We start from the raw sequence: 1,041,579 nt of genomic DNA, 5'->3' as shown, positions 1-1,041,579 counted from the left end.
AAATGAAAGGTGAATGGTATTGATTATCAAGACGTGTACTTGCTATATAATATTATGCTGTACAAATGTATTAATATCTATAAACATATGTACCATGTCTTAAGTTACATAAACACTTCTACCCTAGTCCATATACACCCATGATATTTTATTCAGGGAAAGACTTACGAGACAATACATTTTGATTGGTATTTTGATGAGGTCGATTTGTCTTAAAATTGCGTCTGCCAAGACATGGAAATGTCAGAGGAATCGCTTCGGGAAGTATTTTTAGTAATGAAAGTAAAAGATCTGTCATTTTGAAAATAAAACCTTAGCAATGATCGCCCAGACGGTCTACATGAAATTTAATCAATGTAGTTTCTTGAAAGATTGAAAAACAAAATGAATAATGAGTGTCTTGTATGGTAACCGATACAATCAAAATTGCCAAAGGCAGCAGTGGGATGCAGACAAAATAAGGAACACGTAGCAGAGCTGTGTCAAAACTTTGATAAGAAACGTCGGAAACAGCTAGCTATGGACAGGATATAGTTTGATTTTTCAACATGAACGTGGCTATGATATAAACACTTCAAGTCACAACATGGAACAGAAAAACGAAAACATGTCAGACGATACTGGGATTGAATCGTTCCCATCAAATAGTTCAGCTAGTGGCGGGTGATTTTAATATCATTTCATTTCAGAATCTATCTAGTTTATGATCGTTGTCCTGTGAAAGGCAGTCAAAACAGTCGATCTGGGAAAGCAATTTATCACTGATAAGATAACTTTAGATCTTTCTAACCCTTGTTGTCACTTTAATGGAATGCTTGAGAAAACAAGACTTGGAAATAACCATTTTGATAAGTTAACGAAATCGTCTTAAAATTCTCATGCAATGAGGCTAATTGAAGTTAATTTTTTTGTCTGGCGCCAATATAACTGGCAGCAGTCATTATTTTAGGCACATCTTTGAAAACCATCGATTGTCAACTATAACCTTGATTAATTATATGCTAAAAGGATAGATCATGTGAGACATTAAAATCACGTCACTGGGTCAAGAAATAAATGGTTCTTACTACAATAACCCCGTGAGAAAAGTATAAGAAAATCTTATCTTATAATTTCGAAACTTTAAGATAGGAAAATAGGATGTGTGATCACCATCTTTAATGATAATTCCAAGATATAGTTTGTTTTCAAAACTTCAGTACCTTGCATGAAATGTTCAAAAATAACAGAGAAAAATTGGTAGCTAGGCTCGTAAGAGAAACTACAAGGTGTAGACCAACAGACAGACGACGTCAGACTTACAAGGATAGCATACTCGCTCGGACGTGCAAATTTAGAATTCGAGTTCGAGGAGCATTCATCAATGCTTTCACCCTGAAGTGCTCGATTGATAATCAATATTGAAATGTATTAATTTATTTAGCTAATCTAATAATCTTGGAAGTGCTGCTATTTGTCTACTACTTTGGGCCACTTGACGAAAGCGCCGAGGCTTGATTGAGAAGAGAACTATCGGACGAAATTAGTGTTCACGACCGACTCCCCTTAGAACGTACTTCACTTCATAAGCAGTTCAAGGGTGCAAAAAAAGGCCTTTAACAAAGGTGTTGACACATGCTTTGACGAGATCTCAGCTTTCTATAAAACGTCCTCTTTACATAAACGTAACCTATTGTTTATCAAAAGGGTGATTAAATCGTCTTTGCTGCCGTATTAATAAAGAAAGGGTCTGTAATCTCTATATTTAAAAGCAATATCTTTTAAATCTCCACTCAGCTTCAAGCATAGAAGAATGTTCAGTTTTAACCTCTAAGTACCAGTAAAGGACCGATAATTGCGCTCTAATTACTCGAAGATCGTCCGGCCTATCTGCAAAGCTATTCTATCTGTCATGGTTTTAGTGACGAGATTCATCGATCAAAACGCACTGCGCCAACCCGCGATAAACAATGACAGGAATCAAACTCATCGCTTCAAGAGCACTTAGTTAGGTTCCTACCGCCAAAACTCTTAAAAGTTCCAGAGGCCAATTATGTCGGTCATTGACAGTTGTCTTACAAGTTGTAAGAATTACAAGAGCGCCCTGTGATTGTGCAAAGCCGATTTATACCACAACTATAGTTCAAGATAACTTTCATAAAGGAAATACTCTTGAAGAAAGATAAACTATATTATATTCTAACAAGGATTTAAAAACCGAAAAGCGAAAATAAAGTCTTTGTGTCGAATGGGACGAGGGTAAGAGAAAGCGCGAAAAATCAACCAATCATAGATGGGTGCGATTTGAATAGATCGTATCGCTTGGAGTCTAATTACAGGCCCAAGCAAGCAAACACGTGTCTGTTTTAGGGGCATTTTACTGAAGTTTGATCAGGTCATGGGAAGGGAAATTTATCGAAGTAAGCTGATATTGTTTTAATAAGGCGTTAATGGTGTTCTACAAGCGCCATTCACTGATTATATTTCTAGTCTAGTTCCTGTCAGTCCATTAATATACTGTAGCTTGAATCTTTGGTTTCATGGCAAAAACCTTCCAGCTATGTCTGGGTCGAATTCACTAAACAAACATCAAAAATGGCTGAAAATACCACATATGGGATTTCTATCAACAACGAAATAAAACCTAGAACTCAAAACTGAGTGCTTCGCATGTGAGTGTATTGTCTTTACTGGAGCTTTTAGCTTGTTAATTTTGAAACAGCCTGTTATACATTGGAGGATATTGTTCTAAGATAGGTGTCAATTTAACGAGTTTCACACTCATTTCAGGACACGAACATCCATTCCTTGTAGTTTTCGTGCGGTTTTATTTTATTTTAAGTCGTGCGTTGAGGAGGTGGAGATTTGGTTTACGCGGTTCATCCTCCAATTAAAACATTCTTCAAGGGAAAGGGTTTGGCACAAAGGTAAAGAACATCTGTGATGTAGTACTATAAACCCAATACAATGCACTAGTTGAGCACAAATTGCTTGCGAATGCTTTACTCTTATTGGTTCAAATGAATAATGTCTATGAACTTTTATTCTTACCAATAAAAGCTGAGAATCGAGAAAAAACAACAACAAAACAGTAGGAATTAATGAGCGAAAAATATCTTCGCGCCAGTCTATTCTACAGTCAATTAAAAGTGTTGGTTTTTCAATTATTCTATTCGATTATTCTATTTACTTGGCACCAGATTAGCACGAGACGAACGTTTATTCGCATTTGGAAGCAATTAGACACATTTTGGCTTATCTCTCTGATTACTGATCAAAAACGTGTCTTAAAGCAACGACGACTACCTTGTTATACATGTTTTACTGGCGCCTAGAGTAAAGATGAAATATATGAAACAATGAATCCCCTCCGAAATGAATCGCATTCGACGTCCTAACATCATCACGGAAAGATTACTGATTTAGTTGAAAAGATAGTAAATGACAACGAAAATTGAAAGAAATCGTTAATGGAAAAGCACTAACCCTAAAGACAATATGGCTAGAATGGAATGGATTTTTAGTGGAGTAATATTAATGGTTTAATGGATCCAGAACTGAAAATATCTAAAATTAAAGAAGAATAAAACTAACTATTGTTGTAGTTCAAATAAAGGTTGAAATATGACCAAAGGATAAAGTTTCTTTTTACTACAGTAACGAGTAAATGCTTTAATGGACCTCAAATGTACAGAAATATGTGTACATGTAAAACTGAGCCACCAAAATGAAAGAATATCAACAAAAGAACTACTGAATACAAATAAATCCAATTGTAACTAAAGTAACATTATGAATAGCTTAATGGATCTGAAAATATTGTAAATTACTTTTAAGGTAATCGAATAAGTCTGTAAAGCTTGCTGAACGAAATAAAGAAAAATTAAAAAAACTAAAGAGAATATTTTTTTTACGTGTTTCACAGGAATGAAACTTCTCGGAAGCTTTAGATAAAGAGAGAGTTCTTTAGTTTAAAATACAATACCGATAAAAGCGAATCGATTTGAGTCGAAGAAACACTGATGAATAGTTTAATGGCCTTGAAAGCACTGCAATTTGGATAAGAGAATCTATTCAAAGAAATGGCTGTTTCACTGAATATAGCAGGTTAATGGTGTCTTCATCTTACTTCCTGCCTTTTATGGGGACTTCTCTTCTGACGTCCAAGCAAGGAAATGAGCGTAAAAGCACTTTAAATTAGTGTTTATAAAGTTTTCAAGAGACCATATTCTATCTATTGTCAACTGTAAGAAAATGAGAACACATTAACCCATTTGTTTCCTATTGCAGGAAATACTGGAAACGCCAATCAAACCAACCTACAGGTTCAAGTCACCACTGAAGTGGGTAAAATTACACTAATGTTTTCTGCCCAGCCTTAAAGGTTTTTAAATCTTTAACAGAGTATTCTAATGTCGCTACTTACAATCCGAAATCATTTAACAAGGCAGATAATTTTTATTATAGGAGGGGATATTGTTTCCGATTCTGAAATCCTTTAAATTGTCTGGCAATACATGAAATTTCGAAATATATATCGAATAAAACCTCTAAAAAATAAATAAATAAATAAATAAAATTCTAGACTTCTGGGCTCGGTTGTACGAAGGGTGGATAGCGCTATCCGACAGATAAATCTTATCCAGTGGATAAATTTATTGGATACCAGCATCGACTTATCCACTGGATAAGGATTAATCCGTTAGGGATTAACCCTTTGTACAACCGGACCCTGAATTACTCGTTTTTATTTTCAATTTTTCCCCTTGTCTTCACCTTTCTTCTACTATTATATATAAGAAATCTTACTTCCAAATGTAGAATACAAAGATACTGAAGTATGATATAAGTAAATAGATCAGAAATACATCATGAATATGATTGAAAAAGAGAAACTTTAATTATTTTTATTTTTTTTATTTTTTTATTTTTTTTGAGGTTGAACTTATTTATCAAGTCATTCACCTTCACTATCTATCTCCTTTTTTCTAATAAAAAGACGACGTATGTACAAGGAGGAGTGTTCCTGTTTTGTTTTTTTAATCAGTAAAGGATATGATTCGGCGATATTTTAGTAGTTATTAATTCATTATTAGTCTTAGATGACCCTTGATGCGCATGCGTCAAGATAGATTGAATTTAGTTTGCAATGCTCAACCAAAAGACTGGATCATAGTCAATACTCAAAATTAGGATGAAACCTTTTCTCTTGTTAGATCAACCAACATGGCGGCTGTTTCATCGTTATTTATGCCCCAAAGGATTTCGAGTCATGCAGTGGTTGCACTCCAAAATCGCAGTCGCGAAAGAAAATTTGATTAACTGTGACTTGTCGAAAAATCTCTCCTCCTCATTCAAACTTTGTTTTCAAAACAAATAGAATGTAGCTAGCTGTTGTTCATACAGATGAAGCACGGTCCGTAAAAACCATATCGGAAATGATGATAACCTTTGGTTTGTATGACGTACGAAATTGAAGTCTGTCAAGAAACAAATGGAGCCCTTGATTAAACATTTTTAATTAAGGTGTCTTGGTGAAATTAAAATCGCATTTCAAGCCTATTCAATATATATTATATATTATTATGATAAAAGGTGAAACCTACATTGAGGGGTCTCTCCCTATTTATTAGTGTTGTTCGAAAGAATGAATGCGAAATGAGAATTCGAGGATTAAAATCCTCTTTGCTAATAGTAGAGGAACAAGGTATAAATCAACAGCCTGGGTGAATGTATGGTAGATTTTCTGGTGGGCAGGTGAGAGGTGGGGAATTAGAAAGATATCCCAAACAGGGATTGTCACTAGGGCAATATCGGTGTAGACACCGTCAGTGTATGTCACCCCTTGGCACAAGGAATGACAAGCTAGGACAAGCTGTTCCAGCATTCTTTCACTAGGAAGTTTTGGACTCAATGATTACTGCATCGTCAACTAGCTACGGTAGCTTCTTCTGCTAGAACTTGAAAGGTAATGCGAATAAGATAAAAATGTATAAAATGCTTCGTAAGGCCGAACACCGAAAAATAAAGCAATCTGTTTTCGACATCTTTGGTTTCTTTGTCCACTACTTTAACTATTTGCTTAAACTACATACATATTTGTCAATTTATAATATAGTAATCATTTTGCTAATAAATAATCTATTGTTTACCTTTGCCTCCTTCAATAACGAATCTATTCCAAAAACTTGTTATTCTAAACTACAAATTGTAAACATCTCCGCTCTATTCCAACGAAATCCGGTCAGAAGGAAACCAAAGTCCAAAATAACAAAAACAATGAAGTTTTATTTCAATTACACGTTTCCTATTTTACTGCTCTTCCTATAACTGTTTTTGTCTTTTTTTCCGATTGATAAAATAAATAAAATATTTGGTAGGAATATTTAGTGGGAAGGGCACGAGTAGGTTGGGCGTGGTGCCCTTACTGATACTGATGAGTAGGTACTGGAGCACTTAAAGGGTTTCCTGACGTGACTGATTGATTGACAGCCACATGGAACGCTTGTCAGCCCACATACCTGTTAAGGTCAATTATCATTCAAAAACACGTCTTTTACACGAATTTTCCTGCTTGATGTGCACTTAGTTTTAAAACTGTATTCACGAGAATAAACGTGTAAGTTCCTTCAAATATACTTACTTCTAAGTATGCATAAGAAGCTCAACAAAGCACAGACAAAAATACAATCTCATTTTAACTTAGATATTTTACCATAGTTACTATTTCACACAGCAGACATGAATTCAAGCTTGTATCTAAAGCTCTATCAAGCTACCACCAGCTTTTGGCTGACAAAATTGAAATCTTGATACAAAAATATTAAATAAAACGCACTAAACTTGGTTTCTTCAAACGCTGTTATTGATAGAAATATTTTGTCAAAAATATTGGATACTGATTGATTTTGATTGATGGCTTTCAGGCAATTAGCTTATGTGTTGACAAGATTGACAAAGAGGCGCCACTTTCAATATCACAGCCTGCACCCCCGATGAAGCCCACACGTTCGTATTTACTTTTATCAAAAGAAACGGAAAAATACTAGATAATGTAAAAATAATGATTACGCATGACAAAGAAAGCTTGCATGCCTTAAGGCGCTTTAGCTTCTATTTCCGTCTGAGTTTTAAAACTGACGAGAATAGTTTCCATTTATCTTTTAAGGGTACATGTTCTCATTTTCTTCAAGCACGAATACACATATAACGAGCATCAAGAGCAAAATCAAGCCTTTTAATATCACTATCTAATTATAAATCAAAAAAGGAGGAGATCCTAAAAATAAATGTTCGAAAGTCATACAGAAGGAACGGAGCGAGTGATGCTGAGTGAGATCGTATCAGTTGCTGGCCTATATTCCCACATCGTAGTAATATTCAATTTATACTTATAGTCGTAAACACTTGGTAAAGATACGTGGCGTGCAATATTGACTTACAGAATAACATGAAAAAATTAAACGCACACATCCAGCATATTAATGTTCGTAAACAGCTTCACAAGTTAAGATTCAGTTGTTTTTCACTTAAGTTTTCCCGGATTTTACTAGGGCCTTGCAGTATGTTTTCTTAAACGTACTTTGAGAAGAAGAAAAATAAAAGCAGAATTAGCCGCTGGAGTTTCCTGTACTATCGTCAATAAAAATCGCTTAATAATCTTTAACAAGCCCTTCGAATTAATGACAAACTACTTATGACAGATCTGCAGATAGCTTCAGGGCTTGAATACGCATTAGAATGACAACTGATGGAAATGTTTTATGGATGGGTGAAAAGACGCACACGTAAAAGGACCCAAGGGCTTGTCGACTTTACGACTAATTTTCTATAATTGTGTTGAAAAGAAAGCCCAGAAGACTCAACAGTTTTGTTAAGAGAAAGTCAATATCTAAATATCGTCGCCCCTACAATTCATTATAGTAAAACAAACTTTCTTGTTAATACAATGTACGACAAGAGGAGAAATAAAAATTCTGAAAAATATTGAAAGTTATTTAGCGCTATTAAAAACATTGGAAATTTTAGTTTCAATGGATGAAACATTTCTATGAATATTGTGCAGAACGAAAGAGGTATATCATAGTGTTCTTTCAAGTAGTAAAGAAAAGGAATAATAGAAATAGATCTTGCCTATCCAAATCCCCTCAAAGATACTTGAAAGGCGACGAAGTTTAAATTTGATCACCCCAGTGAAAAATAAGGGTTTTTTTCCTGAGCATTTCAATAGCACCTTAGATTGCCGCCAGTGGTACTTGTATGAAGTGAGAGTGAAAGAAAGAAAAACAGACTTTCTGATTTGGTCAAGATTTCATTGAAATTGAAGATTTTTATGACAAAAAAATCATGTTGGTATAGTGACGAATATATTAATAATGCTATACCTCATGTTTATGGATGAAACATGGATCAATGAGCCTTAATATTGCCTATTACTGCTCAAGTATACAGTTTTAATCAAGTTTTTAAAAGTAAGAAAGTGTTATTCCATGGATTCTAATGCTCTTTCGAGACCAGACAAGATAAGTAGCACAAGGAAACTGTTTACACAGTCATTGCCTCCTTTAATATCAGTCCTCAACATTTCAAGGGCTTATTCGTCGTCAATAGCTATACAACTCCGCCTACTTATGTAAAAGGGGCCATGACCTATTAGTTCTCCACGAGCATCGTCACGAACGACCATGGATTTTGATTTTAAAAATAAATCTTCTATACAAAAACTAAGTACTTTTAAAACTTCACTAAGTGCCGGTTTATTCGACTTTGAGGGGTTTTAGAATAAGATAGTGGAGCCGCTCTCGTTAGGATTGCGCCGAAGTTGTCTTCTCAGTGAAATCAAATGAGAGTTGTTTCTATAAACGAGGGTCTCGTCTACACTATTGAGATATGTGATTAGTCACTATAACTCATCCAGCATTTAAGGGGCCACACTCATTAAGGGTTATAAATACAAATGACATTCGTGGCTTGCCAAAGGTTTCTCTTAATAACAGACACTTGAAAATAAAAAGAGAATGCTATTTGCTTAAAAGATCATTTTTCAATTCAGCTGTCTGCGGACATAAGTCAATAATATTGGACGGACTTTTTTTCGCGTGAAAAAACGAGTGTATTCGCGATAAAACACGTTACTTTCTAATGCGCTTTAGAGATCAAGATTTAAGAGCCATTGCGTGTTTTTTTGGTTAAACTAATTGATAACGAGTTAAAAGAAGAGAGGATAAGGAGAGAAATCACGGAATAATACGTGGATCGTTGTTACTTAATTACCGTTAAGGGTCTTGTAGGACCGTCTAGTTCTTCTTAAGAGCGCAAATTGCATAAGTTTACGTTAAGTCGTAGAAAAGAAATATGCCAGTATCGCTTTAAGGCCTTCTTAAAACAGCACTTAAAGAGGCTTAGTATAGCGTTAAAGAACATAAAAGAACTAAAAACAACCCTATTTCCGACCCTTTTGAGAAACTACTTCTAGTAATGTGCGGCTTGGTTAACTAAAATAAGCGATGCATTTATGAAGATTTACTGAAAATACAGAATGTACACAATCATTTGGGAACATGACTTTGGGAATAGGAAGAGCTAAAAATAGAAACACCAAAAAGCGGAAAAAAGGTACTTAAACACATACACGTGTCTCGTATATTTGGTACATCTTAAAAAGTCTTTCTAATCACTGTAAATGTCTTTCCCTCGTGGCAATAAAAGACGAACTAACCACGGTTTGATCAGCTGCTCGAACGTCTTCAAAATGCTTTGCCAAAACGCCTGCCTTTCATCAACACAACCAGGCTGTTTATGCATGCTTTTGTGCACGTATTTGAACAGCGGGTATTTATAAATACAGAAATGTCTCGTCATCTTTCGAAAATCTTCGAAACAAATAAAGATTGTCATTTAAAAACTTGGTTGTAAGTAGCAAAAGTATAAAATATTTATTTAGGCTATGAAGAGATTATCGAAGATATGCGCTTAAAAGCTTATAAATTGGAAGTAATTCCTGGCATATAATTTCTCCTTTTATGTTATAATTACTTAAAAGCATAGTTTCTTACTAAATAATGCAATATCACAAGGTCAATATATCTGAGCTAATCTTAGTCTGTTCAGCCTCTTATCTCTGATATCAATGTGACTTATAAATGTGTCATTTAAAAACATTAGGGAACAGTAAAATGGACTATATTTATGTATAATGGTCTTGGGGATATAAGTCTTTGTTGTAAAATTTATACTAAATTATTTTACGATTCATTCTCCTTTTCCTATTAGTTGCCAAGCATAATTTTTCGACAGATCAGCATGTCAGCATGGTAAACAACTTTTTCTTGCCCGCACCCCCCCCCCCCCCCCCTGCGTAAACAGATGAACAAAAAATCCACAATATCTCTTAAAACCAGTAATTAAAAAAAACAATAAATTCTCCAGACATATAAAACTGATTACATATATTCTTATGCTTAAATATTCATACATGTATTTTTAGCTTTAAAATTCAAGGCTCGTTATTAAAAATAACCATTTCTTTTCATCTTATTCAATAAACCACTTATTTATACCACAAATAATGCACCTCTTGGAGCTGCTATGAGTGTATGTTTTGCTACCATTGGAAATAAATCAATAGTGCTATTGTTATATTCAGAATACTGTCTGATACTGTGCGATGCCTTTGGCCCTTTCCTTTTAACAGCTTTTTAAATGCCACTAAATGATAATATCTTAAAGCCACGTATCACTGACTATTATTGAAATTAGGCCTGTATGATTATTTTGCTTGATAATTTTAATTTATAAATATTGCCTAAGAGGTTAATGGTCTTTTCATATGAGACCATGTGCGCAGCCTAAGAAGGTGTGTGTTGGTATCAAAACAAACATTGACCTATTTTGCCATAAAAAGCATTTTAAATGCAAGGTTATAAAGTAAAAATTTGAATAATCCATAGAAGCAAGCAACCAATTGAGATGGATACATCATATATACAATTGAGATATAAATATTAAATCAATAAAATTAATAACAATTTAATATCTCTATATGTAAATATGAAGAGTTCACTACCCAAATGTAAAGTTTTGCCTTATTCATTCATTCATTCCCTGATTTACTATAATAGCAAGTATAAATGACAGAAAAATAAAAGGGCACAAAGTCTCTTACTAATACAAATTCCCCTACCAAGCTTGACGAGAAACCTTAAAATCAATTATGTGCATGTTTGGGAGTCGCTATAAATGTTTGTACTAGAAAATATCCATATATATATATAAATGAAGAGGGGATTAGAGTTTCATATAATTCTTGGAAACTAATTATTCATATTTCCTTTACAGAATACAAATATAGGTTAAATTTTAAATGAGATAAGAATGAAAATACCTCCATCCCTCACAGAGGTGGAATCATAAATTCACTGACACTATAGAGGTGTGCATGCTATTACTTGAATGTGTGCATGCTTGAATAACATACAATTTTTAATTAATAAATATGATTTTCAAGATATGTGTCCCTCAGAGTTGGAATAGTAATTTCGAAGGGGTAAATAAAAGTAAAGGCAAGTTGTTTTACTTTGATAATGCAGGAAGTGTTTGCCAAAACCTCTCAATCCAGGGGGTCATATATAAAGCACTTGAAGGAGCATCCTTTATGAATTCAGACTATCAGTGCTACTTATTACATGTATCTAAAGCTAAAGCTACGCTAAGCTAGAGAACAGAGAGAGAAGTTGAAACAGACATGGAGAACCTGAAGATCCAAACGTGGACCTCTAGCTCTGAAGGCTGCCCACTGACCAACTGAGCTACTCCTTCTCCTTAATAGATAGACACTATGGAGAAGTGCACACAATTACTTAAGTGTGCACAGACCCAAATAGGGTATATTTCACTCAGTGGAGTAGCAGTTGGGGGGTCAACTCCCAAAAAATTGGACTCTGTACGTGTGTGCATGCGCAGGAAATTGGTACATTGCAGACCTCACTACACCCCTGCAAACACTAACTTGGATGTCTAAAAGGCCCACTCTATTAACTACATCAGAGTTTCAGAAAGTTGTCGTAGCAAACAGTCATCTTGAATTATAATTTGGTTAAATATTTCATGTTAGGAATTCTTATTACTCTCACCAAAAATTTTAACCGCTTTAGTAAAATCAAACTTATAAGACCTTTGTCCTTGTGACTCTTGACTATTTGTCATTTCTTGGGACTTGTATTTATGTTCATGTTAAGTTTGTGTTTTGCTTCTGCTTTAGTTTATCAATACATCCGACTATGGAGTATTTAAGCAGCTGCACTCTAATATGCCGGAGTACTAAAACTATAAACAAGGATAATTAAACTTCTTTAAAAATAAATAAACTTAGGGGATATCTCTGTAGTGACAACCAACAGAAGGTAATGAATGGAATGATATAAAGAATCAAATGTTGACGCGTATGAAGCCTAGAAAGACGGCAAATCAAAGCACCAAGATGTACTCTATTTTGGTCTATAAGTATCCAGTTACTCATACAGCAATAAACAACTCCAAAGTAAACTAATAGTAAAGCTAAAGTTGTATTATACAAGTGACATACCTGTTTGTCAGGGCTTGTCAGGAGTCCCAAACTTTTCCAGTGAATATGTGCTCTGTTTGAATCCAAATTCCTCTCAAATTCAACGTCAATGAGACAGAAATCATTTCTCCAGAGACCAATTAGTCCAAATATCAAGGGCTAAAGTTTTTAAGCCGTCTTTTTTTAGGCAAAACTGAAGCTACTAATCCAAGTAGTCCTGCTTGAAGTCAAACTCGGTTCAAATGAACTCTGGCCTCGCTGTCAAAAACATTGTTACGTCACCTACAAATAACGGCTTCTGATTGGTTGATTAGTTTGCGCGCGCTTTTACGTATTTCACGTGCAGCAACCACAGGAACCCCAATTAGGATATATTAGGTCAATGCCGTTGAATAGCCAAATAAAAGTTTTCATGAAATAACTAGCAAAGTAAACTTCGTTATTGCGATTTATATATTCTTTTTCCAATACCTCATAGTAATCAGCCTTAAAATAAAAGCTCAAAGTACAGGGACGGATCCAGGGGAGGGGTGCAGGAGTGCGCACTCCTCCCTGGTTTGACTTTGTGTCCCCACTTCGAAGATAACCAATATTGTTTTTTCTCTTTGATTCTAAGGGGTGCACCCCTCCCTGGGTTAGCTTTGTGCGCAGCACCCCTCCCTGAACAAAATTCTGGATCCGCCCCTGAAGTACCTAAGTAATCTGCAATGCAAGTTTAAGCAAGAATTTTCAATTTGTATTAATTCAGCCTTTTTAGTGTTAGAGTGCATTTAGTTAAACTGTTGAATAGGTGACGCCACTTAAATTAGATAAGCTATTTACTATCTTAGTTGACGTCACATCAATTTGAAACTACGAGTAATCAGCTACTGAGATCAGGGGGAGAAACGATGATATTTAACTGTCTATCGTCACGCATTCTCTGGTAAACAAACCCCCAGATTAGCATGGCCGTTATTTGGCGCGCATTTACTATTTTAGGTGACGTCAACTAAAAAGCTAACTAAGTTAGATAAATTTGTCTAACTATAGTTTGACTGAATGCACTCTATTGACATAAGGCTTCCCCAATTGCTTCTCGGTCAAGTCCTCGTGCGACAAATAAGTGCGCATTCTCCATTTCGATTGTGCCAAGTGTGATTTTTAGTGCCATTGAAAAGCGCCCAACCCTTACTTGCAAAAAATATTCTTATACTCCAGTTTTGAATTATCTGTTGCACAGAGATAGAGCAATTTCTTATACCCACCATAAACAAACTAATAGTTAAAATGTAATATGTAATTAGTGTCTAATAACCCCTTTTAGACTACTAAATATTTCTTCACGGATTAAGCTGAAAACCACTTAGGCCCCGTCCATACCGGATAAATCTGAATCCGAACCTTTATTTATTCGGTTAGGCCTAACGTCCACACTAGTCCGGGCGAATCCGGAACAATTCTTCACCGAAAACGATTTTTTTCGAATACGGTCTCCAGAATGGAACAATTTGAAAACGCCGGCTAACCGTATTAGGCCCCGTCCACACGTATCCGGAAATTTTTGTATCCGCAAATTATTTTTTGCGGATACGAAAATGTTTGCGTCCACGCGCAGCGTATTCGAATCGTTTTCACCGTCCACACGTATCCGTTTTCGTAAAATTTGCGGATACGGACTCAGAAATTTCCGGACACGTGTGGACGCAACCCGTATTGGCAAAAAAAATTTGCGGATACACAAATTTGCGGATATGTGTGGACGGGGCCTTAGTGTGGACGGAGAACATTTCGTATCCGAAATTTTTCGAATACGATGACGTCATGATTGTCATGGGAACATGGCGGGAAGGCTAAAAATTAACCGCGGGCTCAACTTCAGCTTCGATGCACATGCTCAGATGTGCAATGAAGCGTTTTTGCAGCCTCTGATTGGACTAGTGTGGACGTGAAACATTTTATCCGTTTTCATGTGTGGACGGAAAACTATTTTTTTCGGTTTTGGTGTGGATTCAAATTTATCCGGCATTTTTGCGGATTCAAATTTATCCGGCATAGTATAATAGTAACTTATAATCGCCTTTAATTACCTCGCTATCCAAGCCCTGTTATTCTTATCGCGCCCCTTGAGCTGTTTCGTTTGCATGCTTGCGCATTTTTTAAGCCAACCACCATCGTGCGAAATGTTATATCGAACACATTCTTGAAATTTTGGGGTTTTCCCAGAATGGTCTGGAAAAGGCATTTCGATGAACGTGCGCAGTTACAATAGGAGAAAAGGCCTAGGCTTAGGCATTTTTTGAGTTTGAAAAACAGTATGCATTGGGGTCTATCTCCGGTAAACACAACGCCATATCAAGCATGATAAACAAAAGGTGTTTGTACAGAAGCTATACCACAATGCACCACGTTCACGATCAGTATCAAAAAAGGTCTATGGCGAGGGGACATATTTCCAAGATGGCGTCTATTTCGTCCCCTAAAATAACCCAACAGATGCACTGCAATGCTAACTCGAACAAGTTTTTTCTTCAACCTCGGAATGGCTGATAGTGCTTTTGATAATGGTTTGAAGAAGTTCACCCCTGAGAACATCTTCTCTGGGCTTCCTGTGTCAGCAGGTCGTGCCGACCTAATTGACCCAAGATAGACTTCCTATTGACTCTTGAAAGAACCGACGACACTAATTGATTTCTTGCAAAGCGACGACATGTGTTCTTGTCTGTGTGATGCTCTTACAATAGACTATGTCGCAAACCGCTGGCATTCAAGAGTCTGGCTCATTTTCTTGGGATAATTTTACCAGATGGAATGCGTTGATAACAATGATAGTATGTGGCTGCCATAATGCGATTATTTACACTACAGGAAGAATTATCTAATTACTGTCAGTGGGTTATAATTAATTACACCTAGTGGGACATACTTCTAAAAACTCCTGCCCTTTCACAGGCAACACAACGTAGGTTAGCCTATGCGGAGGAACTTCTTCTGCTCTATTTTTGATACTGCAATTGCCATTCCTAGTTTTCGCGGGGATTCGTGTTTGTTTTGTTTTGTTCGTTAGTTTTTTAGGAATAAAGAGGGAAAACTTCTCTAGACGTAGATCAGTTTACAGCGTCTGAGCGTCTACAATCGGCCTATTAATCTGAACCTTCTTTCCTCAATAAAAACTAACCGCGGTGCCTGAGCGACTATGAGAATTTGTAGACGCAACAACAGCAACGAAAAAGGAAATCATAACATGCAATGGTTTGGCTGTCATCTGATTAGCTTGGTGATTAATGAGGTGCTAGTTCTGTAGGCTTTTGATAATTGTCGTTCTTTGCTACAGGGGAGGGGAGGAAAGAACGCAAGAATAGCAGAGTACAGGCATTGACAGGCAAACCCTTATCACCTCACGTACTGTTGTTCGTGGTATTTTTGTTCCTGCTTCATTTTCAAACTCAGAAAAATCACCGTCATACGAGAGACATGAAAATCTTGCGGTTTTGGCATGGTATTTTAAAATGGGTGTAAAAAGCCATTGATATGCACAAAGAAGTACATTTTCTTTAGGATAATTTATTAGTGTACGTGTTGATGAAAAAAACCATGCCAATGAGTGTCATCTTCAGCAACAGTACCGGGAGACATACACCTTGTCGGCAAGGCACGAGACAAAGCAACAAGGTCATTTCTAACTAACCTGCCGACTTATGTAGTGCTTTCAGTGATTTAAAAAGAAGGACGTACCTGCTTACTGTATCAGTATCGTTCTTACCTCCGTAAAGTTATAATCCGGTGACCTTTCTCACTCTTGCTGAAGTACGCTAACAAGGCAGTGACCCGAATGATTTATTGCCTTCACGACTCTTAAAAAATGATTTTGAAATTCACGCCTACGACAAAATCTATACTAAGAGATGGTCCTGGAGTTTAGTTTGAAAGCATGCGTTTTGTTTTGGAGCGGAAGCTTAAAAATAGAATCAAACTGATGTAAAAGTACGTCGTTGAAAATGAGCTGTTCACAAAGAGACAGCCAGAAATGGTCAAACGTGGCAAAATGTGCTTGAAGAGATTTTAGCTCAGCACCATCAAAATCTACTTTAGAGATATATCAAAAATCAGTACAGAAGAAGAATATCTGATTATTGGCTGAAAATTCCATTTGTTTTGCTAAGGATTATAATTGCAAAATAAACCAAATCACGCGTTGGCCCCGTGTCATCCCTGCGGCAAGATGACACGGATCCTTTACTTCTGGGGTACCAAAAGAACACACAATCAGAAACGGGGAACAAAGTTTGATGGAGATAAACTGATTTGTTTTTACAGTAGATATATGTATAGTAAGTATTGATAATTGATTGTACGATGTCTTAAATATGAAGTCGTCTTTTAGTTAAGAACACCGCCCACAGGAATGCAATACTTGAAATATGCTTCTTGCAAGAGTGCCTTGCCCGTCTAATGATCCATCTGGGCACAAATCTAAGGGTGGACCCAAAACCTCAAAATAGAGTTACGACTCGCTAAAATGAGAATCAATACAATTGCTTATGAATGACTGCAACTTTATTTCTTTGTACAACATCATATATCGTTATTTACAGCTCGTAACTAATAAAAATGCACGTGAGAGATATATTTATTGCTCCAAGAGATTCTTTGTTAAAGCATGTGAAGTATGGACATATCGTAACGAGATCCATACACAAGGCATTCCATATCAAGTGTGATCTTAGTGCTCTTGTTATTCCTAAGTTAATATGACAATACCCAACTTTTAAAGATGTAGAGGTAACGAGCTATTTCACATAAAAAAAAGATTTTTATCGGCCACAGATACAACCAATCTGTTAACCAGAAAGGATTAGGAAAAGGTTATCGCGCTCTGGTTGTCTGTGGGCCCTACGCGAGGGCTAAAAATTCAGCCTTGAAATTTACCCGCATGAATCACAATGGCACCGCCCCATTGCATTCCCCTTTCTTTACAACAAAAATATAAAAGATTTCACTCTTTGGAACGATACGATACTCTTTCGCTTTAAGAAGCGAAGGGAAATACCTTGAATGAAGTTAAAAACCATTTCCATATGAGAGTTGCAGTTAGTGAAGATGTTTTCCAGTTCAGCGATGATACTAATCAGTGTGGAGTTTCACTCAACCTTTAATGATCAAAATGTTACGACTTCTTCGTAAAATAAGGCAATTTTTCATGAAATGGCCACAAAAGATCTCTCATTTGCAAACGCTACTGTATTTTATCTAGGTTGATATTTTTTTAGCAGTAAGAAAGCCAGAATTTCTGTGATAGTATTGCAAGTTTATTGAACCTTACTCATTCTCTAGTCGAATGTCAACAACAATGATCTGCATCTGATAAGAATAAAACTCAGAAACTGTAACGTATGGTGTATATAGCTTATACTAGTTCATCTCCCAGAGAGTCTTTGGACACCATTGATGATAAAGTTATTCAAAAAAGACATTTACAAGAGTTCCACTTTGGAGTCGGTCAACTTGGCTGAATCAAAGAATTCAGGGGCAGTTTATATTTCTCTGTAAATTAAGTTGTGACAATGAAGTACCTACAAAAAAATTGATAGTATTTCTTTGATTTCTGACATCAATTCTACATTACTTGAGCCATATTTTAATTTACGTTTGTACGTCCTTCAAAAATTAGCCCAAAACCCGATTTTGTCTCGCAATAAAAAGCTAACAACTCTCTTGTTTGGGCTTTATTGAGTATACTGAGATGAAGGAGCCGAAGAAAGCACGAAGTCAAAAATATTGGCCCATTTCCTTCCCGCAATCCACCACGAAAAACTAGTTGAAAAACTAGTGCAAAATACAAGAGATAAAGGTCTAGGTAGTCTCGTTATCGAGGATTAACCTGCAGGCGAAGGTTGATTCTTAACCACTACAAACTTACTGACCTCTGAATGACAGCGAACAAGAAAGAAGTCAAGTGAAAGAACTACCTTGGATGTTACCATGAACAGAAATAAGGCCATCGTTTCACGCACTTCTCTTCGGATCTTCTTGTAGAAAAGCATGTAAAATACTCTAGAACAAATATTCAGGATTAAAGTAAAGAGTTCAGGATGCTTGCGCAATACTGAAACTGATCTATTTTGCGTTGAAAACCGTAAGTAAGAAAATCAATTGGCCACGCGTACGGGGAAAAGGGGTCGAAATGAATCTGCGTCTTAAGGAGCAAACTGTTTGCTTGTTCTTGCATAAAACGAAACTCTACTCCTTCCAACGATTTCTGTACATCTGAATTCTCAGGAATAAAAGTACACGATCATGAAGTTCCCCACAAATATTTGAGCAAAATATTGGTTTAGGGTTGTTTAACAATTTGGCTCACTAGACTATTTCTTGCTTGGGTATGTGGATAAAATAAAAGCCACCTTTCTTTGCGAGATGAACAACGATTAAAAAATCAATGAAATAAAAAAAATAATGAATAGCTTGAGTTTAACTAAGAAAGTTTTTTAGTCATTGCTGCACTAAAAATATTTCCACGCACGACATAGTTGATGGATAAAAATACGTATACAGCCCGCAAAATTCTGGGTGTACTGTATATGTCGGTCTCGCCTGGGTGGTTCGATGAATACTTCCTCTAATTAGCACGAAACCAACCAACGTCAGAAGATTTGCTTTAAGAATTAAACAAGACAAACGACAACTGCTGAGAGGTTAAAAAAATTATTCCTCCAAATCAAAAAGGTTAAGAGCGTTTAGCGTCTATAGATCCACGCTCGACTCCTGCCACCGAGAAGCCAAGATATTACTTTACGGGCCGTGAACAAATGATGCGAAGTTCTTGTGAAGTTGTCCCTAGTTTAACCTTTTTCTGGGAAATAAGACTCAACGGCGTCGTTCTCTTAGGAAGGGCACATTTTTGTTATAGAACCATAAATCATTTCTTTATGTAATTTAAGCGACAGTTACCTCTTGGAGCTCAACTATTTTGTATCACATTCCCATAGTGTCATTTCCATGATTTATATTTTGTACCTTTGCGCTTGAACCCGGCAGTTAAAATAACCTAAATTTAAGAATAAAGGCAAAGCTTAGAATTTACTCCTTCATTTATTTACACAGACTTGTATGTACCTTAAAAGTCTTAAAACAAACGGCTAGAAAAGAGACTACGAATATTGATTGACATTATTGAGTGCACGTAAATACTTGCTCTGCTTTTCGCGAAAGAACACGAACAAAGATGAACATCTTTTATTCAATTGACATTGAATTTGCTTTTCTGAAAAGGTTTTCAGCCAAAGAAAACTAAAATCAACAAGACCAAGTCAAATACTGCTTTATCTGTTTAAGAACATTAAACCTGACTGTTTTGTAGTGTTTAGTTTTGATCTAGTGAGCCTTAAAAGTGGTAAACATTTAGTGACATCAATGACCTACTCCACTAAATGCCTTCCTTTCCCAAAGCTAGAAAATTGTTACTCGTTATTAATCGCTTAAAATCAAACATTTCCACCGTTCTCACGGTCTTATAATCGAATTACCCCAATGCTATGCTTAAAGAAACAGATTTCAATTAATTTTGAAATACTTTTTGACGTAAAAGAGCTGTTTGGCACCCCGGTTTTCTCAGTTTATCCATCATTTTTGACGGTTGTGTTTCCAAACAAGAACACAGGCGAAGATTTATCGACTGCCTAGATTCTTTAAACATGATACCATAAGAAAAACTTTTATACTTCAGTTTTAAAAATTGTACAACATATCTAGAATAAATATTTCCTTTTTGAAAAGCAACAGGAAAATTAATTGATCTTGAGTTCAACAGGCATGAGAATAGTACGAGTAACTAACTCAGTTTGTTCACAGTTGTGTGTCAATTCTCTCCAAAGTCAACTCCCCTCAGTTTGAGTTCATATCGTTTAAGCATAATCCCACAATGAGAATTTTGTTACAGCACAATAACTGATTAATTTGGAGTTGATAAAAGTTATTCTTACTAACCTAAACTTTAGTTTTCCGGTAATCACTGAGATGGTTTGTCCTGCATTTCAGATGATTCGCGCTAATTGAAGACACCGAAATACTACGGAGCGTAATTCAGAATTGTACTATAATATCTCACAGGGAGTTATCTTCAGACCAAATGAAAAAACAATGTGAATAGTGCAAGCTGAGACACTTAATTATAAAAATTATTTCTTGTAATCATAAATCAAATGGCAATTTTCTTTGCAATACTAACAAAAGAAACGTTTCAACACTAAATTCCAAGGGGGATAATTAAAGGTACACGATGTCTTCCGAGGAAGATTTACGATTAGTATAACAATGATTTAGGCATGGAATAATTCAATAATTCCTAATAATTCAATTTGAAGTCAGTATGTGGGCTGGTATATTAGATAAAGATGATTTAGGATTTACAAGAATCTGGTATAAACAGAATGGTGTCCTGATAAACGAGAGAGGATATTTAACTATATGATTTATGATATAACATACTTTGAACGAACGTAACTTATTATGAATGAGTTGTATAAACTTAAACGAATGGAGCAACCTTGATTTTTGTGCAAGGCTTTAAATATATCATTAATTCTTAATAATGAGAACACAAGGGCCTTTCAAAGAAGCGCCTTTATATTTATAATACTCTGTCTTGCAAGTTCTAGTTTACTACAGTCTAACAAAGGCAAACGAATGCCTTAGAATATACCTCCGTTCAGTAAGCATGCCAGATGTAAGTCCTGTCCTTAGAGTGGCTTCTTTTGACGCAGATATGTGTACAACACTGCAAGTCCTATTAATCCATCAATTGTCATGCACAAGGAAAGCAATTGAAGTCAAAATTCTAAATTCTTGCAAATCTTTTGAATCTCCTTGGGCGCCATGATACTCGACGCTTCCACGTCGGATTTCAGTTCTTCTACGTCTCTACGAAATCTTGCTCTTCTATTTTGAAACCACGTAATTATCTGTGCACCGGACAATCCAAGCATGATCGAGAGCTCATCCCTATCCGAAGGAGAAAGATATTTTTGGAACATGAATCGTCGTTCAAGCTCAGATATTTGTTGATTTGTGAAACATGTTCTTGGCTTGCGTCGTTTTCTTTGGTTAAGTCGCGCTTGCAGTGCAGCCAGTTTTTGCTCCAGTGTAAGAGTTGCTGTAGACAAGTAAAACGATTGAAAATATAAATCAACAAAGAAAAGCGAAATATTAGTTGCTTCAATCTCAATGGTGACCACAAGCTTGGTCGTAAAACCAGTTCCCTGAGATTGTACTCTACAGGCAGCACAAATCCGGCAAAATCCCATCCAAAGTGCGCTCTAATTTTTTGACAATTTTCAATCAAAGAAACTTCTAATGCACCCGGTGAGATGAAGAGAAGTTATTCAAAATATTATAATGAACAAAATGTACACAGTACTTAATCTATTCTTTGAAAGAATCTCAACTGTAGCTGTCCAAAGTGCCAACCTGAAATGCTTTTTACAACTGTCCCGGGGTCATAGTTGTTAGCTTTTTGAGAACAAAAGGTGCCTTAAATGATAATTTGTTCGGATTGTCACAAAATACAAATTTCAGACTTCATAAACACGCTAAAAACTCATCGTGGAACTCCCAAAAAAATATCAAAAACTACTTAAATTCAAATTCCATACTTAGGGTAACAGGGTATTATCAGAAAGTACTAAAATGCTATACTTACGGATTTTTGGAATTTTGGATCGTTCATCACTCACGTCCTTAAGGGTCGTGCTGGCAAACTCCTCTAGAGTGTTGAGAGCAGTTCTCGTTTGATCCGGTATTTGAGGGTACTCTTGCATATGTTTATTCTGAGCATTGTTTCTATATCCTCGTTTTGGATGAGGCGAATTGAGTATAGCTTCTATAGAGAAAGAGAGCACTTTGCTTTGAGTTCGATTGGAGTTCTCATGTTCTCCTGCAGCAGACCTCACATTATCACCAACTTCTCCACGTGAATTTTTGGAAGGGTGTAGGTTTTTCTTGTTTTCATCCCTTGGACCATCACGGTTGTGTTTACTCGTACGAGAGGAATTTTGTTGAACGGTAATCATTGCTGCAACGAGATCCACTGATTTTCCAGTCAAGTTCGGCGGGGTTCTTCACCGCACTCCCATTACCTTAATCTGTTTGATCCGTCCTTTCTCGCCCGGCTTTATGCAACAGCCAGCTTGAAACCAACTCGAAGATGAGGCGCGTCAATTAAATCATACCTCTAGTGTGAAATTGATGACTAATTAATTAAAGTATTGACTCATTTGCGCCAGCCAATCCGAGCAGCGCGCCGCGACAGTAATTCAATCGGCTTGACAGAATCAGTGGTTGGCAACTGCAGAGTTGACTTGAACAGTCATGTCAGCACTATCAACCAGGTCTCGTTAGGATAATGACAACATTTTGCAAGCTGCCAAATTACCCTTTTGTAAAGTTTGACAAACAATTACGCTTGAAACGGCTGTCCCTTAGTTCAACAAACTTCATCAAAGACACGCTCTGTCTATCTCTCGCTCTTGGTAACGAAATTTCCATCCAAGAATAGGTGCATTTTCATCCGCGAAGTATAATGTTACGCGGTCGGTCGATTAAATAGCATCATTATCTCTTGATACCTTAAACCTTTATCTTCAGATATCTCCTAATTAATTTAAGTCATTGTTCGCCCACTTGACGTCCCCGCTTACCTGTCGCATAATCCAAGACTTTTTTCTTTTGAACGCGATCTGTGCACCGCCAGCATTATATTTTTAAAGGTTCATTTTTGGCTATGAACGAAGTAGCACACGAGGCCTTTCAATCTATCTAGCTCCGCAACGCAAATATACATCACAGCACCAAATGGCTTGATCACGGCGTCTGTCAGAGGGAGAGAGAAGAGGTTTTCTTTAGAGATTCAATGCTAAATTCTTTTTAATGTTTTGTTGTCAAGATCTGATTCTGCCATCTGTGGCGCTAAGGGTGTGTCACGGATGTCCGATCGGCCCTAAATACAACTGACATGTCTTTTCTATTCTCCTTTGTGCGAGAAAGTTAGCTCCTAAACGTATGTCATCGATTCCATTCGCGTTTACTTCTTTTTTTCTTCTTATTCATTCCTTCCTACCACAAGAAAATCCGATGGTAATGACTATAGCGAAGAGAAAAGCTAAAGTAGAATCTTAACAACACTGAAAATATGATAATGAGAGAAAGAGGAATTCCCAAAAAGTGTGTTCTGCAAAGTTTTTTAAATTAAAAAATAGTCAAATTAGTTAAAAGGTTTTTTAATTGACCTTTGAATTGGCTGGGACGATAGCCTTCCTCGCTTTCATGCGCTTCAGGATGAGTACATTATGCTAGCGTTAAGTGGCTTTTATCATGGGATACGCATGGCGGTCGCATCATTAAACTAAGTCCATGCCAAGAACTATTACTCGATTATGAGTATTCGGGATAGTTTTGGCCCAGATATCTATCACTCACAACACTTCCTTCGTGAAACTTTTTTCCAAAATATCAAAAAGGCAACGTACAATTTTTGCGGGTTTCCATCCGGTAGGGATTCGAAACACTGAGACAACAAATCCTACAGTGAAAACAAGCATATCTTTAAGTAATTTTTTGGACTTGCTTTTCTTTCATTTATCTGGGAAACCCCTATTATACGATTCAACTTTTGCACAGAGCGCTTTCTTGAGTTCTTCACAAGAGGATAAAAAAGAAACCGCGCACTTTACTCCTATCCGGACTTCAACCTCGTCCAATTACCCTACTTCCTGTACACTAACATTCATAACCGAGGCTATGGCGGTTTAGCCGATAATTTTCTCTGGTCGTGTATCACCTCAAAAATCTCCGACGCAAAATATCACTATAAGCATAGGTGTGATTCATTCTCATGGAAAAGGATTTGTGCACAGAGGAACAGAGAAATATTTGATTGACAAGCGGCAAAGTGCACAACAAGTTCGATTACCTAAAGTTTTGAGGGCATGCATCAACTAAGTACGTTGTCTTAAGCAAAAATACGAATATTCAGGTTTTAACATGAGGGAACTTTGTCTACAAGAGCTAGGAAACCTTAAGATAACGAGGGAACAAAGCAAGCCACTTAGTGAATAAGTTAAAGTGTTGAGAGCCTTTTTTTAAAAACTTAACGACGAAATATATTTTTCATAAATGACTGGAATTCTTTGCAATATTACTTGGTTATATCAAATTGAGCTTAGACGGTCCATCTTTTATTAGTAAACTCGCATGCATACGGACGAAAATCATTACGCTTTTCAAGGGCTCTTTGTTTTCTAAGTGTTCTATTCGCGAAACAAAAGCACTGTCAATTGCAAGCTTCTTGAAACCCTTTTTTCCTGAAAATTTTACGCGTTTCCCCAAGAAATTTAAAGTCAGCTTTTGGTAAAGAATATTTGCAAATTTAAAGCTACGATTCCAGACATGTTAACCCGCTAATAGGCATTGAAAGATTGTGTTTATTTTGAAGGGAAACTAAGATGCAAAATTCGTTTCAAGAAGTATTGACAATGAGCAATTATCAAAGTGCATTTTGAAACCTATAATTAGAAAAAGATTAATTTGTACTTTAGTCAAACTTTGTTCAATAGAAACGATAATTGCTTCTGTTGATTCATTAAGGAATTTGTGTATTTGTCTATTAAATATATAATTAATTTTCAAGCACAACTTAGCAGGATCTTTTGTAGTCTACTTTAAACATGTAAAACAGACATGTTTGATGGTGTCAGTAAACAAACTCAGTTCAGCCGCGCTGGGAATCAATTTAAGTGCAAGGAAAACCAGAACAAAAGCATTAACTTTTTCTCTCTCGGAAACCGGCTTTACAAAATAATTTTCCTGATTTTAAAAGAAAAGTTATTTTTAGTAAGGTGTTTTTTTGGCAATGGCGGACGCAGTTAAATTTGGATTTTCTAATGATTACCTAAGCAACAAAGTATCATGCATACATGCAGTTCAAACATGGTTGGCTAGCAACCGTAGCAGTACAACTCTATGAATCGAATGCTAGTTTTTTGAATAGTGCAAAGGCGACTTGCAGCTTGTCTGTTCGTTAGCTAGCATCACCTCTAGCCGGGGTAAAAGTCGTTTCGCTTTAACTTGTACATTAGCTCACCCGACGTGTCGGGATCTAGCATTTGTAAACATAGCTTGACAGGCAATAAATTAACTTCAGAGGTGCTAATTATCCGAGGGGGTAAGAACGCGGAAACTTTCTGTCTTAAAGACTTGGTAATTCTCTTTACATTGTCAAGAACAGAACGATTTGATTCTTGATTAAATCAAAAGGGAAAAGCGAAGCATACAATTAGATAAGAAGACTTTCTCAATCAAATTTTTGATAAGGCGAACTTTTATTTTCGTTGAAATTGTGAAGTAAAAATCAGACAAATACGCCCGTTTGAATTTTTCTCTAACTGTCGTTTTAATAGACAAACTCAAGATCTGTTATGTTAACAAGCAGTTCAGCTCTAATTAAATGATTTCTTTGGTAAACCTAGAATTGTCGAACTAAAGTAATCAGTCACAAGTGGCAGCCTATTTTGTCAACTTTCGGGGCTAATTTATAAGGAGTAGTACTATAGTCCGATTATAAGGATTTAAAGCTAAAGCTTGAAAGAACTATTTATAGGCCACTGTCCACAAGATATCGTAAGAATTAATCCGATATTGTGAATATCTTGTTCTGAACTTGTCGGGAACGCCCCGTGCCTCTTTTAGGGAAGTCAAAGTTGAAGGCCATTTGTACTGTTGGACTATTCCATTGCAACAACAAGCACCTTTTATGAAAATCTCAAATAAATTCCTTTTTTCTCTCGAAAATGTTAGTTCAGCCAGTAGAAGGATACAAAAATGGATTTCGCTTCGTACCAAGTCAAAGCCGCTTCACCCTTTTTTCGCTCGTATGAAACACTGATATGGGAAACTTTAGGTACGGAGGGGAGAGGGATATAAAAATCATCGAAAATTGAAGGCCAGGAAATGACCAGAGAGTATTATACCATAATAATTGTCATGTGTCAAGTAGAGTAATGCCCAAATGATTGAACGCCGCCCCGAAAGAATAATTGTAAAGAAGGTGCTAATTGACTCAGGGGGGTAAATCTAGAGTTGTTGTGGTATCATAAATGAAGTGTTACCTTCATGTTTATCTTTAATGCTTTTTATTTTTTTTATTTGAAGTCATAGCCACCGCCATGTTGGATGCCACTTATGAAGTTTGGTAAACCAACATGGCTGACATAGATTGTCTTAAGATGAAAATCGAGGCATTATTGCTTAGGAGATTACGTCTACTCGATTATCAGAAGTCAATTTTTAATTATGCTTTTTTAAAAGGCTAAAAAATCATCATTTAAAATAAGATATTACCTGTAAAAAGTTATTAGAACATTAAGAGTTTCCACTGAGTTCGTAGAGACTGGGACGACACAGCTGAAAACTTCCTATCACCATAGCAACAGTGTAAGCAGTGCGAAAAAAAATGGCGGAGGCAGAAACTTTGAGCTCGTATATGAACAATAATATCATCCGTGGGACTCCTTCCCCGCTGCCTAGACCTTATTTACCTGCATTGCCACCTCGTACAACGACTAAACCATCGTATTCTAGGTTAGAAGAAAGCTTTTGAGCTAAATAGCAGGACTTTTGTCTATCGCTATGCGGGTGTTTGAGAGAGCGCGATGTTGTGAAGTTTTGTTGACTTTGAGCTTGTAACTTCACTCAAAGTTATTGACTCTTATTATGTAATTTAACTAAGGTATCTTGAAGAAGCTCCGGTGACTGCTTTGCAAGGTGTTATTGCCGATGCCCGTGAACCACCAAAGGTATGTTTAATAAAAACAAATTAGCAACAAGAATGAAGTGAATTATCGCCGAGCTGTGAGACAAATAACTTATTGTTAATCAGGCTTACATCTCTTTTTCTTTCTTACTCAAAACATTCAATAAAAAGGGATGCCAGCTCAGGCATTGATCGTAATATTATTTTTGCATATAACCTTACATTTAAGGCAATGCGGGTGCTGCGACTTAAAAATAATCATATATAGGTTGGATCTTTAGTTGGTTCGTCCTAGATACAATGAAAATGATAAAGTACTCCTTTCTAGGCATCGGTCTTATGAATTTTTTTTGGAAGCTAGCAAAACATGTAGTTCTGATTGCATGCTATTCTTGCTAGAGATTAATATCATTCAGAGATAATATTATAGAGATATTATTGCAAAGAAATTGCTGGATTAATATTTAATACTATAACTACTTATGCTACAATTAAACTCATGTCTTAATGTTCATTTTATAACAATGGATGCCAGTTAAAAGAAAAAAGAAAAAATGTCGAACCTGTCTTTTGATCTATTTCTTTTAATGAACTTCAAGCCCCCGAAACTCCAAAGGAGCCGTAACCGCCTGCATGTTGGCAGCACAAATAGATGGCGGCTTGCAAATTCTCTGGGAAGTGACCTACTTGGTTCAAACCAGGCACTTAAAGCTGCTAGTAGCTCTTACAATGATACTATTATGGCACTTATGACAGGTGAGATGCCACATGTCAATGTACAGTAATATTGGTATGCAGACTGAAGCATCTACAGGGAGTATAGTTTTTCTAAATGACAGTCTTCAATATATTTCATATTATTATTAATCTTACAAAAACAATATTGATTCTATAGCTGATAATCCCATGACAATGTATCACCATGATAGCACAGAGCCTGCAACTAGCTCAAAAGTACCTACACATAGCTTGATCTCACCAAGGTTTCTAAAATCACAACCTGCACTGTCTAGTGTGGTGTGGAGAACAGGAGCTTCTCAATGCATGTTAAAATCTCAGCCATTTACGTCATTGGGCTCAAGCAGACAAAGGTACATGTCTATGTTAAGATCACTCATGTTACATTTTTAGGATTTAGGAATATGAGGAATACATATAAAAAACAGCATGTTTGGTATCCAAGAATGCTTCAGGGGGTATACCTGGGATTTCCCCTAGAGGGAATACTTGTTCTCACTAATCCCAACAATTCATCCCTCCCTCCCCCTCCTCTCCACCCCATACATTACAAAGTAAGTAATACAAATGAACTGCCAATGAAAGGTGGTCACAGGGGCACCCCAAGACATTTTTTATTTTTATCTTATTAACTTTACAACCAAGTGAGCATAAACACAAATGATACATACACAAGACACAAACCCACTAGCATAAATAGATAAACAAAACAATTAAAAAATTACACTACACTCTGCCACACTGGTTGAAGTACTGACCAACAGGACACTGGGTCCTATACAAAGGTCAATTAGGTCAACCTTCCTTAGATGTGAAAATCAATAAAGAAGTATGAAGTATCTGAAATTAACTTCGTGAACAGGTATACTGATGCTGAAAGAGAGCAAGGCATACCTACCCCATCCCAACTGAAACAAATAGAATTCCAGAAAAATTTCTTGCCTCCAAATATGCGATGTCCAACTCCAATGGAGCTGTTTCTGCATCGATCACAGACTGCAAATGCATACAAAACACCAGGTGAGATGCCGCAAATAATGAAAATAATATAAGAATGTTTCCCTTAGATTCTCCAGACTGAATCTGTAGAAATCCTAATTCCCCTTTAAGGAGAGATATGATATCCTCTGGGGAAAATATATATACCTCCACAATCTCCCCACCTCTTATAAATCTCAATCCCTTGTGTTAAAGAGGTATAGACCCCTTGCAGCATGTTGGAATGCAGCTCCATCTGGGGGACAAAACAATAGGTTCCAATTTTCAGGAGATTGGAATTCTTTTGTTTTGTACCCCAGATCGAGCTGCTTTGATATCACATGCAAGGTGTCTATCGATATTTTGTAGACCTACACATACCTAGAGATTTGGGAATTCAATAAGAGAGGGGCTATGCAGTGATTCTAAAACATAGTGGTAAGCTGATTGCCATCTTTGATTGACAGATGTCATTCTCCATGCATTGGACACAACATGGGAGCTACATAAGCCTTTCCTACAGAAGTCTTCTTTACTTAGTGCTATGGTTAGAAGAGCTGACCAGTCAGGGTTGAAACTCATCTCGGAAGAAGATGAGGATATGTCTACTGCTATTGCTAGAGGTAGGTTGTGCTGCAATATAAGAAGGTTTTGAAGTGGGGGTCCTAATCCCATTTCGCAGCCCCTCATTTTGACCAAATCCCATAGTCCCAGCCTTTGTTTTGCTCAATTTTTAATCCCATTCCCATTTTTTGATCTTTGTGTGTAAATTCTTGAAGTTGTTCCTTTTATTGAGAATAAAAGAATGGGATAGCTGGTATATTTAACAATTATTCGCCAAAGGCAAGTGAATATCAGGTAATATGTACCAAGATGCAAGTCTTCAAGCAACAAGTGGTAAATATTCTCTGATATTCAATGAGGCTGAGGCAAATAATTGTTTTAGTATAAATACACAGGTGATTCTTTCAAAAAAAAAAAAGGAAAAAAAAGAAGATAAAAGACATTTTTTTCCGGTAACAGCAACAAAGCGATTGGCCGCCATTTTGGGATTATCACAGGAGGTGATTATCGTGTGACAGTGTCGTGTGATAGTGTGAGTTGCTCGACAAATCAGCGCGCGAGATTTTCAATAATCACCTGTGTATTTTTACTAATGGTTAATATAGCTAAAGAAACATAGTAAAATGGTTTTTGTAAAGTATCCAACATGGTGGCTATACCTATAAAGTCACATACGCCCTAAGACTTTAACACGCGCATTTCTACTTCAGTGACAGATGCGGGGAGTGTATATCTCCAAGCCCTAAAGACAGCTGCCGCTAGAGAGACAAAAGGAATCTACAATGATCGATACGCGGAGAACTTTCCTAAGACCTCTAGCTTTATGGACAGAGTACTGACACTAAAACTGAGAATAAGAGATCCTCTAATTACCAAGCACAGTAAGTATAGAATGGCTTTGTATTTTGTTGCCGTTATTTCCGGCGGAATTCCACTTACTATAGAATCTTGTTCATGATTAGATTTAACTAAAGATTTTTTCGCCCGCCAGGTTTCGCCCGTGCTTTAGCAGCGCTATTTGAAACAGAGAATGAGATGAACGTGCAGCAATCAGATGTTGTAGGAGTTCTGGCTGCTGCTCATTTTCTGGGCTTCGCAGCTCTAGAACGAGTGTAAGTACTACGAACTATCTCGCATGTTTGTGTGTATGTAAATGTTTCAAGCAATGTGAACATATTATATATTTTATTTTGAAGAAATAGAAAACGCGCACACTGGGATTAGCACTCACGAAAGGTGCAATGCGCAGCGGATCGCTTCTCGCTTCTGTTCTGCCAATCCCCAAGTGGTTTACAACTTTACACAGCACAGCAAAAAAAAATACAGTTTATAAAATGAAAATTAGAATGACCGTTAATTCGGCACGTGCGCGCATGTGCTGGGTGCTTTCATAAAGCATGCGCCTCCAACCAATCAGAACGTGAGATTTATAACAGTTATCGCATATTCCGCTGCAACAGTCTGTAGTGCGGGAGTTGCGTGAAACTGAAACTGCTTTGAAACCCTCTATTATCAACTTTCTCAGTATGAATATATTGGTAGCCTTCAGAATTCTTCTATAGCTGCATACTTAATTTGAAAGTCAAATTAAAGTTGTTTTTTCTATTTGTATTGATAACATGCAGGTGTGCCAATGTAATGCTCAATGCAATTGATTCCTGGTCCGTCTGTGCCTTTCATGCCGCAGCAACTAAAGTACGTACATGTAACGCGTCTTTATATACGCTATCATTAGGCAGATTAAGATTCTCGTTTTTCCTTCCCGCAAACGGCAAACGTGACCACGTTTTCATCGTTTCCCTACATTTCAATTAACCTTTTGCAAACCTCGACAAAGACAAGTATTCTTTTGTTTATCTACTACTTGGAGATTTTTGCGATTCCTTTTCACTAATTTCAAAGAATTTTTTAATTGTCAACTGACGTTTCACGTTTGCCGTAAACGAGAATCTTAAAGTCTCTATTGCTTGAGTAGAAGATTGTCGCTAAGCAACAGATACCTAATGATGATGGTATTTTGTTTGTTCAGTATAAACAAGTAACAGTGGCTGAATCGTGTGAGAGATGGCTCGAGGTCAACGTCGTTCCACAGGTATGGCACTACTTAAATCTGTTTTAGATCTGTTACAGGAAGCCATCTGTAATTTAGATACTAATCTGGTAATGTTATGTGCGTTTTTTCCCCGTTACAGCTGAGCGTGCAAATCTATCTCAGTCATCTCCCTCAAGACCTGTTGGAAAAGACTCTGAAATCAACCAGGTAATGCGAACTCATGACATGACATTCATTTAATATAGCTTTACCTCAAAATTCACTATTCTTTCCTATGTTAGGTTGTTCACATGGAGTGAGTACTCTTTGTACAAGCTTCTTTGTTATTGGATCTTTTTACAGCAGCACCCAAATCTACAGGTAACTACACAACCTATTGACTAATGATGATGATGATGATAATGATGTTGGTGATGATGATGATGATAATGATGATGATGATGATGGTATTCTATAGAAGCATATATCTACAGAGTATAGCTCTACATCTTCACAATATATGACTTAATTTTTTTTATCTACAGCTTATGCCATCTTGGGGTACTGTAGTCACGTGGTTCATGAGGTATGAGATTTCAAGGAGTTCGGCCAGAACTAAGATTTTCGCCATGCATTAAATAATGTCTTTTATTCTGTTGTTTTGTTTACAGCTTGCCTAAGACCAGTTCTTTCCTGGAAAGAGAAGAGGTATTCCACACATAAACTATATTTTATATGCAATTCTACCGAGATTCCGGTCTAGCCCAGATAACCAATGATCGTACTTAAAATTTACTAATAAAGTTCTAATATTGGGAGATTAAATCCGTTAATTTCTCTTTTTCAGGGATATGGTTATGTTAGCTTGTTTAGAAGCGTCAGAATGGACGGAATAACAGACAGTAAGTTTTAACGTAGAATGGTTTGAATGACTGAGAGAAACTCATGGTGCGGACTTCCGTGCCGTGCCGTGATAGTTATGTCAAATCTAATCAGAATATCATAATTGGACAAAATATAATTTCACGCGTTGTGATTGGTTCAACTGATTCTATACCGTGACCGTGTCAGGCGCGGTGATCGTAATTATGTCATGTCAGTGCGTTGTAATTGGATGAATGGTAATTTCACGCGTTGTGATTGGTTCAACTGATTCTATACCGTGGCCGTGTCAGGCGCGGTGATCGTAATTATGTCATGTCAGTGCGTTATACACTGAATTGAATCGTTGTCGGGTTCAGAAACATAGAACATAAAAGCTGAGACTGAAACGGCACATGGGAAATGACATAATTATATTATAATTTACTCATTTGCGCCATCCATGCAGTCGGTTTAGAATGCCAAACACGTATTAAAAACAGTGGATGATGCCACGGGTCGCCAGTCACAGCATGCATCTAATTAACGTACTAATAATAACCGAAATGGCACATGGGAAATGACATAATTATATCATATTTTATTCATTTGCGCCATCCATGCAGTCGGTTTAGAATGCCAAACGCGTATCAAAAACAGTGGATGATGCCACGGGTCGCCGGTCACAGCATGCATCTAATTAACGTACTTCCCATGTGCCATTTCGGTCTCAGCTTCTATGTTCTATGTTTCTGAACCCGACAACGATTCTTCAATTGAGTAGAATTGGATCAATGATAATTTCAAACCATTCCATGCCGTGACCGCGTCGTGATGAATGCTTAGTCTACTCTAACAATCATCACTGTTTTTGATACCTCCAGACTTACTCTTTAAGTTTCCTTAATTCGAAATATTTCATTCTTAAGGTTCCCAACTTGACGAAGTTCAAAAGATGAACGTCATACCACCACCATGGTTACTGAGTATATACAGCCAACATTATTATGCAGTAAGTGCTCGTTTTCCTTATATCCTTTGCGTAGTAGTTGTACAATGGTTACTCTTACGATATTATAGGTTGCGCAGTGCACCCACTTATAATGTGACACAAGATTGTACAATGGTTACAGAGTAACTGTCTGTCTCACACCACGCAACATACCTTAGTATACCATCCGGCGCAGAGATGTATAATGGTTACTCGTACGATATTATAGGTTGCGCAGTGCACCCACTTATAATGTGACACAAGATTGTACAATGGTTACAGAGTAACTGTCTGTCTCACACCACGCAACATACCTTAGTATACCATCCGGCGCAGAGATGTATAATGATTACTCGTACGATATTATAGGTTGCGCAGTGCACCCACTTATAATGTGACACAAGATTGTACAATGGTTACCAAGTAACTGTTTGTCTCACACTACGCAACATACCTTAGTATACTATCCGGCGCAGAGATGTATACTGGTTACTCGTACAATATTATAGGTTGCGCATTGCACCCAGTTATAATGTTACTCAATGGTTACCGAATATCTGTTTGTCTCACACTACGCAACATACCTTAGTACACTATCCAGCGCATAGGATAATAATGTTTTTCGTCACTCTTAGCTTCAGGGTGGTGGAGACATGTCTCTTATGACCAAATTCGATCAAGGAGCGATAAGGATTGGTTTTATAATCGAACAGGTAAATAAAATCTATTTGCTCGTATTTGTTTGAGCTTTAATGTCTTTTCCCCGTCTACAAACCATCAAAAACCTTCAAATTGTAACGATACCCTGAAATAGCTTCTGGGCTGATCTAAGTCAGAGCACGGCTTACTCACAGATTGAACCCTGAAACAAGGTCTAGGCTGATCTAAGTCAGGGCACGGCTAACTCACAGATTGAACCCTGAAACAACCTCTGGGCTGATCAAAGTCAGGGCACGGCTAACTCACAGATCGAACCCTGTAACAATCTCTCTATAGATCTAAGCTGATCTAAGTCAGGGCACGGCTAAATCATAGACTGAACCCCGAAACAACGCCTGGTCTGATCTAAGTCAAGGCACGGCTAACTCAATGATTTAACCCTGAAATAGCTTCTGAGCTGATCAAGTCAGGGCATGGCTAATTCACAAGTCAAATGGGAATTTAGCATCTTAGCAGAGCGAGGTAAACAGATCCTCAAATTAAAAAGGAGAGACCTAACAAACTCTACTCACACGTGATGCCCGGTCTGGGGATTGAACCCGAGACCACAGAGATGAGAGGCAAATGCACTACAGCCACTTTTATCCATATGCTAATTTTTGTTATGCCTTATTTTGAAGAATTTAGTAGTATTAACACAGATAATTTGACTTCTTGTCTCAGCATATACAGTACCATTCAGAAATCGTTTCTCTCCACGGATTCTACTTCGAAGTGAAGGCTATTAAGAGCGACAGTGAAAGTTCAGATTATTCCTTCTCTATCCAGGTAAAAACTGAGCGAAAACAGCTTCCATCTCCTTAAGACAATACAAATTGCAGTCTTTATGACATCTTTCTAAGAAAGGGATGATCCAAAGATAATAACCAACACACAGGGAACCCATCGGCAGTTTATCAGGCTTATATTCTGAACACTGCACATTTTCTTACATTTCAGCGGCTGAAGCCCAACGACCCAGTCCTTTCGTTCAAAGCCTGTGAAAGACACACGTTCTCCATGCGTCAGGATCGAGAGGTATATATGTGGCTTAGGTATTAATTGATTGAGTGATTGTATTGATGAATGGTGACGAAGATATGACGATTATATTAGCGAAGGTTGGTTAACATGACGGTAATGGAGGTAGTGGAAAGATGATTATTGACATTATGACAAAAGTTACAGTTTATTTTTGATTCTTTTCCCTTTGTTTTTACGTTGCTTTAATACTAGGTACGGTACTGTTTACGTGTTCAGTGGATTTCCAAAGATGTCTATAAAGTTTATACATCAGGTGAATTCAATATTCCAATATGGTATCAAAATACAGAATTCTCATTCAGAAATCGTACTACCAACCGCCAAACTTTGAAAAATTAAATTCTAAGAAATGCCATTGAAAAGCAAAGAAAAACATTTAAAAACAATTTTGAAAGGTTGAAATTTAATTTTCACATTTTTAAATATAAAAATTATAATTACTGATAAATGCATTGTTTGGGCTCCCTATGTGCCAACCTAATTCTTGAGTCGACTATTTTAGCTAAAAATCCCTCTACTTATCTCATTTAGGAGTGAAAAATCAATTATTTGGATTCACTGGAAAGATGAAACAAAGCGAGGTACAGTATATCTTTTGAATTTCTTTCTTTGTTCTAAACCGACCGCACCCTAGGCTTTCGTACTTGATCGCATTCTCTCGTTCGTACTTGAAGTCTCACTATATATCATTTGCGCCAAATTTACCGACACGTTCTTTTTAGTCGGTAAATAAATCGTAACTGATAAAGTCGGGAGCATTTGAAATGATTCGAGCACTCGCGACGCTGTCGCTAGCAAAAATAAGTCATACATCTTTTTTCTTGGAAAAATTATATAGTAGACTTTGAACAAGTCTAGATTGAAGATTGATTGGTTGATCAACGCAGTCTCCAATCCGTCCACCCACGTAATCAGTCAATGATGTGAATGATGGGTCAACTAAAGCGCGGTCTATAATAGTTCGACCTGCTCAGATATCCTAAACCGATTCTACTGTATTTCCTTTTGCAGAGTATTAAAGTGGAAGACGTTGGCATGCCTTTGTATGTCACGGTGTTCTTAATGTTCCCTCCATCCTGACAGATCCTCGATCAGATATCGACACAGATTTTATATCCATTTCCACTAAAAGAATAAACGAGTGAACCTTTTAGAGTGAAAATTTCTATGAAATAAGAATTTATTTGGTGGTTCATACAAAAAAAAAAATAAAATAAAAAATATATATATATATATACTGAGGTGGATGCGGCTGAATCTCTTGTAATAAAATTGCAGAAAAACTAGTCTCCCTCGCATCCGTTTTTAGTGTCGGTCGTCACGCAATGCGTGACGACCGAAACTAAAAACGGATACGAGGGAGACTACAGAAAAACATAATAAACTGTAAAAGACCTAATGACTTTTAAGGCGCGATTACATAGAGCAATTATCCCTGGAACTTGTCTCGCAACAGCGTTGCGACACAAGTTACAGGAGTGTCTAGTACATGGTGCAACGGAGACGCAATAGTTGCCAACAGTAGAAAGGAATTCTACTTTTCGCAATGATTGCTGCAACTCGTCTCGCAACATTCTTCAAATTGCGCTGTAGGTTACACGGTGCAATGCTCCATGCAACAAGCTGCACAGAAAATGTACAAGAACTTGAAAAAGAAAGTCCTAAGTTTGACATATTCGTTCATACCTTACACCACGTTTCATTATTGCATTTTACTCAGAAATACAAAAATAAGGCAAGGATATTAAGGTGGCTCCGTAGGCCTTTGAAGGTCTTGAAACTCCGAGTAAACAGTAGCCTCCTTTGCAGCCGTTCTTAGGGTCGTCACGCAAAGTACGATTGCAAAGGAGGCTATAAGTAAACAGAGGAATTTATGGATTATTAACCAATCCGACGTGAAGGAAAAAACTGGGTCGAGTTAGCATTGCAGTGCATTGTGGGACTGTCTTAGGGGACAAAATAACGACATCTTAGAAAATATGTTCCCTAAAATAGTCCCACAATACAACACAATGCCAACTCGACCCAGTTTTTTTCCTCCACCACAACGATTGCTTGATTGAGATCTCTACAATTATGAAAAAGTTTTACCGTACAGTTTTGAATTTCCTCGTAAAAAAAAACGTGCGACAGAACTTTTCGTGACACGCTACATAAAACTCATTACAACCACTTTAATGTTCGTGAATGGAGCTGATTGGTAGTTACATCGAACAAATCGTTATATAACAATAGCTTAATTAACTTGACATACTAATCGTTGCTGCACATGTGCATATGCGAGCTGACGTCATTCTCCGCACCGTATCGACTCCTCCATCCTTACAAAACAAGTTGTGCCTTTTAAACTGTTATCACGATTTCATAAAAATGAAGAAAGGACAATATATCAGTTTATTTTCTACCACTACCAGACTCCCTTGCACATTTTATTTTGTTCAGTAAATTAGCGTCAATTATCTTATTATTCTCTTGAGGAAATACAAATTTTGGTAGTGAGAGTGAGGCAAATGACGCCATCATGCAAACGGCCTACCACGCCGGCGACCATGATCTTTTTTTAGAGGAAGAGCGAATTAACTGAATCACAATGAGCCGTCGAGGTTTTCCGTCAGTGTTGACCTCAGCCTGAGTAATTACTCGACGGGCTGGGGAGGGGGGACAGTGGATCATAGCAAACGTCAAAGTTTTAATGAGGCATATGAGGAGAGTGAGATGATTATTTTAGCACACTGACTGCTAACTGCTTTGCCACTCCTCTCCTCTCCCCCTTCACACACACACAAACTAACGAACAAAACTAACCAACTTAGGAGTAGAATTCAAAAAGAAAAATCTTGTTTTGAAAGAACATCAATACGATGAGCTAAAATGTCTCAATTGTAACTTTAAATACTTTCCGTGCTATAGGCGCTTTTTTTCTTCAAAGAGCCGTACGACAGAATGTTTCATTAAGCGGTCGTCATATCGAAACTGTGGAGTACACCAAGTGGGGTACCTTACAAGTTCTTACGTAAAAATACGTAATTATGGAAGGTATATAACAGCATTTCTTTTTCAATTCTGCACTTTTTAGAACTGCACTTTACATGTCAAAACTGTATGTTATATTCATTCAGTTGTTCAGAAGTTGGATTCTTTTTGGAAAACATGTCTTCGAAATCAAGTTCAAATGGCAGCAATCTTTCATAAATTTCTTGCTAAAAGACACACCAACAATTGTGTTAGAACATTCAAGATTCAAGAAAATGAACGAACAGAAGAGACATCGATGGAGCCAGTTTGTAGAGGTACTGGTCGTGTAATAACGGCGTAGCATAACGACAGTCCCAAAATTATGGATGCTGAATATATTAGATTCCAACTGCGAGGAAAAACCAGGAATAAACGAAGACCAGCGATATGCGAAGAATTGGAAAAGCTGGACAATGTTTCTAAGGTGCTTGGAGGAACGCTATTCGATCTCCGCCAAGATATGACCATTAAAAGAAAACTCGAAGAATGAGATACGGTAAGAGGATATACTTAATATTCTCTTGGATACGGATACGACAACCCCAAATTATGGCTGATAGAAGTCAGTTGTTTTTTCTTCAGAGTTTTCGAAACAAATTTAAAGACGTTAATTGCAGGCAAGTTGCAGACGGTTTTAGTGAGACGCTTATAAAAAGAAAAGTAAGAAAATATACTACAATATTTCAGTACAACTTATATCCATGGATGGTAATAACAATTGTCTTATACGATAATATCTAAGTGTAACCTTGGTCAATTTTATATCTATAATGCATTTTACTTGAGTATCGTGTAAAAATCATTAGTTATAATGTAACACGCCTCTCGGAAGAGCAGCATTTATTGCAGACTATTGTTCATACTATTTACAATATTTACAAGCTTGATGACTTTACAATCATATCTTCATAAGCCTTTTATCGTTACATCCTATTATCATTGCTATAATTACCTACAAGAGAAAAAGAATTGTGTATACTTTTACCCTTTCTTATCTGTCTTAACACTCAATTTTTCATTACTATTTTTAAAAAGATGAGAGATCATTGAGGAAGAAATAAGGTTACTGTCGTTTTACTCTAACCGTTAACACTCAAGTTTATTTTTTTTCATTTTCTTATTTGTGTAAATATACTTTTTTTCTTTCTCTTTTATTATTTCATCTTTTGAATAGTGACATGTAACTCGAATTCTATTGTTTTCGACTTCTAATCTGATTGGTCGACAAACTCAAGTGTTCACGGTTAAAATAGAACGACAGTAAATACAAAAAAGATAATCCACAGCAAGTTTTAAGTTCCAATTGAGAGTGTGTAGCAAATACCTTAATACAGAAGTAGATATAATTTTGAATTATCGCCTCTATAATTATTTACCAGTCTCTTTCTACTGGTTCTCTATACTCTAATCCTAAATACTTGAAGATATCTTTCTCACTGAAAACAGGCAAAGGTGTCCCCTCAAACATCTTTTCACCACCCTGTCTAATAACTCCTGTGTTCAGTGATTTCTCAGACAATGACATTCCATTTTTCTTAGCTAAGAGTCTTGCAGACCTGTTGAAATAATCTGAACCAGTAAAATACACAAGTGCACAGGCCCATTCATTATGTGGAACAACAATAATGTCCAAGCGCCTGTGTTTAGTCTGATTTCCTGGTAACTTGCAAACACCCATGTATTTATTCTGCTCCAAATTATGAATTGATATCAGGTCATCTGTCACAAAGCCTATGGATTTTAGGTTTTCTAGAATCTTTTTCAACACACCATGATGGGATTTACCATCGGGATGAGAAATAAGGACGTCAACATCCCCACAGGTTGGTTTCCCACGGCGATATGAGCCACAAGTTTCACAGACAAGACCAGGGTCAATTTCATTGGCAGCATTGTGCACCTGTTCCTCTATTTTTCCTGCCTCTTCTCTTGGCATCCTCTCACGAAATTCCTCAAAATACTTCAAGCCAATCTGCTGCTGTTTATTCAAGTTCCCATGCTTTGTAAGATCCTCCAAGGTCCTCAATCCTTTAGAAACCCACAATTCTGCAGTCTTTGGTCCTGCTCCCCAAACATCAGCAAACAAATTGATAGCCTCAATCTTAGGATCTAAATGATCGAGTCTCCTCAAATGCCCTGTCTCAACTATCTCCCATATTTTCTTGGCAAGCTTTTCCCCAACGAAGGGGAGCTTACTACATTCTTCCCAAGTCTCAATCTTTTTGTGATAGGCTTTTATTGATGCTATGGCTTTTTTGTACCCAAGGGCTCTCCACTGGTCTTTAGTGTTTGTGTATGATGTAGCAAGCACTTGAAGCTTATCTGTTATATTTTGATTGTGGTTCATCCCTTTGGAAGTTGAAGGTGCAGCACATATCCAAGTTCCTTTTGTTTTCTCTGGGGAGCATTTACTAGCGATATTTGATGACTCCTGCTCATCGGCACTGTCAACAAAATCACTGTCACTGTCCTCTTTATCTAACTTTTTTTCAAACTTATGACTTGTCTCTGCACCATGCTTCTGCTCTGATTTGGATTCTTCTAACAAATTTTTGCTCTCACTATCTTGAACACATTTTGAATCATCATCAACTTGGGTTTTTGAATCCCTGATATCACCACCTGTCAGTTTTGTTTCATTATCATTGGTGGTACCAGATACTCTTGGTAAATACTGTTGCTGACTAACTAGTTTTCCCTCAGCCAGGCATTTACTCAGCCAGTCTGCCCATACCAGGACTACATTCTCAGGAATTGCTTTATCCCCAAGACCTGCAAGCTTAGCTACCCTCTCAACCTTTATGCTCTGTGCAAACACAATATGAGTAGTGTCTTTTTCTACTTTCTTATGATGCTTTCCTCCGTGTTTTACGAGTTTTTCTGCAAGGATACTAGCTCTAGTCTTACCTAAACCGTTCTCAATAATATGTGCTTTAACTCCATTGAAGAAGTCTTGAACTGCAGGCTTTGACAAAATGCACGGAGCGCCTTTTCCTTCTTTCGGGGATTTCAACCTTTTAGACGGTGGTTCAGCCATATCTTTAACGTTGCAAATCTTAAATAATAAATTATAAATAAGTTTTGAGCATGAGCTACCCTTGTTCGTCAAGTCTTGATTCAAGCATCTAAATCGGTAAATATTTAAAAAACTATCGATCCTGAATAATTCCCAGTTAAGGAAGATAACAAGATACTGCAAATGCGTTACCTTTCAAGAAAAGAGACGAAATTTCCCTCCCAAAACTTGTTCTCAAAACCTCAAAACTTCCGCCATCTTTGATAGGACTTTTAAAAACACAGGTAGCCCAAAAACATTACGAGTTTCAACGGAATCAACCGAGCCTTTAACGACAAAGAGCCGAAGTATTTTCGGTAAACATCGGTGTACACGTGGCAAATAAGCCCAAAAAGAGAGTACGCATGCGTGAATTTTGTCTTCGTGTCTCTTAGCTTTTCTTCTTTATATTTGGGATTTTCTCTTTTCTTACTTATATTTCCGCAAAAACAAAACATGAGAGCCCTATTTATACTAGCCTTTATAGGCTATCTATTTACCAGTACAAATGGATTATATTTTCACATGGGAGAAACAGAAAAAAAGTGTTTTATTGAAGAAATCCCAGATGAAACTATGGTCATAGGTAAGTAAATCTTTTGTTGACTGCTTTGTAGCGTTTTAAATTGATTTTTTCCTGCTGTTTTTAATAATCGTTTTGATTTACTGATCCTTTAGACTAGATTGAAGAATAACAGTGATAGTTATTATTTGTGAGGGTTCTATTTTTTGATTAATGATGCGTCAAAAGTTAAGAAAAATCGTAGACCTTGTATAAGCTGTTTATTCATCCAGTTGAAATAAAAGCTGCAGATAGCTTGCAAATCGTGATTGACATTATATGAACATATAATAAAGTTTAAACAACCACAATATCCAATGTATGTTTTAAATATCTTAGAAAATTCACGTCCTAATACTATTGCTCTTCAATATCTTGGAAAATTCACATGTCCTAATACTATTGCTCTTCAGATCAGCTAATACTATTGTTTTTACTATTTTTGTATAGGTAAATACAAAACACAGTTATATGATGAGAATACTAATAGCTTCCTACCATCCAGTCCTGGTATTGGTATGCATGTGGAAGTGAAGGACCCTAACCAAAAGATAATCATGTCCAAGTATTATGCATCGGAGGGACGATTCACCTTCACGTCCCACTCACCTGGAGAGCATATTATTTGCTTGCATTCTAACTCTACTAGATGGTCTCTCTGGGCTGGAGGAAGGCTTGTAAGTTATCTTGAATGTTGTTCATATACTTGCGATAGTTTTGGTAATAATAGACCTTCTCGGCTCGGGCATAATGTGTTCCCATTTTAGACCATGTGTCATTCCCTAGAGTATTATATATTTGTTTAATGCTTGCGCATAAGAAGACACATGAATATTGATACAACTCAAACAAAGAATCTTATTCTCAAGGGTCTTAAATGGGAAAACATTATGCCCGAGCCGAGGTCTATTCTAAACCAAGTAATGCACTTACTACTTTGCATAGCTCAGGAACAGTGTTTACTGCAATGCATTGTGGTATACCTTGGGGTGAAATATTTAGTTATGTCTGGTTTCTTGGATCATCTTGATCAGTTTTAATCCACAATGCACCCAAAGAGAAAATTGGGGGAATATTGAGTAAAGATCTTATGCAGTGTATTAAACAATAAAAGACAGTGGTGCAATGAATGGCAATATTTAAGCCATTATAAAATACTTGAGATATATTTCAATATCAATAATGTGGGTTTTTTTCTTTTCTTCTAGCGTATTCATTTAGATATTCAAGTTGGGGAACACACCAATGATTATGCTCAAATAGCAGCCAAAGATAAACTTACTGAGCTACAGCTTCGCATAAGACAGTTATTAGACCAGGTTGAGCAAATCAGCAAAGAGCAAAACTATCAAAGGGTAAGCTTTGCTGTTGTTTTGTTCATGAAAAAATCCAAGAATATACCTCTTCTCCCCATGGAAGGGGATTGGATTTCCAATAGGTGGGGAGGATTTTACTGGCCTGCTTTATCAGGGTTCCCAGCCATTTTGAAAATAACAATTCCCTGACTTTTCCCTGACTAAATAACAGTTTTCACTGACCTTGTTGGGCCGCATAGGCAAGCATGGGAGAGCATGGGCCACATGCCTAACTTTTACCTAGGGCCCCGCTCTTATCATATTACACAGGATACCCAACATTATTAAACTGTCTGGCATAAATGATACTAAATGCTCCAATATTTTTTTCATTCTTGAAAAGATTTATCAGTCTATTTGAAAATTGCAAACAGTAGAGTATCACACAGATAATCATGGTTAACTTTAAACAAAATTTCCTGACTTTTCCCTGACCCCTGGGAACCCTGTTTATAGACTGTCTTGAATAAAAGGGGATTCAATATCAAGTTACCTCCGTTTCAAATTTATGGGTTTTTCTCAAACTACACATTACATCCACTTTTGTTGGTACCAGAAGCATGAAGGCAGTGGTTGTTAATCTTGAGGTAAAAAACTTACAATAATTAATTTATCTATTTCAGTACCGTGAGGAGCGTTTCCGTCAAACCAGTGAGAGCACCAATCAGCGTGTCCTCTGGTGGGCTATTGCACAGACTTTCATTCTTCTTACAACTGGTTTCTGGCAGATGCGACATCTTAAAGGATTCTTTGAAGCCAAGAAACTGGTTTAAATTATTACTTCAAAATTTCCTGCTGTCTCCATTTTAAGATCCTCCCATGAAAACTCTACTTATTTTCTTGATATGTATCCCTATAGTTTTCCACATAGTAGCAAAGTTATTTGGGAATTTTTTCAGACATTAAGAAGATTTTAATAGTTGTGATGGGACAGTGCTTGAAAGCCGAGATTAGATTTATATAACTTTGAAAACGAAAAGTACACATTATAATCACGGTACAGATTTCAATACATCCATTAAATTAGTTATCTATAAATCTAGCACTGTTTTAACAACATGATGTATGAATCTGTTAATACCATGTATTGTTATACAAAAGGATGTGAGAACTTTGACTTGATTTTGTGGAAAAGAATTAACATAGAAATAAGTAAGACTTAAATGAAAGTGTAACTCTGTTCTAGCCACTGGTACAGTGTCAGTACAAGTCACATCTTCATTTTACAGCTAATCAATGTCTAATTTATCAAAGAGCTGGGCAAGAATCAAGAATATGTTGAAATAGGTATGAACTTTATTTGATTTTTTGGGGGATTAGAAAGATTCTGTTTTTCAAAGGAAAATTTTAACATAGGATGATTGTAAAAGCTGCTTTCATTAACACCAAAATCCTAAATATTACATTGGTATGGTTTACTCAGCTATGCAGCATTTGTACTGTACCTACAATTTTTTTTTATTTTCCGAGATTGCTATAAAAGTGGTTTTCGTTTTCTGTGGATGCTAATCAAAATATTCCCAAGGCATTCTATGTTGAAAAGCATAGGTGGGGCGCACTGCTAACATGCAGTCTCTGACCAATGCAACCTGGGTTCAATTCCTGCACGACTTGGTGTCATAAGTCTTGTGCTTCAAGTATTTTTCCTTCAGGTTCTCTGGTTTTCCTTCCTTCATAAAATCAACTTCCACATTCCAATTTGATCAGGAATTGAGGGCCAGATTGGAAACAATCCTCTGCTTTATCTGTTATACCCTCAAAGGTGTTTTTTGGTGTGCTCATTCCCAACAGTATTATAGAAACACTTTGATTGACTTCCACCAAAAAACATTGTCTTTGAGGTAAATAATACTATCCTATATGTCATTAATAGCAAGTATAGATAACATTATTTACTGCATTGATCATAAAAAATGAGATCTCACCTCAACTTATCTACACATTTTACAACTTTTATATTTCATTCGTTGCCAAAAAGATCATCTTAAATGCATTTTTTCCTGTAGCTAAACAAAATAACCTTTTTCCATACATCAGGTCACTGGTCAAATACGAAGCATTCAACCGAGGCTTCAGGGTTCAAATTTGAATAATCCTTTGAAACTACATTGCAGCCTCAATTTCATGCTGTGTGTCACCAGTCAACCCATGTATTAATGGTGGTGAATACTTTGTTTGACAAGGTTAAACTGTAATAACAATGATAGCTACTTAATTTTCATTTTCAAGTCTTGTGGAATGAAAACTATTTAATTTGATTTTAATAAACAAACTTTGCAATTCTCATAGTTTCATGTGTTATTTTATTTCTAATATAATACTACTAAAATTTATATTAACCACTTGTATATTAGAGTGGCAAGGGTGGATCCAGGGTTTTTTGAAGGGGGGGTCTCAGGGGTAAATTTTGTGGGCAAGGGAATCCCAGTCGCATTTTTACCACAGAAAGCCCATTTGACCTCAGGAATGACAGGGGGGTCCCGACCCTCCCCCTGGATCCGCCCTTGAGTGGTTTTCAAAAACCTATGAAACAAAGTGTAATAACTAAGGTGTAATAAATTGTAATACACCGAAAACACAAAAGAAAATCAAAAGAAAATGCAGACAATAAAGTGTATTCAAGTGTATTCAAGTGTAATACGCTTAAGTGTATTTCACGGGTTTTTGAAAACCATTCTATCTAAGTAATTGATTATTGCATATTCTATAATTAATCCTTTTTTGAAATCCTCTAAACCAGTTACAAACTAGTTTGCCAACAAACCTTTCTTCCTTGCCATATACACAAAAATTTGAAAGGCATTTTTCAAATGTTTTCTACATAAAATGTAAAGTTTATACTATTAAAACCACTAGTTGGCTTGAGGTGTGAACATGTCATTTAACCAAAATCACTTTTTCATAGTGAGATAAAAAATTCAGTATATGCATACTAATTTCCAATTTGGCTCACCGTCATTCACACTCTACCACTACATTAAGTAATAGTATTCTATTCAATTTTCTCTCCAACTTGTTCCAGGATATGTATGACAGATATAGACCTATCCCGAATTCGCTTGACTGATCACGAAACAATGGTTTCAAGTCGAGGTTGAACTTGATGAATAAAAGAATCGAGTTCACTTTCGACTTCAAACCATTGTTTCGTGGTCAGTCAAGCGAATTCGGGATAGGTCTATTGGCACCAATCACGGCAGAAAGGAAATGTAGTGCATCATCAATATGCTGCCTTCAAGAATTATGGTTCTTAGTTCCACTGCAGTACCTGATGTAAACAGATGAAACCAAACAGTTTGGGTTTGTTTCTAACATCATAGACTTTCCTCCTTCGGTTATCAACTAGCACAAATTATGTCGGTTTTAAACAAGTTGCGGGGAAAATTGCATGATAGATTTTACTATTTTCCACCTGAGGGATAATGAGTGAGTCTGGTGAAATTTTCTATACATTTACAGTATGGATAATTGCAGCAAGACTGTAACCATGGTCTCCAAAGTACAACATCTAGTTGAGATGGCACGGGCTTCACATCCTCTTGATGCTTGCTCACAGCTACTTTAATTTGTTTTACAATATCTTTGTACTGTTGATTGCTTGGATCAATGGGATTCATTTCACCTGGATCATTTGTCACGTCAAACAACAATGGTGGATCATGCCTATTAATTTGATTGCCATAACAACCACAAACACCATGTCCAAAGCAGGTTTGGGTTCCCTGTGTCCACTTTGGTGTTGCAAAGTGTGCTTTCCAGGTTGTTGTACCATGCCGTGGCCTGTAGCGTACAGCATGGATAGCCTGGGCACAGTAATGGAACATGAATTCATTTGGAGAGTACTGTACTTGTTGCTTCAACAACGGCATCAAATCTTGCCCATCAATGATTCTGTCACTGGGCAAGTCAGCACCTGCTAATTTCAGCACCGTTGGGAAAATATTCAAGTCTGTAGTTGGTTCTTTGATTTCAATACCAGAAGGAATGTGTGTTGGCCAGGAAACAATACCTGGTACTCTGATACCACCTTCCCAGCTCTGACCCTTACCTGGAAACAATACCAGCATGTATTTGTAACATTTTTGGTGAAATATTATTTCAAATGGCTTGTATAAATGTGACACTTACCTCCCTTCAATATTCCTTTCCATCCACCTTGGTACTCCCCATGAACAATTTGTTCTAGGTGTGGTCCCTGGTCTGAAGTGAAGTACACGAAAGTGTTTTCCCTGATTCCAAGGTTACCTATTGTATCCATGATCTGCCCTACACTCCAATCCATCTCTTCAACATTATCGCCATATTTACTATGGCCACTATGACCTTGAAAAGCCTTTGTTGTGAACAATGGTGCATGTACCTTTGCATATGACATGAACAAGAGAAATGGTTTGGCTTGGTTTTGTTCAATAAAATCCACCGCTTCACTAGTGAATCTTGCAGTTAGGTTTTCCAATATCATAGGCTGTTCTACAATATCATAGTTCCTCATCAAAAAACAGTTCCAAGCCTGAAGTGAGACATCAAACCAATACAAAAGCATCACCGGAAGAACTTGAATCAAAATGAAAACTATGAACCAAATCTTGCGAAGTTTGTTTAAGACAACAGCAATGAGTCCAAGCAGTCCTGTTACCAAGATTGTCCCTGCAGCTTTTTCCTTCCACTGTGGGAAAGTATGGTCCATTATCGTCACCCCTGCTTGGCAGTTACGTATATTTGTTAATGGTATTCCATAAAAGTAATCGAAGCCATGTTTGAGGGGATGGTAAAAGAAGTCATCAGCTTTCTTCAGATTGAGTCCCAAATGCCACTTCCCTATCAGACCTGGTTTCAATAGTAAAGGAAAGATATATTTGGGCCATTCTTATCAGTGGCAGATCTAGGGGTGGGTTTCGGGGGGTTGCAACCCCCCCTATGAGAGCCATTGTGATTTATTATTATTATTATTATTTTCATGACAACACCAACAGCATCGAGAGTTTCATTAAAACAGGGGTGCCGAACACATTTCACTCGCTTTTTTTTTCTATATGCCATGTGTGGGACCTGAAACAACCATGCTCGCCTGCAGCAATAATCATCTCCCTAACCCTTTGGTCTGCTATATCTCTCCACCACCTCAATCAATGCTACAACCCCCCTTTGAAAAAATCCTGGATCTGCCCCTGCTTATTTGCTCATAATGAAGGCCAATTTGCAAATCTACGAGCTCATTAGGTTCTTTGCATATGGCAATAGCAGATATCGGAGTTACACTCTGTTGCCTTCAAACAATTGTTTCAAGTCCAGGCATTTGGGTCAATACAATGAAATGTATAGAAACTGACCCAAATGTAACTCCATTTCATGACCTTAAAAACTGTAAGTTTGGCTTTAATTCGTCCCCTTGAGATTTACTGTGGAAAAACTCAGAACGCTAGATCAAGCTATTAGCGTTTTACTGACGACTGTAAAATGTAAAGTGTGATTACTGTAACAAGTAGGATGGTGTACCTGGACTGAGTCCATACCACATCATGCATAGCTCAAGATCATATACAGATAAGCTAATATTGCATTGTGAGTCGTTGTGTCATCGTACCTGTCTTATAGCCCATTCCTTGCAAAGCTTTGCCAAAGGTCGTTTCTTGTCGAGGCAAGCCGCCTGGAAGTGCACTGACCAAAAAAACTCTGATATTTGGTACTGCGTCCTCGCTAGGAACCATTCCAGAACGAACGGCATATCTTCCTGTGAGGAAAGCAGCTCTGCTCGGGGTGCAAATAGATTCTCCAGCAAGATTATGAGTGAGTCTTGCTCCTTCTGATGCCAGCTTGTCGATGTTTGGAGTCTTGATGGAATCATTACCAAAACAACCTAGATCAGCTACACCAAGATCATCTACCATGAAAATCACGATGTTGGGTCGACTCTGCTCTCCAAGGGTGATACCTACTAATGGAAATACTAATACGAAAGCTGAAAGCACGAAGCGAGCAGAGAGAATGCCCGATGCCATGTTTTGATAATACCTCCTGCGACAGAACGGATCACTAAAACAGATACAATGGCACTTCATGATCACGCCAGTATCTGTCATGTGTAGCCGTCAACACTAAATAAATCATAGTAACAATTGAATGCAAATTAGCCTAGATTAATCGCATACATAGTTATTTATATATGTAAAATATCTATATTTTACATTATTCATCTCATTTATACAGTTCGTCTTTAATACTTAGATAGTTATTTATGTAGTTTTAATATCATGGGACTTGTATACGGCTAAGGGTTAACCTAAAGGTGGTGTTACACGGAACAACGTGCAACACCTATTTTTGTGCAACTCTATTGCGTCACTTGTGTGTCGATTTTTTTCGACATCTTACACGGGAACAACTTTTCGCGCAACATTTACTTTAGTATTCAGTCCACGTGCTGCCAACTCACTCACGGCTACTTTTTTTCTTCTTTTCTTGCTTTTATCATTTTTTGTCAACTAAAAAAGTTTTATCTTGTCTGTTTCAGTAGGTTTAGACAATCGCTTCAGTTGCTGTACTCTTTAAACTTTCTTCTTCTACAGTCGGCGCCATTTTGTTGCGCGTCAAATCGACGATGGACATGTTACACACATCGATTTGCTGAAAATTCGTCATCTTGTGTTGCAAGTTTTTGAAGCCAGATCAAAAACTTGCAACGTGTTGCAGAGTGAAAGATTGCGCGAAAAATCGTCCTTGGCACAATGTTACACGACAACAATTTTTCGTGCAACAGTGTTGCGCAAAAAATCGGCGTTGATAGTTGGTCCGTGTAACAACACCTTAAAGGTCCACATTTTCTAATTTCAGTAATGTACTTAGTATTTTCATGTCTTTGAATTTGAATAAAGTATTATTAATAAATATCATGAGTAATTACATTTATTTGAAGGAATCTATTATTAACAATATCTTTCAAATATGAGGGGCAAATTTTTTTGTATTTTTTGCTGGTTTCTAGTTTGTTAGTAACCATTTGGGGATTATGAGCACGACACTGAATTGATAAAAAGAACAATCTATAAATCTATACCAAAGATCTTTCAAGCGTAAATTTTATTTGCTGGTAACAAAACGAGCAAACGACTGGTAGGTCCGAGTTTGAAAAGCTAATTCAGGCCGTCTTTCTCAAGTGCGCATCCAACTTGACGGGCTACAAAATTGAAAAACACAAATTAAGTATAAAATTAAGAAACCAGCTTTATAATCAAAGAGGAGAATAATCAATTTTATGAATTCTTATAGAAATTTTTTTTTATAGATATGTATGGTAATTCTCATTATGAAGCTCCCGGTTCTGGTATCGCGGCACGTCAAGTCCCTTAAATTTGGATGCGCACGCAACCTTGAGAAAATGGTCTATTGAGATTACATTTCAGAAAAAGATACCAAGTTTCAGAATTTTTGACTTAATAGAAACAATGTTATGAGCACTGAAACCCTAGCAAAATTATTGAACTAATGTATGAATGAACCTTCCAGCTACATAAAAAGATATAACTAGCTAAAAACTAGTGTGAGCTGCGTCGGTGTTTCTAATGAAACAGTAATGATGAAAAGGTAAATTATACACCGTGAAAAGATGAAAAAACTTACTGACGTTTCGGACGCTAGTCCTTTGTCGGAGTAAAATTTATTCATACGGTGTATAATTTACCTTTTCATCATTACTCTTCCAGCTACATTATATTCTCAGTATTTTTAGAAATTTCTTAAATCGTAAAACATTGTAATTTCGTTTCAATTTTGATCAAAAAAACTTGATCAAATTTTTTATTAAATTACTAATTTTTATGCGGTTTTTTTTCAAATAATAAAACTTTCTGTTTCAATATCATTGAAAAGCAAATGGAAAAAAATCAAGTGTCGGCCGCAAGGAAACTAAATCATTTTTAGTAACGAGGTTGAAAATCTTGAAAAGCCAGATTTGGACTATTTTTCAGCAGAGGGATAATGAGTGAGTCTAGTGAAATTTTCTATACATTTACAGTATGGATAATTGCAGCAAGACTGTAACCATGGTCTCCAAATTACAACATCTAGTTGAGATGGCATGGGCTTCATATCCTCTTGATGCTTGCTCACAGCTACTTTAATTTGTTTTACAATATCTTTGTACTGTTGATTGCTTGGATCAATGGGATTCATTTCACCTGGATCATTTGTCACGTCAAACAACAATGGTGGATCATGACTATTAATGTGATTACCATAGCAACCACAAACAGCCATTCCAAAGCAGGCTTGGGTTCCCTGTGTCCACTTTGGTGTTGCAAAGTGTGCTTTCCAGGTTGTTGTACCATGCCGTGGTCTGTAGCGTACAGCATGGATAGCCTTGGCACAGTAATGGAACATGAATTCGTTTGGAGAGTACTCCGCTTGTTGCTTCAACAACGGCATCAAATCCTGGCCATCAATGATTCTGTCACTGGGCAAGTCAGCACCTGCTAATTTCAGCACCGTTGGGAAAATATTCAAGTCTGTAGTAGGTTCTTTGATTTCAATACCAGAAGGAATGTGTGTTGGCCAGGAAACAATACCTGGTACTCTGATACCACCTTCCCAGCTCTGACCCTTACCTGGAATTAATTGCAATCGTTATTGAAATGTATTAATCTGTTTTTGAATACAGTCAAACCATTAGGATTCCCTCAAGGATCTATTTTGGACCCACTATCTCAAGAACAATTCACTTCGTGTTCTTATAGCTAACATGTGCAGAGACATGGGCTTCAACAGGGTGATATTTGCAGATCATCTGAAAGGTTTGTCCCAAACGTATCCTCAAAAAGACTCAAAAATACTATTGAAAAAAGCAGCTACTCCTATTGGCATACAACATTCCATTTTAGGTTTCCAAAATTGTTGACAACAAGCTTTAAAAAGTACCTCCTTTGAAGATCCCCTTCCAACCACCATGATACTCTCCATTATAGATTTCTTCCAGGTGTGGTCCATGGTCTGATGTGAAGTACACAAATGTATTTTCTCTGATTCCAAGGTTATCTATCACATCCATGATCTGCCCTACACTCCAATCCATCTCTTCAACATTATCACCATATTTACTATGACCACTATGACCTTCAAATACTTTTGTTGTGAACAAGGCTGTGTGGACCTTTGCATATGACATGAACAAGAGAAATGGTTTGGCTTGGTTTTGTTCAATAAAATCTACAGCTTCACTAGTAAATTTTGCAGTGAGGTTTTCCAATATCATAGGCTGTTCTACAATATCATAATTTCTCATGAGAAAACAGTTCGATATTGGCATTGAGTACTCGGCTAAATAAAGAACCACAAATGGAATAACCTGAATTGTCATGAAAAGAATAAACCAGAACTTCCTAATTTTGCCGAAAACGACGCCAAGGATCCCAAAAAGACCTGTAACTAGAATAGTCCCAGCTGCTTTCTCCTTCCAGTGAGGAAGAACATGGTCAAAAACAGATAATTCTGGCTGACAATTACGTATATTGGTTAATGGTATTCCATAAAAGTAATCAAAGCCATGTGTGAGGGGATGGTAAAAGAAGTCATCTGCTTTCTTCAGATTGAGTCCCAGATGCCACTTTCCTATCAGACCTGGTTTCAATAGGAAAAAGAAATTCCTGAATCAATACTTTCGAGATTTTATGATCATTGTCTATTTGGATTAGAATAGACTTAATTCATTGTGGTGTTCCAAGGTTTTCCCATTGGAGATTACTCGTCATTCCCTAGAGAATAAGATTCTTTGCTTGAGTTGTGTTTCTTTTCATATTGACAACCGTTAAACAAAAAAGGATACTCTTTAAGAAATAGAAAATGTACGTGCAGGCTGTGTGCAGTTGTAAAGCACGTGGGGTTGGCAGAACATGAGAGGAGTGTTAGGAGAAGTATGGTGCATAGGAGAGTGCTTCTCAACACTTCTTAAGTGTTCTGCCAATCCCCAAGAGCTTTATAACTCCACACAGCACAGCAAGCAAGTCTTTTATTTCTTTTATAAAATACAAATTTCAACAGCCATTATTTTAGATAAGAATGATGCAACTGAAAGTGTGCACACATGCTATGTGCTCTCATAAAGCACACACTCCCAACCAATCAGAACATGAGATTTATAACAGTTATATAATAATGGGAATTATGATATGTGGTCTGCTGTAATTATTGGAAAAACATTGCACCACTACAAAGAAAGTACCTATACCTCCCTCCAACACCCCTGGATTGACCCCTGCAATTTTTTAACTGATTTGAATTGTGATTTGTGCCCATATCAAGAGTTTCTAATCTTTGTATTGATGGGTTGCAAGCATTCTCAAGAGAGTTAAAAGACAAAAACATTGAATCGGCCGAAGAATTAGGAAATGAGGTAGAGTAAATTTGAGAAAAGCTTATGTGGGCAAGTTAAAAATGAGCCACAAGTTCAGTAAGAATCATAACAGTTGGGAGGTCAAAAAATAGTATAAAGAGACGTCATGATTTTTAAAAATCCTATTGCATCCTCTGCAAAGGCTCGTAATTAAAAACAAGCCCGGTTGTTGTTGTCACTATATCGAGTACCTGTTGTGTAACCGACCCCTTGGAGAGCTTTACCAAAGGTCGTTTCGTTGCGAGGCAAGCCGCCTGGAACTGCAGTGAAAATAAAAACTCTGATATTTGGTACTGCGTCCTCGCTAGGAACCATTCCAGAACGAACTGCATATCTTCCTGTGAGGAAAGCAGCTCTGCTCGGGGTGCAAATAGATTCTCCAGCTAGATTATGAGTGAGTCTCGCTCCTTCTGATGCCAGCTTGTCGATGTTTGGAGTCTTGATGGAATCATTACCAAAACAACCTAGATCAGCTACACCAAGATCATCTACCATGAAAATCACGATGTTGGGTCGACTCTGCTCTCCACTGGTGATACTCAGCCATGAAAATACTAACATGAAAGTTAAAACTAGGTGACTTGATGCTGGGGACGACATTTTCTCTGCCGTGATGAAGATAGTCAGGCGTTCCACGCTAGAACAGTATCTCAAACTTTGGTTGTCACGCAACGCTCACTCCCCTAAGTGAGCGTTGCGTGACGACACTAATAGCGGCTGCGGTAATCATCGATTTGGCGGATCCCGGGGGTGACACCTTTACATTTAATGTTATCATTCTCTTAAACGCCCTTGACCTCCTTTAAGAATCTGTCATTGTTTCATGATTTATAAGAGAATATCGAAGGAGTTATCAATATTTTTTATACACCCCTTGCATTGATTTCCTAGAGGGATTGTTCTGGGGGACAAAACAATAGGGCATCTTTCCTTGTGCAAAAATATTCCATTGTTTTGTCCCCCAGAACAATTCCTCGAGGGAATCAATGCAAGGGGTCTATTAGTAATCCTGTAATGCTGACAATCAAAGAATAATTTGCTCACAGTTCACGGTGTCTCTTATCTTAATACCCAAGTTTCCTTAATAAAAATTAAGACAGTTTTTGACTACAGAAATAAGGAATGCTATTCCAGTTGTGCGATGAAAGCACTTCACAGTATTGGGCTTCCTGTGGTAATACGGTCATTGAAAAAATTAATGTTACTCTTTGTGTTCTTTATTCTCTCTTACACGAGCAATAAGGAAAGCTACAACAGATCTGTCGCCATGGATACCAAAGATTATCGTTCAACTGATTGGGAACATTGGTTATAGTCTTTTTGTGCTTCTTTAGAGCATATATAATATTTTTTATTACTAATTTGTAATTTTCATCGTTAGAATTGAGTGGAAAGTCTTCTGAAGCATCATTTGTGATGTTGAACAGCAGAGGAGGATTATGAACCATCACTTCATCGTTATAGCAACCACAGTGACCTCTTAAATTAAAGCAGGCTTGGGTTCCCTGTGTCCACTTTGGTGTTGCAAAGTGTGCTTTCCAGGTTGTTGTACCATGCTGTGGTCTGTAGCGTACAGCATGGATAACCTTGGCACAGTAATGGAACATGAATTCATTTGGAGAGTACTCCACTTGTTGCTTCAACAACGGCATCAAATCTTGCCCATCAATGATTCTGTCACTGGGCAAGTCAGCACCTGCTAATTTCAGCACCGTTGGGAAAATATTCAAGTCTGTAGTAGGTTCTTTGATTTCAATACCAGAAGGAATGTGTGTTGGCCAGGAAGCAATACCTGGTACTCTGATACCACCTTCCCAGCTTTGAGCCTTACCTGGAGACATTTATGAAGCAAAATACTGGAAGTTACGAAAAATGTCAGCATGACATTTTAACATTTGTAATGCGTGACCAAATACTTACTTTACTAATGTCAATTAACCACTTACCTCCTTTGAAGATCCCCTTCCAACCACCATGATACTCTCCATTATAGATTTCTTCCAGGTGTGGTCCATGGTCTGATGTGAAGTACACAAATGTATTTTCCCTGATTCCAAGGTTATCTATTGCATCCATGATCTGCCCTACACTCCAATCCATCTCTTCAACATTATCCCCATATTTACTATGGCCACTATGACCTTCAAAAGCCTTCGTTGTGAACAAGGCTGTGTGGACCTTTGCATATGACATGAATAATATGAAAGGTGTGCTTGTATTAGTATTAGCTTGAACGATAAACTTGATTGCTTCATTTGTGAATTTAACAGTTAGATTTTCTAACAAAAATGGTTGTTCTACAACCTGAAAGTTTCTCATTAAGAAACAATCTGCTTTTCTCCACAAGAAAGGAATATTTTTTAGTGGAATACCTGAATACAAGTGGGTGGCTAAGGACGCAAGAAGAATAACAAATAAGGAGAAAATCAAAAGCGTTTCTCGTATGCCCAGGAAATAGCTTGCAAATATTGTAAATAATATCGAAAAACAGGTAGGCGAAAAGGAGTGAATCCAAAAGGTGGCATCAAACTCAAACTGCATCACGTTACACACATTAAGATTGCTTAATGGGATTCCATAGAAGAATTGAAATCCATGCATTAATGGATGATAGTTAAAGTCATTGACAAATCTCTTGTTGAAGCCAAGGTGCCATTTGCCAATCAAACCTGTCAAAGAAAGATTATGGTAATTAAATATGAATGGAGAAAGAGGCTCATCAATGATGTCACACTATGTAACATGGCCGCTTCATCCCTACCTATTAGCGCTAGCACGAAACTAAAGTATAACCTAGATGATTGTCTACGCTTGAGCGCATTAATAAAAATATGATATATTATTCTACCTGTCTTGTAGCCAATACTTGCAAGTACTTTAGTAAAAGTGGTTTCATTTCTTGGTAATCCACCAGGGGCACTAGTGTACAGCAATACTCGTGCTTGGCCAGGCTCAGCAGCTAGTCCACTACGAACTCCATATCTTCCTGTAAGGAATGAAGCTCTGCTCGGGGTGCAAATAGATTCTCCAGCTAGATTATGAGTGAGTCTCGCTCCTTCTGATGCCAGCTTGTCGATGTTTGGAGTCTTGATGGAATCATTACCAAAACAACCTAGATCAGCTACACCAAGATCATCTACCATGAAAATCACGATGTTGGGTCGACTCTGCTCTCCAATGGCGGTATCTACTAATAGAAATACTAATACGAAAGCTGAAAGCATGAAGCCAGCAGAGAGAATGCACGATGCCATGTTTTGATTAATACCTCCTGCGACAGAACGGATCACTAAAACAGAGACAATGGCATGTCACGCCAGTATCTGTCGTGTCTAGCACATGGCTCAATAATTGTCACTGTCAGTCAAGCGTTCAACGCAAAACCAAAGGTAATCCGTCTTATAGAAAAACACAGATCAGTTACATGTTCGCGGAGGGATGTCGTTGCTCAAAAAATAAATGTTTGGCATTTCTTTCTTTGGAAGACACTATCGCCAAGTTTCTTTCCGACCGTTACTCCTTTTAAAGTCTTAGGATATAAAACTGAGGCCTCAAATTTCGATTTTATGTTTACCCATCGCAGGCGACAAATCGAGTTTGCTGGTCCATAGCTCAGTCATTACAGTCTAGGGGCCGACTAACCTCTCCCTTAGGCTTCGGCCGAGCTTCCTGATCAGTCTGTAATAATTATTCTTCGTATAGCGGTATCCGGGTCGAAATCTGCGGCGTAGCTGTAAATGCTTTGCGCTGCCATACAACGGTTCAGCACTCGATGTCTGGAAGTATGGTCCTTTATGTAATGAATCAAAACAAAAAACAAAAAAAACAAAAAATGATGATTCCATCATTCGAGGTTGTGATTATGGTCTCTTGTTATTTTTAGTAAATCAATAAATACACCTTTTGCTGTTCATTAAGAGAAAATGTACATTCATTTGTGCCAATAGTTGTATCAATAACGTGTAATGTACTTTCATCAACACCACAAGTAACATCATTAGCGCGGATCAACTTTCAATAACGATATTTGAATATACGTGTACATTCATAGGCATCAATGTACAATCAATAGCGCGTTTGTACATTCATATGCGCGGATTGTATTTTCTTGTGCGCGAAATTCAACTTCAATAACACCAAATGACAAACAATTGCATTTATGGACAATCATTTACCCAAAAGTGAAAATTCATTAGTGCTATTAGCATAATCATTGACAATCTATAATGCGTTTGGACAATCATGAGGGTCAATGTTATATTCTATAGCGTGGTTCGACAAACATTTGCATGATTCGAATGAACAATAAGAGAAATAAAACAATCATTAGCGATTTTTTATCTATTTTAGCCTTTAATTTCTTCGCCATTTATACATCGTGGCAAATACGTTTGCATATAACTGAACCACTGACCACATTTAGCGATAGTGATAGTTGCCACATTTCTCTGGAGCCCTTCCATTAGCAACTGCGTTCTATAGTGACCTAGAGCAATCCCTTGTCGTCTTGCCTCAGCCCGATCGTTCGTATGTTGTTGGATCTCTGGACGGCTGATGTCGGCTTTGATTGCTGCTTTAAGTGAGCTAATTGCTATTCTCCTACGCAGCCGCTATTATGGAGGCAGTTACCTGAGTTTTTTAAATATGTTTTAAAGTGATAAACAAAAATCGCTAATGATTGTTTTATTTCTCTTATTGTTCATTCGAATCATGCAAATGTTTGTCGAACCACGCTATAGAATATAACATTGACCCTCATGATTGTCCAAACGCATTATAGATTGTCAATGATTATGCTAATAGCACTAATGAATTTTCACTTTTGGGTAAATGATTGTCCATAAATGCTACTGTTTGTCATTTGGTGTTATTGAAGTTGAATTTCGCGCAAAAGAAAATACAATCCGCGCATATGAATGTACAGACGCGCTATTGATTGTCCATTGATGCCTATGAATGTACAAACATATTCAAATATCGTTATTGAAAGTTGATCCGCGCTAATGATGTTACTTGTGGTGTTGATGAAAGTACATTACACGTTATTGATACAACTATTGGCACAAATGAATGTACATTTTCTCTTAATGAACAGCAAAAGGTGTATAATAATCCATTCTGGCAATCGCATAAATTTTAAAGGTCTGTATTATTGTGCTTTTATTAATCTCATCAATATTTCTATCCTTGTAATCTATACTAATCTAAACTGCATATAATTTTTGGGGATTTCTCTTTTGTTGATTTTTTTCAATTGCCAAACAGAAATCTATTGAACGATCCAACAAAGCAAAGTGACAAAACCTTATTGTCACATTAACATTACGGTAATCCGGATTTCAGGCCCCTCCCCTTGGACGTTAACATTACGGCTCCTGTCAAAGTGGAAGAGAAAGGTTGAAATCGGAAGAAATAATAAGAAAGATTCAGAAACAAGCAAAAAAAAACACCATAATCTTGAATGATTGCAATAAATTTATTGAATGAAGAATTCCATTACAGTGATCATCCTAATATAATCTATAACATCCTGTAACGACAGGTCTCTAAGTTTTATAGTCCGAAGTAGCTTTTGCATTAAATTAAGAGGAATTTAACATTGTTAAATAATCTCTGCATTATTACAGGAAATTGGGTAGGGGGAGAGTAAGGTAAAGACCTGTCTGGCTTTGACATTGGTTCAAGACGAAACGGAGGATAGAGTGTTACTGTCATTGATTCTTCGCTCAAGTAATGACTCAATTTCTCATTTATACTGGACAGTTGTCCATCCCTCTGGGTCACCCTCTTGGCCAGGAGGACGGTCACGACCACGCCTAGATGCCGACCAGGATTTTCCTACAAGATAAAAAGATGCCCAATGAGCGGAAATGGGAAAAATCATATGAAAAAGACTATTTGCTAATAAATGTCACATATGGGATAAAGCTCATAGCAGGAGAGCCAACAAGCATGGCAATCCTGGGATTTAGAATCCACTTGTTCTATCTCTATGCCTCTATTGCTGTGGCAATAAGAATGCACACAACTCGATATAATGCAAAGAGAATGATGATTTTTTTCTTCTGTGCTTTACCTTCTGGGCGTGACTGGGCACGGCTTGGCTCATCCTGACGATCATCACGTCCACGCCAAGAATCACGATCACGTCCATCACGATCACCTTCTGGTTCTGCTTCACGATCGCGAGAGCGCCACTGACTTCCACTTCCACGACCCCTGTCAAATCCACCACGATCACGATCAAAGCCACCACGATCACGGTCACGCTCCCCACCCGACTCGCGCCAACTACCACCACCACCAAAACCTCCTCTATCACCACGATCCCGGTCATATCCCCGGTCTCGATCAAATCCCCGGTCTCGGTCAGACCCCCGGTCTCGGTCAAATCCCCGGTCTCGGTCAAATCCCCGGTCTCTGTCAGGCCCCCGGTTTCGATCAAACCCACGGTCCCTTTCATATCCGCGGTCTCCGCCTCTATCACGATCACGCCATGAACCACGATCAAACCCTCCGTCACCACCCCTATCACGACCATAACCGTCTCTTCCACCTTCATCTCTACCACCACCACCTCTTCTCCATGGTCCAGAATCTATATCGTCCCTGCAAATATCCCTGTCCATGTCTGCAAGTAAAACAAGATGTAATAGGCATTAGAATATGCTTACTAATGGTCTGTCACAAATCCTGCACTTTGATTGGCTGAGCTACTAGTAGTCTTTTAGCTATAGTCCACTTGTAGCCAAAAGTGCGGTTTTGATGAAAACCAAAACAATGGCGGCTAACTCGCATTTTCAACCTTGTTTCAAAATTGTTGATATCTATTTTTTTTTTTTTTTTTTGGACCATAAAGTAGGTTTAGACTAAAATAATTATACTTCTCGCCTTCATAGTCTCCGAGTCAATACCCCAATCATGGGCTACTGATTCATAGAATTTGCGCTCGTATACATGCGAACACCCTCAATGACAAGTTATCAGTTAAAGACCCATTTTGATATTGGATCTTGAGGGGAATAATCCATCATTTTTCTTACCTCTTCTAACGTAGTCATCTCTAGGTCTTTCACGGTCCATGGGTCGTCTCCAAGGCCCAGATTCCTCACGATCAAGGTCACGGTCACGGTCATCACGACGTGGGCCACCTGATCAAGGAAGACAAATTAAAGTTAATCGGTACCCGCCACAGTGGGGCCGCTCTGCAGGGGAAGACTTCTCCGGAAGAATTTCTACATTCTATGTATGACTCTAAAGCATAGTACCAACCAGTTGGAAATAGTTAGGATTTGTTTGTGTACGCTTTGAGCGTGGTCTAAAGAAAACAAAGAGAACAAGCTACCGCCAGGAATATAAGATGGAGCCCAGTTAGTATTGCAGACGTACGAGTCGTTTTCCCATAACATGGCCCTCCCCCGTCCCCCTTCTCCCCTACACACGATATTTACCTCCACGATCCATACCACCTTGTTTTTCCTGTTTCTTTTCATTATTGTTTTTTCCTCATCAATTTTAATGTTAAACATGTTTGTACTGTATGTAAATTGTATGGAGAGGAAATATCAATTGGGACGAAAGTTCTGTTTTCTTCGCCAGTCACAAAATTTGTATGTCTCAAGTTTTATAAAATGTATATGTTTATATTGTGACAAATAAACTAAACTAAACTAAACTAACCCCTCCATGGTCCCATATCACGATCACGTGGACCATCACGGTCACCAATACCACGATCGCTATCACGTCCACCACGTCTCCACGGCCCTTCACGTTCCTCCTCTCTCCAACCTAAGATTAGAATAAAATATTTTAAGTTTTAATCCCAAAATGAAATATCCTATGACCAGTATTTTCACTCAGTGTTTCGCGCTGATTGATACAGGTTAATGAGCATTACTAGTAGACCTGACTTCCCTTCAATAAGAAAAGATCATTAGATCACATGCTTTCAGTTCGACCTCGTTGAACTGCGCCACTGCTGTTATTGCGGTGGTGATAAGCGATGACAAGTTTTTTTTATTAGACTAAGTATGAAGGTTAAGGTAATTTATTATACTTAATCTCTACTACAGGGTGTGGTTGCCGAATTCTCCCAAGCAGAGGTTTTTCGTTAAAAGCGTTCGAAGGTAACCCTTTACCCGTAAATGTACTGTAGTCCATGGGAAGGTACATAGGAAGGATTTCTTTTGATGGACTAGTCTGTTACTGTTGCCGTTACAGTCAGCGCGTAGCAATCAAAACAAAAGACACATGATAATAGTCTAGTAATAGTTATACTAACCCTTACCTCTTACAGGTGGTAGCTTGTCTTGTTCTTCAGGTTCATTACGTCCTTCTGAAGCCAAACGCTTCTCGATCTCCGCTTCTCTTTCTCGTTGTTTCCTGGCCTGCTCCTCTAGTTTAGCTGCTCTTTCGTTGTATTCACGCTCCCTGGCTTCTCTTTCTTCGCGCTCTTTTCTTTCCTTCTCTTCTTTTTCTGTCAGAGAAAAATGGAATAAATGACATGCATAAAACAGTGGGTTTCATTCGGTAAATCTGTGATCCTATTCATGGTTCCCATTATCCCCCCTCACACAATAGCGAAACAATTGTCGCTGTAATAGTCTTTCCGGTGGAATTAAAACCAAGTTAAGGTTTCGAAGTACATATTGAGATGAAAATTAGAGTATATAGCCGATCTTTCAGTGTCGATCGGACACCATTATCAAGCGACTGATCAAAAATCTTAGTCAAAAAAACACAACTAAATGGGAATGAATTAGCAATTGTTCAATTACGGTAACTGGGGGAAGGCAGGATCCTCAATAGACTCTTTACATATAACTTTGGAGGACAAAACAAAAGAATTTCAATCTCCTGAGAATTGGAAACATTATGTCCTCCAAATTTTAAAAGCTGCATTACAACGTGCAGTAAGGTGTCTATTGGACTCAACCAAGGCACAAAAGTTTCGTAGTCTTACCTTTACGTTCCCTCTCCTCTTCTTCCCTCCGCTTGGCTTCTTCTATTTCACGTCTCTTCCTCATCTTCCTTTCCTGGATGCGTTTCATTCGACGCTCATGCAAGCGCTCTTGACGCTTCTGCTCAACCATTTCATCAAATTGTTTGAGTTTTGCCTTCAGACGAGGACGAAAAGTTTTCAGTAATGCAACTAGACTCTGTACTAATGACACATTAGAGTAAGTAGTTTGCTGGTCTCTAGTTTGTAGCAGATTTAAGGTGAGGTCACAAGGTGTTCATGTACACCAAGGATGATCCAGGGGTGTGTTTCCCCCTGTCATTCGTGGGGTTCAATAAATTGTCTTCTTTAGAAAATTTAGTTTTGCCACAGGTTGGAAGTAAATCTTGTATGAAGTATACATTCAGGGCTGCCATAGTAAAGGAGCATCGTAAAAGGAGGTCATTCCAGTAAATTTTGCATGCCATTTTATCATTCATTTGGCAGTGCATCTTTATTTTCGCCTGGCAAACCTGAAATTTGTCCTTTCATTTGGCCATTGGCAGGCTGCTATTTCGAGCCCTGACATTGGACCCCCTTAAAAAGTCTTGGGTCTGTCATTGTACCCCCCTTTCTAGCCTGAAAGTAGTTGCTTGGTTGGTTGTTGGTTGGATGGAACATGTTAACTTAGAAATGTTTATCTATATTTTTGTAAGAAACTTGAAACATTAAATATGTAAACTGCTATATTTGCTTCCCCATACCTGATAAGCTTCATTACGTGATCCCATCAAAGATTTAAGGAACTCATCTTTATCTCCAGCCATTCTTCTTAGTCTCTGACTGGTTTCAACAAGCTTGTCATGTTTTACAATTGCTTCATTGATCTACAAATAGAGTGGTAACCAGTAAGTACTGCTTATTCAACATTTTTACAACATTAAATCAAGGGTGCTGTAGTGGTAGTCAATTGCTTCTTCACTCTGGGGTGTCAGGTTTGATTCCCAGACTATCCCATCACATGTAAGTAGAGTTTGTTAGGTCTCTCCCTTGACTTGAAGGCTTTTCTAGCTTTTTTATACAAATATTGAAAAACTTACTTGATTCTGATTGGCTGAAAGCAGTGGTGTTAACCAACAATGCAGCAGAAAAAAGTAATTCATACTGCAGTAAAAATTAAAAATTGTATATTTTTTACATATTACCGCCATTTGCATTACTTTGCGGCCACCCCAGATAAAAATCTCGACGTGTACTTTGCAATAAACTGCTGTCAATCGAACACGCTGACGTAATTGTGCCAACCCCCTATGTGCTAATAAATGAAAGCCCCCTGAACGTACCCTCTTCTCTTCCTCTGCCTCCCAGAATTCTTTGTCAGCTACCAGATGTTCCTCATACTGCTTCTTGAGTAGAGGGATTTCTTCAAGGCGCATGGCACGAGCCCAGTAATCAACCTGGAATGGGAAAATAATTGATTGAAAATATTGGTAAACATATTCACAACCTCTAAATATCAATGGACTACTTTGACCATACGGCGGCCATCTGGCCAAGGGGCAAAACAAAACAAAGATGATGGGAAATATATAGAGTTTCAGGTGTTTTTCTCTTATGGGTAAAGGTGATTGAGGTGCTGTCTTAATTAATCATTTGTTGTGTTCTCTCTCTGTGGTAAGCTGTTAATATCAATGGGCGTCATTACTGTAACAAAGTGTCATTTGCCCCCTGGACGCCCCATAATGCCTTGCAATCCAAGATGGCCACCGTATCATTGAAGTAGTCCATTGTATGAGTGGTAGAAGAGCCTCATCAGCAGTACAGACCCACCAATCTCACTGTCTACATTTACATTACCTACCTTCTTCTCCTGTGTCTTGAGCTTTGTCTGGAGCTCACGTTTCTCTTTATCAAGTTGTTCTACTTGGCGTGCAATAATATCATCTGGATTCATAGCATCGATTTCCTAGGATAGCATTATGAAACATACAAGACATCAGTAATGAATAGGATAAAGCAATAAATAAATAATCATAATTTGAGTGGTTGGGTGCATCAGTTTATGGGTGATGAATGTTGTCCTCACCACATTTGGTGGTTGTTAGGATTTTAAATTCTGTAGTGATCATCATCTGCACCCAACCACTAATACAAGCTTACGATTCATCATGAATGTATGCGATTGCCATATGAAAACCCATTATCCTGCTATGAAGTCTACTTAAAGAACTAGAATTGGGTCTCACGTAAGTTTAATTGGGAGAGAGCTGCCATAGAAGAATTGCTATATAAAACTAATTTTGATCTGGTCCCTTTTCATAATGGGAGGTTCTTACATAGCGCATTTATACAATATCTCAATGCGCTTTACATTTATGTCCAGTGGAGGACTTTATGGGCTGCATATTAATGTAAATGGTGTTTTACTGTAATTTTACAATCTTTTTAGGTTAGTTGCTATAAACCTTAACTTTGATTAAATACTAAGAGCATTTACTCTGATGAACACCCTTCTCACCTCGGGAGTTAGATCCTTCAGAGCTTTCGCACCAACAGTAGTCTTCTTCAAGGCAGCTATCTTGTCCATTGCCTGTTTCTTTTCTAAGTCTTGCAGCTCCTGTCTGCGACGTTGGATCTCTCTGTGCCGTCTCTCTTCATCCAGTCTGTTTTGTTCTGCTTGTAGACTTTCAGCTTGTTGTTGTCTCTGACGCAAATGTTCCTGTCTTTCCTGTTAGTTGACAAAATTCAGCAATGTCATTTACCTATTTTCTGCCTTTCACACAAAGTCACCAAATAAAGGGTTTTTTTATTAAGGTATTAGGATACGAAAAATGACGAATTGCCCGAAAAAAATTTTTCTTTTTAATTTCGTAATTTTAAACTTTTGTCTTTCATATGTTTGTGAAACTTCTTGCAATTTTTGATTGGAAAAGCCAAAATTTTGAGAAAAATCGAAATCGTGACTTTATCAAGACCGGAAATGTACCATCGCTTAATATATGCACATCTGTCATGCTCCTTTGTCATTGTAAAAAGATCCTACATTGCAATCGTCCAGAACACCAGATAATTTGACAAGTGATGACAAAATGGAAGGCACAAGGCGTTTTGGCCAAAACCATTGTGGCTCCCTGCAGCTTCCGGCTCCAAACAAAGAAATGCGTTTTTCTCGAATCTTTTTTGCCGCTAAAACCTCAACTTCAAAAAGCTAAAAGTCCCTTGGATTTCATTCAATTTTTTTAAAATTTGGAGAGTTTATAAAGTAACTCATGATCCAAAAAAGGGTGTCTCCAAATTTTGAAATTTAATTTCTTTCCAAAGTTTTGACGCTTTTTACTCTAAACACTCCAAAAGCGATTGCTGAACTTTGATCAAAAATAGCGAGAGATAGAAAACAGATATCAAAAATCTGGGACACCCTTTTGGAGCTTATTATCTCCTGAGTATGTTAAGACATTTTTCGCAAACATAGCTTAAAATGTACGTGTCCGTTAACGTTTTCACTGAGGCATGGTCAAATTTCGCTTCGAGGACAATAACGTGAACAACAATTTAAAAAATCGTATTTTGAAAATTTCTTCATAAACTATATTTATTCAGCTTTCAGAAAATGTATACTTTGTTTGTGTTATACTATAAAGCCAGCGCATTATTTAAGTTTGTGCGCATAGTGGTCATAAACGTATCCTAATACCTTAAGGTTTGAAATAATAAAAGATCATGTTAGTTTAAGCCAGAGAATTTTGATCAGTTACTGGAGCATTTTTCAATCTCCAACCCTCAATGAAAACCCTGAAAAATTTGCTTTTAAGATCTATGAGTATGCCTCAGATACTGTAAAACCATGTCAAGTTGATGTAAATTTATCTTAACTACTATATGGTATGTGTATGTGACATAGCATTTCATGAAACAGGGTGACAAAGTATCAAGTTACGAGAAGACAGATAGTGAAAGAGAGAAACAAGAGATATAGATATCGGTAGGATAAATGTATCATGTTCAGTGAACAATAAAGAAATAAGTTCACAGACAGAGGTTGTTTTATGGTACAACAAAAGTGGACTCAACACTTGTGTACATACCCTCTGGACATGAAGAGATTCCAGATACTCCTTGCGAGCTTCAATAACAGCCTTTCTTTCCAGCATTTGTTTGTGCTCTTTGCGTGATGTGCGTAAGTACACTTGAGCTAGCTGCTCCTCTTCTCCATTTTTCTTCTCCTGGAAAAATGAACATTGACAGAGAAACAATTTATTATTTATGCTTATTATAAGTATTGTACAAAGAATAGAATGAACAAGGTGCTGAGTTGTATCAGGCGGTAAGTTTCTCCTCCAAGCATGGCTCAGATTAACGAGATATTATTCATCATAAGCAACCTCAAACCTTGATATCAAACAATAAACAACATGACAAGTAGTTTTATCCATCCTGTTTAACGAGCACTGTAAATATTTTATCTGAAAAAGAATTACATCATAACATGCAAAAGTATGGCCGGTGATATTGTATTCACATACTTTGATGCACAGGATTTTGAATGTTAAACCAACACATTAGAACAAGGCAACATTAAACCAACAAATTCTGATATGAAACTGGCTCATTTTACCAAATAAGTCATGTAAACACTTCCATAGTAGTATACGAATGCGTTAAACGTAGTCATACTTTTGCTTGTTGCACTGTAAGGATGGCCTGCCAAAGAAATGCCATTAACTTCTACTTGAATGGCTGAATACATTATAGTACAATTACTATATATTAAAACCAGAATCCCTAAGAATTCCATAGTTTAATTATCATCAAATGTAGGAATAAATATTTGAATAAAATTTGCAAAACGTTCTGATGATATCATTTTATTGTGCTGCCTACCTTTATCTCTTCTTTCTTGATGATCCTAATAGCTTTATTAACTGCCACAGCCATCATATTCAGTTGGTTTCTCAGTGATTCTGAAGGCATACTCTGTAGGCATTAAATAAACTAATCAAGAACAAAGTCCAATTATATACCTTATCAAAGATGGCATATTTGTACTGCATCAGTTTATGGGTGATGAAGGTTGTCCTCAGTATATTTGGTGGATATTAGGACAGTGTGGGGTTATTCATCATGTGCAGTAGACCTTTAACAAATCGTTAACAGAATTCCTTTGTCTGTCTTCTTATTGATCATACAGTAGTTGATGTCTTAAAATGTACAAAACTCAAGTGGAACCAAGAGCGTAGCGAGTTATCTCACTGTAAAGTTTTGAACATTTTAAGACATCATCTATGTTCAAGAGACTGACCTGCAGGAATGGGCCTTCTGGAACTTCCTCTCTGTGAGCAACATGAAGGTCCAGTCCAAAGTTGATAGACTTTGTACGATGATCTATACGCACCTAGAACGAAAACACATTTGCTCATAGTTCATTTACATACTGTATTGCATAAAACTTTTGAATTGAAATAAAGTATTCCAAAGAATACAGTTCTTTCAGTATTACCTGGACATTGCGTTTCTTTACTATCTCAACAATGGCATTCTCTAGTTGGTATTCCGTGGCGAAAGGCACAAGTTTCAAGAGTCTTGAGAATTCCATAGTTTGGTAGACTTGAGCAACCTTTGAATATAACAATGCATATTCGTCAACTAATCAAACATGGACTCCAAAAACAAAGATATTATTTATTGACAATGAGCCCAGAAACTAATGTTTTCAGTATCTCAATAACTTATTATCGTTTAGCTATACTAAACAGTAAAGAAAATTCTGGATTTAATAGATTTTTTTAGCTCGGGCGTAATGTTTTATTATTTCAGATGTGTTATTCCGTAGAACATCATTTCTTTGTTTAATTGTTGTGCATGAGAAGACACATGAATATGGATATGACTCAAACAAAGAATCTTATTCTCAAGACCATGTGTCATTCCGTAGAACATCATTTCTTTGTTTAATTGTTGTGCATGAGAAGACACATGAATATGGATATGACTCAAACAAAGAATCTTATTCTCAAGACCATGTGTCATTCCCTAGAGCATCATTTCTTTGTTTAATTGTTGTACATGAGAAGACACATGAATATGGATATGACTCAAACAAAGAATATTCTTCCCGAGAGAGTAATCCAGTACCGTTCGAAAGCTGGATTTTCATTGCTCCCTATTTACAGTACTGCTTTTGTAAGGTTAGGTTTAGTGCTATTGTTTGGATGACCAATCTATTGTTTTTAATCCAATCATATAACTTGTTCCGAGCGGTACAGGCTGGCTCTCCAAAGAGAAAGACACAGAGTATGAAATGGGAAAACATTATGCCCAATCTGATCTATTGCACCGATTCGAGAATAAATAATCATGATTGAGTGGTTGGGTGCATCAGTTTATGGGTGATGAATGTTGTCCTCACCACATTTGGTGGTTGTTAGGATTTTAAATTCTGTAGTGATCATCATCTGCACCCAACCACTGATACAAGCTAAGATATTTCATACTAAATTTTTATGATGCACCTTTGTCGACTAACAGAACATGGACTTCAAAAACAATGTTCATCAACAATAAACCAAGAAAATTATATTTTTTGTTCTATCTTATATGTTTATCTACTAAAAGTAAAGCAAATTCTGGCTATGAGTGTACCTGTTTCAGAAGCCTCACGAAAGCAACTTTTTGCAAAGGCTGTATATACTGGATCAACTCTTTTTCTTCAGTTGATTCCATAAATTTACAAATCTCATCCACCTTGAAGCAGAGTTGTAGAGGATGGAAGTCTTTCTCCATGGTTTGATACAATGTCTGCAGCTGTGGCATAACGTGCTGCAGCACATTGCTTTTCAGCTTTGGATGGAAAACAGAAATGTTGTTAGTTCAAAACAACATCTATAAAGAATGGAATAATGAAGTAGAGTTAATCGTTGTTTTTCTCCTGTGATTTAGAGGTTTTTGTCTGGTTCCTCTTGATTAATCTCCCTCTACAAAAATCAAAGCCTGTATTGCTTTATTATTTTATTGTAGTCATGTTCCCCTCATTCCATGATGTAATTGAAATTTAGAAGTTGATTTTTGATTGCAACGCAAATGGCTTTGAACGCATACTCACTCCTTTCCATTTGGGATGCGTTTAGTAAAACTACATGTAAACGGAACATGGATCATAGAAAATTTACTTTTCAAAACTATTTACGTGCTGGTTAGAATAGAGGTTTTGCACCATCACATGCCCACGCCTATAATACAGCTTGGACTGCCTGTGGTTAGATAGCAGAACAATAAAATCCCTTTACTCTCTGAAACTGAATTCTTTCTTATATAAGATGATTGTATTGTTCCTGCCATCTAATATGGTTGCCGTCATTTGGAGGTGCTAATCCTCTTTATTATCACAAATGGCAACATCTGATCTCACCATTTCTTGTATCAGAGTCTCTCTTGTTGGTATGGTTTGTGATCCAAGCAGAGCTGCAAGTCTCCTTTTCTTTTCACGTGCAGCTTCATCAAGCTCAAGGTACTTTTCTGTGTCACTAAGGGCTACAGGAATGGGTATGGCCAGTGTTGACAGCAAGACATGAGATGAAATCCTAAGAATTTAATAAATCATATACTTTGGAAGTGTTGTCAAAGTCATGAAGAAAACAATTTAAATTAATTTAAATTAAAAGTCGATCAGTCACCAGTCATGATAACTGGTAAGATTAGTTTTATCTCAGTCATACCTCATTTCTGGCTCAACCATACTAGTCATAATGACTGGCAAGGCAAAGAATTGACCTGACAAGTTTAAATTCTGGACAGATATTGTCCAATGACTAGCTGAATTTTTAACCCTACTGTACATGACTCATTTTTTCAACCCCCTGAACTTGTAAGAATCCTTTAAACTATTACTAGATGAGCATACTTTTGTATTTCTTCAGGGGTAAGAGTTTTCTTCTGTTCTCTCAACAACAAGTACGACCTCTGCTGGGTAGCTGCATGGAAGAGATAATTGCCAGACTTCCAAAACACCAGAGCAACTTTCTGGTAGTAGTTAGCCATTACTTGAGGTTTGGGCTGCCGTTTGGACAACTGCATCATCCCATGGACATCTTCTACAGCCTTGAAGGCTTCCTAAAAAAAATAGATCATCAAAAATACCAACAGTCTGACAGTCTGTGTGTAGTGGCACAAAAGTTGTTCAAAAAGTGCTTCAACTTTCTTCTCATTGCTGTTCCATTGTCCTGTTTCAAAGGATCAACCCTACCTACAGTACAACAGTTCCATACTGATTACAATGCCACACACAGACAGTTTGTTAGACCACAAACAAAAAAACAGTCTGCAATGTTTTAAGTTGCCTGAAAGCTGTTTGACAAATGTTTTCCTCTCATTACTGTCCAGCAGTAAGGGGATAACTTACCTGCCAAAGTTCCATACTGATTGCACTATCCAGTTGGGCCAGTCTTGTTTCTAGGTGCATTTGAATACTGTCCACGTTGTTCAAGTTGACAGAATTAGGTTGTCCCTGGTGCTTTAGCGTAACATTTAGATGGTTACGTAGCTACAACGAAACAAACATAATACACAAAGCTTTAAAATACTTCATTCTTTAATCTATTTACATCAATTTCATAAACCTTGCACAATATTGTTCAGACACTTACATTATCGCACAATTTCCGGAACTCAGTTCGGCGGGAATATTCCAGACAAAATTTGAAAGCTGAAAATTTGAAAACATTTAAACTAATTTAGTGTATGGTAATGTACTAAAATATTTAATCAAGAAATACATGTTTGGCATAAGAAAAGACAGTATATGTAATAAAACAATCTAAGAAATCCCCTAACATAGGAATATTAATTGAATGAGTAAAGAAGATAAGTAAAGAAATGAAAGATTATTACTTCAGACTGCCTTACCTTGCTGAGCTGTGTCATGGTACAATTTTTCAACACGAACATTATTTCTAAGCAGCTCTAAGACATTTCTATATGCTTCCCACAAAAACTTGACCCATGGTGTAAGCTTGATTCTATCTGTCCTATCTTGGGTATCCTCTCCACTCACAAAGCTTAGCAATAGACTGTAAAACAAAAGCAGTACATTAGCAATTTTCAAATTTTCTTTTCTAACAGCCTGACTGCAAATTGTTGGAAATGTCCTTGGGAAGGATTATTTGCAAGTTAGTTTGTTACCGTTACCGCTGAATCAGGATTCAATTCTGTTCTTATAACTCATGTAACTGCTCAAACTGGGGTCCTAGGCATTGTGTTGTGGGTGCCAATCAACAATTTGTCAACACAAGTGAAGCGAGTCATGACCCATGTCAATGCTCAAACTGGGGTCCCAAGCAATGTGTTGTGGGAACCAATCAATATTTAGGAAACCCTTGTCAACGCAAGTAAAGTGAGTACTTGATGCATTTTTCAGTCCTATATTGCATGAAATACACAATTTCAGCATTTATGTAAACCTTGTGTCATTCCCTAGAGTATCATTTCTTTGTTTAACAGTTGTGCTCGGTTGCACATGAGAAGAAACACGAATATGAATAAAAATCAAACGAAGAATCCTAATCTCAAGGGAATGACACATGGTCTGAAATGAAAAAACATTACGCCCAAGATGAGGAGGTCTATTATACGTGTATGACAAAACTACAAGAGTTTTTTTTACCTCTCTGGCGTCTGTATCTGATCCAAATCATCCACATCATCTTCTACCTCCAGCCTTGATTCTGCTTTAGCATCTTCTGCTCTCTTATTGGCAAGCTTGAGGAAATACTGGATGACGTCTTCAAGAGAAGCAATATTGACTTGCTGGCAGATGAGTTTGTACTGGTATAGCCCCTCCTTGGCGACATGGCTGCGTCGTAGGTCTACACACAGCTCCAGGTACTTAAAGAGGATAGGTTCATGGATCTTGTTCTGCCATGTCCTGTGCTTTTTGCTCTTTATGACATCATAAAGGACGTCAAGAGCAGGCTCTTTTTTTCCAACTTCAATAAACTCTGTCAATCAAGAAATGTCCGGTTAGAACTTTACTTAGGTGTAGGACCCTGTGTGTTTTTGCTGTCTCCACAAGGAGACCAAGTTCCATTTTTATTTCAATATATCACAGAAAATCTCAGTATAAAAATATCAGCATACTGACACAAAACTGAGTAGGACTAAGAATCAAAAATTATCTATATATATTCCTTCCACATCCGGGTAGTTAATGAAAAAAAAGGAATATTTCAGTCGAAAATTAGCGTAAAAAGACAGGGTTTATACGTCAAAATTATTGCCCCTTCTTAAAAAACATAAGGATAACGAGGAATCCTAAAAGATATAGTAAAGACTTGTAGTAAGACTGTGGCGAACACAGACGTGTCATAAATCAAATGGTAGTCTGACAAAGATGAGATTTACGACGAGAATTTCGAGTCAAAAAGCAACTTTTCACCCATATATTTTACTATATACGATTGTTAAAACAATACGTACCATTTGCTCTTTTCAAAGCGTTCTCAGGGCGTTGAAAATACGTCGGCATTTTGCCTTTTTTTGCCTCTTCTTCCCACGAGGACAAAAAATGGAGGATCCCTCGTGTCGAAACAGTTCGTGACTACGCATGCGCGGCAATGTAACGGAGAGGACTATGGGTACGAGTTGATGAAAATGGAGAGTACGCGTAAAGACAATGAAAACTGTTTTGTTTTTTTTTTTTAAAAATACTGACAGTTTAAATCTGAAGAATGAAGGCCGAAGCTTGAGAAATACAAAACACTGGGCAAGGAATATAAGAAGCACAATTTTCGGAAAAAATAGATACAATAAATTTATACTTCAAAAAGCTTCGTTTTCAATAATAAATACTGATGCGCATAATCAAGTTATTAATTACCCCCTCAGTTATTCTTATCCTTTCTGACGGTCCTTTTAGTGTGTATCGTTTGGTGAGAAAATGAGACACGGTAATTTTGGTTTGTACTTCAAGTTTGCGCGTGAATCATGCCTCACTACATTTTAAACGCATCCCAAATGGAATTAAAGGACTGAGTATGCGTTCAAAGGCATCAGCGTCACGATCGATATGTTTGAGTGTGCTGGCTGCTAGCAAGGGGTTAATCATCTACGGTCTAGGGGCCAACTAACCTCTCCCGTTGGCTTCGGCCGAGCTTCCTGATCAGTCTGTAATTCGGATAGCGCCGGGTGTCGGGGTCGAAATCTCCGGCGTAGCCGTAAATGCTTCGCGCTGCCATACGACGGTTCAGCACTCGATGTCTGGAAGTATGGTCCTTTTTTCAATAAATCAAAAAGTGAAAATCCCAAAATATTCTTTCCGTAGAGGGTTTGAAATAGATCAAATTTACTATAATGCACTTTTCGTTTAGTTTTACTAAACGCATCCCAAATGTAAAGGACGGAGTATGCGTTCAAAGCCATCAGCGTGGTTACAATCAAGATTTTTGAGTTTGCGGTCTAGGGGCCGACTAAGCTCTCCCTTAGGCTTCGTTTGAGCTTCCTGACGAGTCTGTAAATCTTCGAATATATATAGCGTTGTCGGGGCAGAATTCTGCGCGGGCGTAGCTTATGCGCGTCTCGAACAGGTTCCTCACAGCAGATTTTTCTAACCACACTTTAACTAGCTTTAACTGTACGTTATATTTTTGCTCTTTATTTTATTTATTCTTGCAAAACAATTTACATCGAATTATGATTATATATCAATTTTTGACTTAGTTTGGCGTAGGTGTTTTAGCTGGTGTTTTTTTTTTACTATTTTTGTCGCGAATATACACTATTTTCGTTTTCTTACTGATAATCAGATTTCACCGCGGCAAGGTCACAGCAAGTCATGATTTTATATCAATTTTTGACTTAGTTTAGTGTGGTTTTTTTTCTACTATATTCTTGTCGCGAGTACTTTTTCTTGTCCTATTATTCTAACAACAGTTAAAGATATTAGAAGTGCTTATAATAGAGAGCAGATTTCATGCACCACGGAGGCTCACGGTAAGTCAATGACGACACTACTGATAGTTTGTTAGATTTTGTTCATCTGTAACTTCTCGTTTTGGTTTGTGTCCCTGGTAAAGAAACATGGCCCTAGCAGTAGAACGTAAACGGCTCCGTTGAGACTAACATTATATATTTAACAATTATTTGCCCAAGGCGAAGTGATTATCGGTGGAATATTACCATAATCACTGAGCCTGAGGGAAATAATTGTTTTAGTATAATTTTAGACTTGAATATCAGAGAAAAGTCGAAATTCAGGATAAAAAAACGTTTTAGAATTACTTCCGATCTGGAACTTTAGAAAACCTTATAATCACCGCTCCAGAATCATCGGTCGCTCGACCAATCAGAATCATCGTTCGCTCGACCAATCAGAATAATCGGTCGCTCGACCAATCAGAATCGTCGTTCGCTCGACCAAACACAAACTCTAGATTCAAGTCTAAAATTATACTTCAACTAGTTACTGATGTTAGAGAAATAACACTGAATATCAGTTATATGATATAAATTGGTGTGCACCTTGATAACAATGCAGAATTAATCTTACTTTGTTAGTAGATTAATCAAATTCACTAGGCTCTTGAAAAGGATACCATAATTTCTAGAATGTGTGGACTTAGCCTCACATTTGAAAATGAAAACCAAAGCAGAAATTAGAATAACAAAGTTAAACAAGAAACTCCTGGATTTAAAGCCAAGCCCGCATATTCCAGAAATTATGGTATTTATAAGAGTAGTGAATTGATGTCACTATGCCTATAGTTTTAAGTTTAAACGACTTATAATATCCCCAAATGCATCATTTTCACGATCATATCGTTATAACTGATTTCTAGATATGCTGTTTTCTTCACTTCATTTCAGGTGATTTTTTATTTCTTCCACTTCTATCTCTTATTTGCCCTTTCTGTCCGTTTTTTCTTTCATTTTTCTTTTCATTTGGTTACGAATAAAGTTGATAAAAAATATGACGTCATACGCAGAAAACAATGCATTCTGGGAGCGTTTTAAAGGCAGAATAGATTCGTTAAATAGTTCTTGACTGGTGACATAATGTGCAAATATATTTGTGGTGTCTATACGTCGCCCTTTCCTGGTGGAATAACTTAGACGTATTACGTGTTTTTTATGCAGGTGCGACAAGAAATATATTCTCTTGTGTGCGATCATAGTGTAATTGCGTGCGTTAACAGCGTGAAATAATTGGTTCATCGCATTTCGTTTGGTTTTTCCGCTAAGCTCTTGCTGCGTCTGTACTCTGTGAGTTGTCTTGCTGAGTGTCTTCATTAATGACTAAAGACAGACGACCTAATGGAAGAATGAAACAAGGCCGTAAGGGCACGGTATCAAGGGTATTAGTGAACGATGCTGTCTGGATAGATGGAGGAGAACAGATGAAATAGATGAAAAGCTTGAGGAGGAGAGGAAATGGAAAAATGAAGGTAGAAAAACGAAAAATAGGGAAATAGAAAAAAGTTTTTCGATTTTCGATTTTCGATTTTCGATTAACTGACGATAATAATCAGAAAGCAGAGTCCTAACCTGGCTCAGTATGATCGTCAAGTAGAAGTTCATCTTCGCTGTCGTTTATGTCCTCTGTCTCAGGCACAGCATACCGGACAACATCATCATCGGCATTGTACCCAACGCTTTCCTGTCCACCTGGGTGTAGGGGAATAAATCCATCCGGCCTACTACCGTTCATCGACAAGCGACTGTATCTTCTGTATATCCACATGTATCGTCTGAAAAATGTGAAGGGGCCAGGGACCGTGAGATATTTAAAGGGAGGCACTAGCGTAGGGAGGGGGGGGCACGTGACCCCCAAAAGTTTGCTTTCAGCACCAAAATGTTATTGATTCATGCGGGATTCCCGTGGATTTGACGGGAGAATGGTATACATTCCCCCCACCCCAATCCCCACCCCCCCCCCTCCATATTCGAGACCTCACTACGCCCTAAAGGGAGGCAAGCCTCGCATCTCCACGCAAACACCAGCAGGGGCGGATCCAAAATATTCCTATAAAAGGGTGCTGAAGCATTCTTGGCAAAAATACGGTAAAAACCCGGTTATATCCCCTGGGCTTATATATTCGTGATGTTTGTAACGGGAAGGAAAAAGAGTTGGGGAGGTAGAGGGAAAGGTTGTTTCTTTCCTTTATGTTCCCAGTCAATCTCTTATGTTTAATCAACGAAATGAACATGACAAATACTATGAGTTTATACGGTACCGGATTTAACCGAACAAAAAGTTGTAGGGGTTCCGTTCACACGGGACTGAGCTATCTTAAAATTTCGTACGTCTAGCCCTGCAAAATTTGAATCCGGTTCTGTGTAAACAGAGCGTATTTTTTAAACGAATAAAGAGACGGTTCTGTGTAAACAGTTGTGTGCGGCACAAATATTTGACAGTTGAAAAATCGTCCGGTACCGTGTAAACGCAGCCTAACCCTTAATCCAAATCTCATGGGCAAAATCTATTAATTCTGGTTATTATTACCTGTACACATAGAATATAATCCCAACTAGAAAGATGACAATGAAGCCGGCTGCCAGTCCTATAGCAATGGCCAGACGTGTGTCCTGGTTACCCTGCTTGTCGTCAACAGCAATAGGCTTCTTGCCTAAAAGTGGATAAAGCAAATTAATTTATTGAGATATCCTTCAAATAGTTCATAATGGAAGTGGGAATAATTTGGACACGGCACGGTCACCTATTGAATTGACAATACTAATTAAATCAGTCATAGCGTGCAATTTTCCTTTATCGGGGGAGGGGAGAGGAGGGCGTGAACCCGGTGAAAACTCTTGAAGCTTATGATACGTTTACGGTAGGAATGGTTTTGTATGCTACCGTATCTATTCTGCTACCTAGCTGTATCAATGTAACCCACTTCATGACTTCATTCTTAATCCTTCAAATTTTGAGCTATTATTTAGCATCCAACCAGTATTCGGAGGGTCTGGGTTCCTTTTAGCTAGAGACAAATGATTTCTATAGAGGCTTTGCACCATCACGTGATGGCAGCCATGACAGGAGGCACAACGACAGAGCATTTTCCCCCTGGGAAAGTTAATTCTTTTTCTTTTAAATCAGACTAGACCAGATTAAACTGTTCCTGCCTCCTGTCATGGCTGCCATCACGCGATAGTGCAAAGCCTCTATACTTATCTCCTAGCTCATTAAAATATATATAATATATAATTTATTTTATTTGAAACTTGCCTCCACTCCTTCCTTCTCCTAAACAATCCTCCCTTCTTTCATGTACGAACCATCCCTTTCCTCCCATTTTATTCCCATTTCCTTTCATTATCTCATGATAAATTCCATGCTTTATTCATAACATTATACAGCACCTGAATTATCGAGGAGCTCAGCATAAACAGCCGCAGTAGACTTTCCTTCACTTAATTGTATGACAAGACGCTTTTGTTTGATCACTACCTTGATTCTGTCCACTATCTACAGAAATAAAACAATTTATAGGGGTTAAATTAATTTCATTAGGTCCAGAGGAGGACACGCTTTATCAAACGGACAGCTAATTACACGGTCTCGCCCAGGGGGTGTACTCGGGTGGGTAACATGACGAGGATGTCCGACGTATTTTTTTGGGTTGACAATTTTCGTCGTTCCCGGTATTTCTTTGGGTCAAGAGACCAGCCACGTATTTTTTTAGGTCTCAAAATGAAACCCGTATTTTTTGGGTCGTCATATCTCTGAGTTCGATTTTTGTATCAAAAAATTATTTGATTGATTTTTTATCAGCAAGGCGTGAGTAAGTTCCGTAAAGAAACACACTGATAACAATAAAAGAAGACAATACAACGTTATTTGTAATATGTAATCTTGTTTACTTTCCCTTGGTTCCATATTAATTTATTACACGTCAATCGTTCATGTCTTGTATTTTTTGGTGTCAGAAATTTGGATGCCATGTATTTTTTTGGGTGTAAAATTTCAGGTTTGAGTATTTTTGGGGGGTTGCAATATGAAGCTCCGTCAGACCCCCCCCCCCCCCCCCCCCCCCCGTCATGTTACCCACCCGAGTACACCCCCTGGGCGGTCTCGTAATTTTCTTCTCGTACTTTCTGTACAACAAGCCTCTATTCGTAGTTCAGACTCATACAGTAGCAAACGTTGCAGCAGTTTTCTCAGTGGAATTAAAATCTTGTCCCACAAACAACTACACAGTATCTGTTTTAAAGTATGCTACATTTACAAGGATTACAAGGCAATTTTCTATTCTTTTCGCAGGACATGAAATAATTGAAACAATTTATGATTTATTTGACGCAATCAGAGTTTTAAATTCTGAGATATTCAAGCTAACTTGTTGAGCTTGTGGGACATAGCAACGGTAACTAGGGGGAGTCGGAACTATAAATTCAGCAAATAAAACCCTCTTTTGAACATTTACCAGGCAAGGCCCCCAAGGTGTCTGTTTAAAAGGGGTAACAATGTATTTTGCTTAAGTGTATATCAAAAAAAAATTTTTTTTTTCAAAATCACTTATATGTGAACAGTGTAGTAGTATGGTTGCCGTATTTTTGTATGTTAAATTATCTTTTTGGAAATATAAAAATTTGAAATATCAATATGCAAATGAGATGACCTAAATTCAAGACTAATTTACAATACAAAAATGCTGTTGTGGAAAGTACAGATTTTTAAAAAAACTTTCATCCTAATAACTGAAATATGTGGTTTTGTACACTTTTAGTTTATTTCACTTCAGAACACTTGTCGTAAATTACACTACAAAATGTAACACATTCTGGAATTTACGTCATCTCATTTGCATATTGATATTTCAAATGTTTATATCTCATACAAGAAGACCACATAAGCTGTTCACAATAAGTGATTTTAAAAACGAGAATTTATCCCTAGATATACCCATTAAGCGAAGGGATTGGACTTACTTGGTCCATTGTGTGGTTGTCATTAGTGTCTTTTGGTTTGATGGACACGTCAACTTGTGTCGGTAAACCAGGAAGTACGTACACCTCTAGCCGAGATTTGGGAATAAAAACAACCTGGTAAAGGAAAATATTATTTCTGCTAATTATCATCATCGTCATCATCCCCAGCATCATGCAGCCGCAGAATCATCATCATCATCCTCACCATCCCGGCCCACCTCATCATCATCATCACCATAACCAACTATAACCATAACGATTATCAAAAATATTTATCACCACCGCATCACCCTCATCATCATCATCATCTTCGTCATCATCACCCTCATCCTCGTCATCCTCGTCATCATCACCATTATCATCGTAATCATTATCGTCATCATCGTCATCATCATCATCGTCATCATCATCATCATCATCACCATCACCATCATCACCAACTCCATCATCAATCAGCTTGTTTTCATCATCATCTTCAGCATCAGATCATCATCATTACTATTATTAGCAATATCATCACCATCATCATCAGATAGAAATTGCCATAGGCAATAGTTATAGGCATAGTTACATACGCTTGTCAGCTTAGCCAAAAACATGTTCCTGAATTCATCTCTCCACTTCTGCGAGTCCTTGTATTCGTTGTCAAGCTCATCGTCAAATGATATACGTAAAGTTCGAAGATCGTCTAGGAAAAAGAATAGTGGAATGACAATTCCATTATTAAAAAGAAATATATATATAAAATAACGGCACGCATTTAAACCAATCACTATCCGCAATATCACTGCTCAGCCAATCAGAATACTCGTGCAATGTCACGGTTGTACGTCCGTTCTTAAGTTTTTCAGTCACTCGACATCTGTTTTATTGCGCTATATAAAGAAGTACTTACCGTAAACATGGATCGTAACTTGTCCGTACTGCCTGCTGATAGCATTGATGGCCTCTACTTTAACCGTGTACACGCCTGCCTTGGTAAAAGTATGTTCTACTTCGTTTTCCCATGTTAAGTTAGGTCTCTGCTTAGGTTCGAATGTCCAGACAAAGTGCACATAGCCATGCTCTGCTACCCAGCTCCGTTCAGTGTGCTGAGAGGATAAGGTTATGTTGAAGGGAGCGGGCTGTCCGATCAGGACGGCATGCGGGGGAGTTATGAGAACACGGAGGATCGCATCTATAATGAATACAAGCAAACGTAGAATACTTCACTCGGCTGTTGAAACCATTTTATGGAAAATCATACAGAACTATGTATTCGATTCTCAAAGTGCTCTTATCCAATCGAAATGCACTAAAATACACAAACAGACCAATCAGAAATGTAAAGTAAGAAAACCCACACCACGGCCATCCGGTCACACTACTTGCTCTCTTCAGATGAGGCCCCTGGTGTGCAATTGAATCAAACCCACCCTCGCCAGAATTCGGCAGGCGATCCTTGTTGGTTTTGATCGGGGACGGTGAAGGTTGGGGCAGATGACCAGATCCCAGACTAGAACCATCCACAGGCTACCCAAACCCCAATCTCCATCACTAATAGGTACATGTAGTGTCAAATACGGCCAAATACTGCTAACTTCTAAGCTTTATCAGAGTAGTTAAACCAAACTTTAACATTACTAACCTATGACTTGGACAACAATCCTAGTACTGGTTGTGCCCATACTGTTGGATGCTGTGACTGTCACGTTACACCCTGACCCAATCCCTAGCCTCCATTACTAACCTATGACTTGGACAGCAATCCTAGTACTGGTTGTGCCCATACTGTTGGATGCCGTGACTGTCACGTTAAAGCTCCCGTGATCAGTGAATGTGTGATTCTGTTTCTGTGCCTTCGTGATTCCTGTCACATTGATGGGTTTAGAACCGTCACCAAAATCCCACAAGTACCACGTGCTGCCGGTTGAACCCTGCGAAATAAATATCAAGGAATTTAGACAGAATTCCTATCATTGCACTGCAATATTCTGTTCGTTTAACAAATGCAGGCACGGTCGACCTGTCATGAAAACGATACCTTTCAATATCATTTCAAAAGTAGTTGTCCTAATATCTGACTCTTAAAGAGTTCATAAGTACTTTTTCAGAAGTTTTAACTTTAATTCATCATATGATGGATTTTAAAAAAACTTTTTGATAATAAATCAATACCTGTTCTTGTTTCAGATTGAATGTAATAGGAATGTGAGCTGCCACAGTCGTCCGCTTGAGTACAATAGAGAGTCCAGAAGGAACTGTCAGGAGAGAAAAAACTAAATAAGGATCTTCTTCCTTTGGAAGTAAAAAAGAATATTAAGAGGATGCCGTAAGTTTCTTTGCATGCGTTGTTGGGGAAGCGAACAGGAGCAAGTCCATAAAATCCAGGAGCTAGCGAAGCAAAGAAGTAAGTAAAGTATTTTTTTTTTCTTACTTCGGCCACCATGTTTTTTTCGATGGACCGCCTGATCAGATTTCTTCCTGTGCGATGATTCTCTCGTTTTTGATGAGCTGTCAAAAGGAGAATCACCTGGCACATAGGGCTATATATTTTCTTCCCTTCTGTTTCATACTATCATATATAACATAATCATAGTGTACCTTTTACGGGGCACAAAGTTTTCACTGGGTAAAAATCCTTTTCAATTCCTCCAACGCATCTGTCACCAGCGACTTTGCGATATCTAAAGAAACATAGTATAGCAAATTGAGAATGAAGAATGAATCTGAATTTACATAAACATCTAATGGCAATAACCTATAAACAACCCAATTGTAAGCCGTAGATAATGTGCAGGCAAGATACCGATTATTGACATAGTGATCTACGGCAACTGATAGATTTCTTTAGCTTTAGCATAGCTCGTTTCCCCCATTTCAGACCACACATTCTTCCCTTGAGAATAAAACCTGTTTGTAGAGGTGCATCCGCATTCACTAAAGTATCTATCCAAAACTTATTGATGAATAAAGATATAATACTCAAGGGAATGAATGGATTTTGTTCAGGGAGGGATGCTGCGCACGAAGTTAACCCAGGGAGGGGTGCACCCCTTAGAATCAAAGGGAAAAAGCAGTATTGGTTATCTTCGAAGTTCGTGCACAAAGTTGAACCAGGGAGGGGTGCGCACCCCCAGCACCCCTCCCCTGGATCCGCTCGCCCCTGTGATATTGTGTTATAAATCATTAATTAAAAGTAGTTATGAGAAAGAACATTGTGCAAACAGTTCTTTGCCATATTTACCCAGATGAGCGCATGTATGTCTGAAACTCAGGACACACTTTAGGTACGATGAGGTCTTCACTGATTGGAACACACGAGTCAGATATGTCATTATTTTGGAATCCAAAATCACTGAAATAAGATAAGTAAAACAATAGTCAGGGTTCAGGATCATCATTCCAGACTGAAATCCATGCTAACCATTTCTAAGGTTTCTAGCGACTTTGAAATGCACGGGAAGAGTACCTCACGTGGTGGTGGCCCAGTTCACGTTTCACGCGGATTTCTCTCGCAAATTCACGCATCACTCTAGGAATCTCGCTACACCAATGGTCATTTGGCTCTACTGCAAAAACTTACCACGTAAAATCTTCCAAGCTACAGTTACAAGACGTCTGGTTGATTTCTCGCTCATATTGTTTGCCATTGTAGCAGCAGATGTCAGCCTTACGACGTTCATACACCATGTGTTCACCTAACAGGCACTGCCCTTTCATTCTCTGCAAACAATTGAATAACAACATCAACATCATTAGGGGCGGATCCAGCGGTGGTAAAGTAGGTGACTAGTCACCCCTATCCTGCTCAATTTTCTCAGTATATCGTTAGTAACAATAACCCCCATTTTCCTCGCATTCCTGTTAAAACCTTTGTAATAGTCACCCCCCTTACTCAAATTTCACGGTATATCGTTAGTAACAGTCATCCCCCTTTGTCCTTGCATTCCTGGTAAAACCTTTGTAATAGTCACCCCCCTTACTCAAATTTCACGGTATATCGTTAGTAACAGTCAACCCCTTTGTCCTTGCATTCCTGGTAAAACCTTTGTAACAGTCACCCCCCTTACTCAAATTTCACGGTATATCGTTAGTAACAGTCATTCCCCTTTTTCCTTGCATTCCTGGTAAAACCTTTGTAACAGTCAACCCCCTTCTAAAATTCCTGGATCCGACGCTGATCGCGTGAGCAGAGTTAGGACAATTATTGGAGAATGATAAAGGGTGGCGATAAAGCGGTTGTTGTACGAGTGAGAAATGTACAGTACTGGCTTACAGCACGTAAACAGTAAAAATACCTTTTTCAGCAATTTTAGCTTTGATAAAACCAACACAACATAAGGCATAATAAACAAAAATTGTTTGAACCCAACTGAAACCAGTATGTAATGCATTCGTTAGTGGGAGAGAGTACGACTGCTTCAAGGATACAAACACAGTAAAACTAGAGAAGATACTTGCCTCGTCATTCGGTGTCCACAGAGTATAATCCTGATCTGTACATTTTCGTTCAAATACAGAAGAGAAGTTGAGCTTGACTGAAAGCCACTCAAAACTCTTGGTTAAATGTTGTCCAAAGATACTGATATAAAAAAAGAGTATTTGGTTATATGACAGACAGCTGGGATTTATGGCTTAAAGTAAGAATGGCTGGACTTGACATGACGCTATAGGTTGATTGTATGTTTGCTCGCATGCTTGCTTACTCATTTGCTTGTTTGTTTATTTGCTTGTCCGTCTGTCCGTTCGCATGCATTCAATGCTTGCTTATCCTGTCACACTTTCAAAAATCAGTTCTATTCTAGCCAAGATTCTCTCCCACTTTTCCAACTTACTTTGAAACCCAAGTTGTTTCTCCTGGTTCTGTCACAAGGCCATAAGCCCTAACATTCTTTTCCATTTCAATTGTACTCCAAAATTTTCCTTCTGTACAACTGTACCTGTAAAATTACAAATCAACATGAAAATATGTCTTTCTTGCTGTCAAAGCAGAACTGGGGTAGGGTCAGACAGGGCAGGGGGGTAACAGAGTAAAATGGGAAGGGGGAGGCGTGAAAGCAAGGCAGCAGCACCCTGCACCCTGAAAGTTTCCTTTCACACCAGTACATCACTAATGGTGGTGTCATAGGCATGGTATCAACAGACAGCATGTGTGTTGAGAGTGTTTGAAATGTTGTTTAATTTTCCCTTGCTACGAGGGTTTCACCACTTAGGGGACTGCAGTTTCTCCCCCCTCTATAATCATCAACCCACTGTGAGCTGAGACTCGTGTATATCATGAGTATTTATACTCTCTTGTGTGTATTCATTTATTGAGTAAATACACAGCAATAAACCTTACCAAACTTTCTTGGTGTAGTTCCCAAGTGCAACAGCAACGATTAATCCACCATGATCACCAAACACATAGTCATGTGATCCATTTAGTATCTAGATAACAAGGGAATAGTTTGATATTTAGTTCTACAAAACATCCATACTTCCTCTACATGGAGGGGGACTAAAATTGTCAAGGGGTGCAGGGGGTATATTGTGCTGGGTGGCCATGTTTTCATGCACTTGTCAGCCATTATCAGAATGGTTTATACATTACGATGAACTTTATCGAACTCCTCCATGGAGTGGGATTTAAAATGTCACGGGGTGGCAAGGGTCTGAAGAGGGTATGTCGACAAGTTCCAGAAAATATCCATACCTCCTCAGTGGAGGGGGATTAGAATTTCCAAGGAGTGGAGAGGGTCTGAGGAGTGTAAGGTGTGTAGTTCAAAACAAATATCCATCCCTTCCTGTGGGGGGGGGGGACTTATATTGTCAAGGGTCAGGGAAGAGGGTATATTGGTATTATAATAGCTCGCTTCCGAAATATGCTTCGCTTGTCACACACAAAGGTTTCAATGTGAGGCTTCACACATAATGCTCAGTGATTCATGAAACAAGAAAAGAATAAATTTAATTTTGCACGTAGCCTTGTACTCGAACCTTTGTCTGTGACAAGCAAAGCATATTTTGGACTAGGGCTATTATTAGCTTTTGTATTACGATTACCTTATTCCAGTGAAGTCCTCCATCAGAAGACAAATATACATCTGTTTCTTCATTTAAGTATCTTCCTACATTACCTACGATCACGAAAAATTGAAATAATTGTTTAGCTTGAATTGATTTTGTAATTGTCAGAAACAGCTAGTTGGACTGTACCTTGAGCCATGATAAGTCCAAGGGCAGATTCAGAGGACAGCACACTTGAAATCTGATAATACCTCTCACTGTGCACCATGTGCAAATTTAAACCACATTCAAGCTATAACCAAGTATAAAACAAAAAATGTTATGTGCTCTGACTTGATCAGCCCAGAGGTTGTTTCCGGGTTTGATCTGTGAATTAGCCGTGCCCTGACTCAGATCAGCCCAGAGGTTGTTTCAGGGTTTGATCTGTGAATTAGCCATGCCCTGACTTAGATCAGCCCAGAGGTTGTTTCAGGGTTCGATCTGTGAGTTAGCCGTGCCCTGACCTAGATCAGCCCAGAGGTTGTTTCAGGGTTCGATCTGTGAATTAGCCATGCCCTGACTTAGATCAGCCCAGAGGTTGTTTCAGGGTTTGATCTGTGAGTTAGCCGTGCCCTGACTCAGATCAGCCCAGATTCTGTTTCAGGGTTTGATCTGTGAGTTAGCCGTGCACTGACTCAGGTAAGCCTAGAGGTTGTTTCAGGACTTCATAAAAGTGTAACAGCTTTTGCAAGCCATGGCTTAATGATATGTATGTATTACCTCTTTACATTGAACATTATCAGGAATGGCAAGTCTATTCCATTCACCACCTTTATCAAAGGTGATAAATGTACGAACAATGGCGTCCTTTCTCCGGATGTTTGCAATGTAAACACCACGCAAACTTCTGACCTGAAATTTTTAAGAAAGTCTCATTAGTAATAGTACCATCATTTCACTTCCTTAATTTAACAATCTTGTTTCAATAATCTTTACATTACAACCACAAAAATAATGTAAAGTCATTATTTAACATGCTGCAGCCCATCACTAGGACGCAATTGGAATGACTCACTACATAACAATTATTACTGGGTATCTAGAGTGTTTTCACTCATGTGACAAGGCAGCCATATTGGTGTAACAAACAACAGAAACTTTCTGCACAGTTTTTGCATAAAAATTGAAATACCACAAGGTTAGAAAATGTATTGTTTTCGTACACCAACATGGCCGTTGTGACACCAATATCATTTCTGATTTCTTACTCTGTGAATATCAGCAAGTTTCAGTGTCCGTCCCCATTGATATGAAGAAGTTGCAAGTATCCTACGAAGTGACAGCGAATACTTTGTTCCAGTTTTATCAGAAATATAAAGATTGTAATAATCATCATGGCGGATACATGATAAGACTTCATCTTCACTGGCATCTACCACATTGAAATCCTTTGGAGAAAAAAAAAATAAGGGGAACAAATTAGTTAATTTAAAAACTGTTTAGAGCAACAAAACAGCTATAGGAGCCATAGAGTATCTTTAAATGTGAGTAGTCTATCTATCTAGTCTATCATAGTCTATCTGTGATGGGTCCCCCTTTGATGGACTTAAATAAATGTAGATGTAGATGTAGTATTGAGGGGTCTGCAATCTTAAAATTAAGGGAGCAATGACCCTCCAGACACCTTCCCCAGACACCCCTTCCCCCAGACACATCCACACCCATTTTTGGGATCCCTGCAGCATTAAGTCATACAATATTATTTACTATCTTTTAAGAGTATATCTACCTTACCTTAACATCCAAGTTAAAGGGAAACATTGCTTTCTTGAAGGAACTTCCATTGTAAGATACATACATTGCCATTTGTGGGTACATTTTCTAAAGACAAATTTTTATGACACATAATAGAAGGCAATATTACAAAAATATTTGTGGAACTTGATTATTTTTGAAAGGGAACAATGACTGGAATAATGACCATATTTTAATGGCTATTAGAGTAACATCTTTCATCTCAAGGTTTAGTCTCCTTCATCATGGTAATCCTGTTGTCTCCCCACCTTGAAAACAACCTCTGGGATGATCAAAGTCAGGGAACAACTCAACTTATTAAGTTTGTTAGGTTTGGGGGAGAGAGGAAAATTAAAGAACCCAGAGAAAAACCCTTGAATCAAGGGGGGAAACCTCATGAACTCTACTAACATGATGCCGAGTCCATAAATCAAATCCAAAACCCAAGAGAGCAGGGCTTAAAGTAACAGCTGGTAAGTCGCTGGTCAAGATGACGGGCCAAATTAGTTTTAGCTTGGACATGCCTCGTTTTTGGCTCAACATTACTTGTCAAAATGACTGGGAATTTAAAAATTTGACCTGAAAAGTTCCAATTCTGGGCAGACACTGTCTGATGTCCAGCCATTATTTTAAGCCCTGCAAGAGTGAGAGGCAAGTGCAGTACTACTATACCAACCCTGATGAAGTATCATACCTTGACAAACATGTATTTTCCATTCACTTTAAAAGACCTCGTCACAAAACCACCAAGCAAAGCATCAAACACCTTCACGTCCGATGCGTCACCAGGAAGATGGATGTATTTTAAAACCGATGTGTCTGTCAATCAATTCATAAAATTAAGTATCCAATCACACCAAGTTACACTTCTCTTTTTACTCCAATAAAGGACTAGCGTCCGAAACGTCAGTAAGTTTTTGCATCTTTTCACGGTGTACAATTTACCTTTTTATCATTACACACCAAGTTACATACAACTGATCTCAAACAATAAACAATATTATTAGTGCCGACTAAGGTTTTGTAAAAGCATTGTGTATCAGTAAAAGAGATAAAAAGATTGAAGTGAGAATCATGTTTATTCAATGTGGACTCCAACCTCCTACAGTAAAAATACTATTAGTATTTTGCAATTAGGCCAATTCCATGAATTTCGCATTGCAAGTGCCTATTCATAGGATAATTTATTCTTTTTTGTGATTGTCTGCACCATGCAAAAAACTGAGCGTGCAAAAACGGTTGATGCCTTCATGATTCTTGAAATGTTCACAACTTTGTAGCTATAGGCATGTATATTATTATATTTTAGTCAAAAGAAAATAGAAAAATATGCAAAAGTTGGATTAAAAACAGTAGCCTGGGAATGAGGGATGGCGGCAAAACAGCTTAATGCACTGTGATTGGCTGAAACCAAATTCACCACTCAGCTAGAAGGATGGAAAAGGGATTTAATGAGGTTTACCCTTCTTACCCAAAACATAAACATTTTTGTAACAATAATTACCAATTTGATACTTACATTTATGCCCTGGTTGCTGTGTTTCTATGAACAATGTCGTAGAGTTGGTACCCCTGATGACAAAAATCAATCATAATATTATTTTTATGGTCTAGATTCTCCGGTATTAACCGGTCCGATCGCATATTAATCTTACAGTGAAAACATTTTAAAATCCTTTTCAATGAAAAGTGGTCATATAATAAAACTCTTATCAACCGAGCTTGGTCGGTCTGTATGGGATAATCTTGACCTCGGTCGGTCTTTACATTCCAACCTCGATCAAGATTATCCCGTACAGACCTCCCGCTCAGTTAATAAGATCTAAATATTATATTATTTATATTGTATTATATTTAAATAAATAAACAACTAGTGAAATAATAAAATGTCTTTAGTTTACCAGAAATATTGGACAACATCATTACAGATAAATCGCCAATTTTTCCCATCGTCTTTTGCATGATAAAGCTGATAAAAGAAAACAAGTTTTAATTTATTGATATCATTTCTTGTTTATTTTTAAATTATTTCCATTTTCCATTCATCATTAGTTCTTTTGTCTGTCCGTCCGTCCATCCGTCCGTCTGTCCATCCATCCATTCACTTCAACTCTACCTTAGATGTTGTTTCATCAAAAGCTACCAAAAAGTTCTTGCCACTATCTCTTGTACAAAGGATTTCCTGAGGAGTGAAGTTGACTTGATATGCTGCATAGCTATCTCCTTCGTCATCAGATATGTACACCCATTTTCCCTTCTTATCATACACAACCACCTACAAAACACAAAGCCGACATGTTTTGTAAGTAAGTATCATATCTTTTTTAAAGCCGACATGTTTTTTAAGTATCATATGAGAGATTCTGTTCCATGGTTACAGGGAAATGTCTGTTAACATAGCATAAAACTAAAACTAGTCAGCATTTTTCATAAAAGTTCTGGTACTTCATTAATGGCATTTGTAACGCATGAAAAGCAAAAAAAGTGGAATAATGAAGTGGATAATTTTAAGACCCCACCCTTCAAGGGCAGATCCAGGGGGGGGGCAAGGGGGGCTGAAGCCCCCACTTTAGCAGGGGAAAAAAAGCTGAAGAATTAGTTCCTTTTTATTGTTTTCTGTTGTGTTGACAGAAGAAACTCAATTAGCTCCCCCTAAAGTTTTGGCTGGACCTGCCCTTGTCCTCTGCCTCTTCCCAGATTCTTCCATTAACATCATTAACCTCCATCATCAATATTTATTGGTAGTACAAATGTTTTCACTTTTCAAGTGAACACCTTTCAAGTAAAAATTTCTACCTTCATTCTTACCCTCTTATTGTTTCCTTTACAAAAATGTATTCCATTGATGTTTTTGCTGCCTTTGTTGAACTTAGTTTGGTCTTCTCGTTGAAATGATGTTCCATAATCAGTGGATCTAAAACCAGAACAAAGGTTAAGACAAATGCTTTAGTGCACACTAAAGACAACAGGACTGTAGCATGAAGCAGCTATAAAGCAATCAATTTTGAAAAGCATTGGGGACATAATATGGTAGAATGTTTGTCTTTCAATAATGCAATCCAGGATTGATTCCCTATCTCAGCATAATATCAGCCTGTGTGGCATCCGCATTTTCTTTATAAAGTCGTTCCAATGTAAAGTATGTCATATCCACCTGTGTGGATTAATCTCTGGCTTTCTTTTTCTGCAAAAATCAACTTTTAAATTCCCCTTGGTTTTAGTGGTCCAGAAAAGCCATTCGGTGGAACTACTTTAAAATCCCACACAAAGAGAATGACTACCCCTCCTGCATGGTATGCCAATCCATCACAGGTTTGTAAACTCCGATTTTGTGTGTGTGATTAATTTCTCTGCCTTACCTCCATAAATAAGCATTCTCAACATGCACGCTTCCTCCTGGATTGCGCTGAATACTTTGATAGTTTGACGTGAAGATAAAAATCACCTAAAATCGACACAAAGAGCAATCTCATCAAATGTTTTAATATTTGAATGTGAATATTCTTGTGCGTGAGGATCATGAATAATAATCAGTTTATGGCAGAGTTACATCTGTGAACTGTACTTAACACAGGAAAGCCAATACTAAATTTAACATACGTGACATTCCTCTTAGCTGCTATATGGTTTATTGATCTTTAGGACTTGAAGAATTAGTTTTGCTTGAATAATTAAGCTTTCAAAACCAAATATAATCAAGAGATTATCCTATCAAAGATCCATCATGATGACCAATCCTATTGACTCTTAACGAAACAGCCAATATCCTTGTTAATCAACACAACAACTCATCCAAACAATAATATTAATAATAATAATAATATTTTATTTATATAGCGCCCTTTCCTAAAATGTCCAAAAGCGCTTTACAAGCAAATAATAATTAATGATAATAATTAATAATAACAATATCTGTAATACAAAATAAAAAAACTATGTAATCTAAAAGTCAATAAGATTTAACGAATGATCAAGGAAAAGCTTTGTGAAATAAATATGTTTTGAGATAACTCTTGAAAATATTTAAAGATGTACTACATTTAATTTGCAGTGGCAAGGCATTCCAAAGCATTGGAGCAGAAATAGAAAAAGCGCGGTATCCATAAGACTTTAGATTATAATTTGAAACCTTGAGTAACCTCTTAGAACCAGATCTCAAACAGCGTTGAGGAGCATAAGGCTCAAGTAAATCGCAGAGATACTTTGGCGCAATACCATGGATAACTTTATACGTAAAAAGAAGAATTTTAAATTCGATACGCTGCTCAATCGGCAACCAATGCAGCTGTACTAAAATGGGCATAATACGCTGAGATTTGCATGATAAGGTAACCAGCCTGGCAGCAGTGTTTTGTACATACTGCAGCCTCTGCAAAAGATGCTTCGGTAAACCAAAAAGTAAGGCATTACAATTATCTAACTTATTCGTAATGAAAGCCTGAATTAATATCTTAGTGGTTTCAAAACTTAAAAATTTCCTAATGCGTGAAATGTTTCTAATAAAATAAAATGCAGATTTACAAATCTGAGTTATATGACTGTCCAGAGATAAGGTATTATCGTAAATAACGCCAATGTTTCTTGCACACTCTGAAGGAGTGACAGAGGAACTAGCCACTTGCACTGCATGTAGTGGTGGAGCCGGACGGTGCTTAGCATGAAATATCAGGATTTCAGTTTTATCATCATTAAGCTTTAATTTGTTGTTCAGCATCCACATATCAATGTCTAAACAACACAGAACAATCACAAACAAGTGAATTTAGCTTAGCATAGGGCAATGACATTCATAATGAGATAATCTTGAATTTTACCACGACTTATAAAGCATAACTTCGTAGCACATGAATAGAAAGAGTAACATCCTGATATTTGAATAATTTACATCTGTAAGATACTCTTATAACCAAAAATAATGTGTAAGTTTTCTATTAACTTGCTGTTAAACAAATATGTGTCAAAAATAAAGTCTTTGTTTCTCTCTCAAAAATCAATTATCTTTTTGTACTTGGTAGGCCCTGGCTAAACGAGGAAACATGCTTACTGCATACATGTTTCCTCAATGTTTCCCGGTTTAGCCACATGCAAAACATTGCTGTGTGCAACAAATTTTGCTTCCAAGATGCAAAAAATGTTTTGCTGTGCAGCAGAAACATTTCATGTTTCCAAGACGCGTGGAAACATTGTTTCCAGATGTTTCCTGACAGTTTTGCCACCTTAGGAAACATTTAGGAAAACATGTTTCCTCGTTTAGCAAGGACCGTAGACATATTTTACACATTTTTATTCTATCCATTTATTGTAAAATAAAGTCTAAAAGAAGCCATTAAAGTACAATACAGACGTAACCATACTAACAAACCACATCATGAACATCTGGGAACAGTTCAAATTTTTAACAGCCAAAAAAATAACACTAATAAAAACTCAAACAAAAAATCATTAAACAATGCGTCTTAATCAATTCTTTCGTGTTTCAGCATTCGAAACCGGAGAAAAATTTCGCTTCTATAACTTATGCGTATTCAGTGTTTTGTTAATGCTGCATGGATCGAGTGGGAATACTTTATCAAAGCTAGAGTCTTTAACATATGTTTAGAAGATTCTAGATAATCACCGAAGACTATTCATTTGATATTCATATTAAAATGACAGATCTGTGCTTAAACGAAATACTAAAGAAACAGGCTGTCATTCATAAGAATCCTAATCAATCTTATGATTACCTGGCTTCTTGAACCCGACCAGTGTAGAAAAGCTACGCTATGGTTATCACCGTGGAACTCGTACTCTGTAGCTAGTCCACTCCTTGAACTATTGCTAGAATACAAGATAGGGGAGTCTGTGAGGCTTCTTTTGCCACGAGTCGAAAGAGAAGTCAACTTGTTTTGATCAATCTTGCCATTCTTGAATAAACTTGAGTAGAAGGCTGCGTTGTTGGATTTCTTGTCCAAGACAATGTATTTGAAGCCGCTTATATCGTCATGGAGCAGCGATGTGGCCTCATAGATAAGGAGCAGGGTAAATAATAGCGTTAAATAGTGGTAATAAAACGCCATAACTCTTTATAGACTAAACACGACGAGCAAAGCAATTATTTTTGCACATTTTTTCAGACCTTGCGTCGCTGTCACGTGAGCCTACGATCTCACGACTCAGCGGAAAACAATATTGAAGAAAAAATCCTCCGCGCATTTTTTTAATCATTATAAAAATTAAATGCTATTATTTTAAACGTAAGAATAAGGCATTAAATATCAAATAAAATGACTTTATACAACAAGCTTTATTTTGAAATTTTTTCCAAGTTTCTTTGTAGCGCGCATGTGAAACAAAACATTTTATTTAAAAAGCGCAATTAAAACGATAAACTGTCTGTTTTCTTAAGAAAAAGACTTTTTGTCATAGAGTTGAAATATTATTTACCTAGAAATGGAAAATTTGAAATATTTTTTAACTTTTTCCTGGTGAGCCTGCGTTCTTTTCCAGCGGTTGAGGGGTAGGTGTATTGTATCGATGGGTAGTATTAAGGGTCCCCCCTCTAAACATGTTCTTTCTCTTCAGTCGGCTGTGTTGCATGAGGTTGGAAGCACAAAATGAAGCAACATAAAGACGTGACTTCTTCTCGCAGAAAATGCCGTAAGGCTCACTTCTCAGCCCCATCAAGTGTTAGAAGAAAGCTTATGAGTGCTCCCTTGTCGAAAGAATTGCGACAAAAATACAACGTTCGCTCAATTCCAGTCCGTAAAGACGACGAGGTGCAAGTCACACGTGGGCACTTTAAGAGCCAACAAGTTGGCAAAATCATCCAAGTCTACCGTAAAAAATGGGTTATTCACATCGATAGAATCCAGAGAGAGAAGGCTAATGGTGCTACCGTGAGTGTAGGTATCGATCCCAGCAAGGTTGAGGTCGTCAAACTCAAGCTAGATAAAGATCGTAAGAGAATTTTGGAAAGAAAGAACCGTTCCAAGTTAGCAGAGAAGGGAAAACACACAGAGGAGGAAGTCCAAGCCATGGCTACAGAGTGAAGTATCTTTACAGGTAACCACAAGAACTGTGACTATATAACAGTCAATAAATATATGCTCTTAACATTGTCATTCCCAGCTGTTTTTCTTGAGTACATTCAAGACAGACAGCAAATCAATGGCATGTACAGTAGGGCTATAACAAGTCATTCTATGAATTCGAGTATTTTGCTTTATAATATTTAAAATTTTTGAAATATTTAATTTAAAAAATTATATCCTCAGACATGTTTGTGAGTAAGAATGGGCTACCCTATGTATATTTTGTAACAATATAATGTACAATACAACTTTCATGTGGTGGAACATGACTTTATTATCCAGTGTCCAATATTCAATTTACCAAATGTTAGTTTAACCTACCAGGAATAGTTTTTGATGTAAAACAGTGCTATGTTGGTAGACTTGAAGATTTTTTATCAAGTTTATCTTTGACGCACCAATGCATGCTATTTATGAAAAAAATTAAAAAGCTGTCATTGTTTTTACAAGGTTAGCACTTAATAGTCAACCACCGGTCCCCATTCCATGTCAAATTGGAATTAAGGAGTTGATTGTTAAAGAGGGAGGAATATTGGAAGAACTTAGAGAAAAACCCTTGAAGCACAGGAGAACCAACAAGCAACTCTACTCGCATATGACACTGAGCTTGGTGGGATTTGAACCCAGGTTGCTTTGATGTAATGACACCAGTGCTTCCCAAAGCACATTTGGAAATGACTATTACAGCCATTCTTAATCACACGCCGCTCTAGTGATTGTTTCTGTCGCGACGAAGAAGCTTTTGGTGGATGTCAATCGAGGCGTTTCCATGACATTCCATAGGCACGTGCCCTTATAGGTTTGTGTTTTCCGACAATGTTATGGAAAGGCTTTGTGATTGACGTCCACCAAAACCTTCTTCGTCGCGACAGAAACATTCGCTAGAGGGCGCGTGTGATTGAGAATGGCTGTAAATTGGTTTTGCATGCTTCTGAACCGAGGATCAAAATGTTGGAGTTTTTGGCTTCTGTATTCATAAAATTACTAACCCAAACCTTTATTCATTTATCTGGAGGTGTATTTATTGCATTTTTAACTTTTTATTCCTCTTTTTCAGAATTTCCAAATTGTCAATCAAGGTCAAGCTTCAACCACCTCTCTTAATCAGCTTGTTCAAATAAAAATTATTCCAACTTATATATCTGTGTATTGGTTGTATTACTTAGCTGTGCAATCCGGGGTCAATTTACTAGCCAACCAGCTCATGTCAGAGATGGCTAAACTATGGCATTGAGTACTAAATTGAAAAGCCATTTGTACACTCTTGATGACCTAACTATTAGTGACTTTATCTTTTTCAATCCATGTAACTTGGTTTTGTAAGTACCCTTGCATTGCTTGGTGGCCTGTGATCATTGTGATGGTAGGTGAAAGTCTTTCCTTCCTCCAGCCTCCCCTCCCTCAAAAATCAACTGCAGATTCCCTGGCGATACAGGGTATTTTGCATGTTGCTTCTTGAGTGTTGCTCATATTATGACCAACTCCACGTCCACAAATTTTCTTTATCACACCAATTGAAAGCTTTTTGTACTCCGTGGCAAATGATATTTGTGAGAATACCTAAAGTTGCTAAAATCACTACAAATGCCCAGTTTTTAGAAGTTAGAGTTACTCTTATTCTAGGCACTAGGCTTGTGTTTTCTTTACCCATAGAACACGGCTACTAATATAACTGTCCTGCTCCCAAAACTAAGAAAGAAAGCAAATTTGTTACACCAATCCTTCAAGATCAAACGTACATACGTTTTTTAACAATTAAGTTAATTCATCTTGTTAGAGTGCACACACTAAAACCGTGAACATTTAATAGTACTAATTAATACTATTTCATACAGAATCCTTTGTTTTCTATTGTTTAGTTATCACTATTTAGTGCTAAAAATTAGTATTTCACAGGTTTAGTGTGAGCACTCCATCACAGGATCAAAGAGAGCATAAATAAGTAGTTATGCTATTCTTGCAGGATCTAATTTGACACCAACATGACATGGTTTTTGCATGGTTAATTTTTAAATGTATACAAAAAGATGGTAGTGGTTTTTCAGTTGAGTGCACAAGCAGAACCATTGATTAGACCATGGATAATAACCAGTCCTCTTATATGATCCATGATCAGACAAATAGATCGCGCGCACGCATTCTCGCGCATCAGTTTGTGTTGCGTTCGTGCGTGCGCAGAGAACAAGTCGCGCTCGCGCATTTACATGTCATCAACTCAAAAAACGCAAAGAGAAACTGAAAGAAACAGCTCATCATGGAACGACCCCGGTGATGGTAGATTATGGTTCTTCATCTCCCGGATAAAAAGTATCTAAACGCAGTAATAAGTAACGGTTCATAAATTTAATCAATTGCATCATTGCAATCATTTTGGCATCATCGATAGTATAGCTGAAGAAATCTTACCGCCGGTGTATAATTCTGATTCTCATACTGAGTAAGACATCGTATCATCTTTTCAAACTACTTGCTGACTTCTGGCGTAGCCGTAAAGCGTCGACCATTTCAGCTTGTGGTGACTTTTCCTTGCTGCTGCTAGGGTGATTATCAAGTCTAATGACTTCTCAGATACGACCTACTGCTCCGTCAAGCAACACAAGAGGGTTAGTCGTTCCCGCGGCTGGTTCGGACTACAAACACTGGCCCGTTTTCACGTGTGCCTATGGTTTGGTACAAATATCCATGATGATTTGGGTATGTAATAGAGGAGGAAAGATATCGAATGCTTTACAGCCTATTCGACGAAGCAGATTAGGTAAGATGTATTCTTAAAATCCGCCTAAATATCCCTATTTTTACATTTATCGTATAAATTTATGGTTCAGAATCAAACATGTGTACTATCTATCTCTATCTTTTACTCCGACGAAGGACTAGCGTCCGAAACGTCATTAAGTTTTTCATCTTTTCACGATGTAAAATTTACCCTTTTATCATTACTGTTTCATTAGAAACACCGACGCAGCTCACACTAGTTTTGGCTAGTTATATCTTCTTTGTACTATCTAAGGAAAAGCTTAAGTGCTGATGATATTCAATGTACATATTTTCTTACTCGATAGAAACGCTCACATTCAGAGGCCCCACTGTTATAAACCACACTGAATATCCAAATCCCTGGTACGGACCCTCAGAGCGCAGCCTCGTTCAGCTTGGTGCGTTATTTCCTCCTTGTATGAGAACGGAGCATCGGTACAATTACCAGTTTGCAACTTCATGGAGCAACATTCAGCTGCGATTGGGACGGGAAAAACTAGGCTGCTGTGAAGCAGAAACCCTGAACATCGCTGGCACATTGACGAAGGTAAGTTTTCTAGTTTTCCTGCCTATGAGCATTTGAATATTAATCCTGTGAATGATGTGCCAATTATCCCTGCGCTGGCTCTCCTCTTGTTTCCCAAGTCCATTTTTGTTTCCCTGCTGGATAAATTTCAAATAAAATTAATACAAAAATTGTGTGTGATTCTATTGACAGAAACAATGTCAAAGCATGTCAGCGCCTAACATGACACAATGGAAGGAAATAAGGTGCAGTCAACGGCGTACAGGGCAGAACTTCATCGCGCATGCAATACGTCCATGTTGCGATGCATTAGCAAGTAAATGTCACATGACAAGTCCTGACCACTGCGTCTTCATAGGCGGAGTATATCACCTCCACGCTGAACATTGTTACCAGGTATTTATCAACCCCTACGTTTGGGTAGATAAATCTTGTAGATGGAACTTGTTTGACAGCGTTGTCAGACAAGATTCATGAGAGGTTTCAGTCACAAATATGATTGATATAACGCCCATTTTAGAAGGAACGCTGCAATACTAGTATAGCTTTGATACATTGCAATGAAAAAAATCTTGAGACACGGTAGAATTCATAATATCATATAAAGGTTAAAACGCTAGGGCGAGGGTTTGCATTGAAGTGCAAGACCGAGGGCCGCAGAAATTTTCCTTGAATTTCAATGTACCCGGGCACGTGCGTTTTAAAAACCAACCACGCCCTATTTCTAATGTTCGATGTAGGGTTTGAATTGCGATGGAAATTTGAATTTAGCCCCACTAGTACTCTCCCCTGTTAGTATCAAGGCTGACAAGAATTCTTCGCGTAATCAATAGAATGATTTCACGGCCGTCGTGTTGCAGAGCAGGAACAATGGTTTCGCATGACAAGATAGTTTGTTTTCCGAAGAAAAAAAAAATATTGTTTTGCCTTAAATATGACTGCCATGAATAGTACGTCTTTCTTTTATTCTCCGTAGGTAGATTGCCTTGCTTTTTCATGCGATGCCGACCCCGAAGTGCGTGGTATAGACGACGATCATCTGTTATCTGCAGGCGTGATATTACCTCCATCTTATCACCAGTGGTGGAGATTTCTTGTGACAATATACCTCCCACATGGAATAGTGGACGGCACCATACTAAATCTACTAGGCTTACCGATCTGCTTGATCATTGAAAGGAAGATTGGATTGCTGCGCATGGTACTTGTGCACACGACCGCTGGCGTGGGAGGACATTTGGTAAATGAAATGTCTTATGTTTGGTTCTTTGACTCTCAAATGGCTTCCATATTCAACATCGCATTGTTATAGGACAGTATGGAATTCTGTACGCTTTGATTGGTTGAGAGAGGAAACCATATTATGGAGTAATAATAATACAATACGTTCCCTAATTAGTTTTACCAAAAAATTTACTAATTACTAACTTTTATATTTTTACCAACCTTGTGGTGAGTAGATTCGACTCCAAATTCTATTGCAGGTAGACCCTGAGCTATCCCAGAATCCTTCACGCTTATCGTAAAATATTAATAAACCAATCATTTTAACTCATCAACTTTTCCCCTTCAGATTGGGTCATTATGCAGCGAGTCAACATCAATAACAACTGGAGGAGTACCTTCGCTTGCAGGGATCATAGTCATAAGTATCATATATTCCTTTAGAGCCCAAACACAAAGTTCCAGAATTTTGTTGTATTTATCTGGTTACTTTTTTTCCTTGGTGGTTTTATTCATTTTATCTTCATTTCCACTCGTGAATAATTTTTCTACTTTTTCTGGTTTAATCTTAGGAATTTTTTTAGGATTCACATACTTACCAAATTTAAAGCTTAGGAGAGAGCATGTCGTAAGAGTGACTTGTCTTGCAGTTATTATCTTAGTGTTTATTATATGTCTGTTTATTTTCTATGAGGTACAGCCATCCTGTTCATGGTGTATGAAATTCAGTTGTGTTTTCTTTGTTGATGGGTGGTGTGAGTAGGCTAGTATATGTTGTGTGTTGGAGTGTTCCATTATGAGATGGGTGGTGTAAATAGGTTGTTATATGTTGTGTGTGCTTGAGTGTTCCATTATGAGATGGGTGGTGTAAGTAGGCTGGCATATGTTGTGTGTGTTAGAGTGTTCCATTATGAGATGGGTGGTGTAAGTAGGCTGGTATATGTTGTGTGTGTTAGAGTGTTCCATTATGAGATGAATGGTGTAAGTAGGCTGGTATATGTTGTGTGTGTTAGAGTGTTCCATTATGAGATGGGTGGTGTGAGTAGGTTGGAATATGTTGTGTGTGTTAGAGTGTTCCATTATGAGATGGGTGGTGTGAGTAGGTTGGTATATGGTGTGTGTGTTAGAGTGTTCTATTATGAGATGGGTGGTGTGAGTAGGTTGGTATATGTTGTGTGTTAGAGTGTTCCATGATGAGAAGGTCTGTGAGAGTAGGCTGGTAAATGGTGTGTGTTAGAGTATGTCGTTGTGTTCAATTATTAGATTGCCACTCGCTGATTAGTTAACAGTCACAATAGGGTAATCAATCTTTATACTTTGATTGATGGCAGTGTATTGTCCGTTTTTCCTTGCACAACTGTTGCCTCAATCAGCAGGTAATGATGAAAACAGTAGTAAAGCTTTAGAACTCGAAAATGTTTTGTAAAATCTCATTGCACTGAACAATGAATAAAATATAAAAATATTGTACTGAAATGAATTTAAAAAGAAAAAGGATTGATAAGATAACAGATAATGCCTAGCAGTTACTAGTTCAAATTGTGTTGGCATGTCGAATATGACAAATAAATAAGTAGGAAACAGACATGTCATTCCTTCATCAGCGTTCATCTGAATGATCAGTAATGTTCTAATCTCTTTTACACAGTGTATATATTTAGTTGATTAGACAACAGATGATTAAGATGCTAGAAGCTGTTCCATTTGTTCAATAATAGTGCTCATTCTATCATAGGGTATTATCATAACAGTTCTGTAAGGTTCCAATAATGTATCATCAAAACTCCAATTACCACCAAGTAAAATCTCTTCCTCATCTACCTTGACAGGGTAACTAAACTTGATGGTGGACTCCTGGAAAAGAAAGGGAATAAATGGGAAAACGAATGGGGAACTGAATCAATGACAAAAGGGAGAGAGGGAAGAAAGACATGGGGAAAGTAGAATGGAGGGATAAATGATCTAATGTTTAAAGAAATAAATGAATAAATAGTTAAATGAATAAATGGGTAATTGGCTAATAAATAAATGAATAAATGAGAATATTAAGGAATAAACACACAAAACAATGAATGATTGGATAATAAATGAATGAGATGAAGGAGTGGGAAAATGCATGAATGAATGAGAGAACAGAGAATATGATGGATTTCCTTGCCCCCAGAAGCAAATCATTTAAAACATCCAAAGAAAAGGTACCTTGTTGAGTATTTCATCTTCTACATTACTAAAGTTTAAGTCTTGATTCTTTTTTTCTTGTAACTTTGCTGCTTTCTTGCCTTTGGATTTCTTGGATTGACCTGTCTGTTTTTCTTTGTATGACTTGGACAACACTAGTAAGTACTTGAGAGTGCCACCTTTATCCTAAATTAGATTGATAGTTGTTTAAGTAATCCATTGAATGTCATGTTTTCCCATGGCTTTACTGGTAAAATAGGGCCTTCAAAGTTTCTCAAACCGTGAAACATGCTCTGGGCTGATCAAAGTCAGTGCAAGGCTAACCCACAGATTGAATTAGAATTTAGAGTAAAATACTTGAATCAAGGAAGAGACCTAACAAAATCTGCTCACATGTAATGCTAAGTCCAAGAATCAAGCCCATCACCCAAGAGGTGAGTGTACTACTGCTACACCACCATTGATTCCCAAAGTTGCCCAAAATGAAGGGGGACAATTCAGTCAGAATATTTGAACTATTGCAACATATTGGCTTTAGGAGTGCATGTACATGTTTCTACCTTTTTATGTTGTTCTTCCAATTCTGCCCTGAAATGAATCAAGAATAAAAGTCTAAGGCAACTTAATATTCACTTACTAGTATCACAGCTCAATGAGGTATAAGACAATAACAAAATAAATTTAAAGAAAATTTGATAGAGTGTGTAATAGTTGCACATAGATTATGATGGCCAGCCACATTGAACTAATCAACATTTGACCAGTCAATGTGACCACTCAACATGACCATTCTAGAGGAACGGCATAAGAGACAAGTCACTGCATTGCAGTTGCCATATTGCACAGAGTAGATTTTGTATCAGGGCCATAGCCACCGGTACGGTTGGTCCGGTTTCGTAATGGCATGGATATCAAACCATCAAATTCATCATGGCACAAGACAATATTCCATGAGCTTTTCACTGTCATTAAAAAATCTGCTCCTGACTTTCTATAGTGGGTATTTTCCTTCCAGTACAAATCTGCATTAAGCAACAATAATTAAAGAATTCAAAATCTCCTTACCTTAGTGCTTGGTATAGAGGGAGGGCAATCTGTGGTGGGATATTAATAAACCTTTCACTAAATAACAATCCTACTCTCTTGTTACTATCAAGTATGTCTTTGAATTTTGTTTGTGTTTCAGGATCAGCAGAAGACTTGCATTTGTGGAGTAAAAGCTGCTTTATTTGTTGAATGCACTTCTTTTCCTGTAAAATGACATGCATTTTCCCCTTTAATAACATAAATGATCTAGCAACAGCCTCAATTATTTTTTTTGGGAAACCCTTCCCTTGATGAAAACTTCTAGTTTTCGAGTGAAAAACCTCTACTTGAATGGACAAAAATAAATTCCTCCCACTTTTTTTCTTGAAAAAGACTCTATTCAGATGGCATTTCGAACACCAATATAAATATATTTTGGATGCAAAATCTTTGCATCCCATGACCTCAGCATTATGCAATTATTTCCTTGATAAAGTTTTGTCCTCATTTGTAATATAATATCTTGGCAAATGCATAAGATTTTTGGGGTATATTCCTTGGTAAGTTTCTGTTAACTCAAGTATACAGTCAATTCAAAAAACGTTGTCGTCGACCGGCTCAAGCCTACGCGACTGGACCGAAAGGAATATGGGTAAAAATTACTGAAGCGGTTAAATATTCGTTCTGAATTAATTGTTTCCGCTAGTAATAAAGATAATAATGGCGAGAAAAAATCCATCAAATGCATGTGTTTGGGTTTAGGGAAAGAAAAACAAAGTAGTTATGATTCAGTTCACAATTTTGAAAATATGAAGGCACTAAAAAAAAGTCTCCTTCCACACTTCCCGCTCGCCTACAAAGGTTCATGCTGTAAACAAGGCATAACTAGTCGGATAAAATAATGGAGTCAACTCGGCTTCAATGATTGCTACCCAGAGTTCCTTTCGGTCCAGTCGCGTAGGCTTGAGTTGGTCGACGACAACGTTTTTTGAATTGACTGTATATAGAATCCAAGCAAATGCACAGTCTTCAAAATCACCAAACATACAACATGTGCACTATGTTTAGTTATAATGGCAATAGTTTCTCAACTCATACCTGGTATTGCACCAAATCCAAGATGGTTATTAAACCTAGTATTTCTTCTTCATATTCTTCTTCTTCTCCTTTACTTGTGCTGGGACCATCTTCTTTCTTTTCTTTTTCTTCCTCTGTCTCATCCTCTTCCACTACCTTCAACATACCAATTTCAAGCATCTTAAACTTGTCCAACATATTTTAATTCTAGTATAATTATTCTTCTTCTCCTATAAAGGTAGATTAACTGTTCTTGCTGCTGTTGTTGTTGCTGTTGCTGCTTTTGTTGTTGCTGCTGCTTTTGTGGCTGTTGTTGCTGCTATTGTTGCTTTTGTTGTTGCTGCTGCTGCTGTGGTTGCTGCTACTACTGTTGCATCTGTTGTTGCAGTTGCCGTTGGTGCTGCTGTTGTTGCAGCTGTTGCTGCTGCTGTTCACAGGAAAAAAGAACGGATTCCCAAATTGGGATTTTTCCTTGAATTCCCAACAAATTCCCATCCAATTCCCAGAGAGAAGGAAATTGGGAATGTGGCACTGATTCCCAATGTTAGTTTGTTGGGAATTTTGTTTTTCTATTGGGTATTAGAAGGAAATTCCCAACAATAAATCCCAACGTTGGTGTTCGAATTGGGAATTCAAGGAAATTCCCAACAATTCCTAATTTGGGAATCCGGTTTTTTTTCCTGTGGTTGTCATAGTTGTGGTTGTTATAACAATTAATTGTAGTTATTGATGGACAAAATGTAGCCCTATCAACGAATATATCTCCATAGGATTAAAAATAATGATGGCAGTTATAATTACCTTAATTATGCTGCCAATTTTCTCTTGAGAAATTATAAGGTTTGCAAGTTCAGATAGATCAATGGAATCCTTCAAAAATAACTACAAGTTAAAGTGTAACACAGTTATTAATAAACATATCAACCTACAATGCACAGTACTACTGAACTCCCAAATCCCTGTTTGGGGGGGGGAGGGGATATAATTCTTGGGAGAGGGGGTTGTGCAGTTTTGTCCTGTACTGTTGAGAAAGACAAAAAGTTATTCACGTACCTGTTTTAAAAGATTTCTCATAGCTCTAAAGTCGCACTCCGCAGGAGGAAAGGCTTCAAATTCTACAGGGATTTCCTAAATTAAGACAAAAAACAAACACGTGCACCCAACATTAACTCTGTCAGTCTATCTATAATTTGTCAGTTTAATTTATAAATATATTCACCATATCTTCGTCGAAATTTTCATCAGATGCACTTTCTTCACTGCTGCACTCGTCAGAGGAAGAATCCTCGTCGGATTCGGCCTGTTTTATTTGTCGTTTTTTACCGCGATTTTCACTGTTTCCTGACGCCATCTTGGATCGTGACAGAGAAGGCCTGGAGAGAACACAGGGAACCCATAACACACCCTTTTTTCTTTTCAAATTCACTAAGTAATGTTTTATTTGTCTAGCCTTCTTAAAAAGTAACAAATATGAGATTTGAGCTTTCTCGACTTACGATTTAATAAAATTGGAGCAAAGTTTATAGATTACTTGTTTCCGGAAGAAAATATTCTGTTGTAGGGATTCCTGTGTTGTCCGGTCGCGCGACACTGGTATCTGAAAGTCCAAGTTGTTTTCGAAGAGTAGAAATGTTTTGAGGTGAAAAAGTCTTTCTCTCGTAAAATAAATGGTTTTCAACCAAAAATGGGAGAGACTAACGTCATTTCCAACACAAATAATGAATTCTCGTCGCTTCTACGTCCTCAGAGAAGTAAGTTTTTAAAAGATTTGACCAGAATTTTTATGCTACATTTTTTGAAGTTGGTGACAAAGATTTGCACTTCGCGTCACGTCGTTGTAAATAAAATATAAATGAATCGTTTTTAAGCTTTAAAGATATAGAATCTACGTTCATTTTATTTTCATATCGTTTTATTCATTAGTTTATTTTATACGTTTTTTGATGGCTCCTTCCAGAGGTTTTATGTATTACTTAAAACCAAGGCATTGAAGCTTGAAACAAATGGTTGATGTTTAAAAATATTGTTTTTGAAATAAAATGTAAGATGTTTTCTCTACCACATTAAGACAAAGTACTAATCTGAACATAGATAATAATATAATGTGCATTTAAATGTCATTAAGATTACTTTGTTTGCAAAATGGATTCCCTTGATTCAATCTAAATCTACAATTATTGTAAAAATCTAATATCATTGAATACCAGGGCCTGGTTGTATGAAGGGTATAGCGCTATCCGACGGATAAATCTTATTCAGTGGATAAATCTATTGGATTGCATTGACTTATCCACTAGATAAGGATTTATCCATGGGATAGCGCTATCCACCCTTCGTACAAACGGGCCCAGTAGCTTAGACACATACTTTAGAGTAATTTTCTTTGAATGGGAAATGCACAGTACTGACTTACAGCATAGACAAGGTATGAAATATGCCGTAACATTGATATGGCAGTGAACAGAGGATGTTTGCTAATGCTATTCGCATGCAGCAAGCTTTGCAAAGAAGTGTTAGTAAGAAAACAGCATTGAAACTACAACATATTTTTTCTTCTATATGATAAAAACAATAAAAAACCTTTTTTTTCTGTGTTCTGTTCTGTAATGCTTTCTAACAACTTAGAAAGCATCAAGAACATTCATGCTTACATCGCTTCCTGGATGCCGTATTATTGAACATAGCACAGAAAAAAAACTATTCGTTAACTATATTAAGTAGTGTATAATCCACTCATATGTAAACTGTTTTTGTTTGATAGTTCCCCCTGTAAGTGACATAGAATATTCTGCACAATTCTGGCCCAAATTAGAAGGAGCTATTTTATTAATACTACGGCAAAATCCTGGTGAATTTATACCAATATCATACGAAGAGATGTATAGGTAAGCACACTGATACTTTCTCCTCAGACCCTCCTCACCCTTTGGAAACTCCAGTCCTTCCTCATAAAGGAGGGTGTAAATATTTTCTGGAACCAGACAATATACCCTCCTCATACCCTCATCACCTTTTGAAAACTCCAATCTCCCTTAATAGAGGAGGTATGGATATTTTTGGGAACTAGACAATATACCCTCATCACCTTTGAAAACTCCAATCTCCCTTAATAGGGGAGGTATGAATATTTTCTGGAACTAGACAAAAAAATAGACCCTTTCCACCCCTTAAAAGTTGAGATCCCTCTCTGGGGGGTTGGGGGGTTTTTTGGAAATATTCTTAGACCACACCATATACTATACACTCCTCATACTCTCATCAACTTTTGGAAACTTCAATCTCCCTCCATGAATATTTCCTGGAACCACAAAATTAAAAAGCAATCCTCAAACCCCTACCACCTCTTGGAAATTCCATTCCTCAGCCATGAGATATATATATATATATATATATCGCATATTTCCTGAAGCTTAACAATAATAACGTTGTTTTATTTTTGACTAGTGCTGTTTACAAGTGTGTGTGTCAGCAATACTCTGAGATAATGTACAAGAATTTAATTGATTTAGTAACGATACACTTGACAGAGGTAACAAAGGATCTACAGGTAAGAGTGCTATTAACATTTTACTCTAGTCTTGGTTCCTTTTGAAATATGGCATTGCAAGGATAAGTAAATCAACAAACATTCCCTTTATACCTAATAGACCCCTTCACAGTTCCCTGCGCCATCTTGAAAGGTAGCTGTGCCTTTGCATCGAAGCGAGACAAACGGTGAGCCTGCAATGATAGAGACATGTGAATAATTGTTCAAGGTGTTAAAAGAGGTGTCTATCATTGCAAGCTCACTGTTCATTTTGCTTCGATGCAAAAGCAGGGCTACCTTTCAAGATGGCGCAGGGAACTGTGAAGGGGTCTATTTAGAGATCTACATTCTAATATACTCAAATTTCCCTTTTTAGGGCACATCTGGGAAAACGTATTTGGAGAAGTTTGATTTTCTGATGGCTCAGTACCTGCAGGCTGTTACAGGCATTGTTGCGATTTTTAATTACATGGTATGTGTGAGATGGTGTTGGAATGATTTTATTTGGCCCATGAAACAAAGTTGTATAAGCAGTGAGTAACATTTAAAGTAAAACAAAAGAAAACGGCGGAATGATTGTCTTATACTATAATTATATTATGCTTACTATCTTTTCATGGGATAAGTAATATCAATCTAACTACTTGCATTGCAAATTATAGATTAATCAAACTCTTAGGCCAAACAAAAAAATAAGTGTGTTTCCTGTTGTGCAACTGACCCTAATTTTCTTGTCAATTTTTGCCGACCCTAATATTTTTCCAGTAAGCTCATTTCCACTGTTGTATCAGTATAAAAAATCCACCCTTCCGAACCCAATAATTTTTTTATGCAACAGGAAACACACTTATTTTTTGTTTGGCTTTATACTAATGTTCATAATTATCCTCTCTGCATGTGTAATGCGTACAGCTGACACTAAGGACCTCAATATTTATGTTAGATGTATCTCTATTGATTATTTGTAGATTTGTGAAATTTTCTTAATTTTTTTAGAATCGATTTTATGTTGTACCAAAGCTTCATGCAGATCTTACAGTAGAGCTGAAAAGATTATTTACAGAAATTGTTGCTGATAACCCTTTTTTATTTAGTAAGTCTTTAAGGGAATGAAGAGTCACTGGTGTAGTACATGTTAATACACCCGTTTTTCACCTCTGGGGTCACAGGTTTGATTCTTGGACATGTCATAAAATGTGAGCAGAGTTTGTTGGGTCTCTCCCTTGATTCCAGGGTTTTTCTTCGGTTTTTCTCATTTCACAAAAACCAACATACCAAATTCCAATTCATTCAATGAGTTACAGTATCCATGTCCCGACTAAGAACAAGATGTTGTTTCAGGCTTTGATGAAATTTAAGGTTTTTAAGAGTGCATGTCAGCAAAAATCAAACAAATTCGATATTTCGCGGCCGCGGTTGAAAAATCGATTTTGCTCAAATTTTGTCCAGATGTACTTTATTATATCACAAAATGCACTGCATAGTTTTTTAAGGAAAATATATTTTTATTTTTGAGAAAATGCCGTTTTAAAAAGTCCTCCCGAAATCGCCATTTTAGTGGCCAAAATTTGCGTTGAGTTTACCGAGCGAGTTCAGTACAAAAATCGATTCTGATCAACTTAAAACCCCTAAGACCGTGTTCTATGCTATCTAAATATCCGGTTACGTGACTTACAGGAAATTTGAGTTACTTTTTGTGACATAAATAATCTTAGTTTTAAGACTCGTGATTCTAGGTGATTGACGATATCCCCAAAACAAAATCGATTTTCACCATGCGATAAAGCTCCAAACCCAACAAGTTTCCGAGGGTTAGTTCTTTAAGAAACAAGCTTTCAATTGATGTAAACATTTCTTTGGGCAAACAAATATTCGTTACGCGACGGGTCATTCAAATCTTCAATTTTTGACCTTTCGAAGTCATACGCCATAACTTCCCATCACTCACAAAATCAAAAAATCTCGCCTGGCTAATCTCTTATTCTTACTATTTTACCCTTACAGGCCAAAAAATACACTTGTTATAGCATTTCTTACCTTTTTAAGGCGAAAATCTGGTCTATTAACCTCGGTATTCGTTATAATGGTATCACAAGTCTTGACCATTATCTGTCAGTTGATAACTTCCGTTTACTATCCAATATGTCAACCGTCCAGCGCTTACTAAACGGCGTTTAAAACCCTTGTCGAACAGTCAAGATTGTTTTCCTTTTTATCTGAAGTTCTACGATATCATAATATATCAATATGATTTCAAAATTTATGGTACAGCTGAATTTCCGTATCGAATTTAGAGTACGTAAACAAATGGCCTGGGATTATATGCTAATCAGGTAGACTACGACTTTCTAGGGTAGGGACGGTATGTCCCATTTGCCTTTCTCTGACATCCCAGCGCTTACTAAAAGTTATTTAAAGCCTCTGATTAACTGTTAGATCAGTCGATGTTGTTAATATGCTTTTCGAAGAACGAGTTGGGTGTTCGGCTTATATCGTCAAAGTCATAGTTCATGATCTGCAAAATAATATAATTTGAATTAGTTACAGGAACTGTGTACACAGGAAGCCCAATTGGCGGCGGGGAAGGAATTGGGGAGGGGAGGGGGGGAGGTTAAGCTATGAAATGATGATGATTATTATTATTATTATTATCATAAACAAACAATAAGACAGGTTGAATAAATAATTACCTTTTACAGCTGCAATTGCCAATTAACTCCATAAGCAAATCAACATATTGCTGTTTTCTTGTTCCCTTGATTGAAGAGGTATCCTGCTCATAAAAAGTGCATATTTCTTGCAGCATTGCTATGGAGAACTTTGAAAGCTTCGAGCTTGTAGCTAGTTCGCATAGATTGTGAGCTTCAAACATGATGGGATGACCGAGTCCGATTTCCTTAATTATGTTGTGTGCAAGCTCTTCAAACTCTTCCTCGTCGAGCCTTGCCTCCTCATCTTCCTCCATCTCGTCTTCTAAGTCCACGTCATCCACTTTAACCTCCCTTCTTTTCTTAGCAAGACGTGAGAAAAAACTTTTTATCTGCTTTGGTGTGAGGTACTCATTTGAATTAAACATAAAAGAACCATCAAGGTTTCTTGCCTTTCTCATAGAATTAGATACGGTATTAGCATCCACTTTGTGCCCTGTCTGCTCTCCAAGATCGAACATCTTGGTAAGATAGTCCTTTTGAGCTTTGTTCAAGCGTTTCCTTTGGACAGTGGATGACTTCAATGCCCAGCCTTTTGATAGAGCATCGCCATATGCCAATGTGCGGGAAGTACTTGGTTCTTCAAGTGGCTGGTTCTCCAATGACGCATTTCCTTGGTCAAGTTTTACGGCGTATGACAGCATCGCCTTGTCTAGAAGTGTTTCGCGTTCCAGTACATATTTATGCTTACCGACGTCAAGATGGCGTTGAAGAGATGAAAAAAGCTGGAACGATTTAATGCAGCCGTCGTCGGGACATGGAAACAGCTTTGTCGTTTGCTCTTCATCTTCTGAGCTGGAGCTTTCAGCATCCGTATGCGTAGGCTGGGTCTCGATACTTTTAGATTTCGCCGCTGGTCTCTTTCTTGCAGTACCTCTGTAAAAGTGGCTTTAGGGGGAGTAGCTTCTTTAATGACGTTTAGTTTTGGCAAAAGAATACTTTTTGGCAGGCTAAATGCACTCCATTTCAAGGTCTTACCCTCGCCAATGCCATACTCTCTCCATACTTTCATGCCATTCTTATTGTAGGAGATGTTGTTGATGAAGCTAACTCCATCCCATTTCAAAGGCACTAAATTTGGGACTGAAGGCGGGTCGCATAGCATAGCTCTTACTCCATTGACACCACTCAATGATTCGATGGCTATTTTCATCTGTTCTGCAGTTTCGACATCTTTTCCAGAGTTTAAGTATGCCTTGATGTGGTTCTTTATGGTGGCAGCTTTTCGGTCACATGACCCTTTACCGCCCTGAGGGTCTGAAAAATCGACCCTTAATTTAACTTTGTGTTTTTTGACTATTTCTTTCATGGACAGTAAGTTGAATGCGCTGTGGTAACAGCCGGCATTGTCCTGCCTTAGAAATACTTCCTCGAGCTCAGGCCTTTCAGTTTTCAGTTGCCCCACAACATCATCAATGATAGCCATTACTGAATAGCTGTCCTGGGTACAGCTTTTGAAAACATGTACGAATGTCAACATTTCCAACTGACCTTCTCTTTTTGTTGTAGCTACTGCAATGTGCCAAGAAATACCTTTCTTTCCATACCAATCAGATTGGCTTTCACGGCACTTCCTCGGGAGAAACTTCATAGCCCAGTCTAATACTACAAGCACTGAGGTTGGACCCAGACTCTGCAGAACGTTCAACCGGGCTTCATCTTGATTGATAGCACGCAGCAGGTGGGCTTTCCAGGCTTGGATATTTTTCTTTGATTGGGTGATGACATACATCATCTCTTTCTTCTCTTCATTGTCAATGGCCAGATCCTCCAAAGCCGAATGAACTTCATCAAACACAGATGGAATCAGCTCACACCGGTCACATTTTAGGTCGTGCTGATGGTCACATTTAGTGGTGAAATCCAAATCACTTTCATGATTGAGAGCGTGCGCTCTACAGTGGTCGGGGACTCGTGAGCTTTTTGACACATGAACCTGCAAATATCAAAGATTTGATGTTGTCGTTTTAACGTCAACCAAAATCCTGGACCCGCCTATGATTTACATACCTTGTAATCACTTTTCAAATAGCGCTTTGCAATTTTCAATTTATTGATTTGATTCTTTGCCCAGGAATGACCTTTTCCGTACTCATCTCCAAGCTTTTGGACTACTTCCTCCATTTCATCAAAGGCTTGAGCACCATCGGCAGAAAAATAGTCAAGCCCTTGTAGTGACTTCCTTACGGAAGCACTACATACACCCAACACTCTACATAAACTGCTACGGCTCATTGGTTCAAAACAGGTTTCTTGACAATAGGTAGTGTATTGCTGCACCACCTGTTCAGGTATTAATGTCCTTACAACATTTGGGACTGTGATCTTTGTATTGCTAGATAACTTCAATGTCTTTTCTCCAAACGGCAAATCTTGGATCACTTGACCACTTGTGATAAAAGTCAAAAAGTGGTCAAGTTTCTCAGTTGACACATAAATACGCGGGCTCTTTGTAATGGTAACGGGAGTACCTCTTCCATGAAGCAATGCGTGGTGGCGGGCCACATTAAACCTGTATCTGGAGAGACCGGGAATCCAGTTTTTCAACGCTGAATAGGGCATCTTATCTGCCATTATCGACAAGATCTGCCTTCTTGTGCTCCAATGACTTGCGTTATTGAAACATTCAACAAGAGCATCCATCAGTGATTTATCAACGTTCTCATCCTTTTGCCCAGATGACTGTAATACACTGAACAACATTTCTGAGCTTTCAGGCGCAATTTCTTCTAAAGCTGCAAAGACAACCTGCTTTGCTTTACGCGAATAGCGTCGCTTAGTTCTTTGCGAAGCTTCATCCCATGGTGTAGTCAGCTGGTTTCTAATAGGACTTATGTCCCTTGCGGCTAAAAATGAATTTAGCAGTTCTCTTGACATTGGTTCTGAGTTGTCTTTGTCCTCCGTTTCTGTTAATAGCGAGCGTTCTGAGGGTTCATAGGCTGTGCATGGTGTTTCAGGTATAGTAGTATTTGGTGGGCTCTGAAAAGCTGGACTTTGTGCGCTGGCTTTAAAGGTTACCTCATCGTCTTCCTGTAAATTAAATGTTCTAAATGTTAAAGTTTGTGTGAGTAGGAGGGGATTGATGTTTTAAAATTTGTGTAGCTTTTCTTGTCGTTTGGGTGGGCTTCCTGTGCCATGCCATCAGATTCATAAGATGAATAAGAAAAATTCTAAATAGCTAAGGCGTAAGTACCTGCATATGAAATATATCTTAAGCGTGTAGTCTTGGTACTGATAAACTAATGTGAAGAATGACGACTGACCCGTAAAATACCGCACTTGTAAATAATTACTTCAAGCACCTTCAAATGGCCTCACTTCTTTACCTGGCAGTATGTACGTGTAAATGATAATCGCATGACAAATTGTCTTACCAAGGTCAACTCTTTTATCTGTTCACCCATAGCTATGACATCCGACTTTGAGGAATCTTTACTTTCCATTGTTTTAATGAGATATCGGCATTTCTTGCAAATACCTGAAGTAATATCGATGTATATATTAACGTAAAGAGACAGTACTGAGTAACTTATAAACAGTCACTAGTTATATATGTTCTTTGAAAAAAACTTACCTGATCCAGGAGCGACAAACACGCCAGTATTGCGTAATATAATAGATGATTCTTGCTTGCCTAAACCTCGATCACCTTTAGGCCAGGTTCCTTTACCCTTTCCATGGTCTGAAATCTCCTGCGGAACTCTACATCTTGTACCTCCTCCTCTGGTCCAGCTTATCCCAAGCGTCGCGCGATGATAAGGGCAGATGGTCATCGATTTGATGCTCTCCTTCGACTTATCATACAATGCTACTCTAGACAATATCAGATCTACCTCATTTTCAGGACCTGAAAAACTCAGGGTGGACAAGTGCCTTGCGGTATCTTTTGTACAGGACATCAATGGTACAATTTGGGTTTGGCGCTTTCGATCTTTGGCATCAAAACCACAAGAAGTACCGACGATAGACCTAAACGAACAACACGCAGCTTCCATTTTCTTTACAACATCTGCACTAAACCATCGCTAATTAATAACTGCGGTTTTCGATAGTCAATGAACACAAGCTGGAATTTGTTTTTTTTTTTCTGCTGCCTTCAATCAAAAAAAGTCAGGCGGTACCTTTTATGTTCTTCACTGACGGCAGTAAAAAGCAATTTCACAAGCTGTTGAAATGTTTGAGTTCGTAGATTATCTAAAACTGATTTCATCTTTGTTTATCTTTCGATCGCGATATGTAATACCCAACTCAATTGTAAATGCATGTCACATCATTAATCGATCTTTTTGTCGTTGTTTGTTTACTGTTTGTATATTATTTCATTTCTTTTTCCTCGTGTTTGTTGTCTACATCAAACTGACACAAAACATGACTAAAGCCTAACTAGGAAACTATATGGTTTATTTAGGCTCCAGGCATTTCCTCTCATTACAAACTATATTTAGCTTTGTTTATTTGACCAAATAAGTATTTTCTTTTCAATGATCTAAATACATAATTTAATGTAATGTAACATAAGAGGAAATGTGAATAAAGACGTATTGTATCGTATTGTATTGTAAAAGCACTTGATTCCCAGCGAATCGGGCTCCCTGTGTAGTACAGAAACGCAAATTATATTATTTTACAGTTCCTGATGATGACGATATCCAGCAAACGATATATATCATTGGGGTATATTAACAACATCGACTGATCTAACAGTTAATCAGAGGCTTTAAATAACTTTTAGTAAGCGCTGGGATGTCAGAGAAAGGCAAATGGGACATACCGTCCCTACCCTAGAAAGTCGTAGTCTACCTGATTAGCATATAATCCCAGGCCATTTGTTTACGTACTCTAAATTCGATACGGAAATTCAGCTGTACCATAAATTTTGAAATCATATTGATATATTATGATATCGTAGAACTTCAGATAAAAAGGAAAACAATCTTGACTGTTCGACAAGGGTTTTAAACGCCGTTTAGTAAGCGCTGGACGGTTGACATATTGGATAGTAAACGGAAGTTATCAACTGACAGATAATGGTCAAGACTTGTGATACCATTATAACGAATACCGAGGTTAATAGACCAGATTTTCGCCTTAAAAAGGTAAGAAATGCTATAACAAGTGTATTTTTTGGCCTGTAAGGGTAAAATAGTAAGAATAAGAGATTAGCCAGGCGAGATTTTTTGATTTTGTGAGTGATGGGAAGTTATGGCGTATGACTTCGAAAGGTCAAAAATTGAAGATTTGAATGACCCGTCGCGTAACGAATATTTGTTTGCCCAAAGAAATGTTTACATCAATTGAAAGCTTGTTTCTTAAAGAACTAACCCTCGGAAACTTGTTGGGTTTGGAGCTTTATCGCATGGTGAAAATCGATTTTGTTTTGGGGATATCGTCAATCACCTAGAATCACGAGTCTTAAAACTAAGATTATTTATGTCACAAAAAGTAACTCAAATTTCCTGTAAGTCACGTAACCGGATATTTAGATAGCATAGAACACGGTCTTAGGGGTTTTAAGTTGATCAGAATCGATTTTTGTACTGAACTCGCTCGGTAAACTCAACGCAAATTTTGGCCACTAAAATGGCGATTTCGGGAGGACTTTTTAAAACGGCATTTTCTCAAAAATAAAAATATATTTTCCTTAAAAAACTATGCAGTGCATTTTGTGATATAATAAAGTACATCTGGACAAAATTTGAGCAAAATCGATTTTTCAACCGTGGCCGCTTCTTGTTCGATTTTTACTGACATGCCCTCTTAATTGCTACAAATAAAACAGCATTTTTATTTTATTTTATTTTATTTTATTTTATTGTCATTTCATTTCATTTCATTTCATTTCACTTCATTTCACTTCATTTCACTTCATTTCACTTCATTTCACTTCATTTCACTTCATTTCACTTCATTTCACTTCATTTCATTTCATTTCATTTTTATTTTATTTTTATTTTATTTTTATTTTATTTTTATTTTATTTTATTTATTCAATTAATCAGAAAAACTAACGCAGATAGATTTTGACGTTTCGGTGACATCCTGTCATCATTATCGAGAAACTAACTGAAAAAAAATTAACATAAAGTAAGTTGAGAAACCAAGATATATTTATTCATTCTAGATATGATAGATGAAGTATCTCAAAACCCATTTGCTGTCAGTCCACATACCATGATGTCTGTCATTAAAGGACTCTACTCACTCAAACCAGGTACACTTCTTTATTGATAGTGGATCAGGATGGATGGATAAATAGAAGGATGGTGGGATGGGATGGGATGGGAAGGGAAGAGATTGGAAGGATGATTGTATAAACAGATGAGGGAAAGGATAGATGGATGGTTAAATGAATGGATGGGTAAGCAGATGGATGGTTGGATGGATGAATGGATTGGATGGTTTGATGGATGAATTGATGGATGTAGTATGGATGGATTGATGGATGGATGGATCAATGGATGAGTGGAGGGATGGATGGATTGAAATTGAAAATTTTTGGTTGGATCAGTGGATGAGTGGAGGGATGGATGGATTGAAATTGAAAATTTTTGGATGGATGGATGGTTCAATGGATGGGTGGATGGAGAGAGGGAGGGAGGGATGGATAGAGGGAGGGAGGGAGGGATGGATGGATTTCCATTATTAAGTTAGTCTTTCAATAAATTCACCAATATCAGTACAATGGCTGCTTCCAACATCTTTTTTTCATTTCAGAGTTTGCTGAAAGAAATCCCTCTCTATTTGCCAAGTATGTACCTAATTTATTACCAGCATCCAGACATCAAGACCTTCCTTTATTCATTGAAGAAACGAGACAGCTACAAAGAGACCTTATTGACCAATATGGATATACCAGGTAAAACATACCTGATATTTGTAGAACTCATAAATACTACCAACCTCAATACAGGGGGAAATTAAGGTGTTAAGGTGGGAGAGGGGGCTGAATAAATATTTGTAAGAAAAATTTTCATCACTCTTCCATAAAATGGATACATTTGCAGTGTACTTGCCTCTCACCTCTGGGGTCTCTGATTCAATACCTAAACTCAGCATCATGTGATAGAATTTGTTCGGTTTCTTCCAATAATGCCAGAGATTTTCACCAGGTTATCTAGCTTTCCTCCTCTCACAAAATCCATCTTGGTGCAGTTTTCGTATGACTGTGAAAAGCTCAGTGCCGGAAGCGTGTCGTGACCGTGATACTTTCTAGAATCTTAACTGGCTGTTTTTTTTCACGCGCAATATGATTGGTCTAAAAGTGCCGTGATCTTGGTGTGACCGTGTCCGCGCCGTGTTGATGCCATGTTCCAGGTATTTGATTGGATGGAGAGTAAATTCTCGTGCAATGTGATTGCTCTTGCATATCCCTTGCTGTGTCACTACCGTGTACGTGCCGTGAACTTTTCACAGTCATACGGAAACTGCACGTCTACAATATGACATGTAACTTAGCTTTGTCCTTACTTCATGCTTCATATTTCAGGGTTGGATAAAATTAAGGGATTATTAAATTTTCATGTATCTTTATCTATCACCAGAGAAAACTCAGATAGAAAAAGACGTGGAGATGAGTTACAAGGTAGATAACAAAATTTGACTTTAAAAAAAATGTTTATCTTACTTTGCTTAATTTTTTTAAAATGTTTATGTTAATTATATCTTCAGGAGATAGTGAATAATCTAGAGAAATAATATAGAAGACGATTGGTTCTAGTGATAGCTACAGCCAAAGCAGTGCGTAACTTCAAGAGGAGTCATCAAGCATGCAGAAAAAGAGAGTCCCAGAGTCAACAGTATGTGATAGGATACGACTTACTAGGAGCAGGTCAATCCTTTGTGCCATCGTGGTGCTAAAGTCTTAATTAATTAATTAATTTCTATTTAGTTATTAGACATAGAAGTACCAATACCAATAGATAGTTTTTATTGAAATCATAGTTACTGCTAAATACAATTATCAAGAGAAAATCTAGTTTAATTAGGATTATATTAATGTTAATTTCTCTATTCACCAAAAAATATCCATACTCCTAGTAAATAGTATTGTACTTTGTGTATAATACCTAAAATATTCTTTCCTTGAAAACGTATAACCAATCCTTACCTATTACCCATTAGGGATTGTATTCCCCACTTGTGGGGGGAGGGGGGTATGGATATTTTATGGAGCTATGCATATGAAATTCTTTTGCAGTGTAAAGGTATTATTTTGTCATTTCTTTTTTATTTTCCACTCCCAAATAACACTTGGAAAATATCTATGAGTTATTTTTAGCCATTAGTGAGAAATGGGCTGACGTGGGAGTGTGAAGATGAAAGTGGATTTTGGAGTATTTTATTGTCTTAGACTCACACATATTATAGATATGAACTTCTTTCCTAGTACGTCACTGAAGCTATGCTACATGGAAATGAAACTAGTTTATTGTGTGTAGTTTATTACAATGTTTTTATATTAAATGAACCTTGGACTAAAAAACCTTGTGCTTTTACACGCTTATTGTATGATCAACTTTCTTTCCTAGTATTTTGCTGTAGCTATGCTACAGGAAAATAAAGCTTCTTTTTGCGTGTAGTTTGCAATATTTTTGTAACGAATCTTGGACTAAAAAAACCTTGTGGTTTTACTATGAAAGTGGGTACATGTATGTGACCAGGCCCTTCCGATTTGTCTTGAAGCTGCGGAGGTACTGGGAACGAGGATAGCATGTACCCAAGCTAGACCAAAATGCACCACTACGCACTTACGATGGATCCATTGTTTCATGTCTTTGGTCCTTGTAACCCAGCTCATTGAGTTGAATCCCCCAACCCCACCCGCCTTATTTATTTTCTAATTCTCCTTCAGCATGAACTGAAAGAAGACCAATTCTTTGTAAGTATCAGGAAACATGACAGGTGCCACTAGTGTCCAGATATAAATAAAAACACTGAATATGGCGGCCGAGATACGAATCCACACAGAACCCCAGCTTGATACCAGTTTGACCGTCAGGTTCTCTCCTTCCTCTGGTCGGTACCAGTTAGTCACGGTCATCATTGAATAAAGGCAACCCAGACAGAGCATAACGTGAAAGAAAGAATAACTGTACTCTACTCCGTCTTCTTCGTCGTCTGTCACTACCTTCTGGGGTCGGTCTTCTGGAGACGGGGTGTCTTCAATGCTGTCTGGTGCTATTCCTTCTCTGCTGGGTAAAGGAGCTTCGGCGTGGCGAGATGAAAACAGCTTGAACTTGCCATACTGTGGCGGCGAAACGTCTCGTAAGCTTGAGCAGATCAACAGAAAAAACATCAGTCCAAGACTCATTAGTAACTGGACATTTTGGAAGGGACATCCAGGAAACAGGTATGAACGAGACGGATTACATTTGTCATCTGGTGCGTTTGATAGTGCCAACCACGTGACAAACGTGTTATAGGTGGTGATAACTGACGCCTGGAGTAGGCCGGATCGCGGGCGCTTTTCCTGGACGATTGGATTGACCGATATGTAGGTGGCAGCTAAACAGAGATACACATTGAAACTTATAAAAAACATGTTATTGTAACAGCCTTGTTGTGCGTACAAGACGTAAAATAGCGCAATGGAAATGATGGAGACGCTGTACAGAGTGATTGTGGGCAACCATAAAATGGTGTACCAAAGTCGAAATGCATGACGGTTATTCTGGCAACTTTCTAGTCTCACGACACAACTTGAGTTCCAGCAATGTACAATATCGATGAGTAGAACACATTCTAGAATAATAAATACAAAACCTCCATTCAAACCAAAAAACACCCAAACTTCTCCGCTGTATTCAGAGTGAGGGAGGAAGAGAAACGAGAAGACCAGAACTGAGAGAAACACGATTTTGACTCCCCAGAAATTGTTGTGAAGTTGCGAACGAGCACTTTTACTTGACGATATCCCAAATGTTATTAGTGACATTATGAAAAAGAAGATTGCAATTGCTGAGAAGACCCGGTATACGGCAGAATAACCTCGTAGTGTGTCGCACACGAAGTACGTTATGGTCTGGCAGAAGCGATCACTGAATAAGATCTTTGTTTTTGGAGTCAACATTAAACAGCTCACCATGCAGCCTCCTAACAGAAACCCGATATAAGCCATACGAGAGAAAACGGACTGACGAAGCTGAAAACATCGTACGAAACAATGTCTACAAACGATGAATCCACAACATAATATATAGTCGAGTTTCTGGCAGAACGAGGAGAGGATTTTCCAAGGTCGACTGTTCCTTAGCCTTTGTTTAATGCGCTTGTTTTCATCTTCGCCCTTTGGGTAATACTCAGGAGACAGACCTCCGCTTTCTGTTGCCATCTCCACCGTACGACTGAGTTCCTTAATCTTTATACTTTTCTCTCATTTTGAGCGCTAATTTTCTTGACCTAGAAACATTTTATAGTGCATTTTTGGTTTACAAGGCGCGCTTTGTAGTGCTTGGTCTTTGTAGCTGATTCTGGTTCAAAAACACGTGTCGGTGACTAAGCAATCTACTGCATTTTTAATGCAGCTACATGCACTACCATGATCTATTGTCTTGAAATCCTTTGTTTTCACTAAAATTCTCCAGTTGAAACCAAAATTTCGGCCCCATCCACACGTATATAATTTTTGTTTTAGGGTTTTTTGTTTCTTTTTCAAAAAAAAGTCTGTCCGCACGTAGCGTATTCGAATCCTTTTTACCTGTCTCCACACGTATTGGTTTTCGAAAAGTCGCGTTTTCATGACCAATTGACTGAACAAATCCTAGTATTATTCCATTCGAGAACACTGGGGCACAAATAGTTCCACTTCTTTGCTAACAAAAGTTATTCTAAACTAATAAAGAACTGTTGTTACCCTGATCTATTGCTTCCTTCAGGGAAGGTGCAAATGATCACTGAGCCTGACTTCACGGTTTACGCCTCTCTAAACGATCAACTTAACCGAGTCATTCGACCCTATACCCACGATTTACCCACACCTCAACCATGACAGAAAAACTGATATCAGTTTATTAACGGTTTTTAAAGCAAAATCAACGTTTTTATGCTCTAAAAATGTGCATTATCTCATTTAGTCTTTTACAGTAGTGCTTTTTCATGGTAGCCATCAGTCACTCAATAAAACCACCCGGTCATTTACAAAAAGTTTTACCGGCTTAATATTGTATAGCGAGAATTGAAGTACAGAGAATCTACCCTACCGCGGTGACTTCGAAGTGCTCGTACAAAGTCTACAGAGAATTGTTATTTCAAAGCCGCAGTTTTCTTAGTTTCAGGTTTCTTTCTAGGACGGAAACAGCTTTCATTACTGGTGCCATAGTTAGTTACTGGTGTAGGTAAGATTTCTGGACATAAACCGGCCTTTCTTACTAGTGGCATCAACAGGTCGCCATGTCTTTGTTTTTGCGACTCGCAGGGACGGTGAATAATGACAAACTCGTTTTGCTTATTTTCTAAAGCTTTCAAACTACCGCTTTTTTTCCTGAATCGTTCATCAATTCTTAGTTTTCCTTTCTGATTTATTCCCTTAAAGAAAACAGCATTATGATAAATTTAAAAAATTAAAAAAGTGAAAATTCAGACCCTCGGAAATGCGATTTCCAGCTGTTTGAGAGGCATTTGCGACACATTTATTCTTGTAAAGCTATGACCATTTTGCACATCCTGGCAAAGAAAAAGAAGAGAAAAGGCATATCTGATATGAGTCTCACAATAAGTAGCTCACAATATATATGTAGCTAAAAAATCACTTTCGGATGACGTTATAAAAAAAACTGAAATATCTGAAATTTTACCGAGGCAAATGCCTCGCCTCATCGTAGCAACGGCCCTGGTAACCAGTTGTTTTCAAATAGAGACCACAGGTTTTCATGCTGCTAACTGGTCTCCATTTCACAAAAATTGTCTTAAAACTGTTATTTTTATTTCTTTTTTTATTTCTTTTTTTTAAAATGATAGTTTTATTGTAGGGGCTGAAAGTTAAAAAAAAATATTGGTGTTCCCTTGTTCCCAACAATCTAATCAGGAGTTCCCCAGATCCCTGAAAATAATTTGACAATGTCTCCTGTTCCCTGAAAATAAATGCCCCTGTTCCCTTGTTCCCTAAAACCTCTGGGAGGGGCTCTTTGATAAAGCCATACATTAATGATAATTTAAAGTTGGCAAAGGTGGTCTTTCAACTGATCAATTTTTCTTAAAGGTAATTCAATGTATGTTTTCAGGAATTTTAGTATTCTGAAATATTTTTTCTGTCCTCTATAAGTTTCATACATAGAGTGATTTTTATAAACATGTGAAACAGATAAGGTGAGAATGAAGCATCCATCTTATATTCTTAAGCGTTTATAAACCCATGACAGGACAGCTGGTGAATTTCAGGTTGTTGTTGATGATGAAAGATTAAATAATACAATTATATAATACAATAATAAGATTCTAAAAAGTCATTCTAATAGCATAATAAAATATTGTAATAGCTATACATAATCACATACTAATTTGAACAAAGGACACAATTATGATTACATTTACTTCTAAAAGCTCCGATAAATCTATTTTCCTGATACCTTTCCGGTAATTACCTAAAGTGGTTATTGACTTAATGGTGGTATTCAATTTAGACCATACCACGAGCCTAATCAACTTGTACTAGGAATTATGAAATCTGCATTACTTAAATTATACCTGCTAGTATTAACTTGGAATGAATCCTAAATATATTTCGGACACAATTGGTTCTTGACTTTTAACTTGAGTATGGCTATGTCCTGTAATCTCCTATTTTACTACGATTTTTTGTAATTCACGAGGACCTGTAGAATTCTAAGAATAAATTAATTGAAGCCACTTGAAGTATAACTATGGGGTGCACTTGCAAAGAAAGTAACTCTCGTCTTCTACAGAATCAGTTAGCGCATTTCTGTGTTTAAAATTTTTAACTACCAATAAATATTCCTCTAAATCATAATTAACTTTGAAAATACGATAGGTTCTAAATTTATTCCCTCAGCCAGTGGATCTTTTTTTGTCGTTTAAAAGCTCCCCGGTGTGCACGTGATGCGAAGTAACTTCATAACCCCCACCCCCCCCCCCCCCTAGTTTTTCAAGCCTTGCTATGGCCTTGCCTCAATTTGTGCTGTTACCTACTCAGTGTGACTTATCTCATATATTAAAAAGTTTCAAAAGGTTGAAGAAGCAAACTACTGAGAACATGACACCAATGCAACCTACAAGACTATTTTAAACTCATCTCATGCCCAGGGCCACATAATGCTGTCCAAAATCGTTCAATGTTGCCCATCATTGCCCAATATCTTTCAATTTGTTCACAAAACAATGTCGCATTGTGTCGCGGCGACGATAAGTCCCAAAGTAGACTTGAATTGTTTCGTGACATCATTTAATATCCTACAAGTAATGCAACTACAGTCTATTTCATACGTCCACAGTTATTCTGCCTCAAGATACTTCATAGCAGAAAGCATTTTTCATTGAGTCATTCCGCGAGCCATCCTTTATATTTCTCAGGTAGTTCCGGTGTATTTTTGATACCCTTAAAAAAATCAATCACATCCCCACCTTCGTCGACATCCGACATCTTCTCCTCCTTCTTTTCTTTGATAGTGTCGATGTGTTCCTGGGTTGTTAAAACCCACTCTGTAGGAAAAGGCAGACGTTGGCCCTTCGCCTTTTTTTTGCATACTGGCTTCCCAACCTTTTCTCGTATTCGCTTTTCTGTTGCGCTAAACGATGTAGTGTCTACTGCTCCGATTCGTAATGCAAACAGTGTACTTGCTGTTGTATGCTGCCCTATTCCTTCTAAACATTCATCCTGAATTTGCTTACACACTTTCTCCATTCGATTTCCACCCTTTTTGATCGAACGGTGAGTAAAACCAACTTTACACAACTTCCATTGCTTACCTTTTTCTTTAAATGGAAAATCGCCAGCATTCAGGACCACAGCATACACAGCAGGACTCTCTTTCTCCCTGCGAATGCGATCTTCCAAATCTTCTTGTTGAGCATAATCGTTTAGCTTTCTAACCAAGTAGTTTCCATGAGTTCCTTTCCAAAACCATTCTAGAAACTTTTGTTGTTCGTCACCGTTTTCAAAAAAGCTTTCATCTTGGTTTTGTGGAATGTCGCTCGAACCCAGCACAGGTTTCGAACTTGATTTTTGGCTTGTTTTGGGCTTAGCACCAGCATCTAGGGGCTTCTTTTGGACATTCTTTTGAGGCATGACCTATGTACGTTTATTTCCTTCTCAGTCAATACTTCAGTCGATCGAACTTCAACTCGATCCTACGGATAATCTCGCGAAAAAGTAGAGACAGTTTTGTATTCTAAGCTGATCTTTGGTCTTCAAAGTAAACCATTATTATAACGAGCTGAGTCACACCTGTCATTACATTTGAATAACAGAAGATCTTACGTGGCAAACCGGTAAAACACGTTCCACAGGTGACTTCGAACAAAAGATTTCCTGAGCAAGCCAAGCTCTGCTCTCATGTGCCAGAGGTTTCTCAAGAACCTCTCAGAAAACCCCACAAAGAAAACAAAGAGAGCAATGACCATGAAAGACTTCAGAAAAGATTTGCATATAATACGGTGGCCCATAAGGGACATGCCAATACAAAAATGTCAATATTCAAAATGCCAGATAAAAAAATGCGAAATGTCAGATAAAAAAATGCGAAATGCCAGATAAAAAAATGCGAAATGCCAGATAAAAAAATGCGAAATGCCAGATAAAAAAAGTGCAAGATGCCAAATTAAAAAAATGCGAAATGCTAGATTAAAAAAATGCGAAATGCCAGATAAAAAAATGCGAAATGCCAGATAAAAAAAAGCAAGATGCCAAATTAAAAAAATGCGAAATGCTAGATAAAAAAAATGCGAAATGCCAGATAAAAAAAAATGCGAAATGCCAGATAAAAAAAAAAGCAAGATGCCAGATAAAAAAAAGTGCAAGATGCCAGATTTAAAAAATGCGAAATGCCAGATAAAAAAATGCGAAATGAGTAGTATAGGGGATGGGGGTTCCAGCGCAACGACCACCGGAGGATTACCCGTCTAAAGTGAATTCCTCGATTCGTACCGCGATTACCCGCATCCCGTGTTTATGTAGTTAAATATGTTAGTCTATATATGGAGTGCGAAGAATGTAAAGAGTTTGCTTATGATTTCTGTGCAAAGTGCTTGAAACCCAAGTTTGTACCTACTAAGCCAAATAAGTATATTTGTTGTGGTAAGAAAATGCAAATAGAAGACGACACGTCAGCGCAGTGTTACGAGTGTGGTAAGAACATTCGTAATGCCGTACAGAGCAATATTACGCCAATGGAGGTCGTAAGAAAACACCTTATAAGAGAATAAAATACTTTAGAGACTGGATGAGTCATATCCAAGGTTATCGACCGGTATATTTAACCAACGAAGTAAGGAAGAAAATCATAGACCACTTAGAAGAGCCAACCCCACAAAGTCTACGGAAAACGCTGAAAAAAATAAAACTAGGGAAATATTACAAAGCTATTCCCTATCTTTTGTCTGAAATTACCGGTAAGTCTATTCCCGAGGTTTCTGATATGAGCAGAGCCGAGTGGATGTTTTGTCGGCTGGATAAGGATATTCCTTATTACCCTGACGTAATTTACGAAATATTTTACAAAATAGACCCCAACCACCCCCTATTAGGATGGATTCCGAGAAAATAAAAATGCAAAACTGGCGTTTATTTTGCCAGAAACCCTACTGGGGAATGCATCGCGCAGAACACCAAGCTATCCCCAGTGGGGTTTTTTGCATTTTGGGCTTACGGGGCTTATTTCATCCCGCGCCAGAGGCCCTCTAGTACATACACATATATCTTTCTTACGACCCACCAGAGGCTGAACTCCGGACAGCGTCCCGAGACACCCCCTGACTTTTCCAACTTTTCCTCGCGAAACCCCCCATCGCGGGGTTGAATCGCACTTTCTATCTTTTCCACCCCTCCCCCCACGGTTGCTGTGAGTGGGGGAGGCTTTTTTTTTCACTCACAGCAACCGGTCCAAATGCGTCTACAGCGAGGCTTGAACTCGGGACTTTAGGCCTCCACAGCTCCAAAGTCCACGATCACAAGTGAGAAAATGGAAATCGAATGGAGAAAGTGTGTAAGCAAATTCAGGATGAATGTGGCGATCACAAGCGAGCGCCAGACACATCTGGACGCTTATGTATGTGAAAATTATTATTTTTATGTCTTACACTCTAATTTGCATATTTTCTAGACTGACGTTCGATATGTAAATAGAATCCTGTCACGCTCTTTTCGAAGCAGATGTTTACTGAGCAAGCTTTCTTTGAAGCTCTTCTTTTGCCTCCTGGTAGATCTTTTTGCGAGATTCCTCGGAAAGATCTTTTACGACTGTTTTTTTATTCCTTATGTCCGACTTTAATTTCTCGTATTTGTCTTCTTCGGCCAGAATAAGCGAGAATTCTACGTCGTCTATCTTTCTGTCACGCAAAGCCTTTGAGACAAGATCGGTAATTGTATTTACTTTAGCCCTTGACAGAGCTATTGTCGTGTCATGCTTGGATATTTTGCTTGACAACTGTTTCATAATGCCCGTAGCAACGGCTGAAATAATACCACAGGCTGCCCCAACGCCGGCCAAAGGAACTCCAACGATTATTCCCGGCCCAGTAAGCGAAGTAGCAACGCCGGAGCCCGTTAACACAACGGATATGGATCCTGAAGTTATCGAAATCTTATGTAGCGTAGTCCGGGCTCTGGCGTACTTTTTCCTAACTTTTTCGTAGTGTTTTGTCTGCCCTTCCAAGTAAGCCAGGATTAAATTTACTTTATTGAGCCTGAAGTTTTCGGCATTCATTTCGTTGGGTGTAGTATAGGGAATATCTGGGTACATTTTAGGTGCTGATGGTATAACATCCATTATATATACTAATGTACGACGCTTTTGGGAATGACATTGAGGAGCAGCCACATCATGACAACCGGGATTACTGGAATTGGAGAGCATTTAGGAAGATGTTTCCGCATGCAGACCCTAGTAAGTTCGAAAGAAGACCCGATGGGATTTACTTCAACGGCGAAAGAATGTACAGTAATGCGGACTTGGAGCCAAAGGCGACCACCAAGCCACCAAAACCCGTGCATAAAGAAAGGCTACCTAATTTTCCAAAGAATCTATTAATAACCAACCAGGATTACCCATTTTACGATGCCGAAGGCGGCATAAACGACTTTGATAAGATAGTGACGCATTTAAAGATTCCAGTGGGTAAGCAAACGTTTGACGTAGTAATAAGGGATATCTTTAAGGATTTTAACCTTACGCACACTTCAGGAAAAGAAGCCCACGAATGGTTAAAGGGGCCTAACTTTAAGTACTGGCCGCAGCAGTTAAACTTTGCCGTCTGGGCGGCTACAAAGGGCTGCGGGGTTGCCGCGGATATGTTCGACATTGCCTTTCTAAGGTTCCACGTTGCCTTTACTATGCGGCGCATATTGAAGGAGCTTAGCGTACCGCTGCCGGGGGAAAAGCCATTCAATCGAATGGATAACCACTACGATTCCGCTGCCCTAGAAAGACTAATGAATGAGTTTAAGCCGCAGCAAAGAGACTTTCGTTATCGGGAGGGCGCCACGCATGGCTTGGGCATTATTTATGCTTGGCATGTTGACGGCGTGCGTCCGGCCGACATGTATCATCAAAAATACCCCGGGATCCTAAAGTTTTACGACTTGGGTGGTCGTAAGAATGACGTTACGCTGATCGATAGGATTGAGACAATTTACCCCAGTCCTTGGGATCCGTTTGTATTATTAAAAGGAAAAGGCCTAAGAAACCTAGCTCGAATTAACCGCAGCATTGAAGCATTTGTCTATTGCATCCTGGGAGCGCAGGTAAATACCCGCAGCCCCATTGTTGGATCCCAAGGTGCTTCGCGGGAAACGCAACAGGAATTCCTAACCCTGTTTGAGTCCGCAATAATAGAAAATGACATATCCAAGTCAGTGCAGAGATATCAATTAGCGGTGCAGCAATCTAAAGTGCGGCTAGATTATGCCTTGAGTCCTGGTTGTTGGTTAATGCCAAGTAACTTGGTTATTAACACCAATTCCGTTGTGGGTTACAACAACAAGCTGCAGCGAGCAACCAAAGACATGAAGTTTGGGGCAAATGACGTGAACTCTGACATGACCAAGGGCTTTCCTCACTTCGTAGAGAAGCCAAAAAAGTCACACGAAACGAAGCTACCCGTAGTTAAGAAACCATCAAAGAAGGTTTTGCCTGCGATACCTGAGGAATATGACCATAACTTACTAAAGGCCGGCTTAGCCACCGCAGGCGTTGGTCTGAGTTATTATATATGGCGATGAACAACCCCTACGTAGCTGGAGTAGATTGTGTCTATACGACTTACACAGGCGAGAAAAAATACACCCAGGCATCTTGGGTTGATGTCACGGGCATGTCTGTAGACTTGAATTACTCAGGAAAGAAGCTGATAATATGCAGCATTTGCATTGGTACGAGCAGCCATGCCAACGTGGGCTTTAGGTTCCTGGATGAGAATGGCATACTGCAGCCTATGCGTGTGAAGACAAACAACAGGGAGCCTGCGCATTTCTCCGTAGAGCCCAACCCCCAAAGCGCCGAAAATCTATCGGTTTGGACTTTCCACGTGGTTGCTGATTGCCATGGGAAAGTGAAGCTGCAAATGCGCGTAGATGACTCAGGGAGCGTTTGCATAAATAGCATAGAAAATCAAAGAGATACAGCCTATAATCATAAGACCATTAGCACTTTTACGGTGCTTAGTCTCTAGAAGCAAACTATGTTTGCTGCCCCTTCTAACGAAGGGGACTTGTTCCCTGTAATATATGAATAACCCACACATGAAGGAAGATTGGTTTCTCCATTACCTGGAGGAAAAGGAGTACTCAGAACAGCATTGGTATGACACCGGGCTGTGGGTGAAGGTTGGGGGCCTGGGATTAATCATGTGTACTATTAGCATTAACACGGGGTATTCATGCAATGCTGGGTTTAGGATCGTTGATGAGAATAACCATTCATTACTACCTTACAGAAAAAAAGATAACAATAGGAACCCAGTTCATTTCTCGTCGGAGCCCCCTCCAAAAAGCGGAGAAGACTTAACGCCAGTAACTTTTCATATGATAGCCAATTGTCAATATGCGAAGCTTCAGGTTCTTCCCAACGACGTTGCCTACCTTCGACTGAACGCCGTAGGCGCTCCTGCTGTAGATGCTACTTGGAATCATAAGCCCATTAGCACCATGACTGCCCTACCGCTAATGCCGAATTATCAAGGCGGCGCTAACACTGTCTTTACTTATCCCCAGTCGAGGATGCCTCGGGTACCCGACGACGATAAGCCGCCAGTAACGTACAAGGATAAGATTAACCCTTCATCTTCTTCAGGAGTACCACTCCAATAGCGACGACCAAGATCCAAATGTTGTTGCCCACGAACTTTAACAGTTCGCCGCCGGCCCTAAGTGCCAAGGAAACAACTGAACCCAGCAGCCCAGGAAGACCGGCTGCCATCTTTTTTCCCAAGTCCGTCAGCCCATTGCCTAATTTCTTTACGCCCGCGCCTGTAGCCTTAAGAGCGGACAAGATTACTCCCACTACGCTCGAAATAGCGACCGCAAATGCCAGCGGAATACCATACTTCACCAGAGCTCTTTTTACTTTTTCCTTGGTGGTAAGCCCCAACTCCTTTTCCAGGTTGTCCTTTTGTGCCTGTAATTCCGCAAGGCGCACCTGAAGGGTTTCTACTTCCCTTTGGGCAGCCTCCCTTTCCTCTTCGGAACGAGTTTGGTCCGCAACTACTTCTTGCTGCCGCTCTATTTGCCCCTCCAGGTCTTCGATAGCCTGATCTCTTTGCCGGATTTGCTCTTCTTTAGTGTTGATTTCGGCAACCAACTGCCGGCGTTCCTCCAAAGAGCCGACTATGGTGGTTTGCAAGTCCTTGGCTTCTTCCTTGCTCATGTCCAGGTCTTGCAGGGCGAGCTCGAAGGCTTTTTGGGCTTGGTTCCTATCGCGTAGGGCATTGTCTCTTTGTTCTCTCATTTCTATCATTCTTTGGTTTTTATCGTTAAGTTCTCTCTTTTGAGCATCAAGGAGTAGTCGGTTTTGTCTCATGTATTCTGCCTCCCTTTCCTCCATTGTTTCCTTTAGTCCTTCGACTTCCCTTATCGCCTCGTTACCTTTTTGTTGCCGCTGCATTAGGGTCTTGAACTTTTCAAAGGCTTCGCTGGTGTTTTCATCGTTTTCTCTTAGTCTTTCCACCAAATTAGGTCTTCCTAATGCGTCTTTGATTTCTTTTGGGAGATTACTGGTGAGCCTGTCGGAGTCTCTCCTTTGGTAGAGAATATACCACTTATCCCTTCCTTGGTACTGGATTTGAATTTGCCCCTTATCTCCGGTTTGGAAATTAAGGCGGGCCAAGTCCACATTTGGAAATTTCTCCCTTACGTCGTCTAAAAGCCCCCTTAGCATTTCAGTTCTTAGGTCCGTGGAATCCAAGTTTTGCAATTCCAAATATTCTGGAATAGGTCGCCCTGGGTTCCTTGATTGCCACTTGTCCTCTAAGGAACGCCAGGCCTCGCGGGCCCTGCTGCCATATTTGCGTCTTAGCTTGTCAAAAAGGCCCCGCCCGTCTACGTTGTCATCGGGAAGCAAGGACTCGTATTCTTCGTCGTTAATGTCTACTTGGCCTTCGTCGTTAATGTCTACTTGGCCTTCTTCGGTAAGGGGGTCAAAATCCGTTCCTTCTGCCGCCATTATATATGATAAGCTCAAAGTTAAACCCCAACGTATTACCTAAGCAGGTTGGCGGACTGAAAGCAGAACGCACCTTTCACCGGGTCACATTCACACCTTCTAGCGCAAAGCCAGGGGAAACCCTGTACGTAGGCGTACCCCGCCTAACGGATAACCTAGTCCTAGTACCCGGTACCTTGGCTTTAAGGTTCGACCTAGCGGTACAGTCAAGCCCCACAGATGAAAGGATTATCGTTAACAACGTGGGTCGCAACATTGTTTCTAAGATGCGCGTAAAGTTCGCCGGGGAATCCTTGCTGGACTTAAATAGGTACGATCTGTATACCACGTACAAAGACTTATGGTTGACAGCCTTTGACCGCGCGCAAAGGATAGAACAAGGAATTGGTAGTGTCATTCTACGTAAGGTCCGCACACCTACGAAAACGCAACCTACTGACGGCAGCGGAGAAACCGCAGTGGCAGACGCAAAGCGAATAAAGACCGCCTATGGTAGCAAGTATGTCATACCACTGGACTTTGAAGTGATTACGAATCACGGTGTGTATTACCCAAGACAGTTATCCGAGCTACAGTTTGAAGTAACTTTAGCAGATGCTAATAACATCATTGGTGGGCTGACCACTGCACTTACCACAACAACCCCATACTCTATTACCAACTTAGAGCTGCAGTACGAGACCGTGTACAGCGAAGAGCTGGCCCGTAGCGCCGGTATGGAATACAGTGCAGGGAAGGCATTCCTTTACGACCACGTAGTGATGTATAAGACATTTAGCTTCTTGGATAAGACGGATGAGGTTATCAACCAAAGCATTAACCTCCCCCGAAGAAGTCTCACGGGGCTGATGTTGGTGTTTGCCAAACCCTACGAAGCCGGCAAGCGCGACTCCGAGGCCTTTCACAACCCCAACATTACTAACGTGGGGGTAAATGTCAACGGAGTACCCAACAAGGTCTACTCCCAGGGAATAAAGCCCGCAGACGTGTACAGAGAGGCCATGCGCAAGTTTGGCGACCAAATTAGCCCTGAGGAATTCTTTAAGGATAAATATGCGTTATGGATCGATATGCGCACCACCAACGACGAAAGCATGCACGGTCAGGGTTTACGTCTAGTAAATACGCAGGATGGCATAACATTGGAGATCAAGCGCACCAAGAACACCGATGCCGGCGACGGCGACAAAATAAACTGCTACGTTTTCGTCGTGTCTGACGCGCAGTTAAGCGTGGAAATGAATCAGCTAAAGAGCGTTGCCTACTAGTTTCGTGAACAAAGTGAACGAAAAATTAAAATATTCCTTACGTATAATATGCTTCGCGTATTTCAAAACAACGAAACCAAACTGCAATGCATAGTGCAAGGCAACGAACTGTACTTCAGGGGAAAGGAGGTGGCAGCTGCGTTGGAATATTCCAATGTTAGAGATGCTTTAATTACTCACGTTTCGGATAAGTACAAGAAAAGGCTGTCTGTCACATTCCGTGTTCATTTCCGAACCTGGGTTGTATCAGCTGATATTTAGCTCAAAGCTACCAAAGGCAGAAGCATTTCAGGATTGGGTCTTTGAGGAAGTCCTACCCGCGCTGCGTAAGGACGGTCGATATGCAATAGAAAAGCGGTTTGACGGTCCAAACAAGTTGGTATTTAAGATCGAAAATGAATTCGACCTGCATAAAAAGGTAGTGGACTACATCCGCAGGTTTTACCCCCAAATGCTCGTGACCCCTGGTCTAGGTGAACTGCAGGACTCGGATGGAAAGCGCATAAAGTGCTGGCAGAAGGGCTACCAACGCGGTCAGCCCGACTTGTTAATTCTTAATGCACACGTGCGATACCGTGGTTTCTGCGTAGAGCTGAAGACCCCTAAAGGCAATGGGGTATTATCTGAGGACCAACGTCGTCTGTTGCACGAATACGAAAGAAATGGTTATAAAGTAATGATCAGTAACGATTACGACGACATCTGCAGAGCCATCACGGAGTATGCACAAGGAATGCGTCTACCATGTAGGTGGTGCTGTAAGCGCTTTAAGAACGCGGACACTTTAAAGACGCATTTAAAGATATTTCATAGAATATATGGAGTTTGAGGCTGTAAGGCAGATACACTGGAGAGACTTAAAGGAGGGCGTTACGTATGAAATAAAAAATTATGTAGCCTTTGAAGATATTGACAGGCTACGGTTGTTATTGGCGCATGAGGGTGTTACGTACAGCCTGTGGGCGCCGGATCGCGTCCGATACGTGATAGAGGGGCAGGAGTTTACGCATCTGAGGTCGTATGGGAAGAAGGATGGTCGCTGGGCGTTTGACGTCGCAAAGTGCGTCCTTCCTTCGCCTCTATGTAGTTAGGCACATTTAAAGTAGGGTCGTCGGCAGTGCTCGGCGACTCTTTTTTAACGATGCAGTCTGCAGGGGGTTCGCACGTAATACAGTCCATATATTGAAAGGGTTATTAGTAATCCTCCAAGAAATGCTGCTGCGTAGGCTATCATATATCCTTGTCAGAAACCGCCTCAGAATGTTAAGATATGGTTAAATTCTTGTTAAGGAAGGTCGGAAACTTTTTCAAAACATACCTCAAAATGTTAAGCTGAGGTTAAGACTTTGTTAAGAGACAGTTGAATATGTGTTCCTCCTCCCTTACGCATCCACATCTCTCACATTGCTGCCTCCAATATTCCCTGTTAGTCCATGGGACACCTTCTAAGGTATCAAAGCGGGGTAATGTCCTGCTTATCTTCCTAAAGTAGTCTATTCGATTCCTTAGGTAATCATTTCTATGTTCACAATTCATCAGATCGCCGCATTGGTAACAATCCCCTCCTTCCAGATCGTACTTCTCTGAAAGGTATCGGTATGTCCTTTCGTGTCTTTTCTTATGTGTCTGAAGACGTTGGCGGCTACTAAGAACCTTAGCACAGTAACTACATTCTGTTGTCCTACGGCAAACGCCCTTCTTAACATGCTGCTGTAGTTTCTGTAAGGTACTGAACTCCCTGTTACAGTAATTGCAGGCCTTACTGATTGGCTCCTTTGTGCAAACTCCATGCCAAGCATGGTATTGCAGTCTTTGTTTGGTACTAAATACCTTCTTACATTTCAAGCAGTCCATATATACTTAACAATATTTTAACCTCCATTTAACATTCTGAGGCATCTTTTGAAATAGTTTCCGACCTTCCTTAACAAAGTCTTAACCATATCTTAACATTCTGAGGCATCTTTTGAGATAGTTTCCGACCTTCCTTAACAATATTTTAACCTCCATTTAACATTCTGAGGGGGTTTCTGAGATAGTTTCCGACCTTCCTTAACAAAGTCTTAACCATATCTTAACATTCTGAGGCATTTCTTACGGGAGTCTTGGACCCAGCTTAACAATATCTTAACCTCCATTTAACATTCTGAGGGGGTTTCTAGGAGCTCTTAACATTAGATTGGGTAGCGCATGAAGTCCACGACTGACTCCTTTACCCACGTTGCCATCGTTATCAGCGCGCCAAACCGTTCTGCGCGCTTTAGACCACACATTTCTTCATAAAGCTCCTTTACGCGTTCATTCAGCCGGTCTATCTCCTCCCTTTGCATTTCGACCGTCCTCTCCAGGTCTGACTTTTCTTTGACGACGTTAACCATTGCTTTGACTGCTTCCACGGGCTCCATTATATATGAACCCAGATCACATGCCTTGTAACGCTCTGATAGTAGGACCCACCGGCTGCGGAAAGACCCAATTCGTGGTAGAGCAGCTATTAGGACCCTTTAGATACCGTTTCGACTACATAGTGCTGCTCTGCCCCACCTACGTGAATAGCCGCACCTGGACGGGCATAGGAGCAAAAGATGACGACTTCTTCGTAGATATCTTAGACCCCAACGAGTTATCTGGGCATCTTAAGTTCTGGCATAGGCAATTCCCTAAAGATACGCAAACCCTCCTCATACTGGATGACATTGCCTGTGGGGATGACGTAAAAAGACGCACGTCAGAGCTTGTTAAACTCGCCTTTAGTGGTAGACATGACAATATCAGCGTTTGGTTGCTCTCGCAGCAGCTTACCAGTGTCTCTAAGCCCTTCAGGGAAAACATAGGTTCACTTGTCGTATTTTATACTCCGAGCAAGTCAGACCTGGAAACCATCTTAAGCGACTATGGAGGCGAGATAAGCAAGGAACAGTTGCATGAATACATGCGGCATTTAAAGACGCATGAGCACTCCAAGATGATCTTCTCTTTGAGGTTTCCGTATCAAGTTGGAATCTATGATTTCTTAGATGAAGTCCCCACACAGTTAGACGAAAGTAACCTTAAGGAACAACTTAACATCCTTGTGTCATCTGGGAAGTGCAAGGAAATGATAGGCAAGGAACTTACCCATGAGCAAGTTAATAAGCTGTCCGACGAGGAAGTTAAGAAGTTCCATAAGAGGTACGAGGCCGCCCTTGCAAGTAAGACCACGGACGCCGTAGCAGACTCAGCCATTAAGTTCGCGACTAAATTGCTTGGACTTGCGCTGCCCATAGACGACGGGGAGCAACTACAGAAGGACATAAGAGACGACTATGTCATCGCCCAAGAACTTAAGATAACCTGCGGGTGGTTGTCTTTGAAGTGCGGTAAGTTAATGGCAGTCGCCTCTGCGGCACTTCACGTAGCTCAGCATGTCGACTTGAAGGAACTTACAACGTCTTGGAAGGACTTCAAGAAGGACAGAGACGTTGAAAAGGTCTTCCAGGCGGCACTTGCTGAGGTACCTGATCAAGTCGCCTCAAGTACTTAGTCAAGTCGTCCTCAGGAATTACCCAGGTCGCCTCAAGTACTTAGTCAAGTCGTCCTTAAGTACTTAGTCAAGTCCTATTAAGTTACTTATCAAGTCCTTCAAGTCCTTAGATATAAATGAGTGAAGCTGAATCAAAGGTGGAGGAACCCGAGCAAAAGATTACCAAGGCTAAATCTCCAGGCAGAGTCGCTGCCGGAAAGAAGCTCGCGGAGATGAATAAAAAGAACAAAGCAAAGAAGGAGGAAAAGGTAGAAGAGAAAGAAGAGGAATCCTTTATTAATCCTGGGTACGTCATCGGCGCGTTGGGAGTCATCATAGCAGCAGGTAGCCTTTACTTACAATGGAAGGCAGCAAAGCCAAAGGTAGAATTAGAACCCGTGCATGTGACGCAGGAGCCTAGAAGCAAAATACCCGTAATGGAATAACCTTCTCGCTCTGTAATATAATGTCAACCGCGTTATTGAAAACTGTTGAAGAAGCAGCTATCATTACTTCCATCGTTGCGGGTATTGGTTGGGTAGGTAAGAAAGTGCTCAAAGAAGACTTTACTGAAGACCCAAGCAAGAGCTTCGCTAATTTTGCTAAGATGACCGCTGCCGTAGGCGGGGCTATCATGGTAAAGGATTACCTACGGAAGGAAAAGTACCTGCCTAATGTATAAATGGCTAGCGTGGTCGTAGGTGGAGTCATTGCAGCTTTAGCATTCACTGGAGCTAATTATGGTGGTCAATATTTGGATAGATTAGTCAGGGGCGATAAAAGCGGAGATTTGGCCGCCGAAAGAAAGAGACACGACTTAGCGCTGGAGAAATATCAAAGGGACGTGGCAGCTTGGAATGAAAAAAGACAAGCTTACAGGGATTGGTTGGATAAGAACTACCAAGACAAAATGCAGGCGGATAAGAACTTCGAAAACACAGACTACGCCTTTAAGCTCTATGCACAGGCGCACCCCGCGGCATCGACGGGGTTGAGAAAGCCCCAGTTCAAGAATTACTACCAGCCTTCTAAGAAACAAAAAGACAATGAGTTGGTCTTCGTAGGAGTCGCAGGGCTGGCGGGAGGCGTAGCTTTGGCGTATCTAATATAATGATCGTCTTTTTGGAAAGCGACAAGAATGACTTTACCACTTACTTAAATCCTCCCATCAAAGCCCATAAGGTTCGGCTCATAAGTTGCTCTTTGTACAATTCTTGGTATAACCTGATTGGGGGCATAGTCACTGAGCATACAGGAGGATCTAATTATCAGGTCGTAATGCTGCCCGATGGACATTACACGCCAATCACACTGGCCAAGGAATTAGCAAAACACGGTTATACTCTCACCACAGGATTGCCGCACGAAATGACCCTCAAACATAATATGTCAAACTATTCAGTAACTTTTGGAAAGTTTGACCCATTGGGATCTTTATTATGTGCCTCGGGCAAGACAATTACCAACACGGCCATACCTGTGAAATGGAAAGTCGCATCCTCTTACGAAGTCTATTGCGACTTGGTCCATAGTTACAACAATGGAGAAAAGTCTTCTCTTATGTCCAAGTTTCTGCCCAAAGGTAATCCATTTGACCCAGTAGAATACACTCCCATTTCTTTAAGCTATGACTTGTCTAATTTGGTAGAAAGCATAAACATCACCATTAAAGTGGACGGAAAGACGGTGGATTTCAACGGACGCAAGATCAATCTCGTTTTGGAATTCATATAATGGGTCGAACTGAGGACAAACTCAAAAGGATTTACTATGGGCCTGAAGGCTATTGGAAAGGAGCGTCGGCCATCAAGAAACTCGCGACCGCGGCCAGGGTATCAGAAGAAACGGCTAAGAACTGGTTAAAAAAACAAACCCTCTGGCAGGTTTATCTTCCCGTGCCTAAGTACATTCCCAGGCCCAGCTTTACCGTAAATGTCCCCAATGAAGTTCATCAGGCAGATTTGCTTTTCTTGCCGCACGACAAGGTGAGAAAAAAGACCTATAGGTACGCTTTGACCGTAGTCGATATCGCAAGCAGATACAAGGACGCCGAACCCATAACCAGCAAGGATTCTGGGGAGGTCGCAGAAGCCCTAGGTAGGATTTATAAGCGCGTTTTGAAATGGCCTAAGCTGCTGCAAGTGGATGCGGGGACAGAGTTCATGGGCGTGGTTACTAAGACCCTGAAAGACCACAGCACTAAGATTAGGAGAGCCGAAGCTGAGTACCACAGGGGTCAGAGCATCGTCGAAAGATTCAATAAGACCCTGGCTGAGCGCCTCTTTGGGTACCAGTATTGGAAAGAGCTGGAAGATCCCTCCAAACGCAACAGGGAATGGACCCAGAGGCTCCCCCAGGTCGTCGCGGCTTTGAACAACGAGGCGGCCAGGGCTACGGGAATGAAACCCAAGGATGCCATAAAAAAGAAACACGTGGAACACAAGTCCTTCGTCAGAAGTTCGAGGGCGGTCTTCCCCCAGGAAAAGAGATTAGGCGATGTCACGGTTCGATATCTCTATGAGCCGGGTGAATTAGAAGGAGGATCCAAAAGAGCTACGGATCCTAATTTGTCTTTGGAAACTTACCAGATCCGAAGTGCGATAGCTAAGAAGGGTCAGCCCATCTTGTATTATCTTCATGATGGTCCCACTCGTGGGTTCGTCAAAGAAGAACTGCTTATCGTGTGATGTCCGAATGCTATCGTATGGATACCATCATCACACATCCATCTCTTACCATCAAATGCTGACAGTGACACCTTCTCCTGCGTAACGTTGTGTATTTGATGTCCGTAGCTGCGCAGGCTGTTCATTTTATGTCGCTGTTCCTTACGCGTACGCAGGACCTTTAAGTAGGAATCGTGGGTTATGTCCTTCTTAACCACGTATTTTTTTACGCCTTTAGCTTTCTTTTCTACACCGTCCAGCTTTAGCACGCTGTACAACTTGGGTTTCAGGCCCACGTATTCCACGATGGGTTTTCCTTTCATCTCATCCTTCATTTTCCCGATTACTTTCTTGTTTTTAGGGGAGTAAAGAAAGTGGTCGCGTGGGTAATCGCTGGTGTCGTATTCATCGATGTCGGGAACACAGTCTTCGTAAATGTCTTCCGTCTGCACCTCTAGTATCAAGGAATCGGTGTCGGTGTATAAGAGTCGGCACTTATCACCGTATTTCGGTTTTAGCTTGTCGTAGTAAAACTCATACATGAGCAGCTTTGATAGGTCTAACACTGTAAACCCCGTGTATACGGGTTTATTCAGGAATAGATTCGCTTTCTTCATGTGAATCACGTAGAAATTTAACATTTCTATGTATCTAACGAATCCAGGCTGTGACACGTATGCTTCTGCTTCCTCTCTGGTGCTGGCTATCTTTATGCTTACGCGCTTGCGGATGTTCTCCATTGTCTTACCAAATACGCTATTGTTCATTAGTTTAAACAGGTTCTTTTCGAAGTCATTCTTTGCCTGCGTACGCTTTTGCGTGTTAAAGTCAATGTAGGAGCGCATCCATGGTTCCTGCGTGAACTTCAAAACGCGGTGGATCTTCTTCACGCGTAAGCCGTGGCGCACATAGAACTGTAGGTTGCGGTAATGCACCACGTACTTTTTCTTATCCATTAGGTTCATCGTTAGCTTCCTGTACGGTTTGTATCCGGGGCACATTTGCTTTTGCAGCGGAGACAGCTGCGCAAATGGTATCTCCACGGTCTCTGGTGCTAACGGGAACTCATCGTGCGCGTCGTGCAAGTGCTCTGGTTATTCCAAATCAACCTCCAGCACGTAACCTTTGTCGTCTTCTTTACCTACGTTTAGGTAAAACTCTATGGGCTTTATGTTGTCCCATTCGAAGTCGCGTACAGGTAAGTACTGCGACATTGCCCAACCGTAGAGGTTGTTTGCGTCTAAGTAGAAGATGTATGTGGTTGGCTTCTCCGGGTCGTACTCCACCGTGGGATTGTTCGCTTTTGCGTATCGTCTGCTGGGTCCGCAAACGCCGCCGCGGATACCATCTTCCATAAAGCGATACATATCGTATTCCGTTAGGATATCCAGTTGCGCGTTTGTCTTCTTTAGCAGCGCACTCCAACTAAGCCCAGGAGCCGTGTAGAAGTTCGCTGGATCCAACCCGTAGTATTCCATTGCCATCTTTCGAAAGCTTTGGAAAACATCTGCGAGCAGCACTACGTCTGAACGTAGGTAGATGTCGTGGTATTCTCCCATATTCTCACAGGAGTACTTTTCCCACACATCTAACGCATGCTGGTACTCCTCGTCCTTTATACCAGACTCGTTTAGGGTGCTGTAGAATCTCTCTTTGGGTGGTAGGGGTTCTTCGAATCGCTCCCAGGAGTCCATCTATTCGTATGGGTAGACTCCTTTCCTTTCCGCGCCGTATTGACTGGAAATGGGGAACTCCGTGTTATACCTTACTAAGTTTGCTAAGGAGTCCGCCATGAACTGCTGCGAATCTAAGAACTTTAGCTTGCCTACGGTTACGGACATGTACCTTTCTTTGTTGTTGGGTATGCACTTTACTTCGGAGCCGTCTGTTCCTTGTAAGAGTAAGTGACTGTCGTAACCCCTTAAATTGTGAAAGAATACGGGTATTTCCATTTCTGGATCTACTTTGAAGTTTATATTACATTTCCAATGAGCCGCACCTCTGTATTTACCCGTGACGTGGCAGTGATCTCTAACCTTATCCACATAGAAATCCTCAACGAATGCTTTATGACAATGAATGCAGTGGGTGGAAGGCTTGTTGGGTTTTTCCCCCTTCCTTGCATACCTGCCACATTTGAAATGAGCTTCTCCTAGATACTTTCCATCTTCGTCCCACGCTTTCTTGGCTCGTCTTCCAAACTGGAGAAGCGTATGTTGGCAAATGTGGCATTTCTTTGCCTTGGTAAAAGCCTCCTGGTTCTCTTTGGTAAATACCATCTTCTTTGGGCGTCTTAATTGTTCTCTTATCTCTTCCTCCTCTTCTCGCAATGCTTCTAGAAACTCATTAGCTGCGTTCTTACCTCGGTAAATCACAGGAGGGTTGGCCTTACCATCTGATCTGACTACTATGTAACCAAAGGAGCAGATCTCGTGTAATCCCACCTTATTCGTGGCACCACTTTTCTGCTCTTCCTTAGTTATCAACGCTTCAAAGTCTGCATATATCACGTAAGGCACCTGCATCTGCTTTTGATGGTCTGAGTAGGATAGGTTCTTATCTGTGGGCATCTGGATCCGTTGCGCCACTTCTTCGACTCCGCGACATATTTCGTCGTGATCCTTTAGAGCTTTAACGCTGGTAAAGGATAACAAACAACAGTCGCAGAAGTATTTCTTGCCTTTGTGTTTGGTGTGTCTGTAAAATAGTCTGCTAACATGTTTGACCCACGAATAATGCCCGCCGTGGTAAAAGAGGTGTATTCGTTCTCCTTTACTCTTTGACAGCACTAGTGGCACTATCGTTTGGTCTCTAACTCCGTAAACGTTAATGGCTAGGTCATTTTCCTGCTCGAATATCGGTATGTCTATCAACTGCATTGGGAACTCTACGCCATCCCACTCCAAATCATCTGTTGGGTACTTGCTTGGTCTACATGGATCCTTATCTACTGGATACAGTGCGGATCGTATTGCCCACATAAAGCATCAATTGTCATCATTTTTTACGTTGACTATGGCTTTCTTCCTTTCTACCCACGTTGGTAGGGGCACGTAACTTCCTCCTCGTATTGGCACGTACCTTGCCATGCTAACCTCCATACCTTCTACCTCCTCCACTGTCCAACCTGATCCTTCTTTCGTGTAGTTAGACAGCGACTCCATTATTGCTTCTAAGGCTTCGCTGAGTGACCTATCCAGATTCGTGGACTCTAATATAACCAGTGACTTTGATCGCAACATTGCTGCCGTCGTTACCTCATCTTTTGATAAACTTACTTCTACCATTATACTCGCTTTCAAGGCTCCTAATTCTTCTATACCTTTTCGAAGTGTTCTCTTGACCTTCCTCTCTGACTGACGCCAAAACTGTCTAACGTCAATCTCACCGTTACCGGGTATTGACACCGTTTCGAAATTGCTTTGGGATTCCATCTATATAATAGGAAATATCTTATACCTAATTCCAGACCCTTTTCAGATCATCGTAGTCATACTCACCATCCTGACAATGCCAAAACAATTTAACCTTAGTCTCAAACTTCTTACCACATCCACAATCATAGCTGCTCATACATTTCGTCTTCATCTTCAAATGCTTCTTCAAGTCCACTTCTTTCTTAAAAGTTCTCTTACAATCTTCACACTCCATATATAGACTAACATATTTAACTACATAAACACGGGATGCGGGTAATCGCGGTACGAATCGAGGAATTCACTTTAGACGGGTAATCCTCCGGTGGTCGTTGCGCTGGAACCCCCATCCCCTATACTACTGAAATGCCAGATAAAAAAATGCGAAATGCCAGATAAAAAAATGCGAAATGCCAGATTAAGAAAATGCGAAATGCCAGATTAAAAAATGCGAAATGCCAGATTAGGAAATGTGAAATGCAAGATAAAAAAATGCGAAATGCCAGATAAAAAAATGCGAAATGCCAGATAAAAAAATGCGAAATGCCAGATAAAAAAATGCGAAATGCCAGATAAAAAAATGCGAAATGCCAGATAAAAAAATGCGAAATGCCGGATAAAAAAATGCGAAATGCCAGACCAAAAAAATGCGAAATGCCAGTTAAAAAAATGCGAAATGCCAGATAAAAAAATGCGAAATGCCAGATAAAAAAATGCGAAATACCAGATTAAAAAAATGCGAAATGCCAGATAAAAAAATGTGAAATGCCAGATAAAAAAATGCGAAACGTGGTATGCGTGATTGACATGGTATAGTCACGTGATTGGCAATTAAAATGAGAAGAGTAAAAGAACGAAGTGAAAGCGAGGCTTGTCAGTCTGTCACACAAACCACATTGATCATAACCCAGGCTAGTTATACTTTGAATACTCGCCCGAGACTTCGCGCATCCCAAACGCTTGTCCACGTGACGTGTGATTGTGTTGAGGCGGGGAATTGCTTCAAGGGTCATCCCTGTCCCCCATGAAGCGATAAAAATTATAGGCTCCTAAACTAAGAGTCGGAGGAACTGATGCTCCGAATTTAGATTTCTATACGCAGATAAAAAAGCTTATATTTTATAAATAAAAAACGAACTTTACATTTTTCAGTTATGACACATGGATGTTGGAAGGTCAAATACCGAATGATATACGAATTATATCCGAGGTTTTCGATAAAAAATCGGGGAACAGTCGTGTAGAATCGACCAATTTCTGGAGAAGCACGAAAATGATTCCCTTACTTGGATGTCTCCCTTACTTGGATGTCTTACGTAAATCAGAATATAAATAGCGTTCAAAAACAATTTTTCATAAATATTAAATATTATTCCTATCGCTGTAAAGTATACTATAAGAGCTGAACTGCAAAAGCTGGATAGATATGCTGTAAAGTCGATGCTCAAGCCAAAACGACTTTTAGTTTAGAGTTTTTTAAAGCACAGAAATAATTTTTTAAAATTAATCTTTACCTTTGGTCTTAGGGTTCGTTTCCAGCATATGAGTCAAGCTTTCCATCGTTGAGAAGTTTGTTCTTCCTTCTAAAGATTCAGTGTCAAACTCAATGTCGAAGTACAGACCTATCTTCGTGTGTTCGCGTTTACTGCCTCCAGCTTCTCAGCGTCGTTTTATTCATGTTCGAACTCTGTTGCTTTATTTATAGCTGCAAACACTTGTGTTTTGGCTTTGCAGAAGGCAGAAGAACAATGGAACAGAATAACTAGGGTAAAACTCAGTCACAAGCAAGCGAATTGTTGATATAAACGATGGTTTTTTAACCAGGCTGAATGCATCAGCAAACCAAACACAGCGGACGAGTTGTTTTGGAATGGCGGGAATATTCAAATACTAATATTAGACGTGAGCCTGCACGAAGGAATGTGCCGAGTGTTACAGATTGCAATATTATGAATATCACATATAATAAATAGACCTATACAATTGAGAATAGATTTTTTGTTTATTATATCAGTCCAGTTATGGTTTGGATTTTTATTTGAACTAAACAGTTGGCTTGGATCCTTTATCGATATAATAGTTGTATCTCCCCCCTATTTTAAAAGAGAAGAACCTTTTACCTATCGCCCTCAATCTGCATGTGCATTGAAAAGACAAGGAAAAAAGAAAGTAAAAAAAAAAAAAAAAGGAAAAGAAAACAATTTTAAATAATTTCATCCCTCAAAAGTCTTTTACAGTCTTCACAGCAGTCATGTTGAGGAACAAAGCAAAACTTTTCACCTCTTTGGAGTTATAATCTCACACAACCTTTTCACATTCAGTAATACCACTGTGATGGTTGACTACAGGCTCGATTTTCACATCTTTAGCCTCGTTTAAAAGCAAATCATTCACGAAAGCCAACTGGAATGTCAAGAATGTGCTATTTGCTTTAAATGTTTTTTAGTAAAAATACGCAGGCGATTATGGAAAATCTCGTGCACTGCTCGAAAAACCAAAATGGCGGCCAGCTGCTTTGTTGCTGTTACCGGGAAAAAATGCCTTTTATCTTCTTTTTTTTCTTCTTTTTTTGAAAGAATCACCTGTGTATTTATACTCCCACGGACATTTAATGGTGTCTTTAAATAGCTGACTTATAGACGAGACTAAAAATGTATAACGAGTCTGCGGTCATCAAAACCAGCGGTCTCGTCGGATGAGAAAGAAGACTATTGCCCTACAACATGGCTGCCGTGAAACCCATCGATCCCCGTGACATTGTCATATCTTACTGCGCAGATACATTGTCATTAACATTAGAGATATTATTCCCAGCCGGCCTATATCTGCCTACGACAAAGATCTTGCCATCAGGTGACTTGGCTTTCCCCATTCCAAGCTCCTTGCTTCCCTTCCACACGACTTGAGTGAAGTGTCCAGTACCGCCTTGGAACCCTCCTTTCTTGAAGTCATACTTCTTCACCTCAGAATACCAGGTATCAACAACGTCACTACCTGTAACGTCTGGCTTGCCCATCATCATGAACACTTTCTCTCCATCACCATTACGTTCTTCTCTTGCCGCGTGTTGGAGTTTGCCTGATTTGGCGACTTTCTCTGCCCAGGCTTGCGCTTCTTTTGCCATCGAGTCAGACCAGGTGAGTGGCGGGGCATGGTGCATAGAGCGGTACTTGTTATGCGCATCCAAAGATTGTTTTGCAAATGAGTCCATGTTTAAGTTCTGTGGAGATAAAAATAAGTGTGTTATGAGAACACCCTACGGTCCTTGGATCGCTTTGTCTAAGCTGTAATCAGCAACCTTAATTATTTTCACTGTAAAATATGTTGCCTAGCAACAATGACAGTAAAAAAAATAGCAGACAGACTGAAAAAAAGAACTTTTTTAGACTAGGCGTAACTGGTAATGATTTCTCATTCTCATTTCTCCGTCCACGTACTTTTCCCTCGAGTATTATTTCTTTGTCTAACTGGCGCTAGCGTAAACGAGATGCATGAAAATGGATGAAACTTAAACAAAGGGGTGTTATAATTCCTTCAGGGGAAACACGTGGCATGAAGTGGGAAAGCATTACGCCTTCCAAGGTGGCATGGTAAGTTATCTTACCCATGGCAGATGTTGAGTGTTATTGTGAGAACGAACAACTATCGCTGATTGTTGTACAGACAAGCTAAGGACTGGCCGTAGAAGAAGGCAGCCGAGGTATTGATAATCTGATAAGTTGAACGATAGTCGAAAAGTTCGGCGAATGTCGGCGAATTTTTGTAAGCCATTTATTAATGCAATTTATAAATGACTTTTATTTTCTATGATATAGAAGCTTCACTTGTATTTAACTATTCAAAACCCACTTCTTTAAATAAACTTCATAAATATTCATGAAAACGAAATTCAATTTCCAATCCGGCAATTTCTCACGAAAGTTGCTTTAGTGGCAGAATTAACACAGCACGAGACATATTTATTTATCATTAACGCTTTTCATTAAACAGCTAACAAACAGTCCTTGAAAATTAAATTTTTCCTTGTTTTATCCTTGCTCTTTAACGAGACACGCTCGTTACCCGAAGGCTACAGGTGACGAAGTGAAAAAACACTTGGATGCATGAAAAAAGAGTGTATGTTATTTCTCTTTATTTAATGTAATAGTTTTATCCCTTTTTGGACATCGTATTTCGCATTTAGAGATATATTTCTTTTGATTTTCGATATTAATTCTGCCTCTGTCCTACGAACTTCTATAACCATGGGTACGGCCGCAAATCGCACACAAAAATATCAAAAATTAATAATTTGTACTACTTGTTATGCATTATAAAGCTTAGTGAAAATCTTCTAAATAGAGTCTTATCAAACAAACAGAACCCTCTCAGGACTATCGAGGATGTTGGGTCATTATCGAACCTTGATGCACCCGTAAACCAGACTCAAATGAAATCAATAATATATAACAGAATATTTCATTCACAATAGGAAATCGGGCCATGAATGACCAAAAAAAAAAACATTCATATTTTGAATATGCCAATATTCATATAGTTATTAAGATATTTAATCATTATAGAATAGTGTTCTTTACTCATCTAAACGTTTATTACTCTACGCCGAATCTACAATAGAATCAGTGTATATTGTAAAATCCCTGAATCATTTCTAACAAGCTTGTAAAAGTCACACTGATGTTATTAGAGAGAGTATTATAGCTGAAGTGTATTCAATTTGAAGTGGTCCACCATTCAACCTGTCTCTAAAACACTCATCAATGAACGGGTAGCAGATTATTTGAATTATACTTTGGCTTGGATTGGTAACTGATGAACGATAAATCTGCAGTGTTTAAGAGAATTTCCGATGATCTCTTGCATCAGTAAAGACCTTCATCTAATCTTTCTGAAGTAGAAATTAAGTCTAACGCGGGCTACTGAAACGCTCGATCCTTGCGGGGAAAAAGTTCATTAGCATAATGATTTTGCTTTCGTTGTCTTTTTCTGGCTTATTTTCTAATCCGCCATGAAATATTATCACTACTAATTACGATAAAGAAAGCTAATACTGAAAGAACTATTAATTATCAGAGAGCAAGGGAAATGACTAGACCGATATTTTTCGGAGAAGTTCCCTGAGAATTGGATTATTGATTATCAGTTTTTGAGTACGTGTTGGAAGATGATATACTTGAAGACAAAAAGACCGCGTTGAATCGAAGTCAGCACAGCGAAAATGAAAGCATAAGAAGCTGAAATATTCATACTTTTCGTTTCTATAATTCTTGTTTACTTATTACACAAAAGGTCCAGCCAAAATCATGTACGTGGTTATCCATGAATGCGTAAAAATATGGAGAAATCCTTACATATAGTACGAAAAGGTAAACCTCAAATCGCACAAATGGTTTTGAAGAAAAAGTTTTAAATTTTTGAGAAAATCCAAGAAAAAGTCGATAATCTTAACGAAATGTTCGAATGCTAGGCACAATTCATATTTCAAATTATTTATTTAACAAGACTAAGGCATTGGCACCTTTGAATACACCAACTTTCTCGATTTGAAAATTTATTTTGTTAGTTATTTTAAGAAGAAATATGGTCAACTTACGTGAATAACTTGTGTTGGAACGCAGCTTCGTACTTGGAACTTGAAACTGGTTAACGACGTTTGTTGTTGATTAACAACCCGAGCTAATATGAGTTGGGCTGGGCTGAACAAAGGCCACCTTGCGAGCAGATTAATAACAATAACATTATGGAGATTTATGCTAATTTATGTGTAATTAAGGACCCAAGACGCCATTTTAGGTGTTCATTAATTGATAGAATAAAACAGAAAATTTTTTATGCCTTGAACACTACAGCTTTAAGGAAGCAACAGCTGAAAAAATTTACTTCTCGAGGCTGAAAAGTTTAGTTAAGTGATTTTAATTTCCTAAAGCAGAAGTTATCCATGATAATAAATAATAGTTAAAAGATAAACAACGAGTACAATAGCAGTACTTTGTATTATAATGCTACTTGGAGTTATTAGAAAACACAAACTTCTATAACTTGAAATAATCATATAAACATTGTGTCACAAAACAGACGTGGAAAAATTTAAGAAGCATTTAAAATTTAAACCCAAGAAAAAAATCATTAATCGAAAATAAGTTTGAATATTTTATAAGATGTGTTTGATGCTATAAGCAATGTGTAATTGTTGATAGTTTTTAGAATATTTATGACTGTCTTTGTAATAACGTGACAAAGATTTTCTTTTGAGTTACTTTATTCCAAACCGTGCATGGTATCACCATTGTGTATGAGAACAATTTCGGATTAAGATGAATCAACGGTTCATTCTAAAGTACGTCATTACATCGTTTGGTAGATGATATCTAGGGCTGCTCAGGATCTAAGGGATATAGCAAGTTTAGGGCTCATATTCTACATTATTTCAAACCCTTATCCAAAAATTACCCCATTTCAGAGTGACAGTTGTGTTTAGAAACATCTCCAAGAGTTTCCGATTATTGTATGTGCATCAGTGTTACGTCATAGCCGCCATGTCAGTTAGTGAAGATGAAAGAATAACCGGCTCATTAGCTTCTAATTTAAGATCAAACAACATGGTGGCAATTTCGGCTCATTGCTATTTAAATCTCAAGAGATTTTCGGAGTCATGTGTTTGCACACTAGAAATTCTGTCCTCAGGTGAATATTGAGATATTTAAATGGTTACGATTAAGTAACACAATTTCAGAAGATTTAAACGAAAGAAGAGATAATTTGTCAGGGTTTTCGTGCAGACTTTGCCCAATCGCCTCACATTGTCAGACAAGAGAGATGTCACCCAAGAAACGAGAGATGATTGGATAAAAATGGAAGCTTACAATATTAATTTTAATATTAATATTAATAGAATAGAATATAAATTTTAACTCAAGCGATGAACTAAAGCTTATGAGAATAATGGGGGAAATTCCAGAAAATTCATTTTCTTTAAGAAGCATTGTTATTTGATACTCAGTATATGCTTGAGATTTGAGTGAATATAGAATCATCTTCAGACAATGTAGTCATGATCATTATATTGTCGCTGCCCTGAAGAAGTCAAGTGGTTCGTGTTTACAGGAAAAAACCAGTAGTTTTGACGAAAACCAATATTTGCGCGTGAAAACATGTTAAAATAACACCCTCAGAATGGTTTTCATTGAAAAATTGTAACAAAAGATTTAGAGATTCACAGTTATGAGACACGGAATTCGAAAAGACCTTACACTACACCATAGCCGTGTAGAAGTATACTTTACTGCAAATATAGTCGCGGTAAGGACCAATCACAGCGAGAGAAATTTTCATCGTCGTCCAATCAGAAAGCTCGTAAACGACAACGTCAGTTTATATCGGCAAAACACGTTTGCATCGTGTTCTCATCACGCGAATCTTTTTAATTTATAGAGCTTTTTCATGTGACGTCACAATGGCAATGTTGCTGTACCAAAACGATACATTTTCTATCCTTGTAGTATTTCAATTTTTATGCAAAAAACTGTGCAGAAAGTTTCTATCGTATGGTTCACCAATATGGCTGCCTTTTCACGTGAATGAAAACTCTTTATAGAACCTAGAACACACAGACAACTTAGACGGCTCTAAGTACAAATCCCTGATGACAAAATGATTATCTTTTATTGCACGTTTATAACCATTCACACCAAGGCTTAAACATGTTTAAAAGTGGTTTGACTAAACAGGTTTGGAAAACTATCTACGAACACTGCACAATATTTGGTGAAATAATGCATGTAAGCTATCCTTTGTCTTGCTCTGATAATATTTTAGAAAGTTTCATTATATTGTAGGTTTCTAGTTTCTCAATTGTTTTCCTAATGAAAACATAGATTAACTAAACACGTTTAGGTGTGAATGGAGTATTAGTCTTAATGATATCTATTTTGTACGGTGCATATGCTCGTGTAAACTGTTGATTGCGAAATTATAAATTGTTGTCAGTTTAGAATTTTGTCGAACTGCATTCAGCGTATGTTCCCAAAAATATTGCCCGCGGTAATAGTTAGACTTTGAGCTTAATTATTATGCTAACTATGATCCAATTTTTCCATTGCAGAAGAGAACCAATATGAAATGGATAGATTGAATATCAAAAACAGCCATTTGAAAAAATTGAAAAATTAAAATCAAAATACATTTCAGAAAATAATAAAGGATTGTGAAAAAAGTTCTCTTCACAGCATCCTATTGGCTAGTTTCTGGTATAGCTCTGGTGACATAATGACGTTATTCATCGTCGCTTTGAAGACACGTTTTCATCCATGTAATTGACAATATTCCCGGCAGGACGGTATCTCGCTACGACATACGTACAACGGCCATCCGGTGTCTTAGCTCGGCCCATTCCCAACTCCTTACTTCCCTTCCAGACCAGCTGTGTGAAATGACCAGACCCTCCCTGATATCCTTTACGTGAAAAGTTGTAATCTTTGACTTCTTCGTACCACATATCGGACGCTCTTTCACCAGCACTGTCATAATCACCCGAAAACATCGCCAGATTCTCTCCTGTGTCTTCACGCTCGCTTTTACTGGAGTGCCGCAGGGTTCCAGATCGGGCCAGTTTTTCTGCGTACCTTTCAGCATCTCTAGCCAAATCGTTTGCCCATTTGAGAGCCGGGGCCGAGTGCATGGCACGGTACTTGTTATGAGAGGAAAGGCATTGGTCTTTGAAGGACTTGTCTGATGATGAGCTAGACCTGGGACTGGCTCCGCCTGTTTACAGGTAGATATGGAATGGAATGTAGATGTAAATACACATCTAGAATAACGACTAATTATTAATATTTACTGACTTCTTATAGTATTTATATATAGCAAAAGGAAAAAGTAGGCTGACAAAGAAGAAACATGTGCAAGGCGAAGGAACTGAATGACGGCCGTGCGCGCCATCAAGTGATTACGAAAATTACCGTGGTATGAACTCGAATATAACACAGGAGACCACCAATCAGAAAAAGACAACAATCTTGATTTACCTGTTTTACTGGATGGTGGCCTGGCCCTTTCCCTTGATGGACTTTTATCTGGAAATCACACATTGAAGCCATACAGATTTAAAAATTTTTAACCAGATATTTGTTTCATAATCAGCAAAATCTTAGTTATATGCTATATACAGCTATTTCAAAAAAGGTTGAATACTAAATAGTGACATTGTCTTAAGTAGGATTAATAATAATTATTTATCCTATTTTTAGTGTATTCCATCTGAAACAATATACTAACTACATGCAGAGAGTTAATTGCTGCATATTTACCTTTTATTTCGAATTAACGAGACCTGCAATGCCCCTTTGGTCTTGGAATGCACTATTCAGTATGCAGTATTCAGTATTCAACCTTTTTTGAAATAGCTGTATAACCAAGATCGCTGATTATGAAACAAATAGCTGGTACGATCGATTTCTATTAAAGCAACATCAAACTAGTATTTTTTTCATTTACCTCTTTCGTCGTTCCATCTACTTCTCACATTTGCGTTGAGATCCCTCTTACCAAAGAAATCTGTAAAAAGAAACACAGAGATTCAGAATCCAAAAAAATAATGGAAACAAGACGAGGAAAAAAAGACAGAAAAATCATTAACGACGCAACCATGCATACCATGATCATCCAAGTTTCGCCTTCTTGAGCCAAAATCTGTGTCAAGAAATAAAAAACTATAACATTACGAAAACATTGATAACACTGCGAGTTCGTAAGGATGCGTTCTAACCTTCGTCAGATCCATTGTGACTGGATGTGTGAACCTCTTTACGCACAGTACGGACCCCAGTACCTAAAAGAGTATCAAGACACAAGTAACAAACTCGTACATTTATATTTATTTATAAAACATTTAAAATGTAACTCGGTGATCGTACTGTGATAAAAACCTCTGGGAGCTTTTAAGTACTTGGCTACAACTTGTGCTACCAAGCTCTCTATTCTCTTGTTAGTCTCTAGCTCCCAGCAGCGTGTTTATATCACAGTAGAGACACGCGCGCGCGTTTTATATACCTTGAATGTATATACCTAGTGGAGACACGCAGAAAAAAGGTGAAATACGTTGCAATGTAGTCTAGCTTGGGAACAGTTTTTCCTCGACTTCGGATTGGCTAGTTAAAATTTAAGGTGTATGATTGAAAATATTTATCTTCCCTCCCCTCCCTCGTGTTCTTTTGGTTCTTACCATCATCTGTTGTGTAAATCTTGGTGACCACTGTTGTTCCTGGGCCTTTGTTGAGTGTCACCTGAAAACATTGAAAACGCATCAAAAACAACAATCAGTTTAGTCTAAATGTCATGAGATGAGCACTGCCTCAAGGACGCGCAAGAGGGCAAGCAATATGCTAGAAGAACGGCTAGCGTAACAAATAAACCGCTTTACCTTGGGTGTAATCTATTCCCATTTCACACCACGTGTCATTTCCTAGAGTATCATTTCTTTGTTTAATGTTGTCATTAGAAGATGCATGAATATGGATACATCTCAAACAAAGAATAATCTTATTCTCAAAAGAATGACACTTGATCTGATATGGGAAAACATAACGGTGCAAGGTAAAAAATCTCAAGGTAAAAAAGTAAAAAAAGGTAAAAAATCTATTGCGGATTAAAACTGTTTAAAAAAATCAAAACGTTTGATTTAAAAACTTGTCCCCACGAGCAAAAAGGCGACATTTCAACAACGAAATCCTACTATGAAAAATGTATAAGAAAAATATTTACGGCAGAACTGCTTTTCATTTTGGACTTGCGGAAGTCTTCTTCATACGAAAAACGCAACACTTAGAAAGCACTATAACTTGTAGTCAATAATTTATATTGTAGAAGAATTTTTATAAATATTTCCCAAGTCTTCACCGTTTCAGTTTTCCCACTTTTTCGACCAATGTCCATGTCTTTGAAGTCTTTAAAGAATTCATCATCATCTTTGTTGAACCTGTCTCTGGTGCGTTGAGTGCGTTCAGAATTACGAACGGGCTCAGCTTCTTGTTTCTCGATTCGTGTTGTGTAAACACGACTGGAGGAGGACTTGGAAGACGATTCGGTTTCCTGAGACGTCGTTATAAAGTAGAAAGTAGTTGGTATAAACAGGAGTGTTAAATCAATAATTATTGGTGTGTATTATTACCAACAACACTACCAACAACATTCAGTCATCATCATCACCATCACCATCACCAACATCATGATTTAAAATCATCGTCGTCACTCACTATCATTATTATTATCATCATCACCTCCACATTACCATCAGCATCACCAGCATCATCATCATCATCATTATCATTATCATCATCATCTGATACCAACAGCATTAAAATCAGTTCTGACCTTCGAAAAAACATTTTGCTCAAATCGGTTCGCCATGTTTCCTGCCGGCCTGTAACGAGCAACAACGAACACCTTGCCATCCGGGGTCTTGGCTTTACCCACGCCAATCTCTTTCGTCGATTTCCAGACTATTTGCGTGAAGTGACCTGCGTCGCTCTGGAACCCTGGCCGATGGAAGTTGTAGTTGCGTACCTCATCATACCACTTGTCCACGGCCTCGTGTCCTTTCAAATCTGACTTGCCTGTTACACCATAAAGATTTTCACCATCGTCTGTATCGCCATTACGTAAGCGACTCTCCTTAGCGAGGGTTTGGGCCCAGGCTTCAGCTTCTCTGGCTAGACTACGTGACCATTTGACCGAGGGAACCTGGTGCATAGCGCGGTATTTGTTGTGCGCTTCGAGTGCATCTTTTGAGAAGGAATCCAGTAGGAAGTTCATGGTTGCTGCATGGAAAAAAAAGGTAAATTATGATATTGATGATGATTTAGAGTCGAGCGGTATTTTGACTAGCGTGATTAAGAAGATGGTTAAAAATAAAAATTATAAATTAAAATCCTGAGTATAAGAAGGCTTAGATCGATATCTCGTGGGAAACTGAAGAATACGCCGAAACAGTTTTAACCAGAAAAACAACTCTGGCGAGAAAGACATTGTTAATATTTTCGTTAAAAAAAACTAAACTATTATTTTAAACTCATATTTAATACGTTACCTTATTGAAAGTTGAAAAAATCCAGGAAAAAAAATGAAAAATTACCAGAAAATGAAGAAGCAAAGCTTTATCGAGCTGTCTTATGTACTTTCTAGTCACCGGGTAGGATTTTCAATTTTTGCCAGTGATTGCTGTGTGATGGAATGTGAAGCAGATGACTCCCAATACATATCTATATATAGTTATTTTCAATGTCATAAAAGTTGTAATTTAAATGAAAAACTCATCTATTGGACTTTAGCCCTTCCTGTCCTTGCAGCCAAAGTCTTACAAAATCAAAAACCTTTAAAACCTCGAGGCAGACAAGGCCTCGTTCACGTGACTACTTCTGCCCTGATGACGAAGATGTTATTGTCAATCGATATTGATGTTTGCAGCTATTTTGTATGTACTTTTGAATCAACCCGCAAAAGGAATCATGTCAAAAATGTTTAGATTCCATTGGGTATTCACTAAATACTCTTAGATTTTCAAATTATTTTTGATAATAGAAAAAAAATACGATTTTTTCTTAAGTGTGCTTATGGACGACGTAGAACTGATAATGCAAACGAATAGTATTGAACTGGTCAGTCAAGAGTTAAGACACTCCTGAGAAGCCGCCTGTCCTTATGAGTCGATTATTTCAATAGCTTGTATATCAATTTAATAGCTTAACTCTTTTCGCTTCAATAATCCTTTAATCTAAAGTCGCATACCAAAAAGAGTCAAAATTCCCTACTATACTAAGGGATGAAAGATTCCTTCAACAAATTATTGAACAAAATTGTAAATAAATGTTTTAGTTTTCGTCATTTAGTAACACAAATTTGAATCTAAAATCTTCTAAGTTCGAAGAGTAAGTTAAACTGCACGTTAAGGGTCTTAATATAAACTTTTGTCAACATGGATTAAATTGTAAATTAGACAAGAGCTCTGAATGTTGTTCATTGTATGCAAGTTTATTGCATGCCGCCATTTCTTGGTATATTTAATTCTCAAATAATTTTCACTCGCAAAGAGTAAAACTGAATTATAAAGTTTATTCGTTCCCTTATCGTGATTCAGACGTCTCTAAAGCATTTTCTTTATTCAACTATAATATCTTTTGCACCTATTTGGTTATTGACCTTGAACATGTTAAAATGTTAAAATGTTTACTTGTTACCGTGTCATCACATTTAACACAGCTCTAAAATTAGCCGATATATTCTTGAAGAATACCTCCGAAATATTCTCCTTGACTCAGTACTTTAGGATCCTAGTTGCTGCAATTGCTATTTTTGAGAACATAGTGATTTTTATTCGTAAGTTTTGATCCAAGTCGGGCAATTATGTTTAGTGTGAGAATCATGAGGCTACGTCAACAACACGAGAATGTCATGAAGTACAAATATGATAACTTATAGAATACGATAAACTCTAAGAATAGAGGCATGTCACACAAGTAGTTTGTAAGCTATTTCTTAAATAAATTGCTCCAAATTTGTAATATTAACGTTAAGAAAGTAGTCCCGTAGCTGCAAGGTCAAACGGGAAACTGCCAAAAATAAAGTCGAAGGATTCCAAACTCCAGCCGTAGCTTCCAGGTTGAAAATGTTTTGGAAAAAAGTTTAGTTGAATAATTTTTTGAATGAATTCCTAGCGTGAAACTACGATTTGGCAAGTGTTCATCAATCATAAAGTACTACTTTTTTGACATGAAAGTCGTAAACACCGACATCTATACCGAAGTACAGAAGTAGTCAGAAAGAGATATCACCTAATGTCCATACATTTGTTCAGGTTTCGTTCAAATAAAACTTATGCAGTTTTGCGACGGTTTTTTTAAAAATAAAAATAATTGAGGTAGTTTTTTATATGCTAAGCTTTGTCTAATTTTGCATTCAACCGAACTGTACCTTGAGTCTAAGGTTGTGAGATTCGGAAAAAGTTGCACTGTCTGACCTGTACTCACTTGGCAAGAGAATGATGTTGCAAATGTTCAAATTCTTCTCAGTGTACTTCTTGCAAGAACAGCTTCTTATACGCGTAGTTTATGGCTTTATATCGTATCCTCCGCTTTCTGCCACGAGTTCACAGCACGACTTTAAAATACTTCAAGCATTTAATCAAATTCTGGCTTCTTCAGTCTTACGTACATTCAATGGAGCCGAAAGCATGGAAGCTGTATCATCTTTAAGAAAACATTTGCATGCTATTGGCCTTGGGGTAATTTGTTTAGGCAAATCTGCATACGAGCGTCAAAACAAGCCATGTTTACATTCAAAAGCTAACAGAATAGAATAAACAAGAGTAGAACAACTTTCCTTTTTTACGGGTTACATATATCAATATACCAAAGGTGATTTGTCAGGACCTGTTGTCTTATTTGCTGAACTCAATGCCTGCATGTTAGCAAACAGGTATATGGGACTCTGTTTTATTAGTTCTGATATTTTGTATATTTATTTATTTCTATCTTATCTATGTCTAAAAAAGTTATATATATATCACTATACCAATTATATTAATCCTCCGTCCCTCTTTGAATTCTTATTCACAACTTAGTTATAGAACTGATACAGTTCCATCCATACCCTTTTCACGTCGTTTGAATTTGACTTTTCACTGTTAGTCTTTAGTGCACGTTCTTAAACTTTTCTGCCAACTCTGCCTACAAAGTTCAGTCGACTTTCGTTTCTTTTTGATAGAAATATTAAAATTAAGTAAAAAAAAACACGACAAATTTATGCAAGAAAACGAGACAGTCGAAAAATCAATGCAAACTGACGTCTTAGGAGGCAAATATTTGGGGTATTTTTTTCAAGTTTATTAGATCAGGTGTCAACTTTTTTTAAAGGTGGGTTGTATAGTTTTTTGTGTGCTCTTTTACGTAAATGACATTCTTCTAATATTCTGTCTTGCTTGAGCTGTGGTACTGAACCGTTTGAGTGAGCTACTTGACCTACACCTCAAGATACCTCAAAATACTCTTGCGCCACTCTATCAAGCATGCTAGTAACATCACAGGATAGATATTGGCTAGTCTAAAGGCTTGTTAGTATATTCATCAACTCGTTCTTCACAGTATATCAAATGCGTAGAATTTCGGCTAATCCTTTTCTTAAACAGAAATGGATACTTTTTCTTGATTGGCACACTTTAGCCTCTGCTTCGCGAAATTTAAAAAAAATTTTCTGTGTTTTTTAAAATCACTCGATCCGCTCGTGCGCTGATCATAAATTGACGTAATAAAAAGCACTTGTTTTGCATGACCTAATTTCGTTTCCTCTGGAGATGAACACATAGAGTTGAATGGAGTGCTGAAAAGGATAGAAGGGAATAGGAGGGACAGGACACGGTGACGTGACAACTCACGTGATCGCTTATACACCGTTCCAACATTCATTGTTATACCTTCCTAGTTACTGTTGCTACGTCGGATAAGCTAAAATGTGTTTTTGATATGTGTTATTTGATAAATATTTTATTCCATTACAAGAGCTACATGGAAAGTATACTGAGCATGAAACAGTTTCCTTGAGAAATTTTAATATGTTTTTTCTAATTCAAATTCATTTTAAACTAATATGATACATGGTAATACAAAGAATTGTCCATCTCTGACCAAACCTTCATCATGCTACTGCTAGTATATTTTTTTACGATTTTTGAGAATTCCATCTCCCTCGGCTTAAAAAAGAAAGGAAGATATGAAGGAATTGAGTTAATTCAAAGACGCTAAACTTATAGATTTATAATAAAATTTAACACAGTTTCGCGCTTATTTAAGAGTCTTTAAAATATTTGCTGTTCTAAAGCCTGGCTAGTTATTTTTATTTCACGAGTTGAGAAAATTTTATAACTAATTTTTTTTATTTATTTATTTTTAAAGTTAAGTTTCAAATGTCTATTTCCCCCCTTATCGCATGCCGAATGAATACAAGAATACAAGTGAAATAATTTAAAGTTGCTTTAGTCTTGAAGGATATTACGTGTGGTGCACTTGTTCAGCGGTCTTCTTCTCGTCTGGTTTAAAATCTAAAACAAGTATCACGTGTGTCCATCCTCGACCAAACTAATTTGAACACCAAAGTCTTTGACGGAATTGAAAAATAAGACTTCATGACCAAGAAATTTGTTCTCCGTCGCGTCCAACATCTTTCTTGTTTTCCAGTGTTGCGCATTTCTATTTTTTATTGCAAGTTAGCTATAAATATCGGCCAAAGACTTAAAAATCAATAAGGTCAACTTTCGGAAACACGTTCAATTCATATCGTCTAAGAACGTTTCCAGAAGGTCGATACCGTGCTACCACAACCACTAAACGACCATCAGACGAAGTTGCGCAACCCATTCCAAATTCTCTAGTATCCTTCCAAACAACCTGCGTAAAGTGACTAGCTTTTGGTTGATACCCTGGCTTATTGAAATTATAATTCTTGATTTCGCTATACCATGTATCGACTGCCTCTTTAGCGGCATTCCTAGAGCCTCCGGTCAACATAGCTACGTTTTCTCCATCTCCGCGTTCTCGTGTTGTGTGTTTCAGGCTCCGATCTCTTGCTAGTTTTTCGGCCAAGGCCTGCGCGGAATCAGCCATCTCGGCGCACCACATGAGGTTTGTGACTCCGTGCATAGCACGATAGATGTTGTGTGTGTCTAGGGCTTGCTGTGCGAACTGACCGAGAGAAGGGAACCTTGTAACAGGTTTTATTGCACGGTATCCGTCAGTAGTATCTGGAGAAATGAACACATGAAAGGATGGAAGAGATTGATGAATAGATAATAGGAAGGACGAGACGGAATGAAAAAGGAATGGGAAGACATGAGATAGACAAATGGGTGTGGATGGTGGATGGATGGATGAATGGATGGATGGTTAGAAGGATGGGAACAGATGGGATGGGAAGAGATGGGATGGGATGGGATTTTTTCATATGTTTATCCATGATCTACTCACCATAGTTTGTCTGATTTTGCGCTTGTCGTGGCTTGAATTCCTCCGCAACAATAACATCTTTTGATTCAAACGCAATAATATTAGCATTCATACATTTATAATCTTTGTAAAATTCATGAATAATTATTGAGGGTCTAAGCTTTAGAAATCAGGTCACATGAATATCATGTAAACCCGATACAAACCTCACAATCAAAATGCTAATTAGATACAGCCACTAGTGGATGTATACTGTTCTGATACAACACTAATGGTTTTATCTAATTAGCATATGAATTCAAAATGTCTCAAAGGACTTATGAAGTATAAATATGTATTATAAAGTTATAAACGGATTTCACAAGTTGTTTACAACATTCTTGCCTTCGGCTCGTGAATTTATAGCCAATACAACACGGCCACTTATACGATATTAAAAAATCTTTAAGCTCACCTTCATTGACAGGATGTGCATCACGTGATCTTACATCTTAAAGGTAAAAAAATACAAATATTTTGAGGAAAAAAATGCAAATTACATACTTTTAATTAAACAAGATTGATGTCTCTAGAGGCTAACCTTCTGAAGATTTTGATCTTGAATCTACCATTCTGTCACGTGCCTCGGCATATGGGTAGCTTGTATATGCTGTGTGAAAGAAAGAAATGAAATCATTGTCACGTGGCTATAACATGTACACTAATAGGTCATGTGATCATTTCCATATAAAATGGCGGGAACCAATTGCGTGATACACGTGACTATCATTAACCTTGATAGATCGCGTGATCATTTCCATATAAAACGGCGGGAAATAATTATCACGTGACCATGTTATATCAAGCTACAGTCTTACCCTCTCGTCCGGGTGTTCCGCGGGATCCTCTCGAGTAAGAACTTTTTGGGCGCAAATCTACGAGAGCAAAATTAAAAACCTTCGAATAACCACATCATTTCTTTTTGATTAAATGTAAAAAATATTTCAAAACAATTCAAACATAAGATGTAATACATTTATACTCGCCTTCAGATGATTTTGATCTGCCACTTACTCGACTCTCTGTGTAAGGAATGAAAAAAGCTTTACCTTACGATAGACCTATTGAACCCGACATCGTTTTTTCAATTAATTACGAATTACAAAAAAGAAAGTTCCATGTATCTAGTAAGCTACGTACCGTTTCCCTTAAGAGTGATCGTTAAAGAAGACACAACAGTTTTCTTGGGGTCGTCAACAATCGTCGTTATAATCTATTAGAGATTATAAACAAAATAAGTGTCATGAGTTTAATTTCATCGCGTTTCTTCTGTATGCTTGCGTGAATAGATACCATATTATTTTGTTGAAGAGAATCCATTACACCATCGCGTTTTCTCATAACACTTATATCGTGTTCTGCCAAACCACTCGAATTTTATAACTACACACACAGCACACGCGCACGAATTTTCTATTTCTTTAATACACAAAATTCCTCTGAAGCAAACAAAAACAAAGTGTATAGACTTTCAGGTATCGGCATCACACGGATTAGAGTTTGTTAGGTCTCTTTCATAATTCAAGGATTTTTCTACGGATTCTGCGGTTTTCCTCCCTCTGCAAAACCAAACGTTAAATTCCAAATCTGATTTTGACGAGAGCGTTGATAAATTTGAAGAACTTTTTACCTTTCTCTCTCGTGGTTCCCTGTATGGAGTGGATTCGTACTCAGTAATTTGCGTATTTTGAATCTTATCTTCACGAATCTTGGATCCCTCGATGCTAGCTGGTCGCTGCTTCTGGCTTGAAGGTCTATCTTCTTGCCACAACGGATCCCATCGTTCCGTGGATTGATTTGATTGATTAGGCCACGAGTATCGATTTGATTGGTTGGTTGGGTATGATTGATTTGATTGGTTGGGTCGAGTGGATCGATTTGATTGGTTGATTGAATTAGACGGGTAAGTAACGGACTGACTTGATTTATTAAATCTATTGCCCATGCTTGATGGCTCAGGTTGATCCATTACATTTTGTTCCCATCGTTTTATAGATTCCCTTGTCTTGCCACGCCCTGACTGGATACCATGGTAACGCATTCCATCAATCTCCACGCTTCCATTTCTACCCAACGACCCACCGTTAGATTCTCTGGACTTTTCCCATCGATCAGCGATATTTTTAGCCTTACCAGTCGACTCTTGCTTCTTCAAGGGTTGATTGGTTGAATAGACTCTTTCTTGCTGTGGTTCCCTGAACATTACGTCATTCACCCCAGGCTGCCATCGACCAGAATGCCGCTTGTTGCTTTTCTCTTTGGGTGTTGGTTCTTGTCCATAATCATCGTCCAGTGCCTCAAAGTTTCTTGATGGTGCAGATTGTTGTGTGACACTGACCGTACTGTCCTCAACAGGCTCAAACCATTTTCCAGAGTCCCATTTAGCATTGGGAAACGCCTGGTTATAATCAGTAATGGGGTCCCAACGACCTGTGCTTCTCTTTTTTCCCCCTTGCTTAGGTTTCCCCTGCCTGGTATTACCATCAGTGGCGTCCCAGCCTCCAGACATGCGATTGTTTGGCTCAGAGAAGCTAAACATTCTAGCTGATGTGTTGTCGTATTTGTCTTGCTTGGCAGCAGGATTCCAGGACATCTTACTTGGCGCGTTTTGCTGTACTTTAACACTTGTAGCGGTAAAATAATCATACCCGTTCGACAACCTTTTACGCGGGTCGGACCAGCTAGGCGTGGTATTAGACACTTTATTCTGGATCCATGATTGGTCATCTTTGACCTTTGAAGGTTTTGTTGATATATTTTTTACGGGTTCCTGATTGGAGTTTTGCTGTGGTGCATTTTGTTGAATCCAAGATCGATCATCATTGATACTCAATGATTGCCACCCATCAGAGTGTCGTTTGTTGAGTGGCTGGCGATTGCGCATGACTTCTGTGTTACTATCCCATCGGCCAGAGTGTCTTTTGTGTGGGTCAACTCTGGGAGCAGTTTCTCTGTCGTTATTGTTGACGCGATCCCACTGCCCTGAGTCCGTATTGGAACCCTTTTTCTGTACAAAGTATAAGGAAAGTAAGCTTTAATATTACTATTATTATTATTATTATTGTTGTTGTTGTTATTATCATTATTATTATCTATTATTAGCATGTATTTTGCTAGAGATCTAATCAGTCTCATTGTAACCCGCGAGGGTACTAAGTATATATATGTATGTATATATATATATATTTATTATTATTTATAAGACTAGGTATCACGTGTGAGTAGAGTTTGTTAGATCTTCCCCTTGATTTTTTAGGGTTTTTCTACGATTATCTTCAGCTTTCCTCCCTCCACAAAAAATAACACGCTAAATTCAACAAATTCACTCTGTGAGTTATGCATGCCCTGATTTTGATAAAGGAAATTATAAAATAGCTGTTATAACTCTCGCGTTCTGATTGATTGGGCGCGCGTGCTTTATGAGAGCACACAGCACGCGCGCGCAGTTTTAAGTTGCGTAATTCAGATCCAATTTGTAATTTGTATTTTATAAAAGAAATTAAAAACTTGCTCGCTGTGCTGTGTGCAGTTATAAAGCACTTGGGGATTTGCAGAAATATTATCTTAGTATGCATCATGTTTCTCCTAACACTTCTCGCGTGCTTCATAACTGCACACAGCACGCGCTCGCGCTTTCTAATTCTTCATTAATTCATAGGTTTTTTTTATCGATTGCTGTATATTTAGTGAGTCATATTTTACAGTGTGCATGTCATAGGTGCTCATTGAGAAATTCCAATTAACTTACAGATGGCTGGACGTTCTCGTGGAATGTCCTCAGGTTGTTTCCTGACGGCCTGTAGCGAGCCACCACGAAGACCTTCCCATCCTGCCCTACGGCCTTCCCAGCACCAAGCTCTCGACTTCCTTTCCAGACGACCTGCGTAAAATGGCCCGTGTTGCTTTGGAAGCCCGGTCTTCCAAAGCTGTAGTTCTTGATTTCTTCGTACCAATTATAGGTCACTTCTTTTCCGTTCACATCCTTGCCAAATGCCATATAGATATTCTCACCGTCTTCTATGTCCGCGTGTTTTAATCGATTTTCACGAGCAAGCCGCTCGGCCCATTCTTGCGCTTCATTTGCGAGACGAGCGTTCCAAATCAGAGGTGGAGCCTGGTGATTAGCTCGGTGTTTGTTGTGGCTGTCAAGGATCTGTTTTTCAAAGCTGTTCATGTCGCGTCAGTTCGCTAATAAAATAAAAGTTGAAATCATTTTTATTCATTAAGAATCTTTAATGAAAATTTGCTTAACCTGAATGTTGCGTTTGCATAGTCAGTTCAAACACAGTAATCCGTGAAACAATAATACAAATATTTTGCACTAAATGGAATGCTCTTCGTCTCTCTGGATGTGCAAGTTTGGATTGTTTCAACAATAACAAAAAAACAACTTAAAACATTTTTTACATAGAGAAGCATATTATTAGTTTTTATTTATTTATAGATATTTCTTGATTTGAGTTATGAAGGTTTATACATCCAATATGCTAATGAGTGTGACGTCTTTGAAGGCTTAATTAAATATACAAAATCGAACTGGTTCATAGAAACAGTATTTAAAAAGCATCATTATTTTACTCATGGTTTACATGAAAGCTATCTTAAATTTGTATTTTCAAAATGGCCAGCATTTAGTATTACTAGTTACAGCAAAAACACTCAAATACCTTACCTGACGTCACCATCATTAGCATATTGGAAGTACAAACCTTCATAACTTAGAGACGTATCACTCAAATCAAGAAATATTTTACCAATCAACTATTTACTTTATGCAGAACCAGTACTGAATGTATTGTCAAAGGGTTCATTTGCACTTTAAATATTTCTTATACTGTTGTAAAGCGCTTTGCGCACATCTGATTATTATTATTATTATTATTATTATTATTATTATTAAATAGTGCTATGTTTCATAAATAGTACTGTTTCAAAGACATGGTGTTCGCACTCATCAAGTTTCACACTTCTATGGATGGCTTGCAAAGAAATATGGAAAATAGCACTTTTATTCCCTCATTCCAGAGCTGCCTTTTGTTACATAATCAGTACACTAAAGCTATTAATCAAGAACAACTATATTTGTACTATATTTTAATGCATAACCAAGCATTCCATATTTATATCTCAAGGGATTTTGAGATGTGGTTGATGCGCGCGCTAACATAATAAAACTTGAGATCACTCAAGTAAGTTCTTAATACAAAGGTAAATTAAAGCGGGGGAAAACCCACAGGTTATTAATGATAGATTAAATTTTGAAAGCTATCTCTAGGTGTAAAGTTAATGGTGTCATTGAAAGCCTTCAAAACCGTAGTTTTGCTGCTTCGGGATCTCATATTTTTGTCCCAATATCTCACTATATTTTCCTGATCCCTAATGATTCGAAATTATTCAAATAGAAAAAGTAATTTCTAGAACAAATTGTTTAAAATAGTTAATATCAAGTACGTGCAGAGTGTTACTTTACTACAGTTTTTATTTCAAGATTTTTCTTTAAAATTACAATTTGGTAGCCATATATTGGGACTTTAATCCTTAAAGGTGATTTTACCCTGGCTATATTCTCAAAATAAAAGGAAAACAATTCAAAATTTAAAGAAATAAAAATGAAAAAACGCTTGACGACAACATCCGTTCCTTCTTAGCTAAACATCTGGTTGCCTAGAAACGAACGAGTCTATCTTGAGCGCGTTTATTCACACAGCTGGAAAAGATGATGAATAAATTAAAAATGCCATCATATTGTGAGAAAAAACCATTAAAACTGAACATTTAGAGGCATTTGGTTCTCTACAAGACATTCTTAACATATTAACTTTAATTCTAGAAATATTTTTTATGAACAAAGTAAGTTTTTTTATTGTTAAAAATCTTGTCATCTATTTTTGTCGATGTCGACAACCTCCACTATACTACACCATAAACAAATTTGCAAATTCCTGGTGTTATTAAGTATGACCTACTCGCAGCCGCCAAGAATTGGAGATTTAATGACAGCAACGACTAAAGAAATTAAACGCAAACTGATCTGCATTGACCCTAGTCTACACGAACCGAATTACAAGTAAATTGGAAAAAAAAAATCAAATATTTCCGTTTGAATTTGTCAGGTTAATTTACGAGGAATTCTCGAAAAAGTATCGACTTTAATACGAACGTTTTTATACTTGAAAGGTAAAAAACAATATGTTATCTTAAGAAATATCGAAAGCTATCGAGCTTTTAGGATTGGAAAGAGAATTTGGATGAATTTGAATGCTTTTAAGACGATGTTTTGAGATGAATGAGGAAGTGGAAAATATGAAAAGTACGCCATCTTGCTTCAACTCAACTTAAAACTCGTTCGTTTGGAGAAGTAGGCCGCTTTAAAAACGAAAATCTTGCAAGAAATATCACCAAAAACACAATTATCGACTACTAATTTATAGTCTAAATAAATAAAACTTTACCCTGCTTAAAATGAAGCATAATATTTCTGTTTTACACCGAAACTAACCACCTCAAAATCAGATAAATTGGAGATCAAAGTCAAAGACCAAAGTACATTAGGAAGCGAGTGAAAACTTCTTTTCAGATGCATTAAGCTTGCAATAAGGCGTTTACTATTCTTGAAACGTTTATCAATATATATCTGTTTTTTAGTATAATTGTCGCTCAATGAAAACATTTCTTTTCGGGACAACATCGACAACTAACCTTGCCTTGATTTTCGCGCTAGTTTTTCCTATTTCACTGTTTTGGTTTCCAGATGATATTTTCGTTTGTGTTGCAAGATTTTCGACTTGTTTTTCCTATATCCTGTGATAAGTTTGAATGAGTCGAAGGATAAGACGGGACAAAGACACACATGAAATGTGTGTTTTTAAATAGGGGAGACACACAAAAGATCTCATTTACATTTAGAACCGAATGTGCATAAATTACAATGACACTACAATGACAGAAAACTATTTCTTGATACCACTTGAACGGGAATCCTTTTGAAAAATATTTTTTTACTTAAATCTTTTAAATATGTTGAAAGTGCAAAATTATGGTGCAAACAAAAACAATTACAAAATTTTCCTTAGTTGTCTATCTTGATTTTCATTATATCCCGTGCAATCTTTTCTGCCTTAAATTTAAAAAACAAAAAATTCAAATTTTCAACACATTTTAATCCGATAATGGCTTGTCACGTGACGTCTGTCGCCGAGATATTTATCCCCGGTAAATTTGTTTTCCAAAGTTCAAAGACGCGCGAAATTAATTTGTATGAGAGAGTCAACAACACAGGGGACAACGCATGACTGATAACCGTAGACAAAAGGTAAAAAATAATATAAATTTGTTAAGTGCTTTTTTGGTGCGGAAACATTACTTTCTTGAAGTTAACTGACGATTTCTTCTTGTTTAGTTCGTAGATTATAAATTAGCGTTTTCAAATTGTATGGACTCGAGTATACGTCTCGAAGAAGTGAGCGTGACCAATAATTACATAGCGTGACAAGATTTCGTGAGTTATACTCAATATCATACCCAGAGCCCTTATTGCTTACTGCGCATGCTCGACAAAATAATGAGTATGCATACGAGAATGAGTTATAGTGACCTACAACTTATTATAACTAATCGTTTTTGGGGTTCGTACTGTACATACGACGCAGAAAAATATAGAAAGAAAGAATGAACGAAAGAGTTTCGTCCAGCATCAGTCGAACACAAACGGCTCGCTGTTGTATGATTGCGCTTCACATGGCGCGCGAATACCTCTCACGTGGACAGGAAATGTGTTCTGATTTGACGCTGTTTTAACACTGTGTTGCATAAACAAGGAAAATAGTTTCGCTGAAGCCTTTTGGCATTTACGCAAAAGTATTCCAGAAGGTGGTTCGAAGCTAATACAAGGTATTTCCTGGATGAATTCCGAACACGGTCCGAACGTTTTTCCGGATGCGCGGCGAATACATCAAAAAAATTGTAAATAAATAAATGAATAAAGAAAGAAAGAAAGAAAGAAAGAAAGAAAGAAAGAAAGAAAGAAAGAAAGAAATTCTGCAGCTCGCCTGATAATGGAAGATAAACTCACTACAGTGTTAGTCGTGACTGCGATAGAAACCTTTAATCACTTATAATAAAGAAGTACGAATATTTTATTTAAGGAGATTGATAATAATTTTTCATTATTTATAGGTTATTTTGATTAACTCTTACAGGAATTTAATGTATTAAATCATAAACCGACAATGAAAGGCGCAAAGTCGAAAAAGATATTGGATTTTGAATGGTTTAAGGATGATTGAATGCGAGTGATACAAATAATTTTAAATGTAAGTAAGTTGGTATTCGATTACGAGGATGTTAAGCTTATACTTGATGGAAAAATTACTTAAACAATGATTGGCCAATAATATAAATGTGAGTTAATACGTATAGCCATTAGACGCAGATTATCTGCAGTCCTCGGCTGTTAGTATCACTGAACGTCAGATACAACGTTCACCTCAAACCTATTGAGAATATTCCCCGGGGGGTTGTATCGGGCCACCATGTAAGTTAACTTCCCATCGGGGCTCTTCGCCATTCCCACACCAACTTCCCGGGTATCCCGCCATACGATCTGGGTAAAATGCCCGGTGCTCAGATCAAATCCCGGCTTGTCGTAGTCATAGTTACTTCTCTCTGAGTACCATATTCTAATAGCATCATCAGTGTTAAAGTGGCTGCACATACGGCAGATATTCTCGCCTTTGTAGTATCTATCCTCGCGACTGGCATGAACTAGGCGTCCCTCGCGTGCAATCTTCTCAGCCCACGCCTGCGCAGTTCGAGCTAAGACCTCTGACCACTTCAATGGCGCTGCATCATGCATTACACGGTATTTGTTGTGAGATTGTAGAATATTGGAGATATTGTTCCCTGTAAACAAGAAAAATGTTAGTACTCTTGAATAAACCCTGTACATATATATATATACATACCGTCACTTAGGTTTTAAAAAATGCGCCCGCGATTTTCAAATCAGCGGATTCCAACACCGGAAGCGGAAGTAACACAAGTACTTACCATCTAGAGTAACCGTGGTTGGTTTAATGGTCAAATTGATTGGACTCATTCCTATGAAGAAATAAGAGACGACAGCTTAGTATGGTAGTCAAAAGGTAACAAACCTGCATCCCTCCCTCTCGGTTGATTCGTCTTGCATGACCTCTGACCACTTTGCTCACAGGACAGACGTGAATAATATCAATAGGTTTTCTAAACATTACTATGATTATAAATCAGAAGATATAACTAGCTAAACACTAGTGTGAGCTGCGTCGGTGTTTCTAATGAAACAGTAATGATAAAAAGGTAAATTTTACACCGTGAAAAGATAAAAAAACTTACTGACGTTTCGGACGCTAGTCCTTCGTCGGAGTAAAATGGAAAGAGGTGGTAGAAAGGAGTGTTTATATGATAGAATAAGACAAAAGAAAAAATGATTATATTATGATTATATGCCGGATTATAAATCAATAAATTCCTGAATCAATGAAGCAATTTTATGTTATTAGGTTATCAATGTGTTACGAAACGCACAAACAGGATTAGAATGTTATAAATTACTCATGAATTTTTAGGGCTGACAATTTGATTCATGTTTGTGGAGCCGACAAAATAATAATAATAATAATAATAATAATAATAATAATAAGAGGATAAATAATTTACAGTGGTTTAAGATAGATCATACTAACCCTGAATTAAAAACATGGCTAAGTTAAAAATTGTTTTCGCTTTTGAATGTTAGTAGTGACTAATGTCAGTAGTGTTGTGTTATAGGATTTCATTCTTGCTCATGCTCTTAATATTACTGGGTTATTTCCAAACTATTACCACTTGGCTGGTAAAAGCAACCTTTTTTACTGGTTCCTTTACCAGCTTACAATGTACAACAGGTTAAATGTACCTCAAATATGACGAGCTAACTGGTATGATATCCCTCACCTCAGATTGTGTGCCGTGACGTTTCAGCACACATCAGTATTTTCATATTTAAATTTTTCACTTCATTGGTAACCTTCTCATGCGGCAGAAATGTTGGCGGGAGCGGATTTTTAACCGGGTTTTCTCGCATTCAACTAAGCGCTTCACGATAGATTATTCTAAAAATCTCTTATTTACCTTTGTTTTCGTCTTTGTAAGTTGGCTTCTGTTCTGCTGGTTGTGGTTGCTTAGCACTGTTGATCTCGTTATTCGTACCTGGTGACCTTTGACCTGACGACACCTGTAGTGAATATACAGAAATATAATCGAGACCTTTAGCAAGACGTTCTTGCTAGGTACAGCAAACCCCAAACTGCAGTTCGACGTCAGGGGTTTTCCGTCAAACTTTCAACATTTAGCAAGGCGTCATAACGAAGTTGTTGCTGGAAGAGCCGCCATATTTTTTTCTAAATAACAATGGTAGCTTAGAAAAACCTAGAGAGCTTGAAACGTACAATGGTGGTATATAGACAGGCCAACGACCAAAGATGTATCGCCGCCTCAACCCCCTCCTACCCAGTCTCCCAAATATCCTGACGACTAGCTGCCCCCGCCCAACAAGTTGTATATATTTCTGTTACCAGCATACCTTTGGTAGCACATTATTATCAAAGTCTCTCAGATTGTTTCCCGCAGGTTTATAGCGGGCTACGACAAAAACCATCCCGTTTTTGGACTTCGCGCGGCCCATTCCAAGCTCTGTGCTTTCTTTCCATACCACTTGCGTAAAATGGCCGGTCTGGGGCTGGTGACCACCCCTCTTGAAGTCATATCTAGGATTAAATGATCTTGAGTCAATAAATAGAGAGGAAATTTAATTCGTCTTTTGTAGTTGTGGCTGCATGGCAGTGACCCTTGGCGCAAAGGATTTATTAATATTTATTAATATTACTTACTTCTCGACCTCAGAGTACCAGCTGTCTGTAGCATCAGCACCAACACTCTCAAAGTCTGCTGCACTACTCATGAATATATTTTCTCCTTCTCCTGACTTCCTGTCCTTGTTGTGCATCAGCTTGCCTTTCTTAGCGAGAGTCTTGGCCCATGCTTCTGCTTCACGTGCAATACTGTTAGACCACGTGAGAGCCTGCACGTTGTGCTGAGCTCGATATTTATTGTGGGCCTCTAAGGACTTGCGAGCAAAGACGTCCATCTTAAAAGAACCTACAAGGAATAAAGTATTTAAAAAACCGTGTGATCCATCCTTAATCCTTCAACTCCCAAAGGGGATAAATGATGAGTGGTCCATAAAAATGAGTGTGTGTGTGGGTGGGGGGGGGGGGGGGGGGGGTGTGGATGGATGGACGGATGGAGGGATGGACGGATGGAGGGATGGACGGATGGACGGATGGACGGATGGGCGGATGGGCGGATGGACGGACGGATGGATGGATGGATGGATGGATGGATGGATGGATGGATGGATGGATGGATGGATGGATGGATGGATGGATGGATGGATGGATGGATGGATGGATGGAAGGATGAATGGATACACCTAATTGAAAAAACGTTGTCAGGTTCAAAAAAAGGTTATATCATCAAAGCTAAGACCGAAGGGGAGCATGGAAGGACAAACAATTATGCTAATTTCATGCGTATTGCAGTTTCCCTTCCTGTGCACATTTTATGCATCATGGCTTTGGCATGTTGTTAATCTAGGTCAACCGACTTTGCTCTACTGTGCATTTTTACATGTCTATATGCAAATATAATACACATTTCGGAGTACCCAAAATCCTTTTCAGTCTTAGCTTCGATGACATGACCTTCTCGAACCCGACTACGTTTAGGTGCAGATAGATGAATGGATGAATGAATGTTTGGATGTACGAATTAATAAAAAAATAAATGCGAATAAATGAATGAACGAATGTACAAATGAATGAAAATATATATTGCTATTTTGACGCCTGTCGTCTCCATGCCAACCGATCATAAAATCAGCGCGGGTACACCACAAATATAAAAGTGATACATATTATTAATATTGATGAAAATACCCACACACACCTGAAAAAAATTCACTCATCTGTGAAAAGGTATTTCTTAGAATAAAATTGGGTTCTAAAAGACTAAACTAGGTTATATTCTCGACGAACTGTTCTTTTTCAAAAAAAGACTGTTGACACGTAGCCTTGACTATAGAAAATAGTGAGCCTACTTTGCTTCTATAACAACAACAATGAATAGAAAATGAAACCCTAATTTCGTATATTTTTTTTATATTGGTTTTTCGCTTTGCTATTTTTTTTTAGACCGTTGAAACTTTGCTATTTTTTAATGCCTGTGCAGAAAATTAATAAAGACAATAGAATAAGATATTCCACAACACATAATAAAGTCTTTTGCCGGCGGTACACACATAATAAAAAATGTATTAAAGTAGTTTTTTAAAATAAATATGCACGGCAAGATTTCAAGCAAACAAGAAATAAAAAGTTGTCGAGCAGCTTTCATAGCTCAGTCCTTAATACACTGGAGTATAAATTTTTTTAAAAAGTTTCTGTACCTTTGATGTCAGATTCCAAAATTATTGAGCTCATAAACAAGCGCCAAGTATCGAAAGGATTCTACTCTAAAAACACCAAAAATGAGCTGCTTTTGTTATCAATGTTATGTAGTTTGGGCTACCTGTGGTGGTCACGTGATTGCGGTGTGTGACCACATGGCGGGGAGCAACGTATGTAAAACGTTTTAGTTATAATAAAATAAGTTGGATAACACCACGATTACCGTTGAACCCTTAAACATAACATTGGCGACGAGGAGCGGAGTAATCGATTGGTAGAAATGAACGATAAAGCGACGGCAAGTGCCGAAAATCAACCTGGAATAAGCAGTCTTGGCCCAGCAATGGCGAGTTGTTTTGGAAGAATGAACGAGTTCAATCCCGACAACGAAGATTGGTTGACGTATGTGGAGCGGTTGGAAATGTTTTTCATAGTCAATAATGTCCCAGAGGGCAAAAAAGTCGCAAGTTTAGTTACCTTAATGGGAGGTAAGATGTATTCGTTGTTAAAGAATTTAACAGCCCCAACCAAGCCAACCGAGAAGTCCTATAAAGAAATAGTGGAAATCATGGCGAGACACTTGACGCCCAAACCCATTGTCACTGCTGAGAGGTATAAGTTTCACAAGTATGAGCAAGAGGAAGGCCAGTCTGTAAGAGATTTTCTAGCTAAGATTCAGAAACTAGCAGAAACTTGTGCTTTTGGAGCGTTTCGTGACGAAGCCCTGCGAGACAAGTTAGTTTGTGGTCTGAGAGACAGGTCCATCAAAAGGAAATTGCTGGGCGAAGAAGAGTTACCTCTCAAGAAAGCCATAGAAATTGCTGTGGGAATGGAATTGGCAAATAAAGAAATGAATCAATTTCGCACTGAATCATCCCCAGTAAATTATATCCAAAGGGAAGAGTGTTTTAGATGTGGAAGAAGTAACCATTCCCCAGAGAAATGCGTTTTCAAAGATGCAGAATGTCATGCCTGCAAAAGAAAGGGGCACATTAAGCCAAAATGCCCTGAAAAAGGCAAGAAGGGAACAAGAGTCAAAACACAAGATCTGAGGAAGCCAGTGGAGTTGAAAAAGAAGAAGAAAAAAAATTCTAGGATCAAGTTGGTTGGCCACCAAGAACAAAGTAGTGAGTCTAGTGAGTCTGAAAGTGGTGATAGTGACCAATATAATCCCGATGAACGGCCCATGTGGAACCTCAGTCTAGATAAAACCAGAAAACCTGATGCAATTATGGTCCCAATTACTATCAATGACACTCCCTGCGAGCTAGAATTAGACACGGGAGCTGCAGCCACTGTAATACCAGAGAAGATGTGGAAAGATCAGTTCGGAGCAAAACCACTACAGAGATCAGCTGTTATTTTAAAAAGCTACTCAGGTCATATCATACCAGTAGTAGGGGAGACCCTAGTTCATGTCAAGTATTCTGGTCAAGAAGCTGATTTGCCAGTAATCATTACTAGAGGTAAGGGAACAGCATTAATGGGGAGAGACTGGCTGGCAAAAGTGAGATTAAACTGGGAAGAGATAAGTAATATCTATCGAGTCAATTGTCCAAAGCCTACATTAGCTGATTTAAAGAAACAGTACCCAACCTTGTTTGATGGGAAACTGGGCACCATCAAAGGAGTTACTGCCAAACTCCAATTGAAAGAAAAGGCAACACCTCAATATTTCAAGCCACGCCCCGTACCCTATGCTCTCAAGGATAAGGTGGCTGAAGAGCTAAGTCGGTTAGAAAAAGAGGGAGTTCTGAAGAAAGTTGAAAGTTCTGACTGGGCTACACCAATAGTACCAGTATTGAAACCTGATGGTTCAGTCAGAATTTGTGGAGACTTTAAGGTAACATTAAACCCATACCTGGATGTACCTGAATACCCAATGCCTACCCCTGAAGAACTGTTTACTAAGTTGAATGGGGGTGAGCTTTTCACCAAGCTAGACCTCAGTAATGCCTATCAGCAGGTTCTTTTACATGAAGAATCACAGCCCTATGTGACAATCACTACTCACTTAGGACTGTACCGATACACAAGGCTTCCTTTTGGCGTAGCAGCGGCACCGGCATTATTTCAACAGATCATGGATAAGCTACTAGATGGTTTGAGTCACACTGGAGGGATCCTAGATGACTTGATAGTCACAGGAGAGAACACTCCCCAGCATACAAAAAATTTGCATGCAACTCTGAAAAGAATGGAATCACGTGGAGTGAAACTGAAGACATCCAAGTGTAGTATCATGCAGCCCAAGATCGAGTATTTTGCTTTCGTAGTTGACAGAGAGGGAATCCACCCCTCGCCAGAAAAGGTACGAGCGGTGCAGAGGGTGCCAGAACCTAAGAACAAAACTGAACTGCAATCTTTTTTAGGATTAGTTAATTATTACAGAAAGTTTATTCCTAACATGTCCTCGCTGTCAGCCCCACTCAACCAGCTGTTGGCTAAGGATGTTCCCTGGGTTTGGAGTGAGGAATGCCTGCAAGCTTTTCAAGCCTTAAAGGACACGTTAACGTCATCCAAAGTGTTAGTCCATTACAACCCAGCACTGGAAGTACAATTAGCAGCAGATGCCTCTCCTTTTGGCCTAGGGGCGGTGATTTCTCATGTCAGTCAAGAAGGTGTGGAACGTCCAATTGCTTACGCCTCTAGAGCATTAACATCAGCAGAAAGGAACTATTCAGTGATAGAGAAGGAAGCCTTGGCCATAATCTTTGGCATAAGGAAGTTCCAACAGTTCTTGTATGGGCGTAGGTTCACACTTGTGACCGACCACCAACCCCTCACATTATTGTTCGGTCCAAAAAAGGGAATCCCAGCTATTGCAGCATCAAGATTACAGCGATGGGCGATACAACTGTCAGCCTATCAATATGATATCAAGTATAGGTCCTCCAAGAAGAATGCAAACGCCGATGCATTGTCAAGGCTGCCAGAAACAGAGTCAACCGAACTGGATTTCGAATTCGATGAAGCTGGAGCAGTCAACAAAGTACAGATTGAAAGAGTACCAATTGATGTCAACCTCCTACGCACAGAAACAGCTAGGGATCCTCTACTATCCCGAGTCCTGTATTGGACATTGCATGGATGGCCAGAGAAACATGAAGTGCCAGACAATCTGAAAAGTTATTTCACCAAGATAGAGGAGCTCAGTGTAGAAGATGGATGCCTGTTGCGCGGGACACGGGTGGTGATACCAGCAAAATGCAGAGATCGGGTGTTAGCTGAATTACACTTGAACCACCCAGGAATTGTACGCATGAAAGCTTTGGCCCGGATACATGTTTGGTGGCCAGGCCTAGAAACAGACATTGAACAGCTAGTTCGAAGTTGTGAGCAGTGTCAAAGCTCAAATAGTAGGGCACCAACTACCGCAGATAATCCCTGGATATGGCCCCATAAACCCTGGCAGCGACTTCACATTGATTATTGTGGTCCATTTCTTGGGGAGTCCTTCCTGATTGTGATTGATGCTAAAAGTAAATGGTTAGAGGTCCTACGTATGTCTAGCACTACTGCTGAAGCAACCATTGCTGCAATGCGTATGGTGTTTGCAACACATGGTTTACCTGAAGAACTAGTTTCAGACAACGGTCCACAGTTTATTGCTCAAGAATTCAAGGAGTTTCTGAAATGTAACAAGATCAAACACATCTTAAGTGCCCCATACCATCCCGCCTCTAATGGGGAAGCGGAAAGAGCGGTTCGAACCTTTAAACAAGCAATGAAAACTGTTAGAAAGGAGCCAGGAACACTAAATCAGAAGATAGCCTCTTTTCTTTTGAGTTACCGAACCACACCCCACACGGCTACTGGATATACCCCAGCTGAACTGCTAATGGGTAGGCGTATACGCACTAGACTAGATGTGCTACACCCTGACATGGCAAAGAAGGTTGCAAGGCCACAAAAAGGGCTTTGCAGTACAACACCAAAAAGACATTTTAGTGTTGGAGATCCAGTTTTAGTTCAAGATTACCGATCTAATACTAAGGAATCCTGGAGTCACGGCGTTGTTCTGACCAAGCTAGGCCCAGTAACCTATCAAGTCCAAGTGGGAGAGTTCATTTGGAAACGCCACATTGACCAACTTAAAGAATTTACAGAAAATGTGTGGCCACCCAGGAGAGAAGAGTTCCCGGAGACGTTGGGAAACTCTTTGTCACCTGTACCTCAAAGGGATGTCAACCCATCTGTACCACAGGGGTATGTAAACTCACCAACACAACAGCTGCCAGTACCCCAAAGAGATAGAGCTCTGCCAATCCCACCTATACCAGTCCAACCTGAAGCGAAAGGGCAGACCCTCCAAGAAACCCCCTCAGAGGTGATATCAACAAGAGATGCAGCAGGGAAACCAAGTCCTAAACCACCTTCATCAGGTCGACGTTACCCACTACGAGCGAGGAAACCACCTCAGCGTTTGATCACAGAGTCATAGGAACATTTGACATTATGATTTAATTTGTTTATATTATTGGAACAGTTGTTGATTGTTTAGAACATTGACTTTCATAAGGAAGGAAGGAGTGTTATGTAGTTTGGGCTACCTGTGGTGGTCACGTGATTGCGGTGTGTGACCACATGGCGGGGAGCAACGTATGTAAAACGTTTTAGTTATAATAAAATAAGTTGGATAACACCACGATTACCGTTGAACCCTTAAACATAACAATCAAAACTTTTAAAATCAAACTGGCAACTTTTGTACTCATTGTACGAAAGATTTGAACAAATTTTTCTCACTAAAGCAGCGAAATTGGAGTTCAACTTTGCTGTACTTCGTCGAAGAGAAAATATAAAATACGAGTTAAGTCTCGATTCAATTCAATGGAAATGTAAACAGTACGTATTCTAATTACTTCTACTTACTCAATTCAGTACAAGACACTACAAAGAAGCGTATTTCTGATCTTTAAGTGTGTTTTTTGAGCCGAGAAGTTGTCTTTATTTCCTGCTGTTTCTGGAGGTAGCGACCATGTGCAAGAGCTACAAGGTACTGATTTACATAAAGCGCGCGATTTGCATAACATCACTGTTTCGCTGGCTGAGTATTGAATACAAAACATAACACTTATTTTAACACCTATACAAATACTTGACTACGATTGAATCGAAAGCCATTCAAAGAACAATTACGAATGTCAATAGCTATTCACGTGCATGAATTTATGATAAAATATAAGTTCAAAGATTGATTTTCGGAAGAAATGTGGATTTTATATCATGCATCATTGTCCTATTTTTCCTCTGGTCCCTTACAGCACCTCGCAGCTCAATCTGGGGGAAAAAAACAGAAACAAAATCTTTCCAGCATCCATGTCTTCGTCTCCATGTCTTCCATAAAAAAATTTTCTTTTTACTTCAGGTCTGAAAGAACTTTCCTCTTTTTGAATAGCTTTTTCAAAATGCTTTTGTTAATTTTATTTTCTCTCTATATCTATATTTTGTACAAGCTTGTACTTCATTTTGTACTGCTAAATGGCCTGGAAAGCAGAAAGTTGAACAAAATTTGTTTGTACCATTCCACGTGGAACAGCACGTGCGTGTTTGTTAGTGACCACTAGCCCTTGAAAACCCAAGCGTCTATATTGCTATACTACACGATTTGGGCTATCAACCTTAGTTACAAGTACCATCGAATCAATAGAGCGCGACTTTTTACATGAGAAAATTCTCAGGGACTGGGGGCAAGGAAAAATCTGCTCGATCCAGTCTCCTCTCGGTCCAATTTTTGTACATTGTACTGGTAACATGATATTTTGCAGTGCTTTTGTTAAATTATCTCTAACTGTATCGTATTGTAACTGCATCCCTACCTTGTTTACACAGACTCAAACAGAATAACGTATGTGACCTCACCTTCGCATGCATAAACAGTGCGCGCAAATATGCAATTTATTTTCTGTGCCTGGGTTGGAAGTAAAGACGTGATCGTTCGATAGTTGACCTGATGTTATCCGTCCAGTCTAGTGTTGATCGAGTTAGCTATCACTACAACATAGCGTGACTAACGGGAGTTTTGGTCAAAGAAACATGTTTAGGCCTATCAACTTTGTAACTTTATTAACCTCCTAGAAATTATAAAGCGATCACTGAAATGAAATTATAGAAGTATTTTATATATATATTTTTTTTGTGAAATTATCACAGAAATTTGCAACATTCTACATAACTGGATAAATCCATCTATCGGTGTACATTCTTGCTGATGTTTAATGGCAGTCGGTAAAGGCATTATGATCTATGATCAAATTGAATGCTCAATGAACGCCCGTGTTTAGTACAAGAAAGAAAGAATGGTTAGTCAAAAAAAAAAGCCATAGAAAACAGCTCTAGCTACTACTGTCTAAATCTCCATTCATAGTCACGAAAACTTAAACCAAAACGGTTAAACAATATATGAATACTATTTTACCGACTCTAGAAAATACACATTAGTCGATCTTTGACTAAGTTTCAAATTCTTACCTGAAAGGTCACTGAAAACTTAAACGGAATTTTCAGTTTTCAGAGCGTAACGATGAAGCGGTTGGTATCTCTATCAGTCTCGAATACAGCCCCCAAGCGGGTATTTGTATTATCTTGTAAGATTTAGTTTTGACAGACAGAACTCAATTATCATGATTGTAACGTGATCTCCTAGCAACGGCGGCTTCGACCTGAGTGGCAGAGAAACGCCTTTTGTCGATGTACTGAATGTCGAGAAAATAAAAGAAAATTAGCTTACTTTGGTGTCCTTTTGAGTGTTGTGATATTTGTGAAACTCACTCCTACGAACTCCTTCACACCCTTCAGAGGGACGCCTTCTGTCGATGTAATTTCTAAAATTCAATTCCCCGTGGATGATCGCCCTCACCTTGTTCTAAGACATTTTTACTTGTTAGATATTTAATTTAATAGAATGGTACCGCTATAAACGCTATTATAGAAAGCATAAAAAGATTTGTTCCAGCTTTAAGTTTGGATTGTTTTATATGTTGTGGATTGAGCTGGATTTTTAAAAATAAATGGAACTGACGGGCATTTAGTGTGTTTTGCAATTCTTGACCGGATTACTAAATGGCCGGCAGTTTCTTTTTTCCCCCAAGGTAAACAGGAATAGGTTATTCAAAGATAGAAAGTTTTATTATTCTATATTCTATTATTAATTTTAAAAAAAAAAACCGGAAAAAATGAGCAAAAGCGTGAGTAGCATAATGTTTAGGTCACCCATCCAAATGCTAAACCCCCTCAGACGAGCTTGACTTTAAGTATCTTGAACGACAACGATTTATCCACTGGACCACGGTTCCAGGTGAATCAGCATAACAATAGCCGTGAAAACAATGCGCCGAATAGACTAGACTTTTTAACATTATATTTTCAACCGATTCCGTGCGTGGCAGAGATGCAAGGGATTAGCCGATATGGTCTGGGGGCCGGCTGGTCTCTCCCCTGATGCTTCGGCTAGAACATTTTCTTGCGTAATTCGTGCACCCAAGGGCAGAAGGATTTAATCGCCGTCAGGTCCGAAGTCCATACGCCGCCTCAGCTCTGCGGATGTCTCGGGGGTATGGCAAAGTTGAATCGATTTTTGTTTCTTTTTATTTCTTTTGGTAGGTTCGAATCCCGTCTTATCCACATGAAATGTTTCTTTTTTTAATCTATTTTTTATTAGATTTAAATCTTCAACTATAAAATATTTATTCCCGTATTCGGTTGCTTATAAGTCTGGAAAGGAGTGAGCATGCGTTCAAAGCCATCTGTATCGCAATCAAGATTATCCAGCTTGCTGGTCATTCACCATTTTCCATACATCGGTTCACTGGTCAAACACAAGCTTTGAGTCGAGGTTGCAAGGTTCAAATTTGAATAATCCTTTGAAAGTACCTTAGCAAGGGGTTAATCATGTACGGTCTAGGGGCCGACTAACCTCTCCCTTAGGCTTCGGCCAAGCTTCCTGATCAGTTTGTAAATCCTCGGATAGCGGTGTCGGGGTCGAAATCTCCGGCGTAGCCGTAAATGCTTCGCGCTGCCATACAACGGTTCACCACTCGATGTATGATCTGGAAGTATGGTCCTTAAAGATAAACCAAATAGTAAAAATCCCAACATAACGTCTTCATTGCAGATAAATTTTTAAACAGATCAAATTTATGTTCTGTTTATGGAAAGGAGTGAGTATGCGTTCAAAGCCATTTGTGTCACAATCACTCCCCTCCACAAGCCCGAGAACCAAGAATCTGATTGTTTTTATCGACATTGATTACATTTATATTTGAACTGAAAAAGCTAAATGAAACTGTCGCGTGCCTTTTATGTTTATTGTGTGCTCAAAAATAATAAGTCATACAAATACAAGGTATCGAATAATGGCGGCCATGTTGAAAGGTAACCTAGCTTGTGTATAAAAGGGAAGTTATCAATCAGCCATCAACACGTTGAGGAAAAGACTGGGTCGAGTTTGGCATTACAGTGTGGGTCTAGTTTCACCAGGAAACATATTTCCAAGATGGTGTGTATTAGGTCAACTATAAAAAATCCCACAATGCACTGCAAACTCAATTTAACCTCGGAATACCTAAGGGATGAGGGCAAAACAATTGTCATCTTACGGGACCATATTTAGGGGGGAGGGGTGGTGTTACCCGGTACCCACCACCCCTGGAAGTGAAATCTTAGATTTTGTCCCCAAATATCTCCAAAACTAAAAGCCAAATCACAGAAATGAATGGACTGTCTGTCTGAATGTATGCTTACAAGCATATTTGTGTATAGAAATTGCCACTACGGACCCCCAGTATCGAGCATTTGAACAGGTCTCTGAGGGGGGAGGGGGTACGTACCGGTACCCATCAACCTAATTCATAAAATCGGGTCCCTATTTTGGACCATTGTTTTGACCTCGCCCCTAATAAGCAACTAATCTCAAAACCAATCAGTTATTTCGTTATTAATTAATTAACTACACTTTTTATGTACAATATCTTGGGACTCTGAGGATTATATAACAATGAATCGCGCCAAAAAGGCGTTTTCCTAATATTGGTAACGTTAAGTCATGCGTAGTTAGGGCGAACTGAAATATTTTTCCATTTCAGATCACGTGTCGTTTCCTTACTTCTATGTTAAAATTCACTAATAATAATCTATTATAAAGCGTTTTGGTAAAGAAAGAAATAATGCTCAAGTTATTGAGACTTACGCGGGGACAGATCTTGAGGTCTGGTTTGGGTGGCTAGTCGCACTACTTTGGAATTTTAAAAATAAGAATAAAGATTATTTTCATATTCCAACAGTCAAAGTCCATTTTTCTCATACTCTGATTGGGCGAGAGCGTATCACGTGAACGTGAACGGGTTTCGATGTTTCCCAGGCAACGGTTCTCAGCGGGCACCAATATGGAGATGGAGGGTAACAGATTTGTTACTGTGTTACGTGTCACCTTCCTTAAAAAAAGTTGACTGATCGATTGATTGAATAACTTTTCCAGTGTAAGTCAAAGAATTCGTCTCGGAAAACATCGCCGTCTCGGGACTTCAAACAAATTGTTTCCCTCGGTTCCAGTAAATAAGTGTTAAATGTAAAATCTATAGACAGGCTTCATATGTAACAGCCACTCTTCTTGAAAACACTCCGGATGACAGTCATATTCCAACCCGCCCAGAATGATCAGTTTAGTGTATGAATATACATTCCAGTTGAACTCCATTCTTTTGACCGTTAGAGCGGCACTTGGATGAAAATCAATGAAAATTGGAAAAGACTTTAAACTTGTTTAAACTTATCTATATTGCCCAGATAGTAGCCAAGCAACACGCTTCCTTCACAGTCAAAAGTGGCGGGAGAAAATTATCAATTTTATTCAGTATCTAAATTGTGAGTAAATGACGTCATTTACTCAACCCTATTGTTCTTTTCGCTTTTAACCCAAAATATCTCAACAGCGAGTGTCTCCCAGGCTAAAACCTTCACTTATCTGATTTTCATAATTATAATTAAGTCATATTGTCCTCAAATACTTATTCGGATTTTCAAAAATCGGGGTGTTTTCATCCAAGTGCCCCTTTAAATCGTACAGTCAAGCGACAAGTTTCATCCTGACCATTGCAATTCATATTCTTCTTTCGATTGGTCATTTTGTAATTCATACGCGTCGAATCCAATTCGTCATTCGAGCTATTGTCCTTACAGATTAAAGGGTTACGCAAGATCCTCGCGAAAGCCAAGTAGAACCGTCTGTTTCTTACGCAATAGATGATGGGGTTGAAGACGGAGTTTGAATAATGGAAGATCTTGACCGTCATGACGACGCGCATGTCCCAGACGAAGGTACACGATGGACAATACGTGTATAATAAAGAGATGATGAAAAACGGTAGCCAACAGATAACGAAGATACCTATGACCACAGCTACAGTGTACGCGATGTGGAGATCCTTGGAGAAAGGAGAAAAGTGCAAAAAAATATAGATAAATTTCGGTAAAGTATCATGAGTATTCTTTATGAACAGAAATAGAGCAGTTTTTGCATAACTGTGAAAAGCTCAGCGCCGTAAGCGTTGCGTGCCGTGACCGTGCTGTTTTCTAGAATTTGATTTGGCTGATTTTTTTCTCGAGCAACGTGATTGGTCTGGCAGCCGTGCCGTGACATTGTCCGCGCCGTGTTTATCTCGTGTGTTTGTTTGATTGGATGGAGAGTAAATAGCGCAGCGCAGCCGTGACGTCATAAAAACGAAGACAAAGACGAAATTCGGACAAACAAACTTACAAGTTTACTTTTAGCAGATAATTTTCACAGCCGATCGCAGTTGATCTTAGTTTACATGGGTTATTATTGTAACTTTAAGTAAAAATAATAAAATCGGTTCGTATAATCCTCGTAGCGGCTAAACAGAATGCAATGTTTGTCCGAATCTTTAAGCTATTTTTAGAATCAGCGCGCTGCGCTATTCTCGAGCAATGTGATTGGCCTGGTGTATCCTTTGCCGTGTCACGACAGTATTCGTCAGCAAAAGTGTGATAATTTTTTCCCGTCATTTTGATGTTGTATTCACACTGACGCAGGGCCAGTGCGCGCTCATGTGATATTCATGTAACTATTAAGGTATATCGTCTTTTTGAAGTTTACCTTTTTCAAAGATCTCCCTCTGTGGGCTGTAATGCTTCTCCTGGCCGTGATAAATATCAAGAAATACGCTATAAAAATCACAAGCAACGGCGTAAAGAAGAACCCGCTCGTCACGAATGTCACGACAAATTTTTTGTTCGAACCCGTGGACGTCTTGAGAACTGACGATAGGATTCCTAAAGACCATGACATGACGATGGCTGAATATAGGACAGCTGGAAAAGAGATATAAATTATCATTTTGAGGATAAAAATGGTCTGCGCAATGGGAGGACCGTCACTGACTTCAAAGCTCTTGAAGGAGCTGGCGAAAAACTTTTCTCGATTTCTTGATAAGATTTAACTACAAATTCCAAATCTTTTGCTGATCTTGGGTCTTTGGCAATCTCCAAGATACTTTAAACCTTAAATAAAACCTTATAACTGTTATTGAAAGTGTCTCGTTTTCAACAAGAAAAGGTTTATTTGCAAAAAAGTCGCACATATTAATTTTTTTCCCAAGATGGCCGCCACGATACTCAAGTGAATTCAGCGTGCGGTGGTTGATGGGATTGATTCTTTTTTCAATAAGGAAATCATGCTTTGCGAGCCTAGTCAGATCAACTGGTTGTGTGTAGAATGCACCCTTCTTAAAATTTTCTTGAATGCGAGGCTAACATGAAAGTACAAGAAATGCTACAAATTCCATCGAGAAAAAGTGTGATTTATTTCGTATTTTCATGCTATCTTCGCATCCAAGTTCTTTTTTTTATTCTATTGGGGTTTCAAAATCCGAGTGGAATTTCAAATGCCGAGGAGTAGCCGATTTTGAAACCCCAATAGAATACAGTGACGAGTATTTGACACGACATCGTATACTCTTTTTGTTATGTTTGTTTTTATTTCAAAGTTCTAGTACTTTGAAATATTTCAAAGTCTGAGTAGTAGGACTTTGAACAATTTCAAAGTACTACAACTTTAAAATGGGTGCGGTCGTACACTTGATGGGGGTTTCAAACTACTGCACGTGGTACAAATAAGAAACTCCTGTTGGTCGATGAGCTCATGAATTATTAATGAGTATAAGATGGGTCCATTAATAGGCTTATATGAACCCATCTTTTTAAGTGGCGACCTACCTTTTTTGATTCTCATGTGCTTGAGTGGTGCAATGATAGCGTAACACCTCTCCAAACTGATACAGGTCAGGTGCATAATAGACGACACACCCGACACCATATCCACCGCTTGAAACGCCTTATACAACGGGTTCGAAAAATCCTGCGTGACTAGTACATACATCCACATAGGGACAGAGAATGTACCGACGATCAAGTCGGCCACCGCCAGCGACACGATGAAATAGTTGGTCTTTGTTTTGAGTTTAGGTGTGGTGAAGAAAGCAGCGATAACCAGGGCGTTACCCAAGGTGATAGCAATACTGAGAGGGACGTAGATACCAACGAAAACATATGCCCACACTCTGTCCAGTATGTATGCGGGAGGGATAGACGGGGGTCGTCCGTAGCTCAGTGTTGAATTGGTATAGTTCATGGTTGAATTCTGGAACAGAGAGAACAGTATGGTTCAAATGATATTTTCCCATTTCAGGCCATGTGTCATTCCCTAGAGTATTATTCCCTTATTTAACGGTTGCGCATCAGAAGACACATGAATAAGGATATAAATCAAGCAAAGAATCTTATTCTCAAGAGAATGACACTTGGTCTAAATTAGGAAAACATTACGCCCAATAATACGAGTACCCTACATTTAGTGGTTAACACATAGGACTGGAATACCGAAGACGTGGGTTCGATTCCCGCCAAGGGCATTTGATATTTTTTTCTTATTCTCTCTATTTCATTACGCCCAATAGATCTCCTCGGCTTGGGGTAATATTTTCCCATTTCAGACCACATGTCATTCCCTTGAGAATAGGATTCTTTGTTTGAGCTGTATACATATTCATGTGCCTTCTCATACGCAACCGAGCGCAAACCTTAAAAAAAGAAATGATACTCTAGGGAATGACATGTGGTCTGAAATGGGAAAACATTACGTCAGAGCCGAAGATGTCTATTAGATTTAGTCCATTAATGATTCAACAACTCGTCAACGTTATTGATCCGCAAGGTTCGGTAGATTTGTTGGTCAAATTTCCTAATATTTCATTTATTTTTCATTACCATTCGACAAGTTTGTTTTTACTTACACAATTAGACCCTCGCCATGGGCACGAATCACGTGACTAATAACATAATTAACCACTAATAAAATTACGTTCCAACCAATTACAACGCACGGTTTTATTTTCGAATTAATGAAAGATGCTTTTGCGCAATGTAGGAAGAAATGTTTAGCTTAACTGGATTATTATTTTATTGTCCTCAGAGTAATTAGTAGCTGTCTAATCTACTGCAAACCAAACTGAATGAAGATGCTTTACAACCACACTCAACCCATACTTTGTCACTGACTGTTTTTTTCTTGGAAGTTCTAGTTAAGTTAGGAAAAAGTTCGATCCAAACTGGAAAATTCTCACCTCAAATCTTTTATTACGATGAAAATGAATTGAGAAAAATTAAAGAAAAGTTACCATTTTTACCTTTTTTGTACGTGCGCGTTTAGTTTACTGTCTAGTTTAGACTCACATTTGATAAATCACAATCTGCTTATTTTCTAACATATATAATGTTGGATATTGCTACTAATGACGTTTTCCAACACTTTCTTGACAATTCGTATGCAAAGCCGCTATGATGGATTTGATTGTGCAGATCTAGTTTAGAATGAGGATGACACAGCAAACTGAAAAAAAAACTTATCGAACGCAGAAAGAACCTGGGCTAATAAGAGTCGGTTATACAGGGCACGGCTAAATCACAGATTGAATTGGAATCTCGGTTGTTGCGTTTTGCGGAGGGAGGAAACTCGTAGAAAAACCTTTGTATCAAGGGAGAGACGTAACAAACTGGCTCTATTAACAAGTGATGCCAAGTCCAGAGACCCTAGAGGTAATAAGCGCTTGCACTACCGCGGCGCCATCCTTTATCCCTTACATTCGCCAGAACTCTTCTCTTTTGTCTCGCCTTCTCTAAACGCGAAAATCCCGTTTTTACATTATTTTTGAAATAAGTAAATTTACTTACTTGTTTATCTGGTTTTGGGTTTTTTTTGCTAAGATTGAGCCGTTTTATAATCTAATTTCCAGCCGAGTAAGAGCGATATTTCTGTTCTATTCTCATCGTAGTTCTGTCGACTCAGTTTTGTGGTTGTGATTCAATGTGCAAATTAACCGCGGGTTTTAACATCAGTGTTGCATACAAAAAGCATAGAACGTGATCCGTTAATCCGCCGCAGGAAGTCACGAACAGCGGGGCTTTCCCGCTCGAAGCAATCAACATTGATCATCTAGAGTATCAATTTGTTCTCATTTTAAGTGTGTCGAAGCTCATTTATTTCACATGAAGACACTGAACACGTGTGTGATTATGTCTTGCCTGCGGCGTTGATTATACTCTGCCTTACACTACCCCCCCCCCCCCCCCCTAAGTATCAGATAACACAGGAATCCCATGTTTTTGTTTTTTGTGCACTTTTACTCAGCCAATAATCTTCTTCAAAGGACTGGTCACAAAATACCACTGAGGGGGGAGGGGTAGGGTCGACGTTTTGAACCTCTAAAGCCAAATAAGACAAAGTTTGAGGTTACATAAACCCCACCCTCCCCTCCCCCATACGTTTATGTCCACTTACAGACTTAATATTGTCTGTTGGCAGGAGTTAATTCTTATTGGACGAAACATGATTTGTATTTCAGTAACAGATCAATGGATTAATTTGTTGATCCCTATCCCTTGACTGAATAGACTTTCTGGAGAACAAGTTTCCTTGCTCGAATCGCACCCATAGTAACGTGGCGAACTCGTCAGTCAAGCTACTAGCGAAACATTAATTATTTTTGGTGAAATAAAATGTGATCCAAAATGGGGAAAAATTACATCTAAAGGTCTATTCTTTTTTTTTTTTTTTTTTTTTTCTATGCATTTAAAATCTTTTTCACTTTCTTTTTCCGCCATTTTTTTCTCTTGATCGCTATTTTTTTCTTCTTCTTTTCTCTTCTCTTCTTTTCTTTTCCCCCTCAATTATTTTGCATTCAGACTTCAGACGGTCTTATTCAATAATTTATTACGATCTTCGCCCTTCGTCTCATTCCCCCCCCCCCCCCCCCTTAGTGATCGTTATTTTTTTCTTCTTCTTTTCTCTTCTTTTCATTTCCCCCCCTCAATTATTTTACATTCAGACTTCAGACGGTCTTATTCAATACTATTAATTTATTACGATCACTTCGCCCTTCGTCTCATTTTTTTTCTTCAATCATTAAATGGCTTTCTTTTTCTTTTCAGTTTTACCCATATTAAGTAACATGATTTTGCGTGAGTTTGTTTTGGGGTTTATTCATACAAAGTTCGTGCACTAATTTAATCTTATAACGCTTTCATTTCCTCTTATTATTAAAAAAATAGAGCGTAATTTATAGATAAATGTATTGAACTAAAAGACCACGTATTTCGTGATTCACGACCGCTAAAGCCACAGAAAAAACCGTAACATCACGAAAAGAAAAATAGATTTTTTGTGTGGAAACTATGGACTTTAGTAGTTTAACTTTTATAGAAAGCCGTTCAAAAATCATTAAAAACGCTAAAAACTTTGATTGTTGAAAAGTGAATGAAAATTGAAAAGAAATAAATCAAAGAATCTGATTATGAGATTTGGATTAGTGTTGAATTATAGAAGATGATTTTGTCACGAAATATATACTCTTTGTATTTACATTTTAGTGATATTTGGAATTGTACAAGATAGTTCAGGTTATGTTTTCAAATTCAGTGCTCATCAACCTAGGCATATGTATTCACCGCGACGTCAATTCGTGAACTTCAAATCCGCAACGTTTATCGATGGAAAAATGATCTATCAACAATAAAAATGACGTGTTTGTTCCTTGAGAAGGAAGGAAGGAAGGCAGGAATGTCGTCAGAGTTTGAAAATCATCAATAAAGATCTTGCTTGTTAGCGCCATCTTTGCTTTTCAACTGAAAATTCAATATTACCATCAAATATCTACAGATATCGCGTCTGAAATTATCTTGTTAGAGAACGCCAAGTCTTAGACGCCGTTCGACCTCAATATATTTAACATCAAGATAAGATTTAATTTGAAAATATCAGATCAACATTTCATTCATACATGAGGTCATTTTAAGATATAACTTTATGAATTTTAAAAAGAGAAAACGAGAACAAAGAGAAGAAAAAAAAGAAAAAGAGAGAGAGAGAAAAAGAGAGAAAGAAAAGAAAAAAAGGGGGAAAAAAAGGTTATAAGTTATTTGAAACTCACCTTTAGTTGAAAGAAATCCACTTTATGCGGGCAGGCTTGGAGATTCTTTCCCTGTGGAAGCCAAACTAGAATTAGATAGTTTTCGCAAAAGTAACTCACCCCTAGTCTGGGCAAAGACAGGAAATATCAAAATCTAGTCTGCCGGAATCAAACTAAAGAAACCTTATTTGAATAAGCAATTTGCGAGTTTTGTCAATAGATGATAATTGGAGAAAAACGGTTCAGTAATCATGATATCTGCACGACGCTCGACTCCAAAACGTTTTCAAGAGATTTAGCACTTGTTGATAGTTAATCTAAAATGTTAGGAATAAAAAGAGCCTTTTTCATTTTTTTCTTATAAATTTTGACTTTTCATCCGGAAAAAATATTCATATCAGATGAATTCAATCTTCATACTTGATGATAACATAGATCTTGATATTCAGACTGTAGAAAGTTCAATTTCATCAATAATTAATGTTTTATAGACGATTTATACTGTATATCATTTATTAGAATTAGAATTTTTCCTTTTTTTACTTAGTTTTTTATTATTATTTTATCATAGTTATATTTACATTACAGATTTTAAAATAATGTTTTCATAGTTTTTTTACAGATCATTCATACTGTTATTGTACGATATTTTTTCTCTTAGATATATATTTGCATTTGTAATAATGGTTTTCGTATTATATAAAGATGTATTTTAAAAAATCTTCATAAGATGAAAAAAAGTACTATTTTGTACATTTTTTCTTATTTTTATAATCGGCAAAAAATATTTATATAGATCTAGTATTGAAAACTAAATCTTCATGAAAAAGAAACAAAGTGAATTTTGCTGTTCTTTAGTATAGCGCTAATTTTTTAATATTAAAATCTTATCATCAAAAAACCCAGGTAATTGCCAAATGTTCATTAATTTGATGTACTTTTGGAGACATATCATTTAAGATTGCGACAAGTGACTCAAAATCTCATCAAAGTTTTTGTACCTTGAGCCAAATACGATGGCTTTGACATGACAAGCTGTCAGGGCCTGGTTCAATCGTTTGGCGCCAAAAACTAACAAGACCACAAGCCAAGATTAAAATATGCTTTGTGTTCTATTTTTAGTTCATTTAGGTAAGCCATGTTAAAGAGTTTTTGTGTTATTGTTAATTCAGAAGTACGTAAAGTTTACTCTCAAAATAAACAGCGATAAAACTAAAATTGAAGATGTAATTGGTTTCTTCAAAGCTAATATTCTGGACTCGGAAAATAATTTCTAGTTTTCCATTAGGGAATGAAAGTAACCCGAGACCTCCTTGTTGCTGCTGTGGTCAGCTACTCCACTATACCACTATATAATTATATGTAAGTCTTTAAATGAGAAAAATAAGCAGAACTTTTAATAAGAACTTCGTCAGCAAGAAAGCGAATATTTTTCATCTGACTTTAAGTTGTTTGTAAAAAGAAAACATTGCTACCTTGTAACAAAAACTAACATACTCTACTCACATGTGAGTAGTCCATTACAAGTCCAGCAATCGAACCTGAGACCCCAGAGGTGAAAAGTAAATATGCTACCGCTACACCACCTTTGAACAATGTTCCACAACTGCCCGTTGGGGTCATGAGTATTAGCCGTAGTAGAGTTGTTGAAATGTGTTGCATTATATGGCTGTTTATTTATTTATTTAGCTTTGCCATTTAAACACCCATACATACACACACAAACACGTTCTATATGATATATACATGCATATAGTGGCTGGGAATCTACTACAGCATGTGCCAATTACCGTGGTCCCTCACATATATATTCAAATTTAAAGAAAATGAAATATTCAAAAAAATTTCCTTTTTTTTTTTTTGTTTTTTGTTGTTGTTGTTGTTTGTTTGGGGGACCCTTCATCAATCAATACATCAGTTGACATTTTACATCAAGAAACGAAATAAATTTGAAAATTAGCACAACAATTAAGATTTCCTATCACTTTTCTTTCTCTTTTTGCTGTCAGCAAGCGAAAAAGACGCCATATAAGTAATAATGCGTCCCATTAAACAGCCTCACGATGCAACGCATTCTGCAACTCCAGAACGGCTAATATCGAGTCTTGCTTTTAGAATTAAATGTCCTGTCTGTAAAATTTCCCAAAAATTGTTTTGTTTTTTTTTACGGTATTCCTTGAACTCTCTGCCATGTAAAAGAATCAAAGGTTTAGAGGAAGTGATCAACGTGTTCTCACTACTAGGGTTTTTACTACTTTCTACCAGTCAAAACAAACAAAGACTGACTAAAGTACTTTTATTACCATGGAAACTAGAGTGCAAACCAGTAATTCTTACTTTATTAGTATGGCTTACGAGTGCATTAAAGAGATGTAGTGTAAATACTTTGTTTAGTTAACTGTTTGGCATTAGCAGGTAAATTACACACTTACATTTGTTTAGTTAAGTATCTTTGTGGTAAGCGTCAGTTCTTAATGAGTTTTTAGAATTCGGTCAATCAGTTCTATAGAACTGACGCGTACCATTTGAGAACTGGGCGCTAGGACTGGTCAGTTCAACTAATGGAAATCGCTCTGAAAAACCGAAGTAGTGTCTACAGATCTGGAAATAGGCCGTTTGCATGATGATGTCATTTTACTACCACCACCAAAATACTTCGCGAATTTTCTTTCTTATTCAAATTTGTATTATTAGAAATCACTGAACAAAAGAAAGTGTGCAAGGGAGTGGTAATGATAGTAAATGACGCCATAATGCAAATTTCGTATCTTATGCTTGCTGGAGTTCTTAACCACGAAGAATAAGCTAATCAATCTAGAATATACAGTCAATGTCATTAACGTTGTCCTCCAAAAAAAGACATTTACATATTTAGACATTTACACATTTAGACTAAAAGAAATATCACGTGTTTCCTCGAAGGTTCTGGCATAAAACAAATGCTGAAATGCCATTCTCCATCTTAAATCCTCACTAAATGGTCAGGGCATTCTGGATTTTCGATTCACGAGTTAAATGTCTTTTTTCGGTGGACAACGTTAATGACATTGACTGTATCTTCTAAAGCATGCTTATGAATTAAAAGACGTACAAGCTTTCCTGTTACTACGAATTTCAATATACTGAATAAGTAATTAATTTTTGTGAGAAATTTTTGGCACAGAAATCTAGTGTATTGTAAGGAAGGTTATTTGTTTATCAGAGGGAAATTTTTAATAAACTATTAATATATTAATATAAATACGAGGCTCGTAATTTCTCTATTACGCATGTCCTTAAAAATATAAAACGAGTTCCAACCTTATGACTATATTTAAGCATGAGTGCGTTTCATTTGATTTTACAGAACTTAAAAAAAAAAAGGCTTCGCAGATAAACTACAATGAGAAAATACTTCTATAAACGAGAAGTGGGTTAGATAATTTTATCTCATTTTGACGTTTCGGTCGGGATAATGCGATCTTAATCGATCCTAATCAGATTTGTAGGGCTATGTAAATTAATTACAAGGTTTTAAAAGAAACTCTTATACGACTCTTGGGTGGGGACTTTTTTCAAAACTAAAAGCCTTGAGAGAAAAAAGACCATTTCCAGTGGAATAAGTCAACTATGACTGTCTTTCTTCATTATAGACTCATATTCTCAGGATTAGCCTCAAATATTCACAAATACCAACGATAAACTAAAGAATGCACAACTTCAACAATACAGACACTTTGAAATTCCCCGACCTTCAATGGATCGAACACACGAATATTTAAAATAACTGCCATACCTCTTATGACAATTTAGATTTTATGACTGCTTTAAGGTATTAGGATACGTTTACGACCACTATGCGCGCAAACTTAAATAACGCGCTGGCTTTATAGTATAACACATACAAAGTATACATTTTCTGAAAGCTGAGTAAACATAGTTTATGAAGAAATCTTCAAAATACGATTTTTTAAATTGTTGTTCACGTTATTGTCCTCGAAGCGAAATTTGACCATGCCTCAGTAAAAACGTTAACGGACACGTACATTTTAAACTATGTTGGAGTGTTGGAGTGTTGTTTAAAGTAAAAAGCGTCATAACTTTGGAAAGAAATTAAATTTCAAAAATCGGAGACACCCTTTTTTGGGTCATGAGTTTCTTTTTAAACTCTCCAAATTTTAGAAAAATCGAATGAAATCCAAGGGCCTTTTAGCTTTTTGAAGTTGAAGTTTTAGCAGCAAATAAAGTTCGAGAAAATTGCATTTCTTTGTTTGGAGCCGGAAGCTGCAGGGAGCCACGATGGTGTTGGTCAAAACACCTTCAGCCTTCCATTTTGTCATCACTTGTCATATTATCTGTTGTTCTGGACGATCGCAATGTAGGATCTTTTTACAAGGACAAAGGAGCATTTGGACTCAACGTTATTGCAAGCGATGGGACATTTCCGGTCTTGATAAAGTCACGATTTCGATTTGTCTCAATTTTTTGGTTTTTCCAATCAAAAATTGCAAGAAGTTTCACTAACATATGAAAGACAAAAGTTTAAAGTTACGAAATTTCAGAAAAAATTTTTTTTCGAGCAAATCGTCATTTTTCGTATCCTAATACCTTAATGTATCATGCCCCACACATAGGTCCCTGGCTCCTTGTTATAATTTTCAACCCTGGGGTTCAAAACAAAAGAACTCCCTTCTCTTGAGGATTAAAATACAAAAAAATTTAATGTTAACATTTTTCATATTTGACCCTCAGGCCGGGATTTAGTACGAGGGGTCTAAACTACCGCTCTCGGTACGAGCTCCGGGATCTTTATTCTACTCTCTTCTGTTACATCTGTGTTAATCTCTGTGTGTTCTGTGTGTGTTGAGCTAATTACATATGAGCTCTATTTATAATAATTCTATGACATGTGTCAGTCTCTAATCAATGTGATAATATCGTTGAATTATGATTGGCTAATAGAAATAGTAAATTACTAAGTGTGAAATCTTATTAAAGAGTAGTACGAGTAAAAATCTTAGAACTAAATATAGCTTAAACTAAAGTTAATATATGAATATATTGTAAATGTATAGAAAAGGCTATGAGGAATATTTCTATCATACGATTCAAAAGAATAATGCTAAAATAAGTGAGCGAAGAGGTAAAGAGTGTTTAGGGTGTAACCATAGGTGTACATGCTAATGGGAGGAGCTAAGAGGTTTACTTGTGAATTCAATGCATACCACTATCTAAACTTGTGCGTGATGGTAGCCTTACTGAAATCTTATATCGATAATTTTAAATAGCTAATTGATCGTTCTTCATCTTGTTTTTCATACGATAAGAAATAGTAATTAGAATACTGATGTCTAGCTTAGTCTGTAAAAACATTCATTTTCTCTCTCATAACATATATTCTTGTAATTCTATTTTGTAAAATTTAAAAAAAAAAAAAAAAAACTGTAAATAAAATGAAATTGAAATTGAACCTGGAAGTTCAAAACAAAGCGAGAACTCCCTTCTCTTGAGGATTGAAATATATATATTTTAATGTTAACATTTTTCATATTTGACCCTCAGGCCGGGATTTAATACCAGGGGTCTAAACTACGACTTTCCTGGTGAGTTGTGAGTGTCTACTGCATAACTTAATATACATCCTATCAGATCCGCATCAAGTTAACACTATCTATATATTGATTACCTGCTAAAAAGGTCTAGTATATTAAATTCCGGTGAATCAATCAAAGGGTGAGCTCTCGTTGGTTGATTTTACAACAGCATTTCTATTTAGCATCGTTATATTTCATTTAAAATAGAAAGATATATAATTGCAGGAAGAGGACCACTTAGAAATAGCAGAAGCTAATCAAACTAAGTATCCTCCCAGGTTTATGCAAAATAAGTCTACCAATCAGAAATGAACAACTTTTATCATGAATATATAGTTCAGCATTTTTTAGAAAAGATGAACGAATCATTGAATATCGCTTCTTGATAATTTAGGCATTTAAAGTAGGAGGAGAAGAAGGAGAAGAAGGAGAAGAAGAAGAAAAATCGAGAGAAAGAGTCCTGTAGAATAAAAATCGAACTAGGGCTTACTTCTAGTTTTGTGCTGGAAAGCTTTGATGTAATATCGTTGGAAGGATATCAAGAATACTTGAAAGAATTGACAACACATACAGTCCCAACCTGGAATAAGATTCAAAGAAATTTAACACGGGGATAGGGGATTTCTTTCTTCGTAGTTTCATAATATAGGTTACTAATACAAAAGAATTATTTTCACACTAGGAAAACCTTTGTCTTAATTGCAACTCATGTTTGACCAAATAATTTTGCCTTAAATGACCGAGAAACCAATTTTTCTCTGCTCGACCGAAACTCTCGCAAAATATTTCTAGTCTTTTCCCAAAAAACCTGTTTGAAAAACTTTTGGAGGCAAAAAAAAGTCATAGAAAAAGGTTTACGTTGCGTATACATTATTATTTTTCTGAAAGGCGAAAAAAAAAAAAACAACTTGAACTAATTTCCAGGTGTTGAGTAATTGAACGGCAATTTAACACAGAAAACACGAAGCCCAGCTGTGTAAAAAGAATAATAACATTTTCTTTGCTTTTCGCCTTGCAGTAATCTTTTATAAAGAACACAGAATCTCTAACAAACCACATTTTGTCTATTCCAACCTTTTTACTTGAAACTGCTATTTGTTTATTTAAATAAACAATTTTTAATAAGAAAACTCTTAGCTGATGGACAATGAGTTCTCTATGAGCAAACCTTTCTGTAGACGTCGGCGTTTTCTAAAAACCTCCATCCCGATTTGTTTTTTGTTTTTTTGTTTTTTGTTTTTTTTCGTTTCGATATGCCGATAGCGTTTTCAAATTGCGGAATATTCTCGTAAACGTAGTAAAGAATTATCATCCTTCCTTCGGATGCTATTGGATAAGAGCTATACAGAAGTAAATAAACATATCCTATGCAAAATCAATGACAGAGGGTGTACAGCTCGTAGTTAGGCAAGAATCAATTTCAGCCGTATTGACTTCTTTTTGATTTGCAATATCAATTTAAAGATCTTTGAACCGAGTGAAAAAATATTTCGCTTAGAAGCAAATATCGTAAATTTGAGCTCTGTTTTACCGTCCTCGTCAAAGATCATTCCTTTTCGTTAAAATAGTATGATTTTTCAAACATCAAAGAACGATTATTTTCCGAAAATCAGCGTCAAAAAATGTTGTCCCATCTTCAGTTAAAAAGTAAGCTTTATTTGTGATATTTTACGAAGTTTAGTAAATCGTGGTTTGATAACCAAGTAAGCAAGTCAACACTAAATATTGAATTCACTAGAATGATTTAAGTTTTTTCATTCCTGTTTTAACCATTAAAATCGTCTTTTCTCTCTGACATTATCTCTTAATGGGATTATACTTTCCTCCAAAGGAAAAGAATCTATTTTCAAATAATCTTTCACTTCTCACCTCTTTTTCTGTTGTTTTTAAAAGGTATCTGGGTTTTCAATATGCTGAATCACTCTATCTTCTCTTGTCCTATCGTCACAACATCCAAAGAACTGACAACATTCAATGCCAGAACTTTAGCCTAGTAATACAAGGTAATTTGACTGACTACGGCGCACTCTAGATTGCCAATCAAGGTACAAAAAATTTATTAAATCGCAGGTGAATCTATAAATATCTGTCAGTCACTATGACAACGACAGCGCTTTTGATAATTGTTTTTAGCAGCGATGAAAGCACAATTTTATTAGGCTGTATTTCAAACTGAATAATCAGATTGAGTTAATGAGAATACTCCTTAAAAAACGTCACCTTACAAATGAAAACTTAGAAGAAGAACTTTCTCTCGAGCGACAGAATTTCGGAGGGGGGGGGGGGGGGGGGGGGGATGAAGAAAAAAATAGAAAAAACTATAAATTATTTTCTGACCGGCAGCACTATTACTTAATAATCAACTAAGAACTAAAACCTTTTGAAGCAGATAATCCAAGATTGTTTCTAGGGATTTTGGTTTAAAGAAAGCGTACAAAGCTACGGCGATATCAATAAAGTTTCGAGCAATACCTTATGTCAATTTAAAGGACAATCGTCGAATATTCGTGGCAAGGATTCATAAATCGATTATTTAATCTTCACTAATGAATTACCGGCAGTCTTGGTGATTTCATTAAGAAGAAAAAACCGTGAAAATTTTTCCAGCCTTGGTTGGTCGAATCTGCCGTGTGTCTAGAAATGTTACTCAATTATAACATTATATTGCGGATTTTACTAGATAAGATCATGAACATTTATCGTTTTAGTGTCAACTGGTCCGAGGTTTTCGGTTGATTCCATTTAATTGGTTTTATTTTCGCATTAGTTTCAAAAATCGCAGTGGGAATTTTCGAGATGGGCCGTAACAAAGGGAAGCCATTTCAACGTTATTGATGAGCTGTTCTTGACATTGATTGGATGATGATACTCCATTTCATGCAGGAAACCATTTTAAAGTTTTGGCAGTTCTGGATTGTCAATCTATTACATGCAACCCACCTGAGCGTGGGAAATTATTTCAAAGTCTTGACAATCTTGGTTGACAATTAATTGGATGAGGCACAAAAGGAACTTGGAAAATCAGTTCAACGCTATGGCAGTGCACCCAGAACTTTGGGAAGACATTTCAAAGTCATGACACCCTTGGTTGACAATTAATGGGATTAGACACACCAAAGTATGGAAAACCATTTCAATGCTATGGCAATAAACCAAAATATGGGAAGCCATTTCAAAGTCATGACCCCCTTGGCTGACAATTAATGGGATAAGACACAACAAAGTAGGAAAACCATTTCAATGCTGTGGCAGTGAACCAATCTATGGGAAAGCATTTCAAAGTCATGACACCCTTGGTTGACAATCAATGGGATGAGACACAAAAAAGTATGGAAAGCCATTTCGAAGTCATGACACCTCTAGTGTCAATCGAATGAATGAAACGCACCAGTTGGAAGCCATTTCGAAGTTACTGTAACACTTGCCAATCATCGACTTGCCACATTTTAATTATTTTAGCACCTAATAAAATATTTAACAATAAAAATGATGATACTACATCAATCATCTTTATTATTGGCCCATTGGTCTATTCGCTTTCGATTCGTATTAGATATATATGGACAAATTATTTACCCCTCTCGCTAAACCAAGCTGACTTCAATGAATTTAAAACGAGTATCCCGGTGCTCACAATTATTTATCGATATTCTAGTAGCTCAAAACATTAACAGAAGTATACTTCGATGTGTTGACAGGTGTCCAGTAGTTTGACATTATTAGCTTTAATTTTTATCAATTAAACAAGAAACTACAAAGAAGTGAGCCAAAGTCGGTACCTTTATGCTATTCAGTTTGAGATATAAGTTCATTAGTTGAACTAATAAACTAATAAAGTAATAATAATAATAATAATAATAATAATAATAATGATGATAATAATAATAATACTGAACAACTAATAAAATAGTTTTAAAAGAAAACTTTTTTTTCTGTAATCATAGTTTACATTTTGAGAAAAACGTTAAAAAAATTCGAAAATACCAAACTGTAAAAATTTAAGAAATGTAGTTTATTTCAAGCAAGTTTAAATTTATTCATTATCGTTTGTACTTCCTAGATCTCTGAACTGTCTTTCAATGAAGAAAATAGGACTAGTTAGTTTTTTTAATTCATTTTTTCATTCACTGTCGTTTCTTTCAATGTCATCGTGCATTTCATTGCTTTTTATTTTTTATTCATCTTTCCTTAATATTAATTTGTTCAATCCTTTCCTTTTGCTTTCCCTTTCTTTCTTTTAATTCTTTTTTTTTTCTCCTTTTATTTCATGTTTCTCTTTTCTTTCTTTCTTTCTTTCTTTCTTTCTTTTTTTCACTTTCTTTCTCTCTTTCTCTTTCTCTTCTTGAACCTATAGTCTACGGGACGCCCTTTATATTTCCACATTTTCCACCAGTGTTATATTTTCCAACATTTGTTTATCATATCACCACGCTTCCTACACATCCAACCGCCTTCGGAAAGAAGATTCATCCCAAACAAAGCCCGGTCCTTTTCAATCATTTCAAACCACTCAACGTAGGTCTCAGTGTGCGAACAGACGAGACGGCTGTCATTCTAGACGACAGAAACACTTTCTAAACTCTTTTAAGAAGTTATAAAATAACGACCTAGCATAAAATTAACTAATGTCCTCCACAGCTGTCATTAGCGCGGGTCTATGAGGATCTGGGACCGACACTAATGACGGCTGAAAAAAATAAAAATAAACGCACGCGCGCGCAGTAAAGATGCTTATTAAAGTCAAACAAACCAGAACATTAACTATTCATGAGTTTACAATTTATATTCTTAAATAAAATTCAAGGGGATTTCGCTGTTTTCTTTTATATTCTTTGGTTTTCGGAAGGATTTAGTCTGCAAGCCACGCGAAATGTTGCAAACATTTCCATAAAATATAATATTGATCGAAATATTTGAAGTTAAATTTTCACGACCAACTTACTAGTATTCTCATTTAATGGATTGTAAAATTTGATTCTCGAAGCCAATTTCACAGGTTTTTAGTGAATTTATTAATGCAATATATAAAGTTATTTTTCCCCAGTTTAGTAGTGTCTACGTCGTAAAATAGCCTCAAACGAGACTCAAACAGAGAAAGAACTTTCACGAATAGGGCGAGATTCTTTAGCCTTACAATCTTTTTTCTAGCAATCTTAATAATATAAACGGCTCAAATGTTTCAAGAAAATATTTTTTTGGTATCTTGAGAGCTGACAAATGACGAGCTTAAATACGAAGGCAAATAATCATTAGAGTCGAAATTGTTTAAATAGTGTGGATCTTTGGGGTAACTGAGAAGTTACCCGGTACTACAGTTTTTAAAATTTGCTCTATCTGTTTTGTTTTTTGTTTTTTTTCCCCAGTCAAGATGGATGCTGTAATCTATGAGTTAGGTTAAATTTCAATCAAAATTTACCAAAGACTTTTAAGAAGAAAAAGTAAAAAAAAAAACACCTTGCGAAGAGAATTATAACAAAATTCTCCGCGTAAGTACTAAAACAGATTTTTCTAATTCTATTTTTGTATAATATTATTAGCCTAAGTGTGCTAATTATCGTGGATCAAGACCGCTGAAATTGAGAAACCTTCAATGATTAAGACAAATCTTTCAACCTCTTTTTAACTTTAAACTAAAGCGATATCAAAGTGACTGTTATATTGCAAGGATATATTTTTACATTTATTTAACAAATATCATAATTATAGATTAGAAATGTAATAGGATATTTTCTTTATTTTAGTAAACTATAGAATTATTGCTATAATACGACTCATAAAATCCTAATATCATTTAAAAAAATAGGTATAGAAAGTTTTTGGCGTTATGACTTTGTACTAAATAATGGTAATCATTTACTTACCAAACCTGACCTTATCCCACGACGGAGCTTTGCATCTACAGTCTGCTTCCTGCTAAAAAAAACCTATACATAAGAAATTATTGTTTCTATTAATTGATTCGGTTAAAACAAATCCGTACGAATCTACCGACATAGACGCACGTTTTGATCTATTATTCACGAAGGCACCAAACTCCATCAACTTTTCTCGTTTATCATAATTATCAGGATAGCTCTGTGTGACGTTTTGGCTAACACACTTAGAGTTCTGTTTTATACGCAGTTCGGTTTACACAACTATTTTTAATGAACGTTTTTATATGGTAAACGTCCGGAGATCTCTATGTCAGTAGAACGGCTTGCTTAGTTACCATCGTCCAACTCGGTTGTTTTTCAACCAATTCGTACAAACATTATTGCTGGCTTAGTTCCAATGGTTTGAAACAGTTTTAAACCAACCTATAGTTAATAATTAACTTTTACGGTAAAGGTATTTAGAATTAAGGGCATTGATAAATTAAAGGCTGTAAAGTAAGTAATTGAACACACTTAGGGTTTTATACAGCGAATCGAAGAACTATTGTTCTGCACTAACGACAGACCAGCCTCGTGTTCTCGTGGAAATACAAATGCGGTTTCACATGTAAGAAAGACTAGCCAGATCATAGCGACAACTCATTTTCTCAGATTATATCATATCATTACTAAATTCCACCCAAATTGAATATATGGGTGGGATTTGGTGACGATATGATATAATCTGAGAACTAGTTAAAAATAGATTGATAATGATATCCATTCCACTATACGACTTTCCTCCGCTTTGCTCAATGGCTTCCAATTCCACGCATTGTGATTGCACAGCGCTTGCGATAGTAGGATCGAATTGTTTCAGAATGGAACTTATTCATGAGTCACCGCGAGACAGCACTTCAATGGCATTCCAATTCATGCTTCGTGATTGGACAGCGCTTGCGATAGCAAGATCGGATTGGTTCAGAATGGAACTTATTCATGAGTCACCGCGAGACAACACTTCAATGGCATTCCAATTCATGCTTCGTGATTGGACAGCGCTTGCGATAGCAAGATCGGACTGGTTCAGAATGGTACTGAAAGACCATGCTGTCCACAAATACCATATGAAATCTGCTTAAAGGATAATATTTGAAGGAGGACCAGCAAATAAACAAGAATGAGGATTATCACTACTTTGTGCTTTAATTAGAATTGTATGAAGTTTTTATGGCTCTTGAAAAGATCACTAATAGATTTAACTCAATTCATCATGGTTGACCGCAGCAGTAGCTTCGTATTTGGTTTCGACCAACATAAAAAAGAACACCTTTCCTTTGACGAGCCGATAAATGAAAAAGAGAAGGAAAAATGGGATAAATAAATAAAAGAATGCATGATTACTGATCTAGGGTATCGTGTTGGTGCCGACTGGAAGGAACACATACAAAACAATTAGAAGCCATTACAATGTTTAAAGCACGAAAGTGCTCTCAAGTTCCCGAAGAAAAGCCATTTTAAGTGTGACATAGAACAGACGGGAAACCACTTCAATGCTACGAATACTTTCTTCCTGGTAAAATGATTCCCAATATCTTAGAAAGCCATTTCAATGCTACGAATAGACTTTAGTAAAGTGATTCCCAATATCTTAGAAAGCCATTTCAATGCTACGAATAGACTTTAGTAAAGTGATTCCCAATATCTTAGAAAGCCATTTCAATGCTACGAATAGACTTTAGTAAAGTGATTCCCAATATCTTAGAAAGCCAATTTAATGCTACGAGTTTTTAAGTGAAATAATTCCCATTGTATCACCTTAGGAAGCTATTTCAATGTTACATTATATTGTACTCATTTCGATGTTTACAATAACCGAATAATAACATTTTTTCATAAAGCTCTAATCAATACGAAGTGGTTTTTTCCCCCATAGAGGTCCTGCAATATTTTATAAAATAGAGAAATTAATACTTCCCGAGAGAAAGCCATTTCAAAGTTATGGCATATGAAACTGCTAATTGAAAACCATTACCGAATGTAAAAGTGCCTATCACCCTTTTGACAATATTCACAGTATTATAATTCTACATGGGGTAAGATGTTGAATAGCACTAAAAAATTGTATAGTTTAAGTGCAACTTCCATATGCTAATGCTGTGAGGTATGAGACGTAATCATTTCATATACAAAATATTACTGGTACAGATAGATTACATTTAAAATCCGTCATTGTTTTCCCCATTGCTCTTATAGAAATTATTGCAAGTTAGTTTTCACATAGAAGCCGGTGTTTCGAATTACATTAACAACAAATAACCATAAATGCCTGCTCATACGTCACAGCATTAGCATATAACTTGGAAAAACCTTTATAACTTCAAGAAGCTGCACTCAAAGTATGGAATTTATTCAGGTTATTCCACATCTTACCCCATGTAGAATCAATACTGTGAATATTGTCAGAAGGGTGATAAGCACTTTAAGTTACGAATCAGAGAAGCACGGGAAAACTGTAAGCCACCCGATCGTTCAGTTTTTCACGAAAGATCTTTTCTAGTGCAACTATCTTTCAATATATCTTACATCGAAGACACTCGAACCATAAGCACTTCAAGGGTTTTATCCGCATGCACTTTCGCCTGGTTTTGTTCAATTAACACTAGGAGGTTATCATACTTTACAACTATCTAAATTGTTATGATGCATTAAATGGGGTTTTCAAGTCCAAACTTATGTAATCACTGAACACTGGACTAAAAATTTAGGTGCAAGATGACTTTCAAACTCTAAAATAAAAAACAAAAAAGACAAATGAAAATGCCATAACTTAAAATACATACCCATCAAATTCAGCCTTATGCTAGTGTAGCAAAACCAATAGTTCTATTCATAATATAGACGTTATGTATACAATCTCACGTACTATAAACGCATATTGCACCGAGCCGTGTTAACTTTCTTTTTTCTAGTTCAGTCCGTCGCTTCTTTCCTTTGATAGTTGTTGATATTTTCTTCCACTCAGTATTATTATGGTGATTAAGTCCTAAAGTCGACAAGATTGATTGGGGTATTAAATATGTTGGTCCATCCGAAAGTTTCACTATAAATACCGCATAAGGCGGTAATTTCTTAATGTAATTTTCAACAGCATGTGAAGGCAAGATGTAAAGCTGATTGGCTAGAGTATAGATGACCGCGATTTGTTGAGAAAATGAGGACGGTTCGGTAGCCTAAGAGCTTAGATATACCTTATCAATATTAGTAATTTCCTTGCTTCCAGATGAACTTCCAGAACCTTCTGCTTCGAGGACAGATGTAGATTTGGCGGTAAGTACTTAAAATGTTGAAAATGTCGTTCCTCCGTAAATTGTACCAGCCCCGTTAATTTTCGATTTTTCAGAACTCGAATGGTCTTCACAGACTAACCTTGAGCGGCGGCACTCAACACATACCCAAAATTTATCGACACTCGTAAAACTACCTACCACAGACCAATCTTTTGAAGTGCTGGTCCTCCAAAGATTGTCTACTGGTTCTGCCAATCCCTGCACGAGTTTTCCAAACAAGGGGCAAATTAAGACTTGGTAGTTTGCCGGTGCTGGTTTTATATGATTGCTTATCTGTGCTTTTTTTGGTCTGTTTTCGATGCCGGATATAATGAAAGAATAAAAAACAACATATCGGTTCTGACAGATCGAAACTGACTTTGATTATGAGAAGATTCGAGAAACTATAGCTGATACTAAGCAAACTAAATCATTTTGTCTGCTCCCGAAATTATAAGAAATCCTCAAAAAACATCAAAGAAATAAACAGAGTTTGATGTTTAATAATCCATTTTACAGTTCCGTTCAGTGACCACAAACAAGAATTCCAAGCTGAGATTGGAGTTGCTGCGCGTGATAAGCTATAGTTTTGCTATGAGCAGAAACTCCAACTTCAACTTGGAACTATTATTTGTTATCACCGAATGGAAGTGTAAAATAGAATATTACGACATTTAAAAGATATTTTTTTCCCATACTAAAATAAGATTAAATTAATGAAATTAGAATTAGCCTGATAATAATATAGATAAATAATAATAAATATATTGAGAAAATCAAATATAATGTTAAATATGATAACAATAGAAATATCGCTAAAATACAAACAATAATAATAGGCTATATATAAACTAAGTTAAGATAAACAATATTAAATAGGTAAAACTAGCAATGACAAAGGCAATGAAGGAAAAAGGAACGACAGACGAAGTCTCACCTCCAATCGTCGGTGATAAAGCACGATCCCTATCTTTAATTAAAGTGCAAATGAACCCTTTGACAATACATTCAGTACTGGTTCTGCATAAAGTAAATAGTTGATTGGTAAAATATTTCTTGATTTAAGTGATGCGTCTCTAAGTTATGAAGGTTTACACTTCCAATATGTAAATGATGATGACGTCAGGTAAGGTATTTGAGTGTTTTTGTTGTAACTAGTAATACTAAATGCTGGCCATTTTGAAAATAAAAATTTTAAATAGCTTTTATGTAAACCATGAGTAAAATAATGATGCTTTTTAAATACTGTATCTATGAACCAGTTCGATTTTGTATATTTAATTAAGCCTTAATAGACGTCACGCTCATTAGCATATTGAAAGTATAAACCTTCATAACTTAGAAACGCATCACTCAAATCAAGAAATATTTTACCATTCAACTATTTACTTCATGTAGAATCAGTACTGAAAGTATTGTCGAAGGGTTCATGTGCACTTTAAATCGCTTAAATTAAATTTTAACACGTCCAAAGTAAACTTGGTAAAGGTTGTTTGCTTATACACAAAAAAGTACAATTCTACGCTATTTGTTTTGTGTTTTGAAGGTTATCTGACACAGTTTGGCTTGACATGTAGGACAAATACTATGACAAATGTGTGAAGACCTGGTTTAATGATGCGTTGTGCGCGCGTATAATGAAGAAATTATTCATTAGAAGCTCGTAATAAAACAGGCTCTTTAGAAATTTAAGATCATTGAATTTTTAAACTGCTTTATAATTCGTGAGATGAGTTTCAAAATTCATGGCGAAAAAACGAAAACAAAAACGAAAGCAATAAATGAATGAATGAACGAAAATCTTCGTTTGTAGATTCTCGTACCCAGAGCTCCTCGGTTTTGTTTCTTTTATGGGATAGGAACGAAGCCGAGGAACTCTGGGTATGGGAATGTTGTTTGACCATCGTGCACGCTTTTGCACATGCGCAGTAGTTTAGCATTTATCTCACATAAACTAGTAAAGGTACGATACTATTGGCCCACGTCAGTTCCATATCTTAAAATTCAGACGGGGATTACCAAATACATTTATTGGTAGGAATAAAATAACGTTCCAATACGACGTTCCTACCTTCTGGAAAGTATTTGGGAACTTTGGGTAGTAATTAATGCTATTATTCAGTTCACTACTCAACAAAGTGATAATCGAATCTACAGCACTATGCTACTGATCCTTTGGGAGTTTAAAACAATTTATTGCGGAGAGCCTTGGTATCTTGCTAGATACAGGGCCTTTTAGCGTGTGTTGTATGACAATAACAGTGTGACGGAACAAGTACTATAGTTTGTCATATACAATCAATCATTAACTGTCCTGTAGAAGTCCGATATACTTATCGCTTTGTCGCTTATCTGCTGTTGATGGAGCTATTAACATACTTGTTCTTTTGCTTCTAATTACACTGATAAAAAGCATTTTGATAGTAATGTTGTTTTAGTGAAAAATAACTCACACTATCACACGATAATCACCTCCAGCGATAATCCAATCTTTTATAATCTTTGTTGCTGTTACCGGGAAAAAATGTGTCTTTTATCTTAACTTCGTTTCGGTTATTATTCCCCGATATTCACTTCGCCTTAGGCGAATAATTGGCAGAGTCATATCGCGGGCATAGTCATCAAAGAAATTGGAAGGTCACGGTCATCATTTGCAACATTTTCTTAGAATCTTTAGTTCAAATAACTTTTTTACACACAGAAATGAAAAATGTAGCCCACCAATCAGTTGTCAGATAGAAGCAGATCACGTGATCTTTTCCCGCCAGTTTCAAATCTTTTTTTTTTTCAAAAAACCTAGACCGAAAGAGTTGTTAGAGGTACCGGCTGGTCACGTGAATATTTCCCGCCATTTTTTATTCATTCCAATACCCTAGCTGAACGTTTACTTCGTGCTTCGGTTGAAGTTGAATGGAATAAAGACGCATTTTAATAACAGGGGCGGCGGAACCGGGGGGGCCTAGTTTCGATTTTTATTACTGATATTAAGTTATTGTTGTGATTTTTTGCAATGCAGATTTTCAGCTTTCGCCGCCTCTTAATAAAAACAAGGAGGTTTGTTTTTTTCTGTCAGTTTATTTTTGAGAACTTAAAGAGTAGAACAAACTTCCTTTGTAGATATTATCAGCTCTAGTATATTTATCTCTAAGTGGGATTGTACAATAAAGTGATATGTTCCTTCCTGACCATCCCCTAAATCCGGTCAAATGCGCACATCTAAGACTAATTCTTGATAGCTGTTTGGGTTTAAACGTTGAAAATAGAAATGAAATGGTGAAAGACTACACTAATGTGAGTATATTCCTCTACTTGTGACGCTTGCGGAACATGAACTCAAAACACCACGGATTACGTCTGGCGTTACTTGAGAAAGAACCGTTCACAACGGCTTAGAAAATAAAAATAAAACTACTAGCTGGTTCCCTAGAGAAGATTAAGAGAACGAAAGAACGAAAGGAAAACAATTAAATACGACTATACCTTTTTGTTTGGAGGATGCACGCTAATCACTACTTGAATGATTAACTAAACGTTTTGTTTTGAGCATTTAATTAAATATGAATTTTTTTATTTTTCTCGGATGTTTTGACACTCACAGGTGTCTTATCAAGAACTATATGGACATATTTATAATAATAATAATAATAATAATAATAATAATAATAATAATATGTGTAATAATGACCTCACTGAAGGACTAAAAATTGTAAGAAAGTGTCAAAAATGGGTTATTTCACAGAACTGTGAAACGTCTGTACAAGTGTTAAATTTGTATGCATATTTGTAAAATCCCAGTCATGCAGATATTTGCTTAGGCTATTCATGCCCGCAATATTCTGTATTCATGTAGCAAAAATGTCTGAAGTTGAAATAAACATATTATAATAATAATAATAATAATAATAATAATAATAATAATAATAATAATAATATGAACGCAATATTCTGTATTCATGTAGCAAAAATGTCTGAAGTTGAAATAAACATATAATAATAATAATAATGATAACCTGTGTAATAATAATAATAATAATGATAATAATAATAATAATAATAATGATAATAATAATTTGCTGAAGACAAAGTGCTAATTGACGAAAGGCAATTATCGATGAATATTCACCCACACGAAGTCTAGGAGTGGTGTTTACTAGCCAGGGGCGCCAGTCTATACTTCATAAGTCACACACCAATTGAATTAGATAAAACCCAGATACGTCTGGAATTGTCTAGATCACAGAAACAACAATAACGCTGCAAATATTCTCATCTAGACCTCTTGCACATAATTCCCAATTTTGGGGTCAAAACATGAGAATTCCATTCTCTTAGCTTCCCTTGAGGATTGAAACTTTCTTGAGTTGACATTTTTCATCGTTTTTTTTCCCAGAGGTAGGGATTTAGTGCAAGAGGTCTATGGCTGTCTATTTGACTATCTATTTGACTTAATGTACTTACAATAGGAAGTATTGCTGGCCAAGAGAATCCAAATTCACTTCACAAAGAATTGAGATCCAAAACCTTAAAGTGGGTCATTGAATTGGGCAAAGCTGTGGAATAAAAGTGATTACGATCACCGTGTCAAAGCAGCTAGAGTAAACCAGTGACTTCTCTGAAGTGACCATAGTGTAATGCGAACGCACTGCACAGTCTATAGGTCATATCAACTCGTCTTACCGAAGTTTAGAGAAAGACTGGTAACGAAACGTGGCGAATAGGATTGTGGGATTGAAAATATCGGACCTATGCGCCTCGAGGTCGTTACCAGTCTTCGTCATACTTATGGAAAGCGAGGGTCATAAGCATGAGGATAGGAAGGACAGTGGTATTTCTACGTCATAGCCGCCATGTTGGATGCTTTTTTAGTTTGGTTTGTTACATTAACCAATATGGCGGAGTTTTGTGGTTTGTTATTCTCATGGGGAAGGGATCTTGGCCTCCAGTGTTAAAGTAGTTTATAAAATAGGGCCAATCTTGTAGAGAGTATGGAGGTGACCGTGTCGTGTCTAAGCAATTCTTATTGGATAAACTGAAATGTCGCCAGCTGATTGGTTCAACTCCATGCCGTGTCCTATAATATATAATGGCACGGCTTCTCAGTGATTGATCTGACATTCCAGCTATTCTTGGATCGGCTTAGAATGACCTGTGTTTTATCGCTTATCGCCCATCGCCCATCGCTTGTCGCCCCGGCAACCTTTTTCGAAATAGGCATATTTTGATACACTTTTACGCATTCGCCATTTTGAAGGAAAAACATCAACACGGATTTTTTTAGCAAAGAAGGTTTCTTTAGTTCCTAACTTTTAGTATGCGAGAAAATGCAGGTATAAATTACTTTGAAGTAGGAAAAAACTTCTTCAATGCACTGAACAACGGATGACTCCTCAAGATGACTTAGAAGTTCATCGAAAGTACGGGCGAAAACAAAGAAATAAATAAGATAAAGAATAAATAATTTCTTAGTTCAATCACTTTTTAATATTCAGAAAAAGCAGAAAAAGCTTTCAAAGGGTTCAGTGAGATATTATCAAGATTATTATAATCTTTTTATTGTTCTATGCAAAAAAATGCGCTTGGGAAAACACCCGTACATTTTGTTTAAGAAATTCTTTACATGTGAAAGAAGTACACCAATACAACACTAGATTGGCAGCAAAAAAATCGTACTATATACCTAAAGCAAGAACCAATTATTCGTTTCACTGGCACAAAAATCTGGAATTCTATTGAAGATGACTTAAAATCCAAAAGCCGTACTTTTTTTAAACGTTGTCTTAAATCTTCTTTGCTTTCTAAGTATTTAGATCGACATGCGTGATTTTGCTTAATCTATTTCCAGTTGATGAGAACATAGTCGATAATTCAGCTATTGCCCATTTTGCTCTGTGTTAGTTCTCGTACTGTGTGTGTTTGTCAGCATGCTTTCTTATACTCGTTCTTAAAGTACTGAATTAATTGTATGCTTTATACCGCGTGGCCCAGACATTTAGCTCGACTAGCTTAAGCTATTTCTAAATGTCTGTGCTCTCATTAACTGCAAAACAACATATATAGTTGTAACGTCACTTCAGGAGCACAATAGAATTGTCGTTGTTGTTGTAAGCCTTGAGAAGGGTTTATCAAAATGATGATTTTCTGAAAAGTATAACGCGCCAAAAAAGAAGGAATCAAATCTTTCAATGAAAGATTTTTTCCATTCATTTTTTGCGCGTTTTCCTCCTCAGAAAATCCTCATGCATAAGCATTCCAATGCGATATTCTTTGTATTAGCTACTCGATAATTAAAAAGATGGAAAGTCAGGCTGCACGGCTAAAGTGTAAGGTAATCAAACAGCTTACCATACGTAGTGAAACCACAAGTCTATTCAAAAAAAATGTGAAGAGGTTTGATGATATTGTTAAACTGTTTTTCACAAGGACGCGGCAAGCATGCTTGATAATTACAGAACTGAATGAATAAATCTGAGAAAGAAAATCTGCTCTTTTGCCGCAGGTAAAATGAAACTGGTGGAAAATGCAATATTGCATGTTCATGATGCGGAATAGGAGATAGATTTAATGAAATTTTGAGCCAAAAGGTGTTTATAATAGACACGCAAATTTTAATTAGATCAGATATTGAAGAGAAAAAATCGAATATTTGACTTACCCGAACGAAAGGCCTTATCCAAGAAGTACAGTATTTAACATTCAATTGAACTCCATTTCAGTGCGCCTTACCATGGCTGTCTAGTCCAGTACAATCTAGAATAAAATATACCCTAGATTTGTTAAGAAATTCAACTCGTGCACTGATCGACAGCTATTTTTCCTAACTATAACACTATCTTACCTGACTAGCAAATTGCAGCCCTCCTATTGGCCAGTAAACCCTTTCAAATATGATTAAGGAAATTAAATTGGCAGTCGTAAATTAAGAAATAATGAAGCTTTACAGTCGAGAAGCTTTTATAGAAGAACAAATAGGAAAGACGTCTGGCGGAGAGGGCATTCGATGTAATCATTAAACCAATATGAGAAGACTCATTACGCGAGTCAAGAATCATTGAAGATTTCACTCTTTGCTTTGAAGTATCAATATCAGCTCTTTTTAACACGAAATCAGTTATTTTCAGAGTTCCAAGTATAGGCGAGTTACTCTGATCATTTTGTCTGATCGAGTGTGTTTGCGTTTCATCGATGAGTACGTACGTTTTCCCGTTGTGTATTGAAAAACCCTTAAGAGTTAGAACATTATTTCCTACAACACAACTGCCTGATAAGTGCTTTTAGTGGCTCTTATTTCCGCTTGTACTAATAGCTTTTCTCGAACTATCTGATAGTTCGGTTTGCTTGCATGTTTACCGATTAGATTTGTTAGATACATATTTATATTAAATAATATAGAGATATTGTTCAGTTTTATATCACATGAAATACATAGTGAAAACTTTGACATTCACATACTAATTCAGTCTGCACCCAAAAAAGGGCGGGGATGGCATTTAGATGGTGTTTATAAAGTCAGAGAGTTCTAGAATTATCCCGTTAGACATTCGTCATTCCTCACTTAGTATGAGAACACTACCTATGATCTACTGTTTCATAGATAGACATTTTTAAACATGACTTAGCAGCATATTAGTATTCACATTTATTGTATATATATTTTTCCTTTCTAACATTTTTCATTTGTAACATATGTAGTTCATAATACTTTCAAATAAAACAAATCATTGTTACATACACAGACTTCAACTTTTACTTAGGTGAACCTCGCTTCATGGGGAAAAATCTATTTGCGTTCTACCCTTGGTTCAAAAGGTTCAACTTGATCGCTTTGGGAAGGTTTATGGGGCTTCCTATCTAAGCAGCGAACAATGGAATGACAAGATAAACCTCTGGAAGCCAGGATACTCATCGAGTGTCCACACTGATAAATAATCAAAATAATTTGTGAACACAATAGGCGGAGTTTTGACGACCAACACGAGATAGTCCTGAACATTATGATCCCCTGCCGACACTCGGAACTTACCACACATCAACTTTGCTAATTTCGAGTAGTTTCTGGGTAATTACAATACTTATGAATCTTCAAGAGTGTAGTTAATATCACTAAGAGCTTATATCATATTTACCTTGACAAGTAATTACCTCATTCCCTTTAGAATGTGGACGACTATCTTGCAGTGTCTGCCTTGAGAGAGGACTAGTTGTGATCTGTGGTGATGAAATGCCAGATTACATTATTTTAGTTTTTGTCAGTTTTGAATTGGTTCAGGGCCCTCTTTATAAAAGAAATTAACTCTTGGCAAACAAGTCCATTCATCAACTATATCGTCACGTCAAATAAACAAAATGGTTTATTAGCTACTTCACCAAGGTCGATCTTGTCTTAATGGGTATTAAAATTTCACTAGAATGGTTTACTGGTTATTTTAAAATTTGACGTGATGGTAAAGTTAGTGCATGGACGTGCGTGCTAAGAGCTAATTACGTTTTATGAAGAGAATCCTACTGGATATACAACAACGTTAACAGCGGTTATTCCCGCCAATTATTGATTATAAGAAAATGACTATCAATGTTGGATTTAGTCTATACAAATTCTGATATATACAAAAAGACTAAAATTAATGGGAAGTATAAATTTTTTTTTTACTCTAATAAAACTTTAATAGATTTGAAGAAATATAGAAAACGCGCGCGCCTGAGGTGTGCAGTTATAAAGCAAGCGGGAAATCGCAAAAAAAAAAGGATCTGTGAGGAGAAGCTCGTCTAGCTTCTCAACACTTCTCGAATGTTCTGCCAATCAGCCTCAAGTGCTCAATTTATAACTGCGTACAACACAGCATGAAAGTTTTTTATTTCTTTTATAAAATACAAAGTATAATATTATATATTATACAAATGTTATACACTATACGAATGACGAAGTGGAGACGCGTGCGTGCTGTATTGAATTTGAATTTAGGCTTACAGCAATCGAGGGCGTAGCCTCCTCATCAGAATAGGACTTCTAAATGCAATATAAAGATAAAGTTTCGATCATTTCTCGTCACGATCTGTAACAGCCTTGTTCTTGCTTAGATCAGCCCATGCCGAGACTGAAATGGTTGGTACTGGGTTGCCTGTGGCAGCCAAGTCTAAAAATGCGTTGCGTGTCTTCGTATTTTCCTGCTCAGAAAATGCCAAAATTGCGCAATAATACCCAGGGGTCTTCACGGCACTATCCAAAAGTCGTTTGCGGACATATGATACAAAGATCCCGCGTAAAGTCTAATTTATATTCAAGTGACAGTTACCAATCAATGTCTAATTGATTGATTGGGGATGGGCTGCGAATTACGTGTCGGAGATTCCTACGCATATTCTTTTTGCGTTAGTTTCTGAAATTCAAGGCTCAGTGCAGGATTAGGAATTACTCGGGTGTATAAACTGACCAAGAAAGTTCAAGATGGCGTGAAAAGATCTTTCTTTTATTTCTTCAATTTTTTAGCAGTATTCTATAAAGAAAGAGTTAAAAAAAGATTAATGGCTCTAACATAAACTACTTTGAAAACAAGGCGTTTAATATTCCCGTGAGAGAACAAATCTATGTTTAATTAATAAAGTTGGCGTTATGTATTATCGTATTGATTGAGCTGGATTTTTAAAAATAAAATGGAACTGACGGCCATTTAGTGTTTTGAAATTGAAATTGAAACGCTCCTATACGAAAATACAGACAGTCAGTTCTTTTTTTCAGTGATTCAGTCCTCTGCTAGATTTCAATTTGACGTATTTGCGTAGAAAGGAATAGGTTATTCGGAAATAGGAATTTTTTACTATTCTATGTTTTATTATTTTGAAAATGAAAAATGAAAAACGGGGAAAATGAGCAAAAGCGTGAGTAGGTATAATGTTTAGGTCACCCATCCAAATGCTAACCCTCCTCAGCCGGGCTTGACTCAGTATCTTGAACGACAACGATTTATCCACGGGACCACGGTTCCAGGTGAATCAGCATAACAATAGCCATGAAAACAATGCACCCAATAGACTAGACTTTTTAACATTATATTTTCAACCGATTCCGTGCGTGGCAGAGATGCAAGGGATTAGCCGATATGGTCTGGGGGCCGGCTGGTCTCTCCCCTGATGCTTCGGCTAGAACATTTTCTTGCGTAATTCGTACACCCAAGGGCAGAAGGATTTAATCGCCGTCAGGTCCGAAGTCCATACGCCGCCTCAGCTCTGCGGATGTCTCGGGGGTATGGCAAAGTTGAATCGTACTTTTTTAATTTCTTTTGGTGGGTTCGAGTCCCATCTTATCCACATCACATAAGTTTTTTCTTTTTTTTTCTTCTTCTTTCCATTTTTCATTAAATTAATTTTCAACAAAAGGCAATCTTTTTTAATGAAAAAAGATTCTGCACTTAGATCTCTATATCATATGCCCACAAAGGACTAGTGGGTGGTGCGGTGAAGACTTCTGGGTACTATTGCGCAATATTTTGCATTTTGTGACAAGGAAAATAAACAGTTACCCAAGTAAATATAATAATAAGGGATGGTAAAACGATAAGAAAATTAATTGGTGACAATGACAGAGGGATATCTTCTTCAGCTGTACTAGGCCCAGGGGCGTATCCTGCCGGAGAGGGGTGCAGGGGGTGCGCATCCCTCCCTGGGTTAACATTGTGCGCAGCATCCCTCCCTGAACAAAATCCTGGATCCGCCCCTGAGGCCTCTGTGCATAATACAGGCAACCCCGTGAACGCCTATACACCGTTCTCATAATGGCTGAAAAGGGCACGAAAACGAGGTCACCCAGTCATTAGTTCACAATACAAGATATAAAAGTACATTAAATGAGTTTATAATGGAAAGGTATAGAAATTTAACTCTTGTTTTGACCTGTATTCGCGCTATCCACCTTTATTCAGAATGAGCAGCCTTGCAAGATGACTGGGTGACCTCGTTTTTGTGCGCTCGTCAGCCATTATGAGAAGGGTGTATAGAACGTACTTCTCCAAGTTCAAAAAAAAAAAAAAAAAAAAAAGAGCAATTGCAGTTTATATATAAAGACGCCAAACAACATTGACACTAAAGCTCACTAGATATTTTATGAGTTCAGTCAAACCAGTAACTGAAAGAAGTTCATATTTATAGCGGTGTCATCCTTTGAAACAAAAATAGAATCGGAGGGGGGAAATGTTTGCATTCGTATTTTCCAGGACAAATTAGAAAATTTTTCGTCTCATATTGATGAAAATTAATTTTTGGCCAAAATTGTTCAAAATTCAAAATTCGAAGTGAAAGGATGACGATCAAATTAACCCAAGCGTTTGAATTTTGAAACGTGTCGCCAAGCTGAAATTACGCTGCGAATGACGAGCTTTGGGATTGGTTATAATCTTCACAGGAAACGTAAATAAGAACTATCGAAAGAGAATATAACAAAGAAAAAAACAGGTACAATCCAGTTTGTTTAGAAAACTTTCTAAATTCCACCCGAAGTAGTTACAAGTTTATATCTTAAAATACGGTCTTTCTCAGCCAATCAGACGAGAGATGGAATTTCAAGCCGTTCAAAATCGGCGGTTTTTGAAAATATTGACCTTTATGAAGCAGGTTGTTGTTTAAATCATTGTGTAATGTTTTATAACGCTAAGACGTCAATCATTTATGAAAGATATAGAATAAAGGAACAACTAAGTGAGGTTCATTCTTCAATACTGAGTTCACCAGTGTAAGGTAAGTAGTTCTACTCATGGCTTCAACTTCCTGCAATTTTTTTTCCACTAAATGAAATATCGAATAACTTCCCTCACTTTTATATTAGATTTTCACTCATATTTTTCCATAATTTGACCGAAAAGTTTAGTTTTACAAAAGAATGAGTTTAAAATATCAAAGTCTAAAAGATTCAGTTCTAAAAACTGCAGAATTCTTAATCTTCAAAAAAAAGTTATAAAATCTAGTAAAACTATTCCACTGATACTGATTTAACATAATGAACAGTTCAGTTCTTTTAGAAGGCGGTTAGTTTCAAAGCGTAAAAAAGTTTCAAACCATTTTCGTCTATTTTTTTTTAATAAATTCTTACAATTACATTATACGAATACTAGGATACTTTTTTCGCTCCTCTCTCTTGATATTTAACTGAATTTTTTGTCAAGTTTTCTTGTTTTTTTTCTTGGTATTTGAAATTCACTCCAGCACCATTTTTTCTTAGTCCTGTATTTATTATTTTCTATTTCTTATAGTTATAGATAAATTTATTCAATTTTACTTTATTTTTTTGATTTCAGGGGTTCTAATCAATAATATAAAATGAAGTACTTTCTATTACTCTGCCTTATTCTTGGCCTAACAGCCTACACAGTCAAAGCTGATGAAGAAAGTAAGTGGTGAAGAAAATTTTAAAGTCGTTTAATATTATCTTTTATGCAGAAAGATAATATCGATGTAACTTTTTTTAGTTTTTTCAAAGTATTTTTGACATAAAGTAAGTCTAAATTCTTTAAACAACAGGTGTAGTAATTATTTCTCGTTAGAACGTACGTGTTGTGGTGGAATGTAAAATATTGATATCAAATATTCATTTCATTTTATCATCAATTGTTAAAAAAAAATAATTTCATTCTGGTTTCGTAGCTCCGAAGAATAAGATAAATGATAAGTTTTTGAAGAAATGAAGAAAAAAAGAAGTGAAAATTTGAAAGAAAGGAAACAAAATTCGGTCGTGCGAAAGAAAACTAAACGTCACTTTATAGTATCGAACTATCCAACTGAATAAAACATTATCATTCGTTCATCAATAACTGTTTTAAAGTTGAAAAACATTACCAACAAGAATGATAACGGTTATATTTAACTACTAGAGCAACAAAGTTCATTCAAATAATTGGCTGGTTACGGTAAAGATCAATCCAAAAGAATGGCTGGTATGTTTTGACATTTCAACTGATCTATCTAGGAATTGTTTTCAAACGTGGCTTATTACCTGTTTAACATTGATACGAAATGGGCTACTTCCACGACGCGGCGGCCATCTTGAATCAGAAGGCATTATGGGTAATCCAGGAGGCAAATAAATATACGAAGCTTGGTTACAATAATAGCGTTGATTGACATTCAGTTTTACAAAAGACAATTTCACAAGAGATCAATTAAAATAAATGAACGGTTCCACGATTAAGGAAATTTTTCAAATATCGTGGGGCCGTCATTTTCAGCTTCTTCGTTTTGTTTTGCCCCCTGGGCGACCGATAATGCCTTCCGATTCAAGATGGCCGCCGCATTGTAGTCGTCCATTAGGCTCACGTCTTAAAATCCTTTATCATTTAGCACGGCAGAAATGCGTTTCTGTTTTAGATCTGTAGTCAGCGATGCCATATATAATTTTCGTTTCCGACCTACTGATTAGGGTAGCGTTAGAGCAGCACCTAATGCTTCTGAGGTTCCGGGTTTGATTCCAAGACTCGGCATCACATGTGATTAGAGTTTGTTAGGTCTCTCCCTTGATTCAAGGGTTTTTCTTTTGGTTCTATGATTTTCTGCCGCCTCCATAAAACCTAACACGCTAGATTCCAATTCGACCTGTGAGTAAGGCTCAGGTTTAACGTCGAACTTCACATGAGCCGAACCTAATGACTTCAAAGAAGACCGCCTTGCTATCCATCGCTTTAATTAGGTTCGTCTCTTGTGAGATTCAACGTGATAATCAAGTGATAATTGACAATCTTACATCATTTTTCGCCATAGAAAAACCAGAAGATAACGACGTTGAAGAGGCTGACACAGGTGATTTTGATGATGACATAGCATCAGATGATGCTGAAGACAGCAGTGATGAAGAGGATTCTGGAGATGGCAGCGAGGGTGATGATGAATCTGATGAGGAGGAATCAGGTGATGGAGACGAAGGAGACAGCGATGATGAAGATGATGCTGAAGATGAAGAAGATTCTGACGATGGTGATGATGCTGAAGATTCTGACGATGGTGAAGGTTCTGCCAAGGATGACGCCGAGACAGAGAGCAGTGGCGCTGCAGACAAGGAAGAAGAGAAGAAGGAGAAAGATGATGAGAAGGAAATTGACAAAGATGACAAGGATGATGAGAAAGATGATGATGATGAAGATGATGACAAACCCAAGGCCGAGGAGAAGACCAAAGAAAAGGGGAAGAAAACTGAAGACAAACCCCAGCCAGCCAAGAAAGACTAAGTTTACTAGAGCTTAGCACCAACTGTTTTATGGTTATTCTACTACAGTAACTAGAAAAACACAGGATTTGCACTAGCAAAATCTTTTCAACAAATTATGAGAATAATTTTCACAGGTGATTTGCACCTTAAACTACCCTTTTTGTTTTAAGTTATTTTCCCCTAATGTGTCTGTAACACATACTATGTATTATTTGACCTTCATAAGGTAACACCTAATCCTAAGTAGGCTATATCTTTCCTTTTGGGTTTGGAATAAATATTTATTTTCCTTACAGCATTTTACTTTTGTTATGCATTTAATCATAAGGAACAAACATGGGTGGTGGGGTGTGTGGTGGTTGTGGTGGTGGGGGGGGGGGGTGGGGGTGTAATTAAATGCTCCAGACCTCCCTCTACTATACTTCTAAAACTGGCTACCCCCAACCACATGTTAGCACATGACGGGCAGTGTTTGGCTGTCATTGTAGGCTGGTAATGAGATAAATTCAGCTGATTGATATCAAGCAATAGAATACTATACTCTTCTAACTCTCTGGTTGACAGCACATAACAGCATTGTCAGCTGGTTTACCGCTCACCTCCCACCGCTGTGGTCCGGGTTGTAAAATATAAGTATATATATGTATATATAACTATATAACTCATGATTGATACCAAGCGATAGAATACTCTCTGGTTGATAGCACATAACAGGCAGTGTTTGCTTATCATTGTATGCTGATAATGAGATTCATTCAGCCACAACACAACACAATACAATAGACTTTATCTTAAGAGGGTAACACTTACAGTTTTAGAAAACTGATGACAACCCTGTGGCCCTCCAAGGCAACAGATTATTACATAATGCAAGGCCTGGTTCAGATGCTGAAGCCCACAAGTGCCGAACACAATGCAAACAAGTAAGCTGATTTATACCACACAATAGAATACTCTCTGGTTGATAGCACATTATGGGCAGTGTTTGCCTGTCATTGCAGGCTGGTAATGAGATTCATTCAGCTGATTGATACCAAGCAATAGAACACTAGTACATGATGAACAATGTTATATCATAAAACAAGGTCAAGCACTTACCTTGGAGCAAAACCATCCACAACCCAACAAGACGTACTTTTCTTGCTTTTTTTCGACATTTTGTAAACAAAAGGGAATAAACTAACATTTTGATTTTGTAATACGACTTATATCCCCTTATAATAGGTAAAAAGGCATAAAAATTGGCTGTAAATCAAATTTTTTCTGCCTCATTTTTAGTTTTTGAAGTTGAAAAAAGGCGGGAAAGAGCCTGTCATATCTACTGGTCAGTGGCTATCCACGATTCGTTACCAGGCCTTCCTCTTCAGACGCGCACGTGGAGAACAAAATGGCGAAGAAAGATAAGAATAACAAGCAAGAAGAAGATGGTGAAAATAAGGACGAATCTAGACCCGATTACGACGAACTAGCGTCCAAAGTTACTGTGATATCTAAGCCACTTGCAAGTCGAAAATTGACGAAGAAAGTTTACAAAGTGGTTAAGAAAGGTAGAGTTAAAATGATTGGACCTAACCTTTGTTTGTGAGTTTTAGTGTCTAAGTTTGGCTTTTTTCCTCCCGCTTTATATCTAGCTACCAAGGCTAAGTCTCTAAGAAGAGGAGTAAAGGAAGTCGTAAAGGCCATAAGAAAGGGCGAGAAGGGGTAAGAGAAGTCGTGTGGGATCTTTGATGTATAATTTTTGGATAATCAATCAGTATGAAAAAGGCGATGATATATTTGGATTTGTTCGATCTTTATACGAAGAATTATAATTTTTACTATTGTAATATATTATTATCTTATGTTTTAACTGGACTGTTTGTCTTCAAAAGTAAAGTATTACCACTTCCTCACCCCTCCCCCCACAACGCACACACGCACGCACACAGATACACATAATAAACACTGTACACACAAGAATATCAGAAACAAGTTTGTGAAGGATTTACATTTAGTGTGCTAACTGTAATTATTATAATATATTTAGGATAAATAAATTCAATACCAAAAATAAAATTAGTAGCTATATAATGAAACAAATAAAACAGCTTTTTCCGTGCTTCATTCAGTAATGAAGCACTTGTAGGAAGCACCCTAAGCACTCAAGATGTGTGAGAAGCATTACCTATGGTTAGGAGAGGGGGGATAAAACGGGTACCATTGGCTTCCTGGAAACCCCAGATTCTTGCTGGAAAAGCTACCAAAGTTTTTAACATTTCTTTAACTACGATCATTCCCATCATCTTACTCTCCAAAAAGTCCCTCCCATTTCTAATCAAATTTCTCCCATTTTCTTGTAGTTGCATAATTCTTTTTTTTCTTCTCCATTCTAGTTTGGTTATTCTAGCTGGTGATGTATCCCCTATTGATGTTATTTCTCATATTCCAATAATGTGTGAAGACAGTAAACTCCCATACGTATATGTACCATCCAAAGTGGTAAGTATGTATGTGATCAGTAAGATTGACATCAGATGTGGCATGTCGGTAAAGTAGCTGTTAGGCTGCATTCATAATGGATGGCAGAGGGGGGCGGCAGGTGAAAATTTGAAATGTCCAGAATATTTCTCAATGCCCCCCCCCCCCCTTAAAGTCATGCAAAAAAAATACGATCCCCCCGAAGCAAGGCTTGTAGCTTCTTCCAACAATTGTGCATCCCCCCTTTTTCCTACCAAAATTTTCCCGATCCCCCCTCAATTTCACCTGTCTCCCCCCTCTGCCATACATTATAAACGCAGCCTAAATTCACTAGAAGTTAGTGGTTGTTGTGGTATTTTAGGTCTGATGTAGAAGGCATCACAGAGGGTTAAGGCTCAGGAATTTCAACCCCCGCAATTTATTTCCCTCCCACATGATTTTGAAATTGTAATATTAAAACATAAGAAGACAGGTTTCTACCTTCACCCTTATTCTCCTCCCTCCATTTAAGTCCACTCTACTGTACACGCCATTTTGAATGACCTTGAAATACACACTGCACAGCACTATTATCTAGACAATAGAAGTATTAAAGTAAGAGTTAATGAACTTCAATCTAATGTACAATGGTTCAGAGGATGTTGTCAATAATTCTTTACCGTGAACATGCTGCTGTTATATAAAATTTATTTAAAAATTATGTGTTTTTGAGAAACTCAGGAACTGGAATTGAAAGAAGCTTTCATATTGACATGATATTGAACTGAATAAGATTGTTTATATTTAGTTAAAGTAGTTTATTATTCATGTTAGATGCAGATCATAGATGCAGACATGCAATGCAAGATTTATTTAAATGAATTTTCCAGACAAACAAGTTCTGAGCAAATAACTATGGTTTGTTTAAAAATGTAAAAAATAAAAAAATAAGGAAATTATTCCACAAATGAAAAGTAGTAATCTCAAAATTCATGGTATTCTACCTCTTAGATCGTACTTTATAAAATCTTATTGAATCTTGGTGAATATTTGGCAGCACAAAAAAAATATTTTTTCAAAGCAAAAATATTTGACATATGTGAAGATGTAAGCCAACAAAAAATAAATATTTGCTCAAGTTTTCTATAAAAAATGTAATTTTTCCCCTTCTACTACCTTCTAGAAATTTTAATCATTTATCTTTGATGATAAGATAGATTATGTTTACACCCTGTTTTACTGATTTTGCATATTTTATTGCACATTCACACAGTACTCATTTTATTACTGCTTTCTGATTGGCTGTCTATCTCGTGTATTTCCTTACTGTTTATCTTTTGCCTATTTTTAATCATGTTACGAAAAAACCCAAAAGACGTTATCTTTAAAACCTTGAATTTTATAATGAATATATACTTCATAGAGTACTGTATTTTTTGCAGTAATTTGAATTTTAAATTTTAAAGAGTGCTTTCAATTTTAATGTTCACATCTAGGTTTTTCTTTACATCATATAGTGTATTATTTTGAATTCACAGACTGACAGAAAAAGAATAAAATTATGTCATAACAGACTTAGGCATATCAACGACAACTATATTGCCCTCTCATCTTTCTTGAATAGTACATTTTGATAAATATTTAAATATAACATAGGTATCACATTCATTTTTTTTCACAATTCCATGAATATAAAGAATTGATTCATATTATCTATTTTGGATCTATATTTTATAACATTTTGGTGTCAATAATCATTATTATTGAGTTTTTAAATTATTTTATTTTGATAAATATTTAAATATAACATACTGTATAACATTAATTTTTTTTCACAATTCCATGAATATAAAGAATTGATTCATAACATCTATTTTGGGTCTATATTTTATAACATTTTGGTGTCAGTAATCATTATCAGTGAATGGATTATGCAAATAGTAATCCCAAAGTGCTTTGCTAAGGTGTACCTACAGGGCTTTTGACATTGTGGCACTCATAATCTCTATAGAGTAGACTGTATTTCTTTCCCTGGGGCTATCCCCACTTTCTGTACCCCTACTCCCAAAACAGCAGTGAAAAACCAGACTCCATGACATCTGGATAGACCGAGGGATGGTTACAAGTCTAGATAGGTAGAGGGAGGAGTTTGGTTCTAAACAATATACTATCTTTTTAGATTCTTGAGCTTTCATTCATCTAACAGCCTGAATCCAACCGTATCTGTCTGTTTGCTATACTCCTGTTTCAAGTGTTCTGTTGCTCAGTTTTAGCCTTGATTTTGTGTAGAATATTCAAGTGTTCCAGTGAAGGTCCATAGAATTTCAAAGTTTTTGTATTCTCGAAGCTGTGCATTTTGCCATATTTTTTTGGCATTTGTGAATATTCTAACATTAAATAAGAAAAAAGCAGCATTGTACAAATTCAAACATTGTTTACCGTCATTTTTACGCACTGTTTAATAAACTCGCTAGACCTGATAAAACACAATCTGCGAGTTTATTGAACAGCTTCAAAAACTCATGATGTATGTTCTCATAATGTACTGAATTCTTTACGAAATGAACCAAGTTTGATAGAGAAAATCCAAGTTAAAGTTTTTGCAAATGAAGATGAATCTATATCAGATATAAAATCCCCTTCATGGTCATGATTTCTATTGTGTTTCCTTCATGAATTATTAATAAGTTTTTGAATGATGGATTAGATGTAAATTTAAGGAAAAGCCAAAAAGTGACCATGAACCATCTTTTCTGAAGAACACAGTCTTTTTTCTACTCACTCATCATTGTGCATAAGACACATTTGTATCAGACTGCCTCTGACTTCTCTCATAAGTAAACAATTTTCTTTCTTGGTCCTCGTGGATGTTGATAAAATTAAGAAACCTACTTCATACACTTGCTCATTTCATTACCAGATATATATATATAGTAGTTTCTATGTCTATACTGTAGTGTACAGTAATGTAAGTTGTGAGGTAGACCTCATGGTTGACCTTCCATTTCTCTGGTCTTTCATTCCACCTTGTTTAATCATATAAATTGGTTTTAGTTCACTCAAGTATGAAACCAATATATCATCTAAATGATCCATTTATTTAAATGTACTTGTACTGTAAGTTTGTCATTAAGATATCTTATATTTCAGAGCACAACATTTGTATTCTTTTAAATAATATTGAAATATTATTAATTTATCTATAGGATCTGGGTGCATCCAGCATGACAAAGAGACCAACAAGTATTGTGTTGATAAAACCACACCAAGACATCAAAGAATCTTATGAAGAATGCGTAGAGACAGTCAAGACTTTACCTCTTCCAATCTGATAGTGAACCTGAATAAAGCTTTCATACTTGACATTTGCATAATTGTAAACTGTACAACTTTTTGATTATTCATTTATCTCTATAGATAATGATACTCTGGCCATATTTGAAACCAAAAATTCTAAATTCCCTACTCTCGTGGAAACAAAATTATCTCAGAATATAAACACTTCAAAAATATTTTAAAAGAAATCTTTTTTCTTTCTAATTTTTCACCCTTGAACTCTTTGTCGTCGAATGTAAATAGGTGTTTTCGTATTATGAATTAAAGTGGAATTCAAATTTTCATGTTGTCCTTTGAATTGAAGTATTTTTAAATCGAGTTTTGCAGTACAAATGTCTCTTGAAATTTTTGCCTCGGGACTGTAAATTATTTTTTCATTAAAGGTCACACTGAGCGATGTTTTTCCAGGAAAAATGGAATATAGAATAGAAAAGTAAGCAGCAAATGCATTTAATTCTAATAACTATTTCGCTTCTATAATCCTCAACTAGGTTTTTTACTTTTCTTTGAATCAAAACGCGACAAAATGTTGTATATATTTTTATGGAAATTTCGCATGAGCTTTTTAAGGCGCTGTCATTTTAAAAAAATCGGGAGTTGTTTTCCCAGAGTCCATTCTAAAAAGAATCTTATCAGCATTACTTTATTATTAACCTTACTCATTATTATTATGCATTTTTGAATATTTTTATGTTTATTTCTTAGTCACTACAAAAACATATTGCGGTAAAATTAAAAACCTTCCTGAATATTTTATATTTTTTTATTCTTAGGGTGAATTTTTTTACTCCGTTTATTTTGAATCTAATTTTGAAACGGTTTTTTTTAGGTTGGTATTGAAAATATTCTGTAGTGTAGCGTTTGCTTAGTTATTGGGTTCAAATGCCCCCATGTTAGTCAAACTGTCGCCAAAGAGTACATCAACTGACTTGCTGTTTCCTGGCTTGAATCGAGAATGGCTGAGTTTCCTTATATTACCTTCGCAAGAACTAAACATTATCGCGATTGTCAAAGTTTTTCAAAAGCAATCTTTTCGAACTATGATATTCTTTGGAAATTACTTTTATCAGAAACTGATCTCCAATAACTCAAATAGCTTATGTAATAAATCTAAACTACACTTTTAATCATTTCATTAATATTAATTTTTTTCGGAAAATTTCAGTGACACCCGAAGAATTCCTCGCAAGCGAGTCGTTAAAATTCTGGTCAACCGCGACAAACCGAGTTGAAGTCGTTGAAATAAACTGTGCCTTGGAATTATGTTTCTTAAAAAATTAATAATTAGTTTTTAAGGATTAGAATTTCTTCAGAAAGTTTTTGTTATTTTCGCCGGGGGGAGGGTAGGGAGTCAAATGTCAGAATTGCGGAGACTAAATAAGAGGTCTAAGTGCCTAGACTGATATGCGCTGTGTATAATCAAATCTCGGCTCCAGTTTTTTTCATGAATCACTAGGGATATTTTTAAAAAGTAACAATGTTCTCTTTTCGAATGCAGTAAAAAAAAGAATAAATCGACTTGGACTTAGGAAAGGAATGATTTTTTCGAAGCTGCTGAAGACAATGGGGGGAGGGGGAAGGATAAGACGTTTTGGCAGCCATTGCTTCGCGGGTTGCAAGACGCTGGAGCTCAAACATGGATTCCTTTTCATAAAAGTACTATCATCACAATGGTCCATCGATGTGGTTTAAACAGCCCGAGGTTGTCGTTAGATGTACAAGATGGCAAATAAAGGTGTTGTCCATCGGGCAAAATGGCGGATTATATTCGAGTACCTTGGCTAAAATCTTCTTTAAATGATCCATCAATTTATTGCGGTTTTTGGGTCACTTGTCGCTCCTGTGATCGCCTACATTCGACAATCAAATGAAATTCCACCGAACATTCTCTCGGTAGGGGCCCTCATAAGTATCTTAAGCATTCTTGCTCTACTATCTTTGCATTTTTTAAATTTATGTTAAATTAATTTTCTTCCTAAATTCGTCCCCAGCGAAACTCGCTCGTTTTTCCGGAAAAAAAATTGCCTTGAAAGCTGGAAAAGCGGGCGGAATTTTGAGAAAAATTTTTCAAGTTCTCCGGCGATGTTCCTCACCAAAAATCGCATTTGATACCACACTACGATATGAATTAACAATAACATGTTTCTCTGCACTTTCCTTAGTATTTTCGTAATCATAATTATTCAATGAGAAACTGTTCAGATTTGACAGGGGCGTTGGCAAGAACGGGCATTGACAGCGATGCATGCTGCAAAATCTATTTACGACAAGTTGATTGGAAGCAACCATACAAAAATATTAACGAAACAAACAGAATAATTAGGGGGAGGATAAGATGTATTGGAAAAGGAGGATTTTCGCTAATTAGTAAAATACTGGGTGAAAACTGAAGGGTGAAAGTCTTTTGAGCTTAATATTGATCGGATCTGAACTAAAGCACTTCAAAAACGACGAATATTCAAAGCTACTAGCGTTTGCAACTTCAAAAAAAACGAGGGCCCCAGGTGAGAAACTGCTGTTTTTTTCCAATAACCTCTGTACTCTCAAAAAATATCCATTTTATTCAACTAAAATCACTCTGACTTGGAAATGATATTCAGGTCAAGTCAAGCTATACTGGCCGCTGTCAACCAGCTGAATCACTTAAAACACTTCTATCTCTTTAATAATTCATGAGAATCGGTTGTTTTTTCATTAATTTTTCCCTCTTGCCTTTTGCATACCAAAAGATATTTATTTTTCATATTGGTGGAGTTAATGTTGTTTTTCATTAACACAGAATTCTCTCTCTTTTTGCTTTGAGCGATAATTGATCGAGAAAAGGGTTGTGCAGCTGTGACTTGAACTTTGCCTTTGCAAGTGAGAAAACCTTCTCAAACCGCTAGTATTCAGTCGTCGTTCTCCGACTTCAATAAAACTAGTAAGTCTTCCTCTCGAACTCCTTCAACACTCTCAAAGGATTCTAAATTTTCTAAATTCTTGCCCAAATAATAATTAAAATGAAAAACGATCCAAAAAATGTTTAATTCATCCAACCTCACGACCTAGAGCGAGTCGTTTAATTTCCTCGAGCTCGAATGAAAAAATAATAATACTTGACTATTTCGCTATGTAGCCGTAAAAAGAAGGATCGTAGAATATGTATTAATTATCAGAGTATTTACTTTGTTGCTCTAAAATCACCTGTCTCGAACTGCACCTCGAAAACTCTTTTGGAATCATTGAACAATATACCACATGAGTGCACGGCGTCTTGAATCCTATTGGATGGCAAATCTTTTGAAATAAAATTAGCATAAATGTAGTCTCGTGTTTATTGTTTTGACGCTAGAACGCCCACAGAATCTTGCATTTGGGTTGGAGCCTTCGAGATCTCGACTTCAATCGGTTTGGTGAAGCATTAGTGTGACTAACTTTGAACTAGTTCGACGCTCATTTGAACATCGAAAGACCATGGCTTTATCTGGCCGATGTAGCATGGCGCTGCTAGCACTGATGACATTCATCGTGTTTTCAGTGGCCGCTGTACTCTTTTATCTCGGAAAGTACAACGATAAAAGCCCTATGACGGATTTCTACAACCACTCTGTTCCTCTATACGGGTACGAGAAGTTTCGCCTTGAGATCACACCCTGTTGGTGGACTTGGTGGGTTTGGGTTGCCGTATTTGGATGGCAACTACAATGGATCTTCTATTCTTTCATTCTTCCTTGCCGCAAGCATCCACCAAGGGTCTTCTCTATGTCTTTCTTCATCATCGTATCGCTTGGATTCGGATTGATCGCTGGATGGGTGCTGTTATGGGCCCGAGAGTTTATCGAGGCGGCATTTGGACTAATGGCAGGCGCGTCCTTGTGCATGTACATCTCGCTGGCAATCATCTTCTATCGAGCGAAAGATCTCTACGAGACGACGAAGCGGTTCCCGAACGGAGATCACTTGGCGATCCAACTTTTCCTCATCAACGGCCTGGCTCTGTTCGCTTCGTGGACAACGTACTCCGCTTTTCTTCACCTCGGAATTGTTTTCCGCTATTCCGTCAAGATGGATGACCACATTGCGACCACCATCGTCCTTGCTGGTCTCTCGGCCGTCCTCTTCTTCTGGTTTATGCTCGACAACTTCGTTTTCCACGACTACACCATTTATACTTTCACCGTGTATCCTGTAATGCTTGTCGCTTTTACCGGTACGTTTGCAGTGTTCTGGGATAAAAATGAGCGTAACTCGATCTTCAATGTCGTCTTGCTAGGAGTCTCTGGCCTTCTCGCTATCCTGAAAATTATTTTCATGATTTGTAGAACTTGTTTGAGAAGAAAGAGGCAACGTTCACACGTCGTGACGGAGGAACAATATGACATGAATATCTACTAAGCCACGAATATAACACCGTGGGAAAAACACCGAAACCCAGGCCGGAGCGTTTATTTTCAGCGCTTCAAAAACGAGAAGTTGGAAGCGATTGCTTAGGAAGTTCATCGTTTTATTGAAGTGACAATTTTTGTTGATAAACTGTAAAGAAAACAAACATCGACTCGTTCAGACAAGCGCTATGAATATTCAGATACTGCATTATTTCTGCACGATTTCTTATTTCCAAAAACAATTCCATGACGTTATCAATTTATTTATCAAGAAGAATATTTCTTTTCACCTAAAAATGCACATTGTTTTAGAACGCTGAACTATTTGACATTCCAAACGTTAAGTCTTGTGAAAATAGTCGAAGAATTATATACGCCGTCTTGTGTCAAACTCCGATATAAATATGACATGCAATGCATGTCTGATCTCGACATTGCTAATAATAATCCAGTATTTAGACCTTCACTATGTCAAAGTTCCTGTCTCTACTAAAATTTCTAAGAGTTTCTAGGATAATGTTTGAAATATTTGTATCTTTGGCTTGGTAAATATTGATTCAAAAGTCCATTCTCAGGACGTTAGGTAGCCGTTGAACTAGTGTTGTTTGCGCAGGATATGCAACAGTGGTTTGAGGGAGGTACACTGCTTGAGGTCGACGAGGAAGAGTATCTGAGAGACGTGATTCCGTGCCAAATTAACAGCCATTAATTCAAAAAGTTATTGTTTAGAAAAACAAAATTGGCAAGACTTTGAACACCGTTTTAGAACACGATGGTGATACCAAAACATCTCGCAGTTGCTTGCGTCTTTGCACAAGGTAAAATAGAATCCGAACGAAAAGTACTCCAAAAAAATCCACTATTGATCAGATTGTAAAGTAAACCTTGTTGATTACGTCAAGAGCTTTCTCGGTCGATAAATTGTGGCTTATTCTCGAACGGTTGACTTAGCTTGCTTTGTATCAATACCTCAAATTACTAGCTAACGACTCGTAAATAGATTAGACCCTAGGAAACGAATAGAAAGAGATAGAAGATTGTCCTTATTAAGTCAATAAACCGACAATAAAAATAACTAACTCTGTTTTTACTCGTCGTTGCTCTAAGTATTGCATCAATACCGCGCGCAAAAAAAAAAAAAAAACAACAACAAAAAACAACAAAAAACAATACAGCGCAAGGGATGGGTACAAGTCTATCCTATAAATTGTTAAGTGATATAAATCGAATAATTAATCAAAATGTCAGTCATAACGAATGATATTGATTTAGAGTTAAATAATGAAAGGTAGAAATTCTCTCGAAGTGAGTCAGATATCAAATTTACGGAGTTTCTTGAAGGTTCCGCGTTCACTAACCATGCAGAAAGTACGTGGTGTCAAGCAAGTCATGGCACGTATCTTGCGAACGCATTTCTGGTGCATTTGGTCGAAGTTTAGATGGGAAAAGGAAATAAATGGAATAGAATAAAGAGGAAAGGACATGAAGGGAGAAAATGACAGAAAAAGAAAGGAAAGGAAACAAGGAGAGGAAAGGAAAAGAAAATAAAGAGAAGGGAAACGAAAGGAAAAGGAAATGAAGGGATGAATGAAATGGAAAAGAGGCAATGAAAGGAAAAAAGTCAAAAGTATAAAAGCAAAAAAATACATCAAAATCTAATAAAATCATATAATATACCACATATCCTAGATAAAGAATTAATAAAAAAAGCGCAAGTGAGAATGATATCAATATACCCCATTGTTGAAATAAAAAATCTTGCCACAGATATATATTCAACGTTTGAAAAATGTCTTGAATTTCAAAACTTTTAAATGCGAAGTTATTTTAATCTCCGCTTCATTACTTTCAATCGATATTAGTAACTCTTTTTGAAATGACACGAATATTTTAAAATTGAAAAAAAAATGACATTACATTTCTTTGGTAATGATAACTGACTTTAAAATGACAAGAATATTTCAAGACTGCGGAAAAAAAAAAAAAAATTCAGATCAGACATAAAACTCCGAGTCAAAACATAACGATGTAAATCATGTCTACATCGTTCGAGGTTTTAAAGATTTTATGAATCTTTTTTCGAGAGAAAATAACAAAAAATGTTCTCCGAAAAACGTGGGAAGTCGAATTATTTTACAAAATTTATCTCTACTGAATAAAATCTGTATAAAAATATTTTGAGCATAAAAAATTTATCGCCGACTGAAAATAATCAACAAAGAAATAAATTATCGAATTCAAAAGGAATAACTATTTAAAATGTGTTTTTTGACGTAGCGACCGGAACGCCAAAAATGGTTTTTCAATGGAAACGCCGCTGAACTAGATGAGAGTTAAATTTCCACAGGAATCCCACAATATATAAGGGTTCTACATCTACAAAAGCACAAGGAGAACTACGTCTTAGAATATACTTTCATTCAATATAAAATGGTGCTATGATGAAATACATCTTTTTCAGTGTCAATCAATATGAAGCTCGTTACTTTTATGGTCTCATGCAGCGAACATTCAGAAAAGGTTATCTTAAATTGACCAAATAAAATGTGTTTTCACTTTCACAGTTTGAAAATGAGCCCTTTTTTCCTGAGACCAATCTCGTACCCAGCGCCCACGTTCCTTTTGGTTAGTAACGAAAAAACTCGTTTCTCGCTGCTGACCTAAAGAAACGTGGGCTCTTGTTACGAGATTGCTGTGAGACAATCAGAATATCTTAGAATAATATTAAGAATTTCAGCTTTGCAAGACAACCTTTCCTGGTAAATTTGCGAATAGATATCCAAACATTTTTATTAATTTAACATTTCTAATCATTAATATATATAAAACTAGAATTATTTTTAAAATAATAGATGATATGAAAATGTTACATTCAGACGATTTCTCTTTTAAAACAAAGAATGTCGTAATAAGAGTGATAATAATTAAAAAATATTAGTTATTAGTGTTAAGAATAAAGTAGTTGTGCAGCTCTATTCAATTGCTCTAGTTATATTAAAATTCATGGACCGTTCATCATTTATTGGAGGGAGGGGTGGGGGTTTCTTGACACCGACAAGAGTATGTGTGGAGGTTCGGTGTTTTCCACTAAATATTTCTTGTTTAAGAGGGGTACTAGAATTTTCAGCTCCGCAAATCAGTATGAAAGAGGACTCGAAAAAAGAATTAAAATTTGACCGATTTTTCACTCGTTCTCTCTCCTGTAAATAATGATTCGTCCATCTATGGTGTGTTTCATTTTAAAGCCTTCGCTTCTTGTGGTCAGCGGTATTTCAGTCATGTGTAGTAAAATAAAACCTAAGTGTTTATAAAAAATCTATTCATGAGAAATGTTAAAAATATATATATGATATTCTTGCTAGAAACGTTATAAAAGCAAAGATTTGAATGTAAAAGACTAGAATAGGACGTTTGCATGATGGCGTCATTTTACTACCATTACCAAGATGCTTCGCAAATTTTCTTTCTTATTCGAATTGGTATTCCCTCATGAGAATAGTAAGACAATTGGTGCTAATTAACTGAACAAAAAGAGAGTATGCAAGGGAGTCTGATTGTAGAGGTCAAAGACGCCATCATGCAAACGTTCTATTTCCTTCACACGTGTGTAGCTTGTTAATCTTTAACATTTTACTAGTTAACTTAAAAGAATGTGATTAATACAGGAATTTTTTTAATGTATTTAGCTTTTAGAACATTTAGAATAAAATGGTTTTGTTTGAGTTCCAGGCTCCTTACATTTTCGTGCTCTCGCCGCGTTTGCCTTTTGGAGGGACTGGAGGTGAGTCAACAGCAGTGGGCGGTGAAGGCACCCTGGGGGCTATACTCGGGGCTTGTTCAACAGGTGTTTGATCATTGTTTCGGACTTTCTGTGTTGGTCTACGAGGAGGTAGGGCTGGGGACTAATAACAGAACTTCTGTTAATACCGTGACGTCATTCTGTTACGGAATAATCACGTGTCATTACGTCATTACCACGAGCGCTATTTATCACGTCATAATCAATCCACTACTTAATTCCATCACGTCGTTATTCTCATTACGTCATAAGAACAATGTAGTATTACTTCATAATCAATACGACACTTCCGATGCATCATGCTTGTACCTGATTAATTTCGGGTGGTTCTGTCTCTCCAGAGCTGCGCGACCCCCCACTAGAACGTTGTTCTGATGTTTTTCTAGTGCTCTTTGTTGGGAGTAACGGTGGCTTTTCTTCTAGTTTCTTGGAGTAAGGTCGAGGGGGCTTGGGTGGTGGGGTATCAACTGCTGCTACAGTAGGAGTGTTCTTGATGGGGATGGGAGGTGGTGGAGATTCTGGAATCCTACACATAAATATAATAAGATCGCTGTCATCCTATGAAAACAATTTCGCATTCGATGCATACCGCTGTTTTTGAAGACCACAGATTCATTTGCACGGGTTTAGCCTCATTTATAAGTTAGCTTTTAACAGATACCTTCGAAGGTCAGATCTGTAGGGTTTCAAAACATTGTTATTGTTCAAGCTGTACGTACTTTACATTACGGTTGACGTTTGCAAATGATTTGCTTCCAAACGAGGATAAGCCTGTTCAATTGACAAGTCTGTAGTTTACCGAATAAGAAAAGGGTACGCGCGGTACTGGGTTCGAATTGGCATCGCAAAGCATGCATGGACTGTTTGGAATGAGAGAAATTAGCAAATCAACGTCCTCGACGTTATCTACATACCCGTTGAAAGAGTTGTCAAAAGATGTTCTATTCTCGTCGGACTTTCTTTGAATGGTAAGAGGACGGGCTGAACGCTTCACTGGTACGTATACTTTAGTTTTCTGAATGGAAAATATGGAAATTGGGAAAAAAGGAAGACAGGAAGAAAGGAATTGACGAATGTGTATGAATGTCCCCTGCGCGCATGTGAGCATATGACACCCTTTTTTGTCATCTCGTATTTGCGAATAAAGTTGTTATAAAGCACTCCGTCACGCCCACCAGACACACAGCCTATCACAGCCCCAATCCCAGCCCCAGCCCCAGCACCAGCCCCAGCGCGATCCTCAAGGGAACCAGACTGACATTACATAAGTACACCACCTTTTAATCTACACCACCGCCTGATGAAGAATAGCAGCAGCAGTCAAAACGTCGCGGCCCACATAAATGCCACAATCGTAAGATAAATAAGTATAATTTTATTTTGATACTGAATTTATTTACGCAAAAAGAAAGACTGCCACAAGATCTAGCAGCGCTTCGCGGGCGCGCGGATGGCGTCAGTAATGTGCTCTGTTCACTAATAAAGCACTGTTTTCGACCAATTTGCGCGCGCGTACTACCCTGACTATATAATAAAACATTCTAGTTCATAAAACTTACATTTCTCCATTGCTCAGCGTGTTGTTTGAGGTCCTTGTATTTCTTCTCAATCAAATCATGCAGCGGTCTCAGATTATCTGACACACGAGTTGAATGCAGCTGTATTCCTTCTTCGAGGATGTCAATCTTTGGAACAAAAAGTCAACGTCAAGACTGCCGGGAAACGCTTTTTAAAGCAATGTATGAAGATTAAGAATCTAGACACGCAATGCATTGTTTATCACAGCGAAAATTTAAGTACACTCGAAGCTTTCGTAAGCGACGACCTCGGTAAATAAAGTGGTCGCAAGTAGAGCTGGTCGCTTACGAGAAACTGCTCTCATAAGCGACTACGCGTTAGAACAATAGTCACTGGTCGCTTGCGGGAGATTTTAATGCAAAGTGCAGGACAACTATGAAAATTATATAATACTGTAACAGCGAACGTTCGTAATCAATTGAACAACTCTTAACTAAATAAAGTAAAGTAAACAGGCCGAAAGCTTTACATCCTTTACATTACTGTCTTAAATAAAGTGTTGAGTAAACTACAATAATCCGGAACTTCTTTGGTGGTCGCTTTCGAGAGCTTAAAAACAAAGGGAAAACACGCTTGGTAATTTAAGAAAGTGTTCGCGGTCGCTTACGGGAGCGGTCGCTTGTGGGAGCTTCGTATTACAAAGTTCGTACGCCCATGCAAACGGGGTTTCAAAATCGCGGTCGTAGCTAGAGCTGGTCGCTTACGGGAGTGGTTCGCAAGGAGAGCTTCGACTGTATTCTTTATTACCTCTTAACGACGCGAAATATTTTCCACAAATAACGACGAAATATGCTATTTCTAAAAAATATCTGGTGAATTTTTCCACGGATTAGTTTTAATTTATTTTCTTCTTCGACTAAAAGCCGGAACTAGATATATTGGCCCACGAACCAAGTGTTTGCTGATTTTAAATGTAAGATTATGGATAAAGCGCGTAGATTTGGTAAAAAACATGGGCTATAACTAGTTAGTTCGGTCTGAGAGACGCCAAATCTCCAGGATCCATTAAGTACCTGTTCAACTAGGAGCTCCTTCAGTTGTTCTACATATCCCTGATGGTCAGGATTCTGTTGGAGGTATTGTGGTATGAGGAATGCCTAAAGCAGAAAGTAAATTAAAAACAGTTTAGTCACCTTTTATACCTTTAGATACCTTCTCCTATTCTCTCTTTCTCTCTCTCTCTCTCTCTCTTTTTTTTTTTTTTTTTTTTTTTTTTAATTCTTTTATTTTATGACCACCACTCCCCATACAGGGCTCTTCCGTGAGGTTCCCTCCACATGCACTACCACTACATTCTATGTTTACAACAAACAACACTCAACTTTCATATTGCTTTTTTACGGAGGGAGGAAACCGGAGATCCCGGAGAAAACCCTCGTGGCAAGGGAGAGAACAACACATCAAACAAACTCAACTCACATATGATCCAGACTGAGCCAGGGCTCGAACCCGGACCACAGTGGTGAGAGGCGAGCGGTAAACCACTACCGTGCCACCCTCTTCACCTCCTCTTCTATCATCCCCGTTATTCTTCTCCTTCAATCCTTCTCATCCTGCCTCGTCTTCCTCTCCTCATCCCTCTAGACTAATCACCCTTTCTTCCCTTCCGCCCATTGTTCACCTCTTCTTCTCCGTCCTCGTCCCGCACCCTCCCCTCAAGTGGTACCTTTTCATAGTTCGCTGTCCCACCCTGCACAGCAGCTTCCACGATGCCTTGAAGTTTCATGCTCAGTGGATTAATATTGAGTTTGACGTCAGCTTTTTGTTGACCAATCACGCTTCTCAGTTCTTTGTTGACTGATATCATAGTCTCCAGGGCGTACTGGATGGGGCTGATCAGTTCCTGTAAATCACCAAGCCAATAAGTGAAAAAGGACCTAATCTAAAGCTCTGTGGAACTCTCTAATAGAGGATCTATTTTTGTTATCTAAACCCTTACGATCGTGGTTATAAATTCTTTAACGGAAAAAACATGCTTGGAGGTCCCAATATAAAGCCCTGTGGAATACCCGATCCGCATTAAGGTTTACTCCTGAATATCGTAAAGTTATTGGCGAAAGCGCATTAGGAAAAACAATGCCAGGAACCCACACTAGGGGTAGAACACTGGCATACACTTGAATATAAACCAAGAATCAGTTAAAAAAACAGAATCCATGACAAAAGGTTCCATACTGACCATATCACTATTAGTGACTTCAAACCAGCAGAGTATTCCAGGAAACTTGTAACTGGTGTAGAGAACCGTTCTCTCTAGCCACATCGTCTGAATTATCAAGAAGAAGAAAAAATGTGGGTTACATCCATGACCTATATCTCTACAGCTGATACAAAATGAAGCTCACCTTAAACTCGTTGTCCTTCTCTTTTTGACCTTGATGGAACTTTCTAGAATACTGAAACGTGTTCACGTGATTGACGTCATAGAATCTGGAATCAAAGAGTAAGTGTGATTGGTCGATTGGTTTAGTATTTGCCACGTCACAGCAAGCCCAACCTGGTTTTCGAGTATGGACCATCGGTTTTCGAGTGACGTGATTTTTTGTCACGTGGGTACTTAACAGTAATGGCGACCGTCACGTGATTTCAATGATCACACGGTTTTTATAGTGTTTATTCCTATAGTCAGGTGGTTCTTACTTGGTTATTTGCTCCATGACATTTTTGCCAATAAATTTCCGCCGCGCAACGGGGACTGGATCGACTTTGTTGATTTGCAGAACTGGAAACCATTAAGGAGCTTAATTTATTTGATATGAAAACTGAAATGTTAGCAATTGCTATAAATAGGCTTAGCTCTATGCGATGTAGTTTAAATTTCTATCGCTTAAGCACAAGGGAACTATTGTTTTGAGAACCCTTTTCTGACTCAATTTGCGACAAAGTGCACGCGGCTTCGACCAAACGGTCGAATTCTTTTGCGGTGAGATCAGCTGGAGGGCAAAGCCAAAGAATAGCAGAATGGATAAAAATATATTGCTGTGAGAGAGGGGAGAGAGCTTCCTGTATCACGAGTAGAGAGGGAGGGACGGAGGGAGGGACGGAGGAACGGAGGGAGGGACGGAGGGAGAGAAGGAGGGAGGGAGGGAGGGAGGGAGAGAAGGAGGGAGGGAAGGAGAGAGGGAGGGAGAGAGGGAGGGAGAGAGGGAGAGAGAGAGAGGGGAAGAGAGGGAGGAAGAGAAGGAGAAGGAGAGGGAGAGGGAGAGGGAGAGGGAGAGGGAGAGGGAGAGGGAGAGGGAGAGGGAGAGGGAGAGGGAGAGGGAGAGGGAGAGGGAGAGGGAGAGGGAGAGGGAGAGGGAGAGGGAGAGGGAGAGGAGAGGAGAGGGAGAGGGAGAGGGAGAGGGAGAGGGAGAGGGAGAGGGAGAGGAGGGAGGAATAAAAAAATGAATGAAACAAAGGATACATTGTCCATTGGAGTTCCTGACATCATCTTTAGGTGCTGAGAGATACTTCAGATTCTGGAAAACAACAATTCATGTGATAAGTTACTAAACTGTCATATAATAAAAAAATTGAATCAAGTGACGTAAAATCATCAAGGGTGATGCAGCGATAGATCACTCGCATCTCACTTCTGGGGTCTCGGGTTTGATGCCTGAATTAGCCATAACACGCGAGTAGAGGTTATCTTTCTCTCTTAATTCGAGTGCCTTCGAATGATATCTTCGGTTCTCTGGTTTTCCTCCCTCCATAAAAATCAACATGCGAGTTGAGTGTCATGTGCAAAGAATATTGAATGTAGCAGTGGTGTGTGTGAGTGAAAAGTATCCCCAATTAGTGCGAAAGCGCTAGAACGACTAGACACTTAAATAAAAAGTGATTTCGACAGTTGTTTAAATATTAATTTGGTTTTGACAAGAACGTAGAGATAGAGAAGAGGAAGGAAGAGAACGGTTGGCGACGGAAAGGCCGAAAGCCCCATAGATAAAAGAAAAATGACAAAGCGAACAAGAGGCCAGATAAAACAGTAAAGAAAGATGGAGAGACATGAAGTCTCAGAATAATACAATTCCAGGAAAGCACCGAAAAATAGGAGGAAAACCCGAAGAAAAGGAAAGGAAATACTCACCTCAGCACTTGGATATTGGCTCTGTAGTTTAACGCCAAAGTCAGATAGTCTCTGGTATTCTTTACCGCGATAAACAAACACTTTGTCCTAAAAAAACGGTCTGGTCAGCAAGGGTTGCTAAAATACTTATCATTTAACGCTGCAAAGAACGTGCGTGATATGAGAAAAGAACATGCCTGATATGAGACCGTATCAGCACTTCTCATCTTCTCGCGCTGGGTAAGATAGGGTTTAGTATTACTATAGAGAGAGTTTGAGCATTTCTTTGCAGAATTAAATGATAAACAACAACTTATCTGTAGGCTTAGCATCTGATACGACTTTGCATTTTTACTCGTCACTTGTAATTTGACGAGATTTTTCCGTGACTCGTAAAAATACACAGCCGTGTCAGTTGCTTAGCTCACTGATAACCTCCATGTATTAATTATTTCAGACTCACAACACGGACAAGTAGTTTTATGCACAGTCGTCAGATATAAAAACAGTCTTACCTTAAGGAAAGTAGGGAATCCTTTCCCGTAGAAAGCCACTCTGAAATACTCTGGTTCACCGCGTACTTGAGTGATGATATTATCGTAAAACTTCGCTTGTTGTTTCTTCAAAACAGATATAATATAAACATTTATTTAATTATATTTATAACTATTCATAATTATTTCTCTTATCAATTTTTTTATGAAAAAAACTATAAAAACTATAAAAACTAAGGTAAAAAAACTAAGGTCACTATTTATATTTTTCATGATTTTTTATTTTAAAAAATGAAAAAAACCTAAAACTATCCTAAAAATCGTGAAACAGTCACGTGACGTTCCAAAGTTCTTCGTCACGTCATACATCAAAATTAGGGGTCGATCACGTGATCTGATAAAGGATATTGCCAATGGATTCCTAGTCTCCTCCACAGCCGTCATTAGTTTCGCGCCCTCTCCACTTAGTTAGCCCGTGAGGGTATGGGACCGAAACTAATGACGGCCGCGGAGAAGACTAATGGTTCCATAGAAGACTGGGGTATGCTTACAAGAAGCTCGCTTAGTTTGATGTACTCAAACGTTTGCTCTTCGTATTGCTTGGCCAGCTCCTTGCACATCGAGATGGCTTCTTCCCAACTCTAAAAAAATAAAACAAAATTTTACTTCTAAATTTTGAATCCATTGCTTATGTAAACACTTTGGGATTGATGTCCGATTATCGAAACGTCGACGGCCAATCTAGTTGTCGTAAATTTTATAATTAAATGCTGAAGCAAATGTTTAGTTAGAACTTTGATTGCTTATTAAATCATTCCAAAAGCGAAAAACATGCTAGAAGGGGTCCTAATATGAAGCCTTGTGGAATACCCGATCGACAATTTTTAATTCTGAAATCGTTAAATATACTATGAAAGAGCATGAAGGTATTTACCCAAAGAAGGTACACGTGGCCTGAAATTGCGAAAAATTTCATACCCGTCGCTTTAAGAGTTTTATTATCATTAGTTTTGATGCTCACAGGGGATACACTAGATAACTAATAATGGACTTGAGAACTTCAAACAGTCACAGTTTCATCTCTTGTGAGCATCGTTAAGCTGGAGTTTGTACAAAAAAAATTCTACTCGTTTGACATGAAATATTTCCCACGATCCCCAGCGGTCTCAGTTTAGGTGACTAGTTTAATTGAAATACGTTTATACTGATTAGATATTCAGTACCTTTCCCTTATCAAAGTACAAGATAATGTCTTTGTAAAGCAATTCTTTCAATTGACGTTGCGTCTCTGCTATGTACTTCCCTTGACCTGAGAATACCTGTTCGTCTGACCACTGAAATGCAACAGCAATAAACAGGCAATAGTTATAAATGGAAGGCATACATGTTGCAAAAAAACGAATGCAGGTGTGTGGAGGTAATTCAGAATCATGGGTGGCGCAAGTACACTCGACTCTCACCTCTGTGTCTCGGGTTTGATTCCAAGACTAGATATTACATGTGAGTCGATCACCCCAGAGGTTGTTTCAGGGTTCGATCTGCGAGTAAGCCATGCCCTGACTTAGGTCAGCCCAGAGGTTGTTTCAGGGTTCAATCCGTGAGTTAGCCGTGCCCTGACTTAGATCAGGCCAGAGGTTGTTTCAGGGTTTAATCTGTGAGTTATCCATGCCCTGACTTAGATCAGGCCAGAGGTTGTTTCAGGGTTCAATCTATGAGTTAGCCATGCCCTGACTTAGATCAGCCCAGAGGTTGTTTCAGGGTTCGATCTGTGAGTTAGTCATGCGCTGACTTAGATCAGCCAGCCCAGAGGTTGTTTCTGTGTTCAATCTGTGAGTTAGCCTTGCCCTGACCTAGATCAGCCCAGAGGTTGTTTCAGGGTTCGATCTGTGAGTTAGTCATGCGCTGACTTAGATCAGCCAGCCCAGAGGTTGTTTCAGGGTTCGATCTGTGAGTTAGCCGTGCTCTGACTTAGATCAGCCCAGAGGTTGTTTTAGGGTTCAATCTGTGAGATAGCCTTGCCTTGACTTAGATCAGCCCAGAGGTTGTTTCAGGGTTTGATCTCTGAGTTAGCCTATTATTCCCTCAGAGGTTGTTTCAAGATTCGATATATTAATTAGCCGTGCCCTGACTTAGATCAGCCCAGACTCGAGGTTGTTTCAGGGTATCAATAATATTTGAAGGGGTTGAAGGGTACTGTGGTTTATGGTGTCCTCACCTCCAACAGGTCAGCGTGTAACCGCAGAGTGTAGGCAGCCTCAGTAAAGTTATCAACAGACAAGTGCAGATCGCAGAGTTTGTAGACATATCTGAACAAAATCACAACACGAACGATAAGAGTATATTAATATAACACGAGCAAATACGTCCTTTTATTTTAGGCATAATGTTTCCCCATTTCAGACCACGTGTCATTCTCTCGAGAATAAAATTCTTTGGTTGAGCTGTATCTATATTCATGCATCTTCTAATGACAACATAAAACAAAGAAATGAGACTCTAGAGAATGACACATGGTCTGAAATGGGAAAGCATTACTCCCGAGATATAAGGGTCTATTGCTGGTTTTCAATCATTCCCAAGAGAATGAAATAACAAAAGACACGGCAGCCATGTTGGATGATACATGTATAACAAAAGAGACTAATGATGAATCTTATTAAATTTATCCAAGATGGCGGCTGTATAAACCATTAATTTCAGGTGGTTTAGTTTGCGCCTTCGTGTTCTTACGATAGAAAAAGTATTGAAATTGAACGGTAATTCAATTAAAATGTTAGTGAATTCTTATGAAATGTGCCGCGCATGCGTAAACGTTTCTCTATGGCACGTATAATGCCAACACTGCGCATGTGCGATCTTACCGTATGAACATCTCCTCTCTCCTGATGTTTTTGTAAAAATTCTAAAGACAGAAAAAAAGAGTTATTGAGGGCAGTACGATCCCATCCATCCTGTCCCTGAACACATTTGAATTGTCTTAAACATTTTTTTTATTTCTAAATTTGAGTACTTCATTATGAGGTTATGAGGTTCTACATTTTCTAAACTTTCTTTTACGCATTCTTTGTCAAGTATCTTTTAGGAACTATTTTCTCCTTAACTACCGACCTAAACCCTTAAAGATGTACGTTATATACAATAGCTGTGCATTATTGTTGTTTTATTTTTTTAAATTTGAAAAACTCAAATCACTGTTTCTGTTCTTTATGAACAAGAGTCCGATGTACCTGTCATTTAATAGAGCGTTTTCACTCACGTGAGAAGGCAGCCATAAACAACAAAAACTTACTGCAGAGTGTTTGCATAAAAATAGAGTTCAATTCTCGGAGGATAGAAAATGTATTGTTTTGTTACCCCATAATGGCCGCTGTGACGTCACGCGAAAACGCTCTATATGGTTATGAGCAACTAAAAGTGTTCCTTTAAGTCCCTGAATAACACTTAATAAATCTTAGCCTTCATCAATATTCACTCCATTTTGTTTGTTGTAAGAATTCAAAGACAAAAAAGAATATTCGGCTTACTTACCAGTACATTTACAGTACAACTCATTCTGTTATCAATGTTGTCATCACCTTGTACCACGGTACGATAATCCAGCAGTCTTTCCATGAGCTTAGTAACGCCCTCGACAAACAACTGCCCTTGGCTACTGAGTTGGGGGTGACTTACAAACAAATCACCCAGCCTGTATGAAACAATAACGAAAATTGAGGATATTAAAACACTGAGATGAAGAACTGTGAAAGATAAAGGAAAAAGGAAAATCATTGTCTGAGAAAAATAATAAATGTGGTCAGTGGGCGTGCAGATGGTCGCCTTTTTCGAAGGACGTATGTTACGTCATTATGGAATTCGCCCTATCGCATCAGCCCTTGTCTTGTGGTACCATTTGTTCCAATTGCAAATAGGAAGAAAAACAGATGTTTTAATTATATTGAAGTGGAAAGTGTTACGTCACCAATTATTAATCAGAGTAACTTAAGATAATAATAATAATAATAATAATAATAATAATAATAATATTTATTTAGACACGATAAGTTATACAGCGTTCCTGATGTGGTCGTCAAGACTTAGATGGCGTCAACTCCAAAATTCAATATGTGCATTATAATTTATTGGTTTGTTTTATTGTTATTGTTTTTGATTTCGTTTCTTTTGTTCGTTTTTTGTCTTCGATTTGAGTATTTTTCACATAAAAAGAAAACTTTATGAAAGAAGACAAGATTGGAACAACGTCTGACTCAGAAAAATCTGAGCCCCAGACGGGAATCGAACTCATGACTGCAGACATAAAAATATCAATTACGTCATAAAGCGACTAAACCAATCAGATAGCCAATCAGAATGCAGTCTAGGATCACGTGTACTAACGTCTTTTGGAAGAGTTCTTTGTATTCTTCATCTCCTTTGCCACCTTCAACCAGCACATCAAGCTTGCGGAACATTTCTGTCTCCACCTGAAAACAAGACCGGCAGGAATATCAAATTTTCGTTGTCCCACCGCATTTTTTTAAATATAACTCACTCTTAACAAATCGTTAACCTGACAAGTTCTGGAAGATCACGTGTCGTAATGCTAGGTTTTAATCAGCTGATCAAAGTCTCTGAATCTAATTATCTGCTCCACATGGTGGTCAAGCACTAACCACCATGTGCTGTTAACCAGAAAGAATTATGTATTGAAAACTTGTGATTCAGCTGATGAACACTCCGCACGAGACAGGAAATGACGTCATGTGAAACCCAGCAATTACTTACATTAACGAATCCCCCAGAAGTTCGGTATTCTACTTCAATCATGTCGAAAAATATTGGGATTGTTGCCTTCCTGAGATCTATAAAGAGAGGCAGGTGAAATGAGTATAAAGGTCATTGTTTGAGGAAGATAAGTTACAACTATCGCTCCCCGTAAGGGACTCTTCCAGGAAATTGTAAAAGTGCGATTATAATTATGGTATATGTAGATGTGTAGTGAGTATACTTAAAGTATGAGTACCTTTCTGTGGTAGTAGAGTCATTTCCAGGAAAGGTCCAACAAGACCAGGTATGAACTTGGTCTTATGTGCTCCTAGAAATAATAATGATCATAATTAGCATCATCATCATCATCATCATCATCATCGTGCATCATCAGCATGTATCATCATCACCATCATCATCATCATCATCATCGTGCATCATCATCGTGCATCATCATCGTGCATCATCATCACCATCATCATCATCATCATCATCGTGCATCATCATCATCATCATCATCATCGTGCATCATCAGCATGCATCATCATCATCATCATCATCATCGTGCATCATCAGCATGTATCATCATCATCATCATCATCATCGTGCATCATCAGCATGTATCATCATCATTAACACCAGCAGAAGCACCACCAGCCACAGCACCACCAGCAGCAGCACCAGCAGCAGCGCCAGCAGCAGCAGCACCACCAGCAACAGCACCACCAGCAGCAGCGGCAGGGACAGCACCACCAGCAGCAGCACCACCAGCAACAGCACCACCAGCAACAGCACCACCAGCAGCGGCAGGAACAGCACCACCAGCACCAGCACCACCAGCAACAGCACCACCAGCAGCAGCAGCAGGAACAGCACCACCAGCAGCAGCACCAGCAGCAGCACCAGCAGCAGCGCCAGCAGCAGCAGCACCAGCCACAGCACCACCAGCACCAGCAGCAGGAACAGCACCACCAGCAGCAGCACCAGCAGCAGGAACACCAGCAGCAGCAGGAACACCAGCAGCAGCAGCAGCAGGAACAGCACCACCAGCAGCAGCACCAGCAGCAGCCCCAGCAGCAGCAACAACAGCAGCAGCAGCAGCAGGAACACCAGCAGCAACAACACCACCAGCAGCCAGCAGCAGCAGGAACGCGAGCAGCCAGCAGCAGCAGGAACACCAGCAGCAGCAACACCAGCAGCAGCAGAGCAGCACCAGCACCAGCAGGAGGACCACCACCAGCAGCAGCAGCAGGAACACCAGAAGCCAGCAGCAGCAGGAACACCAGCAGCAACACCACCAGCAGCAGCAGAGCAGCACCAGCACCAGCAGCAGCACCAGCAGCAGCCCCAGCAGCAGCAACACCAGCAACAACAGCAGCAGCAGCAGCAGGAACACGAGCAGCAACAACACCAGCAGCCAGCAGCAGCAGGAACGCCAGCAGCCAGCAGCAGCAGGAACACCAGCAGCAGCAACACCAACAGCAGCAGAGCAGCACCAGCACCAGCAGGAGGACCACCACCAGCAGCAGCAGCAGGAACACCAGAAGCCAGCAGCAGCAGGAACACCAGCAGCAACACCACCAGCAGCAGCAGAGCAGCACCAGCACCAGCAGCAGCCCCAGCAGCAGCAACACGAGCAACAACAGCAGCACCACCAGCAGCAGCACCAGCAGCAGCAGCAGCACCAGCAGGAGAGCAGCACGAGCACCAGCAGCGGCAGCAGCACCAGCAGCAGAGCAGCACCAGGAACACCAGCAGGAGCACGAGCAGCACCACCAGCACCAGCAGCAGCACCACCAGCAGCAGCACCAGCAGCAGCAGCACCACCAGCAGCAGCAGCAGCACCAGCAGCAGAGCAGCACCAGGAACACCAGAAGCAGCACCACCAGCAGCAGCACCAGCAGCAGCAGGAACACCAGCAGCAGCACCAGCAGCAGAGCAGCACGAGCACCAGCAGCAGCACCACCAGCAGAGCAGCACCAGCACCAGCAGCACCACCAGCAGCAGCAGAGCAGCACCAGCACCACCAGCAGCAGCAGAGCAGCACCAGCAACAGCAGAACCAGCAGCAGCAGCAGAGCAGCACCAGCACCAGCAGCACCACCAGCACCAGCAGCAGCAGCACCACCAGCAGCAGCAGCAGCACCAGCACCAGCAGCACCACCAGCACCAGCAGCAGCAGCACCACCAGCAGCAGCAGCAGCACCAGCAGCAGTAGCAGCACCAGGAACACCAGAAGCAGCACCACCAGCAGCAGGACCAGCAGCAGCAGGAACACCAGCAGCAGCACCACCAGCAGAGCAGCACGAGCACCAGCAGCAGCACCACCAGCATAGCAGCACCAGCACCAGCAGCAGCATCACCACCACCAGCAGAGTCAGCACCAGCACCATCATCACCACCATCATCATCACCATCATCATATCATCACCATCACCACCATCATCATCACCATCACCATCATATCATCACCATCACCATCATCACCACCATCATCATCATGTCATCACCATCACCACCACCACCAGGTGTTTGACAGATCTTACCCAGATGGTGCCACATGCTGTTGATCTTCAGTCCAATGATCATGCGCATATCGGAGTACCTACAAACACAAGTGAATAAATGAAAAGAGATAAAATTTAAATAGGAAAAATGGGAAAATGGGAAAATGGGAAAACAAAAAGCACGGTAACTTACTTTTCAAGAATTTTGTCTTTCTTCGCCGAGCTAAAGTTTTCAAGTTGTAAAGATTCTTGTGTGATGAAGGCGACTGACAAATGAAAAAAGTTGTTCCAAAGCTGAAATTTAAAAAACAACAATTTCATTATACAATAATGATTTCTATCATAACGCTTCTAAGGCTGATTTTGTATGACAAAAAAGCTTCCTCGTCAAGCTATCCCGAGGTGTCCCTCTTGATATGGGTGGTAAGATGGTGATGAAGCCTGTACAGATCAGGTCGCTGCACATCAATAGATGAACTAGGTATGTAATGTACCTTACCTGAACTTCAAAATCATCACCACGTAAAAACATGGTGAGAAGAGCTTCTGAGAAATGTTGGATAGCGTTCAAGATCACCCTGCAGGTCGAAAAAGGATTATATAGTAAAATATAGTAAGAATAAACATGGTAGAATTAGAGAATGTGTTCTTGGCTTACCCATTTTGAACCATGGTCATAACCATCCAGTCCCTTGGATAAACATTATTGCTGACAAACTCGCCAAACAACAGAAACAGTTCCACCAGAAAATCCTAAAGAAAAAGAGTTATTTCGTTCATTTATTTATCTAAAGGCGCGCACACACGGTACAAGATTACGCGCAATATTTCTGGCAATGTCGTTTTCTACTGCAGTAACATTACGTGCAACAAATTGCGCGGCGTGACGACCGTGTCGCGTTACATGGCTCGCAACATCGATTGCCTGTAACATTGCGCGCAATATTTCAGGCAATGCTGCTGAAGTAGGTTCGTTTTCTACTTCAGTAACATTACGTGCAACAAATTGCGTTGTGTGACGACTGTCTCCGTGACATGACTCGCAGCATCGATTGCTTGTAACATTGCGCGCAATGTTGCACCTGTGCCCGTAGCTAAGCAACAGGTTTTGATGATAAACATATCTAGAGCTCAGCGCAACTTACCCTGAGTTCTTCTTTAGACATGAAGTTGTTGACGTATTTTCGATAGTGTTCTTCATCCATCAGTTGAAGCATGGCCGTCAAACATGCCACATAGTTCCCCTGGAGAAATACGAAAATCAGTGAGCGGTTTTATGATAATTCCATGATCCACCCATGATTAATTGTATTTGAACAAAAATTTAAATACAATTAATTTTGGGTGGATCATGGAATTAGCTTCATGGGTATCGTACAACTAAGGTGAAACACTCACCACTACAGGCTGATGTCTTATGACAACTTTGACAACCACACGAAGCAGGGATGTTACCAGGAATAAAACGTCTTCGTGTGTCAAGCCCTAAAAAATTAAGTCTTGGTTATAAGATTGTTCTCATTACCTGAAACTAATATCTTGGTTTAGTATGTGGAGGGGTGTTTTCAGGTCAATAGACCTAAATCGTTTTGGTGCAATGTTTTCCCATTTCAGAACCGCGTGTCGTTCTCTTGAGAATGCGATTCTTTGTTTAGTTTTGTCCATGTTCGTATCTTCTTTCTTCGTATCTGACCAGGATATTACTCAAGATATCAATACAGGTCTTTATCTCTTATGAGGAGGGAGGGGAGGGGAGGGGAGGGGAGGTGTTTTTTAGGTCAGCTTCTTACCACATCTCGTCTCATCAGGGTGACCAGGATATTACTCAAGATATCAATGCAGATCTTTATCTCTTCACTCTTCTCCATCTCTTTACTCAGCTGACTCACAACCATAGGCAGAATAACACATCGCGAGTCTAAAATAAATTAAATTAGCTGAATGAATCATTAGACTTAAGCGTAAAAAAGGAGCCATGCCACGCGAATCTCAAATGGTTTTTTCCTGTCTTATAGAGAAACTTGGAAATGAAAAAAATTGGAAATGACTTGAAACTTGTTTAAACTTATTTATATTAGTAGCCAAGCAACATATTTCTTCACAGTCAAAAGTGGCGGGAAAAATTATCAATTTTATTCAGCATCTAAATTGTGAGTAAATGACGTCATTTACACAACCCCATTTTTTTTTCTTTTAACCCAAAATATCTCAACAGCGAATGGCTCCAAGGCTAAAATTTTCACTTATCTGATTTTCATAATCATAATTGAGTCATATTATCCTCGAATACTTCAATTATTTGGACTTTCAAAAATCGGGGCGTTTTCGGGGCGTGCCCATTTAAACCAATAGAGATTTTAAGTGTGACGTCATTCGTATGGAAAAACGGCTTCTTTCGGTCCAAAACGAAAAGCAGCTCAATCTTCTTACTTCTTACTAATACTCTGATTGGTTCGGAGGGTGTGCATTATTAGAGCACAAAGCACTTGTGCACGCATTCTATTTCGTCTCTCATGTGTATACCTTCATTCTCAAATAGCGGGCTTTTGATCATATTTTGAATGCAGTCCATTTTCTGAGATGTCAATCGTTTCTCTGGAATCTTCTCAATGAATTCTCTGGCGTAGTAGCTGCAAGATAGATAAGGGATAATTATAAAAGTTAAATCTTGAATACTGACGATGAAGTTGTTGATGGTGATGGAGATGACGAGGTTTATGATGATGATAAGTGAAGGTAGTAATGATGAAGGTGCGCGGATGATGAAGATTATGATGATGCTGATGGTGATGATGATGATGATGGTCATGATCGTAATGCTGATGACGATGACAATGTTGATGATGATAACATACGGTAATCACTTTCAACAACACTAGAAAACGAGGTTTTATTTTACCCAAGTTCCTTGGCATCAAAAACTCTCAACAAATCAGCGAACGAAGCGGGAAAATACTTCAAAGCAGCACCCTGGGGAAAAAATAATGAAACTTAGAGTCTTTACTTGTGTAATATGCCGGGAGACAGATAAGAGAATGATTGATAATAAGATACCTGAATAAGAAGAGTCTCATTTTTGGTGTTCTCCATCAGCTGTACCAGAGCCTGAAACAAACTGCGCATGTCATCCTGGAACTCGTTTTTGCCCTTACCGCTGACCGCTCTTTCGTACAGGAGTCGAGAATGGACTATGAACTTGAAGATGTACTCCATACCCTGTGAGACGAAATCGAGAATATCCAGAGAGTTGAGCTATTGAAATGAGCGACTGAGACGAGTGATTGAAATGGAAGATGAAGGAGATGTTAGTTCTCGGATGGTGTCATCTGTCGGACCAACTTTATCACCATCCTCATCACCTTCTAAAACCCCCTCACAACCACCACCAACACCATCATCATTGTCACCACTACCATCATCATCACTACTAACAGGACCGCCCCCATTATCATCATCAACAACATCACCATTGTTATCTCCATTATCATAACCATCACCATCACCACCACCATCACCATCACCATCACCATCACCATTCCATCATCATCATTAAGGAACTCAGTTAATCACCATCACCACTACACAACAACAACTAAAATGTCCCCCCCCCCCCCCCCCCCCTACCACGTTACTACCACCACCAAGCCTTCCTTACCTTCATTGCCTTGAGTACTTGATCCAATTTATTCCTGTCCGACCCTTGTTTCTTGCCCGCGCATTCGATGTATTCCTTCAGCACATTTATAAGAGTACTGGAATCATAGTCAATAAGTATATAAGCTTTTAGAATGCTTTTAATGTGTTCATTTATACAAGATACTACTAACCCGTAGACCTTGATAGCTCCAAACCGTGTCTCGATATAAGCATCCAGAACAGGTCTGAAGTGATGGTACTTCTTGTCAGCCAGAAGGTTTATCGTAAACACCTGAAGAATGATGCCAGATTGAGAATTAATACACAGGAAACCCAATACTCTAAAGCTGTTATCATTATTATCAGCAGTGTTAAAAACGACCCTACTGAGAGATGGAAGGATGTTGGAGAAAATAAAAGAGAATGCAAAACGTGGGTCAGTCCCATGCTCCACACAGCATACCAAGCAACAGGAAGCCCAATAGCAGAAACATAACCTACCAAAGCATCAAACACAAGTTTGTCGTATTTTTTAGCGTTCTCAGTCAGGATGGCAAAAAGAGCGTCGAACGTGTCTGTCAAAAACTGGAATGAAAAATGACAAATTAAAGCAAGAGCAATGTTCCCAATATTTAACCATTCATTTGTAACTTATTTTCCTCTAGTGTCTTATTTTCCTCTTTCCAGCCTGGTTTTTTGGCCTTTCCTAGTATAACCTCGACTAGCCTTACATTATATTTGATACCTTAACGATTTCTTCCCCACTGACTTTCATGACAGTGACCAAAATATCCTTTAACTTGCCAGGCATCACTCTCCACTTGAGCAGACCAAGAAGATCCACTGTATATCAAAAATATATACAAAGAAACTATACGACATGCAAAAAAACAATAACCAAAAAAATATCACAGTCATTGAAACATTTCTCCTTCCGCTCCTCTCTCCCTTTCCTCTCGCCCTCTCTCCCCTCTGCCTCAGGTTAGGAAGTTCCTCCCAAATCCCCTCCCGTCCCCCATGCCCTTCCCCTCCCCCTCCCCTTCCCCTCCCCCTCCCTCTAAGGAGGTGCGAAATTTTCTCTTCGGTTCTTGACTTACGGTTTTGGGTGAGTTTGGTTGAACACAGCAAACACTTGATGGAGAACTTGTCAGTTGCGTAAGCCACAGAACCCGCCATTCCTTTGGCGGGAGGTGTCATCAGTGTTTGCTCGAGTTTTAGCGAAGCTAGTTTGAGATATGTTGAAGATTCTACCTTTTTCAAGTCACACTAAAAATACCAGTAACAAAACGTTTTTAGTAAATTATTTTCATGGTGGTGGAAATATTTTTCGACAAAACCACATCGATGAACCTTCCGATAGTCAACAGACGATGGTTAAAAGACGATGCCCTCATGACAGCCCAACAATAGCTTTCCGAAGGTCAACCGAACGTTTTCGATATTTAACCGACACTCTTACGACAATCTAACGACATCATCATAAAAATCCTACGAAAGTCAACAAAATGACAAGCATCCTAATATTGAGGAGCAAACCAGTATGAAGCCGATAGCCATATTCTCACGTCAAATTTTTGACTGACGATGTTCCAACAACACTTACCAACCCCCGACATTCCCACGACAAACTTCCGACAATCCTCCGACAATCCCACGACAATCCTCCGACAACCCTCCGACAATCCCACGACAAACCTCTGACAATCCCACGAAAACCCTCCGACAATCCAACGACAATCCTACGACAAGACCAATTCACTTACTTTGTACACCATCAACTCATGGCAGCCATCAGACAGTGTAGTTCCATCCCGATTCATTAATCGCAAGAAAGCAAAAGCGAATATCTTCTGGGACTTGTCCTTATCTGAAAGAAAAGAATGACAATAACATCAACAATGAACGCACTTGTAAGACCACTTTTTGTGTCATGAGTTCCTAATCCTTACCTTCAATGCTTGATCTGTGTTTGAAAGTGAACCGTAGATGGGAAGTATAAAACTGTTCAATGGGAACCACGACCTGAAAATAACATAACAAAACAAACATTATTAATCAGAAGGCTTTTTGTCATGAATTGTCATGTGCATGGGGCTCACTATCTGGGATACCTGAGGATGCTAGTACTTTCATCTACATCTACATTTATTAAAGTCCATCAAAGGGGATACCCATCACTGATATACTATCACGTGACTATATCACACAGGTATCCCAAGGATATAATAAAAGTACTTTCAGTCTTGTCCTAAAAGCTGGTAATAGACCCCATGGATGTGACATCAATGCAGCTCAATAGCAGTTATTATGCAAATGAGATGCAATTGACACAACAAGCATTGTAGCGACCCGATAGCATCACTCGTATGATTCCTAAAACAAAAGAATTTCTCATTGGGGGCTCAACTCTAATAACAGCTATTTGGAGGATAAGACATGACAAAAGAATTTCAATCTCCTGAGAAGTGGAAACCTATTAGTCTATTAGTATGTCCTCCAAATCAAGGTGTAATCCGAGGTACTGCAAGCGGTCTGTACAGTATTTTAAAATACGTTTTGGCTACTAATTTGCTGCATCGATTCTCACTCCTACAAAACCCACTCTATTTCTCCTGCACCAATAGTCCCTTTCACAGTTCCCTGCGTCATCTTGAAAGGTAGCCGTGCCTTTGCATCGAAGTGAGTTGGTGAGCTTGCAATGATAGAGACCTGGTTTTAACACCTTGGACAATTATTCCCATGTCTCTATCACTGCAAGCTCACCGACTCGTTTCAATGCAAAGGCACGGCTACCTTTAAAGATGGTGCAGGGAACTATGAAGGAGACTATTCTACTCACCTTGACAGGTTCATTCCACTCAGGCTTGGCGTTGTGGTAGAATATAACAGAACGATATTCACTGATAAGCTGCTCCCCTGCACCGTAACTGATAACATTCTAAAAATGGAATTACAAAAATAATGATAAACAGCTCCAAAGACATAAGATAGCTGAGTGGGTAATTGATAATTGACTCAGTACCTCCAGAATGTTACCATCATCAGAGAGAACGTTCATGGTCACCTCGATGTTTTTATTTGCGCTTTTATGTCCTAGACAAAAACAAGAATATGTAGTGTATTATCATATCCTCAGGGCAATGTGTAGTTCCAGAAATTATCCATAGCCCCCACCGCCACCCCAAACGAAGGAATTTGGAATTTCCGAGGGCTGGGGGGAGTGGTCAGAGAATTTTCGGGGGTAGGGGGGTCTTTTCAAAAATTCAACAACTATTGAGTGATGTTTCAAAATAATCACCAGAAGCAAAAATAGAATCTGGACTTTTAGTAGTACCAAGGTGAGGTGCTGTGCTCAAGAGAAAATAGGGTCACGTGACCAGTTAGTGCAAATGTTGTATCAGTGTTGTGATAGTATCAATGTTGTATCATTTTGTTGATCATACAAGATAACTATGACTATTCGGTCACCTCAGTTTTGCAAATTTTCTCAATTCTAATTGGCTAATATTTTTTATAATATACTTTTTTCTTTTGAGAAATTTACTCACCTCTTTCGAATTCTCCATTGAAAATTGTTATGTACAGATCATTCCTGTATTCACCTGGAACAGAAAAGAATCGTTAACTTAGCACTAACATTGATGTGGGGTTCCTGTGTAGCAGATCACGTGACTACATCACACAGGTAGCCCAAGGATATAATAAATGTACTTTTCACATCAAAAGATGTACTAACCTGGCATGATTACTTCTGCAAACCCTTGTTTTCGTGCGATGGCTGTGTGTCTGTTCATCAGAAGAGGGTGTTCCTCTTGAATCTGTGGAATGAATGGCATTAAATCACAGTGTTAACTGCATCATGAGTCATTCTCTGCTCATTATGTAAGCAACAATCAGGCCATTACCTGCTGGGCATCACCTTCAAGTAGTTTGATGGAAACCCAGATACCTGAAGGAGAGAAAAACATGCACAGAAAGAGTGAATAAGCCATTTTGATGCCAGGAAAGCCACTTTGGTGTTCGTTCAGATTGCCATTCCAGTGTGCATGAATTTATTCAACTAGGAATCAAGAAACTAGCCATTCCAAGGTTGATAAAATGGATTTGCAGTTTATCGGGGATTGTTTTAGGGGACGAAATAGATGTCATCTTGGAAATAATTGTCCCTTGCAACGGTCCTACAATGCATTGTATTGCAAACTCTACCCATAGTCTGCATAACAGGGCGTACAATAAGAAAACCATTTTAGTTTATTAAAAGAAGCCTTTTGAATGTACAGGAAGCCAATAAAGTGCAGAATAAAGCCACTTTTGTGTAGAAAGATACATTCAAAGAGGAGTCCTATAGTTACTTTACCTTGTCCAGATCCTCTAACATCTGGCATTGGAGAAGATATGATTTTTTTGACAAATGCATCAAATGACTGATCTGGCATTCTGTTGTAACAAACAATTTAGTTCATCACAAAGGAGTGAATTGACAATACACTAAAAGATGCTGCTAAAGTCATTAGCAACATAATTGATTTCAAACTGCTTAACTTACATCAACATCACAACCAACATCATCACTAACATTATCATCATCATTCTCATCATCATCATTATCATCATCATTATCACAGCCACCTACCCCCCCTCCATCGATGTTGTCATCATTATCATTATCATTATCATCATCATCATTATCATCATTATCATTATCATCATCATTACCACAGCCACCTACACCCCCATCAATGTTGTCATCAATATCATTATCATTATCATCATTATTATCATTATCATTATCATCACCACAGCCAACTAACCCATCATGATCATCAACATCATTAGTAGAATACAAGCAGAAGTGTGACTTACGGAATCAAATGAAGAAAGTGTTCTTTCTCATCCTCATATTGAACATTACCAGCCAAGAAGTCACTGATATACAACACTAGTGAAATAAATGGCAATTATTTTAATAAATACATTCATACATAAATAACTCTATTCCATGTTACCAGGTCCAAGAATCAAACATGAGACCCCACAGGTTCAAGAGACAAGAACACTAACACTACACATCCCGTGATTCCCTTTGTACTAGAACACTGACTTGTAATCAGTCACATATATCCATTACCAGGGGTTTCATTGATGCTCAGGGAATGCTCCAGTAACTTTTTTGCAGCTTAAGCTACCGGGCTTAAAATAACACAGACACTGGACAATGTCCAGCCAGAACTGGGACCAGTAACGTTTAGCCAAAAATGACGTATGACTGAGCTAAAACTAATTTGGCCTGTGATAATGACTGGCAACTGATCGGCCATTATTTAAGTCCTGAACTACCATTAATAACCATTAATATCTACCATTATTAGCTAAGTAATTTGTAAAATGTTCACTTGTTCCCCAGGTTTCTCCAGCAGTTTGTGATCTTCTCCTATGTATTATTTCAAAACCTAATGAAAACCCTGCATTACCGACCTGCAATTCCAAATGTCCTCCTAATATTGTGAGATAATCGCTTGCTGTCTTGTTCTTTTAGATCCATACGACCTAGATTACAGCAAAAAATCAAAAAAAAAAAAAGATCAAATATACAAAACTCATTATCTGTGAATTTATTCCATGTCAGAATCAAGCATCAAAGTTTTCAGTTATTATAGCACATTCCATACTAAGGGAATTTTCACTTACCACATCTGACTATCTTACAGACAAGGTACATCTTGTCTCTCTTTAGATCTTTAATTCCAAGATCCTTCAACAAATAATATGAATTTTAAAACAAAACCAAAAAGCATTAAATTGTATTTTACATAGAAAATTTTATTATATATTGCTACACATGGGGTTATACCAGCTGGTTGTATTGAAGTCCTCCAGCTGATCCATCTTTGTACTAAATAAAGTTATTGATTGATTGATTGATTGATGTAAAGCAAGGATAGCCAAGAGATGAGGGCAAAACAATTGTCATCTCACGGTACCCGATTTAGGGGGAGGGGTGAGGTTACCCGGTACCCACCACCTCTGGAAGTGAAATCTTAGATTTTGTCCCCAAATATCTCCAAAGCTAAAAGCCAAATCACGGAAATGAATGGACTGTCTGTCCGCATGTATGCTAAAAAACATATTTGTGTATAGAAATTGCCACTACCGACCCCCAGAATCGAGCATTTGAACAGGTCTCTGAGGGGCGAGGGGGTATGTACCGGTACCCACCACCTTAATTTATAACTTCGGGTCCCTATGTTGGACCATTGTTTTGACCTCGCCCCCAAGAGAAATGTAATGCAATACTACTGTATATTTAAGAATTAAAAAAAGAAATAATATTCAAGGGAATTTCCAATTATGATGTACTTACAGTAAAAAGCACAGTAAGATTGTATAATTTATCGATGTCCTTCGGCATCCCAGCTTTATCCCACTCTACAAGGTATTGTTCACTATAAAAATAAATGTATTCTAAGAGAATTGTACATTTAACACAATTATTGCCTGTCTATTGTTCATTAGTATAGACCGACTTAGTAAATGGTCTATCACAAATCCTGCATTCTGATTGGCTGAGTACTGGTTTTGAACCCAAAATGATGCAAAAAAATACCTTTTTTAGACTTAATTTTAAAATTGCTTATATGCATTTATTTGACTGATAAGTAGGTTTATACTAAAACAATAAGTCCTCTTCCCCTCATGGCCTTCGAGTCAATGGCCCATTTGGCTTTTGACCTTATAGGCTATTGACTCGTAGACATTCAGGCTCTCTCTGAGCTCCCTCAGTAATGAGTCCAAGGATTGAACCCATCACCTCAGGTAGTGCTGAGAGGATACAATACCAGCGCTCACTGCCCATATTTCCAGACAAGTGAGGGAGAAGGAGACTTAAGAGTTACAGTATGTCTCACCTTATAAACCGGCCTTCAACTCCATCATACAGAGAGATGAATACCTGGGCATCATCGTTGATATTACAGACTACATTTTTAATATTGACATAAACACTGTAGGTACTGGATATACTTGTTTCTCTTCTTCTTTTCGTTTCCTCATTCCCCTGGTTCAAAAATAGAATAGAGATTATCACATGTTAAGAGGCTTATATCTTTTTTATTCACTCATTTTCCATTTAAGGTCCCATTTAGGGTCGATAAAATATGATATCATACCACTTCACTGATATCCTTTTTATGTAGAATTTTATTGATATCAAACCAAAATATATAATAATGAAGAAATAGAAAATGCATGCGCGTGCTGTGTGCTGCTATAAAGCACACAGGGATAGGTAGAACATGAGAGAAGTGTTAGGAGAAGTACGACATGTAGCAGAGTGCTTCTCGACACTACTCAAGTGTTCTGTCAATCCCCAAGTGCTTTATAACTCCACACAGCACAGCAAGCAAGTTTTTTTGTTGTTTTGTAAAATACAAGGGCACATGTGTGCTGTGTGCTCTCGTAAAGCACATGCTCCCAACCAAGAAGAATGCAAGATTTATAACATTTATTTATTTATTTATTTGTTTATATTTATAAAGTGGTACATCTATGCTTCTGTGGGAGGTATGGATATTTTCTGGAACTACACAATTAGAAAATAATAAACTTACTGGTAATCCTACAGACTGGGTTATCTTTTCTGAAGTACTTAAATGCTGGGGAGATAAAGCAAAAAGCTGTTAAAACATAGATTATGATAAATCATTATGCAATTCAAAATATCATACCCTTCTGTAGAGTTCAATCACTCCTGTTGAATCTGGATCAATTACATTGCCGTCATCATCTCTCACTACAAGATCTAATCCAATTATCCTGAAATGTGAATGAACGTTAATACTAAATTAATATGTATAAGAAAATTAGCAAGTTAACTATAATGATGATAATCATATATAATATATTATTACTATCATCATCATCATCATCATCATCATTATTATTATTATGTGAACAACAAAGTGAGAAACGATGGAACTAAATGAAAATGGTGGCGTGGGAGTGTGAGTGCTCGCCTCTCATCAATGTGACTCAAGTTTGAGTCCCAACCGGTTCGGTGTTGTATATGAGTAGAGTTGTTTGTTAGTTCTCTCCTGTGCTTCGAGGGTTTTCTGGGTTCTCTGGTTTTCCTCCCTGCGCAAAAATCAACCCCTAAATCCCAATTCAATCACAGAATGAGGGTCACAGGTTTGTTAGCCACTGGCTATTAAGTGCTACCCTCATGAAGAAAAGGACATGCTTTTTTTTAATAGGAATTTTTAGACGATATTGATGGATGATAGCTTATGAGCTGTGTCAGTGTACGAAGCATGAATGATAGGAATTATCTAAGTATGTTGAACACTCCGCAGTAAAAGAGGTGACAGTACTTACTAATGTTTAGTAACATCTGAAACATCAGTATTGAAGAAATAGAAAATGCGTACTCATGCTGTGTGTATGCAGGGATAGGTAGAACAGAATATGAGAGAAGTGTTTGGAGAAGCACATTGCATAGCGGAGTGATTCTCGACACTTCTTGAGTGTTCTGCCATCCCCAAGTGCTTTATAACTCCACACAGCACAGTGAGCAAGGTTTTTTTCTTTTATAAAATACAAGGGCACATGGGTGCTGTGTGCTCTCATAAAGCATGCGCTCCCAACCAATAAGGATGCAATATTTATAACAGTTATTTCATAATTCTTTTTTATACACAGTGTTCAATTTACTGATACTATTGAACATTAATTTTGTTAAAATAATATTTCATAGTTTGGGTTCCAAACCTGTTGCCATAGTCAACAGTTGATGTAACTTTTTGTTTGAGTTGCTTGAGTTGATCTCCTGGTAGCGTTTCAGACAGTATCTGTCTTCGCCATTCCATCAGATCCATCATTAGTTCTCTGACCGTCGTAAATAATTGATCTTCTCTTTTCTGTAGAAACAAAACATAAGAGTAAAGATTTAGAAGCACCTGTTATAAAAACGGTTTCATAAAAACATCGCTTCATAATGGTGCTGTATCAACACTGAAACATCTCACTTGTTACGGTTATTATTTTTATTATTATATGAACAAAAACTTTTTTAAAAATTTAAATGACAACCAAAGAAGACAAACAATTCAAGGAACTTTCAAACTGTATCCATATCTGATCAAAGTAGGGGCACAACTAACTCACAGAATGAACTAGATTTTAGTGTGTCTAAGGTTTTCCCAGGGGAGGAAAACCAGGGATGGCATTTACAGGAAATGCGAACACAAGACCCCTGGAGAGGTGAGAGAAAAGTGCAGTACCACTATGCCATACTTGATGAGAATAAAGGACAATGAAGAAGGTAAGCTCTATTTCTTTTTGGGAATTTTTAGAAATTTCTCTTTAAATTGTCATGGCCTTCCCATACTTTCTAGGGATAATTTCATGATTTTGCCCAACAAATATGATTCAAGTTTGAATACAAAAGCATGTGCCTCCAACATTATTCAAAATATAGGTACAATTATCTGAAATAAATAAAGACTTCAAGATGTTTTGCACTCAGTATTACCAAATAAATTCCTTGCCACATGTATCCCCATTCCCTCAAGACTGATGTCACCTCTTCTACAATACTATTCTCTTCTTCTTTATCCCTGTTGAAAGAGAAAATAATCAGTCAAAATAGACAGAAATACTGAGAGAAACCAATTTGAGAATTTGTATATGATATGCATGTATTCTTAGATATGTCAACTTAGGCTCAGGTCAATTGTCAAACTTCTTCATTTATAGTTAAGGCCAAAGAAAAAAATAAGTGTGCTTCCTGTTGCATGAGAAAAATAATTGGTGTTGGTAGGTCGGATTTTTTTTACTGATACAACAGTGGAAATGAGCTTACTGGGAACCCTGTGGTACATTTGGGAATGAAAAAAAATATTAGGATTGGCAAAAATTGGCAAGAAAATTAGGATCAGTCACGCAACAGGAATCACACTCATTTTTGCTGTTTGGCCTAATACAGCTTATATGTGATGCATGAATTTTACCAAGAGATATCTATGCGTAAAACATAATGCCAAACCCCCCTGCACTACATACCTTTCATTTTCTATTTTGTTTTCTTTGATTTTAACATATGAAATAGGAAATATCCCCTATACAAATAAAATATTGATCAATATTAGGAAATTTTCACCTTGCAATAAAGGTCCTATGACCTCAAGTTTTAATTTTCTAAGAAATAAGTGAATCAAGGTTGGCATAGCAGTAGTGCATTTGCTTCTCAACTTTTGGGTCTGAGTAGAGTTTTTTAAGTTTTGATTTGAGGGTCTTTCTTGAACCTCTCTAGTTTTCCTCCCTCCATTAAAACCACAAGATAAATTCCAAGTTTATCTGTAAGTTAACCATGCCCTGACTTAGATCAGCCCAGAGGTTGTTTTAGGGTTCAATCTGTGAGTTAGCCATGCCCTGACTTTGATCAGCCCAGAGGTTGTTTCAGGGTTTGATCTGTGAGTTAGCCATGCCCTGACTTACATCAGCCAAGAGGTTGTTTCAGGGTTCGATCTGTGAGTTAGCCATGCCCTGACTTTGATCGGCCCAGAGGTTGTTTCAGGGTTTGATCCGTGAGTTAGCCGTGTCCTGACTTAGATCAGCCCAGTGGTTGTTTTAGGGTACAATCTATGAGTTAGCCATGCCCTGACTTTGATCAGCCTTGAGATTGTTTCAGGGTTTGATTTGTGAGTTAGCTGTGCCCTGACTTAAATCAACCCAGACGTTGTTTAAGGATATAAACTGTATTATCAATGGCAATATATATGGGATGTTTTACAGTAACAATAAGTTTCTTACCAAAGCATCTTTGTTCCTTAAAGAGAACCCTCTATACCATCCTTAAAACAATCATTAACACAATATTTCAAGAAAGAAACCTTTCAACACCTAGAGTGCAAACCATACTGTACAGTGTATATCCGTGGAATAGCACTAACTAATTAGTACAAAACAGCACCAATGAAACAACAATTGAAAATAAAAGAAATAGATGTGTTTAGTGCTATTTAGTTATTGTGCTATTTCACGGATAGACAGTTTGTATTCAGATAATATTCAGATAATTAAGAGTTTTTAAAAGAAACACAAAATTTTTTTCTGAGGTCTTCTGGAAATTCCTATGCATAAGATAAAATGGTTAATTTGATGCAGTTATTGTTATGAAAGATAAATTATTTTCTTAATTTTGGAACTACATATATTCTTTGAGAAAAAATGGGAAAGAGTACTTAATGTCGTTACTAAATCTTTCATTTTTTTCTTTCATATTTTAATTCCTGGGATTGAAGTTTATAAGGTAAGAATATCTTAACAGATTCTTCGTGTCAAAACATGTTGATAAAATCATGAGGTCAACTTTTGTAAAAAGATTCATCTTAAAACAACGCCAAAAATATATCAAAGGACATCAAAACCACTCATAAACAAAACAATTCTGAATTATTAATACGACTTTAACTGCATTTTAAAGACAGAGATTAAGTGAATCTGCTGTAAGATCAACAGGAAGACGGGAAGTCATTCATGCATGAGGTATTTCTACACCGAATAAAAGAGCTCAAAAACAAGACATTTAACTCACCTCCATTCTCCTCGTGTATCTGCACTGTCTCTCCAAGTTGTAACTGCAGTTTGTGGGGTCCTTTGTGGTTGAAATTATATATAACTGTAAACCCAAAAGTAAATCAAAACATCACAAGTTGCTCACGGAAGCTCTGAAAACACGTTCACAAAAATCAAAATGTTCGGCATATTTTCTACGAAACTTGACTAAAACTGTCCGTCTTACCTACTCCATTGGCTGGAGTATTTAGTTTTCTCCAGACAGTCATGTTTATGAGCAGTAGAAAGGAGTTTTGGGGGTATTTTTGGTCAAAACATAGTCTTGCTGTATTCACTCTAAACGCCCTCTAGACGAGATGGCTTCCTTCCGGGTGAACCCGCTTACACAAACTGAGCCAGCTATCACTTTACCCCTCCCCCCTCAGTTCTCAATTGTTAAGAAATCGTATTCTTGATAGTCTTTAATGATTATGAATATTAGATCATATTAGTAGGTCAGGAATGAGAGTAAAATTTATTTGTTTATAATTGATAGCTATTTGTTTTTAATTTGCATTAATTTTTTCCTTAAAGGTTTCATGTTTAATCAGATCACTGTTTCTCAGTTTGTTTGCTATAACGTTTGAGTTTGTTTTCTACAACTCAGTTTCATCTGTACCTCGTTGCAGTTTCTATCCGTATTCACTTTATTCCGTTTCTTCCTTCAATCGTTCATTCGTTCGTTCGGTTGCTTCCTTCCATCCATCTGGGGACAAGGCCAAGATGGGAAACGAAAAAATAGAAGAAAAAAACACTTAAATTCCATAAAATTCCCCAGATTACAAATAGACATTGCCGGATTGAGCGATCAAGCTAAAATTAAACTTGTCAGCCTAAGGGTGTACTATGTGACGGATGAAGACAGTGTAATTATCGAAATAACCCTTATCACAAAAACTGCTCGATCATGAAGAACGGCAAACTAGTTACGAGTGAACAATAAAATATAAAAATAACGCTGTGAAGTATAATTTGTAGATGAGATAAGGTTTAGTACACAAACGCTCACGCCTACTTAGCTATAGCTATGACAGAGCTATATAAAAAATATGAGTAACTTGATTTTAGAATCTTAAAAACCTTTTTCGAACTGAACACCGCTAAATGACATTATCTCTAGGCAATGTAAACTGTATACGAGCACTTAGCTACGAGAGAACGATAGGAAAGAGTAAAAAAATATTTTCCTATTTATCCTAGGAAATCCTCTTTGAAGAGAATACTTGTACAAACTAATATACGAAATAGTCAAAATAAAATGGCAATTATTCATTGGTAAAGTAAACACAAAACGAGCCATGCATCAAATCACGAAAAGTAGCCAAAACTCTAGAGTCATATTTGATCGTCTCTCATGATTAATTAGAACAAATGGACGAAATAGTATTTCTAGCGTAGTGCGATTATAAATATATCCATCTAATCTTTACTTGACCATGAAGTAGACATCCCGATTCAGCAATGAATTTAATTATCTATTATTAGAATACGTAGAAATAATTGAGGAAAGTGATTTTAAGCACGTTTAGGAGAAAGACCAATGAATATCTAGATAATATGAGAAAAGAAAGCCAGTCAATAACTATATACCAGTAAAATATACACATTCTCAGTAATATATACAGACAGGTGCACATTTCTTAAACCTATCGTTTTACTTGTCGTATAGTATCTACTTTCTCTATTTTTTCATAGTATTTTTCATTTTCAATTTCTTCCTTTCATTTTCTAAATGCATTTATTCGTCTGTCAGTTCGTGCATTTATATATTTCTCCTTGTCTCAATTATTACTGGGTTGCCTGTGGCAGACCAGTCTAAAAATGCGTTGCGTGTCTCCGTGTTTTCCTGCGTCAGAAAATGACAAAATTGCGCAATAGTACCCAAGGGTATTCACGGGACTACCCAAGAGTCCTTTGCAGATGTATGATACAGAGATCCCGTGTAAAGTCTGATTTATATGAAGTGACAGTTGCCAATCAAGGTCTAATTGATCAAAGTGATTGATAGGGGGTGATGCTGCGAAACACGAGTCGGAAATTAATGTCTACGCATATTCTTTTTTTCGTTAGTTGCTAAAATCCAAGAGGATTCAGTGCAGGATTAGGCATCATTACTCGAGTGTATAAACTGAGCAAGAAAGTTCAAGATGCCGTGAAAAAACCTTTCTTTTATTTGTCTACTCATATTTTTAATTTCGCTCAAAGCAGTATTCTATGCAGAAAGAATTTGAGATTAATGAGCTCTAACTTAAACTACTATGGAAATAAGGCTTCAAATCTTCCCGTGAATGAACAAATTCCATGCTTAAATACTAAATTTTGCGGCCTTTAATTAGTTCGAGCTTTAAGTTTGGATTGTTTTATATGTTGTGGATTGAGCTGGATTTTTAAAAATAAATGGAACTGACGGCCATTTAGTGTTTTGAAATTCTTGACTGGCTGCCGGTCAGATAGGAATAGGTTATTCAAAAATAAAAAAGTTTCACTGTTCTATATTCTATTATCTTAAAAATCAAAAACGGAAAAAAATAGCAAAAGCGTGAGTAGGTCGTTTAGGTCACCCATCCAAATGCTAACCCTCCTCAGACGAGCTTGACTCAGTATCTTAAACGACAACGATTTATCCACTGGACCACGGTTCCAGGTTAATCAGCATAACAATAGCCGTGAAAACAATGCACCGAATAGACTACATTTTTTAACGTTATACTTTCAACCGATTCCGTGCGTGGCAGAGATGCAAGGGATTAGCCGATATGGTCTGGGGGCCGGCTGGTCTCTCCCCTGATCCTTCGGCTAGAACATTTTCTTGCGTAATTCGTGCACCCAAGGGCAGAAGGATTTAATCGCCGTCAGGTCCGAAGTCCATACGCCGCCTCAGCTCTGCGGATGTCTCGGGGGTATGGCAAAGTTGAATCGATTTTTATTCATTTTCATTTCTTTTGGTAGGTTCGAATCCCATCTTATCGAAATAAGATTTTTTATTCTTTCTTTCTTTCTTTCTTTCTTTCTTTCTTTCTTTCTTAGTTTTTATTTTTTATTTTTTATTTTTTATTTTTTATTTTTTATTTTTTATTTTTATTTTTTATTATTTTTTATTTTTTTGTATTCGATTTACATCTTCAACAACAAGGCAATCTTTTTAGCTCCGTTATGTTTTGGCTTCTTCAGTTGTACCAGGCTTCTGTGCATGATACAGGCAACCCAATGAACCCCTATAGGGCGTCTTGTTTGTTTTTTTTTTCATTTATTTGTTTTCGTTTTTGTTTTTTTGTTTTGTTTTGTTTTGTTTTGTTTTGTTTTGTTTTGTTTTGTTTTGTTTTGTTTTGTTTTGTTTTGTTTTGTTTTCCTTTCTTTCTCTCTTTCTTTAGTTTATATTGTTAATTTAAGTCATACGTTACTCACTCACTCGCTAATTCCCTTGGATCCATGACTATCCATTCCTTTTTCAACCATTCCCAAGAGAATTGAATAGCAAAAGACACAGCGGCCATGTTGGAGGATATAACAATAGAATTCATTGACAATTCCTTTTTAAAGTCCTCCAACATGGCCGCCATGAAAACCATCACTAATTGCTGTATATGCGTTTGTTCTTCCAATTCGATCACCCATTCATTTTGCCTTTAAGTCTTTTGTTTTTTCTTTCTTAATTCAATTAAACTATAAATAACCTATTTTGTTTAAAAGTAACGACACTTCAAACTATTGATTCATAATATTCCACTCAGACGCCCTTTAAAAGTAGCCACACGCGAGAATAATCGAATACAGTTGTGTTACAATAATATAACTACACGGCACTTGCACTCCGCCATATGACGTCATATCCGTGCAATGTTGATCGTAATATTGTAGTGATAATGCGCAGTCTCATCTTCACTCCAGCTCAAAAAATACATTTAAAAAGTCTGAAGTGACTAGCGGCTTCCTAAAATAGCAAAGACGTCGCGCTATATTCCGTTAAGTATATATTGGCATGCACTGTGGTGAGTTTTGCCTCTAAAACAAAATCTAAGGAAAACATGCTAGGTCTCACCTATAAAAGGTTGAAGAATATATAAACAGAAAACTAATTATGTTTGTACAATACTGATTTTGTTGATATAGATTTTGTGCTAAAGCCGGTTCAGACGCGTCATCACATGGCCGGTCAAAGTCATATTATGTGAAAAGAGCGAGAGCACTATCAATGTACGAGAGACAGAAAGAGAATGTAGAGTGAATTGCGCACGTAACAAACAGATGTTTGGAAAGTGATCAGCTAGTAGACCACGAATTATGAAAAAGAAAAATATCGAAAGAGCAAGCAATCACGCGCACGTACTAATTATCGACGACTAAAAAATAGTAGAAACCTTTTTTGTGTATTGTAAGTTTTGGTTCCTGATTAGCTAGATAGCTCTCGAAAGTTTATAAATACAGCAAGCGATCACTCTAATTTTTAGGATTGGTTGAATCGACGAAGTCGGTTTTGCTGAGAGGAAATCAGTGCTTGTAGTAGATCTTGTGTGCGATCAACAGAGGGCACGTTCTAACGCACTTAAAGCTCAAGGCATCGATAAACAATTAGGAAGATTGTCATTTTGAAGGGAAGCCAAAATAGTATGCAATCAGCATAATGCGAGGGTTTTTTTTCCGGCGTCGTCATTATAATAATCAGGCGGGTAATAAAGTGTTTGCCAGAAAAAACTTCATCAATGATGAAGAGAAAAAGAAAACAACTATTTAAAAAATTAATTGGTCTGAGAATTCTTTTTCGCTTTCGTAGAAATCGTTGATTCTTAGTACATAAGTAATTTAGTAATTAAATAGGACGACTCAAACATTTATACTCTTCGGTGGGAGAGTTTAATTCTATTTAGTCATCATGGCCGTCGTCACCGTCGTACTCCGTACGAATACGAAGATGCTGCCGCAAAAAAAAACACGAAAAGTCAAAAACTTAGTAGATAACCAAAGACTACACAAAACTAAAAGCTGGATCATTTCAATTTACGCAACAACAAAAATTGTTTGTCTCGTACTAAATCTAAAGAACTAGATCAAAAACCACTGGACGTGGGCTGCAGGCCACACATTGACGTTGGAGAGCATCAAGAGCTCAGAACTTGTGGCCATTAACGGAGAATAACTTAAGATCGTAAGTACATTTTGTGGCATCTTACATTTAAAATTTGTATTTGTCCAGCTCTTTATATCATTACTGGTGTCTTTCGTTAAAGGTTCAAACTTTGTAAAGCTAGATGGAGATGGAGACTCAAGATTGTAAGTACTCCTATGAGATTATTTTTTAAGAAAAAGCTCTATTTGTTTAGTGTTTAACGACGTCATTTGTCGTGTCTTAATGTAATGATATCGATGACTTTCGTCGGTGATTTTCACAACCAAGTTCTCAGTCTTCATCCGGGCAGAGCATAGACACCGATCCGACTAAAATAAAAATATGAGAAGTTTTTCTGCCCAATCAAAGGCTGTGATGGGAATCTTTTTAAGAAGTTTGGCTCTAAAACAGAGCTTAGAACTTAAGACTTCTTGAAGAACTGAGCTCAACCGCTACTTATCATTTGAAAGTAAGTAAATTTTTTGCTTTCGTTTCGGATATGAATGTCCAGATCTGTCATTGTGCATAACGGTGTTGCAGGCATATTTCTTCTCCATTGCCGCGAGTAGAGTAGATATTTTTTTACGTCTCATAAAAGACAGCAACAAAAGCAAAAGGGAAAAAGGTGAATATTTTTTTCAGGTTTTGCGGAAGTTTTAATGTGTCATTTATCATCATCAATATCATCATTTATATCAATTCCGTTTTAGATAGTCATTCATAGTGATTCACTGAAAAATAATGATTCTTTATTCCTTTTATATTTTTTATATTTATATATATATATATTTTTTATTTCTTCTGCGTGAAAACCTCTGCCCTGAAACTTGTCACTGACGTATTTTTAAGACAAATTGATTCAGGTGAAAAAGATTTGTCGAAAAAAAACTCTACAAAACAAAGCGATAAGTATGCAGTAGTACAGATGGATAGTGTCTGATGACTTACATAATCTTAAATTAAACCTGGAAGGAAATGAACGGATATAATTGGACTTTTTAGACCATTGTTCAGCGGCGTAAGCGCGCGAGCGGTTTTTGTACAGAGTGGCACCAAGTTAAGATTGCTCAAATTCCAATATGGCTGCCATACCCGGCCGGTCAGGATATTAACAATAGTGAAGTGTTAGAAAAGCTCAAAGCCTCGAATTACATCCAATAAAACTTGATACATTTTACTTGATAAACCGTATTTACGCCAAAGTTTTTCAATAAACGATGTTTTTATATAACTACATTTATTATTGTTTTCAAACATTAACCGTATATCTAAAATGGCGGTCCTTCAAAACCTGGCAATGGGGTTTTTCCCGGAAGCGCCAGTTAACGTAGTGTTACAGAAAGAGGTTAATGACAAGAATAAACGTTTTTGTATTCACATTGAACATCTATGACATTGGGAAAAAATGGCGGCCATTTTATACTGAACTCTCGTTAACTTTCTTAGTTCGTACCAGGCCCGCTCGACCTGACAGGAAGACATGCTTCCAATACAACAGGTGCATAACATCTTAGTGGTGTGGGTTGTTTTAATTGCCACTACACCCAACAGCCAACAAAAGATTTGATGTATTCTTCGGTATTTTCATTTATTTTTGTGGGTAATTGTTATTAGCCGTCCCAGACCTTCAAAGTACTATAGTTACAAGTTCAATAAAGCTGTCAATTATATTATTGCTCGGTAAATGATCCTTATTTGCTTTTCGATAAACGAAGAAGACCAGGCTTCAGTGTCACGTTTGACAATCTCGTGGGTATGCGCATACGCAGCGATGACTTATTATAGCGTTGCGGGCGGTGAAAACAAGTATCCAAAAAATACCAAAACTTCCTTTCTCAAGACGAGCCTGTCCAAGCCAGACGACCTCCATCTATGCGCCGCTTCTGATATGAAGTGGTGAGAATGAACCCCCGAGCTAACTTATGCTTCTGTGATTTAATCAAAAAGCATTATCTTCGCCGTCCTATACAACTGAAAGAAGTACATTTTACCGGGCTGCGGGATTCATCTACAAGCAAAGACACAATGAGCTGATCTATCGTAAATGAGAAATAGTTCGGAATCACTTCCTGCAGAAACCCGCTTAAAGTAGTATTAAAAGGCAAGTTGCAGCGCATTTTCCATTTAGTTCTGAATATATGTGCGATATCTTTAAAATCCCTTTTAGAGAGCCAAAAAAGCCTAAAGCAAGCGCTATAGATTCAGGAGTATACAACTCAAATGTATCAAAGAATTACCATCTTAAAGTAGTGAGACTAAAATCTCTGGCAAGTTTGTGCATGATTACCTTGAGGGCTTGTTTTTTCAAATCAAATAAATATTAAAATTCAAATAAATGTTATTTTTTAAAATCCTATATAAGGATAATTAATCAGACCATATTTCATAAAGTTTGAATGAATTCATTTGGCACCCAACTTTTTTACTTTGTTGTGAGAATTTGCCGGCTTCTTTGAAGTAAAAAGCGTCAAGTTTTTATAAGTGTGAAGACTTTTCTCGGTATTCATAAGTCTCTTTTTACTTCCTTTAAATACCATCTAGTGTTGTTATATTGTTACTTTATCATTCAAATTCCGTTTCTCGAAATTATGGCTAGCTAGCGAGTGGAGAAAGAATGATTTGAAAGCGGGGGAACTCCGGGTTCCGCTGTGTGACAGGATCTAAGTTTTTCATGAATGACTGCATCTTTCCCGCTATTCGGTTGTCGTATCAAAGGCATGAATCATTCAGTGGGTTGTTTTTATTCGTAATCAGTCAGTCATTCCAGGAATATTCCTCAGTATTTGAATGGTTGGTCGGTGAAAGGTACTCCCTTTAGTAACCAGAAGCCTCAGATGTGCAACAGTTTATCGCGGTTTTGTATGCCCCAAGCAAGCCAGATCCCGGAAAAAATACTCTTTAAGAGAGCAAAAGATCAAGCAAATAGACTTGTTATTGAAGCTATTCTCGTGACTGTAGGTAAGACGATCGGGAAGTAACATGACCTTGTTTAAATCTGATTGGCTGTTTGGTTCGATGTGGCGCCCTCGCCTTGTTATGAAGTCTTAAGGCCAAACAGTACAAAACAACTTAGTTTTACACACGATTATAGCCCATAAGAAAAAGGATTTCAACTGATTATCACTGGATTTATCTTACCGATGGAGTACACTTCTCGACGGTGAGTAACCTTGAAGTGCATTATTCTAAGTCCAAAAGAAAAATCTTTTAGAGACAATTTATTCCTTGATTGCTCTAGAAGTAGGAGCAGCGCTGACGGATTCGTTTTGATTTTGACAGAAAAATTTCTTTTCAGTTGACAGACTCCTTCAAGGAACGAACTGCGAGTAATAAAAGCTCAAAGTTTCTAACAATACAAAGCCATCGGTAGTTGGGAAATGAGATATAAAAGCATTCTATTTGATGACTTTTAAATGTATAAAAAAAATAATTAAAGTCGAAAAACTATTTATTTCCTCACAAAAAAAAAAATTGGACACATATATCAGAATCCTTATCATTAACAACCAAACTAGGAAGATCATGTGAAACATGAAGCTTTAATATTTATGTAAATAAAACGATTCTATTTAAACGAAGCTGTTTTACAAATGTGATTCTAAAAAATAGCTATTGTATTGAATATTTAATGCTTTCAACTAATACTTTTAAAATCTTAATTTAAACAAATATATGATGAATTTATTTTAGGATTAATCGTTAATGATTTTTATTCTTTTTTTCATTCTCTTTTATACGATTTTATTTGGAAAGAAATTCGAAGTTAAAGTCATGAAGTAGCTTGGGAAACATTTTATGCTTCGCACGAATCTATATATGTTATAATAAATTTGGCTCCTTTTTTCAAGTTATTAAAAAAGATTGGAAATATATTTTTTCATTGCAAAGAAGACAAATACCTTAATTTATTAACATGAATTTTGTATGCAACTACAGTTATTGTAACTTTAAAATTAAACATGTTTAAAAGAACATTTAAAATGTTTTCATAATAAAGTAAACAAGTTTACTTTAAACTGAAAATTAGTACATTTTTTCGCAATTTTTTTCTTGTTACTGGGCGTTATAGAGATATATTTTTTAAAAAACAAAGGACTTGTTGTTGACTTTTTGAAAAAAAAAATCAGGAAAAATGAAAGATGTTTTTTCCGTTCCATTATTGATGATGCATGCCATTAAATTTCACTTCCTCTGGTTGAGTATGTACGAACTGAAGGCAAAGCAAACAAGCTGTTTGACGTGTCTCTGCATCGATGTTTGAAGTGTGAAAGAAGCCAGGAAAGTTCACATTCACGGAGTAGTTGAGTTCATAAAAATCGGACATTTTTTTTAGCCGTCAAGCTGTCTCTACAACTGATATTAAACAGAAGGCAAGTTTCGAATTTCACAGACGGTAGCCTTCAGCTAGTACTCAACAACACAAACAAACAAATTTCGCCTCAAAGCCTTCGTTTAGTTTTTATATTCAAGTTTTAATTCTCAATTTCTTTTGGTTAATACTGTGTTTTCTCTTTTATACCGTCCTTTGCTATGGCAGGAGATTCTAGCGAAGACATTGAAGCACAAAGTATTTTAACCATGAGCTGTGTCAATTCCTCTTCATGTTCTTCCTGTCCTCCTGTGGTCGTAGACTCCAAAATGGTTTTATCACTTCTGGGACTGAGTGTTATCAGCGTGTTTACCATCTTTGGGAATACCCTGGTATGCATGGCTTTTGCCACAAACAAGCGTCTAAGGATATTGACGAATTTCTACGTGGCCTCCTTAGCTATTAGCGATGTTTTAGTGGCTGTCGTAAACATTCCCTTGTGGACGTACTGGAGAGCGATCAAGTAAGTACTAAGAAAACAAGCCTCATAATTCTGTTCCTAAGTGTTTTACATGCCTAATGGTACTGTGAACTTCTATGGGTGTTAAAGATTTATTTCAAGGGGCTATATATTTTCTTTATTTGACTTAGACAATAAACTTATTTCCTTGTTCACTTCAGTGTCGTATCGAATTTGTTCTCTCTCCTAAATCAATATCTTGGAACACTCAATCAGAAACGCGCCAAAAATGCCTTGTATTGTCGATTTTTTACGACCGCATTCATTAATAAATATACTAATTTTAGCAACTATCCATTCTTATGCTAAGTGAAATTCATTTACGATGTAATACCAATATGTAGCGTTCCCTTATATCGTGCTAACATAGTTAGAACTATGTATTATTTATATTATTGACAAGAGCATCTAGTGTTTTACCTCCGTGCAAATAATAGACATTCTTAGAACATCGATCGTGACCTTTTGAGGGACATTCATTTGTTTTATGTAACATTACGTGTAAAGATATTAAAAGTTCGACTCTTCACTCCTGTTTCTTAATTTTCTATCTTTTAAATCTTTCATGTTTGCTTTGTTTTTATTTTAAGTTTATTATTTAAGACGCGATGATACGAGATGTATTGCATGACCCGCGCGTGAGTTAGATTAAGTTACGAACTCCAAATAGCTAACCCGATCAGAATTCAAAATAATCCTTAAAGCGTTTAAGAATTTTTTCGCCTGCGTCTGGAAAATTAAATAAATTTAATAATAGGTTCATATTAAACGCTCTCGCCTAACTTGTAAATAACTAATAGTTTATTTTTAATCTTTTCTTTTTTGTTTTGTTTTTTTTGTTTTCATAGATACAAAACGCTTTCATTTTATCCGATAAAAAGAAAGTGCGATTATTTTTTCATTGCGACGTACGTACGCCCCCTCTCCATTATTTCAGTTCTGCAAAACTTTATTATTGTAATTCGTTAAATGTTGTTTACCTCTAAAACGCTTTCAAACTGAATTGAAACAAAGCAAGTCAGCGCGTCAAAATAAACTTTTGAAATAAAAAGAAATGTCCACGTAACTATCCTCCTATTTTTTGCTTTTGATACGTTTTTGAGCATAGAACATACATTCTTCTTTAGTTAAAGTTCGTCTTACCAAAGAAGACGGCTAAGTACTCAGTCGGTCAGTTAATTTTTTTTTTTCTTTCTTGAATCAGTCTTTTTTCAATCTTGTCGTCCTTCTTCTATCTTGACATCAAGGCGTCAATGTATAGGGTTGCCATGTGGATTATAAAATTTTATCAAAGCAAAGCTGCAATCTTTCTGTCATCCTTTGAGAAAAAGAAAAGAAAAAAAACAACGAAAAATATATAAGTACTGTAAGGTTGATTTTAATATCCTGAGTCTTTATACCAAGATACTTTTAATTAAATTTTATTACAGATTTCGAATTCCCTATTTTTGTTTTACAAAGAAAAGGCCTTTTTACCTGCGAAAAAAAAACCCGAATCATGACGCCGGAAGAAGTTATTTTTCTTTAAGGAAATTCAAATTTCATTTTCAATAAAAAAGATTAATTTGATTTTGGGAAGAGCCTACTAAATTGTTTTTCCTTGTAGCTGTATTACTCGAGATTTGTGTTTCATTTTTCATGTTGTTTTTGTACATCTTATAATCCCTCCAACCGCGATACCAATGTACACAATTTCAACTTATTTTTCCTTGCTTTGAACTTCATAAATGACTAAAGCGCCACTATTTGATATTTCCGGCACGAAATCTTTTATTAAAAGCTTTCTGTTGTCACATTCTTACGTACTTTCACTAAATTTGTTCGTAAATGTTGTGAGGAATATATTTACGCTACACTTTTTCAATTTGTTTACTCCAATTTGCTAGTTCCTCTTCCGGATTTAAGATCTGTAGGTAATCCTTATGACGACATAAGTACGGTGCTATGTTTACTTTCAGTAGAATCAAGAAGAACAAGAGGTAAACAGCGGCAACAATTCTAGACATGAACGTCACGATTCATTTTGTTTTTGTAATAATATTGACTGGAGAGTGACAACAACATTTGCCTCGAAAACATGTTGCCCTAAAAACTTTGAAAAATGCATGAGCAAAATAACAAAGAGTTAGATATTTTGACTTGACGTGTCGGTCAACTGAAGATGAAAGGATTATCGTTTTTTTAACGTTATCGGCCTCTTACCGGTAGGACTTTGATATGAAAAAGAATATGTACAATAAATGCGTCAAGCTGGATACTGCTTATCATCAACGCAGGAGGGGTTAGCGGTGAAAGGAAAGATGGGAAGAAAACGGGTTCTGACAGAAAGTTTCTACGGGAACGTTAGGATCTTCTAGATCAATGCCTTAAGGCTTTATGGAAATTTTGCAAATTTTGAGAATAAATGTGTTTCCCATTCGCCCGTCGTGGGTACATTTTTGTGGCGACATCCCCTCCCCTCCCCCAGTAAGTACCCACAAGCACCTAATTTTGATAATGGACAGTTGTCTAAGGATAATTGCAATTTGCTCCTTCACGCGCGGTTTATGACCTGACATTGTCTACTTGTCCTTTTATATGACTTCCTTGCCAGCCGTTTCGCCGAAAATAACCTTTTAAATTGTCTCTGCCGGATATTGTCTTATATGTTATCAATAAATGCTATATTTCCAATAAAATTTCACTATTATTATGAATATATTGTCAGTGATATTCCTCAGTCGTGTTAGACTTGTTTTCGAATTCTAGAAAGATATCTTTTGGCTCCGAGACGGCGAATGATTTTGAAATTAAAAAATTTAAAAAGCACTTTAGGAAAATATTGGAAGCCCTTTTTCTAGTAATTAACTGAGAACTTTTTTTATAGATTTTTTTCTTTTTTCTTTTTTAACTTTATACATGCGCCCACGATTCTTCCAATAAACGTCCAGCGGCTGAACCTTAAAATATATGCCCAGTAATAAAAAAGTGAAACATTTTCTATTGTGTTTCAGCTTTTGTAACTTCAGAGGGAATCCACTTTACGAGACATATGTCATTTTCGACATCCTTTGCGGAACAGCATCAATATGGAACATGGCTGCAATCAGTATCGACAGGTTAGTTCAGTGCGCGTTACCCATCTTTCTTGTGAGCCTGCGTTACTTGTGGTCTGCGAGCAGAAGCGATGCACCCTGGGTAAATCTGACTTTTCTTCGATTTTGATTTGCTAATAAAGTAAGAATCTAACGTAGAAATTATTAGGGTTTTTGAGTTTTTCCAAATTCGTCAGTCGTTTCTTCTTGTTCATGTGTTTTTGTATGTATTAAAACCGACTACACACTACTCTAATCATGCATCTGAAGTGGATTTCCAACAACTCAGAGATAATCAAATTCTGTCTACTATTCTTTAGGCTCCTTGCTGTCGTTCACCCAACCGTATACCGAGCCCGCCTTAATAAGAAACCAAAACTGGCAGCCTACATCATTATCTATGTGTGGACATTCTCCACCGCCATGGCGCTTCTTCGCTTTACATGGAAGAAATGGAACTACGCACTATTCCTAGTCGTTCTCAGTTTCTTCATCCCGTTATTTATCATCCTCTTTTCCTATGGAAAGATATACAGCGTCGTTCGATACCGCGCGAAGTGGACTGGAAGTGTGCTGATTGAGCTCCGACTAGCACGGACTCTAGCCATTGTGATTGGCGCTTTTGTCCTGTGTTGGGGTCCATTCTTCATGTTCAACATCGTGGCATATTATTGCCGCAGGAACTGTAAATATGGCAACGCCACTGAAATCATCAAATGGTTTCAATACACCTCTTCGTGTATCAACCCAATCATTTACACTATACGAAATAAAGAATTTCGCTATACTTTTCACAAGTTGATCTTTAGGTGTGACTACAGGAACGGCTCGTACAGAATAAACTCCTTACGTCCAAGACGGACCATATGCTGTGGGTGTTGCTCGATACCAGACTTCGAGATCTACGAAACGAGATCGAGGTGCGGGACTTTTACCGAAGATCATGATAGTCAAATCACTATGGCAACACTTAACGGTAACGGACATTTGAGGACACTTTCTTTTACTAATTCTGCAATGCAAAGGTCACACGAAGAAACTGATGGTCTACCTAGAGCGTCTTCCTTGTAAAGCTGTGGTCTGTGTTTTCTCATGAAAACTCGCATGCGCCAAAATAAACATGCATCGTCAAAACTTGACTTATTTTTATCTGAAAATGTATCTCGTGGGCCATCAATTTTTAGAGGTAGACAAACTTACATTTAATTTCTTTACGTGATATCACTTGCATACGGTAATGGCCGCCATGTTGGATTAAAGTTATCTTATAGTCATCCAACATGGCTGCCATGTTTTGTCTCATCAGCCACACAGGTGCAAGAGTATGGAGCGTTTTCATTCACGTGAGAAGGCAGCCATAAACAATAGAAACTTTCTGCACACTTTTTGCATAAAAATAGTGTTCAATTCCCGGAGGAAAGAAAATGTATTGTTTTGGTACACCAACATGGCCGCCGTGACGTCTCGCGAAAACGTTCTATAACTCAGTTTTACAGTGTAAAAAATATTTTAAAGTTCTGTAGAATTTACTTTTTTTTAAAGTATATCAATGGAAATAATAAGTTAAAGTTATTTAGAAGTAGAAAAAGAAAATTACCGGAAAGAAGTGTATAAATGGATGACAAAAAGTGGAGGCTAAGTTATTACGATTAGTCTTTAAATCCTAATATAATTTAATATTCAAAGATATAACGCGTAATCTGATTGGTTGAAAAATATAATGAAAACATTGACGTCATATTTTTACTCAATTCCAGAATCTGTGTTTACCCTCATTTCATAAGAGAAATTTAGAAACCCTTGAGGGAAAAAGAAAGTTGGGTATTGCTTCCTATATATATATATATTCTAATTATTCCAAAATGTCACATATATATGAATCCTCTATTGTAACTCAATACTGGCTTAATACTGGTTTCGCCTTGCGACTTAAGCATGCGCATCCTCGAATGCAGTATTCCAAATTAACAAATCTTTGCTGTTCTAAACTATAATATATTTATTTAAGGCTGAGAAGATAGAAAGATAGAATACCCAAGGAATCAAAGGAGATATAATCTCTGTACTTTGAGTCCAGTCTCGCAATCTGTTCGTCTAGATTGCTTTCTGCGTCAAAGGCAACTCCAACTTTAGGCGCAACAAATTTCCGCGATCTCGTGTTTTCTTTCTTCCGTCTACCAAATTTACGACTGTTTTTACACAGTAGTAAATGTACGGCATGGAGCGTTTTGGTCACATTGAAGAAAATAAACGCTGAACAAAATGTAAATACTACTATGTAAAACAAAGTGTCGAATAAAAAAAATGTGACTTCCAAGTCTTGAGATAAAATCACTCAACATATGGTCTCATCAGGCCGAAACACTTAACCATACAATATCAAAACCAGAATCATGATAAACTGACACAGAAGATTCCAATATACGAAGATACGATCAGATATGACATGGTGTTGACGTCTAGGCGGAAAAATGTGATAAGAGCAGAGCCGTTTCCTCTTCCTGCTTAAAAACTAAGCTTCCTTCGTAGCATCATTTTACAGCCTGTGGGCCGCATTTCGTGTATTTGTTTAATATCCTTCCTCATAAAAGACAAAAACTATTTGTAAGATTAAATTACGATTTTAAAACGCGCGTATTCCAAGACTGACATTTTTGACCAAATACTAAGTCAATGAAACAAAGTCGCATTATTAGTGAGTAACAGTCAAAGAAAAAAAAAGAAAACAATGGAATGTGTGTCTAGTACTATGTATTACGTTGACTATTCTTTCACGGGCGAAGGGGAATCGCTCTACTACGTTCTAGTGACGCAAGATAACTATACAAGCTGGAACGCGCAGGTTTTCGTAACTTCTTTCTTCTACTATTCTTCTTGTAGTCTTTTCGTTGTTCTTCCATCTTCCTCTTCTTCCATGGGCAGAGAAGCTCATGTTATTCTCTCTTTATTTTAATAATATTTTACATTTTTTTAAGCTGTGGCTTCTACTTGATTTGTGTTTGCCTGTAGGTTGATTAGCTTGTTGCTTGATTCTGCGAGATCTGTGATGGTCACACGGCCTCGCTGTCTGATGAACTTTGCGACGGATTCCAGTTCTTCTTTGGAGATGTAGATGAACTTACCTCTGTCGTCTATCACCCCTATTGCAACGAAGAATAAAAGAATGAAGCATTGATATCAGCAAAGAATAAAATGTAAGACAAATGGACAGAGAAATAGAGCGAATGAAAGGGACAGAGACATACAAAGTGGTTGCAGAAAGATAGAATGGTAGATAAACAAGCAAACAAACACTATAAGACCGAGAGACAACACAGTTAGTCCAACAGACAAACTAGAGGAGGGATGGACAGACAGAGGGATGGACAGATGAACAGAGGGATGGACAGATGGACAGACAGATGGATGGACAGATGGACAAACCTAGATGGATGGACAGATGGACAGACAGAGGGATGGACAGATGGACAGACAGAGGGATGGACAGATGGACAGACAGATGGATGGACAAATGGACAGACAGATGGGAGGACAGAGGGATGGACAGATGGACAGACAGATGGATGGACAAATGGACAGACAGATGGGAGGACAGATGGATGGACAGACATATGGATGGGCAGATGGACAAACAGATCAGTTCAGGATGAGGGATATCATTTCTTCTCACCTGTAATCTGTTCAGACTCTTGCAGGATCTGTAATCTATTGATTGCTTCCTGGGTGCGCAGGCCAAACTGACAGGCTAAATCCTCCAACATAACGACTTTCTTGTCCTAAACACATAACAAATATGATATTTTTGATGAGATCTTTTTACAGGAAAGGTGCCATAACTAGCCTATATCATAATGCTTGTACCTTGATGTAGTTGATGAAATCTTGTAGAAGTGCTTGAGTCTGAAGCATGAAGTAATTGTACATTATTAATAGAGTGACTCCAAATCAAAACAAGCTACAACTAAAATTTCAACAAGAAAAAAGCTAATGACTACAAGATATGCAGCTATTTTAGAAAAGGTTGGTGAAGGTTTTGTAGGTTTCGTTGCAAGTTTCATGTTGCATGTTGCTTAACCCTTTCACTACAGAGGCTGAAAGGGTCAAACACAGGCTCTTCCTGGAACATAATTAGGGTGTTTTTTATTTCTCAATATCAAAATGAAAAACATATGCTCAGTAGATATTGAGGCCTTATAACACACATCAAAGCAGTTGATAGAATCTGATTGGTTAATGATTCAAAAACAATAGCCCACATGTTTCAACACACAGAAATGTCCTAGGGGATGGATAATTGAAAATCCAAAATGTCTTCCCGCTGGCCCCTTTTGGCCGTTCTAGGAAAAATGTCAAATTTCTGGTTGGCCTCTTTTGGCCGCTCTAGTAGTGAAAGGGTTAATAAGCTTGAAATGTATTACATTCATAAGCACAGACGAAAATCATCCAGGAAAACGTGCAGACAAAATTTGGAAAACGTTCTATGTTGTTGTGACCCTTCGCTGATCGTATTCACTTCACCCATAGTGCATTTTGGGCTTGGTATGCAACATGAAATAAAACCTTCACCAATCTTTTTTGAAAAGGCTGTATTTGCAAATGGCCTACCACAACAACAATAAAAACAAATTATACCATATGTATATAAAACTAACATAACACCAAATAACTTAATTAACATATCTCCATGTTAAATGTTTTTCACCTCTTCCTCTGTTTCTCCAACACCTTCTTCCTCCACCAGGAAAGCTTCTTTCATTGCCAAGTATTCTTCATAAGCTTTCTTTTCCTCTTCTTCTTTTCGAATCCTCTCCTCTTCTTCCTATGATTGAAAAAAAGTCACATTAGCACTGTCACAGAGCAGAGCAGAGCAGAGCAGAGCAGAGCAGAGCAGAGCAAAAAATACTAACCCTTCTTTCCTGTTCTTGTTTTCTTCTTTCATCTTCTCTTTTTCTTTCAGCTTCATGCAAGGCTTCTCTTTCTTTCCTGTCTTCTCTTTCTGCCTCCATTTGCTGAAACAAAAGATCAAAGAATATATTTATTTGTTTTATTTTTGATTTTTTTGATTTCAAGACAAATTGATTAACGTAACACAACATAACGCACTGATAAACTTGTGGCCCTCTTAGCTTAAGGTCTCTAAGTGAGACCGGAACACCATTTTACATGGTCATCTCAGCAACAATGAAGGTGTAACCATTTGCAGATATTTTTAGAGCAACGGCAGCTTCTACTCAGATATTTTAAGACTCTTAGTCAGAGTCTGGCCACAGAGGCTTGAACCCATGACCCCCCGCACAACAGAGCGGTGCACAACCAAATGAGTTATTGGGAGGAAGTTAAATTAATTATTCTTTTAGAATTAAGAAATCCTACAATGCTAATGAGAAAGAAACCCTGTATTGAATAATTGCACAAAAGTACAATAACCAAGCAATTTACCAACCTCTCTCATGGCTTTCTTCTCTGCTTTCATTTCCAGTTTTTTTAATTTCTTTGTCCCTATTTTCCCCATTGGCATCTGATCATCAAATGCCATAGGGAAAGCACCACCTCCATCATCATCTACATCTGTTAAATACAACATATCAATATGTTGATGATTTGAAACCCTAATGGTTGAATCAACAATGGACTGAATGGGAATTGCATGGGAATTGAATTGGAATTGAATGGAAATTGAATGGAAATTAAATGGGAATTGAATGAAAATTTAATGGAAATTGAATTGGAATTGAATGGAAATTGAATGGGAAGGATCGAAGAATGGCCTGAAAGTATGTTACCACTGAATTCTAGTAATTAAAGCCTATAATATTCATTCAAAAGAAGCATACATGAATTGCCAAGAGATAGTCGGCAAGTGCGTTAACTACTCTACCATCCCTGCTTTTCAATATTAATATTATTTCACCCTATAATTGTTTTTCTAGCTTGAAATTACCATTGTAGTCATCATCATCATCATCATCTCTTTCATTCCTTCTAGCGGCATTCATTCTATTTCTGGCATTTCGCACTCTTCGTCTTCCTGCAGGACCAACAACTTCATTCACTCTCACTGGATCACGCACAGCTGTTTTATCTAGAATAATAACAATAGGAAATCAACTTTAAAAGTAATAATAACAAGCTCAAAAATGATGAATGAGTGGGTTAGTTTTTAACCTTCCCAGAACTTGAAAACAAAAAAAGATAAATGTATAGGTTGAATTTCCACTGTGATTTTTACTAAAAAGACTTTGTATTATTGATTCCACGACTTTGGATTATTGATTGCTTGTGTCCCCTTTCTTCCTGTGATGGCATTCTTCCAAGTAGGTGTATGTTCAGATTTTAATTATGATTAATTTAATCTTACACCAGTCCTTTACATTTTAAATTCTTTAGATTATAGTAGTGGTTATTATATTTTATCATTTTGTTATATATATATATATATATATAGCAGGTCCACATCAGCCGTTGGCTATCGATGCAATATTTGTTTTAAAATTTTGTAAACCTAACCTGCTTTAACAAATGAAGGATTGATTGATTGATCAAAAGCATATTTAATCTGCATTAGAAGTTTAAAATGTAATTTTTACAACAATAAAATATATAAATAACATATATTTTTTAAAATATCATAATAAATTCATTCTATAAACAGTCTCTCTTCTTTAGTCGGCAAGGAACGAGAGAAAAATAAGAATACAATAAAATCACAGGATTCAAAAAGAAATTCAACCGAATGTAGTTTAGTCGACGTGTCTTCATGGCTACACAACTTGGATTATTTTCAAGATTAGAGTAATGTTCAAAGCGTTTTTATGTGCTAAAGACTACTGTTTACCCTTCTTCTTCTTCTTTTCTTTCCATTGTGCTATCAATACCGCTGTTAGTAGGAAAAATCCAACGATAGCAGCGACAACAAGCCAGATGGCAAAAGGATTCCACGCCGCCATTTTGTTTTCTCCTCGCACTGGGAATGGGAACGAGTCAAATATTTCTAAGCAGGGGAGGGGCTCGTAAAATTATTCTTCCTAACACAGGAAGCCCAAATATAGATAAGTAACATGCATAATTTTTTTTCCACCCTAAAAACGCACTCACACTTAAATAGTATATGTTTGTAATCAACATTTGTATCGCATTAGTCACAGGCAGAAGAAGGCACGAGCAAAACGCGTTTATGGGTTTTATGATAATAATAATAATATTGAAAGGTTTGCACTTTACATTAATGACCAGTTTGAGGACTTTACGGGCTGCATACTAAGGCGCTAGTAGCAGCCGTGCAGCTTACAATCATGAGTTTGTGCGTTTGTGCGTTTGTGCGTTTGTGCGTTTGTGCGTTTGTGCGTTTGTGTGTTGTTTGTGCATTTGTTGTTTTGTGTGTGTATGTATTTATGTTTGTGTGCGCATTTATTTCTTCGTTTGTTTGTTTGTTTTAGTCCAGTTTTGTTTTGCATTATCGACTTAACATGCTTAAAAAAACAAAGATGTGCTTTAACCTTTATTCAGTCCTTTTCTCCGCCTCCGCCATAGTGGTACACGGTGCCAAGCAACACGCAAATGCTTTGCCTTTAGCGATAATTCTAAAATGGCCTTATCGTACCAACAGCGATCTTTAAACCCACTCAAGATAGAATTGAATAAGATTAATGTTAAAATGCATTTGGCAATACAGCTGTAGGTGGTGACCGTGACACTTAACTTTGATCAGTCCAGATTTTTTTTAAAAAAAAGCTTCGAGCAATCGAAAACCTTTAAGATGGGGCACGACTTATTCAAAGACCGAATTGAAATTTAATAGTAGGAATTTAGCGTGTTAGGTTTGGTGAAGGTAAGAAAATCGAGAACCCCTAGCGGGATAACGCTTTATAGGTTTCCAAAACGGCTGACACAACGACCCAAAACCAAGAAGCTTAGGTAAAACTCTTCATACCCCTATTTCGGCTCGTTGAAAAACATAAATGATTTTTTTTGAAAATTATTCAATATCGATTGAAAAAAGAGGTTTCTCGGTCTTTGTTAGTTTTTGTTTGAAAGAAAGGGACAAATGAGATGCAGAGGGAGAGGGAGAGAGAGTTTGAGTAAAGCAGCACCCATTTTTTCAATAGACATCAAGCGATTTTAATATTTATTTCTATTAAAAGGAATTCAGTTTTACAGTTATCGTATCTTTTGCATTTCAATATCAATGACCCGAACTAAATTTGCACTTTTCCTTTTTACACTTAATGCGGAAACGAGGCCGTCTTTTTTGCCTGAAATCACAGAGAAAATCATAGTTAGTAAGAGAAAAACATGCAATAGGGTGCACGCACTAAATCCGTGAACATTAATTAGTACTAATTAGTACTATTTCATGCAGAATCCTTTGTTTTCTATTGTTTATTTATCACCATTTAGTACTAAAAGTTAGTATTTGTTTCACGGGTTTAGTGCGTGCACTCTAACCTGTTGATCAATACGCCTTTCTTTTGTCCTCATTTGGCTTTGGCATACTCTTTCTTAAAACTAAAAACTATGGCTTTCAGCCTTATGGGGGGAAAAGAAAATAGCTTCAGTGAGACGTCTGTTGGTTGGGTGTCGAAAGAAAGGTGATAGATAGATAAATAATGACCAATAGACCTATAGTAAAACACGGGGCACCAATAACAAGTTTATACTCAAATAAAGAATACGATAATACTTACAGTCTTTTATCTTGGTAGAGCTTCAGAGAGCTTGGGTCGTGTAGGGAATCATGATTCATCGATACTCTCTCAACTTCCTTGACTTCTCTCTGCCCCATCAACGCTTCATTCTCTTCCAGGTTGGGGAATGTTTTCGATTCCAAACGAATAGGTAATAAAGAAAGAAGCAAAGTCACCAAAATGAGCGAGGTGATATGCATGACTCTGAAGTGTCAACTTGCTCAGTCTTGAGTGTGAGTAATGACGCTCTCTCTTCGAGGGTTAGATGAGAAAAAGGTAATTATCAACCACAGGACTTTACTGAGAAGCGGTCACCGAAGATGTTCTCGTCAAGAAAACAATTTACTATGATTAGGACTTTAATATAGAGTTCGCGTGCTGTGATTGGTCGATCAACCTGTGTCGTTCTGCCAGGTAGACGATAATAACTGCTCGATCGGTGATTATGAGGATTCCCAAAGTTTGCCAAAACGGAAGTAATACTAAAAACTCTTTTTTTCTCCGAATTTCGTCTGATATTTATGTCTAAAATTATACTAAAAAAATTATTCACCAAAGATGAAGTAAATTTCGGGAAATATATACCTCGCCGTTCGAAGACTCACGGCTCGCTAAACAATTGTTTATAAAAAAAATGCTTAGGCCCTCAATTAGGCTCGTATTGCTATAATGGCTTTATGTTTAGCAGCTGAGAAGAACTATAGTTCTGACAGTTATTGGCTTTAATTATTCAATGCCTGAGGTAATTATTAACAATTAAGAACAAAACAAATGCAAGCTCCTATAAATTAAACTTTTTCTCTGTTAAAAGAAATTAAAAAAACCTAGTTTCCTAAATCCCACAACTGTTTTCCGGCCCTCAATTAACCAAGGAATATATGACCATACAAACTAAGGAAAAAGTGAAAACTAAGGAATCGTTCAAGTGAAGCAATCGTAGACAAAGATACCCCCTGCTTAGCAAAGGTTTTTTCTGCCCTCCTTTCGGTTCGTAGGAGGAAAACAACCTCTGCTAGGGGAAGACAAAGGGAGGTCTCTCTTCTCTTTCTCTTTTTCTTCAGTTCTTCATCATAGTATCTCTTTTTCCTTTCCTCTTTTCTTTTTATCTCAATCTCTCCCGTTTCCCTAATTCTGTGTTTCCTGTTTCCATGGTTATAGAAACTTATCGATCTGTATCATGATTTGATTGCACGGGTCAAGCCCTTTTTCCTTTGTTTTAGTTGAGAAAAATAGACTCTGCCGATGTAGAACGTTATGCTTATCGCGCCTGCATGGCGTAACTGTTATGGGATGACCGCTCTAGGTGTGAGCTTCGGGATCTTTAATTCTAGTCTCTGTTGTCTGTGTTGAACTATTAATTACATGAGCTCTATTTTATAATAATTTTATGACATGTGTCAGTCTATAATCAATATGATAATATCGTTGAATCATGACTGGCTAAAAGAAATAGTAAATTCCTGAGTGTCATGATATCTTAATAACGAGTAATACGAGTGAAAATCTTGGAATTAAACTAGCTTAAACTAAAGTTAGAGTGCACGCACTAAAACCGTGAACATTAAATAGTACTAATTAGTACTATTTCATACAGAATCCTTTGTTTTCTATTGTTTAATTATCACTATTTAGTGATAAAAATTAGTATTTGTTTCACGGATTTAGTGTGAGCACTCTAATATATGAATTTATTATACTGTAGATATCGATGAAATACCAGGTTTTCTCTAGTGTCGAAAACTTGATATCTTTCAACAGTGGAAGATAACACATATTTCACACGTGAAGATAGGCGCTGTTGAATCGGCTTGCTATTTTAATGAAGAATTTTTGAGCTTTTGTTTTATTTAAGTTTCATCGATATCTATATAATAAACATAGCCGCTTGGAGATACGAATTTTATCTTCTCGTGTTCAATTAAGATATCTCACTCGTTCGCACTCGAAGATAAAAGAATCTCTATTATGAAACTCAAAAGAATAATCCTAAAATAACTGAACAAATGGGTAAAAACTGTGTAGGGCCGCGTAACCAGAGGTACACATGCTAATGGAAGGAGCTAAGAGGTTTACTTGTGAATTCAATGCATTCATTATCTAAACTTTTGTTATATTTGCTCATTCGCACTATATGTACCCGGTCAAAAACCGGTTTTAACCGGGGTTTTTTTTTCGTTTTTTTTTTTTTTTTTTTTTTTTTTTTTTCCTTTTACTCTAAGTAGTTAAAGACCACTTTTAGGGTCATATTCAGAATTGTTCACTACCCCCCTTTCTTTTATGCATTATAGGCCCACACGATGTTGACGTCATCTACCCTTCTAGTGCTACCTTTCAACCAATCAAACTCGTCTGGGAATCGCACCCAGTCCTCTCGACTTACGTCAAGCGTGCTCTACTTACACTAAAGGAGTTGTGGTGGGGTTTTCAAGGTGGTCTAGGAATTACAAATGGTCAACATAAAAATGACAACAAAGTCAGTTTTTACATCAGTAATTTTTTATTAGATCGGTAAAAAATCTTTACAGCTTTTTCAATGTCTTATCTCATTGAACTAGTATTTTATAAATAGTTATGTACGTACATTTATCTAGCAAACAAATTTTTAAAATTATTTAATGATGAAATTTATAGATGTAGACTGCGGTTCAATCCAACCTGGAAAAGAAAGAAAAATTAACTCTTTATAAAATAAAAATGATTGTTGGAAACAAATTTGCACAATATCAAAGTACAAAATTCTAACGGATGCATTTGATGGATCAACCGGTTCTCTCCCAAGCATGCGCAGTAGGCTTACTTCGGAAATGGCAGCGGTCTCAAAGTCGTCCCAGCCTAAAAATTCAGAGAAAGAACAAACAAAACAGGAAAAAAGAGTCAGTAATTGAAGTCTAATACACCAAAAATGAAGAAATACATTATATACTCCACTGAAACTGTTACCCAGCAACAGAACTGATCTGTTACCCAGCAACAGAATCCGGTGATCACTGAGTAAGGACAGAACGGAACCTGGAAGTGGTTTTGGGTCACCACCTGCAAAATACTAACGAAAGAAAAAAGAGAAAACAAGTTAAATCATGTAATATTTCTTAATACCAAGGCTGTAAAAAAATACGCTTTAGTGAAATGAAAATAAGGTGGCACAAGTTTAACTCTCAAGATGAATATTCTGAAAAATAAAAATGAAAAAATTTATGTGTTAGTGAATGAAATCGTGGGCGATTTAGTGTACAACGCTAGACTTGGGCTCAAGACGTTTTGCTCAACAAGTACAGCAGTGTAAACTAATTCAATTCGTTTATTATTATTTATATTTTAGTTTATTTTTAATTTAAAAAGGGGAGCTGAAAATCAAAGAAATCATTAGCGTATCTGAAAATCAGAATATAGTTAGTATAGCTGAAATGAAAATGGTCGTTAGAATTTTCGCAAGGGATGGCATATTCCAGAGATTTAACCAAACTAAGCGAGCTGTGTCAGCAGCTCTTTACAAGTAGGGCAGACCCTACCAATACTTACTCCAGTCAGCTCCAGAATATACCAAGGGGAGGATATTCGATCAAAATCAATAAAAGTAAGCGAACTGTGCCACCAGTTCTTTGTAAGTAGGTCAGAACCTACCAGACTTACATCTATCGACGATGGAATATCCCTAGATTCCGACAATACCGTTTTAGTTTTAAAAACATTACCCAGAAACTGGTAATCCAGACAAGACCAAAAGATTAAATTCAATAAAGGTAAATAGTAAACATAAACGTAAATTATAAATATTTCACTTTATTTCATCTTCAAATTATTACAATCAGAACAGTTATAGTACAAGTAATGTTTACAGCATATTTCAAAAAATAAATAAATAAATAAATGAACACACTATAACCTCACTTTCACTCACACACACAAATAAGAACTTCAAATTCTCCTTTGAAATAATATTCAATTAAACAAAAGATGAGAAATGTTTCCCCTTCACTCAAAAAAAATGTAATCTATGAGCCTATACTTATAAATATAACTTGAAAAACCTTGAAATAATCGGTAAAACAAGAGTATGAGCTTATGTTTGTAAGTATGGAAACCAAATAACTGGTAATCTATGAGCCTATACTTATAAATATAATTTGAAAAACCTTGAAATAATCGGTAAAACAAGAGTATGAGCTTATGTTTGTAAGTATGGAAACCAAATAACTGGTAATCTATGAGCCTATATTTATAAATATAACTTGAAAAACCTGGCAATCGGTAACGAAAGTCTATTATAGTCTATATTTGTAAGTATGGAATCTTGATAACCGGGCCAAAATGAAAACTACATCCGAAACATTAAAAAAAAAAGCAAATAAACAAATGTATCATATAATTTGCGCACTTTTCATAGAAAAAGTGCGCAGGTTTTAGGTTAGTGCTCAACGTTTTGATTCATAAATTATTAATATAAATCAAAATATTGAGATGACTGGAAATTCAATTGCAGCAAGTGCGCAATTGACATGTATTTGATAAAATGCACAAAAATGATATAATAACAGAGCAAAGATGCACCGAGGGGAGCGGGAACGGGGACAGCAAAACTCCTGTCCCATCCTCCCCACCTCGATCCGCCTTTGCTCGGTGCTAGGCCCTAAAGCTACCAGTGAATATTAAAAAAACTATCGTGGATTGAAGTGAAGTCTTGCTGCAACCAAGTTTGGTTGTTCTTGGAAGACCTGCAAAGCAAGGTTTTTAAATGTCATGGATGTAAGGGGTTAATGGAAAATATCAATGCTAATGTCATTGATCGGTTTTCCATCGATATTTATACTCTCATGACATTTAGCATTAGTATTGTAGAACCGTCATTGAGATCTCACACGTGTAGTCAGGGTTTGTAGGAAAATATCATCCACATTTTTTAACTTCATAAGAAAAAAAAGGTACAATCGTTATGAAAAGGCATTTAATATGAAAAAAAATTTGGTCGTTCAGTTTTAAGACAGACCCTGACTGTGAGACCGAGTAGTGTGGCCAGAACCTTACAAGGCCGGAATCGGAGCCAACTTAACCCTAGGCGCAGTTTGATACATACCGAAAACTAGCTAACTGACCACAACCGCACAATACAATGACAGAACTCCATCTACTCTAAATCAAGGACCACAACACAGTTTATGCTCTACACGAGCTGTAGTTGAAGAACGTTCCAGATCCAGCGTACTCGGGGTTTCTTTGTTACCAACGTACTCTTGGTCCTAATCTTCAGTGAAAATCTATCCTAATTGGTCGATTTGACCCTGGCCGATTGACCAGTCAAAAAACACTAAAATCCCCACCTAGTTTTATTGGTAGCTTTTAACGTCTTTTCCCCTGGGCTCCATACTTGGTATTTCTGGAGCCCTCTTAATTCTAATCCTAACTTTATGTAAATTTAAAATGGCAGCTTTTGGTTTTTGACTCGTTCAAATGCCAAAAAGATAACATTTCATTCAATAAATGGTATTTTGTAAGTCGTAATTAAACCAAAAGCTGAGAAAATTTATTGTTTATTTAGTTCCATATTTGATTTAGGAACAGTTTTCCCCAAAGGACACAAGACCTCTCAAACAAGCATGAAACAAATTAACCGGCCCAAAACTAAACAGTAGTTTATAAAGATGAAAAGTCGGCTTTTTGGAACAATTTTTAAGCTTGTTTAAGATTCATTGTGTAGCAAACAAGAAAAATTCAATACTTAAGATTCGTCTTCTCTTGATAAGGCCATTCTTGTCTGTATGCCTGGAGATAAATAAAAAGTACTGTTAGGAATGAATGATGATTTACTAAGAAACGTATTCTTTTGCGGGTTAGTAAAAAATAACCTAATTATATTGACGAACTCCTAGAAAGTCAGTGTTTTTTGTGAAGAGCAAACCTTCTAATTAACTTGTTTTCCGAAACGTGACACAAAACAGCGTTACACTCCTATAAATATAGTGAAAATAAAGTGTAACTCTACTATCTAAAACAATCAGTGAAATGCTTTCAGGACTAGTTAGAATAGATACGAAACTTCGTTCACTTTTATTTGGAAAGTTATTCAAAATGCCTTTAATTCGTTTTTTTACGGAGCAAAAAATCAAACACTCAAGCTGGACGTGTAATTGTCACAATTTCAAAGCAAATACCAGTTTTGGTCAATGAAAATGGGCTTTTTAAAGCTCTCTGCAACTAGAAGCTTCGTATTTCGATATTTTTATAAACTGGTAAAATGTTCTCCTTCGTTTTTTTACTGAGAGAAAATTGAAACACTTGAAACTGGACGTGCAGCTTCTGCATAAATTCAAGAAATAGAAGCTTTGGTCAATGAAAACTAGCTTTCGAATCTTTCTACAATTAAAAGTTCGGTTTTTGGATAATTTCGTACAATTTAAATCTATAGTAAATCCAATACAGAACAGAAAGCAAAGAAAAACTAAATCAAAAGAAGACACTTACCAAGATATGTTCTTACTGACGACCTTCAAACCAATCTCACCAAAGACAACGTGCTCTTGATTTATATATCCAGCTGATGATCATGTGACATAACATGTCAATCACCTGTTTTCATCCAATAGGATTTAAGCTCTTTAGAATATCTATCCTATGATTGGTCAAATTATAGAATATATTTCATTTCTTGATGAGGCGATAATTTTGGCGCGAAAATAAGTGCAAACACATTCCGCGTGCATTCCGCAGTTCTATGCGTGCGGTTATTTGTGAAGTTGCAAAAATCTAACAGCAAACTGTTGGATACAGTGCTGCGAGTATGCGTGGAATAACGTCTGAGTGATTTTGGTTGCTGCATGTTTTGTGTAGGAAATTTTTGATAAAAGGTGCCTTATAGTGTGCTTTATTGAAGAAATGAAAAACGCGCGCGCGTGCTGTGTGCAGTTATAAAGCAGGGGTTGGCAGAACACGAGAAAAGTGTTAGAGGAAACATTGTTTTCGTAGTTGTGTTATTGAACCAAAAACAACGATTTGCGCATTGCAATTCCATAGTCATCAAAACTAACGACGGCGTGACGACAATGAGACATATGACGAGTGTCACATATGACTGAAGTGCCGTCAACTGATCTTTTTCTTCGATGGCTCAAAGGGCGAAAAGAAAAACTCCAATAAAAATTATCAACCAAACATTGCTGAAAAATTACCAATTCTGTGTGAGGAAAAACGTGGACGTATTGCAGTGCATTGAAGAAATCAGTTAAGGGAACATTTTTCGAAGATGGCGTCTATCTCATTCCCCCAAAAACAGTCCCATAATGCACTGCAGTACCAACTCAAATGAAAGAGAGTTTGCAAAGGAGAGAGGAGGAGGGGAAAAAAATAAATAAAAGACACAACTTTTTATCAATACTTTTTTATTCTAAGTAATTCATAAAGAGCACTTTAGGGACACCAATCCATGCATACTAATTAGTTTTTCAGATCACGTGGCAGGCAACTGTTATATTTTAATTTATGCCACTTTTTTGATCGATTTAATGTTTATCTTCGTTTATAATAGTTTTCTAAGGGGTTCGCTTAGACATGACTGCCTCGACACGTGATCAGTTCTTTGTGTTTCGGGTCTTTTTTCTTTCGTCTTCTTTGGACTTACACTGCACTAACCCTGTATTGATGAAACAACAGAATCGAACCGTAAACATCTAGACTGAATAACAAGTACAAATGCAGTAGAAATACTAAAACATAACCAAAGAACCCAACACAAACGATAACAGCAGTAAAGCAACAGAGGCGGAAGATCCTCACCCCTCTACCTGTCAGTTTACAAAATCACAACAATCACGACTTCATTCCCTTGAAGCTCTCTACACAGATATATAGATCATTTTGATTCAAGTAGAATTCGTCTTGGTTGAGAAATCCGGTGTCAAAAATTGAAAACTGAGGGGCATTTTTAAAAAGTGTGTATCAAGCTTCCCTCAAGCCTAAAGGATCTCTTCCTGATTTCAAAGTCCAAACCACCAAAGGTTTCAGTCATTTCGAGCTAATTCTCACAGAGATATTCTTCTTTTCGTGGATTTGTCTCTTTAAAAGGATACTTAAATACTTATTTATGCTCTTAGTTGACGTCACCTCGTGATTTCTATATTGAATATCTCGGCAACGAAAAGAAAAAAGAAATCAAAAAGAAAGTAAAGGCCATTCTTTATTTCACTTAGGGCTTTAAAATCAGGAAGAGATCCCGTAGGCTTGATAGCCACTTTAAAGATAGATCACTTTGATTCGATTATATAGTTTGTTTTAATGAGTTGTGAAATCGTCGAAAATTAAAACTTGCTGTAAGGGAATTTAGTCAGTTCTTAAGGCTGTTCCCAGCAGCCGGGTATATATATAGATATGAGACGGGGTGAATAACTTACGGATTTTTAACCAATTGAATGCCTTTCCTCATTTCTTCGGGGAGCTCTTCCATAATTTCAGCCACTTTGTTTCTTTTTCTCTCGATTGACTTTTTATTTTCATTCCGCGCTTGTTTCTTCACTTTGTTGGTGACTAGCTGACGCTTTGTTGCTGTGTATGAACTGTTGAACAAAATAAACAAACATGGGCTTATAACATGAGCCTTGGTACTTGGATGTTTGAGTTAGCAAAACAATGGAAAAAAAAAAAAAAAAAAAGAAATTAGGCTCATTTTGATGGTTTTTCCCCAACTCGCGAATATATATATAATATGCTTACATGTGCTTGCTCTTAATAGATTTTATGCCTTTTATCATTTCCTCAGGCAGATTATCGATTTCGCTTTTCTTTTTATGGACATTTTTCTTGTTGCTAGCAACCCTCATTTCTTTCTTAAACTTTGTTATGTCTAGGGACATAAAACTTGGTCTTTTTTCTTCGTCACGAGGGCTCTCTTCTTTAGCAAAACTGCAGAGTGATAAACTAAGCAAACTTGCATGTAAAAGACAAGTGAAGAAACGCATATTTGAGCGGTGAAAAGCGACTGGAATTGAACACAGCCTCGACTAAGGAGTTTTACCACAAGAGTAAGGCAACAACAGTTGTTAGAGTCTAAACAACTAGAGAATGAAACAAGTAAACACAGACCACTCTTATGTAGCCAATGAAGAATTCATTAGAAATTTGCACAACAAAGAAGGGAATTAGGGCATGTTTACTTGGACCTCAGTTTTTTGGCCAAGACATTTAATCCCTAGACGATATACGGCTACTTCAAAAACAAGCTGAAACAAAATTGTCATCTTATACTGAAATGACGCAAATTATAGGTGTCACAGACAAAATTCTTCATAAACTTATCAAGATCTTATTCTCTTTGTGAGGTCTAAATAATAATCACCTTCAATCTATTCTTAATCTTAATGATAAAAAAATGAAATTTCTTGCATTAGATTTGGAATAAAAAATGCTTTGGAATCAAATGAAGGCAAAAATAATTGATTAAAAAATGTCATATCATGACATCCTTTTCTCGTACCAATTTGCATGACAGAATGCCAAAATATTGCACCACTTTCATCATTAAATATTTTCTTATTAATGGGATTCAAGGAATTTAAAGGTGGCTAGGCATTTTTCATTAAAATTTGAGGGTAGACTAGTCTTAGCAATGAAGGTGATGCCATGCAATGTCACAAATAAATCCTCTAGTACTCTAGTATTATAACCTCAAAGCTTTATTTATATCACAGATCATTCTCATTTGCTTGCATCTAACAGTAAGTTGTCAGTTGCCTAATACGAAGGAAAACTTAAATACATATAGGCTTTTTCAGTTATAATCACATAATATATTGCAGGGCTTAAAATAACAGCTGATCAGTCACTGTTCATGGTCGGAGGCCAAATTAGTTTTAGCTCAGTCATAACTCATCTATGGCGAAAACGTTACTGGTCAAAATGACTGGCAAGGCAAAGATTTGACCAAAAAGTCACAGTTCTGGTCAGACACTGTCCAATGTCCAGCCGTTATCTTAACCTCTGATATGGTATATTTACAGAATGGCAATACTTTATGTTTACTAACAAAAAGCATTGTGACAATAATATGCCAATCATTTTCAAAAAAGGTTTTGGTAGGTCCTTTGTTTTACCAGCCAATCAATTTCTGGTTGTCACAAGGTACGCAAACAAAAGGCTCATTTTACAGGAAGTATCGCTATAGTACCACCAAAAGTATGGCATTAGTATGAATTTTTAACAAAATAAAATCTACAACTAGCCCAAAGGTATCCTATGCTCCATGCTATGAGTCATGTTGTAAGGTACAATATGGTAGACCATGATCTAGTTGTACCTGCAATGAAATGTACTATAAGCCCTTTATCAATAGTATCTATAGGAGCTTCCTATTGAATGGAAATAGTTTGAGAGCATTTTGTCTTTAAACATGATATCCACCATAAGCGTGATATGTAACCCAATTGGATTTTAAGTGTTCAGGCCTTTTCTCATGCCCCGAGGCAAACAGAGACTTGTACACTTTACTTGCATTAGGGTCCTCGGCAACAGTCTTATACTTGGACAGCTCTGGTAATTTCATATTAATCTTGGGATCTTTTCCTTTAGATTTTGTCTTCTTAGATGAACTAGCAGATCCTACGGCACCATTGACTTGAGGCATACTGTCCACTTTTGCTTTCTTTGTAGGTATTTCAACCTCAGTCGTACTTGGGTGTTTAAAAACTTTGTCTGCTTGTGATGTTGATGACTCAGAACTTGAGCTTGAAGCTTCTGAAGAAACTGTAGCTGTAGCTTTACTTTTTCGTGACTTCTTATCAATTTTTGCCTTTTGTCTTCTTTCTAGCATCTTAGTTTTCATGGTTTCAAATTCTTCTTCACTTCCATTAATTATGACGACATCCTCATCGGAAAAACTTTGCCCACATTTATGGCAAACAGAAGACTTCACCTCTTTCAGTGCACGCTCAGAAAACACACAACCACACTTCCACAAGAAGCAGAACTTGTACCGTCCATTCATTTCGATTCCAACGACAGGACAAATGTAACGACTCGCCTGAAAATCCTGATACGCATCAGCTTGTTCGCCCTTTAATTTCTCGTCAAATGCAGGGTTCTTTGTAAGCTTCAGTTCTTTCACGTCTTTCAAGCTACGGATGTGCTTGGCTATACCTGAGGTAGCAGAGGCTTTGTCTAAAAGGAATTCTAGTAATGATTCTTTGTTGTAAAGATTTCCAAGTTCACAGGATACGACAGGAGGGTTAAGTTGCTCTTGGCTGATAGCACAGTGGAACCATCTCGCGTTCAACTCGAAGTTTTTGTCGACTTTTTCAGGTTTTTTCTTCATGCGAACGAGTTCATCTCGCTTTGGAATTGTACCACCATCACATCCCATCGTGTATGACTTTGTTTTCAAGCAGTAAAAGAAATAATTTAAGCTTAAATACGATTTTAAAACTGGAAGGAATAACGCAGCAACTTAATAAAACAAAATGGCGGACAGCTGTTTATCCCAGAGTGCTTTGCGCGCCCCCATCAAAACGAGTTCTATAAAATTTATATATTTCATTCTAATCTACTAAAAGGGAAACAGATGGATGATAAACCTCAAAAAGTATTTTCTGTACTTTCGAAATTTGCATAACAGTATTTTTTTGAAAATGATAAAATAATAAAATAAAAACGTGAAAGAGTAATGACGTCATTGGGCTATCCCATGAGGCAATGCGTACCGTGGTCCTTCGAGTAAACAAAACAAAATGGAGGCTTGCTTGAACGTCGAGAAAGAACAGGACAAAGTCTTGAAGAAATACAAAGCTATTAGAGAACATACAGATACAACATTGGGGGATTTGGCTAACCACATATCTAATCTACAAAACGAAATAGTTAATTGTAAGTTACGGCGTAATATGTGTGTGTGAAAACTAGTAAAAGTCAACGACTCGAAACTAAAATGTCGACTTTCATCTATCACGTAGTTTTGATTATTTTAGAGATAAAATATCTTAAATCTATGACTTTGAACTCATGAATTAATGGTTTACACGTTTTATTATCAAAATATAAGAACTTCGTCTTCATGCGTTTATTTATTTATTTTGTTTTTGAAGCAAATCAAGATGAACTCTCACAACTACAGTGTCAAATCCTCACACAATCAGCCAAAAAAGTTAAAGATACAGTTACGAGACTAGCTACCGAACATAAAGAACTTCATGGTGGAATTTCTAAGATTGGAAAAGCTATAGACAGAGTAAGTTCAGTCTATAAATTTTCAATTTGTTTACATGTAAACTTCAATTTTTTATATAATAATTAATCTTAAATTTAAGTTCTGACCCATTCAAATTATTTAGAGTTTTAATTTGTTTAGATATTAAGCGTGGTTTTCACTAGCGACATAAGCATAAGCATAAACACAGACATAAGAGTATCAAGCCCACTCACTTCTCTGTTGACGTCCTCACTTCTACATAAGCACAAGCATAAGCATAAGCACAAGGATCAAAGCAATACCCTTCTTTTTTTGCTTCTGCTTGTGCTTATGTTGCCTTATGTCATAGTAATGACGTATTCTTATGCTTATGCTTATGTCATAGTGAAAACCATGCTTTAAAGACCTAATGCATTGATAAGCATGTAGGATAGCAAAAGAATGATGTGAGAATGTCATCAAAACAGTTTTTAACAGCATACTAAAGACATTTGAAATAGCCCCAAGTGACATCCTAACAAGGACTGTAAAGCCAAGAACATGTGCACATGCATGGAAAACTGATTTGAAAATATGCTCATTTCATCTTTCTGGTATCACCAAACATTGATCAGTGATGGTCACACAAAATTCCGGGGGAGAGGGGGGACCAAACAGTGTAAACAAAAGTGCATCATCACAATAATAATAATTATTATTTAATAATCATTTAATAATTTACTGTTGTGCAAGCTTTACTTTCACAACAGGGCTTAAAATGTCCTCCCAAAATTTGTACATGTCTGGTCAAATCTTTGCCTTGCCATTTTTACCAGTAACATTGAGCCAAAACAAGGTATGATTGAGCTAAGACCAGTTTAGCCTGTCATCATGGCCGGCGTATTAGCTGTCGTTATTTAATTTAAGCCCTGCACAAGGAATTCCCTTGCAGAATGAGAGAGTTTGTCCAACTCAAAACCAGTGACTAAAAAATTTATTTGATGCATGAAAGTTGGTGTTATGAATGCTCTTATTTTTTTGTGTTTTCCTCTTTAGAATTTTATATCTGACAACACTGCATGTAGTCACAGTGGAGTTTTTGAAGGAGAGAAATCTGTTCTCTTAAATGAAGTTATTTGTGAGCACCTATTGCGCCAAGGAAGGCTAGATATTGCAGAAGAACTTATTAAGGTATGCAAAATATAGATGCAATGACATCTACAATCTCAGATAAAACTACTGGGTCATTTTAATAGTAAAAATGAAATGTGTGGATCACTACCATTTTATTCTTGGAGTGCAACCATCTGACCAAAAAATCCCTTGGATATAAATAACGATAAAAAGCCACCATCTTGGTCGGCTATGTCATAACATGCATCCCAAGAATACTGCATTTTTCACAAAGTGTCAGCTTCATTGCTCAAACCTCTGTCATTTTTTTGGCTACCCAGTGGATCCAATGCTGAGATTATTGATGAGTAAATAATATTTCAATTGTGATAAAGGATTTTTTCTTTATATTCAAACAGGAGGCACATCTCCACTTGGACAGTTCAAAAAAAGAACCCTTCCAGGAGTTAAACAGAATTTTGGAGGCATGCCGAAACCACAATTTAGACCCTGCTTTAGAGTATGTTTATAGTTAGTTATGTGAGACAGTCCAAAGGACTGTTATTTCTCAGAGAACTATCACTAATATAATTATTGAAATACCCTTTGAATGGAATGTTAACATCTCACCCTGGGGCTGGGCATCTCACATTAGTGAATCTCAGGTCAATCACTCCCCCACCAGAATTTATCCAATTTACCCAACAATTTGCTGATACCCATTTATACGTGTAGAACGGGGTAGAGAAAGGATTTGGAAGGAGGGTTAAGTATTTTACCCAATCTTGAGCATGCACAGTATAAACCAGTCAAAACAGTTATAGTCTCTGAAACTCAAGGTCTTAAGGTTAACACTTTGACAACCAGGCCATCCTTCTTCTACACTAATTTTGTGATCTTTTTGCCTTTATTCCTTTAGGTGGGCAAAAGCCAGACACTCAGAATTAAAGGAACGTGGGAGCTCCCTTGAATTCAAACTCCACAAGCTTAAATTTCTGGATTATTTAAAGCAAGGCCAACAAGAGGAAGCAATCAGATATTCAAGACACTTTACTGAGTTTGCTGCTGCTAATACTAAAGGTTTGTTTGACATAAAATACACCTATTTCGAAGATCATTGTTGCACCAAGAGCCTCAAATGACAAGCCAAGGCTCCAGAGAATGTCAGTACTTTTAATTATAATTTATTCATGGTTCAAGCAAGTGGCTATAGTTCTCTGCTAATTATCATCTCGAGCAGCCTTGCTTGGAGCAATTTGTGAAGTCAATAAATGAAAATGCACCATGAATAAACTAATTACAGCTAAAAGTACCAGCATTCTCTGCAGTCTTGGCTTGTTGCTTGAGGCTTTTAGTGCAACAACGATTTCTGAAATAGGTGTATATAACAAGATAAAAAGCAAGTCATTGCTGTCATGAAGTTGTTTTGGACAAGGAAAAACAGTCTAACGGTTTCAGTCAGTATATTCAAGACCTCAGGCACAGTTTTTCCCTATATGGACCTTCTGTCCAGCAAGTGACCTCTATATATCATATATTTTACAACCATCACTCCCTGTAAAATTGAATGGAAGATACATATTTACTGAGTGTTAATATGATCTCTGTATTTGATATAATTTTTCTACTTTATTGTGCAGACATCCAACAGCTGATGGCATGCCTCATGTACACAAAAACTGGAATAGAGAACTCTCCATATTCCTATCTCCTTGACCCAGTACACTGGATAGACATCTGTGATTTGTTTGCCAGAGATGCTTGTGCATTGCTTGGTTTATCATTAGAGAGCCCTCTTCAAGTATGCATAACAGCAGGATGTATTGCATTGCCGTCTCTCTTACAAATAAAACAAGTCATACAACAGAAACAAGTTCCAGGTGTATGGAGTTCCAAAGATGAACTTCCTGTAAGTATTTCCAGTTGTACTGCCTCTGGTTGTTCCTGCTGATGTTGCTGCTGCTATTGTTGCGGCTGTTATTGTTACTGCTGCTGTTGTAACTTTTGTTGCTGTTGCTTTTTAATATTGTTGCTGTTTTTGCTGCTGCTGCTGTTGTCATTGCTGTTGTTATTGTTGTTGCAGTTGCTGCTATTTGTTGTTGTTGCTGCTGCTGTTTTCATCATTGCTGCTGTCGTTGTTGTTGCTGCTATTGTTGTCATTGTTGTTGTTGTTGCTGCTGCTATTGTTGCTGTTGTTGTTGTTGCTGCTGTTGTCATCATTGCTGCTGTCGTTGTTGTTGTTGCTGCTATTGTTGTTGTTGTTGTTGCTGCTATTGTCATCATTGCTGTTGTTGTTGTTGCTGCTGCTGTTATTGTTCATAATAATATTATCATAGTCATTGATGTTGTTGCAGATGGCTGTTGCTTGTTGTCAGTGCTGTTATTGATTCTTGTTACTTTATGTTGTTATTGCTTCAAATTGTTTTCAAAATGTTTTTGCTGTTGCTTTTGTTGTTAAAAAGAAAATTAGGATCAGTAGCATGACAGGAAAAACAATTTTTTTGTTTGGCTTTATTGTATTGTATTGTATTTCTTAGGTTGAGGTTGATCTTGGCCACCAGTACCGTTACCACTCCATCTTTGCTTGTCCAATCCTAAGACAACAGTGTTCAGACTCCAATCCCCCCGTACGACTAACATGTGGTCATGTGATCTCACGAGATGCATTATACAAGCTAACAAATGGCAACAAGTAAGAACTATTGTTTTATTTAAGCATATCTGTGAAGAATTCACCTGTGATATTTAATTTATGCATTGAGAAATATCCTGATTTAAGCTTATTTCTTGCAACCATTTTTTTTACTTGTTGTGTAATTATTAACATTTTGATATCTGTTTCTTTGCAGAGTTAAATGTCCCTACTGCCCCCTGGAGATGTCCCCAAGTGAAGCCAGAGAGATACGATTTTATTAGATACTATGTTAAATGTATTTGTATAAAATTATAAATAATTATATATTTCTTGAAAAAAGATGCTTCACATGGGAGGTATATGGATATTTTCTGGAGCTGTGCAATATCAAAGTCATAGCTTAGTCAGTAGTACACATGATGCAGTATTATGAGTTCATTGACTATGAGTGCGAAGCTTACATTATTAATTTTAATCCGACAAAATGATAGACTTCTTGAGTGTAATGTTATCCCATTCCAGACCATGTCATTCCTGAGTATTATCTGTTTAATGGTTGCACATGAGCAGACACATGAATATGGATACAACTCAAACAAAGAATGTTATTCTCAAGAAAATGACATAATAGGAAACCATTATGCCCAATGTAAAGAGCTGTATTCTGATACAATTCAAAAGTTGTATTTACTGAACAAGGTTGCATCATAACCCCCAATAATATAGAATTGCCAGTTATCTTTCACTAACCAGCTCCACTGTATGACTTCAGGATAACCAATCAATCAAAAAATTAGCTTACTGTTGTTATTTTAATGATTAAAATAGACTCTAAAACATTTCAATATCTGGAGCTGTCTGGGTTAGAGAAACATATGCTTCAAACATAAGACTGTAATAAATCCATATAACATTTATGCCAAACATCTTCCCTCTCCTCACATGACAACCCTGATTAGGGGATTGCTTTATACTTGTCTATAGTAACCCAGCTAATTGATAGAGGGCCCCTTGCTCCAGTTCCTGATACTAAGGGTGAGATAACAAATCAGAGAACGGGAAAGCCCTAAAGTGCTAAAAAGAATCCCCTGGGGGTACCCTTTGGGTACTTGGTCAAGTGCTCATTCCAATTATTTATAAAGTTTAAGAATTTTAGCATCTTTGTAAAAAGTATTAGAACAGAATGGAAATAAATGATATCATTTTTGAAATAATTTGCCCTAAAATTTTTAAATATTTTAAATAATTTAATGAATGAACATTAATGAGCAATGAGAACCTCATTGACCTAATCCAGTCCCATGCCCCCTCTGCATTTTTATTTCAAACATGGCGGCCGTCATAGGTCGATGTTTTCATACTGTATTCCACAGGAATACACCAAGAATATACATTCTACGGCAGACAAAATGTTTTATTAGTTCAAGAAGTACTCAATCTATATCACCAACCAAGAGTATAAAGACATATTGGCCATTTCTAGGCTCATTTGTGATTGGTGGATTTGTGGGTTATCAATTACGTGAATTTTGTCGCCACAGAAATATTAATTTAGACAATTTTATCGCGTCTACAACGCCTTGTGTCAATGCAAGAGCTTTACCAGACGATAACCCTAGCTGCTTGCCTCCTTCTAAGAGATTTAACTTTATTGCAGATGCTGTAGAAACTGCATCTCCAGCAGTTGTGTACATTGAAGTCACAGATAGTCGTATTTCGGGATTTTTTGGCCATCCCGCGGGACCCACGAGTTCTGGTTCGGGATTTTTTGTCAGTGAGGAAGGAATGGTACTTACAAACGCTCATGTTGTGGCTAATGCTATGAATGTGACTGTCAAGATGACAGACGGGCGACAGTTCAAGGGTATGGTTGTGGATATTGATCCGGTGAAGGACTTGGCTGCCATCAAGCTAAATGTGTCTCAGGTGGGTGGTGGATAGGAATAAAATTCAAATCATCTTTGTTTTATGAGGGTATCATTTATTAGCCAATAAACAAATCTGTGACCCTTGGGGGAATGCCACAGGGTATGGAATAAATCACCTCTTTGACCAATCATAGGGTGCAATGCTACAGGTCATCTCTAATCACTTCTTGAGCTATCGTTGCATCAATGCATGCTCACTGAAAAATGAAATTATGACAATATTCTATACAAAATTTTAAATATTTAACCCATCAGTGAATCCAGGGGGTGGTCACAGGGCTTCTGTGACCCCCCCCCCTCCCCCAAATGAATTTTTACCTATGGAGTAATGACTTATCTGCAAAAAATATTTCTCAATGACTAACATGTTTTTTAAAAAGAAAATTCCCCCACTCAAAATCCTGAATTCGTACCCTGCCATAACAGAGAATTTATAACTGAAGTATTCAAACCTATCTATTCATTTCAAACAGGGAACAAAATTTCCTACAATAAAACTAGGCTCATCTTCATCATTAAGACCAGGAGAATGGGTGATAGCTATGGGTAGTCCTTTGACGCTGAGCAATACAATAACAGCAGGTATAGTCAGTACAGTACACAGAGGAGGAGAGGAACTGGGTCTGCCAAACAGGGACATGGAATACATCCAGACTGATGCTGCTATCAATGTAAGTTAAAATCCTTACTGGTAATCAGGGCTGGAAATAACACCTGGGGCCAAACAAAAAAATAAGTGTGTTTCCTGTTACGTGACCAACCCTAATTTTCTTGCCAATTTTTGCCGACCCTAATATTTTTTTCGTTCCCAAATGCACCACAGGGTTCCCAGTAAGCTAGATTCCGCTTTTGTATCAGTAAAAAAAACCCGACCTACCATCCCCAATTATTTTTCTCACGCAACAGGAAGCACACTTATTTTTTTGTTTTCCTGGTCAGTCGCCTGGTCATGTCTGGTCAATTAGTTTTAGCTGAGTCATAGCTTTGGCTTGCTGTTACTAGTCAAAATAAACAAATAGTGCAAAAGGAGATATCACAGGTTAAACCTATCAAAAACATCTCCTAAGATCAAATTGGGATTTAGAAGTCGATTTTTGCGGAGCGAGGAAAAACTGAGAACCCAGAGAAAATTAACCCTCCAAGCACAGGACTGCAGAGAACCAACCAACAACTCTGCTCAGGTATGACTCCAAGCCTTAGAGGAGTCATACCAAGGTCATATTGGTAAGGACGATGCATAAACCATTGATGAGGGTCACAGGTTTGTTAGCCACTGGCTATTAAGTGCTACCCTCATAAGAACAAACAAGGACACATAAGCAGCCTACTCCACCCCTGCTTTGTTTTATCCATTATTTTGAAAGATTTTTAAATAAAATTGACATAATATATGAATTTGCAGGTTGGGAACTCTGGTGGACCCCTAGTTAACCTGGTAAGTTTGGATATGAATATTATTCTTGCATTATCCATTCCTCTTCACATGCACAATAAATGATAGGTAACTCACAGATCACATTGGAATTTAGCTGTTTAGAAGAAAAACCCTTGAATCAAGGGAGAGACCTAACGAACTCTACTCACGTGGTGCCAAGTCCAGGAATCAAACCTAGACCCCAGAGGCAAGGAGCAAATGTACTACTGCAATTGCACTACTGCTAATGCTAATGCTAATGATTTCCAAAAACAAACAAGGGAAGTGTTGAATTATTCCTCTTTTTCTAATTATCTGAATTTTTCAAAGGATGGTCAAGTTATTGGCATCAATGCAATCACAGTCAAGTTTGCTTCAGGAATTTCTTTCGCGATTCCAATTGATGAGGTGAAGGATTTCCTCAAAGGTGCTCAGGAAAAGAAAAGGTTGATGAAAAGTGGCACAAACCAAAGAGCTCTTGGTCCAAGACAGCGCTGGTACATTGGAATCAACATGCTCACTCTGTTACCTCATATCTTGGAGGAACTACAACTACGAGATTCCACATTCAATAACCTTAAAGGTGGAGTCTTCATTGCTGGTGTTAATTACAGCTCACCTGCACACATGTAAGTCTTGATCCACTTGTCGTAAACTTCAGAGGGCATTGGAAAATTTTTGCCAAGTCATATAGATGTCATAATATTGTCATTTTTTCTCTGGTCAGGGGGGTCTGACATCATTTCCCCTCCTCAGGGGGGGAGGTATAAGGTATAGATATTTCTCAAACCATCTTATTTTCAACAAAAAATATCGTAATATTGTTCATATTCTTAAAACATTTTTGGGTCAGGGGGGTCTGACATCATTCTCCCTCCTCTTGGGAGGGGGGAGGGGGAGGTAAAGATATTTTCTGAAACTACCATTTTTACCTAATACATATTGTAATATTGTTCTTTTTTTTTCTGCAACAGAGCAGGGCTAAGATCTGGAGATGTGATAAGGAAAATCAATGGAGCTGAAATCTCAAGTTCCAAAGAAGTATTTGAGTATGTGAAGAAAGGAGAAACCCTGAACATGGAAGTGCAGAGGGGAAGTAAGACTGTTACTGTGACTGTTCAACCACAAGTTGTTGGATGATGATATTATCATACTATTAATAGAAATATTACTTGATGGGCTTCCTGTGGAAGCTACATTGTGTCTAAAGATGGGCTCTTTTCTTTGTCCTTGTCACAAAATGTTCTATTTCTTAAAATACAATGGGATCTTTTGGTAAGCCTTTGCATATGCACACAACATGCATGTCCTTAGAGGATTTTATTTTGATTAGCCTGATTATAAGTCGCTCTATGATGGTCGCTTTATAAAATTTTTAACTCAATAGACCTCCTCAGCTCTAGAGAGCTCGAGTGTAATGCTGTCCCATTTCAGAGCACGTCATTCTCTTGAGAATAATATTCTTTGTTTGAGTTGTATCCATATTCATGTGTCTTCTCATGTGCAACCGAGCACAAACCTTAAACAAAGAAATGATACTCTAGGGAATGATACGTGGTCTGAAATGGGGCAACATTTTCGTCACAGCCGAGGAGGTCTATTTCATATTGTTTGATTTTTCCTTAGTACTTAACAGTCTATCATGAAACACTTCATGAGCATCTAGTTATTATGATATCAGAATGCAGTTTTCTTTTTTTTCTTTTTGATAAATAGTAGCAGCAAATAATATTACTGTTCAGGTGCTTTTATGAACTTTTATTGCTTTTTTTTACCGTAAGGACATTTTATACAAAGACAAAATTGTATAACAAAAAAGATGCATGTTTTGAAAAAAATATATCTTGGCATTATGCAATAAATTGTGTGAGAGAACATAACCTGTGATGGCACCAGCTCGCTTGAGAGGGCCGCGGAACGAATAACGACGAAAGGGCCTTGATACCAAACAGAGAAAAGAGCAACGTCGAGTCACGTCTTTACCCGTCGAAATCTTGACGGCCTTTAATTCGGTCGTACAAATCATATACATTAAAATATCAGATTACAAACATTGATTGTTGCTATGAGCGCTTAATCCTTAATCAAATAAAGCCAGATATATAAAATTACAATAATTCGCTGAGAGACAATAAAACAAGTAAATATAAAATCAAAATACAATCAAATGTAAACCAAAGCTGAGGGCGTACCAACGCCGTTACATAACCTCACTAACTAACATTACCATATATTCTGACTGACCCCTCCACTAGGAAATTCTGATTCCCTTCAACGACAGAGGTGGTAATATTTTCTACAACTATACAATATATTTTTGTGAGTGTCTCACTAATCCATAGGAGACCCAACAACATTCAAACAACAATTTTTCTAAAAATGTGTTTGGGCTACATGTGGGAGGTGGTTATTTTACCCACCCAACCCATGACAAAATCATGTTTATTCTAATTCATATCAAATTATTTAATTATTATCCCATTGCTATATTCCAATCAAAACCATTTGCTCTAAACAAGCTATTATTTAAATACATGGAAAATTATCAAAAATTATTTCCAAAAGCTGCTAATATTAAGGTAAATATTTTGAAATTCACCCACTAAAATTATTCTGGTATTCGCACCAGCTGTTTGACGTATGGCCAAAAATTGTATCTAAATTATTAAATATCGCAAAAATAGATGAGTGACATTTATGTTACTTTCTCCGTGTAATGCACTGCAAAAAAATTAATGTAATCCATTTCTATGCCCTCATAGCATTTTTTACCATGCTTAAATCCACTGTGCAACTTCTAAAACTGGGGTTACTTAGACAGTGAGAACCAATCAAAATGTTGAATGAAAACAATGCATTACAACTTTGGGTAGTCGAGCCAATCATAAACCAGCAGAAAACCATGGCCGTTAATTTCAACATATCATTAATTTTATTCTCACGAAAAAAATGTTGGCTCTCTAGTAGTTGTTTAAACATTTAATTGGTTCTTGCTGCCTTGGGTCTAAGTGGCCCTGGTTCCAGTGTAGTTGCACAGCAATTTGATCTATGCTATTATCATTTAATGCTTAATGACAGCTGCCTGTCCATACTTCCATACATTCTGTGCTTCAAACAGTTCTAGTTTCAATCATCAGGCTCAACTTTTCTTTCTGGCTGCAAGAACTATTCAGAGGTTTGCTTTTCAGGGCTTGAGCCACCAAAGGTTTGTTTTTCGGGGCTTGAGTCACCAAAGGTTTTTTTTTCAGGGCTTGAGCCACCAAAGGTTTGTTTTTCGGGGCTTGAGTCACCAAAGGTTTTTTTTTCAGGGCTTGAGCCACCAAAGGTTTGTTTTTCAGGGCTTGAGTCACTGTCCCCTTTCACTACTGTTAAAGGAAAGAAATTAATAAGTTAAGTTTTTTTGCCTATTTGTAGCGTCTTCCTAAGCTCAATGTTTACGGATGATTGACCGAGCATAAAACTATAAACACTAGGACACCATATGTGAAAGCGAAGCTACCACAGGAATCCCATTACATCACAATTAATTAATTTGTTTATGCATAATTTAAGTTCCTATATAATGGAATGCAAATGCAGATGCAGATCCAGGGGCGGTGAGCTCTACCCCCCCTCCCCCAATTTTATTTCAGTCAACTTGAGACATCATTTTTGTACCAATTCTGCCTTTTATGGGTTTCCAGTGGTAGTAACTGATGCAAGGTGTCCTGTAACCCCCAAGAATGAGCAAATTCATAACCTTTCCTACCTCTCTCAGACTGAGCCTTTTTCCTTTCAACAACTTTTCTCAGCTCAGAAGTTGCCTCATCTTGTACTTTGGGCTTTTCATCTACTAAATCCCCAACAAAGCGACTTCGTGGTTTTCTAAGAACTTTTTGAAGCTCCCCCTCCTCTGACGCATTGTTTGATGGCTGTTTGGGTAAAGCATGGTCAGATCTCTTGCGCAGTTTGATGGTGCTCCATTCACATGAACCAGCTGAGGTTTTTGTTGGTGATCTGTCTAACAAGTCATCAATACTGGGACTTTTCTTAATTGTACTCTGAAAGATGAAATAAAACAACAACATTAAATTGAGGTAGGTTTTGGAGTGAATTAAAGATTTTAGAGGATTAAAATATCTAATTCAGTCTAACATCGTTTTTTTCTTCATTGCTTTGATTCAGGAGCTGCAGAGGGCTTGGAGCAGGAGGTACAGCCCCCTTTTTCCCATACTAGTCACTTATATTTTCCAATCTTAAACCTCCCCCCCTCACTTTTTAGGGTGCTCCACGGCCCCTGTGATGGACAGTCATGGAAATGCTAGTCAGTGAAGAAGTTGTCAAACTCTGCAGGTCAAGCTTCAATGCTAATGGTATGGTAGGAATGACACTTACCAGACGATTGCCTAATTCCGACATGGCTGAATCATCATCATCACTTTCAGATTGTCTTTGAGGTCGCTAACACAATGAATGAAAATATATAAAATAAAATTTTATTAGTTAATTGCAGAAAGTACCAATAATCTTCAGTACCTCCCTAGAAGTCAGGCCATGGATGCCCTGACTTAGATCAGCCCAGGGGTTTTTTTAGGGTTTGATCTGGGAGTTAACCATGCTTTGACTTAGATCAGCCCAGATTGGGTTGTTTCAGGGTTTGTAACATTCAGTTCGGTGATTGGTTTAGTTTGAAAAGATGGACGCATCAGACAGTCCTTACCTGTACATGTTTTAATTGCATTTTTCCTGAGTTGATTCGATCCATCATTTCTTTCATCACATTAGCCAAAGGATCATCTGGCTCCGACTTTCCTTCAAATAAAAAAAAAGATAATTTTAATTTAAAGCAAGGATAAACAGGATAAAACCCTTTCTGTAAAGGGTTAAAGTACAATGAAAACTAAGAAAGCTTGGAAAGTTATTAAAGATGCAAATAATCTATGTTTTTTTCAAGGTAATATTTTCCAGAAAAAATTCCAAGCTCCAGATCCTGCCTAGAGGTTGGAATTTCTTTTTCAAAAAAAATTTCTTGGAAAATTTTATTCTCATGTATCTTTAATTTACAATGAAAATCTTTATTTACTCAGGGTTATCCCTTCAGTGTCTAATGCCAAAAGTTCCTAGTGTCTAATGAACAAAGGGATCTGGCATGTTTCAAAGCAATCTAGCATGATTCACGAGTCACAACTCATGCTAGATCCCTTTGCTTACAACTTAAGCTTCACAACGGTGCAAGTTTTGCATTTGGCCTATAGGGATTGGAAACAACATGATAGCTTATCTTACACACATTAAACAAGGAAAATATCTGTATATATGACTACCTCAAACAAAAGACTGTAACTTGCGACAACACCAATGCATCTTTACATAACAATAGCAGCTAATTACTGTTCACAATATGACCGCACCAGAAGTATAAACACCATAGACTGTCTTTCGTTTACTCGCTGGACTCTGAAGATGACTTCTGCTCAGGTTGTTGAAAGGTCAGTTACCACCAACAACAGTCTTTCTCAAGACTACAATCACCAAGACGATCACACTTCACAACAAGCTTTAAAACCTGAAGCAATTTACATACTCACTTTTTAAACCTTCTCCTTTTTTCTTTTTACCCATGATATTTTTGAACTTTCTGTCTTGGAGAAAAAACACTTTAGTCTATAGAAGCTTTGCACCATTATTTAAATAGAGGATATTACATGGGCGCGTGGAGATATGAAATTTATCTTCAAGTGTTGAAAAGATCTCTCATGAGTGAGCGATAATTATTATATAATTATCCATAAAATTAACTTAACAAGCTTTTTATTATTATAAAAAGTTTTTATTTATAAACTAATAGCTTAAATACCATGGTAACGATATTTTCACATGCGAAAATAACATGTTATTTTTGCATGTGAAAATATCAGTTTTTCAAAAAGGATAAATATAGGTATTTTATGGATAATTCTATGATAATAGCAGCAATAACACAGGAGGCACAACAAAAGAGTCTTCTTCACCCTGGGAAACTTAGCTTTTTCTAATGTAAATCAGATTAGATCAGATTCAATATATTGTTCCTGCTTCCTGTTATGGATGCCATTACATAATGGTGGCTCTGCAGCAAGTCCTCAGGGCTGATCAAGGGCAGGACATGGCTAATTTACAGAATAAGTTGGAATTTAGTATGTTAGGTTCTGTGAAGGGAAGAAAATTGGAGAACCAAGAGAAAAACTCTTGAATCAATAGTCCCCTTCACAGTTCCTGTGCCATCTTGAAAGGTAGCTGTGCCTTTGAATCGAAGCGAGACGAACGGTGAGCTTGCAATGATAGAGACCTTTTTTCAACACCTTGGACAATCATGCACATGTCTCCATCATTGCAAGCTCACTGTTTGTCTCGCTTCAATTCAAAGGCATGGCTACCTTTCAAGATGGCTCAGAGAACTGTGAGGGGACTATTGAGATCTTACAAACTCTACTCATGCATGTGTGATTGGAAGTTCAGGAATTGAACCTGAGACCCCAGAGGTTGGATTTCTAACAATACATCAGACTATATGTCAAGGGTAAGTCACTTGTACTTACTTCATGACACCTGGTGGCGGTGGTGGAGGCGGAGGTGCTGGAGGAGTGGGGGGAGGAGGTGGAAAAGATCTCTTTGCATTGTCAAGGCTTTCTTGGAGAACTGAAACTTTGTTACCAAAAAGGATAGACATAGTATAGTAGTAATAAATTATGCGTTCGGTGTATATATAATGAAGTAGAGAGAATAAGAGAAAAATATCAAATGCCCTTGGCAGGATTCGAACCCACGTCTTCGGTATTCTAGTCCGATGTATTAACCACTACACTACGAGGACCAACCACGCTGGGGACGCAGCCAGAATATGAAATGTAGGGTATTCGTGAGGATCCCAGAGCGATATTTTTTCTCTATAAGATAAGTAGAACACCGTAAATATGTACGCAAAGAATAGACATAGTATAGTAGTAATAAATTATGCGTTTCTACCATTTTTACCTAATACATATTGTAATATTGTTCTTTTTTTTTCTGTAACAGAGCAGGGCTAAGATCTGGAGATGTGATAAGGAAAATCAATGGAGCTGAAATCTCAAGCTCCAAAGAAGTATTTGAGTATGTGAAGAAAGGAGAAACCCTGAACATGGAAGTGCAGAGGGGAAGTAAGACTGTTACTGTGACTGTTCAACCACAAGTTGTTGGATGATGATATTATCATACTATTAATAGAAATATTACTTGATGGGCTTCCTGTGGAAGCTACATTGTGTCTAAAGATGGGCTCTTTTCTTTGTCCTTGTCACAAAATGTTCTATTTCTTAAAATACAATGGGATCTTTTGGTAAGCCTTTGCATATGCACACAACATGCATGTCCTTAGAGGATTTTATTTTGATTAGCCTGATTATAAGTCGCTCTATGATGGTCGCTTTATAAAATTTTTAACTCAATAGACCTCCTCAGCTCTAGAGAGCTCGAGTGTAATGCTGTCCCATTTCAGAGCACGTCATTCTCTTGAGAATGATATTCTTTGTTTGAGTTGTATCCATATTCATGTGTCTTCTCATGTGCAACCGAGCACAAACCTTAAACAAAGAAATGATACTCTAGGGAATGACACGTGGTCTGAAATGGGGCAACATTTTCGTCACAGCCGAGGAGGTCTATTTCATATTGTTTGATTTTTCCTTAGTGTTTAACAGTCTATCATGAAACACTTCATGAGCATCTAGTTATTATGATATCAGAATGCAGTTTTCTTTTTTTCTTTTTGATAAATAGTAGCAGCAAATAATATTACTGTTCAGGTGCTTTTATGAACTTTTATTGCTTTTTTTTACCGTAAGGACATTTTATACAAAGACAAAATTGTATAACAAAAAAGATGCATGTTTTGAAAAAAATATATCTTGGCATTATGCAATAAATTGTGTGGGAGAACATAACCTCGCTAACTAACATTACCATATATTCTGACTGACCCCTCCCCTAGGAAATTCTGATTCCCTTCAACGACAGAGGTGGTAATATTTTCTACAACTATACAATATATTTTTGTGAGTGTCTCACTAATCCATAGGAGACCCAACAACATTCAAACAACATTCTTTCTAAAAATGTGTTTGGGCTACATGTGGGAGGTGGTTATTCTACCCACCCAACCCATGACAAAATCATGTTTATTCTAATTCATATCAAATTATTTAATTATTATCCCATTGCTATATTCCAATCAAAACCATTTGCTCTAAACAAGCTATTATTTAAATACATGGAAAATTATCAAAAATTATTTCCAAAAGCTGCTAATATTAAGGTAAATATTTTGAAATTCACCCACTAAAATTATTCTGGTATTCGCACCAGCTGTTTGACGTATGGCCAAAAATTGTATCTAAATTATTAAATATCGCAAAAATAGATGAGTGACATTTATGTTACTTTCTCCGTGTAATGCACTGCAAAAAAATTAATGTAATCCATTTCTATGCCCTCATAGCATTTTTTACAGTGTGGAATCCACAGTGCGACTTCTAAAACTGGGGTTACTTAGACAGTAAGAACCAATCAAAATGTTGAATGAAAACAATGCATTACAACTTTGGGTAGTCAAGCCAATCATAAACCAGCAGAAACCCATGGCCTTTAATTTCAACATATCATTATTCTTACGAAAAAATGATGTTGGCTCTCTAGTAGTTGTTTAAAAGTTTGATTGGTTCTTGCTGTCTCGGGTCTAAGTGACCCTGGTTCCAGTGTAGTTGCACAGCAATTTGATCTATGCTATTATCATTTAATGCTTAATCACAACTGCCTGTCCATACTATCGTGCATTCTGTTCTTCAAACAGTTCTAGTTTCAATCATTAGGCTCAACTTTTCTTTCTGGCTGCAAGAACTATTCAGAGGTTTGCTTTTCAGGGCTTGAGCCACCAAAGGTTTGTTTTTCGGGGCTTGAGTCACCAAAGGTTTTTTTTTCAGGGCTTGAGCCACCAAAGGTTTGTTTTTCGGGGCTTGAGTCACCAAAGGTTTTTTTTTCAGGGCTTGAGCCACCAAAGGTTTGTTTTTCAGGGCTTGAGTCACTGTCCCCTTTCACTGCTGTTAAAGGAAAGAAATTAATAAGTTAAGTTTTTTTGCCTATTTGTAGCATCTTCCTAAGCTCAATGTTTACGGATGATTGACCGAGCATAAAACTATAAACACTAGGACACCATATGTGAAAGCGAAGCTACCACAGGAATCCCATTACATCACAATTTATTTATTTGTTTATGCATAATTTAAGTTCCTATATAATGGAATGCAAATGCAGATGCAGATCCAGGGGCGGTGAGCTCTACCCCCCCTCCCCCCAATTTTATTTCAGTCAACTTGAGACATCATTTTTGTACCAATTCTGCCTTTTATGGGTTTCCAGTGGTAGTAACTGATGCAAGGTGTCCTGTAACCCCCAAGAATGAGCAAATTCATAACCTTTCCTACCTCTCTCAGACTGAGCCTTTTTCCTTTCAAGAATTTTTCTCAGCTCAGAAGTTGCCTCATCTTGTACTTTGGGCTTTTCATCTACTAAATCCCCAACAGAGTGACTTCGTGGTTTTCTAAGAACTTTTTGAAGCTCCCCCTCCTCTGACGCATTGTTTGATGGCTGTTTGGGTAAAGCATGGTCAGATCTCTTGCGCAGTTTGATGGTGCTCCATTCACATGAACCAGCTGAGGTTTTTGTTGGTGATCTGTCTAACAAGTCATCAATACTGGGACTTTTCTTAATTGTACTCTGAAAGATGAAATAAAACAACAACATTTTGAGGTAGGTTTTGGAGTGAATTAAAGATTTTAGAGGATTAAAATATCTAATTCAGTCTAACATCGTTTTTTTCTTCATTGCTTTGATTCAGGAGCTGCAGAGGGCTTGGAGCAGGAGGTACAGCCCCCTTTTTCCCATACTAGTCACTTATATTTTCCAATCTTAAACCTCCCCCCCTCACTTTTTAGGGTGCTCCACGGCCCCTGTGATGGACAGTCATGGAAATGCTAGTCAGTGAAGAAGTTGTCAAACTCTGCAGGTCACGCTTCAATGCTAATGGTATGGTAGGAATGACACTTACCAGAAGACTGCCTAATTCCGACATGGCTGAATCATCATCATCACTTTCAGATTGTCTTTGGGGTCGCTAACACAATGAATGAAAATATATAAAATAAAATTTTATTAGTTAATTGCAGAAAGTACCAATAATCTTCAGTACCTCGCTAGAAGTCAGGCCATGGATGCCCTGACTTAGATCAGCCCAGGGGTTTTTTTAGGGTTTGATCTGGGAGTTAACCATGCTTTGACTTAGATCAGCCCAGAGTGGGTTGTTTCGGGGTTCGATAAACTTCAGTTTGGTGATTGTTTAGTTTGAATAGATGGACGCATCGGACAGCCCTTACCTGTACAGGTTTTAATTGCACTTTTCCTGAGTTAATTCGATCCATCATTTCTTTCATCGCATTAGCCAAAGGATCATCTGGCTTTGACTTTCCTTCAAATAAAAAAAAAAGATAATTTTAATTTAAAGCAAGGATAAACAGGATAAAACCCTTTCTGTAAAGGGTTAAAGTACAATGAAAACTAAGAAAGCTTGGAAAGTTATTAAAGATGCAAATAATCTATGTTTTTTTTCAAGGTAATATTTTCCAGAAAAAATTCCAAGCTCCAGATCCTGCCTAGAGTTTGGAATTTCCTTTTTTCAAAAAACATTTCTTGGAAAATGTTATTCTCATGTATCTTTAATTTACAATGAAAATCTTTATTTACTCAGGGTTATCCCTTCAGTGTCTAATGCCAAAAGTTCCTAGTGTCTAATGAACAAGGGATCTGGCATGTTTCAAAGCAATCTAGCGTGATTCACGAGTCACAACTCGTGCCAGATCCCTTTGTTTACAACTTAAGCTTCACAACGGTGCAAGTTTTGCATTTGGCCTATAGGGATTGGAAACAACATGATAGCTTATCTTACACACATTAAACAAGGAAAATATCTTTATATATGACTACCTCAAACAAAAGACTGTAACTTGCGACAACACCAATGCATCTTTACATAACAATAGCAGCTAATTACTGTTCACAATATGACCGCACCAGAAGTATAAACACCATAGACTGTCTTTCGTTTACTCGCTGGACTCTGAAGATGACTTCTGCTCAGGTTGTTGAAAGGTCAGTTACCACCAACAACAGTCTTTCTCAAGACTACATTCACCCAGGCGATCACACTTCACATCAAACTTTAAAACCTGAAGCAATTTACATACTCACTTTTTAAACCTTCTCCTTTTTTCTTTTTACCCATGATATTTTTGAACTTTCTGTTTTGGAGAAAAAACACTTTATTCAATAGAAGCTTTTGCACCATTATTTAAATAGAGGATATTACATGGGTGCGCGGAGATACAAAATTTATCGATCTTTGAGTGTTGAAAAGATCTCTCACGAGTGAGTGATAATTATTATATAATTATCCATAAAATTAACTTAACAAGCTTTTTAAAAATAACATGTTATTTTTGCATAGGTATTTTATGGATAATTCTATGATAATAGCAGCAATTACAGGAGGCAAAACAATAGAGTCTTCTTCCCTTGGGAAACTTAGCTTTTTCTAATGTAAATCAGATTAGATCAGATTCAATATATTGTTCCTGCTTCCTGTTATGGATGCCATTACATAATAGTGGCTCTGCAACAAGGGACTGGGCTGATCAAAGGCAGGACATGGCTAATTTACAGAATAAGTTGGAATTTAGTATGTTAGGTTTTGTAAAGGGAAGAAAATTGGAGAACCAAGAGAAAAACTCTTGAATCAATAGTCCCCTTCACAGTTCCTGTGCCATCTTGAAAGGTAGCTGTGCCTTTGAATCGAAGCGAGACGAACGGTGAGCTTGCAATGATAGAGACCTTTTTTCAACACCTTGGACAATCATGCACATGTCTCATGCATGTGTGATTGGAAGTTCAGGAATTGAACCTGAGACCCCAGAGGTTGGATTCCTAACAATACATCAGACTATATGTCAAGGGTAAGTCACTTGTACTTACTTCATGACACCTGGTGGTGGTGGTGGAGGCGGAGGTGCTGGAGGAGTGGGGGGAGGAGGTGGAAAAGATTTCTTTGCATCGTCAAGGCTTTCTTGGAGAACTGAAACTTTGTTATCAAAAAGGAAATAAATAAGTTGTGTACAAATAATGAATGGATAGATGGATAGATGGATGGATGGATGGACTGATGGATGATGGACTGACGGACGGACGGACGGACAGATGGACTGACGGACGGATGGATGGACGGATGGATAGATGGATGAATAGGTTGAAAACTAGATGGATGGGTAGGATAATAAGATAGTGGACAGACAGACAAATGGGTAGATCTAATGTAATATACAGACAGACAGATCCATATCCAATCTACCTCTATGTTCAGCTTCTTTAACCTTCTTCTCTGACTCTATCAATTGATTCTCTAGATTCTCCACTTCCTCTTGAGCCAGTTCAAGTTTATTCTTTATTCCTTAAATTTGTAAAGCCACATTAATAAGACATTATGCTTGTAGTTAAATCCTTCAAAGTCATGACCATAGTACTGCAAAAATCCTCGTTTTTCAATTCTTCAGGTTTTCAAACTCTAGTTGGACTGATTTTTCCTGTTATTTCAGTCATGAGAGGGAGTAGGACTCATTCAAATAACCCAAGGTAATGTGTGGTGAAATGTGGTAAATGTAATCTAACTGGACAAAAGGAGATGAAACCGGAGTTTAAGGACAGCTGAAGAATCATGATCATGATAGAAGGAATTTCCCAGACGTAATAGGACATTTGCATGATGGTGTCATTGACCTCTACTACCAGACTCACTTGCACACTTTCTTTTGTTCAGTCAATTAGCAACAACTGTCTTACTATTCTCACCCTTAAATAAGAAAGAACATTTGCAAAGCATAATGGCAGTGGGAGTCAATCCTGATCATGGAAACGTCCTATTACATGATTATATCGTATATTGATCTACCTTTCAGATATTCTCCATCTTTTGATGATAACAGCTCTTCTTCCATCTCTTTTATCTGAAGGGAAAAAATTTTTGAATGTTATTTCTCATATCTATCTTTTATTCTTTCTTTCTTCTTAATCATTCTTCCATATTTATTTCCCATTTCTATTTCCTTCCTTCTTCCTTCCTTTCTCATTACTTTTCTCTTTCCTTCTTTTCCATTTTATTCATTTCTTCTTCTTTTCATTCATTCATTTCTTCCCCTTTATTTTATCTATTTTCCCTTCCTTGTAATTCTTCCTCCCTTCCTCTTTTCTACCTTTCCTTCCTTCTTCCTTTTTTTGCTTTATTTTTTCATTTTTCTAGTCTCATTCATCTGTTCTTTCTTCCCTTTCTCTTTCTCTCTTTTTCTTCATATCTGATACATATGTTTGATATACCTTTTCTTCTTTCTCCCTTCTTTCCTCCTCAATCTGTTTGTTCAGCTTTGTTATTTCTTCAAATGCTTTAGCCAGCCGCTCATCTTGATCTGCAGCCTCCTTCAGTATCAAACGTTTTCTTCTTAATTCTTCATCTGTCCGTTTAGACTACCAGTAGTTAAAGGATGGATGGGAAAATGGTAATTAAGATGTTAGAAATACATGGGAAGGGAAAGATAGTGAGCAAGAAGATTTATAAAACACAAGGGAGGGGAGGGACAATGGGCTAGAATATGAAACACCAAGGGGAGGGATAGTCATTGAGAAGATATGACAAGATGGAGGGGAGGGACAGTGGGCTAGAGGATGAAACACCAGGGAGGGGAGGGACAGTCAATAAAAAGATTAAACACAAAAAAGGGAGTGAAAGCATGAGTGACAAGGTCAAACACAGGGGAAGGGAGGGACAGTTGACTAGAAGATAATACACATTATTATCATCATCATCATCATCATCATTATCATCATCATTATCATCACCATCATCATTATCACCATCATCATTATCATCATCATCATCATCCATATCATCATCATTATCATCACCATCATTATCATCATCATCATTATCATCACCATCATCATTATCACCATCATCATCACCAACATCATCATCATCATCATCATCATCACCATCATCATCATCATCATTATCACCATCATCATTATCACCATCATCATCACCATCATCATCATCACCATCATCATCATCATTATCATCATCATCATCATCATCATCATCATCATCATCATCATCATTATCATCATCATCATCATCATCATCATCATCATCATCATCATCATCATCATCATCATCATCATCATCATCATCATCATCATGGGAGGAGGGATAGTTGCCGAGTCGATAGAACATCTCTGAATGCAATGTGTATCATATAACATTTTTACCTCTGCTGCTATCTTTTCTGCTTCGGCACGGCATTGTGCTTCTACATCATATTTGACTTGTAAATGATTAAATTCCTCTAATGCCATCACAGATACTAAGAATAACAAAATGGGTAAGAAAGAATAATCTTACAAATAACATCAGCTATGTAAAGGTTATCCCTTTTTAGTATGATAAATTATTAAAGCTATTAGCTCACCTCTATTTAGCTGCTTCAACTGCTTCTCGTTTACTCCTAGTTTCTTTCTTGTGGTTAAGTGGGCTTTTTTTTCTTGATCAAACTAATGTTCAGAAATGTTTTTGTTAGTAAAAACACAGAAACGCAAGACTCTATCATTGAATCTTTATCTAAGTACACACATACCCCTTCCTGTGAGATCATTAACTCATTCTTTGTATCTTTTAATTTTGATTTTAAGTTTTCGATTTTTTCTCTTTGCTCTGAAAAGACACAAGAAATATATAATGAGAAACCGAATATTTTCTAAGTTGCACCTGATGACCATGCAATAAGCACTGATCCACCTGATGACCATGCAATAAGCACTGATCCACCTGATGACCATGCAATAAGCACTGATTCACCAGATGACCATGCAATAAGCACTCATGTACCTAATGGTCATGCATGCAATAAGCACTGATGATGCACCTGATGCCCATGCAATAAGCACTGATGCACCTGATGACCATGCAATAAGCACTGATCCACCTGATCACCATGCAATAAGCACTGATCCACCTGATCACCATGCAATAAGCACTGATCCACCTGATCACCATGCAATAAGCACTGATCCACCTGATCACCATGCAATAAGCACTGATCCACCTGATCACCATGCAATAAGCACTGATGATTCATGTTACCGGCATATCTCAAGTATTTATCCAGCCAATCAGCACATGTGTTATATATACATATTTGAAATATTTTATTTCAAGGAATAAAGAAATAGACAAACAAGTTACAGAGAGTAAAAAAAAACTGGGGTCACCTTTAATTTCTTCTTGTAATTGGGCAATGATACTGTCTGAGTGAGAATCTTCACCTATATCAACATCAACTGCTTGAAGATCAGCCTGAAAAAAGAGAAGGTACTCAGCATTTGAAAGCAAAATATATGTGTATAAATTTATTTTCCTAAGACTGTGAAATGCTTTCTAGTAGTTAGTTTATAATAGTTAAATAGACACAAAATTAAAAGAAAACAATTGGAAATAAGATCTAATAGCCTTATAACATAGTCAAGATATAATGTGCGCTGATTGGTTAAACAGCGTGTGCAAGCATGCATCCAAAATTTGATGGTGAATGCTGACGTGATTGAGTAGCACCCTCTACGTAATGATAGTAAGTTGTTTTCATTAGGCATAAATCCCTAACTAGTAATCTTTTATACATACGGCAAAACAACACTGAATATTTATTTGTCGTTTTGGCGTACATATAAAAGATTGGCAGTTAGGGATTTATACCTTATGAAAACAACTTACTATCATTACAAAATCTTTTGAAGTCTCGGCTAAAACAATTTCAAAAAGCTCTATGTAATGAAAATTTCATTTTAAATTTTTTTTGAATTTGTTTCTATTAACGTCAAGATTTTTTTATGCTTTTGCTACGTCATAAAAGTATTGGTCATTGATTAGTTGCTTCCATCAAGTTTTGGGTGCACTTCTTGGTCCATTGTTTAAGCACTCAAGAAGCTAGAGTTATACTCAGCTATGCCCTGTCCAACTCTTCAATTCCTTTGTGCTTCGATGATTTGTGATTTATGATTTATATAGTGCCCTTTCTATATATGGATAATCAAAGGCCCTTTAAATTGAGTTATGAATTTCAGATTGCTATTGCATCTTTCATACAGGAATGTAGACTTTTTCACTACCTACAGCACCAGCTAATGCTATTCAAAATGAAGGTTTCAAATGTATCTAGATAAGTTGAGGAGATAATCATTCAAAATTGCATTCAGGAACAAGGGTAATTTATGGTACATATGTGCTCTTAACTTTGGAATTAAACTTAGTAATAAGGTTGTTGCTCATGTAATTCTGTAGGTGGGGTCAATTGTAATAATTAGATTATCCTTGATAAGCCTCTTATTTGCTCTTATCTGGCTCTTATATCATTGACTGTAGACCGGCTTACAATGTCTAAAATGAACTTCAAAATGAACTTCAGGAAAGGATCAAACTCTATAGAAATAGTTTGTTGCAAGACTAATCTGCATGCAAAGAGTGAATTGACATGGCAGCTAAAATCAGAGAGTATTTAATATATAATCTTACAACCACACTGGGAGTTCCAACAACAGTTACATCAGGTTGATGCAGGCTAGATTAAAGAAAGTCCTAAGGAACTTAAGTTAAGAGAATTTTATACGCAGAGATAAATATTATGCATGCACCTTAACTTCCCCCAAAGTATGCTAGGATGCTCTAATCTCCTGTATAGGTGATGAGGTACACAATATCTTTTGTCAATAGACCCCTTGCATGTGACGTCAAATCAGCTCAATTTGGAGTGGGGAAAATGAATTTTGATCTCCTGAGAATTCAATTATTGAAAACCTCTTGTTATGTCCTCCAAATTGAGCTGCGTTCTGAAGTACTGCAAGGGGTCTATGAGCGTGGATGCATTTTTGACTAAATAGCTCACCAGACTAAGACCTTCACCACTCAGACCTGAGATCTGTGTCAAGATCATTTGACTTTGTCTCTTCAGCTGCTTATTCTGGTTTACTACCTGTAGATGGACAGACAGACAGACAGCTGAGTGATGTATATGTCATGGATGGATCATGTCATGGATGGATGTTATGGATGGATGTTATGGATGGATGTCATGGATGGATGTCATGAATGGATAGGTGTGGGTGAGAGGGTGAGTAGAAGAATGGGTGGATGGACAGACAGCTGAGTGATGTATATGTTATGGATGGATGTCATGGATGGATCATGTCATGGATGGATGGGTGTGGGTGAGAGGTTGAATAGAAGAATGGGTGGATGGACAGAAAGATAAGTGATGTATACGTAATGGATGGATGTTGTATGGATGTATGGATGAGTGTGGGTATGGGTATATGGAAATGGGTGGGTGGCTAGAATAATAGGTGGATGGACAGACAGATAGTGATGTATATGTAATAGGTAGATGTTATGGATGGATGCGGGTGGGTGGGTAGAACAATGGGCGTTGGACAGACAGATGAGTGACTTAATGGATGAATGTATGGACATATGGATGGATATATGAATGAGTAGAAGGGATGGATTGACAGATAGATGAATGGACATATAGAAGAATGGTATGGACAAGTGAATGAATGGACTGACAGACAAATGTGTGGATGGATGTTACAGATGGTGGGTTTATGTGGTTTAGTAGAAAAATGGGCATTCTCGTACCATTTCTCCTCCGCTTTGTTCCTACCTGTCGGAGGCTCTGGTAACAGCCGTTTCTAGCCCAATGCTACCAGAGCCTCCAACGGGTAGGAACCAAGCCAATGAGCTCTCGGTCAGGAATGAAGAATGGGTGGATTGACAGATAGATGGATTGGCAGAAGGATGGTGGATATATTGAAATATAGATGATAGATGAATAGAAGGGGAGAGGAGGATGGAGGATAGATTATTCAATGGGATAACTGGATATATAAATGGATAAATGATGGGTGGATAGGAAAATGGATGTATGGGTGCAGGTAGGTACGATGGAATGGGAAACCAGTAAAACGTTTCTGAATCAGCACAATTCATGGCAATTCTTCCCAACAAACCTACCTTTGAGGCAATCTCCACTGCCTTGTCGCGGCACTCTGCTTCAACATTATATTTTCTCTGTAGACTTTCATATTCATCTAATGCAAGGCTGGAGACTAAAGTCAGATTAAAAAGAATTAAAATTTATCAACTGTAATACAATACATATTGGGTCCTTAAGCCTGGGGTTTTATTAATTGCACAGAGCAATTTGGAAGCATTTTTACTTTTTGTTTATTTATCCATATTTTCATTCATTCATTTGAATCAATTTGAATCATGATTCATTTATTCAATTTTATTTAGCTATTTGTTTTTTTATTCATTAAACAATTTTTTACTTATTCCTTAATTTATTTGCAATATATAATAATCTAACATGTAGGGATAATATTGCTTTACAATTAAAAAAAAATCTTAAGAGCCTAGAAAAAAAAAGATTAAAAAGATCTTGTCATAAAGCTGTCTTCTATCCACTTTCAAATCAACTTTTTTTTTGATAAACATGTTTGACCTTAACACAGCAATATTTCAACAAATTTCCTTTTCAATTTTCAAGATATAAAAATAATAAAATCCAAAAATAGTTAATAGGATTATGTTTTTTTTAATGAGAGCTCATTCAGTTTACTCAGTAAATTTGTACAGAAATGACAGTGACAGTTCTGAAGCATGTACTTTCATATATGCAATGCTCACAATATCCTATATATCACCTGCTACAAAGAAAAAAATTTTTCCAAAAAAAAAATTTGAAAATCACCATCCAATACTTGAAAAAATGAAGTCAAATATTTTTCTGGAAATAACAGCTCATTAACATTTTTATCAACACATGCATTTTTCTTTGGATTTTTTTTTTAGAAAATGTCTTTCTTATCTTTTTTGCATGAGATTATTTTGTTCATATTTTTAAACTCATTTCTATTTTTAAACACAATTAATTTTTTCCTTGCTGTTATCCGATAAGGAAGACAAACAGTTCAGCTCTTCCTGAATAAGCTTGACAAGAAGATGTTATCTGAGTAATACCTGATGACTTAAATATATTTCCAATGTAAACTATATGTAAATCCCAGAAAATTTTGGGAATGAAAAAGTAAACAAAATCATTGAAAAAAATTATATTTGTAAAGTAGGAAAAGTCGACCAATATTTTTCTCAAATCTTTGACCGAGAGAATCTAAGAAATTTTTTTCATTTATAAAAAATGTTTTGCTTTGCTAACAAGTTCGTGAGCTGAGATGATCGTGTTATACCGTGATATTCCGCGATCTACTTACTGTGCTCGAGTTATACATACAAATTACAGGATATTTCGATTAAGAACTGAAAATCCTTCAAAATTCGTACAACTTCAAAGGATCTTAATTCTAATCTTCCCGAATGTAGATTAAAAGAAGGATTTATTTATATCGCTGAAGAACTGGACTCCTAATTCAGAGCTGATACAACATCTTTCGGTATATGTTATATGGCGGTGAATTCATTTAGGATAACAATAGAAAAAGGTCAAATCCTGATAAACCCTAGTAAAAATAAAAACCTGCAAAAAGAGGAGTTTACTTACTATTTTTGAGGCGATCGAGATCTGCTTTTGCCTTGAGATATTTTTCGTGCTCGGCTTGGAACTGCGAAAACAGACAGCTGATTCAAGATACTTTCCAAACTTACCATAAACTGAACTTAGCGGTTTATAATGGGCTTGTATAAAATAATCCCACCTTGGTATAATATTCTTCGCATCTGAGCTTGAGTTCGTCAAATTCTTGAGCAGCTTCACAAAAGAGAAGTCATATAAAACATAAAATCGTTTAGTAACAGGAAATCATAAAAGTGAATCAATCACAGTCGGTGTTTAATATATCGGAATGCAAGCGTCAAATAGGACTTTAAATTTCAACTAAGGGCGCTATCCGGGGTAATTTCACTAACCTGTCCTTGCAAGGATCTTTAAGGTTTGATAGTTCTGTTCTGTGGAATCTGGCTGTCCATTTAGTCGTTCTATAGGCTGCTGTTCCTTTACTTGTCTTCCTTGGTCCTCCGCCATTGCTGCATACACTTGGAACTAGAACTAAACATCCACGTCACGTGACTTAAGGCGGAAGTTTATCTGGTCCACCTCCTTCAACGCTCTAACAATTTACTTTATAAAATCATAAATTATTTATACCTTCGTCTGGAATATTACCGAGTATCCATTAAAACGATTAGTTGCCTTTTATAAGTCTCGAAATTGAGACCACTTTTCACAGGTCACCTATATCATATTACGTCAACTATCTAGACTAAGTAACTATCTAGACTATCTAGAGAATATAGTATAGCATTATTCAAATCTCGATATGTTTATAATCGTAACAAAGGGCACTTTCTGTTTCATTTGAGTCTACTTATTATAAGCTTATGCAGAATCTTGGAGGCCTTTAATAATGTCATGACAGTTGATGTTTTTTGGGTAGGGGGTATGGGGCGGTATTTTTTTTGGGGAGGGGGGAGGGGTATGGGGTCATGGCTCCAGGGGCAGACTGGGCGTGGCATAGTCCGGGGAATACCCTCTACTGCTAAAACTCGTATCATAGTTTTGGTTTACAGCACGAAACACGCTATCGTTTCTACCAGACCACTATTTTTGATGAATTTTTGACACCTACATATATAAAAATTAACACTTTCATTTTATGCTGGTTTTTAATCATTTTTGAAGCAAAAGGACAGAGCTACGACTGTAATGCTCAATTTGCGCAAAGTTGTTATGCGTCATAGATCAACAGTGAAAAATTTCCACTTAGAAACAAAGCGATCAAAGGAAATATCAACAAAAATACTGAATGTTGATGGTTGCAGGCATTCCCAAGAGAGACAAAAGACAAAAGCATGTTAAATAAAACCAACTCTCCCCCGAGAGGCCGCGATGACTTAACGTGCAAACGATAAATAGTGAGCATTTACCGATACATTGTGTGATTGTCACGCAGCTCTGTAGGTTACTGCGCGGCAACTTGATTGACTTCAATCTTATTACCATAACTCTTTTGCAATATAATACAAAAAGTACGAACAATAAATTAATCCTCAATATACCTTTAATAAAACATTAACAACGATTTATTAGAGAAATTATACTAAATTATTAATTTTCATATGAATGTTGCTAATGCAATTTACAATTTGGCACTCCTCATTTTAAGGTGGTGATGTAATCTTTTATTTTGCGCAAATTTAGTAAAGGGAAAAACATTGATAAAAATAAAGAGTTTTAAGTTGCTTGCGCTTCAGATTCTTGCTTTAATTCGGTCTTTGCAGATTCTAGCATTGCTAAAATAGGAAATTTGCAATGCAATTTTGCGCATTATTCTGCAAAGAATTAATTTGATCGGTAATAACTATAGAAAAACAGACGAAAAATAGTGGGAAGAACAGATTCTATACCTGAATAGGGACGCATATTAGGTTGCGGAAACTGGAGCTCGTTTACATGACGCTTTAGCTTGTCTTTTCAAATTCACCTCAATGCAAATATCGCACGTTTCTTATGGCAACCTTCTTTTTTCCAGAACATTTCGATTAAACGTGCGTCACAGAAGTACAGAAAAACAGCTCAAAAACTGCGCTCTTTGCTGTTCATTCTGATTTAGTTATCAAGCAATGCCATGAGAAACGACTTAAGTGGGGGAAAAAAAGCTCTAAACAAACAAAACAATAACCGAGGCAGCTGCCAGGCTTCAGGTCTTTTTCGTTTCCCTTTACCTCTCGCGTTATCTTCTTTTCGACAAGCCTAAAATGAGTATTTTAGATGATTAAATACTTCTCTAAAGGTAACATGATGTACTTGATTAATAACGTTCTAAATCGGCTAATTTTTTGTTTGTCAGTCGGTGCAACAAAGAACTTTGTTTTGCAGCTCTTCAGCATTCAAAATGCTGTAATTTTTCCTGAAAAGAGAAAAATCCTTTGAAAGGAATTCATTAATATCACAAATACAAAATTCATGAGGAAGTTAAAAGCCCCAAAATGATCAATGTTGTTTAACCACAATACGGATTGATGAACTATCAGTTTTTTGATCAAACTTATTTACAGGATATTACTGAGGTTGGACTAGGTTCGATAAGGAAGAAAAATTAATAAGAAGCTCAACGCAAACAACATTAAGAGAGCTGGAAATAAATATGACGTCATCTCCGATCTTAGCTCACATGTTGTTTTCTTGTTGGGCTCCCACGATTCTTACAAGTAACCGAAGCTTTTCGGAAATTATTGAAAACCAAAATGCGAATAAAACGCACAAGTTAGTCATGTGTTCCATTCACAAAGCTCGGAGGAAGATAATGAAAAATTTCAATAGTCAAGTTATTACTGAAATACCAGTTGAAGAAAAGTGAAAACACGAATGCAAAATTCTCAAAAAATCTACAAAGCATGTTTCATTGAAAAAGGAAGACCGTATCAAATTTTTAACCAAATAGAAAAAAGAAAAAGCTTGTTGGCTGAACGTTAATTTCTAACCGAAATGAAAGTATCACGGTATTAAGCAAATAATTAGTAGAATAAATAATTCTAAAAAGTATTAACTTCGAGTGTATTGTATGACGTTGTTGGAGATGAAGACTTATCAACTTGGTCTTTCTTCATTTCCTTTTGTCTGCCACCAAGCTGAATGGAGAAAATGCAATCATAAACTAATTTTTTTTAGCTCCTAAGAAAGTGGTCTTACAGAGTCATCGTACATCAAAAACACTTGTTTCCCAACCAGGAAATCTTCCCTTTTCCTCCAAATACTAGAACAAAGTGTAAAACATGGCTATATAAGAAAAGAATATGCTCAATATCTCTTTGAGTGTCAAGACCAGGATTATCTTTCCGCCCATTAATTTATTTGGTCAAGTTGACCGCGGAGTCGTTGGTGTCGCACAAAGTAGAGTCCTGATATCTAATACTCGGTAATCGAGAGTCAGGCATAATTATTATGTAATCTCATTCAATTTTTGTACAAAATATCTTCTTTCCGATATCCAAATAGGTGCAGGGGAAATAGCCCAAATATTTGATGGCCAGTATGGTAAAAGCAAAAAGAAAGAAGCAGGTTTATTGACTTGCTCTGAAACTGAACTTCGAGGGGAAATTTGATAAAGCAAGGATTAATGAAATGTTACACGAAGTGAAATTTTTTCATCAAATGTCATCGATGTCGTCGATTTACCCTTTTCAAAAAGCGTCGCAAGTAGACAATGATATTAGACTAAAAATAACCCATGCTTTAATGAGTTTAATTAAATCCACGTGCTTATGCAAATTATAAATTAATTTCACAAACAAATGAATTTGAGAGAAAATCCTGTGTTTGATCTCGACTTTAGAAGCGAAAAGAATGGCGTGGTATTAAATAATATGTAGGTATACTTAAAAGGTGTAAATTTACACAGTTACAGCGTTAATCTGGCTGTAATGGCCTGATAAGAATAGACGGTAGGGGGTACCGTGTGTAAAGCTCTTTCTATCAAGATTTTGCCGCCAAAATATTAGCTTTTAAGAAGGAGGTCTTACTATAGTTTTTCCCCGCAAATACTAAGAATGTACTTTTACATTAAAGTTTGTATACGATAAAAGACTTTAAAAATCATGGTTTTATGGCTGACAATTTCATGGTTTAATGCTTTGGTTAGCAAGAAAAATGAAATATGAATCGCTTGTGTCAGCCACTTAAATCCACGTGGCCGAGACACTGTTCTAAGGCCATATGGCCTTCTCAGTTCGTATCCACACTATCTTCAAGCCATCTGTTAAGCGTAATAGTGAAGCTCGAGTTTCTTACACCAAAGTAGATCTTTTATAAACGACAAAAAATAAGTCTGGAGTAACTCGTAGAAGTGTACATGTCAAATACAAACTGAGTCAGTTACGCACACGCTTCATTCACGAATGACTGACTGGTCGTCGGAGCTTGTGACAATAATAGAGAAAAAGAAAGACATTTTTTTCAACGTTTAGCGCTTTAGGATCAATCCATCAACGTCCAAGCTCCAAAGCCATCAATTGCAATTGTCAACACTATAACGCTCGTTCAGAAAAGTAATCAAAGTTTTTCATCTTTTATATTTATACGAGGTTCTGGCATTTGATATTCTCCACTCCGCCGTGTATATAAGTTCTATTCAAAACAAAATCATGCTTTAATACTGCAAAGAAAATCACGGCAGTGGGTCTACAGGTTAAAATCAGTCATACAAATTTCCGCTGCAAAGAACAGTGCACGAAATTTGCTTAGGGTGACAGAATTAAAACGACTGTCATTCTCTAAGCCGAAATTTTCGATCTCATAGCACTTGCACACTGTAATCGTATTCTCAAGGGATTGAACGGTAATGTATGAAGTAAATTACCATAACAGACACTATTGAAAACACCGTTATATGATTGGCGTACGAACAATAAATATAAGAAGGCAAGGCGTCTATAAGTCTACAATCTGACACCATGAACGTTTCACATGCGGTAGGATCGTAGTTGTCAAACTCAATTAGCTTCGGTTAATATAATAACTACTTTACTCCGGGTGGGTGCGAACAGAAAACAAAAACAACTAAAATAAACCCGAATACTTCTGTAGGGCGACAAGTCTCTGACCTATTACAACAACGATCATTAAAAAATCGTCTATAAAAACACCATCAAAAAATGTCTGCCCTTTATCAAAAATTTGCTAAAGTTGTTAAGTGATGAGTTACTGAGGGTACCCTGGGTTGGGATAGTTTTGTAGTCTGTGTCAGGGAGATCTAAGCGTAGAATGTGATTGGTTGGATTTTTGACATGTGAGTGAATAAATAGGTCACGCCTCCTCGACTCTCCAGTCGTAAAAAAAAATCCCTGCTGATCCACAATCCACATGCGAGTGACTGGCTGCCTTGCATTTGACAAAACAACCACAAAACTGCCCTTTGGCAGCACTAGACCGTAATATTTTACGCATTTGAGCACGTCTGGCAGTGAAAACAGAAGCCTCACCTCACAGTGTCACATCGGAGAAATCGAAGCAGCATACGAGATGTCTTTGAGTGAAGTGATGCTGAAAACACTAATTCCGAGTAACTTTTTAGACTCCGACGACGAGGAGATAAAGTCGTTAACTTGCCCTCCAGAAAATGATGATTTTCCGAAAAACCAGTTCACCAACTACAACATGTTCAATGACTACTTTGGACTTAGTGATTTGGTGCAAAAAGTTGGGCTCCCTAACACGGACTTCGACTACTTGGCCAACCATTCTTACGGTGTTGGGAAAGTGCAGTCACGACGTGACCGATTTGACAGCATTGATTCTGAGAATTCGTCTTCAGGGAGCTGTGATTCTTTCACTGATCATGGAATGACGTTTGGTGAAGGCTCATTTCAACCGTTTAGTACGTCGTCTATTTTGCACAATGCTGGAAAACGGAGAGAAAACGTGTTGCCTCCAAGCCGTCGTTTGAAGCCGACCACAAGGAGCACTGCTCCTGGTGCAAACCGCCAAGTGTGCGTTTTCTGCAGAAACAACGGTGAAAGCGAAGACGTCTATGCATCTCATGTATTGAAAAGTGTCGATGGAAAGACAACGTGCCCGATTCTTAGAGCTTATACCTGCCCCATTTGCAAAGCAAGCGGAGATGACTCACACACGATTAAATATTGTCCTCAAAATCAGCAGACACAGGGAAATGGCCAGCAGCAGCTTCCTCCACCACCACCGAAAGGGCCAACCAACACCAAGACGACGCGTGGGATTTTGCCGCCAAAAAGACGCTAAATAAACCCCGAAGAACATAAATATGAATTAGGAATACCTTATCACAGGGTAATGTAAAGAGTTTGTAGCAAATTTATAGTTTATATTCCAGTTTTTTGGCTTTACGAACAAATGGTTGTTGTGTTATTTGTTTACCGCCACGAGATCGTTTTACTGTCGAGTGAGTTTGTCCTCTACTCGATCGCGGTATTAATTTATTAGTAGGTATATTTTTTACTATGTATGACGACCACATATGGGTTGTAGAAGATATATAACTATCAGTTTTATTCACGTTTAGTTATTTTGATCGCTGCGTTTTAAAATCGTTAAAATTTTTCGACTACTGTCCCTTTCACTTTTTACCTCATGTTTAACGAAAGTAAAAGCTTTTCGATTTCAGCTCTAAAATATTATTATTATTATTATTACTTAAATTCATAAATGGGATATACCTCGTTTTTCATACGTACTACGATATAGAAATCAATTTCCAACAAATAACCTTAAAATACTGTATTCAGACGATCTTTCGCGTGACAACAGCGTTTAGGTTTTTCAAAAAAATATGAATTGAATCTTGTGCTCCTTATATAGAGTATTAATTTATCAAATATGTACCATTGTAAAATTTTGGAATTATAGCTAATATTCAGACGATATTGAATTTTCACCCCTTAAAGTGTAAAGTATTTTAAATATCAAAATGTTGATTGCGAATTTTCGCCCAAAATGACAAAAAATGATTTTAAGAATGTTTTAAGCCCTGCTCTTAAGTTCAGGGTAATTCTTTTCAAAAACGTTTGTAAAAAAGAAATGAAGTAATAGATTGAAATATATACTACTTTGAAAGTAGTTCACTGGACAGATCTAGTAGAATAAAGATTTTTTTCAATGAAATTTATTATTAATCTTCAAGCAGCAGTTGCTGTTAAGTTTCAAATTATAAAGTTAAGGTTTAATATTTCTAAGAGTTTTTAATATTATTAACTGATTATATTTCCTTCTGTATTCCAAGTAAGGAGTTTCAAAAGCATGTAAAAGCTTTATTTATATATAATTGCAAATAAGAAGCAAACAATTTGTACGGTTTTATCGTAAAATGGAAGGAATTAAAGCATGGTTTGACATTTCTACTCAGTTGTTGTGTTTGACTTGCGATCTCCAACTTTTCGCACTCAAGAATTTTTTCTCTGCTGTCAAACTTGACGAATTCCTCAGTCGTGAAGAAATTATTAGAGCGAAAATCTCGTATGAGCAGTCGACTAAAAACCCATAAATAGCTGATTCTAAAAGTGGTTTGAGGTAATGTCGCTTATCAAAGTCATTAGGAATTGTTATTCAAAGAAATTTTGAAGCATGATTTTGAACTGGCTTGACGGAGCGTGGATCAAGAGTTACAAGCGCTTAGTTAATGTAAACAAACGAAGCGTATTTTCTTTGGGGGAGAATTAACTCTGATATTCACCAAAGAAACTAGTTATGTTTGCATTTAGATACCTTCTTCTCTCGAAAAGTCACAGCATGAATAGCAGGCGAAAAAATTAACGAAAGGGAGCGGAAAACATCAGCAAGAACAAAGCTAAATCACAGCTTTCGCTCGACTGCTTGACGTCAAGCGAGCCAGCTGCGTTTTAACGAACGAATAAATTTGATTGCCGCATCAAAATGGAATAAAGGCCTAATAACTGGTTTTAATTTGTGAACCTCAACTTTAAGATATATAAGTGCGAGAGATATATATTGGCGCGTTTTAAGTCTACATCAATGAAAAACTACAACAAAGCACAGAAACGTGCGACGGACAAAAGAATAAGGGTAACAAAGCATGCTTTGCAAATGGTCTCGCTGCTAATAATTAAAGTAACTCAAGCGATTGAAGGCTTGTCAAAGTTAGAACACAAGAGAACCATTCTTTATCTTACAAGCAAACAGGATATCAAACTCGGCCAATAACAAGGCTTCTGGCTCCGAGGTGCGCCGATCTAGTGCCAAAGAAAGACATTATTTATTGTGATGTAAATACTGAGATAATTGCACCCCTGTTAGTTGTGTATTTATGTACAATGTGTACCTAAATTTCTTAATTCAAATGGTTTAAGTTTTTTATTGGAAGAAAGCCAATTCCATTTCGAACACGACATTTTTAACGGAAAACCACTCGATTGTATATTGTACTACTGGTATTTTTTTTCAAAGGTGGCGAACCTTTCTTCCCGGAAAGGGCATTTTTTTTTGGTCACGGAAATTAGAACTTATAGCTCAGCTTGGAATAATCGGGAGACTTAGGAAACTGTGACAATAAAGACGACTTGATAAAAGACATGCTGAGAAATGTGGTTAGTTTATTTTCTATATCAAGTTATTCATATTCATTATTATCGAGGTCTTTGTTCTGATAGAACCAGATTTGGCGCCATTTTGTGACAACTTTCACACAATAGGTGGTAAACCTAAAACGTGCTTAGCACGTGTAATTTAATATATTACGTTTTGCGCGCGAAAGCTACGAAACTTCATCAAAATAATATAGAAAATCTTTTCTCTTGATACGAGACTTGGAAGTTTCGATACGTTAAATTAAATTTTCTTTCGCTTTTGTCAAAATTTTGGCTCACGAGCTTCGCCCACGAGGTTGGAAACTCATTTTACGTGCATGACTTATTTTTCAACAATTCAATCTATTTATAGCGTAAATGATTTCAGCATCACCAAAATAATGATTTTTGGTAGTAAGTTGTTGAGAAAGACAACTCAACTGAAGCTTCCATTAACAGGCGATATATTTTTTAAGACAAGTCGGAAGGCTTTTCAAGTACATAATTGCAGTTATTCTGAGGTTGTTTTTTTTACTGGCTACGAGCTTCCAGTAAAAGGCATTTTAATCAGATCGAAGATGAAAACGTCACTGGAAGGAATGGCGGAAGGATAGTGTATTGAAACAAAATATATGAGCAAAATTTTAAAACACAGAGAAACTAAGAAAGACATTCTGAGAAGACCTCGCTGGATTCATAGACTTTAATTGAAAATCACTTATTGAATGCAGACAAAATTCGACCCCCCTAAGCGAATCAACAATACCAGTTTTTACCGTATTAATGACGACTATCGTATTAATTTGAATACTACATTTTGCATTCCTCTAACAATGATCTTGCAATATTATAATCTTGTTATCTTGTAGCTTGATACATTTCCATTTATTCCGGAAGCTTATGTTCCCTCATTACAATGGGCTGTGGTGACAAAGCTCGTCTGGAATGTCGTTATTGGGAAAAAAAATTATTTGATTCAAATTGAAGGATCGATGTACAATTCTCCACAGATTGTCAATGGCTGATATTCGACTTTTGTTACTGTAAGACCAATGATTTGAATATAATGTCAAATAGTAATCTAGAAATCGTTTCTTTTTAGAACCCCAGTGTACGTATGATGCCCTATGCCCCGCGGCTTAAGTCAGAAAAGTCAAATAATAGCAATATTTGATGTGATATGAATATTTTAAATTACCCCTATGCCCCTATCCTTGACGACGACAACAATAACTGTAGTCAGTCGCCATGGGGCATTCTTTACCAACCTTCAACATCCCCACAACACATAACAAGAAAAATTCTCCTTATCAAAGTTGTTTATTGAATAAATTAATTCCTAGCGTTTTAGCACGCAGAAAACCATTATTTTGACATTCAAAGGCTGTAAAACAAACTGTTTTGGGGTGTGTTTTTGAGATAGACAGCTTGGATTATAGGTGTAAACAAAAAGGGCTCAATTTTAAAGGTCACATCAGATGTGGTAAACAAGGATTGAACTTGGTGATTGTGATATGTTTACATAAGTTTTAGCCCAACTTCAAATTGCGAAACAGCAAAATTACAGATACCTGGACTCCCTTGCGGCACACCATCAATTAAAAGTGCAACCTCCCTTCGTCTGTGGTAGAAAAAAATATTTTTCGACACTCGCACTCTGAAATAAAGAAATGATTCCTAGATCCAATTACGACTAATAACTTAAAGCTGAGTGACGTGCTTGATGATGATGATAACCAAAAGAAAAATACGTAGTCACGTTGCAAAATGCATTAACCTCAAATGAACACATGAACAATTAGGGCGGTCGATATTTTCCCCCCTCAAGTTATTTTGGATTCTTTGGTTGTTATTTACATACGTCTTCTAACTGAATAAACAGCTAACTAAAATTATTTACCACTTGACTGGCGTCTGTCCAAGCGAGGAAAAATTTTCATGTTGTGTGACGCTGTATCGATTTTCTAAATATAAAGCAATTAAGTTTTCTTCTCACGATCTCTGGATGCTTGACTTTAATCCGGCGTCGACGGTAGACGAAATATTTCCTTTATCCGTCAATACATGCTTGGTACCCGATAAGAAAAATATGAATAACAGCAGGATATAATCCAACAAATTTTACAGTATTTAATTATCTGTAAATACCATAGTTCGCCAACAACATCAAATAAAATTCCCTATTTTATTTCCACTTTCCACAAACAGATTTGCAGACATTTTCTCTAGTTTTAAAATGAAAAATATCATTGTTGTTGACTCACACTTAGAGAAATAAAAATCAAAACAAAAATCAAAACAAAATGCATTCGTCGCAAAATGGAAAGTACTTTATTTTGGTCTCCATGGTAACAGTTGTTGCTAGGCGATGGAAGGTTTTCCTGAGCATGACTTATCAGGTTTAAAAGACCAAAGGAAATTGAATAGTTGTGGGTTTATTGGTTTTGCATTCTGAATCCTTCATGAATACCTTACATTGTCAAAGATTAGAGAACAGATGAATATAATAATGACAACTGAAAGAAAAAAATCTAGTGCGTGATCTGTAAAGACTAGCATCTAAGCCTTATTTGCAAAAGGTCGCTATCATGAATCCACATATACACTGAACAGCAGATAAAACAGCTGATGTTTGGATAATATTATTATATTCTGCGAAAACCAAATTCTACAATAATTATTACCATTGTCTCACTATTTTTTATTTTTTCGACGGAAACACAATGGAAAGATATTCTTTGTATTATTATTTTACAACATGTTACAAACTGTTAACATTAATAAATTGTACATTTTTTTGGGTCAAAAGTTAAGATATTTGAACCTTTTACCAGCCCTTTTTGCTGCAAATAATGAGTTTAATTTCTTTGTTCACCATTATTCAAAGAAATTAAAGAACATATATCCTTCTCAAAACCCTTCTAGCCCTTCAGAATTTAAAATTGTTCCTCCAGTAGGGTTGACAAATTGTCACTCACAAAAATCAGCATTTCACAAGAATGTTCTTCAATTTTTTCAAAAAATTTGAAGGCTACTCACAATGATCTTTCATCATCCCCCATGGAGGAGGTGGGGGGATTGGGGGGGGAGAGTGGAATATGGTAAATATGGACTGGAATCAGATTATTCCCAGAGTTAGATAAATTAAGGTAAACTTATTTTTCACCCTACTTTCCTTTAAAAAACAATCGCAGATCTGATGATTAATTATTCCTGAAGTTGGTACTCTATCATCCAAATCGATTCTGCAAATCCCTGCACACATAGTTCCAGTATTCCCTTCTAATGTAATCCACATCAGTTGACAACTTTTGACACAGCTAAAAAAATATAAAATAAACAGTAATTAAAGTCAATCAAACAAGGAGGTTTTTATGAGCCCTAAGGGTTATAATGCCTGATACTCCAGTTTCCAGTTCTCTATTGCTCAGGGTTAGACTCGACTTTGTGCAGAATATTCATGTGTTACGGTAAAGGTACGTGGAATTTCAAAGTGTTTGTATTGTTAAAGTTGTGCATTCTTTACTTTACCATTGATATTTGTGAATATTAAGACACTGATACAAGGCTAACCCTGAGTAAGTGAATCTGTAATCAAGGAACACAGCGGTAACTTCAAACTCAAAAATGGTCTTTTGAGATTTGAATAATTTGATGCTGAATTTTATGAGGGGAAAAAACTAAGGAACCTGAAAAAACCCTCACTAATGATGATACTCATCGCAATGCATCTGGGGTATGTTCATAGTAAGTTCATGCTTTCAATTGGTGCCCAGGGGTACTCCGCCAGGATTTCGGTAGGGTTGTTCCGATGGGATTCTGAAAGGGGTACCCTGTATGACAAAAAAACCTCAAATTTGTAGACCCTGTTTCTGACAAAAAATATAATTAATTGCACTGAGTTCCTGTTTCAATTATCATATCAGCTCACATATTGTTTTTTTTTGACGACCATAATAACCAGTTTCGGTCAATACGAAAGTAGAAATACGACATAGAAATACGAATACGACAGGAAACTCAGGAAGAACTTGGAACTTGAGTGAATTTGCATACCCTGTTTATGACAAGAAGCTCGAAAAACCATACCCTGTTCAGCGGATCATCTCCGTATAGTCCATATATGGGAGTAATCTCCCCCCCCAGGGATTGGCATTAAACCTTGAAGCATCACATCCAACTATCACATAGGTTAAACTACAGTCACTCCTTAGATGTATTTCCAGGGTTTTTCTCCTAGCTATCTGGTTTCACTCCCTCTTCACAAATGATCAGTTACAAAAACAATTTTTTTAATTGTGTAAACGCTAGATGAAAACCCTAGTTTCTTTGATTTTAATTTGCTTCTTTTTACAATTTCCTTTACCTCAACTGCCTTATCTAGAGTCCTTGGCTCTGCCTTCTTGTTTTCTAGTTCCTCTTCATAGATATCAATCAAGGTTGCCATCAGATATGGAGAATCAATACCCCTGGTGTACATCTCATCTAAAGTGTCCTTTAGTCCCGGATAATTGCTGAGGCCTTGTTTGCGAAGGACACTAAAACGAATAGTAAGAAATAATGGCACTAAGTTGGGAATTGTAACAAACCCCATAAGGAACAATACTGGAAGTTTATATTTAAAACATTTCCCCATAATCAGAGGGGTTAGATAAAAAAATAATTCTGATCAAGGCAATCATCAATGTACTCAAAACGTTAAGGTATTATTTCAATCTTCTTTTATTATTTCTATGTGTGAAAACCATAAAACCTTTAAAATTTAATGTTCATTGCATGCAAAACCTCAAGAGGAAAACAATTTCCTAACACCTTTTATCTTTTCTAGAGTAAAGAATATGTCCCCTTGGGCATTCAAAACTAGAGCTTTAAGTGAAATGTACTTGTACTTTTTCCCTTTTTTAATTAAAACTTCTTTTCATTCTGTTTCTAAGCCTGTGCCATATGGTTGGTTGCTAGGCAACTAAGATGTAAAAATCTATAAATTGTACTAATAAAGCAAAGACCCCTTCAATAATAAGCGTTGGGTTAATGTTTAGGAAAAATATGTATTGAATTTAAAAAAATAAAAATAAAACAAAGCAAAAAAGTAGTACAGCACCACTATTAAAAAACTACTTCTATATTGATATATATCACATGATTTTAAAGCGCCATTATGCTACATGGAAATGAGCACTGCATAAATTACACATGATTATTAATATTATTATTATCATCATCATCATCATTATTATTGTCTAGATAGCAAAAAGGCATTGCGGCTTTGTGTGTCCTATCCTTTATGGACACAATGTGACATTGCCTGGAATGTTGCTTTCAATGGAGAAAATCAAACCATGTGCAGAAAATTTGAACTTTAAATATAGCACACTGCAACCATAGCAACTACTGTTTCATTGCATCCAACGTCACCAGTGACACTGCAAAAGTAGAACTTATTTCTACTTCTGTACAACAGTTACAATTAAGGGTGAAGATCTAGGTCTTTGCAAGCAAAGGCACAGGCAATGTTGCATCACGTGTCCGGTGTCAAGCGAACAAAGATAAAGATAAAAAATTACTCCAACAAAGTGCTCAAGTTCTGAAATGTCAGTGATGTACATTATCATGTCATACTTTTATAAACTTAATAAAGTCATTGAGTAAAGCAAGCTGATAAAACAAGGGTAGGTTAGTGATAATATCACAGGGACAATGGGGCATATTATTGAAAAGTGGGGGGGCGGGGCTGGCATTTGAAAATAAGCAAATTGTAAATCAAATTTCCGGGGGAAAACGTTTTTATTTATATTCACATTTTTGACTCAAACAATGGGGAGGCTGCAGCCTCCACTGCTCCGTGGTCCCTGTATCACCAAAAGAGGAAAGAAATCAGAGATAAACTAATAAAATACATTAGCTACGAAAATAAAATGAAGAATGTTTTTGTTTTCTTCTCAATGAAGAATGGTTACCAAAACATCTTTGAAGGCCAAATTTGTTTGAATATATGACTTACCCTTTGAGGTAGTTCCAAGCACTTTCATTGTTTGGAACTTTTTCAATTAGTTCCATGGTAAACCTAGGAAAATGCATTAGACAAAATCACCCATGAGTTGAAAATAAAGTAAATATTTTGGTTATAGAAGTGGAAGATATGAATTTCATGAGAGTCTGGGTCACTCAATAATTATGAAAATCAGTGTAATTCGTTTCTGTTTTCCAAAATAGTTTTCCACCCCATTGATCTAAAACTTAGACTTAAATATAGTATACAAATATGCATACAAAGATAATAGAATTGTGTTCTCTTAAGAATTTGATTTTTTCTATTGATGTTTAATGATTTACCCAATGAAAAGAATCATAGTATTTTTGCCCTTGGACCATATTGCCCACGCTATTTAACCAGTGCATAATAAATTTGCCTGTATAACATATAAGGCTGTCTGTCTGTCTGTCTGTCTGTCTGTCTGTCTGTCTGTCTGTCTGTCTGTCTGTCTGTCTGTCTGTCTGTCCTTCCCATCAATCATCCAATCTGATATTCAATTTGTCAAATATACCCAAAGAGTACAAAATACATACTTTACTTCTTGCTGAATCACCTCGTCAGTAAATCCCAGATGTGACAGCACAAAATATCTCTGATTCCAAGCAGAATTGTTCCTGAGATCCTCTGTCAATAGTTTGTCCACATATTCCAGTTCACTGTCCCAAAGATTAAATTTCTTGATAACCCACTGTCGATGTTGCCAGGCATGGTAATTCTTGGTATCAGGACGTAGGATAGAACTAGTGAATTCTAGTTCTTGATTTGCTTCATTCAGCCAGTCAATCAACATGCGTCTATGATACCTGAAAATCAAAAGAAAATAATTGATGCAGTGGATTTCTCCCGGGGGGGGGGGGGGGGGGGGGGGAGGGGCTCCAGAAAAAAGTACTGGGGATGGTTTGGTATCTTTTAGAGTGTTAAATGCGAATTTTTGAAAATCAGCGTTTTCTGGTATCTCTTAGGGTGTCGGAAAAGGAGAGAAGTGTGCATCGATATGGCTTATCCTAGGCGCTTTTAATTTAATATTATTTGTTGTGGTATCACTTAGGGGTTAAAAATCATTCAGCCACACCCTTTTCTAAAGACTTCCAGTATCTTTTAGGGGTCTTTTTGAAAATTTCCGACGAGTATCCCCCCGGGGGATTTCTATTAATATTCCGAATCTCTGGGGATTAGAAAATAGGCTTGACATAACAGGGTTTTATTATACTGAAGTTAAAATTCTAGTGACGCAAGTTGGAAAATGGTCTCAAGCTCAAAACCACTACAGTCCAATCAATTTAGAGGAAGTAAGATATCGGTGGATCAAGATAATGGGCCCTCCCCAGTAGCATGTCAAAGCAGAAAGCCAGAAAATTGCCAGAATTAATCACTAAGTCCTAAGTATTATTCATACTCTAGAAATCCATTAACTTACCACACTTGGTAGTTCTTTGGCTGTTCTTCAATCACTTCACTGACATAAGATAATTCTGCTTTCAAATCTTTGTTTAATGCTCTTAAGAGCAACCTGCGGTAATGCCTGTAAAATTAAAGAGAAAATTTGAAAATTTGCATGAATGTGAAGCTGGACTGTCAAGTTACAGAATTAATGACATCCTTAGAACCAATCATGGTATGCCTGCATGGCCAGTGAAAATGCTCAGACATGCATGGCTTTGTCATGGTAACCACGCAACTCCATACACCTTCCATACATTGGTTTACTGGTAGAATACAAAGCATACAATCAAGGCTCCCAGGATCAAATTTGAATAATCTTTTGAAACTACCCTGCAGAATCAATATAATGCTTCAATAAGTGATGCGGCCTCAATAGAATGCTTTGAGTGTGACTAGTGAACAGCCGCATGGAAGACAGTCAACACTGCAAGTTTTTCACCAATACAATTTTTTGTGTGCTGCAAGTTGCAAGAAAATGGAGTAATTTTCTCCCACAATTAACTCACCATACTGTGTAGTTCGCAGCATTCAAACCAATCGCATCTTCAGTAAGAGCAAGAGCACGTTCACTCATCTCTCCAGATTTAAGAATTGCCCTGAAATAGTCGTAAACATCTTTGACTGAAATACAAACCAAGCATATTGGAAATTATTAGTGACATTATTAATGATAATTAATAATGTAATCATTAATTAATCCTTTGATTAATAGAAAATACAATCAAAAATTTAAATTTAAAATTGCTCATGAGCAACGACAAAATAAAAACAGTTTTATACTTTTCATAATTCTTTTTTTGTTCTCTTAGTATAAACAAAAATACCAACTGCTTTAACTTTGACGATACAAAAACACTAGGTAATGTCATATCTATAAGCATACTTATTTACCCTGCTTTTGAAATTAGATTTTAATTTCAATAAATTCCTAATTGTTTAACTTATATTTATCTTAAAAACCGCAGTTGATAAAAATACCTTGGTTTAAAATCAGCATAAAATGCTGAGATATTTTCCAAATTTAGCGCAAAATTTTCATTATCTGGTTGGTAAGGTTTACCACCCAGTAGTTTAGATTAATATTAAATCTTTTAAAATCACTCACATCGTTCAGAATACGCAATAGATACAACAGGATTGGGTCCGTCATCTTGTTGGATTGGAGTTACGTCCTTCCAGTTGTCTCTATCGCGGTAGAAGACAAATGAATCTTGCTCGTCTTCTCCTGAGCTCACGTCCGCCATCTTGACACTCGAAGGGTGGAGTAGTCTGACTCGTTATCATGTCTGAGAACCAAAAAATTCACGCGTGAACCGGGCTTCCTGTGGAATTTCCCATTTCGTCACTATGCGCATTTATTTCTTCTCGTTTTCCTCTTTCAACATTGATAAAAAGTCTTTACTGTAAGAATGGAAGTTTGTTTTAGAATATTTTCTTTGTTTTTTATAAGGTAGGGGGTGTGGTATAATATGTAATCAGTTATTGGAAGTTCCCATTTCATCACTATTTCTTTCTTTTCTCACTCATTCTTTTAATATTGATAAAAATTCTTTGCAGTGAGAATACAGGGTAACTTAATAATATTTTTAAAGGGGGAGGGTTGGAGTATATTTGTTAGTGGACCATTCATATTTATGTCCAGTTGAATATGATACAATACATTTTATTAATACAAAGTTAATATCAAATTTAAACTAATCTAATCTAACAAAATAAAAATAAATGATGGCCCCTCAATTGTTTATATAGTTATCTTTATCATAAATGTGCCATATATTTTTAATGAAACCCCTCCAAAGTAAAAATAAACAACTTCGCAAAATTGCATTTTGTACTTCCAGAAAATGTCTGTTCCTGTCCACTTCTACTTTAAGGAGGGAATGGCCTCATCCACCTCTGGCACACTTCTTCTGCTTACTACTACCACTACTACTAATAGTAAAATTTGTTTATAGGGGATATCATGCGACAGTAACCTTTAACTGATAAACTTGTGGTCTATTTTTAACGTCTCTAGTTAATTAGGGATGGGACCACCATTAACGTGGTCATCCGAGCCACGTGAAGGTCTAACCATTTGCAGATGTAATTATGAAGGTGGCACCTTATCAGTTATTTTAAGACCCTGAGTGTTGGTCCGGCCGAGGCTTGAACCACGACCGCCTGCACAACAAACTGACGCTCTTACCAACTGAGCTAACCGGGTGGCAGTTGCAGTGCTATTAACCATATTTACAAAAAAGTTCATTGATCCTCAGTTTTATTTAAACAAAACATTTTTAAACTATGAGAATTATATTTACACCAAGCTTTAAAACATTCAATATAAAGTTCCTTTGCTTGCAAACATCTTTGAATACTACCATTGCAAAACAAAGGAGGATACCAGTATTTTTATTTTCTTATACTAAAACCAAATCAAAGTTAGATAAAAATATCAAAACTTAATAATAATAATAAATATGCCTATTCCAAAAAACAATGTCTGGTCCAAAAGCAACAAGTACAATGCTGACAACTGGAATGAATGTTGGATTGTCTTGTAATTCATTCAAGTCAGAATTATTTTTATAGGACTAAATGTGATAATATATGTGAACTTACTCGTGAAAATGTGCATGGTCTATATTCTGTTTCATGCATTTGTTTCATTCAAGGGACAATGTTCGTCATAAAAGAATAATTCTCAGAGGAATGTTATTTGATCTGAAATGGGCAATTTGCATACAAAACTAAAGAGGTTTCTCTTCTTTTCTCTCTTAACAAGAAGCATGGATATTTAATGGAATTTTTACCAATCCCACTTGAGAAGCTTGTTTTCTACTTTTCCACAGGACATCTGTATCCTTTCCCTTATCTTCTTATAATCTTATATAAAGAGTAAAATGTGCTGTTGCCCCCAGGGGGATGGGAGGGTGGGGAGGGTACTCCCATATAATGATGAGCAGGAATGATTATCGTATCTCTTAGGGGTTGAAATCATAATTCACTCCCTCTTTGAGGGTAAAAAAGGAAAAGCTGTTGGTTTTTGGCATGTGTGGTATCTTTTTTCATGATCTTTTTTCATTAAAATGGAAAGTGTTTGAGGACTTTCAGCATATGTTTGAGTAAACTCAATGATCTTTGTTTCAAATGATTTATCTTGTGTTTCAAAGTGGTATCTTTTAGGGCTAAAATTAAGCCAGGACTACACCCAACTCTCTTTTAAGGGTTAAATTTATTTTTTGATAATCATCCCTGCCCTTTCTGTATGGTGGTACCCCCCTACTGGCCATGTTGACAGATTACTTATATCTGTATCTATGTCTTTGAGGATCAAAGTTTCTGTCATTTCTGTGCCAGCGATAATCATTTTCATACCAACCCAGTTCAGAATCATGATTACCATAGTGACATGGATAATAAGGATCATATCTTTGATAGTCTATTCTTCTGTCGCGAGGGTGGTTATTTCTTCTATCATAGTTATGGTTCCTGTATGGCCTTGTGTGCGTTGAGTGAGAACGATTAGTATGTCTGGAAGAGTGCCTAGGTTCTTGATCATCATATTGGTCAGTCCATGCATATTTTCCAGGACTACTAAAGTCTGGTACAAAATCATCAGCCCAGTTGTCTTCTCTATGGAACCTTCTTTTTCTGTCGTATATTTCTCTATAATTACGTGGCTTATCTGGTTCCCTCTCCTTTGAGTTCATTTCTTGTCTAGACAATTCTTTGCTGTAGTCTTTAAAATCTACATCATGTCTGCAAAAGAGGAATAAAAAATATTAGTTTAACACAATTAAGCAATCAATAACCTCATCATCACCATCTCATTCTCAGTTAGACCGCGAGCAGTCCCGCTATTTCCCTTGGTCACTGTTCGTATGTCTGTCCATGTCGAATGGCCGAGGAAGATTGGTTACGAGTCAAAAGTCCCTGAGGGACTCCCCAGCCCCCTCCCCCAGGGACTTTTGACTCATAACCAACCTTCCTCAGCCAATCGTCACGGACAGACAGACCAACAGTGACCATGCCATCATTAAGCCATCATCATGCCATCATCCACAGCCTCCAGACTGCTACCAAAATCATAATCATCATCATCATTAATGTCCTTTTCAGGAAACATTTGAATCAGATAATAGATTCAAACCTTTTTGAAATCTAATGTAACTATTTTGCGGAGATTAAGTACTTATGTTTTTCCTGAAATTACTTACCTAGGTTTTCGCAATTTAAGATCTTCTAAATAATTCTCTCTCTCTATGGGATAACCTCTTGCATCATTGAATGCTAAGAAACATGGACGGAAACATTAGGTGTGGGAATTTTTTAGTGGAAATCAAGTCAGAGGAAAATACATTAAGGGTTTTAACCCTATAGATAGATAGATTTAGATAGACAGACAGACAGACAGATTCCTTTATTTATACATGGACCTCTCATCAGTAAAAGTACATAAATATATAATTACACAAAAATTAAATACAATAAATAATAAAAACAAAAGTTGAGTAACCGCTAGTCCTTGTTTGTGACAAAATGCTTTTTTCAACCGGACTCGAAGGCCCTTAGGCCCTTCTTTTTAAAAAAAATACTTCGCGGCAAGGGGAGGACAAGTTGTCCATTGGCGACCCTCAAAGAGAAATTATTAAAGCTGGAACGATTTACAAACTTGGCATTAAGATAACCAGGAGCTAATTTATGTACCATTTTATCCATAAGAACTACATGAAATTTCAGTTACATTTTTTGATAGCTTTCATCAGAATTGTCATATTTCAAGAATGACAATAAATGGCAATTCCATTAATGGTCGATGCATTTATTAATATATTAGCCTTTTATTTCATCATTGCTGAGGAACGTAATAGTAACATAACCAAAACATCCAGGAATGAAGCATAATTCTCAGTCAGTAACATTTTCATTCATTTTAATGTTTATATCCAACCTTTTATGGCATCTTCAGGCTCGTATCCTTTGCAGTCAATCAAGTATCTGTGAAAAAAATTGAATTGAACATATTTCGAGACGACAAAATTATCCGCTACTCGTTGTGCTTCTCCTAACACTCCTCTCGTATTCTGCCAACCCCCGCATGATTTTAAACTGCACACAGCACACACACGCGTTTTCTATTTCTTCATTATCATTACCTGCAAACCATGTAGCCTGTTCTATTAATGCCATGTGTGCAGTGAACACCAACCAATGCTCCTGTCAAACAAAGAAATTATGACTTTATTGATCATACCAGGAAGCGAGGTGTGATTGCACATTATCAATATTGAGTCCTGCAGAACATACTCATATGTGGAATATTCGACTGTTACCTTGCGAAAATAATAAATCTCTTAATTTTTTATTTACCAGTCTTATCATTCTCAAGAAATGAGAAAACTTCGTATTCAAACCTATGAGAATAAAAATACAGAGTGTGTGAAAATCTGAAAGTGTGAAAAAATCATAAGTCAATAGACAACAAAAGCCTAGAAATTTAGGAGGCAGTATGGTCGGGTGGTCATAGCGTCAGTCTCGCAATCCGGTGGTGCAGAGTTTGAGTCCCGCTGTGGCCACTAGCTGAGACTGTATTTGTCCTGATTTCTGATTAGTTCAAATTCAGTTTCTCGACCATGCTTGTAACTAGCCAACTGGTTTGCCTCCTTGCCAGTTGGGATTCTTAAAAACACTTCATGTTTCTTTGATTATTTCTTTATTTAAGTTTATTAATTTGTGGACTACACTGTAAACTAGCAGTTAGCTAAGTGTACTCTCCACATTAAACAAGGTTTTTTTAAGCCTTTCCTTAGTCTTTCTTTGGGTTGACAGGCAAATATACGGATTAATCTGCATGTGAGCATAAAAAATGAATAGTAGGTACCTCTTGATATCTTCTTCTTTGGGTATTTCATGCCCTGGACACATCATTTTCTTGTAAATGATTCCCTTTTCAGTGAGTTCCTGAGTTCAATAACAAATAATGTTAACAAGATGTTTTATACTTTAGTATTCCTATCCCTTGCACAAGAACCTTGCAAGATGCTTTGGAGTAGCCTGTAATAAGTGTAAGCATATAACTGTCTAGATGGGAAAAGTGATGGTTTAAGTTGCACATGCTATAGAAACCAGAGATAAGTCCTGGTTTTAACAAAAAAATCCACTAGCATTTAGGAAGTTGACAGAAATGAAAATAAGTTGCCAAATTCTTTAAGGTTGGACTTACCGTTGGATCATAGTATCTCTTTGTGAAGGTGAAGTCAAGAACCATTCCAAGATGAAGACCTTTTTTATCTAATTCATTGATGAGGTCACTGGGAGTGAATCTAAAACATGCATAGTTACTGTAAGATTTGAAAAGCTTAGCCAGGGGCCGCAGAGGAGGTGTGACAGGGGGGGCTGGCTACATCCCCCTACTTTTTCACTTTTCCCATACTAGTCTCTTATGTTTTTCAATCTTTAGCCTCTACCCCCTCCCTCTTTAGGGTACTCTGTGGCCTCTGTTAGCATATCAATAATCTGGTCAACAAGGGACACTTAAAAATCAGAGTAATAACACAGAATCAATGATCATTCTGTATGAATGACAAATGAAAATTAGCCTTAGACTGCCTTATGAATAGTTCCTTCAGGTGTATGTAAACAAAAGTACCAGATCATGCCTTGTAATGAAAATTGAATGTCTTACCTCTCAGAATGTACTAGGCCCTCATCTCCTTCCATTCCAGTAGCAAATTTCTGGGGGGAAATAAAATTCAGATTTCAAAATTTATATTGAGTCCTGAATCACGAAGGAATTTCCAAACTAGAAATCCAGATTTCTCTTAGGAATGTATGTCGTACGTATGTTTATGAAGAAAATGTTACCTTAGACAATGGTGTTTTGAATGAAATTATCCTCTCATTCTTGATTGGAGTCCAAGAGCAAGATTTATACTCCCTCCATCTGTAGTGAAAACAACAAAGCAATCAACCACAACAAAATATAAGCAGCTAAAGCCTTACCACTTTATGTAAAATAATTAAACATAGACACTGCAAATTTAGTTTTTTCCTTCTCTTTTATCTATTCATATGGCAATAATTTTTTTGTTATCAAGTACTTTCCCTCAAAAACGCATAAAACAAAACAAAAATGCCTACATTTTCACTATCATAGCAACTTTTGCAAGTCAAATCTCACTGATTCAAATAATTTGAATAAAGCAGCTGAAATGAAAGCTGTGGTAGTTTGGCGAAAAAATCTTTCTTAAACTCAAGGTTTTCTAACTTTTATCGAGTCTACATACCTGTCTGGGACTCTTTTCTTATTTACCATCCTCAAAGTGCTGAAAATACGCTTAGGACACCGAAAAACAGCCGTTTTTTTGTAAGTATAAACAGGAAAACGCCGTCGGAACGAAAATGAAAGTAAAATGCAAAAACAACTAGACGTTCCTCGCCACTAGAGCCCAGTCTTTCTTGACCGGCTGAACAGGAAGTTTTACTGACCCGCGGTGTCTACCAATCAATACTCAACTCAACGTGCTTTAGAAAGGTAAATTTCTTTCCTGAAATCTTCCGAGAATTAGTCAAATTCTTTCTGGATTTCAGCTATTTTTAAAAGGATACGATAGGAGACGATAGGGTATTCGAGGTTTTAGAGGATTAAGTGAAGAAAAATGCAAAGACCACCACAGCCAAGTTGTTTTGATCGTGTGAAAGTTGGGTTCATGATTGGGTTTGCTGTTGGAATGAGTTCTGCAGCACTGTTTGGAACATATTCAGCACTAAAGTGAGTCAAGAATTAATGATAGAAACCTCTGGGGAATGGTAGCCTTACTATGGGTTATGGAGAGTAGGATGGGAAACTGTTGAAAGAAGACAAAGGATAGATGGGCAGGATGAGGGTGATCACTTTTCTAAAGCCAATTGGAGATCAGACAAGGGTGAGGGGTGGGGAGGGAGATGTAAAAAATTGAAAGTTAATCCTATTTCAGGTTTCTACAATCTCATATATACTCAGAGCCCATGTTCCTCTTGGTCAGTGCCAAGGAATGAGAAGCTTTGGCTGCAGCCGATTTTTTGAGCATTCTGATTCGGCCAAACAAAAAATAAGTCTGTTTCCTGTTGCATGACCGACCCTAATTTTCTTTCTAATTTTTGCCAACCCTAATATTTTTTTCATTCCCAAATGTACCACAGGGTTCCCAGTAAGCTCATTTCCACTGTTGCATCAGTAAAAATAAATCCGACCTACCGATTCTCTCATAGGGAGGAAAACCAGTGAACCTGGAGAAAACCCATTATGGCTCAGAAGAGAACAATATATCGAACAAACTCAACTCACATATTATCTAGCCCAAGCCAGGGATCAAACCTTTACCACAGCAGTAAGAGACGAGCACTAATGCACTATGTCATCCATGTCACCCAGTCTATCCACTCTATCTGAAACTAAAATAGCTAACTGTCACGAAAGTTTTAGAAAATAAGTGGATTTTTCAAGCACAAAATTTGCTTGGATAGAACTCAGTATTATCTAGGATATGCTATAATAATCAATTTTTGCATCTCCTGGAAGTAGATAAGCAGGAGACTTTGAGCAAATTTTGGCAAAAATCAGTGCAAGTTGAGTTGCGGGCCAGTTTCTCTTTCTTTTGCTGTAGAGTTGTGTGAGGAGAGTTTGAAGTTTCCTGTTCTTTCATTTTTTTTCTCTAGTTTTTCTCCCTTGAACGAAAAAATCAGAACTTGTTCTCAGGTGCAATCAGTCACTTGTGCAATCAGTCCCTTACAAACAGTGTGGAAAAACTGTAATATATAAATCATTATTAAATTTACTATTGTACAGTCTTCATTTGGGGGGGGGGGGGGGTGAGATTTATATGAAATAAATATGTAATTTCTTTCTTGTTTAGGTATGGTTTAAGAGGACGAGAGCTTGTCTCCAGTGTTGGAAAGATTATGTTACAAGGTGGAGGAACGTTTGGAGTATTTATGTCAGTTGGAACTGCTATCAGATGTTGAATACAGTACACCAAGATGATCTTCAAGATGTAGGGATATGACAGTTGAGCAAAGTTGAGGACATCCTTATGATATGGACGAAACTGGAGTGCAGCATACACGGGTGTGTTATATGAAGTAACTGCATAAATTATAAAATGACTCATCCTAGATAATCCAAAATAAATGACATTTGATAGATAGATAATTTGTAACACCGTATGGTATGTAAAAATGAAACTGATGCTTTGGACGTTAGTCCTTCATCGGAGAGAAACGTCCGAAACGTCAGTTTCATTTTTACATACCATACGGTGTTACAAATTATCTATCTATCAACTGTTTTACTGAAAACACCGACGCAGTTTACACTAGTTTTCACTAGTTTTCCACCTTATTCAAAATAAATGACTTCTCTTTTATAGAATCCTTGCTTTTTTTGAGCTTATAGTGAAACAGGGGGGGTGGGGGGGAGATCAAAATGAATAAAAAATATAAAAAATCAGTGACTTTACGTTATGTAAGTATGTGCGCCATATATATTGAAGGATGCAATGCACAATGGATCAAAATACACTTTCTTGAGTTGCGAGTGGAGTACGTTTTTGAGAGGTGTTTACCGGTTTGTTTAGGGGTTGCGCGTTTGAGTTGCGAGTTGAGTTATTTGTCTGAGATGCAATATTTGAGTTGTGCGTGTATATAAGTGCGTGTGAGGCGTGATTTAGTTAAATGCGCAATTGAGAGTCATGCATGAATTTCAATCACCGCATCTATGACTAAAAGGTGCAGGATTGGACATTTCCGTCCAAGATGATCAACGAATCTCACATAGAAAGATTATCGATCCAAAGGAAACTTCTCCTTTATCAAGAAAATTTCCCTGTGGACCTGGGGTAAAGTGCTAAATTCAATACTACATGAATGTTAAATTTTCAGCCTTGTCCCGGTGGTCTGGGGGTAAGGTTCTAAATTCCTTTCATTTGCCATTTCTTCCGATTAGAAGCTTTAAAATTGTTATCAATCAAAGGGAGAAGGTTTGCGATCATATTCATTATATTTGTAGTTGCCTACGCTACTAGTAAATAAACACTAATGTTATGGATAAAACACTTACTTTTGTCCAAAACATGACAACTTTAACAAAGACAATGTTCGTCCATTCTGATCGAGTCACGTCAGGCCTGCGATCTAACCTCGATTTTACGACACATCTAGTGTATGCCGGCCATATCCTTTCAGAATTGTTACAATAGGAAGACATGCTTATATAACAGTGGAACATAATCGGACGTAACTTATGGAGCTTTTGAAGATGTACGTCGAGGTGGCGTAGAATAAAATTGAGAACAACTCTAACACAAGCTATATCCGCGTTCTTTAGTAACCTCATGATTTCAAAATTCAAAAAACGATGAAACTGTTAAACACTTCACTGGACTGGTTTTGAAAATACAACGCCGTTCAAATAGGACAGGGCTGGAAGGGTTATTTTGTGAAAAGTAAAATGCCTTTTTGATAATTTCGTGAGAAATGATTTAACCGCTGTTATTCTTTTTTTATTTTTTTTAAAAAAACGTCAATGGCAATTATCGTTATTTCGTGAAACGTGATTTGACCGTTTTATTTCCCGTGAAACGTGATTCTTATCCCCCTCCTCTTTACCAAAATCAGCCAAACGCGCTACTAGTGGGAAATGTTTTCTTCGCCAGAAAATAGATAGAATTGTAGCGGAATGATGAAAACGTCGAAAGTAGTGGTACGTGACTGCATGTTAAAGTGCAAACAGGTCCTTTCTGCTGTTTATTCTCACAGCTTTTAGCATAATCAGAAGTTCATTTCATTTCAATGCGCGATATCTAACATGTCTCAACTTTCATGCAAGGAATTGTTTTCGGGGGGAAACGAAATCTTATAAGAAAAAATATGAAAAAATATAATATAATTTGGATAACTTATACTTTTGAATCGCAAACACCTTTTTACGGAGCGAAAGATGTACGGAGCATATACGTACCCCTCCCTCTTGACAATAGATTATAGCACCATAAAAATGTAAATTAATTCGTAATAGACCATATATTATGATTTATGATTTCAGACAGAAAATCTATTGGTTCTCAAAGATATAGTTTATAGTTAACGATGTCCAACCATTTACCATTTCCAAAACAGCGTATATAGAATCCCATTTCCAGCACGAAAAAAATGGCGAACTCAGATATTTTTTACGTCGCTATACACATATATATCAGTACCCCAAACAAACAGGTAAAGAAAGCGGTTTTTAGCAGATGGTAAACATTTCAGGTCAAGTCTTTGTTCTGATCTATAAAAAGAAAGTTAGCTGGAATATATTAACATTTGAAAGTAGTCTCATTTCCCACTTTGATTTCCGGCGCGCGCGCTGCGCGTGAGCAATGAAGACCACTTACTCATGTAAAAACACCAACAGGAGGAAAACTATGAAGGACCTATGCTCGGTCGTAATTCAGACCTTTTATTTGTCTTTAGGCAAGCTTTCTTGTTTCCCTAAGCTAAATTGTCATCAAATATGTGCAGTTTAATTCAGAAAAAAGGGAATGGATGAGAGAGAGAAAGGTAGCAAGCACTCGAAGGCTCGCTTGTCGACGCTGAGCGATCGCCATATTTCTACAGCTGGTGCTCAAGCCAACGACGAAGTCAGCTCTCAAAGAGACGCTTCTCAGACGATTTTAACCATGGATATTGAAGAAAGCATGCCAGTTTTAAAGGAGACTTTCAAAAGCATCAGTGGAGAAATTTGCTTGTGTTCTAGCCAGCAGCAAGGGAGAAAGTACTTCGGTCATTTTGAGATGGGTACTCGCATGAATTCAAGTGTCAAGCAAATTGAAAAAAGAATAGAAGAAAGACTTGGACTAACATTGATGAAGGATTGTTTATTGAGACTTCAAGCTTCCCTTGAATTCGTTAGCGAGCTAGAAAATACTATGGAGAATTATCTTAGCTACTACAAAGATTTAAAAGAAAAAGGAACGGAGCTAGAAAGGGATTTCTTGTTCAATGGTCATCGTTTCCACGACCTGTGCTTGACTGCGAAAGACCATCTCACGTTCTGGTCGCTGTTCACTGAACGCTGCTCATCCGAGACCACAGTAAAATATACCTCCCCTAGGCTACAGAGTGACCTACAGTGGGTTCACAAGGCTCTGCTAAGAGTGATAAGTCGTTTTACGACTTTGATTTCGACTATTTTAGTTTATGTATTAGACATAGCTTGCTTTCAGCAGTGGCAACTGTCAGACGGACTCCTAAAAGATATCTCGTCCGCCATTGAGGATTTAAATCGCCTCTTGGAATATAGCCGAAGTGTTTTGAATGAGAACGACGTCCTGTTTAAACTGAGTTCTGCAAATTCGTTTTCTGATTCAACAGTGTGTAAATTGTTTGGCTTCTGTGCGACGGTAAGACAGATTCCCTCAAGTAATGTTTATCCAGTGACCCTTGGTAAACTTTTCCAAGGCACGGCAAAAAGACGGGCTCGCGTTTTAGGAGGTCATGTTTTGAGCTTTGTACATCAGCGCCAAGAGATTAGTGGAAATCTGAAGAGTGACCTTGTTCGAAAGCTCGAATGGAAAGATTTGAATACTGTGAACATTGATCACAAAAAGCTAGACCAAGGCAATGGAGTTGTGACTGTGAGAAGCAAAAATCATGTCCCCCAGGTTAAATTAGATCCAAATTCACCTCTCGTCTCATTTGAATCAATTGAATATCAATTTATAACTGAACTGATTTCCAAGCTAGCTACATCTAACTCTCTCATGTCAACGCACGGAATAGACAAAAAGCTACACATGCATAAGAGCCTTCCACAAAAAGGCCTTTATCACACAGACAATGAGGAAACACAAGACCAAATGGGTGAGGGTACTATTCCTGCTCATGATAACGAACCAGAGGCTGGTCACAGCATCTTGAAGCACTCCACTGGGTCCGTGTCACCACGGCTAAGCAAGCGAGTGCAATGGCATCATTCAATTGACATGGACAGTAAAGCACAAGTGTCCGCCCTTTATATGGACATATTCTGGTCTAGCTATAGTATAGTGATATGCCAAATGATGGAAGTACTTGGATGGGAAAGGAACTACAAGGGTATACGTGGACCACTTCCCCTCTGGTCAGACGATATAATAATGTCTGTCGTTAGGGGCCTGGAGTCACTCCAATTGTCAGGTATTGTTATCATACTTCCTTGTTGCTATGGGAGAAATTTGGTTGCCAAGGAAAAGACCCTAAGTTAACCAAATATCTTCTATTTATATTATAGTACTTAGAAATTACCTTTATTTTAAAATATTCTTTTTTCCTATCTTTCTTTTTGTTTTTAACCTCTTAGGATGACATACACATGGATTATAAATCATATACATATACTTTGGGGGGTTTACTATGAAAGTCCTTTTGCTAACATCGTATGTCAGGAAGACAAGTCAGATGGAATCCAGTAAAACACTCGTGGGATAGCTATCTAAGACTTATATTTGAGCAATTACCAGTGTTGACATAAGGTCTGAGGTTGAGTGGTACTATCCAATTTGTAAAAATTTCAACTTAAAATCAAAGTTGTATCTCTTTAAAAAAATCTGAAAGTCTACTTAATGGATAGAAAGTTCTGTGGAAATTGTTTACGTTGTTGAGGAAAAAAGAAGTCCTTGTGTGATACCTTAAATGCCAGGTTGATGTAGAGGTTTTTTACTAACGGTGCATGTATTGTGGTTTAGGGGAATGATTAGGTCAAATATATTTTCAAAATCCACAACACCAATACTCATTTCCTTGAGATTTGGTGACATTTTGTATCACTAGAACCTGGAAACAAAGCTACAGTAAACCTCTTCTTTTCCTCTCTAAAAACTGATATGTTGAAAGTAGCAAATTTTAAGGATAATTTCCAGGAAATGTTGTACATTGAGTTGTTTTTCTTTGTCAGGTGTATATAACAAATTGATTTAAATATATTTATCAGTTTTGGATTTATTCATTCTTAATTTTCATGCTTCATAATTTGATAGTAGAGTTTGGTATTGAAAATATTGAAGGTTGTTTTTGGGAATCTAAGGTGGCGTAGTGGTAGAGTGGTCACTTCTGGGGTCTTAGGCTTAGGCTTGATGCCCGAACTCAGCAACACTTTCCATTTCTACTCCAACTCCAACTCTGACTCTGACTTGGTCACAGGCTTCAGGCTTTTTTTCATACTTTTTCAAATTAAAAATCCATGCAAATAGAAATTTTCAAAACCAGAAACCTAACTAAATTTTAAACACTTGACTGAAATCTTGAGAAATACTCAAATTTTTATTGCAGATTTGAGATATATTTTCGAGCAAAAATAAAACCTTGAAATAATGCCTGTCTTTTTTATGAATATTTAAAAAAATTTAGAAACATAAGTTCTTTGGATGAGTGCCATTTAGATTTTTTGTTGTTGTTGGGATATTTTAGAAAATTTGAAATCCTTCATTATTACAAAAAACATAATACTAACCTTCATTGTTGACAAATATTTGTTTTTATTTGGATCAAAATTATTTGCTATTTTAGCTAAGATCTACCAGGAAATATAATGCTTTACGTTTGATGGTTGTTAAAATTGCAATTTTACCTTAAAGATTAAACAGTTTTTAGATGAATGTTTAGTGAACCAGGGTCTTAAACATAGCTTGTAAAACAGACATATTTAGTTTTGGAGTGGCTTGTTCTGGCGTATTTGCCAATCACTTTTAAACTTACAGCAAATAGATTAATTAATAGACATTTATCTTGAAGATTGTTCTGTAAAAATCTTATATCCCAGCAACAGGCTTCTATCATACCCTTTATGGTCCTCAGTCTGATTTTACAGTCAAACCACCTCAAGCGTGAACACGTAGAGGTCATTAATGACTTTATTTTTGGATTCTTGATTTCATTATTTGATTCGAACATTCATTAATGAAAACGAATCTTCAATATTCAAAAAAATTATAATAATTTGAAAATTCGATTAACTTGGCTTGTAGGCTCTTGTTTATTCTCATATTCTTGTATACTCGTATTCCTGGCACAAAAAGTTGTTTTTGCATTTCAGTTGCATATTTGCTAGGTTTTGTATATGCCAGGCTTTGAAGAATTGTTTTCAATAATGAATGTTCGAATCGAATAATGAAATCAAGGATCCAAATATAAAGTCATTAATGACCTCTACGTGTTCACGCTTGAGGTGGTTTGACTTTAAGAGAAAAAATATGCAAGGAAATACATTAGCAAAGAAATGGTTTACAGAGTTTTTTCAAATAAAAAATGAATTTATTGGTCATGCTTGTCATGCTGTAGTGAACAAGGCCTTAGGCTAATGTGAATTACGCTGTCAGGAGAAAGAATGATGATTGAAGAAAGTAGGCTGTTCTTAGCAGCTGAACACCAATTGATCAACCATGGTTGAACTATCAATCAAGTGCCATCAATCATTGTTGACTATGGTTGGTTGTGGTCAATATTGCCTGATTAAACATAGCACGCTATTTATGGCTGTTCTAAGATCATGATTGATTGATAATTGCTCAGCTGCTAGAATAGCCTGTTGATTAACCAAAAACCAAGCTTTATTGAACACTGAAACAACCTCTGAGATCCAACTCAGAGCATCATCAACTAATAAACAAATTGAATGTGATAGGCATGTTGGTCTTGTCAAAAACCAGAGAGCCTAAAGAAGAGCAGTGGAAAGGCAAAGCAATAATCTCTGCTCATGTGTGATTCTTCTGAGTCCAGGAATCAAACCTGAGACGTCACAGGTGAGAGCCATATGCAGTACTCCTACATCGCTGTTATAGAATCCCATTGCTGTGGGATGAGACAAAACAATCCAACTGCAATACACTTCATTCACCTTGGTGCAATGGTTTCCCATTTTAGACCACTAGTCATTCCCTAGAGTATCATTTCTTTGTTTAAAGGTTGCACATGAGAAGACGCATGAATATGGATAAAACTCAAACAGAGAATCTTATCTCTAAGGAACAACATGTTGTCTGTGATGGAAAAACATTGACACCAAGACGAATAAGGCCTACTCTTTAAGTGTCATAACATTGACATAATATTGCCATGTATAGTTTCATAATCAAAATAGTGAAGTTGAGTTTAATTAGATTATTCACAAATTACATTTATTACATAAGTCTGTCCATTGGAGTCAAGCTTGAAAATTTAGATTAAAACGTAACCACAAAATCTTTTGCTTCAAGTTAATCTTTGGTTTGAGGTTTTTATCAACAAAAAAATAATATTCATGCCCTCAGACTTCTCATAAAGTAGAATTTCAGTTTTATGCAAAGAAGGCTACAATCATTACTATTCTAGAGTATAGTGTCGTGCTGTTACGTTAGTGATGGAAGAAAAGGACACACATTTGATTCATATAATTTCAAATTTCACCTTCTGCAATAAACATGTGAACTGGGAAGTAAAGGAGCTTCTAAATTCAAATTAGAATTCAGTGGATGAAGAGCCACTATGAAAATGCCACTGTTAAATAATATATTTATTTATGTCTTCTTAATAACTGTTGTAAAAATTCACTGCTATTTTTTTTGAAGAGATCAATAAAAGCTACTACACAAGATATCATTGAAGACTAATATTATGGTCTTCAACCAGAAAAAACAAGCCATCCACAGCCATCCCGATTCATTTATCATTTGAATTCACTTAAGTATTTTTTCGAGACATATGCAGGTTTAACCAAAAGAAATTAGACTTTTATCAGGACACATGTCAAAGCAGGTACCACAGTGGTCAGACAGATGTAAAACTGTTTGGTTAAAAACTAATTTTGAATGGGTAGTTTCGTTTTACCTGTCAAATGAATGATTCTGAATAGACAGCATATCAGTTCAAAGGGATAATTACTTCAGAAACATGTGCAATTGAGATCGGATATTTGCTGTCAAGTCACTCTTGCACCTGAATAGCTGAAACCTGATAGAAAGGCTGTCTTATAGTTTGGTATCACATTATTTTCCTACATGGAGTATCGTTTTCATCTATATAATTTATAGATATTAATAATTTTACTCTTTTCAAGAATGCGTCTTTCATGGATAGTAGGCCAATGATTTAATGCTAATGATATATTTGAAGTATATACTCTAATTGATTATTATAAACCCTGGATTCTAATTGGCTACTACTACATACTTGGTAGAGTTGATGTCATAGATGTGTAAGCGATCATATATGTCAGTATTGATGATGTCATAGGTGCAATATACATTAGGAAGAGTTGCAATGTCGTGATGACATTTTTTACTGTTGATGGTTCGTAGACTTGTTTTTCAAATTAAAACATATATTTTACTCCAATAAAAACACTATTTTACTTCAATAAAACATTATTTTACTCCAATAAAAACACTATTTTACTCCAAGAAAACACTATCTTACACCAATAAAAACACTATTTTATTCCAATAGATGATAATAATATATTATTTTTGTTTTGTTTTTAGAATCTCTTCCACCTGATGGATCCAAGGCACTTCAGTTAGTTAGCAGATATATCCTTTGTATTGGTGCAATGTCTAGCTGGGATCAAGGTATGGATCTATTCTATCTGCTTTCTCTTTTTCTGCAAAACAGTCATTATTACAGTCTGTGAATAGGCCTTTTCTGAGTTTGATAAACAGAATGCGTTGTGGTCTAGATTGGGTACAAACAACACCATATAAGGCATGATGTTTGTACCGAAGCTAGACCACAATGCACCATGTTCACTGTCTCAAAAAAGGTCTATGGAACAAGATGATGGTGCAAATGATTTTGATGGTGATAATTATAATGGTGCTATTGACTTGGTGGTAATGATGGATGTGATGATGATGATGGTTGTGATGATGGTGTTGATAATGATGGTGCAGGTGATGATGATGGCGACAATGAAGTTAGTGCTGATGCTGTTGGTAACAATGGTTGTGGTGATGATAATATTGATAATGATGGTGATGATCATGATGGTGATGATCATGATGGTGATGATCATGATGGTGATGATCATGATCATGATGGTGCTAATGATGTTGACCATGTAGATGGTGGTGATGGTGATGGCAATGATAGTGCTTGTACTAGTGATGATGGTGATGATGATTGTGTTAGTGATGATGGTACTAGTGATGATAAGGGTGATAATGGTGCTAGTATTAGTGATAATGGTGCTAGTGCGTGGTGATGACGCTGGTGATGATATTGATGGTGATGATGATGGTGCTGGTGATAATGATGATGATAATAAAGATGATGCTGGTGATGATGGAAATATATTTATCCTAATAGGTTAATCATTTTTGTTTTTCTTTAGGTTTCTGTGATCTCATAAGCATAGCCCAAAAGGACAAATGCACCTCCTCTAACAAACCAGATGATTGTTCTCCATCAACCAAGACAGTCGAAGCCATCATCAACCTGTTACACCCAATGATGAGCATTTTTGAGGCAGCACAGAAATGGACAACTCATTATACAGGATCAAACAACAACTGTACCATCTACATGTTTAAAGACTTAAGCTGTTCAGTGCTACCAATTCTTAGTCGCATGCAGGCCATACTCAGTTTTACTCAATACTGGTTGGAAACAAAACTGTACCACTTTCTCTCAGGCTGGACTCTAAGCCCATTCTTCATGCTTCTTCACTGGGACTTGCCGATACTGGTTAGAGTATTGAGTATGACTGTGGATAAGGTCAGGCCACTCTGTGTCGGACAGGGTGGAAACTACTCATGGGGTCTATTACCAGTACAGTTAGAAGAATTGCAAGAGATTTTAAGTAGAATTAAGGTAATATTTTATATAATTATTATTAAATCAATATTCACGAGGGAAACTCAATGTATAGTTTCCTAAAATATCCAAATTCTGGCGGGGAGTGGGATCCGAGAGAAAAAAATCAGAGTTGTGTGAAGGAAAATTGGAAGTTCTTTGGGGTGGGGGGGAGGGGTCGTATTAAAAATTCCTCCCTTGTGGGGATACAACTTAATCTTTGAAAATATGTTAGCAGAACAAGATACTATATCCCTGGCCCATTTGTAGAAAGGGTGGATAGCATTATCCGATGGATAAATCTTTATCCAGTGAATGAGTTGATGCTGTTATCCAATAAATGTATCCAGTGGATAAGGATTTATCCATTGAATAGTGTTATCCACGCTTCATACAGCTGGGCACTGCAGGTTTAATTTGCATCCATGCCGTAAGCACTAATGTTACTATATTTAGACAAACAGTGTTTGCCTCTTTGAGAATCCTAGTGGTTGCATTACCTTATTCATTCAGTGGTTACCTTACATTCTGTTCTTTTCCTTCAGCATTTAATCACTGAATACAATCAGTTGTTTGAAGATGACTTGAGAAAGATGAGTAGTGAGTTCTTCCAGGAAGCTATGCCAGTAGGAAAAGTATGGAAGAAAAGCAGACAATCAGGTATTGTCATTTTTAATTCAGAGATAACGGCATTTCAGTGTATAATATCTGGCCAAAATCATTGGTACTTGTCCAGGCAAACACCTCTTGATCTTTCACATCAACTGGTCCTGTTGATCAGTCCAATGTAGCCATTAAGAGCAACCATTCAAGGGCAGATCCAGCCAAAATTTTAGGGGGGGCTAATTGAGTTTGGGGGGGGGGGGGGTAATTGAGTTTTTGGGGGGCTAATTGAGTTTCTTCCGTCAACACAATGGAAAACAATAAAAAAGGGATATAATTATTGGTAGAGTGCATGCAGTAAAACCATGAAATAAAAACAAAGCTGATACTGACAAATAGTAGCTATTTAGTGTGTAATAGTTGCTAGCACTCAACCAGAACATTATTAAACAAAAGACACAAATGGTCTCTTGTGTATTTGTCTGAGTGATAGCAACTATTACTCACTAAATTGTGCTATTTTTCAGTATCAACTTTGCTATTTTTCAGTATCAACTTTGTTTTATTTCATGGTTTTACTGCATGCACTCTATGACAGAAAAATCTCTAAATTCAAATGTGAAAAGCAAAAGTCTCAAATTTTATGGTAAAACCCTTGAATTTCCACAGGGATACCCTGCCAACCTAATTCCTACGTTGAGCATAGCATTACTCAGATCTTAGAGCCAGTGATTTATGGAGCTTCACTCCTTCCCATGGACTCACAGCTGAAGCTATTGGCCTTGGCCACCACAATCATGATGGAAGCATGGAGTGCGTACATCTTGAAAGAGGAAATTATATTCAGGTAAGTATAATTAAGAAAATCATTTTTAACTCGTGGATACTCGTAGCTCAAAAACGAGTTATTGTGAGGGGTTTTAATATGCAAAAATGTCACTCAGTCACTCACTATAGTGTTATTATGTTGATAACTAAACGATTGTCAGTCATATTAAGTTATTTGCGATCAATATCTAAACCAATCACTCAATTAGAAAATATACTTATATAATAATTTCTATACAATAGTTATAACTAAAAATAAATACACTTTAATATCCACAAGTTCACCATCATTTACCACCACCATCATCATCATCATCAACACCACCACCACTAACGGCATCATCATCATCATTATTACTATTATCGTTATTATTATTATGTGCAGTACTAAAACGTATAGATGCAAAAATTATTATTATTATTATTATTATTATTATTGTCATTATTATTATTCATTATTTCCTGCAGTTCTTTCATTAACTGTATCAATATGTGTCATTCTCTTGAGTGGTATGTTTTTGTTAATAATAAGATACATTGAAATGTTTTTTGTTGTTGAGAAATAATAGAATATACCCAATCTTGGCAGGTTGTAATAAGGTTGATAAGACAGCACAAGCACAGGAATGCTATATAGCCTGTGAAAACACAACCGTCCAAATGATCAGCAGCCAAAGAACACAGACATTTTAATAAGATTATTTCTTCTCAAAATTTAATTGCAATATTTCATGTTTTCATATAAATAAATTTTCATTTTTATTCCAGCTTTTATGGAGCACAGCAAATGCAATTGGATTTCAACTACATCAAATGTTGGATCTCCTCTGATGCTAGTGGCTTGTCCACAGAGATGCAATCCCACCTCTTAGGACTAGAAACATTCCATCACCTTGACGGCGCAACACGACTTCTCATGTTACAACCCAGAAAGAAGAAACAGATGGATGAACTTGATGTGGAACTGGAGTCCAACATCAGTGCCGTCAGTAGCAGCTCTGTCCTGTCGTCGTTTTCAGGCGTAGATATCGACAGTTATGAGATTGATGTCTTAAATGACAAGACGATACCAAACAAGCAACATTGGCTTGATCTGAGACTACGAGGTGGCAAAACTAAGAAAGGTTTGATGCCATTCTGTCTTAAAGTACAAGAAACTAAGTAATATATTAAGCTAATTAAAGTATTTAATAGCTGCTTTCAAATAAATGATGCTACCAGCAAAATAGCAGCCACATGAAGGGTTGCCAATATAGCCAGTGCATGGTGATGCCAAAACTACTACCAGAATCCTTACAGCTTCCTTAAGGACTAAAAAAACCAGTGCTCAAGGAAGTATGGTCATAAGCTGAATGGCGATGTGAGATTTTTGCAAAGTAAATAATTCTAAAGGGGAAAAGGGCAAGATGGATGTTTGGATAGGAAATGTAAATCTTAGAATATATTTAAAAGCTTGCGTTTAGATTAAAATGATAGTTCTTCCTGCAGATTATAAATTTTATTAAACTAAATATAACAACGGCAAGTTTTTCACATTTATTATCCAAAACTATATGTTTCCTATCGCTGTCTTTTTTAGTATTATGCTTCTGCAAGCAACTACTTATCAAGACTATCCAATGTAGTACGAAAAAAGGTCATATCTGACACTTTGAAGTCAAAGTCAAGGTGTTTATAGGACCTTATTGACGCCCTGTTTCTGGTAGAAGTTGTTCTAAGATATCACCATTCTCACTTGTAAAGGCATCAGTTTATTTCCAAGTATCAAGAGATATAGTACAGAACACGTGTTTCAAGAACATTCTGATTTATCCAATATTTTTATGTGCTATTGCATTGCAAGGCACATGTAATTACTAAATATTATTGTTATTTAAGTACAAAATTATTATTATATATTATGAAACTTATATATATCGATAACTAAAATGTATTAAGGACTGGAGTTTGACAGCTTTCAGAATTTTAAAAAAAAATAGATGTAGGACTATCGAAAAGACTTCTTGAAGCTCGAAATGGAATAGCATGCTAAAGATGTTCAACAAATATTGCAATTACTTGTAACCATATTCCTCAGATTTGGGAAATTATTTCTAATTAGATATTCATTACATATAATTTTCTCATCGTCTAAAGCAGATAATTACTAAGACAGTAATACAATTAATTATTAGACAATTGAGCTTCTGGATGGAAAACTGGATTCAATACCTTAGGTTTTATCCATCTATCTTTCTTAACTTCGTTTTTCTTTCATTTCTTTCTTTCTCTCTCTCTCTCTCCTCCTCTCTCTTCTTCCTTCCTTCCTTTGTTTCTATTCTTTGTTTTCTTCCTTTCTTTCCTCCGTTTGTTTGTTTGTTTTTTTCTTTCTTTCTTTTTTCCTTCCTTTTTTCCCCCTCCTTTCTCATTTTTCCTTTCATCTTATTTTCCCCATGTCATACAGGAAGGCCTTATTTTGAGACCAACAAAGCAGGTCTCTTTAAAGATTTATACCTGTTTTGAATTCCTTGCAAACCCCAAAGCTGCTGAACTGTTTCTTGATATCCTTGACTTTTAAAGGGGATTCTAAGTGTTACCCCTAGTGCAAAGAAGTTTCCAAGAGATTTCTTAAATCTCTGTTACAATTAAATAATTATAAACTGCATCTGTCAGTCTTAAATACAGTAATAAAACTATATTCATTAGAGTGAAGTCATTAAACCTGTGAAATAAATGTTAGACTAATACTCTTTAGTAGACCCTAATTCCATTGTTTTCTTTTGTGTCTTTTTGACTATTACACGTTGACTAGTATTTTTATTTCACGGGTTAAATGCCTTCGCTCGAACAGACTGACTACATTCCACACCTCAGTTCACTGATTAAGCACAAACCCTTTGATTGTGTGTTATCATTATCATGTCTGATTTCTCCTTTGTTATTACCACCAATAATTGGTGCTCCACAATGCACTGCCATCCATTTTTTTATCAATTGACTCTTTAATCAAGTTTGCAATGTACGCATTTGAATGATCTTTTGAAACTTATTATCCAAAGATGGATGATGCCTCTTGACTAGTGAACTTATATGTGGAATGTAGACATATAGGATGAATGAAAAAAATATAAGTTAAATATTCCAAAGAATATTCTATTGACCTATTAATAACAGCAAGGACTGTTTATACTGACTTAAATTACCATCAGTGCATTTGATTCTGCAACATTCCTCTATTTACTAGGGGTTCAAAGCTGCTTCTCTAGAATTGACCAACATTGATATTTATAAAAATTATTGATAAGGAATCATTCATTCATTTATTGGAGGGGTGGCGGATCCAGGATTTTTCAAAGGGGAGTTCCGTTTCTTAAACTGTGTATAATTCTCTTTTGTTTGGTCGATGTTTGACAAAAAATTGGCTCTAATCACCTAATTTACTATCTAGTAACGGACCAAGCTATAATAACACGACCAAACGCAAAACTACTAATATTTTTTTATTAAAATTTATATAAGACATATTTCTATTACCTAAAAGATGAAACCTTCAAGGGGGGGTTCCATGGACCCCTTCAACTCCCCCCCCCCCCCCCCTGGATCTGCCACTGGTTATTGGTGAGAGAATTAGGTGCATTCACTTTAAGGAGAAGACTGAGTTACATACATGTGTATGTGGGGGGAGGGATGGGGGAGTCAAAATTATCCACTTTTTAAATTGAGAAAAAGCAAACCACCCTACCCCCCATAAATAATGAATGTTCCCTTAGAGGACTAAATATGAAATTATATCTGATTTACTGAGGATTCAAGATTATTTATCTCAATTTTATTTTTATGAGATGGATTAATCATAATGCTGAGTTTAGGTATGTTGAGTTATCAATGTTAAGAATTAAACGAATAAATTTTGGTTGAAAGACTGGAAAACTTTGTGAGTATGCTTTGATACACTGTAGTTTGATCGGGGGGGTGGGGTGGGGGTATGATTACAATTCATGCCCAAAAATACAGTGATTGGCAAGCTTCTATGACCTCATGTACCTCAGACTGAATTGGAATTCAGTGAGTGTGTGGAGTGAGAAAAACCAAGGATACTGAATAGAGGTTTTGCACCATCATGTGTCGCAACCAATATAATACAGCTTGGACTGTCTGTGGTTAGATGGAGGAACTATAAAATCCTTTTGCTCTCCAGAATTAAGTTTTTTCTCATGTAATACAATTGTATTGTTCCTGCCATCTAACATGGCTGCCGTCACGTGGTGGTGCAACACCTCTACCCCCAAATCAAGATAGAGAGCCAAGAACCCAAGAAAAACTTGCTCTCTTGTGATATAGAGTTCAGGAATCAAACCCACGATACTAGAGGTGAGAAGTGAGGGGAAAGCGACAAAAGCCAAGCAGTCAAAGGAGAAGCCATCATCTGGACTAAGGGGGGGTGGGAGGAACTCCAAAAACTAATGTGCATGAGCATGATTCTCTAGCACAAAGCCGTGATGGGAAAACGAGTACTTACGGTTTTTCAGCTCTAAAAATTCCTCTGACAATTTTTCCTTCAACATTTCCTATGAAACAGTATTTTTTTGTGATAATTCTATTGATTTCTTGTTCTAATTTGTGTAGTACTCATTTTCCCATTATTCTTTGTGCTAGACATTTGTGCTTGTGCACATTCCATACTGGAAAAGAGTGAGGATGCTAGTCATACCTATAGGGTTGCAGATCTGCAATTTGGTACCTCTTAAGATTTCACAGAATCTAAAAAGACCACCAGGTAGTAGAGTGACCACAGCAAATCTGTGAAACTTTAGTAATACTAAATAGCACAATTTCATGCAAATTCCATTGTTTTCTATTGTTTAATTAGCACTATTTTGTACTATTTAGTAATTAGTGTTTCACGGATTAATTGTTTGCACTCTAAGCCAGTACCTCTTTTTCAGGTGTTTTCCAGGTAACGAGATACCCGAGATTATGTGATAGCCAGAATAGCAGTAGTAGTTCAGGATATTTCTTCTTGGTTCATCATCTCATAACAGATAACATCAATTCCAACATTTTAGGGGTAAAGATCATAAGCTACACTCTGTCACCTTTCATTGGTCATTTTCAAAACTTCCAAGCATCCCCATCCTTCTATATAAAGGGTCTCCCTGGCTCTATGGCCTCCTTGAATAATCAAGATGATCAATCACATAAATTTACTTGGACATAATTTATTCATATTTCAGACCATGTATTATTTCTTTGTTTAACAATTGTGCATGACAAGACAAATGAATATAGATACAACTCAAACGAGGGACGCTTTTCTCAAGAGTGACACTTACTCTTACATGGGGAAAAACAGTGCCCAGGTCATTAAAGAGATCTATTGATAATGCAATCTTTCATGCCATTCCTTACCTCAGTAATAGATGTTATTGCATTAACTTTCTTTAGGGGCAGAAACTTGGGGACAAATACAATCACTGCACATGGAAGATATAATCCAAAGGTCTTGTGACACTTCCTTGTTTTGCTTTTGGAAGCAAAATTTTCTTTCAAAATATGGTTAACATAAAGCAAAAAGAAACAAGTTCTTACATGTCTAAACAATATGTCCACGAAATTGTTTCTCACTCTGTTTTTCAAACATCAACCAATCATAGAGATCAAGAATGTTCATTTATTTGCACATACTTCATATCATATAAAATATCTGTAGTTACAATATCAATCTGCTACTAGATAAACTCTCCCAAGCCATCCACGACACCACACACAGACTTACACAGTTAGTTTTCCATCTTATGCAACTTATTTTGTGCACGAGTTAATGGTTTAAATATCAAATAGTTGTATACATATACATATATATAAGCTGTTTTTGTTTGGCTGGGAAGTAATGGTTGCTCTTTTGTTTCTTTAACTAGTACATGTCATTGCTGATTACGCTGTCAGTTACACAGTAACCATTGGTTATATATGGATATACAATTACATAATTATCATTATAGGAATATTGTATTGATTTCTTTGACCATTCTTTGTAAGAAGCAAGCTATATCTATAACCAGTAGCTTTAATTCTACATCTCAAATAAGGCTGGTATCAATGAAAGTCTGCAAAAGATAAAAAAATATTGCCTTGCCGGGCAAAACACTAGGACTCTAGTTCCAAAAAGTTGGGTTGCCATAACTTCATGAACCAATTTAACTTGATTAGTACAAGGCATAGCTTTCAATTATTGGTGGGTGGCTAATATCATAAAAGAATGTCAAAGAAACCAATATAGTCCCCCTTTTATCTATTTTACAATCAAAATTTCATCACAGATCATATCTGAATAATTTTCACTATACCAGACATAAGGTTATCATTGAAAATGTTGGACAAACATTCTAAAATTTCAAACTAAAACTAATCTGTAAATTAATTTTAAAATTTGCAAAGCTACATATAGTCTTTTTTTACTGTCTGCATCATCTAATATTTGTAATTAAGTTGTAAATAAAATATCAAAAACAAGAGTAAAGTTAAAATGTGTAGGAAAACTCTATAAATGGTACTCTTTGGCAAACTAGTGTCTTTGCACCTAAGACAGATTTGTCAACATATCTTTAATATATTTCCTACTAGACCTGAGAAAAACAGCCAACTTTCGATATTCCGGTTAAGAGTTCAAGCAAAAAAACAATCCAAGTTAAGGCTCGGTTGTTTCTAGACTCAGGATTGTTTTGCAATTGATCCGTCAACCAGAATATTGAAATTTGGACATTTATAACACTTAATTAGAAGTTAAAAAAAGGTAACAGCACTTTATATCTTAGAGTAGATTTCATATGACTGAGACCGTCTGCAGAGGAAAACTGACAAATTACATCAATCAAACCATACAAGATCATTGATTATCCAATAAAAATGCTTGACCATTGGTGCTAGATTTTATACATTATCACCATGCATGACACACCACTTTTCATTTGGAGTTTTCAAAGTCAAATAAAATTAGCTATATAAGTGAAAGAGTCAGTAGTTCCATTTGTTGCTAGAAAGTGTGATGCATTCTGGTCTAGCTTGGGTCATATCTTTGCATTTTAGTTTTTCTAACCCTTCCCTGCAGCTAGCACAGTCCCTCTAGTTGGCCATTCTTGGCATCACCAACGAAGGAGACTCTGCTAGCAGGGAATTCTAACCCTAATTGGAACTACGACTCCAATTTTGTGCATGTCATTTATGATCTTAACAAAATATAGCATAATAAAGAATAGCACTACCTGTCAGTATGCATTAATTTTGTTTTAATAAATCAGGTGAGTTGATTCTTCACTCTTAGGACACTAAACCGTATGCTCTAGCGCACTTCAAATTTAAGTTCTTTATGCACAACTTTTAAAAATAATTTGAACTTTTTTCAAAAGTCTGCTTGTCAAATAAACTCTTACTATGATAAACTAAAGATTTAAATACTATTTATCTGAACCCTATGAATAATTTTGTTTTAAAAGTAAGTTATGTAATGCTAACTGGTTATTTAATGTTGATTAATAATGATATTAAGATTTAATGCAGTTGACGTCAAGAAAACTGAAGTCAGAGATCATTTCTATAGGGCTAATATTGAATAAATACTGGAGTTTTAAGGCAATCCTATAGCAGGACAGTAAGTTTTCGAGTGAAAATGTATTAAAAAATTTGTTTTCGTCTTGTAAGACAGGCAACCATACCCTGTAAGATGGCTATTGACTGATTCAAGTTTGCTTTACAATAAAATTAGGAGTTGAAATAAAACTCACAAATTTCAAATCCATGATGGGTTTTGGTCATTTTCATCTCTATCTTTCTGTACAGTACTTGAAACTTTTCTTTAAAAAAAATTATCATAAAAATTCTTCCAAATTAAGAAAATGAACAAGTGAAGGTAACAATGAACAATACCAGTGAGATAAAAAGTTAAAATGGGTCTCAAAATGTCGATTAATCTCTCATTTGTGGATATATTGATTCATTGATTTGTTGATACACAAATTTATTTGTAGTGATGGTGATGGATCACATCGCCAGGAGCTGCAATAGATATGTCATTAATACAGGAAAAAATTTCCCTCCTTTACCATCCTACTCTTTCAACCAAAAAAAATTAAAACAGTCTATCAGCAAATCGAATTTCTGTATCAAAGCATGTCCAGTCAAAACAATGATTTCCAATTCAACTTAAATTTCTGCAAAATTTCAGTACTCAAAAATGCCCAAAGATACTAAATCATCTAGAATGTTTTCTCATTTGATTGTAGTTTTTCGATTATTCTGAAAGGATGTACTTATGAATGCTCACATTTTTGCTAAAGGGCAGTATAATCTCTCATTATCGAACTGTATATTGTATGAGTAACAACTTAGATAAAAGACTGAGACATGAATAATTCAAGTAAATAATTCGTTCTAAACAATTTGAGGGAAAGACACGAGTCGCCAAAAATAAAAAGGTCGAATTATTTTGGAGGTTTTCAATAGCCCTTTACCAGCAAATTTAGTCCATTTATGATATGAATCTCATAGCGAAACAAATGTAGACTGTCTTTAGAAACAACATACAAAGGAACCGCCTTCAAAACAAAACAGACTTGACAAAGGAAGCAGAACCTAATTTATCGACCAAAATCCGACAATCTTTAGACAATAACTTTGACGACAACGGAACAAAGGTTTGATTATCAGTTAGCCATCAGGTTACAAAGGTTTGATTGCACTGTCGCATAGATCGTTTCAGGTTCGATAAAAGTTCTGAAAACCTTTCAAGTGTCCAGTTGGAATGTGTAAATAAATAAACAAAAATCACTTGGAAGGTTGTATGCTTACCACTGCGGACAAAAACCAGGTAAAGACTAACTCATATTCTGCATCCTTGTTCAGCTTTGACTTCAATACTTGGCTGTTCTAAGCGTGTAGTTGGACTGCCGTCTCTGGAAGGGTTCTCATTTTCCATATTTAGTGCTCGATAGTTTGATTCTTGAGGGTTGACGATACTATTTGCATTCGGTGTACCAGCGTTCGATCTCCCCGCGTCACTGGGATCGCTCTCACAATTCTGCAAGCCTTGAGTATGTTGTGAATGGATAGTATGTGGTGCTGCCGCTACGACTATTAAGCCTCCTTCTGCGGACTTTTCAACAGTGATCGAGTTGTGCTCCGTGGTGGTCGGGACCATGTTGTTGGCTCCTCCTGTTGCTACTAAGATGGGCGCATTTGCCAAATGACTGACTGGAATCGCGTAGGTAGGACTAGCAAGAGACGACGCTACTGTCACTGTAACATTTGGCGGCCGTACAGCCTGAACTGTTACACCTTGTGCTAAAGCAATATTAGCGTTAGCTCCAGTTGAAGTTGTGACAAAAGTTGGTCGTATGATCATACTTCCTCCAGGCACGAACCCAACGCCTCCTAGAGTCGTGTACGCGATTCCGCCGTTTGCATTGACTGTCACGGTTTGGGCCTGTTGTAGTGCCTGTGCCACGTTCCCTTGGTGTGGAGTCAAAATAGTCGTAGCTAGCGTGTTATTCGGTGAAGTACTGCCATTCACAGCTATCGCCTGATTCTTATAAGCATCTTGCTGTACAGGCCAGCCGGTTACCATTCTAGGTTGAGCGTACGCTCGTTTTAGAGACTTCTGCCGCCTTCGTGGCCTATATTTATAATCTGGATTGTCTTCTTTATGCCTTTTGTCTAGCCTGGCAGCTTCGTCTACGTATGGTTGTTTTTCAGAAGCGGAGAGCATTCTCCATAACTTCCCAAGCATTTTACTGAGCTCTGCGTTATGAACGTGTGGATATTGCTCTGCTAGTTTTCTACGAGCAGATTGTGCCCAAACCATGAAGGAGTTCATTGGTCGTTTGATGTGACTGTCTTTCTTTGGGAGCTGTACTTCAGAGTATGGTCCAGGCATGAGTTGTGTTTTCACAGGCAATCCAGTCCCTTTTAGATTTGTGTCAATTTGTGGACAATCCGAAACTACTATAGTGTTTACCTGGTTGGTCGTTGACTCGCATAACGTGCTTGGAGTTGAATTCGACTGCACTAAGAGTGCAGCTGTCGTCGGCATTTTCCAATTAAAATTCTGATCGCTAGTTTTCGACTGTTCTACTTTCTCGATCTTGACTTCTCCGGGGATTTCAGGCTCAACTTTTGTGCCTACTTCCTCGCAACCAGCCGTAGCCATTTTCCTCACTAACTCCCCTTCAAATACAATCTCAAAGACTCAGATATGACATATTTGTGATCACGTGACGCCAATAAGCACGTGATAGGCGGGAAAACACTCTTCTGTTTAGTCAAAATTTAGCTCAAATTTCGAACGGATAATTTATGAACTTCGAATGGTTCGTAGTCTTGATCGCGAGAATGGTCTTGATCGGGTAGGCTTAAAGAACAAACGCTTTGAAACTCAGATCTCTGGGATGAACAATGCCTGGTGAACAATATATGTACGCTTTTTGTTATATTCTTCGCGTTTGAGTATTGTGTGAACAAAGAACCAATAGAATGCGAGGTATAGAAGGCATGCTTGATTATAGGAAATGCCAAACAAAAGCCGTCATCACGACTGACTGGCGCTCTATTGTTCTCTGTTAGACATTTGCGGCTTACCCAAAGTCAATTATGCATACTTCTATGACATTGAAGAATAGCCCTTGACAATATCACAAAAGGATATTGTCATGCAACATGATGCTATTGGCCGTTCCACCACAAAAGCAACAGATGAAAGCTTTCCTTTTGGCTTATTTTTTAAGCACTTCCTTCACGACATTAGTTTATTTTCAAAGGATTTTATTGTTAAGGAGTCTTTCATGTCGCGAACGGGATAATTAACGAAAATGATGTGGACATAAATGAAAAAGGAACGAAGAACTGCCGTTATCATCTAAGAATTCGGCAATAATTGACACCACAAAACAGCTGTTTTAAGTTTGACGAAAATAGACAATTTAAGATTGAAATTTTCTGAAACGCGTTTTTATTAGGTTTAGAATGAAATTTCTGTTTTTAATGAACCTTAGAGCGATTCAAAAATAAAACCGAAGTTTGCGTTTATTTTCCAAGATTGACTTTTTTGTTTAGCATTTTTTAAACGAATAACTGATAGATAAATCATGGACTCTTGGGTAAACGAATATAAACTAACTAAAATAAAAGATCTTTATATTCTTAAGATTTTCAAGGTTCCTTCAAGTTCAATGAGTAGATGAAATTTATTGGGGGGGGGGGAGGGGAGAGGAGAAGAGAAAAGCATAAGAAAAAGAAAAGTTCAAAGATTGCGATAAATCGGCTTCCTACACTCAAAAAAACGACCTCCCATATCTTTCATGGAAGGATTTATCGAGTTTCTGAACTGCCCTTTCAAGGTCAGAACTGGATTTCCGTTTGGTTGGGATTACTTCAGCACACTTTCACTCTTCATCGTTTTAGTGGCCTCACATGACCAGACATGTTATACACTCCAATAGCTTACAATCGCACTTATTTCAAATCGAGAGTCTTTATTCCAGGTGATTATTTGAATTTGTGTTTGTGCCCCACCAATTTGATTAAAAAATACGGTGTAATACAAGCAAGCTTAATCACCTGCTGAGTCTCATTAATGAGTGGGCCTCTTGCTTGATGTCTTGTTCAACCTTGGGGCATACTACCCCCAGGGAAAGAAGCAAAAAAAAGGCCAATTTCTTTCTTCAAGCCTGGTTTATTATTGTAAACCTTAACCGTAAAATGGGACGCTTCAACGTTTTCTATCTGTACTGAGACAATATACTCATATTTTTTTGTCGTTGTTTTTGTTTTATTAATGTCTTTCTTTTTTCGGCCTGATCAAACAAGCGGCTGATATGGAGCGAAAATTTCTTGACAATCATGTTATTAATTTAAGAATTTTAATTTAATCGCAATATATAGTAAAGATTTCTGTATTTAACCTTGCTAAAATAATCACCAAGTCTTTATCATCAAATGGTCAATAGGACTCTCTTTATTAAAATTTATTTTGAACCAATAAAATTACGAATGTGCAAGATATTACCTAGAGTGTTTGTATACCACCTTTTTCATAAACGGAGATATTTTTAATTATTTTCCCGCATTGTTGTAAAAACTTAATTTATTTTTTTTACTTTTTTACTTAATAGCTAATATTATTAATTTTTCCATTTATTATTATTGCAAACTGTTTAATACCCAGTTCTATCTCGGATTACGTTTCCGCGGTGATTGAAGAGACTGGGCACAAATTGACATCAGCAATGGTGTTACCAAGGCAACAACAACAGCAAAACTTTAATCCGCCATTTTGTTTGAAGAGCTAAAAAATATCGCAGGAAGAAACGGTTCAAAACAACAAGGATAATCAAGATATAAAACAACCAGTTCACTCTCAAAATGGAGGTTAGGGACTTTCAAACCTTGAGTTCTATTTGAGAATATTTCAATGGTTTTTTCTCTGAGTTTATTTCGATGAGTTATGATTTACGTTTGTTCTTGATTGAAGGGCGAAAAGAAAGAAACTAAAGAAAAACCTGCTATAGAAGAAAATGCCTTTGAAGCCTTGGAAAGAGACTTCCAAGAAGTAAGTATATATAATCTAGCAACCATGAACATTTCTTGTTTTCTAGCATTGTTAAGAATAGTCCGATTCAGAATTGTAAGCTTACTGAATTGAATTCTGAATCGGACTAAAGCTTATTTTTCTCGTATGATTTACTAAGTTCTGTTTTTATTGACTAGGTACTCGGAGAACTCATGGGGGACAAAAGCTTGGAGAAGTTTCGAGTTGAGTATGAAAAACTTCATCGAGCCCTCAAGAAATCCCATGAAAGTGAGAAGAGATTGATGCAGAAATGCAGAGAACTGAATGCCGAGATTGTTGCAAATGCTGCAAAGGTACAAACTGCATTGAAGCTGTCACAAGAGGACCAGACAACTATTGCTTCACTGAAAAAGGTAATAAGAAAAATGATCAAAATTTAGAATTCTTGTTATATGAGTGTTTACTTAATTGCGGTAGCATAGTTGTAACTATCTTACCATATGACTGCAATTGCGATTGGATAAATCACACAAGAAAACAATGGAAAACCATTTCAATGTTTGGCATGCCGTGCTATTTTTACCTGTCTTACCATATAGCTACAAGAAAAAGTCATGCCTATTTTATGGCAATCCATGCTGTGTACGTGGGTAGCATGGATGGCCTATGCTGCTGATGCATCATCTTTCACCAATTACCAATGTGGTTCCAAATCCTTGGGTCACTGTTTGGTATGTTATGAGGGTTTTTTCTGGTTTCCTCCTTCCATGTAAATCAACCTGTAATTGAGCGTTGTGTGCATGGAACATTGCATGTGGTGGTAGTGTGGGTGATGTCCCCATATAACTGTGAAATTGCTATAACGACTAGACACTTGAATAAAGAGATGTATTTACTTTATACATCATCATATGTTTTTTCCACTCCAGACACATTGTTAAGCTTTGTCATCCAGGATATTTAATAATTGCCCAGCATTAAGAAAAAAATTCATTAGTAATCATTTATTTCATAAAAATATGTAGATGATGGTTTCCACTCATCTGGCTGTAAGTTGCCTTCTTAACTTTCAACTTATTGCTGGAGGTAATAGTCTTAATCTTAATTTATTCCAGGAAATTGAGAAGGCATGGAAGATGGTAGATGCAGCTCATGACAAGGAACAGAGAGCAAGAGAGACCATTCAGTCCCTGAAACTAGAAATTGCAAACCTTAGTAAACTGGTTGAGCAAGGTGCTGGTTTGACAATGGGACAAGATCACAGGTGAATATGAAAATTTGTCATATACTATATATGTGAACCACCCATGCAGACTATTATGTTATAATGACCAACATAAGTCCTATTTCATTTGACAATAAATGATAAAGTAGACTATGAATATTATATTGCGCATGTTAAATGATGGCTGATAAGCATTAACTATTAGTTGGCAGTATGTTGATGTTTCATTTTTACTGAACAGTGTGAATGAGCTCCTGAAAATCAAAGATGAGTTAACCAAGGAGAGAGATGAGAAGTTATCAGAAGTGACCAAACTGAGAGATGAATTGTCTGGTGCCACAGCAAAACAACAGAAGGCTGAACAAGACAGAGAAGAAGCTGAGATGAAAATAGCTGAGGTTGGTTATCTAGTAATAATTTGTGTTGGTCAATCAAAAATATTCAAATGTCCTATAATTCCCCCTCCCCATCCTGTCCCCCTCCCCATCCCCATTCCCCTCCCCCTCCCCCCCACATACACACATACTCTCATAGAAGTTAGCTGAAAATCTAAAGGTAAGTAGATATATTGTTAATGTGTACACATCAAGGGACAATATTCATATATACCATGATGTAAATCTTACCACTGAAATCACTAAGTCTTTCATTGTCCCTGTTACAGCTCAAAGAAGATATCCAGGTTCGCAGCAATGAGGCCCAAAGAGAAGCTCGCAAGAAGGAGAAGATAGAAAAAGAGCTCAAGTCATCCAAGAATGAACTGGAAGCCAAGACTTTAGAACTAAAGACTAAAAACAGCCAGCTACAAAGATCACAGGAGGAAATAAGCAAACTGGAACAACAGCTCAAAGAACAGAGAGTAAGTTATGCTAATATCATTAGAACTCCTAAACTCCCCCTCCCCAGCAAAAAGACATACTTTACTAATGTAGCCAGTACTCTGTCCATTATAATATTTATTAATTATAATTTTCCCTTTTTTTCTAGATACTGAATGAGAAGGCAATGAAGGACACTGACCTTCTGAATGCACGCTTGACTAAAGTACAGCAAGATTTTGAACAGCAGCTCATGAACTGTGACCAACTGGCCTCAGAAAACACACAAAAAGCAGCAGAACTCAAAGCCAGGGAAGAAGAAATCAATGGTCTCAAGCAGGATACTGTTAAGTTGACAAAGATGAGAGAAGCTATCCAAAGGAGACTTAGAGCTGTAGAGGATCAAAAGCTGGAGGTAGAACAGCAGAAGGAGACTCTTAAAAGCCAGATTGCTGGCCTAGAGAAAGGTAAATGTGATGTATAACTTAAGCTGAAAGTTTAGAGCACTTTCCAATCACATAAACAAAATCATACAATTTGCTGTCAAGATAAAATAGGGTTTTGGTAGATGTTTTGTATTGTATGTCAATCAAAGTGTTTCCATATCATCTATTGGAAGACATAAAGTTTTCAAGGGCACATACTTACAGTATGTAATGTAATGGAAATGCCTTGATAAGATAATGTCCACCAAAATCTACTCTGTCACTAATATGAGACAATGATTATTTTATTGTAAGACTTTACACATGTAATTGGGAAACACTGTAAGCTTTAAGTGAATGATATGTGTCGTAGTAGATAATTTTATCACCATAGGTACAAAAGATAGTAGACTGACGTTTCGGTAATTAGTCCTTCAACGGAGTCAAGTGAATGATATATTATTTTACAGTGGTCCTTGTTGCTATGTATGCACATAGTGCAAGGGGTCAGCCTTTCTCTACATAATGTAATGTAGGCCAACGAAAAATGCTATTAATAATTGCTGAATCCTTCTCCTGCTAATTAATAGAGCTTGAGATCAGCAAGAAGCAATCAGAACAGGACAGAAAAGCCATTGATGACCTTGTTCGAGAACGTGACATTCTAAATAAGGTAAACATCTTTTCTTAATTTAGTCGCATTATTTTATTTGTGTGACATTTCTCTTCAGTATTCTGCGTAACGAATACAAATAAAACAGCTTTTTCCATGCTCAATCAAGTAATAAAGCATGTATGCTGGAAGTGACGTAAGCATGAAATGAGTGTGAAAAGAAGCACAAGCTGTAAGCAAGTGCTTATTAAACTTCTTGATTGTTTTTGGTTCTTGCTAGGTGCTTTATTACTGAACAGAGCTTGAAAAAAAGCTGTTGTAGTACTCCATTGTTTTTGATGCTTTAATAAAACGATTCTTTTCCAAGTCTTTGAGCATGCACGCTGATGACATAAGCAACCATGCTTCATTCACTAATAAAAAACAGCAATGAGCTTGAGCAATCAGAGCATGCATACTATCTAAGCTATATGATGTTTATTATTACTTACTTTCAAATATATTCACTTCATATAGAACTTACTCAAGGCAGCAGGAGCAACACAGAAACAGCTTGGTGTGGTCCGACTTCATGAGCAGACAAAGAAGAATCTGGAACAGGAAATCCAGGTAAGGCTATATATAGAACACTGTCTGGTTACCATAGCAACATCAAGCTCATCATTGAAGATCATTATGTCAACTTTATTGGGGTATGGTATCTATGACGACCACTTATGGTTACCATAGCAACAAGCAGCATGTTACATAAACATGTTAATGCCAACATATGGGTATAAGAATGCACTTACACTATCCTTTCAAAGCAATTATCCATAGTAACATTTCGTACTTACCATGACAATATTTAGTACCTTTGTACATTTCCAATTTCACCTGTTTTCATGGATTTCATAGTTCAAGATATATTTATAAAGTAATGATAAAAACTAATTCTTAATTAATATAGAATTACAAAGATGAAGCCCAAAAGCAAAGAAAGATCATCTATCAATTGGAGAAGGAACGTGATCGCTACATCAACGAGGCTAGTGAGCTCACCCAGAAGGTTCTGCAGCACATGGAGGATGTTAAGGTCAGGGAGATGCAGATCTTTGATTACAAGAAAAAGATTGCTGAGGCTGAAACCAAGTTAAAACAACAACAGGTTAGTAGACCTTCTATTTTTATCACCGCTCTTTGGAAAAGAATAAAATCTCCTTTGCTCTATCCTTCACCCCCACCCCCCACCCCCCAGCCCTCACTAGAAAAAGATATTCTTACCTCTCCACTTTACATTATAAATGCCAGTGAAAGTCACTACCAATTCGTTAGCAGCATTTTCACTAAAGCCCTTGCCGTTCTTGTTATTTATTTATTTGTTTATTGTTTTGCTGGATTTTCACTTTATTTATTTTTCTCTGTCAGAACTTGTATGAAGCCGTTCGCAGTGACCGCAACTTGTACAGCAAGAATCTGATTGAATCCCAAGACGAGATCACAGAAATGAAACGAAAACTCAAGATCATGAACCACCAGATCGACCAACTCAAGGAAGAAATCACTGCTAAAGAAGCAACCCTCGTCAAGGAACATTTAGAGCATCAGAGAGTCGAGAAGGAGAAAGATGCTCTTAAAGCTGAGCTACAGAGAATGAAGCAACAGGCAGCAGAATCCAAGGCATATATTGAACAGCAGGAAGCAGAGGAAAGGAAGCTCTTGAAGATCATATCAGAGGCTGATTCTGAAAGAATGAGACAGAAAAAAGAATTAGACCAGGTACGTGAGACATCTGACAATTGCGCGAAACCCCCAAAATTAAACGATAATAGCATGAACCTGTCCCTCCCCTCCCCTCCTTGAAAAATCATCGCCCAACAGCAGGCTATCACACTGTTGGATCCAAAACACCAGATGTCTTGAATTGCGGCTATTTGCGTGGGCTCATAATAATAAGAATGAGTATTGACAATATATTTATTAACGTACTTTGTTTCTTGTTAGGTGATTGGTGAGAGAGATATTCTTGGAACACAGCTTGTGCGACGTAACGATGAGCTAGCCTTACTGTACGAGAAAATCAAAATACAACAGTCTACGCTTAATAAAGGTGAGCTCTTTGCATGGCTTCTTGTCTCCTTTTTATCAGGCTTGAATTAGATTTCTTAATATAATGGTTTTATGCCATAGGTGAAATTCAGTATCGACAAAGACTTGAAGATATTCGACTTCTCAAGCTGGAAATTAAAAAGCTGCGACGGGAGAAGAACATTCTCACCAAAAACGTTGCCAATGTTGAGGACTTAAGGTATAATATATTCATTCGTTTCATTCATTCATCCTTTCTGTTCGAGTTTTTCCATCCACTGACTCATCCATCCATCCACTTATTCATCCATCCCTTCCACTCATTCATCCATCCCTTCCACTCATTCATCCATCTATCCATTCATCCATTCATTCATCCATCCATCCACTCATTCATCCATCCCTTCCACTCATTCATCCATCCCTTCCACTCATTCATCCATCCATTCATCCATCCATCTATCCATCCATCCATCCATCCACTCATTCATCTATCAATCCACTCACTCATCCATCCATCCTTTCATTCATTCATTTGTTTTTATTTTTACCAGACGTGAAGTATATCATCATCAGCGAGAGCTTTTAAGAGAAAGAACACGGTGTAAGGCATTAGAAGAAGAACTGGAAAATCCCATGAACATTCATCGTTGGCGAAAACTCGAGGTGAGAACCGCGCACCCACTAGCTTGGGATGGTATTACCACAGGGAACCCAACCAATCGCAAAAAAATCGTACAGTTACGAGAAACCTTCAATAATTGGTGTTTTCTCCTTTTGTGCGCTCAGGTATTATTTTGAATTATAATCGATGTGTCCTACTTTTATTCCCCAGGGAAGTGACCCAAGTACGTACGAAATGATACAAAAAATCCAAACTCTACAAAGAAGGCTGATACAGAAGACAGAAGAAGTAGTCGAAAAAGAACTACTGATCCAGGAAAAAGAAAAACTGTACATGGAACTAAAACAGATCTTAGCCAGACAACCTGGCCCAGAAGTAGCAGAACAACTAAGTATTTATCAACAAACACTCAAAGAGAAAACAAAACAGATGAAAGGAATGTCTTCTGAACTGAACATGTATGAAGCGCAAGTCAAAGAATATAAATATGAAATAGAAAGACTGGCGAAAGAGCTGCAAGAGGCTAAGAAGAAGTATTATATGCAGAAGAGAAAAGACCAACAAGCGAGGTAATGTTGAAAAAACAATATTTGTTCAGTTGTGATAGTTGGTCAGTTTGTTAAATATCTGGTAGACCCTTTTGATCAAGGGTGTTGTAGTGGAATAGGTAAACATCATGTCCAAGATATCAACAAAGGTCTATTGTAAAAGATTCAAGGGTGGCTTAGGGGTAGTTCACTCCCCCTCACCTCTGGGGTGGGTCTTATGTTTCCCGGACTCGGCGTCACATGATCAGAATTTGTTGGGTCTGTCACTCGATTCGAGGGTTTTTAATCTGCGTTTTCCAGTTTTTCTCCCTCTGCTAAACCAAATATGCTAAATCCCAATTCGAACCGTGAGTTAGCCGTGCCCTGAACTAGATCAGTCCAGAGTTTGTTTCAAGGTTTAATCTGTGAGTTAGGCATGCCCTGACTTAGATCAGCCCAGAGTTAGTTTCAGGGTAAATCTAAAGCTTACTTATCTGATATAGCAAGTCTAACAATCCAATTATTCTATTTATAGGGAACGTGATCGTACCATCCAACAAGCCGCAGGTCCACCATTTGTCCCACAAAGAACAGACGGGCCCAGATTCACTGGCGGTGGATTCAATCTTCAACAGTCTTCCAAATTGGCTGCATAACACGATCTTCAACACATACCAAGTTTTTATATCAGTTGTAAATAGCGTGACAAACGGTTATATCAATTATCAAAAAATAAATAAATTGTGTTGAAAACGAAAGGGTGTGGCCAAGGTTGTATATTTTTCGCACAAAAACGTCCCTGAATTAAAAATGTTAGTTATTTAATCCCATGTTGTTTTATTGATTTTGTCTTTTTCATGACTCCAACTACAAGAACAAATGGAAATGCGAACGAAGGCGTTTCTTGTCACTATTACCCTTTCAAAAGCACTTTTTGACCTTTTAAAAGAAAATATTAAAAGGCTGAAAATGTGATTGATCAAGCTAAAGTAGACCTAATTACTTGCCGATTGAAACTCATAATCGAGTGTCGTCAGAAAATCTATCAGAATTTTCTATCGCGCATGCACATCATTTTCAAATTGATTCATTCAAAAGTTTAATTTTATTACCGATTAATTATAAATAACCATGAGTAATCATGATTGTGCTATTTTTACTTTTTGATTCATTAAAAGAAGAACCGTACTTCCAAACATCGAGTGCTGAACCGTCGTATTTTGAGCAAACTCAAAAATCTTGATTGCGACGCAGATGCCTTTGAATTAAACGCATACTAACTCCTTCCCATTTGGGATGCATTTTTAAAACTAAACGAAACGTGCATTATAGTAAATTCGATCTGTTTCAAAGTTTATCTGCAATGGAAACATTATTTTGGGATTTTTAATTTCTGATTCAAGGACCATAATTCCAGACAGCAAGTTCTGAACCGTTGTATGATACCCCGAAGCATTTACGGCTACGCCGGAGATTTCGACCCCGACACCGCTATCCGGAGAATTACAGACTGATCAGGAAGCTCGGCCGAAGCCTAAGGGAGAGGTTAGTCGGCCCCTTGACCGTACATGATTAACCCCTTGCTATGACCAGCATACTCAAAAATCTTGGTTGTGACGCTGATGGCTTTGAACGCATATTCACTCCTTTCCATTTGGGATGCATTTTTTAAACTGAACGAAACGTGCATTATAGTACATTTGATCTATTTCAAAGTTTGTATGCTATGGAAACAACATTTTTACTTTTTGATTCATTAAATAAAGGACCATTCTATAAGATATATTTCAACGTTAAGTCTGCTATGGAATCATGATTTTGGGACTTTTTATTTTTGTTTTGGTTTTTCATCATTTATTGCATTAAAAAAACTGACTGAAAGAGCGGAAATTTTTGAATAAACTTGTGTGGCGAGTGAGGAAAATGGCAATTAAAAGAACAGGAAGAAAAAAACAAGGGCGTAATGAGAAACACGAGGTAGTAGCAGAGGGGCTGATGTAGAAAATAGCATGCGCATTAACCAATGAAAAGTTGCTTATTTTCGCGCCTTTTTCATGAAGCGTGTCGCGGCTGCACATTGTCACACATCAAACAACATGACGACAAACATGAGGCACACGCCATAATACGAGAGGTAAATTTTCCTTTATTTATTACTATATTCATTTGCTTAGCTCGATCATTGTTCTTATTCCTTTATATCTAGGAAGTTAAACATAAATACCTTTGTTTGTACTAAATATTTTGCTTTTCAAGTCACACGAAAGTGCAACTTGAGCGCCACGGCTAACCGAACAGGTGAAAACTTGCTGTTTGCTTCGGTTCGAAGAATAGAAGCAAAATATTGTTTTCACGGTTCGCCTAATATGGAGAGTGGTTGCCATGGAGATAATGACGCAACGAACGGCAAAAGGCGGGCTTTCGCAGGCGAAGGGTTTCATTCTAGCCTGACTGCAAGGTTAAGCACGGCACACTAATTTTGTCTTGCTTTTATTACTTTTAAGAATCGTTGTAAACATCTTAGGACCTTTCTCCCTCAAGGTCTTTTTTCGCCTAACACTGCATTCGGGAGGGACCAGGTTTCCTCCTAAAAAGGGGGTTTTGCCTGGCGGGCAGTAGGCGAGCTTCTACCAAAGATAATCCCTCAAACGGGTCTTGTACACAACAACAAAATGATTTAATAAACGGAGCCTGCAGTATGCCTTTGTTGGCGGGGCAATATATCGGAACAATGCGTGCCGACTGTCCAGCTTTCTAATTGCATGCCAGCAGTCAGCTTCCAATGTATCAGAATAAAGTTGTTTGAGTGTTTGATGGTCCAGGGATACAGTAGGGAATAGGGAAAACTGGCTGTCTTTCAAAATTACTAAATAGAATAATATTCATCTCAAAACTGAGCATTTAACAGTACAATATAGGAAAGGCTCGCTTTAAATGATTGCTTAGTTAGCTCAAAGCCAAAAGCCACTGGCTTGCAAGACCTTGCAAGGTAATTTTGTAGTAAATACTCTTGAACAGCAAAAATAATTTAACGATACGATAGTCTCAACTCATATATACTAGGAAGTGATTAACAGAAATTCTTATTATAATAAGTGCAGTAGATATATCATTTTGGGAATATTGGTATTTTAGCTTCTTTAAGCTGTTATATTAAACTATACACAATATTCCATATTTTTTTACTGAATTTGCATGAGCAAGAAATATTTTCAGCTTCAAGGCAGTACTCTTGAAATCCAAGTTCATAAATGTTCTTAGAAAATTTCGATTCTTTTCGATTTTATGGTATTAGTTTTGTTTCTTGTGGTCCGTAAAAACGGGTTAAGGAATTCCAAATCTTCCTTTTGATAATTTGTTTGTTGCGAAATTACAATTCTTTATAGCCCTTCATTTTTTTTTTCTCAGTTCTCTCAGTTCCCCTTGATTGTCACAGACGTCGATTATTCGGAGGACTCTTAGGCAATTCTTAGGTTCGACATATCCAGATCTTTGGGCTTGTATTTGCTGAATATCATCTGAACATAGCACTGAACGCTTCGAGGCTCTGGTCTTTTCATTCGTAGAAACTCCTGAGGCTCTAGGATTGCTGGAATGCCAACTTGACTGAATTGGAATTGGAGAAAAAAATCAATTAATCAATCAATCAATCAATCAATCAATCAATCAATCAACCAATCACACAGCAACCATGCGTCCCATCTTACCCATACATACATACATACATACATACATACATACATACATAGTTTATTTAGTACCCAAATATTTACAAAAGTATATAAATATATTTTTGAAGATTACAGTAGTGGTACTGATTAGATTTGATATTTACAAGCGAAATGTATAGTACAAAAGATAGAAGACATTTACATATGTACACAAAAAATATAAATATATAGATATACGTAAATACAAGTATTAATTGAAAGAATAAACAAGCAAAGGTACAGTGTGGCCTAGAATAACTAAAAATCTAAACTAGCTAGGCCACCCATCTATTCAACAAACCATCCAATCAACCAACCATCGTCCAACCATTCATCCCATCTGACATTCATCCAACCATTCTTCCATCCATTTATCTGAAACAACCAATACTCCCTTTGCTAGATCGCGTAAGACCGCTGGAAAAAGATATTGGGGCGCGCTTCGATAACTTGGAATCGAGGCTATCCCTGTATACGAACTCATCTCTCTGTGACAGATATAAGAGGTTTTTAGTATTAGTTGCTGTTAAGAAAGCTTTTTGATCGTTTCAACGACTTATGGAGGTAAATAATACTAACAAGAAAAGGCAAAGAAGCCGAGGAAAGCAATGTGCAGCAGCAGCTTGCAATAGCTTTGAATACTTGAACGATGGAAGCCGTTCAAACATTCGGTTTTTCCAGTTCCCAGCGAAGGTATCTTTGCGAACTCGCTGGTGCAACTTGATCAAGAGGCAGCATGGGAGAGATGGATTTTATGTTAAGCCATCTACAGTGGTCTGCGATAAACATTTTCAGCAAGAAGACATTTACAAACCTCCAGGAGGAACGCGACATAGGTTACGGCCAGGTACGTGAGCTAAGTGATTATCGATCAAGCTGGATTTACTTTGTTTGATTGTTTCATTCAAAATGCTTACTGCATGCATGGAGCCTATGTAATGGCTTATAACATGTTCTTTCAGTCAAATGATAAGTAAAAAGTCAGATACATTAAATTCTACTTTCCTTGTGCCCATTATAGACTAGCTCGAACCTAGTAGCTTACTCAAAACTCGTTTCACTGTTTAAAATTACCTATTTATCACTATCGTTTCACTGTTGTTGCAGGTGCAGAGCCATCGATTTTCGAGTGGTCACCTCAACCCAAGAAAAAGACAAGAAGAGTTTTGACAAGAAGAGTGTTAAAAAGTAAAGAAAATGTGTCACCAAAGCCTCAAGAACAAAGCGTTTACATTGACATTGAAGAGAAAAAGGACCTTGAAGAGAGCCCCAGTGAACCTGCAGTAAATGTATGCGAGACTGACGAAACTGATATGCCTCAGGTAGTTACATACAAACTATTATGAATGTTTTTTTTCTTTTGCCCAAAAAATATACCCTTGGTATTATGGGTTTACCTTGCGAGTATAAAACTAATAAGTCTCATTTTATGTTGCACTGATAGCAGCACAGAATGCCATCCAAGTGCTCAAATATAAATGTTTGTAAAACTTATAAATGTGTTGTGCTGTTTTAAATAACTACCCATAATGTTATTGTTGTTCATTGCTATATTTATTATTATATATTTATGAGAGTAAACTTGACAAAAAACTTTCTTGTTGTATTGCAGGTACAAGAAAAATCCACACAGACTGACTGGTCATTTGATTTTCCATCATCTTCAAAGAATAATGACCATGATTATGCCTTCACCTTTACTCAAACACCTAAGTACCCTTGCGAATACCAACAGACTATGCAGGAAAGGCTAGAAGTCAAGTCAGAGATGTTGAACAGTCTTAGGGTTAAAGTGGGAAATTTACAGAAAGAACTTGATGACTACAAAGAAAGGGAATTCAGCCTTCAGAAATTTAAAGATGATGACTCTGCCATTCAGTTTTACACTGGATTCCCCAACTATGATACACTTGTGCACTTTTTTAATTACATTGAACCAAAACTTGAAAAAATGCAGTATTGGGGCAGTGGTGATGTAAAAGATTCCCAGACATATCAAGAACAAGGCAAAAAGAAACCAGGTCCCAAAAGGAACATAACATTTATAAATGAGTTTTTTATGGTATTAGTTAGACTTAAAGTTGGTCTTTTTGTCAGGGATTTAGCTGATAGGTTTAACATCTCTATGGGTCATTTTTCCAAGATTTTTTGTACCTGGATAAATTTTTTATATTTTGAATTAGACCAGTTATTTCCATTTCCTTCTCAAAGTGCAGTGAGAAGAAATATGCCAGAGCAGTTTGCTCTGTATCCAACAACAAGGGTAATAATTGATTGTACAGAGATATTTGTGGAGGTTCCCTCTTCTATGACAGCGCAATCATTAACATGGTCGAATTACAAACACCACAACACTTTTAAAGCTTTAATTGGTATTTCTCCAAATGGTCAAGTAACCTTTGTTTCTAAACTGTGGGGTGGAAGGGTTTCAGATAAGTTTATAACTCAGCAATCAGGCTTAATCCAATTTCTTAATACTGGGGATAATGTCATGGCTGACAGGGGGTTTGATATTGGAGACATCTTACCTCAGGGAGTACATTTAAACATTCCTCCTTACAAAGGTAGTAGAAATCAGCTTACTGCTGAAGAAGTTCAAGAGACAGTGCATATTGCATCTGTACGCATTCATGTGGAGCGAGCAATAGGGAGAATAAAGGGATATCATATTCTTGATGGGACCCTGCCTTTAAGTCTATCTCATGTAGCTAATCAGATATTTACTGTTTGCTCCTATCTAACTAATTTTTTGCCACCTTTACTCCCACCAAAATGTATCTGATTAATAATGAGATTATTATTAAGATAATTACAAAAGTATTTTTCTACTATAAAAGTCTTCGAATGACTATTTAGCTATCAAGTAACCAAGAACTTTTTGTACATTTCATACAAATCATGTATGTAAGATTTAGTAATAAAAATACAGTGACTTGTTTTGTCCAAAAACGTTTTTCTTAAAAACAAACCATATGTTGATAAAAATTTGTGCAAAATTGTTAATAGCCTGCAGTCAGTATACCCACAAAATACATGTACATGTAACTACTGACTGCACTTTAACTATATTTTACAAGGCTAAACACTTCTTTTGGCCTTTTGTGTCTTCTTGAAACTTTTCCAACCACCATGCTTATAAAGTGGGATGCCATGCTGAACTCTTCTTGTAAACACTTCGGGGAGAAATGCCCTTCGATAGAAGTATTCGATCCTTGGTAGAACAAAACTAAACCACCACTGTCTATCAAAGTATACTCTTTCAATGTTCAAGTTTGCTGGACCAAACCAAACTACAAAATCAATCCATTGTAGCTCACAGACAAACATTTGTCCCTGGACTTGATAGTAGTATTGATGACCATGTTTTAGTTTAGGAACTTGACCGTCTCGTATTGATAAACAGAAGTTTTTGTCCTGGCATGCTTCTTCAACAGACATTCCTTTCTTCGAAAAAGGACATTTCACTTCTAATCCACCCTGCTTCTGCCCATTAGCATTCTGGTCGAAAACCATTCTGTCAAGGCTTGCCCCATATCCTGGCCTGACTTTTGAAATAATTGTTCCTACTTCCCAGACTTTCAAATTTGCATTCCCCTCTCTAGCTTTCACTGCAATGTAGTCTTCAACTGCAACAGATTCATGCAACTGTCCATATTCAAGTGCTGGAACAGGCTTTCTGACATCAGGGATATACATCATCCTCTTTAGCAGCTTATCAGGTTCTGACGTCCTGACTGCTGCAGATTTGAAATTTGAAGCAGTCAGTTTAATCCTCTTTAATTCCCGCCAAGATGCATTTGCACTCTGTCCTCTTGTCATCCTCTCAATTGTTTCTATTTCATTGTCATCAGCTTTCTCAGTATAAATGTCAATCATTGACTTAAAATTCATAGTTGAAATGTCATAAAAATCATTGAATGGCAACTCAATATCTTGTTCTATTTCAATATCTGGTGCACTTTCAGGAACTGACTCACAAACATTGTCAATAATCAAATTCTCATCATCAACTTGCAGAGGCTTGATATCATGAAACAAGAAAAATGAAGAGCTTTGCATAGATTGAGCAAGATTGGAACACAGTGTTTCAAGTCTTCCTGTGTTTATTTGTCTGTCATCTGGAGCCCTTGGATCATACAGGCTGTTTTTTGCTTTTTTTCTTGCTTCTTTTCCAAAGCTATACTTTGTAATTACGATGTCATCCACTGGCTTAGGCTGTATCCGAACATTTCGAGGTACATTCCAACTACATAGCCTTGATGTGCATGACACTGGCTCACAGCTTTCCTTCAAACCTCTATGGGAGAAGTCTTCCATGGCAAATAAGACCCCACCAACATGATTACAATGGCCACGACCATGTACACCCCTCCCTGCTGGGCACATACAAGCAGCTTTTAAAACATCTCCAAGATGAGTGAAAGAGATAATGGCCTTGTATTTCTCTTGCTTCATGGAAGCCAACACTTCTGCTTCGACATACGTAACTCTCGTAGAACAACCGACTCGAATGTCTTTGATATGTCCCTCTTTAAAAAACTGATACGCTTTGAGTTTTTTGTAAGCTGATGTCTGAATAGATGTGTGGTTATACTTGGATGTCTTGGTTACAAGGTAATCGTAAAGCTGCACAAGGTTAAACGTGGGTAGGTTTCGTAAGTCCTTGCTCCACTGGCAGTGTGAACATTCACGCGATAGCTTTTCGTAGGTTGTTTCTTCGTTGCTTTTAGTGTTTGATACGATATTTACTAATGCTTGCTCTCTGGCTTGCGGTTTTACATAATGATCCTTGGTCTCAGCATCTCCTTGTAATCTTAAATCTTTCCTTTGGAAAGTTGTGTGACATCGAATCACAAGGTCAGACTTGTTTCCACTCGACGTCTGATTTTCACGACGTAAAATCTCGCGTAATTCCTTGACAGTAAACTTTTTTAGCTCATCAAGCGATGGAATGGTTTCCATTGAATTAGTTCACTTAAAAATTTCAAATAAAATCACCGTATTACTGACTTTTGCTACTACTTGGAATAAAAAACACACTCGTTGATAAGGGATTGTTGTTGTTGTCACGCCAGCAATACAGGGATAGCCTCGTTTTCGCGTTAGAAGCGAACACGCGGCTTAGAGTCCAGCGGTCGCTAACCGAGAACTCGAAACTGGAGTATTAAACGATCAAAGAACCAATTATTATTAATTAACAATTATTAACAATTTTGAACCCTTACGTTCCAACTTCGATTGCCAACTGAACGTTATATTCTCTGTTCTCAGCATCAAGCGAATCAAAGTCAAACTTATCAGGGTGAAACTTGTGAATGAGAGCACAGAATGCCAGGCCATTGTTAAAGCTGCCACTGAAGTTTTGAATGTTCACACCCTGTAAGGTAAAAGATGATGGAGGAATTTGACAACTCCTAAATTGTGGAATAGTCTTCCACAATAACCATGCAGTGAGTCTAGCATTTATTTATTTTTAATCGAATCTTATACACAGCTATTTTTAAAAAGGTCGAAGGGGCGAACGGTGATCGGTGATTGGCGATTGCACGACCGAAAGGAATTATGGAGTAATAAGAATGTCTTGATCACATAAGTTAAATATATGCACCATTCATGGAAGATCTTGGATGGTGAGCTAGTTGACGCAGTTGTTATTCGATTCATGTCTACGTATAGTGTGACCACAGTTCCTTTCGGTCGTGCAATCACTAATCACCGTTCGTCGTTCGCCCCTTCAACCTTTATTCGGCTGTATTTCGTACATCAGTGCAGTTGCTATTTCTTCACTTTTAGATTAAGCTATAAATAGGTATTTTTAAGTATTGTATTTCCTATTATTTGTTTAGTCAGTACCTTGTATTCTCTAGTAACATCTTGACACCACGCCAGAACCAATGATGAAACTGACTTCTGTCGCTTTAGTTCAGGTTTCTTCTTCAAAACTCTTGGTCTGTTCAAGAAGAGAGAAAATACCATCTTCATGACAGGCGATAAGATATTTTATAAAGTTATGCAAGGGATTTACTGCCCTTTAAGCTGACAATTTTTACTGGTAAACAAACTAAGTTATTAGTAACTTTTAGCAAAAAATTTCGCCAAGCTTTTAGTTTAATTCGATTAGAATTCGTCTTAGTCAGGAGAAACCGCCAAAAATTAAAAACTGCCGGGCATTTATCATAAAAATAATCACAGAAATTTTTCATTTTTTCAAATCAGAAATTTTTCAACTTTTCAAGAGAGTCGTTCGCATATTTTTGCCGAGCCCGAGGAAAGGAAAACACGTCAAATTGAAATCCGTTAAGCTGAGGATCGAGAATCGCTTGAAGTCTCTTTACAAAGATAGGTCACTTTGATTCAATTAGAATACATTAGAATTCGTTTTAGAAGATAAATCGCCGAAATCCGCAATCTGCTGCGAGGCAGGATCCGCCAATCCTTAAAATTTTACTCTGGTTCCGTAATCCGGACTCTGAGGAAACAACAGAAAATAATCGACATTACGCTATTCTGTACCATTGACAGTGCAAAATAAATCTAATAGTACAGTTTCATAGATTAAGCCAGTACTTACTCTTTCCTTTGGGATGCAACTTTCTCCACTTTTTTCGTTGTACTTTCTGTAGTTTTAACCTGTTCTCCGTTCTCTTGCTTGGCCTGGGGTTTTGTTGATGTAGAGGAATAATTCGTCGAACTGCTCAAAACCTTTTTCTTCGCTGACATCGACGGCCTCTTTGGTGCGTGTTCTTTTTTCTCTTCTGTTTCCAAAGCTTGGCGGAAGAACGCCATTCGATCAGCTACCGTGCCACGTTTACTCATTTTGCTGTCTTCTCTCGAAGCCTGAAGAAAAGTTTTTCAGTCGTTAAATGTAAACGTAAAAAGATATAACTAGCTAAAAACTAGTGTGAGCTGCGTCGGTGTTTCTAATGAAACAGTAATGATGAAAAGGTAAATTATACACCGTGAAAAGATGAAAAAACTTACTGACGTTTCGGACGCTAGTCCTTCGTCGGAGTAAAAGAGTAAATGTAAACGTAGTGTAAAATAGCACTAAAATACCAAAATAAGGCGAAAACAGCGTCATATTTTGTTTGATAGGTCCCTTGGTATAATAACCCCCTTCTCGAGACATAAACAATAATATAAACTAATGATTGGCCCGGGATTGACAAGTTGTATGAGAAAAACAGTACTCGAGTCTTGATTCCAACATATGACCACAATCAATGTCCGCCTTTCTTGGGAAAAAATTAAACGAGTAAAAGTTACAAATAAAAAATAAAAAATGTCTCTTTATACATTTGTGTATTCTGTTTGATGTGAAGAGCCTCAGGATATTGTGAACCAATTTAGACTGAAAACCCCATCCTTTTGTCATTAATGAGACCCATGCAGAGAAAAGCATGCTTTGTTTTTCAGAGTCATGTCTTCCTCGAGAAATAAATACTGATCGCTACAAGATGTAGCTTTAACGTCGAAGTTGGAAAATTTTCCGTGAAAGAGAAACAGTGTAGCGATTCTCAAACGGCTTCCAATTTAAACCAATCAACAACTAAGACAGCACATTTGATCCAATCACGATGCTATATCGATGGAAGCCATTTGAGAGTCGCGGTTATACTACTAAATCTGCTCCATGTTGATGCTGTGTAGAGGCACCCAAGGGCTTATTTGTTTTCTTCAGTTATTGAGTACATGTTTTTACTTACCACTTGTGATCAACATATCATCTAAAGTCAGCAACTGAACGTTTTATTATTTTACTAAGATAGGCCGGCAGTTACGTTTTAGTGTACTTACTAACGGCAGATATGAGACAGTTCTACGTACTAATACATTATTATGTCATTATTGAGTAAAGAAAGGAGCGATATCTACGTCACAGGGGAATTAAATCATTATTGCTTGTGTCGACAGGAAAATCCTTGGTTTCTTTACTAAACGAAAGCTTACAATTGAAATGCTTCTCTTCTGATTATTATCTAAGACTTCAATTTGTGATAATTTCCGATGGATTGTACTCTCTAACAATGTAGAAGAACGTCTTTCCGGGGGAGTAAGGTAGTGGTTTGATCCTGCTTAGGGTAGGGAGGGTGCATCTACGCAATTTTTAAAACCCTGTATGGCCCTAATGTAAGCAGCTCGTTTTCACGATCTTGTCTATCCTACTAAAGATTATCTAAAAATGAATATTGAAGACTGTGATGATAGACCAGATAGACTAAAGAGTCATACTACATTAGAACCAAGGTATCCATTATGTAGCGCTAAGCCAGTCCCTGTTCAGATCATGATCAAAACTGAGTCAGCGAAGGAAAATACCTCCCCCAGGGCGTGCCAAATATCCATTATCTTGCACTTCTCTTCTGTCTCTCAATTAGTTTTCTAGATGACTTTCTATTATTCGATACAAGGCTTCAAAACATCCAGTCACATTACTGGATTGGTCTTTTTCTAAAAATGAATCCATGGAAAATAGAATTCATATTCTTGTTGCACAACGTTTGCACTGACCTAAAACACGTCTCTGTTGAGTTCGTCAGAATTGCCAGAGTTCCTTTACTAACTGATCTTTACTAATTTACAAATACCTTCAGATTTGGTCACCACTTCGCAATATTAGAAGGCAACGTCTTCAATTTGCGATCTTTTCAACATACAGAGTCAGCTGCAGCCTTAGCTGGTAGGATTGGATATCTGAAGTCGGTCAGTTCTACGCACCAAGCTCTCTAGCTGAACCATCCAACCAAAACTGCTAATTACCTTTCTGAAGTGATCTCAAGCTATGGTCCGTGAATAATAGATCTTGATGTCCTGTAGAGAATTTTATAACTTTACCCTATGCGATAATGACATACCTTAGCCTATTGACCCCGGCTTTTTAGAAGGCTTAGTGTGAATTTTGCTGAGTCGATTTTTATTTGTTTTTAGCTATTCGTCATGGTTTTATTCTAACTTGTTTAACTGTGGAGAAGTAAGATGTTCGTGAGGAGACTCACTGAGCAGGTAAGAACAATATACAAATGTTCCTAATATACAAATCGAGCTTCTGCTCTTGGGGCAAATTAAAAAATAAATGAGTCTAAATAAAACTGAATTTAAAATATATGTTGTACAAAGTAATGTATTGTGTGGGACAATTATGTTTAATAATACTTTAATATCATTTTCTTTAGAATTAAATGTAAGTACGGAGATCCTTGGAAAAATTATTAGAATGTTGAACATTGAATTAAATAATCGACCATACTGATTCATCTTGACAACACATCATCAGTAAGAACAAAATAGGATATTTCAAATATATGGCATACGACTTTACATTTATCGCTACTTTGTGCAATTATCGCAGTGGTCTGTCTTTAATCTGTGCAATAACGCGACCTCAAATTACCACCCTAAACGAATCGTTCTATAAGATCAAATGGTTTTAGTGGATAGGTTTATGTATGATTGTAGAACATTCGCAATTTTATTTATCTAGGATCGCAGTCATTGAAATTTGGCTTTGGAATGTAGCAGAAAGGTTGCGCATGGAAAATGAAATTGAAAAATTAATGTATTAGCGGTGATCTTGATTATACTGATGTAATGACACTGGAGACACAGGATACCCATCTGCGAAGCTATGCTTTCGAAAATACACCATGCTGAAAACGGGAAAAAAGATGGGAGTCAAATTTAGTCTTTCTTCCCTTCCCTTCCCTTTCTTTCGTTTCCTTTTCTTCTTTCGTTTTTGTTCCACAATCATTTCTCGGCTTTCACTAACAAAGGAATTAAATGCTACAAAGTTCTGTAAAACAAAATTTATTTTCTTTTCACACTTGATCTGACCGTATACAAAAATAAAAATACATTATGGTAAAAATACATTATTAATTGCATTTTGTATTTCATAAAAACAGCTAAAACTAACACTAAAATGACGTGAATTATACTAGAATTATTAAAATCATAATAATTATTAATGTACTAAATTGATTGTAGGATTCTTCGTGTTAAATTCAGTTCTGAAAATATCGTGATTTCAAAGAAGCCCAAAATGGCCGCTTCGTATAAAATGTCTATCTTTTTCTGTTCAGAATATATAGTTTTTCTGCCCTAAAAGTTTTCCCAAAATGACATTAAGCATGATCATCTATTTTCTGTAATAATAGCTAATAATAGTCATTAGTTCATATCTTTTAAAGTTTAAGAATTTGAAGCTTTCATTGGGTGAGGATCGCTAAAATGGCGGCGATGACGTCACTACACGGGCCACTAACAACACAGGCAGTCCAAGTTACTGACAGCTTGGAATCGTAAAAGTCGCTTAGACTTGGGATTCCTGTGGCTTTTAAGACGGTAGATTTGGAAGGAGGGAACGTTAGATGATTTTTTAGGGGTGCTGCAACGTTTTTGTACCATTTCTAGTGTTGTATTCCAATAACGAGGCCCAATACTCATCTGCTATAAAAACTGTTTTCTAAAATTGGTTAAAAAATAAAAGTAAATCCTAATCTCCTTGTTCCCAGGCCGCTTGCGTTAAAACTAGAAGAGCGAGCCTGAGTAAGAGTGAAACGATCAATAGATAATGATAGCGCTGTTAGATGTCGGTGTGCAGCTCACATGGCAATTGCTAAGAATAGTAATGTTAGATAATATATATACGTTATGAATAGAAAATGCACAACGCGATATCTCCATTAGAATGAATTCCAATCCGACCAATGAGAAGCGAGAGAACGCACTTCAACCAATCAACGAGCTTGAACCCGGGAAACCATTTGATAGTCGCGCATGCGCGTTTTCTATTCATAAGACACCTGCCCTGTTAGATAATATAATTTGTTTCTCTTAAGTAATAGAAATAAGAATTCTTCATGATTTAAGGAATTTATAGATATATCATAAATAGTCATGAACTATGCTATTCTGAGATTCGACATATCTAAATCCTTGGGGCGGTACTTGCTAAAAATCATCTGGACGTAGCATTGGACGCTTCGAGGCTCTGGCTTCTTTAATCGAAACATGTCCTCTACATCAAGCAGAGCTGGTATGCCGACAGAACTGTGGATAAAATACAAAAGCAGGAATATTAGGAAAACCTTATACAATCGAGACATGAATGCGTGGTTTTGTCAGCTTATGTGTACAAGCCACGGCAACGGTGTAAGCATCTGTCGAGTGTGCGATGCCTGCGCGCGCAGATGATTGGTTCTCCCCTGAAGAACACGTGGAAATGAAATATACTTCCCTTTCTCTCTCACATCTCTTTTAAAAGAAGTAGGAAAGGAATAAAGCTCTTAGGCACGCACGATTACGATCTCGAAAATACAAGACTAGTACTCGGGCAATATTCAATTCACGCCAGCCTCAACTCACCTTGCAGTGTCGAAAGCCAATTGAAAATTATTCCATCTGTCTTCGGCGTTCAGAGAGTTGAAATCAAACTTGTCCGGGTTGAACTTGTGAATGAGAGCACAGAATGCCAATCCGTTTGCAAAGCTGCCACTAAAATTCGTTATGTTGACTCCCTAAAACAAACCAAAGTCAACACATTCAGTTGGGTTACAGTTACTGCGTCTTGGACGTTTTGACGTTGGGCTTTTTGGTATCCCACCCTCTTTTCTCGCGGATCGAACACGCTTTGTCTAGAATGAGGCAGTGCGCAACCGACATATAGGCCTGGTTGTACGAAGGGTGGATAGCGCTATCCGACGGATAAATTTTATCTAATGGATAATTTTATTGGATAACAGCATCGACTTATCCACTGAATAAGGATGATCTTTAGTCACGTAATAATAGCAAGAGTGATGTGAGCTGCTAATGCGCCACCTGGGTTCCATCTCCTGACTCGCCATCACAGTTTCCAGTTGGTTCTCTCCTGTACTTCAAGCGTATTTCTCCGGGTCCTCCGGTTTTCCTCCCTCCGCAAGAACCAACTTCTAAATTCCAATTTGATCATGTTTGTTAGCCACTGGTTATTAAGCGCTACCTCATAAAGCACAGACAAAAGTTAGCGTAAGGATATTAGTTTAGATGTAGTTTTACCGGATATCCCGCGGTGACGTCTTTACACCATGTTAAAATGAGAGATGAGACTGACATCTGACGTTTTAATGGAGGCTTCTTCTTTAAATCTCTTGGTCTATGAAAATACAAAATGTGCAATTTAATTAAGAGCAGTAGTAGGCATCGTATTCCATCTCCTTAATTTTGCTAGAATGTGCAAAGTTTACCCATTTAAGACCACGTGTCATTCCCTAAAGTATCTCATTTCTTTGTTTAATGGTTGCGCACGGTACAACCGTCAAACAAAGAGTAGGTTACCTGACAAATTGATGGGTTGCAAGCATTCCCAAGAAAGTCAAAAGACAAAAACAGTGGTGCCGTTAACAATGGTTGCTAATGCGAAATCTTTCGTTAAATTGCACCAACGCTCCACCGACAGTCCGCGATGATGTAATGTGCAATTGAAGAGTACGAATACTGTACTTACGTTTTATTTGGATCAGGAGCTTTCTTTAGCGATACTCTCTCCTTGTTATCGTTTGTCGCTGGAGGAGTCGGAGGAGCATTACTAACAGGAGTTGGAGATGGAGGAGGTACTTTCTTTACTGGCTTTTGTTTTGATGCTTGCTTCTTCTCTAATTCAGCTTGTTCTCTAAAATACTTCATTCTGTCTGCTACTGAACCAGTTAGTTTTGCTGGCGCCGACGCCTGAAGACCAGCACAAATACCATTAATAAGTGAAGAAAGGAATAATACTCAATAGACTCTTATTAGCCTGTTTTCCTATTTCAGACCACGTGTCATTCTCTAGAGTATCAATTCTTTGTTAAACGGTTGCGCTTAAGAAGACACATGAATATGGATACAACTGGCAAAAGAATCTTATTCTCATGAGAATGACACGCGGTTAGAAAAATACCATTGAGAAGTGAGGAAAAGTATAATACTCAATAGACCATTAGGCCTATATTTCCTAATTTCAGACCATGTTTCATTCCCTAAAGTATTATTTCTTTGTTTAACGGTTGCATACGGATATGGATATACGGATATGTATATGTATAGAGCTCAAACGAACGAAGAATATTATTTCTACAGGTGGTATGTAATGTGAAAAAATATATGCCCAAATTAAAGAATTCTGCAGTCTGTTACACTATACCTCTTCTTTTCCTGGAAAGAATGACTTTGGTCCTGTGGATCCTGGTCGGCCACCAATACGTCCAGGTTGTGGTGCTGGTCTTGGAGGCTCATTTCTACCAAAGCTGTTCGTACGTTCTGGTTTGTTCACACTGTTTGTGCCGTAACTGAACCGCTTGGTGGCTGAGGCTGGAGATGGGCTTTCCTCCTTCAAAGGTGACAATGTCTCCTCTTTTTTGTCTTGGTAACTGATTGTGTTCCCTTCTACTCGGAACTTATCTTGCATCTCCTTCCTCGACGTCCTGCGAATGCGTCTCTGTTCTTTCACTTGTTCGTCACCTTCAGATGTGCTAACAAGTTTGACTGAATCTCCCTGCTTCACGTACATCAGTCCCTCCAGCTCATCACGGTTTTGGATCTCACGAACAGATCTCCTTCTACTGCGCAAGCGTCCAAGATTCTGAATAAGATCTTTTTTAGTCTGGTCATCCTGCTTGATGACGTCCCTTCGCGAAGACGGCGGACCGCTGACCGGAAGCCTTGCACTCTCAGGTATGTCAGGTTGAGCCATTCGCGCCTTTCTTCCACCTTTAGCATCTTCATCGATCTTGAAGAGCTCAACTAGTGATTTACGACGGCTCATCCTCTGAGGAGCAACAGCTACACTTCCTCTATCCATGTTTTCTTGATTGTTGTTATTGTAATCTTGATCTTTTCGTGGTCTTTTTTCTTCAACTGCTGAACCGTTATTCTGATTTATTTGATGTCTTCTCGTTTCAGTTTCGACTTTACTACTGCTCATCTCAAACTTATACGTACTTCTTGTCACTCTCACCTCTTTGCTCTCGTTTTTCAGAGACGCTTGCACAGGTTCCACGTAATTTTTCGATTTTTTCTCAAAATTTTCAGAAGGTCTGTTCATAGTAAGCACAACTGGCGAGGATGACACTGTGCTCCGGGGTTTTTCAAACCCATTTTCATTGGAAAGCTTTTCTTTTTTAGCTCTTAATGCTCTTAACTCAGCGCGGATCTTTCGTCTCTCGTCTATTTGCTTTGTTTGTTCCAACTGAAGAGAGAATAAATTAAGGGATAAATCAACAAACTAATCTATCATGTTTTTATCATTGCGCGCACCGTCGTCTTGAAAATCAATGGTACCCAAGCAAGTTGTAAGGCCCTGGCTAAACGAGGAAACATGTTCAAGAAACATGTTGCCCGCGCGCATGTTCCCCGATGATTTCAAGTTTAGCCACATGCGAAACATTGCTACGTGCAAAAAATTTGCTTCCAAGACGCAAAAATGTTTCTGCTGTGCGGCAGAAACATTTCATGCTTCCAAGACGCATGGAAACAATGCTTCCCAATGTTTCCTCGTTTAGCCACGAAAGTCAACATTCTAAAAGTTCGTTACTTAGCAACGCTAGCTCTATCTTGAAAGTGCGCATGCGCTAACCGATATTGAGTAAACAATTTCCCGATGTTCCCTGAAAGTTTTGCCACCTTTGGAAACATTTAAGAAAACATGTTTCTTCGTTTAGCCAGGGCCTAATAATAATAATAGTTTATTTAATCACGTTTCATCCAAGAGCGTAGAGCCCGTTCAAAATACGAACGTTGTAAAGATGACTTCCTGACAAGGACGCTTTGATGAAGACGACAGCGCGCGCATGGAAAAGAGCGTGATTTGTTCAGCAACTTCTTTTATGGTATAATATACAAACCTCTTCCCTTTTCTAAAACAGGAAAAAATATCAACATTTCAAAACGCAAGAATTGAAGAATAGTGAAGTAAGTACGAATAATAAGTAATTCTTTATCAGTAATAGTACGCTATCGTAGACCACCTACATGCACCCTCTTCGATTAACATGCCTGTACAGTTATCAATTAATCTTTAATTTAACAATCTCGCGCAGGCAGGACGCCCACATCATCCCCACTTGTTAACTCGGTTTTAATTAGTGCGATATGCAATAGTAATATTACGCCTATGGCTACCCACATAATGCCTGTGTTATCTTGTTGATTAAACTCAGTTTACCTCGCCATTACATTCAGTCTCAAAGTTTAAATAAGCAATTTTTAGCCGGGCCATATCCGATTCAATGTAGCGTCGAAATCTTTAATATATACTCGCTCTGCGCGCACGTTTTCGAAAACCAAAGACTGCATTCGTTTTGGTCAGCTGTCGTTACTAAAAGCTCTAATAATAATAATAATAATATAATAATTAATAATAATAATAATAATTACATGTTTTACCAGGGTAAGCTCGTCAGCAAACAGCTGTTATCAAGGAGCGCCCTGGGGGCAACAAAAATTATCAACAAAATAATAAGATAATTAAATATATATATACTGTAAAATACTAAAATGTTAGTAAAAATCAATACAATTCATTAAAACATTTAAAAAATATCTTTGAGATTAGACTTAAATAATAATAAAGAATTAATCTCTTTAAGAGAGCTAGGTAGACTATTGTAAATGATAGCTCCAGAATAATAAAACGTTTTCTTGGCTAATAAAATAATAAAACGTTTTCTAAGCTAATAAAATTACGAGAAAACTGACATCGTTCTATATTTGAAAAAACATTGAAGATTTAAAGCATACAAATTAGATTTTTCTACTAATACAGCAGATTTCTTATTACTGTGAAAATCGTGCGTGACCGTGACCGAGACGTTACCAGTTTTAAGCATTTTCATTGGATGAGCACTGACCTCTCACGCTCTGATTGTTCAAATACCGACAACTTTATACCGTTACAGTGCGGGTGTGTAGCGTGACTTTTCACACGGTCAAACCAATGACATATACACCGTTTACACTAGCGATTTTTTTGCGATTTTGTCCATAATAAATAATGGTAAAAAATTTACTTGTAAAGTTTTTTTTAGGATACCAAGATTTTCCTAGACGAATTTCTCTTTTGAAGGATGAGACAAAAGATTTCATATTTCCGAAAATTGACACAAAAGTCGCCAGTGTAAACGGGGCTTTATGTCTGTTGTCATGGCCACCATGTTGGTTGAATTTAACAAAAAAATGTCATGAGCCTGCCCTGTTACAGTTAAACAACATGGCGACCATGTCCTTTCTTTTCTGTCCCATTCCCTTTGAAATGATTGCAAGCTACATATTATGTTACATTGCTTTCCCCGATGGCTGTGACTATGAAGATCAGCACGTACATGGAGCATTACTCGTAAAACTGCACATTTTATCTCAAATCCGAAAAAACATGCTCAAACGGATTTGGAAAAATATACACGTTCCACATTGCCTATTAAGATCAGCACGTACATGAAGCATTACTAGTAAAACTGCACATATCTTAGATCCGAAAAAACTTGCTAACACAGGTTTGAAAACTAAACACGTTCCGCTGACGTAACTAACATATGTGGAGCTAGAGAGACGCCTGTGGTTTTTGACCCCTTTTGGCTTTGCTCATACAACAGTACGAAACAAGACGTTACAGACAATAGCTGACAGGGCTGAATACTGGAAATCAAATTAGTGCTTACCTATTGCTGGCAAAAGGTCACTTATGTACTTTATTCTCTTTGACAGGCTGTTATAGCTGAACTAAGTTTCTATTTACTTTGAGATCGACTCATTCTTTTACTCCTAACCTTGCCAGGTCTTACACTAAAGTTTACTCGATATTTATGATAACCCCTTTCTATGACGTAGTTGGGAAATTTGCCCAAGTTTATACTCCCAGTCTAGCGCTTCATGCATTATATGATTCAGACTGATTTAATAAGATGAGATCTTTTTTAATCAAGGTTAAGAACCACTTGCCATAGATTTAACGGGTTTTTTTTTACGATCGAGATCTTTGTTTGTTATTTAGGTACGAATCTATGTGAGAAATATAATCTTCCACTCACTAAAGAAATAACATATGAATATAAGATTACTTCTCTCGCGACCCTAACGATATAACCGGATATCAATACCTAAGTACATCATCTTGCTATCCAGAATTCTGTTCGTTCTCGTACGTGTTTCTTGGCACAGAAAAAAGCATTTTTGTAATGACACATAAAAGCACTTTTTGCAGAAAAATACACATTAAATGAGAATATTTTTAAAGTTTGGAGTTATAAACAACACTAGAACGTAATTTTATTAAATCGATTGTATGAAGATTAAGCTTTCATCAGCTTTTCCTTCTAGAGATTATCTGTAAATTCTTCAGCATTTACTGGTTATTTTGTTGAATATACAAAAAGCTGACGATAAAAATCTCAAAGAGAATAAATTATTTGAAATAATACACGTGGGAAAATGTCTCTCAAAAAGTCGAATAAAGCGAGCGAAAATAGATAAAAACATTTGATAGTCCTTTAAAAAAACTAAATTTTATTAAGTACTATTAAAATGTGTCCGCTTCCTTTAATTTGAGGAATTAGATAATTGGATACTTGAAATACAGCTTTGATACCAGTTATGACAAGTAAACGAAGATAGATCTCGATTAATATTACCACGATATGCCAGGGCGTGGCCAGGGAGAAATTCATTTTCAACGGACAACAGTTGAAGATACCTGAGAGAACTAGCAATAACCATATTCATCATGTCAGTTTTTATAAGACTGAAAAAATCTCGTGTTTATTAAACTGAAAACTGTTTTTTCATCCTAGGTATCCCATGCACCATTGCATCTAGGGGCTGTGACGTAACATTCACTGAGAGTGGTCGCTCAAGCATGATGCGTAGCAGAGTGCTTCTCGACACTTCTCGAGTGTTCTGTCAATTCCCAAGTGCTTTATGACTGCACAAACCACAGCAAGCAAGTTTTTTATTTCTTTTATAAAACATAGAAAAACCGTTATTTTAGATAGGAATAACGCAACTAAAAGTGAGCGCGCGTGCGTTGTGCTCTCATAAAACACGCGCTCTCAACCAATCAGAAAGCGACATTTATAACAGTTATTTTATTATAATAATAATAAATGCTATCCACGCAGTGTCGTAAGTGACCCCTTTAGTTGTCTACCTTTTTGTTAAGAGTAGAAACTTGTGGGATAAAAACAAACATTTGCTGATAGTTATTGCGATAACCCAGTTCAATAATGTACGTAGCTAACTATTGACATTAACTTCAGAACAAATAGATTCTATTATTATCGTAGCATTATGATCTTCACCTTGGCTGGCATTGGTTTTGATGTTAAAAACGTTATTCACATAAGCGCCTAGTAATCTCTCCGTTACAACTGTACAATAGCAAGACTCGTGATGTTTTGATTAACAGATTAATCCCTGTAAAGCTCTTAATCTAGGACATCCATAAGGAAAGAAAGCCATAAGAAATAGAAAATCAAAGCGTCCTAATCATTGAAAGACAAAGATGTAATTGTAACAAGACCTTTACAAGAAAAAACTTAAATTTGTAACAAAAAGTAAGTGAATGACAAAACATTTCTTCTTACTGGACGTTATCGTGTAATAAGCTCTATATTTTCTCGAATAATATCCAAATCCCCAGAAGTCAATAATAACTAATCCCAAGCTAGCTTACTGTCTAAAACACCGATCTCGTCTATAAAGACGTCTTCCCGACTCGAGCCTGAGATTTTCCCGCGAAATAATCCCCGCCAGATTTAAATACCTATAGAACTGTGCAAATCGAGTTAACTAAAATGCCATTGAGATACCAGAATGTCTTGAATCAAAAACGTTCGTTATAACAGACGATTGAAGACCAGTTTTCTTAAGACTTAAGTTGGTTCAACGGGGTCACAGATTTCTACGGCAAGTCGTTCGCCGGGAACAGATTGTGGACCACACCGATTTGTTTTTCTCTTTTCCTTTCGTTTTAATCCTTAAAGGCCATAAACAAAGCGTGAAAGTGTATTCGCATATTATTGTCTTATGAATTCGCCTAGGAATGTTATCTTTGTTCATGTTAGGTTGCTTGCAGACGATTTAATACATGACTGATTGTCATAACAATTTTTAAAAGATAAAAAGATAAGTGACTTTACTTAAAATCCCGATTAACGCTCGGAAACATGATTTCCTTTGTACAAGCAGGACAAAGCGGTATTATTATAATCCATTAGACAGAGATTATTGAGACTAGCGACCGGTTCATTCAAATAAAAGCGATTCACATATACAAAGCCCTAAGGTCAGCAAAACAAAAAAGGTATAATAGGTATAATAATCCAAGATAACCAATATTTAAAATATGTATATATGAAAATATATCACTCCTGGAAGAGTTCAGCTCTGTATTCATTCTATATTTAGGTAGTATGATGAAAATACTTTAGTTTACTTTGTTAAATCAGCACCAATGCTCAATATTTATCGCACAAAACATTAAATAACTAAATATGGAATTCTTTTACCACGTCATTCTCCCAGAACAATGTTACTTTATTTCTTTGCAGTGTTAACTTGGGGGCCTTCTATTTAACAAAATATAAAATGATGGTTAAAAAAAAAAAAATAGAATGCTTATTTTAATTAGTGGCCTCTGGCATGGGCTAAAGGAAGAATATGGCTACGGTCTACAGTGTCTTACCGGAACATCATTCAGTGAGCAATATAAGAAAAGGATTTTACTTCTAAGCATGCCAAATACCATATAAAATTCAACAATTTTTAAAAAAATCTTTGGTTGATTGTCTTATTAGATGAAGCTCATTTTTGCCCTAGTGTACATAGTAAAACAAAGGGCTTGTACAAAAGATTGACAAGGACTAGACAGTTACAATGGTTCTTGTGATAATATTAGCTAAAATGCTACCTTGGGATATTAAGCAATATCAACTCGATGCCAAGGCAGAGGGATTTGTTTGTTTTTTTGAGTAAACGGTACTGATCTAAGAAGCAGACTTTTGGTTGTCAAAAAGTGTGTAACGCGATGAAAGAGAGAACACTGACCGCGAAGTCACACTCTTGGACTGTCATGACGACGTGATTCAAATCCCCTCAATGACTCGCATCCTCCTCTTCAAAAACTACCAAACTAGAACTAACAACAAACGAAGGATCTACATGAAATAATCAGCCAGCAAGAAACTAAAATATAGATCTATTTGTCGAAATAACTGAGAGTTTTATTCCTATCCGATATTCCATGGTGTTATAACATTCCTAAGCTGTAATCCTCTTTTACGCCCCGAATCATGGTTTAAAGTTAAAAAGGTCGAATAAAGTAAGCCATTCAACAATGCGCTTCATAAATGCCAGCCAGCATCAGCAGCAATCGACATGAAATCGAACGCATGGTGTTTCTAATATCGATTAGTATTGTGCTGGGTTTCAGGACATTCAGTACAAACATAAACAGTTTTAACATCCTAAAATTCCAATACTATAAATTTGCGGCGAGTAAAAGCCGGAGTCTGAGAAAAATGCGGCGAATTTGACCGAGTTTCTTCTCGAAATCGTTAATGCAATTACCTCGATTAAGATAATTGTACTTGGGTTGATTCTTTAAGAGAGAATAACTTAAATACCTGATTCTTGAGCTCAGTTTCTTGAGCTTCAACTTCTTTCAATGTAGACATGTCTACAGCTTTGATCAGTCAGGCTTTTTGCAAGGAGATAACAAGCTGGCTTGTAGTACTGTAGAAACTTTCCTCGATGCAGCACCCCGGTCAAGACGACGCGACTTCTATCTTAATGTTCACTCGCGCTTTAGTCTCCCGGGAACCCTAGCAAATTATCTGATGGACTTGATAGACTTGTACAAAAGCTATTACGAGAATGCAAATCAGTTGTTATGTTTAGTTTTGTACCGCTTTGAAGTTCCGAAGAATTGAAGTTAATCAGCCGTATAGGCAAATAAGAGGCCAGCACTGGTTTACTTTGTGACGTCATAGTGACGACACAACGACTATTGATTGATTGACTGAACTACTTGTCTCTATGGTCTGGGACAGATGGATCGGAAACTTCCATAAGCGTACGTTTGCTAAGTAAATTGTACTTTTACTTTGATAAAAATCAGTGATTTCCTTAAGCGAGGAAGGTTAGCCAAAACATAGAGAGGTGTTGTACAGTTAAAGGCCAGACTACTGCCCCTCCGAGTCGACTGCCTCGAGAGACACATGTATAATAGTCAAGTGGTGAAAGTTTGCTCTGTTAATTAACAAAGGATGTGATTAACAATTAAAAATAAATTTGATGATCAGCGAAAAAAATAATCTTGCTAAAAACTCCACAGAAAAACTGAAGAAAACTGATACTCTTGTTTAAATCATGCTCATCTCGTACCGAGCTCAAAAAACGAGGGAATTTCCGAGTCTTGCCGAGATATCCTTCCAAATCCCGCTTAAAAGATTTTTTCAGACACAAAATTAATCGTGAATTTTAACCATTTAAAAATCGATTGTCTTTCATTTCTACTTGCACTCCTTCTATAGTTTTTCCATCTTTTAAAAGGATAACATATACTCTTAATACTTACAATCCAGTTGCGAGATTTCTTTAGTTTCTGCCTCCCAAATTGAAAATAACCTGAATGCTCCGACAAAACACGATCTAGCTATAGTTTGATATCATCTATTGACATAAGAAGATTTTTCCTATTATGATTTGAAAAATTTCCCTTTCGTTTTAGCTTGGTCACAAGGTCGTCATCTACCAATCAGTATTACGCCATCTGTAAGTAACGTCACTGCTTTGTTTGTTCTTGTCGCTATTATGTACACCTTTTGCTGTTCATTAAGAGAAAATGTACATTCATTTGTGCCAATAGTTGTATCAATAACGTGTAATGTACTTTCATCAACACCACAAGTAACATCATTAGCGCGGATCAACTTTCAATAACGATATTTGAATATGCGTGTACATTCATAGGCATCAATGGACAATCAATAGCGCGTTTGTACATTCATATGCGCGGATTGTATTTTCTTGTGCGCGAAATTCAACTTCAATAACACCAAATGACAAACAATTGCATTTATGGACAATCATTTACCCAAAAGTGAAAATTCATTAGTGCTATTAGCATAATCATTGACAATCTATAATGCGTTTGGACAATCATGAGGGTCAATGTTATATTCTATAGCGTGGTTCGACAAACATTTGCATGGTTCGAATGAACAATAAGAGAAATAAAACAATCATTAGCGATTTTTTATCTATTTTAGCCTTTAATTTCTTCGCCATTTATACATCGTGGCAAATACGTTTGCATATAACTGAATCACTGACCACATTTAGCGATAGTGATAGTTGCCACATTTCTCTGGAGCCCTTCCATTAGCAACTGCGTTCTATAGTGACCTAGAGCAATCCCTTGTCGTCTTGCCTCAGCCCGATCGTTCGTATGTTGTTGGATCTCTGGACGGCTGAGGTCGGCTTTGATTGCTGCTTTAAGTGAGCTAACTGCTATTCTCCTACGCAGCCGCTATTATGGAGGCAGTTACCTGAGTTTTTTTATACGTTTTAAAGTGATAAACAAAAATCGCTAATGATTGTTTTATTTCTCTTATTGTTCATTCGAACCATGCAAATGTTTGTCGAACCACGCTATAGAATATAACATTGACCCTCATGATTGTCCAAACGCATTATAGATTGTCAATGATTATGCTAATAGCACTAATGAATTTTCACTTTTGGGTAAATGATTGTCCATAAATGCAATTGTTTGTCATTTGGTGTTATTGAAGTTGAATTTCGCGCACAAGAAAATACAATCCGCGCATATGAATGTACAAACGCGCTATTGATTGTCCATTGATGCCTATGAATGTACACGCATATTCAAATATCGTTATTGAAAGTTGATCCGCGCTAATGATGTTACTTGTGGTGTTGATGAAAGTACATTACACGTTATTGATACAACTATTGGCACAAATGAATGTACATTTTCTCTTAATGAACAGCAAAAGGTGTATTATTATTATTATCATTATTTCCGTTCGGTCAAGAAATTCATGTGTCTGCTCGTTCTTCACGCTGAAGCAGTCATGATAAGGAAGTATTGTAGTCATATTTTTAAATAATCAATTATATAATTTATATATAACACATATCCTGTGCTCATATTGTACGGATTTCCTAGTGGGATGCTGGCCATCACAAGGTTAGACTGTGACGTCGATCAACCTATATCCTACCACTAATTCACATTAATCAACGAACCTTGCATATCTGAGAAACCACTATTACAAATACATCCTCGATTTACGAGAATCGAAGCTTGTAACTATTTCTTCTGATTTTTGCGTGTCATTTATATTCACGCCACGAAATCAATATCTTAATGAAATAAAATGTCTTTTAGTTCTCCATCTGCACTTTAAATTTTTAATCTTTTAGAATGAAAATATTTTTCTTCTTGCTAGAATCAAATACTTAGGATAGCAGACTCTTCCTCCTCGATAGACCTTAACGAAACAATGCCTTTTCAAGTTGATATTGGGCTTGATGTGTTCCCACTCAAGCGAAAGGTCTCGTATTGTGCACAGACATTTTGAGTGAAGGAAGATGCACACAATCTGGCTAAAACTGGAGAAAAGCAAGTTTCCCAAGATTTCCTACAACCACTTCCAATAATGCATAGAACTGAATATATTGATAAAATAACTGAGATCACAAGTATACTCTACATAGTGCCCCGTGAATATCAGGTATTAACTATCTATGCGCATGACTAGATAGCTGTCTTATGATTTCTGATACCGCTGATCAAGTTTGCAGCTGAAGAGTAAAGGAATGATTTGTTGAGCTTTAGGAAGTATTTGGTTTAGCCATGTTCAAATACAGGGAACAATCATCACACAAAAAACCTGCTCAAAAACACTTTTTAAATACCACAAAGTTAGCACATTTCAACACCGGAAGGCAATAGATTGACATGCCATTGATTAAATATACAATTATTTCACATATCTTTCGCTTGGGTATTTTAATTAATATTCACTTACAAGTAGGGTGTTGTTTGCTGGAATGGAGAGATTTCCTGGCCCGACGTCTGTCCGGCCATCCTCACAAGTGACACTCATAGACAGTTCAGTTCAGATACAGTGCAGACCACTGTAAAATATGACATAACAATGTCTGGTAGTCTAAGTTTTGCTGCTTGGAAGGAGGTTTGTTAGTGTCAGCCTCATGTTGGCATAGTTTCGTGTTGGAACAGAGTGAATGTCATTACTAGTGATTAATTCAGAATGTGATTAAAATTTAGGTGTCAAGTGTTCAGGAATTTCTCTCCCCCGGTACCCACGAGTGGTCTATCGGGCCTATCGATCTGTATTAGATTTTCTCGTAGTACATATAAAAAAGATTAAATCAGAGTTGTAAACGCAAGATGTTGTTTGAGACTTTTTGGTCAACTAACGAAACTACTCTAGGAAGATTTATAGAATAAGGATTTCATCTGAAGAATAAGGGCACTAGATTCAATCGGACGAAAAATGATACCATATTCATTGGGAGATTCCCACAGTACCGAATAAAGCGAATACTTTCCCCACCCATCCTCCCATACACACTATTGGTACACACCTATATGAAAAACTTAAAAATCAATGTCAGAGATTTGGCACTAAAAGTGGTATATGGATCAACGCTTCTGAGACATAATCGAATGTATGCATCGTTTACTCAATAGTACTAGTCAACTATGCTTGTTCAAAAGTATCACTGTCACGGTCAGAACGAGGAGTCACGGTCTTGAGATGAGGGTTTTCTCATGCTTATTAGACGAAATTTTCAATTCTATCGTTAGTATTAGTATCTTCCCAATATATATTATACAACATCTTTTATAGTGAAGGCTGCCTGGTGTATGCCGCTATGAACAAGTTCATTATAACTGTATTGGGTGGTTTAGCAATTGGCGTTATGTGACATTTGGTAGGAGAGCGTTGTGTGACCGCGTGAAAAGCAAGTGTTGATGTCAAGTGACCCTACTCTGTACACGTGTTACAGGTTGATCACTTCAGACGTACGAGGTCGTGATAACTCGTTGACTAAATTTGTGTGACATGTTATAGATTCTATTACCTTCTCACTGGAAATATTTGGACTGACTTAGTCTGAACTTACAAACTGCTGATCTCAATTTTTGAGATCATTCATAGGAAAGTAAGGGCATGTTTGCATGTCCTTGCCGTTACCTTGCAAAATCTACAAAAGTCTAACTTTGATATTACTTTATTGCCTGAACTCAAATGTTATCATTCTCTTTTCTGCTTTATTATTATACTGCATCCCTGGAGGAAACAGCATATGTTGTGCTCCTCATCCTACATGCGAAAAGAGAGTTGAATAGCGGCACACAAGTGCTGGTGCTACACGTAACTGAAATTGTTATTATTTTTTTCATTATTGCTACTATCCTGTTGAGCAGTTTTTTACAACTTAGAGACAGAAACATTGCAACTGAGATGTAGCTGATATTGAGACCCACTTGAGAAGATTTTGAAATGAAGGCTACTTAAAGGTGACGTCTTTTTGGATCAATGAGCACTCATGTCCAATTTACCATGTACGACTAAATCACAGTCTCTTTATCAAGAAATTATAAATTATAGAATTCTGTTATACCGGCTTTAAGTACTAATGCAAGGGACAATAATAAACAACTATTAACATGATTTTTTTTCAGTAGAAATTCAATGGTGTGACGAAAAGAGAATCGTCTAGTGTTAGCAAGTTTTATCTTGTGTGGCAGACTGAACACAAGTCAAGTGGCTACAAGGGCTTGGTTACGTACGCGTATCACTTGATATGCGTCATTAACCAATCCAGTCTCACGTCCACCAAAGCTACTTACACACTGAATATATCATGAGAAAATAGTCAGAAATCTTTGTACAGTCAATAATCAACATTGAACGTTTTGCTACGGTTGATCAGTTTTAATGGTAGGAAAAGTAACTGCACCCAAAATTGTTATGACGGGAAAATGTTTTAAATTTTCTTCAAACAGAATAAAGGGGTCCGCCGCTAGTAATCACTGTTCTGTGAGAAACCTCTTGGCGTGAGATTGGCGTTTTGACAACACATATTCAGTCCTTGCACTTTGAAGTACAATGACGAAGGCACGCACGCTGGGCTTGCGTATAGATGTCTCAAAAAATCGTCCCAATTTTATCAAACCCCACACAGAATTTATCTGGGTACGAGGATGTATCAAATACTGGAACGACCTCTACTCCGGCAAACTCAAACAGAGAATTCAGTGGAATTCCTTTATATCTTCGTTTGCGATATCAGCAGTGTACTCAGTGTAAAAATAATAAAAAAAAAAAAAAAACTGTTCTGAATCTCTGAATCGAGGGTGCCTTACAGTAAATTTTCAAATCTGACGTACAAGGGATAGTTTTTCATTGAATTGACCCGGTCCCCTCGCCGGCGAACAATAGGACTGCAGGCTCAACTACTAAAATATCTTACATAAATATCTCAAAAAAAAAACAACACACACACACACAAAAAACCCGGCGTTCAAGGAGACCCTAAGCAGTTCTAGATAGTCTGTTAGTAACTGGTTAATACTCCTGAGAATAAAAGTGATCTTTTGAAGCTGGCTGACTTTGACTAGACCCGCATTCATGATTATTTAAACGCCTTGCCTTCCGAGAGAGACTGGGACTGCAAACATACTATTAGATCCACAGAAAACAGTTTTATCATCTTATTTTCATTTAACAGTAATTTGTCTAAATCTTTGCTACTAATGGGTTAATGTTAATGTTTAATGTTCTCGGTTTTTGATGATTTTTAAAAGCATTCAATGCATGATGTCAAAGATTCCATCTCCGTAGCGATCAGACACACCTTGACATTTTTCTCGTTCGCGAAAATGGTTCAATCATTCATATTCATACACAATTTAAACCGAGATTTCTCAAAATTCTGATGGTGATTTTTTTGTTACTACCTTTTAGAAGAATATCCTCTTAAACTTAGTTTATCAACGAGAAAACTAAAAATATTTCGAAGCTTAGGAATTCTTTGTCTGCCGATAGCACTGAGGTATGGAGGTTGTGAAGGTCAGAGATTTTTGTTTCTTTTTTCTAGAAACAATTTTATATGTATAAGAATCTGTTTGCTGTATAAACCAAAAAACTGTTGTGTTTGATTGTAATACAAGATAGAACACTTTGTAAGATTGATAGGAGTTCACATTGTCTTTCTTTTTCTCTCTACTGATGCAACAGAAAAACTAACAAACGATTGCCTATGAACAGGATTTCAATCCCTGCAGAAAACAGACCATTAGAACTCAGCATGCCAAAACAATAACCTACTGTCAAGCATACACCAAAAAACCAAACAGACTTTACAGAAGGCAGGAACAAAAATTGAAATTCAGTTCTGCTGGACACTGCAAGAATTATAACCGAAGGAAAAGATAGATTTTCTTACCTCTGCTGGAAGATACCGAAGGTCGTCTTCTAGTAGCTGTTCGTAGTAGGCGACTGCGTGTTATATACAGTTACATACGTATACCAGCTCCAAGGCAATCTGTTTGTTCCATCCATCGACGAATCGTGTGCACTTAGAGTTCACCGATGACATCAGTGGGTCAATCCTTATACCATTATGTCAAAAATGATTTTTCTAGTCTTGTAATTAGGTTCACTACTGGCTATTAGCTCGTCTCAAATGATTCAAATTTAATTATCAGGCCACCGTTTTATAATGGGGATATCCTGTAGAGATCTGGGAACTTCTGAATGAATGAACGCATAATGAACGCATATATGAATGGACCTGTTTCTGAACTCACACGTTCAAAAGGATGTCCAAAATAAGTACCTCTTTTTGAGACTTTTTATTCCAATTTTTTTTTCACAATGAATCATGATTATACCGGATTCCGGCAAGAACAAAGTAGTATGATCAAGACGACAAAGCACAACTTACAGTAATCCTTTCAACTCAATTTTCAACGGCGCCATGCATAGAATAATTTGTGAAGGAGCAGCGAGGCGATGAATGGAAAATAATCAATTAAAACGTATTAACGCTTATTAATGTTTTTGTTTTAGTTGAAAGTTTAGAATTTTTTGGGGTATTTTAGTCCTGACTTATTTTTGACTACTGATCTTGAATCTTCTGCCGGTTTAAGCAAGGGACCGCCATTTTTTTCTCTCCTAGGGATCGAAGGATTTTTGCTGCGATATCGTTAAGATTAACAGATCTCCCACAGGGCATTACATTCAGTTTTATAAGCCCCACTTAACAGTGGTTGCTTCTTCCTCATCTTTGCATGATCCCCTTGATACCTGTAAATAAATAGCTGATTCCTCCCTCCAGTAGTCTAAAAAATCATGTGATCCTCCCATAAATCATGATACCCCTCCCCATCCTCCCCCACCCCATGATATAATGACCGTCCCTAATAAACACTGATTCCCATGCAACCATTCCATACAACTTAAACAAAAAATCTTATTCTCAAGAGAATGACACGTGATCTGGAAAGAAAGGGGTGTATTATCATGAGCTCAAACTCGGTTGCGTCTATTTTCTGTATCCCACACAGAGAGACAGGACTACCAATTTTAATGGCGTATTTTTTCTGTTTTACAGCTCTATTTCCTCAGTTATTTTAGGATCATAACCTCCCACACGAGAGGGCGATTCTCAACCAACCGCCCTAGCCGTGAGGGAGTTAAAAATAAACTCGTAGACAGAGGAAGTAATAATGTAAAAAACATGTTAGAGGAACGATCCGAAATCGTTTTAAATTAACTCGAGGGAACTGAGAAATAATTCTAAGAATAAGTACAGTTTTAACAAAACAGGTTTATTCACATTTCATTTTACAAAGTGTGTAAATACAGTTGTAGTGGAGCTTAATATAGTATAGCAGCACTGAAAAATAAATTCAATATGGTTGCTATTTACGATGTCTAGGGAATCAGTCCTCCTCAATCAACAGCTGTGTACAAGGTTCTTGAGTTAAAAACTATATCACGAATGCCATGTAAAAGACGCTTAAACGTTTTCGGCGCAAGTCGATATAATGAATCAATCCTTTGAAGAGGTAACCAATCATTGCCAAAAAAGCAAACGATAGCGTAGTTTTAACAGTATTTTTTAATTTGTTTGTGTCAACTTGACATGAAAATGAAATGGGAAAATGCCCCATAGAATACAGTACTAGCGCAGGGCGCGCGTTTCGATCATGCAGAAATACTGCGTGGTATGGATTAGTCTTTACTCTCTATATGGAAATTACGTTATTTGAAGAGAAGGCTAAAATATTGGTAATAACCAGAAAGTGAATAAACCTCATCTCAGACCTTCAGGCTTCAGACTACGACTTATTCCCTTGAAAATAAGATTCTTTGAGGCAGTATCCATATTTACGTTTCTTCTCATACGCAACCGTTAGACAAAAGAACTATACTCTAGGGAATGACACGTGGTCTGAAATCATTACGCCTAAGGTAGAGAGATATTACACAGCGGAATGTGCATTGAATATTGATAAACCACGCCCATAAACCAACATGTACCTCATGATAACGATACTAACACCTTCATTAGTTTATAAGCGAGACTGAAGAGACGTTTCTATTCAGTGATTTATCCATCAAATATTTAAAAATTAATTTTTATTCATAGATTAGATTTATCGATTAAAATATAAACACATTAAAAGTCTATAATTCTGAATATTTACATTCACGTCCTCTCGGCTAATATAATGCATCGCTAGATTGCAAAGACTATATCTCATAGTGCGAAACAGTACTAAGTACTACTATCCTTCGTAGCGTCTGTTATGTTAATCGCAAGTGCATTTCAAATCGACCACGTGATGCCAATGTTGTACCACGTGGACAAGGTTGTTCCTCCACGTGATAAAAACGTGACTAAAATAATTCTTGCTGGTATATACTACCATGGTATCCATCCATACCATCAATCCAACAAACCAATCAGAGAAAGGTAACTGATTTTCCAGTCACAATGCTGGTACTGCCATAATCATGGTATGTCCATCCATACCATCAACCCAACGAACCAATCACAGAGAAAGGTAACTAATTTTCCAGTCACAGTGCTGGTACTGCCATAACCATGGTATGTCCATCCATATCATCAACCCAACAAACCAATCAGAGAAAGGTCACTGATTTTACAGTCACAGTGCTGGTACTGCCACAACCATGGTATATATCCATCCACACCATCAATCCAACAAGCCAATCAAAGAGAAAGGTCACCGATTTTACAGTCACTTATTTAAAGTCCCTAAAAATATCCTCAAATATATTTTGCAGTCCATTAATAATATATTAGTATATTAATTCATTTATACATCAACATTAGAAGCGCCCAGAAGAGGAGTTCTCTCACTTGACCTTGTATTTGTTTGCACATTATGCTGACAAATAGGACATGTTTCTCTTATTTCCAACCATTTCATAATACATCTGAGAAAAAATAAAATAATAAATAATAATTATTGTTATACTTTAAAAATTGATGAAACAGAGTGTCATTCTCTTGAGAATAAGATTATTTATTTGATTTGTATCCATATTCATGTGTCTTCTAATGTGAAAACTAAGCATAAACCTTAAACAAAGAAATGATACTCTAGGGAATGACATGGTCTGAAATGGGATAATATTACCCAAAGATAAAGAGGTGTATTTCTACATCACATCTCATTATATAGTTAGGATAGTACACACGTGCTGATTGGTTGAAAACGCGTGCTTTATTTGTGAACGGTGCACAGTGCTAAAGCCATCTGCACCTGTGAAGTTCAGCTAGATTCTGTGACCTTCTTTCTTTTTGCATAAATAAATTCAATACTGAAATAAAATTAGTAACTATACAATAAAATGAATAAAATAGCTTTTTCCATGCTCCATTCAGTAATAAAGCACTAAGGAAGTGTCGTAGGCACCCTGGAAGTGTAAGAAGCACTTGCCTACAGCTAGAGCTCTCCTTACACTACTCTTGTGCTTACGTCACTTCCTGCGTGCTTTATTATGGAACGGAGCACGGAAAAAGCTGTTTTATTTGTTTAAAAATAAATAACATGAACTTACTTATGATGGTAAGCATGGCCACAACGGCACATGTTGATTTCCTCACGACTCTTAAAGTCATCTAAACATATTGTACACATCTAAAAATAAATTATTAAACAAATGAATAAAAAAGAACACAAAGAGTTGAAAAATCAAACCAAGTTATTTTACAAATCTACTTACATCATCTTTGAGCGTGGATTTTTTCAGCCATTTACTTTTATATTTCACCTGAGATTTTAAAAAAGGGCTTAGAAATAATTATGAAGTAACAGTGATTGAAGGAACAGATTTTGAGCTTCATTATAAACAATAGAGTGCAAACAATATAACAGCGAAACTTTATCAATACTAAATAGCACAATTTCATGCAAATTCCATTGTTTATTCTATCGTTTGATTAGCACTATTTTGTACTATTTAGTAATTAGTGTTTCACAGATTAATTGTTTGCACTCTAAGACATATCCTCCTTTACCCTCCCCCCCCCCCCCCCCCCAATTCCAATCCTCCTCCATGGTGGAATATTTTTTGGAACAACAAAGAAACAGTGTATCTTTTTAAACTCTCCCCACCTCTTGCAAATTCCAAACACCCTCTTAAACTGAGTTTTTCACTTTCGATGAAATTGAGGTCAGATTCTGAAAAGAAGTCATTGTCTGAGTGCAGTCTGAATCAGAGTCAGAGTCTGAATCAGAATTGAAAGTAGTTCATGTTTGAAACTGGAAGTGAAAATCTCTAGTCATAAAAGTACATGTATTTAATATAGCACAAGCCAAGGAAAAGGAAACTTTCAAAAACTGATACTTGTAAGCTCTTCTGAATCCAATTCCAATTCTGTTTTCTGATTTTCACTTCATAATAAGCTGCATCTGACTCTGATTCCAGTGCAAGTGAAAACTTAACATTTTAAAGATTATTTCCAGGACATGAGATTAAAGCCAGTTATTCATAGTACCTTTATCAAGCCACGAGGAAACTCTCTTGAAGGCTGCTCAACATCTTCTGAATCTAATAAATCTCTACTTCTTCTACTTGATCTGTAAGTAAAATAAATACTTCATTTTCTCCCAAAACCTTTATTCTCTCATGCAGACTTGATTGAATGTGCACAATACTTTAGAGTATGTTTAGGGATTTGTTGAAAGTTAACTAATCTATTAAGAAAACATTTAGTGAGTTGTTTATTCTTAATTAGTTGTGCTCTATTATGTGTTTGATAGTTCATACAAATGATAGTCCACATGTTTTTAATTACCTTCGATAATTTTATTTAATCCCCACCTGCCCTGAAGATATTACCAAGTAATTGTTACTTAACTCTGACATTAAATAAAGTTTATTACTACTACTACCCCTAATATTGGATTGCCTAACTGTCTAGAATGATTAAATTAGTTTTTTGTACTGATCTGTTGAAGTTGAAAAAGACTTAAAATCCGAAATGATTCTTCACCAAAAACGAATTTTCGAAATGTAACCGAATAAATAAAAATTCGGGTTCAAATTTATCCGGCATAGTGTGAACGGGGCCTAAGCTAGAAGTATGCACATCTAGTTTCCATTACTATGCACAGATTGAGACAAAATCTTATATTTTATAATTTTATATTTGAATGGAAGTGGTAAGAAAAACAAATTCTACAGCAGCATTGCGTATTACACAAGTTTTTGCATGCTCACACTTACCTTATGAGATAGCAACAAAATGTACAGCAAAGACCACAGACAAGAGCACCAATCAACAACACTGGGAGAGAGAAGACTATCTCTTCTGGTATACCCATAGGTGTCTTGAAAATGTTCGAGTTATATTGTTATTTCTGCAAATGAAATTCAATACTAAAGGCACTTTCCATTAAATCTGAACTGATTGGTTGGAAGGGCCAATTCTCAAATAGTATGTGTCAGTTCTTTGAGCTGAACCAACGTGGAACTGACACATACTATTTGCGAGCCAGCTGCTTAGACTGATCGGTTCAACGTAATGGAAAGTGCCCAAAACAGTACTATGCAAGCTAGAATATACCACGTGGCCATTACTGATAGACTGTTACTTTGCAAACTGCTGAATAAAATAGTAGTCCAGTGGTGCTACTTTGTGAGTGCTGGAAACCCAAGAAAGGTTGCTGTATTACTGCACAGAGCACAGAAAAAGCTTTTTTTACATTTCTTCAGCACAGCATGCACTTGAACAAGTTATTTATTTTATCATTTATATTATATGATAGATGGATTGATACATGCAATTATCTGAATCATCCTCATTGTGAAGATAAAAGTGGATAGAAAGCTTCAAAATACAAGTAAAATTTACTCTTAATCTTGCTACTTTATTTGTTAATATAATCAAACGAGACTCTTTATGAAGAATCTAGTGTAAAGATCTTGAAATTACATCTTTGCTTTACACGTATCATTCAGCATTGAACTGATGCTAATAGATACAGTTATTTCTACCAGTTCTAAAAACATTTAACTAAACGAACAACCACGTATTGCCAATATTTTTACTATGAGTAAGCTTAAATAAGTTAAAATGATCCGAAAGACAGTAATCCAATAGTGAAGGTTATGACTACCACTCTCAAGTTAACTTTTATAATGTTACATCACTAACGGTGTAGCATCAAAATATTCCGTTAAAACTCATCCTAACTACCTACACCAGCTATTTTAAAGCATATTTTTTATTTATTTAGGGATAATTTTTTTTTCATCGTCTGCAACAATCATAGCTCGTGCCAAAAATTATGAACATGCCATGTTTCGATGCACGTATGTTAAGATTTGAGTGTATTTTTGCTAAGAAAAATACCAATAAATAACGTAAATTCAAGACAAATCCATAGTTTAATATATATTATAGAATATTGCTTTATGAATATAGATGTACTTACTTTTATTTCCGTATTTTAGACTTTATTGGGCACATTTTCCCCTTGTCCTTCTCAACATAATATAGCTATATCAAAACAAACATTTTATATTACCCATAACACATCGCGCGCACTTATGTGCTATTCGAAATACTTCCGGGTGGCCGTCGGGAAGTCCTCGGAAAACGAATATTTTACACAGGACTTTAATAGTTCAAACTTCAATTCAGTGGTGGATCAAATTCTTTTGAGGCTAAAATTGTTTACAAATATCTATTCATTTTACGTAAGAAGAGGTAAACCAATTTCAAGTTTTTTTGTTTTTTTTACTCCGACGAAGGACTAGCGTCCGAAACGTCAGTAAGTTTTTTCATCTTTTCACGGTGTATAATTTACCTTTTTATCATTACAATTTCAAGTTCAGCTTGAGTAGAGTTGTCCCAACCGACCGCCTTCGAGAATAGTCACTGAGGTCAACCGACCAGGTCCGGTCTCCGGTTTTTCAATAATTAAATTTTATAAATCCTAAATTTCAGTCAAATTCAGTAGAAAAAGATCTAATCCGTAGAACCACTTGTTTTCATAACTTTATATAAGCCAGGAATACAAGAAAACAGACAATGGATCGCGTCGTCATCGATCACCCGCCATCTTTTGCCCGTGCGTAGCTGTCCTCTGTACAGGACAGTGGAGAGGTTGAGGGACCAATGAAATGTCCCTTCCCTTCCCTCTTTCAAATTCCATAGTTTAACACCGGCTCCTGACAAGAGGCTCGACCGACTCGACCGCCAATGACTCCCAATATTATTCAAGTATCAGGGACGGATCCAGGCGGATTTTGTTCAGGGAGGGGTGCTGCGCACAAAGTTAACCCAGGGAGGGGTGCAACCCTTAGAATCAAAGGGAAAAAACAGTTTTGGTTATCTTCGAAATAGGAGCACAAAGTGGAACCAGGGAGGAGTGTGCACCCCCTGCACCCCTCCCCTAGATCCGCCCCTGAGTATCCGTATTCTGAACATATGGTTTTGCGTCCAACTTTTTCCCGTTAATAATCTAATAACTCAACTTATTACAATAAAAGTGGTGGATTTTTACGCTAGCTAAATCGAGAAATAAACTAATACGTCCTTCAAGAACTAGGAGCTCGGCTAAGGTTGGGCTTGACGCCACGTCAAGATAAATTTCTAATTAAGAATATCCATCTCTAGGGATTGAAGATATTTATTATAATGTTAATAGAGAGTTTTAGATTTACGTTCATGGGCAAACGTGTAACGTCAGTTGACCATTTGAAAATAATTTTAAATAGCTTAAAAAGAATCGCAAAAAAGTCCAAGTAGTAGAAAAACAAAAGAATATTTGTCTTTGGTGAGAAGGTTTGTAAAAGGTAAAGTAAAGTACAGGAAAACGATGAAAACGTGGTCACGTTTGCCGTTTGCGGGGAGAAAAAAGTCAATCTAAAACTCTCTAATATTAGAATTAACCGGGAACCTGACAAAGTATGAGGAAAATAGAATAACTGGTAAAGCTTGGATGAAAAATAGCTCTCTCCCTTACTTTTATCAAAGAGGTTTCTGTTTGACAAGATAAGACTCGATACAACATAGTAGTGAAAGCCAATTAGGTATTTTTGTCGTTTTCTTCTAATGCGAGTATTTTAATGTAATTAGCCGTGAAATCAGATCATGTTCAATGAAGTGCGCCATAAAACTTTTATCGTTATTTCAATCTGTGAATAATTTAGTAATGGAATATTTTTTTATGATCAAGAACTGACCTGGCTCGAGTTTTGGAATTCACAAATCAATTGTGCAACACTCGTAAAAAAGGCGGGAACGTGTATTTTTTTTAATGTGATTAGTTTGAGAACTGTCGTCCAGCTTTCTTCCTTCGGTTTTGACATCTGGTTTTTAGTTTGTGAACAGATTATGATAGCAGTGATCGAGGCGGAATCCTTTTTTAAATCATGGCATTGTGAATGGTATTACCAACAATGGATTTAGATTTTAACTCATAGCATTGAGAGAAATGACTTAAAATATAAAAAACCTGTTGGGGATTACTGTATATATAATACAATAGTGTCCAAACCAGACATGGATTTAAAAACTAGCTTCATACAAACCCTATTTTAGTTTTCGCTATGGAAAGAGGCACTGGTAGGCACTAGTGTGGTATCACATAGTTTTCCTAGCATACATCATTTACTCACAAGTACATAGGCATTAAGTCTGACATGTTTTTCTCAAATCGGACAAGACGAAATGAATCAAAATCAAATCGAACTATGTAAACATTCATATATCCATTCAAATATTTTCAGAAAACTAGTAATTACAAGAAGAGTAACCGACCCATTAGAAAAGAAGTATGGACTTCTTCGATTGCTTAATTAGATTATGACATTGCTTCATTCTTCATTATTAATTGAAAAAAATTCCAGTTGAAGTGATATGATATGTACGCGTGGCAGAGGTAAAATAGAAAATCAAAATTTTTGATTCTGTTTGAAAAAGATACTCTAGAGATAAATCCGGGATCTTATCGTCAGTTAACGTGTAAAAGATACGACGAGTTTTTTTTTCAAGGATTCCTCAAGATTTATTGTAATTTTCGTTGCTGTTTTCCCTTCGAGTTTTTGTTGTTATTATCATACACTTGTGGTATTTTGCGATACAAAGAAAGAAAAACAAATTAGTATACTTATAACACATTTTAATGATATAAAAACAACGAGATAAATAGGAGAAATTCTGAGATAGTGTCAGTTGAACTCAAGCTTTTGCGCACCATCAACACCACTACTCTAGCTCTAGCACTTTTTTGGTTTCCTACTCTCGAACCATCCTTGCACACAATTTATAGTTCCATATAAACCTCATGGGGACTAATAACCAGGTTTTTCCTACATTAAGTATAGTTTTCTCCTTTTTCCCCTATAATTAACCTTGAAATTTCCCGAAACAAACGTTCTCATTTAACCCGCTTTGAGAAAACAATTTTGAATCTTCGCCTTCACACAGCAATTTATTTCTTTTTTAAATGACGTCAATAAACTTACCCACAAACATCATTTTGAATAGTTTTTAAGAAATCTAAGAAATTTCTACCTATCTTGTTATCTTAAAAAGCTAAAACTTTTGATTACTTTACAAAGAGAATGAGATTAAATATCCATAAAGAGTGTTTACCGATGAGTACTGATATACTTCGGCAAGATGTGAGAGTACTTTAAATCAAACCAGTCTCTCTTGTCACTCGTATTGCTCTCTATTATTTTCACAAGTGATTATTGTGAAGACTGGCCGAGCAATAGATAGATTAGAGTAATAAATGATATCGGAGTTATCATGGTATATTTTCATAATCAAATTATATTTCCATTAGCCCTAAAGATAAACCAAAAGGATGAAGACTAACGAGAATAAACTGCGCTGAAACACACCACGAATCAAAAGAAAAATAATCGAAAAAACTGCATACAAAAGACCAGTTTTCTTTTGAATTTTTTTTCAAATTAAAAAGAGTTCTTCCTGGGATTTGTTTATTCAAGCAAAAGTAAACAAATTACCATGGGGTGTGGTAGGTAAATTGGTTTTTCAACAACACGAAAAATGTATCAAGAAGTGGAGTTTCTAGTTGGAATTTAATTACGAGGAATAGAAGAAAATCGGCCAATAAATTCGTGACTAGCTTTTGAGAGTCGTGCGAAAAGGAATGCGAAAAGCCATTTTGATGTCATAACGAAACTAAAGCAGAGAACAGGCTTATCGGTAGATAGATGATTACGGCTATTTGTCACGACAGGGAATCAATAGGATCAAGTTTGCTAGATACTCTTTAGTTCCCAAATAATAACCAATTTAGCCTGAGTGATTGCGGTTCGATAGAGATATTTGTAACTTGTGTTGTGGTTGAGAACATTAGAACAATTTAGTTGCGTAAAATGACAAAATTGATTCGGAAAATTACAGAAATTAGTTGCGAGGCGAGTCATTAGAGCCGGCTAATTGGTTGTAATGTTCAGATCGACTCAAGGGTAGTATAATACTACAGATCTTTAGCTAATCTCAGGTATTCAAATCACAGTCATAGAAACGTGTTTTAAAGCTATGATACGGGCTTATAGAAATAAATGAATGAAATTACAAAGAAATTTGAAAAATAAATAGAGGAAATGCTACAGAGAGAAAAATTATCTCAAGAACATATAAAAACAAAATCCCACATTCTGAAAGGTTCACTTAAAAACAACCTATGATTACTATCGTGGTATTTTATCAAGAAAACTTAAAACCCATAAAAGTAAAAGCCAATTTATCCTCTTTCTTAGTGACAACAATCATGATTACTTGGTTCAGTAATTGTCATGAAGAGAAGGATACTGTTTTTTAAACCATGTCATTGAAGCGAATCGAAACCATACGATTTTCTCCTTGTTCACTCATTAATTGTTGCTACTTAATTGCGAGGTGCTTCCGAACAGAAAATTGTTCCTTTGGGTTGATAAAGCGATACTTAATGAATGTTAATCGGAGAAGCCAGGTGTTTTTTCGGTGTGGATAATGAGAAAGCGTGAGACAGTGCATATTGAGATGGGACAAGATTCTCCGGTTTACGACCGGCCACAATAGCATTAATTAACTCGGTAGGCACAATAAAGACATGGACAAAAGGGATTTACTCGCTTTCAAGACATATGGCTAAGAGCATAGCAGCAAAATAACTAGGGTTTCACTATTCAAAAGGTATCTTTGCCCAGCAAAAACAAAAAGAGCTCAAAAATCAATAGATTTGAGCGTCTTTTCGCGGCGCGCCATAAATATGTCAGGGGAATTTCCACGGCAGTCCTGTTTATTTCTCCTTATTACTCTCGAATATTCACTTGGACAAACTATTTATTTTCTATCACTAGTTAATGGCCCTAATTTCTCTCATTAGTGCTGTCGGGCCGTCTCTCAAGCACTTGGGATCATATTTGATTTAAAGGGATAGCTAAAGATTTGTTTGTTTATTGTCAAATCATAATAGGCTAGGCCTTTTGAATTTGCTGTGGATTTGGTACCCTAATCAGTTTGACCAATGAGTCCAATCCACAACAAAGAGACGCATATTTCCTGTCCCGATCTATCGTTTAGCAACTGTAAATTACCAAATTAACAACAGGGTCTAATTCAACACTTGGCCTATAAAAGATTGTCCGGTCAAGACGAGGGCTAATACTCAAGGCAATTCTCCTCAGAAATCAAACATAGCTTTCCGAGAGATAAAACAAGAGAAGCTCTTCAGTCAGTGATTTAGTCGAGTCGTGGCTGAAATACCAAGTGTAGAAAGAAGGATGCAACCCTACGGTGGACATTATTTGTGCCCTTATTTCACTTGCACATCTCCTTACTGCATTGCAATAAGGTCCAATATCACTTCAGCATCTTCAGTGCCTTTGAATCGAAGCCCCACAAGTTCGTCTGCAAACTCGGGATCGGCGGCTACTTCATTTTCGATTTCTTCAATTCTTTCACGCTCGGACGAGAGCAATGAAGCAAAAGAGGTTACAGGTGACTTGCATTCGCCAACCAAGGCTGAGACGTCGATATCTTTGGGGTCATATAAACATTACTCAATGGAAAGATTTCACCCTTATCATTCCTCTCTTGGTGTCAGCGCATTCACAAGAGCAGGAGGATGTAGCACCATTCAGAAAGGTAAGACTTTAAAAGTGATATCTTCAACTCAGTTAACTTTCCCAAAAACTTTAACAATTTCTCACGCGTTAAGCAGTGAAGGGTTTTAAATAACAGCTATCTTTTTCTGTTCATTCAGCCTCTTTGTACGAAAGAAAGGCAAACAAGATGATTGATTGGTGATTTTCTCGGTAAATCACAGACAAATACGAGATCTTTTTCAAATGAACAAGTCATGAATCCCTGTGTACTTGGTACATGATCGCACCAGTAAAATGATTTCGTTTTTATTCATTTAATCTTTACAATGTGTTCTCAGTTTCTTAATTCGCTCGTCCTGTATCAAAATCGTCACTCAAATCATTCGCTCCGCAGTGTCAGTCTCGCGGAGTTTAGCGAGGTTCGTTCGGCAAATGAGACAAAATAGACATAATAAAGTTGAAAATGTTTCACGCAAATCCCATACGAAAAGAAAGTCCTGAAATCTTTCCCGAAATTTTCAGTGTAATCAGTACTACATTTGAGCTAAATATTTCTGTTAATTTCGGAGTTAGAAAAGGGAAAATGAAAATTATCTTATTACTCTTTTGTAATTTAACAACAATCAAATTATTTGTTCCTTTTTTTAGTATTTTTATCTCTTTTTTTATAGTAGTTGTTAGAAAAAATGAAGCTAAAGATGTACACTACACGCCTTATAAATAGAGAATTGTAAGCCCGTGTTTCTTAAAGTTTGTCTTGTTTTTCTTTAACTCTAGATGGTGATATTGTACTATCGACAATCTCTCGCCACGAGGAAAGCAAACCCTGGAACTTCAAGCAAGGAAAACCAAAGCGAATACGCACAATTTTCACACCAGAACAACTCGAAAGACTCGAAAAAGAGTTTGAACGACAACAATACATGGTCGGCGCTGAGAGACACTATCTTGCTGCTTCGCTTAACCTAACAGAAACACAAGTTAAAGTTTGGTTTCAGAATCGAAGAATAAAATGGAGGAAGCAGAAACTGGACAGACAGAATGCGAGCAGCTAACTCGATTTTGTCCCAATCATAATTCAGTTAATTTTTGCGCTTAAATGAGACGCTCATCTCTATGAGAGATATGTATGATTCTACAAATTGTGTCATTATTTGAACACTAAAAGAATATGGTTCAGCCAGAGGCAAGATAAGGGACAAGCCTGGGCTATTTTCCTCTTGTAACCCAAACACGGCATATCACATGGCGATCAAAAAAACCCACAATATTTTATCTTAATTTGCTCAAAGTGAGCCGTGATTATCCTCCCATTTCTCTTTCGAATATATCTGATTTTGTGGTGAAAACCAAACGTGGTCCATAATCGGCCTATTACTTAACATCAACCCGCGTAATAGACAGATTATTTACAGAGAAGGTTTCTTAGAGAATGATTAGTAGTTCGAGGCAGTTTTGGCAAGCCAGCCGGTCATGAACTTGTTACCAAACATGATTAGATTGTTTGGACTTTAAGGGGCCCCTTATAGATGAGGCTCATCAAGAGAACCACTATATTTCGTGATGTGTCTTCCGATTGTTTAAATAAATAAATTGAAGCAGTTGTTTTGAGCCGACAAGATTCTTAATTTTTACGACTCATCTTGTCAAATGATTCGCTCAATAAAGGGGTAGTAGAAATAGATAATACCTTTTCGAAACTAAACAAATAATAAAGTGTATCAAAAAATTAATGTGATACCAAGTGTTTTTCATATTTTTGTGTGTTCGTTACTATAAACACCCAAGCGATACAGCTAACAATGTTAAACAGGGAATTAGAAAAAAAATTGTTTAAAATCAGTCCTCCTTTAATTCCGGTCTTTATCGCTTCTTGACTGAATAATTTCCTCTTATTTTATGAACTTTTCCCGACAGATTTCAATTAGACTCAGGTTTTAGGAAATATATATTTCTTCATCGATTCCCATCCCTCAGTGTGGACCGTGATGACACGGTTGCTTTGAATGAGCTTTTTGATGGTCAGTCGTTCAGGAGACGAAAAATGTTAACCGGGAATGCGAAGATAGCTGACAATGGTCTCTTAGGCTATTGTTCTGGAGCTCAATACAGTATCAATCACTTATGTAATTATTATAAACCAGTCAGAACGAAACAAAAGATTCCTGACGCTGGTTTTAAATTAATAGAACAGAAATAGCCAACACTTAGAGAGGGAGGAAAAAAACGTTTCGCGAACAAAAAAGGGACTTGAATCATTATAAAAGGCAAAAAAAGGGCTTTAAAAAGTCATCATTTTGGAAGGACAGTCGAAAACACCTGACTTCGAAAAGAGGAGTTGAAACAATCTCGAATGATCTTAATTGATTGAACTAATAAGTGATACAAATAAATAAGTTCAAAATGAATTAGTCAGGCTAATTAGACTAATTTCCTATCAACCTCTCAGATTTAATCAAATCACCATTAAACACAGTTTCAAGTTCTCATCTTTCCTCCGCGCTCAGTCGTCAATTTATTTCTCAGAAAAATTCTATCAAGTCGCACATGGGATTGAAACAAGCGTAAGATCGATTACCGAGAGACAGTTTGGCGTGTAAGGCTTTGGCAGATCGAATAACGCGACGTGTTTGACACTTCCATCCGCGTAATACATGGATTATCCAGAATGATCTACAAATACTACTCCTATAATTGAAAGGGGATCTGACAGACTAGATTTGTTTAATATTGTATCACGTTATTATGCTAGATGCACTTATCCCAAGGTGAATTAAACGCTTTCAATAAAGCTCCAACCGTAAACTACATCCATGCACCTGTGTAATTATCCATCCACCCTACGGGGCCGATAACACAGCAATATTGATAACTACCTCACATAAAAAAATGAAACACTTTATTGACACTCACGATTCAAAATATTTTCTGCTATAGTGACCTTAACCTTTCATTATCCAATTTTCATTGCATTTGGCTATTTTGTGACACTGATCCTTCATGAGGATATTCAGTTAAAAAAGCACATGAATAAAGGTTGAACTTTGTAAGGCCGATCGGATATAAAGCGACAATGATAATGCAGATTAGAAAGTTCACGATGTTCAATTATTTGTTTGAATGATTTTAGCTTCCCTCCTGTGCGAGTTATAATGGTCGGGCTCAGTAAAGATTTAAGACCTTGAACGAACTGAGATAATCCCGCAAAGTTTAAGACAACACAAGCTTCTGCGAGGCACTTTCTTTTCTATACAATTAAACCTATGTGTTTTGGTTCTAATTTTTCGTCTTTCTAAATTCAATTATTCAATACTTTTCCAGTTCAATCGTAAATTGGGCCAAACCCTGAGTAAACACCAACTTTCATAGAATCTTCTAGTAGTAACTTCAAAAGACCTGTCACGTCAGGATCTAGTTCCCTAAACTTTATATGAAATAAATGAAGCCATTAAAAGAAACTAATGCCAAAGTTTTATTCTTTGAACTGGTCATGAAGCAAAAATGAAGGACGAATATTACTAAGGTAAAGATAAAGCTATAAATATAGGCTCTGTCATCTCAGTTTTGCGAGAAAAAACTAATAAAGTAAAATTAGTCTGTTATTAGTATCAGAAAAGCGACATGCTGTAGTGATGTTAGGAAATGTGGCCCAATTCGTCCTGGGGTGCCATGGGAAATGACGGAAAAGAAAAGAGGAAAAGAGGTCATTTTTGAATGGTTTTTGCGCCCTAGGGCGAGTAAGGCAGGTTAACGAATTATCGGTGAAGGAAATGAGCCCTAAGACGAAATATCCTAAAAAATGAACAGTAATTAAAGGATGTAAGGACAGTCTAATTAGAGACGAAAGAAAAGTCAACCAGGAAACAAAGAGAAAAAGGAGGAATCAAACAGAGAAAAGAACAAGAGCCGACACCAAAGTAATAGAAGAGGAAAAAACAAGTAAAGAAAAGGAGAAAAATAAAAAAAGAGGAAAAACTTATAAAGGAAAAAGAGAAAAAAAAAGTTCCACCCATGATGCATTGCGGTATTAGTTCACTGACCACAGAGTTTGCGGGCTCATGTTGACAAAGTTCGAATTTCAACCCATAAAAATGCCTTATTTACTACGTAGTATATCCCATAGATTGCTTTACTAAATGATTTCAAGGACTAACTTCTTCAAGACAGTAGCATATCAAATGTCTCGAGTGTTTGCAATATCGGATCTGCATGTGGATATACCAGAGAACCTGGAATGGGTCAAATCATTATCGACTACTAACTATAAACGAGATGTTCTTATTGTTGCTGGAGACGTCACTGATGACATAAATTTACTAAAATACACTTTACAAAATCTAAAACATAAATTTTCCGACGTCTGTTATGTACCAGGTAAAAGTTTTGTTTTTATTTCAGTGTAATTCTAGAGCGCGTAGTTTTTCTACTAGCTTTTGTTTCACATCTTTTCTCTTTTTATTTCCCACTGACAGTGATGGGGATGGCAAGAGATTGAGGGAAGGGTTTAGAACCTCGTTCAACAGAGCCATTATTTCTTGCTTGATTATTTTGCTGAGCATGCGCAGTAAGAAATAGGAACAAGATTGTCCAGTAAGGTTTAGTGTAAAGAGGCCTACTCATTACCATAAGTTTATTTTCATTTTGGGAGGTTATCCATATCGGTTGCTAATCTGTTTATCACAACATTGGCAGGTACTATGGTAGACAGTAATAGTTGGCTGTTAGCTTTGAAAAAAAAGGAAGAAAAAAAAAATTAATGCTCAACAGCTATTTATCAATTACTTTGAAGGAAATCATGAACTGTGGATACGGCCAAGAAAAAACGAAACTGTAGAATACCAAGATTCACTGGAGAAGTTCAATGCAATAGTCTTACTATGTGAACAGATAGGTGTGCATACTAAACCCTTCAGAGTTGATGACGTCAAACACCCTGTAGCCATAGTACCACTTTTCTCCTGGTACGCCCAACCAGAAGAGGATCAAACAGATACTTTATATGTACACAGAGAAATAGAGGACAAAGAGTTGACAAAAATGGCCTGGATGGACAATAGGTTCTGTGTTTGGAATTCTATGAAGGAATTTCCAGCAAAGTATTTTGCAAGGTTGAATGATGAAAGAGTGAGCTTTAGATACGAGTGTCCTGTGATCTCTTTTAGCCACTTTGTGCCTCGGTATGATCTCATACCTGCTTCATTGCAGGATTTAGAGAGAGTGTGCAATGAAAGACAAAGAATGGGTCTACAAGACCTTGATGAACCGAACACTCAAGGAGCCAATGTCAAATTTAATTTCAGTCGATATGCAGGGTGTAAAAAAATAGATGAGCAAATTAGACGTCTTAAATCAACGATTCACGTCTTTGGCCATCAGCATCGAAATAGGGACTGTGTTATTGATAGTGTAAGGTATTTATCATTCTGTCTTGGCTACCCCAATGAAAGAGGTATGGGGCTGATGTGGGGGATGTTAGAGCATTCTGGTCCTTGGCAGATTTGGCCTTTATCATCATAATAGGGACTGTGTTATTGATAGGGTAGTTCATATTATTTTGCAGGCTCAGGGAGTGGGGTTTATTGCTAATAGGGGGATATTTTTCTGCCAATTTTCCAAACAAAAGAATTTTTTATTCTTATAAAAGTCATTATATATTGTGGTCTAGGTGGGGTACAAACAACACCAATGAGGCATGATGAACAAAATATATTTGTACCCAAGCTAGACCACAATGCACCATGTTTGCTATTCCAGAAAATGTCTAAGATTGTGTTTTCTAACATGTTTTTAAAAATCTCATACTTTTTTTGTGGAATTAGTTTTATTTTCTTAATAAAGAATGATTCCATTTTGATTTTGATGTCTATTCTAATTAATACTGTTTATATAAAATATTATTTTCAGTCCATGTTTATTGTCATTCATTTTAGAGATGTAAAATCCTCGAGTTTCTCTTCTAGTTTTACTTGGCAGAGTAACCCTTGCCACCATATTTTTTTAAAAAAGATTCAGTTTTTAAAATTTTCAGGAATATGGTTTCTTATTGTAAATGTGTTGAGGTATCTTTCTGTTTCGGTGTAGATATTAGTTTTGGGTTATAAAAACTAGTTTCTCAAGAATGAACAGACAAAATGATCTAATGAACCACTAATAAAATCTATATTCTTCATGGCAAGTGCTGCTATTCTCCATGAGTGGCTGACATCTCATGGAAATCAGATTCCTTATGCAAGAAATACTTGAAAAACTCGTAGACAGACCAGCAGATTGCACATGATGGCATCTGATAGATTACTCTGGCTTGAAGTCCTTGAAAGTAGCCAGAGATGCCACGCATATGGTAAATAGTCCGAAAGGCATTATACATGCCACTCACATACACAACATGTCCTCGGTTTTTCCCCACAAGGGCAACTACTTCAGTTTCTTGGGTGTTAAGCAATGTCTTTGCTACATCAAGTGGTGTAGTAATGGCAGAAGCAACAGCCCCTGCAGTGGCTCCTGCGATAACATGAGTCTTTGGATCGTAAGTATTTGCAGGATTCAACTTTTCTCGAGCTAATTCATATACCATGAAATGCAAAGTCTGAAATGGTATGTTCATTGAAAGTTGGGTTGTGTAGCTGCGATAGAATGCTTTTATTCCTTCTTGTTTCAGCACAGTTGCAGCACAGTGGATTACTCCTCGATATGGACTGCCATACATCTGAAGTCTTTGCTTGATAACTTTGTTTGAAGCCAAAGAGAAAGAAAAAAAATGTATCATTAGCAATGTTGTATTTGTCTTTCTGAACTACAAAGGGAGGCTTTTATTGACCTAATGGTCGGTGCACATGGATAAGGGGCTGAATTTTGGGTGGGAGGGGGGGAGGGTGTTTGGAAAACTATTGTCATGACAAGTTGAAAGTTCAAATCCCAATAACCATCTTTTTATCAGTCCATTTTTCATGGGTTACTGCCATTTTCATAAACATGCGAAGTTAATAGCTGTAAACTGCACACTGAAATTTGATTTTTTGCTTCCACAAGTTAAAATAAATAAGGTAATGACTGATTAGTTTTGATTCACGGAGGTGAAAATCCAAATTTCATCTTGCAGCTACCGTGTTTGTTTATGAAAAGAGCAGTAATTGGAACTTAGCCACTGATGAGCTGGCAAAGCACCAATATAACCAAACACGTAATAAGAAAATTCCATACTTGAAACCAATTCAGATCAGATGAAAGGCAATGCTAGTATTTTAACAAGTTAATGTAGTTAACTTTAATGCAAAAATCAACTCCTAAATTCCAATTGGGATGACAGTGGATGAATAGCTACTCTGTAGAAATGCCACTGTTAAATCCCATTTATTTATTTATTTTCATTAATTTTTTTAGCTCATGTAAGTTATAATATCATTATCATTAAATAAAAGAAAAACCCACCCTCAACTGGATTCATAGCACCATCGTGGAACACAGTAGCACACACTCCAGCAACTCCTGCAAAAAATAGAGAAGCAGCAGCCAAATGGCAAACATGCAAGGCAAGCATTAATGACAAAATACGACCTACTTGAGACCATACTAAGCCAATAAAGGAAGCCAAACTAATAGAAGGACCAGCCTCTGTCCCCTCCGTCCACTTTTTACATGAAAAGGTATATCTTGATTTGGGAAATTAATTCTTTAACTCCTCTCCTTTCATAGTTAATTGTTATACATTTTTTTCTATTCTCAACCAATGATTTTGATGGAGCAAATAATATCTGGATCAAGACCAATCTAAAACGAATTCCTTCACAAAACATGAATCCAGTCTAGAATGAAGTTGCTTGGTGTAAGTATAAATTGGATAATGAAGATAAGTTAAGTACCCAGTCTAGCTTGGGCACAAACATCTTTTATTCATCATGATACTGTATATGATATTATTTGTACCCAAGCTAGACCACAATGCATCATGTTTATCACACTCAGAAAACGTCTATAGAGATAGCCATCCATTAAATATCTATTGCATTTGCCATTGGAGCTATTGAGCTTATTCCCTTGTTTTTGCACTGCGCATTTTTCTGCACATAGCTGGACTTACCATAAGAAAAAGCACTATACTCTTTTTTGTTTCCTTTAAGGGTCTTCTTAACATATTCGTAGGAGCTGAAGTACAAAGCATGTGCAGGACCAGCTCCTATGGCAACAACATTCATACCCCGCAGAGGAGAAAAGAGACCTTCTGTTTTGATCATGCTTTTCAGTGCATGGACCAAGTTCCTGTACCTTGCATTAGGGTTGGGTTTCAGGCTTTGCATGCGTGTCTGTAAAGCAAGGAATTAGAATTCACTTAATATATTCTAGTTTCAAGGCACAGTATTCTAATGACACAATTTTCATAGGTGTTGTACACAAATTTGATAGAAGTCGAGACACAAGAAATACAATGTTTTGCAGGTAGCCCAAGTTTAATTGCAAAATTTTAATGGCACTGCATTGCAGTCATGTCATCATGTGCTGGTGGCAGGCTTGTGATAGGTATGTATGACATATGACTGATATTCCTATCCAGCTGAGTGCTGAAATAAGTGCGAAAAGCATAAGTTTAAAAAAAAGGAATTCCTTAAGCATTTTTGGGGCTTGAAAAAACAAAGCACACTGCAGCGTTAAAGTGAAAACAAGTTGAAAGTTATATTTGCACTTTTGCACTTATGCCTCTGGTCTGTGGAATTTGTTCCACATTGGCCATTAATATCAAAATATACACAAAAACAATCAGATTTGAACATCTTTAATAAATCTTGCTATAATGATGAATATAATTTGTTCACTTTAGATACTGACACTGATATTCTCTGTGGACCTGTTTTTTTCCATCTGGTCAATATGGAACTATATTTCATTTACATATTTTCGCCTCCATTCAATTACTCTTTCAAAGATTAAGGAACGGCTCACCTTAACACAAGGTGTTCAAATTGTTTTAATTTTTCCTTTCCATATTTCTTACTTCTTGTATGCGCTTATTTTATATTTTAGTCAAAAGAAAACAGAAAAAATATGCAAAACTGTTGGGTTACAGTAGTCTGGCAATTAGGGCCAGTGGCAAAAAAACTAAACATGCTGTGATTGGCTGAAACAAAACAGCTCAGCTGGATTAGTATAATGTGTCATAGACTTATCCAAAACGTTTTTTGCTTGGGCTTCCTGTGTTAGTGCCCATCTTGAAATAATCGAATTTCTAATTACAGATTAAAAATATATTATTTTAGAATACAGATATGAATTTACAAATATTTATTATTGAGCAAGCATGACCGAAGATTTTTTCTGCAATTAGCCTAAATAATTTATAATTTAAGCACACTACACGTGAAATAAAATATTACGACACTCCACTCTGTTTGGTATCGAAAATGAAGATAAATCTATCGAAGTTTACTCTCAACCTCGCTCAGTAAGATATAAAACTAGTTCATTTTAATAAAATTACGACCTAAATCAATACAACTCACTACAAAGGGCGAAGAAAGTGAGTTTTTTTCGCTGCTAGGGCAGAATATTTATATCTGAGTTACGCAATGTGATTGATTTGAATAATTCGAACTTTCCTAACGCACCGATCAATGGAAAAGGTTAGATTTCGACATTGGATACGAAATTAGAGAGGGAAAATTATTCTTGGAAATTAAAGAAAATATTCTGTTATAAGTCGATAAACATGGCTTCAATCAATAAACTCTCAAAGTTATAAGTTTACCAGGGAGTTTAGTAAATGAATAGTTGAGTTTACAGAATGGCTACGATCGAGAATATTCTGACAAATAAATAGCACCTTGCTGGTTTGTACCTTATATCAAGCAAGATACATCAGTAAACCAGTCTTTTTTAACCCAAAGTTTCACTACAAAGCCATAGAACACGGTAGAATATTATTATTGAAGTCTATACCTTAACACAGTCCACAGGGTACATGACACAGTGTTCCATCACACCAGCCATTCCTCCCGCCATCAAATGAATCGTCACACGCTCCGTTGGTAAGTTCTCGTAGTCATTATCCTCCATGCTAGACAACAAGACTCCAATACCTTGGACTTCCTGCAAAAAAACTCAACGAAGTTTACTCTATTGGGTTGCCCGCCATCTTTAAAATTGGAGGTTTTGCTCAGTCTAACAAATGTGCATGACACAAATCTTGATTGACCAATCAGAGAGCGTTATTCCTTCACGTTGCAGGTCAATAAATCTCACGTGTTTAGTTGCACCGTACGATTACCGTACAATACTTTTCTCCCAAATTTAACCCAAAAATTAACCATTTTAACCTTAGACAATCTAGACAAATTTAAAAAAACAGCGATAGAGGGAGAGTTTTTACAGATTTAAAAGAAGAGAGAAGAGAGTCTTTTTTAAAAAAAAAGGGCGATCATTGACGTGGGATTACTAGTCCCACGCAAAAAAGAACAAAATCATTTAAAAAATACTCAGAAAAATAAAATCATTTAGATTTGCATCCTTGTTTTAATTGTTTATATATAATTTTCTTGCACTCTTAGATAGAAGCCATTATCAAAGTTGACTATCTTGATCATTGAAGCAAAGAGTGATACTAGCCGAAATGCAAATTACGCCCTGCCAAAAATCGCAAATACTGTAATAAAAGCTCCAAATATTCCAAAACATTTTGTTCCATTAGTTCGGTGAACTTTCGCTAGCTGTCAAAACTGTTTTCCTTGATCTTTTTTCGCTGTCGACTGCTAGGGTAACCTAGGGTGGAAGATGGAAACTTTGCTACGCTCTAGTTAGCAAAATTTCCATCTCTCCTCTCTGCTTTGCTTGGGCTTCTGCCAGCTTTGCGCGCGACATAAAACTAAGATGGTTGCAAACCCCTCGACGCAGGCTAGGGTTAAATGCCTAACTACTAAAACAGGTTTACGAAAGGATTTATAATATCAAATAATTTTATTATGCTGGAAATATAAATTTTTTAAATGTTTTACTAGAACAATGCTTGTATTGAAGCCTATCAACTGTTAATTAAATGAATCACTGATTACAGCAATCGAATTTTCAAGCAAGTTAAATCATAACTATATGATGCAGATGATGGTGTTTGCATTAATTTTGATATAATTTTGATCAACCGCGAGCGAACGTACAATTTGAGGCTCTTTATCATAATTGGATGACGTTAGCAGACTACAGCTGCTTCTTGAGCGCCCAAAAAAACAACTAAACCTCCCTGCAACTTCTAGCAATCGACGACTAAGATACTTCCAGTTGTTTGATTTGATTTTCTGAATCCGAGCTTCAACATTCGTACTTTTTAGAAACTTTTTTGCACAATGTTTGCTGACGAGACGAATGACAGGGGCTTCCAAACAGCATTTGCATCGAGACTTATACCTACCTGGGATTCAGTCAAAGCCATTTTAATTTGCAGGAAAAAGCTTCTTCAAAAATGTCTTGGTAGACTCCACACCAAATAATCTATGAAGAATACTGAGCTTTTTTTCAAGCCTCGTAGCTTGAAAAGACAGCAAGAAAGAGTCTTCTAAAACTCCAGCCAGCGAGAAAGTGATGTTACGTAACCCACTACTACGGTCACTAACACTAGCTGTCAGAATCGAGGAGTGGCCTAATGAAAGATGACACCTTATACGCAAAGGCTACCAAATACCTACTCATTACAAAAGCAATCCCCAGACAAAGACATTAAAGAAAAATTGAAAATTTAATTTCAATTTCATGTATATCAAAATATATACATTCTCTTTTAGTAAATAATATTTTCTTTTAATATATCCGAAATGCAACGATGCACGGAAATCTTAATAACAACCTTGAATTTTCATTTTGTACAAATAGTGACCCTTCACCCTTCATCAGACAAAACGTCTTGTTGGCGCTGGTGCTGAGCCTTTGAAGCAAAGGGTCAGTCTTCAGTAGTCGGCAGTTTTCCTTCTAATGTATTTTTCAAAAACTGGACGACATCCTAAAAGAAAACAATTAAAATTAATACCAAAAGAACAAAAGATGAAGAAAAGAATAGTTATTTCAGTACCTTTCTGTCAAAGGATTCTGCAAACTCAAGAGGTGTCCGTCCGTACTGTTCAAAACAATCAAAAATTGTTTTAGTAAATTTTTAAGATTTCAAAATGTCTAATGTAACTCAAAACTACGCAGCATGTAACTTGAAAGCCATCAAGTATCAAACTGTTTGCAACAACCTTTGTGGATCCAAAAAGACCCGAACAATTCCACACACATCATACACCGCACTTTTTCTCATTATATTCAGTATTTTAAAGTTTTTTTATGTTTTTCTTGCAACACCCAAATTTCCAATGGTCTGAATGTCTTAGGCCTAGGGCAAACGTCGAACTTTCCATGCACCGAACTCATTGAAACAATAGATATCAGGTGATAATGAGGCAGCATTCTTTGATGTAATTAACTCGGTGCATTGAAAGTTCGACGTTTGCCCTAGGCCTTAGTATTTTTTTGATAATTTATCGGCAGTCAAAAAACAGACGTCTGAAGTTATGAAGGTCACAGAAACAGGAAAAACAGGTTTAATGTTCAGATGCAAAGTGTTACGTATTCAGCTAACGTGCTTTATGAGCCTTATGACAACAGTAAGTGAAGTAATTTGATATTTTTGCAATTTTAGTGTGAATGTTTGCAAGGTTCTTCCATGGTTAGCCTGCGAAGCGGTTCTCCTTCCACGGTCCACTACACATCGATCATCAACAACCAGGCCAAGCCTCATTATAAATTCTGGTCACGTTTTGGCTTATTTTTCTTAATTTGGTGACAGATCTTATATTATTATAGCTTCATTAATATTAATTTTTGGTAAATAACTGTTTGGAGAGATCTGTGCCTTGCCCTATGCTCCCAAGGAGAGAAGAGGATAAGTAATTCAAATTTTTTAAAAGAAAATACTCTTGCAGTTCTGCCATTTTATTTTGTTTTTTTTATACATTTATTCATAAAATAAAATAATGGCATGCTTGTTGTTTTATGACCTAACTATGCTTTGAGCTTAGAATAATACGGGGGCAATGGAGAAGGGGAAGGTGCGGTGGCTTGGGAAGAGTATAGCCTCTCAACCTATTAATATCCACCAACAGGGCTGTAGCTGGACCGAAATAAATACTGTGGCAAACATGCGACAAAGAATGCACCCCCAGAACATTTTGAAATTGAGGCCCTCAGAATGCGATTTTCAGAGTTTTGAGGGGCATTTGTGGCATTTTAATAAGGCAACTGCCTTGCTTGCCCTGATCAAATGTCTACTCTCAGGTGGGCCTCCCCGCAATTAGACTCATAGATACTAGTGTACTATAATTTCAAATTTGAGCACCTCTTCTTGCTACGGCACTGGTATTACGAATAAAGCTTGCATATATGTTTTACTTGTTACCTTGTTGGTTAAGGTCAAACCTGCTCCCTTTTCCACCAACAGTTTACATACTTCTATGTTACCATTGACAGCTGCTGCCTATGGAAGAAAAAGTATCACAGGGTAGCACAATGACCCCCTTCTTCAAAGTTATTTTGCCACTGTTTTCATTGGTATACAATGCTGATCAAGAATGGCAGGAACATGGTGCATCCCTGTTTTCGGTTTATCTTACATATTTTTTCATTTTTCTTATATTTTTTCCCTGAAAGTTGGTCCGGTTTCAACCAGACCAACCATACTGAAGGTTACAGCCCTGAATAGGTTATTGTCAATCAATGTGTGGTTTGAGCATTACATACCATCAGGGGTGTGGTGCCCGTCTTGTCTGGTCTGTCTATTTGGGCTCCTCCTTCAATAAGTACCTTGGCAACTGCTGCTGATCCTCCAAGATTAGCTGCAGCATCAAAAATAACTTAAATTTTAAAAGACGTGCAATCATAGATGTTGCCATCAGGAAGAAGTCTTGGTTGGGTTTGGAAGAATTAAAATAATTAACAGCCAGATTTTAGAGTATCAAAGGAATCTTGAAACAATTATTATTATTGACATCAGGGCACAGTTGTATGAAGGGTGGAGAGCACTATCCGATGAATAAATCCTTATCCAGTGGATACATTTATTGGATAACAGCATCACTTTATCCACTGGATCCAAGGATTTATCCATCAGATAGCGCTATCCTCCCAGGATGTGAAAAAGTTACAGTGCACATCATAATGAACACAATAATATTGCCAGGCATCATACCAAGACTGGTCTTACGATAGACTGGGAATCCAGTGAATGCCTTTCTTTTTGTAACAATAGGCAGCAACGACTTGTGTTGGAGAGTTGGTTTACCAAGTTTGAGCATCATCCACTAAACCGCTCAATTAATTTACCAGCTCCGTATAATAGGCTTATTAGACCGGGGGGGGGGTACTCCCCTATATTTGCTATACGGGTATGTGCCGCCCTATAGGGTATGGTTTTTCGGCTTTTGGGTCTGGGGTAGGGTATCATTTTTTGACATTTTGTCTGGGATAGGGTATCATTTTAGTCTGGAATAGGGTTTATGATTTGGTCATTTTTGTCTGGCGAATAGTCTACGCTTTCTGCCGGCACAAAAACAATAAAAACGTTAGTAAATATTGATTGCAATCTGTTGAAAAACGGTATTTTCCGTCTTTTAGTCTGAGATAGGGTGTACGATTCTTAGTTTTAGTCTGGGGTAGGGTATGTAAAATCAAATTTTTAGGTCTGGGATAGGGTCAGGGTTTTGGGGTCCTGGCGGCACACCCCTACCCAAGTTGGGGTGGTAGTACCCCCCCCCCCCCCGGGCTTATTAGAAACAATAAAACCACCCACAACACCGAAACAGCGACTCACACTCATTAGACCGATGCCGCCAATTACGCTTCTTCATGTAATTAGGCTATTGTTATCGTGGCAGTATAAATATGACCAATCTGACTTTTATTCTTCACTTGACTCTGAAGATGACTTCCACTCAGGTTGTAGAAACATCAGTCACATCAAACAGTCCTTCTCAGGACTACATCCACCCGGATGATCATAATACTTCGATTAACATAAGAAGGAAAGTGCTTCTCCTGTCATTGTGAGGCCATGCTGTCATAGCTAAACCTCTCTCTTACTTTTGTGACCCATTCTCCCGATATATTTAATAGCATGCCTATTGACTAAAGCATCTTATACAAACCAAGTCTCATGAGGGGTGACCAACTTGAATCATCCAGTTCATCAACCTATAATAATGTAACAGACTAATACATTACACTCTGACACCATAATATCAAGCTTATATCCATAACACCAAGGCTGCAAAAAAGAGCCGAACACATTTTACCTCATTACAAGTTAACAAAAACAAATATTAAAGGATGGTTTATTGTAAGATATTTATTACTCACATTAGCCCCACATTCCAGAATCCATTTCACAATATCTTCCTTGTCACCATCAATTGCCCAGTGTAAAGCATTTGAACCTCCATGGTCTTTTGGGTCTAGAAGAGCTCCATGGTCCTTGAGGTAGGATGCTACAGATAGATGACCTCCAAAACAGGCTAACATCATACTGATGAAAGTAAAACAAGATTCGCAATAAATCAAAACAAATTTCTTTTGTCTGCCTTTTCATTAATCCTTCTGCACCTATTCAGCCACCCATCAACCTGTCTGTCTGCTATGTCCATCCATACATCAATCCACCCAACCACCCACCCACCAACGTGTCTGGCTGGCACCCAAACATCTAACATTATACACCCATACAGCTGTATATCTATCTATCTATTTATCAAACCAATGACCTGTCAACCACCATCTATCACTCCATCCATATCCATCATTACCTTGTCTTTCCACTAGCATTGCTATAATTCACTTGTGCACCATGCTCCACCAAAGTCTCTACAATACTACAAACAAGATGGATAACATTTAGAAAATAGAGCTGGTTATAAAGATGTTTGATATATGAAAGTGGATGCCCTTACCTGGAATACCCTTTCTGTGATGCAATCATAAGAGGCGACATCCCAAGATCATCAACAACATTGACGAGGGAATCCTCACTTAAAATATTGATTACAGCATCAGAAATCATAATGATAATAAAACATTGAATACATGAGGACAAAGAAACAATCAGATAAATGAATGACTTACTGCATAAATAAATAAACAATAACAAAGAAAGAAAGAAACCAATACATGCCCTTTATGTAAGGAAATACATGAATAAATAGAATGATCCTTAAAAATGCAAGAATGGTCATTAAATAACACACCTTTCATTTAAGAAAGCTTCAAGCTTATCAATTTCCCAATTGAGAATAGCCCTGTGGATGTCTCTACCTATTAATGGTACTTCTAAAACAGAAGATACAATGAATCACAAATCATCCATGCTACCCTAATTCAAATTTAATGACTTACTTGTTGTAGTTACAGTTATAACAGAGCTCCAGGGACTGTCCCCAAAATCATTGGACACACGCACACGATATTGATAGGTGTTATTTGGTTCTAGTCCTCTGAAAACATGGCTTCTTGAGAAACCACTTTAAATAGAGTGAGAAGAATAGGTGAGAATAAGTGAAATGGGAAATAAAGTGGATGTATGGTTAACAGAAATAAAGTAATGGGAAATCATGTAACTGCTATTTTCATAAACATGTAAGCTTGGTAGTTGCGAGCTGCATCTTGAAATTTGGCTTTTCGTTTCCGTCTATCAAAACTAATCAGTCGATACCTTTCATATTTTTGACTGGCTGGCAGAGAAAGACCAAATTCCAACAGGCAATTCTCAACTACAGAGTTTGCATGTTCATGAAAATATCAGTCAAGGTGCACATCACAATAAAATGGTAAAACTCAACTAATTATTCCTGTTAGACATAATCTAAAAGCATTTTTTAAATATTTAGACCAATATATTTGCTAGTTTTGTAATAAAACTTGAAGGTTGAATACCCAGGGGGTGCACTCGGGTGGGTAACATGACGGGAAGGTCTGACATATTTTTTTTGGTTGACAATTTTCGTTCCTGGTATTTTTTTGGGTCAAGAGACCAGCCATGTATTATTTTGGTTCTTGAAATGAAACCCGTATTTTTTTGGGTCGTTACATCTCCAAGTTTGATTTTTGTATCAGAAAATTATTTGAAGAGCCTGTTGAATTCAATAAATCAGTTTTGAAGTATTTAAGTCTTGTATTTTTTTGGTCAGAAATTTGGATGCCATATATTTTTTTGGGTGTAAGATTTCAGGTTTGAGTATTTTTTTTTGGTTGCAATATGAAGCTCCGTCGGACCCCCCCCCCATCATGTTACCCACCCGAGGACACCCCCTGGGGTTGAATAAAGATGGTCTTTAGTTTGATTTTATTACTTGTACACATTTCCAAATTCCTTGCGTTGTCTTTCCTCTTGTTCCTGGATGCAGTATCGTCGTCTTCCTCCCTGACTATTTTCACTTTCAATAGTAACATCTTGGTCCCAGTGTAATTCAACGATATCATGAGCAACTTTACCAACAACTGGGGGAGAGGGTTTATCAGGGGGCTCTGAAACAACATCAGATTAAGAAACACATGTAGATCTATTAATGAAAAGGTAAAAATAGAAATACAATAACTGGTCCTTGTTTTATGAGGGTAGCAGTTAATAGCTAATGGCTAACAAACCACTGTGGCCCTCTGAACTTAAAATTACAGCTGGACATAATATTGGAGAAATGTTTGCCAAGAACTGGAACTTGTCCGGTCAAATATTTACCTTGCCGGTCATTTTGACCTGTAACATTTGAGCCAGAAATGAAGTATGACCATGTTAAAACAGGCATTGCAAATGGTCAGTCAGTACATTCCTCTCCAACCCCCTCCCTCCCCCCCCCCCCCCCCCCCCGACACACACACACAGACTACAAGGCAGACTAAAAGACTATTTATTATTTTATCTACTTTATGAGACGACTGGTACATCACCTTCCTTGCACCAGCACCCCTCTCCTCAAATTGCCTTAACCCACATGGCATTTTTGACCTAAATATCACTAAACTTACCTCCCATCATTAAGATGTCTTGATGCCCATCTTCTATTTACATTTTTTATCTGGACGACCAATAAAAAAATATACGCTTGCATTTGCAGAATAACTAAATTTCAAATGAGTTGGAGGACATCGATATGGATATATGTCAACTGTAACTTAGTCAATTTTGCTGAAATAGTTCATTCAAATCATTCCCAAGAGAGTGAAATGACAAAAGACAAGAATCTTTTGTTAAATTCATTCAACATGGCGGCTGTGAAAACCATCAAATACTTGAGAAATAGCTAATGCTATGGCTTCTGCTTATTATTTTCTTTCTACATACGTTTGCATTCGTTTACGGAAAGAAAAATTTGATGACAGTGATGACTCTTCTCAATGAAAATTTTGACATGAAAAACCCAAACTTACCAAACAGCTGATCAGAAACTAAATCAAGCAATCTCTAAAACCATATGCATTATAAATAATAAAAAAATCTTAGAGTTCGTACAAAGAAATTTAACATTTTCGTTTGCTGTTTTCAAATCTGGTCATCTTGTTGATTTGCAGTTCCCGCGACACGCAATATGACAATAATCTCCCTTAGGGGGAGGGGATTGCGACCAAAATTAAAACCCACGCTGTAAATTAAGAATTTAGTGCAAAAAAGTTTTTTTCAGTTATACTATTTGAAGATTATAACTTCTTAGTTTGATTTTTTTTGAGTTGAGATACACTTTATCTTTTTTTTTTTATTGTGGGTTAGCAAAATATTGTATCGTCCCCTTCCCGTTAGCAAAGATTTATGCCTTTGAGCCAGCTGATAATATCAGCGGTGCTCACCATTGGAAGAGGAACTAAATAAAAACATGGCGGATGCAAAGGCTTTTCTTCTTCGTTAGTTTTCGTTGAATTTACTCTCATTTTTGTATCCCTCGCAGGATTTTGAGTAGAAATATTGATGATTAACATGAAACTGTCGCCTCGAGTTCTTCCTGGTGCGTTAAATCCTCAGAATAAAGGAGCCAGTGACTGGTAAATATTTGTACATTGATGGGGTGATGGGGTGGGCTGGCTCACAGCCAACCAGATACTTAATCATTCTAGACATTAATTTAGAAAAATATTATAAGTCTGAGGAAAGTTGTTGTATTCGTTTGAATGATTAAGAAAAAAGAAAGGTTTGTTAATAGTTAAAGGAATTATTTCCCTGTGATGTTTTTGGAAAATTAGAATATTTATCTGTCACGTGGCCATAATAATGATAATAATAATAATAATAGTAATAATAATAATGATAATAATGATATTTATTTAGGCAAGATAAGTTTTACAGCTTTGCTGATGTGGTCAGGATTATTTTTTTCTTTTTAGGTCTCATTTTATGTAACCCTTTTACTTTTGGAGTAATCTCATTCCCTTGAGTATTATTTCTCTATTTACCTATAATTTATGAGAAGCTACATTAATATGGATGCAACTCCAGGCAATCCTATCGTCAAGGGGTCTAGCCATGGGAAAACATTGTAACCCCCAAAGTAAATGATTGCATGTTGTTGTTGGTTTTAGGGGATGGCAAGGTTTGTTAGCATATGGTTGTCAAAATCATGTTGTCGTATTTGATCCTAAAACTGTCCAGGTATGAAGCACATATGTATCAGTAATTATCTACTACAGAACGTGCCTCGGTCAGGCCTCCAAAAATCTATGACTCCTTAACAAACATCTCACTTTAAGTCTGCATTCCTTTTGATAATTTTCTTTCCCACAAATTAATTGAAGGATGCCAATACATACAGTGTTATGTAGTATATTCACTTGAGAAACTTATTTTACCTAATGTGGGGTGGAAATTTGAACCTGTTTTATTGCTAAAGCTGTATTCTTTACTTTGCTTTTGTAAGAATACAAATTTTGACACTGAAACATACTTCTAAAGATTATCAATACTTCCCCCCTCCTGCTATAGGGATTGTTGAGTTAGACCCACCCCACCCCTGGAAATTCTAACCCCACTCCACTTGGGGAGGGGTTTCAGAGGGTTTTTACTAAAAGGAGTTTTTGTGCAGCTATTGAACATTGGAAACATGAATATCTGCCAAGTGTTAGATTTGTGTAATTTTAGGGCACTTTCCATTTAATTTGAGCTATTGATCTGACCAGTCAGTTTGGGTCTAGTTGGTCTGGTCCTAAGAACTAACACAAACCATTTGAGAACTGGCTGCTTGGACCGATCGGCTTGACCTAATGGAAAGCGCCCTTAGTATAATGACATCTTGACAGCTCATTAATTTATTTTTATTTCTTTTTTCATCAGGTTATTCAAGTATTAGATTTACATTCAGCACCATGTACAAAGGTAGAGTATGCTGACAACACACTACCAAAAAATAATACCAACTTTACAATCTATAGAATGAGTCACAATTATAGATAAAACAAAAGAGTTGCTTCAGAGGTAACCTGGATCTGTATCCCATATTTCTTTGTGCTACCATTGTATTGGATTTAAAACTCATATTTTAACTTTCATTCTTCAAGATAATGAGGGTGTTCCATATTTCAAACGTATCACTTTTATAATTATATGGGTGGCACGGGTGGCGTACGCTGCTAATGTGTCACTTTTCACCACTGAGTCCAACAGGTCCGGTCACTGGTTCGAGCCCTGCGGATGAATTGAGTTTGTTTAATGTGTTGTTTTCTCCCTTCCTATGAGGTTTTTTCTCTGGGTCCTCCAGTTGTCCTCCCTCCAAAAAAATCAAAGTGTGAGTTGAGAGTTGTGTGAATAAATGATTTGAATGTTGTGGTAGTGCAAGTGAGTGGACTTGGAGATATTAGCAGTCTCTGCTACTCTCAAATCTGAGTATAAATAAAAAGACTATTAATATTCTTAAATGTCTGTAGGTCAAATGGGGACGAGAGAACTACCATCATGATTTTGCATCACCATACAACCTCCGTCTCGCCTCAGGAGATGCTAGTGGACGTATCATAGTCTGGGATATCAGCCTTGGTAAACCAATCGCTGACTTTTTTGAAGGTAGCAGACCTGTGCTGGACTTGGATTGGTTGAGTACACAAGATGCCTGTCATGATCTCCTTGCCGCATTACATGCTCCTTCAACACTTGTCTTGTGGAATGCAGATACTGGGACAAAATTGTGGAAAAAGAATTTCCAGGAGAATGTTTTGTGCTTTGCTTTTGATCCATTTTGCCCTTCTAATGTTACTTGTAAGTATTTTTATTTGATGTTGGGGAAATCAAAATTTTTGATTTCCATTTTCTTTCAGCCATGTCCCCCCCATTTTTTCATTTTAAAGAGTATGTAACCAAATGGTTTAGCTGCTTATTGACAGTATTCATTGGTTTATTCATTCATTTATTGAATACTTCCTTATTCATTCATCCATTTGTTTATTAGTTTGTTTGTTTTTTATTCATTTTTTCATTCCTTCATTTATTCATTCATTTGCTCGTTTGTTTGTTTATTCATCTGTTCTTTTATTTTTTTCAGTCAGTTTTTCATTTATCTATCCCTCCCTCCCATCTTTCTTTCTTTCCCTATTCATTTTATTCTTTTACATTTTTTCTAGTGATGTGCCAGGATTGGATTCTCTTCATTGATGACTTCTCCATCAACAGAGCTCCAGAAAGTAATGGCAGAAGGTTCTACTTAACTAGTTCTGGAACAGCATCACCCAGTTCACCAGGAACTAACATGAACACAAGCTCAAGTCGGAGCTCTGCTCCAAAGTCTGCTCTTGCTAGAGTTAAACTCTGGGCTGCTGGAGAGCCAAGAAGCAGGTATGATATATTTTTGACAAACATATTTAGGTCTTTAGCTAATAGAACACTGTGGATGGATAGCAATTTTAGGTTGACTAAGAATGTTTGAAAATTTGGAATTTTGTTTCAGACCCGGAGAAGAAAGTGTGGCATTAAGTGAATGTTTACAACTGATATACCTTCCCTCTCGTAATCATCACCTCTTGGCATTGTTTCCTCGTGAAGTTATGATCCTTGATATGGAGATAAATCAAGCAGTTTGTTCCTTTTGCTTGGAAAGAAATAGTCCTTCATTCCTACAGATAATTCCCTGTCGCCAGCGGGATGTTCTGATGTGCCTCCATGAAAATGGCTGCATAATAATGAGGTCAAAAAGAAGAGTGATGCGGAACCCTTACTTCTTGAGCGAGAACGAGCGACCCAATCCAAGCATGTCAGTTGATATAGTGTATGAAACGAAGTCTCAGTCGGATACTCTAAGGCTAAGCAAGTCTAGTCGGTTGTACGGATTTCAGTGCTGTCCAATCTCCGAGAAGAAACTGGTGTTGTTAATAAGTGATGGGCGAGTGATTATTTGGGATCTCAAAGCAAAAAACTGCCATACCCCAGACGCCTCGTTCATGACACCCGAAAGCCTCAAAGTATCGATTCCAGTTGGTTCAGACCTTTCTGCAACTTCTCCATACCCTGTGTTGTCTCTTGCCGACATCATTCCCCCTCCATTAACATCTGGTAAAGTCCTTCCTCATGCAGATCATTTAAAGTTTGTCATGTGTGGGTTGATGAGTGCTATTGCTTCTCCTCCTACATGTGCCGTCATGTGTCCGCCACTTACCACCAAGAACTGGGCAAGCTACAGACCTCTGATTGCTATTGGTAAGAAGTATATTTTTAAAGTAAAAAGTGAAACTTAAAAGTTGTCATGACCTTCTCTCTAGTCTCCTCAGTGGCTGTATTGGGGATTATTTCTTTTTTACCAGGGAGGGGGATGATGGTGGGATTTTAGGGAAGTGATTGGAAAAATCGGGCTAAGGAGGGGGTGCAAAATCCAAGTTGTAGACCTTTGTGGACCTTTATCACACGGCGGCCATGTTTATTCTCATGACAATAAAAACCTTTATTTCCCCAGCATAAATTATTTCTCAAGCGCTTGAATTTGAGGCTACGCGTGGTGGAATCTATTGTTTGAATAGGACCCATGGATAGAATAAAAAACAACGGGCCATTTTTATGTATAAAATGGGGAGGGGCGTCAGATTTCTGGTATGGGTTACCAAGCGAATCCCACTGCGCCCTTCCTCGATAATAATGATAATAATAATAATAATTATTATTATAATAATAACAGTCCCTTAATAGGGTTCTACCATATGCATTTAAGGTCTATATAAGTAAATAATAGTTAATGTTGTTTGCAGGTACCACTCAGGGAAGCATTCAGGTATTTAACCTCTCAACAGGAATATTGCAACGGGAATACAGTATTCATACTGGTGCTATAAGGTATGGATGGTTGTGAGGGAGGAGTGAATGAATATAATAGAGTGATGGTAAGATTTATATTTCAATAGTTTTTAATTAGTAATTTAGGAGGTAATTTAGGGGTTTTATATAATAATTATTTAGTAAATACACCACCACTTAGCGCTCTAATTTTGATATTGTGTTTAAATAAAACCCATCATCATCATCATCATCAATATCATTATCATCAACATCATTATCATCAATCATAATCATCATCAATATCATCATCAATCATCATCATCGATATCATCACCATCATCATCACCATCATCATCACCATCCTCATCATCATCATCACCATCATCACCATCATCATCACCACCATCATCTTCATCATCATCACCATCATCTTCATCATCATCATCACCATCATCATCACCATCATCATCACCACCATCATCTTCATCATCATCATCACCATCATCATCATCACCATCATCATCACCATCATCATCATCACCATCATCTTCATCATCATCATCACCATCATCATCACCATCATCATCACCACCATCATCATCATCATCACCATCCTCATCATCATCATCACCATCATCATCATCATCATCACCATCATCATCATCATCATCACCATCATCATCATCATCACCATCATCTTCATCATCATCATCACCATAATCATCATCATCATCATCATCATCATCATCATTAAGTGAATTGAAATATAAGTAAATGGATGATTGAGACAAAAGCAAAGTGGATTTTGAAAAATGAAAATGAATGAAAAATTAAATGATATAAATGAGTATTATCTTCACTTTCCCAGGGGAATCACATGGACAAGCTTGAATAGTTTCTTTTCTTGGGCCCAGACACCTGGCAGTTCTTCTAAAAATGAAGTTCAATTATTGGATCTCAATACAGGTAACACAATAGAAGCCTTAAGCTTGGCTGAAATATTTTCCCATTTTAGACCACCTGTCATTCCCTAGAGTATTATTTCTTTGTTTAACAGTTGTGCATGAGAAGGCACATGAATATGGGTAAACTCAAACAAAGAATCTTATTCTCGAGAGAGCGATACATGGTCTAAAATGGGAAAACATCTTTCCCCATTGAAATCATGGCACTACTTGCCTCTCACCTCTAGGGTTTGGGTTTCATTTCTAGACTGGGATGAAATAAGAGTAGAGATTGTTAGGTCTTGCCCTTGATTTGAAGGTTTTTCTCTGGGTTTCCCAGCTTTTTTTGCCTCTGCAAGTTGTATCACACTAAATTCCAATTTAAAATGAGAACTAGCTGTGTCCTGAATTTGATCAGACCAGAGGTTGCTTCAGAGTATTGATATAATTTAAAAGTTTTTAAATCGGCATGAGGACAAACTTTATTAACTTGTTATGTTACCTCAAAACATACAGGTCATAGTACTCATATTTCAGTTGGTAAAATTGCTGAAGAAACTCCTATAGATTGTATCAAAGTTTCACAGCTCAGGTAAATTGATTGTGTAGCACTTGGATGCATGTATGTATACTTTATTAATATGAAGCTGTATGTAATTGTAATGCTCTACTAAAGGTACAATATAGATATAGAAAAAATCAAAATGAAATTTTTACATCAAGCCTTTTTTAATCTTTTTTCAAATAGGCAGTACTTCTTTATAGCATTCAAAGACAGACCTCTGCAGCTGTGGGACTTGAAAAACTTGTGTCTGCTTAAAGAGTTACCAAGAGCTTTTCCAAATATCACTGCACTGGTAAGATTTGATTAGAATTGAGTGCCAAAGTGCAAGAAAAGTTTAGTCTGATTATTTTCTTTATATATTTTTTAACATATTTTTTCCCCATTTCTTTAGGAGTGGTCTCCATCTCATAGCTCTAAACAACTCAAGAAAAAGTTAAGCGCTCAGCTTGAGGCAATAGGGATATCAAATATAGCAGCGAATGTCCTGGATCCTAGTAGAACAGCAGACACTGTGCAGCCTCAGGTACAGTATAAAATGAATAAAATGGTAGAACAAAGGAATGTGGAGATGATCATCTTATCTCCCTCTTCTAGGAGTGAAAATGGAATAGCTTTTTGTTTTAGCACATCTTAAAATAATTGTTTTAAATGATTTATCTTGTGTTTGGTATGTTTGGGCTAAAATGTAACCAAATTCTCCCTTTTAGATGGTTAAAATGTATTTTTTCCAATGATAATCCCTGCGGTTTTATGATGGGAGTACCCCCACCCCCTCCCCCCTGGGTGATAAACCTATACCTCAATCAGTTAATATATATTGGATATATATTGGCAGGGTTGGATCTAGGGAACTCCATCACAGACACGAAAACTTAGGGTATAGCAAAGACAACGTTCTTTAGAAGAAAATCCCTTGCAAAAGGAGGGTATAGTGGCAGTTCGGCCCTCCCCTAAATCTACCTCTGCTTGTTCGTTTTATTTTGTCCTGACTAACAGAAGAAAGTCATTTTTCATGTCATTTCAGGTGTGGATCAAGGAACATTTTGTGTGTGTTGATGTCAATGGATTGCTGTATCATTTTCTGGTGGAGGGAAACATAGTCAAAGATGGCTCCAAAGTTCAATGTGATGTAAGATATCCCTAGATCTTGTGAGGGTCTGAGATGGTGCAGTATATTATTAGTTCCATACCTGAGTCCCTCATGGAGAGAGATTGGAATTTCCAAGGGAGGGTCTGAGTAGGATGTGTCATGTAAATTCCAGAAAATGCCCATACCTCCCTAATGGCTGGGGAGGGTCTAAGGAAGGTATATTGTGTAGTTCCGAAAAATATTCAAACGACACTCATACAGGGGATTGTAATTTCTAAGGAGAGAGTAAGGTTCTGAGTAATGTATATGTTACACCTTCAGAAGGGTGGCCAACCCCCTCCCCCTCCAATGTAGTAAATAAAATTTTCTAAGAGATAGATAGGATAGATCTGAGGAGGGTTAATATAGGTACTATCTTCAGAAGTTCCTGGGTGGTAGACGGGGGAAGGGGGGGGGGGGGAGTAAAACCGATTCCCCTCCATGGGGAGTGGGTAAGGTTATGAATATTTTCATATATGTTCATCATGTCTTTCAGAGTACCCTTGGTGTTGTATCATGCATGGCTTGGAAGGGAGACCTAATGGTATTGGCAGACAACGAGGGTAATCTTAGCGTCTGGGAACTAAAGGCGCGTATAACAAGGTAAGAATCTGACTACAAAGCTGCCTGTGAGACATGTTCTTGTTTTGGTAACATCTGGATTGCATCGTATCATCGTATTGTAGGTTAGTAGCGACACACAGGGGTCAAATCAAGAAGATCAAGTTTGCTCCCGGAAGAGGAAACTACAAGTTAGGTGTTTTATACAATGATGGAATGGATGTCTGGGACCTGCAACAGGTAAATGCCTACCACCTTGGCACTCTAACGTGAACTTAACTGTTGCTATGGTTACTACCTCATCCGTAACCACTGCAACCGTTACTTAGCGTGATTGTAACCTCGAGTGTGACAATGATCGAGACTGCAACCTTGACCGAGACCGTTAATGTAACCAAGACCAACTGCTTACCATTACTGAGCGTGATTGCGTAAATGTAATCGCTAGTGTGACCGTGATCGTGACCGCATCCATGGCCGTGACCGTGAATATAACCGTGACCATGACTCCAACCGTTACTGACCATTGTCATGATCGTGACTGTAACTGTTACTAATCGTAATTGCGTGAATTTGACTGCGAGTGTGACTGTGACCGTGCCCGTGACCGTACCATGTTTTACTAGTAATTTCTATTTGATTTTTCAAATATTTAAAGACTTCTTCATTGATTAAACTTAGGTTGAAATATACAGCAGTTACAAGATTCCCAAGGATGGTTCTGCCTCTGTGGATATGGACTGGCTTGCATCAGACTTACCTCTGATCATACAGGCTAGTGGATGTTTACAGGTGATGGATCTAGAACTCAAGTCCTGCTCGTCTGCTATGACTAACATGAATCTACATGGTAAGACAAAGTTCTTAGTTCAGCTAGGATCGTGTCATTGTAGAAAACTCACGGTGCTATTAATTAGACAGCATTATGCCGTGACCGTGCCGTGATCGTGACGACAACTTGCCGTCTCATTAGAGCAGTTTTCGTATGACTGTGAAAAGCTCGGTGCCGTAAGCGTGAGGTGCCGTGACCGTGATGCTTTCTAGAATTTTAATTAACTGATTCATTTTCATGAGCAATATAATTGGTCTTGCATTGCCGTGACCTTGGCGTGACCGTGTCCGCGCCGTGTTTATGCCGTGTTCTGGGTATTTGATTGGATGGAGAGTAAATTCTCGTGCAATGTGATTGGACTGGCGTATCCCTTGCCGTGTCATGGCCGTATTCGTGCCGTGAACTTTTCACAGTCATACGAAAACTGCACTAACTAAGTTTATTTTCATGACAAAACAAATAAACTGTAAGCTGTAAACTGACGGCACTTTGCCGTGCCATAAATAAGGCAGTTTTATACCGTGACAGTACTGTGCCGTGCTATTAATTAGACGACATTATGCCGTGACCGTGCCGTGATCGTGACGACAACTTGGCGTCTCATTAATGTGACGGTACCGTGACAGTATCGTGCTGTGCTATTAAATAGACCGAACTATGCGGTGACTGTGCTGTGATCTTGATGGAAGCAGTGAAATCGTGCGTTATGATTGACTCTTAAATGTAGTCAATTCCGTACCGTGACGGTGCACGTGCCGTGACTTTTCGAAGTCACGAAATCTACTCTAAAAGATTTCTTTTTTTAACAGATCCGATTTGGTGTCCATATGTGTTGGAATCCAAGACAGCGTTAGTGTTGAAGACATTACTCCAGCATCACCTGGGGAGGCAGACTCATAGCTTACAAGATTTATCAGATCTGTAAGTAGAGGTTGGTTATTGTGGGGCAGGTTGGATCTATGATTCTGTTGGTTGAATATTGTACTAACGTTTGTGGCTGTTCATTTTCTAGTGAACTGCATGAAGACATCTTGGGCGTCATACAAGAGCGGATATGTCTAATGCCTTCGTAAGAGCTTGTTTTAAATAAATATATATATAGATCTTCAAAATGGGCGGATCTAAAGTCAGGGCACGGGTAATTCGAAAAAGATGTCTTAAATGTCTTATATTTGGTTTGATGAAATTCTTTTTTCTTTCCAAAAATACCTATTCAAGTCAAGTTCAAGTTTCAAGTCTATTTTACAAATAAAGAGTTTGATATTACAAATTTATCACCCTCCCGCAAATAGCAAAACACTGATCTAGGCGGGAGGCGATGTGTTCTTTAGTACTGTTATTATATATTGCTTTATATCTTGTTTTTTTCCCCTTCTTTCTCCCCGTTAGATCAGTTGCTGATTTTCTCCCCGTGGCTCCCCTGGGTACCGCGCAGAAGTGCTTCTACACTGCTCAGTAAGTGGACTATTTATCGTAATGCATTGGGTAGACCGTCCGCTAACTCACTCAAGAATTTTTTTTCTTTTTTGATTTAAAAATATATATATATTTAGAATTTTACTTTTATATTTTTAGTCTGTTTGGTGATGAAGCAGAATCAGTGTTCTGGGACGTCGCGTTGCACTATCTCAGACGAGAAAAAGCAAGACTATGTTGTCCGATACACAAGGTAACTATTTTATTGAACGTCGAAACAACCTCTACGCTGATCTAGGTCAGGGCACGGCTAACTCACAAATGAAAGTTTCATTTAACGTGTTAGCTTTTGTCAGTGGGGGTAGCAAAACCATAGACCGCCGGGGGAGGGGGGAGGCTATGGGGTAAAAGTATCGGGTATGGACTTTCGAATTTTTCGAAAATACCCCTTAAAGATATCAGAATTCCTTTAAAAAGGGCGTGGCAGGACGATTTTAACCCCTAAGAGATATAACGACTGATACCCGATACTTTTACATCGGAGTCACCCCCGAGTCACGCCCCACCCCCCCGAGTCACCCCCGAGTCACACCCCCCCTTCCTTCCGGGCCGGAGAACCTGAAAAATAAACCCTAATCAAGGGAGAGACCTTGCATTCTCCTAGACTCACTGAAATACTATAAGTGATAGGTGAAGGGGTTATAAATGGCCTCAATTTTTTTTTTGTTATTTACTGCTTAGTCCGATCACAAGCCACCAGTGACTATCAATCGCCCGCGGTCAAGCTCGGATCTGTTTAACCCGACAGACGCTACTGCAAGAATCAAAAGATCATTCAGTTCCAACTCCCTAGATCTTCTCACGATCGATGATGACCTTGATCTAACGATAGGACAGGAGAATGGCACTAGTCAATCTTGTTGTTGCTTTCCCGTTTCCTTGGAAACTTGTTACGAGATTCTTTGTGATTCTGATGCATTTCAGGTGAGTTGAGTCAGTTCGCCATTCTTGCCAAGCACTATTAAAGGCTAAGAGAGTATGAAGTACATCCAAGAGAGCATAAATAAGAGAGGGAAATTTCTTAATAACGCTAGCACCATTCCCGGTTGGGGTATTTTTAGTATCCGGATGCAGTTTAAATTTCGCCTTACCCTACTCCCGTGCGTCATCAACTTGCGCGCGTGCGCTCTTTCCGTTTATTCTTTTAGTCACCAAAAACAAAACGGAAAGAGCACACGCGCGTTATTTGATTACGCACGGAAGTAGGGTAAGGCGAAATTTAAACTGCATCTGGTTATTAAATATAGTTCAACCTAGAATTTACATGGCGCGGGAAAAAATTCCCGCAAAAAAGCAAATAACACTTGCATTGCCGTTGCTCTGACTCTAAATTCCCTTATATCCACCTCTCCTTCCCTTACATCCTTTTTTTATATCCCACCATCTCAACCCTCCCCCTCCTCCCCCTTCCTTCCCCCCCCTCCCCCACCATTCATACGAAGAAAGGTTGGTTATCCCGGCAACCAATATTTTTCTTCACCGCTGACCAGTGGTTGTTCGTTTAGAAATCTCAACTTGACCGTATCGCACTTCATGACAGCAAGAGATCAACATACGAACACACAAGAAAGTGTGCAGAAGCCTTAGTTCTCTTAGGCCAGGTATGTTGCTAGACACATATACTGACTCCCATGTACCCATAAGCAGTCTAACAAATCGCTGGAACCACAAAAGTGGAACCACGAGCGCAACGATCATATATATAAAGAGAATGTGAAATATATGTATTCGTCTTCTATGTCTGTCCTCTTATTGGTCATAGCTGTCAGCCAATCAGCGCGCGAGAAATTAACAATTTGTGGTAAAAATATCTATTGATACAACCTCCGTGCACTTTCTACTGTAACCTCACGAGAAACCATTTTTGTTCTTCTTGCAGGCTGACCGTGCGGTGCAACTTTTCCTGGAAACAGACGCTTCAAACGATAACTACTACGTGGACTCACTAAGGTACTGGCTGTTCATACTCAGTGTTCTACACACGTACTAGTTTCTTATCTTTGTCTTTGTTAATTCTAATGACAGGGCTTGTCTTGTTGCCACCATACGCTCGTCAGGAGCGTCTCAGAGTACAATCAAATTGGTTGCCACTAATCTTATCGCTAGCGGAAAACTCGCAGGTAAGAATAAACATGTGTTTTGTCGTCAAGTTTTCGCCGACTTATTTCGCATCTGTGGCCCACAGCCATACGACCCAGGGAATTCCACTGACTAGAGGATTTGTGAATTCAGTGTGTTCAATGTATTTATTGCGCACAGCTCAAAATTTCTTTTTGTGACCCGCCCCTACCCCACTCGAACATAACTTGGGTTCCCTGTGGTTGTTGTTGGATTCAAAGGCCATCCTAGTATAACATTTTTTCGTACTAAACCATTTGTTACCTTCATCCAGAGGGTGTTCAGTTGCTCTGTTTGATTGACAAGGGACTGGACGCCTGTCGGTATTTACAGACCTACGGAGAATGGGAACAAGCGGCATCGTTGGCCAAGGTAGGTTACGTTTTATCCAAGATTGGTCTTCCTGTGGTTAATAAATCTATTATTACTGATTCATGGGAGTGTTGGTTTTAAGATCTTTGGTTGTCTGTTGGGACTTGTAGAGCGTACACCTATTCTCTCCGTATCTCAACGCGTTTTAAAACCCGTCCTATCACCTAAAAAGGATTATGGATAGGACTGCTAACGTTTTGCTTCGCTTAGTTTATCTTTTAAACGATATATCAACTCCTCAACCTTTACAGTGAGTTTGATAAAAAATATTTGTGAATAGGACACTATTAAACTACAACTACCATACTCCTTTGCACACTTTCTTTTGTTCATTGAATTAGCAACATTTTTCTTTCTATTCCCATGAGACAATACAATTTTGAATAAGAAAGAAAATTCGCTAAGCATCTTGGTAGTGGTAGTAAAATGACGCCATCATGCAAACGGCCTATCAGATTTTTGCATCGTTTGATATTTTGTACTTCAGGCAACATTGAACTATCCTGACTGCGCCGAGGTGATGAGACGATGGATTGAACATCTTTCCAGCACACACACCAGTCAACAGGTCAGTTAACATCATACAACTCGCTTCTGTTATTTCCTCGCATGTCATTCAATCATCTTAGAACTTTCCTCTAACACATCAGTTGATGTAGGCATCGGTTTTGTTGTGCGGGAGGTGGTGGGTTCAAGTACCGGCCGGACCAACACTCAGGGTCTTAAAATAACTGAAGAGAAAGTGATGCCTTTGTAACTACATCTACAGATGGCTAGAATTTTAACCAATTTATTTAATGTCCATATTTATCTTGTTCCATTTTGTGTTTTAGAGCAAAGCCATTCTCGTCCTTCTTTCCCTTGGTCAGTTTTGTAAAGTATTGGAAATGCTTCACAGGTATAGCAATCTTAATCATTTATTTTTGGATGATGGTGGTAGATGATGGTGTAATGGTGGTGGTGATGATGGGGTGATGATGATGATGATAATTGTGATGATGGTGGTGATGATGGCGATGGTGTAATGGTGGTGATGATGGTGATGATTATGCATGATGATGATGGTGGTGGCGATAGTCAGATAGTGATGATGATTGCGATTGACAATGATAGAGATAATGATGATAGTATTTATGATACAAATTTTCTTATTCCTTGTCTTCTTATCTTCTGTCTCCAGCATGAGATATTTTGATCGTGCTGCGATGTTCGCTGAAGCCTGTCAGGAATTTGGATTCGATTTCCAGCACGACGAGAGAATACGTATCCTTAACCTTCCTTATTAAAATCATTGGAGTGAATAACGATGATGATGATAGGATCAACATAATACATGATGATGATATAGAGGATATTACATGGGCGCGCGGAGATACGAATTTCTAAATTGAACACGAGAAGATAAAATTCGTATCTCCAAGCGGCCATGTAATGTTCTGTTTATTATATAGATATCGATGAAACTTAAATAAAACAAAAGCTCAAAAATTCTTTATTAAAATACGTTACTATGTCAACAGCGATATCTTCACGTGTGAAAGATATGGTATCTTCCACTGGTGAAAGATATCAAGTTTTCGACACTAGAGAAAAAATGGTATTTCATCGATATCTATATAATAAGATGATGTTTATGATGATGAGTCGTTGATGACGATGATGATGATGATTAGAATATTGCGTAGCATTCCCTCAATTATACAGATACATTTCTTAACATATTCTAGTGTCGTTAATGAGTACAATCAACGCAGAGTATGCTCGTTATCTGCAAGGACTCGGGCTCAAGAAGCCAGCGGTCTACTTCGCAAGCAAAGCTGGAGACAAGGGACGAGAACTTCTAGAGAGAATTTAGATGTGAAAATCTTGTTGTTGTTAATCTTGTTTTCCTAGAATGATGTAGCAGCTAGCCGTGGCAGGAGACAATGAGCAACTTCGATAATGCGGCGGCCATCTTGAATCGCAAGGCACTATGGGTCGCCCAGGGGGTTAAACAAAACAAAGAAAAACGATATTTGAGAAATTTCCTTAATTGTGGAACTTTCCAATTTGTTTTAATTCATCTCTTGTCAAATTGTCTTGTTATGAACCGTAAATGTCAATCAACGCCATTATTGTAACAAAGCTTTGTCTATTTGCCTCCTGGATGACCCATAATGCCCTGTGATTCAAGATGGCCGCCGCGTCGTCGAAGTTGTCCATTAGAAATTGGCAGTTAGATCGAAATTACAAGGATTTACAACAACAACAGCAGCAGCAGCAACAATAACAACAACAACAACAGCAGCAACGAGAACAGCAGCAGCAACAGTAACGACTTCAAAACTCACATTCTTTGTGATACTGTCTCTTTAATGCCATTTCTAGTTACAAGTTTTTCTTTGGTGGAAGTTTATAAACTTGTGTTACAGATAGGTGGAGCGGGGAACTATTTGGCAGAAACAAAAGGTTGACCGTCTAAGCGAAAGAGAATTTTGTACTCTTATTCCTAACTAGTTCTCATTAACCGGAAATATTTAACTTCAATCACACACGATAACAATCTCGTACACAGAGCCTTTATTTGTTACTATACTGCGCATGCTCGACGAAATAATTTCATTACGTCGAGCATGCGCAGTAAGAAATAAACGCTCTGGGTACGAGATTGACACGATAATAAAATACATTTATAGAGGCTTGGAAAGTCCCTACTGACATGTGAGCAAAAAGGATTATTAATTCATAGCAGTAATAAATAAATAAATATCTAATATCATATTGAATCGAAAAAATTTGTGTTAGGATATGTAAAATTTATATAGAGAAAGAACAAGAAAAAACTTGACAAGGCAAGGAATCACTATTTCCTACATGGTATTTTGTGGACATTATCTGCTATGATATATTTACAAATCTACACTAGCTAGTGCCATATCATTCCCAGCTTTACTCCTCATCTGAGGTACATGAACCGAAGCGTTGGTTCTATCTGTGCTGTTGTTCCCAGTTGTTTCATTCTCCACTCTATTGTTTTTACCACACGTTACAACTCGCCAGATATTTCTTCTGAACATGTTGGATTGCAGGCTGTAGACGATAGGGTTGATGCTGGAGTTTAACGTGACGAAGACAATCGACATTACATGAACAGCATCGTATAATGCCACTTCGCTGTAAGCAGAGACAGGATAAGTTACGAGATTTGGCATCCACATGATAGAGAAGATGATTGACACGATCAGAACCATCTTGGTCACGCGTTTTCGTGCTTTGATTGTTCCTTGTTGAGTAGCTGCTGAAGTGTGGTCGTTCTGCTTGAACCAAAGCCTGTAGGTTACTCTCGAGTATAGGCACACCATGGTCCCGATGGGTATTGCTCCATAAACGAAAGCATTGATTGTACTGTGGTACTTGGGGAAGTCTGGAAAAGGCCACACGAAGTTACAAAGCTGGTTTTTCTCGTCGAAGGAGAAGAAAGTGAAGAGAGGAATGTTCCACAACGTTGCGAACGTCCAACACGAGGCGGCAGTGATTTGAAACTTTCTCAAGGTGAATCGTCCCTTGATGCTCTGTGGTTGCATTACGGCGTAGTATCTCTCGAAGGAGATGGCCACAAGAGTGTACACAGACGTAAGCGCGCCAACCCAGGTGAAGACTTCTCCAGTGAGGAACTTACACAGGTACGTCCCCACCTGACCACCAGGGTGGGTGTAGGCGTGACTAAAAATGTACCTGGAACCAAAAATAAGTAGATCTCAGAGCGCCGACACTAGGCGCTTCTCTCTTGTATCAGCTGACCACCTGGATGGTCTGGGATGCTGGTGTATGTGTGACCAGATTATTAAAGCAGCAAATCAGATAACAACGGAATAAATTTCCGCGTTTACAGAAAATGGCGGCTTACATTTAATAGTTCTACTCTACATGTATCCAATTTTTAGTTAACTCGTAACAGTAGAAAACTGAATTCAATTCGATCCTCGATATCAACAACTTACTAACCTTGGTGCAATGAACAAGGCTACTGTGATGTCAGCAACGGCAAGGTTCGCCAGCAGATAGTTCATCGGTGTTCTCATAGCACGGGTCTTTATAACAGTAAGAATTACTAAAGTATTCCCAATCAGATCCGTGAAAATCATGACACCAAAGGCGGCGGTCAGAGCAGCTTCTGATGCTGCAGATAATACCATTGTGGACTTTGGTTCACAATCTAATCAAATGAGAGAGAGAGAGACAATTTGGTTAGCTCCTCGACTTTATAGTTGTAAGTGATATAAATATTACTGGCGATGACAAGCGGTAACTAGTTGGGACTGCGGGCGTTAATGTGTCGAATACAACACCGAGTGAATAAGAAAATAAGGTTTTAAAACGCCGTGTAGCTTCGGAAAACTATCTGAGATTTCGGACCTAGCGTTGGGCCTTTGTCGGAGTGAAGAACCTCTATTATTTCTCAATTGACACGGTTTTCTTTGTTATTCACAAGGCTTTATTTTTGTTATAACCCTCATTATAAATGCGAGGTCAATATATAGTTATTAACCCGGTTAATAACTATATATAGACCATGCATTTATAATGAGCAACATTTGATAGAAAACCTTCTCAATTGAGAAATAAAATACTTAATTACCTCGAACGTCGGCAATAAGCCTATACATCCCTCGGGCCTGCGGCCCTCGGGATGTATATGGCTTATTGCCACCGTTCGAGGTAATTAACTCTTACTTACGTTGATTGATATTACCTGCTTTTCGGGGCTTAGCAGCAGTCGGTTTACGCAAAAATTTGCTCTTTCCTTGCAAGAAAATAAAGTCGTATACTAAATTTGGAGCTCGTGACTGATTGTGAAGAGTCAATAGAAAGTGAGTAAAGGGATTGTCAGCTTGCCTACCTTACTACTGTTTATTTACTGAATTAGGAAGTCTCTGATGGCGCAAATAATCCAACTAACTTAGTGTACTAAACATACAAAGTGTTTTCATAAAGGTTGATCACGACGTTTACTTACTCTCTTCGTGTAATATTTCAAAGCCGACAATGAGGACTGGACGGGATTTCAAGTCAAAGCAATTAGTTGCGCGGACTTGAAATCCCGTCCAGTCCGATATTGGAGGCTTTGAAATGACTTCTCATCTCATTAATTATTCGACTTGGAGTAAAGTGCTGTGAAAGGAATGCATTCAGTCTGGAGTAACTGGAACAAAATTAATTCAGTCCTAGGACTGCATTCCTTTCACAGCACTTTACCAGGTTTCAAGTAACATCATGTGACCCAAAAATAGCCCATTGATTGGCTGGTTTACTCGTGCATTATTAATGAGTATGAGAATATATGAGAACAGACCGAATTCCAATATGGTCGCCACATTTATCGAAAATAACTAATTATTGGATATTTAGAACTGAAACTTTGAGAATATATTCATTTCTCAGTGGTGGCCGTTTCAGATAGAAGTATTGATGGTCTTTGACTGAATTAGGATCAATAAAAACCAAGATCTGTTTTTTTTTTGTAAATCCTGGTCCAAAAGGAATGAGTTTCAAGCAAGGCAAGATTGCTCAAAAACAAATATCATATATGATTTTATTAAACATTTTCGTACACTAGGGGTTCGTTGGATTCAGCAGCTGTCTCACTGTCGCTCAAAATGAGAATAATAAAGTAAATAAATTTGGTTAAACAAACAATATCCATGAGCTACATATTATTGTATTTCATTTTCAAATATCTATAGAGAACATAAACTGGTTAAACAAATAAAAAAGGTTAAACAAACAATATCCATGAGCTACATATTATTGTATTTCATTTTCAAATATCTATAGAGAACATAAACTGGTTAAACAAATAAAAAAGTAAAAAGGATGGCTAGGGTAAACATGTGGAATAATATAGGAGATTTTTCAGGTTAGATCTATGAAAACTGAATCGCAGCAAGGGAAAGAGTTCCTGCGCACAGAAAAAAAGTATCGAGACAAAAAACTTGCCTGAACTTTCAAGATGTAAGATGAGAGTTTTTATCATCGAATTCCTTGAATAGTCTTAAAGGAACGTGTCGGATTTTCCTGATGAACCAAACCTATCATCAATAAGGCTCAGGTCGAACGTCGAACTTCACATGAGAAAAATGGATAACAAGGCGGTCTTCCTTGATGTTATTAAGTTCGACTCGTGAAGTTCGACGTTTTACCTAAGCCTAAGTACCACATGTAAACTATGCTGAATTAATAACAATCCCTGCGAAAATTTAACCGTGCGGCTTTGTAGTAATTCCAAGGAGAAAGTTTATTTATTTTGAAACTGACAGTCGTTTCTTAAAAATAAACAGTTGAAAAAGGAGGGGGAAAACACACGCATGCGCAATTAGTGGCGACATCTGTTATTGGATCAAGACATAACATCAAACATCATCACTTGGGTTGTACCCAAGTTCTCCATCTGAACTTCACAACTGCGTTTTATGTCGCAATTTACCCCTTAAAGGGCCTCGGTAGTCATGGGTCTCACCATTATTACTAGAATTGAATTATTTTTTTACTGGTGAGTTTGCGCATCGCAGAATCAATTTTTTTCATGGATCACGTCTTGCGAACCATCCCGAGACGCCCTTACGCGAGGAAAGTTTCTTTTCCAATTAATTTTTAGGAACTTTGAAATGAGCTTTGCATACATTTTCCTGTTTCTGTTTTTCACTAATTCATAAGTGTCCTCAAGGTAGTCTAGTCCGGAGACATTACCCAATAAAATACACATTCATTCTTTAAATATATTTAATTGCCAAAATCTTTACAGTCAAAATTGAGTTTTTGAAACTCCCCCCCCCCCCCCCCCCCGAGATCATTGGCCAGCAAGATACCCTGCATTTTGCGAGAAAGCAATACTGTATACCTATAAATTAGCGATTCTGATATTTTTAGGTTGAAAATTGTCAATAATTGCTTTTATATGAAAAGTATTTTTGAAGAGATAATTCAAGAAATTTTCATTCAAGAAAAGATGATTGATCTGTGTAATGATGATACGACCAACTTTAATGCCATTTGATAGTTAGTAAAGGCGATCTCTATAAACTACTGCCATCATTAGTATTTTGTCAGCAAAACTTTGTCAGCAACAACATTGTCTTTATTTCTTATCCATTCCCACAACAATGATTTCTTGCCGTTCACCGTTATTCTGCCATAACCCCATTCAATCTCCCTGTAGACCGACCAGTCCATATCCATGTACGGATTGGAATCAAATTCCTTGCCTGCTGTGCCAACTACGATATGAATCGTTGAATTCTCTGTGCATTTGCTTTTGTAAACAGGACAGGTTCTTTCATAGCTGTGATAATGAGCCCAAAGGCCAAGGTCCACTTTGTACTTGTGTAGCATCTCTTCCATGAAGTGCTGCATGCCTCTGGAAAGCATGTAATCCCCTGAAAATTTTGATTAAGAAATAAAAGCTTAATCGTTGATTTTAAAGACTTTTCTGGAATGTTTTGAATAAGATGACCTTTATCAAGCAGTGGCCTTGTTTATTCTGATTTGAATTAAAGTCTTTGTTTCTGCCCGTTCAAACTCATCCTGAAGCACTTCAATGTAAGGTGACACAGGCAAAAATTTATTGTTCCACCCAACAAGGCTGCGGTATGAAAATGTCACTTGATTTTAATATATTTTTGCTGGCTATTACTCCATACATGAGTATTACTGATTGGTGATCTAAATTTCAGGAAACTAAGTTAGAAATTGAATTTCAATTTAAAATATTAGTTTCTATAGACATGGTACAAACGTACAGATGTATTTTTGGCTGGAATACATTGGTCTGTGTCCAGTTATCATAACCCAGGGAGTAACGCTTCGATTCACATTGCGCAGGTCATTTTCTATCCACTTGTATTGTTCCGAAGTTGGCAAAAAGTCATGCTCGGTGCTCATCATAATGATATGTACACTACCATAATCAAAGCTATACCTGTGAAGACACAGAGAAATAAAAAGATGAATGGATGAATGGAAAAAAAAACAGTCAAAAAATGGGAAAAAACAGTTGTGACAAGGAAATCAGGCAATATGCTGCAGAGTATGTAAACATACCAAACAATGTTTTTCATTATAAGTACTCTCTTTTTTAATTTAACTAGTACCACAAATTTGAAAACATCCAAATTTTCACAAATCACTAGATGTCCACAGTATCGTCAACACTTACCACCAGAGCGAATGTCCATTTTCTGGCATATGGAAACGGTTGAACATTGGTACTCCACATTCTCCTCCGGAGTCAGAATGATACAATCCAGTTGCGAACCAAGGATGAAAGCCTTGTCCACGAGCACCGCTAGGGTCTTTTTCACCACCGCGCTCATGATCATACTCATGGTTACCAATTCCTACCATGTAAGGCACTCTAGTTGCATATGGCTGGATTAGATCAGGCCATTGCTCCCATAAGTAGGCCTTCAAAGACACAAAAATGTTTCCTTGGGTTATATGGCTTTGAGTGGCATAAAATAAAAAATCTCACAAGACAATAGGCAACTCATTTGCTTTAGAGCTGGGTAACATATATGTGCACGGGTTGAAAAAGTATGTCCTAGGTTTTTGAACAAATAAGTAGCATTTTATAATTTGCAATATTTGAATTTGAATAGAATTCCCCTGTTAATTCTCATTGACGCCATTAACTGGTGTCCAAGTTTACAAACAGTACTCACATGGCCTACAGCATATGAGATATCTCCAATATGTACAACAAAAGTGGCATTATTTTTCTCAACTTCATTGATACAATACTGTGCTGTTGTGGTTGCACGAGGAGGGGGGGACACACCCATGTCTCCATAAACTATGAATTTGAAGGCCTCATCTGCGTTTGGGATGGGAGGTGTCCTGAACTTGGTAAGCTTGCTCATACCCTAATGAAACAGAAAGAAAAATTCTTAATTAGTTTTAAAACTAAAAGCCATTGAGGTGACTTAGCAGTGAGAGTGCTTGCACCAATGCAACCCAGGTTCGGCCCCCAGACTTGACGTCATATATGAACAGAGTTATTGTTGGTTATCTCCTACACTTCAAGGGTTTTCTCCAGTTCCAGGTTCTCCGGTTTTCCTCCCTCCACAAAAATCTACTTCTAAATTATAATTCAATAGAAGGGCCTAGATGAAAATTACCAAATTGTGTATTTTTAAACTATAAATTAATATTATTTTGACTCAAGGTAGAAATCATACCAAGTTAGATCCATATTGATAATAATAAACAGTAAATGGTTTCAGATCTGTAAGCAATACATCATGGATAAAGCCAGGATCCCTGAAGCCAGTTGAATTAGCTAATGAATCACACATGTCGCTAGCTTTATATGTTTTGAATGTTCCTGTCTTTTTCATTAATGGACCATCTTTCTCTAACGTGTAGTATACCACAGGCTCAACATCTGAAGGATAATTTCAATAAGGAAAAATTTGAATATGTTTCGTTCAAAAATAGAAAAACTGAGTACGACCATGGGGAGGGTGCGTCATGATGGCCATGGGGTAGCCTGACCCCTCCCCCCTATAATTTATTTTGAAATAGACTTCTGTAGGGCCCTGATAAATGGCCCAACATTTGACCTAACATTTATTGGGTCAAATGCTTGGACCAATTGTTGTTATGGTATGCCAATAATGTTGGGATGTAATTTTTGAATTTGGATGAATGTTGGGCTCATTTGTTGGCAGAATAATGCCACATTGTTTTGTGTGAAAAACCAGCATAACAAATTTTGTTATGCTGGGTTTTCACACACAACAATGTGGCATTATTCTGCCAACAAATGTTGGCTTGTGTTAAATGTTGGGTGATTTTTAAAAGCCTTGACTTTTGGCATAATGTTTCACCATTCAGATCATGTGTAATTCTCTTGAGAATGAGATTCTTACTTTTGGTTACATCCATATTCATGTGTCTTCTCATGCTTAACCATTAAACAAAGAAATAATACTCTAGGATCAAATGACATGTACAGGGGTGGATCCAGGGGAGGGGTGCAGGGTTCCACTTTGTGCCCCTACTTTGAAGATAATCAATACTGCTTTTACCCTTTGATCCTAAGGGGTGCACCCCTCCCTGGGTTAACTTTGTGTGCAGCACTCCTCCCTGAACAAAATCCTGGATCCGCCCCTGATGTGGTACGTTTGGAAACATTACGCCAAAGGTAAAGAGGTCTATTCCTGTACATATTGGAAAGAAAGAGTTGAATACTGACAAATTACTTTGATTTGATTGGCTGTCACACAACAAACTTTAAACTCACCAGCACCGGAAACCCACATAATTCTCATTTGTGTTGGATCACCAGTTAGTGATATATGACCTTGTAAAGGCGCTTCAGGTCCTCCTTTAAATTTTACGACATTACTCACAGTAATAAGGCTCGCTCCTGATCTGTAATACCTAAACTGACAGTCCGTTCTCATGTTGTATAAACGAACTTGAAACGAGCCATACCCCATTAAATATGTGGGATAGTTTTTAACCTCAACGTAATCTAGATATCTATTTGGTTTGTCGTCAATTGGACAGTAAAGAGCAATGTAGTCTATCTCGGTTGGAAAGGAAACACCATTCCAAGATACGTTAACCAATTCAGCATTATCGATCAAGGGAGGAAAGACCTTCAAAGAAGCTGAAGGCTGTGACAACGTAGTTGGAATTTCTCTAGCATTGTCCAAGAACTTCAGCCGAGTGTCGGGGTGATTTTGATCAACAATACTTCCATTTGGATGATATCTATAGAAGTAAGTTGGTACTGGATGTTTGGGCTTGGTGGATCCAAGAGAAAGATGGCTAAGACCCATCCATACCATCAGCAACAATGTTACCAACTCCATTGCTTTTCGTTTATGAACGAGATGCAACGCAACACGACCTTATAAAAGCATGATGGAAGTCACGAGACAACACTACCCAAGATGCCTTTCAAGATATTCCCGCATTTTCATAAAGACTGAAATTATAAAAATATTTTATAAAACAATCTATTTTTATCATTATTGGTGAATATTTACCTAGACGCAAGCCTTCGATCCACAGTGAAGAAAAAAGTAGACTGTGTGATTTTTTATTTTAAAAAAAACATTTATAGGAACAATAAATAGAAAAAAAAACACCAAAATAACCCACCCCAAAAAATAAGGAAGTAAACCAAAAAGAGTATTTTTTGTAAAAATTAGATTAAAACAATAAAATTGATTGAATATTCTTATGTATTTTCTTGGAATTTCACGATTCCAAGTCAGGTGGTGTGCTGAAGTCAAAAACCAGTTATACAAGTTGGAAACCGGTCCAACCTAAACATGCGCATGCCCAGATGATCAGAAAAACCAAGGAAGGTTATTTTCATGGTGGCTGATGTTGAATCTACTGAAGAAAAGACCTAAACTTCCTCCTTCTAAGCTAAACTGTCGTTTACGTTCGATGAAAGAACGAAAGATGGATCCTGAGCCGTCAGAGGACAATAACTACGAGTTTTTGTCTGGCGTTGTTGAAGGTAAACTAAGTTTTTAACATTGAAGAAATAAGCTTAACACGTCATTTTTTGGCGGTCCTTCTCAAACTCACTGCCGCTCAAAATATTCTTTCTTCAGTCCATTTTAAATTTTCCTTCTCATTCTTTAGGCTTTTATGGGAGGCCATGGACATTCGAACAAAGAAAAGAGTTATTTGTTAGGTAAGTTATATGAAATATGTTTGTTAATGGACGCCAAATCTAAGTCGTAATTACGAGCGAGAAATATGCTAGCTAGTGTATGATTGAACACTAAGAATATTAACCTTATATCCTTATTCATAAAGTCATTCATTGTATTTGTCTTGATTAAGTAATATAGTTTTCACAAGGGGACCCTAGGAATGTAATCCGAATGAAATTGGATGTGAAACACTGCATTGTTTGAGCTTAAGCTTGAATATTCGAATATAAAGGACTGAATCAGAATTGATATTTCATAGAGTTTCATCCGTAAATCGTGCTGGATAAACAGTTTCAATCAATATTCTTAAATAAGAAGACCACCTAGAAATGTAGAAAGTACCATAGTACCAGTTGAAGCAAACCCACATGTCCACGCCCCCTGCTGTCCTACACCTAATACCATAACACCACAAACGGATTACCAGATTTTGATAAGTGGGAAAATTATAGCTTGTGTATCTAAAGGTGCGGACACACAATGCAGCATCGCCTGCAACTTTCATGAAAATTTTGGTTGTCCGACAGTTGTGTGACATCACAGAAGTAGAAAGTACTCCTACTTCTGGGACGTCGCAAACAACATCACACCATGTGTCCTCATCTTAATGCTTTGGGTTAACACAGTTAGTTTGTTTTGCTGATATGAAACATTCGACCAAATGTGGTTATGGAATAGATCCTTAACCCATTGTCATACTATTGTTCTTAGTTGAGTTTGACACAACAGAAGTATTGTTGGTGAAATGTCCACGTTATCAGAGGCAATGCCAAAAGTGTTTAATAGAAAGCAAGCATAATATTGAAATCACAGGCATAAAGTAGGATTACAGGATATCATCAATGATGTTGCCTCAGACATGCACATTTTATCAAAATAATTTTGTAACAAAACTTCTGTGGTGCCAAACTATACTGAGAAGTGTAATATATACTGCAATGTCATTTGTTCATAGTCAATTAGAATTTGTTAATAGTCAAGCTCCACCTTATGGAGACAACACTCGATTATTGTGTGTTGTTGACTCTTATTTTTATGCCATTGGTTTGCATTTACTCTTAATTATTATTATTTTGGACAGGGGGGAGGGCACTTTGTATTGCACTAATTTGTATAACAGTTTGCAGAATTCATGTGAATTGAATCATAAAACAGCAATCATTATATTTTAGCATTTATGATTGTACTTTTAATTCTTGATCAGACTGAAATTACTTGGAATGAATACTTACCTATATGCACCTAAAGATGATTTGAAGCACAGAGCATTATGGAAAGATCCTTATGATGTAGAAGAGTGTGGTAAGTTAAAATTGTTGGTCCTTAAAAGACCAGTATGGAAATGCACACATGAGAATACTGGCTGCAGTTTTACAACTAGGCTGAAGCTTTCCTTATCTCAGAAGATAGAATCTATTTTTCTTGACAGGCTATCTGTATTGTGCCTTCTGAGAATGTTTGTAAGCCTTCAGAGGATCTTCAGATACCGCAGATGATCCTGATCTATTTCATATATTTTTTACTTGCAATTTAGATAATTTTTATTATATATTTTTCACTTGCAAATTCAATTCCTTTATTGATACTGATATGCTATCTCATCTTTGCTCTAGAAAACCTCACCCAACTCATAAAGTGTGCCAAGGAATATGGAATTACCTTCTATTATGCTTTGTCTCCTGGCTTAGATATGGTATTCTCTGAATCAAAGGATTTTCTGTTGCTGAAGAAAAAGATGGAACAGGTAAAACCTTAACCTATGTTGTCACATGCTTTATTATTTTCAATCATTTTAAAGTGTGTTTCTTTGTTCTTAGATGCAAAAACTTGGTTGCACTGCCTTTGCATTACTGTTTGATGATATTGACCCAGCCCTTAAAGGTCCTGATCAAAAATCTTTTAGTAGTTTTGGAGAAGCACAAGTGAAAGTGACCAATGAGATATACCATGCTCTTAATAAGCCAAAGTTTTTATTTTGTCCTACAGGTAACTTGAATAAATAATATAGCAAAAATCTAGTGATCTCAACCCTGTAAATATTTTCTTATTGCTGACCGTTATTCGTAGGCTCAGTGGTTGGCTCAATCTGTGTCAATTTTACCAAGATTATCAATTGAGGAACCACTTTCCTCTCACTTTGCCAAAATGTTGTCTAAAATTTTGTACCAACTCTCCTTTACATAACATTTACTCTCCTTTAGTTTTGTCAACACTTTAAAATTATAATCAAAACATGTTTATATTAATTCATCTTCAATGAGGCCTTAACCGAAGCAAGCAGCAATGATGACTTATTTCTAATATCTATTACCATGATTACACTCATATACGCTATACTGAGCTGCAGGATTCTTCAGATTTCAAAGGCTGTCACCATGAATTTAATAGAAATCTTGGTATTTAACTTATACATGGCCACATTATTTTGTATTGTAGAATATTGTGCCACTCGTGCAATACCTAATGTTGAGAGCTCTAGTTATCTACAAACCCTTGGCCAAAACCTTGATGGGGAAATTAACATACTATGGACGGGTACGTTATTTCTCTGATTATTTTGTTAATGTTTTGATTTTTGAATTTTTCAAAATTTTGTAATTGAATTAATTTGTCAATGAATTGTCTATAATGAATTTCTTATAGTAAAAAGCAGGTATAGTTAGTTTGAAAATAATACGAAAAGACAAAAGAAAAAAGAAGATGAAAAATGTAAGGAAAAGATTGGAAATGGAAAGTTGAACAGTTAAATTTCAAGAGAAAGTAGCAGGGAAGTAGACAAAACAAGAGGAAGAAAGGCAACAATATTAAACAATAATGTTATGAAGATAGTAGCAAAATGAAAAAAGTATTGCAATAGTAAAGGAGGAGGAGGAATAACAGAAGGAAGAGATTTTATTCAACACTGAAGAAAACATGCAAAGTTAAAAAGTAGTGAGAGGGGGGGAAACTTAAGAAAAAGAAGAAATTGGAAAGATTTTGAGTTCCTCCTGTGTGATAATGATATATTTTTTATAATTTGATGTCGACATGCTACTGTTCCATTTAGCAGTGTTAGATGATGGATAATCTTCCCAGCCCACTTCACATGCTCTTTTGAAGTGAAGGTACAGTTGCAGAGTAGTTTTTTCTTTCCAGCCAGCCATAGCCTCGTAGTTTGTTTTTCAGATTCACTGGTTCTTGAAAACTCCAAGATCTGAGTGATCATGGGGATTTCATCCACAAAAGTGAAAAAAAAATTAATCATAGCCGACATGGTACTTTGAACATCCTGGTACAAGCGGTATCAACACTCATGTCATTAGGGGACTGTCTTCAGTGATTTTTCTCTTTTTGTGTTAAATATCATCATCAGTTATCCTTTGTGTTAGTTCCTGTGGCAATAAGTGATATGAGATGGGGTGGCTGGCCTCATGCACATTGCCAATGCCCTGTTATCCGGCTTTACATTTTAGCACTTTGTATTGAATATACCAGTCGTGTATTGGAGTGTTGTTTATGGGTTGCGACAAGGTGCTCTGCGTAACAGGTTGTATGTTGTGACAACCTTCTCATTATCATCATTGGAGATAACGATAATGCGCCTTGCTACATAATACAGGTTATGATGGGGTGCTCAATGTTTCAGGTTTCAATTGGTATAAGGTGCTAATAATTGTCATAAGGTGCAGGTTGTAATAAGGAGGTTATTGCCAAGGAGTAGGTTGTAATGAGGTGCTTAGGCTATAGAGGTTGTGGTTTGGTGCTTAATGTTATAGTACCTGTAGTTGTGATAAGGTGCTCAATGTCATAAGGTGCAGGTTGTGATAAAGTGCTCATAGGCTTTATAGTTTGTTTTAAGTTACTCCACAGTGTTATAGTAGTTGTAATAAGGTGCTCAGTGTTATAGGAGTTGTAATACGATTTTCAGGGTTCTTAGTGTTATAGGAGTTGTAATAAGGTGCTCATTATTATAGGAGTTGTAATACGATTTTCAGGGTTCTTAGTGTTATAGGAGTTGTAATAAGGTGCTCATTATTATAGTAGTTGTGATAAGGTGCTGAGTAGCATAGGGTGCAACTTGTAATAGGGTTTTGTAATTAGGTGGGTGAGTGGCTGAATATGACGTTTGTAACAGTTCCAGAAACTGTTTGGAGTTGAAAGTCTTCTAATGATGCGAAAGAGTTGTACCTGGATCAGCTTGTTCAGAGTATCCAAGTTTTTTTCATGATAAATAAGCAAACAAACCAACTCACCTAAACATGGCATGTATTATTTTAGCTCTGCTTGTTGTACTGTTCCACACCATTTTGGCCATTATTTTGGTTTACTGAAAATTATAAATCTGGTGCAGGCTCACGGCATGTTGTACAACTGCATTGAGTTGAAGTAATAAATGTTGATCAATACATTTTCAAGAAAAAAAAAGAAAAATATTCCAGGTTAGGTTCGCACTTTGGCTTTCGGTGGCTTTTCTGTTTTGGACTTGACTTTGATGAAACCACTTTCATATTTTGTTTGGGGGAAAAAAAAAAAAGAAAAGAAAAGAAAAAAGAAAAAATTGAAACAAAAAATCATAGCAATCCTTCTACTGTATAATACATAGATGAAATTCTAGCTCAGAAGATTCTATGAACAAATGCTTCTTTCTTGTTGTTTTGTGGTTGTCTTTGAATCTCAATGCCACTACCTGTGAGAGAATTAAGAAGTTTTGGTTTTGGTATAGACGAAAAAAAAAAGAAAAAATTAAAACAACAAAAATAAAGACTGTCCTCAGTTTCTCACAGATTGTCGGTGTTCCTTGATTCTTAAGACAGCCTTTATCTTCCCCAATCTGTCAGTTGGAGCCGATCTTGATGTTATAAATGCATGGATCATTTTCTACCACTGTTTCCTTTGACTGTCAAAACAAAATTCATTAAAGAAAATTTATGGCCTCAAAATTACTTTAGGATATCCCTTTATTGTTTTTATTCACAATTTTTTTTTGGCAAAGAAAAAATTGATCTGTGCTTATTACTTCTTGAATGTTAGGCTCCTTCAATTGCTTTTGATTAGTTGGTTTCTGCACTGGTTTGATGATATGATAACCAGTTCAATTTAACACCTCTTTCAAAAGCAATACAGTTTGATATTTTGAATAGGCCATTTTGACAGGATTTTCTGTCATCAAAATTTTGTTTGTTTTCTTGAAAAAGAAAAAACTAAAACTTTCTGCAGAATGGCCTACCATTTTTATGTACATTGTCCTACATGTTTATCTGTTTTTTGTATATTTGTTTGTTTGTTTGTGTACTCGTAAGTGTTAGTATAGTAATGTTATTGCCCAAGTTTGTATTGTGGTGTATCGTTTGTGTTATTGTTACATTGCTTTTTATTGGCACATTCACGTTAAGAACAAAAAACTTGACACAGAACAATGTGCCAATAAAATGAGTTAAACTCTCCTTGTACGGTAATTCCTGAAAATGTCCTTACCTACCCCATAGAAGGATGTATATTTTTAAACTATACCCCACCAAACACCCCCACGCCCCACTCCTCGGTTATTCTTATCATCCTCTGTGAGAGAGGTGTGGACATTTCCTGGAACAACTTATCCAAAACCAAGAATAAGAAGCATTGATATTGAAATTTTTGGGCATATTAAACCTAATTAATTTGGTTAATTGCTCTTGCATAATCAAAAAAATGTATTATTTGTGGAAGGAAATGCTTACTCACGATTCTGTGGATTTGCTAACTTGTAGACTTAACTTTGAATATCTTGCCCTGCTTTGTTTATAATTAACTGTGAGAATGTAATCATACCAGAAGTTAAAAACTGTTAACTTTTCTTATGATATTTAATATTTGGCATATATGATTATTTTATAGTTAGTTTGAAATTTTAAAAAAGCCCCAGAGCACTAAAACTAGCATGAATATGTCATAAGGTATTTTGAACATTTTTAAGCTTAAGGTATGGTTCTTTAAATGATCCTCATTTTGAACTTCAAATGTTTGGCTTTCAGAACAAGAGTTGGTTAGTTTCTAAAACACAGGATTTTTCATGATAATATTTTACTAAACCTTTAAAAAACCCTAAAATGGATAAATTAATGCTGGCTTAGAATAAGGAAGGAAAAGACTAAGTATGTCTGCATGTGTAAATGTTATGTGTGGAAAAACCTCTCAGGGACCAGTGTCAAATTATATGATTTTCATCTCTTCTAGGTCCAAAGGTAATATCAAATGTAATTTCACCCCATTCCATCCAAACACTTTCAAGTGTCTTGAAGAGGAAGCCAGTTATCTGGGATAATATCCATGCAAATGATTACGATCAGAGAAGGATGTTCCTAGGACCATACTATGGCAGGCCAACCCAGCTGTATGATAGTGTCAATGGAGTTCTCACAAACCCTAACTGTGAATTTGAAAGCAATTTTGTAGCGGTACATACTCTAGGTACATGGGTAAGGTGTGCTAAGGGAAATCTACCTGCACCTGTACCAGCTGAAGAACCAATGAGCTTAGATGTGGATGCCGAGAAGCAAAGTGCTTGTAGTGATGCTATGGATGATGATATTGAAGCCAGTGAAAATGAGAAAATCGAAAAGATGGAATCAAAAGATAATGGTGTTGGGGGAGATTTTCCAATGGAGACTGACAGTGTGACTTCCGTGGCTAGCAGTACCACAAAGATAACAAATCATGCACCAGCTTTTTACGACCCAGAGATAGCTCTCAATGATGCTATTGATGCATGGCTTTTAGAGTTCAATAAAGAGAAAAGTGCTTCCTCCAAGGTGTATGCGAAAAGTGGTCCTTATAGCCTTGCACCAGCACCAACAATTGTCAGGTCTCAGGCAGCTATGTCTACTGCCACGACAACATCATCCTCCAAAACAGCTAAACGGAATAGCAGGAAAGATCGCAGAATCATTCCACCACCACCAGGTAAATATTACTAATAGAAATTGTCTGAAAGTGTAGGAGAAAACTATTCATGGTAAATCATCCTCTAAAATAGCTAAACAGAATAGGGTGATTTCACGTTGCGGACATTACGTTCAGAGACAAAAAAACTGATTTTAAAGCTCTATAAAAAACATCCTGAGTATTGTAAATCAACTAAAGTTGTCTTTTCTCATAATTCATATATAGTTAAATAAATATCATTAAAAAAATTTCCAATTTCTCAATAACTAGTATTGATATTTTTCATTTTAAAGATGTTGCGGACATTACATTGGATATCAACCACACATTTGAGTCACTAAATGTATCTTCAATTTGTTGTGATTTGGAAACATTGTTTAGGGGATAACTGTTATTTTTAAATTAAGTAAAGATCAAATTTTAATTTCCCACAAAAAAATTTAAAAATCGCCCTGTCCTACTTGATTTTATAAGCAAAAGTTTGTGTTGCGGACATTACATAGGTAGCGTTGCGGACATTACATTTTTGGAACTTGTATTAAATCTATTGATATCTTTGCTGTTTATTGTCAGTTTTAGCTATTTTTTACCTAAAAATGATCATATTGCATATATTTCAAATAAAAGTCATTTCTAAAGATCACAAGTTTGTAATACAAAAAATCCTCCATTTTACATTATAAGTACTAATGCATGATATCCTACTGTATGTGCATGCCTTATAAACTGCTTATATATCACAGTTTCTATTATTTTTGCCATTGTCAGCAGCTTTCCAAATGAGAGCATGCTCAGTGATGACCCAGAGCATGCTCAGCATAGAAATACTGCTGAACAGGATTAATTCCAATCTTTTGGCTCTGTAATAAGCTTAGTAAACATGACATTTTTAGAGTGATTATTTCATAACAGAGATGCCCAAATCAAATACTGATAGGTCAAGGATTTTTCGAAGTAAGTTGAAACAAGACAAAGAAAAATATGATGTATACAAATGCAATGACAAGGAAAGGAAAAGACTTGCAAGAAAGAAACCAAAGTCTGAAACTCCTGAGGAAATTGAAAAGAAAAAGAAGGCAAACAGAGACCGTGTTAGGAAATTTCGTTTATTGCAAAAGGCTAAAAAGTCAAATGGCGCTTCTGGTTCTGGCAAAGATATCCCAGACCACACTGGGGCGTATAGCACTCCTCAAGCCTTGGGTAAAGTAGTTGGGAAAGTCAAGCCTCATCTGCCAAAGAGCCCAAGGAAGAGGAAAGCTGTAATTGTGAAGCTTGCCTCAGCTGCTGGAATACAACCCAAGAAAAGCAAGACCTCTGGCAACAAGAGCATCTCTGCAGAAACTGCTGCAAAAGTGAAAGAATTTTACCTACTTGACTCGGTGTCAAGGCAGTCTCCTGGAAGGAAAGATGTCATTGTGTGCCGTAACAAGGAGGGAGGAAAGGAATATCTCCAGAAACGTCATCTTCTTTACTCTCTGAAAGAAGCTCATGCTCTTTTTTTAAAGGAAAACCCATCTATCAAGATTGGATTGACCAAATTTAGTTTATTGAGACCAACAAATGTGCTTCTGTCATCAGACTTGCCAAGAAATGTGTGCCTTTGCAAGTACCACGAGAACATTAAACTCCTTTGTGATTGTTTGTCTAAAGAAATAACAGGGTTCCCTTGCTATTCTGGTGATTTTGTAAACAACTTTGTCTGCATTGATTCTGATTCAGAAGAATGCATGCTGAGAAAATGTGCCTGCTGTCCATCTTGGCTAGAAGAGCTCGAATATGAGGATTCAGCTGTCACATGGTATGAGTGGGAGCAAGTGAGTGTACAGGTGCCAGGAAAAATCAAGAATAAATCTAAGATTATCAAAAAAATGCAGAAACTTTGCAAGGAAGGCACAGTTAAGGAAGCATTGTCATCCTTGGAGGAGAAGGTCCCATATTTCCTTGAGCACGTCTTTTTGAAAAGAAAGCAATCAAAGTATTTTGAGGATAAACTTACAAGTATTGATACTGATGAAGCTGTGGTGCAGATATATTTGGCAGAAAACTACACTTGTAAATATCAGGATGAAATTCAGTCAGCTCACTGGAGCCAGAATCAGGTGACCCTGTTCACAATAGCTATGTGGACAAAACAAGAGGGTGACAGAAAATGTGAATCACGTGTTATCATTTCAGATGAGTTGAAGCACGATAAGAAGGCTGTGGCTGTCTTTTTGTGGGAAGTGATCTCAGGGTTAAAAGTGAGGCATCCTGGAGTCAACAAGGTTTACATTTTTTCTGATGGGCCAAGCTCTCAATTTAAGAACAGATTTATGGCCAACTTTTTACACAAATTAGAAGAATTAGTTCATATCCAGTGGAATTACTTTGCCACCTCACATGGGAAGGGTGCTGTGGATGGCATTGGTGGAACAGTAAAGCGTCTTGTATGGAATGCAGTGATGTCTGAAAATTCCAACATTGTGTACAATGCACAGTCATTCTTCCAAGTGGCCAGCAGCCTTACCATGAATGTAGAGGTTACTTTTATCCCAGAGAAAGAAATTAATGAGAAGATGGCTTCATTAGGTCTGAATAAACGTTTCTCTGAAGCACCCTCAGTTCCTGGTATCTCTCGTTTTCACTGTATCGAGCCTGATGGGGAGGGTTTCCTTACCTGTCGCCTTTATACTACCCAGACAGCCACACAAAGCCTAGCGTTTGATGTTTATCCATATCTTGAAAGTGATTTTGATGATGATTCTGATGATGAAGATGAAGCAGAAGATTTAGATGACAGTTTCGATGTTGAATCTGATCAAGATTCTAACTTAGGCCACTCAGAGGAAAGGGACAGTGATGATGTTGAGTTTGTTAAAGAGTCCCTAAAGTCTTCAGATGGAAATTCATCTGATGACACATGTCATCAGTGCACGGTTGAGATGGGTTTACCAGACAATCTTAGGTCTGTCTTCAGCCAATCAACACCATATAACCCTCCCCAGTATATATTAAATGAAGTTGAGGCTGTCCTGAAAGGCTTGATTGATTTCAATGGGAGTCAACTGATTGCGCCTTCTGATTTGGAAAGCTTAGTCTATACTGTTTCTAAGTCTGCCACAGATGTTACATCCACAGACAAATGGCTAACCAATTTCATAATTGATGAATATATGAAGCTTATTCAAATTGCAAGCAAAGAAAATGGAATAGACATTATAACAGTTTCTTGGGAAAGTTTTGAAGCAAGAAATGCCAATGAAATCTCAGAGCTACTCCAAAAAAGTCACAGCTCCCCCCTGTCCTCAGATATGATTATAGTCCCATGCAACGGGAGGTCCTCTCAGCACTGGACTCTTCTTGTAGCACAACCAAAGGAAAATATTGTCTTGGTTTTAGACAGTAAGCCTGGGGATTTTGTTAAGCCTCCAACACAGAAGGCCATAGGTAAAATGGCATCTGTCCTTAAAGGGCTGGACACCAATGTTGACCTGAGTAAGTGGCATTTTTTCTGCAATGGCAAAGATGAAATCCCACAGCAGGGTAAAGGAAATGACTATGACTGTGGTGTATATCTCTGTATTTATGCCAGATGTCTTGCTTTACCAACTCAAATAGTAGATGAGCAGGCATTAATCCTTTTTAGACAATGCATGCTATGGGAACTTCACCGAGGAGAGTTACTTAAAATCCCCCTTCCATTAATAGAGACGGAGAAGTACTATGCTGTACATTACAAGTTTCGTTACAATAACAAAAGGTACTACATTGGGAGAGTACTTAGCTTCAAAGGGGAAATGGTGAAGATGAAGTACTTGTATAGAACTGGGGCCAACAGATTTGACTGGCCAGCAAGAGATGATGTTGAGGAAGTTCACATCTCAAGCATTTTCTTTGGACCTATCAGATTGGAGAATGCAGGTCCCTTTACTATCCCTATGCTGGTTGACATTGAAAAGGTTTTCTCCTCAACCAAATAATATAACAGTGAAATGAGAGGAACAAAGCTTAACTGTAAAGAGTGTTAATAGCAGTTTTCATACCCTCTTGAACATTTAGAACATACATGTGAATATTTGGGCAGTATTTGATTTAGGTTTTGGACCCTTTTGCAGGGTTTGGAAAAATGTAATGTCCGCAACGTAATGTCCGCAACGATCTTTGAAGTAGCATTGCGGGGAGAGAAAACAAGATACATAAAAAATGTTTCCAGATATATATTGCTCTTATCAATCTAAAAGAGCATTTGTAATATTTATTTTCTTGAAGCACAGGTTTGGTCACTATGGGAATGTAAAAGGTCAAACGTTGCGGACATTACGTAATGTCCGCAACGAGTTTTTAATTAGTTCTTACTAAGAAGAGATTGATTTGTTTTGAAATATTTTTTATGATTCTTAAAGAGCATCATCAGGGGCATATTTTAAAGCATTTTGAGCATACTTATACTTAAAGTGCATGTTTTAGTTAAAGTTGAAAGTTATAGTTATTGTTTGAAACATTTTATGCTAAAAATGGCGAAGATGTCAGTCACCCACATGCAGTGGGTGTGGTCGAAAATTTTTATATTTTCTTGAAGCCTGATTTTTTAGCTTTTAGATAACATAGGTTTTGTAGGGTTAAACTTGATTTAAAAAACCCATCAATTTTAATGTCTCATGTGAAATCGCCCAATAGCAGGAAAGATCGTGCAATCAGTTAAATATTACTAATGATAATTTTGGGAAAGCGTATGAAAAAAACTATTTGTGTTAAATCAAAGGAGTATTCAAAATTGAATTAAGTTATTGCTTGAGAGAAAATAATTATGTTATAAAGAAGTTTCTTATTGTTTTTATATCTGTTTTAGGTCCAGTACCTCCAGGAAATTTAATTTCCATTAAAACAATGGAGGAAAATTTGATGGAAATTTCAGAATCAAGAAAGGGTTCTAATAGCCCACTTAAAGCAGAAGATCTCTTGTTACTTGTGGATCTGTTTTACTTGCCATACACCCATGGAACAAAAGCAAAGCTAATACTCAGTGAATTTAAGTGGTTAAAGAACAATGCTGTCAAGGAGGATTCAGAGGAATTTAAAGAGCTCACTGAAGAGGAGCAAACAGCAAAAGTATGATTTTATTTTGAACTTTATTTTCCTACGTTTTCATCCTTACATGACCCAGACAGCATTCTAGATTACTAATTGTAACCATGGATACCAAAGGAAATTATTATGAGGTTACTATGGATAATTTATTTTATCATATGACCTGTATCTGCCTGGGTGCACACTCTTAGAAAAACCTTCGCGAAAATGGCATGAGCAGGGCCGTACAGCTTTGAGCGAGCAGGGCCATATGAATCTGTACGGCCCTTCTCTAATCCACACGCTTTCTCTTTTTTAGCTTTTATTTACTATTTCTTTCTTTCTTTTATTTTATTATTTTTCTTTTCGTGAGGGTCATATGATAAAATGTTTATTGAGTGAGTTAGGTCAGGCTGTACAGGAAAATATTTGGCTCTTGGTCATTTGTATGGACCTTATTGCACTCGGTCCGTATGACATCACCTTGAGCCAAATATTTTCCCGTATGGCCCTCGCACTCAGTCAATAAGTGCATAGTATTATAATAAGGTAGATATGATAAATCAATTTCCAATTTCTTTGGTGCTTTCAACAGTACTCTTGCAGCAATGATGAATGAAGATGTAAATATTATGAACATGATTGCAATCATATACGCTATCCTGAGCTGCTTTAGTCATTAGAACTGCTGATAGATATTTAGTTAAGATCGCTTGGAAAGCCTCTGTAATGCCATGCGGAAATAAATCAAACAGACTGAAGAAAAATATAGGCAGTCTTTTAAACACTAATAGATCAAAAGTTTCAAATTTGAATTACTATTGTTCTGGACTGACAAGCCTTGTGTTCACGTGGAAACATTAAAGTGTAATGAAGAGGCTAGTCAATCCAGAACAATAGTTATTCAAAATGGTTGCCATATTTTGATTGCGTGTATGGTATAATAATATTAAGAGGAAATTTTTTTTCAATAACGAGCAACAATGGCAAAAAGTACCAAAAACTAGACCTTTTTATGTGTTTTGATCACAATTTTCGTTTTGGGTTAACACTCAAAACCTTTTTTTAACAGTTAGAAACTGATGTACTATGATAAAATGCTTGTTTGGATGTTTTGTTGCATTTGTGTTAGAATGTAGCTTTGTCAGGTTTTTTTATAGAAAATGTTTGGGAAATAAGCAAATGAAGGCCTAAACCTCATTTTCAATTCCAATTTTTCCATTGGGTTAACACTTTGATTTCACTTTCATCGGTCATCTCCACTTCCAAACAAGTTAAACTTTCTGAATAACAAGATTTTAGCCTTGTACAACAGCCTTTCTTCAAGAAAATAGTTTTTGGTGCTCACCGCTTGAATACGAAAGGAATTCTCTTAATCAATACTGATCATTTTATTTTGTTGTCTTTTCAGATAATAGAGTGGAAAGATAGGGCAGAGAAGTTCCATGTTTTATGCCAGTCAGTGTCTGACATGTTTGTGAGGTTTTCAGAAACACCAAATCGCGCTTTACTCTACGATATTTATCCATACATTTGGGACGTCAAAGAAAGTGTTCTTCTTTTGGATACTTTTGTTGTCTGGCTTAATTCAAAGAGCAGGCTCAAAAGACAAAGGCCTCACTTCTACCCAGAAGATCCAGAACCATGGGTGTTTAGAGGAGGACTCTGTGGTGATTTACAGGTATATAAATTAGAATAAATCAGTAGACCTCCTCAGCTCTGACATAATGTTGTCCCATTTCAGACCATGTGTCATTCCCTAGAGTATCGTTTCTTTGTTTAAGGTTTGCGCTTGGTTGCACATGAGAAAACAGTCATGAATATGGATATAACTTAAACAAAGAATCTTATTCTCAGGGGAATGACACATGGTCTGAAATGGGACAACATTACGCTCTATGGCCACCATGTCTTTTGTTATTTCACTCCTATTTGGGAATGATTGAAAACCAGCAGTAATGCAGTAGATATTAGCTTACCTAGATACTCATGTAGGAAGGGATGGTCATGTGTACAACCATTTAATTTGCTCCTTGTTGATATAATTGTTTTTTCCTCTGTCTTTTTGTAGAGGTTGTTGCCAGTCGACAGTAATCACGATATGTTTAACATGAGTGCTCCAGATGTCCCTACTACTTGTGTATATACTATAAGACCATTCCAGCCAGAAGACGAGGTAGGTAGGGTGTTCAATAGAGTGACAGGAGTGTAGGATCAGGCGTAGCTCAGTTGGTTAGTGCGCAACCTTCAGAGCTTGAGGTCCACAGTTCGATCCTTAGGATCTCCACGTCTGTTTCGACTTCTCTCTAATCCGTGGAGTTTCAGCTTTGAATACTCTTAAAACAGAGCACTGATGGAGAGAGGGGGTAAAGTGCGAACCATTGGCTTCCATTGATAGCAGTTGAATTTCAACTGAAGGAACTACCAACATTAAATATAGGTACTTTACTTTACCTGCTTTGGCATGTTTTAATGCGTTGTATCTCATCCTGTCTTTGATCGAAAACATCCTAAAAATTATTTGTTCATATTTTAACTAGTAGAACATAGACAGCATCAGTGGGCTAGAGCATGTATAAAGTGTTGCAAAGACCCTTATTGGCGATCAACATGTTTAAATTACTCAGTTTTAATTTTTAAGGGGATTGTGAAGCATCGTAAAAAGCCTTTTCAACTTTTCTCTAATCTGTGTGGCTTTAGCATTGAGTACCTTAAAACAGAGCACTGATAGAAAGAGGAGATGAAGTGTGCCTAGTCACCAAGTGCTGTCTTCAATGTTGACACAGCCAATATTTATCAATGCTCAGCTGCTAGAATGACCTAAAGGTTTTTGTTGGAGATTCACAGTCACCATTTTTTTCCTTCAGAAAAACATGTATGAGATCTGCCTGTCTACCTGTGATGATGGTCAAGATGGACATGATCTCTTTGTAAATGAACCTTCTATGGTAGGAGATAGGTAAGTTCTACTATCAACAGCTTAAAAAAAACTATTTTATTATGTAAGGGGCAATGAATATTATTTATCTTAATATTATAATATAAATTACATTTGTTTTAGATATGTTGGTCCATATATCAATATTTGCCCTGAGCATATATTTGTAGTAGAAGACAGTTATGGTGTCTGTGCTTATGCCTTATCGACTTCAGATTCTAAACACTTTTACGATCTTTACAAGAAAGATTGGTTACCAAAGGTACATTATTACCCATTAAAGTCTTAAACCTTATTATAGTACATTAAATAAAGTTGCTTGATTTATATGACTGGCGGAGAGCGTTACAATTAATCCTCAAAGTGTATAGAGTGCAAATAATATACCAGTGAAATAAATAGCTAGCTATCTAATTACTAACCTTTGGTTACCTAAAGTCTAATTAGTTAAAATAGGTGAGCCATGACAGCTAAACTAGTGCACGTGTGCTACTCAAGGGCGCGCATTTTAAAATATTTTTAAAAACACTTTACAAAAACTGAAACTATTTTATTGTACATGCTTTTCCTTTGTATAATTTTACGTTTGCATTTTCGTATCTATTCATTTGCGTACTGAGTTGTTACTCTAGTAAGTGCGCGTGCCCTTGTCATGCCTCACTGACTTCCTATGTGTTGTCTAATTAAGCGCTATCTCCTATTTCATCCTAACTATTTCACGGGTATATTATTTGCACTCTATGACACACAAAAAATTAATTGTTTAAAATGTGTAGTTTGATAGTAATAATGAGAATAACATAATTAGTTTTGATTCAAAAACATTTTTCTCAATTGTTTAATTTCCTAAATTGGAACCTTCATTGTAGGATTCCGGTGTGTTTATCACGGGGCAGCAAGATATTATTTTGAAGACCTTCATATCTTTCTTTCAGATGCGAGAAAAATATCCAAATCCAAGAGGAGATTCAGAAAACTGGACCTATGCAGAACATATAGCCAATAGTTTTTACACTCCAAATATATTCTTGACTGAAGAATTGTATTCAAAGCATTCTGCTCATGTAAAAGTAGATATCTTACCCAGAGCACAGGTACCCTATTTTGAATTACATATTAAGATTGAAACATTCCCAAGGTTAACTAATTGTGTGCTGAATTGTAAAATCTTGATTCAACCATAGCTTGTCCAATTATCTGGTTTGTATCACAGTTTGGGTGTATCACAGCCTGGAACCAACACACCAGTGCCAGGCTCCAACTCAGTCAAAGCCCAAGATTAGATTAGAACTTAGAAGTTAATTTTTGAGAGGGGGGCCCAGAGAACCCCCAAAAATACCTCAAAGCACAAAGAACCAACAAATAACTCTACTCAAATTTGATATAAGGGGTTCAAATCAAGGTCACATTTGCTTCACTGCAAATTTTAAATTCAGTTGTTAATTCTTTATGTATTCATCCCCTCTATTCATTTGTTTGTAGATGCACTTCCCAATGAAACGGTTAATAACCTGTGTCTTGTCGGCTTTAAAAGCAGAGGGATGCAATGGAGTTTACAGTGAGGTCAGCCTTATGAACAGAGACTTGATTGAGGCATTCTGTAGATTAGGTTTCTATGAAATCCAGTTGAAAGACCAGCCTCCTGAAGATACAATATATTATGGCAGAACATTCTAAATGTGTACAATACAGTCACAAGATAATCAAGAAGATTTTGTATCATTGATAAGCAGTATGGAGGTGTTTTGACCATCCAAGCATGTTACAGGTGGCATAAACAGGGAACTTGTATGTCATTAAATTATCATATCACTTGCTTGCTCACAGACTGGCTTGTTTGAGATAGGATGTATGAAATCAATATTACACTCTTAGGGTAGATACAAGAAATTTTGAGATTAATCAATTGAAACACATGGAAAATATGAAAATAAAGATAATAAGAAAATGGAAAATAAATTTATTTCATTTACCCAGGAAATATCAATTAATCGTCAGTATTCTTTGAATAATAATGTTCCTGAGTGAAGTACATAGTGCAAACACCATATCCATGCAGCAGTACTATTACGGTGATTTGTATTAGATAGCATGCACTTTTTTGTACTATTTACAAAGTAAATTTAGTACTGTTTCAAGGATAAAGTGTGAGCACTCTTGCATGAACATCATATTATACAATTATTACATTTATGTACAGAATGAAAACACTCTAAAAAAGAACAAAGAAAAAGAAAACGAGAAATGAGATGGAATATAAAAATTAACAAAGAATAAAGTAGATAATGCAAATTTGAAAGGTATTGACTGTTCCATTTGTAAGGTATTGTTTTTTGAAGGAAACATTTGTTTTGCTCTGGTCACTAACTTTGACTAAAGTTTGTTGCCAGCTGGTAACTTAAGTTAATAATTCATACCTTTTTTCCATTTTTTCATTCTGAAAAAATGGCAAAAATATTAGTTTTGAACAAAAGATTAAAAAAAATATAGATTTTGTTCCTAAAGAGCACCTTGCTAAAATAATAATTACTTAAATTTCTGACTAACGAAAGATGTTGATTAGAACTTCTTTGTCTACTAAGGTGCACTGTTTTCCCATTTCAAATTTCGATTTTACTTAAATTACACACACATGTACTGCTTGTAAGTAAAGAGATTATCACATGATAAGAGCTTGTTATTGTTTTTATTCACGAGCTTCCATATGATATCGTGAAAGGGCAAGTTTATGAGCAAGTGAAGGATATTGTATGGAAATTTTTTTTATGCCTACTGAATTTGTTTTTTTTTTTAAATTAGGAAATTAATTGCTCACATTTAATCCACCCATCAGACCATCCATCTGGTCTGGAATCATCATCCCGAATTGATTTAAGCACAAACACAAACTGTTGGATGCATCTCTTTATTTAAAGATAGAAATATGCAACAGATTAATTAAAGAATAAATTTCAAATTTCAAAGGGTTTCCTCTTAAACACCACAGTTGTTTTCTTCTTCCTCCTCCTCCTCCTTCTCTTCCTCCTCCTCCTCCTCCTCTTCCTCCTCCTCTTCCTCCTCCTCTTCCTCTCGATTATTATTGATTATTATAAGACTGAAGGTATGCATACTCTGATTGGTTGACAACTTGGCCTGGGTTATTAAGCCTGAAGCGAGATGATGTTTTACCCCATCTCTAGACCATAATCCTTTTCACATTGCTTTTGTTGTTTAATTATGACAATTGTTCCTGTATTCTTTAAGGAATCAAAAATTTTAATATGAAAGAATTTTAAAAACTATTATGGTATAGAGTCGGGGGGGGGGGGGGTAAAACGTCATCTCACTTCAGGCTTATTGGCAGTTAGCAGTGTTATCAAATCCCAATAGTAACCGCAAGAAAATATAAGCATGATTTCTCCCTTACATTCTTGACTTACTACAGTTTTCGATATCATGCAAACTTGGCAGTTGCAGGCTGCCAGCTGAAATTTGATTTTCTATTCCGTCAATCAAAAAAAATTATACAATATATGCATTGTATTCGTCTAGAACATGAAATTATCTCGACCCAGACCTCCAAATGTTCCCGAACGTGACGTCACAACAAATAACCAGCTTGATGCGCCTGTCGAGTCGAGCCAAGATGGCTACCAAAAAACAAGGCTCACACGCATCCTTCCCTGAAAACGAGTACTTCGCGGAAGGACGAGAGTTATTTGAGGCATGCAGGAATGGCGATGTTAGTAAAGTCCGTCGACTGGTCAGTGCCAATGCAAACGTAAATGCAAGAGATACTGCTGGAAGAAAATCCTCGCCGCTCCATTTTGCTGCTGGTAGGTAGTCAACTTGAATCCTTCGACAATATTCTCAAGTTAGACACTCTAAATGATAACGAAAAGAGTAATAAACTCTCAGTACTTATCAGTGAATACATATAAGCCTTATTCCAGGCTGATGTATGGTCTACTTGAAGTATGTGGAAGGCTTCAAATTTCAAGTTTGTCTGAGGCTTTCTTTCTTTATGAATGACATCAGTCGTACCGACAGCGTATAGGTTCTTTTATTTAACATAAACAATGACTTATATAACACCCTGTAACTTGTTTTTTTATGCCAATGCATTCCTTAGGCTTTGAATTTCAAATCAATTTTTATTTCAAAGCTTATACACTGTTTGAATTTCAATACTTTGTGATCAAATTTCTGAAATTTTTCACCTTATCAGTCGTTGAGGTTTTTTAAGCTTATTGTCCATATTTGTTTGTCGTCGAATTTTTCTGTCAGACAAAACGATTCTTCCTTTTTATGACTAAATAATCTAAATCCATGGTAAATATAAAGAAACTTGCTGTTTTTAATCCTTTGTTAATATGTTTTTTTTCTATAAAAACAATGACCATCTTGTAAGCTTGTGTCGCATTTTTTTCTTTTATTATTTGTATCACTTTTAGTCTTGATATTTTCTCGTTGTCAACAAAAGGCAAGCTGCGAGCAATTTATTTATATCATTCATTTCTTAATAAACAAATAGTTTATTTTTTTAACCAATTCTCTTCCATCTCTTCATTCGTTTGTTTTGTTTTGTCTATCAAATTTTCTGTTTATGAAAACGAAAATCTTGATTGAAATTGATAAATGGTCTCAAAAATTAGTTTCTGACATCACGGAGAGACAATAATTACTCAAGAAATTAATTACTCGAGACGAAGTCACATTTGTGAGTATTGATTGCATGGATGGCATGATCAGATCTGTAGCAGATGTTAGATTGACGAATAACTTATACCTTTTGTTAATCTGCTTCAATGATTTGATAATATATTCAAACCATTTTAAAAGAAAATTAGAACACATGCAAGTGTCATATCGACAGCCATTGACAGTTGGTTTCAGATACATTATAACTACTATTATGTTCCAAGTTGCCATTGGTAACCAAGTTATCATTATGATGTAAAATAATATACTTGTAGCTATTTGTAAGCTGAGTAGCTTAAGGAGGGAATCTTATAGTCCATTTATTAGTCCAGGTTTCTCCGTTTTTGGTTATTTTCTATTACTATACCACTAGTTCTCTTCTCAAGACAGATGTCATTGTTCTAAGAAAAAATACAAGAAAATAGATTTACATGACATTTTATCATTTAATATTTCAGCAATTGGGCTGTGGCCATCATCATCATTATTTTAATTTGCATTTGATTCCATTGTTGCTATTGGTTACAATGTTGTGTGTACCTCCAGCAATATTGAAATCAGTTAGAAATTTTTATTGATGATTTTGCTTTTCAAATTTCATTAATGATATAAATGATATCCTCAGGTTTTGGTCGAAAGGAGGTAGTGGAATACTTATTACAGTGTGGAGCTGACGTACATGCAAAAGATGATGGTAAGGGAGCTTTCCTTTATACTTGTTTGCGATATGATATGGAAACTGACGAATAATAACGATATCAAGCTCTTATTTAATTATTATTTTGTTTATTACACATTGACAGTCAATAAAGTATAGTATGATATAGCGTTATATTGCCATCATGGGAATAATATTTTGTATTTGACTTTATAGGTGGCTTAATTCCTCTGCATAATGCATGCTCATTTGGTCATGCTGAAGTTGTTAGAATCCTATTAGGACATGGTGCTGATGCCAATGCCAGAGATAACTGGAATTACACCCCATTGCATGAAGCTGCTGTCAAAGGCAAAGTAGATGTTTGTGTTGGTAAGTGGTGCTTGCCATTTCTCTCTTTTACATGTATACATATAGTCCTATTATATCACATTGCCAGGATAATTATTCTATTAAGTTCCTTATCATTGCTAGTTAGGACCTTTGATGCTGTATAGTTAGAGATATTTGAATAGATATAGGAAACATTCACAACAGAATGCCATCTAAAATGTTAGAAATTCTTTAATGTATTAATTATATATTTTTTCAGTACTTTTACAGCATGGAGCGGACCCTAATATCAGAAATACAGATGGGAAAACAGCTTTAGATGTAGCAGAATCCCCTGCAAAATTAGTACTTACAGGTGGGTTGTCTAATCTAGGAATACTTTAGACCCAAGAAAATGATCAGAAATAATTTTAATTTACTTAGAAAATGTGTGAATCATTTGGGAACCATGGGTGGCATAGTAGCATTGCACTTGCCTCTTACTTACTGGGGTCTTGGGTTTGATTCCCAGACATTCCCATTATACATGTATGTGAGTAGAGTTTGTTAAGTCTCTCTCTTGATCTGATGGGTTTTTTGGAGCCACGTTCTCTGTTTTTCCTAACTCCACCAAAACCTACCATGCCAAATTCCAATTCTATCTGTGAGTTAGCTATGCCCTGACTTTGATCAGCCCAAAGGCTGTTTCAGGATATCAATAGTATTTGAAGGTGTAAGCACAAAAATTCTGTGTCAACCAAAATGATCTACTTAGTTTCTTGCTAGCTCTTCTGTATCTACAGCTAATAATATTCAATATTAATAGGAGATTACAAAAAGGATGAATTATTAGAAGGAGCAAGAAGTGGAAATGAAGAAAAGTTGATGTCATTATTGACACCTCTTAATGTCAACTGCCACGCTAGTGATGGTAGGAAATCGACTCCTCTTCACTTGGCAGCAGGATATAATAGAGTAGGTGTAGTCCAACTATTGCTGAAGCATGGTGCTGACGTTCATGCAAAAGATAAAGGGTGAGTAGCATTTTATTTGGAATTGTTTTTTATTTAAATGTATTAAGCATTTCAATGATATCTGTTCAGTATCGGTAGTTATATTCAATTACCATAGACTTGGTATCACATGTGAATAGAATTTGTTAGATATCCCTTTTGATTTGAGGGGTTTTCTCTAGGTCCTTGGCTTACTTTCCTTTGCTACTAACACACTAAATTTCAATTCTATCTGTGAGTTACAGTAGCTATGCTCTGACCCAAAAGCTGTTTCAGGGTATTAACAAACAATTTGAAGGTTATGTTAGTGACTACTGCTGGCTTATCCAAACACTTTCATTTATATCAAATAGTTCCTTGCTGATTGTTGTTACATTCATAATAGTTTGTTTTATCAACCATAAATTTAATAAATATGATCCGAGCTTTCATTTATATCTTACAGTGGACTGGTGCCTTTACACAATGCTTGCTCATACGGACATTTTGAAGTTACTGAACTGCTTATCAAGGTATGTTTTGAAGAATAATTTTCATGATTTACCATTTACTGTCGTTCACCATTCTGAAGTATTCTCTGATCATTCTCTTCCAGCATGGTGCCAGTGTTAATGCCATGGATTTGTGGCAATTCACTCCTCTTCATGAAGCTGCTTCCAAAGCTAGGTAAATTTATTTTACTTAATATTGTTTGACTGCACTAGCTTTCTATACCCAATAGTATTATATGTATTTGCTCAAATTATTTATTGGTTACCAGGATTGAGGTGTGCTCATTACTACTGGGTCATGGAGCTGATCCAACCCTCTTGAACTGTCATTCTAAGAGTGCCTTGGATGCTGCTCCCACTAAGGAACTCCAGGAGAAGCTTCTTTGTGAGTACTTTGCTTTGCTGAACACTCTTGTCCAATCAGAATTGAGTAATTTTGTAGAGTGTATTTTAAGTGTGATAACACAGGGGCATTGTCATACCCAGCGGGCCCACCCTCTCTCCCAATCCTCACATCATAGAAACCAAAACATCTACGTAGTCATGTGATAAATTCAATTTACCAATGTTCTGAAAATGGGTTTTGGGTCCCACTCCCCAAGGCAAAATCCTGGCTACGCCCCAGCAACGACTTGTGGAAATAGAAGAAACTAATCCAATATTCTAAGAATAATGACGTTATGAATAATAAGAGTTAACTGATGTTAGATGTGATAATTTTTGTTGCAGCTGAATTCAAAGGTCATCAAATACTTGAAGCAGCCAAGTCATGTGATTCTAACAAGATCAAGAAACTCATCACACCTGATAGCATTAACTTCCATCACACTATAACCTTAGATTGTCCACTGGTATGCTCAATATCTTGAAATTCATTTAAATCTATTAAGCTTTGGCTGTTGTATTACATGCAGTAGAGACCTTTAGATCCGATGACGAGTACGAGAACGAGTATGAGTACGAGTACAAGTTTTTAGCTTTTAAAGAGAGGCACTATCTTTTTGTAGTCTTGATCATGTACGTAGATTGAAACTTTAGATTTTTAAAAATTGAAAATCGACTACGATTTAGTGTTAACTAGACACGCACAGGACCAATTTTAAAACTCGTACTCGATCTTGTGCTGGTCATTGTATCTAAAGGTTGCTAGTGTGGGATATATCACAACAGAGATAGACTCCAAATTAGGTGAAAGTCCAAAGATTGAATCGGAATTCAAATTTTGATTTTTAAGGAGGGAGGAAAATTGGAGAACCTTGATAAATACCCTCAAAGCACAGGAAAGAACCAACTTGTAAGCAGCTCTACCCACATTGAAAGCCCAGGAATCAAACCTGGGTCACATTGGCAAGAGATGATGTGTTAACAGCACACACAACTCGTGCTTCCCTAAAAGTTAACAAGTTTGATGGTCTTTGGAGATACATGTATGTTCTTTTCTCATTTATAGTTTGCGATATCACAACAATGTAAAAAATGCTATATTAAAAGGGTGTGAACTGTTACTGACTTTAATCTCACCAACAAAATTTCAGAAATTTAATAACTTTTGGTTTGTTTCCCTTAGCATTTTGCTGCTTCTTCATCTTCACCCAAAAGAAAAAATGTTATTGAGAGCCTACTAAAGAAGGGTGCAGATCCTAATGTACAAAATAAAAGGTAATCATTTGCCTAGATAATTTACAAGAGAAAACTATTCCTTTTCTGATAATGATTGTATTTATTATTACATTTTTATAGTTCATATACACCTCTACACATAGCTTCAGAGAAAGGACATTACGATGCAATGGAACTTTTACTTAAACATGGAGCAAAGGTACATCCATATTTACTATTATGCCACTAAAACATTTAGGTCAAGGGCATTATAGGATGTGTTCATAAATCCATCGTTTTAGTGTGACATTTAGTATGTATCCATTCAGCCAGGTGTATATGTATTATTATACATGTATGCGAATTTGAAATGTCTATAGTGAATAAATACAATAAACTAGTTTTATGTGTGTATGAGAATATATATGAAATATATATTTTTATCATATGACCCGTATGGCCCTGCTCGCGCGCTCTAATAAAACCATTGGAAAAAGTCACGTGATGGGGGCCGGACGGGTTGACGTAAGCGGGCCGGAAAAACCCGTCCGGCCCTGCTCGAATCCGCGCGCTTTCTCTTTTTTAGCTTTTATTTTTTTATTGATTTTTTCGTGAGGGTCATATGATAAAATGCTTATTGCCTGAGTTAGGTCGGGCCGTACGGGAAAATATTTGGCTCTCGGTCATTTGTACGGACCTCGCTGCGCTCGGTCCGTACGGCATCACCTCGAGCCAAATATTTTCCCGTACGGCCCTCCCACTCAGTCAATAAGTACATAGTACTGCCGTTGTAATTTATATATCAAATTGAGCTGATCCTCGCAGTATATGAAGCAACTTTTGCAGCTGCAAATTGAAAGACTCAGAAAAAATTCTGAGTCTTGAACTAGTTTTAGCAGCCTTCTTGTTGACATGAAGGACCATCGTTTGACATTACTAGATATGACAGTCAAAATTTCTTTCAAAACTCTGCTACTTAATTTTATCTCAATCCAGGCCATGTTTTATCCAGGGTTTTAAGCACAATAAAGCATTAATATGGTTTCTTTACAGCTATTATGTATTAATGAGTTACAAACTATATGTTATCTTATTTTATGCTCTCTGTAGGTGAATGTGATGGATTCTGGTGGTCAGACTCCACTTCATCTTGCAGCCATTGCAGGTCAAGCTCAGTCTTGTAGAATCCTGATGGCAAATGGAGCAGACCTTACTGCTCAGACATACCAAGGTTATACACCTTTAGAGGTGGCTACGGAGCCTGCACAGAAAGTACTTCATGTGATTGGTCAGTACTATCTTATTCAAATCATTGTCGTCAACACTGTCATTACTATCATTATCAATATCACCATCAACTATCAGCGCCATCATCTTCCTTCTCATCACCATCTTTAGGGCTTAAAATAATGATTGGTCAGTTGCTGGTCATGATGACCGGCCAAACTAGTTTTAGCTCAGTCATACCTCATTTCCGGCTCAACTATATTGGTTATAATGACTGGCAAGGCAAAGATGTGACCAGAAAATTTTCTTATTCTTGCCAAACTTTGTGCGATGACCAGCCTTTTTTTAAGCCCTGATCATCAATTTTTCATGTCCTCAATTTATTTATTTATTTCAAAAAAAAATTATTTAATTTCCCCCCTCAGATGATCCAGTTTCTCCAGTGACTGATGCTGAAAAGCAATTACTAGAAGCTGCAAAAACTGGTGACATGGAGACTATAAAGGTTAGGGTACTACTGTTTTTTCATTTCCCCCTCTCACACCTGAAGTGGATGGGTGAATGGATAATATTGGTAAGAGGTGCACTAGTTATTTACTCCCAATACCTGATAGACCTTTCAAAGGGAACTGAGGGTGGCATAGTGGTACTGCACTCACCTCTCACCTCTGGGGTCTCAGGTTAGGGTTAGGATTTCCAGACTCTGCATCACATGTGAGTAAAATTTGTAAGGTCTCTCCCTTGATTCAAGGGTTTTTCTCTCAGTTCTACATTTTCTTCCCTCCATAAAATCTAACATGCTAAATTCCAATTCAATCTGAGAGACATCCATGCCCTGACTTATATCAGCCTAGAGTTTGTTTTAGGGTTTGATCTGGGATTTAGCAGTGCCCTGACATTGATCAGCCCAGAGGTTGTTTCAGGGTTCTATCTGTGAGTTAGCCGTGCCCTGACTTAGATCAGCCCAGAGGTTGTTTCAGGGTTCAATCTGTGAGTTAGCTGTGCCCTGACTTAGATCAGCCCAGAGGTTGTTTTAGGGTTTGATCTGGGATTTAGCCATGCCCTGACTTAGATCAGCCCAGAGGTTGTTTCAGGGTTCTATCTGTGAGTTAGCCGTGCCCTGACTTAGATCAGCCCAGAGGTTGTTTCAGGGTTCAATCTGTGAGTTAGCCGTGCCCTGACTTAGATCAGCCCAGAGGTTGTTTCAGGGTTTGATCTGGGATTTAGCCATGCCCTGACTTAGATCAGCCCAGAGGTTGTTTTAGGGTTTGATCTGGGATTTAGCCATGCCCTGACTTAGATCAGCCCAGAGGTTGTTTCAGGGTTCTATCTGTGAGTTAGCCGTGCCCTGACTTAGATCAGCCCAGAGGTTGTTACAGGGTTTGATCTGTGAGTTAGCCATGCCCTGACTTAGATCAGCCCAGAGGTTGTTTTAGGGTTTGATCTGGGATTTAGCCATGCCCTGACTTAGATCAGCCCAGAGGTTGTTTCAGGGTTCTATCTGTGAGTTAGCCGTGCCCTGACTTAGATCAGCCCAGAGGTTGTTACAGGGTTTGATCTGTGAGTTAGCCATGCCCTGACTTAGATCAGCCCAGAGGTTGTTTCAGGGTTCTATCTGTGAGTTAGCCGTGCCCTGACTTAGATCAGCCCAGAGGTTGTTACAGGGTTCTATCTGTGAGTTAGCCATGCCTGACTTAGATCAGCCAAGAGGTTTTTTCAGGGTTCTATCTGTGAGTTAGCCATGCCTGACTTAGATCAGCCAAGAGGTTATTTCAGGGTTCTATCTGTGAGTTAGCCATGCCCTGACTTAGATCAGCCAAGAGGTTATTTCAGGGTTCTATCTGTGAGTTAGCCGTGCCCTGACTTAGATCAGCCCAGAGGTTGTTACAGGGTTTGATCTGTGAGTTAGCCATGCCCTGACTTAGATCAGCCCAGAGGTTGTTTCAGGGTTCTATCTGTGAGTTAGCCGTGCCCTGACTTAGATCAGCCCAGAGGTTGTTACAGGGTTCTATCTGTGAGTTAGCCATGCCCTGACTTAGATCAGCCCAGAGGTTGTTACAGGGTTCAATCTGTTAGCCGTGCCCTGACTTAGATCAGCCCAGAGGTTGTTTCAGGGTTCTATCTGTGAGTCAGCCGTGCCCTGACTTAGATCAGCCCAGAGGTTGTTTCAGGGTATCGATAAAATTTCTAGTTGTTTTTCAACATAAAACATTCCTTGTGTATGTCCTGATTTCCTTCTATGATTAAATTTACTATTATATTTAATTACGAAATGTTTCCCCCAGAAACTGTGCAATAGCATAACCGTGAATTGTAGAGATCTAGATGGCAGGTGCAGTACTCCTCTTCACTTTGCCGCTGGCTATAACCGTGTTACAGTAGTGGAGTACCTTTTGTCTAACGGTGCCGATGTACATGCTAAAGATAAAGGGCAAGTATCTTTAGTCTCTCATGGAATTTTTTGGATGAAATTATTATATTATGAAACTATTATTATATGAAGCTATTATTTCATTTTAAAATTTATGACAACAAGCTTGGTCCTTGACATTTCAATACCTTCAGGCATCATTCTCAAGAGTGTTTAGGCCAAACAAAGAAATAAGTGTGTTTCCTGTTGCATGAGAAAAATAATTGGGGGTCATGCCAGTAGGTCAGATTTGTTTCACTGATACAACAGTGGAAATGAGCTTACTGGGAACCCTGTGGTGCATTTGGGAATGAAAAAAATATTGGGGTCAGAAAAAATTGGAAAGAAAATTAGGGTCGGTCTTGCAATAGGAAACACACTAATTATTTTTTGTTTGACCTTACAGTACGCATGCAATTGATTCTAGCAGAATTAAAACTAGAATCAATCATGTGTTTCAAACACTCTTCAGAATTCTTTTCTTATAATAACAATGCTTTAGAATCCATTATTTAGTTTGAAACTGTTATTACAAATTATAATTAAATTATTATGATCAAATATTTAGTTTTAAACTATTATTACAAAATATAATTAACCTGTTTAATTTTTTTTGTTTCAGGGGTCTGGTACCACTGCATAATGCTTGTTCATATGGACACTATGAAGTAGCTGAATTACTAGTTAAGGTAAAGTGAGGATAGAGCTTTCCCAAATTCTCTCATTTTATCCTGTTATTTAAAAAAATATTTAAGTGCAAGTTTGCCGATAAAAAATATATTTGACTTTTTTTTTCCTTAATAGTTTGGGGCAAATGTCAATGTTGCAGATCTTTGGAAATTCACACCTTTACATGAAGCAGCTGCTAAAGGAAAATATGAGATATGTAGACTTCTTCTGAAGGTTTGTATAACTGTTAGCTATTATAGTATATTATAGTAGTAGTGTAGTTCCAGGAAACACCAATACTTCCCGTGTGGAAAGATATCCCTATTTCTGGAAAATAATGTTTCGTTAGGCTGCGATCATAATGTATGGCAGAGGGGGGGGCAGGTGGAAATTTGAAATGTCCGGAATAATTCTTAACAGCCCCCCTTAAAGTCATGCAAAAAATACTAACCCCCCTAAGCAAGGCTTGTAGCTTCTTCCAAAAATTGTGCATCCCCCCATTTTTCTGATAACATTTTGCCCATCCCCGGCTTTTTCCTACCAAAATTTTCCCAATCCCCCCTCAATTTCACCTGCCCCCCCCCCCCTCTGCCATACATTATGAACACAGCCTTAGATATCTCAAAATTTCTTTATAAAACACTTCATAGTGGGTGCGGGATGGAGGGGGGTCTTTTATCAAGATTATTTTTTGGAGTTCATGTACTTAAAGACCAATTCATATTTGGTGTGTTTCAAAAAGATTGACATCAAACAAATTCAATCAATGAGGAGGGGGTAGTACACGTATTGATTCCTCTTCCTGGGGGAGGGGGGAGGGTAGGACTATTTTCTGGAGCTCATGTACATGTACCATTGGTATAGGGTGGTTGAGAATGGGGTCGTACATGTATCAATTCCTCTCCCTGGGGAGGGGGGAGGGTAGGATCATTTCCTGGAGCTCATGTACATATACCATTGGTATGGGTAAAAACATTTACATCAAACAAATTCAATCATTGAGAACGGAGTCGTACATGTATTGATTCCTCTCCCTGGGGCAGGGGGTTAGGGTATTTTCTGTAGCTAAAACACACATAGACAAACTTTACATCAAACAAATTCAACTGTTACAGCATGGTGCAGACCCTCAAAAGAAGAACAGAGATGGATACACCCCTCTAGACCTTGTCAAAGAAGGAGACAATGATGTTGCTGATTTACTAAGAGGTATGCTAATTGTTTTTGAAGAAATAATCTTGTATGAAGTACAAAAATACCTCATATTGCATTGTGAAAGAATTTCATAGTTCTTTTTGTATTTTCCTGTTCTCCTCATAAAATGTATTTCAATGAAATATTTTTTTACAAAACTAAGAGGAAAAAAAATTTTTTTTGTTCCTTCTTTATTTTATTATTTTGATTTGAATCAGAAACAATAGTACGAAAAATACCTGTTGTAGTAAGTCATAAAACAGCCCTGTCCGTAGCTACCATTTGGCCATTGGTCCAATTTCAAAAAAGTAGTCCAATTTTTTTATTTACTTATGCAATAATTTTTTATGAGAGCGGGGAATGGTTTTGACTGTAAACCAATCAACCATACTTGGGTTCAAGGCCCTGTAAAATGAGTGTTTAACAAGTGTAAAATGACAGTTTTGTAAACAATAACAGGTATGTTATTTGATAATATAATACTAAATCTAAACAATCTCTATGTTATGCGAATGAAGGTGATGCTGCTCTACTTGATGCTGCAAAGAAAGGAAACCTAACAAGAGTTAGTTATTATTCAATGTCATTATTATTATTCAACAAGCTCTCAAGTGTTTTTATTTTTTAATACTTATGTTAAAATAAGTCATTTTTAAGTAAAAAAAAAGATGGTTTTGTTAATCAACTCATTTTACATCATTTCCATTTTCAAATGAGTTTTCTGTTTCAAGTGAAAAAAGTTTAGGGCAAACTTTAACAAAATCTATAAAGATATATTTTAATGTTATTCTTATGAAGCATAATAATTATCTTAAATGTGGTTTAGGTGTCATATTTTGTTAAATTGGTGTTGTACTGTGGTGTTGTTTATGATGTTCCCAGTCTTTTCTTATAATTATTGTTGCTATTTTTTTGCTTTTGATAATATCTTGTTTAGTTTGCCCTAGTTATCATACCAATGAGATCTGTTGCAGTGTTTTTATAGCATTACTCTTCTCCAGAGCCTCTTTAAAACTAAGAAATTCCATGTTGCATTCTGTTAGGTGTGAAAATAATGTGTGTTATATAAATAGCTAATTATTGTTGCTGTCTGTTTAGGTGACTAAACTTGCTACTACAGAAAACATCAACTGCAGAGACACCCAAGGCAGAAATTCAACTCCACTGCATTTGGCAGGTTTGTTATTCACATAAACTATCACCAGAAGTTCTTAAATTTGATGCAGTTATCTTTTGTAAGTGTTAATGCTACATTTCCCTCACAGGGTGTTTGAAATTTCTAGGGGTGGGGAGGGTCTGAGAAGAATTTTTATCAACAATTTTCTTTATAAGAATGTTGGGCCAAACTGATTGTATAACATACATCTTCCTTGAGATTTGCTCCACACACATTACCAATACATTCTTTATTTATAATGCACAACACTCAATGTTGATTTTAACGGAGGGAGGAAAACCAGAGAACCCGAAGAAAAACCCTTTAGGCAAGGGTGAGAACAACACATCAAACAAACTCAACTCATATGTGGCTCAGCTGGGAATTAAACCTGCTTTAATCCTAGGTTTGAACTGCATGTACAGATGTAAGAGGCAGAGCTGTAGCAGTGCATGCCATCGCCGATGCATGCCATTGCCGATGCATGTAATAAGTCATGCGGGGCTGTTTTGTAATTCTTCTTGAAATACTCAGCATTAACAATTTTTAGATTGAGATTTTATTTTATTTTCTCAACAGCTGGATACAACCATCTTGATGTTGCAGAGTACTTACTGGAACATGGAGCTGATGTGAATGCACAAGACAAGGGAGGCTTGATACCTTTACACAATGCCTCGTCCTATGGGGTAAGTAAACAAGAGAGTGCAACCTCTATTAGTGGATCTTGATTGCTACTACATGTAACATATACAGATCTGTTGATGATAAATAAAAGCAAAGAATAGCAAATGCTTCTGTGATGTTGTAATCATGATGATGAATGCTTGTTTTCAGCATGTAGACATAGCTGCTCTTCTAATAAGATACCATACTGATGTAAATGCCACTGATCGCTGGTTATTCACACCTATTCACGAAGCAGCTCAAAAGGGCAGAACACAACTTTGTGCACTTTTGGTAGGTGCATTGATGTTATTTAATTCACTTACTTATTCATTGTAAACCTTTTTTTATAATTTAATTAATTGCTCAACATTTAGAGGGCGTCAACATTACAGAGAGAAATTCATTGTAAATCTGGTCCACATGCCTTAAAGGTGTTTTTGAACAAAATTATTTTGTGCGAACATCTCAGTTCTCTGATATAGATATGATTGCCAGGCAATCATCACACTTGCTGCCTTTCCATTTCAAATTGTAAAATTGCAAACAATTCATTGGAAAAAAAATTTTTTCTCATGCTGAGAAAACCTCATCGAGCAACCTTAAGAGCAGGATTAATAATTGTTGTCTTTTTTTATGGAATACAGCTGGCCCATGGTGCTGATCCATCCATGAAGAACCAAGAAGGACAGACCCCTTTAGACCTTTCAACGGTAACATTTTATTTCATGATTCACTTGCCTTGATGTTGAACTGTGCAAATCCCAAATGTGTGATTATTTTTAGTGTATTGAATTATTTCCTTAATAGGGTATTTGCTGCCTTATTTGGTGAATAAGAAAATGTCATACACTGTATCCAGCTGAGTGGTGAATTTGGTTTTAGCCAATCACAGCGCATTTAGCTGTTTTGCCGCCAGCCCTCATTCCCAGGCTATTGTAACCCAACTTTTGCACATTTCTCTGTTTTCTTTTGACTAAAATATAATATACGTGCCTACAAGAAGCAGAAATATGGAAAGGAAGAATAAAAACAATTTCACTTTACTGCCATGTTTAAGCTTAGGGCTGGTCATTTTTTCCATTCCTGCTTTGTGCGCTGCATACACCTCTCAGCTGGATAGCCTGGGTGTCAATACCCAATGAGCAGTGAAATATTAAGGTTGAGCACTGGTTATGTCTCTCATACCCAAGAATATAGATGCATTGTAGAGGTTTTGCACCATCACGTGCCCATTTCATAATCCAGCTTGGGCTTCCTGTGGTTAGATGGCAGAACAATAAAATCCCTTTGCTCTTGGGAATTGAATTCTTTCTCCTGTAAAACGACTGTATTATTTCTGCCATCTAACATGGCTGCCATCACATGGTGGTGCATGACCTCTATAGACTGACGTTAATGATATTACTTTTCCTCAAGGCTGATGATGTCAAGTGTCTATTAGGAGATGCAATGCTGCAACACAATGCCACGAGCCAGGCTCCTGCCACACCCACTAAAACCCCATCACCAGTATCTGCTGCTGTATCTACCGCTAGTGGCGTTAGCCCATTATCACTAGCTAACAGTAGTCTGCTAGCAAGCAGTCCTGCTGGATCCGGTGATGGAGCAATAAGTAACAGATCTGTATCAGAAGCTCAAGGGCAAGCAGAGGCTAAACATTCTTTATCAGGTATGTATGAGAAGCATAGCTTTTTTCAACAACTATAAGAGTATGGGTGGTGGGAGACTGCAGATAATGATTTGTTATAAAAAATTACTGATAATACTTAGTCTTGTTGCCCAGACAGATCACACTGGAATATTGTAGAGGGGCAGATTCAGAAATTTGTAAGGGGGGAGGGGGAGGGGGGGGGGTGTCTGAAATGAAAAAAGTGATAATGTATTAAAGTAATCAATAATCCTTATCTGACTCATTTAACTTGTTCTTGAATAGATTTAATCTTATGCAACTTAATCTTGAGTCAGACTAAAGATTTGAGAAACAGAATTTATATTGTATTATATTTAGTATTATATTATAATAATATCTGCATTACGATATTAAAATCTGAAGATGGCAGACGTTATTGCCGAAACATGTCAGTTAAACTAAAAATTGTCGTGTTTTTTTATAAAAACGGATATTAATAATTAATAAAAAGAAAACCTGTATATAAAACAAAAACAAAAAAAAACAGGTGGCTTGGGGGGTGTCTGATGCACTACAAGACACCCCCCTGGATCTGCCCCTGAAGTATAATTTATTTTCTCCTACTAAAATTTTAAAAACATTTTTGAGTGAATTTAGCTCAGATAATCCATGAGGATGATTCTGTATATGATTTACAGATTTCTCCTGGGTGACTGATTTCTAGGTGTTTTCCTTATATTATTCATACTTTTAAAATGATAATTACGATACAGAAATGAATTGAATTAATGGAATGATGTCATGATGTGTTTCTATCAGGTCACCCTGGACTGGATGTGGACGTTGGTCAATTCCTTGATGGCCTTCAACTCAACAACTTAAAAGATATATTCGAAAGAGAACAAGTAAGAAATGGATTCGTAATAATTTTCTCTTTATAGACCCCTTGCTGCACATCGGAATGCAGCTCAATTTGGAGGACATAACAATAGGTTTACAATTCTCAGGAAATTGAAATTATTGTGTTAAGTCCTCCAAATTGAGCTGCTTTGACTTAACATGCAAGGAGTCTATTTAAAGACAAGGGAGTATCTTAAATCGAAAACTGTTTTTAAAAATCTCTTTTATAAAATAGCAAGTACATAAATTAACAAAAACTACTGATTTATGTTTTGTATAAAAGAAAAAGAAATGACATTAGCATTTAAAATACTTTCATCTAGTTGGTGTTTAAAAGTAATCGCACTTTAACTTAGTGATTTTATAAATATTTCCAGATTTCCTGGGACGTGCTCGTAGACATGGGTCATGAAGAACTTAAAGAAATTGGTATTCATGCTTATGGCCATCGACACAAGATTCTTAAAGCAGTCAAAGAAAAACTGTCTGGTTTAGGACTAGGTCAGTACATTGATATTATTTTAGACCTCTACCCTGGGTACAATGCTTTCCAATTTTAGACCACGTGTCATTCTCTTGAGAGTAAGATTCTTTGTTTAAGTTGTATCTATCTATATTCACATGCCCTCTTATTCATTAGCATTTAAACAAAGTAATAATACTGTAGGGAATGATCTGAAATGGGAAAACCCTCCTGGTGCACTTAAATTTCGAGGGCAAAACAATAAAATGCTATATTTTATTTTTCTGCATCTAATACAATTGAGCAAAATTTTCCTTTGACGTTCATCTCCTTCCTTTATTCGTCTCTATTTTTTCATACTTCACAGAGTAATGTAGGTTAACTTTTCTTATGAAAGCATTGACTCGTTCTTTACAGGTATTGGTCCATTCTCAGTAGCTAATTTACAGGGCTCTGTAATACAAGAGCTTTCACCGATGGATAAAGATTACAGTTCAGTCGCCGATGAGGTAAGGAATCCTTTGGTATTGAAAACAAGAAACCCTCTTGTAAATAATCTCAAATTGAATATCGAATGTATCAATTATAAATCCTGTTTGTCTTTTAGACTGGTTTTTTTCTCATTTTCTCTTTCTTTTCTTATTCTAGATGCAGTCAACTGTCGTTGAGCACCGAGACAGTGGTGTTTCTGGTGGTGTGTTTGCATCCTATACAATAAACAAGGTATTTGTTACTTTGTTCCCAGTTACTCCCCTATCCACCTTCTATCACTCATCGCCATATTCTCTGGTTCTGCATTCTTGATTCTTAGTCATAATGGTGATGATGATGATGATGGTGATGATGATGGTGGTGGCAATAATGATGTTGATGATAATGATGATGGTGGTGGTGATGATGATGATGGCGATGATAATGATGATGATGATGATTGTGATGATGATGGTAATAAACTTTATATTTAGCTAAAAAGCTAATTTCTGATATTATAAATCTTTTCAGATTGAACGAGTCGTAAATACAAAATTATGGGACAAATATGTTTACAGAAGACGCGAGGTATATGCAATATACTGTTTGATAAAAGTTGGTATAAAGATCGTTTTCGCGACCCTGTGTTTTTCAAATGCATTACATAAGCGTAATGTTTACGTGTTGGAGAGAATTCCTCTGAAAACACGTTAAGGCTCGCTTTTTCCTAAGTTCCTGTCAAAAGCTCAATGCAGGTTAGGCAAAGCGCTCTTTTAGAACATGGGTGGAGTTGGGTGGGGCCAGTACACCTTTTAAATTCTTTTCAACTTGAGGGTGGTTTGCTGAAACTATTACAGTTTACTAATCTTTTACTCGTTGCTCGTATTGCATTATTAAGTTGTATTAATACGTGTTCTTTTTCCCTCCCAGATCTCAGATTCCAATCATAATCATGCAAATGAAAGAATGCTCTTTCACGGTAATGAGATTATACCATTCAATAATATAAACCTATTTCAAAAAACGTTGTCATCGCCAAAGGCAAATGGTTTCGTCGACTACAAACAACAATGAATCAGTCTCAACTCTAAGGTCCATGTTCTTAACGTGAATAAGAAGCAGAAACACAAGTCATTCTAGCTATTCTTGGATCTTGGAAGGTCCTATCTCCTATTGCTTTTCGCCTATCGCCAAAGGCGATGACAACGTTTTTTGCAATAGCGGTATTATTGATAAGTTTTGAGCAAACGAAACACATAAAAAAACAAATAAAAAACAAAGATGGCAATTTTACACCTGCCTCGTTGACGTTGACTTTATCGATATTTCAACAGACATTTTCCCATTCATTCAAATGCTTTTTTTCTGTCCTTCCCAATGCAAACTTGGTGTAGGTGCGGGTAATATAACTTCAACCAGATTTAAACTTTGCGTACTATTTAATAAACTAGCTATTGTATATTTGAACAGGTTCGCCATTTATCAATGCTATCGTACAAAAAGGATTCGACGAGCGTCATGCGTACATCGGTGGTATGTTCGGTGCAGGCATCTACTTTGCTGAGAACTCATCTAAAAGTAATCAATATGTATATGGGATAGGAGGAGGGCAAGGCTGCCCTAAACATAAAGATAGATCGTGTTATTCTTGTGAAAGGTAAGTGCACTCGCATTTCTTGTCTAATTACTTGTAAGGATGTTTCGTTTAGTTCTTTAACGATATCACCTTAGATAATGGTCACATTATCGGATAGGGTGCGGAGTTTAGAGTATGAAAAAGATAATTTATAACCGACTTGCACTAACAGGTCACGTGACCCTACCTCCCTTAAAACGAGCAGTTGTTTGAAAACGAACTTTAGAAATGAGAAGAGCTGCTCAACATTAGTAAAAGGGCGTAGTTTCAGCTCATAATGTTGACTATAGGATAAATGGTATTAAATATAAATGGAATATTTTATAAGGATTTGTATGGGAAAAGTGTTGGCTGGCAACCTCTTGCCATCAAGCGTATTTTCCCATACAAATTATTATAAAACATTTCATTTTATATTTAATGCAATTTTTCCTGTTTCGCTTGTTATGAGCTGAAACTTTGCCCCCCTACTAATATCGAGCTGCTCTTTTCATTTGTTGTTCATTTTGACACAGCTGCTTGTTTTAAGGGAGGTAGAGTTACGTGACCTGTCAGTGCAAGTCGTCTATTGTGTCGGGTATCCTCATAGGAAATTTTCAAAAATACCCCTTAAAAATACAAAATCATATATATTAAAAACCAAAGTTCAGTAATTTTACAAGGCGTGGCTTGACGATTTTTTTACCTCTAAGAGATACCTCACAAAAATCATAAAATGTTGAAAATATTTAATGTCCGAGTTCGAGGATGCACCTAAGCTACAATGTATGCGTGTTTATAGAATAAAAAAAGAGATGGGATCTTCGTATTTAGATATCCTAAAAGATAAATAACGAAATTCTAAATTTCAAATCTAGCTGGTTAAGCAAATATCAATACAAAATTATTAATTTTGTTTTGCTCTTCACCACCATAATACCAGTGTTTACGAACATTTCTCTCGTATGGTACTAGGTATGACAGTTTATTTGTTGCTTATCATCCTAATTATCAGCTGATAAATGGCTCACTACATTATTGTACCTTTGGTAATTTCCGTTGGGGTTCAGACCGCCTTTTCAAGTTGATAAGCCTCGATCTGCAATCCATATCCAGTATATATTGTAAAGGGTTTTCATTAATGTTATCTTTCTGGCAAGTTTTTGGGCTGTTTTTATCGGTTTGTTTGATTGACACTATTCAAATGATCATCGTTGTCATTACTCCATGAATCGATATCTTGACAGTATCTCAGTATTTCTAGAAAATACAAGAAAATTCAATCGAATACTTTTTTTCTCGTAAATAGAAAGATTTTTTATGAGTCATACACGTACCTCTACAATAAATCCTGATAATTTTCAATGCATTAAATAATTTATATTTGATTTTTATGATAATGATCGATACAACATAACATGGTTGCTTTTTCGGACCAAAAAAAAAAAAATTAAATTAATTAGCACTGTACAACAGATCTACTTTACTTCGACTGGCTTCTTCAAATGATATTGGATCCACGAAGTCCTTCATGTTATCTCACATTCCATAGCGTTTACATAGATTATTGGCTTTTCAAAATTTTTCAAGATCGCAAATTAAATATCCATTTTTTCAACTTGTGTCATCTTTCATGTCTTAAATCATTTACCTCCACTATTACTTTTCCATATCGGATCAAATAGATCTTGTCTTTTCCACGACATTACGGTCACTCCATTCTTATTGAATTTGTTCATGTTATTGCCCCAGACAACTTCTGTTATGCCGTGTGGCTTTGGGTAAACCATTTTATCAGTTTTCCGCCGTCAAAATGGCGCATTCGCCACCTGGCCACCATTCAGTCATTGGTCGTCCAAGTTCTGGAGGTTTATCGTTCGCTGAATATGTCATATATCGTGGAGAACAGGTAATTAATGATCACAATAATGCGTCACTCCCCCGCCTATTAGACTTACTGATGTATGTAACCCGAGTATCAGGCTTTGGTGGAGAGAGCCTGGTACTCAGGTTATGATGTATGTGCAGGGGCGGATCCAGGATTTTGTTCAGGGGGGTGCTGCGCACAAAGTTAACTCAGGGGGGTGCACCCCTTAGAATCAAAAGGAAAAGCCAGTATTGGTTATTTTGAAGTAGGGGCGCAAAGTCGAACCCGGGGATGCGCACTCCCTGGATCCGCCCCTGATTTGAGTAGGCCAGGTGCTTCGCCCATCTCCAACACACTACGGGCAGGCTAAGCAGTGTATAAATTCAAAAAAAAAACTTATACATTAAGTACACTGCTTGGGCTGCCTGTCCGCCAGAGAAACATACCATTATGGTTATTAAAAAAAAGCAACAAACGTCAATATTTTGCTGCTTGTAACGAGGTCATTTGCTCTTTTTTCCAGGCTTATCCAGAATACCTTATAAGCTATAAAATAAATAAGCCCGACACGTGATCTGCACTGATGGACCAGATTATATAATAATATTTTATAATATCAATTTCTAGCAATATAATCATTTGTACAGTATATATAGCAATGAATCATGTTAATAGCTAATCTTTTTAATCATTTCAATGCTGTGTAATTAAAGTGAATGTAAATATTACATATTGCCCATTTCGTAGAGCCTCGCTCTCATGCATTCAAAGACAAGCTAGATACGTAAATTCTAGTCATTGCTAATCGCCAATGATTACCCAAAGCTAGTCGAGTTTTTGAATATTTTATCTCGTTATCTTAGTATAAGAGAAAACATTTCATTGTATCTGAGAATCACATCCTTGGGAACCCTGGGGTAAAATTCTGTCGCTCACATCCGAAAGGATCCTGAGGGGATCCTCGTACCGACCTAATCACGCGACTAACAGGTTTTTCCATGACTTTCTCCTTGTGTCGTGATTTTCCTACACACACCTAATTATCTATTGAGTATCGGGTTTACTCTCAGTATGTGGGTTAAGCTAGGCCACAATTTACACACGCGCGCTTGACTTATACGTGAGGGGATCCTCGTACCGACCTTTTCACGTCAAAGCTCTGCTTTTGTGGGGATTTTAGTAAGAGTTTGAACTTCTTGTTTTGACTACGGGATCGCTGCCTGGAAGATCAAAGTTTCAATCGTGGTACAACAGCTGCCTGGCTTTCATGCCCTAAAGCTATTATTACCCTTATCTGATTGGTGTGACAATAGAACCCTAAAATCAGACAAAAGATTGACATTGTAGACAATAGTGCCCTTATCTTCGATGGATGGATAGTTGATCCATCTCTGACAGCTCGCTAATTGTCATTAATAATATTATAATGTCATTAGATGTCGTTAATTACTTTAATATTGTGACTGTGCTCAACTGGACGACATTTAACTGTAATTAATAAGTTCTTATATTTGCCTTGCCGATGCAAACGTCGGTTTTTTTTAGTTTTTAAATATGAACAAGTTATGTCAATGATATTTTTATTTAGTCTTATTTCTTTAGGTTGATTTAAAGTTTATACACGATTGTTTACTTATCGAATGTGTTCTTTGCAAGTATGTGTTACTTGTCATACGAAGTGTGTGTGGTATATTTTATTTTCTTATGTTCACATTGATTTTTATGCGTGAATTTGATTATTTTTAGTATCGTGATTTTTTTCAAATATTCATTTTTTAGTTTGGTGTAAGATGTGTCCTCATGAAAAAAATCTTTAAAGCATGCGACGCGAGCCGACGGAAGAAAAACTAAATCTTCCGTTGTTTTGAGTCGCTTCTTTTCATCGTGAAAACATGCCACTTGGTAGGAAAGTTGCGTCGGCTTGTGTTGGTAGTTGGAACTATTCTTACTCATCTTTATGTGGACCGCACAAGGCGTACCATACAAAAACATCGAAGTGATTGATGCACCATATCATCTTTTATTATTACTATTTTTTCCTTTCACTATTTTACCTACGAATGGTCAGTCTAAATTTATCTTCACCAGTTGTGCCGTACAGCATGTTTGATGCCTGTCTCTAAAAGTCGTTATTAATGGACATTTAGTCCAACCATGTACAAATTGACCCTCTACTCGTCCTCCAGACCAATTAACTTTCATAATTATCCAATTATTTAACTCCTTGATTTGATATCTTTTTTTTGCTTGAAGTCTTTCCTCAAGCAAGAAGGCACAAGTCCATTAAGAAAGCACCATACTTTGACTACTAGACTACACTATTTGTAAAGCCAGACACTAAATACATGTTGGTGTTGTAGATGAAACAGCAAGCAGAGATCACAGGATACGCAATACTAATTGCGATCCCATTATTCCCTGCGCGCGCACAGATTCAGGATGGGGCTGCGGGGTTAAATAAGTTTTAAGGGGGGAGGGGTGGACGAAGTTAATCAGCATGCCATCTATGACGACCTTGAATGACTCGTGTCTAGTTACGCTGTATCGATGTCATGACAATTGTGATAAACAACCAAATCTTGCGTGGAATTCCTCCAAAAGTATCGTTTCTATTCAGGTTTTTTATAGCAAAGCAAATATATATTTTTTGGATGAAATATTGAACTCTCGCGCCTCCATGGCAAAGCAATCATTTATGTCTCTTCAAGACTGCCTAACAGCAGGCAGGTCCAGGCAGTAAATGAAATATCTGCCAATAGAATACAAATGATCGTTTAAGAATATTGTGCCATTGTACTGGATACAAGTAAAGGCAAAATACAGGTAACGATTAGTCGAAGTACTGCAACCAAAAAAATGTTCCCACGAGAGATAATCCTGAAATGAATCGAAATCAGAATCGAACTACGCAGAGAAATGTGAGCTCCATCGTCGTTTGAGGTTATCTTTCGTGGGCTATCCCGCGTCACCTCTAAGGTTGTACTATCAATCCAACACGTATTATTACTATTGTACATACGTCGACTACTATGGATTCAGCATGGAATGTATGTTAGAAAAAGTCTTAACGTACGGGAATCAAACTGATTGCAATGTAAACACGAAATCAGTGAACACGTGTTGGTAAGGCTAGCGTTTTAAAAAGATAACGACTTTGTTTTCAATGAAATAATTCTCGCTTGTGTTTTCGATGGTGCCGATAATCTCTTTTTCTTCAATTTATCTTATTTAGCGGTTTATAATTATTCTTGTACAAATATATAAAACGTTCCTTTACTTTATTCATCATCATTATTATTATTATTATTATCAAATATATGATCCAATGTTATGAATTTTTAAACGAAGGCTAAGAAAACCGATATTCTTAATTCCAGTGTTTTGTTTTGTTTTACTGTTACTGTTGCTGGCCAAGTAGAAATAACTATACTACAAAGTTTTCATTAGCAACAAGTCTCCACAGCATTCGTATTTCGGGCTTCTGGTTTTCAAATTTTGCATTTCAACACATACCATAGCCTTCGCAACCAGAAGGTACAACACTGTTCCTCACCACGAATTTTCCCGCCATTTTTTTGGAGTAACACGCGGTCGACCACAGGGAACAACACGTGCCTCCCGCGAGGAACAAAGGCTTTTCCACCTGTTCATGCATTGTACCAGTTCGAGTTACGAGTTATACTTATGGAAGATTGAGAAGGCAAAATTCCAATCCCTTCAAACAATACAGCGATAAACTCACTACGTCAATGGTGCCTTGTTTAGAACAAAGCATACTTTTTTGTCAATTATATTGACTTCAGGTGGATAAATCGCAATATATGGATTTAACTGCTCTTTTATCGCGTCTAGCAGGTTGTCTATTGTCGGGTATAGAGAGAATTTTAACAGATAAAAGGATTAATTTCTTATCATTTGTAGTGTGGCGTGACAAAACAAAGCCACAACGTTTTGCCGTTGTATGATAAGTATATATTTCTTTCAAAGCCATTCATAAAGAACGCGGTAATGTGACTACTTCATAATATCAGCAGCTCATTAGCATATAGTTTATGACAATTTGTATTTTCATATGAAAGAATATGTTTATCAAAACAAAATGCGAATGTTTGAAAAAATGTGAAAAATTCCTTTTAAAATTCGAGACTTTGAATACGTAGAAATACATGAAAACGAGGGCACGCAGGCCAGATCTCAGAAATCCATATAAAACTCTGTTAATTTGCTGCGCCATGCCATTTAAACTTTCTACATTTATTGATTTTGAAGTACTCTTCCATATGTTACAGTCTGTTTCTATAAAACCAGAATTAGAAATCCCACATTATGAAAGAGGTAGCAGTAGATTAGCAGCTGTGTATTCAGTCATCAATAGCGAGAATGCTCGTAATTTGTTGTTGCGCAAAAAAACACAAATTCATTATGTTTAGCAAGAGGCGAAGATATAAAACATGTCCACCTCGAAAAAATGTTCGTTTTCTTTCTTTTAAATTTTTCGTGGCCGTCTCGATGAGTGAAGTGGTGTATTCAGTACAGCTGTAACCAAAAGGTTGGGAAAAATGCAAATTATTGGCCATAATTTACCATGGTAAGCTTGAAGTATGCATTAACTGACAATCAATCAAAACCAATTCTCGTCGGCCAAATCATGATGGGGTTTCGGGCCTTGCCACAGGAAGCCCAAGTATCTATCTCTTCACCACAAAGCCTAATAACTACTTCAACAGTGTGTCCTCAGTCAAACCACTGTCGCTTATATTGCTAATAGGCCTAATTTAGAATTCCACGAATACTAATTAGGACGTAGAAAAGCTTATGACGTACTTGCCGAAAGATTAAACGTGGGCACGCTACCAATCATTTTGTTATTTCTACGAAACATGACGACTCTTTTCAGGATGGCAATTCCGGCAGATTGAACTTAGATTACTCTGTAAACAGGAAGAGAATTTGACTGGAAGCAAAAATTAAATGTGAAAAATAACCTGGGTTTTAAAGGCTCTCTCGCTCCAGTGCTTCTCCAGAGAGCCTCTAGAACCCAGGGTAAGTTCGCGCAAACATGACGTTGAGACTAGCGTTTGGCCAACCAGAAATCAGTATTATCTTTTAGCACAGGCATCGTTGATGAGGGAGCAGGTCTACCTGGCGGGTCCACCCTTTAGTGATCTTGAGGAACGATTCTCTGGTAAAACCTTGAACTTTATGGTTAAGAATACTTAACTTCCGCAATAACTAAAGCTTATTAACGGAAGCGAGTCAAGACAGTCAACGAGGTATACGTGCATTGCTCTCATTTGACTATCACTATGACTATGTTAGGAATGACATGGGCGGCAGTTGGTGGACATGACCTTACAGGGTTAAAAGATACGGGAACTATACTTATCAATACAACAGACAAACTAGTTTGATTTAGTGGCAGTTCTAACATTAAACCAAACGTCGCTTGCGCTTCCTCCGGATAGAATTCCCTCCTTGGACTAGAGTCTTTTGATGGAAGTGCAAGGGCAGATCAAGCAGATGCCGTCCTGCACTTCTTATTTTCCCGAGCAAGTTTATGACAGAGATAATTTAAACAGACGACAGGACTGTAAATAACAGTAGTCTTTGTATTGCAAATACTATCCCTGTGTTCCTTATCAGTTGTGTTATTTTTACAGCGGGAGCGTGCATGGGTTACAAGACAGTGAGCGTGTTATGTCGTGCGTAGATCCCCTCCACAACCCATCCTTGACTGGGACAGAGAACGTTGAACTGTGCTGCCCATAGACTGAAAATCTTTGAATCTTAACAACTCTACAATTATTGGAAAGCTCTGGGAATTTTTAATGAATTTTTTTAAAACAAGAAATACTAGACAGTTGTGTTTAACTGTCGTGACCTTGCAAAAGCAAATGTTCCAAGTGTTGATATAGTTAATTATCGACGATTATTTACCGCGTGGAAAAGTTAAGAGGACGTCACGTCAGCAGCAGAGTTTATCAGATTTAATCTAACCCTGCATGACATCTACCATAGATCTGGATAAAGTTACCTTTAACTCGACAATGTCAAACGCCTTTTGCCAGACATCTCCAACCGCTCCAGCTTCGTTCGAATGATATAAAAGTCCATATCGCTGGCAGTCATCAAGGGATTTGAAGTTCGAGTGCATTCTCATCAGGTATCCTATCCAATTTCTCTAGGCCACACGCCAACATAACTTAAGGCCAACAAATAGGCTTGAACAGAAACTCGGGAGTTTCCTATTATGAGTTTTTGGCTTGAACGGCTATTTTTGGTAACACGTCCGCGGTCCGGAGGGGGAAGCTCTGACTCTGATAGCTTGGAGCTTCTTAACTGGATTGAATTTATAAGAGTTTATTGTCTCTGTGTGCGATCAAGTAAGTATTTATTAGTACATTAACACCTTTTCTTCTCTGTTTAAGGCTATTCATCTTCAAGACTTCCTGATATCCCAGCTTGAAGGTGATTGACTATGTCTCCTTGTCTTGGGATAATCCAGCCTCTTTTGGCTCTTAGGATGGAAGATCAACGGGGCGGGAATAATGTATTTATAATCTTATGCGATTTCTTTGAGAGTTCGAACTATTGGAATTGACCTTTCGGCGACCTCTAACTGTTGAAAGCTGCCCCATGATAAACGGTGACCACGCAGGCAGATTGAAATGCCAAATTACTTACACGCAAATACGAGCCTTCAGCTTTCGATAAAGGAGAAAGATACTCGTTTCTTTTTCTTGCTGGAGACGTCAAATGATAATTTCTTTTCTTGGCTCGTATAATACCAAAACGACAGTTAAATTGCTGGTTATTTTGCAGTATTTTCATCCCACCAACTCGAAAGAGGGCTTACAATCATTGCACAGCCATCTGTCGAAATGGAGGGAGGAGATCGCATGCAAATGTCAACAAAAAAACAAAAAAAAGAAAAAAGTAGAGAATCCAAAAAAATCCTTACTTTCTAAAATACTTCATGGAATGACTTCAGCTCCCCTTAAACCCCGCGAGGGTAAAAAGACGTATGGCCGGATTGATAAAATGCCTGCCCCGAGGCCCGAAGGCGACTACATTTCCATCGTAGCCAAAAAAAAAACGAGTGAACTAATAGGATAGAAATATCTCTGGCCAATCACAGACTTTTGCCGTGAACAATCCCCTTACCCCATCAGTAGGGAATTACCTTTTAAATTCAAATTGATTTGTTTTGTGGTCTGTTTTCCTAGGAAAATAGCATTTATCTCGACAATCGCCGTGTATTTTTAGACCGCAACTTGAACCTCCATACAAAATATTACACTTAAATCGTTGCTTGGAGACGTGATATTTTTTGTCTTTCAGTCACAGAAAACATTCTTTTCGGTTTAAAACTCCACTTGACCCAGAAACCAAAAATATGCATGACCAGATCGATTTACTGTATTATACTTGCAGATTTAAAGCAGAATTCTTTCATAGCTTCCGCTATGTGAGACAGATGGATCTTCGTTTTACCGTTGATTTGAAGATAAATCTTAGGACCGTGAAATGAATTTTGATTTTTTAAAATAATTTTTTTACGCCGAGAGAATATTTCGCTTAGAAAAGGATGTGATGTTATTCCAGAAATCCAAACACTTTCCATATTTTAGATTTTCATTGCGGATAACATTCTCAGTCGATAAAAATCGAAAATGGCACGCCGTCATCAAAAAAAAAAAAATAATAATAATAATAAAAATAAAAATAAAAATAAAAAAATAATAAAAATAATAAAAATAAAAATAAAAACTATATATTTCCATCTTTGAAAACATATCCAACCGACCCCTTGTGTAGACTTTTCATTTCGGTATCATTTTTCTGTGGAAATTCTTAAACGCTCAGAGTTTTTTTGAATGGCAAAGTTAACAGGCTTAGTAGTGAGAAATATGTATGTAAAACTGGCCAATAGTAACACTAGTTAGTCTCTGTCCCTTGTCTTTAGGTCGGTGTCGTTAAAACAAACACGTCATCGGCCATTATACATGTAAAAAGGCCCCAGCTGACCATGTTTAAGGTTGAGCCTATGACAGAAGAGTGATTCATTTCTAAATATACACATAAGTATATAAGGTGCGCCGATCGATTTGTACATTAGCCGATCGGCAAGGGATAGTGTTTGTCACATGACAGAGTTTATGGTATCACCAACATCACGAACAGAAATAAAACAAGACAGCCCTATATGTTTAATACACCAAAAGAAATTAAAAATGAGATAATGGTTGTGATAAAGGATTTTGAAGATGGTTATTCAATAATAAATGGGAAAAATACTTTAGTGTAGAACGCAGAAAAAATCACGATTTTCAGCAATTCCCGATGACGTCATCTGAAATGAATGAATGAATGAATTAGGCTTCGCATCCACATCACGTCTTCAAGTCTATTATATGCAATGGACTTAGGACTATTCTGAGGAACAATGATTTAACTGGATCTGTCATCAGTGCTCTGATCGGTACAGCCATATGTTGTGGCATGTATGGTGTCTTTGAGGGTGTGGTCGCGGTTTATTTAATCAAACTGCATATATGATTTACCTATTGTTAATCCCTCTACACTAGGCCAATGAGCAAAAATATTTACTTCCGCTGTTATAACCTTAAAAAGAATTATAAATTCAAAAATTGGAAGATTGCCTTGAATGGCTCACAGTTGATCCGGTCCATCAGATGCACGGTGCTCTTTGCACGTGACGGGTGGGACAAGGCGAGTCGTGTATCATTAATAGGTGCATAATTCCATTCTTTGAACAGTTCAGGGTACAGTACAAGAACTTTCTCTTCTACGTTGCGCTTTTAAATTGCAGGCCCAAACGAGTTCCCTTGTTTTGTATAAAATAAAAGGTCTTAGGTGACAAGAAAAACATATACTTCTGATAAGCGAAAATCTTGTGCAATCCGTCAGCAGGGGTGGAAATCGCGTTTAGAAACTAACTTCACTTTCAACATCCACTAATCGGCTCGGTAAGACTATAATCCTTATTTTCTATTTTGATTGTCTTACAGTTTCATTTAGCTTCTTTCCAATGTTCGGCCCGTGAATTTAAGAGATTTTTGTAACTCTTAAATGTGTCTGCAACTTTAGATTCGACTTTATGTATATTTTTTGTTGCATATTTTTGTCATGGTTTGGTTTTTGCACCGTGACGGGGTCAAGTGAAACAAAGGAGGGGGAGCAGTTACTAAACAGTTGTAAAATTCACGGCATTGAAAATGCGGTGAAAACGAATGCGTAGTCTAAAATAGGATCAAATCAAGGTAGGTAGATATTTTGTCTCTTGACAAGAAAAAAACTCAAAAATTTTATGATTAAAGAAAGAAAGAAAAAATGATCGAAAAACAATAAGAAAGAGCAAGACCAGTTCGCTAATCCACAGCGATAATGAACCCTTCTCATAATGGTCTCAAATGCGATGCTAACATGGAGATACATAAGAAATACCACAAATTTCATTGAGAAAAGTGCGATTCTTTTGCATTTTCATGCTATTATCCTCGCATCCAAGTTCTTTATGAGAAAGATCCATTTTTATGCAGAAAATGATTAGTTTAGCTATCAATCTTTTGAAAGTAAAGTCAACTGATTGGTTTATGAGTTTTTGGAAGGCTGGTAACTTGTCTGGATTGTTGACAGTGATTATCACTAGGTAGGCCTATTAGGGATTTTTCCTAACCCCGGCAACAAACACACACTCAAAAGCTCATAAATTAGAAGAATCTTTATTTAAAAATGCGATTTTGATTGGATAAATCTAACATCGTGAAAACATAACCTCATTAGCCTATGTATTTTCGTGAGGCAAAATTTATTCGAAAGAAGAAGCTGATGGATAGGATTGCTAGACACAATCCTGTCTACGAAAACCAATGTAAACAATTTATTGAAGGGACGCCATGCATAGTAATTGGCTGATCAATCCAAGTGAACGGCACATGTTGAAGCTGTCCCTTGAGATCAGTGGACTATGTCAATAACCGCGAAGAGTAGTGACGCTTGGATGGTTATTGCTCAAAGAACTTCAAATACTGGCTTCACGAGGGTTTCACATGACCCTCTGATATAAATGAATTTATTCTGGGCTTGGTTTAATCCCGGGCCTAAGTTCTAAGTTCATTGCCGCATCATCCAAGCATGGAGCGCGAAATGTTGACTCCTCACGCACTCAGCGTTACGTGTTATGACATTCTAGCACCTAAACTTTTCAGCACCCTTGGTTATTTCAACGCCCATTTTACTTGGATTTAATTGAGGACGTGAATATTTATTCGTAGAAATCAATGAGCAAATACTGAGGGCGGCGAAGGATTGTTTACTCCAGTGTATTCACGAAAAGAAATCCTAAATCCTCTCAGAATACCCTTACAAAAGGCTATTCTTTGGAGCTTTTCGCCACCTTGATAGTAAAATAGAATTTGTACTTTGGATTTGCAAGTTGCTTTGTTTACATGAATGATCTGGTTCGTATCTTGAGCCAGTTTGATGTCGATATCTTCGCATATTTGCGCGATTGAAATGAATTTCAGTGCCATAACGCAAGATGACATGAAGCACGTTCTAAGGACTGTGACTTTCAGTCTCGAGTAACTCAAGACCAAACATAGCAGACAAATTTGAACACGCTGACAATTTCTCGTCAAAATAATCTCGAATCCTAATGTCGAGTACATGTCACGATTTGAATACAACTTTCTTGGTTTTGTAATCATATTTTAGCGCAGGCCACCCTCCCCCTGCTGACTAGTATTGCGCCATTTTCACACCCAGAACTTGGTCTCTTGCGCCAAACCATGCCAGTGATTGGTCAAGCGCTTAGAGTTCGCGTCATGATTGGCCTAGATTTGACAATGCCGTCAATTTATAAGCTTCAAACGTGCAAATAACGCGTGGTGCCTCAATAGTTCCAACCCAAAGGTCATTGTTGGGCTGGGTCTTTCTTTACTGTGAAAGGCGTTGGATCGAAGCTCCATCGAGTGATCATTGAGTTGTGTTCTTTGATTTTTTCTGCCCTAGAATGGCGACTGAAGTAGAATCTGTTCCTCAGGAACAACCCCAAGTTGTGGTAGAAGAGAGCAAAGGAGACGAGAACCATGTTGAAGAAAACAAACCGGCAGAAGAGGCTGAAGCGGCGGAGAAGATCGAGGACGCTGTTCCCGCTGTAGTCGACGGAGAATCGAAGAAAGAGGAAAATGGCAGCGTACCACCAAAAGTGATTCTTCATCAGCATCCCCCGTGCAACAATATACCGAGTTTTCTGCCAGCTTCTCTTAAACTGGAGACATTCCTGAGAATGCACAAGATTCCCTACGAAAATAAGTACGTCCACAAACTCGGTTCGGATAAAGTGAAGTTGCCATTTATAGAGTATGAAGGCGATAAAGTGCAGGATGCCAACTTCTGTATCAAATATTTGAATAACAAGTTCGATCTCAATCCCGATGGTCATCTTAGCGAGGAACAGCGTGCTGTTGCTCATGCATTTTCGACTATGGCTGAGGAAAACACGTACTGGAGTTTGGCTTACTATCGCTGGGTCGATAACTTCGGCGAAACCAAGAAATACTACAGCAACCTGGCGCCTGTCGTCAAGGACGTACGCCCAAAACTCGATCAAAGCAAGTGCATCAAATGTATGCAAGCTCATGGAATTGGAAAGCATACGAAGGATGAAATATATGGAATTGCCGAAGCCGACTTGCGAGCTTTGTCAGCGTTTTTGGCAGAGAAGGAGTTTTTCATGGACGGTGAGCCCTCTGTCATCGACTGCACCATGTTTGGCCTTTTGGCTAGCATCATTGATGGCGCTCCAGAGTCACCGCAAGCTAAACTAATCAAAGAAGAGTTGAAGAATTTGGCTTTATTCTGTGATACTATGAAGTTGAATTACTGGCTCGACTGGGGAGAAATTTGCAACGAAGAAAACGCCGAAGAATTCAAGCCCAAAAGCCGGCTGAGTTTCAAAAATAAGAAAAAGCGCGCAAAGTCAACCGATGGGAAAGAAGGCGAGGGTGAAAGTGACAAAGCCGAAGAAAAAGACGAAGAAAAGAAGGAGGGCGAGGAGGCAGCCTCTGCCGAAGACGCATCTCCCAAGAAAGAGGCTGCTGCTTCCGGTGAAACGGCAACCGCCGAAGAAGGCGCGAAACCCGAGGAAACACAAAAGGAAGAAGCCGAAGCAGAACCTTCGAAAGAACCCGAAAAAGAAGAAGATAAACCCGAACAGTAAAAAAATGTAAGATTTACTTGATATTTATTTCATTTTCTTAGCATTTCTTCTTCTTTACTGATCCACCAAAGGCTCTGTGTAATGTACGATATAAAATTTAATCAGTAATGTATAGGCGTTAATATATCTTGATAGTCTCTCTAGGCTCCAAATATTTCCCCCTCTCTTTAGAAAAAGTACGTTCGATTCCTTAGCCGTGGATTATTTGCGAAAAAACATCTTTATACCGAAATTTTTCCCTCCAAAAATGCTGTTCAGTTTCTTGATATGGCCAAGAAACTCTGTAAAGAGGTCAAAGTAATGGCCAATTTTTTTTTTTCTCGTAAGACGGCCTGAATGTTACGATTGAGTCAAAATGTATCGGAAAAACTTTGATTGAAATGAACACGTTGCTTCTAGGAAAATTTATTCGACCGTTTGAAGTCATTGATTCTCGATTATTCGTGAGGATAGGAGTGCCGCATCGATTTGTTTTCTCGCTGAGGTGGGGCAATCTATAGATTTGTATTCCCGCTTGTCAATATGTACAAGCTCCTAAGTTACTTGCCGTTTGAATGGAACGCAACCATCCATCGTTTGGATCTTTGATTTTTTTCGTTAAATATAAATCTAATACCTCGAAAAGTTAAAGAACAATTTGGGTTAGTGCTTCTTATATTGAGCATTCGGCAATAGCTGTTCATGGAGCGAGAAAACTCTAGGGGGGAGCCCATTGAAGATCATCTGCATGAGAGAAGCTGCGGGCGAATGTAATGAAATTATTATCAAAAATGTGTAACAATTGGATGAAAATCCTTGTGGCGCTTTCATCGAGTCGATGAGGAATTGATCTTTCTTGTTTTATTGAAATTTGCTCATATCGTATATCTCCTAAGCTAGCCGAGTGTGAATTACGACATATACTGGGCTTACACTTGGTAAATATTTACTTACAAAGTAATCTAGCTGCAGTTTGTTTCAGCCAAATTCTATTGCGAAACCCCAAACCAAGCGAGTCTTTATTTATGCTTCAAACCTAACCCAAACTAACTTTTGCTTCTTCTTTGCTTATATGGCTTCTTAAAAATTTCCATATTTTATCCCAAAAACAACTCGTGAAACTTGATATGTTTTACTTTCATTGGCAATATCCTTTTCGAAATGCTGTAGATTTTCGACTTTCCATCTGTGTTTTAATTTAACTTAAAATAATTCTGGTAGAATATTAAACAATCTTTGAATGAAAAGTGTGTCAACCTTAAAATAGACGATTATAAACTTGAAGTGTTTCAAAGCAACTCTTGTTACATGTTGATGTGGAAAATGTTACAGTGTTTTTAGTTTTGATAATGTTAAAATTATTTCATGTTATTTTTATTTTATTTTGTCTTTTTTTTTCTTTGTTTTTGTTTTCCTTTTTAGTTATGAGTAAGTGAGTGAACTATTTGTCTGCACAGCAAGACTCAAAGAATTAATGGAACAAGCCACAAGGTTTTATCCTGACAGCTTTCTTGAACTTGAGACTTGAAAAGTGTGAGCATATAATGTTGCCTTGTATTGCCCTAAATTTTGTTGCAAATGGCCTCTCACATCAAGAAGAGAGAAGATTAGAGGACCACTTGCCCTAGCTATTGTAACATTTATTTTTATAGCTAGGAAACTTTAACGAAGTTGATGTAGGTAATAATTTGTATTGTAAGGATGAAGCAAGATAGGACTGAGATAGCAAGGCAGTAGGATAGCCTTAAGATATTATTTTTGGTTAAAAAAATCATTCCTTTAGACTTCGCATTTTTTTACTTTGCCGATGACATGGCAAATGCTGTTACGAAGAGGCTGTCACACTGTAGTCCACATGACTGACTCTCTAACAACATTTCCCATGTCATCACGATACTAAAAATTTGAACTAACATCTCGTCCACCTTGATGGTGCTTAATTCTAAATATCATTGGTTTGATTAGTGATCCTTCTTAATGTTTGGAAAAAAAACTTGTACTAGCTATCTACTGAATAACGCTGTCAGCTTGAAACATGATTGTTGTTTTCTACTTGGCATAGGAGTATTACGAATAGCTAGTTGCATTCTGCATACACTTATAATGCTGTATTTGCCTGGTTATATGTTATTGTTCATTCATCTTCAAAAATAAAAGGGTTCTGTAAAGATTTCTCCTAAGCCAATGAGAAAGCAACACCATGTTTTCCAAATGATTGTATGTAAATGTTGAAATAGGCATAGAACTCAAGGAGTTTTTCCTGTAAATCTTACCATTAAATTATATTGGATGGATAAAAATGAATAAAGCCATTAAAAAAGTCAACAAGATTGTTTTCATTGGGGTCTTTTTAGCATGTTTTGGTATTACTGTTATGGGATTGAAACTTGAATGTTTTCAAAAGCATTGCTATACACAAAAGAACTACAGCCAGATGTTTTGACTCGGGGAGTCTGTATTTTCAAAAAGTAACTATTTCAATTATTCATATAGTCTTTATTTATAAAATTCAAATGGAACACTAAATCGTAGAGGAAATATGCATGCTGTAAAAAATTTTTTTTTAGATTTTTCCTCCAAATCTGAATAGGAATAAAATGGTTGAATGATTTTGTAAACATTAAGTATCCAACTGTGAAGGTGAGAAATAATGATATGTAATTTAGAGCACTTAAATATTGCCAAAGGTTATTGGACATTAAGATATGCACATGTCTTTAGACATGCCCTGCTCACTGCCACTCTTAGTAGTGACAGTACTTTATAATTATTTGTATTTTTTTGTGCTGTGTGCTCATGCATATTAAATGACTATCACGATAATCCTTTCTGTTGAATGAATGTATTTGCTTATTCAAGTTATAGTTGTGTCAGCACAAAAAAAAAGATTGTTCTTTGTGCAAGTAATGCAATTCATGCAAACCCAGATGCTTTTGAAAAAAAAATTTGCATGTGGTTAAGCATAGTGGTTCTTTTTTGCTAATATTGCATTAAGACAGCAAAAGAAGAAATCAATAATGCTGCCAAGAGCTTTTGTATTGAAAAAAAACCAGTAACTGTTAACAGGATTTGTTAAATGAGCCGTTATGATATGTGTTAACCAGCTTATCCATAGATTATTGCCAAACATTTAAAAAAATCTGTTCAATTGGATCATTGGTTGGTCATGCCTCATGTGTAATAACTTTGTTGACGAGAGCAAAGTATTTATGATTTATTCTAAAGGAATATTTGTAAACAAATTAAACTTTATAAATAATAATGATTTTTAATTCTTGCATTATGTTACTTAATGTTTCTGTTGTGTTATATATATATATATTTATTTAAAATAATGACAATAGTTACATACTAATTTTCTATAACATGCTAGAATATAAAAGTCAATTAACAACTGAATTAAGATTAATAATTCTTAAAATAATACACTCTGAATACCAGAAAACAAAAATATTATAAACTTTTTAAAGTGCGTATGACACCTAATTCAAAATTTACAGCATTGATTCGAAATGATTCGAAATATTCTTATATGGTTTGAATGATGCATCTTGGAGATATCAAGGTTTATACTCCCAATATGTTAATGATGTGACGCCAAAAGTTTTTTTCTTTTTGATTAAATGTATTTTTTCATGTTTTCCTAATAATTTATTCTACTCATCACAGTAACACTGGTAATAATGAATAGCTTTCTTTCTAAAGAATAACAGACAACTATTAGGTCACTTTTCTCAAATCTATATGATTAGATCTTGTTAATAATTTTTAAATATTTAAACACAAGAAATACTTTCCACCAATGAGAGGTGAATAATATTATTGAAATGCTTTCTTTAATTTCTTACGATTTAGAATTTGATTTTGTTTTTAAAATTGTTGTTCTAGAGTGGCAAACTAGTAATTCATAATTCATTCATTTGGATTATTTTGTTTTTAGTTGAATATTTGAAGAAAAAAAAAAAAAATTCAGTGGCTGTTCTATGGTGAGGAAATCAATTCATCAGATTAACCTGTAGTCTATAGAGACAGATTTTTAAAAAGGGAGTTCAAACTGTCTGTAATGATGCAAAATAATAGGAATTAAAGATTTCCAAATATCTTGAAGAGTTGGTGTTGGTATTTTTTCAAAGATTTGAGCTTGAGAAAATTTGTTAATTAAGCTGACATTTAGAATAATAGATATATAAAGTTATCAAGCAAACTATTATTCCTCCTATACAGCACTTGTAAAGTTCTTGCTTTTTGAACAATTTATGAAGATGTGACCCTCTACTCAACTAAGGGCAGACTCCTCATTGTCTCAAAAAGGTTTCTAGGGATTTTGACCATCCTTTTCAGCTTAGAAAGCGAAGGTCAATTGATAGTTGAAGACTTAAGAATATTACATTTAACCTTATTTCCTGTGTTTAGCCTTTAGGAGAGAATGATGCCTGTTGAAGCTATTGAGGGGTTAAGGGTTAAATTAAGTTGCTTTGTTGAGGCCCCTAAGGGCGAGGTTATTGCTTTGTTGAATAACGTTGAAAGCAGAAACTAAACAAGCAAATGCACCATTCTCAATGACGCTATGATAAGAAGAGATTATGAAGGAAGTCAAAAAAAACAACAACAATCACTTTGTTAAAGAGGGGAAAAAAGTTCTTTGGCGACAGACGCAAAACAATAGACGCAAAACAATAGCAAAAGAGCCGCAAACAATAGAAGTTTAGTTGCTAAAAATAAAGCATATATTAAACTAATACTGTTGCTGAAATCATTGCTTACCTTCATTTTAGATCTTTATTCTGCTTTATAGCATTTAAAAAATATTTTGACATGAAAGGTGCAAAACCTGAAGCCCTTTGGGCGCGTTCCCGCCCTCTTGGTCAGACCCGAGCATTATCCGATTAATTATCGACTATGTTTTATCCTTTAATTTTTATCGTGATATATTCGTAGCAAATTCGTAAATAAAATTTAAGTCGATTTTTTATCGCATTTATTTTCGTACGACGATAAATGCAAATTTATTAGATACGTGAGTCTGCATATTAAGTGAACAGCGTTGTTCCAAGAGAATCAAGATGGCGGCTGAGCAGAAGAGAAGTGGTTGTAAGCTTTTTATCAGACATTTGCCGAGTATTTTGAGTAATGATGACAAAACAGATTTACTGAAACACTTTGGAGCTACAGATGTGATTTGTATGGGGAGAAGCAGCAAAATGGTAAGTCTAATTTTGATTTTTGCTTTTGAAATCTTCGAGAAATAGTCCCAGGATTTTTACTAAAAATGGCCTCAATCCAAAATGCATGTTGGCAAACTCCTATGAAATTATTATTTATTATCGTATTTTTCCAAGAATTCTTGGTTATTTAGAGTATTTTAATGTAATGTAAAAGTATCTGTATTTAGTCGTAGCAACACAGGGAACCCATGACTTTATTATGTCAAGTTTAACAAAAAAGCCCTTTTTTGTCTTCTAATTTATTTCAGGGTCATAATGTAATTTATTTTCTTTTGTAAAATAAGTTTACTGTGGACGATCCTTAATATACATAAGTAATAGAATATTTAGCAATTAGTCCTCCAGCCCGAAATGTAAGGCGAGAGGACTATTTGTTTTAGTCAAATCCAACTAGTCGGTCAAATATATAGATGCAAACATTTGAATTAATGTAAAAAAATAATGTTTTGGTTTTCAAAGCTGGCACTTTTTGCTTCTAGTAGGATATAACTTATAGCCTAGTAGTAGCTCATCCAATCAGAATATAGCATTATAAATGGTATATCACTAGTTGGATTTGACTTATGTATAATAATTATTTTTGCAAAGGTTTTGAATTCTGAGAATGACTAACATAAATGACTATGCCTTCAGGCTTTTTTGTATATAATATTTAATATCCTTTTTTTCAATTTAAAGCTCATAGTAACATTTTCTCTAAAAAACAACAATAAAAAAATCCTTTCAATGTAGTGATCAGAGATTTTTCTTTACCAGTATTCAAAAAACATTAATAATTATTGCAATCACTCACCAATATTGTGTCTAATGCAGCTTTTTTCTATGGCTATAAATAACCCTACTTCAAAATCCTTGATTTATACCAGAATATTATCAAGAGAGAAAAAAAGGGAAATAAGTCAAATCAAATCAACGAATATCATGTTTCCTCAAAGATTATATTTATTTGCCTCAATATTGTGGTAGTTAGGTGGACTGCTCATGAAAAACCTTATTGAAAAAATTCTATAAAATTAATTTCTTTTTGATTTTTTTTTTTTTTTCCATGTTTATTCTTATTGGGCAGGATGGGTTGCCTAGTGGTAGGAGTGAGTGCTTCTCACCAATGCAACTGGGTTTTGATTCACAGACTCAGTGTCTCATATGAGATGAGTTGCTAGCTAGTTTTCATTCTCTCCTGTGCACTGGGAGGGTTTAGTTCTGGGCTCTCTGGTTTTCTACTCTGATCCACGAAAATCAACTTCTAAATAGCATTTTCCATGGATGGCATCACAATTGTGCATCATGGATCAAAATGCAGACAAGCCCAGCGCACATGCTAACATGCTGAACAGTGTTTTGTAGTCTTGTTGTTTCTAATTCATTGAAGAGCTATGGTTTTTCCCAGGGGAGGGGGTACTCTTGCCCATTTAGTGTATGGATGTGCCGCTGAGCCCACTGAACCCTGACCCTGTTCCAGAGTAAAATCGCTGAAATTCATACCCTGTTACAGAGCAAGATCGCTGAAAACCATACTCTGTTCCGGTATCAAGAAAAATAGTTACCCTGTTCCAGAGAAGAGAGAGCGTCATTTCATATACCCTGTTTTAGAGCGAGCGTGATTTTATATACCCTGTTCCAGAGTAGAATTAACATGTTAAATTGCACAATACAAATAATAAACTATTATTATTATTATTATTATTAGAATCACTGAAAACCATGTCTGGCGGCACATACCCGTATAGCGAATATAGGGGAGTTCCCCACTCCCCCAGTGGTTTTTCCACTGACATTGTTATTCTTCTCCATGTAATCAAAGCTTTTATTTTTAATGTTTGTCCGAATTTCGTCCTGACAAGGCTTTGTGATATCTATTTTTAATAACCGTGAAAAATGCTATTGCAATATTCAATCATATAACAAGGGCCACAGGTTTGTACTGGCATTTAAGTACTATACTTGTAAAACCATGGGGCATGTCCACATGGACTATGAGTCTATCCATGCTCTGTTGAAGCTATTAAATAATAAAAAAAATTTAAAAAAACAAGGACTATTCCTTATGATATAATTGTCTATAGATCATTATTATTATTATTATTTTTTTGGTTCTTTCTTCCTTCCCTTTTTTCTTTTCATTCATCCTCCCATCCATCCATCCATTTATTTATTTATTCTTTTATATATTCAATTTCTTTCTTTCTTTGCCAAGAAGCAGAGTGGATCATTTTTCCAACCTTCAGTAAATAAAAATGCTAACTAAAATTCAACCCAGCATCTGTAGCACCTGCTCCAAAGACAACAGAATTTGACTACTCAATTTTAATACTTACTACCCCACGCTGCTTCGTGATATGCTAGAAAAACAAAAATAGCATAACTGTCAAAGAAATGGAGTCTATATGTCTAAGAGACTTCAATCTACATAGTTTGTAGACTAAAAGGAACTTGATCTGCTTCATAATAGCATTAATAAGTGTAGTCTGGCAATTACTGTCAACATAGACATTTTAATTAATAACACTTTGTAATGAAACGAATAAAGAAAACTGATCATAATGATAAAAAAATAGCGTGAAAGATGAGAAAATATTAAAGAGGACATTACTTAATATGAAAGCAGTTTGATTGTGGAAAAAAAGTGACCTTATAAAAAATAATTTAAAAAACAACCCAAACAAAATTGAAATGGGAAAATTCGAAGGATATTTACTGTTTATTTTTTACAATTTTTTAGTTATAGAATAAAATTGATTATTTCAAGATCTCTCAACAAGTTAATGAAGTGTGGTACTAGTCTAGAGCTATCCATATATATATACATCCGTAATTTTATTGTTATTATACCATCACTATTAATCTATTACAAAATGTTTTATTGATTTTATTTATATTTAGAAATGAAATATTAATCTCAGACATATATAAGCATTAGTTATTAAAATGTCACAGCACCGTTATTTTTTTTCCATGTTGAATCCAGTTTTAATCATCGAGAAGAATAACCATATGAGTTAGTTTTAGTATTTCCGAACTTGTTACAGCTCAATAAAAATGAACCTTTAGATTAAATTCGCTAAATATAGAAGTACAGTACTGCTTCTGAAACATCCCGCAAATTCTTCTTGCACACTCACTGATTGCCCGCCATGTGCATTGATAAACATACAGACACTATTTCAATCAAAATGTGTTAGAGACATGTCACTTCTTCTTTTTCCTTCATGCAAGGCAGGTGTTGCTGTCATTGTGATAAAATAATATATATGCTACATTTTTTTAAACATAGTGAGAAAATCTTACTATTGGTTACTAGTGTGAAAAAGAATTGACAGTTCAGTAGTGTATATTGGCAGTCTCACTGAAGATCAGTCATAAAATGAAAGACAACTTGTCATCTGATCAAAGTAAAATAAATAGATAATGACACCATGACAGCCATCATGGGGTGGTATGAGCTCTCATCATTTATTTAGATCAGCGACTAATCGTTTAGATTTTTTGATTAGTTTTTTTCCTTGCATGTTTCTCAAAGCCCCGCCCTTTTACCTGAGCAAAAAAACTGTGCAAAGTAAGACACAGTTTTTTGAGTGCCATTGAGCTACTGGAAATGGCACTATATAAATACCAATAATAATAATAATTTTTTTTTTTTTTTTTAAGTAACTCTATGGTGAATAAATATGACTAACATTAAAATTCCTTACTGTTTACACTATTTATTCAAACAACAGAAGGACTCTGCTTTTGCAGAATTTGCTGACGAAACTGCAGCCAATAAGGTACATTGTTTATGTATTTTTTCCCCCTGAAAAATACTTGCAACTTTTAAGGCTGTTTCTCTCTTATTTTGCTTTCTTTGTGCTTGGGATCCCTGTGTGGTCTCATCAATTGACCCACCACAGGTAGCCCAGGGGTTCAGCACACATGGATTGGCAGAACACAAGAGAAGTGTTAGGAGAAGCATAGTGGAGTGCTTCTGGACACTTCTTGAGTGTTCAGCCAATCCCCAAGTGCTTTATAACTTCACATGGCACAGTCAGCAACTTATTTATTTTTTAAACAAAACACAAATTAGAGTAGCCATTATTTTGGATATGAAAGACAAAATAGAAAGTATGCATGCATGCTGTGTGCTCTCATAATGCACAAGCTTCTAACCAATCAGAACAAGATTTATAAATAGTTATTTTAATATGATTTATTTGAAGTCATAATTCATTTTCTTATTTCAACTATTGATATAGGCTTTGAATAGACTTCACCAAATTGAAATCCTTGGATCAAGATTAGTTGTAGAATATGCAAAGAAATACCATGAAAGACTCTCAGCTCAAAATTCCCACAGGTATTGTTAATCGTGTTTGTGTTTTATAGTTTTTCTACAACTCAGTCTCTGATTTTGTAAAATACCTCAAGAAACACCAGCCCAGAAAACCAGATAACATAAAGGTTTATCAGAGAAAGTAGTTAGAGTACAACCTTTTGCAATAGACTAGCCCTCCAGTCTTCAATAATGGTGTCCTCATTTGGATTTCATGTTTTTTACATTTCTACTCTCAATGTAAACCTTGAAGATGATGATGTACGATTTCAGGGTTCGATCTGTGAGTTAGCCATGCCCTGACTTAGATCAGCCCAGAGGTTCAGTTTCAGGGTTCGATCTGTGAGTTAGCCATGCCCTGACTTAGATCAGCCCAGAGGTTCAGTTTCAGGGTTTGATCTGTGAGTTAGCCTAACTTAAAGGTTGTCTCAAGGTAACAATAAAATGAAAGATGATTAAAACCAAGTGCCTGCATTTAGAATGTCACCCAAGAAAGAAGAAGAAGACAACACTACTGAAGAAAGTGAGAAAACACATATTTTACAAGAAGAAGGAGAGGACACGAAAAAAGAGAAAGTTAGTGGGATTGCACCTAAACTAGGGTAAGGACCACAATTTACTTACAAAAAGCATGGTTGGTGCATGTATGGCTAAATCCCTGTTTGTCGCTGCTGTGTTGATGGGTTATTACTTTAGCCTGTTGTATGACACACTTGTTCTGGTACAGTACATTACCTGTAGTCATGAGTAAGCCATTACGCACAATTTTTATCATTGAACTTTTGAAATTAATACTTTGTAATAATAAATGAAGTGCTAAAATGAACAACAAATGCACAACATACACAATGTACAATGTACAACAAAAACGAAAGCGGTTATATCTGCTTTTCACAAATAAGCACTATGATTGTGTAGTACTGTTTCATGGCTAAATAGTTTTTAATACTCTACCTGACCAAGGACTCCAAAGTAATATTGTTTTTATTGTTTTAATTTTTTTTTGCAGTATAAAGTATCCATCAAATCCTAACCTTTCCTACTTGTACCCATCACCTAATGCAACAATACTTACAAACATTGCTCATACTTTGGCTTGTGTGCCCAAGTTCTATGTGCAGGTAAAGAACTGAACAATTATAGTTAATTGAACAGACTCTTGTGAGGCGTGTGGTTGGGGGAGGGGGAAGGTGGAGGGGGAAGGGCAGGATGTGGGGAAGGGGATGTGGGGAAGGGGATGTGGGGAAGGGGATGTGGGGAAGTGGAGGGGGAAGGGGGATGTAGAGAGGGGTGTGGGGAAGTGGAGGGGGATTTACTTTAACCTCTTTTTGTTTTCTCTGCGCAAGAATAATGACCTCCTCTGACTAATCCTTTATGAACTGCTGTATGATGATACCATATTTGTTACTAGGAAATGATATGCCCTCATCTTGAAAGCTTGCTATATGTTTTGTATCTTCTATGAAAACAGCATCTTTTTTTATTTATTTCAAGGTCCTTCACTTGATGAACAAGATGAACTTACCAGCACCTTTTGGTCCTGTTACTCCAACTCCACCCAATGCAAGTAACGCCAACTACAATGTATACATTCATTATCAGTTTTCCTCCCTCCTGCAAGTTTGCTGTGACCCGACTTAGACCAGTCCAGAGGTTGTTTAAGGGCTAGCTAAAATCCAAAATCTTTTCTTCATCTTAAAGTTGAGCTTATGTTACCCATGTTGACATCTCATCAGGTTAGAGAAATGCACCCAAGTGAGAATATAGAATCTAGTGAAGAGTCAGAGATGGAGAGTGATGAAGAAGAGAATAAAAAGAGGTAACCAATATCCCAATGTTATAGCTCATTATTATCTGTAAGCAATTATTTTTTAGAATCAATTTTTAACTACCAGAAATTTTGTAATGATTATAATATTGTAAACGTTTCTAGATCTAGGATTAAGGAACACTCATTGCCTAAGAAACCAGAGACAAACACAAAAAAGCGTGTCAAACTAAAGGCCACCAAAGGTCCGTTACCCAAGAAGCCCAAACCATCACATTCCTACAAACAAGAATCAATAGAAGCAGTATTTGAGCAACCGTCTCACCAGACACGCAAGATAGAGTTCAACCTGACAGACTCTATCACCTCTATCTTTGATGCAGCACCACCTCAACTTGAACCAGTCAGCCAATCAAAGGAAGAGGAGCCAAGTATGGAGGGATTTGGGAAATTTGCTCCCCAAGCAGAACCAATTGCTATGGATACCAATGAAGATGAAGAAGAAACCACTTTAAGGGATGAGAGTGACGAGTTTATTTCACAAAAAGAATTAGATTCCAATAGGATGAGTAAAAAGGGTTAGTAATGGGATTCTTATTTATTTATGATGATGATTCCTTGAGTGCATTATTCCAGAAAGAAAACATAACTGAGGGTATAGGTGTGATGTTTTATGGATGTTAAAGGGAGGTGCAGTTTAAGGAGAACATGTTCTGATAGTTACTTTTGTTATGGGACCTCCTCAATGAGTGGGTCTACCCTTTGCCACATAGTGATGAGGGTATGGATATATCCTGGATGACATAATGAATGAATGAGAAAATGACGGATGGAAGAAGGATTAATTACTGATTGATGGATTGATTGGAGGGAGGGAGGGATAAATAGATAGGAGGAAGAAATGGACGGAGGCGGAATAGATGATTTAAGGAATGCTTGGATGAATATGAATGAGGGAAAAATGTGATGGCTATTCATTGTCCAATTCTCAAAATATGTAACACTTTATGAGCCATGGGGGGGACAGAGGAGAGACCAGACAGCCTTCATAAAACCTCACTTTGAATTAAAAGCCCAACAAATATATACATTAGAATATTATAGAATTATAGAATATTTGTGATACGTCTCTTTTACAGAACTTAGTTCCTTGTCGGCACTTAAGAAGTATTCCTCTGGAGATCCCACTACCAGGTTGTATGTGAAAAACCTTGCTAAGCACGTTGAAGACAAGGTACTGCTATTAATCCCAGTAATGTTTTCCCATTTCAGACCATGGGTCATTCTCTTGAGAAAAATATTTTTTGTTCTCAGTTTGACCTGTATCCATATTCATCTGTCTTCTCATGCACAACCGTTAAACAAAGAAATGATACTCTAGGGAATGACACAAGGCCTGAAATGAGAAAACAATACACCTACAGTATAGAGGTCTATAGGCAATCCAGATGTTCCTTAAAGGCATAGACCTACATTAGAGTGCTTTAGTTAACAATTAATAAGAAAGCTATGGTTACAACTGGTGCGGTAACTTACAAAATAAATAAAGTGCTGAGGAATTGTGGGTGTGGTAGTGCCTAGTAGATATTTTGCAAACATTATTCTATAATTACTTATATTATTTTATTATTATGCTAACATTAGTAAGAGTGTTCACACTAAATCCGTGAAACAAATACTAATTTTTAGCACTAATTAATAGTGATAATTAAACAATAGAAAACCAAGTACTATTTAATGTTCACGGTTTTAGTGCGTGCACTCTATAGTGATTCAATTAATCACATAAGTTAAATTTCGAATTTTTCTTTAGGATCTTCATTACATATTTGGTCGGTATGTTGATTTTACATTAGAAGATGAAAAAGACAGGTAAGAGTGTAATTAAATTTTGTCTTCTTTAATATTGACTATAAATTAGTTCATATGGAACTAGGAGAAGCTCTTAGCATGGGTGGTCCAGCACCATTTGCAACAAGTTTCATAAACGGTTTAAAAAACAATAGATAAAATGACAAGAGATCAGTCTTCGAAACAATTAAATTTTCCTAACAAAAGTAGCGCTTTACTATGGGGCAATCAAAATTTAGGTTCCAAATGGTGTAGCTATGCTGCTTAGCATACTCAATAGATACATGAAGGCCATAGCCACCACTTGGATAGTGGTCCAGTTTTAAAAAAAGGTGGTCACTGTTTTTCTATTTACTTGTGAAATAAAATTAATATTTTCTATGAGGGGAAAAAATGGTTCTGAATGTAAAAAAGTTGTGTGGTTAAAACCCGACCAACCATAATGGTGACTATGGCCCTTGGATAGTGGACCAGTTTTAAGAAAAGGTGGTTCTGTTTTTCTATTTGCTTGTGAAATAAAATTAATATTTTCTATGAGGGGAAAAAATGGTTCTGAATGTAAAAAAGTTGTGTGGTTAAAACCGGACCAACCATAATAGTGACTATGGCCCTTGGATAGTGGTCCAGTTTTAAGAAAAGGTGGTCACTGTTTTTCTATTTGCTTGTGAAATAAAATTAATATTTTCTACGAGGGGAAAAAATGGTTCAGACCAACCATAATGGTGACTACGGCCCTAAGGCACATTAATCCATCAATTGTGTTGATTTTTACAGTGTTAGGCTACCTGTGTTTCACTTTCCTTCAAAAGAAATTCACTTACCATTTTTCTCCATTTCCAGGTTTGACATCCGTCTCATGAAGGAAGGAAGAATGAAAGGACAAGCCTTCATCACACTACCATCAGAAAACAAGGCCAAAAGGGCTCTTGAAGAAGTACATGGTTATATTCTGCATGGCAAACCTATGGTCATTGTATCCTTTTTCATGTCCCTACTATATCATACTTAGAATAGCAACTTCAATGAATATAAAAAATACTAAGGATGAATTTTGGTATAAAACACAAATAATGTCTGCAATTCTTGAACAGTTGCCATGTTGGTTGTTCTAACAGAGGATGAGGATGGCTTTATTATTTTTAACTAATGTGGTGGCTATGACGTAACATGCAACTCCAAAATACATCACCTCTCGCATGGTTCATGCCAATCATTTATTTATATATATGAGTAGGTAATGGCACTGTCCCATTTTTCAGATTGTTTAATTTTGTTTTTGGAACAAAAACCACAGATTTGTTAAGCTATGAATCTGGATGGGAGTAGTGTGCAGGGGGTGCTGAATGGATGGGACATGGATATCCTGAAGATGAATAAAAGGGAAAACAATTGAGTAATAACAACAATTTTACATTTGCTAGAGATAAGGAGGCGCTATGGAAATTTAAATTATTTGTGTAAATTTATCAAAAAAAATTAAAGTGATGATTTCTTGTGATCTTATCATCAAATATTTTCCTTAACACATATCTCAGCAATTTGCTCGATCAGCCAAGGCAAAAGAAACCAGTTGACCAAATATCACAGCACAGGTACTAACTAGCCTGCATAGCAGCTCTCTGGGACAGGGCAGAAAAACGACTAATCCACTACTTTCACTATTTTTTTATTTAACCGAGTTTAATACTCCAAATTTTTAAGCGTTTCATTGGTGTCACTGCTGCTCGAAACTTGTGACGAAATTTTGTCGAATTAGAGTAAATCTACTTCTATATCAGTATTCACAAAAATGTCAGTTTTTCTGCTGATCAAAATGTCACCTCTCCCAAAGTGCACGGCTTTATATCTCAAATACGCATTGGTCGCATTTGATGTTTTGCTATTTGGCTCCAAAAGAACGTGTTAACAAAATATTGAGCTTAAATACGTAAAGCTGTCCATATGGTGAAAGGCCAAAAACCGTTTTTCTGTCCTGTAGCTCTCTGGATGAAGAGATACTTCTCTCTTACCCATCCTGTCTCACCCAGAGAGCCTTCACGCATGATACACAGGTACTAGTAAAATATAGAGAGATCAGTATTTGGGGGAAAAAAACACAGAAAGAAAGGAAACAAAAAAGGAAAATGGAAAACGAAAAATAAACAATTATAAAACAAACTATTATGAGATTCTTTATTTATTACATTCATAATTTGCACCCTTTGAAATACTCTGCTTATTTAAGAATCTAAACATGGCTGCAAAGTAAGTTTTAATAAGGGCTAAAAAATGTTTTACTCATACAAAAAGACCTTAAAAACTTTGAAACCTTTTAGGCAGTGTTGTTTTGAAGATTGCTATTACTAATATCCTTGTTTTCTTTGCTTTTATTTTAATTATTTTATCTGCAAAATTTATAATTAATATTGCTAGGATCTTAAAATCAGGGCTTAAAATACAGCTGGTCATGATAACTGGCCAAATTAGTTTCACCTCTGTCATACCATGTTACTGGTCAAAATGGCTGGCAAAGCAAAAATTTGACCAGATAAGTTTCATTTCATGGTGGACATTGTCTGATGTCTGGCCATTATTTTAAGCCCAGCAAATATTTCAAATTTTCAAAAGCAGCAAGCAAACAATGGCAGCCATATTTGGATTCAGTCTTGGTGATTCAAGCGAAACAAAAATATTAGACCTAGAAATATATCTTTCTATCACACAATCAAATCTAAAATAAATTCTATCTTATATTAATCTCTTATCTTATTCAATAAATAGTAATCATATTATATTACACACCTCCTAATATGTTCATAATATTACATATATTACACACCTCATAATGTTTACAATATATATTTTGATTTTTAATTAGCCTCTTGGGTCCCTCTTGGGTCCCTCTTGGGCTGATCAAAATCTGAGCATGATGAACTCGCCATTAAACTAAAAATTAGTTGGGTTTTGCAAAGGGAGGAAAACAGGAGAAACCAGAAAAAAGCTTGTGATGCCGAGTCCAGGAATCGAACCAGATACCCCAGAGGTGAGAGGCAAGTGCACTACCACTACACCTCCCTTGATTATAAATACATATCATTACTGCCCTGTGATTATATTCCCAATTTTTTATATAATAGTCAATGTATAAAAGACATTGTCTTACTTAAAAACTGGATAACCTTAATCTTACTATATCAACACTCAATAGGTCTTCCTGTCCAAATCAAATTAAATGGTCTAGGCCATAGTGAAAGGGGAGGGGAATGAATGACTTGGTTATCTCTAATAAAAATCTCTTTGTGACCAAATGCTATGGGGATGGTTGCTATGAGGATGGTTGCTATGGGGATGGATACTATGGTAGGATCTTTTATGCTATATGGTTTGTTTTTGTTTTGTTTTTCTGGCCCTTTCTGGTTTGAGATTTGTCATTGGTGTATGTTTACTTACTGCAACCAGGATTGATATGTTCTATGATTTTGTTTGTTCTCTCATTTATCTGTTTGTTGCTATGCATTGTTTGCCATGACATTGGTTGCTATGGCATTGGTTGCTATGGCATTGGTTGCTATGGCATTGGTTGCTATGGCATTGGTTGTCATGGCATTGGTTACTATGGCATTGGTTGCCATGACATTGGTTGCTATGGAATTGGTTACAACGACATTGGTTGCTGTGGCATTGGTCGCTATGACCTTGCTTGCTATGGCATTGGTTGGCAATGGATTGTACGAAGCACTATATTCAGAGCATCCCATCATCACTCTCTGCGATCAAGGTCACATTTCTGTTCATCGGTCTTCAGTTTGTGAACTCAATTTCCATTTTGCGAAACAAAAGAGCATAGGATACTAAAACAGAACGATCTCTTTGCTGCACAGTGTGTACCGATCTATCTCTGACAGACTCTTTTTCCCAGTGTTCTTCTTGTTTTGTTCAGTTGTACTTTCAGTTGAACTTCCAGGTCTATCATTTGTGGTATACCTGTGGTTTTTGGAGGATGAGCTGTAGTTTGGTTTGGTCTTTGTTTCATCACTGTCTGGGTATTCTTTGGCATATTCAGGGGCTTTACCAAGAAAGATGATGCTGTTCAGGATCTTTAGGGTTAAAAGGCTGCAAGAAAGTCATTTTGCAACATCAGCAAACAATAAACTATAGGCAATCGTGACATAGTGCATTCATCCTTACTCTTTTCTCTTGATAATAAACTTTTCCCGAAATCGTGAGTTGACAATGACTCCAAGTCAAGTTGTACTTCATAAAAAACATGACAGCCATTGTTTAATATCATGGTCACTCAAGCGAATTCCAGAAAAGTTGATTATTTTAAACTGATGAGAAAGGTTCATTAATTTTGAGAAAGAAGCAATTGATAGATTACACGATACTTACAAAAAATATGTGGAGACAATGAGAGCCACACCTCCATTTCCATGGACATGAATGGAATGTGTGATAACTCGAATGACCTAATGAAGAATCCAGGACATTTGTTACAAACAGAAAGAAGGATTCATTCACACATTATTCCAGAGCCAAAGACAGGGTCTAAGAGACCTTGTAATTGCTTTTTCCACTGGGTACAAAAACTGCCTGTGTTTTTTGGGAGGGGGGAGGGAAGGAATGATTTATTGAGGTAAACCCTTACCTTGGGAAAGATTTACTTTTGTGGGGATGCTGGGGACCCTAGAGAGCTTGTGATCACTCTTCCCATTGGGTACAAAAATTCTGCATGTATTTTTGGGGGAGGGGAGGGAGGATGGGTTTATTGATGTTTGTTGCAGGTGGATGTGACTTCGATTTGAACCCTGCATTGGGAAACATTTGCCAAGGCATCTGCCACAACATACCCATGTGTGTTTGGCATATTTGCTCCAGGATACCCTAGAGAATAATTTGTGCCAATTCATTCAGAGTATTGGGAAAGAGTCCTACTTACCAGAGCCCCAAGTGAAAGAGGAATGAATCCCATTCTCCTAGAAACCAAGTCAAAATGGTCTGCATGTGCCTGTGAGGTAGTAAACAACCTGTTAGTGCTAATAATAATAATTCTAATTGTGGAGAAACCAGGTACAAAGTTTAGTTACTCACATTTTTTTGTCTGCTAGAAATAGCATCTTTAGCCAGTCTTGATCTGTACTCTGTGTAAACCTAAAGAAAAGAATTTTAATTCAATGGTGTGACTAGATAAATGATGATGACGATAACGATGATAATGATGATGATGGTGATAATGATGATGATGATGATGAAGGTGGTGGTGGTGGTGATGATGATAGTGGTGGTGGTGGATATCAATACCTCTGGTGGGATATCATTGAACTTGGTAATAAAAGCATGTTTAACCCAGTCCACAAAGTACTCGGATGATACAGTAGCAAACAGGTAAGGTGCAATGACATAAAGGTGTTCTGTTAGGTAAAAAACAACAGTTGTTACAATTTAAGATGTTAGAATATAGGAGTTCACTAATTAAGCATTACAACTGCTTTCAAGCCTGCGCTTTAATCGAGACAAAAGTTACAACTTGTAAATGAAAAATAGGCCACTGTTAATTGAATCATGAGAGTATGTAAAGGTACATGAAACCATGGAAATGATTTCTTTGACGTGATGACACTGCATTGAAAACAGTGGTAACATATTTTGATTTTCAACGAGCATGATGTTGAGGGATTAAGACAAATTATCAAAAGTTTTGGTAGAATAGAACAATCTTGGCTCTTACCCATGTTCCAGTTAAACTCTGTTAAATTTCGTAAGCATACAATGCTAACCAGTACTAGATAATGGAATCTTTCTCTTATATCTGAAAAAAATATTTAATTAGGGACTGGTCATAAAGTATAAGGGGGAATGGGGGGGGGGGGGGGGCAAAATCAGGGGGTGGGTCACATAATTTTGAACTCCTTCAAAGGGGTGGGCTGTTGATAAAATTTGACAACTAAAAAGGGTGGGCCTGCAATTTTGCTTTCTAATCCGGGGTTGGGTCATCACATTTTCAACATCAATTTATAATGGGACAAGATAAAAAAAACACTGATTCTATTCTGATTTTGCTCCCCCCCCCCCCTATACTTTATGACCAGTCCCTTACATTGTAATAAGCTATAGTACAACTGGCTGTCTATCAAGCATTGATGGTGTTGCAATGTATGTCTAGGACAGTTCCAGAATTTTTTTGGGATGGGGTGCACTGGTACATGATAAGGACTTTCATAAACTTAAGCACCAATGATGCTGTAGACATCAGCTCATCTAAAGGGGGCACACCCACTGCACCCCACCCCTATATCCACCCTTGTATATATATAATGAAAAAACAGCTTTTTATTCCTTCAAGTAGTTTTATGGGGTCCCTGTGGTATTTTTACAAGGATTGTGAAAGGCATAAGTCCCTTATATTTTCTAATCTTAGCTTCACTCATTTAAGGGTGCTTTATATTGTGGTCCATGTTGTATACGTAATACTGTACTTACCACTACAAGCCATCTGAAACAGGTTGTTCTTCTCGAACCTCTTGAAAACACTTCCTTTAAGTTCTACAAACTGAATAAACCATTTACATTTTTTATGTTATCTGAAACTATGCATTGAATGGTGCTTACAAGTATGCGCCCGCATAGCCTTCAAAGTCCATTATATGCTGTGCCTGAAACAGTTATATCAGTTCCCTCCCAATAGAGGTATTGATATTTGTATACTGGCTACATAGCCAATCATTACAGCTTACAGATGATATGCAATCTCTGGATAGTTGAGAATGTTTTCTTAATTAAAAGGCTCATCCGTGTCCATATATGTTGGCCTATAATATAATGCTTTTGTTATAACTAATAGATATACATGTTATATAGGCTGCTGTGTTTTCACTAGAAATGTTAACTTGCATAAAATTCCTGGAGGTGTTTTAATCCGACAACCACCTTTCAAGATAACACTGTGATTGGTAGGACAACTTAAACCATCTTGCTAGGTAGTTTAACTTTGCCTTATTTCCAGTGTCATAATTAAGCTAGTTTAAATTGTCCTAGTGAAAACACAGCCATAGTGCAATATTTTTATCTACTCACCTGATTAGAAACCATAATGACAAGTAAGGCTTTGTTATGTGAGTTAACAGCAACATTCAGACATGTTGCTTGGAACAATACCAGCACTGAATGCAGAACTGAATAGGATTTAAAGTTAAGGATGTAGCATTTATGACAACAGGGTTGAGACACTAGCAGTTCCATTTAGCTGACCTTCAAGTTTTATCAAACCTTGGAACAACCACAGCACTGATGAAATTCAGGGCATGGCTAACTGATGTTTAATCAAACCCTGGAAAAACCTCTGGCCTGATCTAAGTCAGGGTACGGCTAATTCACAGATCAAACCCTGAAACAACCCCTGGGCTGATCTAAGTCAGGCCATGGCTAACTCACAGATCAAACCCTGAAACAACCTATAATTTAAGTCTTTAAGTCAGGGTATGGCTAACTCATAGATCAAATCCTGAAACACCATCTGGACTGATCTAAGTCAGGGCACGGCTAATTCACAGATAGAATTGGAATTTAGCAGGTTGTTTGAGTAGTCTAACTGATGAGAAATGGAGATACAGGTAGCCCAGTAATATAAATGGAAATAAAGGATACAGACATAAATAACACCTAAAGCGAAGTGAGGTAGAGTTCCAACATGTTCTCTTTTTCTGTCACGAGGCTCTGTTGCTGTCCAAAATAATGCATCTAAAACATCTTGTCCAAAAGAGGAGCAAAGCCGATCTGCAACCTAGAAACAATATTAGTTTTATACATCAACAAGGCTTATATGTTAATCTGAATCTCAATATTTTAGTCTTGTATTTCACAGGGGGTTGGGGTGGGGTGAGAGGACTAAGATGACCAAAGGACCACCTAAGTATATACACCGACTTGCAAGAACGTTGTCATACAAAAATAGAACATTAGTGATTTAGTGGAATAGGAATTATATTAAAAAACAAAAGAAGATCACTGAAGCTGAACTTTTTCTTTTGTATTTTAATGTATTCCTTTCTCACTAAATCACTAATGTTCTAATATCGTATGTCAACGTTCTTGCAAGTAGGTGTATATACCTTTATAGCTAATGATCTTTTATCATCATTATGATCATCGCATAGGGTACATAAGGCCATAATAATAATGTATCAATATAATTAAGTAATGATAATAACGTGGACATACCTCTAACATGTTGTAAATAACATATAGCTTGATAACAGACTGTCCACGTACAGTGTGATAAAGCACAGAGAAATCAACATTCTCCAAGAAGATAAACACTATGACTATAATTGAAGCTGAAACCAAAAATATAAGACAATTTCAAGTGAGGTTGCTGTTATTTACTAAAGCATCAACTAGCATTTTCTTTCTATTTTACATTATTTTTGTCCATATTATTTGTTCACTACAAAGGGGGTGGCTAGCCATCCAATCCACCCCACGGGACCTGCCCTTGCAGGTTGTCATAATAAAAGTTAAATCAAAGATTAAAAAAAAACTACTAATACTTTAAAAATAGGAAAAACCCTTGCATCAAATCACAATCTTGGAGGCAAAATAATATGTTTTCCCTTGGAAAGTGATGATATTCATCATGGATATTTTTTCCTGTAAATTTGCAAGACCCTAATTTGGTTTGACTCACCTTTTAACACATCACATATTTGTGCTGGCTCAAGCAGTCTTGTTCTATAAATGAACAACAATCTTAGCTACAGGTGTACATAAGATCAGTGTTTATAATGAAACTATTCAATTCAAAATATAATCATCGTGAATCATTAAAAGGCTAATATTCTTACTTTTTACAACAGAAGAATCCAGAGACTAATTTCCACATGGCGACGAGAACACGAACAGGAAGAAATGTAAACATGAACAGGAAACAATCCAGACAAAGCATGAACCCAAATATCATGAGCTATAAATAGAAATAGAAATAGCATTATTCAAACAATGAATTCAGTAAAAGCAAAGACAACGTGCTTTAAAAAAGAATCCCTTTGCCTTGCCAGTCATTTTGACTAGTAACCTTGAGCCAGAAACAAGGTATGACCTAGCTGAAGTTAATGGACTACTTTGAGGGTACGGCAACCATCTTGCCAGGGGGCAAAACAAAACAAAGATGACAAAAAATATGTAGTATTTTGTGTGCTTATCTTTATTTTATGGTTAAAGATGATGGGTGCCATCTTAGTTTAACTTTTGTTAAACTAAGATGTGGTGAGCTGTCATTGATGGATATCATCACTACTGTAACATAGCTTTATTTGCTCCCTGGACACCCCATAATGCCTTGATCCAAGGTGGCCACCATACTGTCAAAGTAGTCCATTTGGCTGATCATCATGACCGGCAACTGACCAACATTTCTGGTAAGCCCTTCATATATGTTCCCCTTATTAAGGAAGTATGATATGATGGGTAAATGCCTGACTTACAGAAAATCAGTAGCATCACTTTAATCCAATGGACAGACAGACAGACAGACAGACTTATTGAGACTCTTCATTGGTATGTTTGTTTGTTCGTATTACCTTTTCCACTTCCTTGGGGATCTTCATACAGGTGTAAATCTTTTTTCTCTTGTCAGCATAACGATCCTCATCAAGCTCCAAAACATATCCTCGTGATATTTCTGCCAAGAAATACTTCAGCACAGAAAATCCTGTAAATGCATTAAAATTAATTCATCTGATTTTCAATGCTGACAAATGATTTTTATAAGTGAGAACCATCATATAGTCAAAAAAATTTTGAGCTTAAAAAATTAATGACCAGAAGTATTTAATACGCATAAATCTGACCTCAGTTAACAATTAAATCATTTCATACAAGTTTTACATACTTTTTGGGCTAGTTTCTTGGTCTGTAGGGTGTCCATGATCAACATTACTAAAGATAATCTCTTCCTCAGCGAGTTCTGTTCTGCCAGTATCTGCCGTGCCATGGTCATTCATAGTATCTTTAGTTTGGTCTCTCGGCTGATCCGTAGGAATCTCCTCTATATTTTGAATCTTCTCAGTTACGTTTCGATGTCTGAATTCTGTTCCTTCGGGGTGTAAATCAGCTGGAGGGTGTGTCGACATTTCAGACTCCACACTTTCATGTGCAAATGATAATTCTTCACGACTGTCTTCATTAGCATCGTCTTTATCTTCTGTATTCTCAACCTTCTCTACCTCAAGATCTTCTTCCTTGACCTCAGCACTTCTGTTCTCTTCGGTAGGAACTACCAATTCCTGGAAAAGTTCTTCGTCGTTCTTCTCTTTCACATTTTCAAATAAAATTGCCACTTCGTCTTCAGTTGTTTTTGTTTGTTTTTCATCAACACAGCTCTCTTTCTTCGCAATATTTCCTTGAAATTCTCCACCAGTTGCTTCACTATTGTCTTCGCAATTACTCTTGGGGTATTTGAGGTCAGTCTCTAAGGATTTGTCTTGATCAGACACCATTTTTTCAACACATTTTATTTCTTCCACGTCGTCCGCCATATTTGTTTGTTTTCTCAGACTTATGGTAGCACGCATATGTTTTTGGGCGAAACAGCTGTACAAATTCTCAGGCGCATAAATATATATCACTCATTTTGATTGGCTGCAATGACAAAGAGAACAAATAACCCAATAGGAACGCGTTATAGAAATTATCAGTTCCCAGTTTTCTCGTGCAGTTTCCATGACACTTTTTCACTTGTATACTACAATGTACAGACGGTTTTGTTATCGTTAACAAAGTTGTTTTTTCCCACACTAAATTTTTATACATTGAACGTTTTTAGCGTACGAAAACGTTAAACGATGTCTAGAGCCCAAGCTGAAAGTGTCATAAAGAATATAATCCGAGAAATCGCTCAAGAATGCGCGAATAAAGGCCAAGCTGTATCAGAGACTCTAGTTGCTTTCATGGTAAGACGTTGAAAATTATATTTGTCCAGGGTTTTTCATTGTCATGCTTAGTAAATCATTTAAAACTTAGGACCGTAACTTATATTGATATCCATATTTAATAAATTGCTTAAAAAATTCCAAATATTTTACAATAAAAATATATAAAAGCAGGAGCGCTGAAGATAAGTTTAAAAATGTTTTGATCAACTTATATTATTTGGAAATCAGATTATACATATTTTATATTTTGTTTTAGGTAAAAGCTGTTGTACTGGATCCAAGTAATGAGTTCAATGTTGATAGAACACTGACAAAGGATGATGTGCAAAAGCTTATCAGAGTAAGAACCACCTAGCAAGGACGTCAATTAATGTTTGCATTTGTGTTGTAATATTATGTAAAAGGGAATCTAGGAGAAGTTCAATGGGTGTATGTGCAAGTATCCTATCATTGAATGCCCAAGAATGCCTTGAAGATACAATATGTACCATCTTCAGGAAGTCAAATTTCCTTCAGCATCATATACCTGGATAATTTTGTCTCAATAAACACATAGCAATAAAAACAATAACAGAAAAACTTAATTAATGATATATATATTTTTTCATCTTCTTCTATAGCTGTGTGTCACAAGGCTCCTTGACACGCAGTCACCTGCCCTGGATACAGTTAAAATGCAAGTTTATTTTGATATGAACTACACAAGCCGAGGTATTACATACTATACACCTTACAAAACTGCTTACCATACTTACATTATTGCACAATGATCATGGCTATATTGGTATTGTTTGATAAATGTTTTCAAGTTATGTATATCATAGATCATCAACTTCATTTTTTCGAAATTGTTCAACAGCGGATTTCTTAGAAGAACACAGGCGTGTACTTGAACAAAGATTACAGCCTGTCATTAGGGAAATTACTGACAGTCGTGCCAGGACAAGGGATGAACTTGAAGGTATAAAGTGATAATTTGATTCTTGTTTGTTTAGTCAAGGACTTTTTTGGGGGGGGAGGGGGGTATGGGTGTTAATCAATATTGATGTTTAGTTTTTGTCACTCTGCCTTTACCAATTCTTATCCCCTTACCCAATGGAGGGACCAGGAGTGATGGTACCAAAAGATTTTATGAAGAGATGCTAAAAGAGACCCCTTCCTGCCCTTATGATTCCCATTGTCACTGTCATCAAGGGGCAAAAGAGAGATATTGCAAAGGCTCAGTGACATTGTATATAATTTCTGAGAGAGATATAATTTTCAATTGCATAATTTATATTTTATTTTATTGCAGGGCTTTATAGGAAGGTAGTATCCTGTGTCTTGCTAAGATCAGGGCTTGGATCACCTACAGATATTGCGGTTGTGAGAGAAGCAACAGGTACAGTATGGAAGCTGTGATCCAACATAGAGTACTGTACTTTATATAAAATTGTAGTGTAGAGCAGTTTTCTTGTGAGTGGGTTGAAAAATATGGTACTGATATCATAGGTTACAGTATGCCGTAACATTGAAATGGGTTCAGTACGTATTGCCTTTGAGCACATCATCCAATCACAATATATCAATCATTATTAAAAGCAATAAATATGAATAATTATCATATTAGCTACAGATGATATTATATTCATTATTAGTAACTAATGTAATGTATTTCTTCATTTAGCTGCTCTGCAAAGTGTTTTCCCACAAACAGAACTTGGAACATTCATGTCACTAAACAAACGAGACAAGGAGAGACAACTAAATGAGTTGACTCTGATAGTGACTGGAATAAGGTTATTCAACAGGGAGTGCGGCAAGGGTGGAGAAGGCATAGATGACTGTAAGTATATACAGAATAGTAGACTCATTTTGACTATAGAAAATTTATCTTGATTATCTGCCAGGGCCAGTGGTTGTATGAAGGGTGGACAGCAGTGAATACAACAGATAAATCTTACTCAGTGGATAAACTTATTGGATAACAGAATTGACTTATCAACCGGATAAGGATTTATCCATCAGATAGTGCTATCCGCCCTTCCTACAACTGGGACAGGCATATAGTATTTAATGTTACTAATAGACAAAATTCTTTTGTTAGTTAGTGTTAATGGCCATTCAACAACTCAAGGCGTTTCTGAAATTTAGGGCTAATTTTAATGATTTGATTAACGTTTTAGTGCCAGCAATCCTTAATGAAGCTGTACCAGCAACAACTCAGAATGTACAGACAGAACTATTGGGTTCCACCAAGCTAGCCTTTTTGTACACAGGTATCCCATACATTATACATTAGACTAAGATCAAAAGTCAAACTTCACATGAGCCAAACCTAATGACATCAAAGAATTAAGACCACCTTGTTATCCATTGTTTCAATTAGGTTTGCCTCACGTGGCGTTTGACCTGAGCCTTAGATAGTTAGTACTTCAAACAAGGGGGTTTGTACTTTGTTGTGTTTTTTTTTTTAAAATTATTTTGACCACCTACTCAACCATCCTAATAATAGTAATAATAACTTTAATATTTATAACGCGCATATTCCATATGCATATGCTCACATGCACAGTATTATTTTATTAAGTACTTGTATTACATCTCTCCTTCCTTCTATCCAGTTGAGTGTTGCATTTGGTGTAGTGAATAGAATATTGCAGTGGAGTGTATGAGTATAACAGTGTCCCCAATTAGTTTGAAAGCCCTTCAAATTGAATAAATAAAAATTTATATCCCTACATTCAGTTTCCTTCATTTTTCTTTTTTTTTTTTTTTTTGTAGCACTGTTAGAAAAGGGAAGAAAGAAAGAGTTGGAAATTGAGGAAAATGTACAGAAACTCCTCTCTGAAGCTGTCATCAATACCAGACAACATGAAGCATTTCTTAACATACTACTGGTATGAAATTATATAAGAACTGGTTTTCATTCTTATTAGATCATATCAAGTTAGCACATCATGATTCAAAAGTGGATGTATAACCTCATTATTAGTAAGACTCCTAACCAGCCTAATCTATACTCCTACCTCTCTAGACTATCATAATACCATCTTACCCCACTCTAAACCTACCATATTTAGACTGCAAGCAGTCCCTGTGTTTCCCTTGGTCAATGTTTGGTAGTTGGTTTGGTCAATTGGCCGAGCAAGGATTAGTAGCTAGTCTAATATCCTCAGGGGTGGGGTGTTAATTGATCCCTCACTCCCCATGCCCATCCCCTGGGGATATTAGACTAGCTACTAATCTTTGCTTGACTAAATTGACCAAAGCAACTATAACTGGCCCAGAAACTAATACATTGATATATACAGAACGATGTTATTGGTTGTGCCCAACAAGTAGAAGCCCTAGAGTCTCAGTTATCTGCCAGGATGGAGACTCTCAAGATGACAGTACAGTCCAAGACTGCTGTCCCAACTGCTCAAGTCTATGTATGTATTTGGAATTACTGGTGTCCAGTAGATGATATAATAACTAAGTTATTAATGCTGTATGTTGTCTCTCCTTGTGTAGCCACAGTTTATCACGCTTGCTCACATCTGGACGGGGTTTCAAGATGAGATGGTATTACTAAGTGTACTCAGCAATATTCTTGCTAGTTTGGAGCCCTTCACCAAGGTACATCATCCATTACTTAAGGGAGAGCTAAAGGCACCATTAAGCAACTTTCTCTGCGACTTGTCTCTCAATAGCATTGCAACACAAAGCATTGCAACAAAAGTAGTAAATAGAGATGCAATTGTTGCCAAAAGTAAAAACAAATTCTACTTTTCATGACAATTGGTGCAACCTGTTCTCACAACATTTTTCAAGTTGAACTTAGGTTACACTCTGCAATGCTCCATGCAACTTGTTAACGCCGTTGCGAGACAAGTTGTAGCCCGGGGGGTACTCTTGCCCATTTAGGGTAGGGATGTGCTGCTGAGCCCACTGAACCCTGACCCTCTTCCAGAGTAAAATAGCTGAAATTCATACCTTGTTCCAGAGCAAGATCGCTGAAAATTATACCCTGTTCCGGTATTGCAAAAATGGATACCCTGTTCCAGAGAGGAGAGAGTGTGATTTCATATACCCTGTCCCAGAGTAGAATCGCTGAAAACCATACGCTGTTTGGCGGCGTATAGCCCGTATAGCAAATATAGGGGAGTACCCCCCCCCCCCGGGAGTTGCAGAGAAAATTGCTCCATGTAATTGCACCTTTACACTAAATCTTGTAAAAATCAAAAACCTGCCTTAAGATCCAGTGTCATAGCTACTAGCAGAGAATAAAAAAATGATTCATTAATGATTCTTTATGTTAGGTTCACAAGGAATTATTAACAGAGGATGTCCTTGAACCATACTTAGAAAACATCGAGGTCAAGACAGATGATGAGAGGATTGCTGAAGTATGTCTCTTTTGGAAGAAAAAATAAGCTTGCAAATCATTACCCTTTTTACGGTGTCCATATGATTTTAAAACAGTTTCACTGATGTCAATATTTTTGTTGTGCTCTACTTTAGTCCGATGATGGCTGTCACCGGAAAAGCGATAATGTTAATGAAGCTGTTTCAAACTCATGTGGAAATCCTAAAATGACTTCATCACTTCACCACTTGAAAGTCTTAAAAGTACTATATTTCCCATTTTACCTACAGTAGAAAACGTTTTCATTAATAGATCCCCCATTTCGATATATATTGAATAGTATATGAAGTGTATCGAAACGGTATATGCCTGTCTCGAACTTGTATCTTAGTTCTCAAAACCACCTGTCTCGAAACGACTGTGTCTGGAAATGACTGGCATTCTCACTGAGCCTAAGGCATATGATTGTTGTTTTAGTATCACTGCACAGCAATGATGTGTGTGCGCAAGTTGCACCAAAGTTCTGTACCAATCAATTATACTCATTTCTGATATCGATATCAAGTAACATTAATGTTTCACACAAATTAGATATGAATTTAACATCTTATACATAAACTGTCTTATTCTTTGATAGACATTATCTGAAGAGAGTCGCATCAATCCAAAAGAAATCAACAATGATGACATAGAAGTGTTATTTCACCAGACCACCAAGAATTTTGACAAACTGCCAATTCAGTATCGGGTAAGACATCAAAAACTGAACAAACTTGGCAAATTTTCCATTTATCATTATGAGTTTATAAGTTAATTCAGTCCTAAATTCATCAGCTTATTTTCTATCTTCAGTGACACTCTTTGAATCAAAATGATGAGATTTCAGGTGAAAACCAGTCACTTGGTTTATGAAAAGAACAGATAGATTGCGGCCCCTCCCTCTTACATAAATATACAACTCAAACAGAGTTTCTTATTCTCAAGAGAATGACACATGACACAAAAATATATTATTATTAGGTGGATTGGGTCCATTCCTAGTAAGAATCCTTTAAAAAATAGTGAATGTTACTAACATTGGGATTTGTTAACACTGTCACTGTAAAGGCTGTTATCTGAGCAAATGAGAGACAGATACGAAAACAATTAGAAAAGCGTGTGTTCATCAAAAAATCTTGTATCTCAAAGTTTAAATGCTCTTGAACAGTCGGGTCAATGCCTGATTTTTTTATTTCCTTTCAAGGCTCACGGTTATAAATTGCTTTGTTTTCTTTCCACAACTTTATTAACAAGAGTTTTTTGCTTTTTTTCAGGGATTTTGCGGGTGGTCATTAGTAGCATATGATCGCCTTCTCTTGCTCTCCAACCCAGCTATTGGTGTGATTCTATATAAGAATAACTACTATGCGTTCAAAGACAAGGAAGCAGCTTACGAGTTCTCTAATGCGCCTGACAGGTAGGTCCTATGGATTCTTCATTTATTTCTCTCTAGTGCTTCACCATCTTTCGTTTTTACGTTACATTATTTGGTGGTCTGCAACGAAAGACTTCTCATTAGGTCTTTTTGCACCTGCCCACAAATGGCCGCCATGTCTTTTTCTTTTGATCCTCTTGGGAATGGTTGAAAACCACCAATATATTTTTCTTTGGTTGTCTCCTTAGTTTGATTTTATCAGCCTTATTGGGGACGCTACAACAGGGTCTATATTCTTGTCACAGCCACTACTGTTAGAACAAAATCTATTGTGCACCATAAAAAAGGGCATCAACTTTACTCATTCTATCCCATTGTGCACTACATCAAGGAGTGTTTTGTTGAGTAAATATTGTGAAAGATTATGTAGCGTTCAGTCGGGTTTTTATTTATTTATTTATTTATTTATTTATTTATTTATTTATTTATTTATTTATTTTTGTTATTACTTTCCCTTGTCTTAATAATGCTGGTTCTCTTGCGTAGTTATATTACAGAAGTAGCTGAAGCAGCTAAGAGATCACCTGAATTGATTCAGCTTCTGGAGCTACATACACAATTTGCATCCATTACGCCCTACACTCAGGTTAGTGCTGATCATTGATTTAAACAATGGCATATTCCAACATTTGTGTTGTAGTGGATTAGAGACAAGTTTGAATTGATGATGTTATTGTCGTATAGCTGCGTGACCAGGGTCGTATGATCGAGGCACCCATCACCAAGTGCGACAGTGGTACCCAGACAGACACCCATTTCATAGAAACTAACATTGTCAAATCGTATGAATGGAATGAATGGGAGCTGAGACGCAAAGCGTTGAAACTGGTGAGCATTATTTCTCATGATGACTGTATTATTAGTGTATGAATATTCTTGTACGATGTTCTATCCATGCACAATCAGTTCTATTCTATTGTTTTGCGTGCTAGGACTGAATGATTACAAATAAAAAAACTTAAATACTGAACCACAAAAAGTTTGCGCGAGTCGAGATCTTGGTTTGAGTTTACACGAAATTCGCAAAAAGAAAATTGAGAAATTTTAGAATAAGAGTTTCGTGACGGGAAGAAAAACAAAGGCACAAAATTTCCAGTTCATTAGAAAATAAAGATTATTAGATTCCCATCTTTGGTCTGAGTGAATACTTGCACATGAAGAGCTCTTCATTAGTTTGGCTGCTTGACGTTATGGGTGCTATCTATTATACTGATGTGTTACATTCAACATAGGTTCTTGATTTTTCTTGCAGGCCAACTTACGCACCAAGTTAACACACTCGGTACAGACTAATCTGAGTAATTTTCGACGAGATAACGTCAGCCAAGTCTACCTGCCCAGGTATGTCAATGTCTTTGTCACAAAATGCATCAGTTATAGACTTCCTTGATGAAAATAGCACTCTTCAGTCATGCGTAAAAACGACTTACTTCAGTGTTCAAAACGAAAAGCAGTTCTACGAAAAAGTTTATTGCTATTTTTTCATGGCTGATCTTTTCAGGTGGAGATTAAGTCATTGAGAACATTTTTTACTATGCTTTAAAATTTTTGTAGTTCTCCCTAAAACAGATACTGCGTAGGACGTTTGCATGATGGCGTCGTTTGACTCCCACTACCAAGATGCTTCCCGAATTTTCTTTCTCATTTAAATTTGTATTTCCTCATGAGCTTTTAGAATAGTAAGACAATTGGTTCTAATTAACGGAACAAAAAGAGGGTGTGCAAAGGAGTCTGGTATAGTAGAGGTCAATGATGCCATCTTGCAAACGTCCTATTCCATTGGGAAAACTGCTGCAACTGTGATTGGATCGCTTTCGTCTAAGTCGGAACCATCACTGAATACGAATGCTCCTTGTGAATAGAATGATGAAAACTATTGGAATAGACATAGGGAACTCAGAAAAAATTCTGAGCCCCAGATGCGAATCGAACCCACGATTCAGTCATTTGTTTCGCAAAATGAATCGATTTTTTGTTCTGTGACTTTTTAGGGAGATTTCTACTCAAACCAAACGAGAAAACTCATCGAATGTACCCAAACCCTCTCGATATATCGCTGGTTTACGAGGCTGTAATTCTACCAAGACAACAATGAACTTGGTCGACCTCACCCTGGATGTCGATCAAACCTAAAAACACGTTTGTATAGTTGTTTTATATTAGGTGTGCTCGTGTTTGTAAAGTATTCAATAAAGATTTGTAAAGTTTTAACAATTTTTTTTCTAATTATCTTGCTTTTTTCGACATAATCAAGCCTTTGGCATTCTTTTAGTACTGTATGCATATGCAGCATGTAACATTACTAACGACCTATATCAGCATTAGCATATTCTCCACCACCACGCCCCTAAGAGGGTAAGATGTGGCCGCCATGTTGGTTGGTATAACAAAGAAAAACCAAGACGATTCTTTGTTAAAGTAAATCAAAATGGCGGCTATGACGTCACATGCACCATTTATCTAAGGCAATTGGACGGCAATTAATCAGCCAGACTGTCTAGTGTATTTATTGACTTTAAAACAAGACTAATATTATTCAATGTACAGAAATTAATATAATCTACATTCCTAGTCGTTATCATCATCAGTTGATTCATCATCATCATCATCTTGTTCTGACTGACTAAAAGCAACACTCCGTTTTTCACTAAAGTCATCTTCGAGGCCTAAAAGTTCTGGATCTTCTTTATTGGAATCTACATCTGAACAAAGATCCTGCGCATCCTCTGCGCTCGCAGCCGCTGATAGAGATTCTTTATCCATGACGGCAGGCTGTGCATTTGAGTCTCCCGTTGTCTCCTTTTGTGTAGCAACCTCTCCGCTATTATTTCTTATTTGACTTAGATTTTTATTCTGTTCTGGGCTATTGATTGTTTTAGTCTGTGAAGTTGATGCCTTAAAATTTTGATCATTAGATACGGCTGAATCACTTTTTTTATCCTCGCCTTCCTTTGTATTTCCGGCAACTTTTTCTTTGTCATCATCATCAACATCTGAAAAAGCATCATCATCCAGAGCAATAACAGAGCTATTTTCAGATGACGCACTGTTCAAGTCCATAGGTAAATAAGAATGATCCATGTGTAAGGTTCCAGGAGTAGGAGCTCGTGACATTCTTTCTCGGGCTTGGAAACCTCCCAATATAGGATCCCAGCCTCGTTCTGACAATTGACTGGCCGCACGTGATGCCATGCTCTTTTCTCGACTCATTTTCGTGGATTCTAAAGGTGTTGTGGCTGAGCCTTCGGTGTCAGATTCAGCGGTAGTGAAAAGTCTCTTGTAGTCTTTAGAGTAAGACTGGGCTTTGTCTTCGTCGATGATGTGTGAGACAATCACATCACGTGTACACAATCGACGTACTTCTTTTCTTATTGCTTCAAGCATTTCTAAATCTCCCGTTGGCTCGACACCAAGACATTTTAGAGTAAAGATTGCCTCTCTGTTGAATAAGATGAAGGACAAAATTTAGCAGAGTAGAGATATGCGCCATCTGTGTGTGAGTAGATAACACTTGCTCCAAGCTGACCTCTCTGAGAATAAGAGTCACGAACGAAGCAAGTGGGAAAAAAAGCGAGCGTCACTGACCCGGCTTATTCTTATTCTCACTTCGTAAGATATCTACTACAACTTTTCCTAGCTTACTAAAGCAAGCAACTCGAAATTTTACTTCCATTATTCTAACCGCTCACCCAAAGAAGTTTGTGTCGATTTGTACTCGAAAGTATCGCTCGAATTTTGAGGCTATAGAGGCTTTGCACCATCATGTGATGGCAGCCATGACAGGAGGCACAAAAATAGTCTTTTTTCTCCAGGGAAACTAAATTCTTTCTCATGTTAATCAGATTAGACCAGATTCCGTTGTTCAGTTCCTGCCTTTTGCTATGGCTGCCATCACGAGATATTGCTAAGCCTCTATTCTAAACAAGTTATCAATGTAATAGTTTAGTCATTGGAGTACCTTTTAACGAGATCGTCCGTCTCGACTACCAGTCTGTCTTGTAGAACAGCAAGAATGCGTGGATCCCTGATGCGTAGCTTCGATACAGCATTACAGGCCTCTGCACGTACTGCTGCCATCTTGTCATAGCGTATAGCCCATAATAACACTTCTGTTACGCGATCGTTGACAATACCAATGTTACCTAGAGCTGTAAAATGGTAAGAGTATGTTTCAGAGTAGTGAGAGCGATTTGAATATGATCGACATCAGCAGTTAGACCAGAACTGGACCCACTTTTCTCACTAACTAAATAATTTATATCTCAAAAATAAAAGGAAATACCACGCGCGCAAAGAAAACCTGATCGAAATCTCGTTCCATTTTTTGTGCATGCGCAGTTTTCCGGAAGTGAAATATAATCAATGAAAATTATGCTTTCGAACAGAGTTCTGTGTTTATTTTCGATCAAAATAAAAATTAGAAATCAGGAACATTTTTTTAATTTTTGGCAAGTCTTTAAACGCAGGCGCTCTTAATGGATTATGCCAGAGCCTTTGTTCTCCGCCGCAGGCCAGAAGAATCGCAGGCTCTGGGTACGAGATTGACCTGATCGCCGTCTTGCCAGTCTATTTGCTTTACTCGATTCGTCTCCGCCACGCGCGCACCGATAAATGTGGGTTCAGCTCTAGACTACCATCAAAGGTCGCATAAAGCTTCACTAACAATCACCTAATATTTTGCCCGTCATGTTGGGCGACAAATAGAGGCTGCACAAAACTATTATTCCATCTCGACTACCAATTTATGATCCGTTCCGAGGTTGAGAAGAATACTGGGTCGAGTCGGCATAGCAGTGCATTGTGGACTTTTTTTAGGTGACAAAATAGACGGCAGCATGGAAAAGGCCCCTAAAACAGTCCCGTAATGCACTGCAATTTCAAGTCGACCCAACTTTTTTTCTCAACCTCAGAATGGCTAATAAATATTATTGTAACAAAGGTGTACATTGTTTAACAAAAAATGCCTGCCCCATGCACCTATCACCGGAGAGCCTGTATATGTATATCTACATGTTTTACCTTTAATAACGTGCGCCTTGACCTTCCAGCTTCGATCATTACTTGCGATTAAAAGAAGCTCGTTTAACATTTTGTCATCGGTTATTTTTAACTGACCAGCGGCCTACACGAAGAAAATAGTCAGGTTTCAATCTTGTACATCATTGATTAATTAATAAGGATATTTTTATATACTTACCATGGCTGCTTCGATCCTTACAGACACATATTCACTATGGAAACACTGGAGCAAAGCAGGTAGTAAACGAACAGTCATGATACCAAGATTAGATAACTAGAAATACAAGAGAACAAGTACTGGTTAAATTACGTCACTTGTATCACACGTGTATCAGTGCATGGTGCGCCGTGGATGGAAAAGGAACTTAAATTTATCTAGCTTCCAAACGTGCAGCTCGACTTAATATCTGACTAAATTTGGGCTGCGCGCAGGCTATCAAATCTCCCGTCAAACGCAAAAACGTCCTGTAGTTAAAATTTAGAGTCAACATGCGAGTTGTTCGCGCACTTACTTTCTTGAGTGCGTCCACCTTAACGCGCTCATTCCCTGACGTGATTCTTTGTTGGAGGGCGTCATGGACAAGCTGTAAAGAAAGACAAAAGGTTAATGAATATTGTTTTTCTTGAAATCTCACTGATACTGACAAACAAGTGAACAAGACTTGTACGCGTGCATGCATCCCCCAGGACCCCTGGAAAATTTGAAACGTTTCAAGCATCTCGCTGGTGAACTTGAACCCACTTTGAAGAACCATAGGAATATTAATGTCTCAGATATTAAATAATAAACAACAATAATAATAATAATAATAATAATAATGATAACAATAATAATAATTAACATCGAGAAAATATGATTTACATTATTAGCATTGTTTACCTTCCCGTTCCCAGTTTTCCCCAGTGCTTGTGCAGCAGCAGTCCGCACCTCTTTACTCCAATCGCTCCACATCAGATATGACAGCTTATGCGTCATGTCCTAAAAAAATATCAGTAAAAAGATTATAATTGTATAGTCTCTTATTTCTAGTTTTCTGTTGCTTATCCCTCGGGCAGAACGCAGGCGGGCAAGCCTATCGGTGCGACAATGAGAGTTCCAAAGTCCCTGCAACATTTCGCGCAACTGAAGATTCTTGCACTCCATGTCACAGAATAAACGTTCCTCGTATTACCATGTACTCTTCTCTATTTCAAAAAGTACAGTTTGCGCAATGAATAAACTTTTTGTTGTTTAAATGTTAACATTAACCAAATTTCCTTTGCAAGTGATTTTACACACGGTTAAATCAGTTAACATTGTTCTCGGCGTACCTTATTAATACCTCCCTTGAGTTTAGGGATGACTTTACAGGCTGTCGCTCTGTCTTTCCAGCTACTGCTGTTTAGGAGTTCAGCTATCAGCGATTGTACAATACCCTAAACAGAAAAAGACAATGATCATCAAGTCAACAGTTGTGCAATATATTTCCTACTGCACGGATTGGACGAATTTCTAACGACTTTGCAAAACCGTTCTGCAAAAAAAAAAAAAAAAAAAAAAAAACAGGCATCCAAACTGGCGACTTTGAGATGACCTTTCTTTGAAGAACTTATATTACAACTATGGGGATCTCTCGTCCTCGTTCTCATAGTACTAGTTGCTTTCAAAAGAAATAGGGATAGGCATTAAAAAATAAACTAGGGAACGCAGATGCTGTCTTCGCTTGCCCTCCCACCTGAAACACGTACAGCAAGGCTAAGCTTTCAGGGAGTTGTAGCTCTTTTGTGAGAGAAAGATCTAGTCCTCTCCTTCTTCCGCATTGCAATAAGTAGCATTGCACATATTTTAAGAAAATGCGCAATCGTGGTGAAATGACTTACTGAAAGCCTACTTAGCTCTGCCAACAGACCTCCAGCCTCAACAGCACGAACAGAGTTATCAGAATGCAGCTGCCTGACCAATTCATTGATGACCTGATCACAGACGATACCAGCTAATGCAAGACACTGGGTAGCAGCCCATTTCTCTGGAGGACCTCCATGTTCTATAGACCAAAGTAACACACTCTCCGCCTAAAATGTAACATCAAATATATTCACTATTAAAAAGCAAGTGTAAGGCGAAATATATGGAAACGCGCGCTTGCACGTGACTTCCAACCAGGCTTTTCACCTTACAAAAATCCCTGTAATGGAAGCTATTTTTAAATCTGGGGTACTTTTCATTTGAACCATTCCATCCGGTTGGAAATCCGTTTGCTAATGGTAAGAAAAGAGCGAGAACAACTTTCATACAAAAAAAATGGTACACGCATCTACCGGAAGAACCGAAAAGAGCGGGAAAAGTGGATTACGTCAATCAGAAGACCGAGTTTTCCGGAACTTTCCGGTCGGAATGACACAACCCAGTTGTTTTCCAATAGGAATTTTCAGTTTTTCCAGGTAAATGGAAAGCACCCCTGCTTTGATGTAAGTAGTAGTGTCACTTCATATTCGTGGCAAGTTTGCTTTTGGCGTGTCGTATGTGATTGCTGTTTATATTTTGTATGGATGTGAAAAACTTAAGCTATGGTCGTTGAGTGTCGAGAAAATTCTCCACGCAAGTCCCAGGAAATTAGAGCACCGTGTATGATATATGATTCAGTTGACGACGTCAATCCCATATTGTGAGGCTGATTGGACTTTCCGGCAGCCAGTCACAGGAATTGTATCCTAATTTTTGAGCGCGCTGTCCCACGTCTTGCATGCAAAGCCATACAACATTCGTCTCAAATGGAAACAAACCAGCTACCTGTTCATTTGGCTTGTTCAAGGTGTAGAGTGTAATGGCTGCAGCGATTCTCACATGGACATTCCGGTCTTGAAGCAGTTGCGTTACTTTATCAAATAACTCGGGCTCAAGAGTACTTTGGAGGGAGATTTCACTTTCTTTTGCTTTGTCCAGTGATATGCCTAGAACAAAAAAGTGGATGCACTGCACGTAAATATCACATCATAAAATATAAGCGAGAACGATCGTTTTATTTTCTATTCCGCCTCTCTCTCTCTCTTTCTCTCTCTCCCTCCCTCTCTCTCTGTCTCTGACTCTCTATCTCTCTCAGATTAGAAAACAGCAAAGTATTCAAGCGTGCGCACAAAACGTTCCTCCAATCTAGCTCTCATGATCTGTGCAATGGATAATCATTCATAGTTGCACTTTTTCGACCAATCAGAGCGTGTGCAAACCACTCCTAAGATGTCCTTGCCTTGCAGTACTGGTTCTTCTTTCTTTGTCTTTCTAATCATTGCAGCCTTGCTACAGGCAGCTACTGCAGCTAAACGAACATGATCATTGATGTCGTCCATTGCTTTAAGAAGTTCCTCGGTTGTGCTATTCTGCCATTTTCTGTCCAGGAACCATTTGGACCTCCATTCCTCAGCTGAAACAAAAAAAAATGCCAATCAAAATCAATCAAAATTCCAAACCAATAGAGGCTTTGCACAATCATGTGATGGCAGCCATGACAGGAGGCCCAATAATAGAGAATCCTTTCTTATGTAAATAAGCTTAGACCAGATTCAATTGTTCTTGCCTCCTATCATGGCAGCTATCGCGTGAAGTCATGTGATCCCTTAATAATCATGTTCCTTTAGTAACCGTTTTTCTCCAAGTATCTAAAGTCACAGCACATACCAATTTTCACAACATTGATATCTTCCTTGATCTTTTTTCTCTGTTTATATTCAGCGCTTAGTTCTGATATGTCCATATCTGAGCTGCTCATTGTATACATTGGTGTATTAATGTAGCTGTCATCCTGGAATAATATTAAAGATAACTAATAATCAATAAATATAGAGCTAGGTGCACTATTGTTTAGCATTGTATTGGCACCAAAACAAACTTTTGATATAACTGTGAAAAATAAAATAAAATAAATCTTTTTATTTATACATGGTTGGCTTTAAAGCTAGAAGCTTGTGGCTTTTTAAGATAGAAGCAAGAGGATTTTTACGAAGGGAGGAAAATGGGAGAACCTGGAGAAAAACCCTTGTGGCACAGGAAAGAACAACACATCAAACAAACTCAATTCGAATGTGACGACTAACACGTCACTTGATACTTTCACTGAGCATATCAGTCACAGAATGTAAAGTCGATATTCCAAAAGTCAATACTGCGATTATTTTTTATAGACAAAAGAACCTTTTACCTGTATCACAGATGGCAAATCCTTCCATCTTTGCAGTCCCTTCTTCTGTCTTCCAATCTGTGACATACTTGATTTCTTTTCCTTTAACTCACTTGGAAACCATGGAACTGCCCCTTGTGGGAAGTTCTCTTGCAGGTGTTTCTTAAACCTTACTTTATCATTAGAGTCTAAAACTATAGCATTTTGTTCTTTTAACTTTTTAGATGGCAGTGGAAAAGCTCCACTTAGAAGTTCTTGTTGATAGAAATTTTTAGTGTCAATTTTTTTGTCTCCAACACCAGGAGGTAGAAAAAAAGATGAAGTTAGGTGAACTTCTGAAGTTTGTTCTGTCTTTAGGTCTTTGTCTTTGTCTTTGAATTTTTCCTTTTTTACGGATCCTGGTTCATCTTTTGGTAAAGCAGTTTTCTCAGTTTTTGGATCTTCTTCTACATCCTTGTACCTCTTTTTCAAAAATCCTGCAAGCCTTTCTTTTTCGACTCCTGAAATGTGTTCACTGACAATCCAATCAGCCGTTGCTTTACTGAGTGATGATAAAACAAACTCATCCCAACCATGTCTGGACAGTTCTTTAGGGATTTGATCATCCAATTTGCCAGCTTTTGGGATGAGCTTTACTTCTGCTAATGAAATGGTGGTAGAGTCTTTTTCACTTTCAGTAATTTGGTGCTTTTTTAAGGGCTTAAGTCTTCTTGGTCCCTTCAAGTGACAAGGAACATGGTGCCTGATTGATCCTCGAGGGTCATGCCTTCCAGTAAGGCCTGACACAACTTTGGGCTTCAACTTTACAACACCATCAGCCTTGAATACCTTTTGAGCTTCCTTCTCCTGGTACGGAACTGTGTGTGGTGCACGAGATAGGACCACTTCATCAGAAAACGAGAAGCCACTACTTATTTTCTTCAAATAACTTTTGCTCACGCTATTATTTGTTCTATCAGTTACCGTAGGTGGATTTCGAGTTAAAACTTGGATTAGCTTCTCATTCTGTTCATTCTGGGGAGATTCTGATCTCTTTTTCCCTATAACATCAAGACTATTTTGAATAACTGCAGTAGAAACCAAGGAGTTATAATGTGCAAGTCTTGAAGGAACAATATCTGTATGATAAGTCGAAGGTCTTTCTAACGACTCAGCTGTTATCACAAACTCGTCACCTCCAACATACGGAACTTGAACGCCTGAAGCCACAGGAAAAAACTCGGCTCCATGAGATTTTGGAGGAGACAACCCTCTTGATACTAGATAAAAAATATCAATGTTACGATAAGTTGAATGTAAACAAAGGGAGAAAAGGTGTCAAGGAAGTTAGACTTCAAAAAGTCAGCTGATTGTAAGTAGATTTTCACAATTTTTTGTATCATGAATGGTTTAGAGTATAGATTTAAATATAACCTGTATTCCGTGGTGTAGAATAGCCTCCTGTTGCAGAAATATAAGCCATTTTAGAGGTATGTTTTCGTGTGCCAGTGTTGTAAAATCGCCATTTTGTGAAGAAGAAACACGTTGCCATGGAAACCTCGTATTTTCATTGAGCCTGCGTTGTTTCCTTGACCACAGGAACCCCAAAACTCTTTTATTTCTTCGTGAAGTCCTTTACACCTTTCCTTTATCTTACTTTACGAAGAAAATTCCGGATGCAACGGCAGACTAATTAAGGCTTTTATAGAAAGAAGGAAATCTGGGTTAGTAATGTATATCTCTCAAGATAAAGATGGTCTCTAGATTTCTTAATGCCGGTGGATGGCAAAATAATTCTCAGTTCTCCCTTTTAATTATTCATTTAAAAAAATCAATATTTAATATACAGGGATATCCAGTTTAGATCCTGATATAACATAACAGTAAAATTTACAGAAATTTAAAAGCAATGACCTTTGACTCCTATATAGGATAATGAACACAAAAATGATTTCTGTTTTTCAAGCATTAGGAACATTCACTTTATTTCATTTGGTGGCTCCTAAAAGAGCCGTTTTTTCATTGAGTATTTTATTCTTTCTTCTTGGGCAAAAGCACCGCTTGAATGTTAGGAATAACACCACCTTGAGAAATAGTGACACTGCTGAGTAATTTGTTCAGCTCTTCGTCATTCCTGACAGCTAACAGAATGTGACGAGGAATTATTCTGCGCCTTTTGTTATCTCGGGCGGCATTTCCAGATAATTCTAGAACTTCTGCAGCAAGGTATTCCAGAACAGCGGCCAAATAAACAGCAGCTCCGCTACCGATTCTCTTGGAGTAGTTTCCTTTGCGCAGGAAACGATGAACACGACTTACTGGAAACTGCAAACCTGCTTTTGCAGATCGGGATTTCGGCTTTGCTCGAGATTTTGCTCCTTTACCACGGCCAGACATCTTTATTTGGTCAAAATACTATCCAAACGAAAATTTCTAGAAGGACGATAGCAGAATGTTACGCTGCAAAAGATTAGAGGAACTATATACTTTTTACTGAAAGAGAAGATCCGAATCCACCAATCAAAATCAACATCCAAAGAAAGAACCAATCAAAATGACGATCTTTCTCTATTGAAGCTAGACATTTTAAACTTGACGTCTAGGCCTGTCAGTCTTGATATCAAAGCCATGTAAGTGCTGCAACGCTGTCCAATTGTATTCGAGATCACGGGAAAAGCCTTCCTAGTGTCGTTTATTTTCTCCTTTTTCCTATAACGTCCGAAAAGGATGCGAGTCTTTTGATCCGCTGCTCGTATATAAATACTAAATCCTCAATGAAGAAAGTTAACCTTTACTTCTGTGATTTTGTGAAATAGCATATAAAGTCCGAGAAAAATGGCAAAGGCTTCAAAGAAGAGTGCTAAGAAAGGAGGAAAGAGAAAGGCGTCTACAGCAAAGAAATATACCAAAAAGCGAAAGCAAAGTTATTCCATTTACATCTACAAGGTAATGAAGCAGGTCCATCCTGACACTGGTATCTCAGGCAAAGCGATGAGCATCATGAACTCTTTTGTTAATGATGTCTTTGAGAGGATAGCTGGGGAGGCTTCTCGCCTTGCTCATTATAACAAAAGATCAACCATTACTTCCCGTGAAGTGCAAACTGCTGTTCGCCTTCTTCTTCCAGGCGAGCTTGCCAAACACGCTGTTAGTGAGGGCACAAAGGCTGTCACCAAGTTCACCAGCAGTAAATGAGTAACACCCAGCAATAAAATAAACACCGGCTCTTTTAGGAGCCATCAAATAAAATAAAAGTGTATTGATCAAAGCTTTTTTACTGACTATCATAAATATCCTTAGAAAATAAATTTTATTCGTACGCGTCGGTCGTTAGTTTATGTGGTAATGATTGTTAGAAAAGGATAAATCTTTTAGTGAATTTTTGGAGGTAAAGGATTATTTTTAATTTGTATTTTTCAATCAGTTTAGGATAAACGAAAGAAACAGTCGATTTAATTCTAAACATAAACTCCAAGAAAATAAGCTAATTCCTCTCAAAAAAAAACCCAGACTGATCCCTGGCTGGATAAGCTTATTTTTTTCTGAGTTTTGGTACAAAGGTTTTTGCTTCCTTCCCCGAGAAATAGTGTTTCGAGAAAATATTCTAGCTTTAAAAGCCAAAAGAGTTGATAATGTTTTGAAGAATAAACTAGTTTTTTTGAATGAAATATTTCTAAAATACTAAAAATTTGATCATGAAATGCGTTTTGCTATCTCGAGCCATATGTGAATGTGTCACGTGTCATATATGACGTCATTTTGTGGGACATGTGAACTGTAGCGCGGGAAGCATTTGGGTGCGAAAAGTTTTCATCTTCAAAACTTCGCTGATTTTACTCGCCAAAAGCATAACACTTAACTTTTAATCGTTTCTTGGGATCATGGGAGACGATGTCAACGAAGAACCTGAACATTTTAACCCTCACGAAGATCGAGAGAAGCGAAAACAAGTTCGATATGAGTACCGCGAGCTGATCTCCGAAACAGAAAGTAAGCTCATAATGTTTATAATCGTAAATGTCTTTATTCTCTACTAAATGGGTTTAATACCCTTTGTAGTTTTTGTTGCCTAAAGCACTGGTATTGCGTGGGTTTATTAGTATCGGAGTTTGCCAGTATTATGACCTTGTAGTAATAGAAAATATTCAGAATCAATGGCACCTATCATTCAAAACATTTAATGTTATATGCTACTTTATATTTTATATAACATCTTAATTGTTATCCATATAGGCATCCTTTGTTTTGTTTTCTTCTCCTTTCAGAAAATAGCCTGGAATTTATTAAGCCAGAGTCTAAAGGTTTACACAAGGCTCTTGACAGGGCTGAAGAACTATTTGATGAAGGTATTGATAAAATGCACAGTTACAGGAACTAATATTTAGACAAAGAATGGTGCCATGTAGTGTGATTTGCATAGGTGATCAAGCAAGGAATGGCTGCTTAATCGTTCAAGATAGAGGGTCATGACTACAGCATTGGATGAAAGATATTGAAATGAAATTTTTGTAAACCCCTCGAAGCACAGGAGAGAATTCCATATGAAAGGGGGTACTAGGGCTGGTTAAGTGACAGAAATGTGCTGCTGGTGTATATCAAAACCCTGATCCTAACAAAAACAAAAACAATGTCGAAAAGGTATACCTATCCAAGACACAGGACTGTAAATTATCCCTATAAACCCTATCAATACCACTAACATATCCTGTCCAAGGTGATACCATGGAAATTCTATACCCTCTCTAAGACCAAAATTAGAAAAAAACACACCCTATCCACTGAATGTTTCACCAAATGTAATGTTTCAGAAATTTTTATAAATGTCTTGTACTTTACTGGATTTATCAAATTTATTTTAAATTCAAGTCAAACAAACGAGAGAAGCAGTTTTGGATTCCCATTTCCTGGTTTTGGCATCAAAGCTTGGCAGACAGCAGGCACAGAAATTACAGACCCATCTTGTAAAATTTGATCCAGATGTTTTTGCAGAAAAATTGGTAAGATCAAAATTATATTTATTATTTACCAGACTAAAGTTGGTCTGGATAGCGAAAACTGTATTTATGGTCTTAAATATAGAGACCTAGGCTGTTAGGTCTGTTTTCAAGACCAAGGGCACGAATTTTCCATATCTAGACCAATTTTAGGGCTATAATAACCTTTTTTTTCCAATTAACTTTTCTACATGTTCTGCAATTTGTTTCATTGTTTGACAATCCAATTTCCCTTGCTCACAGCAGACAGATAAAAAATACCTTCCGCTCACTCAGCCAATCAGAAGTTCAAGAACATATATACTTACAAATCCTTTGCTTCGCATGACATTGAAAGCTGTCTTTATTGCTACTGATAGTAAGTGTAATCCCTTATCATTCTTTCAGATAACGTTCATGGGTGGAAGAAGTTTAACCCAAGTAGCAAATCAAGATGATGACGAAGAGGAGGATGATGATGCAGTTGGCACTTCAAGACCCAATAAAAGAAGACTCTTACAGCTTGATTGGAACAGACTTGGCAAAAAAGCTGCTCCGTACTTAAAAAGAACTCCATCTTTGACATTCATGTATGCTAATCTACCTTTCAACTTTTTCCATGCATTTTTACTTCCACTTATTCCCAATCCTTTTCATTCTGGCCTTTTTATTAATTTTTAGGTTTTATTGATATCTAAAAATTGTTTGTAAGTAAAATGATATAGCATTTTGGTTTTAGGTTTGGTCCTCTTGCAATTGGACCTCCAGTGAGAAAGACAAGGGCTCCCTCTGCCAATAAACCCAAGGATAAACCAAATGCTGCCGAAAAGGTTACTCCAAAACAGGTATGTTATTATTTGATTGATATGTGTTAGCATCTTTAGTTGTCCTTTATTCTGAACTTATTTATATTCAGCTTGACAAGGTTGAAAGCCAAGAAGAAGCCACAACTGGTGAAGTATCAAGAGTGTACAAGTGCTTGGCTAAGGCTACTGCACCTCGCGGTAAGTAAACCACTTGTCATCTCATCCAGGGCTCTCTCCTTACAACACACTCACACACTGTACAAGTGCTTGGCTAAGTCTACTGCACCTAGAAGTAAGTAAACCACTTGTCATCTCATCCAGGGCTCTCTCCTTGCAACACACTCACACACTGTAAAGTGCTTGGCTAAGGCTACCGCACCTAGAGGTGTAACCAGAATTTTGCAAAGGGAGGGTCCAAAATTAAAGATAACTCCATTTTTCTCAAACCCCTGAATGCAGAACCCAAAAAAATCTTGAACAATCCAGCATTAAATTAATTTTTTTCATGTAACGGAAAAAAGACAGAAGGCCCTGCCCCCTTTTCCTACCCTGCCTATGCCTCTGTGCACTTAGCAGTAAGTTAACTACTTTCCATCTCTTCCACATGCACCCAGCCCAGGGCTCTTTCCATACAACACACACACATACACTAAGAAAGGGTCTGGGGGAGTGTTCTGGTACAGAATGCATTGTCTATGATGACCTCTGGACATCATAGACATTAATAGTAGTATGGCACCAATTTCCTATAATTCATTTCCACTTCATGACTTGTGTTTTTTTCTTTTCATTTCATTTTTATTCTTTTAAATCATTTAGGTCCAGATGAAGAATTTCAGCCAGTTGGTTTATTTGAATTTATTGTCAACCCAGAATCGTTCTCTCAAACTATAGAAAATATGTTCCACTTATCATTTTTAATTAAGGTACTGTAGGTTTACACTCACTTTGCTGGGGGGCAGTTCAATAAGACAATCAAATTTATTGTGCCATTGATAATGTTTTGACAATTTTAGGATGGACGAGCAAAAATAGATATTGACGAAGACACAGGTTTACCTTATGTTGGTAAGTAAAAGAAAAGTCATCACAATGATGACGTTATTTACTTAAAAAACCATCCAGATGAGTATAGACTACAGTAAAGATATTTGAGAAGGCATTTTTAGATCTTGGAAACAATAATCCTGTGTTAATATTTACAGGGGTGGATCTAGGGGAGTGGTGCAGGGGGAGCACCCCCCTACCCCTAGATGAACTGATATCTACTGCATTATTGGCTTTAAGTTTGTAAGCCTCCTAAAAGGAAAATCCTGAATGGTGCACCCCCCCCCCCCCCCCCCCCCACTAGAATAAATCTAGGGTCTGCCCCTGATTTAAACTTTTGGGTATTAACAAAATGCATGTTCAAGGAGATAATAAAGTTTCTCTGAATAAATGTGTTGAATAATGCTTGCCTGAATACATACTGTACTGTTGTTGTACCTGTTGCATCTTATATGCTTTTGAATATTCAAGTTAATGCAACATTTTAAAAATCTCCTAGAACCATTTGAACCTTACAATGAAGGACAATGCAAGGAAACTGTCTTGAGAAAACAAGTTATTACACATTTAAGTTTACCTGAATTTAAGGTTAGTCTAGTAATAAGAATGAATACTATCGATGTCACCAAACTGGATTTTCAGTAGTCTGCATACATTTATCCACTAATGGGCATCCTTAAGATAGCTGTGGGGAAGAAAATCATTAAAAGGATGTCAAATCTTCTACTTGCTGTTCATTTTGAGCACTAATGTTGAACTGGAAATGAGGCACCCACTAGAATAAATTATTCAATTAATTCTTAGAAAAATGCCATTGATCATAACATTCGGTAAATTATCCGAAAGTGGAGTTTTACTTGAATGTTCTAAATACCCTTGAAAAGCACTTGAGGAATCTTGAACACTGTAATAAAATTGTTGTAAAGAATGATGGTAGCCTATGAGCAACACACAGCTGAGCCCCGAGTCTGTTGTTTCCGCTTTAGTTTGTGTGCAAGCGAAAACTCCACCCTAATGACTGATAGATATTTAATTCTTGTTCACTGTAGGAAATAGTACAAGTATTTAATATCAAGAAATCAATGATTCCAACTCGTGCAGCAATGACTGATGGTCAATCAGGATTAACTAATGGTTTCCATGGTGATCAATAATTTGTAATTGAACTTTATTCAATCTGACAAGGCTGTCACCTAATCGCCGAAAACATAATTTTATAAATGAACTTTTTACAGTACCAAGACCAATTTTGACTTGCCACTGTTTTCATTGCTACACTCTTAACGAGACAACAGTTGTGACAAAATAGGGCAATACACTGCCGTCAGTCAATGCATGTAAGGATACCAAACCATTTATTTGATTGATAGTAGTTTGTTGCTTGATTTCCATGTCACAACTGTTGTCTAAACAGCGTGTAGCAATGAAAAGAGTAATCATGCAGATGAGGCTGATAGTAAAACCAAAAAGAAAACTCACTTTCTCGTTTTGAGTTCTATTTGTACAGAGTTCTCCATCTGATTTATAGTTCCATAACATTTCCAATCAAATGCAGTTGTTACTACTTCATGTGCGTTTAGGAACACTTTAAGTGGATCTTTGTTTGCATTTCTGCATTGTTTTATGGTACCATTCCAAGGCCTCCATAAAGTAGTAACTCAATGAAGATTACTTCCTTCATGTCTCAATTTACACAAAATGGCTTTATCTATCAGCTGCCATCACAGATCGTAACTCAATAAACAAAAGCATTGGTTCAGTTCAAAGATTCTAAAAAGCCTGTTGAACAGATTTTTAAACCAAACACAAACAGGAAATATAGTTTCCTAGAATGAATGTGGATATATTCAATATGGGTTCCCTGTGCTTCCATGAGACCACAGGAACCCCAAACACCATTGTTATAGTTGAATTATTTGAGTAAAAAAATATCAATTCACCAAATTTGAATGTTTATGCAACCTATCATTGAATGCAAAATTAATGAATTGTTACAGTCGTTATTAGCTCTTTAAAATAGTTAAAAACATATAATTATATTACAAGAATAAATATTTTTAACTGCATTGCTGATACAAACAGGACTACTTCTCTCATCGCTTATCATTCTGCCTACCAACCAGTATTAAAGTATTAGCTTTGCAAGATAGACTGCAAATATATACTTAATTCTGTGATATTGAGAAGTTTGAAGACAATCAACCTCTTTACCTTTGGCATAAATGTTTTTCTATTTCAGACCACATGTCATTACCAAGAGTATCATCGTTTAACAGTGTTATTCTCAAGAGATTGACACTTGGTCTGAAATGTGAAAACATTTCAGCATACCAGTAACACAATTATGAAGAATTTGTAGATCCAAGGGTTGGGCATCCAGACTTCCCTGTCATACCTGAGGTTTAATTAATCCTAAGAGCTATTAAAATTAATTTTGCCACAGGGTAAAAAGTAAATTTTGTAATGAAGTATACATTTGGACTCCCCTCTCAAAAATTGGATCTGCCCTTGTTTTTGGTGTGAAAGGGTTCCTTCAACCTTGTTTTTTTATGAAAATCTCTTAAACTCATAAAATATATACTTTGAAAACATTCTTTAATGACAGTGTATAATGTCTAAAAAAATTAACTCTTCTTGCAAAGCCTAGCGATGTCCTTTTTCACTTTTATCTTGGGATTTTTGTTCAATTTCTTCTCAAAAAGTGCCCTCAATTCATTGTCAGTGAATGGCTTATTGTCTCCTCTGGACCTAAACTCTGCAAGTACCTTAAAAGAAGACATTTCAAAGTAAGTATGTATTCGATCAGGATTCAATCTGGTAGGAAACAGGATATCAGAATCATGATATCGTGAGATTCTAACAATGCACTCTTAAAATTATTGTCTTGAATGCGAGGCTAACAAAAAAATACTAAAAAAATGCCACAAATTCCTTCAAGAAAAAGTTTTGAGATTTGTCTAGGCATCGACAAATAATTTTTCTGAATAAGACTTCCACAACTGCAGTTGATACTTTGTTTTTATAAACAATATGTAAACTGTAAAGTTGATTTCTATCAATCTTACCTTTTTCCTAAGTTTCTTTACTGGAAGCTCATTATCTGGTGCCTCCTTCAAAGCCATCTTTATTATTCTACCCCAGTTAAAGTTTCCTTAAGATTAAATGAAGCAAAAATAAGTATGCTTACAACTTCATCAAAAGCATTTATATGATGACTAGTGACAAAAACTTCAAATTGACTTACCTTGAATATCTTTTTCTTCCACCATTTCGTCTTCCATATTATTATTGTCTTCTATTCTTGATATCTTCCCTGATGGTTCATCTGTATAGTACGACATGAATTCCAATGTTACATTCAACACATCATTTACGGGAAGCATGGGTGGCGTAGCGGTGAGAGTGTTCACCATTCACCAATGCAGTCCAGGTTCAAGTCTTGATGTGCTTTGTGTTGTACAGTTGTATGTAAGTAGAGATGGTTGTTGGTTCTCTCCTGTGTTTCAAGGGTTTTTCAGTTTTCCCACCAGTGGATGAAAAGCCACTCTGTGAAATCCACTGTTAACCCCGTTATTTTATTTTCAGTGCATTTTCAGTACACATATTAATCGTATTTACATTACCTTGTTCATTTTCATTCTCATCACGTTTCCTTTTTCTTTTCTTCTTCTTCCCTGCTCCATTTTGTTCATTTGTGTTATCATCTGCTTTATCCTTTTTTGATTTCTTATTTCCTACAACTTCTTCCACTCGTTTCTTCTTTTTCTTTTCCTTTTTCTCTGTCTTTTTAGTTTCCTTAACATTTGGTTCCTCTTTACTAGACTCGCTATTCACTTCTTCTTTATTATTTTGGTCCGGAACTTGTGCCTCACCATTGGACTTCTGGTTTTGTGTGCTTGCCTTAAATAACATGCAATAGTTTTTACTCAGGCTTTCAAAGAAATGCCAGAGGTATAAATTGGGCTTTATTACAATTTAATTAAATGCTCAAAAAATGGGGTGGGGAGGGAGGAGTTACCATAGTATATAATTTCAAAAATACCTTGTTTCCTCCAGAAAATGCATCCCACAGTTTATCCAGAGTAGTTTGATCATATATCTTTACGCTGTTTTTGCAAAAATTCTGAAATTCGATGAGAATTAGAATAACTTAATTCAGATGAAAAAAGAAGAAAAGAAACAATCAAGACAGCAAGTAGAATTTACCTGAAACTTTGCCTTTTTTCTTGGGATATTGGAATATTGTTTTAGTGTCTGTAGGTGTTTTCTGATTGATGGGTCGACTGAATCAGATCCAGTCACTTCTTGAAGTTGCTAAAAGATTCAATCAAAGGTTTAACATCACAGTTTATCAACTACAACATCATCTTTCTCAACGACAACAGAGACAAAAACGAATAGAATAGCAATTACCTTTATCCATTCCTGTTGTTTTTGCTCTCCTTTATTCGCCTTCTCCTTAGACTGAAACAATTTGCCTTGATATTTTTCAGCTTCTGATATACAACTTGTGTGAGCAGCATATTCTTCGCCATGGAAATCTTTCCCACAGTCAATGCAAGACAGAACATTGCACTGACGACAAACCGTCTGGTAGTGTTTCTCAACCTGATTTTTACGAACTGATTGTCCACAGGCGTTACATATAAAAGACACCATCTTTGAGTTCGGGTTTTTTAGCAATCAGCTGTTAATGAAGCAAAATATTTTGATATTTTTGTAGTAAACTTGTTATTTCTGAGTTATAGAAAGTTTTGAAAATAATGCACGTGGCTAACGAGCATGCGTATACGAGCATCGCGCAAATAACTTTCGTGGGGGGAGGGGTAAAAAAATATTTTTAATGCGTCATATTTAAAAGTTTTCCACAAGAAATAATACGAAAGAAGTGTTTTTCCAATCAAAGGTAACTCATGTAATTGGTGAATTTTTCTCAATGTATTTTTTCTTAAATTGTAGGTATTATTATTTTATTTCATACTTTACCCATATCCCACACGGGCCTCTGGCACCCAGGGTACTCCCCTAGAACAACGAATGTCCTGTCCCCAGTCTCTCTCGTGCAGACTAGATTACAAATCATCACAACCTGCAATTGTTTTGCAGAGAACACTAAACTAAATTTTTATTTAGACAGCGATCTCCTGAAATATTAACTAGCCATTGTACACGAGTCTTTGAACCAAGCAATGACGAGACTGATTTCAACGAAATTTGAAAAATTATTGAAGCTACTACGACGAAACAGCTGATAAAGGATGAGCTGATTTACAGTCCTTCACTTGAGAAAGAGAATATTTTTTTATGATTTTTTCAACCAACAGAACCTGATTTTCTGATTTTAGCGCCATTTAGTTATTCTTTGACGAAAAATGGTTCAACGTGGAGTTGTCTTTGCTATGCTCTTCTATCTTACATGTGCCGTAGCTACTACGATTTATATTTCTGTGTTATATTTGAACGACGAGAAGTGTGACTGTAGAGAGTTCATGAAGAGATTAGTTATACGTGATGGACTAGAGGAACACAATCATTTTTTAAATCCTACAAAAAATAGTCGAGAACACGTAAGAGATACTATATTAAATAACGAAGACACAGGACAAAGTAAGTAATACAACTTATTAGATTTCCATATAAACTATTTTTAAAAGTAGTCTCTCAAAATGACTAATTAACTGTTTATTAACTCATCATTAGTACTAAGTAAAAAAAAATTAAGGCTTACTTGTGAAATTGTCGTACTTGTTATATATCACCTGAACTATAATTTTTAAAAAATGAACATTTTCCTCTCATTTTGTCAATGTTTTGTACGAATTTTCGACATACAGGAATTTTTCATTTTATAATTGTGCTGTTATCTCGAGTATTACATATACTAGTATTTGATGGTGAGAATGTTAGTTGTCATTTAAAAAGTACTCTAAAATTTTTTCCATCCATTAAAACACCCCCTTACCCTGCTTTTTTCACCAAAAAATTCACAATCTTTGTAACTATATTCTGCATCCCTCACCATATATGCAGGAACAATTTTGCCTACCCCCTAGGCCTGCCAACCCAACCACCCCCAGACCCAACTACCCCTGCCTCATAAATCTCCAAATGTGCATTTGCCTCATGATCAGTCAAATGTCTCTATTAAAGTTTACATGACCGAATACCTCATAAAGACAGTACCAAATGAGTGTACATATGCTATGTATACTACATCTCATCTCAGATTCATCCTGTCTTTAGCCTATAAGAGGTTGGTCTTATCCACCCTTCAAACAGCCCCCACCCTGCTCGCCAAAACACACACTCACAGTTTATTGTTCATAATGTTTATTGCATTAATTTTGTTACAGGAAAACCTAAAGAAAGGAAAGATAAAATAAAGACAGCTGAAGATGAGTCCTGGGGACCACATGTTCTTGGGATTGTTGTACCTTATCGCAACAGATTTGAGGAGTTACTAGAATTTGCACCTCACATGCATAAGTTTCTAAATGAAAAAAAGATAAAACATAGAATCTTTATAATAAATCAAGTAGACAAACTCAGGTGAGAGTAATTTCATGAATCTTTACTATTAATAGTATACACACATTCCCAAGAGAGTCAAAAGACAAAAGCATGGCGGCCATATTTGTGGGGCCGTTAACAATGGATGCTAATAAGAAATCTTTTATTAAATGGCACCAATGCTCCCTCGAGAGGCCGCAACGACGTAACCTGCAATCAAAGATTAGGGAATGATATATGTAGTCTGAAATGGAAAAACAGTGGATCAGATCTACTCAATAATAATATCTAAAGTTTTATATAGTTAGAAGTATTTATTTGGAATCTTTCAGATTTAATCGTGCTTCTCTTCTCAACATTGGTTACTTGGTGGCCAGAAATGAATGTGATTACATTGCGATGCATGACGTTGATCTGTTACCATTAAACAAGAAGCTCTTTTATGGGTATCCAGAGAAAGGACCATTTCATGTCTCAGGACCTAAACTACATCCGAAATATCACTATAGAACATTTGTTGGTGGCATCTTAATGATGACAATTGAACAGTTTGAAAAGGTAAACTCTAATAAAAAACATCAAGCTCTAGAGGAGGGGGGATACACACAAATGAACTCAAGAATTCCCCAATAAAAGAGGAACAGTCCATTAGGTACTGATGTGAGTGTTGGTCTCACCTGACCTTGCTCCTCCACTGTGGTAGCCATGGCAACCAGTCCACACCTCACCAACTGGTGCCAATCACACTGGCACAACCAGTAATTAGTAGAGAGTGCTCACTTCCAAATACTGAAGTGTGGGTGTGCGGTGGTGATAAAAAAGGAGTTGAAATCCGAGTTGCAAACAATATGTGCCAACTTGCAGAATATTGCCAAAACTACAAACTAGCAACATCCGGGTTCCCTGTAGCAAATAGAATTGTTGAAAATTACCTGGTCTTGGCTTTAATTTTGCCTTAAATTCATTTAGTTTAGTCACATCATAACAAAGGAATGGAAAACTCCTAATGTGTTTAATGGATCCAACTTCAATCCCACTCCTTTAAGGAGAATTGTAGGCATTTTCCTGGTGATGAAAGAGTTTGTTTATACAGGTAATTTCTTTGTTTCATTTAATTCAGGTAAATGGACTTTCAAATAGATTTTGGGGCTGGGGACGAGAAGATGATGAACTGTATCAGAGAATGATGGAGGCTGGACTTACAGTGAGTAATTAACGTTTACATTATACGTTAAAATAATGAGAGGATAAGATCATTTATTTATTATTATTTTTATTTATCATATGAGAGAGAGAGAGGTGAAAAATGAAAGGTGCCTCTTTTCATGCAAGCAAAACATCTTCTTTTCTTTTTTTTTCTTTCCACCTTCCTATTTTCCTTCCTTCCATCCATGCATCCATCCATCCATCCATGCATCCTTCCATCCATCCATCCATCCATCCTTCCATTCATCCAACCATTTATTCATTATCAATATATCCTTCCAACCATTCATTCATTCAGCCATCCATCAATCCTTTTTCGTTTTTATTCTACTAAATTTATGACACTTTTACATTAAACAAACAATACTAACCATCCACCTTGTTATCCATCTATCCATCCTTCCACCCACTCACCCACCCACCCACTCACTCACCCACCCACCCACACACCAACACACCAACACAGATTTATTGGCATACTTATGTATATATGTATACAATTTGTATGGTGTTTACTTTAGATATACCGTCATGGAAAGAAACACATCACTACGGGATATGACACCTTTAAACATGACCATGATCCAGAAACACGTAAAAGGGACTATAAAAGATTATTTAACCAGAAAAAGGTATAATTGTTAGTATTATACTGTTGTTTGTCTAGATGCAAACACTAGATATCAAAACATGTTCTAACTGAAAGGTTAACATTGTCAATTTCAAACGAGGCCTTCTTTGAAATCAACTAACAGCTGGCTCTTGAAACTTTGTCGGCTAGCAGGGTAATGATTACCCTGCTAGCTGACAGTTTCAAGAGCCATTTAGAACATACTTTGACGTCTAGTTTGCTATAGTGTTTACTGTATTTTATATTTGTGAATTTTGATAAAAGCACAGAGAAAATGTTTCTGTTGAGTTGTATACCTATTACCTTTAAGGAGAGGGAGGAGTCTTCAGGGGCGTAGGTAGGGGGGTCAAGAGAGCCAGGGTTCCCCCTTTGTGACAAGAAATTGGTGGCTTTTTAGAATTCATACGGAACTTTATTTTTATTTTTGGGGGTAAAAATAAAACATAATGCTGCCTTTTTGTTGTTCTACATTTTGGGGGCTCAAATAAAATGGGCGTTTTTTAAAAAATTTACCCACATAAAAGACCAATCAACCCTCACAGAGATATAAATGCAGTATTTTCTTTGTTCTACAGGAATCATTCAAAAGAGATAGAAAGACAGGTGCAGATAATGTTGAATATGATATAATGAGTATGAAAAAGCTGACAATAGATGGGGCACCACTGACTATAGTTAACGTTGAGCTGGATTGTGATTATGATGAGACCCCTTGGTGCAAGTTTGATAAGCCAGATTCAAAGAGCTAATGATGAATCAATCTAATTGCAATTTCAGGAATATTTACAAATTAATCTGTGAATTAGCCTTTTCCTGCTTTAGATCAGCACATCAGTTGTTTCAGGGTTCAATCTGTGAGTTAGCCATGCCCTGACTTAGATCAGCCCAGAGGTTGTTACAGGGTTCTATCTGTGAGTTAGCCATGCCCTGACTTAGATCAGCCCAGAGGTTGTTACAGGGTTCAATCTGTGAGTTAGCCATGCCCTGACTTAGATCAGCCCAGAGGTTGTTACAGGGTTCTATCTGTGAGTTAGCCATGCCCTGACTTAGATCAGCCCAGAGGTTGTTTCAGGGTTCAATCTGTGAGTTAGCCATGCCCTGACTTAGATCAGACCAGAGGTTGTTACAGGGTTCTATCTGTGAGTTAGCCATGCCCTGACTTAAATCAGCCTAGAGGTTGTTTTCGGTATCCATAAAATTTGAAGTTGACCTGAGTGGGAACAAATTAATATATTATATTCAATACAAAGGAAAAGACATTATATATATTTTCTTATTCTCAATGTGTTTTTTCTAGAGAGAGGAATGTTAAATATTGATAACGAATACTAAACATAATTATATTTCCTAATAGATTTTGCTCTCATAAAAGAGAGACATTATTTTTAAGCCTGAAATCAGAAATTTATGACCTATAAAATAAGCTAAGAGATAGATCTAAAATATCAAATGGTTATTTTACCGTTCTATTCTAATAATATTCTAATAATTATTGATTCAAATAAGTTTGAATCAATCTTGTACCCAGAGTCTTCCAGCGCCTTCCTGTCACAGGAGGACTCGGTGTGAGATTGAGTTTGAATATGATACACCAGTATTTTGAATTTATATAACATGAAATAAAATGCAAATCTTGCTCAGCGCATCTTTAGTTAATACTTTTATTAGCCTGGCCATATATTAAGGTGACCGAGAATGTGTGATACAAAGCCAGTATAGATAAATATAGTGGAATAGAGTGGATTCTTAAAGAGTTGCTATATTTGAGATGCCTTCTGCCAAATAGTACTCTAATAGAGGTGTCCAATGAATAGATGTTGGTTTTACAGTAATACAGTGATACCTCTATTAAGTGAACACCTTCTGGACCTTACCTGGTGTCTGCTAAATAGAGGTTGGTTTTACAGTAATACTGTGATACCTCTATTAAGTGAACACCTTCTGGACCTTGCCTGATGTCTGCTGAATAGAGGTTTGTTTTACAGTAAATACATTGGTACTTAATATCTTATTCAAACTTTATTTTTGCAATTTCACAATAATATTACACATTTGACATTTAGCATTTTTAAATAGGGACACACTTTCCCCACCTGCAGAGAGCATTATCTATTACATTGTGCATCCTTATCCCTCACAAGTCAGCCACAAGTCTATGTTCTTTTTCCCTGTATTTATAGCTTTTGCTCTCATTTAACCAAAGGCAAATAAGAGCTACTTGTATTTAGTTGTTACCTTACATATTGACATATTTTGTTTCTTTTACAAAAAATTACATCCTCACATGTGACAAAAGGAGCTCAATTTGGAGGACAAAAAAGAGAATTTCAATCTCATGAGAATATTGGAAAACTATCAAGTCCTCCAAATTGAGCTGCATTCCGATGTTCTGCAAGGGGTCTATTCTATTCTACAAGTAATTACTATTTGGGCATGACCTAAAGTATAGGATCAAAGTTTCTTAGAAGTTTCAGAGCAGATAATAATTTTTTTTCCTTTTTATTTAAATATTAACTGAGTAGTAAAACAGGAGGAATCCATGCCTTCTCCTTTTCATAGTTAAGGACCTAAAAAATGCCCAACATTTGACCCAGCATTTAGCCAACATTGGTAGAATGTTGCCAAATTGTTGTGTTGTGAAAAGCTCCCACGACAAATGAGCCCAACATTCATCCAACGTTCTGAAGAGACAGACAGTGGCTGGAATCTCCATTCACGAGAAGATTACCAATTTCTACTAGCTATTTTTTCTTGATTTTTATTAGTGGATAGTTGAGAATTCTTGAAGCAGGCTAAATTGCTCAAGATTATTTACTGAGATGCTTTTTCGAACATTGCCAACAATTGAACGTACCTGAAATAGTAGGGAAAAGCACGTCAGACAAATACTCAGTACATTAAGATGTTGGTAAGTGTTTGGTAAGGTGTCAGTTATAATGGTAAAAGTGTTAGTGGTCAATAGCAAGAAGAATGCCCCATATCAGTGTCAATAGGGTGTTGGCCAACTGCATATCAACACCCCATAGACACCCTACCAATTACAACACCTTACCAAAACCCTACCTATATCTGCTTAATAGCCAATGACAGCCACCACATTCAAAGCACCCTTCTCACACTGATTTTGGGTTCACATTCTCTACCTAAAAGTAAACAAAGTTAGGACTAATGCTGTGTTACTTACCAACTGCGTAAAGAAGGATGATTCTTTGGGTTTCTCTGAATACTTTTCGTAATGATCCAAATTGTCTTGGAGTTTGAGGGTCAATGTGTCGTAATTACTTCGAATGACCTCAAGTACCTGTGGAAAATGAGCAACACAATGAAGCATTCAATAAAAGTTTTTCATAATTACTTAATACCACTAATTATGACAGCATTAATTGTGAATGTGTGCAAACTATCCACCATTTCACTAAAGAGATAATAATATTGATAATTCAATATTTTGTCTTTCCCACTTTTTGTGCCTTTTCAAGAGTGCAAAGTGATGCCTAGGCACTAATGCACTGAATTCTACAAACTCCTGCCTCATAGGCATGGGTGGCACACACTGCTAATGCATTGTCTTTCACTGCTGTGAGTCAAATGGGTTGCATCACTGATTCAAGTCCTGCAGTCACCCCATGTGAATTGAGATTGTTTGGTGTGTTGTTCTCTCCCTTCCTATGAGAGTTTTTCTCCTGGTTCTACAGTTTTCCTCCCTCCATAGAAATCAACATCTGAGTTGAGTGTCTAGAATATTTGTATGTAGTAAGGAGTGTGTATGGAGGATACATGGCCCCACAAGCTTCCATCTTCAAGGCCTACCATGTGTAAATAAAGAATACTTATTATTATATTTTTATTTGTCCAAGTATTTCTTACCTGCTCTGTTGTCATGGTAGACACATGATTGACAGCAGCCCAAGAGTCTATCTTAGGGGTGAAATGATTGACGATGGCTCTGTCAAAACAAGTGGATAACATTTTTGATTACAAATTGCTACATCCTTTAAGATTCATATGGCGATTCATATCCAAGTCTGATGTATACCAGGAAAAGTTTCTTCATACCTGACATTAACCAGTGATCCAGATAATTTGCTTGCTGCATCCTTCCATTCACCACCATTTGTTGAATGCCTTAAAGCTAAAAATATATAAAAAAACCCAGAGGATTTCAAGACTTTGGATACCACAGGTCTTCTCTTGATTAGCATAGCCAAATTGAAAGCTCAGTGCTCACATAAAATTCAGACAACAGGAGTTTACTCACCCATTGAATAAAGGTTGTCAAATATTTGATGCACTCGAATAACTTCATAGTATAACTCATCATATGATGTGGGGCAAGGTAGAAACGTGTCTCCATATGTAATAAACAGATTGAATATATTGACAACCTGTAAAAAAAAGAAGCTGATTAAACTAACAGTTACCTAACTGAGGACATGTGTAATGGGTAAATAACGAGCCTTGTATGAAACAACTGAAGAAGAAGGCCAATGGACAATTTACCAGAACTCAATAAAACATAGCATGATCAAAAATGGTCAACTAGAAGCATGAGATGGAATTGGAGAGAGGAATTACCTGCGAAGCAAGAGAGAAGATGTTGCAAATCTTGACCAAATGTGTTTCATTGGAGAGGATAAACTTAAGGAGATTCATCAGCGACATCCATAAGTCCTTCCATGAGTATGCCAAACGAACACGACATCGCTTCTGGTAGCATAGCATGCGATGAATTACACCAAGTGCTTTGCTGAAACAAATGATAGTCATCTGCTTGGTATAGTACTAACTCGCATAATATATACATACCAGGGTGCACTTACTAAGCTAGGTTACTACAAATAATACTATCGGTACGTCGTTGCTGGGTGCCCTTGAGTTGCCAGATATTACAGCTATACTATTTAGTTACAAGTTACATAAATCAGGTTCGCTTTACTACTTGCAAAAATACTGTAGTAGGCACTTAGAGCAGCTTGCATTTTTCAGCAGTTTTTGACAGTAAAAAAGTCGCTGGAGTATAGTCAGTGCCGTGACTGTGATGTTTTCTAGAATTTTGATTGGCAGATTTTTTCTTGCACAATTTCTTTTCTTGCAGTGCTGTGACATTGGCATGACCATGTTCGTAATATGCTTGTGCCATGTTCCGGATATTTGATTGAATCCATATGGAGAGTAAATTCTCGTACAATGTTATTGGTCTGGTGTATGCCTTGTCGTGTCACGACCATGTTCATGCTATGAGCTTTTCACAGTCATGCAAAAATGTCTCTATCAGATAAGCACTTACTAACCACACTTACCTGTATAGCTCAGCCTGCAAGTTTTTCATCATGTGTGTAACATTGAACTCTATCATGAGATCTAAGAAGGAGAAATCAAAGTTCTTGTCATTTTTCATCCAGTAACATTATTATACTTATTAATAATATTACTGTACATTCATTTATACATGTATTCCAAAAAAGGGTGGTGAAGTTTTTGTCCCATGTTCCATCTTTCATCTTGCATACCAATAATTAATTCAGCACAGAAAAAAATATGCATGGAAAAAACGTGCAGAAAAGGTTTCGGGGAAAATTCCATATTGTTGTATTAAACCTTTTGCTGATTGAATTCATATTGCACATAGTGCATTTTTGGCTTAATATGCAACATGTAACAAGACATTTACCAACCTTTCTTGAAATAACCGTAATGTGGATTTATTCTTACCTAAGAGAGCACATGCTAAGGGTTTGGATGGAGCACTTTCTATGACAGGTTTTCGGTGATGCATGTGCTGCAAAAGAGAAAAAACAATAGCACAGCCTTTATCAGTTCTTAAGTTATTGGAAGTAATTTTAAAGGGAAAAGTAAAAGCAGTGATACCTATTATCAGGGCAGAACAATTTTAGGATTGAATGTTACTAATACTTACTACTCTATGCAAAGGTACAGAAAAGATCATATTGGGGTCGTGAAGAAAGGCATTGGCATACTGATCCTACAAACAGAAGAATTATAAACAAATAAGTTTAGTTCAGAAGTATTTCACAAACAAACAACAACATGACCATGCTGGCCAATAACATCCCACATACTCAGGATCCAATTTAAGAGAAACCAACTAAAAAACAGCCTTTTTAGAAGCTGTGTTTACTAAGAATGTGTTTTCATGACTTGTCAAATGCATGCAGTCTCTATGACTTTATGATCATGCAGTGACACGTGTCAGTCGATCATTAGGTAACTGTTGGCTAATGACTAGCTGACTTTCAACTGATAATTGGCCAATTTGTCAACCAATGATCAGCAGATAGTCTGCCTACTGTCAACCAACACATGTCCACAAATAGTACACAACAAGCCTCTAGAAGTCAACTTGCATTAGGCTTTATCTACTATCTAGACTGTTACGTACCTCTACTATGCAAGTTAAGATAATAAAACAGAGTCTTGCATTGTTGATCCCTTTTTCCTCTGCAAAATATAACCAAATATAATCCAATTTTTGCCTGTTTAGCAGTTCTGTACAATTTTTGGCAATTTTTGAACATTCTGTACAAACAACAGGTCTGACAGCCAACAGCAACAGCCACCTAGACAATAAAGGCACTGACACACTGTGCAACATTGCATGCAACATTGCAGGCAATGTTGCTGAAGTAGGATAGTTTTCTACTTCAGCAACGTTGCATGCAAGAAATTGCATTGTGTCATGGCTCGCAACATCAATTGCATATGTGTCCGTAGCTTAAGAACCAATCAAATTATAGAATGAAAACAATAAATTATTTGTAACATCAGGGTCAAATTACAATGTTTTCATTCTACATTTTGATTGGTTAGCTGTGTAAGTGGCCCTGGTTATAGTACTTGCACTGTAAAGATTATAGGAATTTTATTACTTACCTTTGGTACTTTGAAAAGCAATGGAGGAATAAGTAAGGAATGTTACAAGGATGTTTGTTGGCTGACTAAGGTCTGCTGGTAACTCTTCTGATACAACACCTATGGAAGATAAAACATAATAGCACCAGTTAAAATAAACTTGTGTTACATTCCCTAAGTATAGACCCCTGCATGGTACATCAAAGCAGCAGATCTATATATCAAACAAAAATTAAACATGAGGTCACATACCATGTGCTGGTCTCTCGACGGCAGGGTGGGCTGCTGTTGGCGATACTGGAGGGCTGGAAGAAGGTACTGTCTGAATTATGCAAGTAAAAAATTGTATTATTATCAAATACTATTAATATAGCTCTAAATCACTGGATTAATAAAGAGAGCTGAGATTAAGGAGTTAATAGTGAGTCAGGGTGGCATATATGATTCAGGCTAAAATAAGTGTGTGATATGTGAAAATAACAAAATGTACATAGCGGTTTATGAATTCTGGGTTTACCATTTATATATCTATATGTTTATTTGGTTTATAAGGGGCACAAGAAATATCGACACAGGAAAAGTAATGCAAACCCCCTCCCCCACTGGTGAATAGGATTTGCTTATTTTTGAAAAAAAGATTTTTTTGGGTGTAACCACCAGGAGTTGGACAAAGAAACCAATAAGAAATAGGAACTAACCGTCACATGGCTTAACACTGTGAAAAAATTTCTGTTCAGATGAACAGCTTCGTAGAGAGCCAGTAAGACAGCATCATTTGTACTGCAAAATAAATGAAATTTTATGATTAGTTAACATTACTAATAATTCAAGTTCAAATTTATTCACACACAAATAAACAAAAAGTATAAATTATTTACAGAATTGTATGATAAAGATATAAAGTATATGAAGTTACAGAGAATATTATTACATGTAGGAGGAAAATATGCAGCTTTAATTTGAGAAAATATAATGCATACATGTGTCATGCTGAGCAGGGGCGTAGCAAGGACCTAGGAGCTGGGGGGACACTGATCCAAAATAAGAAAAAATTTCAAATTCCCACGTGCAGATTCCAGGCTCTGACCGGGTTCGCAGTGCACAGGTAGCCCATCCGGATCACTTCGTATAAATTCACACTTTTGTAGGTCGTAATAATTTATTTTCCTCTTTCGTTTCGGTTTAATATGTTTTTTTTGTTGTTATTCTTTTTTCAAAAATGTTGGGGGGGCACATGCCCCCCCATGCCCCCCCTCACTACGCTACTGATGCTGAGCAACGATCCATCAACTATCCCCTGCAATATTTGACAGGCAATCTTGTTCTACTTATAGTGACTGACATCACAAGACTTGCTGTTGGTAAAAGATAGCATTATTGACCAACATGCTTGTCATATTCCTACCTGATAGATTCCACATTTTCATCATCACCAACAAACATACTTCCAACCTAAAAAAATTAAAGGAACATTAAATTTTGATGTAAAGCTTTTTACCTCCCAATCTCAGGAAAAATTATTATTATTATATCATTTGTTGGAGTAACACCAGGTACAAGCAACATTATTTAACCATACTATAATGTAATTAACCATAATTAAGGACATCTTTAGGTAAAAATACTTTGTACTTACAAAACTTGTGATGCTGTTCAAAATACCACCACTTGCTTGTTCTAGTTTAGCGTGGTGTTTTCTAGAGTAAGGAAAGACAAGAAAAGACAAAAATATGAGGGGCTATCATGGCTTATCTGATGTCATCAGTAAATATCAAATTCTTTAACAAAAATAACTACTGTGGTCAATGTACTGCACCTTGATTTCCATAGATGACAATACAACTACACTGGTTGTGATAGCTATTATGATAAATACCTGTTGTAGTTTGTTAATGCAGCTGATATGACACACCCAAGTCCCTGTCAAACATAAAGCAGAGTGACTATACTACTTACGAAGCATTAAGGAATTAGAATAAGTGTCTTAAAAAATAATATGGTCTTACGTTTAGAGCCAGCTCATCATCTAGGATTGACAACTTCACAATGTAGGGATTTGACGCCTAAATAATAAAAAAATTTGAATTTAAACCTAAAATATATGGATTTATAGTATCTATTACTTTTATGTATGACATCAATTATTGTACTGAAAAACAACTTCTGGGTCCAAAACAAAAAGCAGTTCTATAAAATATTCCTTACTTTTTCTATATGACAATTAACATAACAATGTTGTTTAAAGTTCAAATAGGTTTTAGGTGCAGGTTAAGTCATTTAGTAAATTTTTCACTGAAGAAAATGCACGCTCATGCTGTGTGCAGTTATAAAGTACGCGGGGGTTGGTAGAACACAAGAGAAGTGTTAGGAGAGGAAGCACCACACATAGAGGAGTACTATTATTTCCAATAGGAATGACACAATTTAAAGTGTTCTGGAATGCTCTGTGCTCTCATAAGGCACACTCTCTAGACCAATCAGAACCTGATATTTATATAATTTATTTTATATTTATCTTGGCAGTTTTTGTGAGCTAGCAGTTGGACCTCAAAATATATTACAACTTACAAGTTATTTTGTTACCTCATATTTTCTGTAGTTGACCAAAATAGTGAGTAACAGCATAGCCTCATACCCATGCTGTTGCCTAGCAACTGGATCTGCAAGAATCTGGAAGCATGTTCAAGACTTAGATTCTTATTACTATTACTATGTATACTATTACGTACATACTACCATTCTCACTCCATAATTTATTAATTAGCAGGAAGCAGTATAAATTGCCTCCATGTACATGCCTTATTGCATAACCTTGTACAGAGCGTTGGAAGCCGAGAATTGGCCCACCCCTCTCCCCTGGTTGTGGAGGCTTCAGGTTCCTCTTTCTCGCTGTTTACCTTATATCACAACAGTCACAGATCTCGCCCATATGAGTATGCAGTGAAAATATGTTACTAAATCTGTGAGAATTGACATAGCATTTACCTGAATAATGGCTTCAAAAACACTGTTTATCATTATGTATTCCACTATTGTGTTTTGACTGACATTATCAGTTGCCTTAAAAGAGAAAAATACATTTTTGATAAATATTTTCAAATACCAATAATACATTGTTACTATAATGATAAATTAGACAGTTGAACCTAGTATACTCACAGTTACTAAGATTAATGCCAGTTTCAGGGCAAGATTCTTTAAACTCACTAAACAGAGTAAAAAGTTCATTCAATTTCAAATATTTTGAATACTTTCTTTTTTTAATGGTGATTTAAAATTCATTATATTATACTGATTATAATTTGTATTATAAATATTAATGTCATACCTGGGAAATCTCCCACTATAAACGTATGCAGACTTTCTAAAAGACCCTGAAAAATATCAAATTATCATTAATATATGTACCATTCATCCATAATTAACTTGTTTGATTGTTTGTTCATTCATTTTTTTGTTTCTTTGTTCCTTCGTTCGTTTGTTTTTTGTTCGTTTGTTCTTTCTTTTCATTCATTCATTTATTCATTCCTTCATTCATTTATTCCTTCATTAACTTGTATTCATGTAATCCATTTTATTTTATATTGATTATTTTATTTAAGCTGTTGACTAAACATCTTATTTGGGTCTCCTGTGGAAAGTAAACACCACAGGAAGCCCAAGTCAAGTATCACATCATACAATTTGACATCTTAAACGACAAAAGATTAAAAATTGCAATACCTGCATTTGTGCCTCAGCAGCATCAAAACCAATTAAAATATTGATTGCATCAAAGCCGAGGTCAGCAAGTTTTTTTCTGAAGACAGCTTGCACTAAAGCACATAAAGTCTGAAAAAAAGGGTTTGGTTTATTATTCCATAGAAACAGAGCTTTTCTCATTGTTGTATCACATACATGTATGTTACCTGTAATGCATTGACCACCTTGATCTGATGTCCACCATGAAGAGCAATACAGCATTGTGCAAACAGCAGATTTATATTTTCCTGATGTACAATGGAATAATTTAATAAATATTGCTTCTATCAGACAGAATTTTTTTTAAATAATGTCACACCTTCACAGCCATGAGCTCTTCCAAAGTCATTTCATCTATTCTGTTCTCCAAATATATGGCATTAACCTTGGCAGAAAACAAGAAAAACAGTATATAAGAAACTATTGATGGTAGCAATAAGATCAAACATAAATGTAAAATGCTTTTTAGGGACATGCAAATTCTAATATCAATATTAATAATAATAATAATGCATCATCATCATCATCATCTGGTAGCAGGGGGATTACAGGAATGATATTTTGAGGTTAGTAGGAAGTAAATCCCCATGTAGATATCCTCAGTTTTACTGAATAATCTATGAAATATCTTCACCTTGAGCAAGAAGAGTTCATGCCAGAAGTTAGTATTTCCAAAAGATGGATCTGTTCCCTGAAAACAAAATCATAGTTAATTTGATCCAAGAAAGCCAGAAATAATAAATTAATAAAAGATTAAACCCTTCCACTCCCTTCCCCTCCCTCTTCACAGGGATGTCAGAGCGTTATTTTTAATGCGGGGGGGGGGGGGGGGGGGGCACAATTCAGATTATATATAAATGATATAAAATGTTCAAGGAGACATGCAAGGAGATGTGCAAGTTCAGTGTAGAAAAGGTGGGGGGCTCTAGCTTCCCTAGCCCCCCTCCCTCCCCCCCATCTCCGACGTCCCTGCTTCAACACAAAAACGTTTTAAGAGCAATGGAAAGTTAACTAAATATAAAGAAATGGAAGTAATCATGCTAGTTTTATTCATTATTGGAGGATAAAAACTCTTATTCTTTTGGAATAAATGAATAGAAATGGGGAATAGGGAATTGATGATTATAAAGTGGGAATATTGTGATCTTCCTTAAGCTGTTAATTTTCCCATAAAAAATCTATAAAAGGAAGTTAAAGTTGGAAAACTTGATCTCCATGACCTATTGTGCCATGTATTTAATAAATAAATCATCAGTCAATATACATTGAATGTTACCTCTAGAAAAGAATCGTAAATCCCTGCTATCTTTTCCTTTAGGCATTTCTTCGATGAAGGAGATTTTGGAGACACTGGTGATGTTGGAGAACTGGGCGGTGAAGACGAAGATGAATGCATTTTACTAACCATTTCAAAATGTGAGATTATAAACACTTGGTTGTGGAAGAGTTCTCCGATAATTTGGCCATTAATCGACAATCTTCACATAATTTCGTCGCCTCCTTTTATGTAGAAATAAAGGAGCTCTGTATTGTTTAACAGTCAGGCTTGGAATGTGCGATTTTCTTTGTTTAGATCAAGAAAATGTTCCACTTTTTTATAAAAACTTGAAAAGGGAAAATTTCATTTTAAGAAAGGTAACCGCTGGACACTTTGGGTTTTAAAGACGCGGAGGCCTGGGAATAGTCTTTTTTTTTTTTTATTTATTTCTTTTTTCTTTTCCTTTTTAATTTTCTTTTTAAATTTTCTTTTATTTTAGTATTTTATTCACTTAATTATTTATTTGTTGTTGTTTTGTAATTATGATATTTCCATTATTGAGAGGCTGATTGAGATTTTCCTTTCTTCATGATCCAGAAAATTAGAATTTGATTTTTTTTTGACAACTGGTAAAATCTTCCTAGAAATGTCAGGATTTGTTATTGTTTTTCGCAAAAAAAATGGTTTATATTCAAGCCAAAGATATTGAAAAGTCAAAAAATGTTAACATTGAAAAAAAAAACCAAATTACTGCAATGCTATTTTTCTTTTGTAAATTTAAGTTTTAATGCATTTAATTGCAATGAGGTTAAACTGGTGAATTTATCTAATAGAAATATCTACATTTTTTAAATCAACTACAGAAATGTTTGAATTTCCCTCCCCTCCCCTCCCCCAAACCTTCTGGTTTGTATGGTCAGCTGACCTGTCACGGGACTATAAAAATTCCCAGAACGCCCTAGTGGCGCGTAAATCCTCCACGTGAAAAACATGGCGGAAAAGAAGACGATATAGAAAATACACCGAGCTAAATATCCCGTAAAAAAACTATGGCAATGACACGAGAAGAAGCTTATAGAGTCCTAGAACTCCATAGAGGTACCTTAATGAACCAATAAGCCTTACAACTTTTAAAGAAACTATTTTGCTGGAATTGTAATTTTGAAAGAAAGAAAATGTGTTTGACAAAGAAAGTCGTAAAGTTCGGTCTTAATATATATTTTTAAATTTACTTGGGTAATGTGGTCTTGAATTTTGTTGTTCTGTGCGTAATACTGCTTGTAGAACTCAGTTAGTTTTCCTTCAGGGTCCATTGAAATGAAAATGTGCTTTATATTACTGCATGTCATAGCTGAATCATAACATAAGCTTTTAAAACTCGAATGTCGTATTAAAATTGCATTGAGAGCGAACGATTGAACAAAATGTTTCAGGATTGTTTACCGATTCTTGTTTGCAAATAAGAATTATACTTAATTATTCCCATTGAAATATCACAAATTGCGATATTACACACCGTTTTAAGGTAGTTTCTTTTCATTTTATAAATATATACTGTGCATGTTTTTGTAGCTCTTTTGTTCGACGAATTTTCGTTCATAATTGATGTTTTGTCAACACAAAAAATGATATTAAGCTGACATTATTTTGTTTTGTCTTTTCACAATGTGATAAACAGTACCCTCCAAGCATTTCTAGCAATTAACTTAAGACTCATTAACTGCTGTTTGTACTTTTATCTAACGATATGTACTTTTATTGACATTCTTGAGTATCAGACTCAAAATCATCTTATGAAACATCCAGACCCACATCTCTAGTAATAAATGATATGTGATATGTTACCTATCCTCCTTACTCCTCGTGGCACATCAGGAAATGATATACTATTATGAAAAATAGAGCAAGAGATCAATCAATCAACTAGGACTCGCAAGAGCTTCACTTTGATGATGACAAAGATGTCTTCAACCTATAATTTCCAATATATCGCCTCTATGATTTAGAGACGCGGACGTGACTCAATTCTACTACAAGCACCAGCAAATGACTAAGATATTTATTATGTTTTAGATCCAGCACCAGAAGAAATACGGGCAAGTTATAAACGTCTGGCACTGAAATGGCACCCAGATAAACACAGTAATAGCCCTGAAGCGACCAAGGTTAGTATTAGTATACCAAAATGATATTTTGATAAATATTGGTATTCTCAATGTAAGGAGAGTTCTTACTGTACTAAGACAGTAAGTACTAAATACCAAACCAAAAAAATACAATCACAGCATGTTTCTATCATGGCAGGATCTCCAGTTTTCCTCCGTAACCCTAACAAGCTTAATTATATTTTGATCTGCAAGTTTGCTCATTTTGATCATTCTAGAGATTGTTTCAGAGTATCAATTTAAATTGAAAATTTTGTGAGGCATTGTGGATCATTGTCATCTTATTTTAGTCGTTATTAGATATTATTATTTGTTAATAATTCCTTATTTGTTTTAAATATCCAGAAATTTCAAGAAATCTCTTCTGCATACAAAAGATTGACAAGCACTGAATCTAATGATGAAATACACCTGAGCAGGGTAATATATTATTAACATATATTAATCACTATTAATTTTATTGAAAATCTTATTGTCAACTGTTGGGAAAATATCATCTACCTCTCTTTTTTAAACTTTTTTTTCCATTCATATAATGTAATTTAATTCCATTTTCTTACTTTTGTTGTTTTTTTCCCTGGAGACCCTGAAATGGAGGTCTTAAAAGGTTAAATGCCATGGCCTTACTTACTTACAGTATTTTGGCTTTTGTTTCATAGACTGATATGTTTGATATATTTGCCCATGTATTTTTTCATCGCAATGGTAAGTAATTATATTCCATTCTTATGATGGTTTTTTTTTTCAAGAAAAAGTCATGGTTATGCATTATGTATAAACAAAAAAATTCTAGCATTGGGTACCTTGTTATTTGAGAGAACAGTTTTAAGTTATTGAGATTTTGAGCCGCCAATATTGGCAGCTAGTTGAAAGAAAAAATATTTTCTTCCAATGCCATCAGTATATTTCAAATCCATATAGACCCCTTGCAACATGTCAGAATGCAGCTCAATTTGGAGGAAATAACACTAGGTTTCAAATTCTCAGGAGATTGAAATTACTTTTGTTTTGCCTTCTAAATTGCGCTGGCTTGATGTCACATGCAAGGGATCTAATGGCAGCTCAAAATCACAATAAGTTTTGTACCATGATTCTCCTATTGCCAGGAAATTCTGAGCCAACATTACAGGTTTAAATTGGTGGCTCTTTCCCAGTGAAACTTCTAAGAAATTAATGATAAATGCTAAAATAGTGATATGTTAAAAGTTTTGTTTTCTCACATGATATTTTATACAAAGCTCAAATTTCACAAAAAAAGCATTCCAACAGTTTGTGAACTCTGAAATTTGAATTCTAGGTATGTTTGACTTTAATCGGTATAACCCATATGAGTCAGACGAAGATTACAGTGATGAAGACGATGAAGATATGGAAGATGAATTGTTACATAATATTGCTACTCGACTCAGAAATAAATATGACAGAAGTAAACCTACAAGTAAGTATTGTTTGTTTTGAATTTTGGGAAGCCATGGTGGTGTAGCAGCAAGAGCACTTGTGTCTCGTCATGGTGACCAAGACTTGATTCCCCAACTCGGCATTATATGCATGTAGAGTGGCTTGTTGGTTCTCTCCTATGCTTTAATAATGAATGATAATTTTATTCTTAAACGTGCAGTACATGACATCTCAATGCTCTTTCAATATGTGTAAAATATCAGATTATCACATACTGAGAGCCTGAAATCATCCCAACTCGCAATCTACAAGCAACAGAACGAGTGGGAATTATGTCAGACTCCCAACATGAAGAGATTAAGAAAGGAAAATAATGGAATAAATATCAATATCAAAAATGAAAAAGCTGAAAAATAATAAAAATATTGAAGAGCAGTTCCATGTAAGGAGCCAGAGACCACCTCAACTCGCAAGTCTACATAATAGCGACCAGACAAGCAGGAATGATGCCAGGCTCCTTGCATAACAAATTGCTTTGAGGGGTTTTCTACAGGTTCTTTCCTTTTCCTCCCTGTGAGAACCTCTAAAAAGCTCTGAAAATATGACAATAATTGATAATAATTTCTAAATTCCAATTGAAATCAGTGGATGAAAAGCCTATCTTTGGAAATGCTACTGTTAAACCTTATTTATTATTTTCCTTTATTTTTGAATTATAAGAAATTTATGATTATAATTTTAAACCTTTCAGATTATTCAAAAACAAATGGCAAACCTGCCCATAATTTATCTGAAGCAGTAAGTTAAAACCTTTTCAAGAATGTGAAATGTAAAGAACTAGATGTGAATGTGTATTGCTGGTGCTGATTTGTTTTTGTGATATTAACAGGAAGCTTTGAAAAATGCAGAAGAATTAATAAAAGAGGAAGAAAGAGATAGGAAAAAAGCAGAAAAGAGAAGACAAAAGAAAAAGGTAAATAAAATATGTGTCTAAGACTTCCCATATTTGCAGTTTTCCTTTTATGGGTAAAGAATCATTCATTCATTCATTTTGTTCGTTCGTTCATCCATTCATTCATTTCTTTTGACAATTAATGCATTTACTATTTCATTCCAGAGAAGTAAGGAAAAGAGAAAGCAGAAAGACAAAGAAGACAAAGACAAAAAGGATCAAAGTGAAAAGGAGAACAAAAAGGTGACAACAAATATTAGAAAATATTATTAAATATTTGTGTGGCGTCACAGCTACCACGTCGTCTTTCACCACTGTGAGTCCAACAGGTTGGGTCTCTGGATCAAACCCTGCAGTCGCCACATGTGAATTGAGTTTGTTTGATGTGTTGTTCTCTTCTGTGCTACAAAGGTTTTCTCCGGGTTCTCCGGTTTCCTCCCTTCGTAAAAATCAACGTGTGAGTTGAGTGTTGTGTGCATAGACAATTGAATGTAGTGGTAGTGCGTGTGAGCAAAAAGTATCCCCAATTAGTGCGAAAGTGCTAGAACGACTAGACACTTAAATAAATGTGATTTTTTTAATTTTTATTTTTTATTTTTAAACATAGTGAAATTGGTTGTATTTTACTAATCTTTAAAATGCTGATGTATATTCATCCATTCTTAAATCTTCAGGAAAATGATAAAGAAAAAGTACCAATTATACAGTTTGAAAAACTCAATTTAAAAGAAAATCAAGATACCAATAAACCTCCTCAAAATGTAAAAACTACTAAATCAAATCACAGTCCTACTATGCCTGGAGTAAAAGAAAAATCACAAAATAACCCTTTTAAAAAGGACCCACAAAAGACAAAAGATAAGAAAAAGTAAGTAACATTGTTTTTTGCATTGTTGGGGCTCCTGTGGCTTTAACATACAGGTAGCCCAAGTCTTTGTTTCTGTTTAGATTTTTAACTTTAGAGCATTAACCAAATAGACCTCCTCGGTGCTGGAGCGTAATGTTGTCCCATTTCAGACCACGTGTCATTCCCTAGAGAATGATATTCTTTGTTTGAGTTGTATCCATATTCATGTGTCTTCTCATGTGCAACCGAGAGCAAACCATAAACAAAGAAATGATACTCTAGGGAATGACACGTGGTCTGAAATGGGAAAACATTACGTGACAGCCAAGGAGGTCTATCGAAAGGATATACTAAGGTATCAGACAGATGATCACTGAAAAATGTTATTCACCCATTCCTAGCATATTCCGAGACCAAAGTAGATTGTGATTTTGGATAGAAATTGAATATCATTCTGTTATCTGGTTGATTTTGGATATTCAATGCTATGTAAACAACTGAGAAAACCATTTTGTTATGTTTGGTTAATGCCATTCATTATTTGCATGATAAAGATGCTTCATTTTATTACTACAATATTGCCCATATCTCCCATTCCACTTGGCTCTAATAATTTTTTTTCAAATAAAATTTTATTGACAGAAATCAAGGAAATGCAGATTCAGAGTCTGATGAAGAAGTAAGTGCCACCTTTATCTTGAAAAACTTATACTTTACAACCACCACTCCCTAAACGGGGCTGTTCTGTGAGGTTCCCTCCACACTGCTACCACTACATTCTGTATTTACAACACACAACTCACATGCTGCTTTTTGAGGAGGGAGAAAACCAGAGATCCCTGAGAAAACCCTCGTGGCAAGGGAGAGAACAACACAAACTCAACTCACACATGATCCAGTCTAAGCCAGGGCTTGAACCCGGACCACAGTGGTGAGAGGCGAGCGGTAAACCACTACGCCACCCATGCCACCCAATACTATTCCCATTCGCAAGTTATAATTTAATATACCATAGAATCCCAGTTTGTTTTTTTTAATGGGCTTATAATAGTTTTTTTTACGGGGGGGGGGGCTCATGAAAAACAGGAGAGAAGGTTTTATTGAAAAAAAATTACTAATCAGTTTTCATGCAACAATGATAAACGTTTTGAAATGCAAAGAAAAACTATGAACTGAGGGAATTTTCAAAGTGCTATAGAGCTGCATGGCAGTACTCCATAAATGGGGGGGGGGCTTAAGATCAGCAGGGGATTCACGTTGGCAGACGGCTTATATCCAAGAATCCATGGTATATTATGTAAATTTCTTGGGTTTTTTTTACCTTCACTCCCCACCCCCCTCCACTAGAGATATCATACTGGCTACTAATCCTTGCTTTGGCAAATTATTAACCATTTTGAAAATTTTCTTTATAATTTCTCTAAGGAGCCAGATTGGGACCAGTCAAGTGCATTTTTTGCCAGAGCTGCAGGACGAAATCCTCCATCTAACCCAACTAATACTGTTACCAACACATTAAAAGATACCAATAATGCATATTTATCAAATACTACTGATACTCAATCTAATAAAAATGAAGATGAAAAAGAGACAACTACTGAACAATTGGATCCTGTTGTACTACAAAGTAGACAACTTGCAGGTAAGCTAATAAAAAGCTATTTCAAAAAAAGTTGGTGAAGGTTATGTTGCATCTTAAATATCAAGCCAGTGTCTAGTCATTCTGATGCTGTTCACACTACTTTGGGGGAACTTTTCATGCACACACTACCACGACATTCAATATTCTATGCACTCAAAGCAGAACTCACTTGTTGATTTTTTAAGGAAACCGGAGAACATGGAGAAAGCTCTTGTAGCATAGGAGAGAACAACACATTAAACAAACTTAATTTACATGTGGTGACCACAGAGGTTAAAGCTGTGACCCTAACCTTTGGAACCACAGTTGCAAAAGACAATACATAAGCTGTGCATGCCACTGATGTACCCTAAATGATAAAGAAAATCAGCCATCCACGGATTCTCTCCCCTCTACATTTGTTTGCTCGTTTGTTTCTTTTGAGTTAGCATTACAAAGTAGTTCTTCAATTTTCTTTATTTGTTCATACAGTTCGTGGAAATGAAATGGCAAACCTTGGAAACTATGCTGCGGCAATTGATTTATTTACACAAGCTATAAAACTAGATGCAAGTGATTTCAGGTAAAAGTTTAAGAATTATATCCATTTTTTCTTCAAACTTTGACATTTTAATTTTGTAAAAAATTAATCGATTCATAGCATTAGAAACATGTTGATGCTTATAATAATGTATAATATTTATTTTGAACTAGATTCTTTGGTAACCGGTCATATTGTTTTGACCGTTTGGGACAATATGAAAAAGCATTACAAGACGCAGATGTTGCTATATCTCTAGCACCAGACTGGCCTAAAGGATACTTTAGAAGGGGTAGAGCATTGGCTGGCATTAAAGTATGTCATCCCACTGGAGAAATTTAATTATTAAAACAATATATTAGAGTATCACAATTCTCCTATAAGCTTGATCATTAGAGAGCTGCAATATAGATCCCCAGGGGGGGATACTCTTGCTCGTTTAGGGTAGGGATGTGCTGCTGAGCCCTCTAAACCCTGACCCTGTTCCAGAGCAAAAAAAGCTGAAATTCATACCCTGTTCCAGAGTAGAATCGCTGAAAACCATACCCTGTTTGGCGGCACGTACCCGTATAGCGAATATAGGGGAGTACTCCCCCCCCCCCTCCCCCAGTATAGATCTGTATTGTCAGCTCACGATTAACTTGTGATTGAAGAATCACAATAAAAAACTTATTTTGATTCATCAATACAGGTTTATATTGACAGGCAAAAATCGTAATAACTTAAAATTAATATTAGTGAACTTAAGCCAGTCAGAATGCAGGAAAGCCGCTGTATGGCTTTTGGCTATATTCCACTTTTTTCCCACCAGGCATTCAGAGTCTTAAATTTCTTCACTTGACAGCAAGCTATGCATTCCTTGTGCTACTTCCCAATCTGGGGGTTAAAACAAAAGAGCTCCCTTTTTTATGTTAATATTTTTAGTTGTTTTGGCAGGGATTAGAGATTTTTGTATTCTAGAAAATACAAGTGCCATGTGGATTATTTAACAAATAAAACAGCTTTTTCGTGCTCCGTTCAGTAATAAAGCACGCAGGAAGTGGTATAAGCACGAAAGAAGTCTAAGGAGAAGTACGAGCCATAGGCGAAAATATAGTTACTAATTTTATTTCGGTATTGAATTTATTTACGCAAAAAGAAAGACGGTCACAGAACTTTGCGAGCGCGTATGGCGTCAGCACTGTGCTCCTTTCACTATGAAAGCACAGTTTTCGACCAATCAGTGCATTCTATCCTAACTATGTAATAATATCTTTTGTTTCTTTTCAGTTATTTTCAGACAGTGAAGTAGCATTTGCACAAGTACTAAAGTTGGATAAACATTGTGAAGATGCCATGTTTGAACTGGCTAAAGTTAGAGTACAGCAGCTTGAGGTAATGACACTCATTGTGGAGTTTTTAATTGTATTATTGTACCCCCAGGTTGGTGGTTGTGCCGAGGGCTAATGACCCACTCCCCTATATAATAAAAAGATTATATTACAGAAACTGAAAACATCCTAAATTCAACCAGTAGGTTTTAAGGCCTGTGACTTGTGGTGGTGCGAGAACTATCAACTTTTATCCAGCCCCATCCCATCCAGCGACAGTATCCCATCCGTACCTGCCATTCATCTTCCATTCATAATCAATTTATTTTTTTAATTGCACATTTTTGCTCTTGTTATTGGTAGTCACTTTTTTCTTACCTCGTGTAGGATATGGGTTTTCCAACTATACAAAGTGAAGCTGCAATACGATCTTTCGGCACAGTACAAGCTGCATTAGAAGCATTATTAGCTGGAAAAGGTAACAATAGGTGCCACCCAATATGTGATTGATTGAATTACTGACAGATTAATACTAAGAATACACTAGTATACATGCACAAAAAATGGATTGATCAATCAAGATTGATGCAATGGCTGACTAGTTCATTCATGACCCTAGATTGATATCACAGATTTTGGGTGTTCAAAATAGACACCCATAAGATAACCAGGCAAGCTATTTAGATGGCTGTTTTCTTAAACACCTGCCCACTCCTTGTCTAAAAGAGTAACTACTGAAGAAATAGAAAACATGCACCCGTGCTGTGTGCAGCTATAAAGCATGCAGGGGTTGACAGAACATGAGAGAAGAGTTAGGAGAAGCATGATGCGAAGCGGAGTGCTTCTCGACACTTCTCGAAGTGTTCTGACAATCCCCAAGTGCTTTATAACTTCACACAGCAGCACATCAAGCAAGTTTTTTATTTCTTTTATAAGACATAAATTAAATTAATATTGAAACTGAAAGTGCGCATGCATCATGCGTGCTCTCATAAAGCACTCGCTCCCAACCAATCAGAACACAAGATTTAGAACAGTTCTTTTATAAATATTTATATCAAATGCGTTATTTTCTTCCAGTTCAATGTCCCAATACAGAGGAAATATATGTATCAGATGAAGAGGAGGATGCAAGAATAAGGTATGAAGATTGGGCTAACTAGACTTGCTGTGCAGAGGTAAACACTACATTGGGAAATTTAGGGGTAAGCCCAATGGGCAGCCCCCTTTCTCCAATATTCAAAAGAAAAATCTAGCTTGCTGTAGACCCCTTTTAGATTAAAAAATGACTCCATAATTTAAGAGTACAAGTTAAAATTACTCTTGTTACTAAAGGGAATTCGTAATCTCTGAATGGTTCTGCATAAGAAAACATATGAATCAACTCAAACAAAGAATCTTATTCTCAACTCTATTTCTATAGTAACTTATACAATCATGGTCCAAAAGAGAAAGACTTTTTGCTGCCTGTGTCACTCTATTCCAAGTGAGATACCAGCTATGTATTTATAATACATCTGATAATTCCTGGTTGTTTTCCACAGAGTCACCTCATCTATAGCCCCCGTTGAACAAAGTATAGGTTTGTGTAAATCAGTCTGGGTTGGTAATGTCAATGCTGAGATAGTAAGTGAAGCACAGCTGCAGCAGATATTCTCTCAATGTGGAAAAATAGAATCTGTCAAGGTGCTACCCACAAGATACTGTGCATTTATAAATTACTTGACTCCTGAAGCAGCTGCTAGAGCCATAACAATTTTACAGGTAATGTTACTAACACAATTTATGATGACTATATAATAGATTTCTAGCCAGGATCTAGATCTTATTTAAGGGCCAGGAGGTCCAGGTAGAGAAAAATTTTAAAAAACTGTACCCGAGGTCTTGAAAATATGGGTCAAAGCTGTTAGAATAAGGTCCGATTTGAAGGTTGAGGGCACAGTTTTTCCCTATCTGGACTGACTTTAGGGTGGTAAATATCTTATCTATTTTTCCCCCATTTACTTTTACACTTTGTTTTGTTGTTTGACAAACTGTTTTCGCATGCGCCTGCATAGATGACTTAAGCCGTACGTCAGGATACTGGACCAGGGACAGAGAAAGAAAGTACTGCACACTTGCACAGCCAATCAGAATGCACAATTCTTAGGATACCAGAATGGAAAAACCAATACCAGTAGTTCAGATTTTGCATTATGTTGAAAATCTCTTGTAATGGGATCTCATTATTGTTCTTTGCATTTCACAGGATGCAGATTTCAAATCCCCCAAAAGTCACTTTCAAATAAGTGGGTTGCCTTTGGTTTACTAACACACAGGAACCCCAAGTAAACTTAAGTTTGTTTTCTCCTCACAGGGATTTGAATTAGGTGGGCAAAACTTATTGCTGCGTTACCCCAACAACAGTGGCATTCCAACTACTTTACAACCACTAGTTAATGAAAGGTACCAACTGAAGCTTTAATGATCTCTCACAGTAATTCCTAGATTTATTTAACCTTGTCCAATTATTCTGTCTTTCATAGCTTTTCCAAACCTAAACTAAGTGGTCCAGTAAATGGAGATGAATGCTATTTCTGGCGCACAACAGGATGTAGCTTTGGAGATAGATGCAGAAATAGACACTTACCAGAGAGTAAAGGTGTTGACTTGAAAAAAGTGGAAGCAAAATATGGAAAAGTATAATTCAGATCAAATTGAATATGTTTAGACACACCTTAGAATTAATATTCCTAGTTTTCTCTGGGGCCCAAGGATAGATTCTGGTGCATCTTACTTCTGAATACTTCTTCTAGTAAACTTGTTAAGGTAAAATCTTTCTAATGTGTAAACAATTTGTGTGATTTCCATACTTGTTTTTGATTACTAAGTCATAGCCCAGTTGTTCAAGATGACACTAGTCTTCATATATGTAGGATTTATTGGTGATTCAGGATTGTGAATAATCTGGCTTTAAATGACTCAGGTTCTCACCCCAGTAGTTGATCCTTTGATTGCTTGTCAAGGACATCTTGTCATGAATTTTTTATAGCAATACGAAAATAACACAATACAATACAATAAAATCATTATCATTGACATTAATAGTAAACATCAAGTCCAAGAATCAATGTTGAAAGGCCTATGTTCTCAAAGGAGGGAAGAGTACTAAACACTGAGATTCAATATTGATACAGTGGAGTCCTCTTATCTCAAGCCCTGGATGTCTTATACTTCATATTATTTGGAGCTGAAGGCTGTGTCCAGCAGACTCATATAACTACTGTTTTACCTTTGAATATTCCATAGACCTCAATTATTACGAACCATTTCTCTGATCCCCAGAAGGTTCATAATAATGAAACTCCCTTTTACTGATATCATTGATAAAAGATCATTGAAAATTATTGTTGAACACAAAACAATGTTAACTAATGTAGTTACCGGGGGGGGGGGGGGTACTCCCATATATGGGCTATATGGGAATGATCCGCTGAACAGGGTATGGTTTTTCGAGCTTCTTGTCATAAACAGGGTATGCAATTTCAATTAAGTTCCAAGTTCTTCCTGAGTTTCCTGTCATATTCAGGGTTTTTACTTTCGCCTTGACTGAAACTGGTTATTATGGTTGTAAAAAAAAAACAATACTCGATCTGACGTGATAATTGAAACAGGAACTCAGTGCAATTAATTGTATCATAAACAGGGTCTACAAATTTGTGTTTTTTTGTCATAAACAGGGTACTCCTTTCATAATCCCAGCGGAACACCCCTACCCAAAGCCTGACGGAGTACCCCCTCCCAGCTGTAGTTGTCATTGAATCAGATTTCAGACAGGTTCAGTTTCTAGCAGTAGAATTGAGATTCAACTACCAGGATCTATCCTTGAGCCAAAGATGGATGGGGAAATATTTGATTAAATAACTTGTTTAGTTGTATGAATGAAGTGTTACCCTTTCATTATTTTGTAGATTTATCTCTTAGTTTTTTACCATATTTCACTTTTTTTTCCTGACTAAAACATTCTTAGGCACTAGTTACTGCACACACAAGCACATGGCTATTATGAAATTATATATATATACACATATATATTTTCAAGATCTCTTCATATTTTGTTAAAGTAGAATGATACTCACCTCCAAGATGATCAATATAAGTTTACCCCCCCCTCTCCCTCCCCTAGTTTTACTTTCATGAACCAAAAAGTCCAACAGTATGCACATTTCAAAAAAAATTGTCAGTGCAAAATCTGGGGAGATCTGGGATTGAAAAGGATTTTTGTGGTTTTAAGTCTACAAAAAATCAACTCTATATTTTTTAACTAAAAGGCCATGCCTCATATTCCAATCTAAAAGGAAACTAGTGAGCTACTCAGTCTCAGATTTAGAGTGTAAGATCTCCAACTGACAACATTTTTTTGAATTAAGGTATATGGTACCTTGAAAATTCCAATTTCCTGAAGGGATGTTGGGCATTGCATGACTGATTTGTTTTACCATTTTTTTCCTTCACTAAAGAACAACTGTGAGAATAACTGTACTTGTCTGATGAAAGTGACATGGAACACGATATTATAAGAGATTTATTAAAAAGTCGCATGTCATTCACCGTCAATTTTATTGATTACACTTGCCTTGAGGCCATTATTTAAGCTGTGCATTCAAATACCATTAGTATAGGAACAGGCGCATCGCAATGAAAATAGCTAAATATTAGGTGTCACTGTTGTATCATGTGAAAATTTCCCAGCAGAATTGAATCAAGTTACATAGATAGAAGACAGTGTTTGCTCTTTCGCTGAAGACTCATAATGAAATTGTGACAGCTGATTGATACCAAGTAATTGCATCTTACTGACCACGACTTTGCTTTGAGGATCATGGAGAGCAGCCAGCTGTCAACAAAATGTTGCAAATGAATTGAAAAATCACATTTATCTTTTCCTATTATTTGTTTAGGTTTTCACATAATAATAATTAACATATACAGTATGAGTGGCTGTGTTGTATCATCTGATATACAAACTCGAGGCGTAGTGGAGAGTTTGCATATTGGATACAACACGGCCACTCATACTGTAGATTGCTTATCAAACATCTAGGTTAGTTTGTTTCACTAAAATTTTCAAAATTCAAGTGAATCTGGCCAAGAAAATTCAACTTAAAGTTTATGCAAATGAACACGATATCTGATTTACAACACTCTTCACGGTTGTGATTTCTGTTGTGTTTTCCTCATGAATTATTAATGAGTTTGATAACTTTATTTAAAGAGTGTAAAACGCTTTACACTTATAAACTGATAAACTAGTGGCCCTAGTTTATAACATATGCCCTAGTTTATAATGTATGTTTGGAAACTGTTACATGGTATTCCCTTTTTTAAGAATCTAGACAACCTAATGACAGTGACTTGAACCCCTGACCAGAACTGCTGAGACATAAGCAAGAAACTTGCATTAACCACACTGACAACATACAGTATCATCTACCCATCAACAAGCTACCGTTAATTGATACTCTACCAACTTGCTTTTTTTACCGACCTCCCACCATCATCCTAATGACATCCTACCAGCATCCTACTGAAAACCTGCTGACATTGTATTACCAACCTACCGTTAACCTAACAATATCCTACCAATACCCAATTGAATTTACCAACATCCTACTGTTTTGGGGTGATCATGTTGTAACACCACAACATCTCTCCCCCCCCCCCCCCCCCTCCAAAAATACACATAGAAAAACTGGAATTCATGCATTATGCATAACATATTTATTTAACCTGGTGTTAATAAATACCATTTCTATTCACAATCGTTTCATCATAAGAACAATATGTTCTACTGTTTAAAGTATTTCTTTTACAACTTTCACAATCACAAACCAACCTATCTAGCAGATCAACTGGCATAGATTTTAAACCCGCTCCATTTAAAATTACTATTCCTTCAATGCCAGTCAATCAAATGGCATGTTTATTAAGGTTTTGGTTGGTTAAAGCTTGATTGATCAAGCTTTATCTCTATATTTTTTTTGTTGTTGATCCAAAGGTGCAAAGCAACAACAAAACTCCCACAGGATTGCTGTGAAATTCTTGGCTTGAGCTTTGTACAGTCAACAGTTGACAGACATATCTACTAATATAACTACTTGCATTTTTTTTATATATAGTAATATAGACTTTTGCTTCATAAAATTAGCTTTATCATTTTATTCAATGAAAATAGTTGGCCTTTTTTCTTCTAAAAATTAATATTATTGATAAAATTGATATTTATTTAACTATTGATTTACTAATATATATTAATGATTTATTGATATTGCTACGACTGCAGCAGTACGTATGTTCTGTGGCAATTACTGCTGAAAGTAGAGAATATGAAAACCCTGTGTTTATCATTGATAAGCTGGAGTGACTATTTAACCAGTGAAAACATAAAATGCATAATAATCTGTAGTAGTTTTCTTTCGTTTGCTACTAACTAGTACTAACTTAAATTCTAATAGTCATTTTTCTTTCACAGGTTAAATATAATCACTCTATGCTGGCTCACAACACAAACATAACTACCAATAAACTATAGATACTACTACGTGCATGTGAATATTTGCAGACAGCAAACAAACATTGCTATGAAACTTGTATTTGACCAATGATTTGTAAATTAATATACCCTTCTGCTTTATGCTTTTCTTGTTGTCTTTTCTTAATGTCTTAAGGATGTAAGACCTTACTAATAAAATTCAAAATCTATGTATATGCACCCTGAGGACAGAAGTAATGAAATGAATTACTACTGCCGACGACATGCATATATGTGGTCCTGCTCTTTTTACAGGTGGGAATTATTAATTATTATTATAAGATTATTAAAGTACAAGAGATACTAATGCCATTGAGATAATTCCAGCAACCATCATTAGAACCTGTTTGATTGACTCCCTGAAAAAGAAGCAGAAGTATTTTAGAAAATAGATAGAAATTTCACTATGAACCTAAATTCCATGTAAACTAGCAATCTACAATAACTAAGCCAACCATCAATTAATAGCGCAGCACACTAATTCTAAAAATAGCTTAAAGATTCAGACAAACATTGCATTCTGTTTAATAGCTACAAGGATTATACGAACCGATTTTATTATTTTTACTTAAAGTTACAATAATAACCCAATTCGTAACTAAGATCAACTGCGATCGGCTGACAGTGAAAATTATCTGCTGTTAGAAAGTAAACTTGTAAGTTTTTTTGTCCAAATTTTGCCTTTGTCTTCATTTTCATATGACGTCACGGTTGTGCTGCGCTATTGCAATCTACTGTGACTTCTTGGCAATATATAATTTTGAATCAATTTTGAAAGCTTTGACTACATTGGCAGGTTAAGTTGTTGATAATATTGCTATGTTTTGTGATTGAATAGACCATTTTCAAATATTGGTGCGATACCACTTTATTCTTTACCTTGATTTCAGACTCATTTAAGGATTAACCTTTTATTTCAGGTTCAGATTATTCAAAAATACCAACAAAGTAAGAATGCACAACTACCACAACACAAACACTTTGGAATTCCACACACCTTCATTGGAACAAATGAAATTATACACATAATTGAGGCTAACCCAGCAACAGAGAACTCTGTATAAAGCATTTTCACATGACATTACAGTTGCCATGTTGGTGTACCAAAACAATACATTTTCTATCCTCCGGGAATTGAAGTCTATTTTTATGCAAAAACCATGCAGAAAGTTTCTATTGTTTAGTACAATCATGTACACCAATATAGTTACCTCGTCAAGTAAATGAAAATGCCCGATAGCCCTTGGCACTTACATACCTTGGTCTCTTTTCTTCTAATAATTCTGGGATGATAGTAACCAATGCAATATAGATGAATCCACCTGATGTGAAAGGCAGTATCCAAGCTGTCTGGTCACCTGGAAAAAAACAGAAAAACACCCATTAAATCAATGCAGTTACAACTCTACAATGATTCTCAAGGGATTGATGCCACTGTGTGAAATTTGAAAAACTTGCCCAAGCTAAAGAGGTCTAAGTCTTCTATGCAACAGCTATTAGTGTCATCACACAACACTCACTCCCCTAGCTACTTAGGGGAGTGACCATTGCGTGACAACACTAGTTAACAGTTGCTGTTTAGCAGACTGAATTAAGTGGAACGGAATAAAACACAAACCTGCATGATCAGCAATCAGTCCTACAATAGCTCCTGCTAGACCACCAGAGGCTGTCACAATCTAAAATATACATGAAGGGTACAATAAATATAATGCATTATACATGAACAACCCTAAATTTAAATTTGGATTTTTGGACTAGCCTAAATATACACATGATTTGAACAAAATCATCATAAACTTAGCACAGAAATGTCCCATATTAAGATCTTGTACAATTCCACATTGTGAAAATGTTCGAAATACTAGAAACCAACCATTACAATAATTTACACCTCAATAATGTTTTTGTCTCAAATGGATAAGATGAAAGCAAAAGTTTAAATTTGACATGTCATATTGCACATTTTTCTTGTATGATACGTTTTTCAGCTAAAAATATTTGAGAAATGTACATATAGAATAATTCATTTTTTCAGTTTCTATACATTTCATTAAAATGACCAATTTTTAATCCAATTCCATCATCAAGTGATAAAAAGAAAGAAAAACTGGGATCTTGACACCATAGAAATGAGATCATCAAACACAACAATTGCAATTGGACATTTTTTCATTTATTTTGATTTAAATACTTTCAGTTTAACAAAATGTGCATAAACATCAGAGTATGATAATTATCATTTTGTGATTGGAGCTCATTCATAAGTATCTAATTAAACTGAAGTTATCTACATCAAGGTTATACAAACTAAATTCCAAACCTAATGTTCCTAACTCAATAAACAACTGTCAAGCGATTGCATTTCTGGTTCTAAAATGAAAAAATTGTGCTTTGTTTGCGAATGCGATTTAGATACTTATAATCTCATATAACTTCAGTTTAGATACTTATAATTGGATTAAAAGTCCAAAAGTCATTTCCTGTCATTGTTTGCAAGGAATATTCAAATCACAACAAGATAGAGTTACAGTTAACGGATGCTTGTTCGTTTCAAGAAAGAAACTCTTATTAAAGCAGAATTATGACAAAAAATACAGCAGCAAGTAGTAAAGCCCAAAGAAGAATTAACAAGCTAAAGGTTTATTAGGGAAATTTGACAAATTTGGAGTTATTCACGGAAGAATTCAGCGTAAAATTACTTATGTGGTATAATATATATATACGTCGTCGTATGTACTCGAGCTCGTGGAACATGTGGACAAAGAGAGAAACATCTCGTGTTCAAGTTGAAGAAACCAGCTAAATCAAAATGAACTATGGTACATATTTTAAATGCTTAGAAGCAAACCTAAGTAGATTTTTAATTACGAACTGCTTTGCAGGTAAGAAAGTCCAAGAACGTCGTTATAAATTTAACAGCAACTGAGAAAAGTATTCTTCAAATGAAAATGAATACAAAGCATATGTTGTTTCGGAATATTTTTAAAATACGTAGATTTCGGATTTCAAATATTATGAATTTCTACATACTAGCTATAGTATATTAGACTGTAAAGGACTTTCACATATAAATATGCTTGACAGTGAAGGTCTTTCACATATAAATATGTTAGGCTGTGAAGGTCTTTCACATATAAATATGCTTGACAGTGAATGTCTTTCACATATAAATATGTTATGCTGTGAAGGACTTTCACATATAAATATGCTTGACAGTGAATGTCTTTCACATATAAATATGTTAGGCTGTGAAGGTCTTTCACATATAAATATGCTTGACAGCGAAAGTCTTTCACATATAAATATTGTTTCTGTTGAACACCCATGTTTTGAACACAAACATGAATTATATGTCGACATCTTGTCATATTTATCAAGAATTGTTCAAAATTGCAATAAAAGTAGAAAATTAATAAAGGAAAACTCAATGTAATGGAATTTTGCACATTTTTTCATAAAAAAATCCATGATGATAAGTAAAATATTGTAAAAGCTGGAAAATGTACATTTTAATAAAGAATATTGATCCTGAATTTAAGGTACATTCTGTTTTGTTCATTTAACCATATACATAATCATGTTTCTTATAAATTTGTTCAAATCATGTGTATGTTTAGGCTAGTCCAAAAATCCAAATTTAAATTTAGGGTTGTTATGATAAAAACTTCTAATAGTTGAGTTACATGGTCTTGTGTGGTCTGTGAGATTTCATAAGATTCCATTCCAACCAACTCTGTCATACAATAATGTTACACATCATGATATGTTACACAAAGTAATCCTGTACTTTATGTGCATTCGACGTGTGTTGGAAAATTCAAAAGAAAATAATTTCAAGCAATATTTTCTTGGAATGAAATAATTGCTATAGCGTTGAAGTAACCTTTAAAATATGAGAAATGCTGGTCAAGTGTTGACCATGCATGCATGGGTCACCAGTCAGGCTCCTGCTTAGCTCAGTGTTGGCCTGTTGTGCCAGAGGTTGTGGTTCAAGCCTCGGCTGGACCAACACTTGTGGTCTTAAAATAACTGAGGAGAAGGTGGAGGCTCGGATGACCACATTAATGATGGTCCTGTCTCCAATTAACTAGAGACATTAAAAGAGGACCACAAGTTTATCAGTTGAATTACTAGGCAAGTGTCATCCTCTATAACAAAGTTTATTCATTTATTTATTTGGGCAATTGTCATTTGAGAGAGGTCGGCTGGTCACAAAGTACACAACTTACCTGTCCAATGGCTGCATCTCTTTTCTTAAAACCAGATTTGATAAGAATGGCAAAATCACCAATCTAAAAAAATCAATCATATGGATACTTAATAAATATTACATATCTAAGTCTGATGATCATCCACAAAGAAGGATTAAAGCATCCTTCATGTAATTAAGTATTGTTAAATACTATAAACATTTACTTACTTCATGTGGAACTTCATGAAGCAATATTGCACATGTAGTACACAATCCAACCTTGAAACACCAGAAATCAATATAAGTATTCATAAAAGTACAGGCTGACACAGAACATTCAAGTGTTATTACTGTATTGCCTGTGGCAACTTTATCTCATCCTCGACAAATCTGAAAATTTGCACAATATTATCCAGGGGCCACAATGCTAGTACCCAAGAGACCTTTGTGGCCATATGCCACTACAGTATTCTCTTATAGTTGGATAAAATTAATTATGCATGTGACAGCTGTCAATCAATATGAAAGTGATTGATTTGAGGGTGGGCTATACATCATGACTGTGTTACAAATACAAAAATGTCAAACAAGATTGATACTGAGAATATTTAATTTTCTTCAAAGTTGAATTTCAAGCATTTGTTTGTCCACAAAAAAAGGCAATGTCTACAAATTGTAAGATTGCTATTAATTTTTAGTCATACTCACTTTTTTACTGACAACAAAGCTCCCTGCCACGGCAAGACCATGCGTAAAATTGTCAATAATGTTAGCAAAAAGATTAAGGTATCCAATGACCTACAAACAGTAAAAAAATGTTATAGCATAGACCTTTCTCATAAATGGCCGCCAAACTCGGTTGGGACTAGGGACAATTGAATGGAAGTGAGGTAAGTAAGGCCTCATTAGTAAACAAAGTCTACTCAGTATGATATTTTGTGTCAAAGTCATTCATCTCACCAATTTGAGTTCTTTTAAGCGTCTTTTGAAGTGAGGGTGAATGACTTTGTTTACTAATAAGGCCTTTCTGACCTCGCTTCCATGCAACTGTCCCTAGTGCCGACCGCATTTGGTGGCTATTTATGAGAAAGGTGTATGGTGTAGAAATTACGTAAGGGGAAATATTATTAGCAAAAGTTGATAATATTTAATATTCAGGTATATTTATCCATTATTTAAGGCTTTCTTGTTACCATAGTAACACATAAGTTGACCTTATATCTCATTCATTTTGAAATTGATTTTTCTGTTGCCATGGTAACAACACTACATTAGCCATTTTTTATATTACCTTATGTTCTGGCTCATGAGTTTCATCTTGTTGTTTGCCAGATTGTTTCTGACAAGCACCTGTTTTCTCTTTACTTTTATTTTCTCTCTGTCTTATACAATTATTTGTAGGCATCTGCCCATTCTTCTCTTCTAATTTATGATTACTGCTACTTTGAATATCTTTCTCTGTTTTGTGGGAAATTCCATTTTGGATTGCGTTAGGCTGAAAAAAAAGAATGTATCATACATTAAAAAATATAATGTAATTCAAAAAAAAAAACAATCGAATTTTATCAATACCCTGAAACAGCCTCTGGGCTGATCAAAGGCGAGGCACTGCATGCTAAAAGAAAACTGAAGAATCCAGAGAAAAATCCTTGAATCAAGTGAGAGACCTAAAAAACTCTACTACTGTACTCTACGCTACACCACCCTTAATTCCCTTAAATTCGTGAGTATTAAATAGGAGAGCTTATAATAATTATTATTTATAAAAATAATTTATCTTGAGGCAGGTTTGGCAATAGTGGCATCATTTCATTTTTTTTAAAATTATTTTCAAAAAGATTAACACTTCCCATTATGAAATATTTGTTCTGCTGATTGATACCAAACAATGCTTTAGGAATCTTTTAATATCTTTCTTATACAAATACCACCCTCTCATGCAAGAAAGGTAAGACAATAGTTTTTAATTAAAGTTTGAAGTTGGCATCTGACAGGGTTCGCATTGACAGGAAACACTTTCAATTACACAGTGACCTTTTAATACCAGCTGATTGCAAGGGCAGATCTCAGCACAAAATTCTGTATTACTGTTTAAAAAAGGCAATGATCTTATTTCACACCCCTTCGTTACCACCATAGTCATTTCATAAAATTGTAATTTAAATGCTTAGAAATTCAATGTTACAATTTATTACCTTGTCCACTTTTTCTTTAATTTTACATTTTTCATCTGTTTCCTTATTGTCGTCAAACATCTTTTCTAATATAAAGAATAAGAGAATTCCTGCCAGCACCCAGAGGCCTACGTTAAAGTTTACTGCATGTGGGTCATCTGAAATCAAAGTTAAGATCATGGTATTTTGACACTTGACAATGAAGATTAGATAGAAACATTAAGAAAATCCATCTACTTTATCAATAAGTAACACATTAAATCCTGTAAGCAGATTATGGAAATTTTTAGTTTGAGAAAAGCAGATGGTTCGATTTCCCCTTCTGAATAAACTTGCAAATTGAGATGCTTTGTCTATACCTTTAAGTATGAGTTTCATCTGGGATACCAGTTGTCCTCCCTCAATAAAAATTGACAAGCGAGTTGAAAGTTGTACAGACCCAGAGAAAATAATGCATGCCAGTGGGCAAAATTGAAACCTGAGTATTGATGCCAAATTTGTCCACCCACTATATATCCAAAACAAATTTCATTTATTTTTTTATCTTATTCCTTTCCTATAAGATTAGTTTTGATATCTTAATACTATTTTTCAAAAAAACATTTTTCGAGATTCTAAACCCTGAAGTGGTAACTAAGCAGAAATATTTCTCGGAAAACACAATGATACATATAAATATTATAATTAATAATTACATAACAATACCTCCTTTTGACCATGCCTCAGGTAGCAAATGCAGGAAAACATCGCCTAGGAGACCACCAACTGCGAAGCTCAATAACAATTTTAGATGGTCGGCAGTAACTAGAGAGGAGAAATAAGAACAAATTTCAATATGCAAGGAACATCTGAAAAGGTGTCAAACAAATCCATCCAGTTATAGATGCAAAACTTCAATTTGATGATATTAGTTTTCATGTTTTATTGTGGTTAAACAATGGAGGATCTAAATCACAATAGACTATATGATAAGATACTAGATATCATTGTGAAAAAAATATGTCTTTGTATCATTATCCTCCACATCTTGATTTAAACCCTGTTTGTCTTTTCCTTCAAAGTCATGAAGAAAATAAAACTAGGTACTACCATTAATCCATTTTTTCTCTCTCATTTTCTTTCTTTCATCCTCTTTTTAAGAACTGTTGGACATTTGTATATTGAGTGTATTCTTCTTAACACCAAGTTTTTTTGCCTTTTCTTAAAGATGCCTTCCTAAATAATATGGCAAATGGCTCTTTAACAAGTTTGTTTATCTAAAAAAATTGTTTAAATTCAAGTAGCCATAATAACATGAACAAACTTGTTAAATTTCAACTATTCACAGCTTAAAGATTTTTTCATTGCTGCATTTCTCAAAACTGTGATCCAAAAAACTCCAAAGCTTTGAAAAGTAATACGTCTTTTAAAGACTTATTGACATGCAAAATCGAGCGAGTTCAAACACCCTTGGGAATTGGTGGGGAATAACTCATGTTTTCATAGTTAAAAGCTGTGTGCTAGCCATTTCGCTCAACGCTGTTAGAAAGAGGGCAATTTCCTAATAGGCTCATCCAAGTGCTTAAAAAATCTATTTATAAACAAACATTCGTAGGCCGGATACTCGATGCCAACAAAATGATTTAAAATATAGTCCAGTATTAAATATTTTGACTTCACGATCATCCTACAGAATTACGACATCTGAGAAGCGATTTTACTCGATTGATTTTTAAAACGATTGATCTCTTAAACAAATAAATTAGACTTGAAAATAAGCTTTTTGCTGACTTTTTCTCGTTTTGTAGACAAAACCATAGTATTGATTTACAGCTGGATAAATTTGACCCTTTGGGTATCGACAGTCACCAAGCGTGAAAAGAAATAGCAAGGACAACGTAATATGAGATTTGAGACTATATAAATTATATAAAAAAAACTTATCAAAAAATATGCAAGAAAAATGCAAAGGTGCTTAGTTCGGACACTTGTCCTAAGGGACAAGTAACGTGAACTCACGAAAAAAGGTTTGGAAGTCTAACAGTAAACTTCGAAACTTGACAACGACTTCAAAGAACAAGAATGTGTCGAAATTCCTTGGTGTTTTCTTTTCTTTGGAAAGCTTACCTCCTTCTCTCAAAGCATGGCCTGATTCAACTGGTATAACTAGGAGAGGAAACACTCCACATAAACCCACAAGAATGGTACATGGAATGGAGTAAAGCCAAGCCTCTTTATTTTTTGTAAAGAGACTCGTGAAGTCAGGTAGGTAGCGACATAAGGGGAACCAGCCATTGTTCTCTAGATCTTGATCAGTCGACTTGGACTTGGGAATTCGTGGCGAAGCTCGATGGATTTTCACTAAATTCGTTTCTGTTGAGAGAACAAGGATCAAGAACAGCACAGAGAGAACTGTGCTCTTCTTTATGGTCATAGTGATTGAGTGTGATCTGTCATTGATTGTCGTGGTATTGATGATCAACCCCACTATATATACCCTACATCCTGTTGGAACATGAAAATACATGCAAATCACTTTATATATGATAAAAGAGACTTGAGCCCGTCACTGACCAGCGGTTATCACAATAACAACCAAACTAGCTACAAAAGTGGAATAAAAAGAATGGGATCTATCTATTCTTTCATTCTATAAATTAAAGGTCCGTTTGATCCTAGTTTTTCTTGCAGTTTAGTATTTTTATGAGTAGCAAGAAGCAAAAAATATTAAGAGTAGTGATCATCGTATTGTATGTGACAGTTTAAAATTTAAAAACGAGCATTTTAGCGGGGGTGTTTTAAAAAAGATTTTTAAAAATCCCAAAAAAGGAACCAATCCGCACCAAAGCTGTAAATTAAGAGAATTATAAAGCGCATCCTACTCCTCTTGATCAGTACGTAACGATCCTTATATCAAATACATTTTTCGTTTAGTTCAATTTGTTTTCCAAGTAATAACAGATGTTTCTCTACAATACGTGTACTGATAATGCATCTCTTTTGATCGTAGAAAAACAAATATTGACTCATTTTAGGGAACTTGGTACTCGCTTAGAACTTCTGTTTACCTATTTTTATTTCAGTGAATCAGGCGAAAGACAGTTCACTTCAAGAAGTTATCTTTTTAATTTAAGAAGACATTCAACTAGTTCTTAAGATGAATTAAATTCTGAAATTTATGCAAAAACGCGTTTCGCCTTTTCCAGCTGTGTTTTTTAGTTTTCCTGTAGTTCTTTTTCTCCTAAATTCGAGAACAAAAATGACGTTCTTTTCTTTGTCGGTGAAGTGTTTGTTTTCCTTTTGATTCTCCGAAAATTTCGTATAAAAAGTATAAAATTTCATTTTTAGAAGAGATAACTAGCTCAGTAAAAAACTAGTGTGAGTTGCGTCGGTGTTTCTAAAAATAGTAATGATAAAAGGGTAAATTTTAGACCGTGAAAAGATGAAAAAACGAAAAACTTAGTCCTTCGTCGGAGTAAAAGGATAATTTAATAATATTATTTTATTTTTAGTTGGTTGTTTTCGTTTGTTTTATTTTTTGACTGCATAACGAGTTAAAGGAGACGGCTAAACACCAGCCAAGGCGTCGCTTGGCAGTTTGGCCGATATGTTTCGCTTGCTTTTCTTCACTTTTCATTTTCCGACTTTTCATGTATAGTATATTTAAGTAAAAATAACTATGAAAATTGAAATATCATCGTTGAGTTCAGAAAAGCGGCAAAATCTCCGATTCTTTCTTCCTTCCTTTCTTTAAGTTCAGCTGTTATCTTTTTCAGTTTCTACTTTGCATATTTCTTTCTGTAATTTTTTTCTCTTTCTTTTTGTCTTTCTATTTTTTTCTTTTGCCAGTATGTCTATTGATTCCTCTGTCTCATTTTTCTTTTTCTTTCATTTCTTTCCCTATTTTTTTAGTTTTCCACATAGAGACAGCCATTTTCCTGAGGCAGAGATCACGGATGCATTACCACTAGTCTAGCCATTTATTAATACCACACAATAAGCGATCTCTCACTCCAAAGCATAATGGTTTATTTACTTTACTTCAGTAAATTTTGCGTGCAATATTTGCTTAACACCAGACTTCGGTAGATCACAATATAAAGTTTAAAACTGTTGTTTTTTTCATATATAGCTAAAGGGTTTTTAGACCATTTATTGATTACGTAACAACTTGTACTTATATTGGATAGTCTTACAAGCAGGTCACGAGAAAGCCCCCTAAACCGCGGGCAGGGGTTTAAGCATGCCGGATCGGGTGTACTTTGGTCAACGCTAGTACTGCGGCACGTGCTGTTTGCTTTTAGTAATTCTGTTGTGAAGGACGTGAAGGGCTTAATTTTGACGATATTGAAATTTTTTATTTTTATTTTACTTTCTTCTAAGTCGCCAAAAAAAGATAATACAGGTAAATCAATAGCAGAGCCCTGCAAAACAGGCTAAATATCTTAGGCCATTACGTAAGACTTTGTTGGAACACTGCATACCTGACCTCGTGACTGTTCAATTCGATAGCAGAACTTGTTTCAACAGATCTCACATAAAAATTCAGACGTGTTGTTCGTACAGTAAATCCCTTGCCAATTAAAATTCAATTACAGGATTTGTTAATAGAATTTTGAATACTTGTTACTATATTTTCAGAAAGGTAGATTGAATAAACTGATTGTGTGCGGCAAGATATCAAGGGAAAATCACTTTGGAGGGAATTAAAGATCTTATTTTCAAAGCTAGGAGATGGGCATTCTTAACGTATTCTCGTTTGTTTGTGTCTTTTTTTAATTTTTATTTTATTTTTTTTACCAAAAATGTTTATTGATTCTGAACTAACAAAAGGTATAATGATAAGAACTATTGAAGCTATAATTTCTCTCGCATAGCTAAGAATATATATAGTTATCCGCGGTTGCCAAGCAATTAAATAACCAATTTATTAGCATTATTTATTTATCTATAACATTATCGTTTAGTTAGAGCTTTCTATTATTCATAGTTACAAGCACCGCATTAACATTATAGTGCGAAAGAAGACATAAAGAGGTAACCTCCTATACCCTGGGTTCCAGAGGGATTTTTCCCGCGGATTTACTGAGAGCGGCTGACGGCTTCCCCGCTCTCAGTAAATCCGCGGGGGAAATCCCTCTAGAACCAGGGCAAACCTCCTGAACTGAATCGTTTTTTTTATAGAAATTTTTATTTTGCGGAGGAAAGAAAAGAGAGGGGGAGAAAAACGCTCGAAGCAAGGGAGAGAATCAATAACAATCTCAATTCACGTATGACACCGAGTCCGGGAATCCAACACGGGTCGCAATGGTAAGAGGCGATCGTTCTCACCGCTACGCTCTTCACAGCCTGGCCCATATCAGTGGGGATGGCTACAGATGTCGCACACGTATATGATGATGTCAGTTAATTTTGAGGTGTTGGATACGAACTAAAGGAACAATGATTGGGTCCCTTCATTGAAATGGCAACTAGTATTAAAAAACTAGGTCAACTAGGATTTCGTTTCAGCTTAAAAACTTCATTTATTCAGGAATTATCCGTATAGAAGTACTATTATTATGATCCAATAATAAATTTGACATTATTTTACATCTCTTCATCATCATCTTCTTCCTCCTCCTCACTCGACGTCACGTCAGGGTCGTTTGCTTGAAGCTCGCACTTCGCGCAAGCGCAGTTGAAAAGATAATTATCTCTGTGAGAAAAAATAATAACGTTCCATATGTGACATGTTCGAGTTCACTCACGCCTCACGAATTACCGTTAAATATAAATCATAGAGGGATAAAGTGTCTAATTCTCATAATTAATACCAACGTCTACATTGTCAGGTTGAGTAGGTTGAAAGGTACCCTGGGTGCCAGAGGCCGTGTGGGGCTTGGGGGCGAGAGAGAGAGAGAGGGAGGAGGGGGGCATAGGTAGTTGAAAGGTTGAATGAAAGAAATAGAAATGGCGCCGAGCCAAGTTGCTAGACAAAGAATATTAAAACACTCACCTTAAGAATTTTTGACGACTATGTCTACTTCTCTCTCTTTGACATTCATCTAAATAACTTATACAAATTTCCTTTTGGATAAAAAGGGGGAAAAAATCGAAAAAGATCTATAGACTAATAAGGCTGCGTTCATAATGTATGGCAGGGGGGGGGGGCAGGTAAAAATTTAAAATGTCCAGAATAATTCTTAACACCCCCTTAAAGTCATGCAAAAAGATACAATCCCCCCAAAGCAAGGCTTGTAGCTTCTTCCAATAATTGTGCATCCCCCCATTTTTCTGATAACAATTTGCCCATACCCCCTTATTCCTACCAAAATTTTCCAGATCCCCCTCAATTTTACCTGCCCCCCCCCCTCTGCCATACATTATGAACGCAGCCTAAGAGAAGAGATAACTAATAATACTATTATGACTTCTAAATATAATTTACCTCTCCCTCTTGAATGTCTTGTAGAGCCTCTAGGACTAGAGTTGAATCATTGTATGGGAAAGTAACTTCTGCATTTGGTACACAATTGTGATTACCTTCGATTAAATGAAATAAATAGACAGGAATTATATGAGTCTTAATCCTATGATACACATTTCCTAATCCTTTCTTAAGTGATGAGAATTAATCCTTGGTTTATTTCCAGAATTATTGAAGTCTATCTTATACCCAACATTAAAACAATTGGCGTGTGCCATGACTTTTGTTTGTTAGAGTAGGTATTGTAATAGCAGGGATAGCAGAGCTGGGGGGACTGGGAAATCCCCTCCCCCCCCCCCCCCCCCCCCCCACACACACACACACAAAAACACACTTTTCACTTTTCACAAGAATGATATCTTATTTGGTCTTAGTTTAAGTCAATATGGAAAAAGATATTCTAGCCCCTACTTTAAAATGTGCTGCACTATCCATGTATATGATAGATGTAGTCAGAACAGATGAAACAGATACGTGCAATCATGAAACATCTTATGATCATCGCTTGTTACAGCAGATTTCAGATGCACAGTAATTTAGTGGATGGATGCTTGCGATTCTGTTTATTATACCATGATAGCGCAATAAGGCTTTGTTTACATAGTACCAGACAAATTGTAAACAGTATGTATAGGTCACATTTTTTTGGCCAGTTAAAATTTCGTCCAGTACCATGTAAATGCAGCATAAAAGTCATCAGCAATCAATCCCAACATTGTTATATTTCTTATATGTTATTACTTACAGCAGCTTTGCAAGCTATAAAGTCCGGCTCCCTCACAGTTTAAAAACTGACCAGACACTTTGTCTATCTCCTCGTAAAGATCATCCAAAAACAGATCAATAGCTTGTTGTTCATCCTCTGAAATATTTGTCATACTTTCTAGTTTTTTCACATAAACACTGAGGGAACTTGTACCAATGCCTTGTCCATTTGTACCAATCAGTGCAAAGAGAGACTGAAAACCCTCTGTCGTAAACCACTAAATTACCAAGAAAAGTAAATATAAAATTTCAAATCTAGAATAACTAATTGTACAACTATAATCTAGTGCTTGCTACAATAATGTACTGCGATCCCCCACACTTTTTCACCAACATCCTTCTGACACTCTACTGACACCCTACCAACCTACTTTACCAACCTACTTTACCAACCTCCTACTGACAACCTACTGATACTCTTTTGATGCCCTACCCACACCCTACTGAGACCCCCCACACGTTTTCACCAACATCCTACTGACACTCTACTGGCACAGTACTAACATCCCACCAACATCCTACTGTCAACCTACTGATACTCTTTTGATGCCCTACCCACACCCTACTCAGACCCCCATACGTTTTTACCAACATCCTACTGACACTCTACTGGCACACTACTAACATCCCACCAACATCCTACTGTCAACCTACTGATACTCTTTTGATGCCCTACCCACACCCTACTCAGACCCCCATACGTTTTTACCAACATCCTACTGACACTCTACTGGCACACTACTAACATCCCACCAACATCCTACTGTCAACCTACTGATACTCTTTTGATGCATTACTGACCAATAAAACATTTTGATCTTACTTTACCAACATTTCCAATATGAGAAAGTTACCTGTTCTAGTCTTTCATCATAAAGAGCTTCTGCTAATAAAAGTCGGAGCATATCTAATTGTTCCTTAGATGAAAAGAGTAAGCAAATAAGAACTCGGAAAGCAAGCAAACATTTTGCAAGTAAGCAAATAAATAATGAGAAATTAATACTGACAGCTGTGTCAAAAGACAAAACATATTACTAGTAAATTGAAAATTAGAAGTGCTGGCAATAAGCTGGTCATTTATAACCATTATTTATTATCAATGGTATCATTTAGTCATTAGGGGGTATTGAGGTCTCTATTATATTGGGAGGGGGCAATGTACCATTTTCCCACCCAATACACAAGAATCCCCCATAAATTAATAAATTTTGGTGTCAAAAGCAAACTTTGGGGGGGGGGGGCACATGCTCCCTGTTCCCTCCTTCCTTACGCTAGTGTAGTGGATACTAGTTGGGACTGTGCGGATGTGTCCCATACAACAAGTGCTTTCCCCATTGCTCTTATAGAAATTATTTCAAGTTAGTTTTCACATAGAAGCCAGTGTTTTCGAATAACAGGGAACAACAAATAACCATAAATGCCTCCTCATACGTCACAGCATTAGCATATGGCATGGAAAAACCTTTATAACTTCAAGGAGCCGCACTCAAAGTATGAAGTTTATTCAGGTTATTCCACATCTTACCCCATGTAGAATCAATACTGTGAATATTGTCAGAAGGCACTTTAATAGATAATAATTTGAGTGAAGTCATTGAACCCTAATTCCATTTTTTTCTTTTCTTCACTCTATAATATTACCTGAAATTTTGGCCCAAGAAGTTTGTGTGCAATCTGCTCTTTTGTGTTAACAACTGAATGACAAAAATTGTTAAAAGTTTCCAATGCCAGTTTACTATCTGATGCCTGAAAATAAGGTAACAAGAACAGAAACAAATAAATAAGCATATGAATTTGTATTTTAATTTACCATCCAAACTTATTTGAAATAAAAGATTTGACTTGGTTGTTCAGCTAAACATATATATCTTTCCAGATAGAAAGATAGAATAAGAAGTCTACTGTATACAGCCTCAAACACACACTTGCTTCAACTTTCCTTCTACATGCTCACACTTAAATGTCTTTATAAAACAAGGATACATAAAAGAGAAAGTAATTCACACCATGGTTTAACAACAATTTTGACAGTCGGCAGTGCTGGTAACTTTCTTGAATTACCTGAAGAACAGTTGCAATCATTCTTGCAAGAAGCATTATGTTTGCTGTTTCTGGGGGATAATGAATTGTTCTATGAAAAAAGTATATTATTTAGTCAGTTAGTTTAAGTCATTATTATTTTGAAATATAGTAAAAGCAATTGATCTTGATTTCACATTTTGAAGTACAGTAAGAAATACAAACAGGGTTTATAGATAAGTTCTTAATAAGTGGAACTGCAAGAAAATAGACAATATGATGAGTTACTTACTTCCACACCTCCTGTAGTTTGACTAAAGGATGGTCAGGATTCTCTCCAGCATGTCCAAGACAAAGCCTGCTATGATATTGATCAAGAGCAGATTGTCTACATGCTTCAGAGCAGTATGCTATCTAAATTTATGGGAAACAAAATAATAAATGTATAGTTCCAAGAAATATTCAGACCTGTCACATAGATTATGGTTAATGTTATATATTAAGATTATTATTAATGGTTTAGAGTACATATTTTTAAGATTTCTAGCTATCCTGTAGTGAGAGGGGGGGTTAAAATTTTAAAAAATGCAACAAGCAATTTTGCCTGCCCTTCAAAGTCCTCTTGCTAATAAATAAAAATCTCTTACAGATATTAAGTCAAATTTACAATTAATGAATGAATCATCATTTGAATCATCATTTCTTTGTATAAAGAACATTAAACAGTAGCTTGGGCTACCTGTGGTGAACCTCTATGCACTAGATTTATATTTAATTTTGAATATCATAAATAAATAAAATCCTTTCAGATATTATCAATTGCTTGATGAAAGCATTTCAAATGGGATTCTGCTTGCATCTGGTAGATTTTTATATATTGTGTACTTACGTCATTTCATGTGGACTGTTAGAACATTTACATATTTTATGCATAATAGACTTGCCTTACATCGAGGACAAACGACAACATCTTTCTGTGAGTTCAACACCGCGCAACACTCCTCATTGTGAGGCAAAACTAGAGTATAGTTTCCACAAAGCCTTCGTGCCATTTCTTGGGCAGGTTCTAGGGACTTCAGGCAGTTATCACACGAGAGGTATTTGTACGCTGCATTCCATAAAAATTGCACACAAACTAGGGGTTTTTCTTTAAAGATTGTATCCCCTTTTGAAAATGTTTTGCTTGCGTATACCGCTTTTCCTTTTAAACCACCTGTTTGCTTCACAAGGACTCCAGAACTATCGGTTACACTTGCTTGTATGCTTGCATGTGTTTGTTGAGGAACGGCCGCCATTTTGTTTTTTAAAGGTTACAGGGAACCCAACACTAGAAACTGTTGAAGAGCGCGCGCGTCAAGTGGCGGGAAGTGGCGGCAACTAAGGGCAAAGTATAAATAAACTAATTTTCTTGTTCTAAAACTAGGCCAATATTTTTTAAGTAGCATTTTTTAATATCTACACATCAAAAAGACACGCTAGCTTTTTTTATGCCAGCTTTTGTTTGTGAAAAAAAAAACGGGATAAGATCTCTACAAGGATCTATACATACGAAAGAAGCAGAGAGCGCACGCGCACCTCAAAATTTAATTGTGGCGGGAAATCGGCTGGAAAAGGCATCTTTTCTTGTTCTACTAAACTTCGACGATAATTTTTTTTCTTTCGCATAACTGCATCGTTTTTCACTACTTTTATAGCTTACTGGCTCCGTTTTCTTTGTTTTCATACTTTTTATTTGATTTTTTGCTTACTACATTTGCAATTGCGAAGTTACGGAATAAAGTGTCCGATAGAAGAATCAGTAAGTTAGAAAAATAACTGACAAATGCTTTTCTACATGGATTGGTGAGTATGAATTTTTGTTTTATTTAGCGGGAAAATATTTGCCATTCATATAAATTTATTCATTTTCATCACACATTTTTAGTGACAATAACAGAATACCATATTCCAGACCTCCCAAATTGCCTCTCGCCGAAAAATGGTAAGACCGATTTGCTTTAATACTGAAGTTTATTTTTCATTCAAATGGATTTTTCTTCCTGTTCCTTCTTAAACTTATTTAATGCTATTCTTGCAGTATTCAAAAGCTTATAGAAAACTCAAAACGCGTTTCAGCAAGAAAATTCCGAAGCGATAGTCAGAAAGGTTTAACCAACCAGAAAAGCTATTGTTCTCTGCAAATCTCGGTAAAAACAAATCGCTCCGAAAACCCTTTTCCCGTCACGGTGAAAAAGAGACAGAAAAGAAAACTATTTTCATCCATCCCAGGTATTGAAGTATATTTATATTTTTTATCTTACATCTTACAAAATGCCTTTAATAATCGTACCGAATGGGAACCAATATGAAAGAAACATACGAAAGATAACTCATATTTAAACAACCAATTTTTGTGTTTTTCATGACTCTAAGTTGCAGAAAAATCTGAATCTTTTGAGAGTAGTCTACAGCATCATCAGAAATTCTAGTTTCATCCTATAGGAGCTACTCGGCAGCGGCGGGCGGGGTTAAGAGTTGGGGTCATTCGCCCAACTAGCTAGTGCTGCATTTGTAAAAGACGCTCAAAGATACTATTTTCCCAAGCATTACTCGTAGGCTATACACCGTGTAAATTGTGCTGGTTTAGAAACCAGGAGAGTGAGGAATTTTTAAATCGTTTTCTTCTGTATCCCTCAAACTCGAAAGCCTTTTATTTGATAAATAATGAAATGCGTTCAAGGGTTTTTATTCATCAAGTCCCTGGGGACTAGAAAAGGTTGGCAAAATTTTGTTGGAGATTCGTTGTGGAAAGCTGCTTTAGGGATATCAATGCTTTGAAAAAAATAGAGGATTCCAAAACACTGATCAGAGATTAGGAATAGGGGGGTACGAAGTAGCTTTATCTCCTCGATGTCCTAATGAACCCTCTTATCATTACTTTAAATAAAATACAGGAAAACTGGAGTTCCCAGATGACCTCAATCAGCATTTTAACAACGGTTCCATCTATTTGAAAGAGGATAGAGATCCGTTAGTCCCAGCCATGGTGGCTTTACCAGATGTCATCCGGAATTGTGGGGATGAAAACATGCTGGGATTTTTCGACAATAACACGAAACAAGAGCAAAGAGAAATTCAGAAGAACATAATAACGCCCCAAACGCCAATGCGAAGAGTACCAAGCTGTACAGGAGGTTTTGGTTCTGATTTTTCAGGTTTTCGTTCTCGTGTCGTGCCAGAAACTCCTCTTCGAGTTGTAGAGAATCAAGAATATGATAATCGAATACTTCGTGTTCCAGAAACACCAAAAATAGATATTTTAAAAGTCCCTGTGTCTACCACGTTGTAGTTTTTTAAACTAAAATATTTGAAAGCCTCAATTAATATTTAAGTAAAGTTACAACTTAATTCACAAATAAACAAAAATATGTCAAGGACATTACTTATGAAAGTTTATTTGAAAGACGTTATGAAAATGAATAATACTTGGTTATGTGCAGCCCATCCCACACAGCTTACTGCCTCATCTATCTATGTGCAGTTTAGACTAGTTTGTTTTTGCCATCCGGCATACTCTACAGCCGGTTAGTCTAATCCATGCTGTGCAAAAAAAGGAAACAGTTGGATTTTCATTGAATATTTTATGAAAAAAGATAAGTGCTGTCAGAATTAATGAGCACACTTGCTTGTAACATTTAAAAGAGGAACTTGCTGGCTCTGAGGACTTGTACAGCAAGAAAGATGTTACAAATCATCCCTACCATCCAGGACATTCCTCTAGGACTGGTCAAGGCGAAGAAGTAAGCGACACTGTGAATAAAACGTGCAGCACCGAAGATGCGAAAGACAATAATGGCGGTACTGTAGGCTGGGTCTGACAAGACGTACAGCATCCCTAACAAGATGAAGATTGGAATGTTCTCCAGATCATTTTGGTGCATCCTGTAAAAGTAAAGAGAAAGCTTCGTAAGTACGAAATAGGAAATCTTAGGTTCAGGTCAAACGTTAAGCTTCACATGAGCCGAACCTAATTGAAACAATGGATAACAAGGCGGTCTTATTTGATGTCATTAGGTTCGGCTCAGATGAAGTACAACGTTTGACATTAGTCTGGTGAAGTACGACGTTTGACATTAGTCTTGATGATGTACCTACAAACTAAACCCCCTATATTGAAAAACGTTTATCAATCTGATCGATTGTTTTTGTTTTTGTTGTTAATTACAGGCCAGGAAAGAAATCATATTAAAGAAAATAAAAATCATGAAATGAATAATGAAAAGGGGACTGAAAATTCAGGTAACGAATTATACACAAACTATGGTTTAGTGCCGTGTTTTCGTGTTTTTCAATTACGGTCTCATACCTTCTCACTCTATCGAGGCCTGGATGACTTCGCTCTATCATCTTTTTTTCGCCCTTCGGATCATCGTGATAGTCTTCTTCAGATGGAAAAATCTAAATGGCAAATTGTTTTTAAACCAAAAACCATATTGACTCAACTGAACTAAGGTCCGCTGAGTATGGGGAGGGACAACCTACTCAAGCAAAGTATTGCTTGCAAGCTTTCTCTACTATTGATTGGTTGCAAGAATTCCATTGTGGCGCCGTTAACAATGGATGCTAACAGAAGTTCATAACTATTATGAACTTATTCATAATAGTTATGAACTTCTGATGCTAATCCCTGCTAATAAGAAATCTTTTGTCTCCTACTTGCATTTATCATTATGAAACACAGAAGGATAAGAAATATGGAATAATTCGATATCGGGGGCTGACTCTAAGTTTGCACCATCAAAAAAATGTTTTCATAAAACAAAAATGTGCGAGAGCTCGCTAGGCTAGAGTTATGATGGTATTTTGCATCCTAAATAGCCTCCGTTGCAGATGTCCTGCGGGGTTCGGTCCGGGGGGGAGGGATCCGAACCGAACCCCGCAGGACGTCTGCAACGGAGGCTACATCCTAAATGCATTGAATTTCAAACAAACAATAGCTTCCATTACGTTTTTTCCAGGTCTGATTGTCCTTCTAGAACACATAATTAATAAAAATAGCCAAGGCAATATAAATCGCTTCATACTAGTAAATTAAATTCAATTGATTTTTAACCTCATTTGTTGCGTAATATGCCAGCCGAATCGCGTGATCAGTCACGCCAGCTATATTGTGGTCAGCCTCTAATAGTTGAGTTTTGAGGTTTTTTATTTTATATCTGGTCTCTCTCTCTCTCTCTCTCTCTCTCTCTTTTAAGATTTCATCCATAGATTTTTGCACATGTTTTTGAGATATTATAGAAAACTATCGCCTATAATCGCAGTTGAAAGTAGTTAAACAAATACTTTCAAAAAGTGTACCTTCTGATCGATTTCCAAAATTCGAAGTATAAGATACCTACCTTCTTAGTAATGCGATAGAACACGATCAAGAATACCACGGCGAAAAGTTTAAGCAGTAGAAATGAAGAATAAAACGCGTACGATGTAAAAACTGGGTTCTCCAAAGTAAGCAAGTCTTTTGTGGCCATGTTTGAAAAGCCTGAAAAGCGGAAAAGCGTAACGAACCCAAACCACAGGGAACCCAAACTTGCAAACTGAGACTCTTCCACAGTCTCCCGCTTTCAAGTTGATATGATATCCCAGATCCCATGCGCGTGGACAGTTTCATGGTCTGTTCTCTTGCAGGTACCTGTAGCATGGCATTCGGGAACAAAAAAATTTTTCAAAATCAAGAGCAAGGATTTATTAGGAAAACCGATCATCTATTCTCCAAATCCTTAAAACATTAGCAACATCTATTGTATTTTTCGACTATCAAGATTCCAAAGCACGCTGATAGTCCAGATTAGTTTGGCAGTATTACCGGTATTAGTTAAATTACAAACTCGTTATTTTGACACCGAGTTGATCTGGGTTTGATAGACTAATCAAACCATTCACAAAAACCCAAGATTGTAGTACAGTTTCTCTTTTTTTCGTCTATTTTTCCTTTCTTTCTTATCTTACCTTTCCTTAGTTCTTTTTCAAAAAAACGAGACTCCAGGAATTTTCTTAATGTAATGAAATGTGGTTAAATGAATGTTGAATTCAAGTGCATCTTTAGTTTTGTTTACAAAACAATAGTGCTAAATATCATAGGAACTATTAACTATTAACTAAGTAAATATACATGGATATAGCACTCACTTCTGGACTCTAAGTTTGCACCTAACGATTCAACCGGAATCACAAGGTGCCATGGAAGTGCCATGGACCGGGATATTTCGGAGAGAGTGCAGTATTTATACCGTCTGATTGGACTGGAGTTTTATGGGGAAGTCACCACGAGACAAGACAAACCGAATCCCATGGGATATTACATGAAATGTTTGCTCCAGTATGTCCAGAAAGGAAAGGGGAAAGAGAAACCAGCGTTAGCTTTAGTTTATAAAATAATGCATCTGAGGAAAGAGGAAAACTCGGACAAATCATTCGAAAAAGACTTTATAGAAGATTACTTTTGCTTCTTAAAGCTGAGGAAAAAGCGAAATTTGATGACTGAATCAAAAATGGCGAGTGAATCAAAACAAGCTCGCCTACTTCCATGTCTCCGATGGATATCAGGACCAGTGGCTTTGTTGAAGGATGAAGATTACTGGGGTACTAGACAGCAGCTGAGAAGTGGTAAAGTTGTTGCAGATGCTCTAGGAGGACTGGATCCGGTGTTTGGAGCACTCTTAAACCCTACAGGTTGGTACGCAGAAAAACTGGAAATTGGAAATATTTTTCATGGTTTATCGATTGTACTATAGCCCGTTGCCAATTCGGTCAATTATATGACACAATAGTTTATATAATTGCATGGCGCTATGAGGTTTAATGAGCTGTTAGCTTTTGGGGGAAATGGTTACAAATTGGATATCATGTGGCAATTTTTCGTAAATGCAGCGTCGTCCTCGATCCCAAATGATAAAAGACAAAGCGCTGCGATGGGCATCTCATTAATTGTTCTGTATTTGAATATTGAATCATTGATGCCACTTAGACGGGATCGCTGTGGATAGGCGTAAAACACTGAATTTTCTATTATAGAGCGACTATGCCAACCCAAAGCTTTGCACCTCGCCATGGCCAATAGATTTACGTCATAGTACGACTAATAACATACTATTGATTTTTATTATCGTTTAGGAGGTCGTGTTGGTAAAGGCAATGGTGATATTCTTCATACATTGCTATACACCCAAGAAGATGTTATTGCCTATCACTCGGCTGTACACGATGCCAGTGGATATCTTTATCTTTATCATGGTATAGGACCAGGCTATAACTATATTGACAGCAAGTGGACTATCTTCAATACGAGTAATCCCATGTGCTGTCAAATTCCTGGCTATCATTTTTATCGTAAGGCACTCAGACGTGCCGAGGAGAATAAAACTTCTTCTCATAATTAGTAATCTTCCCTCTCCCGCATTTTAAGAGCATAGTCTTGTTTACATCATGTATATCATTTTTCCTCCATTTATTTATTGTCACCCGCGAAGATGGCTTACAAGATAATAGATTATTTAGTCTGGTATCAGAAGAACAACCTGCTCATATGAATTCAGATAATGTTACAAAAAAGGAATGATAAGAAATTTACTAGTAGTCAGTAGTCGCTACACTTTGACACTTTACACAGACGATATTAATTATCAGTTTATCTTCTAAGATAAGTTCCTTCTGCACTCAAACTAAAAGCCACTGAGCAAACAGACATCCATCAAAAGCATCTGGTCCAACATCGGTACCATTAGTTTCATGTATGGAGAACCGCGCCCTTAAAGTCACACTCTTAGAAATTATGCGTGAAGAAAACATGTTATCTTATCATTTTGAGTTAGTTGTTGTAAGACGTTATTACTGAAAGTCCCTAATGGACCAAGTGAACATATTTGACTCACAGAGCGGTTTTCGCATGAATGAGAAACAAACGCGGTGCTGACTTACAGCACGTAACCAGTGAGGTATATGTTATAACGCTAAAGTGGCTTCCCGTTGTTTTCATATAATTCATCCAGACCGGCACATCGCAAGTACGGTAACGGTAACACGGTACAGGTTATTCCTTGTATAGATTATTTGTAGAAATTTGGCATATTTTGCATTAATTGACACTTTCTAAAGTAAACACTATAATTTTTGTGGCCTTCAAGAGTATAAATTAAAGCATCTGGAAAATGAATTTGTAGAAATCCATCAATTTAAGTATTAAAAACAGAAGCGAAAAACAATTTTGTGGTTTTCCAGAATTTTTTTCGTCATTGAAAATACTTTCTATATATTAGGAAATGAGAAGAATTTACGAAGTCGTTTATTATGATATACGATAGACATAAAACGGGTGGCTGTATGGCTCAACCAATGACAATGAAGAGGAACCAATGAGAAACAAGGAAATGGTACCACCTGCAGAAGAAGGGTGGAACTTTGCCTAAAAAATAAACAGATGTAACTAATATTTCCCATGATGTAAGAAAACGTCTTTGGCATAATTGCTGTAAATATCTTTAAATGGACTGAAAAAATTTTGGAAGTTTATTTGTACCAACCTTGGATCGCAAATGGAATTCGAGAAGGAAAACTAGCTTTGAAAAATCATCACGCAGCTTTAAAACTGGGCTTCTGGTTGTGTAATTTTACCTTCGTAAATTCTAACCGCAGACTGGCGAAACTTGTTTATTTCCTGATCAATACCAAAATATTGATCTTCCATTTCTCATTTTGCTTCGAATTTAATCAGTATGACACTGGCATTTTAGCCTGTTTTGTAAGCTATGCACTGTTTCCTAACAAAGGAACAACGTGAAAGCTATCTTCGTGAAGTGTATTACTCTTCCTTCAGTGACAGAAGACCTAGTGTATCCGGCACGAGGAACGATGACATCAGGAACCTTGGTCAATTGATGCACAAGCTGTATAACTTAGTCGAAACTGGGGAAGGGTTGTCTATAGAAGCAGAAAAGACCTTGAAAAGTATCATCAAAATTCGGATGCATGGCAAGCCCAGTTTTTACGAGGCCAAGCTTTTCACAGACTACAAACGATTCCTCATGGTTCGGAATCAACGAGAGGAAAACGTACGAAAGTCTCGTGAGCAACAGTGCCTCCAGTTCTTTTTGGAGGAAAACCATGTTTCCCCACCCTCCCTCTCACGTGGGGATGATTGGTTCTGGGGTTCTAGACAGCAGTTGAGATGCGGAGAGATCATTGGAGACACATTGGGAGGAATAGATGCCGTGTTTGGTGCTCTATTATATCCAAAAGGTAATTCAATATTTTGTTTTATTATCAGTTGCCTCAAACGTTTTAGTATATAGTAATGCGTATTGTTTTTGAAATTGCATGAGCATGAGCAATACAACGTTTGTAGGAAATTCTAGTGCTTTTAGAAAAATATGTCTTAAAGAAGCAACATTGCGTTCTGTAGTACTTAGGAATCCAGGGGTGCTTACCATTTACCCGGAAAAACCGGAAGTTCCGCTTGAAAAACAAAGGGTATGTAACATTCCGACCGGAAAGTTCCGCAAAACTCGGTCTTCCGATTGAGGTAATCCACTTTTCCCGCGTGTACTATTTTTCGAAAGTCAAAGTTGTCCGCTCTTTTCTTACCATTAGCGAATGAATTTCCAACCGGATGGATTTATTAAAGTGGTAAGCACCCCAGCAGCTACCGCCAATTCTTTTCCAATTCTCAAACTTAAGCTTGCAGCTTGTCCTCCCTAACAACTCCTAGTCTAAAGTCATCAGCGCGCAAAGTTTTATCCTGTATCATGATTAGTGGCTGCATCTCTTCGTCACGCTCTCCCTTACCTCAACTTAGCCAAACTTCTTTTATTAGTCAATTATGCTTGCGCAATATTTCATTAGTATCCTCTCATTAAACCCATGATTGCTATTCCCTAACGATTGCAATGTGATCCTTAGGTGGGAAGCTTGACTCTAAAGTCTTACGCACAAGACGATTCTCAACTATCAATCGAAAGAAAGACGACACGGAGCAGGAAATTATCATGTACCATACCGCTGTCCACGATGCTTGTGGCTACCTGCAGGAATATCATGGAGTAGGGCCTGGGTACAACTACCTTGGAACCCCCTTCACGGTTTTTCCAACATTTTTTCCTCAAAGTGGTCGACTTGCTGCTTTAATGTTTTGGAAAAAGCTTGTAAACGAACCTAAGCTTCCAGACGAATATTAGAAGAAAATATGGTCTAAGTGATATTCGACCATTCCTGATCAAGCATGGGACAGTGTCAAAAGACAACTGTAGACGGTGGCGGGTGTTTTAAAAGAAACTGGCAAGGGAGACAGTTTGAACAGCATGGAAGCCATGATGACGACGATCATACGATCTATTGTAAATAGTGAAACAATGATTCGCACATGAAAATCTGTATAATGGAATCGTAACATTTTGTGCAGTTTGTGGAGATAGTATTTTACTGTGATGACAATATGCCAGCCAACTATTTTTATCAGGGGCGTATCAATGGAGTGACGCATCTTCCCGCGCATTGGTAGTTTATTTGTATGTCCTTTCGGCAGGGGTTTATTGAGGTTTAGGGCGACTGTTCACCTCATCAGGGGATATACGCTCCGGTTTACCCAAGGTCTTCTCCAGTTTTGTTTCAACAGTTATTTCAGTGACCATTACACTGCATAGCTCAGGAATGGCACTTGAAAGGCTTAAAAGATTCTTATCAGAAAGGGAATTGTAGTTGCTTAGGATATTTTTAAACATAATGTTTCCATTTTATCACGGGTTGACCTACTACACCAATTAATTTTAACAGCAGCATGATTCACTTTTCTTAAACGTATCGTGAATGATACGGGGCTAACATGAAAATACAAAAGAGATCACACTTTTTCTTGATGGAATTTGTGGCATTTCTTATGTATTTCCATGTTAGCCTCGTATAAAAGACAATTTTAAGGAGGGTGCATTGGAACGCAATACCTCGACAGGTGACTTAAAACTAAGAAGGTGGACGAGGAAATTAGGTTATTTGCTCACCGACTTCCAAAGATTCGAAAATAAATCCAGTCATAACTTTTGGGTCCCCTGAATACAGTGAACAATCAATCAATCAATCACATGGCCAAAAAAGCGCATGACGAAGAGTAGGTGCAAAAAGACTATAGATGACTTTCAGTCGCTTTTTCACTTTTCATTCATCCTTTGAATCACATCCAGTGACCCTATAGAAATCAATTGCTCATTACGTTTCTTAGCAACAACTTTCTGAAAAATGGAAGGACAGTATGATAGACTGAATCAGTTGATTTTGTTTGATTTTTAGTTCAAAAAGCTTAAAGAAAAAAAAAATCAGTAAGATAGTTTGATATCACTATAATTAGCTATTACATGTAAATATTTGACAACTGATTTATATACGAAGCTGATGAATATGATATTAAAACTCATAAAAGCGTTATTCAAAGTAACGGCACTTAATCAAGTACTATTCTATTTAAGTTTCATCATGTTGTCTTAAAATCAAACTTGGTTCCTGTCTTCCTGTTCAATGGAAGAAGAGACATATAGGAAACATACCCATAATAGCGCAGCGCACTGATTCTAAAAATAGCTTTTAAAAAACTTTAAAAAAAAACAAACATTGCATTCTGTTTAACCGCTACGACGATTATACGAACCGATTTTATTATTTCTACTTAAAGTTACGATAATAACCCATGTAAACTAAGATCAACTGCGATCGGCTGTGAAAATTATCTGCTGAAAGTAAACTTGTAAGTTTGTCCGAATTTCGCCTTTGTCTTTGTTTTTATGACGTCACGGTTGCGCTGTGCTATTCATATTCCTTATTACTTTTACTCTATATGAGAAATATCAATGCGAGGGGGCTAAATCAAAACAAAATTTGGTTTTAATAAAAAACCTTTTTAGTATCATAAAGGTTTTGCGCCATCACGTCAATGGATGAAAGGAGGTACAAAAATAGTCTTTTTACCCTGGGAATCAGAATTGTTTCTCATGTAAATCAGATTAGACTAGATTCAATAGCTCCTGCCTCAGTTCTGTCGATATGACTGCCATCACGAGATGGTGCAAAGCCTCTGTTGATAAGAACTGTATAATTTACATTGGAAGAGAAGGATGGCTAGCTACCTCCTCACTGACCCTTAAATCCGAATCAACACTGCTCAAGAAATATTTTTTAATCAACATGTTTTCTTCTTTATCATAGATCATAGTGATGGTTTTAATTCCTTTTAAAGGAATTTACCAGAGCACTGAAGCTATCAGTGCAGCCCAAATCAGGAAAGCTACTCCTTGACGCAGATGTGGTGCTGCATTCTTCTCTGTAGGAGTAGAGGGCTCACAGAACGGGTTGTAACCATCGAAAGCCAACTCTATCAGTTCTTTTTTGACACCAGTGTACCAGCATTCTGTATTTATGAGGGACTTCTCACACTTTATGGCTTCTGCATAAGCACTGAAAATGAATTATGCATTGAGTCAAATAAACTGATTTTCTCGCGTCCTTCTGTTGAGTGTCTACACTCAGCAGCAGGGATTTTGTTCATATTGCTCTATTATTAACTTCCAGTTAAGGATAAACTGTGTAGCACTTTATGTAGAGTGGGGTATATAAATGAAAAATATAATTCCTATGGTATAAGTGCTTAAAAATATGTCTAAAAAAGAGACGTTTCGAGACGCGTGTCTCTTCGTCAGTGTTCTTCATTACGATCTAAATTTGTATTTTTTTCATTAACAGATTTTAAATTGCATATATACGAAATCGATGTTATATTACCTGCAAAGCCTTGCGTCACCTTTGTTAGATCTGAACAGCCTCACTGTTTCGTTATAGCATCCAAAAGCTTTTTGGAAGTAAGTCGGGGAACATGGAACCTGTTCTTTGTTTGGATGAAGTGCAGGATCAAGAATCCCAGCATTCTTACAAAACCTCTTTTCCTCGATATTTGCTTTATACAAGACATCTCTGGCTTGATTTTCACTCAAGGTTGTCAGACATTTTAGGATTGCCGTTTTGAAGCATCCAAAAAGAATCGTGAACTTTGTACTGTGGAAAAAACATGGCTTGAGATTAGGATTTTAACCACTTATCAACCGGTCAACCCTGATATTCTTGCCAAGTTTGATGAATATCTGACTTGTAATTTAAAAAATACCCCTACCATGCCGATTTTGAGGTCATTTGTGCCCTGTGCAACTGATCGAATAAATCTTGTTGCTGCTGCTTTAAATGAGATGCCCCAGCGTATATTTTTCGCCACAAATTTCCTTTCGAAAACAAGTTCCCGAAAAAATAAGCCCTCTCCGAAAATAAACCCACCCAAAAGATACAAGGAGCAAATCAGTTTTCGGAGGTCTATGAAGGTATTACAGGGTACAAGGTTACACCCCAATGATAGTTGTTAACTATAATTAGATATATATAAACCTTCGGCGCTAACCTGCAATCTCCGTGTGGATCCTTTTTAAAGCCTTGGAAGAATGTCGTCATGCACGAACGTTCCATGTTGGTGTACTCTATGAAGGTACAAGCACCAACATTTGGCAAAGCAGCATAACTGTTTTCCATAAGCTGCGAGACTGAAACAGAATTTTCAGTGGAAATTTTGGGTTATTCCCTGATAATGTCGTTTTATAGTTTCATATTCACCGCTTAAGTTTATTAATGTTTTAATTTTGTCTGTTCAGTTTGGAGAAAATCTAGCGCCGGATTGCAAGTAGTTGCACGGCAAAATGGCAAAATAGTGTTATGATATACATTTTAGTTATTGCTAAGTCTCGCATATTTAGTTTAGTTGAGTTAATTGTAACAGGGAAAGAAAGAATCCCCTAAGTTTCCGTTGACTTTATAATCAGCAGATTTCTAATTTTTTTGTTTAAATTGTCGAGTGGTATTAAATGTATCCGCAGATGTTTACACTATGGCTTAGATTAGCCTTGGCATTTTGAAAATTAAGTATATTGAAAAAAGATAAATAGCTATAAAAAGATAGTAATTATATTCGTATTTTTGACGCAAAAAGTGCCCGGCCTCCGGTGTCCCTGATATATACTAGTAGGAAAAAAATTTTAACTGCAAGAGCGAGAAAATATTACACATTATAAATAAATAACAGTGCATGGTAACCAGGAAGCACATACCTCGATGACAAAGTCAAGATCTGGTACAGACAAAATAGATAAACGAATAAATCAAAGTCAAAAGTAATCCTTAAAACCACGCGGTGAACGATAGGTTATTATTGAATCGCGCGGTATTCAGTCATTTCAGTCTCAGATTTCTCCATCAGAATCGTATTTTACTCAATCCAAAACGTATAAAACACAACAAAGAATGCAAATTATTATAAATTACGATACAATATTATTTATTTCAAAATTTTAAATGCATAAAGAGTTTCATTTTACTCGTTTTCTGGTTACCTGGTTTACTCGTTACTCGTTACTGCGTTACTCGTATAAAGTATAAACGAAACCCGTAACAAAGCTCCTAGTTTGCTCTCTTTCATCAAATCACCGCTAAAAGTTGACAACAATTTGTATGTTTTGGGACACAAACAAACGTGAATGTTTATAGGCGTGATGACGATGGCATAATTATGGCTTTTTCTTCAATCAATATAATTCTAATTTTCTAATTAACTTTTGAATCTAATCAAAATAATGCACTGAAAGTTTCGTCTAATGTCAACTGTCTAATCCATCAGTTGAGCTATGACGTCGTTGCCTTGGCGGTACTACTGCACTGACCCGACCCATTGTATAATGATATCACATATTTAAAATAATGTTTCTGGTTCTTTACGAGTTCAGTATACGATCATCGATTTGTATGAGGAAAATAACGTCTTCAAGTAAAGACTGAGTCCGTTTTATGGGGCACTAAAAACAGAGTAGAACTTAGTAGAACTTGTAGTGGAAATGACGGAAAAAGTCATTTTGAAATACGCCTACGACCATTATTGTAACATTGCATTCGAACGATAGCCCTTAATCGTATCCAATGCCTATATAAGTCGTCATCATACCATGTTACAAATACACACACACACACACACACACACACACACACACACACACACACACACACACACACACACACCCACAAAAACTAGAAGAGCAATGTTCTGCATGTGGTAGATATTGCAGTTTCGTATTGTATCTCGATAACTATCGGATACCTCGTCCCCCCCTCCCCCCTCGTTCCTTTACTGAATATTAAACTAGGCTACCACCATAACACGGTAATATCCCATAACGAATCTACCTACCTGAGAACAATAACAGAGCTACAAAAGCCTTCATCGCGTCTGTGGATAAAGTGCGCGTAAATCAACTTAACTTCTAGTAAAGCGTTCGAAACTCGAAACCCTGAAATGTAAATCTAGACATGCCATATGACTATGCATAACATTAATTTCCTCGTTTCCAGTTCTCCACGATTTCCGAAATGCGCGAGCACTTTCATAAATATCGCAGGCGCAGACACTAAAACGAGGCATTTTCGGGCAGTGTGATAACGAAACCTTTGGAAACCATAGAGTTAAAGGCGGTCAATAATTTCGTCTGAAGTTAACTATATTTTTTCAAAAAGTTGTTATCCTGCTTCCCATCTGAAAGAAACTTCAAAGTATTCCTTCATTAACATAATTTTAAAAGTTGTGTCAAGGGAGCACGTTAAAATTTTGATTGTGTTGGTTTATCTTCTATTTTATCGCACGTATTCTAAGATATAGCAGTTGTTCCTTGTAGTTCTTGTTTACGTGCGCGCGCTACACTTCATGGCAGGCGTTCCTTGCTTTAGTCGGGCTAGCGAATTTACTCCGAAAACCGACGAATATCTTGCGAGGAGCGGTTGTGTATGTATCTTCCATAGTGCACGTAGTCTTGCCCGAAAATGCCTCTTTCGAATCTGAGATACGAGATACTTTTATCAGCGTCGCGCATTTCGAAAATGATCACTATCACGTAAAAGATCGCACACGAATCACTGTTTATTTTCTAAAAATTTTTATTCTTGTATTTTATTTTACCTGATACAATTGCTGATTTAATCTTCTCAAAATTATCTTGGATGCGAGGCTAACATGTAAATACAAAAGAAATCACATTTTTTCTCGATGGAATTTGTGGTATTTCTTTTGTATTTCCATGTTAGCATCACATTCCAGATAATTTTTAGAAAGGTTCGTCATTGACGAGGAAATACATCAAGTTTACAAACTATTATATTTTTCTTCATACGCCTTTAAAACCACAAATAAACGCCGTCAATAATTCAGTTCATGATGTTATCTAGTCTAGCTTGAAGCTAAATCGAGCTATAAATTTACTAACATACATATACAACTACTTGCAAGAACATTGTTATACGATATTAGAACATTAGTAATTTAGTGAGAAAGGAATACATTAAAAGACAAAAGAAAAAGTTCAGCTTCAGTGATTTTCTTTTGTTTTTTAATATAATTCCTATCCCACTAAATCACTAATGTTCTATTTTCGTATGACAACGTTCTTGCAAGTAGGTATATACATATGAAATATGCGCGTTATAAGTATTAAAGTATCGTGATTAAGTTATTAACTAGACCGAGTACCGAGCCGCTGCTATGGAGGTCAACAGAGACAAGATTAACGTCAAACCATCGTGAATAATTAAGTTATCCGGTGCAGCATTTTTCTTGTTAAGAATTGGGACTGGTGATTGAAGTGGTGCGCAGAATGGATTCCAGCCATCGTAATTCAACTCCATCAGTTCTTTGGTTACACCAGTGTACCAACATTCTGCATCTATGAGGGACTTCTCGCACTTGATGGCATCTGAATAAACGCTGGAATGAAACTATATTTATAAGTTTTGAATTCTAAATATGTTAAAATGGCATTTAACTGAGGACCAACTATATAGGTTTAAAGCGCAAGTTCCATCGTTTATGCTAGGTGTATTTTCAGAATACGACATTTGAATTTTTCCATACACCTTTTAAGTTTATTGGTTAGACCTCTGCTACTGATTAAAACTCAATTGAATCATGAGAGCCAGATGTTGTACCTGCAGAGCCTATTGTCAGTCTTGTTTGTTCGCCACAGAACCAATGTCTCATTATAACATCCATAAGCTTTCTGGAAGTAGGTCGAAGAACACGGCACTCGATGTTTTTGGGGGTGAAGATAAGGGTCACTGATTCCAGCATTGTCACAAAAGCGTTCTTCTTTTACTAGAGGGACTACAATTCCTCGTATTTCACTCTTAGAGAGACTTACATAACACTGGTGGACCTTTTCTACCATGCAATCTTTGAGAGCCTCGAGCTTTGGACTGTAGAGTAACGATAATGATCCTTAATATGCAGTTAATAATCATTGTGTAATGAAGCTTAAGAGAGAAAAAAGGGGGGGACCAAATAAAGAAAACTATCGGAAAAAGGAAAAGGAATCATTCAACTCGTGAAATACTAGAATAATAGTGGTCAGTCAATCTCATTTGCACTTGTTCTTACACTCAATTTTAAATATTGTCGGCGGGCTCGAAACATAGGAGTTGATACCAAAAGGTATTCTTTGAAATGACATGATTAAATTCTGATGTATACACTTATCGATAATTTTAATAAAATTCTAAAATGCAACAATTGATAGATAATTAGAAAGTGGAATGACAATCATAAGTTAAAGTGGGAAGGGAGAACGATAGGTAGATGTGTGAATGAACTTGGTCTGCGATCCGTTAAAAGTGGTAGTACACTTTACCTGCACTGTCCTTGTGGGTCTCTTCTCATATTTACAATGAATGTTGTTATACAAAAGCGTATTTTGTTAATGTACTCTCTGTACGTACAACTACCAATATTTGGCAAAGCTCCACTGCTATGTTCCAGGAACACTGAAACTAAAACAACACCACACCTAAGGATAATATTATGACGGGAAATATATATCCCAACAATGTAACCAGCTTTTTTCCCCTCCTTTTTTTCAAGTAAAAAATGTGAATTCGAGGTCGGACAACTTAATGTCAGGATCCGGTTGTTCAAGGTTTAAAGCATAGATTCTAGGAAAAATCGTGAAAACTATGCTAACAGGTATTTGGATCCAAGCAAGGATAAAGAGGTAAGAAAAAAAAATTAAGAAAATAAGATAAACGACTGTAGGATTTTTCCTTTCTCCCTCTGCCTAGGTTAAAAACCTGTCCTTTTTAGTTGAACATGATTAAGAATAAATAAATAACATAAAAAAGAAAACTCAAAAATCAGTAGAGTGCACGCACTAAAACAGTGAAACAAATACTAACTTTTAGTACTAAATGGTGATAAATAAACAATAGGAAACAAAGGATTCTGTATGAAATAGTACTAATTAGCACTAATTAATGTTCAAGGATTTAGTGCTTCCACTATTACTAAAACATAACAAAATCACGGACGAAAAGAATAAAAAGGAAATTGGCTCACCCAAAACAATAAATTTTGCTCTGGTTCGGTAAACGCCCTTGAACTTGAACGATTTATCGTCAAATAAGGTAAATTTACTCAAGGCTAGTGAAGACACTTGTCTTCTAGAAGTGCTTAAAACTGGCATCCAAGCCATAGTAGCAGTTTCCTATCCACAAAGCCAACTCGGAATTTGCTATGATTTCAGAATTATTAGTACTTTTCTGATACGATATAAAACTCTCCATTTTAGTATTTTAGTAAATAGTTTATATGTATAGACTGATCTTTATACTTGGTCCGTGAAACAAAAAAATTAAAATAATAAAAACAATGGAATTAGTTTTCTACGGCTATGTATTACGTTGACTATTGTTCACTCTATGTGGTTAACCTTGATAAATAGTTTACTTAAATTGAAAAAAAAAGGGAGGACGAAGTATTTTTATTTATATATCATATAAATTACTGACACATTGCACACGGAACTAAAACAATTCAAGCATAATTCCTGAAGTGTTTTTACGTTTTGTTGACCGACCTTTTATAATATTTCCTGCTAGTCGTTACTTAACGGAACCACGGTAAGAGCTAGGCGCTGTTCTACTCAGTTTTTTAACCACTTAGGTTTCTATTTATGAGGTATGTTTTGCTACTACATAATACGTTGCCCAAGCCTTAAGCTTTGCCGATGCCAGCGTATCTGATATAGAGGTACTTATGTCGACATGTAGAAGCTCTAATAAAGCTGTCAAAACGTGAAATACAGCGGCTAAAAAATCGTATCTGACTTGTAGAACGTCCTTTCTTCCTTGAAGATTTCTTGTCTTCTGGCTTCATCATTCCTTCCTTCCTTCCTTCCTTCAACCTAATCCCCTAATTCAAGTATTTTCTTAGTTTCCTTACAGCAGTTATCTTGAATTATGAGATGCCCAGGGAGCAAACGTAGATATATTTGGTCGGCAGTATAAAACATAGTGGCGAAGTTACTTTTTCAAAATGATTTTACGCTTTGGCGGTTTACATATCGCTTCATCTACCAGCAATTTCAATTGGTAATTAGATGTCTTTCACATTAAATAGTGTAAAGTTTTACTAAAAGTCACTGTGCTGTGAGTAATTTTTTTCAATATTTGCTCCCTCTTGGCATCCATATGCACATTCTCTAACCGAAGACAATGATAGAATTCAAGATGGCCGCCGTACCAGTAAAAAGGTATGGTTTATGGTATACAGTCAATTCAAAAAACGTTGCCGGCTCAAGCCTACGCGACTGGACCGAAAGAAATATGGGTAAAAATCAATGAAGCGGTTAAATATTCGTTCTGAATTAATTGTTCCCGCTAGTTATAAGATGATAATGGCGAGAAACAATCCATCAAATGCATGTCTTTGGGTTTAGGGAAAGAAAAACAAAGTAGTTATGATTCAGTTCACAATTTCGAAAATATGAAGGCATTAGTGAACGTCTCCTTCAACACTTCCCGCTCGCCTACGAAGGTTCGTGCTGTAAACCAGGCATAACTAGTCAGATAAAATTATAGAGTCAATTCGGCTTCAATGATTGCTACCCAGAGTTCCTTTCGGTCCAGTCGCGTAGGCTTGAGTTGGTCGACGACAACATTTTTTGAATTGACTGTATCTAAAAAAATTCAAAGAAATGGTACTGAAAGAGACCCAGCTTATTGTCCTTAGATAAATAGTCGCTAGTTGAAGGGACAACGCCACAGTATTATTAGTACTTAGATGAAAAATATGACAAGATAAAATACGTTGCAAGTAAAAACTCGAAGTATCAGCATAGGAGCACATGGAATCCAATGATGACCACGAGCGAGTACGGCAACAAGCCGGTGACAAAGCTACGCTGGTGCGAAATACTCCATACAGTATTGGTTGTTTTTAGGGTTGATGGCACACAGAACGGGTTATAATCATCATAATGTAAATCTACCAACTCTTTTGCTTCACGGTAGGCGCGGAAAACAATGCAGTGAACCGCGATGAGGTATTTGTCACACAATTTAGCCTTGGCATACTCACTGGAGAAAAAAAAACAAGAAAGAAAATAGTTAATCTTATACCCTTGCTTTCTCTTGCATTTAATTGGTATATCCAAGAGAAACTGGACTAGTTTGGTATTTCTGTTTGTTTGAGAAAGATGAGGAGGCACGGACGACACAGTGTCACAAAGGATTGTTATATTGGTGGTGAAAGTGGCATGGATTTGATGTCGTTGTGTTTACATTTAACTGGTTTTAGGAGTGAACGCCATTAGAACACTATCATACCGTTATTTTGGCGTCCTATTTTTCCAATTCAAAACACGCATTTTGTTACACCAAGATAGATTAACAATAGAATTAGTGATAACTTTATATAAGTTGTGACATTTTGTGAAGTCCATATTTATGAGGCAAGCTTGAAGCTTATTTCAGTTTGCATATTGACTCTTCAGGACCAACGTCCGGTTATACCTTTTTGTAATATATATGGCTGTTAAACTTATGATACAAATGCCTCATTTACGTTTTATAAGGCTGCAACCGAGTTCTTGCCATTTTTCTTTTTAATTTGCATATATTTCGAGAATGCGTACACGTTTATGATTACGAGCATGCTCACACGTTTCGAGCATATATGCGACCAGTGTTTCCGCTCGGAGAGGGTGAACTTAATATTAGAGAAACCAAAAACAAGGCCTAGGGTTGGTCTAAACACCTCTCTTTTGTTCCTTGACATAAAATTAGCTATTTATTACCAGCAAAGTCTTTTGTCAGACTTGTTCTCTCGCCACAGCTTTAACGTCATATTATAGCATCCTGGTACTTCATGATAATACGCCTGATCACACGGGACTGAACTGACTTTAGGATAAAGTGTGGCAAACTCTATCCCTGCATTCTCACAGTATGTCTTTTCCTTGAAGTTTTGTTCCACCACATCTTGAATGGTTTCCTTCCCACTTAGGGATGACACGCATGGTTTGAGTTTCTTCACCGCGCAATATTTGAGAGCCGTGAACTTGGGCCTAGAAAAAAAGTTTCAAAATAAAATGAGCAAATAATTAAATCTGATTGGTCGAGAACTGTGCTTTATTGAACGATGCACGGTTGCTGACTCCGCGCGCGCAGCAAACTTCCTAAGAAAACGGCTTCGAAAAATACAAGGGATGCTTTTTCTTTGTATATAGTAATTTTTAAACATTGTGTGAAATGCTTCTACAAGGCATAGATTAGCTTGGGAGAGGTGTACCTCAGGAGAAGTGACTTTTTAAGTACCTAAGGGATAAAACCGTTGGGTCGTGAATTTAGAGACAATGCATAGCATGGCATCTCCTGGTGGCAACTCTGAGATTGTGGGACACGCTGCAATTGCAAGGAATAATACCTGTTGTGGGTTTGGAAACATTCCCAAGAGAGGCAAGAAAAAAAGACATGGTGGTTTTCACAAAGAGGGCTGGTTAGAAATCTATAGTTCAACATTAATACCACCAACGTGGCGGCGATCACGTAACTTGAAAACGAAGCTGAATTGTAAATTTTATGACACGGTGAGTGCACCAGGACCACTGATGAAAAGTGTACCAGGTCCACTAATGGAAAGTGTACCATGACCACTAATAGAAAGTGTACCAGGACCACTTATGAAAAATGTACCGATGGACCACAAAGGCCAGTCGTGAAGGAATTTTGTTACAGACAGAAAAAAACAAACAACAAAGAGTGATACTGACCTGCATGGCCCGTTAGGGTCGCTTGTCATGTTCTTGAAGAACTCGGTTGTACACGAACGCATCTTCAGAGTATAATCTTTGAACGTGCAGCTGCCGAGATGTGGCAATCCATAGGTGAAGGTCAGAAACTGTAAAACTAAAATATCAAATATTTTAAAAAAATTCAGAGTAGACGATATCATATAAATTGTTATTATTTACGTACATTTTATATATATATATATATATATTCGATCGAGGTGCATCTAGTTGTCTTTGTAAACTAATTATGATAACCTTCTTGCACTAGGGCAAGCGTCTGAAGTTTGTATTTTGTAAAATTATTAATTATCCTACCAAATTTCGTTTAGTGTCATGAAGTTAATTCATTAAATTGCTGGTAATTAACCATGCATGGGGTTTCCGCTTCTGCATTCTAATATATGTAGTCTTGTTCGAGTATAGTATTTGCTGGTCTTAATGCTAAACATATGACAGACGTTCAAATGTCGTTTGTTGTTGTTTCAAAGCAAGCACGGATTGGAATCATACAGCTACTATTAGTATTTCGCACCATTCGAGGTAGATATGTGATCGTTAATGGAATGTCATCATCAGTCCTTCACGAGTTGGTTGGCCGGCCGGACCTGTGCTTTGCATAGTATAAGTGGCACGTACTAAACAATGGCAAGACACTTTACAACTTTTGTTTGAATAAGAAACTCACCAGAAACGAAAAATAGAAACCCCAGAATATTCATTTCTATGAGATGCTCTGTCCAAGAAGATGTCGTCTGACTCGATGGATGATTGCTGAAGTTTCTTATTGGTCCTTATATAATATATATCCTTATATACATTGGACTGCGTTATTCATAAGTACCTTAGAGCCGGGCTTATTCTTCCTTGTCCTCGTGATAAAGGAAGGTATAGGTGGGTTCCAGGAGAGGTGAATTGGGTGACTAGCGGCCAAACTCTTTTGAAAATCTGGAGGCGATGACTGGGCTTTTAGGGTGCTTTTGGTGTAATGACTACCTGGGCTGTCTCCAGTCTAACGCCGAGAAATAAACTCCTTTTTCGTAGGCTTCTGACACTGATTACATCTTTCCATTTGCGTACTTATTCTGGGTATAATCAAGGTACTTTTATGGCCATAAAGTACATAAAAAATTTGATTTCGAATGCTATTTGAGATTATTAAAGATATATTATTGAGATTATTAAATATATATGGAAGACCTCTAAAGGCTTGTAAATACAGAACTATGGTCCTGGAAGGGTATTCGTGGGAGCCTAGAAACGGATAAAATATAGCGCGAGATCCGGGAAACTAGAAAAAATATCACGTAATTATGGATCCAGACCCCCCCTCCCCTTCCCCCTTCCCCCTTCCCCCTTCCCCCTTCCCCCTTCCCCCTTCCAGACCCTGTACATAAAGCTGCTTAGATTTGTTCTTGTCGGCCTTAGGATCCGTACGTATAAAACTGCATGAGAGAGACTAATTCCTTCCGAATCCTTCTCTTCTTTCGAAAAAGGACTCCCAATGCCGCCCAGCTAATTAGTGTGCATGATTTCCTAGTTACGAGCAAGTATCGATGTTTCCTACAATTTTCCCACACTCACACATGTACACACTAAAAAAAATTCGCTTCAATGTCCTTGCGTCATAGTGTTTCATAGTCAATATTTGCATTCCCTTTCAGTGAAGTCCCAAATATTTATTCTGAATCGCTGAACCTTCTTTCATGAAATAAATACACTTTAGGGCTTCTTTCAGTTCTTTGAATTGTGTCACATTTTGAGATGAAAATTAACATTAGGCTAAGGAGAACAAAGACCAGTTGCAGGGGAAATGTTTATTTGTCTTTATCAAGTTTTTAACATACAGTTGAGTTTACAATGGGAGGGTATGTAGATGATAACATTGGACATCACGTGGTCTTAATCTACAACCTGAATGGCATTGCACATATGGCACTTGCAGCACTTGGACAACCATCCACAAGGACTTCGTTTCCCAAGTCTACTTTTCCTTTTGCCGCAATGTTGGTCACTCCTATAGTGGATTTCGACTCCTGCTTTGCATTTTTTTCCTGACATTATTTTTCTTTCCCTCACATCTTTTTTGAGCTTTCGGGCAACGGATGAGCCCAGTAAACCTGGAACAAAACAAAGAAAAAAAGAAGAAAAAAAAAAAAAAAAAAAGAGAAAGAAAAAGGAAAAGAAAGAAAAAAAAAAAAAAAAAAAAAAAAAAAAAAAAAACCACCTTTAAAACGTAGTCAAATTATCGATTTATTTTTTGCGAAGGGCTAGTTTCTTCCACTTGACTGAGGTCACACTACGGCAATTCTATCTTTAAAACACTAAGAAGCCATTATTCTTCGAAGTATAGACAGCATGAAGCAATAAAGTTTTAGTATGTGTCCAGGTTATTTATATATCTTATATGTATGAGGTATGAATGAAGAAAATCGAAAGCAAGAGCAATTTAACTCTTTTATTTTTCTTAAATAAATCTACATAACTGCTCTATATTTGAGTTATTTGGCTTTGGGCTGTCATACTTACCGTTCAAAAGTTTATCGAGCTCTTTTTCGACCTCCATCACTTTGTCACAGGCAACGACCTTGTAGTAGTAGTAGGTCTTGACGTAGTCAGGTGCGCTACTGCCTGGTCTGCGTTTCACTGTCGTCGTCACTTCTTTCAGGTAACCGTGGCCTTCAAGGTCGGCTTTCTTGACTATCTTGTGCATCTCTTCATCGCTCAACGACAGATCCTTGTTGAACACACGAAGGGTTAAGGAATCCGTAACGTCGGTTCCTGAATGGAGAAAAGGAAAACAGGCAAAATTGAAAAAAAAGGTATTAATAAAATGCATGCACTGACGCGAGTGTGGGACGCTTTAAAATACCTGCACTACTCCACACGACCAACAACGGTAGGGCTAGAACGATGAGTATTTTCATAGTGGCAGACTTTAGTTGTCTTTAGCAAAGAAAATCTTTCCTGATAGCTTGATAGAAGATATCCTTGAGAATGATTTGTAGGACAGTAGTACATCCTTTTTATAGGCCCGTATGACCTTCAAAGGTTGGCCAAACTCTTTTGTGTCGAAAAATAAGAATGATCCAAATTAGTATGCATCGTGTCAGGTTATTGACAAACCCTTTCGAACTTCAACTTATTTTTAGCGAAACATGTTTAAATTCGCTTATACATGAATAGCTTTATCGTTATTGATTTATCGGCAGTTGAAGAGAAATATCATGTCACCTAGATAAAAGTTACCTAAGTATAGTCCAGGTGGGCGTGGCAACTAATTATTCTATCTTTCCCGGCAATCGGAGTCCTCCCCTCCCCCCCCCCCCCCCCGGGCAAATAACAGTCGAGTAAAATGTAAGCATTTTTTAAATAGCGCTGCGCGCAGATTCGAAAAATAGCTTCTAGACTCAAACAAACATTGCACTGATTCTGTTTAACGAGTCGAGTGTTATACGAACCGATTTTATTATTTTTACTTAAAGTTAGAATAATAACCCATTAAAACTAAGATCATCATCATCAGGTTTTCCCTCTCGGCCCGTCCCTGGCCTTAGGGCACAACTGCTCCGGGAAACGTCCTCTGAGCAGATGTTTGAACTTGGTTTTAAAAAAACTCTAAGGGCGGCTCAGTTGCTTTTTAACGGTGTTACAATAACCAGAACGAAAGCCTAGTCGTAAGACTAGGCTCCCCAGGGTGCACCTGTACTAAAGACGGAGGTGGAGTATTGCTTGAGTGTGACAGGCGTTTAGACTTAGCTGGATTTACAATACTGCCTTCTAATTCTAGCGGTTAATATCCGATAATCCGGATAATATCCGAGAGTTGCGCTTTAACACCCCAATGCACCCCATGGATCGGTTATGAAAATTATCTGCTGAAAGTAAAGTATAAGATTGTTTGTCTGAGTTTCGCCTTTGTCTTCGTTTTGATGGCGTCATCTGCGCGCTGCACTATCATTAACTATTGTTTACCGCGCGATAGACAAAATGTCATTTAAAGTCTACAAGAAGAACTTTCTGAGCAAGTTAATTCCAGATATTTCGGTAAAGCGGAACTTAACCAAAAAATTAATATAAATTTATTTAAAAATGTAAAAATCGACCTCATTAAATCATGTAAAAATTTATATCTTTCCCTCCGGGTTAGGGACCAAAATAGATATAATTATTGCATTTGAAATATATACCTTTGATTTATCAAACTTCGGCCTATAGCTCTTCTATGGGCACTATGTCATGATTATAGTTTACCGACTAAGGTTGCCGCTAATAGGTTTAGAGCACTAGGATCAAGGTCATCAACTCGACCCGAGGGTAGGAGGGGTGAGGATATCTGCTGGTACTCCCCCCCCCCCTCCTCTGCAAGTATGATGCTCTCAGATGTCTTGAAACAAGTTCAATTTTAGTATAATGAATTACCCCTCCCCCTCCCCCCAATTAATGTATTGTCTATTCATATTTATATACATACAAAATATCACTATAGACACTTTATTATCAAGCTTTTCAAGAAGGCCATGATGGGAGAAGGGAGCATTTTTGGTGCCAATTATCTGAAGTAAAATCCGGGTATCATTGTTTGTGACCTTGCGTTCCTTAATGTCAATAGATTATGAATATGAACAGGTTTCTTCAAGAATTGTCACTTTTTTTTTTGACCGTAATGACAGAAAACTGATTAGTCACTAGGTAAAGCGGAACGTGGAATAATATTTGGCTAAACTTGAATATGCAAGCTTGCTCTTTATTTTTATTTTATCTGTTTTTCAAGAAGAAGATTCTAGACTTAACAAACAGTAGGTTTTTCTTATGTTGGAATAGCGTTTACATCATCAGTAAATCATAAAAGAATATCAAATATATTATCGTTTTCATTATATCAGACATATATTTTACTCCTATATATACATTTATATATAAAACAAACAAACAAAGAAAAAAAAAATCTATAACATAACAATATTTAAGTTACTGTTTCTAGCTATTGCACTTTGACAATACCTGTAAATGTTGAGGTCATGTTAATAAAGCAATTCCACTGTTTTTTGTTTTTTTGTTGTTTTGTTTTGTTTTGTTTTTTTCTTACTTTCTGTCATTGTTTTTTTTAGGATGACGTTACTTTTCAATGCAATCCATTCAAGCAAGATTTTTTTGGGAATACCAAGGCATAGTTAATTGAGGGGAATCGATTAACTATGACCAAAGGAAGCTTGAGAAAACGTTTTCAAAACTAGAAGCTAATAAGCTGTTACTCTATCACACTTTGGGATATATTTACTCCCTGTATTATTGACGTTAAATAAATTATCTTATCTTATCTTATCTTATCTTATCTTATCTTATCTTATCTTATCTTATCTTATCTTATCTTATCTTATCTTATCTTATCTTATAACGGCTTATAAGATGCATGTCTCCAACATGATTGCGAGTGAATTTAGCGATTTTCTTAACTCGCTTGTATCGCTTCAAAGATACTAGGATATTTCTTATTTATATAGCACATGCACACTTAGTAGCTCAAAAAACATAAATATTACTTTAGAACTATGACTCTTTTGGTCTTTTTATTATTCTGCTTTTCTTTCTTTCTTTTCTTTTCTCCCTTAGTCCCCCACCCCCCCCCCCCCCGTTTTGATTCTGTTTTCTTTTTTACCTCAAAGGGAAAAGCCCTCTGTACCAAGGTTAATTCAGCAACCCGATTGACAACTTGAAGTGTAATGGTTGTGGTATTAAAAAAATAATCCAGGCGAAGAAGAAAAAGAGGCTCAGGATGCATGACCATAGTTAATTGTGGATTCGCTGGAAAACCTTGCTAACCGAGTGTATTGATTCCCACCTGCCTGTTCGCCACAAGCGTGTGGGAAGGAAAAACTCACCATGGATCACAACGGAGCTAATACAGAAAATGTGGTCACGTGACCAATTGAAAAGGAAAGCAATTTCCACTGACAGTGATTTATTTTGGAAAAAATACAAAGAATCGAGAAACAGGATTAATAACGAAATTAGATTAGCGAAGAAAAAATACTTTACGGAAAATTTAGCACTAAATAAATCTGATCCTCGGAAAACATGGCACCTCCTTAATGATCTAAGTGCTCGAAAGGCTAGCAAATTTTCCGGCGTTTCCGAAATTAAAGTTGCCAATAAATCAGTAACCTCACCAAGTGAGATGGCCGAGATTTTCAATGAACATTTCACAAGTATAGGCCAGACTCTAGCCAATAAATTACCTCCATCTGACATTAAATTTGAATCATTTCTGAAACCTACAACTGGTAAAACTTTCGCTATCCAACCTCCAAGTGAGCAAACTGTTTGCGACTTGTTAGGAAGTATAAAGGAAAAGAAAGCTGCAGGCTTAGATAACATACCCAACAAATTGCTAAAAATGTCCGCCTCTATAGTGGGACCATCTCTCACTGTGATTTTTCGACAATCTATTAAAATGGGCATTTTTCCTAGGGAGTGGAAAATAGCGAAAGTAACGCCTATATTTAAAAAAGGGGAGAAAACTGACCTAAACAATTATCGCCCAATCTCGGTCATTCCCACTGCTTCAAAGATATTTGAGAAGATCGTTTATGATCAACTATACGATTATTTGAATGAAAACCAGTTATTGACGGAATGCCAGTCAGGCTTTCGCTCCCTGCACAGCACTGTCACCGCGTTGCTCGAAGCAACGAACGAATGGTCAGTTAATATAGACAAGGGACTACTTAACGGAGTAATCTTCATAGACCTCCAAAAAGCCTTCGACACCATAGATCATGAAATTCTTTTGTCCAAACTATCGAATTATGGTGTAGATGAAGGCTCACTCAAGTGGTTCCGTTCTTATTTACTGACGAGGTCTCAGCTGTGCAGTGTTAACGGAAGTCTGTCTGAGCCTTGTACTGTGAGCTGCGGTGTACCACAAGGCAGTAATTTAGGCCCACTTTTATTTCTCCTGTATATTAATGACTTACCAAATTGTTTGGCGCAAGCCATAACAAGAATGTTTGCTGATGATACCAGCATCAGCGTTCATGGTAAAAATGTAGGAGACTTGGAACCAAGCATCAACACTGAACTCACTAATATACATCAGTGGTTGTTAGCAAATAAGCTAAGCTTGAATGTAGCGAAAACGGAATTTATGATTATTGGGTCCCGCCAAAAGTTCACAGCGCAATGCGATTCCACTATTAATATTGCGATTAATGGAGCTAGCGTTAAACAAGTTGATCACACCAAATCTTTGGGTGTCACTATCGATAAAAACCTTAATTGGTCAGAACATGTTAACAACATTTCGAAGAAAATCTCTTCAAGTATAGGGGCTCTAAAACGTGTTCGCCCATTTATTTCGACCGATAGTGCCATCCAAATCTACGAAGCCTTAATTCTACCCAAACTGGACTATTGTAGTGCAGTTTGGGATGGATTAAGTGATAAACTATGTGTTCAACTACAAAAGCGTCAAAATCGAGCGGCTAGAGTTATCACAAGATCTAACTATGACATAAGATCTAGCCATCTCCTTGACCAATTAAACTGGGATACACTTGCAGTTCGTCGTAAAAAACAAAAAGCCCTACTAATGTTTAAGACGATGCAGGGACGTACACCAGTTTACTTACAAAACCTTTTCTCCGACTACCATACTAAATACAACCTTCGAAATCATGATCATAAACTGTCAATACCTAAGCCACACACTGAATATCTAAAACGATCATTCAGCTATAGTGGGGCAAAATTGTGGAATGACCTACCGTTAAATATAAAAGAGGTCAAGTCAGTACGAAAATTTAAAACGGAAATTGATAGTTTGTACCGTAAGAAAAGTTGTAACTAAGGGCTCCACGGCAAACATGTAAAACAGTAACTAGCTTTTTAATCGTAAATCTTTACTTTTAAATATTTTTAGGCAATCGACTGATGTTTTTACCGTGGCAAAATAAAGAAGCTTCCTTCCTTCCTTCCTTCCTTCCTTCCTAATTAACTGCGCTGCATTTGTGCTAAACTCACTCCTAGCCGACCTCCTTTAGACTCACAGAGTCACGAGCGAAGCAAATGGAAACGCAACCGTCCAGCGCTTTTGATCCTGGTTGATCTGTCTGTGCTCGAGTTGGTTCAGAGCGCCTGAACTAATAGGGAGACAAAGGGCGTCTTTGCGAAAAGCTACATTTCATCAAAAGAGCATGCTTTCTTGATTTCATATATTTAACTGAGTTTGTGCTGCAACGGAGCATGACATTAACCATGAAATTAGGTTTTATTGCTAATTGAATACATCTTATATTGTGCCCCACATTCTATATCAGTTCAAGTTTTATTACTAACGGCTATCCACCTCCATCTGCAACTTTTATAAAATCTCAACTCAGAACAGTTTTGTGATAAAAACATCCCTTGTGAATTTTATACAAAATATCACTATAGACACTTTATTATCAACTTTTTCAAGAAGGCCATGATGGGAGAAGGGAGCATTTTAGGTGTCAATTATCTGTAGTAAAATCCGGGTGTCATTGTTTAGACATTGCGTTCCTTAATGTCAATAGATTATGAATATGAACAGGTTTCTTCAAGAATTGTCACTTTTCAATTTGTAATGACAGAAACATGAGTCGAGGCTGAACTTGAATATGCAAGCTTGCTCTTTATTTTCATTTTATCTGTTTTTCAAAATATTTTTGGTCTTACTTTCTGTCTTTGGTGACAGGGCAGAAAAACGGTTTTTGGTTTTTGGCCTTTTGCCATAAGGACAGCTTTACGTATTTAAGCTCAATATTTTGTAAACACGTTCTTTTGGAGCTAAATAGCAAAATATCAAATGCGACCAAAATCTATTGAATGCGTATTTGAGATAAAAAGCCGTGTACTTTGGGAGAGGTGATATTTTGATCAGCAGAAAAACTGACATTTTCGTGAATACTAATATGAAGTAGATTTACTCTAATTCGACAAAATTTCGTCACAAGTTTCGAGTAGCAGTGACACAAATGAAACGCTAAAAAATTTGGAGTATTAAACGCAGTTTTAAAAAAATCGTAAAGGTAGTGGGCTTATCGTTTTTCTACCCTGTCGTCATTGGTTGTTTTTGCAGTCTTATTTTCTTAGTTTGCAACTGAAGGTCGTTACTTAAAATGCCATCCATTAAGGCAAAATTGTTATGGGGGATACCAAAGCAAGCCAGAAAACTTCTTTTCAAAATTGACTGGGAGCAAAGCTATCACTCTTTGCCATATAAAAATAAGTACGCTCACAACTATTTTCGCTCACGGATGCTTGTTTATTATTCACGCTTGACTTCCGTGTTATTCCTTGTCGCGTGCTGTTAGTTGTGAGCGTACTTATTTTTATTTGTGTGCCTTAAAACCCTTCAATGCATATGAAATTAAAGGTAAATATTTGTAAAAGATACATCTTTTAGTGACTTCATTTAGAAAAAAATCGTTCGACGAGTTTGAATGCCGCTTTCATCGATATTTTCTATCGCTTTTGACAACAAATGGGGTCAATTAGCTTCATATGAAAAAATCCATAACGTTAGAAAGAAAGTCACAATTTGATTCATACTCGATAAGGACAGTGTCTATATCCGTACCTATATTCTAGTTACTAAAAATCAGTATTGAATCCACTAAATTAAAGTCCCGATTTTGAGGGTATAAAGTTGACACGTTGGAAATAATAGTAAAAGTCCATGAAAATATTCATCGCGTAATATTTGGAAAACGCTCTCATACATTTTTTTCATATTGCAGTATGTTGGGTGCCTTGATGAATACTATCGACTGGTGCAAGTCGCTTTGAAAGTTTAGGTCTAGTTTTCGAGAAAATAAGCGATAAACAATTTCTATGATGTCATTATTACGTCATAATGAAAAGGCCGCTTTAAACTAATTTATCATTTTTGAAACCTTTTTAAGGATTAAAATCCTTTCCTGACATTGTGTGAAAAGCGCTTGCAGATCGAGTTATTCAAGACGAAGTTGTAGCCGTTTCAATGCGGCTAGGTGTGCCACATCAAAACTACCCACAGCCTCCTTAAGCCGAGCATATTTTTCGGCTAAGCAAACAACTTTCATAATATTGACTTTCTTGAGTTTCAGCAGGGGAGTTTAACACGTTTTACAAATGATTGTTTCTGCGATACTGTAAACTACTTTCGCTCATAAATTATCCACTTCAAGTTTAGAAGTCATTTTCCCAGTTTACCCCGTAGCAGAGGTTCAAAAAATATAAATACTTCTCTAGAACTCCATAGTCTTATGGTCTTTTTAGCATTCTGCGTTTCTTTCTTCCCCCCCCTTTTTAAATTGATTTTTTTATCTCAAAAGGGAAATACCGAATTAACAACAACCGAATGACAAATTTAAGTACAATATTGTGGTATTTAAAAAAAGGAAGAAAAAAAGGCTAAGGATGCATGACCATAATTTGATAATTAACTGTGCTACATTTCATACCTGTACGTTTATGTCGCAAATGAACAAAACATTAGCCATGAATTTTATTTCTAAGTGAATGCGTATTATATTGTGGCCCACATTCTATATTAATTCAAGTTTCATTACTTGAAACTATGGTTTCGAGTAATGAAAGAAAATAAAATGAAACTCAAATGAAAGAAAATAAAAATAAAAGCCAAGAAAGATATAGAAGAAAAGAAATTAAAAGAAAAACAGAAGAGAATAGAAAAAAGAAGCAAAACAAGCAACCAAACTAATTAAGAACACTCGACATACTAAAGGGAAAAAAGGTAAGATAAAGAAGAAAAAAATTATAATACAAAAATTTTTCCAACGCTGAATTTAGGAGACGCGAGCCAGATAGAACTTATGTGAATGAGGACAAAAAAAATCGATCTTTCATCGCCAAGCTTGGGTTTCCTGTGTATAACTTACCAAAGAAAGCCCAAGCGATTATTTCTTTTCCGCTGACCCGTGCGCACGTGGACTACTTTTATAAGAGTCAAAAACTTTGTAGTTGATTTTGAGACTATTATTCCTTGAAAATGGTCAAAAAAAAATTGGGAAAAGCTAAACAAACCAAGAATAAGTCTGCACGGAATAACAGGAAAGCGATACAAACTGATTTTATAGAAGAAATCGATGATTTTAACGAAGAAGACGAAGTCGAACAAGAAGACTTCGAGTTTTATCAAAATACTGACAGAAGTTTAGAGTTTCTAACACATCTAACCACTGACTCAAATATGTAAGTATACTGACGTATGATAAAGGATTTATTCTGTATTAATAACATTAACTTTTCAGTATTAAAAGGATTGAGGGGTTAATTTATCATGTAAACATCACTCTTGAACACAGCAAGCTTGAATAATTTCTACTGCATCGAATCATTCGCAGATTGCTTATCTTTACCTTCCTAGAACGACTTATTATGATTAAAAATAGATTTGTAAAGGACTGTGTGTGTTCTAATTAAATAATCAAATAACTCCTAACACAGAATGATTTATTATGATTTAAACTAGATTCGTAAATTGTCTGTGTTAATTATTTTTTTGATTTACATAAACCAAAAACCCTGAAGTAAGGTAGGTTGCATAAACAAAGCAACTTAGAGTTCTGAGTTTACAGGGTGGCAAGTGTTTGACCATTTATATCTTTCCCTCCTCCCCCCCTTACCACCCTGATCAAATATAGAAGTAATTGTTATTCAAAATATTATGCATGCCTATAATTTGCGGGGTATTCTAAAGTCATACATTCGGTGAATTGGGGAAAGTTCATTTAATATACTGAGGGGGGGGGGGGGGTGGGGGGAGATGGAGATATGTTGGGGGGGACCAAAAATTTTTGGGACATGAAAGGGGGGGCTCTAAATATTTGTCATGCAAACAAGGAGGCTCTCAATTCACTTTTTAAGCGATATCTGTCTCGTTGTAAACACTTTGTTGGATTGTGTTACGGTCACCAAAAAGTTCGGACATCGTTCTTGGATTCCCATACAAATTCACTGAGTTTAAAGAGAAAATTTAGATGGATTTCTTTAGTTAGCTCTCTTAACAGCAATAAGAAAAGCTTCAATCAAGTTAGAAAAATGATATTTTACTTGTATTTAGAGAACTAACTAAACAAACCAAGTAAATAGTTCATTTATAGTCAGTACATTTGTATGGAAATTCAAGAACAATGTCCAAACTACTTGGTGACCGTAACATGATCCAACACAATTTATTCCATGTGATGGCCAGCACCGAAAAGGTGAATTTGAATTTGAAAATTTTCATGGGCTGTTTGGGTTGGGCTTTGAAAATTAAGTTAAGTCCTAAGGGGGCCTATATAAAAATAAGGTTTTTGAGGAGATATTTTCATTACCCCCCCCCCCCCCCCCCCCCCCTTGGCATATTAGAAAAACTTATTTATTTATTTATGAAGAGAAGGATCAAACATTCTGTGGTAGTAATATTGTTATATGAAATAAATGCTCTCTAATATTTATATTTATAAATGCTTATGTTTTCAGAGAAAATGGAGAAGTTGGTAGACAAAGAAAAAGAAAGAAAATAATAGATAAAGAAAATGAAGAAGACTATGAAAAGCAACCTCGTTTATCTCAAGAAGATGCACTTGACCAACATGTTCTCTTGCCAATTAAAAGTCAAAAAGGAGTCATTCAAAGACTAGGGAGTAAACCAGGTAAATCAAAAAAATAGAAATGTACTGGGACCGTGGAGCGAGTTTTGAATTGGGGAGGAGAGGCGGTTATATTTCGGAAATCTCTTCCAATTACTGAGTTTTATACCAAATACAAAATAAGCTAGTAATAACAAAAATGAGGGGGGCTATAGCCTCTCAGGCCCCTAGCTCCACGGTCCATGATGTATAGTTCCATCGTACATATATTTCTAGGCGATGGGAATATATAAAATTGAAGCCTTTTATCTTAAACTGTCAAGGGAGACAAAAGATAGTTCAGATAGTTTGAGTTACTGTTATAAATACTGGAACTTTGGTTAAGTTAAACAGACTCAAACAAAGAATATTTAAATTTAAGGGTTTCCAGCTGAGTTCTGGTATTTTTAAAAGTTTGTTTTGTAGAATTTGAGACAACTGATTTTAAACTGGGACAAAGGGTAACAAAAACATGTTAATGGGAATTTTGAAATATTCAATTTTTATATATAGCTGAAAAAAAAAGGCAAATCCATTGGAAAAAGGCTTGAGTTTGAGATAGCAGTGAGTTAAAGAAACTGGTATATTTCTTCAGCTTCACAGGATGACAATGAGATCAAAGCCACTGAAAACAAAGAGAATAAAGAATCTGAAGGAAAGAACAATGAAGCAATGCCTATGGAATGTACTCCATTAAGTGTAATTGAATTATATGCAAGACGGCAACAGAAGCTCAGTCAACGTAAAGTTAGGATTGCTGAACTGTCCAATGCTGTCATCCAAAATCCAGAAGAAAATGTATGATTTGTTTACTTTTGTGTAATTTTTTTTGAATTTTTTTGAATTTTATTTTAAAGATAAAGTACTTTGTATTTTGGGCCCTGACAATATGTATCTGCGGATATTTTTGAAAACAGAATCTTTTCTTTGCAGATTAGCCTTAAGTCCACATGGATCTGTTTGGCTTAAATGATTTGAAAAAACTCTTCATGCAGTGGAAGAGAATTTTTCGAAAACAGAATAAAAAATTTGTTTTCAAAAATATCCAGATATGGATTGGGCCTTAGAATGATTTATTTTGATAGAACCTAGCCTACAGTATACCTTTTCCATTAGTCCAAAAATATCCTAACACTCCCAAATAATAAATGAACCAATTTTTTATTGCCTAATATTGTTATGTGTTTTTATTGTTGTTAAAATAGGTTCCACAGTTAAAAGAACTTTGTTCTTATTGTGAAGAAAATGATGTTGATATTAGGATTACCACCAAAAAACTGGCTATAGTGTCCTTACTTGAAGTCTTCAAGGATATTGTTCCAGGGTAAGTTGTAATGGAGATTTTTGAAATAGAAAACTATATAAGTAGTAAAATTATGTTTATGATGAGAGAGAAAATATATAGAGAGAAAGGGGGGTGGGGGGAGTGGGGAGAAGAGGTTGGCTGACAACCTTTTGAGTCAATACAAATTATTAGGTAGAGTAAGAGTATCTTATAAAAAACTCTCTTCTCATTTGTTTATATTAGTTATACTGTCCGCTTACCAACTGAAAAAGAGAAAGAAACTAAGGTAGGTATGGCAATTTTAATATTAATCAAATTGATATTTAAAGAATAAATCTTTCTGGCATGGGCGTAATGTTTTCCCATAACCACATGTTATTCTCTTGAGAATAAGATTCTTTGTTCGAGTTGTATCTGTATTCATGTGTTTTCTGATGTGAGACTGTTAAACAAAGAAATGATACACTAGGGAATGACAGGTGGTCTGAAATGGGAAAATGTTACACCCAAGGCAAAAAGGTCTATGATTAATGAACTACATCTAGAGGCCTAGGTTGATGTAGGATTAATGTCATCCTTCTTGAATACAAATGTAAAAATATTTTAAAAAAATAGTTGTCAGATTCTCGGGAGGGGGGGCATGTCCCGCTAACCCTTCCTAGATCCTCAAATGATACGTATGTAAATTGTTGAAAAGGGAAAATTAAGATATAGGATGCTCTTCAGTGTTTTAAAGTTATACTTCATATTATAATATTATATTATATTTGGTATATTATATGGCTTCTGTAGGTTTCCAAAGATATCAGGAAGATACGGGACTTTGAGGAAGGGTTGTTGATCACTTATCAGAAGTACCTACAGATACTAGAAAAGATGGCACAAGGTAGTGTAGTTTATATCCTGTAATATGATATTATTATTAAATTTCTCAATGCTCAATTGTACGAGAAGTTCCTGCAATTTCTTGTTTATAATACTCAACAAAATTGAGCAATTTGGGATTTAATTGTACTCTTCTTGTCCAATCAGAATCAAGTAATAATTTTGTCGAGTGTATTACAAGTCATATTATGTTTCCTGTAGGATCTTCTGTAGGATCCTCGAAGAAACGAAGATCAAATGGAGATTTTAGCAAAAATCACTCAGAGGTATGGTCATTGTACTTATTCTACTGTGTAATGTCAGGGCTCAAAATAACGACTGATCTCTTTCTGGCTAAAAGTTACTGGTCAAAATGACCAGAAAGGCAAAGATTTTACCAGACAAGTCCCTGTTCTGGCAGGACATTGTCCGATGTCTGGCCTGCATTTTTTAAGCCCTGACTGTACTTTATGACTAGCTGACAATGTGTTAATCAACACTCAGACAACTTTTGGCTAAAGTAATAATATCTTAGTGAGTGAGCATGTGAGTGAGTGATACATTTGCATATTCAGACCTCTCACAATAAATCGTTTCTATGCTTGGTGTGCATGTATTTACAATTTAAAAAAGGTAAATTCAGTTATTTTACTTCAGTAACACTGAGAGTGGTTGCCCAATTCTCCTGAGCCATGGGCTTATGTGTGGAGTGCTTGAAGGTGCACACTTTATCTTCTCAGACTATCAGTGCTCTTTTTTATGGGCATTTAAAGCTAAAGCTTCACAGGACCGAGAGAGAATTCGAAACAGATGCAGAGGATCCTAGGGATTGAACCGTGGACCTCTAGCTTGGAAGGCCATGCACTAACTAGTGCTACATCTGCTCCTATGAGTTTTGCCAACATTTTATTGAAATCACAAATCTCTTTACAGTTATGATTTCTATTGGCTATCCTGAATATTAACACGTTGGATACTATTTATTCCAGGGTTTGGTGCAGTTATCCATCCAGTGTATGTGTGAGTTACTCCTAACCCTGCCACACTTTAACTATCGTAATAACCTTATCACGGTATTAGTACCATGGATGAATGATTCCTCTATGGATGGTCAGGTACTACATGTTTTGTTGTACAGTCTTTGCACCATGATGTGATGGCAGCCATGACAGGAGGCAGGAACTATGGAATCTGGTCTAATCTGATTTGCATGAGAAAGAATTCAGTTTCCCAGGGGAAAAAGACTTTATTGTTGTACATCCAGTCATGGCTGCCATCACGTGATGGTGCAAAGCCTACATATATGTAATCTTTTTATAGTGTTGGTCTTGAATTATTGAGGGGTGGGGTTGGGTGGGGGGATTCAAAAAAGAGGAATGGCTATTGACGATTCTTAAAAGTCACGTGATGCGGGCTTAACCTCGAATCCAGGTGATATTTGTTTTTGTAAGTGTAATTTCCACTTTTGTTTTCTATTTTAGGAGCGAGGCTAAGCCCGCATGCACGTGACTTTTAAGAATCGTCAATATATTTTGTTTTATGCTGTAACAAGGGTGGGGTCACCCTAAAAATGACTAGCCAGTAGCAAGGGAGATGAGGTACATAGGTACATTTAAATTATTGTTACACCACTTTCGAGGGGCCAGTCACCTTTTTCGCTAATGTCCAGCTTGGAGTATCAAATAATTTTAAACCCAGTACAACTCCACACTCTTACCCCCCTGTTACTTTTCAACTATTCCTTTATGTGCAAAAAAAATTGTGATATTATTCCAGTATGTTTCCAAGATTTCTAGATTCCATGACTTTATTCAAATTCAGTGGTTTTTTTTATTTCAGATTTCTAAGCTCTGTTGTGAAACCTTTTCCAAACTTTTCAAGCAGGATAAAGTTGGAGAAGTATCTCTTGAGGTAAAATTAAGGATATTAGAGAGTTTTAGATTTACGTTCATGGCAAACGTGAAACGTCAGTTGACCAGTAAAAAATTCTTTTAAATTACTGAAAAAGAATTGCAAAAATGTCCAAGTAGCACAAAAACAAAAGAGTATTTGCGCTTGGTGAGAAGGTTTGTAAAAGGTAAAGTAAAATACAGGAAAACGATGAAAACGTCATGTTTGCCATTTGCGGGGAGGAAAAAAGTCAATCTAAAACTCTGTATTGAATTTTTCTACAACCTGCCAGTTATTTACTAGGTTATGGTGATGTTCTTTATTCTATATATTCTTTAGGTAACTAAAGTGATCAGCAAGTATGTGAAAACTGGAAGCTATAAAGTCAAGCCATGCGTAAGCTAATAAATAAATGAGAATTATTACTATCAATTTAGTCCTCCAATAACCTTAAATAGCCAATCTTGGGGGTTTCAGATTGGTGCAGATAAAATTGATAAATGTGAACATAATTATAATGTAGGTGTCCTTTCATGTGAGCTCACCATATTCTCTACCATGGCCACTCCAAAAAGGGTCCTTAAGTGTTCAATTGTTTAGTGAAACATCTGACTTGGGAGTCTCAAATCAGTAAAGTTTTTGTTTTGGAAGGGGGGGGGGGGGGGAGGATAAGAGTGGATGATAGGGGAGGTAGAGGGAGAAATACCTTTAAAAAACAGTGCAGTTTTTTGTGGGGGGGAGGGGGAGGGGGAAGGGGGTGAGGGTAAGAGGGGGTGATAGGGAAGGTAGAGGGAGGAATATCTTTGAAAGTGCATAATTCATGCAAGTTGAAAACACTTCCATCGTAATTAACAATCAACAATTATTACATTTCTCTCAATATATATGAATATCATGCTTGATATGGCTGTTCCAGGTGTTGAAGGTGTTTCTGTCACTAAAGATAAATGACATGGATGTACTGTCGTTAAGAGAAAGCAAAGAAGAAACCAAAAATGACAAAATGAAAGGAAAAAATAAGAGGGATAAAATCATGAAGGCAAAGATGTCCAAGAAGGAAAGAAAGGTGAATCATATTGTTTTTATTAAGAAAAAAAAAATTGTTAGTTTAATGGACCTTTTTCTCAAGGTTGCATTGATGAAAACAAAACTGAAAACTGCAAATTCAGGAAAAATTGAGAAGACAGTTTTATGTTTAAAGAGGAGACTAATGGATTTTATGAATTCTTATAGAAAAAAATTTAATAGTAATGTATGATAATACTCAGATCTGGTATTGTGACCCGTTAAGTTCCTTGAATTTGAATGTGCACGCAGACTTAAGAAAACTGTCTAGTATTGGTGTAAAATATTGCATTTAACAATTATAATTAGTATTAGTAATTGTTTTTTAGAGGCAAAAAGAAATGAAAAAGCTGGAAAAAGAACTCCAGGCTACACAAGCTGTTGAAGGACAGGAGAAAAGAGCAAAACTGGTAACTATTGATTAAAATATATTGAGTATTTAGTTTTGTACAATGTGATTGGTTGAGCAATCATTGAATCTGAGATGATAATCACTGCTTGAGCGGTGATTATGAGGTTTTCTCGCAAAGTTTTCCAGAGTGGAAGTAAATGTTTTTTTATCCTGAATTTTGTCTTTTCTCTGATATTCAAGTATAAAATTATGCTAAAACAATTATTCACCTCAGGCAAAGTGAATATGGGAAATATTAACTTCATTACTTGAAAACTTGTGGTTTGGTAAATATTCCCCAATATTCACTTCACTTTCACTAAATAATAATGTTGATGGGCTACCTGTGCCATCAAAATAACAGGTAACCCATAAAGACTTGACGATTTTTCTCCTTCTAGCAAACTGAGATACTCAAGCTTGTGTTCGCAACATATTTCCGAGTGCTGAAGAACAGAGCGCAGTCATCTCTACTGTCTCCTGTTCTTGAAGGGCTGGCCAAGCATGCTCATCTCATTAATGTGGATTTCTTTGCTGATCTAATGACAGCATTACAGGGACTTATCAATAAAGAGGTATGATGTTATAGTAGGGGGTGACAGTTGATCACAAGTAAACAGATGGATCTGATGGTTAGGTTTGGTGTTGTGATAGGGTTGTCAGTCAATACATCAGGGCACGAAACTAATGCTCGCAAACTCGCAAAATGCGGGTGAAATTTTGTATTTAGTGAGTGACAAAAAATTTAAATAGCTAAGTTTTGCGATTATGACCACAGTCCAGAAATTGAAGGACTGAAATGTTTACACCCTGCATCAAGTAAAGCTTGTTATTCACTGCATCCGATCACAAGTGATTTTGAAATTTTTGCTGAGATCATTAGTTATTAGGCAGGGTTTGCTAGTGGGTTTAAAAGTGTTGGTGGTTGTCAGTAGGGTGTAGGTGGGTTGTCAGTAAGGTGTTGGTGGGTGGTCAGTAGGGTGTTGGTGGTTGTCAGTAGAGTGTTGGTGGGTTGTCAGTAGGATGTTGGTGGGTGGTCAGTAGGGAGTTGGTGGGTTGTCAGTAGGGTGTTGGTAGGTTGTCAGTAGGGTGTTGGTGGGTTATCAGTAGGGTGTTGGTGGGTTGTCAGTAAGGTGTTGGTGGGTTATCAGTAGGGTGTTGGTGGGTTGTCAGTAAGGTGTTGGTGGGTGGTCAGTAGGGTGTTGGTGGGTGGTCAGTAGGGTGTTGGTGGGTTGTCAGTAGGGTGTTGGTGGGTGGTCAGTAGGGTGTTGGTGGGTTGTCAGTAGGGTGTTGGTAGGTTGTCAGTAGGGTGTTGGTGGGTTATCAGTAGGGTGTTGGTGGGTTGTCAGTAGGGTGTTGGTGGGTTATCAGTAGGGTGTTGGTGGGTTGTCAGTAAGGTGTTGGTGGGTGGTCAGTAGGGTGTTTGTGGGTTGTCAGTAGGGTGTTGGTGGGTTGTCAGTAGGGTGTTGGTGGGTTGTCAGTAGGGTGTTGGTGGGTTGTCAGTAGGGTGTTGGTGGGTTGTCAGTAGGGTGTTGGTGGGTTGTCAGTAAGGTGTTGGTGGGTGGTCAGTAGGGTGTTGGTGGGTGGTCAGTAGGGTGTTGGTGGGTTGTCAGTAGGGTGTTGGTGGGTTGTCAGTATGGTGTTGGTTGGTTGTCAGTAAGGTGTTGGTGGGTGGTCAGTAGGGTGTTGGTGGGTTATCAGTAGGGTGTTGGTGGGTTATCAGTAGGGTGTTGGTGGGTTGTCAGTAGGGTGTTGGTGGGTTGTCAGTAGGGTGTTGGTGGGTTGTCAGTAAGGTGTTGGTAGGTTGTCAGTATGGTGTTAAATGATCTGGTAACAATTAATGTGGAATTAACTGAATGTTCATATTTGTGACATTAAAGGAGCTTTCTGTTACTGACAAGCTAAACTGTGCTTTAACAGCCTTCAAGATTCTCTCTGGACAAGGTTTGTAATCAATTTATTATCAACTTATTAATTCCTTTGACATTCTTGTAACACTTGTTAACTTTTTTGTTTGCAGGTGAAGCACTGAATATTGATCCCAGAGGATTCTACTGTACACTTTATACAACTCTTGTACAGCTAGATGCAGGTATTTTTTTACCACTTTCAGATCTCTTTCAAGTTGTTCAGCCAATAAGAAAATAAATAACTTTTTTATCATGAGATTTGTTGTCTCTTTTTGACTGAAGGTAGGGATACACCAAGAAATTTTAAAATGGTTGTTTTTTAAATGAAAGTTTTTTGAAATGAAACTGTTTGCATTCTTTAGGTGTGAATAATGCAGATGTTTTAACTGGTCTAAAGTGTTTGGATGTTATGATGAAGAAAAGAACAAAACAGGTATAATGTCTACCAGCTAATGAACAGCTATTATTTCATATCCAGAACTAAAAATAAAAGCTGGTCAATGGTCAGTGCCTGGCCAAAATTGGCACTTGGTACAGTCCAGCACTTCTTAGGCTGGTTCTCTTGATTGATCACATTTATCAGTCCAAATGTGGCCAGTTGTCAGTAGCCCTTCATATTATTTAATAGCAGCCCAAACTTTAAGATTGTACTCATTTTTAAATATATTTGATTATTCTAATATTAATGTTTTTAATTCCAGATACCTATTCAAAGAGTTTCTGCTTTTGCAAAGCGTCTGTCCACAACCAGTTTACATGTGATGCCCAATAGTACACTTGCTCTTTTAGCATTTGTCAGGATATTCTTACAGGTAAATAAATAGACAGCCTAGTAATAATATCTTTACTTTGTATAATGTTTCCCAACTTCTTGGACCAATTATTTAATTTAGGACCAAACAAAGTCAGAGTGATTTAAAAAAAGTGAAATAACTGTCTAGTCCAGTCCCTTGCTAAAATTATACAGTCATTTATCTAATAGCCTAATTTTCTGTTTAACCGTTTAAATTTTGTGTGCAATAATTATTATTAACGTCGGATTTTAGTGTTAATTTTCATTATGAATAATTATTATATGTTGCAAAATAAAGATTAGTTGATTGATTGATCATTTGATTGATTGATTGTTTGGTTGATTGATCATTCGATTGATTGATTGATTGATACTTTTTCAGCTGCATCCTCGATGTCAAAACTTGTTGGACAGTGAAACAATGGGAACAGGTGCATTCAGACCTGACTTAGATGACCCAGAGCTGTCTAACACAGACAGCACTACATCATGGGAGCTGTCAAGTTTAACAAGCAGACATTACCACCCTACTGTCAGAATGCTAGCGGGACATGTAGTACAGGGTTCATCAAGCAAAGGGGTTGGTTCTACTTTAACACGAAAGTAAGTTGAAAAATAAGTTGGAACAAAACTAAAATGCAAAACCAGTCTTAGGGTATTCTCATGCTTGAGTGCTTTTCAGTTAACATACACACTGTAGTTGGTTGTTAAGTAGAATTGGAACCAAGCGTGGTGTAGTTGTATTGCACTTGTCTTTCACCTCTTGGGTCTCTTCTTTAATTCAAGGGTTTTCTCCAGATTTCTCCACATAAAACCTTCTAAGTTAGATTCTAATTCAAATTGTGAGTTAGCCATGCCACAGCTTTAATCAGCCCAGAGGTTGTTCCAGGATATTGATAAAGTTTTAAGTCTTTTTATTGACACAGTCGTTTATATTGAAGGAAAAATTTTGAACCATAACCATAAAATTTCAGGGTCATTTACGGTATCAGTTTAAAGTATTTTAAGTAGATCTAATTTCTTAATTCATGTTTTCTAGGCAACCAGAGGAACTATTCAAAGCCTTTGATTGTTCAGAAATGAAACTGAATCCAGACATGTCAGACATCACTATGGCAACCAAACATGCAAACAAGAAGACAAAAATGATTTTCAATGATGATAACTGGAAAGATTCATGTATTGAGGTAGCTGTTAAAAATACTACAGACTTTGTGGTTAAGACTGAACAACAAGTTCAATTCAAATTTTCATCTCTAGACAAGAGGTAACTTTATCATGTTTGATAATATACTTCACAAGTTTGTATATTTTAATAAAACAAAGCTATTCAACTTTTATTGCTCAGTGCGTTGTATATTATATTTTTATTTATGATTACTTAAATATTCACTGCTGTCCTATTGATAAAAACAATCCCAGATTGTGTAGTTCCAGGAAATATCCATTTCCACCCATGGAGGAAAGTGGAAATTCTGGAAGAAAATTGGAAGTTCCTGGTGGAAGGGGGGTACTTTTACAATTCCCTCCTTGTTAGGGGCATTTTCTGGAACTACACATTATAACTTTTATGGATTCAAGATAAGGACCAGCTGGACTTGTGTTGGCCTGGGATTTTGATCTATTCCTTGTCTGCTCAGTAATACTAAAGCTCAAGGACAGGAACAACTAACATACTTTAAGACGCCACATCTTTGCTTTTATTCTGTGGAAAATCAAAATAATTCTCATAGGCATGTTAGATAATACATTTATATTTCGATACACTGAGTAAAGATCAAAATTTCAAAACTATAGTTTATATTAAGCAAAGTTTATTTAAAACTGATTTATACAGGAAGGTATTTAATGACTGGTCTACGTAAGTAAGGAAAGGGGTGCCCAGAATATTTCATATTCATGGTAAGAAAGGATAGTCCATAGTTTTCAACCACTTTTAAGTGAACTCTTAAAACTGAACTCTTTCCAACTCCGGCCCCCTCCCTCTCCCTCGTGATGAGTCCTGGCTATCAATAAGAGATTTTCAATTGTGCATATTAGTGATTTCACATTTCAGACCATGCGTCATTCTCTTGAAAATATGGTTCTTTGAGTTATATAACCATTAAAGAAAGAAATAATACTCAAGGTGATGATGCATGGTCTGAAATGATAAAGCATGCTCAAGGAATGAGATCTATTGATATACATATTTTTGAATATGCAATCATTAATACATAATCCTAGACTTTCCTTAAAACAATTTTATGTTTTTGTTCAAACGATAATATAGCATATAAACAGCAAAATACTACTGAGAATAATAATTAAAGTTTATACAATTTTTGTACAGTACTACACAACAATTAGAGATTTTTGATACAGTCAAGGAATGCCGCCCACATTTTCTTTATTAATGGCATGTTTCTTTATCAGCGGCACCAAAATGTCTTGAAATAAATGCCAAAATTTTAGGGCAATTTTTTAATATCTAATTACATTTAGTTATTCAGATCACCTGGAATATTCAATTTCTATAGTAGTTTTATAATAGTTTTTTAAGAATATCAGTCGAATCCTTGCCAGTCACTATCATCTCTCTCCTCATCTTTTTCTATTGCTATGCATTTTATATTTTCTTTCAGCATTGGGGTGCCTTTTTTAGGACCTAGAACTCTTGCTTTAAGAGTAATGTGGTATTCCTCCCCTTTGGCTTCATTCTTTAGACTGAACTTGTCTGTTAATAATCCTTCTTTGTGGCTGTCTAATTGCAATGTGACTTCCTGGCCTTTGCCGTCATCTGACAATAAAAACCAGAAGATAGAGTGATTTAAGGCCCTGTTACATGTTGAAATTTTTAGCTGAAACTAGTGTGCAAGGGTGTTGTGAGACAAGTTTCATGGGGGTGTTACACAGCACAATTTCCCTCCCACACAAAAGCCAAATGCTCAACCAACTGAGCCAACTCGTTGGGGGCCTAACCATTTACAGATGTAATTGCAATAACAAAGGCAACACCTTCTCTTCAGTTAATTTTTAAGACCCTGAGTGTTGAAGATGTATTCCTGAACATCAACGTCATCAAGGGTAGTCAACCTCCCCCTGCAGTCCACCCTTAACATTCATTTGATAGGTGTGTTACACCCCCTGAGTTCAAAGGGATTCCAGCAGACTCTTAAACAACTTACCAAGTGATTTTACTTCACAAATGCAAAGAAAAGGACTCTTAGTGCTATGAGTAACTATGGCATTTTCAGCTACTGGTAGAACACATTGTATTTGATATTTGTGTTTGTATTGTAGAAACCCAAGGTGAACTTCCACTCCTGATTTGCCCCTTTTGCTAACTTGGATTTCAGTATTTAAACCAACATTATCTGGAAAATGTACATGGTGGTCATGGTGGGCTGTGGAAAGAGACAACATCAATTTAACAAATTCCATAACACAAAAAATTATAGGAAATTTGTTTTATACTACAAAATAAAAAGCAAAAAGTCTGAAAGAAAAACAGTTTCTAGTGCTCTCTTGCTCAGTGTGCGAGCGATTTGTAATCTGTTGACACAATTTGCTGATATATCTTCTTATTTACCATGGCTCTTGACCAATCAGAAAGCGAGAAAAATTACATTGGTGAAAAAAGGATATTATAATTGAAAATAAACATACAAACTAATAAATAAATAAATCATATGAAAAAAGTAACCTGATTAAATATTAGATATTAGAGTGAAGGCATTACATTTATCAGTGAAATAAAACATATTATCAAACTCATTAATAATTCATGCGGAAAACACAACAGAAAATCACGACCGTGAAGAGTGTTGTAAATCTGATACCAAACTGTGTTCATTTGCATAAACTTTAAGATGGATTTTCTTCGCCAAATTCACTTTAATTTTGAAAATTTTAGTGAAACACAAAGGAACTAACCTAGACGTTTGATAAGTCAAATACAGTATTCATGTCCGTGTTGTATCAGATATACAATCACTCGGCTACGCCTCATGGTTGTATATCTGATACAACACGGCCACTCATACTGTATATATTACCTAGTCAACGTGTGATAGTCAAATAAACACAAAAGATAACAATGGGATTAGGTTTAGTGACTTCACTATAATAAAACAAGAAACTTAGGCTTGCGAATTTCTTGTACATTAATTCTGTTAACATAAATTTAGCAAATGAAATAATGAGAGAATAAATAAATGCAAGCATATAAACATATTTAATCAAATATTATTGTATTTAAGACCCTGAGTGGTCCAGCCGGAACTCAAACCACAACCTCACACACAAAAGTCCAACTGAGCCTACCGGTTGGTGTTCTAACCATTTACAGATGAGATAAAAAACCACCTACCCTGCAAGCAGAGTCTCCTTTTACCTTGTCTACAGGGCGAGACTCTGCTAGCAGGGTAGAAACTACCAAATTGTATCAGTTGAATATCTATTTCATGGGTTTAGTGACTTCACTTAAGAAGAAACTTTGGCTTGGGAATTTCTTGTACATTAATTCTTTATTAATATAAATTTAGCAAATGAAAGAAAGAGAGAATAAATAAATGCAAGCATATAAACATATTTAATCAAATATTAACTAATCATCTCCCTAAATTTCTCATTATCGCTCTCCCCAATAAATATAAAATATTAACACACACACACATATATATGTATATTATATATAGCCCAAAACCAAAAGCCACATACTAAAAATCCATGCACATACATTCAAGATATGATATGCAAATTAAGTGAATTCTGTTGTCAGATCAATAAATTACTTAATTATTAATTACTTGGGGAAAAAAACAAAATTCAAATTGTGCGGGTACTTGGATATTTTCTTGATTTAATCAGCCTTTAACTTGGCGAGAGTAGGTTGTCATTTTGAATACAAAATTTATGATAACAATATAATAACTTTGCTGACAGCGAAATTGATGTGGATGAGTGAAAACTTCAAGGTTTTTTTGAATATATTATTACACAATGCTTGAAAAACTAATATCTAGGAGCCAAATTAAAAATATGTGTTCAAAGAACATTCATTTTTAATTCAATATTTGTATAATTTTGAAAATTACACAATTTTTTAGATGTTTGTCTAACTACCTATTCATACATGTATGAATTATAACTACGAGGCTGTAGCCACCACTTGGACAATGGTCCAGTTTTAAAAAAAAGATGGTCCTGTTTTTTTATTCACTCGTGTAATAAACATTTTTACGAGGGGGGAAATAGTTCTGAAGGTGAAAAGTGGTGCGGTTAAAACTTATCCTTGTACTCCTGGTGCCTATGTGAACTAGGTGAATATCTTTTTCCCATCGTGAACTAGGTGAATATCTTGGAAAGAGCATTTATTTAAGTCTTTAGACTAGCTATAAACACATAACAGCTAAATATGCCTGCATAATTTTGACAAAACTTAACTTAACTTGATAGAAATGATAAGTGGAAAAATAGGAAAGTGAAGGGTAATAATTTTGATTCATAACTATGGATCTTCTTCAGTGTGTTGTTAGTATAGGAGCATGTGAATTTAATTACAATTTTTCATTGACAGGTTTTTCGGGAGAGGGCCACCATTTCTTGCCACTATTTTTGACAAAAATAGTGCCCCCCCTCTCATTAAATACTGACGAGCCCCTTGGAACTTTTATTAGTATCCAGAGGAGTCGTTTATGATTGGAATATATGTACAGTAGTACAAAAAGAAACGAAGTAATGCGAACAACTTTAATGTTACAACTTTACTATTTTATTGACAGCTTTGGTTTTCAAACGGCTGTACGTTTAATGAAATATCCGGGCTTGTCCGACAACTCAAATAGCCATTTAAAAAATACGATTACTTTTCAAATCTCCTAGCGATTAAACAATGTTCAACAGGAAATGTGTTCTCTCTTAATGCTAAAAGTTCAAGGATTAATTTTCAAGGGACTTGTTTTGTCAAGTCTTAAAATCGGGCTATTTTCGTACTTCCTACAAAACTTTATAAGGGCCATATGCTAGTATGAAGCGTGCAAAACTTAAATTAATTAGAACCAAATATTTAAATCAGGATTCCTTCGGCATCAATTATTTTCGAGAAGAATATTCTTTAAGCTTATATGATGGTGGCATGATTCAAGGCACGTGTTCAATACAAAAACTTTAACACAAATTTGCTTTGAGAAACAAATCACTTATAATTCCCTAGAGTGCTTGATAATGATCAAAACAAAGTACAACCGCCCCAGCACGATCGCCGTTGCGTGCTTTCTCACCCAAAGCGTCGATTTTACATATAAAACAAATTTTATGACCCTTAGCATAGACGTTCGAATTCACAACGAACTTTTACTATGACATGACTAAATCAAGTTTGTTTTAAAATCCCATCTTTCTAAAAATGAACTTGTGCAAGAAGCATATCGTTTTATCTTCGTAAGCAATGATTAATATAAACGGAGATTTAAGAAAGAAGGGTGTAGAGAGACTAAAATGAGTATAATTAGCAGATGTGTTGAAAACACGGATAACGTGAAGAACATGACACAAGCTTACTTGGGCACGCAATAACAAGAAAATCAAAAACTTATCCATAAAACCAACGATCGCCCAATTATTCAAACATTTAATAAAACTAACTTACCATCTTCCTCGTCGTCGAAGTCGGGATTGGAATGCTCATGTTCAGCCATAGTTTTGTCGAGGTATAAAAATATGATAAGTTTATTCCTCCTTCGAGTTTTGCCAATGAATATTTGATGGTGAGCCTGTGGTATCTACTGGTCATCGGTTATCCAAATCAGAAGGAACGTTTGCACGTGAGGAAAAGATTTGTTGATAAAAACACAGAATTTAAAGCTTTTTTATAGCATTTTTAGACAAATTAAACTATTAGTGACACAGAGGAAAGATATTTTGTGGCATAAAGGATATTTATTGACGCAGAGATGCAGCACGACGAGGTAAATAGAATATTTTTTCATGCTTTTTGATAATCCAAAATGGCCGACGACATGTTGAAGATATGTTGTAATCTTACGCCTTGAAATAGAAATTCATTTGATCTTATACCTTTTCCTGTTTACTTTTTTGATCTTCTAGGTTATATGGCAAGTCATAAATCAAGGGTTCTGTTCGTTTAAAGTAAAGTAAGTGGATAGGATGTTGTCTAACACCTGTCTATATGCTAGATAAGGATAGCTTGTGTTTGTACAGGCTACCCAAAATAGCGCCAGACAAGCTTATGTCCAGATAATATCTTGCATCTGAAACCTTTAGAAATGTGATACATGTATAAACAGGAGTATATAGACTGATATGATTAGTTCATGGGAGGGGAGGGTGGGTAATAAAGGGTTAATAAAATCAGAGGAAAAGAATGGAGAGGCTTTTCATTATCTTTCTACAACATATGCAGTGCCATTGAATTTATATGAAGATATGGCACATTCTTTCTTTTAATTTGCTTTGATTATGACGATGGTGATATTAAATGATAATGATGACATCTTTTGATGATAATGACAGAGATGGAGGATGATATTAATATGATGATGATGAATCATTATAGTACTGGTGACAATGTTGATGATAAAGGAGATGATGATGATAATGATTAAACATTATACTACTGGTAATGGTGACGATGATGATGACGATGACAATGATGATGATGATGAAGTATGACACTGCTTTTGATAATGATGATTATTATTATCAATATTATACTACTTGTAATGATGATGATGATGATGATAAAGTATGACACTGCTATTGATAAATATGATGATAATTATTACTATTTAATAAAAACTAGTGATAAAATCTCCTGTGGGATATCGTTAACTTGGTGAAAATAACATGCAAACCTTATGGAAGTATTGATGATTTTTTATTTCCTTCAGAACTGAAACAAAGAAATTTTGTCGTAATGAGTACAATTCAACAGGCTTGTGTAATCGGCAGTCTTGCCCACTTGCTAATAGTAGATATGCTACTGTAAGAGAAAAAGATGGTAAGAATTCTAATGATCATTGTTGGATTTCACTGGACGTCATTTCCTGTCTAAAAGTTTTTCATAAAATTCTTCCTCAACACCACATGGTGGTCAGTATTTAGCCACCATTTGAAGTTGATTCCGAGATTCAAACAAAGACTTTTAGCTATTTGAATGCAAGCAATTTGATGATTACTCACAGAAAACAGAGAATGATTGGCAACTATTCACTTAGAATGCAGAGTATAATACCAAGGCCTTTTTTGGAATTCATAAAATACACTCATGTTCCTTGGGTTCGTTTACTCAGGGTTTTGGATGTATTTAGAAGCATAGCTTCATGATCTTTCAGCGTCAAAGCATTTCCAAATACTGACAGTAATTCCATTGACCTTCATTGGAGCACAAGAATATATATACAGTAACACAAAATTGAGACTTGAGTTTAAAAATGGGATATTATGTTATTTATATATCTAGAATTTGTTTGGGGGACTTGTTTCTACTGTGCTACATGCATTGTTACACTAGGAAGAGGAGGAGGGAGGGAGGGAGGGAAAAAGTGTTTTGTATGAACCTGAAGACGCATTTATTGTATCAATCTGAACATATTTTTGTGTTCTTGACTGTTTTAGGTGTTTGCTACTTGTATATTAAAACCATAGAAAGAGCACATTCTCCTGCCAAATTATGGGAAAAAATCAAACTTGTCAAGAACTACGAATCTGCATTAGCACAGATTGATAAACACCTTATGTACTGGCCAAATTTTAACATCCATAAATGTAAACAAAGATACACCAAGATTGTCCAAGTAAGAGTTTACTTAATATAAAATTATCTTGGGAGTAAACTAAATTGAGCTTTTTTATTATATAAGGTATACTGTAATACTGAATAACTTGAACACCATCCAATACGACAGGTATACCTTACTGAAGATGCAGACATTAAAACATATGTTGTTGTCATTTAAGGATACCTTTTTTTTACTTAAGGATACCTTTTTAACTACACGTTAAGTTTTCAACATACTACATGTACATACATTTTATGAGATTTTTTATTAATTATTATTAAAATCATTAACTTATCTATAAGACCAATTCTAATGTGTTAACCACTCCTTGGTTGATGGCTTGATGACCCAATTGATAAGGCAGCCAGTTAGCATGGGCACTGAAGATGGTTGTCACCAGCATCTTCAGTGGATCTTTTACGTCCGCCTTATACAGGGTTATAGAGTGAAGACAGATGGGGCCTACGGTTTTAAGTCCTTGTCCGAGAAGACTTGAAGGTCTAACCAATTGCAGATGTAATTACAAAGGCAGACCCTGAGTGTTGGTCTGGCCGAGGCTTGAACCAGGACCTTTGGCACAACAGACCGACGCTCTTACCAACTGAGCTAACAGGGTGGCAGTCAATAAAACCAATAGTTTATGTTTAGTTCTATTTCCAGTTACAGTTGAAACTCTTGTAACTGACCACCTGGGAAATATAAAAAGTGGTTGTATTGTAACTGGAAATGGTTGTGTACAAGAGTGGTCACAAGGAGAGCTTTGACCGTATTTAAAATGAACTATCTAACTTATGATTATTGTATTCTTTTGCAGTATTTAATACGCATGAGAAAACTCAGACTTAAAACAAGGTATTCAACCACGTTTAACCTATTTAGTATAAAGTATTTATGATAATGCATTAATGATTATTATTAATATCTCATGATTATTGATTTCAGTAAGAAACTTGTAACTGTTAATAAAAAAGTTGAACGACGAGAGACAAGAAGAGAGGTATGACATTGTATAATCGCACCTGTTAATTGGAATCAAGAATAGGACAGAGGTGGCAGAGCAACCTAAAAGGGGGCTAAGATAGAGATAGAGACTAGTATTGGAAAAAGGGGGGGGGGGGGGTGGGGGGGGGGGGGGGGGGGGGGGAGGGAGGCAAGAATGGAAAATATAAGAGACTAGTAGGGGGAAAGGGAAAAAGCACCCCTTCCACGGCCCATGTGGGATAGGTGCAGAGCAATTCCTTCCCACTAAACCTTACTCATGGTGTGACAATGTTTTCCCAATTGAATGTGACAAACCTCTAAGAGAATGAACAGCTATTGTTTTGAAACTCATCAAGATATCATTGTCATTCCTTTCGTATCCTTTGAGATACTCATGAATTTTTCAATCGTCATTCCTTTCGTATCCTTTGGGATACTCATGAATTTTTCGAAGAGTAAGAACAAAAGAAAATGAATCCTCTGGAGATTTGTTATGCCGAATTGGGAAATCATTGTCATACATGAATAAGGTTGGTTCCTGGACTCTGCATCACATTTGTGTGAAGTTTGTTAGTTCTCTCCCTTGTTTGAAGGGTTTTTCTCTGAGTTCTCCATTTTGCTTCCGATACAAATTCAGGATTGGATATATAGGATATTTGGATTTTGGATGTCTAGGTTTAATCTCCCTGGTTTAAATAAATTTTAATTGTAAATTGTAATTTTTTCCCCTCTTGTGTTAGGCAAAAGCATTGGTTGCTGCACAGTTGGATAATGCTATAGAAAAAGAACTACTGGACAGACTTAAACAAGGAACTGTAAGTATCTGGGTTACCTGTGGTTTTTCACAGGAAGCCCGACCTATGATACTCAGTGATGGCTCATTTGATTTGAATATTTTTAGCAATGTTTTCAAACCAATTATATTCTTTTAGTATGGAGATATATATAATATTGAAAAAGAAGCATTTGAAAATGCACTTGAAAAGATTGAAGTAGAATCAGAAGATGAAGAAGATAAGGAGGAGGAAGAAGAAGAAGAAGAAGAGGTATTTACGTAGCTATTTGTATTAATTAAAATTTGTATTTCAAAGGTTTGTTATATAAACCTTTTTATTTTGGGTGTAATATTTTCCCATTTCATTCAAAGTGGGTGTCATTCTCTTAAAAAAAAATTTTTTTTTTTGAGTCATATCCATATTTATGTCTCTTCTCATGCGCAACCGTTAAAGAAAGAAATAGTACTCAAGGGAATGACACATGGTCTGAAATAGGAAAATATTACACCCAAGGTATAGGGGTCTATTCTATGCTGTGTTTAGCAAATGACCAAGTACCTTGATTTATCATTCTTGATGCTGAAATACATTTATACACTTGGGTATTTCACTTTCCTGTTTCCGATCAACCTAGTCCTAAACAGGGATATACCCTAAAATCTATTTTTCTTACCATGTGTTGGGTCACTTAGGAATTATATTGTATGTCTGAGTCACATCAGAAAGGTATATGATCACATTGTGCTCTAAACAAATGACTATTACAAAGGTTTAACCAGGAATTCCAGGAAAAGGGGGGTTACCGTTACTAACAATGGTACTGTGAAATTTGAGTAAAAGGGGGGGGGGGTGACTATTACAAAGGTTTTACCAGCAATTCCAGGAAAAGGGGGGTTACTGTTACCAACAATGTACTGTGAAATTTGAGCAAAAGAGGGGTGACTAGTTACCCCCTTTTACAATCCCTGGATCCACCCCTGAAGGGGTTAATGATGGGTGGTCTGTAATGGGAAAATATTACAAGGTTTTTATTCATTGTACCCTGTCCATGCCAAAAACCAGAGTTTTTCAAACTTTTATGAAATGGGCTGGTATAAGGAAGACAGAAAAAATAACCATTTTTTTACTAGGAGGAAGAACCAGAGTTTGTCGCTGAGGATGAAATTGAAGAAAGTGATTTAAGTGACATAGAGGTAATATATGAAATCCAGAAAGAAGACCTAACTTTCCATTCAGCAATTACATTTCAATTTTGTAATGTATTATCTTTTTGGTTCGTGAACTATGTCTGGGCTTTGTGGCTTGTGGTATAACAGGGAATATCCCACAAGGCACTTGTATTTTCTAGTAAACACATGAACCTTCAGGCCAGCGGGTTTCCTACAAAAATATAAGTGACATGTGGGATATTCCTTGGTGTTATAACAAGAAAGCATTGTAAAACGATTATTCCACACCAATCAGTGGAATACTATTAAATATACGGCAGCTTTCCTTTGAGGAAGTGCAGGGGGGATAGTGGTAAGATTGCTTGCTTCTCACCACTGACCCAGGTTTCGAGTTCCAGATTCAGTGTCGTATGTGAGTAGAGTAAGTTTCTTGTTAGTTCTTGTTCTCTCCTGATTGCTGGCAGGGTTTATATCTCGGCTCTGCGGTTTTCCTCTCTCCATAAATATCAACTTTTAAATTCCAATTTAATCATGGAACGAGGGCCACAGGTTTGTTAGCCACTGGCACTACCCTTTTGAAAACAATGACTGTTTAAATTTTTTTTCATTCTGATTCATTGTAGTTTCAGTAGAGTGAGATAAATTCTTGTCAAATTCAATTTCCTTTGACCATATATGGTTACAACAATATGGCTTCATTCATTCACATGAAACATCTTTTGGAATTTTTTTCCTCCAGGACTTTGAGGTTCAAAGTGAAAGTGAGGAAGAGGAAGAAGCTGAAGAGGAGAAAACATCTCCTTTGAAAAAGAGAAGAAAGGCTAGAGTAGAAATAGAATATGAAGAGGAAGTCAATACAAAGAGGACAAAACTTAAGACGTAGTTCTTGATTCCTCGTAAAAATAAAAATACCACATGGATGTCTATTTTTAGACTCGTGTGTAATAACATGTCATTATGCTGTAGTTGGTTTCATTCTGTTGGTGAAGACACAGCTAATATCTTATGTCAGCATAACTGCAGTGTATAAGTAATTCATAATAAATGTATAAATGTACATGACACATATTGTATCAGCACAAGTTACAGACCCCTTTCAACCCTTACAAACACTTTTTCCAATGGAATGTGTGTCATTTTGCTATAAATTGTCTATTGCTATAATGGAATAAAAAACGACCCACTATTTTCCTCTATTTATTACCAATTTTATTGGTATATGCTATTGTTTTCATTCTAAGTATTGTATTTTAATATAAGGTCAACTGCTTGTGCTAGGTTGTCAACTATATCTTGGATTCAAAGCTACTGTAACAGGAAATAATAAAATAAGCACTTTTTCCAATGGAATGTGTGTTATACATTTTGTTATACATTGTCTATTTTTTTGTATGCCTTGGATCTGAAATAAAGTTGAAAGAGTTCTATAGTGGGCACTGCCATAATGGAATAAAAAATGACCCACTATTTTCACCTATTTATTACCAATTTTATTGGTAAATGTTATTGTTTTCATTCTAAGTATTGTATTTTAATATTAGGTCAACTGCTTGTGCTAGGTTGTCTACAAATGCATCTGGTTTCACTGTAGGGTGATTTTCATCTGATATTCTGGAAACAAAAAACAAATATCTATTCACAAATTAAAAAATTTTTAACTTAAAATACATTATGTTCATCCATTCAAAATACAGACAGTAAACTAATGAAGATAACCAATTAACTATTTAAGGGGTTGTTTTCCTCTATTTATTTTTAATGATTTTCTCAAGTTAATTGACTCAAAAGTTATATAAGGAGAAAAACAGTCTTTAGATTTTTTTGTCACAGGAAATTCAATTTCTTTTCACAAGTAAAGGAAAAAAGGATGAATGTGACGAGTGTTTTGTCATACAATACCTGAATTTTCCAGTCCTGACTTGAACTCCCCTGATACCACAAGCCTGTGCTCCTCCAACATCATTCAAAATATCATCTCCAATCATTAAAGCCTGCAAATATTTTTTGAATTATTAGGGAATTAAAAATCAAACATGACAGGGTCTTTGATCCTAAGGTCGCATTATTCATACTTGGGAGGGGAGAGTGGGGGTAAATATGCAAAGTGAGAAGTCAACTCACCTCTTCTGTAGAAACTCCCATGGCTTCAAGAGCAGTCATGAAAAATGTCTTTGACGGCTTGCCAACTATTTCTGCTTTAACATCGCAAGCATACTGAAATATTAGAAGTAGTGCTGTTATTCTATGATGTAAATCACTATAATTCTGAAAATCAATAGCAAATGGTTTTTTTCTTTTTATGCCCGCTATATTTGCTATACAGGTACATGCCGCCAAACAGGGTATGGTTTTCAGTGATTCTACTCTGGAACAGGGTATATAAAATTGCACTCACTCTGGGACAGGGTATATGAAATCATGCTCTCTCCTCTCTGGAACAGGGTATCCATTTTTGCACTACCAGAACAGGGTATGATTTTCAGCGATCTTGCTTTGGAACAAGTTATGAATTTCAGCGATTTTACTCTGGAACAGGGTCAGGGTTCAGTGGGCTTAGAGGAACATACCTACCCTAAACAGGCAAGAGTACCCCCTGGGCTTTTATGACAAAAAGATACAAGAAACTTTGCATTGAAGTTTTGAAATGGTCCTTGAGAGTACCACTAAAAAAGTGGAGGAGGAGAGGGGATGGGGGAGCAAAATTGTACTGTCGCATTTAATTTAATAATCTAATCAAACTATAGCATGCCTCTAAAGCCTTTGTGAAGGGACCAACATCCAGCACCAATTCACCATCAGTTTTGTAATATTTTCTGCAAGAAAGGATTATATACCATACTTGAATAATATTTTGGAAATTTCATAATTTCTTTGCAGACCTTCAGATAAGGAATTAGTGATCTATAGAGCTGCATATACTTACCCATATCCCATAGAAAACAGAATGGGATCTTTCATTTCCAGCAGAGCTCTAAAAGCCTTGTTCATGTTCTCATAGTAAAATTCTTGAGCAGCGTCACCAATCACAACACAGTTAGGGTCATTACAGTTGATTCCATCAAAGTCAGGCCTACCCCCTGGGTGGATAAGCAGATGGGGTCGAAGATTTCTTTTCTCCAGAATAAACCTTGTTGCAGGTGCTGGTGCAAACAGTTCACTTGACAAAAGCTTATAGCCAAACTTGTTCAGCTTGGCCACTAGTTCTTCTCGGGTGCATTGCGTCTCATTTGTACAAAAACGTACATTCAGACCAGATGATTTTAGTCTAATTAACAAATAAGGAATATAGAAATATGTAGCTATTCAGGAATTGTATAAGTCCAGGGGGATGGAGACAGGCCACTTAATTTCGTGCAGAGGAAAAAGGGGAAAATTGTATAAATTTATGTAAGGATGCAGAAGAAACGTTTCATGGAAGGGGTTATGAACGTAAAAGTGTAGAAAACCTTATTTTTATTCCTACGCCAGCCTCCTTATTTTTGTCAACAACAATGAGCCGACAGTTATAAAAAAGTCAAACAGAAATTAAATAAACCAACAATTTCTTTACCGTTGCACAGCATCAACAGATCCGGGTATCACTGTTCCTCCTCCCTGACCTGAATTATAGAGAACGCCAGAAATATCTAATAAGATACCACGGATCTTATTGTCCAGCCATTTTGGTCTTCCGTCCGCCATCTTGGATTAGTAAAAACCGAGAAGGACAGGTAACTAGCCCCAGTTCCCGATAAGGAAAGTGGGGCATATTATAATTATGTTATATTGGGGATGATGATGCTGCTCCGATCTCTGATATTTTGAGCCTATTTTACTTCCAAAAAGATTGCTTGATTGTCATTAATTTCTATTCTATCTGAACTGGTTATTTTGTCGTACGGTTTAAGGCCTATTTTCAAGGTCTGTTGATCGCCGATCGATGTTCTAGGAACGGGTGTTTACGTATCTGTTCAAACATTCCATCAAACATGCCGTACAGAGATGACTTTTCCCGTCTTTGTGGAGCAATCTTCTACAAGGACAAAGATGGTAACTGGGACCGTAAGCTGGCTATTTTAGACGAGGAAGAATGCCTGTTTCGATTTTTCAATCCTTATGCTTTTTGTCCGGTACGTAAAATAAGAATGATTTTCAAAATACCTTGTAATTGAAAGCTACCTGTACAGTAATCTCTATTTGATGTACATAACATTGCGTGAGAATGAACAGTTATTTCCGGCTTGAAAACCACCATTTGACAGAAGTTTTTTTTACGAATTTTACTTTTGCGAAAGCCTAAAATATTTTCCTTGACTCGTGACATTGTCTTGATTTTACTTTTGGTTTTGTAATATTTCCTTTACCGGTAATGGATGCATCTCGAAACGGTAAGCTAAAGAAGCACAAATTTCGGTTTTAACCCTAAAGTATAGTAACTGTTTGATGAAACCAGAAAGTAATTTAAAAACTTTTTGTTTGCTTTAATACAATCGCTCTTTTGTGATGATAATTTTGCATTTTACTAGTAAAAGAACACCCTTCCATTTATATTAATTTATCAATTAATTGTGATGTGTTCCAACCAAACACCTCAACTTCTATCTTTAAACTTATTCATATACAACTTATCGATATTTGATTTATCTAAAGTAATTGAAATTTTATATATTTGCTATTCTGCTAACACTGCATTTCAATCACTGAATCAAATAAAAATACTTTGCGTTATGCCAGTATGAATTTGTCAGGGCACAACACACCCAGAGGATAGCTGTTTATCTCCAGAATCTCTTATTCATATATATCTTCGTCATTATTTTTTTTCTTTTGAATCCAGAAAACTGAAAAACTGTGGAATTGTCCTGATGGAGAAATCAACACTAGACTCATAACAAAGGTAATAATTAATAACTTAAGTAATATTATTTAATATTTGTATAGTACAAGTATCTAAACACATGAGCAAATGCAATTAAAATAAAATACAACAAAAAATACAGCAGTGTACTATCCAGGAATCAGAAAGGAAGGCCAAGAAACTTCAGTACTTGAAGATTCTCTATGAATTGCAAAAAGGAAAGCCAGAAAACTTTGGCATTTAGAGGAACCTCTATGACTAACCAAAAAGAATGGGTGTGGTCATTTGTGCCCACCCCTAATTTGCCCCTGTAGTTGAAATACCATTGAGAAATGTGCATGTCACCTTAAGCTATGTGCAAGAACTCGAGGTTTGCATCACTCTTGCATTTAATATTGCTATCCCTTGTTATCAAACCTTTATTTTTTGTTTTTTTTTCATATTCATATTCTTTACATTTTTCCCTACTAATTAATCATATGTAATCTTATGCATGATCATTCATTAATGATGATAATGATATCAATTGTCAAAATTTTACAGTATTTAATACTTTTGAATCATTTGTTGACTTGCATACAATAGATAGAGAAGAAAGAGGACTCAGCAAGTGAAGAGTCAGTTTCCCAGTATTTTGGTAAGAAGGAAATGAACAATATTAATTAAGAAAAATCTTTTATCATTGAGTGACAAGTGTTGTTGTGGTTGTTGGTCTAGAGATCCAGATGTTTGATACCGCAAAGCATTTTCTGAAAGCAGAAACCGAAGAAGAGATCGATGAATGGATAAACAATCTACACAGAGTTGTTGTAAGTAGAAGCTTGAGATGATAAGATGTACCTAATGCCAAATTATTTTATCATTATATCAATTGGCTTGTAATGATTTTTGTTGAATTTTATGTCCTTTACAAGGTTGATCCTACAAGACGCCAAGAAGGTAAAATAAGAAGAACTATCAAAAACACCTTGCCGAGAGAAAGTGAGCAAAAGGCGCCAACATCAGAAGCTCAACTAGACCAGTCCCCTGAGCATATCAGTTATGAAACAAAGATCATAGGAGGAGTTGTCGTGAGAAGACCTGTTTCAAAGGTATTGAATTTTGCATTTATTTGTTGTTGTTTGGTTTGTTTACCTACCAATGTTATAATTATGGGAAGCATGGGTGGCGTAGCGGTGAGAGTTCTCGCCTCTCACCAATGCGACCCGGGTTCGAGTCCCTACAAGCTTGGTGTTGTATATGTATGTGAGTTGAGTTGTTTGTTGGTTCTCTCCTGTGCTTTGAGGCCAGGGTTCTCCGGGTTCTCCGGTTTTCCTCCCTCCGCAAAAACCAACTTCTAAATTCCCATTTGATCTTGGGCTTTCACCTAGCATGGATCTGAGGGTTCCGTTCGTGATTGTCCCACCAGCTCTGTGATTACAGAGAAAACTGATAGATTTTTAATATAGTAACTTTAACTACTTTATGTATAGAAAGTAGACTCAGATACAGAAAGTCTATCAGGAGGCTCCCACTTCCGTTCCATGTCAGGGGGGCCTGGCATCAAGACCATCAAGGAGGGATACATGTATAAAAAAGGAGCTGTTGTGAGTACAGACTGTTGACTGCATATTAAAATTAAATTCAAGTCACACCCTTTTGTAGTTTATCTTTCACTAAGTCACATAGTTGTTTTTTTTCCTGCAATACACCCAAACACCATGTCCATTAATTCACATCTACTGAACGTACCCGATTTGTATTTGAGGGCCCAGCATCATTTCAGATTAAAAAATCGCTAGAATAAAATATATTTTTTGTAATCTTTAACATATGACTTTTAAAACGATATATAGTTTTGTAGGCTTTTGTTGAAAGTGTTGCGTAGATCAATGGAGTTTTAAACGAAACATACCCCTGAAGGTCTCCAGTAACCTTAATTTTGAGTCCTTTTATTTCACTATATTTTTGCAGGTCAGAAACTGGAAGAAAAGATACTTCAGACTGGATAGGAATAAACTTGGGTATTATGAGAAAGATACGGTAAGTATATCTATATTCATCTTCATTTGAGAAGGGAATTATTTTTACTTGATTTATTATTATTGATGTTGTTTGCTGGCGTTTACTGCAGGACAAGGAGCCCATAAGGTCAATAGCAAACATTGATATAATGTTCGTACGAACTTGTGCAAGGTAAGGACAATGAAAACAAGATGTTTCTTGAAAATATTAATTTGGGCATATAGATAGTTTTATTATAAAAGTGATGACCAGAAGCCGAAATACTTTGATTGTAATTTTTTTACTGGATATTTTGATCACTGACTTATAGATAATGGTCATCAACAGCAAACATATTGTAAGCTAATCTTCAAGTTTATTCAATTAGTCCTCATATATTCAGATTACATTCGTTAAAAGTATCAATAAAAGTATTTTGCCTAGTGGATTAATTACAATCTGTTTGCTAATGAAAACAAATGAGATATGAATGAAAATATTTGTTTTATAAATTTCAGCAATGAAGGAAACAGAGAGAACTTGTTCGAAGTTATAACACCTTCAAGAACATTTACAATACAGGTAATTCAGACCCCCTTGAAGGGAAGGGTGGGGTCTTACATAACTCCCCCTTGAAGGGGAGGGTGGAGCCTAACATAAGTCCCCCTTAAAGGGGAGGGAGGGATCTAACGTAAGTGCCCCTTGAAGGGGAAGGTGGGGTCTAACATAAGTCCCTCTTGAAGGGGAGGGTGGGGTCTAACATAAGTCCCTCTTGAAGGGGAGGATTAGGAGAGGTTCATAGAAAAGGAATTGATATTTGCTGTAGATTTCCAAAACATGATAATTGCACAGAAGGCTGGGAGTCAGTATTATAATTTTCATAATAGTTGACAATATTTGTTTAATTTTCTGTTTGGTGTATTCCATAGGCAGACACTCAGGAAGAAATGGAGAGCTGGGTCAAAGAAATACAGAAGACTACAAATTCAATACAAGGAAGATCAAGTAGTGATCCGGTAGGGAATCGATACTATTGTAACACATTCCTTCTTTCAACACAGTGATAATGATAATAAGTGTGTTGGTTATTTCAGTGTTGTTATTAGGAATGAAGACTATACAATGATGATGATGATGTTAATGGTGGTAGTAAAGGAATTTAATGTAAAGTAAAAGTACTAACAGTGGTGTAAAAATATAAAAAAAGATAACAGCATGACTAATTCCATAAATTATTAATACTACTGTAAGCTAATAAAATAAGGATAATGATGCTTATTCAATAGTAAAATTAGAGAATATACTAGGCATAATACTGAGTGGTTAAATAATGTAACTTAATTATGCAGCTTCTCATTAATCCCATATAGGTAACTGTCCAATTATTTTCTTAATTGGACAGGTCTTGTTGATATGGGATTAATTAGGCAGCTATATAATTAATAGGTAATGGGATTTCATGCTCCCCAATCAAGAAATAATTAGACTCGAAAAATTTTCCTCGTCCAATTATTTCTTAATTGAACAGCGCATGGAGTCCTATTACATATACTTATTGATATGGCATTAAAAAAATCTGGCTGATGACATCATGGGCATCAGATGACATCATGGGCATAAGATGATATCATGACTATCTGATGACATCATGACTATCTGATGACATCATGACTATCTGATGACATCATGGCTATTTCAAAAAATCATGGTTATCTGATGACATCATGGTTATCTGATGACATTATGGTTACATGATGACATCATGGTTACTCGATGACATCATGGTTACATGATGACATCATAGTTATCTGATGACATCATGGCTATCTGATGACATCATAGCTACCTGATGACATCATGACTATCTGATGGCATCATGACTATCTGATGACATTATGGTTATCTGATGACATCATGGTTATCTGATGACATCATGACTCTGATGACATCATGGTTATCTGATGACATCATAGCTACCTGATGACATCATGACTATCTGATGACATCATGGTTATCTGATGACATCATGGTTATCATACCAATTAACATACCAGCTCCTGCATGCTACCAAGTAGCATTTGCAAGTAGCAAAAGGCATAGGGAAGGCTTGTAGAGTGATGTGTGCAAGAATAGGCTTGACTTGTATGACACCACCTTACAAATGCACTCAACTTGATGACCTTTCCTGCTGATTTCTTCATTCATTGGCAGTAATATCAATAATGTTGTATTTAGAGTTATAACCAATCATAATGGCAACTAATTTGCTTACTCAACTTTCAGCTGTGACCAGGTCATATTGAGATTAATATGTAATGTAAGTATTGCATTATCTTGAAATAGTACCATTAATGCTTCTTTATTGGCCACTTTAGAAACGAGCAAGGGAGTAGGTCAACTATTAACCAATGATGGGGCTACCAGTAGAAAAAATGACACAGGGAACCCAACCATCAAGGATTACCTTTTAGGGAAAAATTGATAATATTAATTCTAGTAATTTTCCGTGTTTACCTTAAATTATCATCACACCTAATCAGCAGTATCATGTATTCACGCATTAGTATGCACCATGCATTTTCTAACACATATTTAACGTTGGGATACAATTTTATATTGATAGTCTACTTTGTAATTTCGAGTTTTAACACTTTTAACATAACTTAATTTTTTTTACCAGTATCATGAAACCCTGATCTTGTTTTAAGCTACGCTTGCGCTACTATTGATTTCCATGAAAACCAAAAAGATCAACATTATTTAGGGTATATATTCCATGTCAGAATGCCATTACAAACATCGTGGCGGATGATGATAAATAAAACTTTAACTTACATATGAACACCTATGCATGCCAAAATTAACAATCGAAAAACAAGACGTCTAAGTATTTTGTATAAAAAGTTCATTTGCAAACTGGTATAGCGAGCGACGCGTGGAGGTCCGCTGGAAGGTCCGCGGGAAGGTTCGCGGGAAGAGGTTTGTAGTGGGGTGAGCAAGCGCGTTTTGGCGGGAAGAAATTGCTAGTGGGGGTGTGCACGCGCGTTTTGGCAAAAAGAAAACTGCCCTTGAGGAAATGTGATTATTTTAACAATCGAACAATTGTCAGCAGTTGCAAAACCAGGTTTTTTTTTTTAAAAAAAGGCGATACAAAGTTGCTCAACTTTGAAAATTTTAAAGTCGCAACTGAACCAGTTTTTATTTGCACACTTTTCTACAGGGTTCTTATCATCCTGTTTTTCGATCGTTCCTTTATTCTCGAGTTTTCGTTATTCTTTTCTTTCTCTGTCTTATTAATGGGTTGGAGTTTGTGAACAAGAGAAAAAAACGTTTTCTACAACAAACACAAACAAGAGAATATGAAGTAAGCTTACATAATATTCTCTTGACACAAACCAACAAACAAACAAACAAACATAAGAAATGGAGCAACCTGTTCGATCTTTTGATAGTTGAGCCCACTAATATTTACAAAGCTCAAGAAATTCCAACCAGCTAAAGTCATTAAAGTAATCAGTATTTTAAACTATGAGTAAAAAAGGTTAATTTTTATTACTTACAGGAAACTGCTTCTACGACTACAACAACAGTGACTGACAATAAAAGATGCTTGTCTGTGAGCTACTATTCAACTACTGCTGTTTAACAACGTTTAAAATGCCAATGCAAAACCTAACAAGTATTGGGAGTTCTACAATCTGTTTTGCTTAGATCATAGTAGTATATCTTAGTAAAACTAGATCTAATTTTCGTTTGTGGGTTTTCCTAATAACCTGTGAGATGAAAGTATAGGTAGTTTAAGCTAAACTTCATTGTAGTATCAAGGTATCGGCTGCCTTCACTTTCTTTTATATATATAAAGGAGTGTGAGAGAAAGAGAGAGGAAAAGAGAGAGTCGTATAAAGAAAAAGAATTGCAAACTATAAAGAAGGAATGATAGAGAGGGAAAACGACAGGCACTAAGCAGAGAAAAAAATTGACGTTTAAAGAAATAATATTTGAATATTGCGAAAAGGCGCTTGTAAACGATGGAGTCCAGCTTTCTCGGCTAAATATTTCATTGCTAGAAATTGGTTAAATGAGCCTTACGTAAAGATAGTTTATTCAGTAGTTATATATCTTTATCATGAACTACTTGTGGCTGTGTCCAAGCAGCGTGTTTTTGCTTATCGTCCTTGTTTCGTATTTTTTTCATGATACACAGCCTAAACGTATAAGTTGTTTAGTAAAGAAATGCTATTAGAGAGAAAGGTTTTTCATGGAGAGAGATGTGGTCTATAGTTGTGACATCAGAAAAGACTCAAAGCCTAGAAAATCATGGGTTTGGAAGTAGAGGCGAGAATAAAGGATGGCAGGAAAAGTCTCTTCTTTACCTGGTTTTCTTCATCCAATGTCATATTCATCCCATTCCACTTCAAGTCCATCCATCCACGTCCTCCACTTGTATATGAAGGGTAAAAGTGGACAAAAGGAAGAAATACTGAGCATCGGGGTACACATATTTGTATGGAAGTTGGTATAACAGTAATAATCTTTCTATGACATTTTTCTTGAAATCTCCCTCGTCGGTCTTCCCCTACGTTATTAATATAAGTGACCATATCCTTGACCACTGAAGCCATTACAAAATTATGAAAAACGAGTTCACGAGCGTCCAAGTGGAAAATTCTCCACAAAGTAGTCATTTATAGTGGAAAAGGTTTAATATTTTTTACTTTTTTATGCAAAATAAATGTGACTTGTTTTTACTAGTGTAGTGTTTATCACTACTTAATGTGTATGTTCGTTTCTACTTGTTTATACTGTGTTAAATAATGTCCCTTAATTGTCACTTGTTCATCAAATGTAGCCTTTTAAAAAGGTCTTCTCATTCAAATACTTTCAGTTTTTGACTATACTAAAGAGTACAAAGGTTTTGTACTTCGCTAGACAATGGAAATTTGTGGTATACAAGCAATATTTGCTCTACAACTTGCAAAGCGACGATATTGCTGGGTTTTGCTGCCCGTATAAGAGTGCATACCATATCCGTAAAAAAGTGAAATAACTAAATTGTACAAATCAGTGCAAAGTTTCGTAGTTCTACAGTCTACTAAGGTCTACCGAACTTACTAATTTGCGTAAATTTGTACAACTTCTTACAAAGTTTTTCATGGACATATGGTACGCATTCACAAACCTGGTTTCTTGCGCATGCGTGTTGAGGTGTACGCCGCGTGCGCGAAGACTTTGCATCTGCCACGACATTGCTTCTCTTGTCTTGCAGTTCAATTATTTTATGAAAAGTGGCAGAACCGTGAGTTACTCGTAGAATCAAAGTCATAAAGATCATATTTTCTGAGGAATTTACTCGCTGAACTAACAGGTTTGGATTCTCTGGATTCCCCTTATTACGTCTAAATACATGCACCTCTACCTAGATTCCTTTTTAGCAGTTCTTTGTTATTAAGCCAGCGCTGGATTGCACACAATGTTGCACGCAATCGATGTTGCAGGCCCTTATGTCAAACGACCTAATTTGTTGGACGCAATTTGTTGGATGTAATGTTGCTGAAATAGAAAACGATCCGACATAAGCAACATTGCCTGAAAATTGCGCGCGTGTGCACCGTGCGTTTACACCTTTATCCTAAGTAGCATCATTATTTTGCGACCATCGGAGAAGTTATTTGAATAACAAAAAGAATTCAAAGAAGATTCTGGTATTATTGGTATAGGAGTTGGAGCAAGGCGCTACTTGGACCATGCGTACCACGACTGAAGACTATATTCGAGTGTTGATGTTTCAGGCGAACCAGTATACGGAAAAATGAACCTTTGATGTAGAAAACTTACAATTAAAATTTAAATATTGAGTATTAATAAATGAGCAGTTTTTCTTTATTACGTAACTAAGAACTGCGAAAATCTGTTGATGACTTTTGTAATGTTTGACTATGGAAAGATGTTATTCCTCTCGTGTTTTCAGCCCTCACATTGTCGTGGAAAATCTCTTACCAATTGCACATGAAGTCTTAAATTAATGTTACCGTATTAAATATATGGCTTAAGCATTTTCCCCCCTCACCAAGTCAAAGAATTTAATTTGAAACCAAAGTGCCTGACAATATGAAACCTGGGGGCATTTTTTTTGATTCAAATCTGAAACAATTATTCCAGGGATGCCAACGTATGCCTTTGAATTATTTAGTAATTCTTTTGTACTCTCTAGCTAATAGTAATACTTAAAAAACTGTTTGTGCTTCAAAATATTTGCCCATGCCAAGAAAATTGATTTTTCCCTCATGTATTTTTAATCATTAGTATTTAACGGTGTGTTCGTGATTAGTATTAAGCCTGTCTGGATTGGTGGGTCAACGAAAAAGATTGGATGTTTGGACCTAATGTTATGTATTGTCTAAAACACTCTCAAACGAGCCGTCCTGCGGCTCAAAAATTTAAAGAGTAGCCTGCTTCAATTTGCTCATTTTAAAAGTCTGTTTAATTTTTTAATAAAAAACGAATTCAAAAGATGACTAAAAAATCTGATATTTTATAAAATCTCAATCCGAAGAAACTCTTCTCAAAGATCTTATCCGGACCATAATTCCTTGCGAGCGTAGTCAAATAATTTTACTCAAAAAACGCTTTCAATACGGTTTTTTCTACTTTATTTTGTTTCTTTTCTCTCCTCGTTTTTAATTTTCTCCCTTATACTCACTGCTTTAAATACTTCATAATTCTGTCGAGACTGTTATCGTAATTTTTAATAGATGTTTATTAATATTGACATTCCCGATGGTTGCCAAGACGTAAACATGGTGGATGGACCAATATATTATAAAACGTTTGAGGAAAAAATATTTTACCCCTTTTTTAAAGCATTTATTCTTTATTCCTGATTTCTACCGGACCTTTTAGAGTCAGTTATCTTATCAGTTAAGCGAGAATTATTCATTCTTAACTCGACGAATATAAAATTTACTTTGTTCTATCGATCGTCGTCACCTCGCATAAAGCAAAACGAAACGCTGTCAAACATGGACCAAAACGAGAATTTTCATTTGTTTTGTTTTAGCTTTAATTGGACTTCATTAAGCCTCGTTGAGTACCGAATCATGAAAATTACTACAGATTAACAAGTGAATTATGTTTAATTGTGAGAAGGCGTTAAAAACCAAACAAAAGAGATGCGTAGGAATACTTTTTCATTACAGAATATGGGCACGAAGACTCAACGTATTCTCTATGAAACAAGCTTGGAATTTCCTCGTGAAATCAAAGAATTCTTTAGCAAGAACTGATATGGATACACGAAATTAAACACGGAGCATTCCTGACTGAATTGGTAAGGCTATTAATATTATTTTTTATAAATTTAAGAAACAAAAACTGAAGAATAAGTACATTCTTCAACTCTCTATTTTTTAGTGTCCTGTATTCGGTCAAATACTCAGTTCATATATTCAACTAAAGTTTAATGCACATAAGTTTTGTAGTTAATATAGTGTAAGATTTTTTTATAAGTTTGATACGGTGTTCTTCGTTTCCTTAAAATGATGAAAAGAAATGAAAACAGAAATGGCGCTTTAGGAAAGCTCGTTGTTATATAACGCAAGAAAAAAACGCTACCCCAAGCCAAAGATAACGATGTATTTCATCCTCCAGGACATCGGGTACCGGTTCTAAACCTAATCTAACCTAGTACGTTTTGTCTGTATATGATGTAATCCAAACTATGTAGCACTAGTTTGGGGGCTGCCGGGATGGTTTTTCTCTCGGTGACAGTGTCAATCTGGGCTCCAAACCTATCACTTACCCCGCCGTGAATGAGCTTGACACAGACTACCGTACCTACCCCCCTACCCAAACCCCCCCCCCTACAACCCCCCCCCCTCCCCTCCCCAACCCCTTGGCTACCATGCTGGTTAGAATGGTTAGAATGCGTTCGCTCTACTAAAATCAGTGTACTGCTTCAGGGTTATCATTATCATAGTAGTTATTTCTAATTCATCTGTACTATTTATACATATAGCAACATCTAGTTTTTATATTGTAAAGCGCAATAGAGCAGCAACCTATAGTTCATGCGGTATGTAAGAATTAAATTTAATATTTATTTTTATTATTATATCCACTCTTCCAACTTTCAAGGGCGTTGCGGTCGTTCAGCGGTGATGCTACCTTTTGGGCCGAGATTTATAGCGCCATTTTTGACTGTGTGAACATTCGCGTAGAATTTTCGCGAGAGCCAAATAGGTTAAAGTGCACATGAACCCTTTGACAATACATTCAGTACCGGTTCTGCATAAAGTAAATAGTTGATTGGTAAAATATTTCTTGATTTGAGTGACGCGTCTCTAAGTTAGGAAGGTTTATACTTCCAATATGTTAATGATGATGACGTCAGGTAAGGTATTTGAGTGTTTTTGTTGTAACTAGTAATACTTAATGCTGGTCATTTTGAAAATAAAAATTTTAAATAGCTTTCATGTAAACCATGAGTAAAATAATGATGCTTTTTAAATACTGTATCTATGAACCAGTTCGATTTTGTATATTTAATTAAGCCTTAATAGACGTCACACTTATTAGCATATTGAAAGTATAAACCTTCATAATTTAGAAACGCATCACTCAAATCAAGAAATATTTTACCATTCAACTATTTACTTCATGTATGATCAGTATTGAAAGTATTGTCGAAGGGTTCATTTGCACTTTAAGTAATTACACCAAGAAGTGGCCACGAGTTGATCTGACTTGTACTGTTACTTTAAACGAATATCTGTTGATTTACGCAATGATTTTGTACTGATGTTTGTCAAGTTTGGAATATCCGAAAATTAACTTTGGAATGGTGAAGTCATTCAACATGGCTGCCATGTCTTATTTTTTCACTCTCTAAACTGAATAAAATATACAAAATAACCCATTCCTATTACTTAAATACCACCTAGAATTTAAAAATTTGAAGAAGACTTATTTATTTATATATCGCCAGGCAATTTCTTCAATTAATAAACATTTGTACTAATCCTCCCAGTGAACCAAAACAGCTTTGCGGTCGCACACGGTGTTAATTGCAACGAGATATTTCTGTGATGAATCGTTCAAGGCTTTGTTGTCTTAATCGTATCCGTAAACAGTTCTGAATAAGTATATTTAACAGTAATGTATCAAAACTTCGAGGGTTTTCCGGGTTCTCCGGTTTTCCTTCCTTCGCAAAAATCAACTTCTAAATTCCAATTGGAATGACAGCGGATGAAGAGTGGAAATGCCACTAATAAATCCCATTTATTTATTTATTTATTTATTTTATATAGTCGATAAATGGTCCCGACTGTTGCAGACTCGGTTTTGTGGTTTCCTTGTTTTGGTCCTTAGTTTTATTCCTGAATGGTAAGAAAAATATAGGATTACCAAAATAGGATTTCTCTTAAAGCTTTCGCCAGTCTTGGAATAGGAAATGGAGACTCTCGGTAAGAAATCTTCGCTTTTCTACCATTTATTGCTGTGAAATGAATTTTTTTCCTAACCTTTATGAAGAACGTACCTTTAATATTCGACAACACAGATACCCAACTCTGCATTTCGATATTTCTTTAACATTTTTTTTTTGTTCAACAGGAATCATGAAGCGAGAAGTTTGTTTCTTGGCTGGTATTATTGTAATCGTTGTTGTTGAGCTAGGATCGTTTGTGCAAAGCAGATACTCGAGGGACTACTCGAGGTAAGAAAAGCATGAGCATTATAAACAAGTGACGTAACGAGGTCTTGACCCATTTTCCCGCCAATACCGGCACAAGAATAAGCCATTCCGAGGTTGAGGAAAAACTGGGTCGAGTAGTTAGCAGTGGAGTGCATTTTGGGTATGTTTTAGGAGACAAAATGGACTTTTATCACACGGCGGCCATGTTTATTCTCATGAGAAAAGAAACCTTTGTTTAACCCTCATAAATTTTATTCCTAAGACGAGAATGCGAGGTTACGCGTGATGGGATCTATTGGTCAAACCAAGATGGCTGCCGCGTGAAAAAGGCACATATTAGACGCCATCTTGGATATATCCCCTAAAGCAGTCCCAAAATGCACTGCAATGTCATTTTAACCTCGAAATACGCGTTTCATGTTTAGAGTTTCTCGCCATTTTTCACAGGAGTCCCGAATGGAATTTAAATTTCGGCGCAATTGACCGTGTTTCTATAAAATTTGCACACAACAGGCTCAAAATTTAGATGCGCGTCACATGCGTGCTGTAAATACTGGCAACGTTTTTTGCCAATTTTACATCAGCATCCTTTTGATAATGAGTGTGATTATCCAGCAACAGGTATACTATGATCAAGGCTCAGAATCTATCACGTGTCATTAACTACATATTAAAAGACAGCGGATATGACATCAAAGTACGACCAAACGATGGCGGTGAGTATACAAAATATCCCAGCTTTGAAAACTATCAGACTTATTTACTTGGTTTATTTAGTGTTTTTATTGTCTTAGGTGACCCGGTGGACGTGACGGTTGAAGTGAAAATTGTGTCTTTTGGCGAGTTCTTGGAAGCAAGCATGGTAATGTAGTATGAATAGTGACACCAGGGCCGCGGAGTCAGGACTGATTTACAGGGATGTTTTAGAGTCTAAAGGGGTAGCTGTAACCGAAATGCTAACAATGTATGTCATTATTTTTCCCTTGTCGAATTTACGTACGGACGAAGAGGGGAAGAGTAGGTGGCTGAATGAAAGAGCGAGGACAAATGTTATGAGGATTTTGTTTGAATTGACAAAGACAAGACATTGGTGATATTCGTAGGGTGCAACCCGTGACTCAAAATCCCTCGAGATAAATATATAAATATCAATGATACAGCCGCTATGTTGGTTGATTTAACAAGAGAAGCTAATGAGAAATGCTTTGTTATCGTCAACCAACATGACGCCTATTAACCTCAAGAACACACTGCACAATCATGTTTTGTGAAATGACAATATTATGTCATATCATCCAGGAATACTCTTTGGATATCTACTTCCGCCAATGGTGGGTCGATCCACGGTTCGCTCATGACGTCGACCGCATCTTCAACATTGCAGGCGATGCGACTAAGATTTTTTGGACGCCAGACACTTACTTCGTTAATGCTAAACGGTCTATCTATCACTATGTGACAAAAGAAAATATGAGAATTATGATATGGCCTGATGGAAGAATATACTTTAGCACCAGGTGAGTCAGTTGTTTTACTTTGTACCGTAGGGATAGCCTGCGTAGCGGTCCAAATGGGAAGGGAGAGGTAAGGAGTTGGGGACTGGGGAGAGGAAGGGGAGGGGGACTGGGGAGAGGAGGGGGAGGGAGACTGGGGAGAGGATGGAAGGAGAAGGAGGGCCTGCAATGAACCAATACATGCGAACGAGCCACACTGCTAATAATTTTTCTTGGTAGAATAACTTTGACTGTACAGTGTAGCATGAACTTTCTTATTTATCCAATGGACACTCAGCGATGTCCTCTCATCATCGAGAGCTGTAAGTACTTCAGAATTTTAAATCAAAGCATGAAAACATAAACAAGAAAACATAAACATTTGTGCAAAAACACAGCGACTAGAGTAAGAGGTTTAGTTGTGTTTATAGCCTCGATTGTTTTCGCAGACGCGCACACTGTCGAGGACCTGAGATATAATTGGAAGACTGGTAACAAGCATGATGGAATCGAGGTTGTCACAGGAAATATTGCGCAGTTTGAGCTGCTTGAAGTGAGGAAAGATTCCGGAGCCCAGTCCAACAGTAAAGGTACGTCAATAAATACTACACCACTCTACTTCTGGTTTAGTCTTTTGAAATCCATGGAATTTTACAGTCGCTTTTAATTGAAAAAGGAAACAATTTCAAATTCTATCGATACCCTGAAACTAAGGTAATCAAAGTCAGGTCATGGCTAACGTCAATGTGATGCCAAGTCCAGGAAATGTGCGCGAGACCCTAGAGATAAGAATAGGTGGCTATACACTACCCTTGATTTCCATTCACGCGGGCGGAATTACAATTTGCTATCGAGAACCTTACATTCAGAGTAATCTCACGCACTGTGATTGCGTGACTCAACGTAGTCATGAACCACGCGCGTGACCAAAAGTTGGACCGTTTTTCATAATAATAATAATATTTAAAAATAATAATATTTAAAAATAATATTTAATATTTATAAAGCGCGACTTTAACATGTGAATATGATCAAATGCGCATATTTGTAGTAAAGCTTGATCTACTAAACTATGGTTTCCTCTCGATCTCCTGCACAGGATCGTTCTCTAGCCTCAAGGCCTGGTTTTCCTTTAAGCGTCGAACAACATATTTTTTCTACCAGAGTTTTATGCCAACCATTTTTCTGGTCATCATTTCCTGGTGTCAATTCTGGATTTCTCCCAAAGCGGTACCAGCACGCGTCAGCCTCAGCGTCACAACAGTCTTGGCTATTTTTTTCCTGTCGTCTACTATCAATGAAAGCATGCCTAAGGTCAGCTACATGAAGGCAATCGACTATTTTCTGTCTGTGTCTTTCGTTTTTATTTTCTGTACGTTGTTGGAGTATGTGTTCGTGCTGAACACATCGCCTGGAAAAAGAAAGTACAAAGAAAAGGAAAACGGTGATATTATGGTAAATATTAGTCTTATGTACTATCATAGTTATTACAAAAAAAGGGTAACACTTAGTTTAGTCTGTGTCACACCTGTGCCACACGTTTGTTGAGTAAAGCCTAAAAGAGGAAAGGAGAGGAGAGAGGAGAGAGAGGAGAGAGGAGAGAGGAGAGAGAGGAGAGGGGAAGAGCGAGAGGTGAGGGGGGAAGTGAGAGGAGAGGATACGAGAAGAGGGGGGTTGAGATGAGAAAAAAGAGGAGAAGACACGAAACGACACAAGAAGAGAGGGGTCCAGATCGGAGAGAAGAAGAGAGGAAAGGACACGAGAGAAAACGAGAGGCGGACACGAGAGAACACGAGTGGAGTTGATATTTAGGTACACGAAAGCTTTGCCTGTTTTCTTGTTTGACTATAATGTCATACATAACACTAATACTGTTGTCTCTTGGTGTGTTTCAATATCCCACAGGAAGCCCACAATGTTATTATTACAATCATGGATCGTGATAAAAGTAACTGTACCAATCGACCGCGAAAAAACAGGCGCTTTGTGCCCGAAAACAGTTCAAGAACTAAATACAAAAGAGACGGTAGCCATCATCAAGTCGATAAATTGGCAAGAGTGTGCTTCCCTTTAGCTTACGCACTCTTTTTGTTAGGATACTGGCTATATTATTCGTACGTATATGATGCTTTATAGGTTATATACTTAGCTTGTGCTTCCAAGTTACGCGCCCTTTTTTTAGGTTGGGATGAGATCATCATCCTCCTAAGATAAATGCTTTTGCATTTTTTAATAATTTTTGACTCGAAAAGTAAAATATGCATAATAAATCATATTTTTTCGAAAAACCCTAATAAAAGAATAATTGATTCCTTTCTTTTGAACCAATCAAAAACAAGGAAATCTGACACTATCCAATCACATTGCTCGAATGCGTTAGCCATTAGAGTCACAATACTGCGCATGTCACACTGATAACGACCAATCACATTGCTTGAATACGGAAGCCATTAATATAATTTAAGATTCACAATCAGTACCGTTAACAAACTGTATATTTCCCAATATTTGATTTAGGCATCATTTTATAACATTTGTAGTAAATTTCTATATACACCTACTTGCAAGAACGTTGTCATACGATATTAGAACATTAGTAATTTAGTGAGAAAGGAATACATTAAAAGACAAAAGAAAAAGTTCAGCTTCAGTGATCTTCTTTTGTTTTTTAATATAATTCCTATCACACTAAATCACTGTTTTATTTTAGTATGACGTTCTTGCAAGTAGGTGTACATGCGCTTTAATATTGGAAAAAGAAAAACTGAGCATGCTATTAAAGCCTTCTATAGAATACACATACGCTCGACCCAGTCCAAGTCAGAACCTCGTCCAAATGTTACCGCTAGTAGTCTGGTGTAGCTGCCATAGAAGACAACTATTGAGACAGTCCATACCATCGATTTTTGAATCGACATTTCACAATAAGACTAGCTCTAAAGCTGTAAAAAAAAAGATAGATTGAAGAATAAATGTTAAATTGTCAAAACATGGTGTTACGAGCCTCCATGTTGATTGAACTTCATAATAATATTTATGGCGGCCATATTTAATTTTGTTATATAATTCAAGATGGCGGCCATGTCTTCTCAGTGTAATATCATCCAACATGATGACCTTGTTTTTTCGTTATATCATCCAACATGGCGGCCATGTCTTCTGTAATATCATCCAACATGGTGACCTTGTTTTTTCGTTATATCATCCAACATGGCGGCCATGTCTTCTGTAATATCTACCAACATAGTGACCATGCTTTTTTTATCCTATCATCCAACATGGCGGCCATGTCTCTGTAATATCATCCAACATAGTTACCATGCTTAATGCTTTTTTATTATATCTTCCAACATGGCAGCCATGTCTTTTTTCATGTTTTATATCTTCCAACATGGAGCCAGTCACGGGACATTGGGACATTGGGACATTGGTTATCAACACAACACGATTAATCGACTAATGGCTTTTTTAAATATAGCTTGTTCTGGAATGTGATGGTGTATGCAACCAAACAAGGATCAGGCGCTTCTGGAAATGCGGGACTCGGCTTTAGTGTTATTTTATTACGAGAAAAAGAAATATTAGAAAAAGATCCCCACTCCACGTGCGTGCCGTAAGTCTCCAGATATATCTGTCATCTTTTCCAACCAATCAGAAGAAATCTTTATTTTCAGACTTCAGGCGCATTCCACATGCCCTGGTCACGTAAGCCTGGTCACGCAAGTGACCTGAAGATGCCGATTTGATTTCTCAGCCATTGCCACAACCTTGTAAGTCCACATGTCCTCATTTCCGACGTTCTAGTTTATTCTACACTTTTTCGAAGTCATGTCTTTGTTTTACAAACAATCAGAAGAAATATCTGTTTCTAGATTCCAGGATCACTCCGCGTCCGCCATAAGTTCGACAAAACATTAACAGCTTCAACATACACACAATCAGATTTATAATTTTGTTTTTCTCCCTAAATGATAAAATCCGACATTTTGAGTAAGTCAGTTCCACGGTGTCTCGATAATTACATATTTTTTGTTGGAGTTGATATTAACTATGACGTCACTTGCCTGTTTAAAGCCAGCGTGGGGCCAGCCTTTTGCTGAATAGTTTTACATTTCGTGTAGCCGAACTCAATAGCTTTTTTCTTTTAATTACACCGTAGTTATTGTGAGATTTCTAGCAAAATATAATAGATGTTTCTGCAAGCAGTTTAAAGCCAAAAGAATAAATAATTCAACGAGAAACGCTTTTTATTGGCTCAGGAAATATTACATGTGGCTGAAAAGCTCTGAAAAAATCCACTACAAATTAAAAAAACATACCAAATTATCTTTCCATTACAGTTGATCCTTTGTGTGCACAGAACAGGATAAACGGACCGGTCGCGCATCCTTCACTGATACAATGTTACATTTACAAATGATTTCGCCGACCATTGAACAAGTCTCCAAATGAACCATCCCTGATTCTCAATTAACCACCGTTTATTCATTGTACATTTTTTGTTTGATTTTCCTTTTAAAAAATCGTCATTGGTTTATGACTACTGTCTGCACGGTTGGTTGTTAATGGCTGTCCGCAGGGAGCCTGGTCAAATAGATGAATGAATATGTCTGGAATTCGGTAAGTAATGTACGACCAACATTGAATTAGAAGTAACCTTTTATTCCTAGTATTTTATGGACACGTTTTTATTAGTAATTCATGTACAAGGTCGTCTTCTGCTAAATACATTTTACGATATTCTTTCAGTCTAAGAATAAAATTGATGAGGGGAAAATGTTTTTGGAAAAGAAATTATGATTTAAAAATGATATTTGTAGCCTCTAGTTTTACTTCCTTAGAATGATAAGCTCAACAACAGATCATTTTTATGTTTGACTCCATAACTGATATGAAAGGCCATCTATCCTCTCGGAGTCTCGGAGAGCTAGGCCTATGCCACGATCAATATCTTTTCGTTGGTCGATGCCATGATCATACGTACTATTGTCGGCCTGTATGTCAGGATCAATATCCTGTCGGCGTGCAAATCTAACAATCGATGCTCTCGGTAGTTGCGTCACATGACTGCTATACTGTTAAGAAAACAATCTGAAAGCGAGGTTTCAATGGAAAACGAAATGCTACAGCGAAAAAGAATGAGTCGGGAAAAGATTTCCTTTCCCATAGGAACAGAGAATAAAGAATTAAGGTATATGTCCATTTACTCTAAATTTTACGAAGTTCTTTTTTTGGACTAGGGGAGTGGTAGATAACGATATTGGCTTGTAGTGCAACCACATGACTCCAAATCCCTTGAGATACCAATAACAATGAAACAGCCGCCATGTTGGTTGATCTAACAAGAGAAGCTGATGGGAAATGCTTTGTTGTTGCAACCAACATGGCGGCTATGACGTAGCATGCACCCCAAGCAAGAATGGTGGTAAGTTAAACAAAGAATAAGAAGAAAGATAGAGAGAGGATAGGAAAGAAGGAAAAAAGAAGAAAAGTACAACAATGACATTAACAAACTGTCTTCTGACCAAACGTCTTCATCATCGATCGTACTGTTAGAAATTCAAAAAAATTAAAACTGATTGAACTAAGACAATAAATAAATGTTTATTTCGGCTGATAAACACTTTGACCGAAGAACGACCACTGGCTGTGTTTGCTGACCATCAAACGATTTTCCCCTCGAACTTTCGAACCATCAAGAAATGAACAGAAACCATATAACAGCATTTAATTGTTTTCCATTCATCGAAAATAACGGTGTTTTCACATGATGTGGTCTGCCGTTAATTGCTCTCCCCTACAGTGTGCCAACTCCACTTTGATAAAAGATGGTTTTGCTCCCTGGACCTCCTGTTGATTTCACTCAACTCAAATTCATTTTGCATATTTTTTTACAATTAAATAATACGAGAATGATTAACACCTATTTCAAAAACCGTTGTCGGTTGGAGATCTGAAATCCGAAATTATGACACAATTCGCCATTTCACTTCGTTCTCAAATGAGGTGTCATATACAGCTATTTCAAAAAAGGTTGGTGAAGGTTTTGCGAAGGTTTCGGCATGCTGGATATTCGCAGACTATGCCCGAAATGCATTATGGGAGATGTGAATCCCATCACCAAAAGATCGCAATAATATGAAACTTTCCTAAACTTTGTCTGCACGTTTTACGGGTATAAATTTTTCTGCGTATTTGTGGATATAATACATTAACACAGAGTAAGCAACATGCCACAAAACCTTTACTGAAACCTTTACTTGCCACTAACCTCTAGATTAGTGAGCAAATCGAGGTTCCTTTTCTATGGTCTGTATTCTTATCGAAACTCAAGTGGAACCACGAGCGCAGCAAGTGGTTTCACTGTAAAGTTTGGATCATATAATGACGCTATTCCATTTTCTATAAGAGGCGGTACATGTCATTGGAAAAAAGAAGAAATTATTAGGCAATTAAAATATTAATCAGGCATATATTAGTAACTAAGTCAATGAAAAAGCTGTCATATTAGGAAAGAGGTGATAAATACTCAGTTTTAAATAGAATGAAGATTCAAGTTAATTGGTGTCTTAAACTGTGGTTTGTAGCATTTTTTGAAATGATTGAGGTACCGTCTGATTTACGCGTGGGAGCCGGATGATCTAATTTCTGTAATTAGATATTTTTAGAAAATATGCAAGTCGATTAACCAGTAAATAAAGCTTGTCTTAAAAAAGATCCAATAGCAATCATGAATTTAGAAAAAGAAAAAAAAAAAAAAAAAGGTGTGGAAAAGAACGTAAAGAAAGATTCCTTTGAAGACATTCAAGCTACCGTCAGTTTTATTCGTGTTTTTAATAAGCCGTTACATTTTCTGCTTTATTTCTTTTAAATATTTGCTATTTTGATGGTTCTGTTAAAGACTAAGAGTTTCATGTTTGAAAGAGTTTGTTTTTCTGATTTCGGTTAAGGTTTTACAGTTTTTATTTGTTCGTAAGGATCCTTGTTTTCTAATGCGTCGGCTATATTGCAGTTTAGGAATAGTAAGGCGGAGATAACGCGGTTGAGTATGCGGTCACACGCACATTAGAGAACCAAGAATACAATACATGAAATCAAAAATACAATACATCCTGCAGCAACAAGCTAGCCTAGCTAGGAATACATTACATCCTGCAACACCAAGAAACCTGACCAAGAATACAATACATCCTGTAACACCAAGAAACCTGACCAAGAATACAATACATCCTGCAACACCAAGAAACCTGACCAAGAATACAATACATCCTGCAACACCAAGAAACCTGACCAAGAATACAATACATCCTGCAACACCAAGAAACTGAAGGTAGATACTAAAGGTGCTTTATGTTCAATGTTAATTGTCATAAAAATAGATAGAAGAGATAACTAGCTAAACTGAATAGTGCGAAAATAGATATAACAGTTTGAAAAGACAACAGTTTGATGCTAAACTAACTGCTCAGCATTTCAGTTCTAGAAACATCTGTATTGACGTACCTCTCGTTTGGTGATACAACCGCACAATAGTTTCATCTCCTTATTTGACCAAATATTATACCTTGAATGAAGACTAGGAGGAGTATCGCACCAAGAGTATAATACCCCCAAAGTAGAAATTTAAATGAAAAAACGCAATGATACCTCGTAAGAAATGGGGGTCCTGTGTGATCGTTCCTAAGGGATTCGTTTCTGCAGGTAACATGTACCTGTTTTACCACAATGTAAGACCTTTCATGGAATCTGTTTCTACCTTAAAACAAGACTGATCTTTATGCATTTTGATAGCATTTGTATCTGTTTTGAACTGCCTGCTGCGCATATGTGTACACGAGTAGTGACATACGCGCGGCCGCCTGTTGAGTGATTGGTTCAATTGACCATCGGGGTCAAAGGTGATAATTTTTTGGCGCGAAAATAGAATCGTCGTACTCAGTGAAAAAAAAAACAACAAACAATCGGACCAAGAAAGTGTGGTTGTAGTTTCAACAACCAAACATTAACACCCGGCAACACGCCAAAATTAATAATTTATGAAATAAAAAACAGAGATAAAAACAAAAGATAAAACAGTTTCAATAAATGCTATTATCCAAAACTTCGAATTCAAAAATACTAGAAGCAAAATCTGGCGCGGGAAATTGCCTGTTCCGGGAATAAATCACGAAAAAAATTAATTTTAATGTCGCAAAAAAAAAAAAAAAAAAAAAAATATATATATATATATATATATAGAAATGCCGTTCTTTTTAGTAATGAAATACTTCTTAAAAACTTAGAACTGACTGAGTCAAGAATTGAAGCAATTTCTGCAATATCGCAGCAAAATTTTCGCCGTTCGTTCAGATGTTTATCTATCGAAATGAATGCGTTTTACTGAACTTGTTTATTGTAGTAGAACAGGTTGTTCAGGTGAATTGAACTAATTACTTTTCATCTAATTTAATATCTCTAAGTATTTTTATGCTTATGAACGAATTGTTTTGATAAAGCTTTTGGTTACAAAAATCAAGTTTGTTGTTGCCAATTTAAATTAATGATTTCAACTATACATGACTTAACTTTTATGCTTTACTGTCAGTGAGTGTTGGTCTTTGCAGCTCTTTACTCGGAAGCATTTACTTCGCTACACTACCATCTTTTGTTATAACTGTGCTAAGAGAATATTCATTTAAAATAAATTTATATTTAATTGCCAAAATACTTGGAGTTTCCCCTAAAAAGTAATGACATTTAGTACAATTTAACTCGAAAAAGTTAGAAAGAATTATTTGCTTTTGTAGTTCAAAATACTTATCGTACACGTTCAAAACTAATATTGACCTGTAAATATAAAGCAAAGTTTTGGTTTATGAATTAAAAATGATCATCTAGCTGTGGTTATGGTTTGGCAACGTCAGTATAATATTTGGCACCTCTGAAATTTGCTATCTTTTGACAAGAAAAACAGTTCCAAAAATCATTGTATTTTGTAAACTTCGTCATTGCGACATATTGGAAGAAAACCTAGCGTGATTTGCCCCGCCTTGTTTCTTGTGTTTTTTTTAAACAATTGTACAAACACTTCAAAAAGATAAAAGATTCTTAAGTACGTGGAACATACTTAAATCATTAATGGTTCTAAAACACTTTGTAAATACCTCTTTACACCATGTTTACAACCTGTCAAATCGTGAGAACTCTTGATCATTATTAAGATAGAATTGTCGAGAATTATTTGATCGATCGTGATGTAAATTCTAATCCGCAAAGCTCACTAGTTTTATCTTCAAGATCCTAGCAACCAAAACCATATATAAATAAAATTATCTCACAAAATTAATTAGTAAAGTATTTTTTCTGGTGTAGTATTAGTTGTCTTACTACTAGGAGGATGTATCTTTTTTATTTATCTTATTATTTTCTCTTGGATTATTTTCCACGGATAAATTAAATTAAGTGACTGAAGTCAAAATTATTTTGCAGTTTGTAAATGAGTGTGAGTGTCTCAGAAGAGCCAGTTAAATCCGTGCAGATCTTTGCAGGTGCTTTCGGCCAAACTATATTAAAGGTTGATTGTAAATTAGCTTCCCTGCGGTGCGTTAAATTCATTCCCAACCATATACAATGCAATAAATAGGATTCCATCACATTCAACACAGACATAAATACCTCCCAGGCATCACGAACTTCAAAGGTACGTGAAATGAAATTCAACACTTTATTTTTATGTTTCTTTTTTCTATTCTTGCACAACGGTTACGTCCTCAAGGGCAAAGCCGGTTTTTCATACCGCATCTTTTTATTTTTCTTATTTATTTGAGTTTGCTGCCGATATTTCAAATAGAAGCCGGTACAAGCTTGTCGTAAATGTTCGAAAGGCGTTCCATGGACGAGGAAAAAGTAAAGAAAACATCCCCAAATTTAACAAACTTTTATCCCACTTGGTTTCATTCTAAATGATACTATAAACACCGTAAATGTAAACTTTATTTTTATTACAGAAAACTAATGTTAAGAACAAAGTCATGGCTAATTATATTTAGGCTAAAGAAATTCACAGAACTACCGTCTATATACTTATTTTGTCTTGAAGGTAATCAGTTTTGAGTTTACCTTAGGTTCCGTTTGGAATTTCATCACAACAGTCCGGGCCTGTTTAGCGACGGTTTTGCAAACCGCGTACTGTAATAGAAGAGACTGAACGCCGCCAAAATACCGATATTTCAAAACAGATATTTCCTTAAGCTTCTAACAGGGGCATCCTGCTCATTTACATATTCACTTTCCAGTCATCAAAGCTTTTTAGAACGTTGGATCCGTTATCTCATCTACAGCGTCGCTCTAAAGATGAAAATATTCGATAAAAGCCAATTAATTCCTGTCTGAATCCAAACTGCAACACGGGAATGAATAACGCCATGAACCATTTTGTTTACTATTGTGTATCCAATTCAGCGTTGCAGTGATTTTAAATTATAAATCACTGCAAATTTCCGAATCAAATTTCAAAGTCCACCGACAACTAAGATAAGAGAATTTATTAAGTTTCATAAATAAAAAGGAAATAAAGATGCCAAACTTGTTTTCTTTACGAATTTTGTTTTGAAAACCAACTTCAGAGTCGAGATATTTCAACACTGGAATCGATGACAATATTATTTCATTTTAGCCCTTCTCGATCTGCGAAACTTTTTTATCAGTATTTGGAAGTAAAATTTTATATTTTTTTTCGATAAGAAAGGCGCATTCGTATTTAAGAATTATCATCGTCCTTTTAAAAGCTTATCTTTGTGAGATAAAAATTATGAGAGCGCGTTTTTTTATACTAAATGATTTAACTTTGAGTCAGATTGCTAAGTATTCCGAAAAATGCGTCACGTGATCAAGGTATCAGATCATGGAAAAGATTTGTCGTTGAACGTGGGTTAAATCAGGATCATCTTAAAACAAATACAGAGAAAGAAAAGAAACCGAGAAAAGAAAAGAAAAGAGAAGAAGACAAAAGGGAAAGTAAAAAAAAAAAAAAAAAAAAAAAAAAAAAAAAAAAGGAAGAAGAAGAAGAAGAAGAAAGAAACGGTGTCGAATTTGCTTAGTGTACAAAATGTACAATATAAAATGGACGTCCAAACGGTAAGCTTTCAAATCGTGCTATATCGGCCGGTACTTCCATACTTCGAGTTTGACAATCTGAACAATACTCCGAGTAAAAAATTAATTCTCCGACTTGAACAAATACATTTATTTTTACAGATCTTTAAAAGGTGCTGTTGAAAAACACCTAAATTATGGAATATTATACACTTTTTCGCTTTTGAAACAAATTGAATGTAATTCAAAATCACTCCATTCTTGAATCAGTGTTTTATTTTTCTTTCTTTTTTATTTTTCGTTTTTAATTTTCGATAAATCAACACGCGAAAAAAAAAAAAAATACTTTTTTTTAATATGTGTATTCAGATATAGTCAACACGACAAAACCTAAAAATTCTCAGTCAAGTTTTTATTCAAATTAAAGCTTTAGAATGGTAATTTTATGAAATGAGACGTATCGCCGATGGTGTATGACTAAAATAGTGGTTTTTCTTTAAGGCCAGAGGCAATGTTCGCTTATCGAATACAAGCTTTGTCTCAACGCCCTGTGGGGGAAATTTAAAATGAATTTGTCTGGACTGCAGTTAGGAAAGGAAACTCATTTAGCTTGATAATACTGTACAATAATGTTATCAAACTTTTCAATAGCTCTCTGGCTGTTATTCTGATCAACGAAAATAATTGAACAAAAACCACAAAAATAAAGGGTAAATCATTGTAATCTGCTTTACACCTGCAGTGATTTGTAATTTCCAACCATTCAGTGAAGAAAAATGAGAAATTATTTACTTTCTTTTGTTGTGATAGGTCGTTTCACTTATATGTTTTCGCACTAGGTATATCAAAGGTGTTATTTTGATAGTGACGTCATTCATCCGGGGGTTGTGAATTTTCTTTTGAAAAAAACAAAAACATCTTAAATGTAAAACTTGAATTATTTATTAACTTTTATTTTATTTTTAACTTTGAAGATCGCCAAGTATCCAGAGAAAGCCCGCCTTTGAAGCTGTATCTGGCAGTTTGCTTTAATATGGCTTCGCCCGGGTGAGTTGGGTACCCTGTGGTTTGTAATTGTCTTTGTTTTACGTAGTTCTTCACGATGTTGTGCAAAGATACCGTAAAACTGAATGAAATATCAATTTTGCCACTTTGAAATACCACACTCCCTTGAGTATTATCAGTCTTTTTTTACACGGAAGCGCTTGAGAAGATAAATAAATATGAACTGGCCCCATCAAATAAACCAATAAAGGCTTTGCACCCTCACGTGATGGCAGCCATGACAGGAGGCAGGAACAATTGAATACAGTCTAATCTGATCTACATGAGAAATAATTCAGTTTCCCAGAGGAAAGTTACCCTATTTTTGTGCCTCCTGTCATGGCTGCCATCACGTGATGGATTTTAATTTACTGTATTTCGATTAAACTGCCTTTAGAGTTTTACCAAAAGGACGATTCACCAAAACTTACAGAAACACGCAGGAATTTATTCTAAAAATGATTTCCTAGTTGTACTTATAATTGGTCGTAAGAATCAGTGTTACTATTAAATACAATAAGTTAAGACATTTGAGCTGTTGTATAATTTTTCTTTTCACCAGGTATTGCAGTTTATTTCAACGGCACTATTTTCTTCTTCTTGTCGTTGTGTGCTTCTTATTGTCACTCAAGCAGACAAGAGCTGGCGAAGATGTGTAAGTAGATTCCAATATATAATGCGTATGGACATGACTGAGTGGCTTTGCATAGGTGGTGTGCTTGCCTTCCCTTGAAAATAAAACACACCGTAGCCGCCATGTTGGATGAAATAACACTGAAAGAAGCCAAGACGAAACCGTTTGTTCAATCAACCAAAATGACAATAAACATATAGCCGCCAAGCTGGTTGACATAAAAGAAACCGAGACCAAATCTTTTGTTCCAGTCAACCAACATGGCGGCTATGACGTCACATGCACAAGGACAAAAGACGTGGCCGCCAATGTTGGTTGACATTACAAAAGAAACCAATACCAAATATTTTGCTCAAGTCAACCAACATGGCGGCTATGACGTCACATGCCACTCCAATGGTTACCAAATCAAGGCTGGCAGGTCTCACTCCTTAACGACCACCTACCGTACTCGTCCAAACCATCTATTTAAAAAGACCGATCAGTCTCGTCAATTTACAATCTGGTTAAAGCGACCGAACCTTTGAAGCCACCGACCTCTCTGATTGAGTCATTCGAACTGAAACAGCCCGGTAAAGAATCGATGAAATTAGGACAAAATAGAGGTTGTCACTGTTTTCCCAATTCATGCCATCACTGCCATTCTCTTGAGTATTATGTTTTCCTTTAAAAATTCTTGTAGAGATACATGTATATGGATGAGACTCTTATTCTGAAAGTATTGCTGAATTTATTTCGCCAGGATTACAGAGGAAATGAGAAAGTCCATGGAAGAATCCAAAAAAATATCCGATTTTATAAACCAAGTAATTAAGAACAATAGCAGAAATGTCAGGCCTGATGCTGGAGGTAAGAATGTACTGTTAGCTTTACTGATTGAAAATCCTCTGTCATTCAAAAACATTTCATTGTCGTGAAACTCCCTCTATCATGTGGTTTTGCTCTGTTTCAAAAAAGTTGTTGAATGTTTGGTTCACATCGCCCATAGTGCAGTTCGGGCTTGGCATGCAACATGCAACATGCAACACGCAACACGCAACACGCAACACGCAACACGCAACACGCAACACGCAACACGCAAACACGCAACACGCAACACGCAACACGCAACATGCAACATGCAACATGCAACATGCAACATGCAACATGCAACATGCAGCATGCAGCATGCAGCATGCAACATGCAGCATGCAACATGCAACATGCAACATGCAACATGCAACATGCAGCATGCAGCATGCAACATGCAACAACCATTTTTGGTAGCTGTATTTAGATTTTAAATTCTCTGGTTAAATTTACAGGGGAAAGAGTTTTGGTAGAAGTTGAATTCAAGGTCATATCCTTTGGGGAAATCAAAGAAGCAAAAATGGTATAGTGTCAATAAGCTACGTTCGAGATAATGCAGTAATCCTCAAAAATATCAGTAGTATAGTGCTGTAGATTCGATTATCACTTTGTTGAGTAGTGAACTGAATAATAGCATTAATTACTACCAAAAGTTCCCAAATACTTTCCAGAAGGTAGGAACGTCGTTTATGGTACATTATTTTATTCCTACCAATAAATGTACTTGGTGATCCACCAGTTTGAACAACACATGAAGTACCATACTCCTAAAGCCTAGCCTAGCCTAGTCTGAACTTTAACGCGATCTATTATTTATTAAGGTATATATATATATATATATATTTATTTATTTATAATTATAGGAATATACGATGGATATCTTCTTCCGTCAGTGGTGGTACGATCGTAGATTTGCTAATAACTTCACAAAACCCTTCACTATGGCAGCAGATCCAACAGAGATGTTCTGGACACCGGATACTTATTTCTGGAATGTGAAGAATGCAAACTACCATAGAGTGACCAGAGAGAACATGAGAGTCATGATTCATCCAAGTGGCAAGATTTACTTTAGTGCGAGGTAAGGAAGAATCTAAAAAATATCTCGCATTACGTGCTCATTAAGCAGGGCTGTAGCCACACCAGTATGGTTGTTTCAGTTTCAACCGTACCACTTTTTACCTTCAGAACCATTTTCACCCCTCGTAAAAATATTGATTACACGATTAAATAATAAAACAGGACCACCTTTTTTAAGTGGTTGCTACGACCTCGTTAAGGAATGGTTTTCATGAAAATCGTGCTGCATACGAGAAATAATGAATTTTGTTTATAGAAAGAGTTTGTTTCACAAAAGAAAGCAAGACATGTTTTCTGGTTTTGTACTTATAGCTGCCATGATATCCCAAAATGTTTTCCAATACAATATGTTTTAATCAATGAAATCATTTTCGTTTATTCAAGCGATTGTAACGTATTTTTAAAAAGTGTATGTCGGCGCAGTCTTCAAGCTTTGTTACATTCTTAAAAATGAGTTGCGCTCGCTGTAATTGTTTTAACGAAAAAACGTCGTTATTCGTGTACCGTTACCGTGAAGAGAATTATTATCGTCTCTTGCGCAATCTTGAAAAGTCTACACTTAATAAACATGTTGTGACGCTGTTTTGTGCCTGTAAAAATATTTTAAAAATCTTTTTGTTAAAGGATAACACTAACGCTACAGTGTGACATGGACCTGCGTCTCTATCCGATGGATACACAATTCTGTCCACTAAGAATAGAGAGCTGTAAGTAAAGTAGAAATGAATGACCCATTGTCTGGCCAGCGGTTTGTCATATGACATATCACGTGATTGGTTGTATTCTCTCCACAGGCAACCCAATCTCTGTTTCTGATATATATTTTTGAGTCAAAGTACTATCTGTTTCTAGCTTAACGCTAACAGAAGTCTATAAACGTTTTCTAAATTTTAGACTTTTATTGATTCCCACATAAACGGAGATTGGACTGCCTGCGACCTATCTCGTAACCATGTAACCTGCTCTATGACGTCTGACCTTCCACATAAATCGTCATGTGACTGACTTGTTACGTCACACCATATGATGTCATCGATAAAGTAATCCTTTCATTTCTGCTATGTTTGATAGATGCGCATACAGTTGCTGACGTGGATTACAAATGGAAAGGAGGAGACTCACAGGGAATCGAGATCGTCTCTAAAGAAATGGCGCAGTTTGATCTTCTGGGAATAACGACAAAGACCAAAAATTCGAAAAACAGCAAAGGTAAGTATCTCACATTCTTGTTTGGATTCCGCCATTTTGAAAAGTAACCAGGCCTGCGTGTTAAGGCTAAAAGCATGGTTGCTCATTTTCCAAAATGGCTAATTTCCCCTCAAAATCTTTATTTCGCAAGCCTCGAAGCCACTTCTCAATTCAAAAGACACTTCGATTTCTGATGCCATTTTGAAAAGTAACCAGGCCGGCGTGTAAAGGCTTGGTTGATCAGTTTCCAAAATGGCTGACACAAAAGCCCCACGATAGACCCATTTCAGACCACGTGTTTTATTCCCTTGAGTATTATTTCTTTGTTTAAAGGCTGTGCGTGAGAAGGCACATGAATATGGATACGACTAAGGAAAAGAATCTTATTCTCAAGAGATTGACACGTGGACTGACATGGGAAATATTAAATCTAGGATGAATAGAGGCTTTGCACCATCACGTGATGGCAGCCATGACAGGGGGCAGGAACGATTGAATCTGGTCTAATCTGATTTACATGAGAAAGAATTCAGTTTCCCAGGGGAAAAGACTCTATTGTTATGCCTCCTGTCATGGCTGCCATCACGTGATGGTGCAAAGCCTCTATAGCTCTATTATGTGAATTTTTCCTCAGGATCTTTCGCGAGTCTCAAAGCCACTTTTCAATTCAAAAGACGCTTGGATTTCTACATCTCGTCTATTTACGTGCCAGAAGTGATTCTTGTTCTTCTGTCTTGGACTACGTTTTACATATCTCCAGCTGCTGTTCCTGCCAGAACAGCCTTGTCTATCACTACTATACTGACTACCATACTGTTATCAAGCTCTGTTAACAATAATATGCCCAAGGTATTTATCAGTGATAGTTTTTTTTTTGTATCATCCGGACAAGGCGTGGCTCTCTGAGGTCTTGCTATTTCGCCACTAACTGAGTCACAAAAGACAAGCCAAGGATTTATTAAAAAAAATGATTGATTGACGTTTGCTTGTCTGTCTATCTGTCTAACTTCTCATATACTTTGTTAGCTTGTCCTGTATTGATCATGTATTAGTTTTTCTAATATTCTTCTAATATCATGATTAATATTCCCTAGGTCAGCTACATGAAGGCTGTCGACCATTTCATGCTCATCTCCTTCGGTTTCATCTTCACTGCTCTCATTGAGTATATCCTGGTTCTCAACACCAATTCCACCTTCACCGAAAGTTTCTCGTTTTTGAATATCTTTGGATCAAAGCGTAATAACACGAAGGTTAGTATGAACACGACTGGATACTGTATCGTACACGTATCCCACGAACTACACGTCGTTTTGGCTTTCACGAAGACGTGCAAAGTGCGAAGACCTTTCTCATATTTTTACCAAAGCGCAGGACGAGTTACTCATAATAAGCCTACAGCTCACTTAGCGTTTCTTGTCGATCCCTCACAGACAGGGTGTCAAGGCGCGACCTCAGCGTGTCGAATCTCTTTCCTAGAGCCATTATTTCTTACTGCGCATGCTCGCTAAACTATTTCGTCGAGCATGCGCAATAAGAAATAAGGGCTCTGGGAATGAGATTACGGCGTGCCTTCAAAATTGCACTTCTCTCTTTCGTCGCCGCACCAAAATAAGGTGCGGTTCAAGTTGACATCATTCAAAGCTTTTCCAAGGCATTGTCGTGTGTTCAGGGTATTCAAGGGCACGTGCCTATGTAATGTCATGTAACACCTTTATTGACGCGTTCACTGACTCAACCTCTTTGCCGTGGTGTTACAGAGAGTGAGTCTAATCTATTTCAATCCAAAACACTAACACTTGTGGTCGCTTTACTAGAACCATGAAATGGACGCCATGGTTGACATTGGCCCGAAAGACTCTCCCAAGAAGAAACCATCAAAACCTAAGTCCCACTGGATCGACTACGTCTCAAGGTTTATCTTTCCCATCACGTATGGCCTCTTCTTTATAATATACTGGGTTCATTACGATCACAAAAGGGGGTAACTGGGGCCAGCGGCTTGAAATAATGCGGTCATGTGCTATGCCTATTTTTAGACTAGAAATTTTAAGGTATATATTAGATACGAAACTATTTTCGACTCCCTGGATTCTACAAACAAGTGTCTTATGACCAAGAGACAGAATTTTCTTTAATTTTCTTTGTATACGATTTGGATAATATTAATAATAATTTATAAAATTTAATAGAATTTTGGCAGGAATTTCGAATGGCGCGTGCGCAATTCAAATTGCCGGACAAAGCTAGTATTGAAAATTTGAACTTTCAAGAAATTCAATTCCATTGAAAATTCCTGCGAAGAATTCATTTATGTATTATTTCAAAGTTTTGAATAAGAAAAGAAATACGTGGTTGTTATTTTGGTCGTATTGACAATGATTAATCTTTTGTTAAATACCTCCAAGATGGCCGCGTTGATAACCAATATTTATATTCTATATTTAATAAATCTTGTTAAATCTTATTTTTTAATTTTTTAAATTTTATTTTTTGATCAGTTTTTTATTTTTATTTTTATCTCTATATTGAAGGAAATTTTATTGAATTTAATATTTTGACTTTTATTATCTTCATATTTTCTACTTTCTTAGCTTGTTTTGAATATTATTATTTAACTTTTAAATTGATTCGGAAAATCTCAAGTCGTTAAAAAATGATCGAAAATGCTACGCAGCGGATTGTTTTAATGGCAACCTCGTACGCAGTCCTCTCAGCTTCACTCCACCATTATAAAGGCGAGAGAGCTGGGTACGATGAGAATGATGAATAGATAGCGATTAAACGTATGATTGTGAAACTGGTGACACAGATCAGAAGCACCGTGCCGTGAGTGCTTTGTACGAGGATTCTCATTGGCTGAGCAGTGGTCTCGCCTGCTGTGATTTGTTCGGCCGTACCGTGCCTGTGTCGTGTGCTGTGCTGTACCGTTTCACAACGTGCAAAATCTATTCTTATTCTTAGTAGGTCACATGCTTGTAGGCTCCAGAAGAGCATACTTTTGTATCTATTTGTATACCTTTTACGAGCTAACTGCCAAGTCGACATCGCTGGTTTTTGTCGACAAAAATAACAATTTACGCCTGGTGCCTCTCGACGCAATTCCTAATAAAATGCGCTTTGAAGCTCATCCTTTAAAAAAAATCATCCGGTCTCGCTCAGTGAATTCTAATTAAGGCCCAAGTTCAATAGCCAAACATTGATGTCCCGATTCCGATTCGACTTTTGTACTTAATAAAAGCATGGTAGAGAGTGACTGTATATTTGATTGTCTCGATTTTGTCCTTAGCCTTTGACCAGTCCTTCTCCCACACACCGACCTGGTTTTACGTTAGTTTCTTTTTTTTCTTAGTGGAGTTTCACGGCAGCCAGAGATTAGGAAATGAAATCTCTTTCCATGTGAAAACATTACCTTGTTATTGCCTAACAACATGGCTCGGCCAGCCAGGACAACATATAACATATCTCATTCAAAATGGGGCTTATTTTTGATTGTTTTTGTTATGCTCGAGTTAAAAATTGTGAGTTTTGCTGTGTGGTGGTAAAACGTTTAGCATTTGATTAATGTTATTGAAGGTACACGTAAGCGATAACGTCAGAGAGATCCCCCAATCAAAATGGCCGGTCTGAAGCAAAGGTGTGAAAATCTCTTGCGCATGTCAAAATGGTAGGCAACAAAATCGCAGGCTCAGAAAATATTCTATAAAAAAGCGGCAGAAGCGCGTATTTGTCATTCATTGCTTGGACGCAGATTGGACAGGACGTTCATTGGAGATTAGAGGTGAGTGTTAAGAGTCATTAATGGTTTTGACGGTATTTCGACCTTGCTTGTTTATTGAGCATTTCAAAGTCCTTTACTCAAGTTTTACTTCTGTTATTTCTCGTACCTTTACATTTTACTTTAATTGGAGCGAAGATTTTGAGCCAGGTTTTGAAGATGCCTTTGATTTCTCTTTAGAATTATGAAAATAAATCCTGTAACAACGGTGTTTTTATATTCGTTTTGTATGCCCATCTGATTTATTTTACTATAGTAATGATAGCTCTACGACTAAATTCTTCAAGAAACGGTCGCTTCCTTAAGAATTACAAATTTATCAATTTTCTACTAAATTCGACCCAAAAGATATAAATCATAAGTGGTCATTTATTCTCTAATGATGCAGCAAAGACCTATTAACCATTCTGCAGCACGATACGATGTGTAAAGACCTCGTTAAATGACTTCCCTAACATTTTAGAGAGAAAATGGCATGTCATGTCCAGAGCTTGTGGGCCAACAAAAGAGCGGTTTTCGCATAAGTGGGACATCCGAACATGGCAAATTCGTACACGTACTAAAGCGTTATCTATGTTTTACGTGTCTTATTTCAGTCTAACATATAGAAAACCGCCTTCTTTGTCAGTAATAATTTCTTTACATCAATATATTATTTGGTAAGCTCTTCAACATCTGATTCCGAGTCACTGCTGTTCGCTTGGTCATCATCATGTTCTTGCACTGGTTCGTCTTTCAATGGTAGAGTCTCGTGTATATACGCACAGTGTCCTCCTTCAGCGAAGTCACTGACTGTATGTCCAGTTCCTCTTAGGATCCATTTCGTCGTTAGAAGTCCCTCAACACCCACGGGACCGCGGGCGTGGATGCGTGATGTGCTAATGCCAACTTCGGCGCCTTTAAAAAAACACAGAACAATTGGGGTGCATGTTACTTAATAGCCGCCATGTTGGTTGACGATAACAAAGCATTTCTCATTAGCTTCTCTTGTTAGATCAACCAACATGGCGCCTGTCTCATTGTTGTTTATATCTCGAGCGATTTTGAGTCATGTAGTTGAACCCCCAAAATAAGATTGAAGCTTATGGGAACTCAATGATGGTGATCAGATGACAAGTAAGAATATTTTTTGGCTGCGAAAAATTTAACGATACCAATATGACGTGTCGCCATGACGGTGTTTATCCCAGCATTTTGATTGGATAAGCCATGTTAGATTGCACAAACACATCTCATTAAATTAATAAATTTTCATGAATTTATCATTTTGAAACTCACCAAGACCAAAGCGATAGCCGTCGGCAAAACGTGTACTTGCGTTATGAAACACGCATGCGCTGTCAATAGCATTCAAAAACCGGTTTGCTGTTTCCTCTGTAGGATGAAAGATAACAGTGAGTCATACTGAGCTTCTTCCTACATTATCAGAGTTATAAGCTTAAGAAATCAGTCACATTGATTTATAAAATGTTCCAAATACAAAAACACGTACCATTGTCAGTGACAATACTTTCTGTGTGAGAGCTTCCAAAAGTGTGAATATGATGTATGGCATCTTCGACGTCATCAACGACCTCAACACCACACTCTAGAGCACTGTACTCCATGCGCATTGATTTGGCTGCGACTGGGCCTAGCGGAAGTGCTTTTACTAGATTTGGGCCTGCGTTGATTTTGACCTGGACAAAAAGGGAGCAAGAAATGTTAAACTTAATGTTTGGCTTTAAAAAATAATTACATTTGCATTTCGTAAGCCTACACCAGTAGAATCAACCCTTTAATGCAGATAGATCTGCCTCGGATGTGTAGTGATGTACACTCTCCCCTCACCCCCTGCCCCTAAAGAATCGATACCAAAGATACTTACCCCTCTATCCCTTAGGGCATTAATGATTTTATCTAAAGCAGAAGACTTCAAAAGAGAACGATGGACCAAAAGCGTCTCCATTGCGTTACAGGCTGCTGGGTAGTCACACTTGGAATCCACCACTAAAAACGTCACGCAAGACATCGTTAATACACGGTATATGACAGTCACGGGGAAACGATACCCTCAAGAGTGTAATCTGATGAATTTTTTCCCAGACTTTTTAATTTGGGATGTAATTTTCCATTATAAAACAGTTTTTCGCTTGTGTTAAGTTGCACTAAATAAAGAAATAATTCTCAAGGTAATGACAAACGCCTGAAAGGGAAAACACTGTACTTTATCAAGGCAAAGGAACATCAATACATACCTATATTTATAGCAGATTCAATGTCTGCATCCTTGTCAAGATACACGTGACAGATACCATCAGAGTGACCGAGTACTGGTATCCCTTTGCTTTCCTGCTGGATTCTACGAATCATCTCTGATGATCCACGAGGAATGACCAGATCAATTTGGTTTTCGAGTTTGAGAAGATCGCCCACTTGGTCACGTGTGCTTATCTGTGTAAATCAAATGAAGATGTTATGAGCGCTTTTCATTTTCCCGCGACACAGAAAGCTCTAGGCACGGCACGTTATCCCGTGTCTTGGCTTCCATTCATCAAATTTACAACAGTGTGAGTAAGAAATATTTTGATTGACGGAAGACAAGAACCCTGACGTCTGGAAGTTGTAGAGGTCACGCGAGCACGTAAAAAAATGAGGGCTAGAAACGATTCCGACCGCAACGTTTCTGGCTGGAAACTCAAACTGGAACTAGAACTTGATCATTCGGGGAAAGGAGGGTTGGGGTGGGGGTTATAGTTGAGGAGTTCCTGAACTTACCAGACTAATGGTTTCTTGCGGTACATACAGGGACAGTGCTTCTTGTACGAGAGCATGAAGACACTTGTTGCTATGGTAAGCCTCTTTACCTCCTTTGAGGAGTAGACCATTGGCAGAGCTGATGGCTAATGCGGCCACCTGTAAGGAAAATAAGTTACTATAACTCAAAATAATATAAAACAATAAAATAGTATTACCTGAAATATCTTATTAATTATTACTAATGTCAACGGTTTTTTTGAGTGGCTTGTCTAGTGGTTCCCATTTTCTTTTTACCATTGGTCGTTTAAACGATTTTTTTTACTAATTAAGGTAGCAGTTGACATCCGCTGCTCATCTTGTGGAGTATCCATGGTAACAGAATGCGCATCTTGTGTCACTTACCTGAGGTAAAGCGTCAGGTCGTGACTCAAATATGACTAACAACACACCAATAGGGACAGTCTCTTGTCTGAGTTCCAGACCTTCAGCGACTTTGGTTCTTCTTATGACTCTCCCAATGTTCTCGTGTGAGTTATCGGCAATCTGTCTGAGGCCTGTGGCAAGAGACTCCAGTTTGGCGGGTGTTAATAACAAGCGGGCCATCATGGGTGATGATAAATCCCCCTGTGTGCGAGCTGCTTCTAGATCCAGGGTATTTGCATCGAGAATCTCTGTCCTTCGCTCTGATAACAGATCTGCGAGCTTGTGGATGATATGACTGCGCTGAAAGGATATGAGAAAACCAATGTCATGTAAGCACCACTGATCTATCTGATCCAGGCTTTTAAGGTACACAGACATGATTATGTTTAACTGACAAACTAACGGCCATTTTAACTGTAACATGAAAGTTACTGTAGCTACTTTTTACCTGTTCAGGGTTCAGTGATTGTAGAGCCCTTCCTCCTTCTCGGGCTACAAAACGAAAAAAACTATGCATAAGACTTAAAGAGAAGAAGAATAACTAAGGGAGCATTTCTTTTTTAGGAGACAGGCGAGCCAGGGGAATCTCTCAATTCTTAGACCCTCACTCTCGCTTTCTTCTATCTGCATAAAAAAGTGAACCGACCCCCTTTATGTAGAATGAAATATTTCATTCCCCCTTTTGATTGAGTAGAAATTTAATGGCCCCCCTGAATTCCTCCAGCCCACCCTCCCCCCTCCTAAAAAATGAATGCTCCCTAAGAAGAAAAGACAACTTGTTTGGCAGGGAGGGGTGTGAGAAGTGAAGGACGAAAAGGAAAATACTCCCCCCTACCCTGAAGATATTAGACTAGCTACCAATCCTCGCTCAGCAAGATCAACCAAATCAAACACAAAACAGGGCACCAAACATTCACCAAGTGAAATACAGTGACTGCTTGCAGTCTATTCGCCGTTTCAAGGATGAAGAAAAAACTGGGTGGAGTTGACATTGCAGTGCATTTTGGGATTGTTTTAGGGACGTAATAGATGCCATCTTAGAAATATGTCCCCTAATACAGTCCCAAAATGCACTGCAAGCCCAACTTGATCAAATCTTTTCCTCAACCTAAGAATGGCTAATGACAAAACATTATCATAATTTTCATTACCTTTATTTGCTTGTTCTTCAACTGATGGTCCAACTTGTTCAGCAGTAGTAAAGAATGTCCCGACATTACGACCATTTATGATGTCCCTAATCACATGATAGTCCTCTCCTGTCCCATTGGCTACAACCACAGATGTTCCTCTTTCTAATGCCCATACAGATGACCTCACTTTAGACTCCATTCCTCCTCGTCCCACTCTGGACTTAGACCCAAACTTCACATTTTTGAAATTGTCTGGATGAAAAGTGTGAATGAGTTCTGATTCAGGCTGGTCCGGTGGGCCGGTATAGATTCCATTAACATCAGATAGGAGTATAAGTAAGTCTGCTCTGAGTTCAATAGCCAAGAGTGCTGCAAGGCTGTCATTGTCTTTAAGGCTGATTACCTGTGAAGCATGATGTGGTAAGTATATATAGCTGAGGCTCTCGGGGATATTGTTTTCCCATTTCAGGGAGTAGGGGAGAAGCTATTAATAATATGCCAAGAAATATCTATTTTTAGAAGAGGGAGGGCCAGAGGAATCTATGTTATTATTATAAAATAAAATATTATTAAATGAAAATAAATTATTATTAATATCCTTAAGTATAAATATTGAGACCCTTTCCATGTTGTTTTTAGCATTTTTTAGTAAGATTAAAAAAGTTTGGAATGAATGGAAAAAAAATGACCTTTCATTCATCGTCACGTCCTACACGTAGAGACATTTTTCGAGGCAATATTTGGGTCAATATAATGAATGTATAGAAACTGACCCAAATGCAACAATTGTTTGAAGGTAATAGTTTGTTACTCTAATATTTGCTTTTGGTTAACTTACATTCGATTATGTTCAAATAGAATTTACATGTTATAGTTTCCATACGTAGATTTTGTCTATATTTGTAGTTTTTAACATATTAGATTTTTCTTTTTACGTTATGTTAAAGGGCTTAAAGAATATTTTGATAGTTTAAGCACTATATAAGAAAACAATTTAGTGTTATTATTATCATCATCATTATCATTATTATTTATATTATCATAAGATCCAATTGTAATCTAGCATCAGTTTTTTTTGGAGTAAGTTAAAGAACCCAGAGGAAAATCTTTGAGTCCAGAGATGAACAATGGACTCAATCCCCAGAGGTGAAATACAAGTGCACTGCTAAACCACCCTAAACTAAACTCATAAGCAAGCAAATTACTGTGCCTTGTGCCATGGCTGACCTTCAACAAGCTACTATTTGAATACGCAATATTGACTAAATTATCAAACTCACCAGTGCTGTCTGCATCTGTTGGAAGAAGGCAAAAATGAAGATGTGCATAAGTCAACATACACAGGTTTGAACTGAATGAAAATATGCATGCATATTGTACATATCAAGCAGTTCCACACACTTGCTATATTTGTTGCTAGCTGACACTGCTGTGAAGACACCAATTAACTAGTTAACTGCTTATATAACACTGATTAACTGTATTTGCTGTAAGATCGATTAAAGAATGGAACATTTTACCAAGAGACATGAAAGTTACAAAGAATACTAAGACTTTTAAAAACAACCTTTTTAATTATAATTTACCTAAACAGAAAAATGATATCAAATTTTCACTATTTCAAATTAATCTATTTATTTATTTATTTTATTTATTTATTCTTTTATTTATCTCACTTTCCACGATTTGTAATTAGACTATTTGATTGTTATTATTTACTCTTAGAGGGCCACAGGCGCATCAGTTTAATTCCTAAACTGTTAAGCACTACCCTCTTAAAATAAAGTCTGTTGTATTGTATTGTGTTGTATTGTATTGTTAATGGGCAAGAATGAAGGGTGGCATAGAGGCGGTGCACTTGCCTTTCACCTCTAGATCTGGGATCTAAGCTAGATCTTACATTAAATGAGCAGGAGATTTATGTGATAGAAATTATTAATGTAGGTCTATACCTAGCCTTGATTCAAGGTTTTTTCCCCAGGTTCTTCAGTTTCCTCCCTCCATTTGTCCTTTCCATTGCCATCCTTGAGAGAATGGCCACGCCAAGGACAGAGACGCATGCATGAAATACTGTTTTAATAATGTGCTTGTGTCATCTTCTTGGTGTTGCCATCCTCAATGCTTGTTAGAGTGCTAGTAGAACTTTTTTGAGATGCGCAAGCGCTGTCAAGAGTATCGTGTGTTCAGATTCAAAAATGAGGCATTTTTATGTGCACTCTGGAAAATGCCATACAAAACTTTAATAAATATGTTAAGGAAGGAATATTTTGAAATTTCTTTTAGTTGGTGAGCTGGATAATAACTTTTTTGAAAAATTACATACTTCAGACAAAATGTTTTCTCCAAGGGTTTTAGAAATCACCTTTAACTCTAGGGTTTTCAATGGTTTCTTATATATCACACTACCTGAAAATGCCTCAATTTAATGTCTGTGCTTGGGATATTTATGAAAGCACTTGCGCATCTCAGAAATTGTCTATTGAAGCATGGAAATTTTAAATTAATTGTGATCCTGAAATGCTTACCCCAGAAAGATCTTGATCCATTCCTGGCGGAAGAGCAACAACATCATTTTCATTGATTATTGGAATACAGTTCATTGACACCAACTCTTCAACTGTTGATCTGAGATTTTCTCTTAACTGTGCATCTCTCATGTCTGGCTTGGTGAGAAGGATCTGATTTCAGCAAACGATAAAGAAATTTTATTTGAATTGGATTGAAATTACTAAAATACGTTACGTGTTTAGCTTGAAAAATTGATTTAAAGTTTTGTGCTTCTGGAACTTCATGGATTGTGTGGCAGGTCAACTTTTAACTCTGTCTGTATGTAGATACAGCTGTATAAACTCAATAAAATATCATAATTAGTTACTCGAGTTGGCTACTGTAAATTTGATGGATATCTAAAAAACCACAAGCAATAGACCTCTTCGGCTCTGATGTAATGTTTTCCCATTTCAGCGAGGCCACATTTCATTCCCTAAAGTATCATTTCTTTGTTTATATTAAGGTTTGCGCTCAGTTGCACATGAGAAGACACATGAATATGAATACAGCTCAAACAAAGGATCTTATTCTCAAGGGAATGACACGTGGTCTGAAATGGGAAAACATTACCCCAAGTGGAGGAGGTCTATTGGACTGGCCTAGCTAGTTATTTACAGAAGTCTAAAATGAGCCATAAATCATTGGCCAGCCACTTGGAAAATGCTAAGCTCATAAGCTTGCTTTGCTTCATGTTTTTTAATGGTAAAGTTATTTTATTTATTTATTCATTTTTTATAATACTAGTATTATCATACCTGTCCACAAGTCAAACCATACTGTGAGAACATTGCTTCATATAAAGAAAGCAATCCTCCCTGACCAACTGCTGCACATGCTCTCGGCTCAATGAATGGTAATCCAGCCTATTAAAAATTTATGATATTAAATATCATAAAGATAAATATTTAAAAAAAATATTACTGGACTCTGATCACTAACTCATAACCTTAACTTACAACTGTCATGAAATCAATGCCCACAAATATAGTTGAGGGATGAAGGTGATGATGAGATACTTACCCTGAGGAGATCATGTGGTTTTAACGTCTGTCTAACACTCTGGGATAACAAAATTTCATGTCGCAGTTTCTGCTTTCCAAAGGCAACAGCACCACTTGTTACCAAGAGCATCTCACGTCCAGAATTCTGCAGCTCTGCCAACTGCACAAACAATAAAACTTAAATCAAAATATTGAGTGGATTTTTTACTTTATTTTACTAAACTACAGGGCCAATTTGTATGAGTGGTGGATAGCGCTATCAGACAGACAAATCCTATCTATAAAATTATTGAATAACAGTATCAACTTATATACTGATTAAGGATTTATTCGTCGGTTAGCGCTATCCCGGAGCGCTATCCACCCTTCGTACAACTAGGCCCTGCCTAAAAAATAACCCAAAAATTCAAGTTTATTTACATTGTGCGGGATCCCTGTGGATTCCACAATATGTAAATAAACGTGTTCGAAAATAAAATTAGCATAGAGGCCATGGAAAGGAATTTCTTCAAAAACAAGAAATTAAGATTAAAATTCGTTCCCGATTTTAAGAAAAAATACTGTCTTTTTTTATCAGAAAGTGGTTTTGATTTTTCAAAAACCCAAAAACGTGGCCAATCTTGTCACGCAAGATTTAAGCTTTTTCATCTTACCTGTTCAACGATTGAAGAGAGTCTTCCTAACGCTACACCACATTCATCATCTCTTGTAATCACAGCTGAGCCAAGTTTAACTATCACTCGCTTGGCTTTCTTCTTCAATTCCGATCTGTGATTCACGCTTTTGATATTTAAAGTCGAATAACAACCGACTCGAGCGTGTGGGGTTTTTACAAAAAGCCGGCTGAAAACGCTCAATCTCAACCCGATTAAAAGCATCTTGTGTTGTGTTAATAAATTATTGTTCTCTGATTAATATAAAATATAGAAAAATATCGAAAATGCTCGATCACGGTAATCTTAAAGGCATATTTACAGCTAGACAACAAAGTTCACTCATTCACGCACTGGTCGCTTGATCGGATTCCATGTTGGAAACTAATCGGCCTCTGATTGGCTGAACTGAACAGGTTGCCGCTGAAACTAATAGGATGATGTAATAGCAGAACCAACGAAAATTTTCTATACTTTATTCTTATTCGAAACTTTCCTCCCATCAATATAAATTTTTAAAAATATTTTCTCATAGAGATAGTGATTTTTGAAAATGAGAAAACCAATTTCTATTGACATTCTCGAACGATTCCGAATATATTACGAAATGTGAACGAGAATAATGGCTTAACTTCCGAACAAATATCGACTTCCTTTTTTTTCAGAACTTGGAGTTTTGCGCATTTTCATTTTCGTTCTAGGGAAAAAAAGTATAATTTTATGAGTCCATTTTGTTTAATATAAAAAACTGGATAAATATATTATTTTAATTATTTCTAATTAAAGCAAAAACAAATAACAATCAGAGTCGAGAAAACATTGTTACACCTATTGTTCATTTTCCCGCCAAAATGCATTCTAGTTAACCAAATAGTGAACTATAAAAAAAAGCACGGAGGAATTCTGTCCTCTGATTAGCTGAGGATATTTTGATTGGCAGGCTGAGGTACCACGTGAATGCAAGCATGATATAAAGCCTATCCTTGCTTTACCAACTTTCTTTCCAGTTATCACCTGAAGCTGAAGAGGATGTATTTTAGGTATGTATTAAACTACAGCAAAAAATAGCTACTAAAAGTTTAGAAATTTGCGAGTAAGAAACAGTTTCCTTCTAGAACCTATCATTTACTTACTAAAATGTTGTTTCGAAAAAAATAGGGAAGAACTTTTGAAGTAAATACGGCTTGAAATTTTCCGGCCATTTTGCACCATGCTTCTTGGCGGGAGCGGAGCAGCTTCGGCAACTTGTCCTTCTCTTATTTATCTTTTTACCAGCCTTTCGAATATATATCCTACAGAAATGTGTATGCTTTTACTGTAAAACGTCTACAGAATTTTTCAGACAAAATTTACTATAATTTTCATTCAATAACTCAAAAATTTGGCGGCGGATGAGTGAACTGCGAGGACAGAACTAAATGCGAAGCCTCATTCGAAGAGTTTTGCAACTAGTAAACATTCATAGTTGCAATATTTACGATATTTTCGTACATTTTGGGGTCTCAAAACCTTTTTTTGTCTTTATGAATAAAGTTTTGTACCAAATTTAATGCCGTTTTACCTTGGCGGGAGTCGCAGGTCCTCGTGGCATGGTGAAGTAAAAAAAAACCCAGATGATTCAGGCTTTTGAAACTTTCATGCCCTTATTTTATTTTCCTAATACAAATGACAACCATTATTACAAATATTTATGTGCTCAAAGTATTAATACTCGTTTTTTTTTTTTTTTTTTTGCTTTATTTTTTTCAGGACCGTTGTGCGACAAGCTACACAAATCAAGGCAAGCACCCAAGTTGAAAGAAGTCTTCGAGTTTATACGCAAGTGTTAAAAAGTTGTTGTTTTATCTCGTTTCTTAGTACTAGGATATAGAACTAAGAAACGAATATAGAGACTAGGGTTTTCTTAAGAAGCTACTACTTTTTCGGAAAAATAGGAAATCATAGTATCTAGTATTTTCGACTTGCCTTTTGGCTAGGTTCATTTGACCAGTTTGTATAGTAATGATTTGACTGCAAACATTGCGCTGATAAAAATTTGTAAGCATTATAGTCTAAAACTAAAATAAATATTATATACAGACCAAATATATTATTATTAAGTAAAGAAAAATATTAAGAAAAAATTATAGGAAAATGACGTTAGGGGATAATGCAACTAAGTAAAGAAATACTTTGAATACGGAATGCGGAAAGCTTTCAAGAACTAGAATCAGTTAACGTTTATCTAAATCATTTTCCGTATCTTTATTCTTGAGCTGGAAGTTGGTTTCTACTCTTACTCGCGATGTAGGTGTTTGGTCATTTTATTAGTTCTTCTACTGAGTAGAAAAGGAATATATATTTTTTCTTTACAGTGTGTAATTAGTCGAGTTATTCAATATCCATATTAATATACATGTCTCATTACGTAAAAATTCCGTTTCCTTTTATATCTAAGAATGTTTAGAGACGATATCAAAACTTTTGAAAATTATGATCGACTTTTCATGATTTCCAAAGTTTTTCCTCTAGACGTAAAATACTAATTCGACAAGTTTTCGCTAGTTTTCTTTCGTGGTAGCTTCGTTACTCTAGTATTTTTACTGCATTTTCAGTATTATGCAAAGTAGTGTAGCTTGAATGACAGCTACGTTCGCATAAAATGAAAATTATAGTAACATAATTATATGATTTGTTCAATATTTTCTTTAAATTGTCATTAATGAAAATGCTGAAGTTTAATGATAAATATTATCATTATAAATGTGCATTGAATTATTGATTGACATAATGATATGCACCTTGAATTGCTTCCCGGTTCAGTTCTGGGAAGTCAACCATAACTGTCGATATTAGTAGTTATGGTAAATAAATAAATATTCGGCTTTATATAGGTTGTTTTTGAGTTTCGAATGTTACTGGCTTACCGTTGATTTCTGGCATCCTTTTTTTCTTATCCGTCCATACGTTGTCAGCAATGTTTGTGAATTATTGTGCACACCATTTTACTCGCGATGACATTTTTCATTTTGGATTTAATTTTAATGGCATTTTTAAAGGAATTTCTACATTGTTTCTACAACGTTTTCATCTGCAGCTTTTGGTTGAGTGTTTGGTTAAGTGTTTGATTTTTCTACAAAGTTTTCATTTCTATTGTTTGGATTTTCTGCAAGATATTTTCAACTAGGTACTTTTGGATTTTCTACGAGGTTTTCGACTGCAGCTTTTGGTTTTCCTACGACGTTTTCAACTGGATTTTTTACAAGGGTAACGTTTTCAACGATAAATGTTTGTTTTTTCTCCAAGGTTTTCAACTATATATTTTTGGTTTTTCTACAAGAGTCAGATGATCAGTGTGCCTAGAGCGACCGTGATGATTTGGTGGCAATTTTTTGGTTTTTCTACAAAGTTTTCGACTGGTTTTTTTACAAGGATTTCAACGATAGATGTTTGGATTTTCTCCAAGGTTTTCAACTATATATTTTTGGTTTTTCTACAAGGTCAGATGATCAGTGTGCCTAGAGCGACCAAGATGAATGGTGGCAATTTTTTGGTTTTTCTACAAAGTTTTCAACTGGTTTATTTACGAGGTTTTCAACGATAAATGATTGGATTTTCTCAAAGGTTTTCAACTATATATTTTTGGTTTTTCTACAAGGTCAGATGAGGCAATCTTTTGGTTTTTCTACAAAGTTTTCAACTGGATTATTTATGAGGATTTCAACGATAAATGTTTGGATTTTCTCCAAGGTTTTCAACTACAGATTTTTGGTTTTTCTACAAGGTCAGATGATCAGTGTGCCTAGCACGACCGTGATGGTTGGTGCTGGCAGTCTTTTGGTTTTTCTACAAAGTTTTCAACTGGTTTATTTACGAGGTTTTCAACGATAAATGTTTGGATTTTCTCCAAGGTTTTCAACTACAGATTTTTGGTTTTTCTACAAGGTCAGATGATCAGTGTGCCTAGCACGACCGTGATGGTTGGTGCTGGCAGTTTTTTGGTTTTTCTACAAAGTTTTCAACTGGATTTTTTACATTTTTTTCATTTTTTGGATTTTCTACGAGTTTTTCGACAATGAATTTTTGGTTTTTCTACGACTCGTTAAACTGGGTTTTTTTGACAAGGCTTTCAACAATAAATGTTTGTTTTTTCTCCAAGGTTTTCAACCACATATTTTGGGTTTTCTACAAGAGAAAGATGATCAGTGTACCCAGCACTGACGACCATGGTGATTTGTGGCAAAGCCAAGATGGTTCAACTATACATTTTGGGTTTTCTACGATAGACAGATGACCAGTGTGCCCAGCACCCATGACCATGCACATTGATTTGGTCGCAAGATGCTTCAATTATTTTAAAATTTTGGTGATCCAGCAAGATGAACTTTTAATGAACGTAGTTGATATTATTTTGGGTTTTAAAATAATCTTAATAATTGATTTATTAATTGGCTTTTGTTTCTTCAAAGTACATTTCAAAGTATTGCTCTTTTGGCTTTCGTTACATTTCAAATTTGGCATTTTTGGGCAAACTTGTTTCTACTTTGGCTTGATAATTGGCTGTTGATTTTTTTTCCAAACTGTTACATTGATTGGCTTTTTGTATTCGAATTTAAAATGATTGGCATTTTATTGGCTTTTTAAACTATAATTTGGTAGATTGGCTCTTCCATTTTTGAATCGGTGATTGGCACTTTATTGGGGTTTTTTAAACTATTATTTAGTGGATTTGCTTTTTATTGGCACTTTATTGGCATGATTACTGTAAATTGGCACTGTTTTTAACTATTTTTTTAACAATTGGCTTATATATATTAACTGATTGGCTCTTTATTGGCTTTTTGAACCATGGATTGGCCAATGCCTTCTAACACCACCCCAAACTCAGTAGTGTAAACAAGCGCATTCTTGACCCATCAAGGAACAAGAGGACTGGGTGCAATTCCCAGCTGAGTTGGTGGCAGTTTGTGGGGTTTACACATTCATAACCTGTAGGAAATCTTTACTTTAGACTTTAGCGGATTTTAGCTTAAGAGCAGTAGTTACATAGCCTGCGTAGCGGTCCATTCCCCTACGGTCCCTCTACGCAAGCTACTAGTTACACTAAAGCCCCGTTTACATTGGCGATTTTTGCTGCGATTTTTGTGGCAATTTTCGGAAATATGAAATCTTTTGTCTCATCCTTCAAAAGAAGAAAATCTTGGTATCCTGAAAAAAACTTTACAAGTAAATTCTTTACCATTATTTATTATGGACAAAATCGCAAAAAAATCGAAGCAAAAATCGCCGCAAAAATCGCCGCAAAAATCGCCGCAAAAATCGCTAGTGTAAACGGGGCTTAAGGAATCTGAAAGTACCAAAGGTTTGTTTTATCGCACTCTTGTTACTCCGTGTCAGAGGAAGGGGTAGGGGGTCATGAAGTCTTGGTGAAACGAGCTTTCATTCTAAATCAGAAAAACTGGAACACACACACACACACACAAAAAAAAAAAAAAAACACTTCGAAAGTTGAAGAATATAGAGTGTAAAGGCTTAATCTGTGAAACAGTAGAGTGCAAACCATATATCCGTTATCTATTATTTTATCAGTGCTATTTAGCATAGTGCTAGCCATAAATATATTGTTTCGTGGATATATAGCTAATATTTGCACTCTAAATGTTGGAATCAGTATTCAAGCACATATCAAAACATCTATACATTTATTAAACGTTGAACAACTGAAAATATTCCATATTTTTTTCTAAGAATAAAAACGTTCTTAACCCATTCCATCCTGCGTGGCGCGAAACGTCACTGCGTGCGGTAAAATAATATTTTGGTTGCAATGTACCAAACAAAGATTAAACGTTCATCTTTGAGAAAAGTTCATGAACGTTGGGCATTTCAATTTTTTTGCAATATTGTTTTCGTGCATTCATGCTAACTGAGAACTTGCTCATAGAGTGAAGGCATTTAAGCCGTTAAATAAAAATTATTAGGCAACGTGTAAATAGTCAAATAGACACAAAAGAAAACAATGGAATTAGGGTCTACTAAAGTGGTATTAGCCTAATATCTATTTCACGGTTTTAATGACTACACTCTATAACTGCTAGGCAAGGTCTTCGGGAAATTATGGGATGTCTATTCTAATGAGTCTCAAATAAAATTTCAATTTAAAATCTTGAGTTATTAGTTATTGGTCTTGGTATATCCTAAAATGTTTTTTATCGACACCTTTTAAAAATATTTAATAAATAAATAGTACAAGTGTAAAACCACCAAGTCTATACGAGGACAAATAACTTGGTTTTTATGGTTCCGGGAATCGAACCCGGATCGCTGGAGGGCGAGAGAACTGAACTCCAAGATCTCTCGCGCGGAAGTCTGCTATTTATTCTGCTTTACCCTTATCGTCTTTTTTCTCCTTTTCTTCTGGTGTTAACTCTACTAGAATGGGTTTTCCTCCAGCCCATGACTGCTTTGTACCAGAACACATAATACAATATAATACTACAGTAATCACATATACTATAAAAGTAATCCAAAATACTATTCTCCATTCTTCTTGTTTCTGAAAATAAATGAAAATAATCGTAATCAAAAACTTAATAATAATCGGTATCACTTTTAAATCATTTTGTAACAAAAATTTGCGCAAACAAAAAATGTGGAAGGGAGAGGAGGAAAGAAACCAGAAATTGTTTTGGACGCTTTCTTGTTGGCGTTTTCGCGTGAGTTTTTCATTACGTCGAAAGCGAACTTCCTATAAGAGTTCGACTTATTGCGAGTTTGCCTTACGAGAGTTTTTCAAAAACTTTTTTCATTAATATCAGGTCTGCTCGTTTTTAATTTTAATCTATAAATGGACCCCTTGCAGCACTTTGGGATGTAGCTCAGTCTGGGGGCAAAACAGTAGGTTCCAATTCTCAGGAGATTGGAATTCTTTTGTTTGCTCGCGTAACATGCAAAGGGTCTATACACCTGGATGTTTGAACAAGAGTTTGCCGTTTCTACAATTTGTTCAAAATAATTGATGATTTTCAACCATTCCAAAGATAATTGAATAACAAAAGAAACGGCGGCCATGTTGGAGGATATAACAAAATAATTCATTGACAATTCTTTTGTTAAGTTCCTCCAACATGGCCGCCGTGAAAACCATCAATATGCGCATTATATATTTTTAGTAGGACTTACCTTGTTTTGCGTAACGAAACCTGTAATCAGTGGACTGATAAACCCTGGGGTTGAAGCAAAAGTATTGGTCAAACCCATTAGTACGCCTGCGTACTTCGGTGCAATGTCTAGATGATTGACAGCATATCCTATTGCATTAAGACCTGAGAAGCCAACACCCAGAATTAGAAACACGACGCATAGATGACGTCGATCTGTGTAACTAGTGGCCACGATGAATACACCAGCAAGCAAACAACCTAAAAAACACAAACGAGACTTTATACAAACTGTGTTTAGAACAATCTTGAAGCTTGATACTTTTTATCGTGCGCGGTAGCTCCAACCTCGGCTTGGAACTACTATTCATGGTCACTGTACGGAACTGTAAAGTGGAGTATTACATGCAGAAGATGTAGATACAACACAAACCTTACAGTCACGCGATAAAACAACAGCTTTATACTGAGTATAACCAATATGTTTTTATTTATTTGTTTAGTAAGCTGTAGATTATATAATTCTCTCTACTCTGTTCCATGATGATGGAACAGATGAGGTAGCAGTGACTAACTGCTAGTCACTAGTGATGGCCCACTAAAATAAGGGGCCTTCCAAGTAGGTACGTATTGCTGCATGTTCAAATCGTTGCGCGATACAAAAATACTCACCTATAGCAAAGTATATCGCGCGCACTGTTCGTATTCTTAGTATCCGTCTTTTAATCATGGCATCAGCTATTATCCCTCCAATGGGTGCTAATAGCGCCTTGAATAAGTATGGACAGGCAGCTAGGAAACCTGTCTGTTGAAAGAAAATCACATGCAAAAGTACAGTTTTAATTTCGGTTTCCAAATATCATTAGTATAAGCTGCATAACTATTCTTTGGGACTCGTTTATAGCAACCTTTTGCATGATTACTTTAAAGAAATTACTTGCTAGTACCAAGAGAATATTAATTAAGTTACTTAACATTCTCTTGCTATTACTTACTTGTACTACCGGTTAACTAGAAAGGCATCGCATAGCGTCCTTTTTAGATCTTACTTCATCCTTATTATTTTTCAACTCCAAAGGGACTGGTTACCCAGTCTACCCCAGTGGATCAGCCCTTAATTATCGATTTTCATAGTCTGACTTACCTCTTCTATGTCATACTCAAGGACATCTTTAAAATAAGTTGGCATTCCTGTGAATAAAGTATAGTACCCCCAGCACGCTCCAAAATGGCCAATCACGATAGCCCATACGGCTTTGGACCGTAGAATGTCATACCATGGTAAACCTTCAAACTTTAATAATAAAACCGTGAATTAGTGTAATTTGTTCGTTTTACCGTAACACTTCGGTTTTCAATCTTTACTTCGGTTTATATTCGATTTTTCTATGCATTTCGTACACATTGGCTTTTCCGATGTTGCGTGGGAAACTGATAACGAGTAGGACAGCCCCATTATCCAGTGCGCGTGTTTTGTTACCAGTTTCCCGCGCAACTTTGGAAAGGCCTTATTCTGAAGAAAATGTCACGTGAAAAGCATTATTTTATACAAAATTTGGTCTAATTCCTGTTTGCATGTGACGGTATATTGGTTGCGCAAAGCACTTGTTGATTGCTTAGACGTTTTACACTCAATTAATAATCCAACAAACCTCGGTTTTATCCCCTGAAGAAGAAATACTCGTTTCTATAAACTCTTTTTCCTCTTTGGATATTGTTGGATGAGATGAAGGAGACTCGTGAACGATGAACTCCCACGAAACAAACCAAACGATGCTAGAAATACCTAGAAAAAAGATAACAAGCTTAGTTCAATATAGTCAATCGTCTCCAATACCAGCACTAACCTATATTCCTCCTCTGATTGTATTAAAAGGCTCTGATTATGATATGCATGGAATATATGTTTCTATCAGGGTAGCGCAGGTTGGAGGGGAAAAATGATCGAACACGAAGAGATAGAATAGACGAAGCTTCCTGTTCTTTTTAATTTTATACGAAAAACTATCGTTACTGCTTTTTAAATTATCATTTAATATAATGAACTGCCTTACAGTTTGTCGTTTTAGAAGTCATGGCTCGACTCTCTGAGTTTTGGGCGCGCTTTCCAGACCCGATGATTAAATTCCTCTACTAAAATAGTCAGAGACATCACTTTTAAGCTGGAAGTAAATTATGATAACGACCTACCAAAGCAGTAGAACACAGAGGGCCATCCATTATCAAAACCATACTTGGTAAGTAATCCCGTGAGAGGTATCGCCACAATGTTTCCAAAAGGACATCCTATAAAATTAACGGGATTTAACATTATAAAATAAACACTACCCAGGATTGGAAATGCGCTGTAGAGGTTTTGTCCTTTGAGGCACGTGAAAAGAGTTTGTTAGGTCTCTCCCTTGATTTGAGGTTTTTAACGGGTTGTCCAGTTTTCCTAGCTCCCCTTCAAAACTCACAGGAGTAATTTCCAATTTGATCTACGTAATTACTGACCTGCTATTGATATTGCAATGAGTGTACTTCTTTCAAAAGGCGGTGCCCACTTACTCCATATCGCATGGTTACATGGAAAGGTCACGCCCTAGATATTACATAGCATAACATATTATAGTGAGTACTGTGCATGCGCAGGGGATAAGCAAGGTGGATTCTGGATCAATCTCGTTCCTAGAGCCGTTATTTCTTACTGCGCATGCTCTACGAAATAATTGACTGAGCATCCGCAGTAAGAAGTAAGTGCTCTGGGAACGAGATTGAATGTTCGAAGGGATTTTACTGCACGATTTGTTGTTATGAAATACTGGTTTATTTGATTTTGCATTGCAAAACAATTCATATTCAATAGCCCGCGTAGAAGGCGCAAAGGAGAGAAAAAGGGAAGTGACCGGACGGGGGATCTTTCCCACAGCCCCCTCATTCCCCGTCCCTTCCCCATTTCCTTCCCTTTGCACTTTTTATGCAGGCTAATATTCAGTAACCATTCTTGTAACTATTTTTGTCTTTTTGTTGCACTATACTTACCAGAAAAAGACCTTGGAATATTCTGACACCTACGAGACCCCATACACTATACCGGGTAGCCACCGGTGTGAGAAGAGCCAGTAGTGCAGTTAACAAGACACCATAACCAAATACCCGGGTGCCTCCGATACGTATTGCCAGCCAGGCACCGGGGATTTGTAGCACCCAGTAGCCGTAGAAAAAGGATCCGAGCACAAGACCTGTTGGTAATCATCAATACGGTAAACAAGCGCATTCCTTTATCATTCATTAGTATTCATTTTTTCTCGGCATTCAGGAAATATAGCTGTGATCTTTGAATTTAGCGACTCTTTAAACTCCAGTGTATGCAGGCTTAGGCCCTGTTCACATGTATCCGGAAAGTTTTGTATCCGCAATCTTTTTTTTGCTGATACGGGTTGGGTCCATACGTCTATTCATCAGGGAATAAGCACTAGCGTGCATCAGGGCGGATCAAGAAATTTCCGGATACGTGTAGACAGTGAAAACGATTCGAATACTCTGTGTGTGGACGCGAACATTTTCGTATCCGCAAAAAAAATTTGCGGATACAAAATTTCCGGATACATATGGACGGGCCTTGAAATCCCATAAAGTATCATGCTTCATAAACCTGTATAAATGAAGTCGTAATGATCAAAAACATTGCATGATTCCATGGATTCTATCATTTCCCAGGAAATAAAGACTGGTGCGACATTGAATCATGTTGACTAGACAAGAAGAGCAGAAAATGCAACTAAAAGCCATGCATTTAGTTTTCAATTCCTACACCATATTCTGTCCCAAAATTCTATACGGTATGCATCGGGAGGTAAGGGGGTGGGGGGTGGGGTAGGAGAGCTTTATTACCTTGTAATGTTGAATCCCAGTCAAACTCTGCTTTCTGGAAAGAAACAAAAACAGAAACCGTTTTTTTACTGATATGATTTAAAAAAGGGGGGGAAATGCTCGGTTAAAATGTCCTCGTTTAATAATGTTTACGCTTAGGGATAAAATTAGATGCATTATTTTATTTTTGAAAAATTAATTGACATTTGTGAGTTTATACACCAAGGTTAAATATTACCCAGTCGGTTAATGCTAGTGCATTTATCCTCCAATATGGCGGCTAATGATCACGTGACATTGTTGCATAGGTCTTAACATACCTTTACAAAACTGACTCCACTTTTCACAATCTCCTGATCATTAACCATGCCTACAATAGCCACGTTAAGATTAACTCTCATGGAGTAGATATTGATAAAACCCAACCAGACCATGAATAGCAGGACGTATCTCTTCGGGATTCCGAGAGGAAATGTTTTTTCAGGTGGTTTTTGCTTTTCCTCTTGTGTGTCTTCATCTGGATTCTCATTTCTACCTTTTCCACCACTTTCTATTTGTGCTTCAGAAATATTCTTGTCTTCGGCACTTGTCCCTTCCTTATCGTCTTCGTTCATCTTGCTTTTGAATTTTCAGTCCTTAAAACATTTAGCCATAAATTATAACATTTCCTATACCGGTAAATTCTATAAAAATAGAAAAAATAAATATTTTTATTCGCATTATCGTATGATTTCGTCGTTAAAAAAAACATTTTCAGCTCTAAATTTATATACTGGAAGAGAGCATCCACTAACTTATCAGATAACACTGAGAAACAAGCAGTTTTTGTCCTGGTAATTTAACTCCAGAGAACTTGAAAATAATGAAAATGAAGGGAATAAAAGTATAAAACATTTTTTCCTTGATTTTCTTTTTCTTTCTTTCTTTCTGGTATTTTTGTTTATAATTTCAATTCACTGACAAAGTTTGTCCTGCCAAAATTCATTGAACTACATAATAACTATTTTATTCTGTTCGACAAGGAAATATATAAACTACCTGTTCGTATAATTCACTAAAATGATTCTATTCAATACTATTGATTTCTTTCTATTTCACTTACCATTAAGTCATGTAGTTATCTTTTCATGCAACGTCAAATACCCGCGAAGCTATAATTTCTCCAGAGATGAAAAAAGAATGCAATAAAATATCTTAATTTTCGTATAATAGATTTTTTTTGCACTCAGTTGTTTTGGTTTTTCTTCTTGATGTTTGAAGCAGTCGTCACGGTTTTTAAATTTTTCTTTATATTCCAGCAGGTTATACCAGTCAACAAGTAACTAACCCCCAAATACACACCTAACGCCAGTCCCGTTATCGAGCGAAGTGTATCGACATCAGGGAAGCCAGGGGAAGAAATATATGTACACAGTCTTAATTGGTGAGATTAAAATTACTTGTCTTATAAACTAGAGTAATTACTGTTTTGATATTTTTAGCTTTGTCAGTGAAAACCAAGGCCAACACTTGCTTGGTGGGAAAGATGAGATATAATGTAACGTCATAGTCCAACTAAAGATCATGTTGTTACCATGGTGACATAGGCCCTCACTTTGCGTGGTTGACTTTCGTCACTTAGAAAGACGGTTTCACATGATTTTTAATATAATCTTTTGAAATCCTAAAGATAGCTAAATCTGAGCCCTGACAGGTTTATTAATAAAGGCAAAATAGTTTCAGCAGGAATGGCTGATAAAAGACAAAACACGTTAAGGGATATATTAGTTTTTAGGAATAATCTAAGCTTTAATAACGGTCCCGGTCCTGGTACTTTTTTTAGGGACAAGGGATAGTTGTTCTCAAAATCGTAGGGATATAGGTATTATTAAACTAGATAGTGTTTCTAACTAGGCTACGTGTGTGTTTTGTTGTTTTCGACTTGCTTTATCTTGCTTTAACAATTTTGTTTTCTTCCTTTTCTTTCTCTCTTTTTTTATATTATTTTTTCTTATTTGTCTTCCACAGCTGGCACCTAGCTTTTTTCCTCTCTTTTTGTCATGTTGATTTTAATTGTTATCATGACAAATTTGATGGGAAGGAATGGAAAGGAATATGAAGTAATAGGAAAGACTGGGAAGAAAGGGAAATGAATGGGAAAGGAATGGGGAAGAAATGGGAAAAAGAGGGAGGGAGAGTGGAAAGTAGCATTTTTCGTTGAATCCCAAGAAAAAAGGGATAAAGGATTATTATTGAAATTACGGGTAAAAAGATTGCATTTTGCTTCTTTTACTGACAAACCCGACTGATCTCTGGATGACATTCTACGCCGTAATATATAACAATCCTTTAATACACTGAGTGTTAGTTTGTTTACGTTGTTTTTCTAAACACAATCTTATTAACTCAATTTTCAAGTTAGTCTAAACAATTTCAAGTAAAACTCGTTTATGTACAAATGTTTTCAAAAATCTTGTCAGTTATTTTGTTTGTATAAACCATGCAGTTTTGACCTGCTTTAGTGTTTGATTGAACCTCGTCTAAACTTGTTTACTAATTGTTGGTTCTTTAGTCCTGTTTCAGCGTAAAATACGTACGCACGGCTAAACATGTTAAAGAGTACCTGCATCGTGCTGTCACAATGATTGTCCACACGGACCAGTCACGAATTGTAATTACAATCCCAAGTGAAGATTGAAGTCATCTTCTCTTAAAATATTCTTCAAACAATGTTATCAAAAGATGGAGTATGATGAACAGCACGATTCGAGGATCAGTTTAAATCTTAGCTTATAACAAGGTTAGTAAAATGGCGGGATTTGTTGGAATGTTGTTTGTTGAGACGTACGGACTCCTTACGGTGCAGAAAGCATCAGAATCGTCTGCGTGCTGTGATAGGAACCAAATGATGATGTACTAAAATCATAATATTATGCAGGGATTTGTAATAAATAAATTTGTAATAAACTGTTTTGAAACAAATTTAATCTACCAATAATATTGAATGCTAAATCTATTCTTTTAAAAATAAATCCACACTGAATGGCAAATTAAAAGCAAGTCTCTCGTAATGACTGAACTTGACACGGAGTGGGAAAACACATTTTAAAAATCTCACGAAATATTTCTATATCTAGTAGATTCTAGTTTCATTAGATTCAGACACTTTAAAATTAAGCTTAATTTCATAATTTGCTTCACGGATTTATTTTGGCGGAGCGAGGGAGGAAGGACTGGGCACTAGTTTGTTTTGAATATCAAAACTACAAAAATTATATTATATTTATATTATTATTTTATAATTATCATTTTAAATTTTATTTATTCTATATTTTATTTTATGATATCAAGAGAATATGAACTAAGAGGAGGAATCCTATCTATATAGCCTTGTAACCATCATGTGCACAGTTTGATGCTATTTTTAGCTTGGAGATATTTTGCGCGATGAACCTGATTGGTTGATTTCTTGAGGGAAGACGGCTTCCAGTGTTGCAGTAAACAAAGCCTGTGTTTTTGTCGAAATATGGCGCTTTTCGTGTCTTAAAACGAGGCATAAGGGAAGCATGATTATCGCGCGGGCATGGGAACGAGTTAAAAATAGCATCAATGATTTTAAAAATAGCATCAAAGTGTGCACATGATGGGGCACGGGGATTCATTCTCTTAGTTCATTTTCTTTTGATGATATTTTATGGTTTCCCGTGAAAAAAGGATCAAGTTTTTAAAGGTGCACTGATTGGTGATTGCTGATTGGTGCAGCTGTCCTTAGTGGTTTGAATGACAGACGAACAAGAGGACTGGCCTAAAAATGACTCTCGTGGTTCATCTCAAGCTTCTGGAGAAGTATCAACAACTGAACACCAGAAAGTATGCGGGAAAAAAGCTCTTGATTTTAGTTTTATCTGTAAAGGCTGATGACTGGTACTGGGCTGCCTGTGGTAGATTAGTCGAACTGAGCTTTTGTGTCCTTCCTTCCTTCGTTCTTTCTTCCTTCCTTTGTCCTTTTTTTCCTTTCATCCTTCGTCCCTTCGTCCCTTCCTCTCTTCCTTTACACGAGAGCAGTCAGTTCTCAGAAGAGTAGCACTTTATTACTTTGTGTTTCAAGCTAAAACTGACTTTATCCACTCTTCTGTACTCAGATACCAGGGATCCCAAAGCGCTACATCCTTGTACTTCTTTGTTTCTTTGGCCTCTTCCAAATGTATGCCATCAGAACCTGCCTGAGTGTTGCCATCGTTGCTATGGCGACCAACCGCACGGTTATTGAAAACGGAGTAGAAGTTAATAAGGTGAAAAATCTTTATTTATTAATTACAAGAGCTTCATTAGTGATTTACAAAGTGGCCACGAAGAATATATTGCATAGACTGTGCCTATTCTGAGTTTGATTACAAATTTTGATACTGAAATAATAGGGCCATTTCTTTAACAGGCCAACCATACTGGTCTAAATATACCAACATTTCTTAACTTGGTCTATGTAAGAATATATAAATATAATATTTATCTTATTAATTCATTTTCGCTAGGGACCAGAATTTGATTGGACATCCGAAGTGCAAGGTAAGTTATGGAATAGGTCATAAGCAGTTGTGTCAAAATGAACACCAAAAATTGAGGGCGCCGCATCTGGATTTTTCACCTTTCGTGGAAGTCTTCTATTTTGCTTTTTCTTTCTTCTTATTGGCTTTGCATTCAACAGTGATAATTTTAACTTTAAATTAGGTTATTGCATTTCCCTCTTGAAATAAAGTTAATGTAGTGTATTGTATTGCGTAATAGAGTGCACCCATATATCGTTGTAAAAGTTAACTAACAAAACTGTACAAATTTGTGCAAAGTTTTTTAGGTCTACGGTCTACTGAGGTCTACTGAACTTACTAATTTGTGCAATTTCTTACAAAGTTTTTCACGGCTATATGGTCTGCATAGTTGAAAAGACTAAGACAACCTAACTTTGTCTCCTATCTTTGAATGTTCATCATTATCCAAGGCATCATCCTTGGCTCGTTCTATTATGGCTACGCAGTGTTCCAGATTCCTGCAGGCATGTTGGCCCTTCGTTATGGAGGCAAGCCCGTCTTTGGCTTTGCTATCTTGATTGCATCAATATTGACAGTCGTTACGCCGCCTATCGTGCGATACAACTTTAAGTTGTTCATCGTGTTAAGAATATTTGAAGGACTTGCTCTGGTAAGACATTTTAATAATACAAGTAAAAAGATGTTTCCGAGTTTCAGGACTTTTTCCAAAACTAGAGTAGAGGTGCCATTTTACTTCAACGATACGGCGGCCATCTTGGATCGCAATGCATTATTGGACGTCCAGGAGGCAAAAAAAATTTAACATGAGGCTTGATATATTTTTATTCCTTTATATCGCTTGTAATTATTACAGCCAAAGACGGCACACCGATCACCTAATGAAAGAGTTACCCATAATGCCTTACGATTCAAGATGGCCGCCGCATCGTCGAAGTATTCCATTAGGGTAGACCCTAATGTTGTAATAATGAGAGAGGACATTGGTACGATATTCCTTTTTTTCTACAGGGTCTTATAGCAGCAGCCCATCACTGCATATGGGCAACTTGGTCTCCGATGTTTGAGCGCAGTTCTCTCTTGACTATAGCAGGATCAGGTACTGAATAGCGATATGCGACTTTTTTTTCGTCAATACATCATATCACATATCATAGCTATTTTTAGAACGACAGTTTGTTCTCTCGCTTCTCTCCGGGTTGGCTTGGATTCCAGCGATTATCGATAAGACTAACAACAGTAGACAGTGAGACAGTGTACTAATAACGAATTATCGAACAGTAACAATGTTTATTTTCAATGTTTGTAGGCACTATCGTTGGTACAATCGTCACGATGCCTATCACTGGGGTTTTATCTGAGAGTGAAGGTGGCTGGCCCTTCGCCTTTTATTTCATTGGTACGTATGCATAACTAACGTAAGCAGTACTTGCCAAACTTAAAGGGCAGGGGCGGATCAAGGATTTTTTCTAGGGGGGGGGGGGGTACACCATCCAGGATTCTCGTTTTAGAAAGGGGTGCCCCCCTTTGCTTACAAACTCAAACACCAATTATGCAGTAGATATCAGCTCATCTAGGAAGGGGGGGGGGGGGTGTGCGTTCCCCCTGCACCCCTCCCCTAGATCCGAAACTGAAGGGACACAAGAAAAAGAAGTATAGAGTGCGTGGTTTAACGACAGGTGCTTCACATGGTCCAGGGCAGAAATAATATGTATTTTTTTCTTAAGGGATTTTAATGAATGGTATATAGGACGCTTTGCCTTGGACCTCAAAAAAAAAAATATATATACAAATCTCTTTATTTAAGTGTCTAGTCGTTCTAGCGCTTTCGCACTAATTGGGGACACTTTTCACTCACACGCACTACCACTACATTCAATGTTCTATCCACTCAAGGCTTAACTCACATGTTGATTTTCACATGTTATAATAAGATGTTCTGTTTGAGTTGTATCCATAAGCATATGTCTTCTCATCCGCAACCGCTAAACAAAAGAATAATACTCTATGGAATGATACGTAGAGCTAAAAAGGTCCATTCCGAAGGACACATCTAGGTTTGTTCTTCATCATTACTTAATTATTTATTTATTTCTTCCAGGTTCATTTGGTATATTGTGGTTTGTAGTGTGGCAAATTTGTATGTACGAGACTCCAAAGGACCACCCATGTATATCTAAAGAGGAGATAGATTATATAGGGAATCCATGGGATATGGACCCTGAAAAGGTAACTAAAGCCTTCAAATCTTCAAATTTTGTCGATACCCTGAAACAACCCTAACAAAAATTTCTCAATATGTAATCTCTTGGATGGAATAATAATGAAAATGATGATGATGATAACTTCTGGGCTGATGTAATTCAGGGCACGGCTGACTCACAGATTCCCATATTTGTAACTGACAGGGAATGATGAACACTGACGAAGGAAATATTCTAAATTCTGTTGTTCTGTCAGGTTGTCAAGATTAACATCCCATGGAAAGACATTGGACTTTCTCTACCAGTCTGGGCTTGTACCTTAACCTTTCTGGTCTCAGATTGGTGTTTTTATACCATGTTAATATGTATTCCTTTATACATGAAGCAAGTTTTAAAATGTAGCGTCGCTGAGGTAAGTATCTTTTCATCTTGACTTGTATGATTGAATGAAATAACGAAATTGACAACATCGCGCGATATTGTTTAGAGTGACAGGGCAGAAAAACGACAAGCACGCTACTTTCACGATTTTTTTATTTAACTGAGTTTAATACTCCAAGTCAGTTAAAAAAATCGACTTCTTTCATTGGTTTTTGTTTTGGTGCAATACACAATTGAGTTAGTAAGGTGTAGTCGCGAGATTGAAGTCATCATTTCAGTTTGTAATGCATTTTCTTCTACTTAGACGGGTTTCATCAGCGCTATACCGTATATATTAATGGCGATTATATCCCCATCCGCGAGTCTCTTGGCAGACCAGTTGATTACAAGAAAAGTATATTCCATAGAATTTACTAGAAAACTATTCCAGGCTGTAGGTAAGTATCTGTGTGGATGTACATAATAGACCTTGCTTTTAGCTTTGTTGTTTGTTGTGCTCATTTCAGACCACGTGATGCCACTCTTGGGAGTTGATCCTTTCATATGTAAATATTTAACATGTTAGTCATAAAAGAACAATTCTCAAGGGAATGTCATGTGACCTGAAATGGGCAATTTGTATGCGAAGTTAAAAAGGTCTATGTAATTGAACGCAAATAAAGCTTAAACATTTTCTTAGATTACAATCATAAAACTATGTTTAGGCGCTATTCATTGAGATGTCATTAAAAGTCCATTAGATTGAAGAACGTTGTTCAAGTTCCGGCACATTCTTTACAATACAGTTGACTTTCGTGAATGAGTTGCTCTTAAAAGTAGACCCGTACAAAAGACTATATAGTCAAGAATGAAACTGCAAAGCGGTCACTTCCTGAATGAGAAAAACACTTGAACTGAAGCGATATTGTTATTCATTCCCAGGTCTCCTCATTAGCTCCTGCTTCGTGGTGGCAGTTGGCTATGAAACCAGGGCTTTTAGTTCACTGGTGTTACTTACATTAGGGATTGGTACCTACGGTATAGGAAGTCCAGGAGCCTCGCCAAACCTCATCGACTTATCGCCAAAATATGCTGGGCTATTAATGGGAATTGCTAACACCGCAGGCTCATTATCAGGTTTTCTATCGCCAGCCGTTGTTGGGATTCTTACGACTCATGGTGTAAGTATAGACATTTTATTGATTGCCTTGACCTTGACCTTGACCTTCACTTTGACCTTGACCTTCACTTTGACCTTGACCTTCACTTTGACCTTGACCTTCACTTTGACCTTGACCTTCACTTTGACCTTGACCTTAATCTTGATCTCACATTGACATTGACCTTGACCTCGCATTGACCTTGACATCCACATTAACCTTAATCTTGACCTTGACTTGACCTTTGACGGCCTTGACCTTCACTTTGACCTTGAACTCGCATTGACTTTGATCTTAACCTTGATCTTCACATTGACATTGACCTTGACCTTGACATTGACCTTGACATTGACCTCGCATTGACCTTGACATTCACCTTGACCTTGACATTCACCTTGACCTTGACCTTCACTTGACCTTGACCTTCACTTTGACCTTAACCTTCACTTTGACCTTGACCTTCACTTTGACCCTGACCTTGCATTGACCTTGATCTTGCTCTTGGCATTGGACTTGACCCTAACCTTACATTTTTGAGTTCATTTTTGGTTTTCTTGCGAAATGTAGACCTTGGAGGAATGGCGTCTTGTCTTCTGGCTGACAGCTCTCATGGCGCTTACAGGTACATTGGTTTACACCGCGTTTGGTTCTGCACATAAACAACCATGGGCAGAAGATTGACTGAGTATTATACGATTTTTAATACCACGTCGATGAGCCTCTACGCCTGTCAATCTGTAAGTCTTGGCTTGACAAATAACCTTATTTACGGTCTCAAAAGGAATTATAGTATTACTTGCAAGCTAAAAAGGTTCTAGTGTTGGTATTGAGTACTTGTCCAATCCAGCTGGAATGATTCTTATAAAGTGCAATGTATTGAATTTAATATATATTTTTGTAATACTTCTTATCTTTGGACTTGAGCAACGGCTGGACGTATCATCTGCTTGGGTAGCTTAGCGGCAGATAATCAAATTGTACTGTTGATGAACGCCTGGGGAGATTTTCTAGGAGGCAAGAAGGGATTGAGGAAAGAACTATCTGAAATTCAGTTGTTGTCTATAATTCAGTCCCCATGTAACAAATGAAAAATAAAGCCCGTTAAGTTGAAAAACGCGCTTTCATTGGCCAGTTAAATAGTTTTTGAACAGCCACTGATTTGATCTTTCGTTTAAATTAAATCAATTAAGCTAGCTGTGTATATCATTTTATTAAATAAACTATTTTATTCATATAAAGAAAAAATTTATTTAAGTACTACACAGTTTTAGTTAGGTTAGTGAAATCCATACGTATAGGTAGCCTCCCCCTCTCTCTTATATCTTTTGCATATTATTCATATATAATCGGCGCGAAATAAAGCGATAGTTTCGACTCGCTCGTATCGCGTCAAAACACTCAGATATTTCTGAATTTAGCACAAGTAATAGCTCAATACGTTAGCGGGCTTTTAACAGTCTATTCGTTTTTTTTTGTTTTTTTTTGATTCGCTTTTGCTGTTACGGGGCGATTTTCTAACTGGGTTTTTGAAATAATATTGTCCTGGCTCCTGTTCTGAATTCGATCGATTTCCATGAAACTTCAGATTCTTCGTAAATAGATTGTCATTTCCGCCGCGTTAGTAGAAAACCTATCGATTGCAAGTAGTTGCGCGGCAAAATAGGACTAAAAACTGAAGATAAAAAATATGTAATCGATGCTGTATGTTTCTTTAGTTTTTGTTTAAATGAATAAAAATCATAAACAAATATCTTTATTCAAGTGTCTAGTCGTTCTAGCGCTTTCACACTAATTGGGGACACTTTTCACACACGTACTACCACTTCATTCAATATTCTATGCACGCAACGCTCAACTCACATGTTGATTTTTACTCACATCTCTCATTTTCGCCGACTCTCAGATTTTTTTAGATAGTTTGCTTTCTGATAACTCAGAAAATTATATATAATCTCTTCATTCATTCTGTTTTTGTTTTTTTTTTGTTTATTGGTGCCGAACATCCGCTTCCATTCTGTGACCTACACGCGTAGGTAGCTGTAGAGCATCCGCCGAAGCAAATCCCCGTGTGAGCAACTAGGTTTAACAGATATGTTTTAAACATTCAATTCAGTTTACTTACTTCAGGTTCAAAGCATTCAATTAACTGCAAATTCTTTGAACAACAAGCTATTCAATAATATCACTGATGCCTCTGTTCTCGGCCCATTTCTGAGTGATGATGACAATTAGGTGATGGCCAAATGATGGCGCAAAATATTCAATACAAAAACTCCTTTTTTAATTAGAAAAGTTCCCATTAAGAGCTGGGGTATGTAACTTGAAAAATACCTCCTTCTCATTAACTCTGGTTTATCAATTTACTCGCATATTTGCTATATTAAAATGGGTATTTTCTTGTCAACCATAAGCTCGGGAGAGACCTCCGACGAACCCCCTCCCCCCCTCCCTCCACAAATCACAGAAGGTCATTCCTGAAATAATGTTTTTTTTTCTTTTGTCAAACGTTAATTTCTCCGATATAAATAAAGCTGCTAAGAAATTCACGAAAACTGTTTTTAATCAATGGTGAATAAGTTTCAGGGGTTTGCTAGAATCTTCCTCCTTGATGTCCGTACCAGGCTATTTCTCGAGCAGAAGAAGAAGAAGGCAAATGGCCCTAATTAGTGAGACAAACGAATAAGTATCAATTACTACAATTCCATGATTAACAATATTTTAGATTTTAATGACAAAAACAGCTACTGAAAGTGGAATAATTGTTACGGAAGCCGTCCAAATTAAAAAAAAAAGAAGAAAAAATCCTATAATGAATGTTACGGGGTTCTAAACCTTTAGAATAGTCTTTTACGCATTAAAAAAAACAAAACAAAACAAAAACAAAAACAAAACAAAAAAAAAACAAAAAAAACCAAGATTAATTACGGAAACTAGTTTCGTCTTTATCGACCATTTCAATCCTTAAATATGTCTTAAAATATAACTGATTATTAAATAGGAAATGGAAAAAAATTGGAAAAAATAATTATAAATGACAGAAAAAAATATTAAGAGAGAGAGAGAGAGAGAGATTCTGAATCAAAGCGAGCAAGTCTTTAATGAATTGTTGGTCAAAAATTTTCAATCAAACAATGACCGACTGTGGTAGGAAAAAATATAAAAATTGCTAGGATTTGATTATTGATCAGCATATTGGCAATATAGAAACTATTGACTCCCCACGTCGACAATTATCGATAAAAGACGAAAACACGAATGAACACACGGTTGATGATGGACAAATCTTGCGAATTCAAGAATTAATTGTTTCGAATAAAAATAACTTTGCTTGTCTGCAAAAAAAGTTGATTCTCATGTGCAAATAATTCCAAAACCAAATGAAAAAAAAAAAAAAAGTATATAAATGTTTTTACTTTACTGATTTTTCTACCCAATTATTTCACTTCACTTTTAGGAAATTTTCTACCAAATTATTTCACTTCACTTTTAGGAAAAGTGGTTTGCTTTAACGTTATTTCATAACGATGTCCATTTTGCGTTGTGGTGGGTTGAGAAAATATTAACTGCCTTATAGGTAAAAAATGGAACAATCACATCCGACTTCATAACAAAACACTTAGTAAATGGTCTGGAAAAATAGTCAGAAAACAAAAAACAATCATTTTGCTTGCATAATTATTTTTGGAACGAGAGGTTTTTTAGGCAAGGATCGGGGAAAACCGATTGATATAAGCCCTGATGATATATAATGATTGTAAAAAAATGGCTGTAATAAAATCTAGAAATCTAGAATCTAGAGTATAAACTGGTTTTCTCAGAGGAATGCAAGGTCTTTAATTTTTAATTCGCATTATCCTATCGTCACTAGCTTTTATACTATAATATACATATTATATATATATAATATATATCATAACGAACATACCATACCTCGTTATTAAAATTTAAGTTAAGCTTAAATCATTCTGTATACACCGCATAAGTTTTTTTTAAAAGTCTTTTTCTTGTTTTTTCTCCCTGTGTTTAGAAAAAAACTTTTACTGTCTTTTACCATTATTTTTAGATTATTTGTCATTATTTCATACTCACGTCGATCTATACTACGTGGTAAGCATGAAAAATTGCTTCTACAATAAAAATGTGTAGTAGAAATAATTTAAAAACTGGGGCAGAATAAATGATTTGCGCAATATGTTAATTAAGTCAAACAAAACCACTTTTTATGTCGAATCAAACTCTAAGTTTATTAAGGCTATGATAATGTTTTGTTTTCTCTGCTAGCTTGATTGCGGAAATTGAAAGTTAAAAGTATTTTTAACGACATCAATTAGCGATCTCGAAAGAAATGAACACTTTGGACTTCTTTTTTCTTCCTCTTCTTTTAAAATTTTATTCACGTTCTCATTGTTTTTTCTCCTCTTTTCCCTTCCTTCCCCGTTCAAGCTCTTCCCGTCTCAGCTCTTCCATTTTCTTCTCTCTCTTTCTCTTTCTAGTTTTTGTCGTTTGATTATTTTCAATTATTTTTATTATTTCTTATTATTTTTTCCAACTCTATTTTCATTCTCTTTTTTTTTCTTTCTCTTTCTTTGTTTTGCTTGTTATAATCTATGGAATATATATAACTGTGAGCTGAGCGTTGCGTGTATAGAATATCCTAAGCGTAGTGGTAGTGCGTGTGAGCGAAGCGTGTCCCCAATAAGTGCGAAAGCGCTAGAACGACTAGATTTTTAAAAAAATTTTACTTTAAAACACGATGTTGTGCCTTTGTTCGTTTTCATTTCTTCGGTCTTCTACTTATAAACCTATTTCAATAGGCTTTCGGCGCCAAGGACGACATGAGGTAAGCGATAGGCATTAGGCAATAGGTCAGATTCCATGATCCAAGGATAGCTGGTATGCATTGTGTTTCTTTAATATTAATCTCGAGTTTGTCATGAACATAAAGGTTTGTGATGACATATTTAGTGTCATGTTATTTCTATGGTTCACAAAACCCTTTTTAAGGTTTTTATTCGTGTTTAGTTATATACTCATGATCCCTTTCCTTCTTGGAATGACGTATCTCGCTTATTTGCATTGATTCCGACAGCGTTTTTGAAATAGGTCAAGTGAATGAAGAACGAATATGTAATGGTCTAAAATCGTTATCAAACTATAAACTTGTGATTCTAATTTTTATGATATAAAAAATTAGTTTGAATAAAAGGGAAGAAAAAAAAAAAAAAAAAAAAAAAAAAAAAAAAGAAGGAGAAGAAAGAAAAAGGACAAAAAGCAAAGCAAATAAAAGATTGATTCCAGAACCTCAGGACATTCATTAAAAACTGAAATCAGATTTTCTTTTATTTCACGCGGTTCCCTTCAAACTCATCTCTTCATTATAAAACATATCAATCACCCAATCAATAATCAATCAAATCACAGCAGGTGACGTATTTAACCCCTTTAAGTGTTCCTATTTTTTTGTTAGCTTCTCGATTATCTTGAACAGTTTTGAGTTAATGAGATTTAAGAAGACAATAATCGAGATTTTAATTTACAAAAATAATTAAAATGAGGAAGAACTCTGCTATAAACACAATTGAAACCAATCTTAGTGAATTTTATTATAATAAAAACAAGAGTAAAGCTGGCATTTCAACCAAGAGTCAAAGTTTGACATCCGTTCAAACAACATGTCTCTCCAAAGATGATTACCTACTTAATTTTGTGCAACCTTGAAGATTCTGTGCCAGAGGAAAAATCGAGAAAATAATCATTCCAAGCTGTTTTTCTTTTTTCTAAACAACGTTTGACACCCACCCCTGATGGTGTCACTCTCTATAAGGCATCTGCTACACGAACATGTGATATAATGTTATGTAACCGTGCAATATAAAAGAAATGACCAGTTCGTGAAGCTATTCTTCACGAAGCTACCAAGGGACGCTAACTTCCAGGCTCCTTTCTCAACCTCTTCGAGATCGTGAGCGGTTCACTATATATAGCTTGCTGCACTCACTCCAAGCTTCGAGCAGGAAAACAAAACAAAACAAGACAAGACAAAACAATTAAAAAAAAAGAGACTCTTTCAAAGGTCTTGTCTAGCGAGAGGTAAGTCAAGTGTATGAGGTAAGTGTATGTATTGAAGTAAATATAACGTACGAGGTACATCTATTCGGCTGAATAGATGTGCTTACATCGTGGTGGGATTTTAAAAAACTTTCGCCTTTCAAGGGCAACGGTCGTTCTAAGCGCCGCGTCCATTCGCTGCGGTAATTTCTGTGACCACTTGCGAGTTTATTTGATGGGCGGTAGCCTCAATGCAAGGTTGCTGTTTTTCTGCAGCATGCGAGTTGTGAGTAATCGCAGGTTTTAAACTGTCAATGTAGCGTGAAACGGTACGCAAGAGACTTAGATGGTATTATATAATTCACTGCAAAAAAATTGAAATATTTTGAGATTCCAGTTCATGGTACTATCCATCCATCCATCCATCCATCCATCCATCCACCCATAGATTCATCTTCACTCCTTTTTGTAACATTTTTTCAAAGTTGACCTTTTGCTAAAATAAGTTAAATTTTTGACTCCTTTTACTGCAGTTAACAAGATAATTAAGAGTTTTCATAAAAGTAGGAATTTCAGGTGTAAAGCTTTTTTTGTCTTGGAATATTAAGAAAAAGTAAGCAAAAATGTTACGAAAAGGAACATGCCTCTGGTTTCTGTTAGGAAAATGCCCTAAAATTCGAAAATATGCAGAAGCATGGGGATAGATCAAGAATATAGCAATGCACCATGGCCCTCTTGTTACCAGATAAGTTTTGAAAACAGTTTAAATTTGAAACTTTTGAATCAAGTGTAGGTATATGAAATTCATATCGCACTAGGGTTTCAGAAAATTTCAAAACATGCAAAAAGCGAGTGGAGTTACAAATACTGGTATAACTTTGTATTGCTTTCAGCTATTGCGTTTCTTTCGACGGAGCATTTACATTAAGAGTTGAACTAAGTATTGTGTGAACTTGAAGAAATTTTGAAAAGATGTTAAAAAGTTACAGCGATTTTTGGGATAAATTGTCTGTTTTGATAAGATCATAAAAATCAGGGTTTTTGGACGAATCTATCGCATCCGTGCAAACTGAAATTCTGGCTTCGATATATCAGGGCTAGTTAAAAACTATGGTGCTTTAGATTGCAGCATTATATGTTAATAACATATGACAGTATGACAAAAAAAGATTGTAACCGTTTGGAATTTTAATTTTTTCCCCTAGCACGTCAAAAATACCCAAAAGTTACAAAAAGGAACATTTACAGGGAGGTGGGAAGATATCAGTTTTTAAATGATTTAAATGCTTTTTGTTTTGGTTTCTATGGTGTTTCCTGATATGTTAATCTTTAATGAATGTAACAATTACAGGCATTTCACGACAACCCTTTTTCTGATTTTTTTACCGTTATAAGTAAGAGGTTACGAAAAGGAACACGGTGTAAAAACGCAGTAAAAACAACTACTACATTTCCTTGTTTGATGGCTTATAACGGACTTATTTGTGCAGAAAATCTGTAACAGAGCACTTATGTTTTAGCGTAAAATCATATTAAATGCACAAGCTATTAACAATATTAACAGTAACTGACAACAGACATAATATCCATTTGGCGTTCGCATGCAGGCATAACATTGCGCGACTGTGCCTCACCAATGCAATATGTAAACTGTACCTAACAACGTTTGATGCTTAAAACTTCGGTTTAACTTCAACTCTTCAACTCATGAATAAAATCAACAACAGTTGTAATAAAACGATATAATAACTCAGTTGCTTAAACCCTCTGTGTTAAATGTTTTTGTCATAAGTAACTTTAGAAGCGACCAGACACAACCTCCCTTTTGACAGCACTCCTAGCAATTTTTCTACGCTCTGTGCGGATCTTGTCGCAGAGCTGCTGAGGTGTAAACCCTACTATTGCTTCTCTTGCTTCCTCGTCCTTTTCTATTCTTTTTGAGACTGTTTGTCTGTCAACTCTGGCATTGCTTTCAATCAAGTCTCTAAACAACCTCCAATATATCTCCGTCTGATCATCTGTGAAGGTTGCTCCACCTTTCTTGCTTACACCAGAAGTATATAAGGAAACATTGTCGTCGTCGTTCAGTGTACGCTGTACTCTTTGCTGCGTCGTTTCTGTCTCAGTCGGAAGCTCTGCTGATGCCTTTTCGTTGCTTTTCTGTTCCCTGATTAAGGACCTGACCTTGTCAACTATTTTATCAGGTGCTATTTTCCCGAAGAGCGCATTGCCTTCAATTTTGGCCTTTACCTTTTCCACTGTTATGCATTTCTTCTGTATATCATTTGCAAAAATGGTAGCAATGGCAGAATTTTCTTTTTCAGTCCACTGGTGTCTCCTCGTTGTTACTGTCTCTTCTGAATTTCCTGCTACAGACTTCTCCTGGACTCCCTTCTCTTCAAAGTCGATCTTGGAAGCAGCCATGCTGATTTGAAGTTCTTGGCCTTGTTGTTTTGCTGGTGATATCATGTTTTGGCTGGTCTCTTTAGAAACTCCTTTTGTTCTTTCTGATCCATTACGTGGAGTGTACATGATCTTCCTAAGGGCCTCCGATGTTTTAGCAGCGTTTTTTGTCTTTTGACGAATTCGGTAGAACTTCTCTGCTGTCTTGGTGTGATGGCCCATCAGATCAGCCAGATCATCCTTTAAGTGTCCATGCTCTTCATGAACCACAGATACTGCTGCCTTTCGGAATGATGCTGCATTCACCCTATCAAGCTTTTTCCCACCAGCTTTATGCCAGCAGGAGTTCAGTTGGGCCGAAATCATAGATGACGACATTGGTTTTGCCATCCAACTGATGAATACTTTATCTTGTTTGCTGGTACCAGCCCCTGGTAGCTTGTTTCGCATGTACTTCACAAAAGCATTCAACCACTCAAGAACAGTAGGACTTAGTACCACTGCAGCTGGACCGTGAGAAATTAGATTCTTGTGTTTCATGACCGTGACAACCACTTGATCTCCATCTTGTTTAGCGTTTTCCAATTCCCCAAGGGTCATGTTGGAGAGCGGCCCTGCTCTACAGGCATTTTCAATGCATAAAAGCGTTGTGAGATGATCTCTAACAAGGCAATAATCACTCTGGGCTGGTGAAGGGGGCGCACTCTTTTCCATATATTGTCCCAGGGTGGAAACTGCCTTCCTGGCATGCTCTGATTTATTAAAGTTTTGCACGTCTTCAGGCTTGATTAGCTTCTCGAAGTCTTCTCTCAGCTTTTCCCATCTTCTTTCAGCTAATGGGGCTTTAAAGGAGCACATCCACTCTTGGACTTGTTCACGAACCTTGGAAGCCTGATCTTTTATTGCTTCTAGACCCCTCGGCCTCTCAACAATGATGAATCTCAGAAATCTTGAAAGGGAACCCAAATAAGCTTTGCAGGTCCCAGGCTTTTTAACTTTTTCCATCTTGGCTAACCATTTATCTCGGATGTCTTTCTTGTTCAATAGTGAAGAAACATTTCGGTTAATAGGATCAACACAGCTGATTATAGTAGAAACCTGAGATACATACTGCCTTGCTGTTCGTAGTTCCCTTCGACCGCCGTCTATTCCTTGCAACCAATTCTTGAAATCTTCAAGGGTTTGTTCTGTCTTTGAATTCCCACATGCAGCAGCACTAGCTTCTCTGTTATCATTTAATTCCAATTCCTCTTCATCTTCCCACTCATCCCCCTCACTTTCATCGCTTTCCTCTGTGGGTTCATACTCCTCGTCATCATAGCTATTACCACTACTAATAGAGTAAGCCTCTGAATCAAGCCTACCTATGGTAGCTGCAATTTTCCTCTTGGGGCGCTCTAAAGTAATCTTGGAAGTTTCAGAGCCAGAACACTTATCTTTCACTGTTCCTTTATCACTGGCATTTAGTTGTGTTTTTCCGCTTGTTTTATTCCATATGATTGGAATAGATTGTTCTCCTGGTAATGCATTTTGTCGAGTAGGAAGATACAGAGGTTCTTTGCCATGAACTCTGTTAAGTATCTGTTTAAAAACAACACTTCTTCGCTCATTTGTATTTGGTGAGGGGGGGATAATACCTGGGTCACTTCCAGCTTGATCATTTTGAATGTGTTCTTCATTTTCTTCGTTTTCATCCTCATCTTCTGAAGAAATCACCACTTCCTTTTGTCTTTTGTGTGTCTTTCTTGACGGTGTTGAAGAATGCGACTCACTGAAAGTGAAACTGGATTCCATTTCTTTTGTTTTAGCATCAACCTCCTTGCAGCCAAATCTCATGATAGCTTTGGCTTTTTCAGACTTGTTACGAATGAGCTTTGCTAATGCGTCTTCTTCATCACACAACAATGAGGATGTCGTTGTACTATTTTGGTCTTCATTATTATAATCATCTACTTGTGATTCAGCATCACTTTCCTTGCCTGACGATGACGATGCAGAAAAAATTGAAACTGGATCTAGATCTTCGTTGAGTTCTTCAAATCTTGCGCTCTTCAAATACTCTCTGTAACATGGATCATGTCTAGAAAGCTTGTGCTTATCTCTCAGGTGGTTATGTATTCTTCGTACGACGAGATTACAATCAGGATAGGGGCACACCCTACGCTTAAATTCCCTTTTCTTGACTGTTGCATTCTCTTCTTCTTTGTTCTGGATTTTAGGTTTCAAGGACATAGTTATTTCTGCTTCTTTCTCGCTCATGCTATGCCGCAATTTTAAATGCCTATGCATATCAACTGCTGATAGCCTACACCCTTTGACTGGGCAGGGTGTTTTCTTTGCCCTTGCCCTTAGATTAAAAAGAGACATTGCTTCCAAAGCTTTTTCACGACTCCATTTGTGAGTTTTAGTTAGGTGGCGGGGAAGGTGTACCACTGACTTTTTGCATATTGGTACAGGGCAAGTATGCTTTTGTCGCTTTTTGGGGTTTTTCCATGGGGTAGAAGCATTGTCGGTCATCTGGTTTTTGTTAAAAGATTAATAAAAATCATTATATCGTACCTTAAATTTTCAAGTTAAAGCATCAAATAGCATATCCAGAAAAGCATTCATTTCAATCATTCATCAAGAAATCATTCTTATTCTGTTGTCCATCCCCTCACATGTGTTACTGGATATTCTAGGGTGCTATGGGGGGCACCCATACAAATATCCAGAGCATTTCATCCGCATGGTGTTGGGGCAAGTATATATTGCACTTACCTTTATTGGAAAATATTCGTCAACCGGAGCTACATATATTCCACATCAAAATATCCTACTTACCTCATGCTGCAACTTGTTACAATGTGGGATGTTAATGACATTCGATAAAACTCAAGTATCATATTTACAAGCATGTAAAGTAGTAAGATAAAAGGGAAATAATGTTTTTAAAATACATTTTGTTCTGCATATCAAATATTTGCCCTTTAACATATCAAGAAATCACAAGACATGCGCACTTAATAGTTAAATTAACAATGGCTCTGCGTTGATGAAAAAAAAAGAAGATAAATTGGTGCCTTACTATGGCAACTTTAAAAAGTATAAAATCGTTTCGTTTTTCACAAACAAATGTAACTACAGTCGAAAAACTCATCAATTATTATGTCTACGGAAACAAATTCACACATACTATTGTAAAAATAAATACACATAATCATTCTAGCCTACCTATTTAAAATACAAAAAACACGTTCCTTTTTGTAACGTAGGAGTTCCTTTTTGTAACCTATCAAGGTTACAAAAAGGAACAAGGAGGTTACGAAAAGGAACAAGGAGGTTACGAAAAGGAACAAGGAGGTTACAAAAAGGAACAAGGAGGTTACAAAAAGGAACATAGAGGTTACAAAAAGGAACATAGAGGTTACAAAAAGGAACAAGGAGGTTACGAAAAGGAACAAGGAGGTTACGAAAAGGAACAAGGAGGTTACAAAAAGGAACATAGAGGTTACAAAAAGGAACATAGAGGTTACAAAAAGGAACATAGAGGTTACAAAAAGGAACATAGAGGTTACAAAAAGGAACAAGGAGGTTACAAAAAGGAACAAGGAGGTTACAAAAAGGAACATAGAGGTTACAAAAAGGAACAAATAGAGGTTACAAAAAGGAACAAGGAGGTTACAAAAGGAACAAGGAGGTTACAAAAAGGAACAAGGAGGTTACAAAAAGGAACATAGAGGTTACAAAAAGGAACATAGAGGTTACAAAAAGGAACATAGAGGTTACAAAAAGGAACATAGAGGTTACAAAAAGGAACAAGGAGGTTACAAAAAGGAACAAGGAGGTTACAAAAGGAACATAGAGGTTACAAAAAGGAACATAGAGGTTACAAAAAGGAACATAGAGGTTACAAAAAGGAACATAGAGGTTACAAAAAGGAACATAGAGGTTACAAAAAGGAACATAGAGGTTACAAAAAGGAACATAGAGGTTACAAAGACATAGAGGTTACAAAAAGGAACATAGAGGTTACAAAAAGGAACAAGGAGGTTACGAAAAGGAACAAGGAGGTTACAAAAAGGAACATAGAGGTTACAAAAAGGAACAAGGAGGTTACGAAAAGGAACAAGGAGGTTACAAAAAGGAACATAGAGGTTACAAAAAGGAACATAGAGGTTACAAAAAGGAAATTTGTTCCTTTTTGTAACGGAAGAAGGTTACAAAAAGGAAATTTGTTCCTTTTTGTAACGGAAGAAGGTTACAAAAAGGAACACATGTTCCTTTTGGTAACATCTATTAGTTACAAAAAGGAACAAATTTCCTTTTTGTAACCTTGTTCCGTTACAAAAAGGAACATGAATCTACCAATCCATCCATCCATTCTTTTGTCCTTCTATCCGACCGTCCATCCCTCTATCTATCTGTCCCTCTATCCATCCATCCATCCATCCATCCATCCATCCATCCATCCATCCATCCATCCATCCATCCATCCATCCATCCTTCCTTCCTTCCATCCATCCATCCATCCATCCATCCATCCATCCATCCATCCATCCATCCATCCATTTAATTGATAACACATTTTTTCACTGTTGACCCATGTCACTATTTACATTCAATTTAATTCAACTTTATAATTCTTATTTGTTTTCGATTGATTCATTTCATTTCATTTATTCTATTCCTTTATTTCCTTTTATTTTGATCGATTGATTTCATTTCGTTTCGCCTCGTTTCGCCTCGTTTCGCCTCGCCTCGTTTCCGATTCAATTTCATCTCAATACTAATAGTAGTAGGCGGGACTGAGACGGGGAAGATCTTGGAAAGACATTTGAATTTCCTACCAGTTGAAGTTCAGCAATGAGTGGAAAATGAGGCAGACTCTCCTAATGAGCAGTAATTGAAGTCTCTTAAATGTCACCATTCGTAGAGTTAATTAGAATCTGTTTACTTTTCTGACTCGTCTTGCTCTTAACTCGCCATTGGTTGCTCGACTGAACCAATACAAACCGAAGGAAACATTTCCTTTACTGAGATAATTATTAGAATCTTATTAAAGTCTTAATAGTATTTTTTGTAGTTATCAATAAACGGCAGCGAAAATGGCCCCAAGAGCTTTTAAAATGTTCAACTAATTGCTTTTTATCTAGATCTTCTTTATGTTAATTAATTTCACACTTAGTTCTCGATCGTAATGAACAGCTGAGTTTTTTTTTAAACAAAACAAAATGAAACAAAACAAAACGAGTCACAACTGATGAATTTTCTAACTTCTTTTTCGATAGTGACTTTGGACTTTAGATTCATCAGTCGGTATCTGAGCCTTGCGTCTTGAACGCGGAATAAAGATGACCGCAAACCAAAGCCAAAACGACAGTCAAAAGCTTTTAAATTACAACGATTACCCGCCAAACATCCAAACATCTGGTCTACGGATTGGCAAATGTGAGGATTTGAGTGCAGATACAACAAGCGAATGGGTCAGCAAAGTCGTAGCCCTTGTCTTCATTTTCCTGTTCTGCTTGACGTTGAATTCGATAGTCATTCTTCTCGTCTATAAAACAAAGAAGCTTCATAAAGACATGTGTTACCTGATCGTCAACATGGCTTTCTCAGATATGTTAGTCATGGCCCTTGGCCTTGAGGAATGGCTGAATATCCTTTTTACCGAGTCCCGATCATGGAAGATAGGTGGATATTTCGGTACAATATCCTGCAAGGTAGTTACTCTGCTCCGATTCGTTGCTCCCATGGTCTCCATCACGACTTTGATAGTCATATCAATGGAGCGTCTAAGAGCTGTATTAAGTCCAATTCGCGTTCAACCCATTAGAAGGCTCTTATTCTGGTGTCTAGTTGGTCTGTCCTGGCTTTTTCCCTCTGCTATCTACAGCTACACCCTCTACGCCTTCGATATAATAACCTACGAAGGTGACGTATACTGTTATGATGTAGATCTTGATCGAAGAGGATGGATCATCTATCATTTTGTTTTCTACGCTATCTTAATTCTCCTGTTCATCCTACTTGTGTCACTCAATCTGACAATCATAAAGAAGCTGCACACTTCCCACATAGCGGTGTCCCTCCCCGAGAACGAGAAGAAGAAAAGAATGCAAAAATTCGTACGAGCTGTAGCAATGGTGGCTTGCTGTTCAGTATTATTTGTCGTGTGTTGGGGTCCCAGGAACTTTTTGAGGTTTTTGGATCATCTCGCGGTTGTTCGTTTTGATTATTGTTTGTCGAAGAATTTCTTTTTCGTGATTGATTTCTTATTTTATTTAAATTTTTCGTTGTCGCCAATTGTTTATTTTGTTTTTCTGAAGGATTTTAGCGATGCGTTTAGACAGATTACCCCTTGGAAAAATTAAACTAGCCTTGTTTGTAAAAACGCACATGCATAATCTAAAGCAAAGAAAGAAAGAAAAAAAAAAAAAAAAAAAAAAAAAAAAACTCCAAGGGATAGAAATATCGATTTGATTATATCAGTGCATAAATATTGAATATTCTTGCTTGTCAATGAAAACAGCAACCTTTACAACAAACATTATATTAATTAAGCTAAATTACAAGGAAAAAGAATTTTAGTATTACTTCCGTTTTGGCAAACTTTGGGAATCCTCGTATTTACCGATCGAGCAGTTATTATCGTCTCAGGTTGTTCGACCAATCACAGCACGCGAAACTCTATATCATAGTCCTAAAATCATAGTTGGCATCCTTACGATATATACCGCCGGAAAAAGGATGTTCAAACTAGCTCTTCATATCGATCAGTGTAATATATTAAAAATTTCCTGCCGCATATAAATAAAACTTAAAGTGCCTATCACCCTTCTGACAATATTCATATGTATTGATTCTATATGGGGTAAGATGTTGAATAACCCGAAAAAAATTCATAGTTTGAGTGCGGCTTCTTGAAGTTATAAAGGCTTTTCCAAGTCATATATGCTATTATTCCTTTGCTTTCTTTATATTATTTGGTTATAATTACACATTTCTTTATTGTAAAAATGTTTATTAATTATTATATTATATTAGTATTTATCAGTCTTTAATTAAGTCGTATTTTTACAATTTATTTATAAACTAATTCACTGCATGCAGCTTGAGTTAAATATAAATATTATTTGCTAACCAAAGTCTTTTTTCATGATCTCTAATCTAATGCGTTTACCGCTGCTTGGTGGACGGCTTGATGCCTAACAGCCTTGCAACCCGATTAATAAGGCAGCCGACTTAGCTGAAAAGTGAGAAATGGAATGCCATAAAAAGGGGATTTTTCAAAATTTACACCGGCATTTTCGATCGACGAAAAGAGTGGCCATTCTAGGTCGAACAAGAAAATGGCGGACATCCGCCTTCGGTGGAGAGAGTATGAAAATTACATGCAGTGGCAAACGTTCTTCAATGAGTCGCGCGCTAGTATACTAAGTAAAAAAAATTAGCTCTAACTGATTTTTATCGATTTTTATCTAATTAATCGCTTGATATTCGGAGAAACTGAATATACTTGTATGGCAGGGTTTTACACAGCAACGTTGAAGACGAAAAAAAAATTCGTTTAGGAAAATTAAAAACTTATAGAGCAATAATAATTTTTCACTTTTTTTGTCTGTTTTCAAAAGCATTACGATTGGATGGTTAACATTTTCATGGTCTCTGATTGTTTCTCTCGGAAGTCATTTTAGTGTTAGCTTATTTTGCTCATGCGCATACAGCGGGCAGTTGATCTGTCAATCAAACTGAATAATGTCCTCATTCCAAGCATTTTCATTGGTCTTCACCGTCCCGCTCAACTGAAGATGCTGTTTTTCGAGGTTATTTTTTCTCCACTTTATTCTTCGGTTTTGGAACCAGACTTTGACTTGTGTTTCTGTTAGTCCAAGTTCGTTGGCCAAAAAAAACCTTTTTTTAAAAAAAGAAGAAATTAAAAATAAGGGAATACCGGATACATAAAAATTCAGAGTTCTCCTATCAGTAAACGGCTTTTCCATATAGCCTATGGAAGAGGTTTGGGAGTGCTACCACACTTTGGTATAAAAATACCCAAACGGGACCACGATTATGATGGTGATAATGTTGTTGATAGAGCTGCTGTATCTGCTGCTTCTTATGATGATGATGATGAATAAATAAATAAATAAATAACGAGGTTCTTATATAGCGCATTTTTACATGGTCTCAATACACTTCACAATCATGACCAGTGGGGGCTGCGTATTTAGGCGCTAGTAGCAGCCGTGCAGCTTACAATCATGAGTGATTTGTTAGTAAGTTAGTATTAATGCCTCCAGATTGGGATAGGCTGTTGAACCGGGAGACAATCCCCTACTCTTACACGAGTATTCAACAGGTTTTTTTATGTCCCCCATTTACTGTTGGTTAGGAAGGGTTGGGAGACAGGGTCCTTGTCCGAGAAGACTTGAAGGTCTAACCATTTGCAGATGTAATTACAAAGGCAGCACCTTCTCCTCAGTTATTTTAAGACCCTGAGTGTTGGTCCGGCCGAGGCTTGAACCACGACCTCCCGCACAACAGACCGACGCTCTTACCAACTGAGCTAACCGGGTGGTGGTGGTGATGATGATGATAAAGATGTTGTTGTTGATGATGATGACGATAATAATGATGATATAATGTTAAAAGTGATCACTAGATAGTGATGGAGGTGTTGGTGATATGATAATGATGATATTATGATCATGATGGTGGTGGTCATAGACATTCTTATGACGATACTGATTCTAATTCCTACCTGTCCGTACCGACCATGTACTGTTGTCTGTCAAACTCCCTCTCCATTCGTTCAAGTTGCTCCACTGTAAAGATAGTACGCATGCGCTTTGGTTTGTCGAGACACCAACTATTTTGTTCAGCACTTTTTTCTTTATTTTCTAAGAAAATTGAACAAATAAGAATGATTGTCAATCAAACAATTCATTGATCGTTTCCGATTGAAATAATAAAACTCATAGCAGCCATGTTGGAGGAATCACGGTAAAGACACCCGACACGGCGTCCATGATCACTGGAGGCTATGGTGTCAACACAACTCCAGAGAATGATCACTCAGCTTTACTGGAATAGCCAATCAGGAAACAGCTTCTATCCTTCAACTCAAACCTATTACAGATTTTGATTGGCTTAACAGACTATTTTGATCATGTGCAATGTACGAACCTGCTTTGTCTACCCTTTAAGAGTTAATGAGCATGCGCATTAATAACCGCTGATTCATGTTGACATGTGGCGGCGGCTCGAATCTTTCGGAAGAGGAAATCGAGAGAATTGTGGGAAAAAAATCCGCAAATACTGATAAAGTCAAATAGAAAACCCTTGAGTAATATAAAACCTTTCCCCCTAATATTATTCAGCAATTGTTTTTACTAGATCATGCATGATACGCCCCCTGGGGCTGCTATTAAACTGGTAGCACATTTGGCCTACGGGTCGAATCGTTAAATGCACTTTATATTATAACTTTATGATTGTAGAGCAGGCGTAAAGCGACAGATGACGTAAGACGACTGAAAACGCTTATTTATCGATCTGCTAAAATCTTACTGAGCGAGCGAGTGACACATTTGAATATTCAAACCCCTCAATCAATCTAACTACTCGTTTTTACGCTTCGCATGTCCACGAGTTAAAAATAACATGCCGATATTGGTGGCTGTAACATTTTGTTTAGAAGAGACGTTAGTCGCGACTACATCAGTGGGGAGTTGTTTTGATTAGATTCCAATTCCAAAATCTACCTTTATCTAAATCTATCTTTATTCTATTTTCATTCCTAAAGATCTATTGGTTGTTTGAAGAAGACAAAGTAAGATTATCATGGAATCTAGTGGTTACTGACACACGAGATGAAAAGTTGTTTGTCTTTTGTTTGTAGTATGTAAGACTCTAAGAAGAAGTGAAGAACGAAAAGAACAAAAAAAAAAAAAGAAGAACAATAAGCTATAGAAGATTTTATTAGGACTTTAACAAACTTCTTATCAAGCTTTATTCTATATATTAGTGTCAAAGTTGGAGTAGAGAAAGCTCACTCCATATATGTTATGATCAATTCCATATTTGGATTGTGCGGAAAAGCGGCAAACAAAAAGGCCGTCGTTTTATAACGAATTCGACATGAACATTTTTGAAGAAGAAAAGAAAAGAAAAAAAGACAAGTACAGAAAAAGAAAAATTTTGAAAAATCGAGGAAGGATACGGGGACGATGCTAACTCGTGGGTCTGCCTCGCAGACAACAGACACAGGGAAATACGACACTCATTGTTTGATATGTTAAAATTAAAATTAAAGAATGCTCCATTGTGAGTATACATGATCCGGTACTAGGTATAAACACCCTTTTTACAGATCTATTCTTGGCTCAGAAAGTTTTGTTCCTTGATTTACCTCAACAACGATCGGAAGCCTTGAACCTCCCACTTATCGAACAATAACAAACTGTTTGATTGACTCTGAATGCAACACGTGTTTAGCACGATACCAGTAAAAAGTCTACGAATATGAATGAAAAAAAAAACAACAACTTATCGAGTGATGTCAAAGTTCAAAATCAAGGCTTAGTAAGAATCGATGTGAAAGTTGGTGTAAAATGAAAAGCTTCTTTAAGAGGCATCAGTTGCAAATGTGTTATCAAACCTACAGTTTTTCACAACAGTACCAGTAAAAGCATAATATCGATCATTAAGCATATCTGATGGTGGGAATGACGTCACCCACGTGACTTGTTGGACCGCACAAACACATAGGGCATATACGCCCATTTCAATAAACGTTGTCATCGCCCAGGAAGGCGATTGGCAATAGGCGATAGGCAAAAAGCGATAGGAGAAAGGTCATTCCAAAATCCAAAAATAGCTGGAATGACTTGAGTTTCTGCTTCTATCTTCTGCTTCTCTCGACAAGATCAGACGGATTAAATTTTATTGAAATAGGTGTATATGTTGATTTGGTCAAATCCAACTATTGGTCTATCGTCAATGCTGCGTTCTGATTGGATGAGCTACTAATAGGCTATAAGTTATATCCAATGGTCACGTATTATGTGCATGCATATATATATATATGTAATCTATATGTATGCGTGCATGTATATATATGTGTATGTATGTTGTGTATGTGTGCATATATATATTATATATCTACTTTATTATATATTTAATGAATTTATTATATTTATATACATATTTATCATATATTTTATTATTATTATTATCTCTTAGTATAGTTCTTAAACTGTTTAAAGAGTACATGATTAAAGATTAAAGATCCTACTAGAGGGAAAAGTGCCAGCTTTGAAAACCAAAACATTATATTAACCTTAATTCGCAACTCGTTTGCATCTATATATTTAACAGACTAGTTTTTATTTAATTTTACTAAAACAATTAGTCCTCTCGCCCTCAAGGCCTATGAGTCAATAGCCTATTCGGGCATATGCCTCATGAGCTATTGACTCATAGCCCATGAGGGCTAGAGGACTAACATCGAGTTTTTACATAGTAAAGAATATCTTATGACGGCGTAGGAGTGAACCCTCAGTGATTTGGTTGTGAATTAAGCACTTCAGTAATAGGCACTTATGAACAAGACGATCATTCTCATTCTCCAACGCCGCGACCTATATATAGAGTTCGTAGGAACGGCATACAAGTGATTTGGGTGTGAATACACTTACAAGGCGCTCAAAGAGCCGGTCGATGTCATTTAATTGATATATAGTATCAAATAATGTTAAAGTATTTCCGGCCATAGAGAAAATAAATTCTGCTTGTGCGTAAGCCATGAACGTGCTACTTAAAAGGGTTGTAATAATGGCCACAGTTTTTAGTCTTCTTCTCTTGAATATTCCCTGGGGGGAAACGGTTTTCGAAAGCGAGAGAAGAATTAGCTTTGGCTCATTTTGGAGGGGTTTTTTTTGACGAAGTTTTGCATAATAATTCAAACGCTATAAACATATGTATTTGGCAGTGATTCCTTTTTTGGGAGGGAGAAAAAATTGCATGAACTTTCATATATCTGTAGAAATGGTAAAGATAGAGTTAACTAATTAAAGAATGCAAAGCTTATTTTGGCTCCTAATTATCCATTTGAATGAATCTTTATGAAAAAAAGAAAGAAAAAGAAGGAAAAAGGGGGAGAGATATTCAACATTAACTATCAAATGTTAACTATGAGAAACGTAATCGCGTAGATTGGATCTTGCATGTCGACGTTCGGGTAATTTTGATTATTGGAATGATTATCCCAAATAACCTCCACTTGTCAGCATCAATCATGTTGTAAAGTGAAAAATAATAACAATTGGAATTGAATATAAAAATATAAAATCTGAAAATAGCGGAAAACGAAAGAGAGAAGAAGAAGGAGAAAAAGAAGAAAATCAGTGATGAGAAAGATTTGACGATAGAAACCAAGTTCATGGAGAAAGAACTTTTTCAGTTTCCCCAGAAGACAATGTTTTTCTTCTAAGCTGGCTAAGGTTCTCATTCGCTTTATTTTATTTGTCTGTTTTATGTAAATAGCCAGTTTACTAGATTTGCTTTAGGGGAAGCCCACGTCCCAGCAGCACCTTACATCATCACTCGCTCTATATACCCCCAATAGATTCCTAAAGATTTTCATTGTGAACGTTATTGAATTAGATGTTTACCCAATATTTAGTACTAATACCTTTAAAGCGATTTTATCTCCTAGCAACTCCTAATTAAATGGGGGAATATCGATTGTTTATAGTCTTCGCGTATACATATCAATGGGATACAACTTAACAGGAAACTAGGAAACAACCAGCCGGCGAAAGCTAGCATAAGGAGTCCTAAAAAATTAGATCAAAACTACACTTTTAAATCGTGTCATTTTTCAAATCTAGTGCGCAATTATTTTGCTTTATGGACTTGATTTGTTTTTAAGGAGTTTTGCTGGTGTCGAATTGAGTCATCGAGTCGGCAAATGACTAAGATTATCATCATGAAGTATACAGAATATATAAAGTTTTATGATGTTCGCCTAATTCTCTTGGTCTCTAATGCTCTCTTCATTACACTGGTTTACTTTCTATCTATCCGCCTTGCCAATAGTCCGTGTTCTCACACAACAAGCTAATAAAAAGCAAAGACTGGTATTGTCCCCAAAGTGCAGGGTTAACAAACTTTGGGTTAGTTTCGTGCTGACTGAAGGTGAAAATCAGTCAAACATCTATGTCGACTTTTTTATTTCACTTGTCCTAATAAATGAGGACTAATTGTAAAGAAAAATATCTTTTTAAATTATTTTGGAGTAAAATTTGCTTGTTTTTACGATGTATATTTTATCAATAATGCTGAATAATTATATCATTTTGCGAGTTTTAATAGCTTTCCCAAATAAATCATTCTTCTGTCTTACTGTCGTCAACATTAATCATATTTATCGCTGTTCCACACTCACCATTTTTCGTACTTGCTTTCACAAAGGTGTTGGTTTGTCCTCCCAAGTTAGTTCGAGGAAGATTGAGGTATGGATGAAACCTTGTGTGTACATACCCTCGTCCTCGGAAGTATCGTTCGTTGTTGATAATCGATGTTGACTCAGATGGGTCTGTATCTCTGGTACAAGAGTCGCGCGTAAGGATAGATTCGATGCTAAATGTCGATCTATTAGACTGACTCGACATTGTTTGTTTTGCTGGGTCTGTAACCGCTCTCTGCAAACATCCAAAACCTGCTCCATAGCTGTAGAACGGTATTTGATAAGGAGTTTGCGCAAAAAATCTCTGGTCCATATTGGTTCTTTTTCACCTTCTGTTCTGTACTCACACAGTCTAGTTTGAGGAGTGACTATTTGAGCATGCAGAACCTGTTGAGTTTCTAATTTATAATCCCCTTCACTACTGAATTCAAGAAAGAAACATTGTTAGCCTATTATGCCCAGTTCTTTCAAAAGAGCATCAGATAATTGGTTATTAACAATTAATTGGTAAATGTTATTTCATTTGTATATTCTAATTTTTAAGCCAATGGCATTCAAATGATAATTTGAGGGCATCACACATGTGTTAGTTTTGCGCAATCAGGTTGGTGGCGACATTTCGTGTCAGCGCCAGCTAAGACCAGACCGGGCACACCTGTCTTTTAACTGGGCAGAATTTACGTAAAAAAAAAAACCAAAGCAGGTCCTTTAATTCCTTCCCACGACATTCCACTCAAAACGTCTCTAATTCGAGGTACCTGCTTCAAGACTTCTGGCCATATGTTTTATGACTCCAATCTATACTTGATGTAACTTTGTCTATACAAATCCACAAAAAAAAGAATCTGTAATAAATGTATTTTTTAACAGCTTCAAAACAAATTGTTTCAAACTTTTTCGTGTACAGCTAGGTGAGGCTAAACGATGGGCACTTTTGATTTTGCGTTTAACCAGATTTTTACTTTTTTAATAAATATATAAGAGGATGTTTGGTTGTCCACGGCTATTGTGATAAGACAATAGTCGATCCTCAATGATATTGGCACTCAACCTATACGAACTCTTTTGATAAGAAAAACCAAGTAAACTTGAATTTTCGGTCATGCAGGATCTGGATTTGAAGCTTAAATAGCTTTAATTTGAAGTAAAAGCTCGTAATAATTTGTAATTATGGAGGGGAACTGAATATGAGCAACCAACAGGGAGTAAAAACCTATAAAAACCAATGATACTTACAGTTACAGGAAGCCAATTATATCAATTAAAAAGGCTATCAGCAGGCGATGATTGTATAGCGGGTTTCGGCGAGATACTAAATTGAATCAATAAATTCGAGAAAATCGCCAATATATGCATGAGTTTTCTCGAATCATCGACTTTGTAAAAAAGTGAAAAAGTTGTTCAGTAAAAACGAAACCAGTAGTTAGAAAAGAAAAGAGAGATTTGTAATTCTTCTCAACAATACATTTTCTGATTTCTAGGAAAAAACCTTTGATTATGATATTTTTTCATTTCATTAACGCCTTTTATTGCTTGTTATATGATTTAAGAGCACGAAGTCAACTAAATTAAGTCAATAGCAGCATTTCCAATGAAGAAATGATTCAACATCATGATGAAAAAACATAATTATCGAACAAATACCATAAATGAAGCAGATATTAGGTGTGAATCAATCATGTAAATTAATAAGGATATACACTGTTTAATGAAACGAGAGAGAAAAACATGGAATATGCATTAAGGCCGATTTGGACGGTACGATTTTCGCCTACAACTGTCGTATACAACACGCTCGCGTGTGTCGTAGACGAGTTGTAGGCTTGATTTACACGCTACGACTCGAGTTGTAGGATGGCGCGAGCGTGTTGTATACGATAGCTGTAGGCGAAAATCGTACCGTCTAAACCTGCCTTTATGAAGAATCTTTATTTTGATAAAGTTTTCTAACTGTCTTCTTTTAGATCCTTGGAAAGATTGTCATGAAGGTCAATATTTCTTGATTTTCATACTGATGAAATAGTTTTTATTAGTTTTTAAAATTTAGTCTTTCACCACAGGAGGCATGGGCCTTTTTCACGCGGCATCCATGTTGGATTGAACAATAGATTCCACCACGCGTAGCCTCAAATTCAAGCGCTTGAGAATTAATTGATGCTGGGGAAACAAAGGTTTTTATTCTCATGAGAATAAACATGGCCGCCGTGTGATATAGGCCCATGGCTGCCATCATGTGATGGTGCAAAGCCTCTATTGTTTGTAGTAGCAGTCGCACACTAAACTCAGAGTCGGCAAGGCAACCATTGCATTACGACTTGGCAGGTAATGCGACAGCGACTGATGTTGGCTCCGCAGCAAGGAAACCACGATAGACATTACATTTTTTTTTTTAGCAGTTCCAGTTTTTTTTTTACTTTCAAAAATAGCAGATATCGGAGTTACACTCTGTTGCCTTCAAACAATAGATATCTTTGCAATACAAAGTATTTTGTCGTCTTTCTAACTTTGATCAAACACTGTATAGCTTTTGGATGTAGTGATCTCTCAAAGATTTGTAGTAAATTTCTTAGCAAATTGTACGAAGCTCGACTCGATAGTCTCGTTTTGATACTGCGTTCATCACAATACCGCTGGTTTGTTGGGGTGGCGTGCTCAACTACGATAACAACTATTAGAAAGTTTCAGCGTCTTAAATATTTTTTGGCAACGTATTTGTAAGAAGGAGCAAACCGTTCATTTTCGGACCTCGTACAAATGCATGCCAAACGAATGTACTTCAATGCTTTCTCCGCTCTGTTCTCTCTCTCCCTTCAAACAGTCATCCAACTACTACTATAGCTTGAGAGCGCTAAGACAATAGGGCACGAGGGTGAATAGCTAGAAAATAGGTTTGATTGTTTTTATTAAATTCCAAAAACCTCGTGTTAAATATTTCATATTAAAAAAAATTATCACAAAGTCAGCTCTCCAGAGGTTATCTTATGAATCTTTTCTTCTATGTTTTCCTTACTTTTCATTCGTTTTCCTCCACGTTTGAAAGTTTTTTTTACAATATTCTTCTTACAATTCTAAAATTTCTCGCGCGCTGATTGGTTATTTTTCATTATCAATTTAAGAGGACAGCGATAAAGCTGACGCCAACGAGCGCGCGCTCTTCCTTTTGTTTTTTGAACACTAAAAACGAGAAGTTTTTATCATTTTTGTTATTGTAAAAACAAACTTACATCAGTTTTTTATGTGTCTGTCCTCTTATTGACGATAAATTTCGCCATCATATTGTCGAAGTAGTGTGCAGTCAACACTCGCCTTGCGGCCCCCCCATATTACGGACACCTTGCCATTACGGACAGGAGAAAAATCCCCCACAAAAATACTGACAAAGAAATGACCACAAATAATTTTCGCTATTGCGGACGCTCGCTATTACGGACATGAAGCGACGGTCCCGAGGGTGTCCGCAATTTATCGTCAATAAGAGGACAGACACAAAAAAACTGATGTAAATTTGTTCAATGACCATTTTTTTATATTTTCCTTTAATCTATCATTGTTACTTTTTCTACTCATTATGTCTGAGGTAAAAATGAACACAATAACAGTGAGGCAGTTCGTCAAAACAGCGAAATTGCAGGGAACTATGAATACCACGAGTTGAGTCGAGCCCTCAGACGCAAATGGATGTTAAGATGTCTTGGTTATTGACTAGTATGCCAAACTAGCTTATATCAATCCATTGAAAGCTTTTTCAAGGATTTTAAATTTTAAATACAGCTTTTCAGTGCCAATATATCGTACCGGCGTACTCCGCACTGCTAACCAGCTTGACACCTTGTAAGAAAGCGCACTGAAAAAAAGATTACCTGTCGATATTATTTGAATAGTGTACAAGAAGGAATTGATATTTAGGGCAAATCACGAAACATTGATTGTAGTATAGCCGCAGGCGAGACGTAGTATATTGGTACTAGATATGAAGCCATTGTAAGCCAGATCTTAAGTCCAGTGCCGAATACTTTACTTTCAGAATTGCTATTGGTCACGAACTAACGTAAAAAGGAACTCGTTACAAGAGATTTGGGGATTTATCCATGATGTAAAAGACTATCGAATATCAAATATCAAATGCCCAACACGTACCTTAGGGAACAGAATTATTATAATATTCTGTACGAAACTAAAAACATTTTACAGTCACCCCAAATTCTCCCTCTACTAACCACTTTATCATAAATTAATAATTAAAAGAAAAAGAAAGCAATTTAAATATAAAAGTAAAATAAAAAGATCTAAAATTTAATTCGACGTTAATGCTAGCAAACGACAGGAAGTTGTGTTGTACGCTAAGGTATGCCGGATACTGTCGGTCATCAGATCTAGCGCAATCAATTGGCTTTTTAAACCATTTCGGCTTCTCTCAATGTTGAAAAATCCTTGGACTAATACCCTAATATGTAGTGACAGAGGATTAGGCTATGCTGATGTTATAATTACTACATTAAGAAAGGCTTAAAAGCAAACATTATTTTTCGTGTTAGAGACTTTTTTTAAGAAGAAATATTTGCCCTCTCGCTCAATCAGCAAGATCGAGGCATTTTCCGAACGAGATTAACAAATAGCTGTAAATGTTATTTTCGTGGCTGAATTAATTCATAAAGACATAGCAGAAATGTTTGAGCTGATGAAGATGCACTAGTTTCGCAAAAACACGTTTCAGGTTTAAAACTGGAGTAAACAGGAAGTGCTGCTTGGAGCCAGCGAAGTTTGTTTTCGAAAAACGGTGCGTTTGCGTCACATGACGTCACTCGGGGATCCGCGTGCGATTGAAAAGGTTTACCGACTCTTGGATGACGGCGCTGGTATATAAACGACCGTCCTCTTAACCTCACTTCAGTTGGAGCTGATAAACTATCGCGAACAGTGCTAGATATTTTAAAAGAAAGATAATCAAAGAGAAAACACGTTGAAAAAATGGTTAGTATTGGTATCGTAGTTGGATATAATGTTTGTGTTTATAGATTTAAATGTTAAGTTATTGCGTTCGTTTTTTAGGAATATTTAACGCTTCCTAGCAAGCCTACATACAGCAGTTCGAGTAGTTCAGAAAAACAAGGAATAATTTATAATGCAAAAAGGATGCGAAGAGGCTCGAATCAGAACTCCAAGAGCTTGAATGTGGCTGTGCTTGGCAAAGATGGCGTTGGAAAGTCTGGTAGGAATATTATTATTTATCTCTAGGTCGATGGCTACCACGCTTGTCAAAAAAAAAAGATTTTTCAAATCAACAGCTATTCTATTCAATGCATTCTGCTCCGCTTTCAAAGTCAAATCCTTTGATATTATGAATATTTTAACAAACACTGAATTAAGAAAAAGAAAGAACAAAAAACTTGATACGAAGGATAATGGATGTTTTGGTAACCTAAAGCATTGATAACCAGATACTTTAAAAGCGCTCGTATTTATTGTGTTTACGTCAACGAAGTGAATCAAAAACAAATGTACATCCGTGATAAAGACTTGCCTTCTATCAAGATAGCTTTTGTTTCGAACCGTTCTTGTTTAGTCTAAATAATTTAATATCTTTTGTATTAGCATACCACTGAAAAAAAGTCATTATTTCTAGCAGTACTCATCTTAGAGTCTTGGTTTTCTCGTGTTTTTTAGATTATTATCTTTTGTCGGAAATTAAATATAATGCATTACGCAAATTCATCTTTCAACATACTGACATCGACATGTTCATGGAAATAGTTCTCTAAAAGAAAGCTGTTTTTTTTAGCTTTAATTGAAAGCGGCATTTAATGGACTGAAAGCACGATATCTTAGACATTAGAGAAATAACGACAGACAGCATGAAATGAATCGGCGTTTAGTTTCAATGGAAAAAAAAATGCAAAACTTAACCGGGAAAATCTTACTGGATCCTTTTATCAATTTGACGTGACCTATCAGAGCGTTTTCCATTGCGGTGAAAAATAGTTCCGATACACGCAAATTAAGATAATTAAGCACGCGACCATAACGAAAAATTGGTAAAATGTTATTGAAAAAAAATCCTAAAATTCTGTTTTTCCATATTAGTATATTTTCTTTGGGAAAGATTACTAGTGTTAGTGCAGATGATACTAAATCTATAAGCTTCTTTGCAGGGTTGTGTACATTCTCGCAAAGCTTAGGGGTGCTAATCATTATCATCCATTTTTATTTCTTTGAACCTTATATTTTCTGTTCACCTTGGTCGGGTTTCGAAAACTGTGTAGTATGATCCAAAACATATGGATTAATATGCAAGCATCCTACGTGGCTAGTCTTCACGTCACGCTTGGTTCATAACACAGTTGACCCTGTATACTATATCGGCCTAAAGGGGCTTGGTTCTTCAAAACAAAGCCTAACTTCTGGTCAAAAAATAACGCTCTTCGAATTACTAATGGTTGAGAATAACTTCAAATATCGAACCTTTGTTAAAAATGAGGTAAATCGGTTAAGAAAAAGAGTCTAATATTGAGGATTTTGAAGACAAAGTTTTAGAATATTTACTTCTGTCACCATGGTGAGTTCATTGCGCGAGATCGAAACGTGTTCAGAATTCATACGCAAACCTATTCATATCAAGGTGAAGTGGAAGGTCTTGCTTCATCAGTAATAATACAGGTTTTAGGCTTGTTCGATGGACCTTGCTTTTAACTGATAACAGTCTTAATTCAAGTTAAGAAGCAGGAAAGTGATTTTGACGCTCAACGCCACACGTCACATAGTACTTTTCATGGCACTTTCTTAGCCAGACTAAAGTCTGAGCGCGCGCTGCATTAGGGAAATTGTTCTCTGTGTAGTCAAGAGACGGACTTGATGAGACCCCGGCTAGTTCAAAAAAAAAAAAAAAAAAAAAAAACCGGCAAATTTAATCCGAAGTAGAAATCTAATTTATCAAGCGCGCACGATAAAACCGACAAAGTAGAAGTTATGGATTGCGGAGACGGATATCTTTATTCAATTGTCTTTGCTCCTAGCATTAGCCGGAAATATTTAAACCTGAAAGCGATGATAAATAACGTCAGTCAAAAAAATTCATGCACGTCCACGTTTGCGAAATCTTTTCATTATGAAGTATATTATTTAAAAGCAAAACCATATGCATTGTATTTATCAACTAAATGATCCTAGAGAACCATCAATGACCATAGAACTAGACTAGATAGAAGACATCATATTCGGCGCGCACACCATCATAGGACACCTGGTTACTCTTTAAGTCGGGCTCACTATGCAACAGGCCTTCCGAGGTTGATGGAGAAACTGGGTATGTTAAAAAAAAAGAAAAAAAAAAAAGAAACTATTAGATTTTAAAGGACATGAAGTGGCATGAAGTGTGTTAGAATCTCTTTGCGGTGTCATACTGTCACACTGGTTGCGACATTAATTAAAATACTTTCAATCATTATCAAATAAGTAGTGGTTTTGAAGAACATTTTAAAAGAAAAATTAGACACGAAAGTTTCGACGATAAAATTAATATTGTTGAGAATGACGACATGAAGTCGTTGAAACTCAATACTTTTTTCTCTAATCTTTCCTTAAAATACTTTTAATTACTTCCGAAACATTCTCTTGTGGATAACAAATACTGCATAGTGAATTGAGTTATTGCGGTTGCTTACAGATAGTCTTTTGAAAGCCAATTTTTTTTTACTCTGTTCTTTACACTGCGCTGTCACATTAGTATTATGCGATCATTTACTGTAATACTCCTTTTCAAAAATACTTGTATGCAAAAAACTGAAAACCAAAAAAGGTTCAGCTCGCGAAACACTTTTATTTTCGCGGCTAACGAGTTTCATCTCTGAGTACATTCATTCTTATAACAGTTTTATTATCACCGCGTGCCAAGCATGCTTGTATATCAATGCATCGTTTCCTTCTATCCATTTTCTTCCATTTTCCATTCTTCCTCGCCCGTTTTTATGCACAGAATATCTGCGTCAAAGTAAGATTGATAACCGTTCTTATCGATCTTCTCATGAATAAATATTGCGGGATTAGAGTAGATGGCAAGGTTCCGTTCTAATTCCTTAATTCCTTCCGTCTTATGCACAAAGGAACTGATCCATTGTCGTCAATTCACTTGACCTCCAATGCCTTTCCTTCTTAGAAATGTAATGTTAGCTTTTTAGCTTATTTACGACTTCCTTGACCGTGAGCATAGTATAATAATTTTACATTTTCTAATCTGTATTTTGTGAGAGGCATATTTGTTAAGGTCAGTTATAAATTGGGAATCTAAACTTGACGGGGCACTAAATCAAAGACAAATCGTAGGACATGGTATAATTGATTGACTATAGATGGTTCACGCATGCGCGACAATTCGGGGATATTTGACGAAAGATGTCTAATTCTATTGATTATTATTATTTTCTCTTCAGCCTTCATTGTTCGAGCGCTTACGAGACGCTTTATTGGGGAATACGATTCAAAGTTCGGTAAGAAGCAGATAAATAAATAATTTTGTGAATAAATTACTGAATGATCAACCAAATAACTAAGTAAGCAACCAACCTACTAATCAACCTGCCAACCTTCTAATCAACCAACCAACCACCTCCCTTAACCAACCACCTCCCTAAACCAACCAACCAATCAACCCGTACCCACCCACCAACCACCTCCCTAAACCAACCAACCAACCAACCCGTACCCACCCACCAACCACCTCCCTAAATCAACCAAACAACCACCCCGTACCTATCCACCAACCACCTCCCTAAACCAACCAACCAACCAACCCGTACCCACCCACCAACCACCTCCCTAAACCAACCAACCAACCAGCCCGTACCTATCCACCAACCACCTCCCTAAACCAACCAACCAATCAACCCGTACCCACCCACCAACCACCTCCCTAAACCAACCAACCAACCAGCCCGTACCTATCCACCAACCACCTCCCTAAACCAACCAACCAATCAACCCGTACCTATCCACCAACCACCTCCCTAAACCAACCACCAACCAACCCGTACCCACCCACCAACCACCTCCCTAAACCAACCAACCAACCAATGAATCGATCGCCAATCAAAGATAGACATTAGCCGTGATCTCAGTTAATTTTTTTGTCTCCTATATTTTGTTTCTCCAGAATGTACATACAAACATAACATAGACGTAGATGGTCATTCAATGTCCATAGAGGTTCTTGACACCGTAGGCAATGTAAGTACATGCTTTACTGCAGCAATGATAACCACAACTAAGAGAAATACAGGAATAATGCTCAGGAACTATAATATTATTATTATATCATACAGGACGGAATCAAAATTCTCTCTCAAACAGACCAAAACGTTTACGCGAACACACACACACTGTTCTTACTTTATTTAAAGTATGTATTTGGATTATAATAAAAGAATTCAAAAAAAGACCCCTCGAAGTTCCAAAAAAATTCTTGCTGGCTTTTTTATTTAATCGTTGTTATTAATAGCTTGTGCGCATACGCATTTGGACACATGCATACTCCTATGACATTAGAGAAAAACGTCTGCGCATGCGTGCCTTTCATCACGTTTTCTAAGCATTTAGAATGGTTTTGTTAGGAAGATAAATGTTCGTTTTCTCCGAGTGTGTCCAAAACCTTTCGCGAATATACTTTTATGAGACCTAAAGATACTGTATTATAATAAAGACATCAAAGAATTAGCCTTAAGTTTGACTCTAGTTTGCATATGGACTTGCATGCGTAGACATTTTTCGCTTGTGTGTGCTTTCATTGTTGTCGAGCGAAGTTGTTCTGTTGAGGAGTTAAAATTGGAGTTAACAATTAACTATATTAAAAAAAAATTAATTGAGTTTGGATTTCTCTTTTGTATAGAATACTTTAGCAAGACTAGACAACACCACATCTCATATTGAACTCTTTTTCGTCTTGTATTCTGCAACTGACCGTTCATCGTTTACCGAGGCTTCACGTCTCATCAAATACCTCAGCGAAACAAGAAATATAGATCCCGCATGCGTGACGATTGTAGCCACCAAAAAGGACTTAAAACATATGAAGGAGATCGAGGAATACGAAGGACGATTCTTAGCACAAGATATTGGATGCTCATTTTATCAGATCTCGATATCAGAGGGATATTCAGAAACTTTGAAGACTGTACAAGAGGCCATACGTAAATGTATGAGTTATCAAAATATGAAGAAAAAAGGCGGATTTTTTGACACTATGTTGAGAAGAAGGTCTTGGAGCGGGCAGTTATAACCTGTGTATTACTGTCACGAAAAAACAGCAATGTTTTTGGATGCATCTACTGATTACTATTCACTAAGTAATAGTTTGACCAATCAGTGTGAGGTAGTTAAATTTAACGCACCCATTGGTTCAGAATAGCCAGTGGTATGTAGTTACGAGCGAGACATGAAAATGGCGCGGAAACCAAGTGTAGCCACATCGGTTAGGGTTCGACAGCTTACGAGTTGAGCCGACAGCTTACGAACTCCGTCCGACCATTGTCCGAACGATCTTCAGTACCTTATAGACTTGATTCAGTTTCTTGCTTGCTTGAATACATATCTATAGAAAGCTTAAGAAGCCCTCGGTGGCTTTTATGAGATAAACTTGACAGAGAACTTTGATGAACGTTAATTTGGCGGAATCCGTTGAAGATGGAGAACTCAGTTGAAAAGAGTGGTTTATATTCTGTAATGTTGGATTATCCTTACAACAGACTTTAGACTATGATAGAGCAGTTTTCGCATGACTCTGAAAAAGCGCAGTATCGTAAGCGTGCAGTGCCTTAACCGTGAGTTTTTAGAATTTTAACTGGCTGATTTTTTTCTCGTGCAATGTGATTGGTCTGACAGTGCCGTGACCGTGTCCGCGCCGTGTTCCGGGTATCCGATTGGATGGAGAATAAATTCACGCGCAATGTGATTGGTCTGGCGTACGCCTCGCCATGTCACTACCGTGTTCATCCCGTGAGCTTTTCACAGTCATACGAAAACTGCTCTAGCATCCCCATCGGTGTGACTATCTAAAACACCCAATTTGAAACGTTTCTTGGTAATTGTTTCATTGGTTTTAGATTCAAAGATGATTGTCAACTGATTTGTACATAAGACTGGCTGCAGGAAAGATGAAAGCCCATTGTCAGAAGGTGGCTTTCTTTCTTTAAATCTGGTTGAAATAACAATACTAAATTGAAAATTGTTGTGATAACAATCAATGCCAGTAACTAAAACTTTTTATGTTTTAATGAAAGAATATTTGTTTATTAATAATTATTTATAAAAATCTAGCGTAGGAGAACGACTTTGTCATAACTTTACGAGAAAGCCTTATTAGTTCATGGAATTAAAATTTTAAGTTGTAAAACTGACGTGGTTTGATTATTATTATCATAGAACTGTGTGAAAACAAGCACGTGTTAGTGCAACACTCATTAGCGCACTCCAATATTGCTCGAAATATGCAATGCAATGACCTTCAACTGCTTAATTTTATCCTTGAAATAATCCTCTGCCTGGCTAACTGAATTTATCAAAGTCAGGGGCACAGCTAACTGGATCCTGGCACTTATTGGCATCTATATTAATGGTTACGGAAACGGAGCAAAGGGAAAATAAGAATAGAGGGTCAGTCGCTCTAATTGTCAAAAGTCCCGCTGTTTTTTTTTTCCTTCCAGAATCTCCTAATCAGAATGCAACACGAGTGACGTGAACTTGTAAGATTCGTATAAATAAATAAATAAATAAATAAATAAATAAATAAATAAATAAATAAATAAATAATAATAATAATAATAAAATCTTTATTTTCCATATTATGAATATTTACATATATATATATTTTTTCTAGTTTAGTTCTATTTTATATTATCTCTCATGAAAAAAAAAATGCTTTACATTCAAGGAAATGACTAGAGGCTAAAGGAACCGTAAGGTTTTCAAAGTTAGACCCTAGGCAATTTAAGTAATAATTTTTATCAGTAGTTTCGGACAGTAACACAAAGAGAATAGCAGCAGAAAGCGGAGGTGACAAATGTGCCACAGCAAAGCGACAAGACATAACAATAACGAGAAATAAAGAAGACGAATATTGAAAGTGAAATAATTTAGTTTTTTTTTGGTATCGGGGTAAGATGGGGCGAAACCACTGTTAACATATTATTTTCAGACCCAAAGCTCCTCGACTTCGTTCCTCCGACGAGTTGGAAGAAAGCCGAGGAGCTCTGGGTACAAGAATTTATTTAACAGATCTTGCCACCAGAGGTAGCCCAAGCTAGGTTTCTGTGGTATCATATTATAAGAAAATATATATGGTGATCCTTAAAAAAACCTTGATAAAATCGTCAAAATGTGAAACAAAGTAGAGAAATCTTAGCTGAAGTTTCGGAATAGTAGTATCTCTTTTGCCCTGTCTGGTTAGATTTTGGATTAATGAAGGCAGTTTTAACGTCCCCCCCCCCCCAGGTCCCCCCCCCCCCCCAGGTTCATGCATTTATCATAACATTTTATGAATTTTTAATTATATAGCTGCTTAATTAATCCCATATCAACAAGACCTGTCCAATTAAGGTGGAAGCAACTATAGGGGGTTTGGGAACATGCACCCCCCCCCCCCCCCGAATAAGTTTGAGATCAAGACCCTCGGAAATGAGATTTACAGAGTTTGGAGAGGGGCATCTGTGACATTTTACCATGGCAACTACCTGGCTTGCCTCATAGTGGCTACGACCCTGCAAGGAATCAGCTTTCGTCAAAATAAAAAGGGTTGAATCTTCAAAAAGTTCTAATTATTCTTACTGATGACCCTTTCCCATATGAAGCCGCAGCCCTCGATCCTCCCCGATAAAAAACGAACTTATTTTTAGACTCGTTTGCCGAGACAACCCAGTAAAATGAATGATTTATTACGATACTTTTGAGAAGGGTTAATCTAGGCGCTCTTTAGTGAAACTGGTTTCACGGTTCTCTGGACAAATGATAATCCAATTCAAAGTTTTTTTCAAGAACCATCGATGGCTGAAGAGATGTCAATTTATCCCGGGCCAAGCCTCACAAGCACTCGACATCAATTGTTATATCAATATTGATAAAGACCTTGCGAGCTCTTCAATTGTATATACAAGCATCAAAGATGCACGTAATCGAAGTCAGTCTAGTATTGGTTGCACGCTTGTGTCGTATATGCGGTCATTAGTACCAGTTAGTACATGGGATTTCTTTGGAAATAAGAACTGAAGACTCAAAGAAGGCAGTCCAATGCGAAGCTGATTGGGTCCGCTGATTGTAAGTACACTCTTTCATAGCTAAAGTAATTATCCCATTTTAATGGCTTAAAAGTACTTAAAAGTACTTGAGTAAATGAATATGTATGCTGTAATCAAAGAGGCTTACAAACCATATGTTTCGCATCGCTTCGTCGCTGTAACTTTTCTTGTTTTATCTATTTTCGAGCTCGTTTACTGGAAAAAAATTCAGTTCTTACACGAGGGTTGGTTGTGAAAATTTACGAAACTCGTCACTAAGATTCAAAATCTCTAGGATTCTTAGTGTGCTTAGTAAGCTAAGCTATGATGGCGCTCCATCTGAGTTTTCGATCAGTTAAGATCAATTACTACGGTACACGAATCAATTACCAATGTCCATTAGCTATGTTACATTTAACTAAACAAACCTAGGCCCTTTGAGTCTTCTGCGCATATCATGTGTAGTATTTATGGTGGGCTACGTGCGTTTTTAGGCGATGATGGGTGTATCATAAAACACTGGTACGCGAGACTAAGGCCCCGTCCATACGTATCCGGAAATTTTTGTATCCGCAAATTTTTTTTACGGATACGAAAATGTTCGCGTCCACACGCAGCGTATTAGAATCGAATTCACTGTCCACACGTATTCGGAAATTTCATGATCCGCCCTGATGTACGCTTGTGCCTAGTCCCTTTTACGGATAGTTTTTCTTAATGAGCATGCGCAAAATCGTGTTTACATCATCGTATTCGAAAATTTGCGGATGCGACCTTCCACACGTATCCGTATTCGGAGCGTATTCGAAAATTTCCACTCTGGAGACCGTTTTCGAAAATTTCCGGATACGGATACAAAAATCCGGACGCGTGTGGACGCAACCCGTATCCGCAAAAAGAAATTTGCGGATACAAAAATTTCCGGATACGTGTGGACGGGACCTTAGAAAGAAGGACGAGCTGAGATGAAATGGTTTTTAAAGTCGTTGTGACACAGTGAATCTTTGAGAGTAAACTTTTCACAATCAGTTGCAGTTTGAAGTTTATTTTATGATATTTTGAGTCAGGAAATTAATCCCATAGCAGTCTCGTACCCAGATCTCTGAGACCGAGGAGTTCTGGGTACGAGACTGATCCAACTAATTTGTTCCCAAGCATGCGCAGTAGATTACGTCTTCCTGTCGTCCAGTCCCCCTTTTTCTTAACATTGCTCGCCGGTTGACCAAGAAGTAGGAGCCTCGAGTTTGGTTTATTGACAACATGGCGCGGAACTGGGAATTTGCAAAACTTTGCGTTGGGAAATGGGATTAGGAGTCCCCACCCCCATTCCCTTAGGCCTGAAGCTCAGGTTAAGGGCCCCCCTTTTCAGGAACCTACTAATATCTAGCCTTGTGCAACTTTTTGAGCGAGAAAGACGTTTCACGAGGAGAACTAGTCCACTCCTGTCAATAAAACTTGTATGTACACCCGGAGAAATTAAAGATGTTCTCAGATGAGTGCGATGACGAGTGATGTCGATGATGATGGTGTTGATGGCGATGATAATGATATTGATAATGCATTAGCAAAATAGTGATAATGACGAAAAACACATTGATGACGGCTGATTATGCGATAATCCGTTCTATAAGTATAAGTATATGAGTCAGTAGGAAAATCAACAATAACGACTGATGTTGATGTTGGTAATGATGATGATGATGATGATGATGATGATGATGATGATGATGATGATCAATCAGTGATGGCGATAACAATCACAGTAAGTACGTACTGAGTAAACACTTAGGCAACTATCATTGCTGGTTTTAGAGTGTTGATGATGTCATTATTACTGGCTGTCATTGATACTGTAGCATTAAAGTCACAGGAATAACAAATGTTGAGAAATGACTGACTTAGATCGTTGAATAAAAATGTTTTGGATCCTTGTGAAAATTATCTTCGATGCGATTGCAACATGGAAATACAAAAAAAAATGCCACAAATTCCATCGAGAAAAAGTGTATTTAGTTTTAAATTTGATTTTCATATTAAGAAAATTAAGATAATCAGTTGAGAGGGATCCACTAAGTGATCACTGAAATAAGAGAATGTAAAAAAAAAAACAAAAACAAAAACAAACAAACAAAAAGAAGCTTTAAGACTAAAAAGTGAAACCCAAAATGAAAGAAAGCAACGACAAAAATGCAAAACAAATGGATGAAAAATCAACAGAGTCGATCGTGAACTGAGTGGTGAACGATAAGAAAGGTGAGACGTAAAGGGAAATAGATTGTCCAGGTTTCATCTCTAGTTGCTGTTATAAATTATGAGTTAATCTACGGATCGTTGAATCTCACACTCACTGCTCAGCCATTAATCTGACAGAAGTATTGAATACACAAATGTATAAAGTGATCTGAGTGGATTACAGGAATATCAACCTAAGTGCACTCAACACTCTTTTCTGTTCTTTTAGCTTGATCTAATGGCCCACATGAAGGAATGAATAAACGTGGAAATAAGTAAGTACAGGAAGGAAGGAAGGAAGGAAGCAAGGAAGGAAAGAAGGAAGGAAGCAAGGAAGCAAGGAAGCAAGGAAGCAAGGAAGCAAGGAAGGAATGCAGACCACACAAAATAACAGTTCTACCCAGCTTCATAACATTCACAGCTGCATATACAGAAATAAAAAAAATAAGCTTTCAAATTTTATCGAAATCCTGAAACAATCTCTGGGCTGATCCAAGTCAGGGCACAAATAACTCAAGATCGAATCAAGATCGAATTGGAATTTAACATATTAGGTTTTGCGAAGGGAGGAAAACCGGAGAATAAAGGATAACCCTTTAATGTGTTTTGGTGTATGTATTTTTGTTTATTCAGAGGCATGCCGCTACTGGAACAGCCATCTTTGAGTTAGCAATGTCATTCAATCAGATCAAAAGATACGAGAAATCAAGTCAGTTAAGAGTTAAGAAAGACGTGTTGCTATGGCAACCAGTAAATTTGACAAAAGATAACGATATGTATCTTGGGCTAAAATTATTTTTTTGATCAAAATCAAATCAAGGGCTTTAGGGATTTAGTTCAGTTGTTTCTCGTAATGCAGGCTCGATCCTCAAGGCATTTTAATTTTTCTGTGATAGCCTCAATTGTCAGAATCCTAGCTAGTGTGTTTGCTTAGCACTTTACTTCGAGGACGCTGAGTGGTGAATGTCTAGGGTGTTATTTAAAACAGCCTAAGCTGTTTATCTTGAAGAATAATTTACGAATCTTCAATCCAGGCTAAAGTAATATTGACATAAAAGCACAAAGGTTTGTATTCTTGAGCAGTGACTAAAGCCGAATCCACTCTCACAGCAACAGGAAGAGTCGAGAAGATTGCAGATTATAAGCTGAACTCTTCCACGAGAAAACGACGGAGTATGAGAAGAAGAAGAGTAGGAACAAGTCATCAACAGCAACTCAGAGAGATACGAGCTGTTGTCCTGGGTCAGGACGGAGTTGGAAAGTCAGGTACGCAGTTAAAGACAAAATACCAAAAAATTCGCAAAGACTTTTGAAATACTTCCTCGAGTTTCGTAACGTCTGTGAGAAGAAGTAGACACTAATGAGATTAATTATAATGTTTAATTAGTCGTATTGTAGTTTTGGAGTTTAAAACTTATAATATAAATTAAAGAGGAAGTAGTTGAATAAGTTGACACGCAATTGTTAAAGACAATCAACTAAAAGTAATGTCATAGAGAAAGTGTTCAACCTCACAAAAGAAGGTGATTCTAGACTGCACTCTAGTGTCATTGATGTGTAAATGTTTGAGAAAAGGAGTCGTTGGGTCTTCGTTTTGTCAGGCGCTCGTTTTAAAAGAGTGAGTCAATCTATTTTTATGAATTAAAGCTCGAAACTAAAGTACACTGGAGAATGAAATTTTGAATATAGAATGGATTATTCAAAAACAAATTATAACCAAAAATGGAATGCTATTTTTAGCACTCTTTCCTGGCTGTTAGTTATATTGTATGGTGTGCCAGTCGCCACGTTACTGAACTCATTTGTGTTTTTTCTCCAAACAAATTTCTTTCATTTCTATAGTCAAGTTGTTGACGTTACGACTAAGGACAGAGAAAATCAAACACGTTTACACAATATAAACAGAAAATATCCGGGAAAAATCAGTTTAAAAATAACAAAAAAAACGAAGAATTTTCTATTGATTGACATGGAATATTAAATCTTTTTGTGACCGAGAAAATCTTGGAAAGCCGCTTTGCCTAGCAAGGCAGATGTCAGGCAGTATGTTGAACAGAATAGTTCGAAAGTTAAGATAAATGGATCATAAATGAAGTGACACGAGGAAACATTTCAAAACAATGGCGAACAAATTACAATGATAAAGCCTTTTAAGCTCAAAAATCCTTTAGTTTGAAGTATTTTGCTTTTGGTTATTGCTTGCTGTTAAGTGGATTATTTTTGCTCACATCTGAGGCTTGATAGTTAATCTCGTGTGAACACTAGGTTTTAAGACAACTGGTGGTCAAAGTTGGGGGGAAAAACCTAGATTTTTAACCCACTCACTAAAAACATTTAGAGCATAAATGTGATAAGTATTTTTACTTTTAGATTTTTTCTGTTTACTTTCTCTCTGTTTTTTGAAGTCATATGTCATTGTCTTGTTGGAGACAAGAGACTGAATGAAAGTGCTGAATTACGATGGAGTTTTATAGGCACGTACGCAATTTTGGAGATTCACTGACTGCGCAAGCGCTAAACCGGGCCGCGCTGTGTCTATGTTTTTGCACTGCGCAAACTCGTTAGATCCAGTACTTTATTTTTAACTGTGCAAACTCGATAGATCCAATACTTTATCTTTTACTGCGCAAACTCGATAGATCCAGTACTTTATCTTTAACTGCGCAAACTCGATAGATCCAGTACTTATATTAACTGCGCAAACTCGATATGCAATACTTTATCTTTTACTGCGCAAACTCGAAAGGTCCAGTACTTTATCTTTTACCGCGCAAACTCGATAGATCCAGTGCTCTATTTTTAACTGCGCAAACTCGAAAGATCCAGTATTTTATCTTTAACTGCGATAACTCGATAGCAAACGTATTTTATATTTTATGGATCCGGAGACTGTATGGTTTACTGCGCAAACAGAGGTCTATTGTTTTTAATTTTTTCACTGCATAATCCCGATGAACTGTCAAAGTATCAAACGCGCGCGCAATAACAATAACAAGAAGTCAAAATGTTTCAAGATGTTGATTATCCTATAGGAGCACTCTATGGATGCAGGAACCAATTTGCTACCGTTCAATCCTGCTAGGCTTCTAAACTGACTATTGCTGAACTCGAATAATGCTATACCCTTTTGCCTTTAGCCTTGACTGTACGATTCCTTACGAGGCGCTTCATTGGTGAATACGATAGCTGTTTAGGTAAGCCAATGTCTTCACTTAGTGACTATCAGTCGAACCTCGTTGATACCGGCCAGCAAGGGGATACGAAAAAGTGGGGTGTCCGTGTTAAACAGGTTTAGTAATTTTGTACGAAAATGTTTCTCGGCGAGATAAAAACAGATGTCCATTATTGCGAGGTTCGACTGTTTTGTCGTCTTGCTTTGGTTTTACTAGTTGGTGACAAAAGTTTGTTATTTTATTGATGGGCGCGGTGTTTAGTTTTCTTATCAATTTTCCTCGTGTTTTTTTCGTATTTTAGAAGCAACTCACCGTCACTATTTGACTGTAGATGGACAGTTTATTTCTTTGGATATTACAGATACTGCTGGAAACGTAAATATAAGAAATATGCTAATTTAATAGGCATGCATTGGCATAGGCATTCATCCATCCATGCATCCATCCATGCATCCCTCCATGCATCCATCCATTCTTCTATCCATCTATCCATCCATTCTTCTATCCATCTATCCATCCATCCATCCATCCATCCATCCATCCATCCATCCATCCATCCATCCATCCATCCATCCATCCATCTATTCATCCATCCTCCCATCCCTCCCTTCCTCCCTCCCTACATAATTTAATCCTTTTAATTTCATACTTGATCTCACAGAATTCCAAAGAGAAAATAGAATCAGCATTGTTAAACGCCAATCTCATATTCCTCTTATACTCGACGACAAGCAGAGAATCCTTCCAAGAAGCTTCTTGGATCTCAAAAAGCATCCAAGAAAGCAAGAACTTACAGCCCAACACAGCAATAATCATTGTAGCGACAAAAAGCGACCTCAAACATTCTCGGAAAGTCCACGAGTACGAAGGTTTATTCCTCGCTCAGGAACTAGAGTCAAACTTCTTTCAAATTTCAATATCTGAAGGCTACAAAGAGACACAAGAGGTGCTTATTGAAGGGATCAGAATGTGCATGAATAAAGAACTTGAAAGAGGTCGAAGCTCTACGTTATCGAGAGTAAAAGAGGGATTAAAAGGAACTGCTAAATCTTTACGAAAGAAATCATCCACTGACAATTTTTTCGATTCCAGAGGAAATGGATTTTCGTCGTCTACAAATGTTTAATTTAACGTGGAACATGGTTTTGAATGTTGTCTAATGCATGTTGGACAGGATATGACAAACACAGAGCTTAATGCCGGCATGGCGCGAACCCGATTCCTCTAAACGACGCCGGGCCAAAAATAAGGATTTTGAAAACGTTTGTTACCTGTGCAAAGCGCAATTTAAGAAAAAAACATTTTGTGCTACAGGATTTTTTTTTTTTTGTGAATGGGACAGTTGGTGCCGTACCGAGCTATAGAGGGCACTTTCACGCCAACCAATCAAAGTCCTTAAACAGAAGACATACTTCAACTGCTTTAATTTTTCCACTTATTCAAAATACATTCTACACATAGCCAAGCATTAACAGATCACGTGATCATGTTTCGCCACCATATTGGACCATAATCAAGTAGATATTGAATACATTAAAGGAAGCCATTGATAATCTACAGCTAAAAATAATTGATCATGCAAGAGAATTAGAGGTATCTGAGGAATTTGGGCCATTTCGATGTTCACCAAATATGGCGGTGAATGGTCACGTGACCCTTCGTGCATAATGAAGTATCTTTACTTCCATAAAATGCGTCGAATTCACTCATAACTTTGCGATGTCATACATCAACGCTCAAAAGGTGTTTGAAATATTTTATAGTGTTGTTATTAAACATTGTCATCTTGTGAGGAAAAAAAGGATTTAGAGGGGAGGGTGGGGGTTAACCGGTACCAACCTCCTATGGAAGTGAAACCCTTGATTTTGTCCTCGAATATCTCCAAGTTGACTAAGTCAAATCGAAGGTAAGCAGGCTCAGTATTTGGAATATATTGACAAGGGTGGAAAACTTGGTGAAATGATGTTCCAAAAAAAAAACATTTATATATATATATATATATGGGCTTCCTGTGTTTTCTCGTCTGGAAATGCATTGTGGATACTATGTCGGCTCGTTTGACAAGCAAAAATATTGTTATTTTTGTTCGCGTGAAAAATGCACCCGTTACTATTACTTTATCGAGCTTTTCTAGCAGAGGGAAAGGCTATCGAGCAAAGAAGGAAGGCATGCCAATGGTACGTACAATAATATAACAAATATCTTAGTTTTGCACTGAGAGTAAGTTCCAGCTTTGGAAAAAATTTTTTTTTCGTAGAACACGGCTTAGAGGTGCCGACAAGTTCGTGCCTTATCCTTATTATTAAACTCATTTATAGTTTTAGTTTACTTTCATTGAGTTTTAGCAAGGAATATTTGTGAATAAACTCAGGCTACGCTGTAGTTTTGGCGGGAAATAATAAGGCACGAATTTTTCTACTTTTATCATCACATGGCTACAAGTTTTGCTTGATTGATAATAAAATGAAGTACCTGTATTTTGTGTTGCTCAAGGTGGGTTACTGGAAGAGCTTCTGATGGTAGAGTACAGCACTATTTGTTGAAGATCAAAAGCAGCTAACAGAACAAACAAACCAACGCAGACGGACAGACAGACAGACAGACAGAATACACAGGCAGCCCAACAAGGATTGTATCGGCTAAATCATGGATGATCATCATGGCTTTCTGAACCAAAAAGAAAAATGTAAGCGTGTCGGAGCTTCTTGTACACATGAGGCTGATTTCGAAATACCAGTAATCGTGAAAGATCTTTGACAGAAATAGGGTCCAGTGTGTGTTTTGCAAACAAAGCAATCATGCATCATATAAAGGCAGCATGCTTGCATATGAGAAATTGCACATCTATAAGGTGTTGGTATCTACAGGAATTGCTGTGCAGAGTTCCAACCGAGACCACTCTTACAGAAGTTACCAATCACAATGTACAGGGCTTAAAATAATGGCCGATCTGTTGCTGTTCATGATCACAGGCCAAATTAGTTTTAGCTTAGTCATGTCTCATTTCTGGCTAGATGTTACTGGTCAAAAGTCCCTGTCCTGGCTGGACATTATCCAATGTCTGGCTGTTATTTTAAGCCCTGAAGTAGAAACAAAATGAAGCATTTTGTCTTGAGCCAAATAGACAAGACGAGGAAGCCAAGATCTAAACATGTTTTGACAAGAAACCTATGTTATGTTATCAACAACTTATCAAAATTAAACGATTGTGATTGGTTGAGTTCAATGTGATACCAGGGGCGAATCCAGGGGTGGTGAAGGGAGTGGCTAGTCACCTTTCTTTTGCTCAAGTTTCTCAGTAGTCTAGTAAGCCACCCCACTTTTCCTTTCATCCCTGGTAAATCCTATGTAATAGTCATAGCCCCTTCTAAAATATTCTGGATCTGCCATTGGATTGCCTGATTTTCCTCTCTCCCTATTGGCTCCAGTTTTTGCACTATTTTCTAACTGGTTCAGTGCCAATCATAATCTAAAACTAGACTTGGTTAAAGTGCATGTCGGCACAAAGATATAATGAAAGATACAATGTGAAACTAACCCATGACAGTCAGAAAACCATAAAATCTATCAATATGCTAACGTTCGAATGAAGTTGTACAGTCTATTATTTTTGTAATAATAGCTCTTTTTTTATAAAGAAATGCAACAATATGCTTTTTTTTTTTGGTTTTATTTCAAATGTTTTTTTGGTGGACCTAGTATAATCTAAGATTATTGCAAACAATATAACCGTGAAAATTTAGTAATACTAAAAAGCACAATTTCATGCAAATTCCATTGTTTTCTATTGTTTAATTAGCACTATTTTGTACTATTTAGTTATTAGTGTTTCACAGATTAATTGTTTGCACTCTATTACAAACAAATTGCATTTATTTTTGTTATATAAATAATAATATAATTGTTTATTTAAGGCCTAGGGCAAACGTTGAACTTTCCATGCACCGAACTTAATTTCATCAAAGGATGCCGCCTCATTATCACCTGATATCCATTGTTTTTAATGAGTTCGGTGCATGGAAAGTTTGACGTCTCTCTAGGCCTAAGCCAGGGCTTTTATTTTATGCCAAGGCTCTCATTGATAGCAGACCTTTTATTAGTTCTGAAGGGACTACCCTGGCTTTATTTATTTTAAAATAAAGGTTTCATTCATTCATTCAAGCAGATATTTGCCTATAATGTATAGAATATTGTGATTTTACCTTAATAATAAAAAGTGATGTTTTATTTTCTACAAATGTACAAACGTAATATTTACTACTATAGTATGTACTCTGTGACTTTAAGCTAACGATATTTTTTCCAATTTGTATACAAATTAGTTTTTATGTATTTTTATTTGGAACTACTCCAGGAGTGTATTCTGGTGGAATGTCTTCTATAGGGCCTCTAACACTTGCTTCCTGTAACAGCTGTGAATTCACAGTAAAACCATCTCTACTGTTGTTGTTTTGTTGTTCTGTGAAGTCTCCGTACGGAGGTGGTGCTCCTTCATGATCTTCTGGCGGACCCAATTGGGACATTTGAATCACTTCTTCGTATGTTGGCAGTTTAAATTGAGTAATCCCAGGCTGATTAGTAGTTTGTGCAGGTCGTACATTCATCATAGCATACCAGTAATTGCTCATTCGAGAATAAGGTCCAGCGTAATGTCTTTTATAATATACACATGTACATCCAAGTAATATGATGATAACCCAGAGGAGCCAAAACCCTGCAAAAAATAGACAAGTCATTAGAAGATACTTTAGGCTAAGTATATAATATAACAGCTACAGCTGTGAATTTCATTGCTAAAAGCCAATTTTACCATTCGTTTGGGAGAGCATGACCCAGCGCTAATAAGAACAGCTGCTGAATGGCTAGATAAGATGACCAGCCAGGTAGGTATGAATGGGTGACGTATGCTGCTAATGCATTGTCTTTCACCAGTGTGAGTCCACTGGGCCGAGTCGCCAGTTCGAGCCTTCGGTCACCACATGTGAATTGAGTTTGTTTGATGTGTTGTTCTCTCCTATGCTATGAGGGTTTTCACCAGGTTCTCCTGTTTCAACTTTTGAGTTGAGCATTGTGTGCATAGGATATTGAATGTAGTGGTAGTGTGTGTGAGTGAAAAGTGTCCCCAGTCAGTGCAAAAGCACTAGAAAGACTAGACACTTAGATAAAGAGATTTATTTTACAGTAAAAACCCTGCGTATATATAAGAACCTAAAATTAAGAACCTGTTAGGCTAAAATTTCATTTTTAAGCACCCTTCACATAAGAACCATTTTAGGCTAAAATCCTAAAACAGGTTCTTATTTTTTAAAAATCCAATCATCTGTCATTGAACATTTTAAAGAGAAACCTTGACATTTTATCATGTTTTGTTGTTTTGTATACAGTACAGTACAAGATTTATTGAGGATTACAGTGAAGGTTACAGTAGGTTATTATAACAGAATCAGATTGAAATAGTATACTTTAGTACATTTGATTACCTAAGCCTCCAAGAATACTGTAATAATTGGACATTAAAGACCAGACTACAGTATTCAAAAATACTACTTTATTTCTTGAACAAAAGTTAAGAACCTAATTAAGAACCTAGTTAGCCCAATTTAACACTAAATACCGTTTATATAAGAACCTGTTTAGGCTAACTTGAAAAAACTGAGGTTAATTAATTCTTATATGCAGGTTTTTACTGTATTTGAACATGAGAAAGATTGAGAGAACTGGCCGGATAGGCATTGCCCCAACGAGTGCCAGTTTTAGACAGACATTGTCTGGCTATCAATTTAAGCTCTTCTGAATATGTGAACAGTCTTTTACAGAATGATTAGAGTTGTAATTTTGCCAGAAAACATAGTGACAATGGGGTAAGTGATAACACATCACACACGATCACACATGATACTTGGTTCCCTCAGTTGGTTTACTTGCTGAATTGGTTTACTTCTTCTGCGATATTTCTGTAATATTTCCGAAAGAAAACACTAAACATCTATAAAATATTTCATAACTGTATTGGATCGAATGTGTATGTATGTGGATCGAAAGTGTATATAGGTGGATCGGTAGTGTATATAGGTGGTTCGAAAAGACCTGGGTCGAAAAGACTTTTTGGATTGAAAAGACCGGTATTCCGAGGAACCTCTATGATAGTGACTCCTGAGTGAAGGAGAAGGATATGCATGCAATTCATGATGATTAACAATTATATTGACTTACACCACATCTCATAATATTGGTAATATGTACAACATTTCATGTCCCCACAGCAGTGTCCTGTAAAAATAGCAAAAATAAATGAGTTTTTTCTTCAGATGTTACACAATAAATTATATTTACATATCTTCTTTAGACATGAAAATGAGTTGGCTAAACTTAACAGGGCAAAAATGAAAAAGGTACACTTGCATGATGTACTTGAGGTGTTATAAAGTGACTTTCAAAAAATTGCCAAAAGGAAAAAAAAAAAAAATTTTGGGGGGGGGGGGGGGGGGGTTAGAAGGGATTATTATTTTTTTTTGGAAACTCAAACTTTTGAAAACAGTATCCATATACAGGGATATTCCAGCATTATTCTTAACAGGGGCTTGTATGATGGACATGAAAGTGAAAGTAATGCCTAATTCTAGTTAGCCATCATTCTCTTGTTGTCAATCAGCAGTGCCGCAGCATTCCCTTGCCAACATGACCGTAGGACAGCTGGAATTTGTAATTCATATTACAACCTTTATAGCATTAAAATAATAATAATAATAAAATTATTATTACAGAGGTATATTATATTCTACTATCTGTTTCCTGTTGACAAAATTTTTCTGTTGTGTTCAGTCATTGAAACGGTCAATAAATATTAAAATAGACAGTATTAAAGTATACAGATGATTTTTTGCCTTTGTGATTAAATATGCCTAATTATACATATATGTATCACTGATACAATTTTAATTGTAAAATACATCCATAGTGCATCTCAGAAATTGGTAAAAATATGGTTGCAATTTTATCTCCCTATACTACGTAAGAATCGTTTCTTATTTTCTGCTAAATTTCGTAACGAAACATTTAATGTATTCATGAATTAACTAAAGCACATCGGAATATTAAATCGTAATGTATTCAAATATGGTAGGGCTATAATAAATCAAAACATATGGATCTAAAATCATTTTATCTCCCACTAATAGGTCGTGAGCTTTACCCAGTATTTTAACACTATACCGAAGCTCACAAGCACACAAAAGTTTGTCCAACTAGTTATCCCGTAGTCGTCCTGCAAAAAACGTCCCTATTAAATATATTTTACAGAGTCCTTAGTTAAGACTCTTTGAATAATAATAGACTTGATGTAAATGCCCACCTTCTTCGCAGTAAAATTCCTTATCTCCAAGTTTTCCACAGAATTCACCCTGTTAGAGAAATTGGGAATAAAAGCAGACTCTTGTAAAATATACTAGTGACCTTTCTCAAATAATACATGCAACAGTATCAAAAATAAGAAATTTAATTTCCTGTAAGAAGTGTTGATAAAGCATTTATTGAATGCACAATGCGTGTAAGCTTGAAGTTTCGGTTTTAAGTATAGAATATACCTGCAAGATTTTGCAAATCGACAGGTAAACAATCAAGAAAAAGAACGATAAACTAAGCGTATTCATTTTTGCAATCGAGAGCCAGATGTGTCATGGATATCGTTGAAGACTAACGAATATTTTCCTTGAGAATTTGTGAATATTGGCGCTTTCTTTGGAGATACACTTTAAAAAAATAAGCCCCATCGTTAGCTACTAACCTTCACTGCTACTAACATAGACCAAAAAAAGATGACATAACGTTCCATCTTGGCAATGCAAAAACAAGAAGGTAGCTTTTGAGGACAAGAATTTTTTCCTTGCAATAGTGTCTCTAGGTTTCTCTCTGTCTTTTGTTTAGGAGGAACTGTCAAATAAGGGAGAAAGCGTTGTGTGACGACACTGAAAGTGTCTGTTTTGAAGACGAATGTAAGTCGGGAATTAACATATTTGCGAATTTTGCAATTTGCTTTAACAGTACTAATAAAAAAAAGTTCGCAATTTTCTTGATACCGTATTAAAATAATTTAAAATTATATCATATACTAGTAAAAAAAAGTTCGCAATTTTATCAACTTTCATAATTTGCGAATTTTTGAACCGTATCATATTATATGCTAGTAAAAAAAAGTTCGCAATTTTATCAACTTTCATAATTTGCGAATTCTGATACCGTATCATATTATATACTAGTAAAAAAAAGTTCGCAATTTTATCAACTTTCATAATTTGCGAATTCTGATACCGTATCATATTATATACTAGTAAAAAAAAGTTCGCAATTTTATCAACTTTCATAATTTGCGAATTCTGATGCCGTATCATATCATTTCCCTGCTTTTTGGTGGCGTCTATCCTTGTGCTGCACTATGAGATGTATGAGTGTCAAATCTTCAAACAAAGGAAATGTATATCAGTTTGTCATGTCTTAGTTTTAACACCTATATGCAAATTATGATTTTCTGCGGAAATTACTCATTGGTCGCCCGGTGGGGGGGTGGGGGTGGGGGGTGTACTCCCCTATAACTTGCTATACGGGTATGTACCGCCCCATAGGGTATGGTATGGCAAGCCGAATGTAGCAATATTCAATTCAGCTCGTTTATTCAACGTTCAACCATATTTATTCAACGTTCAACCATATTTATTCAACGTTCAACCCCTTATTCAACGTTCAACCCCTTATTCAACGTTCAACCCCTTATTCAACGTTCAACCCCTTATTCAACGTTCAACCCCTTATTCAACGTTCAACCCCTTATTCAACGTTCAACCCCTTATTCAACGTTCAACCATATTTATTCAACGTTCAACCCCTTATTCAACGTTCAACCATATTTATTCAACGTTCAACCCCTTATTCATTCAACGTTCAACCCCTTATTTAACGTTCAACCATATTTATTCAACGTTCAACCACCCCTCCCCAATCCCCTCCCCAAGGTTTACTCGTTCCCGGTTTCCTCTCGGCCCGACTACAACAGCCTCGGGCAGAGGGGAGCCTAGGAACAAGGTTGAAGGCGACCTGGCCTAAAACAGAGCCCAGTTACACCGCGTACGTTGTCAGATTTGATCGGTTACGCACGTGTTTGGATTTGGGCATAGTTATAATAGAGATTGGGGCAGTAATGGACAATAACAATAAAAAATACTTGGATGATCTGGCAAAATGCCTAACCGAGGCAGGAAAGATCTTAAATCAGATGAATGGTTCTTCGAATCCATCAACTTCTACTGGTCTCTCTAGCAGAATGGAATCTGCTATTTCTTCGGTCGGGAGAACAGTCAATAGAGCTCAATCTATGGTCCAGAACTCTACAAACAGAGGGCTTTATTCCCGTTTAAATGGACGAGAACGTCTGCGAGCCATTTCAGGTATTGTTTATACTTTTCTTTGGAGATCCCATTGTTCAAAACCTATCGTAGTTTTCGTGACTCAGGCTTACACGTGGTAAAAGCTGCCATTTTGTAGCGCTGCGCGAACGTAATAAAAATAAAATATACTGCAGTATGTCCTGCTCTCGGACCCTCCATATGATTCAAGCGTCGTTTTATAGTACTATGACTATGGATTTCACCGAAGTGTGGTATGCACACTGAGACGTTTGCTACTGTGCTAATAAACATAAACGTTGTAGTCTGCATTCCTTTCTACAGTCGGTATCCTTTTGATTAGGGATAGACCATTATATTTAGGGGGAGGGGGGGGGGGGGGGTATGAGCAAAAAGATTTTTTTTAAATTATTATATTACATGGTTGGAAAAAAATATTGTTGTTGAGGGCTTATCATATTTTTTTTGCCAAAAAGTTTGATGTTAAGGCGAATCATTGATTTTGTAAAAAGGATGCTGTAACAAAGCCAGTTTAATTTTGATTAGCTTATTAGATGCAGAAGTTTTAACTATTGCTTATGCTTATTAGGTACTTCTGCCTCATCTGCACAAAAAAAGGCTAAACCAATGGAAAAGACTTTCGAGTTTGTTCTTGTAAATTCCAGGGGGCAGCTCAATGAGAGTGATTCATTGCTCTTAGAAGATGATGCCATCATACTGAGAGGCATTGTTACTCTGAACTCTAACATGAATGAACAAAACATTCGAGCATGCTTGGCTGAGGCAGTTGTTATAAAGTTTCCAACTGTGGCTCCACAGGATTTGGAATTTTTAAAAGCAATTAGAAGAAAATTGTCAAAGCCTGTAAATGCTGGTGAATTCTCCTTCAAAGAAGTAAAACTCCTTGCAGGCCAGGGAAGCATTTATATAACCCTGAAGGATGGATTTGAATGCTTGCTTGATGATTATATTCAAGGAAGAAATCGTGAACCCAATGTAGAAGGTGAAGAAAGGCAGGAAACACCAGCACCAGTCACTCAAGATGGCAGGGAAAATAACCATGGCCAAAATGTAGAGGATTATGAAAGCCTTGTTCCTTCTCAAAAGCCACAAGAGGAAGATGACGGCGACCTACTTAAGTCTGCATGGGGTGGGAACTATGATGTTGAATCAGCAGTGAAAGAATGCTTGAAAGCATGTGAGGCAGACAAGGCTACTGTAAAGGACAACTCCTCAATTCATTCTTTCTTTTATTAATTAGCTTATTTACATTCATAATATCATATTTTTATGGTTTAATCCTAGTTACGATACCTAGTTACGTTATTGTTTTTCTTTGTTTATTCCCGCTTTTGTTAGCGTTGTAAAATGATCCTTTAGCGTCACCACGCGGATATAAAAGGCCATAAGCGTCCCTATTAGCCAGTTTTTTCCAAATAGTTACTCGTAAATATTGATTGTGTATCCAAACTCCTTTCGAATACGTTCCTTTGGTAAATCCTTGGTTTTTAGAGGCAAGCGGGATCGATATGTAAGTACTCCTTTATTTCTTATTTAGATATTTTGTTCGGAAAACTCAAAACGCCCACGCTATCAAAATGAGTTTTATACTGCTTTATGCCATGATTATACTTATTATATTATCTTTCTTGCGAGTAATATTCATTTATTATGTTGTTGTTAAATGTATTCATAAAATGCCAGTTTTCTCATTCAAATCATGTTGGTAATTAGTTTTTAATGTGAGCTGTTACAATGTTGTATTGCAGTTTACGTATTGGTATCAATAAATTTGCGTTTACTCAGTGATCGTCCTGGTAGCGTGAATATTTGGTATCGCTCGCAGTAAAGTTCGCCCGCAAAAGCATCTTAGTCAGTGGTCGCGACGCCTGGGACGTGGGATTTTCGTCGATACGAATCTCGCCTGCACGCCCTCCTCGGTTGCCCCAAGGCTAAAACGCTTACAGCTACTAACCCAGTTGAGGTATTAAGATGTGCACAAAAATATATTGTGAAGGGACGACCACTTGATACTACTGAAACTGAGTCAAATTTGGAAGGAGAGGTGAACTTTATTGATGTGAACAGACAAAACTTGTTAAAAACTGCATTTGATGAAATTGAAGAGATTGAAAACCTTCAGCTCACTTTGCAAGTAACCTTTTATGGTGAAGTTGCACATGATAATGGGGGGCCAAGAAAGGAATTCTTCCGTTTATGCCTCAGAGAGATTAAAGAAAAATATTTTGACAATGGATTGAGGAATCTGCTTTCTGATGACTATATAAAGGTTGGCATCATCATGGCTCTTAGCATGCTTCAAAATGGGCCAGTACCAAAATTTATGGATGAATCAATGTTACAAGAGTTGTTTCAAGAACCCAAGCCCAGCATATGCATTCTTAAGCTACGTATGGGGTTTGCAAAGATTGGCTTGTACCAAATTGCAAAGGCTGTCCCACAGTTAGTACACTTGATGCGACCCTCTCAATCGTATAATCTTACAAGAAGAAAGTTGATTTCCTTACTTGCACCTTCCTTCTCAGATGAAGGGTCAAATGCAAAGAGGTATGAAATGGCTGTCTATGAGTTATTCTTAAAGTATGTCCGAGAGGCTACCAGTGGTCGTAGGGCAGCCATCACCATTGGACATATCTTACAATTCGCAACTGGTGCTGAAGAAGAGCCAGTTCTGGGCTTTGCAATTCCACCTAGCATCTGCTTCGCCACTGCAACTAGTAAGAACAAGTGGGCTTTTGTGCCTACTTCAAACACTTGCACCCAGACATTGTATTTACCCACTGGGTCACATGATTGTCCTCTTCCTTCTGAAGAAGAGCTCTTTGATGTATATGACAGTGCCTTTGTTAATGTTTATTTCGGTCTGGCATGAGTATAAGAAACTCCTGCCTCAATGTTACATAAATCATGAACAACCTAAAGAGATTCATTCACAATTGAAAAAAACTAGGACAAGAATACAATGATGAAATTTATTTTCTTCTGATATTTTAATATGATTGCCAAAAGCAAAGCACAGAAATGTAAACTTGAATGTTTGATTTTTTGTGTTCTAAATTTTCCGAAGAGATATATTGGTGTTGCTTTAAACAATTTCCACATATAAGCTAAAACCAAAAAGTTGTTACTGTTTATTTTTCTAAAAATGTTGAAGATATTTATGAAAGAAAATTAACTATGATATACATAGCTCTAAAAGATGCACTGTTATATTGAAACTATTATTGCTATTGAAAAATCTATTTGTTATTTCCTTTTAATTTTTGAAGAAATTACTGGTATGTCAATTCTTAGGTTGCTAATAGCTGGGATTTCATTTCTTAGAGCCTCCTGGGAAGAGGGATTTCATGTAATGGGACTGGGATATTTGAACCAAAGAACAATAGGAAAATGAAATTGAGGATTGAGTAAAACTGGCCGAGATTGTTGGATTTGAACTGGGATTGGAATAAACAGTTTTTGGTTGGGATATGGGATTAATAATAATTAGCACCCCCTTTTTGTTAAGGATTTCAGCTTTACATTTTTAGGAAAATTATGTGAAACTAGGGTGGGTGTAAGGGTGATTTCTAAAACACATCAAAATTTGTTATTCAAGGCAGAGTAACAATTCCAGGATCAATTTAAAGCCATGGCTTTTCTACAACCAATTCATATGTGCATTTCAAAACAACTTAATATGCAGTTGAAAACTATTACAATTATTTCTAGTATTAAACCTGCAGCTTATTAAGACCAAAATTTACAACCTGTATTCAGTCTTGGCACTTCCTGAGTATTTAGTTTTCATGACAGGTTCAGAACCCAAAAAATTAATGATCAAATTATATTATTTAGAAATTGATTTTTGTTGATGGTGGAGGGGGAACTGAACTCGGGGGGATGAAAGTATTAATACACAGAAGAGAAATTAGAAGAAAAAAAACTTCCTTACAGCAGACCCTGGATTACTGAGATGTTAATTATGAAATTTTTTATTTTTTATGCATAAATTCACAAACTACAGGTGAATCAATTTGGTTGTGTTGTATGAAAAATTAAAGCTCTCAGACTCAATATCACAATCTAAACTTTTAATGGAGACTAGCAATATGGCTTGCTATGGTGTACTACTATGTCAAATATATATAAGAAAACAATAGAACAAGGGTCTCCTACATCATAAAGTCCATTAGATTCATATCGAAATCATGGGGTTCGTGACTTTAATCTTTATTCATAGCATACTCATTTCATTTCTTCAATTATCTCTTGAGTGAGACTTAAAACCTGACAATATATGTCTACTCCCAGTTCACTTGATTCCTTCAGTGGATCAATCCTATCCAAAACGTATGCCTTTATTAATTCTTCATTATCAAGATCTATTGGCTCAACTATCACATTATTTTCCTGTCTGGAACGTGATGGACCTTGGGCATCGTATCCATACATGGCTAGATCATCTGGCTCTTCATCCACCAATCCATGCGCTAATGGATTATTGGCATGCATCATTCCATTTGTCCACATCTGGATGGGGGACCAGTTTCTCTCTGTACGTACTCTGTGGTGATTAAAAGCCTTCATAAATTCATTCATTGCCTTATTTATTCTGGGGATAAATACCAAGTGTAGAGCAAAAAGATGGACAGCTTCATTTACTTGGAGTATTCCAGTGGATTCCATGGCATAAAAGGTGTACTAATACAGATGGCAAACACATCTGAAAACATCTCGCCACAACCTTTCAATGCGCTGATTGTGAGTTGAGGGACCTGCTATAAAACTTCCTCTTCCTTCACCTCTAGCTTTCACCATGGCATCGCATACAAGGACATTCTCTACACCTTGATCCACTCTGATTCTTGATGGCCAGAGATCACCATCAGAATTAATTGCATTTAAAAAGAGTTCAAGAACAGTTTCTGAAAGGTTGTTTGAATTGCAACTTAAATACATTATTCTTCTGGAAAATCCATCGATGCATCCATGAATTACTAGTTTCCAACGAATCAACGAATGGTGCCCATCAAGATGCCATAGAGAGTTTGGCCATGGCACTTGATAAGTTCTTCGAGACACCAAGGCACCCCATCTCAAGACAGTGTTTTTAGGATCCATTCTAGCCATACTTTCTCTTATTCTTTGCCTTTGAATTCTGTAGCCAAGTGACTTTACGTAGCCAGCAACGTAACCCTGGCCAGTGGCTGATCCATGAGTTGACAAATATGTTTTAACTATATCATCCAGTATTTCGTCAGACAAGTCACTAAAGCCTTTCATATCTTGTAAATGAAATTCTTCTACTCTTCTGTATATTGTCCATCTTGAAACGCCTAAATATTCTGCAATCTTGGTCCAACTGAATCCTAGTGCACGAAGTCCTTCAAGGGTTTCACAAGAAATATCATACGAAGGCCTACCAGGTTTTAGAGAGCAAGTCTTGGTGGCCGCCATTTGCCCAGCAACAGTTGTAGGCGTGACAGATCCCATATTGATGTAATGTGACCAAGAATTCAACACATCTGTTAGATATTTTGACAACAACTCGAGTTCATTTCTATCACTTGGATCCACGCTGAAGCAATCACACAGTGTCCTGGTCAAACAAACAGCCATGTCAAGTACAACACTATGTGCTTCGGCAATCTCTCTATCAAATGGCTGCTGACTAATTTCCTTTGTTTTCTCGAGAATAGAGATTAAACATCTTGGAACCTCTTTCTCAAGATCGACTTTTTGATCTGTATCCGCCATATTCTAGACCACTGGGCTCTGTTTTAGGCCAGGTCGCCTTCAACCTTGTTCCTAGGCTCCCCTCTGCCCGAGGCTGTTGTAGTCGGGCCGAGAGGAAACCGGGAACGAGTAAACCTTGGGGAGGGGATTGGGGAGGGGTGGTTGAATGTTGAATAAATATGGTTGAACGTTGAATAAGGGGTTGAACGTTGAATAAGGGGTTGAACGTTGAATGAATATGGTTGAACGTTGAATAAATATGGTTGAACGTTGAATAAGGGGTTGAACGTTGAATAAATATGGTTGAACGTTGAATAAGGGGTTGAACGTTGAATTATAAGGGGTTGAACGTTGAATAAGGGGTTGAACGTTGAATAAGGGGTTGAACGTTGAATAAGGGGTTGAACGTTGAATGAATATGGTTGAACGTTGAATAAGGGGTTGAACGTTGAATAAGGGGTTGAACGTTGAATAAGGGGTTGAACGTTGAATAAATATGGTTGAACGTTGAATAAATATGGTTGAACGTTGAATAAATATGGTTGAACGTTGAATAAATATGGTTGAACGTTGAATAAATATGGTTGAACGTTGAATAAGGGGTTGAACGTTGAATATTGCTACATTCGGCTTGCCATAGTATGGCTTTTGTGTCTGGGGTAGGGTATCATTTTTTAACATTTTGTCTGGTTACGATTTGGTCGTTGTCTGGCGAATAGGCTACGCTTTCTGACGACACAATAACAATAAGCACGTTAGTGAATATTGATTGCAATCGATTGTAAAACCGTAAAAAATATATGATAAAATTGCGAACTTTTTTTTACTAGTATATGATATGATACGGTTCGAAAATTCGCAAATTATGAAATATGATAAAATTGCGAACTTTTTTTTACTAGTATATAATATGATACGGTTCGAAAATTCGCAAATTATGAAAGTTGATAAAATTGCGAACTTTTTTTTACTAGTATATAATATGATACGGTTCGAAAATTCGCAAATTATGAAAGTTGATAAAATTGCGAACTTTTTTTTACTAGTATATAATGTAATTTTAAAATAATTTAATACGGCATCAAGAAAATTGCGAACTTTTTTTTATTAGTACTGTTAAAGAAAATTGCAAAATTCGCAAATATGTAAGTTCCGGAATCTAAAATAACCAAACAACCAAAAAGCAGAGCGAACTTATTGCGTACTTCGAAATAAAAATTTCTTTGAATAATATGAACAAATCCTGTTATTTTTGGCAATAAACACCAAAGCAATTTTTTGAAATCTGAATTAATTTGAAAGGGGATTTTTTTAGCTTTTGTTTTTGTTTTCACCGGAAGCGGAAGTCCACCTCAAGAGAACTGGACACAAAGTACTTACCCCTCCCCTACTAATTAGGGTTTTGTTTCCCACGTGTTTCCAAATAAGGACAAATTGCACCATTTCACAAATTCGCCGGGTAAAGTAAGAACAAGAAAGACAAAGTTGGTTGAATTTTCTTGATATTTCCTTTGATTTCTTTAAGCATTTAGAATTTCACTTTGCCACATAGACTATTTAAGTCCTTCCAAACGTTTGACTCTAAGTTATTTTGGGAAAAAGCTTAAATTTAAGGATTTTTAACGAACGTCAATTCACCAGTGAAAATTCGAAATGTCAAATACAAATGCTGATGGTAGTGAAGCAGCGGACAGAAATGTCGAAATATGGAAAATCAAGAAGCTGATTAAGAGTTTAGAGGCTGCTAGAGGGTAAGATACTAGCTTAGTATTAGTAAGAAACTCTTACGATTCGTATAAGAAGAGTAGAGTATGAATAATGATGATGAATCATCAGCGTCTTTTGAAATAATTTTTGTTAGGGAAAAATTATCTAAACTAATAATCAAATAGAAATAGGATAACTCTTTTTTCAATAGTCTACATACTAATAGGGATTCTATATTACGATAGTTTATTTTTCTTTATCTTTACATTGTTAGTTTTTGAATAAAATTTAATCTTTAGTAGCGGAATTTCTACTGCATTGGACGGCACGTATATAATAAGCTTAATTAAATGTAGTCGTTTAAACGTGTAGAATTTAAGCTTATATGACATTATGCTAAATGTAGTCATATATGAGTAGTTGATTCCTCAACAAACATCTCTCCTAAATTCTGAAGTTGTTTATTAGATAAGATTAAGCAAGAGTTTTTGTTCACCTCTGTATATTAAGTGCAGTGGAAACAGTAACCATGGTCAAATGACCACCCCTTATTATTCCTATTGTCAGTGTTTCCAAGGAAACTGCTATGATATGCCATGAAAATAAACACTTCTGATTGGCTGAAGATGTATCGATGCTATGGTGTCTCTTGCATCCAAAACACAGGGCTTAAAGTATTGGCTGGTCAGTCTCTGGCCATGATTACCTGCCAAATTAGTTTTAACGAGGACATACCTCGTTTCTGAAATGAGGTTACTGGTCAAGATGACTGGCAAAGATTTGACCTAACAATCTCCAGGCCAGACAGTGTCCAATGACTGACCATTATTATTAACCTACTTAAACCAATTTCAGCCAATCACAACCAGGCACTTTGTTAAACATAACATTTGCCTGGGAAACATTGGAAGCTAGACAACTAAACTATATGACAAAGCTTGGTTTAGTGGTAGTGGTGTAGGGAGTAGGGGTAGAGAGGGGGAGTTCCTCTGGATTTGACAGAAACTTTTGCATCAAAATACATTACCTTATCGTTGTTGCATTGATCTCAAATAGTAAATATAATTGTTTCAAATCAAATGAGCCTTGTTTGGTTATCAAGGGTATTGTTTAGATCAGGTATTTTCTGTTGTTTAGGAATGGCACAAGCATGATTTCATTGATAATTCCACCAAAAGATCAGGTGTCCAGAGTTTCTAAGATGTTGGCTGATGAGTTTGGTACTGCCTCCAATATCAAGAGCAGAGTAAACAGATTGTCTGTACTCAGTGCTATTACATCAGTACAACAGCGTCTCAAGCTATACTCCAAGGGTATGTTTACAATCTTATGTTTAGGGGCTTGGGATACCTGTGGTGTATTACACAGTGATACAGTTTTTCCTGATATCTTGAACCCTGGATATTTCAGCAATTCAGGGCTTTTCTCCTGGTTTTCTAATTTGCCTGGATGGTCAAAACAATTCACAAACCCAGACACGCTGAATTTCAAATCAGGCTGTCACATAGCTGTACCCTGACTGAGATCAGCCCAGAGGTTGTTTCAAGGTTTGATCTGTGAGTTAGCCATACCCTGACTGAGGTCAGCCCAGAGTTTGTTTCAGGGTTTGATCTGTTAGTTAGCCATGCCCTGACTTAGATCAGCCCAGAGGTTGTTTCAGGGTTTGATCTGTGAGTTAGCCATACCCTGACTGAGGTCAGCCCAGAGGTTGTTTCAGAGTTTGATAAAAGTGATGTTTGAAATTTGGGATTATTCAGATGCTGTGTTTTTATACCAATATCCTCAGTTGATCTAGTTGATACTTGATATTTTCTGAATACTGATAAGTGAATTTGAATATCATTTCAGTTCCTCCCAATGGACTTGTCGTATATTGTGGAACCATTGTCACAGATGACGGCAAGGAGAAGAAAGTGAACATTGATTTTGAACCTTTCAAGCCAATCAACACTTCTCTTTACTTGTGTGATAACAAATTTCACACTGAGGTACAATTAAATGTTATATTTTGTAAAAAAAATTGTGTTAATTTATAAAATAAATAAAAAAATTGTTCTGAATAAGTAAATTCTGGTTGATACATTATACGATGAATAAAATCAAATGACAATGAAACATATTCATTTAATTTTATCGTTGAACTCTATTATGATTCAATCTTGCCCCCTGGGACTCTGGAAAAATCAGAGTTCTCTACATTTGTGATGTCATAATTTTGTGTATTCTGAAATGCTGTTGGAAAACTGTGAATGATATAAATATTTTAGTACCTGACTAATGATATGCTTGGCTCATAGGCTCTCAATGCTCTCCTAGCTGATGACAACAAATTTGGTTTTATTGTAATGGATGGTAATGGTGCTCTGTTTGGAACACTATGTGGAAATACCAGAGAAGTACTGCACAAGTTTACAGTTGATCTACCAAAGAAACATGGCAAGTGCATTTCATTGTATATTATAAAATAATTCAGAATATAATGCATGCTTAGATTTATGGTCAATAAACCGTGTTTAATGAAATTATCAAATACGCACATGTCATTTTTTCCCGTGCACATGCTCTGATTTGAACTTGAAAAACTGGAAACTACTCCCCTTTGCATTGTAATTACTTACGCTTCTCTCTTGTTCTCACAGCAGTGTTTGATCAGAGTATCAACCACGAAAAACTGTTTTATATTTCTTTAATTTACCTTTACTGATCACTTTGATTTTGTCACTCCAGGGCGTGGTGGACAGTCTGCTTTACGTTTTGCACGTTTGAGAATGGAGAAGAGACACAACTATGTACGAAAAGTTGCAGAGACAGCAGTTCAAATGTACATTACCAATGATAAGGTAAGTAGATTTAAACTTTTGTTTTGGTAAACTGTAAGTGCCAAGTGGATTAAATTTGTGTATGCTCTATTCTGATTTGACTATTTATTGTTTTATTTCTTAGCCCAATATTACAGGTCTCATACTTGCTGGGTCTGCAGATTTCAAATCAGAACTCAGTCAGTCAGATATGTTTGATCAGGTAATTAAAAATTAAATTTGTAAAAAAACCAAGAGAAATAAACGTCGTACCAAAAAGGTTTGGGCATATGCAGACTTTACTGCAATTTTCCATATTCTGCAAACTCGGTAGTTACAAGCTGCATGTTGAAATTTGCATTTTTGCTTTTTTGCTGCCGTCAATCAAAAAATAATTAGTCGGTACCTTTTATGTTCTTGACTGGTGGCAGCAAAAAAATTTACGACAAACCATTGAAATCTCTTATTTCGCAGAATATTGAAAACTGCAGTAATGTAACATTGTCAAAACTGTTACAAATCGGTTTCATAAAGAAACAAAGCAAAGCATAATTTTCCCCCAAATTGCCTCCACATATATCATTGACAGCTTGTTCCCCATGCTCAGTGAGGCTTTGATGCATGGTTTTATGCTGTCTAGAGTATTATTGAACTACTTCACCATCCACTGACAGTCCTTTAGGACAGTTTACCATACAGTGGCATGTTTTGCTAGTTCTGACATTATTACAGTGATTCTTATGATCAGAAGTGTTAAAACAGTTTTTCAGATGACAATTAAAACCATCCTGATTTCAAATACTGTCTAAAGATATCTTTCTCATCTGACATTATTTTTTGAGGTCTCTAAGTACTTATTTGTATAAGTTATTGTTATAATTTACCATTATTTTGTGGATTCTTGGTTGTTAACATGAATGATCACATTGAAAGTCATTTTCTTTAAATATAAAAAACATCAAAAGATTTGTTGATAATTTATTCATTATTTTTTTTAGCGTCTTCAAGCCAAAGTTTTAAAATTAGTGGATGTTTCATATGGTGGAGAAAATGGATTTAATCAGGTAATAATGACAGCTTTCTGACTTTTTATCTCCAAGTCTAAACTGGAATTCTAGAAACAGGGCTTAAAAAAACAACAGTCATCAGACAATGTCCAATTAGAATTGGACATTTTGACCGCAGTAACCTTTAGCCAGAAACAAGGTTTTACTGAGCTAAAAATAATTTGGATGGTCATTATTAATGCAACTAGTGGCTGGCCATAGTTTTAAACCCTGCAGAAACAGTTTGGCTGCACAGCTAGTATTTCATTGGAGTGTCAAAGACATAGTTTAATGGAGGTGGTCATTTATCTTTTACTTAAGGCTATAGAGTTGGCATCTGAGGTATTAGCTAATGTCAAATTCATCCAAGAAAAGAAACTTATAGGTAAGAATACGAAAATAACAGAAGGTGACGCTTTGTAAACTGTTTATGCTAAGATATATGATTGAATATTTTTATTGCATAAACCCAAGAACCCCAGATCACCATCTATAACTGAGAATGTATTCAGGTCTATATAAGTATGGGTTACATAACAGATGCATAGTTACCACATAGCTGATCTGCAGAATGACAATTTGTCTTATAGGAAAGTACTTTGATGAAATTTCACAAGATACCGGAAAATACTGTTTTGGAGTAGAAGACACACTTAAGGTACTTTATTTTTTTTCCATATTGTCAATACTTTTCATTGCTATGGGTGGATCAAAGCAAAAGTCACATCACATTAATCAGCAATAGTCTACTGTAAATTATAAAATAGCTGTTATAAATTTCGCCTTCTGATTGGTTGGGAGCACTTGCTTCATAAGAGCACACAGCATTTGCATGCACTTGCAGTTGCATCATTCCTATCTAAAATAATGGTTATCATAATTTGTATTTGATAAAAGAAATTGAAATAAAAACCTAGCTTGCTGTGCTGTGTGGAGTTATAAAGCTCTTGGGAATTGGCAGAAAATGCCCCTACGCATCGTGCTTCTCCTAAGACTTCTCTTGAGTTCTGCATGCTTTATAACTGCACGCAGCACACACACACACTTTCTATCTCTTCAATAAAGTCATTAGACTACACAAAAGCCACAAAGGCATGTGGAGGGAACTGTACTCTAAGATTTATTTGATTGAGGGAAGTCAATTGCTAATTAACCTGTTGTAATTTTTGTCTCCATCAGTGAGTATCAATGAAAATAGTTGTAATTATTTCATATTATATTGTTGATGATTTGAAATATTTACCACTTGTGCTATTCCATTCCATCAGGCTTTAGAAATGGGCGCTGTGGATATTCTCATAGTATGGGAAAATCTTGATGTCCAGCGTATTGTTCTTAGAAACCACCAGATAGATGGTAAGATGCTTAAAAAAATTATAGTGAATATTTGAGGTTAAATGATTACTAGATGTGTGAACTTGAGTATATGTCTAGAGCAAATTTTATATAATTGTTAAGAACTCAAAATCCCAGAGCTTAAAATGATGGCCAACCAGACGCCAGTCATGATGACCTGCTAAATAGATCTCATTTGTCTTGGTGCAATGTTACCCTGCATCTCAGTGCCATTCCCTAGAGAGTAAGGTTCTTTGTTTGAGAAGTATCCATGCTGTTAATAATTGCAAATCACTTTTTTGTTACAGTTGATAAAGTCCTACATTTAAATCCTGAGCAAGAAAAAGACAAGACACACTTCATAGATCCAGACGTATGCAAACTTATGGCATTTGAAAAAAAAAAATCCATTTTAGGTTTTTTAAACTTAATTTTAACCGCTGGTATTTATTTTTAGACTGCTGTTGAACTGGAACTTGTTGAGAAGAACCCACTTCTTGAATGGCTAGCTAATAATTATAAATCCTTTGGTGAGTACTTTGGCAGGGAAGACCAGTTTAGATCATTAGTCTAACAATGATCACTGACTTGTATTTCAAAGAACTAACTTCATATCAGCCAAGTAAGGTCAGTCATAGTTCAAATCACTGTTTAATTGTCATTATTTTTAAAAAAATTCAGGTGCAACACTTGAAATTATCACAGACAGATCCCAAGAAGGTGCACAGTTCTGTAGGGGATTTGGTGGCATTGGAGGTAAATTGCATAATGCACGATTTCTGATCATTTTATTAAACCTGGAAGTAGTAAGTGCCTATTGAGCCTCCTTCATGTACCGGACATAGTTTATGTAATTCAATAGAAACATCAAAAGTTATACCCTAGTTATACAATAGGGCGAAGCTAACAAAGAATACAATAGGTTTCCAGTACAGGAATAAGAACCCTAAGGATGAATTGATTTGGAGTACAATGTTCTTACTGTTTGCAATTTCTGCAGGTATCCTGAGGTACCGTGTTGACTTCCAGAGTATGGAATACCAGGGAGAACCATTAGAAGACTACGATGATGAGGAATACTAAACACAGTTAACTAAAGAACTGCTTGGCAATAGACCCCTTGCGGGACATTGGAATGCAGCTGAATTTGGAGGACATAACAATAGGTTTCCAATTTTGAAATTCTTTTGATTTGTCCTCCAAATTGAGCTGCTTTGATGTCACATGCAAGGGGTCTATAAAGTGGTCCAGAAATGAGAACAATAGTGGGACATGCTGATGACCATCTTAAGATACAATATGAACACAAAACAAGTAATTCATAGAAGTTTTCATTCTTGAAAAAAATTACCACTGTTGTGCTATGTATACTATTGTTATGCAGCCAAGGCAACTCCAGATGTTAGGTGTGGGTTTTTAGCTTCTGTCAATCAAAAAATTGCAACTAGAGCTACTGTAAAACTATTGCAAATTTGATTGATTTGAAGTTAACAACTCTGACATCTTGAATTTTTGTTGGTCATTTGGATTGCAATACTATGAAAAGGAATAAAGATCTATCATGTTTTGGTCAGCATTTTAGATATTAACATACTTGCATGTATATCACGTGCAGCCATTTGAAGTGTATATAGGTCCAGATCAAAAATAAAACGTTTTTCATGTCAGAATATTGAGGGCCTAAAAACCGAATATTAATAATAGTATTTACTGATCAGTAACATTATATGTTGTGGTAATTTTTGTTTTGGGAAAATAGTCCTTTTTTTTTTATTAAATGGTTTTTGCTAGACTGATTCCATAAGTAGTAGTTTTCGCTTGTCTTTGATTCCAGAATCGACAATAAAACAAAAACACCGACTTATGGAATAAGTCTAGGTTTTTGCCAAAAATTAATGTCGTGATAAACTGCTTGATTCCTAGTTGTTACATCATGGTCCAGACTCTCCTTAGTTACTGTTGCTATGGCCCACAAGCTCACAACTTTAGCTAACATCTCAGACTATAAAATTCTTGTTGATGGATCGTATAAATTTATTGTAATTGTTTACTATTATGAAAATGTGAAAATAAAATGAAATTGCTGTGTAATCTCACATAATGATATTTTTAGTTGTTTGCTCTAATTGTCCCAGTAGGAATATGCTCCAATCAATCCTAGCATCTATCACTGTTTCACTTGGTCACTTTGGTATTTGCTTTGTTCAATTCTGCATTGGGGGTAATATCCCCAGGGGAACTCGCACACCCCTCCCCTGGGGAAACTTTTAGACTAGCTACTATTAAATCTCAATCATCCAAAATGAACACCACACTTTTACGATTAAGGAAAATACAGGGACCTTAGGAAATGCAGGGGTTGCTTGCATTCTGGAGTAGTAACGATGAGGAAGCATGCGTACTCTTAACCTGCAAATGTTGCCAATGGTGCTAGAAAAGTCTGGCGTCTTTCCTTGGGTAAAAATAGCATTATTTTCTGGTGAACTGTTGTCATATTCTTGCATCTGTAAAAAAAACAAAAACAACTAATTTAAACTATATCAAAGAAGGGAAAAAATAAGATCATGTTCATGCTTATGTGTCAACTGAAATCACATTGGGATACCTGTGGTGTGCGTTGATACGTTTGGTCTTCCTGTGGTAACGTCGACCGAGAAAATAAGGAGCTTGAGGCATAAAGTCAATCCAATCACTGAGATAAGTTCAGTGATTTTTTTGCCATTTTAAAATAATTTTTGAACTATAAAGTCAAGTTATAATAATGTTATTTTAGATGATAAAGCTTATTCACAAGTTTAAGATTTCGTACTCTAGAATTTTAGGTTTTATTTGTAAAGAATCTAAACGAATGGAAGGCTCTGAAAATAACACGTGTTTGGATCAAACACAAACAAAACCATTGGAGAGTTCCAATGATAATCTTCTGACGACGAGCCTGGCTGAGAAAAGACCGATTGAAGAAGGAGAAGAAGGGCAAGATGGAGGTCATAAGGAAAAGAAAATAAAGACTGATGACCAGGAATCAAAGGTAGGGATTAAGAAACTTGAAGTCCGGCTTAAAGAACTTGAAGGCCTGTGAGCTGAAGTTGCTCAAAACTTTTAGCGAGGAGTTGAGGGACATAACTGATGTTACTTAAGCTTAAACGAATTTCATACTATATGTTACAACGAAGTAAACATTTTTTTTGCATTTTTTCTCCTATGGTAAAAAATGCATCCTTAAGGGTATTAAAAATCTATTTATCCACAGGAAGCCCACTCAAAAAAAAGGTTCTCATATTTCATCTTCACTTCTTACAAAAGGGAGAAGCTCTAGAAAAAATCGATCTATGTCTCCCTCATGGACATGGAGAGACTGATTTTAGGCCTCATCCATATTAATGCATTTTTGTTTGAAAACGCATACTTTTCAATGTGTTTTGGTCTTGCACCCAAATTATGCTTAGAAATGAAGTGTCCCAGAAGTGTGAGCATGCTTTACAGTAAGATCCTCCCCACCTAATGGAAGGTAAAAAGTTCTACGTTGAGACTGTTATACCCAATGTGTTATTGATGATTCATTATTATCCTATAGGTAGACAATTCAGTGGAGAAGACAAATGAAGATGTTCTTCCAAGAAAAAAGAAGTGTGCTCTACTACTGTCGTACTGTGGTGCTGGGTATAATGGCATGCAAATGTAAAACATCGCTCATTTAGTATTATTTTTTATGCATTTTTATTGGTTATCTGTGAAAGCCATTTATAGTTCTCACTAATATTATCCTAATAATTCATTATTAGTAATCCTGGGGTGAATACAATTGAGGAGGAATTAATAAATGCATTATACAAGGCCAAGACAATAACAGAAGATTGTAAAATCAATCCTGGGAAGGTAATAAATAGGTGTATTATTCCCCTAGCCTTTAGGATGTAATATTTAAATATATCCTTATTAATGGCTCTCTTTGTGTTCCTTATTTACCTCTCTACTTCACCTTTCCCTATACCCTATCATTTCCCATGCTCTATCTCCCACTTCATCCCCCTTTCCCTCCCACTTCCACATTATCTCACCATCTCTCTTTCTTCCCTTGCCAATGTTCTCTCTTTCTGCCTCTCTCCCCTATCTCCTCTTTGCCTCTCCCTAACCCATCTCCTTACTCCCTCTCCAATGATCTCCATGTCTCTTTCCCTGACCTTTCATCTACCCCTGTGCCCTCTGGCCTTTTTCCCCTCTCTGTCTTCTTTTTCTCTCTCTCCCTCCTGCTCCCCTATCTTTTTTCTCTTACATCATAATAGGCCTCTGTACAGACTAGTAGTAATGTGACACAGGTTAATTCTTATTGTAACTAATATTTTACCTTACATTATACCAGATGTCATTTCAAAGGTGTGCAAGAACAGACAAAGGTGTATCTGCAGCAAGGCAGATTGTTTCATTAAAGATAAGTGTTTTGTCCAACTAGCTAAAACCTTATATATATAAATTGCTACAACATATCACTCAATTTTTGTACCTTCTTAAGTTATAAAAATCGTCCTTGTATTAAAGAGTTTAGGACTTAATAGCCAGTGGCTAACAAACTTGTGGCCCTTATATAAACAAATTGGAATTTAAAAGTTAATTTTTGTGGAGGCAAGGAAACCAGAGAACCTGGAGAAACATCCTGGAAGTGCAGGATAGAATCAACTAATATAACTCTATGACACTGTGTTACCTGTGCTTCCCAATTAAAATTTTTTTGTCTTTCTTTTCTTTACATGGTTCCACTGAAGAGTCTGATTCCTAAGATCAATGAATATTTACCTCCTGAGATAAGAGTATTTGGTAGGTAAAGCAAAGAAGAAGAAGATTATAAGTAAATGAATAAAAAAGAATGTAAATGTAAATGAATGAATAAAGAAACAAAATAAATGAATGTTAGACAGTGAAATGAATGAATGAGAAAAAAATGAATAAGCAATTGAATATATATAAGAATGAATGGATGGATGGATGGATGAATGGGTGGATAGATGGATGGATGAATGAATGGGTGGGTGGGTGGGTGGATGGATGGATGGATGGATGGATGGATGGATGGGTGGGTGGGTGGGTGGGTGGGTGGATGGATGAATGGGTGGATAGATGGATGGATGGATAAATGGATAGATAGATGGGTGAATAAATGGATAGATGGATGAATGGATGGATGAATGAATGGATAGGTATATGGATGGGCTAGTGAATGAATGAATTATAAATAAAAATGATATCGCCATTTTTAATGGTCTTGATGTAAACATTCCTCTGGCCAGTTTTTGACAAACATGATTTTTATTGCTTAATTTCAGGATTAACAAAAGTAACCAAAGCTTTTGATTGTAAACTAAACTGTTCTGCAAGAACCTATGAGTATCTACTACCAACATTTGCTTTTGCCAAAGATTATGTGAGTACAATCTATAATGTATAATTATAGTGCATAGTAAATGTAATGAATTTTAATTAAGAATATGTACACCGACTTCCAAGCATTTTTAGCTTTCTAGTTATTTTTGGAAGTTGGTACCCCTCAATCTGTCTAACATAAATAATGTATCAAATTACAAAATAATGTAATAATGGGTACATGTACAAATAAAGTTCTTCTATAGTGCATACTACATGTAGTTATAAAGCAAAGTTTAAATTGTGATTTATTGTTTGATATAATAGTTTCAAGTTCCAAATTACTGCTGTGTTTCTTGATTACAGACTCATTTACACAGGGTTAGCCTTAATTTTGTGCAGAATATTCACGTGTCTCAGTCAAGATCTGTGGAATTTCAAAGTGTTTGTATCATTGAAGTTGTGCATTCTTTACTTTACCCTTGGTATTGGTGAATATTGTGACACTGATACGAGGCTAACCCTGAGTAAATAAGTCTGTAATCAAGGAACACATTGGTAATCTGGAACGCGAAAATGGTCTATTATTCCAAGTAACAAGAGTATGTTTACCTTTTTCTCCAGCAAACAACAAAAAATTACAGGTTAACAGGTAAGTTTAATATGACCAATAAAAATTAAAAAGCTAATGATTTTAAAACTTGGGCAATAGACCTGGGGGAAAACCCTTACCAAATCCTATAGGCCGAGGGCTTAGAACTGGGATTCTGCAGCATTTAACATTTATGTAGTTATAGTACACTCAACAAAATTACTCGACTCTGATTGGTCGAGAGGAGTACAATTATAGCGTTAATTGTACTCCGTAGGAGTACCGAATTAAGTCGCTATGGCAACACGGCCAAAACAATGTCAAAACAATTATTTTCTATCATTTTGTACTTAAAAAGCATAAATAAAATTTTAAAGCCATAAGAACTAATCTTTTTTATGCATTTCAGTTGCACGAAATCGCACTGGAAATCGGCTGCCAAATAGACAAAGATGAACGGCGTCGCTTCGCATTTTTTACTGAAATTTTGTTGAGTGAACTATAAACAAAAAATCGCACGATCTTCTCGTACAATTTGGAATTAATAGACACTCGTAATGTTTTGAAAGTTCTTTAATTGTACTCGCCTAAAGGCTCGTGCAATTACAAGAACTTTCAAAACATTACTCGTGTCTATTAATTTCCAAATTGTACTCGAGATCGTGTGATTTCCTATACTAATAAATCTTTATTGTTATCAGATGAAAAACTAGCTGAAATCAATGAAGTTCTGTCTGTCTATGTTGGTACCAGAAACTATCATAATTTTACATCTGGAAAGTAAGTACAAAAATCTAAAATAAAATCAGCTCTTTTGTTATATCTCATATCAATTACACAATAAACTGTATTATTTTAATATGACTGAAGTCTGAAGGATAAGGAACTGATGACAATGATTGTATTTCCAGGAAGTTTGAAGACCCAAGTGCCATGAGATACATTAAAAGCTTTGTGGTATGTACTAGGTGCATTCCCAAACTCTTCACTGAAATGGGAATTAGATTTTTACTTTATACAGTGATTTCTTAAGGATCATCTGTAGACATCACACAAGCATGAGTTTCATTCTGGTATGAAACAAAAGAAGACCTCATTTTGAATACTTTTGAATACTTTTTGACCCCTTGCAACATCCTTAATCCATGTAATACTGTTGGGATTTGTGGATTTTCTGAGGATAAAATGAGGCTAACGCTGAATAAATTAGTTTGTCTAGGAACCAGGGGCCGCAGAGCAGCCCAAAGAGTGGGGGGGCTAGCAACCCCAGAGTCGTTTTTTTCGGGGGGTCGGGAGGCATGCTCCCCCGGAAAATTTTACAATCTTAAACTCTCCAGATGCGCTTTGCAGCATTCTGAGGCAGTATTTTAGCACAAACATTCCTATTCTCTTATCTTTGTGTCTACATCCTCAGACACCCTAAATGAATAATGCATCAGTGAAATAATGTCGATGCTAGCAAATACTTTAATTCTAAGTAAATACTCACCTTTTTTTGAAGAAAAAGTCTTTTAAAGGTCTTTGAATTTTCTAATTTATAAGCAATAAGAGCAAGCACTGAATGTGGTCCTCATCAGGCATGCGAAAGAAATGCGTTTTGTGGGTTACAAGCTGAACATAAATTTTGTGGGCTCCGATATGAATAAATGATAGACGTATGAAACACATAAAAAAATTTGATTATGAAGAAATTACAAAAAAAATATGATCATGAATAAAAATTATAATAATAATCTACGGCCCCTGGGAACACACTGGTATTGTACAAAATTGAAGAAGATCTAACATGCAAACAGCTTCATGAAAAATTATATTTTATATTCTTCACTTACATTAACGTGTACCTTATTATTCTCTGTTGATATTTCAGTGTGGAAAACCTTTTATGAGCAATAACATTGAATTTGTAGTTTTAACTATCAAAGGACAAAGCTTTGTTCTCCACCAGATAAGGAAGATGATTGGTTAGTATTGATAGTAACTCAACCATTTTTATTATTTTTTTGCAGGCTTTCCTTGTAGTGCTAATTATTAACTACAACCTATCTATCTCTTATTTACTGGATGCATGTAGGTCTAGCAATAGCAATACTCAGGGGTGTTGCACCAAGGTCTACTTTTGATTTGGCTTGGCTAAAACGGAAAGTAAGTCTTGTGGTAGATCGTTTACAAGAATGCAGGCAACAAATTTGAGTAACTTACATTGTCACATTGCAATCTTCCAATAGAGGCTTTGCAACCATCACGTGATGGCAGCCATGACAGGAGGCACAACAATAGAGTCTTTTCTCCCTGAGAAACTGAATTCTTTCTCATGTAAATCAGATTAGACCAGATTCAATTGTTCCTGCCTCCTGACACTGCTGCCTTATGTGATGGTTCAAGGCCTCTATTCTAATTTCTATCTTGCCTTACAAATGTTGAATAGTTTGATTCTGTTGTCTCAGGTTGATATACCCAAAGCTCCAGCTCTAGGGCTTGCTCTTGACAAAGTAAGTAACGTGTTTCTCAATTGTTTTAGGAGCAGGTGCATGTCAGCTGGTTAGTGTGTGGCCTTCAGAGCTAGAGGTCCACCATTCCATCCTCAGGATCTCCATGTCTGTATTGACTTCAATTCAATAAATTCCCATCCATTCATCTCTTTTTTCATCCATTTGCATGTAGGTTCATTTTGATGCATATAATAAGAGGTTTGGTTCTGACGGAATCCACGACCCACTTGAATGGGAGGATGCCGAGGTAAGTGTTACATCACTTGATTAATAATAGTCTTAAATGATTATGGATGGCGTAGTGGCTTACTGCTCACCTCTCACTTATCTATTTCCAAATATTGCCGGCTGAGCCTTACCAAAAATCAACATCAAATTTGAAGAACTTATTGAATTAAGAATTATTTTTATTGGTTGTTGTACAGTAGACCTCAAATATGAGAGTTTTGCTAAACACTTCCTAGTAACCTTCCACGCAACAGTGTCACACATTTTCTAAAGCCGGGTAATGTGGAAATACCTTTCAAATGTAGGTTTTGACTTCAGAAATAATGTTTTATATTGATTCAATGAATATTTCTATCATGGAAATAAGGTATTCACAATATTGAATGTGATTTTGTTCTTGGCAATTTGGCCGCCATCTTGGTGTACCTCTGAGGTACCCCAAGATGGTGGCCCCATGCATTTTACACTAAATAATGAACAAATTTGATCGTTTATATTTCGGAATCAAAATCTTCTCATAATGCAAAATTTGGTTGAGATACATTGTTTTTATCTCTCTTTCGGGTGCAAGACCTTTTATTCAATCATCCTCAATATTAGGCCCAGAAAATGTTACGACGAAGTCATTGAAATCGATCTATAGCACAGAGCTTTATATAAATTGTAGTGAAATTTCTACGGCTTAAACTTTGGAGAAAACGTTTTTAAAGACTATTAATTTTTGATTTTTTCTACAGGAGGACATATCCAAATTCAAGGCTGCATATATTCACAAGCACATGATTGAGACTGAAATGAAAGACCACACGTATCCACCCGCCTGCCATATATTATATTTCATACCAAGAGAGCATAAATAAGAGAGGGAAACGCGCGCGCCATTAATGTAAATTCCCGGTCAGGCAATTTTTAGTAACCGGATGCAGTTTAAATTTCGCCTTAGCCTACTCCCCTGCGCATCAACTTGCGCGCGCGCTCTTTCCGTTTATTGTATTGATCACTAGAAGTTTCCCTCTTATTTATGCTTTCTTGATTATACTCATTTTTATTTTCTTGTGATTATCCTTTTCTGCGGAATGAGCTCTGAAAAAACCCAAGAAGAAAGTTGTTATGACTTCGATATCACGTCTATAGACTTTACTCACGTTTTAACGAATTCAGAACGTCTGAGAATGATTTTTAGATGCTGAGATTTATTGCGTGCAATTTTGTAAGTTAAATATCATGCATCGTGGCTCAAGAAAACATGCGCAATTTAGTAGAGTGGAACATACAGAGAAATATACTTGTTGAAACGCGCGTCTGAATTCAGGGAAAACTTAGAAAAGGGATCACTGAGTGAGAGTAGCCGTAATGCATTCTCCTCTGGACTCCTTCATCACATGTGAATCTCTCCCTTGATTCGACGGTTTTACTCCGGGTCCTCCGGTTTTCCTTCCTCCGCAAAAACGAACACACTAAATTTCAAATCAATCTGTGGGTTACCCGTGCCCTGACTTTGATCAGCCCAGAGGTTGTTTCGGGTTTTAGTATAACACTTGAAGGATTTTAGGGAGAAGGTGACATCTGTACGTTTCAGTGCTACCCATACCGTCTTTGAAGGTGAGATAAGAGTTAAGGCGGAGTAAAGAACATTTGTGATAACTTTCATGAAATCAATGTATGAATGTACAACACCCTTAACTGTGTTACAGTATGATGCGATGGTTGAATACGCTCAGCGGACATACGTACAACAATGAAGGGATGGAAGAGATCAAATCCGCAAAGAATGAGGAAGAATCCGCAAAAAATGATGAAGAATCCGCAAAGAACGACGAAGAATCCGCAAAATATGACAAAGAATCTCGAGAAGCTCCTCAAGAAGCTTCTGAATCTGAAGACAAAAGTTAACATGCAGTACAAACTGAATCTTTACCACGAGTGACCCAACCTCGGCTCTTGTGGTTAGCTTCACCTTATATTTTTTTATTAGGTTTCGTTAATATACAAGCTCAATATTCCACATTTACTTCAAGGAACTAACTAGATTCTAAATTCCAATTCGATCTGGGGAAGAGAGTAATCACTCCCAGCATGATGGACGAAATCTAACCATAAGAGCCGGGAGTTTGGACCGCCTATGTCTTCACTAAGTATAACTGTAACAGTTCGTATAACTGTGAAGGAGAACTACAGACATCATGGTGGTGTTATAGGATATACTTGAACCAATAACAGCTCGCGAGGTTACTGCTCTTCCAATAAGAATGCTTGAATCAGCCGTCTAGTGATCACAACACGCCCCGTTTTCCACACTCACGCCAATCAATCTTGTTTAGCAAAAGACAAAACCATTTCCAAATCACTCGGATGATTTCATTGAGCTTAGCTCCAGAGAATTATAAAGTCAATGACAATATTTTATCCAGGTTATCTCGGGGAACGAGCGCAAAGATTGTTGTAGTTGATCAGGCGGCTCTAGTTGGGGAGTCTTCCTCTCCCCCCCCCCCCCCCCCCCCAAGTGTCGCTACGCATGCTAAAACATTTCAAAACAAGTTGCCAATTACTAAACTCATGTTTTATTTTCGTGATATTTAATATAACTACCTTAAAATATTAAGATGTGATTAAGTAATTGCAACCATATTCAACTTCTAATAAAAAATTTCCCTTACAAAGAAAAACTATTTTAAATCTTGGGCGTTGCATGTTGAGATAGGAAGGTATGAGGGACACCTCCTTGTCGAAAAAATACTTTTAAATAAAAGTTGACCCTCGTAGTAGGACGCACAAAAAAATTCTTTGGATACGATGGGGCTCGAACCAACCCTAAAACTTAAACTGTTCTGCGCTAGTTCACTTATATTCTTATCAGTTATGTCACTAACTTTCCCAGAGAATGGGACCTCCGATACCCCCTTTGGAAAATTTTGGCTACGCCTTTGGTTGATACCATCTAGAAGGACAATTCATTTCTGAGAGCAGCGTCACGGTCCTTTCAATCGGTATGATAATACCGTCTAGAAGGACAATCCATCTTTGAATTTCAGTTTCATTTCAAATTTCAGAAAAAAGGAATCGAAATCTTTTTTGAAAAAAAATTCTTTGGATACGATGGGGCTCGAACCAACCCTAAAACTTAAGGAAAAAAAAGAAGAAGAAAAACGATTCTAATGTGCCATACCCCCGAGACATCCGCAGAGCTGAGGCGGCGTATGGACTTCGGACCTGACGGCGATTAAATCCTTCTGCCCTTGGGTGTACGAATTACGCAAGAAAATGTTCTAGCCGAAGCATCAGGGGAGAGACCAGCCGGCCCCCAGACCATATCGGCTAATCCCTTGCATCTCTGCCACGCACGGAATCGATTGAAAAATTGATGTCAAAAAGTCTAGTCTATTCGGTGCATTGTTTTCACGGCTATTGTTATGATGATTCACCTGGAACCGTGGTCCAGTGGAAAAAACTAGGGGCAGTGACATCGAGTCAAGTCCGATTGAGGGAAGTTAGTACCTGGATGGGTGACCTGAAATTTATGCCTACTAAAAAAAGATTTGCGAGTTTTTTGTTGTCGTAACTTCCAACCAATTTCGCCGAGATTGCAAAGAATTTTGTTCTGTCGTGATGTTAAAAGAAGTATGGGAATGATTGGAACTTGAGAATGGAATAAAATAGAATCACGGAAAACGCTTGTTCGGTTGTGTTTGTTGTTGTTGGCTGGTAGTTGTTTTTTTTTTGTTTTAGTTTTTGTTTTGCAAACTGTTTTCTATTTCATACATGCTGGTGTTTTCTTTCTTTCGTTTTTTCTTTCTTTTTCTTTTTCTTTCTTTTTTCTCTTTCGTGAGATTTTTTCTCTTTCTTTCTCTTTTGTGAGGTATCTGAGCCCACGATTCTTTGTTAAGCGGTCTAACCTATTACTTAAACATATACTTCATGGAATTGCTTCATAAGTTCTTTCCCAATCAAAACAATCCATGACACACTAGTTGGTTAGGCCATCAAGTATTTGCACAAGGCATGGATTCAGACATGGCGAACGAACCTTTATGGGGAGAAGTTGAAGAAATTTCTTCCAAAACACCTAGTTCTCTCATCGATGCTATCGAAATGAAGGCAGTAGACTATGAACTACCTCGTCTACATCAACCATCATCTGAAAACTGCCCACCGAAAGACGAGTGAGTAATGATAATTGAGAGTCAGGAATCTTTGTCTTCAAGCGTTGAATATAAAATATTATGTTCTCTTTCGTTTGTAGGTTGCCTTCAGAGTTCCTCCCATCGGTTAAATGTCCTTTGGATCGACACAAACAAAACATTATGCTTCACTCCATTGAACTACAGTATCATAAACGTCGAATGAGACTTATATTGATGGCGGCTCAGCATCAGCAAGCGGATTCCGCGGTAAGGTGACAGACAGAGGTGTCCTAAAAAGCAGCACTAAAAACACTAAGAAAAAAAGGAAATAAGGGATTAAACAGATACTAAATGTTGACCAATGTTTCGGACTTTTATCTCAGTTACTTAGAATAACAGAGTAAGGCTAGAAAACAATAGTCCCCTTCACAGTTCCCTGCGCCATCTTGAAAGGTAGCCATGCCTTTGCATCAAAGCAAGCTCACCGTTCCTCTTGCTTCAATGCAAAGGCATTGCTACCTTTCAAGATGGCCAGGGAACTATTACTGTGAAACAAAATTATAACTGTACGTGTTCTCTTGTAAAGGGTTCACCCCCAACCAATCAGAAAGCAAGTTTTATGACAGCTGTCTTTAAATTCCTATAGAAGACAGATACAAGTGAGCATGTACATCAACCTCTACCAGCACACCCTTCCAAACCAAGCAGATTTTGTGCCAGTCAGGGTATTATCACTCCACCAACACATTCTACTCTGATATCTAGAATGCACTCTCAACCCAGGTATATGTATGGCTCCTATTAATGAGAATATTTATATTTCAATAGCCTAGCCCTTATTTTATGAGGGTAATGATAAATATAATTAATTCTACAGGTATTATAGCCATAATGTTCTTTTGGTCATTTACAGTGCGACTTCATTAACCAAGGCCCGGGGAGGGGGGGGGGGGGGTACTCCCCTATATTTGCTATACGGGTATGTGCCACCAAACAGGGTATGGTTTTCAGTGATTCTGTTTGTTTTTTGACAGCCTTCATGATCAACCACCACCATTAGTTTACCCTCGTCTTGATAGTTCATCAAACCGACAGCTTTTACTAAGATCTGTGGCTTCTATTTGTGCTTTTTCAGGATTCGAAAGTGAGTTTTCTGTTGAAGCTGCGCGAGCGATATATCTTTTAGAACTGTCTTTTCAGTTAACCTTTTTAACCTTGGCTTCAGGTTGAAATTGGACTTGATGAATACAGTAAACGTATGAATACATCAAGTCCATCCTCAACTTGTAGTCATTGTATCATTTTTACTCAAGACAATTCAGGAAGGATCTATTACAACACAAGCTTAAACATAGGCAACAAACACATGCAGACTCTTCTCTGACTTAATTATAGGCATGAGAGAATGCAATGCAATTAAAAAGTAAAAACATCAAATTACATAAAAAATAAATAAATTAATTAAAAGAAAAACCGTCCTTCTTTCACGAGGATAGCACTTAATAGCCAGTGGCTAACAAACCTGTGGCCCTCATTCCGTGATCGAATTGGAATTTGGGAGTTGATTTTTGCGGAGGGAGGAAAACTGGAGAATCTTGAAAACCCTTGAAGCACAGGAGAGAACCAACAAACAACTCTACTCATATACAACACCGAACCCGGCGGGACTCGAACTCGGGTCACATTGATGAGAGGCCAGCGCTCACACAGCTACGCCACCTGTTCTTCCCTAAAATAATGATAATTATTGTAAAAATTAATTGTTTATGGATTGTATTACTGTTTCTATCAATATATGATTTGTTGATTTTTAAATTTTTTCATAAATTTTTTTTCATTTATTTGATTTTTCAAATAAAAAGTGTGTAATGAGGCAGCATTGGAGTCTCTGACAGATATCCTTCATGACTTCAACACAAGATTCTGTAAACTTCTTAGAGCTGCTGTGGATGACGAGGCAATGACTGGAGGAACACCATTCCCAGTAAGATTTTCCAATAATCAAATATAGAAGTTGAAGCACTAAAATGTTCTTTAATCAATATCAGTGCATTGCATAGATCAATAAGCCTTTTCATAGTTTAAGAATGGATTCCACTGCGCATGCGATTTTATCCCGAATTTCTCACCTTTTGTTTAATTAAGAACAAAAGAAGGTTTAGACAAAAGAAAGTGAGAAATTTGGGATAAAATCGCAATGGCTGTGGAATCAATTCTTAAACTATGAAAAGGCTTATTGTTTTGTGAAAATGTTAAACAAAAGAAACAAAAAATCCTACTAGGGTTTGAATGACATGTGGTCTGGAATGGGAAAACTTTCTGCTCAAGTTAGAAAAAATCCATCATAACAAACTACATTAGCCAAACTGTTAAGAACAAATACCTGATTATCTTAGGTTCTTAGATATAAAAATCATTGCTATTCGTGGTTGTAATTTTGTTTTATTTTATATCTATTTTAGGATGTAATTGATGGTGCTCTTCATGAAATTGGTATTGGGGGAATATCTACACTACAGAAATATTGGAATAACAATGTCCAGGAATATGCTTTGAGACTTGAGAAAGAGGATGATCAATTAATACAAGAATACCAACAGTTATCAGTAAGAAACCATCAAAAGAATAATTAATTTATAATTTTTTGTCCGTGATCAAGGGATCAAGGGTGTCATAGTGGTTAAGTGCACTCACGTTTCACCTCTGGGCTGGGTCTCAGCTTTGATTCCTGGGCTCAGTATCACATGTGAGTAGAGTTTGTTAGGTCTCTCCCTTCACTGAAAAGGATTTCTACAAGTTCTCTGGTTTTCCTTCTGCAAAACCTAACTTAGAGTTATAAGTTAGGTCTAGTTTTATCATGTGCCCAGAGGTTGTTACAAGGATGTATCTATGGAATTTGTAAAACTAAAATGCAACATTCAAATTTGATCTTTAAATTACTCATGTCTTGATTTTAAATTGATTTTTTCAACAGGATCCTTTGACAAGAACCTCTTTCCATGAAGATACTTCTAGCAATTTTCCTTCTGTGTAAGAAACATGAAAGAAAAATTGTACCTTCCGTAAACTAGCAGACTCCATACTCCAAGCTTATCCATTCACAATAAATTTATTAGGATGGTCCAGGAATTTTTGAGAGGAGGGGTGCAAATGTGAGAGGGCCAGGTTCCAAACTTTGAGAGGGGGTCCAAATGTATACTTCATGTGGGGAATGCTTTGGACCTGGTGAGGCTGGATTTTAGAATGGAGCGATCAGGTGGGCCTTGGTTATGATGGGGATCTGGATCCCCTGACCCTCCCCCCCAGTCTGCCACTGGTCCACCATCATTGTGTAATTCTGCTCCCCTCCTGCAGGCTAATAGATACATAATGTGGTGAATGGAAACTATATAATAATATTTTTTTGTCCTTTAGAAAAATGGAAGAAGAAGTGGAGGGCAAATACTCTTCATCTCTGGCTTTCAGAACCATGTCAGGGGTACGTACATGTATACAATACACTTGACTCTATTGGGATCAAGGGTAGTGCAGTATTAGTGCACTTGTCTATCACCACAGGGGTCTCAGTTTTAGTTGATTCCCTGACTTGGTGCCAAATGTAAATAAAGTTCGTTAGTTCTGTCCCCTGATTCAAGGGGTTTCTGTTTGCTCTTGGTTAAGCATGGAGAAGGGTCTTGTCCTTGACCACTGCAATGTAACCTATTGACTTTCACTATTTTATTTCTTTCAGAGTGATCAAAATTCTGAATGCTCAGGCACGAGGTACTGTCTTTTACTTAATGTCGTTGCTGTGTGGAATTTCTTGCTCATATTTGTGTTTGTAAACTATAATAATATTTTGCCTGTTGTTTTTGTAGTCCCTATGGAACCGCAGTCCCTTCGAATGGTGCAGGTGAGTTAGTATCTCAAAACAGTGGTAGATATTATTGATGAATTTATTAATGAGCCAGGAAAGAAATTTGTTATCTGTTTCTAGCTGAGAAAAAAACTCAAAAAAAAAAAAAAAAAAAAAAAAAAAAAAAGAAAGAAAGAAAAAAGAAAATCAAAGTCCCTGATAGGAATGTAGATAATATTGTTGTAAGTGGTTTGGGTGAACTTTAATTAGTCTAATGCTGTGAGTGTCTTTACATGCGCAACCGTTAAACAAAGAAATGATACTCTAGGGAATGACATGATGTGGTCTGAAATGGGAAAACATTACGCCCAAGGCACCCCTAGAAAGCCCTCATCAATTGCTTCTCAGATACATATACTTCCCGCAGGTTGCTTGCCAGAGGACTAGAATGTTTGGATTATAAAGTGATAGTAAGTAATATTCTTGTTTTCCTTTAGCCACTGCTGAGGTGAACAGTGACCCAAGTTCACCACACTGGACAATGCATTATAAGACGGAACCTGTAGAAGAGGGTTATGAGGACCCAATATCTGTTGTACCTGCAACTCCACAGCCTACTTCGTGATGCTGATGTGCAGATAATGGCCTAAAGGTCATCGCACTGGACAATGCATTATAAGACGGAACCTGTGGAAGAGGGTTATGAGGACCCAATATCTGTTGTACCTGCAACTCCACAGCCTACTTCGTGATGCTGATGTACAGATAGTGGCCAAAGCTCATCGCACTGGACAATACATTATGAGATAGAACCCTCAGAAGAGGGGTATGAGGACCCTATATCTGTCGTACGAGCAACTCCACAGCCTGCCTTGTAATGCTGATGTGCAGATAGTTACTTGTAGAGTTATTTATTCAAGAAGAAGAATAAAAAGAAGAAGAAGAAGAACTTAAGAAGCGTAAAAGGCATATCCTCAAAAAAAAAAAAAAAGAGAGAGAGAGTAGTAAATTGTGATGTAGTCTGTACACGGACGAGGGGTTGAATTCTTGCCTAAATTAACTAGTGTATAAGAAATATTATTTTCTTGCTTATTTCATATGACTATACGGAAAGTCGACCTACTTTCAAATCGTTCATCTCATAACTTGTCTAGCGCTAGCGCTGTTGCGTACGACTTTCAAGGTCTTGTTAAACGTTGAAAGTTTTGGCTAAAACTTATTAACGTCAGAAGATGTGACTAGCTTAAAACTAGTGTGAGCTGCGTCGGTGTTTCTAATGAAACAGTAATGATAAAAAGGTAGATTATACACCGTGAAAAAGATGAAAAAACTTACTGACGTTTCGGACGCTAGTCCTTCGTCTTATTAACGTCATGAAAGTTCCGTTCCACAAGGTAGGATAATTCCTCTAGAAACATGTCTTCCAATGCTGTCTAACATAAATTTCAGCTAACAGTTCGAGAACACAAGCTTTCTTGATTTTCGTAAATAATTCGTAAGTTTCCTGGTTTATTAGGCCATATGCTCTATCATTTTTTCATTCTTTCTGTTCCCCTTATCGGATATCTGAAGTTGGCGTGACATATGTTAGACGTTGCGTGACATGATTCATATGACATGACTGCAGATCACATGAAACAAATGTGAGCCCTGCTGCCAGGCATTGCAAAAGATCACCAAGAGAGCTTTCAAATACCATACAAGTACGTTTGGCGTTACAATTAAATTCTGAAGTAAGGTGTATATACAAGGTATGCTAAACTATATTGAACCATAGTATAAATGTGTGGTTTTTGTCGATAACGAATTGAACCGTCGAGAATTTGGTTAAGTTTGGCTCGGGTCAACGGTTTGAGCTTCAAATTGAAGACTACACGGAAATGTGGTTCCAGTACCGTGGTTCTGAAAATCCGAAATTTTTTCTTTCAGTCAATGCAAGAGTCAAATTTAGAAACTGAGCGCTGGGTTAAGTTTTATGCTTGGATTTCTTAGTATGATTGCAGAGAATCTAGTTAACTCAAACCTAGGGGGAGGGGCAGGGGAATGTGTCGACTAGGCAGCTGTTATGTAAGAAGCAGGCAGCTTGGCACAGCAATAACTAAAAGGGCATTTGCTTAGACCCAGAAAAATGAGGACGCGGATTCAAACTCATGTTTACACTGACTGACCTGAGTTAGTCATTTTTGATTGACGGAAGTCAAACTGGACCGGCGACGCCTAAAAGTCGTTGAAGCCACAGAAACGTGAAGACTACAAAAAAATCAACGTTCGCTGAAATCGTAATAAAGGGAAGTCTGTTGACTGTGAAGCAAAAAGTCTCAGTATTCCTATATGTTGACATATTATTGTTTGATTTACAGGAAGACCATGCCATCATCATCGTTCTGTGTCATCGTGGTCCTAATATCCTTAGTTGCCTCAACTCATTGCCAATACATACCTACCTGGGAGTCCCTTGACTCCAGGCCCCTCCCATCATGGTATGACGATGCCAAGTTTGGTATAATAATGCATTGGGGACTATACTCCGTGCCAAGCTTTGGTGTGGCTGCAGAGTGGTTCTGGAATTACTGGAAAAGTGGCTCTCCACAGTACCAGGAATTCATGACTAAGACGTATGGCCCTAGCTTTCAGTATGCAGACTTTGCACCGATGTTTAAAGCAGAGCTTTTTGATCCTGATGTCTTTGCAGCACTTGTTGAAAAGTCAGGAGCGAAGTGAGTAGAATGGAGTAAAACTCATTAGTTATCTATATAGATACATTATTTATTACGCGTTTCTGATTAGTGCAGGGCCTGATCTATATCTTAACGTCCTACGCAGAAGTTCTCATGGTCTGTCACGCAACGTTTCCCTTGCCTTGTTGCGTGACAGATCATGAGAACTTGGGTGCCAAGCAAAATTTAGGAAGTCCTTGACAACAATGCAGTCTTTAAATAAATCCAAATTGTGTGAAAATGCATTTTAGGTTCTTTGAATAAACATTTACGATTTCTGCGTTAAGGCGAACCCTGTAATTGTAAGCTCTTTTCACTTCTGTTTCTTTCGTTACTTTACTATACATTTATTTTCCCTATAATTTCAGGTACTTTCTTCTTACGAGTAAACACCACGAAGGTTGGACCAACTGGAGATCAAACGTGTCATGGAACTGGAACTCGGTGAATAATGGACCCCACAGGGATCTTGTGGGTGCGTCTGATTTAGTGTTTAAAAAACCCTGAAACAACCTCTGGGCTGATCTAAGTCAGTAACTCACAGATCGAACCCTGAAACAACCTCTGGGCTGATCTAAGTCAGGGCATGGCTAACTCACAGATCGAACCCTGAAACAACCTCTAGGCTAGAAATCGGAGGACCCATAGAAAAACCCTTGATTCAAGGGTTGTTCCGGTTGTGCGTGAAATATTTTACCAGTGGAATTGCAAAGATTCCAATAGAGGTATACATGGATAATTGAGAAGAAAGAGGTAGTTGTTTGCCCTTGAAGCCTTGTATATCATATCGTTCACCAACATCACTGGTAGAGAAAGACATCTGACACAAGGGATTGACCTCCACTGTGAAATAACCTTCAGCACGCATGCGCAACAATGACGCAACGATCGTTACTAACAGATTTCCCAAATTACGCATTTTACGACTTCAACGCTATTTATTTCCAGGTGAATTGGCAGACAGTATTCGAGCCAACACGGACGTCAAATTTGGACTTTATTTTTCTCAATTTGAGTGGTACAATCCATTGTTCTTGAAGGACAAGTCCTCTGGATACAAGACGAATACATACGTAGAGGTTCGTACTTAACACACTATTTATCCAATACCATTGAAATTACTGCCAATCAGAATGCAGCCAATCAAAATACAGTACGGCGCTGTGTATTCAAAAGACGGTTGTGATAATATATAGCAATGCGGCGTTCGGAATCGAACCGTAAGACCTTTACATTCAGTTGCGCCTTTCTTCCACTTCAAATTTTATTCTTCGCTAGACATTTTGCTCTGTCATGATTCATGGACCGTTTAGGGCGTCAAGCAAGAGTGATTATATCCCTAAGACATTTTGGTATGAAAATAATGAAATGTCTGACGACAAATGAGAACAGTGCATTTGAACTCTGGCATTGAACCAGTTATTTGGATACTGATTGCAGGAAATCTCCCAACCTCAGTTACACGATATTGTCACAAAATACAGACCTGAGTACATTTTCTCTGATGGGGATGTTGGTCCACCCGAGTACTGGAAGAGTTTGGAATTCTTAGCTTGGTTGTATAATGAAAGGTGGGCCAAGTTAATCATAATTTCATAGTTCCTAATATTGCATAGTTGAGCGCATATGACATTAATATAACCGCATGTTGATTAAGTATCATGGCGGCCGAGTTAGTTTATATCCTCATTTGATAAAGTGATACCTCTATTGAGTGGACACAGCTGCACCGATCCCAAAATGTTCCTCCCATATACAATTGTACCTGTATATAGCGGACACCTTCGGGAACCGTGCAGCGGTTGGTTTAATAAAGGTTATGCGCTTAATAGAGGTACCACTGTATTTACTGTAAAAACAACCTCTATTCAACGGACACCAGGTAAGGTCCCGAAGATGTCCGCCTAACACAGGTATTACTGTAGTTCGAGCAATAATCTTTGATGAGATCTAATGTTTAATGAATGATTTATAGCCCTGTCAAAGATACAGTTGTTGTCAATGATCGATGGGGTTCAGGAGTATGGTGCAAACATGGTGGCGTATGGACCTGTAGTGATCGATATAATCCAGGTATATAATCCAAGTGTCGTTTTACCATGGTATATATCTTGGTCAATTTGCTTTCTTACCGTACATTATATATTTTTATTATATTTCGATAGTGATATATTGAAAAAACGTGCGCGCGTTCTGTGTGGAGTTATAAAGCACGAGGAGAGTAGCAGAACACGAGAAACGTGTTAGGGAGAGTAGGACGCATAGCCTTATGATTGCGCAAAGTATGCGCGTGTTCTCTATTTTTTCACTTTTTTTAATAAGTACACATTTAATTACCCGTAGGACAAATAGAGAAAGTGCGCATTTGTGCTCTCATAAAGCACGCGCCCCCAACCAATCAGGAAGCGAGATCGGTATAAAGAGTTATTAAACATACACCGTCGGAATGTACCCCTATGCAAGAGTTGTTCACTAATCAATGTTATACCTTGGGTACCTGTATGTAGGTGTTCTACTCAAACACAAGTGGGAGAATGCCATGACAGTTGACAAGATGTCCTGGGGGCTTAGGCGTGATGCTGATATATTTTCCTACATGTCGATAGAGGAACTGATATATCAATTGGCTTCCACGGTCAGGTATGTTCTCCATATCAGCGGGGCCATGCGCGCCAGAAATGGATGTTGTATAACGTACTCTACTCACAAACGCGTTGCATGTGAGAACAGTTTGTTAAATTTCTCTTGATTCGAGGGTTCTCCGGACGAGAATAAAAAGCTCCTCCCTCTTGTTTCCCCCATTCAGACCCGCAATCCTTTGAACCACGTGATCGCTACCAAGCCTCCTCTGCTCTTAACTATTTCACCGTGACCTTGCCGTTTGCTGCGATTTTTAACACTCGTACATTTAAATAGTTGTGGTGGCAATATGCTTCTCAACGTTGGACCAAGTGCCGATGGCCGCATTGTACCTGTATTCCAGGAACGATTGGTCCAGATAGGTACCTGGCTTGATGTGAATGGCGAAGCCATCTATGGAACACGACCATGGAGAGTACAGAATGACACCAATGACATCTGGTATGTACGAAACATCTACCTCTATATTGACCTCTATATACCAGTCAACCCCTAATTACCGGCCAGATGAAAAATTCAAAAGAGGGTTTTGCGGTAATTTATACCTCTATTAAGCGACCAACCTCTATTTACCGGCCGGTTGCCAAAGTATAAAGCCAAACACAATTAACGGGCAGTTGAACAAGGCGTCATTCTTAACCCCAGAGCTTCTTTGCGCATGCTCCTGGAGCTGTAAAAGCGCGTTCGCTTTTTGCAGATGTTTAGAGTTGCATTTATTCTATTCTATTTTTCTTTTCCAAGTCCTTCCCCCCCCCCTAAAGTCTACTTGTTCTTCTCGGTCTCGAAAAGAGAGGTTTCGCGACAGCCATGCGTGTTATAGGGCAGAAACAGTACCATCTGAGAGGAGATTTCATTTCCTAAGGAGAAAATTTTGCCTTTGTTTCGCTCCATGTACAACATGGCATGATGGCTGTCGCGAAACCTGTTCATGAGAAAATCACCTACCTCACTTTGAGGTTAGTCGTGTCCTGGCTATCACTGTTTACAATATTGCGTGCTTTAATTTTAATCATTTAGTTTATACTGACTGCGTTTCTTTGTTTAACTAACTCAAGGTACACAAAGAAACCTGGCGCTCTTTATGCCATTGTATTGAAATGGCCAAGCAAGTCTAATAAAGTAGTTCTTCGAGAGCCCATCGCGTCTTCAAAGACCGAAGTCACAATGTTGGGTTTTTCAGGCACCTTTGGCTGGAAGGCTACGAGCCCTAAAGGTATCGTTATTGATGTTCCTCCAATACCTATAGATACACTGCCATCCAAGTGGGCTTGGGTGTTCAAGATCATCAATATCTCATAATTAAAACCCTGAAGTCTTGATATACAACTGAGAATAAAGACCGTTATGCATCCATAAATGATATACCATGATCAATTTATTTAAAATTTTAACTAGATTGTGCAACCTTTGAATCAAGATGTTTTTCAGCCGAGAAAATGAAACATGAATATTTATGGTATAGATCTGTCATTAGTTGGTCTATCGGTCACCGCGTTCTTGAAGCAAGAAAACTTTCTCACTGTTGACTTTAAAATATTAATTACTTTTGCAAATTGTTATCGTTAGGTGTAGCTGATAAATTGATATTCTGGTTTTTTTTTTTTTCTGACTGTTTAAAAATTACCAAATTCTCGAAATTTAAAAAAAATGAAAAAACAAAATTAGAAATTAATAGACAAAAACCAAGATTATTTTTTGAAGTTACATATGCGAAAGCTTTCAACTCCAATTCTGATGACTCGAAAACTTTTTGCTAATTTGAATTCGATTTCAAAAGATGTTTACCTCATTGACATACACTCTTTCTATTTCATTGTATTAATAGTTCTGCGCCCTAAACAGCTCTTATCAATTTTCTGGTAAACAATCTTTCGATTAAATATCGTATTACGATTTTTATTAACCCCACAACACCTGCTCTCTAACACCTTGCTCGATTCAGTGCAGTTTGAAACAGTCAGGCTAGAGTGCGTCGTTCTTTGCTATTGCATGGCCTTGGCGGCTTAGGAGGCGACGAGTTCCTTATTCTGTAGTCTTCAAAGAAAACTTCGGATCGACGAATTTAGCTTGGAAAAATCTAGGAATCAAGGATCAGGATTATCTTCCAATTAACTGAACTAATCATCAATTGGAACACCTGTTTAGTTTGAAACGTTCACTCTTTAATTTCCTTGTTCAGGAAGAAACAAGGACTGACTTTTGCTTGACCTGAATGACCACACCTCGAAGTCTACAGAATACAGTGCATATCAATGTTAGGTTTGTAAGGACTCCTGCGTGATCCGAACAAATCATTTCAAGCTTGAAGGGATTTGCTTATTCGTTTGAAGCTCGCTAAAGGTCGTTGTGACCTTGAGCTGAGCCTTAACCGAAAGGTTGCTGTGTGCCTGTACTCTGCTGAACTCGAGGAAAGCCTTTATACCTTTTATCAGAAGATAGTGGTAGTCTCGTCAAAGATGAACTCTTCAAATCTTAATGACTCGGACGCTGTTACTTATCCCAAATGTTTCCACGTACGAAATTCCTTCACTGACGCACCTCAGGTCTACTTCACTCTCATTACTTCATGTGTCATGAATAGCGTCCTCAGTGTGTTATCTGTAACGGGTAACTCTCTGGTTCTTCTTGCCATCAACAAGACCCGATCTCTACGCAATCCATCGTACTGTGTTCTCTTCAGTCTCGCTGTTGTTGATTTTTGTGTTGGTCTCTTCGCTCTTCCATCGTTTGTTGTTTTCAAGGCATATGAATTAAAACTCTCATCAGCAGAATCTTTGGAAGACAAGAAGTACTACTTCGAAGTGTACTGTGCCTTTGGACTCATTGCAGATGGTTTTGGACTGATGTTATCTTTAGTCTCCGGCACTTTACTTGGTGTAGTCTCGGTAGAAAAATACCTTGCTATAGTTCTACACCTCAGATATGCTGAAGTTGTCACCAACGAGAGAGTTATCAAGGTAGTCATTGGTATTTGGATTTTTGCTCTAAGCCTTACCGTTTGGCTTTTTGCAGCTCAGAAACGTCATCTAAATTATATCACAATAGTCACTGTCGCCAGCTTCTTTTTAGTGTTATTCCTTGTGATATTCTGCAACGTAAAAATAGCTCTGATCCTGAGAAAACACAAAAAACAAATCGCTGACGCGACTAAAAGCACCACCATACAAATGGAAAGCACCCGAGATGCAACTAGCATCAAAAGGTATAAAAAGTCTGTTTCATCGATGGCATACGTTATGATACTGTACCTCCTATGCTTCGTCCCACATGGTATAACGATGTTGATCAAGATTAGTAAAGAGGACTACGATTTTGATTCTATTATAGGAACTATCAACATAACCATACCTCTCGTGTTTTTGAATTCTTCTTTAAATCCTTTGCTTTATTGCTGGCGTTTCAGAGACATTAGAAGTGCTGTAGTGAGGATTATCAAGAAAGTGTTTCGCGCAAGTCCTGAGGGCAGTTAAAAAGTCGTTTAGTTTGTAGAATACTGTTGGTGTTTCGGCTATAAAGTTCTAATGCGAGACTCCGATTCGACTGATCTGCTTGTTAGCCGTGTTATGACTACATCATCCTATTAGGCCTCGAGAGGTTGTTTCAGGGTTCAATGAAGTTGGTAATCCTAGCATCTTTTTCTTGCAAGAGCGAGACATCTTAAAAGCCAAATAAACTAAAGTCTTGAACAAAATAAACAGACAGTCAAACAAACAAGTAAACTAATCAACAAGAAAACAAACAAACAAGCAAACAAACTGCTTGATGTCGTACTAGTATAAGCTAACGTTTCTAGATTTCAAGATTTAGCGCCATTTATGAGCTCCCGAAAATGGCGCTATATGAATGCCAATTTATTATTCTTTAATATTATTATATTTTGGTGTGTGAACGCAAGCGACAAGAATAACGCATGAAAACGAGAATAACACTTGAACTGAATGAAATAAAATATGTCCAACTGAAGTATTTTTTGGACATGAAATTAGACTGGATTTTAATGAAATTATATTAGTGTCAACAGCACAGATAATGATAGGAACTGTTTGGCTTAATAATAGGATATATCGCAGCTTACAACGGCTTTGTGGACGTATATGTTGTTTTCAAGGCATATGAATTAAAGCTCTCATCAGCAAAATCTTCTAGCTAGAAGGTGTCACATAGGAAGGTCTAAACCTTTACACAAAACATTAGTGTTCTATGCAAAATTGATTGAAAATAGTTGGCGAAAAAAGGAAATATGTTATAACCACATAGTTAAGTTTACGCAAAAATTAACGAAACAAAAAACAACAACAAAAAACATATACAAAAGGAGCTTTGCAAACATCCAGTACAGGTGGTATTTTAATTAGTTTTTTTGGCAAGAATAGCTAAGATAATTAGTAAAGAGGAAACGAAAAACAAGGGGAGCAAAACAAAACCCACACTCTCATTTCGAATGGCAAAGTAATATTTTCTTAGGGTTGGTGAAAGTAATCTATAACAAAAAGAAAGACAAAGAAAACAAAAATCAAAATGCACACATTGATCGTGAATAGGTATATCTTAATATACCTTATTAAGTTAAAACTTTTCTTAGGAGAGTTAGCACGTGGTAGCAAAAACATTAAAAACGAAATCTAAGAGACAAAACAGGAGTTCTCTACACCTAGCACATGAATTGTCGTGGATAACGCGCAAAAAGCAGCTTGATGTTCAAGACGTTTTTAAAAAACGAAGGACAGTACAACTAAGGTATGAATTCGTCTAGCATCCACCCAACAGACTGACCCTGCTATGGTGAACGCTGTACACTTGTACCCAGGTCCTCTCTGCTGATCATGTAGGAAAGGAGTTCTCCATATCCGCTCTTGTATCCAAGCAACCCTACCCCTGGATCCCATGGGGTTCCTACGACGAGACATTATAGCAATAGCACCTTATTACCTGTCTTTTGATGATCATCCAAAGGAGTTGCCAATCCTCTCCCTGGCATCCAAACAACCCCACCCCTGGACCCCATGGGGCTCCTATGACGAGAATGTGTTCTGATGATCATTCAAAGAAAGAGTTGCTCATCTTTTCCCCACTTTACGTGGCAACCCCACCCATGGACCCCAAGGAGTTTTTAAGACGAAACACAAACAGCTTAACGAATTCCTTTTATTATGCATTTTCAATTCAAATTATTTTTCAAGTTAGAAATGTTTGTAAATGTTGGAAGAAGAGTGAAGGTTGTACGTTCTGCCTAAACCAGAGAATATAATCATTCCTCATCAAAACATGAGGTGCTCATGTCAATATATTTCATCTTATTCTGACTTTCATCGCGAAATTTAATCCATTTGAAAAATATCATGATATTCAATTTACTGCCTGTAAAGTGACTTCAAATGAGCCGAACCTAATGACATCAAAGCAGACCGCCTTGTTATCTACCGTTTTAAATTAGGTTCGGCTCATGTGAGGTTTGACGTTTCACCTGAGCCCTAAGTACCTACTACTTTGTTTTATTTGCTGAGAAAAAAGTTTATCTAAAGTTCGTACACACGTAGCAAATGTGCGCGTTATGAAGGCCACCAATGAACTTATCGTTCCGTTTGTCCGCAGCTGAAAACGTCCGTAGGAGACTAGCCTGATTAGCCCGTGTTACTTGGTGGTCTGCGGTCTTCTTCTCAACACCGCTGACCGCCGAGCAACGCGGGCTCGTTGCTGATCAAACCACTGTAACGTTAATAATTTTGGGTTGTTGCAAGAAATGGTAGATAAGTAACTGTGATGTGGCAGTCCAAGAAAACTAGTAATACTAGTATTCGTAATGTCACGGATAGCATTATATCGTGTGTCCAAACATCGATATCACATATAAGAAACTAAGGATCTTTTGATGTTTTGGACCGTTTTCAAGAAATGACACTTAGTTGTACTCTACAATCGACGCCGAGTCCTGCGCGACGTAAATCGTGTTGTGTCAACTTCATCGTACCGTCACACATCTTTTTCATCGTACGTACGAACAAGTCTATACGACAAATCGAGCACGACATGTCGTAGGGTTGCGCAACATGTCGTATCTATTATATCACGATGTCTTGGTTTTCCTAGTATTTCAAAATAGCTTTCGCTGACAATTAATTACAATATTGTTGTAACTTGATAATCCCATTGGCGAACGTGGTTTGGATATCTTACACGATATTGCCGTGCTTTTATTTACTTTCATCAAATATTCTAATGTTTTTAGCAAGAAAGGTTTAGAATGAATTATCTATACTTCCAACGAACCAGTAGACGAACTAGTGTCATCAGGAGTTTTTTGACTACCCGTCTGGCTACCTGCTTGGCTGCCTGTCTGGCTTCCCCCTGATCCGTCCATGGATTCCATGTCTGAAGGTACGCGCAAATCATTCGGTTGATGCTCTGCTTCTCCTCCACGTGCGTAAAACAACTGCTGTTCTCTTTTCTCACGCGCAAACTCTTCCTCTAGACCCTGCGAAGTAAAATGCCGGCATATATTGATCTTGTCATACTAGGCTTTAGGAGTGGGTTGTGCGTCAATAGAGTTCAAAAGACGTAGTTGTTTCAATCGCTGGAGCGAAGAGAACCAGGTACGCCACGCAGCTATAAGTTCTCCTTGCGCGAGCGCCTTGTCTCTCGAATTACACACAAAGATATTGCTCATATACTCTACCAAGGTAGCCAATCATAACGTAGAATGAAAACCATGCATTCCATCTCGAGCCAACCAAGAGCAAACAACGAAGATCTGAATATACATAGACGTTATTAACAGCCCGTGTACACTGAATCAAGACCTACCTTCTTTCTTGGTCCAAGTTCAGCCTTCCATGCCATCATCTGTGCATTATGCTTGTCATCTCGTTCCTTTAACTTGAGGGTCTCGCTCTCCATCAACATGTGTCTCTTCTCATTCTATAGATTACATATCAAACTAAGTCAAGTGTATATGTTTTTGAGATTTTGTTTTCGGCTAGCAGGGTGCTGCCGCACAATAGTACTCGAGGAACGTACGCTACGGGGTATCATTGCACCCATCTCCAACATCTTCAACCCCTTTAAAGTCCCCATACCCCTCCTACACTCAACCATTATGAAATCATTATCAGACCAGACACCGAGGGTGGTCACTGCCAGGGTGTCTGTACGCTATATTTTACGAAGACTTCCGAGTCACGAAAAATAATATAATAAAACAAACATAAAGCACCCCTTCATTTGATTCTTTCGCAAACGACCGTCGTGTTTGCTGAAAACAGTACATTTTAGGTGCTCGTACTAAATCGCTCGAATGCGACGCTATGCATGCTGGGCCATGCTGGGTATAACTGCTCTCTCGTTCTCCACTAACGTACCTGTAATTGCTGCAGTTCTTTAAGAGCAGCTTCGGATGAATTCCTTAATTCTTCAGCTTCTAACTCTTGTCGAAGAACCATCTTTTCGCATTCAGAACGTGCTCTCTTGCGCTCTTCCTCTTCAAACTTAAAACACACGACACCATAAACGTCTTTTATAAATTTCCTTCTATGAACGACACTACACAGCTAAAGATACTCTTCAATGGGTTCTGTATACTCCCTCTCCTCTTCTAATCTCAACATTTTCAGGAAATCATTAAACAGCTAAGCGAGTAAAATTTAACATCTGCTTCAGGAGTAAGCCCCACCTCTCCCCTCTTCATTTCAAAATCTAAATGCGACCATTTTTTTAAAGCTACTTTTTTTTCCTTTTTTTTTTTCTTTTTTCTTTTTCCTTTTTAAAGCTACTACCATTCAGATTTTCCTCTCAGTTCTTAAATGATAATCGCTATTCGATTCCCAAGAAATAGTGAGTATTCTCGTGATGATGCTCGACTTCCACTCACCCCTCCCCCCAAAAAAATGTCAGTGACTACTTCGTGATATGTACCTCTCTCATTAGATCCTTTTCTTGTTCCAGAGAGACCTTCTTATCTCGTAGTATTTTACGGTAGTTCTGCGCCTTGACCTTGATCTCATTACGCTGTATTTTCGGCAGCCTCTTCCTTTCGATTTCGTGTCGACGTTTCATTTCGTCGTCTTGTAGTTTAGTTAAGTGTTGGTGTTGTTCTACTTCCTGGAAAATGACAGAAAAATGGTACTTGAGCATGTGATTAACGGTATAAAACATGCGTCGTTCCTTAGCGGAGACCAAAAAGAACATGGTCTTGGGAATGAATGAAAGCGTGCGAATTTTAGAGTACACGGCACTGAGCATGCGCATACTAGAGGTACGGTCATGACAACCCCATGGAGCCAATCACAGAGCAATCAGTTCTCATCCAATTAGAAAACTGGAAAAAAATACCCTGCCATCTTTAATACTTTGGGCCTGCCTTTCGAGGATCAAGCAGCTGTCATGTTGCGGACTACGACAATAAAAAGTTTTCTCCCGTTTGGGCGGTTTGCCTGGATGATCCGCGTACTAGGGCATATATATACTAGAGCAATAATGACAAGACACAACACTGTTTTCTTTCTCGTGGGTATAAATATAGCTGGCGAGCGAGATATTTTCTTATAGTATGAATTTCTCAGGCATAGCAACGGCGGAGCCAAGATTTTAAAAAGGGGGTTTCAAAATGGCTGCCATGCAGAAAAAGCTGGTAAGATTGGCTTCACAAAATGGTTGTTCCACTGTCATTCTACTGAGCGTAAAGAACATGATTGCCTTCACAAAATCTCACAAAGGAGGGTTCCATGGAATCCATAGAACTCCCCCTGGGTCCCTCACTGATGAGGTATTCTACTAAGTTATGTATGAGATGACTACTTGCACCAAGACTAACCTTCTGGTGTCTGCTTAACATCTGTGCTCTCTGAAGGAAGAACGTCTCCTTCAGCTGAGTCTTGGCGAGCTGATGTCGTTCATTCAGATGACGATATTCCATTTCCCATTTCTCAGACTCGTGGGCTAGATAGATTGTCAATTAATAATAATAATAATAAATAAAAATAATAATAAATAATAAATAAAAATGAATAATAATAACAATAACAATAAATAATAATAATAATGATAATAATAATATTAATAATAATAATTATTATTAATAATAATTATTAATTTATCATTACTTCACCTATCCATTTTCCTACTTTTCTATATATTTATTATAATTTCTTATTTTCCCATTCCCATTAATCCAGTTCTCATTTTCTATTTTTCTTCCATTTTTTTCTCATAGTAACGAATTATTATTACTTCAGCTACCATTTTGTAAATATAATCACCTCTTTTTTCTATTCCCATTAATTCATTTCCCATTATTTCATCCATTTCGAGTCTTGTGTATCTTAACACAGTGATACATACCTCTTTTTCTTTCATGTTTGGATTCCAGAAAATGCATTTCCATCTCAAACATTTTTTGTCTGTGCAAGTCGATCATTTGTTTGTAGAATTTCTCGAACTCTGTTTGTTGCATCGCTAAGAACTCGTGTTCCTGTAATATAATGATAGCATAATAATAGCATTAACGATAATGATGAGGGCGATGATGATGATGATGATAATGATGATGATAAGGGCCGTATGTTAGAAAAAGTACCATTTGTAAGTTAATACGTCTTATCCTTCTTGAAATAAAGTAATCATCATCATCATCACGATAAAGGCTGATGATCATGATGGTGATGACGACGACGATATTTGAGATGAAGGTGATGATAAAGATGGTGTTGATTATGATGGTGGAGATGTTATTTCCGTCACACGATATATTGTATTAATCAGTAGTTAGATGATTTATTCACCATTCAGATCCCCATTTGCTGAAAGCCTTGAAATATGATATTATCATGGCAACATAATTTACTAACCGCTTGACGATGCGACACATCTAGTTCATCTTTCTTTTTCTTCCACGTTTCTTTGCGCTGCGGTCGTGGCAGCTTTTCAATCTAATCAGGCAAGTTTTACAAGAAGAAAAAAATGTCAACATCTTGATCAGAATTACGATTTTTGAGCATCAAATTATACGAAAGTTCTTACGTCTTTCTTAGACTTCTTGCCCTCTTCCTTTAGGTTTTCTTTAAATTTTCTTAATTCTTTTTCCTGGATCAAATAAACACATCGTCAATAAAATACGGTTGCCTAGGAGAACTCAACTCCAAGTAACACCTTGTGATGAAGTATGTTGGTAACATAAGACTATGTGTAGCGCAGATCTGCGTTCCTTGACGTTTGAATACATCTTCATTTTACGCAATAGGACTTGAACGATTTCGTTTTCGTTTTCACTACACAAAAAAAAAAGTCGAGAGAGAGAGAGAGAGAGAGAGAGAGAGAGAGAGAGAGAGAGAGAGAGAGAGAGAGAGAGAGAGAGAGAGAGAGAGAAAAGATTGCGGGTATAGATACCTGATCTTGAAGATATAGAAATATAAATAAGTTAAAGTGCTTGAGAACGAGGTTATTCCGGGCAAAAGCCCGGAAGGGATTAAATTCGGAAAAATTAATTTCCGACATATTCTCATACCTGATCTTGTTTCATTTTCCTTGACGAAGCCCTCAAGTCTGCATTCTGTGTCAGCTCTAGTTTCTCGATTTCTCTTTTCTGGTTTCTACTAAGGTTATCTAAGTCACCTTCATACTTTTTCTCGATGTCCTAATGTATGAATAATAACAGTTAGTGATGACATGGTATGTTTTCAACCAACTATAGTCCAAAATTTATTCAACGATGCAAGTGGCGCGACAAGAGTAAGCCAATTGGTAGGGGTGAGCACACGCGTTTTGGCACGAAAATTGCCGCCAAAACAACAGGTAGCCCAACAAAATAGGAAAATTTACAACTTTTAATCGAACTCGGTTTTAGGGGAGAATGGGGGTGGTTGCCGTACCTGGATCTCTTGTTCGAAGCGCTGCTCCTGAGCCTCCCACTGTCTTCGTATTTTGGACATCAGCTCCATACCTTGTTTCTGTTCCTGACGTTGAAAGACCTTCATATCACGAAGGTTCATCTTCCTGTTGGGATATCAGACGAAAAACAAGTTGAAGCTTATTGGAATATGCATAGTAACAAAGCATTAAGTAGGAAGATCCCTTTGGGACTAAAGGAATCATGAATGGTGTACTAGTAGTGTTTCATCCCTCCGCAAAACTTAACTCGCTAAATTTCAATTCAATCCGTGTTTTAGTACATGCTCTGACTTAGATAAGCCCAGATATCGTTTCAGGGTTACAAAAAAATTCGAAGGTTTGAAGGAACCACTGGAAGATGAACAAAGCGACAGGCAATTATAGAGGCTACGCTTCAAGGCAAGTAAATGAGAAATACAATAGAAATGGGAAAGGGATGGGAAAGGGAGGAGAAGGAAGAATAATGGAAGAGACGTGTAACGTACCGTTGTTGCTGCTCTTTGATTAGTGCATTCTTAAAGTCCTCGCCACTAACGTCTACCACTCTTGATGTTGTCTCTGTCACTATTTTACCATCTTCTGTAGCAAATTTACGTGTTCGTTTGAGGGTCTTGAAATGTTTTTCTCCCTGGAGAATATCACATGTATAAATGAAAGTTAAAAACATAACAAAGACAAGACGTTGGGTAGAGCGATAGGTAGCCTGTGTCACTATGCAGGCTAAGAGATCTCTGAAATTCAGAAGTCACACATACACGTATGACCCAACACCAGAGAACCTCAATAGACCTTATTCGCGGCGTGACAATGTTTTTCCAATTCAGCGTGACAAACCTCTGGGGGAATGAAGAGCTATTGTTTTGAAACTCGTAGGGATATCATCGTTATTCCTTTCGTATCCTTTGGGATACTCATGAATTTTTCGAAAAGTTAAAACAAAAGAAAATGAATCCCCTGGAGGTTCGTCATGATGAATTGGGAAAACATTGTCACACTAAGAATAAAGTCTATTCAAATGCTGGCAAAACATGGGGGAAATGTAGCAGTAGCAATAAAGAAAGAGGAAGGAAAGTAAAGCCAAACGAAATGGTAGTAAGAAAAGGAACTTAAATTCTGCATGTGGGTAGAATTAAAAGCAAGGCATAGAGACAAAAAGCTTTCTATTCCTACCGTTTTCTCCGCGTCTCCCTCCTTCTTCGGTACAGTCTGTTTGCTAAGCTCAGCAGCCAGAATGGCTCCATTGGTTAACTTCTTTCCATCAGTTGTTGACTCATCAGTAATTTTCTTGTTATCTTTATTCTCTATTGGAACATCACCATCATCCGTGTATATAGCAAATTCCTTCAGTTGACCTCCTTGGGTGGTTTCTGGCTCTTTTTCGTTTTCCTTCTCTTGTGTCTTATTATCTTCTTTATTTTCTTTATCTCCACCTTCATCAAACAATATTGGAATTTCCTTCATACCGTCTTTGTTTAACTGCTCCTCTTTCTTTTCCTCTACATTTTCCTTCTCTTCTTTCTTTTCTTCTTCACCTTCATTTGTTTTTGTTGCATCTTCTTCAGGTTGGGAAGCTTCTTCTGGTTCCTTCGCAGGTTCAGCTTCCTTTTCTTGTTCAGCTTCCTTGTCTTTCTCCTCTTCCTTCTCTTCTTCTACTGGTTCTTTAGGCTTCTCTTCAGTTTCCATTTCATCTAGAATGTTATCTAATCGTGAGGAGTACTTATCATCTGGGCCTTTCTCCTCTTCTTTCTCGTCCTTCTTCTCTGTTGTTTCTTTTTTCTCTTCACTTATTTCTGGTTCTTTCTCTTTCTTGCTTTCCTCAGGTTCTTTCACTTCAGGTATTTCTTTCTTTTCCTCATTATCTACAGCTTTTTCCTCTTCTGTCTTTGAAGTTTCCTCAGGTTTATTTTTGTCCTTTGATATATCTTCAGCATCTTGTTCTGGCTTTGAAACTTCCTCTGTGCTTTCACCTTCTTTTGAAACATCTTCTGTGCCTTCGGCTTTCTTATCATCATCTTTGACTTTTTCCTCTTCTTTCTTTGGTTCTTTTTCTTCTTCTGCTTTTTTGTTCTTGAAAACTTCATCTTCACTTTCTTTCTTTTCCTCGTTCTCTTTTTCTTTCTCGTTTTCCTTTTCTTTATCAGAATCCTTCTCTTCATTCAGTAGATACTCAAATGAGCCAGAACTCTTTAGTCGTTCATTATCTTTCTCCTGTTGGAAAAAACAAGAGCCACTGAATGAAATCATTTAAAAAATAAGGAAAATAAATAAATAAAAAAAAGGAAAAAGGAAAAGGAAGGATATAGAAGGAAATATTTCACTGATGGCATAGCATGATGGCATCGCATCATGCAATTTTAGCACATATGTAGAATTACAAATCAATATATGAGGATTTGCTAGTGTTTAAAGATAGTTTAGTTACCTCTGTGTCTTCAGGAAGATCTTCAATTTCTTCAATAACTTCAGCTTTGGCTTCGTTGTAGAGATCTTTAAGAGTTTTGACATCAACACCATTCACCAAAAATGGATGCTGCAATGAATGAAAAATTGGGTCAAATATCAGATAACCATAGAACGAAAGAAGTAAACCTCTCCCTGTACGAGGGCTGGTATGGGGAAGTTTATGGAAGTATATTACACCTTATTGATGTAAAAACTAGGGGACTGGGATCTCAGGCACTTCACTACAGTAGTAGAGTATGGATCATTTACTGAATACCAGCAAAACCACCACTGAATAAGTAAACCTCTCTAATGAATACAGCTCCACAGATACAGAGCTCCCATAGGCCTTTTCTGAGTTTGATAAACTGGATGCATTGTGGTCTAGATTGGGTACAAACAACACCATATTAGGCATTATGTTTGTACCGATGCTAGACCACGATGCACCATGTTCCTTATCTCAAAAAAGGTATATGGTTTAGTGGAATCTATAGGAGTATATGATTTATTGTTCGGAAAGCTTATGGACATGGAGTGGGCATTTTAAGATTAATTCCCCTTCAATCATTCTGAAAGCAACTCTAATGTAATTTTAAATGTTTGTTTTAGAGGTGTAGCAAAATCATCAGGAGTAATCAAATATTAAAAAAATATGTGGCCGAGAACTTTACTGTGCCAAAGTTGTCATCTATGATCAACAGGTATTTATAGAGTGCTGCATGAAAGGTGAGGTTTGATTGAATAGATTTATTATTAATCTCTTTTTCGCTGACCTTTAATAGTTCTGCAGCAGTGGACCTCATTTCTGGGCTCTTTACCACACAACACGCAAGGAAATCTTGTAGATCTTTTGACCTAATTAAACGATATAAAATGTCTTAGACGACCTATCAGGTTGTTACACTGTTGTTACACTTGCAGGCTGCTATCAATAGACATCATTTCTAGTCTTGTGTGAAATTTGTACCAACTAAATGGTAATGATTCCAATAAAAATGTTATGTTTGAGAGGGCAGCTTGTTTAACCTTCACTAAAGACTATGGTGATGAGATTTATTCAGATTACAGATCCTGATTAATATGCAATGAAAATATATTACAGTATTTTTAATAAAATCCCCTCTAAAGCATATTCAATCATCTTCTCTTAGACTGTTTATGGAAGTCAACCCTGTGATGACCTTAGTTTACAGGTCAATAGACCGTTTTCTCAAGGTTGCGAGCACATCTAAGTAAAATTAAGAAGCCAGTTTTATAGTTCAATAGGAGAATAATGGATTCATAGAAATATATGATTAAATTCTCACTATAAGGTCCTGTCCTGGTATCGTTAGGTTCCTTAAATTTGGATGCACACGCAACCTTGAGAAAACTGTCTATTAAGATGCCTTCTGGACATTATTGCAGATATCAACTAAACGCGCAATATTAGCTTACCATTTGTTGCTATTGTCAAGGGTTGGAGGATCAGCTTTTGGGATCTTGAATAGAACTCTCATGGGATGCATAGCATGATAAGGTGGGACCATCTGAGCAAGCTCAATAATAGTAACACCAGCCGACCATATATCAGCCTGTTAAGTGCACAAGAAACATGTTATTAAAGTATTCTAACAGTGATATCAGAATTTGAAGATTCTTGGACATAGCTTAAAACCAAATTTACATGTTTCAAGCATTATTGTTATAATCATTGTTGAAGAAATAGAAAACGCGCGTGCTGTGTGCTGTCATAAAGCATGCAGGGGTTGGCATAACATGAGAGAAGTGTTAGGAGAAGCACGACGCGTAGCAGAGTGCTTCTGGACACTTCTTGAGTGTTCTGCCAATCCCCAAGTGCTTTATGACTCAACACAGCACAGCAAGCAAGTTTTTTATTTCTTTTATAAAATACAAATTACAATAATAGATAGGAATGACGCAACGGAAAGTGCGTGCGCATGCAATGTGCTCTCATAAAGCACGCGCTCCAAACCAATTAGAACGCGACATTCATAACAGTTATTTTATAATATGCCATAATAATACAGTAGAATTGTTTAACTTGGGCATAATGTTTTCCCAATTCAGACCATGTGTCATTCTCTTGAGAATAAGATGCCTTAGCTTGTTTGAGTTGTATCCATATTCATGTGTCTTCTCATGCACAACCATCAAACAAAGAAATGATGCTTTAGGAAATGACACATAGTCTAAAATGTCGGGGGGAGGGGGGGGGGGGGGGAGAAATATGCCAAAGGTTCAGAGGTCTATTAAAACCTTATACCTTATAATCATATGGGTCATCTTTACAGGTCTCCGTGACAACAACCTCAGGAGCCATCCAATAAGGTGTGCCTATAAATGTCGATCTTCTTTGCAGTGTTTTCTTGTTCTTTGCCGATACACCAAAATCAGCTGAAAACAACCAGACACACAGAAGAATCAGTTCCTACTCAATCAACCTCTGAGTTGATCTAGGGCAAGGCACAGCTAACTCATGCATCAAAATGGAATTGGAGGAAACCTGGAGAACCCAGAAAAAAAGCGGCAAATCAAGGGAGACATCTAACAAGCTCAATTGTGACGTTGAGTCCTGGAATTGAACACCAGAACCCAGAGGAGAGAGGCAAGTGCACTATGTTTAACCCTACCCTTTATTCTTCAAAATCAAGGAATTAGAAACTGTTTACGACTTGAAAAAGATAGTTCAAATGATAGTTCAAAGAGAGCAGACTATAGCATACCCAACTTAATGTTTCCATCGCTAGCAAGTAAAAGGTTCCCAGCTTTCAAATCTCTGTGGATGATTTTATTGCTATGAAGAATATTTAAGCCCTTGAACAAAAATGAAATAAGAATCAAACTTGCTATGGGGAAGAAAGAAAAAAAAGTTATTTCAGAAAATATGCTGATGACAGTTATGACAGGAGGCTGGGGCAGGAACAATGGAGTCTTCCAATGTAAATTATACAGTTCTTGCCAATAGAGGTTTTGCACCATCATGTGACAGCAGCCATAACATGAAGCCGTAACAGGTCTAATCTGATTTACATGAGAAAGAATTCAGTTTTACAGGGGGTAATGACTCTTTTTGATCATGCCTCTGGTCATGGCTGCCATCACATGATGGTGCAAAGCCTCTATATAAAGTAGATTACACATGATTGTGAAATGGTCACATGATATATACATATATATATATATATATATATCCTCTTTACCAAACACAGCACACAAGGTCGTTTATTTACTCAGTCAATAGAAAATTATGCTTGGACACTGAGCTGTATCACAGTCATGCATGGCACAGCCTTTCTATAAATGAGCTTTTCTCTTCAAATGATAACCTAAACATGTACTAGTTTGATATCCTTACCTCGAAAAGTTGATAACATACGGCTTTAATTTCAGGCTCAGTCAACCCTCTTTCAATTTCTGAAAAAAATTATTATTATTTGAAACGCAATATTTTAAAACAAGATTATGTGGGGATGCTCGTATTATATTTTAGGAGCTAATTCATATAATCATTTTAGTGAGCCCTGAAACAACCTTTGACTTGATCTTAAATACTTTCAAGGGGTTAGTTCTCTTTTGCTCAGCCTTGACCTCTGACCAAAATCTGTGGAATTTTAATCAACTGGTATGTTCTGTACTATGTATATTTTCACATGATTGAGGCTAAGGCTGAGCGAAGGCCAACTCGAAAGAGAAGTATGAAAACCTGGACATATGCATATTGCGGTGATGAGACATAAATGAGCGCAATACCCAAGGTGAGGGGCATCAGCGTACAACTGCTACATCATCTTTTATTCTAATATTCAAAAATTCATTAATACTTCATGAAGGAAACACAATAGAAATCATGACCATGAAGGTGGTTTTATATCTGATATAGATTCGTCTTCATTTGCATAAACTTTAACTTGGATTTTCTCTATCAAACTTGGTTCATTTCGTAAAAAATTCAGTACAATATGAGAACATACATCATCAGTTTTTGAAGCCGTTCAATAAACTCGCAGATCGTGTTTTATCAGGTGTTTTTAAATCCTGATAAAACCCTCCTGCAAATTAATTAAACAGTACTTATCATAATTACCTAACATGAGGTCATCAAGAGCTCCTCCTGCACAAAACTCTAGCATCATCTGCAGAAAACACAATAATTAAAACACTAACTCTAAATTACTTGAATAAATTTTTGTATAGTCTTGCACACAAGGTAGCGCATAGAGTTGGCCAAGCTTATTTGGGTATAAATTTAAGGTATCAGAGTACCCCAAAATTGCTCAAAAGTATCAATTTTTACATTTTTACATTTTGTGATAAAATATATAATATTCTTTGATTTTCCCCCAAAAAAATTTCCATAGTGATTCCTAATAGCAAGTAATAAAAAAAAACGGTTTGTGTCAACAAAGGCGCTTCCGCTGAGCAGTCAGAAACATTTTTGCGTTTTTCTCGGAAGTGATTTTGCATTCAGTTACCCGTATATTTTGAGTCCGATGTCAAAGGGAATTTGACCGATTTAACTGAAATTTTGAGGAAGTCATCTTGGATAGTCTGTTGTTCTTCAAAAGTGTGTCTCCGATTTTTTATGTTTTGCTTATTTTCAAAGTTATCGTGGATTTTGGCTTGGATACATGCAGCTGTTATATCAGCGTCATAAGAGCGTATAAAAAAGCAACGGGGCAACTAATCAAAAATCGGAGACACACTTTTGACAAGTGATGTCTTGTAATCTTGGAAAGGTAATAAGCATTGGTTTCTGATCATTACCGGCTGTCATCAAACTCCATGAAGATGCCACAGTGAAAATTTGAATAATTCACTCTAACTTAAAAGGATAAATGTATTTTACAAAAAGGAAAAAAGTAATAGTTTCTACATTTATGCAGCTTTCAGAAAATGTATACTTTGTTGAGGTTTTGATTAAAAGGTTTTGTGCTATTAAGAGTTGAATGCACAATGGTCACTAGGGGTACCCTGATATCTTAAACTTCACTTTTTGCATAGTTAATAGTGCGTAATGGTTTGGAAACTCCATAGATCAAAGCTATTGTTTTGTGTTTGAAGTTGAATCGTACCATCACATGATATACTGACCCTGCACAATGGAGCAAAGCAAGTATGGCTGAAAATACTCTTTTCCTTATTATTTTCATGTATGAACATTTTGAAAGTGAAAACTTTCATTAGATGACCAAAAACCATGCGGATAAATATTTCCACGCAGATACAGTTAAGTTACTAGGTGAAATAAGAAAGCATCAAAAAGGGCAATTTCCTTTTCAACAAACAATTAATATTAATCATATAGGATTAATTAAATAATAACTATCTTAGATTGATTTTTTAGGGGAAAAAACTTCTATATTCCCTACATTCAAACTGCTCTGGCACCTATGTGGCATAGGCTTAGACCAGTGCACAATCTAGAATTCAATAATCACTTACCCACAGCTTGTTATCATAGTAGTATGTGTGATGAAGTCCTACTATATGCTTGTGTTTTACTTCACTTAAGATATCAATTTCCACCATAAAATCTTCTAGTTCATTTTCATCATTAACGTCAATAATCTTAGCTGCCGCAAGTATGTTTTCTGTTTTATGTTGGGCCTGGGAATCAATAAACTTAGTTAATAACAACAACAATAATAATAACTTTATTTCTTAAAAAACACATTTCTAAAACTCAATGCTTTTTACAATATAAAGTGAAAATTATAAAAGCAGAAAAAGAAAATAAAACTAATGAAATATATGTAATCCAATATAAATACATAACTAAAAAAGAAAATGGAAATAGCGAAAAACATGAATTTACATAAGAAGTGTAAATGCCATCTAGAGTAACACTGACTATATTATTGATAAACAAGTTAAATAAATATGTCTTCATCTTTGTTTTAAATATGCTGATGTTATCCGATAATTTCAAGTCCTCTGGTAAGGAGTTCGAGGTTTTAGGAATAATAATAATATTATCAATAAGTCCTTAAAACTGTATAATCAATAACAAAAAATACTGACAAAATGTACCATAGAAAACCTAAAAAAGTATAGGTTGTTATCGGGGGCCGTAAATTAAAAAAACTGTAAAAGGTTATTGGGTTTCTGTCTTGAAACAAAGTTATTGTATTGTTATTTGTTTAAATTTTAAAATACATGTTAACCATCTACATGTAAGTTTTTCATGAATATTTCATGCTTAATAGCCCCTAACATTAAGATATCTAAAAATACAAAAAAATAGCCAACAACTTTGTGAATTATTGCAATCGTTCTTAAAGACAAATCATCATGGAATTTTTTTTATTGTATTTATCATTGAAAATTTTTTTGTGGCTAAGCCTGAAATACATTCTAATATGCATTGCTTATTCCTATGCATCAGTAACCTTAAGTTTTGATATTGCAACCACAAAAATTTGCTTTCAGAATCAGAGAATTCAAACACCATTATAGACAAGATTATGAAAATATTCATCTAGAATATATGTTATTATCTGGAAAGAGTTATCTGGAATAAGTCTCTATAAAAAGAGAGAGTTAGAGGAAATAAGATCCATCATTGTCCTAATTTATGCACTATTGAAGTCAAGATCCAAACACATGTATATCAGTTTATATAAAGATCTGATGAATGAAATGCATATATCTTTGAGAAATTAACAACATTGATAATATCGACCTGAATCTATTTGGTTAAGTAGTTCTATAAGGCAGTATTAAAATACATCACTTTATTATCAGTAGTCAACTCTTTAATAATTGAAAATTGAAAACAAAATATTGTTTAGTATGGTGATTGAGCTTCTGGAGAGATCTTTTTTACTGGATGAGGAAGCAAATAAAATGATTGTAATTCAGGTTTATGTTGTAGTTATTTAAAGATGAGTAAGACCAGATAATACTTTTCAAGCAAAACATGAATGCAATTGAATGCCAGTGATCAAATGAAGTGATCCTGGCTTAAAGATTCGTTGCAGCAGAGAAAAATAATGCCATTAATTTTTGTATTTGCATTAGCGAAATTGATCCTTGATACAATAATTAATTTCTGTATAGTTTCAAACTTTGAATATATATATATTTATATTGTGCAAAGAGAATGTTGACTTCTCTAATCAACCAATTAGAAATAATTTATTTTGCCTTCTGAATGATAGTGTACCGAGCTATGTCATTGATTCTTTAATCCACCTAAAGTCATAGGGGAATTATTTTAACACCTAGTAATGCACTAACAAGGCGATCTAATGTTACTGTTAGGATACGAAAGTGACCAAAGGCTATAATATCTGAAAATATTTAAAAATATTCTAATAAATTGATATTTTTTCAGCTGTAAGGAAGGATAGACGTAGAAATGGAAATTTGAATAGTACTACAAGCACCACCTTGTCCTGCTGGGTCGAGAAAAAACCTCGGTTAGAATTCGAGTCAAAACAAATGCTCCATACATATGTCGGGTACAAGGGTATGAACTCCGGGTGTCGTAAGGGTTGTAGATTGGTAATAAAGAGTCATTCATTCAGTCAAAAGACTTATTCCTGCGAATCAGGCTGATGAATGATGACACATTTTGTAATGATAGTTGGTGTAAAACGCCGATTCAGATCTAATAGTGAAGCTAAAGATTATCAGCTAGGATGACATCTGCTAGAACTAGGAGATCGAAAATAGTATGCTGAATTACAATTGGCCGGTGAAGGAATTAAGTGTTATCTTGACGGCATTTAAGAGGGCTCAATGGGATGAATAGATTTTTGAAAAAGAGTCCAACTTATTTTGATTTCTGTTCAATCTTTTGAACGATGATTGATGTTCTGGGAAAGACGAGAATCATGAATCTCGTATTCGTAAGTTGAGAATGTCTTGACATTATTTGAGTGTGTACTTATTATATGCTTAATAAAACCACAACTCACCAATCTGGAGTGTACACAACACTAAAAAGCTTTGGTTCTTCAACCATTATGAGACAAAATCGAGCCTTATCGTATACACTCGAGCTACGAAATGTGAAAATGCTCTTGAGTAATACACCTTAGCAATATTGCGATTTCTATTCTATTTACCTTGTAAACTTTACCAAAACTGCCATCTCCGAGTTCTCCAACGATTTCCCATACTGAATGAGGATCCACATCTTTGATTATATAAGAGAATTCTTTCTTCTTCTTTACTTTCATAAAAGGAAAGAGTTGTTTAAAGAACGACATGTTTTTGCTTCGACCATATACGTCGAGTACAGCGTCTCAAACGACACAAACTAAGGGCTCAAAAACCGCCTATTACGGCGTAGGGAAACACCTTCAGTGTCCTTGGGGACTCTAGACAAAGTATATGTGGAAAACCTATGGTTTAAAAGGAGATTTCATTGGTAAAACCGAATGAAACAACTCCTCAAACAAACTCTCTGTTTCTTCTTCGAGCCTTGAAATTCCTGGTGTAGTGACGTCACATACAGGCTCAGACCCCTCTCGTATTCGAGAACGTTACGAGTCTTTCGTTATTCCGTTCGTGACTTTCGTGATCACCGTTTCGTCACGGGATACATGTATCCCAATAAAATTTTACTGAAAAAATATATCGTTAACGAAAAATCCATCCATTTTTACCAAGTACTCTCATTATGTCTCTTTTTGAAATATTCGAAACGGAAAATACATCAAAAGTAAAAGCAAAACATTAAAATGAATGAAATTGTGGAAAATGAATTCATGCCAGATGTTAGATATTTTTTTGTTCCGTTACGTGCCTGTTTGGAGTGTTCGTACGTGTATTACTAGTATTTCCGTGAGAAGATGCGAAGTGAAGTGTCTAGATCTACTAGTCATTGGCAAGACATGTGTCGTCATCTGTCAATTGTTGTCGGAAGTGACGTCATTAAATATTTCAATTTTTTTAGATAAAACTGCCTGAAATTCCAATAAACTACGCGATTCATGCGTTGCTGTTTTTATGCTGTTTATGTTATTTTTGAACAACTCATTTTCACTCAGATTAAAATTAAGCGATTATATATGCTGATAAAAGATCAATAATAGATCTTTCCCTTATTCGCTTGCCCCGAAACAATGATTTGAAGTCGAGACTGGGCTATATTGGACAGGGGTGCCTTGCTTCTCGTTTTAAGAGCTACTCTTCAGTTGTATGCCCTCGGAGACTAGTGTAGGCGTCGCCCTCTCGATACTGTTTTGATAGTTTTCCAGAAATTCATAAAATTATTAGACAAAAAAATTTATATCAATGAAAGGATGTTGGGAAAGTAATCCACATATAATTAAAATATATTAGTATAGATACACAGGTGAATATTGAAAATCTCGCGCGCTGATTGGTCGAGAACTGAGGTTATCACACGATAATCACCTCCAGCGATAAACCAAAATGACGGCCAGCCGCTTTGTTGCTGTTACCTAATTTTAAATGTGTCTTTCTTTTTTCTTTTGCTTTTTTTGAAAGAATCACCTGTGTATTTATACTAAAACAATTATTCACCTCAGTCTCAGTGAATATCGTTTCGATTATTCTTCCCCGATATTCATTTCGCCTTCGGCGAATAATTGTTAAATAGAATCTAAAAAAAGAAATCGCATGACTGTACCCTTTCTGTACCCCTCGTCCAATGTACATAATATATTATTTCCCGCCATAATTTTGTACATTTATCGATTCAGCGGAATCTTGAGTATTGCGCATGTGCAATTTGCAAGCCACGTCTCGTTCAAAACAACATGGACGAACAGGTAGAGCACAAATATTCACTTTATCATCAGAATAACCTCATTATACTCATCTTCCCTTCTATTTTACTCACTCATAATAGGACATAGCTCAGCTAGAGCTCCTGTGCAAGCAGCTTTATGAAGCAACGGACACGGTTTCCAGAAAAACTGCTGAGAAAGCTTTAGTGAACTTCACGAGTTCTCCAGACTGTCTCTCGAAATGTCAGTTCCTTTTGGAAAGAGGAAACGTAAGCTTTGCTGTATACTGATTACTCATAAGCATTGATTCTGAATTTTGTTAGCATTTCATAATTTAAATGTCTTTTATACTGAGTATTTATATCTTGAATACCGACTGCCTTTTTATGCCAGCGTGTTTCAACAATGTGAACCTAGAGTCAGACGTTGGGGTCCCATCATTGTTATGCATTGTCAATTATAACTTTTTCAAAACTATTTGTTTGGGTTTGGTTACTTGCGGAATGGTTCTACAAACACTAGGAAAGGGAAAGTAAAGCAAGAGTTTGGAGCTGCAAACTTTAAGAGTGTTTATATGAAATAAATTTTAAGGATTTATGACTTTTTAACATTTAAGAAAATGCAATTTTAAACAAAAAACACTTTTGAAGGAAAGATATGGCTCAACAAAAATCAAATATGTAACAAAGTAGCTTCCTTCTCATTTCTTTCTTTTTTCTTTTTTTCTCTATTGTCTTTTATTCCCTTTCATTTTCCATTCTATTCCATTTCCTTTTTGTGCATAATTTCCCATTTCCCATTATTTATCTTTACTTTTTCTCTTTTTCATATTTTCTTTCTTTTTTTACTTCTTATTCAACTTTTGCTCTTTATTCCAGAAGTCTCTCACTTCCTCTATTCATTCTTCTTTTTTATTTCCTTTCATTTTCCATTCTATTCCATTTCCTTTTTGTGCATAATTTCCCATTATTTATCTTTATGTTTTCTCTTTTTCATATTTTCTCTCTTTACTTCTCATTCGGCTTTTGCTCTTTATTCCAGAAGTCTTTCACTTCCTTTATTCATTCTTCTTTTTTTTTTGTCTGTTTTAGTCACCCTACTCATTGTTACTAGCAGCATCATCGCTTACGAGGCTTATCAGCCGTAACACAGCACTCCCAGTTGAACAGAGACTTGATATTCGTAAGTTATAAAATAATAAGTTGATTGTTTTTTCTTCTTTTTAATGCAGTGAGCCCATCCATGAAAGCTCAAAAAAAGATTAGGTCTATATATCCCCACAAATATCCAGAATCAAAAAACTTGGTTGATGATATTATAACAATCAGAAAGAAAAAAGTTTGAACCAAATTAAAGAGTAATATTGATGCTGGGATTCTGGACGCCCAGGAAACCAATCTGATTGTTCATATTTTCACATACCAGTAATCAGGATTTATAGCATCAGACGCAGCTTTTAATAAAGTTTATTTTAAGAATTGTTATATCCTTTTCATAGAGGGGCTATTATATGGCCATTAAGTTGAATATCTCCTTCAAACAAATTTCAAACATTTATGTAAAAATATCTTATGATTGTCAGGCAATTATGTACTCAATTATCTGGGTACAAGACCAAAGCTCGCTACATTTGTATCCCAAGCCTTAATTCAGGTAAGATCCTTGTTTTTGACCAGTACAAAACACCTGAAATGCATAAACATAAACATATGCTCTACCAACTGAGCTGACCAGGTGGCAGTATGATTTATTGTAGTTGATGTTTTATTTTTTTCCTCATTCCAGTTACTAGCCAGATTGACAAAGTTGAGTTGGTTTGATACTCACAAAACATCGCTGGTGTTTAGAACGATAACAGATGATGTGGGAAAATTCTTGCAGGTACAGTTTAGTTTTATTCTTTAAAGAATTTTTTGTTTGATTATGATCATATTATACAAATACATGTACTCAGATGTATAATTTTAATGAATGCTATGAGTAACAACTTCAAAAAAAAGCCTGTGCCCTGAAGTCACGGCTAACCCACACATTGAATTGGAATTTAGCGTTTTGTGGAGGGAGGAAAAGCTGGAAAATCCAGAGAACTAGAAAAACCCTCAAATCAAGGGAGAGACTTACAAGCTCTACTTGTATGTGATGTTGAGTCTGAGACCCCAGAGGTGAGAGGTGGTACCGCACTACCGCTACACCACCCTTGATTGAACATTACATGGGTTGAAGGTATTAAACTGGGTAGGGGGTCTCTTTGCGGTATTTACTATCATAGTATTGATTATTCTCCAAGGTAAATATCAAAAACAATTCAGGGCTAAATATAACGGCTGGTCAGTCCCTGGTTTTGATGACCGGCCAAATTAGTTTAAGTTTGCTGTCATACCTTGCTTCTTGCTCAACATTACTGGCCAGCAAGGCATAGATTTAACCAGATAAGTTCCAATTCTTGCAGGATGTTGTCCATTGACCAGCTGCTATTTTTAGCTCTGTGATTAATATGGGGTCATTGGGATTCATTGAAGATACTGAATTATTTTGGTGTGAATTTCATAGAGTTCTGTTGATCACTGTATTATTGGAGTACAAATACTGTCTCAGCTTGTATGTGAAATGAATCAGGTATGGCTTAGCAACATTATTTTAAGCCTGGTTCTTACTAGTGATATAATCATAAGAGTGTACGTCGTCACTGGGGAATTCAGTGACATAAGCTTACTGCCATTTGCATTACTACGCGGCCACCCCAGACACTAAATCGAGTCATGTAGTTTGCAATAGACTACTGTCAATCATTCATGTTGAAGCCATTTATACACGTTTGGATCAGTGAGTTGGCTTTTCTATCAAACTGTCAATCATTCATGTTGACGCCATTTATACACGTTTGGATCAGTGAGTTGGCTTTTCTATCAAACTTTCTCAGTCAGATATCACAAAGGAAAGTTCCGAAAGCAATTTCAGAGAGTTTCAGTACATCCAAGTAGAATGAGGTGTTTGATTGACAGCAGTCTATTGCAAACTACACAACATGATTTGTGTCTGTGGTGGCCGCGTAGTAATGCAAACGGCGGTAAGCACAGGTATTAAATTAGAAGAATGGAATGTTTTGATTCTTATGCTTATGCTTATTTTCTGTTTATGTTGCTATTAAGGACCAGGCTTTATACAGTAGATGACTAGGAAATGACACAGCACACATCACTCTCACAGTAAAAATAAAAAATAAAAAAGATAAAAAATGGGAATAACAGTGGATTCCACAGAGTGGCTCTTCTTCCACTGGATTCCAATTGGAATTTAGAAGTTGATTTTTGCAGAGGGAGAAAAACCCTCGAAGCACCTGGAGAAAACCAACAAACAACTCTACTCACATACAACACTGACCTTGTCGGGTCTCAAACCCAGGTTACATTGGTGAGAGGCGAGTGCTCCCACTGCTACCACCCATGCTTCCCAAAGGATAGACGACACCCTGTTCATCCAATCAAAATGAAGAAGGTCATGAACTTAGTAGCTGTAGAATCCTGTCAGGGTTTTGAAATAAAGTTTTTAAATAAAAGGAGAAGATCATGATAGTAGTTTAAGCTGGAGATTTCTCAGTTACTGGAGCATTCTCCATTCTCTGAATGGCTTAATGAAAACCCTGATATTTCACAGTTATATGAGATCTTAGGCTCTTAGATTTTCAGCCATCAGAGTTGCATGTGTCCACAATATTTTGGGAGTGAAAATACCCAATGGCTACAAATCTGAGCTTAATGAAATCTGCTGTAAGAACAGAATTATGAGCTATTCACCATTTTCCATACATCAGTTCACTGGTCAAACACAAAGCATTCAGTCGAGGTTGCAAGGTTCAAATTTGAATAATACTTTGAAAGTACCTTGGCACCTCGCTTGAGCGCTTTGTTTTTGACCAGTGAACCCATGTATGGAAAATGGTGAATATATATTATTATGATCATTTTTATGACTAATTAATATTGAATGGGTTATTATTTTTAGGCTGATTCTACTAGATCTTTAACAAAGCATAGAAAGGTAGACAAAAACATTTCAAATTTAATTTTGCAGTTTAATGTTTTATGCTATAATTTTATGATTTGATATAGGGAGCCTTGTACAAACTTTTATTTTAATCCATGTAAATAAAGCATCACACTTTTATTTTTCGTTATATTTTACAGATTGCATCATCCTTCAGGGATACTTCATTGTTCGACATCTTCAACCTTTCCATCACACTCTTAAGACAGGTAACTCATGACAGTTATCAATATTTAAAAAAATATTATTTTGATCACGGATATATGGGTCAGGGAGGTCTGTATATGTGCATCACGTCATCCTCCTCCTTTATACGTGTGTGGCAAGTAGGGCAGAGTATATGCGCATTGGTTGGTAAGTTACATAATTGTATGCTATACCTTTTGAGGTGTACATTTATCATGTATAGATAGAATTGGGGCACAGGGTGTGGTTATTTTTTAATAATATTATTATCATTATAATATATAGTGCATTTCACATTATCTCAATGCACATAACATTTTATATGATTTTAGCAATTGAACTCTGGAATGCCCTTCCATCTTCAATTAGGAACTCTGAAAGCTTGTCATCAAGACTTCTTTGAAAGCTTATTTGTTTAAATTAGCTTTTAATGTGTGACCTTTATTACTTTTCTGATTGTCGTAATCATCATTAAGTTATTTTTTGTATTATTTTGTATTTCATCTTTCACAGCGCCTAGAGCAGCCCTGGATAAGTGCTTTACAAATTGTAATTATCAATTGTTATTATTAATATTTTATTATTAATAGCAACTGTGATCCCTTTTTCTAGGCCTACAGTGAACAGTTAAATTTGCAGGATGAAGGTCAAGTAAGTGATTCCTCAGAATTAAACTTGATCTTATGTTTATTTTTGATGAAGTCTAATGTTTTTCGTACCTCTTTCTGTTATTACAGCATTCACTTATGAACCAGTTGTTGCAGTTGACATGTAACTGTTTATCTTTTGATTTCATTGGAACATCCATGGATGAGTCTTCCGATGATTTAGGCACTGTGCAGATCCCAACCAGTTGGAGAGGGGGTATAGTATTTTCTTTTTTTCTAATGATGCTTATACCACTCTTGGGCGGACAGCTAAATGCTTGACGGGTTTTGCAACCCGATTGATAAGAGTATAAGAGATATAAAGAGTATAAAATAATAAGAATGCAGTGTTTAAGGTAAGTACACTGTATTAATGATCGTTTTGATTTTCACAGCTTTCTTAGACTTCTCTACATTACAGTTGTTTTTCAATCTATTCAGAGCCTTGCCATCTTCCCTTTCACCCATGGTAAGTACCAATTTAAAGAATATTTACATTCTTATCATCTTCTTTTGAAAAATTTCCTTAAGTGCTTTGCAGAGAAAAAATGAAGAAAATGCAATTAGTATCAGCAAAGGTATCAGCACAGTGCTCTATTCAAAAATATAGTACAGTTATCAACCAGTCATAGCACATGCACTATCTAAGCTTTAATTATTTAAAAAAAATTAATATGTTCATAAAAAGTTTTTTTTAATGGTATGACTGTATTTTCCTGGATGTGAATAATTAAAAAGTATGCATTATTAATTTTTCAGGCATTGTCTTGTCTCGTTCAACTTGCCTCTGTGCGACGCTCCTTGTTTAATAATAATGAAAGAGCAAAGTTCCTTGAACAATTGGTACAAGGAGTGAAAGGGATAATGGAAGATCCACAGGTTGGTATTCTGTATAATGTGTAGTGTCATTAAGATTAAATAATGAAAGCTTTTTGAAGTGGATATAGACCTTTTTAGCTTGGTGCGTATCATTTTCCTATTTCAGACCACATGTGAATCTCTTGGGAATAAGATTCTTTGTTTGAGCTGTATCTATATTCATGTGTCTTCTCATGTACAACTGTTAAACAAAGAAATAATACTCTAGGGAATGACACGTGGTGTGAAATGCAAAAACATTGTTCAACAGGGTAGAGGTCTGTTGAGGAGAATCCTAAAAGTGTTATGTGGGTCATTCCTGAATGCAAAGACGTTTTTGTGGGATTCCTGTGCATAAAGGAAGCCCACTATCCCTATCTTGTGTAACATCTACCTCTCTTGTATGTGTTTTAGAATGAAGTAGTTTAAAGATAAGATTTTTTGCCATTTTCACAGCTTCTTTCACACCCCAACAACTACCATGAGTTCTGCAGACTGCTGGCAAGGCTCAAGTCCAACTATCAACTTGGTGAACTGGTCAAGGTTGAAGGATATGCTGAGTTTATTGCTTTGATTGCCAAGTTCACAGTTACTGGGTGTTTGCAGGTATGCACCACATATACATAACCATTATCTTTACTGTTTTACATGTTTTACCATTATATGACCGAAACCTTACTGACCACCACAAACCACTTACCAACACCTTACCATCACTGTACCAATGCCTTAGCAACACCTTATCATCACTGTACCAACACCTTACCAACACCTTACTATCACCTTACTATCACTGAACCAATGCCTTACCAACAACTTATCATCACTGTACCAACACCTTACCAACGCCTTTCCAACACTGTACCAACGCCTTACCAACACCTTACCATCACTGTACCAACGCCTTACCAACACCTTAGCATCACTGTATCAATACCTTACCAACACCTTACGATCACTGTACCAACACCTTACCAACACCTTACCATCACTGTATCAATGCCTTACCAACACCTTACCAACACCTTATCATCACCTTATCAACTACTTATCAATACCTTACCAACCACTCACCAACACCTTACCAACACTATACCAAGACCATACCAATACCTTAGTGACACCTTACCAACACCTTACCTACCGCCTACCAGCCACTTACCAATACACAAACCAATTACCTTAGTACATGCACCATACCAACACTTTTATTGACATCTTACCAACACCTATTGACACTTTACAAACACCTTACTAGTACTTTACAAATGGCATCTTGTCCACACCTATTGACACCTTACAAACAACTTACAAATACCAATGCCTCCTAAAGCAACACCTTACTGATATTTTTGTATTGTTGTCTAGATGTTTCAGTTTCCCCCCAACAGTATTCACTATCTACTGAGTCTTTGGCAAAGAATGGTTGCATCCATGCCATATGTTAAGAGTTCTGAACCACATCTGCTAGAGACTTACACACCAGAGGTGAGTATCTAGTCTTCAAGTGGAGGCAGCGTAGGATAATCAAAGGGACTCTGGAAAGAAAGTATTTGCTTTTTGTGCAGAGAAGAAAAACAAAGATCCTTGAGCAACTCTCTTTAGTTAGTTAAAAGCTGGTTTGAATATCTTTAATCAGTTTGTAGTAATAGGAGGTAGTTCAGCATTGCCACTTAACACCTTTATATTTTACTCTTCATCAATCTTCTGTAAGGCCAAACAAAAAAATAAGTGTGTTTCCTGTTGCATGAAAAATTAATTGGGATCAGCAGGTGGGATTTTTTTACTGATACAATAGTGGAAATGAGCTTACTGGGAACCCTGTGGTGCATTTGGGAATGAAAAAATTAGGGTCGGCAAAAATCGGCAAGAAAATTAGGGTCAGTCCCCAACCTACATTTTTACAGAGGAAGGAAAGACAGAAAGCCAGGAGAAAGGTTGTCCTGGCAAAGTAGAGATCAACACATCAAACAATCTCAACTCATATGTGGCTCAGCTGGGAATCAAGCCTGCGACCCCCAGACACGAAGTAAACCTTTGTGAGAGACAGTGCTGTAGCAGCGCATGCCACGTCTGTCACCCATACTTTTGTGGTATGTAGATAACTAACAGTAGTTGATATTTTTTAGGTTACCAAAGCTTACATAACTTCACGCTTGGCATCTGTGGAGGTTGTAGTCAGGTGAGTTGGCGTGTACCCTGGAAAACACCCCAGAGTTTCTTAATGAGTTATTTGAGTTTTTTATAATGAGTCATAGAACAAGGAACTGGAGTTCTATGAAAAAATCCTGATGTGAAAATTTAATTCTGTTTGTTTTGCTAAAATGATTTGAATACCGAATGTTTACAGAGAAGGGGCAGATGATCCATTAGAGGACACAGGGACAGTACAACAACAATTAGACCAGGTAAAAACAAAGCCTTGCGCACCATTTGGTCTTGATTGCTCATTGACTGTTGTCCAAGATCAATAATGCATCATCACTGATCATCATCATCATCATATACAACTGCATGCATCATCACTCTCTTCACCATCAACATTATCAACATTATCACCATGCACCATCATCATGTATCATCATCATGCATCAACATCAATCATCTTGAATTAACCATATCCATGCATTTTCATCATCAACAAGACAATATTATAGACTGAAATATTTTTTAAATACAGTTATCAACCATTGGTCGTTGTGAGTATGAGAAGACATGTACCCTGCTCATCTCATTATTCGATCAAGCTGCCCAGAACTATCAAGAACTTTTGAACAATACTAATGCTGTGAGAAATGATATCTCAATCCAAGAAGGTTTGTCATTAAAGCTATCAATGGAAATTTTATAATCAATATCTTTGGGAATATAATAATAATTACGGGGATTGATCCCATGTCATTGAAAATACAGCCAATCAAAATACAGGAAATCCCTTGTGTGTTTGGGCTGGGGTATTCCCCCTTTTTTACATCAGGCATTGCACCCTAGCATTCATTTGCAATGCTACATTATATTAAGATAGCTATGCATTTACTTTCTCGTGGATCACAATGAAATATCCCACTAATGTCACTTTTATTTTCTAAAGCAAGACTAACAATATTCATAAAATTTCATATACTCCTATTCTTAAAATTCCTTCTGAAATTTCATTTCAGGGAGGTTAACATGGCTAGTGTACGTTATTGGATCAGTGATAGGTGGTAGGGTGACATACTCTACAGTAGATGAATATGATGCTCTGGATGGAGAGCTTGTGTGTAGGTGAGTATTATTGGATCAGTGATAGGCGGTAGGGTGATGTACTCTACAGTAGATGAATATGATGCTCTGGATGGAGAGCTTGTGTGTAGGTGTGTATTATTGGATCAGTGATAGGCGGTAGGGTGATGTACTCTACAGTAGATGAATATGATGCTCTGGATGGAGAGCTTGTGTGTAGGTGAGTATTATTGGATCAGTGAAAGGTTGGTAGGGTGATGTACTCTACAGTTGATGAATATGATGCTCTGGATGGAGAGATTGTGTAGGTGAGTATTATTGGATCAGTGATAGGTGGTAGGGTGATGTACTCTACAGTAGATGAATATAATGCTCTGGATGGAGAGCTTGTGTGTAGGTGTGTATTATTGGATCAGTGAAAGGTTGGTAGGGTGATGTACTCTACAGTTGATGAATATGATGCTCTGGATGGAGAGATTGTGTAGGTGAGTATTATTGGATCAGTGATAGGTGGTAGGGTGAAATACTCTACAGTTGATAAATATGATGCTCTGGATGGAGAGCTTGTGTGTAGGTGAGTATTATTGGATCAGTGATAGGTGGTAGGGTGACATACTCTACAGTAGATAAATATGATGCTCTGGATGGAGAGATTGTGTAGGTGGGTATTATTGGATCAGTGATAGGTGGTAGGGTGATGTACTCTACAGTTGATGAATATGATGCTCTGGATGGAGAGTTTGTTTGTAGGTGAGATGAGTACAGAGGTTTATAGCAGAGTATGGCTTAAAAATAACAGTGTTTATTTTTTGCAATCACCAGGGTTCTTCAGCTAATGAATCTCACAGATTCACGGTTATCTCAACGAGGAAGTGAGCAATTAGAACTTGCAATTCTGAGCTTCTTTGAACAGTTTAGAAAAATTTATGTCGGTGATCAAGCCCAGAAAACCTCCAAGGTGAAATATTGCTTCCAACTTGTTCAATAAAATAAATTTTATGCATGCACCCAATATAAAATGGTTATTATCATTTGAGTGCAGCCCACTGATGGTGCATACATGGTATGGCATGCTGTGGCATTGAAATAAAAAAATATATTATGCAGCCCCCCACTTGCAATATCCCAGTTCATGTGGTTTAGACACTGCTGTACTCTCTGACAACAGAGGTCTTTTGGACAGAGTGAGACTCAAGTTATTTAGCAAAATTTAGATGTATTTCTTACTTTTCATGCCTTCATATGCATAGTAATTTACAATGATTTGATGCTAAACCTGGCAGTGCTCAATAATGGCTGCTGTCAAGCATTAAAGAACCAGACTTATACTATAATACAAACCTACTCTTCTATTTCTGTCTTTCTCAGGTCTATAGAAGATTATCAGAGAGACTAGGGTTACATGATGAATCAATGGTGCTGAGTGTTTTTATAGGAAAGATGTAAGTACTGGTATTCCTTGTACAGCATGGCCGCACACAATGCAACCACAGTACAGAATTAATGAGATCCTTTGAACCAATCACGGAGCATGACATCACTGCTCATTGCCTAATTTCATATCGTGAGGGACTTGGTTTGAGTCCCTGAATATTGTGATAATGGACACAAGACCCACATAGTAAGAAAGAGCGCATTGATCTATACAAAATTCCGAAGTTTCGTGTTAATCGGGTCAATATTGATCAAGATACAGCCATTCAAAAACTCCAAAATTTACTAAGAAATGTACAGATTGCCGGACTTTGTCCAGTAAACAATATGAAATCAGGCAATACAATCATAATGCTTGGGCATGGCATCACACGGCATGGTACATCCATACCATGAATCTTTTTGCAGTCATAAAAGAATTGATCCTACTCAGACATGCACATTGACAACACAGGATACAAGCAGGGCCCACTACTTGATGCACATGGTAAACACATATACCGCGCAAAGGATTACGGGAAACGCGGGGACCCCAGAGTTACTAACTAATACCCTTGTTGAGGATTAGCCTCAACAATACCATTTGCAGATAAATAAACATTTTTTGCATGTTTTTGTTTATTGTACAGAATAACTAATATGAAATACTGGGGGAGAAGCGAAAACATTACCTCCAAGACTCTACAGCTACTTAGTGATCTATCTGTGGGATATTCTAGCGTTCGCAAACTGATTAAACTAGATGCTGTCCAGTTTATTCTCAATAATCACACAGTAAGTATATTGTAGTGTGCGTAAGCCATGTGAATTGTCGTGATATTGAATAGTCACAAACTGGGGCCTCCAACATACCCCTTGCATACCCCTTGCAGCACGTTGGAATATATGCAGCTCAATTTGGATGAAGATATAACGATAGGTTTCCAATTCTCAAGAGATTGTAATTCTTTTGTTTTGTTCTCCAAATTGAGTTGCTTTGATGCCACATGCAAGGTGTTTAATAATAATGATGATGATGATGATGATGGGATTAACAGTGGATTCCACAGAGTGGCTCTTCTTCCACTGGATTCCAATTGGAATTTAGAAGTTGATTTTTAGGAAGGGAGGGAAGCGGGAGAATCTGGAAAACCCTCGAAGCACAGGAAAGAACCAACAAACAACTCTACTCACATACAACCCCGAGCACAGCAGAACTCTAACCCGGGTCGCATTGGTGAGAGGCGAGCGCTCTCACCGCTAGGCCACCACACTATACCATTCCTCAGTACTTTAATTTCAATTGATGGATCATTTTAAGACTTCATACTGTTCATACAGATGTTTTTGTTTTATTTCAGAGCGAGCATTTTCCATTCCTGGGTATCCAGACTGGAAGGCCATATTCTGACATGCGCTGTAGAACCACATTTTATATTGCACTCGGAAGACTGTTGATAGTCGATCTGGGTGAGGACGAGGAAAAATTTGAACAGTTCATGGCACCAGAAACAAGTAAGTCTATTGATATCAAGCAACCTATTTTGACAGTTGGTGTAATGTGTACTTCCAGAAAATATCCATACCCCACCCACGGAGGAAAGGAAACTGAAAATTCTGGAGGGAGGGGGGTCAGAGAAAGAACAAAATTACGGAGTTTGTATGGAAGAAAATCGGAAGTTCCTGGGGATAGGGGGGTCCTTTGTACAAATTCCCTTTGTGGTGGAGTATGGATATTTTCTAGAACTACACAATGTAGAGTTTATCCACTGCTTTCTCATTTCAGACCACGTGTCATTCCCTCTAGTATAATTTCTTTGTTTGATGGTTGCACATTAGAGAACGCATAAATATGGATAAACTCAAAAAAAGAATGTTATTCTCAAGAGAATGACACGTGGTCTGAAATAGGATAATATTATTCCTAAATGGACCAGGTCAATTGATTCCAATAAAAGAAAACATTCTCACGTCACAATTATTTATTACTTCGTCTTTCCCACACACCCATTCATTATCTAGTCTATTTTCATCCCAGCTGCAATGGAGTCAGTAGCAAGCCAACTGGTGAGCGGAGGAAACAATGCCTTCCAAGTGGAAGAAACAAAGGTGAACGAAATAGAATAAATAAAGGATATTACATGGGCGCGCGGAGATACGAAATTTATCTTCGAGTGTTGAAAAGAGTGTTGAAGAGATTTTCAACACGAGAAGATAAATTTCGTATCTCCAAGCGCCCATTTGATATTCTGTTTATTATATATTTATCCATAAAATCAACTTAATAAGCTTTTTATTATTATAAAAAGTTTTTATTCATAAACTAATAACTTAATTACACATGGTAACGATATTTTCACATGTGAAAATAATATTTTATTTTCACATGTGAAAATATCAGTTTTTTCGAAAAGGAGAAATATAGGTATTTTATGGATAATTATATGATAAAACAGAATACTTTGTATTTCTTTCTTCTCATCAACCGTATTTGAAAACAATTTCCTATGCTATTATTGCGTATATTTGAAAATCTGTAGCATGTAAACTGCAGTTATTCGAGGCTAATTTATTATTATTTTTTTTGATGTGCAGAGAACCCTGGTTGGTTTGTGTCGAGATATTAGGGGTCTGGCGTTTGCATTCAACAGCAAAAGCAGCTATATGATGCTGTTTGAATGGATGTATCCTTGAAGAAATCCTTAGCTATTTACTACGATATCATACGAGCCGGCGTAGCTCAGTTGGTTAGTGCGCGACCTTCAGAGCTTGAGGTCCACGGTTCGATCCTTAGGATCTCCACGTCTGTTTCGATTTCTCTCTAATCCGTGTAGCTTCAGCTGTAAATACTTCCTAAAACAAAGCACTGATGGAGAGAGGGGGTAAAGTGCGCACCGTCGGCTTCCATTGATAGCAGTTGAATTCCAACTGAAGGAACTACCGACGTTAAATATAGGTACTTTACCTTTACCTTTATAGGGGAATTATACAGAAAACAAAGGCGCGCGCGGAAAAAAATTTCTAGTGCATTTTTTATCGATTTTTTTCTTTCGTATTTCGGAGGTCATTATCTTGACATCGAATTTTTAAAAAAATTGATTATTTTATTTTTATTTTCATTATTCACTTTTATCTAAATTGGGCTCCCTGTGGTATCTCCCTATCGTCATGCTCGTGTATGTCGCTCATCTTGACAAAGGTATACCGAATTCCTTAACGGCTTACATCAGATATCCAACATACATGCAAGTACTACTACGAGCAATAGAGCTGTGGTACCACGACCCTAATGTAACCACACCTGTTCTAAAACTCATGACTGAACTTGTACAAAACAGATCACAGCGGTTACAGTTTGACGTCTCTTCGCCTAACGGGATCTTGTTGTTTAGAGAAGCAAGCAAAATAATATCAACATACGGTACGAAAAAAATCTAGGATGAAGGCCAGGGAAGGCATGTAAAAATAACCCGAGGGAGGGGAGGGTGCATGAGCAAAGCTCAGTAATAAGGCGTGCCAAATTACCATGAGATAGTGTCGGGAAAGCATAATGGAAGTAGGTGCTGGATGTTGAGAAATGAAGATATTGATATTGATATTCCTTTTCGCGTTGTTTTCCAGGATCTAGAATTCTCACCATAACTGATACACCAGATGATCAACTGTACCCGCTCAAGTATCCTTAATATTCTGCACAGTCTCAAATCCTATCGTCAATATAAACACTTCATGTCCGAATATTGTGTTTTGATAAAACGTTGAAAAGCATTATGAAAATGATAAGGCCAACAAAAAAATAAGTGCTTTTCCTTTTGCATGAGAAAACTAATTGGGGTCGGTAGGTCGGATTTTTTTACTGATACAACAGTGGAAATGAGCTCACTGGGAACCCTGTGGTGCGTTTGGGAATGAAAAAATATTAGGGTCGGTAAAAATCAGCAAGAAAATTAAGGTCGGTCGCGCAACAGGAAACACACTCATTTTTTGATTGGCCTAATGAAGTGTGATGAGCGTAGTGATAATATACTGTTCAGTTCCTTAACGTAGTTCCAGACTGAAAGGGATCTCTATCTGTTTCTCGATGCTCAAGGCAGCATTATGTGGCGGTTATGTGAACTTCGGTGTATTCAGCTTGTACGGTGATGACGCGCTGGAAAACGCGCTCAATACTTTTGTCAAGCTACTCCTCGCGATCCCACGATCCGATTTACTGGTAAGACTTGATCAAGACTTCTGTAATTCTCGACTTTCACATTCCCATAATCCTTTGCGTCTTTGGGGGGTAACCAGAGGGTAAAAATCCACTTATTTTGCTGAAGGCTGATCAGACAATGTTGACAATACATTGTTTGGTATCCAAAGATAAAATGAAGAAGTAAAAAACAGAAAAAGATAGAAGCTTAAAGACGTTTAAGGTAAATTTTAAACATTATTTCGTAAGTCAATACATTTTCTGTAAGACCAAAACTCTTCATGATCTGTACGCGCAAAAATAACTTGGAATAAACTGATAATCAGTATTGTGCAGATAAAAGCAGGTATAGTATAAATTCAATTAAGAAACCTTTCAATTGGGACAGTTTTTTGATTGGTTACCCCCCAAAGACGCAAGGCATTATGGGGATGTGAAAGTCGAGAATACTTTTTAAACTAAGGATTGCGTTAACGCAAAAACCGTTCGTATATTGGAGAAGTGGCAAAGGAAAACTTTCTTACTCAGTTACTGTATACACCTGCATGAGCACTGAAATTGTTCTAATATCTTTTCCATATTGTTTGGTTATTGCAGGATTATCCTAAAGTAAGCCAAGCATACTATTCGCTGCTGGAGATCCTGGCTCAAGATCACATGGCATTCCTCAGTAGGCTAGAACCACAGGTAATAATGCTTCCCAACAGAAAATGAACTTAGAGGAGGGATTTCTGGAAAAACCTTGATTGAAATCTTACCCAGTTCAAACTCTGTAAAGCGCCAACAATTATTCAATGCTAATGATTCCTTTGCGTATCATTTTCTGAGTGGGGTCGTGTAACTACAAACAGTACAGTACAAACTGTAACTAGTGTCGTTGAAGTCGTTTGATTTCGTAGTTCAGTGTCATCCAACATGCCGGTCATTAAACACCTGACTCTTCGTTACATGTTGTACATGTTGGACAATTAATCTGGCTATTTTTGATTCCAGGTTTTTATGTATATTTTATCTTCAATATTGGAGGGTCTAACGGCATTAGGTAAGCAAATAAGAGTACTATAAACACACATCTAACTTCCCATCTTACCCCTCCAATTAAGGCTTAGTTAAGTTTACGCTAATTTGTCGCGCGATTTCGAGCGGCAATTTCAGTGGCGATTTTCCGTAGCCCAAAATGATTCAGTCCGACTCTCGAAGATTTTCACTTTTCCAAGTTACCGTGTTCGAAGGTGCGGCTACTTAGCTGCTATTTGCCGCCGTAAAATTACCACTGAAATCGCCGCTCAAGTTACGCGTCAAAATTGCTAGTGTAAAAGGACCTTAACTTTCTCAACCCAACCCTCTCGTTATCATAATCAGTATTTCAAGTTTGCTCTCTGCCTTTAAAAAAAATTGAAATCGCTTTAAAATACCTACCTTCATTTTCTTAATCTCTGTCTTCAGATATCATGGTGTGTACAGGATGCTGTGGAACTCTCGATTATATAGTTACATTCCTCTTTAAAACATTATCGAAGAGAAGAAAAAAGAATTCCCAAGGAATGGAAGAAGGACCCTCGTGTCTCAGTGTCCTCGAATCCAATCCAGAAATACTTCAACAGGTTGGTCAAGACATTTCATTTTTTATAATTTCCATTCCATCCCATCCCATCCCATCCCATCCCATCCCATCCATCCCATCCCATCCCATCCTCTCCATCCCATCCCATTCACTCTCATCCCATCCACTCCCATCCCATCCACTCCCATCCACTCCCATCCCATCCTCTCCCATCCCATCCTCTCCCATCCCTTTCCATCCTCTCCCATCCCATCCATCCAATCCATCCCTCCACTTGCGCATTTATCCAACCATCTATTAATTCCATCAATCTATACATTTATAAACCCCTGCATTCAACCATCCGCCCATACATCTATGCAGCCATCCATCAATAGGACGTTTGCATGATGGCGTCATTTGACTCCCACTACCATAATGATGGTGAATTTTCTTTCTTATTCAAATTCGTATTCCCTCATGAGAATAGTAAGACAATTGGTGCTAATTAACTGAACAAAAGAAAGTGTGCAAAGGAGTCTGGTAGTAGAGGTCAATGACTTCATCATGCATCTGCCTATTGGTTCGTTTGTTGTCTTTTTATTTAAAACGCTTTCATCATACTGTGACAACAACAAAAAGAATCACAAATAAAACATGCAATGGATATTGCAGCTCACACAACAGACCTTTCTAACTACATCAATCTGAGAGATATTTTATTCTGAACTTTTCTATGTTATACCTTCTCTTGTAGATGCTTTCCACTGTATTAAACATCATTATGTTTGAAGACTGTAGAAATCAGGTACGATATATATACAGCAATACGGTTAGTAGTAAGTGTGATGCCGCCTAATGAAGAGCAGCTTAACTGTCTTTCTGCTCTATTTTACAATACTGTAAACAAAGAGTCAACCAAAGATTTTTCTTTTCATATTTTCAGTGGTCCATGTCTAGACCTCTGTTAGGGCTCATTCTTCTCAATGAAGAGGTATGTAAATGTATAACATCCCATGTTTCCATTGGAAGGCTGCAACAACAAACCTAGTTGCATTGACTTTACTTCGTGTTGTAATCCTTCGTCTTTAGTTGTGATCCTTTAGAGGTTGAACGTAAATGAGTTCGAGTGCCTCTAAAGAGAGAATGGGCAACTTTGTACCAAGAAAGCAGACAAAATGTGTTCTGCTCGGGGGCTCGAATACCCTCTCAGCGGTTTGTGGAATTCTCTTGGGGCTAGAGGGCAAAAGGGCTAGGATGGGAAGGATTAATATTTTCGAAGCTCTTGATTCAAATCTCTAGTCCTATGGGATGGTGGAGGGTGGCGGTGTTGAGCTTTGAAATCATAATTTATTGTAATATATGTGTTGGTGTAGCTGGAACAAATGATGTTTTTTTCGTATATAGTATTTTAGTGAATTAGAGCAGAGCGTCATCTCAATGCAAACCCCACCAGACAAACAAGACGACATGAGAGTTTGTTTCAGAAATCTCATGGAGGGTGTGGAACGGTCACTAGTTGTCAAGAACAGAGACAGGTATGACATGTAATAGTAATAGTGAGATAATAAGCATTACCCACGTGGCAGCCATGTTTATTTTCTTTAGAATGAAAACACCTTGGTTTTATTCTGGAGCACTTGAATTAAAGACCTTTAGCATGACGTTCTTGCTAGGTACAGCAAACCTCAACTGCAGTTCGACGTCAGGTGTTCTCCGTCAAACTTTCAACATTTAGCAAGGCGTCATAACGAAGTTGTTGCTAGAAAAGCCGCCATTTTGAATTTCATTGATGCCGAGTGTTTCTCCGTGTTTGTGGGCATGTTTCTGGACCTGATTCCAAGCGGTTAGCAGTAAACCTGATACTATAGGTCTCTAATGTCAGCTAGTGAAAACTTGGGTCATGTCGCGTAGTATCCATAGTGCAGTTTTCGTATGACCGTGAAAAGTTCACGGCACGAACACGGTCGTGACACAGCAATGGATACGCCAGACAAATCACATTGCACGAGAATTTACTCTCCATTCAATCAAATGCCCGGAACATGGCATAAACACGGCGCGGACACGGTCACGCCAAGGTCAAGGCAATGCAAGACCAATCATATTGCGCGTGAAAAAAATCAGCCAATTAAAAATCTAGAAAACATCACGGTCACGGCACGCAACGCTTACGGCACTGAGCTTTTCACAGTTATACGAAAACTGCTTTGTAATTATGCTGTAACTGCGTGGACATCGTTGTCAAGTGCTTTCTTTCCGGTATCGTAGGTTTACTCAGAATTTGTCAATATTCCGACGTGATGTGTACAACGCATTGAAGACCCCAAACGTAACTGTGAATGTTGCGACAGGGAGTGACATGGTGGGCTAAAAGCCAACTGCATTCAAACTGCAAAACCTAACAAGGCGTGAAACAGGGGAGGTACTGATGGGTCAGTGTTGGAATGGAAAGGACAAGACTGAAGACAAAAGAATACCATCAAATCTATCAAACAGTAAGCATCGCTTATCAATTCCATAAAATGAAATTTTGCAATGCGAAATGTACGGTGAAATCACTGAGACGAGAAGAAACTAATCAAGGGCGAGTTGCGTAACGTTTGACGTTGCGTGAGCCACTCGTCTTTCTGTCACGGTCAGTTGGCGTAACGCGACTGATAACTGTGTAGACTCGCAACGAGTCATCACTTCTGTATGTACCACAGAACAGTATACCTTATCATTTGTATTCGTCTATTCGTGTGTTATCAAGAATCTGGAATAGAACCTTTGATAGATAGTTCGTGTGTTTCCTGCCTACACCACAGGAACCCCGCATCATGAAAAATAACCAAACTTCATATAAACTACTATTCGTAATCATTTTGCATCAAGATTTATGCCTTCTAACTAAAGAATAAGTAAAAGTACAACTACATGGCTGGTAGCTCGTTGGTAACCTTGCTCTCATCTAAACCAAAACAAAATGGCGGCTTGGCCAAGATATTTTGCTGTATTCATATTTTCTTCTAGTATCAACAGTTCATCTTTACATTAGGCAATTTTTATGTGACAAAACTCGTGTAATACTTGAAACCAATCTTTAGTCTTTGTAGTATCTAGTAGTCTGAACATTCAATGATGGAACAACACAATGATCCCCATGCAACGGTCTTTATCCTACATTCCTGAAATGTCATTGCTTTATACAATTTAGATAATAAAATCTGCTAACATTAAAATTCTGAGTGGGCAATGAACCATCCATCCCCGTGATGGGTTGTTTTCAAATCTTTACACCCAATCGCATATCTGCGTTTGGCTACCTGAATTTTTTGGAAAATTTTAAAAAGAAAATGGTAGTATGTGCAAGAGAAATGAATAGGTGGACGTACGATGACGAAATTTGTTTTGTTTGATTGTCATATAGGCTAAATGAATTCACGTGACTTTGGAAAACTGAGTATTGACTCTTTCTCTCTTTCCTCATAAATGTTAAAATGCAATTTCATTCTTCCAAGCTTTTGTTTACTCTATATTTTATTTATTTCAAGACTACTATCCTCTAACAATAATACTGACATCCATAATATATGTCTAATAATCCACCTTATACTGGTGTAATAGCGAAGTTATTGACCCACAAAACGTTAGGTAATATTATTTTATTATACACACTCTCTGAGTAAGAAACCCCTCTTCTTCCTAAGAAATATTCACAATATAAACTTGAGTACTGATTTGGATTTTTCGTGTTTCAGCACTAAGTCGACATTTTATACAAGGTTGCTTAACCTTTCGTTTACTATAGGGAACTAGATAATCATTAGATTATCATTAGATAAAGAAAAAACAATGCAGCTTGCTTTAACAAAATCAGTGCTTATACTTCATCATAGTATATGAATCAGATACAAACGTTTCCCGAAACGAGGAAATTTCCGTTTCGATTGAAAACAAGTCTATTTGAATATTTGAACCATTTCAGCTTGAGATCTTCTATTCGGCCCAGGCCCCGTTTATTGCGCGACTTTGAGGAACAAACAGAGACTGGGACGAGATTATTATTATTATTACGATTAATCAAAACATTAGAAATACCGCAATAAAGGGTCTTTTTGGACAGGGTGTTCTGGAAAAAGAAGTCACTGAGGTCCATATGTTACATAGAGGACCCTTATTTGACAGGGTCTTGGTTGTATATGTACATTATGTGCTTTTTCATACACCGCGTTTGTTGTTCATTGTTGTTGACGTCATTCGAATGTCTGTCATCTGTTTGGCGTGAAAATGTTATCTGGAAAAGAAATGACGAAGTTTCAGACAACTATGATTTAACTTGTATTTAAGGCACGGCGAACAAAAAAAGGGTGTTTGTACCCAAGCTAGACCACAATGCACCATTTTCGCTACCTAAGAAAAGATCCATGTGTTTGGGTGGTTATAGGTTTGTCCTAGACGTGAGTCCCTTACCTTTGTAATACCTAATAAGCATTGAAGGAGTCTTTGTAGACCTTAAGTCCATCACCCAATGTACCATCAGGAGTAACAGCTCGTTGGAGAAGAGATGCGGCATCAGATCCGCCATTAACCATAACGTGAGCTACAACCTTAGGCATAGTGCTAGGATTACCAGGTACATATCCCTCTCTGGTAAAGAAAACAACTGTATTAGCATCCTTTATCTCTGAGGTAACTTTACATGACAGTGAATCATAAGAATCCGGTGGGAACCCAAATTACCGATGCTAGGTGCATAAACAAAGTTGCCGTCTCAGTTTTATATTTTGCCTGGCTTAATTTAGGCAGCTTTATTTTTTCTCGACGCGACCTAACACACAACTCGAACGCCCTGAATCGGGTGGCAAGTAGACGCGAAATTTATTTTTCGCGAAAAAATATATATATATCGCGCGTGGAACAAAAATATCGTGCGCGGAAACTTTTGCCACTATGTGTGTCCCATTTCCCCCCCGAAACGTGTCACAGTTTGTTTATTACCTGAAATATATGTTAGAAACTTGTGTCATTGGTCCAAGAACAGTTTTGATCTGCAATTCAAGAGAATAACAAATACGCCTAGTTAGGTACAATGAACTGAAAGTATCCCTTGTTGGCTAAAAAATAAACATAAAATATAAATATAATAAAATATAATAGAAATCCTTGACAGGTTCTAAATTTTATATTCGCCCACTACAGGGAGTAAAGAAATTAAATGGACATAGATTCTTTGATTTGTTGGGGAAAATAGATATCCTTAAGCATAGAGAACAATAAATGCAATAGACCAATCAATGAGTAAGATTTGGAAAAATACGAATGGGGCGTTGCTCACGCGGCTGTCACGTGAGTATGGTCCAGTTGCTTTAATTCTTAGGAATGCAACTGAATAAATTATGATGACTTACGGCGTTTTCTAAATTTCCTGCGAGGATGTTAAATGCTGCTGATTGTTCATTCAAGTACTTGTCGGGATCCCATGTCTGCAATAATTTGAAGGTGATCTCACCTAGAAATGAAACAGAGAACATTGTATTTTTATTTGTAATCTCTTTTGAATAGTTGATTTGATATTGAACGCCTTTTTCGGTGACACATATGAGATAAACCTGAATAACATCGAGGTGCTCTTTTCTTCTTTCTGGGGTTCATTTTTGACACAACTGTTTGATTTAAGGGGCGTAGGTTCACATGGCCTGATAGTGGTGCAAGGTGAAGATCAACACGTGAATCTTATTAAAAGTCTTCAGTGAAGAACAAACGTTGTCTTCCATTTAATCATCAATGACTAGTAGAAATCAATGACTAGTAGAAATCAATGACTAGTAGAAATTCCACGCAAGACCAAAAGTGAGACATATCTAGAGTAGCTTATAGAGGTTTTGCACCGTCACGTGCCGGCGCCCATTATACAGCTTGTGCTGCCTGTGGTTAGACGGCAGAACAATAAAACCCCTTTGCTCTAATTGGTTATCTATCGTTAATGTTCTCCTTACCTGGGTATGGAGCGTAAGTTTGAGGTTGTGCTGGTGCGGCAGGTGGAGCACAAGGATTTGCGCATCCTTGTACCATACCAGGATCACAGCAAGGATCCATCGGTGCACCCATAGGTGCGCCCATAGGTGGAGCCATGGGAGGAGCCATAGGTGGTGCCATCTGAGGTGCCATCATAGGGGGTGCTCCTGCATCGCATGGGTTGCTGCAAGAGGGACCAGGTGGACAGCAGTTGTCACCAGTGTAAATTGGTGGTGGTGGAGGAGGAAGCATGGGTGCTGCAGGTGGAGGTGGGAAGTTTACCATGAACGTCTGTGGTGGTGGTCCCTGCTGTTGGCAAGGATTAGCACATGATGGTCCTGGAGCGCAGCAGTTGTCCATTACAGTGCTGGGTGGGCCTTGTTCAACTGGGGACATGAATGTAAATGGATTTGGTCCGGGCGAAAGAGCCCCTGCACCTCCTTGAGCATTATTTGAGGGACATGGATTGTTGCAAGAGGGACCAGGATTACAGCATCGTTTGTGGGATGCGGGTGCTGCCGCGGTTAATGCGAATAACGTGAAGCACACGATACTTGTTAAGGTTAGTCTCATGTTGAAGTCAGTGGTCTGAAATACAATACAGGTTAAAACGCGTGAGAACGTCGTAGGATATAAAGTTAACTACGTTGTATGCGACTCAAAGATGGAACCACAATACAAATAGTGATTTTGTGTCCCACGTTCTATGTTCTAGCTACCGGAGCATTCTCCGATCTCCGACTCTTAAAAAACGACCTGCCACTGATATGAAATTGTCCAGTACAAAAAGTCAGGTTCATCCATAAGTCTCCAGAAAGTTTTGAGTTTCGCCAGACCTTGCATATCGGGACCTCGTGTTGCCTGAACCCTCGCCTCTAGAATAATTAATTACTGGGATACCTGTGGTATCACAGTCGTAAAATGCCTTTTTTTATTTCTAAATCTGATTTAAACCAAAGTACGGACCAAATTGCCTTTTTAAGAAATCGGGTTTTTACGATCTTAAAGTTGATTGGAGAGTAAGTAAAATTGCGGAGATTTTTAATATAATATTTGAATTTGGCCCATGATTAAGATGAAGCACCAGGGTTTGATTTGGTTGATTTTTAAATATTCATATTTTATGTGGCGTAGGGTTGGTGGACGAATTTTGTCATATGACGACATATTTATGCTGGTTGGTGTGGAAACAACACCAAAAGAGTTTATATTTTCATTTATATACTAACATGAAAAAAAAAAAAGAAAAAAAAACGAACATACAATCTTTGTTAAAGCCTAAAAAAAGTCATAGATTAAAAGCCAGTCTTAGTTTATATTGATAGACTATTTATTTTTTTAATGTGCAAAAATATAAAAGGCGTCTCAAAAGTCTATTGGGAAAAAAGAACATGTAGTTTCTGTTAAACATGTCTACAAAGCCACAGGAAAATGTCTTTCTTATTTACAGGCTTTTCTTGGTTAATATTCTTATATACACGAAAATGCCAAAATATCAAAGTGGTTAAAGCGCTAAAATAGTTGAAACATAATCTTTTGTTGAATGTTCTTTGACTTTTCATCCGTTCAAAAGCAGAGTCAAAAATGTTCCTTCAAATTTGTGACTAATTCGTGTACCATGGTCCATGGTCAGTGAACTATATAACTTTTATGTATTCAATCCGCAATGTTTCTGGCAAGAAAACCCCAGAAAATAATTTACATGCTCTAACGCTTGCGAACCTTTTTTTAATTCATTATTTATGAAAACATAGCACTAGAAGAAATAACAAAAAAATCGTTTTCTTAAATAATTGCCATCCATTTATCAAATTAGCTAGTTTTCTTATGGACCCAAAAAGAGAGATGATAAAAAGGAGGGGAAAAAAGAGCTCGGCTTTAACCAGTTTGGATGTAGGGCCATAACGATGTTTAAATAATTTATTTTCTATTAAGAATGGTGAGGGAATGAAGAATTATCATAGTCTGTACGTATTTTGAGAGATCCTAAAGCACACGAGAGAAAATCTCATGATATGATACACAATGGCTACTAAACTGAAATATTTAGTGATACAAATAAGAAAGAAAGTTCCTGTTGAGAAGGTTTGATTTTCCTGGTTGAATTTGAGTTTGAGAGATCAGAAAAGTAAAAGTACAAGAAAAATATAGGCTGTCAGTATTTTATATAATTTTTACGATTTTATGTGCATTTTAGAAGAGGAGGGCCACTTTTACTCCGAGCGGATTTAGGAATTACAAATGCTGTTTTTTTCCATGTGAGTGATTCTCTATGTGAATTGATATCTTTGGTTAGAATGTAATTGGACTGTTATGAGGAACAAATAATTGGAAAAATAATAGCATATATTGATTCTAGTGCTGAAAAATCATGTCTTAAAGCAAGGAAGATTTCCTTACATGCCTTAAGTCAACTGGATAAAGAAGCCGTCAGTTGTCAAATTTTGTTTGTGATTGTACAAGTGAACACAGTAGCTTACCTGTTTCGAGGCCGAGACCAAAGCTATGTCCTGTTATCAGCCAAAGTCGTGCCCAGTAATAAACCCCTAAAAGAAAAGCACAATCAGACCAAGATATCGCAGAATATCGCTCAAGTAACACACCATAGTGGCGGGTGTTTGCTCTAGTTTCGCTGACAATTATGACTCAATACCAGTAACTGACGCCTTACACCAAGTACCCAAAAAATTATTCCCGGGATTCGACCACCAAATCACCACTAAATGCCTCCAGGTTTGCCACAGAAAAATATAGAAGTCTAGCAAACTTTTTGATGCTGTTAAATCCAAGCAAATGTGGCTGTTTACCTTCGTTTTCTCGACCGCGAACAGCTCGATTCGTTCCCTCGTCAAACTGAGAACCGAACCGTTTATGAATAAAAAAATTACGAAATTCCTGAAAAATCAACTGGGTAGTCAGTTTGGAACGCTAACTTTGCTAACTACGTAACCGTATCGCTACAAACAGGTGCTTGGAGTGTTTGGATCTGTCAATAAACACTGTGAAGACCAATCAGAGCACAGAACATGAGGATTACATCATGTTGGGTTTTCCGACCCGTAAAATCGAGCAGGTATATCTTGCCTTGAAGAATGAGCAGAAAATAAACGTAAAAATAGATTTTTAGCTCGATTTTTATTCTGCTTCTCGTAAACTGAATCCCATGAACATAGGTATAGAATTCTCAAGGGTTTTTATTCCTATAAGTATCATTTTTCTGTAGCATTTTTGAAACATATAGGATTTGATCTTTAGTGTGTCTGGGATAGGGTCAGCAGAAGACTCGAAGATCAAGTGATCTCATAAAAAGCTATGAATATTGAAATAAGGTTGCGAGAAAAAAGTTGATCTCAAAACGAAACAGAAAAGAAAGAACACTGGAATTAGTTGGGAAAAGACGCGAAGACCGAAGCTCTCACAACCTTGAAATTTAACCATTAATATTTCTTTAAGGCTAATTGACCACAGCAAAACAATTTGGATTAGAAAACGACATATGACTTCAATTTTCGCGGCATATCTTTGAACGAAAAAAAAGAATTTATACAGCTGTGCTGCTATTAAGGAAACACGGTTTATTAAACGGACAGCTCAGTACAAAAATTTTCTTCTCTGAATCATTTACAGTGAAAATTAAACCTCTTTTCCTCAGACACTAAGCAAAGCCTCGAAGGTGTCCCCGTAATACAAGTACCACTGCCTTCTCTGTCCCCATGCTATTTCTCAGTCCTCTTAGCGTTTCAGGATTTTTGACAAAGTACTAGCTATACTCATTGCATTAAAGCTTGAGAGTGAGTTTTAAAATTCCTAAGACACAATAGTTGTACGATCACAATTTTTATTATTCATATCAATCTATAAACTAAGAAAAATGAAGATAGGCAAATAAATACGTCAATTTAATAACTGGCTCTTTCAGTTTTTCTGGACATTTTCGTGACAATTTTCTTTCTGGACATGAATGACTTGGACATTACAATATGTCAAGGCTAGTTTTGTCGATCGAGTCACCTGGTTAGGTATAAAACTCGACTTGGAAGGTTTAAGCGGGGAGGGGGATTTGCCGTTGTCTTGGGCAAAATACTGCGCTGAGGGCTTTTTATTCCGCATGGCTTTCAGCCAGTGAAATTTAAGCGATAATCACAGATAAGATAGCAGGAAATATTCAAAAAGAACTTGGTCAAATAACCGAAAAGCATGTCGATTCTCGAATTCTTGAAAATTGGGGGGAGGGGGGTGGGCCAAGGCCACTAGCTAAACCCCCCTCCTCTCCGTTTCCACATCCATTGAAGACGACAAACTATGCGGTGAATAGTCTAGTTTCGAGTTCTCTTTGCTCAGCCTTAGTCTCGGTTGTCTATTATAATATTCAGCTATTCAACTAAAACCCGTGGCATCCTAATCAACTCGTCATATTTTTTCCATAGTACGTACGTTACTATACAATGAACCTTGATGAAAGAAAAGAACACATTTGTACACAATCGAGGCTAAGACTGAGCAAAGGCGAACTCCAAATGGGATGAGTATTTATGCGAGGTTATGAGCATATTAAGCAGGGCAAGTATTTTCTAACGTGGCGCAGAAAGACCTGTTTGATTTCCTTCATTCGTAGGCAGTAAATGCAGGGGTTTATAGACGAATTAATGTAAAGAAAGCACCAGGTTATATCATAGGCATGGTTGACATCCTCAGTGAAGCCTTTGATTGACAGCACAGCCTTGGTGCATATGCACGGCATATACAGTAACACTGATAACAATACTACAAACATGATTGTGGATGTAGATTTCTTGTATTTGTTTATGTCAAGCCTTTGAGTTTTCTGGGCGTTCGAGGCTTGGCTAACGGCATCGACTTGCTGCTGAATTTGCCGTTGGTGCCGTCTAACAAGCCGGTAAATTTTATACTGAATGACCATGATAACAGATAAAGAAACAGTTGTCATAACGGCTACTAGAATTCCCATCTTCTTCTCATCGACTCCAGCAAGCCAAAGGCTAACTGCGAATATACTTAGAGGATAAAAGCTGATATATGTTAAGCAAGCTCGGCGAATAGTGACAAGCTGGACGTATTTCAGGTGGAGATAGAGGGCAAGAAAGCGTTCAACGCTCACCAAGACCACGGCGAGAAAAGATACACCAGAGAGTGTCCAGGAAATGGCTTCTTTGAGTGTCCAAAACCTACAGCTGAACGATCCAAAAATCGCACCGACCTTGACAATAATTACTAAAGGTTGAACAATCAATCCCACGAGGAGATCACTGAGGGCAAGGCAACACAGTACTGCATATGATGGGGTCCTCAGTGAGGGCGTAGAGCAGATTATCGCTATAACTATCGCATTTGATGTTGTTGCGATGACACTAAACACAGAACTGATGATAATCACAATCATGTCAATATGGAAAGTCTTTGATGGTGGCAAGTTGTCCTGGTCAAGCGTCATAAAGAAGCACCTACTAAAGTTGGGCATGGTGGTTGCGATAAATCTTTCTCTCTTATTAGGAGCGTCTTCTCTGATCAGTGGTTGTGAATCATGACACTCTTTAGATCAATAGGCAAAGACTGGTTCAAGATTGGACATCCTCAGATAAAGACTTGATAATCGCAGCTGTCGATGAAGCCGTTTGTAGCATCTTTTTTTTTTTTTTTTTTTTTTTTTCCCTTCGCTTTTAAAAAAAAATCATTTATTAGCTAGCCCCAATTATAGGCTTGTCGTATGAAAAGATATGGCAGTAAATTAACAAATATACATCGCTGAAACAATCAAATAGACTAAATTCAACTTCTTGTTTCGAAACTAAAGTGATCTGTCTTAAATGTGGGATACTAATTGTCATTTTCAGCTGGAAGCTAAATGTTATTCCTGCCAGCTTAATCAATTAACTCGGTTTCGCCTTTTTTTTTTTTTTTTTTTTTTTTTTTTTCTCCGGTTTCGCCTAATTTATTTCAGGGTTTTTAGCAGCTTTTAAATAAAATCCTGAGTTTAGAAAGACCGGTGGCCCTTACTATTACCCTTTTAAAAGATCTCTTATAAGAACTAGAAAAATTAATGAAACTAGGAGAATTGTTCGAAATACGTTTAATGTACCTATTCGTTGCCAACAAATAAAGAAATGATAATAAAGGGAATGACGGGAGCCCCGAGTTGCGTAGCAGCTAGAGCGCGCTGTATGTGAGTAGAGTTGTTTTCTGGCTCTTTTCTGTGCTTCGAGGATTGTTCTCCGGTTTTCTTCCCTTCGGAAGAAGAGCCACTTGTGGAACCACTGTTAGTTTCCATTGATTTATTCTAACCTCTTAAGCCATGCATTAAGATTCTTTTTCAAAGACGTCATGGCCGTAAGTTATCGTCCTGAAGAAGATAATTAAGTCTCGAAAATCGAAAATTTTCAACAACGTCAACATTGAGACAGTCCTAGCCGATTTTATTTACTTTTCCCTCTAGTATAGGCGAGCTTCACACATTCTACTATACTAACATACTGACATTTTTGACATACTAAAATGTGAAATATCAACGTGATAGTAATTAAGCGTTAATATTCCTTTCCATCGATTCCATCTCATCCGCGCGCCGTTGTCGGTGATATCTTTATCACTATTAGATTATATCTCGATTTTTTTGTTACGAAATTCATTTGTCTTTTTAGAACCTTTATAACTTTTCTTAAGAGTGTGGATTTTCAGACAAATTCGGTAAACGGGTTATAAAGCTTTTAAAAATTGAAGACTAAAAATTGATTAAAAAATTAATTTAAAATTAATTTCAAGACCTTCTCAGAACAAGCGGCATAATTTTTTTTGTCTTACTTATTAAGAAAGAAAGTTCATTAAATTAAGTGATTTAGTGTATTGTTTTAAATATTAAAATTAAGACATTTCCCGCCCAGTTTATCGTCGTTTTCAAGGCTTTGGTTTTAAAGTTGTGTATTTCTGACATTCACTGATCAAATGGGTCCGCACTGCATCGTGGGTGTCTCGTTTTTTCGTGGTGGTGGTGGACGGACGTCATCGGGTGGTCTTCAAGCATTCATGATCTTCTTCACAGTGTAGCCCTAGAATAACATGAAAAAGAGACGTTGGTGAAAATGAACAAAATAAAAAAAAAGGTTCGCCACAGGTAACCCAGTAATCAAAGCTTTGTACAAAGATGAAGCTCAAGCACTAGCAAAGATAGAGCAAAAGAGGTATGGTAAGAATAAGAAAGCACAGGGACCCCAAGTAGCACTATCCACTGTGCATGGTCACTGCGGAAAAGAAGACACGTAGAAAACACAGGGAACCCGAGCAGGCACAATACACCGTATATTACTTACAGGTGCAGAATAGAGGAGTAGAGCAATGAACAGAATAAGAATGATGAGAAGCAGTAGTCCCAGTATAACCCATTTGTATCTCCTCCAGATGATGTACTTGAGTGTCTTGAATGGTGATGTGAACCACAAGAACGACGTGGCAGGACGACTGTTGATTGAAAAGTAAAAGACTATCTCAGTATAGTACAATATAACCAGCCTAGAGTGATTTTACGACGGCTTGGCCCGTGAAAAAATAGGAAGCATATTACATTGCAGTCACCTTAAAGAACTTTTGCTGGATTACTAATGTCATATTCAAAACCTTTTCCAAAATAGAGAGAATAAGAGAAAAATATCAAATGCCCTTGGATGAAATTGAACCCACGTCTTTGGTATTCTAGTCCGATGTGTTAACCACTACACCACAAAATAATTTTTTTCCCAATTTATTGTTTCTTTTGCCATCCAGCAGAGCCTTCCCCAAGGGACGATATATCATCACGTGACTGTTAGATGCAAGGGGCCTATATATTAAGGGACTTCTTGTGGATGCAAGATGATTAATAACTGACTTTGGTTCTGGAAGCGGTGGATTCTTGTTGGGATCTTCACGTCCCTTTCCAGCCGGTCTCGCTTTTTCTTCTTCTTCTGTCAAGATTTCAATTGTCATCTCCACCTTTCCCTGTTTGGCAATTAATGATATAAAACAATAAATAATCATATGAATATAAAACTTTGTCTCTGAGAATCCTAGTTCCGTATAGACTTCTTTACCCGTCGTGCGTGATTTTTGCCTATCAGTTCAGAAATCTCTAGAATGACTCGAACGTAATCCTGACAAAAAACGAAGAACTTAAAGTTCGGACGTGGTTAAGACTTCCACTTTTGATTAAAAAGCTTTATGTAAGATTTTTGAAATTTAGCTAACAAAAGGTAACATCTAGAATAGATTCTTTTGAGCACAGGAAAAAGCTCTTAAATGGTTTCCCCACATTAAAACGAAGTATCCATTCAGTACTAGAGGATAGAAAAGTGACATTTACAGCACATATTGAATAGGAGAGTATAGCTCTTACAGCTGTAAATGGATTCTCGTCTAAGGCATTTAATATAATGTTTAGGACATGAGTGGTCATTTTGTATCTCCGAAACAAAACGACCACGAATTTTCTAAATTGCTTCTTAAACTCAGTGTTCTATACGTTCCAGTTGAATAGGCAAGAGTTCTCTAAGCAAGCTATTTTACTAATCATTGACAAAGTGACAAAGGCAATAGAAAATAAGCATTTTTCATGTGGAATCTTTTTAGATCTCTCAAAGGCTTTTGATACTGTAGACCATCCAATTCTCTTAGATAACCTTGAATTCTATGGCATAAGGAGTATAGCCAAAGATTGGTTTACATCCTATCTTAGTGATAGGCAACAATTTGTTTCTATCAATGGGTGTAGCTCTGGGTATCACCATATCTCCTGTGGTGTTCCCCAGGGTTCCGTATTAGGTCCGCTTCTTTTTTTGTTATATATAAATGATTTTCAAAGCTGCACTTTATTATTTGATTACCACTTTTTTGCAGATGATACTAATTTATTCTATTCTGATAAAAGCCTTGTGGCTTTAGAAAGCAAAGTCGATGAACATCTCATTTTCATTAGTAATTGGGTGAGGGCAAATCGACTTTCTCTAAATATAGACAAATCCAATTTCATTATTTTTCATCCTCTTCAAAAATCTTTCTCTAGCAATATTAATATATGCCTAAACAAGGAACCAATCAAACAAGAAAAATGCATTAAATATTTAGGTATTTTCCTTGACTCAAACCTTAGACTTAAACATCAAATAAGCCATATATCTGCTATTATTAGGAAAGGTATAGGTATCATATCCAAATTAAGACATTATGTTAACCTTGACATTTCAATACAGCTCTACTATTCTTTGATTTATCCTTTTCTAACTTAATTGGCATTGTAGTGTGGGGCAATAACTCTACTCTTCAACCAATTGTAACCTTGCAAAAGAAGATTATTAGGATCATCACCTTTTCTTCCTACAATGAACACACTGAGCCACTATTTAAAAACCTTAACATACTCAAATTTCATGACTTGATTTATTTTTTTAACGCTTTCTTTATGTATAATTTTTTTCACAATAATCTGCCATCAATTTTTGGTTATTTTTTTAAGCAAATAAACAAAGTACATTGTTATCAAACTAGGCTGGCATCTAAAAATTCATATTATTTGCCATTTGTAAGGACAAATTATGGGAAATTTTCAATAAGATTTCATGGTGTCAGATTGTGGAATTCTATTGATAAAGAGCTCGAATGTGTTTATAGTAAAAGCTGTCATCTAACTCGATTAGCGTCTGCTATTTTTAGCTGACATGCACAAATAGGTTTTTCAACTTTTTTCCTATATATGTTTTCTCTACTCTTGTCAATTGTACGAATAAAGATATTGTTGTTGTTGAAACGTTCCAGTTTGGTGACCAAGAGTTCTCTATGTGTTCAGGTTCAGTGAGTACTTATTCATCAGCACAATCAGCCCCGATTTTCCCTGGTTCCGCCAAATCAAAACCGCCCCGGGCTTTTTAGATTGTCCAGTTTCTTTATCGGGTATAAAGATCCATGCACGTGATGGATTTGAAGGACCTGATAGGTCTAAATGCTCATTAATTATTCAAGAGGTTTAGAAAGTGACTTTTTAAAAGGTAATATATCACATCAATGGTTTCGCTTTTGGACCAATCAAAACACAGAACGTCTTATCCAATCAAAATGAAATTTAAAAATTGTGCCACGAAAATGAGTTTTCGCCTGGACCAATCAAAACTATAGTCAAAATGTATTGTCCAATCACAGTGACTCAGTCAATCTTAGAAATAGTATAACATCAATTCAATGGTTTTCCATCTGAGCCAATTAAAACCATGACAAATTGTCTCATCGTCCATTCATACAGTAGTGTTTGGGTATGAAAAGCAAGTTAACTTACCGTCAGTATTTCTTTGCCATCCTTCGTGGCGCTCACAGGCCACCAACCACGAGATACCTTCTTACTGAACAGATCCAATCGATCATCATTAGATTGACTTGTAGGCAGCTTACATCCTCTTGGCTTGGGTGATGGTTTAAGCATGTGTGTCAAGTCTAGCTCTACACTTCCTGAAGAAATTAATTAAGATTATAAACGTGCATTAAATTACAGCTAAGGCCCTCGCCTCTTAACGCAATATGTCTAATAACATTTGGACAGAAATCATATTAATGACACCGATCTATTCGGAGGCTAATTTAAGGAAATGAAAAGGTAAACAATGAACTTCCAGTAAGACAAAGACTCGAAGCAGTTAACGACATTTTATGATATCATGAGGAGCTAAAATTGAAAGTTATTTGGAGTGCTTTTATTGTGTATTTAAATAAGAGGAATAATACTAAGGCCCTGGCTAAACGAGGAAACATGTTTAACGCGCGCATGTTTCCTCGATGTTTCCCAGTTTAGCCACATGCGAAACATTGCTACGTGCAACAAATTTTGCTTCCAAGACGCAAAAAATGTTTTTGCTGTGCGGCAGAAACATTTCATGTTTCCAAGACGCATGGAAACATTGTTTCCCGATGTTTCCTGACAGTTTTGCCATCTTAGGAAAGATTTAGGGAAACATGTTTCTGGAAACATGTTTCCTCGTTTAGCCAGGGCCTAAAACTACGAAGCGCACATACAAATATAATTGCTGGAGGCATAGCTTAACTTAAATTTACTGGCTCAACCAACTTAGTCAAACATTTATGTCATTAAGTATGCAGTCGGGAAAGCCGCATTGATTTTCCTGATTATTTTTTGTTGCTGCTCGTGCTGAATTATATTTTTTTCTTAAAAATATTCCATTTCCCTCGATAGTTTTTCTCCTTTTTTCCTATTCTTTCCACTTTTGTCACTCCTTTTTCCCACTTACCAATAAAGTCATCCGAGCCAATGATATCATTATCCCATACTTGGATCATCAGTTTCGGAACCATCTTCTTGGCTGTCGCGCTGATACTCCATAAGTGCTCCTGAAATCACATGATCATGAATGACGCTCATTGGCTATTTCAGAAATTACGTCATTTTCTAAATCACATTATTCATTCATGTATGTTACTAAGGTTATTTTTGCTAACAATTTTTTGACATTGATATGAATGCATGATGTAATAAATGCATGGATTTTGATCCACGATGGAAGAAAAAAATTTTTCATTTACTTTTTACCCACTCCTGAAGTTTTAGAAATTTCCAATACCCTCAGTGCAGTCACGCTCTAATAATGCTAATATACAAATGCCTTCTTAACTTCTCTTTGAATTTTCATGCGCAGAGAAAGATATTCAGGCACTCTGGGAAAGATCTTAGATTTTGATTTGGGGGAGCTCATCACAGAAACAAATGACAAGCTTACTTTATCTCAGATTTTCATATCAAACATTGAGTGTCGTATTTCCCTGCGTCGCTCTTTAAGAAAAAGGACTAAGGAAGAGCTTAGCAGCCATTTGACGAGAACCTCTCCTTCTCTTTCCTCCAAAACTTCCTCGATTTTCCAAAGTTTTTCTTTTTTTACTTTTTTTTTCTTTTTTATTTTCTTCAAAAATGTTCATGTCGAATTCGTTTTACCACGACGGTCTTTTTGTTTGCCGCTTTTTCGCCACAATCCAAATATGGAATTGATATCATACCATATATGGAGTGAGCTTTCTCTACTCCAACTTCGACACTAACATATAGAGTAAAGCTTGGTATGTCACATTTGTTGAAAAAATCTTGAACAGGAAGAGATAATACAGGCACCCAAGTAACCTCGATATCTCACCTGGAATACATTGATTCATTCTATCATATATCTGCATGTTATACTTACATTTATATGTAAATGGTCTGTACATATACATACATACCTTTTCTGTCACGACCAACTTCTTGTCGTATGGAAGGTACATAAAAGGAAAGATAAGACGCCAATTGAAGTTGCCTTCGCCATTCAAGGATCTGTAGTGGACATCAGTTTCTTCAGAATCATCAATGCCATCTAGCCATCTGCAACACGAATCATTTGTTACTCACGGCAGCCATGTTGGAGGGCAGGAACATTTCCTCGTTTTTCCATATTTCATTTTTTTATGAGAAAATTTCCGTTTCATAAATTATGTGCTACTATATGAATAGACTCTTTTTATCTTGGGCGCAATGTTTACTCATTTCAAACCATATGTGTGTCATTTTCTTTGTTCGAGTTAAATCCATATTCATGTGTCTTCTCGTGTGCAACCGTTAAACAAAAACAAGGCACTCTAGGGAATGGCATGTGGTCTGAAATTGGAGAACATTACACCTAAGCTAAAAGAGATGTATGTGCTTACCCTTTGATAAAGATGTCGCTCATTTTCTCTCCTGTGACAGACGTCTCCTCTAGGTACACATCGCTAGTGTTCCACACCACGACACGGACAACATGTCTACGGTAGATATCAAAAGTGCTATAATTAGACTACAGTGAAGGTTCTAGCACTTAGTGTCATGTATTTCTGCAAGCTTGAGAGTGTATGGGAGTGAAATAACAAAGACGCGACGGCCATGTTGGTTGATGTAACAAAATAATTCATTAACAATTCTTCTGTTAAACTGAACCAATATGGCGGCTATGACGTTATAGGCTAACGAAGCATAGACCTAATGCCGAGTTTCAATCAGCTGATAAAAGTCTATGTATCTTATTAACTGCTGCAAATGGTGGTCAAACATTTATCAACATCGACCATTGTGGTCTAGCTTGAGTACAAACATATTTTGTTCATCATGCCTTATATTGTGTTGTTTGTACTTAAGCTAGACCATGATGCATCCTGTTTATCGAACTCAGAAAAATGTGGTGTCGGCTAGAAAAAAACTATATTAAAAACTTGTGATTCAGCTCATGAACACTCCATACGAGGTAGGAGATGACGGAGAATGAAACCAAGCAATCAGTGGAATCTCTCAAAGTCCTCTTAGCGTTCACTCCAAAGAAGTTAGCTAGCACTTTTCCGTAGCGCCAGCCTGGTGCAACTTTAGTACCACAAGAACAAGATTGGTATTGCGAGATGTTGTGTAGTCAAGGCTGCAAAATGCGTGCACACTGTACAAAATAACAAACGATATCTCAAGTATTGTAATAGATAATATCAATGGAGTATTAATTAATTGATTACTTTCTTGGCACACGTGCTGATATGTTGACTTGGGGTCCTGGCTTCCCGAGATGCTTTGGGAAGATATCTACCCACAACTGAAGTCTTCCCTATAGAGAAACAAAAAGGCGAGATTAAACCATAACTGGTTACCGGGGATGCTCGTCGTATCTCTTAGGGGTAAAAATTCGCGATTTGGTATCTTTTAGGGTGTTGAAGCGAATTTTTGAAAATCAGCATTTTCTGGTATCTCTTAGGGTGTCGGAAAAGGAGAGAAGCGCGCATCGTTATGGCTTATCCTAGGCGCTTTTTATATAACATTTAATATTATTTGTTGTGGTATCTCTTAGGGGTTAAAAATCATTCATCAACGCCTTTTTTTAAAGACTTCCGGTATCTTTTAGGGGTCTTTTTGAAAAATTTCCGACGAGCATCCCCGGTACTTTTTTCTCGGAGTCATTCATCAGCAAGATCATTTATGCACAATTTTGTACACAAACTATTTTCTTTCAGTCAAAGCTCAGTTTTTATTGTACTCATCTCACCTGTTCATTTCGTGGTTGCTTCAAGGTGTACAGCGGTCTTGTCTCGACGTGTTCAGGCAGCAGGTTGTTTTGGTTCAGTACGTGAAGTGCTAGTCGCTGTTCAACGGGACCAAGATGTCTATGCGCCATGTCGTCTTCTCTTACCAACCCTTCATCAATGGATTGAATTATTAGTAATAAGTAATTGTTTCATGCAGATATTAGGAGTTATCGCTAATAAAGGATTCTATTTCAAGGTTCCGTTGATCTGGATTCTACATTTGTTAATTCCGATTCCATATTTCATAACTTCCATTCCGGTTCATTTCTTTGAAACCAGATTTCAATCGTCCTTGTTTTGCGAGGGTAACACTTTAATAATGACTTAATAGGCAGTGACTTACAAACCTGTGGCCCTCGTTCCATGATCGAATTGGACTTTAAAAATTAATTTTTGCAAAGTATTTTTGTGGAGGGATGAGAACCCGGAGAAATCGAAGCCGGGTCGCATTGGTGAAAGGCAAACGCTCTCACCGCTACGCCACTAACCTGAGTATTAGGCCTTGGGGGAGGGGGACTACGCCACAAACGCTTCTCGAATTTAATTTACCTGAACTTCCAAAATCCAAATTCCTTTGATGCGCTGATTATTATAAACAGCTTTCTAAATTGTAAGTATTACCTTTAAGATCTTGGGTAGTGTAAATTCTGTTGTCTACCGTAATGGAGTCAGGTCTATAAGATGGCGGGGGCTTGTTGTGGAGTGTGCACCACTCTTCCAGGATTTTCTTTGGCTTTTGACAGTCTCTCCACTTATTGACTCCTGAACTACAGATTGAATTGAAAAAAGAGTTTGATGAGCTACGACATCGTTCATTTGCATGGCGTGATGTGCGCAGAAGTATGTATAACACAGATGGGTTCTGCTGATGCACTCTAATTGGCTGACAAGACTTGGAAATATGGATTTCATTAGTTCAAAAGGGAAACAACTTATAGAGCGTTTTTACTCACGTGACAAGGCGGCCATATTGGTGTACCAAACAATAAAAGCTTTCTGCAGAGTTTTTGCATAAAAATAAAGTTCAATTCCCCGAGGATAGAAAATGTATTGGTTTTAGTACTCCAACATGGCCGCTGTGACGTCGCGTGATAACGCCCTATAACAAGAAAGAGCTGTGACCCATAAATTTGAGGGTTATGTATTGCACCTGTAGTAGTCTTTTGGCAGTCCACACGTAGCACGGTAGCTGCTCAGAAGTCTCTGTTCCAGATCAATCACAGTCTCACCAATAACGTCATCTTTACCCAGGACATCACGGTCTTTGATGGCGATCTTTAAATCTTTAGCAAGTGGGATGTTGGCTGTCAGTTCATACATTCTTTGAGAACAAAAAGGGTAAATCTAACATTTAATAACAATTTTTTAATCACTTTTTTTGTAAAAATAACTTGTCGTAACTTGGCGAATCAAGGTTTTTGTTATTTCATTAAAACAAGATTGCTTGAGCGTTAAAAAATGTTTACCTTCCGAATTCTGGATTACAGCTGTTGGCTATGTAATTGTCTTCGTCGTCTATCTTTTGCTTCCCGATGGAAATCACTGGATATGCATCAACCTGGGTAAGCCAACCAATATTGTCTCTGAAAATCAGTAAATCACTAACACGGCATATCCATCCACCCCACCCCAACCGTTTGTTCGTCCGTCCACCTCCACCCACCCGTTTGACCGTCTGTCCGTCCGTCCACCTCCATCCATCTCATCCCCATCTTTCCATTAATTACTTCCGAAAATCCCCCAAAATAACATATATATAAAATATCGATATTATAACACACGCACCATTCCGTTTGCATCTCGTGGCTGCAAGTCCAGTGCCTTTGAAAACAAAAGAAAATGTGTTATGACTGGGATTCCAGTAAATTGGGTATTAGCAAAACAAACCGGAAGTAGAACATTAATTCAAAAATATATAAAAGTGACATGTGTCAATCAATTTTCTTTTATCATTGAAGGTACGGCGTACTAACCTTGACAAGATAGACCCTAACGATGCATTCCTGTGGTCTACTTGGCGGTAAATTTGCAAAGACGGTATCAGAAAGAGAGGACAATGAAGCCTCTGGAGGGAGGGGGTACACTCGAAACGTACCCTGAAATATGCACGAGGTAAGAAATGGAAATGAAACATAGTTAGATGAATACACGCACACGCCCCTACCCTACCCCTGACGCATCAATCAGGGGACCTGAGTTATGTCCTTACGAGCCACAAACTATATATTAAATATATTAAATTTCTAACTGAAAGATCTATTGACTGCTCTGAGTTCCTTATTGAATTTTGATTAGCCACATTTTGGCCATAATCCTCGACAAGGCATAGTGCTTTGCGTTTGAATGATTGCGGACCGACCAATTTTTCTCGAGTAAATCTACTGGTAATAGGCAGATTAAGATTCCCGTTTTTTCTTCCCGCAAACCGCGGCAAACGTGACCACGTTTTCATCGTTTCCCTACATTTCACTTAACCTTTTGCAAACCTTCCCGACAAAGACACATATTCTTATTTTTATCTACTACTTGGAGAGCATTGCGATTCCTTTTCACTAATTTTAAAGAATTTTTTAATGGTCAACTGACGTTTCACGTTTGACGTAAACGAGAAGCTTAGACTCTCTAATACGAGCAATGACACGTTTAACGGTTATAAGTGAGGACAAAACTATACCTTGAACTCTCCTGCTTTCGAGTCTTCATCCTCTTCTTCATCATCGTCTAAATCTTGCTTCCCACGGCGAAGAGGAAATGACATGATAAAGTCATTAAATCCTTTAAACTTGTCAACCTTCTCCAGCTGTGTTTGGTAGATCTAAATCGAAGACAAATCATCGAAGTTAATATTCCTTTTTACCTGAAAGTGTGCTCCAACTTTGACTCTAGTTTTCTGCATTTTAAGTCAGTTTGCCCTTCACTGAGGGCTAATAAAGAGATTTATGACGAGGTGTTCATTTAGCTGATTGATAGCTTACTTACCGTCATAGTTTCATATCCCTGTTCAAGATACGTGCCAGCTTTCTCGACGTCACCAATCGATGCATAAAACTTGGACCACCAGTCGATCTTAGCGTCCGCTTCCTGGAAAAAAGAAACGAGGTTTGTTTTGACAGCAGTGTGCAGTCTTGGTTACACTATGGTTTATATATGTTACCAAGCAAACGACATTTGACATGGCTACCATAGAAACGGTATGTGTTTCACGGGACTTTGTTGTCAAGTCATGTTGCCATGGAATTAGTTTCTGCATCATTATGGCTAAATATGCACCTTTTGTTTCTTTTGTATTTCGTGGTGCTGTTCTGGTGTCATGGTAACGACATGTGACTGCTGACTCGACGTAGATGTAGTACGAGGAGCTGTAGAAGAAGAGACGAGAAAATGATTTAAACAAAATGGACACAAGTACTTAGAATATCCTAAGAGTAAATTGTTCTTCCACTGAAATATCGTGATTGTTTTCTTACGTACGTTTCTTGGGTATCCCAGCAGCGGCACCCGTAGATTTGACAGGCATGGTACATTTATATGGTGCCAAGGATTTGATTGAATGAACACCAACTACTGGACGACGACCAAAGGTTCTGTTGTCACGAACACGGATGTTGATTGGTGGACAGTAGATTTCCTTGACTGGCAGGTGCTGTAGCAAGACAAAAACAAGTACATCAAGTAAGTATTCGACTGAAATAGTTTTTGTGACCTGTTCATCATGCAGTCTGAATTCTTTGACAACCGTAATGAATCTTTTGACAGATTTCTCATTATTTTCAGGACGTACGAAACGTTTTTAAACGTTTTTCGAAATTACAAAGTGTTTTGGAAGAGCACCCCTCGATTGTTAGAAATGGTACTATAACGACGTACAACCACTGACCACAAGTACACAGCACTAAGGGCTCAGTAAAACTAATGACATCCAACCACTGACCATAAAGTCCCAAGCACTAAAGGCTCAGTATAATAACGTACAGCCACTGACCATTATTAAGACTAAAGAGCTAAGGCCTCATGCAGTATAATAACGGCTTCATTCAAAACAATTGGTTGATTTATTATTAGTCAGCAACGAACTTACCATGATCACCCTTGGTAAAGCAGGTTGATCAAAGTTTGGATTTTTCTTGGTGTTTTTAATTACAGCTGATGACGTCACATATCCACCACATTCAAACTCGATGCACGGTGACGTCACGTTGGTAAGCTCGAACTTTTTCATGTTTCTTACTCCCCACGATAGTACCTTTGAATAAAGTAGACAATTCAGAACGCTATTACTTTAGATCTAAAATAAAATACGCCAGTTGGGGTGCCTGTGGAACTTAAATGGAAAATGTCTAGTCCATTACCAGTATTCGTTTTCTTAAGGACGTTCACTTGCATTGTTCACGCGCATCCTTTCTAAGCATTAATTTAGTGCCCGCACGCTCATCGTCATGAAGTCATTCCAATGTTTTGATAAAGCAAAATATTATACCGTAAAAAGGGTGAACGTTCATGCATTCTGACGGCTAAATGAAGTCGAGGACTCCCCTTTTTTATTTACTTATTTTACTTCTACTATGATGTAATTTCATCGTGCGAAATTTTAAAAGATCTGATAAGATCTTTTGCTTTGCTCAGATTTAAATGTTTAAGTATACATTACCTCGATGGCTGCTCTTTGTGTCTCTGGTCTCACACCATCTCTTACTTGGAACACTTCATCTCGCTGGAGTGGAGTAAAGGGAAGTTCTGATCCTTCGTCCTGTTTAGAACAATGAACAAATGTCATTAACGTACATTCACGACTGATTTTATTTTATTTCTAAAGTTACCTTACGATACACGGTGGGCCTTAGATGAAATTTTGGTGGAAAGGCTCGTATAGATGTTTTGCACCATCACGTACCGGCACCCATTGATACAGTATGGACTGCCTGTGGTTAGATGGAAAAATAAAATCCCTTTGCTCTTTGGAATTGAAGTCTTACTTATGTAAAACGATTGTATTGCTCCTGCCATCTAAGATGGCTGCCTTCACGTGATGGTGCAACACATCTATATTAAAGCATCAAATTCTGTATTCCATGTAACATTAGCGATTTAGTAATGAGTACCCCTAACTTAGGGAGGTTCAGAGAACCCCACGGCCACAAATATTTCTCGTTTTTATCAGACAACGCAAACGAAAGATATGGAAAATGTATCTAGTGTACAGCTGGCTCAAAAGAACCTACCAGAAAAAGCTCACAGACAGCAAGAACTTGACCTTGTCGAGTCGCTCCAACATAGATATCATTCCACTCCAGGCTGGGCTCAGGGATTTGATGTCCATGGAATCTGACCACGGGAAGGAGGCTGCATCTGCCAATATAATCATCTTTTCCCTGGTGAATTGATAAACACGGTCGTGCACGAGAAGACACGTAAATAAAAATGGATAAAAATGGATAAAAATGGATAAAAATCAAGCAATGAATCTTATTCTAGACAAAGTCACGAGAAAGCATTTTACTCGACCTATAGCGGTCTATTCAAAGAGAAAACTTCAGTCAATTATCTTACAAAGGCGTCCTTGTCAAAGAACTCCAGAAAGACTTGTGGCGGATGCGCAACAATGTCATCCAGACTTTCATGTATTTCCACATCATCAAAGATCAGTGTCTGGTCCCAGCATGGACACAGAGTCTGGGTAAGTACCTCGGTACATTGGCTTTGCTTACCAAACGCCACATTTACATAACAATCTACAAGAAAAATATGGTCAATTACATTCATGTCTACAGTTGTCGTTGTGTTGCCGCTGTTGTTGTCATTGTTGTTGCCGTTGTTGATGCTGCTGAAGTTGTTCTTCCTGCTTGTTGTTGTTGCTTGTTGTTGTGTTCTTGGTGCTGCTGTTTTCGTTGTTGTTGTTGTTGTTGTTGTTGTTGTTGTTACTGTTATTAATTGTGGTACGTGTATTAAACGGACACCTTTCGGACCTTGCCTGGTTTCCACTTAATACACAGATGTTTCCGCTGAATAGAGATACGCTTGTTTTACAGTCTTGAATTTTTCTAGCAACGTGCGGTCCGCCTAGTGTAGTGAGGGAATTGCTTCATAGAGATATCAGTGTACATACCATTCATGCCGCTCTCATCTTTGGACAGAAGGTCACGTGCTTGGTACAAATAAACCCACAACTGAAAATTACGAGGTTCTGGGACAATAAAAAAGGGAAGACATAATAGATCCATATCGTGATTATTGTAAAAAGCGAAGGTTCAAATTGCAAAAAGATAAATGATAATACTAACTTTTGAATGTCACAAACATTCTTGGCATGTTGCGAATGCAGCTTTTAGCGTCATTCTGAAACAAAACAAAACGAGAAAAGGAAAACCAAGATGTAATAGTCCACTTCAAAGTTCCCTGCACAGGTAACCGTGCGTGTTCATTGAAGCGAGGACAACGGTGACCTTGCAATGATAGAGACCTTTTTTAACACTTTGAAAAATTATTCATATTGTCTCTATCATTGCAAGCTCACCTTTTGTCCGCTTCTATGCAAAGGCACGGTTACCTTTCAAGATGGCGCAAGGAACTGTAAAGGGGACTATTCTTTAACTGTAACAATTTGAGGAAGAAGAACAAAACTGATTCAGAGATTTACTAGTTACCTCTCCATCCACATGCATCACGAAGATTGGTGGCAGTTCAGGAGGAGTTTCTTGACCGCCAACCATCACCATCTTTCTGTGCCATCTACGTCTTCGCACGAAATCCATCTTTCTTTCCTTGGCGTGGAATCTTGTGGTGAAGAGATTTGCGTACTCCCATCCTTCCTTAGCAAATTCTGCTATCTCAGCCTGGAAATGCACCAAAATATTGGCACAATATTACTAAACTTCTGCTGGAAAATACGTGCACTTTTTTGAGAAATATTTACTCCCTCTTCATTTTACTATACTTCACCGGTTTGATAAGTCTTAAGTTGCTTATTCTAACTTTCTAAACAAGAAAGTAAAAAACTACTTGAAAGTGCACTTGACTGTTAAGTTAGCTAATAACTGGCTACTCAGTTCGTCTTTGCTGAGAGGCGAACCAGGGATCGAAAGCCTGATCTTCTTGGAGCACCATAAAGGACCAAAAACCAATCCTATCATGTATATCAAGATGTAGTTTACCTTCTTGACTGCAGCATTAGGATCCTTTAGTTCCCTGTTTCTGACTAACCGTCTTCTACGTACAAGATGATACGCCTTCTGTATTGGTCCATACGCTCCGTACGAGACATCAACTGAATACTCCCAGCCTATAGTAGAATTATGCATGGACAACAAAGGTATTCTTAAAATATATCACTTAGGAATAGATTGTTACATTAGAAACATCCTGGATGGTAAAGGTTTTAGTGTGTACAACCTTAATTTTGAAACATTCTTTGTCAGAATGCATGCCGAAAACTTGCCATTGGCAGTCAGAAGATTTGCATAAAATTTCCTGGAAATTATATGGTTGATGTGGCAGCCGGATTGATATCGGTAAGGTATTATTTTATAATATTCTATTGACTTTTACTAGTGACTTTTGACTATTGACTTTTACTGGTGACTTTTGTAACACATGATTGTTTTCTACCTTGCAAATCTAAGTAATATTGGAAGTGTTCTTACTAGACTTGTGCGTACCTTCCTCATCGACGGCTCTGTTGATGTCAATCTGCCAGTCGTAACTCCACTCCCATCCTGGCGGGCATTTTATATTTTCTGGTCCTTCAGAGGGGTCGTTTTGCTATACACAAAATATAAGATAAAAACTAAATGACAATTAGTTAACCATTTTTATTATATAATTACCAATGAAATATCTATTTTTCTCTATTTCGAAAAATTGATATCTTCACACGTGAAAATAACATGTTATTTTCACGTGTGAAGATAACACCATTGCGATGGATATTCAAAAATACACGGAAAGAATTGCCTGAAAAAGCCAAAACATACTTCATTGATAATCATATAATAAACAGAATATTACATGGCCGCTTGGAGATACGAAATTTATCTTTTCGTGTTGAAAATCTTTTCAACACTCGAAGATAAAATTCGTATCTCCGCGCGCCCATGTAATATCCTCTATTTTCTTCAATGGAATAAATATTTTATGGATTACCTAGACCGTACGAAACCCTTAAAAAAGCAAAAGAAGTGTTGCATCGCTTGATGAAAGACTTATTGACAAACGATAAACCCATCCAGTTTTGAATTTGGAGTGAATTAACCCACGCAGCCATGATGTGTTACATACCACGTTGGTCCATGGGACAGAAGCCTTGCCCCAGGCTCCTCCTGGGATCATACGGGACTCGTTCTCAAAGACATCTTGAAGAAAGAACTTGTGACCAGAGTCGCTGTCAAGCGCCATACTGCCAGGTTAAAATGAATAAGAGTTACAATTAATGCTCACAGGCACCTGATTTAATACTAACAAATACTCCAAGGGCAAAACAAGTAGGGTTAACGCTTAAATGATAGCTATTTTTCCATTTTGAAAGTAGAGTTTAGGTCATTAGCTCAATCGTATTTTTTAAGGTCGAAAGTCGAAGTACAACTTTGCCAGTAAGGAGGGCTGCTGCTCTCACAAGTTCTTTAATACGCTGACAGAATTGATGCATGACTGGCGAAAAGGTCCACACGCCCTCAGACTAGGTAGGGCTGACAGGGCATTGGAATGGCATTGATCTCGCTGATTATCAAATACTAAACACTCGGATAACAAAAGGTGATGCACCACTCATTCTATAGAGTATAGTGCATCAAGAAAATAGATAATAATGATAACTCTAACAACCAACCTTAACTCAGGATTCTTGAACCAATCTCCATCAAACTTCCAACCTTCAGGAGCTTTGAACTTATCCTTCGCGAGTGGAACCTAAACATGAAACAGATGATAACAAGATGGACAATTACAGCAAAGGTTATATCAATATTTTCTTCTAATCTTATATGCCGACACCAAGAAAGAGACATGACATTATCATATTGATTGGAATACATACTTCGCCGTTGACACTAGAAAAACCAGGTCGTGGTAGCATTTTCTTGGTCCAAAATCCTGCTACTGACATCTCATTCTCGTACTGCGACAAAAATAAACAATATTATTGAAATATTATTACGGTTATTGGACTCTATTCCTCAATCGATGGTTCCTTCACAAGATGATGAACAAAAAAGAACAAGAAAAGCTGAAGGAAAAAATCTAAAATGGTAGCTCATTGCGTTTGGTTACTTTTAAAACTAACCTGCATATCCTGCATAATTTTAACTTTTAATTTCTGGGGACCGACGATCGTAACGTCTTGCAAACGCTGTGCGGGTTGTCATGTGTAGATGCAAAACCATCGAAAATTACACATTTATATATCAGTTTGCATTATGTATAACTTACAGTTTCAGCATAAATGCAGAATTCTCCGTGATCAGCGTGCTTCCTTCCACTCCAGTCCCCTTGATGTTCCTCTCGGCCAAACCACATTTGTAGTCTGACGACCGCTGGGAGTTCTGGATGGTCTTTGTGATCCAGAGCTTTCTTACCAGGATACTACGATAGAAAAACGTGATATATGATGATGACTATTGGAATGGAGATTGTGATGGTGTTAATGATGATGATTGATGTTGACGATGATGAAGATGGTGACGATGCTTGATAATGATGGTGATGATAATGATGATGAAGATGGTGATGATGCTTGATAATGATGGTGATGTTCACGATGATGAAGATGGTGATAATGCTTGATAATGATGGTGATGTTGACGAGGATGATGATGAAGATGGTGATTATACTTGATAATGATAGTAATGATGTTGATGATGATGAAGATGATGATGGTGATGATATCGATAAAACCGGCCATGGTGATGGTGATACTGGAGATGATTGTTGTTGATGATGATAATGTTATGGATGACCTGATGGTGATGGTAGTAATAATATATCCGTCGTAATACCTTGAATAAGATCTCCATTGTTTTCCGACAGTTTCTACCACGCCCTTCTTCAGTAGGTGAATACAATATTTCATGGGCGGGAACCCTGTGGTAAGCAATTCTGTTTGCCCCACTGATCATCCAAATAATGACGTCAGGGATGCAGTTCTGAGGCTAGAAGACAATAATCATTGCACATTAAGTAGTCACATATTCTACGCGTGTATAAGAAGCATAGGCCAACCCTGCAATCTGGGTATGGATTATTGTGCAAAACTGTCAACTTGTCACGCGTGACGTCCTGTTTGCTATATATTGCGAGTATTACGTGACGTACTTACCTCGATAAGTAAATCACGTAGAGAGTCCAAATATCCTTGTATCGTGTTGAGAGTTGTTTGTATATCAGTAGCGTGTTCCTTCAATGCAGTTGCCTCTGTTGCTATATATTGCTGAAAATATCCATAACATGAATATAAGAAGAAAACTGAACAAAGAAATAATTTAGACGAAATGCATCTTAGAGCGCACTGTTCATCTAGGTTTTAACCTAAGTTAAAACCTAGAAGAAATGTTGTTCAAGGGAAAGAGTTACGCCTAAGTTAAACAGGCCTATCTATAGACCTTTGGATTCTCTTACCATTTCTTGCTGTCTTTGCTTGTTAATCTTTCTATCCAGCAGGTTGAAGCGTCCTTTTGGAGCTGGCAGTAATCCCCTAGAAGACGAAAATCAGGTACAGCTCTTTCTGTTTCTTCCATATGCATTTTGTAATCCTCATCAACGATGGACGCTTATTCATATTTTAAAGGTAACAGTCACTAACAGTATCTAGAACTGCTTGCACTGCTTTCACCTGTTTTTACAGTGTACCACCGTCTGTCTCGTACTTTCTTAATTCCAATCATCCCAGATTCGTTGGTTTTCACAATCTGACACGAATATACAACTATTTCATAGAAAAGGTGTCGGTTGGACATCTGAATCTGTGACCGAAATAGATTTTGTAGTTTGCAACAAGTTAATAGAGAGTTTAAGAGTCAGTTGACCATTCTTCCAAAATTCCGTTTAAAATTAGTGAAAAGGAATCTCAAAAATCTCCAAGTAGTAGATAAACAAAAGAATACTTGTCTTTGGTGAGAAGGTTTAAAAAAGGTAAAGTGAAATGTAGGGAAACGATGGAACGTGGTCATGTTTGCCGTTTGCGGGAAGGCAAAACGGGAATCTTAATCTGCCTAATATCTAGGTATGCCAACTTCAAGCGATGGCCTGCGCTGGCAAATTGTCTGGTTAAGTGTATTTTGAATTTTTAACGAGAAAACACTCAGTCAAATTTCGGATCTCCGACCGACAATGTATTTGAATTAGTTGTATTTCACTTCCTAAATAGAATGGGAAATCCCACCCCAGTTTACTGCATGGTGGACTCTTACAGCCTTTGCTAATCTTTTACTACCTCTTATCTCTTACAGTGTTTGTGCATCTCTTATAGTCTCGTTTGCAAACCCTTGCCATGGCCAGTCTCTTAGTAAACTATTATTAACTTACGTGCAGTCTGCGATCAGTTGGTCAAGAATTTCAAAAATTGCCGTTGCAATGTCCTTTGCAGGTTGTTTCTCAGCAACTCTTTCTTGCACAGCTTGCAACTTCTTTTCCTGTTCAATTAAATTACGAACAAAATGATTGTTTAAGGCCAGTTAAATTATTACAGTCCCTCTATTAAGCGAACATTTATTAAAGGCCGGTCGGATTATTAAAGTTTCAAAGGATTTTTTGCGCATTAATATCTTGATCAAGTGATCAACCTCTATTTAGCGACCGGTCGGGTTGACAGAGTCCCAAAGCGGATTTTTTCCAAATGACATTTATACCTTGACTTAGTGGTAAACCTTTATTTGTCGACCACCTGAAAATTCTTCTTTGACTGAGTTGTAAACCCCTATTTATCGACCACCTGAAACTTTTTCAATGGTGGTCGCTTAATAAAGGTTCGACCACTCTATTGCCTCACCAGTCGATTGATAATCCTTTCCAGCGCATTTAGTGGCTCTAGCCTGAAAGCAATGTCTTCCCAGTAGCTTTCCACGCAGACACACGGTTTATTGTTGCTCCACGGAAGGTAATAGTAGCTGCAGCCATCGTAAACAGCATTACAAGGCGGCGTATTGGAAGGAGCCACTGATTCGTCCATCATGTTGCCATAGTTACCTTGAAGGTAAAGTTATTGATATCAGTTCCCCGAGTTCAAAACCGATTATGACTAGTGGTTACTAGTTGGGACGGACTGCGTTGGTGTTCTGAATACATTAAGTAAATAAGAATGACTAGTGGTTACTAGTTGGGACTGTGTTGGTGTTTTGAATACAACAAGCGAATAAGAATGACAAGTGGTTACTAGTTGCAATTGGGACAGGGTTGGTGTTTCGCATACAAGAAGTAAATAAAAAGGAAACTTAAATGACTTAAACCACGGAGGCGTTACTCAACACCTCGTAAAAAGTTTGGAAGTATACTCTGACGTTCTGGATGCTTTGTAGCTAGTTCTTCGTAGGAGTACGTAAAGTTAAATATCACAACTAATTATTTTAAATTTGTTTCAATTTTTCTTTCTTTAATTCCAACTTTTTTGAGGGCGACCTAAAAAGGATTAAGGCTCATGAGAGCCAGCTCCAAACCGGAGCCTTTAAGATATATAACTGCATTAAGTGAAGCTTACCAATGCTGACTTCAAATTCTACAGGTCCGTCCACTTCTGACACCATTGAGGCCTCGTAGAAACAAGCAAACAGTTTGTACTTACAACGTCGAAGCAGAGGCTACAGTGGAACAGTAAAAATATAACTTACATAAGAGAAAAGTCAAAAAATAAAATGTTATGGTAGGTCGTCATGGTCAGTTTGCTTGGTCTGTGGGTCGGCACCAAGTCTCTAAACAGGATGGAACCTACATGCAAGGATCACATTCAAGTTTCTGAACATGGCCTCGTCAGAGGAAAAAGTGCCCGCCTACGATTAGACACGGCGGCATCAAGAAGTAATGTGAAGAAGACTGGATGTTCCATCGATTCAGTGTTGTCCGCCAAAGCGCTTAATAGTTGTTGGCAAGGAAGAGAGATAGATGTTCCATAGATTCCGTGTTGCCAAGAGCCAAGTCCTCAACACGGTGGCATCAGCAAAGTAAATTTCGAGATGGATCATTAATTATCTTATTTGAACATTACCTGGGTCCTAATAACATCCTGGGAGCTTATTTTATCCACTTCTTTCTCGACTTCTTCGCCAAGCTCTGTAGCGATCTCAACCATCATTCGTCCTCTGTATGCAACTCCTTCGCCCTAAAAATTACAACCATAGCATCATCATCATCTTTCTCATACTGAGTATTTTTATTATAATATATAGGAAGAACGGTCGTTGCGCATGCGAGCTATTAATTTCATCAACCACTGACCACGGTGCTCATAGGTTCACCCCCCGGACTCGCCATCATATGTAAGTAGAGTTACTTGTTTGTGCTCTCCTGTGCTTCGAGGGTAATATTTTTCTGGTTTTGCTCCCTTCGAAAAACTCGACTTCTAAGTTCATCATTGAACGAGTGCCACAGGCTCGTGTGACAGAGTCAAAAGACACTATTTTGGACAGTAATTATTTAGTCATAAATCTATATTTTTAATTAGGAATGCCTCGTGTACACATAGGAATGTAATTCTTTAGTTAACTGTTTGCGTGGAAAATGCGTAAGCAAGAAATAATTTCCGTACGTAATTACATTACAGTGAGTCATGCCTAGGTTTGGCGCTTGTTTACGTAAGTTCGTGTTTGGGACATCCTGTTTGCGCCTAGGGCGTGCAACATTGCGTAGGATGTGTAAGGTCTTAAGAATGCAGGTTTTCCCATAAAAGTAGGCCCAAACTAAGCTTAAATCAGTGTAGTAAAAGTTCTTGAAGACGTTGCACATATCAAGACAAGGAATTCTCTACGATGTAAAGAGATATCCTGTAATCTCGTTCCCGTTTTTTTTTCATGTATTGTAAAGTTGTGTGAATTTTTCAATAAATTCTTTTGTCAAAACCACTTGCAATCTGATTCATAGCTGAGCGCCTTGCCGCCGGTTACATTTTTGGTGTCAGAAGTGGGATTGCAAGAAAGTTGACATTAGTAGTTACTGATTATTTACCAACGGGAACGAGACTGAAATCATGGCAGAAGAAGCTGTGGCTGCACTCACAGAGCAATTGGCTGCACTCAAGGCACAGCTGGATGGCATGCAGGCTGAAGGAGGACCCCCTGCCCAACCTTTTCCTGCACCAGTGGTGAAAGTGACAGTGCCAAGGGAGAAGAAGCTGAGAAAGTATGCTGGTGGCAGAGACGACAAGGTGCTTGAAGACTGGATAGCGGATGCACAGAGGTCTGTGGCTGCCCAGAAGTTAACTTCTCAAGAGGCGGTGGATTTCCTGTACCATAGCTTAGAAGGAGCGGCTCGAGATGAAGTTCGACTAAGGCCTGCGGATGACTGGACAGACCCGGAGGGTTTCTTCAGGATTCTGAGAGACGTCTTCGGAGAGAAGCTCACCAAGACCCAGCTTCTCCAGAGGTTTTTCGCCAGAAAACAAGGTGACAGGGAGCCCATCCAGGACTTTGCCCATGCCCTGATGTCGATGGCGGAGCACATAACCAGAGTACACGTAGGAGCCCTGGAAAACAAGGACCAGAACCTCAGAGACACATTCGTTGAGAACTTGCGTGACAACCTGTTGCGCAGGGATCTCAAGCGCTATATCAGAGAACATCCCGAGAAGACCTTCAACGAGGTGAGGCAAGAGGCCTATCGTAGCTCGGAAGACACAGATAGAGGAGCACATCGCCATGCAGCAGCCAAGGAGGTGTTGGTGGAGAGCAACCAAGTAAATGCCATCCAAGAGCTTACAGCAGGACAGAAGGCCCTGGTGGAGAGGCTCATGCAGCAACAAAAATTGCTGGATGGGCAGCAGAAGCTGCTAACCCAACTTACCATGAAGTTAGCAAGCCCATCACCACCACGAAGTCCCCCACGTGGTCCGAGGAGATGTTACAACTGCCACGAGCTTGGACATCTTCGGCCGAACTGCCCAAAGCCCCTGAAAGACAAGGCACCAGCAGCACCACAGAAGGAGTCAAACTCCAGCTCTCCACGGCAGTGAGCCACGCCGTGGAGAGGAACTGTAGTGGCTCTAATTCTCTTTTTCAGAACGAAAAGTTTGTCGGGACAAGTCCCACAGTGGTGGCGAGGATTGGCGGAGTACCTGTGAAAAGCTTAGTGGATACGGGCTCCATGGTTACCCTCATCACCGAGTCGTTCTACAGGGAAAAGCTACAGCCAACCCTAGGAGACCTACACCCTGAAACAAGATTACTGCAGCTGCGAGGAGCTAACGGTTTGGACATCCCTTACATTGGATATATCGTCGCTACAGTAGAGGTTGGAGGAGTGGTGGCCCCTGGGTGCGGCATCTTCATCACGAAGGACACAGCAGCCACTACAGTAATGCAGAGGAGGGTACCTGGCCTACTGGGAACCAACGTTCTTGGGCAGGTGCCCCAATACCAACAGATCCTGCAAGATGAAGAGAAGAAGAGTAAACGTAAAACTGGGTTCGTGAAAGTAGCCGGCTCAGACAAAGTCTGGGTCCCTGCTTTCACAGAATCTGATATCTTGGTCACAGGCCCATCATGGGGCACTGATGCTGTGATCGAACCCCTTGGTGTACCAGTAGAAGGAAACCTCACCGTGGCCAGTACTCTCGTGGATACTACCAAGACGTGTTACTATGTCAGAGTTGCCAACCAGACGGCAAAGGACATATGGCTAAAGCCGAGGACGCGGATTGGAATTGTGCGAGAGGGAGAGATGGTCAAGAGAGGAGAGCAGTTGGAGTTCCTACACGAGAATAACATGGTGACAGTGTGCTGTAACCTTAGTGCTGACCCTCAGATGCCACCCCAACGGGAAGCTGTGGGCAAAGTACGTTGGCAAAGGATACAGACACCCCCTCACGGGATTACCCTGGAACATTTCCCCGGAACGGAACTTCAGAGGGAGAAAGCTCTCCAGATGTTCGAAAGAAATGAAGAGGTGTTCGCTTCATGTAAGGAGGACCTTGGCTGTACAAAGACAACATATCATCGCATCTACACAGACGATGATGTGCCTGTCACAGAGCGTTACAGAAGGATTCCTCCAAACCAATACCAGGAGGTGCAACAGCATCTACAAGACTTGCTAGAAAAAGGAGTGATATGTCCAAGTGAGAGTAACTATGCCTCCCCAATAGTGCTTGTACGAAAGAAGTCTGGAGCCTTGAGGATGTGCGTCGACTACCGGAAGCTGAACCAGAAAACCAAGCGTGATCAGTACCCCCTACCAAGGATAGAGGAATCACTGGAGGCACTGCGTGGCGCAAAGTACTTTTCCACCATAGATCTGGCATCAGCCTACAATCAAGTTGAAGTCCATCCTGATGATCAGCACAAGACTGCGTTCACAACGCCCATGGGTTTGTTTCAGTACACTCGGATGCCGTTTGGACTACAGAATGCCCCAGCGACCTTCCAAAGGTTGATGCAAGGAGTCTTCCGAGAGGACATACTTCGCACCCTGATGGTCTATCTGGACGACATCATAGTCTTCTCATCCACCATTGAAGAACATCTTGAGCGGTTGGAAACGGTATTCAGTAAGCTGAAGCATCATGGATTAAAGGTTGAACCAACCAAGTGTCAACTCTTCAGAGATCGGGTGTCCTACCTGGGGCACGTGGTCTCTGCTGACGGTGTCGAGACAGACCCTGAAAAGACAAAGGCAGTTAACGAGTGGCCAGTTCCCCAGACAGTGCGCGATGTGCGATCATTCCTTGGTTTCGCGTCTTACTACAGAAGATTTGTCCCCAAGTTCGCTCAAGTGGCAGGTCCGCTGCACAAGTTAGTTGCTGAGCTCGGGAGCGGAGGAAGTAACAAGACCACCCGGAAGCAGATTGGCGTACTGTGGACAGAAGAATGCCAAAAGAGCTTCAACAAGTTAAAGAATCTACTAACCTCAGCACCAGTGCTGGCCTACCCGGACTACACCAAGCCCTTCATCCTAGAGACGGATGCGTCCAACGAAGGATTGGGAGCCGTGCTGTCCCAAGAACAGGACGGAAGAGTCAAAGTGATCGCTTATGCCAGCCGAGGCCTGAGAGGTGGAGAGCGAAACATGGAGAACTACTCATCGAGGAAGCTGGAACTACTAGCCTTGAAGTGGGCTGTATGTGAGAAGTTCAGGGAGTACCTGCTGGGATCGAAGTTTGTCGTCTACACAGACAACAACCCGCTGACATACCTACAGTCAAAGAGTAAGCTGAAAGCTGTGGAGCAGAGGTGGGCTGCAGAGTTAGCAAACTTCAACTTCACCATCAAGTATCGCCCTGGACGTCACAACCAGAATGCAGATGCTCTAAGTCGCATCAACCGAGATGAAGAACCAACCACAGTTGAAGTAAGAAGTACACTAGCCTATTCTACCAATACTACAGACCTACCAGAAGAGGTACGTCAACATTTGATGGTATCAGCAGCGTTCATAAGCAACACAGAGACAAGTGCGCTGGAGGAGCAAGCAACCTCATTCCCAACCACACCTCTCACAGAGATCCAACGACTACAGCAGGAGGACCCATGTATCAGTCGTCTCCTCCACTACCGAAACCTTGGACGTCGGCCAAGTAAAAGGCAAAGCCAACAAGAGACAAGGGATACAAGGAAGTTGCTTAGTCACTGGAACAGGATTGAGGAAAGCCATGGAGTTCTCTACCGCCGTACAGGAGTCGGACAGGGAAGTGAGCTTCGGTTACTGCTACTCCCCACATCAATGAAATCACAAGTACTGAAGGGTGCGCACGATCAATGTGGACATCAAGGACAAGACAGGACAGAACAGCTCTTGAGGAAAAGATGTTGGTGGCCCGGTATGCAAGGAGATGTGAAGCAATGGATCTCAAATTGTGAAAGATGTGTCATTGCCAAAGGATCCTACCTTCCAGTCAAGACGCCGATGGGCAGCCTACTAGCTACTAGGCCATTGGAAGTGCTAGCGATGGATTTTACCTTGCTTGAGCCTGCAACAGATGGAAGAGAAAATGTCCTCGTGTTAACAGATGTGTTCACAAAGTTTACAATTGCTGTACCTACCCGTGATCAGAAAGCTACAACCGTAGTCAAGACCCTGATTAAAGAATGGTTCCTTGTGTATGGAATCCCCCAAAGAATACACTCTGACCAAGGCAAGTCATTTGAGGCAGAACTAGTCAAGGAGTTGTGTGCAGTGTATGGAATTAAGAAGTCAAGGACAACCCCCTATCATCCTCAAGGAAATGGGCAGTGCGAAAGATTCAACCGTACACTACATGAGCTTCTAAGAACTCTACCAGCAGAAAAGAAAAGAAGGTGGCCTGAACACCTGAAAGAGTTATGTTACGCCTATAATGCTACGCCACATGCAACGACTAGATACTCACCCTTCTACCTGATGTTTGGTAGAGATGCAAAGCTACCTTTGGACATTCTACTTCCTGATGATGACAGACAAGTGACAGTAGACAACCAGCAATGGATTACCAAGCACCAGACTCGTCTACGAGAAGCTTATACCACTGTGACACAAAACTTGAAGGAAGCTGCTACCGTCAGAAAGAAGATCCATGACCAGAAGGGCAGAGCACTGGCCGAACCACTACAAGTTGGAGAGCGAGTACTCCTTCGCAACCGTAAAGTCAGAGGAAGAAACAAGATTCAAGATAAATGGGACAACCAAGTGTACAAAATCGTCGAACAAAGAGACAACAATACATATGTCGTTGAAAGAGCTGATGGACATGGAGGAGATAAAGTTGTTAGTCAAGGAGAAATGCAAGTGTGTCCAAGACCAATGCTGGAGATACGAGGACGACACAGGCAAGCTGACAGGTCTAGACAAACATGTACTGCATCGCCAGAATCATCAGATGAAGAAGATGACATTGGAGGAATGACAATCGCCTTTCAACCAATGACAGAACCAGCTGAACCTGATGATGATGATGATAGTGATGATGCGTCTGAGGAAGAACTGGCTGCACCTGTACTCCGACGTTCCACAAGGACAACGGCAGGCCAACACAGCAACCTCTATAATCTTCCAAGATCCGCACTTCAGCACTGACGAGTCCACCTGCGTATCATTGTTCCTGAATTTGCTCGAGGACGAAGCAAACAAAAAGGAGGGGCAAGTGTGACAGAGTCAAAAGACACTATTTTGGACAGTAATTATTTAGTCATAAATCTATATTTTTAATTAGGAATGCCTCGTGTACACATAGGAATGTAATTCTTTAGTTAACTGTTTGCGTGGAAAATGCGTAAGCAAGAAATAATTTCCGTACGTAATTACATTACAGTGAGTCATGCCTAGGTTTGGCGCTTGTTTACGTAAGTTCGTGTTTGGGACATCCTGTTTGCGCCTAGGGCGTGCAACATTGCGTAGGATGTGTAAGGTCTTAAGAATGCAGGTTTTCCCATAAAAGTAGGCCCAAACTAAGCTTAAATCAGTGTAGTAAAAGTTCTTGAAGACGTTGCACATATCAAGACAAGGAATTCTCTACGATGTAAAGAGATATCCTGTAATCTCGTTCCCGTTTTTTTTTCATGTATTGTAAAGTTGTGTGAATTTTTCAATAAATTCTTTTGTCAAAACCACTTGCAATCTGATTCATAGCTGAGCGCCTTGCCGCCGGTTACACTCGTACGCCCCTGCTCTACCCTCGTAAAACAACGAGGACAATTCATGCATAAACTACCTTTCCAAAATTAAGGTCATCAAATTCATCAGGAAGTTCAGAGAATTCTCTAGGCGAGCCGTAGAAGTTAACGAAACATGGACCAAACGTCGGTAGGAAACCTGAATAAAATACAATAAAACATACTATTCAGTCTAAAAAATGATTTAGATAATTTCAACCATGGCTTATATACCTTCGTCGCCTGTTCCTGATATTTCTGGTATGGATATGTAAGCAGTGCCAATACAGTCGTCCTCTGTTAATCGATCCCTGAGGGCGCAAACATATATACAACAGGCGATTGAAGCAATGAAATTAGCGTATAACCTAAATGTTGAGAAAGCAATCGTGAGTTACCAGTCAAAAAGCTGAAGCTTGAATACATCACACATCGATGGGAACTGAGGAAGAAAAAAAGGTTAATGATCTTGAGTTCATTTTTACGTCATTTCATGCCCATCCAGTGGCGGATCCAGAAATTTTTTTTTGGAGGGGGAGGGGGGGGGTGACTATTACAGAGGTTTTAGAATGCAAGGAAAGGGGGGGGGGGGTGGTTTACTAAGGATAATAGTGAAAAATTTGACCAAGAAACATAGCAGATATGAACATATCTTACCCGAGATCGAACACGAAGAATCTGATTGAATTCAGGGTTATCCTTTTTGTACTTTATGGATGTTTCAACCTGTTAGGTATAACGAAGGATGTTATTAACAAGTGGTCAAGATCGCACGTATTTGTATAAATGGGATCTCTTTTATTTACTTCCCCAGTTGCAGTCTTCTCAGGGAGTGTTCAGTGACTGGACTCTTCACAAGGTACGATTAACCCAATTTTAAGTTAGGCTCAGGTCAAACGTCGGACTTAACATTAGCCGAACCTAATTAAACAATAGATAACAATGCGGTCGTCTTTGATGTCATTAGGTTCGGCTCATGTGAAGTTTTTGATCCGCGAGTAAGCCGTGTCCTGACTTTGATAAACTCAAAGCTGGGTTCTTTCAGGGTTTGATAGATATGAAGCTAGATCGGGTTGCTGTAGCGGGATAGGATGATAACCATGTTCATATACATACAAACCTTTTTACCAGCGAAAGTCAAGACTGCATATGGATCAACAAGTTTATCTCCGCTCTGAAAAAAAAAGAGTTGGTTGGCTTTAAGCGTTACTAGCTCTGCTATTCATTTGTTTTTCAAGGCTTTCAAGGTTTTCCTCCCAGATAGCATTTCATACGTTGCTCAGAGATATTCAAAATTCCTCTCCGCGAAGACTGGTGACGAAAACGCATCCTGCACTGAATTGTGGGGTTGAGTTTGGTGTGGGGGGGGGGGGGGGGGGGGGGGGGGGGGGGACGTATAGTTTCCCACTCATACGAATCGAAAACCACTCTATAGCAATAAGAAGATTGTTCTAAGAAAATGAAATTGCATTTGAATTTCTAGTGTAGGTTTATCAGTTTTTACCTTGTGAAAACCAAAGAACTTCTTGATTCCCTGCATGGCCGCCGAATCCACTATGAAGAAAAGATTTGTATTAACTATAGCTAGAAGAGAGCGAACACAAGAGAGCTGAAGTAAAACGTTTCTTACTTTGAGGTATGTCTTCTGCGTTGAATATTTTCACCGAGAAAACTACAGGTTGAAGGTCAACTCCTGAAGGACGTAAAAGATTCCTTGGAAACAAAAAATTGAAATGAATTATTAAGGACGTGAACACTTTTCCATGTCTTGCCTCAAATATTCCTGCTGCTCATGTCGTGAAAAATAAGTAAAACGTAAAAAATAAGTATCTTACGATTCGACATCATCATTGTCATCTTCTCCAGCAAGCTTAGAAGGTGGCTGAAACACCAGACAATTGTAAAAAAATCACATTTGTGCAAATTACTTCAGAGTAGTAGACCCTTTTAGCTTGGACGTAATGTTTCAGACCATGTGTCATTCCCTAGAGTATCATTTCTTTGTTTAATGATTGCACACGAGAAGAATATAAATATGGGTACGGCTCAAACAAAGAATCTTATTCTCAAGAGAATGACACGTGGTCTGAAATGGAAAAATATTACGCCCAAGGTAAAAGGATACTTTGTTTGTTACAGATTTATATCATTGATTGACACGTAAGTTGAATCACGTGACCTACCGGAGGTTCATCACCAGGCCCAAGTACAATGATCGTTGCTTTCAAATATCCCTGGGGTAGAAGGTGAATACGATATCAGAAGTAGAAATAAGTAATATAAAACTTTTCCGAGTTCCAAATTACCGCTGTGTTCCTTGATTACAGACTCATTTGCACAGGCTAGCCTCGAATCAGTGTCTAAATATTCACAAATATCAACGGTAAAGTAAAGGATACACAACTTCAACAATACAAACACTTTGAAATTCCACGGACCTTCACTGGAACACATGAATATTAATCACAACTCGAAACTGGAGCAACATAATATGATCATATAACATTTTCATGCTCTTAAAAGTGCTGCTGCTTACCAGCACGAGAAAAAATAAACTGTTTATTCGTGAGAACTTACTGCTGGTGTTCCACTCCCTCGGGGTCTTTTTTTGGTTTTCTTTTTGACTTTCAACTTGCTTTGCTCTTCCTCCTTTTTCTTTTCCAGTATTTTGGTTAATAGAACGACAGATAAATGTTCATCAGTATTCGAGTTTTGTTTGTGTAATTCATGTTAATTGCAGCGTTTTAAGCTAAAATAAGTCATCTCAAAGCTTTTCTCGTGTTTCATATATACTTCTCCTAACCTAGCCTATATAGAGGCTTTGCATCATCACGTGATGGCAGCCTTGACAAGGAACAATTGAATCTGGTCTAATCTGATCTGATTTACATAAGAAAAAATTCATTTTCTCAAGGGAGAACGGCTCGTTGTGCCTCCTGTCATGGCTGCCATCACGTGATGGTGCAAAGCCTCTTTATACTATAAAAGGAATGTTTCAAATTACATTAGGTTATATCAGTCTTGAGTTTCTTTATTACCTTTTCCTCGTCTTCATCTTTATCTGTGTCCCTTGGACCACTCAGTAGCATCCATTTTCGTATAGCAGAATGACCTTTAACAAGATAGACATACATATATTGTTCGGCTTTCATTTCACTAACAAGAATGCGTAGAAATAACTGTCGGTATTTCACCTTTCATATCGTAAATCTCGCCAATAGTGATCTGAAATCAAAATATAGCATTTCATTAATAAGATGGTTATGGTAACTCCGACAGTTTGATCTTGATGATATAGACTGTTCAGATTGATATTTGAGTATAACTAACGTACCTCAAAACTCCCCAGTAGTTCATCCACTCGGAATTTAAGAGAGTCGAACACCTGAATCGAAAAACAAATAATAGGTAGAACAATGTGTGAATGATCATCATAACCATCAACACCATCATTATCACGCGTCTATCATCATCACCACAATCATCCTCGCCATCATATCATCATCATCACACCACCAGCATAACCATTTTACCGACACTAGAGAAAAGAGTTTGCGCATGCGTGCATTTCAGCACGTTTTTTAAGAATTTTGAAGAGTTTGAGTGAGAAAATAAACGTTTGTTTTCTTGAAGTATACAAAAAAGTTCGAAAAAGAGTATACTTTTGCAGATCAAGATACTGTCTTAACAAACGCAATATGAAAGAATTAGCCTTAAGTTTCAAGCATAGACACTAAGTTTTGGCATTTTGTGATTCCAATTTATAAGGCATGTTTGAAAGTCACATTTACTTATGTTTTGACTAATTTGCATACGGATTCAGAGCATGCGCAGATGTTTTTCACTCGTGTCCATTTTACCATCATTATCACGTACTTCTATCATATTAACCTATCAATATCATTACTATCATCATCGCCATCATATCATCATCATCATCATTAACACCACCATTACCATCACCAACGCTATCTACTTGTCATCTTCAGTATTTATCAGCATGACATGACCATCGCCACCATCTCATCATTATAACTACCATAAGCATTATGTTTAATTCGCCAAAACCTTCATAATTTTTTTCTTTTTCTTAAACTTGCATCAGTACAGTGCACTCACCTCAAACATGATATAATCATCAAACAACTCTGCAGGAGACGCGTGGAAGTTGAACGCAAACGACTAAAAAGAGGGGGGAAACGTTAAGAACTTCAAAATACATAGTAATTTCAGTGATAATTCTCATTCTAATGTGGGAAAGTACTTGCTCTAAACGTACCTTGTTGTAGGTAGGTCTGTTTGTACACTTCTTAGCTTGTGTAACTTGTTCTTCATCAGATACACTAACTTGAACCAATGGATGAATATTATTACCCGACAATTGACGAGCTTCAAACACCTTAATGCGTATCTAGAGGATGGAATCAGAATGTATATATAAGATATTTGAAAATTTTCATTTAGTTGAGGCCGGCTAACATTCCCCTTCACAGTTCCCTGCGCCATCTTGAAAGGTAGCCATGCCTTTGCATCGAAGCGAGACGAACGGTGAGCTTGCAATGATAGAGACCTTTTTAAAGAAAGTTTACAATTATTCACATGTCTCTATTATTGCAAGCTCACCGTTTGTTTCGCTTGTATGCAAAGGCAGGGCTACCTTACAAGATGACACAGGGAACTGTGAAGGGGACTATTGACACTTTTGACAGCAGCAAAATTCTCCTAAATCTCTACAAGACCTGAAAATCTTGCACTTTATCTGATAACTGTCTTCGTTTTCGTCTTTTTCTTGATCTAAAGTCAAACAAACGAGAACAAGTTATGAACAGCTTTTAAGGACACTGGTTTTAATTCGTCTATATGTGAGTTTTCATTTGTATAAATGTTGCCGTACCTTTTGCCTCCTGGCTTAGTGGCAGCACCTGATTCTTCTTCTTCCTCATATAGTTCTTCTTCATCTTCTTCCTCTTGTTTTTCTGGTTCAGGTGGAGCGTCATACTCAATAGTTAACTGGATATTTCCCTGTAAATTAGATATAAAGTAGACATTCTTTGTTATTTTTATTCGTTTAAAAAAGAGATGAAGCACCTTTGCTGGGACAGGATATAAATGCGCGTGCTCCCAAAAAGTGCGGGAAAAATTAATGTATTGCAAATCTGACGCGCCTGCCTTCAGTTGCTATAAAAGCGCGGGAAGAAACCGGAAGTAGGATATCATTAATGTATATCAAGCACGTAGACGCTGACCTTGGTTGGTCGTTGTGAAGCATCCAGTAGAACTAGATCTTTGTCTTGTTTTGGACTTTTGCTTTTGATGAGGCTTTTTAAAGGAATATTCACAGAACCTAGAGAACTAAAAAAATCAAAATAACTTTATTATAACAATTTGGTTACCAGATCTATTCAAGAAGTGCTGTTTGTAAATCCTTTTCGTGTATCACTCGGAACTTTTCCATTCTCAAACTAAAAGAACTAAGACCAACTGAACGAGCACTTTATCGCCCGTCCGTCTGTCCGTCCGTTCAATCTTTATTTTCCGGGGGAACCTGGTGTTCTTACCGATGGGTAAGCACTTTTTCCCAGTCTTTGACCGTCACGACTAGCTCATCATCTTGTGACAACGCACGGCCATTAAGATCAAACTGAATATCCTAGAGGAGAAAAAAATAAAATGAAAACTCTAAACTTTATCCATGCAATCACTGAAGAAATGAAATTGACTTGGATGAGGCAAGGCTACGGACATGAAAATAGAAAAGAAATCACACAGCTTTTTCTGGATGAAGTTAGTTGCATTTCTTTTGCATTTCCAACAATTTAACAATTTCCAACATTGTATGGAACTTTGTCACGCGGCAGCCATGCTTTTTCTCCTGGGAATAAAAAAAACCCTTTGTTTTATTCTCGAGCAGTTGAGTGCGAGGCTACGGGGTGAAATCTATCATTCCAGTCAACATGGCTGCCGCGTGACAAAGTTCCACACAATGCGTGAGGTCAATGCGTGAAAACGTTTGCACATGCTTACAGTTGTATATATGCAAATTGTGCAAAACAACAGAATTGAATGTACTTTCATCCAAGCATGCGCAAACGTTTCCAAATGCCACGTCGCTCAAAGGAAAGGATATGAGTATGAATCTCATATGTACCTTATTCCAGACAGGGTTGAGGTCATCTTTGATGGTTTCGGTTTTTTCTTCCAAACCTGTGCACAACCAAAAAACCACGAAATATGTTGTAAAACTGTACATTTATCGTCACTTTGGATATGACATGCAAACTTACTATTAGGACAGCTGGGTTCGTGTGCAAGCTAGGCTTTTTTAAATTAAATTGTTTATTTCTTTATTTGTACAAATTTAAAATGAAAAAATTTTTGAGATTTTTATCAAAATGTAGGCTAAAAAGTAGGAGACTTAAATGGATACAAACGCGTTTGCAAATTTTACTTTTAAACTTAACACCTGGCATAATGAATCTTAGTAAGGTTACTAAATTGAAGTGCTCTTTCTAGTGCTTTTAAAGGTTTTTAGATTTTAACTCATTTGAATTTTAGCAAAGGATCTATTCTCTTGAGAGTAAACTCTAATGTTTTGTCCTCCAAATTTTATAGCTGCATTATTTTGGGTATATTTTGCATAGAGAGAGACTACCGAGAAACGAATCAAAACAGCAACGATAAAAGAAAACACCAAAAAAAGTTTGTGAAAAATTAAGAAAGAATCAAACACACCTTTTTTATCCCCTGTCAACAAAAACTGTTATCTTTCAAAAGGAAAAACAAATGCAAGATTATTCATAATTTTCAAGAAAATACATGCAATTCCTTAATTATTCAAATAATGCTTTTATTTGTTTAACTCTTCTTTTTGTTTTGAAATCGTTGAAATACAAAGTTACGTGTGCATTCTATTAGAGGGCAGTTGTATCTAGTGGTTACAATTAACATGAATATGCTTGAATTTAATATTTAACTCGAATTTATTAGTGTTTTTCAAGTGTTTTGCCTAGTGAGAAAATAAATAGTTTAAAAAGATACTGATTATCTGTATAGTTAGTTAGTTTCTGGGATAATAGTTGTGTAAAAGAAAGCAACATTAAAACGTCCATGCATCTGGGTTTATGATCTCTTTACAAGCTAAACAACACGTGTCAAAAGACTGATCAGCTAACCAACCAAATTAGCTTAATTTCCTCACCTAGGCTCGACAGTAACTTAACTCTCAAAGTTTAAAGTCGATACGAAGAATGGTGAAAAGAATATAGATTCACAGAGTAATACATAACGTTTAGTAGAATATTTAGGAAGACAAAATACAATGATGCTATTTTACATTCTATTGTATAGAATCTACCAAGACCAACTACAGAGCGGATCATTTTGATTGCTTTATATTACGCTATATTTTTTGACAAGACTCTGAATAATACGAACTATTTTATATGCAAAGTTTCGACATTATTTTCAATCAAAAAGAAATCAATAGACACAGACCGAGGAGTACAGATTATTGAATACTTTAGTGTTTTTCTTTGCATATTTTTGCATTTTTTTAAGGGTCGTTGTTTCTTCCTAAAACTCTTTTTGAAGTTTATATTTCCAGGGGGGTTCCAATCTCATTACTCGGCATTGCTAATCATTTTCGTTTTCACAAAATCTATTGCCAGTTATTTTTTCATGTACAAATACGACCGCACTCAATAGCATAGTCTTCAAATCACTGCATGGCTTCTATTGTTATATTTAGAATAATATTAATAAGTTAGAATATTAATTGAGGAATATAAATATTCTCATCACGGTATTTCACTTTGTAGGTGGTTCCTACAGAGTTTATTGTTACGAAAAAAAGTACGAAAAATGAAATGATCCTTTCATATATTTTTTATTTTTATATCCCGCCACTTCACACAAAAAAACAAATATATTTTAAACAGCACCAATTTTTGGCTGATTGAAGGTTTCATCACTGATCAAGGTTTCCTTGAATTTTTGAGTAAAATTTCTAATAACATGAGTATCATTGATTTGTACTTTCAAAACCGTAGAAAAGTACTAGAATATTTAAGTTTATATTTTATGATTTAGACAAATACATTTATTAAGATATTTTCATCAAAAATTTGCAATTTTTCATATTGATGGTTTTTACTTTACTAGCTACGTTACTCCACAAGCAAGAGTACGAATATTTTATTTCTATGGATCAACGTGGTATCAATATACTGACTGAAGGATAAATGATTAATAGTTGATATCATTTACCTCTGAAGCTGACTACCGCATAGGGATCGCTCTTGCCACTAAGCCTATCGACGTCTGGTAGATTAGTTGCTCCTTTTACTAAAACTTTCAACATCTTAAAGATCTTGACTTTATCGACCCTGCTCGTGCGACACCTGGAACAGTGGTTCCACTCGCATCAAAGAGAGAATCAATTCCGCTACACTTGTGATGAAATGCTCCGCTTTTTCAAAGAAATAATTGGCGTCTTTTCACTTGGATGTCCTCTGCTCCAGTATACATGCGGATTATTGGTACAACGCCTACATTGATTGGCTATGGCTACGTTTTCTCTGGCATTTTCTATTTCTATAGTTACGCTGGATTTTCATGCATAGTTCAATATCTTGTCAATTCTAGTTTTAAATTGAGACATCTAGAGAAGGAATAGATTTCTAAAGCATTGAGCCATAACATTACTACGATGTTCAAAAGTAGAGTTTTCTATCTGCTTATAGTCCAAAACTACTTTAATTTAAGGAGAAGAATATTGAAGAAGGCTGGGGCGGACTACTAGGAGCCAGACCGAGTAAAAATTATCTGAAAAGAAAGAAAAAGAGATTGGCAGAAAAAAACTTCATTCCTACACAGTGTTTTATGCTTCTCTCCAGCAGGTCAGTATTAAGTAAATTCTTTAGTTTGGATCGTAACATTTTTTATTTTTTCCTCAGTTCAGGCTATGAAAAACGATACAGTTTCCGCCAAAGTGTATAAAACCACTAAGCATAGCTATATTGTGGCAGACTAGACATTGTATATCTGTTATCTTTGTTTTTAATAATATATTCTAATAGTTGTTTGGGTTTTGGTAGCCTAAGCTATGTGTTAGCATACTGTAGCTCATTGCCAACGGTGTCTGCTGCTTTATTGCGCATGCGCCACGGAGAAACCGCAGCCCAAAAAGACCTTACCAAATCGCGTGCACAACATTTACTAAAGAAAAAGTGAACACCCAAATTTAGTTTTTACGGTTAATTTGAAGTTTTTTTATATTAAAAAGTTGACATTATCACTACATAACTCTTTTACAAAATGTAGAATATAATTCTAAAACGTACACAAAGTCGCCATCTTTTCTCTCATTCCTACAATTTAAGACAATGCCCATGTAAAAGTTGCATCTACCTGAGTTCCAAGATTGTTTCCTGTTTCTAGAAACTTTCTGCTGAAATCAAAATTACCGAGTGTTATTGTTTCTACGGTGAATTTGACTGCTCAAAAATCTTTCTTGTCAAAAGTCGCATTCTCAAAAGCAATCAATCTTAAATAATTAAGATTAATTTACAAACAATATTTAAACAGGTATGTTTTATAACCTGCATGTTTAACGACCACAATATTGAATTTTCTCTTTTTTGATTCCAGCTTTTTAAAAGCTATTAAATGTTAATTTTTCAATCCGCTATTTTCAAGTTGAGAAAAATGACATTTTCCCAAGAGTGAAGACAGATTTATTTTGGTTACCATGGATTCATAATAATTTATTTGTGTTTTCTTAAGTCAAACTCATCCTTTGTGTGAAAAAAACGAGCATAAATATATTGGATTTAACACTATCAAAAATTATTAGCCTTCAATACACTAATATACTTCCTTCACTTAATATAATGATTTTTTAAATTATTTTTCTACTACTTTTCGATTGCTTTCTACGAATCAAAGCCACATACGTAATTTTCCCTGAGGGGTCACTTTTCGATTCTTAAACAAAATTGATGCTAGATATGAATATTAATATTCCGTGTGTGTAAGTGTTTATGATTCCTCGTGCCATTTATTTATTTATCATGAATAATGTCATGATGTCAAAAAAGGATTACTTTTTCACAGCAAAGCATGTCAGACAATTAAGATTACTATATTTAAGTATTTATCATTAATCATTAGGTAATTCAGGATTCTATCAATGTCAAGGTCCCCAATTCAAGCGTTGGTCATGTCTAGCTGGTGTCTTACGTCATCTAAGATTACGTCGGCGTCGTCACGGTAACGATGATGACGTCATAGGTGGGCGCTGGGATAGCCTGTAAGACGATTGAAGGGGACATTTAGTTATGACTGCATGTGGACAGACAGACAGAAAAAGGAAAATACAGACGGAAGCACAGACATTGGAAACAGAAAACAAGGAAGTTTGGAATCAAAGTTCACCATAGAGACGTTGAGCTTCGATGCCCCCAGCAGACTCATATTTTCAGGTTATGATTGAGCACCAATGTATTATGGTCCGTCACGTCTTGGGACACAAATGGTACATGGTATATCAGGCCTTCCATCCTACATGTACCACTTGGCTCACAGTAATACACCAACGCCTCAATCTGGAGGATAAAAAAGATTATATGTTATAAACAATAAGTACACTGAACCACATCGAGCAAATAAACTAGAGACGACGGCTAAGTCAAAGAGATTTGAATAAACATATAAATAATAAATATCATAAATAATAAATATTAATAATATTAATTATTTGATTGTCAAGAACCTGCATGGTAAGGGACTGCTGTGATGTCGGGACATCTGGCCAGGTTGCTATGGTAACGGCGCTCAATGAATCCGCCGTGAAGACTCCTAATGGTGGACTGAAACAGTTCTGATTTGAAGAATCCCCTACAAGGTATAATGATGAAGGTGAGTGGTGATGGATGGTGGTCGTGCATGATAGTGGTGAGTTATGCTGGTACGTGAGTGTCAGTTGCATGGTAAGAATGCATGGTGTGGTGAGTGTTTATGGTGCATGGTAACCAGTGTGAGAGTGATGAGAGTGCATGGTAGTGAGTGGTTATGGTGCATGGTGGCCAGTGCGAGAGTGATAAGAGTGCATGGTGGTGAGTGGTTGTGCTGCATGGCGGTGAGAGGTCAGAATGCATGGTGGTTATGGTGCATGGTGAGCGTTGGTACGGTATGGTAGTTTTTTCATAACAAGATCAAGTAAAAATCTTACCTTGTTTGTCGTCGTTCAGCCAGCATGCCTGCCACTTGCTGATAGCCTCCTCAGTGATACTACAACTGCTTGGCAAATTAATATTCAACTTGACCTCGATCTCTTTCAGTGGTGTCACGCTCACTGGAGGGTGTTGCGTTACAGGTATTCTAGTTGATGTTATTCGTTTTATTGCACGTTGTGTGACATGGCCGCAATCTGTTTGTTCCCGAGGTTTTTTAAAACTGCTACGATGGCTCTCTCGATCTATTACTGTAATCTGAATGATTACAAAAGCCGTTAGAGAAAGTGGACGCCTATTTTTTTATTTAATCAGCTCAACTAGTAAAGACGCACGCAGATGTACAATCAATATCCCCTTCCTATCCCTGAGAGGGCACACTCACTTAATAAGGATGCGCACACTTCTTATGTTTGAAAAGAGTGCGTTTGATAAAAATGTGTGCAGGGTAAATACGTGTAGTGTTGGTGTTATACCTTGGTGACTTGAGAACTGGCAAGATCGACAACGCGAACAGCACTATTGTTCGTATCAGCCACATACATCCGCTGACCATCCGGACTGATGCACAACCCACCCGGCTCGTCCAAGAGGCTTGGGCTGGGCTTGCCATCACCAAGATAAGTGGTGCATGTCTTGTCAGAGGGAATGATTTTCTTGATCTAAAAGAATGGAAGACTTTAGAAAACTGTAAAGATTCAATCAAGAGCCTCGTCGTGCTGCAGAACTTATAGAACGACATTCGTTAAAGCAAACAAAGCGGTGACATTGCAGCTCATCCAATCAAAATACTCGGACTTTGACTTTATGGTATACAAGCACACCACACCACACCACACCACACCACACCACACCACACCACACCACACCACACCACACCACACCACACCACACTACACCACGGCACACCACACCACACCACACCACACCACCACACTGTCACACCACACTACACAACACCACGGCACAACACACCACGGCACCCCACATCACAACACACTACACCACATTACATCACACCAAAGCACGCCTCTAAAATAAGTGTTTTAGAGCCATACAAAAAATTTCAATTCCGTAGTAATATACCTTGTGATTGTAAGAGTCAGCAACGTACAATTCTCGTGACACGGAATTCCAAGCTACTCCAAGAGGATGCTGAAGCTTGACGTCAACCCCTTTATCGTCCACATCACCAAAAGCAAACAGATTCTGAAAGTACAAGTATACCTTTTTATTATCAGGAGCAGGCGTAGCTCAGTTGGTTCGTGCGCAGCCTAGGGAGTTAGAGGTCAACTGTTTGATCCTCAGGATTTCCCTATCTGTCTCGTCTTCTCTAATCCGTGTACCTTCAGCTTTAAATACTCTTAAAACAAAGCACCTACGGAGATCAGGGGTTAAGTGCGCACCGCCAGGTTCCTGGGATATCAGCTATAAGCTGAACGAACTACCCACGTTAAATACAGTTACTTTATAACACAGTGTTGAAGATGCTTATATCATCCCAGGTTAGCCCTCATCCAATCACAAGGACTAAAATACCGCGCTTTCACGGTCACGGTAACAGCCACGCCTCTGTGATATTTTGTTAGTCATCTCTCTCGCAGTCAAAAGTGATTTGGAACCTGCTCAAGACAAGTGTCTAACAAATCATGACGCGATAACTTTTAGTAACGCATTAACTTTTTAAGAGGAAATTTTTTTCAATAATGAGGAATAATGGCAAAAAGCGCCAAAAAATAGACTTTCGTATGAGTTTTGATTCCAATTTTCGTTTTGGGTTAACACTCAAAACCTTTTTTAAACAGTTAGAAACTGATGTACTATGATAAAATGCCTGTTTGAAGCGGTATTTTCAATTTTACAAAGACGTTTTGTTGCATTTGTGTTAGAATGTTGCTTTGTCAGGCTCTTTTATAGAAGATATATGGGAAATAAGCAAATGGAGGCCTAAATCTCATTTTTGATTCAAATTTTTTTGATTTGGGTTAAAACTTTGATTCCACTTTCATCGGTCATCTGCACTTCCAAACAAGTTAAACTTTCTGAATAACAAGATTTTAGCCTTGTGCAACAGCCTTTATTCTAGAAAATAGTTTTTGGCGCTCACTGCTTGAATACGAAAACAATTCTCTCTTAACGTATCAATAAATCAGAAAACCCTACCAGACTCTACTTCAGAAGAACTCAGTAGCTATTCAAATTGTAAATCACTGATTCTCTTATGTGTGAAAACGGTAATATAAGTGGCCATGGTAGAAGGTGTCAGGATGTAATGGTCACTCACATTAGGGTCTCTGTCAGCTCCTACCACTGCCTTGGTAGCTCCAGTTGCAATATCAACAACACGAACACTGCTACTTTCACTGTCAGCTACAAACAAGGACCAGGAAGACTTGATAAACGCTAGTGCAAGACCAGACGGCTGTGCAAAGGCAGCTTTGTGTGGGTAGCTGTTGTTGCGGTTGGCTTCATCTCCACTTCCAGCAAAACGGATACATGTTCCAGCTTTCTGGGAACTACAAAATCCTTTCAGTGAGTCAAAATGTCCTCTTTTTACGAGATCCAACACGATAAATTTTAATTTGATCTGTGAGTTGGCCATGCCCTGAATTACATCATCCCAGAGAGTGTTGTTTAAGGGTTCAATCTGTGCGTTGGCTGTGCCCTTATTTAGATTAGCCAAGAGGTTGTTTCAGAGTTGAATGAAATTGATATTTGGTTACTTAGAACTTATAATTTGTGAATGCCATATGCAATACATATATAAATCTTACCCTCCTTTAAGCCAAGATCCATCCTCCAAATAGAGGGCCCATATTTGATGGGTTCCTGCCATTGCAACATACAATACAGCGTTCTTACTTTCTTCTGTTTTTGATCCTGTGATGCAAAGAATTTCCTGAGAATCGCTCATACAGTCAGAAAGGGGGAGGAGCTGGGGCTTTAACTCCCTTCATTTTTTTTAAATTACGAGACATAATGGCACTTGAAAAGCTGGAAACCACTCTTCTTCATGTGGTGGCTTCCTACTTCTCTTAAGGTTCTGACACACGGTGCAACATTGCATGCAACATTGCACACCATCAGGAATGTTGCAGCGTGTGTCTACCCCAAACTTGTTGCACCCAACGTTGCATGCAACAAATCTGAAGTTGAATCGCGCTCTACTCTTGCAACATTGCGCGCAACAAATTTCATCATGTGAACATCACATGCAACGTTTTGAAATTTCCAGCTAATCAGCTTGCACCAAATTTATAGCTGCTGACCATATATCTTAACATAGCAGGCTGACACAAGTGATGTTGCATGATTTTGTTGCAAGGTGTGTCACCCCGATTAAAATTGCTTGCAATGTTGGGTCCAATGTTGCACCGTGTGTCAGCACCTTTATGTCCTCTCATCATTTTATATGCTTAGATCTTAGTATCAAACATGGAAAACTGTTTTATCTTTTTTAAACCTACCTGGAGGAGGCCCAATAATCACATCCCAGGGTGAGCTGATAGGCTGTCCTTTTCCAATACCACCTCCTTCCTTGTCATTCCCTTGTTGTCCAGTTCCAGCAACAGTAGTTACACTTTTACCATTCAAATCAACCTGGGAATTATATTGACATGTAATTGGCTACTGACAGCAGCTGCGTGAGGTAAGTACATGATGTCATCAAATTAAACAAATTAATTAATTACCATAATTTGTTTTTGTTATAAGCCCTGAGGTTATACAGTACTCATTTGTGAGGGCTTTTGATGGTTTGGCTTGTGACAGGGGTGGGGGGCTTATAACTGGAACACACAAGAGATGTCTGGATGAACAAGATATGGTCATATCTTTTATTTTCTCAATCATTGTTTCTTGAGGCAGCAACACCATCATGCAAGATACCAGAGGTGCATGATGGGCTTATAACCAGGAGAAGGGGTACTAGTGGGCTTATAACTGGGAACTTACAACTGGGGGTTAATTATTACTAGGATTTTATGGAATACCTTTCTGATGGCATGGTTTTCTGTATCTGCAACATAAATGATCTCATCTTGCATTGCAACCCCTTGAGGGGAATGAAACCTTGCTGCAATGAAATCCCCATCTTGAAACCCACTTTGGAACCTCTCTCCTCCGCCAATCACATGATGTATGACACCTTCAACACTCATGACCAGTAATCTGTGATGACCAGTATCTGCAACGACAAGCCTCTTGCCTGAACTGTCAACACACACTTTACCAGGAAACGACAGACCTGTCTTTGGTATCTCATCTTTGGCCAGACAAATACCAATTGGGTGGTCCCTGATTTGACCTACGCATGAATATGAAAGTCAGAATATATCCTTTACGGTACTCCCCAAACACAAGTGCAAAATTGTATATTGCCATGGTGACAGAAAACATAACGTCCTCTCACACCCCCTCCTACTTCACAGTCGTTATTCATAACAAAGTTTACCATGGTGGGTTTGATTGTCATCATATCAAAAGTTTAGCCCTTCCAATTTTTCTTATCCCATCCCTTTCCAGGGATAATACAATAGTTATACTAGTTATACAGAGGTTTTGAGTGTCAAACCATGGAATATCCCATGAACCACTTGTATTTTCTATGCACAAGCCTTGTGTGTACAATATAACACGATAGACAAGTGGGATTATGCCACAAGAGAGCATCAAAACCCCACACAATTGATATAGTTCAGACCACAATGTCTGATGGGAAGGAATAGTGGAATAACAATGTTGAATATACAATGGCCTTCCTCCATTTTGATTGGCTGTAGTTTCAATGGAGTGGTACATATAACTTGAGGTGTGATACAAGTTTGCTTATTCTGTACAATGATATCATAGATTCCACTTGGCATACTAACTTACCTTTTCCTTTATAAAATTTCAAAGCAGCTCCAACAAAATGTAACAATGTCTGTCTATGCCCTTCTCCCACGAGAGACAATAATATTTCCCCAGATGGTCCTACTACCACAAGTGTTGGCCAGCAAGCCACTCCTAATGTATGCCACATCTTGGCTTCAGCATCATTGACAACTGCATGCTGAATGTCATAGCGAATCACTGCACTAAGAATATTAGCTGATGACTTTTCGTTGTCGAATTTTGCAGAATGTACCCCAACGATGACAACACCATCGACTTCCGAGTGTTCGTTCTCAAGGGCTTCCAAATCAGGCAGAATATGCATGCAATTTATACAGCAATAAGTAAAGAAATCAAGCACACATATCTTCCCTCTCAGATGTTCTTTAAAAGACAAGGAGCTCTTGCAGTTTAGCCACTCCAAATCTTCGTCAAAGTCAGGTATTTTTGTACCATCGTCATCTTCAAGAGTCTCCAAATACGAAGAAACTTTATCAAACCTTTCTTCTTCTGATGTCGAGGTTTTTAACTCGGATGTGATTTTATCGATTCTTTTTACAACTTTACTGTCTGACAGAGCCATTACGACATTTTCTTTCGTAAAACAACATAAAAAGAAAACAAAATAATAAATTAATAAATGGAAACAGAAGAGAAAACGAATATCCTAGTGGTCAGTGGTATCTACATGAATCCAGAATCATTGACCGTACAACCCTCCCCTCCCCCCAAAAAACATACATACATATTTCTAACCTACTATACGATTACTTTACTGCTATAATTTAATAGTCCTTAATTCACTTTTATGAGCTTTTTATAATTCCTCAAACCTGAAATTTTTATATCATTTTTTTAAGATATAAATTTCGTTGGGTTTCCTGTGTCGTAAATGCCGAGTCGACTCAGGCGTTCTTCAGATGTCAGAAGCAAAGAGCAAAGCTGATTCAAAGAGAAGAACAACAGAGAAAAATGGAGAGTAATGAGGACTGTAGCGTTCATGTAACGGGGCTACCAGCCTTCAACTTAAGTGCTTTTCAGGCAGGACATCATGTAGACCAAGAAAAGAACGGTTTTGAGGCGGTTACACCAGCGAGTTGTTTCAATGAAGTAGTCGCTTCGCATTCTCAAGACGTCTCTCTAGCAAGGTATGTTCATAAACTTCTCAATTATTTCTTTTGTATTTTGATTTTAGTTAGCTATATTTATGCCTAATATTCTAGTAAATGAATTATCTGGCTAGTCAAAATTTTCTGTTTAATACTTGGGTATCGTAAAATAATAATAATTTGTTAAAGAACGTAAACTCACTTGTGAACCTATCAACACAATATTTTAAAATATCTCATGCTGAGTACTTTGTTCATAAATCATAAATCATGTATAGTAAACTTGTAACGCTCTTATGTTTTTTTTAAAAAAGATTTGTGTATGGTGTTTCATTATTAAGTTGATTACTATTTTATTGGAGATTCTAATTCATGTTTTTGCTTTTTTAAATTTGACTTTTAAATCTTATATTATCATTGCTTTTCTTTCATCTTGAGTTTTGCATTGGTTTTTAGTTATAGTTATTGATTTTTTTAATTATCGGAGTTCTTGTCAAGGAACACTAAAAAGTGTGTGTTTGTTGGTTGAGAGGAGGGGGGCATGTGTTGGGGGGGAGGGGTGACTGTAAATTATGCAGGTAGTAGATTCGTATGTAACCAAACTCAAAGTAGAGGACTGAGACTTGAATATTTTTAGGAATCAGGAGGGTGTGGTGATAAAAGACCCACCTGACCTCTGTGGGCCAAGGTTCTATTCCCAGTCTCCACAAATGAGCTGAGTTGGTTGGTCAATTATGTCTTTGGATGCTAAGGCTATAACCAGTCCAATTCTGTATAAAAATAAATTGGTGATTGTTTGATTGGTTCTCTTTTTGACTCTGAGGGTTTTTCCAGCTTTTTCTCTATCCTCTCAAACCAACCCTAACTACTTCAAACTGGATAGATCTGGGATCGTACATGGATAGCCACTGTATAGCCACTGCCACAGGTGCCTTTACATTGCTTTCAGTTAGACTTAGTTGAGCTATGAGACTTGCATTGGGATTAGTGCTCCATAAACTCAGTTTTTTGATTAAGTGCATATTAACAAAAAGAGAGATTTTAAATAAAAATTATTAATGTATATGTAGATGGTACCATGTATTTTGGTGCGATGTACCTTCAAAAGGGCTTCTTGCACTATTGTAAAGAATTAGTTTTTGAAAAATAAAAAATAGAAAAAGTAAATGTCTAGGAATAAATCACTGAAACACCATCCAGTACACCATCCAGTACACCATCACCTGATGAAGACTAGCACCTTGCAGTCAAAACATAATGGTCCATCTACAAATGACCCTCAATCGTGAGTCAAACCAAAAAGTATCTTTAATTTATTAAATAACTGATGTTTGTTTAGTAGTGTTCAGCTTCCAGTTGATGTGGTGTCTTATGATACATCAACCATGGTGATGTCAACTTGTCAAGGTATGTTTTATCATCATCTTATCATAATTATCATTAGCATCAACAGAGAAGTACTCTGGAGTTTAAGCATTATTCAAAATCAAAATCAAATTATGATGAATAGAAGGGAATAATATTTCAATTTATAGATGGGACAGGATAATATTGGCTCAAGAGACTAAAGAGTGTTTTCACCCATTCCGTAGAGTTTAACTAACAAAAGAGATGGCAGCCATATTGGTGTACCTAACGAAAAAAGCTAATGACAATGTTATTATCAAAGGTACATGCCAATATGGCGGCTGGGATGTCATGTCTGACAATAGAGATGGCAGCCATATTGGTGACCTAACAAAAGAAACTAATGACAAAGTTATTGTCAAAGGTAGATGCCAATACGGTGGCTGTGACTTCATGTCTGACAATAGAGATGGCAGCCATTTTGGTGTACCTAACAAAAGAAACTAATGACAAAGTTATTGTCAAAGGTACACCAATATGGCGGCTGTGACGTCATGTCTGACAATAGAGATGGCAGCCATACTGGTGTACCTAACAAAATAAACTAATGACAAAGTTATTGTCCAAAGTGCACCAATATGGAGGGTGATGTCATGTGAAAATGCTGTAATCAGAGTACCATAAACAAATGTTGTGGTTTCTAATTTATGACATTTTACTGATATGCTGACATGTTATAACCTGCTATAAATTAAATATATTTTATTTATTCTTTTATGAATATATTGAATGCTTCAAAATATTCTGGTTTCCTTTTTCAATTAGATAGTTTATTGTCCCGTACACAAGTAGCAGTACTTAATGTCCCAGATAATTCAATATTTGAAGTAGTTCAAGCAGTTCCACAACAAGGGGACCACACTGTAGGAGATGTAAATGTTGCAGACATCCACGTTAATGTCTGTGTCGACAAGAATAATCAAGAAGAATTACACTTACAGCAAACGACAGAACACCAGCAACAACTAGAGGAACCAAAGGTAAAGGACAATATCAAGTTTGATAGGTACATGTATTCATTAAATTTCATTGATAATGATGATGGCAAAGATGCTAGACCTGTTAATCATGATGATGGTGGTAGTGATAATGCTGATAATGGTGACATTGATTGCATCGGTGATGATGATGATGACGATGGTAATGATGATGGTGATGGTGATAGCGATGCTGCTGTCGATGGTGATGATGATAATGGAAGTGATGGTGGTGGAGATGGTAAGAAAACCATTTATCATGATGATGACTGTGGTAGAGTGAGCATGCTAATAATGGTGACAATGATGGCATTATTGATGGTCATGGTGATACTGGTAATGAAGATGGTGATAGTGATGATGCTGTTGGTAGTGGCAACGAATAATGATAAATGTACTGATGGTAAAGGCAGTAGTAAAAAGTATCATGATAAGGATAGCAGTGATATTTTAAATTTGATTAGTTCATATTATTTAGTTCATATGCTTTGCATGAATGAATAACACAACCTAATATTAGTTTTTATTGTAAACTCGCTAAATTATTAAGCTAATATTAAAATATTCACAAGACCCCAAAGAGGACTTTTAGAAACCTATTTGTTTCATTGTGCAACAGACACGTAAACGAAAGGGAGGATGGCCAAAAGGAAAAAAGCGGAAAAAAGATATTCAAGATCTAAATAAACCCAAAGCACCTGTCACTGGGTATGTTTCAGACTTCATAATTCATTCATCGCATATTATTTATGATATACATATTTATTAACCTCCTTCTGCATATCTTTTATCATTTGGCACATACAACATAGATATGTTAGGTTTCTTAATAGTCGTCGTGAGGAACTCAAGCTACTTCATCCTCATTTGACATTTCCTGAGATCACTAAGATGCTTGGTGTTGAGTGGAATCAAGGCTTGTCGCTTGAAGAAAAACAGGTATGGAAGTATTTCATCTGTAACAGTATTCTTTTGAGATGTAATATTTCAAAGCTGACAATGAGGACTGGAGGGGATTTCAAGATTTCGAGTCCAAGCAATTAGTTCCAATTACGTATACATCATTTTACAACCATCACTCCCCGTATGGGGCTCTTCCATGAGGTTCACTCCACAAGCTCTAACCACTACATTCTATATTAACATCATACAACACTCAACTCCCATGTTGATTTTTACGAAGGGAATGAGACCAGAGAACACGGAGAAAAATCCTTATGGCAAGGGAGAGAATATCGCATCAAACAAACTGAACATATTATGATTCAGTCCGTGTTGGGACTTGAACCTGGATATAAGTTGAAGTTATAAGTGTTCACCACAAATACTTTCATCCGTTTTTCTGTACAGAAATTTCTTGATGAGGCAGAGGACGATAAAAAACGTTACATAGAAGAGCTCAAAGCTTACCAACATTCTGAAAAATTCCAAGCATTTGTTAAACGACAAGCTGTAAAAAGGTCCAAACAAGTGGATGGTAAATATACTAGTATTGTTTCTGAGAAAATTGTCCACTGAAGTCTGAGATGCTTCTTAGGGTCAGATAAATGTGAAAGACATACAATAATGTTATCTTTTGATGTATCCATTTCAGTTGATGGAAATGAGGAAATTGATAGTGGCTTACTTGTTGCTCAACAAGATGAGGTAATTCTTCTCACCCCTCCACCCTTTGCACATTTAAAATCCTGCAGCTTTCCTCTTATGGAGAGGAAAGGTACTCCAGTATATTCTGAGATTAAATTTTCACCATTTCTTATTTCGAAGGATTCAGAATCAAATGAGCTGTACTGCAAGACATGCAACCAGTACTTCAGCTCCCTGCATAACAAAAAAGAACATATGTATGGCAGACAGCATTTACAAATGCTGACATGTGAGTTTGAACGAGAAGCTGAAGCCTCTTCCAAAATAACAAATGGTTTGAATGGTACATCACCAAGCCACACAAGCCAGGGAGGTGCTACCGGGACTACACTATTGGCATGTCAATCAATTAGTATACCACAATTTACAGAGACCTTCCTTGAACAAAATCTAAGTAAGTTATGTCTTGATATCTTGGTTAACAAATTCATTATCAAGAGGGGGGGGGGGGGGTGGTGAGGTGTGTGGGGGGGGGGTGGGGGTGCTTCAACCTACAGTAGGTTTTTAAAGGAGCTTCCCCCAGGGATTCAATTTGCAATCAACTTGAATCAAAATTTATGTCAAATCAGGTTCAGTATAGTCAATGTTTTCTTGGAGTACTGTACAACTTACTTAAAACAATGAAACAGCCGCCATGTTGGTTGATCTAACAAGAGAAGCTAATGAAGAATGGTTTGTTATCGTCAACCAACATGGCGGCTATGACGTAACATGCACACCAAGAATGGTTCGGGGAGGGGGATTTACTTAGTACATATGTAGGGTGTATTTTGGCAGTATTGTACGAACTGAAATTTTAAGCAGTGAGATAGAATCGTCTAAAAATGAGTCCTCCCCTCGATACTCAGTGATATATTTACATGTCGGTTATGATTCGTTAACATCCCACGCATATTTTCAGACAGGGAACTCGAGATTCGGGAGCTAAGAAAATCAATACTTTCTTCACAAGACCAAAATATAGTCCTCGCAAAACAGATTGAAGAACTAAAGGTAAAGAACACCTATCAATAATCTATGAACAATTTACAAACAGTCTACGAACAAACTAAGAACAATCTACGAACAAACTATTATTTTATTTTGTTGCTGCTTATCCAGTTATCAAACATTTCATTTATGGTATCTTTATGTCTTACAAAATAGAATGACACTTTTATATGATTATTTCATTCAGGTTGTCTTACAAAAAGCTGAACAGGAGATGACAGCATCCAAGGCAGATGGGACATCTCTTTCAGCACAGCTCAATAGTCTACGAATGGTTCCCAATCTGTTTGGTGTACAACTCTTAAATTAACAGGGCTTATATTTCATTGTTACTAATCGAAGCATTCTCTGCTCTCCTCTCCTCTGCTCTCCTCTCCTCTGCTCTCCTCTCCTCTGCTCTCCTCTCCTCTGCTCTCCTCTCCTCTGCTCTCCTCTCCTCTTCTAGATCTCTCTTCTATCCCCTTTTCATTTTTCATTTCCCTTCCTTTCCAATGTCTATCGTTGTCCAAAAGAAAAAATACAAAATAACTTATCCATTTTCCCTCGCCAAATTTCTAAGGACTTACGTGATGCCGAGCCTTAACGTGAGCCAGTGAAACTTTGCAGAATTTCTACATATTAAACGCACACCTCAGAAAAAATTTAAAAAATCAAAAACCCAAAATAATAATAGTAACCAGAATTTATTGTCGATGGCCCTTTCCGGCTCTCATCGCCAAACACGTCAGCTGGAAACTTCGAGAAGTGATATTTCAGGAAACACCGTATTTGATGACTCTTCTAATTGACTATTTCATTCATAAAGCTGTAAATTTACTGTAAAGTTCGAGAATATTGTAAATATGACTTTATTAAATCCTAAGCGTGGCAAATAGGAAGTAATAATATTTGTTATGACTTTGTGAGACCATGTCATAAAAATGTAGTGCATTTGTAATATTTTTTTCGTTTGATCACTTAATTTATTTTGAGCAAACGATTTTCAGTCATGACGCGAAAATTCTGTTAGCGTTAATTATTTGCAAGGCGAGAAAAAAATTGGTGAGTTAAGGTTATATTGAAAGATAGATCAGATTGTTATTAATACAACACAGTTTGTACTTTGTCTAATATTACGATTCCTTTTGTGTCTTCTAAAAGGAATTTAGGACTGCTTTCCCCTAATTTTCATTAAGCCTATAGTAGACTTCTTTATATGTTTAAAGTGCTAAAACATTTATTCGATATTTGAGAATTTTTTGGTTTCTTCTACAGATGGTTCGTGAAGTTGAATTGTCGTCATCTTTTAACCGTTTGATTATTTTTTTCATTTCCTATACTCTATTTAGATTTTGGGGCTCTAGCAGTTCTTATTAATCACATAATCAGTTTTAATGGTATAACGTCATCGGGCGGGCTTTTAACAGCACAAGCCTGGGTTATTTTTAGCGTTTCTCCTGATCAAAGTAAGCTAATTATAAACCGATTGTGTAGACTTCCCGATTCCTAGTGATTATTGTGCTGAGGGTAAAAGTAGATGTCTTGTCGATATAGTCATATGATTTTGGGATAGAATGGACTGTGGAATTGAAATAGATGTAAGAATGAAATGGTTTTTTGTATGAATCTTTTTGATTCAAGATTATTCGAAAGTAAATGAGAAATGGCAAAAAGGGAAAAAGATTCAAATTCGATTTAAAAAAAAATTAGAATTGCTACTTATTTATTCGTAATTGTATATAAATAGAAGCATGAGTTATGAAGCTATAACAATAATAATAATAAATATTAATTATATAATAAATATTATTATTATTAATGTGATTTTAAATTAATTTTATATTTATATTTAATGCAAATAATTATAATTTCTAAACCAATGCACACCAAAGTGAAAGAGGGTAAAGCATGAAAGAGGAAAAGCACTAAAATATTTTTACTAACATTTATAACTGAGGATAAAACTTGTATCTTACTGACTGCAAATTCTAAACTGACATCAAAGATTTCACACTGATATAGCATTACCCTAAAAATGACCAGATATAAGGACTTCTTCCTTTTGAGTGAAACTTTTGTTTTACTACGCGAAAGTTATGAATTTCAAAACCATAAATAAGTACTTAAAAACGGTCTTCTCAAAATCTAAAATCCGCCCTTTTTCATTCATTCGGAAATCTATTTCCAGAAGTAGTTCTAATTTTCGATTGATACATTTTTTCTGTGACTCTTAAATGGCTTCCGCTGGCTGAACTAATCAAAAGACAGTATATTTTCCAATTGCAGTGCAGCATAGCATCATCGAATATTTATTCACAAATAGATATTGTCGAAATAGATATAAACGTACAGGGGGGGGGACGCTTGTTCACTATAGAATCCGTTGTTTTTTGAAGCGGATTTCTGATTTTACCCGGCTCTACTTAACTGAGTATGCGCGGGTTCACAACTCACCGTATGGATTAAACCTTTAGCTTCCTTCAAAAATACCTTCCGCCACGGTCGGCTTACTGAAATGAAGTGTTTCTTAATGGCAGCGTTGCCAAATGCCAGGCGCCAGAATAGTTGCCACGCAATATATAAATTAAGTTTGCATTGATTAGTAGTTGTATCTAGCACCGAAAGTATAGTTTAATTTCTATAGAGAGAATAAGAGAAAAATATCAAATGCCCTTGGCATTTTAATTTCTATAGTTAGTATTGGACGTTTCGACGACCTCATTTTGTCATTCTCAAAAAGGTTTATTATCAATTACTCAGCATTTGCCGTGATAGAAAAAAAAAAGATAAAATAAATAAAAATATGACGCATGAATAACTTAAGAATTGACATGTGGTAAAAATAATAATAAAAAGCTTAAAACAATTTTGAAACAATGGAACTGAAACTAAATATGAAACGATGAAGGGTTTTAATCTAATATCAATTATGTAAAATAATTATTATTTATGATTATTAATTAATTATTTATTATAAATGAAAGTGAACATAAGTGAAAGTAAAGGGAAGAATATATTAATTAATTAATTGTAATTATCTATTAATTAATAATTATTTATTATAAATGAAAGTGAACAGAAGTGAAAGTAAAGGGAAGAATATATTAATTAATTAATTGTAATTATCTATTAATTAATAATTATTTATTATAAATGAAAGTGAACAGAAGTGAAAGTAAAGGGAAGAATATATTAATTAATTGTAATTATCTATTAATTAATAATTATTTATTATAAATGAAAGTGAACAGAAGTGAAAGTAAAGGAAAGAATACATTAATTAATTAATTAATTATAATTAATGATTAATTAAATATTATTTATATGAATGGAAGTGAATAGAAGTGAAATTGAAAGAAAGAGTAAAGGGAAGAGTAAAGGGAATAGTGTTAGTGGACATTAAGGTTCTTTCATCGGACATTCATAGCATTGCATCGTTCCTCTGATCACACTGTTAGCGGAGGCAGTAAAAGACTCTTCCTCGGTTGATAACAATCAGCCTGTCGACCTCGCCGACCAGCTTTACCGAGCTATTTACTGATAAGGAAGTGGATTGGTGTTATCTTGGGCTTTGTAATAGTATTATCCCGATAACATAGACTAACCTTTATTCTAAGACACCGGAAAAGATTTATTGTACTATGATTCTAAATGCAATCGGACTTTTTCAGTTCAACTCTAATGAATATCAGGCTGTTCTGTTACGTCGCATAAAGCCATAACATACACACTTATAAATGATATCTGGTTTGACATATGATTGAAGGCATGCATTAATGATCAATATACAACGGTTATCATTGAGAAAACAAGACCAGAAGCATTGAGAAAACGTTTGTAAGATAGTAAGTCTTCGCCAGTGTTTGTTCACCACGCCAATGGTCTTTGGCAATGATTGGAATAAGGTTTATCTGACCTCTGGTGGTCTAACGAACCGCTGTTTGGGAACACTAACCGCACACGCTATCATCGTGAAGCGACGTATTTAAAAGAAATAGCTTCAAGTAAGTAAGTTCATTTTGATAACGAAGAAAAGATATCTAGTTACCAAATAATTACCACTGAATTGCCTACTGAAAATGTGTACCCTTTAAAACAAAATCCTTAGCGCTTCTTTAGTCGGTTGATTCACTCGTGGGCGAACATCAACGGAAATAACAATATGAAAAGCTCTTTCCTTAAAAAGCATATTACAGCCTCCCATAGTGGTGATGTTCACCAACCGTGATCCTCCAATAGCAACTACAGTATCGTGTAGGATATTGACTTCGCTAAAAAATTAGAAGTACTGTCGGGATGCGCTAAACAAATGTAAGGATTTGAGACTCGAGCCACAATACGGATACCGTGTAATTGAATCGAGTAGTCTGAAGACTAACGTTAACGGAAGCGAGACAAATATAATTTTTTCCTCCAAATTCATTGAAAACTTTTAACTCTAACTGCGCCTTGTGAAGGAGTTTTGGTGAGTATGTAAAATAAGTGTATACAAATCAAAATGTGTGATAAAGAAAGTTCAACTTTGAGGAGATTTTACTGTCGAGTTGATAATATCATTTGGATTTATTAAGGCTAGAGACGCGAGTACCGCCAAGAGTTTATATTATATCCGTTTAAAAAATATGACTGCCAGTTTTAGATTTTTACAGCATCGAGAGAATTTTCAAGTGGTTTTTGACCAAATGTCAAACTTGGCCCGACTCGAAAATTTGTTTTAGATCGGGCTCGAACAATTTTGTTAGGTTTTCCACGTGTTTTATTTTATAACGCTGAAGAGGCTGATCCCCCAAGGGAAAAAACAATTGAGTCACGATAAATTCAGTAAAATGTTAGCTTCTCGATCGCTTGCCTTGCTAATGATATGGATAATATTTTCTACCTTTCGATTCTTTGCTACCATTAACGTGCGTTTTGCACCGAGAAGGAAGATAAAAGATAAGGCAAACAAAACCTTGTTGAAACCTTCGAAAATGAAAAATGAAAGAGACGCAAAAATAAATGAAAAAAAGAGAGAAAGGGAGAAACCGTTTGGGTTCCATCTTCGAGGATTTTTTCCTGCCATCGCCATTTCTTTAATTTCTCTCAGTAGCACTGATGTCACGCTGTTTCCTTCAAAACGTCATTGCTTCAAAGTGCAGTTTTAGAGCTGTTTTACTTTGAGTTTAAGTGTTTGTTTTGGTAAATCATGCACGATAACTTGTTTGTCAGATGCCCTGCCAACAAGGGTTGTTTTCTCACTCACTAATATTAAAGTTTTCCAACTAAACAATCGAGACTATACGAGTTACCGCAGTTTCCTATGGTTCTTTATAGATTTATCTGTTTTTATAACCTACAATAGCCATGTCAACCCCTGTGGTCAGTGTTTTTATATTGATTGTCGTGGATTTGAAAACTAATACTCTGAAGCATAAACGCAGTCGACTACTTGTATTCAACTAGACTGAGAGTATCGCTTCACACACATTTCTCATATTTAAATAATATTTAGTGGCACTCCGCTCTATTAACATATTCTAGTTATTTTCTGAGTATCTTATACCATACACTTTTTTGTACTAGTTGTAAAAACTCTTCAGTTTTTATCGCATAGCATTATTGATGGTAAAAAAAGTTCATTCAAGAGTATTGCTCTTTTTTTCCAAGCTTCCATACTACTAAATAGTAGTCAGGGACGTTTGTGGCTTAACGTTGAGCATTTTGTTGCTTATCTGTTTTAATTTTTAAAATTAATTTAAATTATTCAAATTATTTATTTATTTTTCATTTTTTGAATTCAGAAACTAACGTTACCCCTTTAGCGTAATTCACCGATGTAGCAAATAGATAAGTAAATGCATGTGGGAAAATTATTATATGTATGTCATAGTATTTAGAAAAGCGTGATTGACCGATGTAGCGAATAATGTAATTTGCCAGATGTAGCGAATAGATAAGTAAATAGGGGGGAAAAATTACTGTATTATTTAGAAAATCCATTTGAAATCCTATTACAAGGAATATAAACCCAAACAAGACAAACAGGAAGGGTTTTATCGAAACGGGACGTTCAGGCATGCGCACCAACACATCTTCCCTCAATGAAGCACGCGTTTTTTCCCGCCAATGTTTTTTTTTTTTCTTTTTTTGGATTGCAACTATTAAAACCTGAAAAGATCAAAAAAAGAAAAACGGGCTAAACCGGTTTTTCAAAACCCTTTGTTCATTTCATTGCACCAATGCTGAAATGGCGAAAATGTTTCGAATCTGATGCTTCGCGCCTGCGCCGTTGGATAAACTCGAAACCTTCGATTCTTAGTGTTCTAACGTAATCAGTTGACGATTCATAACCGGATTTTACGTGTCTTTGTCGAGTAGTCAGCGTCATGTTTCTGACACCATTTGACGTACACTGCTAGCTTGTGACACATACCGTCTATAGTTTATCTCCAGTCATCGCCGGAGCACGACTCCCAGCCTTTCATTTCGTCGAGAACTAAAGCCGTTTAATGGAAAATCCTCTATATCCTCGTGCAACTAAGTGTGTCTCCTGTTTGACTGGACTCCTACTCTTTAATCTTGCTTTTCAATCAGTAGAAGTTTTGTCTGCTCAATTGGGCAATTACCTTTACTTGGTAATCATTCATAGCCTAAGCTCCACGCAATAGAACCATCTCGTTCGAAACCCGTTCCCAAATATTTGGTTCGGGTTTGTCCTTGAAGGAAATACATAATTAGAAATCGATTCTTGTTTTATTGCATGGCTTTAGGCTGTAGATATTTTGGGCTGATTCCGAATTTTGCGTTTTTTAATTAAACTTAGTGATGAAACTACCACATCGAAAACGATTTCCACTAAATATATCAGTCCCATATTTCCTAAAATAGAGATCATTTGTGTTAAATATCCAGAACAATAATTGATCTGAAAAGGAAGGATTGAAGCTTGAAACAAACCGTACAATTTCATATTTGTCAGGCCCGGTTCGTGATGATACCAAAGTTGGTGATCTTAAAAAAAACATTTTATCAATTAGCTTTCCCTGCCACTCTCAAAACTGAGTATACAAAAGAAGTATAAAGACTACCTTTGTCAAGGCATTGCAACTTGAAGTAACTGCGTGGAATAAGTAAGTAATTTGCCGTATAGCCGCAATAGGGGCGAATTTCTTGGGCTTTTTTTTTTTTTTTTTTATATCATTTTCATTCTGGCTTTCTTTTTCTCATTATTAACATGTATTGATCAATACAAGCGTTTTATTTAATTCTCATTGCTCTATATATAAGCCTTAGAGATATGGAGATGGGTATTTTATATTATTATATTGGTAAGAATCTCTTGTAGCAGTTTAACGAGATTTCTATCAGCAGTTAGCGCAAGGAACCTCACAATCTGATTGGCTCTCTTGGCACCTTATATTCACCACTAAATAAAACATGCATTTCAGCTGCCGTTCAGTCAGATTTTCTGCCAGTTAAACATTTTAGGATTCATCATGTCAGTAAGTTTTGATCTTTTAGTTTAAGGATCATTTCTCAACCGCGTTATAGAAGCCTATTCTTCAAATAGCGCGAGGGGAATACCTGTGGTACATGCCGGAGCGTAAGGGTTTGCTTCAAAAATGGAAAAATAGCATATCTGAGAATGTAATATTGATATAAGTGTAGATAGATAGAGATAGATAGATAGTTTATTGACTAAAAACACAGCAGCCATAGGCTGAATTATATACGTCTATCTTACAAATACTATTATACAATATGAAAACAATAAAGACTATATGTAAAATTTCATGCAAAAAAAAAAAAAAACCTTTTATAAAATATAAATTAAAAATTTGAATGTAATTTCATTTAAATATCTAGTTATTAAAAACGTGACTTAGAATAAAGCTGTTCTTGCACCGTTCAGTTCTACATTTTGGTAGTTTATATAGTCTTTGGCTCCTAAGGCTGTAAGTAGATGTGATCCTTTCTGGCAAAAGTGAATGTAATTTATGTTCCTTATTTGTAGAGATCTCGGCCAAGAGTTTCGAGGAGATTTCTTCTCTTTTTTAGATAGTGTGTAGGCAACCCTGACGCACTGAGGGCTTCAGCATAAGACAAAATAGAGTAAATAATCCGAAGAGCGCGTCTTTGTAGACGTTCCAAATCGTCATCCAGATAAGCTGGTAGTGCATGGTGGAAAACTGGACAGGCATATTCCAGAAGGATACACGTATAGTAGAATAAAATAAGTTCTTTCGGAGCAACTCTCGATGGCGAACCTGCAATCTCACTCCTAGATCTAACCATGAAGGGGTAGGGGTTGTTGAAAATGACGTGAACCCACGCCATTGAGTTTTGAGTCCACCGTCCTTAGTTTTCTCTGTCCTAATCCTAATACATGCGTACAGGCCTACTAAATATTAGCCATCATAACCTTGAGTAGATCTATAATATCTTTCTCGGATGTAGCATTTTACTTAATTGATTTTACATCTTGGATCTTTTTTTTTTTTTTCCTTTTAATTTCTTTCTTCTTTTCTCTCAAGAATATAGATATTGCATTGAATGTAAAACTGATATCAAAAATATTGGAACGGAAATATATTTCCGCTTTTTTTGCCTTAACAGGTTTTTCAATCATCTCAAACCGGTTCGGCGAGAAGCATAAAACTGCACGTCTTTTCATGGGTTTTTCGCATGAGCGAATCATTAATTCACAAAGAGTTCACTGATTAACGTCAAAACAAATGATGAGTGCTAAATATCTCAGCTTTGAATAACTAAAAAGTGATAGGTTAAACCGCGATTGTTTAGTTGAGAAAAGATTCTGTACATTGGCTATTGTTCTGGGATTTGGGGCTGTTTTATTGGTTTTCGCGGTCACGATCAAACGAGTTAGTTCTAAAGATGGCTTTGTGGCTTGATTGATTGCCATGTCTCCAGTAGTTTGCTTCTAGTGGTCTCATTAAAAGGTCATTATATAGTTGCTTATTCTCACCCAACTAGCGTAATGGCTTGAAATAGTAAATTGCTGCCAGTGCCGCTGTATTCAAAGTATATATATAATCCAAGCTGTGGCAGGAGCTAGCATTTTCTAGGACCTTAATCAAGTAAGCGTAAACTGATTTGAGCAACTTAATTAAGAATCGTGGGTTGTGATGGGCAATCACATATTCATTATAATCGCATTGAAAATTCTTTATCGAAGTTTTGTTTTACTGTGGTTGTTTTTCCTTCGCTTCAGATGTTGATTCATAGCGATAACTGTCTTGTTTTTCTATCATTAAGTAAGATAACGCTTTCATTTCGAGTATACTTTATCATAATAACAAATATGATCTAAGACTGTGTCAAACATTTTAAACATACTACGTTAAGTCACTCTGGTTTACTATACATCTACTTCAGAAAAGAGTCTAATAGTGGACTCTTTGAGCAGTCTAGTTTTGGGTAACATAAGAACGGCTTGTTCCACAGGCCATTTATTCATGTTCTTTTCGTGTTAAAGTTTTCGTGTAATTTATGATCTCAATCACAGTGGGTTATCATTTGAAGGTTTTTATGACTAGCATTTAATTAGTAGAATAAGTAAAGTGAAAGCTTCAACGTTTCCCACGATCGTTTCCCATTTTCTCGCTTGCAACATGCTGTTTTTGAACCTCAATTGTTTTCTAATAACCAGTCAATAGCTTTTAATATTATCTAATCTTTACTTTTGCTGACTACAAGGATACTTATGATTTAAAAATTTCATGGAAACAAAATATTCTTAATTTTACATCAGACAATATTTTACTTTCTATAGACAGTTTTTGTGCGTCATGTTGATAACTAGATTCCAGGACCACGCTTCACTATATTCTGTGCATGCGCATTAGGAGTCTAATCAATAACACAGTGTCGCTTTTTTTCTTGTTTTCCACTTATTTGCCTCACCCCCCCCCCCCTCCCCCCCCCCCCCCCCCCCCCCCCTCCCCCGCCCCAAAAAAAAAAAAAACTACGAGAGTGAGTAAATTCCGCATGAAAACTGTCTCTAAAATTAGATGGTTGTCTCTGTATGCTTCCTGTCTGGTAGTTCTAGAACATACATTAGTTTTAAGTCAAAATCACACGTGTAAAATTGAGCCCTCGAACAAGTTATTCAGTGATGTGCTTCTATGAGCTTCTGCTCTTGAGGCACACAAAAGTATATATGAGTCTAAGTAAGAAAAATGAAAAAAAAAAAATTTTTTTTTTCACAGCAAGTTTAAACTTATTTCTTTCTTTTCATCCAGGTTAAGAAAGGAACCACTATGATTAAGCTATCATCTGGCACCGCAGTCTGTCTTTCAATCTGTGTCATATTTCTCCTCATTCTTAGCCCTGAAGCAGAATGCGACTTGGTAAGATGTCGCTTGAGGCACTTCAAACGCGTCTTCCAACCACCACCCAACACCCTTTGCCAACCAGTCAAAAAGAAGCTCGGCAAATGTGTAGGATCTTGTGTGTCTTCCACTTTCCCGATCCTTGGGGTCTCAGAGTTCAAGAAGATCTGTTATTGTTGCCAAGAGAAAAGTGTTCGGCCTGTGACTATTAAATTCAAAGCCTGTAAGGAAACGTTAACTGTGTCAATGATAGAAGCCTGTGAATGCAAGCCTTGTAGCCGATCTTAAACGTCTAGAACTAACAGTCAATAGAACTGCTGAAAGAGTCTTCAATATATAGCAATAGTCATTCTCAGAAGCTCAGAGGAGGATTGATAACGATCTCGTGATGCATTGCATTGTGGGAACGGTTGGGAGACAAGTTTCAAAAGTTCCAAAGACCAGTCCCACAATTTGATGAAGCACGAGGAAATTATCAGTTGAACCTCGCATATAATTTACACTTATAAATGTAAGTTGCATACGAAAAAGATGTCATATATATGGAACGTAACTGATGTTTGTCAAGTCTATGCAGGTTGTTCGTGTCAAATCACCAATGAATGTTCAAATGTTGTAAGTATTTAGACCACTGATGTTGTACTGCACCTCTGTCTTAACGTTACATCCATCCCTCATCCCATCATCGATCCTCTATATCGTTGCTAGCTGTGCATCACATATGAATGTATATAAAAATATGTCGCCGCGATATGTATGTATATAGTGGGCATTAAAACTGATAGAATTATATTGTGTCTATTTGATTCTACTAAGTGCCTTGTACGATGATGGCTGGCCCTTTTACCAAGTTTTCAAGATTCCGTATTTTCTAATGGAAGGTTGCCTTCTTTTCAGCACATCAGCGCAGTCAGTGTACACAGTAACAGTATAACGGAAAAACAAACCACGGCACAGGAACCTTGTTTGGGCTGCCTGTGCTCGATCGAATCCTTTATCATTTAAATCCAGTGATTAATACACTAGGCTGGTGCGCATGCATCAAATCCGCGCGTGGAAAGGAGCTTTACAACATGGAAACTTTTTTCACGTCACAAAAAAATCGATCATGATTTACATTTTTCCTTTCACCAATTTTTATAATGACACGACTCAGACAACCAGCTATAATTAATTAAGACACCTGCATAGTTGTAGTGGGGCTTCCGTCAATGAAATTTCATACTGTCTGAGTTTTTATTCGGACAGAGGCCAAAACCCCAGACTTCTCGTGCTACTAAGCATTGCTTGCATTATGGGCAATAAGTCTTTTACTTATCGCACAATTTTTTTCACTTCAAAACAAGTGTCATCCATAACTGTTACATATTAGGCATGAATGATGTATAAGAATGGCTCTTTGCAAAAGTAAATGATGGAGAATATTGTCTAGTCCAAATAACCCTGGATTAAAGCTCACTCAAAAACTAAAGATGCATAAAGACAGTTGTTGTGTTTTTTCTCAACTTAATACTACACTATTGTACCTTCTATAAGTAAGAGTAACTCCAAAACAAATCTATGGCATCTGATTGGCTTAGAGCCTAAAGGACTTCAGCAGAAGCTTACGTGGTCTTTATGTACAATTGTGACCACAATGTAAGATTTACGGAGCCAATGTCCATGGCTTATCTATCCATTAAGGCTACATTCATGTCTGGGATAATTACTTGGGCAACAAGCCCATTAAATCCTAGAATCTTTGTTGTAAAAGTTCTTTGCATGTTTAGTTCATGAAACTCGATAAATTTCAAAATAAGATTTTTATGATGATTTATACTCATAACAAATCGCCGTTCTGTTACATGGTGTTAGTGAGACTCTAGTTCAAATTCAAATACCATGACAAGGAGTTTTGGTGGACGTCAATCACGATTTCATCTTCTTCGCCTTAAAACTTTCCACTCAGAAAAACTGTACTCCGTTTTCATACGCTTTCTTGCAGCAGAAAGACCTCTTCAAAGGCATTACCCGTATAATATTATGTACATCCTTCTACTTTCATCCTTTCTTCTTCTACTTAAAAACTGTACATTTGTAGAAGAAACCATTCATTCCTACCCTTTGCACCAAACGCTAATCGCGAGTATACAACACTACAGCATAACGTGATCAATATGTTATACGAGCCGTAATGAACACGCTTTCCAACTGCACGTTGTTACGTTCATCCATTCTACATACTTCAAGGTCCTTTTTTTTTTTCAAAGAAAACTTTATACCATTGGAAACTCCGTCTTCAAAATCACTACCAAAACTACGTAAATAAATCCATTCTTCTTCAACTTAAAAACTGTACATTTAATTTGTAGAAGAAACCATTATTGAAATCATTATGAACGTCATTACGCACGTTCTACATTTGTCCATTCTTTTTCGGAAAAAATTTTTTTGTAAAGAAAAACCACCTTCAAAATCACTGCTAAAATTACGTAAATGAATCCATTCTTCTCCTGTATGCTGGTTTAGCTTTTTCTGCTTCATTCAGCCAAGCTAGTATTCTTCTCCGTGTATCGCCTTGTGTTGGGTCTTTATAGTCCTCTGGCATCATACAATTCGAGTCGATTTTCAACTCCTGTTTTGAGTATTTTGGAGTTGCCGGTGGGAGCTTAACAATATTCGATGATGTTGATTCCTTTTGTTGATGGTTTTTGGAATCTCTAGGAGTCTTACCAACAATTGCTGCCACGGCCTTTTTAGGCAAAGTAGTTTTCTGTCTGATTTTATTATCTTTGTTATTATTTTCCATTTTTGGTGAAAATATCATCAATTCACAAATAGCCGGTAAAGAAGACGATCCTGGGATTTCTGTCGCGTCTGGGAACACTTCAATCTCTTTCCTCGGAATGTTATCGTCTTCAGGCAAAACAAATCGAACTCGTAGCTTTCGTTTTGCAGTGCCTGTATTCCTTGGACTATTTTGGACGTTTCTTGGCGTGAAAAGACCGTTTTCTCGTGTTCTTATAGGTCGTACCCTTCGTTCCGAGACAGACGTAAAGTCAGGTTGTCTCAGGAGCGGGTAAGTGCGGGTTCCCATTGATATACATTCGATTCCGTCCGTCGTACTAGTATTATTTCCTTACGAAGCGTGTTTGACCTGAACAGTACACAAAACATTGGTTTCTAAGACTATTATCGCTTCTGAAGTGTGTTATTTTATAAAGACTTAGAACAATAGGCTAGGACTCATGACCTAATATTCCCCAAGGATTTAGTCCTTTGCAAACGACATCTTGGTTTTAAGGTGTATTTGCTGCTTGGATACTCGTTAAAGATTTGATTTTTGTTTCTTCAAGCACTGATATTTGTCGGGGGGGAATTCCAAGCTCCAGGCGGGAGCTAGGGATTTCTTTCTGAGCAAAAATATCAGTGCTTGAAGAAACAAAAATCAAATCTTTGATATCTTATCGTCTACTTTGTTCTTCGTTTCTTCAGTTTTCTTTGGAAAAAAGTCATTTTTACACGCTATACGAACAATATTAGCTCTTCAATAAATGTGGGTCTCGAGAGTCTCGAAGTATTTGGTGATCGACTGTTGAGATGCAGTTTACAAATCTATGAGGATAGATAACTACGCATGCTCAAAGAGTGTGGTAGCAATTTCCAAATCACGATCGATCGTGGTCAACGCGAGAGCTACCAAAAATACCAAGAAAAAGCCAAAGTTAACGTGCAAAATTGAAATTTAAAAAAATGGGAACTTAAACCTGAAATTAAGTTCAGGTGAAAGTCCCATCTTCTCTCTGCAAAAAAGATACTCTTTTGTCAATTAAAGCCGGGTTTTTTTTTTGACATAAACATAGTATGTCTTTATATGTATATTTTTTTCACGAAACTCTCCGATGCCTCCTTTGAGATTTTCGATTCCAGGCATAAACATTTAATGAGCTTTCACCTTATATGGTTGTGTTACACTTGCATACGGAGTACCAGCAACAAAAACCTGTCATATCCAATGAGAATTCGACTACTCGTTGCTCTCTCTCATCAGATTTAAAAATTTTTACTTTACGACAAATCTCAAGTTATTCCACTGACACTAGTCAATTTTAAGAGATATTTTATATCGGAAATTTTAAAGACCTTTTTTGTTGGTTTTTAATTGGTTATTTTATTATTATTTGTATTTATTTTATGGTCAAGGGATAAGAGAAAGACATCGTGGTTACGAGAACAGCAGGTAAGAATCTTTTCATTGCTTCGACGTTTATTTTCTTTATATCAGTTGTCTCATATTAAAGATTATTTGAAAAGTAAAATGATGTTTAAGTACTATGAAATTAAATTATTATTAGAGTAAGAACGAGGAAAGATCGATGGAAAAGGGATTGTGAAATTCTTCCATCCATGACCGAGTGCTGGCTCAAAAGTTAAAATGAACACATTTAGTCAATTGGTAAAGAAGCAAAAATCAATTATTTGATTTGATTTTATTCTCTTGACGAGAAAGAAGGAAACTTTCGATTTTTTTTTTTTTTTTTTTTTTTTTTTGTACGCCAAAAACTGATTTTTTGGTATCGCGATGACGAATGATCATGGTTGTGCTTTAATGATATTTGTTGAAATTATTCGCGTCAGCGATCACATTGTAAAACTCTGTTAATTTTGCAGTATATAGTATATAATATATCTAACATATCATTAGGTAAATCTTATCGGTTACTGTCCATTACATTTCCATGCTCTTTAGTTCGGATTAGTTCTTGAGACACGATAATTGATGAGATAAATCTAAAATAGCGTTACTAGATCTGCAGCTCAGCCCCGTTTGATTCGAAGCCATTGTTTCGAAACGAGTTTTATTAGATCTTTCTTTTCTTTTCTTTCCTCTTTTTTTTTTTTTTTTTTTTTTTTTTTGAAACCCTAACAAACTTTCATTCTTAATTTGGACTCGGAAATAATTTTCCAAGCGGTAGATTTAAATAAAATTAAATTGGACGAGTTTATTTTTGACCTTTGCTGGTCTCGCTTTGACACGTGATCAACACAAGCCCCGCGTTACACCGGCGAATAGGCCCTTTGCAGTTAACAGTCACGTGTCTGTACTGGTGAGCAAAATTTTTGTTTTTATTTTAAATTGGTGATTCTATTTAGCTACTTGTAAAGAACTGAATGAAACGATGTGTAACCAGTGTGTTACGAAATGCAGTTTTATTACGACCTCTCGAAACAGGTTGTAGAAAGTTTGTTTGCTCACCAGTATATTTCACCCATGGGAATCAAGATGTTCATTCATTTGCTCTCAGTAAATTAATCAGCACGTGATTACTGAGCTGCAAAGGGCTTATTGCCCTTCTTAAAATTGTCTTGAATGCCGCGAGGCTAACATGGAAATACAAAAGAAATGCTACAAATTCTATCGAGAAAATGTGTCGGATTTCTTTTGTATTTTCATGTTACCCTTGCATCCAAGTTTTTTTTTTTTGAGAAGGGTTCATTGCACTAGGTGAATGTTTGAACGATTATGTCAAGAAGAAAAAAACGCAGATAAAATTGCTAAAAGGATCTTATAAAGATACTTATTATTTCATAAGATATATAATATTAGAATCATATGATATACAGCCAGAGTTCCTAAACTCGGTGTCCTGTAGAGCAACATGTTGGTTCTCGACCTCTTCCCTAGATTCCTTATTAATGTATTGGTAATGGATAATATGATATTTATTTGTTAATATTGAATGATACTGATATACTATACTTATGATGTCATTATCTGTTGCCTAGGTTACCACTATGTATAGTATTTTGATTGGCTGTTTTGTGACAGCTCTTCTAGCTAATGCACGTAAGTACAAATGTGTTTATCACTCTTAGCTTTCAAAAAATCAATCAGTCAATGAGTTTCTTTTTAAACCTTCTCGTGCGTCTTCATCAAGAGAATACACGAAGTACTTTATATACAGTTTGTGCAGCCATGTGACTCAAAATCCCTTGAGATATGAATAACAACGAAACAGACGCCATGTTGGTTGATCTAACAAGAGAAGCTAATGAGGAATGCTTTGTTATATAACGTCAACCAAGATAGTGGTTGTGACGTAACATGATCATGCTCTAGCTATATTATAAATTTCTCCTCTGTTTTGAGTCGAGTTTGTAGCAATTTGTAATTGCTTGTTCGTCTTGTGGAGAAGATAAAATCATTATTCATCATTATCATCCTTTTTCAGAGGATTATCAATATACAACTAATACAGGAAAATATCCTCAGCAAGAACAAGATATGCAGCAACCTGAAAATGAACATCCACACCATATCTTAGCTGATCCGAATATCGTTAACTCCTACACGAAGTCTTACAAAGGTAACTGAGATCACGATCATCTGTAATAATCCATCCATCGAATTATTTTTCTTTCCTTATGCATCTTTCCTTGCTTCCTTGCTTCCTTGCTTCCTTGCTTCCTTGCTTCCTTGCTTCCTTGCTTCCTTGCTTCCTTGCTTCCTTGCTTCCTTGCTTCCTTGCTTCCTTGCTTCCTTGCTTCCTTGCTTCCTTGCTTCCTTGCTTCCTTGCTTCCTTGCTTCCTTGCTTCTTTGCTTCCTTGCTTCCTTGCTTCCTTGCTTCCTTGCTTCCTTGCTTCCTTGCTTCCTTGCTTCCTTGCTTCCTTGCTTCCTTGCTTCCTTGCTTCCTTGCTTCCTTGCTTCCTTGCTTCCTTGCTTCCTTGCTTCCTTGCTTCCTTGCTTCCTTGCTTCCTTGCTTCCTTGCTTCTTTGCTTCCTTGCTTCCTTGCTTCCTTGCTTCCTTGCTTCCTTGCTTCCTTGCTTCCTTGCTTCCTTGCTTCCTTGCTTCCTTGCTTCCTTGCTTCCTTGCTTCCTTGCTTCCTTGCTTCCTTGCTTCCTTGCTTCCTTGCTTCCTTGCTTCCTTGCTTCCTTGCTTCCTTGCTTCCTTGCTTCCTTGAACCAGACTAAACAGCATTCCATAACTTCGGCTTGTTTTTTTCTAGAAACCTTCGGAGAGCTAAACCTTGGTCATAATTATTTCGAGGGCGATATCATTCTCACTCATCAACAGAGTGATTTCATCGCCAGAAGTCTTGCCGATGACAATACTTTACAAGCCAGAGCCCTCGTTAAGGATGTACGTAAACTATGGGACAACCGAGAAGTGCCCTATGTTATTGGTGACGGCCTAAGTGAGTAACCATTTAAGGTATATCGTAGCATACAATAGAAAAGGGATTGTCTTATTCGTTGCTTTTAGCCATTTCGAAGTCGTTTGAGGAAAAAACTGGGACGAGTAGGTATTGCAGTGCATCATGGGACTGTTTTAGGTAACATATTTCCAAGATGGCGTCTATTTCCAAGATGGCGTCTATTTTCAAAATGGCGTCCATGAGACCATATTGGTCATTAATAACAGCCGAATGGCTTTCCTTTGCCAACTGTCATGTAAGGAACAGATGAATTTGATAATGAAAAAAATGAAATTGAAAGATGTCTGCAGAATCGTACCATAATCAACTAGGCTAAGCATTGTGACTTGGCGTAACAGGAATATAATGGTACACAGCACTATAATTACCTATATTTACTGATTAACTTTCATAGGGGATGAATCGAAGGAGTTCGTCAAATCAGCTGTAAAAGAGTGGAAGGATAAGACCTGCATGAAGATAAGACCGAAAAAAGACTCCGACACTGACTTCATTGAGTTTGTCTACGATGGAGGGTAATCAACTTCATTTATCGTCTATTATCAAGGGGTTGGGCACGAGGCGACGCGACTCCATTCTCTATGTGACGCTATTTCTTTTTTAGCATTAATTCCTTTGATTGAAGACCATTTTTAGGGGTGAATACTCCCATTTCGAGTTCGCCTTTGCTCAGTCTTAGCCTCGATTATGTACAAATGAGTTCTTTTTTATTAAGGTCCATTGTAGAGTGTAAGTACTACGGAACAATACGAGTTGATTAAAATGCCACGAGTTTTGATTAAATAGTTGAATATTTTAGCACACATACAGATACTAAGGCTGAGCAATAGAGAACATGAAACTGTATGGAGTATTAATCCAGAACAATGTGCTTTTAGGACAGATTTCATATGTTGCATTTTGCATGTTGCATATGTTGCATGTTGCATGTTGCATGTTGCATGTTGCATGTTGCATGTTGCATTTTGCATGTTGCATGTTGCATATGTTGCATGTTGCATGTTGCATGTTGCATGTTGCAAGTTGCATGTTGCATGTTGCAAGTTGCATGTTGCATGTTGCACGTTGCATGTTGCATGTTGCATGTTGCATGTTGCAAGTCGCGTTTTGTATGTTGCAAGTTGCAGTTTTATTATGAGCGTTTTGATTGGATTCGTTTTGTCTTCGTAGCTGTTCATCGTATGTTGGTAAAATTGGTGGCAGACAGACGATATCAGTGGGAGCCGACGACGGATCAATCACTTGCAAACATGGCAACATCGTGCATGAACTTGCGCATGCAATGGGATATTTTCACGAGCACAGCAGACCTGACAGAGATGATTATATCAAAGTCATATGGAACAACGTTATGGATGGTGAGTGTAAACCACAATATTAAGATTATACAACAATAACTCCCTGTTGTTTCAGAGTTTAAATATGTTAATGGTTTTAATCGTTTACGCTAGGTTACGAGAAGAATTTTCGCAAGGAGACCGTTTCAACAGTGGATTCTCGGGGCGTTCCATACGATTACGACTCAGTCATGCACTATGGGGCGTTTTTCTTTTCTAATAGTGAGGGAGACAAGACCATTGAAACAAAGAAAGAAGGCACATCGATTGGTCAACGTGTTGGGCTCAGTGACCTGGACGTAAAACAGGCTAGACTACTCTATAATTGTGATGGTAAGAATAAAGGCTAGAATGCTATAAAATTGTGACGGGTATATAGTATAAATATACGCAGAAATAAAAGCATGCAGAGATCAGAACAACAAAACAAGCAACTCCTGGATTCGAGGCTAAGCCTGCATGCACTGGAGTTTTAAAACTCATTAATTTTGAAGGGCGTCTTTGTATTCTTGCGTTATTAAAGAGGAGTTATTTTGACCGACACTAGAGAAAAGCGTTAATTCGCGTGCATTTCAGCACGTTTTCTAAGAATTTTAAAGAGTTTGAGTGAGAAAATATATGCTTATTTTCTCCAAGTATACAAAAAAGTTCAAGAGTATACTTTTGCAGATCAAGATACCGCACAGGAAATTTGAGAGGACCAATTAGGCCCCAGAGAGCCATTTGGCTTTTTCAAAGTAGTGCTATTTTAGCTCAGGCTGGAGCCAAAATAGAACAATGCCATTTTGGCCCCACAGAAGCTATATTGGTATGGGTCTATCAGTACTGTTTTGGCCCCCTCAACTAGGCCAAATCAGGGGGAAAATCCATATAAGGGGCTAAAACAGCCCTAAAATCAGAGCTTAAAAAATGGCCCCATTAGAGCCAAAATAGCCCTACTTTAATGAGGCCACTATAGGGTAAAATTTTGGCCCCATTTTTGGAGCCAAAATTGCCCTATCCCATTTACTGTGTGTATTAAGAAACACAATATGAAAGAATTGGCCTTAAGATTCAAGCATGGACACTAAGGTTTGGCATTTTGTGAAGTCCAATTTATCAGGCATGTTTGAAAGTCCAATTTACATAACTGACTAATTTGCGTACGAATTCAGAACATGCGCAGGCGTTTTTGACTCGTGTCATTTAACCAGGTGACTTCGATGAACCTCGCTCAAACACTCAGTACTACGACACAATGAAGAGAACACATGTCAAGAAAGACAAAGAGGAACAAAACCTCTCCAGCAAGAAATTCTCCACAAACAAGAAACATACTCACCAAGCTCATCTGAAGAACGCTGTAAAGCAATACGTTCAAAAGATGAACAGCAAAAACAAGAAGGTTTTTACCAGCAGAACAAAAACTACTGGTGTGAAGAAAAACAGCATGGAAGGATTTCCTGAGAATACGAGACTGCTAAATACCCAGCAAGCATTGCAGCCTCAAGATACCCAGCAAGCACTACAATCCCAAAATACCCAACAGGCATTGCAACCCGTCGATACCCAGCAACCAACGGGACCTGAAAGTACGCAACAAACAACAGTTCCTGTAGTTACCAATCATGCATTGCAGCCGTTAAATACCCAGCAGGCTATGGGATCGGCAAATGCACAGCAAGGTGGCGCAAGTACTAAAGAGGGCGGAAATCCAGAAATAGTAGTTACAGATGATGATCTAGGTAAGGAAATCTTTTTCAAAAAGCTCAACATCGAGCAGCAAAAAGATTGTATGATGTATAGTAGAACCTTGATTGAGAGCCCACATATCAAGTCGCCAACATCTTTTTAACGACCACTTAACAATTTGCACTGGTAATCTTTTACAGAAGTTTGGCCCCCTTCTCTTTCTTTCTTATCTAATTATTGAAGTCTATCACGGATAGAAAAGTGGTTAGAATAAGGGATTTATGTATTCTATACGCACGTTCAATACTCCCCTTCAGTTGAATATCAATACTAATGTCTTGTTTTGTGTTCATATATCAGCTGAGGAAAATTTAGGGATGGGCTACTTTGAGGGCGACATGATTTTGACAGATTATCAAAGACAGTACTTGGAAGGTCTAAAGGATGATAGTAACCAAGCAGCCAAACGAGCACTCATCAAGAACACTACCTTCTTATGGCCTGAACGAACTGTCTATTACACGTTTGATGATAGTGTTGGTATGTATGTCGATTCTAAGCACAGCAGATCAATTCTGGGGAGGCGGTCAATGAAGGATTGAAGAAGGGAGGGAGGGAAGGAGGCAGGGAGGGAGGGAAGGACGGAGGGAAGGAAGGGGAAGGGAGATTGTATGCATATTGAAGCAAAGGCCTGGAAGTATGGGTGTAATTTTTATAAATTTGGTAAATCTTGCTCAATATGTAGTAGCCCTCCTCTCCCTCCTCCTCAACCCCCCATCATCTCCACATCATCTCCACATCATCTCCAGACTGCTACTCTGCTACTTTCCTGATAAGTGACTTTAATTATGGGGAACTGTGGATGTATTACTGCAAAGTATGACCTCTATAAGACTAAACCTGCATTATCTACATTCTATTTGTCCTATTTTTCTTTAGATGAAATCGGGAGAAAAAATGCTGAAAGTGCTATAAAACACTGGCAAGACAAGACGTGTTTGCAATTCAAGAAGAGAACAAACGAGAAGGATTACATCAATTTTGTTTTCGAAGGAGGGTGAGAAACAGTGTCAGTCATTCTACAGGCGTATAGTATAGACCTTTATTCGTTGTTAAACAATATTTTCCCATTACAGATCATGTGTCATTCTCTTGAGTTATATCCATATTCATGTGTTTTTTTCATACAAGAAATGATACTCTTTGTAAATTACACATGGTCTGTATTAGGAAAACATTGCACCAGGACGAACAAGGTCTACCAAAACTGATGATATGATGGACCTAATCCAATTTCCAATTTCATAATGTTTTGTCCATTTCAGACCACGTGTCATATCCTTGAGAATAAGATTCTTTGTTTGACTTGCACCCATATTCATGTGTCTTCTCATGCGCAACCGTTAAACAAAGAAACAATACTTTAGGGAGTGACACGTGAACTGAAATGGGAAAATAGTGGATTAGGTCTATTGCTCACTGTTCTAACACGCGCTTTTGTGTTTAGCTGCGCGTCACGTGTTGGTCGAGGCGGAGGGATGCAAAAGCTGACAATCGGATCAACAGAGTTAAGGTGTAAAAAAGGGAACATCATTCATGAAGTTGGGCACGCCCTAGGATTCTTCCACGAGCATAGTAGACCTGATAGAGATGAATACGTTGAGGTCATTGTAAAGAACATTATGCCAGGTACATAATCATGATGCATTCTGGTATAGCTTGGGTGTTGGTTGGCGTTGTTGTTATCAAAGCCAGTCCAGAATTCATTCAATAGACTTCTTTACCTTATCGTATGAAAATTGCCCATTTCAGACCACGTGACATTCCCCTGAGAATTATTCTTTTGCGATGAACATTTTAAGACACGTTATATATTAAAAAAATCAACTTCCAAGAGTGGCATCACTTGGTTTGAAATGTGACAACAAACAACGAAGGTAATGAGGTCTATATTCAGCGAACGGAGAAAAAAATTGCTATGGATGCCGTTTTAATTAGTTGCACTAACAACGGAAGTTATAACGATTTGTTTATTGCTTTTTTGTACCCAGGATACGAAAGAAATTTTCTTAAGTTTTCAACCAAATTCATCGACTCTAGGAACGTGCCTTACGACTATGGATCCATCATGCAGTACGGTCGTAATTTCTTTTCCAAGTTGTCGTTACTTTTGCCCACCATGCATACAAAGAAGAAAACTGCTGATGACAAGGACGTAGAAATAGGCCAAAGAATTGCGCTCAGTGACATGGATATCCTGCAGACTAACCTACTCTATCAGTGTGATGGTAAGGATAGCATTGTAACGCAGTAGGTTACACAGTCACGCAGTCACGCAGTCACGCAATAAACATGGCGGTGTTGACAAAACCCTGTAAATTTTTTCGAAATTCCTAAAAGTGAATATTTTTGAATAAAAACCAAATATTACGCACATCCGCGCCTGTAATTAATAGAAATGGCGTGGTTTTCATATTTTCTACCTGAACTGTTTTCCCGTGTTTGATATTGTGTACAACACTTCTCTCTTACGCTATTATTGATATGATTTTTCAGGACGTAAGCGTCTTACAGATGACCAGCGGGAAGAGCTTGAACAAGAATATTCAGATCCCATGACAGGTGTGATACAGTGTGAATAATATGATACTTACCTTCTTTCCAATAGAAGACTGATCGAGTAGCCCGAGTAAAGTAGTAATGGAGACTGATTAATTGTCACTCAATTACTCGGGCAACTTTATGATGACCATAATGCTCAGTTATCAATAATTGTTGGTCGTTTTAGGGCCGTGTGGAGATGCTTATGACTCAAACTCCTGCTTAGCCGTAAAGTCGTTCGGATATTGCCAAAAGTACCCACGTACCTTAAGACGTGCCTGCGGTCAAACCTGTCAGCTGTGTAGTAAGTATCCTAAATGTGCTTTTTGATTCGCTCGTTCAATTGCCATAACATTTTTAAAGATTAATTAAAACAAGCCTCGCAAGAATTTAACGGCTAAAAACGTTTTCTCTGAACCAAGTATTTTTTGCATGATTATAGTTTTTAATTTGGTAATGGGCTACCTGTGGTCGATTTTGCATGATTTAGCGTTCGACAGCATGATCATGTGACTTTTTTTCTGATTTAAGGCACGCTACCATACCAGGGTAGAAAGAACATTATATCTAGACTGAGGCTAGACGAGCTTAGCAAAAGGAAGACCAATAATAAGAAGAGGAATAAAATGCATGGCGGAAAGCATTAGACAGACATGAATGGTAACAAAGATTATACATTGAATGACTTTTGTGATATACACATGTAATGTACTTACATACATAACAAAAGAACTCATCATCGCATCTTTGATGCTTAATATTGTTATTATGTTATGATCATCATGTATCGTCATCATGTATCATCATCATCATCATCCGTATCAGCATGTATCATTCATCATTATGTATCATCATCATGTATCATCATCATGTATCATCTGTATCGCCATCATGTATCATCATGTAAAATCATCATTTACCATCATCATCATCATCATCATCCCCATCATCAACATCATCCTCCTCCTCCTCCTCCTCATCATCATCATTACCATCATCACCATGATTAATCACCATCCTCATCATGAATCATCATCATCACGATACATCATCATTACCATCTATCATGCATGCATCATCATTATCATCATCAACTCTTGTGCATTAATAAATGTTATAATAGTAATAAGCGTGCATGAAATCATAAACATTTTTTTTGCCGTATAACCTACTTATTTTTTGAATTGACATCATCATTTTTCAAGCACTGAGCTTTTTTCTAGTTTTACATATAGTTTACTGACTAGTTTGTATACTAGTTACTGGTTTGATATTAAAACATTACTTTGTTCTATTTCAGATGCTGTGTATCGCTCAAATTCAACCACGTTACCTTAGTATTACACAAAAACAAATCAAAAGCATTATTCTGCACATGGCGCTTACTATATTATTCCTTATTACTCTACAGTCCAAAAATAATGCCTCTGGTATATTCACTCCGATAATAATGCACCCATAGTCATCTATGGAAACATATTTCAAACTTAAAATTCGAATTCGTATGCATTCTTGACACGTTTGTGACGTCATCGTCGCCATGTTGAATGATTTTTACAAAAGGTATCCTCCAACATGGTGGGCATGTTTTCACACATTCTCTTGAGATAAGTTGCATCTCGTAAATTTGTTTAAATCACTAACTGATAAAGTGTCATTCGCCATGTTGGATGATTTTTCACAAAAGATGTCCTCCAACATGGTGGCCATGTCATCGTTCATTCTCTTCTGATAACACAGACTTGCCTAATTTTGGGCAAGAAAACAAGTATAATTCTCACTTTCTTCTCGAAAGATAGTGTCGTTAGAACGTTATGCTGGCATAACAAGCAAAAATTTTCAATGCTTTTCAGCCTGTTTCCGGTTCCGTCAACTCCAAACTTCTGTTTTAACTTCCGGTAAATAGAACAGGGAACCCACACTAAATAATTTTGGTTTGAAGGGTTTCATTACTCTTTCAATTTTTATCAGATATTTGACATTTTATATCTTAGTAGCAGTATTACTGACCTGATATCATACTAGTACAATATTGAGCTTTACTGTGTATATGTTCTATAAAAACTTTGTCATGTACTGTACCCTGTATGTTGTTTACTATAATTTGTTTGTAGGATTTATTTGCTTATTGAATCGAACAGATCTGAAACTAAAATTTGTGCCTTCATGGGTATAGCTCGCTTGCTTTATCATTAGTTATTATTATTTTTATTTATCTATTTTTTGTAATCACCTCTTCCTTCCTTCCTTGCTTCCTTCCTTGCTTCCTTGCTTCCTTGCTTCCTTGCTTCCTTGCTTCCTTGCTTCCTTGCTTCCTTGCTTCCTTGCTTCCTTGCTTCCTTGCTTCCTTGCTTCCTTGCTTCCTTGCTTCCTTGCTTCCTTGCTTCCTTGCTTCCTTGCTTCCTTGCTTCCTTGCTTCCTTCCTTGCTTCCTTCCTTCCTTCGAATTCCTTTCTAGCTTTATTTCTTCACCTTCTTCTTTTCTTTCTTCCACGGAACGAATTGGATTCTTGTCTTTCTTCCTTCTTTTCTTTATAGTTCTAGCTTCCTCTCCTTCGTTTTCTCCCTCTTCCAGTCCTCAAATATGTTAAATAGAAAAGAGCTCACAGTCATTACGCTCACACCTTTTGAACCATCCCACAACAATGTGTGCTTTTAATTCCCGTTAGATTAAATGGTAGACCCAACCATGATACACTGTCCTTACACGACTCATTTTTTTCAATCTCAAACCATCTCACAAGAATGTGTACCTTAGAATTGTAGAATTGAGCGTAGGAGTCAATTGATTCGTCGCTTTTATTGATTCAGGTGGGATGTACGAGATGGTTTACTTACTTACACTTTATTTTAATTATGGAAATTTGTTAACCAACGAAGACAGTTATACTTATATTACAACAGCCAAGTACTTCACCATACAGTATATTTTCCTCGTTTTTTTATTCTGGAGTTAAAATTTTCCTAAGATTTTGGCCTATTTTTAAGCCAAGGCTGACCAGCTCGTCCCAGAGGTGTTTTCATCCGTCATAAATCAATAAGTCAATTTGCGTTTTTGGTTGTAAAAAAAAAAGTAATTATTTCCGGCGAGTAAGTTTTTTTAATTTTGTCGAATATCAACAAAGCCATCGTATACCGAGGCGACGTCTTTGAAGTTAAAAACTGATCAAAAAGAAATTGATGTTGGTCAGGCAAGCGCGGCATTCGCACAACCCTGAGGTAAGGATTCGTTAAAACCCAAGTTGTAATCTATAGAATACCTAAAAAATAATTTTCTTCGACATTTGGCTATTTGAACGCAAACCAGCACGTATCAATAACTACTTCAATAAATAGAATAATGTTAGGAGTAAGATTTCAGTATTCAGTTGTTTAATATTTAAAGTTGATCTGTCATGACAGCTCGTAGTTTTACACCTGACACGACGTCCTGCTAGTACAAACTGAGATGATTTCAGTACATCGATCAATTAATCTTTAATGGAAAAAGTGACTCTTCCTCTGTAACTTCACAAATTCAAATATACTAAGTAAACTTGCTGGCTACGAAGAGAGGCATTTTCCCCCCGTATGGGAAAACCGCTTCAGTTTTGGCTGGAGTCATGGTATATTATTAACGTAGTGTGGTGTGGTGTAGTTTCATGTCGCGTGGTGTGATATAATGTAGTATATTGTGATTCTTAGTAATTGCAGTATACGGGTGTGACGTAGTGTGATGTAATGTTGTATTGTATGGTACGTATGGTGTGGTGTGGTGTCGAATGTGGTGTGGTGTGGTTTAGAGTGGTGTGGTGTGGTGTGGTGTGGTGTGGTGTGGTGTGGTGTGATGTGGTGTGGTGTGGTGTGGTGTGTCGTGTGGTGTGGTGTGTGGTGTGTGGCATTGTAGTGTCAGGTATGGTACGTGCGATGTAGTGTATTGTGGTGTGTGTTGTGTGCGATGCAGAGTGGTGTGGTGTGGTGTAGTATAGTAGTGTGATCATGATGTGATGTGATATGTAGTGCGGTGTGACGTGCGTGGTGAAGGGAAGGGGAGAAACGAGGGTAGAAGTGGTCACATATATGAATTTCACCATCTTCCCATTCTACATAGTAACTGGCCAATAATCAATTAACAGTTTTAGAAGTTGAACGACACACGGCGGTACTTCAATGGGTCATGTGAGAAGGTTAATGAGGGTGCTTATATAAATGTATCTTGTTTCATCCTCAGACCAAATACATAAGGGCCCAAACTTCATACTGTTTCTCTTATTCGTCGTTCTTTGTTTAAAACAAGTCGTGCAGTCTTCTGGTCTTCTCATTCCATCGATGAGCCGTTTATAATAGAAAGACCTGCAATTAATCTTGAAACGAGGTAAGCTATCCACTAATCTTCATAGATAAACCTGTACGTTTTGTTACCGCACGCGTCAAACGAATGCATCTTTGTACAAAGCGACAAAGCATGGTAGAGACAGTGCCTAGGTACGATCAGATAAAAAGAGAAATAGACTTTGAAGAGGTAGTTTATAAGCGTGTGTGAATCAAGGGTCAATAATCAGAATAGACTGGCTCTTGATCTTGAAAACCCTGTTCACCTTTATAGGATGTCCTCATGTCTAAACCAGGATAAGTCCAATCTAGTGTCAAGGTCAGCTTTACTCTTGTGCAAGTCCAAACAGAACTTCATGGACGCAGTTCTGCCTCATTTTTTCCCCATCAATATTTTCTGTCGGTAGGGTAGATGATAGATGAATTCGGACACTAAAATTCGATAGGTGTTTTATTTATTGTTCTCCTTTTTTCTTGGCGCGGCATATATATCACCGGATATACGTCAACATTGAGGTCAGAGTCCGTGTTATAACTGGTTCAGTGCCTATCCTTTGTCAAACCTCAACCTTGGTGGTGCACTTGCAAGGATGTTTCGCATTATTCTCCCCTCCACATGCATCACATAACTGAGAGGAAACAAAAACCTGCATTATTTCTTGTACGCGGGGGGATGCATTTCGATGATATGGCTGTTTAATTTTCTTTCCCCTCAGGGGTGGTACGGTATGCTTTTGGCTTCTTGATCAGTTTCCGGTTTCTCTACCCTTCCATCATATCGATGGAACTTTTTTTCCCGCGGGGAAAGAATAAACCACTGCTACAAGCGACAGGTGTTTCCAAGTATATACTTCATTTACCTCGTAAGTTAGTCGCTAAGGAAGATGCTTGTCAGCTTTGAATTTCTCACACAGCTTCACCAAATTATCTACATGTCAGGTCGATATGACAAGAAAATATTTTCTTCCGAGAATGCTTCAGTAATGGGCTCTTGCAAATACTTAATGTGATCTTGTTAGTTTTAGGTTGTCAAGGAAATGGCGCATTAACATGGTTTGAAGTTAAAAAACCATTCTTAAAAGAAAATAATCTGTGACGGAAATAAATAGGGTGTCGGACGTGTACAAAGCCGAAAAAATCAAATCCAAAAAGAGGTATTCATCGAATGTATCAGTTATTTACTTGATGTGACCTTTGGAACTGAAGAAAATGTAGCTGAATTTCTGTGGATACAAAATCTTTTGGACGGATGCAAACAAGAAAACTGTGTATTAACCACGAGGAAAAATTGTTAAAAACTTTTCACCGATTTAGCTTTAGTTTTGAAAGAAAACAAGCTTAACTTTTGTGTATTTTTTCTAGCTGATGAGAGTAAACTTGGTTGCTTTTAATAGTGAACGTGCTGGGGAAAATGACTTCCACGAGCAATTGTTATCGTTTGGTGTGAAGAATTGTTATTTTGTTGATATTTAAACGACTTTTATTCTTCTCTCTTCCTTAACCAACCCAAAACCTTGCTTCAACATCTTTGAAATGGTGATTCATGACCAAAAATCATCGCGCCAGACATGACTTCAAACTACATCAGTTCAGGAGTTTGTCAGCTTGATGGACGCGAAAATTGACGTCTCATTATTATTGACACAAAGTATAGAAAGACGAAGGTCAAATCACTTCTGATTGGTTTTTGTAACAAATTTGCATAAACATTAGTACCCCAACTACTTTACGAGACATTCTTCAGTAACATTTACACTGTTGGTAAGAACGGTACAGAACTTCATCTAACCTCGCAACATCATCATCAATGGAGTCATCAGTCTTTAGAAACTTTAACCCGGAGTGTGTACGCGATTTGTAGCTCGTTCCACGAACTCAATTATCTCTAATCAAGGTAGGTTCTAATTTCTTCCCATGTTTTAGGTTTCTAAGTAAATTTTCAGTGTTTGCGCCATATTTCTTTGCCCCTTTACCATCGTAAGATAGATTTACAAAGATAATCTCTCAATCAAACAAATTTGAAAACTCCTTTTGCAAACTTGTTTCAGTTTCGAAAGTTTCTAGCTCTCGTAACACGCTTTTATACCATCAGTCGTATATGTTAAAGGGTCGTACTAGTTTGTGCAAATTGTCTTACGACGTGTATCCGTTTTGCACATTTGAAACATCGAATGGAGTGTCAACTAAACTGTATCATCTTTGGGGTCGTAAAGTTCTACACTTGATCTTTGATAACTGATTTCTCGCACATCTTTTATATTTGGATTCAACGTACACAATATTCAATCCTCGGCATCTGTTCTAAGCCTAGTTATTATTTGTTCTTCTGGAAAAACTGTCTCTGTATTGTCTTCTTGGTGAGCTTCAAGCTACCGCCGTTTTCGTATTTATTTCTTCTTAGAGAAACTTCTTCACGAAGCGCTTTGCCTCTCGATTTGTAGTTAGAATAACTTTAGAAGTTGATGGAAAACTTTTTTTTCCCTCAGCGTATTTTTAGTGTCCAGTTGTTTATTGATGAGCTTAACGTCTGTACGAATCAATTCTTGACAAGATCAATATGTTGTTAGAAAGGTTCCTCTGGAATGTTGAAACTTGATAACACTCCTTCCAAATCAGTGTTCACTGCAACAACCATGCAAAATCAATAACAGGTTGCCTTCCCTTATCTTGAATTCCTTGTCCATGGCATGTCTGGTTCTCTAGAGTATTAACATAATTGCGTAGCACTTAGATGCTAAAACTGATTTCTAACACTTCGAGTCAACAGCAGCAGAGAGTTGGATTATTTGCATGCTTTATTGTGGTCAAACTTTTTCTGAAACACGACCAATAAAGTTATAGACACTCTCTCGATTCGTTCATGTATTGTTCAGATTTTATGCGTAAAAAAGTATTGTATTTGGACTGAAGGCGCCCAATTTGTTGGCGCAGCAGATCGGGCGAGAAACTGGTTTAAACTTGATAGATTGGTAATAAAATAAACGATCACCTTGATTTTAATGCGTTTTTTTTTAAAATTTTGATTCACGTTAATAAGCCCATCTAAATTTTATAGCGCTTTTCTTTGGCAACCATTTGGCACACGAATGGTACCGGTAGGGTTAATATCATTATAACCACATTTTATAACTAGTACTATTGTCCTAATCATCTTATCATTAGCGGATGGAGTTGATTAAGGAGAACTTACGATTTGGTATTTGTTCATTAAACTCGAATCCGCAAGCGAAACCAGTTCTGACACATCAAAACTAGAATTAACTATTGCTAAACTTCCTCCCAGAAGAATTTTACAAATTTCATACTCTTTTGTTGTCACCTATCCTATCCTAGTAGTCGGTCATCAACCAGCTTGAATGTAAGTTGGGTACTGTAGTAAGGTTGCTATAACGATAGCAAATTAAACATGAGAACACGAAAAACGAACTGGGTAAATCAACGATAATGAAGTAAAGATAACCTTGAATACAGATGGCGGTTCTTCATACGAAAACAGTATTTTGATCCTGTTACTTCTATCAAATTTACTGAAATTTCCCGCAGGAATTTTGTATGGCTAAAGAATGGGGTCGTTTACTTGCAGAACTTGCCTTACAAAGGCCTTGAAGAAACTTCTTATTCTTATCCTCTGTTTTATTTTTTATTGTCTTCCTTTGACAACCTTTCGTAAGCATACCAGTGAATTTAAAGCTAATTGGTAACATTTTCCAGAAAGTGTGATGTATTTACTTTGATGCCAAGCCAGTCTTCCTGTAGTCCTCTGTTTAGGTGTAGATATTGACTCAGGATCAATTGCTTGCTATGAATAGTATCTACATCAGCCGGTTTTTCTTTGATCTCTCAGTGGCTATCATCCTCATTTTTCTTTCTCTCTAGTTTTGTCTTACTGAATGTTTTAGATGCCAGTGATCTCAGACTATCCTCTGACAAATTCATTCAGAATACCCGAGGCCACGAGAGAAAAAAATAGTGAATGGTATGCCAACATCACATATTCGATTAATCCACATTTTCAATGAACAATCCAGTTCAAGATTTCCAGCCAAACTCTGAATAACCATAGTGCTATGAGAAATTCAAATAATAACTCGAGGAGGAAAAATTGAATTGCCAGCGTTAAGTGCAAAAATGAACACGCTTAAAATGTAGTTGCTCTTTGGAGATCCCCAATCTCGTGGAATCGTAATTGCTACCCTATATATACATGGTACATTTTTTCCAAAGGACGATACGCTAAACTTTGAGCTTACTTGTATGGAATTTAGCGCTTATAACTTAAGTAGTTTTACTGTGAATATAAATGTGTAGTTGTTCTAGTTATTTCAGAACAAATTAAAATCCCGGGCAAGAAATTATTTTCGAATTCAAATCTACTAATTTCTTTCGGCAGTCGCCCCGTTTTCCTCTCGGCGGCCTTTCACATCATCAATGGAGCTCACATCACATTTCCTCATAATAGTTATTTATTTTGTTCTCGAAGCTGATAAACTCATTTCCTACGTCTGAGAATAATATCATATCTGGAACATCATTACGACAATTAGTTGAAATCGCTAGAATAAGAAGAACAATCATCAAAACAAACAATGAAAACCTGTAATCTTCATTACATGGAAATTACTGGTGGGGTCGCACTCAATCTACCATTATGGGCGAGAGATGGCTTTACCTCATTTACCAAGAAAAACAAATAGCATCCTTCGTATTTGCACTAAAACTTTCGACAATAATGGCTTTTAAGACATGTAACATTTGCTTTTGAGATCCACTCATATTAGGACTTTCTCATTAGATGATCTCCTAATCCTTATCAGACACTGAATTCGTTATTGTATATATTATCCAGAAGATCAGCCGATAGGAATATGCTGGCTCAGGAGATGGTTGTTTTACTGTGGAGAAATTTCGGTAATCGATTAATGTATGCCAAATTTAGGTACTAGTCTGAGATACTTGAACTGGTAGATTGTTTTCTAGACATTGTCTGAAAGCCACCGACGATATCATATACACTTTTCCGTTCAAACCATGGCCCATGTTGACAGGTTTGTTGCATCAAAGAACAGTAAGTTATGGAATGAAAAAGCGATAGACATTTCATAGGACTGACTTTCTTAAGCTTGTATTTTTTAAATTCATCGTATTGAAATTACCGTTTAACATCTTTATTCAATACCGTTCAAATTAAGTTATCCATACGTACGAAACAGGATTAGATTATTCCTCATTTTTCTTTTGTCTAATTTTATTCACCAAACGATTTTTTTAAATTCTTATTTTTTCAGCATTAAACGTGAATTTCGTCAGCTTGATTATTTGTAATAATTACTTTTTCCACGCTTTTGTATAATAAGTATTTCTGGTCATATTTCTCTTGTTTTGTCAGGAGTTCTCATGCATCCTTGAACATCAGGCCAAGCCCTTTTCTCTTGCGTGTCGAAACTGGAACTTCGTTCGTAAATGATTTTACTAAGGGGATGGAGAATTCGATTTCTTATTTAGGGTTGTTTAGTTCCTGTACTGATTTATAAAACTGAGAATTCAGGACATCTAGGTAGACTAATATATGGTATTTCTTTGCAGATCTTAAAGACGTGTCACCATGAGTGTCAGCATGAATACCACGCTCAACGTGACCGCATCCAACGACTCCTTAAACTCTAACTTCACCAACGACACTCGCAGAAGACCGCTTGGCGGTCCTCCTCCTTGTCCTTTAATTACTACCGAGAATCTCGCATCAGCGGTCTGTTTCTCGATCTTGATTTTTATGATCTTAATGGGCAACTCGCTGGTCATTGCTTCCTTTAGGGTCAACCGCCGACTTCGAACCAAGACGAACTATTTCATCCTGTCATTAGCATTCGCTGATCTGGCTATAGGCTCCATAAGCGTTCCTTTATGGATCTACATAACTTTGTGTCCTGCGATACAGAGTCCAATGCACCCTAATTACATTGTAATGGAAATATGGAATGTTTTGGACGTTGTTGTTGGGGTGTCGTCGATTCTGAATTTAACCATGATTAGCCTGGAGAGAGGATACGCCTTGATGAGGCCAATACAACACAGAAATATCAAGAAAAGTGAGTAAGAATTACATCATAACGATGAAGGGGCAGATTTGTATTAGCCATACCGAGGTTGAGAAAAACTGGGTCGAGTTGGCATTGCAGTGTATTGTGGGCAATTTTTATGGGACGAAATAGACGCCATCTTGGAAAAACGTCCTCTAAAACAGTCCCACAATGCACTGCAATGTCAACTCGACCCACTTTTTTTCAACCTCGGAATGGGGCTGGTAACTGAGATCATCAACATGAAAAACGTCTGCGCGCACGCTCTAAGTCCGTATGCAAACTAGTCTTCATGTAAAAATATGTAAATTTGACTTTCAAACATGCCTGACAAAGGGACGCCACAAAATGCCAAAACTTCGTATCCATGCTTGAAACTTAAGGCTATAATTCTTTGATTGTCTTTATTTATACAGTATCTTGGTCCCACAAAAGTATTCTCGCGAAAGTTTTTGTATCCTCGGAGAAAACAAACATTTATTTTCTCACTCAAATTCTTCTAAATTCTTAGAAAACGTATTGAAAGACACGCATGCGCAAACGATTTTCTCTGGTGATCATCTTGGATCATTACAGTCACGTTTGAATCGAATGATAAATGGTAGTTATTCCTGTCCTCTAGTCCGAATGGACCAATGTCCAATAGACCGAGGGGTAAGGGCGAGAGGACTAATTGTTTTAGTCAAATCCAACTAGCCGGTCAAATATATAGAAGCAAACAAGTTTTGAATTAAGACTAAATTTAATGATTTGGTATTCAAAGCCGGAACTTATCGATATCCTTTTACCATGGATGTCAAAAGCACGGATATCCTGTATCAGCTCTTAAATTTCTAATTTGATCTACTGATATTGTAACAGGCCTCTTTACCTTGGGCGTAAGGTTTTCCCTTTTCAGACCACGTGTCATTCTCTTGAGAAAAAGATTCTTTGTTTGAGTTGTATCTGTATTCACGCGTCTCCTCATCCACAACCGTTAAACAAAGAAATGATACTCTAGGGAATGCCACGCGTTCTGAAGTGGGAACATATTTAGCCGAGGTTAAGATGTCTATATTTGACTTTTGATTGCAGGGATCATAGTGTTCGCCATCTTGATAGCGTGGTCATTAGCGTTGTTTGCAGGATGTTTGCGCCCAATGCCTCTACCAGAAGATGCCAAGAAGGCCTACGGGATAATTGTTACTGTAACCTTCTTCATTGTACCGCTTATTATCATCTTAACTACCTACGCTGTAATTTTTAAGATTGCTCGTGCGCATGCTCGCGGTAGAGGAGTCCGTTCATTTAAAAAGGTAAATTGAAATATGTATTGATGGTTTTCACGGCCGCCATGTTGGATGAATTCAACAAAAGATTCATTATAAGTCTCTTTTGTTATATCCTCCAACATGGCCGCCGTGTCTTTTGTTATTTTATTCTCTTGGCGATCATTGAAAACCAGCAATTGCACTTCTCTACATAGCAATGAGTAACCCAACACATTGCACTAATTATCCATTCTCCTGTGTGTGTTGATCGGGATGGTGTTGTTAATGATGTCAATGATGATTATCAAGCTTTTGTTGCTAATGATCTTGATACAAACAAATGAGACGACCATTTTCACCCCATGCCATAAACTATGCTAATAGGACGTTTTCATGATGGCGTCATTGACCTCTACTACCAGACTCCCTTGCACAATTTCTTTTGTTAATTTAATTAGCACCAGTTGTCTTACTATTCTCATGAGGGAATACAAATTTAAATAAGAAAGAAATTTTGCGAAGCATCTTGGTAGTGGGAGTCAAATGATGCCATCATGCAAACGTCCTATTGTTATATTCCTTTTGGATGGTACGTACGACAGGCTGACTTTCAGTGGACGTCGACACTTAAAGGCGCTTCCATGACATTTCATAGGCAAGTGCCTCAGTCTTGTTTCTAGACATTGTCATGGAAACACTTTGATTGACGTCCACCAAAATTCTATATTTGTCCAGAGCGATCCAGGTGGTGTAATTGTTTATGTAATAGATCAAAAAACGAGTGCGAGTGTTTGATCAGGGCATCCAAACACCGAGAAACAGATGAAAGCACGAGGCCGTTTTTGAACCAGCTTCTTCTCAGTCTCATTATAATTCATTTGTTCTTGAATCTCCTGAGACTAAAAAAGTGATCAGTGTTTTGATCAGTGTCTTGATCCGTTTTTGATCAAGTATCAGGGTGCGTGCACGTGACTACAATGCAAAGTTGTCATTGGTCATTGACCTCATGAAATATTAATGAGTTTGAGAAGTAACGTTTTGACCGTCAACTAATAAGCCCCAGTGGTACGAAGTAGGTTGAACTTTGGTATCAGTTATAGTGAAATGAAACAGTGACGTCTAATATTTGCTAATACATGCCTCTTCTTTATCCCCAGGACTTAAGAATCGCTACCACAGTTGCTGTTGTGATAGGGTTTTTCTCTGTTGCTTGGCTTCCGTTTTTCTCTCTTAACTTTCTATTTTCCATCTGTTTTCGGTACAACATTTCCGTGTGCAGGAAGGTACCACCGAAAATAGTCCCATACATCAAATGGATGCAGTACGGCAACTCCGCGTGTAACCCCATAATCTATGGTTTCCGAAACAAAGACTTCAAGCTAGCATTTAAGAAAATTCTATTGAAAATGTGCGGCAAGGACATCGCTCTTACTTCGTACACCCGAAGTACTTACGTCAAGACAGCGAGGAATCGCTTCGTGCGTTCGGATTCCAGTTTCGACGAATCCCAGTCGGTGCTCTACCCAGATCAGATCGTACCTCCTGGAATGTACGACATGAGGGAGAGTTACAGAAGCGCGATCGATCGAGGTCATAGTTTACCGAAGAAGCGCAAGTCTCCAAAGAAGAATTTAGCGCACGGGTTGATGGCGTTAAACGTGGAAACCTTTAGTATGCCAGTTGACTCCCCTGAGAAGAATACTTCCAAGTCAAATCCTTCAAAACCAGCATCCGAGGTTATGTCGGATACAAATAGCAATACCGCTGACACCAAATCTAGTCCGTCAAAAAATGGGATCCACACGTCCTTAGATATTGATATCTATCCCTATGAGGGCACGAGGCTAGCACGTGATAAAGGTGTAATCAATGAATCGTTTGTGAAAAGCCAAGAAGACGTGACCGGAAGTCAAACGAATAGGTGTAGTTCGCGTGTTTCATTTGCTGATACAAATGGTATTGCTAATGGAGGATTGGTCATTGATGAGCAAGAATATCATCTAGATTTAACAATTCCTCTAGAGCAGAAAGAACGTTCATATTCTGACGTGACGCCCGTGTTATCTAAAGACGACGATGGGCCTTCTGGTAATAGACGTTCATCGCTTACGTAAACCCCCACCCTATCCCCCTTAGCAGTAATGATACGCTGTCATCACCATATAACGACATATTGGTGAAAAATGAAACAGCCATATATATTAGGGCAAGGACATATGAATGCTGATTAACCAAATGCTTATATGCTAGCCTCTTTGTACATAAAATACACAAAAACATTTAGCGTGATATCGATTGAAATATCGTAAAATATACTTTTTGAATGATTGATAATTGTTAAATCTGCAACCAAACTACACGTTATTTTAGCATAAGTTTTCTCTTATTTTATCTTAGAAAATAAGTTTTAAGGATTTTAAAGGTATATGATTGAATTTTATGAATTTAAAGTTAGATTTGTAGTATTATATTTTTAATATTAGTGGCTGCTTTAAAATGAAAATAGCTAAGCTAACTGGAATAAGATCACGTGACCTATCAAGGAATCACGTGATCTTTGTTATCACGTGACATAATCTCTTACGCTTTCAAAGAGAAACAATTGTAAATATCTAAGCAAAACTGCACATTTAAAAGTTTTATATTATAGTTTATTTGAAAAACATTTGTGTTTTTTAGATTAATACTACTCTTGTAGTGGATTTTTCATAGATCTGATAGGTTTTCCCTTTTAATTTCTTGTGAATGTGTGGGAGTATAGTGTTTCTTCAAGTGAACTTTATAAAATCTTTTATTTTTTTAGAATATGATGTTTATATATACTTCACCAAGAAAAAAAACCTATACAAAATATGGAATTAAAAATTTTTGTAAATAAAAAAAACAGGTTTGTTGTTTTTTGTTGTTGTTGTTGTTGTGTTTTTCCTTATTTATTCTTTTTATATTTTTTTATTTAGTTTTGTTTGTGTCTTTGTTGTTGTTTGACCAACAACCCTAAACTGTTTTTAAAATTAAAGCCGAGTTTACAGATTGTAACGTGACGACAAATATCGTTTACAGCAAGACGACGTTATCATTTTTCTGCGTGACAGCTGGTAATGCAATCCTCCTTCCCTTAAAGGTTAACAACCATGTTTTTAACAATTTTTGTCTCTGTGGTTTAAAGCAGTAGAATAATTATGCTCATTAATGGCTCATCCTATAAAAACAAGCTTTTGTTTTTAAGAACCGCTTGAAACAAGAGAATTGTGGTTAAAAGTTGTTGAACATCGTTAATAATTAATGCAGTACTGCTCTGAATTCCGGTCATTTGAAAAAAGGCTCGTAAAGTCGAGTTTTATTTTTCCAGCAAAATTACGTCTTTTCACAACTGCAACAATTGGCCAAGAGCACAAAGGGATCCCATATCTCATCATCGGAACATCTGCTTGGCTTGATAACAAACGCCGCTGATTCGAATCGCGTGCTCACATGAGTCAGACGTAAACATTGTTGACAAGGGATCGAAGGAGAAAGATAGACAGAAAGTCAAGGTAATTCGGGGATTTACTTGTCTTTTGATCTCGTATTATTTGCCATCGTTTACAGAAAATACTTCATGATTATTCCTTCCGCTAACACAAATCAAACATGGAATACTAACTAAGAATGCCAGAGGAAAGTCTTTGTCTAATTGCTATCATCTAGAGCCCTGGAAACGTTCTTTTTAAAGCCGCGGCCAGAGGTATAAGATGTTTCATGTATGTGATTTAAGCTCCAAGCTCGTCCTTTCTTGCGTTATTTCTGGCGCTCAAAATTCAACCTTTATAAGATTTCCTTTTTACTTACTAACGGGGAACAGAAACTGGACCGAAATAACTTGAAAGCGCCAGTATTCATTGGTGACTTTTTAAAATACATCGGCTCAGTTTTCTGACTTCAGCTGTCAAAAATTTGAATTATTGACAGATAGATCCCAAACCTATCGTATTCACTGAAAACCTTATAAATCAATAAATGCAGCCCTTATCAAATTCTCTTCGTTTGCCCTTCTCTTGGGACTCGGGTTTTCGGGAGGAATGTGGTGTGCAAATAGGATGTATATTAATGAAATTTTTCAATTTTTTTTTTGTATCCTTAATTAGTATACACACAAATATCGAATGACGTCTGCAGAAAATAATAACATTCGTTTATTTTTTTCATTTGTCGGCAAAAACGTCGAAGATATTACTTTAAAAGATTTTTTCTTTATATTTAATCGTTGTCTTAGAAACATAATCGGTATTTACGTAAATGGCAGTATTTGCTAGCCAAAAAAATAAAGATTGTATCAGAACTGGTTTCAAAAAAATACCTTTCTAAGTAAAGGATGGAGATTCATGACAAAGATTTTCTCTTAATCTTTCAAATATTTGTTCAGGATATTAAGTTACATTAAGCTAGACATTTGAAACATGAACAAAATAATTTAAATCTACTCTTTCTTGGTGTATATTAAGGTTAGATTCCAGAGACTTTCGCGAAGAACTTTCGCACCTTCACGTTATAAATAATGTAGAATCATTATTTAAAATACAATTTGAATTTTCAGTGTTTTTCAAACCAAAGTTTTTTTCGTGAAATACCGCATATTTGTTCTACTAATCAAGCCACTACAAAACAAATAAATTGTTTTGAAAGCCGTAAAATACACCCACACTTAGTTGAACAGTAAGGGGGAGATTCTGATATTCAAACGGGAATTATTATAACAATGAGTCGCTATCCCATGGTGGGTAACACTTTTGAGATTATTTCATAATATTCATGTATTTCTTACGTCGCAGCAGACAATAAAGCCAACAGTTACTCGTGCTGCTGTTAATAGTGTACAAATCATTGTGAGCTCCTGTAAGAAGACGTTATTGAATGATGTAACAGCCTGACTACGTAAAGAGAATACTTATCTTGATCATCTACCTATATTTCAACAAATGTATCCTAAGTATGGTTTATTGTATTGGCCTGTGCGTGATGACTATTCTAAACTGTCTGTCATGTACTGCAGGTAAGGTTTTATTTTTATTTAACAGTGTGACTTCAACCCAATATATATTTTTTCGAGTACAAACACGATCCCAAAAGCTTCACAAAACAAAATATTATGGTGAAGATATATGTTAATTTGAATAAAATATCCAACCTACAAATACAATGAGAAGATAGATATATATCGTTGATAGTTGGATTGTGGTTTAGAAAAAACTTCCAATGTTGTTAACGATAAATGTTAATAAACTAGTATCCGTTCCTCTCAGTTTTCATTCATTAATTCATTCATTTATTCTTCATTTTCTTCTTTCTATTAATTCATATTCATAACTTCATTTATTTATTCAGTCATTGTTTTATTCTCTTTTTTGTTTCCTTCCTTGTTGTATTCTCACACGAACATTTTAAGTAGAATGATTTTGCGAAGTATACGTAATTTCGCGATAAACTATCAATTTTGTCTATCAAGACAAAAATATCGTCGTTTTAAAAAATTGATAACACTCTGACCACAATACATTTCATCCATTATAATTTCTTAAATCTCATTAATCAAATAGAAGGAAACTGACCACCACCATGATAACCAATCCGGCATACTATGAAATTACACAACACCGGTCGGTGAACTTTCTAACCGCCAGATATTGCGGGTAGTATGTGGTTAGGCGGTTATGGTATATCTTGCTAATCGAAATCTTGGTGGTTAACCATTAGACATGACAATGTGAAGTAGTAGAAGTGTCTAGGAGACAGTTTTGACGATGTTAGGATTATAGTTGGATTCTTCTAAATGTTTTGAAAAGAAGGTTTGTTTTTACACTGGAAGTGATTGACTGTCGACTGACTGTCTGACTGACTTTCTGACTGACTGTCTGACTGACTGACTGACTGACTGACTGACTGACAGACTGATAATTTCCCCTATTATATTTTGTAGGTGTTCAAAGTGATCGCTTACGACCAAGTCATCCTACCACCAAAGTGGTAGCAACCGTGGGCTCAACAGCCCGGTTAAACTGTTCAGCGGTAGCCACCCAGAAAAACGTCAGCATCGCATTCAAGTGGTTCAAATATGGCAGGCCATTATTGGAAGTGACTTCCAGACGTAGGGACAGTATTTTTAGGCTTGGTCGTCACGTGCTTGTGTTTGACGAGGTTCTATTGGCTGATGCAGGAAGGTATATGTGTATGAGGATAACTGGTCATAAAACTGAGAACTGGACCTTCAACTTGTCTGTTAAAGGTATGAATAGCCAGAGTAGATGAAACGACTCCTAGCCTTTCTGCTTATGCCTTTATTAATACGCACCGCTGTGATTGGACGATTAACACGACTGACAGTGGAAAGCCAGTTCAATGTTATATGCGTATCCTCTTAGCCACAACTAGTGAAGAAAGAAATAATACTCAGGGTGCGCTTTTGTTACCCTTACGAAAACTGCGCAACTCGTATGTTATTGAGCGGAAATGTTTACTAGGTCGGGCTCTCGTGAGGTCTTTCCCCTCTCACTCCAGTGCTCTGCGACTCTCGAACGAAGGACACTGGAACAAGAAGGCTTGAATTTATTAGCATTGCACTACAAACGTTTTTCCTTCTTATAATACTTAAGCACTTACAACTATTTGTGTTTTTTTCTAGAACCTCGAGAACATCCCATCATCGTCGACGAACCTCAAGGAAACATGTCCACTACGTTAGGCCAGACTGCAATTCTTAGTTGTAAAATACAAACTCAATCAATCACGTATATTGAATGGCGTTTTCTTCAGTCCATTCCTACAAATACTTCAAGGAATATCTCAATGAAGGAATCGTTTATAACACCTTCGACAAAAATCGTACCGACGAAGTTACGGCTGCGAGTTGTCGTTCCTTTACTCTTGGATGGTGCGTCGGGAAGCCGTCGTACGACAGTCGGTGAGCGCCGACAGATTCACGAAGATCTTTTGTATATTTATAATGTGTCTTCTAATGATAGTGGTACATATATCTGCTTGGCTTTTAATAAGTATGGCAAGGCAATCAAGGAAACTACGCTAACTATATCAGCAGGTTAGAAACTTATATTCTTTATTAATGATATATATATATTTTTTCTTAATATATTTCATAATAATTTTGAGAAAATTACTTTAAAACTGATGCGTAAGAATAGGATAGGATAGGTAAAGATAAGTGAGGCTAGAAGGTATTGATCTGGACATGTTGATCATTTCATAGTCATGTGACCTGGCATGATCACGTGACATGCTTTAAAGCGATTAGTCGATCCAACTTACGCTCCATCCGAAAAATCAAGCTTTACCTTTTTTTTTTTTGGAAATACTGACTGGGAACGATTTAATGGCAATGACTTTTACTCCAATAGGTTTCTCACTATTTCCTCTCTATATATATTGTTATGATTGTTTAGAGAACAAACACCAAGTGCCCGATACCCAATCGTGTCTTCAAGGACGTACTAACTATTCTCGCAAACCCAATCAAACTAACTCCGTATTTTTATCACTAGCACAAAGTACAAAACCAAGTTGTGTTCCAAGGAGTTTAGCAGCCGATGATTCCAATATTCCAATAGCCATTTTGATAGCGATTCCTGCATTTCTGTTCTTCCTTGCTTGCACAGTAATAATAAGGGCGCTCGAAAAGGCACGACAACAAAAGAAATTAGCCAAACTAGCTAAAGCAGAAAAGGAAAGAGAGAAAGAACAAAAACAAGAAAAAACAAAAGATATTATCCAATCAAAATCAAGTCTTACTGATATTAACGAAAATAGACCTGTAGCCATGGTAACGGCACAGAACTTTAGGCCGGTGCACGTGATCGATGAAAGAATTCGAGCCTTCAGTACTGATGAACAGCGGTTTGATTCCATATCCACGTCATCAGCGTCTGAGGTAGAGGTAAGGCGCTAAAGACTATAATTGAACACGATTGGGGGGGGGGGGGTGAGGTTAAAATTTGGTTATGAACTGGCCTCTCTTACTGGCTATCATGATTGCTATCATATCATACCTGATACCCATTTTTTAATTTCTCTTTGTTGTGCGCACTTCAACCACTCCATTCCCACAATCCAAGCACTTGTCCAGGTACAACAAATGGGTGCCTGGTAAATCATACTCTGGTATGTATGGTATTCTTGCTTGCGCACACCTCGACCACTCCAAGTGCGCACAAGGTGATCCTATCATTCCCGACTTCCAACCCAAACACAACGATAAAGAACTAAGTAAACATGTTTTCTCTTTGGCTTCCTTTTTTGAGAATATCGACTACTTCACTAGGCAATCAAATATTCTTTCTCTCCTTGATTGAAATTCGTATTGGTTATTCGACAGGTTGTTCTTACCGACAATAAACTTGCTAATCAACTAAGCCTATCCAAACAAAGCTCTCTTCCAAGTAGCACCGACATCCCTTACACCTCACCCACACCAGACCTCGTTAGCTCGTCTAGCTGTGGAGTAGAACTTGACTGGGAAGGTATGGATCTTAATATACCTGATGGAATAGAACTGGTTGAACTGTCTAGAGAAGCAGAAGTTTGACAACAGATAGCAGCTATGGAATTCTTTAAAATTAGACTTGTATTCGTATGTAAAGATATTTTACTTGCAGAAGAAATGTAAATAACAACGTGTGCAGGTTATCTGGAAAAAGTGAGTTTTTATTGGCTTGTAAAAGTAGGTTATTTCTTAAAGCAACGCCTTTGGAAATCAGACAGTTTCAGTACGATATTGAGATATGCTGAAGAGATTTGAGAGTCCAAAGTAAGCATCAGTTGGCTGGCAAAACAGCTCGTGCTAAAGAGTATGACGAGAAAAGAAAGTAAGCTAAGGATTTATATTTTACTCTAGCGATAACAATTCATGACATTGATGTTTGTATTATTTAAAGTGAATGCCTAAGTAAAGTTTTAAATATATATACTAATATCATTGATGTATATATATTCTCCTAAAAGAGCCTATGTTTATATTACAGCCTTTTATCTCATTCAGTTGAGCCAAAACTGAGCGATTGTTGGATGCGAGTTTGAGTCGAAATTTAGGAGAAAACCCCAGAAAAATGAGGAAACTTGAGCGCGACGTCATTTTAATGAAAACAAAGGCTTTAAATTCTTAGTTTATCGGTGCATACGACCTAACATTTGTTATATTTTTTCCCGTTATCATGAGATACAAACTGGATATAGCAAAAATAGCATAGAATGGAAAGTATAGTAAATAATGGTTTGAGAGCTAGACAGGAAAATTACAACATTAAAACATACACTATTTGCATTAAGAATATATGGTACCATGGATACACTAATTGATTCCAGCATGTGTCTACTCGTGTACAGTTCTGGAGCTAACTCTGGGCTTTTTTTGAGTCAAGAAGAACGTTTACCGCCCTTACCCTTCTGGCACATCAGTTGCTTGTAACATTGAGAAGCATTGTTCGACGTTTTTCGTGCCGGCTTTTATACTCAGAAATATTGGGAGGAAACCTGGCAAACATCCAAACAAATCAGTTGAAGGAGACTGAAAAAGTCAAGCTCGGTCCATGATGACTGACAACTGGATGGGTTGCCAAAGTGCTCAGAACATAAATATTCATTGTGATGACTAGTGGGGAGAGCTTTGAACATAAAGTCACGTAATATTCTTGAAAGGATTGTAAACAAGTCCTTGGGATTCCTGTACATGATAAGTTCAAGAACACGATCGATCAACAGGACCTTTGTGACGACGCCTAGGTCAAGGACATTACGTCATGTGTCGAGTGTTATAAAAAGCAGACCACTGGAAGTCGCAGTAAAGTGGTTTACTGATTCATAAACCATTGAATCATGGAAGCCATTGTCTTGTTACTCCTGCTTGGATGTCTTACCGTTCATGCCAGCTATAAGGTATTTTGTGACGCCACGTGTGTTTATTCATCCCTTTGCTCCCCATAATCTTCTCTGGTTTGAGTAGCTCGATAACAATCTGATTTTACAGTCTGCGCAATATTCGCGTGTGTAAAAATTTCACCGTCTCTCTTGATGTTCTTCACAACTAGATGCACTTTTTGACATATGGACTGGCAATTAAAAAAAAATTATGTCGTCTTTCGTTTCAATTCCCTTGAATTTCTTCATGAGTAACTGTTCGTGTATTATATTAGTGCCTCTTTAGGATTCTTAGCTCATTTGGATATCAAATTATTGAGTATTTCCTTAGAATATTCACCACAAATTGCTGAGAAAATTTGAATAGCTGACGTTCGATATTATGGTAGAGTTGTCGAGCACAAAGCAATCCGAGTTGAGGCTCTGGGGTCCCTTTTTTGGCTATTATGTTATCTCGTTTGCGAGTGTTTTATTTTTCTTTGTATTAAGTATATGTAATGTGAGCGTTGATCACCTTGAAGATTCGAGTCAACGTCAATCAAGGAACTCGTGATTCAACAAGTGTTGACGTGCAGGCATCTTATGTTGTGTGGCGCAGGCATCCGTTCTTAGTTTCCTACGCAGCCACTTCGTGCGCCATCTTGGTTTAACATTAGGGACAAGCTCAAAGTGGTCCAAAATAGGAAACAGATTATAAATACTATAGTCTCCCTCAGGAAACTGTGGAAATGCTCGACGCTGTTTAGCACACATACATACAAAAATGCAGAACAGTCATTACTGACTATAGTTCGACTTTTAGTTTTGGAGATATTTGAGAACAACGTCAATTTCAAAGTTGGTTGGTACTGAATTCCCCACCCCTCCCCTCTTAATCGGGTCCCATAAGATGACAATACTTTTAACTTATTCCTTTCTAACACCTCTCTTTATTTCTGTAGTGTTCAGACACCCTGGCGTGTTCAGCGACCATGCTGAGCGATGTCAGTCAGTGCATGACCATCCCATTCAGCATTCAATCACTTACGAGTAACAACTTTAAAACCTGTAAGAAAGCGTGTGAGGCTCATATTGCCAAGAAGAAAACCATTTGTCAAGAGAACTGTCCCTCGCGTAAGTCTATCGTAGTGATAAAGCGTGGGTGGTGTGGTAGACCTTCAAACTCAGAGATGGAAAAATAGAAAACTCGCGCGCGTGCTCTGCGTAGTTATAAAGCACGCGGGGTACGCAGAACACGAGAAAAGTGTTAGGAGAAGCACACAAGCCTAAGCGCTTTTCAACACCTCTCGAGTGTTCTGCAAATCCTCAAATTCTACATAACTTCACATAGCACAGCAGGCAAGTTTGTATTCCTTTCATAACCCACAAAGTAGAATAATTGCATTATTTTGTACACAAACGAATGACGAGATATAAAACTTGCGCACGCGCGCTGTGTGCTCTCAAAGCTTCCGCTCCCAACCAATAAGAGAGCGAGATTTATGGCAGTTATTTCATAATTCAAAATGGTAAACTCAATATATCCCCTCACACTCCCCATCTTCCCTGTTGGAGGAAGGACTACATAGCGTACCCTACCGAGACCAATAATGTAATAGTAGCACCAAAATCAGGTTGTTTTTTTTTAAACACAGGAAAATGTATGGAATGTGTTGAAGCTGCTGAGAATTCTGTTAAAGAATGTAGACGGTTCTACCAGAAGATGAATGGCAGCACGTCTGATTGTGATACATTCGAGAGACAATTGATCAAGTGTTGCTCTAACAATGCGGCTCGTAAAGGTAAATATTCAAAAAAATTATCAATAACCTGAAACAACCTCTGGGATGATCTGAGTCAAGGCATGGCTAACTCACAGATTGAACCCTGAAACAACCTCTGGGCTGATCTAAGTCAGGGCATGGCTAACTCACAGATTGAACCCTGAAACAACCTCTGGGCTGATCTAAGTCAGGGCATGGCTAACTCACAGATTGAACCCTGAAACAACCTCTGGGCTGATCTAAGTCAGGGCATGGCTAACTCACAGATTGAACCTTGAAACAACCTCTGGGCTGATCTTAGTCATGGCATGGCTAACTCACAGATTGAACCCTGAAACAACCTCTGGGCTGATCTAAGTCATGGCATGGCTAACTCACAGATTGAACCCTGAAACAACCTCTGGGCTGATCTAAGTCACGGCTAACTCACAGATTTATCCATATAGAACTGAGAAACCCTTGAATCAACAAGGGAGAGACCTAACAAACCCAAAATAAAGTAATTCCTTGATTCTTTCACTCTATCGAATAAAAATTTAAAAGTAACTTGTAACATATATTGTAGTATAAAACACCTATTCGTTCATTGCTTTCTTTCTCAGTCTGTCGTGACTCGTACTGTCATAATGGTGGGGTTTGCAGAGGAGGGCCTAATGTCTTGTCCTGTAAATGTCCCAAGGGATTCACAGGAATGTACTGTCAAAAAAGTAAGTCAATGTTAGTCATTCCGAGGTTTAGTAAAAGACTGGCCCGAGTTAACATCGCAGAGCATATTCGGTCTGTCGTTTTTCCAAGATGGCTTCTATTTTGTCCCCTAAATCAGTCCCACAATGCACTGCAATGCCAACTCGACCCAGGCTTTTACTAAACCTCGCAATGAATAATTTTGTATTTAAGTTCTACCTGCTGGGTGATTTTGAAAGTAAAACATTTTATCTCGATCATATAAAGTGGTCGTAGTAGAGGGAGTGAGTAAGACTAAGTCTGTATCAGCATACAAGTGGCATGGGACCGTGCATCAGTGCTTATTTCAGTTGGGCTTATCAAGGGCAGATACAGGAGTTGGAACGTAAATTTTATGGCATTTGCCCTTCTCCATTGAAGATATACACACAGAAAAGAATAAAGAGTCTAATCAAAATGGAGATGCCTTATAGCGTTTTACTGAATAGCAAACCCCTCCCCTCCTCCACCCAATCTTTAACTAATCCTTGAACCAGCACTTGCCATGTACCACGATTTTCGTCATCTAGTCGGCAAAATGTTGTGGATTCACGAAGGGTAGCTGAGAAAACTGGAGGACATTTTTTTTTACCACAAAAAACTAAAACTTTCACTACAAAAACAAGGGTAAAATTGGAAAGAAAAACGGGGTTTTGATTTGCTGACGTGATTTATCGGTATATGTCCTCCTATTTCCCCTGGCTCTAGACCAATCAGAAAGCGAGAAAATTTATAATAGTGGTAAAATCAATCATAGGGTATATCCTTAGTAGTATTCTAGTAGACGAAGAGTAAGAGTCAATTAGTATTAAATATAATTGAGACGCAAAGCAAACGTCTGTCCTCAGGTCAATGTGCTGGTCGTCATGCTTGTACTAATGGCGGCGCGTGTGTTGGACACAAAAAATGCGCTTGTCTGCCAGACTTCACCGGGCCACGGTGTGAACGAAAGAGACTGGGTACCAAGATTAACCCAGCTCCTAACGCACAGGCTATCTTAGACGCCGGCGAGAGTGAGGGCAGCGGTATGTATTGGATCCAGCCTCCAGGAGAATCGATTGCCGTGCAGACGTATTGCGATATGACATACTCTGATGGGGGATGGATGCTGGCCAGTTATGGATATGTACACGGGGCAAGTAATTCCCCTTCTTCGCCTTTGAACAGAGCCATTCCAAACATGAACAACCCCATGGGATATGCTTGGCGTCCCACCAGACGCGCGGGAAGAAACGGTCTGATCAATCTATTGCATGGCGCCGTGATGATGGCACGAAATGCCACCTACATGATGATGGCAGCAGGTAACAACCCAGACGACGGTGGAATCGATCACTTCTCTCACGTCTATAGAATAGACCTACGACAAAACCCATACAAGATCACCTTTGCCAATCACAATCGTTTTCACGGCGCTATAGGAACCAATCAGATCCCTAAGATGCACGTGACTGATTTCCTGGTTGAAGGGTTGAAGGGAGACGTTGGAGAGTTTGTGCGATACGGACTGGGGGAATCATTGGGTGTGACCTGGGGTGATTCCTGTCCAACCGGATATGGATTCAACGATTTGGGTACTGAGCACTCATCATGGACAAAAGGTCCCTTTTTCCCCAGTGTCCACTCAGGAGATGGGCACTCCGGATGTTCTTCAGCTCCATGCAAGACGTTCCAGCCCGATGTCCATAGAGGTTCAGAGACATATGTCCACCATGGTTGGTACACGGCATCTGGTACTGTCGATAAAATAGGACAGACCTCGATTTGGTTCAAGTGAAAAGCGGCAAACTGTCTTTGAGGGAGCTAGTGAGTGAGCTCAGCAGAGGGATTTACATGAATTGCTTTGTCAATTGTTTAGCTTTCTTCTTGACAGTGTTTTTCCTCGTATCATTGATTTATTTTAATGATCATTCCCTTAATCGATCATTTAGTCTAAGCTAATAAACTTTGAGTATATTCATGAGTGGTAAAGTTGAAAGAACTATAGTGACGTATTAGATAATTAGATTTATTTGTAACTAGTGACAAACCAAATGATTTATGCAAGTATTAAGGGGTGTTAGCTGCTTGATTAGTTATTAAAGATGTGAACTATGTTTCTTCAAGCAATTTTTTCTCGGAAAAATATTCCGAGCAATGTTTTCATACGGCACATATTTCTGGAACAAACGCAGAAACCAGTACACCAAAAAGAAGGCTCAAATCTTTGAGAGGTTTTTCAGAGGTTCTTCAAGCAACAACCCAGAAGAGACAGGAAAAAATGCCATGAAAAGTCGACACCAAAAGTGGCACGTTCTCAATTCTTCTTCATGCAACACTCTGCTAGGCAACTGTAAATTGTATCTATTTGTTCGGATAACCTTATAAGGCATGACAGACAGGCCATCAAACCAAGAGACCCTACAAACACCACTACAAGGAAGTTTAGTGTCAGTTTTAGATTTTTGTCGGAAGGAGGCAGACATCATGAAGTCGTTGATTTTGCTAACCCTACTTGGAAGTCTTTATGTTCAATTACAAGGTAAGGCCTACAATACAAGCACACCTAAAAACTAAATACAATGATAAATCATTTTTCTGATTGATTTTTAGAAGTTTTAGCCTGCCAACTTTTCTAGATTATTTTTTTGGTTTTTGAGTTCAAGGAAATATTTACAAAAATTTAAAATAGCGAAAAATTAAGGTGCATCACTAAGCGAACCGAGATTGAGTTGAAGGTTTTCATTTTATTTTATCATTTTTATGCTTTAATTTCCAGTAAAAATGCTATAATTTTATGCGAACAACTTCAAGGGCGGATCCGGGGGGGGCAAAGGGGGGCTGAAACCCCCCCCTTCAGCAGAAAAGAAACAAAACGAAACTGAAGAATTGTATGGTTTTTTTATTGTTTTCCGTTGTGTTGACGGAAGAAACTCAATTAGCCCCCCCACCTAAACTCAATTAGCCCCCCCACCCCCTAAAATTTTGGCTGGATCCGCCCTTGAACTTAACGTCAGTGTTAATTAATCTCAAGTTTATCCATTTTCTTGTTTCGCGTTCTGGCGTGAATTAACAAGAAAAATTATCAGTGGCTAAAACTAAACAAATACTTCTTCAACAAGTGTTTAGTTTGTAGCAATGTTTTAACAAATCTTCCTAATTACGTTCTAATTTAGCCATTGCGTATATCTGTTTTGCGTTCTCTTATATATAAAAAAAACAGTGCCTCTTCAAAAATTTACGACTGCTTCGCAACAAATTTTTTGTAGTTCGTGGCAAAAATTTGACACATCTTTCTAATATTATTCTAATTTATCCATTGCATATATATATATACACACAGACCTAACCAAAAAAATTCTGTTACTTCAGATATATATATGTCTTTTGGTCTCGAGAGACTAAACAATAGAAAAACAAAAGATATATATATATATATATATGTAAAGTTGCAGAATTGTTTTGGTTAGGTGTACACACATATATATATATACACAATACATCACTTTAGCTGTTACTCCGAGTTTCATGCTCACGCGATCATCAGACAGACTTTAATCTGATGATGGAGTAAGCGTGAAACTCTTATACTGCCTTGTATTTGATCCATCTACAATCTATTACGCTCTGCAACTGATTTCATCGAGCACTCTACCGACAGTATAGACTCAAGCATATAGATTTATATATATACTTATATGATAATAATTTCATGATAAGCAATATTCTTTTTGCTTCAGGGCAATGTATTGGTCGTTATCGATGCCAGAATGGTGGCATTTGTGCAAATAAAAGTAAAACGTGCACTTGCCCTCAAGATTTTGCCGGAGCTCAGTGTGAACGTAAAAAGCTAGGTTCTAAGATCAACCCAGCTCCTAACGCACAGGCTATCTTAGACACCGGCGAGAGTGAAGGCAGCGGTATGTATTGGATCCAGCCTCCAGGAGAATCGATTGCCGCGCAGACGTATTGCGATATGACATACTCTGGTGGGGGATGGATGCTGGCCAGTTATGGATACGTTAGCTCTGTAGGTAGCTCACTTTTGAACAAAGCCATTCCAAACATGAACAACCCCATGGGATATGCTTGGCGTCCCACCAGACGCGCGGGGAAAAATGGTGTTATCAATCTATTGCATGGCGCTGTGATGATGGCACGAAATGCCACCTACATGATGATGGCAGCAGGTAACAACCCAAACAGCGGTGGAATCGATCACTTCTCTCACGTCTATAGAATAGATCTACGACAAAACCCATACAAGATCACCTTTGCCAATCACAATCGTTATCACGGTGCTGTGGGAGCCAATGGGATCCCTAAGATGCACGTGACTGATTTCCTGGTTGAAGGGTTGAAGGGAGACGTTGGAGAGTTTGTGCGATACGGACTGGGAGAATCATTGGGTGTGACCTGGGGTGATTCCTATCCCACCGGATATGGATTCAACGATTTGGGTACTGAGCACTCATCATGGACAAAAGGTCCCTTTTTCCCCAGTGTCCACTCAGGAGATGGGCACTCCGGATGTTCTTCAGCTCCATGCAAGACGTTCCAGCCCGATGTCCATAGGGGTTCAGAGACATATGTCCACCGTGGTTGGTACACGGCATCTGGTACTGTCAATAAAATAGGACAGACCTCGATTTGGTTCAAGTGAGGTGGTCAAACGCCTTCGACAAATGAATGTTTCAAATAAGAGAAAATTTTATTGGTAAGGGTAAAGTGATTTAAGGGCAGTTACAATAACCTTTAGTTTAAAAGTGTAAAGTCGTTAATTAATATTAGTCGTTAAATTACATCACGTCACGTCAAATCACTTAAAGTCACATCAAGTCACGTCACGTCAAGTCAAGTCACTACTAGTCAAATCACATCCACGTCATGTCACGTCACGTCAAGTCACTAATAGTCAAATCACATCTACGTCATATCACATCAAATCAGGTCACAACTAGTCAAATCACATCCTCGTCATGTTACGTCACGTCAGGTCACTACTAATCAAATCACATCCACGTCATGTGACGTCACGTCAGGTCACTGCTAGTCACATCACATTCATGTCAAGTCACGTCACGTCAAATCAAGTCACTTTACATCAGGTCACGTAACATAACATCATGTCACGTCATATAATTACGTCACGTCGTCTCAAGTAAACTCAAGTCAAACAAAGCAAAGTAAACTCCGTGATGTTAATATAAAACGCTTTAAACGATGGAATTGATGGGCAATAAATAAAATGCTTCAAATTTGTTCCAGTTACCTTGTCTGGCTCATGCAGTTCGATCATGACGAAAAGCTTTTAACAATAATCTAAATATTCATTTTTTCCCCCTTTACAATCTCAAGTTGATGATGCCGGATAGTTGTTTATTTTTAAAAGATGTCACGGACGAATCTAGAATTTTGAGTGCTTACGGACTCACGAGATTAGAAAGATGCACCTTATTAAACCACAAACTAATTCCAAGCTAGAAATGGGGTGTTGTAGCACCCTGTAACCTGAATTTTATTCAAAGCCTAGTTTTTGACTTCAAAATAATGAAAAATCCCCTAATTTATGGCTCTTTCCAACTCAAGATCATGACGTCAGCGCGCCATTGCTAAATTTTAGTTGTTATAGCAACGTGTTTGATTTATGCGACCATGTTTGTCGTCGCTTGCATCAGGGTTCTTAATCCATGAAACTAGTCTGCAGTTGGCCAGTAGTTAATCCTCACGCGATAATTAACACGTTCACGTAGCGAAACGTGCGAACACGAAAAAAATACGAACACTAGATTATATAGGTCGCGTATTAAAGTCAAAAGCGAGTGAAAGAAGTATTTTTTTTTTTTTTTTCCTGTCATCTCTTTATTCTAAGTAATACTTACTCGGATAAATCAAGCCTTTCTTTTTTCCATTTGTATTCCTATTTCTCTTGAGGTTTGTCAAAATTTCCTTTCATGATTCTCATTAATTTCCATTGATCGCTTAGATTTCAACCATCCCTTTTAACATCTTAAATATATTAGGTGGTAATATCAAATTGAAGAACTCCAAAAATTAATCGCAATCCTAATATCACAGTTTTTTATCATAAACGATACGTCCACAATTTTGTAGTCGGAATATGCCCCATTGGCGCTGAAGCGCAAAAAATGCTTAATTATCGCGAGAGAAAAATTGATTCGTCGGTTGACATGTGACTATTGATGTTGTGTCAGTCGTACAAAGCCAGAGAAAAGGTTTATTTACATCGCTAGTGATACGAGGACTGAGCCAAGGACAAGCCAAGCCAGTACTGTATACTATATGCTGTTTAATTATATGGAGGTAAGTTGATTGTACACGTCTTGTTGCAAACTAGTAAACTGTTCAGCTGTTAGCTATCATTATGTTTCGCTCTGGTTTCGCTCTAAAGCCCTCAGCTTCGAGTAAAACTCTAGCAAACCGTGTTAACCAAAAATCTCATTATGTCTGTCACATTCTTACCTAACAGTTTAAAATGTGTTTTCACAGTTTGGGTAATATTTCAATACGAATCCAATTCCAAATGTGCATCTCTTGATCTGAATTTTTCGAAATCAAAAATAAGGTTATATTTAATCTGCTTGCCTTTTATTTATTTGCTTTTGTCAAAAGAAAATCATCGAACCGAATAGAATATATTTTGTGATAGGAACATTTCAAGTGGCATTGCATTGTAATTTCAGTGATCAATTGTTTTATTGTGTTGTTAAATCGTTTGAACAATGTGGAGTCTTTCGACTTGAGAAATTTGCTATAATAACTCCAGTTTCCTATATCATCATTCCAGTTCAATTTTGTATGGACAATTGCTACATCACGCCGTACGAGAAAATTTGTTCATTTAGAATTCATTTTACGGTATTCTATTTGTAGTCATCGCGAGCTGCAAGTATAGCCCCAGTCAGAACTGAGTTTGTTCAAGACTAAGAGATGGACAGATTAGGATTACCTCAAATAACAAAATATTCACTAATAAACTAAACTTTTGCAATCCTCTGTGCCCATGAGATCTAGGGAGATTAATCTAGTATAAGTAGAGAGATTTGCAAGCCTCCAACATCCATCCTTGCTTGACAGGGCTTATAAATATTAATTAATGTCAATAATAATAATAATAATAATAATAATAAACTTTATTTAACGATGATAAAAAACCAATTTAGCAAAGCTAATCTTACATTGGGTCATCAAGAAATATAAAAATACAAAAATATGTGAAGCTAATATAAATATCTAAACTACAAAATTTAAATATACACTAAACTATTGAGAAAAGATACTATTTATAATTATGATTTATTTAACATATATTTGTAGAGTTCCGTTCTAAAACTCTTAAATTGCTCAATATTTCTTAAAGCAGTAGGTAAATTATTATAAGCCTTTGCCCCACTATAGGGCAGACAATTTCTACTGATGCATAACTTAACTTTAGGTAGCCATAAATCATTATTTGCAATGCTTCTAGTTATCCTATTACAAACTGAAGATTTCAGCTTAAACATATTACTAATATACTGGGGGGCCATGTTATGAAGGGCCTTGTATACTAAAGTACACAGTCTGAATGTTACTCTTTGATGAATAGTAAGAATTCCTGATATGTTAAACAGTGGACCAGCCGAAGTCAGTTTAGGCTTATCAAAAATTATTCTTAATGTCAATAGATGTTAATATATTATTTATTATTAACTAGAGCGTTTGCTGTATAATGTACGTAGCATATTTTTGTATATTATGCACAGTTGAGTGAGTGACGAGTCTAAATGGGTTTGTGAGATAGTGATATTTCAGAACAAATGAATGGTGCGAGCTCGTTTATTTACCACGTAAATCTCTCCATCAATTCTATTGTGGCTGAGGTAATACCTTCTAAACCTGGATGTGTCAACAATAGTCTGAAATCGCGCGATTTGGTTTAATGAACTGAGCTTTCTTTCTCTCTCTCTCTCTCTCTCTCTCTCTCTCTCTCTCTCTCTCTCTCTCTCTCTCTCTCTCTCTCTCTCTCTCTCTCTCTCCTCTTCTCTTTCTCTCTCTCTTTATTTCTTTCTTTCTCTCTCTCTCTCTTTCTTTCTTTCTTTCTTTCTCTCTCTCTTTGTTTCTTTGTTTCTTTGTTTCTTTGTTTCTTTGTTTCTTTGTTTCTTTGTTTCTTTGTTTGTTTCTTTTATTCATTCAACTCCTAAAGCTGGCAATCCCAGTTTAATCTATATTGAAATAGTAGTGCCTATATCCTTCATTTGTTCCAGCAGGTCTTATTTCGTGAATGAGTTGGTCGGATTGATCCAAGGTGGTCGGTTAAGGCAAATTAATTAGGTCGTATTAGTGAGGTTTTATTTGGCCGGACTTTTAGAACTTCTGTCATACGATTCCGCACTGCATGCCTCTTTATAAACAGCGATCTTAATTGGTATTCTTGTCATGTCGGTCCCTTCTAACACCATCCAGCACTGTTTGAAAAAAAAAATTTTTTTTCCCCACGCACGCAGTGAAAATAAGATTTAATCAAAGGTTGACGAGGGTAAGAAATGCACTGACTCATAATTTCATATAATGCGTCTTTCTTTGAGTCGTACATATACTCACGTATCTTCCCATGCACAACTGTTAAACAAAGAAATGATTACCTGAAGAATGACACGTGGTCTGAAATGAGAAAAAAGTGACTGATTATAGGTTTATCGCATTCACGATGTTAGAACTTATTTTAGCTTATTTGAAGCTGTCGATCGTTAACTTTGTTCCTCTGCGTCAGCGAATCTAGTCCCTCAGTCTGAGCTAACAACTGACGTATTAAAGCTAAATTCCACTCTGTGATAGGACCAGGGGAGTAGGCAACGGGGTACAAAATGGCGGCTTCCTAGGATGTATCGCCGTAATTTAAATTTGCTTTTCCTTCGTAAAATACTGGTGGTTCTTTTCAATTTTCGTTTTGTAAAAACAAAACGTAAACGGTTTTGAAATGTTTTTGTTTTTCATTATAATTTATCTATTTTGGTTCGGCGTTTCGGGGGCGCAAACAAGTTGGTGGATTTGCCTTCCTCCCCCCCTCCCTCCCCCCTCTCGCTCTGGCTCGATGTGAGTAACGAAGCGTACAATTAAAAACTGGAATACGACGAGATACTGTATGGATAAACTGGCCTTCACTTGTACATTGACTCTGTGTTCTGCTTTGAAATGATCAAATTAACTCGTTTAAAAGAAAAGAAATCTATAGAAAGAAACTAGAAAATCCAAAGTGCTGGTAATTTCTTCCAACAATCATGTGACCCCAGATAAACACGTGATCTCTTAAGAAAAAATTTATACATTACTTTATTTAAGTCAAAAACAGAACTCAAAATCAAGAACATTTCTGTGCCATTTATATACAGTCAATGTCATTAACGTTGTCCACCAAAAAAAGACATTTATACATTTAGACTAAAAGAAATATCACGTGTTTCCTCGAAGGTTCTGGCATAAAACAACTGCTGAAATACCATTCTCCATCCTAAATCCTCTCTAAATAGTCAGGGGTTATGGATTTTTAATTCACGAGTTGAATTTCACATTTAAAGTTCAGGCTGACGCACACAAGGCAAAGAATACATAATGAAACACGTGATATATCTTTTAGTCTAAATGCGTAAATGTGTAAATGTCTTTTTTCGGTGGACAACGTTAATGACATTGACAGTATCAGAAGATGGAATCATTAGGTTAGCGCTCCCTTTAAAGCATTTTGCTAATGGTATTTTGATATTTTGAGGTTTTGCTAGTAATGATTCTATAATTTGTCTGAAGAAAGGTTTTGCTAGTAATGTTTTTCTAATATGTCTGAAGAAAGATCTTAACGCGGACCATTGACCGTATGTGGTGTATATCATGATCAATATCAAGTGCAGAGCCCTTCAGCAAGGCATTACAGGCCAATAACATGAAAGTAGTAAGATTTTATGATTTATCGTTAGTCTATGTCAACAGAACGTGAGGTAAGGGACGCCCATTCATGCATAATCAGCCTCTCAGAGTTTGCAGAACAGTGAATATGGAGCTGTTTTAGGGACGCTTTTATTACTTATATGGCGTCTTTTCGCTTGCTGATAGTCAATGCACACTAGCTAAGCAGTAGAGTTCGCCCCACAGAATTACTAAGCTAAATTCCAACATCTAGCATGTTTTGATCGTTGTTTCTTGATATTTTGAGGCAATCCTATGTTTACATCAAATAACGAGTGATCCGTACAGGTCAATGCAAAGAATTGTGGGAACATAGAAGCGGAACTACTGAATTCACGAATTCAACTCTTTAACTAGGAGTGTCTTTGTTACGCGTCCAGCAAGAGCAGACGAATCCAAGGTAAATATAGTTATGAAGTTCGAATTTCACAAGGATTTCTCCTTTTCTATTATTCACATTGTTACACCAATAGTTTGTTCAATATATATCAATAAGTTCTAGAGCTAGATTTACACCCGAGTAGTTTGCTTCTTAAAATCGTGTTTCACGCATAGCCGGCAAAAGCCCAAAACACGCTCAAATATTATTGAGTTTCATTGCATTATGTTCCAATATTCTAGTTTTTTTTTATGTTTTACTATCGATATAAAGATTTGTGAAGAACTTCCCATTTTATTTTTGTAATAATCAGTGACTCAAGAGAAAATCAAACGAGCGAAGAATTGCAGGAGCCAGAATACAATTGGCGGGCAGTAGAATTAAGAAGTTTATCCTTAGTAAAATCTAGTTCCAAAGCCTGAATTTATATCTACTACATGAGAAAAAAATAGAATAGATTTTTTAATTTTATAACGCTAATTATATAACTAGATAAATAAGTACTTCAAACGTTTAATATTCATTACTCAATTAGTATGATAATAGGTCATTAGTATACTTAAAGTGCACCTACACCCTATTTTTTTCTGATCTGGAGTAAAACTTTAAGGCACAAAAAGCAGATTTGTGGAAAAATTTTTTAGATCCATCAAAACGGGAATTTTTGGTGCTCTGTCAAAGATTGAAAAATTGACCATTTTAGCCGAAGTAAGTGAACCATGGCCGTAATTACAGAGGAGATTGGGGCGAGCGGTGTGTGACGTCACCACAGGCCAACACAACCAAAGATTACCACAGATTCTATACAGATTTTTCTAGACTATTCGCTTGCTTTTATCAAATTTCTTAAATACGTTTTATTTCCAAACGCTAAAATGCCCAACAAATGTGTAGTTTGGGGATGTAGCAACGTTCCAAATATTCCTGAAGGGATTGCCCTTCATAGTATTCCGTATTTTAATGATGAAAGACCCGAGGCCAAGAAGCGAAGGACTAGATGGATAAAGTTTGTAAAGGTGAAGCGTGCAAAGTGGGAGCCTACAAGGAACTCGTGCATATGTTCTGTGCATTTTAGAGTAGAATCATTTGAGCGAAGATTTACAACTCTTGCTACCTTGGGAAAACCGGCCATCCCTCGACTGAAACGAGACAGTTTTGGAGTGAATGTTTACCCCACGCTACATGCTGGTCAACTAGACTCGCCAAAGAAACAGCAAACATATCGCAATCGAAGAAAGGTAAAAAACTCAGCTAAAACATTTACTGCAACCTTCTTATGAAACTAATAAAGTGTATTTTTCGTGATAGACTTTAAGAGAATCATTAAAAAATGCCACCGTGTCGACTGCTGCTTCTAAAAGCGTCCCCAGTAGTACTGCACATCAAGATCATCATGATGACGCCACTGTCGAAGACCCTGGTACAACTGAACCAGTCAGCGAGCCTGAGCCTATGCTCTTGCCTGTGGCACAAAGAGAAGAGGTTTTAGAAGTTGCTCCTGTCTCTAATACTGAAGATATTACGGTGATTATTATTACAACTTAGTCTTATGGGCTTTATTACTCATATGTTTTGAACACGAGTCATTGTTTATGGTAGAGTAAGGATGATTGTTTACATAATACAGTGTAGCTCAATCGACTATCGATTTTCTTTCACCAGAGTGCCGAGAACAGGGAGGACGAAAATGTCGATTTCATGGAAACGGAGGAGACATCGAGTACTAGAGACCCTACGACTGGTGAAGCCAAATGGCAAAAAGAAAGGAGACTGCTGAGAAACCAAGTAATATCCCTGAGATCACACCTGAGGAAAAGGAAGCTTGAATGCAGAAGGCTTACAAGACGTAAGTAATGTAGCTAGTCCTTATAAGTATGTGTGATTTTATAAGTGACAAACATTCTTAGGGTTCCTAGAAGGATATATTATACTAATATGTATTTGTGAACCTAATACTTGAAATCTTTATAAATATTATTATTATCAGGCCTTAAGAATAACAAAACGAAAAACAAGGCAACTCAGACAGTGGGTGACTCAGTTCCTCAAGAAGAAAGTGTAACTGATTCAGAGTGGGATTACGACAGTGATGACCAAAGCGAGGAGGAAGTAACAGAAGAAGAACCAGATGACAGCTATGAAACACAGTCAGAGGAGTCAGCAAATGAATCTGAGGATGATATAGAAAATTCAGCTCACAGGTGTGTTTTTCCCCTCTCTACTTTATAATGTTCATGTTTACTAATGCCATGTACAACATAATGTAGCTGCACTTCATGATACTGCTAATATACCCATTTAATATTTTTAACACATATCACATATACTTATTTCAGGGTTCAATTGAATGACACCAATCTGCGATCAGAGCCAAAGTTCATTGTTTTTCTGTCCCAGCTGTTATTGCTGTTCAAGTTTTGTCACTGTTGCAAAAGTGATAACCCCCTGGTAGAAGTGAGCCAAGTTGGGACAGAAGTTGTAATAAAAACTGCCTGCAGCAACCCAAAGTGTCTAAAGAGGGAAAATGTCTGGCACAGTCAACCAGTGATACCAGGTTGGGGTGTACCAGCAGGGAACTTTCTCCTTTGCATGGCAATCCTTTTGGCTGGGGGATCAATCTCCAAAATATCAAAAATCTTTGCACACATGGGTCTTGGTTGTGTGTCGATGACTACGTTCTTTAAACATCAAAGAGTGAGTGTTGGTATTATATATTGTACTATGTTTGTCATAGGTAGTTTATAATGATAATGGTACAATCAGTTAAGATAAACAAACAAATGCATCTTCTGATCGAAGATGGAGAAGAAATAGCATTATATGGATTTTGTATTTTATTTGCAGACCAAGCTGTTCCCTGCAATACATATGTACTGGAAAAGCTACCAGAAGAAGATGCTTGACAACATAAAGTCCATGGGCAGTGGTGTTGTACTAGCAGGTGATGGACGGCATGACAGCATGGGGCACAGTGCAAAATATGGTGCATATACCATGTTTTGTTGCACTGTCCCCATGATTATACATTTTGCATTAATTCAGGTGAGACATGAACTTTATCAGTAGGACTCTCTTTTGAACCATCTATAATAAAAATAGCAGTTAATATCAATTACTGCCATCTTTATTTTTCATGAACCACAAATTTTGTTTCAGCAAACAAATATTTTTTATTTCATTGCCCGCAGAGGAACCAAGTGGGAAATAGTCCTGCAATGGAGTTTGAAGGCTTCAAACAATGCATGGATTACCTAATAGGATATGGGATTGTGATCTTAACATTTATATCTGACCGACACACTGGTATTGCTTGTCACATGAAGAAGGTGTTGACAAACATTGTCCACTACTTTGATTTATGGCACCTTAAGAAAAGTGAGTTATGAGTGACTTCATTATTGCTTTGATTTGTATGCAAATGACCAATATACAGTATATGCAGAATAGTTAGTGTGATTACTATATCCAGGGTAACTTGATAAACTAGAATTATTAGCCAATCATATGGTAGCATTAAGTTCGAAATTCTTACCGGTCAATTTTATACAATTGGCCACGGTTTCATTAGCCGCACTGTAATATTAAACCTGTCAGTGATTTATTATTATGAAACCGTTATTGCAATGAGTAGATATAGAGCATACTTGCCCTGACGCATGAAAAGTTTATATATAATCCTGAAGCAAGATGATTTTTTACCACCCGTTACTAGACTATAGTCCTTTTCACTTTGTTTATGTTCACTAACTATGACTATTGTTCCTGTATTCTCTAAGGAATCAAAAGTTTTGATGTGAAAGAATTTTAAAAACTATTATGGCATAGAGTCGGGGGTAAAATATCATCTCGCTTTAGGCTTATTAGATTTGAATACATGTGCACTACCACTACATGTAGATTAATTTTATGCATTTCAGAAATCAGGAAAGTCCTCACAAAAATTTCTAAAGAAAAGCATTATGAAGAAGTAAAGGAGTGGATAAAGCCCTGTGAGAGGCATCTGTACTGGAGTGCCACATCTACTTCAAATGGTTCTGGTACTGTGATCTGGGCAAAGTTTAAATCTTTTCTCAGTCACATAGTGAATGTTCACAATAGCCTAGATGATCCAATTTTTAACAAGTGCAATCATGGGATACTTAAACCCAGACGTTGGTTATCTAAAGGTACATTTTGCATAATGTATTCTATTTGGCTTTAAGTTTCATAAAGTCCAAACTAAACTATTGTCATCTTGTGTAAAGTTCTCACCCAAGAAGTAAGCAGGAGTGTAAGATTATTAATCTCAAAATTTAAAACACTTTCTAAGCTACCTTTTTTTCTTTAGGGTCAGAGGTGTATGAAAAAATTTGTAAAGCCTTGACAAAAGATTCTCTGAAAAAGGGTATCCAGCAAGCTTCCCCTTGGGCGCAGACCAGTTGCTTGGAAGGATTCCATTCCCTCATCAATCAGTTTGCTCCCAAAATGATTGCATATTCATATGTTGGAATGTATTGCCGGTTTGTATTTAGAATTTTAGCGAGAAACCTGATTGATAAATAAGATCACCAAATTTGGGTTATATATGTAAAAAAAATATGAATAGGACGCCCAAACAAAAATAGATTGCTTTCTAGAGACACGAAAATATCTTTGAAATAAAGAGAGTTTGAAAAACATATATGCCATAGGATTCAATTTTAGATAACTTGGGAGTCCAATGAACCCCAAAGGTAAAACCCTGTCAAATCCAACTGCATATGTTTAAAATTTGGATATTTTCTTTTCAGACACATTCTTGCTGCTATGCATTTCAACCTTAATCTTCGGAGAGAGGTAGAAACAACGGGAGGCAACAACAGACAAAAGGTGGTTTATCCCAAGTTCAAAAATGGAGAAGCCACGATAAGGGATGTCAGAGTAAAACCAGACTATGGTAGGCTATGTGTTGTGCTTCAAGGGTTACATTTTTGTCACTCATAATTTTAAACTCAATTTTTATTATAGGTTACGTGGAAGAAATTTTCCAGACGTTCATGAATTCATCAAAAGAAGACTTGACTGCTGCACAAGATGAATTAAGACAGATGACCCCAGCACCAATGAATTCAATGCTGGAGAAGCAGCCAAGAGAGGAGGCTCTTCAAAAGCACTTGCACAGGAAAAGCATTGTGGTTGAGGATGTTCCTCCTACTTGTGCAGGTACTTTTTACATCTTAGCTAAATTTATAAATTTTATATTACTTATACATTTTTAATATTTTTTCTTTAGATGTCCCTGAACAAAACCAACTAACAAGTAGAGAACATGCCAAGAGAGCCCCACATTGCAGCCTATGCAAAAATCCTATGAAAGGACACAAGAATGTCATTGACTGTCCAAAAAACCAAAGAAATTAAAAAAAACATCGACTATTAAAACACTAAATTGTTTCATCTACAAAATTTGTATTAAATACTTTTTATTTTTATATCTTGTCATTGTGCAGTCAAACTAAAGGCTCAAGATCCATTTCAAACCCACTGTGTAGTTCATCTTCAGAAATTCTGAAACATTCTCTGATGCGTGTGTAAGCACAGGCTGGTAGTGGAATTCGTCTCTTGTATCCCAAATACCCATGCACTAGTCTTGTGAACTCCCTATATGCAATGCTACGAAGGAAGCTGGAATGTCAATAATGAATCAGTTTAGTGTGTGATTACAACAAAATTATGATCAATAACTAATGAATATAAAATAGTTTGATTTATTAAGGTAATTTCATGAGTTTGGGGGTTGGTTCACTGCAAAAATTATCATATCCCATGCAATCCTTGGAATTAATGTCGAGAAGGACAAACTGCTTTATAAAAATATTTTTGGCATATTTAACTTTTTATTGATAAGGTTTTTTCATAATTTCTTTGGTTAAAGTATAATGTGTACATAAAGAAGCCACAAATTCAGCTTACCTTTCCTCTGATCCTGATTGTTGATATCTTTTCCGATCTCTGGTTTTGTACTTATCAGCTGCTAGCTTAAGACTCCATTTTTGGAGACATACTGCTGAGAAGCCAGGATGTTCGGTTATGCAGTTCAGCTCGGCATTTTCATCAAGGTCTTGAAGGACTTCTTGAGAATGGAGAGCTTCGTCGCATCCGTCGAGTTCTTTGCAGCAATAGCATTCGCTTATATTTACTAGCATCTCAGTAGAGCAATTGCCACACTTGCACCTTCAAAACAAACAGTAAAAACACGAATGTTCAATGTACACGTAACAAGAAACTGTAAAGCTTACAAAAGTCGCAATCTTGGTTAGTGTCATCCTCGAGCTCATCCAAAAACATTGTTTACGGTTTGGCGAAACCGCTCTCGCATTATAAATTCACGGGGCGCTTTTATGTTTCAATAGCACAGAAAACTCACCATTCGCTTACTACGCTAACGGCAGTCAATCGTTTGTGAAGCATTTCCTCAATCTTGGCATTTTCTCGTTCAGTATTTTCATACTGTCTCGTCCATTCTTCGTCTGCCAGAGGTTCTCCTGAATGATGCCCTTCGTACCACTCAGAGGTATCATCATTTCCTTCGACTGACAAATATTCTCCTGAATCGGACTGCTCAGAACAGTCAAAACATTCGTCCTCAACATCGTATTCATCTTGTAAGTCAAAAGATGTCTCTAGATCAGAGTTATCAGAGTCCATCTTCACGAATTTGTCTTCAAAAATCTCTTGTGTTTCAAAAGTACTCGATCTGTTTACTAACTTTCGTGCACCAAGCAACAAGTCATGGCCTGGGGTGACGTCACACTCGGACCCAGACTCCCGCTTTGATTCTGCGGTAATGGACCACGCATTTCGTATTTTTAAAACAATTTTTCGCATTCAATTTTTTTTTCAAATGTGACCGAAATACCACAAAACATTTTAAAAAGTTCCGTACAAACAGTTAAGAATATTTAAAAAATAGGGTGTAGGTGCACTTTAAAACGCTGTACAGAAAATAGAGATTGTAATTTACTCTTTGAGAGAGATGAGTTGACCAGACAAACAGTGGTGACGGAATCAACTAAAAAAAATTAAAAGCCTTCCTCTTAAATAATGATATGATTAATCTGGTTGGTCTACCGCCATATTACCTCCAACTTTTGCACAAATAAATTTTACTGGCAGCTTGTTTGCATATGCACGCTCTTCATCGGTTGGCCAGTATTCTCACGCTATTGTACGACTTAATTTCAACCCAACCTAGACCTCGTGATTTAATTTTTACATTTTTTTTTTCGTGTGATTAAAATGTTGTCATTCTTTTATATCCCTGAATGTGAGCCAAAGGATCGAAAGCTTGAATTTCAAGAAGAAAAAGAAAGAGAAAATGTGAAGGGAAGAAAAAAACTGAAAGGAAGAAAGAAAGGAAGGAAGAAAGAACGGCCGAAGAAAGGAAAGGAAAGGAAAGGAAAGGAAAGGAAAGGAAAGGAAAGGAAAGGAAAGGAAAGGAAAGAAAAGAAAAGAAAAGAAAAGAAAAAAGGAAAGAGTAGATAAAACACAAGATTCTTGTTCAATCTGATTAATGTTAATGAAGAATTTATTCGATCTAAAAACCAAGTTTTTGGAGCCTTTAAATTATTGAATCATTACTATATTAGGGCGTGTTATTTGCCCTCCAGCGATTTTTGCCAACCTCGCGTTTAATGAGCCTGAGGTCCTTTTGAGTCTGCGGTCCTTTGGAACCGGATTCGTGTCCAGGGCTCTTCTGTTGCATTCCTTTCATGTTATTTCATGAGCATGCGCATTTCACGAAACCACAGAAAGATACGACGAGATAGTTGTCAATAATTGACGATAATTTTTCAAGGCTTTTGACAATGAGATGGTTACTAGCTAAAAAGGCATATTCATATCGCAACGCGCAGCAGCTAGCTAATGATCTTGTCAAACAAGCTTCAAATTATAAACAACATCAAACAATTAATAAACCCATATAATCTTTTTGAAAAAACGTACAGACACTGTCTGTGATGATCACAAGAAGATGGTGCTAGAAATATTACATATTAATATAACATAATATAGTTTAAATGCCGTTGTTTGCATTTTCAGTTATTGAGGACTAATTGCCCGAAAGAAAATAGTCCTTGAGGCAAGTAACACTGTATAGCGTCTATGCTAACGAGGTTTTACTAAACTCAAACATTTGATAAACAAAGCATATTCAGAGCTATTGGTAGGCAAACTTGAGCTTAAAAAATCCGCCAGTCAAAAAATGGGAAAAGCAATTATCTTGCATGGAAAACATTGCGTAAATAAGGCATATTCTCAGAGCTGTTCAAATTTTGGTCTTCAATAAAGCACTGAGTAAACGGGGGACAATGTGTTGATTCTTTACCTTTAATTGGTCATTATATAATTCTCATATCAAATCGTCAGATATATTTGGTCTTTGTTCAAAGCACTAGATTTTGATTCCATAAGTCATCAATTGAATTCTTTGCCCAGAGGGAAAAAGAAACAAAAGCCCAGCGGTATTGCACTCTGTGTGTCTGAGACCTTGAACTATTGATAAGGAAATGTTTGTTTGCTGTCAACAAACCTATATGTACATGGTTGATTTGTGTGAGAAACGAATTTGAATCATCTAAATATAGCAACTCCAGAAACGTTCTCAAAACTACTCTGATTGGCTGGTTTGCATTACTGGGGTAACTAGGTAAAAATGATCTTTTTCTCAGAGGATAGGAATGAGACTTTTATAGTGAAAGCTCGTCTGATTGTTATGTATGACTAATATAAATACGTTTTCAAGTGGACTTCTTAAAGTTTATCTTTCCTAGGTAAAAGAAATATCTTGATTTGAAGGGCAGTGGATGATCCAGGATGATTTTAAAAGGGAGAATTGAATGCAAAACCCGCCAGGATGCAAAAATGGCCGCGACGCAGAAAAATCTTGCGTGATTCGACTTTACACAGAGGGGTTCCAATTTCATTCTACTGAGCGTAAAGAACACGATTGGCTTCACTAGCTCTCACAAAAGGGTGTTCCATGGATTCTGACGTCTAAATGTTAATGACGTCTAAAAATATCTCAAAATTGCTAATCTATGCATAGTCACAGAATTCATGCAATACGACCTGAGTTTGATAGCTTAAGTACTGCTGGTACATTGTTATAAATTGTATCTTTTTATCTGGCATTCTACACGTTTATCCACTTCAGTCTCCTTTTCAATTTCTAGAAAAACAAAGTCTATCGTCTTATCATTTACAAATCCCCTCAAATCTTAAGTCTTCCGGAGACTCCTTGAAAACAAGAACGATCCAGAAGCAAAACTATCTGCTTAAGATAAACAAATATACTTCTTTGGTGAAGAATTTCTCATTGTGTGCTTTTTAATTCTTTCCTAGTTTTGTGTGTTTTGGTTACAACATTCAAACCCTACTCGCGCTAGAAACACCTGAATTCAAAACCATTGAATCTAGTTGTGTAAGCAGACCACTTATGACAATGCATACAATCAATAGATTTTGAACCTTGTAATCCCTTATCTTTGTAGTATAATACTTGCCTGCTTCATTTGTACAAGTAGTTGACCTCACACGTATTTTACAATATGTATTTTACAAATTTCCAATCGACATATACACATTTATTCGTCATTTATAGAAATTTGGTCAATAGATTTATTCTAAATCCTGCGAATTTTCAGCGTATACCGTACGTTTGTCATGCTCCTTCTAAGATCTTTTACATATCAAAGTTGTTACACCTTTAGATTTTTTCTAGTTTTAGAAACTGAAAAAAGGGAATAAAAAAATAATTTAAATGGGAATAAAATAGGAATCGAATACCAGATATCAATAATCATTTCCCCAGAGGGCTCGAACACTCAAGCAGCCCTGCTAGACTGAATCTATAGTTAAGAATTGGTATATATCCTTTCAATTGGACGCGTGCCGGCGATTCAAAAGCATTATATTGGTACTATAGACCTCTTAAAATTAATCATGGCGAGATAATAGTATATCGATCGCTATAATGCATTTATACCAGACTACGCCAACATTTTGAATTTTACTAGCGCAAGAGTTATAATCCTGTTGTACGAAAAGGTGACGTAGTATTAATTGCAGTTTAGAAGAACTGTTTTTTTTTTAAGGGAATGGAAGCAGATTGAGCGCTATTATTTTTATCTTTTCTTCAATGTTTCTTTCTTTTTTCTCGCTTTCTTGCGGTTTTTTTTGTTTGTTTTTTTTGTTTTGTTTTTTTTGTTTTTTTTTTCTTTTTGTTTTGTTTCGTTTTGTTTTGGCTTTTTTTTTCTTTTTTTTTTTTGTTGACATTAAACTCCCATTTACCATCTTTAATTAAGCTTATTTATTAGTGATATGACACAAATCTACCGCACAGAAGACGCTGGGCGCCTCAGAAAGATCGATCCATGTTTTTATATTCTTCCAACAATGCTCTCGTCCAGGTCATTGATATATTGCTTATACTTCAGTATATTCTAATCACTGGATTCGCAATCCTCTTGACGCTGATCACTCGTAAACAATCGTCAAAAGAGCTTATGTAACAGAGAGAGAGAGAGAGTTCGCCGTATTCGTGTCAGTAATTTTTGCGTTTTAACGGTATTTTCGCGTTCCATTCTCTAGCCAGTATTTGATGGGAATATTGATCTTGGCTAACGTCTTTGTTCTTATACATTATTTATATTTTGGCGTACGTGCGACTCGTAAGCACAGCTGACGTACTATGTATCCATCTTTACTCATAGGTGGCTGATATAAAGGGAAGCTGCAGTTAAAGTGAATGTTCTCTGACTTGGCTTTGAATTATCGGCCTTTAACATCGAAGTATATCTTTATTGATAAGCTTCAAAAACAGAAAATACGACACCAAGAGTAAACACTTTTGAATCATATAGTTAAGGTAAGAAAAGAGTTAAAAATGCACAATAACTCATACATAGATCTTGTATTATATACCCTTAATCTTTACTCTTCTAAGAAGTATACGCACTCTTGATCTATGCACCAATGTTTTCGTATCAGAACAGACTGTAATTGTAAGCTACTCCTATGCTACGTGTTTTTTTTTGCGTAATAGTCCATTGACACAATTTTTGTGTCAAAAACTTATTTTTAATATTTCTTCATTCAAAGATGTTTTCAAACTTTGTTGTACATATTTATTTAAATCTTGCATTACCAACGGATTTGTGAAAAGAATACCTCTCCGAAGGCTCTGCCGACAAACGAGAAAACAAGACACTTAATAGCCAACACTCTAGTGCCCTCTTGAGCTTTTAGCCAAAACTTTTAAATTAAAAAAAAATTTTTTTTTCTTTTATAAAAGACGAAGCCATCAACAGCTTTAATTGCTGGGAGACCACTTCACATGTATTTTCTTTAAGTTAACTTCGCAAAACATCAATTAGTAGACAGTAGTTAGTCTCTGATAGCCGTCGTACTGGCGCCTGCATAATGTTGAATTCTTTGACAATGATGATTAACAATAGAGGATTTGTTAAAGAGGAAAAAAAAGGGTTTTAAAACTGAACAGGTGATAGCAATTTTGCTGTTTACCGCAAAATTATATACATTGACTCGGATGGTACCTTAGATACATCCTATGTAAACAACTTTGCACCAACTTGACTTACGATGCTGGAACAATAGCCAGAAGGATATAAATAACGAGGAAGAATGGGAAGGACTGGGGGATAATTTTGCAACTTTGCAACCACTAGAATTGAATAACACGTGACCAAAGTATCTGGGACTCAAGAAGGCGAAGGCCTGGGGATGACTGATGTCTGTGTGACGTAATGTATTGTTGGGTGGGATCCCCAAATAGTGAAAACCAGAGATCGAATGGACCACTAGGCTTGAAGCTTTTAGTAATCTTAAAAGAAGAATTTCCCCCTTACTTTGAAAGACAGGTATTAACGATACAGTGTTCACATAATGCCATAGCATTACATGATCGAGTCATCTTCATTTATTAAATGTTACAGAGTGATCGAACTTCTTTCTAGTCTGCCATTTATGATTCAGTTTGAAGATATATATATCTTGCAAGGTAACTAGACATGAAGAAGCTAAGAAGAAAGAAAGAAAAGAAGGAAGGAAGAAAGAAAGAAAGAAAGAAAGAAAGAAAGAATTTTGCAAAGCATTACTATCTTTTTGCCTAACGTACAAATATTCCATCGTTTTCGTTAATTATTATTTATTCTATTATTATTATTATTATTATTATTATTATTATTATTATTATTATCATTATTATTATTATTTTTATTATTATTATTATTCTATCATCCATTCTTACCTATTTGTAGTTTCACTAAGGGGCTGAACAGCGATTGTACCCGGAAAGTGCCCTGCTAGCAGAGGTATTTTCTTCCCTCCGTCTGCCTTTCAGCCCTACCAAGTGGAAAAAATAACAACCTAGCGCTCTCCTCCCAGGGTAATCGAAAATGGAAATAAAAATCGTGAAAGGAAAGTAAGAAAAATTCAAATACAGTAGTTAAACTATATGTTTGGTTGATATTAAGGAGGTATCATTAGTCAGATTAGCTCTCAATCGATCGTTTGTCTACATGTTCAGTTCTAAGTTAATACTGAACGTATTTTTCAGCAACGATCAGATTCATCTAAGTCTATCTTTTTACACAAATGACAGCAAATTCTATAGAGAATAACAGGAAAGTCACGTTATTTGACAATCCTATGACTATAAGTGAACAGATCAATTTCTTATAATTCTGCTCTACAAACAAAACGCACGGATACGTGCGCATGTATTTAGAATATTCTCGGCTCACTGGCGGGATATTAGCTTGTCGGTTCTATAGTCACGTATCTTGTGCCGCGGGACTTTGAACGATTATTAGGCAAGCGAACAAGCCATACCATTATCAGGAATACAACTGAACAACTTAGAGTCCATTATTGGCCTTGTTGGTAAGGATTAAAGTCATCAGACGGCATTTGGTCCAGGAAATACATTTGGCCTTTTCATCTCGGTAAAATGAAAGTCGTTAACTGTCTTTTGAATCTCAAAGATTAATTAAGCTAGAATTATTTCCTTTGAATCGGCAAAAAATCAGAAGATATTTGGCTGACTGATAAGTCGAGATTTTTGCGGCGACAGCTACGAAAGACAATGAGTGATCTGAATTCTCATCTAATATAAAATTATTAATAGGTGTTGTTTTTTTTTTTCAATTCAAATTCCATTTAGTCATGTTCTATTTATTTGTTTTCCCCCCTCTATGGCCATCTGTTTCTTTATATTTTATTTCAAGAGAAACGTATAGACTAACCGAGCTTGTCATGAATAAAACATGCAGTTCTATTGACCCAGAAACTTGGCGCAAAGTTTATGCGACGTTGCGCGCGCGACGTCCAAAAGTGTCGTTTTCTCCTCTACCCTCATCATCTCAAGCGACATATCGTGCCGAAGTTGCAAGATTCATACGATCGAAATACATGTGGAAAGTTGTATCTTGTGTGGTTCACGCCTTAATTTACAATGATTTTTTATTTCAAAGATGTCATCTATAATGATGTGTCTTTTTTGCAGAAACTGAAGTTTTCGGTATCCGTTTTGAATAGCGCGGCGAATCTGTTCCGCGAGAGGCCACACCTCATATAAGAAATATGCATGCACGGTGCGTCCATTTAGTATACGAGGTCAGTTGTAAGTTTTGTAAGGAGTTGGTATTTGACTGGAATCCCGTCCAGAACAAAGATAAGAAAAATACGGCAGTCACAGCGTTACAATACCAATTAATCCTGGGATGTCACGGTGCGTCCATTTTGTAATTCTGACGTTATTGCTCACAGTCTGACTAGTTCCTTTGTGTTTTGTTACCCCATGATTGATATTTCTAAACGACTTTTAAGACTTCGTCAGTAGCAGTTGAAAATATAAATCCCTACTTTGCAAGGCCAAATACTAGTGTATCACGGACATAAGTTAATGGAAGGAAACTCGGTTATTTTGTAATCCTTGCCAAGTATTCAGTTATATAGGAAATCCTTAGTGATTAACTAAAATCATGAACTCGACTTTAGATTCACGTTTTACGTCCAGAAATATTGTCCAGTCACAGATATCATTAGTCATTAGGCCAAATGAGGATTTTCTCAGCACCTTTTTACCTAATTTTTTTGTTTTTGTTTTATGTTTGTGAAATCAGAATCAACCCATTGCACACACACAAAAATGAATCCGGCTCTCAACTGAGTAACACCAAAAAAACCTATTCAACTCATCAATCCACTATATTTAGATGAGATTAGATAGATTCATATAAAGATATATATCTGTTAGTTTTCTACCTATTTCATATATTTTTTCTTTGAATTTACTTTTTTATTTTTAGTGTCCCTAATAAATACATTAACATTTAAATAAACTATATATTATTAGCATACACTTAACATATAAACTATATATTATTTTTTTAATTATGAACGCTTCAACACTCATCTAAGCAGCTAGCACATACAACTCACATAGTAGCACTGTAAACTAATAATGACTCAGTAGCGGTTCACTAGTTAAAACTGCGTTGATGCGTTAAGAAAACAAGAAGGAAATGTGTAAATATTTCGTCATGAACTGTACTGACGTTTCGGACGGCGTTAGTCCTTCGTAGAAGTAAATTGAAGACTCTTGAACGAAACCTTAACCAACCGAGAACCTTTCTTCATCAGTACACTTTACACTTTCAGCCTCCTTAATCTAACCACTTTCTTCGCCAATATCTCGATATTTCTAGCTGGGAACGAGAATGATCTAGATTTACAAGATTAGATCGACCATGAACTAATACGTCGTATCCTTGAGTATTATTTCTTTGTTTGTCGCTCTATCGCCTGAGGTGATCGCTTCATTAATATTGATGAGACATGTAAAAAAAACACGTTTATCGAAAGAGATGACTGACACGTGTTCTAGATCTAAAATGAAATAAAAACCATGATAACTAAGCTGAAAAGGTCTACGCTTAACATCAATAATCTGGCAATCTGTCTCCTAGTGCGCATGCTCGCCTGTCTCATAACACTGACCATCATTGATAGATATTGAACAACCTAACGATATCCCAATATTGTTTTGCTTTACGCAACTCAGCCTAAGAATTAAAACAAAGCCCTTCAGAAAATACTGACATTATTTTTCCCAACATTTTCTCAGACTTTCGTTTAAGTTTTCATTTTCAGATCTTAATCAATTATGCCAGAAAAAAAAATAAATAAAAAGACAAATAGAAAATTCAATAATAATAAAAAAAATCGCATGTACGTACGTAAGTGCTAATACGTAACTGCTTCAGTGGTGGTCAAAATCTACGTATAAGCTGAAAGAACTTGTCTAGCATATTTTAGGTTATCAGGGAGGGGGAGGGGGGAGCGCTCTTTGTAAAGTAGCAAGGGTGTGAGCGTGACATTTTCGATGTTGATATCCCAGCAGCTTTTACTATTGCAGGTGCATTGAAATTATAGGTCATGCCTTACATAAAAATTAAATTTAACTCGTCGACAGTACGCGAAGCGTAGAAACGTGCTACTTTTAGGTCGACTGGTTAATATTTTGAATCCCCCTTAACGCTAAACTGTGGGGAAAAATCGTGTATTTTAAAAATATAACTTGTCATTTTGTGACCATTTAAATACTGCATGCAGTTTCAGGAGACAGTTTCAGCCGTCCTTGTACCACCCGTTTCTAATTGTTATAAACCGTATTCCCCCGGAACACAGGTCGAATTTACCAACCGAAGCGAAAGAAGCTTGCGTATTCGACTCTGATAAACACTTTTGACAGACATTTAGGCTTTAAAGTGCTGCTATTGACATTCGATTGCCCACTCATTTCGATGATATTTTAAGCTATCTTTCGGTAGAGTAAACCAAGGGAAGATTACTTCACAAATACCCACAGAAGTCCGGTAGAGCGAGGTGAGGAAAACAGCCAAACTATCAGATATTCTTTGCTAATAGATACTCGACTAAATTTCAACAAAGACAAATTGCCAAATTGAAACTTCCTTCGAATATTTCCAAAAGTTTGTTTTTCGGAGCTCCTGTAATGTCGGGGGCGCAAAAAGAGGCTTTTTGGCGGGGGTAAATGTTTTAATTGACAACGTTTTAAGAGAATCAGAAAAAATAATCGTATTAAGAGATTTCTCTAGGAAGGGGAGAGTCGGGGTGATTTCACCGTAAAATGTTTTGCGGGGATTATATTTTTGGCTATACGCCTTGGGTACAGTTTCGTAACTCATCCATAACCGTTGATTACTAGATCTTTTTGATTTGACTTTACTATAGGTTAAAATGAGAATAAATTACAAGAAAATTATTGAGCAAAGTAGTCTAATTGAGCGAAGCTCTCCGCCCTTTTTCATGTCAATCTCCTTGCACCGCTTTCTAGCAATTTTCATCAAAACAAAACTCACAACCAAGCACCTAAATAAAGAAAATTTTAATTAGAATTTTTGGGGTTAATTTTGTGTGTTTGTAACCAAACAATATATACTTCTGCTCCGAAGCTTTAATTAGAGAATTCACGTAGCGTTCTTTGTGTTTGCAGAGGATTTTTGGATATTGAGTTTATACATAAAAACGAAAACATTTCGAAAACCTTTATAGTGTTTCGGATGCGTTTGATATTGCTTTTGTTTGTATTCACACATATCGCCTTTTGATTAATTCTTTCTGCCGTGAGTTTCATGATACAAGTTCTAAACCTTTAAAATAATCTTTTACGCTTTCAAAATCAAGGAGTATTTACGGAAACTAGTTTCGTCTTTATCGACCTTTTCAATCCTTAAAGATACCTTTGTCGTGAGCTTACCATCAAATATTCAAAGGTCTAGCTTAAATCTAAGTAGCACCGTTGGGCTTTATCGTTGTCATATATCGGTACATTGGTACGCTTTGTGTATGCTTTCATCTGAATAGAATCTATCAGAATGATTTTAGATCCTTCTGAAGACGCAATAAATACCCTGAAGGAGACTCGTAGTCTAAAGATCGCTTATTTTGATCAAAAACCGGATCAAGATGAGCATAAAAAAGTGCAGAGCATTTGGATAACGCAACAGCCTTCAATCAAAAATGGAATCGCGAGCTAAAGTGCAAAAAAACTCTTTTTTGACAAATGCAAACAGAATTGTCATGTTTTCCGCCTATTTTTTTAAGCGCCGGAATCCTTTGAAAATTCCGCACGTCAAACGATGTTACTTAAGATATACCACTCTTCTGCTTTAGAGCAGTCAGTCCAACGACTGCAGAACACTCGCTCTATTTTTGCCAGATTATTTTCGTATACTATTTCAGAAACGAATAAGCACGCGTGGTGATGTTGTCATACTTTAAATTACAGGAAACATAACACATGGTCTACATGTTCGTTGCATGCTGCTTATGTCAATAACGCTCCGGGCTACACATATATCTATCCTATATAGAAATTTCCAAAATGATTTCCAAGTCAAGTTGTTCAAATAGGAAATTACTTATATGGGAAACGTGCGGGTTTACGTCGGTTCAGTTTGTGTTTAGCTTGAGAGATGGACGACTATTTGACACGTTCCCTTTAACTCCAACATTAATATTTAGTATGCTGTCGTTATCAATCATTTTCTATTTCTCCATGAAACCAGAAAACGCCAGTCGTTTTTGGTGTTATTTCTTGAATAGGTCGCATCATGTTCGTCACTGGCGCCTCTCTCTGCGTGATTTTCCCGTGTGCTGCGTGAAATGCCGAGTGTCCAGCGTGTTTTAAATAAACCCATGCAAATAAGAAGCCTAAACAAAGTAAACTCGTAAGGTAATCCTAGTGATATTTCTGGGTCTTTGAAAAATATTAAATATTAATTCAAAAGCTTTTCCAAAAAGAATCAGCTTTGTGCGTCTGGCGCTTTGACATGCAGTTGAAAAAAAAAAAAAAGATATGTGCGTAAATGAAATGGAAACCGTATATTGAGCGTGCATAATAGCGACAGTTAGATCGCTGAAGGGAACGACATGAAATATGCATCACTTGTGGACGGAAACTGAAAGAAATTTTTTAAAAACATGGTAAAAAAAATCCTTTATAATTTTTCTCCGTACTGACGTGCGAAATGCATGCACGAGAAACCTAAATCTATTTGGCCACTTGGTATCAATCAAGATTAGAGCGCTATCTTCCTCCAAGATAAATAGGTATGTGTAGTGACACGCAACTTCTTGGTTTTCTATTTAGACTGATTTCATGTCTTGAGGTGAATCTTCATTTAGTAGGTTTTTAACTACCTGTGTTTTTATTATTTGACTCATTGGTTTTGTCTGCACTCGGCAACAGATTTTCAGAACTGACTCCTCGCAACAGTTTATACTACGATTATCGATAGTGACTTTACTAGTGTTGTGTTATATTGTGGAGTGATTTAGCTCGTCGTCGAAGTTGGGATTTTACTACGCATGCGCTTTAGACTACAACTATATATGTTTTCGCTACTACGTCTACTACTACAACTTTTACTACTGCCACTACCACCACCACCACCACTACTACTACTACTACTACTACTACTATACTACTACTACTACTACTACTACTACTACTACTACTACTACTACTACTACTACTACTACTACTACTACTACTACTACTACTACTACTACTACTACTACTATACTACTACTACTAGTAGTAGCGTACTACCACTACCACTATCTACCACCACTAGAACATCAACCGGCAACCACATCCAACCACACGCTTCAATGTCAAGACAGATTTTTGACACAAATTATACGAGTATATCTTGTGTGTGTATTTAAGTGTTACCAAGGGTTACCATTAGCCCGACCACATATCAAGGACTTAAATTTACTGTCTATTCCATAGATGTACGACCAGTCAAACCTAAAGCAATAACAAGCGTTTGACGTAATATCATTACCAGCAAATATATATGCTAATATAATGTCAAGGCCAAGGACAGAACCGCCTAGCTCAGAACGCTCGGGAAAAACACGTATTAGTATTATTAATGTGGTGACGTTGTATAGTGGCAGTGGCAGTGGCAGTGTAGTGGAAGTGGCAGTGGTAGTTAGTGGTAGTTAGTGGCAGTGGCAGTGGTAGTGTAGTGATAGTGGTAGTAGCAGTGGCAGTGGTAGTGGCAGTGGCAGTGTAGTGGTAGTGGCAGTGGTAGTTAGTGGTAGTGGCAGTGGCATTGACAGTGGCAGTGTAGTGGAAGTGGCAGTGGCAGTGGCAGTGGCAGTGGCAGTGGTAGTGGTAGTGGTAGTGGTAGTAGTAGTGGTAGTAGCAGTAGCAGTAGCAGTAGCAGTAGCAGTAGCAGTAGCAGTAGCAGTAGCAGTAGCAGTAGCAGTAGCAGTAGCAGTAGCAGTAGCAGTAGCAGTAGCAGTAGTCGTTGCCTAAGTAGCGTTATCTTCGGATACAACTCTAATCTGGCGCCCCATAGCTTTTCGTTTGTAAACGCGTTCTCGTACTGCCTTATTGCCGTCTTAATCAACTTGTGTCGGCTTTCCATTTCAATTATCCCGTCTTTTCCCCAGATACATCAACGATTATTCTGTTGTCCAGTGGTCAGCTTGGTTTGATATAGTTGAATAGCGTCAAATTACCTCTTCACTTATTGGCTGAAATTGATATCTTAAAAGCTGGGAATTTAAATCAGCCTTTTTTGCTTCGACGCCCCATGCAGAGATGCTGTTACCGTTACGAGCATTTTTCATTACAATCACACTTCTTTCTCAACGATAACATTCAAAACGTTAATACTCTTTAGAGCGGAATCGTTTAGCGTATGTTAATGAGTGTACCTTCGTTGTCAAGACATACTATATGTTCCGGTCTTGTTATTCTTAATATCATTTTCAATAAGGGAGAAAGAAACTTGTCAAATGAATTGCTGGCGCGCTTTGTTCGGATATTGTTACATAACGGATATAAACTTTTTCGGCTGGTTTGGAAAAGGTGTTAACGACGTATTGCAGCTTGTTACGATTTGATAACCTTCATTTGGTTTTTCACGGCTTCTTATATTGCTGTTCATCCGTCTTTTGCTCCCGAAAAAAATTAAACTTCCAATTTGTTTTGAAAACAATCGTAAGCTCTTGGAACTATGGTTAGAGAAGGAACCCCACGATTCACAGGAACAAACAAGTAGTTTGTTTTACGACAGTCCATCAATGGGCAGATCTTATGAGCTCCGGGGCAGGTGAAAAAAACATCCTCAATAGAACAACAAATATATAGTGTGCGAGCTCAAAATAGCTGCTACTTCTCGAGAATAGTTGTTCCTCATTCATAGGCAAAACAACTAGAAACAAAAGCCTTTAACAAGATTAAAGTCCGGAGGGAAACTTCAAGATCATCACTAATTATATGAGAGTGGGAAAAATAGAAGATTTACGTAAGAATTTAGGTACAATTAAATGAGTTGACTTCGCGCGCTCCAGTGGATTTTGATAACGGATCATTGGCACATCGTTCTAACTACAAATGCTTTCCCCAGATTATGTGATATTTACCTCTGTTTCCTACACTTATATTTATTATCTAACTTAGCTCACTTATAACCGATTGGTTATATTTCTTTATTTTAAAGACACAATAATTTTTTGATAGAAAATTGAAAAAAGAAATATATTTTACCTTGTTTTAGTGCTGTCTTTTGACCTTACGTGCAGTCAGCGAGATTTATTTTGACAATAAAGCGACTGGACACTTTTATATGCTAAATTTACTTACATTAAAGATTGGCTTATCTTTTTAACAATTAATTCAGAATGGTCTCGTAAAACCGTATCCATTGTGGTGAATGGTTTGAATGACAGCCAACAACTGAAAGTCAGCCATTGAAGTAAAATTTCATAGTTTGACAGTTTCATTTACTTGCTTGATTTTTTTCTTCAAAACTCTTTATTCGACATCATTATCCAGCTCTCCGGATGATCGTTCTTATCAGTGTTTGAAAGAAACACTAATTTCAAAAGGGCCCCCTCGAAGGCTATATCTGTGTCTTTCCTAGTTCTGGAGTCATAAATTCATCGCCAATATTGGTATAAGATTGCTTTGCTAAAGAATGAAGACTTAGCTTAGCCGAGATTTTGAGCCCTTGATATTTTTACCATTCATTTCCCTTTCTTTTTCACTTTTCATTGGCCTTGGCCGTGACATGCTTTACCTGACATACACTATCCACTATGGGGTCTCCCACGGATGCTTTGTGGTTTAACGCTAGGCTCAAGGCCCAGCTTAGTTAGACAAATGTAATTATTTCGCAATTTTTTACAAATTCTAGTGTAAGGCCTTTTCCAGCGCTTAGTCAGGTGAGGATTGGACATAATCTAATCATCTTAGGATCGAACAAGCGAAAACTGCAGAAGTGCTCTCGGCTACTAAATTATGGTACTCTGCTAGAACAGCGAGCAGTATGTATAATTTATTAGTAATATAGCCGATTCGATTTGTTTTTCATCCCAAGGGTAAATTTTAGATATTTAGTAAGAAATATGGTTTAAATTATCGAGATTGAAGGCAAGACTATTTCCTCTTTCATTCTGTCTAAGGAAATGGAAAATGACGTTGTTCTAGTGGGTTTCTTTTTCTTTTCTTGTTAATTTACAAATTCATGCTGTAGTGTGTTTTTCAATGAATACAAAGTTGTAGTAAAAAAATTTTTTTATTTCCTTTGCCGAGGAAGTAAAGAACACTACAATCAACATACCCTTGAGATACGTTCTCTGCTTTTGGACATAAAGCTATAGTAGTTGTGTCAAATACAATGACGTATTTCTATTGATGGGGCTTTCATTAAGCGTCCTTTGACAAATTTTAATCTAACAGCATATAACATCGAATCTGGTCTCTTGTCGATTTGCATTGAGGAGTTTTTAGCCTTCCAAATTCATTGATAGCAGAAATGCGGACGTCACTTTAATGACCTGACCAATCAAAATCCATCTTTTACCTCCGCTCGCAACTTGATTGGTTGACAGTTTTGTTCTTAGCAAAATGTCATTTATCAGTTGTGTGTACCAGTTCGGCATGTAGATTACCCAGAAAAGCTCCTACGAGAGCAACTCTGGTTGATTTTATTCTCTATCTATCTATAATTTTGCGGACATAAAAATCTAGGCGTAAGTTCGGTGCCCTATGAAAGTGTGAAGATCGTGAAAGCCCTCTAAAGGTACATTTCTACGTCGGCGCGGCGGCACTACCGACGTCAATTTCACTCGCGATATTGTACTTTTCATTACGATGTTCTGTGTTCCTAAGCTTGATTTTTCTGTTGATTTCTCGTGTTACAAGCCGAGGGATTTCTAGATCTTCTAGATCTGAAAGGAGCGAATTCCATTTTTGACCCAGTCGCCTTTACGGCTTTTATTCATTAATCGATATTTCCTTTTAACACAGGGCAACGCTCAAGTTCACTGTCTACTCAGCCAACGACATGAACTAAAAACACTCTCGCAGGTAAGAACAGAACACGAAAACGTTATTTTAAAATGGAAATCTTTCTACTGGGATAATGATTACATTCTTAGTCAAGGGAAGGTTAATGCAATGTTCTTGAATCGGGAAAAAGGTTTTGTTAAATCGGCAATGTGCCTCAGTTCCGGTGTATTCTCTTTCAGGGCAAATCGACTACCGATCGAGTGTAAGTAAGCAAAGCATTGCCCAGTCATTCTGTCATCTCGTATCGGGGAACACAAATCAGTTCTTCATGTGTTGGAATAAGTATGGTGACTGTAATTACGAACAAACTGAAGAAACAGTCATTGGAAGATCTCCCCAACGAACCTTTGAGGGTAAGAAACGGGCGAATGATTTTATTCTCTACATTTTATTTCTCTAGCTTGCCTTAGTATAACTAACCCCCTAGCACTAAACGACCAGCATTAGATTTCATTGCCAAATCATGATGATTTTTTATTTTTTTCTAGGTCACTACCAATACAGAAAAAAAGAAAGAATTGATGCTGCAAACAGATAGCCAAGGTAACGGAGAGAATTTTTTAGTTATTATTTTAGATTGATCACATCTATGCTAATTTACAGTCGAAATATATTGCTAAATGGAGGTCTCATTGAATTCATGGGGTTTGCTACTATTATTGATAGAGCATAAGCAAACACATGGTCTACAATAAATATCCAATCTGTTTCCTTTCAGACCGAGGATTTATTTTTCGAGTAGGCAACGAACGTAGATCAGGATTAGGGCACCTAAGGACTAGAAGTTACCCTACACACGATTTTAGAGGATCTGATGGTCGAGGAGGAATTATTTTCGACTCGTGTATAAGTAGTACTTCTTCGACGGCTATGCCACCCGCAAGCAAGAGACTATGTCGATCCATTTCGGTTCCTCTAGAGGAATCGTCTGAAGAGACAGGCTTGAGATCTTGGGCTCCAAAGGCCTCGAAAGTATGGCAACCTGTGAAGGGTTTCCCAAGAATAGCAACTAGGTCTCGATCTGTGTCCTCTCCACCTGAAAAACTTTATAATACAAATACAACTACCCGAAGCGCAAGAGCGGAGACGGAGCTGTTAACCAGCCCTGCTGTAAATTTCATTTCTACCCCACCGGCTTCTCCCACTCCAAGACCAGCATCAGCTTTTGCTGCCCTTAGTGACAATCAAATCTGTATGAAAGAAAATATTAAGGAAGAGAGTATTACTCCTCACAAAAACGCCACAGATACCTCAGATGCCTGCCCACGATTGCACAGAAGTCGTTCACAACCCTGTTTCGAGCGGGCTCGAACTTGCGGGATTAAGCGAAGGATTGAAGACGACTTTGATGTTGGTAATAAACTCAGACCGGCTTTGGATCTAGCAAAAATGGAAGAGGTGAGCTCTTTTTATTTTTCTTATCTTTAAAAATTCCAGATGTTTGGTCTCATTCTTGGTTGTTTTCTGGTGCTCTAATAAATACTAATCGAAGCAGTGTAAATTATTAATCAAACAAAACCTAGAGTTCTGCGTTGCGTGTACATAGACGAGTTGCTAAACTTATTTATTTATATACCTTTCTTTCCCAATCTTGTTTTAGTCCTCCTACTTTCGGTTTAGAGATAAGAAAAGAGGTTTACGGATACCAAGATGTTCGGTGAGTAGAAATATACCTCCTGATCTAAAAAAAGCCTTGAAAAGTAGACACAAGTTTGCTAAACCCAAGGGATTATTTTCTATTATTGTTGATGTTTTCTCTATAATTTTTGTTTTGTTGTAGAACAAGAGAGAAGCAAAAGAGTCACCAGCTCCATACTTCACAGAACACGAAAATTTTATTCTGAAACCAATTATTTCATCACCACTTGATGCCAAGGTCTCCAGCATAATGATAACTCCTACTTCTTCACCCACAAAACAGCTCGAATTAGGCGAAAAACTTACCTTAGGAAAAGTCAAGGACTTCACGAATAAAAAGGAAAAAGCGCTTGAACGTAAAATTGCCGATGAAGGGGTCTACCACTTAGATTATGATTCGGAATTGGACATTGCCTCGATCGAGGGAGACAATTTTTAGTGAACTACGATACGTCGTTCGTAAAGAACAAGACATTTGTATTCTCATATCTCCACGCACAACGCGTATATGATTGTCATATAATCACTTCACTCAAATGCAGTCGGTTATTTATTATATTCTATTTAGAATTCAAACATTTTGTGCAAGTTAGTAGCGTGTAACCCCAATCTTCTGGCTCTTGTATATTTTTACATATATTATCTTTTGCAGAACAGTGCGTCAGCTCCAAATATTCGAAAGCAGTCGCGAATACTAAAACTAAAGAAAAGAAAACGAAAGAGTGATTGTAGCTAAACAACGAGTACGAAGGTTGTAAAGTATTAAATGAAGGAGAGTGTTAACGGGCGTCTTTTGTTTTGTTTTTCTGATAGACCGATTTACATATATAATGTGTTCCCCTTTGGCCCCGCTCTTTCTCTATCCAGTCGTTCAAAATGTAAACAAATGTTTTTCACGCGTGTAGTCGGCTTCGCGCAATTTTGGATTTCGCGGCAAAAATACCTTCTAGCCAATCAGCGTTCAAGTAATCATGACGTCACCGAGGGGCCGTTTCCAAGGAAAATGGCGACCATCTCGACGAGAGTTTCCCAACTGCAGTAAAATGGCTGATTTTGCAAGCAAATTACCGTTTCCTATGCCTCTTTTAGCCAAGAAGAAACACAAATACAGCCTTTTTTCGGCTTCTGTCAGGTAAGTGTTTATTTTTAGGGTGTTTTGAGGTGGTTATTGTTTGGTTTCTTGGTTGTCTCCGAGCGACAAACGTGTGACAGCGAGCTTGCGAGTCAACAAATCCAGGACTTCATCCCTCAGAGTGCATTGAAACGTTTTACTTATTAATTACGAGTAAAAAAAGACCTTGATTAGCTAAAAAACCGATATTCAAGGTAAAATTTCAAATAATCTAGGATTTCTTAGGGTTTTAATCCTAGGCACATTTTGAAATTTAATCAAGAAAACCCGTCAAAATGCTCGAAGCGCTCTTAAAAAGAGTGAATGAAAAATGACTTTAAAAAGTACTTTAAAATGAATAAGAGCTCTTACCCGCTTCAAACGAATAATTTTCATTAGATAAATGAGGGAAAAACCAATTAAACGTACGCGTGCAGCAATACCGTGGTTCTTGGTGAAATTTTTCATACTTGAATTGTGCAAACAATCAAGCAGTTCTCGCTATTAGTTTCATAGCCTACACGTGCCGACTTTTTCTTAAAACTATTAAAAGGCGCTTCTGATCATAGCTTAAAGGAAACCGCATTGAAGCAGAGGGTTTCCAAATGCACAAATATCGACTTAATTTACAGCTGTTTACGACCGTGTTTGATGTTAATCTTTATTTACAGAGGCGCTTGCCTGCCAACTTTAACTTGATATTAAATTTCAGTGTAATAGATAATTTCTTAAAATTACCACAGCAACGACTTTTTTTTTTTTGCAATGAGCTTTGTATAAGCAAGCATGCTGCTTATGAATGGCTTGTTTTTGTGTTAAGATGACAAGTTAGTCTAATATTTCACTTTTAGGACTTCTAAGCTTATAAAGCTGTAAATTCCATGTTACCAGTTCTAACTTGCCCGCTATTTTCTTTGATTAGCACCAGAAAAACGATTTCACTAAAATGTTTATTTACAGGTTTTTATATTGATTATGGACAATAGTAATAGTAATTTATTTATATATAGCTCTGATTCCTCAAACTCCAAAAGCATTCACAATCGGTAAAAAAATCAATGGATAAAGAACAAATGTATATCCAACTTATCCAAGACTTATATTCTAACTTCTCTTGAAATTTATTATTCAGCATCCAACATCAAGGTAACAGTCAAACAACTGGTATTTTGATATTGATAATACATAGCGTATCTCTGTGAAATACAACTATATTGCAATCACTCAATTCTAGATTAATCGTTTTATTGAGTTCACAATTAAGTATTAGTGGGGTTTAACCTTGTTATACCTCAACCAAATAATTAACTAGCCAAACAATCTACATTTTTTATATATAACTATAAATTTATATGTATATATACTTTATTACCGTCAAGGTTATCTTTTGAAAATTGCAATGATCTTTTTGGGATAACCATTAGATACAGTATTGTGCATAAATATCTTTTGTAAACAAGGTGTTGAATATGCTTTCTTTAAGTCTCCAGAACTAAAGCTGTCCATGTGTTTTCAGTTTTATTATTGAATATTCAAGACTGAATATTAATACCTCTTATACCCTGTCTTGTTCCTATTATTGTTTATATTCTGTGGCTTCTGTCATTTTCTGAAAGACTTTTGTTTTACAGTTTGTTTTTCAAAACACGAGCGAAAACTGTATCCAGTTACAAGATGTGTCATTTTTTGTTTTTAATTAGCAAAGAAAAAACATTGAATACCTGCTGTAATGATGAATTTTCTTCATATCCTTTTGGGATTTAGGCTCTAAGTTTGGATTAGGAAGTGTAATGAATAAGATAATAAGAACTGTTAAAGAAATAATTACATTACTAGAAAAGAAGAAAAAAGTTCTCTCAGCGAGAGACATTTTACTAAATCGAACCTGTTCAATACTTAGCCTTAGCTAATCGATGTCATTGTGCCAAAACTTTATTGCTTTTAAAAACATTATCAAAATTGTAAGCTGATGTTGTTTTTAAACTAACGAAAGCTAACCTAGTATATCATTTGCCTTGAAAAGATCCAACATGTAAAATCTCCTAATGGATGAAAGATATTTTAGATATTCACATCCATTAAGACAATTTTGTCGTGTAACTGTATAGCTAAGGTCAACCACATGACAGTCTTCTTGCCAAATACTAGCTGTCTAGACCCATTCAGTCATGGTCAGGGAATCTCCTAGTGTTTTTGGTGGAAATCCATTAGATTGGTCTAGAATATATGTAAAATTGCTATCTGATTATGATTTATCTGCCAGTAGACAGAAAAGGTTTATTCAACTCTTTACTAACATTTATTTATTTATTGATAGACCATAGAATGGTCGACAGTGTCATTTTACTACCACTACCAAATAGCTTCATTTTTATTTTTATTTTCTACCTCATTTATTAGAAAATTTCTTATTTGACCTATATCATGCTAGCATAACATTATAAGAGTTTACTATTGAATTTGTCGCAACAATAATAAATATTTATAGTAAAATTATTGCAAACTTTCAAAAAGATTGTCCTTAAACTGTCAAAGATATAAATTTTTGAAACTAAGCATGGGAAGGTATTTGGGAAACACATGTGTTAGAGGTGAGAGTTCTCACTTCTCATCAATGCAACCCGTGTTTGAATCCCACTGGGCTTGGTGTTGTATCTGAGTAGAGTTGCTCGTTGGTTCTCTCCTTTGCTTTGAAGTTTTTCTCCAGGTTCTCCAGTTTTTCTCCCTCTAAAAAAATCGACTCATAAATAAATTAAAAACAAGGACAGCCAAGTATATTTGAAAAGAAATGTATGTGGACTGGCATACAATACCGGTCGTTTCAAGAAGTCATATCTTTGTCAGTCAACAAAGTCCAGGATTCAAACCTGACAGTCTATAGAGGTGAGACCTGAGTGCTCTACCACTATGCCAACCTTGGTTTCTTATAGATAAATATATTTCATTTCTGTTATACAAGTGCTATATAACAGACACATCATCCAGTCTACACCATCACCTAGCGATTTGCAGTGGAAGTGACGGTCATTCTACAAATGACCTTCAATCGAGAGGCAAATGAATAAGTGTAATTTAATATATTTCTTGTACATTTGTAGCTATTCCTTTGGGAGGTTAAAATGAAGTGTCAGCCATGTTGGGTAACATTGCCAAGCATACACTGTAACACATGGTTTTGTGTACTATTGTTCCATTTTGCCTTTGTTCAATTGTTCGCATAGGAATGACTAATAAGAAACATCTGAAAATAGTCCTCAAAATTATTATATTAGGCAAACAAATTCCATTGTATTCTAATTTAGTTTTTACCATTTTTGTGAGTATTTCAAAATGCACATTTTAATTGAAAAAAAAAAGAAGATAAAATGGTGCAAGCAATGCAGGGTATATATATATATATTTGGTAATTCTAGAATAACTTGTATCCTAACTATGACTGACAACTAAATCCTGTTCAAGCATAGAATTTTTTATTGCTTTGGTTGTATATATTTATTCATCAGAAGATAATGCCTATTCTTATTATTGTTTCTAAATTCCTAGTGATTTCTTCATCCTTCCTTCCTAATAACTTGTGTATAATAGGGTCTGGATAGGATAATGAGATTTGGTGGATTCTTAGATTTTTTTGTTGTTGCAGTAGATTTCAATCAATTAGATGATTGTCATACTCCATGTCTTAGAATACAAATCATGGGGGGAAAACGTTCAATCAAATAACGAGCCAGGAAAATTAGAAATGTTCATGATAAATATGAAATGATGAACAGATATATACCTGCATATGATTTATATTAGGATATCTTTATTTATATATTAAACAAAGAGATTTATAGTTGGATAGGTCATTGTGCATAGTTCCACCTTCTCTCAGAGAAATTTATCGGCATCTGGTAACACTAGAATTTTCTATCATATTCTGTTTCATGCTTGAATGGCCACAAAACGAAAGACAAAAGCTAAAAATTGGGGTTTATTTTTTGTTCAATGCATGTACTGGGATTTGTTATTTCTTCTATCATCCTTTTCAGTTTTTTTATTTTCAGTACACCAGTCCGGCGTATTGTTATTTGTCTAATTAGAATAAGTATATTATTATTTTTCTAATTAAAACAAATAATATGGGGTTTGGAACATATTGTCATCCAAATATATATTGAATACGATGTTTTATAGCATTTAACCTTTCAAAATAATTTGGAATGAATTAATTGAATTGTGTCTTAAGAGAGAAAATAAATTTTTTTTGACAGGTCTAAATTCTTTTTGAAGTCTGTCATTTTTATGGTTAATTTTCTATATTAAAAAAAACTTAGAAAGATTCATCTTTAGTCATTTTATTTTTTCTTAGGTTTTCAGCAATACTTGTTTTTGATACCTGGGACCTGCCACTTTTAACAGCTTAACTAAACCTTTGAAAATAAGTTGGAATGAATTAATTAAATACATTCTTTTGACAGGTCTAAATTCGTTTTTAAAGTCTGTGTTAATTTATCTTAATCTAGAAAAGGACAAGAATTGAGAAAGCTTTCTGTTGATTTTAATGAAAGCTCAACCAAATTACCTATTTATAGGTATAGTTATGTTTAAAATGAAAGGATGAATGAAATGAAAAGAGCATATAAAAGAAGAATAAAAGAATGCATGAAGAAACAAAAATTATCTTAAAACTTTGCACTTACAGGCATTTGGACTGTCTGACTAATTCAACGGAAAATATTTGAAGGTGATTTTTGAAATTTAATCCAATTTTCTGTTTTTATATGTAATAATTTTTTTCTTTTATCCTCCAAGTTGAACAATGACACTTCTAAACAGCGGCAAAAAAGATGTAAAAATGATTAACAATCATCTACTGTAAGTGAAAATAAAATAGTGAGTAACTCTGAGTGAGTAACTTTTTTTCAACTGCCTCTGGATAACTTCCTCAATTAGAGAGCTGAGCTTAATAAGTGTTTCCACTTCTACAATTTAAGTCATTAACTGCATGATTGAAAGTTTTTGAAGTGGTTTAGTGAGCTAAAAAAATACTATTATTGTCATTATTTCTAGTTAAAATTCAAAATATAATCTTACTAGTAATTTCCTTGAAGCTAGCTCTGAAATAGGATATCCAGATCCAATTTTCAGGCAGAGTGATAATATTTCATTTTGCTAAATTTAAGTAAAATTCAGTTTCTTTAAATTAATTTAACAACATTTAATATTTTAGGTGTGAAATATGGTTGTTTTAAATGATTTGATCCAAGCAATAGATTATTCTAATTTGATGTTTTGTAAAGCCATGTTAACAAACTTTGAACCTTTGGGGGAAAAAACCTCAAAATATCTGGAAGAAGTAACAATTCTTTCTCAAAGGTGAAAGTCATGGAAAAAAAACACTCCAGCAATGCTGTCTTATTTTTCAAAGTATTTATGAATTATATTAATGATGACGAAACTTATCTGATACAATCTGGAAGCTTTTAGCCTTTAAGGTGTAACTTTCATAAAAAGGACTGTATCCAAATCTTCATTGTACTCTTTATGCAATAGGATGGAAAAATAAGAACTAATACTGAGCCTTTAATGTTGGGTTTAAGTCAATTTATATAAGACCCATGTACTGCAATACAGTAACCTTCACAAAGATATTGAATGAATATTTAGTGTCATAAAATTTACATGTAGCTGAATAATCCTCATATTTATAAATCTATTCCAAAAAATCCCTTTGCATTAATTAATTTTACACTGTATTGTTTTTCGCAGTATACTGTAGATCTAGATAAATACAGTTTAGAAGCTAAACCTTTTTCAAGGCTACTGTATTTCTACATGGTACAAAAAAAATGTTGAATGACAACGCTCAGTGGTATATCAATTTATTATATGCCACTGCAGCTGTTGAGGATTTTTGATAGACGTTATGTCAAAAGAAACCCATTATTCCAATCCTTTTAATTGTCAAAATCTTTCCACTAGATCAACAATGTGTATTCATTGTTAGTAGCAATATGGCCTTGGGCATTTCATATCAAACTGAATGAAAAGTCTACCAGTCATCTCTGCTAACAGTTTTCTCTCATAGCTTTGAAAGTGCTTGCATTGCCTAAAGCATATTTTCATAGCTTAATCAGGGGTTTTATTATGGGTCGGGGGTTGAGAATACTCTGGTAATAATATAATAATAATAATAATATAAAGAGGCTTGTAAAGCGCCTATACAAGCCGGTTCTAGGCGCTGTAAAAAATAATAAATAAATACAGTACAAACATAGATTACAAATCATAAGCAAGTCTAAATAAATAAGTCTTAAGTTCAGTTTTAAAAGATTCAAGAGAGGTATTGTTCCTCATAGGATTAGGCAGAGAGTTCCACGACACAGGAGCGGCAACGGTGAACGAACGATAACCATAACACTTTAGATTAATATACGGTTTTACAGACAGCAATACTTGAGACGACGAACGGAGATTACGAGCAGGACAATATCTATTTATTAATTCTTGAATGTACATAGGAGCAGAGCCATATAGAGCTTTGAAGGTCAGTAGGAGAATTTTAAACTTTATTCGATATTCAATAGGAAGCCAGTGCAGGTTGATGAGAATAGGAGTAATGTGGTCGCGTTTCTTGGTTAGAGTTACAAGGCGGGCAGATGCATTTTGTACAGATTGAAGACGGTTAATGAGGTATTTCGGAAGGCCAAATAAAATAGAGTTATAATTGTCAAGTTTTGAAGTTATGAAAGCATGAACAAGGATTTCAGTGGACTTTATGGAGAGATATTTATGAAGTTTAGCAATGTTACGAAGATGAAAGAAGGCAGTTTTGCAGGTGTTCTTTATATGAGGTACCATGGTGAGAGCAGAATCAAATGTGACACCAATATTTCTAGCTTGAGTACAGGGGACAATTTCATCAGGACCAAAAAGAAGATTTTGACTACAGTGTTGAGGATTATTCAAGGAAGAGAAGATGAGAAATTCTGTTTTTCTCTTGTTTAATTTCAACTTATTGAGGGTCATCCAAGAATCGATTTCAGATAAACAATCATTGATGTGCTTCATAGTTTCTTTAAAAGACAGGTCATCATTACAGGAGAAAGGGATGTAAATTTGTGAATCATCAGCATACAGGTGGAAGGACATCTTGTGCTTTCGAAGGATATCAGCAACAGGAGACGTATACAGAATATAAAGAAGAGGACCGAGCACAGAGCCTTGAGGAACACCACAATTAAGAGGAAGAGAATTGGAGGATACACCATCAACAGAAACAAATTGGTAGCGGTCGGACAGGTAAGATTTAAACCATTGGAGAGCAGAACCACAGATGCCAAATTTGGAGCGAAGACATTGTAGGAGAATAGTGTGGTCGACGGTGTCAAAGGCGGCAGACAAATCAAGCAACAACATAGCAACACAGTTACGTTTATCCAGGGACTGAAGAATGTCATTACAAACACGAAGAAGAGCAGACTCACAACTGTGATTACGTTTATATCCAGATTGAAATGGCTCGTGAAGGGAGTTAGCTGACAAGTAGTTGTTGAGTTGCACTGCAACAGCTTTCTCTATTACCTTAGAGACCATTTTTAAATTTGAAATAGGGCGATAGTTGGCAAGAATTTCTTTATTTAGGGAAGGTTTTTTTAACAGGCTACGAAGAACTGCAGTTTTAAAACAAAATGGGACAGTACCAGATAAGAGCGATTGATTGACAATGTTACAGATTACGGGCAACAACAAACCAAGATTATGACGTAATAGGTCAGCAGGAATGGGATCAAGGCTACACGACTTGGACAACAGCTTCTTACACATGACGGATAAATCTTCAGCAGACACAGGCAAAAAAGAATCAAGAGTACAATTTTGAGACGGCAGATCGAGCTCATCAAAGACATCAGGATCAGAGGGGATTCGGGATGACAACTCATCTCTGATGTTCGTAATTTTATCGTTGTAGAAATTCACAAACATATTTGCCAGAACTTCAGGCGAAGGAGCAGACGGTAGTTGTGGTTCAGCAGAGCGATGGAGAAGTTTATCAACAGTAGAGAATAGTATTTTATTGTCACAGTCAGAGTCATCAATAATTTTAGAGTAATAAGACATCTTGGAGGAAAAAATCAGTTCTTTAACGACATTACATTGAGCGACATAAAGTTCACGGTCAACAGACAGATTAGTTTTACGCCAGCGTCTTTCAAGTCTTCGTCTTTTTGTTTTGTTTACATGGATTACGTCATTGTACCAGGGTGCACGTGGACGAGACGATATGGTTTTAGTACGAAGTGGAGCATGTTTATTAAGAATATTGGACAGCAAAGAATCATATTGAAGACATAAACCAGACAAATCGGCTACAGGAGATTTACATAACGACGAATCAGCAATATCATGACGAAAAGCGTCCAAATCAATAGAACGGATGTTGCGGTACGACACAGTACGGGATTTAGCTGCAGGCTTGACGACAGACAGCAAACAATGAACAGCCAAGTGATCAGATATTACAGGATCATGGAGAAAATAATTGAACTACCATTAATAGATTAGTCATTTCAAATGTAAAATGTCCACTTGGTCCACTCTCTGGCAGTTGATGATCTTCTCAGAGGACTATTTATTTCAAAACTTCATGAAAAACCTGTTTAAGTAATAGGTCTTACTTGATAATCATAATACATAATTTCGTTTTTTTAATGGAGTTTTAAGTTACGATAGCAAACATAGTTTCTACAGTCTGGATGTTTTGTTCAAATATGAAACAATTGAAGGCAGATTTATAGATCATATATGAATTTAAAATGCTTTTTTAAAATTTGTGGTCAAAAATTTCCCTAAAATGCATTTTCCCTATGATTTTATCTCCTACACATTCATATAATTGATGAATTGATTAATTTTTAAAAAAGTGTTTTATTATATTGTGTAGTTCCAGAAATCATCCATTCCGAAGAGTAGGGGGGTCAGAGAAAGAATGAAAATTACAGAGTTTGTATGGAAGAAAATTGGAATTTCCAGGGGATAGGAGGGTGTCTTAAAAAAATTCCTCCGTGAGGGGGGTATGGATAATTTTTGGAACTACACATTAAAAGCCTTTTGATTAGCAATAATTAAATATCAAGTCGATCCATTCAATTATGAAAATAATTTATTAACATGGTTATTAGAAGAACTATTATGCATAGATACAGTTTCTTTATAATTTAACCCTCCAGCATAAGCAGCAAGACAGCAACAAAGTAGTACTGTTGTAGCTTTTATTTTAATTCAGGGCATTGACTTTGCACCCTAAAATACAAAATACTTAATAATAATAATAATAATAATAATAATAATGATAATAACTTTATTAGTGTCTCTAATCTTCTAGCCGGGCACAAGTGCCCTACTAATCGGGGAGACAAAAAACCTTGATGAGAACATGCACACTCAGTAAAGTGTGTTCATGAATTCTTTTCACTCCTTACTTAGTGTTTCCCCACCTCCTGTTTTGGTCACGTGGGGGTGGGGGCAAGTTTGAAGTAGCATGCATGCTTGCTGCTTCACTCACCCCCACTTCCTGCAAAACCAAGTTAGGGGAGAAAGCCCAACTCGACTGAGGTAGGAGGTAAAAGAGGGACTGTTAACAGTCTAATGAGTTAGTTATGGTGGTAGCAGTGCTACATTTTGCCAGAACTTTATCATTCATTAATTGTTACAATTATAATGCATTTTTGTCACCATGAAGAGAAATCTAATTACAGAATATTTTAATGATTGTATCTGTAGTTGTGCAAGACTAAGAAAAGTACAAAGTATACTCAAATCTGATAGTCTGGATGGAATACTTTGTATCCACGGTAAGTGTACTGTACTTTGATGGGAAAGGACTTTAAAATCTACATTAATAAAAGTCAGATTGAGTTTCAGATTACTGTTATTTTCAATGGGAATGTAGAGTATAATCTATTTATAAAATAAAGCAAATTTATTGAGAAATTTTGAAGCCCCATCCCCCTTCCCTCCCACCCCACACCCCCCTCCCGTAACATTATAATCTAGAGGCGTATGTTAGGGGATTCAGGATCACTTGGTGATTGCCTCCATTGCAAACCATTGCCTCTCGCCTTGAGGTCCAGGATTCAAATCCCTATGTAAGCTGAGTTGGTTGGTTTCGTTTTCTGACTCTGGGATTTTTTCCAGCTTTCCCCCCTCATCTCAAAAACCTAACTAATTCAAACTGTGCTCTTGGGTCATACAATCATGAACTCTATAGCAGCTGCTAGAAGCATCTTCTCATTGCTTTTGGTCAGGGACCATGGAGGGGATAGGGCAGGGGGGCTACAGCCTCCCCCCACTTTTTCCCATTTCCCATACTAGTCTCCTATGTTTTCCAATCTAAGGCCCCCCCCTTTTTTCCCATACCAGTCTCATATGTTTTCCAATTTTTTTATTGTGCTCCACTGCCCCTGTTGGTTCAACCCTATTTAGCTGCTCCACTGCTGTATTTGGGGTGATGAATAGCAATAATTAATTTTTTATTTATTACCAATAATTAATAATAAATTATTATATATATTAGCTCTCCATGCTGTCCAAATTAAGAAATAATTGGACAAAGAAAATTCCAAGGACTGCCAAAATTGGATGAGTCCAATCAAAAATAAAAGTAAAAGCCAATTACAGTTTTTGAAAATTGAATAATAATTATTATTATTCAATTTTCAAAAACTGTCCAACAATGTTATGAAAATAATTGGGCAGTTACCTATATGGGATTAATAGGTAGCTATACAATATATGATTAAATAAGAATACAACTAGTATTGATTGCAAATACCTACCTTTATAAACTAAATTTAAGAACATTTTCCTCTGTGGTCTAGATCACTAATTGTTTAAAAGCTTTCTGAAAAGCTCATTAAGTGAACACATTAATGCTCTTTATCTTAATTTTTTAATCTAATGATCTTATTTTCATTTGTAGGTATTGATAGCAGGTAAGAGAGCTTCCAAATTACTTCATTATTGCTAATGATATCTTTGCTAGTTATCTAACTTCTAGTTTCATTATCTTTTACTGTAATTATGATAGTACTCTTTAGGCTAGAGTATGAATTTTTGTCAGATTATTTTTTTAATGCGTATAGAGTATCACTTGATGATATCATTCGAGTGTAGTCAATATCCTGATAAAATCAACATATGAGTTGAGCATTGTGTGCATAGAATATTAAATAATTTTTAGATATATAATGAGTCCTTTAATGCCCAGTTTCTGCTCTCAAGACCATTTAGGATATTAAATATAAAGCACTAGTATAGCCAAGGACAACTAGGTACTTAAATAAAGAGAGTTTTAATGTTGCCATTGTTGAAAACACTTTAAGTGTGCATGAAAAGAATAAATTGGCAACCCAGTGCATGCTCCATTAAGCTTCTTGTTGTTCCAACTCTGGACTTAAAATAATAGCCATTGCAATCAGTTCCCAGCCATAATCACTGGTCAAATTAGTTAAGTCATACGTACATTCCTCGTTTCTGGCTCAATGTTCCTGCTCAAGATGACTATAGTGGCAAGGTGAAGATTGGACTAGACATTAGTTCAAATTCTGAACGGGAAATTTTCCAAAGACCAGCTGTTTTTTTAAGCCCATCTATTTGATTTAGAAGCTTTATTTTCAATTAATATATTTATAGTCAGTATAAAGTAAAAAGATATGTTGAATGATTAATGCTTTACTCTAACTAATGCTAATAATATGATGCGCACAATGAAGAACAAAAAGCTGCAGTATTATAGCATATCATTCTCTTGATACTTACAGGATTTTTATGGCCACTGAATGCCTCAACATCTTGCACCTTATACAACCTTAACCTAGGTATATTAATATACTTTATAGGTACAACAGTGGAACAAAGCAACTTCTCAATTATTTACTGTTTGGATACTGTGACTTATCTGCAGACAGTATAAGGTATAATATATACTAATGAGTCAGTATAAAAAGAATCAGGATGAGCAATAGATTTTGAAGTACTTCTTTCCTTTGGGAGCACATGCCCCTCATTTTCTAGGGTCTTGAAAGCATCTTTAATTTGTAGTTAATCATAATATTTTTCAGTCTCAGACCTCATCCCCCAGATGGAATGATTCCATATGCAAAAAGTTTTTAACATTTGGATATGCGTCCATATTTTCTTGTTCATTATCTCTGACTTCTTCATTGGTATCAGTTTCATGTCCAATTTTGACATACCTATATTGTATTTTTCATGTTTTTTAGTGTTAGATTGACAGATGAAGCACTTGAAGGTTGGTCCAAACTTTATTCCCTAAGCAACCAGTTTTGAGTGTTTTTCTGAATGGGAAATGATATGACAAATATTTTTTGAAGCCGTACTTTAGCTGTACCATAAAAGTATGTGTTGTTACTGGATGAATTACTGGAAGACAATGTAAAACCATTTCATGGCAGTCAGCTGTTCTCTGTGGTTCTCACCCATATAAAAATTGCTTAATGCAGTACAATAAATATTAATAGTTATTCATACATAAGCATACCTAGTGATATTTCATTTCGATTTGTTTCAGATTTGGTTCTTTTCATAAAGCATGAAAGTGTCCACATTTACTGCAATCCTCTTAATTACTCTCTGATTTTACCCTTTGTTGGACATTGGAGAAACCTGCATCTTCACTGCTTGACTAACGAGGAGGTATATGTACACGTCACAACTGACTGCTTTTATTGCAATCTACTAATTGCGACAACAGTTGCAACATGGAAATCAGGCAATAAGCTATTGTCAATCAGAGTATGTTATATAACATACCAAACAATTATTTATTTGATTGACAATAGTCTATTGCCTGATTTCCCTGTCACAACTGTTTTCAGTTTCTATCAAGTTCCTGCCCATTTGATCTTTGACTAGCAAAAACCTAATAATACTGCTGTCATATCGTTTTCTATGCAGGATGATGACGAGAAAACTGAAGAATTCAAAATCTTGAGTTTTATTTCTATGGTTAAGGGATGTCCTAAGATTGGTATTCCTTATGGCTGTGGTGAGTTTAGAGTTGGAAAATGCATCATGATTATACCCCAAATCAAAATATGGCCATCACTTTAATTTACTATTGTTCTGCACTGATGACTAGCAACTGACTAGCCTCGTGTTCATGAGGGGCTAGTATGAGAGGCTAGTCAGTCAGTTGCTAGTCATTTTGTCACCATATTTAAATTTGGTGCATGATATATATATAATCATATTTAATTTCACATTACCCTATAAATGCATTTTCCTTTAGGACTTTGGTATCAAACATTTTCTAAATATTCATGAATAAAGAAACAGAAAAATAAGCATGTTGGGATAAGGATTTGATAAACCACAATTTTTTTGGTAGTTAGTTTAAAATGTTCCACCACCACTGTTGTCATTGCAAGGGGCATCTTAACTTTCATCATCATCATATTAAAACTACTGTCAGCACCACTACTTAATTGTTTACAATTAGTACAACAAATTGGGTGAAATTAAATAATATGTTGAACGATGATATAATATTTTAACTATGCTCTGTTATACAGATCATGTGCAAAAGCCGTTTGATGTTTTTGTAATTGAAAAATGGCCTCTTGTTCAAGCCTTTGCATTGGAAGGGTTTGGTGGGTAAGTCCAACACTATTGATTATACAGATGTAGCATCGAAAAACATTTCACTGTAATATTAATGATACCCTTAACAGGCCTGCAATGGAATTTGATCCTTTGATTAATTCATATGATTATTTCTTTTCTTTTTCATTTCAGTGGTGGTTTCTTTACCATGGTTCATGAGATTGTAGATGTAACTTCTAAATTGAATTCTGTGTATGGATCTCTTGACCCAGTCACAGCAGAAATACTCATCACTCAGGTTTGCAATTATCAGATGATATTGCTTAATAAATTTGTAGTTCAATCCTAATTAACCCCATCCCAATAGGGAGTGGTGTAAGACATCAGTCTATAAAGCTTTCACATATTTATATATATATACATATAAGTTTTATATTATGTAGCCTTGCTTTATGAGTGATGTAAGGCATCTGACCATCTCATGATTGTCAAATTCAATGCTAAATTTCTTAATAAAAGTTCCATCGCACTCTTGAGACTCTGTTCGCTTTATCGTATGCTTGTTTGCTCTAATGACAATGCTTTTTCGCTTCAATGAATATTCCTTTGCAGTTAATGAACAGCAAAAAGGTGTAAAGAAAGTATTACTGTATCTAGAACAAATGTTTCTCAAACTTCCTTGAAATTCTGGTTTCACTTTATAGAGGGCAATTTCAAAGGCAGGTAGATTATAAGACCAAGAAGAAATGTTTTAAGATTTTTCATTGGGCACTAGCCCTAACTTGTAAACTTTGCATTTCATAATTGAAATTTTTTTCCCCCTTAGAGACTTCCATTGTTTGAACGTCACTGCAAATCTGTGCTTACCAACATTGATGTGGAAAGGTTGGTAAAAATTGATACCCTGTTAAAAAAATGGATGCCTTTTCAGCTTGTATGTACTGTTAGTAATGTTTTTTTCCATTTCAGTCCATGTCTCATTCCCTTGAGAATCATTTTTTTATCTAGCATTATATGGAAAATAAAACTAAAACTAAAATTAAATATCCTTCATCTTATTTCACTCTGACTTTTTTTTTTATTTTTATGGTAGTGGAGTTATCAATGGTCATACCAAACTAACAGAAGCACTCATCAGTGAGGTATGTGCCAAACATTGTTAAACATGTGTTACCATAGCTAATTTAGCTGTAGGTTACCACTGAGTTTATTAATATCCATATACCCAGGGGTTGAATTAACAGCTGGTCATCAGACAATGTCTTGTTAGAATCAGCACTTGTCTGGTCAGATCTTTTCCTAATGCTGGCTATTTTTACACCTTGCATTAGTAAAATGAAAATACACCTAGTAGTAGAATGATGTGAATGCCAAAAATCAAGAATCAAGATACAGTCAGAGAAAACTAATATTGAAGTAATTGGCAGATTAAGGGGGTTCATTGGAACTCCCTTAAAGTGCTTATAAGCCTTTACACAATATTTTCAGAATTGATTCTTCAAATAGTGAATAGTTGATTGTGATAATAATTCGTCATTTGAATGTCGCGTCTTCGAGATACGAAGGTTTATATTTCCAATATGTTAATGACTATGACATAACATAAGGGATTTGAGTTATTTTGTGGCAACTTTTAATATTGAATGCTGGACATCTTTTTGAAAACAAATTTGTAAGAACCTCTACGTGAGTCACGAGTAAAAGGGCGATGCTTTTAAAATACTGTAATCCAGAACGAGTGCAGTGTTGTATATTAAATGATCCTTTATGTTACGTCATAGTCATTAACATATTGGGAATATAAACCTTCGTATCTCAAAGACTCGACATTCAAATGATGAAATATTTTCACAATCAACTATCCATTATCTAAAGAATCAATTCTGAAAATATTGTGTAAAGGCTTATAAGCACTTTAAATTATAACCATGAAAAATCCCAACCTATTCACATCATAGCGTGAAAAGAGATACAAGAGATTAACTTTATTGAGAATATCTCCTAAGATTAAATTGGATTTTAAAAGTTGATTTTTGCAGTGGGAGGAAATCCAGAGAACCTGGTAAAACCCTGGTAGCACAGGAGAGAACCAGTAAACAACTCTAATCACATACTATATGATACCCTGCGGGACTTGAACCCAGTTTGCATAGCTTTGTTAAACCACTGTCGCACCAACCAAATGACAACTACAAACCCCTTATTGGATCATCTTGATTTTATGCAACCCTATGAAGGACAATTATGAACCCCTGAATTAGAAGCTAGAAGCTTTTTTAATATTTTTCTCCTAACTACAGCCCCTTTTTTCAAGTTTGAACAACCCTTGTGAAAATCCTGGATCCATGCTTGGAAGTCACGGGTGGGACTGCAGGTTGACAAGGAGGTTTTGTAACAGGTGTATTTTGACTTTTTTGTTGATGGCATTTCTATGTGACTTATCAGACCACCTAGGGAATGATATATAAGTCCCTTAAGGATTAAGTTGCATCCGACTGTTAATGTATTCTTTTGCCATAGTAGACAATTAGGACAAGATATGCTTTAGATCTAGGAATAAAAGAATTTATTGAATTTATATTTATTTCTTTCCGAATAATATTTATCTTTATTATTATGTAATTTGAGCCCCATTTTTTAGATGAAATGCTTTAGAAATTTTAAACCTATATATTTTTGGTGATTCTATTTAAATTTCTACCTACCTTGCATTTTTTTACCTTATTTTTGTGGCTAATAAATGAATTGATACCTTAATGCCTGGAAAGACTCCAGGCAGACAACTAGACAAAACAACTTCAAAAGAATTTTTTATGCTTTTCTTATCATCGATCATCTTGTACTCCTCAGTTGTATTCCATATAATAATTTGCTATATCACACAAAAAGAATTTCTGAAACCTTGTGTTTGTTATCGCGCAGATGCAAGTATGACATATCACGAATAGCATTACGAGGAGACACGATTGTCTTCAAAATTCTTAGTTTAGCGGTTACTGATGCAAGCTTGTCTTTTTTTTTAGGACTTTCTTATTTACTAGATAAGTGATGTTAAAAAGAATGTTCTTTGTATAATTTCTTCATGCTTGATTAAACATGCTTGTTTTTTCAGTTAAATGGTATTCAGTTATTATTTGCACAATTTTTAAACAAAAATAATTATTTTATTCTAGTTTAAAATTTCATTTGATATCAACCTAATATTATTCATGTGAATACCACAAAATTAATTCTGTGTCTCTGTATCACATGAAAGCCTTTCCATGTTTTCTTATTATTGCATGAATGATAGAATAGAAAGAGTTCCAAAAAGACTTTAAAATGCATCTAGATATATACTGATAGTAATTCACATCCACTCTTACTAATATAGTGTTCTGTCAGAGACCTATCATCAGTGTTCACACACTCATGTGTGTACTTAGCTTGTACAAATTATGAATACAAAACTGTTTTCTGTGTTCCTATGTACACACAGAAAAGCTATGTACACTTGTCAAAAACATCAGATCTTAAGCTTGTATGAGTTTACCCTAGTCTGAGAGGAGGATGACAGATAACTTTATTATTCAGTTGTGTGCTCTTTTGTTATTTCCTTTTTCCTGATTATCCAATACTCTATGTCAGTTGAATGTCAAACTTTAGTGCCAGAACATTCATTGGCTCCACTAATGAAGATGTATTCTGGCTAGGCTTGCTTTATTTTTCTATGCAAAGGAGGAGGAGAGGGGTGGGGGGTGAGCTTAGCAAACAACTTAGCAATTGAAAATATTTTCTTGAGTTTTAGAAGTGTATTATTTTCTTAAAACTAAAATTCATATATGCTAGATGCATGGTCTTATATTACTTTTAAAAAATTGTACATTTCAGCCAGTAGTGAGTTACTACAAGCATGGACATATGTCAGACACATCAATTAACACATCAAGGTATGTTGGTTGCACTCTATTTATTGTAATATAGTAAATATTATAGGACTTAAAACTATGTATATTAAGGGATTAAGAGCTGTATTGAACAAGTAAAATACTTGGCAATCTTATGTCCTTATGTCATGTTAAAGCTGAAATCTCTTATGAATATTATCTTACTGAAGTTTTGGAAAAAGTGTGTCATTTAGCTTGTGATCTGCCAGTTGCCCAGATAAGCCATGTAATAAAGTTTTAACAAATTTTTTTTAAAAGTTTATCACAGAAAGCAAAATCAAGATAAAATTTTGGTAATTGTGGTAAATAGGATAAAAAAGTCTTGCATTTTTGTTGTTGAAAATATTAAAAGTATGCCTATTAAGATAAAGAAAAAAGTGCATTATGTCACTACAGATAGATAGATAGATATCTTTATTTAATCTCGATATGTATAATGAGCTGGAGACTCATGCTAAATACATTTCTTCACAGTGGAATCACTCGACAGTTTATACAAATCATTTTCAAAAATGTTATTTTAGTTATGAATGGAGTGAATAACTATTTTTGAATGTGATTGGGAAAATTAAAATACAAAAGCTTAATCATGAAAAGAAAGGAAATTAAAACAAGAAAACAATAAGAAAGAAAAAGGACAGGAAAGGGGTAAAAAGAAAGGAAAGAAATTATATTAAAGAAAACACAAAAAAGTTAAATTAAGAACAATTAAAGAAAAAAACCAAAAACATTTAAAATCCTTTGCTTCATTGAATTTTTTCAACAGTAAAAATATTATTATGATGGTTTTATAACTCTCATATTATATTTTATGGTTAATTGTGGGCAGCATCTCAGTTCATAATTAGAATAAGTTTAATATTCTCCTGACAAGCTTTTCTAAAAAGTGTCCAATCTGTTATTTATTGTCCTTGTAGTATTGAAGATCAGCCAGGGCCTTTTGTATTGTTTGGGGTTAACACAACAAAGAAGGTTCTTGATGAAGTGAAAACTAGACATAACAAAGGCTGTTTAAGTTCCTGTGGTATTTCTGGATCACCAGCTAAGCATATGGTTTGTATATTTTGTTAGTAAAAACACTTATCTGTACAAACCCATCAGACGGGTACTAATTAGGTGATTTGTATTATTTCATCTCTAAAATGCCCTTGGGCTTATTTTTTCGGTTTCAAATTATCCTCTCTCTGCTTTCTCTACTCTAATCCCTTTCCCATTTCCTCCTATTCACTCATTCCTATCTTTAATTGCTGCTTTGTTTTATCATTTTATCTATTTCTTCATTATTTTAACTATATCCATTCACTGACTCATCTATTCTTGCTTCCATTCATTTATTCATTCACTGACCACCCCCCTGCTCACCCATCCATCCATCCACTGACTCATCTATTCTTAATTCCATTCATTTATTCATTCACTGAGCACCCACCTGCTCACCCATCCATCCATCCACTGACTCATCTATTCTTAATTCCATTCATTTATTCATTCACTGAGCACCCATCTGCACACCCATCCATCCATCCACTGACCCATCTATTCTTGCTTCCATTCATTCATTCACCCACTAGCCACCCACCATCTCTCCCACCATCTCACCCATCCATCCATCCACTGACCCATCTATTCTTATTTCCATTTATTTATTCACTGACCACCCACCTGCTCACCCATCCATCCATCCATTGACCCATCTATTCTTACTTCCATTTATTCACTGATTGCCCACCAGCTCACCCATCCATCCATCCACTGACCCATTTATTCTTACTTCCATTCATTCGCTGATCACCCACCTGCTCACCCATCCATCCATCCACTGACCCATTTATTCTTACTTCCATTCATTCACTTTACTAGCCACCCACCAGCTCACCCATCCATCCATCCACTGACCCATTTATTCTTCCATTCATTCACCCACCAGCTCACCCATCCATCCATCCACTGACCCATTTAGTCTTACTTCCATTCATTCACCAATTGGCCACCCACCAGCTCACCCATTCATCCATCCACTGACCCATCTATTCTTACTTGCATTTATTTATTCATTCACTGATCACCCACCTGCTAACCCATCCATCCACTAACCCATTTATTCTTGTTTCCATGTATTTACCATCAGCCATTGATTCATATTTTTCCTCTACCCGTCCATTCTTTTCATCATCATCATAATTATCTGTGGTTATGGTAATAATATAAATCCTTAGTCACCTTGATTTTGATTGCTAGATTATTTTTATTCATACACCCTTCAGGTTTGCTATGCCACAGATCCAAGAGATATAATATCATGTGTCAGGACATACTTCTTTGCTAATGGCTTCCTACCATACTCAGGTTCGTACATAGACTGATTGAAAAGAACTAACTGTATTGAAATAGTGATGTAATGAAGAAATAGAAAATGCGCTTGCGTGCTGTGTGCAGTCATGGCATAACATGAGATAAGTGTTAGGAGAAGGACGACGCGTATCTCATTTCTCGAGTGTTTTGCCAGTCCCCAAGTCTTTTATGATGGCGCACAGCACAGCAAGTGAGTTTTTTATTGCTTTTATGAAAAACAAATTACAATAACTGTTATTTTAGATCTCAATGATGCAACAGAAAGTGTGCGCAGGTGCTATGTGCTCTCATAAAGCACACGCTCCAGACCAATCAGAATGCGACATTCATAACAGTTATCTCATAATACAAATTAAAGTGCTTTCACTATCATGTACCTTTGCTACCAATCATTGTACTTTCGCTAGCATGTTGAATTCCATTTGCTATCAAAGGGAATTGGAAATTACAAACCTAATCAGTTCCAAGTTTTTAATCTTATTGTTAATACATTATTTTTCAGAAGACACAACTTCAAATTTGAAAATACAAAGTAAAGACCTCAGGTATAGTTTGTAATTGGTATAATTATTATTTATGATGCATAATAGTTTTTGCTGTATCATTTACTAAGAATGATATCGACATGTCTGAAATTAGAAAACATTGCAGTAAAATTGAATTAGCCTATAAAGGATCATAAAGCACCCTAAAACAGTAGTAGATGGGAGTTGTAGCATCTCAATCTGTCTCTCCTCAGTATGTCTGTTGTAGTGGTTGACTATGTGTATCATGTTGTAGTGGTGGTGTGGTTTACTGCTCGCCTCTTGCCGCTGTGCTCCCGGTTCGAGCCCAGGCTCAGACTGGATCACTTGTGAGTTAAGTTTGATGGAGTGATGGTTGTAAAATATAATTTTTTTGACCACTCATTGCTCTTACCAACTGAGTCACTTTTTTGTTTTTGTGCAGGTTGTTGATAGATTTGTACCTGATTGCTGTTAGCGCATTTCTTGAAGGCATTCATACATTTGTACATACTCAAGATCTTATGAAGGTTTGTCAACATGACCACAAAATTTTTATTCTGCATGTAAAATGTTATGTTATGTTTATGTTTCTCTGCGCCTGTCAGATTACTGCCCATGGTTATAACCTTCATAAGGAACAGCATGCATTACACATCTGTACTGACATGATAAAATCTTTTTTGAATTTTAAGTGACTGACAATTTACGATAATTGTAAGCATATCTATACCATTATATCTATTATTAATAGGCCAAGGGTATTGTTGACTCCACCCTTAAAGATGAAGTAAACAAGAAGAACATCTCGGGTGGTCCAAAAGAAGTGAAATTCTCTGTGGAAGCACAGGATGTTCTAGGAAGGTACAGATTGCCTTTTTATTGATGCGTGGATGATGATGGTGATGATAATGGTGGCGATGATGATGAAGATGACAATGACAATGATGATGATGATGACCTATGGCTTATTTATTAGGCTAATTTAAAACAGCTTGAATGATCTAATTTCACAGGAAAGGTGAATCACAATATAGTAGTCCATCAATCAATAAGGTAGGCACACATTGAGAAATAAATTAATCCATTAAACGTTTTCATCCAATCCTATTTTAGGTTTTTAAATCTTTAGGAACAATATCCAGAACTAAGAAAAATGCAATGTATATCATTTTAAATTTAAAAAGAAAACTTGTTTTTTCAGGCATGCCTCTATCTATATGATATACCAAGCATAGAGCATCCTGGAAAAACACTGGGCTCTGTTGCATTTGGAGAGACGTTTCTGAACTCCGCCGTAAAAACTCTCAGCAGAGGTAAAATATTTAATTGTTACTTATGTTCAAAAATTGCCATTAAAAATTGTCTTCATATAAAGTCGAGTATATTTTATTTAGTTAAAATTTTGTAGTTTAACTAGTACTTTACTAATGGACAGATGTATTGATCTCTCTTGATTCAGATGGTACTACTGAGTGGAGTTGTAGGCATGTGATTCTTACTGAAAATGTGTCAAGATTTGCCTCTTGGATGGTGAGTCTAGTGTTATTAATGGCTGTAATAACTGTACTTTGTGTAAATTTTTTATTTATCCATCCATCCATGCACCCACCCACCCACCCATGCACCCACCCACCCTTTCATCCATGCATCCATCCACCCACCTACCCACCATCCATCCATCCATGCATCCACCCATCCATGCATCCATCCATCTAGTCTAGTGTCAGTGTAATGGCTGCAATAACTCTATACTAAGTGTAGACTTTTCAAAGAAACTAAAACTAGACCCCTTTTTGTTTAGGGAGGAGAGGTGGAAAATGAGTCATCCAAATGCTTGGAAGATTATGTAAAGGTAAGAGTGAAATGAATGGAATGTAAATTGTTTTCAGTTTAATTGGATGAACCATTACCTGTTCACACTATACTAATCCATATTTCATATTTTAAAGTCCAAAGCAGAAAATACAACATTTGGCAAGCAGCTAGTTTATGGTGATCAATGTTATGTTGGTGGTGGGACAATATACAGCAAATATGAACAAGGTAGTCAAGCCAACTGTACTACCTTTTTTTTAATAACTTCATTATCGATAGAAGAGTAAGCCATACAAGCCGTCCACCTCCATATAACTAATTACGCGATTTTTTTTCACTTTACATTCTTTTTTAATTATTTCAATTCATTCTGTTATTTCATTATTTCAACTGTACTACCTTATTAGTTGTAACCTTGCTTGGATCCCACCCAATCACATTTTCCATCTATCCCATCCTGTCCCATTAACCCTATCCTATCCATCCATTCTTTTGTCCATCCATCCATCTATCAATCCATCCATCCATTCTTTTGTCCTTCTATCCGACCGTCCATCCCTCTATCTATCTGTCCCTCTATCCATCCATCCATCCATCCATCCATCCATCCATCCATCCATCCATCCATTCATCCAATAATTCAGTAATTTGTTGTTTTTCATCTGCTGCTTACATTGTTATTCTTTCTTTCATTTATTTATTTTCATCCTTCACAGGTACTTTATATGTTTATGAAAAGGGTTTCATCTTCCTTCACCCCAGATGTGGAGCTATTTCATTGCCTTTATCTGTCATTTCAAGGATGCAGTTTTATGATGGTGTAAGCACAATTCAAAATTTGCAGATAAAATAATACTAAATATATGGAGATACATCTGGAATACAGCTGTTTCAAAATAAGGTCTTGTTGCATACCAAACTTGAAATATATCATCTTCTCATATGTAATAATCGCCGCACAAAAGATAATACACATGAAAAAGGTGCAGGCAAAGTTTGGAACAATTCCATATTCCATATATATTTGTATCACCCATATTGTATTTCAGGCTTGGTATGCAACGTGCAACATGCAACAAAGCCTTTGCCAACCTTTTTTGAAACAGCTGAGTGTATAAAATATTTTTTTCCATATTTGCATGAGATGATAAATTCAATAAAAAATAAAATTGGACTAAAAAATAATGATCATCATTATTAATGTTGTTATTAATAATAACTTTTTGGACATTTTTCAGTTAATAAACATTAAATTTTATATTAATATTATTATTTGTTTTGCCATAGGAATCCAGCAGTACAGTGGCATTGATGATACTGAAGTACAATCCTTCCTTGACAGCACACCTTCCTTCACATCTTGTAAATAATACCAATACTCTAGTCATAGCTTTGATGCCAAGGACTAAGATATTTAGACAGTTTTACAGTGATGTTCTACCTCTATGGAAAAACACCTCAGAGAGAACAACTCCTTCATTAGAAATGATCACAGGTAACAACTTTAATTATTGATAGCTGATTTTCTGGTTAATACATATTAGTAATAGATCACTAGTAGTGCCTCAGTTTTAAGAACCAAAACAATGTGGAAAAAATTATTTCAACCTAATTTCAAAATTGTTTTTATCCATTTTGAAATAAAACAATTAAACCTCTTGCCCTTGTGGTCCATGAGTCTGTAGCTTGTTTGGCCTCACTCGTGACCTCACTCATATGTCAGTAAAGTTAACATTGCTTGTTGGTGGTTTCTCTCCTGTGCTTCAAGGATTTTTTCTCCAGGTTCTCAGGGTTTTCATCCCTCCACAAAAATCAGCCTTCTAAATTCTAATTCGATTTATCAGTAGCCTTATCAAGTGGGTTGCAAAACCTGTTAGGCTTTCCATCCACCATGAAGTTGTGAATCCAATAAGATTTCTTTCATATAGTTACCATGATGCAGTGATTCCTAGTCTTTAAACCATTTTCACTAAGTCAAACCTATAATATTTTTTAGTAATTCTTAATTATTGTTTTCTTTTAATATTTCAGACTTACCAGATGACTTGCACATAATGTATGTATTTAATGCATAGTTCAGGGAGTTTGCTTCTAATTTAGTACATCCCACATTGCTTACAGATTATCCTTTCTTTAGGTATTTGGGATTAGAAGAGCACAAGATGCTATCTCATCCAGAGACAGGAAATACAATACAACATTCCATGATGTCTTTTCCTGATCTCAAAAGGTAAACACTGAACACTTTAAGACTAAGGGTGCTTTCTATTAGATAGAACCGACCAGTGTGAGCAACCAGTTCGTAAATCATTCACATCAGGTCTAAAGAATGGATGCATGACCAATTTCTAAAAACTAATAATGATGATGATGATGATGATGATGATGATAACAATAATAATATGTGCAACTTGTGTAAGTGTATGTGCTATCTCACAGATTAAATAAAATGTCCATAATAATAAATAATGATAATCATCATCATCAGCATCATCAACTTTATTTACAAAGGTATACACTGAAAATATATCAACTGACTAATGGGGCCCACTAATAAGAACGGACTCATAGTATTTGAAAACAGGATTCTCGGACTGGTTGGTTTGACTTAATTCAAAGTGCCTAAAGTCTAAATTTATGTTTTAGTTCAGTCTAAATTCTTAGATGTAAATTCATACTGTTTGATGTTTATTGTCTGTTAACTTTATGCTTGTTATATCCAGTTATCTTGCTCATCTGCATGTGAGTAGTGCAGGGGATGTACCTGTGCATACAGATGATATTGCAGTAGTACTGGTAGAAACAAAGAAACAACATACTGTTTGATGTTTATTGTCTGTTAACTTTATGCTTGTTATATCCAGTTATCTTGCTCATCTGCATGTGAGTAGTGCAGGGGATGTACCTGTGCATACAGATGATATTGCAGTAGTACTGGGAGAAACAAAGGAGAATGAAAATGTAGAAGAAAATAATAACCTAGAGGTTAGTTGATTAAGACTGAGTAAGGCATTGCATTCTGGCAGCCAGTCACTAAGTTAAAAATGACAATCAGTTTGTTCGCTGCTTACTTCACTAGCTTTCCTCTTTTTTATGTGTGGTCATGGGGGGCTTGGGGGGGGGGGGGGGGGTAACACTGGGGGCATGGGATTTGAGGGAGAGCAGGTCATTTAAAAAAATCAGGCTCAAATGGGGGACCACACAAAATAATTTAAGTTGATAGGGAATTGATAAAATACAGCACTTTTATAATATACAGAACTTTATTAACTCAGGGGGGCCATTTTTAATGCATTAACGAAAGGGGGGGGGGGGGTAGATTTCTCCTATTGGTTACCAAGTAAATCCCACCACCCCAGCTCCCTCCCCTCCCTGATAAAAAATGCATGATACCTCCTAATAAGTTGTTTCTTCTGTGGTCTCATTTTAGCTCTTGTTGACAATATTGACTGGAGTCCCAGGCAGTGGCAAGGATCAGCTGTGTGATACATTAGTGAACCTAGCAAAAGACGACAGCAAGTATGTACTAACATTTATGACTAATACAGTCTGTGATTTTTCATAGCATATTGTACAGTTAACTCTAAGCTTGCACATTTATCTGCACTTCCTGTTGCAGGCCATGTGTCATTCCCTTTTGTATTTGGTCTCATCCATATTAATGTATCTTAGTTTCATCTTGATCTCTCAAATGCTACTAGAAAGCAAAGTAACAATACTCAAGGGAATGACAGATGATCTGAAATGCAAAACTGTGGGTTAGTTTGATTTAATATTAAAGGGTAATTTAGAGTTTTATCAAAGCATATTGAAAAGGACTATAATTATTTGTATGTGGTATGATTTATACATGTGACCGCATGTAAGTATATGCATGAATTATGTGCAGCATAAATATAAAGTTTTTGTTACTCAGTTATGTTACTTTGGTAGACTTTCTCATATGCTACGATACTCTACATGTATCTCAATTATGATAATCTCAGTTCAAATATACCATTCACAGATGGATCATACTAAGGACCCCAATATCTTATGCTTTGCCATTTGATGCTCAAGGTAAAAATCAGATTCACTGCTAGACTTGTATGATTCTTTATCTATTATCATTATTTTTATCTATTATTATTATTATTATTATTATTATTATTATTATTATTATTATGACAATTGAGGACTTACTAGAATTTACTCTCACTGATACTAAATGATTTATAGTTTTTTTATTGAAGAAAATAAATGACTGAAGTAATACTTATATTTCCAAAAGCCTTGCAAAAGTCACTCAGTAATACCTTAGCAAGCCAAAGAAAGTTGCTTGGGAGAATATCTGGAAGGAAAAGAGTACGAGTGATCCTTGTTTCTCCAGGGTAAGTAGATAATATCTAGTTTGTCTCTATCATATAATGAATCCCTTATGTGTTAGGATGACTGTATTACCATCACAGCCTATAGCATTTGATAGCCTGATTAAAATGTATTGTGTAGCTCCAGAAATTATCCATACCCACGTCCCCACAGAGGAATTCTGGATTTCCAAGGGGTAGGGGGGTCAGAGAAAGAACAAAAGTTACAGAGTTTGTAAGGAAGAAAATTGGAATTTCTGGGGGAAGGGGGTGGCCTTAAAAAATTTTTCCCTGAGGGGGATATGAATAATAAATATTTCTGGAACTATGCATTCCAAAACGGCAGGTTATAGGCAATAGGTCATTCCAAGAATTGCTTGGTCTTATGTTGGTCTTCATATTACATAGGTTCACTGATATTGTAGATGTAGTCCAGGCTATATACAACCATCCTAATCCAGAGGTTAAGAAGAACATCAAGATAGGTGCTGTGACGTGCTGTGTTGATCCAGATAACATGTTCATGGAGGAAAGGTAATTATAATCAAGTAAGATATCTGATGTACGAGTAGTTGTAGAAGTGCAGTTAGAGTGAACTTACTAATTTGTGCAAATTCTTACTAAGTTTTTCATGGATATATATGGTATGCACTGTAGTGAGCATGCAGTAGATGCAGTAACTATTAGTATAAGACATACGTTATTTATTCTCATCATCATCATCATCAACCATTCAGCAGCAGCATCGTCAGTTATCATAATTATCATCACCACCATCATAGTCATCATCCACCATGACCATAATCATTTATCATTATCATTTACCCTCATCATCATTACATTAGTTTCATGAGTGTCATACAGATCATTGTTGTCAAACAGCGCACAACTCACGGCCCTTTGATTTTCAACTTCCATCGTAATTAATAATTTCCACTGTCCTCTTACTGGTCATTTGAGAGAGTGGATCTTATGCAAATAACCAGAAGGTGTAGCAAAACGTACAGTATATCCGTTTAGTAGGGTGAACACCAATCAGCAACAGGCATCTTTAATAATTACTACAGATTACATTAAAATGAGTATTTTTTATTTAGATACACCCTTCCAAAACTATTAGACCAATGTGCACAAGGTATGTTAATACAGCCATGAATTTGTTTGCATTTACAACATAAAATACAATCATATACAATCTGGAAAGATCTCTTTATGCTGACATTTTGATTATTGTTGTCAGGTTGGGTTGATAATATCGTGTTTACAAGTTGCCTTGACCCACAGGTAAGTATTTTAGGTACACATTGTATAGCTCCAGATAGTGCCCATGCTTTCACACAGAGCCTGATCTTAAAATTACAAGATTCTGAACCACTGCTATTAGCCATTCTGAAGTTGAGGGAAAATTGGGTCGAGTTGGCATTGCAGTGCATTGTGGGACTGTTGTAGGGGACATATTTCCAACATCGCACAATGCACTGCAACTCGAAGCAATTTTTTTTCCTCAACCTCCAAATTGGTAACCCCAAATAGCTAATAGCAATGGGTGAATGCGCCTGCAGGTTTTGGTGTGAAAAGTCCCCTCTAAGTCTAAGTGTGACGTCAAATGCACCCCCCTTAATCAATTCTCCCCAAGACGTTATCGTTAATGTCTGGGATCACCCATATTCCATATAACTCAAAACTTATAGACTGCAGCTGTTTTCCCCCTCACCGGCTAATATCATGTCTTCTCTTTCAGAATGACAAGCTTACCATGGTCCAGAAATTAGTCAGGACTTGTAACCCTGAAGCAGCATTTATTCTAGCTAAAGGTGGAGAGGTTACACGGTAAGAATCAGCATAAACCACTTTTTTTTCTCATTTATTTCATATAACATGTTCATTATAATGCTAGCTTGTGATATCCTATGATGAAGATCTGTTTGCAATACTTCCATATAGATACTTATATCGCAACGATAGTAACAAAATATTTATCGTAACAATAGATCTTCAGATGTAGACCTCATCCTGTCAGACAGTGCCTTCCTAAAGAAGAGTGCAGTGCAGAAGAGACACTTGATGTGCCCTGGATGGTTAGTGGAAGATAAAGGAATTATGCATTTACATAAAATTTTAATCAGATTAGGGAGGGCAGTACAACGAATAAAATTCCGAAAAAAGGGGGCCAGTTGTCTAAACTGCAAGCTACTCAAAAAAATTTCCTTGTAAGATTTTTCTGTACGTACTGTTATTTTTCACCTCGCGACTGCCTTCTGTCAGGTTGAATATGCTGACATATACTCTTCCACAGTGCGCAATCATTCATAGAGGACTGCTTGCCTATATTGTATCGACTTTTTATGGAATGACTGTTAATATTAAAGACAGTCTTTTCTTTTTGTAGGTCACTGGGTATATTTAATTCTGGTTCTACAGAACCTCTTGTCAATGAGGCGAGTGCATAATATCTCACTTTTCACAAACTGTACTATATATATTTCTCGGATTTTGATTTCTCTATAAAACTGACTGTCCCTAGATTCATCCCATAAATAAAATAAATGTACTTATATAAAGAACCTTTACTCATCTGTGTACAGTGTTTTGTAATCGTTTCTTCTCTCTCTTGCATTCAGGTCTACATCAACCTATTTGGACCACTTGACAAACATCAGTTTGTATCCAACCTAAGAGGTATCTTCTATCTTGGGTATTTTCCTCGTTTGTAAATGAATTTGACTATTGAGCAACCATCCAAATGAGACTATGAGAAACTGATTTTTCTATTGCGTAATTGTAGCTCTACAAGGACCGATCCATCTGAAGGAGTGCTTAACAAAAGGTATGTGTTTCGTTAAGGAAATAAGACTAAAGGTTTTGCATCCCTAAGACTTCGCCCAGCGACAACTCCCAATTGATGGTTTTCACGGCAACCATGTTGGAGAAACTTAACAAAAGAATTGTCAATGAATTCTTTTGTTATATCCTCCAACATGGCCACCGTGTCTTTTGTTATTTAATTCTCTTGGGAATGGTCGAAAACCATCAATAGATGGATACATTACTCATGCTCTAGTGGGACGTTGTCAGAGCCCTGAGTCATATAGTTAAGACACACAGTGAATAGTTCAGTCAGTGGTAAAAGTGACTAAGGGATGGGCTTCTTACGCATGCACACAAAACATTCCGTATATTTATTCAAGAAAAGACAACAGCTTAAAATCCTTGGACAGTCAGGTCACGCCATCGTCCCCTCGTCCCCTCCTCCACAGGCCCCCCACCCCTTCCCCCAAATTTTTATCCTGATTCTGTTTTTTACTCCCATCAGGAGCCATTCACAGTATTAGAGGACATGTACATTTTGTAGGTTGGTGTTGTAATAATACTGTGGGGTCCAGAAGATATTTCATTCTGTCTCCATCGCTCGCATTCTTCACAGTCTTTATACAATATTTGATCAAGACGTGCTTCTTTAATGTTGGCAGGGCAATAGATTTCCTCTCTGTAGCCCTGTGGAAGTTCTTCAGAATGAGTTTGCGCGGGGTTTTTTATTCTCGTGGGATTAAATAGTTAGTGGCAAAACAGTTCCTTTTCCCCTTTTTCACACCCCATCCATTCAACACTCTGCTCAGTGGACCGGATAAGCCGTGGCTTTTATTCGTGTAGAAATGTGAAATCAAAGATTTGGGATGTTCAATATCAAATATTGAGAAGAGGATAAGGAAATAAAGAAATGGCAAAGGGAAAGAAAAGGGAAAGAAAAGGGAAAGGGAAAAGAAATGGGAAAAGAAAAGGGCATGGGGAAAGAAATGGGGAAAGAAATGGGAAAGGGAAAAGAAATGGGAAAAGAAATGGGAAAAGAAATGGGAAAAGAAATGGGAAAAGAAATGGGAAAATTGATAAGGGGATATTGATCATCGTATCGATGATTTCTGCTTCAGATCATAATACCGTGAGTGAGGTTCACTGGACAGCACTAAAAGGCAGTTTAACAATGAATACAGTAGATATGACTATTATGCCTAGACCACCTCCAAAGGGTGCTCAGAATGGTGATGTAGATCACCACACCTTGTCATATTTTATGATCTTCACGGGATTCTTTTTGAAAGAAGATGCGCTGAAGGACTGGCTGAGAACGTGTGTCAAACAGGTATGGAAAATTAAACCTAATCAAAATGAGACTGGGCTTTTGAGATTGGGACATTGGGAACCCTGTGGATCGAGCAGGAGTGAGCGCAGGAAGACTGTACGACCAAAATGAAAATCATATCAGGTTTTCCAACTATAACCAAAGAATCCCAAATAGGGGTACCTGTGAAGGAGGCTATATATTTGTGTAACGACCCTTGCGCAAAAGCATCGCCCAACATCACTCTGTCGTTGGCTCAGATGGCTGACTATATCAGCTGTTATCATACTAAACTTGAAAACGCAAGAAAAGGTCTCCGTTTATACTGTCAATAATCACGAGAGTTAGGGATTTACTATATCATGATAGCCAGATAATCTGCATCAAATCGATCTTTATCAGCAGTGTTTTTGAGCCTTTTTTTCAATGTGTTAGAAACCCCAAAAGAAGAAACTAAAGACCTTGAAAGACTTGACGAAAAAGGAACTTGATCAGATCAATGTAAGTCGTAGTGCACTTAGTCATTGATAAAAGACTTTGAACTTTGAACTTTTTTATTTATTAAGACACATTAATAGAAATAAAAGAATTATTACAAGGATATAATTATGGAAATTATAAGAGCCAATGATTTACAATTGAAATATAGAAAAAAGAATAAGAGAAAGTGTGTGTGGTTGTCGAAGGAGTAAAATACTTTCTAGTCGACAGCCACTTACTGTGATTGATTGTTATAACATATTTTGACCAAGAGCCGATTCGGAAATATACATAAATATTTACACTTAAATATTTCAATAAATAAAGAATAACTATTTACAATAGTACTTTCAATGAATTAAGAATAATAAATAATTATTGTTGTTTATAGCCGGCTGTGAGCCGGCTGTGTTTATTTGGGTGTGATAAAAACAGGTTACACCCCTCATAGAATATTCTGGAACACGACATGATCTAAACCCTTAACAATCAAAAACAGTCTCTAGCGAGACTAAATCATTTTCTTTTCTATGATAGTGAATTTAGTTTCAAACTAACTCCTGGTTTGTGCATATAGGCGAACCACAAGTGCGATCCGCTTCCAGAGGGATGGTTTTATACTGGAACTACGTACGTAAGCTTAACAGGAGAGAAGACCTTCCAGCATCCATGTATCCTTCGTCCTTCGTCCTTTACTAATGAAGCTGATGGGTTGGGGGAAAGGGGGGGGGGTGGGGTGGGTGAGGAGATGTGTTCTATCTGGTGAAATCTATAATGGGGTTATAAGGGGCATCAAACATTTTGTGTTTGAACAGAGTGACTTCCCGAAACTCTATCACTCACTTGTCAATATGTTATTATGTCGTCATAAATGAATGGATATTAATCAATAGGATATTAATGTTTCCCATTTTCCATTTTAGGATATGTTTCCCATTTTCTTTTGGTCACCTTTAGTTTTACTTTTCTCCAAGAAACCCAATCCATAATAAACACAACTTCCACCCCTTGTCGTGACGTCAAAAAAGAAATATTTCTCCTTGACCATTCCACTCAGTAATGGATAAATTTATTCAGCAACACCTAACGTCAACTAATGAAGATATCATGAAGCATAATGCCAGCGTAGATGCCATGCCACAAGTTGATATTTTAAAAAAAAGTTGAAGATTCTCAACACTGACTTGTCAAATAACTTGAAGAAACAGATCGAATGACCCCCTTAAAAACATACTTTAACGGTTTTCCTTTGGTCGGCCTTCAAGTTTTATTTTACTTCTTGTTTTGGACGTACACCTATATAGATATATTCTTAAAAGGTGTTTAATCTCTTACTATTTTAAGTTAAACGAAAAATTAGAGAACTCGTATTTCATTGCAAAGTTTTGTGGGGTTTTTTATCGTTATCTAGGGAGCGCAGTCCTTTACCTTGAATTTTGTTTGGTTTACCTGTTCAAGTAGGCTGTAGAAGGTAAAAAATGGTATGGCGTGGCCAACTTATCAGAGCACGGTCTTGTATTTTTTTACTGTGTGTAAAGGCAAACACTGCTGGACACTCCTTTCCGCCAGTACAGGCAGCCCAACAAAAACGGAGCGGACTCAACGGAGGGGCCAGCGTCTGGACTGGAGAAAACTCTGTTGGTACAAAACGTTTGAGTAAAAGAATGTTTTCATATCCTTGTAAGCGTTGACCTTATCTTGCCTGCTCATAGTAACTTGAAGTTGGTTTTTGTGGTTTTTGTCTGGATTGACATAAACGTATCGAAAGTTTCTATTTCATGAGACATTTGTGTATTAGAGTGAAAAGTTTACCATTTTCTATTTATAAATTGTGATACAAGTGTGCTTTATCGACACTATAAAGAACTGAAATACAACTAACTTATTTATAATTTATGATTCCAAACGCTTTGTATAGTTTTGTATTTACCTCATTTAGCAGAAATTAAAAAAACGTTTTTCAAAGTCTCTTGTCCAAAATTTGTAAGGTCTCACTTTGGAGAAAGTAATATCAAAGGAATGTCTTTTTTTTCTTTTTCTTTTTGGCATCTTTTTGGTTAGAAATAAGAAATGGGGCCATACCTCCAGACATCTAGTGCTGAAGCGCAGTATGGCAGCGCGAAGCATTTACGGCTATGCTGGAGATTTCGGCCCAAACACCGCTATCCAGTGACTGATCAGGGAGCTCGGCCGAAGTCTAAGGGAGAGGTTAGTCGGCCCCTAGGCCATATAAGATTAACCCCTTGCTATGAACAACAGTTTTTGCTTAGTTTCTCTGGTGATTACCATCCTATTATTTTATCGTACCATGTGGGACGCATAAAATAACGAAATTTATGTACGTTTTGAAAATTTTAACGGGACTTTAGTTAACAGTCTTGCGCATATTCGGTACGAATTTAGGCAGTTTATAAACCGTTTTCTCAAGGTTGCGTGCGTATCGAAATTTAAGGAACTTGACGGACCACGATACCGATTTCTATGAAATTTTTCGCAAATAATTCTTAAAATGGATTATTCCCCTTTAAATATAAAACTGTCTTCTCAGTTTTACTGAATTTGCGTTTTTCAGTTTTGTGGCCCGTCAAGTTGGATGCGCACGCAACCTTGGTCAAAGAAAATATTGGTGAAAGTTTTTCTTGCATGTCCCATACGAAGCCTGAAATGCACTTTATGTGGGTGACGTGAACACAGTTAGCAAAAGGTAACAACAATATGGTACTTTCTTAATCTTTGTCTGCACGTTCAGTTCCGGCATGATTTCTCTGCCTTCAGTACATATGGATATGATACATTCAAGCTTAGTAAGCAACATGCTACAAAATAAATAGCTGTATTGGTACTATATTGAGGTGGTTTTCAACGGGCAACTTACAAGCACACATACACAATACGGTGGGGCTGATTTGTGCAACGTTGGCAACATATTTCACTAAGTGAGTAAATCTTGCAGCAATAATTTAAGAGTGCAAACAATTAATCCGTGAAACACTAATTATTAAATCGTACAAAATAGTGCTAGTTAAACAATAGAAAACAAAGGAATTTGCATGAAATTGTGCTATTTAGTATTACTAAAGTTTCACGGATTTACTGTGGTCACTCTAAAACGACAAAGTAACAAAAGCTACTCACTCGCTCGGTGCGATTTCGGTTGCGTCAAACATCGCACCATGAAGCCCAAAAAAATTGGGCTACCTGTGTTTACAGCATCTTTTTCCACAGGAAGCCCAAAACAGTTCTCCATTCCACTGAATGAATTCAGGGAAGAGAGAAAAAGTAACAGATGGAACTGATGGGGATTTTATAGAGAAAAAACTTCTCAACTCAGCCTAATTTTGCTTAAAGACTACAATTATTTGATACTTTGTGAAAGATACAGATTTTTACAAGATGGCAATGGTCAATATAGGAATTTTGGAGCAGAAATCGTCACTGAGGCTATAGACAAGGACAGAAAGCAGCTGTGGAATTTTGACATTGCATCACACTGAAATTATATCACTACAGATAGAAAGGAAGGATCGCATGACCTATAGTTATACTGGATACTAAACGGTTAAAAATTTTTAATTGACGAATTCTTCAATAATCACAGAAAACAATTCTTTCTCTTAGCTTCAAGACGTGTGTTTACCTCTCAACTTTTGGCCCAGTTTCGTTGCGTTTGAACATTTTCTTCATCTATCTTATAAAGCTTAAGCTTATTTGATTTTATTATTGGATTTTTCATTAGCCTTGAGTTTTGGATATTTCGGAATTCACTTATAAACTGAAGCTTTACAATACTTATTAATTTGATACCATGGAATTGAATGATTTGGATGTATTTTCAAAGTGGGTTTCAAAAGACACCGATAAAAAAGGTTATGACAGAACCTACAAAAGTACAAAATAATGAAGAAGCTTTCGTTAGTGCATTTCGAAAGTGGGCAGAACGTCCAAATATGCTTGAAACGAAACTAAAAAAGATGGTGCGTCAAGGTGTTCCTCCAAAGTGCAGGGCAGATTTGTGGAGAGTTGGAAGTGGTGGGGATACAAAGCTACAAAAGCATCCCAATTATTTCCAAGAAACCATCAATGAAATGGGTAAGATAGTATTCTTCGTTTGCACATGGCCTCATAGCCCCCATCTTGTTGGTAGAATTTAACAAAATAATTTTCAATAAATTCTTTTGTTAATGCCATCCAACATGGCTGCCGTGTCTGTTGTAAGTTCACTCCCCTGGGAATGGTTCAAAACCAGCAATATCCAAAGATCATTCTTAAATGATATGTATTATAATGTTAGATATGACTTCCAATTTTCCATTTTCTACCCTTTTGTTCATTTTTTTGCTCTTCCTCTCTGTTTCATTTGGTTTATTTCATAACATTATGAGAATTAATTAAGAATCAAGGCCGACACTCACTTCTCATCATTGGAGTCTGGGGTTTGATTCCCAGACTTGCTATCACTTGTGAGAAGAGTCTGTTATGTCTCCCTTGATTTAAGGGGTTTTTCTCCAGGTTTTGATTCCCTTTTCCTCTCTCTGAACTTAGATCAACTCAGAGGTTATTACAGTTGTCAAAAATTAAATAATTTGTTCTTCTAGGCATACAGATCCCAAGCCAGTTACCAGACAACATGTTTGACAGTCAACAAACCAGCCCAAATTATTATCTCTTGAGTCCGTCTGGAAGAAAAAAACTATTGGATATATTATACGTCATGACCCAAGTCCATCCTGACATACAATTCTGTCCATTACTCCCTTCCATCGCCGCTCTATTTCTACACATAATGGATGAAGATGGGTGCTATTGTTGTTTAGCTGCGATGCTGGAAGAGAACAGGGTCCCATTTTTTGACCAGAGTCAAAGAGCAGTAGCTGCAATGGCAAAGACATTCCAGGATTGTTTGAAACAGTTTATGGTAAGTTAATGCATAGCCTGTATTTAACAAATAAATATATAATCTTCAAGCAAATAAAAATTTTTTGCTTTCTTAGGAAAGTATGGCGCTGGTTGCTGTAATATATTAAGCTATTATGCCTGTAATGCATGGTTCAGTCGGTGCATTACTTAAGGGAATAGTCAAACCAATAACACAGAGATTGATTGGCTGATGAAAAAAGGCAACTTGACAAGTAATATTGTCAGTAAAATTCTGCACAATTTCAATTTTTTTGCCGCCCCATGTCAGATACCCAGGTAATAAGAGTGCAAATTAAAATTGTAAAATTAAAAGAGTTTGCAAATCTTTAGTGTTTGTAAACACCAACTAGTGCAATTAGTTGGGAAAAAGATAATGTTTTAGCAAACTATTTTTATGCTAAAATTTAGCTCTTGAATTGACGAAATTGCTTGCCTACTTAAACCAGATAGATGGCATATTCTGCTGAGTTCCTCAATCCAATTTAAAAAAACAATTAAATTTTCTTTCAGAAAAGTTCGTATGTCCAGTTGAAAATGGTTGTGTCTGCGTCGAGTGAAGTGGAAGTAACAAAAGCAACCATTCTCTTTCCTCACTGGTTGACGTGGCTCTTCAAATACCTTAACATCTGGACCCTTGTAAGTAAATCATCTTATAATTAATTCAGTTGAATGATATTTTGTGATCACCATAATTATTGTCGTCACCATGATCATCATCTGAGTAACTACTAACCTGTGTAGCTTGCTCTGTAGGTCCCCTCTTCCCTCTTCCCTCTTCTCTCTTCCCTCTTCCCTTCCCAATTCCCCATTCCCTCCCACCCAGCGAGACGCTACTCTGCAGACCAATTGATTACCATTTCTATCACATTTAATAACTGCTATCTTCATGAATATTCTTAACTTAAATAAATATAGTTTCCGTGTTTGTTTTGAAGGTGTATACAGTGGATAACTTCATGATACAAGGACCAAAAGTAATTGTAAGAGTCGGATTAGTTGTGTTCAACAAATTCAGCAAGTGGCTGGCTTTTAAACAAAGTGAGAGAAATCATTTTACACCTTTATTTTAATCTCTTTAAATTTGCCATGATATAATTCTAAAGTTATCAACTCATAATATATTTTGTGAATAATCTGTTCCAACTTACTCAGGATTGTTCATTTTAATTCTTCATTTGTTGTTTATAGTTACAAGTGGAGATATTGAAGCTCTGTTCAGTCATTTTATGAAAGAGTTGCCTTTAAAAGATTACAGATTATTAGAGGTACTTGTTATGGCTAGTACTTAGACATGCATGTAATGATGTTGGAATAGGGTGGTTGTTATTGTGAATTGATAGTGCACACAGCCTAAGCCTCTAATATAACCTGACTTTGCATTGATATTCTTGGAATTCCTGGTTCCCCTTGGGAAATTTTTTTATACTTAACATGTAATTAATCACTACTTAACACATGTAATTGAGAACTACTTAATATGTATTTAATTTGTATTTTTGCTTTACATTTAATCACTGCTTTATCCCTATCTATCAAGTACTTAATTCTGTCTTGCCAGCTAACTAATGTATATTTAATTCATACTTGAATATTTGACTTAATATGTATTTAAACTACTATACTTTATATATACTTAATGTGAAACAAAAATTGTACTTGAATTGCCTTAATAGCTACTTAATATATATTTGTCACATCTACTTACTATACGATCTGGATTTCATGATTCCTATCACAATGCTATGCGCCATCTTCAAAAATTTATCAGAAGAGTGATTGTTCCTTAATTCACAATTAAGGATTCTTTAGATAGCGAATCATTCACTTCGGGATGGCTTCATGAATCCATTGCATCAATTGAAGAAGATAACAATACTAAATTAAAAAAGTCTCAATCAGATACGAACCAAATCGGCACAAATAAACGTGTCGTATTCCATGCTCCTGGCGTTTCTTTTTGTACGTTTTGTTTCTATTACTATTGTGAATATGAAGATTTATAGTAGACTTCATTGATGCGGTATAAATTTGGCTGCATTTAGTCCCTCCAGCTCAGTTATCTTGGCCTTGTCATAGGTATAGTATAAGCCGTTGGAAAACGGAAAACCGCGTATCGGATCGTAAGTGTTCAGTTCTTGGAATCCTCTTGTTTGTAGTGTACTTTTCATCATATCATATAATTCTTCATGTTATGTATCATCTTGGCCTCTTCTCTAGTTCTGTCCGTCGTTTATTATCGTCAAAGCAAGCAAATTGAGTTTCTCCACGGGCTTTTCTTCTTGTTCTTGTGCTGCCCATTACCAGCCATAACGTATATTATTACTTCGGGGATGAAACGGTTTGTCTCTCATGTTCTGATTATGACAATAACATGGCCGGCTTTAGCTTACTGTTTTTCAGGCACGGTGTACTAATATATTTCCGTATATACTGACAATCTTCAATCTTCAATCTTCATTCTAGCAAAAGTAAATCTTTAAAGTAGTGCTTTGACTAGGTTGTGAGTTCTGCATATATTGGCGGACTATTCTAACGAGCTTTGGTAAGCACGCATTTAGATTTTGAAATTGAGGATTGGATTTCTTAGCCAATCATGATAAGCAGATTTATTGAATTATCGAAGCCATGCACTGTGCTTGTGATCAAAGTAAATAAAATGAAATCCGAGAAGCCACAACAATGCGCGCGAAAGTCCGCCAAGCATGTATCTTGTTTGGATTAGAAGCCGTCCTAATCTACGGCAAAATGCTGCCTTTTTTCTGTCTTTGCGTTATTCAAAGACATTTTAATGGACGTTGAAAAGTTTTATTCGTGGTACAGCGATCTTTTCTTATCGTAATCAAGCTGCTGAACTCCGAATGCGCGGGTTCTTAGCAGCATATTGTGCGAGAACTTTATAGGGCTTGCTGACAATAGGTTTCGAGAATTATAAGAACTGCTGACTTCGATTTAAAACAAGTCCAAGTTTTATGAAGAAGAATTCAAAAGGTATATTGTTTTACATACGGGATGTAAACTAGGAGGTTTCGAAATCCAACGTAGCCACAGAATACAGTAGTTGAAAGCCGGCTTGCCTTGACAGAAGATATTACATTACGAGCAAGCTTTCTTCGACCAAGCAGTAGATTTTGGAAAATGTAAGGTAAATATCTAAGTCATTATTGCAGATATATAACTTGTGCTTCTATGCTACCTTATTTAGGATTAACGGCATATATTTACAAACATGTTGCGGTAAATGTTTCAGTTGTCGCATCAGTATGCAGTGATATTGTGCAGCTTGCTAGCATCGTTCGTAGACGTACTACAACATATCAAATTTAAACTATAATAATATGTCTTTATCGCAGCTTTCAAGCAACGATTTGTAGCGCTGTGTTATCCATGCTTTACACTGCAAAATTTTGCAATTGTGCTGCAGCGCGAGATTTTTGGCTGTAGCAACTGTACTTTAAAATACTAATTGAGTACAACTTTAATTTACATGGGGAGGGTGTATAAATACGTATTAACCTCATATACTTGATATGTATTTGATAATATAGTAGTTGTTAAGTGCGGCACAAATACCTATTAAATACCCTACTTAAGTACTACTTTAATTCGAATGGGGAGATAGGGTGTATAAATACGGATTAACCTCGTATACTTGATATGTATTTAATAATATAGTAGTTGTTAAATACCGAACAAATACTTATCAAATACTCTACTTAAGTACTACTTTAATTCAAATAGGGAGAGGGGATGTTCAAATATACATTAAGTACACTACTTTAAGTGTAACTATTGAAAAAGCAGTAGTTAAGTACAGATCAAGTAGCTTAAAAATACTCTACTTAACTTGAGGTTGAACAACTGAGTTCCTATTTTTGTGTATAAATACATTTTAATCCCTGTATAGATACATATCAAATAAAAGGTGGATTTAACAAAGTTGTTAAAATACAAGTTAGATACCTGTTCAGATACACATTAAGTCAAATAAATACACATTAAGTATTGTTCAACCTTTCTTATTCTCTTTATTTAAGATTGTTTTTTTTTCTACTACGTTTTCTGATTTTCTTCTGTCTACAAAACCTGTATGCTAATTAAATTCTAATTCCATGCACATCTTTGAATTAGCTGTGACCTGACTTAGATCATGGCATAGTTTGTTTCAGGGTGCCATAATCAAAAAATTCATACTTATGTATATTATTATTTTATGTCTTGTTTATAGGCAGCCTTCAAGATTCGTGGCTTAGCAAAGAAAAAATTGACAAAGTTGAAAAACAAGAATTTACAGCTGTTGGATGATGGGAAATTAGAGGTCCCTTTTGATACAGCACCAGTTAAAATAACCACCCTATACAGCATCCAAGGCTCTGATATGCTTTCAGCCACTCAGGTCTTTATTCTTGATTTATCATTAATTTCTTTGTGTTCTACTTTTTCTTTTATCCATCCGTCCATCCCTTCGTCCATTCTTTTTACTATTGTCGTCATTTATTTATTTCTCCAGTGGGAAAAGCTTGCATCCTGGTTACCTGAAAAAATCCAGATTCGACATCCATTCTGCTTATTTTCAACCCAAACTGATGGCTGTAGGTGAGTATCATTCTACTTCAGATTTCTTACATGGTATTATTACTTTTGAAATACTTCAATGATCAGTAGGGACACAAGTCCCTCAAGAACTGCCCCTCTACTGTAAAAGTTCAATGTTATTAGCAAAGAGGTTGAACAGGAAAAGGTTGTTAATCCTTTTATTAATAATATATAGTATCAATAATATCAGGTTTTCAAAAACATTTTGACTTCTAACAGTGCTCTTGCACACTTGGATATCTGATTGAACAGCTGCCATATTTCACATACTTGTTTGATTTTGATGATATTTTTTCTATAATAATAGTATTCGGACTCTGTACAACAAGTGTGAGAATGAAACTGAAACAATCATGTTGATCAAGACAAGCAAGGGTGAAGTGAGTGCCATGATAATTGTTTTTTTCTTTCAAAAAAGAATTCTTCCTTTTGTCATTTCATTTTTCATTTTGCTTGATTATTTACTTAATATTCTTTAATTCTTTTGGGTTGAAGATGCTGATATTTTCCTCCGACTCGTATATATCGTATGAGGGCTCTAAACACTTTTTATTTATTTGTGCAAAGGAGAAGGGGGTGACTTATAGTCCCCCCCTTGCTAACCCTTGTATGAAGCATCCCCCAGGATTTGCACAATCTCATGCAGTTTTTATATGGCATAAGCATATAATCCTACCTCCTCCCCGCAAGATTTTTTATAGTCTTCTAACTCACCCTCCCCTCCCCCAGGATTTTCTGATTATGTCAGATGAATTTCCACTGACTTTCTGTTAAACATATATTTATACTCCTATCTATAGTAATTAGAAAAAAATATTTAAAATATTTCTCTCTAGATTTTTGGAGCCTACTGCAGCACATCTTGGAGTGAAAGAAATGAGGCTCCCAAAAGTCTAACATATTTTGGTACAGGTGAAATGTTTGTTTTCAGTCTCTACCCAACACCTATCAAGTATTGCTGGAATGGCCTTGAGGAAGATGGAGAAAACATCAATGAATATTTTATGGCTGGAGACAACAATTGTCTTATGATAGGTGGAGGGTAAGACAAAATAGTACTTAGTTTCTTTTCATTCAAGAAAATAGAATAGGAATTATTCACAAGGCTGTGTTAATCTCCCAGTCATAAAGTTGGTTTAGCTTAGATAGTTCTTACAGCTGGGTGATTGATGCTACTATACCAGCCTAAAGACCATTTTTGAGGACCAGTATCACATAGATCTTTGGGGGGTATGGTGTATGATTGAGAGGTAAATGGGTTGGGATGAAGCAAATGAGTTTTAAAAATATGGTGGGAGAAAAAGGGATAAAAAGGAACTTTACCTAATGTACAGAAGATTTTGAACCTGCTAAAGGTGAAGTCATGAGTATAGAAAAAATTAAGCATTTAATCTTTAGACATACCCTCTTATCCCAAATTATCTTGTTCATTTCATAATCTTTTTCAGGGGGGACAATGCAATATGGCTTGATGCTGAACTAAGTCATGGCCACAGTGGATCAAGCAAGACATTTAGAAATCATCCTCTTGCAAGTGGAAAAGATTTTGATTGTGTTAGAGTGGAAGTCCTAGCTTTTGAGAGTTAAAGAAACTATAGCGAAGTAAAATAAAATTAACCAAATGGGCAAAATAAATTTAACACTTGTGGGTTCAAAATTTGTAATTCCCCTTTTTTATGGCAACTGAAAGATTTTCAAGATATTATATTCAAATTATACTTTTAATATAGTTCTTGTAATTAGTGCTCAGAACTCTTGCTATGAGCGCTCTATAAATATTTAATTATTATTGTTATTAGTTATTATGTAAAGCATGCAATTATTTCTTTAGTATTTTTTCCCTTTTTTTATACTTTGATTTAAAGGGAATTGTGTCATTTCTTGTTTTGCATATAAGTGAAAAAAATAAAAATCTGCATTCACACTATTATATTGCAAATGGCATTTGTTTTTTAGTTAATTCAGTTATCAGTAACATTGTGCATGGCTATGTCACTAAACTACCTACACCCCAATCCCCAAACCCCACCATGGCAACCCCCATCTAGAGAATCACCCAAATATATATATATATACACATATATATATACACTCGATTGCAGAAACGTTGTAGTATACATTAATACAAATATCTAATTTATTCAGTATATTTAATGATATGCAAAACAGAAAAATCGCTTTATTTATTGTTTGTTTCATTCAATGACTGTCAAAATATATTTTTCTTGTCTGTTTGATCGTACAGATTATAAATCAGTTGGTTTTAAGCGTTGAAAATGGTTATTTTGTATTATGCATCTAATTAGATAAATGTATAAATGTATACTACAACGTTTCTGCAATCGAGTGTATATATACATATATATATATATGTATGTATGTATGTATATATATATATGTATGTATGTATATATGCATATATATATATAAATGTTTAACCAAAAATTTAAGTTGAAAAAAGAAAAAGGAAAAATTCAAAGGGGAAAATCGTCTAAAAATTTTTTATATTAAATGGTCTTCCTGTGTTTTATTTTGAACGAGGAAGGCTGTTGATCTAATTATATATGCATATTTTGTAACACGTGCCATTAGTTGACCAATCAGATGTCAGGGCGCTATTATTCGAAACAGAAAAGGTTCGTTAGTTTGAAATACGTTAAAACACGCGCCGAATGCACTACACCAGCAGCAAGTATTTTGCGCGCTTTTATTTTTAAATTTTCAACCCTAAATATTACATCGGAATCTAAAATTTAATCACCTGAGGTGTGAAGTCCGTCGTCATGAGTGCACTTTTAGGTAGAATAATCGTAATCAAGCGGAATGGTTCAGACGGAGCTCATTTTCCACTTCGCTCAAAAGAGTGTTTATTTGGAAGGTAAGAAACTGATTTTTGTCTCATTTTTCCACAATTTTTTTCCCCCGATTACTCCTTCTTGCCTCAATTACTCTTAATTTGATCTTATTCTGAAGTTTTCTTGAGAAATACTAACGTCTTGTTCGCGTTTTTCTTGTTTATTTTTCAGAAATAACGAATGTGACATACGAATTCAGTTACCAAACGTATCGAAGGAACACGCAAGAATAACTGTTGATTCAGACAAAAAGGTACCTAATAAGATCTCTAAAAAGTGTTAAAACCCTGTTAACAGAAAGCTTAATGGTAATTTTTGAATATTATAGTGAGACTCTGGGCAAGAAATTGTCTTCAAATCAGCGTCTTAAACGTGTATATAAAGTAAAGATTTTCTGTAGCACAATCAGATTAAAAGAAATGTGTAAAATCACACAAGATATTTTAATATTCTTATTCATATTATAAGTAATTTTGATACTTTAAAATGATGTATTACCTATCTTAATAGTATCTTGTACTTCAAGGTGTGTTTTGCTTCTATTCTACATCACCATGAGCTATACTATATTAGTATTCATAGTAAATTAAAAAGTTGTAAGCATCTTTTAGTGAAATCCACAATTCTTTTAAATTGTAACTTCTATATATATATATTCATTTACTTTTAAAGGGTTTTTCTCCAATGATGTACATAGTGATTTTACTTTAGAACTAGTAGCACAGCCTGTAAGATAATATTAGATTATTCAGCTGCTGATATTATGTACTTATTGACTAAGTGGGCCGTAGAGGAAAATATGTATTAAATTACAGGCTGTGCTACTAGTTCTAAAGTAAAAACACTATGTACATCATTGGAGAAAAACCCTTTAAAAGTAAATGAATATATATATATAGAAGTTACAATTTACTAACGTTTTGGACTGCCATTATTCCTTTATCAGAGTAATTAAGCTTTGTTTTCTTAACTAGTAATTTAATGCTACTTCCTTCTCTCTCTAGGTTTGGTTAACCAATCTAAGCAAATGTGCAGACACTTTACTTAATGGTGCTAAGATTCCTGACTCCATAGAGATCTCTCATTTGGATGTGTTTACGATAAGTGACAGATCATTCAGATTTGAGTTCCCAACTCCCAAGAAATTAACACCCAAGAAGTCACCAAAGGTTTGTAGCTAATATACTTAATGTATCTTTATTGAATATTACCTTCAATATTACGGCCTTATTATGTGACTCTTGGTGCTGTGATCATGAATCCACATTGCTTCAGCTAGTGTGTATGTCTAATTAAACTGCAGAACAAAGCTAAAAATAATGGCCATTGGATGGAGAATGTCAGACCAAAATTGGCACTCAAGTTGGTCCTTTTGACTGTACACATATATAAAAATAACATTCAGTCGTCAGGGCTTTCAAAATAAGCCAGGTGGTTGGCAGAGCTCTGGCAATTGCTTCAAAGTTAAAACTGCTGGCTACTTTTTCTTTTCCATAAAATACCTTCACTTCCTCATATAATATCGCAGTCAGCTACTTCAGACTTATTACCACCTACTTCAAAACATTCTAAGGCCCTGGTCATCAGGCAATATTTGGCTGCAATAGGAATTTGTTCAAAACTTTGCCGTGCCAGTATTTTGATCAGTAATGTTGAGCCTTTAAATAAGCAGGGTTCGTATTATTCCTTAAAC

General features: G+C 36.9%; 118 protein-coding genes, 8 long non-coding RNA genes and 1 pseudogene across 163 annotated transcripts in view; 65 read left to right on the top strand and 62 right to left on the bottom strand.

Annotated features, from left to right (window-relative positions):
- Nucleotides 1–19,593: 19,593 nt before the first annotated feature.
- LOC116287112 (transcription factor LBX1) lies at nt 19,594–22,786 on the bottom strand. The gene is made up of 2 exons (XM_031693739.2): nt 22,218–22,786; nt 19,594–21,671 (listed from the first exon to the last, which is right to left on the bottom strand). The coding sequence occupies exons 1-2, from the start codon at nt 22,585–22,587 to the stop codon at nt 21,349–21,351; spliced, it is 693 nt and encodes a 230-aa protein (XP_031549599.1). The 5' UTR covers nt 22,588–22,786; the 3' UTR covers nt 19,594–21,348.
- Nucleotides 22,787–27,014: 4,228 nt separating this feature from the next.
- Nucleotides 27,015–36,516, top strand: LOC116287083 (BTB/POZ domain-containing protein 16). Its single transcript, XM_031693690.2, has 22 exons — nt 27,015–27,151; nt 27,300–27,366; nt 27,923–28,079; nt 28,219–28,414; nt 28,924–29,081; nt 29,507–29,662; nt 30,314–30,484; nt 30,595–30,715; nt 31,229–31,298; nt 31,633–31,695; nt 31,796–31,863; nt 31,938–32,016; nt 32,181–32,221; nt 32,307–32,343; nt 32,483–32,537; nt 33,426–33,508; nt 34,123–34,200; nt 34,871–34,975; nt 35,147–35,224; nt 35,423–35,483; nt 35,762–35,811; nt 36,242–36,516. Exons 1-22 carry the CDS (start codon nt 27,024–27,026, stop codon nt 36,308–36,310), a joined length of 2,091 nt encoding a protein of 696 aa, XP_031549550.2. The 5' UTR covers nt 27,015–27,023; the 3' UTR covers nt 36,311–36,516.
- A 2,554-nt stretch (nt 36,517–39,070) lies between these two features.
- Nucleotides 39,071–41,525, bottom strand: LOC116287104 (DNA polymerase lambda-like). The gene is made up of 2 exons (XM_031693719.2): nt 41,454–41,525; nt 39,071–41,300 (listed from the first exon to the last, which is right to left on the bottom strand). The coding sequence occupies exon 2, from the start codon at nt 41,280–41,282 to the stop codon at nt 39,618–39,620; it is 1,665 nt and encodes a 554-aa protein (XP_031549579.2). The 5' UTR covers nt 41,283–41,300; nt 41,454–41,525; the 3' UTR covers nt 39,071–39,617.
- A 151-nt stretch (nt 41,526–41,676) lies between these two features.
- On the top strand, nt 41,677–45,501 carry LOC116287105 (transmembrane emp24 domain-containing protein 4-like). Its single transcript, XM_031693720.2, has 4 exons — nt 41,677–41,886; nt 42,313–42,539; nt 43,071–43,217; nt 43,841–45,501. The coding sequence occupies exons 1-4, from the start codon at nt 41,757–41,759 to the stop codon at nt 43,988–43,990; spliced, it is 654 nt and encodes a 217-aa protein (XP_031549580.2). The 5' UTR covers nt 41,677–41,756; the 3' UTR covers nt 43,991–45,501.
- Nucleotides 45,502–45,503: 2 nt separating this feature from the next.
- Nucleotides 45,504–49,264, bottom strand: LOC116287108 (arylsulfatase H). Its single transcript, XM_089028053.1, has 3 exons — nt 48,802–49,264; nt 47,346–48,044; nt 45,504–47,265 (listed from the first exon to the last, which is right to left on the bottom strand). Exons 1-3 carry the CDS (start codon nt 49,214–49,216, stop codon nt 46,619–46,621), a joined length of 1,761 nt encoding a protein of 586 aa, XP_088884179.1. The 5' UTR covers nt 49,217–49,264; the 3' UTR covers nt 45,504–46,618.
- Nucleotides 49,265–50,154: 890 nt separating this feature from the next.
- LOC148912259 (steryl-sulfatase-like) lies at nt 50,155–54,244 on the bottom strand. The gene is made up of 3 exons (XM_089028052.1): nt 53,790–54,244; nt 52,128–52,826; nt 50,155–51,817 (listed from the first exon to the last, which is right to left on the bottom strand). The coding sequence occupies exons 1-3, from the start codon at nt 54,196–54,198 to the stop codon at nt 51,171–51,173; spliced, it is 1,755 nt and encodes a 584-aa protein (XP_088884178.1). The 5' UTR covers nt 54,199–54,244; the 3' UTR covers nt 50,155–51,170.
- Nucleotides 54,245–54,793: 549 nt separating this feature from the next.
- LOC148912258 (steryl-sulfatase-like) lies at nt 54,794–56,984 on the bottom strand. Its single transcript, XM_089028051.1, has 3 exons — nt 56,447–56,984; nt 55,545–56,267; nt 54,794–55,429 (listed from the first exon to the last, which is right to left on the bottom strand). Exons 1-3 carry the CDS (start codon nt 56,850–56,852, stop codon nt 54,816–54,818), a joined length of 1,743 nt encoding a protein of 580 aa, XP_088884177.1. The 5' UTR covers nt 56,853–56,984; the 3' UTR covers nt 54,794–54,815.
- Nucleotides 56,985–59,199: 2,215 nt separating this feature from the next.
- LOC116287107 (eukaryotic translation initiation factor 3 subunit A) lies at nt 59,200–73,137 on the bottom strand. The gene is made up of 22 exons (XM_031693721.2): nt 73,007–73,137; nt 72,195–72,528; nt 71,438–71,601; nt 71,179–71,237; nt 70,935–71,075; nt 70,437–70,645; nt 69,945–70,116; nt 69,179–69,376; nt 68,037–68,153; nt 67,839–67,931; nt 67,421–67,513; nt 66,625–66,762; nt 65,058–65,267; nt 64,401–64,505; nt 63,883–63,996; nt 63,304–63,426; nt 62,564–62,717; nt 61,889–62,077; nt 61,279–61,389; nt 60,642–60,749; nt 59,675–60,229; nt 59,200–59,436 (listed from the first exon to the last, which is right to left on the bottom strand). The coding sequence occupies exons 1-22, from the start codon at nt 73,053–73,055 to the stop codon at nt 59,345–59,347; spliced, it is 3,528 nt and encodes a 1,175-aa protein (XP_031549581.2). The 5' UTR covers nt 73,056–73,137; the 3' UTR covers nt 59,200–59,344.
- Nucleotides 73,138–74,158: 1,021 nt separating this feature from the next.
- Nucleotides 74,159–93,348, bottom strand: LOC116287099 (VPS10 domain-containing receptor SorCS1). Its single transcript, XM_031693710.2, has 27 exons — nt 92,947–93,348; nt 90,580–90,665; nt 90,029–90,134; nt 89,337–89,495; nt 89,122–89,189; nt 88,740–88,792; nt 87,915–88,039; nt 87,221–87,307; nt 86,695–86,874; nt 86,207–86,338; nt 85,637–85,739; nt 85,484–85,557; nt 84,780–84,868; nt 84,274–84,378; nt 83,900–84,020; nt 83,022–83,161; nt 82,683–82,793; nt 82,040–82,122; nt 81,614–81,696; nt 81,186–81,372; nt 80,352–80,633; nt 80,032–80,144; nt 79,457–79,570; nt 77,888–77,993; nt 77,028–77,151; nt 76,070–76,272; nt 74,159–75,835 (listed from the first exon to the last, which is right to left on the bottom strand). The coding sequence occupies exons 1-27, from the start codon at nt 93,277–93,279 to the stop codon at nt 75,762–75,764; spliced, it is 3,441 nt and encodes a 1,146-aa protein (XP_031549570.1). The 5' UTR covers nt 93,280–93,348; the 3' UTR covers nt 74,159–75,761.
- A 427-nt stretch (nt 93,349–93,775) lies between these two features.
- LOC116287113 (large ribosomal subunit protein uL24) lies at nt 93,776–95,430 on the top strand. The gene is made up of 2 exons (XM_031693741.1): nt 93,776–94,264; nt 95,351–95,430. Exon 1 carries the CDS (start codon nt 93,817–93,819, stop codon nt 94,249–94,251), a length of 435 nt encoding a protein of 144 aa, XP_031549601.1. The 5' UTR covers nt 93,776–93,816; the 3' UTR covers nt 94,252–94,264; nt 95,351–95,430.
- A 1,419-nt stretch (nt 95,431–96,849) lies between these two features.
- On the top strand, nt 96,850–100,469 carry LOC116287109 (inactive rhomboid protein 1). Its single transcript, XM_031693723.2, has 6 exons — nt 96,850–97,048; nt 97,356–97,597; nt 97,769–97,972; nt 98,553–98,816; nt 99,150–99,428; nt 100,449–100,469. Exons 1-6 carry the CDS (start codon nt 96,850–96,852, stop codon nt 100,467–100,469), a joined length of 1,209 nt encoding a protein of 402 aa, XP_031549583.2.
- On the bottom strand, nt 99,658–104,446 carry LOC116287117 (BRCA2 and CDKN1A-interacting protein). Its single transcript, XM_031693748.2, has 8 exons — nt 104,301–104,446; nt 104,135–104,209; nt 103,883–103,963; nt 103,103–103,237; nt 102,044–102,228; nt 101,539–101,566; nt 101,000–101,164; nt 99,658–100,654 (listed from the first exon to the last, which is right to left on the bottom strand). Exons 1-8 carry the CDS (start codon nt 104,430–104,432, stop codon nt 100,481–100,483), a joined length of 975 nt encoding a protein of 324 aa, XP_031549608.1. The 5' UTR covers nt 104,433–104,446; the 3' UTR covers nt 99,658–100,480.
- Nucleotides 104,447–104,680: 234 nt separating this feature from the next.
- LOC116287096 (CDK2-associated and cullin domain-containing protein 1) lies at nt 104,681–117,797 on the top strand. 2 transcript variants are annotated; one of them, XM_031693708.2, is made up of 9 exons: nt 104,681–104,832; nt 105,843–105,966; nt 106,526–106,628; nt 106,984–107,079; nt 107,604–107,700; nt 115,437–115,526; nt 116,030–116,171; nt 116,857–116,897; nt 116,984–117,797. In XM_031693708.2, exons 1-9 carry the CDS (start codon nt 104,766–104,768, stop codon nt 116,995–116,997), a joined length of 774 nt encoding a protein of 257 aa, XP_031549568.1. In that variant the 5' UTR covers nt 104,681–104,765; the 3' UTR covers nt 116,998–117,797. The 2 variants fall into 2 exon arrangements, with proteins under 2 accessions (XP_031549568.1, XP_088884158.1); XM_089028032.1 differs by lacking the exon at nt 116,984–117,797 and having other exon boundaries at nt 116,857–116,905.
- Nucleotides 107,989–110,160, bottom strand: LOC148912257 (uncharacterized). The gene is made up of 2 exons (XM_089028033.1): nt 109,298–110,160; nt 107,989–109,122 (listed from the first exon to the last, which is right to left on the bottom strand). Exons 1-2 carry the CDS (start codon nt 109,957–109,959, stop codon nt 109,116–109,118), a joined length of 669 nt encoding a protein of 222 aa, XP_088884159.1. The 5' UTR covers nt 109,960–110,160; the 3' UTR covers nt 107,989–109,115.
- Nucleotides 110,169–112,844, bottom strand: LOC148912256 (uncharacterized; the record flags this gene model as incomplete). The annotated part of the gene is made up of 3 exons (XM_089028330.1): nt 112,690–112,844; nt 111,326–112,345; nt 110,169–111,251 (listed from the first exon to the last, which is right to left on the bottom strand). Coding segments are annotated over exons 1-3 (2,172 nt in total), but the record flags the coding sequence as incomplete, so codon positions are not given.
- Nucleotides 117,226–122,397, bottom strand: LOC116287095 (putative serine incorporator pseudogene; annotated as a pseudogene).
- Nucleotides 122,398–122,694: 297 nt separating this feature from the next.
- Nucleotides 122,695–123,731, bottom strand: LOC116287082 (uncharacterized). Its single transcript, XM_031693689.2, has one exon. The coding sequence runs from the start codon at nt 123,552–123,554 to the stop codon at nt 122,808–122,810; it is 747 nt and encodes a 248-aa protein (XP_031549549.2). The 5' UTR covers nt 123,555–123,731; the 3' UTR covers nt 122,695–122,807.
- Nucleotides 123,732–142,975: 19,244 nt separating this feature from the next.
- Nucleotides 142,976–155,237, bottom strand: LOC116287102 (uncharacterized). Its single transcript, XM_089028006.1, has 11 exons — nt 155,011–155,237; nt 152,360–152,805; nt 151,886–152,077; nt 151,212–151,272; nt 150,756–150,818; nt 150,644–150,679; nt 150,485–150,544; nt 150,016–150,063; nt 149,269–149,752; nt 146,586–146,745; nt 142,976–144,212 (listed from the first exon to the last, which is right to left on the bottom strand). Exons 2-11 carry the CDS (start codon nt 152,798–152,800, stop codon nt 143,760–143,762), a joined length of 1,998 nt encoding a protein of 665 aa, XP_088884132.1. The 5' UTR covers nt 152,801–152,805; nt 155,011–155,237; the 3' UTR covers nt 142,976–143,759.
- A 1,333-nt stretch (nt 155,238–156,570) lies between these two features.
- Nucleotides 156,571–164,884, bottom strand: LOC116287114 (uncharacterized). The gene is made up of 10 exons (XM_031693742.2): nt 164,716–164,884; nt 161,765–162,204; nt 159,647–161,023; nt 159,157–159,229; nt 159,003–159,038; nt 158,835–158,891; nt 158,558–158,626; nt 158,432–158,467; nt 157,999–158,055; nt 156,571–157,775 (listed from the first exon to the last, which is right to left on the bottom strand). Exons 2-10 carry the CDS (start codon nt 162,188–162,190, stop codon nt 157,267–157,269), a joined length of 2,640 nt encoding a protein of 879 aa, XP_031549602.2. The 5' UTR covers nt 162,191–162,204; nt 164,716–164,884; the 3' UTR covers nt 156,571–157,266.
- Nucleotides 164,885–166,105: 1,221 nt separating this feature from the next.
- On the bottom strand, nt 166,106–177,129 carry LOC116287116 (uncharacterized). 3 transcript variants are annotated; one of them, XM_031693746.1, is made up of 6 exons: nt 177,015–177,129; nt 168,924–169,191; nt 168,617–168,800; nt 168,166–168,268; nt 167,065–167,115; nt 166,106–166,917 (listed from the first exon to the last, which is right to left on the bottom strand). In XM_031693746.1, exons 2-6 carry the CDS (start codon nt 169,178–169,180, stop codon nt 166,475–166,477), a joined length of 1,038 nt encoding a protein of 345 aa, XP_031549606.1. In that variant the 5' UTR covers nt 169,181–169,191; nt 177,015–177,129; the 3' UTR covers nt 166,106–166,474. The 3 variants fall into 3 exon arrangements, with proteins under 3 accessions (XP_031549606.1, XP_031549607.1, XP_031549605.1); XM_031693747.2 differs by lacking the exon at nt 177,015–177,129 and adding an exon at nt 175,416–175,549; XM_031693745.1 differs by lacking the exon at nt 177,015–177,129 and adding an exon at nt 170,540–170,623.
- A 1,703-nt stretch (nt 177,130–178,832) lies between these two features.
- Nucleotides 178,833–208,530, bottom strand: LOC116287110 (adenosine receptor A2b). Of its 7 annotated transcripts, XM_031693726.2 has the most exons (8): nt 208,431–208,530; nt 206,237–206,328; nt 198,456–198,507; nt 193,085–193,174; nt 187,043–187,093; nt 182,775–183,198; nt 181,657–181,871; nt 178,833–180,964 (listed from the first exon to the last, which is right to left on the bottom strand). In XM_031693726.2, the coding sequence occupies exons 6-8, from the start codon at nt 183,187–183,189 to the stop codon at nt 180,578–180,580; spliced, it is 1,017 nt and encodes a 338-aa protein (XP_031549586.1). In that variant the 5' UTR covers nt 183,190–183,198; nt 187,043–187,093; nt 193,085–193,174; nt 198,456–198,507; nt 206,237–206,328; nt 208,431–208,530; the 3' UTR covers nt 178,833–180,577. The 7 variants fall into 7 exon arrangements, with proteins under 7 accessions (XP_031549586.1, XP_031549588.1, XP_031549589.1 ...); XM_031693728.2 differs by lacking the exon at nt 208,431–208,530 and having other exon boundaries at nt 198,456–198,504; nt 206,237–206,415; XM_031693729.2 differs by lacking the exons at nt 193,085–193,174; nt 208,431–208,530 and having other exon boundaries at nt 206,237–206,415.
- Nucleotides 208,531–213,440: 4,910 nt separating this feature from the next.
- Nucleotides 213,441–216,258, top strand: LOC116287115 (uncharacterized). The gene is made up of 3 exons (XM_031693743.2): nt 213,441–213,502; nt 214,060–214,151; nt 215,516–216,258. Exons 2-3 carry the CDS (start codon nt 214,082–214,084, stop codon nt 215,977–215,979), a joined length of 534 nt encoding a protein of 177 aa, XP_031549603.1. The 5' UTR covers nt 213,441–213,502; nt 214,060–214,081; the 3' UTR covers nt 215,980–216,258.
- Nucleotides 216,259–217,315: 1,057 nt separating this feature from the next.
- Nucleotides 217,316–222,014, top strand: LOC116301729 (H/ACA ribonucleoprotein complex subunit 2-like protein). Its single transcript, XM_089028423.1, has 4 exons — nt 217,316–217,507; nt 217,592–217,661; nt 218,333–218,438; nt 221,603–222,014. Exons 1-4 carry the CDS (start codon nt 217,348–217,350, stop codon nt 221,726–221,728), a joined length of 462 nt encoding a protein of 153 aa, XP_088884549.1. The 5' UTR covers nt 217,316–217,347; the 3' UTR covers nt 221,729–222,014.
- A 3,033-nt stretch (nt 222,015–225,047) lies between these two features.
- LOC116287098 (uncharacterized) lies at nt 225,048–227,180 on the top strand. Its single transcript, XM_031693709.2, has one exon. It carries the CDS (start codon nt 225,186–225,188, stop codon nt 226,104–226,106), a length of 921 nt encoding a protein of 306 aa, XP_031549569.1. The 5' UTR covers nt 225,048–225,185; the 3' UTR covers nt 226,107–227,180.
- A 1,317-nt stretch (nt 227,181–228,497) lies between these two features.
- LOC116287091 (dedicator of cytokinesis protein 1) lies at nt 228,498–258,840 on the bottom strand. The gene is made up of 56 exons (XM_031693698.2): nt 258,701–258,840; nt 258,494–258,577; nt 257,710–257,750; nt 256,960–257,015; nt 256,430–256,514; nt 255,667–255,815; nt 254,628–254,715; nt 254,511–254,555; nt 253,809–253,957; nt 253,265–253,346; nt 252,592–252,655; nt 252,379–252,450; nt 251,767–251,842; nt 251,261–251,340; nt 250,809–250,852; nt 250,640–250,721; nt 250,452–250,505; nt 249,926–249,996; nt 249,743–249,841; nt 248,853–248,925; nt 248,667–248,770; nt 248,001–248,169; nt 247,649–247,746; nt 247,405–247,488; nt 247,095–247,195; nt 246,923–247,019; nt 246,322–246,483; nt 246,167–246,237; nt 245,791–245,897; nt 245,058–245,185; nt 244,666–244,752; nt 244,413–244,511; nt 243,926–244,020; nt 243,767–243,845; nt 243,461–243,561; nt 243,307–243,365; nt 241,018–241,089; nt 240,780–240,856; nt 240,393–240,478; nt 239,544–239,703; nt 238,877–238,917; nt 238,231–238,321; nt 237,239–237,349; nt 236,567–236,656; nt 236,037–236,141; nt 235,543–235,629; nt 234,877–234,931; nt 234,114–234,195; nt 233,819–233,903; nt 233,653–233,739; nt 233,140–233,316; nt 232,487–232,570; nt 231,455–231,580; nt 230,810–230,910; nt 230,205–230,421; nt 228,498–229,998 (listed from the first exon to the last, which is right to left on the bottom strand). The coding sequence occupies exons 1-56, from the start codon at nt 258,741–258,743 to the stop codon at nt 229,831–229,833; spliced, it is 5,280 nt and encodes a 1,759-aa protein (XP_031549558.1). The 5' UTR covers nt 258,744–258,840; the 3' UTR covers nt 228,498–229,830.
- Nucleotides 258,841–263,362: 4,522 nt separating this feature from the next.
- LOC116287092 (histamine H2 receptor) lies at nt 263,363–273,837 on the top strand. 4 transcript variants are annotated; one of them, XM_031693703.2, is made up of 5 exons: nt 263,363–263,656; nt 263,739–263,781; nt 268,155–268,449; nt 271,440–271,544; nt 271,841–273,837. In XM_031693703.2, exons 3-5 carry the CDS (start codon nt 268,196–268,198, stop codon nt 272,589–272,591), a joined length of 1,110 nt encoding a protein of 369 aa, XP_031549563.1. In that variant the 5' UTR covers nt 263,363–263,656; nt 263,739–263,781; nt 268,155–268,195; the 3' UTR covers nt 272,592–273,837. The 4 variants fall into 4 exon arrangements, with proteins under 4 accessions (XP_031549563.1, XP_031549562.1, XP_031549560.1 ...); XM_031693702.2 differs by lacking the exons at nt 263,363–263,656; nt 263,739–263,781 and adding an exon at nt 266,413–266,777; XM_031693700.2 differs by lacking the exons at nt 263,363–263,656; nt 263,739–263,781 and adding an exon at nt 267,775–267,987.
- A 417-nt stretch (nt 273,838–274,254) lies between these two features.
- On the bottom strand, nt 274,255–278,479 carry LOC116287093 (DDRGK domain-containing protein 1). The gene is made up of 8 exons (XM_031693706.2): nt 278,356–278,479; nt 277,462–277,602; nt 276,964–277,088; nt 276,428–276,529; nt 276,223–276,339; nt 275,382–275,420; nt 275,191–275,296; nt 274,255–274,660 (listed from the first exon to the last, which is right to left on the bottom strand). Exons 1-8 carry the CDS (start codon nt 278,465–278,467, stop codon nt 274,491–274,493), a joined length of 912 nt encoding a protein of 303 aa, XP_031549566.2. The 5' UTR covers nt 278,468–278,479; the 3' UTR covers nt 274,255–274,490.
- A 1,153-nt stretch (nt 278,480–279,632) lies between these two features.
- On the bottom strand, nt 279,633–280,614 carry LOC116287094 (uncharacterized). Its single transcript, XR_004196033.2, has 2 exons — nt 280,205–280,614; nt 279,633–279,772 (listed from the first exon to the last, which is right to left on the bottom strand). It is a non-coding gene; the product is annotated as an uncharacterized LOC116287094 (long non-coding RNA).
- Nucleotides 280,615–287,557: 6,943 nt separating this feature from the next.
- LOC116287090 (uncharacterized) lies at nt 287,558–289,253 on the bottom strand. The gene is made up of 3 exons (XM_031693697.2): nt 288,902–289,253; nt 288,583–288,744; nt 287,558–287,825 (listed from the first exon to the last, which is right to left on the bottom strand). Exons 1-3 carry the CDS (start codon nt 289,144–289,146, stop codon nt 287,810–287,812), a joined length of 423 nt encoding a protein of 140 aa, XP_031549557.2. The 5' UTR covers nt 289,147–289,253; the 3' UTR covers nt 287,558–287,809.
- A 586-nt stretch (nt 289,254–289,839) lies between these two features.
- On the bottom strand, nt 289,840–291,654 carry LOC116287101 (replication termination factor 2). Its single transcript, XM_031693713.2, has one exon. It carries the CDS (start codon nt 291,540–291,542, stop codon nt 290,568–290,570), a length of 975 nt encoding a protein of 324 aa, XP_031549573.1. The 5' UTR covers nt 291,543–291,654; the 3' UTR covers nt 289,840–290,567.
- A 167-nt stretch (nt 291,655–291,821) lies between these two features.
- Nucleotides 291,822–297,305, top strand: LOC116287100 (E3 ubiquitin-protein ligase RMND5A). Its single transcript, XM_031693711.2, has 8 exons — nt 291,822–292,042; nt 292,261–292,403; nt 293,400–293,534; nt 293,876–293,976; nt 294,376–294,536; nt 295,097–295,365; nt 295,994–296,148; nt 296,306–297,305. Exons 1-8 carry the CDS (start codon nt 291,907–291,909, stop codon nt 296,370–296,372), a joined length of 1,167 nt encoding a protein of 388 aa, XP_031549571.2. The 5' UTR covers nt 291,822–291,906; the 3' UTR covers nt 296,373–297,305.
- Nucleotides 297,306–297,420: 115 nt separating this feature from the next.
- On the top strand, nt 297,421–301,484 carry LOC116308418 (serine protease HTRA2, mitochondrial). Its single transcript, XM_089028005.1, has 5 exons — nt 297,421–298,017; nt 298,493–298,690; nt 299,422–299,454; nt 299,764–300,062; nt 300,408–301,484. Exons 1-5 carry the CDS (start codon nt 297,421–297,423, stop codon nt 300,571–300,573), a joined length of 1,293 nt encoding a protein of 430 aa, XP_088884131.1. The 3' UTR covers nt 300,574–301,484.
- Nucleotides 301,405–306,582, bottom strand: LOC116308420 (uncharacterized). Its single transcript, XM_089028118.1, has 7 exons — nt 306,427–306,582; nt 305,991–306,338; nt 305,001–305,050; nt 304,133–304,224; nt 303,808–303,873; nt 303,182–303,473; nt 301,405–302,798 (listed from the first exon to the last, which is right to left on the bottom strand). Exons 2-7 carry the CDS (start codon nt 306,119–306,121, stop codon nt 302,599–302,601), a joined length of 831 nt encoding a protein of 276 aa, XP_088884244.1. The 5' UTR covers nt 306,122–306,338; nt 306,427–306,582; the 3' UTR covers nt 301,405–302,598.
- LOC148912255 (uncharacterized) lies at nt 303,387–303,852 on the top strand. Its single transcript, XR_016119406.1, has 3 exons — nt 303,387–303,509; nt 303,598–303,623; nt 303,695–303,852. It is a non-coding gene; the product is annotated as an uncharacterized LOC148912255 (long non-coding RNA).
- Nucleotides 306,583–307,236: 654 nt separating the features above from the next.
- On the bottom strand, nt 307,237–319,811 carry LOC116308419 (shootin-1). The gene is made up of 19 exons (XM_031718832.2): nt 319,794–319,811; nt 319,556–319,694; nt 319,345–319,397; nt 319,191–319,251; nt 317,642–317,736; nt 316,515–316,601; nt 314,848–314,932; nt 314,214–314,290; nt 314,049–314,130; nt 313,849–313,943; nt 312,901–313,047; nt 312,479–312,533; nt 311,882–311,980; nt 311,509–311,614; nt 310,729–310,778; nt 309,858–309,949; nt 309,533–309,598; nt 308,910–309,201; nt 307,237–308,525 (listed from the first exon to the last, which is right to left on the bottom strand). Exons 2-19 carry the CDS (start codon nt 319,668–319,670, stop codon nt 308,326–308,328), a joined length of 1,857 nt encoding a protein of 618 aa, XP_031574692.2. The 5' UTR covers nt 319,671–319,694; nt 319,794–319,811; the 3' UTR covers nt 307,237–308,325.
- LOC116308421 (uncharacterized) lies at nt 309,142–309,653 on the top strand. The gene is made up of 3 exons (XR_004198506.2): nt 309,142–309,234; nt 309,323–309,348; nt 309,420–309,653. It is a non-coding gene; the product is annotated as an uncharacterized LOC116308421 (long non-coding RNA).
- Nucleotides 319,812–324,463: 4,652 nt separating the features above from the next.
- On the top strand, nt 324,464–326,518 carry LOC116308425 (uncharacterized). Its single transcript, XM_031718840.1, has one exon. It carries the CDS (start codon nt 324,666–324,668, stop codon nt 325,401–325,403), a length of 738 nt encoding a protein of 245 aa, XP_031574700.1. The 5' UTR covers nt 324,464–324,665; the 3' UTR covers nt 325,404–326,518.
- A 3,490-nt stretch (nt 326,519–330,008) lies between these two features.
- On the bottom strand, nt 330,009–336,441 carry LOC116308426 (protein farnesyltransferase/geranylgeranyltransferase type-1 subunit alpha). Its single transcript, XM_031718841.1, has 7 exons — nt 336,283–336,441; nt 335,684–335,798; nt 335,152–335,256; nt 334,268–334,537; nt 333,702–333,764; nt 332,067–332,238; nt 330,009–331,020 (listed from the first exon to the last, which is right to left on the bottom strand). Exons 1-7 carry the CDS (start codon nt 336,419–336,421, stop codon nt 330,931–330,933), a joined length of 954 nt encoding a protein of 317 aa, XP_031574701.1. The 5' UTR covers nt 336,422–336,441; the 3' UTR covers nt 330,009–330,930.
- A 979-nt stretch (nt 336,442–337,420) lies between these two features.
- Nucleotides 337,421–342,669, bottom strand: LOC116308424 (RNA/RNP complex-1-interacting phosphatase homolog). The gene is made up of 10 exons (XM_031718839.2): nt 342,449–342,669; nt 342,027–342,105; nt 341,848–341,897; nt 341,386–341,485; nt 341,044–341,123; nt 340,533–340,576; nt 340,319–340,379; nt 340,114–340,160; nt 339,380–339,452; nt 337,421–338,921 (listed from the first exon to the last, which is right to left on the bottom strand). Exons 1-10 carry the CDS (start codon nt 342,475–342,477, stop codon nt 338,462–338,464), a joined length of 1,023 nt encoding a protein of 340 aa, XP_031574699.2. The 5' UTR covers nt 342,478–342,669; the 3' UTR covers nt 337,421–338,461.
- A 9-nt stretch (nt 342,670–342,678) lies between these two features.
- Nucleotides 342,679–344,571, top strand: LOC148912254 (reactive oxygen species modulator 1-like). The gene is made up of 2 exons (XM_089028259.1): nt 342,679–342,933; nt 344,057–344,571. Exons 1-2 carry the CDS (start codon nt 342,821–342,823, stop codon nt 344,163–344,165), a joined length of 222 nt encoding a protein of 73 aa, XP_088884385.1. The 5' UTR covers nt 342,679–342,820; the 3' UTR covers nt 344,166–344,571.
- Nucleotides 344,572–346,569: 1,998 nt separating this feature from the next.
- On the top strand, nt 346,570–359,324 carry LOC116308423 (uncharacterized). The gene is made up of 6 exons (XM_031718838.2): nt 346,570–348,359; nt 352,676–352,762; nt 353,524–354,002; nt 354,530–354,644; nt 355,257–355,434; nt 356,184–359,324. The coding sequence occupies exons 1-6, from the start codon at nt 346,724–346,726 to the stop codon at nt 356,578–356,580; spliced, it is 2,892 nt and encodes a 963-aa protein (XP_031574698.1). The 5' UTR covers nt 346,570–346,723; the 3' UTR covers nt 356,581–359,324.
- A 1,727-nt stretch (nt 359,325–361,051) lies between these two features.
- LOC116308422 (uncharacterized) lies at nt 361,052–365,886 on the bottom strand. The gene has a single exon (XM_031718837.2). It carries the CDS (start codon nt 365,593–365,595, stop codon nt 364,270–364,272), a length of 1,326 nt encoding a protein of 441 aa, XP_031574697.2. The 5' UTR covers nt 365,596–365,886; the 3' UTR covers nt 361,052–364,269.
- A 1,822-nt stretch (nt 365,887–367,708) lies between these two features.
- On the top strand, nt 367,709–375,078 carry LOC116308428 (cilia- and flagella-associated protein 58). The gene is made up of 16 exons (XM_031718842.2): nt 367,709–367,811; nt 367,915–367,992; nt 368,151–368,366; nt 369,069–369,217; nt 369,420–369,576; nt 369,843–370,037; nt 370,166–370,463; nt 371,012–371,094; nt 371,551–371,643; nt 371,984–372,181; nt 372,442–372,792; nt 373,018–373,123; nt 373,204–373,321; nt 373,656–373,767; nt 373,937–374,295; nt 374,789–375,078. The coding sequence occupies exons 1-16, from the start codon at nt 367,806–367,808 to the stop codon at nt 374,907–374,909; spliced, it is 2,640 nt and encodes an 879-aa protein (XP_031574702.1). The 5' UTR covers nt 367,709–367,805; the 3' UTR covers nt 374,910–375,078.
- Nucleotides 375,079–376,727: 1,649 nt separating this feature from the next.
- LOC116292853 (smoothelin-like protein 1) lies at nt 376,728–386,756 on the bottom strand. 4 transcript variants are annotated; one of them, XM_089028408.1, is made up of 5 exons: nt 386,475–386,756; nt 384,535–384,800; nt 383,817–383,913; nt 383,189–383,340; nt 376,728–377,859 (listed from the first exon to the last, which is right to left on the bottom strand). In XM_089028408.1, the coding sequence occupies exons 2-5, from the start codon at nt 384,777–384,779 to the stop codon at nt 377,712–377,714; spliced, it is 642 nt and encodes a 213-aa protein (XP_088884534.1). In that variant the 5' UTR covers nt 384,780–384,800; nt 386,475–386,756; the 3' UTR covers nt 376,728–377,711. The 4 variants fall into 4 exon arrangements, with proteins under 4 accessions (XP_088884534.1, XP_088884533.1, XP_088884535.1 ...); XM_089028407.1 differs by having other exon boundaries at nt 386,552–386,755; XM_089028409.1 differs by lacking the exon at nt 386,475–386,756 and adding an exon at nt 385,670–386,434.
- On the top strand, nt 378,359–380,899 carry LOC148912253 (uncharacterized). The gene is made up of 3 exons (XM_089028406.1): nt 378,359–378,810; nt 379,071–379,285; nt 379,576–380,899. The coding sequence occupies exons 1-3, from the start codon at nt 378,522–378,524 to the stop codon at nt 380,743–380,745; spliced, it is 1,674 nt and encodes a 557-aa protein (XP_088884532.1). The 5' UTR covers nt 378,359–378,521; the 3' UTR covers nt 380,746–380,899.
- On the bottom strand, nt 380,314–383,119 carry LOC148912252 (uncharacterized). Its single transcript, XM_089028404.1, has one exon. It carries the CDS (start codon nt 382,923–382,925, stop codon nt 381,042–381,044), a length of 1,884 nt encoding a protein of 627 aa, XP_088884530.1. The 5' UTR covers nt 382,926–383,119; the 3' UTR covers nt 380,314–381,041.
- A 134-nt stretch (nt 386,757–386,890) lies between the features above and the next one.
- On the top strand, nt 386,891–402,410 carry LOC116292831 (uncharacterized). Of its 5 annotated transcripts, XR_004196727.2 has the most exons (5): nt 386,903–386,966; nt 392,843–392,888; nt 395,762–396,523; nt 399,700–399,743; nt 401,447–402,410. It is a non-coding gene; the product is annotated as an uncharacterized LOC116292831 (long non-coding RNA). The 5 variants fall into 5 exon arrangements; XR_004196726.2 differs by lacking the exons at nt 386,903–386,966; nt 392,843–392,888 and adding an exon at nt 394,411–394,649; XR_016119473.1 differs by lacking the exons at nt 392,843–392,888; nt 395,762–396,523 and having other exon boundaries at nt 386,891–386,966.
- Nucleotides 387,752–405,630, bottom strand: LOC116292830 (uncharacterized). 3 transcript variants are annotated; one of them, XM_031700186.2, is made up of 6 exons: nt 405,480–405,630; nt 391,123–392,166; nt 390,448–390,668; nt 390,000–390,096; nt 389,328–389,479; nt 387,752–389,012 (listed from the first exon to the last, which is right to left on the bottom strand). In XM_031700186.2, exons 2-6 carry the CDS (start codon nt 392,020–392,022, stop codon nt 388,865–388,867), a joined length of 1,518 nt encoding a protein of 505 aa, XP_031556046.1. In that variant the 5' UTR covers nt 392,023–392,166; nt 405,480–405,630; the 3' UTR covers nt 387,752–388,864. The 3 variants fall into 3 exon arrangements, with proteins under 3 accessions (XP_031556046.1, XP_031556048.1, XP_031556045.1); XM_031700188.2 differs by lacking the exon at nt 405,480–405,630 and adding an exon at nt 399,547–399,702; XM_031700185.2 differs by lacking the exon at nt 405,480–405,630 and adding an exon at nt 398,594–398,899.
- Nucleotides 405,631–406,845: 1,215 nt separating this feature from the next.
- On the bottom strand, nt 406,846–412,094 carry LOC116292847 (RING finger protein 24-like). The gene is made up of 6 exons (XM_031700203.2): nt 412,015–412,094; nt 410,804–410,937; nt 410,073–410,154; nt 409,298–409,345; nt 409,133–409,212; nt 406,846–408,505 (listed from the first exon to the last, which is right to left on the bottom strand). The coding sequence occupies exons 2-6, from the start codon at nt 410,899–410,901 to the stop codon at nt 408,385–408,387; spliced, it is 429 nt and encodes a 142-aa protein (XP_031556063.1). The 5' UTR covers nt 410,902–410,937; nt 412,015–412,094; the 3' UTR covers nt 406,846–408,384.
- Nucleotides 412,095–417,109: 5,015 nt separating this feature from the next.
- Nucleotides 417,110–419,388, top strand: LOC116292832 (uncharacterized). The gene is made up of 2 exons (XM_031700189.2): nt 417,110–417,695; nt 418,433–419,388. Exons 1-2 carry the CDS (start codon nt 417,332–417,334, stop codon nt 418,708–418,710), a joined length of 642 nt encoding a protein of 213 aa, XP_031556049.1. The 5' UTR covers nt 417,110–417,331; the 3' UTR covers nt 418,711–419,388.
- Nucleotides 419,389–421,704: 2,316 nt separating this feature from the next.
- Nucleotides 421,705–423,509, top strand: LOC116292835 (uncharacterized). The gene is made up of 2 exons (XM_031700191.2): nt 421,705–422,029; nt 422,445–423,509. The coding sequence occupies exons 1-2, from the start codon at nt 421,792–421,794 to the stop codon at nt 423,170–423,172; spliced, it is 966 nt and encodes a 321-aa protein (XP_031556051.2). The 5' UTR covers nt 421,705–421,791; the 3' UTR covers nt 423,173–423,509.
- Nucleotides 423,510–423,549: 40 nt separating this feature from the next.
- Nucleotides 423,550–429,238, bottom strand: LOC116292833 (mitoferrin-1). The gene is made up of 5 exons (XM_031700190.1): nt 429,045–429,238; nt 427,583–427,732; nt 425,733–425,955; nt 425,084–425,140; nt 423,550–424,381 (listed from the first exon to the last, which is right to left on the bottom strand). The coding sequence occupies exons 1-5, from the start codon at nt 429,063–429,065 to the stop codon at nt 423,837–423,839; spliced, it is 996 nt and encodes a 331-aa protein (XP_031556050.1). The 5' UTR covers nt 429,066–429,238; the 3' UTR covers nt 423,550–423,836.
- Nucleotides 429,239–429,349: 111 nt separating this feature from the next.
- On the bottom strand, nt 429,350–436,216 carry LOC116292866 (uncharacterized). The gene is made up of 13 exons (XM_031700220.2): nt 436,076–436,216; nt 435,674–435,723; nt 435,001–435,175; nt 434,048–434,172; nt 433,900–433,981; nt 433,606–433,683; nt 433,462–433,527; nt 433,019–433,184; nt 432,808–432,853; nt 431,405–431,499; nt 431,064–431,141; nt 429,699–429,743; nt 429,350–429,629 (listed from the first exon to the last, which is right to left on the bottom strand). The coding sequence occupies exons 2-13, from the start codon at nt 435,681–435,683 to the stop codon at nt 429,570–429,572; spliced, it is 1,026 nt and encodes a 341-aa protein (XP_031556080.1). The 5' UTR covers nt 435,684–435,723; nt 436,076–436,216; the 3' UTR covers nt 429,350–429,569.
- A 277-nt stretch (nt 436,217–436,493) lies between these two features.
- On the top strand, nt 436,494–451,639 carry LOC116292860 (WD repeat-containing protein 11). The gene is made up of 28 exons (XM_031700215.1): nt 436,494–436,681; nt 437,216–437,285; nt 437,964–438,005; nt 438,554–438,881; nt 439,244–439,454; nt 439,567–440,312; nt 440,855–440,939; nt 441,751–441,848; nt 442,343–442,418; nt 442,575–442,683; nt 442,783–442,914; nt 443,416–443,520; nt 444,017–444,123; nt 444,207–444,321; nt 444,763–444,931; nt 445,723–445,834; nt 445,926–445,982; nt 446,303–446,368; nt 446,489–446,582; nt 447,071–447,313; nt 447,895–447,990; nt 448,269–448,339; nt 448,415–448,509; nt 448,782–448,879; nt 449,367–449,447; nt 449,713–449,777; nt 450,060–450,142; nt 450,607–451,639. Exons 1-28 carry the CDS (start codon nt 436,608–436,610, stop codon nt 450,732–450,734), a joined length of 3,756 nt encoding a protein of 1,251 aa, XP_031556075.1. The 5' UTR covers nt 436,494–436,607; the 3' UTR covers nt 450,735–451,639.
- A 66-nt stretch (nt 451,640–451,705) lies between these two features.
- LOC116292852 (tachykinin-like peptides receptor 86C) lies at nt 451,706–453,054 on the bottom strand. Its single transcript, XM_031700208.1, has 2 exons — nt 452,864–453,054; nt 451,706–452,593 (listed from the first exon to the last, which is right to left on the bottom strand). Exons 1-2 carry the CDS (start codon nt 453,052–453,054, stop codon nt 451,768–451,770), a joined length of 1,017 nt encoding a protein of 338 aa, XP_031556068.1. The 3' UTR covers nt 451,706–451,767.
- A 2,570-nt stretch (nt 453,055–455,624) lies between these two features.
- On the bottom strand, nt 455,625–459,764 carry LOC116292863 (uncharacterized). The gene is made up of 6 exons (XM_031700219.2): nt 459,159–459,764; nt 458,092–458,297; nt 457,576–457,776; nt 457,071–457,318; nt 456,655–456,833; nt 455,625–456,291 (listed from the first exon to the last, which is right to left on the bottom strand). The coding sequence occupies exons 1-6, from the start codon at nt 459,733–459,735 to the stop codon at nt 455,951–455,953; spliced, it is 1,752 nt and encodes a 583-aa protein (XP_031556079.1). The 5' UTR covers nt 459,736–459,764; the 3' UTR covers nt 455,625–455,950.
- Nucleotides 459,765–460,213: 449 nt separating this feature from the next.
- On the top strand, nt 460,214–478,443 carry LOC116292862 (protein O-GlcNAcase). Of its 2 annotated transcripts, XM_031700217.2 has the most exons (14): nt 460,214–460,394; nt 460,523–460,574; nt 461,801–461,898; nt 462,210–462,340; nt 462,414–462,582; nt 463,033–463,131; nt 466,789–467,514; nt 472,325–472,584; nt 473,954–474,223; nt 474,614–474,718; nt 475,410–475,501; nt 475,604–475,742; nt 476,416–476,574; nt 476,963–478,443. In XM_031700217.2, exons 1-14 carry the CDS (start codon nt 460,256–460,258, stop codon nt 477,155–477,157), a joined length of 2,634 nt encoding a protein of 877 aa, XP_031556077.2. In that variant the 5' UTR covers nt 460,214–460,255; the 3' UTR covers nt 477,158–478,443. The 2 variants fall into 2 exon arrangements, with proteins under 2 accessions (XP_031556077.2, XP_088884165.1); XM_089028039.1 differs by lacking the exons at nt 460,214–460,394; nt 460,523–460,574 and adding an exon at nt 460,621–461,063.
- Nucleotides 468,420–471,455, top strand: LOC148912251 (uncharacterized). The gene has a single exon (XM_089028329.1). It carries the CDS (start codon nt 469,224–469,226, stop codon nt 471,453–471,455), a length of 2,232 nt encoding a protein of 743 aa, XP_088884455.1. The 5' UTR covers nt 468,420–469,223.
- A 647-nt stretch (nt 478,444–479,090) lies between the features above and the next one.
- LOC116292861 (poly [ADP-ribose] polymerase tankyrase-1) lies at nt 479,091–499,232 on the top strand. The gene is made up of 32 exons (XM_031700216.2): nt 479,091–479,295; nt 480,786–480,854; nt 481,035–481,190; nt 481,411–481,506; nt 481,957–482,164; nt 482,589–482,655; nt 482,739–482,809; nt 482,904–483,019; nt 483,364–483,485; nt 484,202–484,293; nt 484,375–484,453; nt 485,344–485,521; nt 485,886–485,965; nt 487,746–487,891; nt 488,493–488,559; nt 488,675–488,773; nt 489,655–489,748; nt 490,252–490,298; nt 490,832–490,910; nt 491,469–491,578; nt 491,727–491,849; nt 492,203–492,268; nt 492,975–493,227; nt 494,008–494,093; nt 494,466–494,589; nt 494,969–495,060; nt 495,200–495,274; nt 495,554–495,610; nt 495,953–496,001; nt 496,493–496,679; nt 498,390–498,546; nt 499,028–499,232. Exons 1-32 carry the CDS (start codon nt 479,106–479,108, stop codon nt 499,076–499,078), a joined length of 3,486 nt encoding a protein of 1,161 aa, XP_031556076.2. The 5' UTR covers nt 479,091–479,105; the 3' UTR covers nt 499,079–499,232.
- LOC116292864 (uncharacterized) lies at nt 497,370–498,427 on the bottom strand. The gene is made up of 2 exons (XR_004196730.2): nt 498,289–498,427; nt 497,370–497,897 (listed from the first exon to the last, which is right to left on the bottom strand). It is a non-coding gene; the product is annotated as an uncharacterized LOC116292864 (long non-coding RNA).
- A 5,636-nt stretch (nt 499,233–504,868) lies between the features above and the next one.
- On the top strand, nt 504,869–513,058 carry LOC116292858 (failed axon connections homolog). 4 transcript variants are annotated; one of them, XM_089028038.1, is made up of 3 exons: nt 504,869–504,887; nt 509,542–510,757; nt 512,153–513,058. In XM_089028038.1, exon 2 carries the CDS (start codon nt 509,543–509,545, stop codon nt 510,749–510,751), a length of 1,209 nt encoding a protein of 402 aa, XP_088884164.1. In that variant the 5' UTR covers nt 504,869–504,887; nt 509,542; the 3' UTR covers nt 510,752–510,757; nt 512,153–513,058. The 4 variants fall into 4 exon arrangements, with proteins under 4 accessions (XP_088884164.1, XP_088884163.1, XP_088884162.1 ...); XM_089028037.1 differs by lacking the exon at nt 504,869–504,887 and adding an exon at nt 504,954–504,972; XM_089028036.1 differs by lacking the exon at nt 504,869–504,887 and adding an exon at nt 507,355–507,494.
- Nucleotides 513,059–515,778: 2,720 nt separating this feature from the next.
- On the top strand, nt 515,779–526,003 carry LOC116292857 (RNA-binding region-containing protein 3). Its single transcript, XM_031700212.2, has 12 exons — nt 515,779–515,934; nt 519,672–519,719; nt 520,185–520,285; nt 520,741–520,863; nt 521,271–521,382; nt 521,756–521,824; nt 521,998–522,080; nt 522,195–522,607; nt 523,169–523,263; nt 523,843–523,901; nt 524,721–524,853; nt 525,416–526,003. The coding sequence occupies exons 1-12, from the start codon at nt 515,794–515,796 to the stop codon at nt 525,452–525,454; spliced, it is 1,416 nt and encodes a 471-aa protein (XP_031556072.2). The 5' UTR covers nt 515,779–515,793; the 3' UTR covers nt 525,455–526,003.
- Nucleotides 526,004–526,038: 35 nt separating this feature from the next.
- On the bottom strand, nt 526,039–534,405 carry LOC116292856 (transmembrane anterior posterior transformation protein 1 homolog). The gene is made up of 14 exons (XM_031700211.2): nt 533,746–534,405; nt 533,435–533,565; nt 532,700–532,818; nt 532,543–532,586; nt 532,077–532,192; nt 531,504–531,639; nt 530,934–531,031; nt 530,340–530,409; nt 529,588–529,668; nt 529,161–529,270; nt 528,951–529,010; nt 528,799–528,867; nt 528,252–528,328; nt 526,039–527,972 (listed from the first exon to the last, which is right to left on the bottom strand). The coding sequence occupies exons 1-14, from the start codon at nt 534,389–534,391 to the stop codon at nt 527,711–527,713; spliced, it is 2,019 nt and encodes a 672-aa protein (XP_031556071.2). The 5' UTR covers nt 534,392–534,405; the 3' UTR covers nt 526,039–527,710.
- Nucleotides 534,406–534,583: 178 nt separating this feature from the next.
- On the top strand, nt 534,584–542,805 carry LOC116292837 (cilia- and flagella-associated protein 206). Its single transcript, XM_031700193.2, has 17 exons — nt 534,584–534,805; nt 535,044–535,127; nt 535,408–535,498; nt 535,647–535,748; nt 536,082–536,168; nt 536,454–536,612; nt 536,953–537,045; nt 537,551–537,666; nt 538,081–538,200; nt 538,283–538,387; nt 539,071–539,157; nt 539,755–539,865; nt 540,431–540,573; nt 541,078–541,177; nt 541,276–541,419; nt 541,844–541,932; nt 542,583–542,805. The coding sequence occupies exons 1-17, from the start codon at nt 534,698–534,700 to the stop codon at nt 542,722–542,724; spliced, it is 1,881 nt and encodes a 626-aa protein (XP_031556053.2). The 5' UTR covers nt 534,584–534,697; the 3' UTR covers nt 542,725–542,805.
- A 303-nt stretch (nt 542,806–543,108) lies between these two features.
- LOC116292836 (uncharacterized) lies at nt 543,109–551,269 on the bottom strand. Its single transcript, XM_031700192.2, has 13 exons — nt 551,175–551,269; nt 549,783–551,020; nt 549,263–549,386; nt 548,835–549,008; nt 548,381–548,541; nt 547,471–547,662; nt 546,922–547,026; nt 546,491–546,589; nt 546,123–546,194; nt 545,789–545,884; nt 545,611–545,713; nt 544,550–544,739; nt 543,109–544,030 (listed from the first exon to the last, which is right to left on the bottom strand). The coding sequence occupies exons 1-13, from the start codon at nt 551,221–551,223 to the stop codon at nt 543,160–543,162; spliced, it is 3,474 nt and encodes a 1,157-aa protein (XP_031556052.2). The 5' UTR covers nt 551,224–551,269; the 3' UTR covers nt 543,109–543,159.
- A 502-nt stretch (nt 551,270–551,771) lies between these two features.
- Nucleotides 551,772–552,137, bottom strand: LOC116292838 (histone H2A-like). Its single transcript, XM_031700195.1, has one exon. The coding sequence runs from the start codon at nt 552,135–552,137 to the stop codon at nt 551,772–551,774; it is 366 nt and encodes a 121-aa protein (XP_031556055.1).
- A 238-nt stretch (nt 552,138–552,375) lies between these two features.
- LOC116292839 (histone H2B-like) lies at nt 552,376–553,002 on the top strand. The gene has a single exon (XM_031700196.2). It carries the CDS (start codon nt 552,576–552,578, stop codon nt 552,933–552,935), a length of 360 nt encoding a protein of 119 aa, XP_031556056.1. The 5' UTR covers nt 552,376–552,575; the 3' UTR covers nt 552,936–553,002.
- Nucleotides 553,003–553,515: 513 nt separating this feature from the next.
- Nucleotides 553,516–558,510, top strand: LOC116292842 (EP300-interacting inhibitor of differentiation 3). The gene is made up of 10 exons (XM_031700199.2): nt 553,516–553,730; nt 554,006–554,086; nt 554,607–554,737; nt 555,122–555,303; nt 555,453–555,558; nt 555,630–555,717; nt 556,339–556,445; nt 556,536–556,587; nt 557,066–557,154; nt 557,616–558,510. Exons 1-10 carry the CDS (start codon nt 553,622–553,624, stop codon nt 557,718–557,720), a joined length of 1,050 nt encoding a protein of 349 aa, XP_031556059.2. The 5' UTR covers nt 553,516–553,621; the 3' UTR covers nt 557,721–558,510.
- Nucleotides 557,582–561,302, bottom strand: LOC116292843 (cell growth-regulating nucleolar protein). Its single transcript, XM_031700200.2, has 7 exons — nt 560,980–561,302; nt 560,773–560,880; nt 560,609–560,689; nt 560,190–560,466; nt 559,811–559,891; nt 559,632–559,717; nt 557,582–559,331 (listed from the first exon to the last, which is right to left on the bottom strand). Exons 1-7 carry the CDS (start codon nt 561,223–561,225, stop codon nt 559,191–559,193), a joined length of 1,020 nt encoding a protein of 339 aa, XP_031556060.2. The 5' UTR covers nt 561,226–561,302; the 3' UTR covers nt 557,582–559,190.
- A 345-nt stretch (nt 561,303–561,647) lies between these two features.
- On the top strand, nt 561,648–566,558 carry LOC116292869 (beta-1,4-galactosyltransferase 7). The gene is made up of 6 exons (XM_031700222.2): nt 561,648–562,173; nt 562,920–563,115; nt 563,409–563,634; nt 564,197–564,280; nt 564,804–564,914; nt 565,489–566,558. The coding sequence occupies exons 1-6, from the start codon at nt 561,939–561,941 to the stop codon at nt 565,660–565,662; spliced, it is 1,026 nt and encodes a 341-aa protein (XP_031556082.2). The 5' UTR covers nt 561,648–561,938; the 3' UTR covers nt 565,663–566,558.
- Nucleotides 566,559–566,917: 359 nt separating this feature from the next.
- On the bottom strand, nt 566,918–577,135 carry LOC116292846 (armadillo-like helical domain-containing protein 3). Its single transcript, XM_031700202.2, has 26 exons — nt 576,801–577,135; nt 576,159–576,215; nt 575,844–575,909; nt 575,692–575,772; nt 575,507–575,614; nt 575,112–575,157; nt 574,943–574,989; nt 574,769–574,843; nt 574,367–574,453; nt 573,790–573,846; nt 573,660–573,703; nt 573,420–573,480; nt 573,189–573,235; nt 572,482–572,563; nt 572,036–572,105; nt 571,805–571,903; nt 571,314–571,372; nt 570,831–570,896; nt 570,626–570,692; nt 570,214–570,274; nt 569,489–569,660; nt 569,172–569,298; nt 568,970–569,045; nt 568,781–568,859; nt 568,098–568,214; nt 566,918–567,767 (listed from the first exon to the last, which is right to left on the bottom strand). Exons 1-26 carry the CDS (start codon nt 576,930–576,932, stop codon nt 567,675–567,677), a joined length of 2,076 nt encoding a protein of 691 aa, XP_031556062.2. The 5' UTR covers nt 576,933–577,135; the 3' UTR covers nt 566,918–567,674.
- Nucleotides 577,136–577,743: 608 nt separating this feature from the next.
- On the top strand, nt 577,744–589,537 carry LOC116292841 (uncharacterized). Its single transcript, XM_089028256.1, has 19 exons — nt 577,744–577,880; nt 578,856–578,947; nt 579,293–579,367; nt 579,607–579,652; nt 580,245–580,385; nt 581,097–581,143; nt 581,235–581,318; nt 581,463–581,540; nt 581,972–582,165; nt 582,787–582,823; nt 583,570–583,786; nt 584,258–584,348; nt 584,480–584,621; nt 585,576–585,680; nt 586,004–586,094; nt 586,697–586,757; nt 587,161–587,380; nt 587,973–588,061; nt 588,142–589,537. Exons 1-19 carry the CDS (start codon nt 577,832–577,834, stop codon nt 588,299–588,301), a joined length of 2,019 nt encoding a protein of 672 aa, XP_088884382.1. The 5' UTR covers nt 577,744–577,831; the 3' UTR covers nt 588,302–589,537.
- Nucleotides 589,538–591,348: 1,811 nt separating this feature from the next.
- LOC116292840 (zinc transporter ZIP13) lies at nt 591,349–601,066 on the bottom strand. Its single transcript, XM_031700197.2, has 10 exons — nt 600,663–601,066; nt 599,262–599,360; nt 598,578–598,714; nt 597,674–597,877; nt 597,091–597,180; nt 596,611–596,661; nt 596,420–596,482; nt 593,806–593,866; nt 593,446–593,545; nt 591,349–592,546 (listed from the first exon to the last, which is right to left on the bottom strand). The coding sequence occupies exons 1-10, from the start codon at nt 601,060–601,062 to the stop codon at nt 592,474–592,476; spliced, it is 1,278 nt and encodes a 425-aa protein (XP_031556057.2). The 5' UTR covers nt 601,063–601,066; the 3' UTR covers nt 591,349–592,473.
- A 2,412-nt stretch (nt 601,067–603,478) lies between these two features.
- On the bottom strand, nt 603,479–609,083 carry LOC116292851 (protein-lysine N-trimethyltransferase SMYD5-like). The gene is made up of 9 exons (XM_089028004.1): nt 608,733–609,083; nt 608,081–608,202; nt 607,831–607,900; nt 607,411–607,515; nt 606,624–606,686; nt 605,750–605,987; nt 604,966–605,060; nt 604,534–604,604; nt 603,479–604,233 (listed from the first exon to the last, which is right to left on the bottom strand). The coding sequence occupies exons 1-9, from the start codon at nt 609,081–609,083 to the stop codon at nt 604,125–604,127; spliced, it is 1,224 nt and encodes a 407-aa protein (XP_088884130.1). The 3' UTR covers nt 603,479–604,124.
- A 2,114-nt stretch (nt 609,084–611,197) lies between these two features.
- Nucleotides 611,198–613,332, bottom strand: LOC116292868 (microsomal glutathione S-transferase 1). Its single transcript, XM_031700221.2, has 3 exons — nt 613,167–613,332; nt 612,134–612,225; nt 611,198–611,709 (listed from the first exon to the last, which is right to left on the bottom strand). The coding sequence occupies exons 1-3, from the start codon at nt 613,293–613,295 to the stop codon at nt 611,463–611,465; spliced, it is 468 nt and encodes a 155-aa protein (XP_031556081.1). The 5' UTR covers nt 613,296–613,332; the 3' UTR covers nt 611,198–611,462.
- A 72-nt stretch (nt 613,333–613,404) lies between these two features.
- On the top strand, nt 613,405–616,025 carry LOC116292829 (uncharacterized). The gene is made up of 2 exons (XM_031700184.2): nt 613,405–614,496; nt 614,938–616,025. Exons 1-2 carry the CDS (start codon nt 614,016–614,018, stop codon nt 615,201–615,203), a joined length of 747 nt encoding a protein of 248 aa, XP_031556044.1. The 5' UTR covers nt 613,405–614,015; the 3' UTR covers nt 615,204–616,025.
- A 218-nt stretch (nt 616,026–616,243) lies between these two features.
- On the top strand, nt 616,244–619,564 carry LOC116292844 (uncharacterized). Its single transcript, XM_031700201.2, has 2 exons — nt 616,244–617,058; nt 617,719–619,564. Exons 1-2 carry the CDS (start codon nt 616,569–616,571, stop codon nt 617,991–617,993), a joined length of 765 nt encoding a protein of 254 aa, XP_031556061.1. The 5' UTR covers nt 616,244–616,568; the 3' UTR covers nt 617,994–619,564.
- Nucleotides 619,565–619,960: 396 nt separating this feature from the next.
- Nucleotides 619,961–623,179, bottom strand: LOC116292845 (uncharacterized). Its single transcript, XM_089028429.1, has 4 exons — nt 623,075–623,179; nt 621,245–621,383; nt 620,581–620,850; nt 619,961–620,256 (listed from the first exon to the last, which is right to left on the bottom strand). Exons 1-4 carry the CDS (start codon nt 623,106–623,108, stop codon nt 620,043–620,045), a joined length of 657 nt encoding a protein of 218 aa, XP_088884555.1. The 5' UTR covers nt 623,109–623,179; the 3' UTR covers nt 619,961–620,042.
- Nucleotides 623,180–623,796: 617 nt separating this feature from the next.
- On the bottom strand, nt 623,797–625,101 carry LOC116292848 (uncharacterized). Its single transcript, XM_031700204.2, has 2 exons — nt 624,859–625,101; nt 623,797–624,637 (listed from the first exon to the last, which is right to left on the bottom strand). Exons 1-2 carry the CDS (start codon nt 625,095–625,097, stop codon nt 624,391–624,393), a joined length of 486 nt encoding a protein of 161 aa, XP_031556064.2. The 5' UTR covers nt 625,098–625,101; the 3' UTR covers nt 623,797–624,390.
- A 1,564-nt stretch (nt 625,102–626,665) lies between these two features.
- Nucleotides 626,666–630,800, bottom strand: LOC116292854 (uncharacterized). 2 transcript variants are annotated; one of them, XM_031700210.2, is made up of 4 exons: nt 630,679–630,800; nt 629,973–630,108; nt 628,998–629,267; nt 626,666–628,278 (listed from the first exon to the last, which is right to left on the bottom strand). In XM_031700210.2, the coding sequence occupies exons 1-4, from the start codon at nt 630,710–630,712 to the stop codon at nt 628,032–628,034; spliced, it is 687 nt and encodes a 228-aa protein (XP_031556070.2). In that variant the 5' UTR covers nt 630,713–630,800; the 3' UTR covers nt 626,666–628,031. The 2 variants fall into 2 exon arrangements, with proteins under 2 accessions (XP_031556070.2, XP_088884414.1); XM_089028288.1 differs by having other exon boundaries at nt 628,148–628,278; nt 629,146–629,267.
- Nucleotides 629,962–635,310, top strand: LOC148912250 (uncharacterized). The gene is made up of 2 exons (XR_016119453.1): nt 629,962–630,092; nt 635,102–635,310. It is a non-coding gene; the product is annotated as an uncharacterized LOC148912250 (long non-coding RNA).
- LOC116292849 (uncharacterized) lies at nt 631,793–633,020 on the bottom strand. Its single transcript, XM_089028289.1, has 3 exons — nt 632,863–633,020; nt 632,520–632,771; nt 631,793–632,110 (listed from the first exon to the last, which is right to left on the bottom strand). The coding sequence occupies exons 1-3, from the start codon at nt 632,915–632,917 to the stop codon at nt 631,893–631,895; spliced, it is 525 nt and encodes a 174-aa protein (XP_088884415.1). The 5' UTR covers nt 632,918–633,020; the 3' UTR covers nt 631,793–631,892.
- A 5,632-nt stretch (nt 635,311–640,942) lies between the features above and the next one.
- LOC116304548 (nucleolar complex protein 3 homolog) lies at nt 640,943–652,170 on the top strand. Its single transcript, XM_089028020.1, has 19 exons — nt 640,943–641,210; nt 642,486–642,658; nt 643,230–643,432; nt 643,840–643,958; nt 644,163–644,205; nt 644,712–644,805; nt 645,006–645,070; nt 645,773–645,898; nt 646,623–646,694; nt 647,013–647,069; nt 647,590–647,739; nt 648,068–648,148; nt 648,531–648,704; nt 650,010–650,073; nt 650,150–650,221; nt 650,402–650,472; nt 650,741–650,851; nt 651,215–651,435; nt 651,872–652,170. The coding sequence occupies exons 1-19, from the start codon at nt 641,008–641,010 to the stop codon at nt 652,101–652,103; spliced, it is 2,331 nt and encodes a 776-aa protein (XP_088884146.1). The 5' UTR covers nt 640,943–641,007; the 3' UTR covers nt 652,104–652,170.
- Nucleotides 652,171–652,509: 339 nt separating this feature from the next.
- On the bottom strand, nt 652,510–657,581 carry LOC116304549 (adipose-secreted signaling protein). Its single transcript, XM_031714298.2, has 3 exons — nt 657,464–657,581; nt 654,000–654,218; nt 652,510–653,611 (listed from the first exon to the last, which is right to left on the bottom strand). Exons 1-3 carry the CDS (start codon nt 657,510–657,512, stop codon nt 653,379–653,381), a joined length of 501 nt encoding a protein of 166 aa, XP_031570158.2. The 5' UTR covers nt 657,513–657,581; the 3' UTR covers nt 652,510–653,378.
- A 43-nt stretch (nt 657,582–657,624) lies between these two features.
- On the top strand, nt 657,625–663,914 carry LOC116304546 (protein MAK16 homolog). Of its 2 annotated transcripts, none has more exons than XM_089028019.1 (10): nt 657,625–657,782; nt 657,922–657,968; nt 658,725–658,834; nt 659,452–659,630; nt 660,430–660,467; nt 660,558–660,612; nt 661,337–661,411; nt 661,529–661,642; nt 662,506–662,565; nt 663,281–663,914. In XM_089028019.1, the coding sequence occupies exons 1-10, from the start codon at nt 657,768–657,770 to the stop codon at nt 663,422–663,424; spliced, it is 837 nt and encodes a 278-aa protein (XP_088884145.1). In that variant the 5' UTR covers nt 657,625–657,767; the 3' UTR covers nt 663,425–663,914. The 2 variants fall into 2 exon arrangements, with proteins under 2 accessions (XP_088884145.1, XP_031570155.1); XM_031714295.2 differs by having other exon boundaries at nt 662,503–662,565.
- Nucleotides 663,726–666,256, bottom strand: LOC116304547 (phospholysine phosphohistidine inorganic pyrophosphate phosphatase). The gene is made up of 6 exons (XM_031714296.2): nt 666,092–666,256; nt 665,465–665,806; nt 665,291–665,354; nt 664,663–664,755; nt 664,441–664,532; nt 663,726–664,152 (listed from the first exon to the last, which is right to left on the bottom strand). The coding sequence occupies exons 1-6, from the start codon at nt 666,220–666,222 to the stop codon at nt 664,059–664,061; spliced, it is 816 nt and encodes a 271-aa protein (XP_031570156.1). The 5' UTR covers nt 666,223–666,256; the 3' UTR covers nt 663,726–664,058.
- Nucleotides 666,257–666,280: 24 nt separating this feature from the next.
- Nucleotides 666,281–674,109, top strand: LOC116304545 (pleckstrin homology domain-containing family A member 1). 2 transcript variants are annotated; one of them, XM_031714294.2, is made up of 12 exons: nt 666,282–666,650; nt 667,358–667,417; nt 667,964–668,015; nt 668,096–668,187; nt 668,293–668,469; nt 668,851–668,964; nt 669,332–669,400; nt 669,492–669,553; nt 669,880–669,943; nt 670,291–670,377; nt 671,645–671,678; nt 672,924–674,109. In XM_031714294.2, the coding sequence occupies exons 1-11, from the start codon at nt 666,510–666,512 to the stop codon at nt 671,648–671,650; spliced, it is 924 nt and encodes a 307-aa protein (XP_031570154.1). In that variant the 5' UTR covers nt 666,282–666,509; the 3' UTR covers nt 671,651–671,678; nt 672,924–674,109. The 2 variants fall into 2 exon arrangements, with proteins under 2 accessions (XP_031570153.1, XP_031570154.1); XM_031714293.2 differs by lacking the exon at nt 671,645–671,678 and having other exon boundaries at nt 666,281–666,650.
- Nucleotides 674,110–676,568: 2,459 nt separating this feature from the next.
- On the top strand, nt 676,569–679,759 carry LOC148912249 (uncharacterized). The gene is made up of 3 exons (XR_016119503.1): nt 676,569–676,688; nt 678,971–679,073; nt 679,668–679,759. It is a non-coding gene; the product is annotated as an uncharacterized LOC148912249 (long non-coding RNA).
- Nucleotides 679,760–679,762: 3 nt separating this feature from the next.
- LOC116304572 (gamma-aminobutyric acid receptor subunit gamma-2) lies at nt 679,763–683,542 on the top strand. The gene is made up of 7 exons (XM_089028003.1): nt 679,763–679,772; nt 679,847–679,914; nt 680,352–680,569; nt 680,786–680,868; nt 680,995–681,135; nt 681,645–682,000; nt 682,451–683,542. The coding sequence occupies exons 1-7, from the start codon at nt 679,763–679,765 to the stop codon at nt 682,679–682,681; spliced, it is 1,107 nt and encodes a 368-aa protein (XP_088884129.1). The 3' UTR covers nt 682,682–683,542.
- A 6,870-nt stretch (nt 683,543–690,412) lies between these two features.
- On the top strand, nt 690,413–699,674 carry LOC116304573 (gamma-aminobutyric acid receptor subunit beta-2). The gene is made up of 11 exons (XM_089028455.1): nt 690,413–690,430; nt 692,593–692,665; nt 693,225–693,317; nt 694,039–694,145; nt 694,601–694,668; nt 695,009–695,226; nt 695,850–695,932; nt 696,297–696,434; nt 697,048–697,262; nt 697,508–697,666; nt 698,231–699,674. The coding sequence occupies exons 2-11, from the start codon at nt 692,652–692,654 to the stop codon at nt 698,399–698,401; spliced, it is 1,266 nt and encodes a 421-aa protein (XP_088884581.1). The 5' UTR covers nt 690,413–690,430; nt 692,593–692,651; the 3' UTR covers nt 698,402–699,674.
- A 555-nt stretch (nt 699,675–700,229) lies between these two features.
- LOC116304561 (delta-1-pyrroline-5-carboxylate synthase) lies at nt 700,230–709,060 on the bottom strand. Of its 2 annotated transcripts, XM_089028389.1 has the most exons (14): nt 708,691–709,060; nt 708,057–708,197; nt 707,792–707,899; nt 707,012–707,164; nt 705,767–705,781; nt 704,505–704,889; nt 703,802–703,845; nt 703,333–703,653; nt 702,949–703,086; nt 702,429–702,624; nt 702,059–702,180; nt 701,684–701,870; nt 701,470–701,565; nt 700,230–701,088 (listed from the first exon to the last, which is right to left on the bottom strand). In XM_089028389.1, the coding sequence occupies exons 1-14, from the start codon at nt 708,913–708,915 to the stop codon at nt 700,844–700,846; spliced, it is 2,376 nt and encodes a 791-aa protein (XP_088884515.1). In that variant the 5' UTR covers nt 708,916–709,060; the 3' UTR covers nt 700,230–700,843. The 2 variants fall into 2 exon arrangements, with proteins under 2 accessions (XP_088884515.1, XP_088884516.1); XM_089028390.1 differs by lacking the exon at nt 705,767–705,781.
- A 5,294-nt stretch (nt 709,061–714,354) lies between these two features.
- On the bottom strand, nt 714,355–720,842 carry LOC116304562 (vesicular glutamate transporter 2). The gene is made up of 11 exons (XM_089028306.1): nt 720,784–720,842; nt 720,002–720,316; nt 719,703–719,736; nt 718,851–719,050; nt 718,323–718,410; nt 718,020–718,115; nt 717,482–717,615; nt 716,974–717,123; nt 716,502–716,634; nt 715,852–716,090; nt 714,355–715,225 (listed from the first exon to the last, which is right to left on the bottom strand). The coding sequence occupies exons 2-11, from the start codon at nt 720,293–720,295 to the stop codon at nt 715,046–715,048; spliced, it is 1,548 nt and encodes a 515-aa protein (XP_088884432.1). The 5' UTR covers nt 720,296–720,316; nt 720,784–720,842; the 3' UTR covers nt 714,355–715,045.
- A 2,543-nt stretch (nt 720,843–723,385) lies between these two features.
- LOC116304550 (vesicular glutamate transporter 1) lies at nt 723,386–729,624 on the top strand. The gene is made up of 11 exons (XM_031714299.2): nt 723,386–723,530; nt 723,803–723,952; nt 724,193–724,226; nt 724,657–724,856; nt 725,216–725,303; nt 725,514–725,603; nt 726,306–726,433; nt 726,665–726,820; nt 727,094–727,226; nt 727,711–727,949; nt 728,496–729,624. The coding sequence occupies exons 1-11, from the start codon at nt 723,441–723,443 to the stop codon at nt 728,607–728,609; spliced, it is 1,422 nt and encodes a 473-aa protein (XP_031570159.1). The 5' UTR covers nt 723,386–723,440; the 3' UTR covers nt 728,610–729,624.
- A 3,925-nt stretch (nt 729,625–733,549) lies between these two features.
- Nucleotides 733,550–743,355, top strand: LOC116304570 (QRFP-like peptide receptor). Its single transcript, XM_089028543.1, has 2 exons — nt 733,550–734,018; nt 741,650–743,355. Exon 2 carries the CDS (start codon nt 741,713–741,715, stop codon nt 742,733–742,735), a length of 1,023 nt encoding a protein of 340 aa, XP_088884669.1. The 5' UTR covers nt 733,550–734,018; nt 741,650–741,712; the 3' UTR covers nt 742,736–743,355.
- On the bottom strand, nt 735,237–738,896 carry LOC116304584 (uncharacterized). The gene has a single exon (XM_031714346.2). It carries the CDS (start codon nt 738,894–738,896, stop codon nt 735,774–735,776), a length of 3,123 nt encoding a protein of 1,040 aa, XP_031570206.2. The 3' UTR covers nt 735,237–735,773.
- A 593-nt stretch (nt 743,356–743,948) lies between the features above and the next one.
- Nucleotides 743,949–750,283, bottom strand: LOC116304544 (uncharacterized). The gene is made up of 3 exons (XM_031714292.1): nt 749,815–750,283; nt 745,126–745,264; nt 743,949–744,275 (listed from the first exon to the last, which is right to left on the bottom strand). The coding sequence occupies exons 1-3, from the start codon at nt 750,146–750,148 to the stop codon at nt 744,104–744,106; spliced, it is 645 nt and encodes a 214-aa protein (XP_031570152.1). The 5' UTR covers nt 750,149–750,283; the 3' UTR covers nt 743,949–744,103.
- Nucleotides 750,284–754,674: 4,391 nt separating this feature from the next.
- On the top strand, nt 754,675–761,212 carry LOC116304559 (ras-related and estrogen-regulated growth inhibitor-like protein A). Its single transcript, XM_031714316.2, has 5 exons — nt 754,675–754,806; nt 754,885–755,044; nt 758,259–758,315; nt 758,978–759,051; nt 759,710–761,212. Exons 1-5 carry the CDS (start codon nt 754,804–754,806, stop codon nt 760,097–760,099), a joined length of 684 nt encoding a protein of 227 aa, XP_031570176.1. The 5' UTR covers nt 754,675–754,803; the 3' UTR covers nt 760,100–761,212.
- A 1,795-nt stretch (nt 761,213–763,007) lies between these two features.
- Nucleotides 763,008–769,804, top strand: LOC116304574 (ras-related and estrogen-regulated growth inhibitor). 3 transcript variants are annotated; one of them, XM_031714334.2, is made up of 6 exons: nt 763,011–763,128; nt 765,550–765,595; nt 766,431–766,586; nt 768,458–768,514; nt 768,795–768,868; nt 769,155–769,804. In XM_031714334.2, exons 3-6 carry the CDS (start codon nt 766,496–766,498, stop codon nt 769,617–769,619), a joined length of 687 nt encoding a protein of 228 aa, XP_031570194.1. In that variant the 5' UTR covers nt 763,011–763,128; nt 765,550–765,595; nt 766,431–766,495; the 3' UTR covers nt 769,620–769,804. The 3 variants fall into 3 exon arrangements, with proteins under 3 accessions (XP_031570193.1, XP_031570194.1, XP_031570192.1); XM_031714333.2 differs by lacking the exon at nt 765,550–765,595 and having other exon boundaries at nt 763,008–763,128; XM_031714332.2 differs by lacking the exons at nt 763,011–763,128; nt 765,550–765,595 and having other exon boundaries at nt 765,613–766,586.
- A 2,896-nt stretch (nt 769,805–772,700) lies between these two features.
- Nucleotides 772,701–776,497, bottom strand: LOC116304585 (uncharacterized). Its single transcript, XM_031714347.2, has 4 exons — nt 776,277–776,497; nt 775,845–775,893; nt 774,707–774,763; nt 772,701–773,207 (listed from the first exon to the last, which is right to left on the bottom strand). The coding sequence occupies exons 1-4, from the start codon at nt 776,322–776,324 to the stop codon at nt 772,819–772,821; spliced, it is 543 nt and encodes a 180-aa protein (XP_031570207.1). The 5' UTR covers nt 776,325–776,497; the 3' UTR covers nt 772,701–772,818.
- Nucleotides 776,498–777,466: 969 nt separating this feature from the next.
- LOC148912248 (uncharacterized) lies at nt 777,467–779,697 on the top strand. The gene is made up of 2 exons (XM_089028173.1): nt 777,467–777,930; nt 778,478–779,697. The coding sequence occupies exons 1-2, from the start codon at nt 777,684–777,686 to the stop codon at nt 779,143–779,145; spliced, it is 915 nt and encodes a 304-aa protein (XP_088884299.1). The 5' UTR covers nt 777,467–777,683; the 3' UTR covers nt 779,146–779,697.
- On the top strand, nt 779,609–781,322 carry LOC148912247 (uncharacterized). The gene is made up of 2 exons (XM_089028001.1): nt 779,609–779,614; nt 779,762–781,322. Exons 1-2 carry the CDS (start codon nt 779,609–779,611, stop codon nt 780,779–780,781), a joined length of 1,026 nt encoding a protein of 341 aa, XP_088884127.1. The 3' UTR covers nt 780,782–781,322.
- A 645-nt stretch (nt 781,323–781,967) lies between these two features.
- LOC148912246 (uncharacterized) lies at nt 781,968–783,755 on the bottom strand. Its single transcript, XM_089028172.1, has one exon. It carries the CDS (start codon nt 783,646–783,648, stop codon nt 782,593–782,595), a length of 1,056 nt encoding a protein of 351 aa, XP_088884298.1. The 5' UTR covers nt 783,649–783,755; the 3' UTR covers nt 781,968–782,592.
- Nucleotides 783,756–785,069: 1,314 nt separating this feature from the next.
- Nucleotides 785,070–792,604, top strand: LOC116304571 (eukaryotic peptide chain release factor subunit 1). The gene is made up of 14 exons (XM_031714327.2): nt 785,070–785,378; nt 786,472–786,647; nt 787,183–787,322; nt 787,632–787,770; nt 788,062–788,174; nt 788,278–788,355; nt 789,131–789,196; nt 789,500–789,563; nt 789,769–789,836; nt 790,447–790,534; nt 790,822–790,886; nt 790,971–791,043; nt 791,195–791,269; nt 791,514–792,604. Exons 1-14 carry the CDS (start codon nt 785,281–785,283, stop codon nt 791,594–791,596), a joined length of 1,326 nt encoding a protein of 441 aa, XP_031570187.1. The 5' UTR covers nt 785,070–785,280; the 3' UTR covers nt 791,597–792,604.
- A 619-nt stretch (nt 792,605–793,223) lies between these two features.
- Nucleotides 793,224–801,669, top strand: LOC116304578 (pseudouridylate synthase 1 homolog). Its single transcript, XM_089028517.1, has 15 exons — nt 793,224–793,541; nt 794,088–794,191; nt 794,296–794,389; nt 794,874–794,944; nt 795,261–795,325; nt 795,832–795,929; nt 796,493–796,520; nt 797,162–797,240; nt 797,372–797,417; nt 798,331–798,424; nt 798,535–798,605; nt 798,908–798,952; nt 799,125–799,199; nt 799,918–799,988; nt 800,875–801,669. The coding sequence occupies exons 1-15, from the start codon at nt 793,287–793,289 to the stop codon at nt 801,071–801,073; spliced, it is 1,395 nt and encodes a 464-aa protein (XP_088884643.1). The 5' UTR covers nt 793,224–793,286; the 3' UTR covers nt 801,074–801,669.
- A 1,508-nt stretch (nt 801,670–803,177) lies between these two features.
- LOC116304582 (STAGA complex 65 subunit gamma) lies at nt 803,178–808,481 on the top strand. Its single transcript, XM_031714343.2, has 11 exons — nt 803,178–803,340; nt 803,421–803,568; nt 803,948–804,084; nt 804,336–804,445; nt 805,164–805,285; nt 805,764–805,907; nt 806,276–806,331; nt 806,716–806,779; nt 807,032–807,063; nt 807,159–807,193; nt 807,634–808,481. Exons 1-11 carry the CDS (start codon nt 803,180–803,182, stop codon nt 807,759–807,761), a joined length of 1,137 nt encoding a protein of 378 aa, XP_031570203.1. The 5' UTR covers nt 803,178–803,179; the 3' UTR covers nt 807,762–808,481.
- A 138-nt stretch (nt 808,482–808,619) lies between these two features.
- LOC116304581 (alpha-L-fucosidase) lies at nt 808,620–813,850 on the top strand. Its single transcript, XM_031714342.2, has 9 exons — nt 808,620–808,887; nt 809,497–809,853; nt 810,222–810,328; nt 810,802–810,932; nt 811,294–811,424; nt 811,829–811,926; nt 812,361–812,493; nt 812,770–812,934; nt 813,549–813,850. The coding sequence occupies exons 2-9, from the start codon at nt 809,504–809,506 to the stop codon at nt 813,790–813,792; spliced, it is 1,359 nt and encodes a 452-aa protein (XP_031570202.2). The 5' UTR covers nt 808,620–808,887; nt 809,497–809,503; the 3' UTR covers nt 813,793–813,850.
- Nucleotides 813,851–814,216: 366 nt separating this feature from the next.
- On the top strand, nt 814,217–816,442 carry LOC116304560 (trace amine-associated receptor 9-like). Its single transcript, XM_031714317.2, has one exon. It carries the CDS (start codon nt 814,950–814,952, stop codon nt 815,961–815,963), a length of 1,014 nt encoding a protein of 337 aa, XP_031570177.2. The 5' UTR covers nt 814,217–814,949; the 3' UTR covers nt 815,964–816,442.
- Nucleotides 816,443–817,624: 1,182 nt separating this feature from the next.
- Nucleotides 817,625–834,269, bottom strand: LOC116304580 (serine/threonine-protein kinase 10). Its single transcript, XM_089028142.1, has 21 exons — nt 833,892–834,269; nt 831,262–831,426; nt 829,904–829,952; nt 829,175–829,233; nt 828,543–828,633; nt 828,083–828,213; nt 827,254–827,390; nt 826,590–826,671; nt 825,794–825,901; nt 824,542–825,579; nt 823,857–823,999; nt 823,353–823,476; nt 822,989–823,117; nt 822,505–822,567; nt 822,333–822,413; nt 821,827–821,956; nt 821,300–821,424; nt 820,402–820,587; nt 819,849–819,974; nt 819,295–819,408; nt 817,625–818,965 (listed from the first exon to the last, which is right to left on the bottom strand). The coding sequence occupies exons 1-21, from the start codon at nt 834,033–834,035 to the stop codon at nt 818,744–818,746; spliced, it is 3,447 nt and encodes a 1,148-aa protein (XP_088884268.1). The 5' UTR covers nt 834,036–834,269; the 3' UTR covers nt 817,625–818,743.
- A 1,259-nt stretch (nt 834,270–835,528) lies between these two features.
- Nucleotides 835,529–854,855, top strand: LOC116304567 (exportin-7). Its single transcript, XM_031714322.1, has 34 exons — nt 835,529–835,565; nt 835,646–835,792; nt 836,615–836,705; nt 837,106–837,176; nt 837,309–837,404; nt 838,074–838,139; nt 839,526–839,561; nt 839,708–839,776; nt 840,366–840,404; nt 840,491–840,617; nt 840,796–840,869; nt 841,160–841,279; nt 841,715–841,864; nt 842,627–842,746; nt 843,388–843,440; nt 843,609–843,666; nt 843,939–844,074; nt 844,420–844,525; nt 845,306–845,441; nt 845,852–845,925; nt 846,547–846,691; nt 847,258–847,411; nt 847,935–848,005; nt 848,492–848,580; nt 849,127–849,317; nt 849,518–849,572; nt 849,950–850,109; nt 850,686–850,775; nt 851,082–851,130; nt 851,535–851,692; nt 852,389–852,439; nt 852,578–852,625; nt 853,039–853,169; nt 853,903–854,855. Exons 1-34 carry the CDS (start codon nt 835,554–835,556, stop codon nt 854,003–854,005), a joined length of 3,276 nt encoding a protein of 1,091 aa, XP_031570182.1. The 5' UTR covers nt 835,529–835,553; the 3' UTR covers nt 854,006–854,855.
- A 280-nt stretch (nt 854,856–855,135) lies between these two features.
- On the bottom strand, nt 855,136–860,550 carry LOC116304569 (uncharacterized). The gene is made up of 7 exons (XM_031714325.2): nt 860,439–860,550; nt 860,112–860,177; nt 857,613–858,219; nt 857,025–857,125; nt 856,615–856,664; nt 856,087–856,263; nt 855,136–855,910 (listed from the first exon to the last, which is right to left on the bottom strand). The coding sequence occupies exons 3-6, from the start codon at nt 858,202–858,204 to the stop codon at nt 856,098–856,100; spliced, it is 909 nt and encodes a 302-aa protein (XP_031570185.1). The 5' UTR covers nt 858,205–858,219; nt 860,112–860,177; nt 860,439–860,550; the 3' UTR covers nt 855,136–855,910; nt 856,087–856,097.
- An 838-nt stretch (nt 860,551–861,388) lies between these two features.
- Nucleotides 861,389–863,276, bottom strand: LOC116304568 (adenosine receptor A3-like). Its single transcript, XM_031714324.2, has one exon. It carries the CDS (start codon nt 863,108–863,110, stop codon nt 862,172–862,174), a length of 939 nt encoding a protein of 312 aa, XP_031570184.1. The 5' UTR covers nt 863,111–863,276; the 3' UTR covers nt 861,389–862,171.
- Nucleotides 863,277–863,704: 428 nt separating this feature from the next.
- Nucleotides 863,705–899,882, bottom strand: LOC116304566 (myoferlin). The gene is made up of 59 exons (XM_031714321.2): nt 899,752–899,882; nt 897,635–897,690; nt 897,045–897,136; nt 896,733–896,838; nt 896,381–896,508; nt 896,226–896,280; nt 895,766–895,897; nt 895,606–895,668; nt 894,821–894,871; nt 894,681–894,711; nt 894,525–894,598; nt 894,064–894,141; nt 893,670–893,720; nt 893,322–893,368; nt 893,117–893,199; nt 892,991–893,040; nt 892,607–892,660; nt 892,144–892,212; nt 891,885–891,928; nt 891,721–891,797; nt 891,546–891,646; nt 884,919–885,032; nt 884,415–884,514; nt 883,710–883,906; nt 883,247–883,353; nt 882,341–882,416; nt 882,042–882,152; nt 881,722–881,874; nt 881,155–881,307; nt 880,763–880,843; nt 880,556–880,635; nt 880,009–880,126; nt 879,390–879,492; nt 878,886–879,013; nt 878,379–878,567; nt 878,016–878,070; nt 877,841–877,918; nt 877,285–877,466; nt 876,957–877,106; nt 876,386–876,484; nt 875,816–875,980; nt 875,209–875,380; nt 875,008–875,096; nt 874,717–874,818; nt 874,412–874,552; nt 873,711–873,833; nt 873,523–873,558; nt 873,204–873,295; nt 872,888–873,058; nt 872,359–872,504; nt 871,698–871,846; nt 871,174–871,262; nt 870,346–870,441; nt 869,884–870,022; nt 868,905–869,004; nt 867,941–868,110; nt 865,508–865,617; nt 864,954–865,101; nt 863,705–864,692 (listed from the first exon to the last, which is right to left on the bottom strand). The coding sequence occupies exons 1-59, from the start codon at nt 899,843–899,845 to the stop codon at nt 864,660–864,662; spliced, it is 6,081 nt and encodes a 2,026-aa protein (XP_031570181.2). The 5' UTR covers nt 899,846–899,882; the 3' UTR covers nt 863,705–864,659.
- Nucleotides 899,883–900,792: 910 nt separating this feature from the next.
- LOC116304565 (NHL repeat-containing protein 2) lies at nt 900,793–908,246 on the bottom strand. The gene is made up of 11 exons (XM_031714320.2): nt 907,593–908,246; nt 906,710–907,023; nt 906,185–906,317; nt 905,492–905,597; nt 905,002–905,233; nt 903,804–903,926; nt 903,194–903,379; nt 902,717–902,975; nt 902,258–902,382; nt 901,921–902,090; nt 900,793–901,793 (listed from the first exon to the last, which is right to left on the bottom strand). The coding sequence occupies exons 1-10, from the start codon at nt 908,173–908,175 to the stop codon at nt 901,956–901,958; spliced, it is 2,196 nt and encodes a 731-aa protein (XP_031570180.1). The 5' UTR covers nt 908,176–908,246; the 3' UTR covers nt 900,793–901,793; nt 901,921–901,955.
- A 237-nt stretch (nt 908,247–908,483) lies between these two features.
- Nucleotides 908,484–914,659, top strand: LOC116304576 (uncharacterized). Its single transcript, XM_031714336.2, has 10 exons — nt 908,484–908,740; nt 910,041–910,108; nt 910,874–911,088; nt 911,705–911,793; nt 911,898–912,024; nt 912,436–912,562; nt 912,680–912,732; nt 912,853–913,126; nt 913,634–913,725; nt 913,910–914,659. The coding sequence occupies exons 1-10, from the start codon at nt 908,565–908,567 to the stop codon at nt 914,030–914,032; spliced, it is 1,344 nt and encodes a 447-aa protein (XP_031570196.2). The 5' UTR covers nt 908,484–908,564; the 3' UTR covers nt 914,033–914,659.
- Nucleotides 914,660–922,638: 7,979 nt separating this feature from the next.
- Nucleotides 922,639–924,822, top strand: LOC148912245 (uncharacterized). The gene is made up of 2 exons (XR_016119492.1): nt 922,639–922,778; nt 923,943–924,822. It is a non-coding gene; the product is annotated as an uncharacterized LOC148912245 (long non-coding RNA).
- A 1,626-nt stretch (nt 924,823–926,448) lies between these two features.
- On the bottom strand, nt 926,449–927,168 carry LOC116304583 (uncharacterized). The gene has a single exon (XM_031714345.2). The coding sequence runs from the start codon at nt 927,106–927,108 to the stop codon at nt 926,500–926,502; it is 609 nt and encodes a 202-aa protein (XP_031570205.2). The 5' UTR covers nt 927,109–927,168; the 3' UTR covers nt 926,449–926,499.
- A 947-nt stretch (nt 927,169–928,115) lies between these two features.
- LOC116304586 (uncharacterized) lies at nt 928,116–939,004 on the top strand. The gene is made up of 16 exons (XM_031714348.2): nt 928,116–928,251; nt 929,799–929,859; nt 930,245–930,379; nt 931,019–931,207; nt 931,623–931,743; nt 932,399–932,586; nt 932,680–932,898; nt 933,759–934,289; nt 934,597–934,776; nt 935,176–935,293; nt 935,744–935,925; nt 936,288–936,524; nt 936,793–936,858; nt 937,025–937,141; nt 937,369–937,497; nt 938,138–939,004. Exons 2-15 carry the CDS (start codon nt 929,808–929,810, stop codon nt 937,482–937,484), a joined length of 2,451 nt encoding a protein of 816 aa, XP_031570208.2. The 5' UTR covers nt 928,116–928,251; nt 929,799–929,807; the 3' UTR covers nt 937,485–937,497; nt 938,138–939,004.
- Nucleotides 939,005–942,872: 3,868 nt separating this feature from the next.
- Nucleotides 942,873–951,330, top strand: LOC116304577 (histamine H2 receptor). Its single transcript, XM_031714338.2, has 4 exons — nt 942,873–943,041; nt 946,731–947,233; nt 948,299–948,519; nt 949,632–951,330. The coding sequence occupies exons 2-4, from the start codon at nt 946,750–946,752 to the stop codon at nt 950,586–950,588; spliced, it is 1,662 nt and encodes a 553-aa protein (XP_031570198.2). The 5' UTR covers nt 942,873–943,041; nt 946,731–946,749; the 3' UTR covers nt 950,589–951,330.
- A 479-nt stretch (nt 951,331–951,809) lies between these two features.
- Nucleotides 951,810–957,785, top strand: LOC116304555 (fibroblast growth factor receptor 2). 2 transcript variants are annotated; one of them, XM_031714306.2, is made up of 6 exons: nt 951,810–952,007; nt 953,286–953,503; nt 954,428–954,733; nt 955,130–955,543; nt 956,004–956,395; nt 956,834–957,785. In XM_031714306.2, exons 2-6 carry the CDS (start codon nt 953,443–953,445, stop codon nt 957,041–957,043), a joined length of 1,383 nt encoding a protein of 460 aa, XP_031570166.1. In that variant the 5' UTR covers nt 951,810–952,007; nt 953,286–953,442; the 3' UTR covers nt 957,044–957,785. The 2 variants fall into 2 exon arrangements, with proteins under 2 accessions (XP_031570166.1, XP_031570165.1); XM_031714305.2 differs by having other exon boundaries at nt 953,283–953,503.
- Nucleotides 957,786–958,171: 386 nt separating this feature from the next.
- LOC148912244 (uncharacterized) lies at nt 958,172–962,953 on the top strand. Its single transcript, XM_089028199.1, has 5 exons — nt 958,172–958,389; nt 959,313–959,484; nt 960,006–960,152; nt 960,737–960,841; nt 961,706–962,953. The coding sequence occupies exons 1-5, from the start codon at nt 958,330–958,332 to the stop codon at nt 962,632–962,634; spliced, it is 1,413 nt and encodes a 470-aa protein (XP_088884325.1). The 5' UTR covers nt 958,172–958,329; the 3' UTR covers nt 962,635–962,953.
- A 117-nt stretch (nt 962,954–963,070) lies between these two features.
- LOC148912243 (uncharacterized) lies at nt 963,071–966,103 on the top strand. Its single transcript, XM_089028201.1, has 2 exons — nt 963,071–963,378; nt 964,577–966,103. The coding sequence occupies exons 1-2, from the start codon at nt 963,228–963,230 to the stop codon at nt 965,497–965,499; spliced, it is 1,074 nt and encodes a 357-aa protein (XP_088884327.1). The 5' UTR covers nt 963,071–963,227; the 3' UTR covers nt 965,500–966,103.
- Nucleotides 966,104–967,074: 971 nt separating this feature from the next.
- LOC116304556 (protein FAM53A) lies at nt 967,075–996,043 on the top strand. 6 transcript variants are annotated; one of them, XM_031714310.2, is made up of 8 exons: nt 967,075–967,160; nt 981,909–982,063; nt 993,581–993,640; nt 993,802–993,975; nt 994,111–994,165; nt 994,341–995,020; nt 995,223–995,279; nt 995,403–996,043. In XM_031714310.2, the coding sequence occupies exons 4-8, from the start codon at nt 993,907–993,909 to the stop codon at nt 995,697–995,699; spliced, it is 1,158 nt and encodes a 385-aa protein (XP_031570170.1). In that variant the 5' UTR covers nt 967,075–967,160; nt 981,909–982,063; nt 993,581–993,640; nt 993,802–993,906; the 3' UTR covers nt 995,700–996,043. The 6 variants fall into 6 exon arrangements, with proteins under 6 accessions (XP_031570170.1, XP_031570169.1, XP_031570171.1 ...); XM_031714309.2 differs by lacking the exon at nt 967,075–967,160 and adding an exon at nt 970,872–971,196; XM_031714311.2 differs by lacking the exons at nt 967,075–967,160; nt 981,909–982,063 and adding an exon at nt 986,924–987,105.
- Nucleotides 971,753–976,625, top strand: LOC148912242 (uncharacterized). Its single transcript, XM_089028198.1, has 12 exons — nt 971,753–972,413; nt 972,484–972,699; nt 972,838–973,021; nt 973,163–973,376; nt 973,512–973,869; nt 974,020–974,217; nt 974,364–974,550; nt 975,093–975,341; nt 975,503–975,674; nt 975,945–976,090; nt 976,162–976,356; nt 976,427–976,625. The coding sequence occupies exons 1-12, from the start codon at nt 972,051–972,053 to the stop codon at nt 976,552–976,554; spliced, it is 2,610 nt and encodes an 869-aa protein (XP_088884324.1). The 5' UTR covers nt 971,753–972,050; the 3' UTR covers nt 976,555–976,625.
- On the bottom strand, nt 976,135–978,081 carry LOC148912241 (uncharacterized). The gene is made up of 3 exons (XM_089028202.1): nt 977,561–978,081; nt 977,107–977,367; nt 976,135–976,818 (listed from the first exon to the last, which is right to left on the bottom strand). The coding sequence occupies exons 1-3, from the start codon at nt 978,019–978,021 to the stop codon at nt 976,644–976,646; spliced, it is 897 nt and encodes a 298-aa protein (XP_088884328.1). The 5' UTR covers nt 978,022–978,081; the 3' UTR covers nt 976,135–976,643.
- Nucleotides 996,044–996,240: 197 nt separating the features above from the next.
- Nucleotides 996,241–1,029,486, top strand: LOC116304552 (dynein axonemal assembly factor 9). The gene is made up of 43 exons (XM_089028213.1): nt 996,241–996,392; nt 1,006,137–1,006,207; nt 1,007,335–1,007,347; nt 1,008,254–1,008,328; nt 1,008,638–1,008,666; nt 1,008,946–1,009,070; nt 1,009,332–1,009,422; nt 1,009,949–1,010,030; nt 1,010,172–1,010,277; nt 1,010,806–1,010,864; nt 1,011,073–1,011,121; nt 1,013,850–1,013,908; nt 1,014,823–1,014,958; nt 1,016,170–1,016,251; nt 1,016,760–1,016,802; nt 1,017,206–1,017,290; nt 1,017,515–1,017,624; nt 1,017,777–1,017,816; nt 1,017,965–1,018,076; nt 1,018,223–1,018,293; nt 1,018,565–1,018,615; nt 1,018,713–1,018,806; nt 1,019,295–1,019,398; nt 1,019,866–1,020,073; nt 1,020,610–1,020,634; nt 1,020,716–1,020,808; nt 1,021,443–1,021,563; nt 1,022,009–1,022,097; nt 1,022,585–1,022,637; nt 1,022,849–1,022,948; nt 1,023,333–1,023,458; nt 1,024,022–1,024,059; nt 1,024,165–1,024,208; nt 1,024,666–1,024,754; nt 1,024,916–1,025,002; nt 1,025,314–1,025,362; nt 1,025,546–1,025,603; nt 1,025,710–1,025,751; nt 1,026,238–1,026,276; nt 1,026,851–1,027,062; nt 1,027,477–1,027,542; nt 1,028,099–1,028,192; nt 1,028,579–1,029,486. Exons 1-43 carry the CDS (start codon nt 996,304–996,306, stop codon nt 1,028,686–1,028,688), a joined length of 3,519 nt encoding a protein of 1,172 aa, XP_088884339.1. The 5' UTR covers nt 996,241–996,303; the 3' UTR covers nt 1,028,689–1,029,486.
- Nucleotides 1,029,487–1,030,765: 1,279 nt separating this feature from the next.
- On the top strand, nt 1,030,766–1,038,921 carry LOC116304575 (GTPase-activating protein skywalker). The gene is made up of 10 exons (XM_031714335.2): nt 1,030,766–1,031,610; nt 1,032,117–1,032,436; nt 1,032,949–1,033,074; nt 1,033,374–1,033,476; nt 1,033,627–1,033,703; nt 1,036,664–1,036,831; nt 1,036,946–1,037,031; nt 1,037,339–1,037,411; nt 1,037,868–1,038,073; nt 1,038,480–1,038,921. The coding sequence occupies exons 1-10, from the start codon at nt 1,031,337–1,031,339 to the stop codon at nt 1,038,616–1,038,618; spliced, it is 1,572 nt and encodes a 523-aa protein (XP_031570195.2). The 5' UTR covers nt 1,030,766–1,031,336; the 3' UTR covers nt 1,038,619–1,038,921.
- Nucleotides 1,038,922–1,039,706: 785 nt separating this feature from the next.
- Nucleotides 1,039,707–1,041,579, top strand: part of LOC116304553 (uncharacterized) — a 9,525-nt gene continuing 7,652 nt past the window's right edge. The window contains exons 1-3 of the mRNA XM_089028231.1: nt 1,039,707–1,039,909; nt 1,040,058–1,040,139; nt 1,040,891–1,041,055. Of these exons, the coding sequence (XP_088884357.1) occupies nt 1,039,815–1,039,909; nt 1,040,058–1,040,139; nt 1,040,891–1,041,055 (342 nt within the window). The 5' untranslated portion in view covers nt 1,039,707–1,039,814. The remainder of the gene's footprint in view (nt 1,039,910–1,040,057; nt 1,040,140–1,040,890; nt 1,041,056–1,041,579) is intronic.

This window comes from Actinia tenebrosa, unplaced genomic scaffold, assembly GCF_029948245.1.
Source record: "Actinia tenebrosa isolate PJP-AT-01 unplaced genomic scaffold, QUT_ActTen_1.0 PGA_scaffold12__29_contigs__length_12842862, whole genome shotgun sequence".
Classification (NCBI taxonomy): domain Eukaryota; kingdom Metazoa; phylum Cnidaria; class Anthozoa; order Actiniaria; family Actiniidae; genus Actinia; species Actinia tenebrosa.
This window is presented reverse-complemented; position numbering and strand designations above follow the sequence as displayed.

Coding starts and splice junctions, on each gene's coding strand:
- LOC116287112 (XM_031693739.2), bottom strand. CDS start 22,587: ATGATTACCGTTCAACAAAATTCCTCTCGTACGAGTAAACACAACCGT. Junction 21,672..22,217: donor ATCCAAAATTCCAAAAATCC/GTAAGTATAGCA, acceptor ACTTGTCTACAG/CAACTCTTACACTGGAGCAA.
- LOC116287083 (XM_031693690.2), top strand. CDS start 27,024: ATGGCGGAGGCAGAAACTTTGAGCTCGTATATGAACAATAATATCATC. Junction 29,663..30,313: donor GTCTACTGCTATTGCTAGAG/GTAGGTTGTGCT, acceptor TTTCTACTTCAG/TGACAGATGCGGGGAGTGTA. Junction 30,716..31,228: donor TTCGCAGCTCTAGAACGAGT/GTAAGTACTACG, acceptor GATAACATGCAG/GTGTGCCAATGTAATGCTCA.
- LOC116287104 (XM_031693719.2), bottom strand. CDS start 41,282: ATGGCTGAACCACCGTCTAAAAGGTTGAAATCCCCGAAAGAAGGAAAA.
- LOC116287105 (XM_031693720.2), top strand. CDS start 41,757: ATGAGAGCCCTATTTATACTAGCCTTTATAGGCTATCTATTTACCAGT. Junction 41,887..42,312: donor AGATGAAACTATGGTCATAG/GTAAGTAAATCT, acceptor ATTTTTGTATAG/GTAAATACAAAACACAGTTA. Junction 43,218..43,840: donor AAGAGCAAAACTATCAAAGG/GTAAGCTTTGCT, acceptor TATCTATTTCAG/TACCGTGAGGAGCGTTTCCG.
- LOC116287108 (XM_089028053.1), bottom strand. CDS start 49,216: ATGGCATCGGGCATTCTCTCTGCTCGCTTCGTGCTTTCAGCTTTCGTA. Junction 48,045..48,801: donor AGGAATGGGCTATAAGACAG/GTACGATGACAC, acceptor TATTGAAACCAG/GTCTGATAGGGAAGTGGCAT. Junction 47,266..47,345: donor GAAAGGAATATTGAAGGGAG/GTAAGTGTCACA, acceptor TATTGTTTCCAG/GTAAGGGTCAGAGCTGGGAA.
- LOC148912259 (XM_089028052.1), bottom strand. CDS start 54,198: ATGTCGTCCCCAGCATCAAGTCACCTAGTTTTAACTTTCATGTTAGTA. Junction 52,827..53,789: donor AGGGGTCGGTTACACAACAG/GTACTCGATATA, acceptor TATTGAAACCAG/GTCTGATAGGAAAGTGGCAT. Junction 51,818..52,127: donor GAAGGGGATCTTCAAAGGAG/GTACTTTTTAAA, acceptor AATTAATTCCAG/GTAAGGGTCAGAGCTGGGAA.
- LOC148912258 (XM_089028051.1), bottom strand. CDS start 56,852: ATGGCATCGTGCATTCTCTCTGCTGGCTTCATGCTTTCAGCTTTCGTA. Junction 56,268..56,446: donor AAGTATTGGCTACAAGACAG/GTAGAATAATAT, acceptor TTTCTTTGACAG/GTTTGATTGGCAAATGGCAC. Junction 55,430..55,544: donor GAAGGGGATCTTCAAAGGAG/GTAAGTGGTTAA, acceptor AAATGTCTCCAG/GTAAGGCTCAAAGCTGGGAA.
- LOC116287107 (XM_031693721.2), bottom strand. CDS start 73,055: ATGCCGACGTATTTTCAACGCCCTGAGAACGCTTTGAAAAGAGCAAAT. Junction 71,602..72,194: donor CAGATACAGACGCCAGAGAG/GTAAAAAAAACT, acceptor TTTGTTTTACAG/TCTATTGCTAAGCTTTGTGA. Junction 62,078..62,563: donor AGAGGAGAGGGAACGTAAAG/GTAAGACTACGA, acceptor TTTCTCTGACAG/AAAAAGAAGAGAAGGAAAGA.
- LOC116287099 (XM_031693710.2), bottom strand. CDS start 93,279: ATGGCGTTTTATTACCACTATTTAACGCTATTATTTACCCTGCTCCTT. Junction 88,793..89,121: donor GATGTTGTCCAATATTTCTG/GTAAACTAAAGA, acceptor TTTTGTCATCAG/GGGTACCAACTCTACGACAT. Junction 87,308..87,914: donor GAAAATACATGTTTGTCAAG/GTATGATACTTC, acceptor ATTTGTCTTTAG/AAAATGTACCCACAAATGGC.
- LOC116287113 (XM_031693741.1), top strand. CDS start 93,817: ATGAAGCAACATAAAGACGTGACTTCTTCTCGCAGAAAATGCCGTAAG.
- LOC116287109 (XM_031693723.2), top strand. CDS start 96,850: ATGACTTCTCAGATACGACCTACTGCTCCGTCAAGCAACACAAGAGGG. Junction 97,049..97,355: donor TATTCGACGAAGCAGATTAG/GTAAGATGTATT, acceptor CTTACTCGATAG/AAACGCTCACATTCAGAGGC. Junction 97,973..98,552: donor ACGCTGAACATTGTTACCAG/GTATTTATCAAC, acceptor TATTCTCCGTAG/GTAGATTGCCTTGCTTTTTC.
- LOC116287117 (XM_031693748.2), bottom strand. CDS start 104,432: ATGGCGTCAGGAAACAGTGAAAATCGCGGTAAAAAACGACAAATAAAA. Junction 102,229..103,102: donor TGGATTTGGTGCAATACCAG/GTATGAGTTGAG, acceptor GTCATTTTACAG/GAAAAGAAGTGCATTCAACA. Junction 101,567..102,043: donor CCTCTATACCAAGCACTAAG/GTAAGGAGATTT, acceptor GATTCATTTCAG/GGCAGAATTGGAAGAACAAC.
- LOC116287096 (XM_031693708.2), top strand. CDS start 104,766: ATGGGAGAGACTAACGTCATTTCCAACACAAATAATGAATTCTCGTCG. Junction 107,080..107,603: donor TTGCGATTTTTAATTACATG/GTATGTGTGAGA, acceptor TAATTTTTTTAG/AATCGATTTTATGTTGTACC. Junction 115,527..116,029: donor ACTCTACTCACTCAAACCAG/GTACACTTCTTT, acceptor TTTTCATTTCAG/AGTTTGCTGAAAGAAATCCC.
- LOC148912257 (XM_089028033.1), bottom strand. CDS start 109,959: ATGCTGTCATACGCCGTAAAACTTGACCAAGGAAATGCGTCATTGGAG.
- LOC116287082 (XM_031693689.2), bottom strand. CDS start 123,554: ATGCCTCAAAAGAATGTCCAAAAGAAGCCCCTAGATGCTGGTGCTAAG.
- LOC116287102 (XM_089028006.1), bottom strand. CDS start 152,800: ATGAACTTCCTACTGGATTCCTTCTCAAAAGATGCACTCGAAGCGCAC. Junction 150,680..150,755: donor TCACAATGGATCTGACGAAG/GTTAGAACGCAT, acceptor TTCTTGACACAG/ATTTTGGCTCAAGAAGGCGA. Junction 146,746..149,268: donor GTGTCTTCAAAGCGACGATG/AATAACGTCATT, acceptor CACATAAATTAG/CATAAATCTCCATAATGTTA.
- LOC116287114 (XM_031693742.2), bottom strand. CDS start 162,190: ATGAACAGCTTTGAAAAACAGATCCTTGACAGCCACAACAAACACCGA. Junction 159,039..159,156: donor GATCACTCTTAAGGGAAACG/GTACGTAGCTTA, acceptor TTCCTTACACAG/AGAGTCGAGTAAGTGGCAGA. Junction 158,056..158,431: donor TGCACATCCTGTCAATGAAG/GTGAGCTTAAAG, acceptor TTGAATCAAAAG/ATGTTATTGTTGCGGAGGAA.
- LOC116287116 (XM_031693745.1), bottom strand. CDS start 170,573: ATGAGCTCAATAATTTTGGAATCTGACATCAAAG. Junction 169,192..170,539: donor TTTGGAATCTGACATCAAAG/GTACAGAAACTT, acceptor TATTCCTTGTAG/GTTCTTTTAAGATGGACGTC. Junction 168,801..168,923: donor TGGTACTCTGAGGTCGAGAA/GTAAGTAATATT, acceptor ATTTAATCCTAG/ATATGACTTCAAGAGGGGTG.
- LOC116287110 (XM_031693726.2), bottom strand. CDS start 183,189: ATGAACTATACCAATTCAACACTGAGCTACGGACGACCCCCGTCTATC. Junction 181,872..182,774: donor GCACATGAGAATCAAAAAAG/GTAGGTCGCCAC, acceptor TCTCTTTTCCAG/CTGTCCTATATTCAGCCATC. Junction 180,965..181,656: donor GAGGGAGATCTTTGAAAAAG/GTAAACTTCAAA, acceptor CCTTTCTCCAAG/GATCTCCACATCGCGTACAC.
- LOC116287115 (XM_031693743.2), top strand. CDS start 214,082: ATGAAGTACTTTCTATTACTCTGCCTTATTCTTGGCCTAACAGCCTAC. Junction 214,152..215,515: donor AGTCAAAGCTGATGAAGAAA/GTAAGTGGTGAA, acceptor TTTTCGCCATAG/AAAAACCAGAAGATAACGAC.
- LOC116301729 (XM_089028423.1), top strand. CDS start 217,348: ATGGCGAAGAAAGATAAGAATAACAAGCAAGAAGAAGATGGTGAAAAT. Junction 217,662..218,332: donor ATAAGAAAGGGCGAGAAGGG/GTAAGAGAAGTC, acceptor TCTCCATTCTAG/TTTGGTTATTCTAGCTGGTG. Junction 218,439..221,602: donor TATATGTACCATCCAAAGTG/GTAAGTATGTAT, acceptor ATTTATCTATAG/GATCTGGGTGCATCCAGCAT.
- LOC116287098 (XM_031693709.2), top strand. CDS start 225,186: ATGGCTTTATCTGGCCGATGTAGCATGGCGCTGCTAGCACTGATGACA.
- LOC116287091 (XM_031693698.2), bottom strand. CDS start 258,743: ATGACTGTCTGGAGAAAACTAAATACTCCAGCCAATGGAGTAG. Junction 253,958..254,510: donor CCCAGTCTGTAGGATTACCA/GTAAGTTTATTA, acceptor TTTTTGAACCAG/GGGAATGAGGAAACGAAAAG. Junction 244,021..244,412: donor TGTCTAAAGAAGAACTCAGG/GTAAGTTGCGCT, acceptor CTTTTTCTTTAG/GATTTTCTGGTGGAACTGTT.
- LOC116287092 (XM_031693699.2), top strand. CDS start 268,148: ATGGCAGGAGATTCTAGCGAAGACATTGAAGCACAAAGTATTTTAACC. Junction 268,450..271,439: donor ACGTACTGGAGAGCGATCAA/GTAAGTACTAAG, acceptor ATTGTGTTTCAG/CTTTTGTAACTTCAGAGGGA. Junction 271,545..271,840: donor GCTGCAATCAGTATCGACAG/GTTAGTTCAGTG, acceptor ACTATTCTTTAG/GCTCCTTGCTGTCGTTCACC.
- LOC116287093 (XM_031693706.2), bottom strand. CDS start 278,467: ATGGCGGCGTGGAATCCTTTTGCCATCTGGCTTGTTGTCGCTGCTATC. Junction 275,297..275,381: donor ATTTCATCAACTACATCAAG/GTACAAGCATTA, acceptor TTATGTGTTTAG/GACAAGAAAGTCGTTATGTT. Junction 274,661..275,190: donor AGAGTCTGAACAGATTACAG/GTGAGAAGAAAT, acceptor TCGTTGCAATAG/GGGTGATAGACGACAGAGGT.
- LOC116287090 (XM_031693697.2), bottom strand. CDS start 289,146: ATGCGTTTCTTCACTTGTCTTTTACATGCAAGTTTGCTTAGTTTATCA. Junction 288,745..288,901: donor TCTATTAAGAGCAAGCACAT/GTAAGCATATTA, acceptor TTTGTTCAACAG/TTCATACACAGCAACAAAGC.
- LOC116287101 (XM_031693713.2), bottom strand. CDS start 291,542: ATGGGATGTGATGGTGGTACAATTCCAAAGCGAGATGAACTCGTTCGC.
- LOC116287100 (XM_031693711.2), top strand. CDS start 291,907: ATGGAGGCTTGCTTGAACGTCGAGAAAGAACAGGACAAAGTCTTGAAG. Junction 294,537..295,096: donor TGCTGCTGCTAATACTAAAG/GTTTGTTTGACA, acceptor TTTATTGTGCAG/ACATCCAACAGCTGATGGCA. Junction 296,149..296,305: donor AAGCTAACAAATGGCAACAA/GTAAGAACTATT, acceptor GTTTCTTTGCAG/AGTTAAATGTCCCTACTGCC.
- LOC116308418 (XM_089028005.1), top strand. CDS start 297,421: ATGGCGGCCGTCATAGGTCGATGTTTTCATACTGTATTCCACAGGAAT. Junction 298,018..298,492: donor TCAAGCTAAATGTGTCTCAG/GTGGGTGGTGGA, acceptor CATTTCAAACAG/GGAACAAAATTTCCTACAAT. Junction 300,063..300,407: donor TACAGCTCACCTGCACACAT/GTAAGTCTTGAT, acceptor TTTCTGCAACAG/AGCAGGGCTAAGATCTGGAG.
- LOC116308420 (XM_089028118.1), bottom strand. CDS start 306,121: ATGTCTATCCTTTTTGGTAACAAAGTTTCAGTTCTCCAAGAAAGCCTT. Junction 305,051..305,990: donor CCGCCACCAGGTGTCATGAA/GTAAGTACAAGT, acceptor TCTCCAAGACAG/AAAGTTCAAAAATATCATGG. Junction 303,874..304,132: donor TGCAATTAAAACATGTACAG/GTAAGGACTGTC, acceptor TCATTGTGTTAG/CGACCTCAAAGACAATCTGA.
- LOC116308419 (XM_031718832.2), bottom strand. CDS start 319,670: ATGGCGGAGGACCAAGGAAGACAAGTAAAGGAACAGCAGCCTATAGAA. Junction 319,252..319,344: donor GCGAAGAATATTATACCAAG/GTGGGATTATTT, acceptor CTGTTTTCGCAG/TTCCAAGCCGAGCACGAAAA. Junction 310,779..311,508: donor CCACCACCAGGTGTCATGAA/GTAAGTACAAGT, acceptor TCTCCAAAACAG/AAAGTTCAAAAATATCATGG.
- LOC116308425 (XM_031718840.1), top strand. CDS start 324,666: ATGTCTTTGAGTGAAGTGATGCTGAAAACACTAATTCCGAGTAACTTT.
- LOC116308426 (XM_031718841.1), bottom strand. CDS start 336,421: ATGGCGGACGTGAGCTCAGGAGAAGACGAGCAAGATTCATTTGTCTTC. Junction 333,765..334,267: donor GTGATTCAGCAAGAAGTAAA/GTATGTATTTTG, acceptor GCATTTTCCTAG/GTTTACCATGGAACTAATTG. Junction 332,239..333,701: donor GCTTGGAACTACCTCAAAGG/GTAAGTCATATA, acceptor TATTCGTTTTAG/TGTCCTTCGCAAACAAGGCC.
- LOC116308424 (XM_031718839.2), bottom strand. CDS start 342,477: ATGGTAAATAAGAAAAGAGTCCCAGACAG. Junction 341,898..342,026: donor TCAAAACACCATTGTCTAAG/GTAACATTTTCT, acceptor ATTTCCCCCCAG/AAATTTGCTACTGGAATGGA. Junction 341,124..341,385: donor AGAGATACTATGATCCAACG/GTAAGTCCAACC, acceptor TATTGAACTCAG/GAACTCACTGAAAAGGGAAT.
- LOC148912254 (XM_089028259.1), top strand. CDS start 342,821: ATGCAAAGACCACCACAGCCAAGTTGTTTTGATCGTGTGAAAGTTGGG. Junction 342,934..344,056: donor GGAACATATTCAGCACTAAA/GTGAGTCAAGAA, acceptor TTTCTTGTTTAG/GTATGGTTTAAGAGGACGAG.
- LOC116308423 (XM_031718838.2), top strand. CDS start 346,724: ATGGATGAGAGAGAGAAAGGTAGCAAGCACTCGAAGGCTCGCTTGTCG. Junction 348,360..352,675: donor GGAGTCACTCCAATTGTCAG/GTATTGTTATCA, acceptor TTTTGTTTTTAG/AATCTCTTCCACCTGATGGA. Junction 355,435..356,183: donor AAAGAGGAAATTATATTCAG/GTAAGTATAATT, acceptor TTTTTATTCCAG/CTTTTATGGAGCACAGCAAA.
- LOC116308422 (XM_031718837.2), bottom strand. CDS start 365,595: ATGGCTACGGCTGGTTGCGAGGAAGTAGGCACAAAAGTTGAGCCTGAA.
- LOC116308428 (XM_031718842.2), top strand. Junction 369,218..369,419: donor ACAATGGGACAAGATCACAG/GTGAATATGAAA, acceptor TTTACTGAACAG/TGTGAATGAGCTCCTGAAAA. Junction 372,793..373,017: donor AGAAAAAAGAATTAGACCAG/GTACGTGAGACA, acceptor GTTTCTTGTTAG/GTGATTGGTGAGAGAGATAT.
- LOC148912253 (XM_089028406.1), top strand. CDS start 378,522: ATGGAGGTAAATAATACTAACAAGAAAAGGCAAAGAAGCCGAGGAAAG. Junction 378,811..379,070: donor GCGACATAGGTTACGGCCAG/GTACGTGAGCTA, acceptor CTGTTGTTGCAG/GTGCAGAGCCATCGATTTTC. Junction 379,286..379,575: donor ACGAAACTGATATGCCTCAG/GTAGTTACATAC, acceptor GTTGTATTGCAG/GTACAAGAAAAATCCACACA.
- LOC148912252 (XM_089028404.1), bottom strand. CDS start 382,925: ATGGAAACCATTCCATCGCTTGATGAGCTAAAAAAGTTTACTGTCAAG.
- LOC116292853 (XM_089028408.1), bottom strand. CDS start 384,779: ATGAGTAAACGTGGCACGGTAGCTGATCGAATGGCGTTCTTCCGCCAA. Junction 383,914..384,534: donor GTTGCATCCCAAAGGAAAGA/GTAAGTACTGGC, acceptor CTTCTTGAACAG/ACCAAGAGTTTTGAAGAAGA. Junction 383,341..383,816: donor ATGTTACTAGAGAATACAAG/GTACTGACTAAA, acceptor TTTACCTTACAG/GGTGTGAACATTCAAAACTT.
- LOC116292830 (XM_031700185.2), bottom strand. CDS start 398,644: ATGTCTACATTGAAAGAAGTTGAAGCTCAAGAAACTGAGCTCAAGAAT. Junction 390,669..391,122: donor TCTTTCCAGGAAAAGAAGAG/GTATAGTGTAAC, acceptor GCTGGTCTTCAG/GCGTCGGCGCCAGCAAAACT. Junction 389,480..389,999: donor ACGTCACCGCGGGATATCCG/GTAAAACTACAT, acceptor GGTTTGTTTTAG/GGAGTCAACATAACGAATTT.
- LOC116292847 (XM_031700203.2), bottom strand. CDS start 410,901: ATGGGTATACCAGAAGAGATAGTCTTCTCTCTCCCAGTGTTGTTGATT. Junction 409,346..410,072: donor TTCCTCGTGGCTTGATAAAG/GTACTATGAATA, acceptor TTAAAATCTCAG/GTGAAATATAAAAGTAAATG. Junction 409,213..409,297: donor AATCCACGCTCAAAGATGAT/GTAAGTAGATTT, acceptor ATTTATTTTTAG/ATGTGTACAATATGTTTAGA.
- LOC116292832 (XM_031700189.2), top strand. CDS start 417,332: ATGCAACCCTACGGTGGACATTATTTGTGCCCTTATTTCACTTGCACA. Junction 417,696..418,432: donor ATGTAGCACCATTCAGAAAG/GTAAGACTTTAA, acceptor CTTTAACTCTAG/ATGGTGATATTGTACTATCG.
- LOC116292835 (XM_031700191.2), top strand. CDS start 421,792: ATGATTTCAAGGACTAACTTCTTCAAGACAGTAGCATATCAAATGTCT. Junction 422,030..422,444: donor CGACGTCTGTTATGTACCAG/GTAAAAGTTTTG, acceptor ATTACTTTGAAG/GAAATCATGAACTGTGGATA.
- LOC116292833 (XM_031700190.1), bottom strand. CDS start 429,065: ATGGCTTTGACTGAATCCCAG. Junction 425,956..427,582: donor ACCCTGTGGACTGTGTTAAG/GTATAGACTTCA, acceptor CTTGCTTTACAG/ACACGCATGCAAAGCCTGAA. Junction 425,141..425,732: donor GTATAGTGCTTTTTCTTATG/GTAAGTCCAGCT, acceptor TATTTTTTGCAG/GAGTTGCTGGAGTGTGTGCT.
- LOC116292866 (XM_031700220.2), bottom strand. Junction 433,982..434,047: donor TATAACTGTAACTACAACAA/GTAAGTCATTAA, acceptor CTTCTGTTTTAG/AAGTACCATTAATAGGTAGA. Junction 431,142..431,404: donor CGGGCACCACACCCCTGATG/GTATGTAATGCT, acceptor TTTCTTCCATAG/GCAGCAGCTGTCAATGGTAA.
- LOC116292860 (XM_031700215.1), top strand. CDS start 436,608: ATGATTAACATGAAACTGTCGCCTCGAGTTCTTCCTGGTGCGTTAAAT. Junction 447,314..447,894: donor GTGATTCTGATGCATTTCAG/GTGAGTTGAGTC, acceptor TTGTTCGTTTAG/AAATCTCAACTTGACCGTAT. Junction 448,880..449,366: donor AAGCGGCATCGTTGGCCAAG/GTAGGTTACGTT, acceptor TTTGTACTTCAG/GCAACATTGAACTATCCTGA.
- LOC116292852 (XM_031700208.1), bottom strand. CDS start 453,054: ATGGTATTATCTGCAGCATCAGAAGCTGCTCTGACCGCCGCCTTTGGT. Junction 452,594..452,863: donor GCCTTGTTCATTGCACCAAG/GTTAGTAAGTTG, acceptor TTTTGGTTCCAG/GTACATTTTTAGTCACGCCT.
- LOC116292863 (XM_031700219.2), bottom strand. CDS start 459,735: ATGGAGTTGGTAACATTGTTGCTGATGGTATGGATGGGTCTTAGCCAT. Junction 457,777..458,091: donor ATCAATATGGATCTAACTTG/GTATGATTTCTA, acceptor CTGTTTCATTAG/GGTATGAGCAAGCTTACCAA. Junction 456,292..456,654: donor TTCCAGCCAAAAATACATCT/GTACGTTTGTAC, acceptor CAAAATTTTCAG/GGGATTACATGCTTTCCAGA.
- LOC116292862 (XM_031700217.2), top strand. CDS start 460,256: ATGTTGAATCTACTGAAGAAAAGACCTAAACTTCCTCCTTCTAAGCTA. Junction 460,575..461,800: donor AGAAAAGAGTTATTTGTTAG/GTAAGTTATATG, acceptor ATTCTTGATCAG/ACTGAAATTACTTGGAATGA. Junction 463,132..466,788: donor AATTAACATACTATGGACGG/GTACGTTATTTC, acceptor CATCTCTTCTAG/GTCCAAAGGTAATATCAAAT.
- LOC148912251 (XM_089028329.1), top strand. CDS start 469,224: ATGCTGAGAAAATGTGCCTGCTGTCCATCTTGGCTAGAAGAGCTCGAA.
- LOC116292861 (XM_031700216.2), top strand. CDS start 479,106: ATGGCTACCAAAAAACAAGGCTCACACGCATCCTTCCCTGAAAACGAG. Junction 484,294..484,374: donor CCTAATGTACAAAATAAAAG/GTAATCATTTGC, acceptor ACATTTTTATAG/TTCATATACACCTCTACACA. Junction 496,002..496,492: donor TGAAAGAATGCTCTTTCACG/GTAATGAGATTA, acceptor ATATTTGAACAG/GTTCGCCATTTATCAATGCT.
- LOC116292858 (XM_089028038.1), top strand. CDS start 509,543: ATGGCGACTGAAGTAGAATCTGTTCCTCAGGAACAACCCCAAGTTGTG.
- LOC116292857 (XM_031700212.2), top strand. CDS start 515,794: ATGGCGGCTGAGCAGAAGAGAAGTGGTTGTAAGCTTTTTATCAGACAT. Junction 520,286..520,740: donor TCAGCTCAAAATTCCCACAG/GTATTGTTAATC, acceptor GCCTGCATTTAG/AATGTCACCCAAGAAAGAAG. Junction 521,383..521,755: donor TGCCCAAGTTCTATGTGCAG/GTAAAGAACTGA, acceptor ATTTATTTCAAG/GTCCTTCACTTGATGAACAA.
- LOC116292856 (XM_031700211.2), bottom strand. CDS start 534,391: ATGGCGGACGACGTGGAAGAAATAAAATGTGTTGAAAAAATGGTGTCT. Junction 529,271..529,587: donor AGAGTTTAACTGGAACATGG/GTAAGAGCCAAG, acceptor TTTACCTAACAG/AACACCTTTATGTCATTGCA. Junction 528,868..528,950: donor TTTCTAGCAGACAAAAAAAT/GTGAGTAACTAA, acceptor ACTACCTCACAG/GCACATGCAGACCATTTTGA.
- LOC116292837 (XM_031700193.2), top strand. CDS start 534,698: ATGTCTAGAGCCCAAGCTGAAAGTGTCATAAAGAATATAATCCGAGAA. Junction 535,749..536,081: donor GACAAGGGATGAACTTGAAG/GTATAAAGTGAT, acceptor ATTTTATTGCAG/GGCTTTATAGGAAGGTAGTA. Junction 536,169..536,453: donor GGTTGTGAGAGAAGCAACAG/GTACAGTATGGA, acceptor TTCTTCATTTAG/CTGCTCTGCAAAGTGTTTTC.
- LOC116292836 (XM_031700192.2), bottom strand. CDS start 551,223: ATGGCTTATATTTCTGCAACAGGAGGCTATTCTACACCACGGAATACA. Junction 544,740..545,610: donor CAAGGCGCACGTTATTAAAG/GTAAAACATGTA, acceptor ACCATTTTACAG/CTCTAGGTAACATTGGTATT. Junction 544,031..544,549: donor ACGGACGATCTCGTTAAAAG/GTACTCCAATGA, acceptor CTTATTCAACAG/AGAGGCAATCTTTACTCTAA.
- LOC116292838 (XM_031700195.1), bottom strand. CDS start 552,137: ATGTCTGGCCGTGGTAAAGGAGCAAAATCTCGAGCAAAGCCGAAATCC.
- LOC116292839 (XM_031700196.2), top strand. CDS start 552,576: ATGGCAAAGGCTTCAAAGAAGAGTGCTAAGAAAGGAGGAAAGAGAAAG.
- LOC116292842 (XM_031700199.2), top strand. CDS start 553,622: ATGGGAGACGATGTCAACGAAGAACCTGAACATTTTAACCCTCACGAA. Junction 555,304..555,452: donor ACTCCATCTTTGACATTCAT/GTATGCTAATCT, acceptor TTTTGGTTTTAG/GTTTGGTCCTCTTGCAATTG. Junction 556,588..557,065: donor CACAGGTTTACCTTATGTTG/GTAAGTAAAAGA, acceptor AAAATCTCCTAG/AACCATTTGAACCTTACAAT.
- LOC116292843 (XM_031700200.2), bottom strand. CDS start 561,225: ATGGTGTCTTTTATATGTAACGCCTGTGGACAATCAGTTCGTAAAAAT. Junction 560,467..560,608: donor CATTTTCTGGAGGAAACAAG/GTATTTTTGAAA, acceptor ATGTTATTTAAG/GCAAGCACACAAAACCAGAA. Junction 559,718..559,810: donor GGAAGAAAAAGATATTCAAG/GTAAGTCAATTT, acceptor TTTAATCTTAAG/GAAACTTTAACTGGGGTAGA.
- LOC116292869 (XM_031700222.2), top strand. CDS start 561,939: ATGGTTCAACGTGGAGTTGTCTTTGCTATGCTCTTCTATCTTACATGT. Junction 563,116..563,408: donor AATCAAGTAGACAAACTCAG/GTGAGAGTAATT, acceptor GGAATCTTTCAG/ATTTAATCGTGCTTCTCTTC. Junction 564,915..565,488: donor GATTATTTAACCAGAAAAAG/GTATAATTGTTA, acceptor TTTGTTCTACAG/GAATCATTCAAAAGAGATAG.
- LOC116292846 (XM_031700202.2), bottom strand. CDS start 576,932: ATGGTTAGTAAAATGCATTCATCTTCGTCTTCACCGCCCAGTTCTCCA. Junction 573,704..573,789: donor ATGATGAGCTGGCTCTAAAC/GTAAGACCATAT, acceptor TATGTTTGACAG/GGACTTGGGTGTGTCATATC. Junction 571,373..571,804: donor TGCTTTTCAAAGTACCAAAG/GTAAGTAATAAA, acceptor TATATTTTGCAG/AGGAAAAAGGGATCAACAAT.
- LOC116292841 (XM_089028256.1), top strand. CDS start 577,832: ATGGCAATGACACGAGAAGAAGCTTATAGAGTCCTAGAACTCCATAGA. Junction 577,881..578,855: donor AGTCCTAGAACTCCATAGAG/GTACCTTAATGA, acceptor ATTATGTTTTAG/ATCCAGCACCAGAAGAAATA. Junction 584,349..584,479: donor CTAGATGCAAGTGATTTCAG/GTAAAAGTTTAA, acceptor ATTTTGAACTAG/ATTCTTTGGTAACCGGTCAT.
- LOC116292840 (XM_031700197.2), bottom strand. CDS start 601,062: ATGTATTTTCATGTTCCAACAGGATGTAGGGTATATATAGTGGGGTTG. Junction 598,715..599,261: donor TGAGGCATGGTCAAAAGGAG/GTATTGTTATGT, acceptor CTTTGATTTCAG/ATGACCCACATGCAGTAAAC. Junction 597,181..597,673: donor CTCATGAGCCAGAACATAAG/GTAATATAAAAA, acceptor TACTGTTTGTAG/GTCATTGGATACCTTAATCT.
- LOC116292851 (XM_089028004.1), bottom strand. CDS start 609,083: ATGGCGGCCGTTCCTCAACAAACACATGCAAGCATACAAGCAAGTGTA. Junction 605,061..605,749: donor TTATAGCTTGCAAAGCTGCT/GTAAGTAATAAC, acceptor ATTTAATCGAAG/GTAATCACAATTGTGTACCA. Junction 604,234..604,533: donor AGTCGTCAAAAATTCTTAAG/GTGAGTGTTTTA, acceptor TTTTTCTCACAG/AGATAATTATCTTTTCAACT.
- LOC116292868 (XM_031700221.2), bottom strand. CDS start 613,295: ATGGCCACAAAAGACTTGCTTACTTTGGAGAACCCAGTTTTTACATCG. Junction 612,226..613,166: donor TCTATCGCATTACTAAGAAG/GTAGGTATCTTA, acceptor TTTGCCATTTAG/ATTTTTCCATCTGAAGAAGA. Junction 611,710..612,133: donor GGCCTCGATAGAGTGAGAAG/GTATGAGACCGT, acceptor TTACTTTTACAG/GATGCACCAAAATGATCTGG.
- LOC116292829 (XM_031700184.2), top strand. CDS start 614,016: ATGGACCGGGATATTTCGGAGAGAGTGCAGTATTTATACCGTCTGATT. Junction 614,497..614,937: donor AGCACTCTTAAACCCTACAG/GTTGGTACGCAG, acceptor ATTATCGTTTAG/GAGGTCGTGTTGGTAAAGGC.
- LOC116292844 (XM_031700201.2), top strand. CDS start 616,569: ATGCACTGTTTCCTAACAAAGGAACAACGTGAAAGCTATCTTCGTGAA. Junction 617,059..617,718: donor TGCTCTATTATATCCAAAAG/GTAATTCAATAT, acceptor TGTGATCCTTAG/GTGGGAAGCTTGACTCTAAA.
- LOC116292845 (XM_089028429.1), bottom strand. CDS start 623,108: ATGAAGGCTTTTGTAGCTCTGTTATTGTTCTCAG. Junction 620,851..621,244: donor GATCCACACGGAGATTGCAG/GTTAGCGCCGAA, acceptor TTTTTTCCACAG/TACAAAGTTCACGATTCTTT. Junction 620,257..620,580: donor GGTGACGCAAGGCTTTGCAG/GTAATATAACAT, acceptor ATTCATTTTCAG/TGCTTATGCAGAAGCCATAA.
- LOC116292848 (XM_031700204.2), bottom strand. CDS start 625,097: ATGGTAGAAAAGGTCCACCAGTGTTATGTAAGTCTCTCTAAGAGTGAA. Junction 624,638..624,858: donor ACTGACAATAGGCTCTGCAG/GTACAACATCTG, acceptor GTTTCATTCCAG/CGTTTATTCAGATGCCATCA.
- LOC116292854 (XM_031700210.2), bottom strand. CDS start 630,712: ATGAATATTCTGGGGTTTCTATTTTTCGTTTCTG. Junction 630,109..630,678: donor GTTTCTATTTTTCGTTTCTG/GTGAGTTTCTTA, acceptor TTGATATTTTAG/TTTTACAGTTTCTGACCTTC. Junction 629,268..629,972: donor GACCCTAACGGGCCATGCAG/GTCAGTATCACT, acceptor CTTTTTTTCTAG/GCCCAAGTTCACGGCTCTCA.
- LOC116292849 (XM_089028289.1), bottom strand. CDS start 632,917: ATGAAAATACTCATCGTTCTAGCCCTACCGTTGTTGGTCGTGTGGAGT. Junction 632,772..632,862: donor GGTCGTGTGGAGTAGTGCAG/GTATTTTAAAGC, acceptor TTCTCCATTCAG/GAACCGACGTTACGGATTCC. Junction 632,111..632,519: donor GCTCGATAAACTTTTGAACG/GTAAGTATGACA, acceptor GTTTTGTTCCAG/GTTTACTGGGCTCATCCGTT.
- LOC116304548 (XM_089028020.1), top strand. CDS start 641,008: ATGGTCAAAAAAAAATTGGGAAAAGCTAAACAAACCAAGAATAAGTCT. Junction 641,211..642,485: donor CTAACCACTGACTCAAATAT/GTAAGTATACTG, acceptor TTATGTTTTCAG/AGAAAATGGAGAAGTTGGTA. Junction 644,206..644,711: donor AAAAAGAGAAAGAAACTAAG/GTAGGTATGGCA, acceptor TGGCTTCTGTAG/GTTTCCAAAGATATCAGGAA.
- LOC116304549 (XM_031714298.2), bottom strand. CDS start 657,512: ATGGCTGAACATGAGCATTCCAATCCCGACTTCGACGACGAGGAAGAT. Junction 654,219..657,463: donor CTTCGACGACGAGGAAGATG/GTAAGTTAGTTT, acceptor CTCTTTCCACAG/CCCACCATGACCACCATGTA. Junction 653,612..653,999: donor TTGTGAAGTAAAATCACTTG/GTAAGTTGTTTA, acceptor TTTTATTGTCAG/ATGACGGCAAAGGCCAGGAA.
- LOC116304546 (XM_031714295.2), top strand. Junction 660,468..660,557: donor AAACTCAGACTTAAAACAAG/GTATTCAACCAC, acceptor TATTGATTTCAG/TAAGAAACTTGTAACTGTTA. Junction 662,566..663,280: donor GTGATTTAAGTGACATAGAG/GTAATATATGAA, acceptor TTTTTCCTCCAG/GACTTTGAGGTTCAAAGTGA.
- LOC116304547 (XM_031714296.2), bottom strand. CDS start 666,222: ATGGCGGACGGAAGACCAAAATGGCTGGACAATAAGATCCGTGGTATC. Junction 665,807..666,091: donor TCTGTTGATGCTGTGCAACG/GTAAAGAAATTG, acceptor TTTGTTAATTAG/ACTAAAATCATCTGGTCTGA. Junction 664,756..665,290: donor CCTTCACAAAGGCTTTAGAG/GCATGCTATAGT, acceptor CTAATATTTCAG/TATGCTTGCGATGTTAAAGC.
- LOC116304545 (XM_031714293.2), top strand. CDS start 666,510: ATGCCGTACAGAGATGACTTTTCCCGTCTTTGTGGAGCAATCTTCTAC. Junction 667,418..667,963: donor ACACTAGACTCATAACAAAG/GTAATAATTAAT, acceptor TGCATACAATAG/ATAGAGAAGAAAGAGGACTC. Junction 668,965..669,331: donor TGTATAAAAAAGGAGCTGTT/GTGAGTACAGAC, acceptor ATATTTTTGCAG/GTCAGAAACTGGAAGAAAAG.
- LOC116304572 (XM_089028003.1), top strand. Junction 680,869..680,994: donor TCCTCTCATCATCGAGAGCT/GTAAGTACTTCA, acceptor TTGTTTTCGCAG/ACGCGCACACTGTCGAGGAC. Junction 682,001..682,450: donor AGGAAAACGGTGATATTATG/GTAAATATTAGT, acceptor AATATCCCACAG/GAAGCCCACAATGTTATTAT.
- LOC116304573 (XM_089028455.1), top strand. Junction 693,318..694,038: donor ACAAGAGCTGGCGAAGATGT/GTAAGTAGATTC, acceptor TTATTTCGCCAG/GATTACAGAGGAAATGAGAA. Junction 695,933..696,296: donor TCCACTAAGAATAGAGAGCT/GTAAGTAAAGTA, acceptor TATGTTTGATAG/ATGCGCATACAGTTGCTGAC.
- LOC116304561 (XM_089028389.1), bottom strand. CDS start 708,915: ATGCTTTTAATCGGGTTGAGATTGAGCGTTTTCAGCCGGCTTTTTGTA. Junction 708,198..708,690: donor TCTCTTCAATCGTTGAACAG/GTAAGATGAAAA, acceptor TTGTTTGTGCAG/TTGGCAGAGCTGCAGAATTC. Junction 707,165..707,791: donor ATGGTTTGACTTGTGGACAG/GTATGATAATAC, acceptor TGCTGAAATCAG/ATCCTTCTCACCAAGCCAGA.
- LOC116304562 (XM_089028306.1), bottom strand. CDS start 720,295: ATGAACGAAGACGATAAGGAAGGGACAAGTGCCGAAGACAAGAATATT. Junction 719,737..720,001: donor GTGGAGTCAGTTTTGTAAAG/GTATGTTAAGAC, acceptor GTTTCTTTCCAG/AAAGCAGAGTTTGACTGGGA. Junction 717,124..717,481: donor CTTCAGGGGATAAAACCGAG/GTTTGTTGGATT, acceptor TTATTATTAAAG/TTTGAAGGTTTACCATGGTA.
- LOC116304550 (XM_031714299.2), top strand. CDS start 723,441: ATGACAGACGAACAAGAGGACTGGCCTAAAAATGACTCTCGTGGTTCA. Junction 725,304..725,513: donor CTTGACTATAGCAGGATCAG/GTACTGAATAGC, acceptor CAATGTTTGTAG/GCACTATCGTTGGTACAATC. Junction 725,604..726,305: donor CTTCGCCTTTTATTTCATTG/GTACGTATGCAT, acceptor TATTTCTTCCAG/GTTCATTTGGTATATTGTGG.
- LOC116304584 (XM_031714346.2), bottom strand. CDS start 738,896: ATGACCGACAATGCTTCTACCCCATGGAAAAACCCCAAAAAGCGACAA.
- LOC116304570 (XM_089028543.1), top strand. CDS start 741,713: ATGACCGCAAACCAAAGCCAAAACGACAGTCAAAAGCTTTTAAATTAC.
- LOC116304544 (XM_031714292.1), bottom strand. CDS start 750,148: ATGGACCAGAGATTTTTTGCGCAAACTCCTTATCAAATACCGTTCTAC. Junction 745,265..749,814: donor GAAAGCAAGTACGAAAAATG/GTGAGTGTGGAA, acceptor CAATTTTCTTAG/AAAATAAAGAAAAAAGTGCT. Junction 744,276..745,125: donor TACATGGTCGGTACGGACAG/GTAGGAATTAGA, acceptor TTTTAAAAAAAG/GTTTTTTTTGGCCAACGAAC.
- LOC116304559 (XM_031714316.2), top strand. Junction 755,045..758,258: donor AGATGGCGTTGGAAAGTCTG/GTAGGAATATTA, acceptor TTTTCTCTTCAG/CCTTCATTGTTCGAGCGCTT. Junction 759,052..759,709: donor TTCTTGACACCGTAGGCAAT/GTAAGTACATGC, acceptor TCTTTTGTATAG/AATACTTTAGCAAGACTAGA.
- LOC116304574 (XM_031714333.2), top strand. CDS start 766,496: ATGAGAAGAAGAAGAGTAGGAACAAGTCATCAACAGCAACTCAGAGAG. Junction 766,587..768,457: donor GGACGGAGTTGGAAAGTCAG/GTACGCAGTTAA, acceptor TTTTGCCTTTAG/CCTTGACTGTACGATTCCTT. Junction 768,515..768,794: donor TGAATACGATAGCTGTTTAG/GTAAGCCAATGT, acceptor TTCGTATTTTAG/AAGCAACTCACCGTCACTAT.
- LOC116304585 (XM_031714347.2), bottom strand. CDS start 776,324: ATGGAACGTTATGTCATCTTTTTTTGGTCTATGTTAGTAGCAGTGAAG. Junction 774,764..775,844: donor GGAATTTTACTGCGAAGAAG/GTGGGCATTTAC, acceptor CTATTTTTACAG/GACACTGCTGTGGGGACATG. Junction 773,208..774,706: donor CCAATATTATGAGATGTGGT/GTAAGTCAATAT, acceptor TATTTTTTGCAG/GGTTTTGGCTCCTCTGGGTT.
- LOC148912248 (XM_089028173.1), top strand. CDS start 777,684: ATGGACAATAACAATAAAAAATACTTGGATGATCTGGCAAAATGCCTA. Junction 777,931..778,477: donor ACGTCTGCGAGCCATTTCAG/GTATTGTTTATA, acceptor TATGCTTATTAG/GTACTTCTGCCTCATCTGCA.
- LOC148912246 (XM_089028172.1), bottom strand. CDS start 783,648: ATGGCGGATACAGATCAAAAAGTCGATCTTGAGAAAGAGGTTCCAAGA.
- LOC116304571 (XM_031714327.2), top strand. CDS start 785,281: ATGTCAAATACAAATGCTGATGGTAGTGAAGCAGCGGACAGAAATGTC. Junction 786,648..787,182: donor TCTCAAGCTATACTCCAAGG/GTATGTTTACAA, acceptor ATATCATTTCAG/TTCCTCCCAATGGACTTGTC. Junction 790,535..790,821: donor TAGAAACCACCAGATAGATG/GTAAGATGCTTA, acceptor TTTTTGTTACAG/TTGATAAAGTCCTACATTTA.
- LOC116304578 (XM_089028517.1), top strand. CDS start 793,287: ATGATAAAGCTTATTCACAAGTTTAAGATTTCGTACTCTAGAATTTTA. Junction 796,521..797,161: donor AAAAAATTACAGGTTAACAG/GTAAGTTTAATA, acceptor TATTGTTATCAG/ATGAAAAACTAGCTGAAATC. Junction 799,200..799,917: donor TTGAATGGGAGGATGCCGAG/GTAAGTGTTACA, acceptor TTTTTTCTACAG/GAGGACATATCCAAATTCAA.
- LOC116304582 (XM_031714343.2), top strand. CDS start 803,180: ATGGATTCAGACATGGCGAACGAACCTTTATGGGGAGAAGTTGAAGAA. Junction 803,569..803,947: donor ATCAGCAAGCGGATTCCGCG/GTAAGGTGACAG, acceptor AAATTCCTATAG/AAGACAGATACAAGTGAGCA. Junction 807,194..807,633: donor AGTCCCTTCGAATGGTGCAG/GTGAGTTAGTAT, acceptor GTTTTCCTTTAG/CCACTGCTGAGGTGAACAGT.
- LOC116304581 (XM_031714342.2), top strand. CDS start 809,504: ATGCCATCATCATCGTTCTGTGTCATCGTGGTCCTAATATCCTTAGTT. Junction 810,329..810,801: donor ACCCCACAGGGATCTTGTGG/GTGCGTCTGATT, acceptor ATTTATTTCCAG/GTGAATTGGCAGACAGTATT. Junction 812,935..813,548: donor AATGACACCAATGACATCTG/GTATGTACGAAA, acceptor AACTAACTCAAG/GTACACAAAGAAACCTGGCG.
- LOC116304560 (XM_031714317.2), top strand. CDS start 814,950: ATGAACTCTTCAAATCTTAATGACTCGGACGCTGTTACTTATCCCAAA.
- LOC116304580 (XM_089028142.1), bottom strand. CDS start 834,035: ATGTCGTTCTTTAAACAACTCTTTCCTTTTATGAAAGTAAAGAAGAAG. Junction 831,427..833,891: donor GTTTTGGTAAAGTTTACAAG/GTAAATAGAATA, acceptor ATTGATTCCCAG/GCCCAACATAAAACAGAAAA. Junction 821,425..821,826: donor CAAACATGAAAGAAAAAGAG/GTATGTATCACT, acceptor CAATCTATCTAG/CCCACGAGTCTGAGAAATGG.
- LOC116304567 (XM_031714322.1), top strand. Junction 841,865..842,626: donor CAGTTACTGGGTGTTTGCAG/GTATGCACCACA, acceptor ATTGTTGTCTAG/ATGTTTCAGTTTCCCCCCAA. Junction 852,626..853,038: donor TCATTCTTCTCAATGAAGAG/GTATGTAAATGT, acceptor TTTCGTATATAG/TATTTTAGTGAATTAGAGCA.
- LOC116304569 (XM_031714325.2), bottom strand. CDS start 858,204: ATGAGACTAACCTTAACAAGTATCGTGTGCTTCACGTTATTCGCATTA. Junction 857,126..857,612: donor AACTTACGCTCCATACCCAG/GTAAGGAGAACA, acceptor TTTCATTTCTAG/GTGAGATCACCTTCAAATTA. Junction 856,665..857,024: donor CAGGAAATTTAGAAAACGCC/GTAAGTCATCAT, acceptor CTTGAATTGCAG/ATCAAAACTGTTCTTGGACC.
- LOC116304568 (XM_031714324.2), bottom strand. CDS start 863,110: ATGCCCAACTTTAGTAGGTGCTTCTTTATGACGCTTGACCAGGACAAC.
- LOC116304566 (XM_031714321.2), bottom strand. CDS start 899,845: ATGTTGAAAGTTTTAGTAAAAGGAGCAACTAATCTACCAGACGTCGAT. Junction 881,308..881,721: donor CAATGGAGATCTTATTCAAG/GTATTACGACGG, acceptor TTTCTATCGTAG/TATCCTGGTAAGAAAGCTCT. Junction 871,847..872,358: donor CACTACCCAAGATCTTAAAG/GTAATACTTACA, acceptor CCATTGATGAAG/GGTTGGTAAGAGAAGACGAC.
- LOC116304565 (XM_031714320.2), bottom strand. CDS start 908,175: ATGGCTCTGTCAGACAGTAAAGTTGTAAAAAGAATCGATAAAATCACA. Junction 905,598..906,184: donor GATTATTGGGCCTCCTCCAG/GTAGGTTTAAAA, acceptor TTTGCATCACAG/GATCAAAAACAGAAGAAAGT. Junction 902,091..902,257: donor AGCAGTCCCTTACCATGCAG/GTTCTTGACAAT, acceptor TTTATCCTCCAG/ATTGAGGCGTTGGTGTATTA.
- LOC116304576 (XM_031714336.2), top strand. CDS start 908,565: ATGGAGAGTAATGAGGACTGTAGCGTTCATGTAACGGGGCTACCAGCC. Junction 910,109..910,873: donor GGTGATGTCAACTTGTCAAG/GTATGTTTTATC, acceptor TTTTTCAATTAG/ATAGTTTATTGTCCCGTACA. Junction 912,563..912,679: donor AAGGTCCAAACAAGTGGATG/GTAAATATACTA, acceptor TATCCATTTCAG/TTGATGGAAATGAGGAAATT.
- LOC116304583 (XM_031714345.2), bottom strand. CDS start 927,108: ATGGGAACCCGCACTTACCCGCTCCTGAGACAACCTGACTTTACGTCT.
- LOC116304586 (XM_031714348.2), top strand. CDS start 929,808: ATGTATAGTATTTTGATTGGCTGTTTTGTGACAGCTCTTCTAGCTAAT. Junction 931,208..931,622: donor TGTTATTGGTGACGGCCTAA/GTGAGTAACCAT, acceptor TAACTTTCATAG/GGGATGAATCGAAGGAGTTC. Junction 932,899..933,758: donor ACTACTCTATAATTGTGATG/GTAAGAATAAAG, acceptor TCATTTAACCAG/GTGACTTCGATGAACCTCGC.
- LOC116304577 (XM_031714338.2), top strand. CDS start 946,750: ATGAGTGTCAGCATGAATACCACGCTCAACGTGACCGCATCCAACGAC. Junction 947,234..948,298: donor ACACAGAAATATCAAGAAAA/GTGAGTAAGAAT, acceptor TTTTGATTGCAG/GGATCATAGTGTTCGCCATC. Junction 948,520..949,631: donor GAGTCCGTTCATTTAAAAAG/GTAAATTGAAAT, acceptor CTTTATCCCCAG/GACTTAAGAATCGCTACCAC.
- LOC116304555 (XM_031714306.2), top strand. CDS start 953,443: ATGGTTTATTGTATTGGCCTGTGCGTGATGACTATTCTAAACTGTCTG. Junction 954,734..955,129: donor CTTCAACTTGTCTGTTAAAG/GTATGAATAGCC, acceptor GTTTTTTTCTAG/AACCTCGAGAACATCCCATC. Junction 955,544..956,003: donor TACGCTAACTATATCAGCAG/GTTAGAAACTTA, acceptor TTTTATCACTAG/CACAAAGTACAAAACCAAGT.
- LOC148912244 (XM_089028199.1), top strand. CDS start 958,330: ATGGAAGCCATTGTCTTGTTACTCCTGCTTGGATGTCTTACCGTTCAT. Junction 958,390..959,312: donor CCGTTCATGCCAGCTATAAG/GTATTTTGTGAC, acceptor TTATTTCTGTAG/TGTTCAGACACCCTGGCGTG. Junction 960,842..961,705: donor AGGAATGTACTGTCAAAAAA/GTAAGTCAATGT, acceptor GTCTGTCCTCAG/GTCAATGTGCTGGTCGTCAT.
- LOC148912243 (XM_089028201.1), top strand. CDS start 963,228: ATGACAGACAGGCCATCAAACCAAGAGACCCTACAAACACCACTACAA. Junction 963,379..964,576: donor TCTTTATGTTCAATTACAAG/GTAAGGCCTACA, acceptor TTTTTGCTTCAG/GGCAATGTATTGGTCGTTAT.
- LOC148912242 (XM_089028198.1), top strand. CDS start 972,051: ATGCCCAACAAATGTGTAGTTTGGGGATGTAGCAACGTTCCAAATATT. Junction 973,870..974,019: donor CGTTCTTTAAACATCAAAGA/GTGAGTGTTGGT, acceptor TTTTATTTGCAG/ACCAAGCTGTTCCCTGCAAT. Junction 974,551..975,092: donor TTTATGGCACCTTAAGAAAA/GTGAGTTATGAG, acceptor TATGCATTTCAG/AAATCAGGAAAGTCCTCACA.
- LOC148912241 (XM_089028202.1), bottom strand. CDS start 978,021: ATGCGAAAAATTGTTTTAAAAATACGAAATGCGTGGTCCATTACCGCA. Junction 977,368..977,560: donor GTTAGCGTAGTAAGCGAATG/GTGAGTTTTCTG, acceptor TTTGTTTTGAAG/GTGCAAGTGTGGCAATTGCT. Junction 976,819..977,106: donor CAATCAGGATCAGAGGAAAG/GTAAGCTGAATT, acceptor TTGACATTCCAG/CTTCCTTCGTAGCATTGCAT.
- LOC116304556 (XM_031714310.2), top strand. CDS start 993,907: ATGGTGACTGTAATTACGAACAAACTGAAGAAACAGTCATTGGAAGAT. Junction 994,166..994,340: donor GCTGCAAACAGATAGCCAAG/GTAACGGAGAGA, acceptor GTTTCCTTTCAG/ACCGAGGATTTATTTTTCGA. Junction 995,280..995,402: donor TACGGATACCAAGATGTTCG/GTGAGTAGAAAT, acceptor GTTTTGTTGTAG/AACAAGAGAGAAGCAAAAGA.
- LOC116304552 (XM_089028213.1), top strand. CDS start 996,304: ATGGCTGATTTTGCAAGCAAATTACCGTTTCCTATGCCTCTTTTAGCC. Junction 1,008,329..1,008,637: donor TTATCTGCAGACAGTATAAG/GTATAATATATA, acceptor CATGTTTTTTAG/TGTTAGATTGACAGATGAAG. Junction 1,016,252..1,016,759: donor TGGCTTCCTACCATACTCAG/GTTCGTACATAG, acceptor ATTATTTTTCAG/AAGACACAACTTCAAATTTG.
- LOC116304575 (XM_031714335.2), top strand. CDS start 1,031,337: ATGATTTGGATGTATTTTCAAAGTGGGTTTCAAAAGACACCGATAAAA. Junction 1,033,075..1,033,373: donor ACCTTAACATCTGGACCCTT/GTAAGTAAATCA, acceptor TTTGTTTTGAAG/GTGTATACAGTGGATAACTT. Junction 1,036,832..1,036,945: donor ATATGCTTTCAGCCACTCAG/GTCTTTATTCTT, acceptor TTATTTCTCCAG/TGGGAAAAGCTTGCATCCTG.